Here is an 854,461-nt window from a genome sequence, read left to right on the forward strand (position 1 = left end):
TTTTCCCCTACGATAGCTTGTGTGTGCAAGCGCGAGCGTTCAGGCATGAAATTCCGAATGAGGATGCAGCTGTTCGCTGAGAATATCTTTGCAGTGATCTGGAGCCCAGCAGGGGACATATTAAGCGAAATAACACAGACGAGCATTATTTTACAAGGCACAACTGGAGGACACGGAAACAATAAGATTGGCTTGGATTTTCATTCCCACACCATTTAAAGCTCATTAGGTGAGAACAGATATAAGAGCCTGACCCCCCCCAAGATGCTGATTGAACAGAAGAACAGAAGACGAGAGACTCAATAAAGCAACCCCATATGGTGAAATCTGGTCATCCTTTGAAGGCCTGAAGATGAAACGGCCTGTGACATCACCTCAGAGACCAAAAGGAGAAAACCTCGGGTGTGCATGTGTGTGTTTGCATGAAAACAAGAGGCCTCTTGTCGACATGTTTTTGATGACACAGAGAAGAGATTTAAAAGGCACGCACGGAAAACAAGCTTTTGTTTATTTCCTCGGCTCTTCAGTGGATTCTGTTTTTCTGACACAAAGCTCCCCGCAGTTGCTATTAAATGTCTTTTTCCTCACGATAAAGCTTCACAGACTAACTCATAACCAGTATTGGCGATTGCCCCGCCTCCTTTAAACAATCCACTAAATAAAAACAATAACATTTTGTTTCCTTCCAAAAACATTCTGACTTTATTTCATATAGTTTCAAATGCAACACTGATACTAAATACAATTCAACATGGCTGTCAGATTTAGCTGTCAATCTTAGTGATGCTTTCCAGACAAATTCAAATGACACTAACATAAAATGGATGGAATTATATTTTTAATTTTTCAATGCACTGAGCATTCATGTTGTCCTCAGGCTGGTCATAATGTTGGTTAATACATCACAGCAAGTCATTGCAACCTCTGAAGTCATCATAACATCAGCAGTTCAATTTGATTTTAATATCAATTATGATCAACTAGGTTTTTACGTCACTACACTATCATAGAACTTTTGCAAATCCAACCAGGCCTATTCTGTCCCTGGAGGCATCAGATCAATTTGTTTGTCTGCTTCCAAATTGCTAAATGATCTTTGGGCAATGCCATGACATCATTGCTTTCCCAGCCGTAATCTCGTCCTTAATCTTAATAACTCGTTTGTGATGATGCTACCTCAGCGACCGTCGCCGTTGTGCCGTCGCCATGATAAAAGATAATAACATCTCAGGCACACTGCATGGGGAGGCAGGATAAGCACATATTCATCTTTACTGCTAATGACTTTTCAGTTTCCTGCGGGTTATAAAATCAAGATGGGGTCCTTTTCATCGGCGGCGGCGACTTATCTCACGAGCCGAGCGGAAACAGCGGAGATGCGTTTCCCCGGCCGGTCGTGATGGACTGTTGGGTGGCATGAATTACAAAGACATCGCAGACATTCCTGTGCCTTTGACGTTTTGGAACAGGGTGATTCTAAAACCACCTCAAAAAATTAATACATAGGTTTTCGTGATTAATCCGTTCTATAAAGCCTGACTGAAACTAAACAGTGAAAACCAAAGCAGAATTATTTTACAAAAAAATACCATGGATGACTGCATTTCAATGTAATAATATTCACACAAGCAGATGCTACCTATCAAGCAACAAAATGTTCATCTCATGAAACATTCATAGCTGTGACAGTCATCTGCAGCTGCAACAGCCTTGTGAACACTTGTGGGCCCCGCTGCTGTCATCATGGGCCCGATCAGTGCCAAAAAACTTGTGACGGAGTGCGATGTGATGGTTGGGAACTCCAAACACTGATTGTCTGGCTCGTCGGACGATGGTGAGGTCACTCCTTCTTGAAATTAGGCTCCACTCCTGTTCCTGCTGAACTGAGCCAGTTTTGAGGTGAAACACTGATACCAGTTCAGTAGGCACGGGAGGGCACAGCCCGCACAGCGCTTTGGTGCTGCCAATGTTACACTTGCTAGGATTGGATAAGATTTAAATGATGCAGTCAAATATTGAAAAATAAAAAGCAACCAACATGAGAAAAGTGGTTTTTATTGTCTGCTCTGTTACATGAATGCGGAAGCACTGACAAGATTTTGTTGCATTGGCTGGCAGGAGTGCCCGACCCAAATTAATTTAATTTCCAAAGGCAGAGTTTGAAATTTTCACAAAAAAACAACCAAAAACCACTTTTGGCACAAGTAAAAATGATGGTGTAGAACAAAAAATAAACAACTTCTTTTGCGATAAATGAATAACCCCAAACGTCAAATAAATTTGTATTTATTCAAAGGCAGAGTTTGATTTTTTTACACAAAATAAACTAAAAAATAAATAAAGTTGAAATTATGTTAAACAAAAAAGAAACAAATTTTGGGAAAAACAAATAGCCCCAAAAGTTGTGTCAAATAATATCAATAAATTATTTGACCCAACCTTTTGGGTTAAATGGATAACACATAACACAAAAAAGTCGGGTCAACTTGACCCAAGTGCAATCACTTTCTTTTTTAAAATTCCAATTTCCCTTTTTAATACCACAACTATCACATCACAATGATAGAAACTCATTCATTCATAAAACATAATGCAATATAGTGAACAATGATTCGCACATTCACCCCACAGAGGTTGCAATAAAACAAATATAATTTTAGCGGTACATATAATCTCTCATGGCAGGACAGTGGTTGAAATTCACCGAGATATCTTAACCACCGCCATGTCCTCGACTGATTCCCTTCTTTTGACATTTTGGTTGGATGACAACATCTCAGTATTCCTTTCAACGTGAACTGCCATGTCAGGTTACATGTAATACTGGAAATATCATCAAGTATTGATTTTCTAAAGCCGGGCAGAATGCAGGAACAATGGCTCCACGGATGAAGCAACTGTCTCAGGTTGACCTTTTTATTGTTTATCACTGTGAGCCAATGCTATCAGCGTTACCCAACATTCCACCAACATTACGACATATGTTCTTGTGGTAGAGCGGAGCGGATTTTTAAGCCTCGAGCAGCTGGCGGCAAAGATGCCTTACGGGGTGGAGGGGGGGGTCGAGTAACCGTATCGATTTTAGCACAAGAAAAGAAAACATCGAAATCAAAGGAGCCTTCGCTAAAGTTCTAGGCTCTCAAGTGCACGAAATAATTGATGAGCCCGTGGATACGATGCTAAAACTCGGACAGCCTCGATGCAAGTTATGTTCAGAAGAGGAGTGATTGAATTAAATAACTAATGCAATCTTTTTTTTCCCTAATCTTTCTTTATATTTGCTCGCCTGATTGAATTATCGCAGAATTGGAACATGCCGGTTTCCTGTTCATTAGAGACTTGCGTGTGGCAACTTAATACTGGCACAGCTGCCCAGAGACATCCGTCTCGCAGGAACATAAACATGCCCAGACAAGTCCAACGATCAGTCCCACATTCCTCCAACCGTGAAAGCATTTGTCTTTTTTTTTCTATCCATCATCCTGAAAACGTGTGATGATTTTTTGGTCAGATTTATGCAGAAACGCTGCGCAGTCACATTTAAATCAAGTCCAGTTCCGACTTTGGATCACTTCCTTCCTTTGGTTTCACTCCACCTCCTTCCTCCTCCTGACTTCATATCTGAGATCATCAAGTTCTTTCCATTCAGTGGAACAAATCCTCTCAGTCGAATCAACTATTTCACCTCAGGCACTGAACTTAGCCACTGTGAACAACACATAGCAGGGATCAATGCTCACCAATTAGCTAAGCTCTGTGCCTTTAGCAAGTAGCTGCTTGGGGCTCACACGCACGCATTGGACATTCTTCAAATTCTTTTCACAAGTCAAAATAGTCCCACTTTTTTTTGATTGAACATATATTAATGGGACGCAACATTAGGTACATCTGCACAAGCAAATGAGAGCAAGAGCTGTATCGAAAAGTCTGCCATAAATCAAATTCTTACAGTGCAATGGCATTACTCAACTCCAGTCCTGTAGGTGGCAGTACTGCATCATCACGAGAGCTCGTATATTTCGTTCCAACGGAAATGATTAATGCATGAATGTAATTTTTGGCATTTCTGAAGACTTTTTCATACAGCTCTTGTGCAGGTGTAGCTAACTTTTCCGTGCCACCTAACCAAATGGTCCTCGTCCACTGAGCCGTGAGGGAGTGGAAATCCCTGGCAATGTGATTTTTATTTGTCTTTGTGCATCAAATCACGATGCCAGGAACCCTCCCCACCACGGCCGTTCCGTCTGCTGTCGATCCTCCTGAGCTTCTCGTGCTCCATCCAACAGCTGTGACCTGGAAAACAGACACAGGAGACAGCTCGGACTTTGCTTGAAAGTGGATCTGGTGATTTCATGTGAGGGGAAAAGTAGTAGGAGCAGGAAGTTACATCATGTTGGATCGTGCACAGGAAGCCACCTGCTCAGATTGAAATCTAAACCAAAATAACTGAGAAAATTAAACAAGTCACGGATGGGCATATTTTCTTGTGCCCAATGGCCAAATTTTCAAATATTGGAATTCAACTATAGAAAAGTTTATGAAACCATAGTGTTCCACTTCAGAAGTTCCGCTTCATGGTTGACCCCATTTTAAGAGCGTTGACATTTTGGGAAGAGCCAGTAAGAGCAGGCATAGAAAATTCCATCTTTTAACATAACATCCTGTGAGTAAGATTAGAGAATGTGTTATGATAAGTTGTTTATTTAGTTTTGAGAGAAAATTCCCCCGGCCCACCCTGCTCAAGCGAGGTATTAACAGTCGGTGATAAGCAGACCCATATCCAGTTTTCAGGATTGCGGGCCGATGAGGGGGTAAAATTGGGACTTAGGAATTTGGCCAAAACAAAAATAAGATAATGTCAAGTTTTTGCAATGCATCATCTTTCCATTAGGCCAGGGGTCCCCAAACATTTTCAGCTCGCGAGCTACTTTAGAAATGACCAAGTCACAAAGATCTACCCACTAAAAAAATAATTTATTTTATATCTATATATCTCTATATATATATAATGGCTGACGGAATTTTCAGAAGTCCAAATGATCACACATGGATGATCCCATTATATATCTTATATATCATATATAAGTCTTTGGTATTGTTTTTAAAATTTAAAATGACACAACAAATTTTAGTTAAGGTTGGACCCGGAAACGTATCAAAATATTTTGAGCCTAATTATGTGCTCGTCGATTCTGTTGAATGACTCACTAGTAGTCGTGTGAAACGCAAGTTCAAAGTGTGAATAACAGATCTAATCTAAAAGTGCTGTCGTTAAAGCCTTGTGAAATAATAATAATTGAACTGAACGTTAATTTAGAAGCCATAACTCAACTGTTGACTGAGTACCTGCGGGTACATTAGAACACAAAAAAAGAAAGGTGAAGTGTGTATGTGTGCGTGTTGAAACTAATGAGAAAAAGATTGCGTTTGAACAAAGGGAGTTCTTCTGTCGTTTCACGTCTGTAATTTAAATGTTGGTTTGCTGATTGTGAATAAGCACGATGGAAGATGGACGACATTATAAATTATATTCACGACCACGTTCTTTAAGTAAGATATGATTGTTGGACTATTTCTGTCTATGGATTAAAGCGATATATTGGAGTAAACAGAAAAAAAAGCATTTCAAAAACTGTCAATTCTATCCACAATAATTGCTTCATAATTTCAAATCATGGGCCCTCCACAAATTCTGCCTGACAACAGCGGTTCTTGCAAACATGTCCATGAGCAGGAAGCTTTGGTTTCAAATAAATGGCAGAAAAATGACATTTAATTTGATTGTAATCAAACTAAAATATTTTTTCAAAGTATACATCCGCGGTCATATGAAATGTTCACAATGAGTCCCTATTTTGCCGTTCTATTTATAAACTTCAAGACAGGTTTCTATTTGGTCTCAGTAAAGTAATTTGCATTCTAATGGAACCTGAAGTTGGCATGAAGTGTGAATAAATGACGTGATTTGAGGAAGTGCAGCCAGTGCAAAATAGAGTCAATCTAACATGTGTGGTGACAAGCGGCTTTAAAACATGTCAAAAATGGACCCAATCCATCCAAGTGTGGAAGTGTGTGGCTTTCTTTGCACTCCAATGACTTCCCTTTATTTATTTCCGCCTCCTTAAATGACAACTAGCAACTTTCTCAAGTAATTTAACACCTCGGCCTCAATTTTGTTGAGCAGCAAGCGATTATTTCAAAGATACGTATTTAATAAAAGGGTGGCTTGCGTCAATGTGGGTGTGAACACATCTGACTCTCTTCTTAATCAAAACAACTCATTTCAATACATTTAAATGTGTCGCATGGAAATATTTTTGTGTAGTAAAGATGCACTGCCGCTGCGGATATGACAACTAAAAACGTAAGTGGGTACCCAGAGCCTCTTCGATTGACGTCACCGGGCATGTCACACTGTTCTAAGTACGCTATGTCAGCTTGGTCTCGCTAGCGTTGAGATGGAAGGAAAATAAAAAGGCCTTGTTCAAACCTGCCCGGATAATAAAAAGTGTGAACGTGTCAAAAGCTGTAAAAAAAGCCTGAAGTTTAACACCTGTGGTTTAATGTTTTTGTTTTTACACTTAAGAAATGAAAAAATAAAGACAAGAAAATCAAAATATCTAAAAAATAAAATTTTACTATTGAGACAAATCTGAGCGAGAACATAAAACGTAAAGTTCAACGTTGACAAGAAGTTTTAAGATATTACAAAAACGTAATCACATTAACATTAATCCTCCTTCCAGGGTCCATTAGTCAAATCTTATGTCCAGTGCAAATTACAATAATCATTAATAAATGTGCCCTTCTGTAGACAACATTATGAGATCTCGCCTGATTATTTAAGAAGACGTTGCCCAGTTTTACAAGACAATTGTGTTACATCGTCATTACAGTTGTTTTGGAGAGTCACGACTTCATTATTTAGCTCATTAGCTCTCCCGGCCTGCATTCACATGAGACTGATGAAGGGAGCAGCCATTTTCACATTAACAATAATCCACTTTGCCATGACTTAATGCAATTTGCCCTTCGTGTCATTTCATGCAAAAATCGAAGAATAAGCCATTGTGAGCCTAAGCGGATTTGAGTCGGCTTTGTGGATTTTGTCGGAAGAAGTAGCCCCCCCCATAGCTCAGTCATCTTTTCCGGTCTCACCTTTCGTTTTAAGAACAATGAAGATATGAAAAAAATGATCCGGCTTTAGTGCTCGGATAGAAATCGATGATGATGCACTCGAGGAAGAGGCAGCGGTGCACTGAAGCTCGCTATGAGCTTATCTCCTTGCAAATCTGATCGCGGTGGATGGATCGGCTATTAGCTAATGGCTCGAACCCGAGAAGGCCGAGAAGGCAGGCCACTGGGGAAGAAGGAGCGAGAAAGAAGGATGGAAGAGATTATGTTTGTTTGTTTGCAAGTCATTTTAGGTGACGTAAGAATGCAGGAAAGCAACAACAGCATCTATCACCGAGTTCATCCCAGGACAGCTGGACATCATTTTTTGGAAGGCGTCCGTGGAAATTTATGTCAAAAATGTGTTTGATGCGGCGCAGTTCTTTCACACCAAACTCTTCCAAGCATTCCTTTGTTTGAAGCAACCACATCATTTCACGAGCTTAATACACAATGGGAAAAGTCATAAAATAGCTATAGTGATAGCTAATGAATTGCAGCTATGTTACCGTATTAAACGATGACTACTTGCACGCCAATGGTGGCGCAACACATGTAGACAATTCAATAATATTCACATACATATATTCTTTATCCTCTGCAAAAAGGGACTAATATCTTATACTGCCCCTCCAATTGAATTGAAGCAAAAATTATGGCAAACGTGTTTTATTTTAGTTTTTTTACATTCTATTTAATTGTCATAAGTGTATGTTTTAATAAAGCACTGTACTTTATTACAGAGTGCTATTTTTTAGTTTTGGGGGCGATTGAAATCGATTAATCGATTATATTAAAGTAACAAAAATATCTGTTATAGTTTTACTACTACTTCTGCAATTTCTTGAAATAACTTGATATTTATGCATTCCTGCACACCATGTCCAATATGATGAAGATGATGAATTTTTGTTCGCTAAAATCCTGAGATTGAATATGTACCTACAAAAAAGTGAGACAGAAGCGACCGACCGAATGTTGAGATCATTTGTGTTCATAGCGTACTACGTAAGTGAGGAAGTCAAGGGCGCGTCACATTGTGACCTCGATGGCCGACACACAGGCTCCCTCCCTCCCACTCCAAGCATGCCATCTCTCCACAAACTGAGGCTTGTTCCCCCCCCCCAACACACACACATGGCTCCAATTGGCCACTACCACTGCTGTCTGCCGCTCCCACAAAAACAAAACAAAAACAGCACGGCTTAGCTCGACAAACCTGATTATGACATTAGCAAACGGATGTTTGATGCGGCCTTTGCAAGCAGGAAGACATTTTTTTTTTTTAATCATTCCTCTTCATATAAATGTGAGCCATATTGAAAAGGTGTCGCTCCCGCAGTGACGAGGCGAGCTGTTTACGATGTGGTTGCTTGTAAAAAGTAAATATGCACCAGTTGGGGTCTATCAAAGGCCCCTTCATTTGGATCTTGGCTCCTAAGGCTTTTGGATGAGTCCTGTAATTGCTTTTGCCGCTGATTAAAATTCTCCACAGAGGATGCTCAGGAGGACTGGAAAGTCCCGCAAACCCAAAACTTTATCACTGTTATGTCACCCTGGGATCGGCATTTTACTAGTGTCCTTGAAGACACAATTCACTTTTACAAGAATGAAGAAAAGCAAATACATGATTCAAAAAGAGCTTTTATCATACTTAAACATAACTACAAGTTCAAAATGCTTTTTGGAGCACCTTTTTGAAGAATTGAAAATAACCACCCAGACTAAACTTAGCTCCTCCCCTTACCTAAGAAAGCTTATCTTTCAATCAGCACGACAATAAACCAATTAAAAATTTTGACCAATTGCCCTGATGGTGTCTTATCGTCATCTACAGCCCGCTACCCACCCAGAATGATTCCACAATCCACTTTTGTATCCTGACTCACTGACTCCTGACCCCCAAGCCGATCGAACGACAGAAAGCGAGAACGTGGAAAAGGCCATAAACAACAAAGCAGTTGTGGAATCATGCAGGTGCGTTGGCCAAGGAACACATGAAGCTCAACTTGATTGATGACAAGCAAATTAGCGGCCCTAATAACAAGCATGTGTCTTCACTCTCCTCGAGACAACGCCCTCGTCCACATCTGCAACATTAACACGCTTTTAAGAATTTTTTTTTTTTTTAGGCCAAAAATCACACACTAGCAAAACAGTGCAACATGATCTTAATATGCCTTCCAGGATGAATTATTGCTCGAGTCAAAATGGCTTAGTGATTTGAAATAATAAAAACGTCAGACTGATTATCATTTGTTTTCCAGTTTAATGGGTCTTCCTTGTGCAATGGGACCCTTTCACATGGGAACAACACTGATTTCATAGCAGAGCCAGATACAGCCTTGGAGTGTGCTCAAATATTTCAAGTATTTGTTTAAGCGAAAAAAAAAAAGAAAAGGTTCTGTGCAATTGACTTTTTGAGTTTGTCAAAGTAAAACTCCTTTCACAAAACGAAAAATAAAGATGACACAAATGATGATGCAGGTGTAAGGTGCACGTCAGTGGAGTTAAAGTACAATTTTGATTGTTGACATGAATTAATTGGATTTTTCTAAATTACAAAATGTTGGCTATGATTATACTGTTGGGCACTGAAATATACAACATTTAATATTGTTACATTATAGTATTGATTTCTGGTTCCAAATGTGTGAATTACATTTATGTCAGTGAAATAAAATAGCATTGGCGAACAAAATAAACTTGGATGTAAACTTCTTTTATCTATGTGCTACATATTAACAATTTATCACTCATTGGGATATATTACAGGACCATTTAACTTTTGCATCCTTTTATCACACCTCTAATTAGACTATTTTTATTCATAATATTCCTTACAATTCCTTATCATTATATTTTGTTGTGAGCCGTTTTGATGATTGGTGCGGAGAAATGAAAGTGCCACATAGTGAGCCATGCTGAACTCCGACCAAAGCTCACCTTAAATGGCTGCAGGCAACTTTACATTACTAACATGCCTAGCGTTATGTGATTTTTTTTTTTTCCATTTCATTTTGGGGGTTCACAAAAGGACATTTTTTCCTTCTGCGTCATCACAAGTCAAGACGTGACTTTTACAACTCGAGATTCCAACAGTAAGCCTTGTGTTTGCATGAACCCGACGCCGGTGCTTTGACAAGACATTTTTGAAGTCAATTAAATAGACACACCCAAAGTAAGAAGCAAAAGGTCACTTACCGTGCGAGCAGGTCGCTCCACTTTGGATTTCAGCTACAGATGTGTACCAAGCGGACCCTTGAGCGTCTCACTAACCTTCCCGACTATCTCTGATGACAGACGAGTGCCACTTGACATCCAGGAGTTCAAGTCAAGCTCCACATGTTTCGTCCAGTTCCTCCAGAACGCTCCCCCAAAAAATAATAATAAAAATGTTCTCCTCCCCCGCCCCCCTTGTTGCCATATTCTGTAGGGAGGGGAGTTTGCTGTCATCTCATAGAGTTCAGAAGTGGCGTCAAAGCACACAGAAGCAGCCGGTTGGGAAGTGAACAGTGCCTGTCTGCCACGGGTGTCATCCGCCTCCCTGTGCCTCACTCTCTCCTCCCTTCAAGCCTGATGAATTTCACGCACACGCATGCGCACACGCACACACACACACACACAGCCAGAGTGAGACTTTCAAGCACTCGCCCCAAGAGAACCACTGGCCATATGAGAGTCTGGAGGCGTATTCCTCCCTCCTTGCCTGCCTATCCTCTTTCATTCCACTCCCTTGTTGTTGTTGTTTTTTTCTTCCCCACTGTCTCCACTGAGACACCTTTATTGTGGCAATTGCATTAGCCTCCACTGAGCCAGCAGCAGTGGCTAATGCAATGTTGACTCTCACGCTCTCTCTCTCTGGCTGTCTTTGTCTCTCTTCCACCTTATCTCTCTCTCTCAGTGTCTGTCACTTTGACATCCACATGCCCACCTTGCTTTTTTTTTTACCCTGCGACCAGTCGCGCCTTAAAGGGCTAGTTTTTTTGCAAACCTCCTTGAGGGAGCGCTTGATCATGTTTCAGCAGCGTGATTCGACTCGACTAATGGCTCCCGCTATTGATTCAAACAACATAAAACGGATACATGCAAAGCCATTTTCAACCTCTTAACCGATTTGTAAAAATGCGAGAAACACAAAGAAGCTCTACGGGCTTGCTTTTCAAGCATCTCTTTGTTTTTGCAGGTAGAAAGGGGCGTTTGCACCGTTGTGGGAGTAAATACAGCCAACTTATTTAGCAGCTCCACTCATTCCCTTTAAATTTGACTCAGCAGAGGCGCAAACAGCATTTAACATTTCACAAACTGAAATAGACTCCATGGAGACGATCGAAGAGCGCAAAGTACAGAGTAGGACTGCCAATTTCCCAAACACCATAAACTAGACATTCCCTGGCACAAAAGTGATGATGCAGCACTTTTTACGCCAAGTGCCTATTGAAATATAGCCCAGGCCTATACGTCATACTGTACGTGTTAAACAAACGGTTAAGTGACAACACATTGAAGAACATGATGCAAAACATCACAATACGTGAAGACCATGGAAGAAATATCCACCCACATGTGATGACACTTGATTCCAATGTGCATACAATCATTATTAATAATGCAATAAAATATGATTTGTGAGCATTAGTATGTGACAGTAAAATCGGGCTGTCAACAAACACAGCAGAGTGGTGTCAGTGTTTTATCAGTTTGGGACTTGGCCTTTAAATTTGAACATCTTGGAGAGTGACAGAGGGGCCCGATGGAGGGAATGTCTTATATGAGATATTAGTCACTCTAAAGATTCCTTAAAACTAGTCAGAATTTTCTACTGTACCGTTTGGATGGCAGTGAAAGCCTTAGGTATGTAAAATAATTAATACGGCTGAAAAAAAAAAAAAAAAATCTGACTAAATTTAAGAAGAAAAATATTCTGACTAAATTTAAGAATTTTTTTTTGTAATATTAAAGCTACCTAAATGGTGGTGTCCATGTTTTGCACCACTGGATTCAACAGCGGCAGAATATGACGGCGGCGTTGGGGCCGCGCTCGAAACACGGCAGCCGGTGGCTCCAACTGTTCCCTCCCGTAAATCCAAAATGATTAGAGGACAGGAGTGAAGATTAGAGCGTATTTCAACCACCATTACATGGCCAGACATAACATTCATTAATTAAACTCTTGTGCTCTCATTGAATCAAGATAATATCTTACAAAAGCAGTTTGGAACAGCAGAAGTGCAGCCCCTGCAATGTTCCCCGGGGGCTTTCATAACTCACCGCCGTCCGTTCTTTTTCCTGTCTCGTATTCTTTCGCTGGGTTTGTTTTGTGCGGCAATAGCAAAGAAGGCTGTATGAGTTTCTGCTTATAAAATGAAGGTGAGTGGGGTGAGAGAGGGGGGGGGGGGGAATTCTTACGGGAGGTCGTAGTGACTTCTAAGAGAATTTCCAGACATGGAGAGACTCTCTCTGTTGGCTGCTGATTAGCGGGAAGTTTGTAGTATTTACTTGGAATAAAATGATGCCTCCCTGCCATCATGTCATTTATTCCCTCTGCCAAGGAAGATTATGTTGATCTGGCGCCGCTTTGTTTGTCTGCTGGCAGGCTAGCGCAAAAGGCGACGCTTTACATGAAACTCAGCAGAGGGATGGTGTTGAATTACATGGCGTAAGCCAAAGAAGACTGACTCCATTAGCTCCTTATTGTTAGCCTAATTGTCATTCTTGAACATGTATTGAATGGAAACATGGCCAGTGGTTGGGAAAACCCATGACAGGTTGCTAAGTGACCCATGTTTTCAGAACAGATGTTAATATCATTGCTCTAGAGTGGATATCACAAATCTTTGCCGGGAGATGCACTAAAATCTGTCAGAAATATATTTAACTGCAGCTGCAGTATATTATTGCTGATGTAGTTTGCAGTGCTGGTTTTTAATATTTCGTCTGTCAAGTGTCAGTGAGTTTAAAATAACATTGGACACCTGAAGGAGGAACACCCAGGAAAACAAAAATGTGGAAAAAATTGTTCACTTTCTTAAAATACTATTTATTCCATTACTGTACTAAAGTACAGGTTTCTAGATTGCAGTTACTCTTATTAAAAAACCCCTGACAACAATTTTGCTGGTGTTATTTGGGAGGATAGAACGGATTAATGGCATTTCCATTCATTTCAATGGAGCTAGATGATTTGAGACATGTTCTGAGCAAACTGCATGTTCATGAAACAAATTCAACTTGAACTAAAGAAAACTTTCAACTAACTGCTAAATCTAGTGGGGCGCTTGACAGCATTGATGGCCACAATTTTGGACTAAAGTGGCCAAACTGCCTGTTTGAATGCAGGTTGCCTCTTCCAGGGTGGGCCTAAGAAGGAGCCTGCGGGCACGCCATGCAGAGTTCCGGGAAAGGAAGAAGCCTACGCACAGATGGGTGTGGGAACACACACACACATCGTTGTGCACAAATTGGCACGTGCTTTCCACACAAGCTTTTCATTGCTGGGGCATTCAATGCAAATCTACACAACAATGAAACTGGCACAGGTTTGATGTGATACTAGCTTGAAACCAACCACTTGTACTCACATGGCTTATACAAATGAGTTCCAGAGGTTTGATGGCATGTGGCAGATGCCCAGTTTTCCTACCCACATCCTGTTTCCATACTGAACCACAGCTCGCCTCCTCCCACTTGGCAGCAGTGTAACTGTTGAGGAGAAAACAGAGAGGTGAGACCTCCAGACATTTTTTTTTGTTTTGCTTATACAGAAAACATTAATTTATTGTTTTTCGGAACTATTGCGGTACATATTAATAACACATTACCAAGGGACATTGCCAATTAGAGGCCTAGTATGCATGTCACAGTGTGTTAAGCTTTTTGGAAAGCCATGAAAAACTTTGCTGTTTGTATTAGAAGGTTGTGGTGGAAACTAAACAAGTGTGGAATTTTATCATTGCCGCTGACCCCAATTTGGGGTCGGTAAGACATGATATTTTTTTAAGAGGATGTAGAAAAAATGATCCACTGAAGACTGAGACTTTTGAAGTAAGCCGTAAAATCCGTCTATTCTGTCTGTTCTGTTGTGTGTTGCCTTGATTAAAAACAAAAATACATGAGCAATTATTTTTCGAAACTTGGAAGAGTGTGATTCTGATCTAGGACAAAAACATTTTATTTTAATGCAGCTGGAACTACAAATCAATCCATAGTCAAACAACTATTATTTTTGGGCTGCAGTGCACACTTCTGCCACCTACAGGACTGGAGTGGGACACTACTGGCTAGCTTGAAATTTATCGAGCGCTGCGCTCTATTTTCATAGGAAATGCTGGCCTATCCTGATTTTTGTGCGGGCGCAAGACTCACTGTCAATGTTTGCTAATATGGCAGATGACCTTGAAAGCATTATTGCGTTATCATTATTATATTATATCATATCACATTAAAATTAAAACATGATATCGTGAGGGAACACTGCACATGCGTCGAGATCCATCATCAGGTTTAGTCCGTGGCAACACGACAAGCAGAGGCGAAACTAACGACATTTACAAAGGCCCAGTTCAATTTCATTGTGTCAGTGAGCCAAGGAGGCCCTCGAGGCCTTGCCAATGTTATTCATTACACCTGCGCTTTTCATTCTATTACATTATACAAGTCTTGTTGCGGGAGCCGGCATCCTTTTAAAAATAAATAAATACATGAATAAATAAATCTCTAAATGCTACCATACTTTAAGTTCCAGAGGCTGGGAAAAGACTGTGGTCAACATGAAGAAAATTAACGACAAACACAAAGGGAAAAAAAATGAATATATTAATGTGATGCAGCACAGATTTGTACGTGATAACGACATCTGGCAGCGGGCGAGCTCCGGGAAGGTGAATAAAAGATGAAGGATAAAAATAATGCAAGTTAACAGACGTATAGTGAACAAGGAAAAAGGGGCTATAGGGAAGGGATACCTCAGGGGAGTAAATGAACTCTTCCCCCCTCTTGTGCCACATCTGGATAACACACACACATCAACAGAGCATCAAACAGAAGCATGGAGAAGAAAGGCCAGTGGGCAGGTGGCATGGCGACTTTTAGATGTGCACTCACAAGATGCTTGATTTCGTACACTGGTGGAAGTCAACGTAAGTACAGATAAATTTTGGAGACGATTGATCTCCGTATTTGGATTAGGCCACGTTACGATTTACATTATGCGTTTGAGACCCTTGGCACAATTGCAACGCAACCATAACAACAATTTCCCCCATGATGAAAACATGTTTGGCATGTTGGCCTAAACATTTATGACTTCTTTTTCACATGCCTCCTTAACTTAGTAGCAGAGTGTGACCTCTCCAGCAAACAAAATGTATGACATAACTGTGAGCTGTCACTTCTGACAAAGGGTGTAACCACCTGAGGCTCTTCTGATTACAATGTCAATGCAGCAGACCAAATCCAATAAAAACAAATTCTGCTGTTGAGATGACATTAATCAACATTGTCTTACGCCTACTGATAAATGATGGAATATGTCACAAACATGTGGAACGGACATGGGTTGGGTCTTGTGTGCGTGCGAGTATGTGTGTGTGTGAATTGTAGTGGTAGGAAGTGACAAAGTACAAATACTTTGTAAGCGACCCCCTTGAACTGAGCCGTCCCATATTGAATCGACCTGAGTCAAACCGATTCGAATCGTTCAAATCGATTTTTCACCTCACATATGAAAACTACATCAAATCATCTTTTGAGGAGCGAAGCAGACCCCTAATATACACATAATAAATTAATCATTTCTAATTATAATTTTAATAATTATTACGTAATTTTTAGGACTACAAAAACGAATATGCCTTTAAATACAGTAGATACAGTTTGTGACTGTTTTGAACTTCCCTCTTGTCTTTCCTCATACTTTCTCCACTTCCTGTATGTCAGAGCAGATAACATTAGCAGTGTATTGTGGTTTGGAAGATGCAGACTATTTCCTGGTACAAGGGAACCTTTGAAAGTGAACACAATCTGTTCTGGAAAATTCCTCTAATTTGCTAAGGACAATTTCTTGTGGTGGTGGGGGGGGGGGGGGGGTGGACTACATTGTCGATTTAAATGAGAGATGAAATAGGGCGAGTCAATTTTACAGAAATGCATCGCCTCTCTTATCACAAATTCTTCTCTCTCCTCCTCATACATCTGGCCAATATTTATATTCATAACAAGAGGGAATGATATTAAATAAGTGAGGCAGTGCTATAAGGCGGCTGCCTCCTGTAATAAACTTCCAGCAGGCTGGATGGATTGCAGACACCTCCACCAGCCTGCAGCGCTCTGCTCAGCATCATCAGCATCATCATCTTTGGGCGGGATTCTTTTCTCACCAATTTATATGACTTCATTTTTCTTGTGGAACTGTTGTATATATGAATATGGAGAGAAGGAATGGCTGTCATACAAACACCATTGTATGATGGAGTTATTTTATATTATGGCTAGCCTAGCAGATTTGATTAGCATGCGCTGGTGGATAACATGCAATCTAATGAAAAGTTAGCTTAGCGTAGCATAATGACTGAAAACAGATGGAAGCGCTTGTCAAAAACCTCTCCAAATAGCACATGTGAAGCCCAAAAGAGTACATGCCAAAAGTAGTCATGGCGCACATCCTGACATTAAGCTCCCAAATACATTAAGCCCCCTTCATAATTTGCAGCCATGCGAACTAACCAAAGATTGGCAGGCAATCAGTGAGCAATCAAGCCAATCAAGGCTGCAAACAAGCAAAAACAAACAGCGGGAGGGTGAGCGATGGCGAGACGGCGCTCCCGTCGGCCCCGCCTGACCTCGGGTTGTGGCGGCCCCCCATGACAAATAAGCTCAATCACACTCAGCGCACTTCCTACATCCTACTCCTCAACAAACGCTTCTATTCTCTCAATCCAGCTCCCATTTTTCTCCTCCCTCCCCCTTCCCCCTTCCAGTCCATCTGCCCGGGCAGGCAGGAGGCATCGTGGGAGTTTTAATTGCCTTGCATTTCCATGAAGCCAACTTCATTACATTAGTCGCTGCGGCCCACGCTGCATACTTGTAACCTGCTGCAATGTGTTGTCTTTATTTACACGCTCAGTTGGGGAGGGGGGGGGGGGGGCGTCATCACTAGGGCCAGTGTGAGGGAAAAGGTCAATGGGAGCATAGATGTCCATTGTCAGTGGGCTGGGACGTGGGGGGGGCACACGCTAAAGATTCCAAAGGCTGGGATCAGAACTTATAATTTAGTTAAAGGCAAGGAAATATCTGAGTTTGCACAATCCGGTTACTTATTTCTGCTATTTTCGTCTATTTGATATTCTGTGATTTTAAATATGAATCAGAAGTTGCGATCGCTTTTCAATAAATACTTTTCTTTGCCCATTACTTTTGTTCCGTGCATTTCTAATTCTACGGGGCTAGCATGTTACTTCACGGCAAATCGACATGACAAGAATCTTCCTCACCACAACTTCATTTTTGTCTTCCTGTCATCCCATTGCTCCATATGTACTAAACACCCTCTTACGCATGTACCGCATGTGTCCATTCATGAATTTACTCCACTAAATGTACAGTTCACAACCCGGTCCTGACAGTCAGGCATTACGTGCGCTCCTCTTTCGCAAGTTCCCACTCGGCCGCTCTTGCACAAATCCTCTCGCCATTGTTATCAAAGATGATACAGTTTGTACTCCGACTTATGCAATGGAATAAAAGGGAGGAAAGAAAAGACTATTTCCAGAGGGGAGAGCTATTTTGAAATGTAATAGCGGTTAAGAGAGACAATAGCGGTAGATGTGGAAAAGAACCGGCCGCAATGAGTGAATGTCTGTGGAAGTAAATATGAAGGCAGAGGAGGCACGCCAATGTCCTCAGAGCATATTAACGAAACTTAATGGACAGACTGGCTCCAGGAGACCTCGCCATCCATTATCTGGCTGTTGCCCCGCGCAACCAGATAGCCTTTTTGGCTTGTCATACGCTATCTTCTATTTTTCTCCTTGTCTTATTTCCACCGGCCATACTGTAATGAATCGCTAAATCAATTGGCTGCTTTACGTAAAGTAGTGGACCCCAGGACACAGTGTAAAAAGACGGAGAGAGATTACTAGAAGTGAAAAGCTGAAAATGAAGTCTGGAAATCACATCATTTTCTTATTTACCAGGACACAGCATTGAATTTGAATATAATGTCTTATACTATGAGAAATAGTAACAGCTGCACATTGGCAAAAACTTGCATATCTTTCTGTTATGACAAATTTCTGACAAGAATTGGTGAAAGTGTTGATGCAATCGATTATGTAATTTCCTCACTATTTAGAGAAACCCGTAAGATGTCCTGAGGGATACGCTGTGGTTGGCAATAAAATCGGATTGGATGACTAACTATTGTCACTTATGTCACACATTTATCCATGAAGAAAGTTAGGACAGGTTCCAGCTATCTGCTCATCAACAAGGGAATTAAATGGACTAAGTATTGCATCTTGCATTAAATCTTCAGGATTGCGTGATATGATGTGTTTTGGCAACCTGCCACAAGTGGTGAGAAAATGACGAAATCCTTAGAGAATTTAAGGAAGATTTATAAAAAAAAAAAAACCCCACAAAACAGGAGTGTCACTGAAAAATTATTGCTTATTGTTCAGTGGCTAATCTCTCGTCAATCTGCAGCATTTACCCACGCGCACACAAACTGATCATCTTGTGCAAAATTATTACAAGTGACAGTTTCAACGTGCGCCCCAAATTGGTTTTGTGCTTTGTTGACCGCCTCCCCTCTCACCAACCTGCATGGATTACTCATACAACAGGAAACCGTGACGCCAAGCTCCATTAAGTGGGATGGAAGGACATCATATCAGCATTAATCTTCCACTTAGCAGAGCAGCCTGAGGACAGACAGAGAGATGGAGAAGGAGAAAATGTGATTCTCAGCTCTTCCCAACCGGACTCGGGCTTTTGACTTTTATGACTTTCTCGCTAGGCTATAAAACATGTGAAGGTCTCGTCGGGTCACGAACAAATTCACTTTGGTGTTCTCGTGAACTTTGATCAAGATCAGGCCAGATTGTGTGCACTCTGTGCACCAAGCGGCGCGTATCACCGTTCCTACTTTTCTCCCTGCAATTGCCATGAAGTGGTTTCATTTGATTGGATAAACTAACATCTCTGCCTTTGAGGCCAGGAGGCAATCGGAGAATTTGGTTTAGTTTGCAGGAAATACAAGGGGAATCTTTGTATACAGATAAATTATATCTGACATTTAATGCACCACCAGGCCAAACTGGCAACATCAGCAAGAATGTGACCGTACAGAAGTTTCCTTGTTGCTGTGTTCGCACAGTTCCACAAAAAAAAAACATTGCAACATTTATTGTACAAAACAGCCTGTCTCTGTAGTCTGGTTAAAACAAATGGGAAAAACTGGTTCGCCCCCCCAAAAAACAAAATGTGAACTGAAAATGAACTGATGACCTTCCCTACTGAATTTTCCACTGTACTGGATGGATTTGTCTTAATAAAAATGACGCTATAACAGTATTTATTTATTCTTGCTGTTACAAATTATGCTTGTTTCCGAAACGTGGAGAACGGAGAAATAACATTCACCGAAGGAAGAAATAACATTCACATCATTTTAACCACAGTTGTTTTCCAACTTCAGGGGTGAGTGAATGGACATTCTTGATTTTTTTTTTTTTTTAGCCAACTTGTATGTTACCTGTTTAACTTGCGCTCTCACTTTTTGATTCATTTTGATTTCAGCCTATTATTAAACTGGCTATATTGACACAAATACAAAATGAGATCACTCACAAGTGTTCAGGTGTTCACAGGTGTTCACACAAAACCTGCTCCAGCGCCGGATGTCACTGATTTGGTAGCAACCCGTGATGGTACACACCAACACAAAAATAACACAGAAAGTAAAGTAATTGAACTGTATAAAAACAGTTTTTTTTCCTTGCAGTTAAAAAAAACAAAGTATTATCGCAGTTTAAACTCGGCCACCCGACATAGTGCATTTGTTTGTCATTGTAGCAGTGCACTAGCGCCCCTTAGTGGCAAATGTATAGTAACAGAGCAGCGGGTTGGGGCTGTCTTAGATATGCCTGACGGGCTTTTGCTGCAATTCCTTTTTAATTTAAATAGGAAATAAATCCTCGTTTTCATTTTGTTTGTATGTATTTTCATCAATAATATTTAAATTATACAGAATTATTGGACAATCCTTAAATTAGGACATGTAATTTACCATGCCTGATTAAAATTGACCGACTGTCAGTGACTGGGTACGCTGCGAGCTGTCAGACAGCAAGCAGGGACGGCGGACGACAATATTTCATTCTCATCAGTGATCCGATTGCAATCGCCAACATGTTCGAAGAGGCGAGCGAAGTGTTCGATAACATGTTTAAATCTTCATTTCCCCTCACCTTCATTGTATTTATCCCAGCGGTGCTCATCCTGGTGTCACCGCTCCATGCCGAAGCCGCACATGAGTTCACGGTATATCGCATGCAGCAGTATGACCTGCAGGGACAGCCCTACGGTAAGTCCCGCAATGCCTTTGACAATCAGTTACCCCCTTAAAATATCCTATTTTTGGACACGAAAACTACAACGATCAGAAACTAATCGTAGCCTTCAGTTGATGTTCGATCTCGTATCAATGTTGCTTAGAAATCACGGCATGGAATGGGTTTGCATATGTTAGCTTATAGCTAATGTAGCCAACGATGCTACTAGGCTAGTTGGTAGCAACTTTTAAAAAATGAATGTCGTTGAATGACTTCATATAACAGAATTTTCTCATAAAGACAACAGACGAATGTTCTTCATTATGTAAACCGAAGGCACGTCATCTTCTCACTTGATTGAGGGTTTCAATCTTGGCTGGCTCTCCTATGTGGAGTTTGCATGATTTCACCTCTGGTTTCATGTTTATCAAGATCTAGACACGCCCTGGAAGGTGGATGGATGAGAATGTGAAACTTATCCTCATTTAGATCAGCTGAATTTGCACAGGAGGTGCAGTTGTAAATTCTGTCATGCCATTTTAGGAGCAAGCCAAATAACCTGGAATCAAACCACACAAGCATGAGAGAAAGTCTACACAGTGCTGAGATTTGAACCCTGACCTTCAGAACTGTGAAGCAGTCGTGTTAACCATTAGTGGTGGTGTGTTTTTAATAAGACTGAACAGTAACAACTAAACATGTCTGTGGCATTCCTCAGGTACCAGAAACGCCATCCTGAACACCGAAGCTCGTACTGTGGAGGCGGAGGTGTTAAGTCGTCGCTGTGTCATCATGCGGCTAGCAGATTTCTCCTATGACAAGTATCAGAAAGCCTTACGCCAGTCTGCAGGGGCCGTGGTCATCATCCTGCCCCAAAACATGTCCACTATGCCCCAGGACATAGTGCAGGTACTCAGAATTTTGATGCAGATTGCAAAATTGACTCACCATTGGTTTCACTTCTCAATTTTTAGGAACGTTGCATTAGTTGTGACTAATTAAGATTTGTCATTTGTCTCTTCGAAATGTAACATTTTTGGTAGCAATTCATGGAGCTGGAGCCGGAGATGTTGTCCACAGAGACCATCGTCCCCGTCTACTTTGCCATGGAGGATGACGAGCTGCTGTCCATTTACACTCAAACCCTGACCTCCTCCTCCTCCCAGGGAGCCTTGTCTGCAGCTGAAGGTAAAAAAACTCAGTTGAGGTTTTTCCATTTTGCATTGCCCTTGAACATAAAAACGACAACACAGTCAATTCAATACGTCAAGCAATCCTTGTTGTTGTCATTCTGTAGTATTGGTGCATACGGCCACTGCTAATGGCTTCCAAATGGTCACCAGTGGTGCTCAGAGCAAAGCCATGAGTGACTGGGCCATCACCAGTCTGGAGGTGAGTGACTGATTTCACACGAGTCCGCCTCGATTTTCATCAATCGGTTAATGATATAATTTTTCAGGGACGCCTGACTGGTGTCGGAGGAGAGGACCTACCCACAATCGTGTTGGTGGCTCATTACGACTCCTTTGGAGTTGCTCCGGTATGGCCGCCATTGTTTTTGAAAACCTGTATTATTGTAATAAGGATAATCACACCGATTCGTATTGCGCGTCCAGTGGCTGTCATATGGCGCCGACTCAAATGGAAGCGGGGTGTCCATGTTACTGGAGCTGGCCCGTCTCTTCTCCAAACTTTACACTTACAAGAGGACACATGCTGGGTGAGCACATGTTCAAGCAGATTAAATATACTCCAAGGTCATTTTATTAGGCACACCTGCACTGTCAAGCACTAGAAATGTTTCATATTTACCATTTGTTTAATTTTCAGATACAACTTGCTGTTCTTTGTTTCTGGTGGGGGCAAGTTCAACTACCAGGGCACCAAACGCTGGCTAGAAGACAATCTGGACCACACAGGTCCACTCCTCCGTCAACTTTTCTCATTTTCGAATCTTCCATCTGATCCCACCTCAAATTTCTATTTTTCTCTACAGACTCAAGTCTTCTCCAGGACAACGTTGCTTTTGTGTTGTGTCTCGATACTTTGGGTAACGGAGACGCTTTGCACCTGCACGTGTCCAAACCTCCCAAAGAGGGAACTCCTCAGTATGCTTTGCTCAAGGAGCTGGAGATGGTGAGACGTTTCTCACTTCGTCTTAATTAAAGCGCTAATGCACGTTGACGGTTAGCGAACAAGTGCACAGCAAGATATTCCTAAAATTTTGACCACCCGCTTCGACCCCCAGGTGGCGGCCAGCCAGTACCCAGGGATGAAGTTCTCCATGGTCCACAAGAAAATCAACCTGGCCGACGACATGCTGGCGTGGGAGCACGAGCGCTTCGGGATCCGCCGCTTGCCAGCCTTCACGCTCTCGCACCTGCCCTCGCACCGCCTGGCGCAGCGCTCCAGCATCATGGACGTGCGGTCAGTGTCCCCCTCCCCTCGCTACGGAGCGGGAGAGCCCCCTGCTGGGTGGGTTCACTACTGCACAAATTCTATGTGAACACAATGTGAAGTTGGCACATTTGCTCACTGCCTCCGTTTTACTTGCCCTTCACATTGTGGACATTGTCTTACTGTGTGTTCCAGGCCACACGTAGACATTGAGAAGCTCAGCAGGAACACAAAGGTGGTGGCTGAGGCTCTAGCTCGAGTCATTTACAACCTCACTGAAAAGGTGAGACTCCTCTAAATGAGTCATCATTTTATGAGTGAATGTTTTTGTAGTCTGTCAAGTCACTGGTGGCTTTTTATGTCCTCTCAGGGAGCCCCCAGCGACCTGCACATCTTCACCGAACAAATGGTGAGCTAATCGCTACTCCGCATGATAAAAATGATTTTTTTTTTTTTGGTTCTGGATGTATATGACGTGTTCATACATTCCGTCCAGCAGGTACAAGAGGAGCACCTGTCCGCCATGGTGGACTGGCTGACAGCACAGCCGCGGGCCGCCCAGCTAGTGGACAAGGACAGCAGCGTGGTGTCCACCTTGGAGTACCACCTGGGACGCTACCTCAAGGACGTCAAGAAACATTACGTCAAAGCAGACAAGCGGTAAACATGACCATGTGATTTCTGTCTTAAATAATATTCATTCTGATCTTTAGTTCTTTCACACACAAAGTGATTTAAAAATATATTTGTGTCTTCCAGGGATCCAGAGTTTGTCTTCTACGACCAGCTCAAGCAGACCATGAATGCTTACAGGTGATTGTTTGATCCCAAAGAAAATTGAATCAAGTGTAATAAAAATGATTTAGTTACTCACAAAACGAATGTTCTCCATAATTTTGTTTTGGACGGTCCTCCCGATTAGAGTCAAGCCGGCCATCTTTGACCTGTTGCTGGCCGTCTGCATCGCTGCCTACCTTGGCGCCATGTATCTTGCCATCCAAGTAAGCCCCATCCATATTGAAATCTGAAATCAATGAAAGCTAGAAATATGAATTGACATGTTTTTTTTCCCCCTCCAAACAGAATTTTGGAGTTTTATACAGCGTGGCGCGAAGAGTCACCCAACCCAAAGTGAAGGCCCACTAAAGCCAGCAGAGACAACCTTCCAACCCCCATAAACCCCTTTCTTGTTTTTGACACTCTCTCAGGGTGCTTTTCAAAGCCGCCCCAGTCATTCCCATTATCCTCTGCCATACGACTATGTGGTCACTTCCTGTGCTCGCTGCCTACTTGAAATTTGCATGCAGACAGAAGTAGTTTCACCCCCCCCCCCCCACACACACACACACCCTCACGCTCGTCTTCACCAATGCACTGATGTCACTGGCAGCTGGAGGGACTCAAATCTGTCTTACTGTAAAATATTTTTTTTTTCTATTGTTCAGAACCTCTTTGAAATAATAAGCAATCTTTTTAAGTGAAACAACTTTGAATAGGTTGGATGTTTTTAATTTATCCACCTCATAATATGTGGGCCACATGGTTGGCTTACGAGCCAGTAATGGGAAAAATGTTAATGATTGAAAAGTACCTGAAAGTCCCGACTAATTACTTGGCACTAACTAAATCAGTCACTTTTGAGTCCAAACAAGCCATGTATTAAAAACAGAAGCCCAACTGAAGTATTGTTAACCAATCAAGTTAATGTGTAGTAGTATGTAGGTAACCTTTAATGTTAACGCAAGATGTTCACTCTACTTTGTCCCACTTTAAGAGAAAAAGTAAGATATAGTAGAGCTTAGTCGAAATGGAACCCTGAAAAGTGATTCTAATCACGTGTGTGTGCATGTATGTGGCTTAATGTGTCTTATTCTGACCTTCCCAATGTGTTTGAACGCAGCAAAAGGCAAAAGCCTCAAGTCCATTTTCTTGTCTAATCACACCTTTGTGTGTAAAAGTACATCTGCAACTTGATAAATTACATTTTTTTTTGTTATCACTATGTTGCCATGACCTTTTGCTGATTGCGGCTAACTTCTAAGTTCACACGTGGAAAGTGGGCACAAGCATACAAAGTGGGAGGCTGGGGTTTTAGTCTTAAATGCACCGCTGACTGCTGAAAAGCTAAATCTGATGAGATTTTTTTTTTTTTTTTTAAACTGTGACCTACAAGTGTTTGTTTTTTTTGCGTGTTTGTTTCTGCATGACTTGTTCTTTCACAAATCAAAAGCCCCACTTTCATGACAATTAATTTATTGAACATTGGTGGAACTTGAATAATGATCTTTGCAAAAAAGAAAAAAAGTGATTAAAAAAATAAATGATGAAATAACGTGTTGTTTTTCTACTGACTAAGACAAAACAAATCGAGATGAAAAGGTACATATTGATATGAACTATTTCTTTTTACATATTAAGCATTTTAGAGTATGTTACCAAATTAGGCTTTAAAGCCTGAATTGGACATTTAAATGAAGGTAGTACTTCAACTTTAATTGCAATTTATTGGTCATTAGTGCACCCAAATAATGATCTAAATAAATGACTAAATAACTCAGGGTTTTTTTTTTTTCTTACTTGACACCTTTTTATTTTAGGGAATAAACCAAAAAACAAATTAGAATGCTCTATAAAAGAGAAAGTGGTTGCATTGCGGGCAATTAAGTTTTCCATGGTCTGTGTATCAGTCATCCAAAAATGAATGATTAAAATACAATATTTCATCCCAACATCATAAAAGGCTCTTAAAAATACCCTAATTCACCCTTCCCTTTTCTACTATCGATCTAACTAAAAAACATTAAAAATGCTAATAAATTACAGTGCAATTATTATTTTTTTTTAGTAAAACAACAAAGACCTTGCATGGCTTTCAGCCTGACATGCAACCTTCCCATTTCTGATTAGTCATTATTACAAGTGGACATTTTGGCACAATCAAAGCTTTGATTTCAATCAGTCGGAGTCAAACAAAAGAGAAAAATCACCGCTGCTACCGAATACATTATTCGCCTTTTCCTTCCCGTCAACCATTTTCTGTGCCGCATATCTCGACTTAGTGGACGAACATTAAGTGTTTTGGACTCTCACAACCACTTTCACTTGATTGAATGTATCTACTGTATAGGAACAAAAACAATAATTAAAAAGAATATCCTGTAATCAATCATTTCAAGTAGTTATGTCACTTCCTGCGCTAATTCCTTCAAGGAGTTGCTAACTGTTTTACTAGTTGAATTAATTACATGCACAAAACAAAACCCCAAAATATGTATAAGCTAATACTGCCACAAGATGCCTCACATATTTCTAACACAGCAGCCTGAGAAGCTGACATGTCAGTTACAGAATATGACACAGTAGTGTCAACTTCAGAAAAGGATGAGGTGACGTGGTGGTTGTATCTAGACAGTGGATTCGAGAGAACAAAAAAAATAAGTCAGCTTTCTCTGGTCCCTCTTGTATCTGATTACATCAGACTGTCCAACAAAAGACAGCAAAGAATAATACAATACTATAAAATAATAGAATAAGAACAGTGTGCTCAGAGGGAAAAAAAGAGAGAAATTAAACAGCAGCAGTTCAAATATCCCCCCCCAAAAAATACTAAAACACTGACTACCAAAATTTGGGAGATATTTGGCTTTCGGGTAAAATTTTGGGTTACACTTAAAATGCACGAGAACCTCTACAGGTTAATTTCATTTGCTTTTCTCTATCTGGATAGTTAAAGATTGAAATAAAATTCACATTTAAGATTTCACCTAGAAGCCGAATACTCCCCAAACGTTTTGAGTAGCGTACGAGGGAATGATGAAGACAAGGTAAGATGAGAACAAAGTGTGTGCCCTGTTCCAGCACTACAAACATGCTGAGTTTTCAAAACAAGAGCCCAAAGTTGATCGACAAGGTCGGAGGTACTGACGCACCTTTTTTTTTTTTTTTCCTTCCTACTCTGTATTGTGTGCAAATTGCATGCAGGAGCGTTCACTCCTTTCCAAAGAAAAAATCGGATTACATAGCGAGAAGATCCCGCGTTAGTTATAAAAACAAATCCATTGCATGTTCCCAAAATCATTCCAATGTCATGCGTTCCTGAATACGTGTGCATACGTTTTGTTTTCTTAAATAATATTGATTCTGAGTTTCAGTTCTTCTGTGGGTCCTTTCACACACACGAAAAAAATTCAACGATTTAAAAACCCCAAGTCAATCACTTCCAGCTAGTTGCCGTCATTAAAGCAGCAGTCAGCTTGTTGGCCTTCATATCAGTGCAACACACACACATGCACACACACATTAATGGAGAGAGGGGGGGGGGTTAACAAGTTGAATTGAGGTGAAGTGTTGTAAAAAGATCAAGCTGCATCCATTCGCTCGCCGTTCATTCACCACTCACACACTACTAATGATGCTAATGGAGGCAGGAGGCCACGGTGGACCTGTGTGATGAGTGAAATCAATAAGCGAGGAATTGGATGAGGGGAAGGGGATACATGTGACACCTCCTACAGTCTGTTTCTCACTGCTTCAACGAGATAACATTCACAGTGCTTGAATAAAAACAACATGGAAATACTTTAAAATGTTTTGTGTGTGCATGTGTATTGGGAGGCGGTGGTGTTCCTCCTTCCTGGTGGGGGCGCCGCAGCTCTGTTCATAAATGCTTCTCCTTGGCGATGCCGTTCTGAACGTGCTTCCTGTGGGTACAGAGTAGAGGAAGAGAGTTAGCAAAAGATGATATCGGAGATTCAAGGCCATCCAGATAAAAGGGGAAGTCGACTTAATAATTTTGATGATAAAATTATCGACGCTAATCCAAATAGGGTATTGTGAAACGTAGCCGAGATGCTAACAGCAGTGACAAATTTGTGCGGAATGAACCTAAACTAACACAGTTACAGTAAACATTTGTACTCATTTCAAGGCCATAAATATCAACTTAATGACAAACATTACGTACCGTGTCACAGTATAGATTTAACTTCTTTGAAAATAAAACACCACCATTGTACTGCAGTAACAGCTCACAATAATTTTTCTTTTGAGTGCAAAAGTCAAAGGTAGAAGATAATGGAGTCAAAGTATGATATATATTGTGATAACAGAATATACGCACACTTTTTTTTTTCCAGTTTAAAGCTCACCAAGTTATCATGTATAGATTGTATGACACTGCACACATGCATCTTTATGATGCCACAAGTTGTGAGACTTTTGTGGTCAAGGTCCACATTTGACTTTTAAAATGAGTAGATAAACCTGGACATATATGTCGAATACGTTTTGTCCTTCTTTTCTAATACTCATTTCCTACTCATCCATAATTAATCAAAAATACGATACATGCAATAGAAGCAGATGTGTTTTCTAAGAGGTCAAGTGCAAAGTATCGACTCACCCCTCGTCAGAGTTGTGATGTCCAGCATCATCATCGCGGTGATCACCGCCGTGATTCATGGCCGCCGCCTGAGGCTTTCGGAGCAGGCCCGCTGCTGCATTGGCGCCTTCCTCCTCCTCGTACTCCCGGACGTCATTCACCTCCTTCACCTTCAGTACTTTCACTACAAAGATGACGATGAACTGGTAGTGGGAAAATAAAGAGACTCAAATTATTTCCAGGCCCACCTGGCATTGGTGAACATTTTGCTGTACTAGTTGTATTGGAGTGTCTGTGTTGTGCCTGGTCGCGTGGCACGTGACGTTGACCAGTCCGGGTGTGAGTGTCTTGGTGTGAGCTATGGTCGACAACAGCTTTTCAGTGAATGTGTTCTGCTGTAAAGTGTCTTGGCAAGTGTGAATTATTTTAACACAGACAATGGTATGACGTGCCGTAAACTAAAAACTCGTGAAAAAAAATTCAATCATTATAAATCACAGATTTCCATTTAAGGACCATAGGTATTTGTGTGTGTTCTTACCAAGAACCAGTAGATGTTCATGAGCAACAAAGCAAGGAGCAGAGTGTTGAAGAAGAAGTAGAATGGAATGTTGGGGACTGACACGCAGGTGGCATACAGTACTTTCAGGGGAAACCAGTACAGGCGGAACCAGAACCTGAGGGACAAAGAGGTCTGGAATTAAACAAACGATATGATCCCCGACTAATTTAGACCAAATTATTCTGTGATGGTATTGCAGGGCAAAGTGTAAAATGATCATACCAACTGTTAGCATATTAGCAATAACTGCAATATCCACGATGACATTGTAGGTTGAACCCAAACTCGTTAGATACCTACCATGTGATGCTGAAGCTAACCGAGCCCATATTGGCGAGCACGTCGTTCAGCAGGTAGTAGCCGCCTCCTCGGGATTTCAGGTAGATGTTGAGCTTGGTGAACTCCAGCTGGATGTCGTTGATGTCATGCAGGAACAACACCAGGATGCCCACATTGTGGTACCTAGCAACATTCACGACATTTTGTAGACCACAGTTTTGACTGCACATGGCAACAAAACACTACCTGAAGGCATAGGAGAAGCAGATAAGTGCCAAGGTGATGATGTGATGCACCACCATGACAGCAGAGTCCTTCCTCCAGGCGTCCATGTAGACAGTGGCATAGATGGAGTGACCGTAGAAGCTGCCCTGGATCAGGTAGGCAATGGCAATGTCGATAGGCACTGGCATTCCACTCTTCCAGTCTGGAGAAATGGAAGAGGAGATCAAAATCTGAAGCTAGCTCCAGCTTACCCACGACCGGAAATGGATGTATGGATACACACTTGTGTGTTTTGGTCGATACTGCCAACAGATATTACTGTCACGTAATCTCTGTGCCCCGAGAGAGTGATTTCAATCACATCCGCGTAATAAAAAGGGATTTAGGTGGAATCCCGACAAGCAGCTCTGCCCACTGTGAACACTGCGGCGGCGGTTGTCACACTAGCTCAACATCTGCCAACTACAATGGACACGAGGAGAGGTAAGACGATCAGCGCAAGTGCATTGATGACAAATCTCACGCATACCAGGATTGGAAATGACGTACATGTGGTACGAATGTTTATTATGAAAAAAACAAACAAACAATAGTTTAATTCAGTCAACTTTAGCATAACATTCAAATTACTATTACTGTATTTTCCGGACTATAAGGAGTACCTTCAATGAATGGCCCATTTTAAAACTTTGTCCTTATTTAAGGGGCACCGGACTATAAGGCGCACCATTAATGCATCATGTCAGATTTTTAATCCAAATCAAATCATTCTCCATTTTATCTTTTTTATTTCAACTTCAGACGCAACAAATTACTTTATAATCACAAAATAATGATCCATAGTCTTTTTGATTCATAATTCATGGTCTTCAGTGGGCCACTTATGATTGATTTCATGACACAATGCTTCGGGCCAGTTTAAATTAAGGAATTTGGTCCCTATATCAGGCGCACCAGACTATAAGGCGCACTGTCAGCTTTTGAAATTTTTTTAGATTTTTAGGTGCGCCTTATAGTCCGGAAAATACGGTAATTAAAATCATATGCACTAAAATTGCGGGCTTGTAGCATTTACGATATACAATCCTGTAGTCAGTCTAGTTTGCACACTCAATAGTTAATAAATAAGATAATCAGGTTGTGACAAAATCATGATCACGATTAAAATTTGATTAACTGTGTTGCCATGGGAGAAACCCATTGAGGTGAGGTCTGGCCATTGTGCTTGAAATTTAACTGACCTTTGTCTCTCAATCCATCTATGGGCGCAGTACCCGTAAATTTCACGCCAAGCAGTCCTAATTTAATAATGTACAGGCAAAATGGTGTTATTTGTATAAGAAGGCAGCAAAGTGGCAACAGGCCAGGCTACTTGCTGCTGCTTCATCCACGCAAAACGTCTGCAGCTTCTTATCTCAGCAACCTGTCGGGGGCAGACGGACGGCTGGCCGCCCACAGGCCTCTCCTACCCTGTTTATGCGGCCCACCAATACTGCTCCCGGGCAAAAGATGGAAATAATGATGTTGCCGCTGAGATATGCAAGCTTTTTTTTTTCACGCTGGTCAAATACTGAAAAACTGTCTTGACTTTGCTACCTCGAGCACTTACGTAAGAGACAGGGCTCAGTAACATTGCGATTAAATATGCATTCTCTGTGCAACTCTAAACTGAATTTGACTCTTCACTAGAAACACCTTCGGAGTCTAAAGAGATCCGATACTAGAGCGCCGAGAACAATCCGTTTAGTCGCTTCAATTTAGGTTCCGATTTTACTGCAGCTATGTAAATACAGTTCTCAAAACACTTCTGGACTTACTGTAGAAGACAGACGGTGGGTTGTCGAAAAAGGGGTAGGAGGTGAAGAAGAGCAGGTAGGTGCTGTAGGACCACGACATGGTGTAGAAGACCAGCTTCCACGCGCTCTCCGGCATCTTGGCGGCATCTTTGGGCAGCAAGCTGCACCACTGTGCCAGAGGCTGCAGAGAACATCAGACATAGTTTTTAACATCAACACTGAAGTAATGATTCAATTCAATCTAACGCACATTTGTCCATTTTTAAAGCCACGTGTCTCACTGAGAAGCAGAAATAGAGGAAGTGGAGGCGAGGCCTGCTGATATCCTGATGTAGCGTGATAGAAAGGCACCACCTCCTCGCTGGCGGGGACAGTGACCTGCTTCCCACTTACCAACATTACAACCTCCCCTGTAGATGTTCTTTCCGGAGAACTCCATAACGATGCCCGCGGAGATGACGAAAGCTCACTCAGAGTGTGACAGCATAAGAGTCAGGATGTTTATTGAGTGTTTCAACTCAAAGGCCGTTTTGTGACAGCCTCTTAAATAATATTCCAGCTGGCTCATGCCTCAGTCAATCTGAGTTAGTAGTTAGCAAAAAAGTCAACAGGATATGATTCATTTGATAAGGCTCTGATTATACCCGGACAATGACTACATGTAAACCATGCATCTTCTGAAGGTCACAAAGGATTCCGTTATTCACGTCACATTCAATTACGAAAGCTGAAATGGAACGTCTGGGTGTGTTGTCAGTTTGACGATTTCATTTCAAAATTCAACAAATAAATAAAGATACTGTACACTTGGCGGTTGCGTGACCCCGCAAGTGTGAAGTAAGACGAGAAAGGAAGCTGACAGGCCTGTTTACGACATTCTTTGACTTGTGCGGTTGTGACAAACGTGAATCGAAAAAATGTAAGAAAAAAAAATAGCATGCAGAAAGCACGTGACTCATTGGCGTGCGTGCTTCCGAAGCAAGCGGACGGAAGACTCGAGCACATCTGTCAGCCCCCCCTCCTTCACTCTCAGCCCAACTCCAGGGTTCCTTCTTCCCTCTTAGTCTGCCCCCCCTGCCTGCGACATTTATTTATAGAAGCCAGCTGTCAGCATGCCCCCTCAGTCGTGCTCTACATCGCTCCAAACCCCCCCGACACAAAACCCAGCTTGCTCTCTGAAGCCGGTGCTGAAACACAAATAAATTGCGATTTTTATTTTCCTCCCCTCAATATTGCAATTTAATATAAGGTCAAGGGTTTCCTCCCATTTTTTTAACACAACCAATAAATGTATTACAATAAATACTATGAACTATATTATTATGTAAAACATTTTATCAACTTATTTAACACCTTGACCTGGAGTCTTTTACGCGCTCACTACGACAACGCCCCTAAACAAGTGCCATTTATGACAGTGGATGAAGGACACTGAGATAATCCCACTGGACCTGTGTCAGATAAGTGGCCATGATCGGACCTTTGACCGGTCAAGCCTCTCATCCCTGTCAGAAAAAACATCATTGGATTTCGTTAAACAGTCCTTCTTGAAATCTATCAAGCAGGTGAGGTGACTCAACTTGAGTCAGACTTAGGTCAGTAATTTTATGATTTTGGGACTTGCTTGGGTAAAACTTTTGAAAGACTTGACTAGATTTGGACTGGGTACTCAAGTGTCACAGAGGGAGCTCTAAAGATGATTACATTTTGATTCAACACTCAAAGATTATGTTTTAAAAATAAAAATAACATTATATACATTAAAAATGACAATCTTCATCTGACACTATTCAACCAATAGACAGGGAAGCGAGGCTAATTAGCCTCCGTAGCTTAGCTCACCGACAGCTGATCAAACATTCAGCAATAAATCTGATGCATTATTAATTATATATATATATTTTTTTTTGAAGAGGAGGAAACCGAAGAGGAAAAAATGTGAATTTTGTGTGAAGGAGACCTAATGACGAGTGGTTCCCTTGGCTCATGCTTCCACTTCTTCCTCATTCTTTGTCATTTCCTTTCGTTCTCTGCTGGCATGCGACTGCTCTAATTACTGAACCTTCTATGTTCTTACAGGAAGTGGAAGTGATGAGAGATGATAGAGTATGGACGGGCTTCATTGGCCTCTTGTATAAGCAGATAAAGTCAACCCATAAGTCAGTTTGACATATTTTATTCCGACATGATTGTCATAAATCTGCATTTTGGCTAGAAGGATGTTTCCTGCTCTATTTGTTTCCGTTTTGTTTTCTTTGTAGAGTGCTATCAAAGGGCTTGACCTGAATTTGCCCTTGACTGTCATCACACGTCCAAAATTCAAACAAAGATTAGCAAATAAAGTGATGAAAGAGAACTGCATGTATTGTGAGGTTGAAACTGCACACTGAGTTTGTGTTGGTTTACCTTGTGCATGTCACAAGGAGGAGTTATTCTAATTTATTAATAGTATTTTTGTTATTATTTTGCTTTCTCTTTTGGTATTCATTTCACATTGAATGCAGTGACAAATGGATGCTCTTTGCGGGGGGAAAAGCATTTAACAGAATGGATGGAAAGATAATGACTGGAGAAAGAAAAGTTGGCGCTGTTCCTGAGCTGGACCATAAGAATAATGATAGTTCAGCACCATTAACTCTTTACTCACCTTCCTCTTCAAGGTAAAGCCTAACAAGAAATAAAACAATAACAAATGTGCATGAATAAAATGTGATGATGGGAAAAATCGGTAATTGCGATCTTTTGCTTCTCAATCGCAGCCACTCAGACACACCCTACGCTCTCTGGGTCAGTTAAGTTAAATCATCCACATCTTCTATGCTCACTGGAGCCAGTAAGTTGCAGCGGTCCGTTGAGCATCTCAAGATGGGCCAGCTGCATTTTTTTTTTTTTTTTTATGAGACTAAACAATAAAGAATTGGACCTGCATGAATGACCTCACGATGATGATCATGTTGGTGAAAAATGTAGAGGTAAAAACAGACGAGGAAACATGAGGTAATCAAACATGTGGTTTCGTTTAAATGCACAGCTCGGGCGGTCGAAACGGAGAAATGAACGCTTGTTTCAAGGGATGGGAAAAAAGTGGGATGCTTTGGAAAAATAGGCTCAACAGCACGGACACGTTTCCATTCCATCAAACAGCAAAGAGCCTCTTCATGCACAAAGTAATGAGGACGACTAAATGAAGCTGGCCTAACCCGGGATCAAACGTGTTGCCTTTCTGCCAAGTCCCATCCTGCCAAGAAAACTCGCATTTCTCAGAGGGGGCCGCTACGACACTACCAAAATGCTGATTATCCAACACAAGTTTGATTTAAACACACTTTGTGTTGATTTAGTTAAGGATCTTCTGTCACGACAAAACCTCACCCATTAGATATATTTTTTTAAATCACTAAACCCTCATTTTTGGATTGTGAAATGAATCTAAAAAAAGAAAATCATTCAACAGTGTCCATCTTGTGGAATAGAATCAACACGCCTTATGGGATATCAGACACGGCTGACTCAGCTGCATTTTGGCTACACAAGTGTCAGAGGTCAGCGCCAAAATAGAGTGGAAGAGGAACCTAACTGCTTTTTCTGATCATGTAGTGTCAAGTTTTTTAAACTGTATGACTTACTTCCTGAATTTATTTCCTCTCAAGTTATTCAATCCTATGTAATGCCGCAACTTTATAAGTCAAGTCAAGTCAAGTCAAGTTCATTTCTATAGCCCAAAATCACAAGCAGTCTCAAAGGGCTTCACATCTACAAAACAAATGGACAATTATTGTCAAAGCATCCCCTGATCTGAAGCTCCCAATAATAGTATATAATAGTTTCAACTCTTGCACTGTAAAATGGAAGTACTAATTCAATATTGACAATTGAGTCGTGTGTGTCTGGGTGCTAATGTAGTACAATCATGTGCGCTTCATTAATTTTAGCACTTAAATATATAATCTCTTAATTGGTATGACAAATGTAGAAAGGAACAAACTGTGCATAATAATTGAATTGAACCCTTCGTTGAAAGCAACATTTGCGTCATTCCCGACTTTTTTTTAAACGACTCCGTCTCGCTAGCCTATTAGCGAGACATACGGCTGTCATTCATAATGCAGTGGTCGTGCCACAGATAGCTTGGGGAGAAAAGAGGCATTAGTGTGTGTCTTCAACAGACAATGGAGTCATTCAAGAACAACAAAGCTCTCTGAAGAACACACTTTAAATTGGGTCAAATGTACTGTACATTGTGGCTCATTTTTTTAATGGGGTTAATGAATGTCACAACGGCTAGTGGTTAGCGTGTCCAGCTGTCACAGTTCTGAATTTCATAAAGTTTGCCCATTCTATTATTATAGTACTAGTTTTGCTATCAAAATGAAAATGTTTTGTTCAGTATTGGCCATGAAACACTTGTCAAGCTGTTCCAATTAGAGAAAGGCCATTCATGTGAGAATCTAAATGGAAGTGTCCAAGCAGATTGGGTCCCTGGCCAGCGCTAATGCTATTAGCGCTGCTTAGGAGCGAGGTCACATGACCCTACAGCTGTGTGCAAATGTGTGTGTGTGTGTCACGTGTGTGTTTCCAATAACCCCGCTTCTCTATTAGCTGAACAAGATTTACACAGGCTGATGATTATATACAGTAGCTGTCACATTGCAACTAGTCCGACGCCTCTCTTGCAATTATAAAAAAAAAAAAAAAGCCCTGTCATGCTGCCTTACTTTCACATCAATGTGTGAATTAAAAGAAAGGCACTCCAGATATAAGTGTGAAAAATCCGAAGCTGCTGTTGAGTGTGCACGATATAATTTCAATGTGATTAAAAAAATAAGCACCGTAATGAACAGTAAACTAATACTTGACCTTCACTGCCTGTTGTTCTTGATTTTTCCGACATTAAATATAGTGTTCAATCAATGTAACTATTTTCTAATATCGTGCGGGATAACATATTGAATAATGCATGACATACAGATGGTTATGGAATCAATTAGTGGATTAAAAATTCTGTTGATTGTGTGGATTGTTGATGTATCGCATCCTGAAGTGATGGAGACAAAATAGAGTGCACTGCTTGGCTGCAACTAGCAGAAAAAGTTGTTGATTCAGGATAAGTAATTAGCTCGCTAAAAATCATGTTTATATTTAATCTAATTTTCTTGAAATAATTATATGTAGCGAAATCCAATACACCTTCATATTGGCTTTAGTATAAAATATATTTAACATTTATATTGGGGAAAAAATAACTCAATAGGTTGCTAATTTCCCTAAAAGTCACCAGAGGAAATCCTTGACCCTTGACCTTTTGGACAATTTCCTACTAACAATAAATGCTAAAAATGGAGCTATAACATGAATAGTTACCTCAAGTGAAGGGACAAATGACTAAAAATCAAAATATACATGTAAATCTGTAAAATAAATCATGATACACAGAATGAAGTTGAAATTTCACTGACTGCTGCAGTAATGGAGTGGCCCGATTGCAAACTTGTAGTGCGTAGGATTAAATAAGTGCAACAGAAAGGGAAAATCAGTTAGCGGCTAGCCACAGGAACTCTGGGATGGTCAAGGCCGCATGGCGCATTCCAGCTGCCCAAAAGAGTGCGGGACCATGACAGTCAGCAAACAATGGTGATTCATGAGACTGCATTGTGGGGGGGGGGAAAAATGGCTGCTTAGTGATTCACCACGTTGGCAAGCCTGCAGTCACTTTTCCTTGGTTTTTTCCTTTATTCAAACACCTGCTTGCTGAATTGGATTCGCAAAAATACCAAGGCAGATTTTAAAACGCCTGTTGTACAATAAACATGGTCATCGGTGTTTCTCGCCATCTGCTAAAAGATTGATTTTTTTTCCCTCCTCATCAACGAGGCAACACTCTGGCACTTGAGCCAGCAAGCTCGTCGCTTGCTCACTGTTTGCTGTTAAGTGCTGAGTAGGTGGTGCTCGCTCGGTAAGTGGGCCGTAAGAGCTGTTTGTTGTTTGTTGATGTGCATCGCAAGCGAGAGTGACAACGCAGGTACGGGAATTTTAAAACAGCTTTCGGGAAGAATCTACAGTTTGGAGTTGGCAGTTGTGTTTTCTTCGCTAAAGTGGAACAATTAATGTTATGACGAACCTATCTATGAAATCCAAATGTCTGTATTATAAATTTATTGTTTGTGTTTATTTAAAAAAAAACACACATTAAATCACAATATTAAAGAGGGGAGTAGAACACAATTAGATTATTTTTCTATTTTGTTCAGTCCAAGTCCAAAATCAGATGGGATAGACTCCAACTCACTTTCAACGCTAATAAGGACAAGCACTACAGAAAATTAAAGGATTGAAGATACGCTGAAGCACCCAAAAAATAAAAAAACCCTGCTGTTGCAACAAAAGATGCATTCACATGAAAACATTTTCATGATTGGACTTCCAAATCAAATTTAGCCATTTTATTTCTATCACTTGAATGACATCGCCATTGCCCTCAGTGGTTCCAATCAATTGATAGGAAGTCTATACACATCTATAGAAGATCCTATATGGATACAATTCAAAGAGAGGAGATGAAGTCGACACCCGACGGCGGATTAAATGACAGTATCATTGGCAATACATGCAACTAACAATAGCTGAACTTCATTCAAGGGTCGGAATTCCAAGACGTCCACCTGAGTGAGCACTTTTGGCCTAACGGACAAGCACTTTCCCTGACCGCAATTCAAGTGTCAGGTTTCTCCTTGCGGCTCTAATGCAATATCAATGAGTCGGACGAGAAAGGTGGATCGTGTATCTTGCGGTCGAGGAAACTTGCTCAACCTGAGGCCGCTTTCACTTTGAGGTCCAGGGAGGCATGTTCGTTGCTCTTGGGCTCTGCTCGGGGAGATAAGCGCTGCGGCGCTGGCGAAGCGCACTGCAGAGTTTGCAGTTCAGTGTACAACAACACGTGTGCGAGTCTTGGCTGATATTTACGAGAGCGGTTATTAACTGCCGTACTGCTGCTGATAGATTTCGACCCACGCGTGCTTTGGTTGCCACTACATGCGTTAATAATGTGCTAGCCTGCCCATGAGGACAGTTGCATGGTGCTTGAGTGATTCTTGGACCACCAACATGGGCTGGCCTGAGTATGCACGCTATTGTGTTAATGATTGGTCGTTGTCTGCTGACTCAGCGAGCGAGCCTTACTTCTGGCCTCTGTTCCTTCCGCTCTCTACTCTCTCTTCCTTCTTCTGGCCGTGCTTCCGTGTGAACAAACATCCCCTCTCAATGCTTTCATTCACAGGGGAATAGGAAATACAGTGGAAATCAGTGGTTGCAAAAGTCTACACACCCCTGTCCAATTCCCAGGATTTTATGGTATTAAAAAAAATAATAAGAGCAATCATTTTATAACTTTTTTTTCCAGCTATTAACAACATAAATCGCATACCGTAGTATATCAAACTATCAGTCTGCAATTCGAACCCGGTGACACCAGCTCAAAAGTGGCTTACCGGCTTACTGTTTGCTTAGTTTAGGCTTTAGAACAACAAACCATCTGTAAAAGTCAAACCCTAGGGGCTGTCCATATTTGGGTTTGAGGGAGTGTGCTTACAGTAATACTGAATCATTTATAGATTAACATCTATATTTGATTGGGTAGTGGAAGCCAATTTGCCTCGAGGGTGCAACTGGTACCCCACCGGGCTTGGGATGCAACTTACTAAGGCTAGCAGTCACAACCATGCCCACATTTTGACGTGTACACAGAAATTGGTAAATTAAGGGTCAATAGTTTAAATTAGTTTGTCTCGCTTCAGTTCCTTTTCACAAGAAAAAACGGAAGAAAACCCACACGCATGACCACATGAGATTACTTTATCTTATTGGTCAGCAGCAGGTGCAGTGTACAGAGATAAGTGAGTTAAACAACATGAAGAACATTATTGATCCAACTGATCCCAAATGAAGTGCACTACTTGGATGCAACATCGCAAGATTTCATGCAAAATAATAATGATGTCATCTTACAATGCATAGATCTATATTCACAAAGACCTTTTAACAATTTATCGATTGACTGTTAATTCCCCCCCCCCCCCGAGTCGTCAAGGAGATTCAGTCTCACAACCATTTCATAATAGAAACACGAGAGTGCCACAATTGTTCTGTCACTCTTTGAGATCCCATTACTGAAGTCTTTATAACGGCACATTTAATATTTCCCAGTTAATTGATTACCAATTTTGCGCACTGACAGAAACACTTAATTCTGGCCAAAAGCGGGCTCAACTATTTCCCTAGAATCACAGCTCATGGAGATTCTGTACTTATATAATTGAATCATTACTGACATGTTAATAAAAGGTGACTTAATATAGTTTCAATCGAACAATTTCTTCAGCCCAGCGTCAATTTAAGTGCGGTTGGATTCATCTAACAATCCACCGCAGACTTCCAGAACCTCACAGCAATACTTTGGCTGCATTAGCCTCGAGCGCACAAACTAACACAGAGCCAATCCTACATATTAGGCATGCCCGACATAATCAAAAGCACAACGATTCATTCCTACAAACATTGTTCTGCATCCTTTATGGAAGCACATAAAATGTAAAACAGTCACGGCTTACTCTGGTCACATCTGGAGTTTTGCATGAAGCCCCAAGCTAGGGGTTTTGCATCATTCATAGCATCTAACACAAATGCAATAGGCAACAATGAGAAGGGTAAAAGCAACAGGATGAAGCCACATAAAGGGGGGGGGGGGGGGTTGCAAGAGAAGCAGCCGTCGAGCCTTTTTACCCAAGTGCGCATATCCTTAAGCACCTGACCTCAACAAGGGCGCCAACTCAATGGCAAAAAAAAAAACACACCGCTTAAAAGCAGTCAGTAAGTGAAATTGCGAAATTGAGAATGTTCTTAAGTGTGATGCAACATTTCTGCTTAGTGGTAATCCATTTTCATAGTTTTACAGGTAATCCATTTGAAAACTTATTCGTGCATGCTGTGTGGCGGTTGTGTTAGCCGAAAATAGACGTTGACTGATAATGCTAACTTTATTTATCTATGGAGCACTTAAAGAAATAACCATGGCTGTAAAATAGTGTTGCGGGTGCTATAAATAAGATAAATTTTCTATGTGTGAAATCTAGGTATGGGCCTTTGAATAGACCGGTGCTGGGTCAGCTAGCCTAAACACTATTGCAAGCATTGACCTACATTTCACTGGCTTATCTGGAGACCCCAAGAATGGCAAGTTTCTTTTCAGCTATTAACATTGCTATTATTTTCAACACTTTAGGTCACTCATTTTTAAAAATAACACCCACATATGTGGACTGTCCAATAGACCAATTGAAAAATACTGTTAGCATTCGAATTCTTGTTTAAAAACATTCCATTTATTCTCTGATGACTTGAGTTCCAATTGCACAGACCATTTATAAAAATCAGAATAAAACATTATTTGCATAATAACTTGGAAGACAATAACAGAAACATGCTAACTGATGCAAAGATGGACAAAGTAATTGGTCAGCTATTGATTAACTTAATGTTAAGGGTGATAACATCTAAAAACTCATCATCATGACAGCAACGGACACAATCACACCGGGGTCAAAGGATCCATAATTTACAAGTGGGAGGATTAATTTGAACAGAAGCAGATCAACCAAACCTTTGCTTCTGACCATATGGCCAATACACTCAGTGGACACATAATTAGGTACACCAAAACAATCCGTTCATCCAGTTCCTATAGTGTTTTTTTTCATTAGGGTGATTGTGGGTGAGCTGAAGCCTATCCTAGCTGATTGGGCATTAGATGCAATGAATAAAACTTTGCACACCAAAAGAGTCTTCAATGTGATTGCATTTGCAAGGCCTGCTTTTGGTGTTTGATGTGCACACTTCCTATTGTCATTTTGTGACTGTGAGCACATCCATTTGTATTATTTCCAGCCAACACTTGCTCTCCTCTCTGCTCACACCTGTTGTGTCTTTCTTGCCTATGGGGAGCAATTAATATCTCAATTATGGATGCTGCGGAATGGGTTAGAGGTCGTGCATGTGTCTCACCTACCTTGAACAGACATTCTGTCAGCCCTCGCCTGATTTGCGTCCACAAAAAGGCGCAAAAGAAGAATAGGGCAATCTCGGTCCAGGTGATGTATGCGTGATCAAGGAGAGTCCGTGTTGTGAGCTCCAGCCCACACTGGCTACAGTCTCTCCACGATTTCAGCATGACGTGAGAGGCTCGACTGACGAGCTCCAAGTATCCCGGCATGGGCTCGACATCCCCGGTCTGAGCGCCCATCATAGCGCGCCGCTTCGGAGCGGGGGAAAAGAACAAAAATAGAAAAATAACAAAAAGCACTGGGAAAGGGGGGGTGGGTACTCCAAATGAGGGATGAAGAGATCCCTCTCGCGTCCGGGCCGTGTGGCTAATCCACTAACAAGCTTGCTAGCTGTCTTAAAATAAAAATAAAAAAAAAGCTTGATCTGACACCCCGCTGTCTCGCTCGGGTCGCCTTATTCTTTGTTGTCCATATTTGACAGCATGTGCGCGCTCATTCTTCGCCCGGGATAATTTCTTAAAGGGTCTCGGCAAAAACACGAGCGACAATCATTGTAAAAATGTTAACGGGAGCCATGGAGCACAGCGTGCATGTTTCCTCTCACCATCACCATCGTCATCATCATTCCGCTGCGCACGCGGCCAATTCACCGGCAAAAGCGCGGCGTGTAGCTGGCTAGCTGTCGAGCTAACTTCAAATGACTCCACAGCAGAGAGATCTGCATTGGCAGTGGATCCCGAGCCGGCTAAGTCACTCCGATCGCCAAATAAATTTCAAGTGAGCTTCATAAATCGTAGCGGTGTGGCCGAGACAACACGCGACTATTGTGCCGTTCAGGCAGCTACGTCACGTCTCAACCCTTGCCCGTTATTCCGCTAAAACGGATCTTTTAAATTTAAAGACAAAAAACGACGACAAATAAATAGAACCCCAACTTAACCGTCGATGGTCGACCTTAAAATGTGAAGCATCTCCACGGTTGATGTACGACGCTTGAAGGACGACAGCCACGTTTATGCAAAAAAGGAGGTAATAAAAAAAAAAAACTCAGGGTGGAGGCAGAGGCTCGTGACGTAGACCTTTTATCTACATGCTGTGAAAACACAGCAACACGTTTAAAAAAATAAATCCGGCAGCACGTCCTCCTATAAATGAAAGCTTTCATCCGCCCCTCTCCCCCCCCCAAAAAAAAAAAATCCGTTGAACACACGTGTTGACCTTTTATTAACATTACCATGGAATGTTACGACAAAGTGACTTTAATCACAAATGTTTTACGCAAGTGCATAAAATGCACGCATACTGAGATCTAAAGGCATCCAAGTGTTCTGTGGACTGAACAATGCTTATTGATGTGGTTGTGGTTTGCAGTGGTGTTCTTATTAAGAGCAGTTTTCCAACATTTTTGTAGTAGCTCAGTGACTAAATCAGATAACCCAACCAAATAAAGTACAGCTCTTACCCCACATCCCTAAATCCCTACCAACATCACTGCAAACTCCAATTCCAATATAAATAATACTTAATACCTCCCTTCAGTGACCAATTGCTATCTTTAGAAAACTTTCTAATATGTTGGATGACCAGTTCTTGTATGTAGAAATAATACAGGGATTTCCACTCGTCTGGGGGGGGGGTGTAGGTTTCATTTCAACACATTGTCTTCATATAAAACATCAAAATAAGATTTTCAGATTAATCACAGGGGGGAAAGTAGAAAGTTAACTTGAGGACCATCGAGAGCCATTATGCTGTGGCGGTGGGCGCATACTGCATTGCTAGCCTGTCAAACTCATTCTCCTGCAGGGGGGGAAAAAGAAGAGAAAAAAGAAAGTTAAGCAACAGCTGTGCATAGCATGTATTGTTGGGTAATGTGTGGATAATCCAATGTTTATGTACATCTGTGCTATTGTGCAACTATATGTGTGACAAAGGCCAAAGACTTGGAGTACCCTTTGGCAGGGCTCCCGGAACACCCGCCGCACTAAAAAAACAAAAAAAAGTCTCCCCGATCTGCTCAGAACATGGTGGAGAGCTCTTTTATATTTCGGCATGAAAATTTAAAAAATTTGTTTAGATGTAAAAAAAACAAAAATTGGCGTGTGTGTACTACAATCTGAATGCTGATAAGACAAAACAGTAGGTCACCTTGGACAAATAGTCTTTGAGGAACACATGGGCCCGGTGTGCATCTTTGAGTTGAGAGAGGTACCGATTGGTCACCTGGGGACAAATTTGATAAAGGTGAAGATGATATGGGGGAAAAAAAAAACAGGCTATTAATATAACACTGGTGTAAATTGCAGCAATGCAACAGAGTAAACCATTTCCAAAGATTTTGGTTACCTCATTAGGCTTTAGGAGTCCAAATAGTCACAATACACATGCCAATAGTACTAATCAAAGACAGACTTATCGATACAGCTCTCGTACTGGCTCTCCAACGATGGTGCTAGTGTACCTAATAAAGTGTCCGGTAAGTATTGCACAAAGCTTTAACCTTGTAAAAGATGTAATCAGTAATTATCTCGGTGTAGCAATGGTCATTACTATCTAGTCTTTATCTTGTGAACGTTTGTAAGAGTGCAAAGCACGGACGCAGCACTAAAAACAAAGATATGATTAGACAACGCCTTGTATGGTAGGAAGAAAATACCATCGGGGAAAACGCACGGCTAAATGTTCCTGGAGGAAAATGACACAATGATGTAACCAAAACGGAGGGAACCCATTCAGAGTTAAAGTGAGCTTGTGTTCATCAATAGGAAATGACAAAACATGTGCCTGGCTTAAAGCTTAAGGTCCAAAGTCTAACCTCTGGGGCTTTTCCGAGGTGCTGAGTCAGCACAACCAGGTTGATCAACGTCTCAGGGTGGCTGCTGTCCTGTTAATGAGGATTAACACAAAAAAAAAAGCCACATTGTGCGATTAGTATTCCACCAGGAAAGTAATTGCATTGCATTTTGGTTCGTTTAGTGCAACATAACACTGCAAAATATTAACCACTGAGGTAATAACCTCCATCAACATCTGCCAATCATGGCATCATAAACCCGGAGTCTTATTTTTTATTACTATACAGCACAATTATTGCATGAACCAATTAATAAAGGTCTTATCCGGGGTTTACAATCAAAGGTAACTTGACCTGAAATGTCAACCACAAACGTGCAATTGTGCATCCTAAATGGCCATTAGTCAACTTGCCACTGGAGTTAATGAAAAACGCTTTGCCGCCCTCTGCTGATCAGATGGATGCATAACCTTTTGAACACATGAATCTTTTTTTCAAGAAACTAAAATCTAACAAACGTAGCATTTCCATCTCACTTTGTCGAGAGCTTCCTGTAGAACTCCCTCGGCCTCCTCCCACTTGTTCTGCGCCATGTAGCAGGCTGCCTGCCCATTGAGAAGCAGCACCGTCGAGGAGTACTTGTCGGACATCTCCTGGAAAATGTAGTAGGCGTCTTGTAGCTTCTCTCCACCCTGGGAAAACACAAGAGGGGCATCAACAATGTGCAAGTAAAAGTGTGAACGCGCACGGTGGGATTTATCTGCTTACCACAGCCAAATTAACCCAAGCTGTGGCGAGCTGGGTTAGTGTTGCATCCTCATCTTGTTCCAGCATCTTCTTCAGCTCCTTCCTACCGTAGAATAAAGGCATGATTAGAGGAAGTAGTAATCTAACATTCAAGGATGCCTGCGATAGCTACAAGTCATTGCTGGCCATTGCTCTTTTTGACAAGTTCTATCACTTCTTACCTTGCTAAGTCAACACGATCCAGACTCAGCAGCACCTGAATTGTCATGGCCATGCTGAAAAGCAAACAAGTGTTATTAGTTTGGGTTAATATTCTGAGGTTAAACTAGCAACAGAAAAACAGAAATTAATCTGTACCACTCCAGGCTTTCTCCTTGATGCAGAGTCCTGAGAGCAGCATCAGTGTTCGCCGCATGGTGGTAGATAGAAGCAGCCATGAGGAGGAACGTGGTGTTGGCAGCATCCACGCTCTTTGCCATTTTCTTGTCCAGATCATCCACTATTGCATCCCTGCAGTGGAAACAACAGAAGAAAACAGCATTTAATTTTTCAACATCCTGCACTTCAATCACTAAATTACAGATCATAGCTCAGTTTTCTTTACATGTTACACTTTAGGCAAACAATAATTAACTTCAATTGAAAGTGGATAGACTCATAACGTATAATCCCTCTCGGTGAATAAACAGTTTTTAAATAATATTTACCGTTTGCTTTCACTTGAGAGATACTCAGCAAACATCCTGACAGCTTGGAGCTCAGGAGCAGAGTTAGCCTTGATGTCATCCATGACAACTGCATACTTTCTCTATCAAACACAATACGAATGGTTGACATCACTAAGCTTTTTATTCTGCTTATCGATATTGATTGTCTCACAACAAATACGCTACTCACCTGGGCAATGTATGCTCTGTACAAGAACGTGTCCCTTTCCGTCTCCTTTTCTGGTGTTGAATTCTACAGTAGAAAAAAAATTAAGGCAGTTTAATCTTTTCAGTTGAACACCCCGTTTTACAGTTTGCATTTTAGTTGCTAATGTTCGGTTCGATTAGGTTGGCCAGAGAGGATTCCTAAAGCACAATTGATCGTACGTTATGCTGTTAAACCATTCACAAAACATGACCTACCTTCAATTTTTGAGATTCGTTGATACATTGTTGATAACTGCCGATGTAAAAGGCATTTTTTACATCGAAAAGCTCGTCAACATCAGTCTGTTGCGCCGCCATGTTTAACACAACAGTGCTTCCTGACACGTCGCTTAATGACGTCATTTCCTTCCCGTGATGTGCGTGTGGGATGCCGTTTTAACAATTAAATATCTTGTATCATGATATTATTATTATAGTTTGCATATTCAATTTAAATTACAATAGCCAAATAAAAAAAACAACTATATCAATTTAAAAAAAAAAGATTCCTCGTGTCGCGCGTTGAACTTTTTCTTTCAGTAATATAACCAACCAGTAGAGGGCAGGCTAAATCAATTTTAACACCATCTCTTTAACACTACGTCAGTCACTGAATGGTGGTGAGTGACATTTGAATGTGGGCGATCTGTTTTTCTTGAAATTGTCCCTTTTCGTCGCAAACGTTTTTCTTCACTGCATGTTTTGAAAAAGACATGACTGGGAGATACGATATATCCTTCCACTTTAGAATTACGTTTCACTAAAAGCTGTCATAAGCCTCAGCTATAATAGCCCATCAGTGATTTAAAAGAAACTGGGATAAAAACACATACACACACAAAACGCCCAAGACTAAGACACCACCAAAAATATGGGTACTGCACTAACATTAAACTTTGCCATCAAGTACGGGCTGCAAAATATCATCCTGCAGGCCGCAAATGGCCCCTGGGCCATGAGTTTGAAACCACTGGTCAATAGACACTGAGGTCTAGAGTACAATTTTACTGAGGTACAGTTCAGAGTCTGTATTTTTATTTGTTTTACTTTTATATAATTAAAAGAGTTAGAGCTGAACTGTTAAATACTGTGAGTACTTTGCCACCTCTTATTATAGAAACTAACAATAGAAAGGACATAACATGTTACTGTACACTTGGGTGGTGATGACATTCTGATTGGTGGAATGTCGTTAAGTGAGACCATGTCACAGTTGGCAGCTATTCTTTGACCGCCAGGGATGGCGCTAAGGGGGGGCTAGAGCTCCGTCAACCTCCATATATATCAGTCCAGCCCCTCTTCAGCCCCGAGAGGGTAATATGAGGCTGCCCTGTTGGTTGCACAGAACATTTTCTACCAAAATAAATGCTTAAATATGATTCAATTAAAATGATTTGCACGTAAGAATTAAGCAAAAATGGTGCTTTTGGGGTTGTTAAAGATTAAATGCACAAATACTGTAAAAGTTAAATACAACTGAAAGTACTTTGGTAGTAATTCCTTCCAGTGACACAAAATATATATGATGAATAAGAAGGGTAGTTATGGTTATTCCCATGAAGGGAAAAGCCCCTTTGGGTTCCTGCTCATTGTTCCCTTCGCCCCGTTTCCTTTGGGAAATTTCCAGCCTTGGGACCGGGACCCGGATAATTGCTGGAAACCTCCAAGGGGGCAGGGAATCAGCTTGACCGTCAATGCTCCTTTCTTTTGGGCCTGATTGGGCCATGCAAGCGGCTTTGTTGAGCCTCTATTGGCCCAAAACCACATCAATCTGCCCATTTCCAGGTCTCCCCTCAAGTTTGAAACTTTTTTTTTTTTTTTACAAACAGGAATCGGGTTACAACTAAACGAGCTCTGGCAACCGAGCCCATTCGCGGCCGAGGGAAGAAAACACTCTTTGAATAATTCACACATCTGTGCTTGGCACACGATTATACAGAGAGCAAGACAAGGAGCACCCGAGACGACGTCAAAGCGAGAGGCAACAAGAAAAAGACGGGGAAACATGCTGTGAAACACCGTTCCCCGCCTCGCCGGGAGGGATGAAGACCAGATCTTGATAGAGACCTTAGATAAGTTTGTCTTGTGTCCCACTGACCGCTCCTGTGTGGAGAGAGCAAGGTGAGCCCTTCCCGTCTCGAGCATTTAATGGTCGAGCGCCTTTTAATGAAACCTGAAAAGGCTTGGCTTTGTTTTGTTGGGGTCGTCAAAAGTCAACCGCTGTCAAATAAAGCCCACCCTTGACACGGTCGAACAATTTAAACAGGGGGGTTGTTGTGTTTCGTTACTTTTTTTTTTTTTTAATGGTCGTTTCTAAGCATGTAAGCCAAGTGCGACTGAAAGTGTCACTCATGTTTTACTGCACTCCAGACGCGAAGGTCATGTTCGACTGCGGAGATGCAAACATTTACGCTCCATTGATTGCACGCCAAAAAACCTCCCGAGTAAAAAAAAAATATATGAATACTGAAAATGCTTCCGCATTAGAGTTTGTATTTTGATTGAGTCGATGTTCAGAGCCGAGCTCTGACGTCATAGTTGCGAGTCCAAAACTTTTAAGGATGACAGTCAAGCGTTAGTAGTTCACATCAAGCTTTATTCTTCTTCAAATTTTGTTTCATTGTGTCATTTACCACTTTCGCACTAGTCCTTTGGTTTTAACGTGTTTCAAATTAATCTGTATCGAACTATTAGGTGAAAGTTGCATTCGCAATTCGCATCACGTCCAGTCGTTGCTGTGTGGTGAGAGCCAAGCATTCATTAATTCTTGTCCTTTTTATTTTGTTTTTGCGCAAAAACATTTCTGGAGTAGATGAAAGCGTTTTTCCTTAGTTTGCATTGCATAAGCTTTCATAGACTTCAAAGAATTTGTTTGGCAAGATCTTGGTGAAGGACTCAAAGTGATCAGATGAGAAAATGTCGTCACAATGCTCAGAGGCAACTTTGCAGAACTACAACATATTGTTCCAAATTCAATATTTGATTTTTTCCTTTAGGCTGCTCATTTTTCAGCATTTGCATGTAATTTAGTAAGGAGTTGCACATCCAAGGGAGATTCTAAGATTTGTTTATGTTCACAGCTCAATTTTAATGTGAACGGCTAATAAGTGTGTGGTAGTCTTGATGTATAGGTTTTGATGGAAAGAGCTGTTTTTTGTATTATTGGAAAATAAACTGCCATTAACTATTTATTTTTGGTGACTTTGAGCTTGATGATCGGCCCACCTTATATTAGTTGTTTATCAAAAACGAACATCACGTCATTGTCAAATGGTTTGTCGTATTTCACGTTTAGCACAAGCTTGGAGCAGACAATAGATGAGTCAGACTGTCTAAATTGAATGGCACAGAGAAAAGATGCATATTTTGTATTGCACAAGGACATTATGTTTCACGTTGCGAGGCGCTTACAGGAAGTGGAGGAAATGCAGAAAAAGACCCATTTTGGAAAAACACAAACCCTCACTGCAGTCGCAAGCTGGTAAATTTACTGCGTGTCTACTAAGACTAAAAGGCTGAGACATGTGTTTTGGAAACACTGATATGTTTTGTAACACATTGCAGTGTTTACAATGTAAAGCTTTGCTCCAGAACAAGGCTCAAGTGTGGATGAATGACTGCACTGTGCAGCCTCAGGGGTGCAGCCCACGATATCTTGCGCAGCCTCCACAGACATATTTGATGAATGATGACTTCAAATTGAGGTTTAGGATTTTTGTTTTACAGGCATCAGAGGTTGAAAGAGCAAGGAGTTCTCTTGAAGTTTGGCAGGCTTTCTTTTTTCAGGCTTTATTTGCTATAATGGCCAAGAAGCCACAAGGTGGAACACAATGTTATGAAAGTTCGAGAAACGTGTTTCAGCATCTGAAAATAATGACTTAAATATGAGTCAACAATTTCAAAGCAGTCACAGGGGGGGAGAAATGCCAAAAATCGTGTGTTCCAGTTCTCTAGTTTTAGTTTTGTTTTGAGAGATCATTTAATTGCTAAGCTTTGGCAGCACATCTAATCAATAGATGTTTAGGAATTGATTGTTGATTCACCAAGTCTTGGAACAGCCATGATTTTTTTTCTCTTTCTCATGCTGCTTTTGTTAACTGAAGGAAAATGGAATGCACTTCTAGAGTGCAACCAGTAGAGGCGCTGTTGTTTCAGTGTCAACAACTATAAGTTATTGTGAAAAGAAAACCAAGACATAATTGAAGTTGCATTGAGGGATTCTCCCGTTCCATTAAGTTCCTAATCGTAAAACAGCCACAAGAAAGCGGACGATACTTGAATCGACCTCTATCGTGAGTACCGATACTTTGAAATAAAGCATCCGATACTTTTATTGGTACTCGCCTATCCCTAAATATAATTATGAGCATGATCTAATGAAAGGGCTTTGAGCTGTTAGCTTGTGTGTTTTTTTGTTTAGTTTTCCTAAGCCAATGTTGTTACTTAATTAAAGGGACCATGCTATAATAAAATACTGTCAAGTTTCCCATTACTCCATGACACGTTAAAATGATAAAAGCAGAGTAGAGTTCAGCAGAAGTGAATTTAATATGTTTATTTTAGATTTCATCCATGGTCGCTTTTAATGAGCTTTTTCTTTACCGATATTAATCTTAGATTTGTGCTCACGGTTGAGGCATAACATCACTCCGGAAAGACTATAAATAATGACGTGCAATAATGAGCCATTAAGTCTAAACAGAAGCCGCTTGGTGGCTCTTCTCTGAATCATAGTAGAGTCTCCCCCCCGAGCATCTTTAGGAACAAGACAATAAAGTCACACCACCATACTGTCCCCATGTGGTGTTGTTATTATCATTAAAAGCAAAAGCGTGAAAGTGCAGCGCAAGTAACACTTGAGAAATTGTCGTTTTAGCAAGTACAATCCAAGATAACTTATTGACCGGACAAGTTGAGGTGTCTGACCCAGTTTAACTAGCTTGCAAAGTTCAGCAGCTGGCTTCCAGTTTCCTTGGAAACTCATAATCACACCAACAGCCGTTGCATTGTTTGGAAAAGAACGAGCAAGAGATGGCGGGCAGTCGGTCCTCCATCACGCCGCCCTGCTCGGTTAGACAAAAGTATCAAAATGACACCCCGGCTCGTGTTCAAACATGACCTCTTGTAAGATAGTTTTCACAACAGTGGTGTTTTAATGAGATGGTTCAACTGGTTCGAGCTGTCCCCAGTGACGCAGCAAGAGTGTTAACAGAAGCCATCATTTCTATTTATTTGCTCGTCACAGCCATTTTAAACTAACAATTGATTATTTTTTTAAAGTGAGTCTTTTGTATCGGCTGGTTTGCATATCTTTTAATCAAGACATTGTTTAATTCCGATAAAACCGCTGCCATGGAAATATCCACTTTAATCCCTTTGAAGGGATTTGTTTGGCAGCCAATCACAGCAACCGCTATCGTTATCGGGGGTGTCGACTGATCTAGTCATCAGTTTGAAACTTTGAAAAGTGATATTTTTCTAATTTCATGGCTGTAGGACAGCAAATCCAGCTGTCTTGTTGGTTTTATGTCAAGGCACTTCAGGACAAGTTTCCTGAATGGATTATCCAAGGTGTAATTATCAGTAAATCTCTTTTTGTAATGATATTTTGTCATGGCTTTGAATACCAATGGCTTTTTACTCCATGAAATCTTTCTTCCAAGGAGAAATGATATTCCAACAGTCATTTGAACAAATAAACATTTATTGCCTGATTTAAACCGAAGAAAAATAGTGGCGCTCATAAAAGCAGTGCAGCCTGAGGCTCTGAGTTTAGCCCAGATATGTTCAAATTTAAACGAATGCTAGCATAATAATAATCTCATTTAAATTTACCAGTGCGCGCCATCATGCTTGATGTTAAATCTGAATTTGCACCTTTTGTCAGATCAAAAGTGAGTATATCACAATTGATTAATCATGCCAGTGGCTGATTTATACAGATTGAAGAGGCATAACAGCAGTGTGACCTTTCTGTGGCGCTCATGTAAAAGCACTCCTTGCTCTTCTATTAACCAACTTAACAAATTAGTCTGTGTGGGCTGGAGGTGAGGTAAAATTAGTCATTATGTGACTGGCTTCTACAGTGGCCTTAATTAAAATGTCAATGGCCCCGAACATCAATCATTACTCCAGCCCCGTTATGAATTCAATTAATTGTAGCGCTGCCATTTTTGGCCTATTGTAATGTAAATAACGTGTTATTCAAATTTGCTAGTCAAAGAAGAGGGAATGTGTTTAGAACAAATTAGCCCAGAGTGTGCATTTTAAAAGCAAGGACAAAAGTCAGCGCATGTTGTTTTGACCCTCGGCTATTGCTGTTTATTATACACCACGTGCATATTAGTAATTTTTATTGCGTGTTTGCATTTTTTTTAATCAACCTGTTGCAGTGGCCCTGACTCGCCCTTGGCTCTATTTTGGATCGCCTGTCTGAATTATTAACCAGGGGAGCCATTATATGGCTTTGTTTTAATTATTAATTGATCACAGAAATGTGTCAGATGGCGAAAAACGGGGGTCTGACGGTGATTAAGAGGTTGGCGGGTGGTATATAAGACTTGACAGACCGCGTGGGAAGATGAGAAAGAGGTGCTGGATTCAAAATGATGCATGTGCTTTTCATGAATGTTGCACGCATGTTTAGCATTTTACCTCCGCGGGGGAAACCTGTGACAAAAGTTGACGAGATGAAATTTCAAGCTGCTTTTTATTCTCACGTCCTGCTGCCGGCGACGCTCATTTGAGTGCTGAACACAAAGTACGGATGCACCTTTTATATAACTAGCACAATTGTTTATTGTTTCTCTCCGAGGCGAGGAGGGGGAGGGATTATGTCATGCAGCTGGGGCCGAATCTTCTGGATGGAAGTTTTTCTCATTCGGGATTTCTCAGTTGAACCTTAATCACGGTCAAACATTCAGGCTCGCTCTCAGCGCTTCTAATCATTATAGCTACTTATCCCTCTGAGTAATCCATCGATTTGAATTCAAAAGTTTAGCCGAGTTGGCTCTTCATTCAATAGAGCCGAAATGTCCATTTTTACGATTCATTCAACTCAAGCTGTAATCCATAACCATTCAACGTCATTGTCCTATTCCTTAATTATATTCTCGACTATCTTTAAGTAACACTTGCCTGACTCACTGGACGCTGGGTAAATTTACTTGGCAGACTATGAAGAAAATTAACAATCAATCTTCAAGCAATTAATTTAAATGGGGTGGGTGAATCGCTCTGATTACCTGTTTCGTTGCCAGTGTGTATCGAGCCCAATAATGTCGTGGATGGAGCTCAGGCATCTATAAAATTATTCTTAAGACAGCAAATTAGTTGATATTGAATTAAATGCGGCATTGCGGGTTAGTCGTACACTCGCATTGTTTTCCTGAAAAATCGACTTCACAATCAGCAAAATTCTTTTGTTCAAATAACACCATGCCCTTTTCTTCTTAGAGATCAATCGAGCTGCCAACAATTCATTTATTACCTCATGTTTTCCGAGCCAGCCCCCGTCGAAGCGTTTCCCCGAGGGTTTTGATATTTAAATTTAATAATCAACATGGAAATATTGCGCCTTCGCAAAAAGCCTGCCTCAGCTCTCCCCGTTGATTGCAATTGTGCGTCGGGTAAGTTTGTTGACATTCTGCTATTTTGTATTTACAATGCTGTCGGCGCCAATGTTTCGTAATGTTTTTCAAAAATTGCCCAACAAAGGAAGGAGTGATTTTATTTTGATACACCTGGGGATGAGAAAACAAGATTTCAGATGACCTTAATATGCCGAATTTATCCGTTAGCGGGGGAAAAAAACGGTTGCTGTCAGCAGCCGGTTATCAGCTTGTTTGTGTTTATGGAGTGCATAATTCTGAAATGATTTATGACTCTTGAGGATGTTGTAGCAGTAAATCCCGCTTAATACAATATTCCCTGTTTCAAGGACTGATGGCTCTCTCGTTCAGGGTCACGGCGCCCTGATCCACGTGACTAGACTTCTCCGAGTTCCCCTAAGAGCGTGCGAGTCGTGACATTTTCTGCTGCCATCAACCAAATCGCTCGTAGCACCAAAACGTCATGGAAAGTCCTTCGATCCCTTGTTTGTCGTGGCAAGAGGGAAAACCTTTATTTATTTTGTCCTCATGCTGGTTGGTTTTGAGCTGCCCTTTTGTCACCTCTGGAGATGTCTGAATGACAAGCAAGCGAGTCTGACGTAAATAGAAGATGTCTGTTTGAAAATCTGAGCAGGGTTTTTTTTTGTTGCTTTTTGGTTTTCCCCTTTCTTGTCTTGCCTCACTTAACCGGTAAGCCCGGCTTTTCTCCTGTACGGGGGCCATGACCCGTTTTTTCGGCACCATCACAAAACAACCTTCCTCACGTGGGAGGAGCTCAGGTATCACTTCCGTGACGTTGTCCACAAAAGCTAAGGAAAAATTTTGTTTGTATAGTGTGAAGAAATCATGGGGACTGTTTCCTTACAGTCTATCTACTGCATCTAGTTTCATCACAGTGTAGACAATGTGGATACAATGGAGACCAGGGACATAATGGTTGCTCTGTAGCAACATTATGGGAGATCTTGTGGCGACGCCGTCGAGATAAAGTGCAAACATTATTAAGACACTGTTGAGCCATTGTGATGGCATAATGGAGACTGGAGCTCTTGTTGGGACTTGTTGATACACTTTTGGGGGATATCGTGAATAGGATGTCTGAATTTGGTCTTAGGCATGCTGCAGTAAGTCACCAGAAAAGCCTTTTCATCATTCTGAGCGCTTGTCCCATGAGGGATTGTTGTTGTTTTTTTTTTCCTCCCCCATGACGTCTTCATATTATCTTGCCATAGGGTGATAGATGAAAGGACGTGAAAGCCATATTGGATGCAACCTGACATATAACACTCTTAAGTTGTAAGTGTTTGTATTTGTGGCTATGAAAGTGCCTCCCTTCCTCGTCCTTTTTCATTTTCCTCATCAACAACCTACACCGAGTTGACACTTTAGGGGATGGCGGTCCCCGACGAAGACGCTTTAAACGTGAATCTTGTGCAAACACGATCCATTATCGTGCTTTCGGACACGGTGAGTCATCTTCCCCGATAAGGTTCGTACTTAGTCTAAGTGTGCCGAATAAGCGAAGAAGAGTGACGGTGACTTTATCGCATATAATGAAAGCAATTTTTTTTTTTCTTTTTGTTAGTCACCGCATGAGCTTCCTCCTTGTGTGTTTCACACACATTGCATCAGTGCAGGATATCCGGTAACAAGTGCTGTCTGATGCAGAGGCGCTTGATGATCTTTGAGCACCACATACAAAGAGAAAGGAGAGATTTGAAAATTGATTCAGCTCAGCAGGAGACTGTATATGAATGACCCCCTCATTCAACACACCATGCTGGCTGAGAATTGATATGTCGCACCTGACCCCACCGGCAATACCATTCAAGCCTTCCTGTAGCTATCACCCCCCCCTCCCTCCCTCCTCCCTTCGTGCCTTCTTCCCTGGGAAGCATCCTCCGACACTCTCCAAGGAGTCTTATTGATATTCTTGGAGAGGCATTGCAGTGAGAGATAGGGAATGAAAGTCAAACTGAAGCGGTACCTTCTAGTACGAACCGTGTGAGTTAGAAACACACACGCTCATTTTGTAATATGAGTCATGGACGGAGGATTTGCCCGTCGTACAAACATGGAGGCTTTCGAATGACATTATTGTGTATGATTCCATTATTGCTGCTTCCATCCACAAAATATTATTTCGCATGTCACGGATGTATCAGGCATATTTAGATCTGAGCCTGTTCTACATTTTGGGCCCCAGGGAGGCCGAGGATGTTTCTTGCGCTTCTTTGCCTTTGCTGCTTGTCTTTGGCGTTGCACGCAAAGCTGCAACACTTTGCCTCGGTGCCTTGCTTCGAAGGATTTCCTGTCAACTTCAGGATTTTCTGATGTGAGCACAAAAAGTCATGGCAACATTAGTGCTGTTGACTAATTTGCTTTTGAATGTGATGCATGGCCAAGCTTGTAACTCATTTTAGCCATATCTGGAGTTGCGAAATCTGGGCAGATGTTGTAGTGCTCGCTGCTGCCATCTAGCGGCAGTGTATCTGAAATGCACGCACATTTCCGAATTTTGGACCACAACACAAAAACGAAATGTCAAGCATTTGTTGCGGTACCGCTACTTGCTGTCCGCTGAAGTTAACGTCAACGAGCTAACCTTGCGATCACTATTGTTTACCTCACTTTACCGGGTTTGGTCATGTGACGTAAAATTGTTAGCTTTGTAACGTCATGTGGTGGTAGCATTGATTTGATCATGACCTCTTGGTACTTGATTATTGTCCAGAGCCTGAAAATAAATTTATTTTGCGTCCAACTGAAGTCAGTATCACACTTCCACATACAGTAGAATTTCCACCGCACCTTTGTTTTTGTTCATTCTTTTTGTGCTAACATTGAAAAGCCCTTGAGGGAAAAAGGCTTTTTGGTTGCCTATTTATTTTCGTGTACTATCCGCAGAGATTTGTGAGGGTTATAGAAGGAGTTCACAGGGAAACACATTCATTTTATTTTTCACAAACAAAATGTACAAACCTTGAAGGGCTGACCGGCAGTACGCTTTTGAGTCACAGCTGCCTGGATGATGAGTGCTGCAGACTCATTTGATTTGGGAGATGGCGAGGAAAGGGAGGGGAGGGGCCGAGTTCTGTGGATGCTGGCAGACACACTGACCCTCACAATTTCCCGAGCCTGGCTATTTTTGAGCTGCCGCCGTGTGTACCATCGCTGAAGTCACATCATACATAAATCAGGCAATAGAGAAAGAGTGACGCCTATGTCTCCCGATAAGTCTCAGGCCTCGGAGTGCGGCGAGGAGATGAGATGTCCACATGCATTATGATTCCTTCTTCTCTAACTAGCTTGTAGGCCACGAGCCAGAAGGTGGCGGGGTCTCATTTGAAAGCTGTCACCGCTCATTATCTTATAAAGACGAAAGATTTTTGGCCGGGCACTTTATGCGGCGTGTTATTTGCCTCACTCACACACTGCAATTGTCAAGATCAATTTCTGGCACTGAACACAGTTCCGATTTTCTTCGCGATGATAGCGTTTCTGTTCAGGGATTTTTTTGGGAGGACTTTGAGGGAAATTATTGAAGTTGCTTTTCAAAATATTTTTTATTTTATTATTATTTAATAATTTATATTAGTTTTAGATGGCACCATTATTCTCTACTAATTGTGTGTTTTTAAATGTTTTAGTGAACTTAGAAAAATCTTTTGTTCGGCATATTTTTATAACAGCAAGGTTAAAACGACATGTTCTCGTTACTTCAAGCCAACCCGATTGTGCCTTTGCATCAGTCAGACTTTATTCAGCACAAACACACTTTTCATTGCCAAACCATTTGCTAAAAACACAACATTCATTATCCAAGGTTGTTGGCGCTTATTTAAAAACAAAAGATGAATTGTCGGAGGAAATCAACATGTTCTGCACTTCTGTGCACTAAAATAAACAACTTATAATTTGATTTTGGATGAAAGTTGAGTATTAAAACCATTTACAATACAATACAATATTACAACACCAATTTACTCATCTAAAAAAACTTAGAAATCACATTTTAGAAAATGTAGTCACCATTTTTCTTTCTCATCTCGTCTAGAGTCAACCATGGACTCTTTCAGCACAAAAAGCTTGGCCCTCCAGGCGCAAAAGAAACTAATGAGCAAGATGGCTACCAAGAGCATGGCTAACCTTTTCATCGACGACACCAGCAGCGAAGTGTTGGACGAGCTCTACCGGGTCACTAAGGAGTACACTCGCAACCGTAAAGAGTCCCAGAAGATCATCAAGAACCTGATCAAGATGGTTGTGAAGTTGGGCGTGCTTTATAGGAACAATCAGTTCAGTGGTGAGGAGTTGATCCTTGTGGAGAACTTCAGGTGAGCACTAAGCATTTTAGAAACGCATTTATGAGTGTAGGTCACCATTTTCGTTGTAAAACAAAATGTACGGCCAAGCAGAAGCAGCAAAAAAAATACACGAACATGGAAATGGTTTATTGTGCAATCAGTTACGACAGAAGAGCCAATTTTTCCAGACGTAATCTTGACCCGGTCTTGAACTGGTCTTTTGAGAGCTTATCAAAATCTGCAAGCCACTAGCGATACCCCAGTGGATTTATCTGTAAATAGAGCAGGAAAAGCACCGATAGCATGTTCTGGTTGCCGTTTTTGTAAATTGCACAAATTTAACAGAAAGCCAAAGATAACAGTTCCGTCAACTGCCACAGTGTAAATTTTCATCTTTATATTTATTTATTTTATTTTGTGTGAAAGGATGTTAAGCCTTACCACAGAATGGATTGCGCTGTTTTTGCCTGACTTTATTTAATCAAACAGGAACCCATACCCCCTACCCAAAATGTAATCAACTGTTTGTGCAGGACACCTAAAGATATCTAATTGTTCCTGTGCTATATCGCTATTTATTTTTATTTTTTTTTTAAGTACACTTGTTCCATGTGGGAAAGTAGAGCCACGGTTTCAGATGCACTTTTGCTGTGAAAAATTAACTTCTTCATGCAGAAGCTGCTGTTGGACTAACTAAATCTAGACACGGAGGCAGAATAAATCCTATTGGATTCCAAAGTTCGATCAAGAAAAGAACAAGGCAGCACTTTCTATTTATAACCAAGTGCCTGTGTCAGGACCGGAGACTGACAGCCAAGTCTTGTCTTGCCGTCTCACAGGAAGAAAGTCCACACTCTGGCCATGACGGCGGTCAGTTTCCACCAAATCGACTTCACCTTTGACCGCCGTGTCATGAGCGCCTTGTTGAACGACTGCCGCGAACTGCTGCACCAGGCCATCAAACGTCACCTGACGGCCAAAAGCCACTCGCGCGTCAACCACGTCTTCAATCATTTTGCCGACTGCGACTTCCTGGCCGCTCTCTACGGGCCCTCCGAGGTTTATCGAGCTCACCTGCAGAGGATCTGCAGCGGCGTCAACAAGATGCTCGACGAGGGAAACCTTTGACCTCTGCTTGAGTCCCCTCCCATCTTTAAAGGATATTTTGAGTTCAAGGTGACAATCGTGAACTTTTCTCCACGTATTTGGTGTTTTTATGTGTGCCTCAAAAATTATCATAACACTGAAGTGCTCTTTTTTAACCCTGTCTTTATATTTTTTTTCTCTTTTGCTTTTTTTTGTCTCAAAGCAAACAAATCCCATACAAGTGAATGTAAAACAAAACCGTATAGAAACCTTCCAACTCGTTCCAAGGGCACAATGCTTGAGAAGTGAATCTCTAAACAGGCAGTTTTATCTTAGTAAATAATGACTTGCAGTGGAAACAAATGTCTTTACCATTTCCAAATAGACAAGCTTTTTTATATATATATATTTTTAAACTACTATTGCACTCAAGCCTGAATAAGCGCTGTACTGTACTTTTTTTTCCTGCATCGATGCAACTATGTGAACCAGAGCAGATTAATCCTGCTTAGCTTGCATTTCAAATATCTAAACATCTTAACGTCATAGTGAGGCTGGGCTTTTTGTTCCAAAGTCATCAATAAAGCTGCTGCTTTTTTAATATATATTTTTTTATAAAACAGTCTGGTTCCTCGCCAGCACAACAACGAAGTATTTGGGTCATAAGGGACCTGGAATTTAGGTGTTTATGTTGTCTATGGGCTGACTCACATGTTTTTAAGTGAGTCAACACTAAGAGTCTCCATGACGACACTATCTTCACTTCTGCTACCTGCGTTGGCTAATGTAAAATCATAATAACAAAAGGCAAAAGTCTTGTTAATCAATTTGAATGAGTCTAAATAAAGGTGAATACTACTTACTTTATCCAAAACAATATTCTCTTAACGGTCGTAGCTAAACACAAATCCTCCTGTCAGACTAACCATGCTAAATTTACGGGTTTTTTTGAATGCTCTCAAGGCATACTGTTAAAAAAATCATAAATGAGTGACGAATTGCCCTCTGGCTGAAAACACATATTTCATCCAATGTATGATGAGACTTGCTAGTGGACTATTTTGCTAAGCAGGCTAAAAGTGCATTTCTTTTGGTTGGTTGCTATAGAAACATACTAGCAGTTTTATGTGGGGTGTTTAATCTGAAGTGCACAGATGTAATCATGAATTGTGGCGACAAGCACTTAGCTTAAAAGCAAACCTAGAAATTGTTTGCTAGCTTAGCAAAATAGCTCACGATAACGGCAACCTGATCTAATTATGACATATTTTTGGTCCCCAATCTACATTTAGCAATACAGGTGGAAAAAGTGAAGTAGTGATCTGACGCATGTCATCATGACATAATAGCGACAGCGCCGCATGATATCTGGTGCATGCAACCTAATGAAGATAATGGACCCGCCACGATTCCAAAGAAATGAGCCGAGAGAAAAGCTGCGTGATGAAAAGGCTGGTTGGAAAAAAATAAAAGAATTGAGGCTATAAGGCTGCATGTAAAGATTAGCCGCTCAACACTGCGCCTGATTGTACTGCTTCACTGTAATTATAGCTCAGCACTCTGGGCTTGTTGAAATGGCCTTAGCACCAGCCACTCCATTTCCACAAACGGCGGCCTCGCCTCCAACTCTTGTTTGCGCAGCCCGTCACTTAATGCAGTCAAAGGACATTTGTTGTTTGTCTTGCACAAAGGAGCTTCGGCTATTCCGTAACAACCCGCCTTTGTTTTTCCATCAACCCAGTGTGTCCATGAGATTGCTCTCCTCGCCTCGGCCTAATTTCGTATTCCACGTGTGAGCATGTGCGTGCGTACCTGTGACAGAATTGGAAATTGAGCCGTGTAATAAGCGCCCTACGTTTTCCCAGATAGGATTGCGGAAACTTTAACTTCCTTCTAACTCAGCCGCTCTGCCAAAAAGGAGGAGGAGAAGTCGAAGCGCTGCTGTTATTTGGCACGTCGTCTCTTCCCGGGAAAGCGTTCACAAAACAGTATGCACTTGATTATCATAACACTCAATGATGAAGACGTGCGGGACTTGAATTTTCAGCTCTTCTTTTTTTTATTGAGGCCATCTCAGGGTTCTCTGTTTATCAAACCAGGATGGAAATGACGTATTTTACTGAAGCTCTTCAAGATGCATTTTTACTCTTCTTGTGAACTGTTTTTAATTGTATATTTTTTGTGTGTTCTTGTATTGTATCCAAACACGGCAAATATATTACTTTTCTTAACTCTGACTTTTCTTTTTGAAATCAACATGCAAAGGCGGAAGCCTAGATTCAAACCCCAACCATAGAACAGTGAGGCAGATGTGCTATCCACTACCCCACCGTGTTGCTAATCAAGTTTCTGTCATTAATATGTTGGAACGTTTCCACCCAAATCAAGGCTCTAATCGGACAGTCTGACCTGGATTTAGTCACTAAAATCCCCCCCTCTCGTTTCCCCTTCCCCTCCCACTCCCAGCATTGTGAGGAAGCCATGAAAATAAACACAAACCCATCTGAGTCACAAGCAATTCAAGTTTAGGTCATTTCTTTCCACTTCCTTCAGGGCCCACGCAGCAGTAGATTGCAAGCACAGGAAATTAGTCAGTCCGAGACTTGCTTCTGTTTCTGGGATATTTAAATTAATCACTGCACCACGTTTATGAATGCAGTGTGAAGTTTAATCTGTCATTGACACGCTATGGACTAGGGAGAGATAATTTGGCCCGTAGCGTGTCTGAAGATGGTCCCAGCGGCTCGTTTTGAAAGACTTTCGGCTGGTCCCAGCGCCCAATTATCCTCTAATGGTCATTATCTCTGCTTGTGCGTTTTGCGACTCCACTCGGCTTCTGTTGGCTGTCAACTGACTTGAGGGAGCTTCTCTTCCGTCACGTCTCATTGTTTCGCCATGTACTTCTTCCTCTTGATTTTTTTTTTTTTAACCTTACAGTGAAGCCAAAAAAAGCTTAAGCGTCCTGACACGCCTTCTTTTATTTAGCTGCTAAGCCAAAAGGCAACATTTGCTTTGGGGACTTGTTTGCAAATGTGATTTCCGACTGTGTCTTTCCATATCCAATATTTTTTCCTGCACATTTTTCTTGAACCCTGTAGTCAAAAGAAAAAGAACTTTAGAGCAAAATTACAAAAAGTGTACTCACACAAGACCAGGATGTCACCAACTAATCTTTTTGGAATCGATTATCCTATCAATTATCGATTAATCCGCATTGCAAGACAAATACTCATAGTAAGCTTGAAAAGGATTTCAATATTTACATCTCGCCTTGTGCAATATTTATGCTAAGTTTGCTAATAATGATTGTAGCTTACTGTCCATGATATGGTTTAATGTTGTCTGCCTAACCATGTAAAGATGTTTCGCCATCATCCAACTTTTTATTCAACATTTATCATTTTCTTCCTTGCCCCTTGACAAAGTGACTTTTTGTAGAATTTTTTTCCCCTAAATCCAAATGTCAACCATACATAAACCCTTTCCTCACACAGCTAGTGGTTATTAAAAATGTAGAAAACTCTGCTCGGCATTTTAGACTCGATAAGCTGCGAGAGAGAAGGAATTACGCTTTGGAGGTAACAAACCTCCGCTGGGGCGTAATTATCATTCCCCATAATGAAGTGACTGCAGTGAAGCTGCCCCGCATCCTTCGAAAGAGAACGCTGATAAAGACGAGGCCTGCGGAGGATCCATTAGCATCCCTGCCTGTGTTAGTGGCGCATCTTCTTCATTTAGGAATTCCTCACCTGAACAAAACAGCATTTGTAATATCATGCCCCTCTGCGGGATCAAGGATGACATCCCCGGCTTGCTTATTTGGCTGTGCGCACACACAAAAACAGAGCCGCTAGTGTGGGACAAACCGAGCAGGATTTTCACGCCGCATCCCCGAGAGGATAGTTGATTTTGGCATACCGCCGCAAAGTCGGAGCAGCTGTCAATCTGGGTGCAAACAAAAAGCTGCATGTTTTGAGTTGTGGGTGGTGCAAAAACAAACCAGAGGCCATTGTGTTGGAAACCAGACCTTTTGGAAACAAGAGTTTTTTTATCCCAAGAAGAATCCTGCTGCTAGTTACATACATATACCCCAATGCTATAGGAAAACTTTTGTGAATTAAAATAAGAGCACAAAAAAGTCAAATTATATTAAGACAACATATATTGTCATACTAGTGGGTATTGCCTATTTACATATCTTTAAAAAAAATTGTACTTTATAAGGGTAAAATGTTAAAATTGTGTACTTGAGAAGCATAAAATGATAGTTATAAAGTTGAAAAATATTTAAAATAAATACTATTTAAAATAAATGAATATATAGTTTTTGAGTTATATTTAATTCACAGACCAGAAATAGCACTCATACCACACTTTGAGAATTATTACTCTAAAATACATAGTTTTTTCAATTCTTGAAAAAAAAGAAGCCTATTCCACCATTAATGCTTTTTGCTCCCCAAAAATGCAGACCTCAAACGAACAGGCATATGATAATCCATTCCAATCATATCAGCACTTTTAATTGGCCCTAAGCTAAGGTAGGGAGTAGTAAATGTTTTATGATAGCCTATTTGCTTTATTGCCGCTGCAGTCCCCAGTAGGTTTGCACATTCTCTCAATGATAGAACATATTATTCAAATTATTCTGCCGACCCCCAAGCTACGACTCGCGGACCCCCATGGGTGCAGGGACCTCAGTTTTAGGACCGCTGTTGTAAAAGCAGCACCCGTTTGCTTCCACAGTTCTAGATTGTCTTTTATCACCAATTACAATTCCCTTTAGGCCCAATGACTGTAAATGACGCAGCGGGGAAGGATTTTTTTTTCTTCAGGGCTCGTCCTACAATTGTGAAATGCAAATTAGTTCCAATCGAAATGGACAACAGTAAACTTTCTTTTTGTTTAGCAGCTGTGAACTTTAGTGCCATCGTGGGGTGTGTCTGGAATGGACTGTATCCATTTCCCCATGTAGGGAATTGAACCAGTGCTTTTAGGTTGCAGGCCACGTTCTTAACCACTTTTGCACAGCGGCCTCAGTTGATACAATGTGGGCCAGAAGATGAGTCGAATGCGCTGCATCAAATATGAAATGCGATAAAAATGAAGTTTAATTTAACGTGGAACTTTTTGTCACTATTTGATGTCGTCCGCTTATACCCTATTTTTTTTTGTCCTCGTTTGTACTTCATTTCTATGCAAATCCCGATGTCAAGGCTGACATCTCAGTCGGTGCAGCCAGGCTTTCTCCGAAATTCTTTTTTTCCAGGCTGTTGGGTGCTGACCTCCTGTGCACTTTCCGAATGTTCCTCAACAGCGACCCAAAGAAGGTGAGCTGCCCCTGCAGAGCCAACGTGAGCGCTGCTCATTTATGTATTACGTTGCTTTTGTAGTCGCTCCACATCATTTCTCATCCCGTATGCTTAAAGGTGCTCTCTCCCCTCTGGCAAGCACAGCGACGGCAATCTGCTTGCAACTTAAAAGTCTTTGAAAACTCCTTTTTTTTTTCTACCTCCACGCTCTCCCTGTCTTTCTTTTTTGGTGTCCCCCACGTCTTTGGCTTTACCTCTCTCCAGTGAGTCCTCAGAGAGAACCTGACTGACGTGTTCAAAAATGAAAAGCGCGGCAGGGATGAGGAGGGGAGTCGTGGGGGGGGGGGGGATCCCAAATGCAAACAACACTAAAATATTTGAGGGGACAGCAAAGACACTACGTGAGTGTGTGTGTCTTTGTGAGTGCAGTACGCTTACACACACCGAGCCGAGGAGGATTATCAACAGTGCCACACTGGACACTTTAGGGAAGACAGCATCTGTTCAATTCCATTTTTAATGCTGCAAAACAGAACTTTTGTGTTCCTTGTGTTGCCTGAGCCAAAGTCAGCGGTGTAAACCACTGAGGCCATCCAGCCGTCACGAACGGCTTCTTTAATAAATGTTAAATGGACTTCAAAATGGCTACCATCTTCAGCCTTTTAAATCCGTGAAGGTAAAATCATTTTTTTTGGGCCACACATTTAGTGAGTCTGCCCCATGAATTTGTCCAAATATGAAAAGGCTGCATTGATTTGTCATGAGGGAGAGAAAAAAAAATGTCTTTGAAGCTCTGCTTGTGAGCTCATTAAAAGTTTCACGGTGCATCAAGGGGAGACGATTTCATATCTGTGTGGTTTCCCCGCTGTCATATTTTTTGTGTTATGTCGCTTTATAAAATGTCAATGTCACATCATGGATCTCTTCGTGTCATCACAACATAGCAATATAAAAAAAAAAAAACTATTCCTTTCACTTTACTTCTTTCCAAGTTCACCGAGGTGCTCGCTCACACTGTGACTAAAGGCATTTTTCACACCAAATGTAGTCAGACATGCTACCTTTGCCCTTCAAAGCTTTGCTTGTGTAAAGTTTTTTTTTTTTCCCACAGTGTCCTTGTCTGCTTAGCCCTCTCTCGCCCTCCCTCCGTCTGCTCACAGGAAGTCAAAGAAGAATCTTTTTGCAGTTGCACCAACACACATGCGACGCTGCCTCGAGGAGAAAGTGGACAAGGTGACGACGACAAAGCTCCAGTGTTCCGAAGCTCCTGCTGGGAGCTGAAAGGTATATTATGGTCGGTCATAACAATTGGGGCTTGTGCATAAAAGCAGAATAGGACTTTTGCACACTTTTTGCAGATGTTTATTTGATCGTGGCCTAAAGACACATTCTTTAGTTTTTTTTTCTAATTAAAAGAAATCACTTAAAAGTGGCCTTGTTACCAAAAATTATCCCTGTTCACAAAGATAAAAAACAAATAAATAAATACAATTAAAATAAATAACTAAACAACTAATATTTATGCCTGTCCAGTAGTTGGCAACAGTGACAGGCTGATTCCTCTGGATTATAAAAAATATATATGAATTAAAAAAATGAATGATTAGCCTATATTTCAATTTGACCTTTAAAACGTCTCTAACTCCAAATTTATTGTTTGAAAAATTTGGTTTCAAAGCTTTTAATTATGCTTCCCCGAAAAATATTTAACAAAAGGTCAAGTTCATTGTAATAATTTCCCCTGCTCTTTTATTTAATGTTAAAATTAAAATGTATAAAATTACCAACAAGTGTGCTATTAAAACCACATAAAAATTCATTTTCTGAGCCACTAATCCAGATGAGTCGCGAGCCAAACTTTTTCCACGGTGTCATTAATGTGTGTAGAAATTTGTGAGGAAAAAAAACAATTATCCCATTTTGGGATAAGATGAACATAACTTGTAAAAGGTGAACCACTGTGAATACATTGCAGATGCACTGAGACACCTGATATCAAATATTTGCATTTTTACGCTGGAAAACACAATAACAAAACCGATAAAGTTTTCAAAATTTGTTTCAGTTTGAAAGCTTTATTGTGTCAACGGCTCGCTCAGTCACAGACATTTACATAATAGAAGGACGGGAGGCAATGTGAGTTACTAGTGGGGCTGCTCAGCCAACCTGAAATGAACTGCAAGTGAGACAGCTACCTATTATTTCCATGATTGTGTCTTTCGCCACTCTGTTATTTATGGACCTCATCCAAGAGGCTCGCTGATTGGAGGAAAATAGAGCCTTTTAAGAGACATAAATTCAAGGTCTTTAAAAAGGGCAATAAATATAAAGTGCTGTGCAAAAAAAGTCTTTGGCCATCACTAGCTTTCTTGTTTTACTGACGAGTCATTTTGACACATAGCATGACTTATACAATTACCAATAATATCCAAAACCCAGGGGGGGTATGACAAAAGCCTTTTAACAAAAGCCAACTCTAGCTCACCAGTGACCTTAATGAGGAAAAGCACTAAAGAAAATGGATGGAGGGAACTTTTTAACTGATGTTTATATTGAGTGCTGACTTCATTCAGGGCAGTTTTGTTCTCAAGTTTGGCTTCAATGGTTCCTTCCAGATACATACTCGACCTTGGCTTGCAGGTTTTTCAAGCTATATTGATATTTTATTGTACAAAAGTACTGTAAAAACTCATCAATCTAAACCATTGGTGTCAAACTTAAGGCATGAGGACCAGATACGGCCCGCCACATCATTTTATGTGGCCCGCGAAGACAAATTATGCATCAAATTCGTGTGTCATTACTACAATTGCAAATTGTCTTCACTTTTAATGTCTTTTTTTTTTTATATTTGACCAGTTTTTACTCGTCTGATTTGAAAACGAGTTATTTGTCAGTTTGTTTTGTAGCTTTTACTGTATATAATATGAGGTGCTCATACATTTATTTGGGTTGACAGTCATAATGGCCAAAAGAAGCTATGACTCCAATGCGGCCCGTGAAAAAAATGAGTTTGAGACCCCTGAATTCTAAGCCATTTGTGTCAAACTCAAGGCATGAGGACCAGATACAGGCCGCCACATCATTTTTTTGTGGCCCGCGAAAACAAATTGTGCATCAAAAAAAATAGCGATATTGCTAGCAATCATTTTAAAATATTTGAATAATTTTTACTAGTCTGATTTCAAAACTAGTTATTTATCAGTTTGTTCTATTAGTCTATAGTGTGTATAAAATAAGGCGTTTACATTGATATTGGCCCTCCGAAGAAAACTATGGCTACGATGCGGCTGTGTCAAAAATGAGTTTGACACCCCTGAATTAAAACGCAACCACAATTTTTACTATACTGCGGCATCGTTGTTATTATTAATGATCCGTCCTAATTTTAACTTGTTTATCGATGTGCTATGCATTGCATCAATAATAGAGTAGCTGTCTCATCTTGTCTCCTTCCACCCTCAACCACAATCATAAAACAATTTTGCTTCACTGTTGAGGAAAATTGACCATTATTATAGTTGACAAATTAAAGCAGAATTTATGCTACAACTTCTGTATTAAATCTTAGAATATTCATTTTATGCTTTTTCATTCACGATAGAGCATCCTCATAATTACACAGAGGCAGACTTTGTGCACAGTCTGCATGCCGTGCAGAGCAAGAAAGCTCCACAGGATTAAGAGAAGCCGCTCTATTACTCTTTATTGTTTTTTGATCCAGACTAGTGGTCCTTACTGGCCGACAGCAGTCTGTCGGCATGTAGGCGGGAATCTTCTTAGCTTGCAGATTATACGGTACCCCTCCTGAGCTGATATCCCCCTCCCCTTCATGTACCTGTGCATGTCAGAGGATGTCAGCATATCAACAGGGCATTGTCAGAAGAATACATTGGAGTGCTGAGTCGAGGAATGACGTGTGCTTTGAGATGCTCGTTGCTGAGTGACAGCAAAACTGCTGCTGTCTTTCCATCAGAGCGGGAGGGACCCCGAGCATCCGCATGAATCGCGAGGAGGGTACCTGGGAGGCATCCCCGGACTTGTCAAATACGAGAAATCTCATCCAAGCTGCCAAGATTTACTACACGAGCGACGAGGAAAGCTGAAAATAGCACTTGTCTGCATTATTGGAACAAATGAAAGTTGCTTTGCGGAAGAAAAAAAAAAAAGGGGTGTACGGGTTAACGTGACAGTTTTTCCCACTCTGCAGCTGGGCAGCTTATAGTTTCTGTCAAACTGCTGATGCCTGATGTTGTAGCTTACAATTATTTGCCCTTTTTCCACCTCTCGCATCCCTCCCCTAAAACCTCCTCTTAGCCAAAGCAGCATTTAATTGTGGAAGGGCTGAGCCGGGGGTAAGGAGTAATCAGATGAGGATGCAGGCAGGGGGAGTCACGTGGGCACATACCGGCTAACCAGGGATTAATAACACTGGCATCTTGATTGGAGTTCAGCTGCTCTCTCTCCTGGAAGCCGGAGGGTGGGTAGCGGCGGCCGGCTTACGAAAAGCTGAGGGAAAAGAGGAGACGAACGGGACAGTTGCGATGACAGGATAAAGGACTGACAGTGGAGAGATGAGGGCAGTGAGTTAGAATTGTGAGAGGGAGTGGGAGGAAGAAAGAGTGGGAATTGGAGGCAGTGCAGTGCGCTGCAGAGCAAAAAGGGGGGGGTGCTGGGAAGAGAGAGCGAGCGAGAGAGCTGTAGAGACGAGAAACCTCTGCTGTGTGAGCCAGTGAGTCGCTGGAGGGCTGGAAGAGGAGACGCAGGTTCAAAAGCCGGCTTGAGAGGCTCCAGAGACACGAATGAGGGAGAGAAGGTAGAAAGGAGGAGGCAGGGTGATGAGATCAAAACCACAAAACGAGGCTCGGATGATTTGAGAATGAGTTGCAAGTAGGAGAAAATTGGATAAAAGTTGAAGAGAAAAAAAAAAGGGCAGGAGCGGGAAGCGGTGACAGATTGAGGAGATACTGCCGAAGTTGATGGCAAAAGTGGGAGGAGATTTATGGCAAAAAAGAAGGAAGCTCTCGCCGTCTCAGGAGTCCGTCTTCCCTGTGTTTCTCGTGGACATCATCCATCAGCATGTTCTCTGACAGCAGGGCTCCGGTGGCCAAGGAGCACAGAGCCTTCAAGACTCATGCTCCTCACTTCATCCCGTGGCTGCGCAACAGTCTCAAGTCCCAGCAAAGCGCTGACCTGGGGCTCAACGGGCCCTACAAATCCAACCCCGAGCTCCATGAGAACCTGACCCCTCTGGAGAGAACCAAAGGGATCGGAATCTTCTCCATCCCGGGCAAGAACAAGGCGAAGAAGAGCGAGCTGCGTTGCAATGGCGTGGGAATGGCCAGGATGCTGCCGGTGGTGTTGAGGGGCCACCATATCTTGGGCAAACAGAAGGACGGCAGTCCTGCAAAGTCCAAACAGTCCTCAGACGTGGAACTAGATCCCATTAGCCACCCGAGCCTCGGCGACAGTCCCATGTCCGCCTCCCCGGTCGCTAAATACGGGCCTCACGAGGGAACCCCCCCGGTTCCTACTCCAGCTCTTCTAATAGAAGATTCAGACTCTAAGGTTGGCGTCTGCTTGGAAGAGAGCCGGGAGGATGTTTGGGACTACACCAGCCACGTTATTCATCAGAGAGACTTGCAGTCATCTGTCTGGCTCAGTTCAAACCCTCAGGGAACATCAAAAGATGGACAGCGTGGTTTCAGATCTAGTTTCAGCTACATCAGGAGGAACTGTCAGAGCCAAAGAGACCTCAGTATGCTTCGAGAAACACCTGTGGAAGGCTCCAATGGAGTCATCTTTTCCAGTGATGCTCCTTACAAAGGTTTGGGCTTTACCACCACTCTGCGAGGTCCAGGGAAACACGGCAAACGTATTCCGGGATTGGCCACCAGCCAGACCAGGTGGGTCCGGCACAAACCAAAGAGCGAGGAGGAACCACCCAGGAGGGGGATGGACTGTAATAGAAAAATGGTTCGGAACCAGCTCAAGCGGGTGGTGGATAACCTGGAGCATGTTCTGACTGCACTGAGGGATGTTCAGGAGGAAATGAAAGAGGTAAAGAGATTTTGTTTTCATTCTGTGCAAGTGCTTCGGGGTTTGCCTCTCAGGTATACCTGTATGGAGTTGGCAGGTTCTTCTCCTGTTTTTTTTCCTCCCACATGGCATGTACGTCAGATTCATTGCAGACTTGATATCGGAGGTGTCAAACTTCTTTATGTCGCAGGCCCACATTGTTGTTTTAGTTGCCCTCAGAGCTCCTTTGTGACCACTCACCTGAAACCTCAATAAGTGGTAGAGAAGATGAATGGATGAATGTTTTAGAGTTTCATCCATAGCCTGGAATCCACTTAAACTCCTGTCTGGGAGTTGATAAATCAGTTAATAAGGAGTTTATACCTTGATTTGCCATTTATTCACTGTTTATTTCTTTACATTCGATTTTATTGTTTTAAGATGTTTGTCAAATGTTTGTCTTGATTGTCATCTTAAATTTTAATAGCTTCTTATTCACACGAAAACCATAACTGTGAGGCTAAAATGCTGGATAGTTCCGATCCATCTAGAAAGAATTTCCTTTAAAGATAGAGATGAATAGGTGGAAGTGCTGCTAAGCCATCTAGTGGTGAATTGTGTTATTGCAACTTAAAGCTGCTCAGGTGTAGTGGAGAAAGGGTTTTTGTTAGGTTGCTCATTATGGAACTAGACGGTACCTCTTGTGGGCAAATACGTAGCCTTTGTGAAAAAAGTAAGGGTCCTAATGTGGATCCTTGCGGGACCTCTAGTATCAATTTCTCTGGCCGTCTCTCATGGGGCCCCCCGAGAACCCCAGTCTCCAACATTCCTGTCTTTAGAAATCTTTTTTATGACTTTGCATACTCAAACTGTACGCCTTCAGCAGAATTAAATATGCATGAGGGAGTCAGCATTTGGGTTGGGTGCATCCAACACATTCTGCAAATTATTCCCATTCTTGCTCACACTCCCATTTTTTGTGTCCTTGTGCAGTGTTTGCTCTCAAGTCATACGTAATTTTTTAATTTTTTTTGAACGAGATGAGAGTCACGCCTCATTTGCCACACATGTTCAGGGGCTTCCCGAAATGATGCGTTATGACAGTAAGCGAAACGTCCACCTGCTTCTCTGTCTTCCTCCTGTGCCCCATCATCATCATCTCTTATCCTCCAAACTCTTCTTCCTCCTGGACAGATGTTGTTCAAAGCTCAGTTGGACCGCTTTTCACTATCCATTTATTCTCGTGCCCACCTCACGTTTCACATTATCCGCATTTCATCCGCATCCACCCGGTCAGTGATAAAGCTCAGGCATTAACCTTGTCATCCGGGGTCGGAGGGAAACGCTTGTGTTGAAACATCACTGAGCAGGTTGGCGACATTTATGGAAGAAAAAAAAAATCCACAATTTTCGTAAATGAGACATACATCAAAGGCAGAAAAAGCACAGAAGAGTTTTTGTCACACTTTTGTATTCAAAGGCCTGTTATATCATTCTGTTGCGTTCTGTTTGATTTAGGAACCAATTACTGGTAGAATTCTAATGATCACACAGTTGCTTTTAAGTTAAACCCAGTTGACAGCTGTTACAAACAGTAGAGGAAAAGTAGAAAGACGATGTTTTGCTACGACGTTTACCGGATTACTGTCTGATCATTAGCACAACAGTCAAGTAGAATGACAGACTCCAGAGTTGTCGCAAATTAGCATTCTGTATCTTAAACCAAATTTGCTACTTAACTTTTAAGCTAGCTATTCCAGTACTTGTCTTTTCACTCATCGTGACAGCACTTCATTTATTCGGTACACTCTGTCGCTAAGGTTGAATAATTAATCGGATTCAAATCAAAAACAAATCGTAGAATTTTCAACAACAACAAAAAACTTAATTTCGGTGGGATGGTATGGGATGGTTTATTTTTTTCAGATAAGATTTTTTTCTGTTCAGTACATGTGTAGGAAGTACTGTCCCCATTTTTACATACTTTATTTTTCATGAAAAGTGGAAGTAAATTTTTTTGTTTAATTTCACACTTAATGGAGAGCAACACACAACGACAGCCAATTTTCCATAATGTGTCAAAAATTAATTCTCGTACATAACTTCAGTTTTCCATAATGTGTCAAAAATTTATTCGAGTACATAACTAACAAATTTCCTGCAATATTAATTGACCATATCGGGAATCATTCAAAGCGCATCATTAATCGCTGCTTTTGCAAGTGGAATCCAAAATGTTAGGACGTGCTATGCGGTTCCTCGCCACCACCACAATGATTGTTTATAATCAACACACTTGGGAGGAGCAGTAACAACAACAACAACAGCACTAAATCAGCGTCCTGCACTCTTTTATCTCTTGTGATTCCTGACATTATAACAAGCTGCTAGCCCTGCGTCACATCCACACAAACATGCACTCTGCACTTCAAAGAAAAAGAAAAACCAAACGCCTCCGCCACAAAGCTAGATGAGGGGGGGGGTGGAAAACAGGTCATCCTTTGACATCAACAAGGATAGGTTTTCGGAACATATAAAAAAAAAATTGTAATAATAAAAAAAAGAAATAATTCTGTTTCAGCTCAGGATTTATCCATGCACAGGTGGAGGGAGAGGTCAAATATTTTCTCTGGAGTAATTTTCTCCCATCATAACAACTGTCGTAATTTTACGCAAGTGTGTGTGTGTTGTGTGTGTGTTGGTGCCAAATAAAAACACTAGATCCATGACTGCTGCATATAATAGATATACATGGTCTGCTGTTTGCAATCGTTATCTTACTTCCTGTCAATTCTTGTATTTCACATCAGCGCCTCCCAACCTTTATTGCGGCAAAGCACATATTTTACATAAAAAAAAAAAATCTCATGCCACTCTTTGGACCTTATTAAATTGGACTATTTGCTGTGGTACAGTAATTTACTACATGTCTATGCAGGAGAAACTCACTCCAATTAGAATTAGATTAGAATGTAATCAAATTAACTTCACATGACAGTAAAATAAAAACTGCAGTGTAATTCTGTACTTGCAAGGGGAAAAAAACAGCACCATTGATTTTCATAATTGCATATTGACTTTCCCCTTTATAAATGTCAAACATCAAACGTCCTACAATTGAATGCTCTGCGGCTTTATCTGTTTATGAAATTAAATGTTGACCAACTTGAGAAAAAAGTTTGTTATTGAATATTTTTTTTCTTCACTCAACCCTGTGTGTTGTTGTTCAGGTGGTGCATCAGATCGACTATCTGACCTCCTGCATCGACTTGGATGAAGAAGAGCAGCACCAAGCAGCAGGAGGCGAGAGCTGTTCCTCTTCTGGCTCCAACGAAGTGACGGTGATAAGAGCCCATCCGAGGCCCTCGGTGTCAAGAGATCACCGAGGAACCACCTACACCCTGAAAAGAGACCATCCAAGTGGGAGGAGATCACCTCCAGTTGAGTTGCCATGCCAACTGAGCGCAGAGTTGACCAAAGCGCTTCGATTTGGAAGTTCTCCGCGACGCGGAGGGTTGCTAACGGTCAATAATTCGGATTCTTCCGTTCAGCCGCAACCCACGTTGTCACCTCAAAGAAGTCTCCCCGTCCGACCACCCACGCCCGGACTCTCTCCGTTGACAGTCAACCTCCCGAAATCTCCTCCATCCTCCCCGGGAGGCTCGTCATCTGTCATGATCAGCCCCATCTCCCCGGTGTCCCCAAAATGTCTTCCGACCGCCGTGCTCGGCCCATCTGTCATTATCGAGCCGCCGCGGAACGACCACCCGGCGACCGTGCGCTTCTGTCTGTCTGCGACTTCTCGACACCCGTCCGCCAGCTGCCCGCCCGCAGACTCTGAGACGCCGACCCACGCCGACAGAGAGAGGCGAGCGTCTTCGGCGGGGCCGCCTCTCGCGGGGGCCGCCAAACCGCCGCCATCTGGGCAAGGCCGCAGAGGTCGCAAACCTCCACCTTACCCTCACAACAGACTCTCAGACCCCGCCAAGACAACGCTGGATCCCCGCAAAGCTCCTCCGTACCCTGAAAAAAGAAGACTGCTTTCAACCACCGTGTGAGACTGCGGCCCCTCCAAGGCCAAGTATGTCATTCAATTTTATTTATGTAGCACTTTTCTCAGAAACTTCTTCACAAAAGTTGTATTTTCAAATCACACGTCTTAAACACTATCTTAATTTATGAGCTTGATTTATTGCACACTCATAACTCAAATATGTCGTATCTCAAATCAATTTTCCCATTGAAATGAAAGAAAGCCGGCGGCCATCTTACGTTGCCACTAGCTAACTTGAAAGCATTGATATCTCTGCGACGTTTTCATGTTATTTTCTGTCTCTACGGCAGAAATATCATCATGTATGACCTTGGGTGAGAAGCACCACATGCACCTTTCATCTGTAAGATTGTTATTTTAATTATTGGGAGAATCTAATCAGCCTTGCCTTTAACGTGTCCTACATGCTTGGTCACCCCAAAGTCAAATAAACGCTATGATGCATTTTGCTGACACAAATGATTTTTAGTTTCTGTTATGTTCACCCTAATCATTTTTTTTTAACCAAAAGTCCTCAAGCTTAAACTAATATATACATACATAGTAATTAGGAATCTCTGTAGTTTATTTGAATGAAAATTAGCAGACAGCAGATGTTATGACACCTTAACAAGCATTTGAGACAGTCTAGTGATTTATTTATTTTTTTGTGACGAAAAGTGAAAAGAAATTGCAATAGTCACGATGTGAGCAGGCCAAGGTAATAATTTCTCAATCATTTCTACTCAACAGGAGAGTTTGAAGGCCGGGCCGTAATGAGTTGAGTCGGAGCAGGTTTCCAAGGTGACAGAACGTCAATGTGGGGTGAGTAAGGAAAGAACAGCTTGTCTACAAATCTCCTTGGTCCTTAGACTCAACACACACAGGCCATCATAACATCTGTCTGCTTTAATGTTCTGGTAACAAGAGCCCCCGTGCAGATGCTCGCTGTGCACCCACAGATTGCACTTTTTGGGCTTGATGATCCCAAAGTGTAGCTTCTAAATTGCATCATCACTCTAACAGATTGCAGTCTCTTTTGCTTGTCATGTGACGCTTGAAATGTGCAAAAGTGGTGGAGACCGCTGTATTTAAAAGCTGATTGTGTGCTTTAGATCTCACTAGTGGTTTCAGAATGGAACATTTTGGAGAGCGGCACAAATGCAACAAATTGAAGCGATGGAATTGGAAGTGTCAGTGGAAAAGGCAAACAGAGTTACACAGAAAAAAAACCCTAATTCTGTAATTTGAATAATAAATAGATAGATAGATAAATAAATATGCCAAATTCCTCTATTTACATCTCCCAGTATTTCATGCATCCGAGCATAAACACTAATTTAGATCAGCTTCTGATTGTCCCCATTCTTTACATCAGCAACTCTTAAAGGAGACCAGAAAAGGGTCCAATTAGAGAATTTAAAGGAGTGCCGTAATTGCAAAAATGACAAGCAACAACTCCTGAGCGCATTACGACCTTGGGGGGGTTGCATAAATGCCACCCGGCCTTGAGATATAATGGGAACTAATTGCAGCTCAGACTACTTTGGCTCAGTGGAGCACAAAAGTACATGTAGCAAGGGGGGGCGGGTGATAAATCGTATCTGGGCCTGATAAGACTAGAGCGGAGTGTAACGGCTCTGAGCTGACAGGGTCAACGTACCCTCGACAGGGGGCAGCTGGCCATTGGTTGAGTCCTTCAAAGACCCCTGGTGTTAGAAAAATCCTATTGCCTTTGCTGCCTATGGTTTGACTGACCTGGGCCACAATCTCCATCTGTTCCCTTCTAAATATCGGGAGATGCAAAGTAGAAAAGGGGGGTGGGTGGAGTAGTGGGCAGGTGTGTGTTAGAGGAGACTGGAATGCAGTACTTGTTTATTACAGCACAGCGACGCCATGTTTTATTCATTGAGGTCGCTCAAACGCGAGGTGTTTGTGTGGTTTATTTTGAGCAGGTTCTTAAAAAAAAAAAAAAGATAAGATTGCTTGGTGACTTTAGCATCACTTAAGCCTGTTTGGTCATGCTGAAGAAGATAGTGGGTTTGCCAATGACAAAACACCATCTGGGATTTAGAGTTTGAAGTAAAAAGGAAAATAACAATAGTATAAATAAAACAACATTTGGTAAATTCATAGTTAAGTATATGGAAATGATCTATTATGAATGGTTATCATCTGCTGGGGGATTCATACAAACTAAAAATGATTTTTAAAATATTATTCGTAAAGAAACGAGGGAATATTCAGCACCAGGACTCAAAGTCAAAGTCTGCTTTATTGTCAATTTCTGCACATGCCAAGACACACAAAGAGATCGAAATTACGTTCCCACTATTCCACGGTGACAAGACATAGTTCACAATGTACATACAAGTAAACAACACAAGAAAATAAAACAAGAAGGCGCAAACAATGAATAAATAAGAGTGATGAATAAATAATAAATAAACAAATAATGCAATAAATAAGTACAGGACGCTACGCAGAAGGGGGAAGAGAGTTCAGGATCCTAACAGCCTGGAGAATGAAGCTGTTGGTGAGTCTGGCGGTGCGGGAGCGCAGGCTCCTGTACCTCTTCCCCCTTCTGCGTAGCGTCCCGTACTTATTTATTGTGTTATTTGTTTATTTATTATTTATTCATTGTTTGCGCCTTCTTGTTTTATTTTCTTGTGTTGTTTACTTGTATGTACATTGTGAACTATCTCGTCACCGTGGGATAGTGGGAACGTAATTTCGATCTCTTTGTGTGTCTTGAAGAAATTGACAATAAAGCAGACTTTGACTTTGACTAAACCTACGTGAACACCCGAAAATCTGCAACCATTTGTTCGATGCACAGGTTGAAAACAGCACAGTGACGCATTATCATTCCAAACTGTTAATAGTTGTTGTTTGGGTGGTCGGTATGTGGCATTAGCGTGAGTCGATATATTTAAACCGTAACTTGAATTGGTAGTCTCTTTGTTGAAGTGGTTGCCTCAGACCCATTTCCAGTCATCGCTTCTCGGCCTTTTGGCTAAGATCAAGTGTAGTATCTGTTCTTATCAGTTTAATATCTGATACGTCCCCTATCTGGGGACCACATATTAAATAGATTTTTGGCACAGGGAGTTAGAATAGGGGCTTGCTCCGTCCACTCCACGCATCGACCTGGTATTGCAGTAACTCCAGGAACGGTGCACCCCCCTCTATCGGTCAAATCAAAAGTAGTTAACCCCGAAAGCCTTTGCGATCCAATCCGTTAATTTCATTCTCACAGGTTAAAGCAGTAAGTCATGTCTTAGGGGTTTAAGTCCAAGACGACTCGACTTGAGAGGCAGCAAGAATGTACGTAGCCGTTCTAAAATATAATTAAAATGTGTTTCTTTGCTTGAGATTTTCCTATCATTGTTCCAGGAATTTTTAGTATAATTCTTATTCTCAATTTCTTTAGAAAATGTCATTTTCAAAACTTGTTCAGAAAAAGAATTTTTTTTTTTTTCTGCGGTAATGTTGGAGATTTTCAATAAATACAAATTCATACCGTTTTAGGGTTCTCAGGTGAAAAGAAGCAATGCATGATGGGCATGTTTTTACTTCATTTATTATGGTTTATTATGGTTGCTGCCATCACCACTAGATAGCGACTCTAAGAAAAAGGAGGTGAACAAAGGCGTGGAGGCAATAGAAACAGAAGCAAAGTATGATGGTAATGTTTTTTAATCTACTTTTTTACGTAATTAATAATGCTTTGGTTTTGTAATGACTAAAGGTACTATGTTAACAGTTCTATGAATGCTGTCTCATCCAGTGAATATGTGTGCTCACACATTTGTAGCAAATTAGCCTCTGACTGAAGATGGTGCGCGCGGTAAAGACCTAGGCCCGGCGACTTGTACAACTCATACTTACCTGGCAGGGGAGATACCATGATCAAGAAGGTGGTTCACCCAGGGTGAGGCTCAGCCATTGCACTCCGGTTGTGCTGACCCCTGCGAATTCCCCATATGTGGGAATCTTGACTGCATAATTTCTGGTAGTGGGGGACTGCGTTCGCGCTCTCCCCCGATTGTCCTGTTGAATTCAAAAGACAGAAGGGTGCTTTTACGGAGCTCAAATTTACATTGATGGGACACACCGGGCGCTTTGGAGCATTAACTGTATTCTGCAACTGTGCATTTACTTGCCGAACTTCATTAAACAAATTAGTAAGTGCAAAATAAAATGTAATAACTACGTTCCCGTCCCATCAGGAGCTCAGTTCATCGTTATTCTGTTGGGTCAACGTGAACCTCGTGACACCAAACCTACGCGAACACACGAAAATCTGCAACCATTTGTTCGATGCACAGGTTGAAAGCAGCACAGTGACGCATTATCATTCCAAACTGTTAATAGTTGTTGTTTGGGTGGTCGGTACCCATTAGCACGAGTCGATATATTTAAACCGTAACTTGAGTTGGTAGTCTCTTTATTGAAGTGGTTGCCTCAGACCCATGACAGGTTATCGCTTCTCGGTCTTTTGGCTAAGATCAAGTGTAGTATCTGTTCTTATCAGTTTAATATCTGATACGTCCCCTATCCGGGGACCATATATTAAATTGATTTTTGGAACAGGGAGATGGAATAGGGGCTTGCTCCGTCCACTCCACGCATCGACCTGGTATTGCAGTACCTCCAGGAACGGTGCACCCCACTCTACTGGTCAAATCAAGAGTAGTTAACCCTGAAAGCGTTTGCGATCCAATCCGTTAACTTCATTCTCACAGGTTAAAGCAGTAAGTCATGTCTTAGGGGTTTAAGTCCATGACGACTCGACTTGAGGCAGCAAGATTGTACGTAGCCGTTCTAAAATATAATTAAAATGTGTTTCTTTGCTTGAGATTTTCCTATCATTGTTCCAGAAATTTTTAGTACAATTCTTATGCTCAATTTCTTAAGAAAATGTCATTTTCAAAACTTGTTCAGAAAAAGAAATATATTTTTTTTTCCTGCGGTAATGTTGGAGATTTTCAATAAATACAAATTCATACCGTTTTAGGGTTCTCAGGTGAAAAGAAGCAATGCATGATGGGCATGTTTTTACTTCATTTATTATGGTTTATTATGGTTGCTGCCATCACCACTAGATGGCGACTCTAAGAAAAAGGAGGTGAACAAAGGCGTGGAGGCAATAGAAACAGAAGCAATGTATGATAATGTTTTTTAATCTATTTTTTTACGTAATTAATAATCCTTTGGTTTTGTAATGACTAAAGGTACTATGTTAACAGTTCTATGAATGCTGTCTCATCCAGTGAATATGTGTGCTCACACATTTGTAGCAAATTAGCCTCTGACTGAAGATGGTGTGCGCGGTAAAGACTTCGGCCCCGGCGACTCATACAACTCATACTTACCTGGCAGGGGAGATACCATGATCAAGAGGGTGGTTCACCCAGGGTGAGGCTCAGCCATTGCACTTCGGCTGTGCTGACCCCTGCGAATTCTCCAAATGTGGGAATCTCGACTGCATAATTTCTGGTAGTGGGGGACTGCGTTCGCGCTCTCCCCTGATTTACCTGTGCAATACAAAATCACGGTAGAAGTGTGCCTACACGATGCTTAAATTTACAGTGACGGGACACACTGAGTGTTTTGGAGCATTTACTTGCCAAACTTCATTAAACAAATTAGTAAGTGCAAAATAAAATGAAATAACTACGTTCCAGACTTGTTACATGATACAAACCTATATTTTTGTAAAAATAAAAATAATAGACCTTGATATAACTTTCACATAACCTGCTTTCTGGAATACCCCCACGGATCATTTCCCGTTCTTAATTTACCTACACTAAAGAAAAACTAATGGCCAAAAGGTACGTGGACCCAGACGTACAACTGATTTTACTTGCAGTACTCACACTAAAAAAAAAAAAAAAAAAATAGTCGCCCAATCGATAGGCGACGCTGTCATAAAAAAAAATTAAGTACTAACGTCATCGTGTACCCACAATCTTTTGTGCTGACATCGTTTACGACGACGAACTACATTTCTAAACACCAAATACTTGTTTGAACTATACGTCTTGGTTAGGCGTTAGGTCATCCTAAATATAGCAAATATATCAAGGTCTATTATTTTTATTAAAAAATAAATAAAAAATGTTGTTACAACATGAGTGTGACACCGCCTGCTAACTTGGTGAGACCAGCAATCGGGTGGCCCGTGTCGACGCTTTCAATCAGTTCACTCTTGTTTCTCTTCAGATCGTATAAATCTTTCGCCTTTTACTAAAGATTTCCGTGGGGAGGAACAACAAGAGTATCTCAATTTTTTGATGCTCTGCGAAAGCGGAGCTTCCTCTCTTTGTCTAAAAGCATTATACAATCATAATGACTGCCGGCCCAATTTGAACGCTATGTTGGAATGATATTGGTCATTTTCGAGTTCTGCAGAAACTAAAACTTTTTACGCAAGTGCGCTTAACGAGGGAATCACACGGACACTCCATTAGGTACACCGCCATTTTTCAAGTTCCCTCGTTAAGTGCACCCGCGTGAAAAGTTTTAGCTCCTGCAGACCGTGAAAAGACCAAAAACTTTTCACGCAGGTGCGCTTACGCAGTTTAGCGTCATGAATAAAGCGAACATATGTAAATTTATAATGTAAGTTAAAACCCACACAAGCGCAGGATTGCGAACCTTGTTGAATTGAAATCCACAAAGAAGTATTCGGGCTGCACTTTAACGGAAAAAAAAATACAATGAGAATATTAGATGAGGATAATCTTACATTATAAATGGAAGGAATACAAACACGTCATAAATTCCGAAGAAAATGTTCTAATTAATCTCTAATTAATGATTAGATGATAAGCATGCACAGATTAGCGAACAAGGAGGCGCAATACTGTCTCCTATCTGCAGTTTGTAGGTACTACATTGATCATTACGTTAATAATTCATATTTAACTTTCCGATTGCTTTAAGTATGTATACTATTTATATTCAAGTTTTTTGGTTGGGGAATTAAATATGAGGTTTTAAGCAGAGTATGTTTTTCCGCATATTCAGGAAAACATACCTATTCGCTGTTTGTGTTCGGCTACTATAAAGGAAAATCCTTTGTTGCATGTTAATGCCAAGCAATTTCATTAGAATGTCAACAGCACATTTATTTCAGTTGCCCTCCATTGTACCACTTTGGGGGGCATTTAATTTGGAACGCTGCACAGTTTGAAGCAAATGAGTAGAAGCGAGCTTTTTTTAGCGCAGCCAATCCGCCGCTTTGACCTTTGACTCTTAACTCCAAAGTCAAGTTGAGCTCATCAAAAGTGGAACATGAAAGCATTTACAACATCTCATGACAGCCTTTATCAGATGGCTGCCGAGATATTATGGAGGAAGCAAGAGCAGAGCGGTGAACCAGCTGGCGAACAAAGTCGTGCCTGCCCAGCAGCAACATCATGACTGGACTTTTATAGCACGCCATCACAATCTGCCTTGCTTCTTGCCAGCATGGATTGTATTTAGAACAAAAAAAAAAGGGATTTTTATATTCTGTTCATGGAGCAGGGGGGTGTTAGAAGTGCAAAAGAGTGGCGATGTCAACATAAAGGCCGCCTGGAGTATCATAAAAAGGACACGAGTGAAGTGATACCGAGCTACAGAGCGCTCGAAAAGCTTTGATGCTTTTATTACGCCGAGGATGCCTCGTGGGTGTCATGACTGTAGTCAACATCAACTGGTCAAGTACGGCGGGTCAATGTGACATTTATTAGATGTATTTAAACATCTTTCGGTTTCAATCGAGATGTGTTGCTTGCTGTAGGCTTAACATCAAATGAACTAATCCCTCCTGACGTTTCTATAGAATGCATGAGACTACAGAGTCGTATAAATTCCCACGTGTACTGCAGGATTTAGTCCATCCCCCTGCAAAGCCGTTCCCGCATGAAATGAAGAGGCAACAATGAAAAGCTCTTTATCTCATGTATCCCGGGACGATACATGCTAATGGAGCAAAATGCATTTTAGAAACATTTATTTTAATGGAGTCGTGTTTGCTGAGCAAGCGTTCCGCATTGTTGCATCAGAGTAGAGATTAAATTAAGATTATTTGTGTGTAAAATGAGGTTATTTTGGGCATGACAAAAAGATTTGACAGTGCTTCACTCGCAGGCATAATTTACATGAAAAATTGAATTCGCAATAATTCAGTGTGTTTATAGCGTTTAATGAGCCGAGGCACTTATTTTACATTGGGAAAATCTGATGGCATACCAAAAGATTTCACAAAATATACAACAGTGTAATGAACTCATCTGAATTCACTTGCATGTGTAGTTAATTTTGAAATACGGCCTTGTTTAGTTGAACATGCTCCATGGCTCAATAGAGGTTAAAAAAACGCTGCACTCCACTACTGTGCATTAAAACGATTGAGAATCACTGATCTAGTCATAAAAATTCTGAACATTTTTCATGCATTGAGTGAGAAATGGATCAAAAAGCTTACTTTTTCAAAGAAGGTGAACTCATCTTGAGTTGTAGCAGTACATCAAAAACAGTTGTCAAACGTCAAAAAAAAACCAAGATGATGTCCCCCCCATCTGTGGGCTCAAACGGCAAACAACAAAGGGTAAACGTAAGAATATTATTTTTTTGCACATGTGAGCGTGCAACAATAGCCATTTTCGCATTAATTTGTTCATTTATTTTGTGCATGCACAGTGAAGGAAAAACATTTGTCATAAGTCACTTCAACTAATGAATGTGTGAGGTTCACCAACTTAAAAAAAAGAGAATTTTCAGTGTCAGCTCAAATTTATTGGATCAGAAATTACAAGTGTAGAAAAAAAGCCCCTGTTAAAAAAAGAAGAAAAAAAACCTGAATCAACATCTTATTTGTGTTTCCCCAGCTATCACCTAGATGTGTTGGGCCCACCGAGGAACGCTTGACCGATGGCAAAAACAAAAGTCCCAACCAAAATCGTTTCCTCAACCTACATGGGCGGCCGCCACAGCGAGAGAGGACACAGAAAGTAAACAAGGTATACACCCATCACAACTATGTTTTTTTTTTCTCTTAATTTGTATTCACCAAACAAGCGAGGGATGAGGATTTATGGAAATGTTGCCTCTGGGGGTAAAAGACGCATCAGATTAGAGAACATGATGGCGTCTTGCTTCAGGACAAACAGCACCCAAAAATATTAAAAAAGAAGAGAGAAGAAAAATAGTCGTGTAAAAACTAAAAAGGATCTTGTTGGTTTTATTTATCATCAAATGTTATGTAGTTGTCGTCATCCTCGACGCAGAGTGTGACGTCCGAGCACCGAGTTCTCACAGCTCTGTGTGTCTCGTGTATCCGATCGCCATCACCTTGGCCAGTTGAGACTTGAACTTTCCTTCTGTGTGGATAACTGGGAAGTCACAAGGGACAGATTCGAAATAGAAAAGTGGGTCAGATGTTCTTAGCAAGTCAGTGTCCTTATATAGCAGTTCATCGATCACAGAATTTGAAACGATCCTTTTTTACGGGTTTTTCAAATCATATTTACTGTGATGACCTCACATGGGAGGGGGCGGGGCTCAATGATCAGACTTACACACAAGCTGCTGTTGGCCACAGCTCACACGCAGACACTCACGTATTTAAATATTTGCAGGAAGTGGCCATCCCGAAACAGATCAGACTTTTTTTAACTACCTGACATTATGGACAGCACATAATCCAAAAAGGGAATGAATATGAATGTCGTCTGGCCACATGAGAGGTAGAGGTGACCTAGACACAACAAGCACTGGGAGATGATAAAAGCTCACCTGCAGACTCTTGAACGGTGAATTCCTCTGGATTTAGATTCGTGTCACTCTGTCCTGCTGCGACTGCCACCTGCGACTGGAAATACAAAAACACACGAATATGATTGAAAGAATTGGAGGAAGGTTAAACAACAAGGTCAAGGGAATGCTGTGTACTCATTTGGTAAGATTATTTCTTTGTTTGTGTGTGAAGCAGGTGGAGGGAACGCCAAGAGAATGTCCTTATTGGTGCAAGGAGGCGTGGCCACAACAATCACTCAGGAAGCCGGTCCAAATCTTTCCCTCCATGAAACCCAAATGAAGTTTCAACCTTTTTTCCCCTCATTTCCTCTCAGCCAGATTTCAATTTTTTGTTTGGGCTGTACGGTAGCTCCAACCGAGGGAGATAAAACAGGTTTCCATGGAGACAAGTGGTGAAAGATAAGTCACAAAATGAAACAATAAATCAAAGGGAAAGCAAAAAGGTGGTGGTGATAATGTGCATCATTCAATTCGCCTCAGCAATGTAAGACCAAGTAATTGGTGGCTTCGTCTTATCGCGCCTCAGAAATTAATTACAAAAAACATGGTGGCTTACAAATAGTGAATCTCAGGTTACAAACGGAATCTTGTTTACCTGCATATCATTTAGCTTTCTTTTGTACAGTCCACATTAATGAAAATATCTTGCTGTGTTAAATTAAAAAAAATTGTAAGGCAGTGTCAATCAACTTAGCATTAAAGTGTACTTTCTTTCTAGAAATTGTGAGCTGTATGAAAAGCAAAAACATCCTGAGCCTTGTTGTACTGCCAAGCCGGAGGCATCCTTATTTACGAACTACACCAAGTAATATAAAAGAAAAAAGGATTGTCCTCTGTGACGCTTTGCTTTGATTATGTGACGTTTATGCCGACTCTGTACTTTCCAAACCTCCTCAGAGTGGAAGCACTTTGATCAGCACAATGCTGGGGGTGCATACGGAGAACATAATAGCGAGTCGAAACTGTCACCGGGGCTTGTGTCTTTTGCGATGGCGCTGAACTGGTGTCAGCTTTTTGCTGTCCAACACCAGTGCAGTGCCAACTGATCACTCGGTGTCAGGAGAAACGCTGAGGAAGCGAAAACTTCAGAATGTAACTATAACATTCGCCAGGTGGTGGTGCACTTTGGCATATCATTTCAGAGGATTTATGTTTGTGGACTTAAAGGTGAAGTCAACCTCACCAATTTTTCTTGCGCTGAGTCATGATTGGTTGTGACCTGACACCCAGCAATTGTGATGTCATTTTTAATCGACAGCAAGTGGCAAAATGGAAGCATCATGAGATGGATATCCGTCCAAAGGAAATTTTGGGGTTGACTTCACCTTTTAAGAGCCAATATTGATGACACAAAATGGTTTATTTATACTTACCAATGCATTTGCATATTCAAGTTTGGTTCCCTTCAACTCCATTTTGAATGTGGTGAAAAACAAGTATGATTTCCCTGTGGGCCTTTGTGGAGAAAACAAACTGATTAGTTGTCATGCATATTAATTAATTTGCATACATTCATTCCTTTAACTAGGGATGGACATTGTAATCGATTAATTGATCGTTATTTAGTCGCCCATGTGGAATTGTTTGGTGATTAATGGTATCTTGATGGCAAAATGAAGCGCAATACTTTGAAGACTAAAGTTGAATGACATGTCTCTAAGGCCTACATCAAACAGACTTACATTTTAATTTCTGAGGGTTTCCTGCCTCTATTAACCAGGACATAGCATGCGACCTACAACTTTGGTGCTCGCTATTGACCTTATTACCTGCATCATTGGAGGAGGTAACATTTTTACCGGTGACTTTGTATGGAAGTGAAAGTACATATGACATTACTGCCACCTAGAGGATAAGCACTGTATGCTACCGTTGCTTGTTTCTTAATTTTTCCAATTACAACTAAATTCCTAATACAATGCGTCGAGTGCATACGTGTGGTCTCACCTCCACACAGAGCAGGAAAAAAGCTTGTTGTCTTCACTAAGGCCCATAGTCATGAGCCAGTTCTAGAAACAAAGCATAACATAACAACATTATAGAAAATCAGTCTGTTGTCTGGAATTGACCACAATGAACACGCCCTCACTTGGACACGTGTGGTACTACATTTGCAATGTTGTGCATGTTGCAATGCAGGTGCCACCCCTGCTGTCACAGATAACATTCCACATTATGACAGCAAGTGACAAACCGCATGCATGTCTTGGTAATTTATTTTGCAGGAAAGGTGTTGTGACACGAACCTCATTGGTTCCTCCTTGTGCACTGGAAGAGAACGAGCATTCGTAATCCCCCTGGAAAAAAAAAAACCGAATGTTAACATGCATTCATTTTTAGGTGCACTTATGCTCAGTACTACAACGTGAGTAGGCCTCATATACTTTTGGGCAAATATCAAATGATACACATGACAAAAATAGCACCTCGATTTGATTTTGGTTAAAGAGTGGAGAAAATTAATACTTGCACTTAATTTTTGTTTCTTGTTCAACCGTTTTGTGCCATTATTTAATGGTAATTTTTATGCACCGAGGGAAAAAAATACACTGATTATTTTATTTTCTTCAAACAGTTTTGTATATATATATTTTTTATAAAGCGCATATTGATTCCTATTTCTCAGCCAATGAATGGCAGCCAGCAACTTGTCCGTCGTTCACAGGCTATGGCGTCATCAAAAAGCGACACAATCTCGTCTGATACCGCGTTCACGTAGAAAAAGAAAAATCGAAGCTTATAAACGCCGACTTTAAAACATTCCAGTTGAAAGAAAAAAACATGCCTGAAACGCTTGATGGGCGCGTTATTTAGCATCATAAAACACATTAAAGTATCATGCAGAAAACTAGCCAAGATGTATGCATATTGACACAAACGTCCGTGCTTTCTGGAATGCAACACTTTCATTATGTTAAGCAAACCAATCAAGAAACCTGCACGACGTCTAATAAATGCCTTGTGCACAGTAGATGTTGTCGTGTACACAAGGAAATTGGCATCGTTTCAAAGGACATTTTAATAAACATTACAGCAAGATAATTTTCAAGCAAATGGACGCTTTGCGATGAAGTCAGTCTTAAACATACATACAATGGACTCGGTGAAGGTGTACAACGTTCCTCCCGGTTTCACGTCAAACTCCACCGTTTTCGTTTGTTCGTCGGAAGCCTGAACCAGATGACGTGCCAGGAGCACCATGAACAGAAGAAAAGCAGTTAAGTGAGTAACCCGAAACTTCATTGTCGTTGCCATCCTTAAATGTATATTTAGACAATGACGGTGTTGATAGAGAAACTAGTTAGTCCATGTTATGAATGGCTTCTTCTGTTGTTTCTCGTAAGCGGCTGGCAAAGTCTTTTGCTGTGCATTGTCGCCACCTATTGATTAGAAATATGAAATGCATTTGTCTTTTTTCAGTTCCTTTGTTGGGGTGTCAAAACTTGTTTTTAATCGCGGGCCTGGGAACCCAAATGTTTGATGGCCTTGCATTTTTTTTACAAGTGAAGATAATTTGCAATTTTGGTATTTTAATGAGAAAACATGAAGTCTATACAGTTGCAAAATGACGTCTTTAAAATGTCGATAGAAGCTATAGTACCTGTAGGAAGCACAGGGAGAACATGCAAACTCAACACAGTCTGGAGCCAAATTGTGAACCGCAAACCTCAGAACTTTGAGCCAGACATGCTAACCCCGCGGTCACTGTCTGTGAATAACATTTGTCTCCAAACAAGACTAAGTTATGCCAACTTATATGTAACATTGTTTGCTGTACTAATACTGCACTCACATGTTTGCACAGTAAAGCAAAACAAGAGACAAAAATAAACGCTGTCCTGTCACCGTTAGGGCATCTCGGCAAGTGTGTGTATTTTTACACATATGTCTTTAGAGCCATAAAGCATCCTCCCAGCAAAGTGTGACAGATGAACATATGTTTGGCCCGAATCGACAAACCTCAACATGGTCTGCCAGCCATGTGTGAAAGATGTGAATACAGCAGAAAAAAAAAAACGTCTGTACAGAAAGTGGCCTCCTCAAATGCTCAGCTGGTGCCTCTCTGTCCATCACACCTCATGGACCAAAATATGACAATAAAAGAAGTCATTGGGCAGAGACCTCCACTTATAATTTTATGAAATAAAAAGTGAAAAGCAACAGTTTGCATATCTATCTATCTATCTATCTATCTATCTATCTATCTATCTATCTATCTATCTATCTATCTATCTATCTATCTATCTATCTATCTATCTATCTATCTATCTATCTATCTATCTATCTATCTATCTATCTATCTATCTATCTATCTATCTATCTATCTATCTATCCATCTATCCATCTATCCATCTATCCATCTATCCATCTATCCATCCATCCATCCATCCATCCATCCATCCATCCATCCATCCATCTATCTATCTATCTATCTATCTATCTATCTATCTATCTATCTATCTATCTATCTATCTATCGCTATCATAGACAAAATCAGATTTTTTTTAGGTTAGACGAGCTAAAAATGAAACTGCGCTCTGGTATGTTGCCTTAAATCATTTTTTGTGCTATGTTTTTAACACAGAGGCTTTTTGGAGAAAACGCCAAGGTCAGTGGGCACAGTTCTATTTTAAACAGGGAACAACAACATGTCAGGCCACTGACATGAATAAGTGGTCCATGCGAATGGTTTCCTCTCGCAGGATGTAGTAGGCAGGGAAATATATTTGTTCATTCGCTGAACACTAGCTTCTTCTCACAACTGCAAACAAACCATTTGGCTTGGGCAAATACATACAGTTCTTTCAGACAGAGCAAGAACCTTTCACTAATGACGCTCATTTCCCAGACTTTGAGCACACACTTGGGGATGTGAACCAAATGTCAGCATGTCTGTGTGGTTATGTGTCAGCACATTCAGCGACTTAAATAGTTGTAAACAGCATCAGAGAAAGGAAACTTTTAATTTACAGTCGTGACTGACCATCCATCTTCTAAAGACTATATAACTTATTCTCACTCTGGTCGTCTCCCTGGACTGGTTGCCAGCCAATCACGTATAGAAATTAAAATTCAGAAGAGGCACAAAACTGCTGAACCAACGTTACAAGAATTAATTTTCTACATTTTTTCCACACAAATCAACTCACTTGTAATTTTAATATTATTGAGGTTTGTTCTGCACATCCTTCCAAATGCCCCCCCGCCCCCCCCAACAAAAAAATTAGGCCTACTCACATTGTATAGGGCCGTATTCGTAATTTGGCATCGGTAATTTTGAATTTAAATATATTTGCATTTTTTTTTTCTTTTCCCGCGATTTTTATGTGCAATTTTTCCCTTTTTTTGGGCGGAAGATGAAGAATTATTCTCTCATAATGGGGAGTTGTTAAATAACAAATCATGAACGATAAGGAAACCATTGTTAACTGTTTTCATTGCATGTTAATTAAAATGAATGTTTATTGGCGGATGTACAAGTTGATATTAATATCCGCCTCCAAACACATTTATATTTCAATTTTCATAATCTGTGAAGAGTTCATTTAGGCTTTAGCGATGATTATCTGATTTCGGCTCCCATCAGCATTAACTTTAACAACATCTCATTCATATCAGATCTATTTGTCCATTTTATCTGCATCTACTTTTGCAAGCAAATTTCCTTCCTCAGGTACAGTGAGGATTTCCAAGATTGTTGCGTCATCGTTGGCTCGGACACTTGTTGACTGCGAGCCTCTCGCACACGTCAAGATAAGAACAGTGTGCTGACGTACATATTTCAATGCTGCCTTCCTTCTTGGCTTGCGGCTCTGTGAAATGTCTCTCCCTCTTGCCATATGGGGTGGAGAAGGAATGCTGACGGGCAGCTCTGTTCGTCTCGTACGCCCCGCAGGCCTAACACGACGACCTTCCCTCAGCAAATAGTCGCCTGAGGGGAAAAAGAGGAGGAGGAGAAGGCTGTGTCCCAGTCTTTTCCGATTCACCCTTACAGAAGGAGTTCAATCGTGGTCCATTCAGGCCCAGAAGTATTTGGGCAATGGCAGATTTTTTACTATTTTGCCTTAATCATTGTATGGTGGCACACAGCTTTTCTGCAAGCAGAATTCGGACCGAATAATCAGGACTGACAACATGAGCAAATCAAAGCAATATAGGAAAACCTGCTAAATTAGCGAATAAAAACAAAAGAAAAAAAATTACATTATGTGGGTGAATGAAAACAAAAGAAAAAAAATCACATTATGTGGTTTTTCAAATTATCAGATACTCAATTGGAGAAATTGGTACAAGTTATTAATCATGCGTGGAAAATTATTGCTGAAAGGTGAACAATGAAATGGCCATTTAATGAGGGATTGCGCAATCTGTGGTGAATTTTAAGTATGTCTGCTATTAAAATGAAGAGGACAGCAGAATGGCACACTGTTAAATTCTTTATTAAATACATAGGAACAGTTCATACATTAAAAAGCACTTTTATAAATACATACTTATCAGGGTAAAAAAAAGGCACATCTTAATACATACAAGATTTTTTTTTAACACAGCACTTGCATTTTCTTTGCTATTCCATTCTAATCCGTTTGAGTTTTATTTCTTACACCGTAGAAAACATCCTCAGGAAAAAAACCCAAATAATTTAAAATTTCACTGCAACATTTTTAAAGAACTACTTCAGCAGCAGGACGTGCCATTGTGCTGTCACTCAGGTCAGCTCCTGTTAAACAAGAAATTCGTCTTTTAATAGTTCATGTTGGAATCTCTCAAATATTTTCCTCAAGTAAACAAAAAGCAACTCACTTTGCAATCCTGCAGTTTGTCGCTTGCACGTAGCTTCCCGTGTAGCGGATGTCACACTTCGCCACGTTGTTGGAGAAATCCGACTCCTCGACGAGTTTATAGGGGTTCACGGTCACCTTGGGAAAAATGTAGAAACACTGAGCATAAGAAATTTCATGGGTCGTTTTCCATTTGCGTTACCTGGAGCGTGTAGTTTCCAGGTGGAACATCAGTGATATCAATCCATTGGCAGTCGATGTTGGCGTGATAGGTGTCAAAGCAACCAGGACTAAGCCCCTGATGTTGGTCAAAAGAAATACAGATTAGTTTCATCCATGATTGATTATGACATCCTTCTAATTCCTCTTCAAGCGGACCTGTGTGTGAGCCGTGCAGGCAAATCGTCTCCGCACACCACGTTCACATGACGTGTCCTCCAGACAGAAACTAGCTTTGTGGCCCTCGGCCACTTTGCGTCCATTGGAGGTATCCAGCAGGTCATAGTTACTAAAGGCCTCCATGCTATGGTAGTGCCTGCAGCAGGAAGACAGAATAAACATATAATGCACAATATGGGAATGAATTAAATGAGCAGTGAAGTTACCGATGGCAGCTATGCCATTCCCACTGGTGTCTGGGTTTCTTTGGGAGGAAGTCCGCTGTTCCTTGGTTCTTCACACGCTGGGGGAATCTGAGAAGAACCCTGTAATCCAGGTCTCTCACACTCGGATGGTAGGCAGACCTGCATGTCGTAAAATGTCAGTAGATGCGACTTAATTTCAAATATGATGCAATGCATAATATTTTATGCTTTGACGGTTTTGCGTGCTGCATTCATCTCCTTTGTTTTACTTGGCAAGGAAATGTTTGGCGTGTGCCAGCTGGTGTGCCACTCAGCCGCCAAGTGGGCAACAGGCCAGCACACATCCTAATGTTGCGCAACTCAAAGGGGAGACTATGTTTCCTCCCTTTCATACGCATCAGCAGCATTAAATTGGATGAAATGATCCAAGGTGGTAAAGTGCCAGAAGTGCTCACATCACTGACTGTGATGCGGTTCATCCTTGGTTTCATCAGAACATAACATATTTTTTTTACATGTGTTTGAGGATTTTGTTATGGCCCAATGAAACCAAAGTTGGACTTTTTAACCATAATTCCAAAAGTTGTGTTTTGGTGCAAACACAGAAATGGTCAACACCAATACTACGTAGATGTGTTGTGGAAGCAGCATCTACTGTGGCTGGTTTTTTTTTCTTCCCCCAGATCGACCTGAGATCTTGGTGGAGGGAATTATAAACCGTTCCGAATAGCAGTCAGGATTAGCACAAATCTTTTAGGCTGTCTTTTATTTGGAATGTGATTAGTGAATTTGGAAAACAGCCACATCCCAGTTAAGAGGGTGTGCACACTTATGCAACAACACGCTCTCAATTTTTTATTTTTAAAAGATTTTCAAAGATTCATTGCTGAGGTTATAGAGCATATTAATGCTTGGAATTTTTTTGAAATTATTTATTTTGGCCTCAGTTTTTTTTTAAATATAAAAAATATGGTATTTGAAAAGGGTGTGTAGACTTTATATAACTGCTATGTTCTTTGGATAATATAATGTGTGATTTGCATCGTGGTCCTCTCATCTGACAAATTATAATATATAATATAAATATAGTGTACCTGGATAGGCAGTTCTCCTCAGCGGCACAGTGGAGTGCAAACATCTGCACTCGCTGGATGTATGACGCAGCTTGGATGTAGTACGGGTCAGGAATCAAGTCTGGGAGACCTGTGGAAGAAAAATACAATACTCATGTGAAGTACAGTAGAATCTCTACTGAATTAATCAAGTCTCTTAATGTCCAAAGAGGACGTAGGAATTTATTTGTGGTGATTTGATATTGATCTTTATTAACTGCCTCACAGTTCTTTTCCTGCATGTTCTCCGGCTACTTCTGCTTCTTCTGACATTCAGAAACATGCATGTTCGTTCACTGAAGAATAAATTGTCCCATGATTTATTGTGCTCAATGCGTCGTACCGTTATGGAAGAAGTTGGTATTGTGGCCCAGTCCTGGTTGAACTGGTCGTGCGGGGACCCTGTTCCTTTGGTCCGGAGGGTAAACGTTGTAGAAAACGGAGTTCCTATGCTGGGTGCCGTTTGGATCCCGCCTTGGCTCGGTCGTGTTGGTGCGGATCGGATCGTTCCTCTGTTGAGTGTAATGTACCTCGACTACGTTTCTGGACAGGATCACCGGTGCTTCAGTGGCTTCTGGTTCTGCTCTCTGCTGTGTGTTTGGAGCTCTTTCATCATTATTGGCCATCGTGGGGCGAGGTGTCGGGTTTGAGGGTTGGGGTCTGTGCGTAAGATCCAAAGACGGCTGCGTGGTTGCACCGGTGTTGCCGGAAGAGGAGCTTGGTCCTCCACCGGAGAACTCCTGATTGGTAAAGGCCACTGTGCTGCTGGGTGACCACGCTTGGTCCCTTGGGATTAAATTCTGATCTGCATCGGCAGCGTTCACCTGACCCAGATCTCCGGGTGTTCTTCTCGACGGAGGCGGGAGTTGACCTCGGTTCATGGTGGTCAACAGGACCTGGGTTCGGCCCCTGGACTGCGCAGGGGCTCGGTACTGTGTCCCTGTGCTCAGCAAGCTGTAGACCCTGCCGTTGTTCTCCCACTCGAACCTGTGCTTCCACGGGTTGAGTCGTGCGCGTGAAGGATGGCGATGCTGCGCGTTACTCAGGCGCACCACAACATCCAGGAGGCAAAGGAGCAGAAAGGCAAATTTCTTCATCTCAAACTTCTTCTGTTGACTTCGATGAGGTCCAGTACAGTGCTGCACAAACCTGTAAATGGGAATGGGCTGCAATAGGCTCCTGTTATAAACACACAAGCCATTCTGTCACAGGTCCGTGACACATTTTGGGCAAATGTTTGTCTTGAGACTATTATGAGTCACTTGACAGCACACAGTCAACAAGCGCAGACCTCCGCTCAGTGATTTAGAACAGGGGGTAGGCAAACTTTTTTTGCTCAATGAAGGGCCCCATTTTTAAAAGTAACAAATGAGCCTGGTTAATGGAAAAGGTTTAAAACATATATAGTATATTTTTAAATAATTAAACGTAAAAGCCAAATAATTTAGCTTAACAATAATCCATTTACATATTATTTATAATTAATGTATTCATAGTTATGTAACCACTAACCTAATTTAAAATATTTTTGGTGTATTTTGCTAATATGTTTAATTGTATTATTTACAATAATTATGGATTCGATATGTAGCGTCGCCAAAACAAACAAATTAAGAGAAAAAGGATGCTGACACATCCTGCACATGTTTTGGATGTGATGAAGAGAAAGTGCGGGGCAATAAGAAACGGGCAACATCACAAGCAGTGTTGTTTTTTGGCAGGTGGCCGCAAAGGAGAACTTGCTAAGTGTGGTTTAATAGTTTGCTGTCGGTCAATGCGTCACTCATTAGCGTTTGTATGGTACGTTTGCGCCCCCTTGTGGAGTTACTATGTATAGAAGAGATGGAGGTTGGAGAGAATATAACTGTAAAGAGGTGGCTCTTTTTATCAGTTCCTGCATTCTTATTTGTTTATCATTCACTATAAAGTCCACACCAGTGTGTCTTTCGTGTGTGTGCATGTGTGAAAGTGTGTTTGTTTTGGTGGTGGGGAGGATGGCGTCAAAGGGGTTTCTCAAACAAGGCATTCATTCAAACTCGGAAAACCACTGATCAGAAGCAGGCAGGCAGGCACTGGAGCAGAATCAAGAGGGGAAGGGGAAGTAGGGAGGCCAAGACTGTCATGGAGAAGATCGGTCAGAGCAAAGCCAAGAAAAACAGACAAACATGGGCCCAGAGGAAGAAATATTAAAATCCGAATCTGTCGGACCAGCCTTAAGTAGTTGGTTCTAGTTGCCATATTTTATGAACCTGTGTGAATTTTCATAAATAATACAATAGTTGGACACAAGTGAAAACGTCTTGATGCATCTACAAATACTGTTATATAGCTTTTTTTTAGAAACGTCCAAAAAGCTTTACTGACTTTGATAGCAAATAGCTCGAGCGTGTCTTCAACAAGGTACAATGGAATGTTTCCACCACATGGTGGCAGTAGACGCCCACAAAAATCAATAACAGCGTTCAAATTGATAGACAATACAAGACTGTATCAATAATTGTTTTTACTACTCTCGCTGTTGCTTGGCGTTTTTGAAGAGATTACTAAATGTACCAATTTAACATTAATTAATTTAATTAATTTAGCGTTTATTTAATTTGTTATTCACTGCATTGTTCTGGCCACTTTGTCGTATATTCTGATATGATTAGTAGTTAGTAGTGGTCATCAATTCATCACTATCATTAAAATAATATAATTAAGGTGGAAGTTAAGTTGGAGCCTATTCCAGTTGAGTTAGGTAGAGCAGTTGTGGACACCCTGGACCAACTCGTCCACTAATCTATCTTTGTGACTTTGAGAGGCCAAAAAAGGCCTAGACCTCCAGGGTCCTTTTTTCCACCAGCACCACAAAAGCACGTCTAAATATAGCAACACATGGTATCAAGCACTCACAGCCTCTAAACAATTTGTAAATATAAATCCACTAAGTTTGAGCGATGCAGATACTCTAGCAGGGTTGAATCACAAGGTCCAGACCGACAGTGGTCTTGTGGCAGTCTGGAACCACATGAGCACAATTCCTCCGCTATGTCGGAATGCTTCTCATAGTCCCGTATTGTACTCACCCTTAGCTCTCATAACCTCTTGGCTGACGTGACGTTTCCCGGCACGTCTCACACAGGGCAATGTGATGCCGTCAATGAGTGAGCCTCAAACTCACTCTGGGGATTGAAAGGTCATACTTCTGAAAAGGCCAAATGGAAACAAAATTAATTCCTAATCATTCTGAAGGTCAGACTACAATCTTGTTCCGAACATGTTTTAACAGCTCTTTCGTTTCAAATACGGTGTCCGGACTTGTTGCGTTGATTTTTATTCCCAGTTTCACAATAAATAAAATAAATGCTTCCAATGCCCATTCTTTGAATAGTAAACACAGTTTAAAAGATTAATGCGGCTCTTTATAAATGTGCTTTCATCCACTCACAAGTGTAACAAGGAAAGTCTGTTCAGGAAAAAAAAACGTCTAGACAGAATTTGTTTTCACTGTAAAGCAGCTTGGGATAATGTAGCCATTGTGCTCACATTCTCCTCCCGTTAGTTTTAGTAGCTATTCTACTCACAGGAGCACACGTAGATGACTGACACCATAGACCGCGACCTTGATGACTCTTTAACATGGTTTGCGTGTACTTGATGAGGGGATTTTAAATGTGAGCGTGTGCTCGTCTGCAGGTTTGACTCACTCACACTGCTGTCACTTTTAGCACCGGGAAGCCAAGCCAGCGCCTTTTCCGACCACGTCCACCTGTTAGGTCGTCACAACAATCCCCTTGTCACTCCCGTTTCCACAAGACATTTATATGTCACATTGCGCAAAGCCGCAGCTGATGTCAAGAATACTGTTTCAATAATGAGTGACGACAATAAACAGATAAATGACACCTATTTGAGGTGAACTGCAGCAGTGATTCCGTACAAGGTGACGTTAGCGATGGGAAGTTGTGCCATAGTCACAACTTTAACACTGGCATGGAAATAGGAGTTTAGAACATAATAAATGTATAGATAGATGTCCACTAAATAAATTACCAATTGCAATGACTCATAATGAAAATACAGACCATGTATGAGGGGCTGTGTTGACCTTAGAATAGAAAAAAAAAAAAGATACATGAAGTGATTGTAGCCTATTTTTATAATATGAACAATGTCAACACGTGTCTTATAACCTCACGTGTTGGCAATCAGCTGCTAATATGCTAAATCTCGTTGTGACTCATGCCAGCATTCCACTCGAGGTTAAACACGGTGGTATTTAAAAGCGGGTGTTAAGAAGATTTATCCAAGGCATCCAAGTGAGTAGGTGAAGCTCTCAAAACATACTCGGAGTCAATGTGCTGGAAAGGAAAACAGTGACAACTTTATTTCAGCTAGCTGTGCTATGAAGGTCTAGCTATAATCAGGATATACAAATGGCACCGATTCTGCAAGGCATGAGAGAAGTAGGACAGAGTTAAAATCACCTTTTAATAATTCTCCTGAAGATGAAATGACTGTATGCTGACCTACTGCAGTATATTGTTTTGATGCCATCAGGTCAGAGGTCGGGAAGTACACAATCAATCTGGAATGACTTCTCTAACGGACATATTAGGAAAATTATTAGAAACTTTTGTAGAGGCAGTCTGAAAGTTATAGTGAAAACGAAACAAAAGACAATTTTAGGCATTATTTGTTGACGCAAAAAAAATTATTAGCTAAAAAGATGACTCAGATGCTTGATATTCATAGCCAACGTGAATACATTTTTATTGATGCAAGAAGAATGTGATTGGCTTGCAAAGGGTCCAGTGTAAATTACAGATCGGTTCAACACTGACTTTGACCAAACAAAAATTATGATAAGTTAAAACATTTATGTATAAAAAAATAATTAAAGAAATCCTTGGCGCTATTTACAAGTATTTGTGCAGCACTGAAGTGCGCTTTCTTGATGCTGCAAGAAAACAGAAAAACAAAATGTTAGACAGTTGGCCATGTAAAAACAGCTTTTAAATTGTTTCCTCAATCTTCTTCATCCACCGTAAAGGATAGTCCTAGAAGTCAGAGCTCTCACCTATAAACGATTAAGCAGGTTGTTCTGAATGTCCTCATACACTTGGTTGTAGAGGTCTTCTTTGCTTTTCAAGCCATCCAGATACTCTGTGAAACAAAGAAAACCTTCCGTTAAAAATATAACTTCGACGAGTTGTGAAATACTGGTGATTCTTTATCAATTTTTGCTAAGTTTACCAATATCTAAGCAGCTGTCTTCCATTTCCCTGCGGTGCTTGAGGTACATTGGCCAAACGTGGCCGTCAAACAGGCCAGGAGGATCTGGGATCGTGTATTGTCTTGTACTGAAAACAAGAAAGACATTTTGTTTGAAATGCAACATTTATCGGGACAGGACGGGGGCAGGAATTGCGTTGTAGTTGAAATTTCAGGGAAACAAATTACCTTCTCCTTTTCTTGCATTCTTCATAAGGAATGGTGATGCAATAACACTTGTCAAAAACATCCAGTAGCCTTCTGCAGGGGCACACGTGAGAAGGCGATTAGATGCGTGCACGTGAGCATGCGTTTGCACTGCTTATCGTTGCTTTCATAGTGAATACCATTTCTCTTTAACTGCTTATCTCTAGCTCCAGGAGCTCACATAGTACACTCGATGTGCATAGATAGGTCAGATGACTTCAGTCATGACCTCCACATCCCTAAATAACTCCAAGGTCAGCCATCCACTCGGGTAAATAAACATAGCACTTCTTTTTGAATGTTTTGTATCAGGATAAAAATATAAAAATAAGAAGCAAACCACAAATAGGTTATCTCATTTTGACCGAACTTACGGGTCATTGTAGAGCAGGAAGCCCTCCACAATCAGAATGTGGATCTGCTCATCCGGGTTGGCAACGTCGGAGGAAGACGAGAAGGGGACACCATGCGAGCGGGCAAACTTCACTGGATTCTCTATCCAGCCTTTGACGGTGTTGATCATGGCATCCATGTCCAAAGCTGTGATCACTGCGGAGCAACATTACAGAAACAGAACGGGCAGAACATTAGCAAAGACAAAACAAGAATTGTGGAGTAAACGTAGTTATTTTGGCAATGTCCAAATGGGGGGACTCTTTTTGAGGTTTAAAAGAGGGGCTGGCGGTCTTCAGTGAGGTCTTACCATCCCATTGTCTAAAGCCGTCCTCCCCGACTTCTATCTGATCAGGTTTCTGAAATAACAGTCACCAATAAAACATTGCTGCAACTTCACAGCCATCTAAACACGCGAAGAGGGTTGGGAACAGTAAGTATTGTCAAGAGAGATGAAGGAGATGTTTTGGGCCAAGTTAATTGCGCAGTGTTCCGAGAGTTAAAAAAAAAAAAAAAAAAAGTAAACTATCTGGAAGATGTGTTGGTTCTTCAATATATTCCCACAATAAATGGGGGATTCGGTGTACAACCAATAGAAGTATGGCTGAAGCATTTACAAAGATAAGCAGATGTTGGCATGGTTATGAGGTGGGTGGGGGGTGAACTGTTTTTGCATTAGATTGTACTATATATTGAGATAATGAAAAATGACTGGGAAACACCATACAACACTAAATAAACTTCTGCTTCCTAAAACTCACCTTGAAAAAGTCATCCTGATGCACTACACAGCAGTTGGGCAACGTCTTCATCAACTTATCAGTCAAGGTGGTTTTGCCACCATTAGTGACTCTGCATAACAGAAGAAAATGTACTACCATGTAAAACTTGGTAATAGTTGTTGGTAGTGCAGGACAAAAAGTGGGAAGATGTGACTAAACCTTGGGCGGGACATTTGAATTGTGAGTTATCTAAAATATGGAGGTAGATTCAAACAACCTTTGACCAAAATTGTAAAGTGCAGTAAACTTTAATTTTCCTTTCATGCATGTGTTTCATCATCTTTGAGAGGGAAACTACTTTTATGAAAAATAATTTTCGAAGTGGCCCAAAACTTTTGGGTAGTAGAGTTTCCATTTAGTCATTGGACTACATTTACTTATGATAAAATAATTTTTCAACAACAGTGAGTTGTAAATGTAAACATGGCGCCACGTGTTCTACGACTACGACCACAACTACTATTAGACAAGGCAGGACTGCTAAAATATATTCAAAGCACAAATGTTTTTGGTAAACGTAAATACAAATACATTTCCGCCATGTTAAATGATAAATGTCGATAAGTCTGAGCCGTTCAGTCAAAGTTAGTGTTTTGAATCTCCCTCCATTTTGGGGTGAAATCTCGCGGTAACATTTGAAACATCCCGCTCATTTCAACGTGATAAACCATAGATGCTGGACGTGAATTTAAACGGGGCAGAGTTTGAACCAAATATACGTCATATTGTGGTAATGTAAGCGAGACATACATATGATAATTTAATGATCGAATTAACAAATAAAGCTGGCATTACAATTCCAAAGACTTACCCGCCAATTCCTATGACGTATTTCATCTTTTCGTCTCTTCTCAGATGTCCTTCTCAAATGAAGAAAATCAAGTCTTGTTGTTTCTAAACAAACCCCAAAATACTATTATATATTTTTTCTTTCTCTGGGCTAGACGTTCTATCCCTAATCTTACTACTTCATTGAAGTTGAGCCTGAGCCGCTTCAATTTATATCGTCTTGAATATGCGTGACGTCACAGCTGACGTCGATGAGCTTGCGCCTGATTTTCCTAGTGGAGATACGTCAGTACACCTCGGCCAATCAGGTGATCCTGAGCCGTAACCTCCAGCCAATCAAAACCAGCGAATTGTCATGTATTTCCATATTTCTTTGCACCTGTTTATATCCATCATTCTTGGTCAGTCCTGTAATATTCCTATAGTGACGCTGATGTAACAGCAGTGTGGAAAACTCCCGTTAGATTAGTCAAAAAGTTGTATTTATATTTTTCATTATTTCTTTATTAATTATCAGTCAAGTATTACTCTTTATTTAGCTTTAAAAGATCACTTTTTGGACCCAGTCAAACACTTGAGTCACTTATTATTTTTTTGTGATTAAATCGAAATTAAATATAGTAAAATATTAGCACTTACAAATAATATTAAAATAATTTAATTATTTTATCATGACCAGTTATACATCAGCTTGAATATCTTATTACTAGAAGGTCTTTATATATTTACATACTTGTTACATGAATTGTAATTTTATGAAGTGTCCTATAAAGTCAGGTGATGATAAATGTGGTAAAAATTGTATTTGTTTTTCCTTGTCAATATTACTAAGCCAACTAAGTCCTTAAGCAAATAAAATGGCAGCTCACTCTAATGAGGATAGTATAATCATTTAATTTGTAAAAAAAAAAAAAAAAAATTCTTTAGAATTGCTATAGGTAATTCTGAAATATTTTATAAAATTGACAGAAAGAGGCAAAAATAAAAGGGAGTACAGGACAAAGAATAACATTTGACACATTTCTCTTCACTTTTAGCTTTTACCTCTCACCTATGAACACCATGTTTCTATTTGTGTCTGTGTCTGAGTGTGAATTCTGTCACACTCATGAGGGTCAAGGGTCAGCTGTTGGAGGGCGTCTGCCTCATAAGTATGCTGGAGAGAAGTGTGTGATATGTGTCTCATGTTACCATGTGATATCACAGGCCTCCGTCTTATCTAAGAAAAGACTCATTTCGAAGTCCCAAATCGAATTTTCCCTAGTAACACCTTATTTCATGGTATAGTCACTCAATAAAATTCACTTGTTATGTTGAAAAAATGAAGTAAAATACCAAATAGATTTTAGGGAGGAACTATTTATTCAGTTCTATTCACAAAGCAGATATACGTATTTATTCAACTATGAACAACAAAAAACAACACATATTGCAATCAAGATACAAAAAAAAAAAAAAAAATAGCCAGTGTCTGTCTGTATATTGTGCTTTTATGGTCAAAAGAAAAATCATTTTGGAAAGTTCGTGTTTGTCTACACACCACAGAGATAACAGAGTTTTGCTACATATGACAAGTCTATATGACTAATTGTCATATTTTGTTATATTTATCAATGAGTTCAAGATCAGGCACTCAACAAAATGAATAAAAAATCCAAATGTTTGAAAGTGATGGAGCAATAATGCGGCATTCATAGAAAAATAATGTTGTCCTACTAGCATAACTATTGCATCAATGGAAGACAAGAGAGAGGGAGAGCAAAAAGAAAACAACGCCTCGCCATAAAATGAGATGTTTGAAAAAGGGAAAAAATAGTCACTGTTGAACTGACAAAATAGAATTATGTTGAACAGGTTGAAATAAAATGATGAAGTCTACTTTTTGTGTATGTGCATTCCTCTTAGAATCTACTCTAGCAAGAGGATCCTTTAGTTTGTTTAGAAAAATAAAACCGTGCAAAACGTGTACGTAGCTTTGAAAAGTAGTGCAAAATGTACAGTATGCAAAATACAACAAAACTAAGTGATACCTAAACTAATCATATATTTTACATTTAATCTTATTGTATGATAAACATGCTATAAAGAAGAAAGGAATCACTAATTCATTAATGTCTTCAAATCCAGATTGTTCGCTTTTCAGTGATATCTGTTTATATCTTAGCAAGATAATTCAAAACAAAATTGGTTCGCCCGAGTGTCATTCTATGTCGTTATTTGAAGCCAAAAAGGAGGAAATAATTACAAAATAGGAATGCAGTAATTTGATATGAGCATGTGCAAATAGTTCTCATATTTCTGCATTTTAAACTCAAGAGACAGAGGCACATGGTTTAAGTATAGATGGAGATCAGAGAGAACAACCTTGTCGGTTTTAGCATAATGGACAATGACAATTTTCAAACTAAAAAGCTTGAAAAGGCTTTATGATATAACAGCATGGAGCAAAACCAAAAACATTCTAGTGCAGTATTTACATCGAAAATAGCTTCGGGATGAGAAACATTCCTTCTTTTGTTCCAACATTAAAGTGCAAGCGTAAAGTCCATGGAACAACAAACTCCTTTGCACAAATGTTCAATTTGTGAATGAACCCTCTCATCAAAAGAGAGAGAAAAAAAATGTGATGTTGCACTTGCTGCTGTATCATGATGAAAAAATGATGAGTCCACAAAGAAGCGCGTGTCGTCCTTGAAGCTTTCGTGAATAGATTGATGCTCCAAGTGGCACACTGCAGCAAAAGAAACTGCAGGTGAATTAAAAACAAACCAAGAAATATTTTACTGCACTCACATATTATGAATGAACAACCTTGCTCTATTATATTTTATTTTACTTTTTTATTATATCGCTCTGATGGCACTTAATGTCAGAATTACAAATTGTGAGATAATTAAATTTGTTGACTCAGCGCAAGTATAGACGTCTATACCTATACAATCACGTGATTGACATGCACAATTTAATCCAATGCAACATTTTTGAAAGTTTAAAAAAATTATTTCTTAATGAGAATAATAATGCTTTAACATGTATTATTGTTGTTTGTTTGGATTGCTGTAGAACCTCATTGCAGCATTCTTATTTAACCCCTTAAATGCAAAATATTAGAAACACTTCCTAGCACAGTTTCAGTTAAATTAGTAACACTGATTGTTTTGAGCAAAGTATATTTTCTTAGATAGATACAGCTGATACACGTATATTGAATATTATTATATTGCGTGTGATTGGCCATACCTATTTAATCGGCGAAGTCTTCCCTTTTTATAATCCTTGCTCTACAATCATTGACTTTGGCCTGGAAAGAGAGAAAAATGCAGTGAGGATATTTTAATATGGTTAATTGTTGGCCCTCAGTAACACTTTGGACCAGTACCTCTCTGACTTTTTGTTGACCGGTTCCTTTTGCTCCACCTGCTGCTTTTGCTCTTGTTCCATTCTACACACATTAAAACTGAGCTGAAGTAATAGGGGGACACAAAATTATGATTTAAAACTCACCTTTCTCTGCGGGCTTTAATCCTCTCTTCATCAAACCTGCAATGAATACAAATGTTTTATACTTTTAGTTAATTTTCAGCAATTACAAAAAAAAAGGTTTGCTTACAATATGGCAAACAGAACTTACTGTAAAACACATTCTGGGACATGTACGTGCTCCATAGGGACCATTAGGGCCAATTCATCCAGGCTGTGAACATACTGGATCTTATTCATGAACTTCACACTGTAAATGGCAGCAAGTGGATGATATAGTCAATACAATAAAGGAATATAAAGTATATGGTTTGGTATACATTTAACTTCTGGGTCTTACCTGATAAAGGGCCTGGATATTGCCAGGACAGTGCGAATGAACCAAGTAGGATGAGCAATAACCAGAGACTTCAAATTCTTCCTCAACCTGGCGTCAAAACAGAAAAAAAATCGGACATAAAAAAAATATAAACAATAATACGTAGTCATTTGCCCCTTTTGTGTAGCTCAACAAGGTACCAAAAATATTGCTTTGCAATTTGGTTTTACATTGTAGCCACAAAAAAAAAATGGATGCTGAAACTTTTTTTTTTTCCCCACCTTCTGTCAATCATCTGGTAGCATTTCTTGAGCCAGCTAATTCCAGGCATTTTACTCCTGGGTGTGGCTCCGTTCATGTAGATGATCAGGTAGTCTTCAGCTACCAGCATCTCCAGACTGCTCACCACATACCTGGAGGAATAAGAGAGGATACCTCGTTATATTGATTAGCGACGATTACTATGATAAATAAATACTGAATAACCCTGTAGACTCACAGGAAGAGGTTCTCCATGATGTAATGGTATTCTGGGATGCTGCTGTCAGGCAGGTAGCATGCAGAGAATACGATGATAGCATTCAGGCCCTCCCCAAAATAACCTGAGGAGAGAGTATGGATTTTGTGACGACAAAAATATTTTGAACGCAAAGTTGATGATTCACCTCCATGGGTGATGACTTTTTGGTACGGTCGGATGATCTGCATGTCGATTCTGTGCTCTTGTTCTCCGATGATCACCGTCCTCCACAGGCGTCCATTGTTGGGGTTTCCCTCCTCGTCTAAGTCTCCCGTACCACCAGTTGAACCTGCTTTGGCCGAGGCCACTGGAGTGTCATCTGGAATGACACAGTGATGTTTATTATTTATTGTTAACGGCTCCACCCAAAGAGGAAATCCTCTTACCTTCCCACTCCAGGTCATTGCCATTGGTGATGAACTCCAGCGAGTCCGTCTCATCTGGCGTATCCATGTCGTCCACGTTGATGTCCAGGTCGTCAGGCGTGTCCAGAAAGTCATCCGACAGCAGAGACCCCTCGCTTTTATCCAAGGACAGATTCATCTCCGGGGCAACCAAGGTACGCCGTGTACGGCGCGAGGATGCCACGCCAGCGCCACCTCCAGGTGGGCTCACATTCAGGGAGTTGGGAGGAGCTAAGAAGTGAAGAGGGGAGATGATGCAACTTCGTTCCAAAAAATCAAGAGGTCCTCAATGATATTTGTCTTACAGGTTCTGTTGTCTGTGAGGCCACAAGAGGAGTCCATGTCTCCGTACTCGGGTAAGAGTCTGAGTGACAAATGACAGATCATTCATGTTAATAATGAGTAATAAAATAAAATAAAATAAAATTAAATTAAATTAAATTAAAGTGTTGAATAAAACTGAGCATTAAAACCTTGGCAATGGCGGGGATTTTGATTGCATTAATTCTCAGTAAACTGTGGCGATGTACCTAATGTTGTGGCCAGTGAGGTCATACTGTATGCAAATCCTGTTCAACACTGTTGAGAAAACACTATAATAACCTCACACCAGAAGCATCACACAAAAGATGATTCCAATTAGTATAATGTCCAATGGGCCATTTAAAACAATAGCTTTGCCACTAATCTATTTTAACACTGAAAATGGCAGCACAAAGAACAGGACGGCAATTAACACCTCTCCGTAGACAGATGAAGATTACAAGGCTGCCAGGCAACATGAGGCAGAGCAGAGGAGGAAACAGGAGAACAGAAAATGCGGGTGAGGGCAAGAAATGCTTTGTTTGTGTGCCGTGAGTTTGCAGAACTAGGCGAAGCATTTCATCATTTGTACACACAAAGCTTATTATGAAGACAAACACAAAGTGCAAGTGATACAGGGAGCTACACTGCAGTGTGTTTTCCCAGCTGACGTGCTCCTAGCACGTCTCCACAAGTGCTGCTGCATTCCTGCGTATGCTTTATCATCCCTTCTGCAGGAAAATAACCAGCACCCCCCACCGAGTCACAGATAAACAACCTGAGTCTCTCCCTCAAGGACCCTCACTTACAAAAAAACATCTATCAGCCACCAATATGAATATGAAGCAAAGCTTACCTTACAAAAAATGAGGTCAAACCAATATTTGGGCTATACACGTGTCTTTATCTTGTTCAATATTCTTATTCATCCCCCTGTCTTCCCTTCATTGGTTTCACCCAGAGCATCTCTCAGAGGCCACGTTAGCAGAGCTTCTGCTGCAGCTTATATTCCTCCTCCTCTTTTTCTTCACCAGCAAAAACCTGACACCATTTCAGCAAACGGGGATATTGTGTTTTGGAATCGGTGACTGCCGCTGCATCACATGACCATTCCCCACGCCATTCACAAAGAGAGTGCCGCACCTGCTCTCTGGTTGAGGGAGGAGGGAGGAGGAGCACGCTGTGTCATCATCATTTCACAGTCAGACCGGGTTTACATTTTTTGTATGATCACAACATTAGGTGTTCCATCGCAATTAAGAGTTGTGATTTATTTACATTTGTCTCTTGCTTGTAATCTCATATAATCGAAGGTTTTGGTGTGAGAGTGAGAAAGCAGACCTTGTTCCTCTCTCGTTGATATGCTATCAGTTTTTTGCATGACAAAACAAGATGTCTGTGGTTGGGGGGAGGGAGCATTGGGGGTGCCGGCTGTATGGGGAAAGGAGGAAAAGGAGCCAAGCTCCACCAGCCATCAGGTTGGATTTGGACTTTCTCCTTGCGTACATATTCTCAAAGTGCTTGTTTTGTCTCTTGTCTACTAAAGGGTTAATATTTTTCCCTTGATATTGGAAATGAGTAAACTTGACTGCAACACAAGATCAGAAGATGTGATGTCAAGCCGTAAAGGTAAATCCCAGTTTTGATATTTTCAGATCTTTTTTTGCTGGTGATTGTTTCCTCACATTCATTCACATGCTTAAACCTTGAATGATGTCTCTTTTAAACTAAGATTGGGCTTGTTGTAGAATTGCTATTTAGCGATACATGACAAAGGAAATATGTTGAAAATGCTTCTCAGTTTAAGCCATTGCCTTTTATGTTGATAGATATAATTTAATAGCCATTAAGAACATGCTGGAATAACAACAAAGCTCATTGTATCATATTGTTTAGAACCACTTGGTGTAAAAGTAGCCTGCGAGTCAACAAACGTGGGTCCAAATGTCTACATACAGAATAAGTGAGAAGATTCTAACCAGTACAAAAGTAACTGCTTTATCTCACCTAGGGAAGTCTTCATCTTGCCACTCGTCTTTCACTTCCATGTTGTCCATTCTTAGGGTCGCTTCTGTGGTGCCCATCCCTCAGCGAGGAGAGCAGGGGCCTGACACATATTTGTCAAAACAAAAACTGTGATTCAATGTTAAAAATGGAAAAAGGAAAAAGTTTTCTTTTCGGGACTGGATTCAATCCAACCACGCACCACTTGAGGGTGATGTTTTGGGGTTGAAAGCACCATGGGTCACACTGTTCTTCCATACCCCTGCACACTGGATATCATGTGAGAGGCATGTGATGAAGCCTATTTTTGTGGATCAAGTCTGATATTATATAAAATTCCTCCTCCTGGGTGGAACTCAAGAGGCTATTTTTGAGAACGATGTGCACAAACAGTTTTATGCATTTTCGCAGTAAGAATTAATGCAGAATATTACACCCCCTAAAAAAAAAATGGTTGATGCTGGATTTGAGAGTGAAGATTAAGATTTATGTAGTATTTATTATCTGGAGACAAAATATTAGGTATACGTGCACAATGTAATAGAGTAATAAAGTATGCTTCGTTGCTAAGTAAGGTAACCAAAATAGCAATACCTCCCAAAGCTGCAAACTAAAATCACAACAATAAATGAAATGATTCGAGGTTAGAATCTCAGCAAAGAACACATTGTGTTTTTGATACAGTCAAGGTTAGCAAACAACATTTTAAGGATGTCTGCATGGAGCAAAGGGCATGCAATAGATAGAAATAGAAATTCAACTCAAATGTTGTGCTGAAAACTGCACATTATAATCATAAACAGCAAGATGGCCTTATTGCATTTCAAGGGTGACCCAGAATAGTTGGATTTCATTTGATGTCAGCTCAGCATCTGGAATGATGTCAATGACTGTACTCACATGAGATGATGGCGATCTCCCTCAAATTCTTCAGATGGTCTATCTGTGTGCTGTATTTCTCCTTCTTCTCCTCACTCACAGGAGCAAAGAAATTGTGTTGACCCTCCAAACTGACACAAATGCATATGTCTTCTCCTCCCCTACTTCACATGCATACATACACTCACGCACAGACACACAGATAGTGTCCTCAATGTCAGTCGCTAGCCAGCAGCAGGTGCTTGAGGACAGGGGGCACCTCTGTGCTGGAACCCCCACCCTCCTCGTTTCCTTTCCTTCGCCTCTGTCCACCTTTGTTGGGAAAAGACTGGCCGTGAAGAGCAAGCTGACAGGCTGTCTCCTAGCCCTGATGTCCGCACCGAATTTCTTCAGTCAGAGCGCATCGGCTGTAGCATCATCATCACTTCTCCCATACAGTCCCTTTTTCCTAATCCGGTTTTTATTGCCTATCTGGATTCCTCAATGGGAAAATCTTTTTTTAATCCTGCTGCAACTTGGGGAAACGAAGTACTGATGATTCCTGGAATAATCCTGCGGCTGATGTCAGTGGTTCTCGGTGTAGCCAGTGTTCCCTGGCAACAGCATCCCTTTTCTCCCCTCCCACCCATGTCTCTTTCACACCCACCGCCCCATCTCTCAAATCCCCTCTACATGCATCCATTATTCAAGATTTTTGCTTCAAAGGTACTCAGCCAATCAGGTCACTTCTGGACCGATTGCATCTGACTGTGAAGTCCGTCCATCCTCAACTTTAACCCCCTAACCTTGGGTGTAAGGAACATATAGAGACGGACAACTATTTACTCACACTATCAACTTCAGGTTACTGAACCCACGTTGCTTTCCGCCGCACCATTGATATGGATTTTTTTCTAAATATTATTAATTTTACAGTATATTGTCACAAGAATATGGTATCACGTTCGTATAGTATAATATGGAATATTTTTATTATTTGTATTATACTTAATATTTGCAGGCAGAAATAACGTTGTCGTTTCGGTGTTACGTTCAACTGCAGTCAGAGGGGGAACTATCTTGTGTTCTGTGTTTCAGTGACTCTTTGATGACTGGCACACTGTACTGTACCGGAGAAGCCAAGATGGCTGCTAGCAATTATTTTGGCTTTACGCATGCAACCGGTCCCCAGTACAGGTAATTCAAATGATGCAAGGTCGCGTGAAACTAATATTGGAGTTATTATAACAGGTCGTCGTCGTGATTCGAGTTGTTTGTTGAAGTTTCCACTTGCGCCGCTCTGCTGACACAAGCTATCTTCAGCTGCTAAGCTAAGCTGCGTAGGGCTAGCCGAGTTCATGTGGCTGCTTGCCTACCATCAAGCATGCTGACTTGATTAAATGTCACATTGAAAACAATCCAAAATGTCAATCCGATAAAGTCACTTGCTGACGGGAAAGAAGCTAATTAGTGGCTAAATTGGTGAGACTTGACTTCACCGGAGAGTTAAAACACTGTTGGAGTAATAATGAACACGATAACGACACGGCAGCTGTGGATTTCTGTTCTTTGTGTTTGACCACGTAAATGCTGATGAAAGTAATTAATTTGAGGTCAGTGCGGCTCAGTCAGCCATGTAATGTTCCAACAATAGATGAGGTTTGCAGGATCCATTATGAGCTCTTCCCTGATGACTGTGCCTGCTTTACATTTTTTATTAAAGCCATTAATTACAATGAAGACGATTTGTTGAAATGTGTTCTGATTATAGTTCAATTACCTTCCACTTTAAAGTGTCTACTTGATTTTCCCCACTTTTCTCAACGGGCCATTCAAACGTACTGAGGAACTAGAAAATGGATGGATGGAGGACTGAATAAATACTGCAAAGTCCTGACCCATGTGTTTCTCTTAGTACCCAGCCTCCCCCGGTATACTCGCATCCCTCGACGGTCACCTACAGCGTCCAGCAGGCTCCCGCTGTGCTTCATGCCGTCACCGCCTCTTACGCGCCGGCCACAGTGCAGGCAGCCCAGCCTGTCGTCAGCGCTCCCTACACAGGCTATCAGACCCAACAGCCCCTTCCGGATTACACCTACAGGCCACCGGCCCCCCCGGTAGCCCCTGCAGCCCCGATTCCCACCACCACGCCACAAACGTATCAGGTTTACGCCAACACGGTAAGTGCTGTTTCCTGCATTGCTTTGTGTCTGTCCTTTAAGGTTTAGGTAGTTATATTTTGACAGATGGTAAATCTTATGTCATTAACTTTCATATTGAAATCTTATTTCCAGCAAAACAACTACAACTATGCCCGCCCTGCTGTTGTGACCACCTATGACAATAAACAGTACTACCAGACAAGTATTGTTTCAGCCCAGAGCGGTGCAACTGACAATTACTACCAGACCGGTGAGACATTTATGCACTTGTAAGAAGCTCACTTAAATTTTTTGAAATGTTCATATTCACACTCTTGTTAATGCAATTTTAAGTCACATGATACGCGGTGGTCAAAATTTTGACAGGAAGTCCCGGAAGATCCACTGGGCGTATCCGATGTCCCACCGCCCTTCTCACTGCCCCCTTTGCTCTTTCAGTCGGAGTGAAGAGCGCTTATACTCCAGCCCCCACCACTGTGTACAGCCACCCGCCTCCTCCCCAGAGGCAGGTAACAACGCTGACGCCAAGCAGCTCAGTATCCACCAGCTACAACATCTACCCGGTGTCCAGCAGCGCACAGCAACCGCAAACACCGATTTCGTCCTACACCCTCGGCTCCACCTTTAGTTCGCCCACTTCAGTCGCCTCCTACTCAGGTAAGAAACGACCCTCATTGAAGGTTAAAATGAAAACATGACTGATTATTTCTTAATTTTTAATCTGCAAAAAAGAAGATTTTGGCAAATGTGATTGGCAACTCACTTTCTATGTCAGGCTTTCTCCAGGTTCAGTTTAAGCTTCTGGTGAAGTAAATGTTCATTTAGTGCCTTCTAAAATTCATTCTTGTGCTTCTTGCTTACCCTCAGGCCTCAGCTACCCTAGCTATGACTCAACTGGCTACACCTGCTCATCCGCCACCTCTTATTATCAGTCGGCCCAGCAGACTTTGTCCCAACCTCAGCAGCCGCAGCAGCAGCAGCAGCCGCCGCCGCCGCCTCCGCCCCCACCCCGCCAGCCTCCAAAACCGCAGCCATCCAAGCAACTGACAAGCGCTTCCTGGAGCAATCCTGGCAGCAACATGGCGACCAGCTCTGTGGGGAGCGCCTACAAAAAGCCCACATTTCAACAGAACAAGCTGCAGAGGCCCAGAGGCCCTCCCAAGCAGCCCCAGCTTCATTACTGTGACATTTGTAAAATAAGCTGTGCAGGTCCTCAGGTGAGATATTCAAATGCCACTTTTTTTTTAATGCATGTACGTTTAAATGCATGGGAGCGGTAAAACAATTTTATCTTATTTTATACAGTCTTTCTATATCGCAGATTTTTTGGGGGTAGGGATTCACTGCATTTTTTTATTTTCATTGGTCTTGTGCTTTTTTCTTTTTTTTTTCCACCCCAACCTCCTGATCTTATTGAATCAGACATACCGGGAGCACCTGGAGGGCCAGAAACATAAGAAAAAAGAAGCTGCTCTGAAAACTGGCGGTCAGACAGCAGCCTGCAATGGGCCCAGAGGAGTCCGGACTCATTTACGATGCGAGTTGTGTGACGTCTCCTGCAATGGGGTGGATGCCTACGCTGCACACATCCGTGGCTCCAAACACCAGAAGGTTGGTGCAGCTTTACAATTCTTTGAGTACTTGTTGTTTTGTTCTAATTCTGTCTTTGTAAAGGTGGTAAAACTGCACACTAAGCTCGGCAAGCCAATCCCCTCCACTGAGCCTGTGTTGGTGAACCCTGCAGCAGTCGTAACAACATCGACGGCTGCCTCCACCGCTGACGTGGCCTCTGTCACAAGCACTTCAACTACGAGCGCTGCACCCAAACAAGCTGTAAACACTGCCGCTAAAACAGCATCAGCAGTCAAGAAACCAGTTCTATCCAAAACAGTTTTCACTTGTAAGTTGTGACGCCATTTGGCATTTATTATAAGTCTGTGTTCTTTTCGGTTGCTCTTATGGTCAAATTCCATCATTCCATCTTTACAGCCAGTAAACCAGCCAGTGCTCCTGCAACTGCAGCGCCCCCTGTGGCGACAGCAGCAAAAGTAGAGCAGAGCATGAAACAAGTGCCAGAGGAGGATTGCATCAAGGCTGTGGGCCAGGGGGACATCCAGCCAATTGGCCATGACTATGTGGAGAAGGTAAGTGGGGGAAATCACTGTAATCTTTGCTTGTAAATGGTTGCTGGGGTTTTTTCTGCAGCAATTAACTATCAATATGTTTTTCAGGTGCTTAACGGTGATGGCAAAGTAATTCGCTTCCACTGTAAGTTATGCGAGTGCAGCTTCAATGACCCAAATGCTAAAGACATGCACTTGAAGGGAAGAAGGCACAGACTGCAGTACAAGGTAGCAAAGTTACGAGTTGCATTTTAAAAATAATTCCTTACATTCTTTAATGGTCTTTTTGCTCTCTTTCCACAGCGGAAAGTGAACCCGGAGCTCCCAGTGGAGATCAAACCTAGTAACCGAACCAGAAAGCTGCAGGAGAGCAAACTGAAGAAGGAGAAGACGCTGATGAGACATCAAGATGATGAGCAGCACTGGCACATGGAGAGGAGGTTAGGATGGTTCTTCAAATTAGTCTGTGAGTGGGAATATTGAGATCTGTGTCATGTTTTTCGCTCACAGTCCTCCCCGCTTGTGTAGGCGATATGAGGAGGACATGTACTGGAGAAGAATGGAGGATGAGCAAATGTACTGGGGGGAGCAGAGACGCAGGATGGCTCCCCCACCACTCATGAGCCACCCTGGTATGCCAGTGCCCCCACTGCTGGTGAGTTTTATTATTGCAACTCTTTCTTTCACTTCGCCAGATCGATAACCTTTATTTTCGCCCCGTCGTGTAAGTCGTGCGTGCGGCGGCCCGACTCACCTGACGACCGCCTTGTGATGGCCAAACATGCCACCATTTACCCGGGGGAGGAAGAGCTGCAGGCTGTTCAGAGGATCGTCTCCCACTCTGAGCGAGCCCTGAAGTTGGTATCAGACAATTTGCTTGAGAAGAACAGCACGACTGATGATACTGAGAGCGGGGACTTGAAAAGGTATGAATGTGGACACAATTTCAGGTTATGGGGTCCACGCTGATGGTATTGAAGTGAATATTATGTCAACAAAATAAGTCTACAAAATTGCAGAAATCCAAATGACTTTCAGTCTAATGAGGTTTTGCCTTTGTCCTTCTCTGGACAGCACTGCGAGCGCGGCCCGGCTCTTAAGAGGTGTGATGCGGGTGGGCATCCTCGCCAAAGGCTTACTACTTCGGGGCGACACGAACGTTCAACTCATCCTGCTCACTTCTAAAAAACCCACCGTCTCTTTACTCAAGAACATTGCCAAGCAGTTGCCCAAGGAACTAGCGGTAAGAAAATGGCACGCATGTATCACCGTACTTCATGTGTGACACCTCTGAACATGGATCCTGACATAAAGGAGAAAATGTTCACCCTAGCCTTCATTTTCGCAGGAGGACGTTTTTTTTCTGTTGTCAGGTGCCTTAGCATTTCAAAATAATTATAGCATTATATTTTTCAGGTTTTGTCATCAACATTGTGCCAAAGCAGCGAGATCGTCAAAAATAAGCTTTGTTTACTGTCCTGCTTCTTTCAGAATGGGTTCCTCTCTTATCCCAGAGTGGTATTTATCTCTCACATCAAGTAACGAAATGTATAGACTTTATACGAATCTCTAAATTGAGCCACCTCTTGGCTTAAGAGAGAAACCCAGATTCTGTCTGAATGTCCGTCAGGAGACAGAAAGTGGGGAAACGCCGACTTGAATATTAAAAAGATTCCCCGTCATACTGTATGTGTAATGTTTAATCCACTGATCTTTAGATGCACTGCCTGGTTATGACACCTGAATCCTACAGAGCAAGAGATGGGGTTGCATAAAGTGTTCACGTCCCTCCCCTAAATATTATTTTTCAACTATATTGTCAACAGAACTGTATTTGCAGTAGTCTTGAAAAAATAATAATATTAATTGCCCCCTACTTTTGCCTTATAAGGCGCATTGCCCCCCACATATTTACCCCACCTCCTCTGTAGTGAGTAATTCTAAGTGTCCTTTGAACCGGCAGACATTTTCTGAAGATCAGTATGAGGTGCAGGCTCACCCAGAGGAGGCCAGCGTCGTCATATTATCGAGCAAGGAGCCCATAATGCAGGTGACCGTTTCTCTCACCTCGCCGCTCATGAGGGACGACCCTGCTGCCGAGAAGGACATGCAGGCAGGAGGAAAAGCGGCTGAGAAAGGTTAGAGAAGCCAAAGCTTTCAGTAGCGGAGAAGCACATGTTGGCGCTGTGTCTAATACACTTACAGTATATGCCCCGCCCACTTTTGCACCCACTAGTCGGCCCCAAATTTGAGCTGGATTGGATGTGATTTACTTTTGTTTTAACTCGGAAACCCTAAAACAGAAAGAACCCCCATACTAATTTGTCCCAATATTTTATATTTCCTCCTTTTTTTCCCCCCCTTACAGCCACACTAAGCCCCTCCCAAATGTTTTGTTTAATTTCCACATCACGAGACTCAAAAGCCGGGCTCTCCGACCTTTCTGTGCCACGAGGGTGTATGTTTTGTGATCCGAGCACCCGGATACACAAGATCAAGAAACCGACTGGATTGAGGATCACTGTTCAGAAATAGTTGGGGAGGGGGAGAAGAGTATGAACTCTGAGATTGACAAAAGTATTGGGCCACGCTTTGAATTCAGGCCTTTCAGTCAATTACATTACAGACCAGAGATGTGAGTTCAAAAAGAGACAAAATACCCACTCGCACTTCAAAATGTGACGAAATGACAAAATCATATTAATTGGATGTCCGTGGCCAAATATTTCTGTCCATTGTGAGCAGTATTTCTAGTTCGGTGGCATTACTGCGTTTTAACCGTGAGACGAGCTTTATTGAGGTGACTTTTTCATTGTTTTCCTCCAGCTGTCATAATGTTGCGTTCTGAGCCAAAAGGAGCTTGAGTGTTTTCCTCACAATTATCTGAATTCTTTCAATCACCACATTTGGACATCAGTAAAGAAAGCCTCTACCTTTGCTGCCCCTCCCATCGGGCATTGTTATGAATCCCAAAATGACGGTGGTGCAAACATTCCTGCTCCAAATACTCAGCATTACTTTGCTTGTTTCTCATTGAGAAAGCATGGTGGTGATGTTTTCTATGGCTTGCCATCATCCATTTTCTGTTGCTGATCAGGTACAGGTAATTGTTTATCGGCTGACCTAGTCGTAGCATGGGGAAATGAAAGTGGCTCATATTTAATGAGCTTTGTGGAGCAGCAATACACATTGGTGGCGTAGATTACACTTTTTTTTGGAAAAAAGAAAAGGTGGCTTCTATTTGTCTTCAAGCTCTATTCATCATATCCTTCCTACTCACCAAACACTTAGCATGTTCTTCTTTTCTTACAACCGACTATTTTATTATTACTAATTGTGTCCATTGATTTCCCCAATATTTTTGTTTCGTCTCGCATAAAGGCATGAATGGATGAAAGCATCCTCGCTCATGTAACTTTCTTTATAAAAAGCAGGGAAGGCACAGGAAGATCAAACGCTGTACGAGGCGTGACACCAATTTTTCATGACATCTGTGCCTTTGTTTTAAAATTGTCTGGAGATGAATAATCGGGAGACACCGCTATCTACAAACGCACTTTTCAAGTTCTAAGGACGATTAAAGTGCACGTTTCAATTGTGTCATTTTTCAGAGGCAGAAAAAGTTTGTCTGCATCATATGAAATGACACAAAAAAATTGAAATGTCAAAAGTGCATCTAATTTTTGATAAACGCTTTCACGATGTGCTGTACTGGGCTGACGACAATATGAATCGTGCCTAAGTCCCATTTAAAGAACCAATGTGTCGGACATGAGGGGAAACAATTCTGGCAATATTCTTAATCGAATCAACTGACATCCAATCCATGAAATGTCATCAATTTTGTCACCTTCAGTCATTATCTTTATTAGAATCTATTGTGCATCATACTGAGATCTTTGCCAAATATTTCGCCCTCCCTCTCCTTTATCTAAAGAAGGCCAAGCAAATAATAGTAATTCCTTTCAATGTGATCTTCATTTTGACCACTAGATGTCACTAAATCCTTCACATTGGTCCTTCAAAGTTTCCCAGAATTTTCTCCAGAAATGTTGAAGTTTGTTTGTTTGTTTGTTTGTTTGTTTGTTTGTTTGTTTGTTTGTTTGTTTGTTTGTTTGTTTGTTTGTTTGTTTGCATGTACCTTTTTGTTGTTCTTTTCTTTCTCTCACCCAGAAAAAAAGCACAAGACAGTATAGCTTCTTCTTTGACTTTTATACTTTCTGACCCACCTTCTGTTTCTCTCTCACTAACTAAATGAAGTAAGCACATTTTAAAGGAGCGGAAAGACAATCGGGTCATGCGTGATAAATGCTTCCACTACACATTTGATTTATCAACAAAACACCTACTGCTTGCGGTATATTTATTGCAATCATCGAGTGTTTTTATTTTCTCTGTCAGATGATGCTGAGAATGACCCACCCGATCCTCTGAATAAGAAAACATGTTTAGAACACTTGGCCGCACTTCGTCATGCCAAATGGTTTCAGGTAAAAGTTTTGCATGCATCTTAAGTGGCATTTCTACTCTATCAGTTTTGTGGATGTAATTAGCTCATCTCTATGAATGCTTCCACTGAAGGCTCGTGCCAATGGACTGCAGTCCTGTGTCATCGTCATTCGAGTCTTAAGAGATTTATGTCAGCGGGTGCCCGTCTGGGGGAAGGTTCCAAGCTGGGTAAGTAGGTTTCTATGTAAAAAAAAAAGTAAAGTTAATAAAGATTAGCTTGCTTTTTGTGGATGAGTAATAATCTCCATTCCTGGTCCATATTTATTTATTTATTCATTCATTCATTTATTAATTAATTAATTATAATCCTGTTGTTTTAGGCAATTGAGCTGTTGGTGGAGAAAGTCATCAGCAGTGCAACAGGCCCGCTTAGCCCAGGAGAAGCCTTACGCAGGGTGTTGGAGTCCATGGCCACGGGAATTCTGCTACCAGGTACAGGGTTCCCCTACTATACTCCGGTTCTTTGTTCACGCCCCCATGTAAATATATTTTTTTAAACAGTTGGGTCTTTAATTTGGTTTCCTCCCCTTTTCTCAGATGGGTCAGGGTTGTTGGACCCTTGCGAGAAACATCCAACAGATGTCTTGGAGAGAATGGAGCTTCAAGACAGGGAGGACGTAACTGCCAGCGCACAGGTAAGCTATGAAAATGTCCTCCCAAGGATGCTTATGATTGACAAGCAATCCTGATGACCTTGTTTCCTTCACTCCAGCACGCGCTACGGCTGCTTGCCTTCCGTCAGATTCACCAGGTCCTTGGCATGGATTCCATGCTCGCGACCAAGGCCGCCGTTCGCAACCGTAAACGCCTACGGGACGTTAGCGACACGAGCGAAGGCGAGGGGGAAGGCGAAGTCAAAAAGGAAAAGAAGGAAGAGGCCGTGAGTGCTTGACATCCAGAAGGACAGCTCGCCAGTTTAGTATCAGCTCAAATGTCACCATTTTAAAAAAAAACAGAACTAAATCGAGTCGAAAAGGGTGACTTCTTGAAAAAAAACTGTCTAAAAATGGCGACTCCTTTTCCCCTCATGATTATTACGCACCCATGTATAGAGATGTTAGACGAGTGTGAACAGTAAAAAGCTATAGAGTGACTGATTGTATCATTCCATTTCATTTTAACTGCAGCAATGTTGAGTCACAGTTGACAAACCACAGCTGCCAACCCCTTTAAAAAACAAAACCAGACAATATTTGGAGGAAACATGAACATGGAAATTAAATATTTAAGGGAAACCGGTAAATAGAACCTAACGAATCAGTGGGACATCCAGATGAAGACTGTCTTTGAGAACTGCCATGTTGCACTCTCAGTTGTCCGCAAAGCGACAACGAAATGCCTAAGAAGTGAACTTTACTCAATTATCAGTAATAAGTTAGCAGAAGAGATGACTGAATTTTGTGGTTTGAGCTTTTGTGCCTGCATGACTGTGCAGGCTGCAGGACACTGAAGACTGGAGGAAGAAACTAAGGGGTGATTGCGCAACACTTTTCTTTAGAAGTTCTCACGGAGTGGTTTTGTCTAAAGTGCAACTGTTTTTAGTTTGAGAATACGTCACTTCTATTGGAACGGAATATGTTACTGTTTTTTTTTTTTTGGACCATAATTTTAGTCATGTTATCTAAATTGAGTTTGTGTTGTCTATGGTTTTATGCCATTGTAAATAAAAAAAAAAGATGTGGAGTAGAAGCTCCAAATCCCATGTGACTATTTGCGTCATATGTCAGGAGAAACACATTTAAGCAAAGATTGAGGAAGTGCTGTGACAGAAACACTGGAATGCGTCTTTGGCCACTTGTGATGGACATTATCGCTACACAATGAGATGAAATGCCGCAAAACATTTTATTCCTGAGGAAGCTGTCTGTCCACATCAGGTAATGTAACATTTAGAAACCTATATATATACTATATATAAAAAATCTGCCTCTTACTGGTAATTAATTTTCCCTTTTTGTCAGATATTGAACAGATCTTCCAAACTTTCTGACCTGCTCATGGCAAAGGTAGCTGCTTCTTTTTATATGCATGCTGTAAACAAAATATCCAATCCAAAGTAGCCCAATCGTCAATATATTTGAAAAAGTTGAATATTTCTAGCTCTTGACATCAGAGTTGTGGCAACACTTCCAGATGAGCTGGACCACCGGTACTCAATGTGTTGCCAAGGGAGACCACAGGAAACCCAAACCTGGGGAGCTGTTGTATCACAAAGGAGACATTCTCACTATTGTTGCCATGACTACGGTAAAAAAAAAAACAAGAGTCCTAATCAAGTTTTGTAGTCAAACTTAGAAACCCTCCGTTTATATTTTTTTGCAGAGTAAGAAATGCTACAAGGCCAAACACAATTCCACTGGAGACGAGGGGATCATAAATGTTGCCGACGTGCGGGAAAGAGAAGCTCTTCGAGTGGATCCAAGCCTCAGCCTCATGCCGTACGTAAGCCGCTGTGTGGGATGCAACAGAGTGACACATTTCTTTCTCACAGGGGAATTCTTGTAAGCCCTTGCGGGAATCATTCAAGAAGTTTATCATGTCATGTCATGATCCTTCCTCTATTGTTAAAACCTTAGATCTGATCTTTTGGAGTTGCAGCCAGTCCTAGTTTGAAAGGTCAAATTCAAATGTAGGGACTTTTTCCAGCAACTTGGAACCAGAGGAAGAAAGTCACATGACTTGAATCAGCCTTAAGTCTTAAATACCATCTATCTGTCCTCCATTAGATGGTTTCACGGGAAGATTTCGGGCGCAGAGGCAGTTCGCAAGCTGCAACCAGCTCAGGACGGCCTGTTCCTGGTGCGCGAGTCAATCCGACACCCTGGCGACTACGTTCTGTGCGTCAGCGCCTGCGGGGAAGTCATGCACTACCGAGTGATGTATCAAGACGGCAAAGTGACTATTGACAACAAGCAGCACTTTTACAACCTCATTGACATGATTGAGGTAAACACTTTTATTTCATTTCCTTATTTGCATTCATGTTATTTTTATTTTTTTTATTTTAATTTTTGTTTATTCTACAAATGGATGATAAAGAACCAGCACCTAAAAATGTTTCAATAATACAACAACATGGTGTGGTCACCCTTTATTTGACCATCTTATGTAATGAGGCTTATTTCTAACCTCAAAATGAGGAACACAAACCAGCGGAGCCTAAAGAGGAATATTACAATGTGTTTTTCATGCGCTGCACGTGAATCACCTCTTGACAGTGTTTTGTTTCCCTCTTTACAGTTCTACTCAAAAAACAAGGGTGCCCTTGCTCAAACACTACTGAAGCCGAAACCAAAACACGGAGCAAAGTCGGCTGAGATGGAGCTGACAAAAGGTAGTGAGAATTAATTGGAATTTATTTTCCAAGTCATCATGTGTCTGTCCACTTTGTAGCTGGATGGCTGCTGGACATCAGCGCACTGAAGCTGGGCCACACCATTGGGGAGGGGGAGTTTGGCGGTGAGTTTTTCTCAGATAAAGCCATTTGTAATCCCAATTCATTTCTCTAATTTTCCTAATTATTCAGCTATTAAGAGTTTGCTAATTAAATTCTTCATATGTCCTCCAGCTGTGTTCGAAGGTGAATATTTGCACCAGAAGGTGGCGGTAAAGACCATTAAGTGTGATGTCACAGCTCAGGCTTTCCTGCAGGAGACCACAGTGATGACGTGAGACATCCATTCTTATTCCAATCAAACACTTCCAACTTCATATTAAATTCACAGGAGTGTATCCATAACCACATGGAACATCTTGTTTTAATTTGGCTCCTAGGAAGCTCCAACATAAAAACTTGGTGCGCTTGCTGGGAGTCATCTTGCACAAAGGCCTTCTTATTGTCACAGAGCTCATGACTAAGGTATATGAATGATTACCAGCGTGTAGAATAACGACTCTTACCAGATAATTTGTGTCGTAGGGAAATCTGTCAAACTTTCTGAGGACAAGAGGACGTTCATGCATTAACTCCATGCAGCTACTTCGCTTTGCACTGTAAGTTGTGCCTGTGTGCAAAGATGCCTTTTAAAAGTTGTTTTATATACAGTGCGTGTGCAGCGACGTGTGTCAGGGAATGGAGTACCTGGAATCCAAGAAGCTGGTCCACAGAGACCTGGCGGCTCGCAACATCCTGATCTCTGACGACGACGTGGCTAAGGTCGGCGACTTCGGGCTGACTCGGGCGGCCTCGAGGGTGTCGGATAAGCAATGTGCCAAACTGCCCGTCCGCTGGAGTGCCCCTGAAGCTCTGACGAAACAGGTTACTGACTCCAGTATTTAGTCATACTAGTAAACAGATTCCTAACAAGCACTGTAGAAAAACTAAAGGATCTTAAATACATTTCCATTTTTCTAAATGTGTAGAAATACTCCACAAAATCAGATGTTTGGAGTTATGGCGTTCTTCTCTGGGAAATCTTCTCCTATGGCCGTCAACCATACCCAAAGATGGTATAATTTGTAATAAACACAATATCTCACTTTTCCTCTATACACAAACGTATTAACTGAACAGATTACTGTTTGTCAACATTATATTGTACTGTATTTTAGTCTTTAATTTCTTTGGGGCTCCAATCAGGCCAATACCCCCTTGACCCCTTATTGCCTTTGTTAATTTATTTAACTTATCAAAGTGCTTAAAGAATGATTCCTCTCCTCCATGTGTGTCTTTGATGCGGCAGGCTTTGAAGGAAGTCACTGAGCGAGTGGAGGGTGGCTATCGTATGGAGGCACCGCGGGACTGTCTCCCCGCTGTTTACGCCCTCATGACCCTTTGCTGGGCCAAGGAACCTCGCAGAAGGCCCACTTTCCATAAAATGAGGGAGAAATTAGAAGAAGAGATGGCCAAACGCAGCCCGGGTTACGAGTCGCTACATCAAAATGGAGTCGGGCGTGCAACTGGATGTGGAGGTGGATATGCCACTCACAGTGTTTAATTTGCATCTATTGGATAGTTCTCACCCACTTAAGACTTCTTTATGAATATTTTGGACGACAGAACATTCAAGCTTAAGGTACACCTACAAATGAGATATGACTGCATGTAATGAAATGTTATTTGGAGCAATTTCACTTGAGGAGTCAGCAGAAAATGAAGTCAAGTCTTTTGCTGGATTGTTGTCACATCGGATGAGCGCATTGAGGAGATTTAAGTCAGCGTAAGCTCGGTATTTGTCTTCGTCCCGCGAGACGAGAACCCAAATTGAAGCTTGAGCCTCATCGCCAAATGAACCAGCGTACAGCATTGCTTCAATCTGCTCCCTGGTTTTTTTTTTGGTTTTTTTTCTCAAGACCCATAATGGGGATGAGCTGCAATTTCCTCCACAAGGATTTACTGCAAAACCAAATGTAGAAAATGATGATAATAATAATAATAGAAGATTGGATGGGGTTGCGTGAAGGATTTACTTTTGCTTGCCGTGTACTGGGCTGTTTTTGTGTCACAGGACATACTGGTGCTTTTATCCCATTGGCCATATGTTAATGGTGCATCTAATACCTTCCAAGGTGGGCTTTCTGTTTGACTGACAGACAACAAGCTGTTTAATGACCATTAAGTCACGGAGAGCATCAAAACCTTTTCACTAGCACTTAATATCCTTCACAGTCCATCTTTATCGCTATTTATCTGTCATTAGAGCATTTTAAAATCCATCAATCACTTATTGGGCATTTTAAAAATTATTTTGTACTTTCCAAGTAATTATTTACTATGTGACATACTATTTATTAGATTTTAAAGTTTCAAATCCGCATGTGCACTCATTTGAATCATTTTGTCTCCACTGACCGGATATACAGTAGGTGGCTTTTAACTTGAGTCGTTTAGATCGTTTGAGTGGAGCAGTTGCATTGATTACCTGCCAACTAGCCACAATCCCGCTAAGAACTTGTGTGTTTAGCCTTTTAGTGCCAATAATTAGGTCGTGCTCAAACTTGAGATGCTGAATTTATTCGGCAATGATTCTATTTCTATTTGAAAGCACTTGGTAAATAAATAAGTTGCAATTAATTCCATATTTAGTATCAAAAACATGTTTTTACCAACTGTTATGAAGTGGTTTTGGTATTACAACAGTATTCATAACAAAGACCAAAATTCAGTATTATGAAAATGGTGAGGAATTTCCCAAAAGAAAAAAAAAAAGTATTCTCCTCATTATAAAAAAGTCTTGATATTACAAGAAAAGTTACATTAGGAAAGTTGTATAAGACTTCATTATATAAAAAAAGTCTTGATATTTCAAGAAAAGTTACATTAGCTAAGTTGTATAAGAATTGCATACACCAATTAATAAAACAATATGATTCTTTGGTTATATCAAAACAATTGATGTCGTAACAGTTAGACCCAAAAAAATAATATAATATATGAATAAAAATACAATGCAACTTATTAAATACAGTACTATGTAGATAATTGAATGGGCCATTTTGTACAGGAAAAGGTTAGCCCCTAGAGGTCAAGGAGTTTAAGAACATCTGATTCAAAGAAGCGTTCTTTGCTGTTCAGTACATTACGCGTGTCTTGTGTTAAAAGCAGTGCATCTTTGCTGTTTAGTACATTATGCATGTCTTAAAAGCATCACATGAACATCACCTTCGCTACCTCACTCTTCCCTCCTCTTCCTTGGTGCGCCATCTCCACACAACCTGTCTGTGCACCACTCGGGGTAAGCTGACACTGCGCATTTACACGTTAGCTGCTTTTACCTTTAATAGGATCAGGGCGTCTTAAGTTGTCATTTGATAAAACCAAGCAGCTTGAAAACTACACTGCTGCCCCCTTAACCAATTTATGCACGGGATAACAGGCAAATAGTTGAACAGTCGAAGGGCAGAGATTTGCAAGGGCAAAATTGGAGCAGGATAATCGCCGCAATCTTGTTGCGACTAAGAGAGTTGAAGTTTAACTTGTAAATATTGTGGTTCATTCTTTATTGGTGAATGGAAAACTGTCGAGAAAACGTCCCCTTTAAGAGGGAGATAGTGGTACAAAAACTTTCAAGTTACATTTTTATATGTTAACATATTACAACACAAGACAGTCAAACATCCTCTGAAAGAAATTGGTTGAATTTTTTTTTTTTTTATCAAAATTTCACTCTGCTCCAAAGGTAAGCAAACAGAAACCAAAAACAAAATGTAAAACTGTTTTGCCTGTAATCGGTTGATTAATCAATTTGCAATTTTATTCTACCAAATAATCAGTGGGGCTTATAATCTTCATAAACATTTGAAAATAAACAATGCAGCAACACTTGTAGACAGACAATGGCAAAATACCCACAGGCATGTTTTCTTTATTCACTTACTGAATTGGTTAGTTCTGAAACACTTTGTGAATCATGTCTATATTCTAAAAACCATGGTGGCATGGTGAAAACGCGAGAAGAACAATTAAAGCATAAACTTGTAATGGACCAGAACGATGCATTATAACTTTTAAGCAACTGATTAGACACAAATGGTGTGGCAACGTATGAAGACAGATAATTTAAAAAAAGAAAACTTTTTGATTTTGTTATTCAGCCTCAACTTGTTTTCTGTCTCAAGAAAAACCGACAACAGGCTACTTTTATTATGACCGTGCCAAGGTCACAAGAGTTCAGAACATTCAAAGCAAACTTCTCTGATCCCAATATGTGTTGTCGGGCGTAGAAAACAAATCCTTAATGAGGTTAATGGAAAGTACATCATACACAGGAGGATGCTTTTAACTCACTTGTTGATCTAACTTAATAAAGACAATCACAAACACTGTCTTTCTCACTTGGCACCATCCATAGTTTTTACTTTAACATTTGTCCGGCCGTCCGAGTAACCACGGAGACAGTCCCCCCTCGTAAATGTTCTCTCTTTAACTTTATCTTTAGATTTGTTTGAGGTCACAGGAAATCTCTTTAGTGTCTTTAGAGTCGTGGCTGATTTCTAGGACACTAAGCTGGCATCAGCTTCTTCAACTCTGTGTCCTCCCCTTGTTTAAAGCAGACACTTTTTACTAAGGCATCATATAGGCTAGGCTGCATGCAGTCTGGAACCAAACCGGGTGGCCCCTTGAACTGGGTGACCCCAAGAAAATGTGAGGGGAATTATAATTGTTTTCTCTACTACAGTGGGTAGATTTTTCTTGACTACAGATTCACCTTACTGTAGAGATTTTTTATTTTTTTTCCCCCATTTTTGTTTTTAAAGTTTGGGTTTAGAATTCTCTAATCAAATATTCATATCACAAGCCCACTGAGGTACTGTCTATGGAATTGACCACACGTACCTGACTGCCATCATTGAGGAGGATCTCGGCACGTCTTTCTGAATAGACGTCATGAAATACGTCACGTCTTTCTGAATAGACGTCATCGTTAAATACGTCACTGAAGAGCTTAGATAGAAAATACAGTCTTCCATGTTGAAACCTGAAAAGCTCTCAGGTCGGCTGCTTTAAGATTACCGGCTGTTCTCCGGGGTTTAAACTAAATATGGCGAAGCTGACGTGAGCCACTATCTGGCCCAAATTGGGAACAGAGGAAAGACAGGAAACACACTTGACAATTAAGGATTAAATCTTTTTAACAGAATTGATACAATCCAAAGGGGAATTTTAAAGTCATTGTAGTGATACAAAATATCATCAAAGAATTTAAAACATAATATAGAAATTTGTGTTACTTAGATTCTATTTTGTTGTATCAATACAAGTGTTCTAATGTCAAAGTTTCCTTTCCCTCGCCGTTTAACACAATGACGTCCGGTTGTGCCAAGTGAAAACTTTCATTGCATCTTTTGTCCCAAAGACAAAGAATTTCTCCAAAGAAAGTCTTCATTAGGCGAGGCCTCCTCCCGTGGCCGTGAATGAAATTGACATTTAATACAATTAGTTGAGCAGAAAACAGCTGCCAATCACTCTTAAAGGGGAAGGATTCCAATTAATAACCCCTCCTCGTTAATCCCCTTGTTTCACCTCCCACCAGCCTTGTCCACCTCTCGTCTCCTCCTCCCACCTCTCCTTTGCGTTTTCTCTGCAGTGCATGCTGGCTGAACTCCACTCCCAAAACTTTTTTTCGCACTCGACTACGAGCGTCTGTCTGATTTGCATGTTACATATATATATGTATTTTTTTTTTCAAAAGGAATGCAAAGTGGACTACAGAGTGAGAGTGCACGGTGGATCCCGGAGGAGAGGAGCATCAGTAACTGAGCAACACGTTTACTTGTAACAGCAGGTAAGCGCTCATGGGCTTCATTTGGACTGTTACTTTTTTTTTTCGCCTCTTAGCTTCTAGTGAGCATGCAAGGACATGTCGTTAGAGTATTTCGTGAGTGTACTTTCATTCTGATCACATATTTAATTGAGAAATGTATTTATATTTTATTATTTGCTCCTTAACTACTGTACTGTACTGTACTGTTCTGCCAGACCACTGGGAAGCATAATTGTTTTTAATGAAAAAATTGTAAAAAAACAAAAACAAATAATACATCATTTTGATATCAGGTATGCAAAGCAAAAGCGACCATTTTTTTCAAATTTTGAATAATATTTTGTTCAAATATATACACATTTCTAAGTATATTTTAATTAATCTAAAATATTTAATACATAAAATCAAGTCTGTAAAATAAAATGAACCATCAACACTTTATTGCAGATAGTTTGTATTCAATGCTGCACAAATTTGTGTGAAATGTTAGTAAAAACAATTTTAAAAAGTTCTTTTAAAGCAAACAAAATACTGCCAATTGATTCATGTATAAAAAAGGAAATTGGTAGTATTCAAGTACATACCAACTTGCAAAATAGTTTTAAGAAGTTATAGTTTATAGAATAAAGCCTGAAACTTTGATGGCGGGATGATGGATGATAGATTAGATTAAATTGCATTAGGAAATCTACAATTTTTGCCAGCGTTTGCTCTCACAACAAGAATGATTAATAGATACTCATAAAATATGCAAAAGTTATATTCATAATATTATATTACGCTAAGTAAAATATCGGTCAAAATAAAAGACGTATGGATGGACATTTGAGAATCACTCTCCTGCGTGTAACAACACCATTGCTTCTAATTCACTTTGGTGGGACATTCTCAATATCCGGTGTGATTAGATTCTGTAGGTAGACAGATTTCTGGCTGCAGTCGCTTCAATTTATAAGCTAAAAGTCACCGGTGAGGGGTTTGTGTCCTCTTAATGGGCCAAACTTTGAAAGTAGAGGGGATAGACTTTAGGACCCCCCGCCACAGCTAAGCGGGTTTAGACGCACGTCAGGCTTCCTTCGAGGTAACGAGGTGATCTCTGACCTTCCTATTTGCACGGCGTCGCTCAATTAGGCCTCCTCCCCTCTGGCCGCAGGAGCCGCTGAGGGGCCCACACGCTCGGATGCATTTATCACTGGATACCATGAGCATGGTGGACGACAGCTGCCTCTCGCCTAGCAACTTCCACGACCTGGCCAAAGGTGGAGGCGTCACGGTGGGGGGCCACGTCCACAGCATCGACGTCATTCTGGGATTCAGTAAAGACCAGGATTCCCTGCTCGGCCCCGCTGGGGTCCCGGGGCCTCAGAAGGTGGACGTCGAGGACTTGGTGAATTCCGGGAAGCAGCTCGAGTCCCACCCGTCCTTCAGTGGTAACCTTGGGCCACTTCAGGATGATAACTCAGAGCAACAGCACCAGTTTCAGGGTGAGTAGAGTTTCACGCAGTGTGGAGCGTATCGGACACTTACTGAGACAGGAAGTCAGTCTTTACTGCTTGTTGTAATTGAATATATTTTTTAAAACCAAAGGATGACTTCAAACTCCCTGATTAAATGTAAAAACATCACCAATGTTGACACTGGGGCAGATTTTAAATCAATGTGTTTCGTCGAGTTAGCATGTCCAGAGCATTGCAATAAATGAGCTGTGTGGGGTGAGATTGCGAGATAAATCACAGAACAAGATGGTATTGGGGGTTTATGACCCTGAAGTCCAATCCCATCTCCCTGTGGAATTCCCCCCTAATCTTGTGTTGAGCACAGATTAGAATGGACGGGCCGTCGTTCTGTTGTCATCGTGATGTTATGTTGACATCTAATCTGAAGCTGTCTTCACATTTGACAGGTGGTTGATGACTCTGTGGCGCAGACATGACAAATATTAATTTCCCAAGAATTTGAGAGGAATACATACATATGAACAATGATCAGAATTCTAATTCAAGCTTTATCCACCATTGTTTTTAAAAATATGTTTTTCCTCAGTGACGGGTTTGTTGTCCAGTTGAACAGGTGGCGGTTTCATCTGTCATGCAACGGCCGTTGTAACCAATCAGAAGACACTATAGCAACCAATGTTATTTGGTACTTTAGGCAAAATAAATGCCAAGGTCAAACAATTTAAGTGAATTGTTCCAATTCAGTCCTGTGGGTGGCAGTAAAGTGCATTATTTTCACTGACGCATAGCCGAAGCTTCATCTGCTGGTTCACTCCCCATTTGGCTGCAATGCAAGCAAATCGTAACGTAATTCACCCCTTGATTGTGTATCTATCCCGAGTGCCCCCAAAAATTAATTAGCAATTGCTTATGTAGTTTTCGCTCGCCAACCCACTTTGCTGAATAAACTAAGCCACCAAACAAACACGTCAGTATATATATTATTTAAATAAAACTGAAAATAAAACATATTGAGTACTAAAAGAAAACATAGGTGACCATTTGCAAAGAATGCCCACCCACGGAGGCGACATCTCTCGATTTTATGTAACTGTACTGTGATGTTGTTGCACTCCACACCTGTAGGTGGCAGTAAGTGTAAGCAAACTGCCACACTCAACAAGCTTACATTTAAGTATTTTCATACAAAACGTTACGAATAATTTTAAAAATTAATAACAAAATAATGTATATTTTATGCTACCCAAAGAATATTTAAACACCGAATGTAAAATTGCACATTATCAAAACTAGTCCATGAGGCCAGTTGCAATGACATCACTTCTTTATACAGTATGTAACTGTCCCATCAAGTCAGGCCACTTCCCCTTGGATGAGCAACTTTTCCCAAGTTGGGTGTCATTTGCCCCCGCCCCAGAACTCCCCACTTGCCCTCCCTTGTGTGCTGGCTGCTAAACAGTGGGCACCCTTCAGACTCGCGGCTGTGATGGGCTGACAGGCACAAGAGCTGGTCGCTGAACCACACCCGACCTCAGGCCTTTGTCCCAGCTCGGCCTTTGTCATGGCTGCTTAATGAGAGCTCGATAAAGCAAGCTCCGCATCCAGCATTGTCGCCGGGCGCGCTCCAGCTCGCCACTTGAAAGAGCACCACGACCCCTCCTTTATGTGCCACCGGCGCGTCTCATTCACCGAAAAACAAGCCGGCTGCTACATGGCCCACTCGTTTGCTCTTTCCAAACAATGATGTCATACAGGCTACCAAGTGGAACGTTGGAAATGAATGCAATCAACAGTTTTACATTCGATATACCAATGTGACAAGTGGCCACCATCTTTGCAGAAGTTTCATTGTGGCCGAAATTGAGCGGCCAATTCAACTGTAGATGGGGGAGGAGAGAAGAGAAACTGACGTTTAAAACAAGCAAAAAAATAAGCGTCTCTGTGCTCCTGTTTTGGTTAGCAACTGAATTCATATGACCTCTTTGATGCTCTGCTATGAACTGAGACTGTCTGTCTGTAACGACATGGACTTGTTTTCAAGTCTTGCTGCAGTGTGATAATAGTTTGCTTCCCGACTACTCCCGAGGTGCTCTTGAGCAAGGCCCGTGTTCTGCTTCTGTGTCTGACACTGCAATTTACACCTGTCAATGTTGGTGAATGTATTTCTAGTACAATGTGAGATAATTCTGTTTCATAATCTTGTATGTACAATGTTTACAATCCAGGCCGCAGCATTTCATTTCGTTACTTCAGGAGCAGATAAAGAGTGGAAACATGTTTAACAAATCCGATTAGCAGTGTTTACGAGCCTCATTGAGGTTGAGAGGATTGATGGCTTCACTCATGTTCAGTAGCTTAATGATGCATGTGTCCAACTAATGGCTGCTTGTCTGGAATGTGCACATTACTTTCTTTAGTTCTACTAGATGTGTATTTATGTAAATGTTAGTTACACTCGGCAAACAAAACTAGCAATTTAGCAAACTCGCAAAACACAAATGTATATGAAGACAATATAAAAATATGGTCATATACTGTATAAAAACATATTATATGTACTATATATTATAGTGCCCTCTGGTGGCCAGGCCTATGAAAAAATAAAGTAGTTATCCTCGTGTTTTTGTGCAGATGCCGACCTGTTTACCAACAAGTGCGATGAGGAACTGAGAAAGAGCGTCGAGAGCGATGAAGGCAAGTCACCCGAGCCGTGCAAGGACGATCAGCCCAAGAAGAAGCACCGACGCAACCGCACCACCTTCACCACCTACCAGCTGCACGAGCTGGAGCGTGCCTTCGAGAAGTCCCATTACCCTGACGTGTACAGCCGTGAGGAGCTGGCCATGAAGGTCAACCTACCTGAAGTTCGGGTTCAGGTAGGATCAGTGTCCTCAATTCAAACTTTGACGTCTGGTTAAGCGCAAATCCTTCCAGTGCATAACATAGTAATATATATGTAAATCAGTCCCAACTCATTACTGACCTGAAAAATCACTAGTTTTAATTTACAAATAGCAACTAGTAGGAATAGATGTACCTTTAGTTCTATAATAATAGTTTTCAAATATTTTCAGCCGGGGACCCATGTTCATGTATGTATTATTAAAACCTGACCTGGGATCCTAACCCTGAGCATCATGCCAACAAGTCTTTGGCCTTGCTTGCCAAGTCAAGTGATTACACCAGATAATTGCAAGTCGCAGCGTGTGTGTCCAAACATACTGGCCCTTAAGAGATTCCAGTGTCTCCAGTTGCTGTGATCCTATCACATCGAGACGTCATATCCGAGTCGGCATATTCTGACAACCGTAGACTGATAATTAAAATCCAACTGGAAAATAATTCTAGACTGTTGGGGAGAAATTAATACAATGTCTTCAATCTCCAGGTGTGGTTTCAGAACCGAAGAGCCAAATGGAGACGTCAAGAGAAAATGGACGCCAGCACCATGAAGCTCCACGACGCGCCGATGTTGTCTTTCAATCGATCGGCGCCGGTCCACACCGCCATGGGACCCATGAGTAACTCCCTCCCATTGGACCCTTGGCTGACCTCCCCCTTGTCCAGCGCCACGTCGGTCCACAGCATCCCGGGCTTCATAGGCCAGGCTCAGGGCCTTCAGCCCAACTACCCCGGCCACGGCTTCCTCAATTCCAGCCCTCATCCGTCCATGGGTCAGGGAATGCAGAGTATGGCGGCACCGCCTCCTTACCAGTGTCCGGCGCCGTACCCCGACAAGTTTCCGCTGGAGGACATGGACCAGCGCAGCTCAAGTATTGCTGCACTGAGGATGAAAGCCAAGGAACACATCCAGTCCATGGATAAAACCTGGCTACCCATGTGATTTACTCCGTGGCTCCTCACAATGCTGACATGATGGCAGGGACCTTACCCACAATGCAAAGGAAAATGATTCTAAACTGAGGATCGAGGGACTTTCTTTTTACACTTTTCTTATTTCTCTCTCTTTTTTTTTTTTTTTTTTTTACATCTCAAGGACATCAAGAAGATGAGTGATGTATTTCGAAACTGCCCTTTTTGAATGCGCGGCCATACTTTCCATAACCATTTATCCATCTTCAATATGTCATAAGTTATCTACTATGTCATATTTCTGCTGGTTGTTTCTTACTTTCACCACCTTGCTTTCCTTTGTTCCTAAAGTGTTTTTTTAAATCAAATTAAATCAAATTGCCAATTTGTTAATAGGCTAATTGGAGTGTAAAGTACAAAAGAGTATTAGGGCCGCACTGAGAAGACTACTTCTGCTGAAAATTTTGGACATTGACTAAATTATCAAAATCAAAATTAAAATACTTTTTTCCCCCACTTAATATTACAACATTTACTTCTCATACAGTTCAACGTTGTTTCTGTGAAACTACAAATATACATCTTCAAAAAATATACCTTTTTCCCCTCAGAAAATTATTCAAATAAAAATTCTCTTTATTGGAATTTTTGGAGAATTTTGGCTTTTTCATAACCCCTACCCCACATAAAAAAAATATCATGTAATTCAATTTTTCTTTCTCGAAAAAGCTCATTTTAATCTCAGTTTAACAATTTAATTGTCATAAAATAAATTACAAATGTATGCCTTTTTCAAATTCATTTTATTTTCCGTGTGCTCTGATACTCTTTTATAGGTTTATCTCGAGGACGGTTTAAAAGTTTTTGGGGTTTTTTAACCCTTAACTTTTACAGTTGAGGAAGATACCCATACTTTTACGGTCCTGGCAAAGGCCCACCAATTACTTGTAAGTCGAATCATTAGTGGTGGTACCAAGAGTGGCAGAAATAGATCACTAGTGTAACTAAGTACATTTAAACCAGCAGGTCAAGGCTGGCAAAAAAACCCTTCTTAAAAAAAAATTTGACTGTAAAGTCAATAATTCCTCAAAGGGCAGCAATCCGAGGTAAGACGGCACCTTCTAAGTGCGAATATACCAAAAAATAATCATGCACAGTTGCTTTGTTGGTGTGCTGTCATGCTTTAACGAGGGAGGGATGGAATGTAGCAAGTTATAAAGAAAAAAAAAACAATTGTTTTGCTTCATTTCTTGTGCTTGAGTGGCTTTTGGAGGAGAAAGCCTGTTGGCAGCTCAGTGTTGGGTGGCTGAGCGTACGTGCGGGGTAGCACCGTGTGATGCGTCACCCTGCATAGTTCAGCCTTTGTTGAGCACAATTGATCCAAGTGCGTTGTCTTTGTCTGCACTTGCTGGATGGGCGTCGGGGGGGGGCGGTCTCGGGCAGAACTAAATAGGCCCTTGTAACCATTTGTGTTTCTTTCTCAATCAAAGGAGGGGAGGCATCGATCGGAGCTGCTATGATCAGCGGTGACACTATATTGGTCTTGTCCATCTGTCCTTGAGTTTGTCACTGAAGTAAAGACGCTCGAATTTAATGGTCGGAATATATCGATCAATCAGCTGCTCATTTCTGCTTTGTAAAGTGTTGTTTTTTTTTTTGTATTGCGGGTTGTTATTTAGACATCTGATTGGACCTCAAACTGTGGACAAATGTGGACTACCTTGCACAAATAGAGCTTTCAACATGTGTGATTTGGGACTATGAATAAGCCAAAGGTTATGGACGAAACTGCACTAGATGTTTTTTTTTTTCAAATGGCACAGGGTTTCTTTATTTAACCCTGTGATGCTGTTTCTAGAAATACATGTCGTAGAATTAGTCATGTCTTTCCTTTTGTCTGGAACATGGAGGTGTGTATTCTGGAAAGATGTGAACCAAGATCTACTGGAAATAAATATAGTTTGATAGAGCATGTGTCACTGCTTTCTCACTTTCATGTTGACCCATGTGCCCATTCCCACCGTTTTTTTTTTCTTCTTCCCCCTTTCAGCCCAGTAAGTCTAAAGAGCAATCCAAGATTACAAGAGAATAATCGTTATCATCTGACATACATGCGCAGAGACGTTTTTCTTTCTTTTTCCTTGTGCTTGTCACTTGTGCTCCAACTCCCTCTGTGTGTCTCTCTTTTTTTTCTCCCCTCCACCCCTCCCAATCCTCCATAGATGGCAGGGTGCCAGCCCGTTAGGAAGATGAGACTCCAATCAATCAGGGCTTCCCAGGGGGGCCTCTGACCACAGGGCCCAGCTCCCTAATTGCCCCCAAGCAAGCCAGCGAGCAAGCCAACGGGCGAGCAGGCAAGGAGGACTGCAGGCTGAGCCGCTGCGACACATGTTGGCGTGTGAGGTGCATCACTTTCTTGGACAGATGGACGGACATATGCACGTACGTAGGCGCGTGGATAAACAGGAAGAGGGTAATGTTGACATGTTTCTGTTAACATCTCGCAGAAGTCACACTTCAAGGGCTAGTTGTTGTGTTGATTAGGCATTTTCCACAAGTGCTGCTTGTTTTGCCTAAACTACAAAATGGGTAAAAGTTGTGTTATAATTTGTTTAGCTGAGAGAGAGAGAGAGAGAGAGCGAGAGAGAGAGAGATATGTTGGAGGGGGGGGCTGCTCATCGGAATTAATGATGGAGAAAATCCCCCAATTAGAGCGTTTTCCTGTGTTGCAGGATGAGTTCAGCGCGGGGTCCTTTGACAGGCCCGGGGATTAGTACCCAGGCCGAACCGAGCCGGGCCAGGCCTGAACGGGCACCGACTAGCCGGACAACTTGGCACTGCTCAGTTGGGGCCCGCTCGGGGCCGTGGTCCCAGCCAGGGGCTGAGGTAGGCATGCGTTGAGCCGCAGTTAGTAGCACAAAGGAAAGCATGGGAAAAGAGCAACAACACTAAAAAGGAATTACATCCGATTTAACCCTTACATATAATGCTGTTCGGGTCAAATCGGACCTGATTTGACAGCAAGGAAAAAAAAACATGAGTGTGGTTCTGACCCTGAAATACACAAAAAGGCAATTATTTAAAACGACATTGTTTTGCATATGCGATTTTAAAGTTTGTGTAGCGCTGAAGAAGGTGCTGAGTCCTGAGAACTGTCTTTGTTTCCACCACATTTGCACAAGTTCCCTCGCAAGCATGCAACTGTTGCTCTGTTGACCTCTCCAAAAGAGGTCAGAGGGTGCATTAACATAGACACAAGTACTTGTAGCGTCTGAGACCTCATTTGAGGATTATCAAATGTCAGCCAGGCTATTAATATATTTTAAAAAAAGATCTGTAGTTCATAATTTGATGTAGACAGTTATGATCATATTCTTGGTCAAAACATTGTATAGAATATGAAAAAACAGCAGCTATGTAAGGGTTAAAAAAAAAAGTTTTTTTTTTCTTGCTTCCATTGCATTCATTATTCGCTGTTGCATCAATCACAGGCATCTTGCTCCTTCCTCCAAAACAATAACTAATCCGATCTGCACAATGGCGCTGATGAGAGAATCAATTTATTGGCTTCTTGAGTCTTCCCATGCGCAAACTGACTTTGACTGGCCATTAGCGAATGACTTTTTCAACACAAAGTAGCTTTTGCATGGGTACACAATGGCACAGATGATGTGTCCGGCCTTCTGTCACAACAACTAAGGCTCTGGTGAGGAGATTTCTTTTGACCTTGACGATGCACGTGCGTGGAACAACATAAGGCCTGCAAGGTTACATCGGCCACCATATGGCACACATAGACATACACTAGCTGGTCACTACATTAGGTACAATAATGTCAGCATTAAAAATAATGTTGAACTTACCTCTAAAATCTCAAAAAGTTTGAATTTTGTTGTATTGTTTTTGCTTTAAACAAAAAGCATCAGCCACTGCGACTCATTGCCAGTTTATTATAAGAATTCAATTTTCACACTTTCCAGTCTAAATGTGAAGTTGATGGCAATTAGAGTTAAATCCTGTTGACTAAAATGTAAATAGGACAGCCACAAACTAATCCCCACAATGCACAACAGTCCTTGTGTCCATCAAGAACAACAGTCCCTAATTACTAATTGATTAATTGTGCAGTCCATTATTTCACTCCGCTGCCCGAGCAGATCTGAAAAGGCCGCGGCTGGAGTTAACAGTCTTATTGGGAAGACGTGTTCCTCGCTGAGGATAATAAGGGAAAATAGCGGAATTAATTGGGTTTGATTAAGAGAGCTTTTCAATGGGACAGCTTTTTCGCATGACATAATTATAGGTCACTGGGGGGAGTTGAAGGTGTTGGGAGGGGGGTATTTGCTGGTTGGCGCCAGTGTTGCCTGGGTGTGTCTATGAGTGAGTGGGAGAGACAGAGAGGAGGAGGTGCATCATTCACACTTGTGGATCTGTGTGCATTTTCTATAGGCGCACTAACCATGAAACATATAGTGAAGTTCATTGGGTCAATTTTGGGGGGGGTCGTCGTGCAATTATTATCAGTGCCACCACTCAAGGTGCAGTCATATGTGTATGTATCAGAGTTGAGTATAGTAACAGATTGCATTTATTCTGCCGAGTGACGAATTTAGTAGTTGGCTGAGTACTTTTCACTCCATTATACCTTTATTTTCATTTTAATGGCTGATGCAACTCAAGTTATAATAGCAATTGTTTTATTCATTTTCACGTGATACAAAATAAAATTGACATTATACAGAGGCATCTTTTTATCATGAAACATCAACCAGAAGCTCCTCTAATAACTATAATAGTATGTGGATCTTGAGAACTAATCACTCTTGTGGAAACCACATAATGGAGACAGTTAGTTTAGCACGCCACCTATGTGTAGATAAGAGAAACGACATGCTCACCTTGGAAAGAAAACGCTCATGAGAAATTACTGGGAGAAAATGCGCATAAATGCATGTAATCTGATTACAGAACACTAAACGGAAAATATTTGCAAGAGTAAATTTTAAATGCAATGGTAGTGTTAATAGTATGAAACACACATACAGCTTTTACCTTCATACAAAGTTTTATATTATTACGCAACAGTGGCCAGTGCTGTGGCATGAAACTGTGTCAAACATACACAAACAACATATTATGGATTATAAACGACAGAATTGAAAAAAAATCGATAGGTTCTAGAAAATAACTTTATGGAACGTACATGGATGATGCCGGAAGTAACACACTTCCGTGTTTACGTCACGTGGGTAATATCCCATAATGCAACTGCGCGTATCTCGCCGCACTTGTTGACATACAGTTCTGTACTGTATATCTTCCGCATCTGGATTTTCCGAGGTAATATTTGTCTTTTGGTTGGTAGTATAGAAGAGTAACTAGGTCTAGAATGGTTACATGGTTAGCTAATTGCTCTATTTAAGCTAAGGTCAGCATGAATATTTTTGCTATTGTTACACTCGCCTCTACCATAACGATCTATTGTAGTGTATGCCTAACCATGGGCGTTTCTCACGTAAAGATCCAGGACATGTTTTCATCGCGCGTCACGTGACCCGATTTAATGATCGGCAAACAAATACATGTATAACACTGATGCGATCTAACAATTCCTAGGTTTTTCTTGAACTTCAAAATGGATCCACAATATGAATTCCGTCTACTGCGCCAAATCAACCATCAAAATGACAAGAGTCCTGCTGTGAGTTTCCTTGCATTCATTCCACTTGAGTGACAATTACTGCAATTTTCACACATCCCTTATATACTGTTTGCAGAAACCTGCTGCTTCTCCAATATTGTCACCCAGTAAGCTCGGAGACAGGTTCATTCCCACTCGAGCAGGGGCCAACTGGGACATCAACTTCCACAGGCTCGGTGTATGTACTCTGCTACAAAACTACAAATCAGAATCATGAGTGTAGCAGCATGTTTCGTTTATAGGGTATTGATTGGTTTTTATTAAAAAAACAAATTCACAAGTTGTAATCAATGATGAGTGTCTTTGGTTTTCAAATAGGAAAATGAAAAGTCAGCAAATCAAAATAAGAAAGCCAAGGAACCATCTTCCGATATTGTTAAAGGTGAATATGATTTTCTATTTGCTATGGCAAACAATTCCAAACCTCAATTTTCCTTAGATTACATTGAATATTAAGTATTGAAATAGCAAGATATCTGACCTTCTAATTTGTTTCCACTTGCAGTTAATTTTCCCATAAGAAATATTAGACATAGAAATACATTGTACTAGGTACTTATTATGTTTTTACAATGTGTTTAGCATAAATACAGTTGATGGCTGTGGATTGCTGTTTGTATCAAATTCTAATTGTGCGTGCTTTCAGCAGATGGTTTGACGTACACTACTCTGCTGAAAAATGAGCTCCTGGGAGCAGGAATCGAAAAGATCCAGGACCCTCAGACGGAAGACAGTCATTTGCAATTATTGACACCTGAAAAACAAAGACTCTTCACTGTATGATTATTTTAAATTTAAAAAAAAAAGGAAATATGAACATTTGTCATACACTAATGTGAAACCTTCCTCCTATGATTTTTTTTTTTTGCAGTACACACTTGAGCTCAAAAGAGGATCACCAGCCAGCGAAACTAACGTCTCTCCATACTCATTATCACCTGTCAGTAACAAAAGGTAAACGTCTTTATTTTGTTTCAAATGTAACATTTTAAGTTGTATCTTCCCTGGAGGCTTCAACATTTCCGACTTTCCTTCTTGCAGTCAGAAACTGCTGCGATCGCCTAGAAAGCCAACCAGAAAAATTCCTAAAATCCCTTTCAAAGTCTTGGACGCACCGGAGCTCCAGGATGACTTTTACCTTAATTTGGTGGACTGGTCATCTCTTAATGTGCTTAGTGTTGGCTTGGGAACATGCGTCTACTTGTGGAGTGCCTGTACCAGCCAGGTACACCTGCCATTCAATTATCGCTATCACCATGATGTGTAATTTTTGTTGTGGTTGAACTGGTTCTCTTCGTGACGTTGTCAATGTATTCATTATTTTTTGCATTGTTTTTTCCTTAGGTAACAAGGCTGTGTGATCTATCCGTGGAGGGGGACTCGGTCACATCAGTCGGATGGTCTGAAAGGGTAAGTGCTTACTTGGGTGGGTGGAGAAGAGTGGATGAGTTGGGAATGTTTTGCTAAAAGGATTCTTCGTATGCTCAGGGCAACCTGGTAGCGGTGGGGACTCAGAAGGGCTACGTTCAGATTTGGGATGCTGGCGGCGGGAAGAAACTCTCCACCCTGGAAGGACACTCAGCCAGAGTCGGTTAGAACGTTTGCAGTAAAATGAAATGATAAGGGGTGTACGAAGGCTGGACAATAACACTTTTGATTTAAATGAGGGTAACCTTTACGTTGTTCAACTGGCCACTGTTGGGAATTATTTTAATAACGGGTACACATTGTGTCAATGGATAGTTGTCACTGACTTGACGTCTGTGCTCAGGAGCGCTAGCATGGAATGCTGACCAACTTTCCTCGGGCAGCCGCGATCGCATGATTCTTCAGAGGGACATTCGAACTCCTCCACTTCAGTCAGAGAGACGGCTGCAGGGACACAGGCAGGAAGTGTGCGGCTTGAAGTGGAGCACCGACCATCAGCTGCTCGCTTCGGGCGGCAACGACAACAAGGTCTTTGTTTACTACGTCACTTTTGTCAAATGCTGGTTTATTTATATCATCTATTTTATATATACAGAATATCATTTTAATATACTGTAATTATCGAGAGTGAGAAGTCCATTCTGTATCTCTGCCACATATTTTCTCTCAGCCTGAGCATTCGCTCACTCAATGCTTCATTTTCAGTTGCTGGTTTGGAATCATTCCTCACTGAGCCTAGCACAAGCTTACACAAATCATCTGGCTGCAGTGAAGGCCATCGCCTGGTCACCGCACCAACATGGCCTACTGGCCTCTGGGGGCGGCACGGCTGACCGTTGTATTCGTTTCTGGAATACGCTGACGTCGCAGCCGCTGCAGTGTGTGGACACGGGCTCACAGGTCTGCAACCTGGCGTGGTCCAAGCATACAAATGAGCTGGTAAGTGACTCCGGATATTTGTTGTTTTTTTTTTGTTTGAAATTAGTTGAAGTTAAGGAATTATATTATCTATTTCAAACAAATAATTGCTATCTAGCATGCTTTATTCATTTTCGAGTAACTGTCCAACGTGAATTGTCAGGTCAGTCAAAAAGTATATTTATATTTAATTAATTATAATAGGAATTCAAATTATTTTCTTCTCCTAGGTAAGCACTCATGGCTACTCTCAAAACCAGATCTTGGTGTGGAAATATCCAGCGCTCACTCAAGTAGCCAAACTCACTGGGCACACCTACAGAGTTCTCTACCTCGTTAGTTCCTTTTATTCTGTTCTTAATATGACTTTTGATGTATATCATTTATGTCATCTTATCAAAGTTTGTTAATGTTTTTTTCTTGTGAAATGTCAGGCGATGTCCCCGGACGGTGAAGCGATTGTTACGGGAGCTGGAGATGAAACGTTACGCTTTTGGAACGTGTTCAGTAAAACAAGATCCACAAAGGTTGGTGAAGCTTGTGGAACAGATTATCTTCGTGTCCGACAGATTATTCACTTATTTATTGTTCATTTTCTTTCAGGAATCTGTGTCGGTACTTAATCTGTTTACCAGGATTCGGTGACATTGAACAACGAAGCGTGATTATCATTGCTACGTTTCTGCAACTTAATTATTATTATTCAGGCAAGCTAGGTTTTGTAGACGTAGTTCAAGAAAAGACCATGTATCATAATGAAAGGCTTTATATTTTATTTTCTAAGTGTATATTGTTGGTTTTGAGTTGTTTTCACAATTGTGAATCAAAGAGGGAACTTTTTGATTTTGTAAACACTAGGCTACTTTATTTAACGCACTTGAAATATGACATTGCTTGACGTTAACACTTATCATGGTTTCTGCAGTTTGAGCGTCAATGTTACCAAGTTGCTGGTCTGATTTCAGTTTGTCTAATGCTGTGCATTTAAAACATTACCACATAGTTGACTCTATGTAGTAAATTAATAAAATATATATGATTCACAGTATCTAGTGGGGCCTTTTCAAGCTGCAATTTAATGAAATGCAATGAAAATTTTAATTGCATAAGAATTATTTCAAAAATGCTACATTGCCATCTTATTGTGTGTTTGAAGCAAAATGGTATATGGTGGCCTAATCTTATTTTTTTTAATTTGGTTATTCATTTATGCAAATGAAACTGATCATATACTATGTAGACACAGTACTTACATACAATATTTTGTATTTAATTGTTCACACAAAAATCTATCATTTCATTAGGTAAATTTATTACAAGTAAATAAAAACCAATAAACGAATTAAAAAAAAGCTAAATTAAAGCAACAAATATGACATTATGAGTGTTACACGGTTGCCGTATGTGGCCCAAAGAAAGAGTGTTTTATTATTTTTAACACTATTGCTAATATTATTAATAAAAGTGAAATAAACTAATCGATTCATAGGTTGTAAACTAAAATGCTCTTCAATAAAGTTGTTAATAATAGTGAGGATAGGCGTGGCATTCTAATCACGTGACCACAACGTTTCCCCGTCTGTTAACGGGCGGGAAATTAGAAGTCCAGGGAGTGTTTTGTATATTGTCTACGAACGTGCAAACGCCACAGTCAACCAGTTTAGTACAACAAGTAACTACGAATAACTAGTCGATAGTTAGTTTATGTATCCAGCTAGCTAGCTAGCTAGCGAGAATTCCATTTCGACGTCAAGCAGGATGGCGGCCAAACAGCTTGTGCGGGATTTGAAACTTTGGACGACAGAGTTCAATCTTTCCCCGGAGAGTCTGCCGCCTGACAACTATCTTAAGACGTCAGTGTCATTACTGTGTTATTATCGCTTATTGTCACAGTTTAGTGGATGTAAACACAACACCGCTAAACCATTATGCCAATTGTTTCCCTTCCAGGCTGTGTGTTGGGAGAAGAGCGTCCATTTGGAAGTATATCATCAACCACGTTTTTCATCAAAGGTTTGTCTTAAACATTTAAACGTTTAAGTGGTCACCGATGTTGCTGTTATATGCAGGGTAGACCTAAATATGTGTAAATCTTTTTTCAATTTCATTTATTACAATTATACATAGGTATATGTATACACTAGGTAATGAACTTTTTCTTTTTGTATGGCAGCAATGCACTTTCATAGTTTACAACTGAACTCTCACGTTTTTGTCCTTTCTAGAACTGTGAAGCTCAGGCGAGGCAATCTTCAGTGGTATCCTTTTGTTTCTGAATAACTTCTTGACTGTGTCACTATATTGACCACAAGATATTATTTGTGTTATGTTTTTAACGTAATCTACTTATGAGAATGACTTTTTGTCAGCAACAGGACTGAAACCCTAAATCTCCTATAGCATATTTGTTGTTTGGTTATTTTTTCTTTGACAATATCAACAAGGTACAAAGTTCTTCAAGATAAAGAGGTACTAGGTTACAATATATTTAAAAACTCAATTTGTTGTTATTGCCGAAAGACCCATTAAAAAGTTCATTTTCATGTTTTGCATGCTCAGGCAAAGCAGCGCGAGTGTCTGAGCGTGGCCACTCAAAAGAGCGAGCTTCAGAAGAAGATTGAGCAGCTCAAAAGTGACATTGGTCATCTGGACTCTGACATCAGAGCAACTGAGGAACAACTAGCCACACAAGGTCACTACAATACAACAACGCCAAAGTGTATCTCGGTGTGAAGAACTTAAGTTTCTCATTCTTGCTTTTTTTCTTACCCCTTCTTTCACAGAGCGGGCCAGCAGTTCCATCAAGGCTCAGGTGGAGGACAGTCAACAAAGGAATTTGCTTCTCCAGGCCTTCAAGGAGAAGTGCACGTCACATCGCAAGATGCTGTCAAGTGACATTCAAGAGATCAATGGCTACTGTCAGGCTCTGGACCAGATGGCCAAGTAAGGCAGAAACAGCCTTCGGAATCATGGCACCTTTGAAAGATTGATTTTCATTATTCTACATTGCAGAAAAGCAGAAGTTGAGGTGCTGTTTGAGGATCAGCTTTCCAGCTACTGTGATGTTGATGCGCTCCTCTTCAAAGCTCCAGTGGAGGCACAAGTCTTGGTAAGAACTGCTGAACAAGTCATTATTTGTTCAAAATTGATTTAAGAATTTAAGATAGAAAAAAAAATCTAAATAACACATTGGACACGTTTCTGCTTGTTAATGAATAACATTTTCCTCTTACACTATTGCTGGTCCAATAAAGATTGACCCAAGTTTGGGAAAATCAGATTTACATAGAAACAACAACTAAAAGCAGTCTATTAATAGTTTTGGCTTATTGATGTTCTTTTTTAACTGTTTTTATATGGCCTGGCAACATATCAACTAATGGCATCATGTCTTTCACTAGAGTTACGTGAGAAAACTGCGTGACGACCGGGTCCATTTTTATCAGTCTTTACTGGAGGATGAATTGAAAACGTCAGACTGTGGACGGTAGGAGCCTCACGTTTTATTGCTCATAAAAAAATCTGTATTTCCAACTGCTTTTTACGACTTGGTTAATTTTCTTTTTCTCGTCCCAGTATGACTAGCGAGCAAAGGACGGCTGTGTTTCAGGACTGGTTAAGTGCTGTGGAGGTTGGTCTTTTAAAATGAGGCAATATGTTATTATGTAAAAATGTTAACATTAAACCAAATAAGTTTCTGTTTATATTATGTGTAGAACCTGGTGGATGTTTACCCCCCAAATCACATCCTCGCTTCATTGCAACATTTGGCCACCGAAAAGGCGAAGGCATTGGAGGCAAGCGTGTGCTCTCTGGATGTTACTCAGAACGCAAAAACTCTTGGGTAGGCAAAGCAAGAAGTTCATTTGAAAGTGTTTTCTGTTGTGGATTCATTGTTTTCTGTTTTTACTATAGGATGGATTATGAAAGGAATCAACTCCTGGACTTATTGGCAAAAGAGGATGACGACTTGCCGTCCGTTGAGGCACTCTTACAGGTTGTTCTTACAAACACATGATTAATCCAGTGTTTGTTTTTATTTTTTACATCTGCAACAAATTACATTCCGAGCACTGTAGCTATGGTGGTAGCAAACTAAAACAAGCAGCAGGTTTGGCAGATCTTGAACAATTCTTCAAACAATACAAAAAGATCTACCTGGTGTGTTAACATAGATATCTTCACGTATTGTCTATTTATATGATTGCAGGCTGCATGGCAAGAAGTAAAGGAGCGTTGTGATGAATTATCCCAGAGTCGCTCCAGAGTTAAGCAACTTCAGAACCAGCTGGTGGCTTGTAGGAAGCAAGCTGAACAGAATTTGTCTTGCTTTGACGACGACCACCACAATAACGCATTGGCACTGTAAGTCCCCTGTGCAGAATTCTTCTCAAACCACCACAGTAGCCAAGTTAAGTGAATCTTCATTTTCCTGGTTATTTTATGTAGGTCAGTTTTGGATTTGGAGCTCAAGTGTGTGATGAAGGCTGCAGCCAGGGATCATATTAAAAAATGGTGGATCGAACTTGACCAGCATGCCCGAAGTCAACAGGAGGTGCACAGCAATCTTTGCATTCAGTGGCAGAACATTGTGGACGTCAGCAAACTAGTGGTGAGCCTTGCTGGACAACATTGAGTTTTGCCCTGTTGGATATCACTTAACTTGTGTTGCTGCATCTGGTCAGGTCCTCAGACAGGAACAGATTAGAAGTCTGGTCAAGGGGATTTCATCAACTAAAACGGAATTGATCCAGATGCACAATGAGGTTTCTTCTCCATCTTTGATGCCTCGCTTTACATCATCCAAATTTTCAAAAATTCATCAGTGATCAATCTGACTGTCTTTGTTTTAGCTACAGGACTTTGTAAAGGGCAAGGTGGTGCCACAGTGCCATGATGTCGCCAGTGCTGCTGACAGTATGAGGAACTCCATCTCAAAGGAGGTTAAACAGATGGGCACTGTTTCGATTCAAGCTCTGGACCGGAGGACTGTTGATGGGTAAGAACATGTTGTTCAGTACTTGAATATGTACATAACATGCATCGTTTGGCAATTTGTGAAGACTCCACACAGAAAGGCCCTAGCGCAGAGATTCCGATTCCTCAGAATTGTGAGGCAAACGTGCTGAACACTAGACTGCTGCATTCAAATTCTCTGGATATTTCTCACTTCAGAATGCAGAGAATTCCGACATCATGGCTGTCCATCAATCGGTTGCAGTCGCCAACCTTCAGCAGCCTCTGTCAGAGCATGCCGTTCCCGCTCTACAGGGTGAGTGTATAAATCACTTTCAGCTGTTGTGACCAAAGTGCGGCCAACGTTTTGTTTCAAGCAGCACAGCGTTTTGTCGTTTGGAGTCACAAGTCAGCGGTTAACAATATGACGCAAAAAGAAAAACTTGTGGTGTCGTGGCCCCGCCACTAGTTTGTCTCGAGCGCTGAATGTCGAATTCATTTGGCTGCACAGATGAACATACACAGACCCCCCCATCCAGAAGACACTTTTTCTCTAATTCCATTTCATCATTTTTAATGAAGGCTCCTGAAGAGTTGTGCGCCCAGGTGTACCGCAACAAGCTCGAGTGGCGGTTTCTCTCTCTCTTACTACAACTTTACTCTACCACCCTGCGGAAATCCAAGGAGGAGGTGGCGCAGCTGCTTGTATCTGATCACAAAGGTAATCGAGCATTGACAGTTTTCTTGAGGCGTGTACAGTTCACGCGAAAATACTTCTTAACTGCATTCTAATGATTCTTTGCTGTCTTGTATTTTTAAGTCTTGCTGGCCAGAGTCAAAGAGGAAGATGAAAAACTGCTGGAGTCGTTGGTACCAAGGGCCAGGATTCTTGTGCAAAAATGCGCAAAAGGTTTTTCTAATGTAGAGAAAGTTCAAATGGCCATCAGTGACTGGTGAGACGCATTGCTAGACACTTACTGAATACTCCGGAAAAGAAACTTAGATTTGTTTTCTGCAATTATTTCACAGTTCAGTAAATGAATATAGACTGACAGAGAAAATGTTTAACGGGGAAACACGGTTAAAATCATTTAGAATGATTAACTGCTTTAGGCTGTAACTTGATTCATCGTAGAGTGAAGTGTTTGATTTAAAAATCAATGTATGAATCACAATAATATACATTTCTTGGCATTGTATTTAGTCATTGCGTGTGTTTGCTGCATTTGATAGTTAACTTATTTGTTTGTCTTTGTGTGGGTTCACACCCGTAGGTGGGATCAGCCGGCCCAGCATGTCCTACCTGATGTCCGCAAAGGAGGGTTGACTTTCCGGCAGTGGCTGGATAGGTGGAAACTAGCTGCCGAAGTCTAGATGAGACGAGTAAACCTGTACAAGTGGCAAAACTGACTTTTGTCACATTCGATTTGTTTAATCGTTGAAAGTTCTGCTATGTGGTAAAAATAACAACACATTGATCGTTTTATCTTGTCTTTCTTGGAATGAATAAAGTGGACTTGCTGTTTTGTGGGCGATTTCATACGTTTATTATTCAGGCATACGAAGTTTATTATTGCTGCTTATTGTAAACTACCGGTCGATGTGTGATCGGGTTATTGATAAACATGATAGTTGTGCTTTTAAATATAATGTATACGCTGTGATTTCTCATGAAGCAACACTGCTCCTTTGTAGCAGTGTAGGGGGAGTGGAGCTTTCTCATTCTTGTGAATTCAGCTCCGCCCATCGTTGCGCATGCGCAATAGAGTTCTTCACTCCCTTTTTTTTTTTCTCACTTGACTCTGGCTTCCGGACGCCGAAAAACAGCGCTGCCGCCGAATTTAAAGAGACAGGCAATAGTTATTTTAAACACGATAAACGGCAACCATTGTCCCTCAGCTTTCTTCCTCTCCTCAAATGCGTCTTGACTCCGCTCGTTCCATTCGACGATGTTTCGCCAAAGTCAGGTCGAGTAGCAGCCTGTCCGTCATCTTCCGCCACTCGATTGGATTTTCCGTTTGTTAGCGCCGTGCCGAGCGAGACTGTCCGAGCCAGGCAAAGTAGGACTGCTTGGCTCGCTGGTGGCAGGCTGGCTCCCCGACCGAGGGGGCGCTTTGTCGGCTAGCCAACCCGCCGAAGCGACACTGAAGCTTCCCTCGCAAGTTGGGCTCCAGCAGCCTCCCGTCGCCGGGCTCATGGCGAAGATCCAAGCGCACAGCACGGCGAAACAAATCAACCAAATTCAAGACAAGCCTTTCGTTATAACACAAAAGCAAGTGCAGCAGCAGCAACAACAGCAGCAGCAGCACTTCCAGAAGCTCAAGGTAAGAAGACAACAGAAAAGGGGGAGGAAAAGTCCCCTCAGAGTCACAACCATTTTGTTTTATTACACCGGGCTTGCCTTGTTTGAGACATCGAACGTCGAGACTAGTGAGAGCGTTGTTGGCTCAGCCCATGGAGCTCACTGGCCTATGAAAAGTAATTCGTTTCTCAACATTGAGATTTAAGCGTCGATGTGGGAAGTGTATTTATTTTATATCAAAGGGCGTCACAAGTGACAGCCGAGTGACACAGTTTGCGCTACTTTCTCATTTCACTGTCATTGGCGGCCACAGAGAGCAAATGTGAACTCGAGAGAGAAAAAAAAAAAAAGCTCGCTTGTGGGAAGTTCCTCCGTGTTCCCTTTTTCAACCACCCTGAACAAAGTGGAGGACGTCAGTCAGGCTAGCCGAGAGAGGCTACCCTACTTGATTAGCAGCTTCTTAACACGTTTATTCGTATCGCAGTGTTCGCATTTTCCCCCCTCACCGTGAGGTGGTTAAAATGGGCGACGAATAAATCTTGAGTGGCAAAATGTGCATGCGTGTGTAGGTGTTCGAGGAGTTATTATCGTCATTTGCCTGGCTAATGCTAACACGAGTAACCCTGCAAAGATCTCCGACAATGCTTTGTTTGAACATACACAATTTCATCGTAACCTAATCCCAAACTTGCTCTTGGCGAATACAAAAAGACACCAAGCAGTGAACAAAAGCCTTCTGGCGTGTTTTGGTAGCCACGCATTCATTCATTCATTTATTTATTTATTTACTTGCTGTACACCGCGTACATCTGTTTACTTCAGTATTTCTTCATAAAGATTTTGCATTGGAGAGTGAAAATAAATGTCGTGTTCGAAACATTTAACAAGTACCATTGCTGAAATTCCGCTGTGCATTTGTGTGCGTTAGCGTACAATTTGTCGCGGTCATTTGTTTATTGAGCTAAATACGAAGCGTACGCTGTTGAGCTGCAGCAGAGCTGATTCAGCATCCTGCTTCGTTTGTTATTTGACCATTCAAAAATGCCTCTGTGATCTGCTTAATACTTCAAATGTTCTCGACGTGTGTTGCAGGTTGAAGATGCCTTGTCATACCTGGACCAGGTTAAAATACGTTTTGCAAACGACCCTGGCATATACAACAAGTTTCTCGACATCATGAAAGAGTTCAAGTCACAGAGGTATCAACTTAAAATGCAAAGACAAGATTATGTTTGTCTGCAAGACTTTATTGAGATGCTTAAATTTGAGTTACCTCAACATGTAAGCATTTTTCTATCACTGATTTGCGTGATCTTTTTTTCTTACCTCTGTTCTCTTCTGCAGCATTGACACTCCAGGAGTAATAAACAGAGTGTCACAACTTTTCCATGGACACCCCGACCTAGTATTGGGCTTCAATGCCTTTCTCCCACCGGGGTATCGGATAGAGGTCCCAAAAAATGGAATTGCGTTCCTTCAGTCTCCTTTCTCCACACAGGTGAGAAACACGTACGACTCACTTTCACACGGCATTCCCGGTAAATTAGCCCTCCAAAGGCTATAATTAGATGTGTGGCCACGTCAGTGGGACAGTGAAAATTGGTTTCTACACAAGTGGTGTGTTTAGTGAGAGTTAGCCAAACTCAGTTTCTTTCTGCACAAAAAAAAAATTGGTCTGGACAGCCCGGGCCCTCTGCCGCAACTCGGCCTGGTTCAAAACCAACCGTGCACTCAAATTTGTTTATTTGCTGTGACGTATTCGTCGTGAGCAAGGTCACTTTGACACCCGGCAGGGACAATAGTTTGTTTGATTCAGCATTAAACTCAGTGTTAAACGTTTGACCAGAAGTACTTAGCCATTAAAACCCCAGCAGCTGACAACACTGGAAGTATTTATTTCAAAATGTTTTTATTTTTTTTTCCCTTGTCCACTCTTTGCTGATTGGTTCATTTCACTGTCCGTTTGCTCGGGTTTGCCCTTCCTCAGAAATGTGCTTGATTAGACTGTGACGAGACTCAATCGCCTTGAGTCTGGATTTGCAGGCTAAGTGAGTGCATCCATCCATCTATCCATTCATTTTTTTCTACGGCTTATCCTCTTCAAAGTTACGGGGTTCTAAACTGGTTGCCAGTCAGTCACTAGGTAGAGACAGACAGACATCACATGGTCACTAATTTGTAACTGAACCTGCAAGTAAATCAAGCAAATGTATTAATAAAACATGACTGCTATGGACAGTGAGTTCTTCATACGCATTGAAAAATAAAACATTTATGAAAAAAGTTGGAACATATTCAAACACGTACAGATTTTCTAACTGGTTATAACTGTTGAGTATGTCCGCAAGTTTTTTTTTTTTTTTTTTTTATTAATTTCCTCAAATTCATGCTGCACACGTTTGTCTGTTTATGAGCATATTCCAACATACAAAATGCCAAACAGCCTTACCTCAATAGACCCCTGGGACTTGCTGTAAATAAATAAATCTCTATATTCAGAAATGCTATCACCACTTTGATATTTTTCATCCATTGCTGAATTTGTTTGATTTCATATCAGATTTGCAGTGGGACTTCCACATGTAAACAATCCAAATGGGCTTTCTCTGATCCAATAGACTGAACATATGAAGTTTTTTTTTTCTTCTCCATTTATTCCAACAAACATTTGCTTTCATACTCTCCAGAAAGTTGCAGAGGCACACTCGTTGTATCTTTGGGATTCATTTTATTCTCTGTTTTGTACTGCCTGCTCGTCTTTGACTTGTGAAGGACATTTTAGGCTCTTGAGCTGCTCAGTGAACCAATTGGGTTGTTTGCCGTGGTGAGACCGCATTGGTGGCATTTTTTAGAGAATAGTTGAAACCACTGATGTTGAAAAGTACGCTCTAAGTCGTGAAAAAAAGCAGTAAGGCTAAATGTTAATTCTCAACCACATGATAAGGCTCTTTATCCGCAACCATAATAACATAACACATTGTTTGGTTCGTTGTAATGATGAGTTTGCTTTTTGGTGACAAAACAAGCATGATTGTTGTACCTAACTAAGTTGATTAAATGACATTGGCACTTTGACTTGAATTTGTCTTCTTTTCAGGTGTCGCCAGGCCAACAGGGGAAGATTGTCACTGCCTCCACTATGACGTCGACCTCCGGTGTCGCGTCCGCCACCACCTCTGAAGCCGGACCAGCTCACCCCAGTGACTCGAAGCCGTCCTCGGCAGAGTCCCTTTCCTCCTCAACGTCTTCAGCCGGGCCCCCGGAAAATCCCAGCAGACTGTCACTTCCGTTGGCAAGCAGAGAGAGTCAGAATCAGGCCGCCACCTCGTCAGGGTCCCCGCCTGCTTCAGAGACGAGCCCAGTGGAGTTTGACAGTGCCATCAGCTACGTAAATAAGATAAAAAACCGCTTTTTGGACCACCCAGAGATCTACAGAGCCTTCCTAGAGATTCTTCACACGTATCAGGTACCACTGTTTGAGAGCTGTTTAAGTTGCTGGTCATGGCTATGCCGTGGCCTTTTCCTCTATCGCTCTAATGCCTATTTTGATAATACTTTGACTGCCTTCCATCTCCCAGAAGGAGCAGCTGGAGGTAAAGGAAAGCCGGGGCAGTCGAGTTACCAGCGGGATGACTGAAGACGAAGTCTTTTCCAAAGTTGCCAGTCTTTTTAAGGGACAAGAAGACCTCCTGGCTGAGTTTGGTCAATTCTTGCCTGATGCCAAGAGATCGCTGGTCAGTAGAGGCCCTCCCTTACTTTGCAAAATGTCATGCTGATAACCTTATCGTAAAAATGAGTTTCGCCGGTAGCATTCATATAGTAGTGCATTGATATCCAGCCCAGTGAGAGATGATCCAATGTGTTATCAATAGTTCACTGGAAACTCGCTGACGGGAGCAAAAGAGCAGTTGAAAAGGCCAGAGGATGACGACCTGTTAACCAAACAGAACAAAAAGAGGCCCAGACCCATACTCCTGCCGCACATGTCTCCGCTACTCAAGGTAGTGCACTGGAGTAGTTTATTACTTTTTGAATGTCAATCAATGTATGTCTGTCCTTAAGAGTATTTCAACATGACTGGTTTTCCCCATTTAAGAAAAAAATGAAGTATTCCTGTACCAAAGACCAATCCATCGCTTCTGTTGGCAAACATGGAGTCCTGCGAGAGTTCTCCTTTTTTGATAAGGTGAGAAATCTTCCATGGCAGAAAAGCGCTGTGTTATGGCACAGGGCCTATAATGTTGCTGTCGATGTAATTTTCCCCTCAGGTTCGCCGCCTGTTTAAAAGCCAGGAAGTGTATGAGAACTTCCTGCGCTGCATTGCCTTGTTCAACCAGGAGGTGGTATCGGGAGCTGAACTACTCCAGCTCGTCACTCCTTTCCTGGGGTGAGTAGGGACCGGAAAATAACCCGTGTAGGGCAATCTACTTCAAAAATGTCATGTATCCCTCCATTAATCTATGTTGAAAGTGTCTAGGTATGTTGTAGAATCAAATACTACATGTTAAATGCTGAAACACAATTTACCACAGCTCATTATACATGTTGCACAAAATGAGATCATATTTTTTTCTCTATTTGCTGCGATCTCAAACCTGAAATTTTAAAGCTACGATTTCACTCATTGACTTCTAGTGTTCTGTGGAAAAAAAAAAAGTAGAAGTAAACCTTGTCCGATATTTGTCACTCACCATTGAATCCAAATGCTTTCCAGGAAGTTTCCTGAAGTGTACACACAGTTCAAATCCTTTTTGGGAGACAAAGAGCTCTCTCATGCCATGTCGGGGCTGTCAGATCGCTACATGGAGGGAGGAGGAGGCAGGGAAGTAGATTATGCCTCTTGCAAACGCCTGGGCTCCAGCTACAGAGCGCTGCCCAAGACCTACCAGCAGCCTAAATGCAGTGGGCGCACGGCCTTATGCAAAGAGGTGTGTCCGATGTTACAACATCATGTAATTGACAGATAAAGGCACGGCATCCACAAACCACTCTCTTCATAGCGAAAGCTGCCACTGATCCTTTGCACCGATGTGTTTAGGTGTTAAATGACACCTGGGTGTCATTCCCCTCCTGGTCAGAGGACTCCACCTTCGTCAGCTCCAAAAAGACTCCTTATGAGGAGCAGCTGCACCGTTGTGAGGATGAAAGATTTGAGGTACTACAGATTCTTCATTTTGAATCGTGGGAACCCTTACAGATGATTATGAAGTGTAAACTATTTACATGCACAGGCAACGCTGGTTCTCGGTGGTTAGGGCTCTAGCATCTATCACAAAAATTTGAGATGAATGCATTCTCTCCTCTAAAATTTTTGACAATTCAATGCGTTCATTTCTAAATTGCCCCATTAGTTGGATGTTGTTCTGGAAACCAACCTGGCCACCATCCGAGTGCTGGAGAGCGTACAGAAGAAGCTGTCGCGCCTCTCGCCCGAGGACCAGGATCGCTTCCGGCTAGACGACTGCCTGGGCGGCACCTCCGAGGTCATTCAGCGCCGCGCCGTGTATCGAATCTATGGCGACAAGGCTCCCGAGATCATCGAGGGGCTGAAGAGGAGTCCGGCTACGGCAGTACCCGTGGTGCTCAAGAGGTCAGAGATGCTTTTTTTTCCGCGTCTTCATTCCTACATATAATTGAAACAGCTGTGTGGAAAAATCATTTTGCAGTCAATGGTCACAGCATCTCAGTCATGTACCTTATACTGTAGCAGTACTGAAATTGATACTTAGTTTTGATTGGTCCTTTAGGAAAACTATTCCATGGCAGTCAACAACATACAATATATTGAACCTGCATTGTGGTTAATAGGTTGAAAGCCAAGGAAGAAGAGTGGAGAGAGGCCCAGCAGGGTTTCAACAAGATCTGGAGGGAGCAGTATGAGAAGGCCTACCTCAAGTCCCTGGACCACCAAGGAGTCAACTTCAAACAAAATGACATGAAGGCTCTGCGCTCAAAGAGTCTCCTCAATGAGATAGAAAGTGTCTACGATGAGGTAAATCATTTGTTTCTGCTACGGGTATAATAACATGAAACATGTTAATGTTTGTTTCATGTCTATTACTTCCATTCACAGTGCTTTCAGAGGTCATTAGCATAATTTTCCTCAAAGTGATTTTTAAATTGTGTATGGGTATTTTTGTGTGTGTGAACCGTTTGAAGCAGCTGCTATTTGTTTGACCAAACAGAGAATCCCATCCCTAGAGACCACTGGTTCCTTCATCTTTGCATAATCGACACAGAACAGAGAAGAATAGAATGAGTCTTTTCCGATTGTCATAATGGGCAAATTCCCGCTTTTTAACAGCAAATGGACTGTGGCAGCACACAGAAATAATGATAATAATGATAAACCGCAAATAAACGTCTCTTTTCTTACACTTCTGCCTTACGACATAGCTTCACAAAATGCTCATTGAAGGACAAACATTTCTGTGAGGCTGGTTGCGGCGTATTTAAAGCTCTTCTTGGCATTTGTGTTTTAGCGACAGGAACAGAGCACAGAAGAGGGCGGTGTTGGCCAGCAGGCTCGCAATGGCTCCGGCGCAGCATCGGCCAGCGAGCCTCACATGGTGTTTACATATGAGGACAAGCAAGTCTTGGAGGATGCCGCCGCGCTCATCATCTACCACGTCAAACGCCAGCCCACCATTCACAAAGACGACAAGGACCACATCAAGCGCATCATCCAGCACTTTGTGCCCGACCTGTTCTTCTCGCGCCGCGGTGAGCTCAGCGACACGGAGGATTGGACTGATGAGGAGGCGGAGCCAGAGGAGGGAGGAGAACGAGGAGTGAGCGCAGCAGCAGCAACAACGGCACCACCACCACCGACAACAACAACAACAGGAGTGAATGCCAATACTTCTGATGTAGCAGAAGCAACGGCAACAAATAGTCCGTCTCAACCTCAACCAGCCCAAGGTCAGGGGCCGGCCCAAAGCCAGCAGCAACTAAACAATGAATCCAGAAGGAGGCGCTGCAGCCCACCCCAACCACCAGAGAGCGAGGCTTGCAGTACTCCTGGTAGCACCAGCCAAACGGTGACCACGACCACCACATCTATCCCAGGAGGCACGCCTATGGAGACCAGTTCAGGCGCCACTGCTGAGAAGGTGGACCTGCGTGACCCTGAAGCAGAGCACCAGAAGGAGCTGGACGACGTCTACAACCTGTTCTACGTCAACAACAACTGGTACTTCTTCCTGCGGCTGCACCAGACTCTGTGCTCGCGATTGCTGCGAGTGTATCGACAGGCCGAGCGGCAGCTGCTGGAGCACCGCGCCGAGCAGAGCAGGGAGCGGCTGCTCGTGGCCGAAGGCAGGCGGGAAAAGGCATGCGACCTCGCCATGGAGCTGCGCCTCAAACAGCCAAGTAGGTTGCATGGATAAATCACTTGGATTTAAAAAATGCGCCAATGTCAAATGTGTTATGTTTGTGTGTGCGTGCAGGTGAGGTGGAGTTAGAAGAGTACTATCCAGCCTTCCTGGACATGGTGCGCAGCCTGCTGGACGGCAACCTTGACTCGACTCAATACGAGGACACACTGCGAGAGATGTTCACCATTCACGCTTACATCGGCTTCACCATCGACAAGGTCATCCACAACATCATCCGGCAGGTAGGCCCCCGTCACACTGCACTATTAACACCGATGGGATGCTCCTCAAGACCTAACTTAAACTTTTGACGTGACTCTAGCTCCAGCACCTGGTGAGCGACGAGGTGTGTCTGCAGGTGGTGGATCTGTATCTGGCCGAGAGGAAGAGGGGGGCTGCCGGGGGAAACCTCACTTCTCAGTGCGTGCGAGCCGCCTGGGAGACGAGCTACCAGTGGAAGGCTGAGAGAGCCATGGCTGAGGAGAACTGTTTCAAGGTCAGAGTTCATCTGAATGTAATAAATTGTTGAATATGTGCTCAATGTTTGTATTTTATAGAATAGTTTTAAATTGTTTTCTATCTGCCTTTTATTTCATCAGGTGATGTTTATTCAAAACAAAGGTCAAGTGACAATGACTATTGAGCTGCAGGACACTGAGGAGGCCCAGGCTGATGACCCCTTAGACATTCAGGTAAATTCAGTAGATAATAGTTTCAAACATCAAATTGTGTGATTGGTCCAATTAACATTTATGTCGTTTCAGTGCTTGTCCAGCTACATGGAGCAATTTGTTGGAACTGAGTCTAGTCTGTGTTCACAAGCAGACGGCTACTTTTTTAAACCGGTCTTTCTTCCACGGTGAGTGAGTTCAACTCACGCCTGTTTTGTACTCAGTGAAATGTATTCCACAATCTGTTCCTCTATGGGTGATTTTGCGTGCATGTGTTTTATCTTTGTTTGATATTGTCGCCTATGCTCGTTACTCCCCTTTAGTGCCATAATGCCTTAAAACTGTTCTGGTGTTGACTTGCCCATATGATAATGCGTGTTGCTCTTGTATAGGAACCTTCGTCGTTTCCGGCGTTGGCAAGTGCGTCAGGTGGAGGCGATGCGCTGCCGGCGAGAGTGGCACCGGCAACTGGGTGTGGAGAACGCCGGCAGCCTGGACTGCCGCTTCAAGCTTAACACTCACAAGATGGTGTTTGTGATGAACTCCGAGGACTACATGTACCGCAGAGGAGCGCTGGTCAAGGCCAGGAAGGTACGCTTTTGACGTGATCTTCTAACTGGGCGCACACGGCAATGCGTATATACATTTTATTGTCTGTGTGAACCAAGGCCAAAATAACACACAACTCCTATTTGAGATGGGACTGCTTTTAACTATGCTGCCCGTCTTTTCTTTTCCTAGTCTCAGCACCAAGTGGCGGCAAACCAGCACGAGCGCTTGGCCAAGTGGCACCGGGGCTGGCGGGCAGAGCACGTGACGCCCTCGGCCGAGCGCAGCGTGCACAAGTGGCTGATGGGAGAGGACGAGGAGGACATGATCCCCTGCAAGACCACCTGCCTGTCCACGGAGCTCAAGGGCCAGGCAGTTAACAGATACCGCGTTCATTACAGCGGTAGCAAAGCCCCCGCCTCGCCTTAAGAGGACATTCGCGCGCATCTCCCTGCGCACACACAGCTGGTTACATGCATGGACATCCCTACACTAAACAGTGCAGTACTTGTGTACCTTCACCTTTCATGTTCACTCCCTCGTGCAGAGTGAGCGTGTTGGAAGAGCAAGTCATACACGAGTGTGGACTTAGGGGAGGCCACAACTGCCCCCCCATCCTCTTAAAAACCTTTTCACTCAGCATCAGCAGTATCATCTGGCACTAAAAGTCAACAAGATTTGACCACATAATGGAAATAGTTTCAGAAATGTGAATGTCTGTTTTATTTTCTTTCTTTCTTTCTTTCTTTTTTTAAATGAAAGTCTTGTGTAGTTTTTAGCTTGTAAAGCCAAATAGCCTTCTGCTTGTTGGTGGATTTAATGCGCGTGTCTACAAAGGAGATCATGGTATAAACGCGTGTATGTATGTTTGTGTAACCTGTACTTCATTCTGACAAGTATGTGCATATGTATTTTTTCTATATACACCATTTGAAGATCATGTGGTTCTTTACAGTGTTTGCTGTTGGCCAACTCTTGATGTTTGCATCAATTACTTTACCCCACATTTTGTATCGTAGCTAAACACATTATAAGAGGGCCACTAAACACATTATAAGCGGGCCAACAAAGAGTCCTACAAGTTGATTGGTTTAATACTGAAGAAATTATGTATCATAATCTTGATTTCACTGAATGTTTTCTTTGTGGTCTGTTTTTTTCCCCCCCTTCCATTTTTCATTTTGCATACTGACATTGAAAATAAAAGCAAAAATATCAGTGTTAAAATAGAATGTATAACATTTATCCTGTATCAGTTATCATAAAATAAACAACCTAGTTGTGAACTTCTTAGATGTTGATGGTGGACACATCTCGTCTGAAGCACAATTTAATTAAGTCAATACAAATCTCTATGGTAGTGATTCGTTAACATTTGCTGCTGCCTGAGCTTCTTGGTTGAAACTCTGACCCTGTGGTGGAATTTATTCTCCCGATGCTTGTGTTGGCTTCCTCCCACTTTCGAAAAAACATACAAGCTTGGTTAATTGTCTCTAGATGTGGTGTGTACGAATGTTTTTTTTTTTGTCTACGTTTCCTGCTACCAGTTCAAGCTAAACTCTCGTCAACAGCTTATTGAGGTTAGTTGCTCACCCGAGAAACCTATGAGGATTGAGGACAAGTCGTATACAAAATAGATGGATAGAAAATGGATAGAAAATATCTTCTAATTTTCTAATGAGTCATTTGATTGAGGACTAGCCTTATAGAAAATAGATGGCTAGATAGATGTCCTAATTCTGGAGTCGTTCAAGAGAATTACGCCTTACTTACCTATATACCTATATATATATATATATATAATATATATATAATTGAATATAAAAATAAATACGTTTAATTGTTTTTCTGCCAGGTTAATTAGTCCGTTTATGAAATGATTAATTAAGTGACGTAACGGTCGCAATTTGTTTGGCGCATGCGCAAAGGACACTTATGTAACCGATTTTACTCAAGGATAGCGGACTCTACCAAGATTTTCTCAAGTAACTTTTTAATTTGGAGTCATGAGGAGTTAATGTGTTTCGTTGTTCCGTGCGCAGTAAACTGGTAAGTTATTATTCGCCGAATAACTTGCATACGACAAATAGTAGCTCATGAGCCAGCGAGGCTTGTCCTACGGGCGTTAATGTTAATGCTAGCGTTGCTAATGACACAATTACTTTGTGTGTGTACCGTTTCTATTGTACTTTCTTCCTGTTCATTCATCGTGTTGCGCTTGTTATTGCTTGTGCGTAAGAAAGCGTCACTGCAATAGCTTTGTCCATTTATACTAAAGCAGTATTAAACAATTAGAACGCTAATTAGGTAAAGACTGGTCAACTGGTGGTAAATTCAAAAGGCTGCCTCCAAGTGGCACAGAAGCTAACTGCAAGTCAAGCCCAGCGCTCGAATTGCCATGAGGAAAGTTAAATTTTGTCTCCAATTTTACATTGAAAATCATATTATGTTTCTTTTAAGCGTTGCTGAGTTGTGTAATTTTGTATATTTTGGTTTTGGGTGGTAAACGTCTTTGATTGGAATTACACTTGTAATACATGTACTTGACTGATGCGGAACCATTCTCCTTTCCGACGTTTTGCCGGAACTTTATAACAGACGTACGGCGGTGTTGCTTCTTTCACGTATAAACAAAATTCAACCACTGGTGAACACAAACGCGTGATAATCTTGACATTGTTTTTTTAATTTTTTTGTTTTTATGTTTTCCTTAAAAAATACGCAATTTTGTTTTAAAAACAAATAAAGGCAAAACAGATCTCGCAAAGCATGCTGGGACTAGAAAACTGGTAAACTTATCTACATCTAAACTATTTTAAGTCGTCTTAACCAGTCTTGAATTTTTCTATAATTTGTCTTTTTACTTGTCGTAGTGTAGTGCATTTGGACAAAAGTACACGCTAGGTTGCCCTCTGGGTACAAATGGTACCCTCGCAGATGACTTCCCGCCGCGGCCCATGGTTGAGTTAAGACTATACTTTCAGGGATCATTTCTATAGTTCTTAACTTGAGAAATGCTTTTCTAAAGTGACGGTCTCGCTAACTACGATGACGAGACTTGATGTTCCTTCCTGAGCGTGAAGCTGGCGTAGGATAATGATTTATCATATGTCCTTCACCTTTGATGAACGTTCTTTACTTCCTTGTGGAGTATTGAGGGAAGGAACATGATCAGAGTAGTGCTTTTAAAGATGTTAAAACAACTTGCGTTATACCATTTAAGTATTTAGAGCATTGTTTAAGTCGCGTCGTTAAGTCATTGTTAGACGGTAACAGCGTCAAGTGTCTTCTGTGACAAGAAAAGTTTAATATTTACAACCTACGTTAACATATACTGTGCAAACTACACGAATTAATAACCTTAAACGCGGCTCATAATACTTGCTGTTCGTTTCTGTGCCACTTGAAGACAACCTTCTGATGCTTAGTAAGTGATGCATTATCAAGTTTGATGGATCATTCAATGGCTAAAAGTTTCTTGTATCCTCTCAGTTAAAAGAAGGATCTTAGAACCAATGCCTTTTTCTCGGCTGTCTTTCTAAAGAATACATCCGATGGTTGTATCCCCAAAACATTTTTTTTCCTCTCCTCAAAGCATAATTGACATGTCTGTCATTCTAAAGAATTACTCCAATTGCTGTTTATTTCTATTAGGTTAATATTTCTCGAAAAGAAAAAATTAACATGTGTGTACTGGTCAACTTCATTTAAAATGTTACTACACAACGTAAGATCTATCTGCTCATTGTAGGTAGGGGAGCAATTGATGGTTGACTTTTCACAGTATTAGGAAGCTCCGCAGTCGCAGAGCATCAAAAAATTGAGATATACTCTTGTTGTTCCTCCCCACGGAAATCTTTAGTAAAAGGCGAAAGATTTATACGATCTGAAGAGAAACAAGAGTGAACTGCCAATTCAGGTCAAAACGGGCCACCCCATTGCTGGTCTCACCAAATTAACGCGCGGTCTCACGTTCAAATTACAGCAACCGTTCCTTCTAATACAAACAATAGACGTTCATAGATTTACTATACTTCGAAGGACTCAATCTAAATAGACAGTTTAAACGAGTATTTTGTGTTCATTAATGTGTTTTTTTCCCTATAAACATTGTTGGCGCACAGGATTATGGGTACCTGATTCACGACGTTGGCGCTCGTTATTTCAAACAGCGTCACCTATCGATTGGGCGACTATTTTGAGTGTGCGTATTGAACGTCAAAACAGTTGTATGTCTTGCTCCGTGTACTTTTGGTATGAGAGAACGGGAGATGGTCCGATTTCCGTGTTTTATTTTCAAATTTGTAATTTAATATTTTTATTCAACACAAATCGGGAAACAAAATACGATCGTAATTTCTCAAATGAGTGTTAATAAATGCTGGCATGGATTGGAGTGCAATTCACCTCCACTGCGATGGTGGGGTTCGAGGGTTAATGTAATTTGCCACAGCAAGAAATAGGAAGTAGTTTGGCGAAGTGGGCCGCGTGTTTTTTTGCGGCGTGTTTTTTTTTTTCGTCAAAATGTTCATCAAACAGCTATTGTGCTTTTGGTCCCGAAATATATCCAAACATCGGATTGTTTTTGGCGAATGACTAATTCGTTTTGTTGGTCATTAAAAGCTATTCCCATCAGAGCACAGTTCATCGTTATTCTATTGGGTCAACGTGAACCACGTGACACTAAACCTACGCGAACACACGAAACTCTGCAACCATTTGTTCGATGCACAGGTTGAAAACAGCACAGTGACGCATTATCATTCCAAACTGTTAATAGTTGTTGTTTGGGTGGTCGGTACGTGGCATTAGCACGAGTCGATATATTTAAACCGTAACTTGAGTTGGTAGTCTCTTTATTGAAGTGGTTGCCTCAGACCCATGACAGGTTATCGCTTCTCGGCCTTTTGGCTAAGATCAAGTGTAGTATCTGTTCTTATCAGTTTAATATCTGATACGTCCCCTATCCGGGGACCATATATTAAATTGATTTTTGGAACAGGGAGATGGAATAGGGGCTTGCTCCGTCCACTCCACGCATCGACCTGGTATTGCAGTACCTCCAGGAACGGTGCACCCCCCTCTGCCTGTCAAATCAAGAGCAAAAACTTCTCACATAGTCGTTGCTATCCGTGAGTTTCGTTTTAACGGGATCAAACAGTTCAGACATGTCTTGTTGGGGTTTGATTTAAGCTCATGACGGCTTGAGCGGCAGCATGAATTTACGTAGCGCTTGTAAAATATAATTAAAATGCGTTTCTTTGCTTGAGATTTTCCTATCATTGTTCCAGGAATTTTCAATACAAGTCTTATTCTCAATTTTTTAAGAAAATGTCATTTTCAAAACTTGTTCAGAAAAAGAAATATATATATTTTTCTGCGGTAATGTTGGAGATTTTCAATAAATACAAATTCATACCGTTTCAGGGTTCTCAGGTGGAAAGAGGCAATGCATGATGGGCATGTTTTTACTTCATTTATTATGGTTGCTGCCATCACCACTAGATGGCGACTCTAAGAAAAAGGAGGTGAACAAAGGCGTGGAGGCAGTAGAAAAAGAAGCAAAGCATGACGGTATTGTTTTTTAATCTATTTTTTTTACGTAATTAATAATGCTTTGGTTTCGTAATGACTAAAGGTACTATAGTTCTACGAATGCTGTCTCATCCACTGAATATGTGTGCTCACACATTTGTAGCAAATTAGCCTCTGACTGAAGATGGTGCGCGCGGTAAAGACCTAGGCCCGGCGACTTGTACAACTCATACTTACCTGGCAGGGGAGATACCATGATCAAGAAGGTGGTTCACCCAGGGTGAGGCTCAGCCATTGCACTCCGGTTGTGCTGACCCCTGCGAATTCCCCAAATGTGGGAATCTCGACTGCATAATTTCTGGTAGTGGGGGACTGCGTTCGCGCTCTCCCCTGATCTTCCTGTTGAAATGAAACGATTGAGCTGCAGAAGGATAGCTACACGGTGCTGAAATTTACGTTGACGGGACACTTTGGGCGCTTTGGAGAATTAACTGTTTGCTGCAACTATGCATTATTGCCGAACTTCATTAAACAAATTAGTAAGTGCAAAATAAAATGTAATAACTACGTTCCCGACCCGTTACATGATACGAACGTATTGATGCATTACTGGTAAGCTATTCCCATCAGGAGCTCAGTTCATCGTTATTCTATTGGGTCAACGTGAACCTCGTGACACTAAACCTACGCGAACACACGAAAATCTGCAACCATTTGTTCAATGCACAGGTTGAAAGCAGCACAGTGACGCATTATCATTCCAAACTGTTAATAGTTGTTGTTTGGGTGGTCGGTACCCATTAGCATGAGTCGAAATATCTAAACCGTAACTTGAATTGGTAGTCTTTTTATTGAAGTGGTTGCCTCAGACGCATCATTGGTTATCGCTTCTCGGCCTTTTGGCTAAGATCAAGTGTAGTATCTGTTCTTATCAGTTTAATATCTGATACGTCCCTTATCCGGGGACCATATATTAAATTGATTTTTGGAACAGGGAGATGGAATAGGGGCTTGCTCCGTCCACTCCACGCATCGACCTGGTATTGCAGTACCTCCAGGAACGGTGCACCCCACTCTACCGGTCAAATCAAGAGTAGTTAGACCCGAAAGCAGTTTTTGTCATGTCTTGCTGGTGTTTGATTTAAGTCCATGACGGCTCGACTTGAGCGGCAGCAAGAATTTACGTAACCGTTCTAAAATATAATTAAAATGCGTTTCTTTGCTTGAGATTTTCCTATCATTGTACCAGGAATTTTTAGTACAATTCTTATTCTCAAATTTTTAAGAAAATGTCATTTTCAAAACTTGTTCGGAAAAAGAAATATATATTTTTTCTGCGGTAATGTTGGAGATTTTCAATAAATACAAATTCATACCGTTTTAGGGTTCTCAGGTGAAAAGAGGCAATGCATGATGGGCATGTTTTTACTTCATTTATTATGGTTGCTGCCATCACCACTAGATGGCGTCTCTAAGAAAAAGGAGGTGAACAAAGGCGTGGAGGCAGTAGAAACAGAAGCAAAGTATGATGGTAATGTTTTTTAATCTACTTTTTTTACGTAATTAATAATGCTTTGGTTTCGTAATGACTAAAGGTACTATAGTTCTACGAATGCTGTCTCATCCACTGAATATGTGTGCTCACACATTTGTAGCAAATTAGCCTCTGACTGAAGATGGTGCGCGCTGTAAAGACCTCGGCCCCGGCGACTTGTACAACTCATACTTACCTGGCAGGGGCGATACCACGATCAAGAAGCTGGTTCGCCCAGGGTGAGGCTCAGCCATTGCACTCCGGATGTGCTGACCCCTGCGAATTCCCCAAATGTGGGAATCTCGACTGCATAATTTCTGGTAGTGGGGGACTGCGTTCGCGCTCTCCCCTGATCAATATGTGAATGGTAACGAAGTAATGATTATCAACTGCGTTTCAGCCAAATCTAGAATGCACCTTTAGATGGCGACTCTATGGAAATATTTACACTTAAAACGTGTCGTTCTGAGTCCACGCTTGCTCAGCTGCTCATAGAGTTCGGTTCCAACTCCCTTCCCGGACCTGTTCGTTTGCATTGTGCACGTTCTCCACTCTTGTTTCCTTCCATTTCCCCAAAACATATGCGATCGGCCCATTGGGCGCTCCAAATTGCCCGTAGGTGCGAGGGCGGACGGTTTTTCGTCTCCGTGTGCCCTGCGATTGGCTGGCAAACGTTTCAAGGTGTCCCCCACCTACTGCCCGATGACTGCTGGGATTGGCTCCAGCACGCCCACGACCCCCCGTGGGAACAAGCGGTACAGAAAATGGATCGATGGACAATACTAAGTATTCGTCATCAGTGCTCACGGCCGGTGGATGAACGGAAACGTGTCTACAATATAAAGTTGATTGTTTGGCTATTATAGGCATTTTTAAAAGCCTCATGATGTTATTTTTCAATGACGTCGTTGCTCAATCTTATCTAACAGTCCTTTACTAGTCGTGGTGTAGTGAATTTGGACAGAGGTTGCCCTCTGGGTAAAAATGGTACTCTCGCAGAAAGATGACTTCCCGCCGCCGCCCGTGACGGAGTCAAGACTATACTCTCAGGGATCATTTCTAAAGGTCTTAACTTGCGGAATGCTTTTCTAAATTTACGGTCTGGCTTACTACGATGACGAGAATTGATGTTCTTTTCTGAGCGTGACGCTTGCGGACAATGATGATATTATAGATTCTCCGCTATTGGTCAACGTTCTTTGCTTCCTCGTGGAGCATTGAGGGAGGGACCATGATCAGAGTAGTACTTTAAACTTGGTTAAAACAAAACGTAAGCCATGTGTAATGATGTGCTCCTAATGTTTCTCCTGACGTGATTTTAACCGTGTTGTTGAATTCAAATAACAATGGCAGCAACCTGTCATGTTTTTTGAAGTACTTATACCTCGTAACTATAATTTACATGGCTTAATTTTTTACAACTTCAACATCGACACATTATACTGTACTAAAAAGACGAATTAACCATCTTTTAAATGCTGGTTATACTTGCAGTTAGCTTCCGTGCCACACGAGGGCAACTTTTTGATTCTTAGTAATTAATTTCCCTCTGTTAGGGCCTAACAGGTCACTTAGAGGGGAAGAGGGTGGGGTGGGGAAGGAAGTAATATTTCAAAAAATGTATTTTATTAAATTTTTGCCTTTGCACTTTAGTGTATGATCCTGCATTGCAAATGTGGATTTTCCTGGATTGGCCTTTCTAAACCTATTTTGTTAAAGTGTATATGCCGTTGCACCGCTAGATGGCAGCAGCACTGATTTCCGCGACTGACCACAAAAAGAAACAAGAATCACGTGATGCGCAGGAAAAGAACCAATGCATGTTGGGAATTACAGATGTATGTTTTTTTTTGTTGTTGTTGTTGTTCTTATTTACATTGATTTGGTCAATGGCTAAAGGTACTAAGTTAACGGTTTGACGAATGCTGTCTCATCCACTGAGTATGTGTGCTCACACTTTTGTAGCAAATTAGCCTCTGACTGAAGATGGTGTGCGCCGTAAAGACTTCGGCCCCGGCGACGTGTACAACTCATACTTACCTGGCAGGGGAGATACTATGATCAAGAAGGTGGTTCACCCAGGGTGAGGCTCAGCCATTGCACTCCGGTTGTGCTGACCCCTGCGAATTCCCCAAATGTGGGAATCTCGACTGCATAATTTCTGGTAGTGGGGGACTGCGTTCGCGCTCTCCCCTGATCATCCTGTTGAAATGAAATGATTGAGCTGCAGAAGGAGACCTACACGGTGCTGAAATTTACATTGTCGGGACACTTTGGGCGCTTTGGAGAATTAACTGTTTGCTGCAACTATGCATTTATTTGCCGAACTTCATTAAACAAATTAGTAAGTGCAAAGCAAAATGTAATAACTACGTTTCCGACCCGTTACATGATACGAACGTGGTGATGCATTACTGGTAAGGTATTCCTATCAGGAGCACAGTTGATCGTTATTCTATTGTGTCAACGTGAACCACGTGACACTAAACCTACGCGAACACACGAAAATCTGCAACCATTAGTTCGATGCACAGGTTGAAAACAGCACAGTGACGTGGCACCGTTGAGAGCGTCCTCACCAGTTGCATCGCTGTCTGGGGTGGTAACTGCACTGAACAGAACTTGAAGGCCCTGCAGTGCACAGTGAATACGGCTGGTAAGATTATTGGTGCTTCGCTCCCCTCCCTGAAGGACATTTACACCTCCCATCTCGCCCGCAAGGCAACCTCGATTGCGAGAGATGTGAGTCACCCGGCTCACTCTTTGTTTGACCTTCTGCCCTCTGGGAAGAGGTACAGGAGCCTGCACTCCCGCACCACCAGACTCGCCAACAGCTTCTTTCTCCAGGCTGTTAGGACCCTGAACTCGCTACCCCCTTCTGCGTAGCGTGCGGCACTGTTGCGCTATTTTCTGGAATGTCTGCTGTACGTGCACTTGCTCCTTTTTTTGCTCCTCTTATTTATTTATTTATTTATTTATTTATTTATTTATTTATTTATTTATTTATTTATTTATATTTTTTTTTATTCATTATTTTTTCAGCACGCTGTTGTTATACTTGTTTACTTGTTTGTCTGTTGTGGGCCATGTCTTGTCACCGTGGGATAGGGGGGTACGAAATTTCGGTTTCTTTGTGTGTCTTTGGCATGTGGAGAAAATGACAATAAAGCTGACTTTGACTTTTTTATCATTCCAAACTGTTAATAGTTGTTGTTTGGGTGGTCGGTACGTGGCATTAGCATGAGTCGATATATTAAAACCGTAACTTGAATTGGTAGTCTCTTTATTGAAGTGGTTGCCTCTGACGCATCACTGGTTATCGCTTCTCGGCCTTTTGGCTAAGATCAAGTGTAGTATCTGTTCTTATCAGTTTAATATCTGATACGTCTCCTATCCGGGGACCATATATTAAATTGGTTTTTGGAACAGGGAGATGGATTAGGGGCTTGCTCCGTCCACTCCACGCATCGACCTGGTATTGCAGTAACTCCAGGAACGGTGCACCCCCTTCTACTGGTCAAATCAAGACTAAAAATCCCCACATAGTCCTTGCAGCCTGTTAGTTTCATTCTAACGGGATAAAACAGTTCAGACATGGCTTGTTGGGGTTTGATTTAAGTTCATGACGGCTCGACTTGAGCGGCAGCAAGAATTTACGTAGCCCTTGTAAAATGTAATTAAAATGCGTTTCTTTGCTTGAGATTTTCCTATCATTGTTCCAGGAATTTTTAGTACAATTCTTATTCTCAAATTTTTAAGAAAATGTCATTTTCAAAACTTGTTCAGAAAAAGAAATACATACGTTTTTCTGCGGTAATGTTGGAGATTTTCAATAAATACAAATTCATACCGTTTTAAGGTTATCAGGTGAAAAGAGGCAACGCATGATGGGCATGTTTTTACTTCATTTATTATGGTTGCTGCCATCACCACTAGTTGGCGACTCTAAGAAAAAGGAGGTGAACAAAGGCGTGGAGGCAGTAGAAACAGAAGCAAAGTATGATGGTAATGTTTTTTAATCTATTTTTTACGTAATTAATAATGCTTTGGTTTTGTAATGACTAAAGGTACTTTGTTAACAGTTCTATGAATGCTGTCTCATCCAGTGAATATGTGTGCTCACACATTTGTAGCAAATTAGCTTCTGACTGAAGATGGTATGCGCGGTAAAGACTTCGGCCCCGGCGACTTGTACAACTCATACTTACCTGGCAGGGGAGATACCATGATCAAGAAGGTGGTTCACCCAGGGTGAGGCTCAGCCAGTGCACTCCGGCTGTGCTGACCCCTGCGAATTCCCCAAATGTGGGAATCTCGACTGCACAATTTCTGATAGTGGGGGACTGCGTCCGCGCTCTCCCCTGGTTTTCCTGTGTAATACAACAGCATAACAGATGGGCGCTTTCACGAAGCATAAATATACAGCGACGGGACGCACTGAGCGCTTTGAAGCATTAAATGTTTTCTGTAAATGTGCATTTACTTGTCTAACTTCATTAAACAAATTAGTAAGTGCAAAATAAAATGTAATAACTACGTTACCGACTCGTTACATGATACGAACGTATTGATCCATTACTGGTAAACTATTCCCATCAGGAGCACAGTTGATCGTTATTTTATTGGGTCAACGTGAACCACGTGACACTAAACCTACGCTAACACACGAAACTCTGCAACCATTTGTTCGATGCACAGGTTGAAAACAGCAGAGTGACGCATTATCATTCCAAACTGTTAATAGTTGTTGTTTGGGTGGTCGGTACCCATTAGCATGAGTCGAAATATCTAAACCGTAACTTGAATTGGTAGTCTCTTTATTGAAGTGGTTGCCTCAGACCCATGACAGGTTATCGCTTCTCGGCCTTTTGGCTAAGATCAAGTGTAGTATCTGTTCTTATCAGTTTAATATCTGATACGTCCCCTATCCGGGGACCATATATTAAATTGATTTTTGGAACAGGGAGGTGGAATAGGGGCTTGCTCCGTCCACTCCACGCATCGACCTGGTATTGCAGTACCTCCAGGAACGGTGCATCCCCTTCTACTGGTCAAATCAAGAGCAAATCTCCTCAACTCGCCGTTGCAGTCCGTTAGTTTCGTTCTAACGGGATAGAACAGTTCAGACATGTCTTGTTGGGGTTTGAATTAAGTTCATGACGGCTCGACTTGAGCGGCAGCAAGACTTTACGTAATTGATCTAAAATATAATTAAAATGCGTTTCTTTGCTTGAGATTTTCCTATCATTGTTCCAGGGATTTTTAGTACAATTCTTATTCTCAAATTTTTAAGAAAATGTCATTTTCAAAACTTGTTCAGAAAAAGAAATATATGTTTTTTTCTGCGGTAATGTTGGAGATTTTCAAAAAAACAAATTCATACCGTTTTACGGTTCTCAGGTGAAAAGAGGCAATGCATGTTTTTACTTCATTTATTATGGTTGCTGCCATCACCACTAGATGACGACTCTAATAAAAAGGAGGTGAACAAAGGCAGTAGAAACAGAAGCAAAGTATGATGGTAATGTTTTTTAATCTATTTTTTACGTAATTCATAATGCTTTGGTTTCGTAATGACTAAAGGTACTATAGTTCTACGAATGCTGTCTCATCCACTGAATATGTGTGCTCACACAATTGTAGCAAATTAGCCTCTGACTGAAGATGGTGCGCGCGGTAAAGACCTAGGCCCGGCGACTTGTACAACTCATACTTACCTGGCAGGGGAGGTACCATGATCAAGAAGGTGGTTCACCCAGGGTGAGGCTCAGCCATTGCACTCCGGTTGTGCTGACCTCTGCGAATTCCCCAAATGTGGGAATCTCGACTGCACAATTTCTGGTAGTGGGGGACTGCGTCCGCGCTCTCCCCTGATTATCCTGTGTGATACGAAGTTGTGGCGGAAGTGTGCTTAGACGAAGCCAAAATTTGCAGCGACGGGACACACTGAGCGTTTTGGAGCATTGACTGTGCATGTACTTGCCGGACTTCATTAAACTAATTAGTAAGTGAAAAATAAAATAGCTACGTTCCCGACTTGTTGCATGATACGAACGTATCTTTTTGTAAAAATAAAAATAATAGACCTTGATATAACTTTCGCATAACCTGCTTTCTGGAATACCCCCACGCATCATTTCCCGTTCTCAATTTACCGACACTATAAAGAAAAACTAATGGCCAAAAGGTACGTGGACCCAGACACACAATTGATTTTACTTGCAGTACTCACACTAAAAAAATAGTCGCCCAATCGACAGGCGACGCTGTCATAAAAAAAAAAAAAAAAAAAAGTACCAACGTCATCGTGTACCCACAATCCTTTGCGCTGACATCGTTTACGACGACGAACTACATTTCTAAACACTAAATACTGATTTGAACTATCCGTCTTGGTTAGGCGTTAGGTCAACCTAAATATAGCCAATATGTCAAAGTGTATTATTTTTATTTAAAAAAAAAAATAATGTTGTTACAACATGAGTGTGACACCGCCTGCTAACTTGGTGAGGCCAGCAATAGGGTGGCCCGTGTCGAGGCTTTTAGTCAGTTCACTCTTGTTTCTCTTCAGATCGTATAAATCTTTCGCCTTTTACTAAAGATTTCCGTGGGGAGGAACAACAAGAGTCTATCTCAAATTTTTGATGCTCTGCGAAAGCGGAGCTTCCTCTCTTTGTCTAAAAGCAATATACAATGATAATGGCCGCCTGCCCAAATTGAACGCTGTGCCTTTCGTTTGTCTACGCAGTTCATATTCAGGTGGTACCAAATTGAACCAATCGAACGTTTGGTTAACTGCTTTATGTGACTATGTATGTTTAACGTTGTTATATGACTTGGTGTCCCCCAAAATAACACATATCGGCATAAGGGATTATTTTTTCAATCTTTTATTCAAACACATTCGGTATAGTAACACCATCAACTACAATCCAACAAATACAAAATTAAAACATCAATGAAAATATGTTGGAATGATTTTAGCTCCTGCAGAACTTGAAAATGACCAAAATCATTCCAACATATTTTCCAAGATTGAGAGCTTAACACCTTTGACTTTTGACCATGATATTTCCCTAAAAGTGATAGCAATTTACACTTGAAAATGGCGGTATACCTAATGGAGTGTCCGTGTGATTCCCTCGTTAAGCGCACCTGCGTTAAAAGATTTTGGCCATTTGAAGTTCTGCAGGAGCGAAAACTTTTCACGCAGGTGCGCTTAACGAGGGAATCACACGGACACTCCAGTAGGTACACCGCCATTTTCAAGTGTACCTAATAACAGGCCACTTTATTAGGGAAATATCATGACTCAAGAATTGTCTCTGTGCAACGGTGTGGTGTTTCTTAACAACTGAATTGAAAATGAGTCCACGGGAGTACTGCAACGGCCGCAGAATTTTTGCAAGAACAATTCATTTTAGGATGAACTATCGATACAAATATTTTCATTTGATTGATGGCAATGGCGTTAACCACTCGACCAGAGCCTGCTCGGAAACAAAAGGAGATTTGGTCATATTGATAGGGTATCCTCCATCCAAACATGTTGGGTGTTCAAAGTTTCAACGGATAGTCCGAAGCAACCCTTTCCACAGTAGTCACCATGACAGGCGACCACCTGGTGGCGTCAGTGTACCGAGCGCCGTTGGACGATCGGGAGAAGAAGATTTTAATCGACGGACGTGACGTCAGGGCTTTAGGTCAATTGAAGACAGGTGTGCTCGCTCAAGGGGAGTTATCATATGCAGGTGCCGCCGAGCGCGTGGCGGCGGCGGCGGACGGTTTCTCAGGTAAGCGAGCATGCTAGCAAATGTTTGTCGTCTCCTGCCGTTTTTCACGACAGACGCCGTGTTTGTTGCACGATTGGCACGCTCTGTTGCCTTTTCTCACAAGCCTTTTTTTTGTTTGTTTTGTTTTGTTTGTCGCAGGCTTGTCGTACTCTCGTGACTCGGCCACGTCACGTCCACCGCGACGGTGGGCCTGGAGGTAAATCGTAGGCCGCAGCCCATTTAGCCCGTGAGCAAATGTTTGCAGTTTCTTACGATGCCATTTATTATTTCTTGCAGGATTTTCGCTGTCTAGGGAGTGCTTGAGGTTTCGGCACGGCACGGCACGCCACAATCCACTTCATGTCGCGTCGTTGCGCGTTTTGGTGGTATTTTGAATGTCTTTAGCGGTGGGTTTTTTTAATGCTGGCCAGCATTTTTTCATTCGTCTGTCTGTAGAAGGTTCGTAAATGACGCCGCCGATAAGCGCGTGTTTGTCTGACTTTAGGAAATGTTAGTTTGACTCTAGTCAACTAAACCATTTTTTATTATTTTATATTATCCGTGTGCCACTTCCGTGTCATGCAAACCGGTGAATCCAACGTATATGTTACGTCATGTCCAAATCGGACCAAATCCATTCAAAGATGGCGCCCGCCCGCTCGTTCTGTTACGCAACAAACATTTGCGCGGGTTATTTGCTCCCGTTTTGGACGCCGCCAACCTGGATCATCTGTCCAATGTGAGGTGAGTTGTAGATGATGAAATTAAAAAACGAATTATAGTCTTTAATAATTCTTGTAATTTACCACAATGTAATGATTATATATTTTTTCAAATGTAAAACTCTACTTAGAATGTATAAAATTAAAATATTAAGTATAATTTTGATAAATGATCGCAACTTACTACAATATAATATTTTCTCTCAAATGTAAAACTCCTAGTATGTATAATTGTTGGTAAAAAAAATCATGCCATTGGCACTCTACTCAATGTCTATTTTTGTTGCAATAATTTGCTTGTCTTTTGTAGCACTAAAAGAGGCCGCCCAGCCAGCATCCTTTTATAAAAAGCAAGCAGGAGGCTCTTGAAGGAGCCCTTTCAGTGATGTTGAGGACACTGAGGAAGAGTAGTCCTCACACAATTGATGTCTGTCTGTGTTTTTGTAGGCTGCAAGAGGAGCCGAATGGGATAAGTAATTCCACATGAAAAGGCGCAATGGCCTATCCAGAGGCGCAATGGCCTATCCAGAGGCGCAATGGCCTATCCAGAGGCGCAATGGCCTATCCAGAGGCGCAATGGCCTATCCAGAGGCGCAATGGCCTATCCAGAGGCGCAATGGCCTATCCAGAGGAGCAATGGCCTATCCAGAGGCGCAATGGCCTATCCAGAGGAGCAATGGCCTATCCAGAGGAGCAATGGCCTATCCAGAGGAGCAATGGCCTATCCAGAGGAGCAATGGCCTATCCAGCGGAGCAATGGCCTATCCAGCGGAGCAATGGCCTATCCAGAGGAGCAATGGCCTATCCAGCGGAGCAATGGCCTATCCAGAGGAGCAATGGCCTATCCAGAGGAGCAATGGCCTATCCAGAGGAGCAATGGCCTATCCAGAGGAGCAATGGCCTATCCAGAGGAGCAATGGCCTATCCAGAGGAGCAATGGCCTATCCAGAGGAGCAATGGCCTATCCAGAGGAGCAATGGCCTATCCAGAGGAGCAATGGCCTATCCAGAGGAGCAATGGCCTATCCAGAGGAGCAATGGCCTATCCAGAGGAGCAATGGCCTATCCAGAGGAGCAATGGCCTATCCAGAGGAGCAATGGCCTATCCAAAGGATGAATGCTATATCAAGTCAAGAATCAAGCAGCACGCTGCAAAAGTCGACGTGTGCGGATCATGTGCCCAGGAGGGGGCAGTGTGGTTGCCTTTGGTTATGGGTGCACGACGGAAAGGTTGCAGGTGTGGACAGTGTTTGGGGGTCTGACGGTTGGTCTTGCTTAAGAGGTTGTGGCTTATCTGGATCCAGCGGTGTCTTGTGCTTGGTTGCAATTAACGGCTCACTTGGGGGAGGACGTGGTGACTTGGATGGAGACAAAACTGAACTTTGACGCGGAGCCCAATGTCCAAGCTTGCCATATGACTTGTACCATTTTGTGTCTTTTTCTAACCTGCCACTGTCGTGCTCGCTGCGTTCTTTGTTCTCCCCCATCGGTGTAGGGCGGCGCTGGAGCGAGCCGATCCCGAATGTCCAATTTTGCAATTTGACTTGTACCATTTTGTCTTTTTCTAACCTGCCACTGTTGCACTTGATCTAACCCTAACCTACCACCACTGTGGTACTTGCGGTCTTTGTTCTCCCCTAGGTGTAGGACAGCATTGGACGGTAACATTTTGTCTTCTTCTAACCTACCACTGTCGTGCTTGATCTAAGCTGTGTGTCCTTTGTTCTCTAGGTGTAGGGGGCGGTGTTTGGGCGAGCCGGTCCACGAGGAAGACGTAATGATGCGAGCAGCGCCCAACTCATTGCGTGTTCTGCCATTTGCAGGCCGGACGCAAAAGGGGGGGGGCGCACGGCCCGATCCGACCGGGCGACGCTCACCAATAGTAGCTAGCCGCTGTGCTCAAGTAAGCAAGTGACCGACAACTTGGGGTGCTCTTTGAGTTTCTAACATTTGTTTCTGTTTCTGCAGATGGCGACCGGGATGTGACACGATCTGATCAGAGGTGAACGGAGCGCTGTGGCATCGCTCTGAAGTCGCCGACTTCTGAGGGAGACCCGCTTCCCTGGAGGCGTCGACCTGCGCAGCTTCAACGTGTGAAATGGATTTTTAAATTTTTTTTTTTTTTTTTTTAAATAACACCAGCGGTGTCCCAATGTATGCTTGAGGGCTGCATACTGAAACAAATTCAGAATTCTTTGACACCAATTACTTCAATCAATCAACCACAAAATGTTGCCATTGACATTTTGTGCTACAAAGCAGTGTTGCGTTCATTCATGTGGTGTGTTGATCAAGTTGCCCCGAGGCTGCCATTTGGACACCAATGGTGACATGTGTGTAGGGCTGCACATGTATTGGAAAACTGCCATATGGTGGTCTAGGTTATTGACATGCACTTTAAGACAGCAAAGATTAGTTTTTTCATGTCTCAAATGAAACATGTTTTCTTGCCTAAGTATTTGTAATGAGTTAAGACGATAAGTCATTGATGTAAGTTAAAGTTAACTCATCTAACCGATCTCATTGCGATCAAATAGTTAACCTCCATCCAAGAATTTTGCACAACTTGCCTCAATGCAGTGGTCTGGCCCAATACTGCCATATCATTGGTTTTCCAAAATGTTGTGCAGCCCTCATTGAGTGCCAAACGCGCAGCGACGGCAAGCGCAAGCGACCGCGCAGCGACGGCAAGCGCAAGCGACTGCAAGCGCAAGCGACCGCGCAGCGACGGCAAGCGCAAGCGACTGCGCAAGCGACGGCAAGCGCAAGCGACCGCGCAAGCGACCGCGCAAGCGACGGCAAGCGCAAGCGACCGCGCAAGCGACGGCAAGCGCAAGCGACTGCGCAAGCGACGGCAAGCGCAAGCGACGGCAAGCGCAAGCGACGGCAAGCGCAAGCGACGGCAAGCGCAAGCGACGGCGCAGCGAGACTTTTGTGCTTGTCTTGCAAGGTGGAAGAGACGATGTATGAAACAAAGAGCCGGTGGACGGAGGCCACCAGACCCGCGATTGGTGAGCGGGTTGCAAAGGAAGGAATCACCCAAAGAAAGGAGTCGCTAAGTGTTGAAGAGGAGCCTGATGCATGACTGGCCAAGGCTGGCCAGAGGCGGTGACATGGCAATCCAATCTGCAAGCATAGTGTACACACTTGTTGGTTTTAATTTGATTTCCTTATTTTTCTGCCTTTCAGCTGGCAGCGGATGGGGCGAGCGCCAGCCTGCACCGAGAGGGACTGGGCTGCACCCACAAGACCAGGGAGGGGGCAGGTAATGAGTACGTTGACAGAAGTAAACCGCATGCAACTGAGTGCCGTTTGTCTTTTTGCGCTTGTGCGAGGCGAAAGACGAGTCCAACACCGGCCGGAGCAGACCCAGACCTTGGCCCGTGACGAGCGGCCCACACGAGACTGATGGGTGCAGATGCAGCCAGCGTTTCGGGGGAGTATGACTTTGTTTTTTCTTTTGTGCTTTCCCTACCCCTGTCTGTTTGAATAGGGTAACTAGTAGCACGCACGGGCATTTGGGTTGCTGTGACCCTCTAGATACGAATCGGCAAAGTAGACACCCCCTGCCCCCCTCCCTCCCTCTCTCGCTCTCTTTCTCCAACGCGCCCGGCAGTACCTGCATGGCCTGGTGCACTCAGGGTGGAACGTGGCTATACCTTGCCCTTTGTGGAATACCAGGGTATAATGTCTGCCAGACTGGGTCCCAGTGTCGTCGACGGTGTCGAGGACAAGGAGATTCTCCGTGACGCTCTCCGTGACGTCACGTTTTCCTCTTTTTTTTCCCTCTCGGGGCCAAGCCAGCTCTACTCAGGGGGAACTGGCCGGTTGCGCTTAAGTGCGCATCTCCTCTCGCTCTCTCCCTCCCTGCTTCCCTCCCTCCCTCCCTTTTTGTAAGGGGTTAAACATTTCATAACCCGCATCGCTCCAATGCGGGAGGGCCGTATGAGACATGTGCCAGCCCGTGCGTGCCTCTAGTTACCTGATTGAAACTTACATTAGTCAATGTTGAGGGGGGGTGCTAGTGAAATTTTTCCCTTTGCCAAAACCAACACAATATGTCTGCCTTTCAGGATTGCTGGGGCGGTGGATCGGACGAGTGCCTGCACAGAGAGGGACTGGACAGGACCGCGAGACCAGAGGGTAATAATAAAAAACTTTATTTGTAGAGCACCATTCATACAAGAAATGCAGCTCAAAGCACTTTACAACAAAGAAAGAAATTATAAGCATTGAATTCTTCATATAGGAACAGACATAAAAAGAAAACAAAAACATTCATGTGTACATACACGATTAATAAAGGGAGCTTAAAATAGGAGCAAGCTTTAATAGACAGGTAATGAGTACGTCCACAGAAGTGAACCGCATGCAACAGAGTGCCGTTTTTCTTTTAGCAGTGGCACGAGGCGGAGGATGAGTCCAAACGTCGAATACCGGCCGGGGGGGGGGGGAGCCAACCTTCGCCCGTGATGATCGGCCGACACGAGATGGACGGGTGCGGATGCGGCAAGGGCAAAGCGCCCAGCCAGCATTTAAGGAGAGTATGACTTTGTTTTTTTCTTTTGTCCTTTCTTTCCTTCCCTCCACTTTTTCACTGGGTGTGCACACTGGCTATCTGCATGATGCCTCTTTCTTTCTCTCAGCGCCGCGTCATTTTGCAATATTGTTGTTTTACTGTTGTTTTTTTAATCATGAAACGAACTGTTTGTACTGTAATTGTGTGTGTGTACCACTGAACTGCAATTAAACTGTGAACTGAATTCAAGTGGTCCATTTTAAGCATTGGCAGTCTATCGTGCATACAAACTGGAATCATTTGAGACATTCTCAATGACAAGACAATTGTAAAGTTAGGCTGAAACAAAATTGACTTGTTAAATATGCAGTGTCAGATTTTTTATTTTTAACTACACAAAGAAAAGCTGGATGCATTCTAAATTGTTGACAAAAGCCAAGTAGCCAGACACCCATAGATGCAAACGACAAGTGTACAAACGGTCTCTGTTGCGATCAGTAAGTCATCTTTGGCAACCCTGCTTTAAAATGGCCACCGAACTCAGAATCTTGCAGAATGTTGGTACATTTTTCTGTACGAGTAAAAGCTGTTTTAATGTGGTCAGAGCCATTTTTCGTTTTGTTTTAAATCGTCATGCATCATGTGGGCATTCTTGTGAATAAAATCAACAGTGGTGTGTTTGCTTCCTGTTGGTGGTCTTGTAAATAAAGTGAACTTTGGTGTCATCATTCGCGATGTGCCTCAACCGATGGTGCATCTCTTGAATGTGAAACTTCTTGCATGTTTTGTTGCAGGGCTTGGCGTCCCCATTGGCTGTCTGACTACAAAGAAGGCTGCTTGTCCTGTCCAGGTTGCTGCTATAGTCAATTGAATGTATAAACATAGCGTGTAACTTCCAGGACCTTAGCTTTCAATTCAAAGCAGTTGCGTAACTACACGGCCAGCCTCGGTACATGTACTGGGTGGTTACACAGTTCAGAGTGAAATAAAGGCCAGAGTGTTCTTATTCATACCGGCATCCTTATGAAATTGACCATATCAGAAAGGCTAGATGACTTCCGAGTGCTGCCACCGAGTAGCAGCGTATTTGCCTCAACCTGTCTGATGCTGGGTCAATGCGATGCACCTTTCGTTGTTTTGCCCAAAACAACCTAAGAAATAAAGAAGTACTGCTGTTATCTCGCCGGTGTGCATGTGTGTTAAAAGTACAAAACAAACTCATTTGCATGATAGACGTCTAAACCACATGCTAGATATTTGCCTCAACCTGTCTGATGCTCTATTTAACTGTATGTGATAATTTTTAACAATTTTAATCATTTCAATTTTTAAGTACATTACAAATGATAGTACAATTAGACAGCTGGGTCAATGTGACCCGTCTTTTGCGGTTTGTTCTGCCCAAAGCAACCTAACAAATACACATAAGTACTGCCGCTATCTCGTCAATGTGTGTGTCTCTAAAATGTACAAAGCAACTTCATTTGCATAATAAACTTGCAAACCACATGCCCAAAAAATATTAATAGTAAATTACAAAAGGTAAAAAAAAACTTTAAAAAAACTTGTAAAGTCCTAAAAAGTTGTTAATTTACTTACTAGTACAGGTCTGTCTATTTATAGACATCGCTATGTAGCGAATGTCGCAGCGCAGCGTATGCTAGGCGGAAGGGAGCGCGGGCGGCATGGGGGGCGCAGGCGGCGCAGGCAGTATTTGGCGCAAGCAGCAGCAAGGGTGGGGAATCGAACCCTGGGTCTCAGGTGTTCAAGCGCAGCGACGGAGCCACTCGCCAAGCGTGGCGAGCTCGGCAGTGACCCCGCTTTCACTTCGAGTCATTCTTATACGTTCAGTATTGCGCTACGCGCGCGCTGGGTAAGTACAAAAGAGAACTGGCGGCCGCCAGCTGTCATGTCACACTGGCCGACCGGTTCGTGACACGGCCTCATGCCCCGTACATCCCTGGTTCGATCCCAGTGGTGGGAACTTTCTCCGGCCCACTTTTGTGTCTGAATACATGCATATAGGTTGCATGTCGACGCATTTATTTATGTATAAACGCCCAGTGTGGCCCCGCCCGCAAGTGGGCGGGGCGATGCAGCTGGCCCCCCCCCCATCGAAATGGCGCCGCCCCCTGGCTCAGCCCCGGGCCCCGCCCGCAAGTGGGCGGGGCGATGCAGCTGGCCCCGCCCCCATCGAAATGGCCCCGCCCCCTGGCTCCGCCCCTTGCCCTACAAAAAGACAGTAGGGCAGGGGGCGGGGCCTGCCCTAAAAATAAGACAGTAGGGTAGGGGGCGGGGCGAAGCCCCGCCCCCTACCCTACTGTCTTTTTATACAGTATAAATACAGTATAAATATATATATATATATACTGCATATATATATACAGTATATATATATACAGTATATATATACAGTATATATACTGTTTATATACAGTATATATATATTTACTGTATATATATATACAGTATATATATATACAGTATATATATACTGTATATATATAGTATATATATATATACACTGTATATATATACAGTATATACTGTATATATATATACTGTATATATATATATACTGTATATATATATACTGTATATATATATATATATACTGTATATATATATATATATATAGTATATATATAGTATATATATAGTATATATACAGTATATATACTGTATATATATATAGTATATATAGTATATATACAGTATATATACTGTATATATATATATAGTATATACAGTATATACAGTATATATATATATACTATATATATACAGTATATATATACTGTATATATATATACTGTATATACAGTAAATATATATATACTGTATATATACAGTATATATATACTGTTTATATATATATGTATATATAGATATATATGTACTGTATATATATACAGTATATATATATATAAATATATACTGTATATAAAGACAGTAGGGTAGGGGGCGGGGCGACTGTATATATATACAGTATATATATACTGTATATATATATACTGTATATACAGTAAATATATATATACTGTATATATACAGTATATATATACTGTTTATATATATATGTATATATAGATATATATGTACTGTATATATATACAGTATATATATATATAAATATATACTGTATATAAAGACAGTAGGGTAGGGGGCGGGGCTTCGCCCCGCCCCCTACCCTACTGTCTTTCAATACACTTTTAATTGTCTTCAAGCCCCGCCCCCTGCCCTACTGTCTTTTTGTAGGGCAGGGGGCGTGGCTTCCCTGCCCCCTACCCTACTGTCTTTTTGTGGGGCAGGGGGCGGGGCCAGGGGCAGGGCCATTTCGATCGGGGCGGGGCCAGCTGCATCGCCCCGCCCACTTGCGGGCGGGGCCACACTGGGTGTTCATACATAAATAAATGCGTCGACATGCAACCTATATGCATGTATTCAGACGCTCACAAAAGTGGGCCGGAGAAAGTTCCCACCACTGGGATCGAACCAGGGATGTACGGTGCATGAGGCCGTGTCACTAACCGGTCGGCCAGTGCGACACGAAATTTGGCGGCCGCCAGTTCTCTTTTGTACTTACCCAGCGCGCGCGGAGCGCAATACTGAACGTATAAGAATGACTCGAAGTGAAAGCGGGGTCACTGCCGAGCTCGCCACGCTTGGCGAGTGGCTCCGTCGCTGCGCTCGAACACCTGAGATCCAGGGTTCGATTCCCCACCCCTGCTGCCTGCGCCGCCTGCGCCCCCTGCTGCCTGCTCCCCGTGCCGCCTGCGCCCCCCCCCCCCCCCCCCACTGTCTACACCGCGCTGCGAAGCACACAACAATGCGCAGACTATGAAGGAGGTGACGTTTGTCAATACTCCCTCCTTGGAGCAAATATATAATCAATAACTTTTTAAAACTTTAGCAAGTTTTTTTAACTTTTTGAAACTTAATATTCTAGGCTGTTCTAAAACACCATCTGGTATGCTTGATACACATTACAGGTGTAAAAAAAAAAACATATTCCGCCATTTACTTCATATGGTGTACCGGCACAAAAGTTTGCAGTGCTGAGGACATGAGGAGACCTAGAAAGAAGCATTGGGAGCTTAAGATCAGGGGATGCTTTGAGAATAATTGTCAATTTTTGTCTATGTGAAGCCCTTTGAGACTGTTTGTGATTTAGGGCTATACAAATAAACTTGACTTGACATTGCTGATGTATCAATCCCCGAGCGATTAGGCACATGGACGGGCAACCCCCAGCCTCGGGTTCGGATACGGCATTGCTCAAATTGGCAAATCTTAGCAAGCTACAGAAGAGTTTCTGCATCACATGAATATTTTTTAGCATGTGGTTTGGAAGTTTATTATGCAAATGAATTTGCTTGCTTTGTACATTTTAGAGACACGCACATTGGCGAGATAGCGGCAGTACTTATGTGTATTTGTTAGGTTGCTTTGGGCAGAACAAACCGCAAAAGACGGTTCACATTGACCCAGCTGTCTAATTGGGGCGCCTTTCATTTGTAATGTACTTAAAAATTTAAATGATTAAAATCGTTAAAAATTATCGCATACAGTTAAATAGAGCATCAGACAGGTTGAGGCAAATATCTAGCATGTGGTTTAGACGTCGAACATGCAAATGAGTTTGTTTTGTACTTTTAACACACATGCACACTGGCGAGATAACGGCAGTACTTTATTTCTTAGGTTGTTTTGGGCAAAACAACGAAAGGTGCATCGCATTGACCCAGCATCAGACAGGTTTAGGCAAATATGTTGCTACTCGGTGGCAGCACTTGGAATTCATCTAACCTTTCTGATATGGTCAATTTCATAAGGATGCCGGTATGAATAAGAACACTCTGGCCTTTACTTTACTCTGAACTGGGTGGTACCACCCAGTACATGTACCGAGGCTGGCCGTGTGGTTACGCAACTCTGCTTTGAATCGAAAGCTAAGGTCCTGGAAGTTACACGCTATGCTTATAAATTCAATTGACTTTAGCAGCAACCTGGACTGGACAGCAACAGCCTTTTTTCTTTCTTAGTCAGACAGCCAATGAAGATATCAAGCCCTGTAACAAAACATGCAATAAGTTTCACATTCAAGAGATGCACCATCGATTGAGGCCCATCGCCAATGAAGACTGACACCAAAGTTGACTTTATTTACAAGACCACCAACAGGAAGCAAACACACCACTGTTGATTTTATTCACAAGAACGCCCACATGATGCATGACGATTCAAAACAAACCAAAAAATGGCTGACTAGATTCAAATAACAGCTTTTACTCGTACAGAAAAATGTACCAACATTCTGCAAGATACTGAGTTCAGTGGCCATTTTAAAGCAGGGCTGCCAAAGATGACTTACTGATCGCAACAGAGACCGTTTGTACACTTGTCGTTTGCATCTATGGGTGTCTGGCTACTTGGCTTTTGTCAACAATTTAGAATGCATCCAGCTTTTCTTTGTGTAGTTAAAAAAATAAAAAGTTTGACACTGCATGTTTAACAAGTCAATTTTTGTTTCAGCCTAAGTTTACAATTGTCTTGTCAATGAGAATGTCTCAAATGATTCCAGTTTGTATGTACGATAGACTGCCAATGCCAATGTTTAAAATGGACCACTTGAATTCAGTTCAGTTTAATTGCAGTTCAGTGGTACACACACAATTACAGTACAAACAGTTCATTTCATGATTAAAAAAACAACAGTAAAACAATATTGCAAAATGACGCCGCGCTGAGAAAGAAAGGCATCATGCAGATAGCCAGTGTGCACACCCAGTGAAAAAGTGGAGAGAGGGAGGGAAAGAAAGAAAGGACAAAAGAAAAAAACAGTCATACTCTCCTTAAATGCTGGCTGGGCGCTTTGCCCTCGCCGCATCCGCACCTGTTCGTCTCGTGTCGGCCGCTCATCACGGGCGAAGGTCAGCCCCTCCCCGCCCGGCCGATATTCGACGTTTGGACTCATCCTCCGCCTCGTGCCACTGCAAAAAGAAAAACGCCACTCTGTTGCATGCGGTTCACTTCTGTGGACGTACTCATTACCTGTCTATTAAAGCTTGCTCCCATTTTAAGCTCCCTTTATTAATTGCGTATGCATACATGAATGTTTTTGTTTTCTTTTTATGTCGGTTCCTATATGAAGAATTCAATGCTTATAATTTCTTTCTTTGTTGTAAAGTGCTTTGAGCTGCATTTCTTGTATGAAAGGTGCTCTACAAATAAAGTTTTTTATTATTACCCTCTGGTCTCGCGGTCCTGTCCAGTCCCTCTCTGTGCAGGCACTCGTCCGATCCACTGCCCCAGCAATCCTGAAAGGCAGACAGACACATTGTGGTGGTTTTGGCAAGGGGAAAAATTCCACTAGCACCCCCACCCAACCTTGACTAAGGTAAGTTTGAATCAGGTAACTAGCGGCACGCACAGGCTGGCGCATGTCTCATACGGCCCTCCCGCATTGGAGCGATCCGGGTTATGAAATGTTTAACCCCTTACAAAGAGGGAGGGAGGGAAAGAGCGAGAGGAGATGAGAAGAGGCTTTGGTGCGCACTTAAGCGCAACCGGCCAGTTCCCCCTGAGTAGAGCTGGCTTGGCCCCGAGAGGAAAAAAAATAGGAAAACGTGACGTCACTGAGAGCGTCACGGAGAATCTCCTCGTCCTCGACACCGTCGACGACACTGGGACCCAGTCTGGCAGACATTATACCCTGGTATTCCACAAAGGGCAAGGTATAGCCACGTTCCACCCTGAGTGCACCAGGCCATGCAGGTACTGCCGGGCGCATTGGAGAAAGAGAGCGAGAGAGAGAGAGAGAGAGAGGGGGGGGGGAGGAAGGGGGTGTCTACTTTGCCGATTCGTATCTAGAGGGTCACAGCAACCCAAATGCCCGTGCGTGCTACTAGTTACCCTATTCAAACAGACAGGGGTAGGGAAAGCACAAAAGAAAAAACAAAGTCATACTCCCCCGAAACGCTGGCTGCATCTGCACCCATCAGTCTCGTGTGGGCCGCTCGTCACGGGCCAAGGTCTGGGTCTGCTCCGGCCGGTGTTGGACTCGTCTTTCGCCTCGCACAAGCGCAAAAAGACAAACGGCACTCAGTTGCATGCGGTTTACTTCTGTCAACGTACTCATTACCTGCCCCCTCCCTGGTCTTGTGGGTGCAGCCCAGTCCCTCTCGGTGCAGGCTGGCGCTCGCTCCATCCGCTGCCAGCTGAAAGGCAGAAAAATAAGGAAATCAAATTAAAACCAACAAGTGTGTACACTATGCTTGCAGATTGGATTGCCATGTCACCGCCTCTGGCCAGCCTTGGCCAGTCATGCATCAGGCTCCTCTTCAACACTTAGCGACTCCTTTCTTTGGGTGATTCCTTCCTTTGCAACCCGCTCACCAATCGCGGGTCTGGTGGCCTCCGTCCACCGGCTCTTTGTTTCATACATCGTCTCTTCCACCTTGCAAGACAAGCACAAAAGTCTCGCTGCGCCGTCGCTTGCGCTTGCCGTCGCTTGCGCTTGCCGTCGCTTGCGCTTGCCGTCGCTTGCGCTTGCCGTCGCTTGCGCTTGCCGTCGCTTGCGCTTGCCGTCGCTTGCGCTTGCCGTCGCTTGCGCTTGCCGTCGCTTGCGCTTGCCGTCGCTTGCGCAGTCGCTTGCGCTTGCCGTCGCTTGCGCGGTCGCTTGCGCTTGCCGTCGCTTGCGCGGTCGCTTGCGCGGTCGCTTGCGCTTGCCGTCGCTTGCGCAGTCGCTTGCGCTTGCCGTCGCTGCGCGGTCGCTTGCGCTTGCAGTCGCTTGCGCTTGCCGTCGCTGCGCGGTCGCTTGCGCTTGCCGTCGCTGCGCGTTTGGCACTCAATGAGGGCTGCACAACATTTTGGAAAACCAATGATATGGCAGTATTGGGCCAGACCACTGCATTGAGGCAAGTTGTGCAAAATTCTTGGATGGAGGTTAACTATTTGATCGCAATGAGATCGGTTAGATGAGTTAACTTTAACTTACATCAATGACTTATCGTCTTAACTCATTACAAATACTTAGGCAAGAAAACATGTTTCATTTGAGACATGAAAAAACTAATCTTTGCTGTCTTAAAGTGCATGTCAATAACCTAGACCACCATATGGCAGTTTTCCAATACATGTGCAGCCCTACACACATGTCACCATTGGTGTCCAAATGGCAGCCTCGGGGCAACTTGATCAACACACCACATGAATGAACGCAACACTGCTTTGTAGCACAAAATGTCAATGGCAACATTTTGTGGTTGATTGATTGAAGTAATTGGTGTCAAAGAATTCTGAATTTGTTTCAGTATGCAGCCCTCAAGCATACATTGGGACACCGCTGGTGTTATTTAAAAAAAAAAAAAAAAAAATTTAAAAATCCATTTCACACGTTGAAGCTGCGCAGGTCGACGCCTCCAGGGAAGCGGGTCTCCCTCAGAAGTCGGCGACTTCAGAGCGATGCCACAGCGCTCCGTTCACCTCTGATCAGATCGTGTCACATCCCGGTCGCCATCTGCAGAAACAGAAACAAATGTTAGAAACTCAAAGAGCACCCCAAGTTGTCGGTCACTTGCTTACTTGAGCACAGCGGCTAGCTACTATTGGTGAGCGTCGCCCGGTCGGATCGGGCCGTGCGCCCCCCCCCTTTTGCGTCCGGCCTGCAAATGGCAGAACACGCAATGAGTTGGGCGCTGCTCGCATCATTACGTCTTCCTCGTGGACCGGCTCGCCCAAACACCGCCCCCTACACCTAGAGAACAAAGGACACACAGCTTAGATCAAGCACGACAGTGGTAGGTTAGAAGAAGACAAAATGTTACCGTCCAATGCTGTCCTACACCTAGGGGAGAACAAAGACCGCAAGTACCACAGTGGTGGTAGGTTAGGGTTAGATCAAGTGCAACAGTGGCAGGTTAGAAAAAGACAAAATGGTACAAGTCAAATTGCAAAATTGGACATTCGGGATCGGCTCGCTCCAGCGCCGCCCTACACCGATGGGGGAGAACAAAGAACGCAGCGAGCACGACAGTGGCAGGTTAGAAAAAGACACAAAATGGTACAAGTCATATGGCAAGCTTGGACATTGGGCTCCGCGTCAAAGTTCAGTTTTGTCTCCATCCAAGTCACCACGTCCTCCCCCAAGTGAGCCGTTAATTGCAACCAAGCACAAGACACCGCTGGATCCAGATAAGCCACAACCTCTTAAGCAAGACCAACCGTCAGACCCCCAAACACTGTCCACACCTGCAACCTTTCCGTCGTGCACCCATAACCAAAGGCAACCACACTGCCCCCTCCTGGGCACATGATCCGCACACGTCGACTTTTGCAGCGTGCTGCTTGATTCTTGACTTGATATAGCATTCATCCTTTGGATAGGCCATTGCTCCTCTGGATAGGCCATTGCTCCTCTGGATAGGCCATTGCTCCTCTGGATAGGCCATTGCTCCTCTGGATAGGCCATTGCTCCTCTGGATAGGCCATTGCTCCTCTGGATAGGCCATTGCTCCTCTGGATAGGCCATTGCTCCTCTGGATAGGCCATTGCTCCTCTGGATAGGCCATTGCTCCTCTGGATAGGCCATTGCTCCTCTGGATAGGCCATTGCTCCTCTGGATAGGCCATTGCTCCTCTGGATAGGCCATTGCTCCTCTGGATAGGCCATTGCTCCTCTGGATAGGCCATTGCTCCGCTGGATAGGCCATTGCTCCGCTGGATAGGCCATTGCTCCTCTGGATAGGCCATTGCTCCTCTGGATAGGCCATTGCTCCTCTGGATAGGCCATTGCTCCTCTGGATAGGCCATTGCGCCTCTGGATAGGCCATTGCTCCTCTGGATAGGCCATTGCGCCTCTGGATAGGCCATTGCGCCTCTGGATAGGCCATTGCGCCTCTGGATAGGCCATTGCGCCTCTGGATAGGCCATTGCGCCTCTGGATAGGCCATTGCGCCTCTGGATAGGCCATTGCGCCTTTTCATGTGGAATTACTTATCCCATTCGGCTCCTCTTGCAGCCTACAAAAACACAGACAGACATCAATTGTGTGAGGACTACTCTTCCTCAGTGTCCTCAACATCACTGAAAGGGCTCCTTCAAGAGCCTCCTGCTTGCTTTTTATAAAAGGATGCTGGCTGGGCGGCCTCTTTTAGTGCTACAAAAGACAAGCAAATTATTGCAACAAAAATAGACATTGAGTAGAGTGCCAATGGCATGATTTTTTTTACCAACAATTATACATACTAGGAGTTTTACATTTGAGAGAAAATATTATATTGTAGTAAGTTGCGATCATTTATCAAAATTATACTTAATATTTTAATTTTATACATTCTAAGTAGAGTTTTACATTTGAAAAAATATATAATCATTACATTGTGGTAAATTACAAGAATTATTAAAGACTATAATTCGTTTTTTAATTTCATCATCTACAACTCACCTCACATTGGACAGATGATCCAGGTTGGCGGCGTCCAAAACGGGAGCAAATAACCCGCGCAAATGTTTGTTGCGTAACAGAACGAGCGGGCGGGCGCCATCTTTGAATGGATTTGGTCCGATTTGGACATGACGTAACATATACGTTGGATTCACCGGTTTGCATGACACGGAAGTGGCACACGGATAATATAAAATAATAAAAAATGGTTTAGTTGACTAGAGTCAAACTAACATTTCCTAAAGTCAGACAAACACGCGCTTATCGGCGGCGTCATTTACGAACCTTCTACAGACAGACGAATGAAAAAATGCTGGCCAGCATTAAAAAAACCCACCGCTAAAGACATTCAAAATACCACCAAAACGCGCAACGACGCGACATGAAGTGGATTGTGGCGTGCCGTGCCGTGCCGAAACCTCAAGCACTCCCTAGACAGCGAAAATCCTGCAAGAAATAATAAATGGCATCGTAAGAAACTGCAAACATTTGCTCACGGGCTAAATGGGCTGCGGCCTACGATTTACCTCCAGGCCCACCGTCGCGGTGGACGTGACGTGGCCGAGTCACGAGAGTACGACAAGCCTGCGACAAACAAAACAAAACAAACAAAAAAAAGGCTTGTGAGAAAAGGCAACAGAGCGTGCCAATCGTGCAACAAACACGGCGTCTGTCGTGAAAAACGGCAGGAGACGACAAACATTTGCTAGCATGCTCGCTTACCTGAGAAACCGTCCGCCGCCGCCGCCACGCGCTCGGCGGCACCTGCATATGATAACTCCCCTTGAGCGAGCACACCTGTCTTCAATTGACCTAAAGCCCTGACGTCACGTCCGTCGATTAAAATCTTCTTCTCCCGATCGTCCAACGGCGCTCGGTACACTGACGCCACCAGGTGGTCGCCTGTCATGGTGACTACTGTGGAAAGGGTTGCTTCGGACTATCCGTTGAAACTTTGAACACCCAACATGTTTGGATGGAGGATACCCTATCAATATGACCAAATCTCCTTTTGTTTCCGAGCAGGCTCTGGTCGAGTGGTTAACGCCATTGCCATCAATCAAATGAAAATATTTGTATCGATAGTTCATCCTAAAATGAATTGTTCTTGCAAAAATTCTGCGGCCGTTGCAGTACTCCCGTGGACTCATTTTCAATTCAGTTGTTAAGAAACACCACACCGTTGCACAGAGACAATTCTTGAGTCATGATATTTCCCTAATAAAGTGGCCTGTTATTAGGTACACTTGAAAATGGCGGTGTACCTACTGGAGTGTCCGTGTGATTCCCTCGTTAAGCGCACCTGCGTGAAAAGTTTTCGCTCCTGCAGAACTTCAAATGGCCAAAATCTTTTAACGCAGGTGCGCTTAACGAGGGAATCACACGGACACTCCATTAGGTATACCGCCATTTTCAAGTGTAAATTGCTATCACTTTTAGGGAAATATCATGGTCAAAAGTCAAAGGTGTTAAGCTCTCAATCTTGGAAAATATGTTGGAATGATTTTGGTCATTTTCAAGTTCTGCAGGAGCTAAAATCATTCCAACATATTTTCATTGATGTTTTAATTTTGTATTTGTTGGATTGTAGTTGATGGTGTTACTATACCGAATGTGTTTGAATAAAAGATTGAAAAAATAATCCCTTATGCCGATATGTGTTATTTTGGGGGACACCAAGTCATATAACAACGTTAAACATACATAGTCACATAAAGCAGTTAACCAAACGTTCGATTGGTTCAATTTGGTACCACCTGAATATGAACTGCGTAGACAAACGAAAGGCACAGCGTTCAATTTGGGCAGGCGGCCATTATCATTGTATATTGCTTTTAGACAAAGAGAGGAAGCTCCGCTTTCGCAGAGCATCAAAAAATTGAGATAGACTCTTGTTGTTCCTCCCCACGGAAATCTTTAGTAAAAGGCGAAAGATTTATACGATCTGAAGAGAAACAAGAGTGAACTGACTAAAAGCCTCGACACGGGCCACCCTATTGCTGGCCTCACCAAGTTAGCAGGCGGTGTCACACTCATGTTGTAACAACATTATTTTTTTTTTTAAATAAAAATAATACACTTTGACATATTGGCTATATTTAGGTTGACCTAACGCCTAACCAAGACGGATAGTTCAAATCAGTATTTAGTGTTTAGAAATGTAGTTCGTCGTCGTAAACGATGTCAGCGCAAAGGATTGTGGGTACACGATGACGTTGGTACTTTTTTTTTTTTTTTTTTTATGACAGCGTCGCCTGTCGATTGGGCGACTATTTTTTTAGTGTGAGTACTGCAAGTAAAATCAATTGTGTGTCTGGGTCCACGTACCTTTTGGCCATTAGTTTTTCTTTATAGTGTCGGTAAATTGAGAACGGGAAATGATGCGTGGGGGTATTCCAGAAAGCAGGTTATGCGAAAGTTATATCAAGGTCTATTATTTTTATTTTTACAAAAAGATACGTTCGTATCATGCAACAAGTCGGGAACGTAGCTATTTTATTTTTCACTTACTAATTAGTTTAATGAAGTCCGGCAAGTACATGCACAGTCAATGCTCCAAAACGCTCAGTGTGTCCCGTCGCTGCAAATTTTGGCTTCGTCTAAGCACACTTCCGCCACAACTTCGTATCACACAGGATAATCAGGGGAGAGCGCGGACGCAGTCCCCCACTACCAGAAATTGTGCAGTCGAGATTCCCACATTTGGGGAATTCGCAGAGGTCAGCACAACCGGAGTGCAATGGCTGAGCCTCACCCTGGGTGAACCACCTTCTTGATCATGGTACCTCCCCTGCCAGGTAAGTATGAGTTGTACAAGTCGCCGGGCCTAGGTCTTTACCGCGCGCACCATCTTCAGTCAGAGGCTAATTTGCTACAATTGTGTGAGCACACATATTCAGTGGATGAGACAGCATTCGTAGAACTATAGTACCTTTAGTCATTACGAAACCAAAGCATTATGAATTACGTAAAAAATAGATTAAAAAACATTACCATCATACTTTGCTTCTGTTTCTACTGCCTTTGTTCACCTCCTTTTTATTAGAGTCGTCATCTAGTGGTGATGGCAGCAACCATAATAAATGAAGTAAAAACATGCATTGCCTCTTTTCACCTGAGAACCGTAAAACGGTATGAATTTGTTTTTTTGAAAATCTCCAACATTACCGCAGAAAAAAACATATATTTCTTTTTCTGAACAAGTTTTGAAAATGACATTTTCTTAAAAATTTGAGAATAAGAATTGTACTAAAAATCCCTGGAACAATGATAGGAAAATCTCAAGCAAAGAAACGCATTTTAATTATATTTTAGATCAATTACGTAAAGTCTTGCTGCCGCTCAAGTCGAGCCGTCATGAACTTAATTCAAACCCCAACAAGACATGTCTGAACTGTTCTATCCCGTTAGAACGAAACTAACGGACTGCAACGGCGAGTTGAGGAGATTTGCTCTTGATTTGACCAGTAGAAGGGGATGCACCGTTCCTGGAGGTACTGCAATACCAGGTCGATGCGTGGAGTGGACGGAGCAAGCCCCTATTCCACCTCCCTGTTCCAAAAATCAATTTAATATATGGTCCCCGGATAGGGGACGTATCAGATATTAAACTGATAAGAACAGATACTACACTTGATCTTAGCCAAAAGGCCGAGAAGCGATAACCTGTCATGGGTCTGAGGCAACCACTTCAATAAAGAGACTACCAATTCAAGTTACGGTTTAGATATTTCGACTCATGCTAATGGGTACCGACCACCCAAACAACAACTATTAACAGTTTGGAATGATAATGCGTCACTCTGCTGTTTTCAACCTGTGCATCGAACAAATGGTTGCAGAGTTTCGTGTGTTAGCGTAGGTTTAGTGTCACGTGGTTCACGTTGACCCAATAAAATAACGATCAACTGTGCTCCTGATGGGAATAGTTTACCAGTAATGGATCAATACGTTCGTATCATGTAACGAGTCGGTAACGTAGTTATTACATTTTATTTTGCACTTACTAATTTGTTTAATGAAGTTAGACAAGTAAATGCACATTTACAGAAAACATTTAATGCTTCAAAGCGCTCAGTGCGTCCCGTCGCTGTATATTTATGCTTCGTGAAAGCGCCCATCTGTTATGCTGTTGTATTACACAGGAAAACCAGGGGAGAGCGCGGACGCAGTCCCCCACTATCAGAAATTGTGCAGTCGAGATTCCCACATTTGGGGAATTCGCAGGGGTCAGCACAGCCGGAGTGCAATGGCTGAGCCTCACCCTGGGTGAACCACCTTCTTGATCATGGTATCTCCCCTGCCAGGTAAGTATGAGTTGTACAAGTCGCCGGGGCCGAAGTCTTTACCGCGCATACCATCTTCAGTCAGAAGCTAATTTGCTACAAATGTGTGAGCACACATATTCACTGGATGAGACAGCATTCATAGAACTGTTAACAAAGTACCTTTAGTCATTACAAAACCAAAGCATTATTAATTACGTAAAAAATAGATTAAAAAACATTACCATCATACTTTGCTTCTGTTTCTACTGCCTCCACGCCTTTGTTCACCTCCTTTTTCTTAGAGTCGCCAACTAGTGGTGATGGCAGCAACCATAATAAATGAAGTAAAAACATGCCCATCATGCGTTGCCTCTTTTCACCTGATAACCTTAAAACGGTATGAATTTGTATTTATTGAAAATCTCCAACATTACCGCAGAAAAACGTATGTATTTCTTTTTCTGAACAAGTTTTGAAAATGACATTTTCTTAAAAATTTGAGAATAAGAATTGTACTAAAAATTCCTGGAACAATGATAGGAAAATCTCAAGCAAAGAAACGCATTTTAATTACATTTTACAAGGGCTACGTAAATTCTTGCTGCCGCTCAAGTCGAGCCGTCATGAACTTAAATCAAACCCCAACAAGCCATGTCTGAACTGTTTTATCCCGTTAGAATGAAACTAACAGGCTGCAAGGACTATGTGGGGATTTTTAGTCTTGATTTGACCAGTAGAAGGGGGTGCACCGTTCCTGGAGTTACTGCAATACCAGGTCGATGCGTGGAGTGGACGGAGCAAGCCCCTAATCCATCTCCCTGTTCCAAAAACCAATTTAATATATGGTCCCCGGATAGGAGACGTATCAGATATTAAACTGATAAGAACAGATACTACACTTGATCTTAGCCAAAAGGCCGAGAAGCGATAACCAGTGATGCGTCAGAGGCAACCACTTCAATAAAGAGACTACCAATTCAAGTTACGGTTTTAATATATCGACTCATGCTAATGCCACGTACCGACCACCCAAACAACAACTATTAACAGTTTGGAATGATAAAAAAGTCAAAGTCAGCTTTATTGTCATTTTCTCCACATGCCAAAGACACACAAAGAAACCGAAATTTCGTACCCCCCTATCCCACGGTGACAAGACATGGCCCACAACAGACAAACAAGTAAACAAGTATAACAACAGCGTGCTGAAAAAATAATGAATAAAAAAAAATATAAATAAATAAATAAATAAATAAATAAATAAATAAATAAATAAATAAATAAATAAATAAGAGGAGCAAAAAAAGGAGCAAGTGCACGTACAGCAGACATTCCAGAAAATAGCGCAACAGTGCCGCACGCTACGCAGAAGGGGGTAGCGAGTTCAGGGTCCTAACAGCCTGGAGAAAGAAGCTGTTGGCGAGTCTGGTGGTGCGGGAGTGCAGGCTCCTGTACCTCTTCCCAGAGGGCAGAAGGTCAAACAAAGAGTGAGCCGGGTGACTCACATCTCTCGCAATCGAGGTTGCCTTGCGGGCGAGATGGGAGGTGTAAATGTCCTTCAGGGAGGGGAGCGAAGCACCAATAATCTTACCAGCCGTATTCACTGTGCACTGCAGGGCCTTCAAGTTCTGTTCAGTGCAGTTACCACCCCAGACAGCGATGCAACTGGTGAGGACGCTCTCAACGGTGCCACGTCACTGTGCTGTTTTCAACCTGTGCATCGAACTAATGGTTGCAGATTTTCGTGTGTTCGCGTAGGTTTAGTGTCACGTGGTTCACGTTGACACAATAGAATAACGATCAACTGTGCTCCTGATAGGAATACCTTACCAGTAATGCATCACCACGTTCGTATCATGTAACGGGTCGGAAACGTAGTTATTACATTTTGCTTTGCACTTACTAATTTGTTTAATGAAGTTCGGCAAATAAATGCATAGTTGCAGCAAACAGTTAATTCTCCAAAGCGCCCAAAGTGTCCCGACAATGTAAATTTCAGCACCGTGTAGGTCTCCTTCTGCAGCTCAATCATTTCATTTCAACAGGATGATCAGGGGAGAGCGCGAACGCAGTCCCCCACTACCAGAAATTATGCAGTCGAGATTCCCACATTTGGGGAATTCGCAGGGGTCAGCACAACCGGAGTGCAATGGCTGAGCCTCACCCTGGGTGAACCACCTTCTTGATCATAGTATCTCCCCTGCCAGGTAAGTATGAGTTGTACACGTCGCCGGGGCCGAAGTCTTTACGGCGCACACCATCTTCAGTCAGAGGCTAATTTGCTACAAAAGTGTGAGCACACATACTCAGTGGATGAGACAGCATTCGTCAAACCGTTAACTTAGTACCTTTAGCCATTGACCAAATCAATGTAAATAAGAACAACAACAACAACAAAAAAAAACATACATCTGTAATTCCCAACATGCATTGGTTCTTTTCCTGCGCATCACGTGATTCTTGTTTCTTTTTGTGGTCAGTCGCGGAAATCAGTGCTGCTGCCATCTAGCGGTGCAACGGCATATACACTTTAACAAAATAGGTTTAGAAAGGCCAATCCAGGAAAATCCACATTTGCAATGCAGGATCATACACTAAAGTGCAAAGGCAAAAATTTAATAAAATACATTTTTTGAAATATTACTTCCTTCCCCACCCCACCCTCTTCCCCTCTAAGTGACCTGTTAGGCCCTAACAGAGGGAAATTAATTACTAAGAATCAAAAAGTTGCCCTCGTGTGGCACGGAAGCTAACTGCAAGTATAACCAGCATTTAAAAGATGGTTAATTCGTCTTTTTAGTACAGTATAATGTGTCGATGTTGAAGTTGTAAAAAATTAAGCCATGTAAATTATAGTTACGAGGTATAAGTACTTCAAAAAACATGACAGGTTGCTGCCATTGTTATTTGAATTCAACAACACGGTTAAAATCACGTCAGGAGAAACATTAGGAGCACATCATTACACATGGCTTACGTTTTGTTTTAACCAAGTTTAAAGTACTACTCTGATCATGGTCCCTCCCTCAATGCTCCACGAGGAAGCAAAGAACGTTGACCAATAGCGGAGAATCTATAATATCATCATTGTCCGCAAGCGTCACGCTCAGAAAAGAACATCAATTCTCGTCATCGTAGTAAGCCAGACCGTAAATTTAGAAAAGCATTCCGCAAGTTAAGACCTTTAGAAATGATCCCTGAGAGTATAGTCTTGACTCCGTCACGGGCGGCGGCGGGAAGTCATCTTTCTGCGAGAGTACCATTTTTACCCAGAGGGCAACCTCTGTCCAAATTCACTACACCACGACTAGTAAAGGACTGTTAGATAAGATTGAGCAACGACGTCATTGAAAAATAACATCATGAGGCTTTTAAAAATGCCTATAATAGCCAAACAATCAACTTTATATTGTAGACACGTTTCCGTTCATCCACCGGCCGTGAGCACTGATGACGAATACTTAGTATTGTCCATCGATCCATTTTCTGTACCGCTTGTTCCCACGGGGGGTCGTGGGCGTGCTGGAGCCAATCCCAGCAGTCATCGGGCAGTAGGTGGGGGACACCTTGAAACGTTTGCCAGCCAATCGCAGGGCACACGGAGACGAAAAACCGTCCGCCCTCGCACCTACGGGCAATTTGGAGCGCCCAATGGGCCGATCGCATATGTTTTGGGGAAATGGAAGGAAACAAGAGTGGAGAACGTGCACAATGCAAACGAACAGGTCCGGGAAGGGAGTTGGAACCGAACTCTATGAGCAGCTGAGCAAGCGTGGACTCAGAACGACACGTTTTAAGTGTAAATATTTCCATAGAGTCGCCATCTAAAGGTGCATTCTAGATTTGGCTGAAACGCAGTTGATAATCATTACTTCGTTACCATTCACATATTGATCAGGGGAGAGCGCGAACGCAGTCCCCCACTACCAGAAATTATGCAGTCGAGATTCCCACATTTGGGGAATTCGCAGGGGTCAGCACATCCGGAGTGCAATGGCTGAGCCTCACCCTGGGCGAACCAGCTTCTTGATCGTGGTATCGCCCCTGCCAGGTAAGTATGAGTTGTACAAGTCGCCGGGGCCGAGGTCTTTACAGCGCGCACCATCTTCAGTCAGAGGCTAATTTGCTACAAATGTGTGAGCACACATATTCAGTGGATGAGACAGCATTCGTAGAACTATAGTACCTTTAGTCATTACGAAACCAAAGCATTATTAATTACGTAAAAAAAGTAGATTAAAAAACATTACCATCATACTTTGCTTCTGTTTCTACTGCCTCCACGCCTTTGTTCACCTCCTTTTTCTTAGAGACGCCATCTAGTGGTGATGGCAGCAACCATAATAAATGAAGTAAAAACATGCCCATCATGCATTGCCTCTTTTCACCTGAGAACCCTAAAACGGTATGAATTTGTATTTATTGAAAATCTCCAACATTACCGCAGAAAAAATATATATTTCTTTTTCCGAACAAGTTTTGAAAATGACATTTTCTTAAAAATTTGAGAATAAGAATTGTACTAAAAATTCCTGGTACAATGATAGGAAAATCTCAAGCAAAGAAACGCATTTTAATTATATTTTAGAACGGTTACGTAAATTCTTGCTGCCGCTCAAGTCGAGCCGTCATGGACTTAAATCAAACACCAGCAAGACATGACAAAAACTGCTTTCGGGTCTAACTACTCTTGATTTGACCGGTAGAGTGGGGTGCACCGTTCCTGGAGGTACTGCAATACCAGGTCGATGCGTGGAGTGGACGGAGCAAGCCCCTATTCCATCTCCCTGTTCCAAAAATCAATTTAATATATGGTCCCCGGATAAGGGACGTATCAGATATTAAACTGATAAGAACAGATACTACACTTGATCTTAGCCAAAAGGCCGAGAAGCGATAACCAATGATGCGTCTGAGGCAACCACTTCAATAAAAAGACTACCAATTCAAGTTACGGTTTAGATATTTCGACTCATGCTAATGGGTACCGACCACCCAAACAACAACTATTAACAGTTTGGAATGATAATGCGTCACTGTGCTGCTTTCAACCTGTGCATTGAACAAATGGTTGCAGATTTTCGTGTGTTCGCGTAGGTTTAGTGTCACGAGGTTCACGTTGACCCAATAGAATAACGATGAACTGAGCTCCTGATGGGAATAGCTTACCAGTAATGCATCAATACGTTCGTATCATGTAACGGGTCGGGAACGTAGTTATTACATTTTATTTTGCACTTACTAATTTGTTTAATGAAGTTCGGCAATAATGCATAGTTGCAGCAAACAGTTAATTCTCCAAAGCGCCCAAAGTGTCCCGTCAACGTAAATTTCAGCACCGTGTAGCTATCCTTCTGCAGCTCAATCGTTTCATTTCAACAGGAAGATCAGGGGAGAGCGCGAACGCAGTCCCCCACTACCAGAAATTATGCAGTCGAGATTCCCACATTTGGGGAATTCGCAGGGGTCAGCACAACCGGAGTGCAATGGCTGAGCCTCACCCTGGGTGAACCACCTTCTTGATCATGGTATCTCCCCTGCCAGGTAAGTATGAGTTGTACAAGTCGCCGGGCCTAGGTCTTTACCGCGCGCACCATCTTCAGTCAGAGGCTAATTTGCTACAAATGTGTGAGCACACATATTCAGTGGATGAGACAGCATTCGTAGAACTATAGTACCTTTAGTCATTACGAAACCAAAGCATTATTAATTACGTAAAAAAAATAGATTAAAAAACAATACCGTCATGCTTTGCTTCTTTTTCTACTGCCTCCACGCCTTTGTTCACCTCCTTTTTCTTAGAGTCGCCATCTAGTGGTGATGGCAGCAACCATAATAAATGAAGTAAAAACATGCCCATCATGCATTGCCTCTTTCCACCTGAGAACCCTGAAACGGTATGAATTTGTATTTATTGAAAATCTCCAACATTACCGCAGAAAAATATATATATTTCTTTTTCTGAACAAGTTTTGAAAATGACATTTTCTTAAAAAATTGAGAATAAGACTTGTATTGAAAATTCCTGGAACAATGATAGGAAAATCTCAAGCAAAGAAACGCATTTTAATTATATTTTACAAGCGCTACGTAAATTCATGCTGCCGCTCAAGCCGTCATGAGCTTAAATCAAACCCCAACAAGACATGTCTGAACTGTTTGATCCCGTTAAAACGAAACTCACGGATAGCAACGACTATGTGAGAAGTTTTTGCTCTTGATTTGACAGGCAGAGGGGGGTGCACCGTTCCTGGAGGTACTGCAATACCAGGTCGATGCGTGGAGTGGACGGAGCAAGCCCCTATTCCATCTCCCTGTTCCAAAAATCAATTTAATATATGGTCCCCGGATAGGGGACGTATCAGATATTAAACTGATAAGAACAGATACTACACTTGATCTTAGCCAAAAGGCCGAGAAGCGATAACCTGTCATGGGTCTGAGGCAACCACTTCAATAAAGAGACTACCAACTCAAGTTACGGTTTAAATATATCGACTCGTGCTAATGCCACGTACCGACCACCCAAACAACAACTATTAACAGTTTGGAATGATAATGCGTCACTGTGCTGTTTTCAACCTGTGCATCGAACAAATGGTTGCAGAGTTTCGTGTGTTCGCGTAGGTTTAGTGTCACGTGGTTCACGTTGACCCAATAGAATAACGATGAACTGTGCTCTGATGGGAATAGCTTTTAATGACCAACAAAACGAATTAGTCATTCGCCAAAAACAATCCGATGTTTGGATATATTTCGGGACCAAAAGCACAATAGCTGTTTGATGAACATTTTGACGAAAAAAAAAAACACGCCGCAAAAAAACACGCGGCCCACTTCGCCAAACTACTTCCTATTTCTTGCTGTGGCAAATTACATTAACCCTCGAACCCCACCATCGCAGTGGAGGTGAATTGCACTCCAATCCATGCCAGCATTTATTAACACTCATTTGAGAAATTACGATCGTATTTTGTTTCCCGATTTGTGTTGAATAAAAATATTAAATTACAAATTTGAAAATAAAACACGGAAATCGGACCATCTCCCGTTCTCTCATACCAAAAGTACACGGAGCAAGACATACAACTGTTTTGACGTTCAATACGCACACTCAAAATAGTCGCCCAATCGATAGGTGACGCTGTTTGAAATAACGAGCGCCAACGTCGTGAATCAGGTACCCATAATCCTGTGCGCCAACAATGTTTATAGGGAAAAAAACACATCAATGAACACAAAATACTCGTTTAAACTGTCTATTTAGATTGAGTCCTTCGAAGTATAGTAAATCTATGAACGTCTATTGTTTGTATTAGAAGGAACGGTTGCTGTAATTTGAACGTGAGACCGCGCGTTAATTTGGTGAGACCAGCAATGGGGTGGCCCGTTTTGACCTGAATTGGCAGTTCACTCTTGTTTCTCTTCAGATCGTATAAATCTTTCGCCTTTTACTAAAGATTTCCGTGGGGAGGAACAACAAGAGTATATCTCAATTTTTTGATGCTCTGCGACTGCGGAGCTTCCTAATACTGTGAAAAGTCAACCATCAATTGCTCCCCTACCTACAATGAGCAGATAGATCTTACGTTGTGTAGTAACATTTTAAATGAAGTTGACCAGTACACACATGTTAATTTTTTCTTTTCGAGAAATATTAACCTAATAGAAATAAACAGCAATTGGAGTAATTCTTTAGAATGACAGACATGTCAATTATGCTTTGAGGAGAGGAAAAAAAATGTTTTGGGGATACAACCATCGGATGTATTCTTTAGAAAGACAGCCGAGAAAAAGGCATTGGTTCTAAGATCCTTCTTTTAACTGAGAGGATACAAGAAACTTTTAGCCATTGAATGATCCATCAAACTTGATAATGCATCACTTACTAAGCATCAGAAGGTTGTCTTCAAGTGGCACAGAAACGAACAGCAAGTATTATGAGCCGCGTTTAAGGTTATTAATTCGTGTAGTTTGCACAGTATATGTTAACGTAGGTTGTAAATATTAAACTTTTCTTGTCACAGAAGACACTTGACGCTGTTACCGTCTAACAATGACTTAACGACGCGACTTAAACAATGCTCTAAATACTTAAATGGTATAACGCAAGTTGTTTTAACATCTTTAAAAGCACTACTCTGATCATGTTCCTTCCCTCAATACTCCACAAGGAAGTAAAGAACGTTCATCAAAGGTGAAGGACATATGATAAATCATTATCCTACGCCAGCTTCACGCTCAGGAAGGAACATCAAGTCTCGTCATCGTAGTTAGCGAGACCGTCACTTTAGAAAAGCATTTCTCAAGTTAAGAACTATAGAAATGATCCCTGAAAGTATAGTCTTAACTCAACCATGGGCCGCGGCGGGAAGTCATCTGCGAGGGTACCATTTGTACCCAGAGGGCAACCTAGCGTGTACTTTTGTCCAAATGCACTACACTACGACAAGTAAAAAGACAAATTATAGAAAAATTCAAGACTGGTTAAGACGACTTAAAATAGTTTAGATGTAGATAAGTTTACCAGTTTTCTAGTCCCAGCATGCTTTGCGAGATCTGTTTTGCCTTTATTTGTGTTTAAAACAAAATTGCGTATTTTTTAAGGAAAACATAAAAACAAAAAAATTTAAAAAAACAATGTCAAGATTATCACGCGTTTGTGTTCACCAGTGGTTGAATTTTGTTTATACGTGAAAGAAGCAACACCGCCGTACGTCTGTTATAAAGTTCCGGCAAAACGTCGGAAAGGAGAATGGTTCCGCATCAGTCAAGTACATGTATTATAAGTGTAATTCCAATCAAAGACGTTTACCACCCAAAACCAAAATATACAAAATTACACAACTCAGCAACGCTTAAAAGAAACATAATATGACTTTCAATGTAAAATTGGAGACAAAATTTAACTTTCCTCATGGCAATTCGAGCGCTGGGCTTGACTTGCAGTTAGCTTCTGTGCCACTTGGAGGCAGCCTTTTGAATTTACCACCAGTTGACCAGTCTTTACCTAATTAGCGTTCTAATTGTTTATTACTGCTTTAGTATAAATGGACAAAGCTATTGCAGTGACGCTTTCTTACGCACAAGCAATAACAAGCGCAACACGATGAATGAACAGGAAGAAAGTACAATAGAAACGGTACACACACAAAGTAATTGTGTCATTAGCAACGCTAGCATTAACATTAACGCCCGTAGGACAAGCCTCGCTGGCTCATGAGCTACTATTTGTCGTATGCAAGTTATTCGGCGAATAATAACTTACCAGTTTACTGCACACGGAACAACGAAACACATTAACTCCTCATGACTCCAAATTAAAAAGTTACTTGAGAAAATCTTGGTAGAGTCCGCTATCCTTGAGTAAAATCGGTTACATAAGTGTCCTTTGCGCATGCGCCAAACAAATTGCGACCGTTACGTCACTTAATTAATCATTTAATAAACGGACTAATTAACCTGGCAGAAAAACAATTAAACGTATTTATTTTTATATTCAATTATATATTATATATATATATATATATATATATATATATATATATATATATATATATATAATATAAATATATATATATATATATATGATTACTGGTAGGGCGTAGCTGTTAATGGCTAGGGACTTGTTCTTGCCATATAGATTACCAGACTGGTGGGTCCAATTGCCAAATAAGTCATTTTTCTACTTTTAATAGCTGCTTCCAAATGAAAAATCCAATGAGCCCCAGTACATTGTTCAGTTAAGTATGTTTCAACAAGAAAAAAAGAGAGGCGAGGCAGAGCGAGCTTTAAAAATAACATTGGTTTATAAAACCCAGATATGACAGAATCACCAAAGTGTGTACAGAACTACAAATACATCAGCGAGAGAACAGTGTTATTTATACACTCAACATATACAAACTACTCAATTGAAGGAAGATGATCTACAAGGAGACATTCTTTATCTTTTCATCTTACTTTAAAATCACTTTTAGCCACAACTTAGGTTTCTTATCAATGTAGAACATCCATCTAACATCACATTCAGCTAGTCTACAAGGGAACATTACAACAGGGAAGATGATCAACTATGAAGCACTTGAACGTCACGAGTGAAGCAAAAACTGTGTGTCAGAGAAACACATCTTGGAGGCGTGCCACAGGCTTTTCAGCAGTTTCCTCTTCCCTCTGGTGGGTCCAATTGCATCCATCTACAAAAACTCATGCCACAGCCACGATAGCTTCATGCACAGTCACTAATGTACACTTAAAAACAAAATCATTCACATTTTTTTTAAATAGGTTCACATGAAAAAGAGCAGGATTAGAACAAACACGTACGCAAAGAGAACCAAACAAAGCTACAAAATACTGCTTGTCCAAAATGGCAACATCAATCATGGCTGCTACTATAAATAGACACACCAGGAACAATAAATTAACTTGTATGTATGTACATTGTTGAATGAAAAGCAGCATGCAAGCAAGGCAACTCTGTACAAAAACATTGTGTTGAGGGAAGCGATGTCTCCTGTATTCGGGGGGGGAAAAAAAAGAAGGGGGAACGTGACTTTCACTCGAAAGCACATTGCTTCTTGGCCTTTTGGAGTTGACTAGTAGTGCACACTTTTGCCTATTAACACTATTGTCCTACTACTATGTAGAAATGTCATACAATAGTAGAAAACCGTCACTAGTAACACCAGTTGGCCTTCGTCACTCCACTAGTGCACTGAATGGTTTTACTAGAGAAGACAAAGAGTCTACTAGTACACGGAGACCTTAAGATGACTATCAAGGATATGGAATACATTCCTTTTGCACAGATTGGTTTTGGGTCTGACAAGAAATTGAGTAGAAACGTTAGCCCAAAGATTAGAAAAAACATCATTGAGTGGATGCTCACTTAACGAGTAGAAACAAGACATTACCGCAACGACGACATTACAGTATTAATGCACATCAAAGTATTATATTACAAAGCAACATCCCTCGTTGTGTAAAAGTAGTTTGTATATTAAATGCACTTTTCCTGCAAGTGCCTCCAGTGTTGCGACAGCACTTGTTGAATTTCAACTAAGAACAAAATGACAAACAAACAAAAACAGAAAGAAAAGAAGTATAAAATAATCTTCATCGAGGTCAAAGTAGTTGACGTGACTTGATATGCTGCGTGTTAAGAGTTCTTCCTCTGGTTTGTTTATGGAGTCTTTTGATTTTTTTTTTTTTTTGTCGTTGTCCCTGTTGATCCTGCAAGTAGTCTAAAAAGGCATGTAAACAGTCGTCGGTGTAACTTGATTAGAAATCAAGCAAAACGTCGCCCGTGCAAGCAACAACAAAAAATATTCACCTCCAATTTGTTTTCATTTTCATACAAACAGAAAAAAATGCCGTTTTTTAGGCTTCAAATGAACACAATAGTTTGGAGATACTTGCTTTTTTTGTTGCACAGAAAAATGAAAGGATAGAGAAAAGGAAGATAAAGTATGGCAGCTTGGTAGGTTAGATTTTTTTATAAGATGAGTTTAAAACTATGTTTGTGCTTCAACAATTTGTATCGCCACATTATAGTGTGTTTGTGTGTGTGTGCGTGTTTACATGAGGATGCGGGAACTAGGTCCTCTTTCTGAGTCCCTCATTGATTTAGTCACTGAGCAACAAAGCAAATATCTCCAATTTTATAGCTGTTTAAATTGAACAGAAACACTGAAGACATAAAAAACACGTATCTCCAAATTTTGTGAAATAGAAATAAAAATAAATGCATTGTTTTGCGTTGAATTTACTTTTAAAACACAACTATTGGATATTTTTGTTACCTTTTAGAATTGGAAAAATGGGACTACATTCTGGTCAACGTCTTTGTTTAAAAAACATCCACTAATGTGAAAATACATTCTTGGTAATATTTGTTTATAAAAAAAAAACAACATTCAGGAATACATTCTCTTCAGTATTTTGGTTTTTAAGTTTAAAAAAAACCATGAAATGTTGACATGCTATACATTCTTCTAAATATTTGTTTAAAGCTGAAAACAAAATAAAATCCACAAATTTGGAAATATATTATTTTTATATGCCACAACAAAAAATCCACAAAAGTTGGAGATCCATGCATTTTTCATTTGTTTTTGCTCTTTTTAGATATAAAGATACTCCTATTGTTTCCATGTTTTAAAATTAAGTTTTGACGCTTTCGATAAAGATGGAGATACATGCTTTTCATTGCCAAGTGACATTTTTTGAAAAGGTTATTTTTAAAGTTTTAGACTAAAGGTTAAAATGGTGAAGAACGTCTATCCCTGTGCGTGTGTGTGTGTTTGTGTGTAGACAATGTTGCTGCTTGCTGGTGATTCAGCTGAAGGCTTCATCATCCGTATCTTCAATTAGAACCTTGGTGTCCTTTTTGGATCTACAAAAAAAAAACGAATATGAGTCTACTTTTGCAGTCTCATAACAGTCACTGAGTTTTCTCTTCTTACTGAGAAGACAGCAGGGGCCGCCGCAGCGTGAGGCTGTAGGACCTCTTCCAGGTCTTCTTGCCCGAGCGGTTCCGGACACCATCCTCTTGGTCCATCATCTGCTCCAGCAGCGTCTGGTCGTCCGCGTTGAGCGGCGCCACGGAAATATCTCGCACAGCTCGGAACTCGCCACAGTTGTTTAGGTGCTCGTTCTCCAGGCGAAAGAAGTTCCACACAAAACGCCTGCAGAGACGAAGGACAATAGCGTATGTCAGGACAGCTGTGAACGTAGGAGTCCCTCTGTGAGGAGAAAGCCTACCTGAAGACCTCAAGAGGAGCCAGCACGGTGGCCACGATGTCGCCCACCGAGTGAATCTTAGTCATAGTGGTCAAAGAGAGAGAAATTGTCCAGGCAAAACGCAGGATCACATCTTCTAAAATGGCACAGTAGTAGTAGGCCTACAAACAAAAAGGGGTTTGGATTAGACTCATTGTAACGAAACCAGCTCAATATTTATCAATAGTGTAGAAAAGTTATTTTTCATTTCAAAATGAGGTTGGAGAAGATGTGAATTTTTTTCCCCTCACGCATTGAATTCATCTGTATGAGTGGCAACTTTTGAATTGAATGACTGAACCAACTGTTTTCCAAAATAGTCACATAGAAGGCCTAAATGTTCATCAAACACAAAAAAATTCCCCAAAAACTAAATTTCCCATTAATATTTTGCCGTTTGTTATAATGTGTCCTCAGGGCAGCCATTCTTCTGCCACTAGAGGGCGCCCGCATACCGCCAGTAACTGACTTAGTCAATTATGCTATTAGGCTGACTAAGTCAATTATGCTGTTAAGAAAACGATGTGTCCATCTAAGTTTACCTTGTGCGGGTAAACAATCTCTTCTCTGAGGAAGGTGTTTTCTCCGGCCCCTCGGTCAAACAGTCCCCAGTCCATGCGCAGATCCCAGATCAGCGTGTAGAACGAGCTTATGGTGGAGAAGACGATCAGCAGGTAGAAGAACGTGTCGGCGTCAGTGTGGCCTTGCTCTGGAACACACACGAGAGGTACAGTGACCAATCTTTTGTGTCATATCTAATAAGAAGCTCCTTCCCTCACTTCAAAATAGTTTTTTGTAAATGAAAATACCACATGATGGAGCCAAAATTCTACTTTTCAATTGGACTTCACTGTTTTGTTGTTCCACTAACAAGCCGCCATAGAGACGGAGGCCCTCTGCTCCACCGCTGACACTTTCCAGCCCCTGGAGAAGATCGTCTGATGTGATTTGTTCCTTCCTGCCACATGCAAGGCATTTAACCCTTTGCTTTCGATCAAAAGGTTACATAAGCTGAAACGGACAATGATTGCAAGTGCAATAGTGACTAAGGGTGGTCAGAGTCAGGGGCAGGGAAATGAAAGGTTAATAAAAAGTGACAGTGAGAGAGCGTGTTGCAGTTCCTCCAGTAACTCAGCAACTTCATAGCATCAATCTGTCACTGCTAATGGAATCATCTGTTTCTATGGCAACCCACATCCACCACAAAGACAATAAAAAAAAGGTCATATATATCATCAACTATATTAATTCAGGCACTTTCCAGCAAAGTAGTATGTAGATTACTGACGGCAACATAAAACATCTTCATGGGCCGAGTGTGGCTCTGGATTATTAATTTTAGTCAGATGGTCTTCTCAGTGCTCCGTTAAAGCGTCTTTCATCTTTATTAGTTAACATGCGTTTTGAGTGTGCTGTTACACGTTCTCATCACTGACAAGGGCTCAGCGCATGAAATGAAGTTGTAAAAGCTGTCAACGCAGGCCTCGGTGCTACTCGTGTTCGACCTCGGGCGGGCCTCTTTTCTTCCTCTCCTGTTTAACAGCGTATTCAATAAAAATGGACTTCTTATAGCATAATATGGGAAGTGATGGCAAGTCTAAAAAGCGCTGTCTCTGTAACTGACTTGTTACAAATAATTTAATGGAAAATGTAGAAAATCACATCCTCTACTTAGCTGGTTGTGGGAAATTTGTGTTCCATTCGACGGATGAGTGTTAAAAATATTCAGGTCAAACTGAGAACAACTTCTGCATTATGTTTCTTACGCATAGGACATGAGCATGCTATCTGGAAATTCCCATTTCATGCAGCATCCTGGCTCAAACAAGAGAACCTTTAAATTAAGACTTGTAATTAGGACAGTTTTGAATTCTGTGTGAAATTTCTAAATGGTTTAAATACATCCTACATTTATTTGGTTAGATCTTGTGAGAGCAGCATTTAATAAAAAGAGGTCAATCTCATTTAACACAGAGACTATCATTTTTATTCGTCCCTTGATGCTTTCCCGGAGATAAAGGCGAGCCATTCCAGGAAGGAGCGAGGTGATGAAGTCACACACAAACACCGTCCGTGTGGGCTTTATCGATGATAGTGACACGTCCTACAGACGAGCTGGTGATAAATGAATAGTGAGACCGAGCCGACGTTACGAACTCAACTCTCTGACCATTATTTACACTGACGTCTTTTTTATATGTATCAATGTAGCAATATTGTTTAACTAGTCCAGAAACACAATATCAATATATTGTTAAATAACACCACTCGAAGACTGTGTGTTTTTTGTGTGAATTTCCCCACCATCGGCCATGAACGAAGCAGCCAGAGGTCCATGCCTCCATGATTGTGTGGGATGAAAGACAGCTTCATAGAGAATAAGACATGAAGGGAGGCCATTAGTCGACGGGCTTCAGACCAGAAGGGGGAGGATGTGACTTAATGGACACCTTTGGTTCCTGGTAGCCTGTCTCAGCGTCTTCCTCCTCATAGGAGGAATTAAAGGCAATAATTGAAAATAGCTCTGAGTATGATGCAGTGCAGTGCCGCAAAAATAACATCATGCGACTTTGATGAGGACAAACGTTACAGAAAGGATGAATAATGCTTGCCACAAGTTTTCCCATCATCACTTCAGTTCCATATAAATTGTGATGTAGCAACCCTGCCTTCAAGCCCACCATATATCAACTGTCACATAATTGCCGCAATAATATTCAATCACATCTTAGGCCGAGCGATGTGGCCGAAAGCGACCCAACTGTCGCGCAATGGCAACGCGAGCTTTAAACAAAGTTTTATTCCTGTGTACAAAGCGACATCAATCTGGTCGCCACCGAGCCAGTAAATACTAAACGTAAATATTAATTTTTAGAATACTGTTTATTTATATTTATAATTTTATATGTGCCGGTGGCTGAAAAGTGAAGTGTGAGGAGTCTTTGTATTATTGAAATATAACTACAGCGGGCAGGCCATTCGACTTCTATATGCGCCACCTCAGCTTTTAAAAAAACAAACAAAAGGGTCGCAATGTTTCTGCAGTCAGTTGCTATTGTACAAGCGTTCAACCCCTGGTGTGTTGCTGAGTGTATTTTTTTTCACAATTGTCCAGTCACTTGGTATGCGGCGAGCCTTCATTTCCGACGCCCGCCCTTAGTCTACACCACTACAATCTTCAACCACACCAATAAATGCATTGCTCAATCAATATTTCTCAGACAGTCTACCGGTAAACCTAAACTGAACATTTTTATCTTTGTAAAGGAAGAATTTGCGAGTGTACCTAATGCGCTAGCAAATGTGTGTTTAAGGGAAACTAAAGTGGGAAATCACATTTTCTCAAAAGGGGAAGAGCTGAGCTTAGCCTGGGAAAAAAAAATCTATAAACTGACATCTGAGCAGACGAAGGGGGGAAAAGGGGATGCTTTGAAATAAGCCAAGCGGAATCAGAATATGTGATGGACTATTTCAACACAAACGTGCTGAAAAGAAGCTTTTGAGCGTTAACTCCTTTGTGATTGGCCTCCTCGATGAGAATAATTGCAGGCTGATTGCGAGGCTGTCAGATTGAGAGTGAGCGGACTTTTAATGGAGCACAAACCCTCCCATTTCGATTCTATCAATATTGTTTTTCTTGCTTCTTCTCTTGCACTCTCTCTTTTCTTTCTTTCCAGTCTGTCTCTTTATCTCTTTCACCTTTGTGACCCCGCACACTGAACACAGATCAACATCTTGTTTACTCGTAGATGCTTTTGACAACCCTTTTCCATTTCTGCTGCCGGCAATGGGAGCCCAACGAAGGTCAACTTCTGGCATTCATATGCTCAAGGTCACCTTTGCTTCTAACACCTCAGTACAAAGCCTGTGTGCTTAAATTAAAGTGCAGAGGTGTGTGTGTTACCTCTGTGTGTTGCGTAGAGCGCGGCGAAGGTGACCACAAAGAAGGTGGTGGAATATTTGCCAGCATTCACCAGGTGGGGGAAGGCTCTCTTGGTGTCTCTGTAACGCCTCAGGCACTGGATGAAACGCAGCCAGGCGGGCAGACACTGGATGATGGCGCGCAGGCCGTACGAGTAGCTGTGGCACATGAAACTACTCGACTCTGCCAGGGAAAATCAGGATAAATAAAATGAATTCAATGTTATACTATTTTCATAGACCACATTAAAGATGTGTCAGATGTAATTAAGATAGAATGAGGCACCGTTTGTTCTGGGCAACAGCCCCTTGCTGTTGGTCCACTGCAGCTCAAAGATGTAGAAGCAGACGAGATACTCCAGATCCATCAAGACCACCACCAGCGAGTTGAGTTGGTCGGCCAGCCAGAAATCAGCAAACTCAACTCGATGAAACGGGGCCGTGAACACCCGGAACTGGAAATGAGAAGGGAAAGATGTCAGATATGTACTCACTGGACGCTTCATTAGGTACACCTTCACAGGATCCAAATAAAAGAGCTGAAAAGGAAAAAAACAAAAATGGCCATTTTTAAAGATGATGTATTTAACAACATATTTATTATTCTAGTTGTGATACAATGCTGTGATAGCGAGCCGGTTTTAATTGCTTTGTTTAACTACTTCTGGGATATACTGTATGATTGTCATCCTATTGCTGGGAGCTAAACGGCAATTTGGGACAGTCGACAATGAATCAGCGCATAATTGTTTGTTGTTAAGCGTGTGCTAAGCAGTTAACAACCGCACTTAATGGTTTTGTAGCACGCACATGGCAGAATGCCTCATTAGCACGCCACAGGACACGCAGAATGAGGATGAAATGGTGTCAGATAATCAGGTAGTTTTTGTACTGGGTCGAAATTATTATTGAATGTCAGGTCGAGGTGGTGAGTGTATTTGCGACATGGCTTTAGCCTGAGGAGAATTCGGAAACCTTTTGTAAAATGCTTCAACCCGCCATTCACTTCCACCCTTAGGCCACATATGACATTTAGTTGTGACGCTACATTTCCCATGCAGTGTACAACCTCAATTCTAAAACACACACAATCAATATGCGCGCACACACAGTGAAAATGTCAAAGAATACATAAGCAATATAACCTGTCAATCACAGTGTGTATTGATTGAGACAACACAAGGCTGATCGCTTCAGCAAACAATAATAATCTAGTTGAAGTTTGTCCTCTAATGAAATGTTTGTACTTTGTCTCGTCTTGGACGCATTCACACCTGGCTTAGACGGGAACGCACTCTAACGTTTGTTTGCGTGAATCGTATCTAATAATACTCCATGGCAAGCACATCTCAAAGGTCCTCAAATTATGTGTTAATTAGTATGATCGCGCGTAACCAATTGAGATTGTAGATAGTTCGTAAGACCGCAGAGAGACTTGATGTAAAGGACAAGGATATGACAAGGGGTGAGGGGAGGGAGAAGCAGAGAGGTGGGAGGGAGAGGAGGAGCTCAGCCATTCAGCATACTGATGGATCTATGCTGGTAATGATTGCACAGTCACAGCGTCCATCTCCCCTGGGATCAGAATGCATTCTATTATCTATCAGCACACACACACACGAAGATAAAACACACACAAGCACACTGCGGCCATATAGCCCAGCTCAGACAAAGAGCAAAGCAAGACAGAAGGGTTTTGTTAACATAAGAATCAAGATACGTGTCTGAGATGTACACAGTATTCATCTTTGTGACAGACACACACACACACACAAGAAAAAAACAAAGGAAAAAATGCCACAGAGGACTGAGTGTCATGTTTGCTGTAATTCGAACCATCCAATATAAAAAAATAAAACACGACATGGATAAAAATTCAATCTTTGTTAAAAAGACGGAGGTGAAGGTCTACTGACCAGCAGCTTGAGCAGCCAGAACCGTGACTTGTAGTAGCATGTCTTGAAGGGGTTGATGAGGAAGAGCAGCATGAAGCCGTAGAGGACGAGGGGGTAGATTTGCATGGGGAAGTAGAGGTATTCCGAGTAGAGACACGACAAGATGCTGAGACACCATAACACGCCCAGGAACCCGGCGATCTTCAAAACAAAAAAAGAACCAACATAAATATTGATTAATTACGAACCAGAACACTTCCATTAACTGGACGTGTCTCCATCTAACCTCAAAGAGGTGCTGGTGTGAGAGGTTGTTGCGAGGATTGATCTCAAAGATGAGCACGTGGTTGACTCCAGCCTGCCTCCAACCGTACGTGTTAATGCCCAGCAGGAACAGGAATTGGATCAAGAGAAACCCGCCCCGGTAGATTCGCACCAGAGGCCACACATTCACATAGCGGATGAACACTGCGCCTGGATCAATGTACAAAACAACAAGTTGAGGAAAGGCCTTGTCAAATTTTGGACATTAAAAAATCAAGGTCAGAAAATGTTACCTGTTAAGACAAAGGCGACGGCGAGGATAATGAAGATGCCACAGTAAAGACCCACACGGAAGGTCGTCCAGGCCAAAGCAGGCTGAAGCAACACAGATAAACATTATAAAAACATAATTAAAAAAAATAATTAAATAGAAAAAACAAATTTCAGAAAACTAATGAGTTTACCATTATTGTGTCTAGACACCATTATCTTTTTTTCTAGACTGAGACAGCCAGTGAATTAGTTATCAGGTTAGGGTAAATAAGAAAATCATCAAAATAAATTTATAGCATTTTACAAGAGCCTAGCAAAAGCAACAACTCAAATTAAATTCATGATTCCAGACGATGTCCAGTGGAATACAACGGTTCAATACTTTTTTCGGAATGCTTACTAGCATGATTAGGTTTTTACGATTCATTGTCACGAATGTCGAAAAGGCCATTCTGACCTGAGCGGCCCCCAGCGGAGGAACACGTAACCTCTTCATTGCCCGCTGACGATCTCCCCCCTCCAGCTCTGTGGTCACCAACGTCTGGATGCACAAACACGCATCAAAGATTGAAGCCATGTTTTTGCCATGTTTTCAGACAGTGTGTATGTGCGCACTTCAGTCTCGGTGATGAGCTGTGTGATCTTCTTGCAGGTGTAGAATGGTGCCACCTCAACGTGAGCCACACGCCAGTCGGCTCCGCGAGAAGTATCCAGAATCTTATCATGTTTCTTCAGGATCTTACGGAAACCGGTGAAGTTTAAATTCTGTGGACATAAAAAAAAAATACACTCCTCAATATTATTTCAAATCCATGGATTTGTTTTACAGCAAGCTGTCCAGGTTCTGAAGTGGCAAAGCAGCCCCAGACAACTTTCTTTGCAACATTTAGTAGCCTCCATCACTTTGACAGGTATTATTTAAATAATTCCTTCTACAATCCGGTGTGACCATTGAAAGTGAACTGCATTTTTCCCCAAGTGTGCTGACTTGATACCTGGTAGTTCTGCAGCAGGATGAGGCTCAGGTAGAACTCACTAAAGGCAAGCTTTAGATCCTTGATGTTGTGGTGTTTGCATCGCTCCTCCTGCGAGAGATGGAACACGGTCTTGCGTTTACGCAGACCGGGCGGAGCGTTGCTTTCGCGCTGGGCGTCCAGAGAAGACTGCAGCTCATTCTGCAAGGTGGCAAAGCGGCGCTGGGCTTCCGCAAGCTTTTCTGCAGAGAGGGAAGACAAATCAAGGTGTTAGGCTGACAGTATTTCAGCCAGGCTACAATACTGGATGGATTTATTACAAAGGATGGTATGAATACAATAGTAGGATAGAAAAAGTAAAATAATGCTTCAGGTTGACAGCAGTGATCTTGATGTACTACAAACTCCTGCTTTTATAATAAATTAAGCATGAAAAAAACTCCTTCTATATATCCTGTCCGCATTCAGTCTATCTGTTCCAGGAAGTTGGAGTGCGGGGAATATTAGTCTACCCTGAAACGATATGTGAGAGGAATCATTATGTGGGTCAGAGATAGGTTAGCGCATGCAGACGGAGATAAACGAGGTGAATCCTACGGGGTAGGGATAATAAATGGTATTGAATCAACTACCCAATGCATTTAGCCTAATGTAAATCCATCCATCCATTTTCTGTACCGCTTTTATTCTTCTTCTTCATACTAATACTACTATTAATAACACCAAAAGGAGCAGAACAATGTCCATTGACTTGAAGCAAAAAAATTATTTCTTAAGATTCTAGATGAGATTTGATTGTGTGCGGCACATGCTGGCATTGCGCATTATCTGATCCTTTTGCCGCACACTCTACATTTCACGTTACTGGCTTATCCTTGGAGAGTAATGATGGGATGTGTGGAGTCAGCACCAGCATGTGACGGTAGTAAGAGGCGTGAGAAAGTCAAAGTCGATGCTGTGATGTGCTGTGGGAAAGTAGAATTCACAACAGCTGACCATGCAGGGATGGGTTAAAAGAACCTAAACAAACAGGAGGAGATGAGTTCTCTTTCCACAATGGAAATTTATCAAGGAAGAAAAAAAAAAGTCTCAAAATAGACAGGATTTCCTTTGCAGTATTTTCAGCCAGTTGTTGCAGGCGTGGATTTGAGTGCAGTAAAGCGCAAAAGCTTAAAAGAGGTCACAACCCCTTTCACAGAAGCGAGAACGTTATGTGAAGTCAGCGCACAATTTATCTCCATGGCTCCACTGCTGAGACTCGCAGCCACCTAACTGGCATCAGATAAAGTAGCTCATCTGACTTTTCAATTGATCCCTTCTGTGCTGAGAGGAAACCGTCACAGCATTCAATCAAAACTCCGGCCAAATAGGAAAGCAAACTGCCGGCCGTCAAAACAAACATGCCCTTTGAAAAAAAAAAGATTTTCTTAATACGATCTAGGGTGACCTTGCATATCTATTCATTCATCTGTGAATAATCTCCTGATGTGGGAACTTCAGTTGAGTAAATCAACCTTATCCTCTTGATGACCTGTAGAGTCTACAAAAGTCTCTAGAGGGAACACCGTGTGTCCTCCTCCGCAGCTCAGGTTCATTTACAAAAGTCCAGCTACCAGAATATATTACAGCCGACGTCTCACATGACAGCGTGCCCCCTGAAATACTCACATAGTCTGGACGAGCTCATCAGAATATTCAGGACCTGGGTAAACGTGGTGCTTTACAAATGGATTCAGCAAGCTTGATGAAGTATTTTAATGTAGACTCACATTCTATCGTTTTGAATAGTAAAGTCAAATTTATAGGTTCATGACCAAATTTATTGAAGCAGAGGTCACTGTGTAAATTACCTGAATAAAAAGTGTTGATTTTCAACAGCTCCTTCTCGCAGGTCTGGAAAAACCTCTCTTCAAATTTAGCGTAGTACCTCTTCACGGTGTCCTCATCTGTGACTGGAAGGTAAAAAGAAAAAGTTAATTAGCTCTGTTCCCTTTTACACAATAATTATTTTTAAAGGCAATTGTTTTTTTATAAATGTCTTCTCTAATTCATTTTGACCAACTAATCAATTTTCTTTCAAGAGGCATGTTAAATGAAGGCTGGGTTGAAATGTACTCTCCAGGAGAAGCTTTCCACAGGATAAAATGGCGGCAGCATTCGATCTGATGATAATGCCACCTCATAAACACTTGCCTCATAAACATCGGCTATAATAGAATGACTGCTAGAAAGAGTGGCTTTCTATTTTACCGAGTAATAAGCAAGACATGCCCCGGGCAATAGACCGTCAATACCCCTGCATCCACCAAGACAACTCACGGAAAACCTGATGAAAACATCTAAAACTAAACAACGTCCAGACACAGTTTTAGATGAAAAAAAAAACAAAAAACAATTAGATTCCGCCTTCAATCCTGTAAAATAAGCTACACGCTGCAAGAACAAACACTTCATTACAGAAGGTCAAATCTAATAGGAAAGGGAAAAGGAAGTTCACGCAGCAGTTGTAATACAAATTAATCTTTCCCCTGTTATGAGCTGTATTCTTGGAGAGAGAAAGTGGCAATCATTAGTGGGATGAGAACAAATGTAAAATACAAAGTAGAAGGAAGGAGCAGCGGTTTTCACAGAGATGATTTCTGATAGTTTTAAAATTGCGCATTATTAATTTGAAAGCGTGCACGTGGCACTCGGTCATATCAGCGCCAGCATCAACAATTCCACTCGCTGACCTTTTTGCCCAGCTGATGGGCCTGATGAATTACTAAGTAGCTGGCGGAGTCAATATGCCACAACGGAATGACTAATGGGCCCAACATGCTATTTTGCATTAGGCTTCATCTGCGTTGCCATTCCAAAGTTTTGAATGAAGGTTTCTTCTGCTAATTGGCACTTAGGAGGAACGACCATTAAGCACTCAAATTCAGATGAATTAAAAAAAAAAAAGTAGTACAGCAGAAAAAATAATTGTTGTGTTTAAACTGATAAGCAGGGATGCCTTGCAATGAGATGATAAGATGATTTATTTTCTATATTGCTTATCTTGGTCATCAGTAACCTTAAAATAAATTTAAGTAGGGGATGGAAATTTACAGATTGTCACAAACTGCTCATTTATTAATTACAAATATTGTATATGTTCTACTGGATTGCAGAAGGTACATTACTTCCTGCGATGACATCATCTTTACGTTCATTAAACAGGCACAGATTTCACACTGAGTGTACGAGAGCATTAAATCAACATTAACACGTTTTATGGCTCCTATTTTTTTGTTTGGTGGTGCGCCGCGAGATTTTTGAATGTCATCGGGGTGCCTTGACTCAATAAATGTTGGGAAAGACCGCTTTAGTACAACCTTCAAAACTGCTGAATTGATTTCTAAGGAAAGGTCAAGTGACCTTTGCTCCTGCAGACCTGCAGAATAATAAGAACGCATGACCTGACATTTAATGGCAGAATGTTACAGGTAGCTACATATATATTCATATTTGTATTTTGGGAGGAATTTATGAATTTCCTACCACCATGCCACATAAAAGCTATCCAAGCGCGAGTGAAGAAATGGAGGATGAAAGCTTCATCCCTCTGTTCCCCTGCTGACCCAGGAAACACAGTGTTTGCCAGGTGTGTGTGTTATGTGTGTGTGCACGTGTACATTTGACTTCAGTCTCAAACGCACGTGACTTGAAAGAAGAAAAGACGCCCGTCGTCTTTGAATCCCGCACGCCGGTCCTCGGTTACGGTCTTGCTATCATCGCCTCAGTTGCTGCCTGAGCACGCATGAGCATCGCTTCATTACACCGTCTCCGCTCGGCTGCGGTAAATCCAATGAAAGCCAATCAGCTAAATTTTCAAAATTCGTGCGGTGATTATACTGCGCTTTAATTGAATCGACCGAGTGTTTCGTGTAAATGTCACAGCTTCTATTTCGGCTGCGCACCATGGCTCCTTATTAAAGCTCGTCGGGCTAGATGAGAGATTTATTTCAACATCCTACACCGGATGGAGGCAGACAATTTGGATGATACTGATTTTATTCTGAAACAAATACAATAAAATGTAATAAGAACCAACATATTACCAAATAATCTAATGGCCAGAGATATAAAGGTGCATCTCATTACATTGGAATATAGTTCATTTATATCTGTAGTTTGATTATAAAAGTGAAACTCAGTTTCCTCATCTATAATACAAAGTTATTTATATGGGAAAATGTCTATTTTGTTTGACTGACTACAACATTCAAGAGGACTTCTCTGTCCTCTCCACTAGCCATCGTTGAAATGCTCTATGCACTCCTGAATTCCGTGGCATTTGTTTCCCTGGTGTGTGTGTGTCACACAACGATGATAGAGCGCCTCAGAGGGGAACGATAATTGTTGTGTCCCTCAAAGGCTTTATTGTGACGTACGTCTTTGCCTGCTCGCCGTGTGTATTGAATTTAAGCGCACACACATACACTCTATATGACGGCCGCAATGCGTTCATGTATGTTTGTGTGACATAGCCCTAAATTTGGATCAACAATCCCCAGATTAATAACAGAAGGATTATTTTTCTATGACCCCCCCTCGACTACTTGATGAGTCATAAATCAACAATTATATAAGCAGAATTTACAATTGCTGCAGCCGCATGTTATGGTGATGATGTTTACCAAAACACACCAATAAAGTACATTATATATTAATATAAATTACATTTAGGAATGCATTATAAAAAACTATTTTTATTTTAGATTTTTGCTTTTGTTTTTAATCATAATAATAATAATAATAATAGTGATGCATCTTTATTTTTCAATACCAAAACATAAGACAGTACCTAAATTATGTCCATTTGTATTATTTATATAAAGATGAATTGCAGCATGCAGGCAGATGCACACACAAAGAATTGTGCTGGTAGCCAGAAAAAAACAACAACTCTTGACTTGACCTACAGTATTCCCAAAGCGATCCAGTAGTAGACGGCATCGGCCTACCCTTCCAGCCCCCTCGCTCGCTCACCCCGTCTTGTGTAGATCGTATAAATAAATGATGAGATAGCTTCCCCTGAACCAAACTGCCCCCCACACTACCCACAAAAAAAAACAACACTTTATCCCCAGGTTCTTATATTTCCATACAGGAATTCTGTCACATGACTCTAGCAAATAAATCCTTAATGGAGATACTAACCTCACATTAGTAATATGATTTACTCCAATATCTTTGGCACATTTTGAACGTTGTGGAAACTGAAAAAAAATACCATTTAAATTATATAAAAGATTTCTTCCACTTGCCATTATTTATTTGCCATTAGCGGCATTTTTTGCAAATTTTTCTTTCCACCCCACATAAATGAAAATATTTGGTGTTTAATATTTTAGATAGCTTTTGTCATTTTATGATGGGTGGGCAATCTCAGTCCTGCAAAAATAAACGGCCACGCAAGGCATGCACAATTGCACACACGTACAAATTGTATGTCTCACCCCCATTTACTGCATTTTATGACATCTCACTATTCCCTGATAGGAATCCCGCCCTGTCGCCAAGGAGCCCATTCCATTATCATTGCCACGGCTAATCTCTAGCCTCCCTGCACATGCACAAGCAAAAGATAAACAGTGCTATAACAAAGAGCAGGACACATTTATCTTTAGTCTAATATTAACCTACTAAGTGCATAATACATGAAAATATATTTAACTTTGCTTCCTCCATTGCCGGCATGGAGGAAGAAACCAACACAACACAGAATCCGCCAGAGCCTTATTCTTTCATCTCATCTTTTTATTTTTTTTTAAACCAGGAACTCCCGTTCGGCCCTGCAGCCACAATTAAATCTCCCAATCACGTCTGTGGTGCAGGCCGGGGAACATTAGGAATGCACACTCACAGCAGACGGGTAAGACCGCAGGCAGGCCGCGTCCCCCGGTTCTTCTTATTGTGTACTTTTTTTTTTTTTTTTATAGCAGACTGCAAGCTCAGCAGGTGCCAAATATCAAGCGGTAAAGAGGAGAGCATCCACTTATCGAACTGTTGTTGTGGTCGAACGGTTAAGGCGATGGAGTCAGGATCACCGGCCCGCTTCACAATCTTATTTTGTTTATTTTAACAAAAATAATTTAGATTCTCTAAAATGAGTTTGTCTTTGATTGCGCGGCTGTACCTAATGTTGGGTCCACTTGAGGTATTTGCGCAGTATATATGCGAGTGAGTCTGCTGCCACAATATGGCGGAACAGATCTCAGGAGGCCACATAGCAGGTTGTTCTCAGCTAATTATGCGTCGGTTCACCGAGCTGGAAAAATGACGCTTATAGGAAAGGAAATCAAATTACTCAATTAGAGGAAATGTACAGGAAGAAATAGAGCTGAGCTGGGATATGAGGAGGGAGGAGAGTCTCCAGGTCGAGAGAGCAAGGTGCAGGTCAGGGTGTGAAGTCACAGCCCACAGATTTTTTTTGCAAATTCTACAGAAATACAAATTAAATATTCAATCAAATACAATTTTACTATATCATCTTTTGGTGTCTTTAGCATCTATCTGCTTTTTGTCACACATGATCCACTTTGCCGCCTCCTCTTTTCACTCCCTCTCTCAACTCTCCTGGTGCTTCCGCTTCAACGAGATTGTTAAAATGAACCACAAGCGACCAAGTGGAAGAGATCAGGTCGCTGCGCTCAACCCACTGCAGTCACACGGAAAATAACAGGAGCCCGTCGATGCCGATAGGCCACAGATGAAGTCGTCAAGGTCACCTGACTCCGGTTCACTTGCATTGCTACAGCAACGTTTCAATATTTCTCTCCTGTACTGTAGCTGCAACTTCTATCAAATGCGCAACGCCTTGTGGCGTCCATTAAAAAAATGTGTGAACAAGTACACAAGAGACGAGACGAGGCCGTGCTGTTGATTTTGCACAGGCTTGCATCATCTCTATTTGCTCCGATCATCACTCTGAACGCTTTTGATATGCTAAGAGTCATTTTCAAACAAAGATAGTGGCTACGGTTTTTGATGAATGGAAAAAGGATATTAACTGTCTGGTTTAAAAAAAAAAAAAAAAAAAAAAAAGGGGCCTCATTGAACACTGGAGTAGACTTAATGAAAAGGGTACACTGGCCCCTCTACTAGCATGAACTTTATGAATGTGATAAAAGCAGAAGACAAATGCACAAATAGTGTCAGAAAAGTCTGTCCTTGCTAACCTTCGGAATGAAATGAATATTTAAGGGAAATGAATGTGTTGAAGAAAATTGGCTCTTCAAGCAAGGAGAAAATCACAAATGCACCTTGCTGCTTTTTGACGGACACAACAGACAACCCCCTGGTAGGAAGAAAATTGCAGCGCACCATTTTCGGCAAAAACGATTGTGTACGTGTGAGTGTCCTTTCCTCTTTTTAGCGGGCTGGTTGGCTGGGAGTGACATTGTCATTATCGACACCCACCGCCCTCCTCTCGCTCCCTTGGATCCCGTAGCCATTAGCAACCAACTACGGGAGTTGGCCCGGCCACTGCGGCAGCCGATCGCTGCCACATCGCTGAGTTGCTGTGCGCTTGCATGGCAATGAGCAGGTGTCCCCGCCCGCGTCTGTCTGGACACAACACTTTGATCAAAACATGATTGAATGTGTTTGTGCTGATTACGGCATCAGATGCGGGCTCACTGATAAAGGCTGTGAGATTCAATCAAATCGCGGCGGTGACAAAACAACAGCGTGAAACGTGACACTTGTGATAGCAGACATGCTGAGCACAAAAACTGCAGACCGGCCGGAAAAAAGCGGTCAGTGTAGAGTAATCAATAGCCGTTGATTAAGCGTGCTCAACGTATTGCATGGCAAGCAATGGCGCTTTTTTGTGTGCCTGCAAATCAATATTCAGCTTTCTGATTGGGCCTGTGTGTGTGTTCGACAGTCCCTGAATATCAAACGTCCCTTCAAAATCACTATAGCGACCGACTGAACTATTTTGATGAGGTAGCCGCACTCAACAATAATGTTGCAATGCAAGAGTATTTTCTTTTACCATAATTGTAAAATGAAAGAACAGCACATGAGCCTTCAGTGGGGACTTAGTAAACTAAATCCACCTCTTAATACTACCACCATCATAGGACGTTGCATTTATAGAAAAAACAGAAACAGCACTGAGTGTGACAACTCAATTATGCTAATGAGGCTTTGCCTTATTCCATGTGATGGTGCCCATATGCATTCAGGAACACCCACGGGAAAGTGCGTGAGTGTGTCCATCCAGCCAGCCCTGTATGTGGAATACATCACATCTAATAGCTACATTACAGGCGACTGGGTGAATTTAATCAGGTCCATAATAAAAGCATGGTGGACTGATGGAGAAGTGTCCCATGGGAGTCACACCCCTCAAAGCACCACAGACCGGTACAACCTGTCACCTAACACGCCTCCTTCCCCACCTCATCCCGAATCACATCTCATCCGTCATTAACGGGTGAAACCTTGTTCTAATCCCCGCTAATGTCCCAGAGACCAATCTACACATGGTCACACTTGGCGGACATGCGGACCCCCCCCACCCAAAACTGTCCACTCTCTGTCACCTGTCTCCCACTAGGGCTTGGGAGGGGCACTTTGGGACTGAGCAGCAGATGATGGATATGACAAAGAGGGCCCTTCTGGCGGCTTGTATATCCTCCGCAAAGCTGATGTGTTATTCATTACGCTAGGCTGGAAATGTCCTTTAAGGACCCTAAATTGTCACACTGCTGAGCTCCGTATAAATGACTTTATTGTGATGGATGAGGGCGGGCTCTGCTTGTCAACAGGTATCAGCCTCCAGGGGGGGTTGTACACCAGTATGCATGGTATTGTGACGGAATGCACCATAAAGAGAATTTATGAATCATCCACTGTTAGAAAACTTAGCAAGAACCAACAAATCTTACACAATATGTAGACCAAAATGGTCAAAATTCTAAGGTGTAATTGGAGTCGGGCAAACAGACAGCCCTGACCGCTGGGAACTTAGTGTTTTGCCCTTTAAAACAAGAATTACAACCTCCACCAAGGCTGACAGAGAAGGGTATGTTTGTGCTGGCCATATCAACACGTCAAATCTTCTGACTCATTGTTGTGATCACCATCTCCAAAATTGTACACCAAGGCAAGTTTGCTTGTCGTTAAATATACGGCTGTTGTTATTTTGGGGGGGTCTTGTAAGACACTTCCTTGTTTTGAGTTACTGCTGTGTATAAGAGCTAATGTACAAATACATTTAATTGGCTTAATTTTCAATTTTAATAACTATTTGGATTTTGATGATGTTTTTTTTTAATACAGCTTTCACTTGAGTGTTTTTTTTGACACAAATATTCAAAATAACCTGGTCTTCATCTTTATCTGCTGTTGAATGTTGTGACAAACTGTGTTAGTCTGGCCAATGGCGGCGCTAACAGTACCCTGAGGGCTCTGCTCTGTTAATGTTTCACATGGCAAAGACATTGCCGACTCACACGGGGTCATTGCTGGGGCACCCTTGTACGAGTAAACCTCAACTTAAGTGTGCCACCTTGACAGAGCGAATAAAACTGTTGGTGTGCAAGTTGCTTTCGGACAAAGGTTTGAGGGCAACGCCGCCAGAAAGCATGTTTCTTCATGCTTTCTGCCTGTGAACATTATGGAGCCAACTCGCTCCTAATGTCATCTGGCTGAGCAAACAGAGGGCAGTGACGGTGCAAAATTCCTGAGTTGGCAATCAGGCTTAGGGAAAAGTGATTACAGCTGAAAAGATTGTGGCCTGAAGGCCTGCTGAAGGTGGACTGAAGCCAGAAAAGAAAAAGAAGGTCTATACACCATTTGAAGGTTAGGTCCTGTAGAATTCTATTGTGTCCTGTCACAGAAGGATCCTTATATTATTTCTCAACTAATTACACCGAAAAAATCCACCTATTCCCTACAGCATTATTATGTTGCATTTTGTACATTTTTGAGACGTCGACACACACATACACACACACACAGCTCTTCCTTGCGCCTGTTTGTTCAAACTCCATAATTTAGATGGAAGTTGATGCAATATTCAGGTCGATTTTATGCATCCGTAAATGCACACTGCTCAAACATAGGACAAAACAATCTTGTGGAAAAAAAAACAAGGTTAGGGAGCAAAATGAAAATGACATACATGTTGTGGAAAAAAAACTGATAGTCCAGAAGCACTTTATCTGAAAGTTAATACTTTATCTGAAAGTTAATACTTTGTAACAATTGAGGACAATGTATTCTCTATAGAATATGAAAAGTGGAACCAGAGTGTTTAGTCTGCAGAAAAAAATAAAACCACTTTGCTTTGGCATGATTTACATAATTGCAGCACTTATCACGCCATTACTGGGAATCTGAGCGGTGCCACGCCTCGTGAGAGAAAAAAAGCCAGTTGTCAAGGTAACCGAGCGAGGGTTCAGCAGGTGCGTGTCACCGGCCTTGAGAGACAATTATGGCGGGAAGAATAGGTGGAAGCGGAGGAGTCGTCGTGAAACGGTTGATGGGAAATCATTCTGATTAGTTTGGTGTGGAGTGAAGGACAGGTGGAGTCACATGACTCAGAGAAAATTAAAAAAAAAAAAAAAAGTAAAAAGGATGTCGTAATTTAACCAGGGTCCGGTTGAGGTCGACTTCGTTTGTTTACGCTCTTCTGGCTACTCAACTGCCCACTGAGAGCATCAATTTTAACAACTTAATCAATTTGTGCTTCCACAGGACATTATAAATCTGTCTTTTCCCCGTTTTCCGTCCTCATTTCACATCGATGTTGTTTCTTCTATCATCTCGGCAACAGACAATGCTGGGAAAAGTGTCCCACCATAATGTGAAGTCCTAAACTTACCCCCCCCAAAAAACTAGCAGGCGGTGTTCTTGGCAAGAAGTCTGAAGTGCAGCCCGACCATGAGTCATGGAAGAAGGAAGCGTCAAGCCAAACAAAAGTTCCGCGTCTATTATTACTTGAGTTGAGAGGCCTGTACGGCGAGGTGACAAAGCCATAAAAAATGACATCATGTGCACCACAGTCAAGAGTTTCACAAAAAATCACGATAACTTGCTCGTGAATTCCCTGTAAAGACTGAAGGGACATCTTACAATGCAAATGCATTCACTGAGAGAGAGAAAAAAAAAAAAAAGAAAACACTTTGAACAAGCAGAGCACTTACGCCGTCCGTCACTTTGCCAAGGCCACTGAGCGATAGCCGTATCCACGGCAACCGGTAATCATCAGCATCTATTGCCATCCCTCATCAACCAATCACAAGCAATCGTCTCCTACCTTAGCCAGACACGATAAGATGTTTTTATCACAGTGACCATCTGAATGCGCATCTGCACACCTCCTTACTTTACTTTCCCGACTCCAATTTTGTCGATGTTATGAGATACTGAGAGCTTATTTCTGAACCATTAAACTTAATTTTATGAATTCTATGTCCCCCTTCAACAGTTGCCTCGAAGACTGAGGCAGATGCCATTTATATGACCTCTCCCTGTGGAAAAATAATCAAAATAACCTCATAGCAGTGAAGTGTGAAATGGCATGAAAATAAAAACAATACGCAAAGTAACATTTCCACGTTGCTCCAGTGGGAGTCAGCAGTCAGAACGGAATCATAACACAAGTTGATGGCTGGTTATGCAAAGTATCTCATACCAAATACCAATCTGTTAGCCTAACTATGTCTGGCGGCTCGCAATGTTCCGCTCCCCCAAAGCGTTTGATCCTGCAGGTACGCAGGAAGCAGATCCTCTTGGGATTTCTCACGTATTCATTCTCAGGTTGCCTCCCTGTGATCACATACAAAACTACTCGTTGTTTTACTGAGGTTGTGTGTGTGTGTGTGACCGATTACACATGTGTGCCTCAAAGGTTTACAGATAGAAGCCTGCAGACTCATAAAAGCGAGATAAGTGCTGTGTCAATAGTCCAAACTGGAGCCATTAATCTAAGAGGAATGAATGCCGGCGTGATGTTCGTGTAACTACACAAGACACGGTGGAAGAAATTCAGAGCATCCATTAACTCAAATGGTGGCCGGGCCATTAGCATAGAAGGCCAAAGAGGTAACGTTAGTTCAGGCTCCTAATTAGCATTCAAAAATGCTGCTAATTCCTTCACCATATGACATCGCTGCTTCTATTCAGCCATGATTTAGCTGTTGTGTTGCATGCGTTTGGCTCGGTGGAGGAGAATCAAGGTGTGTGAACTTATTTAGTGAGTGTGAAAGTGAAGAAGCCCCTCAAGGCCGCCACAGCAGCAGCTGCAGGCGCTCGATAAGAGTCACACTAAACAACTTCATTTTAAGGACAAAATTGAAATCTGAGAAGAAACGGATGTCTGGAAAATGTGGCATTTCTTTAGAAGATCACGGATTAGCAGACATGAAACGAGACGTTTTCCTCAAGAGAGGAGAAGAATTTGCCTATTGAGTATTTTTAGAATGGTGTCTTGCAGCTCTTTAGAATACTGGTGAATGCAGTTTCGCAACACAGCAGCTCTGAAAGGTCGCGCTAACATTGCATTTTACAACATGCTGGGGACAAATTGGACATGTGCTTTGTGTGAGGAAAGATAATTTGGGATTAAAGAGGATTTAATAAGAGGACATTTTTTTCAGTGTTTTAAAGCTTTGTAATAAAAAAAATAAACCGTAACAAATAATTGACAATTACACACTGTTTTTAATCAACCCATATAATTTAAAAGTCCAATATCTTAATGCTAACATACAATTCAAATGAAACTAGCATCAATGTTGAGGTAGTTATAAAAGTTTAGGGAACGATTATAAAAACACAAACGGTGCACAACGCATGTAGATAATCTAAAAATACTCAATAGGCGTATATTCTTTATCCTCTGTAAAAAAAAATATATATTGCAACGTACTGGGACACTTAATTGTAATTTTTTTGTGTATTATGTACAGTATGTGTGTATTTTACTGCAATTAGAATTACAATATTAATCGGCATTGAATTCATAATGCACAAACAATTTCATTCTTTACATTTAATTGCATTATTATTACTGTATGTTTTTAAGTATGTTTACAAGTATTTAAATATATAATAACTAAGCAAGTCCAAGTTTTCATTTGCATTGTATAACAGGATGAACCAAATACGCAGCATCATCATACTATGTCCATCTACCTTTATTGTTCAGGCAATGCACGAGGCAATCCAATACGTGACATTATTAGATCAGGAACAATTTCCTGACCCAATCCTATTAGGAGCATATTGACCATGTGCTGCTTTAGAATAATGTTATTACTGTGATTTACATGAGCAGGAAGTAGTATTTTTAACAATGCTCCCATATATTAGTAGAACTTTTCAAACAATTACAATTACATTGTGTGATTTCCTCATTCAGTTCCATGTATTGTGAAATCATTGGAATAATTATGAATTGAATAAATCGCGCTAAACGTGTCAACAAGTGTCTGAAAGCATAATTTGACAAGCAGCCTCGTTATCGTGCGTCCTGCTGTTTTGACGCCATCCTGTAATGAAACAAGCTAAAGGACATGCAGTGTGTGTGTGAGTGTGTGTCTCAGCGGTGTGAGGTAGACAACAGACAGAGCTTCAAGGGGAGCATGCAGCGAGAAGACACAAACACAGTCGATCAACCCACAGGCAGCAGCCTCGCTGCCAGCTCCCATTCATCCTTCCGACCCAGCCTTGGTACAAACACACCGACAAATCATGCAGATTTGTGTACGCCTGTGTGTGTGTGTGAGAACGAATTAACTAAACTAACTGAGCCTCCTTAAGTTTGCAGGACAGTGGATGGGACTCACAACCCATTCAATACTGAACTGTTCCAAAAATTTCAAAATACAGATTCCAATACCGATCATTTATGGACCGATTTATTGACCGATACCTATTCCGATTATGTGTACAATTATTATTTTTTTGTACAGCTGGAATCAAATACACGCTGTGGATGAAAATATGCATTTCGACCTAACCTCTTTTCAGTGGTATTGAACTCAATTGTATCATTGTGAGAGATTTCTAATATTTCACCCTTCTGAAATACTGTAACTGAATTGGCTATTGACCTGTTTGTTTAGATATATTACTTTTGGGGATGGTTATAAAAGAAAATATATGACTTGCGTCTTATGAACATGGAGTAGTCTAATATGTCCAGTATCCTCTGGTGGACTCTGACAAAATTGAACAGCAACGACAAACACTCAATATCTCCAAGTGATTGAAAATGCTAGCAGACACTTCAGGCAGAATGGAGGTAGAAATCATATACAGCGCACCGATCAATGTACTCCCCTTCAATGCGTATTTGAAAAAGCAATCAGTCATGATGATCACTTTCTATTTATACAGATTTACACTCACCTGCACAATCAAATGAGATTTAATACTGGAACAGAATATTTTTTTTTACAAATTTTATTATACGATTCTAATTTAACGATTAAAACATCATTATCGTATATAGAGATTTTCTACATGGCGAGTAATATATTGTTAAAATGAATACCAAATCAGCAATGTCAATAAGAAATTTGAATTTAGTCTATCGAGTTCACAAATTTTATTGTAATACTAAGCTATTGTATGTCCGGGCTATTCAAATTCCCCTGAGCAAACCAGCCTTGACTGCTCCAAGACCTACAAGCATCGCATTCGCCTCTCGAATACCAAAAGAACCAAACAAGGCTCACATGACTCCATTTCCTTTCTTTGGTGCCATGGTAACTGTGATGGATAAAGTTCACCTCCGGTTTTATGTGAAAGATATGATAAAAGAAACCAACAGTGAGCTCCTAATGGAAAGCTTCCTGCACTAACATGCACTACACAAAAAAATCTCCAACAAGATTTTAACAATAATCTTCTTACAAAAGGCTGCAGTTCTTTGCCGGGGGAACAATACGCAGTTCTCCGCTCAATTGAGCTGCATACTAATAGGGTGATTATGAGGTCTAATTATCGGATAGCACTTGTCAAGGGGAAGCTGTGCAGTTTGCCCCCAGGACAATATGCAAAACTGAGACAACTGTTGTTCCACTCAAAAGACACTTTAGGACAAGATTTGACCCTTAGAGTGAGTCTCATTGAAGTCATTGCCACATCGCAGTATTATAAATACATGTTGAGTGGTAGATGAAATATGTATATTCTCTGAGGCGGAACAGAGCAGCTGGATGAGAGAGGAATTTACCGGAAGGATATACACTTGCCAAAGTCATGTCGGGAAATATGAGTGCGATTCCGGGAGAGGTTGTGAGAGGTGCTCCGATTTCCACACAAAATTAATCAAATGCTTCTTTCAGCTGTAGCTTCGGGAGGGGGGCTGTGGGGGTGGGGGTGGGGGGGGATCCTCCATATTGTCAATCTTATACACTTAATAATTCAACATTTAATATAGAAACAGAGAGGCAGCAATAAATTATTGATTTGTCTCACTAATCTCGTCCTTGGATAAGAAGACAGTGACAAAGGAAAATAGGGATGCTTCGTATTTTTCTTGGCTCTTGAGAAGCTTCAATTAATTTCGGGAATTTATTGCTATCTTTGGAAATTGGTTAAATATGCACTCGGGCAAAATGGGAGCCGAAAGCCAGAGCTTCTTAAGATTTTTTTTTTCCTCTTTCTATTTTCACTTCTCACTCCTACGATGTATTGAAAGGTTGGGGGGAAGAGAGCCCCTTGAGGCTTTTGTCTCCTGCCCTCCAATTACCACCAATCTCACCTCGCTTCTTTTCCCCCGTGTCTGTCATCATTAGATATCTACTACCACTAACCAGAGCATATAATAATCCACGTCTAGTAAAATACATCCAATTAATTTGGTGCCAGGTGAAAAAAAGATATGTACAGTCATCTGTTCCTTATGACCGGTACATTTTCACACCATTTTCCTGACTGCCAGCCAATGTGAAGAAGGTTCTGGCAGCCTCCCAGGAATGCCGCAGTGAAGGACACCATCAATGACAAAGAGATGCTCTGATTCAAAGACATAAAAGAAATGATTGGTCAAACTCATTTCAAGAGCTAAAATCAGAGAGTGGCAGAATAGTGTGGTGACTATTTAAATATGTTTTCTCTTTTAATGGTTGACTCTAATTGCAGAGGCAAAAACAGCAAATATCTTAGCATATGGTACCGCTGTCATCGCCTATAGTTTACACACCACGCCTTTAGTAGCACACAGCGTGTCTGTGTGTGTGTGTGTGTAGCTACAGAATGAAAAGATTAAAAAAAAAAAAAAAGGTGGCAAGTTTTTCATTATTATTATTATTCTCTTGCATTCTCACATTGCTTAATTGCTCATTTGGGGTGAACATAGAAACTGCTACTATATTTGTAACTAAAATTTATAGAAACTGTTGCATTTGTGAGAAAATATAAATTTGCACTGGATTCTGAATGGGCATGTGTAAACGGTATCTAGTACACGTGGAGCCTGCTGATATCAACTACTGAAAACAAAACCAGCAGTCCAATTTTAAAAATAGAATGGTTAACGGATCCAGAGAAAAGCACAATCTGTGTCCACTCATTTTTTTTCCATCTCTGAAGTCCCTGACTTGACTGCTCCTAACCATTGCATGGTGTGAACTGAACTGCCAAGTACAAATGTGGCTGCAGGGTGTTGTCACACAAGGCAATCTGTGCCATGCTTGAGCCCACTTGACACCTTGAGTCCGGGACAATTGGCTCGTCGCGTATGATGAACTGATGGAAAACCTAAAAGGAGGAACCGAATGCAGTGTGAGTATGCCCTTGGTGATTATGGACCAAAGAATCGTTTATGACCTTTCTAAACACTTAAAGCGAAGCTAAATTCAACTGACACACATATGGGAACCGAGCCTTCAAGTGGGCTATGCTAATTCTGGGCGGTCTCTGATTGATGGGTCAGACGCAACAGAATCTGGTTCAACTACTAGCGGGCAGCCAAAAATCTTTCATCTCAATTATACTGAAAAAAAAAACTGCTTCATTAAAGAGGTTGATCTCATACTCTGAGAAATTTGCAATGCTGAACAAACAGACCTCCGAGAGTTCCAACTCCATCAGATCATTCAGATTGTCTCCTGTTGTTGTGTAACTGGCAAACAGCCAGTTTGGAGGATTTATATTCTATTTATTCAACCTTTCCAGGATTGTTTTTCTTCATTGGCGCCACAGCGTGGGGCTTTGATTTGTCTAGAGCATTAAGGTTCATCTTTGAAGAGATCAGCAGTCTGCCATAAGATGAAATGTTCATAAAGGTGGCAAGAAGGTTAAGTAGGTCATAACCAAGGCTGCGAAGTAAATACACAAGGCTCCAATAGTCATACACTTGCCTTCAGTCTTAATAACCTTTCAGGGGCCCACATAAAAAGACGAGGTATGATCTTGACCTTCTGAGGTAGACCTCTCTTTAACCCCCTTTCCTATATAATCTCCAAACTCATCGACACCATCACTGCGTGATAGCACACCTGTCCTTCACTGAATATTTTTACTCCAGTGCAAATCTTTCCCCCATTCCTGACAAATGCCTTCATTCCAGAGCAACATCGCCGTGCAAAGTCTCTGTCCTTAAGGATCGAAGCCAACCGTGGCTCTCCAACTACGCCCCCGCCCTTCGCCCAATCTTCTCCTCCACTTCATTCGGGCGAGATCTAATTCACTGATGAATAATGGATTGCTGGAAGGATAGATATAAGACTGTGAAGGTTCTCTTTGCTTCTCAAGCAGGATGGCTGTAGTGCTAATGCAGGGCAACATGCATTGGAGATGAGCCCAGGGACCTCCCACTCACTCTGTCTGTCTGTCTGACGCCCAGAGCATCTCTCTCCACTATTCTTTCTTGGTTGAATGGTCATTGACAAGCTACGATATTCATCTCTGTTTCATTTCTTGCTCCATTTTGTCCAGAACTGTCACATCCGATAGGGATAAGTTGAGTGCCGGACAGCTTTTTGACCAATTACCTCACACCCTTTCATCGTTCATTACCTCCATTCGATTCGTTCCTGACCTTGGGAGAGCAATCCCAGGCTTGCATTGACCCTGACCCTCTCGTGCTCGCCTCCTCTCTTAATACCCGTAGAAGCCTCATCAAAGAGACAGCTGCATCAAACAAGCCCCCTCGTCCTTGTTGGATCTACCATGGCACCTAAAACCCGCTCTGGTACAGCTGAAGCCATCCTTCAAAAGAAAAGTTTTTGCAAGAGAAAACTCTTGAGGCTAATTACAGTCCATTATTCCATTCATCTTATTATGTAATGATACCAGGATGTTGAGGAAATGTACCAAAGGCAACAATTAGCATTGGGAAGTAAGAATGGCATCAATAATGCAGCCTGATCCTGGCTGCTCTGAAACTGTCTTGCTAAGCACTCCAATCTGTCTATTTGATTGGCAGCCTTTATGTCCGGCTATCTCACTACATTCCACCAACTGTCTTCATGACACACAGTTGGTCATCAAAAAGACAAAAACACTCTACCCTGATCAGATGTGCCAAACGCAGGAAAATGGATTTTATTTTCCACGGGAGGCACAATAAGCTTCAGAGTGTCGCTGCGATGCTAACAACAGAAATTCCACCATATATGCCTGCAGAATACCAATCAGCCTTAAACTAGCTTCTTGTCGTTTTGATCAACAGCGGGAGACAAAATGGCAGGCGTGCAACAATAGAGTAGCAGAAATTCAAATATTGATTCTGGCAGGATAATTCGACTTTAAAATTCATTGTTTTTCAAATGATCAGTCACGCATTCTGTTCAATTTAATAGCAACAAAACTTCAGATAGAGATGATAGAGTCATATAAAGCAACATAAATTTACAGTAAACATCTTTTACTCTAAATAATAAAGCCAAATAATAGTCACAGCCACATTGCAACATGAGCATTCTATTTTTAACCCCTGGCTCCACTCTTTTATAGCATTATTGATTTGGGCTGCTTAAACCATGAAAAGCCCTGCAGGAATATCGCAGACAGAAGAGCCACAGGAGGGCAGTCAAAAGACAGCAAGGTTTACGACTCTTATTTTTAACTTACCACACTCACTACAATCTGGTTTTTGCTCGGCCTGGTTCATTCAATCTCATCGCTTTTCATTCATCCCTTTTATAGACAACGTGTATGTGTGCAATCATCATCATCATATGTCACGACATGGGAGAGCGACTCCACAATGAATAACGAGAGCAATGAGTCAGAGGGTGACTTAAAAGATTAGAAAACGCTTCATAAATACAAGAAGAGGCAGGTTCCAGTTAAAGACTGGTTTTAATTATGCAGCGCTATTGGTCTCGGCTTGGAAATAGTCAGCGGGGCTAATTGAATTAGACCGAGGCATAACTCATGCTAACGGTTTCCAAAAGGAGGAACCGGCGATCCAAGCAGCTGTTGGTGTCTTCATTTGACTTGCCTGCCACACAATATGTGGGACAGAGTTCTATTAATTTCAGCCGCACAAAAAAGCAATAAAGGAACACGGCCAAAATGATCTTCATGAGGGGCGAGAGGATCAAACAGCAGATTAGAGATGGCGTAAATGACATGTGCTTGTCTGTGTCAGTTTGCAACAAGCTTAATGACTTATTAATTACTGCACATTCTCTGAGTTATTAATGTGCTTCAAGAGGATAACAAATTTTCTTGCAGTGTAAAAATTTTGACCCCATGTCCCAAAAATTTATTAAGTCTACTGTATAACAAAACTTACATATATTGTATTTGTCTATTTCATCTCATTACTGCTTGCTACAGGCCAATATGCCCTCATTCAACTTAAATCATGTTTGACAAAATCTATCTGGTGTATGAAAGTAGAAAATGTTTCTGCAATATTTAATTAAGTTTGTCTTCAGGAGCAATATGTTAGAGAAAAATTTGCTCGGTACAAGTCAATAACAGTGGTGGACGCCACTGCTGATTAGATTACACGGCTTCTCTATTTACGGTAAGAATAACAACAGATACATCATAAAAATATCTTCGAAAATAAATAACACTGTTGATACTCCAGCGTGTGTATTCTTGTGCAAACATTCTGACTTGAAAGGAAGCTTAAAACATGATCATAATAAAAGTGATTGACTGTCAATTATTCATCTCGTGACAGATTTAAAGTGATACATTTATCGACCCATAATTGGAGCGGCAACTTGAGATTGGAAGTCATCTATCATAGTTCGCAGAATGAAAATATAGAAATGTGCGCTGGAGACTATCCCAGCTGACCTTTGGACGAGAGACAGGGTACAGACGGAGAGACCTAAAATTAAAACAAATGCTTTACATTCTGGCAGTCTAGTGGCAAATATTAATTACATCCATTTCATCGCTCACAAGCAGTGTCAGTTTTTGCACTTTATTGTGACATGCCGACTTACCAGGACTTGACATTTAAGTTTGCTGGTCGTCATTTTGAGCCACTTTTTCGTGTAGTGTTAACAGTGGAATTTACTTTTCAATTCAAATAAAGACACAGTGATGATCTGCGAAGCCTCAGGTTGCTTGAGTGTTGATTGGCACTATTTTTAGCGAGCAGGTTATTTTGGGGATCCTCAAAACTGTCCCATAATGGGGCACTGGGCACATGTTTGTTTACAAAAAGGAAATCCTCTTACCTTCTGTAGATGGGGCCTGGTCCTGGGCTGCATACAGCATATCCTTGAATGCCTAATGATGGGAAAAAAAAGAAAAACAGATCTTTAACTGTCTGCAAACATTGATTTCCTCTTGACGCCAGAATTATATTAAGTAAAAAGCTTATTCATACCACAGATTTGGCACACACTAAACATTAAAGGGAGAGGCTGAGCGTCAAAGATAATGGATGAATGAAAATGGATATAATTGATGGTGACTCCTGTCAACAGATCAGTGAAAATTGGAGGACTACAACTGCATCACGATTCTTATCAATAATGTCAAGCTCTTCAACTTTCACGTTCCTGGCGCAGGCAAATGTAGAGCAAATCAAAAAGATTGAAAACCTGTCTCGTCAGATGTAATCGCAGCACTCGAAATCCACAGCGCGCCGTGATTCTCGCGTAGAAGTCGAATTTTGTGTGTTAATGGCAACTTGGATGGTCGCCCCAAAAATTCTGCTGTGAACCACACGAGAAATTCATCAATGGATCTTGACCCATTCCCGATACTAATTGGAGGAAAATAGATACTCAAATCCATTCAGGGTTGGTGGAGGTGCTCATTAAGGAGGCATTGCCATGGTGATGGTAGTGATAGGAAATTTCAATGGCTGGAGCCCTTTGGGAAATTGGGATAAACCTGCAGGCTTGCCAGTAATCGCTATTGAAACCTTTACGCAATAATTAATCCAAGCGTGATGGGGCGGTTACCTCTAAATGTACTCTAATGCGTACATACTTGATGGTAGTGGACACTAGATACTTGAGCAAGTGCCTATGCAACACTATGCTCTCCTCCGGTGGATGGAATCTCATAGACTCCTTTTAATCCTCTGTGATATGTTAAGTGGCCAACAAATTTTAGTGGCAAACAATAAAACCACTTGGATGTCCTGCTTGAGGAAATGAGACCGTTCGGCAGCTCGGAACTACTCAGTCTAGTGATTCCCGAGAAGTCAGGGAAAGAGGAGGAGATGGAGGAGAAGGAGGGGGGAGAAAGGGCAGGTCTGGGACCAGATGTCCTCCCAGTGGGGGAGGACTAGGTGAGGATGGAAAGAGGGAGGCTGCTTGGAAAGAGGGGGGAGGTTCTCAGTGGTTGCCTTGCCAATGCCTGTTGTCCACATCATGTTCAGATTGTTCCAACACGCTGATAAATCACACTTGCATGAAGAGTGATGTACGTTTTGACTGCAATTTCCATCCGGGGTGGGAGAAGCAGCTATAGAACACAAACTGGAATCACACAAGCACCTGTTTTAAATCCAAATATCATCACTCTGCTAGTTTGAATTGTAAATGGGAGCCTTCATATCCACTCTAGTCCTCCTCATCATCATCGCCATTATGGAAGGGCACGGAGTAATTACACCGCAGAGGTAAATGCCTTACTCGCCCACACATATATAATGTCTGTTTGAAACAATATGGAGTTATACAACCTGCACGTCAGATGAGGATTTTAATCAAATTCTTTAAGTGAGTCAACAGACAATCAACAGATGTTTTTATGAATATATTCTACGTATGACTTTTGATGGTAGAAGAACTATAAAGGTGACGTGGCCTGTTGTTGGTAGACGTGTACAGTGATGCCTTCACTTACATCTGTAATTTATTCCATGACCAAATTCACCAGGAAGCCACCAGGAGGGCTATAGTAGTATTTTTTTACCCCCGAGAATAAAGAACATATGGTTCTGAGTATTGTTAAAGTTTCTGTCCATGTGTGTTGCTGCACCGTTTGTATTCAAATATCAAAGGATTATACACGGCAACACTGATGCTATTCATAAGCTTATTTTGCATTGTATGCTAGGATTAATTTTGAGAACTTTCCTAAGGCAAAATGATGTGCTTATTTTTAAATACACAACCTGGAAAAACGGCAATAAACAGCCTGAAGCGTGCACTTGGCCTCTTTTTGGAAGACTTGTTCATGATATACCAAACTTCTTCTTCTTGTGAAGTTTTCTAACTTAATTTTTTGCTCCCAATTTAAATCCCCAAAAAAATGGGCCAAACGACTTATTTTGTAAAACTTGCAAGTACCGAATGTCCTTTTTTGTACCTAATGAGGTGTCCAATCTATGGATATTGTAATTCCAGTCACCATTTTGGATTATAGCCAGGAACTGAAGGCTATTGACTTCACATCTGCATTTCTGTTACGCCAGAGTGGCCTTTGTGTGCACACCCTCCATACCAAACAAGATTTTCGCATCTACCTAAAATCCCTCAGGATAGAGCTCACACCTAATTAGGCCATCACTCAATAGACTTGTCAATGCATTTGTGCACAGACGCAGTGCCGTGCTAACTTAAAACTGTGAAATTTCCTGGAACAGTCACTTTACTGCAGCCTCTTTATCTTCACCACAGACTGTCTGAATAGACACAATAGTGAGGAGGAAATTGAAAACTGGGTCACAGGTTAATTAATCCAACTGACACTAAAGGAAGACATTAAAACTGACTTTCAATCACTCCGTGTCGATGCAGAAAGATGCTTTCACACAAAGTGCTGACTCTGGCATTGCTGATTTAAAAGTGGGAACTATAGTTACGGGTAAAATGACTCGTTCAGCTGGAATAATGAGTCACTGCATAGGCATAAGCATGTGGACTGCAGAGCATAAGCACAATGACACATTTTGGAGTGAGGCATACACACTGTTTAGACTTGTTGCATTGCTTATATCCTGCATGGAAGCTGACGGATTGCTTATTTATATTGTATTGTCATATAATGTTAAATAAGTTTTGAGGTGGTGCAGGCTAATCCATGGACGATTGCAAAAGCCAGACACTTTTTTACATAAGACAACAGCTCGTCATACTGAACATGATATCTGGATGGATCTAATTGGATGGATCGTTGATTTTATGCTTATATTATAAATGTCATTCATCATAAGTAATATGAAGTGTGTAATGTACAAGATTAATGACAAATGAAAAATGACAACAAAAAAAATAAAAAATATATATAAATTTGTCCATCGCTATCAATCTCATGAGAGTGACAAGATGGAGAGCGTAGGTGTAAAATGGCTGCATGAACATACGTTTGTCCCTTGGCTCAGGTATAGACTACAAGATATTACACAGATCACAAATACAAATTTTACATACTACAGCCACACTAATATAGGTGTTGTTTTTTTTTTTAATCCCAGTGCTTTCAACACATATAAAGCATCTTCACACCTGTCGCCAAAACATGCTTTTTCTCACTGTGACTATACAACATCCACATGAAGACACGGATTCATCTATCAACCGTTAACAACTATGCAACTCAATGATAGGGTGGTGTTTCCAAAATAAAACAAGTGCAAAAAGGGTTTTCCTCTTGGCCACTGAGGCGGACAGAGGTGAGCAGGGTCTTTGTCTATAATTCATACGGTTAAATGGAATGGTGCTGTCACTGCACATTTGCACCAAAGCTCCAGATAAACAACTGGCAAGAAGCAGCATGCACATGATAAAATATGTCTTAATAAAAATATAACATATAACAAAGACCGTGTGTGAAAACATCACATGTCAGCACCAGACAGAAGCTTTATAGTCACTGCAACACCCTTTGAATAAATCTGGATCTCTCAATATTGCTCAGTACAAACAAAGGGAAGCGGGTGTGTGGATTTAAAAAACAAAATCCACAATTCTTGACAAATATTTTGTGTTCAGGGAGGGAAAAAGTATAAATGACTATAGGGCTAAAACAAAGGAAAATAAGAGGGGAATAAAAGTAAATTTTAATCATATTTCAAACAATAGTTCATATTTTAGAAAACACAAAAAGATTATAAGATTAATTATTCATAGTGCACAGTGCAAACCTATAAATCATTTAAGTAAAGACCATTAGTTGTTGGTGGTTAATTCAGCTGTTAAAGTTATTAAATTAACGAATGCTGTAAACCAACAGCAATAAAGCCAAATGATAAGTCAAATACCCTTTCATTAAGGAGTTATCTTTATGACTTATAGAGAGAGAATTACTTATTGCTGTTGACAACTGCCTATTTAATCAAAATAGTTATAAATATCGTGTTTGGAGAGCCCCAAATTTATATGTCAACAAAATATACGTCTTAAAAAAATAAATCAACGTTACCTCATATTGAAGGTACTGTTTTCTCCACTCTGGAGTGATGTGGGACGAAAGGTGCTCGGCGAATTTCATAGTTGCAGGAATGAAGATTCCGCGAAGTGATATTAAATCCGAGCCCGGCTCTTCTTCTTCTCCTCCGCCTCGACGCCACTTTTATGTCCGTCAACTTGCTGGCTCAACATGCGGCGAGCACGTCAGCCCGAGGCGGCCCGCTTCACTCCACTTCTGCTCGCCGGTCCGGTCCCGTCCCGTCCCACATGCTACTAAACTACTGTACGACTGCTACCGGTCTCACCCGGTTAGATTCGCGTTCAGTCCCGCAGGAGTTGGGTCAATACGCTTGCGAGAACGGCTCTCGGTGACTTTGCTCCGTCCCTCAGCGAGTGTTGTGTGTTTATGGGCTAGTGCGCTGTCCGCCATCAGTGACGTATTTGCGTCACAGAGCGAGAGCTGTCAGCTGCCACTGTTTGGGACCTCTCGCTGCTACTTCCGTCTGTTGCACCGTATCCGCTAACACAAGTTGTTGTCCTTTGAGAACGTTTACTTGTATTACATCAACTTGTCTGACAACGTTTAATATATTTATTTTAATTACATTATTTTTTAGATTACTGTACTCCAATTTCTAGGAGTATGACTTCCGGTTTTCAGCGCCGTTATCCAGTTTGGTGGGCGTGGTTAACAATATTTTTTTTTGATTGGCCAATTGGGCGGTTTGGATTGAAAATCATTTATTCTGCCAAGCAACTCTGGCTAATAAGACATTAAACAAACATTTGGATTTGACATTCGTAAGGGAAGGGGTCACCAAACATTTGGAATTGAAAGCGATTCCATTGGTACAGATTTTTACTACATTTTTTTTATAACAGAGATGCAAGTGAACTTTCCCAACACTTAGGAAATCAAGACACCTATTTTGCATGAGAAAAATCTCACAATACCCAATAAAGCAAAAATACTGTAACAATGATTATCCCGTCACAATTCTTTGTGTTTATACAACACAAGCTATGGTGATCCCAGTGAATAATCGCATTCTCCACTACAATTTGTCTCAGGTATATTAAAACAATAACTATCAACTGGCTTTCTTACATGTCCAATAGTTTTTGAATGGTCACGAGTTCAAAACAAGTCATGGGGTTGAAGGGGCAGACCATTGTTGAATCAATAGCAGCATCTAGCGGACATCTTGGGTATGGCACTTCCCTACTGGAGGCTTGTCGTAGTTGGCACGACTGACACGATATCATAATTAATAGTTTTGCAAGCTAATATTAAGAACACATGCATGCGCATATAGTTATTTTATTTTTCGTGTTGAAACGACAACACAAAATTGTACATTAACAACAGAGCAAAAGTGAGGTCGGAACCTTTTTAACCACTCTCTGTTCTAGTCAGTGCCGTTAGTTAGACGTACCTATAACGGACCGAACGCGGAAATCAGTCCGACTGTCAACATTCCTAATTCTAACAGTTATTAAACAAGAGAGCTGATCGTACATTCCACAAACATCCTCCGGATCGCTACTTTGCGTCATCATTTTACAATTCTCCCACATTTCTAAGCCGCACGTCGTCGGTAACGGTTCGCTAACACCAAGAAAAACAATGGCTTCCAGGTCACCGTCATCCTCTCCGGACACTGCGACGGGTTCAGGTACCGACCCGGCCCGGCCTGACACTGGAGAGCCTCTCGGTGGAGCGGGTTCCGATTCGGACTCGGACTTGGGTTTGGGTAAATTTGACTACGGTGCTGTGGAGGCTGGAGACCGCCTGGAGGGTGCTGAACTAGTACAGGAGTTCGAGTCTGCCGCTGATCGTGTTGGTGGTCTGGTCCAAACGGCCAACAGAGACCAGCTACTGTATCTCTATGCGCGGTACAAACAGGTGAGTACAGGCTTCTGTGAACCGTAGCCATCTTTCATTAGCAGCATGCATGAACCAAACACTGAATTATCACTCATTATTAAGTTGGCAGGTGATCAATATAAATGTTGTTTTAGGTCAAAGTGGGAAAATGCAATACACAAAAACCAGGTTTCTTCGACTTCGAAGGACAGAGGAAATGGTATGTTGCTTCTTTCAACACAATCCGTCAGTCCAAAACACACACTTGGTTTTGGTTCTGTTTCTTCATCCTCCAACCATTGTCACCTAATTCCTTGCCCATGTAGCATTTTGTTAGTATTTAATTTGCTACTTCATGAGCATAAATGATAAACCATAATGATCAATGATGACTATGTGAATGTTTTCATTTTCAGGCAAGCCTGGAAACAACTTGGGGATATGGAGCCGGAGCAGGCAATGCAAGAATACATTTCCTGTGTCAACGCTTTAGACCCTGAAGGCAGTCGGAGGGTAATAATATTAACCACTAATCAAATTACACACACTCTAAAGATCCTTGCTTTTTGTTCCAATTTAGAATTCAGGGTTATTTCAATTCATTTTATCCAAACTGCAGATATAATCCAATCAGTCTTGGAAATTATTTCCAATAGAAAAAGTAATATAAATAAACATAGCTTAGATTCCTGACCGCATCAACATAAAATGCTGTCAAATCTTATCAACTGGGACACAATTTTGACTTAAAGGGAAATTGTTTAAATCAAATATGGGTGAGTCAAGTGGACTTCACAAATTGAAAGGGGTGACATCTAATAAATCAAACAGTCACTGATGATATAGGTAGTCAGTGCAGTCAACGAGGGTTCAATTCCCACTTAGAGCTTGCGCAAGTTTGAACAAGTTATATGTCACGCTATGCATCCTTTGATTGACTGAACAGTCTGGAGTGTAGTTCAGTATTCTTGCCGTTAGAGGTCAGTCTCGCTGCATTGAGGCTCCTTCAGACCACCTTCTCTTTAGTTTTTTAATCTGTTATAAATTGTCATAGACCGTGTCTGATTTTATTGTGACACATCCGAGACAGTCGATGCACTTGTGTTTCCACCGAGAGACATTTGGGGGGGGGGGCAACTGCAGACATCTTAAGTCACAGCAACAACATGGCATCATGAGCATCCCTTTGGAACACTGCTCATGTAGAAATAAATGAGTGAGGAAGAAAATAACAAAAGGCTCCAGGCCTATTGTCAATTGTACTGTAAAGTTGCCAACGGCAGTCAAGTGGGACCTCAATGTTGTTGTATATTTTGGGGAGTATTAGCAAAGGAATCCTCACAAGGATACCTTTGGGAAAATCATTGTTTATTCCTTCAAAGCCCTTCCTGACCTTGTGCACAGTGTCTATCACTGGTTCTCCTTTTTTGTTCCCTCCATGTACAAAACCTCTTCCCGTTAATGTAGCCCTGCCCTCTTTAACCCTCCACTCATTGTTTGCTCTTCTTCCTTATTTATGTCACTTTAATGACGTCACACGACCGCGCTTGACACGTTCTTTTCTCCTCGGCGGGAATAGCGAGAGGGAATAATTGCCGACTGTGGCCCATCGCCACACAATGCCAGCGAGGCGGTCGAGAGCGCCGCCTGCAAACGCACCAACTTGAAAAGAAGCTGATTGTATTACGGCGGCATGGCCATTATTTCGGAAGCGCCGTTAAATAAGGAGTGTATAGACAGAGATACAAGGCCGAGAATAATAGCCAGAAGTCGACCTTTGTTCCCGCTTCAATTGTTGAGGAGCTACCGGTTTGATATTAGATTATACTGCAGGAAAGCAGCGAATATTCTGTTTCACAAGTGGATTAGTTTGTCCCAAAAGTGCATACGCCATGCTTTCCCTTGTCATGTTTCTCCCCCCATTTTTTTTTTTCATTTTTATAAAATCAGATTTGTGTAGGCTTCTTTGTAAGCCAAGTTTATCCAGTGAAGAATAGGCCGGGGTCAGAAGAAAAAAACTAATGAGGAATTCCATTTAAATCTAATGTGGTGGGCATAGAGCTCCTCAAGGCCAAATTGTTGGATTACAACCTTTGTACACTCCTCATACATGACCCAGATTTTTTTTTATGGATGCATGCATTATTTACTGAGACAATAGAAACATAGCAGCACAATAACTGCACCTTTACCAAACCAAATTTTGCCTGATCTGTGCCTGACAGGAGAGCCGAGGAGCAGAGAAGAGAATGGGCTTCGGAGGAGCAGCGGTCAGCTCGTTGTACCAAGAGGAAACGATCAGGTAGTAGAATTACAAATCCACAAAACGCTTTCTGAAAGCTTCTGTTCTCTGACAAAAGAAAGTAAAAAGTCAGGAGGATTGTGACGTTGCTCACGTCGCCCTGCTCCTTAGCTTGGCTCTGTTTAATTACATTCAACAGAGCGGAACATACACTCCTGATTTATGTTAATGGAATATTTTCTCCCATTTCCTCATGCCTGGCAGACTTACTGAAGCTTAAAGACCTCATCTTCTTTCCAAATGAAAAAAAAAAAGAGCTCTTTTACCAATTGAAATGAGATGTTAGAATCCTGCAGGTTTTCACGCTTTATAATTAGTATGCACAGTCTTTGGAGACATCGGCCGGTGTCTTACCTTTTTAATTATGTTAGCATTGAAGGAAGGGGCCGGGTGAAGATGTGGTGGGCACAGCAGAGGCACAACCCCCTCCATGCCCCCTCGTGCCCAAACGTACACGCATTTGCACTCGAATCCATGCAGAACTTGCCGGAACTGTCACATTGACTGCTCTGCTGCATTCCAATTTCATCTTTGAACACAAACACAAAAAAAACACACCCTTCAATATTCAACAGCTACACACCTGTCAGAGTTAATTGCATTGATCCCCCCCACTCTCAAGATGTACGTTTGTGGGTATTGATAAAAGCGCCATTGATTTGCAATACCACCCACGTTACTGAGCTGATCAGTGTGTGATTGAGGAGCGCCATGTTTTGTAATCCCCTCGACAAAACATGCTGATCAACACAAGGAGCTTTGTTGCCCGGACCCTCTGACGGAAGCAGGCGCTGAGTTATTTCTCTTCTCATTGCTTCTTTATTGCCTGTGTGTGCTCCACCACTGTGGCCAGTTTGGTCTGATGGATGAAGGACATATCTTCTAGTACATCGGACTGGTCACACACACACACACACACGGCGCACATGAGAAGCTTTTTTTGATGACAGGGTAGCTGGCGACCTTCCCAGCATGCATTGCTGCGGCGACGATGTCACACCGCTTGCAGGAGCCGCATTAATCATTTGTTTGTTCTGTGTGCCGTCCAACAACACAGCGTAGATTACAGGAACACACCATACAGATGTTTTGCAATATATAAAAACCTTATTTTATCTTTGGCACTAAAGTGCACAATATAAGCGTCCCTGTTTGATCATCGACAAAAGACAGATGAGCTGGCCTATTGATTAGTTGCCGTGGGAGACGGATGGCGGCCACACATCAGAAGCAACCGGGGTCACCGTGAACGTCGGGTAAAGGAAAGCAGTGGGCGTGTCTGAGCGGGAAAATCATGAATATACATTGCGGCGGTAATCAGGAATATGCAAATGCATGAGCTCATACAAAACATTGCGGTGATAAAAGTGTAATGAGTTATTCATGATTCATCATAGGCTGATGGGCAGGGAGCCGAGGAAGGGGGGGGTGTAAGAGGAGAGAACATGTTGATAAAATAAAATAGCTTCACACAAAACGACTAAATTGTGGGCAGTCAAATGTCAATCCAAATTTTATTTTAAATAAGTGATCAGTAACTAAAGCAAACTTTGCTCCCGGGTGCAAATAAGTTTTTAGGACGTTTTGTAGCGGCTGTGTTGCATCGCTCGAGGTGGGTCAAGCACAGAAAAGGGTGTTGGGGATGGTAGTGGGGGGGGGGCTGGCAAGGTTTTGGCCTTGGGGATCCAGCAGCCGTACAGCGGCGGGTGCGTGGGCTGTCTGTCACACAATAGAGCACTAAATTCAATTAATTTGAATGGCCAGCATGAGTAAGAGGGAGGGGAAGGCGTAAAGCTCCAAATGAGATTTCGCCCACCACTACCACAACAGCAGCCCCCCCCCACACACACACACCAGCACTCACACTTGTCCCCATTGCCAGCAGGTGATTAGAGATGCCGAGATATAATCAGAGGCGGGATGGTGCCACGACGTGTGTTTGTGTACCCGATGTGCGTCGGCCTTCCCAGGGGAGGTGGCATGTGGTTGTTGCCTGTGCGTGAGGCAGACAGAGGTTGTGTTATCTGTCTGGGTGCGTTTGATATGATCTTTAAAGTGGGGGGAACAACCAATATGTTTATTTACCACAGTTTTGCTAACATTTGTCAGTTAATCGATAAAGTAGTCAACAAATTCGGCCCAAAATATTCCACCAATGAGCAAGTTTAACTTTTGGCATGCGGGCAATTCTTTGGAAAGCTATTTGACTCGGGGCCTCTTGTTCTATTTTTCTCAGAGAAGAGGATAAAAACATCTTTGATTACTGTCGAGAAAACAACATCGAGCAAATCAGCAAGGCCATCAGCTCCCAGAAAGTGGACATCAACTCCAAAGACGAAGAGGTAATAAAAAGATGCACATCATGGAGGACATCTCCTTGCTCCTCACAGCCGTTCCTCATGAGGAGTTTGAACTCAAACCTAACCGCAGTACTGCTTGTTCAACAGCAGAGGACAGTAGTGAAGTTTCACATAAGGCAACAAACTGATGAGAGGTAGAGGACCTGTGACCATTCCCCTTTTGTGGGGCTCAACATGGGAGAAATATTTCTAGGAGACATCCAACTTGTCAGTTTAATGATCTCGCAAATTAATCTTTAATCATTTTTTAAAGGTTATTTTGTGATCGTTACAAACAGCCCTTTTAATACACAGGACACCATAGCACTAATCCAGCTTTAATTTTATACATGAATGTGATTGAGGAGGAAAAAAATGCAAGACACTTTTTCAAAGTCATGCAATTTTCTGTGGAATACTTTCTAAATGATTCTCAAAACGCCTTTTGAAAAGGTTCCTTTTCAAGTGGCTTAATCTGGAATGAGTTATTCATTCATTTAAGGTACTGGATGTGGGAAACGACTTAATTCTGTCTTAAGTGATGGTGCAAGCATCACCTGAGGGGTGCAGAGGAATGACGATTGAGGGGCCAGCCAATTGGTATTCTGGCCTGTTTCATAAGTATTCATTCTAACATGCAGCATGCGGTGATCAATATGATTTAAGCGGCAGAATTGGACTTGGAGAGTTTGTTTTACCTAATTGCCCCCACTGAAAAATGAACTTGATCTGGGACCAAAGGAGATGCCCATTTGTGTGTATGTGTGTGTGTGTTTCAATAGAGTTAGGGCTGCTGATCTATGTAGTATGGACACCCACACACACCCACACACACACTCATCCTAATCAATCAGGCCGACAGACTTACTGCTTTTCGTTGTGGTTGCCTCATTCTCCACTTTTAAAGAATACAAATGTATTTTTCTTCTGTGAGTGAAAAGACATTTTCAATTGATCTTGGTCATCATCATGGTGTTCATAGCCTGCCCAAACAAGCTCAACAAACACCCTTAACTCGTTCACTGCCAGCCCAGTTAAAATGCATCTTTGACGTCTATAGCCGTCATTGGCAATGAACCCAACTGGTACTTTGCACATAGTTTGAACAAATTCCCGTACTGACTGGTCTGTGTGGTTGCAGGGTCGAGCTCTCCTACATTGGGCTTGTGACAGAGGCCACAAAGAGCTGGTTTCATTTCTCCTTCAGCAAAAAGCCGATATCAACAGCCAGGTAGGCACTTTTATTTTTTTTTTCCTTCAAATGACAGCGTCGCTTTCTATGTTGGTTTTCCCAAAAGAAATTCCCTGAGTGTAAATCAAGATATTTCATAGAATGTACGTACCTCTACAAAAATTATATTCCGTATGTTCAGAACAATATTTATCTTTTTTTTACCCTTGTCTGACAGTCACCTTTAATTCACATTGAGCCATAGACAAATACTCCAGAGCTTTATCAAAAAGAGGTGGCTAGTCTCTAGCGTAGCCTTTAGCCTCCCTAAGGTTTAGCAACATCCAGGAGGGGGGCTTTAGCTCGGACCGTAAGCTGGCTCAGCTGCACATCGGAGAAATCAGTCCTCTGTCTGCCCAGAAGGCACGACACAGCTACCAGGTTGCACACCGAGGCTTTAACCGTAAGGCCGAATCAATTGGAAGTAATCAGGCAAATTGTTTTACGTCGCACAAGCCACATAATCAGGACATTTCACAAATGACTTTGTGTGGTCATATGTGGCCTTTTTGTTTTCACTGATGCGGGGAGGAGGAGGGGGGGGATTTGCTGGGAAGGGTTCATAAAGGACTTAACTGAAGGATAGCTATAAAAAAAAAAAAATGATATAAAGCATTATGAAGATGCAACAGTAGATAAAGGCTTCGGTCCCTTTCGGAAAAGCAAGCATACATATTTTTTGTTTTTGGCACAGGAATCTAATTGTGGATCACTCAGTCAAAGTCAGAAATATTCATCTTTGTCGTGCATGAGTTTGAGCAGAATAATTTGCATTCTTCTTGCACTTGGCAGACAGCAGTTGATGCTGATGTCGAAGCTTTCAGATAAGTGGCGATGAATTGAAAATTAAGCAATCCATCACAAAATACTGTACATACATCCTCGGCATAAATTGACTTGTCTTAGATTTTGAAGTTCACTATGCTGTTTGCAATCATCCAGTTTTGGGTCTTATAAGTTTGGCATCAAGTTTCTGTAATTGTTTTATTTATTTTTAGTTTGTGTAAATAAGTCACTATCTCCTCAATGCTCACCAGTTGCTAAAAAGCTGTCAGAAACCTCATTAACTTCAAATAATCTGGATTTGAGCAAAAAACGGTTTGTTTGTTTTTTGGCGCTATGAGAGTCAACGATTCAGCCGCTGAAAATTAGCTGATCAGAGCGGCAGTCAAACTCGCAAGCGTTTTGGAGCGCGATGTCTCATTAGAGAAAGATTCCGGAAATTAGACAAGCAGTGTTATTGGAAGCAGATTTATGAGGTGGCTGAGAGAGAAAAATATTGTTGTTTAAATCATACCACTCCCTCACAATGCCAAATTATCTCATTATTTAAAGCTTGTGGAACGATGCCCTTCTTATTAGAACTTGCTTCAACCCCTTTTTTGTCGCTTTCCTTTTAATCAGAGAAGAGCTAATGAGAATCTGTCCTTTGTGGCCAAAAGACTGTGACGGAAGGAAAAAAAAGATATAAGCAAAATGGAGGAATGTTTGTTTGGCGCTACGGGTAATCTCTCTTGACCTCCACCAACTGCTGAGCAACCAGTAAATAAAGATCAAACATGATTTATGCTTAATTTGTTGATTAAAAACGGTGGGCGGGGGGGGCTTTCGAGTTAAACAAAAAGTATTATTTGCCTGGCTGAGGAAGGAAATCGTTTGAAATTAATCAACTGATTGTTTTAGAGAATTGTTCCCAAAGCCCGGTAACCTGCATTAAGGGCTCGTTTGATAGTTAATCCTGGATCAAGCTTGGGGGCGGTGTGGTGCGTTACAATAGATCGGGGTGCGTGCTCGTGTGTGTGTGTGTGAGTGCGTTTCAATACACAGATCACGACTCTGCCACCTGCCAACCGTAGATCAGAGCTCATCATCACAATGCTGCCACTAGCCCAGTAAAAGTGGGACAGGCACACAGTGTGGGGAAGTCCACTTTAAATTTGATGTAATCATGGAAATTAAAGCTTAACAACTGTACTCGAATGTATTTAAGAGCCTGAATTGAGACTGAAGCTTAAATTCAGTTGAGGTATTCCATCATAATATCACAAGTGGAGTGATAACAGATCAGACTGTCAATTTCATTAGTAATTAGCAGCACTTCCCCCTCGGATTTGCTACACACTGTAATTTGATTTGTTTGATTTTATTTCTGTATTTGGGTCGTTACATTGTCAATATATTGCTCATTTGAAATAATAGTAGAAAGTCGATAGCATTGGTTATTTTTTTTTCTTTTTCCTCCATGGTGTTTGTGTTCAACTGTGGTAAAATGCACCGTCAGAAAAGAGAAGTTATTAAAAAAAAAAAAAAAATTCTTAAAAACCTTGAGACAGACAAAACAAGAGTTTGAGTGAATGAAAACATGAGCAGTTGTCTCTTTTTTTTTTTTTTGGCTCAGAGGCAATGGTCTCCCACACATTTGAGACAGTGACTGTTTATGTTTTCAATGCTTTGCTGACTCTCAACGATATTCAACACCTGCGCCTGTGTGGTCATTTTCAGTCCGTCATCCCACACATAGCCAACTTTTGTTTTCAGGTTCAAATTCCAGCCCCCCCCTCCACTAAAACATCCCAATAAGCCAGACTGTAACCATGGAAACGTGCAGTTATTCATGGGAACTCGAGTCAGATGTTTCGGAGGCGCTGCAGACAGACGGTCACAAAGGTCGTGAACAGCCCGGAGTGTATTTACACAATGTGGTACTTGGAGTGTGATTAGTGGGAGTAAGTGTCCGAGGCGTGGAAGGAAAGTTGGGATTAACCCGACAAAGTGCAGGTTAACACCACGCAAAGACAACGCCAGGAAGGAGACATTGTTCACGGCACGCTGAGAGGAAGCGAGCGGAAGACGAGGCGGAGCAGGTGTCACATTCTCATGTGCGACTGTCTCACTCACTCACATTGTATTTTAAAACAAGATGATCCATGAGGCGGAAAGGGCGACTCGCAGCACCGCTAATTCTAATTAATCCAGCGTGCTAGGACGGCCGCGGCGGGACCCAAGTGCTCCCAGTCTATCAGATAGAAATTCATAACTTAATTGAGGTCAGGTTCCAGAGCCGACAGAACAAAAGTCTCCAGCCGGGACCAACTAGATCAATAGTAATAAATATCCGACTGCAGGGATGGCCTGCAATTGGCGGCCGGGGAACGCAAAATAACAAAGTTGACGTGGCTACTGCTTACACAATTGGGCAGTCTTGGTTTATGGATTCAATGGAGGAAGGGCTTTACCCTTAAGATTTATGATCAAATGACGTCAAACAAGAACAAACCACCAACAATGTCATCTCTCTCTTTTTTTTTTTAACTTTTTTTTTTTTAACCTATACTGCTATCAGTAGTACTCCCTAGTTTTTTTTTTTTGTATGTGAAACTACAGTTGTCTATCAAATCTATTTTATATTTTTGGGTATCTGAATCAAATGAATTACATTATTTCTATCAGAAATGAGTCTTCAATTTATGATTCAGTTTTAGTGAGACTTTTTGGAACAGATTAATCACACAAAAAAAAACAAGGTTACACTGTATTTGGAGGGGGGGGGTCTTTCCTGTGTTCAGCATCTGTTGCAGCTCACGCAATTCCACACAAACACACAGACACACACTCGGCTGATCGAAAGTCAATGTTGGAGGTATTGTTAGAGGTTGCCTTCGCGCCCCTTTCCCAGCAATATTGTCGAGAACTAATGGTGCAGTCATAACAAATACCCAATAAGATCCATCATAATTGTGTGTGTTGTGTATACGTGTGCAGGTGTAAATGTGTAACCTTTCCCGCATACGATCAGTAACTACAAAAAGGAATAAAATTGGAAATGCACTCATGAGAAACTGAATTAATATAAATTCACTTTTTTCATTCTGAAAGTCAAATGAGCAAATTTCTGCTCCCTCTGTGGCTCGACGGATTACCGCTGAGCTCGGCTGTAGTTTGCTTCATATACTGTACGCATATTTAAGAGCACTCCCTCCGACTGCCTTTTTATAATACACCCAATGACAGCATTACTGTAAAATATTACTCTCGTCTTTACAAGTTTGTCCGCCTGCTCACTTTTCCCCTCTTATAACTTTATAGCGTTATTGCCTCCGATAAGGTCTGCAGAGGATTTTTTTTTTTTTTTTACGTCGGTTCAAAATTTTCGTCTAGGAGATGCATTTCTAGGATCCATGTTAAGTAGTCGCCACAGCGCTTGACTTAATGAAATGAGAGCTGTTGCCGCTCCGACATTCACACACTTCTGAATGTATAATGTGAGCACTCAGAGGAGGCCAGCTTGTCACTTGACAGTAATGCTATCGTCGATGGGAGCCCTTGCAGCAGGTAACGCTCGTCTTTGCCTTCATCAGCTCTTGTTTCTTTCTTATTGGCCACTCACTGGGCCTCGCCTACATCCTACTATTTGATTTCCATCGTTCTTAACCATCCACATAAATTGTCAGGAGCATTAAAGCTGTCCTCGACCGCTTCAGACAGAAAAGGAGAGGGAGGGGGGGGTGTAAGAGCTGGAAACATAGTGGGTGGAGGGAAAAAGGGGTGAGGGGGGGTGAGGAGAGAGAATAAACAAAGTGTTTTGCCTTCCATCAGTCTCCCGCAGTACTCAGCTTTATGAGCCCCCCCACCATCCCGACTCCCGCCGCAGCCCCCGCTCGCCTGGCCATTGATTTTCATATTACACTCTTTTTTGCATTTATTTATTATATATATTTCTTTTTAAACATCATCGATGAGCTGCAGGAGGACAGACGGACCCCCACCCCCTCCCCAGCCATGTTAACTCCGAGCTTCAACCCTATCCTTCTCTCTGATGACCGTAATGGAGGCTAAGGCGTCCCATGGGAACAAGCATGCTTGGTGACGCCAAGAGGGGAGGGGGGGGGGCTGCGCCTGGGTAGGAGACGATGGATTTACAAACAACCAAAGCGAAAACCAAGCAAACTGAACCTTTTGCACGTGAGCTTTTTGTATTCGTTGAATTGACTGTAGTGTAAAAATAGTAAAAAAAAAAAATTCCTGCAATATTTACCGGTACTATGATGTCAGATGTAGGCGTGAGGATGGGTGAGGGGGAGCACCTGAAGGACACTCCCCGGCGATGCGAAGGGCGGCGAGTTAGGCATCGGGCTAATTTGACCGCGGGTGGCAGTCCTCACACGCTGAGTGGCAAGGTTGCGGCTCAGAAAGGAGGCTCAGATTCAATTAAGGATGCCCCCTCCTGAGTAGATCCTTTTAACACCGGGGCCTTCCCAGTACACACATGCACCTCACACACACACACATCTGATTTGTCATTTGGAATTCCAAGACACACAAACAACCGTTTGCCCAAAGAAATCAAGGTAACTATTGAGGAAATTGAATTTACACTGGATTCGGTCCTGCAAGAAAATGCAATGAGAAAAAATAGAAGTTTAAAAAGATTCTAATGTTGGTTTTGTCATTAATCATATAAAAGTGAAAGTGATCTGTCATTGCTTATTCCTCGTACCTACTCGTGCGTCTCACGGCGTCTTTGCAATCCATCCAAGACCTCACTTGGTATGTCCTGCACTTTGTAGTCATTCATCATAAAATCTTTCAAAAGTCTATGAAGCTTGAGGTTTTGGGGGGCCCACAGTTACTCTAGATGGGCCCCCGACAAAGTGACCGGCATCTTCATCTCTTCCATCTTGCTACTTTTTGATTAATGGCACCTGCTCTTCATAATGCGATCTGCCGGAATCTGCATGCCAATGATTCCAGTCGATCGATTTCCCCAACACACGCTCGGGTTCCCTCCCGGTGGCTGTCATTATAAAAGTCAGAAGCTGCTGCATGCATTGATCATAAATTATAATTGCTTGTCCATTTTTTTTTCCTCCTCACTTGTTTAATGTTTCTGTCAGGGGGCGGACGGGAAATGGGAGAGTCTGAAAAAGACTCACCTGGTTCTGCTTCTGTATATATATATATATATATTTTTTTTTTTAATTTTATTTTTGTTTTAAGTTCTAACTATTCACCTAGGTTTTATGTTAACAGTAGCGACCAAAACACATCTCATTCAAAGTTCAGACACACAATCGGAATGAAATGCTGCTGGAGTGCGCCGTACACTCCAGGGACGTCTCCGCTCTATTTGTATCCCCAAACCAAGTTATGTTTTATGCCCTTGAAGCCGCCACTTAATGCCGCTGTAAACAGTTTAGGCTCAACATTTGGACTATTCTTGTCCCAACCCGGCGGCAAGAGATTTGTAGAAGCCTATCCATGCGTAAAACCAGTTCAGTCACTTTCCATGAATGACATTTGTGACAGTCGCTCTGTTTGTGTTGCGGTACAACGGAGGGTTTTACTACTTCCTGTTTGACGGATTCATCTGACATTCCTTCACTCTCAGATGACAGTTTACAAGTTTACCCAAAAATGTAAATACGCCATCTAATCATTTCTTTGGACCTAAAGCTTCAAAAAAATCAAAAGTGCCTGACATTTTCTTTTCTCAATCTTCATTCTCTTACCTCACCTCGCTTAGAAATGATAGATGGGTGTGACTTAGATCCAGCAGCACTGCAATTGTACTAATAGGTCAATCCCTATTCATGCTGCACCTAAGCATATTGGTCCGGCCCATTAGGGTGATCCACTGCTCGGTGCCGGGGGGCTCGCGCTATTGTGCAAGCAGCTGCTTTATTGAACACTCTTGCTGACGTTTCTGCACCGCAAGGGGAAACTTTGGATGACATGCAAAAGCACAGGTTTGGTGCAACATGTCTCTGTAATGGGATGGGAACAGGGGTGCACCCGAGCGGGGCGGGGCGGAGGGGGGTTAAAGGGAGCTGGTGTCTCTTCTGAGCTACTTCCAAAGCAAATGGAAGACAATCCAATTTCCTGTGATTCCATCAAGCCTGGGTTCTGGATCCAGGGGCATTAGGGAACGCTGAGAGGACAGGCCACTGACCCCCTTCACATCTAGCCGACACACACACACACACACACTACACAGTCCATCTAAAAACACTGTCTACCTTCACTGCACCATCAAATTTTAAATACTGCATTTTTTTACTGTACCAAGTTGAGTATACTTAGTGAGCGTTGTATCCAGTAAAGCTTGACTCCGATATGTTTTTCACTCATTAGTGGAGATTTGCATCTGTGTTTGAGATCCACCCAGAGGGAATAGAAAGCTCTAATCCAATCAGAGGGTCCTCAAAGTGCCACCCCCCTGGGACCGAGACAGAAAGTGAGTGAAGGAAAGAGAGAGAGAGAGAAAGGATAACAATAGGATCACCATGCACTAAGGAGAGAAGGAGAGAGGGAAATTAAGATGAAAAAAATAGAGGGAATGAAAGAAAAGGAATTATGATGGAGAATGGGAGAGAGGGAAAAGTGGTAATGACAGCAGAGAGTGGCAGGAAAGAAAAGGAAGATATGTTCCCGTTCAAACACCCAAGGTGGAAAAGCTAACACACACTTTCATCATCACTGCAGAGCATGAAATGTCACCAAGCCTGCCGCCTTTTAATCCGCTTCCAATCACGTGAACCCGTTGGACTTTTGTTCTGAAGGCGCCGGCGGCACTTTGGCCATTCATCATCATTACGAGGCGCAAAGGCAGGCTGGAGCAGTGATTAAGAACTGAATCTTCTGTCGATGATGCCTGTCATAGATTGGCTCTTATACCGACACACACAACTCCAGCCCTGTCCTCAAGCCAAAATATACCTCTCCCATTGACCCCTTTAACCTGAGCTACCATTTGTACCGTTCACACACACACATTTACAGACTGCCCCTGATTCTTCACGGTCATCTCTTTGTTGTCCCTGAACTGCTGTGTGTCAGGGTTACAAAGCTACCGAGTTAAATTCAATAAACATATATTTGAATAAAATAAATAAATGACGGATGACACTCTGATTGCTCATCTAATAGATCCGCTACTTAAAAAAAACTGTCTAGTTGATCAAGAGAATGTCTCCCCCTAGTTGAAATACATATTTTTGACTGCATCACACAAAAAAGTCAGATCATGATCACATTTGAGTCACGTGTTTCCCCAAATCAATACCTCATCTCCTCGACCCCCCCCCCCCGAATCCCGCTAAGCCCACCCACAACAAACCAACAAGTAGCCACTGATTGGTATGCTAACAGGTGAATTTTGCAGCATTTGACGGCTGCAAATTTATCTCCATTATCACAACTCGCCGCTGATTTATTTTTCGCCCGTCACAAGTCTCTTGAACATTGTCTTTGCCTTTCACAGGATAATGAAGGACAGACGGCGCTACATTATGGTAAGAAGGCAGCTGTTGATGTGGGTGTCTTAACTTTTTAATGCATCTTCACTCTGATGGAAATGTGTTGTTCCTGTTCCTGTCCTCCTTTTCCATCTTAATGAGGCTTTCCTGTTCCTGTTGTGTGCATGTGCTTTGGCATCTTTGTATCTATGCTTGTGTAGAGATTCTGGTTTGGGTCAATGTATGTGTGTGTGTGGGTTTGCTTAATAATCGCCAGGCCTCCCCGAGGAAATCAGCGGCGGTCCTCAGACTCCCCCTGACCCTCTCATGGCCCAACACACATGTCCCTGAGGGGCGGTTCCCTTGTCCTTCTGAGCCTGCCTGTGTGTGGTTGCACCATCTGTCCTCTGCGGTAGTTTGGTGGCGGCCATATTGCGTCACCCCGCTGGCGCGTGCATCCACCAACCCCGAAAGGTGGCATGTAAAAAGATGACGAATAAACATAAGCGATGAACTCCGAGAGACAAATAGCAGAGAATGAAAATTCATTTCCACCTCTCTTTGCACAGGGCCATGGCGGCTGGCAAGTGATTAATGGAGGGTTTACTGCTCACCATAAATTGTTCTCCTCCTCCATGGCTCCCTAGAGGGCCAGCTACTTTTTTTTTTTTCCCCCCAACTCAAGGCCCAGGCGAGACATTGACCGCGTGCCGCACGCGCCGCCGCGGCTAAATAAAACGCTCATCACGTGCATGGCTCACTCCGAAAAAAAACCCGCTAATCTCGAGCGGCTTTCACACATGAGCGTGGATGCGCTGGCGTTTCCGATGTATCATCACATCTCGCGTACACTCTTGGAGGTTAAGAGGCCCTGGCTGTCAATCACTGCTGCTGCTGACATCAGCGATCAAGGCCGAGCACGTAGCCCAGTGTTTAAAAGCAGCAATTGATAGACACTGACAGAGAAGAGCACTCACATAGCGAGAGGGAGGGGAGGGGGGGAGGAACTCAGGTACCAGCAAAGATGTTCTAACTAAAGATGTACACACTTCCTCTTTCTGATCTAATCGTTTTCTTCTTCATGCAGCATCGGCATGTGAGTTTGGCGACATCGTGGAGCTCCTGCTGAGCACCGGTGCTGATCCGTCCATCAAAGACATGGAAGGCTCGCTTCCCGAGGAGGTCACAGAGTCCGGCGCCATCTCTTCACTCTTGCGCCAGTACACTGCTCCCAAAGGCTAGAGCAACCATGTTGGCTCTCAACTCCAGATCCCCCCCTCCCCAGGTCGTTGTCTCATCCTCCCAGACTTCCCAGCATCCCTCACTTCCCTGATGAGAGACTGTCTAACCACAGCAGTTTGCGTTTGATTTGTTGTTGCCATTGTTATGTTTTGGCTCCTAAATACTTGAGATTAGTTGGCTCAACCATGTTTCTTTTTCATATGAAACCATTTATTTTGACCTTTACTCACTAAGTTTGGCTGGCATGGTACTGGATCGAAGAGATTAATTGATCAGCACTGTCAGGTATTTAAATCATTTGATGAGGCAAAAGACTTATTCTGATTTATTTTCAACGACCACTGAAAACGTTTCTGACCACTGTTGCGCGTTGATTCACTTCTGTTGTTTATCAGCATTAAAATCTTAAAAAATATATATGATTGTTTTTTATGAACAGCAATTTAAAAATATACTGACTCCAATTTAATTCGTTTGAATGTGAACATTAAGTCTCAACACATGCACAACCTCTTGTCTAAGAGGGTGTGTACACTTTTGCAACCAGCTTATCTCAATTGTTTATTTTTACTTCTAATTCAGGTTGTGGGTCAAAAATTGCTATTGGTCACAAAAACCTGGGTGTGTTAAAGAAACAAACAAAACTTTAATATCATATAGGAGCCATCCAGATGTTCTTCAGAAATAACCAACACATGGTGCACATCCAAATCTGCTTTACTTGTCAAGCTGCTCTGATCAGTCCAACACACACACACACGCAAACACACACACACACTGACAGATGAGAATAGGCTAAATCTGGATTGCGGTTCTTAACTACAGCTTCCTGATGAAGACACAGATACACAATATGTACAGTAGCGAGGGAGGGCACAGCTTAATCCTCCTCTCTCTAGCACGCCGTCATGCGTCTCACCCTTGCCCCTCGTCTGTGGTGTTTAACTCAACTGTCAATCTGGCCTGATTGGAGGTGTTAGATAACAGTCCCAACATGGACTCACCGCCTGCGTTTGTGTTCGTATCACGTTCGATATTCGTCTTGCCAAACCCTGGAGAATTTAGATGTCATTATCTGGCGTGCGTGCGCCATGACCTCCGCTTCTCAGAATCTTACAGAAGTAGCCTGGAGAGTCTCGCCCCGCTCTAGAAATACTCCGAATGTGATGTCGCTTTTGTGAAATCTGATGGAGAAACGATGATAGGGGACTCACGTGAGTTGAAAGCTTCTCAGTATTCTGAGGCATGATTGGTTACACTCCCACAGAGTCTCAGTCATTATTTAGGTGGGGGCCGGGAGGGGGCTTCTTGTGCCTTCCTCAAGCATATAATACCATCTTGAATTAAGAGAGGGTGACGGCAGCCACGCAGCTCCCCTCGGCCCGTCTGCAAGACTCTGACACTAAGCCCATTATGTTTCCATTATGGGCCTTCAATTTTCCTCTCAGCTTCTTTTTTTTTGGCAGTGCAGCTCCCTCCCTCTCCACACTACCTGTATTTTGTTAAAACACATTTAACTTTTTGTCTATATAACCGCATTTTTGCTTCCGAAAACACTCAGTGATGCTTTTGAATGCCAATGCTCGTTTACCTAACTACATTTAGAAAACAGCAAAATAGTCAATGGGATGCTTGAAAGTCATTTGCGTGAAACTTTTGGCGTCATACTTTTTTTCCCTTTTGATAATGATTCATGTCTAGGGACAACTCTGTTATCATTTGAAAATATAGTTCCTTTACGATTGGTTTTATTAATCAAATATTAATTTCTGAATTTAAGGGATGCAGTCATTTGTACCTCAATCCCAATTTATTTTTGAATTGGCAAATGCCAGTTGCTTAATATTTTCACTGCCTCATTAAACAGGCAAAGAAGTCTCACCAATAAACACAAACACACACACACACTGTATACTGTATTATCATTCCTTTAGTATTTATCATGTTTTCCTCACTCTCGTAGCCCCGCCTCCTCTGCCGACTTGTCACGCTGCTAATATTATTGAGTAGAAAAGAGCCAGTTTCACATTAAAACAGCTCGAAGCTCGGCTCACAACCTTGAGGGTGTCATTGAGAGGCCCCAGTTTAACTGCGGCTCTTCTCTTTAAGACTCACTCCATCACTCTGAACATCATTGTTCACTCGAGGGAGGAGAAAAAAACAGAAAGGTCCAGTCTCGGAGCTGCTAGACTGACTCTCAGGCCAAAACAAATCATGTCCGTTTTGCATGTTAATTTATTCATTAGTTAAAAATAAATAAATAAAAAAGTCTTTCCTTTAGAAAGTTAGTAATAAAAGCCTGGCGATCGATGATAATGGCATTTGTGCTTGTGTTTGTCATCTCAAAAGCAACGGTGGTGGATTTGCCGCAGATTTATTTGTATACGAGTGCTGTAAGTGGCGTGTAAATTATCCTAACTGTCCGTGTGCCTTTTTGTCTTTGTAAGGCGCTCCTATTAGAGCCCATCCATTAATGCCGGCCAATCATTGCTTGAATAAAAATCAGCTCCATTTGAAACATTTTATGCAAACTTCAACTCGGCTGACTTTACGTTTTTTTGTTGTTATTGTTGTTTGTATCATGCAACAGGGATCGGTAAAACACAGCAAATCAATATCACTTAGCTTTGCGTTTGCTTTGGCCCACCCTCAGGCTAATGCTGCACATTGCAGCATACAGATGAGCTTACAATGCATGCTCGGGTGTAATTTCATTGTGTTTCCATACGTAGATAGAATCCGTTTTAAAAAGAAAACAGATTTTTTATTTTGGCGCTTACATGAAGCTAAACTTTTGTGCTCAACTTTTATTCTATGAAGCTTAACTCAATTTCTTGTTTCATCAAACCAATATATTTCACTTCCAATTCACTTTAAATACTCTATGATGCTGACCTTTCGTAACAACTGGACTTTAGAATGATCACAATTATAACACAATATCCCAATAAAAACACATGTTTAGTGATATCAAAGTAAACACAAATTGTCCACACAATACACACAATCCTAATATAAGGGCCCGATCAATGTTAACTACAGCCAGCAATCACTCAATAGCAATATACCCCAATGACGGTCAACTTTGCTGGTCAGATGGATGCTTGTGTAAATAGTAAACTAAAACAAAGGTACCTTAATTTCAGTGATGCGAGTTCACCGGTTGTCCTGACAGCAAGGATGGAGAAAGCAAGATGGGCGGGTCCAAAGTCCACCAGGCGATGTCAGCAAAGCACTCCTAGGTGACACATGACAGGCCTCCAAATCGGTCCACTCCATTGGGCTCCTTCTCTTCCTTAGCACTTCGTTTCTCCACAAATGTCTTACTTGTTGTGTTAGCTTTTCGCTAGCCGCTTAGTAAAGTCCATAGGTTAGCATTAGCTTCTGTATTAGCGGCTAATTCTACTCACTGATGTCTTCTGCTGAGTAGTCTTTGGGCCCTTGAAAAGCGCTATATAAATTGAATGAATTATTATTATTATTAGTAGTAGTAGTAGTTCACTCAACCCACCAACTCTATCCCAGTTAAGGTCAAAAGCGTCCTTACGGAACACTTTAGCCAAAGTTCCAATTTCTGTACCCACTTGAATGTCTCTCTGTTGTCTACCTGGACGTCGGCGTCGTCCATCTTTCTTACCTCACTTCTGACCTCTCACCCCGGAAGTGATTAAGGCAATTAAAAAATTACGCAACATAAAGGTATTATCTTGTCCCTCTTTTTTATGTAAATTTTCATGTATACAAACACATTCAAACGAAAATTGCGCCAAAAAAGTATTTGCAATTCAATGACATCACTCAATATTCAACCTTCTTGCACTGAAATACATTTTAACTTAATTGCTGATAACTATATTTTATCTTTTAACACTTTTGTATGCACTTCTTGAACTTATACACTTAAAAATATTGTAAGATTTTTAACTTAGTTACATGTTTACAAATCATCCTGCCTAGCGAAATTATTACCACATATTTCACAAAGCGCTACACAATTAGTTAACAGCATGGGGATTAAAGTGAGCTGGAACAATCCGCTGCAGTCTAACACTGACAGGATCAGGCAGCTGTTTCTCCACTTGTTTTTTTTTTTTTTTTTTTTTTTCTCGTCACGTCATGCGTCTTTGTGGTCGCCCCCACCCTGCGAGCGCATCAATCACTGTTAACTGACCCACCACTGTCTGCTGCTTCTGCTAAATGGATCTCCACAATTGAATCGAGGTCTAAGTGTGTGGTAAATGCTCTCAATGGCTAAATGAATTTGCGGGTTAACTCTCTCTAAAGAGCGTTTCTGCAGAGTAAAAAAAAATAAAAAATACAAACACCTACAGCGCGCATATTTTGATTTATAGTGCTTTGATGAGAAAGCAGCCGATTTTAACCCAAAGACAATCCATCTTTATTTTCCTCATATAGATTTGACTGTACACAGTTCATACCATTACACAGAAGGCATAAATGAATTAATTCAGTGCTCTCCTTTACATCTTTTTCAAAGACACATGGCAATAATAAATAGCACTCATGAAACAAGACGATAAACATGTTGTTAAACTGTACACAATTTACAACAATTAAGATGCAAACATTTGAGGCAACGCAGACAGAAAAGCGGTTGTGATGTTTTCCAAGTGTTTGTTACGAAGAAGGGAAAGAACAATAGGGATCATTTGATTAATCTCTTCAGTCGACAAAAAGCAAAACGCGTAAAAGATCAAATGCAGAAAATGTGTTCGACGGGCCAAACTAAAGATAACATTTCAGTTTCCCCATTGGAAAATAAACTTTCAAATTCCAAAGGCTATGGGCAGCACAGGATTGACAACGTTTGACTTTTCAGCCTGATATTTTCAAATTTTACAAATCAAGTGTACCAATAATAACAATAATATTCATTATAATCCGACATATTGTGTGCTCACTTCACGGCATGGACACACTAGCAATTTTTGATGCACATTGGGGTTAATCCCCATCTCTCAGCATTCACCCATCTATTGCTCCTCTTCCACTTGAATGATTACACTCAAAAAAACAACAACAAAAAAAACGACTTTCGAAGCTCCAAACTGGACTGTAAGATATCTCAGCCTTGCCACCGTTTTACTAATCCCTGTGACACGGAAGCCAGACCATTGGAGAACAGGCGGCCTAACATCTGGCCTCAGTAAGTAGGATGATAGCGGGCAAGGCCCGATGGAGCAGATCGAGCCCCAACGGACTGAGTAGATTACCAAGAGAAGCCCGGATCAGACGGAGGGAAGTAAGCCAAAGTTTTGTCACATCCCCATCATCATCCGAATGAAACCTAATTATGAATTTATCTGTTATCATGACATTATGATGTAATTCTTCTCATATTTTAGTATTATGACTTTATTCTCATATTGGTTTTTTTCCCGCTTTTTTTTGCAAGTTAAAAAAATCCCCCAATGTCAAGGTTGTAAATTCTGGGCGATTGTGCCACTGACCTCAGATTAATTAGCCGGAGTTAATTTTATGGATTGGAGGCATTGATTGTTGATGAATTGGGTCTTTAATCAATGAAAGTAAAGCAGAGGGCACTTCTTTGGAGTGCTGCTGATTTAGTCATTCGTTTGCTGTGTAAAAAAAAGTTAAATGAAGTTAAGTGGATATAAAAAGTCGACACACCCTTTTTTAATTACCTGTGTTTTGTGATATAAAATATCAGAGTGATATTAATAAAACTTTTTCCACCATCTGCTTGACTGGCCAACTCAAAATACTTAATATTTTCTTCAAGGGAAATTCTGACTCCTCAATTCTGAGAATAAATTCAGAGAGACAAAAGTAAGAGTTAAAAAAAAAATAGATTATTAATCGTTAATTTCACAGAATCAATCGAGGCAATGTGGTCAAATGGTAATCCTTCAAATTGCGTGACAATAACACTGGTTATCAGAGCATATGAATATTTTGCATGTGTAAAATATCAAAAGATGGGCATGTCTGGGGAAAAAAAAAAAAAATCCATTGCATCCGTGCATTTTGAAATGTTTTGTGGTCATTTCAAAGTTTTCTGGACTCTCTTGAACATTAAACACTCAAGAGCACACTGCGTTACACAGACGAGAACAAGTCAAGCAGCTACAGATTCACAAGTTTGAAAACATCAGTGTCCCGCGTCCCCCCCTCCCCGTACAAAAAAAAAACGTCCACGTGGGTTTTCGAAATAAACACTTGTGCCACAGTGCTTGTAAAATTCTCTCGATGCGACACTCTTGTGCATACACCTCTCCTCCCATTCTTCTTTTCCTCCTCAAAGCGGCGAGGAGATTAAAGTGCATATAAAAGGCTCGGGACGTTCCGTTAGAAACATGCGGGCGCCTCCGGACTGACGCTCTCCATCAGAGCCTGGTTGTGTTTTTGTCGTCAGTCACGTTTTGGAGAAGTTCAGGATGAGCAAGATGCACTGTTGGGCTTCAGTGCTGACCTGTTTGCCACACGCCGCCACTTATGGAAACCCCTAAATTCCACATCCTTGATATCCTTGATAAATTCTATACACAAAATGGGTGTATGTACTCAAAATTTCAAGTTTCGATAAAATTTTAACACAATTTACGCTAACGTGATAATTGGCTTTCCTGCATTTTTAACGAAGATTTTACAGAACTAATCGTCCCTGGAATCGTCCCCCAATTTTGGAATCGAGGAGATCGAACAAAGGCTTTCCATAACTGCCAGCGTGATGGAAACAAAAAGTCTTGCCTGTGTTTTGTCCTCAGAACTGAGACTGGTCCATCTCATCCAGCCAGGAGGCGGGACTAGTGGGGAAGTCGGGGTAGCCCGTACTGCTGCCCGTGGACAGGTCTGAGGTAGGGCCGCCCGCCATGGCCCTCAGAGCTTGACCCACGCCGCCGGGCCCGCCCTGCGCCCCCAGAGCGTCCATGGTGAAGGCCAGGTTGTTGAGCAAAGGGGTATGGCCGGGCAAGGAAGCGATAGAGGAGGGCGACTGCGGGAGACCGTAGGGGCTTCCCACGCGGATGTCGTGGTACGGTTGGCCCGCCGCGTCCACCGAGAAGCCGCCGTTCAGCACCGCGCCGCTCGTCATGTCGCCGACGCTCCCGTACAGCCCGTTGCCGTGGCCCAGATCTGACACCACCTGGTCGTCTGCCAACCAGAGACGCTAGTGTCACTTATTTTTTCACTTATCAAATACTTGGGCACAGTTCAGTTATATTTAACTTAAGTATGTACAATACTGACGATTAATTGAATTTAAATTGACAGAGCAGAATGTAATTTTTAAATCACCTAAGGAGCCAAAAGTCTTTGAGAATTTACCTCTGAAGCTCAGCTCGCTGTCACTGAGTCCCGCATCGTCCGCCGAGCTTTCCTTCTCAACCTTTGACCCTCCTCGGCTACGTTTCACACTTTTGTAAAACTGAGTCCAGCGATGGCGCCCTGCATCTTTTTTTAGACGTTTTTCCTTTGCTCTGCGGTTCTGGAACCAAACCTGACAAGATGGTTGAAAATCAAGAGAAAGATGATTTTATTATTAAAACAACCATCCGCAAATAAAATACAGGTAGTCTATCACAGTCTAAAACGTTGAAGTACAATAAAGTGCAATGCACAATAGCGCTTCTGAAGTTAGATGTATCGCAACTCTAAGGTCCTAAATAAAACGTGGACAGTCTTGCTTGTTTGCCAAGTTGCCAACTTCTAAAGTGGATTTGTGGCTTGAATTCCTGTTGAGACGTATTCCACACATAGCCACTTGCTTTTATCTGTGATAGATGGAGAGATAGCGAGATAACTAGCATTGTGCCAATTCAAATCGAAATGACCTCGGATATCATTTGGCATGATCACAATCGGCCATCTTTGTTCTTGTGACATTTGAATCAAAATAAGTTTTACTTTCCACAGTGATGTCTACCTGCACGACTCGCATGTCGAGGCCCGTCTCGGAGGAAAGCTGCTCTCTGACGTGTCGTGCCGGTTTGGGGGAGTTCTTGTAGGCACTTTTGAGGGTCTCTAGCTGCTTGGCCGTGATGGTGGTCCTCGGTCGCTTGGTCCCCGCCTCGGAATCATCTAACATACATCAGCAGAACAAAAAGTATGTTTAGATACAAATGATATCGCTTTTGATATCTGTTTTTATGCTGACCGTTTTGTTTGGCCGTCTCGTAGTCCACCTTGCACACCAGCCTGCCATCTTCCATGAGGTAGAACTCATCCCCGGTGGCCAGCTGCCTGCTGCACATAATGCAGGCAAAGCAGTGCAGGTGATACACAAAGTCCTGCGCCTTCCGCACCACCTGCGTGGGGGGGATCCCCTGTTGGCACGATGCACATTTTGTCCCGAAGCGCCTGCAGGGGAGCAAAGAAGAAAGATTTCAGCCAAGCGCCACAACGATGGAGACTAGCTGAGATTAAAGCAGTTTCCCATACTAAGATGGCTACGATATGTATTTTCCTCTCAACTGCAGTCAAGAGTGATGGTGCACCGCCTGTGTTAATAGAAGCTCCAGCTGTTGAAGCGAGAGAAAAAAAATCAGCACTGGAATGCATTTCTGTTAACGATAGACCTGTCTGCAACTTGATGGATGGAGAAGATCAATGCACTGCGGCCACTGTGTGTGTCTGTGCGTGTGTGTGTGTTTATGTGTTTGTAGAAGAAGTACAGGGGATGAAGAAGAAGAGGAGGAGGAGGAGGAGGAGGAGAAAAAGAGAGAAGGGTGCTCCAAGTAAACACACCCTCAGGAGGACCAATAAAACACTGACTCAGGAGAGGCTCTAAATCACGCCAGCGAGCCTGAGACAGTAAAAGAGCAAGGTGAAGCCGACACACACGCACACACAAAGGCCACAATATTAGGTACACTTGTACGGAGAGAGCTGGAACAAAAATGTGGCCAGCACAAAGATAATAATGCTCATAGACAGATAAGTGTTCATTTGTTTAGTATAATAAACATATGGTTAAATTAACTATAATTATATATATATAAAAAAATGTAGTTTGCAGTGTTCTCACATCAGATTGCTAGCTAGCTGTATGTAGCGACATGAGAGAGTTTAAGAAACAGCTTTGCTATGCAATTGTACATTAAGCAAATTGAACTGAGCATTTTTATATTTTTAAAGGTGCAGTTTTTTTTTTCCGCCAGGGCCATTCAACTGAATCGGTGCCCTTTGCATCCCTATAAATGCGCCATAAATTAACTATAAAAAATCTTTTATCAAGCGGTGTCCTGCACAGTGCTCAACAATCTCATTACAAAATACAATTTAAAAGATTCATCAACTGCTTTAGAAATATTATTTTTATTGTAAGATCTTTTTTTCATATTTCTCAACTAAACTTTAAGTTAATTCTCTTTTTAAAAAAAAAGACTCTTACCCTACCACAATATCACGTCTGAAATATTTGGAATATTCCAAAAACCCACCGGATATTGCATTAATTAGAGATTCTGCAAACCCACAAACATAAGTTCATCCATTTCCTTTCATATTTCAATTATGAAATGCTGACTGAACTCTGTCACCTAAACTATTTTGGATGTTAAATGTTTCTTTTTAAAATACACATCAACATACTATTAACGTGAATGCCATGTGACTATACTACATCTATTGGCATATTTTTATGATCAAAAACTCACTCATTAGTTCCAGCAACATGTTGCCTGAGATGGGCCAATACACTTTTTGAGTAGTTCAGATGCAGGTGTACCTAATGTTGTGTCTGGTTACCTGTAATATGTGCAACTGCTTTTCCACAATGCAAAACAAAATAAATCAAAGTACGGGAAATAATTATTTTTGATCATTGCATTGTATTTTTCCTGCATTTAGTGCATTTCTAGGATGGTTTTCGCATACTAAAATTGCCCCTGATCAGAAAAAAAGGTTCCACGCATATTAACCCAAAGCGCAATAATTAGTATTACATAAGAAAGCTAAACTGAACTCCCTCATCTTATTTGAGGAAGCTTCTCTGAAAACATGTGGGTTAGCAGGTCATGAGAAAGGTGAAAGGGCAAAGGAGAGACTGACTTAAAGAAATCCTCCTTGCAGTAGACGCTGCCGGCCCTGGAGAAGCACTTGTCGGCCAGCGGCGTGTGGCAGTCGGCGCACTTGAGGCACTTGGAGTGCCAATGTCTGTCCAGGACCTTCAGGATGAACTTGTCCACGATGTGCTGACTGCAGCCCGCACACTGAGGGATCTCTGTCAGGTGGGGAACACACACATTGTCATCTATTTCAATGTCTACAATGTAAATATTGACAAGGCAGACAACCATTAGTAACGAAAATGGTTGTTGTAAATTGTGAGGGGGGGGCTGTGATCATATATGCAATACTAAAAATGTTAAAACAAAAATATCTAAACCACTAAGCTTTATAATATACAAAAAACAAATATTTATTTAATTGTTAAATACCTCTTGCAGATGTAAGCTGCAAGGTCAAAGTCACGTGTGTTAAACTCAAGGCTGGAGGGCCAAAATCTGGTCCACTGTATTATTTCATGTATGGATCAAATTCTTGTTCTTGTCATTTTGGCAATAAATAAATAAAGTTGGACTGAAAATTGCATTTTACTTCACTTGAACCACATCACCACAGTTGGAAAGAAAGAAAGAAAGAAAGAAAGAAAGAAAGAAAGAAAGAAAGAAAGAAAGAAAGAAAGAAAGAAAGAAAGAAAGAAAGAAAGAAAGAAATACAAGTACAGCTAAATGCATTGACGTCATCGTCTTAACGAAATAAAAAAATGCAAAATGTCATGCCAGCAAACGTCAGGATTGAAATGCATAAATTTTATGAGTCTCATATAAATCACGTGTCCAATTTGAGTATATTATTACTGTATTTTCAAAACGCTTTATTAACACGTTGATGGTCCTTATTTAATTAGCCTTTAATTGTGATTAAAACCACATTCTCCGGGATGAATTGGCACTTGCATGTCTCTGTCCATGGTGCTGACGGTTTTGATCATTTTACACAGCTCAATACGGTGGTCGTAGTTTTAAAGGAGATACACTTTGTAATTATGACGACATTTTGTAAACGAAAAAAAAAGCATTTTATATATAGCGACCGTGCTATTATAGCCGCGTGCAATCGGCTGCTACGACAAATATTTAAATGAAACAATAAATAAATAAAAAGAGCAAATACTATGTTAGTCAACACGATGTTTGACATCAATTGCTTTTTTTAACTCACAGATGCACGTCCATTTTTGTCGTCAATTTCAGCATGCACAATAATGACTGGCTCGCATAACCTCAACAACGTTTCTTCCTCATCCAAACAGCAGAAAAAAATCTTACCTTCTATTTTGCTGCCGATATGTTTTTTTTAACGCCACCGTATCATCTACCCAAGCGACCAAAAACAGTCAAAATGCGCAAAACATTTCAAAATGGCTCAGCCTTAAAATATTCGTTTAAATGCGTTCAATTTGGTTTAATATTATTATGAGTTGAGTGCATCATTCAAATTTTCTTGATTTATTTGTTTGTGTAACAACAACCAAATGTAAATGATTTACTACAACAAACTGTATTTAAAATAAGCATTTTAAAAAAGAAAGAAAAATGATGGCGCGATATTGTATCTCATGGTATCGGTTGCCATGACTCCCCTCCCCATCATCACATTAAACCTCATCATCTTCATCACCTCAACTGTGCAAGAGGTCACGCACATGCAATGAATCCATTTTCTGCCGTTTCCATTTTCCTATTTAGTTCGTTGGTCGAATTTTCTACGCACGATACGGAAAGAAATCTCTATTATTCCTAGAAACAAAAAAATGCAGATTTTAAATCCACGCAGGATGTTGCCACTCCAGGGGGGCTGAGTGGCAGGATCTTTGTCCAATCTTTTAATCTGCCTCGAATTATAACATTAAATAGCATCTTACCACATTTATAGTCTGTTTGAAAAATCTAGCACAATTAAAAAGATTTATTGACATTTTTATTTTCTATTAGATTCTGGTGGATTAATTTCTTTAGACTGTATGCCAGAAATGATCGATTTTACCAGAATTAGGTCACAACCGAATTATTTACCGTTGCAATCACATTATGTGCTATTATAATAAATGAAAAAGAGATTTGCATGCCTACACAACTACACATTAAGGTTTTCTCTATATTTCGCTCTCAACGGGACAAAATCTTGTGCAACATGAAACGGGGGGCGCACGCTAAGGCCTTTTAAAAAACACAATGCACGAGCCGGGCTTGCATTATAGGGACGGGCAGTCTTCGTTTTGGCATTTAAATACTTTTTTTTGTTTGTTTTTAGAATTAGGCCAATTGAAAACTAAGGTGCTTGCAGATTTAGGTGTGTTTTTTTTTACACAAATAAAACCAAACAAGACGAACGAATATGCAAATGCATTTCCCTGTAGTTGCGTAAAGGAAAAAAAAAGACACAGCACAGCTAAAACAGCGTCCTCGTGCAGCACTCGTAACACGCAATCTAATAAATTCGTAAATCAAAACATATATTAATATGAACAGGAGTAATCGGTGCATGTCCTTACGTTGCAATGGCACTCCTAGGATGTCCGGTAAACTCTTAACGGGACTCTCTGTGGGAAGGACCGTCGCACTTTGCATCATCGTGATCCGACACGCGCACGCACATACACCCGCAACACACGGTGGGCGCGCTCCCCCCCTCTCGTGCCGTCTGAATGTTAAAAAGAAAAAAAAGGAGAGGGGAAAAAAAGGGAGCAAAATAGGCTTCTGGTGTTGCTACCCTCTCGTTATGTCCAACAAGCGATGGCGTCCGCGCTTGTGCCGGGCCGTGTCGAGCTCTTTTTTGGACAGGATCAAGACAGGCTCCTGAGTCCTGCAGGGGTGGCGGGCCGTGACGTCAACGCGGCGCAGACTCACCGAGGGCCAATGAGAGCGCTCCTCCACCATCACCCCCCCTTCTCCTCCTCCATCCTCTCCTCCTCCTCCTGAGCATCCAAGGGAGGTGGAGAAAAGAAGCAGAGGCGGGCCATGAGCCGCTGGAGCCCATAAATAGCTCACTGCAGCGTGAGTGTCCCCCCTGAGGAACCCCGGGGCCACCAAATAGGACGACCCCGCAAATAAGAATTTTAGCCCTGGTGTCATTTTAAACAATAATCCGGATGATGTGGCGTTCTAATCATTTTCCGTTCGCATAAAAGCAGGAATAGTGGTTGACGCTATACGATAGATGAGTAGAAATTGTTCAAAACTATTTTTTTATATTTAAGTAAAAACATAAGGTTGGATTTTTCCCCACCATCAAGCCAATGTGCATGAAAGTGGCATGTTTCATGCTGCTATAAAAACAATTTTATTGTTGAATTTTATACTGAAGCAAAAACAAGTAGCTTTAGGAGGGATGCACACAACTAATCACGTTATATTCAATCATTTACTATCATTTATGTTTTCTTATAAATTATAATAAGCACGGATGCATGGTGTTGGATTACACAATCAACCTTCGAGCAAAAAGTAGGTCTTGGTCATTTTGACACTATTCGATACACACTCATTTTCTCATGTCAAATGCCGACAGCCAGTTAACATTTATTTGAACTAAACAATCAAGTATAACGATGGAATGACAATTTTCCCATTGTGTACGTGATGGCAACGAGATAAGACTGCAGAAGAAGTATACAGACTCGAAATTCATAAATTTAGATATAAATGTAATGCAGACATTTTACTATGCGTTCTTATTTTCCTGAGATCAAAATTACAATAAGTACAATGCAGATGGGATGCTCCACAGTCTATTTTCTTAAGCAATATTCGCAGGATAGTACACTATAGCCATACGTCTTGTTTTTTTAATAACTCACCACCTGCACACTATATCATTCAGGTTTTAGCAAAAATAAATATTCACAATGCACTACAACAATAATAATAATAATAATAATAATAATAATAATAATTCGGTTTCATTTTTGTGTTCAGGGTTGAGGAAAGAAAAGAAAGCAGCAATGCGTTTCTTGGAATATGGCGCAATGACGTGTCACTCCGACATGCACGTGAGTGGTCCGAGAAGACATTGCAATCGCTCTGACACAACTCATTGGAGCTTTCAAGTGTTCTCTATACAGGCTTGGGACTGCGAGTTCAAACTAGATGAACTCCGTTGTCGCTTCCAATTGACTTCAAGACACACAAACAACACGAGCCACTGACAACCACCTGAACGGCTCACATATGGGCGCCAACGAACATACGTGAAATACTGATGAGTACAGCATGTACAAATAAATAAATACATACCAAAAATCATATAAAAAAATAATTTTCCTTTCAACAATTTCCTCCAAAATATGATAACTACATGAATATGAAGGATTTTTAAAAATGTCAACATGATACAAGAAACATGATGTTTTGAGAATATTTAAAGAACAGTTTTAAAAGTAGTAATAATGGAAACAATAACATGCAATGCAGCAAATCATCTTATAGACGAAAATATCCACCAAAATTACTAAATTCCATTATTAAATCTATACACTGATAAAAGATGTTGAATTAATTCACATCTATCTATCTATCTATCTATCTATCTATCTATCTATCTATCTATCTATCTATCTATCTATCTATCTATCTATCTATCTATCTATCTATCTATCTATCTATCTCGAATTGTATTTAATGCAAACGTGAAGCAAGCAGTTTCTGTCATCCAATAATGTCCACAAGCAATTCCAATTTTCAAAAATCCCCATGCACTAACTCCTACCCCCAAAATGTCGTTTTTTGTCAACAAGCAATGCACAGAAATACACCCGTTTAAAATATCCATATATGTTCAAAGTTGTGATTTTTCGAAAGAATCGAATGCAGCCAAAGGAGGAGGCAGTAATTCACTGCGAGGGCGACTCCTTTGCCATGGCCATTGACCCGCCACCTCTTAATTAGAGCTCATCTTTCACTTTATTGACATCTGCACGCGCACACACTCACAGGCACAAGACGTCATCTTTTGCTGTGATTCTCCCCAAAACGCGTCAAATCCACCACTTTCATGCATTCACGAAATCCAACTTTATGTTGCATTTTGTTTGCATTTACAACAATGAAGAAATATTCCTTGATCGTGCAGACCTACCTCACCTCCGCTCCTCCTCCTCCTCTTCTTCTTCACCTTCCTCCGCCTCACCTTTCCGCACGGAGTGCTGCATCCTGCAGGTTAAACCCGGAAAAAGAGTCCCCATGTACCTCAGCCAGTCTTGGTGACGATGCACCGTGGAAGTCAAGAGAGGAGCTGAAGAAGCACCCGCGTACAGGGGAGGAGAAGAACCGAAGAGAGGGAGAGCAGGGCAGAGAGGCAGGCGGCAAGCCTCCTGCGGAAGAGAAAATTAAATTGCACTTGGGGGGCAAATTGTATTAGGGAATAGTTATTGTCTCCTGACAGCTCCTGTCCATTTGGGTAATTAGTCGCCCAGATTGGTCCAACTGTCAGAAATGATATTTTCCCCATTCCCCGATTGAACCTGACCCTCTACTGTACACCATTATACCGCACGCGCGCACGCGCGCGGACGAGGCGTTAATAGGCTCATTGCACGCGCTAATAACTGCAAAGTTCAGCCAACTTGTCGACCACTCACTGCTTACTAATCATCCATCCTGACCACTGCTTTTGATTTTTATTACAGACACGTCTCATTATTATTCTTATTGTAGTCATTAATTTGAACAATTACAAGTGTAATATATATATATATATATATATATATATATATATATATATATATATATATATATATACATATATTTTTTTTCTCCCAGGTTCAAATCAGGCCCATATGTTGCAAATCTGCAAGGGTTCAAAAGCAACCCTTTTGCCGGGTACCACACACTCGTGTGCCACTAAAATGAGCACTGGCCAACATGTTGATGGAGAGGAAGGAAGTGAAAAGCAAGTTTTGGGGGGGGGGGGGGGGGGGGGGACGAGAGCAGTAAAAGCCGACGGATGTGACCCTAGTTGACTCCTGCCTTTAAAAGGCGGAATATTGAAACCGAGGGGGGCCTAGGCTTATATTTGAATGTGATATATACCAATACAATATATTAACCTCCTTTTCTTCATAATGTATTCACCCAGCAGCCTCTCTTCCTCAGCCTCCTCCTCCACACTGGCCACAGCGGGAAGCTTTATAGTCGTATTAAAGTCAGAAAGAGAGATGACAGAAAAATGCATCAAGGTTCCCTCCTGCATGCTAATATCAATAGCAGCGGGGTAATAAACACGGTGCTGAGGAGCTACTATAAAAGCTTACATCTTCTAATTTATGGAAGACAACAACAGGCCGGCAAGGTGACGTTTTTACCCTTCACTGCGTTTGGGAGATATTTGCTTGAAATGTAAAGAAAACTTTAGGCAACTTTTTCGTGGGTTTTCCTGCCTCATTCAAAAAAACATTCACGTTAGGTTGAGACAAAGTAGTGTAGCAAAGTAAGACAACCTAAACTTCCTTGTGACTCCACAAAGCTGAATAAAGAAATCCAAAATCCAAAACAAAAACCTCGTTTTGAACGGCGTGTCCTCAGAGTGAACCGAGCCGCCCTCAGACTTGGCAGCGGCGTCGAGCCATTACAGTGCACGACTGCCAGCGTCGTCATTAGGAATCATTAGTTTGCAGCTCAATGAGGCTCAAGTGTGCAGTGGGGCGAAAAACCCAGGTAACGTTTAAACAGATTAACAGATCACTCGCCTGGAACAAAAGTGCTCAAGGACGAATCTTGTTGAATTTGTGACGTAACGTGAGCAACCCATCCATCCATCCATCCATGCATCATCCATGTATCCATGCATCCGTCCATCCATGCATCCGTCCATCCATGCATCCATCCATCCATGCCTCCATCCATCCATCCATCCATCCATCCATCCATCCATCCATCCATCCATCCATCCATCCATCCATCCATCCATCCATGCCTCCATCCATCCATGCCTCCATCCATCCATCCATGCATCTATCCATCCATCTATGCATCCATCCATCCATCTATGCTTCCATCCATCCATCTATGCTTCCATCCATCCATCCATTGCACATTTGCTTCAGTGAGAGCAGCACAAGTGCAGTGATGCTTCAAAGCGCCATTATTAATCAGCCCGCCACTCATGTGGACTATTTCAGCAGCCGGAGCCGTCACGCTGCTCACACCCAAGAAGTGGATGAGGAGATGAGAGTGTTTGTTTTCACTGAGAGCATGAAGAGAATTCAATCCAATGTTCCAGGAAACACAAAGCTCAAGATCACAAGCGTCCCCCTCAGATGAGTCCGTCGTAATCCCGACGACATCGGACCTCCATCCATATATCCCTCGGGTGCGCTTTCATCCAGTTCGACCCCTTCTCCACCCACCAAGAGGGAGTCCACCTTCAAGTGTATGTGAGGGGAAGAAGGGCCGTGAAAGCCGATTGCGTTTTAATAAAGTTTATTATCTGCGGGGAGCTAATCCTCACGGGTAATCTCTCCCCCTAAAGGAAAGCTGGATTACTCACTTGCTTTAATCCCAATGAAATTGTTAGGATTCAGCCTGTGCTGTGCAGCAGATGGCAACAGGCTTTTTCCTTCAACCTTGTGATGATTTAACCCCCCTCACCTCCCACCACTCCGCATTTCAAAATGCAACACCCTGCTGCTTTTTGCACTGCGTCTGCAAAACAATAACAACAAACATGAAAAGTTACAGAAACACTTTTTAATGTCACAGATAATGAAGACGTTTCACCTCTGGACATTGAAAATAAGACGGAAAAACACAAAACCTTTTTTTCATGAACACAATGACATTCGTCTGTGCACTCTTCATGAACCCAAGCATCCGTCTTGACGACTCAGCACAGTGATGTAATCATTCGATGTGCTGCAAAACAACTCAACTAATTCTGATTGTATTGTAACCATCAAACAGTATGCGATACCATTAAGTTACGGAATTAAAATAAACATTTTCCCATTGACTGGATATCAATATGAAATTAAAGGACAGTGGAAAGGAATTGGGATTCAAGAAAATATCGAACATTTCATTAGCTACACAGACACAATCATTGACTTCCTTCCATGAAAACAGTTTAGAAAAAAAAAAAGGACTAGTCTGCCATGAAAGCTAATCAGGTATAATTAGTCAATTTCAATTGTCTGATTTTTAATTAATTACTACAAATAATGTACATATATGGCAAATGGTGGTCCACTTTCTGAATTGCTTATCCTGAAAAAAGTCCATCGACCTGATCAGATTTTTGGCTATTTGCAGCATGGCTTGATCCCTACACCTTTTGGAACGTTTTCGATTTTTTTTTTTGTTTGGTGGTGTGTTGTGAAGTTTTTGTAAAACGTGCTTTGGCGCAATAAAGTTTGGGGATCACTGCAGTAGATTGCATTGGTACACCTAATGTGGTACAAAGTGGAACTCACAGTAGAAGTCCAAAAATCACAACTAAAACATGCACAAACCAAAAAGCATTAAAAAAAATTCTTTGAAATCACAGTAGAGGAAAATTGAGTCGTTGCATTGACTGCTGATGCGTTAAAATGTCCTTCATAGCATAATCCCCCCCCAAAAAAAAAAGGTCCTTCATTCACCCTGATTCCATTAATGAAAATAAACATCCATATGCACAAAGTTGCCATCATAAGGCGTGTTTGCTGAAATGCTTTCAACCAGTGGAAGGACCCAGAAGCACCTTGAAGCACAGAACCAGACCATCAGGGAAAGGGTGACGCAGTTAAGTGGGCTGGTCTAATCTGGACACATCCACTTAGGCCAATTTTTGGATTTGGTCGGACCACACTTTGGCTCAGGGCAGTGACACTTTTGCCCGCCGTGAACGGAGGCGGGTTTTGAAGAAGAGGTACATAGCCAGGAGACACATAGAGGACAGGAAGTAGAGGATGACGCACAGGCTGACGTCAACTTTGGAGAAGCCGATACTCAGCATGGACATCCAGCGGCCCCTCCGGCTCAACCCGCCGTCGTCGTCAATCAAGCGCCGGGCCGAAAGTTCTCGTTTCTTCATGCGCGTCCCGTCGTCGGAAGCCAAGTCTGACTCCGGGCCCGTCATGCTGACTTTGCCGCCCAGCCCGAAAACAGGCCCGGAGTCACGCTCCTCGCGGTTCCTTTGCAGGGTGCGTTGTTTGACTCGGCTGGAGGTGGCCACCTGCACGGCTTTGGCTTTGTAGTGCTGGTTGACCAACGAGTCCAGGTCCACGATGTCCTCTTGCGCGTCTCGCACCTTCATCCCAACGATGCTCGGCCTCCGGACGTCCATTCGACGATCCGAGCCCAGTCTGGTTTCCCCTCCTGCCCACGGTGTCGGTTCAAGGTTCTTACTTTCCACTTGGGCGGCTGCTCCTCCGTTGTCCTCTTCATCTGCCACCTCTTCTTCTTCCTCCTCCTCTTCCACATGAGCTTGCGTTGGAGGATGATGTTTGGAAGGGTCCACGGCCTCTTTGGCTTCTCTTTCAGTACGCTTCTGAGCCTCCGACATTTGCAGTAGGTTGGCTCGTTTTACCTTCTGCTTGGCCAGAACCTCACTTTCATCTTCCAAGTAGTCTGTTGGGGAAAACAAGAAACATTTTGTTTTTAAGTCATTCATAAAAGAGTACAAACGTGATGTTAAAAAAAGATATATCGTGTCAAGACGAGCACCTGTGAGGATGTGTTCGGAAGCGTAGTGCTCCTGAAGGAAGGACAGAACCTGCTGGGGGTCCCACTTGTGGTCCTTGTTGGGTTTTACTGTGTGACAATCTGGACACACTTCAGGTGGAGGCCACTGGATCTTTGGGAAGTTGGGGTCCTCGCTCAAAGCACCTGAAAGGCAAGAACGAGAATATTATGAAAAGAAAACTTGATTTGGGTCCATTGGCAGCATAGCAAAGTTGTCATTTTATTTTCAAGAAAGCATCCGACAAGGTCGCGCCAAGTTGTTGCACGCTATCACGTTGGCATGTTTGATTTGAGGACACGAGTGCTTCGAGGATTGGATGCAATCTGTGTTGAGGCCATTTCATCTTGTCACGGACCGTCATAAATCTTTTGGCTCCATATGCATATGTGCATGGGGGTCTTTTAAGAGTGTCTATGTAAATCAGCTGTCTGCGTTTGTGTGCATGTAATCTACGGATTGATATTGTTGGGTGCATGTGTGTGTGCGCGTCTAACATTGATCAATGGGCTTCGGGGATGTCCCACTGGGAGGGGTGGTGAGATAATAGATGTGACCAAAGTGGACAGCTTCCCCACTCCTACACACACACACACACACACACACACACATGCGCGCTCTGTAGGCAAGAGCAGCTCTGACTAGGGCAGACCACCTGTCTGGTTCCTTTGAAAGCGAAGGCCAATCTTCAAATTGAACATGAGAGGAACGGAAGCCTCGGAGGGGACAGATGCATCTAATGAATTAAAAAGTCGTCTTTTAACATCTTTTCTTTTTATCTGACTGTGAGCTTCACGCTAATCACAATTTGACATAAACTGCTATTTGTATTGACAAAAATTTAGATTATTTTCCATACTTTTACATATCATAAAAAAAAATGTTATTCCTTTTCCACAAATGTTACATTTTTTTTATTTTGACCACAAAAAACATGAGTCACATTCAAAACAAGTTGTGCTACTTTAAAATTTTTTAAATCATTTTTTAAAAGATTTTTCCCAAGGCAAATTTTGCATGGAAGCACAAACGCCGATTACAACGTATTTCTATAAATCACTGAGAAATAAATACTGGATGCGTCAAAAAGTTGTTAAATAACACACTAACACAATCTGCAGCCATGTTGTTAGTGAAAACAGATCACATCAGAAATGACACACTTTCAACTAACCTGATTCTCCTGACCAATACAAAATAAAAATGATAATTTGCTAATTTGAATAATAAAAACACACACACCAAATCTGCAGAAATTTGAATAAACACATCACCACAAATGCCTGCAAGGACACACACACGCACACACGCGTGCAAATACACACACACTTCAGAATTTAATAATAAATTGCTTGCTGTCACCAACAAAGTATTGTGTGTGTATGTGTGTGTGCGTGCCCACAGCAGCTCTGTCACTTTACGACGCTGTCAATTTAGCCCCCTCCCTATGCTGCTCAACGTGAATCTCAATGCTGTGTGTGTGTGTGTAGTGTACTTCAGACTCTGCATATGGCACTTTACATAAAAGATACATTCATTTTACTCTGTCTGTCCGTGAGCGGCCCATGGGAGGGGGGCTTTTATACATTTCAGCAGGTGGATGGGACACACATGCACGCTCCCCTAATTCTAATCATACTGGCCAGGTTTGTGGCCAGGGTGACTTTAGCCATAGCAGCCATATCGAGATTGCCACCATAGCCCAGCGCTGGGATGTCATCACGACGAGCACATACATATTCATTAGGTAGAAATATGGATTGTTCAGCAAGTCCAACCAGCTTCCTCAGCACTGACTCCGTTTAGAGGGAAGGGGGGGATCACCTACTATCCGCCCGTCGGGTGAATACAGCTGATGTTAGTAATTTAGTTGAAAAAAAAAATGCAACATGGTGGAAAAGTGCATGGTAAATTTTATAATGCGAGTAAATAAAAATAAAAAAAAAATCATAATTTTTTAGGTTTTAAAAAATGTATTTCCTAAATGTACAAATGCTTCAGTCAGTGCCAAATAAAAAGTATGATGTCACTTTTCCTCGGATGATGCAATGCATTTGTACAAACACAAATGCTGGTGCTGTGCGGTCTGTAAAAATGTGTCTCCGCCTGTTGACAAGCAGCAACAGGACCGAGCTGCCGCCGCTCTTAATGCGGCTCGTGCAAAGCAGGCGTCACAGGGCCCTGGGGCCTCTTTGTTGCCAGCTAAATTAATTGTTCAGCCGCTTTACAAATAGCTCCTCTTTCATGCATGGCCGCTCCTGAAAGGCGGCGGACGGCTGAACAGCTCCACTTTGGCGTATAAAAAAAAAAAAGGAGGAAAAGCAGATGAGGGGTTGTGTGGGTGAGAAAGCGGAACAGAGCGCATCTTTGCTTTTGATTCACTACACTGATCCCCAGTGGAAACAAGTTATACGGCAACGCCCCCCCAGCACACGCCACAACCTATGTGTGTGTGTGGGCTGGACTGGAGGATGGGGCGGATTGTGTGGCTTGGTGCTTGTGTCCTGATGTTTGCCACCTGCCGCCGCACAGCACCTTGGGATTTGTGTGTGTGTAGCACTGATTCCTGGGGGAGCCATCCTACCAGGGTGCTTTGCTATCACTTGTCAAGCGGAGGTTACGAGTCCCAGGGGATCGCCATGAGGGGGGTCTACTCGCAACAGAGAGAGGGACAAGACACAGGATGAGAGGGAAGACGGATTGAGGCGCTGTGTAGTGCTCTGGGGGGGTCTGAATAGTGTTTAAGTGTCTGGGGAGTAGACACACGCAGAGGCGGGTGTCCCGCTCGCCCCTGCTGTTCAGGGGACAAGCTGTCCCAGTGATAGAAGAGGGGGGCGGTCTGCACAAACAAAAGATAGTGATTTAACAAAGTGGGCTGTTAATGACAGCGCTGGGCCTAATAACATCATTGGAACAAAGACGAGGGAGGAGGGTTTTGCGCTTTTTAAGAGTAATATACTTTACTTATACAGTTAAACAAGAGGGGAAAGTGTTTTTTTTCTGGGGGCGGCATCACAGGGCTCACTAGAGTTGCGACTATCCTCACAAATATTTTTTTTACCCACTCCAAGTTAATTAAATCACAGTCCAAACCAACAGAAATAAGCAACAGGTGATGCAAAAAAATAAAAACCTTTTCACCAATCAGAAGCCTGAAAAAATGTTATATATATAAAAAACAAAATCCAGATAAAATTAATTAAAATAGAATTATATAAAAAATACCAGTGTTTGTGTATAAGACCCAAATAAAAAGTATCAACTGGGTGATTTTGATTCTTCACAATTCCCTATTACGGAGAGAAAATTCTCAAAATCCCACAAAAGCAGAAGCGTATATGGGAGGGGCAAAATAAATGAGGAAGAGAGACAAATGAAAAAATGGGCAAGCGATTGTGACGATGTATGAGTGGGACAGAAAGGTTGGATGGGAGAAAATGTGACACAGAGACCGATGATACTCGAAGAGGTGATGGGGGCAGGGGGTGCTCTAAGACGCAATGACAGCTGGTGTCTGATCTGAGGATCCGTCCTTGCACCACCCAGCACCGTCTCTAGTCGTATTAACACGGCCCACTGACCATGTGAGGAGGCTGGAGCCTAAATCTCAGTGAAGTAACTGCAAAGGTCAGCCGAGGGAGGGCCAAGTACAACTCATGCTAGGTGGACCATGATCTATTCAATCAATTAAAAACATTAGAAGTGAAGAATTTTTTCTTTTACCTGCTATTCTGTTGTTGACCCGGTTGTGTCGAGACCAAAGCCAGAGGATGGCGTCAGTAAAGATTTTCACCTCCGAGAGGCCCTCTTTGGCCATGTTCTCAAAATGTTCGGCACAATGTCTGCAGCCAAAGAAATTGCTGATGTAGCCTGCCATGGCGCTCAGCACCTCCTTGGGATCTGGAAGGGATTGCAGAAAAATTAAATATTGGTTGGATTCTTATTTTCTCTCTCGAAAATGAATTGCTCCCTGGATTCCCACGCTTTGTGGGCCAGGAGTCACAGGGAGCTGGGTCAACCCCATATTGATGTGAATAATCTACACCCAATCTGGAGATTAAAGGAAGTTAACCCTCTGTGTGAATGGTGGCCAGGTTGTCATCTCAGGAGCTCGACAGTCCACAAACATATTTTCCCGGCAGTAGTTTGCTTTTGTTCTTGGCTTAGCGGCCCCGCCGGGTTATAAACCGCGCAGCCGCTCGGAGAGTGCGGAAGGACAATGGGAAGCGTCCCACACCTGTGATACGGCTTTCAGCGTGTGAGTTCATGCATGAAGTTTATATCGTATTCAGGGGTAGTATTGCGAGTATCTGTCCTGTGAGAAACACGGTGGCCCGTGGGGTACCAGATGGATGCCCCTTTTCGCCATTCCATCTGCAGGTCACATGACGGTCCATAAACCTCGGGATTAACCCCCGTGTATGTGCGTGTGTGTTGGAAGAGGGAGATTAACATGCCTGCTCCAAGTGGAGCTTCCAGTCATCTGCCTTGTTTTATTAACCGCTCACATTCCGCTAATCTAACATAATCTCTTTTCACACAGTCACAATTAGGCTCAATGCAGCTGTGAACAAAAAGTTGGGGAGCGTCGTTAAATTGGGACCGAAGTCGAGTTATACGTTTGGATCTGTTTTGTGTGAATTTGAATTAGGTCACTGTGAAAAGAGGCTAATTTGTGGACGCCCGTGAACTCTAAATGGGCCTAAGTAACAAAGTATGTGTGAGTTGTGTGTACCTGAGCCGCCAGCCTTCTTGGCTTGGACCGTCAGGAGATGGAAGAGCGTCCACACGCCACAAGGATAACGTCGGAAGTGGGGTTGCGAGCCTTGGCAACCTACCCATCTCACGCCCTCGGGCAAGGCAGCATCTGGAACCTGTGTGAGAGAAAGAGATACAACTGAACATTTCCCGCATCTCCAAACCTGTTAATGAAAGCTGCTGCGTGTAGTTTGCTTGATCAATGAGAAGTCAATCTCAGGTTAATGGCTCAACCCTGCGCTAATGAACAGAGGCAGTCCGGATATCTAAGCATCAGCCGCGGCTGAATCCGACAACATATTCCCTCTGACACAAAGTCGTTTCTCTCGCCGCCCTCGATTGCCGCGGCCGCTGTGATTGACAGGGTTACTCACATGTCAATAGTAAAGATTTTGGGACAGCGCGAAGTCCATTTCCTCGGGAGTGAAGTCAATTCATACCTTCTCATCGATTCATTGATCCATTGATCGGGCGGCTAAAAGCTAATGATCCGAGTAAGTGACTCTTTCAATTTGCAAAGGGGCTTTATTCCAGACAATAGGACCTTTATACATTTTGAAAAGTCTTAATTGAATAGGTGCATCACTTGATACACCTAAATAATGAAATTTATTAAGGTCTTCAGCATTTAAATTGCCAATGCCTGAATTAAATGATTGTGTAGGTGTGCCAAATGTCGGATTAAATTACCTTACATCAAATTACCTTACAGATGTTTGTGTGTCAAACTCACCTGTGTGGAATTCTCCAGGATCTGACTGAAAGCTTGATATGAAATTTGGTCCCCGGTCTGGTTTTGGAGCCATGAACTGAGTGTCTTCAACAGGTTCGTCACCATGGGGCGGCCTGGGAAGTACTGCAGCGAAAACAGACAATACGCAATTGTAAGAGAACTTTTAGGCCATGGATTTGTATTATCTGCTTCATCCCACTAGATAGAAGCAGTATTGCAAAATTTCACGACACTTTAATGTTTATTTACTCAAACTCAAAAAGGCCCTCTAGTAAATAGCAAGGTTACATTGCCAAGACACCTCCAATATTGGCGTGTCAGCAACAAGATTTATACAGCAAAGAGCAATGGACAAAAGTACTACACACTAAAAACATGACCTTGTTTTTATGTTTACCTGATTATCTAATTTTGCAAATCTACAAAATTTCCCCTGCAATGAACTGTGCTGACAGAAAATATCATCAAAATGTCAAGAACGTTCAAATTATTGACCAGGAAAGAAGATGTTCAAGGTTCACCGCAGCAATGAAAAATGTTACTTTTCTTATTAAAATATTCGTTTAAAAACGTGCAATTGATGTTGAGGCTATTATTTTGGAAGAAAATGTCAACCTTTAAGCCTTTAAAGGCTAGAAAATGTAATTAATGTAATGTAGTCATGCCGCTGTTTTATAATGTGGATCTATAAATATAAAAAAATTTAAGTTCAGCAGGTCCATTTGAATTCAAGTTATAGTTGCTAAATAGAGTTAAGAATTACGTGAAAATCTAACACATAAATAGAAATAAAAGGGTAAGAAGAAGCATCTTCCTCATCCATCCTTTTCTGAAGTGATGCATACAAATTGTACTCAATCAGCACTGTAATGCTGTAGCTTGATTAATAGTTGGCCCCCCACCCAAAAAAAAAAATCCCTGACCATGTTGTTCCCAACATTTATGAGCTGCACTTGAGTTATGGCCTGAGTGTTTTTCCATCTCAGCAACTTCCAAAAGAATTCCACCTATAAGCTACTTCCATTTCCTAAGTCGCTAACAACCACCGAACGGCTTTTACCCTAGGTGTGTTTTCAAATCGTTGCTACCATGGTGATACGCCGTGAACGAAAGACGATATAGTAGCTAGCGAAACGTCGCGGAGGAGGAAATCCATCTGATGGGCCTTTGAGAGTAGTGATGACAGACTAAATGCAAACACACACACAAGCTTGTCATTCCATTTAAGACACTAACAAAAGGACTCACTTTAGGTTTTAATAAATGTCTGCTTCCTGTTCTCACATTCAACCTTGGAATGGTATGTTGCTCACAAATAATCACAAGCTTTTTTTAATAAACTGCTGCCATGGTAACCTCAGCTGTAATTGCTCCAACTCTTAGGCAGGAATTATTTCATCTCAGGTATTTTTAAATCAAAGTTACTAGCGCGAGCGCTTGCCAAGAGCAAACCGACCGCCACTACGAGTCTCAGAGGAGATTTAGAAAACGTCATCCAAAAATGTACTCCTTTTTATTTGTCGCCGCCATCTGTTCACCTAAGTGCACCTGCATATGGGGGACAATCCCCGCGCTTCGATTCATCACGCTTTAACGGGATCTGGAAGTCACACCACTTAGCTTAACCCTCTCAGGCTGTTTGGTGCGCCGCATTTTGTTGACAATTTTATACATACGAGAGAAATTCGGGATATTGTAACGTTTGGAAGACTGCAAAAAAAAATTCAGTTGGCCAATATAAATTTTCCAAATGATGCCACAATCATACAAACAGCACACGCTAAAGACTCCTGGCGTGTCAAGGACACGCCTAGCGTCCCCAATACTTGCTTCTAGGAAAGTGACCTAATGGGTTTAGGTGTGGATCGGAGGTCTGAATAACAACCAGTCACAAAAGCTCATTAAACAGTCATATGAATTTAAGCAGAAGAGACGAGGCAGGTGTTTGCCAGTAATGGGCTTAGGGCTGCATCACCAAAGCAACACTATTCATGTCTCCATGCTCCTGGTGATCCAATCACAATCTCGCCATGTTCCACTGCTGGGTCATGTTGCTGAACCCCTTACGTCATGTGACCGTATAAATATTATTAGTGATTTGGGGGGAATCTGAATAAAAAAGATGTACACTGAAGAATATCGATTAGAGACTATAACAGAATTCCAGTTTTGGATCAGACGAGGAGAAGCTTGAATCCTTTTAGCTGGCCGCTCTCTCTTCATTTGTTGCCCTGTTGGCTTCTTTCAAGAAAAACAAGTTGGTGGTGTAATCCCTAAAACCCTCCCTTTAATGCTCTCATGCATCCCAAGATCCACTTTTTTTTTTAATCCCCATATACATGTAGAGAGGATTCATAAATCCGGCTTCGGTCCGACAAGACAGTAAATCTAGTAAAATATTATGAGCGTGCGCAAATAGGAAGAGCAAGCCAATGCGGACGTGCTTGGATGGAAATGCAATAAAGGTTTGACGGTGAATAACAAAGAAGCATTTTACAGAATTCTTGGACAAAGGGGGATTAGCATAAAACGGTGACAAATCATCTAAACACAATTTTGACGATAGCAAAATATGTCACAGTAAGCCGCGCTTACACAAAAACATCTTCAGACACCCAAAAACACTTCTGCAATTTGTTTTTGGGGCAAATGTTTTCTTCTTTTTTCTATACATAACCGGCATTTAGTGTTTTTTTATTTTTTTTATTTCAACAGTATTTTCTATTTTTGTTATTTTGGGTATTGTTTGTTTTGTGTAAGAAGGTTCTTTTTTTTATTTAAAAAAAAGTGTAATAATAATTGTGATTAGTAAAAGCAATAATAATATATTGTTGTGTTTTATATATATTAAGTACTTTAAATACTGCTGTAAATTTCGCTTAGGTCCACATTTATTTTGGTATAAAAAAAGATTTTAAACATAATTTATATTTTGCAAAAATACTAAAAATAAAATGTGTTACGTGAGAGGTCAATTTCATCTGAAGTCCTATGCGACAAAAGTTTATATTAGAATCCAACATTCAGTGATTTTGGAGGTGTGATCCAGTACACTGTATAAATTTAATTTAGCTTTTCCTAAAAAATAAATTAATACTTTCAGAATGAATAAAGTTGCTTGAATCAGAATTTGTGTTAGCATTGCGCCATCAGCTTGGAACGATGACTGCGCCCCCCTCGCCTCTCCCCACATCGGAATAAAACACCATGAGTCACTTTTAATCTAATCACATGACTCACATAGTGAGCTAAGGTGTCCCAATTTTACATATTGTGTCATTTATCCAATCTTTGTCACCTCCATGCAAATTTCAATTACCCTAATCAATTCAGTTAAAATTTTACACCACGTAAGGAGCGGGCAGTGTTTGTTGAGCCTGATCACAACCAACACCCCCGCTTGTCTTACATTAACTACGCCTAACAAGCTAACTGGATGAATGGATTGTCTTTGTTGTAAGAGTGCTCAGTCAAACGTCAACAAGGGTCCTCACAAGTGGCGACCATGACAGCCGGCTTAGCCGCACAAAGCCCTGACCGGCGGCCGGGGCCACTCTGTTTGGGGAGGGGGTGGCAGGCTAAAAATACCACTGGGACCCGCTGCTATTGACTAAACAAACGGGAGCTAATGGGAGGCCACGGCGCGTGGCCCGCCTGCAGCAGCCACACACACACACACATCAGCTTGCTACAAGGCCTCCCTAGAGAATGAGATATAATCAGGGAGATTGGTGGCAGTGAGACAGCCAATGGCCAATAGGGACGAGGCTAGCGGGTCAGACCTCATCATCGCAACATGTTTGGCTGGCTGGCACACTTTTAGGACGGAAGGAGAGAGTCAGAGCGGCAAAGAGAAATTGTATTCATAAAATCCCCCAAGAGGATTCCAGGAAAAAAAAAGGAGTCAGAGGATGATAACTCTAACGGGAAGACTCGTGGGCAGGTAGAGCGGTCAAAAGTATCAAATGAGCGAGTGCATTGGGAGGACGGGAAGGGCGCCGGGGGAATCGTAGAGAGGTTCTGCTTCTAATGAGGCAGCATCAATGCAAAGCTTGTGGACAGTGGCCACGCTTTAATACCCCAGGGAGCCAAAATCAAGAGGGTCAACAATCCCCATGAGAGTCTTTACGCTCCCCTCACAGTATCAATATACCACCAAATTTCAACTTTGCAATCAATGAATGAATGAATAAATAAATGAATGAATAAGGCCTGTGCATTGCTTCAATAAAATATGATTTCTTATGTATCTCAATTCAAGGGGAGTTTTGATTCTTTCGGAATACAATGTGGAGCATATTTATTTCAAGTAGTTCAATTGAAAAGTGAAACTCTGTTTATAAATTAATTATATACATTGATCTCCTTCATAGAACGCTCATAAGAAAAACATGTTTTTATGTAATATTCTAAAAAAATTTTTATTACCTCAAAGATATAATGAGCAAAATTAGAAAATACATCGTGAAATAGTTCATTGTGTGTTTTGAACGTATTTGAATTTCACTCTGAATTGAACAGCAGTATGGTGCTGCAAAGAATTTTGCACTATATTCCTATACATATATATGTTTAGTATTTATTATTTATTTATTTAGTATTTATTATTATACATTTACAGTGTTGGACTATTTGTAATATTAATTTGAGCTGAATTTTTGATACAGTAGTTCACGTCCACCAAATCCCTCAGACTTGAGTCCAGGACATTTTGCTGTCTCACTCTCCATCTAGTGGTGACCTGCTTTAACTACACTATGATCTTGCATGATGTTTTGAACGATACAAATTCCCACAGAAAAAAAATGCAGGTTGGGGGGGGATTATAATCAAGGAATAAATGCATCTCAAACTGTAGACATTTTGGAGAGTTAAGGGAAATCAAAGTTTGTCAACCTGTTTTCACTTCAGGTGATCTTCCTGGAATTAGGTTTGACTAATATTTCTAAATTAGATTTCAACTTGCATTAAATATTTAAAAGTGAAATAAAGATTCTGAATAAATTTGTGCGTGTGGCTCTGTGTTCACTCTCTCTCTCCCACCTTTGCCAAGACTGAGATGTACTTTTGGAGAGAAGTCAGCGCCTCTCCTGTGATGACAGGATGAGCAGCCAGCTCCACCCGCAGCGAGTAGTGCAGCGTCGACTCCAGGTCGGCCATGTACACCCTGGATCTGTGCAAATATCAAACGCAGTTGAAGGCACGGCGACAAGATGGAGAATCCATTTGTTTCATGCCTGTTGAATGGTCTCCAGATCTCCTCTGGGTGCGTGCTGATGTGCTCTGTGGCGGCCGGTTGAGACTTCCCTGAACGCACCACGCCTGGAAGCCCCTGAAGAGCGTAGGCGTAGAAAGTACGGGCCTCGATATTCCTGCGGGAGGAGGGAGGAACAGGTTGGACAACTTTGAGTCAAATGAGGAAAATTAAAAGCAAGGACCTCATCACGCCACTCTAGCGCCCGACCCTTGCCAAGGATCGGACGGAAAGAGAGTGACTCCCAGATGGGTCGAGACGTTTACAAGCAACACATTTGGCAACGTGCTGCTTATTAGCCAAGCAGGGATTGTGCAACAAAATGCACTGGACTCTTTTTGTTTTCAAGTCTAGTGTTATAAAAATGCTTTATAGCCCCCTTACGCTTTTTGTGGCCGTATATTTTGCACTTACTGGAAAACATTTGCGACGATGGGGCAGATGGTGCCAGGCTAGCGCGCGGACGGGAGAGATCATTATGAAGCCCGGCGCTAAAACGCCGCAGCCTCGGCCATTACCGGGCTTTGCTCGTTCGCTTTCAGTCCTGCGCACCCTCATTGACTTTCTCCCCTTGTGCGTGACGAGGAAAAGACAGAGCGTCGTAAAACTGGAAGGGGATGGTAATAAGGTGGATGGATGCTAAAAGGAGGCCCGTGCTCACTCACACCAACTTGGGACTCAATTACACCTGTGGGCCTGGTGGGAGTGTTGCACATTTATCCAGTCATCCCCTTGGACATCCACCTGGGATCGGCACGTATTACACGCATGACGGATGTGCGCATTCTTACACAGACACACACAACTGCGTCTCTCCCAGGATCAATCAGACATTCAAGGCGTGATGGGATGCCATCTGCCGCTGTGCAGGTGAAGCCAGAAAAGCAATGGCATTGTTTTCATGCAAGAAATTAACACCCCCCCTACCCTTGTACAGTGATGGAGATGAGGGGCGGGGGAGAGCATAAAGGAGGGTGAATAAATAAATCGGCAATAAATCATTTCCTCTTTGCATTTGTCAACTAAAAAGAGTCCCCCTTTGCATGCCAAGTTATTGAAAGCGCCAAACAAAGAGGCACAAGCGGCAGATGGATTTGCTAGGTGAGGAACGATGGGCGCCGCTTTATGATGGTGAATAATGGGAGCAATTTTGATGCTCTGATCCCATTAAAAGGGGCCAGATGTTTAAAAGTAGTCTCATGAATAGGGTTCAGATAATGAGGATGCAAACTTGCTGTGTGCTAAACAATTTCAAACGCAACCAGTAACCATTGTTCATCCTCTCGTGATGAACGTAAAGTTGCAAACAGGAGGAAGTTGCAGCTGGAACTTGGCCAGATAATGCATTCCTGCGATGTTGATTTATGAGCCCAAACGTTTACTACATGACAATCCTTCATAACAATTTTTTTTTTGCAGCCGCTGTCCGATCGATTAGTGCTGAAAGAGACATCACACCATGAATCAAGTTTGGGGAACGACCTGAAACTGTTGTGTGCCCTTGACATTTGAATAAATGATGAGGTTGCAAACAGAGGTGCTCTTCCTCAAGACATTGTCATCAAAAATCCCAAGGTCATAAAGTTGGAGTGAAGATACACCAGAGTAGATGAGGTAAGTTATGATGCTGATACTGTTGTGACAATTTTCAGACCTGTTGTACATATATAATTTATTTATTATTTTTATTTTCTTATTTTTTTAACTTTTGTTTTATTTCTGTTTTTTTTTCCAATTATAGCAAGCCAATGCAAAACAAATGTGAGCAATTTCACTATACTGGTTAAAAAAATGTTATTAAATACTCACACGAAGTGCAAAATGGTCTTGTACTCAAATGCTTCATATGAAATAAATCTAGTGCTGTGTCTGAATAACTCACACTTTGAGTCTGGTGAAGTTGCCTCCTGGATGATAAAGGTAGCAGGAGGGGAACTCAGTCACCCCCAATTTGGTTACAAGGCCTTCCTCAGTATTCAGGACCCTCCGCACTGCAATGTTCTCAAACTGCAACAAGTCCAAGGTCACCTATTGCACACAGGGAATTTGGGCTTAGGGTGGGGGATGCCAAATCTTGATTTATTTTATTTTTTTTATGTATACCTCTCTGCCGATGTAGGAGTTCGCATCCTCAAAGATCAGGGCAAAGTGTCGAACGTTGTTGGTCTCCAAGAAGATATCGATTTCAGCTTGGCTAGGGATAAAAATTTTAGTTGCATTTTGCTCGTGAGGAAACATTCTACATCTTTGTGAATATTACAGCATGAAATTCATCTTTTCATCACATAACTAAGGGGAAGAAAAATGGTTCCTGAATCTCACTTCCTTTTTTCCATTTGCTTAGTGTGTCAACATTCAAATCCCGATGTCACAGTAATCTGTGTAAATATGTACAAGGCAGCCTTAAGGCACTCTTAAGATTTTTTAATGAGCTTGTGTCAATATTCAAATCGGTATGTCACATTTATCTGTGTAAATATGTACAAGGCAGCCTTAAGGCACCCTTAAGATCTTTTTCATGAGCTTGATAACAGTTTAGAATTTTCTGGCAGTGGAAAGCGGACATGGAGGATTATTATAATTTTATTTTAATTTCTTGGAGGGATATTTTTTTCACACAGCATTTTACCGATAAATGCTTTTTTTTTCTACCTGGTGGGTTCTAGTGGTGGGCAGGCTGGTGGCCATGGGTCCTGGTGCTTTTCCATTAGCTCCACAATGCGGTGGCGGAAGGCTTGGGGGTCATGCCCCAAACCTGGACATCAGTGAAAATCAAATATTGGACATTACTGTTTGTTTTGAGACAGTGCCGCTGGTTATAAAGTCTCAAATAACACAACATTAATATTTAATTGGTAAGTAAGGCCATCAAAATTTGGGTCGTCTATTTTGCCACATGCATTATAATGGAGTTTCTTAAAATTATCTTCAGAAAATAATTAACATAAATAAGTAATAAAAAAATAAATGAAATTAAAATAAATAATAAATAAATAAATAATGAGGAAAATAATGAAATCAGCCAATTTACTTGCAGAGTCTCAAACATTATGGGTGAAATGTGACAACCTGGAGTCTGCAATCTGGACCCTGAACCCCAACCACAATAATAAATGTGGTTTTGGATGTCTTTATATTTTGCAGGTGTATCTAATGACACAGCCAGTTCAACGGAACCTTGAATGGGCTCTGTGTGCACTCGAATACCTGTTAAAGTCTCTCCAGCAGAATCCTCCCGGCTGTAGGCATGGAAGAACTGTGAGGTGAAACAAGAGAGTTTTGGGTTACACTGAGAGCCGAGGAGGCAGAGAGATCAAATCGGCCGGTCCTCACACAGCCATGAGAGAAGCAAAGTGACGTTGTGTAAAGTTTGGCTGGCACACAGCCACCCCCCCCCCCCCTTTTCACTCTACCTGGCTTGACCTCTAAATCCCAAATGTCTAAAAAGACTAGCAGATGAAATGGGAAAGAAGGAGCCCTTTGTCCATTCAAGTTCACCGACACACAGTAGCGAGGAGGTGCACGGCTAAGGTTTTGATGTTTCAATTTTTTTCTGAGGTGCTAGCAAATCGAAATAATCAACCGTTGGATCTGAAAAATGTCAAAATGTATGTCTCCTGAGTGCCCTCTAAAGTTATGATGTGTAATAGATTTTTCAGACAATGTACCATCAAAATTGTGGTCAAAAAAAGTTTGTACTAAGAAACTTTCAAATTAGACTATAATTTATTAAATTAAAATAGGAATAAAAAGAAAAAAAAGAAAGAAAATGGATTAAAAATAAAGCTTCACTCTCCGATACGATGAAGTCATGGTTTCTATCAATGAGCTCACATGCATTATAATAAATATTTTCCTAGACCATGTCTTGGTCCATATTTGTAGCATGACTTAAAATGTTTGATAGTAGTGTGAAGTGGAAACTTGATGCTTCACTTTCTGATATTGTGAGAAAAGGGTTGCCACCCATGACATATATATATATTTTCTAAAACACATCCGCTTAATTGTAACGTAACAACGAGAGCCGTGCATCGAGGCGGAAGTCATGACTTCAAACTTTAAGATTGGAACTTTACTAGCAACTTTGCAGGGGGACACTAAGTTATTACCTTTACAGTTGGATATCCCCTGATGTTGTAGCTTATGCACACTTTCCTGTTATTCTCATCAGCACAGTCGATGGCTGCCAGGTCAACAGCGGGCTTCCATTCTGAAAGACAAAACATCAAATGACATTACACTATTAGCATTCACAAGTCAAAAAGGATTGCATTATATTTCCCCAGGCACTCCCCAAATGTTGATGATACTGTAAATAAAGGGTGAGGAACCTTTTTCAACCAGGAGCCATTGAACAAAACAAAAAAAGTAGAATGGATTACCAGCAGTCTTTTACTCATTAGCTACCTCAAGGAAGTTATGAAACATAACTAACCACTTCATGTTTTTAAAAAGTTTTGTTTGCGCTAACTTAAAATTTCTTTCTGTAGTCCTTAATGAATCAATCTATTAATCAAAATAAAATTTACAAACATGGTTTTACTATAGAATACAACTAGCAACATTTTCTGAATCATAATCAGTTATGGAAAGAATATATGAAAAGAATCCTTATTTACAGCTGTATTATGAATAACCTGCAATTTAGAAGCTTTAGCGATTAGAAAATTGAACATTATTGTCAATTTAAATTTGACTGATATGTTCAGCCATACAATGAAGGTGTACGATATAATACGAGGGTGTTACGATATAGTAAGATACAACAACATAAATCATAACAAACGATGAGATAAGATTCATAAACATAACATATGGCAAGCTGTGACAACATAAACAATCAGCTGAGATAACATAACACAACAAACGATCAGATGAAGTAAAATAGATAACAACCTATAAAAATAGATACGATAAATCAACGATAACATACGATAAACTGATGCGATACATTGGTTGTCGTTCAGAGCTAGTATGGTACCAACCTTTCATATCTCTCGCCAGGCGTTTATAGACGGGCGAGAATGAGATGCAGTGTCCACACCACGATGCGTAGAACTCCACCACTATCGCCGAACTAGAATTGACCAAAACAGATTTAACATTGTCCGGAGTGAGGGCGACGATTTGATCAGACGCCGTGTATAGTCCGGCCTCGGCCGCCGAGAACAGCAGGAGCAGACAAGTCAGGTAGAGAATGGCGACGTGTCGAGGGTATTTGTTGATTTCTCCGCTGAAACGGGACGTGGCACGGTTGTAGTGCCACGCCATCTTCCCTGATTGTGTCACTCGAACGCAAAGTTGACCACCGAAGCCAGAAACTTTAACGCAAAAGCAAATTGCTACACCCTTTCATTATTAATGGCTTCATGTTTTACGGAAATACACAGGCAGCCATATTTTGGTTTCAAAATAAGAACGCGGAAACTACACGGAACATTTCAAAATAAAAGCTACTGTTCGGATTTTTAATTTGAATTTTATTCTTTTAAATACTATATTATCATGGTATTTTATTTATTTATCACAATAAAATGCAACATTATGGACCATTTGAATGTTAACACTGCAAAAAAAAGGAACACGCTCTTTGATAATGATGAAAAGGGTTCATTCAAATATATTCCACGTTCAAGTTGAATATAAATTGTAACTAAAAGTCTTCAAAAATAAACAGCTCTTAAAACCTTAACTGCAAATGTGGTGTATTAAAAAGTTGAATGCAATTGAACAGCCACTGTCACATAATTGTGTCAACTGTGTTATACAGGTTAGTGAATCCCAAAGATTATTAGGGAGAATATTGACAGTATTCTGAGTGGCTTTCTATACCTATATTTTATTTAGTGATTTATTCGAGGCAAGTTTATTTGCATTCGCACAGTTGATTAAAAACAAGATTAAAAATCTAAAAAAAAAAAAAATACAGCACACACATGATAACAACCCCCTGGGAATGGTCAAAGGTGTTTTGTGAGGTGAAAATGCAACCTATTTTTTTTTATTTGTACGCGATCAAGGTCATCAAGTACAGACCGTGATAAGACAGCTTCACAAACAAGTGGTTTGTTATTTGTTGACATGTGCTCTATTGCTGCAACACTATGTACCAGCAGCTCTGGACATTTTCCACCAGTCTTTTAATAACATCAATTTGGTTTTATAAAATTGGAAAGCTGAAGACGACCAGCAATGACAAATTGTGTCCCCCAACCAGTCATCTTCACTTCAAGGTTGTCGTGTGTGTAGGCTATATTATGTCAACGGTAGAAAGTCTACACACCCTAGATTCAATTGCCTGTTTTGTGATAAATGTCAGAGTTTTCCCTCCCATCAATGTGATGTACAACCTGTACAATTCAGTTGATAAAAATAAATGCTGACTCCCATGTAACAAAAGTTTGAGTGTGACTGGTACATACTGAACACAGCCACATCCCAAATTGCAAATGGGTGTGCACACTTGTGAAACCACATTATTCCTGTAGATTAGTTTTACGTTCCCTCTTAGAACAAAACAAAACAAAACAAAGAAAACGAAACTAAACAGAGCAACTGTCCGTATATTTTTTCCTCAAATATATTGTACAGGTTATTGGTGAAAAAAGTTTTGAAATGATTGATCATATACTGTATCACAAAAACTTGGAATTAGTACAAGGAAGGGTGTGTGGACTTTCTATATCCATTGAATTTAATACTTTCAAAAATAACATAGTACTCACTTTGTCGCTAGAATCCTGGATTGTTTTGTGAAAAGAATTTATCTAAAAAAAAAAGGCAGAGTATTTTTAAATCATGGCATTCAGAGCCCTCTAGTGGTAAAACATATTTTCGTTCCAATATAAATGGGCAGTGTAGTAGTCATAAAATAGCACCTCCCCTTAAAAAGATCTAATTTACATTTACTAATAATTAAGTACATTTTCTAATCTCTAAATGTCATTTTGCTTAGAGAAACTATTCAGTGAATTTGAGCTAATCTAGCAACTTCTAAGGCCATTGTTAGGTTAATATTTAGAAACATAACATTTAATTGTCAACACTGCCATGTCACAGATGGGCGTCAGTGTATGTGTTTGGACCACAAATAACTATATGAGCTGTGGGAATTTTACAGCCTGTACACTAAATACCACAATAATGAGGTAACCCCTGCACACACATTTTCATGTCTAACAATATCCAATCCACGTTTTGTTTTTTAATGAAATCATATCCAATCCAGTTTTTTTTAATCAAACAGTGCAACAGAGCGTTGCTTTACAAACAAAGCTTTATTTACAATTCCAAAGTCTACAAATATTATGTACATGCTTGCAAAGTAAACCGTTCATTCGCCAACAATCACTGAGAAGTCAGTAAAAGTGGGTCTGATGGACTTACTGGATATTTACACCCAATAAAAGTATTATACAAGCCAAGTGCACTTGGTGCACACTCACAGAACAATAATATAAATATTTATTGACATTTCCAAAAAATAAAAAGGGGGGGAAATTAGCAGGATAGGGTTAACTTAACTCTTACCAGGACCAGATATTACATGATCTTCTGCTTGAGAGAAGAAAAGTTTCCCCTCTACACCAAGATGATAGTAGATCTAAAAAAAGTTGTTCAGTCTACGACAAGAAGCACTGCATAGTTACAACAGAGAAGGTTATTTTCTCCAATATACAATCGATTTAAGAAGACAATCTGGGAGGGTTGTGGTTTGCATCACATTTTTGGTACATTATCTAAACAGCGACTATATAAAAAGAAAACATTGAAGGTATAAACAGGTTTAAGTTAAGGTCACTTCAGCTTAAAATGTCAGAAAGTAAAGAGCTCTCTTACCCATAATGAGCTAGAAAAAGACTACTGGATCACGAGTGGCTGGAGACGGTCATAGTCACCGCTCAACTGTGTTTACATACATCGGGCTGAGGCACAGAAACACAAGAAGGTTAAAAAAAACAAACTGACATATCGGGAGCGATAAGGCCAAAACTGAAGTCAACGAGGCTGTACTTGGTAAACCGGTTAAGAGTAGGAGAATTTCAAAAGGACCGTTTACAGCAGTTGGAAAATAGGACATTCGTGGAAAACACGCTGAGCCATCAAACAGTGTTGTTAAAACGTAAAGGAGGCACTTGAACTGAATGTTGACCGTCGTCACCTGTTCTCGGCAGCTCTTGGTTAAATGTTTCGCAGCACTGAGGATGAGGAGACGCTGCGCTAACCGATCGTTTGCTTTGCGAAAAGCAGGTGTCGTAGAAAGGAGGGGGGGGGGGGGAACCGCAAGGCTCAAATCCAGCATTTCAGTACCGTAGTACAGTACGTAATCTTTTTTTTGGTGTCCCACTTTCACACTGTATGTTAATATGTAGTGCACTTGAGAGCATCATACACCTGCTGTGGAGAAGTAAACAAAAGCAACTAAGAATCAATCGCCTAAAAAGGATATCAGTAGTATTTTACTTGCAGGCTGTATGGATAGTTACAATCAACACAAAGCATAAAAGTGGGACACTTTTATCATTACCGTGAGTCTTAAATACTAAAAATGTTCTTTTCTTTCTCTTAAATCTCTGACAGTCTATTGCCACACTCATAATTGTGCTTTTATAATTTTCTTTGAAAAAAAATTAAAATTCTCCTTTTTATATATCTTGACAGGATAATATACAATTGCAGACTATAATTTCTATTCAATTATTATTATTTTTTTAAGAATATAAATAAAATACTTTAGATCATTTCTGTGCTGTCCCGATTGAGAGCAGTCGACATCTTTCAGTTCAGTGACATTTCAGTTACTGAAATTAAAAGTATGTTAAAATGTTTTGAGTCCAACGTTTGGTTGCTATATATACACTTTTTTTTTTTGGTCTATCAGCAACCCTACGCTTTTCACCCATGTACATATTTAAAGAGGATTACATTCAACTGATGGCGGCCCTCTTGGTGATGAGACGGAGCGAGTTTGCCGTGTCCTTCAGCAACAAGTCGAAGATGCTGTCCGCCAGTTGCATCTTGACTGACAGCTCGTCTTCTTCGTAGCAGACCCACTGAGCCTCCTCCTCGTGGAGATCCTTTACCTGCACGCGGAATACACAGAGCAGAAGTTGGCCGGTGTTCAAGGAGGTGTTGGTGTGGACACGTATGACATATGAATGTTTGTAAGATATTCTCACTTGAGCGCAAAACTTTAAGAGCTGTACGCATGTGACGTAAAACTTCCGTGGTGCTGTAATGTAATTGTGTGTCCTTACCAGTAGTTGATCAACTCGGTCTCGTTTCTTTCGGCCAAATTTTAACATCTTCTGCCAGTCGGACTTTTTACTCTTGTTTTTGGCCAAACCGTAAAGTTTGAGAACTTCTTCTGTGACAAATTCCTAAACAACAGACATGATTAGATATTTGATTTTTGGGAGTTTTGAGTGTGTGATGGTGATTAGAAGACATTTAAATCGTACCTGCACTTTATTGATGTCTCCTGGTGTCTTGACTCTGTGGGAAAAGGCGGGCCTGATTCGTTGCGGCTTAACCCACTCAGGCTGGTTGGCGTTGGGGTCTTCAGCATAGATGTCCTGGAGGATCTCCCATGTCAGGTCATACACAGCCTTTTGGAATGCAGGTGTTTTGGTTATCTATTTGTTGTTTGATTGAACCTATTCTAAAGTGTTAGCTGCATCTGCCCATAAACCATTTAAAACTTTTACGCGTGTTCTCACCATTTTGTAGCTGCGGATGGCGATGGCCTCCGTGTCGTCGGTGATGTCCTTGACATTGAAAAACTCTTGGGAAGGTTTGGGGCGGGTTGTGTGTGATAGTGTAACGTTTCCTTCCTTTGTAAGGCCACAGCTCTCCCAGATCTCCTGAATGGCAGCATGGACCATCTTTTCGACCTCGCCGACTGAGTGGGGCACCACCATGACAGGTTGTTCTGGCACTTTAGGGGGTAGTGGAAGAGGGAGTGCGGGTCTTGGTGGTGTCTTTGCTGATTGGTCTCCATCTGGGTGCGATGCCAATCCTCTTAGGGTATCTTCAGCCGAAGAGGCAGACCTTCCCGCGCCGAGGTTTGTCTCTTTGTCCCTGTGCTTCTGTTGGAGTCTCTGCTGTTCCCTCCGTGAGCTGAGGCCAAAGTCCTCATCAAACCAATCCTGATCGTCGCCTAGCTCGTCCAGCAGATCACGGTTCAGTTCCAGCTCAGCAAGTCGCTTAACAAGCTCTTCTTGCCCACTAGCCCCCAAAATTGGGCTTTCCTGTTGGAAAAGAAAATTACTTTTAAACATTCATCTATTTTTTTTTCAGATGAATTAGATACAGGATTATCGGGATAACACTGGATTTTGGTTGGAAGGAAAAATTAATTGAAGAATTTGACTCACCGGTCGATTACAAAACTCTGGCGAGGACGGCTCGGAAGATAGTCCATCATGAGCTTCCAAGAATGAAATACGCCCTTGTTCCTCTGATTCCAAGACGATGTCTTCACTGATCTGATTGGAAGCTTCAATTTTTTGCTCTTTGGCCTTTTTAATCTGAACCAAATGCTGAACGGTGTCAATCACAAAGTTATTCAGTAGTTTGTCGGCTAAAGTGACTGAAGAAATTCTCTCCTTCTGCACATCCTTGTGATCACCAGCTTCCTGGGAAAGCTCAGAAACTATCAACTGGTTATCTGGGCTCACCTCTTCTTTCTCTGCTACTGCAGAAATCTCCTGACTGTTTGTTGATGTGGACTGGTCAAGAGACTCGTCCTTCTCGACTATATCAAATTCTGGACTACTTGGTGGCAAGTACTGGTCAAGCACATTTTCTTTCTGGAGTGTGTCCCTTATCTCCAGTTCATTCTGTGGCATGGACTGGTTGTGATTTTCGAGGTGAGTTTCGGCTTTTGGTTCTTCCTGGTCATTGAGGTTTAGTTCCGGGTTAACTATCAAGTTTACAATGACATCGTTTTGAGAGGTTTCTTCACTGTTTTCCAGAATTTCTATCTTTTCTGAAACATCCTCGTCGCTTTTATGTTCATCCTCACGCGGCTCTGACGCATCATTTGAGTGCAAGTTGTCGTGTCCTGCGGCGTCTGAGATGATCTCAACCTCAGCAGACAGATGGCTGATCTTTTCAGGAGGAGCAAAGATCCCATGACGTTCTTGGCACTCAAAGTATACGACTCCATTGTAGGTGCCACAATTGCTCCCCTCAGACTTGTCTAACTCCACACCGGCCCAAAAACCTCCAGCAAAGCTGGTTGAACCTTTGAATCGTAGTGTCCCAGGTTGGACGTTACCGACGAGAACACGGTCTCCGACGTTGAAACTTGGCATTTCATCGATAATCGGAGGGATCGGGATGTGAGATTGAGGGATGGGTGCTGGGGAGATGGAATGAATGCTCTGATTATCATTGTTAGAGTCTTCAGTTTTCTGAAGATCAAGTAGTCGTCCAGATTCGTGGCTTTCACCACTAGCAACTGAAGAGTGACTCAAGTCTTCAGCAATCTCCTCTTCAATCTCTTCATCTTGACTGCTATCCCTGATTTCAGAATGGCAAACAGAGTCCGGCTTGGAAATGTGCTGCTCTTTTCTAGGTGATGAAAGTGCTGATTCAAAGTCATCTTGGTAATCTGTCAGAGGAGAAGAAGCCTGGACATCCCTTATCGTTGCCTCCTTCGCCGAGGAAATGACATCCAAGTCTAGCCTACAGGATTGATCTGATGGGGACTTATCATTGGTGTGAGCGATGAGGTCCGCTGCAGCAGAATGCGATTCCAAAACAGTGTCATCCTTCTCAGACTCTATTATTTGGGACTTGGTAGAAGGTCTTAAAGTAGAGTCTGGTGAGTGAAACCTGTCGTGACTCGAGATCAGGAAATCAGGGCCGTCACGTACAGGGGAAGGAGACACCACTTCAACATTGAGCTCTTCAGGTGCCGAGGTAGATCTGCTAAGATCTAAATGAAGGAGAGACGCTTGGAGTCAAAATACTTCGTATGGCATCAAAAGACAATTACGAGCGGAGAAAAACGTACTTTGGTGGAGTGATGAATCGCTGGTTGGCCCCACAGTAGGTACTTCACTCGTTTCAGACCTGAAAATATTATGATTTTAGTTTCTCACAGGTGTCTAATAATCGATTATAATTCCGTAGTACCTTCTGATAGGAGACAAGGGGCCGGATTGATCTGCAGCTAAGGTGGGATCTTTCTTCTGAGACTTGCTATGAGGTGATGGCAGAGGTTCTTTGCTGAGCTCTGCCTTAGTTTTTCCAATGTAGTTGTCATAGGTCTGAAAATAAAAAAAGAGAAGACACAATAAGAAAAACACAAATGGCAAACCGGAAGAAAATGTCCAATGTTTACCTCCAGTTGTTTCAGCAGGCTGGCCTCTTGTGCCTTCAGGCGTTCCTTCTGCCTCATCTTCTGCTCCCTTTTGAGCTGACTCGCCATTGACTTGCGCTTCCTCAGCTCCTCTTTCAGGGCCTTGATACGGCTCTCTATGTCACTCTGCTCTGAAATGGGCTCTGAAAAAGCAAACGGAAGGGAAAAGAAATACATCACAGAATGTGTGAGCAAAATCAGACCTCTGTGATTAGCAACGTGTAATCCAACTTGGGCACACTCAAACTTAAACCCAATTATTTGGGGATTTAGTTTATGTTTTCTTTATGTCTAAAGTTCACTTTTAAGCGGCTTGTCAAATAACATGTGCAATAGAAACTCATTGAGGGTTTCTTTATAAATTGAGTTTGTTGATTTAACCACATCATTGTTTTTTTTCATTGTACCAAGTGAAGCACTTTGTGATCTCTTTTCCTGCTGCACAGTGGAAATTGCTTGCAGCATCACATTGCACTTGACAACACAGTGCAAGCTAGGCAGCTTCTTTATGTTCACCTTTTTTCCGTTTACCCTCTTCCTACTTCACAACAGTAAAGCTCTCATATTGGGCTCAGCTTGCAATTCTAACACAACTGAGTTGTGCTGTTATCAAACTCACCGGTCTGTGAAGCCATAGGTGTTTCCGTGCCCTTATTTGCGGCCTGCTTGGATATTTGGTGTGAAGAGTGAGGCTGCATCTTACTCGCACTCTTGATATCAGAAGGAGAGGCATGATTGTGGCTGCCTTTGATTGGAGAAGACTAAAAAGAGTATATGACAATTTATTATTTTAAGACGACAATATCAGTGAGCAGCAACTGTGAGTAACATTTTTATGGACCACCTTAGAGTAGCGACATTTGTGCAAACCTGTTTGCTGAGTGTGAGTGAAGCAGCAAAGTCCTCAATGTAATTTGTAGGGCTGCCCGGGTCCGAGGCAAGCGTCATTTCAGCCACTGATGCAGGTGGTGCTGAGGATGGACTTCTTGATTCCTGCAAGTGGCCTTCTGTGTGGATGCTGCACTCGGATGCTGCTGACGAATAATCATCCTCAGTCCCATACCCTGAAAATAAAGCCACATCAATGATATGAGTAAAAAGTTATTTATTTCATAATTAAAGACTTTGATCACCTTTCTCACCGATCGCTTTTGGTTCCGAGTTTCGATGGTGACTGGACTTGGGGATAATTTCAGAGATTGTCTTGCTCCGACTTTCCGATGTGACACCGCCAGCGCCCCAACTAGCCAGGGCCTCTTTTTCTATCCTCCGGACCTCTGCCTCCTCTTGATCGAGCCGCTTTTTCCACTGCAGCAGCTCTTCAGCGTGATGACGCCGCTGCATCAACTGCTGCTCCCGCTTAGTCAGGAATCTAATAGGTGGATGGTGGGAATAACGCAAAAGAACAATGCAGAGAAGAAGCGTGTGTGGAGGGGGAGGGAAAGAAAGGAGAAAAATTCAGATGTGATTAAAGACAGAAGAAAAATGCAAGGTAGTGTTGCCAAACCAGGAAAAACAGTAATGGTTCAAGTAGGAGAAAGATGTTTAGCATAGCAAAAAAATTCCAAGCAGGCAGATTCAAATCACCGTTTTCACCGCAAATTCACTTCAGACATGCGTTACGTTATCTACTTGTATTTCTCGGACTAATAAGTCATACAAGCGAGGAAGACCCGTTTACCAAAGGGGATTAGAGTCCAGCAAGAAAAAAAACCCAGATCAGACACTGAAAAATCATCAATGTACTGTTTTACAGAAAATGGCGTTGTGCTCATTAATTATATTAGCCCTATGCCAATTTTTGTTACCCAATAAAAAGGGACAATTAAGATGTATTGGGTTCATTAACGAAACATGTGACTTAATTATATTAAGTCCACGCATTCAAAATTGTGGCTTGGTTTTAAATTTTTGTATTAATAACCGCCATACTTAGTACGCGAAGAAACTGAATCTGCAGCTCTTGTAAACCTGTAAGCCGAGAAGGAACAGAGATGTTCGACACCCGTGAAAATATGCATAACCTTTGAACTTCTCAAATCAGCCACTGCCCAAAATTAAAATGACTATTTTGTGTCCTGGTAAACATTTTAAATCTTGTGTGAAGCTGTCAACACATTATTTCAACACATCTTTCCATGGATATCTAAAACGTCCCTCACTGCAAATGCCATCCTGCAAAGGGGGGAAAAAAACTTGAAACCTCAGAAATCCATCACACTCCCAGAGTCAAAGTGTTGATCACAAGCATTTCCATTGGGAGGGGGAGTGGAGAGAATGTGAGTTGAGGGAGGGGGGCCAAGGCAAGGTGCAAGTGCGGCGGAAGATGTAGGGAGAACTGCACAGTACCTGTCCAACTGGTTGTAGATAAAGAGCTGGAATTTAGGGTGAAGGTTGGGAAGACAAACAATAAGGGAGGCCCAGTGCTGGGCCGTGAACACAGAGAAGAAGCAGTGGACGGGAGAACAGTGTCTACAACACACAAACGTGCAACAAAACAAATCAAAACACACAGACGTGAAATGTCGAAGAGACAGAATGTGACGGGAAATGACAACAAAGAAAAACAGATAAACAAAGGGACGGAAACAAGTAAAGAGAGAGAGGGAGAGAAAAGAACGACATGAGCGTATGTTTTGGGTGTCTCTTTGGAACAGTCAGCTGGCTGCTGGAATTTAGTTAATATTCAAACATGGAGGCATGCAATAATCAGAAATGTGTATTGTTCACAAAAGGGGGCCGCCATGCCAGTTTCAGGAGGGTGTGTATTTGAAACCGGGATACGTGACTGTTAGTGTGTTATTGTTTGCACAATTGCGAGAAAGACAATGAGCAAACGCGGGGCTAGCAGTCATAAATAGATAATAAATAATTCTGAAAAAATTGTTGGCAACAAAAAAGCTCCCTGATAAAAGCCTGATCAATATCACTAATGTTTATCTGTTAATTTCCAAACATATAGTAAATATTAATGACCATTCAGGTAAGTAAATGTTGTAATTGCAAAGCTAATATCACTTTGCCAAAAGAGCCATCATGATACAAGTGTGATGTGAAGAGAAATATTAACCAAACTGTTTTTAACAACTCTGTTGTGAAAGGCTCTGCAATCACATGACCTAAGCTGGTAGGCAAAGACAAAAAGCCTTATTAATTCCAATCACATGCAGCTACTGGTCAACAAAAACAAGTAGGAACAGAAAGAGACGAAGAGATCCAGCGATATTGCTTTTCAGACCACGTACAAATATTTATGTTTGAGTACTCGATACCAACTACAGATATTTAATAATGCCATTAAGTATTGTATTTGTGATGGAAATTGGCGCCTACTTTTTTCTTTTTAAAAAAGCAAATATTTTTCAAAATCACAAACCTTTCTTAAAAATGCCATTTTTACCCATACTGACATTTGTATTAGTGTATCCCAAAATAAAATAATTTAAAATCAGAAAATCTATTCTATAATACAGTATTATGTGATTAAATTGGGAGGTGCATTACTATGAAAGCCAGCCAAGTCTAAAAGGGGAGCATGGAGCATGCACAGCAAGAAAATTACTATGCAATTGAATAATTGTTAGTCTGACTTTGTTTTGTTAGTAAGCAGATTTGAGCTCTCCAAACTCAGCACTGATAATTAACAACAAGGGCAAGGGAGGTTCCCAAAAGCTAATTCAGTAAAACTGTATCGATGAAGAAGAGCATTTACTTTTCATCCATGCGAGAACGCATCTTCTTGAGCTTCTGCATGATGCTGCTGGTCTCACTTGCAGACATTGACGGAGATGGCGATGGTGTACGACTGTCATCGGTAGGTCTCATGCTAGAAGGTGCTGCTTCTGAAACCGGGGTTTCTGACATTGGAGACTCCTGCGGAAGAGACAGATTTTTTTTTTTTTCAATTTCTTATCCAAGGTTAAAAATTCGGTTAACTTTTTTCTTGATCCGTGTGTGGGTGATTTACTGTTGTACTACTTACAGGCAACGCTTCTGCCCCAGCAGATTTAAGACGCTCTTTTAGTCTCAGTGTTGAGGTCCTCATTCGCTCAATCTCCTCTTGCTGCTTCAGCAACAGCTGTTTTTCTTTTCTTGCTACTTTATTTGCTTCTTGAAGACGCTTGATCTCAGCCTGAGGTTACAAGATATTCAAAACAACATAAGCTTTAAAGTGTGTGTGCTGCCAGATTAGGATACATGTGTAGTATTAACTATCAAGTACCTGCTCCTCCTGAAGTCTTAACAAAAGGCCCTTCTGCTTCTTCCTGAGAGGCGGCAATTTGTCATCTTCACCTTTGTTCCTAAAGTGCTTTTTCTGGTGCTCCAGCCACGCCAGCTCAGTTCTGATTTTTTCCTTGACGGCTTTCTGACGTAGCCGCAGCAGAGCATTCTGATGCTGCAATCGCAGGTCCTCGTCTTTCATGTGCTGACGCACCATGTCCATGGTGAACCGGGAGAAGCTGTCTTTTCCTCCAGAAAAGGATATATTCGGATTCTCGTGCTAAGGGAGAAAAAGCCAGATAATTTATGTGGCCACACAAAACTGTGTGCCAGAACAAGCCTCTTACCTTTGAAACATGATGTGAGCCTGAGACTAAGGTTCTGCTTTCATCTATAGCTTCATCCTCTGAATCCTCGTGGTGGTGGTGGTGTGGCCTGTTCTCCAAAGAGCTACGACGGTGCACCTTGGACGGCAGCAGAGAGCTGAAGGAGCGCTCTTCCACCTCATCCTCCGTTCTCGATGAGTCAAACTTGAAAGAGTACTCTGCAAGAATGGGGATCCCGTTATAATTGGTGGTGGACTACAAGACAGTGTTGTGAGTTTTAAATGTGCTTTTTTTTTTGTGGTACCCTTGTCATCAGCTACAGAGGGGATGCTTTGACTGCAAAGGGAATCGTCCGCAGTGGGACATTCCTCCTCGATTGAATTGCTGCCCGCTTCCCTGTCTGCCCGCTTGTCATCATCTTTCTTCCATTCCAATTCGGTTTCTTCTTTGTTCATCTCCTGTATATGTTCTGAAGGTGTGTGTGAGGGGCTGTTGGGACCGCTTTTGTCTGCAGCACTGGAAAAAAAAAAGAGGGGGGGGGCATGTTATACATAGTTCCTCAAGTCCACTGATTCAATGAGACTGGTGTCATGTAAAAAAGTAGAACCAGTACATGGGGTTGGGTCTTTGTACAGGTCGTGAGTCAGTATGACTGAGGCTTCGACTTGATTCTTCTCTCTGGAAGCTGGAAGTAGAATTAAATCCAACATAATGTTAGGGTTTGCTTCTGTAAAGTAACAATGTAGTTAATATATTAGTGAGCTAGGACTTTTTTAAGAAAGGTCTTACCTGTCGGAATCTGATTTGCTCTGTTTTTTCTGATGGTGCTTGGTCAGAACTGAAGGCTCAGGAGCAAAAGCAGACACAGCCAGAGCTCCTTCGATTTGAGTCCGTGCCAGATCTGTCAGCTGGAAGACAAAATTTCACTTAGCGCTGACATTTTGGGCGTTTTTGTCTACATTGGGAAACACGCTTTTCTCGTGATAACCGAACAAGCAATCGACCGTTTCGCACCTCTTTGATGTGACGTGCTGCTTCAGCTGTCTCTTTTTGAGTTAACACCAGTTTTTCCAGCAATTCCTCATGAGCCTGGCCAAAAACATACAGGCACTTGAAACATGAATCTCTTCATAACTGGAAAAAAAATTTGCTGGGGAGAAAATAACACATCAGCTGTGGAGTGTTTTTGTGAATTTGTACCCGGGCCGTCCTCTCCCGGTCTTCTTCCCGCTGCAGCTGGGCCTCCAAAGCCTTTCTTTCAGCCTGGATCTTCTGCTCATAAAGGTCATTCTCATATTTCTGCTGCTTGGCCTGTGACGATCAAATGTACAACAAAAATAAAAGTACAAAAGAAAATGTTAACATCATTGCTGTGTGCTTATTTTATAAAATAAAAAGCCAAGGCCTTGCTCCACCTTGAGGATTTGAGCCATTGAAGCACTTTCCTGCTGGGCTATGGACACACCCATCATCCTCTCCAGATCCCCGAGATGTCTCAAGGACTCATCTATGGACTCCTGGTACTGAAGCTCTGCCGTCACATGTTGATGCAGGGCGGCAGGAGAATAGTGAAGATTACCTGGGAGAAGGATTAGAAAAAAAAAAACTAATAAATGACTAATTTACTATTAATAAAAAGTCCTGCCAAAAGGTTTTCCTATATTTCATCTTTTGTAAATGTTTGCAAGATGTGATTATTTACCCGTGGGCCTGCTGTTACTGGGCCCGACACCATTTCTAGGGGGTTGAGAGAGAAAATCTGCGGCTGGAGAAGCGTCCAGAAAGCCAGAAGGAGAGGTCATTCGTTGTCTTGACGGTGGAGACGTTTGCTGCTCGGCCTGCAATGATTAGGGAACCCAAAGGTAATCAATGTGCACATCCAAAATGATCTGAAGTAAAGAATATGGCACACAATGCAAATAGTAATAAATTCATAATTAAAGCAAACTCTGTACTAACCTGCGGATCAATAGGCAGACCCATCAGTCTTTCTACATCCCCGAGCTGTCTTAGTGATTGTTCTATGGACTCCTGGTACTTGAGCTCTGCTGCCATATACTGCTGCAGGGCACTAGGTGAATAATGGAGTTTACCTGAAAAGAAAGGTAGAGGACGAGACAGTTCATGTAAATAAACAATGTCAAATAAAAACACGATTATAAAAAACTTTAGCCTGTGGCTGAGATCTGTACCATTTTTCCGAATATCATTCTTGAGAGAGGCTGTGGCTTGAGTCAAACCCAAATCGGGAAAGGCCAAAGGAGAAGCCAGTCTTCCTCGGGATGGTGGAGACTTTTTACCGTCCATTGCCATACTAAAAAATACAACGCACAAATCAGTGACTTCTCTGCTGCACTCACTTAACCAATAAAAGGCCAAAAAGAAATCCGAAATCTCATGAAACTGAACAATATTCAGTATCGTCAAGAGTTTCTAATTGCAGCATAAATGCCACTCGCTGGTCAAATTTAAAAGATTTATTCAATCACCTGTGTGGACTGGAACTGTTCTTTGACTGTTGGCTACTATGAAACGACACAAAGTCATCTTCATAGGCCGCTGCGTCTCTGTGGGAATCTCCGGATTGAAAAGAGTCAACAACTGGAGAATTCCTGTCACTCACTGTGAGAGAAAGACGAGAGAAATGTTTGTCTACATTCAAAGTATTATTCTCATTCTGAGTCAACTCACCTTTTACATTGAGGTTCTTTAAGTAAATGTTGATTACACTGTAAGGGTCTCCCTTGTTCAACTCCTCCCAGGGCATTTTGGGACTTTTCTGAGGCATTAATGGTGACGTGAGGGCCAAGCATTTGGCAGCCTCCTTCTGAAAGTCAGTGAGGCGCTGTACTTCTATTCTTTGAACAGTTGTTTCATTGTAGCCACCTGTCAATTTGGGAACATGATTGTTGGGAGGTTGTGGAGGGCTCATTTCATCCTTACTGAAGCTCCCCTCACTCAGTATGGTACCCTCACTGATCGAACCGCCACTTGAGTCATGTAGCTTCTCCTTGTTGTCCTCAGCTGCTCGAGAGGGTCTAAAAGGAGGCGCGTCATCTGTTCTCTCTAAGCCATTGACTGGGTTCCTTTCTAGTCCATCAGCAGGAATTTCTTGTGGTTGTCCTTTGAAGGCGTGCAAATTCCCAGCTCCCGGAAGAGAGGCACTATGGCATGGACTAAGACCTGCGCTTGTTATAAGTCTTTGAATTCTCAATGTCAAATCATCACTTTTGAATGTGCCAGGTCCGGGCGCCATGGCTCTTTCATCGAGATCAGCCCGAGTGGACATTGGAGCCAAAATATCAGCGTCTAATGAAGTTGCTTCCCCAAAGTTGATTCCAACCCGGGCAATCTGCCGGGCTTCGCTCTCTATGCGATTAGAGAGCGAGATGGCTGTGGCCTTGAGGGCGTCGAAGCGGGACTTTCTTGACTGAGACCAGGTGGCGGGTTCTGCGATGGTGGGCTTGACGTCACCAGCTACCATTGAGTTCTCTGGCCTCACAGGTTGAGAAAGGTGAGGGTCGTAATTTGCATACCCAAGAGCACCTGTGCTGGAGACGGATATGGACTGAACAGATGGATTAAGTCGAGATGGAACTCCACCATCCAAATCACCCCTAAAAAAAGAAAAATAGATGTAAGCTGTCGAATTTATTGTGTGCCAAGTGCACTAAAATACAACAAGTAAAAAAATAAAATTTTAAAGTGAATGTCTATATTAGACGTGTTGAATTAATCCTTTTTTAAAAGGCTAAAATCTGCTATTTAATTTGCTATTTGAAAAATCATTAATGTAATGAGAGCGAGTCATCTTGCATACGTCTTACCTTGTTAATTGAGGAGATAGCTGATCGTTGGTCAAAGACCTGTCACTGCTCGAGGGGCTCTGCGGTACTTCCAACCTCTTATTTTCTTTATCAGACTCGCCAGAGGGTTGGTAAAGTGGTCTCTGTGGTGCAAAGTTGAAACAGGAGTAAGGAAATTGCGTCATGATATTTTCTGCAATGCAACAAAAGAGTTGTAATAAATACCAGTTGATGTGACACAGCAGAAGACTGCATCTGCATGACCTCGCCAAGCTGACTCTCATCCATCCAGTTGTAGGTCTCGTCCCTAAATCGTTTCTGCCAAGGCGTTGTTGAAGTTGCCTCGGTGGGAATGACTGCAGTTTTCGCCATTTCCTTTTGCCTCCTGTAGAGCTCCTGAAGCCGCTGGTTTCTCCTCTCCGACTCTTCTTGTAAAGATTTCTTTTCTTCTGCCTGTCGTCTTTTTCGGTCCTCTTTTTGCTTAACGATGTACTGACGGATTTTGTCTGAATCGTAGTGGCGCTTCTTCAACTGAGTTTCAGCCTCATTTGCGGACCCTTGCCGATGTGGGGAAGGGTTGGCACTACGGCTGCCTTTTGAGGGGACATGTGTTGGCACAGTGCTTCCCCAGAAGGAGAGCGGAGTCCTTGTTTGAGACAATGACCTTGCTTTCCCACGCTGACCACCTTTACCTCGTCCGGACAATGGCCGAGATCGAGCCTCCTCTTCCTCGGCTGTTTTGCACTCAAGTCGTGGGTCATCAAATATAGCGCGGATATCAGCTGACAAGAGGTCTTTGCCTAAAGGCACCGGACAAGCGGCTGAGGGGCTCGACGTGGATCTGGAGTAGCTTTTGGACTGAGCGTGCAATTCACTGTGACTTCTGTCTGTGCTTCTTGAGTGACGGAGGTGGTTTGCTTCAGAGCTTTTGTCAACGTAGGACCGCCGGTGGGAAGCTGTAAACATTTAAATGATGAATACATGAAACGCATGTATAAAAAAAAAATCCTTTTCATGATTTACGTGTCATATTTCTTTCCAAGGAGAAAACACTTTACTATCTTCCTGTTCTTGGCCTGGCATGTAAATACATCACATGGAAGTAACGGGGGCTTGCCAAGACAACGTTAATCGCTTAAATGGAAAACCACAGAGTAGATTTTAAAGAATCTAATCCAGACAGTTGCGAACCGCGCTGTGTTGAGCCGAACTTAACCGAAAGCCAATCCTACTCCGCTCTCAGGGTCCTTAGCTCATCATCAAATCGAGGCACGAATCATTGTTCACTCAGCCAAAACAGCCAGTCGACCTCAATTCCTTCCGGTCAATGGCAGTCGGTAGAGTGAAAGTTAATAAGGCAACGGTGGGGGAGCTGACAATATAAAGTCAGTTATCGACTAAAAAAACTTTTATGTATTAAACCTGCGCTCCCTCGGTGTGTAAGTATGTCATGCATGTAGACCTTCTACCATCATAAAAGACTAGAAGTATTCAATGATTTAAATATTTAACAACTTTACTTCCATGGATTGATTTTTTTTTGGACAGATAACCTCCAACCTCTTACGAGGAAGCCTATCCCGAGTATAAGTGTTGTACCATTGGAACGTAGAATGGAGTGTAGTGAGGACAAAAAAAACAATAAAATAAGAACTCTCTTCTCGGCAGTGAAGCTTCGTCGGACACTTTGCGGACGTAAATAACAAAGGCATATTTATGACATCAGAGTGGCACATTCCGAGTGGCCGCTCAAAGCACTCCACCATTTATCACCTTTTTTATCTCAGCATTCTTTTTAGCGCTTGACACTGCATAATAATAGTCTGCCAAGAGGTGCAAGGAGATCCTTTGAGAAACAGCAAAGATGGCAAGATTACAGTTGGGCTGAGTCAGCTGTCTATACTGCCTGATGGCTTGATGTGTGTTGAGAAAAAATAAAAACAGATGCCTTGTGGCATAATGAATGGACCGAAGCGCTCGTTGACCTGTTTGTTGCCGTTTGTCATCGAGATGGTGCCTCTTCTCCCTGCTTTGCTTAGGAGCTGCACCGAGTACCTGGTTTACCAGCTTCAAGCCCTCCCGCCAGGAAGCAGGGGTAATCACTGCGAGAAACAGACCAGGTTAATATTCTATTCGCTAGTGGAGTACAGATAGGCGCTGAAAAAGCTCATTTAAAAGCACACAGACATTTTCAAGCACTTCCTGGTAATCCAAATACACATGGACAAACAAGTTTCTGTTTGATCGGATGGGAAGAATCACATGAATTAGCTGCAGCTATTTATGCCTCATGGAAAACAAGCCAAGTTTGGGTTGAGTACAAAAACAACCGGGTCTGATAAGTTTTGATCAGAGTGCAAAAGCTATCCTCATTCCTACCAGTTTTTGCATTTTGGCCAGAGGCAGCTTTGTGGATTTTCCTGGTTGGTTTAGCTTCTTGCTGTACGTGACGATACCTATCTCGTTGCGGCCTGGGTGCTGTTCTTTCTGCAACGATAATACAACAAACATGTAAGCCTCCACTTCATGAGTATCTCACTCCTCATGTCAAGCGTTTGTTGTCTTACCGGCAGACTGCTTTATGGGGTCTTTTAGTGCGCCCTTGTTTAAACGAAGAAGATCCTCCTCTTTTAACGAATTCCCATGAGTAGTACGTGTCCTTGCCTCCGTTTTGCTGAAGCCTGAAAAGGAAGGAAACAACTTATGGATCTGCATTTGCAGAAAATTGTCCTCCTATAATAATAAGAACGGCAATAAAGTCCCAGAGGTCAATGATACCTTTGTAAGTAGGCGCTTGAGGTGCAGCTGCTACCTTCCTTATTTTTGCTGCAGTGCCTTTGTTATTGTTGGCCATTATGGGCTGCTCAAGACGGTTCAACACTTTTTCCTTCTCCGCAGCCTCCTCCTGATGTTTGACCTGCCTTCGGATGCGCTCTTTGAGCTTTTCAAGCTTATCGTCCGGTTGGTGTCGCCTTAGGTTTTCCAAACGCTGGCTATCCGAGGCAGGACTGGTGGAGGGAGAGTTTTCCCATCTACATAGCAAGTCAGAGGCAGGAGGTAGAAACGGACTGGACTGAAGATCCATGTTCTGGGTGATTTGTGCCTCGGGACTGCTCGTCTCCCTGGCCAGGACTGAACTTATTGCATGTGACGGGTCGGCAGAGGTCTGCGGGGTGTCTGCGGTGGGCGGGTCGTCCAAGTAACAGACCTCTATACTGTTTTCCGAATGTGCAATGTCCTCGTCCCCATCTATCCGCTTGTCCCAAAAGTCTTTCTGGTAGACGGGCTTACTAAATTGAGCGTCTGATGATGGGGAGAGAGGTCCTGACATTGACTGCAGCCTGTAAGCCTCCAGCTGAGATGAGGGTTGTGATGGAGGGGTGGTCTCCCTGGAGACAAACCAGATTACATTGGATCAGCAGAGGATCAAGATTTAGTCTTAATTCACACATATGGAGGTTGAGCTCCCGTTATGCAAATGTGTCCTCATTAATTTACATTACAGTAGATGTCCCCCCCCCCCCAAAAAAATACACTGAGCACATTTCATGTGTTATTGCTATGAGAGATCAAATTTGGTTGTGATATACTTAATCAGAACCATTTAAATATATTAGCAATATGGACATTTGAGAGGACAAACAGAGGCAGCAAATATTTGTAAAAATTGTCAATCCCAACCTGTAGGAAGCCAGCTGTTCCCTGAGCGCCATACTGTTGTCCTGGCCGACATTGCTGTCTTGGGTGGCGTTTCTTAGCGGGCTGCGTGAGCGTCTCTTTTTGGAACTTGAGCGCCGATGCTCTTTGGACTTTAAGGACCCCCTTGTCTCATCTGTGGTGAAGAGAACATCATCAAATAAAAGAGATCATTATTCTTGATTTGTCCTAACACGATTCAGCAACATGTTGGAATAACCAACCTCTGCTGCGGACTGATACAGATAGTTTCTTTTTGGGTGGGTCCATGACAGAGAGGAGGAGCGCTGTCGTTCCAGGAACGGCCTCCACATGGTTTTCTATTCGTCGCAGCTACACAATAAAATAAAAAATAAATCAAGTAAGTGATCATCATGTGACCAAATAAGAGGCTGTTTAGTTCAGTTTTATACTTACAGCAGCTTTGGACTGAGGCAAACTGCTCCATGCAGTTGTTAGATCTGTTCAAGGGAGAAGATAATTAGAACAATGTGATGTGGCACATCAACTGCTTAAAAATGAAAGTGTGTTTCATTACAGACCTGTATCAATGTTGTTATCTGTGTGCTGAGGATCCGTGACACCAATGGGCAGAGCCCTCTTACTACTCCTCATCTCACCCATTCACCTGCAGACAAGTAATGAGATTACCCGAGGATGAGATGTACAACAGAAAAAGAAGAGAAAAAATGGTTTGGTCAGGCGTGACTAGACTACATAATGAGGGTCCACTTTAAACTGATCATAATCACACTCTTGTGATTTCTATAAACAATGAGCTTCCTCAGACCAATAGGCCAAGTAGAAATCAAAATACCACAGAGGAGGAGAACAGTCAGCACTTTCCAACAAGGAAATGAGTCAGCTGGAGCCAAAGAGAGATAAAATATAAAGAATACAATCAAGTACTTCAAATGAGCTGGTTCCTTGTGACGATTATACCCTCGGTTAGTTTCTACAGCGCAATGTTATGTCAACTTGTCATTTAAAACTGGTTTTACAACAATATGTTTTCCCTCTGCTTGTTTCCATGAGGGCGGGTGAAACTGCAGATTATCAAATGTCATGTGTGTGACGTTTGCCTGCACTTGTAATACAAGAGTGCAGCAGCCACATCGAGTCCAAGCTGGGCATTCACTTTAAAAACACAAATACCTTTTGAGGGCCCTCACACCAGCTCATTTTGTAGAAGAAAGCTTGCCTAGTTAGTTCCTTTTTTTTTTACGGGACTTTCAAGGAGAAAAGTCATGCAGTTTGGTCATATGAATCACACGATATTGCCCTGAGCTGAACACTCTTCTGACAGAGCGTACAAGGAGCAACCAGGGGTAATTAAATTTTCAGCTTAGTCATGTATGTAGCATGAGCACAAAGTTTCATAAATGACTAAGAAAGAAAATGTGCTTATTAAAGTTTGCAGATCAAATTAAAAATGAACAAAATTAGGGCCCGACGGATGCTGATTTTGCAGAGAAAAAAATACAGATTACAAATTAATTCGTCGATTAATTAAAAATGTAATGAGCAATAATAAACCCTGCCAACAAATTTTAATTGCTAAATAGCAGCCTTTGTGATTTTCAAATTGTATTCTTCTACTGTGCGATGTGGATTTGAATCCGATTTAAACATCATCCTTAGTTGTGGTGACACCCAATGCAAAATATACAAAAAGTGTTCACATTTCAGCATTTCTTGGATTTTTGAGTGGCAGTGCCTTGCTTGTATGACTCAACAGATCACTGCTCATATAAACAAGACAGTCGAAACTCAAACTGTGTCCGCATAAGCATTACATGGTGGGGGCAAACTAATATTTAGAATTGGTAGATGAAGGCACAAGCACACTTCTTTATACCGACTGAGGTGGTCACAGTGGTCGTGAACAAAAGTTGCTTAGCTACAAACATAGGGCAACGGAATGGAATGATCCCCTGTGAGGCTTATGTTTCGCTTTTAAGGAGACGCTTCACGTTGATGGAGTCTTTTTAAAGCCTTTAAATTGTACACGATACTTTTCACAAAGGGGTTCGAACATGTCGATAACCTGATTAGGGCGTGAACGAAAAGTCGAATGTAATCAATGTCATGGTTTAAGGTTAATCGATGAGCATTTAATTCCCAAAGCATTTTTTTTACGGGAATATTACGAAATAGTTTTTACCCTTAACTGTTATGACTCATATGAACGTCGGCCCAGGAAATTACCCGAGAAGCAAAGTCGAGAGTTCACATTCGAGTTAGCCGTCAAGAAGTCGTGAATGAACTCTCACAACAATGTTAAAAGACACAATGCTTACCGTTTAATATAATGGTCCAAATCATTTAGACGTCCATTGTTACGCTGGTGACTCCGAGAAGGGAAAAAGTCCTTACATCATCAAAAATGTTTAGATCGCTTCATTAGTCTATTTGCTAATGTTAGCTCCAAGCAGCTAGGGACTACCACTGTGTTAAGCTAGCAACTTTTTCAGCGACGCGAAGCCATTGTTGCCGTCCAAGACTCTTCCCGGGGAAGGAAAATGAATTTTGTGTTGATAGTTAGTGTTCCGGAAATAGAAAGTAAGTACCCGCTTCTTAGTTTAGCTTTGCCGGGTTGTAGACATGGACCAGACGGAACCACAGAAAACGAAATATCCAAGATGGGGAGCTTTGTGACGGACAAATCACCCGAAATATCGCGAGACTTTGGACACGTAAGAAATATGGGAGAAAAAAAATCCGATTTATATTTTGTGCATAATTACAATAATTCGCAACAAATTACAAGTGAATTTCGCTTAACTATGTGTGCCGGTATTTTTTTAAATTGAACTTTACTTTGTATAGCACAATCCATCTATTAGTATTTGTTGTATTCAGGACTTAACCAAATATAAAAACGTTTTGGACATAGACTTAACTGAGTTGTTTTATAATAATAATAATAATAATAATAATAATAATAATAATAATAATAATAATAATAATAATAATAATAATAATAATAATAACAATCATCATCGTAATAATCATAATACTATTATTATTATTGATTGTTTATATAATATCAAGAATAATACAGAGCTTGAGTTGAGGTCAATTAAAACAAAAACAAAAATATTCAACGACTTTAGTTAAGTTAAGCAATTTACGTGCGTTTACTGCCACCGTGCGTACAAGATTCCCACTTACACCCCCATAAATATACCCAAGGTAAAACCTAAATTTAGGCAGGAAGTGCTTACAGGTGGCTCATCCGCAAAATACATCAGAATATCGCTGATCAAGAGACCTTGAAGAAGAATAACGAATGTGTGAAATTTTTACATATTTTTTTGCAGGGATTCTTCTTTTAAATGAATAAAAGGGGCTTCATTAATGAACTCCGCCACCTCCTCCCACGCCCCCGCATCAAACCCCTTCGCATTCTGGTTTACAGGCGGACGGACGCAGCTCATACCGCTGCCACACTTTCCATTCATTTACGGAGAAACCCAAGATTAGGTAAGAAATCTTATGCATGTTGCATTTTTAAGTGACGTTATAGTTAAAAGTTTCATGCACGTCGACGTCAATATTGGGCTGGTTGAGTTGCATTCAAGAACTTCAAGGTGCAGAAATGCGTCCTCAGGCTTTAACTCATATGGATACACTTTATTGGCATGTAAATTAGGGAAATATGTGGAGGAATGTGGAGTTTCGGATTTGATTTGAATTAAAACATGATATGGTGGATTAAGTCACTTTTATTTATTTTAACACTGAATTATTAAACAGTAAATTAATAAATACAAACAGGCTTCTTAATGTTGCCTTTATCTGGTTTGGGTAAAATGTTGACATTGATTTTTTCCAAATGATAGAAACATACTTGAATTAAATCCTACTGTGACTTTGGCAAGTGTAGAAGAAAACACACCCAGTTAGAGCACAGAAATTAAGAAATGCAGACATCATTTGGCACAGAGCTAAAAAATACAAACAAAAACAATCTAAATGTGTTTCTCAGCATACATAATTCTAGTATTTCTTTATGTAAATGTACTCCCACACACTCATTAACTTCCTTCCGATTATAGTTTTTTAGTAGCTCCAGTATTCAATTAGAGGGAGCACAGCCTATATTCTCATGCCATGGGAGCTGCGCAATAAAGGGAGAGGCAGTCTGAATAATCAGTGCAGAAGTTGGCAGACTGCTTGAGGCAACAGTACAAGACACCTCCATCACTGCACAACCTTTTCAATCTTTTGGTGAATTCCTGGCTGATTCTATTAGATTCTCCACATATACTGTGCAGTACCACGAGTACCAGAATTGATCTATTGGTGTTATGCACTTGAAGGTGAACTGACCACTGCTTGGGTCAATACTGCTTAATGATGACATGATACATCACATTAGCACTTAGTACTTTCCAGTCCAATCTAGTTGGGTGATTCGTCTCTTTTTGTCTTCACTTTCATTGCGCTTTGGGTGTTAACACTTTCATTGGAAAAAAAAAATGGAGCTATGTAAAAGTGTTTATTCAGCAAAAAAAAAAGAACCTGTGAGAGAGATTATGGAAAATGGAGTTGATGGGTACACCCAGCATTGATCACCAGTGAGACTTTGTTTACAATTATCAAGTCAAACTTTTTCATGTTTTCAATCAAATTTTATTTATATAGCCCTTTACAATAGCCAACTGGTACCCAAAGTGCTTTACAATAGATAAAATAAAATGTGATTCAAAAGTACTAATAAGAAAAGTGAAAAATGCTTTTAAATAGCAACCTTTATTTTATAGTCTTGCTTGTTAATACTGCCTATTAATTGACATGCAAAGTTGAATTCAGTGCAATGATGTTAAAATGAAAAACACATTTTCTGTGTTAATTGATGGTTCACACATCTGTCAGTTGTGAAAATAGAAAATGGATTGTGCAAACTCCTCCAAAAAGGTTTTATTTTTACTGCTGAGTCAGACAGAACATTATCTGAAAGAATATGGACTACTTAACATTAAAATGCTACACTTTTGTTTATGCTCTCATTTTTATTATCTGAAAGCTAAGACTTTTCTCTCTGATTTTGTCCACAAATCGAAATCTCTTAGTGTGCACATTTCCTTTTTCAAGATAATCGATCCATCCACCTCGCATGTGGGGCATATGAAGATGCTTATTGCAGGAGTGTTCTTAGACTGCCCACAAAAATGCCGTATGCCTTTGCTATATTCGTGCTTGCTATGGGCGGGCAAATTAATCAATGACTGACTCAATAAATCCGGCAGGCTGCACTGGACCGTCAGGTGGCAATTTTGCAACGCTGCTCCAATTTCAGCTGGCGAGCCCAATATTGATGAACTTGTGCCTTTCCAAATAATACCTGATAAAAGGAAGTGTGTCGATTTTTCGGAGACACTGTATTTTGCACATCATGTCTAATTTTAGTCAATTTAATACATATATTAAAATCTCAAAATTATTTTTCATTTCACTGGAACATAATTTTCCACAGCGCTACTAAATATAGCATTTGCATATTCCACCCATAATTTTGTGTGAACCATTTGTTTCTATTTTAACAAGTAAAACCTAAATCATGTTCCAATATTCAGGAGAACAGCTCAGTTTAACAAATAATTTCATTCCTTCTCAGCATGGCTTCCAGTGATTGAGCTTTACGGGTGTGATGCTTTTATTAGTAGTGTTGATCATTAGCAAAACGACATGTCCTTAGTGTTACATAACGGCTTCTTTTCCAGAAAGGTCAACGCCACAGTAGGGTTTCTTTGAGAAATGTCTTTTCATCATAAGATGGGTGTAGCCCATAGAAAATCATCACCATTGGCTATGACATGTGAATTCACTTAGCATCGTAGTTAGCACATTTCATGACAATTTATATTCAACTGGAGCAGCAAAGGCTCATGACTAAATTTTGATTCAATGACCATTCAAGAGCGAGAGCAATTTTCATCATCTGTTGACAAAACAAATGAATTGACTGACAGGTACATTTTTAAATAAATACTGACAGATCTTTTAAATTGTCAGTGAATTATTAACTTTGAGTCTGCCATCACTTTCACTGAATGCACACCATCAAAGGTTTGTTATTCAGGCTTCAAACCAATTGATCCATCAAATCTGAAGCCGTTCAGTGTTTATAATGCAATAGGCAACAGCCACATGAAACTTTAATAAGCCTCAGCAGCAGTTGGTTGTTGTTGATGGAACGTGAAGAAAATGGACGCTACCACAAAGAATTGTATGGAATAAAAAAAAAAAATCAATGTGCAAAACTAATGAGACATACCATAATTCTTCATCTTAAAAAACACTCTTTGTCAACAAATGAGGTCACTTTTGTTTTATTCTGTCATATTTGCTAACCTGTCGCTTAGCAGTCTTATTGAATAATATAAAACCATAACGTTTTTCAGGTTGAACAGGTTTGCTTTTGAATTTGATGAGATGTGATGCGTAACCAGGCTTCGGTGTTGACGACTGTGGACAGCAGGTGCACAAAGGTCCCTCTTCTGTCACAGAATCTTCCTCACTCCATATTAGAGACCATGCAAGACACCACCTGGCCATAAAAAAAAAATTGGTTGTGGTCATGTTGTCAACTTGACAACACATTGAGCCTTTTTGAATGGATTTTTTCGATGTAATGGCTGGCAGAAAGCTCAGTGAATAATGAGCAGCCAGCCTCATAAAAAGCTAATTAGGGGAAATTATTTCAAACCACTGTCAACTTCAGACTGAGTTCTGGTTAGAAGAAGAGTAACCACAATGCAGTCAGAGGCAACCAGATGATGTTTATCCTGCACATCATAGTAACGGCACGGTTCTGCTAATGGCCTGCTGAAAAAAGGATAACGAGAGTGAATATGAATGTTGATGTTATCTAATGTTTGTCCTCGCTCAACAACCATCATACTTAGTTATATACTAATTGACGTAAGTTTTCAATAGAAAGTACTATATCCACTTACTGGACACTTTTTTTCGGTGCATGTGTACATCTATTGAGATTCAGTACAAGGTTGTCGTGGTAATAATAAAAATAATAATAATAATACATTAAAATAAGAAAATATTAATAATAATTAAGTCTCACTAGTTTTAAACAGAAGGCTGGCTGAGAAAATACTATTAATAACAGTAATAATAATAATGATAATATTAATTAATTCAGCCAAGTCTCACTAGTTTTATACAGAAGGTTGCCTGTTTGAGTCCCAGTATTTTTGAGCAGTCATGAAACTTCCCTATTATTGATCAAGGGCATGTTGTCAACTGCCCATCTTCACTAATATGGAAGAAAATACATTATTTGAAAAGCCTGCTAGTACAGTTCTAACCCTAACCCTACCGTACCAAACAGTAACCTATCCATCGATGCATCCTTCCATCAATGTTCTGTAGCGCTAGTCCTCATTAGAGTTGCACGTGAGCTGGAGTCCGTCCCTGCTGACTGAGCAATAGGCGGGGTACACTCTGGAGTCCGGACTGGATGCCAATCAATCACAGGGCACATATAGATCAACATTCACACTCGAATGTGACAGACGCACAAATTTTTCTTATATTCATTAAATTTCAAAATCTTGGCTCACAGTATTGCTTTCATTGTTTATGCGAAGAGAGGGAAACAAAAGCTGAATATATGTGTTGTCAGCAAAGTGATGCATTACTGGAAGTAATTCAGATCTTAGTGTGATCAAACGCTTTGAAATGCAGCATCCTGACATGTTAGCTGATTATGTTGGCACAACTGTCCAGCAAGTTTGAAAACACAATTTAGAAAATGGCTTCACAAGATCAATGTCTGAAACTTTTTGCTCCAAGAGAGACCCACTGGGTTAAAAAAAAAAAAATTCCCATTCATTCTTGTGCATGTTATGATTGTATCCAGTCCTTAGCTGCAATCAGAGAGCAAGAAATTGAACGCGTAAGAAGTAACGAACTTCATCAGTCAGAAACTACAACAGCAGATTGTATGGCTGAAATAGCCAAACGCAAGTTTTACAGATTGATTTATGATACTATTGATATAAATGCTGGGTGAGACATTCCCAACAGAACTGGCTGCGAGGGCAGCTTCAAATGTGTTGCAATCACTCCAGATACTAAGTTTGTGTTACCATGGCAACAGGAAATTGCAGTTGAACCCGCTTGATTCAGATCAGCAGATGAGATTCCAGTGTTTATGGTTGGGTGCTGAACCTCTAACACGGGGTCGGGCAACTGGCAGCGAGTGGGCTGTGTGCGCCTTACAGCCACACTCTGAGTGACCCCTTGGTTAATTAAAAAATAGAAATGAAAATTTTCCCAAAATTGGGTCAAATGGGTGAATGAAATAAATCAGCAAATGTGAATCTGAGGATGTCAAACTGCGAATATACAATATTTGTGTTGTAGTATCACCAATCACCACTAGATGTCTTAGTTGCACATACATGTTGTATACTTCATCATGGGTAATATTTTTTTTAATTTATATTTTTTTCTGAATTTTTAATGATATGCAGGACAACATAGTACCTCAATATTGAAATTTTGTGGGTTTATTTAAGTTTTATTATTTTTGTGAACCTAAATGTACAATTTTTATGCAAGAGAGCCCTTTCCACTGGAGGAAAAAAGTGTAATGTAGCATAAAAGCCACAAAATAATAATAATAATAAAATAAAGAACACACAAAATGCATCAATGTGAGTTAATTTCATTGCTTACTGCTTCCATACGCTACGGTATTTGTGCCACACCAAGGGATTGCTATAATGTACAATCTATTAGCAAGCTTTGTGTTGTTCTGTTTTCCTGGCATACAGCTCGGTGTTGATCCTAAATAATTCACACTTTATATATATGAGACTCTATTACACACAATAAAACGACAATTTGCATTTGAACGCCAATTGTTGTATTTCTACAAAATTGCTCATTTACTGTCCTCTTTTTCTCCTCGTTCCTGCAGCAATATGACAGGGGACCATAATACATTGGGCCTACCCAGACCCACAAGAGGATGGCATTGTCCAGAGGATACTTTGGGTCTTGCTCTGGAGCCCATGTATGGCAATAGCACGCCTAGACACCATAGACACCACGCGGACTATGAGAGCTGGCAGAAGCATCGAACCGGAGGTTCCAGCCTACGTTCTGGCTCCCCTTCTCTCCTTGAGCCCCACAGTCTCTCGAGCAGCCGTGACACCCTCTACCTCACCCACATGCCGGGCCACAGCCCGCCTCAGCACCGAAACCGAACTGGCCTCACCCTGGATGTGACCTCATCTTTTGACGTTGGAGGTAGCATGCTGGCGATTGATGGAGATCTCCCCATTAGCCCCAATGTGATCAAGAGACGCCGGGGGGGCATTATTGAGCAGAAGGACATAGTGAAGGCCCACCAGGCTCATAAAATCCACAGCACTCCACAGGCACGTCGCAAGGAATGGGAGTAAGTATGAAATCTTCTTGCTACGTTCTTTACCATGTGTCATTTTTATCTATATCTATATAATATAGACAATTTTGAGGTTAGCATGTCACTAGGGTTTCAGTTTCTCATGCAGATGTTCTATTTTCAATCAATACTGTCTTTGTGTACGCTTAATTGGATCTATTTTACATCCACACGTATAGTATGTATGTATTCCTGCCCTGTGGAGCTGTGAAAGCGCAACGTGAATAGTAGATTGACCCCCCCCTCCAGTCCGTTTCCCTACTGAAGCTGAGGCTTTAGCTCTGGTGGGCCCGACCCCCACGATGCCCGTCCCACCTTCCTCGCCACAGGCTCAGGATGCCACAGTCCACAGAAGCATAGGGAAGCTTTAATGGGAGGTCTTTATGCAAAATGAATGAAGATGGTGATACATGAGATTACCAAGTATTGACTTGACTTGAAAGAACCCTTCTATTGATTTAACAGCTTTTATTAGGTGGGATCAGTAATTTGGCAAGGATAAAAAAGCCACGATAAAAATTGCTCTGTATTAATCATTATCCAGTCATCCAGACTTTCCACCAGTTTTTAATTCATAAGTCCATGTGACAAATGGTTTATTGAGGCGATGGCATGATTACGAGGCCTGTAGAGATGTTCGGTCACGGAGCAGGTAACGGTCCCCTGGTCTGCCTACTATAATTAAAATGATACGTTCATGTCAGATGTTCGCCGCAGCTGAAGACCCGAGTGAGTCACAACTTGTTATGACCGTGAACATCCAACTCTCAGGTCTACATTCTCATAGCGGCTTAGATTATAATTGTTGCACCTGAGCCAACATGTGCATCTGTTTTCTTTTCAGAATGATTTCAAACTAACAAATAGTTTATAATAACGTGACGTGATGTGTATCCTTGCCCGACCGAGGATTTAATTTGATTTATTTAGGGCTCCCTGCCAGCACTTAAAAAGAATCAATTGGATTTACCCACTTTGCTTTCCAAACTTTCTAGAATAAATGTGGAAACAATGTGGGGATATTTACAGTATATCTCACGAACATGCCCACTAGACTTTAGGGCTGAGGAATATTATTAAATGACATCAGTCACCAGTGGAGAAACACTAGAGACTAGTGAAATAATAAAAATCATGAATAAAATATCAAAAATCCATAAAAAAAAAACCTAAAATACTGCGAGAGTGTGGTCTATTTAAATCCTCATATATAGTATTTTTTTTTTTGTGTAGTTGGAGTTTATTACCCTGCATGTGTAGCATTGCAGATGTTAATGACATCTTTTCATTGCTCTGGATAATAACAGTACTTATTGCTGCCCTCGGGTAATGTCAGTGATTAGACTGGACCAACAGCTGGGAGAAATAACTATCTTGGACTCTGTTTGACCTTTGACCTTCGTGTTTACGATGGCTCTGTATGTCTCTCGGAGCTTCAATTGGCTACGAAGCAATTTGGCTGTGTTCACACCCACAACGGCACCAAAAAAAAAAAAAAGCCCACACATGTTCAGATTTAGACTCAGGCCTGAACTGGGTAGGAAAACAGTGAGCTTAAGTTGTGGCATCAGTGAGGTGAATAAAACAAACAAAGAGGATTAAAAGGGAAAGCAGTAAAGCGCAACGTGTTGCATGGGAGTGCTGCTAAATTAAAAGACTGCAAGACCGAGACAGTTGGATTTGTTAAACCCAGCAGCTTGAGCACAACTCGAGTCATTATGCCAAATTTGAAAATGCGCAGAGCAGACGTCTGAGCAGAATCCATGTCAGAGGTTCTACTACCCCCGGGTGATTTACTAAGTCGTCCGTCTAGCAACAGTTTGTTACTTTAGTTGATTCACATATGATAAAAAATATTCACGTTTTATTATTGTTGGTTTTTTTTGCTCACATCTCTATTAATAATGTTTGACTCTTATTTATTTTTTCATATAAAGATGAAGCATTTTTCCCACATCCAATGGAACAAAATGTCATACTGTATACAACGTTCTACTTCATTTTTGAGCGATATTAATCTGATTTCCTTTCCCAAAATTAAATTCCTGACAAATACACATCATTTCCATTTAAAACTTTCACTTTGAGGTCTTTTGTACAATTTTGAATTGAACCTACATAAAATTGGGTACATTAAATCTTGTGTACTGTTTGTATACACATTCAGATTGTAAACACACTGGTCAAATCATGATATATAGTGGAAAAGCCTAAATGGTTATAGTTGAAAGGTGAAGGTGGCAGCACATTCCAACTGTTGCTGCCAATATACGATACCGTATTCGTGTCTGTTGGCTGTTCATTAGTATTCTTTTCCGACTCGGCAGCTTTTCTCGGTAGGGGTGTTCACAGACTTGGACTGGCTTTGTGTGTGACTATGATCTTCATGTCTTGTGATCACAATGCGATTGGAACACTCTGGCTGTGCCTGTTGGTCATCCGTAAAAGCACTGCAAGCAGCTAACGGTTGGAAAATTGCCACAAGCCTCATTATCTGGCCACTTACCTAGAGGGTGTGGCAATTTGAGGGATAGCTTAAAGTTTGTGTGGTGCTTCTATTAATATCTCATTTCTGCTTGGCATTACCGTCTTTTCGACGCCAGCATATGCCTCGTTAGTCTGTTCTCAAAATGATTAGAAGGGTAGTGCTGGATTTATGATACAAAGTGACTTTGAAAAAGCTTAACTTTATGTTCTGTATTTTGGGAAAACAGAGTTCAGTAGGTTCAGTCTGTGTTTGTTATTAGCATCTGCACTGAGGTGCACTGCCTGTTGATCCCTAAAGTTTTCAGCGGGGACAACGCAGGGCTTTGAACAAAGTTCTTCAATTGCCTATTTACATTTGAAAAGCAAGGACATGTGTTATGAAATTGCTTCCCAGGTCTTAATTGCACCGAAGGCATACCAGCTACCATAGCAACGGTCACCCATTCGTACCAATTATTTTTTTTTTATACCTCCAATGCCAAATTCCTTTTTGATTATATTACTTTCATTCAACTTTGCTGACAAACTCGGAGAGTAAATGATCCTCCAATATCGTCTTCCTCTAAGTGTCATACAGACACACCGTGCGGTGTAAATGTCAGACCTGTTTGACACGGGTGAATTATTAATGATGACACGCTGAAAAGCCATTTTCCATGCCACAAAATGATATAATAGTTAAATAATTTACGGGATAGAGGTGCTTTAGTTTGGTTTTACCCTGCTCGTTTGATCAGATACTCATTTGTTTGCAAGATCGAATGTTTTTGTGATTTTAATAGAAGCAGAAAGAAATCAAAAGACTACGTCTGAATGTTCAGTTCAATGTTGCCTCAGGTTGCAAAATGAACTGTGGCTTTTCCACTCAGTTTGTGACAAGACAATTTATTTGAAGTTGCTAGCTGTTATAATGTGGCTGGTATGACTAACAGAAGACCTTGGTGGGAAAAAAAAATATTGAGGCTGTATAAGTTGATTTGCAACATTCCCTGGCCTTGTCGACAAATATGATTTTTTCACAAGATTTTTTTTCTGATGCAATATTAAAACTTTAATCTTGTAATGTGTAATATCTTTTTTCGAAGTGGCCAGCTGTGTGAAAATGAATAACATTTGTGTTGCTGTGCTGCACATATGTCACATATCAGGAAAGTAATTTTCATTCAACATGTTTTTACTTGTACTGTATTTTTGTTAGAAAAAAACAAAACATGCACACAATCATTTTCTTGGGCAATATTTAAATGAGCACGTTCCTATTTTTTGTAATGTCATTCATGAGCTATTTAAGTAAGAAAATCGGCATAAATGAAGGAGATTCAAACCCTGTACAACCAAAAAAAAAGAAGCCAATATTGTCAATGGCTTCTCCATGTTTATGCATTTGTAGATCAGAGCGCCAACACTACTCGCTGGCCTAGATTTCGCCTCACCAGGGTGTCCTCGTTCCCTTTAATCCCCATCCATTTTAGAATTACATCCCTCGGTATGTCGGAGCCATGCATCTTGGGTCGGTGCCCCGCTTTCCAGACAACACCTAGCGCTTTTGTGAAAAATGTTTGCTGCTTCTCGCAGCACACACCCTCATCTGCATTGCACATTCAGATAAGCTAAACAGGCATGATAGTTTCAATACTTGCATAGATCAGTGTTGATCAGATGTTTAATTATTCAACTCAATGGATCGGCTGCTAATTGACTTGCCAAACACAAATACACAGGAAAGTGATTAACGCATAATATTAGCTGCACTGCTTCCAGTACGTGTGTGTGTGCTCGGATGTTTTACATTTCATCCAATCATATTTCTGTCCCTCTGTGCTGCTGCCATGTCAATTTAATCTGCCCAGGGCCTTGGTAGTGTTGTAACTTTAATGATATTACCAATGGAACTGCTTCTATAGCCAAGCAATTCCAAATTTCTGTCCTCTCATTGGTTAGCCAGAGCAAAACATGTTACAAGCAGCTTTGACTAGAAAAACACAAAAACACCCTTCAACTCACCTCACAACACTCTATTTGCTTAGATATGAAACATTTATTCCTCGAGCAATCCGGAAGTCTTTGCTGATATCCTATTTAAACCAGAACATATCTCACATCATATTTCACTTTGTTTGTATGTGTGGTCAGCATCAAGATCCACATCAGTATGAAACGTTCCTCCAGGCTAATACACAGAAAGCCAAAGTGTGTGTGTGTTCAGTGCTATTCATCACTTGCCGTCTCCTCGACTTCCAAATCAGGAGCCCAAATATTGCAGCAAGCCTTGACTTATGTTCCTTTTAGAAGGGGGCAGTTTTGACAAACGACAAGGAGGTGCGTGGTAAGCAAAATCCCTGCTCATAAATATCCAGCATAGCAGCAAAAAGTGGACTTTAGTGACCGAGCTCTGACCCCTACTGGAGTCAAATGGAACTGTTGATAAACTGCGCAGGCCCATTCATGATCAGTCATCCCTGATTATGGAATTTGAACGTTAATGTTTAATGTGAACTCACAGCTAGGCACTAATAACAGTGGGATCAATTAAAAAATGATGCGTTTGCAGATTTATGACGTCACTGTCATCATATCACACCCATTATTGACACCCAATGCAACACTACTCTAATAACTGTTTGTTTAAAGGTGAAGTCAGTAAATATAATTAGCGTTTTAAAATGGAGAGTCTGGTCATTTTTAATAAAGTTGTCCAGCTGCCACCTGCTCAGAATTATCTTCGCCAACTTTGCCCGCTGAATTTATATGAGAACATCAATCTCCGCCATCTCTGTGACCATCAACACATTTTTCCTTTACTAAAGGTTTTAAGTTGCACTGTAGATGTACTCGGTGATGTACGCTTCATTAAAGCTAAACACAAAAGTGTATTGATTTGGTTTATTGGGGCTGTTGGACAAGATTAGAATTGTTTCACTTTATTTTTTACTGTGTTTGCTGTTGCAATGTTTGGGAGAAACCTTTGGTGCATTTGTCTTAATGCAACTCAAAGCAGGAAGACAACAATATTTCCCAAATGTGTTTGTTATAAAAGATGTGCTTTAGTAACATTTTCACTGCTGTTTTCAATTTTGGGTCTCCATTAAAGAAAAAGATAAATTGGTTATTATTATTATTATTATTATTATTATTATTATTATTACTATTACTATTACTATTATTATTATTATTATTATTATTATTATTATTATTATTATTATTATTATTATTATTATTATTATTATTATTGACCCTCCTGGAAAAATTACATTTATGTCAATGTAATATTAATTTTTGCCGCTAGAGGGAGTCATTTCATTACCTTTGCCTGTTGCTTCAGCTGACATTTTTCAATATCCAAATTAATCAATGGATTTGGTTGGAAAAAAAAACTATTGTTAATTTTTTCTCTTTTTTGTTAATCAATTCAAAATGTCAAACTTATAATCACATGGACGTTCTGTTTCCACTCATCATACTTAAGATGTTTCTACAGACTAATTGTCCTCCGGTGGTAAAGTCTGTTGATTGGGCACACACACTTGCCTACTTTATTTAAGTACAGAAGTTCCTTCAATAAATTGAACATCAGACACAATTTGATTGCCTTCACCAACAATCTGTTGCATCTCCTCTGAGCATGCAATATGGGGGAAACAGGGTTGAACATCATACTTGAACAAAAGCTGTTCCTCTGCTTCCCATGGGCATCGTATATATAGGTTGTTTCATTATGATGTAGGTTTACCGCAGCAGATTCACGGGGCTGGGAATAGAGGGCATGTCAGTTGTGTTGCTAGGTAACGCGGAGGAGGAAGACAACAGAAGGAAGCGGGATTCTTGGGTGGATAGAAAAAAAAGGGTAACTGTCAAAGAGGTTAAGAAACAAGGAAATAATAGTTGTTGTGGAAATATGAAGCCAAACATTTAATTGCTATAACTGTGCCGTAGCTTCTTTTTTTTTTTTAATGCAAAGCTGCACATGCAAGGTCCTCTCTTATGTTCCAACCATTACCATCTCAATGAAGCTAAATTTAGTCCAGCCCCCATTCCCCTCCTCAGCCCCTTCATGTGGCCACATCAATAGGTCCGCCTTTGTGGTCCGGCTGTGCTCATGCGTTTGGCCAAGCTTTGCCACGTCTCTGTCCAATTTTCACCAAGTTTTGAGCAAACTTATCAAGGCTGCCCAACAATTCAGCTAAATGACAGATGCTGATATTTTCAAGATATTATGTGATGAGTTTTTGGAGGGATACATTTTGAAATATAATATGCTGGCAACTAATTTTGGGAGATGACCTTTTTTTTTTTTTTTTAGTAGTCATTAAATTCTGGTCAACTGTAAACAAAACCAAACAAGTTATATTTAAGACAAAGCTGCATTTTTTATATTGTGCTTTAAATCATTATATAATAAAATGTTAAAAAATGCAAACAATTATTTCCTCATTACTTTAGTGACAATAAATCAATGAAAAGAATTAGAAAAAAATCAGAAAACGAATACACTGCTTATCTCCTGCATCCGTGCTTTCCACTGTGTCTGACACGCAGATGAAAATGTGTTGACAAGTGATGACACCACATGAATGCACGCAGATACATCCCTTGTTTGACGTCACAGCTTAGTGCGAAATCGCCATCATAGCTGTTGAACTATACAAGCAAAAAGACCTCCACTTCCTTTAATAGCACTTTTTGTCCCTTAGTCTGTTTTTCCATCCATCTGTTTTTCCACCTTTCTGGGTTGTGGCAACTTGAGCTGACTGATTGCAAATAAAACATTACAAACTTATTTTGTTGTGAATTATGTAAATTAATACCTGCTAAAAACAGGTAGGTGAAAAGTAATGTGTCTTGACTTTCATTGAAACTTTGACTATTCCTCCTTTTCCTTGTCACTTGTCTCCTGACTGTTGCCCTCATGAGACAAAGGCTGTTTTCATTCGGGAAGCCTTCTCGGTGGAAACAACGATAACGACCAGATTTCAGACAAGAGCCTGCCAGGTATATGTGTCTGTGTTGCCGTGTTCTATTTTTGGATCCCAATCTTTGCATCTCAGTGTTATGTGCCACTAAGTCACGTTACAAGAACAGACCCCATACATACACCACCCTGATCACCCTGATCAAGTTTTATTTATTTATTTATTTATTTATTTATTTAACATACAATACTCTATCATATATATTCTTTATTCCTTAAAAAAATACTAAAATTATCCGCTGAAATTAGCCTAATTTGATCGCCTCCAAAAGTCTGTATTATATGGCATAATGGATTCAACACACCAAAGTCACTCTAGAAAAAAAAAAAAAAACAGTCTTGGTGCAAGAGGAAAAAATTAGACTCCATGGAAGAGGCTGCAAATGCTTGGCTCATTGCCTTTTTCCCCAGGACGTCGACATCATCCTTACTCCCTAATCATTCCCGCCGGCATCACTTAATTACCATAATAACCTCTTCACCTTTCAACCAAAAAAGCTGTGCGTGATGCGCTCTCTCAGCCTGACTTGAGGAGAATGAACTGCAATTATTTACTCATTTCAATTACACTTGTAATCTGGGGGACCTGTTGGGGATGGTGAGCCACTCGTTTGACTGCAGAGAAAAAAAATCATGTTTTGAATGTTGATGTGCCATGCAGAAATTATTGATCGGTGTCTTTGTCATGAAAACTTTGTCATTATGCAGTACCAACACAATGGTGCAATTATTCACAAGTGTCTTCTTGGTAATTACTGACATCATTCATCTTTAGAGATAAGAGTCAGATTTTAATAAGGCGCCACATGAGAATTCTACTTTTGTATTATTTTTAGCTGGAGGCTTAATTAAGCATTCCACAACCATCTGAGACAAGTGACACATTTTTTTCTCTTTTTTTGGAAGGGCCTGGAACGGATTAATTGCATTCCCATTATTTTCAATGGGGAAGTGAGATTTGAGTTTTTTTTTTTAACATATCAACGTGGTCACTCAACAAATATGTCTCCAGGCACCACCACATAATCATTTTATAGTAAAAACAACCCTCAGCTTATCATTGCCAATATAATTAGACACATTTGAATATGTTCTTCACATTGTTGTGGAAATAATAATAGGGCATTCATTCTCTGCTGTGTGAGTTGCATTCATTTGCAAAATATAATATTTGCTACTATCATGGTTTTAGTGAATAATTTTTCAAATATATTTGGATTTTGACATTTGCATTATTGTGGTCTCGTGTTTTGATGCGCAATAAAAAAATTAAACAACCTCCTCACGTCTTTATGCAACATCCAGTTGTTTATTTTCTCTTGATGTAGTTTGCGTTTTCATTACGAAACCAAAGTGGATTTGGACGAAGGAAAAGGGGGCGTGATGTATTTTCATGAAGACACGTCGAGCACGTCCGGTCTTCTGAATTTTGAGTGCGTGGAAAGAGTGAAGGAGCGGTGGCTTCCCTCCCTCCCGCTCTATTTCAGTTTTCCTTTTTTTGGGGGGGGAAATGGCAAAGTTTCTCCCAGCGCGTTTTGTGCACGAGGAATGAAGCGCTCTTAAGTATAATTGATGGATTATTTCAAAACTCGTCCACTCGATGTGACCTGTTGCAGTTTCTTTCGGATTTTTGAGGTGTTCGTGGATTGTGAACCCGTGTGCTTAGGATACATTTTACGCACAGCAGTGGTGGTCAACTCGCTGTTTGTTTTTGGTTTTTTTGTGGGTAGAGCACACGAAAAGACAGCTGAAGATGCTTTTGGGTGTTTTTCCAAACGAAAACTAATGATGGACTAATTGGTCACGGGCAGCAATCGAGCGCAGCACCGCGCCCCTTTTAATAACCTTAATTCGTCTCATCCCGCCCTATTGCTTCTTTCCTTTTTGTTTTTTGGTTTGCCTGGACAGAATGGCCCGCTTCGGAGACGACGTTCCGGTCTTGTTGAGCAGCGGCGACGGCGGCTCAGAGCGCAACAGGAGCCGCGATGGAGCTGCCGCGTCCACAGGCGGCGCGTCCCCCGCAGCCTTCAAGATGACCAAAGCGCAGCGTGCCCGCGCCATGGCCTTGTATAACCGAATCCCGGTCCGGGAGAACTGCTTCACCGTCAACAGGTCTCTCTTCATCTTTGGGGAGGACAACGAGGTCCGCAAGTACGCCAAGAAAATTACAGAATGGCCATATCCTTTTTCTTGAACATGTCCAAGTTGCTTTTAAAGAGTGAACATGTCCAAATATCATCTCACAAACTGATCGAAGAAACAATATGCGTAAAATTCAGCACCGGGATTACACCGACCAATTTATTAGGTACCCCTGCACAGCCACTTGAACCAAATCAAAGCTGCCCAAGTTTAGCGAGATATTAATATAACAATATGTCCTAATGCAAAGTGTTACCAAGAGATGACGCTAAGCAAACGCGTAAAATTCAGCACCGTGGACAGCGCATGCACATTGGACACTCTATTACGTACACTTACATACTCTAGTGGGATCCACTTGGTGGAACCAAACATAATTATTAGACAATAATGCCATTTTAAAGATTGGATAGGATGTAGTAATACAAATGTATGTGTATCGTTGTAGTGGTGTCAGTCTACGACCATGATTCTCAAACTTTTTTTTTTGTAGCCCCCCCCCCCCCCTTTTATTTTGGGAGATAAAATGATTTATTTTCCGCATAGTGTACAATTCCTCACACAGCCATTCCTTTTGAAAATATGATATTATCTAGCCCTGTTGAGAGATAGTTTTTACAATTCATAAAGCAACTACGATTCCATCTGTGATCACAAGCAAGTAGGCATGTTTGGGTGCAACCAGGTGGCCAGGCCAGGTGTGGCCTGCTATTGTTGTGCATAATACAGCAGCTTTGTGAATAACTGGATGGGCTGCTACTGGTTTAAAAAAAAAAGAAATATTGTGAGCTGTCATCCATTGTTCCCTCTGCATTTGCCCTTTCAAAGGCATGATTAAAAATAGAGCTAGAATAAAATCACCAAGCAGTTTTTGGGTTCTAGCTGTTGTTTTATGACCCAATGACAGTATTTGAAACATCATCACTGTGCAATCGGCTTTAAATCAAAGTGTTATGTGGCAGGAAGGGGAGCAAGCAGACTGACTAACGTGCAGGTTAATGTGCTGTCTGGGAGGGAGTGTCTTATTACATTTAATGAGCTCTCTCGTGCATGGTGAACATATATTCCGAAGAATTATATGGGAGCATATCTGATCGCTGTGTCATATACCATCGCAACAAGTCGTCACTCACTGTATTATTGGTTAACTAATATACTTTATGGAGGAGACATGCTTGAATGGGGCTGTGCTCTGGTCTGTGAATCAACAAGAAGAGAAATTGTCAAGGTGAAGCGGCCATCATTTATTTTGGTTGACACAAGTATTAAAAACACAGTTGTGTTTTGATCTGGAATTTTTTTAAATGAACTTAAAACCCCCTGGCGAGAGCTTAGCTATATTACAAATGAAAAAAAATGAATGTGGGGAAAAGGAGAGTGTGGATTTTGCATTCATAGATTTACACAACAGAGACTCTGCACACTTCGCTTTTTAGCCAATCATTGTAGACATTAGACTTTCTTTTGCAGTACAGTCTTACTAAAATTCTATTTGCACACATTTTTCTAAGGCCCCATCTTGTCCACACCTGAAGCTCAGATCTGTCCACTATAATAATGATGAAAAGCCAATATTAGCTTTGCGAAGTGTTAGCCCCTATGGGATCAGCGCATGTTAGCTTGCTTTCAATGTTAATATTGTTCCTTTAAATTGATGAGTAATATTCAAATATCTTCCTCTTTCATATACAATATATCAGAAGGAGATTTATTCCATATTATAATTTGTTGGATTGGAAATTGAAATTACCTGTCAGAATGTAGTTAAAACTGGAGACGCACGCGTGCACTTACCGCAGGAAATCTCCAAAAGGTCAAATGTGTGTGAGCATCACTCACCTCTTCGTGAGTGGATTTTTTTATGAGCACTCAATGAAAATAATTCCATCACTTCAACATAAAAAGTCTTAAGAGAACATTTCTATCAACTGTCTGAGGTTGGCGGTAATGCCGAGAGGAAGTAGCTCTAACCAAACACCCGGGACGAATTTAGAGTCGACCGCCGAGGGAAGACTGACAGCTGTTCCCCCTTTTTGATCTCCCTGAAGCGGGTAATGCCCCATGGAGAAAGTACCTTTAAATAATTGATTTATGGAATGATTTATTTCATTATTTTCCACAATTGGCTCTCTTTTATAATGTTCCAATTGTTACATTTTGTTTATTTAACAGCCTTTAATAACTCTAAGTAAAAATAATGAAGTCTCCACCAAACAATCTATTTCCATTTTTCCTACCTCAAAATATCCAAATTTGACTTTGACTTAAAGAGCCGTCCGACTGATGGGTGACTGCATTCATCTTCAAAATTGATTCTCAGAAGCAACCTGCCGATGTGTGAAGGTGACGTGTCGCAAGGGGGATGACTGTGTCAAATATAGTCAACGTTACGTCGTTTAAGTTGCAACCTTAATGTCACACTCTTTTTCAATAGCTCAGTCTCTGAAAGGTGTCGTGCGCCCCTTTTGGGTTTCAATGTTTCTGTTAGGTGAGTCTCAGGAGACTGCAATTCACCTTAAGAATCAAAACGTGTGGATGCTAAGTGGAGTCGGAGCATATTGGGGGTTGTGCACGGCATCACGACCGGTCCCCATGGCCGGGCACTGTGTCTATTTTTACATGCGTGTTTTGAAGGATTGTGCGAACGTCAATGTGACTCACAGGGTCGTTTACACAGTGCGTGACTGATGAATCATGAGGCTACAGCACTTAGGGAGCAGTGGAGTGCTTACGTTATAGACACTTGTTGAGTCGCTTTAATTTTTAACTTAAATGTTTTTATCCTCTGTTATCAATCTAAAAATGTAAAAAAAAAAAGATTTTTTTCCCACATAATTTAAAGGATTTTGTTTTTCTCAAGGATCAAGAAATATAGCACACTATACAGCCTGTATTTTTTGTCTGGCTGAAACGCATGTGCACTTTTTGTTGCAAATATAATACTGAGAACGGATTTTTCAACTCTAGAAAAAAAAATTGCTGCAAACGGCAAGCACACTTTAGCTCCCACAAAATCAGCATGGATTCTATTTTCCCTCATGAAGGCAGCACTTCATTGTCATGCCGCTGAATTATACATTTCACGTGAGGGTGAGTGTATGTGGCGCATCCAACAAAACTCAATGCAGCTCTGCTTACCATTTGACGCTGACAGTGTTTCATACATTATAGTCCTGTCATCACTCAAAAGGGACTTAGGATGTTCACCAATTTGAGTTATCAAGTCGTGAGTGGAGAAATTAGCTGCCCTGTCCATTCATGGAAATAAATAACATATTTACTGGATGCTTTAATTCCTCATTTGGTGGATTATTGATTTAAATCCCAGTTTCTTGCGAAAGCTAAAATTAATAAAAGAATAATCAAGAAAATAGCCACTCCTCTGCTCCAGTAACCACTCCGCAGTATTGACTTTAGGCTTCAAGTGAAACCTGTTGCCGTGGATACCTCCCTCCTCTCCCCATTACATCCCCTTCCATCGCTCCCTCCTGTTGACTGCTGTTTAAGGACATGAACGTAGCATTTATCTTATCAGTGTGAGATGGAAAAACACAATAAGAACAAAGACGGCACCTCATGCTGATGCAGCTATTATCTCATTAAGACATTTTTTTTTTCGTGTCTGCTACTTGCTGATGGCTGTGTTGTAGTTCCCCTGAAGGTAATGTGTTCAAGTTTGAGTTGGTGGGTGTTAACATTTATATTTGCTCTTTTTATTCAAGCTTTCATAACTCACATGCCCCCGAGTAACCCCGCTGGGTATCACCAGCCGCGGGATATATCGATCTGTCCGGTGTCAGCCTAATTTGGTCTCATTGCCTCCCACCTCTCCTCCTCCTCCTCCTCAGCCACTTGTTTCGCAAGCATCAGCCCATCTCCTTCCCTATTATCTGGGACGCCGCCTTTCTTCATCCCTGCCTTCTGCCTCTTGTACACAGTTTGAGGGACACGGTGCAGCCGAGACAAGGCGACAATGTGACTGGTTTTATAACAAGGCTGCTGCATTTTCTTTTCTTATGTTATACAGCGGAACAGTAATGGCGGGACTGTCTCTAGCTTACAAGAATGACTTTGTAATAGCAGTGTCAATTTGATTGACTACATTAGAAGTCGGGTTCTGGAGGGAGCAAAGAATAATTGGGGTGTGAAATATGAGCTGAGTGCGTGTGGTACCAGTTACACAGCTGAGTGGACTTGTATTATATATTTTATTTTATATTTTATTATATTTTAATATATTATATTTTACTATATTTTATTATATTATATTTTAATATATTTTATTATATTATATTGTATTATATTTGACTTATTTATATTGTTTAGGTATTTAATGCATTACACAATTTTACATTTATTTTAGTTGTTGTTTTTATGCACCTTGCAAAGCGCCTCTAGGAGTTGCAACCAAATTTCGTTATAATAAAATTTATAATGACAATAAAGGCAATTCTGATTGTGATGGATTAACCAGATCGCATACACTCAATGGCCACAATATTAGGTATATCTTGTCATTTGATTATTGATTGTTTTGTTGCTGATTTTCCACAACATGGTTCCATAACTTCCTCCCGTCACTCCGTTTGAGTACATGATCCTCGCCACCATCATCGCCAACTGTATCGTCCTGGCTCTAGAGCAGCACCTACCAGCAGAAGACAAAACGCCAATGTCAAAGAGACTGGTGAGGCAGAACACAAACATTCAACCACACTTTTTAAAATTCAATTCCCTCACTCGCTTTGCATCAATAGGAGAAGACTGAGCCCTACTTCATCGGGATGTTCTGTTTGGAGGCGGGAATAAAGATCATCGCTTTGGGCTTCGTATTCCATAAAGGCTCCTACCTCAGGAACGGTTGGAACGTCATGGATTTCATCGTGGTGCTCAGTGGGTGAGTAAAAGTTTGATCAGGCAGCACTGTGGCCTAGTGGTTCTTCATATTTTTAAGCTTTGGGGTTTGAATCTTGGCTAAGCATATTGCATAAAGCTGTGAGGTGGTTAAAAGTCTTCACACATCTTAAGAGCAAGCTAGATATCAAAGAAGGTGCTTCGAGAGGAAGCATATAATCCTCATGCGTGCTCACACACACGCAAATGAAATATTAAACAATTGGAATAAAGTGTGATGAGAATCTGATGGCGTTCTTAGAGAATTCTATATGATTCCGCCGTCTTCCATTATTGATGAGTCCAATTGAGGCTCCGGCTCACGGATGCTCTTCTCGCCGTGGGAGAGAGGAAGGATGCGAGGTCGGAGGGGAGATGACAATGAGGACGTGTCGAGGCTCGCTGATCAATTGACATGGCTTGAATAGAAGTTACTGTTGATCCCGAAATAGAAGCTTAATTAAAACACGGTGAGACAAGCAGTTGTTAATGGATTATTCTAATGGGCTCCGCCTGCATGGGCACAAATGGGGAAAAGAGGAAGACCACAGAGGCTCTCCCAAGTGTGTTGTCATCAGACTTGCTCTACATGCATATGAATCAGTCGAATCTTTTTGGGCACGAGGAAATGCCTTGATCAAAATATTTACTAGGGATAAATATATAATATATTTAATTATAATTATACTTATTAAAATAACTGCACAACTGGGGAAGAAGAGCCACTTTTGATGATTTTCATCCTTTCATTGAAAACACAACAACGCAGAACCTGCTGTTAGCCACAGCTCACAACCAGATGCTCACATGCTGTGTTCAGTTGCAGACTAAAATGATGTTTAAGTTAATGAACTATTCATGACTTTGGCACGATAGAAAAAAAAAATCACTTCCTCGAAGAGACATGCTAGATCTTTGTGCACATCTTCATTGTGGCCACAAAATATAGCAATGTCTTGTCTTCCATTCCAGCACACGTATGCATGTCACAAGAAGTGCCCAGACTCATTACAGAGCCAATGAAGCTTTTGAGATACGCTGATGATATTAGGTGAGCAGACAGCGCTGCTAGTGAGCTAGTAATTAGGCGCTGAGTCTCTCAAACAAGTGGGCGGGCACACACATTTAATTGACTGCTATTTTTCGAGAGCCTGTTCATATAAGAATTTAATAGGATTCGTGCAGAAAAGTTGTAATCGGCGGAAATGTGATTTATTTGGAAAATGGTGGATTTTTCACGAGTGCTATGAAATGGATATTCCCTATTTTTTAGCTTTTTTACTGTACTGCAGCTTATTATTTTGTCTTGAGAGATCATTGGATATGTTGTGGTAAATTATTTAACATATTTGACATTACCTTAGCCACCACTGCTATGCTAAGCATGACTTATTCAGGATGAGGTGTTACTAGAATTCAATGTTTTTGGTTTGAGGTTTTATTTTTTTGGCCAATATACAATGAATTAAAAATCAAAAAGAGGTGATAAACGCATGTGGTATTTTGCCCCACCCCCATCTTGTAATGCCATACAGTGTAAAGTAAGTTATATTAAAAAAAAAATTAAAATTGTGAAAGGCTAAAAAAAATTGTCAGCTTTTACAGAAAATGCAAAATGGCTAGCGTTGACTCATCAGAACTAAATCTCCTCTTGAAGGTTTTATATAAATATATCCCACGCAGTCAGACTCCCTGCCTGATTAAACAGTGTAGTATATTTTTATATTCCTGTGTGAGTAAGAAATTAAAAAAAACCTCTCAGCGGAAACCCCTGACTCACACTACAATATTTTGTGTTGACGGAAAAAAATGAGAAGATATCCAGAGAGAGAATGACAGTGGGAAACTAAGACAGACTAATAAAGAGATATATGTAACATGGAAAAAAAAAAGGTTAAGCCAGAGGAAATGCTGAAAAATGTGTCCATGCGTGAACTTACATGCTAATTGCCACTTTACATTCTAAGTGCCTCCATTAAGACGATAACAGTTGGCACTCGGAGATGCCTGATGCCTGCAAGAAAAATTCGCTGCATATTATTGTCGAATTTTTAAGCCATGACTATACAGCATGACCGTTAAAAATACAACGTGTGTGCCAAATGGAGCACGACTTTGAGCCAGCATCGCCTTCTGTCGGCTTGGCAGTCGTACACCTGTAACCCTCGCGTGCACACACATTGAAAAGAGAGAGCTGTCTCCACCAATCGTATTCCCCCTTTGTCATCCAATCAATTGATGACATAAGCGGCCTGCAGCAGGGATCCATATGTCCCGAGAGCTGTTGCCGTGGTGACACAGGACCCCGCCCTAGGTCAGGCTGTCACTGCCTTCCCTCCTCGATACCACGCACCATCAGTGCCGACCTGATTGCATCATGTTTAAGAGAATCATGTCGATGGCGCTGGTGTTGAGGATATTGATAGGGTAACAAGCTCGCTGTCCCTGTTTGCCACTTCTTTTTCATGCCCGCATAAAGAGGCTGAGTGGGCCTTAAAACAAAGCCCATCGAGGCCATTCACGGTCTCGTCTGGATGTGATCGGCGAGGATGAAGTGCTGCAGTGAGATGAAAGCGGCCATCGTCCAACTCAATTTGAATGAAATTGCTGTTTGGATTTGCATCCATTTTTTGCGCTATTAAAATAACAGTATGTAACTGTTATACTTTTAGTTGATATGTACAGCAGAGATGTTGTAAAATTGTAAGCCATGTTTGATGAAATACTAACCTGTGGAGAAAATGTCAGTTTAGGTTGTTATAAATCCCAATAATTGCAATATCGTGTCAAGTCATAATAAATTGGAGGCAAATAGACAAATATACAGTATAGATGGGTCTTTTTAGCTAAAGGCTCTCTTAACAGAAAAGTCAAGAGTTTTAGTTGACTGTGTTCACACCCACAACAGCGCAAACAGCCTTTTCTAACATCACGCAGCTCCAAAACTGTGGTCTTGTGACACGTTGTACATAATGGCAGTTTAAATTTTTTTGTGAGTTTAGAAGCACATTTTAAGCTGCTTAACTCATCAGGGTTATGTTAGGTGCCCAGAATAATTGCCCACAGGAAATTGTTTTATGACACACCAGAGTAAGCAGTATGCAATGGGTATTTAAATTGTACAGAGCAGTTGTTATGAGCACCATTTGGCACATAAAAGTGTTTAATTTGTTTAATTTATATTCAGTTACTCAGTGGTGGACTGTGTATTTGTTTAGGGACATACTTCCACCCCTATCATGTCATAATAATCACAAAAAATAAAATAAAAATGACAGAATTGAATAGTGTTTCAATAGAAAACTAAATATCACAATCACTAGAGTTGGTGATTATTGATTATATGAATGGTGCACATCTCTAAATGCATGTCTGCATGATACATTACAATTCTGCAAGATTGCAAATATTTCTAACAGTGTCACCAAAAGACTGAATATTTGGAACAGCTGTTATGCAGGATCTTGCGATACGGGGTTATGTCTTGACAGTGACATGGCGCCCAAGTCACAATGTTGTCACTACCACGGCCTGGCAGATGTCCCAATAGATTTCTCACGCCACGTGGAGGCGTCATGACTCTTTGTGTCACGGCTGACAGGTGTGACCGTCTTACCATTTTGTGTGTGCATCTCTCTTTACAACTGCCTCGGACCAGTATTTCTCATCCTTTATTGAGCCAGCTCAGATATTTTTTATTAGAAAAAGCCTACAGCATCAGCAAACAGAATAAACACAAAAAAATGTTACAAAACAGTATGATGAAATAATAATTTATTTTCATGAATAACAGTCGAAATAGATATTGTATTTGTGGAATATATAGCCATGTGTGTGCAGGCAAATTATAAACCGAAAGGGTTCAATGATTGAGCCCTGGGGAACACCACAACTGTAAATTTACTTTCCAACACTGCTGAAGTGAAACATCGATTTGTAGCATTTCTTTATAGCTTAATAAGTACAATAGACTATATAACAAACCTGTACCATTCTCAAACTTTTATGATGTGACAGGTTGACCTGGAACAAATTAATCGGCTTCATTATATTACTTTTTTGATTATGTGCTTGGGAGGAGGAGGCTGAGAGGAAATTAATTTGTGTTTGACCTACATATCCACTCTGACCCTAGAATGACCTAATTAGTGGACAGCTTCGTGTACCTCACAAAGCACATGGCCGCCGCTTGATTAGTACAACTTTTCACATATATCTGTGAGGGTCCGCTAATCAAGGAATGACCTTACCGTTTTAAAGGTCAATGCAACTACCATTTATGTCTGCGCTTAGTTGCTTTCATTAAGTGTTCATTAAACTTAACACGTACATTTTAACATGAGAAAAATGAACTAATGAGCTCGCCAAACATTTCTCAGCATGATGCTGTGCTTCAAACTAAAATTTTACTCGATTGGCTGCCGCAAACGCAAAATAGTTCAATTGAGAAAGTGGTTGTAGATGTTGTTTAGGCTGTCTGAAGTGTGCGTGGGATTTTAATGAGATGGCCTGTGAGGGAAAATACAAACTGATAGTTGGTTGGCTAGTCGGGACCACAACAAGACAGCAAATTGATTTTATTATAATCACCTCATTGGAGATAAAACATCGTTGGATCTTTCTATTTAACCAAACACAAACAAGCACAAATAAATGAACAGCCTGCGAGTGAGCAAAGGAGCGAGGACACAAAATGTGAGCCAAATTGTTTTGTGCCAATCCAAGCGTGTGGTTTTACTCCCTTGGCTTATTTACATGTCGCACTGTCTGCTGCCAGACTTGCAGATCCAGACAGCAAAGCTGTCGACGTTAATGACTGCACAAAAGTGATAGTAAGGTTATTCATATTTTTTTTTTTGTAATTACCAGCTAGCCAACACTTGCACACAAACATTTGCTTAATAAAATAATTTATTAGCAGGTAGATGTAGCGAGTGAAATCCATCCATCTGACTGACTGAACTAAACGAGGGTGACATTTTTAGAACTCCGCTCCGTTTGTCGCCATAACAACTAACCAGCAGACACGACGGACTAATGATGTGAAGAAAGGCGTGAGAAGAGCGATGTGGAGGAAGTACCACATGACATGAGAACAGAGCGGAGCTGTGGAAAAGTGAGACCAAGAAGAAGAAAGGAGATAAAGAGCTTGGTAACAAATGACGCTGGGGGGGGGGGGGGGGGTTAGGGTTAGGGTTAGGGGGGAACTCCACGGGGGTATAGTTGGAGGTGTGAAGCTCATGAGGATAATTCCCCTTCTATATTTATGGTGATAATGATGATGTTAAGCTATTTTAGTCCTTCACACCCCATCTGACTTATGTGCTCAACCTCCCGTGACTCAAATTCCCATCTGACTTTGGGCGTTCGGCGGGGTACACCCTAAACTGCTCACCGATTTGATGAAATGACCCCAACTGTTTTTAGAGAGTTCAGGGGATGCCATTGTGAGGTGTAAATGTCAGTTTGGAGGTCTTGTGTTGGGAAAAAGCCTTAAAAGCCAAACTCCTATGTGTGTGACTTTCTGACCAAGAGGTTCATGCGGCTTCAGGCTGCAGGCATCCATCCCATACCGAGGCGGAGCTGCTTTCTTTGTTCTGCCTTAAACTGTCTTTTGCCACTGTGTATCCTCCTACACATGTGGAAAGAGCCCAAAACAACCCCCAAAGAGCCTCACATCCTCACGGTCCATATCACAACACAGCAGCCCTACTCTTTTGCATTAAATCCCAAAATTCATGCCCTTTTGTTCTTGTTCTTATATTCCTTTCTCAGGATTCTGGCTGCAGCAGGCTCTCATATGAACATCTCTGTGGATCTGAGAACTCTACGGGCAGTGCGAGTGTTGAGACCACTTAAACTGGTTTCGGGCATTCCCAGTGAGTATCAAGTACTGAGGTTTTTTTTTTTTTGTCTGGAAAGTTTTATTTGTCACACTGTGATGCAAGCATAATAATGATAATAATGATAATGATGATAATTAAATTAAATAACAAATTAAATAATGAAATTAATTAGTAAACACTGTTGAGAGCGATTTGGACAATTGTGAGGTAAAAAAAAAAGCTCTTGATGATGATTCGATTATCTAAATAGTTATCAATTAATTTGATAATCAATTACTTGTCGATTAATCGATTTACTTTGCTCTAGTTTGAATTTATTACTTCAAATTATCAAGAATATTCATTTAAATTGCCATATAGGCCACACTGTGAAACTAGGATTTCAAAAACTGAACTTTTCTGAAAATTAGCTAAAAATTAGCCCTCATTTTCTTGCTGCATTGCCATTATGCCAGACAAAGCTTGATTCCTCCTCTTCTAATAGAAGACAACCAATCCATTTATAAACCACTCATGTTCCGCTCTCTGACTTTGTTAATCAAAACAGAGCATTCTTTAAAAGAATGCACAATAGATTCAAATTGAAATGACTGAATTGCACTTTCTTCTCAGGTCTACAGATAGTCTTGAAGTCCATCATGAAGGCCATGGTTCCCCTGCTCCAAATTGGCCTGCTGCTCTTTTTCGCAATCCTCATGTTCGCCATCATCGGCTTGGAGTTTTACAGCGGCAAACTGCACCACACTTGTACGCCGCAGCCTGGGATACTCGGTTAGCTTTTCACACAAACACACAAGCTAATATGTTTTATATGCTAATTGGTTTCTTCAAAGTGGCCAATGAATCTACAGGTAGAGACACAACTTCATGTCAGCTGCACAAACAATTCCAAGAGGCATTTCCAAACGAGTAGTAACGATACGCACTCGAGTCATAACGTCTTAATTTTAGATGCGAACAATGATACGATAAATCACTCGCTGCAATTTTATGAGAGAACCCAGCAGTGGCATCCGGATATTACTGTTATTTAAGATTCTTCCTCTGCCAAGCACTAAATTGAGCTGCTCTGGGAAAAAAAAAAAAAAAAAAATCATCCTCTGCCTTGCTCTCCCTGATGGAATGAATGAAACAAAGGAGAGCAATTTGTAGTTGGAAAAGTCATGAATAATGCATCAGTGTGGAGATAAAACAAAAAAAAGTCATTTTAGAATTTTCAGCTGTAAACAACATTGCGCAATCCAAATCCAAAGAGATACGACTGAGCTCTGTTTGGCTGCCATAATGGTTTGTGTTGTGCATGAGAAGCCATATCCTTCTTATTTGCATAACCCTTTAGGTTGAAGCACTATTATTCAAATTTTGCACGCATGTTTGTACACACACAGCATCACAATGCACTGCAGTTAAACCTAACAATACAATTCGCTACATTTGATCCCTTATGCCACAGGTGTCAAACTCAAGGCCCGGGGGACAGATACGGCCCGCCACATCATTTTAGGTGGCCCGCAAAGACAAATCGTGTATTAAATTTGTGTCTTTGCTAGAATTGCAAATTGTCTTCACTTTTAATATCTGTTTTTTTAAATATTTGACCAGTTTTTACTCGTCTGATTTGAAAATGAGTTATTTGTCAGTTTGTTTTGTAGCTTTATATAATATGAGATGCTCATACATTTATTTGGGTTGACAGTCATAATGGCCCTCCGAAAGAAGTTATGACTATAATGCGGCCCGCGAAAAAAATGAATTTGACATCTTATGCGATCGAAATTTACCTCAACCTACCTGTGGAGGGAATTACAAATAGTTCCAAAGAAAAAAAAACAAAAAAGGTTACCTCTGTCTCATTTTGTTGACATGGCATTTCAACAGGGGTGTGTAGACTTTTTAAATCCACTACAGTATATCAAGATAAATGAACAGTCTGCATTTATTTATTTATTTATTTATGGTCTCTGCGCCTTGAACCCTTGCAGAAAACGAGACGGTGGACTCCTCTGAGTTCGACTTCCCGTGCGGCGTGCGGCACTGTCCGGCCAAATACACCTGCAGCGATACGTGGATTGGCCCCAACGACGGCATCACGCAGTTTGACAACATCCTGTTTGCTGTTCTCACCGTCTTCCAGTGCATCACCATGGAGGGATGGACCACTGTGCTCTACAATGTAAGATTATTCTTTGACTCCACGGGATTGAAGCGTGTGCCAGAAGTTATTTCCCCACTTAAAAAGTTTGACGGGAAGCGAAGCTGCGTGCAAGCGCTCTCATCACATCTCTATGCCTCTATCCGGGCAGTTAAATCTGCAAAGTGTCATGTCAACTCCAGTTTGACATTTTTATTGATTCCCTGACCTGAGCGAAACCTCCTGCAGGATGCTGTAATTAATCACAGAACAACTGGGTATGACACTGTTCAGTATCCCAGAATCAATTTTTTTAGGGCGATTAAATAAGAAAATGATTTCCTATTTTTTCAATTAGACATGCACAATACTCAAAATAAATATTTATATATTATATTACAATATTATATTATAATATATAAATATAATTACAAATTATAATTTAATCCTATTTTTCATCTGGGATCCCTCAATAAAACCTGCTGATGTTTTGCTAATGTAGTGGATCTGATTATACATCAATAAAAGAGAGAAAGCAGCCGAATGTAAACGATGTTTGCGGTCTGATGTGTGTTTACGCCTCAGGCCGACGATGCCTTGGGTCCCAATTGGAACTGGCTGTACTTCATCCCGCTCATAATCATCGGCTCCTTCTTTGTCTTGAACTTGGTGCTTGGAGTCCTCTCTGGGTATGTTTACATTTCATTATAGGTGGTATATTCCTTCATGCATATATTTACAATCCCAGGCAATGGAACTGATCTCAAAGGGAATCGTATATGAATAATAAATACTTTATACGTAGATGTTAATGGTAAACTGTACATGGAATAGATGAAGTAAATGTGATCAGCAGCAAGAATAGTCAGCAGAATTGTCAAAAAATGATCTGTTAAGTTCTCCCCGAGCCAAATTGTGTGCTTCGACCCCTGCAGCGAGTTTGCCAAAGAGAGAGAGCGGGTGGAGAACCGCAGGGCCTTCATGAAATTGAGACGCCAACAGCAAATCGAACGGGAGCTCAACGGTTACCGGGCCTGGATCGACAGAGCAGGTGGCGTTGCTCTCGGCTTCATATCGCAAAGATAAAGAAGTTTGACGGGGGTTTATTGCTGCAGTAGAGCCAAATGAACCCATTCGAACAAGATTAGAAAGCAGCAGGTACGATGTTATCTGATGTTCATTTGTGCTTCTTGTTTTCCAGAGGAGGTCATGCTTGCCGAGGAAAATAAAAATCCAGGACCCTCCGCCCTTGATGGTGAGTCAGCATTGTTGCCCTTTTTTCTTTATGATCTGTCTTTGCTGACACTGCGGGCTTTTTAATCGAAAGGTGTCAAATTATTCCGTCGCGCTATTATTTTTCCGGTAGAAGTAAAAAAACGGAAAACTACTCCGCACAGAATAACATTTATTATTTACTATTTAATTTATTGAACCAAAACCCCAAGACCACCAAATTAACTCTCATCATGACACATTAGCCAATGGGAAGCCGAGTTCCCGCTCTCGTGACTGTGACCTTTCCTCTTGACTGAAGCAGCAGGACTTTTATTAAATGTTGATTGATTGGCAGCTCTCAGGAGGCTCCCTGAGTGGAGCACAGGCGGCGCCTATGGTGAGCACCCCTCCTCTCATCTGCTCGCTGCCTCTTCAACTTCACCACGCCATTTGCCACATGCGCGCACACACACTCATGGGATGAACTTTTGTAGCGTTGTTAGATGCTGGGACCAGCTGCTATCATGACAATGAATGCAATTGCTCTGATTGTAAAGCTTAGGCGGTGCTCTGCTGTTGCCTTGACAACCAACAGTCTGGAACACATAAGCGGAATGCAGAAGCTGCTGCATGGCGATTGTGTGTGTGTGTGTGTGTGTTTCACACCTTTAGCAAACAGTGTGTTCCTGCGTTTGATTAGCGGCTTATTAAAAAAAGTCCCTAAGCAAATATTGAGCTTAAAGGAAGGAATTTTGGGCGGGGCATCAGGACAGATTGAAATAAGGATGAACACTGAAAGGTCATATCACACTCACTCGGGAAAACCCGTCGACTTTCGGTGAAACTGAATGAGAATGTGTCTTCAAACAAGTGCATGAGTTTGGGTATCATTCGTTCTTTATATTTTTGGTTGACAATGGGAAAATGAAAGACTGACTTGTTTTGTATGTTCAAATCTAGCAACATTAACATGGAGAATTTGGTATTGTTTAGAACATGGCTTTCAAGTGCATTTTATAATTTTAATTTTTTTTTCTTAGAAGGCCTTTAACGTCGAAACCGTATACAGAAAATGTGAAAACTCAAGCAATTTTCCTTTTTTTTTTACGTTAGATTCGAAAATAAATAACAAAATAATCAGTCCCCTTTTCATTCTAATTTTTTTTTGCATGCCCCGCCAAACTGCCTCTGAGCATGGTTTGCTATGAGAGAGATCAAATGGCATTTGGCTGTTTGGTTCATTAAGTGAACATTAAAGGATGTTTTGCTCTCCTTCGAGTGCAATGCAAATGAGCTTCAGTAAACTTTTGTCGTTCTGCTAAAACGACGTGACATTAGCGTGTCGCGTGTTAAAGCGTTCCTTAATGTCGCATTGTTTGTGGTTGGGTTGGATATACTTGCTTTGTTTTGCATGAAGGTGTTAGAAGATGTTTTTTTGCCTATTGATAATTATGTGACCAATATGATTATCATTATAATTATTTGGTAGTTACATCTATTCAAGTAAAGAGGGCCTACTGGTTTTAAATTATTAATTAGAATGGAAAATTAGTTTTTTTCTATATTGGGATACAAGGTCTTTTTAAAAATATTTTTGGGGGAAATTTCATGTATCAAAAGTCCGAGTGGTATCGGTGGTTAGTATCGGTGACTACTAGTAGTATCGAATACCTGCACATACTGATCTGTTTGTTGTGTTGATACTGCTCTTTGTGAAGTGCTAAAGAGAGCCACCACGATTAAAAAGAGAGGCATGGAGTCTCCCCATCGGGGTCCAGGAGAGGAACAATATGGCGACGTTCCCTCAGCGGGTGAGTGGACGTCTCACCGCTTTTGTCACGTGACCATCTTGAGCCAAGCAGCAGGACACCTCCGCTTCTTTCTCCTTACCACTAAAGGCATCCCCATGAGCAGAGAGAGTTTCCGGAGAGGCAGGCGAGGTCCCGCTGTTTATTTCCGCCGCAAGGAACGCCTCCTACGCATCTCCATCCGCCATGTGGTGAAGACGCAGACCTTCTACTGGACGGTGCTGGGCCTGGTGGCACTCAACACGTTATGTGTGGCTATCGTTCACCACAATCAACCACTCTGGCTGTCCAATTTTCTTTGTGAGTCAGGCTTTCTGTGGGGTGGGCCGCACATTATTATTTTATTATTTTGAATCTTTTTATTATTTTACTATTTTTATTATTTCTGTTTTATTATTTTCATTATTTTATTGGTATTATTTTATTTTTATTATTTTTATTCATTCTGCTAATTCGGGTCTGTCTGTCGCTGGTCTAGACTATGCCGAGTTCTTGTTCCTTGCTCTGTTCCTGACTGAGATGTTCCTGAAGATGTACAGCCTGGGCCCCCGGCTCTACTTCCACTCTTCTTTCAACTGCTTCGACTGCAGCGTGAGCACGCCGTCTCCTTCTTCTCAATTCCAACTGTTCTTCCACAAAAATCTTCATTTCCTGCCCTTCTACATCCACAGGTGATTGTTGGCAGCATTTTTGAAGTGCTTTGGGGTGTCTTCAGACCGGGCACTTCTTTTGGGATCAGCGTCCTGCGTGCTCTTCGTCTACTAAGGATTTTCAAAATCACAAAGTTTGTCCCTTTTTTTTTTAAATTGGCTGTTGCCCAAAAAAAAAAAAATTCATTCTCATTTCATTTTATGAAGGTACTGGGCGTCTCTGAGGAACCTGGTGGTGTCACTAATGAATTCCATGAAGTCCATCATCTCCCTCATTTTCCTTCTTTTCCTCTTCATTGTCGTCTTTGCTCTTCTGGGAATGCAACTCTTCGGCGGCAGGTAATTTTTTTTTCCTGGGTCAAAGTCTGTGATTTGAGTGTTAATGTCAGTGTTGTTTTAAAAGGTAAACAACAGCCTAATGGTGCTTTAATAGTTTTGTGTAAAATTCTTTATTTAGAACAGGCTCAATATCTCTCTTTGGACTAGCGTAGTTATATTTTATAGCCTACAAAGTTGTTCTCAATATGTCAATAAATTCTCCAATCTGCTCTTTAAAGACTAACTTTGTCGAAATGTTCTGGGTCCCCACAGGTTCATCTTTGAAGACTACACCCCCACAAACTTTGATACCTTTCCCGCCGCCATCATGACCGTCTTTCAGGTCTGCTCGTCAACGCCAATTTATAAAGACCTGTTACCATCAGTAAATGTTTGTGTTAGATCCTGACTGGCGAGGACTGGAATGAGGTGATGTACAACGGTATTCGATCTCAGGGGGGAGTCAAGTCCGGCATGTGGTCTTCAATATACTTTATCGTCCTCACCTTGTTTGGGAATTGTATCCTCCTCCTTTGTTATTCTTCCTCCATCGAGCTTAGGTTTCCAGCAGTGTTTGATTATTGAAGCAATTTGTGGTTCCATGTTTTTGTTATCTCAGTGCCAATTCACTCACTTCTCCGCTACTATGGGACTGGAATGAAAATCCAACAAAACAGTGTTTGTATTGTTGTTGTCCTTCATTTAAGTTTGACCAGACACTCTGCTAAATGTCTTCTTGGCCATTGCTGTGGACAACTTGGCTAACGCGCAAGAGCTCACGAAGGTACAGCCAGATAAAAAAAAAAAAAAATGAGCGTCCTCAAGATAATTTGCATATCAAATGTCATCACTTGGATTTGCTGCTAGAAACTAAAAAATAATTGTATTCGCTTTAAGGATGAGGAAGAAGCCGAAGCTGCTTTCAACCAGAAGCATGCCCTCCAGAAGGCAAAGGAGGTCGGCCCACTCTCCTCCTTCATGTCTTCAGAGTAAGTCCTCCTTCTGCCTGACCTCCACATCGCTTCCTTCTGTCTCTCTCTTCATCTTCTTCTCCACCGCCTCCCCCGCTGCAGTAAGCGTCCGTATTGAACTTAACCCACACAAGTGACTAGTTTGATGAGTGGATGGAGGGTTGAGCCTCGAAGGTCTCGTACAGACTCGTTGGCATTGAATCTCACTTGGATATTCATAATAGTGATGTCATAAAAAAGTGCACTTGTTGTGTTCAGCGGAAAGTGTTTAGTCAGCGAGGTAAATAAATTGCGCGCAGGATTAATTTTGCGTGAAAATGATCCACCATTAAACTGGACCCAGTTTCATTTGTAGGATAAATTAAAGTTGAAAATTTACAATTTAATCACACTTGAGTTGATTTGTTTTTAATTCATTATGGTGGTATAAATGGGAGAATGTGTCACGGCCGATAAAACTTAAGGTTGAACCTTTTGGCCACTGTCCATCACCTAAAGAACACCATGAAATTTAATTGGGGTTCATCATAGGGCACTTTAAATGCTTATTTCTGAACATCCCAGCTATTAGAGGGTGTGTACAATTTTGCAACCACAGCTTATAAGCCATATTGATAGTGGAAATAGGTTTTTAATGATTTATCCTGGTTTTATTTGTGGATATCCCCCAAATTCTCATGTTTGAACAAGGGTGTGTAGACTTTTTATAAAGGCCTAACCCTGTTCCGCAGATTTTCAGATTGTGCAGTGGTGAATGTGCATGTGCATGGAAGAATTGAGCCTGATTTTTTTTTTTACACCATATGCACGAGAAACACATTTGTGGAACGGGCATGTGAAAGACTTGTTTTCCATTTTGCTTTTATTTTCACTCAAAGAAAAATAGCACAGGCTGTAAAAATGCGTGTTAGTTTGAGCTGAGCTAGCGTGACAGATGCTCGTCACAACCCGGAGAGAGAGAACACGGCAATACGCCGATATCTGTATGCATGCAGGAGGCTCTGAACTTTATCTCATTTCAGTAGCCGCTGCACTGCTGACCTTGAAGCAACTTGTATGGCGGGCAAGCGATAAAAAAATTGCGGCATGTCGGATGGAGGCTGAAGATAAATTCTCTGCATGTGTTTGGTTGGCATGATAATTGGAAGAAAATCGTAAATTGCGACACTCTTGCTGAGATGTTTGAATTGCTCCCCCGGTGTGCACCTTCTGGGGAATTTCGTGTTTCTGCCTTAATTTACGCAATAGGTTGGCCAAGCATGACCTCGTCTATGCTTGGAGGTGGTGGTCACGACGACAACTGCATCCAGATGCTTTGTGGCAAAACCTTTCAAACACAATACACGTTTGCTGTGTTTGCTGCACAAACCCATCTCTGTGTTCTTCTTGTCGTTTTTGTGTAAAAATGCCCTCTGATCATTGTTTTGCTCTCAATGTTTATGAATGTTTTCTAATTGACCAGATACGACGGCCATCTTGTTTGTCTCCTGGCTCCAGTGGAGACACACATCAAAAATATTTTATTTTGAGGCTGTATGAACTGACATTATTTACCAATCAGCCCTGAAAATTGTGAAATATATTCTTCCTTTACAAATGCTCAATCAGAAATATCAACCAAGTATTTTATTAACAGCTATTATGGCAATATTTTTAATCTTACTCTAATTAGGACTCATTCAATACTGGTAGAAATAGGAGCAATTATTTTGATTAACACAGCAGCTACTGTCATAATTACACTGAACAATGTCGCCTCATGATCACAATTTTTTTTTTTTTTTAAACCACATGCTTTTTCGCCAACACACAAAAACATTAATTTATTTTATTAACACACGTAGCAGCCATTTTATGCGGTTTCCGGAAGTTTTATTGACTCCAAATTCTTCATTTTCTGAGGATGAGCTTTTTTTTTTTTTTTTTGCTGTGTGTCTCCCACGAGCCTGTTTTGTCTCTGCTCACCAAAGCACTAATGTCTTGTTTTCAACCATTGATAACACGGACCGCACAAGAGTCCACGCTCCAGTAAGTAACACGAACTGCTCTCTGAATGTCTCACTCACACTTGCTCGAATTTCACACCGGCCTCATTGTCTTCATGCTCCGGATGACATATTTTGTTCTTTTCGTGCCTCTGACTCACTTCTACATTTCACTCTTTCTGTTGAAAGCACACACAGCAATTCTCACTTAAAAAATGGATTTTGTTTTGGAATTAAATGGCTTGCTGTTACTACTTTAGGCTTTCGATTACAGCATCTGCTATGCACGTCAGTTTTCATCATTTGTCATATTGATAAAATTCTGAGGAAAATCTTGAAGTCGAACACGACCCATTCTGGAATGCTGCTCAAAATGTGTGAATGCAGTAAAAACAATAAAATATCGGATGATTTTTTTTTTGTGGGTGATTATGAATTATATCTGACGAAAATATCAAAATTTTAATACAGTGGACAACTGCTTATTTGCAATTCAGCACCGGCGGACTCACTAATGTGCAATTCTTGATTTTATTATTTCCAAAGAACTTTTTTTACTGTTGCAAAAAAATTTTGGTGCACTTATAATGTCAATGTTTTGTGGAATTTATCTATTCGTAGCCCAGATCGAAAAAAAAAACCACACTCATCTATTTCTTATGACATCATTCCGATTTGGGATTTGTACGACTCCAAAACTGTTCGACTTTAGACAAACAAAATTACTGGATCAGTAACAAAAACAGTGAAAACTTAAATTAGCCATTTTGAATTTTGCTTTTTTTCTAAAACATGCTATTCAGTGTGATAAATTCATGTGTTCTCCTTCTGTCCACAGAGGAAGCCGTAGGAGGCGGCCGTACCTGTACAGAAAAAGAGCCATCCACCGCAGCCGGGCCATCTACTCCCGCTCCCTGGAGGAGGCTCAGGGCAGCCTCAGGGACAGCCGGCCTCTCCCGCCACTCAACTCGTCTAACTCTTTCATGTCCAGGCGAGAGAGGAGAAAGAGGATGACCATGTCGGTGTGGGAGCAGAGGACCAGCCAACTGCGGAGACATCGCCAGATGTCCAGCCGGGAGATTTTGTTCAGCGGCCCCAGTGAGGAGAAAGACGGACCGGCCGCCTCCCCGGGCCAGTCCCAACACGGGCGGCCGCAGTCCCTGCACCGCAAGGCGATACAGAGTACTCCTCCAGGGGGAGTGGGGTGCCTGGAGGACCCCCTTGCAAATCCCCAGAACCAGACTTCCACAGAGATGCCTTCCGAAGCTGTTCCCTCGGAACCTCCTATCTCGGCGCCGCCTCCCGAGATATCGGACCCCTTGAGTATCACCCCGGAGAATCCTCCTGATTCCATACCAGCGCTCAGCCTTGACGTCGACGAGACTCACAAGCGAAGGAGCCCCAGGTTGAACGGCGATCGTCAGCACAGAGCCGTGAAGAAGTTCAGACCGCCGGACAACGGCGACGGCGGCGGGATCAGGAGCGGCAAGGCCTTGCGTAGTCGGCAGAACGGCGCCAGGAGTCAGGGATCTTCTCCCCGGAAAGGAAGTCGTTCGGTCAGCAGAGAGAGGAACAGGCTTCCAACCAAAGTTGAGGAGAAGGAAGTGGAGAGTGAGAAGAGAGAGGAATCCACTCCTGAGGAGAGAAGGTGAGAACATATAGTCTTGTGAATATTCTGTCTATTTAGTTCTCACCAAATTAAGCCAATAGAGATTTTATTTGTGGGGGTGTTTCTGTGGGTGTTTTCAGGCGTGGTGATGAAAGTGAGCAAGTGGACATCGACCAGCAGGACAACAAACCAGGTGTCCAAAAGCAAGCTGATCTCCCTCAGGGAGAAGTGTGTCCACTTGCTTTAGAAGAAAGCAACCAAGAAGACTTGGATAAATCCCAACTCAGCTCCAGCGTGATCGTGGAAATGCCTGACATGGAGGCATCTATGGAGCTCTCCACGATCACTGGTAACTGGTAGATGATCTAAACGGTTTTAGGTTTGATTCACTTGACTGTCATTTCCCCTCTTTTGTAGTTAACAGCAAAGAGCCCGAAGCCTCCAAGTCTGAGAAGGAGGCAGCTGAAGACGTCAAACCAGTCAACAATGTGACGCCTGACAGCATGTTCATCTTCAAACCAGACAACCCGTAAGCTCTCGTGCTCAACTGTTTTTTTTTTTCATTGCACACGATTATCAGAAGATAAGAAAGTGAAACTTCTTCATTCTTCGTCCAGGGTACGTCGAGCGTGTCACTACGTGGTGAACCTCAGGTACTTTGAAATGTCCATCTTGCTGGTCATCGCCGCAAGTAGCATCGCGCTCGCCGCCGAGGACCCCGTGTCCACCACGTCGGACTGGAACAAGGTTGGTGAAGTCATACATGGCAATTCAATTTTACGATCCAATTCATGCCTTGTCATCTAAGTCATTATCTTGAGGTACAATTTAATAATCCCAAGGGTACTTGTGATCTGCACAGCAGTTCAAATAGCCGAAAAAACGAGGAAAAAGTACATTTTCTCAAGTTGTTTCACAAAATGGAGCTACTGAGAACTAATGGAAAGACGATTAAATGATGATTAGGTTGGCAAGAGATTGTTTCATATCAAAGCAGAAGATGAGAGTCTGAGTTTTGAAATGAGCTTCACCTTAATAATGAAGTGACACAAGTTTTTATTTTTTAATGGCAATTTATTTGATCGGTGTGTTTTAGGTTCTGCGCTATTTTGATTATGTGTTCACTGGCGTCTTCACCTTCGAGATGATTATTAAGGTAAGTCACCACGCAAATGAAAAAAGATGCTTTTGGTATGAGGGGCACTGTTTAAAATGTAAATATTAGGTTACAGACTGATTTTTAGATAAGGCAAATTCCGATATTTCCGATAATAATCAATTATATTATATTATTATAATAATAATCAACCGATTATTCTAAAAAAATATGGAGTGAATAAAATGTCAATCAGTCCCTTTAGGCTTACAACAAATATATATATAAAAAAATCATTATTTATTTTATTTATCTGAAAAGGGACAGTACATATTAATGAACATACCCGGTTTATTTTCCTAAAATGTGTTCCTAAAATTACGTTTGAGCAATGTCACATCCTTGTTGGTCCCCCAGATGATCGACCAGGGTCTGCTCCTCCACGACGGCTCCTACTTCCGAGACCTGTGGAACATCCTGGACTTCATAGTGGTGGTGGGAGCTCTGGTGGCCTTCGCCCTCACGTCAGTCGCATGATTAATTCCGGCCGGAGCGTCGAAACGTATTCATGTCAAAAGTGCTCGTCTGCTGCGTTGTGCTGTGCTCGGATGCGGCATGAGCATATCTTAACGGTTTATATGCGTGACCTTCTCCTTGTCTCTTCTGTCTCTGGATGGTGACCTTGTGGGACGGCCTGCAGCAATGTGATGGGGTAAGAAATTGTCAGGTTGAGAACGTAGCCAATATGGAGGAATGAGTTCTATCAAATGTGATGCTGTGTTTTTTGAAACAGAAATAACAAAGGAAGGGACATCAAAACAATCAAATCGCTCCGAGTATTACGTGTGCTCAGACCCTTGAAGACCATTAAGAGACTTCCAAAACTGAAGGTCTGAAGGATGTTCTTCTACAGAAATGTTTGAGCGAATCAAAAAACGGTTCGAATTCTTTCCGCAGGCCGTTTTCGACTGCGTGGTGACGTCCCTGAAAAACGTCTTCAACATCCTGATTGTGTACAAGCTGTTCATGTTCATCTTCGCCGTCATTGCTGTGCAGCTCTTCAAGGGGAAGTTTTTCTACTGCAACGACAGCTCCAAGGACACGGAGAAGGACTGCCAGTAATATCTCTCGCTCACTTCACTCTGTTGCTCTTTTGCATATTTCCAACGACTCCGTGTTCTCGATAAGGCTTCGGTAAAGCAAGTAATATCTCTTAAGAAAATGTCACTCTACACTGATAAACTGTTCTAATATTTTAAAAAGACAAATAGTAATAAAAATAGCAAGCAATTTGTAATTTTAGTAATGATACAAAGTCGATGCAAAATCTGTATCGCGGGCCACATTAAAAAAAAAAAAAAAATTGACAACTATTTGTGATCCATCTTAGCATCCCCATGCAAACATAAACATTGCCTATTCCTGATTTTCATTTGTCAATACAAACGCCGAATACTTTTCTCACTCTTCTATCCTCTCATTCAGAGGTTACTATATCGACTACGGGAAGGACAAGAAAGAGGTGAAGAAACGAGACTGGAAACGACACGAGTTCCACTATGACAACATCATCTGGGCTCTGTTGACTCTCTTCACCGTGTCCACCGGAGAAGGTTGGCCGCAGTAAGTATCTGCCTGTCCCAGACATTTTGGTGAACAAAAGTCATTTAAGAAAGATTTTATCTGGCTGTAAGGTTCGACTATATTTTACTGACAGGGATTATAAATTAACCATAGTCATTTAATGGTTTATTTCATAATTTAAAATCATATTCTTCAAATGCCAGGGGGACATTTAAATGGTGAATGACTTTGACGAGAAGATTAGTACCTCGTGGCGTTTTGGCAAATTATGCAACATTTAATACAGTGGGATGTTGAGATATGAATAACTAGAATTCTTGAGTCTTTTTAGATACAACTTGTGCCAATTATGATATTTGATTTGATTTTTTTGAGCTCTGATATGGTGGCAGTGAAGTCAACACCGACAGCTAGTGAATTTGAAGACAAACGGTGGAGCAACACATCTAGACAGACAAAACTGCAATACTCAAAGGCATATATTCTTTATCCACTGTGAAGAATGACTAATCTTACTCACAAATGGAAAGATTTACTAATCAGGTCTATATTTGATGTTGATGATAACAAGGGCCGTATTGTGGTCCTGCAGGGTCCTCCAGCACTCGGTGGACGTGACAGAGGAGGCTAGAGGCCCGAGCCACGGCAACAGGATGGAGATGTCCATCTTCTATGTCATCTACTTTGTGGTCTTTCCTTTCTTCTTTGTCAACATCTTTGTGGCCCTCATCATTATCACCTTCCAGGAGCAGGGAGATAAGATGATGGAGGAGTGTAGCCTGGAAAAGAATGAGGTGAGGGAAAGCTGACATATATTATTTATCCATCACGGGGTGTGAGAAAAAAGGTAATTTGGCACAGCAGCAGACAAAAACAAGGTGGGTGTGGGCAATTTTGACAGCAGCGAATGCCGGACTTTTGAAAAATGTAGCAAAAATGAAATAGCAATAGTGGTCCTTTACTAGTGCACCCATAATTGGTAGAATTTTTTTTAAATAAATAAAAACATAAATAATAATAATAAATATTAATTTAGAAAGTTCAATTTAAATAATTAATAATGTATTTAATTAAAAAAATGTTTTTAACATGAGTTGAAATGTGGTTAATTCTGAACACAGCTACATCTGAGTTTTGAGGGTGTGTACATTTGTGCAACCACATTATTTCAAATGTTAATTTTTACTTCTCTTCATTTTCTTTCAATTGAGTCATCCAGGTTGCAGTTTAGAAATTACTTAACTCTGCGTCATTTTTTTTTTGCTATATCACAAAAACCTGTTAATACAGCAGGGGTGTGTAGACTTTTTCTGCTCACCATACATGCTTTTGGAAATCAACATCAATTTTTCCCACCTGTCCTTTCCACTTCAGAGGGCATGCATCGACTTTACCATCAGCGCCAAGCCGCTAACCCGTTACATGCCTCAAAACCGACACACCTTCCAGTACCGCCTGTGGCATTTTGTGGTCTCGCCCTCTTTCGAGTACACCGTCCTGGCCATGATCGCTCTCAACACCATCGTCCTCATGATGAAGGTACTCATCCTGACAGTGATGCTTTCATTGTTTTGTCCTCTTCTTCCTCCCGAGCTCTCTTACTGCTATTTATTTCCTCAAATTGTCTTCTTTTTTTTCCCCTGGACTGCTCAGACAGAGCGACGCGGGGTGACTCAGCCTGTATTACATATTGATCGCTAACGTCCAGGGGCTGCTATTTAGCATGACCTCATTAACGGTGGCTGCCGCCGGCGGAGGAATGACTGCTTTTTATAGTGCGACAGATGAGGGGTGAAGAAGACTCGGAGGCTATTTCGGGCTCTGGAGGAATCTTCCATCAACCTGTAGCTGTCGAAAGATTCTTGTGCTTAAAAACTTGTTGTGTGTGTTTAGTATTATTCAGCCCCGCCCGCCTATGAAGCTGTCCTCAAACATCTGAACACAGCCTTCACCGTTCTCTTCTCCATTGAATGCGTCTTGAAGATAATGGCATTTGGCTTTCTGGTGAGGAGGAACAAACTTGTGTGGTGATCTGGAAAGGAGTCCAACCGTTTTTTTGTGTCATCACAGAATTACTTTCGAGACACGTGGAACATTTTTGACTTCATCACCGTATTGGGCAGCATCACCGAGATAATAGTGGACTTGCAGGTAAGTGCCAAAGTGGAATTGGGAGGATGGTGGAGTCTTCTGCTTCTGACTACACGCTTCCCTCTACCAGTTTGTGGATACATTCAACATGAGTTTCCTGAAGTTGTTCAGAGCAGCACGTCTGATCAAGCTGCTCAGACAAGGCTACACGATCCGCATCCTTCTGTGGACCTTTGTGCAGTCCTTCAAAGCTCTGCCTTATGTTTGCCTGCTCATTGCTATGCTCTTCTTCATCTACGCCATCATTGGCATGCAGGTCAGACATGCACACGTCGTCACATCATGTATTAGATTACACCTTAAATGGAACCCAAATTGGATGATATAACTAACCCAGGATTGGGTCCAAAGTGGACTGAGCCAGTGCTGAGCTATAATATTTATACCAATAAATAAAATAAAATAAATACATTAAATAAATAAAGAAATTAAATTAATTAAATAAATCTAAAAAATAAATAAATACATTAAATGAATACATTAAATAAATAAATAAATGAATAAATAGCATTCAAGAAGAATTTTGCAAACACAGAATGACTAATTGTCCTTTGTTAACGCCTGTCACCATTTGAATCAGGTTTTTGGCAACATTAAGCTGAACGAGGAGACGCACATCAACCAGCACAACAACTTCAAGAGCTTCTCCGGCGCTCTGATGCTGCTCTTCAGGTAAATGGCACAAAGTTATCTTCAAAATGTAAACATTGGTTTTATTTTCGCCAGACTACTTCTCAAATCATGCTTTTAAATACGGGGCAGAAAAGTGAAATATAGAACACATTTGATGTATGTAATTTTTTTAATATATTTTTTTTAAACATTCTTGATATTACACACCATTTAGATTGTGACTGCCACACAATCTGGGAACGGGTCCAAGATCCGAAATGACATTCAACGCTGTGCTTCACCCTCTGGTTTGCATTTACTGCTCCACTGTGATGTTGTTGGGATGATGTTGCTAGGTTACAATGGTAATGCTAAGCTTCTTAAAGTACCCCAAGGGCCACTTGTTGTCAGAAGCTGATGGGAGCTGCTGTGAAACACTTAACTCCTTAAGTGTTGTGTGTGAGACTGAGGGAAAAAAGTGGTGCAACAAATGTATTTTTAAAAAAATAGATGTATATACATTTGTTTTTCCAGGAGTGCCACAGGAGAGTCGTGGCAGGAGATCATGTTGTCCTGTCTTGGCGGGCAGCAGTGTGAAGCGGACCCCTCCAATCTCTTACCTGTACTAAACACGAAGCAGGAGGGAGGTTGCGGCTCCGATTTTGCTTACTTCTATTTTGTGTCCTTCATCTTCTTCAGTTCCTTCCTGGTGAGAATAGAAAACAATTTCTTCAGTACCCACATGCAACAGCATTAATAAAAATATCATCAATCTTTCTGTCCAGATGCTGAACTTGTTTGTGGCTGTGATCATGGATAACTTTGAATACCTGACTCGAGACTCGTCCATCCTGGGTCCTCACCACTTGGACGAGTTTGTCCGAATCTGGGGGGAGTACGATCGGGCCGCCTGGTCAGTGTCGCTCCATCTTTGTTCAACCGTGTCATTTTATTGTTCTAACGTCTACTTTATCAAATTTGAAGTACTGTATAAAATATCATGAAGGGACATTTCGCCAATGGAAGACCCTGCCGGGTCACTTCATTAGGTACAGTTAACCTATTCATAGTTTTTGGGAGGAAACCTATTTTCCTTAATTCCCTGAAAACTCACCTATTGTATTCTGGTTGGCTGCTGTGTACCTAATGAAGTGTCCATTGAGCGTTTGAAATCTGTTTCAATGCTTTAAAGCAACCACCACTAAAGGTCCGTCACCCTTCCTGTGGCCTGTGACCCCAAACTAAAAACTCCTATGTTCTTTCCAGTGGTAGGATCCACTATAAGGAGATGTACAAAGTTGTGCACTCTATCTCACCTCCCCTGGGATTTGGGAAGAACTGCCCCCACAGGGTGGCATGCAAGGTTTGCTCTCCCCCCAAACAAAGCAAAAACCCACTCAGCCTCCGCCGCGTGGGACCCTTGCTGACTTCTTCCTGTCCCTCTTCTTCTTTTGTCTTTATTGGATGTCACCACCTTGCTTGACTCTTTTAGAGTGCGTTTTTCTGATGGGCAAAGGATGACAGTCCAGTGTCAGGGCACTAAGGGGCGGGACTTCCCATCCTTATATGGACATAGTATGTGTGAATGCGGAGAGATGACATGCATTTCATGCAGGGGCATCACCATAAATTTGAATATTTGGGAAAGCTTACTGTATTTTCCGCACTATAAGGCGCACCGGATTATAAGGCGCACCTTCAATGAATGGCCCATTTTAAAACTTTGTCCATATATAAGGCGCACTGGATTATAAGGCACACCTTCAATGAATGGCCCATTTTAAAACTTTGTCCATATATAAGATATATACATTTGGCCAGCGGGCTGGACTTTGGACACGCCTGCTGTAGTGGTTCAATATTGGTCCATATAAGGCGCACTGTTGGCTTTTGAGAAAATTGGAGGTTTTTAGGTGCGCCTTATAGTGCGGAAAATACGGTAATTTCTAAATGTGATCTGTAAAAACAGTTAAAAGAAAACGGTAAATGCAATAAAACACAAAAAAAATGCAGAGTCTCGTTCTGAGTCAAAAGCTAAAGAATGAAAATGTGTTTTAAGACAAGTTGTAAAAATTGACAAAGAAACACACAGGCAAGCCAAAAACTTGCAAAACATCCAATGGAATGGATTAATATCGTTTCAATTCATTTCAATGAGGAAAGTTGATTTGAAATACATACGACATAACTATGGATAAAACTCGTGAAGTCTTCCTGTAACTAGAGATCATCTCTCAGCATTTACATGAAATTTCTAATACTGGAAAGTTAACTCAAATGTGATGCCAATTATGGGAGGCCCGTCTCTTTCTGCCTTGTGGGTCTGATAGAAAGCTCTCGCATACTCGCATGCACCGTATGTCGTTTGCGCCAGACCCAGGCTGTCATTTCTTTGCTCATTCTAAGATATTCCCCACTTCCTTCTGAAATTTCTATGCCCTCATCATGTCAGCATAGAAATAATGCAACCTATTTTTCCTCTTATGTGATGCACTGGAATAATCTTCTCTCCTCTTTCTCCACCATTCTGTTATTTCCCCTTATTTTTATTTAACCCCCACCCCCATTTCCTCTCCCTCCATCACATCCTTCCCATCGTCTCGACTATCCGGCGCCCACAGTGGTCGCATCCATTACACTGACATGTATGAGATGTTGACCAACATGTCGCCACCTCTTGGCCTTGGCAAGAAATGTCCATCCAAGGTGGCTTATAAGGTAGACCCAAAAGAGGCTGTTCATGTATCTGAAGGGTTCAGATGTACAACATCAAATTATTTTTTTTATTTGCTTCCAAAGCATTTATGACGCAGTCATGTTTGTTCATTGACGGATGAAATGCTTTTTTTTTGTTGCTTTTTGGCTGACACATACAGCAAAATACACACATTCCGATTTTTTACATTTTTTGTGAGATATGACTTTAAAGTCAGAATTCTGACTTTAAAGTAGGAATTCTAATTTTAAAGTCAGAATGCTGTCACCCCCCCTTTTTTTTTTTTTTTTTTTCTTCACTGGTCCTAATCCTCTTCCTTCCTATCGGGATGTGTGTATCATATTTTTTTATTTGCTGTCAGTGGCTGTTTTAAGAAGATTTTTTTTTCCAAGGGAGTTGACAAACATCCACATGCTAGATCTTCTCATCATCCGTCTTTTTTCTTCCATATCCTATGTGATGTGCCTCCTGTCACAGTGTGCATTGCATCAGTGTGCATGTGTACGTGATGTTGCCACAACACTAGTTGCACCTTGATAATCAAATTTGATCATTTATTACATTATGTAATAATATTCCATTTTGATTGACACAGTCAAAGATATTAATTCAACAATGTTGATTGTTACATTCAACTGAAAGTTGTTTTGAATTTTGCAATTCCCAATCCAACAAGTGAGTGCACAATGATAATAATAATAATAATGATAATAATAATAAATTACACACCAATCACAAAAATAAATTGTCAGTCAGAACTTGCTGTTGATCAATTTAATCTGAAAAGTGGAGCTAGTATTGTGGCTGGTTAGCAGACTCGTATTTGATGCTTTTTGAAATCCTGGAATGGCTGTGGTGACTTTTTTCAGATAATAATAGTAATAAAAAAAATCTCATTATAAGTTTCATTTTGTAAATGTAAATCGCACCTCCTATGAATTTATTTCACTTGATCCTTTGCCACCACAGCAGTTCTGGACACTTATAAATTCATTCATTCCAGGCTGTACGGGCTTTTTCAAATAAATACATTGAGTGTTGTTTCTGTGACTGAGCTTTGCTGATTATGATGCAGCATGTTTCTCTAACCCCCAGAGACTCGTCTTGATGAACATGCCTGTGGATGAGGACATGTCTGTCCACTTCACCTCCACTCTCATGGCTCTCATCCGCACTGCTCTGGAAGTCAAGCTAGCTGGAGGTCAGGAGAAGTGTTGCATTATTTTTTTTTGCATTTGAATTGTTGCTCTGTATTAAATATGCAGTCTCATCGCTGCTTGTATGCACAGGAGGAGAAGATCGAAATCAGATGGATTTGGACCTTCAGAAGGAAATCAGTGTCATCTGGCCTCACCTCTCTCAGAAAATGCTGGACCTTCTGGTTCCTATTAACAAAGGTAACATTTTAATGCAATTAGGTGTGTTATGAAATTAAGTGTGCTAAGCGTTAGCCATCCTATTTTCTCAGCTAGTGACATGACCATAGGAAAGATCTACGCGGCCATGATGATCATGGACTACTACAAGCAGAGCAAGGCCAAGAAGCTCCGACAGCAATTGGAGGAACAAGTACATTTTGCTTTAGTGTTGTTTTATTCCTCCCGTTTATTTTCTTACAGACAGTCAATCTTTCACATTCCTGTTCTCCACATAGAAACATGCTCCAATGTTCCAGCGTATGGACGCTTCCTCCTTGCCCCAGGAGATCATATGCAACGCCAAATCACTGTCCTTCCTCGGCCACAGTGCAGGATCAGCTCTGTAAATATGTTCCATTCAATCCAGCTGCAATCTCTTCTTTTGCCTGGCGCCAGCAGTCATATAATTTCTCTGTGTCCCTCCAGAACGAAAGGAGGCTTTGTGGCCCTCAGCCCTATCTCCCCGCAAGATATGTTCCTTCAGCCCCGGCCTCGCTCCAGAGAGGAAGAGGAGAATGATTACTACCCACCCTATCCTCCTTATCATTTGCCTCACCACCACCATCACCATTTAGACACTCTGGTGACGACTAAATATATTTATATACAGTTAGAAATTCTGTGATGACAAAATATTTAAAAATAAAATTGTCCTTTCTGTGACATTGGTGTAGGTGCCCGATGTGGTCGAGTATAATCAAGTGGCACAACAGTCAAGGCAAGGGCTGACAGTTGTCAGGTCGCCTCAGCGAACATCATCCATCAGGGCGTCCTCCATGCCCAGACTGGCTGCAGAGCCGCAGGTAGGAAAGATGAGATTCAGAATAATGTATTTTCACATCTCTGTTGTATTGCAGCATTTTCGACAAACAAGAAGCGACTTTCCCATCAGGGGTCATTCAGAAATTGGGAATCCAGTTGGCAGATTTATTAGAAAAGTTGATATGTGCACACGGATGATGATGCTATTTTTTTTTCCTACACGATTTCAGCCTGGAATGTCAGCAGATAGAAAGCTAATGAAGCGCTCCTTTTCCACCATCGGAGACCAATGTGTGAATCGCCTGTGGCAAGAACAACATTCCCTAGAGAGGGTCAGCCCCGACAACACGTTCCGACTTCGACAAAAGAGTTATCGAGGTCCTATTTTCAAAATGTATAAAGCTATTGTATCATTATGTAATCAATAACTTGTATCAACATCCCAATTTGACTCCACTGGCAGGCCCTAGAATCAATCAAAGTAGTCATGAGCGGGGGAGGTCTAAAGAACGACGCCACCTACTGTCTCCAGACGTGTCTCGCTGTAACTCGGAAGAGCGAAGCCGAGACCCGTCGTATGAGAGGCGACGATCCCTCTCGCCTAAAGAAGGACGCCCGCACTCCTTGCAGAGACAGGTAAAGTACCGTATTTTTAGGACTATAAGGCGCACCTAAAAACCTAAAATTTTCTCAAAAGCCGACAGTGCGCCTTATAGTCCGGTGTGCCTTATTTATGGACCAAATTCCTAAATTTAAACTGGCCCGAAGCATTGTGCCATGAAATCAATCATAAGTGGCCCGCTGAAGACTATGAATCATGAATCGAAAAGACTATGGATCATTATTTTGTGATTATAAAGTAATTAGTTACGTCTGAAGTTGAATTAAAAAAGAAAATAAATATATAAAATGGAGCATGATTTGATTTGGATTAAAAATCTGACATGATGCATTAATGGTGCGCCTTATATAAGGACAAAGTTTTAAAATGGGCCATTCATTGAAGGTGCGCCTTATAGTCCGGTGCGCCTTATAGTCGGGAAAATACCGTATTTATTTGAGTCTTAAAGGGTTTTAAATCAACTTGAGTTTCTGTGTATAGGTCAACACAACAAGTAGTCCCGCCCATTTGGCCCCCGAGTCTGGCACCCCTCGAAATCGGCGCCAGCTCCCACAGACACCTTCCCGCCCTCGTCCTCACATTTCGTACTCCCCCCTGGTGTGCCGAGAGCAACCCCCCAACTCTCTGGCGGCCTCCTCCACGGGACGCGCCCAGCATTCAGACAACCCGGCCTCTTCCAAGAAGGCTCCGTCTTCCTCGTGTCAGGCGTCCGGCCTGAGCCATCCGTCTCCCCACCGTTACATCTCAGAGCCTTACCTCCCGTTTCACGAGGACCCCAGGGCAAGTCAGACGGGCGAAAGGCAAGAACATCTGACTTTTGAGAGTGCCGTTGCAACCAGCTTGGGACGTGCCAATGCCATTAACTCCGCCCCGCAGCTCAGACACTCCTGGCAGGTCCCGAACGGACATTTCAGGAAGAACTTGACGCAGGCCAGCCCGGAAAGCGAGCTGTTGAGTGACACGGACGATGACGACCGCTGCTAAAAAACAGGAAGTCCATGTACAGGTGGAGCAAACCACGTAGCGCCACCACCATTCGCCTTGAACTGCTTCGTGACAACTTTTGTCACTACCTGTAGCATTACAGGCGGAACAAAACACCACTGCCATTTATCAGCATCGTTTGCCGTCTGTCTCTTCTTCTTGTGCCTGGAGCAGGCAAGTTAAACTAGTTTAAATCACAGAGCTGGATTTAATAGTGAAAACCATTGGCGACCTGTACATTTGTTACTGTATTATGGAATGGACAACGTGTCCTGCAGCAGTCATGTTGGCAGAGGCGACTTTTTTATCAAAACAATAAATGGCGGCCATGTTAGTCTCAAAAAAATAATGGGGCATACAAGTTAGCTTAGCATCCGCTAGCTAGCTCAAAAGGAGCATGTTGTATTGACCAGTTGTTTATACTGGAACAAGTAAAGTGAGAAGGAACCTTTCCCACAATTAATCTGTTGAACCGAGGTTTTAATATTTGTTCATCAAAGTGTCCACTGCAGCATTTAGCCCATTACTTTAGTGAACGCCTGAGGAGCAGAACATGGGTGTCTCGCTCAAGGACACCACGGCCAGCTGGTACAGAGATTGTTCGATCGTCAACTCTGTGTTCTACTGCTGAATATTCATGTACTGTTAAGGTTAATGAGGCAAGTCACTTTTAGCGTTTCGAGCAGCAGTCCACCTTTTTAGCGCCATAGACGAGTTTCACGTGAAGCAATATTTGGGCGCAGAAAGAAAAATAATTAGAAATACAATTCAACATGACACTCTTGTAGATGGAAAAGCTCCTTTTCTTCTGTCTCATCATTTGGCTCAGCTGCAACATGAATAAGGACATCAAAAATATGTGGATGGATTATGACAAATGTGGTATTCACACAAACAAGGTTCATTTTGTGCATTTTCGAGCCAGGAATGAATGAGGCGTGAAGTAATAGAATGTGCAGAATGTTTTTTTTCTTCATTTTTCTGGAATCTGGTGTATTCAACCATATCAATCCGTAAAGCCATCTTGATCTTGTACATAGAGCCCAGGGTGTTTTCTTTCTTATTTCAAGGATGCACTCGCTGCCTTCTTCCATCATGATGACAACATCTTATATTTGTCGCAAAACCATTTGAGAGGAATCCCAGCTGGTCATGCAAATGTGTTTTGTCGTTTATTTGTACGTCCATGGTGAAGATAATATCACTTATGTATTCATGCTGGCAAAAACATTTGGGTTGTTTGGGAGGGGGCTGTGTATTTATTATCACGTTCTCTAGTGGTCACTATAACTTGAATTTGTATCTGAAATGTGAATATGGGACTTTGCCAGAAGGAGAGTCCTCAAGCTTAATGTCTTGAATTGAAAAGTAATCGTAAATTTTGTGCCGCACACATGCTAGGGTACATTTTAAGCTAGCACAGCAAACAGCTGACCACTTAACCTTAGGCCATGTCCACACAGACTGCGGGTATTTTTTTTAATGCATTATTTGTCAATTTTCTGCTTTTTACAATACAATCGGCGAAAATTGCCTTATGGATTATTGGCGCCATCTGTTGCTTTAGCACGCCGGTTGCATGATTTGCTGTTGTTACGGTGCCTTCTTCGGGAATGACTCATCTTCAGCCTTCTAATTGGCACAAGTGGCCTCCTAGTTTATGGTTAATGTGCCACCCGCTGCTTTTGGCACGCTCATGACAGCCCAAGAAAGCTTTTTTTTTGTGTGTGAAAAGATTTTATGTGAGGTTTTAATTGCCCAAAATGGTCTTCGGGGTTACACAGGTTGAAAGCTTGAGAATGTGTTTATATGGGCAGTTGCATTATAATTATTATTAGTTGTTTTTTTTAATCTTCTGTGTGGAAAAAAACGATAAAGAAATACCTGCGTATGTGTGCACATGTATACATAACAGCCTCATCTGTGCCTGAGAACATTCACCCTAAAACAGTTGCCTCTCAAGCCAGAATTTCCTTGATGAGAGAGGTTTTCTCTTGAATTTGTTGTATAGAGTGTACAAAATAAAATTCTTGTTCATATTTGAGTTCAGCCACGACACTCGTCTTACTTTGACTAAAGTGTGTTTAAATGATCATTATTTTCCTTTATTTATTTTCTAAGCATTTTGTTTTTTATCATAATTATAAATAATACGATTAAATCACCAGAATGAATTATTTTATTATTAAAATGAACTATTTTAAGAAAATACCTCATGGATGAATGATCTGACTAGAGTAAAAGTAGTTGTGTACAGTCGTATTTTTATTTTATTTTTTTAGCCACTGTCTACTTCTGCTTGTCATGTCATCACTAACAGTAGGAACGTGTGTTCAAACAGGCCGCCATTTCTTTCCACGATGTGCAAGTCGAAAGGCCTTACCTCGAGATTCTCCTGTGATCTTTGACCTTGAATGTTTCCAAGCGCTTTGCTAATGCTGTTAGAATGTGTTAGCTTAGTGATGAAGCTTGCATTGATGTGCGAAACAGTTCTGCATGGGGAAAGTCAAATCGGCACTCGCTATACTGTCGATGAGGTGAATGATTAAAGTCACTATATTTCATAATTGTTACCTCAGATTAACAGTTTAGCGAAGAGGACGGGCATCTGTTGTCGTCATGGCAACCCTTGCTCACCTAAGTATTAGTAATACATTATTCTTAGTTGAAAACAGTTCAGAGGTGTCTTAATACAATGTTTGATGAAAATCAATGAAACCACTTGAAGTTTCAATGACTATAAAAAAAATATCCAGGGACGTGAAGTAAAAATTATTTAACTGGCCAAATCAATCACCAGACTTAAACCCTAGTGAAAAGCAAACATCTAAAGGCTTACATAAAAAAAATTCTGTCACTTATTGAGAGATCTGTCAGGCCCCAGGCAAAACTGTAATAAGCAAAATATCTTTTCTAAAAAAATAAAAAAGCATGAACTGAAATAAAATCCAAATAAAAAAAAAATCCATACAGTAATAAGAACATTGATTTATGTGCTGGTTGGAGGAAGTTAGTTCTTTCTGATTTTCACTGTCCACTTTTCTTCAGCAGTTTTGCGCAGTCTCGGTTCTTAAAAGCGATATATTGTCAACAATATGCTAACTGCTCTAAAAACAAGTTCTAAATTGCCCTACCAGGAGTGAGCTCTGACCTACTGACCCAGTAACAGTCTCTCTATGGATCTTTAAATAGAATTGTTTTGCTCACTGCTATTGGACAGGAGTGTCTCAAGTATGAAAAATAAACACTACTAGGTAATAAAAAATAGAGCTTTTCTTTCTATATTTATTCAACATCTATACTTTAATTAGAACATCTAAATGTGTAGAATGATATGAGGCCCCCTGGTGTCAAAGCTCATGGAAGGGTGAGACCTCAAATTGACCCCCCTCACCCATTCATCTTTTACCGTAAATTGAATCCATCTAAAGCCGACAGTGAGGCAACAGTCGCGCACTCTTTAGATTCCCATGCAACATTCCTCACCTGGGTCACAGTCCTCGCCCTTCGACCTTCCTGTCAAGCCAAAAGATGAATGCGGGAAGGCTCAAGGTTAAGTTTAATGCCAAGCAAAGCCAAAAACATGGATGTGGTAAAGAAGAGAGGCGTCATGTCGGGCACATTGGTGAATAAAAGTTCACTATGCTAGAAAGGGAGACTTTCTGATGGGCATATAATGAAACCTGGCATTGGAAGAGATTGAGTTGAACATCTACTTTCTTCTATTTTGTGTTACTTCTGCCTAGGAGAGACATACAGAGCCAAGAAAAAAAAGATGTGACTGGACCATCTCATTACAGATTGTGACTTAAGTCTGACTACTCCTCTCATCAAAAGTTGGCACACACCTCAAGGATCTTTTGCACTACTAAAACTATAAAGCTCGGACTAACGATAAATAAGCCACTCAAGTCCAGTTGCTGTTTTCCCACTTGAGTGAACCTGATTGTGACGTGAATAATTATGAGATTTTAAGTATAAACAGCAGTGTGTACTTCTGTGGTGTTCCAAATTTGGATTGTTTGGTAACTTGTGCATCTGTGTTTGTGTCATACCGAGGGCATCCACAGGGGCGCTAGTGAGCCAAGGTATAAGTCAGACCAGCTCCTGAAGGAGCCTCCATCAGAAGCCATGCAGGCGTTGATGCTACTGTTGCTGACCTTTGTAAGTCTATCCTCTTTCTATTACAGCATTTTCTGCATTTATTAGAACTGTATTTGTTTTGATGATCTGCAGAGAATATGCTATGATTAACTTTTTTTTTCCTCATATGGAAACTAATTCATTGACTTTTGTCTGCCACTCATCTTTGTATGCAGTTCCTGTATACAAATAACAAAATGAGATAGGGAGAAATAATTAATAAAAATGTAAATAATGAATAATTCCATTGACAATTATGCATGTAGCTAATATATCATTGTTTACAAATACTTGCACTGAAATTACTTAGTGACTAATATACAGAGAATAATATTGTGAAAAAACCTTATATATGATAGGTGTGACTTGAAACTAACTCAAGAAGGGGATTTTAGTTCACTTGAGTCCTGCTGTATTTTATAGTGCGTTCAGGGGAGCATTCAGCAGATAATTCACACACTGGAAGTTCCTACAGTGGTCAAAGGGGACTGTCTCCATGACGACCACAGTTGCTCCGCTTTGACAGGCACACAGGTGAGCCGTAAAATTTAATCCGCCATTTATTGGGCAATACAACGTCTATTAGAAGGCACAGTGTAAAAACCATGTGTGCCTGTGCCTGTGAGTGTACTTTGTGCTGTTTACTCATGACATGTTAGTGCAGAGCCACATTACTTCATAATCATCATCTCTGTGTGTCTGGAAATGTTTGAGATGGCAGAGCGCCTGTCTGTCTGTCTGTCTGTCTGTCTGTCTGTCTGTCTGTCTGTCTGTAAAGTTGTTTATCTCTGGCAAATTTGACATTCTGGAAGAGAAAAAAAATTTTTTGGACTGTATGTGCTTGCAAGCCCATCACAGCATTTTTTATTCTTTTTTTCCTCACGGCACATGAAAAGATGTTTGGTAATATTAAAAAATATATATATATTTTTGTGTTGTACTAATTGCAACATTAAAAACCTAATTTCAAATTAGTGGGATGATTTTGGAGGGGGGGTTCAAGCCTATTTAAATTGTCCTCACTGTTTTGTTTCTTTTTGTATCAATTTTTCCTCAGGGGGTGACTACTCTATCATCTCACATCAACCAGCTAGCATCACAAAATTCTGAAGGCGTGTATAAACATGTTAAATCCACTGAGATGACTCCAGCAAATCCAGGAACCAGCAAACTGAAACTTCTGCAAAAGCAAAATGGCGATAATGAACCGGATGCTTCATTCGTGCAACCCCTATGGACACCAACACTTTCACCCAATCAGGATTTAACTCAAGCTCATTTTCCTTCAGCTGTACTTGAGAAGGACACATTACTTTTGGGAAATGTTGAAACTACTATTTCAAGTCCTCATGCTCAACCTGAGCAGCCTACAACTTCAGGTGCTGCTTCAGAATGGACAAGTTCAGAGAGCTATACACAAGTTAGAGACACCACCGAGAACTTTTGGAATGTGGCTACCAGCAGCCTTTTACCAACCAAATCTGAAGAATCAGCACCTTCAACAGAGGAACCACCAGTCTCCACTGTTTTGGTCTTCAGAGCAAAAGGAGAAGAAATATCTTCTGAAAAAAAAATGGAGGAGCATTTTCATGTACAAGTGCCAAATCCAAATGAGTCTACTCAGACTCCCAGCAAAGAAGCAGGAAGTAGAAGCAAGCTGGAAACAGAAGAAAGATCCAAAGAGCTTCCTGGAACTGACAGCGATGAAAATGACGAAGACTTGGGAGTGGAGAAGCAGGAGGAAGAGGGCCCAAATAACCTTCAACTCCCTGAGGAACATGAGCCACTATCAACTGGCAATTTCACCACATTTAGCCCTGCAGAATCCTTCCAATTAGAGCGTGAATTACCACGGAATGCTCCTACAACAATTAGCAATCGTCCTCAACACGTAAGACCAGGGACTCAAGGTCAAATGGTAATTAAATATATTTTATCCTTTGATTTGAATTCTGAATGCTTGTGAGAGAGAGAGACAGACAGGGAGAGGTGGTAGATAGCTTCCTCTTGTGGCTAAATATGGTATTTTACCTTAGTATAAAAACTGAATATAAAATCAGTCCAAATAATACAGTATAATACAATATATGTACACTTTTTAACGTGCATAAAAACTATTTATAAACCTGGAATAGTAATGATTGTATATTTTATATGTATATTATGTTTATGTATTTTATATATAATAATAATAATAATAATAATGATAATAAGAATAATAATAACATGTTTTATTGCAATTGCAAATAATAATTATCGCTCATATATTAACTGTAATGTTTTCCCCCTCAGGGTCTGCCTGGTCCACCAGGTCTGACCGGACTTCCAGGCCCAAAAGGAGACAAAGTATGTGATAGGTTAGATTATCAGTCAATATTTGACTGGAGACCATGAAGTACTTTTGCCCCCACTAAGATGATGAATGGCTCCAGCTCATTGCAACACTTAACACAGTATAAATGTTATGGAAATTAAAAAAGTAGATTTTCAAGATCAATAATGGTTTTTTTTGTTTGTTTTAGGGTAATCTAGGCATGGTGGGAAGAACTGGAGAGACTGGAGTTATGGGGCCCATTGGTCCACCTGGCATGTCCACTATTGTTCTAGTTGAGACATCTGAGGAGGAGTGGGAGGTATTAAAACTGTCTTTGTTGAGCTTGCTCTGGATGACCTACTTATTTAAATCCCGGCTGGAAGAATAACAGTTTTCTTGTCTCATTTCCTCATAGTTTAAAAAAAATCTACATTAAGATGATTTCTTCATGCCCAGTGTGTGTTTGATTTGGGAAACTAAAACAAAATGTCAATAATAATATGTTTATTTTAATTATATATGTTTTTTTGTTTTTAAACGTCAGAAACTGAAGGGGCCTCCAGGACCTCCTGGACCTCGTGGAAATGTGGGACCAATTGTAAGTGGCCATATAAGAAGTAGGTTTTCTTATATAGTCATATTATTATTAATATTATTATTATTATTATTATTTAGTTAGTTGGTTTGTCAGTCAGTTGGGATTTTTGGTTAAATAGTTGTATCTATCTACTCATCCACAAAAACATGTATTAGCATTAAGCTAACAGACATTCCTAAGAGAAAGTTGTGTTGTTTTAAACATGGTCTAATTCAATTCTGTTTTTTTCAATGCCAGTAAACTAAATAATCATAGAACAGAGCTACCAAAATTCAAAATGTGCGTAATTTTGTCTCCAAGGGGTTGCCTGGAAATCCTGGGAAGCAAGGCCGGAAAGGAATTCGCGGGAAAATTGTAGGTACTCTTTTACTTAGATAAAAAATAATCATTCAACTAAAATTCTTCTCAATTGACAACATCTGTCGTATTTTTTGCATCGTACCACAGGGTGTACCTGGTCCACAAGGTATGCCAGGGCCACAAGGCCGACCAGGCAATGATGGGACTCCTGGGGAGAATGCAGAGCCAGGACCCCCAGGCTTGCCTGGAGAACAGGTACATCTCCTGAACTATTAAAAGAGATTATTGTTGTGAAAATAATCAAGTCAGTGTTATTTTACCGGTTATTTGCTTCTTGAAGTTGAATTTGATATTTTTGTTTTAAATGTTTTTCATGGTTGCTAATTTAGGGACCGCAAGGCTACAATGGAGATAAAGGCAACAAAGGGGAGCCGGGTGAGTGGGTAAGAATGTCTAGAACTTCCAGTGTTCAACGAGTCCTTGCAATAAGGGGGAAACCTGAGATCTGCATATGATGATGACACATCCGTGTTTTGCTGACTAATGATGTGCTTTCATGGCCTCCAGGGTTATGAGGGGGAGCCTGGACCACCAGGCAATAGAGGTAGAAAAGGAGACAAGGTTGAAGAATTATATCCACTACACACTTTTGTTCTACAGTGATTTGATTCATTTTTATAATCTTTAAATTTTTGTAAACAGGGGAATAAAGGTGTCAGAGGCATCATCGGGATTCCTGGCTACTTGGTAAGACAACATTACTACTAAAATTAAAATAATTGTCTTTTTTTTTCATTTAAAAGACCTCCTAGCTGTCTCAATAAAATGTCTGAGGCATACATTTTGTTTAAAGGGAATAGCAGGAGCCAGGGGTCCAACAGGTTTCCCCGGAAGAACAGGAACACGGGTTAGTGCTGCTCGATGAACATATAATAAATTAACTTTTTAATTTTTTTTACTTAATGTAGCAGATAAATGACCAATTATTGAGTTGAGTGTTTTTATTTACTCTTTTGTTGCTTTCACTCAATGTTTTGTTTTGTGTGTTTTTTTATTTTCTCAAAAGTATAATAACAGTTATATGTATTTACTCGAAATAAACTTTTTATTTGATATACTGTTGAATGCTTTCAGGGGCCAACTGGTGCGACAGGCTTTAGCGGACCACCAGGCCCACATGTATGTATGTAATTGGTCATGATTTATTTTGATTGGAGTTACAAGGATCCACTTTATGTGCTAACTATTAGCTTATGTGACTTCTTAGGGCAAAATGGGCCCAAAAGGAGGAAAAGGCGTCCCAGGAGTAAAGGGACCTCCTGTAAGTTAACTACCAGAACTTTTAATACTAGTCATAATCATAAATGATCAATATGATAATCATAAATTGACTGTCGTCAGGGTCAACAAGGTGACATCGGTCTTAGAGGAGCGGTTGGTCTTCAGGTGATGAACCACAATTGTCTGAATAAATTATTCATAAATGATGACAAGAAATGATAGCAACCTAGAAATCAATATTTTGTTTTTAGGGAGAGCCTGGTCCTGCTGGAATCGTTGGTTTTCCGGGAATACGCGGTCCTCAGGTAAAATCTAGCTGTAGAAACTTAGTCAGTATACTGATTTGGATTTACGGCAGAAGTCCAATTTGGGACGATTTGGAAACAATCTTTGTAAAATAGTTTTTTTTTTTAAATATAGACAATTTATGTGATGCATCATGATTTTGAGTGCAGTATTTGTTTAGCAATTGTATCCTTTTTTTTTTTTTTTTTTTTCAAGGGGAACCCAGGACCTGTTGGACCCCCAGGTCCAAAGGGAGATATGGTGAGTATAGCAATCCAAAAAGTGACAATTAATTTCCAGCCACCATCTACAATACGATGCCTTCATTAGGGTGGTCCAGGAGATGAAGGAGACATAGGGGAACCTGGACCCGAGGGTCTTTACGTAAGATAACAAAACGGATGCATAAACATTCAACTGTTAATTTTCCGATCCTTCAGTGTGTTTTTTATTTATTTCAGGGAGCCAATGGGAATCCAGGATTGCCTGGACCCTCAGGTGATCCCGTAAGATTATTTAAAGCAGTTTTACTATTGGCTAGAATGTTTACAATCATGTTCATGTTCAATTATAATGTTTGTGTTTTGCTTTTTTTTTTTTTTGGTCTCATGTGTTGGTAAATATCGCAGGGGGTGAAAGCTTTGCGCGGTCAAAGAGGCGCTCCAGGATTTAAGGGAGACATAGTAGGTTTTTATTTTTATTTTTTTTTAATCTTGATAAAGGTTGAACCTTGTTTATCTTTTGCGTAGGGGCTCCCAGGGCCTCCAGGTAAGCCAGGATATAAGGGCCGTCGGGGCCCAATGGGACTCGAGGGACTTGCAGGGCCAACGGGACCCGTAGGACTTCCTGGACCCGACGTGAGTATAAATTGACATATTAAAGCTGGCATGCTTGAGTTGATAACTCTAAAAACAACCAGGTTTTACCTCCAGGGAATGGACGGCATCATGGGAGAGCAAGGCAAGCAAGGCAAAGATGGATTAAAGGTCTGCTGAAGGAAATTCAACAGCTCATGACTTCATGGGCATGATTTGGATGGCTCTTATCATTCGCTGCCGGCTCACTTAAAATGGCGCTTTGACGTCAATATGCGTCAATGGTGGTGAATGACTTAAGATAATGTGTGTGTTTTTAGGGAGATAGGGGGCCTACAGGCATTCAAGGAAGTCCTGGAACCCGAGGAGACAAGGTTGGACAATGAACTGAAATCTTAATCAAGTTTTTATGAAAAAAAAAAAAAAATAATCGATATCTCATTTTTGTTGCCCTCATCGTTTCTTATACTTTGCATTTTGATCATTTCTGCTCACAAAAACATATATGGACCTTGTAAAATCATGTCAATGTCTCACAAAGGGTCGAGAGGGTCGCGCTGGATTTTCCGGAATGCCAGGTCCTTTTGTGAGTACAATAGTGACACTGCAGGAAATTATTTTTCTTAACCAATTTCTTTATTGTCAAATATAAATTGTTATCAGTTCTGTTTGCTTCCTGCAGGGACAGATGGGGAAAAGTGGAGAGCGAGGGCACGACGGAGAACCTGGTATAAAGGTTCTTATGTGTATAAACTTCTTATTTTGATCCCTTTTGACACACCTAAAACATATTTTGTAATAATTTAATGAATCAAACAAAAGGAAAATATGTATGCTAAGTTCAAGACCTTAAATTGTACATTGGTGTGAATCTGAATTGTTCTTTGTCTATTTGTGCTAACTAACATCTCTGGACTAATAATGTTTACATTATTATATGACACACACTCAAATCACCAATATGATATGGCATAAATGCTGAACATGTTTTTGTTGTTGTTGTTATTTATGCACGTATGTAACATTTTTGTAAAGGGAAGGCCAGGTGTCCCAGCCACAAGTGGACCAAAAGGCTTTAAGGTAATTTTGGTGACTATTAAAAAAAAGATTAGATTGAAGTCTTCTAATCAAGTTCTTCCACTTAAGTAAATGACCTGTTTCCTATTTTAGGGTTTACGGGGTTATTCGGGAACTGGAGGACAAGATGGAATCGATGGAGCCATGGTAAAACCAGTTGCAGATTTCTTTTATTTTATTTTATTTATAGTAAACGAAAGAATAGCAACAATATTTCCATTAGGGACCTGTTGGTGCAAATGGAATAACTGGAGACACTGGACCTCCAGGTCCAAAAGTGAGTTTAGTTTTCTGAAATTAACACATATAATGAATGTTGTAGTGAAAATAGTGTTAATCTATGTTAACAGGGATTTTCAGGGAAGACGGGAGCAAGCGGCCAGCAAGGACCTGTCGGGGCGAGTGTGAGTCTTACGCAATAAAATCCAATTTGCACTTATAAATCTCGACTATTTAAGAATGTGATGCTTGTTTATTTCCAGGGAGAAGCTGGAAGTATAGGAATGAGTGGAATACCTGGAAAAATGGGAAAGAGTGTGAGAAAATTGGTTGCAAATTGGTTTGGAGAGGAGGCAATGTAATGTTAAATCAAAAATATTGTTATAGGGGGCAAAAGGAAAACAAGGATCGAAGGGACGAGTAGGGATGGAAGGAGACAAGGTAAATGCTTCAGTTCCTTAGATTATGAGTATGTTTTGATATGTTTAATGTTAATGCCCTTTTTTTTTTTTTGCAAAGGGCAAAAGAGGTGAAAAGGGGCCAAGAGGCAAACCAGGTCCCTCAGTAAGCATTTACATATTATTTTTAAATGTATTACCAATGCGGTTTGTAAATGCTCCATTTTAAATCTCCCAACTTTATTTTTGAAAAATATTTTCCAAATACACAACGTAAGTCCTTATTTTTGCTGCATCTTCACCAACATCACATCCAACTTTCCTTCAGGGCAAGATGGGCATGGCTGGACCACGAGGACACACAGGACCTCCAGTATGAGGATTTCAATGAATTATTCATCTGATATTACTGCCTTGTGCGTTTTATTAACGACACGGAATTAGAGAAATAATTATGAATGTGATGAAAAATCCGTTTGACCTACTGAGAATTACGTAGAGTGGACTATCTCCATTTTGCAGTAGAGTGATTCAAAATGTTATGGTTGACCCTCAATGACTGACTATGATTGGGATTTAAAGAATAAAATGCAATTTCCACTTCTATATAGAAAATCATCTTCTGTGTAACACTAATAATAATCATCTTGTATTTTACCCTCATTGTAGGGCACCCAGGGCAACATTGGATCATGGGGAGAGGTCGGACCACGAGGTCATCCAGGTGAACAGGGGTCGCGCGGAGCTGTTGGCCCTACTGGGGTCATAGGTTATCCTGTAAGTTTGTTTTTATACCCATTTCATTAAAATTTCACTAAACATTCTAAAATAAAATCAGTAATGCTCTATTCTTTTATGTTTAGGGTAAAGACGGACCTCAAGGATCAATTGGCCCACCTGGAGTCAAAGGTGCAAAGGTAAAAAATGTCTGCTTATATATTTATGATTACAGTAAATATTTATTGGGGTTAACTGTGCTATTATTTATTTTCTTTAGGGACCTAAAGGAGTTGTCGGGGAGGAGGGACCTGCAGGTCTCGATGGTGAGGAGGTAGATAGATTAAGACTGTGTTGTTTTTAATTGTGACAATATGCCCACTTAAATTATTAAATTTGTGGATTTCCAATCCATAAGATTTACATGACCACCTTTGTTAAACAGTCGTCTTCACTCCGAACCTTCCTCTTAGGGTCCACCTGGGCGTAGAGGGACTGAGGGATCCCCTGGACAAAACGGAACATCTGTGAGTTGATTTAAACAGATGTGTGAAGATAAATATTTATAAATATGCTAATGACATTTATTTTAGGGTGATAAAGGAAGCCAAGGCCCCCCTGGTCAGCGAGGTCCAAAGGGAACTGCTGGTGACCAAGGTGTGAGAGGTCCCCAAGGAGTAAAGGGTCGTCCAGGAAAGCAGGTTATTAAAATGTCAACTGCTGTCCCAAGGGGCAGTGCCTCATCTGCCCCTAATGCAGCATCGTAACTGGTTCTCGCGTTTGTCCGCCATCTCACAGGGACATACTGGAGCACAGGGGGACCGAGGCAACCCGGGACCTCTTGGACTTAAGGTTTGCACAGTCTGGATTTTTGGTTGAGACTATGATGTTTATATTAGTGTTTTTTTTTTCAGGGTTCGCCAGGCCAAAGAGGTCCCCAAGGCATGCCGGGACCATTTGGAAAAGGGGGAGACACTGGAAAAGCCGGAAGCAAAGGGCAGAAGGGTTTTCAAGGACACACAGTTAGTATGGTGGCCGTTTTACAATACTTTGTATTTATTAAAACAGGGAGCGAAATTGGTAAAATTGTTCGTTTTTAGGCAGGTGGGGTAAATTAGGAATGCACAAATATTTTTTGTCAACTAGATTCAAGCATCAAAACTCACATAAGAAATGACGTAACCTTACGTGACCTTTAGGTTTTCAACTGTGCATAATTTTCTCATTTCAGGGCTCCCCTGGCCGCATCGGACCCCCGGGCCGTATCGGTCCATCAACAACAGTAAGTTATGACATTTCAGTCGGTTTAAATTGCCAGAGTTGCTGATTAATTGATTATTCATATTTTACACCATTTTTTTCTTTTTAATTATTGTTTGTTAGGGTTTTGCAGGCAAGAGGGGCCCTGATGGTAAACCTGGGAATGCTGGACCAAAGGTAAAATACAAAAATTTGTTCGAAAATACAAAATACTGTGAGTATGATCAACAAGTGTATCTGTTTCCATCTGTTTTATGCTAATCAGGGCGTTAGTGGAAAGAAGGGTGAGCTTGGTCCTTCGGGCGTTAAAGGAAAAATGGTGAGGTCTCATTATATGACACACAACACTGTGGACAAGAATACTTCATTTATTTTGTAAATAACCTTACACAGGGAATGAAGGGTGAAAAGGGAGCAAAAGGAGAGGCAGGAAATCAAGGCACAATGGTGAGATATTTGACAAATCAAAAGATTCATGTTTGACTTGTTCCTATAAAGAGAACAACTATTATTTTTTTCAGGGTAAACTGGGAAGGATTGGCTTTATTGGCCTTTCTGGTTCGAAAGGTCGGCCTGGACCTGCTGGTCCTCCTGGTCTTCCTGGACGTAAAGGAATTCATGGGGCAACTGTAAGAAAAATGACAAATGCTATTGTTACTATTTAAATGTGCCTTAATGTAGATGTTGTCTTTATAAATCCCTTTATGTCTTTATAAAGGGATTGGAAGGTCAACCTGGTAGAAAGGGGAACAAAGGAGTGTCGGGAAAAACTGTGAGTCAGACAGCACACTAATCAAGAAATAAATTAATAATAATAATAATAATGATAAAAATAATAATAGAAATTGTACAAAAAAAATCCTGTAATATATTTTCTCTGTACAATTGTATTTTATCGTAAGCTAACAATCCTAACTACTATTCGAAAATGTCATCTAATGAAGTGTTTTTATTAGGGAGCTGAAGGCCCACCAGGCAAGCGAGGACCTAAGGGGGAACGTGGGATAGCTGCAAGTATCCTCATTGATACATTACAATGCACACAAACATTACATACAAATCAGCAAATGTGCACTCTTGCTGAGTGGTGACTGTCTTATCTTTAGGGTTTGGATGGTTTGGATGGATTACATGGGCTTCAGGGTACGGAAGGCTATCCGGTAAGAAAAATATCTAAAATGTAATGTTCAGTCATTTTTACTAAAATTAAATCTGTCTCCAAAGGGAAATGTTGGCCGCACAGGAGAACCTGGATCCCCGGGCAGGCCTGGTAAACAGGTAAGGTATAGTCTTGACCTTTTTTGAGTGGCAGGGCCAACAGTGTGTTTGTGAAAAATATAAATTGCATTTTTAATTATCTTAGGGGTCACGCGGACCACCTGGTCTTAGAGGAAACACTGGAAAACAGGGCGTTAAGGTAATGACAGCCAACAGTGGAGTTTTGAGTCAATTAGTCTCGTTCACTGTTAGGAATCAAGCAAATTACTTAAAACATAATAAAATTATATTTGGCAGACACAGGAACTTTGATCAACAGAATAGCTATCCCCCTATTATGTATTGTATAATGTGTTTAATTGACTCTTTTAGGGCCAAACTGGACCTGGAGGAGAGACAGGACCTCCTGGACCAATTGGGCCGAAGGTAACAGGAGTTATTTGAAATTGTAATTTTGATGTCAATACTGCAAAAACTTTTTTTGATACAGGGTATCCCCGGACTGACAGGAGAGAAGGGTGATAAAGGAATAAGAGGTCCCAAGGTAGATTTAGTTAAGCAAAAATGTGTCATCAAAAAGAGCTGGTTTTATCCATTTTATGCTCACTTGCAGGGTCACCAGGGTGAAAGGGGGTTGCAAGGTCCAGTTGGTCCAGCAGGGATAAAGGTGGTCCAAATAGATACATTTACATTAAATAACATATTGATGTTGACCTGATGTGTCATGATTTTAGGGGAGGTCTGGTCTGCAAGGTGGAGAAGGTGTAACAGGGCATAAAGGAAAGCAGGTACGTTTTTATTCAATTTCATGTTAATTTTCTTTGAAATGGCTCATGAGCCGGTTGATTTTCGTAGGGGGATACCGGACCTCGTGGTTCACCTGGACAAAAAGGCCCGCCTGGATACGCTGTAGGTTTTTTAATAATTCGTTTCATCATCATTATAAAATATTTTGTTCTCTTGGAAATAGCAACTCGAAATATAGAATAGGTGTTTATCCGTGTTCTGTCTTTCTACAGGGCCAGACTGGAACAAAGGTGAGGGATTTTTATGTTTTACAATTTCATTATGTTTTTAGTTGAAGGTCAAGGGCAACACTATATTTTTGTTTTGGACTTTGTTTGGCTAATGGACTCCAACATTGGCATTTATGCTAATATAAATGAGCAGTTGGTTCAAAAAGTTTGATCTCGTCTTATTAAATTTATTTAATTTTCTCAATAGCTTTACCCATGCATAATGATAATAACTGTCTTGGCCCTTCCAGGGAATGAAAGGTATCCAAGGTAGCAGCGGAACTAAGGGAGTTAAGGGAAAGCAAGGACCCCCAGTAAGATACAACGATTAATGAACGACGAGTCGTAAATGATACATTTCAATTTTAGGGCTTTTATTGACATTCCTTCTTCAGGGAAAAGCGGGTTTACCAGGAAAAAGCAGATCTCATTCAAAATCTGAGGGAAGACCAGTTGGAAGAGAAGAACCCTCCAGCAAAGATTCGGAGTCTTCAACACTCCTGAAGATACAGAAAGGACAACCAAAAGTAGGTATAATTATTTTTCCCCTTATATTTTATTCAAATTTTTACCCATCATCTGTCTTGACTAAATAACGGATTCCGATGTAGGAGTCAAGTCTATCGAAACCTGACGCAAAGCTGTATCTCGATGAGGCAGATGATGAATCTTCAAGCTGGCCCCAAAGCACAAAATATAACCCTGCCAGCTCTTGCTATGAACTTAGTCTCATACGGCCACATTTCAATGATGGTGAGAGCTCAAGAATACTTTTAATAATTCTGCATCCATGCTTGTTGGACTGCTGGTAAACAGGCGGCCATTTTCTTTCAGGTTACTTTTACATGGACCCCAACCAAGGTTGTCCCTCTGATGCTTTGAGAGTGTTTTGTAACTTCACAGCGGGGGGGAGCACCTGCATCGACCCGTTGCAGTCGCGGGTAAGATCATTAACTCCTGGAGATGATGATTATCTCTCGGGATGCTTCTTACATCTGAATGACTTCAATGTTTTGCTATGTAGATAACATTCAGGTGGAATTTGGAAAAGCACCAATCAAGAACAATTCAGTGGTTTAGCCAGCAACTCGATGGCGACAAGGTATGGCTGACTTTTGTGGATTGTTTAATTGATTTGTATATTTATCACACTGCTAATATGAATTTTTCGAATCCTCCATAGTTTGGCTACGTCGGCATGAATGTCGTTCAGCTGCGGTTTCTACGATTACACAGCCACACATCTTTCCAGCGTTTGACACTTAGATGGACATCCAACAACTCTGCTATGGATGGCACAAGCGACTTTGTCCACTTACTGGGAGACTCCAGCCAAGACATACATTCAAACCACACCACAGTGTCCTCAAAAGGACGTGAGGTATGGATTACTTTCCTGACTGTTGATTTATTGATTAATTTCGACACCTTTACTCTCACGATAACAAATTGTGCTCTCTCGTGTCATCTTGCAGGTGGAGGTGGTTGTGAAGGTTTGGGGCAGCACGGAGCTACATCGAGGTGATATGGAGTTGCTCCCTATCAGAGATCTTGGGATCGAGATGGCATCACATTGGGCACACGAGTCGGAGATCAATGCTGACTTGGGGCCCATCTGCTTCTTGTGATGAATGATTGTGACTGTACATGTGTGTGTTGAATAAAACGCATGTAAATAGCGATAGTAGGGACGTATGGAGTCTTGACAATGTACATTTGCGCTGCTTTTTGTTTATATTTATTGAAATAATTTTAATTGATAGAAGTGGATACATTGGCGGTCTTACAAAATGTTCACATATTGCATGTTCGGTAAGTTCATTTGCGTGTATGTATTTTTTCTACAGAATATCGTAAAGAAATGATTACTTGAAACCCAAGAATAAAATCAAGTCACAATTTTTTTTATTATTATTATTGAAGCATGATGAGTTTTCAACATAAATAAAACACAAGTCACAAATTGACAAACTCTTTTGTGAAAGGGCAGAAAACTAATAAATAATATTTTTAACTTATGTATGGTAGTATATTACAAGTAGCCAGAAGTACATGATGTTCAGATGATAGTATGTAGCTACTGTACCTGTATAAAATATAATTTAGAAAAATATACACATGGTTGTGGAATAAAATGGTTACAATCGGGCAGATGTCAAGCCTTCATTCACATGGGGTCCCAAGCATTTACAATTAAGTTGATAGTTGATCACTATGAGGTAAAAATGCATGACAGGATATGCTCATTGTATAATTTGGCATCACTGACCACAAAAACACCATTGGGGGAATAAAAAGGTCACAAAATATCTGAAACAGATACACATAGTTTTCATAAACGCACCCGTGTTATTTGTAGCGGAAATGCACCGGTTCCTGATGACGTAAAAAGGAGGAGAGGCGTTCAGCCAATGAGCGTCGAGCAGGCCGGTCATCATCTCCTCACTGTTGACGCAATGGAGCATGTGTGCAGTGTCGCTCAGTGCTCACTTTGATGTCATTCTCAAAGGCTGCTGCAAAGTGGATGCTCCGTGGACTCGTTGGAGTGTAATTATCTCGAGAGGTTCTCACGTAAGTATTTTTATTCTTTTTGTTGTTGTATTTTTTATTTTACCAATATCGAGTTCGAACCTGTTGGGCTACCATAGTTTGGCTAAGTTGACTAGCTCTCACCTGTGGTGCTACACACAACATAACATTGGAAATATGTGTTTAAATGTTTGTGAAATAAATGGCTTTTATATGTGCTAACTGTGAACTGCTAGCTGGTGGTACAGAGTCATGTGAAACTAATTCACTTGTCTTACTGAGGTCGTTTTGTGTGCCACTGAAAATCCTTCAAATTCTAGTCCATGGTGAGATGTGAGTCAAAAACTTTGTGTTGTTTTGCTTTCCAGGATGGAGGACGGGGATGACAATGGCGTCCGGTTCCGCCACCGAAACGTTGCCCAAATGCCCACCTTCTCGGACCAGGATAGCCCAGGGAATGGCGAGTGTAGCCCAGGAGGGGAACACAATCAGTCCATTGGAGACAGTCATGTTAACAGCATTGGTACGAATTGTTTACATCATTATTTGAATTTTGGTCAATTTGTAAAATTTAGCAGGGGATCAAATAGACAGGGAATTTTAATTGTGTTGAATCTGTAAATGAACAAATTTCCAGTGTGTATTTCACCCGCGCTGCATATTCACACAATGTTTGTGTGTGTGTCTATTAAAATTTCAGGGAAATTTGAGGTGGAGCACATGATCAGCAAGAAGCTACAACTGAAAAAGAAAGCAGAGGTCAGCAGTTCAATCATTTGTTTGGGGGGGAAGGTTCGTCATGCTCATTCAAATGACTTCCTCAGGAAACCACAGTGTGACGTCAAGTTTCCTTCAACGTGAATCATGCTGGTGTCTTTGTTGTGCAACTTCATGTCTTTCAACACATTTTATTTTTACAGTTGATGAATACTCAATTTTAATTTATCTACATTTGTTATGTTTCTACATGTTTTTTCGTAACATCATTTAATTTGGGGGGAATTGAAGTGGGATTTTTTTGGTACCAATTCTACTTATTATGAGCTTTTAACTCTTCTCAGTACCTGAAGAAGGACTTGATGCGTGAGTTTGACAACCGTGTCAACGACTTCATGGACAGCCTTATCGAGGAGTCGGCTGGACTGGAGCCTGCACCCCTGCCTGCTGGCTTCTCACCCCCGGACAAGGACAGAAGTATACTCGGGTATTTGCAAAAACCACAGCACATAAACACTCACTGGCCACTTCATTAGGTACACTAACTCCTAATCTGATGGAAGATTTGGACCTTTACATAAATCCGCATGATGCGTTTTGATTGATTGATTAAGAAGGTATTAATATTATGATATATGAACTCTCTTCTGCCTCTTGAAACATATTTTGGCCATTGCAGGAATTTCCGACCTCCCCATGGTCAGGGCAAACAGTTTGTCAGCCGCAGGTCCCTCCTTGAGTAAGCGGAGAAATGTTCACCGCCTGACACTTGTGCTTCGCTATCAAGTGATTCCAGCTCGTTAGTCATCCCCCCTCCTTTTTTTACAGCGAGCTCTTTGAGGTGAACCACATCCGGACTATCTACCACATGTTTATTGCCTTGCTCATTCTCTTCATCCTCAGTACATTGGTGGTTGATTTCCTAGATGAAGGCAGGTAATATGCAAGAGTGGTTTGATCATTCACATAACAGTTGATGCATTTATTTTTTATTTTTGGGATATTAACCTGTCTGATTCGTCTTTTCAGACTGGTGCTAGATTTTGACCTGATGGTCTACGCATTTGGACAGTTCCCACTGGTGGTGTATACGTGGATCTTTATGTTCCTTTCAGTTTTAGCCGTGCCCTATCCCCTGTTCAAGCTTTGGACACAGACCCAGTCAGGCTCTTCCGGTCACCATCGGCTTTACAGCTTTCTGTTTGGCTCCGTGTTCCTTCTCTACCAGTTTTTTGGCCTTGGTTTTTTACCCACTTATGTGGTTGTGGTCAGCAGTTTGCCCCCGGCCTCGTGCTTCATCGTCATCCTGGAGCAGGTATTTTTTTTGGTGTTCTAATGGTAGTTGGAACAGAATTACAGAAATTGCTGTATCCATTCCAAATCCCAGGTGAGACTCATGATGAAAGCTCACTCCTTTATACGAGAGAATGTACCAAGAGTTCTGGCCTGGGCTGCAGACAAGTCAAGTAAGTCCTCCCCACGGGAATGACCAACTTCTTTTGCCACTTGCTGTCCACTGAAAATGACATCACAGTTGCCAGGTCACAACCAATCACAGCTCACCTTTTTTTTGAGTTTGGTCACAAGCTGAGCGATGATTGGTCGTTCCTTGAGAGTAAGTGATGTCATTTTTAGTCGACAGCAAGTGGCAACATGGCCGCCCCTGAGATGTATAAAAGTCTCTTGTTAGTGTATCTATTTTTTTTTTCATTTGTTGTTAATGTCAAGTATTTAATTATGAGTCAATAGTCATTTAGTATACCACATAAATGTTTTTAATTTTTTAAAATTTTTAATTAGTCTCTTCTGTCATGTATAGGCCCAGGCCCAGTGGTCCCTCGTGTTTCTCAGTATGTCTACTTTTTGTTTGCACCTACCCTTATCTACAGAGATAAATATCCAAGGTATCAATTATTGACAATTATCAGCACAACTAAAGATGGAGCACCTGAATTAACTGTCATATTTTTAACGCAGGAGCCCAACAATTAGATGGGGCTATGTGGCAACAAAGTTACTGCAGGTACCAGTCCCTCTTAGAACTCTCAAATAATACATGAGCATTTAGCTTACCAGTTCAAATTTGTTTTTTCCTCACAGGTACTTGGCTGTCTGTTTTATACGTACTATGTATTTGTCCGGCTCTGCATCCCTCAGTTCCGCTATATCAGTCTTCAGTTTTTTGACCTGAGGGCCATGGTCCTAGGAGTCTTTACCTCCATCCTGCCTGGTATGATCACCCGCTCGTTATTCAGCATATGTTTTCTGAGCCACATTCAAGTTGTTGATTTGTTTTTCAGGAGTGTTGGTTCTTTTCCTGGGTTTTTTTGCCTTCCTCCACTGTTGGCTGAATGCATTTGCAGAGATGCTTCGTTTTGGTGATCGGATGTTCTATAAGGTGCCTACACCTTCTGCTCACTCTTGAAATGAACTTCCTGTATGTGGTCAAAGTAATTCTTTTTAATTTCACCCCATAGGATTGGTGGAACTCAACGTCTTTTGCCAACTATTACCGTACTTGGAATGTAGTCGTTCATGACTGGCTGTTTTACTACGTGTATCAGGACTTCCTTTGGGTGAGTGTGTCTGAACTTTTTTTTTTTTTTAAACCATCCTTATATTATCAATCTAGTCAATCTACAATTTTCCTCAATTTAATTTATGTATACAAATAATTCTCGAACATCTTAAATGTATTTGAGATTAAACCAGCTTGTCACTTATGTTGACTCGGCCCTTGCGATTCCAGATCTCCCAGAAGCGCTTCCGAACAGCGGCCATGCTGTTTGTGTTTACAGTATCTGCTGTCGTCCACGAGTACATCCTTGCGATCTGCTTCGGCTTCTTCTATCCAGTCCTCTTCTGTCTGTTTATGTGCTTTGGAAGTAAGACATCAACAAACATTGAAGCTTCCTGTTTTCTTCTGGAAGAGTTGAAAAAAAAGCTGAATTCTCTTTACTTTTTGACAGTGATGTTTAACTTCATCCTCCATGACCAAAGGAAAGGGCCCATCTGGAATATAATCATGTGGACTTCTCTCTTCTTGGGCCACGGTGTGATCATCTGTTTGTACTCTCAGGAGTGGTATGCCCAGCGCTACTGCCCCCTGAATGAGGTATTACCTGAGTAGTAATGTGTTTTTCTTTCTCCATTGATTATGTAAGTTTTAATGTTATATTTTCACTTCAGCCCTCCTTCCTAGAGTTACTGCAGCCTCGGTCGTGGACTTGTAAGAGAAGTGTGATGAGCAATTAACAGGCTGTGACCCGGACTGCGGCTCTGACGCACATTGGCCAGCCTTTCTGTTAATATCCCGACACTTGCCATCTGCTGCTTTTCTTAGTTTATTGCACTACAATCAATTAATAATAATTTGTCAGAAGAATGTATGGAAGAGATTTAATAAGCCAAAGCGTCTTTATTACCAACTCAAACTGCTGATGCCTTAATTATATTTTCTGTGTCCAAAAAGAATGGATGTATGCATAGTATTTTACACATGAATTTCCAAATCCCCTTGACTTGATCCACTCCTTGTGCCAATAAGAGGATCATTCATTGCTGTGGCAACTGTCATTAAGCATAAATAATCCACACATGCAGTTATAGTTAATATTTAACAAAGCCAGCCATTTGTATCCTGATCATAAAAGCCATTTCGTTTGGCAATCCACATTCCGAGACACTCTTGCATCACATATATAAAAAAAAGAAAATATCAATTTAATGTAATTTGTATCAACTATGTTTTCTATGTAATTTGTACTGGTTTGGCCAGACATTCTGTATCATTGAGATTTTTTGGGGACCAAAATGAGACTTTTTCCTTAATGTGATCATTGTCTAATATGCATTTGTTTCAGCTTTGTGGCTGCAGTCTGTCAGGATGTTTAAGCACTTGAATAATATTACTCCTTTCTCAGTATTAAGGGCTAGAATTTACCATCAGAGTTGACATTTCTGTTGATACAATCATTCCTTGCACGTTTGATGTCGCTGATTGTATTTTTTTGTATTGTAATATTTCAACGCAGGACGTGTGACTGTAATGAGATGATCGACGAAGTGTAATGCGAGCCTTGCAGAGCACTATTTGTCCACAAGATGGCACTGTATTAAAGGTTTACCTTCGTATGAGCTGGGGCGTTTGTTCATGGAAAGTATTGAATGTACTGTATATGTAACAAAATATTTATTATTTCACTAACTATTTTAAAACAGACAATACGCAGTCATTTTTATAGAAGCAACATTATTACATTTATACATATATTATTACAGAAATAACTTGCAAAGTGCCTCACATTGTTTCAGAATACACTAAATTACAAAGTATTCGCTCACTTGCCTTGACTCGCATGACATCTCATTCTTGATCTATAATGTTCGTCCTTGGTAGCTGTAACGATGCCAAGTTTTCTGGGAAGGCTTCCTTCAAGGTTTGGGCGTGTGTTTATTGGATTTTTTGGGCATGCTTGTAAATGCAATTTTGTGAAGTCACACGCTGATACTGGATGAGAAAGCCTGGCATTTTTTCTAAAATGGGAGCTTCACTCACAGAAAATCATACTTATGTTTTTTAAACTGTAAAACTTTCAACAAAAATATAGTTTGCTTTTTAACCACATTTACCCAGGTATGTCTTGTGGAGCCTATTTATTTGATTTATGCATAGATATTGATCTCTTATTAGCCGCAAAAATGGCATGGAAAAAAATAAGTCGTGCATAATATTTCTTATGCATTTTTGGACTTCATACTTCCACAAAACACATTTGAATATTTAGAGTGAAAAGTTGGAGAAATGGAATTGAACACTGTCACTATTTTTTTTTTAATGGATTTTGGGGTCTGGGGTTGACAATCAGACTGTCACCGACTGTCAGAACCCCCGGGGGGGTGTTTGGGCCTGTCAGTCCACACGAGAAGATGCGTTGGACGCCGAGCGCCGGGGGAAGAGCCAACCCAGCCAACCCCCCGCCGCCTTGTGCAACACATCTTCTGTTCTGCGGTAAAGATGGCGGCGTCAGAGGGGGCGCGCAGTAGCCGGACCACGGCAACAGCTTTTTGAAAAAAGCTCCACATTTCAGCAACACCTTCTCGTTCATCTTCTTCCTGGACGACGTGTGTTCCCCTGGAGTAAAGACGGTCGCTGTCACGCAGCGGGGGTGTTTTTTTTAAGGTTTAAAACCCGGGGGAGTTCTGGATTTCTGTGATTGCCGCTAAGAGCAGCTAGCTGTTTAGCCAAGCCAGCTAATACGCGATAGTTAGCGGTGAGAAGGAGGAGGGGGATTGAGGAACACTATTCTGCACGCACGCTCCTCCAGCGCAGGGGAATGTGAGCCGGAGGCGCACTGGGGGTTTGCTCGCTTTGTCCCGAACGTCCTTACGACAAACTACCGGGATGGGACAGCAGGTAGGCCGCGTCGGTGAGGGCACATCGACCGGACTGCAGCCGCCACAGCCCCACGCGTCCCAAGTGAAGGGGAACCGGGGGAGCGTCGCCGGGAGGAGACCCCGAGAACCCGGCTGTAACAGCGGCACACCACCGGGCAGGTCCGCTGCGATCAACGTGCCTGACCCGTCGATCAATATATTCACCAAGCATTCAGGTAAATACCTTAACAAGTGTTTGTTGGAAGTTGGCTTAATATTTGCTGCAACTTATTAGCATTGGCTAAGCAGGGTCGTGCTAGTTTGACGTTAGCGGAAATAATCTTAAGGAAATCTTCACTCTCTTTTCATCTTCCTTCCGATTGTTTGCTCAAATTTTACATTAAGATGACCTTGACGGGGATGTGATTTTAACAACACCGTAAATTCGATCATGTGACCTGGCGCTAATTTTCGTTGCCTCCGGCGTCGATTGTTATGATTTCCCTCTTGGATGCCATCATCTGATAGTCGCTTCGGTAAACAGTGATCCCTCGCCTCCGGAGGTTTCGTAGCGATTCCACCCCATTAACTTCATATAAGGAGGGTGGCGCTACAATAAACGGGTGTTTTTGTCATGCTCACTTGCATCCTGTCTCTTTTCGTCTACTGTTACAGCACACTCAGCAAGATGAATGCATCGTTTGATTCACTGCTGAATAATTTAGGTCACCTTCTGTCGTGACAAGATTACGCTCATTCACTCGAGATTATTCCCGAGTAATTGTTTTTTTTGCAATATCCTAACGTCTGTCCTATTGAGGGAGATTAGTGGGATCACCGCTTTCTTAGATGTCATGAATTAGATGAGTTTTTTAAGAATAAACTGAGTATTTGTAAGCAATAAGGTTGGATTTACTGCGATTAACTTGGTGATCGGCCTTGAGTGTTCTGTACTACTTTCAAATTAGCAATTTAATTCCTCCCAAGATCAATATATGTTTGCCGTAATTGAATGAATAATTGTACAGGACATTTTTTGTTGAATAGCAATTTCTGTTATCTTGAACGAGGACAGTTTTTTTCAATGAACTTGGAATGTGTTGAGTAATGACAATGGTACCTTGGGCAGCGATTACGATTATCATTATTCATCTGAATAAAAACTCAAATAATGGAGATGACAGGATGCCTGCTAGCTAGTTTGGATGTTGTCATCTTAGTATTTTGACGCTTTTACTTTTGGTGTGACAATACAGGGAAGGCATCCTGCATTTCTAAACTCAACTTGCTATCAGTAGTGTTGTGGACAAGGACACACAGACAATGGGGACTTTTGGGAATGGATAGGATTTCCCGTCCTAGGCCGTATCAAAACTAAGCCCAAGAAGCACAGACTTACTGAGTGCAGGAGGAATATTCTGCTTTCTCATGCCGGGAAACAAGAGTGTCGTTTTTATAGAAGTCATACTGCCTGCCACTCTGCAAGGGAAGATTTTTGTCTTCAAAGTCTATAATAATAGAACAAGGAGAGAATGAGGACCAAAGTCTTTCACTGCTTATTAAAGTGCTTTCTCATTGAAATGCGCTGACAGTGATGAAGAATTGTTATTCTTCGTGAAAGGAGCTATTTGTTTTAATTCACTGCCTGAAGTGTCAAGTCTGTGTTGATGTCGATTAAACTAAATTATGTAGGTCTTATTTGATCCCTTTGGTGATTTGTCAAATTTGCTCCGGAATTTCTTCCTTCTTCTTTTTGTTGTTTAGAGTTGTTATAGTGACTGCATGGCCTGATAGTCTTACAGTATTATGATGATGACCCTTCATTGTTAGTATAAGCAATAGAGTTGTTATAGTAAACATGAATAATTTTTTTTTTTTTTTCGTGATTGAATGGCGCCAGTCTTTGAGGAACACGTGATTGTCTGTTGAGGTCACGCCCGTATATTGCTGCCCTGTCCCTTTTGTGAATGTCAAGGGTCCATCTTGCATGCCGACGCTTCAAAACAGTCCAATGGACAGATAAGAAACAGGAAAGCTTTGCTATGAATCCCCTCATGCTGGACTGCGGTCGTGTTTTTCCCCCCCTCGGAATTCATTCATGACAAGGTGAGTCACTTCCTGTCTCGAACTCAGGTGTGCCGCAAGCAGACTCTCTCTCGAGACATTATTTATTCAACAGCTCTGACTTCCTCTACCTCACCAGACAGAAAGAGTCACGTGACCTGTGACGTCATAGTCAAGCCAAATTCTGAATATTTATTTTTGGATTTTATTTAATTTACTTGTAAATAATTTCTTGTCTTTTATTTACTCTGACCTGATCTTAGACTCATAATACATGTATATGTTGAAGCACTTTTATGTCATGGCTAGACGACAATGCCTGGATCCAGGATTCATGGATTTAAGCTGATTTGCATCAAGGGTGAAATAGGATTAGAGACAAATCCACTTTTGCTTTGACTGTGTGCTAGTAAAGCCTTAATAACCCGAGCAAGCCGCACAGCAGCCATAACATAATGTGTGAGAAATCCTATATTTAGCTACTGCAACTTGATTAGGCCTCAATAAACCAAATTTGTCCAAAACGTGTTGGTCAGTAAGGCCTTGTGACTGCCAATATCCACCAGGAGGAGCCATGGCCGCACCTTCTCTTGGTGGATTAAAAAAAGGTTTTCTCACTAAGTAAGAATGTAGGTGTGATTGGTAGAGTTAAAAAGGTTTTGATGGGTTCATGCTTGAAAATTAGCAGGCTTTACACCGATTTGATTGGCTGTATCAGATTGGATAACTCAGTATGTCCTTAAAGGGGTGTTAACAATTCATGGAAAATTTATTTAATCGATTTTAACAGTTTAAATATGCATTGTTAAAAAAAAAAAAAAATCGATTCACTGATCGAAAATGTACTCAAAATAATTAGTTCATTTTGGTTTTGGTAAAGTTAAAGAAGGAGAAAATACAGATATTAAAATAAAAACAAATTTTGGGTTTTAATATGAGGCAAAGATTTTAAGGAATTGAATCAAAATTGGTTACTGAAAATCAAAAATCGAATCAGGCATTAAATTAAATCCCAAATGATGAATGTGTTAAAATACCTCAGTATAGGGCATCATTGTAGATCCTCACAGAAATTAGCTCTGTTTTGCATATAAATTATTAAATATTAAAAAGCCATCAAGTTTTTTTTTTTTTTTTTTAATGGAACGTTCTTGTCACAGCATGCTGCTTTACTGCATCGCTGCCTTGAGCTTTAGCGTCGGCTACCAGCCAAGCTTCTTTAGTTCCCCAAAAACCGCAGTCTTTTAGTCCTTGGCTTGGACTCTCTTGCAGCTTATATCATTAAAGAGGCGGGATTAATTAGAACAGCGCGTGGTTGGCTGTACAGATGGTGAAACCATTCCATGCATCTGTCATCCTAAGAACACAAAATGTTTTCAACTTTAGAGAGAGCTCCACAGCCAAATCGCTGTAGTGGATCGTGTTTAAGTAGCGGCTTCGCTACAAGGCTTAGCCGTGATGGTGCTGCGGAGGGGGGAAAAAAAAATAGATAGTGTCGGAGAGGGCAAGTCCCGCTGCCAAGCCTGTTAAACATTGATTGGCTTCCAGGATCAGTCCTCTGTTGCTGGCATTATCCTTGCCGTTTATCTTCTGGGTTGCAGGCTGGAGAGTTGGCTTGGAATTTCCATGGATAGCACACACATAGCAGATATTCAAGTTGTGTGTGTCCATATGTGTGTGTTTTTCTGGCAGATTTCCAGCAACCCCCTTGGCATGTAATGTGTTCTTTTGAGTTCAGTTGCATCGGAGTGGAAAATGGAGTATTGTAATATAAAAGTATTTCTACCAGTGTTAGTGTGGAAGTCACACAATTCTGAATGTTGATGTCAAGCCATTTTTTTCACCGCTGCCCTGTGGCACACTTTGGATATCTGGTCACATGGTTATAGACAAGCGGCATGACTTTTACTTAAGGTCTCTGCGCTAGCTCTGGATTAGCGAGACATTAGCAAGGACATTAGCTTTGCTGGACTGATTTTAGGCTCATATGAATTTAACATTCAAACTGTACATAATTTTAAAGTGGCTTATGATAATGTTACTCTTTTTAGGAGGAGAACCTTTGCCTTGTTTCTAATGAATACTCGAATACTGCATTTTTATGTTGGTCATTATGGTGGTATTTGGAGAGCCAAATATTTTTGGGGGCGTGGTACAGGTGTAAAATAAATAAATAGAAAATGAACTTCTGCCATAAAAAATATTCTGAAATGAAACGCAAGGTTTTCAAACACATCTGTTGAGGTGTACAACGATAATTGTCATTTGAACACGCTCATTACTCATGTTAGCAATTAGCATAGCATCTTTAATCACGCTCTGAGGCTATGGTGGGATATAAATGTTGCAGGGTCATCTTTGTCAGAACCTCCACAGTCCAGCATAATGTGTTCCATGACGCTGGCTGACTCCCACGTTTTTCTTTTTCCTCCACTTTCTCAGAGTGGTTCTTTAAATGTTTCAAAGCGTTCAAATGTTGAGGTTTTTGAAGCATCTGTGACCTCCATGCCTAAAAGTCCAAGGGTTTTATTTTAATCTTACTTCAGCTTTATCCTCTCTTGCTTGTAACAATCAAACTCCTTTCTGTCTTTGTCTGCCGCAGGAGCGCCTCGAGCCAAATCTCGCTTATGTAATGTTTTGTGCATGTGGCGATCATTGTATCAGGTTTGACGATCGGCTTCCTGCAGGCAGGCAGCCATCTTTTGTCTACACCAATATGCACTGTAGAGTTATTCCTGGTGTCACGCTGCTTTGTTTTGTTGACTAGCAGCTAAAAATAATCACTTACCTTCATACTCATGAGCTGTAGATACATTACTTTTGTTGTTTGAAGGTTTCCAAACTGCTTTCTAATTTTTGACCTGGATTTGACACCTCTACTAATCGGTCATACGAGCAGCCAAGGTCCAAGTGAACGGTGTCACAAAATATCAGGGTCACCTCTGTTGGCTGCTTGGCGTGCCCCTTAAGTCGCCTTCTGGTAAACTCCACACAAAGCAGTTTCTTCAAGAGGGCGCATATGCTACGCTAACAACACACACACGCAACGTGACGACCAACTGCTCAATCAAGTAGATGTTCCAGTGTTAGTGGCTTGAGTTTGGGCCAAATGGGAAAAAAGCAACCTGCTCTATCGTATATCTGTCACATGAAGCATTGAAGCGATTTTGACGATTTCAAATAATTGAGTCGTGTATAATGTATGCAGTATTAATCTCATTAAAAAAACATTCCTCGAAGTTTGATATTCAGCTATGTAAGAAGAGCAGCTATGACAGTTGGCTTAACGTCACATGCAGTTGTGTGCGCACACATACACACACTCATTCATTCCCAGTGGGACAAGACCAGCCATCTGCTGTTGACTGCAGCTGTAGTCCGAGCCTCCAACTCCACACGCACATACTAGCCCAGCTCCCATCTTTCCAACGTAACGTGACGATCCACTCCGCCTTAGTCCCCAGACTTCCACCGAAACATATGTCTCGGATCCTCCCACCCTCCCATGTGTCATCCCTCACATCACACGGGGCATCAGTCATGGCTCTCTCTGCTCTCCACGTGAATTGGATTCTTGCGCAATGTTTTGGTGGATAAACTTCACGGGTAAGGGTGAACTCGCTTTTTCAAACCCTTCGCATTTCTTCAATCAATACTTGGATTACCTACTTGGAGCCAGATCATAAAGCTCGAGGATGTACTGGGAACTCTGGCTGAGCCAGATCGCGGCTAGTGCGGAACTGCAGTGCATGCTGGTCCAGAACAAAGGTGGGCATCTTGTGCGTGTTTTGAATTCATTGCGACGTTTAGGCGAGAAAAATATTTTTGGGTCAACTATTATTATTTCCCTTCCAAGAATTCTGGATGAACAATGAAATCTGGCCTTTGTTTGGATGTTGATGGCTGACAATAGCAAAATAATGTAGAAATACAGTAGAAAGGTGTTCTGTCATGCGTCAGTTAATTTCATCACCCTCCTCTCCCACTCCCGCTGCAGCTGTCCTGACACGCAGCGGCTTTAGCAGCAGTTGTTCATCTCCGCTACTCATGTTCCGCTTCATCAATCGCAAGCCAGTCTTTGTGGGTGTGAGTTTTTCTTACCTACGCACATTATCACCGCGCTCCGGTCAGGTAGCGTCACTCTCATCCCAGCCCCTCCCTTTTTGCTCTCTTTAAATACCCACACGGCGCTAGCTCAGATCATACCTGACCTTAGGGGCGATTGCTTCAAGAGTCGTTTTGTCACGAGTAATGGTTTTGAGGTGCCTGCAGGCAAACAGTTTTGAGGAAGACTGGGCGGCCCTTAGTGGCCAGAAACTTCACACTGGCTTTAGAGAGAGTCCTAGGCCTGGAGAAGCAGGTACACCAGCTTGATTAGGAAGATTTAGAGTCAGCATATATTTGCAACTTCAGCCGTCAGCTGTCACATTTGATGTTTATTTCTTTTGACTAATTATTTCCCTTCTTTTTTGTCTTTTTTTTTTGGGTTATGCTTTTTCTCCAGAAGCTCTCCACAGGCCATTTGGGCTGGATTCTGCAGCCTTGACAGAAGCGGTACGCTGGAGCTCCAAAGAGAACCTCCTGGGGGCGGCCGAGAGCGACCCCAACCTGTTTGTTGCACTTTATGACTTTGTGGCCAGTGGGGACAACACACTCAGCATCACTAAAGGTAAACACACAAATGTATTTCAATGAAATGTTCAGGAAATTTGAATATTGTGATAAAGTTCTTTATTTTCTGTAATGCAATTAAAAAAACAAAAATTAAATGAATAAAGGCTTGCAATGTTTCAGTTGATTTGTAATGAATCCAGAATGTATGATATTTTTGTTTTTGCATTACAGAAAATTAAAAAACTTTATCACAATATTCTAATTTTCTGAGTATATTGGATAAATCTAGGAAAATTAAATTTGCAGATTTTATTAGGTGCAGTTGCACGGTCACGTAGGATAAAAAAAAAACAGATTAGAGTGCTCAGTTTACATTTTCAAAGAAGTTCACTTTAATCCCAAAAGATTGGCATAATTTAAAATAGTTAAAATGACAATAGACTTTGTGAAATAACAGCTTCACAGTTTTTGAGGTGAGGTGTTCCAAATTTAACGAATTACGGTGATGACATTTAGCCATGACGTGCTTAAAATCCTGTTCTATAGAATATATCTGCATCATCAAAAAGGATTGTTGCTACATGACGTGATGTTATACCAACCCACGCCTCCCACACCTTTCCACGCAAGCACGTGTTGCAACACAATTGCATAGTGATTTCCTTACCTGGTAACTTCACAAGTAAACACTTGAGGCCATGCCGATGATTGACAGGTCATCCAAACCCTGAGAAACAGTTTCATGAGAAGCTTTACAGTTATACCATTGGAATGTTGTGTGGCAATAAAGCTATAGGTTGAGAAGCAATGTTGGGACACCTGGCCGTGACATGGAAAAGAAAATATGGAGATGATTTGGAATTTGACATCAACAGGTGGGTCACTTTGAGCAGGGAGTATTTGACCACAAGCACGAATTAGCTGCTCGAAGTCATCAGCTCGAAAGTCCAGGGCGGCACTCAGTATTTCCAGTCCTGCAAAGGAAATTAAAGAATGGCAAAGTGGATATTCAAAGTAGTTCAGTCGGTAACAGCGGGCTTAGTCGTATTTATTTCCAACGATCATCATAATCTTAATTGTTTATTGGCTGCAACGACCGTTTCCCGGACAGCTGGTTTTGGTGTGTGTGTAAATGATGCGTCATGTTCAGTGTGACTCACCGGACAGTGTGGACGGTCCGGACGTTGAGCTTCTGTTTAATAATTGGAGGAACTCTCATAGGGCATGGAGCTCTTGGAATAATAATGGCGATGAACTCAAGAACTTCCTGCTGCACTGCATCATCGTGTGGCTTTACTTTAGTCAAAAAGAAAAAATATTGATTTTTTTAAAAAACCCTGGCTCTTAGTAATATATATATATTTTTCTTTTTGCATATGTAAGTTGAGTTTATTTTCTGTCCAGTGAATAGCCATGTTTGATGATTGAATCACGCCCTTCCTTGGTTTCGAGGAGCGCGTGCCTTTCCACTCCCTCAGCTCTGACGTCAAGAGACAGACGGAGACGAGACGCCAAGTCAATACATGTCTGCTTCTGCCCGGCGCTCGCATGGCATCTTGGCGCTTATTATTGTTGCACAGCTTTTGATGTAGTTCAGTCACACTCGCAATCTGTTCAAACCGCTCCCGGTTTGTTTGTGTTGTAGTCGTGTCCATCAAAGCATCCTCATCCAGCATTCTTGCCTGATGACAAGACTCCATGTTGAGTCCCTCCTTTTGATTTGATTTTTTTATGTAATTAGAGTCAGTCTTATGGCTTTCTAATCCTGATTCCACATCTTGACTATCTTCAGGGCGCATATAGGATTAAGCTGGTGGACTCAGTCATTTTGACCCATTTTTTCCCCCCACCAATATTACTTTAATCAGAAGCTGATGTTTTCATTTAGTCTGCATTTATTTATTTTGTGTTCTCCTCCCATCCCAAGCTTCTTCTAGAGCAAAACCCAAAAGAATTCCTTTTGAGGGTTTTTTTTTCCTCTTAAGAGGTCATGATGTGAAAATATTCACAATTTGTAGAATTATTTGTCACACAGGAAGAACATTTCTTCTTCTGTATGCCCAGGAGAGAAGCTGCGTGTGTTGGGCTACAACCAAAATGGAGAGTGGAGTGAAGTCCGTTCCAAGAACGGCCAGGGTTGGGTCCCTTCCAACTACATCACACCTGTCAACAGCCTGGAGAAGCACAGCTGGTACCACGGGCCCGTGTCACGCAGCGCCGCCGAGTACCTGCTCTCATCCCTCATCAACGGCAGCTTCCTTGTCCGAGAAAGCGAGAGCAGTCCCGGGCAGTTGTCCATTTCCCTCCGCTACGAGGGGAGAGTCTACCACTACCGGATCAACACTTCCTCGGATGGAAAGGTAGCATTAACTAGCTGGTGGTTAGTATTTTAGATGATTCTGATTTCCCTTCCTCCGCCATTCAAGGTGTATGTGACATCCGAGAGCCGCTTCGCCACCCTGGCTGAGCTGGTCCACCACCACTCCACTGTAGCCGACGGCCTGGTCACCACACTGCATTACCCGGCACCCAAGTGCAACAAGCCCACCGTGTACGGCGTGTCACCCATCCACGACAAGTGGGAGATGGAGCGCACTGATATCACCATGAAGCACAAGTTAGGTGGTGGCCAGTACGGCGAGGTGTACGTGGGCGTGTGGAAGAAGTACAACCTCACTGTCGCTGTCAAAACACTCAAGGTGAGAAGATCTTATACCTTGATTTCAATTTTATTAGCTGCCAATGAGCAGAATTATGGTTGCAAGTCGCCACCTGCTGGTAGACTATGGTAATGCTGTCTCACTTTGCTCAATCCGGTCTAACTAAAATATTCACTCCTTAAAATTATTCTAACATTTCTCTCCTGCTTCTTTAATGACAGGAGGACACCATGGAAGTTGAGGAATTTTTGAAAGAGGCTGCTGTCATGAAGGAGGTTAAACATCCAAACCTAGTTCAGCTTCTTGGTCAGTATCTTGTCTGATTTTGACCAATTTCCATTCCCTGAAAAATATTAAAGTTACCTCCTCCACAGGTGTGTGTACGTTGGAGCCCCCATTTTACATAGTGACGGAGTACATGCCGCACGGGAACCTTCTGGACTACTTGAGAGACTGCGATAAGGAAGAAGTAAATGCTGTGGTTCTTCTCTACATGGCCACACAGATCTCCTCCGCAATGGAATATTTGGAGAAAAAGAACTTCATCCACAGGTGAGAAGAAAGCACCAGATGCTATTCTGTGTGGATTCAAATGAAGTATTACATTGGTTTCTGCTATCAGGGATCTCGCGGCGAGGAACTGCTTGGTCGGTGAGAATCACGTGGTGAAGGTAGCAGACTTCGGTCTGAGCAGGTTGATGACTGGTGACACCTACACTGCACACGCTGGGGCCAAGTTCCCCATCAAGTGGACTGCGCCAGAAAGCCTCGCTTACAACACCTTCTCCATCAAGTCCGATGTGTGGGGTGGGTAACATGCACTCGTTCACGTCAATAATTCATCTCACCGTACTCCTGCTCACATGGCTGATGATCCACTTTGTGTTACAGCGTTCGGAGTCCTGCTATGGGAAATAGCCACCTATGGCATGTCTCCATACCCAGGCATCGATCTGTCTCAGGTTTATGATCTTCTCGAGAAGGGCTACCGAATGGAACAGCCTGAGGGATGCCCGCCAAAGGTTTATGAACTCATGAGAGCATGTAAGTAGATTTTATTTTTCCCAAGTCATTATGATTACAACTTAAACTCACTTTCAAGATTTTTGTTTCTGCTAGGTTGGCAGTGGAGTCCATTCGACCGGCCATCGTTTGCAGAAATCCATCAAGCCTTTGAAACAATGTTCCATGACTCCAGCATCTCAGAAGGTAGCGTCTCGTCTTTTAAAACAAAGTTGTTTTTTAAACTGAAAATTCTGACTTCAGATTGGTTGCTATACTTGACCTTCTTTTTTTTTTTTTCCTTCAGAGGTAGCGGAGGAGCTCTGTAAGACAGCATCCTCCGGTCACGGCAGTCCTCTGCACTCTTTCGACACTCCCTTATTGCCCTCCAAATCCCGCACTATCTTCAAGCACACGGAAAACAAGGAAAACATCGAGGGCGGGCTCGACGGGAGGCCAGACCACGGCACGCACGGTCCCTCAGGTACAGCTAGACACGCTTACCTCGCCGCCAAGCAATCAGGTTCACCGCATTACAGGCCAGCAACGGTTCCGGGTCACCTTGACGTCAAAAGCCATCTGCAGCGTCGCCAAGCCCGCCGCCTGAAGAGAAGGGCGGTCATTTTTCTCACCGATTGATCACCTGTGCAACTTTCTGTCCATTCCCAAGTGTGCATTTTAGGAAATTAGTAATTTAGTTAAGGCATGTTGCTGAGCACAAATTTAAAATTTTAAAAATGTTCCATCTCTATGTTCATAATAAAATGTTGGTCCTGTGTGCTTGTCTGTGATGCATGATTGTCTTTCTGTCATTGTCCCTAAAAACTTTATTGACCCACCCTCAAGTTCATCAAAGCACTCAGCATTAATCATATTAAAAGAATAAACAAAACTGCTCTTTCTGTGAGCATGCGGAACAGTTTACAAAACCACAAAACTATCTTGGCGTAACATTAAATGCTGCATAAAATATTTGACACTGACTGCATTTATAATATGTGAGTAGGTTTTCTTGCACATACGTAATTTTACCCAATTTGGAATTTATTGCTGAGTACTTAGCATGTTTGCTCCGACCTTCCTATAGTATGTGGAGTTAACATGTTCTCCCTAAAACTGAATTGTCCCTAAATGTAACTGAGGCTTCACCTCTGACCCCAATGAGGACAAGTGCTATAGAAAAGAAATAATTCCCAGGAAGAATCTAAAAAACTTTTTTTTTCTCCTCGTCTTTAGGTTGGACTTCTTTATTAGGAAGCGAAGGACGCTCAGGCAGTTCCCCGGCGCTGCCCAGAAAACAGCAACCCCGTGATAAATCTCCCGGGAGTCTTTTAGAAGACGCTCTGGACACAGGCACGTTCACCCGAGATCGCAAGACTAGCTTCTTCAGCTCCTTCATCAAGAAGAAGTCGTCGTCATCGTCTTCCTCCTCCTCCTCGCCGTCTTCCCAACACCAACAGAACCTCCCGACGCCTCCCAAAAGGAGCAGTTCCTTTCGGGAGATGGAAACGCAACCGCACAAGAAATATGAGCCCACTGCTGATTTCAGCCCCCCGCCTCCGCTACCGCAGTCAGACAGTTTAGGTGGCTTCTCCGCTTCCCCTTCTCATTCCCACGGCGAACCCGCCCAGACTCAATCGCGCTGCTGCGGGGCCGCATTTGGACAGAAGCCCTCCAGCGGGGGAATTGTCTCGCAGGTAACAAGCGGTAGCAGCTGGGGAGGACTCGCCGGATTTTTTACCCCCAGGCTTATCAAAAAGACCCTCGGGCTGCGGACAGGAAAGGCAGTCTGCTCAGGGGATGGTGGAAACATGGTTGGAGGGCCTAAACCCTTACCCAGGTCCAATTCTACCTCCTCAATGTCAGCCGGGTTGCCAGATCTGGAACGTATTGCTTTGACTTTACCCAGGAACCGCAGTGCTAAGACTCCTCTGGAGAGGACTGCTTCAACCACCTCCCAGCCAGAGAACGGGGCCACTACACGTGCCCCTGAAACTCTGCTCAGGAGGATGGATGAGGGGACCGCACAGATCAGGGAAAGACCCAAAGCCAAGCTGCTACCCCGGAGCGCTGCCGGAGGAGGGAGGGCGCCCGGAGTCGGGGGGGAAGTCGGTGAATCGGACAGTACGTCTCGGGTGAGGGAGGGTAGAGATGACGGCGGGGCAGGACTGGAAAGGCAGCAAAGCTGGTCGTCCCCCTCAAAGAGTTCAGCGGCGTCAACGTGCGCAGCAGGCGCACAAACACACAACCACAAAGTTCCAGTTCTCATCTCCCCCACGTTGAAGAACAGCCCAGGCGACGTGCACCTCGTGGGATTGGACTCTCAGGGGAACCGCTTCAAACTGCTGTCAGAGCACCAAGCCGACCGGGACAGGCCGCGACTGGTCAAACCCAAATGCGCCCCGCCTCCTCCGCCGACGTTCCGCGGCATACAACACTCCTACAGCAGCGAGGGAGAGGAGCAAGTAGCAGCAGGAGCGGTGGAAGTCAACGGAGATACTTTAAAAAGTCACAGGTCGGGCCGCTTGCCGGGTGGAACGACCACGAGCAGACCGTCAGTGCCACCGCCACAAGTGCCTCCTGCTACGTCCACTAAAATGGCCAACGGGGCGTCACACTCCAAAGTAGCCCTGCGGCGAACCAGACAACCGTCGGAGAGGGTCCCGCTGGAGCGGATCAGCCGCGAGGCCCTCCTGGAGTGCGCCGAGTGCCTGAGCAGCGTCCTCCATACCAGCTCCGAAAGCCCCTCCAGCAGCCAAGTCCTGGACGCCGGCCACCAGCTGCTGGACTACTGCTCAGGTTACGTGGACTGCATCCCCCAGACGAGGAACAAGTTTGCCTTCCGAGAGGCGGTGGGAAAACTGGAGCTCAGCCTGCAGGAGCTGAGAGCTTCGTCCTCAGGTGGCGGAGGACTGAACTGCTTGGGCTCCAATAGCGTACTGGACAACCTGCACAGCTGCATTAAAGAGATTAGCGATGTAGTCCAGAGGTAGCCGACGCTAACCGCCATCTTGAACCGTTTTGGGACATGACAACAATGTGTAAAGTACCTCAGAGAAATCACTACAAACTTGTCAGCTTTTTATTGTTTACAAGCAGTTGTTTCATAAAACGCCAGTGTGGACACTTCTTTTTTGGCTCCGTCTGACCTGTACATATTCTGACAAACGTGGTTCAAGTCCAAAAGGTGAAATGTTTGCCTCGCGCCGGCCATAATCGAGAAATGAATGTCGCCAGCACAGATTGTCGCTCTGCTTGTGTGTCAGTCTGTCGATTGTGTTCAGCCTTACTGACTAGCAGACGGTGGTTTGCTCCTGTCCAGCTTAATGTTTCATGAATGTGTGACTCATCGCTCGGGTGCATCGTGTCTAGCAACTGAGGGACCATTACGAATTATTGGAAGCCATTTTAACTTGCAGACAGGAAACAGCGTCAGCATTTTGTTGGTTTGATTTACAACATGGGATCTATGTTTTATAATAGGGATATGTGTTTGACCTAATTTCCTTGATTGACTATGGTATCAATTAACTAATTGACTGCTGGGTGTTTTTAAAGGAGATTACTGGTTGATTGGTTTTCTCGATTTTGAAACTTCATTTATTTACATGGCAATTTTTTTTTTTAATCATTCACATTTGGCAGGATTGTTAACAACACCGTTGTCTGGTGTGTCAAATTTTAAAGAAATTTTCAATTTACATTCACTTTTAATGATTGTCTATCCCTATTTTAAAACAGTACAGTACTTGGGATTTAAGTACGGGTCATGAATATTATCTTAATACTCACAAATCAAGTAAATTTATCAACTTAACCACAAGAAATGGAAAAAAAAATTTGGGTAAACTGTACATTATGGTGGTGTACACCATGGCCTTTTTCAGTGCTGAATTATAAAAAAAATGTAATTTCTCCTCAGTATTCAGAGAAAATGAATGTTTTTCGGCCTACAGTATGAATGAATTTCACCTCTGCCACATCCTCAAAAGCATTTCAATGTTGATCTCTAGATGTCCTTCCGCACCGCATTTCATTCTTAAGAGGAGCACAGGGTAGCACACCACTAGGCCAATTGGGACAGCTTTTTTTTTTTTTTCTCTTCAAGTGTACTTGCATCTTATGGACAGTGCAGGACTCCGTGTAGCCTTTGTGGTCTCAGTGCCTCACGTCTGCAATTTATGAAACACAGATCAAACACACTGAGTGCTCATCACACTAATCACACAGTTGTAACTCTTTCTAGGCTAATCCACAGTCTGTCTCGAGCACATGAGCAATTTGTACATTATTTGGGTTAAAGAATGATTTCTAGAATGTCTATGTATGAACTTGAATTTTAATTTATTTTTGTTTTTATTATTATTAAAAGCACAGTGCTATTTTGGGAGGGAGTGGGCGGGGAGTTAATATTTGGGTTTTTTTTCAAATCCAGAAAACAATTGATGTTGTCGTCACAGCAAGGCTGGCAAATTTGATCTGGCCCATTTCTAAAAACAGAATTTCTGAGTACTTTACTTTGAATTTAAAACACACACACGCGCACCCTGATATGGCCCCTGATAGGACAAAGGGTCCCCAACCCTGTTTTAGACTGAGGCCTATCCATCTGCTTTCTGAATGTATTCTGAAGTCATCAAATGTTCATCAGCATGAATATCTCATCTCTTAAGGTGCCGTTACATTTATTTATTTTTTTCACAATTTGTAGTCCAAGCTGCTTGGCTACTTATTGAGCACAAGCTGCAAGAATTGTACATGTATGCACAAGTACGCAGAGAGCACGTTGTCTATTTGGGCTCACAGCTTAATGTACACTGGATAAGGCCTCGTACATTTCTAACATTTGCATGTGAAACACTGCAGGTCCATAACACATACATTTACATATACTGTGAGTCTCAAATTACAAGCGAAATGTCGTTTTTCTGTGATTCTTGGTGCCTTTTATGTGAGCAAATTTCTTTCAAGAATCGACAGCCTCATAAAAACATGCATGTGTCATATTTCTGTTGCTTTACACATTTGTTACTTATCCTGAGCTACTTCTGTCATTTTCCTCTATTGATCTATTTTCTCATGTTTAGTGATGGAGTGTCATCAAAGATGGAAATAAAATTGTCACCCCCCCTTGAAATACATTGAAGTAACAGGGTCTATGAATAAATTGAGCTTTGTCTTCATATCTCATACCTGAAACAATGCTGACATAATGTTCACTTTTCATTATTTTTTGTTGTTGCACTTGCCTTCATTGTTCTCATGTTTGTTTTCTTCCACACCTTTACTCCCTATCTTGGAAAGTGCTCTGCAGCTCATCTTTATACCAAAGTGTTTCAAGTGCAATGAAAGCCAATGCTCACAGTCAGAAACGCCATCATGGAGTATGTGAAACTACACATGCATTAAAAAAAAAAAATGTTAACACATTTGTTTAAATGTACAAATTATATATTTGTTTTTTATTATTTAAAGCTCACATATATTACTGTGAAGTTTGCTTATCAGTGTTAAGTCTATTGTAAATAATAAAGATATTGATTAACATTGTATCACTGTTTTATTGGTCTTTTCATGCCAGTTGCTCAATATCAAATATCAATATTTATTATGGGCAGATTTTTTATATTATTTTAATCAAACACTTATTTTACAAATATACTTTAGGAACTCGTGTTTCAATAAAAGTACCATCGCACAAAATTAAAATTAGATTAACTTTATTGCTCCGAACGGCGGTTTATCGTGACGTCACTGCACAGCATATCCGACTCCTCCCAGTCGACGGTATTGTAAAGATGGCGTCTATCATGGAGGGGCCACTGAGCAAGTGGACTAACGTTATGAAAGGTTGGCAGTACCGCTGGTTTGTGTTGGACTACAACGCTGGCCTACTGTCTTACTACACGGTACGTCTGTTCTCTCCGGTTTGTAACCCTGAAGCGTTCAGCTGGGGTGGTAGAAGTTGTCGCTGGCTGTGATGACGGCCTTTGGTGTTTGTCAGGAGTTGGGGAGTCTCGGGGACCAACAGGCGAGTCTGCTCGGTGACGAATTGTCACATGGACCAATCACGAGGCTCTATGAAATCCGACCGACCAATCCGATGGCAGTATTTCATCCATATTTCCGGTTAGCTACATTGTTAGCAAAAGCATAAATCGAAAACATCTTCAACACCTACGCGACCTAGTAGCGGATAATCGGGTGTTTTGGTCTTCAGCGAGGCAGAATTGTGTTAATTGTCATGCACCTTTTGTTGATGTGTGACAGTACTAAGATAACTAGTTGACTGTAGATGAGAGACAGTAGGAGTCGGTAGCTAACGTTACTTTAGTTAGTTTAGTAGAAATAGCGTGACAATGGTAAACATTACCAGCTGCCACTTCATAACAAGCTCCAATTATCCCTATGTGTGGTATGTAAATGTTATTTTAAAGTAGTAATCATTTAGGAGCATGCTTGTTGGAAGAGCTGGTATTCAGTGGAATTCTTACGTTGTGAAATTAAACAATATAAATTAACCATGTTATTTGTGTATGCTGTGGTGCATGATGCAGCTAATCCCATCAATAAATACTTAACTTTTCCCTCCTACAAGTTCTGTCATGCCAACAATCATGCAGAATTCATGAAGAGCTCAAATTGTTCACAGAGCAAAATTGTTTGCGGTTGCAGTTCTGCACGCACCACCCCTATTTAAAATCCAGTTTAGCTTGGAATTCAGCCTCGAGGAATTGTTATGCATGGATTATGGTTGCCCTGTCTTGTAAATAAAGGCTTGTTCTGTTTGTTTTCAGTCAAAGGACAAGATGATGCGAGGATCCAGAAGAGGCTGTGTGCGACTTCGGGTAGGTTTTGCTAAGTGAATGGCATCATTGAATGAAGACATCACAGTTTCAGCCAAACAAGTGCTCTTAAAATTTTGGGGCAAAACATTTCAGACATATTTCATAAGCTAAAGTGTTAGATTAATGTTGTATTTATAGACATGACATCAGTCAAGCAAGGGTAAGGTTACCATGAGGCAGTCACAGGCATAATACATATTTAATAATTTTTCTAATTAAAGCAATTTTTTCTTTATTTCATGTGCCCGCCCCCTATTTGTCTCCTTCGAGTCTCTGTAGCAAAAAAATAGCATCGAGCCATATCGCCCTTGTGTACCCATGTAATATAATTAAAGATTAGTAGACCTATGATTATACCAAAAACTTACGTTGATAAGATAGAAAAATATTTTAGCCTATTATTGAAATTAATGGTGGGTTTTTAAAGTGAATATTGAAAAATCTAAGCATTCTAAACTGTCATTAAGATTATATTATGCTTTTTGATAATTCACCACGAGATGGCAGCAGAGTTTGCCAACTCCCAAAACTGTTACATTGAGGGAGTGATTCAACATGCATTCCAGCATGTTGAGATATGCACTATGACAGTCAAATAGGATACACAAATTCCCAACAGTTCTATCATTGCAAAACACAGATGTCAACTTGCTTGACAGGAGTGAGCCTGTCACATATCAGACCAAAATAGAACATATAATAATAATAATCTACGCTTCTCTGCACATTTCGTGCCAATTTAGAGAAGACAGTCTCGTCTTTATACAGTTATTGCTTTTATTCGCTAAGACTGAAGGCTTCGATGAGCTATTTTTGTCTGCCGCGCTGTCTCACAAGTCACAGGCACATCCAACAACATAAGCAAATCCTCGACGTGAAAGAGGTCACGGTTCAAAGTACTACATTATTACCCTTCAATAAATAATTAACCAAGACAAACACTCGAGTCATTTATTGATTAGAATTTATGATTTGGTCCTTCATAGTTCGGAACATTGCGTATTTTAGTAAGTCAATATTATTCCATTCCTATACGTGAGGCAACAATTTTTACATTTATGAAGTAATTCATGTTTTGCTTTATTTCTGACGGTGTTCAGTCTTTTGTTACCATATTGTTATTTGTTTACCTCCTCTGTAAATGCTACTACCTTTTATATTTAAATTATAACTAGGTTAATGTGCGTTTAAAGCTATGTTTTGGTGTATTTCTATAACTAGACAAGGGCTAGATGATCATGGTAAAAATAAAAATCACAATTTTGACTCCTCAGAACAACAAAGGTGATTCGGCACCCCAAAAAAATAATATAATTTTATTGACTCCAAAAAACACCCATGAGGTCATATTATCGCCAATTTGACAATATTGAGCTTAACTTGACTCACCTGTTTTCTCATATTTATATTTTAATAATGTGTATTTTTTTTAATCTCGCAAATGCTGATTCTGACTTGAAAGCGAACAACTTGACAGTGATCCAATTAAAATTCCTGAAAGTTGTACGAGAGTCTAACGGTTTCTTAAGGCCACGCCTGCTACCAAGTTTTATGGTGGACATCTGCAGTAGTTATTTGCTTGGTAGCAAACATACTAAAACGTCATATCCGCCCCTCCAAAGTTATCCATGTGTGGCCCCTTCCTCGGTTTGTGCACGAAGCAGCTGTGAGTCACACACTCAGTTAGCTTGCCAGCAGTCTTGTTCCTCTGCAGTCCTTTTAATCTGTTGGCCGCCTGTCCCTTGTGTGTCGGTTCCTCTCCTCCCCTTCCCCGCCTCTCTTCCTCCTCCTCTTCTTTCCAAAACCCCACCTCCTCCTCTTCATACCTTTTTCCCCTCTCTCCTTTCCTCCAAAGTGCTATGCTCATGTGTTTGTGAGGGAGAAAGATACGGCAGAAGGAGATGAGCCATTTGAAGGTGTTGAGATTGGAGAAAAGGTAATTTCGAAAGGAAAGGGAAGGGAAGCGTCTGTGTCTGTGTGTGTCTTTCTCTCTCTCTCTCCCACCTCTCGCTCGCTCACACTGACGCTCGCTTTCCTCTCGCCAGGGCGCTGTGATCGGCATTGATGACGAGGACGACAGCACTTTCACCATCACAGTGGACCAGAAGACTTTCCATTTCCAAGGTGAGCTGACTATATTAATTTGCCTGTCTTTCTTTTCGTGTTTTTCCATCCACGGCTGGCTTTCTCTGTGGTCTCTCTTCCTCCCGGAGCTGCTGTTCATTTGCTCGCTTGCCCCATCAGTCTCTCTCTCACCCCCCCAACTCTTTCCGTCCCCCCCCCCGTCTTATTAAAGACTTGGGTCAGTCTCGTCTAATGCCAGGAAACGTACGCAGCCAAAGTGTGCTGTGAGCGATTTTGAAGCTTTTCTCCCGCCCGAAGGAGCATCACCTCACCAAGTTGGACGAGCGAGATTTGTTTCGCTGCCCCGCCGCATAGATTCCGGGAAGAGCAAACAAGGAATCTGTTTTCCTCAGCACTCCTGACTGCCACGAAGATTGCTGCCTGCGTGCGTTGCAGCTGCGCCTCTGGGAATAATAATGGAATACTGCTGAGCTGGAAGCTGAGCTCAGGTCTCTGTTGGCTGCCGCCACGCACCGTCCTTCACTCGAAGCCTGCCGCAGCTGGCATCGTAACGACCGCTCCGTCCGACCATAGCGACGGGATTGGCTCCCAGCAACGGCATCATCACGCCGCCGCCGCCAGCATTTCTCGAGCCAGCACACCGCAGGGACTTTTGTCTTACATCACCCCGCCAGGTTTTGAGCTAGCAGCAGTCCCCGTTTCCTTTGCATCTGTTCTGCTGTCCATTTTTCATCTCACCGCCTAAATTAGCCTCACCCCACCCTCCCATTTCATCACCGGCAGTCACGTCCATGGGCCCCCCGCCCCTCTCACCTCCTCCATGCCCTCTCCCATGTCTGTGTTCCGAAGCTGTATGCTGTGGTTCTACAAACGGAAGGGTAAGGAGAAAACCCACACCTGGCTCGGTCCACATGCATGTCAACAAGTCCAGGCGAAAAGACGGAGAGGAGAGGGTGGTGATGAATTCTCGCCAAGGATTTACAGTTCAGGTGGAGCAGTGTGCCCTGTGTCGCTTGGGCGTATTGGTTTTGTGACTGCGGTTCAAGCTAGATTGTTTAGTCAGGTGTTAGAAAAAGGGCTATGTGCAGTCTAACACGTTCACCTATTGTTGACTCATTGTGAAAGTATGACTATGCTATCACTTTTGCTTTATTAGGTTGAGACATTTTTTAAGGCTGACATAATCGTGCACAACTATGTTTAAAGTCATTGAAGGATAACTCCTGACAGAATCTTAAAGGGGAAGTCAAGTCAAATTTTTTTTTTTTTTGACATCTTCCATGTTGTCCCACAAGTCGAAACATGGTATTCTGTTTAATGTTACATTAGTGGAATATAAATTAAGTAGAAAAATCCATCTTTTTTTATCCACTTCAGGGAGAGGCCATTTTGCCACTTGCTGTCGGATGAAAATGACATCACAGTGGCTCAGATAACATGTAATGTTAGCAAGTTGAGCAAATCGGAATAAAAACAAGTGGATTTTGCTGTGAAATAAATATCCCACCAATGCAATCTTAATCAGAATGCCATGCATTGAACATATTTTTATTTTACTTGCCCTCTTCTACCTAGTCCAACATCCGGTTACGATGATGGCTGATGAGTTGTCCGACCTGAGACTAAGCCATCCCTTGTCCTGCTGGAGGAATAAGTGGAAAATGAGCACAAGATATGTGCTGAACATTAGACAGGCTTTTAGCTTGGTGATGCAATGATGCACAGGATGTTGTGCCGAGGAGATTCCTCTGTCGCGGTAAAATGATCTGGGTCTGAGGAGGATGGATTGTCAGACTTTTTGGATCTCTGCTAGTATAACTTATATGGCTGCAAGGGCTTTTCCTTACATTTATGAATCTCTGTGTTGCTCTTACTATTTTTGTTTGGGATTAAAACACGATTCCTCCAACGGGACGGTCTAGGTTATAAGCAGAAGTGTAGTTGTTATTCAGCCGCTGTGCCAGCTTCGATTGTGTCTCCGTCTCTACTGTGCTTTTATTTAGAGGAGCATCCATTATTAATCAGACGCTCTCTACTGGCGGTGTCTGAGTTACCTGAGAGCCTTTTAGCATCCCCTTTTTCCTCCACTCTCATTCACCTCCTCTTATCTCCCGTCACTATCCTTCCTGTCTTTCACTTTTGTCAGCAGCAAGAAAACCCCTTATGGCTGTTCCATTCCTTGCCTTGACGTGACCCACATAGGCTCCATTTTCAATCATCTCCCCTCCCCAAAGCATTTTGTCTGGTAGTTGGCCGATTACCCATGAGCAATTCAACCCAAAGGGGACACATTTGTATTCCCCCCAAAATGCTGCAATGTCATTGCACCACATTTGGTTTGCCGTCCCCCCCTGGAGTATGCACGCAAACATCAGCTGGTGGAAAGATGGAGGTGTGAGGAAAGAAAAGGGCGGCATGAATAATTCAGATGCATTTTGGACAGACAGAGGACAGCAGATGCTAAGCATATGAAACGAAAATGATTCTCCTCAATACTTTGACCTCTTCAAAATCCCTCCCTTGCTATTAAGACAGGATTTATTTTGCTTGTAAAACTTAAAGTAGCAGAATTTATACACTGGTTTGATTCTCGTCTCTTTTCGTTGCATCAAAAATTGCTGTGGCGCTAGCTCCATCGCAAGAGGAGCTAAATAACATTGGCCTCGGTCACCTCTTCGTCTGGAGAGTCTATTAGGCTTGAGGGCAAAGTCAGCCAGGGCTGTTCTGAGCCTGGGCTGTCTCAGAGCTGCTCAGTTTGGCTTAACTCATCCATCTATTTGTTGCTGCTCAGCTGTCTTCATGTTATTGCTGTTTATGTCAAATTTATTAATTACTACAACCCTAGGTCAGCTACAGGACACATCTCTAAATTCATAGCTTTCGTAATGACCGATATATTTTTTTAGGTTATGGATACGATTAATGTTAAAATGAGTATTATTGATTTTTTTTTTCAAAATTAGTATTAAAACTAATACTCAGTTATTCAAAACAATCATCTTAGTCTATTGCATAGCATTGCTCATTGATTACTTTATTCATAATCAACTTTTGCTGCCGGGCAAGCTGAGCTACGCTTGTTAATTTCCTGAGCCCGAAGCAACTGTGATGTCATTTTCAGTTTACAACAAGTGGCAAAACAAAAGCGTGGTTATCTGATGAATTTAAAATTATGTGTGAAGCACTGCACGTGTCTCTGACGCCACAAGTCATGCATGTTATGGTCTGTTTTGGGTCACTGTTCAATGTCGGTCTGTTTGAGGGCGGTGTGTGTGTGTGTGTGTGTGTGTGTGTGTGCCTGTGTAGGTTTGTGTCTTGCTCTATTTCACCCAACATTTCAAACAGGTGACATCACAGAAATGAAACGCCGTCCTATAAAACATTTAATTATCTTCTCTTCTCAAGTGTGTATGCTGCTGATGTGTCTATGTAAGAAATATGGCTCACTGGGTGTGTCTGTATGCTTGCGCCCTCAGCCCGAGATGCCGACGAGCGAGAGAAGTGGATCCACGCCTTAGAGGGAACGATCTTGCGGCACACCCAACTCCGGGTAGGAAACCGTTTGAGCGTGTGTTTGCATTTGTCTGTGACTGCATGTTTTTAATCTTTTCAGCTCTGTGTAAATAAAACACATTTAGCTGTGGGGCATCTTTCTGTTTTAGTTTATGTGAATTCAAATATCTTATTTCACCCTGTTTGCTTTTGGGAATGAATTGATGTGCAGCTTTGTTTGCACAACATTGGGGTTTATCGCTCGTGACACTTTGGTATTTTAAGCAATCGTATATATTTTTTTTTAACTAACATTTTTTTTTGTTCCATCATAATTGTTTAAACGCTTCAATATTAATGTCTCCCTTTTATTTATTTAACTTGATTTGCTCACCGCCACCACCACTCTGAGGCAAATCCTGCTGATGAGCTAAGTGCATTGCTCAGTACACACACACACACACACACACACGCACAGACTTAACACGCTGCTGTGGTCGTATCACGTGACCCTCTCTTTCCAATCTGAGATTTGCTTGCCGGCTCAACCAAACATCTTCCCCAGCTGCCTCGGCCAATGAGAGCAGCCATTTGCCGATACTTGACCCTGTCAGCTTTTGCTGCTGCTTTCGTGTGTTTTCTCCACTGCCCACGAGAAAGGAAGTTTGCCTTTCCTGCCAGGGGAGGGGTCCTGGATTAACTTGGCTGTCTGCCTCATACGAAACGCCCTGTCCATAGGAGATAAGACGGGATCAACTCCGGCTGTCCGGCTAACTTGCTCCAAAGGTTGCTGAGCGGGATGTTGTCATACTGCGGTGGAGCCCAAGAATAGTGTTTGTTGTTCCTTTAAGAAAAAAAAAGAGGAGGAGGAGGCAAGAGTGAGACAGAAGGCTAACTTGGACCAGAGCTCCGTTGGCTGTCGGAAGAAGGAAATGACGAAGATGCAGAGGAAAGAGTCTGTATCGGGTTTTAATGGCCTGATGGACAAGATGTGCGTCGTTTAATTCAGCATGTCTATTGGAGGGCGGAATACTGTAAGTAAAACGCAACGACGGCGCTGCATCACACAAAAATTTCAACAGCTGCAGTCCGCTGTTGAGACAAACAACGTGGAAAGACAAATACAAAAGGGGGAGGGTCTAAAAGTAGTGTTGTTTGTCTAGTCTGGTGTTGTGAGACTTTGACTGCGTAGTGACACTTTTTAAACTCCTTTTAAATATTTCCAATCTGAAAAAAGTGGGAGTGTAGGGGGTTATTTTAAGAAAGAGAAGATGGGGAGCATGTGACGTGTCTGCAAAATGTTGTTCACAATGTAAAAACAGCAGCTTTGTAACTGTCGACTTACTAGTGACCTAACTTTTGTAGATACTCTGGAAAATAAAGATCTTAAATAGTCAAAAAATCAATCGCACACGTTTGTATTGCTCAACAAAATTATTGCGCAATGTGGATTAAGTACAACACTTTATATTATAACTGTGACTGATGCATTTAATCACCTAAAATGACCCCCGTAGTGATTATTTACCTTTATTTTTGTTCAGGCTCCCGGGCAGCCACCTACATTGTCCCGTCATGAGGACAGTGAAAGCACCTTTGACCCCTTTGAGGAAGTTTGGTCAGTTAGCAGCAGGCTTGATGGAAGCTGAGCTAGCACAAACATTGTTCTCTATACAGAGAGTGCACTTTTTATTTTTAAATAGATTACAAGGGCGGCGTTTGGCTGCTCATGGCTTTTCTACACGTCCCCTTAAGATGCACTTTAGCAGGAGGAAAAAGCCGTGCAACTCCACGACACACCAGCGTTGAACCTCACAACAAAATCAGAGCACGGGTATCGTCCGCAAAGGTTTGATTACATGATTGGATTGTATGCGAGTGCCGCTCTGCATTGTGGCTGCTCAGCAGACTCAACAGCTGCTGTGTTATTCTTCCTGCCAAACGGTCTGCCCGTCTGTTAATATGTTTTCTCTGTTGAGTTTTTTTTTTTTTTAAGGAAGTCTGTGCATATTCAACTGCACTTTTTGGGTCAGCCGTGTTTTCTGGTTATAGTATAACTTCCAAAGACCAGCACAATCTGTTTAGTGAAGCTGGTTAATTTATAAATTGTTTTCAAGGGTGAAAAATAATGTAAAACTGTATTTATTTACTAACATTTAAATATGCTTAACTAGATAACAGCAAAAAAGGGAACAACATAGTGAAACCGAAATAAAGTAACACATTAGCTACATGTTCAGTAAAATTAATTTGTGCATATAATTGCTGTTGAATTAATTCATTCGGACGACTGAGCAGCCAGGCAGTAAGTTTCCTGCTCTGGTTCTGTGGTTATCATCACATTTCCTTTCTGGTGGTTGTGGCTAAGCTTGACGTCCCTCGTGATATGCTAACATCTTGCGTGATGTCACGCGTGATGATGGATTAATCTCCTTTTGTTTTTTCGGCATATTTTCCTAGACCACTTTGCTTGCACTCCAAATGTCTGCCACGTTGGCATTGGAAGTTCTGCTGTGATTGGAGGAAGGCCAGACAGATGACCCAGTACATCCCCCTCTACCATTAGTCTAGTAATGACCTTATAATGCGCATCATGTAATTAAATTGTCCCTAACTGGATTGCTCTGTGCCTGGATTAAGTCCATTTTTAATCAAGCTACAATTATGTGCAGCACGGGTGATTTACGCACACACTATCAGCTTTCCTGTCTTGGTTGCGTTGATTTGTTTTATGAATGCACTGATCCCAGACACTGTTGGCCTTTTGTAGAAGCAAGGCTGAAAACAATAGTGGAAGATTTTCCTCCAACTGTTGATGTTTTCGTCTGCCATGATGTGAATTTACAAAAGCCTTCATGGTCAGGACGTATAACACACTGTTTGTTTTACTGTGCAAACACAACATCATGGTAGACTTTAGGTTGGGTTGTACTAATGATCTTTATTTCAATTCTTTTTATCCCCAATCACAGGAGGCACAGACAGAATTTGTACCGAGTGTCCAAGATTTTGACAGAAAACTTGCTGAAGCTGATGCCTATCTACAGATTCTGATCGACCAGTTAAAGGTAGAAAGCCGTGTTGACTCGCTACCAAACGTTTTGTCTTGAGTCAAATCGTTCAAAAACCAAAGCGATATTCCCCATAAGAAATCATTTGAATTCAATTAATCCATCCACACAAAGAAAAAACGTAACAAAATGGACATTTTTGTAGTGCCCAACTATAGTTTAATTTACAGAAAACACTGTTTGAAAATACAAATGACTAATGAAGGTGACAAAGAAAGTGTTTTTAACGTCTAAACTACAAAATGAGGGAGCGATGAGCCATTTATGAACTTTAAAAATAAAGATAAATGACACAGTGTCCTGATTTTAATTATGACCGCGGCTCATAATCTCGATCAAGATAAAGTTGTTTGCATTTTACAGGCTTCAAAGTCTGGAATAGTATAGGCATTTAAATTGAAAACCTATTGCTGTCGCAAACCGCACGGTTTGTTGCAGTACCACAAAAAGCAGCCTTTTCTCATTGTGATTTCTCCTTTTTCCGCAGCTTTTTGATGAGAAGATTAAGGACTGCAAAGAGGATGAATCTCGCAGGGTGAGTACGAGCAACTTTTTTTTTGTCTGGCCATCAGAGACCTGGCGAAAATTACACAGGAAACAATTTCACCGATAATATACAGAAAAGAAAATGTTCATTCGAGAAAGCCTAATGTAATATTTGTTTCCTGTAGTTTCCTAATGTCGAATTTTACAGCATTACACCTTTTTTTGTTTTTCAGAAAATTGAAAATTTGAAGGAGACTACTTGTGTAAGTCCAACCTTAACACACTTTCCTTCCTGCATTTCAGTTCCTGCTTACTGATTTCCTTGCTATGCTGGCTTTTTTGTTTTTTTCTTTCAGAGTATGGTAGAGTCCATCAAGCACTGTATTGTTCTGCTGCAAATTGCCAAGGTAAGCGTGATATTTTTGCCCGCGTCCTTTTCGTGTTGCTGCTTGGGTGTGACATTTGCTCGGAATCATCATGTGACCACGTCTGTTTATATTTCTGGGGTAGTTCCCAGTTTAGGTTGCTGCTTGGGTCAGCGGTCAACGAGGAGTAATCATTTCATCACGTCTGCCTTTTAAACACGAGGGGAAAAAAAAACAATGATCAAAATTCCATCTACTTATTATGAACGCTAATGTGATGTGATGAAAGGATTCCTACATGTGGCAAGTTGCTATATGACATGACATCTACATCAGTAGTCTAACATTGTCTTCTTAAAATTTTAAGGACCAAAGTAACGAACAGCAACACGCAAACGGACTAATAGTAAGTTTTGACATTCTCTGTCCATGACAAGGGTTGAAATCAAATCAACTGCTAACTTTCTTTTTCCCCTACTTCATTCACCACATTGTAGGAGAGGAGAGTTATACAACGAAATCTCTTAATGCATGTCGTCGTCATTATGGAGATTTATTTCTATCTCAATTTCTTTCCTCACATCTGCCACTATTTCCTCTTGATCTTTTGGAACAATATCCTGATTTTTATCTTTGATTCAGTCTTTATAATTACTGGTTGGGAACTATTTCCTAGTGTGTTTTGTTTGTCAGAAAAAAGTGCGTCGTATGCTCAGAACATGTTTTCATGCATTGTGTGCGAGAATGCTGCATTGCACTTGGGTCAACAAATGCACCATCGACCCATATTGACCCACCCGGGCACTAATAGTTAGGCGGCCAACCTCGGAGTTAGTGCAAATGCAGGTGTCGTCCGCACTTACTGTATTATATAATTAGCATCTATAACTTGCATACTAGCAGGGAGGTGAAACTTTAATATCTGATTTTATTCACTCTTGATATATTACATAATTAGCATTTTCTATAACTGAAACATTAGCAGCAAGGTAAACTTTTATTTTTAGTTTAACTTTATCCACCCACCCCCGATTCATATCAAATAAAGCTTATGGATGTGCAATCCGCCCGTAACACAAGCCCGAAACATTTTTACGAAGCATTCGCTGCTCCCAATAACGATTGCGTACTGCCTAATAAATTCTGCCTGTATCTTGGGCCGACAGTGCACAGGCCCCCGCATTGCTCTTATAGCTGCACTTAATCTCCAAGACATTACGCACAGTACAGTATTAGAGATAAATCTAGATGAGTATGGTTTTTTCTGCATAAGCTAGTGCTGAATATACTTCTACGGCTTTAAAACCATTTCGCCGTCTGTGACATCTGCAGCGCATGTGCACATATGGTCGATCACATTTCTTTGCACCCTATCTTTAAAATACTTGAAACGCCCTCAGGGGGGTTCATTGATCTTCTCCCAGTGTTTATCTTTCATATCCATGTATGTGTGTGACTGTTTGTCAAGCTAACTACCTTATTTTGCCTTTCGATACAAACCAGTCTTTGCTCTCTACGGCCGGCCACTTTGCTCATGGCTCCTCAGTCCTGCTTTGTGGTGCCAGACTTTTTTTCTGTAATTGGCTGTTATTAGTTGTCATGGCTTCACTTTTATAGAGGCGTTGCACAACAGGAAGGTTAGGGGAGTAGACAAAATCGTTTCAACCTCGCCGTCACGGCTTTTATTGGCTCTTAATAGTCTGAGCGTATTATGGAACGTCATATTGTTTTATTGCCGTTTTTAGCAAGTACTTATATATCATGATGTCACTGCTAAATTACAGTATAGCAGACAACTGTGAAACAAATGGTGAAAAATGTTGATAATAGACACCCATAACTATATTAACTTATCATATTATTAGCAGAATGGCTCGAAATGATATCATTTCCTGTACTTTTGTTGTTTCAAGTTCAAAAGGCACTGTCAATTATTCTTCTAAAGCTACTGCTGTTTGCATATTGATCAGACTCATGAAATCTGTTCATGTCTGTCATTCTGAGAAGTAGAGCGTGAGGAAATTGATATCCACACTTGCGGGTGGGCTGAGGGGGGGTACTTGTGTCTACCGATCATCAAGGGTGAAAGATATTGTTTCAGCGAAATTAGCATGCAGGCATGTGCGGTCATAGATATTATCGACCCGTTAGGAGTACACCAGAATATGCGGTGTATCGATCATCTATATGTTCATGAACATTTTGAGTGAGGAACAGCGGTACCATTAGTGATTGTTGCTGACGTGGTGCACGTCTGTACTTGATGGCATTGATGACCAGTCTATTTCCCCTTAGAGCACCATCAACCCCGTGGATGGGATCTACCAGCCGCCTCTGGACACTCCTGTAGCCAACACCACGATGCCAACACAGACCACTCTCCCCACAGGTAGCTGCAGGTCATGTTTGCTTACCCAACTTCTCCCGATGCTCACAATCCTCTGATTTATTCTTGAAAGATTAAAGATGACGTAAAAACGTCTATGTATGCCAAACCAAATAAATATGCTAAATGTTTTCAGAAAAAAAACTAACATTCCCTCCAATCACTTTGCAGTTGTATAAAATTAATCAGCAAAAGAGCTTTTAAGGTTACTCAAGGAGCCATCACAATAATGCTGATTCTGGACAAAAAATACAATAGAAATAAGAGGATGACATAAAAAAAATATATGATGAAATGCGTTTTAAGTGCTTTGGTCTCCCACCATTGCTTTAAATGCCAATGAGCTTAATATTGTGAAGAATCATTAACAGGTTTTCTCTGATCCTTATTAATAAAGCAACTAAACAATATCGTGTTAAATTGCAAGCTACAGCGCTTCGTTGGATGTGTCACTTCGTCAGTTTTGAATTACGTCCGGTGACGTTTGCTGGTTTCAATCAACCCGCAACATGTCACACAGTGGCCGTTCAACCGCTTTTTATTCCACGCGTCATTTCTGGGGGAGTTTTGAAGTGAAACTCCCGTTGACTCTACGCTGTTTGTCTGGCGTCATTCCGCGATACTTTTAACACCCTCGTCCTTAAAATGTATCCAAATAGAAAACACGTCAATTTAAATGAGCTTTTACCAAACTTTTTTTGCGGTTATCTGAAACGGGCGTGTAAACAAACTCCGGGGCTAATGGAGGTTGTGTATTCGGAGATGAGACAACAGCGCCCCCTTGTGTTCGATCAGCTCTCTCTTTCCCACTACACTTTTTATATGGACACCTGAAACAAGGTCCAACATGGGAAGCGGCGTCTGCGTCTCCATAGGTGTTTTACATTTTGAAATTTGAAATTTTTAGTCCGATAAGTGTGAACAGAATGCCGTTAATCTATCAACTTTAAATTGGACCATTGTTAATTCAATCCTCATAGACTGCAAAGCCTTTATATGTGACCAATTCATCATAAAAGCTTCTTGGAAGCTATAATGTGTACTTTCCTCTTCCCCTCTTTTTTTGTTTTGGTTCCAAAGATGCTTCTCAGGTGTGTAAATCAGACCAGCGACCTTCAACGTTACCTGTTGGTCCTGTAGTCACTGTGATGGGCAGTTTGCAGACCCCTACACCCAATAGCACAGGTGAAACTCTTCGTTTCCGTTTTGTTGTCTGTAACCTGCATGCTAATAGTTGACCTCCTTTACATCAGGGAGCGGCCCCTCAGGCCCCAACAGCGGCGTCACCTCTCCATCTCTCATCCCCATCCCCTCACACTCGGTGCCGGACTTCTCGTATTCCTCCAGCGAGGATGAGTTTTACGACGCGGACGAGTTCTACCAGAGCACCACTTCCCCCAAACACTGTTTGAAGTGAGTCGCTGCTACTAATTCGTGTCACGCTAATGTGAGATATTCTACTTATCTTCCGCCTCGATTCTCCCAACGTTGGCGTCCCGATGCCCTCAGTCCCTCAGGACCCCCGGCTGCCTCGTCCCTTAATAATGAAGAAACAGCATTGAAGAGACCAGACACAACAGAATCCCTCAACTCCACTATGTCAAACGGGACCACAGAACCAGGTGAAATAGCAAAAATTCGGTTTGAATTTTATTATTTTTAGGCAGCCGCTTGATAAAGAGACTGTTGCGCTCAGATCCGTTCGACAGCCACGACGACCGCGACGATGATGGGGAGGGCGAGTCGGTAGAGGAGCACAAAAGTGTCATCATGCACCTGCTCTCGCAAGTCCGTCTAGGGATGGATCTCACCAAGGTAACGTTGCCGCTTCCTCTTCTTTGCCCATCCCTGCTGTGAGCTTTTTAACTCACCACTAACATCAGCGGGCTGTTTGGGTTTGGTTCTGAGTCGTGGTTTGTTTCCATCCTAATCCCCCAGGTGGTCCTGCCTACCTTCATCCTAGAAAGGAGATCTTTGTTAGAAATGTATGCTGACTTCTTTGCACATCCAGACTTATTTGTCAGGTAACAGTCCTTTAACTCTCCCATAGCTGTTGTGATTGCTCTAAACAGGACGGAATGGTGCCGTTTAAATTGTCTTCCATCGTGAATGCAGTTGTGGTTTTTTTGGGGGGGTTTTCTGCATGCAATTTAACGTAATCCTCTGATTTCCCGCAGTATCGCCGAGCAGGCGGATCCCCGTGAGCGCATGGTTCACGTGGTCAAATGGTACCTGTCCGCTTTCCACGCGGGCAGGAAAGGCTCAGTGGCCAAGAAGCCTTACAACCCCATCCTGGGAGAGGTCTTCTTCTGTCACTGGGATCTGCCTTGCAAAACTGAGGAGCCCTCTGCCCCTGTGGTTAGCTCCGCCCCCTCGCTCTCTGCTTGAGGCTCGTATACGGTCTGTGTCATGTGGCTTCTTCTGTTTTCAGACATCTTCTCCTGCTCCTGTGCAGGACACACTATCAGATGGTCCAGTTCCATGGTCTTCACCCAACAATGTGTCTTTTGTGGCGGAGCAGGTCTCTCATCACCCACCCAGTGAGTGATTGTCTTCAGTGGGACATCATCTAATGATCTTCAACATAGGAAATATTAGAATTATTTGCATCATCATTTTCAACACTTGTTAGAGAAAACAATTATTTATCTTTTTTTTTATCCTGAGTTCCCAAATTTTTAAAGCGCTTTGTCTTTTTTTTCGTCAGTTTCTGCATTCTACGCAGAATGTTTAAGTAAGAAGATCCAGTTCAATGCTCACATCTGGACCAAGTCTAAGTTCCTCGGCATGTCCATCGGGGTTTATAATATTGGACAAGGTACTTTTCATACACTTGATTGATCGTTGATGATGTCACGTCAAGTGTTGAGTTGATGACGTTCTCCTTTCAGGCTGCGTTTCCTGTTTAGAACACGATGAACATTACATCCTCAACTTCCCCAACGGATACGGCAGGTGCGCGCTTTGCCGGATCTCCGCGTCGGCCCGTGTCGTCGGCCAACGTTTGACCGACCGCCGCTGTTTTGTGCAGGTCCATTTTGACTGTACCCTGGGTGGAGCTGGGTGGGGAATGCAACATCTCATGCTCCAAATCAGGCTACAGCGCCAACATCGTGTTCCACACCAAACCCTTCTACGGCGGCAAGAAGCATAGAATCACGGCAGAGATTTTGTAAGAAAAAAAAATCCTCAAGATTTTACCTCCTGGCTCTTTCATAACCTCATAACTTTGTCGATGGTTGTTTGCAGTGCACCGAATGATAAGAAGTCTTTCTGCTCCATTGAAGGCGAATGGAATGGAGTGATGTTTGCCAAGTGGCCCACAGGAGTGAGTTCTCCCTCAGGCTTTTTCTTCTTCCAAGTTTTCACACTTTTGTTTGTACATCTTTCAACTCAAAGCTACAAAAAAAAAATTGCAAGAGGGTTTTGTACATGTATTTATTATCCGGATGACAAGCAAGATTACATGAAATGTGTTGCAGGAGAACACACCATTCATTGACACTAAGAGAATGGGCATCATGAAGAAGAAAGTCAGGAAGCTGGAAGACCAGCTACCGTATGAATCCCGAAGGTGAGACGTTTCACCCTTTTTGGCGGTCCTCTACGTTGCAGAACTTGGGAAGGAAAAAAAACAAATAATGACTCACTTCTTCCTCCCACCCGACAGACTTTGGAGAGACGTGACCCTCAACCTGAAGCTCAAAGACATCGACGCCGCCACGGAAGCCAAACATCGGCTGGAGGAGAAGCAGAGGGTGGAAGCCAGGGAGAGGAAAGAGAACGAGCAACAGTGGGAGACCAGGGTGAGCCCGGCGGACATTTTAACCTTTTAACCATTTAGCGATGAGCTTTTGATGACAATGACTTTCCTTGTGTGTGTGTCTGCAGCTATTCCACGAGGACGGCGAGTGCTGGGTGTACGACGAGCCGCTATTAAAGAGACTAGCTTCTCCTCGACCCTGAGAGGAGCGACGCGCGTACACCCCCTCCGACCCCCTCGCACTACTTGCTCTAAGATTGAACGCACACTGCAGAGTCTTTATAAGAACTCTTTAGCAAAGACCACTTGTTCGCCGAGCCAAGGGCTGACTGACCGCCGATGGCATTGTGTACGCAGCTTTGTAAAACCATGGAAATGTATGAAATTAAAACGGAAAGCACCTCAGATGTATCGAGACAATTTGTAACGCTTGACTCCTTAATAGAGCGGCCCCGGTTCACAGCCAGGCCACTCGCTCCCTTCATCGAGGGCGTTGAAATCGAATAACAAGCTTTTCATGTAAAACCGAGCTTGACATCTCAGGGAATCCGGTGACCGAAGAAAGAAAGTCCCCTCCAGGAGTCTGGCAGCCTTATGATGATGATGATAATGAGGATGATGATGACGATGATGATGATGATGATGATGATGATGATGATGATGGATGGTGGTGGTGGATTGGTTGAACCTTAACTACGCGGAGAAGATATTTCTCTGCTTGCCTGCAACTCATTATAACTGTTTATATATAGATATACATATGATGCATATATTCTTTTTTATTTTTCTTTCTGGCAATAGTGTACAATATTTGATCATAATGAAACTTTTAAGGAAGTATCCAATGGTCATGTTTGATGTTCTGCTCTCATTTCAAATTAGTTTGGTCCTTTTTTTTTCATTGTAGGACACAGTTAAGATCCACACAAGCCATAGCATCTGAACACGCTGGTATAAATATATTTATGCAATCTAAAGTATCAGCGATGTTTGCTGAAGATGAAAGTGCATAGAGCAATCCTATGAATATGTTTCTATGTAACCTGGAGGCATTTATGAACAAATGATTGTGGCTTTTTTTTAATAGTGCTGCTACAGTTCATTTAGCTTTTTTTTTTTTTGCCACCCAAGTTGTGATCAACACAGGGATCATATTCCACTCTACATGTCAATTTTTCTTTTCCTGAGATAGTATTTTAGTTACAGTGAAGTAGACGATGGATCAAAATGCAATGGATGAGATATAATAATAAATTCCACCTGAAAATACTAAAGAACATCAAATGTAGTAATCTTGTGTCCAAGACTATTTGCGATAAGGGTTAATTCACCACAATTTAGCAAATGCGGATATGTGCAACTCATAAAAGTTAAGGGTTATTGACATTTTGGTGCACTATAGCATGAACTTAATTTGAGCTCTAAATTTTTGAAAATTCAATTCAATCATGCCGTTCAAATTTTTCCATTAGTCTTTGCGGCATCAAATTAGATTATGTGGGGAAATAAAAGTTGCAAGTCACGCCGCCGTTATTTTCCCATCAGCCCCCGCGGTCTGCCGCAAGGGCTCATGGGAAATGTGAGTATAAATTGATCCTCCGCCCTCTGCACGGTCTCATTCCTCCGCTTCACTTGGTTGAGGCACATCTGCCTGGTGAGTAGATTCACTGACCCTTCGAAAATACTTTGGTGTCTTCAGTTTAGTATCTTTCTCATGATTCTTAATCGTTCTTTTCTTCATCATCAGGACTATTAAATTTGGAATAATTATCTAATGTTGGTTTTAAGTGGTACACTTAGCAAGGCCTGCACCATGTGCCTTAAGAAAATGTAACCTTGCCGGCGCCATTTTTTTTTTTTTATCGTAGATCAAGCCATCAACTCTTAAATATTAGTTGGTTTTCCCTCGTCCTAATGCTGTATGATGATAACTTGTTGGTAGGGACATCAGAATGAATGTGAAGAAACGCCAACTATCCTGACAGCGTGGGCGACACGTGCGATACGACGCTAGCTCGTTTTAGCCATTTTGCTAAAGCTAGCCTGTATTCAAAGTCTATTTCCTATCTAATTTCCTTTTAACTTTTCTCCCCCTATTTCCTTTTTTTCAGTTTGACGGCTCTCAAAATGCCGGAAGCTACTAATATAAAGCGTAAGTTGACTTTTTCCTCCTTTAACTCCCATTTGACCGCCCTAAACCCATGATGATCCAAGAGTAGTGGACAGAAGTGATTTCTGACTATCTTTGGTCTGAGATTTAAATGTCTCATTACAAAATTAAAAGTATGAATTGCCTTACCATAGTTTGGTTTGCTTTATTTTTAGGTGTATGGAGGCCACGTCAAAGACTTGAGTCTTTTAAGATGGTCAGTACATATATTTCTTTTAGTTTTATGCTTCTCTAAGGTGGGCTATGTGAATCAAATTACAATAGATTGCTGCGCACGAAAAGATTTTTTTCTATTTTTAATCCTTTAAAAAGGATATTACATAGCTGCATAAATGCAGCAAATATTGATTCATTACAATGGGTGATGTCTTGTGATCTTCAATCAGATGCACATAAGCAACACCGCAGAGAAGCATTACATTTTTTGTTGCCATGATGACATGTATTTGCTACTCTTGACAAGATGAATGACGACAAAAACCAACCCACCAAATTGATAATCTGAGGCACTGCCAATTGAGTCCTTTAAAGTTGGTGTGAGAGAATTATGTCCGCTAATCATTTTTTTTTTTTTTTTTTACCTGCAGATTCATTTTGTGCTAGAATCAGCTACCTGACTGAGAGGTAAAACTCAATTAGTTTTTTCTGTGTGTTAAAATAACTGTCAATGATGATTTGGAAAAAAAAACAATGGGAATCTCTCTGAAAAATAGTGAAAGAGTTCAATTTTATCTGATGCAGTGTTTTAGTCAACTACTTTTCCTGCCATCTTCTTCCCAGTTCTGAAAGTCTTTTCGTTTAATTGCAGGCATTTTCCTGGCTTGTATGCAGGTAATATTTTGACATTTTTATTTGACCTTTCAAGTGGGAGACTACAGTGATGATTGCATAGTTCAGCAGATACTCTGTGAAGAATAAATCTGTCTTTCGCTCCTATCTGATGTTGTCTCACGGCCTCGAGCTTAAACTCCCTAGAATAAATTAGCTTAGTCTTTTGCACGTATCTGATATGTGGAACAAATGTATATTCGTTTCTTGAATTATAGATGTCTGCCGATCCACTGTATGCTGGAATCAGCTACTTGATAGAGGTAAAACTGATTTATATTATCTTTTTGTGTAAAGAAAACTGTCACTGATGAGTTAAAGGCTTTTAAATGTGGGGGACATGAACCAAAATGAAATAATTCTATTAGCGCTGATGCAGTGTTTTAGTCAGCTGTCAATCTGTTTCCGAGTAAAAATAACTACTGTTAGCGCTCCTCCCTCTGTCAAAGGAAACAGTGAAAGTAAATTTTGGTCACCCAAGGACAATCCTTGTTGTGAATGCAGCCAGTCGGGTGTGATGAGTATGAATCAGGTCTCTGATCTAGTTGATGAGTTCAACATATCTCTGACCCAGATGGGGAAAAAGATTCATGTGATGTCATGATTTAAAGAAATGGAACGTTCTAATTCATTCTTGTGATGCAGATTGCTGAGAGAAGTCAGCTTGTCGACATCAGGCAACGGAAAACATGAGGCAAGTTAAAAGGTGGACTAGTATTTCTTCTCAGCTGACCTGTGATGATAAAAACATTGCTGACAATTAAGTCATGGAGTAGTTTAGCTCTAGCTGAAAGGTCATTCTTATTCATGGCATTTTGGAATATTTGTTTACTTTGGCTGACTGTTTTTCTCTCTTAGGAGGTGAACTTACCCCTCAAGTAGATGCCCTCATGCAGCAATTGAGTCAAAGGTAAGGAAGTAACTTCTCCTTTATAGAATTGTATGGCTGTCAAGGGTTCAGTGATGTCTCAAATGTCTGACCTGAATTAAAATGTGGATTAACATGTTTTGCTGAGTGGCCCCTCTTTTATGCTCTAAGAAAAACCAACACTAACATGTATTTAAAATGGTTTTCTTTTCCCTACTTGTCTGCAGGTTACCTGTGGGCACTTGCTGAATGGGCTAAAGAAACTGTTTACCTTCAGCCGCCCCTCCTGTCTGCAGCATATCTGAAAGGGTTGCTTTTTGAAGTTGGTACGTTTCTTTTCAAAATTGGTCACTAAATTGAAAAAATAAGATGCGGGCCACATGGATGATGTAAAATTCTGCCAAATGATTTAGGATTATAAACTAAATGTTCCTTTTCTGACTCCGTGGCCAGCCAAAGCTGATATTTTTGTGAGTGTTCTTGCATGGTGATAATTAATGTTTTTATGTATTCCCATAGGTACAAAGAGGAAGTGTACACTTGCTGAATGAGCAAAGCTTGGTTCTCCTTCAGCCACCACCCCTTTGTCTGCAGCATTGCTGAAAGGGTTGAATTTTGAAGCTGGTACGTTTCTTTACAAAATTGGTCACTAAATTGAAAAAATAAGATGCGGGCCACATGGATGATGTAAAATTCTGCCAAATGATTTAGGATTATAAACTAAATGTTCCTTTTCTGACTCCGTGGCCAGCAAAAGCTGATATTTTTGTGAGTGTTCTTGCATGGTGATAATTAATGTTTTTATGTATTCCCATAGGTACAAAGAGGAAGTGTACACTTGCTGAATGAGCAAAGCTTGGTTCTCCTTCAGCCACCACCCCTTTGTCTGCAGCATTGCTGAAAGGGTTGAATTTTGAAGCTGGTACGTTTCTTTACAAAATTGGTCACTAAATTGAAAAAATAAGATACGGGCCACATGGATGATGAAAACATTCTGCCAAATGAAGTATGATTATAAAAAATGTTCCTATTTGCTGACTCAGTGGCCAGCAAAAGCTGTTATTTTTGTGAAGGTTCTTGCATGGCTCTACCTTTTTTTTTTTTGTATTTCCATAGGTACAAAGGAAGTGAACACTTGCTGAATGGGCAAAAGAAGCTTGATTTGGCTTTTCTTGAGGCGGCTTGTCTGCAGCATAGCTGAGAAAGTTGCTTTTGGAGTTGGTACGTTTCTTTACAAAATTGGTCACTAAATTGAAAAAATAAGATACGGGCCACATGGATGATGAAAACATTCTGCCAAATGAAGTATGATTATAAAAAAAATGTTCCTATTTGCTGACTCAGTGGCCAGCAAAAGCTGTTATTTTTGTGAAGGTTCTTGCATGGCTCTACCTTCTTTTTTTTTTTTGTATTTCCATAGGTACAAAGGAAGTGAACACTTGCTGAATGGGCAAAAGAAGCTTGATTTGGCTTTTCTTGAGGCGGCTTGTCTGCAGCATAGCTGAGAAAGTTGCTTTTGGACTTGGTACGTTTCTTTACAAAATTGGTCACTAAATTGAAAAAATAAGATACAGGCCACATGGATGATGAAAACATTCTGCCAAATGAAGTATGATTATAAAAAAATGTTCCTATTTGCTGACTCAGTGGCCAGCAAAAGCTGTTATTTTTGTGAAGGTTCTTGCATGGCTCTACCTTTTTTTTTTTGTATTTCCATAGGTACAAAGAGGAAGTGTACACTTGCTGAATGGGCAAAAGAAGCTTGATTTGGCTTTTCTTGAGGCGGCTTCTTGTCTGCAGCATCGCTGAAAGGGTTGCTTTTTGAACTTGGTACGTTTCTTTACAAAATTGGTCACTAAATTGAAAAAATAAGATAACGGGCCACATGGATGATGAAAAAAATTCTGCCAAATGAATTATGATTATAAAAAATGTTCCTAGTTTCTGACTCTGGCCAGCAAAAGCTGTTATTTTTGTGAAGGTTCTTGCATGGCACTACCTTTCTTTTTTTTTTTTTTTTTTTGTATTTCCATAGGTGCAAAGAGGAAGTGTACACTTGCTGAATGAGCAAAGCTTGGTTTCCCTTCAGCCACCACCCCTTGTCTGCAGCATAGCTGAAAGGGTTGCTTTTTGAAGCTGGTATGTTTCTTTTCGAAATTGGTCACTAAATTGAAAAAATAAGATGCGGGCCACATGGATGATGCAAAATTCTGCCAGATGATTTAGGATTATAATAAACAAAGTCCCGATTTTCTGACTCCGTGGCCAGAAAAAGCGGTTATTTTTGTGAAAGTTCTTGCATGGCACTACCTTTTTTTCTTGTATTTCCATAGGTACAAAGAGGAAGTGTACACTTGCTGAATGGGCAAAACAAGCTTGATTTGGCTTCTTTTGAGGCGGCTTCTTGTCTGCAACATAGCTGAAAGGGTTGCTTTTTGAACTCGGTACGTTTCTTTACAAAATTGGTCACTAAATTGAAAAAAATAAGATATGAGCCACATTGATGATGAAAAAATTCTGCCAAATGATTTATGATTATAAAAAATGTTCCTAGTTTCTGACTCCGTGGCCAGCAAAAGCTGTTATTTTTGTGAAGGTTCTTGCATGGCACTACCTTTTTTTTTTTTTTGTATTTCCATAGGTGCAAAGAGGAAGTGTACACTTGCTGAATGAGCAAAGCTTGGTTTCCCTTCAGCCACCACCCCTTGTCTGCAGCATAGCTGAAAGGGTTGCTTTTTGAAGCTGGTATGTTTCTTTTCGAAATTGGTCACTAAATTGAAAAAAATAAGATGCGGGCCACATGGATGATGTAAAATTCTGCCAGATGATTTAGGATTATAATAAACAAAGTCCTGATTTTCTGACTCCGTGGCCAGAAAAAGCTGTGATTTTTGTGAAGGTTCTTGCATGGCTCTACCTTTTTTTCTTGTATTTCCATAGGTACAAAGAGGAAGTGTACACTTGCTGAATGGGCAAAAGAAGCTTGATTTGGCTTTTCTTGAGGCGGCTTCTTGTCTGCAGCATCGCTGAAAGGGTTGCTTTTTGAACTTGGTACGTTTCTTTACAAAATTGGTCACTAAATTGAAAAAATACGATAGGGGCCACATGGATGATGTAAAATTCTGCCAGATGATTTAGGATTATAATAAACAAAGTCCCGATTTTCTGACTCCGTGGCCAGCAAAAGCTGTGATTTTTGTGAAGGTTCTTGCATGGCTCTACCTTTTTTTCTTGTATTTCCATAGGTACAAAGAGGAAGTGTACACTTGCTGAATGGGCAAAAGAAGCTTGATTTGGCTTTTCTTGAGGCGGCTTCTTGTCTGCAGCATAGCTGAAAGGGTTGCTTTTTGAACTTGGTACGTTTCTTTACAAAATTGGTCACCAAATTGAAAAAATAAGATACGGGCCACATGGATGATGAAAAAATTCTGCCAAATGATTTATGATTATTAAAAAATGTTCCTATTTCCTGACTCCGTGGCCAGCAAAAGCTGTTATTTTTGTGATTTTTGTGAAGGTTCTTGCATGGCTCTACCTTTTTTTTTTTTTTGTATTTCCATAGGTACAAAGAGGAGGAAGTGAACACTTGCTGAATGGGCAAAAGAAGCTTAATTTGGCTTTTCTTGAGGTGGCTTCTTGTCTGCAGCATAGCTGAAAGGGTTGCTTTTTGAACTTGGTACGTTTCTTTACAAAATTGGTCACTAAATTGAAAAAATACGATAGGGGCCACATGGATGATGAAAAAATTCTGCCAAATGATTTATGATTATAAAAAAATGTTCCTATTTCCTGACTCTGTGGCCAGCAAAAGCTGTTATTTTTGTGAAGGTTCTTGCATGGCTCTACTTTTTTTTTTTGTATTTCCATAGGTACAAAGAGGAAGTGAACACTTGCTGAATGGGCAAAAGAAGCTTAATTTGGCTTTTCTTGAGGTGGCTTCTTGTCTGCAGCATAGCTGAAAGGGTTGCTTTTTGAACTTGGTACGTTTCTTTACAAAATTGGTAACTAAATTGAAAAAATACGATAGGGGCCACATGGATGATGAAAAAATTCTGCCAAATGATTTATGATTATAAAAAATGTTCCTATTTCCTGACTCCGTGGCCAGCAAAAGCTGTTATTTTTGTGAAGGTTCTTGCATGGCTCTACCTTTTTTTTCTTGTATTTCCATAGGTACAAAGAGGAAGTGTACACTTGCTTTCAGCATCGCTGAAAGGGTTGCTTTTTGAAGTTGGTACGTTTCTTTACAAAATTGGTCACTAAATTGAAAAAATAAGATACGGGCCACATGGATGATGAAAAAATTCTGCCAAATGATTTATGATTATAAAAAATGTTCCTAGTTTCTGACTCCGTGGCCAGCAAAAGCTGTTATTTTTGTGATTTTTTTTTTTTTTTTTTTTTTTTTTTTTTTTTTTTTTTTGAAGGTTCTTGCATGGCTCTACCTTTTTTTCTTGTATTTCCACAGGTACAAAGAGGAAGTGTACACTTGCTGAATGGGCGAAAGAAGCTTGATTTGGCTATTGAGGCGGCTTGTCTGCAGCATCGCTGAAAGGGTTGCTTTTTGAACTTGGTACGTTTCTTTACAAAATTGGTCACTAAATTGAAAAAATACGATAGGGGCCACATGGATGATGTAAAATTCTGCCAGATGATTTAGGATTATAATAAACAAAGTCCCGATTTTCTGACTCCGTGGCCAGCAAAAGCTGTTATTTTTGTGATTTTTATTTGTGAAGGTTCTTGCATGGCTCTACCTTTTTTCTTGTATTTCCATAGGTACAAAGAGGAAGTGTACACTTGCTGAATGGGCAAAAGAAGCTTGATTTGGCTTTTCTTGAGGCGGCTTCTTGTCTGCAGCATAGCTGAAAGGGTTGCCTTTTGAACTTGGTACGTTTCTTTACAAAATTGGTCACTAAATTTAAAAAAGATACGGGCAACATGGATGATGAAAGATGATTCTGCCGAATGATTCATGATTATAATAAACAAAGTTCCTATTTTCTGACTCCGTGGCCAGCAAAAGCTGTTATTTTTGTGAAGGTTCTTGCATGGCACTACCTTTTTTTTGTATTTCCATAGGTACAAAGAGGAAGTGAACACTTGCTGAATGGAATGAAGAAAACTTGATTTGTTTGTTCAATGAATAAAGTTGTGCTATAACGCTAATTTGTGTAACGGTTTTTTTCTACCAACTGTGGCACAATAAGTCACCTAGCTATTTTGACCTTGTACGGTTGCTGTCCATTCGCGACTAACTGAGCATGCGTCGTTCCCGTCGGGGGCTGTACATAGGAGGTAGGCGGGGATTCGTCGGAACTGCTACTTCCGGTTTGTAAAACGAGCACACCCCTTTCTCCAGTAGTATTAGCCTAGCTGCGAGCTAACTCATTCTCATTGACGTCTACCTCTTGTATCAGCTTCACGGACATATTCCCTCATGTTTACCCGCTTTGTCTCGTCGCTCCTGCCGCTTCTTGCGCTGGCCGTACCTGCACACACCAACTTCTTTCAGCTTGGCACGCTCTCCAACGCATCTTCGTACTATTTCAACTACATTTACTGCAACATTTGGGAGGGCGACTGTCAGCCCCACCAGGACGATGCGACGCAGCAAGGTAAGTGAAGCGAGAAGAAACAAGGTTTTTATTCCATAATGATTCGACCCGTTGCGTGGACAGTTCCTATCAGGGATCTCTGGGCCAGTTTTCCTCAGGACTACGTGAGCCTGCTGTACCGCTGGTACTGCAGCCTGGGTCAGTGCTGCGAGTCCGGAGACTGCAGGGTGACCAACAACATCACTGGTAAATACAACGCTACAATTACCAAACCATGCTAAAGATGCTAAGTTGTTTACTCGCCATATGCAATGCTAATTTTTGTTTACTTAATGTTTACAAAATGATTTGGCGCAGAAGGAACTAGTTTGCGTCCAGAGGCATAATACAGCCCACATAGTCATGAAAACTAACCAAAAAGACTGTCACAACTACTTTAAATGACTCGGTAAACTGCTAAAATATTCATCTTTTGCAAAGGAAAACGTAATATTCATGTCCCTTTTTGTAGGTTTGGCTAATGATCTTCAGAGCAAGCTACACGGGCAGCACCTGGCCCAGTCCGTGGTTCTGAAAGCAATCCAGGGTTTCATCAACAATCCCGAGTCCAACAAACCCTTGACGCTCTCCTTCCACGGCTGGTCAGGCACTGGGAAGAACTTTGTGGCCCGAATGGTGGCGGATAATCTTTATCGCGATGGGGTGAAAAGCGAGTGCGTCCGACTGTTCATCGCCCCGTTCCACTTTCACCATGCCAGCATGGTAGACACGTACAAGGTGAGACGAAAGAGGTGAGGGCTCACCGCCAAGAACATGCCGGTCAAGTCCTTGTCCAGTTCGATTTTTTTAATCTCCATTGAATGATAAGATATGGACAGGAATCATCAACATCAAACAAGGGAGGTTCTTTTGGAAGCTGGCATTAGCTCAACTGGACCACAACAGCCGTCATCAGCGTCCAGTGTGCACAAATGTTACACAATTGTGTTACATTTCAGAATACTGTGTAGTATTACTACACAAGTGAAGTGGAAAGTCCAAATTCAGATGAGCATTTCAATGACATTGCACTCATGGAGGTTATGATTCTGTAGCTTTTATTCCGAATGAAGGTTTGAATAACTTCAATATAGTGGAGTTGATTAAAAAAAAATGAGTGAGATCATCGATTAATCAGAAGTAGACTTAAAACTCTGAAGTTGTACAACTCCTTCTTTACAGGGTCAGCTGAGAGAAGCAATCCGGGACACGGTCCTGCGATGTTCCCAGACGCTGTTCATCTTTGACGAAGCCGAGAAACTGCACCCGGGCCTGATTGACGCCATAAAGCCATACATGGCCCACTACGACAACGTGGACGGGGTCAACTACCGAAAGGCCATCTTCCTCTTCCTCAGGTAGAGTTGCCTTCCAGCTTCAGCGTTTTTATTGTATTTATATTTTCTTGTAATCTTTGTTATTAATAATTCAAGTTTTTGCCCATTTTGTGTAGTAATATTGGAGGAGCAACGATCAATGATGTCGCCCTGGACTTTTGGCACTCGGGTCAGAACCGAGAAGATATTGGGATGGAGGATCTTGAACATCGATTACGATCTGAAACAATGGAAGCCCAAGGTATAATTAAGTCTACAGTAGATACAAAAAATATATCTGCACACCTCTGTTGAAATGGCTTTTTTTAATATAAAAAAAATAGAACAAGATAATTAATTTGAAAACATTTTCCCCACCACTAAAGCAACCTAAAAGTTTGCAGCTTTAATTCATGTCGTCTTTGAAAGAATATTCCAAACATTTCCATGTGCGTCCAGGCGGTTTTTCCAGAAGCGAGCTGATGTCCGGCCACCTAATCGACTTCTTCGTGCCATTCCTACCTCTGGAGTATCGTCACATCAAGCTGTGTGCGAAGGACGCCTTCGCCGCACGGGGCCTGGAGACGGACGAGGCCACACTGGACGAGGTGGCCAAGGCCATGCTGTACATCCCTAAGGAGGAGAGACTGTTCTCAGCTCAAGGATGCAAGTCCATTCCCCAGCGGATCAACTTCTTTCTTCCTTAGAAGAAAACAGGAGCCTGGGAGAGGTGCCAAATATATTTGTCCAGGTCACCCACGCAAGATCAGAGCACTTCTCGTGTGAGCGGGATGGACAAAGTGCCGTTGCGCTTAAGTCATGCGGCAGCGAAGGAGGACATACCTCCTTGCTCGAGATGAAGAACACCACATGGCTGACTACAGTGAGGGAAATCAATATTTTTAGAAGTGTGTTCACTTCAGAAAAAAAAAAAAAATCACATATAGGTGGCAAAAGGATACTATTTAAATTAATTAAAGATGGACGTGATCTTTTTTTTCATAGCAGTAATTGCACTTTAAAATACGGTTCTCAACATGTGACCTCGCGGGTGCTGCAAAAATTTAATTTTCTGCATTTGATTATGTGCCATATCCTATCCTACAAAAATAGTCCATTAGTTTCTTTCTAAGAGAGCAAACTTGAAATATAGCAGGGATCAAAAAAGGGATTTCCCCCACTGTATAGACTGCAGAAGTATTGGGACACCATTTGTTTTGCTCCTTTTCACTGGTCATTGTGACATTGTTGAAGTAAATAGAAGTGACAATCTATACCAAACCAATTTTCCAGTTTGGTGGGAGTTATTAATGTTCATTCGAGTTAAGACTTTTTGCACCGTATTGTCGAACAACCCTCCACTGATCTTTATGTTGCACTATTTATTACGCTGTAAAGGGGTCAGGATTTAAGTGTTATTATGTACATGTGAAGTGAAGAAAAAGGCGAGCAATGTTAAATGACCTTTGGTGTTTAAAGTAAATGTACAAGGAACTGAATTGCTATTGAGCAATATAAAGGAAGCGATTCATGTACTGTAATATAATTGTATCTAAATTATTTTAATAATTATTTCAAAGTACTTTTAAGCACTTGCCACCATATCTTTTTTTTAAGTGTGAAAAATGTTAAGGTCATAGGTTATATTGTCTTGAGATTTTACGCTTGGAAATTTTGATTATCACATCACACAAAGACAAATACTTGCTCAGTGCATCATCATAAATAAAGTGATAATTGTGATCACTAACTCGAGTGAGATTATTTTACTGTGTATTAATCTGGGTTCGTTGTATTCTACTGCACATTAGTGACGATTAATGCTCTATAGTCGCCTTCCAATCAACTGTGCAGACTATAAATACGAACATACTGTACAGTACATTAAAGACGATTTTGTCGTCATTTTAAGTTGTACATTCTGCATATTCTTTGTGCGACTTCATGCGCATCGCTTCCATTAATGTACCTCAAACGCATCACTCGTCCTTTGGGTGTGTATTAAGCGAACGCGTGGTCTTCGTTCATTGGCTAAACGCCAGCACGTCAGTGAATCCGTTCCTTTGATTGGCCGAGAGGGCTTTGACTTCCTGGCCGAGCTCCGGTGTCGACAGCCAATCAGCTTGAGACATCTGTTCCCAGCCGAGAGGCAAGAGGCTGCATGATTCTAATAAAACGGCACTAACGGATTCTTGATCGCCGCTCAACACCGTCGAGCGACAGCAGAAATTTAATATTATTGTGTTAATTTTAGAGATAGTTTGACAGAGTGTTTTTTATTTCCCCACAATGACCGCCTTGTCGCTGTTATTTTTGGCCGTAACGACCGCCTGTGTCCTGGCGGAGTCCACTGTCTATTTCCGAGAGCAATTTGAAGATGGGGGTGAGATTGTTTTCCCGATTATTCTAACTATTATCAAATAACTATTATATTAATTATATGTTGTTCGTATACAATATATGCAAGTTGATTGGGTTGTATCGGGGCATGACTATATGGGAACTCCAGTAGCCTGTAATGCAATTTAATACAACGATTCTAGTTTTCAGATGATGAATTTTGCCTAAAATTGTACGTTTTGCTGAGTTGTACTTTTAACATTTAGTGTGTAACAGCACCAAATCCATTTGACACCCCCCTCCCCCACGTAGGGTCAAGCCTCCTCCCCCTCCCCCTCATGTACGTCCCTCCCTTGGTAATTACTGTACCCCCCCAAATCTAAAACAAAATTACATAATTCTCTCAAGTACCACCATCATGACCAACATTTAAATACATTACTGTTAAGTATATTTGGAATGTTGGAAATCAGAATCATTGGTAGGAAATCTGAATGACTTTTTTTGTGTGTTTAGACGCTTGGAAGAGTCGCTGGGAGGAATCCAAGCATAAGACCGACTATGGCAAGTTTGTTCTGACTGCAGGCAAGTTCTACGGTGATGCAGAGAAGGATAAAGGTGAGTGGATTAGTCATGTCAATTTAGGGCTGGGTGACGAATGGATAAAGAAAAAAACTAAAATAAAGGCGCATTTTTACAAGAGGAACCCACTTATTTCCCCATCTATATTTTTCTTGTTTTACGTATTGTAATTTTGAATCTTTTTTTTCGTATAAGTGAAACAACTAAAAATCAGATTTTTAAATCTTGCTTGAGAAAAATGTTGAGGCAAATTCTTTTTCTTGATGTAGATTCTCTCTTAATCCACTCTTTTTGTTTAAAATGACTTTATGATTATGATATAAAGCCAAGGATCTCAACTTTGACCCATTTGACACAATACGATTGAAACAGGTTTGCAAACGAGCCAGGACGCCCGCTTCTACGCAATGTCGTCCCGCTTCGACGACTTCAGCAACAAAGGCCAACCCCTCGTCGTCCAGTTCACCGTCAAGCACGAACAGAGCATTGACTGCGGCGGCGGCTACGTCAAAGTGTTCCCCTCTGACCTTAAGCAAGAGGACATGCACGGGGACTCGGTCTACAACATCATGTTTGGTGCGGCGGGCTCATCCAGGTCTCCATCGGGTTGGGTGCATAGCAGAGTTGTGTGTTGAATTGCAGACGTCTTCTGTGCGCAGGTCCTGATATTTGCGGACCAGGCACAAAGAAAGTGCACGTAATCTTTAACTACAAGGGCAAGAATCATTTGGTTAACAAAGACATCAGATGCAAAGTGAGTCATCGAGTGGTTGTGTTTTGTAACTCTAACCAAATTCGCAACCCTCAACCTTCACTGTGGGAGGTTTCCAGCATACATTTAAAGGTGAGTCGTGTCTAACATTTTTTTTTTTTCTCCCCCGCCTGTCAGGATGATGAATTTACTCACTTGTACACGCTGATCGTCAACCCCGACAACACGTACGAGGTGAAAATTGACAATAAGAAGGTTGAGTCTGGCAACCTGGAGGACGACTGGGACTTCCTGCCACCAAAGAAGATCAAGGACCCCGAAGCCAAGAAACCAGAGGACTGGGACGACCGGGAGAAGATTCCTGATCCCGACGATACCAAACCAGAGGCAAGTGCGGGCCCGCCACTTGGAAGAGCACCAGGATGAATTTAACTAATGTCGTGTTTCGTTTGATAGGACTGGGACAAGGCTGAGAACATTCCTGACCCAGATGCCAAGAAGCCAGACGACTGGGACGATGAGATGGATGGAGAATGGGAGCCTCCTATGATCGCTAACCCTGAATACAAGGTACCTGACAGACTGAAACGATAAATCAAGTAACTAACATTCTCATTGGCTGACTCCCATGTCAGTCATCACCGCAGGCCCCGCCTTTTAAAGCTACATGCACGCTGAAAATTTGACACTAAAATAAGTGTCAGTGGACCAAGTAATGAGTTTTGATGTGGTTTAATGAACTGTGTGCTGTGTTAAACAGGGCGAGTGGAAGCCCAAAGAGATCAGCAACGCCGCCTACAAAGGAAAGTGGATCCATCCCGAGATCGACAACCCGGAGTACACCGCCGATTCCGAGATCTACAAATATGACAGCATTGGCGTGATTGGACTGGACCTGTGGCAGGTAACGTAAGATGCAGAAACTGACATTCATATTTCAAGATTTGATTTGAAATTTTGATTTTTCAAAAATATCATTAACATTCCTTTTGTTTGTTGTAGGTCAAATCTGGCACCATCTTTGACAACTTCCTGATCACCAATGACCCAAAACTGGCTGAGGAGGTCGGTGATGACACGTGGGGGAAAACCAAGGTATGCAAACTTTATTCTCCTTGCCCCCACATTTTCCACCCTAAATATACTTTTTTTTTTTTAATTCTCAATCAGGACGCCGAGAAGGAAATGAAGGACACCCAAGATGCGGAGGAGAGAAAGCTACGTGAGGAAGAGGACAAGCAGAGGAAAGACGAGTCGAAGGACGATGATGAGGAGGAAGAAAAGGATGAGGAGGAAGACGAAGATGGCGAGGAGGAGAACGAGGAGGACGAAGAGGAAGAGGATGAAGACACGGAGTCCCCCATGAAGGATGAATTATAAACAGTTGAAAGGCAAGGAGCGGACTGTCCAACCACAGAAGACGACTCGCCCAGTGGGTGGAGTCTTGTTTGTTTACAAAAACCGAGAGTTAAAGATATCATTATTACATACTCTACTATACCATAATAACAATATGACAAATTGACAATTATAACTGATATTATATAGGAATCACAGTTAGAAATTAAGATGTCGGAGTGAATGTCCAGACTAGAAAACCACATTTTAATTTTATTTGTAATTTTTTAATTTGGTAGATTATATGATATGGAAATGAAAAGAGGTATTTGATATGCCAAAATCACTAAGAAATGTTGACACGACAAATCTACTTGTTTAGTTTTTGTAAAAAGGTTTGTTACCTCATGTGTTTGTCTCGTAATGCTGTTTTATTTTTGTTTTTTGTCAATCCCAAATGTCAAGCGCCTGCTCAAAGGTTCATTTAATCAAAGAAGGGAAGATACGGTCTCCAAAGTCTGAATTGTAGGTCCAGTTGGAATGTTAAACTTGTGAGGAAATCCTTTAAGTATGTTTGCACTGTACACTTATTTCCACTTTTGTGCACATGAGATGAGTTTCTGAATAATTGTCTTGAAGCACTCCAGCAGCAGGAAAGCTTCTGTTCATTTTAAGTTCGTTCATCGTTTGGTGTGTATGCAGTCAATTGTTCTCATCCCGGATAGCCACTGAAGCTGAGCGCTGATCCTTTTTGTAAAAGACAACATTTTGTACTAATACTGCTGGTAATTTAAGTGAAGGGGTTTGTTTGAATGCAGAAGAAAAAAATGTTGTGTCCAATAAAAACAACCACAGGAAAATGACTCCAATTATTTTAATATTTCTATATCAAAATTCATTCGATTAAAAAAAACATTTCATAACTTTTCACAATGTAATTTATACTAGTGGAAACTTTTATAATATTTTGAAAGGGAATGTTAATATGAACAATATGAATGTGACTTGGTTACTGTCATTGTCACCAAGTTGCAATAATTTAAGAAGAAATGTAGCACTCTAATATATGAATAAAAGCTACACGACTGATATATTAACCTGTTTCCACAGAATAAGAGGCATAAAGGTCACGATTCTAAATTGCAACAAGCACAAAGCCTGCTCGATGCTGTGCGGCAATTGTAAAGGTTACGGCAATCAAGGAAGTCGTGCACAGCAGTAGTTTTCAAAATAAGAGCGCTAACAGGAAAAGTAGTGTTTAAATGTCGACCACAATTAATTGCTGGGCTCATTTTTCTATATTTCCTTGCTAAAAAACTATTTTTTTCAGACAACACATTGGTATTTTTCAATTGGGATTTTTTTTTCATTTCGTTTACTGGCTCGTCCATCCGGGTGAAGTTTTTGCCACATCAATATTTTGTGTATTAAACGTATGTTTATTTATTTATTTATTTATTTATTTATTTATTTATTTATTTATTTATTTATTTATTTATTTATTTATTTATTTATTTATTATCTAGTTATCTATTTGTATCTTTCCGGACATTCGGTTTGCCAGTCGTAGTGAAAATCCACTTCCAGGTTTTCAGACGGCCCACTCGTGTGTGCGTAAGGGCAACAGCGCGGCGTGAAGGCAGCAGTGGGAAACAGAAAGACTATGGCCGCCACTCTGAGTCTGACTCAGGTAACACTCTCGTCTAAACTCTTCTGTGACGATAGCCAGCGCTTCGTGTCCGCCGTCTTCTCCGCCCGGAAAGACTCCACTAGATATGCAATAGTCCCGCGGACTAAATCACAATCTCGTTCCCATTCTATTGCTCTTTTTTTCCGGGGGGAAGTTTACGGTGCTTTGCTCGTGAGTGGGAAAAGTTTGTGCCTAATCTCTTTGGGGACTGCGTAAGGGCGAGGCTAGCTAGCTAGTCTGCTAGCTAACAGCTAGTTTGCATGCAGTGTTTTGGATCCGCTTTAAGACAAAAAAGGCGTAATCTATTGCTGCTTCCTCATTAGTTTTGTTTTAAAATACCCGTTGTGACAGAGCACTTGTTTTCCCTGCATACTAATTTTCCTCCAAGTGGCGAGAACGTGACATGTGTGGCTGTGCTGGGGCTGCTATGGACTGTCATTTTCTGGACGATCTTCTGTTATTGAAGACAATATCAGTCAATAACTAACTAAACGATCTACTTTTGAATTTCTCTGAACACAACATCGTTTATTATTACGATTTGGAGTGAACATCATCCAGAGTTGGCACCTTCTGACTTTTCATAGGTTCTGACTGCAAAGCTGTCAAAAAGTCTTGTTGCAGGTGTCACGGCGAGGTGTTACCCGAGCCGCTGTTGCCTCTAACAACACACAAGCCGAGTGCGTGACCACTTGAGTGGGTTCTCCATCATAGCAATGTTGTCGTCTGGGTAGCCAGAAAACAATCTGACAATATGCAGCCACTTATATTTCCCTTAGATCGGATTGTGGTTTGTAATGACTAAATGTCCATTTTCTGAAAATCATTAGACGTGTAGTGAAGTATACTGGAGGTGTGGACATCATTGACAGCTCAGTCAAGATCAAGTGGACACACTGGTACAATGACTACACTGTTTGCAGCCACAATTAGTTCCAGGCACACAATTGTGTGAAAAAAAAATAGGCTTGGCATAAAGAGATAAGTGTGTGGCAAGTTATCTAACTGTCGATTGACAGTTGCTAACGTTAAAAGTGGTCAAGCAAACACCAGTTTGAGATCCAGCAGATTTTTGCCGTACTCGAGCGATTTTGGTCCAATTGTGTAAGGCGCTCATTACGCAAGCTGTTATGTTGTTCCTCGCTGCACCTGCTCCTTTTTTAGAGAACATCAACACATGGGCCATATGAAGAAGGAAGTGCTGACTGTCTTCCTCTTTGGCCCAGTTGCGGACGGTCAGCTATACTAAAAATGCAAATTGGCTGGTTTAGGCAGGATATGACATCAATTTGTACTTTTCTAAATGCTTTTGAAATGGATATGAATTGATGTGGCCCTGAATGAAGGTTGTCTTCTCTTTCCTCAACAGCTCTCCAGTGGAAATCCCATTTACGACAAATACTATCGACAGGTATGTGGCAGTCCTGTTTTATAATGACCACAAAATTAATTAAAATAAAAAAAATCAATCTATCAAGGTCTGTTATGAAGTTGTACAAAATTCTGTCGTTACAAAGAATTATTTTTGCACAGCTCCGCTTATTATTATTATTACATTGTGCACGGGTACCCATTGTTGTGACTGGTGGGTGCACGTTCTAGAGGTACACTAGCTTCATTTATACTCTGATCATGTTGCAATGACCTCCAGTAATCGCTTTTCCCGCACAGGAAGTCAGACTATGAATTAATAATTCATCGCTCTGCCTGACGTGTCATGATGGGCCAGTCGTGGTCATCATGAACTGATGCTACTAAGAATGCTGATTTGGTTTTATTGTTATGATTGATTGACATGCTTCAGGTTCAGTATTTTTTTTCACAACTGCATTTAATTTTAAATGTTGCTTTTTTTACGACTGTGGTGGACCAGGATGATTTATGCATAATGGATGATAACATTGGCTGTAGGTGGATCCCCGAGGCAGTGGGAGAGTGGCGGCAGCGGACGCAGCTCTGTTCCTGAAGCGGTCGGGCCTGGCTGACCTGGTTTTGGGCAAGGTAAGGCAAGCCTGGAAGAGACGATGCTATCTGGCTTCACTGCGTGATGTCGGTGGATGATAATTGTCCTTCACAGATTTGGGATCTGTCGGACTCTGAACGGAAGGGCTCTCTCAACAAACAGGTAACCCAGTGGAGGGTTATTAAAATATGTGTTCATTACGAAATAATTGACTTTATGTTGCCGTTAAAACCTCCACAGCAATTTTACATCGCTCTACGCTTGGTGGCTTGTGCTCAGAATGGCCTGGAGGTGGCACTCAAGAGCCTTAATGTGGCTGTTCCGCCCCCCAAATTTGTAAGTCAGTTGCTTTGCTTCCCCCACAGATGAATGTCCATATGATGGCGCTATGTTCAAATTGAAGTCGGTATTATTTGATAAAAGGAAGTTGTGTTTTGTTTCCAGCAGGATACAAGCAGCCCACTGTCAGTCGGGGGCTTAACTACTGATCTTCCCTGGGTTGTCAAGGTGATGCCTTTAGACATTGTTGTTTTATGAACAATAAAGATTTGGGCCTACAACAAATACGCAACATACAATTTGTATGTCATCTTTTTTTTTCAATTTTCGTTTTGTTCTTTCAGCCTGAAGAGAAGTTGAAGTTTGACTCCATCTTTGAGAGCCTCGGTCCAGGCGGGGGGCTGCTAACAGGAGACAAAGTCAAGCCCGTCCTGCTCAACTCCAAACTGCCAGTCGACATTTTGGGCCGGGTATGAGCTGCCTGCCATGTATTGCAAAATCAACTCACGCCCCTTAGGAAATATGCTTTTTGAAATAGAGCAATCTTCCCAATTTAGTCATTTGACGAGTCGAAACATCAGCAAGCGCTGCAGCGAGTAAAAAAAAAAAAAAAAAAGGATGTTAATGTTTGGTGACACATGAGGTTTTTGAGGAAGTGGATGTAAGTCAGACGTTGCATCCTCCACACATTTGTAATCATACGTATCATTTTAAAGAAATCATTCCTTTGTGTTAAAGGTGTGGGAACTCAGTGACATCGACAGAGACGGCATGTTGGACAAAGATGAATTCTCTGTGGTAAGAAATGAGCCCTAGTCCGATGTTTTTTTTTTTTTTTTCTCTTTTCTCTTCCCCCGATCTTTAATGTATTTTATTGCCAGGCCATGTATCTGGTGTACCGAGCCCTGGAAGGAGAAACTGTTCCCATGTCTCTCCCGCCTCCCCTGGTTCCACCCTCCAAGAGAAAAAAGCCCTCGGTGCCTCCCGCGATGCCCTTGTTACCCTCGCCCCCCTCCGCCAAAGACAGTCGCGCCTCCCACGCTGGCACCAAGACCATGCCCCTCCCCTCTAAACCCGCCCCAGCTCTCGCCCCGACGCCAGCAGCCGCCCCCGTGAGTACGCTCCCGATCCATCCCGGCCGTTACAGCTTCGTTTTCAATCAAGCGCTTTAAAAATGATTTCAAACTGGATAGTGCAGTGCGTTTTTCAAAAGAACAAGACCAAAGGGAATGTGAAGGTAAATTAATGATAGCGTTGGAGTCTGCAATTCGGTCGTTTGACTCTGACTTTTGTCAGTTGTTGTTTTCACCTCACTTTTTTGGCCTCTGCGCAGTGGGTGGTGTCGCCGGCGGATAAAGCCAAATATGACGAACTCTTCAGCAAGACAGACGGAGACATGGACGGATTGGTGTCCGGACCTGAAGTCAGAGATATCTTTCTCAAAACGGGGCTGCCTTCTGCCACGCTCGCACGCATCTGGTAAGAGACAAAATGGTTTTGAATTTGGAGAGTTGAATTAACTCCCTTGTGAAAATGAATGTAAAAGCTCGGTGGGCTACATTAAAAGACCTGAGCGGGCCAGACTGTTGTGTGTCGAGATCCGGAAACATTCGGGGCTTATCGATTTTCCCTAATTAGCGTCTGTCTGCTCTGTTGGCTCCCGTCATAATCGGCGAACACCATCGCAATTGGCCGTGGCCCGAGGCGGCGATCGTTAAGTCTGTTGCGTAACCTGCCCTTCCCTCAGGGAGCTTTGTGACATTGGCGACATTGGAAAACTGACCCGAGAGCAGTTCGCCCTGGCCCTTCATCTGATCAATCAGAAGTTGACAAGAGGTCTGGACCCTCCGCAAAGCCTTTCCCCAGAGATGATTCCTCCTTCTGACAGACTAAACATCAAACAGGTGAGAATTGCACACTGCACCCACGGATTGTTGGATTTGCCAAATTTTTTCAAAAAAAGCCAATAAATAGTATTCGCTTTCCACATTTATTTTGCTTCTACTTATTTTTCCCCTTTGCTGTCATTGCAAGCGTTTTCTTTCTCCTTCTCTTTCTGCACGTTTTCCCTTCTCATGCGGACGGAAACGCCCCCTTGAGTGAGTTTGCGCTGTCCATTTCATTCCTCTGTGCCAACTCACTTCCATTTTCCCATCCTCTACATAATAGTTTCCGGAAAATCGATATCAATTTAGTGCAAATGTGGAGATTGATGTTTTTTTTTTTTTAATCTGTTGAGATGCCGGTTATAAAACTCCATTTGTTTTTGTCTGGTGCAACTTTTCATCAGTGAGCTCATCAGCGTTCCTTCTACTTGTTCGTACAGTTATGCGACTTGTCTAATCTCAGTATCCGTGTTGTCATCTGTTGACTCCTTGCCTCCATTTCACTCATCTCTGTGCTTCATTTGCTTCAGAACAATATGGCCAACCTGGCAGCTGACTTCTCTGCCATCAAGGAGCTGGACTCTCTTAGTAACGAAATTGTCGAACTACAAAGGTAAAGTAAAAGTCATGCAGGTTATGTTTTGGAGAGTGCTAAGTTGTTCAGTAATCATCATGTCAAACTGTTTGATTTTTAAAGATGCAAATTCGGCACCTCCTCCCTCATGAGTTACAGTACGTAGCGTTTCACTGACTGCATGATCTCCTCTGACCACTAGAGTGCAGTGTTTGAAATGACCCGCACAACTTCACTGACAATAATGACTTAGTAATAAGTAGTCGCAGGGATTCTCGTCGTGGGAAAAATAATTTAATTTTGGACCTTGCTACTTTAAAGCTAAAAAGTCAGTCACTTACACTCTCGCCACATCCCGCCGTGTATAAACTAGTTGTCATACATACAAGGCCAACTATATTGTAATCATGAATAGCAAGAAGAAGCAGGAAAAAAAAAACAAGTAGCATAAATGAAGCACTGTTGGAGGCGCTGAAGGATGTAGGCTGTTGCTTTCCCGCTTCCTCCCTCACGGCAGCCATCTGCTTCTCACCTCTCATCTCCCACATACTTGACAGATCAAGCGCAAGATCGCTTTATCGCAGCGGCGTCTGAGTGTCAGCCTTATTTCATCCGCATTTTCCTTTTAAATTGAAGATCATGGTTATTCAGGGAGAGCAAGGGGTTGCGGCGGAGGACCGAGCTGAAGCGGGCTCAGCCGAGGGCTGGCTGTGGCCTTGCGGCCTTGGAATGATATCTTCTTTGTCCTCGGCGGCTAAATGTTCGTATGTGTTGTGCCGGAATCCCAGGGAGAAAACTACGGTGGAAGAGGAGATTAAGGAGAAGGAGGCGGCCATCAGCGAGCGCAGCAACGAGGTCCAGGTAAGACCAATTTATTGACCTGTTTAGTTGAAAGTTTGTTTTGACATCTTAATTGTTGGAACACTCAGTACTGCTGCATGCTAGTTTAGCATAGCATTCGAGGCAAGGCAGTGCAGATTTAAATTGGCTTCTTTTTTTTTTTTAGCTAAAACTGTCTATTTCAGACTTGTATATTTTTCTGTTTAGAAAAACACACGACAGTTAAGCTACAGTCTTTGTGTAAGACGTCACATTTATATTTCTCGGCGATTGGTATCATGAAAGTTTGTGTGAAAGTCCCTTTTGCCATTTCCGTTCTACAGATGAGTCACATCAAGTGTCAACTGAATTCTTACTGAAAATATATTTGGTTTTGCGTTTTGTTATTGTGCTGGTAATATGGCAGAGGTTAGCTGACTCTACGGCAGCAGAGGTTTGCAGAATCTGTGGCATTGAGGTCACAAAAAGTAAAAAAATTTTTTTCTCCTAAAGCAATTTCTATCTGGTCAAATGTAACAATATTTTACATGGTCACGTTTATATTTTTTTTTAACTTTTTGAGTAATTATATTCGAGTTGCCTATTTAGTTATATCATGACATGTTTTCTACAGGACTTGCAGGGTGAGGTGGCAAGAGAAAGCGAGGCACTGCAGCAGCTTCAAACTCAGCGTCAGAAGATCCAGGAGGTTTTGGACGAGCTGGACCAACAGAAGGCCTCACTGGAGGAGCAGCTGACCCACATTCGCCAGCAGACCAGCCAAGAGAGCCAGCTGGTGGGTTTGGCAGAAGTCACCTCCCTGAAAACAACAATGTTACAAAATATTATTACTGATTAGTGTTTTCCTGTCCGTCAGATTACATCGCTGCAGTCGGAGCACGAAGATCAGGAGCAAAAGATATCTCAGTACGAGGAGGACCTGGTCCAGGCTCGAGAGGAGCTTCTGGCTCTGCAGGAGGAGAGCAGGAAACTGCAGGAGAAGGTCCAAGCTGCACAGGAACAGCTCACACCTCTGCAGGAATCTGTCCGGGACTCCTTCACACAAGTTGCACAGGTGAGATTGAAACAACACAATCAATATTGGGCTTCCCTCTTAATGTTCTATCGCTGTTCAGGTCCAACACAGACTAAACGACCTTCAGGTGGAGGAGAGGTCAATGGCAGCCCAGCTCACCTGGAAGAGAGCTTTGGAAGACGATTCTCCCGTCATGGTCAACGGATCGGCGGGGCCCACGCCAGAGCTCCCTCGCAGGGACCTCTTCCAGCAGGACCTCTACCAGGAGGACCAACCTAAAGAGCAAACGGAAGAAGAACCATCCGCTGCCTCATACCCGCCAAAAGAACTCTCAGAACAAACAGAGAAAGGAGTGAAGGAAGAAAAAGAGGATGAGAAGGAGCAAGAGAGCCCCGAGACTCCCGAAGAGGAAAAAGCGAAGCCTGATCCTTTGGATCATCTCTATACTAGCTTAGCCGCTTCTGAGAAGTACACAATTCTGCCCACACTTGCCAAGCCGCAGGAGAAAACTGTAAATGTACGTATGAAATAAGAGACAGTCAATCATTCTGAATGTTTACGTAACATACCTTCTTTTGTGACATCTCCAGGAACACAATAACCCTTCACCTGATGTCTCCTCAGAGGTCCGAGATGATGCAGCGGAGTCGCCTAAAACAAGCTCACCCAAGGTAAAGACTTTGAATCATTTATTGAGTCTTAAAGGCTTCGTTTTCAATATTATTAAAATACTACAAGGTGTCTGTCTTTGCATTAACCAACAGAGGGCGCTCTTGATTCATTCAAGTTCTATAGAACAAGAGCGAGAACGTTACAGGAAGAGAGCAGAGTTTGATGCTGAATTTTTCTGTTAATCGGAGTGAACCAAAGCTAGCACTTTTCAACAGGTGTCATCACCAGAGCCGGAAGTCAAACAGGAAGCTGCCGCCTCATCAGAAGTCATCCCGTCTCTGCTACCAGCACAAGCGCTTCCTCCTCGGGCTGCTCCCGGCCAGCCACCGTTGCCCGAGATGGACTTCTTCCACACGGACCCGTTTACAGAACGTGAGTCCAATCAGATCTACGGCAAGGTGTCATTTGTTGTCTCGTGATGCCACAGATTTGAAAATGTGACTTTTGTGTTGTAGATGATCCTTTTAAAGATGACCCGTTTGGAAAAGTGGTTGCTGCTGGTAGGTTTGATAAAGCAAACACCACACATGGTAATTAGCATTTATAAGGACTGGGTGATTGTCTTAAAATAAAAAGAAAATCACAAAAAAAAAATATATTCGTCTTTTAAACCTTTTATTCCCCTCAGTTATAATTTGCATCACACTCCACAGAAATAATATATTTTATTTTTTTTCTCAGATCCATTCGGAGGCGATCCTTTCAAAGGCTCAGACCCTTTCGCTGCAGATAATTTCTTCACACAAACGGCCAGCAGCCATTTTTCTCCAGACGACCCTTTCTCAAGCTCTTCCGACCCATTCGGTCACACTACAGTTGCTCCAGAGCCCGACTTGTTTGCCGCCAAGCACAACGATCCCGCCCCGACGGCAGCAGCGGCGGAAGCGGACCCTTTCACCTCACAGCCAACGAATCCAACCGCACCGGCCGCGGATCCCTTCAGCTCCACTGGCAAAGACACAGCTGAATCCAACGCGTTCCCTCAGGCCATCAACGCCACCGGCGAAGCTGATCCGTTTGGTTCTCAGTACACAGGGACAGATCCGTTTAGTACCTCTCCACCCAACGCCGGTCTGGCATTGGTGAGTCCACTATGAGACACCCAAAGATGCTAGCTCACGTTAGCTTGATTTAACATTTACTGTTTTTAGAAGGACACTGCCGCAGCCAACGATCCTTTCGCTCCAGGTGGTACCACAGTGAGCGCCACCTCAGACCCAGGTAGGACATTTCATATGCTGCATGGGCGGGTACGGTACACCGAAAATGTTGCTAATTTAAGTGTGCTCTTTGTAACTATAGATCCATTTGCTGCTGTATTTGGGAATGAATCGTTCGGAGGAGGCTTTGCTGACTTCAGTGCCCTAACAAAGGTAAGGGGATGAAGTTTGAAATGTCATGTACTGTTGCGAAACGAAATAGCTGGAATATTTTAACGGTATTGTTGGTGTGTAGTTTTTTGCGTCTGCAGACAACTGAATATATTACACACAATATGAAAGTACCTTGCGCTTTAGGTTTTGGGAAATGAGCCGGCGGAAGTCTGAACAGAGCGAAACTGAGAATGTGTGTGACTATTTCGGAAAATGAATCATTTAAAAACTCCTAAGCTTGCTGTGTGTGTTTTTGTTTTGAATGTTCCAGTCAAACGGCGTCGATCAATTTGGCATCAACAACAAGAACTTGTTCCAGGACGACAGCCAGCCTGCCAACGCGGACGTTCCCCCGGCGCTGCCTCCCAAAACGGGTACGCCGACGAGACCGCCACCTCCACCTCCAGGTCGGTACAGTCACCTTCATGAGGCAATTTGTCGTGGAAAATTTAAAGCAACTATAATGTGATTGCACCACTGAAATACATACTTTCATTGTCATGGCAGGTAAGAGAGCCTCCCTCTCCAGAACCGAGTCGTCGGACTCCTTCCACCGGCGCGGCCACTTCCCTACGCAGACCTCGGGCGAATTCTCCTCCTCTTCCTCCTCCTCTTCCCTGCCTGCCAAGGATCCCATAGCCGATCCCTTCGCCCCTTCTTCCCCTCCTCGGCAACACTTACCGGAAGCTGATCGATTTGCCAGCTTTGACAAAGTGAGCACAACTCCGCCACCCTCTTCCTCACCCCCACCTGACTCTCACTAGAGATACACGCATGTTCTTATTTTACTTGCTTTTCACTCAGGCAAGCAGCGCCACTCTCAATCCCTCCATCCACATTTATTTAGCTTGACAAAAGCATAAAACTCTTAAATGAATGCCTCATACTTATTAAATGTATAAATAGGTGCTAATTGCTGTTTCGCTCATCAAAGTTAGTTCGAACAACTTTTTCTCCGACCAACCTACGATTGGACACAATAATAATGACATTACGGCCCAACACTGCATGTCTTGCACGCTTTGTTACACATGACAGTTATAATCAAATTTCATTAACCGCTTTCCTCCAACGGAGTCATTTCATGCAAATTTCAATTCCTCCATTGTGAAAGATACTGTACATATATTTCTAATCGCCCAGTCAGTTGTAGATTATTTTACACTTTTGGTGACACTGATTTAAAAACTTTTTTTTTTTTAATTTAAAAGGTCCTATTGGAACAGTGCAATGTGGGATGCATGACTTTTTCATAACGTTTCTGCCACCCCTTCTCAGATCACTTAATCATACCCGCATGACCCCTGCACGCCCTTTATTGTGTAGCTAGTGCTTTCCCCGCGTGTGTGTGTGTGTGTGTGTTGTCTCTGTCCTTAAATCTATGTTGTTGAAGACGTTGAATAAAGAGTTAAATCAAGGGCACCCTTTTGGATTTCTGTGCTTCCATCTGCATGCAACTGCATGAGCTTTTATCAGTTGATTGTGGGCCAAATTATTTGATATTATTTTTTTAATACCGCTAAATGAAACGGACATTGTAATAAACACCGTGCCTCAGTTAATGTTTGTTAAAATAAACGCCTCACCCCAAATACACTGTGACACCTCTAGGTATCTGTACTTCCCTAGTCAGACAACCATGAATACAAATAATATAATATAGCAACAGGACTGTCTTTAGAAATGATTTTTAAAGAAACACAAATCATTTGTTTATTTTTTTTTAACTATAATCTTATAAAAATCTATTTTGCGCTCGTGTCACAAAAGGTTAAGCTCCTCTTCATCATCTTAGATTCACTTAAGTTGATTTGCATGACTGTTTTTATTCTCCATCTGCATCACATGTGCCAACCGTGACAATGCATGTTTCCATTTTTGAACTTTTTAATGCATTATCCGTCGAAAGGGTTCTCGCATGCTAAGTATACACCCACTGGACACTTAATTAGTTACAACTATATAATCCAATTTGATCGCAAAAAATAACACACCTGCAAATATTACAAGAAATTGAAATTTTCTCAGAATGTGTGCGCTAATAACAAGCAATACAAACAGTGTCCTTTAATGTAACAGTTTAAAATTCATCTGAAGCAGTCGTGATGTCTTGACACGAAAAAAACTGTTGGAATCATTTCAGTCACGTCACAATCCTACTAACTGCACTATTCGTCTTTTTGTGACAGTACCCAACGGAAGAGGACATGATCGAGTGGGCAAAGCGCGAGAGCGAGCGCGAGGAGAAAGAGCGTCTGGCCAGGCTCACCCAGCAGGAACAAGAAGACCTGGAGTTGGCCATCGCTCTCAGCAAGTCTGAACTCTCCTGAGGGACTTCTTCTCCCTCGTCCATCGCACTCCACTCTAAAACCCCGCCTCTATTTTTTTCTTAGCCCGGCACAGCCACACGTGGCCTGTTTGAAGCACCAAAGCATCGTGGGGACCCTGTAGGACTAATTCAGCGTGTTCTTGGACGAAAGCAAATGTTGTCCTCTAGACTCTTTTCCATCCTGTTGTGAGGATGAACAGGGAAAACAGTGATTTTGAGAGTCATGTCCTTTTATGACCTACTCCAGAATGTAACTTATTCTAAACCTGCACTTACACTTATAGAGCTTTATCCACTAATCGAACCCACTACAATCCATTTCTGACCAGCTCGTTATGTGAAGAATATTAGCAGTCCAAATGTCATCCAATTGGAATGTAGCCGCCATCATGACTGAATGTGATTTTATTTTTTCCCCCGCACCTACACTAGACGACGACAAGCAGATGTGAAGTGCATGCCAGGCTCTTGTTAAAAAAGAGAATTATCAAGCCACGTTCGGCCTGTTAGCCTAGCATGGTCTGTCAGAGAAAAGCATGAAACAAACTGCATCCAGATAATGATTGTGTACTTAATAAGCATTCAGATTCAACATGAATCTCTTTATATTTCCAGATGTAAACTAAATGTAACATTTGACAAACTATATCATTTTTTTGGGCTTTTTGAATACTGTAATAACTTGAATTTTGATTTAGTTTTCAAAGATGTCAGTTAAAAGGGAAGTCATTTCCCCAAAAATTCTTTTGTAATATGTTCTGTCCAGCTCAAATAGTTAAATCACAGTGCTGTGATTAATGTTTTGTTTGTGGAATACGAAGTAAACAGGCAAAATTACGGGGCGGCCATTTTGCCACTTGCTGGGGTTTGAAAATGACATCACAGTTTTCAGGTGTTCGGTCACAACCAATCATGGCTCACCATTTTTCTGAAGCTGAGCCATAATTGGTTGTGGCTTGAGACCTGACTATGATGTCATAATCAGTCGACAGTAAATGGCAAAATGGCCGCCTAACTCATATTCCACAAACGCAATATTGATCAGATGTTCAATTTAGATGAATGAAGGCAAATACAACATATTATTGAAAAGAAAATGTTGGGGATGACTTCCCCTTTAAGGGCCCAAGATTGGTGTTGCCACAGTTGGGTCGTGCTCTCTAAGCCCCTCTACATGCCTGCATTTGCTTAAAAGCGTTTGCAGACTCCACTTGAACACTGCTTTCCTAACTTTGTACAGCAAAACGGAACAAATAAATGCATAGATCATTAAATGTACACAATCTGTTCTCTTGTTTATGACTGAAAAATGTGATATGAACAGCCCTCTAGTCATATGCTTTCCACTTATAGATATTATTTGAATAATGTATGATGAGAGGTTGATTTTCAGTATAGGAGCAAAACGAAGCTTCTTATACAGTGACTTCCTCTTCTGACTTTCTCCTCTCGCTGTTCGTAGCCTGAAATGACGCCTATAATTTCCTCTTTACATGCGGTGATTCCACGCCGCGGCTCACTTGTAATTTTTGTAAATAGAGCAGCGCATAGGCCGGGCCATAACGCCCGCATTTGCTCAGACGCACCTTTTTCCCACGTCACGCGGGAGGAGGCGTGGGCAGGGAACAAGCCAGGCTCCCCTCCTTCCCGGCACCCTCTCGTCCTTTTCTGCCGCACGTCCGTGGGAGCTTCCCGAGTGTCGCCTCCCGTCAAGAAGCTGCCCTTGCCCGCCGTGGAATGAGTTTTCTCAAGTGGAGACGGAGTGTAAAGGGAAACGACAGCAGCAAGTGAGTCGACGGGGCGTGGGTGGCGGTGTGGTGGTCTCACTTTATAATGCGTTCCATATTTTTTTCGTGTATTTCTTGCACTTAAAATTGATTTATTACGATAGATTATGGTATGACGTTGTGTTTATGGACTCGTAAACTCGTCGTGTGTGTTGCGGGTGTCGCCTGCCAGCCTGTTGGACGACATTGCATCGCCTGACGTGGTCAACCAGGCTTGTCGGTTATCTACACAAGATTAATAAACACAACAGTATCACAATGTCTTTTTTTGTGATTTATGATTTTTAGTGGTTATTTATACAAGCCTGCGTTCAGGAAGTAAACGTGTCACTCAAGAAGAAATTCATCTCACTACTCAGCAGTCAAAATATTAGGCACACCAGTCTAAAGAGATCCTCCTAAAAGTGGCAAAAGTTCTCACACGACAGACACCAGTATTGATAAAAAGGAGAAGTACTGATTGTACTTAAAGTGAAAAGTAAATACATCAGCACCTCCTCCATACACTTCTGGTTTGACGATAAGGTTTCTCTTTTGCCACCCTACACCATAGTCCAGACATATGAAGACGATGGGAGATTGTTTGTTGTTTTAAACAGCCATTATTTGCCAGAAAGTTTCTGCAGCTCCTTGGTAATGTCACTGCCATTTTATCTCCATTTGATGATGGCTTTGAGTTCTGTCCATTACCTTGGAGATCCTTTTGTGACCTCACTACGAACCATGGCTTGGACTGTATGATGTTACAAAGATCAATAAGTAGACCCCCATTTAACATGAATGAGGTTGAGTGTGTCATTTATAAGGTGTTCACGCAATTAAATGATCTCAGGGTTTTTTTACTTCCTCTCCTAAAAAGATCAATAACACTCAGATTTGACGTGAGATAAAGTGGGGAAAGTCAACACCATTTATTTGAATAACACCTGAATGTGGTAAGTGTTCAAATTCCTTCTTAAAATAGACAGCCGGTAAAAACCACAACAACACAATGGCTTTTTGTTAACTCATCTTGACATTAATATGACAAAAGCATTGATTTATTCCCATGCTTGAAATGGCTTTTAATGTGTCAGCCTGGCCCATCGTCACATTCATCCCCTCGCAGTCACGAGATCTATCAGATAAAAGTTTTTAACTCTTCACAGGAATGTCACAAAGGCACAAAACGTCCCTGATGGCCCGGACTCCCCTAACAGGTACCTTCAATGTCTTTTGGGCTTGACATTTTACCTAGAGGACAAACCCATTGGGACTTAAGAATGTGTTCTCAAATAACAAAGTTATTCTTCTCTATTTTGCAATAGGCTGTCAGTCATAAACTCTCCAGCTTTGGATCCGATCATCAGGGACTTCAGGTTGGTGGGCGTTTATCGCTAACATTACAATCTCGAGCAGATTTTATTCATCAACAGTTTCCCAAAACACACAGGCATTTATTTCAGCAGAAACGTAAGGTTCCACCTTGGAAAGGTGTCCCACGATCATATTCCCCGAACAATTGTTGACTGCTCAGATGGATTTCATCCCTTGAGATGATCTTCTTCCTCTGCTGTTGTTCATTTTTTAGGTTGCAGTTACACAACAACAAAGATGTCCCAGGACAAGCAAGTCCTTCCAACGGGTAAGACCAGACAGTAGACTTAACTGCGTCGCTATGGCGACACATTCACAACAAAGTGACTGTGAATTATGGTGACTTGTGACACGTCGATGTCAGCAGAAGGTCGTCAGTCAGAATTGCTGTAGCTCCTCCCTGCTGTGTCAATAATGAAAGGCATGACGCAGTAATGGTTTTGTTTGGTTGGGTTTTTTGCTAAGCTGTATAGCTTGACCTTTAGAAAGACTAATTTTGCTTTCTTACGGTTATACTATATACAGCGTATTCTCCGAATTCAAATAAGAGTGTTTAATAAGGAAATCGTTACCAAAATCAATGTGGAAAATACAGTAAATGAAAGATATCGGGTATCGGTATCAGTATCACACGATATCGCGACCTCGGTATTGGCTGCCTTCTTGTGGCCATGATACTTGAAATAAGAATAAAGGAAAATAGCCATTAATTTAGTATTTTTTGAGTAAATCTGTTATATTGAGATAGACATGTTTTTAAAATTATCTTCCAATGTTTTTTCGGGGACATTTCATGTATCAAATGTACTGGTAGTGTCACTTCCTGTGACTACACGTATTGGTATCGGTCTGAAAAAAAAAGATGTTGAACATCCCTAAGTAAAAAGTACATTATCATGGTTTCAAAGTTAAAGACATAACCTTGACTCATTCTACCATGTTAAGAAAATAGACTGGCCTTCAAGCAAGCAAATTCTTTATATGCATGTAGGTTGCAAAATTTTGAACGAATCGCTGGTTGACCGGCGAACCGGAACAGATTGTGTTTGACCTTCTATGTCTCCACTGTATTGTAACTAAGCAGCAGTGGGAACTTGCTTTTGTTAGCACGTCTGCCTCAGCGTTGTGCCGTTTCAACTCTCTCAGTGTGAATGGGAGTGTAAATAGTTTTTATTGCAATTGGCTGGCAACCAGTCTGCTAAGTTTCAAGTCACATGCAACCCTAATGAGAACTTGCGCCATTGATAATGACTGGATGTGTTAATTTGACTTTTTTTTTTCCAAACAGGAAGTTGAAGAGTGTGTGGGTGTGTTTGACTGAAGCTAGCACAGATAGCATTTGTGTCCCCTTGTGTGATGTGTGATAGTCATCCCAATCTTATTATAAGCTTGCTGAGTGCTTCCTCCTCCCATCGCTCCCCCCCCTCCTCCTCATCCACCTCCAGCTCACTCGCCAGCTGTCTTGCTAGTCTTAGCGAAAGACACACCATCCGTTTGGAGCTCATCCGCCTTAGTTTCCTCACACACATGAAAATGTCAGGAGAACAGCCACTGTCGAACGGGTAAGAGGCGTAAGATGGCCTGTTAGTTTGCTTTGTTCCTTTCCTACTATGCGAGTGCCGGAGCTCAGGCATGTGGACAAACTTGCTGGGATTGTTTTTTTCTAAGCTGCCTTGTCGCAGCGCGGAACACTTAATAGAGTCGTAGCGACAGCGGCAAGGCAGGGTCGATAACGGGATGCTATTAAGTGTGGAGACGTTGCGCAGAGGTGTGAGTGGTGTTGAAGCGCACTTGCTTCATTGATAATTAGGAAATGAATATTAATATTAACCGTGATGGATTGAAATGATCAAATCGGCTTTAGGTCAGCATTGTCCTTTCTTGCAATGCAGTAAGAGGATGACGTGTTCTTCCAGATGTTGGCCGTCTTAATTATTATTATTATTACTATATTATTATTATGTCTTTTTGTTAGTGCCACTTGGGTGGCTTTTTTATATTTGTAATTATTAAAGCCTTATTTGTAGTGTTTTTCTGACAGCTTATCAAACATCAACTTATTATTATTACTATATTATTATTATGTCTTTTTGTTAGTGCCACTTGGGTGGCTTTTTTATATTTGTAATTATTAAAGCCTTATTTGTAGTGTTTTTCTGACAGCTTATCAAACATCAACTTCAGAAATCACATCTTTGTTATCATCTTGTGCACCCGCTTAACATCTCGGAAACTCCTTGTTTAAATTGCTCCATGGAGTGTTTGCCTCTTAGGCTCGGAGCAAATATTTATTATGGATGATGCGTCAGCACAGCCTGTGTGACAAATCAGAGGACAAAAAGATGGCTGGTCCCAACTCATATTTCCTCAAACAGTGACAAGTACAAAGGATTTGTTGGGGTAAGACCCTAAAAAGAATATAAAAACTAGAAGAATGAAGTCATAGATAAAAAAAAATAATCTACAAATAGCACTACTTAAAATATTCGAACGCTTCGCAATCGAAAGCCCGGTTAATTTCATAAACCTTGTATTCATTGAATTCATATTAAGATGTTGAACATTTAGTTGTTTTATCATTTTGACATGTACTCAATTTTTTACCTTTTTTTTTTTTTTTCCGTAACAATGCCTTCCTTCATCTACAGTTATTGTCCAACCTTTTTGTCCAAAATACATTTAGCCAGCACATGACTCCTGTAATTACCATACTTATCAAATCATTAAGCGGTCCCTCTTACTTGTGTGTGTGTGTGTGTATGTGTGTGTGTATGTGTGTGAATTACCCTGTGTCTCTTAATAGACAGGAACGTAAAGTGAATGCTGTTTATTAGTCATCGCAATTACACAGATTAGTTGTTTGTGCCGGCTGTGCTTTTTCTATTCTTCTCCTCGTGGTCCGATATGACAATTCTTGAGTGAGATAGTTAACCCTGACTGGAGTGTTTTCTACTTTCCTTAAATTCTGGACAATTTTCCAAGCTCATGTGATCAGTACGGTTGTCTGGAGGAGGAAAAAAAAAACACACACAAAGCTGTGGTTTGTGGCTCCAGAGCAAAAAGTCCTAACATGCAAACACATATATCGGAAGAACATTTGGGATTTTTTTTTGCTTTCAAAAAGTAATTATTTATATTAGCCGCATATTTGCTTGAGTAATGCGAGGCGACAGCTTGGTGAATCACCACTTCTCCATGTTTTCTTTTGTTTGTCCAGGTGTTCAACGTCGGACCTGTCGCTGCTTCTGGCGGACTGCATGGCCGCCCTGGATTTGTTCCTCCAAAATGACTTTGAGGAGGCACAGGCTCGCTTGAGACCCAGGTATGAGCTCACACTGCAGCACAGTTGAACTGCAACAGCAGCTTTTTTCAGCACACGTGACAAGCCACATGCTCCACAGCACGTGTTCTTCGCCGAGGAAGAACACATCCTTTATTTGTCCCCATGGGGAAATTCAATTAATCGTCCATGCCGCGCACACACTAATGCACAAACAAATGCAGATGTCACAATTCCGACACATTAACTGTGGAGGTCGGGGTTCTATTCTTTCCTCAGGGGCACCATTCCAGACATTTTAGACAATCCGTCTTGCAATTCTAATTCTTGTCATTATTTGTTTGACCTTCAGGAGACATAAGTTGATTTAGATCGGACTTTGTTTTTTGGAGCTGTCCTCACTAACACCTGTTGCATCCAGATCTGGTAACCAACACCGTGTTATTAAGTTACTTCTTTGTTGACTACTTCTCTCCTCAGTCATCAGAGCCTTTGTGACAGTCTTACCTTTAGCCAACCCTGATACTCTAATCTGCTCATTTTCTTCTACTTAGTGCTGGTTTGACTGAGTTTACTGTGGTGAAATGTTTTGAGTGATGTAATGAACTTAAATCCTCAAACCAGATTTAATTACACGGTCTCATCTTTGATCTCTTTCAAGGCTAGGTCAGGAAGGAATGAGTTATTCTGATACGTTGTGAAAAATACCGTGAAAGGAATCGAAGCCGTATTATGTACATTATATAAGCTGATGACATCATCACTGGTTTAGCGCTTTTATTTAACATTTAAGTGAAGTTCAGCCGCAAGTGGCCGCACGCTTATATTTTTAGCTTTAAGACATGCTGAGAACTTGTTTGATGTAGCTACGTCTCGTGTAAAGCGTCAGTCAGCCTTGAAGAACTTGGAAGCGCTGCTGTGAAATGTTTGGAATTCCCTTTTCTTACCAGCAGAGCAACTCGTCTCACAGCTCCTTCTTAAAAACTTCCTTGGTAGCCCTATTAGTAATTCCTTTCTGTCTTCTATGGGTGTCACAATAAGAAGGTGCCAGCTCACTAATCTTCTTCTCAGAGTTCTTCCAAATTTGAATTGAAGCAATTCAAGTCATGTTAGTCCTGGCATGTTGTTATGTTTCCCTTTGTCCTGAGATGATTCTTGTTTCCTTTGTTACGTTTGACCTTTTTATTGAGAGATATGACAGGTTAAACCAGTATTTGTATATTTTGACAGGAGACAACAAATATATGGGACGGAATTATAGTCAAGAGGCATGACAACAATTTCTTCAGCACAGTCTTTGGAGCTTATCCAAAACATGTCTATGCAAGTCGAGTTGTTTTTAGGGCGGTGAGAAACAACTGCACAGATTTCTGTAGTTGTCTTTAAATCATTTTGTGTTTACATGACATTGTCCTTAGGTTGCTTTTATGCTAAGTTATTTTCACCGTAATCATCATTTGTTAATGGTTTACAACTGGAACAACAAGTAGAACTACGATGACGTCGAGCACTCCTCGGTTTTTGTTTCCGAGGTGTGACGTGACAGGCTAGCAGCCACATGTATAAATAGATGTCCAAGTTTTTGTGTGTTTGTGTTGGGGGTGTGGCGCTAAACATTCTCACACATGCCCACACATCAAACTAAAGGCTTGAAAATTCCCTTCATCTTTTGATTCCATGTCAGCAAACACGACACTGGTCATTCCCTTTCATTTTACTTCCACAGAATCAAAGACAGCATGTATCATGCCCTGACCTACGCCACCTTCTTAGAAATGCAAGCCATGATGACCTTTGAACCCCAACACATCATGGAGGCAGGAAATACCATGAAAGAGGCCCAGGCTGTTTGCCAGCGGTGAGACGTGGCCCGTATTTGAGTATTTACATAGAGTTCATTTTCAAAAAAATCGAGTTGATTTTTATGACCTCTGTGACCTCTATGGTCATTAATCATAGGACGATTTATGAGCCTTTGATTCATGCTGCAGAGAATAATTTTTTTGACCAGATAAGGACAAAGGTGCATGGCAGAAAACTGATGACTGTATATTTGCTTTCCTCTTCAGACATCGCAAGAAGTCAAGCTTCTCCAAGGGCTATACTGAAGGTGTGTCCGTATGTGTGCGCCCGTGTGTGAGAGAGAGAGCAAGAACGAGAGCGTGCACGCGAGTTAAAACACGTTGTCACCACAGACGAGATTCACGCTGAAGTCTGCTATGCTGAATGCCTCCTGCAGAGGGCAGCACTCACCTTCCTTCAGGTCAGTAAAGAGACTTCCTTCAGCTGTACCATCACTGATGGCCATAATGTTGCGTCATCCTCAGGATGAAAATATGATCAGTTTCATCAAAGGAGGAATCAAAGTGAGGAATAGCTACCAGACATACAAGTGAGCGCCTAGATCTTTTTTGTCACTCTGTGAAAAAGTCATTTTCTTCACAAATTTCCTTCCCTGCCTCATCTTAACCTCAGAGAGCTCCACAAAGTGCTCGAGTCCGCCGCCTACTGTCACGGCAACAATCACGCTCATTTTGAGGGCGGAGTCAAATTGGGAGTTGGAGCCTTTAATATGGTAAGAGGTTTAAAAATGTTTCCAATGTAGCCAAACTGGATAAACACTGGCGATTTCAAACACCAAAACAATATGAGCTCTTCATTTTCTTTGCTTCTCTTCTTCGTGCAGATGATCTCCATGTTGCCCACACGGATGCTCAAGCTGCTGGAGTTTGTAGGCTTCTCGGGTAATAAGGTGAGTTCCTGTGACGTGTCAAAATATTTCAAGATGCACAAGGTGTACTTTGGCACTTTGAAATAAAATGTCTAATAATCATTAATAACTCTAAATCAATTAATTTAAAAGTAATTGTGCTTCTCAATTGCATGCAGGAGTTTGGTCTTCAGCAGCTTCAGGAGGGCTGTACGGGAAGCACATTCAGGTCATTCTTATGTAACATGCTGCTGCTCTGCTATCACACCTTCATGAGCTTTATACTAGGCAAGTAAAAGCACACAAATATGTGGAACCAAATCTTTTTTTTTTTTATTCACTTTTGGGCTTTGCACCATTATGTGACCTGCAGGCACTGGAGAAGGAGATGTGGAAGACGCTGAAAAACTGCTGCAGCCGTATCTCAAGAAATACCCTAAGGTGTGCGAGCTGTGTGCTTTTTCAGTCTTGCCTTCTCTCGTGTGTCATATTGAGTTGTTTATGTCGCAGGGATCCATCTTCTTGTTCTTCGCTGGTCGAATCGAGGAGATCAAAGGCAATCTGGATGCTGTAAGTGAAATAGTTAGCAATTGATGAATAACTAGTTTTCAAATCAGAGACGAGTAAAATCTGGAACTTTAAACACAAAGCACATTGACGTACGTGTCTCTCTCAGGCTATCAAGCGGTTTGAGGAGTGCTGCGAGGCTCAGCAGCAGTGGAAGCAGTTCCATCACATGTGCTACTGGGAGCTGATGTGGTGCTTCACATATCAGCGGCATTGGAAGATGGCCTACTTCTACGCCGACCTGCTCAGTAAGGAGAATTCCTGGTCCAAGGTAGGCTGTCTGCATGAAAGATAAAAAGTAGAAATGCCAGCATTGCTGAGGAAGCACCTGGACTTTCTCTTTTGCTTCCTTTTTTATTGTCTAAAAGGGAGGTTGCAGTAGTAACCATTCTTTTCATTCCTCAGGCAACCTATGTGTATATGAAAGCGGCCTACCTCAGCATGCTGACGGAGGAAGATTGTCTAACCTTCGGGGAGACTGCCGTCACTCTATTCAGGTCGTCAAAGCGTTGTTTTATTACATTCCTCTCAAACAAAGTAAAAACTGCACTCAAGTGTGATCGCTATAAAATGCTGCCATCATAATGTCTTTATCAAGGTGCTTTGCCGAGGGGCACCGCTACTAAAATTTATGATCTCAACTTGATAGTATATGAAAATTCGATTGTTTTAAATGTTGAAATGTTTGAAGACGACCTCGAAAAATATTTGCATATTAAATCATAAGGGAAAAATCATAATTATAACGTTCAGTTCTACTATGTTTGATATTTAATTAATCATATTGAATTAAATATGATGTATATTGCAGGCAGGTTCAAGGGCTAAGACAGAAAATTGCTGGCAAGTCTTTACCTACGGAGAAGTTTGCCATCAGGAAAGCTCGTCGCTACCTCACAGAAAACCCCGTTCCTCTTCCTGTCCCCCCTCTGGTCAGTGCTGCTTCCATGCATACTTCAAATAAAATAGTAGCACATTCACTGCATGCTTATGAGAACATCTGAACTTGATTTGGGGTTAATCAAATGCACTTTAAATTATGGCAGTTGTGTACTGACTCCCACTGGAACATAAGTTTGAATGTGATTTATTAATTTTGAACACAGACATTGGGGTGTGTAAACTTTTTATGTTCCCTCTAAATATAATGAAGTGATTTTTTTTTTCTCCTGATCACACAAGTATGCATGTCAGGTGGAACTGCCTATTTGTGACTTGTTTCATTTCTCATCCAGGAGATGATGTACATTTGGAACGGCTATACAATCATCGGCAAGCACAAAGAGCTGACTGAAAACATGCTGAAGACGCTGGACGAGGCGCAGGCACAACTCGAAAGCATGCAAAGTACGAAGGATCGTCAACCAGATAATAAAAGGATGAATCCGCAGTTTTATGTGTTTGGGATTCCATTAGAAAAAAATTGGACGTTCCTTCTCAGTGTTGTCATCATTTTGGTCCATCAGGGTCCGAGTTCTCATTTGACGACCAGTGTCTGCTGAGCTTGCTGAAGGGCCTGTGTCTCAAGCACCTGGGGCATCACGATGAAGCCGAACACTACTTTACTCTCGTCCTCTGCAAGTAAGCATCATACATATGTCTCGTTGATGATGCTCTATGATTCACACCCATCTCTTCTGCAGTGAGACCCAGATCAAGTACGACCACTACCTAGTTCCCAATGCCTTGCTAGAGCACAGCTTGTTATGTCTGGAACAAGGCCGGAATGATGAAGCTGTAAAACTCCTAGAAGCAGCAAAGTAAGTGACAGTAAACCTTTATATGTCTCAGTAAGTCACTGCTTAAATATTTATTATTTAGTCATAGTTATCATACATTTGCATTTTTATATATATTTAGTCCGCCCATAGGGTTGAAGAAAATTTAAAAAAGTGCTTTGCTGCATTCTTGTGGCATCTAAAGGTAATTTAGAAAAAAGCCTTTTGAGCTTACTTGCAATTTTTCCATAGTGTGATCTGCTAACTAAACATTGTTTTTGTCCAGGCAAAATTACAAAAACTACTCCATGGAATCTCGGACTCAATTCCGGATTCAAGCCGCCCTGCACAAAGCCAAGGGTGCGAGACAAAATGGAGTCTACGTGCCCTCAAGCCCATAAGAGTGAGAATGAGCTGAGATTCTGCATCTGTATTCTCCCTTAATTCTCCCACTCGGCATTCGCTGGCCCCGGCACGGGGTTGGAACTGTCTTCTTCTTCAGGAGGGTTTGGGGGAAAAGCAATGGGTGATTTTTTTTTGTCTTCTTACTGATGACGTGCCCATGTGGCACTGATGGCCATCATCAAGTGTGTGACACATGCACTGCCTGACCTTCACTTCCTCAATGGAAGCCAAGGCAAGTCTCGGCATGTGCCTCAAATAACAATGAACCAAATTAGAAAAGCTTTTATTTATTTATTTTTGATTGTGTTAAAATGGCCGCTGCTACTACTACTACAAAAAAAACATGTTGGTCTATGCAGGGTTGAGGTGGTGGTCTTAATAAAACATGAGGTGCATCTTAAAAAAAAAATCTGTAATTTTGGTAAAAAATACTAAAAAATACTGCAACGTGTTTATTAAATAGATTCATTACAATAATATATTTCATGATTTTTAAATTATTAGGGGCGGTCACTGCAGCGAATTAAGAAAAGTATATGTTTTATGAATCTATATAATTGGTTTCATTTTTTAATTGAGCTGCTGAATTGAACTTGACAATGTTTAAATTTATGTAGATGCACCTGTAGTTTAGGACTAAAGCTACCATTTAGACATTAGTTTAATAAAGTTTATGGGTCATCCATAAAACACTCGGCCTTATTAAAATAATTCATGCCTTATGTGCTAACAGTTGAGTTAGCATTTAGCCAACCTTTCCTTAAAATATGTGTTAAATAATCAGTTCTGTCTCCACAATCCACAGTAAACTTTTTTTATACTGTCAATGGCATCTCTTTACTGAACTTGTCCTGTTGTAAAAGGACAGTTGACCATGTGTCTTTTAGAAAAGGCACACTCCTCTTCTTCTGTCCCCCACATCAGTGGGATAGACTCCAGCAGCACTCGAGCTTGAACAAACAGGCCATTCACTCGGAGCAGTGAGGGGACCACGTGTTTGTCCGCCTCTTGCATCTTTAGCGAAGAAAGGACAAGTGCGACAGTGTGAACCTCAACCTGCTGCTGCCCTTCAGCCATGCTTGATGACAACCTCCTCTTGAGGGGGTTGAATTGTATTTAGCACTGGTGTCCAACTGTGCTTATGGATCTGAACAAATACAGTATATCATAGTGAAAGGGGAGAAATCGTGTAAATATTGAATGACCTAATGGGCAGGGCCCCGGTACCTGTTGAACACTGTGAAGCTCAAGATGGAGTTTCATGTGAGAACCTCTCTTTTTATTCATTTTTAGAGGGAGATTTGGTGATGGTGATGAGTAACTTCTTTCTCACATGTCAAAGTCTGCTTTATTGTCTTAATATTCCAATCACCATTTTGGTTTCATTTTCAAATTTTCGTATTGTATTACATTGCATTTCCCTTTCAATTTCCACCTGGACATTTTTAACATGAAACTTTGTGGCATTGTGATGTTTGCATTTAGCAAATGAGAATGGCAAGGCTACCACTGAGCATTCCTAGCTGTATATAGTGATTTTTTTGTTATTGTAATTTAAAATGGAATCAAGAGAACAATCTTGTTTTCAGTCTTCCCCCCCAAAAAAATAAGCCATAGTTAGGCTGATAACATACTTTTGCATATATTTTCGAATATTAAATAACATTCGGCCTCTGGCACCCCCTAGCCTCGGCGTAGCGCCATCCCTTGATAATTGCTTTATTTTGTTGGCGCCAGTCTGTACATATGTACTGTTTTTAAAAGGATGTGACATAAATTATTGACCCAAAGGTTTGCGGACTCCTAAATATCTGTTTCATGCTGTCGGTTGTGTGGTATTTGTGCAAGCTGTTTTTTTTTAAGTGCTGAATACTCATTAAAAAAAAATCTTACTTAAGACTAAAACACTCCGGAAAGCACCAAATTCTCCCACATTGCATCTCATACAACGATTTCTAGCTATTGTTTATGTTTACAGGGAATTACAATGTGATCGATTCGATTGGCTGCCAACAAAAGCTGCGTGGTCATACTCGAATACCGATTGGCAGATAGTCTTGAGGGCGGGGCTTGGTGTTGCTACAGCACCCATCTTTCGTCGACGTCGATAGCGACTGAAAACTGGAAAGTCCCTGACAGTCAAGCGAAGGTTTCCGGGAGGAACTAATATGAATTAAAAGAGGACTGTCGGGCCTTCCTTCGCCTGACTCCCCTTTATGGATTGTAAGAGCCAATTTGGCGTGTATTTTTAAATTAAAAACGAGTGTTCCAGCTAGCTAATCTGTGCGAGCTAGAGTAGCTCTTTGTGTGGCTAGCGGCTAGCTTGAGGGATGTTGTCTTGTTGAGCCCAAGGTAGCCCTCCCGTCGTCTGGGAGAGGTGGGCAGACAGACGTCATCGGTTCGTGTTGGAACCACGTCGTCGTCACTCATAACAAAACAATAATTAGAAAAGGTGGCCTGCGAAATATTCGCTTTGTTACATAAGGAAAGCGACGTCGAGAGAAACAGAGGGGAGAGGAAGGAGTTCGGCCGAAGATGGGCAACTGCCTCAAGTCCCCAACTTCGGACGACATGTCGTTGCTCCACGAATCCCAGTCGGACCGGGCCAGCTATGGAGATGGCGTCGACCCTGACCTGGAGCCGCCGCCCCCTTACCAGGTAACTTTCTGTGCGAGGTAAACGACACTAGTAAAAAAACAGAAAGGGAGGAAGGGACGGGGGGGGGTCGAGATCAGCTGTTGACAGGTTCGACACTGTCCCTTTGCTATTTTATGTATGAATGCAGATTTGCAAAAATCTAATGACGATTGTGATAATATACATATTTGCTATTTTTATTAGGTCATTCTCCCATGATGTATTAACGTACACAGGCTATAAATATACATGACGAATATAGTCTACTTGGTTAGGCTCAGACTAAAATAATAGCCAATGAACCAGGAATGAATATGAAAATCTGTAAATTTCTCACACAAAACGGTTAATTTATACATTTTTAAAAAATATTTTCATTTTTTAGTGCTGAACATAGATACATTGATGTGCTACAATTTGTATTGTCACCAAAGAAAGTGCCTGATAAGTTAAACCAAACTTGGAGTTTCAACTTTCATCCTGCGTGACATCAGCAAAGCTGGTGGACTTAGAACAGTCCATTCAGCTTCTCTTCATTCGGGTCACAGGTGAGTTTGTGCTAGGCGCCATCACGATACAAAATAATGCAAAACACTGTCAATCATCATTCTAATATTTTATAAAGACATAATGAAATGGCTCATTAATGCATTTAAATATGGCCAGATTTTCAAGCCAGTGGTGCACTTATTGTTTACACTGACAGAATTTCACAAGAGGCTTAACAAACTAGTTAAAAGCTACCTTTATAAAGGGCTCTTTCATAGCAGCCTGATCCAACTCCCCCATAGTGCCCCTCAGTAGACCACAGTAAGCACAACTTTCTCCAAGCTGGGAACACGGCACGCATTTTTGGCGTGTTCGCACAGTTCAGGATGACGCACTTTTTCACCGAGTCAATTTTTGTAATTCCATCTATAACCAGGCCAAAACCACAACTGTATGCACAGATTCCTCATATGAAGGGGACCCGAGAGATGTGAGTCAGATGATTCTTCCCCACGTTATCTGAAATTGACTCATCTTCAAGCTGAAACTGTTGAATTCTTGCTAGCTTATTCCCTCAATCGACATGAGTCAGCTGAATGTCAGACAGTCAAAGCATTGTGATCTCGGGAAATGAAAAGAGTGTGTTAGAGTACATTGAAAAAAATATATATAACCTGAAAATTGATGAAAACAGGAAGCTGAACTTTGTGGTTAGGATGTCTGCCTTCCTGTGTCAAATTAAGGGCTTGGGGTTCAGAGTTTATGGTGGATTTAAGATTTAAACGGTTAATATTGGCAATTCTAAAAATAAAGGGAATGTCCGTGGGAGGCTCTTACTTTGTATATGTACACTTTTTAACATCTGTTGTGGTTCTCTATGATGATGACACTTGTTTCACAAGAATGCACTCAGTCAGCAATGAATCAGAAGGCAGGCGTTTGAGCTAAAGGCACATGGTGCTGGTTTCCTGAATGAACAAAGGGAGGCTCTTTGGAATTTGCCAATGCTTCAGTATAAGGAGCAGTTTCCTCTCTTGTGGGAACCAGCCGGGCTAAGTGGATTGAATGGGTCTTCTGAGCTCACCAGACCACTTAGGCAACTAAGCAAAAATATGTTGTGCCCGCTCTATAATGTCAAGTGTGCAGTGCCGTTCATGTTAGAGAATATCTACCCAAGTGTTCATTGACTGACTGACTGACTCACAGTTCTGGTGGTGTGGAAGATAGCCGGTGAGAAGAACGCTGACGCATTTGTGTGAGAGCAGTCGGCGGGAGATAAAGCTGTTTGCATTAGTGTGACCTGCAATGCCCCTTGTATGAAGCCAGAGTGGATGGATGAACGTAAGGCCTGCTAGACTGCTACATTAGCTTCTCATGCTAGCTCCTCACAAGTTAACACCGACCGAACAGCCAGATATGTAACTAAACCAAGCAATTCCCTTGTTTCTGGGCCACAGACAATTTTTCAAAACAACAACAACGCCCCTTCCCTATAGCTACTTGAAAATATTTTTTTTCACTATCCCTCACAGTATTTTGTCCTTAAACCCAATTTGTTAACGCAGCAAAACCGCAAAGGGCATTTCCAAGTTGGCAGCCAAAGATTACGTACGAGAATTTATTCAGCCTGAAAATACAATGACTCAGCTCAATAGCTTCAGAATTAAAGGCATACTTGAAGTGCCTTTCACGGATAAGTTTTAGCTCATGCTTTCGATAGATGTTGAAATGGTCTGCGGTAAATAAGGAAGGGCAATGAATCAATATACTCGAGTCAGGATGGTTTATAGCTACAAATTGATAAATAGAAGCAGTTTGTACTTGTCTTTTTTTTTTATGCCTTCCATGATTCAATGTGTGTACTGTTTGCACAAGCGAACGTCTGTGTACAAAGAGGCGCTATCGATGTTGCCACTGCACTGACATTTATTTACAGATTTTCCCCCTACCCGAGTATTTTTGAGCTTCTTCCTCCAAAGTTGCATCATATTAATGAAGCAACAATCGAGGGTCAGTCGCCATTTGTAATTTGTTTTACAATTTTTGCTGCCGTGTTGCTCAGTGTGCAGCTGGGTTTATTTAGTCATTAGGTCATCCTTTTTCCTGCTTCACCAGGTCAATCGCGTCATTCGTATACACTCAAAGCATGAGTCATCAGCCTCTGCTGTTATCCCCACACAACATCCCGGATTGGAAGGGCCCTTATCTCCTTCCCCATTGTTGTTCGGCAACGTGATGCTGTGAGACGTCTTTCGTATGTTCAGGTGCCGTCCAGAGATTTGGTTACTCGGCAGCCCAGAAACAGCAGACCAAGATTGAAGAACCTCTCAACGGTTCAGGTTTCTGGCTTTAAGATGACGTCATGCTCACTGCATCCGAACAAGTAGACTCGCTTAATGTTGTCTACTTTCTTTTCAAAGCCGAGGCTTGGCAGGCTGACACTTATCAGAAGAGCCAAGCTCTCCCTCCGTGTTGGCTCAACTCGCCTTCTATGCCCCTTTTGCTAAACCCGCTCACCCGTCCCACGCGCTGACCGTGTCCTCCCGGTCGAGCCGAGGTTATGTAACGGACAGTTGTTGCAAGTCAGCTGACGCACCAGATTTGAGAGAAAGGAGAGGCCTCGGATCACAATTAGACTGCTGACCATTGGCACAGCTAACGCATGCACGCACGGTAATGGTAGCTACTCCCTCCCAGGATTCGTGCATGTCGCTTTTATCCTCGTTTGGCACGGGTGAAAGGAGGAGCCGTTTAGCCCAGTTCTGCTGACTCATGGTGCTCGCTCGTGTTACTGCCCCACACAAATGTATTATTCAGATTGCAAAGAAAAGGAATCTCCAAGTGACTTTTTTTACAGAGGCCACATTCATCTAGTCAATGATTGATCTTTTCGTTTTTGCCATTTTGCTGCTTGCAAATGTTTTCAGAAACCCGTGCCACCACAAAGGGAGTAATTTCCTGCCATGATTTCCTGTGTCATTTTTAAATGTTATCCTTTAGAAAATGCCACTTATTTCGAAAGCCACTCAATTGCCACTATCATATTTCTTTTTCTGTTTAATTTATTATGACTTTGGTCAGATTGAAGTTAATTCTGTGACCAATGTGGGTTTCCATTCATAAAGGGAGGCCAACCAATTTTGTTTGCCTGTGTGTGGGGTCCTGCTGCCTTTGGCTCTTGTTGGGAAACATCCCCATCTACTTGCCAGGGAACATGCTGCATCCCCAAGTCCAGTCACTGCTCACAAATGTTCCTTTGTTAGATTTGAACATGACCAACAATGACGTTGCTTCTATTGTGTTCACGTACCAAAAGTCGACTTATTTGTGTTGCAATAAACATTAGATCTGGCATTTGTGTATATAAAAAAAAAAGAATGTCTCTTTCTCTGTTTGCAGGAACAGATTCACGTTCCAACCTACCACCCGACACCTAGCCAGCCCCGACTCGCCACCCAACTGACAGAAGAGGAGCAAGTGCGCATCGCTCAGCGCATCGGACTGATCCAGCACCTTCCAAGGGGTGTTTTTGACCCCGGGCGGGATGAATCCGAGAAAAAGATCAGAGAGTAAGTTGTGAAACTCACCAAATGTTATGTTTTTGCTTCACTCCTGATGGCGCTTCGCTGGAAAACAGGTGAGCCGCGACATCTAGTCAAACGTCTGCGTTTGGTTCCGCAGGTGCGTCATCTGCATGATGGACTTTGTGTACGGGGACCCCATCAGATTCCTGCCCTGCATGCACATCTACCACATGGACTGTATCGACGACTGGCTCATGAGGTCCTTCACCTGCCCGTCCTGCATGGAGCCGGTGGACGCCGCCTTGCTTTCCTCCTACGAGACCAACTGACACACATCCGCATGTGCACGCACCCATATGCAAACACACACACACGCACACACTCCTATGGACCACGCTTGACACAAACTGGCACATGGACTGCACACTCGTAGACTTATCCAGCATTAGTAAAGATGGGAGCAAGTGTTCACGAGTGGGCCTGCTGGTCAGGATTGTGTCTGTGAAAGAGAAGGAATTGGAGCTGCCTACCAGGAAGCAGCGGACATTTTAAAAAAGAAGAAAAGGTCACTGAGACAGTGTCACATACTTGTACTACTCACAAAGGTCAAAGGTTCACCTGCAAAGATTGTAGTGCATTTTAGGTTCATCATGGAATTTCAAAGCCCAGTATCCCAAACCTTTTTTGGGAGTTGTGTATCTTTGATGTAGACTGTGACGCCACTCAAGATGGCCCATCTGCCCGCCGTGCTGTTTTTCCCTCAGATTGCCTTGGATCCTTGTCAAGAGGAGATAGAAGAAGTAGCAGTCTTGGAGATTTGCAGCTTGCAAAATGGCCGCCGGCTCCAAGCTGCCAGCCGCACCGATACGTGATTAGATTACAACGCTCTCAGTCTTGATCCCCGGTGAGAAATGTCAATTTGATTGTGTTTTTTTTTTTTTTTTGTAAAGGGCTTTGTTTAATTTCCCCCACATGGCACAAGGAAATGTGAGCTGACAAGTCAAGCCATGGCCTACATAACATTCATGTCGCCTTCATGGCGGCTCGCCGCATCGAAGGGGAAAAGGTAATAGAGCTGTCTAAAGCGGGATTTTGCGCTGTCTGTAAAAAGTCCTTACAGCTTCACGTATTTGGATAATTAGATGTTCATGACAGGGCTTTCAACACAAAGTGCAGCGGGAAACGTGTTGAACTTCACACCGGCTGTGCCTCTGCCGACACATTCACAGGGTGAAAGCTTTTCCCATCAACACAAAAATGGAGACAAAATTAACCACTTTTAGAAATTTATCAGACAGGATGTGCATGACACATGTCCGAAGCAGGTTCCGTAAACGCGTGCATATTCGCAGTTTGGGAACAGCAGTTGTGCCGTTATCGGCTTTTGCCAATGGAAATAGCGAGCCGAGTCGTACGTAGATGCCGCGCAGTAGAAAAAGGAGACTAGCAATGCAAATGAGTTAAACTGTAAAAACAGTGAAAACCACACACCGCCTTTTGCACAGTGCTTTATGAATCAGCTATGTAACTCAAACGACAACCCATAGCCAATAATTTGCAAACAATTTGAATACTTGGAGCTCATTTAAAAAGGAATTTAGTTCAAATGAGCTGCTCTTATTTATTTCCACCAAGATGACTCACGGGCGGGCGCTCACTGCTGGCCGGATGTTCGTTGACAATGAAACAGCTGTACATAAAGTTGCCTCACTTGGGAGCGGCCAGGCGTTTTATTTATTTCTAAAAGCCGAGCTCACTGGCACGTGTTGATTGTGGGTGGATTTTTGTAAGAACCAAACGGTCCAGCTCTGTTTGCTCATTTGAATGGGTTGTGTGTGTGTTTTATGTTTGTGGAAGAATCCCTGTTAGACATTTCCTTGTTGTGTGAGTATACTATACACGAATATGCAGAGTGCTACAGGTGACAAATAAATAGACACTGCAACTGAACACAAGCTACTTGTTTTCACTTTATCACTGCCTGAAGCTAAACAGTTTTCCGTCAGTCTGTGCTGTAGAAGAGATGAATAATATTTTCACATAATGAGATCAATAGTGTTGATCATTTTGAATCTGGATTGTGAGGCATTGTGACTCAATATTGTTTCTTATTGCAGGGCTTTATAAACTGCTGGGGAAACCGAGGGTGTCGTATTACCATCACCACTTGTTTCCAGGGGCGGGCACATTTTGTAAGAAGTAGTATTCACATGTGGCTGCGCTAACATAGAAGACCAAATTTATTGTAAACTCCGTATTGTTTGTTGTAATGTAAATTTATTTGTTGTGAAATACATGGGAAGATGACCTTGGAAAAATGATTACATATTAAATCACAATTTCAATATTGAGAAGGGGTGGGGGACAATTATTTTTGAAAATCAGCTCTAGTTTTATTTATCACTAACGATGCACAGTGTTGTATTGCTTTACCCCTGATTTTTTTTACAGTAACTTCAAGGTAAGCTTAATATTCTGATCATGCACGTTTCTATCAAGGTGTATAACTTTCCTATATTCCTATACTCATTCAATATCTCCGTCACGTGGGCTTTGTCTTTCCGCTGTCAGCAATTGTAGCCCAGATCTTTACAGATCTTGACATAATATCTATAATCTGATTTGGAATTCGAACAACTTGGAAGTCTATTTGTAGCGGCACAATCCAAATAAATCAATTAGAACAATGACAATGTTTACATTGTGTTTTTTCTTAACTTTATCAGCTTGATGGACTTTTTAACATGTTTTCATCAGTTGAGCAAAAACAAGCAGACGAAGAGAGGTGCGCATCCAAATCTTCGTCAATTCTTCTGAGCTGTGAGAAAGAAGAAAAACAGGGTGAGTTCTTTGCAATAAAACCTACTTCTGTAAATTATAGTGCTTTAAAAGTGCCCATCATTGCCGTCCGCGTTTGAAAACCGGGCTAAAGCATGCGGGCCTCGTGATCTGACCCACGTCACGCTGGCTTAGTTTCAGCGTGATACTCTCAACCAATCCAAACGCGATAAGCATACGTCACAACCACGCCCCTTTTAGGCCTAAATTTGACATCTAAAGTCAACGTTATGTTGCTATACTGACGTTAAACGAAAAGATACGATGCGGTGGCAATAACATTGAGACAAGGACGAATGTTTCCACGAAAATGCTGTAACGTACACGATATAATTCCATAATAGCAACAAAACTGAATTTCAGGATTGGTTGTGAACATAGAACGAGTGCGTGTTGTGGAATCATTTTTAAGGATTCAAATATCCCGCGGCACTTTATGCAAATACACCTTTTGGATGTAATTTAAATTAAAAAAAATACACCAACTGTATTTTATTCTGTTCTATTCTCTATCCACGGTGCAGTTGCATAAAGAATACATTTATACATTAGTTTCTTTCTTTACAAACGACGTTTTCAAATATGAGCTCACCATAAAATGTTTTTGTAATGTGCGTATATGTAGAATTCGGCAGAGGTGCACTGAGCGGCCTGCACATGCGCGTCCTCATCGTAACATCTGAGCGGTTAGCGCTTACCAACTCTTTTAGAAATTATTTTTGGAGAATCACGTTAACGTGACAGAGTGATAAAGAGTGAGTTCACGGCCTTTTTTTTTTTAACTCAGCCAAATTGTACACACTCCGCTATCAACGAAGGCTGACGACGCGCTTATGTGGGGCGCCACCAGGTGGACGAGGACTCGCTTCGGTGGTCGAGCGCTTATTGTAGTATTTCTCTAAAAAAATACGCTCAATTTCTGTTTTATCAACACTGCTGCGTGTTTCCCAAAATGTGTCCGTCCATGCTATAAGAATGCCTAAGAAACAGACTTTTGTTTTATAACAATGCCAAATTTTGCCTTTAAGTGAATTTTATATTTTATGTTGAATAAGACTATGATGACTGTAAGATACTGTTTTAAAATGTATTTAGGGGGAAAAAAAGCAAATAAGCAAAAGATAAACAGTAAACCCACGTGGACAAAATTGGCAGTACCTCTCCTAATGAATGAAAATGAATCATTGAATACCAGACATTGCTTCTGGATTGTGGTTCAACAAAACTTTACAAAAAAATTCTTGAAACAAGATGGTACACTCAATTTCACCTCTCAGCAGGATTTTGGATCTGCTCATCAAGTGCAAAGTGCTCCAGTCTTCTCAGGTTTGTATGGTGCTTTGTCCAGCTTATATGTTTCAACTCTGTCCACAGATGTCCAATAGGTAGGATTTAAATAAGGCCTATATTATGAGGCCCAATCCTGTTAGCTCACAAGCTAGCTGCTAACTAGCACCTCTCCTCACCATATTCCAGCCACAGGAGGCCTTCAGGGTAATACAAAAGACACTACACCAAATGGCATCCACTGCCAGGTGGTATTTGATTGACAGTTCAGCAGGACGTGGTTTCAGGTATTTGAGAGCGAAAACAATGGCTTGATTGTTCACGATTTTGAAGCCTCGTTTGAATATTGGGTAATTTTTCTGGCAGCATTGACTGGTACACATCATCACGTTTCACTTCACAGGGACTTTCGGGTAGAGTGTAACGTACATCAACTGCTTTTTTTGTGGTCGTATTTGGTGAGTCCTCTTGTGTTATGATCCGTCCTCCCACGATGCCCACGTCTTCATAACTTTCTCTGAATACTCTGCTTATTGACTTCACCGGGTTTTCCCCCTCTTTTCTGACTAAACCTTTTTTGCTCTTCCTGCCTGAGCTTGCAAAACTTCATTATGTGCTGGAATCCCACGCTATGCCCATGTCCCAGGTGAGCCTCTCTCCCATGGCACAATGCCCAGATAATCTTCTTGTGTCTGACCTCCTGGATGTCTCGGAGGAATCTAGGCGTGTCCCTGTGTCTGCTGTCCCAGACATTCCACCAGTGTGATTTCACCAGTCGACTTGGCACTTTGGTTTTCTTTTGAAGCTCGCATCCTTTTATGTCCTTCGCCTGTAAGTATGGCTTGGGTTTATAGATTTTATACTCATTGAAAATGAAACCTTTCTTAGTTTCCTGTCCCTTTCTGTCGTTGGTTTTAGCTCAGGTCTTCATCTCAACTGAATCAGAGCTGTAATGGCTCTGATCTGTGTCCAAATATGAGAGTATCAAAAAACATGAATGAACTTTGATGATGTTTTGACACAAAAAGAAAATTTAATGGAACAAAAACAGCAACACAACACCTTACCAAAATAAAGCAATAATAGCGCTCGCTAAATAGCGCTAAAAAGAAGAACTAATTCTGCTCAACTGATAGAATTAACTAGAAGGACTTTTGTTCTAGTCACATTTTAATTGTGGCTATTTTGGAACATGCGTCATGATGAAACTAAAAAGCAATATACTCACCTGATTTCAGGTAGCTGGAAATGCAGGCGGCCGTGTCATTCCACCCGTGGAGAAGCGCTAACTGCTCCGCGGTGTGCCCGTCACTGTTCACCTTCATGGGCGCCGCAGTGGCTTCCAGGAGGACCCGGACCGCCTCGACGCTGCCTCGCTTAGCGGCCAAATGCAGCGGGAAGTTCCCACGTTCGTCCGCGAGGTTTGCGTCTGCATTGTGAGCCAGCAGCGTCCGCACGGTGTCCGCGAAGCCTTCGCGGGCGGCGTCGTGCGTAACCGTGAGGCCGAGCACCGGGTCGCGGAGATTGGGGTCAGCCCCAGCCTCCAGGAGGGCCTCGACGACTGCGGTGCTGCCCAATTTGACGACCTGTGGCGAGGTAAGAACAAAAGCATTTTAATAGTCATTTATCATTAAATAAACATATGAGGAAAATTAAATATTTATATAAATTATATATATATATATAATTTAAAAAAAAATTAAAATGTAAAACCAAATGATTTTTTTCAGTGTAGAAAATAATGTCTTAATATTGTAAATATAAAATATTATATATATATATATATATGTGTGTGTGTTCTTCTATATGTATATAAAAACATCTATATACATATATATAATATCTTATATTTACAATATTAAGACATTTTCTACACTGAAAGTCATATATATATATATTATATATTTATATAAAAAATATTTTATATATTTACAATATTAAGACATATATATATTATAATATATATTTATATAAAAATATTTTATATATTTACAATATTATGACATTATTTTCTACACTGCAAAAAAAATCATTTGGTTTTACATTTTAATTGGCCACATTTCAGCTAATGGAGTGCAACCAAAAGTTAAGTAGCCTACTTTTCATGTACACAAGCAGTCAGTAAATTCCATAAATCTTTTTAGTGTCCTAAATTAACTTTATAATATATATATATATACATTTATAAATAATGTGACTTTATAAATAAAGTCTTAAAATAATAATGATTTAAAAAAAAGGGAAAAAAAGCCCAGGCTGGTTAAGAGGAAGACTGTGACAATTCTATTAGCAAGCCCTTCATTTTGGTCCCTTGTCTTTTTTCTATATAGACATTTTTCACCAACAATCTTTTGTTATATTACAACATTTATGCAAAACAATGCTCAAATGATTGTAGTTGTTGAACCAGCTTTGTAGGTCAAGTTAAACAGTGAATATTCAATAGGGAGTGGCCTACAAAAACACACTTTTTTAATGTTAAATTGCTTAAATGAAGTTACTATGGAACAATACACTTGTGATCCATATTAATCTAATTCTGCAATATTAGCGTGGTCCATTGTGTAGTTTTTGACCTCCACTGTGCTGTTTTTTTTCACCAAGTACTTCTCCTTTTTGGAATTTTCTTTCCATAATGAAAAATTATCAAAATATGTATAAACCTTCACAGGAATGTCTAAAATCACAGGTTTATGAGTAAAATATCCAAATTAATTTTGAGGTGATGGAGGAGAAGGATGAACCAACCTGTAATGCAGTCCTTTGAAAAGTATTCTTTCCATTGACAGCAGCCCCATTTTGCAGCAACAATAAAACCTTTGGTAAATTTCCATTAGCAGAGGCACTACACAGCCGATCAGCTAGTGGCAAAATGTCTGCCATTCTTGGGGGAGCAGATTACAGGAGGCCAAAATGGAAAATGGACTGATCTGAGGCATGTGCAGAAGCAAACAAGAGGGAGGGAGAAAGCGGAAGAGAGAGCGAGAGACTCCTCCCCATAAGTCCTATCACATTAAACAAGAAACACTTCTATCGGCCTCCATGTCAGGATTGAGATTTTACAGATTCCTAGAAAATCATTGTCTAACCTGACGTGAATCCTTATATGGTAACTCTGCAACTGGCTGGTGAACAGCTCTACCCTGCCTGTCATTCAAAAACAGCTGGGTATAGGCTACAGCACAGACAAAACTAGTGAGAATCAACAATTTGGACAATAAATTAATACATTTAAACAGCAATTAGCAAGAATATTATATCATATTAAATAACAATATTTTAATATTCGCGTATTTTGGTTGAATTGATTACGTTAGTCGCTGTAATGTGTTAAACATTTTACATAGGGATAAGTCTATATGTATATTCTACTGTATATTCAGTGGAACAACACCACATCATTGTGTTGTTTTAATTATTGTGACAATAGTATGCATTAAACTGTGATGATGATGAAACTACTATTTCTAATAATAAAATAACTAGAATGAACGTGATAAGTGGTTCACCTAGTGAATGGATAGAAAATAATGAATAAGGATATATTAATAATTCCATTTGGTGACAAAGATGCGTCTATTGCCATATATAAATAAACAATTGAAATGTACTTTGTTGTTTTAATTTTAATAATAATATACCTAATTTATAATAATAATAATAATATTAATAATAATAATGACTGCTGTGATAGGCTCCAGCACGCCCGTGATCCCCGTGGGTCAAGTGGTATAGAAATGAATGGATGGATAATAATAATATCAATAATAATAGTAAAAAAAAAAAAACTAATAGTAACCTAAGCCCAAACCTCTGCGAGGCATGCGACAGTATAACAACGGCAGAGAAAAGAGAAAAATCAAAGACTATACAAGCAAACAAAAATGAAAAAGAAGGCCCAATAACGGACGAGAATAGCGAACAGTTTGAAGCAAGACAAAAAGTGACGCCACTCACGGTCATTTCCCGCTCGTTTTCAAATTTGCTGCGTTGGACGAGTCAGACCACATCAAGCCCGTTTGATTCGATGGCGAACGCCCGAATAAAGACTCGCACAAACACTTGTATGGATAAGAAAAAGAATCATTTTACGATAGGATGACACATACACGCACACGCAGACACGGACACACGCGCGCGAGCACACGCACGCACTTTTACCTCTCAAAAATATACAACTCAAGATTGGATGAGATTTGACAAAGCAGGCGGGTAGCTTCCTGTAAAAGAAACAAAGCGCGATACTAGCGCGCAGTCAAAAAGAGAGGACACTTCCCGGTTCAGTTATTGAAAAGCCAAACAAACATCACCGAGGACAAACTCCTTTTTTCCTCCGTGTTTGAGCGTCACTTCCCCCTGCAAGTCACAAGTGTGGTGCCGTTGCTTGGTTTTCCTTGCAGTTTGTCTCCCTCTTCTGGTTTTGACCTGTACTGACTTTCAGTCGTTCTAAAACAACTCTCAACTGCCAATTTGAATATGAAAAATAGCAAAATTACACATTCGAGTCATGGGAAAAAATCACAAACATACTCAATTAAATTATTTCAAATAATACATGCTAGTGATTCTCAAAATAATGTGAGGTGCATATGCTCATCATCATACAGCCCTCAGACAAATGTACGCGGGCTCCCTCTAGTGATACGTGCATAAATTTACAGTGGCTTGGTTATTATCGCTTAAATATTATTGTGAATTAAACCACACATTTTTCGCCTAATCAAATGAAAAAAATGAACAACAATTTCAGAACACTGATCACAAAAACAACAGCTTACATCAATATATTTCTTAACTCTTACCACGTCCTCGACTACGTTGCAGCATTTGTCAGTCCTTTACGTCAGCTGCCGTAAAGTGTCGAACTCTAACGCTACTTTGTAGAATGACTGCCTGAAGCAGTTCCATCCCAGTTAAGCTCAACATTTCTTTTCGCACGCCTCCAAAAGGGTCATCACGTCTAAGTCGAATATTTTATTCACAATCAGTATCCTCCTGCCCTGCGGGAAAGTGACGAGAGCCCGTGGAAGAAGCCTTGCTTTTAGCCAGTCATCGCCATGGCCTCCGACAGCGGCGATAGCAACCTGGACAGGGAGATGATTCTGGCTGACTTTCAGGTTTGTTGACCCGGACGACGCATGTCGGAGTGTGTTTATGTCAGTGCGCGGTGCCGTCTACCCGTGCGACCTCTTAGACGGCTCTCCCGGGCCGGCGATCGTTGTTTTCTGCGGCTAATACATCGAGCTAACCAACTGACAGCTTGCTAACTCAAGGCTGTTATTAGCATTGGTTGTCCCTCGTCAACACTCGAGCGAATTATGCTCGCCTAAGCACTCGGACCAAATTAATGTTTCTTTTTGCTTGCTAACCTGGACCAGAAAAATATTTGGGCTGAAAGTGGAGATACGTTGCCTCTCGTAGCTGTTAACTGTTTACCCCCCCGTCACTCATCGTACATCACGATGAAGATGTTCTTACAAAATATAGCTCGTAGGGCGCTTTGAAGCGAGACTGCACTTTGATAGAAGTCCAAAGCGTCATATTTATTCAAATCATCTGCCTGTTGTTGAATGCTCATTGGATAGCCTTTGCCTTTTCACTGTAAGGTGACACTATTTTAATTCTTTGAATAATAGAACTATTAAATGTAGTCTTTTAACTCATGCACAATGACCCTCATTCCTTTGTTTTTTTTTTTCTCCTCACTCACAGGCATGCACTGGAATCGACAACATTGCAGAGGCAATCACCTTGTTAGAGCTTAATAACTGGGACTTAGTGGTAAGTTCATTATCCGTATGCTTGACTGTTTGACCCGCATGACTCAATCGCTACTTCACTCACAGCCTTTTTGTTCATTATGTACAATGATAATTTTAGTCGGGAAAATGTATAGCCATTTGAGGTGTTTTGTAATCATCTGCATGTTTAGTTTTCCAGACAATGGTACTTGATGTGAGAAGATATGCTACCCGCCAAATTAGTATTGGCAAATCCTGGTTGTAAACAAAAGAAAGGAAAAACAAACATACTAGCATTAATCTTTTAGACTTCTAATTATGCTGATGTCACACAAGATGATTATTATGATTTTGGATGCACCGTTTTGTTCGGTCATGACTAGTTTGTGGCCTAGAGGGGAATAACAATGCCATTTCTTCGAAGAGTATGTAGAGACCCCATGAATACTCACGACCTATAGCATGACCTCATCGGTGGCGGTAATAAAAAGCATCTGTAATGGGGAAAACATTTTGGAAGCTCTCCGCCAATGCTGGCAGGAATTGAAAATGGGCAACATTGTGACAGCACAGAGTCCAACTTGCATGCGCGCTGCACCTGTGAATGTGATGACTTGCACTTTTTTGTAAACACTTGAAAAACATGTTTTGGTGTGCGTGGGGCTTAATGTATTTTTGCTATTTTACTCACAAGAAAGTTTCATAGCAGACGTTGCTCGATATCAGCACTGACTGGCTTTTAGTTTGTCTGTTGTTGCAGTGGACTACAGCGTGCGTTCGGGACGCGTCGATTCAATTGTTCCTCAAACAAAGGCTCATCGAAGCAGGCTAAATCTGTCATGTTTACTCAGATGATCCCTATTACATTACATTGCACAAAATGTCACACTATCCTTTGCCATGATCGAATTAACCCAAACTAATTTTCATCTATCATGACAGGCTGCCATCAATGGGGTGATACCACAAGAGAATGGCATCTTGCAAGGGTAAGCGACCCCATTCCACACGAACACAACAACATCTGGCGTGCACGACACACTTGAGCACGGACGGTTGTTGTCGTCTCAAAGGCTGTTAAGTTGAGCATGAAACCAGTGACGTCATGGAGAGATCCGCCGGACATATTTGCACAGTCGCTCACTGCGTGGGCGCGTGAGGACCGAAGAATAATCAGTGGCATGAAGTGAATACGCGTCATGGTGCTATCACACAATGGTAACAAAAGCATCTTTCAGAAAAAGGGTTAAGCAGGTTTGTTGTTGTGCTTCTCCCCTTTTCACGGCCTTTAACTGTAACTGTGAACATAACATAAAAAATCTGGATGGAATTGTAACTTTGCCGATACACTTTGGTGACATGTTTTAACGATCAAATCATGGATTTGTATCATTCTTTTGTGTCCACGACAACAACTTAACCTCTTTATTCAAATTTCAAAATCTATCAGAAATTTATCAACACAAATGAATGCAATACATGACACAAAACACTAATTACAAAATACACTTTTCAAGGGGACATTCATCTGAGCTTGGCATTACACATAGTTTGTGAACAGAAAAGATTCCTTTGTACCCTTCACACCACACCATCTACGGTTAGCTGCCACTCACCAACGCACAAAGCCTCTCTGAACCCGCTCTTGTCGTACCGCATTGTGTCGTATTCACTGCCCGAGTGTGTATGCATGTGCCACAGCGTGGTTCGGGCCCTCGGGCCATGAGATTATTGCTGCACTTTCAAAAGGGACTCAACTGGCGTGAAAGGATGCTGACTGGCAGTGTGACCAGCAAGCAACACATTTACTTAAGTGGCTGGCAACCGTCAGCCGGTTCACAAATTCTCAAGTAACTTGAAGTGGAGCCAGTTCACTTGGTGGCTACACAAGCACTCCTGTTTCACAATACACTTCCTTTCCCATGTATCCTCTTCTCTTGGATAGTTGGTGGAGAAGCTGACAGTTTGCATCAGAAAATATAGCTCAAGCATTTTGAAAGGTGACCTGACTTGAGGCAATCATTTTTTTGACTAGACCACAGCTCTAAATTCAAAACACCGATTTTGGGACAAGTATCATAAAAAACATATTTTATCAGGCGATATTTTAGTAACATTTTAATCATACTGTCATTCACTTATAAAGAGAAATTAACCCGATGGAGTCACGTATTATGTATCTCATCTTGTTGCAAATTAGCAACTTTTCCAGTGATGCCAGCCAGGCCAGCATGTACGGACCTCACACCCAATCCGAAGCAGCCGACGTCGTCAGCGAAAGCGCCGTTCCTTCGCAGTCCTCTTTGTCTTCATCCCCTTTGCCGTTGTCTTCCTTGGCTTCCACGTTTTGCCCCAACGCACCTGCCTCCCGACACATCATCGAGCGTCTGCCTCGGATGCTCAACTTTCGGGTGGAGTACCGGCTACGCACCGTCGAGCTGGTACTGGAGGAAGGCAGCACAGTCGGTGAGCGGCAGCACTTGGACAGCACGTTGATGTCTGTCAATCACTTTGGTGCAATCTTTTTGTTTTGTTTTGACCCTTAGGTGAAATCAAACGAATTCTTGAGGCAGAGCTCGGAATTCCTGTATCCAAAATGCAGCTGAAAGGATGGAAGAGTGGCGACGTGTCTGATAGTGTAAGTTTAGACTCTTAATGAAGAATTATTTCTAGGGCTTGGCAATGATTTGTAGAATAATTACATTTAAGTTACATTGTTATATTCTATTTTTATTTTATTATTTTTTTATTAGTTTTTATGTGGGCAAAATCGTACAAAAACATTTTGCAAAAACTCAATCAATTTGTTCAGTGTTCAAAATTCTTGCGATGTTGTACTCAGGATGACTCAGTATTTTGACAGACTATCATTTTCGGTGAATTCTTACTACAATTAAAGGGTGAAAAATAAATTAAATATCTCTTAAAAAAAGACAAATATTGCTAATCAGTTAATTGTTTTTTAATGATTAATTTAATAAATAAATAAATTACCATTTCTGAGTATACTGTACTCCCTGCCTCCCAGTGTTCATCTAACAAGCTCGCTCAAATTCCATTATAACAAATCAGACCATTTATTATTGTAGCAAGCTCAAACCTGTTCTTCACAAAAGATTGTCTCTTTGCTTCAGACGGTGCTGCGAAGTTTACACCTGCCAAGGAACGTCAGCCTCTATGTCCTGACCCCCGACATTACCCCTACCGCCAGCACCAGCAAAAACAGGTTTGTGGCTTCAATTCCTAAAATCCTCCTTCCTTGCAACACACATGAGGCTGTGTAATAGCGAAGACAGTCCACTAGGTGGCAGTATATAACTACCAAGTCTGCAAGTCGAAACATCACTTGTCTATTTCCATTTCCTCTCATTCCTTGTGACATTTTGAGAGAAATGCCTTCTGCTGCAATATCTTGTGTAAATAATAATTTTCGTATATTCCCAGCTGACATTGTTGCTTGCTCTCTTTTCAGACTATGTATATAAATGTATATGTATTTGCTGTTGACACTATATTGTCATCTCACCATTTTTTTTTTGTAAACTAGTTCGGCCCATTTTTTTTAGCAGCGCTTTTGGTACTTGAGATTTTGTGGGATTGTTCCATTAATCCAGCACCCGTCCCATTCATCTCACTGAATGCCCCGGCAGCATTAACAACCTTTCCCTGGAAAATGTCACGCACCTTGCTGTAAATCCACAGCAAGTAATACAATCACTGTTGGCAGCTGAACGCACAATCGTCCTTTCATCAGTGTCACGTAAACATCACCCGATCCAAAATATCTACCCGGAACCTCACACTAATTAAATGGTAAAAAGCTTTATTATGGTCAAAATATTTTGGTTTGTATATTTATCTTCAAAAAACATTTTCTTTTTTGTATAAAGAAGATAACATCTAACTGACCACTAATTCTGACTATAGAAGCAAAAGAAAGTTCTCTTAAAGCTCAACATTGCGTTGACAGCTACCACCGCGTCATTTCACAGTTTCCGCTTTGACTGCTCGTTAAAGCTAAGTGTAAAGTGGCAGCCGACGGCCGGCATCGCCACAGTGGTCCCGCACCCCTCCCGGGTTGTCTCTCTCGTCATCGTCTAACCGCTGTCTTTTTAGCGCCACCCTTTGCCTTTTCCTCCAAGTGTCATCAATATCATTTTAGGTGTCGCGAGCTCATTATCCCGTCAAGCTATTTTGGTGCAGGACAGTTGGGGTCGAATCGGAGAGGGTGCCGACCCCTCCCTCTGATCACCCACATGTGTGTTTGTGTATAAATTTGTGCTCCTATAATGACCCTTCTGTCACACAGCGCGAGGGATAAGTGATCACAAGCGAAGGGGCGCGGTGGTATCCTGCAGCGGGACTAGACAAGCTGTTGGCTCGCCGTAAAAATAAACTACTCACACATTTGATATATCCAGTACACACAATCTGTGTTTGGTACTGGAGAGCCCCTCACCCTAAAATTTACGAGGGTATCTCATCACTTGAACAACTTGGCGCAGTGTAATATACTTCAATTGCAGACTTTGCACAAATACATAAGCCACATTATGCAATTAAACTTTTTCACTATCCAACGTAAATAAGCACATTGTGGACACAATAGGATTCAGCACCCGAGTATGTATTTAAGGCACACTCGCTGAAAGATTGCTGTTTTCTAAAATCGTAACCAATTTTATCTGCTCAAATATTTGTTCTGTACTCAGTGACTGTACTGAATCAGGTCCACAATGTACCCACCAAATTGTAGCGTGATTCATTTATTTTTTTCTCTTCTGTTGACTAAAATTCAACCGTCTCCCAACGCAATGACTTTGGCTCATGCGCTTGCACACGTCCAAAAACCAAACGAGCTGATTAAACAGCGCCGCGGTGTCATTACGACTCTGCTGTGTAAACTCTTCTTAGTTTTCTTTTGTTTGATTAGAAATATATCTGCAGGCTTTTTGGGAGATTCTGTGGGCACATATTCATCTCCGCTAGTTATTTAGTTAGCGGTATGCTAAGCTGTTGGCATGGCACAGTTGAGGCGCGCCCGCTTCGGCGGCGATGTCGGTGAATAAGAGCGGGTGTCGAGGAGGAGCTCATCTCTTGCATAAATGATGAAGGCCTGATGAATATTTCAAATGCGCCTCTTTGCTTTCCTCTCTGTTTATTCTCAGCTCATACTCACCTGGAGGCTGTTTGCCCAAAAATGGTTTATTTTCATTTGACCCGGCAAAGAAATTTGAAATTGCAAAATTGCTTCATTAGGAGTCGGTGGGCTTTTATTGCACCTCATCCCCGGTTTTGATGCTTTCGAGGGACAGCTCGTTTGTCGGAACGCGAGTGAGCATGCTGTTTCGGGACACGATGGTCGAGCAAAACGCAACAGAACCCGAATGGGTTCGCAAACTCCTGCTTTGTTGCGGATGCAAAAATTGGAGGCGGTAAGATGACCTTGCGTAGTCTACCTGACCTCCAACCAATCGTTTTTGAGTTTGGTGAGCTTTTAACTGAAAACTCCCAAAGTTTTGTTTGCACGTGGAAAGGATGCATTTGCCACATTGTGTGCTTGCATGTGTTTGGCAGTGCAAGTTTATTAAGGTCTCGAGTCTGCTCTGTGCCACGGGGACTGGCAGCTTACCTCAGAATGAAAGCAATCTGTTTAGCCCGCTCTTCTCCCTTCTCTGTCTATAAATTTAAATGACATTTTCCTCCCCGGTACCCTTATGCCCATGTCAGGTACCTCCAGACGCCGCCAGTCAACCTAGAATGTCACGGAGTGTTATGTGTTCAGTAAAAAAGGAGACCTCTTAAAAAAAACAGAAGCAAACACTTAGGTGTCCGTATTACAACCCTTGTGATGAAGGCAGCAGGGATTCGGAATGGGCGTTTGAAAAAAATGGCTTATTGTGTAAATTTGATGTCAAAGTTTATATATTTGCAGGGTTTTCCACTCCAATTAAATGATTTATCCATAAGAATGTATATTCCAACAAGTGCCTGAGGCTCGGAGATAAACTTCCTGGCACTGAAATCTCCAAGCTAGCTTTAACAAAGCTAAGTAACTTAACGTTTAGAATTTTTTGAGAACTTCAAATTGTTTAAAAGTCATGAAAACAAAAGCGGTCTCAATCAAATTCAACATAATCATCAATATATATATAAAATATTAATAAAATTAAAAGATAAAATAAGTTGAAATAAAATAAAAAGAAAAATAAATATAATAAATAAAATATAATAAATAAAATATAAATATATATAAATATAAATAAATAAAAATATAAATAATTTCACACCTGATGTGAGAAACAGTCGAGAGACGACACGACACGCAAAATGACTCACCGCGAACATTTACATTTATACATTTGATATTTTAAGCCACTATATTTGTACCGTCGACACAACGAGCGAGCTAAATCTTGAACGGCAAACACCAAATGGCTCGTCAGTCTGCCACGGCGGCTCCATAAGATGTTCCGTTTTTTGCTGGAAGGACAGAGTAACACTTGCAGTCAGTTTACCCTCGCTCTCTTGTCTGTTTAGAAGTCGACTTGCCTGCCAGCCGTATCTCAGGATTGTGTCCAAACATAATCACGATATTAGCGAGATGCTTATTTATGTGTCCCTACCCCTACCGCCGCTCTCTCTCTCTCTCTCTCGCTCGTCCTTCTGCGCAAGCCAATTACATATGCATCCATCCTTCCCACTCCGCACATTTCCAATCTTCCCCGGTTAGCTACAACAAACATTACATTTACATATTGATTCCGTAGTTTTAGTCAGTGTAAATATGCTGTCATTACTGTAAATTTGAGCTTCTGTTAGCATAAGCTCGTCCAGATCTGCTCAGATTAAGAGTGTGATTGCATAATTAATGTGTATGCTACATATGAATTCCCCCAGCCTTCTCTTTCTCCCAAGTCTTCCTCTCTCCTTGGTTTTTGAGCCCCGATTAAGTGTCTGCTTCGGCCCTTAAGCCTCCCATTGATATTCCGCCGCGTAGACCCCAGCGTTTGCTCAAAACGCTACTTAACCTCGCAGCTTATTGTAAATGAAGCTTCCAAAAGTTGATTCCTTATTGCCTCCTCCTTCACGCCAGGCATACAAAGTGTCTCCTTTAGCATTTTGGCTGCTAATTCATTGACAACTTTTCTTACATAAACCTGAACATGGTCCTAAAATACATCCAAAAACATTTCCTGAGAAAATTGAACCAAATGTCTCCATGCAGTCATCTGTTTTTTTTGGGTAAATGATTTCAAGTCATCTTTTGAGGATCCTGCTGACCTTGATTCATCCATTTCATTATCGCTGGGTTGTTATCAAATGAGCTGATTGAAGGACCTCAAGCTGTTTTTGCGTCAGTGCGGTTTGAGTGAAGCTCTGGCCAGGCTTGTTTAGACATAACCTGTGAAGTAGGTGACGAGCCCCCGGAGAAGGTGTCCTGCTCCCCGTAGAGCAGCGCTATATCACTTAGGAACGTGTTTTAGCTTGCCTTTTACTCGTTGCTTTTAATGTTTGTTAATCTTTGACCACCTCGTTTTACCTACGTCACACAATCGACAAAAACTCAGCGAGTTGACTGTATTAGAGATGCTCGATACCAATTTTTTCAAAACCGATACCAGTACTTTTTCTCTTTATGTGCATTTAATTTCCTACACCATGTTCCTGTTACCATTTCTGTCTCTCTCTTTTGTCAAGTTCTCTCCCAGACTCGCTTAACCAGAACTTCCTGCTGGTCATCAGTCACCGTGAGGCCCAGAGGGACTACAGCCTCAACTTTCCGGGCTCTCGAACCATACAAGAGGCAAGTGCAAACGAAGGCTCCACGCAGATCCTTTTAAATATGCACGCTTGCATACGTAATATTCCCGTGCTCTGGTTTCCCATCACGCAGCTTTCGTTCCATTTGCTGAACATTGCTAGTCTATCTCAACCGTCCATTCATTATTCATCCGAAATGATCACGTTTCCAAGTAGGTAATTACTCTCGCAGCTGTGGCCCGTTCCCCCCCGCCGCCCCCCCATCGCAGTCAAGTGACTTTTAGTCTTAGCACTTGAGAAGAATTGTTTGATTTGGATAGAACGTTAAGTGTTTTTTGTTTTTTTTTAGCCTGCAAGTAAATGTTATTGGACTTGGTACGAGGATGGATATTTCTTTTCCGATTTTTTTAAACTAATTATTCATTCCCCTGTCGCAATGGGACGTTACCGCTTGCTCACTGCTGCCTCCATGAGTGTGAAGATCATACTGATAATAATCAAGCTCCGAGCAGGGTTTTTCTAATGGTGGTAATTGATCAGATTAGGAAAACCAGCATCCGAACTTCTCCTGATTTCCTGCCTCTCTCTATTTGCGCTGTCCCATTCCTCTTTCTCATCTTCTTCTCTTCTTCTCAGCCAGATGGTTTTTGATGAGCACCCACTGTGAACCTTAAGTGTTTCTACTGGGATTACAAACACTGGGGAGGGTTCCCCGTGGTGTGGGAGGAGGAAAAGCACGGTTCCAGAAAGTAGGCTAAGGACTGTCGGCATAGCGGGGGTGCCGTAAGAGGCCGTAGGGAGCCGCCAAGGGACAATGTGGGCTTTAACGGGCCTCCATGTTGTGGTCTTTTCCTTACGCATGCTTGTCTTTAGGCATCTCGGGGGACCCCTGGAGAGAAAATGAGGCCCAGAACTTTAACCTGAATAGATTTGGATTCTGCTCACCCCATGTTGACCATGCCCTTCTATATATTTACTCTTTAGCATGAGGTCTTTTTTTTTTTTTAACTGTGATGATTAATAATGTTGTCACACTACGTAGGCAGTTATTGACAAGGTCCTTCTGCAAGTTATCAATACACAAATGAAATTGCGTCGTGGTGTGAATTAAATTGGAAATTCCTATAGAAGACGGGTGGTTAATGAAATTGAAACGCTTAGGTAAGCTTGGTTTAAAAAAAAAAAAAAAGCAAATAGTCATTTTTGATGAGATTGTTGATTCATTGCTTCATAACTCAAATAGGGCAAAATAAATTTCGTTTGCTCTGAATGTAGCTCTGAGGTCGTGCATAATCTATCCTCAAAAAGAAATTCTCACCAAATTAAAAAAAAAAACAGATTCTCTTTATTTATTGCCATTTTTGATTGGTTAATTCACGGAATGTGATCAAATGCAGCATCCATCAATCCATTTCCTATATCCGGGTTGCAAGGCACCGGAGTTTATCCCTGCTGACTTTGAGCATAAGTCAGTTTACATTTCAACCACTACTGTTCACCAGTCAATCACCGTGCGCCGATGGAGATGAACACAAAAACAGTCACTGCTCTGCCTGCAGCCGAGTAAACCTGCTGCACCATCCATCAGTGACTCCGCCATGCAGGATAGCCAAGTGTATTTGTGCTACTACTAGAACTTGAGAGTGCAACAAAGAAGTAACACCATATTCAAGCCGCCTGGCTCCCCTTTTCTGTTCATACTGTGTCTAGTCACAGACATATGGACTCCACTACAGAGCACCCTTCTCTGGCTGCACACTCTTTTGTCCTGCTGAAAACTAGCTGATGGTCTTGCTTGTGCATATCAATAGGCGCAGTCCTGTCTTCTTATTTGTCTTTGCAAAAGGCTCTGGCTTTGCCTTGTGGCTCTTTGGGATCTACCCTTGCCCCTCCTTTTCTGCGCCTTCATTCTCCATGTGTATCCCAGTGTCCCGTCTCTAACTTCTTTCTTCTCCGGGTCCAGAGCACAGGACTGGGTACACTCTGATTGGCATTACTAGACAAGAGTGTGGGGGTAAGTAGCTGGCTAGCATGTGAGCTAAGCTGTAGAGCAAATGTTTGCCAGGGAAGTTGCGGGGAGAATAGAGATGGCTGCCGAGCTCCGAGTTGTCCGTGACCAGACCCGTTGTCCTGGGGATTTCCCGCCGACGCTGCCCCCCCCCGGGGTTGGGCCCGGGGCCCATCCGTGTTTCGCAGCTGGGCGTCATATAGGGACCAAAAGATGACAAGGCCGCTGTGTTGAGAAAAGGAAGGGTGGCTAAAATAAAGGAATGAAAGACATCTGGTGCCTTGGGGAGATGAAGAAAGGGAGGCACGAGGGAGAAAGCTTGTGACTGTTTAATGGAAACTCTTTGATTGGCTTCCAGGCGGGGATTACAGGCAATTGGCATTTACAATCATCGGATCATTAATTTTGCTGTGAGAAGCGTTGCCTTGTCGCTCAGCACTCGGGCAGACCAGTGTTCTCGGTGGCTTTTTCCAAACACCCTACCTTAAGCACTTTTTTTAGAGTCATGATCTATCCTTCAATAAATGCATATTATCTAGCGCCCAAAAATAATGAGGATTTTTTTTTCTAGGTAACTTTTATCACAATATTCTATTTTCCATATTCGTCACCAAGAAAAAAAATCATTCAGTTTAGATTATTTTTATGGAAGACAGGGGGCAGCATTAGACAGTATTGCTGCTACATTGTATTGGACAGGCTCAATGCTGTCCGTAAAACTCAATAAAGTACCGCAACATACATTTAAATACTTTGAGATGTTACAAGTACAACGTATTTATGCTTTATAAGGTTGCGACGTGTAATTCTGCTCTTAGGTGCGAATCATGTGACGCCGTGTTTTCCTTCCTCAAAGGGAGCAGCTTGTCCTCCACGTTCAATTTCTGTCTCCACTCTTCCTCAGTCCCCCACCTCTCACCTTCACTCTCTCCGCGGTGGGCATTAGTTTGTTGTTTCTCTCAGGCTGCTTTAACCTCTGACAGCAGTCTCTTCATTACTAGTGTTTATGCCTCTCCTTTCCTCCCTTTAGCCCTCTTCTCATCGAGTGGCTAGGCGGTCAGGCAAATCCCTGTAGTGCGGCTGGTCAAACATAGATATTACACTCTGTAATAACACTGGCCACCCGCTCTGACCCCGAGCCCTCCATCCTGGCTATGACTTCTCATCATGAAGGGTCGGCTCGCTCGGTATGGTGAAGGCTTCACAATTGATGGACAAAGGGTTGCCTTGTGCCACTCATTTATTATTATTTTTTTTTCGGGGCCCGCTGTAATTCACTGTTGTTCCTAGCCTGATGCAAACTCAATTAGCCGCAATATTAGCATGAACGCCTGTCTTCGGACAAATATATCTTTTGTAGTCTTCAGTCCAGTTCAGTATTTGTAGCGTTCTTAAAGTTTCCACCTGCCTGAGCCAGCAGCCCCTTTCGTACGCTCGGGGGATCCATCACTCCTCAGTACTTTTTACAAAGACGGGATTTGACCCGTGGGCTTTGCCTTACAATGGGCCGTTTTCTCAGCATCGGTGTCCAGCCCCGCGGGCCCCGAAAACTGTGGATCTCGCTAAACAAATGCAGTCGAAGCCACGTCCGCCAGCGCTCAGACACCGGTGGGCTTTGATCACCTTTCGGCCGGCGCACATCAGGCTGGCGTTAGGCCTTTAAAGCAACAGTGCCGCTGGACGGTACAGCGGCGGCACCCTTTGGGCCAGGCGCTGCCGGCTACAAACTGTTTAAAAGCAAGGAATGTTATTAATCGACGCAGATACAGCATCAGCCGCGCGTGAATGGAGGAAGAGAAATACTGTTCATTTCAGAACGTGGGGCTGTTGATCCTGGGCATTAGCTATGGCATCTGAGGAATGTTAAAAACACTGCCCCCATGTTTTTTTGTCTTGGTGTGGCTCTTCTTCAGCCTCTGTCTTCTTTTGTAATCGTAGTCACTTTATTTAATAATAAAAAAAAAAAGATTGCAGATTTAGCCATTGGTAAAACTACGTCGATTTCTAATGTTCCTTATGATTACAGGTGAAGAGGAACGTGTCAGACCTGACCAACATCCCAGTACGGCATCAACAGTGGGAAGGATGGCCAGCATCCGCATCTGACGACTCTGTAAGAACCCCCTGAAATTGACTTTTTCGACATCACATTGATTTGTGTAATAGTTCGACCTTGCGCTATTTATAGCGTTGGGTTGAGCCACTTGTTGCCTTATCTTGTGTTTACCTGCCAATGGCTTCATGCGGGCAGAGATTGACGATCTCTCGGGCTTGATTCCAACACTTAAGTACCATTAAGATTGCATTTGAAAATGCATCGGAACCGTGCCGTGCCAAAGCCATCTGTCAGAAGCAAATTAAGATGTCAAAGTCCACTCCCATCCCGCGCCCTCTTTCTGTGGACATTATAGCTCACATCATTGAGTCCCACTGACCTCACTCATCCCGAGGTCGCTCGTCCCGGCCATTCATCCTCGGCACAGTCAAGCCGATCACAAGTAGAACCTGGAGGAACCTCTGACCCCTTTTGTCTCAGCTTGGCTTTGACAGCGTATGTGTTCCCATGCTAATTGTAAGGGACGCTTTATCGTGCTACACTGTGGAGCCGCTGCGCACATATTCTTAGGTTCACCCCTAAGCTAACGTTTTCCTTTTAGATCTATGCGATTGTGGTTTTGTCTGAAGAAATTGTATTGGCTTCTTCTATTTTTTTTTTTTTCACCCCTACCCGAAGCTGCGTTCACAAAGGCAACTTAATTACAGTTTCAGTTTAGATGTGTTTCTTAAAAAAATATTACTATTTTGATGAGCGCCGTATTTTTGCAAAAAATAAAATTAACCAACAAAAGTCAGACATTCCTCTTGAATTGTGGCTTATCAGAATTATATTTTAAAAAAAGAAAAAAAAAGAAAAATATGATAGCCTTAACTTAAGATGTTGTTGCATAACCTTTTGAGACAATCACAGTTTTGTTTAAATTTTATATAGTGCTCAACAGTAGTTCCCCATTGGTAGTTATTTTGATATGACCTATCGAGACGTTTCGGGCCTGTTCACCACCTGGATGAGGCGATATTAAAAAGCCAGAGAGACAGAAGTGTAATAATGGCCTCTGCCTCAGCCTCAGCCCCCTTATTGAAACGTCTGACGGTATTAACAGAGAAAGCCTGGGACTTGGCTGGCCAAGCAGGTGGGTAGGCAAGCCAGTGTTAGTGTCTAGCTCATTAGCCCAGTCTCATCTCCCGGGGTTTGGACCAATAAACATGGCAGCCCAAAGGCCCGAGATTACGTTTCGCTCCTCACACCACTTGGGCGTCGTTGGAATCGATTACCACTTAAGTCGATTTCCTTCTCTTTAATTGTGTTATATTACTGTGTTTGTCTGCTTGAATCGACATTGGTCTGTATTTGTTTTTGCAATTATTCGTATTACTCACTGTGTCTAGGCTTGAAAATCAAACTCCGATCCATCTGTACAGCAGTCTGTAACATCAACGGACAAGAACAGGGGAAAGTCAAAAGTTTTATATATTAGACTTTTGAGATTCGGGTTGACTTGTTCTAAATTTAGAATATATGCTTAGGAAATAAAGTAAAGTGACTTCACACTCAAATTTGTACGCACTTATAAAACCTGTAATTGTACAAACAGTGTTTTAACAATCCCAACTATCATACATTAATTTACAAATCCTCCAGTTTTGACTAACAACTGAAGCGTGATTTGTTTTAATTAATTAATTAGGTAATTATTTATTGATCGATTAAAAGCCAAACATCGTGTGGGAAAGTTCCACAGGTCTTGCTGACGGTTTATGTGAGGGTTCTTTCTTTCTTTTTTCATTTTTTGTTTTTATTCTTTCATTTTTATTCTATTTTCTTCCTTTTTTTCCCCATTTTCTTTTTTCTTTCTTTTTTCCTGCATTTATTTATTTCTTTTCCCCCCCTTTCTTTCATTTTTTTAAGCACATCAAGCAGCAGTCAAATCAGTCATTTAATTACTGCTTGGTTCATTGGAATATGAACTCAGTTTTTTTTTGCTTCTTGCGAACGAAAGAGGCCTTGGAATCATGCCATTGTGCCCGTAATTGTGTCATGTATTGTTAAGTGTCGAAACTTGTTTGTCAGAAAGAAATTCTCACATTTCTGAGAAACTCACTTTGATAAGTGTTGCGTCACCTTGGTACTGCCTTAGTCCTCAGTGTGTTTCATTGTTTATTGTTCTCCAAGTTATTCAAGGTCCTTGAAATTAGATCAGGATGGATCATACTCATGTATCACAAGAGTTTATTCAGTGTTATTGTATGCGCTTTTCTGCTTCACTTACCTTTTTATGCGGGCCTCACGAGTCAATATGATTGGCAGTGCTTTCTCTCTACCTGTAGGAGTGATTGGCAGGATTCTTTTATTACATCCCCTCATCCTCTCAAGCCCTCAACCCCCTCTCCATCCTGCAGGCCTGTAATTGCTGACATTTATGTAGTGTTTCATGGTGTTTGCTAATGTATTAATGCTGCAGAGCCCGAGAGATGCCTCGCCTTGTAGGCCAGCCGCCTCTCTCCATTTCCCAGCCGGCATTAATGGAATCCTTCTCTACCTGACAGTGGCCTGTGAAATCATAGTTTTATTGTTTGGAGGTAGTGAAGGGGGGGCTTTGGTTTCCATAACGACACAGCTGCGCCGTAAGCTCAGGAGACCCCGCTCTCGTTCGATTGTCTGCTTTCAGGTGACATTCAGCTTCGTGTTCCGTCTGTTGCAGTTTCCGTTTTCCTTCATCGTAACGGGCCTGCTCGTGTATATTTTCACGTAGTCGGAAATAATGTTAGGAGTGGATGTAAGGTCACGGTTGAGAATGGATCTTGGGAAGCGAATCTCATCAGTTTCATCCACTTGAGACATTTTGTCACGCTTGCCCTTGTCTTTTATTCATCCCATGAAAGAAATAGCAGAATAAGGTTTGCCATCAGCACAGTTGTCAGCCTTCATTATCTCACAACTTCCATGCGCTCTAATCCAAACATTGTGTACACAAGAAAAAAAAATTAAACACAGAAAGAATGAAGGTAGAGAAGGGGAAAAGAGTGCGAGGTAACAGAGTAGTGGCGGGAGGGGAGGGAGTTGGGGGCCACATTCTTTTCCTGTATCGGCCACTGAATGCTCGGACCCTCAATGCAAGTGTTAATTAAAAGAATCCAAAAAAGAGGAGCCAGGTCCTTTTGTGAGAAGATGTGGGAGAGGCCAATTTGCGGGGTGGCTATGGGGAGGAGTTAACCTCGTCACCCCATCCTCTCATGCCCTGCGGCGCTTCAGCCTTGTTTCCACATTTCACCACTGAGCCTTCAAGCTGCACTTGTGTACCTCAACATCAGGGAGAAGCCATGGGGTCAAAGCCAGGAAGAGGATTGAGAGGCTCTCCAGTCTCAACTCCCAATTTTTTTTTCTCCTCCTCCGCATCCTTGTCAGTCCCAAAAGCCCGCAAGCTGTTTTTGACAGGGGAAGTGATCAACTTTATTTATACACTTATGAGGCCCTCAGACCAAAGCCCCTCATTGTGAGCAGTGTGGGCAAAGGGTTTATGGAGATCCCCTCTCGACGGCCGCTGTTAAGATTCTCACGTTTGATTGCCACTCGATGGGGGGAAACTTGGCAGAATAGTCGCCATAGTCCTTAAGACTCACACCCTTGATGTGTTTGTCTATCTCAACACCTAGGACCTCTCTTTCCGCCCACTTGTAGTTCACCTCTCAAATCCGACTCGTGGCCCCGTTCGTTTTGTCCCCTTTTCCATCACGCTTTGAGAAATATGAATTGTAAGTTTATTCAATGTTGAGGCCCAGAGTGCTAACTAAAGTGGAGTTGAGTTACAAGAGTAAATATGAGCCAATCCAGTTAAGTGTTCTTCGTTGGTGTTCCTGGGGTGTGACACTTACACTCAAGTACACTCGATACAAATTGGTAATACGCAAGAAACACAATCTACTACGCAACAGTCAAGTCAATGGGAGTTATTTTTTTGATTATCGTTGAATCGTCAACATACCTTTTTTAATTGAAATTTCTCCATATGTTTGGAATTTCAGATTCTCTATAGTGAATACGATCCAATTAATGTAGTGCTCCATGAAACGGGACCGATTATTTTTGTATCATTAATTTTGCCAATTTTCTGTAACCGAATCATTATTAATTTTCGTTTGTGCATTTTTTGGAACAATTGAAATCATGTTATGTTTTTGAAAATTCAAACTTTTTTGTATCCAATTCATCGATTGACCAAAAAATCATCAATCGGTTATTTAAATAATCGTTGGTTGCAGCCCTATTTTAATAGAATACTTTTTTTGACATGGAAGCGGAAATTCCCAATTTATTTCTAACATGCCTCATTTTGTTTTTAAACAGCCCTCAGCTCTCTTTTGACTAATTTTGGGGGACTACAAACTTTTTGTGTGAGAATTGTCTGCAGATGGTGTCGTGGACATTCGAATTGTATCAACATATGTTTCTTACCCACCAAACGTTTTAATGTAGCTGACACGGTCGAGTGGTCACTGTGTTCTTTTCCGCCATAGAAGTGTAGACCTGCATGAAGAATCACTCTCTTTTTAAGGACACACAACTCCCTGCGGTCTGCGCAGGCCTTTTCAGACTCAATTGGCGTTGCATGTAATCGTGTCCTGATTCAACCTCGTCCAGCTGCTCTTTGTGTGTCCGAACAGATCAGAGCACCTCTGCAGGGGACGAGCAACCCCGCCCCTCCCATCCCAGCCTGCGTGCCCTGACTCAGTCCTGTTTTTTTAGAAGTTCACTCTCCCAGAAAAGGAGTCTGCTGCATCTGGGCTTTCTGTATTCACTTTCTCTTTCACAATTACCACGTCAGTGAATATAGTGTTGTATCGTTCGGACAATGCTATCATTCACGTCGCTGGAGATGGCAAGATACTACTGCCAGTCATGCCTTTGATGGCTTTTGTGGACGGCAATTAAGATGTTATCTTGTTGAGGAAATATTGACTCAGATTTTTTTTTTTTTCTGTTGTGTCCTCACATTGTTATATGATGGCAATTAATCTCCGATCGTATCGCTTTTTTAAAGGCAGGTGTCTTTGGTTTCACTCTGCTTTGTTCAGCTTATATTGTCAATGTCCCCGCGGGCCTAAGCCTGCAGATAGCGTTTGTAATGAGTCCCTACTGCATTCTGACATTTTCAGTACTGACTTTGGATTTGACAGCTCATTAGTCTGTCGTTTTCAGTGTAAAAGTCATTTAAGGTTTTTTTTTTTTTCTTATTACTTAGCATATCAATAAATAAATATGGTCGAAGAAAGAAGCAGGCAGTTGATTTTCCAAAGGGCCCATTTGAGGAATTAGAATAGTTTTTAAAGGCCACACCAACATACAATCTTCAACTTGTGTTCTGTATAAATTTTAATGTGTTCATATAAAACTATTAAATTGGCCAATTTCAAAAGCTGCTATTTGGTTTATAAAATTGGGCCAAACAAAATAACCACCATTCATTATTACTATTTAATCAACATCACAAAAAATATAGCTGAAGTTTGCATGACATTACGAGCACGAACCGTAAGTTTGGGAAATAATTGTCTGTCTGAATCCACCTCTTCCCTCCACTTGCAGTAAAATAGTGTTTTATTTTGACTTAAGCTAGATGTGGCCTATGCCAGGTCTAGTCTGAATTTTCTGACTGGCTTTTTTATTCCCTGTCTTAGATAACGCTAGCTGCCTCTGGGATCAACTATCCCTGCCATCATCTCACTGTTTGCCGAAGGTCCTCACCAGCCAATGCCCAGGAACCAACAGAAGAGGTATTTAGATTTACACACACAAATGCTTTGCATGACTCTCCTCCTTTGTATTGTGTGTTTATATACAAACTAAAAAAAAAAAAAAACATGGGAAAGAGATACGTCTGTTACTGACATTTGTAAAAAAATGAGTCATTTCCATTTCACAGTGCGCAGATGTCCACATGATCAGCGACAGCGAGGGGGATGATTTTGAGTACACGACAGAGTTAGGTGTGGATGATTCCGAGATGTTTGGAGCGGGCACCTCCACCTGTCGGAAAATGCCTATGAGTATGTACAGTGGGCCGTCGTCACACATTCTCTCATGCCGAAGCCTCGCTAGCACATCTAAACGCTGACCATGCATAATTTCCCTGTGCAGTGCCCGAGAATAGTGAGAATGAAGCTGATGCCTTACTGCACTTTACTGCTGAATTTTCTTCAAGGTGAGCTCAGGAATTTGCTTTACGAACCCAAAAGCTGCAGTCTGTTAGCATGAAACAATATGGACTCTTTTGTTTCCTGCAGGTATGGAGAAAACCACCCAGTGTTCTTCATTGGGTCTTTGGAGGCAGCGTCTCAAGAGTCCTTCTATGGAAAAGCCAGAGAAGTAAGTCAGCCAATATTTTGACCTTTGCAATACAGCACAGTAATTATATTATGATAGTAGAGCAAAGTCACACAATCTGGCCAATTTGCAAAATTGATAGGAATAGTTTCGTTGATTACAATTATTCCCCAAAGCCATCAAATGTTCACCCTGGCTGCAGAGGTTTATTTATAGATGCACCCCCCCCCCCCCCACCTCCACCCTGGTGTTTTTCGCCTTTTGTCCTTTTAAGGAAGCACGTATCAACTGACAGCTTGTGTGGATTACACTCTCATTAGACGGTGAGGACACAGCAAGATGTTAGGGGAGTTCAGATCACCCGGCACACAGCGAGCGAACACAACTCTGAGATGGAGAAAATTAGACATGCAGGAATCAGTCAGAGAGGACACAAGTAAATATGGTGACAGTGGAGGATTGAGATGGTGGGGGGAAAAAAAGAATCTTAGCATTTCATCTGCTTCTCAGCTGATCCCACCTCCTAAGCCGGTGCAATATGGCCGCCTTCTCCCTGGTGTTCACCCTTTCTGTACTGCACTCAGCACCAGGCCATTTTCACTGTTGTTGTTTTTTTTGTTTTAGTCCGGGGAAATCTTGATTTAGCCTGCCAACTGTGCTGCGGGCTTTAGCGAAAATGGATATGCACAAAGAATTGTGGAAGAAAACAGAAGCTTTTTGAGCTGCTCTTTGTTTGTCCTGTTTTGTCGCAACCATCCGAGACGCCAGGCCACAAAACTCTTGTTTGCCACTTTGCTTCCATATGCGGATGATTGCATCGAAACTTTAGTCATCCATCTGACCAACCCAAAGTCTTTGCCTCCACCTCCTCCATTAACGCCATATTGAACTGAACTGGAACAGCATAATGAATCTATAAACAGATGAATCAGTGGCACTCTTTCAAAGCCTGGGAGAAGCTAATCACTAAGCAAAACACTACATTTGATGAAGTGTTTCTGAAGACGGAGGCGCATGGCTGTTGAGATGCACTCAATCCGTCCTTAATGAAAATGCTTTGGGCCGCCGAGGCGAGCTGAGCCGAGCCCTCTTGGGGATCAGCGGTTAGTCAGAACGAACAGAGAGATAGGCCACCCATCGCTAACCACGATCCCGGCTAAATCCACATCAACGCAGCGGTTAATCACTCTAACCCCTCTCTCCTCTGCCGGCCACTCCTCTGCTGTCTGCCACACACAAAGACACATCAAAATTCATAGCTCGCTAGAGTGGGGAGTTCGGGGATTTATCCCTGCCAAGTATCCGCTTTAGAATCCACCAATAGCCCCTTCAGAGTCAAGAGGAAAGAGCACAACCAAGATGGCATCTGGCATTTTGAAGCACGGATAAAATGAAGAGCTCGGAATTACAAGCTACTCTGTCTTGACGCGATAGGTGAACTCGAAGGAGTTACGGGACAGCGAATAATAAATAGCGATCGCATTAGCGGAGTTTTTATTAGCCGCAGAGGTTTTAAAGAAGCCACATCAATTATACAAGCATGAAATCCAAAACCAGTAAGATGAGTAAAGTCGCAGAGATTTGGAGATTAAAAGTGGACCATGTTTCCGTTTGTACGACGTTAAGCTATTATGAGCAAACCGCCTGTGTGGCTGCTCATTGATCTCAAAAGTGTTTTCCCACAGTGTCCGCAAGGTCATTAGATCAGTCATTTGAGCTCTTCATTTTCAAGTGTTTGCTTTTCCACACTGAGCTGCCTGCCATCTGTATTGCAATCACTACCTGCTCTTTCCTCTGCTTCTCCATTTTACTCCCCTCATCAAATACCCCTAAAAATATTCCCAACACCTGATTCTTATCTGTTGCCATTTATACACCATCCACTTTTAAAATAAAAAAAAAAAGCTGCTGATCTTGCCACATGGTAGATTCTGATTTATTTCTACATATATGTATTTTAGTGTCTGGCAAGTGTCAGTGGTATTAGCAAGATAATCCAAGGCAGCCTGTGCTGTTAGATATGGAACGGCCACCTGTTATCACCGTCCGTCCCCACATTATTTGTCAGTAATTGGTGGCCATGTCATAGCTTGTCCAACAGTTGTAATATTGATTTAATTTCCCCTTTCCAGGTCAGAAGGTCACAGGGCTTCACATTTATTTGATGATATTTAGAGTTTAATTTCGAAGATTGCTATTCAAGTGTGGGGAAAAGTCTCAATTGTTCACCTTTTTCTATTATATAACAGATTAGGTTTTTATTTGTCAATTAATTATTTAATTTATTTATTTATTTGTTCATTTGGTTTTGTCGTTTCCCCATTAATAATTGGAATAAGTCACCTTGGATGGATGGATGGATGGATGGATGGATGGATGGATGGATGGATGGATGGATGGATGGATGGATGGATGGATGGATGGATGGACGGACGGACGGACGGACGGACGGACGGACGGACGGACGGACGGACGGACGGACGGACGGACGGACGGACGGACGGACGGACGGACGGACGGACGGACGGACGGACGGACGGACGGACACGCACACTGCTGACAACATGCGCACACACTCACGCACACACAAAGCGGGCTCAGATTTAGGTGAGCAGGTGTGAAGAAAGGCGATGGGGTCACTGTCTAACTCAGGTTGGACCTAGTAATTTAGCTGAACGGGGATTTGCTCCTCCCCGCTAAGACAGGCAATACAAAAGAGCCAACTTGAAAGCGGCAGGAGAACAGAGGGGCTACGGACAGTTTAACCAAGATGAAGGAGTTCAGTTGGCCCAAATAACCACTTTGATTAGTCTTTGCACTTGTGCTAATTGAGCACGCATGTACGAGTACCTCGCCGATGGGCGCAACCAACACGCTTTGGTTTCGAGCATGTGTTGGGATGACAGCGTTTGAGCATGTATCGGGTTGTTTTTTTTTTTTTGTTTGGTTTTGTTTTTTCTTATCCCCCCTTCAAGTTGTAAAAGTCCACCCTCCTCTCTCACTCATTCCTCACTCAAGACTGAGTTTGCTTGTCTTCTCAGCATGAGTGTTTAATCTTTTCAGGCCGTTGAATCGGCCCGATGAATGAGTCCCCGGCCCCTTCTCTCTAGGAGCCCTGGAGATTATTCTAAAGCTCTAATCGTTGAGCAAACACAGCAGTGCTCGCCCATTCCTATTCGACAGAGGCCACAATATAGCACAACTTGGGCTTTCACTCTCCCTCACATTTAACACCCTGTGTAGATTTTTTTTTTTTTTTTTTGCGCAGCCGAGATGACTACTCCTGAGAAAAGGACCTTCTGACTCTCCCTGTCACCAAAACTGAACCGAAACTTTTTATTTGTTCTTTTCATTGCAAGAGAACTGACATGTAATTTTGAGCGCATTATTTCCAACATTGTCCTTTAGAACCTTATTGTACTTGTGGCTGTGTTTGTTTTTTAATTATAGTCAGCGGGGAGAATGGTGGGCTTATAGCGTGGTGTCAATATCTTTGGATTTGGAGCTTCGTCAATATTGTCTGCCCCTGCCGCGACTAACCTGAGCGCAGTCTGTTGGCATTTGGTGTAAAATAGAGCGATCTGTCTGTTTTGTTTTCTCCATATCTTTGATGCCTCTGAGAGAGCTTTTATTTACACCACTCTCCACTTGATTGCGTGTACTATTTGCCAGTGGTGGCCTTGCTTATGCCTATCCAAGTCATGCAGTCTCTTCACCCGCTGACCAATCTTTGGTTAGATTTTTACCACTGATCAATTGATAATAATCAATCAAACGGGAAAAGAATCTTTAACAAATGGTCTCCTTTGCAGAGAAAGATGCTGGCCATCTACCTCCACAACGACGACAGTGTCCTCAGCAATGTCTTCTGTTCCCAAATGATGTGTGCCGACTCCATCGTCTCCTACCTGAGCCAGAACTTCATCACATGGGCCTGGGACGTCACTAAAGAAGCCAACAAAGCCAGGTAGCAGCGTCACCTCGGTGGCGGGGGGATTTTTTTCGGATCTTGGTCAGGCACTGCCGCTGGGTGATGATCAGGAGTGGCTAGATAATAAATATGGAATTGTCTTCTTTTTATCATGACGATCATAGTTCTTGTATTTTAATATTTTTATATATATATATATATCTTTATTTTATATATGTATATATATATTATATATTTTTTATTTATATTTTGGGTCATGTGACATTCACAAGCTGAACCGTGATTGGTTGTTAGCAGATCCTCAGCACAAATGCGATGTCATTTTCAGAAGACAGCAAGTTTTAAGTGTATTAAATGTACATAAAAAAACAAAAAAATATTTATCAAATTTATTATCGAAAAAAAAAATAGAGTTTCTACTGCTAAAAATGGCTTAATAAGTCCACCACGTGTCTTCTGCACACTTGTGCGACAGTTAGGAATATTCAGATGCCACTTAAAAATAGCTAAACAAATATTTTATTACGCTGACAGTTTAAACCTGGAATAAGTAATTCCCATTATTTCCAATTAAGAAGGCGACGGCAGGTGGACCTGCATTATTCCCCCCCCTCCATTCCTCATGTTTCCCTCTTTCCTAATTTTCATTTTGAATCTCCCACTAGCCAAGTGTTTTCCCCACTCCTGAGAACCCCCTCGAGTTAAGCCTGCCCTCTGGTAGGAACCGTTTAAGAAAGACTCGCACCCTGACCTCATCCCTCCATTATTTCTTTTAAGGAAATGCCCTCCTTCCTTCATTCCACTCTCCTTTCTCTCCCATTGGCCTCTTTTGCTTTTTGCCCCAGCTGAGTCTTTTTATTACACATTAAAGGCAGGCAACATCTGGAGCTTTTCATGGCACACAGCTAGTCACAGCTTCGCCGCTAACGCATGCTTGCACAAATGCACGCTCACAAACACGCCTTCTCGGCATTCTCACGCTCCCGGCTTGATCCGGAGTGACTGGCGTTTGGCGTCGATCACACGGTTTTTACGCGTGGGACAAACCTGCCGATACCGGAATGCCATTTTCTGAAGAATCGTACGAGTGTAGTTTCGCCCATCGGATGCCAGGATAATTGTTGCGAGAGCTTCATAAAGACAATTCATCTTCCTCTTGCTCCACTTCCCCTCTTGACATCCCTCTACCCGAAAGCATAACTTGTCTAGACAAGGAATAAACTCTCTGACAGAGCATCCAGTTCTCGTACCAATTCCATGTCAGAAATATTCCCTGCTTGGTATGAGCCATCAACTGCTCAGCGAAGCACATGACTTGTCTCCTCAAATTATCCGTCATCAAGTTGATGGCAAGAAATGCAAGGTGACATTACAGGGAAACATTAACTATTTTACTTGTGGGGATCATCTGCGAGAGGCTGCCAATCATATCTCTCAACAGAGTAATTAGTTTAGTGATGTTAATTCCATCATGAATTTTTTCCCTATCTTGACTTGGCTGACTTAAAGCAGCCTTGGTTGTGTTTGGGAGATTTTAGCTCGAGTTACCCTTCAAGTTAGTGGCCATTGTTCACTGGTCTTTCATTACAGGTTAGAGTTTCTTCACACGCTATTGTTTTGATCTACCCGGGCCGTGGTCTATACGGGGGATAAGTGTCAGGGCAAAATGATCAGTGGGATTTAGAGGACCCAACTTCATCGCTAAATGTAGGTCACTTAGAGTTCAGCAATTATACCCCAGCCCTTATTTCTCTTTAAAACAAAAAAAAAGCTTCCTTGAATCAATCTTTTCTACTCTTTACTGTTTTTTTCTCTTCACCAATCCATATTTACTAGTAAGATTGCATTGTGGCACTATTTGATAATCCTGCAAGTAAGAGCTGCAGCCCCTCCCACATGGCATCCCTCAACTTCATCACCCTCATCTGACCCATTGTCTCTCCTCCCATTCCATTCCATTACTTCCCTCTATTTTACCAGCCGGTTATTAAAGTAGATCTTATTAAAAGGCAGGAGGAAAAAAAGTAATCTATATTTGCATTCACTCTATAGCAATTCATTAATATTATGACATTTAGAGGGAGCTCGGCCGGCTTCGGGCAGCCCGCTACCCTTTTCCCTGCTTGAAATGTTAATTTAAAAACTTCCCTCTTTGTAATGGAATAAGAAATCCTCTCTTACCCTATCAATTCCGGGCGTCTGGTGAGGCATACTAATTCACCCAATTGAGGTAGCGTGTCACTCTGATGGAATAAGAAAAAGCAGAATTGGTTTTAAAGTCCTTAATGCCACCACTTGTGTGCATTTCTCTTATTATCTGAGGGTCAGAATGTTGAACTGAGCTTTTTTATTTTTTGGGACTGTGCTTGTTTATACAATTCCCTTTTATTTATGTATTTACCTGACATATTGATTATCAAAACAAATGATTTTTTTTCTCTTTCAGGCTACTCACCATGTGCACGAGACATTTTGGTAGTGTGGTGACACAGACTATACGCACATACAAGACAGACCAGTTCCCTTTACTCCTTATAGTCATGGGAAAACGCACCTCCAATGAAGTTTTAAATGTTATTCACGGTAAATATTTGAGCTATTTATCAACTATGTATTTTTCTGATTCCTCACACGTCCAAATTGTGGCTTCATATTATCTCGCAGGTAATACGACAGTGGATGAGCTAATGATGAGGTTAATGGAAGCAATGGAAATCTTCACAGCACAGCAACAAGAGGACATAAAAGACGAGGTAAAGACTTTGCACGCATTCATCGAACGACAAGCGTACCTGTGTCACGCCTGCTATTTAAATCGCAACACGCTTGAGCAGAGCGTAATGCATTCCTACCTAAAATGACACAACGACATTGTTTCAGCTCATTCCTGTTTAAGGTCACATTTAGGGACAGGTTTCCCACACTTGCCAGTTTGCCTCTATTTTGACTACTGTATCTTTAAATGACAGATGTCACTCTATATTAGGAGTTTTAACAATTAGTCAGTGAGCAGCAATGCTCATTTGTTATGCAAATCACACAGGAGTGACTTTCTTAGTGATTGACAGCTACTTTTCGTGCAGTCCTAATTGCAACATTGTCGTCATTTTTTGGGGTTCCCACACCTCATTTGATCAATACAAAGTGACAAGTAATTAATGTAAATGTTTTTGGATAGACTTGTATTTATGTATTCTTTTTTAAGCCTTCTATTTGGTATTTGAAAAGTCAAAACTATCAATAATGTAACTTAAGACCGACAACTGAATTTTTGTGAGACTGTATGTGTGTGAAGAATATTTTATTCATACTAGTGTCAACAGCCGATTTCCACATACAAGAAAAAAAAACATAATTCCCACTTTAATTCCCAGATATGATCAAATAGCTCAATTAATATTTTCTTAACCCCTTTATTGGGACTAGTAATATATTAATATTCCAATATTATCCAACATTTCTTCAATACTTAAATACAGCCACATTATTTTTATTAATAATGACATGTCTCTAACTTTTTTACTAAGGAGTTCTGTTTTCGAAAGAATGCTGGCATTAGCGCCTTCGGACAATTAGGAAACAGGCATATATGTACAGTTAAGTTGTGCTGAGGAGGTATTTAGGCCGATAAGAAGGCCAGGTGCAGGTTGCCTGAAGGAAATAGCTTGTAAAATGTCACATGAAGACAGCGTGGATTTTGAATGGTTTTGAAAGCCTAATACGGCTTTGTGGCTATCAATTAGGCCCAATAACCACAGGAATTGAGTCAATCCTCCTCCTGACAGGACCGATTCCCATCTCCAGGGTTGAATGGGTGAAGTCAGCCTTGACATTGTTCTAATTCTAATCCTCATTTTATCTTGTTCCAAGTATTGGTCAGTGTCAGCTTTTTTTTTTTTCTTCTCCACTACGCTTTAGAGCCCCGACACACCACAAACACAGACGTCCACTCTGGTCAGACATTCCACGTTGACGGTGTCTAGCGATCCAGCAGCTGGAATAGCCACTTTGTGTCTTAAGTAGGTCTGACTGTCTCCAAAGTCATTCCAGTGGTTGTCTGCGTTTTTATCTACGTATCTATCTACTCATCGACCGCCGACTCACTGTAGGTTTTGCGGTCTCCATTTTTCTGCGTCACGGGTCTTTCATTGTCCACCTCTTCCACTCTTGTGGGAAAACCATCTATAAGATATGTGTTGAATTTTTGTCCATTCATCCAGAAGAGCAATTTTTGAGCTAAGAGGTCACCATTGTTGAACCTGAGAGGGCTCTCGGATCCTCAGTCTCTGTTCTAGTTCAATGCCAAAAAGGGGTTTTGATGGTGCTGGGGTCAGGTCAGGATGGATTAGTTATGCTGACATACTGCGAAAGAGCAAAAAACATAAGCAACAGTATGTTGCGATTTTATTTTGAAGGTGACTTATGTAAAGCATAACTGTCATAATGTCTTTAAAATAATCATATTAGATAATATTTTCATCAATTATTTCACTTTCGAAATGTTCCGACAGTCGGAGCTGATTGAGCAGATACATTTTCGAATGTGCAAGCTAGCCGCTAGCTTGTATGAGTCATATCCAGTGTTATCGTCTTTTTGTTGCTGACTTTTTTACAGTTTCCTTTCACTGTTTGTCCATTCTGTGAGCCCAGAGCACAAATGTATCTTTTGCAAAGCAACAATACACACAGTCCTTTTGCTTGCCCGCTGCTTAGCTTCACAGCGGCCCCCTTCCATCATCACAATAAGCTTCCTTTGCCATATCCGGGCGGGTACACAGCGGGGGCCCCTCCGAAAAGAGAAAAGTAATGGCTGTGTGCCGTTAACACAATAGCCTCTCATATTTAAAGCGCTCTGCAGGTACACAGAGAAAAGGCCGCCTGTCCCCTTCCCTCTGTACAAACAGGAAGAGGGAGAAGCCGAAGAGAAAGGGCAATGAGGAAGCATAAAAGCGCTTCAGAGTCTGATAAATGACAGTCTGGTCACAATGAATTGCCCTCTGTTGCTACTCTTTCATACCTTGTGTTTGTAGCCAACCACACTTGACATGCTGCGCTTTCTTTTGCCTTGCTTCTTTCGGGCGCCACACCCACAAAATGTTTTTATGTGTGTCATTCACGTAGGACGAGCGCGAAGCAAGAGAGATGGTGAAGAGGGAACAGGACGAGGCCTACCGTTTGTCTCTGGAGGCTGACCGAAAGAAGGTATTCAAATTATGACAATAGATCCGACAACACTGGGCCTGCTTAGGAAAGTTGATATCTCTAAAATCACTTTGAGAAAAAATATTTTTTTTAACATTGCATTATTAAATGAACTTAACACAGGGAGGAATACAACTTTCCAAATTTGAATTTGGTGGAAAAATAACGTTATTCACAAATTTCATTTGTTATCGAATAACTCATGTACTCATTATGTTGGTGTGGCAAATCTGATTTTAAATCAAAACCAAAATGTATATTTAAAAAAGTCCCTTCAGCAACCCCAATGCTCCGAAAACTGGGATTTTAACGATTAAATTGCTGTAAATGATTTGGTTACAATTATAAAGTCACCATTTTCTGCCATTGCTACCTTTTGGCTCCCTTTTTTATTTCCATGCAATGATTTGTTTCTTTTCAGAGGGAAGCTCAAGAGCGAGAAGAAGCTGAGCAAGTTCGCTTAGAACAGATGAGGAAGGAGCAGGAGGAAGAGAAGGAGGTTATTTTCATCACACTCTAAACACAATTATCAGTTTTGGTCACATGTTCTCCTCACAGATGCAGGATGTTTTGCCGTGCTGCTTTTTTTTTTTTTCTCAGCTCTCAACAATAACTCAATTAAATTGCGGTTTTGTTGCCTCGTCGTGAGTAAAGGTGGTCAGGCATGCAACCTTTTGAGAAGAACATTGTGGTTTAATTACCATGAGGCCTCTCCCCTGCAGATATCACCCAACTTTACACACAGTTGTTGTTCTGTTTAGCCGCTTTGCGTTGGTACAGCACACAAACCCGTATTGAAGCCAAAGTGAACAAAAGACTCGCAGGCGTGTGCGCAAACACATATATTCACTTGAAAACAATTATTGTATGCCAAGTGGGGGCTTAGACACACATACACAGGCAGACACTGTCACGCATATGGGGGGAAAAAAACTGTTCTGCCAGGACGCCACCAATGCCGTTATGCACGGCGTCGTAATATAGTGGCGTGGCGGCTGATTGCTGTTTGCTCAGCGACATGGCGCCTCAGGGCATCGAGCTGTATTGGGTGACCCGACTCACTCAGGTGATTTGTCACTTAAGTTAAACAGAAAAGAACAAAAGAGTCTCCGGCTGGCCACCTTGATTATATCACCGTAGACCTGTGTGTGTGCGAATTGGTGTTTTTTTTTACGACACGGCCTAACTTACGGGAGGAGATCACATTTCTGTTTCTCGGCTTCACCATTATGTCTGTGGTGTTGCCATCAGTGTTTTACTTGATTATTTTTTTTTAAATTAAGTGAATTCTGATTTAGTTGATTTTTTTTTTTTTAATTAAGTGAATTTTGATTAAATTGGACCCTGGAATTAATTCTTTTGATACTGTACTCTCTATCATCCTAACAAGAAATTATTTTATAAATTTCGAAGCGGTCTTAATATGTGTAGCTGTCAGTTGCACCGCCGCCACTTGTCACGTGTTTGCTTTTTGTGGTTCGCCTGATGAATAAATAGATAGACGCCTCGGGTTATTTGTACATAGCAGCCCGAGTTCGGCACCAGACCAGACGCGTGTTCTGTGGTTTCTTCAGGGACGCTACCGCTCGCATGTGTGGGTGTTTATGCTTGATGGTCGGTCTCCTTTTGTACCTCCACCTTCATACACACCCCCAGTCTGTTATTTGTGTGTGTGTTAGCTTGTCCCCGGGGCCCCTTTAACTCAGTCAGCATCATCTCGTGTACCTGAGGGAGCTGCTGACGGCGCGAGCGCTACCCTGCCCACCCAACACCAGAAGCTGCTAATGAGCTACTGTTGTACACTCTTATGAAATATAATTGCATTATGGTGTGTAAATAAAGCCGGGGCGTGTTGTCACAGCATATGCTCCCCGGCTGGCCAAACAGGAACAACAAGCGAGGGGGGGCGGGGGGCACAACGAAGTGAGGAGGCTCTTGGGAGCAGCTGAAACGCTTTCTCCCAAACACACCAGAGTTGAACAGCGCTGCTGCAAAATCTGACATGATGTTCCCTTTTGTTCCAATAAAGTCACATTTTATTGAATGTACATAGTAAAAGTAGAATCTGTAGTCTCCATCTAATCTGGCTGTGACACCTTTCACTGATGAGAAACAACTTTAGGTTCATCAACGAAGCAATTATTATAATTATAATTATTCTACCTGTTGAAATTTTTGGTTTAGTTGAGTGGAAGTACTCATCGGTATTATGTAATGGAGCATAATGTCACAAATCTGATTTCAAGTACATGTTTAAAATGACGTATGTTGACACGGCCTTGATATCGTGAATTTCTTTTGATTCAGAAGACTATTTGCTTTACTGCAAACAAACATCAAACAAACCACATGCTCAGCAGCCTCATTTCATCATCACCTGTATGTAAAGACCCCCCTGTCTTAAGTCAACATGCACCTGTACGCTACCATATACTCTGGGAAAATGTGCCCAGAATTTTCAAAATGACATTTTAGGTTTACATGCAGCTGTTACAGTTGACAGAGTTAACATCTGCTGTGTGTTGAGGCACAAAAGCATATTTGTACTGTTTTAGTCCAATGTTTTATTAAAACAAAGGAACTCAAATGTACCGCCATGCTGACCATTCATTTTGTTTTCTGCCAGGCCATACGTTTGTCACTGGAGCAGACTTTACCCCCGGAGCCTGGCGAGGAGTCGTCGGAGCAGGTCAGCAAGCTGCGAATCCGCACGCCCAGTGGCGAGTTTTTGGAAAGGCGCTTCCTGGGCAGCTGTAAGCTCCAGGTCCTCTTCGACTTTGTGGCCTCCAAGGGATACCCCTTCGACGAGTTCAAGCTCCTCACCACCTTCCCGCGGAGAAATGTGAGTTGCGTAGTTTGCATATTTACTTAGTTTTGCGTTTGGAAAATTCTGAAAAAATTCCAAATTTGGTCTCATCTGTTAATACTCTTGTTACTGTCTTTCTTGAATTCTAATTGTGTTGCATCCCTGCCTTTTGTTCATTCCTTTCAGTGAGCGTAAAAGCTAGCTGCTAATTTGTCCATCCCGCCACTTTCGTGCATATCAATTAGTGTGCCGATTGTGACTACAGTTCACGATGACTGTGAAGATACAGTTGTCAGCACCAATAGTTGTAGTAGTTCTGTAGTTCTTGTGCTGACGGCAGGCATCAACCGAATCATTAACAGAGCTTGGTCGCCACGCTCTATGGTAACGAGCTAATGAGCACAGTTTTAACTGCTGCTTTAATTAGCCATGCTGCTGGAAACAAAGCAGAGATTTCCATTAATCAAGAGTGGATGGGGTGGCGGCATTGAGGTTTGTGTGTCTGTCTGTGTGTAGGCTTGCCCAGGCAGCGTGCACCAACAGTCTTTAGAGACCAGTACGGCACAAACACCACAAGTCAGCGGCCACATTAACAACGCACAACTTACACTTGTTTTTTGCCACAATCACACACTTCACATGCATGGGCGTTTTAAACGCAAACTTTGCCACTTATAATTTTCTCTTCGTCGAAGTAAAACTCGTTATATAGACCGAGATCGCCGATTCCAGCAAAACAGTTTTTTTTTTAGAAGAGAAAATCATTCAGCTGCCTGATGGGGAACTGGTTGAAGAAGACACATGGAGTAGATATTGAAAAGATGATGATTCTGAATAGTGATAGGCAGATGAATGGAAGTGCCAGTATGAGGCTGTGAACACAGGCCCTGTTCTAATCCCGCAGCTCTGAGTTGTAATTAAATGAGCGAGCGCGTCGCGAGCCTCCATCCCGTCCAGACGCTCTCACTGTTGCTCTGCCAGGATCAGAGGATAGAGCACTATTGCTTTTGTAATGCCACACAAATGTTGACATCTTCTCCCTCCTCTTCGTGGAGTGGCATGATTTTGTTTGGGTCTGCTCCTCTTGCCCCCCTGCCTACCCTTTCTTTACAGATGAAACACACTCAAAATAAACAACAGTAGACAGAAGTATGTTCTCAATCTGTGTATTTTGGTAATATATAAAAATAAATGAAAATTAATTAGTCAGATACGATTTCTTTTTTTTTTTTTTTTACATAAGAGGTCTTTAAAATGCATTATAGTCCATCAGGCAAATTAAATGTGTAGAATTTCTTGCTTAAGCTGCCTCTCCAAAGCCGCGCCAATCAGTGCCCATCCGTCTCCACTTTTTGGACTCCTCGTTAGGATCGGGTCCCAGTGGCTTATCTCCTCAGCACTACAGCAGGCCTTACACTGGCATCATTTGTACGCGGCTTAGCCGTGCTCAGGAAACTAACCCTTTCTACGACTGTCTGAAGTTTGAAGAAGGCGGGGGGGTGGTGGTTAGCGGGGGTGGACTTAATGTTTCACTTCTCGCCATTCAACAATTTTGCCGCTTTTTTTCATACGCCCAACGAGCCTCCGCTAAGAGGCCTGAGGTCGTCTTCCCTCATTACAAATTGAACATGTTTAGACGGTTACTCTAGCCATCAGACAGCTAAACACGTATTATTTTCCTCACTCTTGATACTGTACTCTCTTCCCCAGAATTCCAGAATGATTCCTAGACAAAACCTGAGAGTCTGAAACAATAAACAGCCGGCACAAAAGAAGCCGTGTACTATGCTGGAATAGATTTTACATCTGTTGTACGGATGTTTTTTTTTTTCTATCAGTTAAACATTGACAGCAATTTATTTTCACAGTAGTTGAATTCACTCAAAGTGGCTTCCTCTGCTGTGTTTTATCTAAATAATAAAATAGGAGTTTTATGACAGCTGAAAACTAGAAATGTCTGCGCTGATCATTTCTTGCTCAAAGCTGCAGTCTTTGCGTTTTACCCTCGACCGCTTCCTCACCTCTCAATCCCCGCAGCGTTCCCTCCCTTTGTCTCAGCTTTCCTTCTCTCATCTTCCCCCTCCGTGCCACACGGTCCCACGTTTCCCTTTTTATTATATTTTACTTACTGGATATTTAATAACCGAAACATTGAATTTTTTTTGCAGTTCAGTCTGTGTGATGCTCGCCTCTTCCTTTTGAAGTTCTCTATACTCGCCTGTTGTTTTGTGTTCCCGCCCCGGCGCGGCGTGCCGTCAATGCTCCTGGCAGCCGATAATGATCTCCCACTGCTTTTGTAATTGGCCAAATAAACACTACACAACACTGGTTTCAAAAACGGACAAGCTATTTGGTTTTAATTAACGTCTGTGGGCCTGTAATGGCCTCTTAGAAATGCGTTATTTCAGCTGCACGTTTAATTATGGTGGGATCGGACATTTTGTGGGCCCATGTTTATTTTGCCTTTTTTTTCCCCCCCCCGTCATGCTGAGCATTGCTGAATGCCACTTCAATGTTTTTACATTACAATCAAAGCAATTATTAAGTATTTAGGATTCACATTAAATTTGACTTTTAACAGTGATAGAAATCTGCGTAAGGACAAATGGGGGGGGGGGCAATTTTATAATTATAGTGTTTTCATTGATTGCAAAAAATGACATTCAATACAAGACTTGTATAAAAAATAGTAATGCTGTTGTAAATGTAAAAAAATTGTCAATGTCAGAGGTTGCAAAATGTTAGCTACCGTCGTAATTATTTGCTGTGCTGTTTTGAAATATTTTCAGATATTTCAGCCATTGCAAAAATAGCTTGTCTGATTAGAAGTGCCTCTTTAAATCCCATTTTTCACTTGATTCAGACAGTCTCGGATTCAGTCGGAGATATTGAAAACTTTATTGACGCGAGGTTGAGAAACAAACGGCAAGTCCGAGCTTGTCTGTCGTATTCATGCGAGGCTGCGACGGCACAGGAGGAGAGAATACGGCTTAGGCGGAGCGGCGGCAAAACAACAGCTTTGTTTGTTGACAGATGCCTCCATGCTTATGGTCTGTTAATTGGATAACAATGTAAACAATCACCGATGGCGCCCGTCTCCTGTGTCAGTGTGGCATCTTGTTTCCCTACTTTTCCTTTTCAGAGTCAGATGCTGCGCTTCTCCTCGTCATCGCTCCCTGGCGCAAAACTCTCATCCAGATTTTCCTGCGAACACACACACATAGTTATCTGAAGTTCAAGGACAGATGTACGCGCACACGCACTTTGCCCCACCCCAAAGCCTCATTTACTCCTACCTGATGCTGTGTTGTCACAACAGCCTGCCGCTCTTATTAGCATGCCAGCCATTTGTGACGCCCCGCTCCCGAGGCGAGAGGGAAAAAGGAACGGAACAGCCCAGTTGGTGCTTCAGCCTGCCGTCGGGGAGGCTGTAAGATCCCCCCCCAAACCCCCCCCCCCCACACACGTTATGCTATTCGCTCCCCGCAGTGCTCTGAGGTAGTTGACGAGGTGAGGGGCTGGAGGTGATATGGCAACCCATCTCTGCTCGCACCAGCATTCCTGTCACCCCCGCTGAGAAGTCAAGTGTCTAAATGGCACGTTGAAATGAAGGCAGAGAGATCAAAAGATGATGTGTTAAAGGGCCCGCTGTGCACGTTGGTGTGACATTTCCAAACACCCTTGGGAACGCAAAGGTTTGCCTGATGTCGATATGGCCTCATCACTTTCACCTCATTTACTTGACTTCATTTTTCTTACCCTCTGCCACTTGCTCGTGTGTGTGTGTGTATATAAAGCTAAGACGGACATGTTCCTCTTAACACTCAGCTGGAACAACTAATTGAATCGAAAAATTATCCAAATGCTCTGAATTTCAGCTCCTCAAAAGTAAATATTAAGCGGTACGAATGTATTTAAATATTCAATGTGTGTAATTTGCTTTTCTTGGATTGGAATGTTTTTGTAATCATGGGAAGCCAAAATCGAAATGATTACATTTCGAGTGATAGCTTTTCAAAGTGAATTTTTTGTGCAAGGCATTATGTTCCGACGGATTTAAATCACCTAACCTCAAGGTTACTACTACACCGATCGTCTTATATTCTATACGGAGGGCGATGACGGACAAAGGTGTGACCCGTTCATGGTCAAATTTCACGTTTCATTGCCTACAATAGTCTGTGTCTGACCTGTCACTCTTTTTGTTGTAAGTTCAGCCTTTTCTGCGCTAGGCTTACCCTCCGACCCACCAGAGCAGGTACATGGAATCGCCTAATTATCCCACTATGCGGTTAGAATAAGGTTCCTAATCGGAGGGGCCGGCGCAGCAGTCATCAGATAAGCCCTGGACACATCTCATTGTCACAGCACCTCCCTGCCATTCAGCCCAGGTGTTAGATTGGCCCGATGTAACACAAGCCCTCCAGTGATTAGCTCACATAAGCGAAGAGGCCCACGGGGCGTCAGGGAGAGTCGGACTGTTTTAGGTCAGACCCCCTTCATGTCGGCTAACTCAATCAGCTCCGTGGTGGGTGGCGCTGTATTATTCCTCAGCCCAGAACCACAGAACAGAAAACATGTTTCTCTCTAGCAAGCATCCTGATGGCTTCACTACGAATTATCCACTGGTGGAGCCGAGCCAATTGCGTGAAAAAGCGCTTTTGGACTTTTTACATATGGTAACGGTGTCGATCTTTTTGTCTCGCCACAGATCACCCAATTGGATCCGAGATCAACTCTACTGGAGGCCAATTTGTTTCCACAGGAGACTCTCTTCCTGGAGGCCAAAGAGTAGAAAGTGACTGACTGAACTGGCCAAGAGCATGGACCCAAAACCATCTGGGTCTCCACAGTACTCACTCACACACACACACACACTGGCATGCACATGCAGTGACACTCAAGTGCAAGTAAACTTCTCTGCCCTCAGCCTGGTCATAGTACATCAATGCCTGGTGTACAAGTGTTGCACAGAGGAGCAAAGACAATATCACAAGCACACAACGTCTCCCAAAACTACCCCCCCCCCCTTAAAAAGAAAAAACAAAATCTGTCTTTTGCTCTTCCTCCACAAGTCGCACACACACACACATCATGTGTGTGTGTGTGTGTGTGTGTCATCACTTGTCTCAAACACACACACAACACAGTGACGGCATGGCGATCCCGACTAGACAGACCTTTGTCACAGGAAACACACTGTTTACCCCCCCCCCCCCCCCCCCGAGCGCCTCATTCCCCACATTCAATACAACCAAGGCTGCTTTTCATTTGTTACCACGTGGTTTTGCGTTTGAAAGATTCAATAAAAGCCAGCGAGAAGAGATGTTCGCCTATATTTCCCATAATCCACTCATCATACCCTTTTGCCATTATCCCCCCCCCCATTTGCTTTTAACACCCACTCCTCCATAAACCAACACAATTGTTTCCCTCTTGCATATTTGCTGTATTAGTTTTAATTTGCTATACATGATATAAAATATGAATTTGAGCATTTTGTCTCCTGCAGGAATCTGGAAACAAATTTGTCACAATCAGGATTAATCTTATTTTATATTTTGACCTACTTTGAAATAAGGCAGGTATCGGATCAACACACATGCTAGTTTATACATTTTATAAAATATCATATTGGCAAGAAAATGCTGATATTACTTCATAGACAAGTTTCTGAATCATTTCTTTTACTTCTAACGACCTTTCAATGTAATCCAAAGTAGCCATAATCTCTCAAAAACAGGGAGATATTATTATAATAAAATACAAAAATACTGTAGATTAATCCCGATGATTTTAGCAACCAGTTATTATTCTGGAAGCTGTTTAGAATTAGTTGCGTCTCAAACATGATTTCTAGCGGCTTCCACTTAATCCTAGCGGGTGAAATAGACAATTATCGGATAAATCTCACTGAGCGCTGTCATCCATATCCTGTTGTGTCTTCGAATGTTTAGAAGGTCAATCCTTCCAGTCACGGCTGTTTTTTTCCTCTCGCTGCCACGTGCGCATTTTGTCAGCTTCGTATCTGCGCTTGTCTGCTTTCTCACGCGAGGAATGAGTGGCGTTAACGTGCTCACATCCTTTGCTCGGGCCAAACAAGATGTTCGGCTGAAGGCAGGGCGAGGCTGGAGGAAGAGCCGCGGGGCAAATCCTGACTTTCTGCCTGCTTATCAGCACGCGTGTGACGCTTGATTGATTCATAACCTCTGAGTAAGCATGCGTGACGAAGGGGCGATATGAGACTGGCGAATGATGCATTCGATAGATATGAATAACAATTTGCAGCATGTTCGCGTGAGAAGATAATTGCATTTTGTGTTGCATATTTTTTTACTTATTTTCTTTGTAGTGCTGGGTGTGCTTTTTGAATTGTTCCCCAAAGGTACTAGTTGTAGCGGACTCATACTAGTACAAGTTCTTAAATCTCGAGTAGTCAACAATACCAATTTACTGGTACCACTAGTACGTTTTGATACATAAAATTTCCCCCATGACCAATAATTTTAAAGAAAGACCCATCCCATATTTTGGTAATTGGTCTCAGCTTTTTTTTTTTCTTTTTTCCCCCCCTCCAAAATTGCCTTTCAATTTTGACATTGAAAGTCCAGTGGGAGTTGTTTTTTATTTCCCCAGTTCCGGAGCAATTCCATTTTTGGGGCGAATGGATATTTCATTACTGAAAACGTTTGTCGAATGTGTGCGTGTGTGTTGGACATGCCGTGCTCAGGGCGAAGGTGTAGTTTGTTTACGCAACCATCAGACAGGTGCATGTGCTGTCTGTCTGTCAGTCTTCCTTGGGGGGACGGCGCGTGCATAGTGCATCTCCTGTCAAGTGTAAGATTACAGTTGCTAACACGCAGCGTGATGCGTTCAATGTGCTCGGGCATGTTCCTCTGTTGACAGACTCGGAAATGCCTCGGAAACATAATGATATTTCCCGTCAATCGTTGCCGTTAGCCCTTTGTGGTTCATGAGGTCATCGAGGTTTTTTGGAGAAATCTGTATTTTGTATTGTAATCTTTGCAGGGGATCCCTAAATAAGAAATACAGTGGTTATAAAAAGTCTACACACCCTGTTCAATTGTCACTTCAGGTGCCAACTGACAAAATAGTTTTTTTTTTCTTCAATCTCGAGTCTAATGTTTTTCAGACGGAGTTTTGCTGCTAATCAAATTGCGCGTTGGAAGTTACAGGTCCGTGCCAGTGGTCGAGCCGCTCTTTGACACAAGCGTCAAATCTGAGTTTGATGTCTTCATCAGCGGGTTGGTTCCTCTTTGCACATTTACAGCGAGAGGATCCGCGGCCTCTAATGAGCTTAAGGCCACATCGGGATGCTGCGCGGGCTCCACAAAGGAGGAAAAGCGGCGCTCATGTTTAAGCAGCCCCCGCCGGGGTCAAGAATGTAGCTGGCTGGCGAGGGAACAACATTCCTGACACAGGCGACGTCCCCTCCCTCCTTTTGAAGTGGGAAGCGTGGGGATGTCAGAATCACAGCATTGCCGCTTTGGGTCCCAGACTGGCCTAAACCTGGAGGGTCAGCCCCTCAGTTTACTTTCTCAGAGATGGCGGGCCCAGGCCAAAGCAACTGAATCTGTGAGGCTTAAACTGTTGGGGAGGGGGCACAAAAGGAGGGTCAGCCCTCTCTTGTCTGTGTCTGTTTGTTAATGACACAATGCACACACACACAAACACACACACACACACACACACTACTATAGTTGACCTGTAACCAATCTGATTACAATAATTCAACTTTTCCAAATTTAGAATTTAACTTGGGCTTTACCATTCATTTTTTAAATTGTAGAATCAAAAAACAATATTTTTGGTTTTACAGTCAAGCCCACTAAGTCTATATTTGCATAATTGATAAAAGTAGTTGTTGATTTTTTTTTAGAGTGAAATTAAATTCATTTGTTTGTTCAGACCTTAAAATAAGTTTACCCGTGATATTTCATTTTTGATTATGCTTATGTAAAGACACTGATTTAGTTAGTTCTCACAGTCATCAGTGTCATTATTTAACAAAGTTAAAATCATACAAATATCTGTTTTAACCTTGTTAAGTCATTGCCATGGTCAGTTATTTCAAAGCATTACAATAAATCTTACAAGTATTTACTTTTTAGATGATCATTTCCATACAACATTCATAGTAATGTCCCATTTTGATAAGGCATTGTTAGAACAACTCATAATCTTTGGATTCCTGCTTTACCATGTCATTGATCCCCACTCCAAATTGCAAATATTTTCTGTTATAATTTATTTGAAATAAATAAATGTGTTTTTAACAATAAATAAATAAATAAATAACAATAAATTACAAGAGACTATATAAAACAATAATGTTCATTTTATAGAACCTGTAATAGAGGTATTTGACTTTTAATCTTTTTGTTTATTCTTGTGGCTTTCCACAATGTATGATTCCTAAATATATACAGAGGAGAAGACCCATTTAATTCTTACAAACGCCCGCCTTGTTTGTATAGTTTGGAAGTATCTAAAAGAACAAAAAAAAAAGAACAACCAAAACAAGAATTAAACATATTTTTGCCATTTTTAAGAACACGTCCTCATTTAGACCGTGCCAGTTAACTGTATAATATAATTACCATTGAGTGCTAATTTTATTACATCTTTAAACAAAAAACACCATTTGTGTAATAAATTCCTCTCTTAATGAAAATACACCCATCAATTTGCACTGTTCCTCTTACGGAGAAGTCTGATAAAGCAATAAACAGGCCGCTTGGGGTTGTCAATGTGTGCAGTGGCGTGGAGGGGAGTAATTTATAGCTTCATATTAATTTCGCACACGCACACACACACACCGTGCATGCAGTGGGAGGCAGCAGTGGACATTTAGGAGGGCCAAATCTTTGTGCAGAACACTTGAAGTTTCAAAAACAAGGCCAATTGAAGCGGGCCCACTCAAAGGCGGCGCCATTGTGCCACAACACATAGAGTTTGGATTGGGGACAATAGTGTTTCTCAAATTTCCCGCAAAAAGAAAGCCATCCTCCATCTGTGATCTCAATGAGCGTCTATTCACAGCTCTGCCGCAGAAAGGGAAGCAGATGTGGAGGGACACAGAAGCTGCAGAGAGAGCGTGCGCGCGCGTGTCTTCGTGCGCGCGCCTTTTAATTGGTTACACACACACACTGCAGTTATGCGCTCTCACTGAAGGCAGAGCTGCAGAGTCCAATAATCTGGCCGTGTTGATGAATACTTGTAGCCCATTCATTAAACAAAGATAATCCCTGCCAACCTAGCTCCAAGCCACAAAAACGCCATTGTGTGCTTGTGTGCGTGCGTGCGCGACCAGCAATTCGTGGAGCTTTTAAAATATTTTAAATATTCATATGCCGTGCATGGGCACGAATTAACTCTACCATAAAATCTTCCAATTATACATTTTCTTGTATTTGTTGCCCTTTTTCCCCCCCCCGCGCGAAACGATTTCCTTCTAATTGGCTAAAATTACCTTGCTATCAATTTATCAGCACACTGTAGCTGTTTTCTATTGTTATTGTGCCTTAAATTACTTTCTTCAATATTTTGATTATATGTTTAAATATCCCAACATTTAGAAGATTGAATTGAATTTCAGAGTTTGAAAATTAACCACTGTTTTCTCATTAAGTGACTTTTTTTTTTAATGGCTAACAAAGTACGGCTACTTTGTCATTGTTTTTTTTTTCTTTTCTGAAACCTTTTCTTTTTTTATTCCTCGTCGAATATAATAGGCTCGTTACTTTGCTCAACCTTTGCGGGTGATTTAAACAAAGACGTTAAGTACAAAGCGCACCTAATACTTTAACCACCTCAAGTAACAACACAAAAGTAAGCTTCTTTTCTCTGGAAGCGCTACTTTAACGTGCGGCTGCCGGTCGGCCGGCCGGCAGCCACGGCGTGGCAGGGGGAAGCCAGCCCGGTCGGGGTTGCAGGCAAGCTGGGCTGGCGTCAGCGGGACAGACCGCGGCCGCTCATCGGGGGTGCGGGGCAGCGGAAACATGCTGCTACATATGTCGGGTCAAGCATGGGCCTTTTGTTGTCCCCTTAAAAAGGTGTTAAAAACTACTCATCTGGAGCCTCACTCAATGAAATGAAAGCCCGGGCGCGCTTTTGGTGGCTGCATGGGCCTAATGAAGCGCTTCAAAGACCATTGGTGGTGCTCGGTCACTTTTAATGCGCGGGGGGCATTTTTAATTGGCCTGCTGGAAGAATGGACGGCGTAATCCCTATCATAATGCTTTTTTTTTTTTTAAAGATACTCATCAAAAGCTTGTACGTCTTGAACCGCTGCCTGATGAGTTCCGCTGAACGTGTGCTACACCTGCACCATCTATTGCGGTGTTTACCAACACTTTTTCCTTTTACGTATTTATTTATTTATTTAACATTAAGGAAAAAAAATTCCACCAAAAGTGTTTTCGCATATTTTCAATTTGCAGAAATTATGATCGCACGTTCTTTTTTTTTTTTTTTTTTTTTTTGTAGTCCGCGAATGCGTATCCGTGAATGTACGGGGGTCCGCTGCATGCGCATGCCTTTACAGTGTCAGAATTACATTCCTTACCGATCTAAGTATCGTTCTGATATCACCAAATTTTGGAAGCTGCACAAGTTGATCGTAGTAGTTAATTTCCTTTTCTGGAGGCGCATTTAAACACATGCTAATTAATGAACAATTTTTCCTCTTCTAGATGCATATGTTTGAACTTTAAAGTTTATTTTTTCTATGAAGGTGTAAGTGAAAAAATGAATCAAAACGATAGATAAATTATGGGTTGCATAATTGGAAAGTGGTTGAAGTCTTAAAGTGTCAGAGCAGGACAACGCGACCATGTTCACTTGTTCTAAACTGTAGATCGGACTTTCAAAATGTTACTGTTTGCGGTGAGAAAAACTCAAAAGTAGCTAATTTTAACAAAAAAAACATTGATTGGACAGTGATTGTGACTTATGAAAACGACAAACCCGCATTAGCATTTATATTTCTTGCAGGGTTAGTTTCTGTTCCTGCGTTCTGCTGCTGTACCTAATGATATGACCAGTGTGTGTAGAGTGAATGCGAGCACAAGTTATTTGACATTTTTTTTAGACATTTTATAACAGGAACAAAGTATTTGCCTATACCGCTAAAATGCTGTAAAATATTGGCCCCTATTAATGAAATGCGCAGGTGTTCCTAATAATGTGACCTGCTTTCCGCTCGTAAAATTGCAACAGCTCCATGAAATCTATACGGGGAAAATAGTACATGCAGGTTGTTTTTATTTTCAAAGGCATCAAGTCGTCTCCTTCCCGTCATGCAGCAGCGGTCCGGGCACATAATTACTTTGAATGTCAAAAAGATGTCGTTTTAATATCGTCTCCATTAGCCTGTTGGCTGGGTAATTAAGGTGCAGATGAGGAAACAGATGGCATTTGCTTACAGTGATTCACCGAGTAAACAAAGAGGAGGATGGATGGATGGCTGGATGGATGGATGGATGGAAGGAGGGAGGGAGGATCGAGGGAGGGAGGCCGTTTTCTTCTTCATCTGCACCTCCTCGGTGTTGTTCACTTGTAGTCATCAACACACGCTTCTTCATATAGCTGCGTCAATGCGTGCGGGAGTGAGCAGGTGTTTGTGTTAATATATTTTTTTTTAATTCTATTTTACTCTATACCTGTCTGACTCCAAGAAACACTTAAAATGTATGGTTTTTCTTTAGGGTATTTATACAACAGTAATACCAATAATAATACTGAGAAAAATCATAATCATTATTATAACAATCAGTCATGCCATTTTCCCCCTGAAAAAATAAGAATGTTAACTGCATAAATAAAACACACACACATATATATATAGATTATTGTAAAAATTATTATGAGTATTAACTTATTTATAGTCTCATCTATAGACGCATTTTTATTCATCTACTTACATTACGATAACAGTATAAAATTGAGTGACATTTCGCCGGAGCAAAAGCAGAATATAGTCAGTACTGCTTAAATTACTATAAATAAGAATGCATCAACGAATAATAACACAAATAGTATAGGATCATGTAAAAACACCCAATACAAAAAAGACATGCAGAATTGATTCGAAAAAAACAACCTTAACAAATTGCAGTAACTTTCCGAATATTTTGCCTTTATTCGAAAGTAATTATGTAACGCCCGTACGCCCCCAAAAATACATACGAATTTTCAATCGTCTATTGCACAAAATAATTTTGAATTGATGACAATTTAATAACGTATTAGTTGATTAACTAACAAAAGAAAAAAAGGTGCTACTTACCACCAGGCGGAAGACGGAAGCGTCATCATTAATTAGGAGAACTATAAATAGCAACCCACACTTGTAATAAGTACTATTACTAAAAGTGACTCGAGTGATATAAGATTTGATGTCTTTTTTGGAAACAGGCTGCATCCAACTTGAGCTTTGTGGGAACTCCCTTCACATTCTTAACACTTGATATCTTGGAGTTTGGGAGGGGGGGCGGATAAAAAAAATAAAAAGAGGAAGAAGAAGAACTCAGGTGGACACAGTTGAAAAAGGAAGGCAGCCAATCAGAACGCCGCCTCCCCTTTTGGCCAATGACAGGCGCCACATTGTTGTCAAATTGCTCTAATGAAAACGTGAGCGCAACAATAGTGAAGGGAGAGAACGCTCTGTAGCCACTGACGCTCTCTGGAGGAAGTTAGTGTCTCACACGCACGTACACGCACGCGCTCGTCCCGGAGCTCCTCTTTTTCGGGGGGCGATTTCAACGATTATCACTCGGTCGATGCGGTAGAAGCGCTCCGCGGAATCGCTCACGTTCATTCAGCCAGCAATGGATCTCAGAGCGGAGATGCAGCCCGCCGTCTCCTCGTCGGCCTCGGTCTCCGCCGCTCAAGTGGCCGCGGTGGCTTCCATCCCGGTGTCCATGGCGGGCAGCCTCCTGCGCGGGCCGCCGCTCCTGTTGCGCGCTGCCGACAAGTACCCGCGCACGCCCAAGTGCGCGCGGTGCCGCAACCACGGCGTGGTGTCGGCCCTGAAGGGTCACAAGCGCTACTGCCGCTGGAAGGACTGCATGTGCGCCAAGTGCACGTTGATCGCCGAGAGGCAGCGAGTCATGGCGGCCCAGGTGGCGCTGCGCAGGCAGCAAGCGCAGGAGGAGAACGAAGCCCGGGAGCTGCAGCTGCTCTACGGCACCGCCGAGGGACTCGCCCTCGCCGCTGCCAACGGCATCATCCCGCCCAGGCCGGGCTACGAGGTCTTTGCCTCGGTGGGCAGCGACAACAGCAACTCCGGTGAGGCTTCCTGCCATAATGGCTCATTGCTTCGTGCACTTTTGCATTGTGTGTGAGTGTGCGCCCCCCACCCCCCGTTATCGATATTATGAATATCCTCTCGTGGAAAATACATGTGCTTCCAGTCCAAAAAGGAGGATGACGAAACTTTCGTTATAGGATAGCATCCAAGAGTGCAATCCGTAATGTATCAATATATTCTCTTAAAAAGTTAAAAAGAACCCAACATAATTCGTTTTAAGGGTTAACTGTAATATAATATACAAGTTAATTACATTATGTATGTTTATCATGAGCCTCTGACAGATTTTTTTGTATTTCAACCAAATTACTGCGTGGATGTGCATTCTCGTTTTCCTTTCCAGAAGCGAAGCAAAGGAAATTTTATAGCGTTATTTTTTTGTGCAACGAAAATGAAAAATGTGATAAGATGGATTCTTTCAAATTCGTTAAACAAAATTTGCTGTAAATAAAAAATCGAAGTCGGTGAGAAAGTATATTTTTGCAATGTAAAATACGTCAATATTTTGTTGCTTCCCAAAATAATTATTTTTAAGATAAATTTTTAATCTTAAATTGAGTCTCTCATTAACAAAAAAAAAATCTGCCTTTACAGAGATTACAATTGTCACATATCTGAATTATCAATATTGAAAAGTGTTAATTTAACAGTATGTTGTGGTCACACTGAGAGCTGTTTCTAATATTTTGGTGACCTTATGAGGAAATATTCTGTCGTTGTGATGCAAGCAAGCCATAAGCACAGTAAATAATCGTTTTAATATTTTGTCCTCGTAAGCACATCTGTCTCGCATGCAGTACACCTCCAATAAAGCACAATAACTCTTGAGTAAATAACCTCCCTCTCAGACAGAGTGAACAAATACGATACAATTATTATCACTGGAAACACTTTATCGAGCTCGTTAAAATTTAATTTCATTAGAAATTTGAAAATGGCCAGCACCGACATTTTCCCCAATTTGTTTCCAGCTGACTCGAGCGTGCAGAAGTTCGACTTGTTCCCAAAGGGCCAAGCATCTGGCCCTTCCACGCCACAGCAGGCTGGCGGCACGCAGACGCCCGCAGAGAGCGACGCCCCGGGCCTTTCATCTCCAGACGCTCGCCACGGAGGAGGCGGAGCTTACGGTTCCGAGAACGGAGACAGCGAGTCGTTCATCCACTCGCCGGTGACCAAGCCTTCGAAAGACGGCGGCGAGACTCCCTGCAGGTCCGTCAGCTCCCTGTGCTCGGACTCCGGTTCCGAGACTGACAAGGACGAGCGGGAGCCTTCGCCGTCCCCGTCGCCGTCCTCCGCGGGCCCCAGGCAAATGCACGCCCTCGACATCCTCACCCGGGTGTTCCCCAACCACAAGCGCAGCGTGCTAGAGCTTGTCCTGCAAGGCTGTGGCAAGGATGTGGTGCAGGCCATCGAGCAGATCCTCAATAACCCGACCCAGGGCGCCCAGCACAAGTCCAGCTCCGAGGAGACTTGGAGCGCGGAGAGGCTGCTGCAAAGCTCGCAGCCACCTCCTTCCACCTCCTCGTCTTCCTCGGCTCCAGCCCCAACTCGCCCCATGCTGCCCGGTGCCATGACGCTCAGCAACCGCTCGGCCTTCTCGCCCCTTCAGCCCAATGCCCCCCACTTCGGAGCTGAGCCGAGCGCCTACCCGCTAGGAACCCACCTGGGACTCAACCCGTTGCGGCTGGCCTACTCAGCGCATAGCCGCGGCCTGGCCTTCATGACGCCCTACTCTACCACGGGCCTCATGCCCACCCTGGGCTTCAGACCCCCGATGGACTATGCCTTCAGCGACCTCATCCGGGACAGGACGATGTTGCACAAGGAGCAGGGCTACGCCGGAGGCCTGTACGGGCCTCTGGTCAACAACACGCCGGACAAACAGTGACCGCACACACACACACACACACGCACAGTAAACACACAGATTCCATTGTATTTGTGGCCACAAGTGTTTGAATGTTGGCAAAAAAAAAAAAATTGTTGTGTTTTTGGCTGTGGGCAACTGTAAATAAATCTGGCTTGTAGTCAAGAGACTCATTTGACTTTATCTTAAATATTTTAAATTCCATGAAAATTCTGCAGGATATTAAAAAAGAGAAATTGCAAATCATGTTTAAATCATTTTTTAAACAGTGGTTGAGAAATCAATGAAACGTTTTCCAAATTAAACTGCAATTTTCACAGACTCATTAAGTTATTCTAACTGGCGCATATTAACCCTTTTTAAGATGTTCCTGTTGTAAAAGTTAAACTAATTGATGTAATGTAAAGAAAAACTACATGAAAGGACATTTTGTCTTCTATGTAATTATTGTTTCACTTTTATTTTTGTATCTACTTTCTTTTCAACTGCCTGTATTGCATCTAGTGTGAGGGCACGCGGCGCTACTTTGACTTCTTTCATTTAATCTTTTAGTGACATTAAAGTGCAAAATCAAGTCTGTTGCTCTTGAAACGTGCTGTCACGTTGTATGAATATGCTGGGAAGAATAAATGTTATTTTAAAAAAAAATCCTACCATCACCGTTGTGATGCCCGTGTCTCTTTTGAATACTTTGTTAGGAAACAGATAATTGATTTTTGCACGAAAATTGAAATAAACCTGGGTTAGCACGTCCGCCTCACAGTTCAAGGTATGTGAGTTTGATTCCACCTCCAGCCCTCCCCGTATGGAGTTTGCATGTTCTCCCTGTGTCTAAGTGGGGGTTCCCTGAGGACTCTGATATCCTTCCACATCCCCAAACATGCTTAGTCAGATTGAGCACTCCTGATTGCCTGTAGGTGTGTTTTTTTTTGGTAAAAAACAAACATGTATTATAAGGCTTTTTTTTGGGGTAAAAAATGACTACGTAAAGTAAGGCTTTGTCTATACTAAAAAATGACCATGTATAGTAACGATTTTTTTTAGTTAAAAAGAAATTACCGCGTAAAGTAAGGTTTTTTCTTTACTAAAAAGATGACCATGAATAATAAAACTTCTAATTGCAGTAAAAAAGAAACACTTAAAGACTTTTTTTTGTATTAAAAAAACAGACCATGTATATACTAGTAAGGCCTTTTTTTTTCAAAGACCATGTATAACAAAGCTTTCTTAGAAAATGAAGTCAAAATTTTGCAAAGAACCTTGGCACCTCCTGCTGGCTACTTGGTGCCAGCACATGGATATATTGCAAGTTTGCGTGATGTTTTATGTGCTTTTTTGTGCTGGGGTGCAGGTGGCCACTGTGGAGGACAGCGTCATCGACTTCTATCACTCCCGCATTCCCAAGAAGCAACGGAAGAGGACAATGGTGGAGGAGTTGCTGGCTGATGCCGAGTTCCGGAGGTTAGTAACATGACCAGACTTGCAGTTCATTGGCTAATGTTTTGTCCAATTGACTTTAGTAAGTCAATGGGAAAATTCAAACCAGTAATTAAAAACCGAAACGAGGCTTGGAATTATTTTACCATTTTATTTGTTTTGATTTGCTCTGTGAAATCCATAAAAATATTCCTTGCATGATTGCAATCAACTAAAATTGCATTAAAGCAAAGGAACTTCACAACCATCTTCCTGGTGCAACAACAGGTCAGTTCTCTAACATTGAGATCAGAAAGTTACTCGATGTCCAAGGGTACTCTGTGCATCAGAAGAATCTTCTGGACTCTGCTGTGGATCTGCTCCCAGTAGGATGGACTGGGTTCTCTGGTGTACAACCTGGGAAGGCCAGACAAAGAAACATATTCTGTTGTAAAAAAATATATTTTGTTGTGTGTTTCCAACTCCAACATGTTGATGATATTCTCTTTGTCCACTAGAGGGCGCCACAGCACCACGTGAAACAACTATGACTTGAAAACTGACACTTCCTCCTAAATTCTTCATTCCACCTTGAACACAAATCGTGGGTGTACTATGTCGTAACGCAACAACTTCACTACCCGATTAGTTACACAACGATCCTTTTTGATGAGCTCTTGAGCCTACTATGCACAACTCACTGTGCAGCCATATATTTGACGTGGTCCAAATCAAGTCCCAAAGTCAGAAAGGAGAATCACGTCCATCGCCCCACAGACTTCACCGCAAGTGACATCACAGTGGAGGCCTCCAGTCAGGTAGTCTTGAATCATTCTGCCTGGACGTCTACTCGCATGCCATCACTGTTTGCGTAAAACGGCGAGCTCTGGCAGTTGCAGTTTTTGTACTTTTTGGATATGTATACTCATCGTGAATGTCTTTTGTTCAACAAAGCTACATATATTTTTTTCAAATCATTTCCTTTTCCGATGTGTCCAGGGTATTAAAAAAATTGACGCATTTTTTTCCAAAATGTTACGCCCAAAAAAACTTTAATATCGTTTCAAATTTGTTGGCTGAAAATCAAGTCAAATAAAAAAGCAAATAAAACAAAAGCCATGCAAATTGTCTGACGTCACTTGGCCACACCTCCGGTGGGCGTAACCCAGCCGGCTTTTACCTCCGCCCCCATAGCTGTGTAAACAAGGAACCGAAGCAGCAAGTCATCGTGACTCCGTTTTATTTCCATTGCACTCTTGCGTTACTATTCTATTGGTCACTTCTCAGAAGGTGCAGTCATATAAATAGTATAAGGCAAGCCCCCCCCCCACCCCCCTGCTCTTGGTTGCCACGTTTCGTCGCGTCGGACGCTTTTTCCTCCCGACAAAAGACGGCACACATGGATCCTCACAACACTAACGCGGAGGCGAAGGGGAGCCTGCTGAGCCACGCGAAGACGCTCAGGCTCCACACGGGAAATTTAGTCAACAGAGCCCGCTTGACGAAGAAATGTCCATGTTCCCCCAGCGAGGAGGTAAACTTCTCTTTAATACCTTCGACCGAGCGAGCGTCCGGGTAGCTAGCGGAGCAGGTGTGCTAATAGCCTTAGAGGGGAAACATGCCTGACGTTGAGACTTATGTCAACATTTCCCTAAAGAGAAAGAAAATTGTCGCTCTCAATATGACGCCCCCAACATTCACTGGTTGTAAGTCGAACGCGAACGACTCTCAGTTTGACTTAACTATACAAAACAAATTTACTCTGTAAATACCTGCAAGTATTTTCAAATGCTCCCTTCCACATCAAAAGGCCTAATCATTTCCCTATTTTTGACCTTTACTACTCACGTGGGCACCAGGTTTCTAACCACTGATATATTATGAATGGTTAGGTTACGTAACTTAATTAACATCCCGTCCTGGATGTCATTTTATCATTTGCATCAACGCTAGCTGCAACTTAGTTTGGTTTACTGGAAAAACTTCACAGCACAAGCCAGCTCCCTGTCTGCCATTATATCATTTTAAAATACATCATAATCTATATCATTACACCTTCAGTTGTAAACTTAAGCCTATCTTTAAACACTAACTAGAAACCCTGCCCCAGGCTCAAAACACTCACCTCACCGCCTAACTCGGTAAACTGTACGAAACCCAAGCACGAACCATAACTCTTCTCGCTCAAACGTATAGTCTGATTCTGCAACAGCATTGACCCTGAGCATTGATTTATAACCAAGTGTTGCATTCTTTATGCAGCTGGCCTCCACGCCCTTTGAGCCTCAGCGAAATGGTAAATTGGATGGCGTAACATTGATGGAAGTCATCCACTTGCTATGCTTTATAATACATGCCCGCACAAGTCAAGTGGAGAAACATGGTCTTGATCTTGCAGTCTACTGTAAATGTCTCCTCATCACTTGTCGGGAAATATTATTGGAATCATCAGGTTTGTCGAAATTTGGCTACGTATGAAATGAGCAAGCTCTGTTTGTCTTTCTCAGCTTCAAGAATGCATTCAGGCTACGCTGAGCAGCTGGTTCTCCGCAATAGAAGGACCAACTGAGGTGAGGTGACCATTATTACTCACATCGGTGTTTGGGGTTGCATTTTTAGTCCTCGAGAACCATGGAAACATAAGTATCTTGTGAGGAAGGAAGCATAATGTTTGAATTGAAGAACAAACTGATTAGTTGTATTTGCCTTATGGGGCGAGGCTCCACACGGTCGGACAGCAGGATTTCGACATAACAACTGGTGTGACGGACTTCAAAGGATGCCTGAAAAGAAGCTGTCACGGCCAATGTTCATGCAATACTAGACAGTCGTCTGAGGCGCCATTCCAAAAAGTCTCATCTGTCTGTTACAATGAATGGGGGGAGGTGAAACAGTTCATTGCCGTCTTATTAAAATGGAACCCAAGATAAGCAACAAAGAAGCGAGTGATACTTCATTTAGTGTGTCTGTGTGTGTGTTTGGTCAAGTGGACACATACCTCAGCTATGCTAATCATCCACTGGAGTCAAATGGCAATGGGTAGTTAAGTTATAAGAGTCGGATGTACATAGTCACAGTAGACAGTCAGCTGTCCCTCGAGTGGGGTTCGGAAAATAGAGTAGATACAAAAAGCCTACATACCCCATGTTTTTGTTATAGGATGAAAAAAAATCAGTTCAAAATTCACACTCGTGACTTATGACTTGCACCACTTGACTGGAAAAAAAGAATCCTCATAACTGGGCCATGTGGCTGCGGTCAGATTCTACCATCCACATTTTTCAGACATGTATTACAGTAAATGGGAGTCAGCACCCCTCCCACCATTTAAATTGCTTGACTAAAACTCAAATGTCCTCGTCTGCTTTTTCCGAGATCTTTTTATAAGAGCACAAGCCGTGATCAGAAGTGAGTTTCCACAGCGTCAGAGCGGGTTTTGTTGTCGAGAAAGGGGTACAAAATAATTTTCCAAACCATCAAATATTCTGTACCATTGAATGCATTCAGTTTGATGCATTTCAACAGGGGTGTTTAGACTTTTGATATCCACAAAAAGAAGGGCTCTCGTTCAGGGTCGGACTTCTTTACAACACGCTGTGCCAGAGTAACTCTGCACAGCTTCTAAAACAACAAAGCAATGCAACCTAATAATCTGCTTCCCATTGGTCAGAAAGCTTGCGAGGGCCAAGCGCTGCTCAGCGAGTTAAACCAACTTTTTTTGGTTTTTGTAGGATTTACCCGACACATTGGACTGTAACATCCCCCAGGCCACAGATGCGATCATACCTGAGGAGAGGGAGGAGCTTAAGGTGTCAGGTTTGTACCTTAAACAATCTTAGCATGGCATATGTTCAACTTAACGTCTCATTGTCTTAAAATACCTTCAATTGGATTTTCTATAATTTAAGCATTTTTATTTTTATTTTTTTTTTTTAAATATGAGCTTCAGCGGCCGCTCACTTAATTGCTTCCACATGTGGCTTTGTTTCGGCAGCCAAGCTGTTCCTCTTCGAGTCGGATCAGTCGTCCATCAGAGATGCAGTGGAGATGGGTAAGAAAGAGTAATATTTAGAAATGAAATGACACCGTCATCGACTGTATCTTTTCTTTCCAGCCTGTCAGACGTTGGCTGTGTCCCAGCTGGACTCTGTTATCATCGCGCCGCGAAGGCTCCTTAGCGACGACGTCCAAACGCTGGCTCCCCTTCAGCCGGCGTGGGAGGAGCTGGAGGCGCTCGTCCGCAGCCAGAGGATCGCCGCTATCGGAACTTCCGACCTGGACAAGGACCTGCTGGAGCAGCTTTACATCTGGGCTCAGGTCTGTTTCAAATGTCATGTGCAAAAAAAAAAAAATGTGAAGGCAATTTATTGTTGATCGGTGTGTGTGCCTCGTTGTCCAGGTCAAGCCCAGCAGCAACCAAGTGAACCTGGCCTCCTGCTGCGTGATGCCCCCCGAGTTGACCGCCTTCGCCAAAGAGTTTGACATCCAGCTTCTCACACACAACGATCCTGCGGGTGAGCATCTCTTTTTCAGTTTTGTTTCTTATAGTATATATATATATATTTTTCCATTGCTCAATGGTCACCTACCTTAGGGCAAAACGGCTCACTTGAGGAATCGTGACCAGAGAGTTAAATTAGGGAACTCCGAACTCGATTGGAGAAGTTACCGCTGTCATTTCCACGCAGAGTTGATATCAGCGGCCACCTTCCGGGAGGCGATGCAGGAGGGAACGCAGCACGCGAGCGCAGCCGACTGGAGGCTAGAGTGGCTCCTTCGCTACTCCGTCATCGTCAAGAGTCGCGGCATCATCAAGGCCATGGGCTACCTGTTCAGCGCCAGGAAGGCGGAACTCTAGCGGAGGCAAGCGAGGGATGAAGCCATTTGTCGTCTTTTCCATTCACGACCACATGCAAAGTAACAGCTCTGCAAACATGGAACGCTGCCTATCATACATTTACTGTCACATACTCTCTTGAGATTTGTATGAGTTCGACATTTTTTAGCTGAATCATTTGGGTAAAAAAAAAAAAAAGAAGCACTCGTAACAAAGATTTAGTGATTTTGGGCTTTGTGAGTTTTACTGTTCAGCTACTTGCCAGAGAAGATCAGTTTTGCACAATAAGTTTACCAAAACACAAGTTCACCAAAAAGACCCTATATCGCTAAATTGTTGTGAGGAGTGGCCAAAAGTGGGCCTTTTTTCAGCAACATGCATTGTGCACATAACAATGTGGCTGGACACAAAGCGTACCTCTAAGACTTTTAACGCATCATCGGATTTTATAGTTGATGAGGTGTGCAGATATCAAAATTCATCCGGTACAATGAATATTTCTGTGACGTAAAAGGTAGTTTGAGTGACTGATTGTCACCTTGTGACTTGTGGCTTTACTGTTGGGTTATGTAGTGATTTCCTCAACCGTCTTCAAATGTGAAGTGCCTCATTGCATCTGATCTCATGTTCATGTTTTTATCAACGTTTCGTAATGTCACCAAATGTCTGTCCAAAAAAACTGTTGATTTTTTTTCTTCTTCTGATGATTTGTATTGTTAGAGGAATGGATTATGAAGGTCAGATTTAATTGCAAGATTTTCTTTTTCAGACTAATTTGCATTCCTCATTTAAGAAAAATGCACTAACTCAGATACAATTTTACTATTGGAAGCTCAGCTAGATATTTTTTACTCCAACATTTATTGATTTGTTGCCAGGGATAACATTCACGTCATTTGTCAAGAGATTAAATTCGTATTTTGAGATTAGGTTGCAATTGATATCATCTGTTTTTCCCCTTTAATATCTTTAAAGGTAGGGAAATATATTTTCTAAGGCATTTTTATTTATGAGTTAAAAGTTGCTTGATCCAGTAAATCACTTGAAAATATCACTGCTGTACTGGAAACATCCATATACTATCATTTGTTTGTCAAAAATGGTCTTTATTAAACTGTATGTTAAATAAAAACATTGTTGGTGTTGATCTCAATTGTTTTAGACATTGGATGCTTCTCTACAATTTTTTATTTAGATAATTTATTTGAAAAACTATAGATGTTACTATTGTGAGGATAATTGGAAGTTGAATTTATATATTCTATCAGGTTTTAATAATTTAAACTTCTAAGCATCTAAATACTTCTTCGTCGTATATACCCATTTATTCAATAAGTTTCTTGGTCAAGGCTGGAAAATAAACCAAATAAATAAATCGAGGTCCTCTGCGCTCCACGTCGCGTCTCTGTCTATCGATTGCTTTGGTCTGATTTCCAAAGCGGAAGTGACAAGCCGGTCCAAGATGGTGGTTACCAGAAGAGGAGTACGCGTGGGTTCTCCAAATCAAACAAATCTTGAGCAAGCCTCCAACATCCAGGTAAATACACTTGCAACTTTCTCCCAGAAGCGCAACCCATTTTATTCATAAGCGAGAAATTTTAACTTTCCGTTGTGGTCATCTACCATCTGCGCGTCCTCCTCCAACTCACGTGGCCCACGCTGGCATTCGTCAATGATTTCAAATCGTCTAATGGGTACAAACATTTCCAGATGTTTAGTCCAAACGTAAAAATTAATAATGTGTGTGTTTTAAGTGGTAAATAAACCAAATGTTCTACCTAACTGACGCACTATCTATCGATCTATCTGTCGATCTATCGAGACTGAAATAATGGTAAATATACATAACAGAGGAAACAACCAAAAGTATCATTTAAAATGAAAAACAAAATTCACAAACTGGTTGAAATTTGCTGATGTTTGCATTTGCAATGTTGTCCAATGCCTAGCGAGAACTACATCAAAACACACTGACACAAACACATTGGTTTGAGCCGTCTGATGTTTTCTCTCGCTCCTCACAGGCAACTCCATCAACGGGGCGAAGAACTAGGAGTGGGGCCTCACAAGCGGCAAACTCAGTGAAAACCAGCAGCCGCCTTAGAGAAGACAGCAGCGACTCTCCGACGCCCTCATTGAAAAGATGCTCCCGAGCCTTCAGACTCCACAGCCCCGAGCAGCCTTGCACCCCCGTGAGCTCAGTCCACGAAGCAGATGTGTCCGACCTGGACTCGTGCTCCTCTGTCACATTCAACGCGGACCAGCCCATGACGCGCAGCAGGGCGGCCTGCAAAACTGATCAAGAAGAATCCGAGCTGGGGTCCTGCGCACCAAAGAATGTCCGAAGTACGAGAAGGAGCGCTCCAAACAAGAGGGTGGAATCCCTTAGCTCTGTTGTGTCCCACAGTGAAACTCCAGCTATGGGCAGCAGAAGAAGGAGCAAAAGGCTTTCCATCACCTTGAATTCCGCAGAAGATGAATTGTCCGATGCGGACTCTTGCTGTTCTTTAGCGACTGTGGAGAAAACGGTCAGAAGCAAGAGAAGTAGGGCGGCACACAACGTCGATCCAGTCAAGACCGGAAATAATGAGGCGGAATCCTCCTCTTCACTGCCGACGGAATCGCAAAGAGTCACCCGAAGTCAAAAGAGAAGCACCAGATCTTCTGCCAAAGCGAAAGAGTTCGACCTCTCTGATGCCAGCAGCTTCACTTCCGAAGCCTCTCCAGCTTCTCAATCCACGATTCGCAGGAGTGCAAGAACAAGAAAGGTGGGTCCCATTCCCCTGAACTTGGACGAAACCTCCACAAGCTCGTCGACTCCAAGCCGAAGAACAACTAGACGGACCGCCGCCGAGAAGTCTTGCGACTCAGAGGGCTTTGAATCTGGCTCTGATTACACCGTCAGCGCTAAGCGGCTGATGAAGACCCCCTCCTCTAGTTCCAAGAACGCCGAGTCGGATTCTGAGCAGACAGAAGGTCATTCTACTCTGGTTAGGGCCGGCTCGGGGAGCTCTCAGCAGCATGTGCCACTGAAAGGTCTGTGGGTTGTCTTGGAGACCTCCCCAGAGGGACACGTACTGCACGACTCTATGCTGGAGACCACAGTAGTCGCCGAAGACGCGGACTGTACGTTGCTGGAAGAAGAGAAGGAAGTCAGCGTGCCGTCGACTGAAGCAGCAGTGAACCAAGTCAAACTGGCAGATCCGAATGAACAGGAGGTTCTTGTGGAGGCCGCAATGGCGGCTCCAGATCAGCAGCACGAGCGCTCCGCTGAAAAGCAGGATGAAGACGACTCGGCGGTGGAAAAGATGGAAGAGGAAACGGGGTCTTCACTCTCGGAAGCAAGATGCGAGGATGTCGGAGGAGACGATGAAAAGGACGACGACGTGCGCACAGAGGTGTCTGGTGATGACCAGGTTTTGTGCGGGAGTGGGTCGACAACTCAGGGAAAAGAGGACGACATGGAGGTAGAGCAGGTGACGTGTCAGGAGGTAGTCATGGAGATCAGCACGGAAGATGGTTGTGAGGAGAAGCCGGAAGAGGCTGTGGTGTCGGTCGATGAGCGAGTGACACCTGACGAATCTCAACTTGAGGATGCAAAAGCCACTGAGAAAACCTCAACAAGCCATCCTGTTGCGAGCAGAGATGATGAAGAGATGGAATTAGAAGAAGAGGACATGGGGGAGACACAAGGCCACTCCGGGAAGCCAGAGGAGGTTGCGGCGACCGTCGTTGAGGAGACGACGTTTAAGAAGTCACCGCTCAAGGACATGAAAGATTCCAAGAAAACCAAGACAATCAGTCTCTTGGAGAGCAGTGAGGACAAGGAGGACGAGGACATCTCCGACCACCAAGTAGAGGACACAGAAGAGCAACAAGGCCCTTCCAGGAAGCCCGAAAAGGAGACAACAGCGACCGTCGTTGATGAGACGACGTTTAAGAAATCACCGCTCAAGGACATGAAAGCTTCCAAAAAAAACAAGACAATCAGTCTCTTGGAGAGCAGTGAGGACAAGGAGGATGAGGACATCTCTGACCAACAAGTAGAGGACACAGAAGAGCAACAAAGCCCTTCCAGGAAGCCTGAAAAGGAGACGACGTTTAAGAAATCACCGCTTAGGGACATGAAAGCTTCCAAGAAAACCAAGACAATCAGTCTCTTGGAGAGCAGTGAGGACAAAGAGGACGAGGACATCTCTGACCACCAAGTAGAGGACACAGAAGAGCAACAAGGTCCTTCCAGGAAGCCCAACAAGGAGACGACGTTAACGAAATCACCGCTCAAGGACATGAAAGCTTCCCAGAAAACGAAGAAAATCAGTCTCTTGGAGAGCAGTGAGGACGAGGAGGACGAGGACATCTCCGACCACCAAGTCGAGGACACAGAAGAGCAACAAGGCCCTTCCAGGAGGCCCAAAAAGGAGACGACGTTTAAGAAATCACCGCTCAAGGACATGAGAGCTTCCCAGAAAACGAAGAAAATCAGTCTCTTGGAGTCCGAGGAGGACGAGGACATCTTCGACCACAAAGTCGAGGACACAAAAAAGCAACAAGGCCCCTCCAGGAGGCCCAAAGAGGAGACGAAGTTTAAGAAATCACCGCTCAAGGACATGAAAGCTTCCCAGAAAACAAAGAAAATCAGTCTCTTGGAGACCGAGGAGAACGAGGACATCTTCGACCACCAAGTCGAAGACACAGAAGAGCAACAAGACCCTTCCAGGAGGCCAGAAAAGAAGACAACGTTTAAGAAATCACCGCTCAAGGACATGAAAGCTTCCCAGAAAACGAAAAAAATCAGTCTCTTGGAGACCGAGGAGAACGAGGACATCTTCGACCACCAAGTCGAGGACACAGAAGAGCAACAAGACCCTTCCAGGAGGCCCAAAAAGAAGACGACGTTTAAGAAATCACCGCTCAAGGACATGAAAGCTTCCCAGAAAACGAAGAAAATCAGTCTCTTGGAGACCAAGGAGGACGAGGACATCTTGGACCACCAAGTCGAGGACACAGAAAAGCAACAAGACCCTTCCAGGAGGCCCAAAAAAGAGACGACATTTAAGAAATCACCGCGCAAGGACATGAAAGCTTCCCAGAAAACGAAGAAAATCAGTCTCTTGGAGACCGAGGAGGACGAGGACATCTTCGACCACCAAGTCGAGGACACAGAAGAGCAACAAGGCCCTTCCAGGACGCCCAAAAAGGAGACGACGTTTAAGAAATCACCGCTCAAGGACATGAAAGCTTCCCAGAAAACGAAGAAAATCAGTCTCTTGGAGAGCAGTGAGGACGAGGAGGACGAGGACATCTTCGACCACCAAGTCAAGGACACAGAAGATCAACAAGGCCCTTCCAGGAGGCCCAAAAAGAAGACAACGTTTAAGAAATCACCGCTCAAGGACATGAAAGCTTCCCAGAAAACGAAGAAAATCAGTCTCTTGGAGACCGAGGAGGACGAGGACATCTCTGACCACCAAGTCGAGGACACAGAAAAGCAACAAGGCTCTTCCAGGAGGTCCAAAAAGGAGACGACGTTTAAGAAATCACCGCTCAAGGACATGAAAGCTTCCCAGAAAACAAAGAAAATCAGTCTCTTGGAGAGCAGTGAGGACGAGGAGGACGAGGACATCTTCGACTACCAAGTTGAGGACACAGAAGAGCAACAAGGCCCTTCCAGGAGGCCCAAAAAGGAGACGACGTGTAAGAAAACGAAGAAAATCAGTCTCTTGGAGAGCAGTGAGGACGAGGAGGACGATGACATCTTCGACTCCCTAGTTGAGGACACAGAAGAGCAACAAGGCCCTTCCAGGAGGCCCGAAAAGAAGACGACGGCAGGCATGTCGGTCGACGGTCTGTTTATGGTGGACGCGCGACCTGGGCAGGAAGTGGATGAAGATTACTACACGGAGCGCCTCACGAGAGAGGAGGTGGTGGGCACCAAGGAAGAGGAGGAAGAGGACGACGAGGAATTTGTAGATGAGGAGGCAGATGACGACGACTATGGGGAAGAGGCGCTTCTCTTGTCCAGCAGGAATCCTTCACTGTGAGTACAACACGAGCAGACACTTAACTAAGTTCACCAAATGTCACCAGGTTTTTATTTTTTCTGTTAGTGCATGCCTTGTAATTCATATAGCTACGTCTTGCCGTAAGGCAGAAGCGGTACAGACAACCACAAAATGAACACTGGCATTGAGCTGCTTTAGACCACAGCTCACACTCCGACACTCACACGCAAGTCCAGTTCCAATGCCACGCCTCGTAGTCCACACCATAGTTGTAGCACACTCGCTCTTTCTTGAGCAACTTTTAGAGGCAAATTCAACAAGAGGACTCCAAAGTGTCCATCCAGTATAAATTTGTCACATCATTATTTTTCGTTGAGTTTGATTAGGAGCGCGTGAAGGAAATGAGCCGTGACGTCGCCTCGCCTTTTTGTTGCAGGAAGAAGATGTCCAGTCGCATCGACCCGGGCGTCAACATGAAACAGCTGGGGGGTTTGTACATCACTTTCGACGGCAGCAGATCGAAACATAGCTCCACTTTGCTGAGCCGACCCAAGAAGAAGGACCAGGATGAGGTAAACGCAGATGTGTTTTCCAGGCTGTGATTGATAATAAGCATTATCAAGGTTCTGCACTGCTGAGGAAATCCATGACAGCCTGATAGTTTTTGTCACGTTGCTTCTTCTGGCTTTGTGAAAGTTGGTTTTATTGCTGTGATTGATTATTGTGATGATTATTACACTTCACAATTACAAAATTGGCGTAATCGTCAAAAATAATGATTATCAATCTGGATTGGTAGCCGGTCTTCATGCAGGAAAAACATACTTTAATTCATAAAGTTGTACCTTTTATTTAATTTTAAATTTTGTTTGGTCCAAAAGGAACTTAATTAGCGCTTCAAAGATTTATTTTGTTTGATACCAAAACGAATCATTTGTGATGTGTGATTTCTATCATTTCATAATCAATCAGCCCTACAGTCACTTATCCCAGATTTAAAAAAAATAATAATAATAATTAGTTTTACTGAGCTTTTACTTACTGGTCCCAAAATGCCACAAGATGGCGCCAAAGCCCCGTCTGATTGAAAAGTTGTGCACGATTGTGGTGACAAGGAGTTATATACAAATGAGGAAACGAGATACTAAATTGAAGGGAGTAGTAGTGTTCTGGTGCCACCCTGTGGTATTCATTCTAATTTCATCTTTTTCCCGTGTAAAGTGATGGGACTTTGCATTATAAATGAATGGACCAAATAGATAGACAAATAAACAATGATGGCTCTGTCCACAGCTGATGAAGAAGAGCGTGATAGGATCAGACTTTGAGAAGAAAGAGGCGGTGCCACCGTACACAGAGTCCAAAAAAGCCTTAAAACTAAAGCGCAGGGTAAGTTGAACTCTCTTTTGGAGATATTTTACTCGAGTATTTGCACAATGCTGAGACATTTCAATAAATTTGTCATTTTATTGTTATTTATCTGTTCTGTATAGGAAAGGTTATTTAGTTTGGTTGTAATGGTACACTGATTCATTTAAATCAGTTGTCAACTTCAAGTTGTATGACTCGTGCAGGTGGAGCGTGAGAAGACCACAGGCGATGCTTGGTTCAACATGAAAGCTCCTGAGCTGACCCAAGAGCTGAAGGGAGACTTGAAACTGCTGAAGATGAGAGGCTCCATGGATCCCAAGAGGTTCTACAAGAAGAACGACAGAGACGGCTTCCCCAAGTACTTCCAGGTCAGGGCAAAAAAACAAAACAAATGGGGGGGGGGGTATATTGCAAGTTTGCGTGATGTTTTATGTGCTTTTTTGTGCTGGGGTGCAGGTGGCCACTGTGGAGGACAGCGCCATCGACTTCTATCACTCCCGCATTCCCAAGAAGCAACGGAAGAGGACAATGGTGGAGGAGTTGCTGGCTGATGCCGAGTTCAGGAGGTTAGTAACATGACCAGACTTGCAGTTCAATGGCTAACGTTTTGTTCAATTGATTTTAGTAAAAATTCAAATCAGGAATTAAAAACCGAAACTAGGCTTTTGTTTGAGAAAATATTTTTATTTTAACCATGAAAATAGTAAACAGTGTAATTAACCCCGGAATGAACATCTAATACAATTGATACTCCATTGAGTGGTATATGCAAGAATGTTGGTGGATGTAAAAAAACAAGATACATGCAATACACTTTGACAGTAGTCGTTAAAATTGAAAACATGACTTAATTTATGTACTGTTTTTTTTTTTTTCCCCCCCAGCAACAACAAGAAAAGGTACCAGAGTATTGTGGCTGAGAAAGCAGCTCAGGCGTCAGGCAAAAACAAGAAATTCAGGAAGAATACATTCCACAAGAAATCACAGAAAGTCACAAAGTAAGCGTGTGTGTGAGACAAGAGTCTTAAGGGTTTATACACAAAATAACTTATAAATCAAGATAAACTTGTAAACTGTATTTTTCCCGTGTAGAAATGCGATGTGATGTTTAAAGTCAACCCCCAAATTTCCTGTGCAGCCTAACAACGAGTTGAAACACGGTGTTCTGATTATTGTATAATTTGTAGAATATGTATTAAACAGGCAAAATTCAACTGTTTTTAATCAACCAAGGGGTAGCCATTTTGCCACTTGTGGTTGCCAAGTGTAGGTCACAACCAATCACGGCTCACCAGTTTTCTTCAGCTGGCCTGTGATTGGTTATGACCTGAGATGTCATTTTCTCGTATTGCACAAACGCAACATTAACCAAGATGTCATGTTTTGACTAGTGGGGGCACATGCAACAAATTATTGGAAAGAAAATTTGGGGGTTGACTTTCTCTTTAAACTGAACCCATGCAAAAGTTTAACAATTTTGTAGTTTTTCAAATTATTTTGAAACTGAAATATTTAAGACTGATCAAGATCATTGTACATGCTGTGGCATTTTTCACTTAAAAACGTAGAAGAAGTGTGATTACTTATTTCTATAATCAATACGATCTAATTTTAAACTATTGCTTCCATTTATATCTTGGAATTATTTTACCATTTCATTTGTTTGATTTGCTCTGTGAAATCCATAAAAAATATTCTTTGCATGATTGCTATCAACTAATATTGCATTAAAGCAAAAGAATATCACAACCATCTTCCTGGTGCATTTTTGTGCGGCTTCATCTTTGTCTGTTTGTTTCAGCCGGTATTTGAAATGTGCATAGCTTGTGCGAGACTCACCGCAACAACAGGTCAGTTCTCTAACATTGAGATCAGAAAGTTACTCGATGTCCAAGGGTACTCTGTGCGTCAGAAGAATCTTCTGGACTCTGCTGTGGATCTGCTCCCAGTAGGATGGACTGGGTTCTCTGGTGTGCAACCTGGTAAGGCCAGAGAAAGAAACATATTCTGTTGTAAAAAAATATATATTTTTGTGTATGTCCAAGTCCAACATGTTGACGATATTCTCTTTGTCCACTAGAGGGCGCCACAGCACCACGTGAAACAACTTTGACAAACTTGGAAACTGAGTGACATTTACTCCTAAATTCTTCATTCCACCTTGAACACAAACCATGCGTGTACTATGTCGCAACGCAACAACTTCACTACCCGATTAGCTACACAACAATCCTTTTTTTGATGAGCTCTTGAGCCTACTATGCACAACTCACTGTGCAGCCAAATATTTGACATGTTCAAAATCAAGTCCCAAAGTCAGAAAGGAGAATCATGAACAGACTGCAAAGTTGCAGCTTAGTTTCTGTGCAAAGATGAAACCCGAGTCAAGTAGCGAGGCGTGCCCTTCTCCATCGCCGCTCTAATCTGACGCACCGCAACTCTTGTGGCGTTTTCAATTGCGGCAAAACTATCGTTCATTTCCCACAATTGACTGTGCTGAGATTGTCTATTGATTTTAATGTTTGCTTATGAGCTGAGTTTGCAGGGCTGTTCCGGAGGCGGAGGAGAAGACGACCGCGGGCCGACGTTGGCGTCGGCCATGGGATCGACTGGCAAGCCGGCGTGATGGATGACAAGCTCTCTTGTGAATGTATTAGAGTGAGTGTCAGGTCAAAGTTATCAAGAGTGAGGCAGCGAAACAAATCAATACACTTTCCTTTTTGTTTTCCCTCCTCTACTCCTGATAATGAACAAACATGACGGGACATCAGCGCCTCTAATTTAGCGCGCGCACACACGCACATGCGACCGCCAGCTCGTGGAATTGCCATGTCGCTGTTCTATATCCCATCATTGGGACAACAGGCAGGTGCCTTCTTGTCTGTGGAGATCTTATGAGCAAACAGAAAGTGTGGATTTATTTACACAGACGCATTGGGAGGAATTCATCATGGCAAACATGACAAGGATTGTAAAATTAGACGGGATTTTTTTTATCAGCCTTCCAGACAAAACAAAGCCCAATTGTCTTGACGTGACATTGTAGTTTTGTGAGTGTGCCAAGTGTTCTTTGACCTTTCTCCTAGGGAGCGTTTGGTAGTCCCGTGGTCTCTCCTTTTTGGACCAGGAGAGGCGGAGGAGGTTGGAAGAGAACTTTGGCTCAGCTCAGAGTCTGCAACAACAAGAACACTGGACCTTCTTCAACATGTATGTAAATGTACGTATTGAAATAAAAGATGACTTTTTCCAGTGTAAATGTATTTTCTTTGAAATCAGGTTTGCTCAGTGTGGCCTACCGGAGTCATCATTGGAGAAGCTGACTGTGTGGCAGCAGTGCACGTGACTCGAAGGAGAGTAGGTTTTTGGCAGACTACTGCACGTCGGAACCTGTCGAGACACAGCGCAGGAGAACGGATCACAGATCATCACGTTGACATTTCTCCTGGATGTGTGGGACTAAAGCAACAAAACACGGTACTGCTTTTGAAACGAATGTGCTTCCTGTTGAAGGCTATCATTAGGTATCCATTTACTAATTGCAGTTTGACTCTTAACTACCTGGGTTAATTGTTCACTGGGGACTGTCGTAGTCAATATCAGTGTTCAACCATGGCTAGATTTTTTTTTTTTTTTTAAAGAAATTAAGACCATGGCTATTTATTTTTGAAAAAAAAAAAGACCATGTATGTAAGGCTTTTTTTTTTTTTTTTTTTTTTTTTTTTTAAAGAAAAAAATGACCATGTAAGGCTTTCATAAGAAAAAAAAAGATTTTTTTTTTTTAATGACCATGTATATCAAGGTGTTTTTTTTAGAAAAAAAATTACCGTGTTAAAAAAAAAAAATTAAATGTAAAGCTGTTTTTTTAAGAAAGAAAAAATGACCAGAAAAATTTATTTTATTTATTTACTTGATTTAAAAAGTCTTACGACACTTGCTCATTTTTTTATTATTATTATTATTTTTTTTACAATGCCGGACTACATGGTCATTCAAAAAATAACCTACTTTGTATATTATTGTATAAATGGACTTGTGCTATTACCGACCAGGAATAGAGGGAGGCTCTCTGTCTCCTTCTTGAAGTAGAACGGTCCGAGCTGGAAGTGTCTCAGCCTTTGCTCAGCATCCAGGGAGAGCTGGCACATTTTTCGGTGGGTGTAAGGTGACAGCGCCCGAGTCGTGGAGGCAACAGTGGGCCTCTGGTAGCCTGGCACTTGACAACCTCTGTGTTTTCGTGGTTTTGCTTCACAGGAAATATGGCGGCACGGGGGTGGGGAGGGGGAGCGTCTGCATGTGGACCATCCTACATAATTTGGAGACCTCCTTGCCAAAGATGAAAATGGCCTCAATTGAGCGAAGCTGGCCATCTGTGAGGACAAAAATACAATTCATTCAGCTTTCTAACAACCGCTGAATTATCCCAACTCTAATGGCCTCTAACTTCAACTTCCTGTCTGTAATGGCATCTGGGATAAATAAGATTAGATCAAATATTCATTCTAGTCTAATACAATAAAACAAAAGCATTTAGGGAGCCAAATTGCTATTCAGGGAAATCGTATCACACTAAAGCTATTTCTAAGAGAACGATGAACGATCGGACACTGATGCTGCCAATTCATTAAAGCTTGATTGAACTGAATCAAAGCAAATAGGCTTATCCTATTTCATCTACAAACACGGACTCACCTCTTTCTGCTGCGGGGCAGTCGAGTCTTCAACCTATTGTGTAGGATCAACATATATTAATAACTTCATCGGGATGAAAATAACTCAAATGATATTTCATCAAAACTTGCATTGCATTTGTGTCTCGCGAGGAGACTTACTGGCCAATCGTTCTCCTGGATGAACGACGTCTTTGAAAACTCTACAGTGGGAAAGGCACCCTGGAGACACAAGACGAGTGACATCTTGAGAGAGGGAGACAATAGGAAGACTACAAAATAGACGCGCGCAAAGCCCGGGAGGCCAATTTACGACCGTAGTTGTTCCGTCTGGACTCGGTCTTGAGTGAAACAAATTGCAGAATAGACCGTGGTGATGTTTCAAAGAAAAAAATAAAAATATGGCTTTATGGAGGGAGACGGTCTAACGCTCAGGGAAGTCGCAGCAGACAAATGTGCATGAAATGAAAGTAGGTTGGAAGACTTTTTGTCACAGTTAAGCAGTTTTCTATGAAAAGAGTGGAACATTTCTTGTCATCTTAGACAATGATCTGTTCAGATATAATGGGTCAAAAGTATTGGGACGCCAACAGGGAAGAAAATTACATGCTTCCTCTTTGTACTCTTCTGGGAAGGCGAGTTGTTGGTATGTGATTGTGGGAACTTAGAACTACGTATAAATACAGCAAAAATGTCCTTTATTTTTATCACCTCAAACAGCATTTCAGGCTTCATTTTAAATTTACTTTGGTCTGGCGCTACATCTGTACCTACAGAAAATGGAAAGTCCTTTGAATAGTAGTTTAGTTTAATGCTTCGTGAACAAATATTCCATATATTAAAAAAAAAGAAGCTAAAACTAGCAATTACACATCTAAAAACTAAACTCAAAATATTTTTAATAATAAAGGAATTGAGCCTACATGGAAGCTGGCCGACGTCTCCATCATCAGTGTGTCTCTCTGCATGGGGTCTTTAACACCGCTCAGATTGGGCCCATGTTTCAGGAAGTCTTTGCTGTTTTGCGTCATCGTGGCAAGGGTCTTCCTCTCTGACACCAGCAAAAAAAGTAAGCCAACATATAAACACAAGGCTTTTTTTTTTTTTTTTTTGCACAGGGGAATGTTATCCTCTCAAAAAGCTTACCCTGAATCAGCTGAAAAGATGTTGTGTCAGCTAAGAAGAAGAAAAGCGCAGTCAGTGGAGATAGAAGCTAATAGCTCGCATGCTTGCACAGCACAGGATGTAGAACTCAAGAGATGAGCGGAGAAACCTCAAGAGGGCTTTTTACCTTTTAGGAGGTCAGCGACTGCAGAGGGGTCAACGGCATCGGTGTACGTCTGGTGTCGCGCGTGACGTGGAGACAAAGCCAATCAATATGGTTAACGAGGTTAATGTGACAGCCTCTCATCGGATACACTACATTATTAGATCAGCAATTTTATTTATTCACCGTCATCATTCTTACCTTTTCAAAAACCAGCAGCTGGTTAAAGTGTAATGGGAAGCGTGGCGGCAAGCAGCTAGTTTTCCTGCATTGGCCCATGATGCAAACACTTAAGTGGATGTCTCCGGTCTTGGGCAGGCGCATGCCGTGACATGTGACCTATTGGTACAAATGTGGTTTTAACATGTAATGTTGTCACCAATGAAGAAAATGGTGCAGGTATGCATACAAGTTGTTTCCTATTTACATTTATTAGACAGTGAAATTATTTTTAAATATTTTCTTTTTATTATGACTAACAGAAACACCACTTTCAAATGATTAGAACATTACATAAGAATATGTAATTTTTAAAAAATATATATGATGTGATATTTAACACATCTAGATAGTAGAGTAATTTAATTTTTTGAATGGAACTAGTGCAAAAAAATGAAACAGATAACTCAATGAATTATCAAATTTAAAACAAATATCGATTTTGTTTGTTCATCGTGGAAACACAAAGCCTGTAGATCATGCAGCATTTCTGAAAATAGTCACGTTCTGGACATAGGTCATCGGCGTAAAGGAAAAAGAGGCCACATTTATATGAGAGTAAAGCTTACTAATAGCAAATAAATTTATTTTTGTTGAGATTTGGGAACGGCACACGTACCTTGTGAATGTCCAACGACACTGTACATTTCCAAGATTTTTTGTGCAGTTTGGAGGAGGAGAGCGTCATGGCCATTTAAACTCACTCGCAAGAGTGTTGTCATGGCAACCAAACAGACCACGTATGGATTGTTTATCCCACTGAGCATTTTAGGCATTCCTTTTTTTCTTTTTTTACACACAACTACGTTTTTTTTTTTAAAAAAAAAAAAAAAAAAAGGAAGGCAGTTCACTAGTGTTGGCTCGTGAGTGAACGATGGGTTCAAAAGAACAAACCCTTTCAGTGAACGAGAGTGAACGAATCACTTCCTAAAGTGCTTCGTTCTTTTTTCAGTTCATATGACTTCAACCAGTAGGTGTCAGTAATGCCCATTGAAGCTGGTGCCACCTCGCCGTAAAACAAAACGAGGAAGAAAATGACGTAACTTCCTGTACACGCACGAGTCGTGAATTGCATTTCCTGTTCCTCAACAGAACGGATCTGTGAGTGACCGAATTAGTGAGTGAGTGAGTGATTTGCATTTCCAGTTAATCGCGAGAACGGACCAGTTAGAAAACCTATCCTGACTTTCCCGTTCGCGAGCGAGTTAATAGGTCAACTGCCTTTCTTCCCGTGCATCAACAGATCAGTCAGTGAACGTGTTGCGTCTCCCTCCTGGCGTGAACTATGTAAGCCAGAATGTCGATTTACGATTTGCCAAGGAAAGAAAGAACCACTCACTGAAACACCACTTCTTTTATGCATGTTCTCTCTAAACTAACGGCTAATTTTATTGCATGAAGGGATGCGCCGTTATGCAACAACGGGGAGATTATGCTTCTCTTTGGGTAATCTTGATTTTATATCACTTATAGTAGTTTTTAAATAACGTGTATGCATATATACGACTAAATATTGTTATCCAATATATCTACTGCAATTTCAGATTTAGATTGCTGGTTTGAAATATACTTTATTATTTTAATAAACATTAAAACCTGTTAAAACTTGTCTGGTGTTTTTATTCCTTGTTTTTATTTTTTTGGGCATGAAATTTTTTTTTTGACATTTGGTTAACTGCTTTATATGACTATGTATATGTGTTTTACGGTGTGTAATATGTGTTGGTGTCTCCCAAAATAAAGAGCAAGTAGTCAAATACACATTCTTGGCACGTACAAAAAATGCATAAAGTTATTAGGTACACCTGAAAATGGTGGTGTACCTAATGGAGTGTCCGTGTGACGTCACAGATCAACCAGCCAATCAGGAGGTGGGGGTGAGGGTGGGTGTGGCACTTTTCACTTTGAGTTCAGCTTTAGCCATGATTTATCCCTAATAAAGGGGCCTGTTATTAGGTACACCTGAAAATGGTGGCATACCTAAAGGAGTGTCCGTGTGACGTCATAGATCAAACAGCCAATCAGAAAGTGGGGGTGAAGGCGGGTGTGGCACTTTTCACTTAAACCAGGGGTGTCGACCTCCAGTCCTCGAGGGGCCGCGTTCCAATATGTTTTCCAAGTGACCCTCGTTAAGCGCACCTGCGTGAAAAGTTTTAGCCACTTTCACGTTCAAAAGTAGCTAAAACTTTTCACGCAGGTGCACTTAACGAGGGAACCACACGGACACTCTATTAGGTACACCGCCATTTTCAAGTGTACCTAATAACAGGCCACTTTATTAGGGAAATATCATGGTCAAAGGTCACAGGTGTCAAGCTCGAGTCCTCTCGGCCGCGTTCCAATATGTTTTCCAAGTGACCCTCGTTAAGCGCACCTGCGTGAAAAGTTTTAGCCACTTTCACGTTCAAAAGTAGCTAAAACTTTTCACGCAGGTGCACTTAACGAGGGAACCACACGGACACTCCATTAGGTACACCGCCATTTTCAAGTGTACCTAATAACAGGCCACTTTATTAGGGATAAATCATGGTCAAAGGTCACAGGTGTCAAGCTCTAGTCCTCTCGGCCGCGTTCCAACATGTTTTCCAAGTGACCCTTGTTAAGCGCACCTGCGTGAAAAGTTTTAGCCACTTTCACGTTCAAAAGTAGCTAAAACTTTTCACGCAGGTGCACTTAACGAGGGAACCACACGGACACTCTATTAGGTACACCGCCATTTTCAAGTGTACCTAATAACAGGCCACTTTATTAGGGAAACATCATGGTCAAAGGTCACAGGTGTCACGCTCTAGTCCTCTCGGCCGCGTTCCAATATGTTTTCCAAGTGACCCTCGTTAAGCGCACCTGCGTGAAAAGTTTTAGCCACTTTCACGTTCAAAAGTAGCTAAAACTTTTCACGCAGGTGCACTTAACGAGGGAACCACACGGACACTCCATTAGGTACACCGCCATTTTCAAGTGTACCTAATAACAGGCCACTTTATTAGGGAAATATCATGGTCAAAGGTCACAGGTGTCAAGCTCTAGTCCTCTCGGCCGCGTTCCAATATGTTTTCCAAGTGACCCTCGTTAAGCGCACCTGCGTGAAAAGTTTTAGCCACTTTCACGTTCAAAAGTAGCTAAAACTTTTCACGCAGGTGCACTTAACGAGGGAACCACACGGACACTCCATTAGGTACACCGCCATTTTCAAGTGTACCTAATAACAGGCCACTTTATTAGGGAAATATCATGGTCAAAGGTCACAGGTGTCAAGCTCTAGTCCTCTCGGCCGCGTTCCAATATGTTTTCCAAGTGACACTCGTTAAGCGCACCTGCGTGAAAAGTTTTAGCCACTTTCACGTTCAAAAGTAGCTAAAACTTTTCACGCAGGTGCACTTAACGAGGGAACCACACGGACACTCCATTAGGTACACCGCCATTTTCAAGTGTACCTAATAACAGGCCACTTTATTAGGGAAATATCATGGTCAAAGGTCACAGGTGTCAAGCTCTAGTCCTCTCGGCCGCGTTCCAATATGTTTTCCAAGTGACCCTCGTTAAGCGCACCTGCGTGAAAAGTTTTAGCCACTTTCACGTTCAAAAGTAGCTAAAACTTTTCACGCAGGTGCACTTAACGAGGGAACCACACGGACACTCCATTAGGTACACCGCCATTTTCAAGTGTACCTAATAACAGGCCACTTTATTAGGGAAATATCATGGTCAAAGGTCATAGCTGTCAAGCTCTAGTCCTCTCGGCCGCGTTCCAATATGTTTTCCAAGTGACCCTCGTTAAGCGCACCTGCGTGAAAAGTTTTAGCCACTTTCACGTTCAAAAGTAGCTAAAACTTTTCACGCAGGTGCACTTAACGAGGGAATTCCCTAATAAAGGGGCCTGTTATTAGGTACACTTGAAAATGGCGGTGTACCTAATGGAGTGTCCAAGTGACGTCACAGATCAAACAGCAAGTGGGGGTGAGGGCGGGCGAGGCACTTTTCACTTAAACCAGGGGTGTTGACCTCCAGTCCTCGAGGGGCCGAGTAAACGGATTCTAAAGATTCAATTCACTTAACTGGAATGCACATCACAAGTACAAAACAGTCCAGACAGCCATAGGTTGAAATAGCTGACTGGTTAATGACATGGGCTCTTACTTGGTAATAATTTGGTTCAATCCCAGGTGTTAGAATACAACTAAATGTGCTTTTATTGTACAATTAACCCTTTATTTATTTGTTCATTCATTTTATTTTTTTTACCTCATGTAGTGTACCTATTGAAGTGTGCATGAGGTGTACTTAATCACAGGACACTTCATTAGGGAAAAAGCTTAAGTGAAAATGAAAAGTGCCACACCCACCCTCTCCCCCACTTTCTGATTGGCTGTTTGATCTGTGACGTCATTCGGACACTCCATTAGGTACACCGACATTTTCAGGTGTACCTAATAACTTTATGCATTTTTAGTACATGTAAAGAATGTGTATTTGACTACTTGCTCTTTATTTTGGGGGACACCAATAGATATTACACACCGTAAAACACATATACATATTGTCATATAAAGCAGTTAACCAAATGTCAAATTTTTGTTTACATGCCCCAAAAAATAAAAACAAGGAATAAAACACCAGACAAGTTTTAACAGGTTTTAATGTTTATTAAAATAATAATAATAAAAGTACATTTCAAACCAGCAATCTAATGTAAAATTGCAGTAGATATATTGGATAACAATATTTAGGTGTATATGCATACACGTTATTTTAAGTGTTATAAAATCAAGATTACCCAAAGAGAAGCATAATCTCCCCGTTGTTACATAACGGCGCATCTCTTCATGCAATAAACTTAGCCGTTATCTTGGAGAAAACGTGCATAAAAAAAGGGGTTTTTCAGTGAGTGGTTCTTTCTTTCCTTGGCAAATCGTAAATCGACATTCTGGCTTACATAGTTCACGCCAGGAGGAGACGCAACACGTCCACTGACTGATCCGTTGATGCAGGGGAAGGAAGGCAGTTGACCCATTGACTCGTTCGCAAACGGGAAAATCAAGATAGGTTTTCTCACTGGTCCGTTCTCGCGATGAACTGGAAATGCAAACCACTCACCCACTAACTCGGTCACTCATAGATCCGTTCAGTTGGGGAACAGGAAATGCAATTCACGACTCGTTCGTGAACAGGAAGTTATGTCATCTTCTTCCTCGTTTTGTTTTACGGCGAGGTGGCACCAGCTTCAATGGGCATTACTGACACCTACTGGTTGAAGTCATATGAACTGAAACATCCCCCGCCCCCCGAGTGATTCGTTCACTCTCGTTCCCTGAAAAGATTCGTTCATTTGAACGGATTGTTCACTTACAAGCTAACACTATTACAGACTGTTTGGAAACGGTCACTCATTTGTCAGTGTTGACATTATTTTAATAGTCAAATGAAAATTATCTACAGAACTTATATGTACTGTACTTTTATTTATACTTAAAATGATTCAGTTATATTAATAATTTATGTAGTCTTTAAAACAAAACATTTTACTATGTTGCATAGTTGCTTTGTCCTGGGGCAGCTAGTCGACTTTCCATCGTAGATGTTCAACAAAATAAATACATTATGCATTAGTTTGTTTAATGATCGTTTCAGGTTTCTGCAGAGCTTACTGATGAGCTTGCTGATCATTTGAATCAAGTGTGTTGGAGAAAGGCAGAACACAAAACATGGATCAGGGTTTCCTTCCCCTAAAATAGGGGATGCCTTATCCTCAAGTTTGAATATGACTAAAAATATGGCAAACTCATCTTTGAGCAATATATAAGGAGTTATTGTACACAGCCTTTTACTATGTACACAATACATTGTTTTGCATTGTTTTACAAACGCTGCATCATTAATGTGTCTTTTATACAAATACTGGAATTATTGCAATGAGAAAATGTTTATAATATTACAACAAAAAACATTACATATTTAAATAGCTGTAGTAGTCTTGCTTGCATTCACATGTAATCATACATTAACATTTTGTAGTAATAAATAATTTTGAGGGAATTGTGACATTTTTAGTCCATTTATGCCCTGAGGCATAAAGATGTCGATCCTCAAAGTGATGAAGAGTGAAGGCTCCTCCTGTCTGTGTCCATTTAGTGTCTGACATGCTGGCTTCTCTCCTTCTCTCTGTCCACCACGTCACCGTCTGACTTAGACGCCACTTCAGAACTGTAGGCAAAAACCTTATGAGCGACTACATCTGCTAAAAACCCAATATTGTAGTACATGCAAGATGGAAAAAAAAAATTCCATCGGAATATACTAACTTTACCTTTGAAGGTGACTAGGCACGTTGTCAGTGATGAGGTTATTGAGTTTGTAGTAATCCAGGAAGGTCCGAGCCACATTCATACCCAGCCTCATGTCTGACGACACCACAGTTAAGGCCTTTTTTGGGTCTTCACATGAAAAATTTAAAAAGTTTATATCTGTTTATAAAAACTCTACAATAGATCACAATCATCATTGACTTCTTTGTATCAATACGGTTCATGCTTTGATGATACCGTATGACACTAATCTTTAAAAAGATATTAGTAGACTGCGGCGCAACAATTATCAGGTCATTAAAGATGTTTATCAGTATTAGAAATTCAAAGCAGAGCATCTCTGCATAGATTTTAGACACCCCGCCTGAAACCTTTGCTGTTCCCAATACATTGTGATTTCCAATCAATAACGAGGGAGCAGCATAAATCCTCAAGGAACAACGTAGCTCATCCAGGATTAAGCGACGCAAAAGCTAACTATATGATGGCGCCATGAATCAAACATAAGCAATTACTTATATGGCAAGACCTACTTTGAATTCATGGTTGAGCGCTCACATCACCGTCCCTCAATACATTAGGAAGAAAAAAAAAACATCAATAACTGCTTTGCTTTTTTTAAAAAAGGCTGAGGGCCAAGGAGTGTTGTTGCTCAGTCTGGGATCATTAGGCTTGTGGGCCGAGTAATGATGGCAATCAGGTTGAGATAATGAAGAAGTAGCGAAGCACACAAAGACAATCGTGTCTCCAATCACGCAGACCGAAACGATGCGGAGAACGCAGATAGACAATATCCGCAACACGCTGCACATTTCACCTGAGGCCAGGCCGCCTTCTTTATCTAACCTCCCCATCATCCTTACACATTGCACGTGGACCTCAGACAAATATAAAACACAGGCTAGTTTATCTTGCGGGTCACTGATGTTTGGCTATGTCCATCCTTCATCGCACCGCTACATGACGAAGCTATGCGACGAGATCGTTTGTCTCCTTTTCCCCGCCATTACCTTGTTGGTGACATCTGTCGGATCATCTGTCTGTCTGCGATGTATTTGATGGAAACATCTGGCATACCGATATGGATTTTCAGATGGTCACTTTTACATTTGTTTGAACACAATGACTTGCACGGTCAAAGATGTTTACGCCGCCGACGTGAACTAGTGGTGTGACATGATGCACGTTAGACAAGGTTGACTTTCTAATGTCTAATATCCATCAATCCGTCCATCCATCTAAAAAAGAATTAATTTATATAAACTCATATAAACTGCTGCTGCTCTACTTTGTCGACTATCTTGTACAGAAGAGAATAGAAACATTATTCATCTCCTATCCTCGGTGTTCATCCTGACCTCCCAAAAGTTTTTACTGCACCCTCCCCCGCTAACACCTTTCCACACATATTTTTCCTATCAGCAGAACTGGGCGTCAGTCCCAACTTTTTTTCGCCAGGCTAGCTCAGCGACAAAAATATCTCTCGGACCCCACCGTGAGCAGATGGCCACTCAGCTTGGCTTGTCACGGCTCGCCGTCCATTACAGAAGGTGTCGTGATGGACGGTCAGCCTATGAAGGAGAACTTCCTCCTTTATATGTGTGAGTGTGAGATGGAAATTATAGGAGAGGATGAATAATTGGAGATTAGGAAGATGCCTTTACTGTGTGCAAGAGTGCGGGACACCTCAGGTTCTGAATTACGAAGCAATGGTGTGCACCACAACGTAAGTGGGTGAAAAAATTAAAAATGGTAAATTTTTGTTATTCCTGAACAACAGTAACATTTGGAATTAATCAATTAAACAACATCACTGATTAGTTATCTCTTTATGAGCCAAGACCCCAGGTGGTCCTGAATTTACTGCCCCCTGGTGGACAAAGCCCACACACCAGAAGGAGCAGCACAATGTCCAGTCAATTGAAGCAAAAAAAAAAAAAAAAAAAAATTGAATTTTTTTTTAGCATAATAACACTTATAAAAGTGGAACTTTGGATGCTGCCCTTGTATCAGATCTCATTAAAATGTGCAGGTGTACCTAATGTTATGACCGGTGAGGGGGCCGCCTGCCGCAGAGGTGTATTCTTGGGCGTCGTGTTTAATCGATGGCGGGTCATTGTCACGGCTCAAGGACATGTGCCAGCCTGTGTGCTGATGAGCCAGACGAGAGCGGCGGGGACGTCACGACTTGTTTACCGCGGCTATTTACTGTCAGCACGGCATTTAGCGGCTTTCGCCATCACGTCTCCGGCGCCCGGTCCTGGCAGAAAGACAGACAAGGTGACGGGTGGACGACAAGGCCCCCCGTGGTTCGATGGATAAGGAACAAGGAGAACGCTGTCCTGGTCGGACGGGATTTAAACGGAGACAAGGGAGGGGACATCGGAGGCATCAATGAAGCCCACTGACAGTTGCTGTCACTGCAGTGACACAGAAGACAACTAATTATCAATGACTAATTAAGAGGCTAGTCAGCAACAGCGATACAGAAAAGGCCACTTTTATCCTCAATTAGCGATTTACCAGACTCAAAGACATCGAGGAGGTGAAAAGAGCAAACTTGAGACCAAAACTTTGAATGGCGAACAAAGTTCCAAGTGTAAACAGTCAATGCCTGCTATTCACAGGGACAGAGTACTGATGTGAAAATTCGCATCAATTTGAAAGGATCTCCTCTCAAACAGGTTTATACCGTACTATAATTACCTTTCAATGCCACTAGATGGCGCCAAAGCTATACTGGCTTTGGCCTAACCACAAAACCAGCAACTAGGTGAGTTTTTTCTGTTATTTATTCTTAAATCAAATCATCTGTAGCATGTGTGAAGTAGGGTTAAACCATCTTATAAAATAATGAGTGCCCTCGGTTCAGGTTATTAAGTGTTCTTTCAAGGAAAGGTGATTCAACATAGTGGTAAACATGCACCTGTCCCAGATTTTTTGGAACATCTGCTGGATATTAAATTAAATATGACAGAATATTTTTCACAAAATGTCAACATTAAATGAAAATGGGGTACCAACATCTCACAACAAAAGAGACACAACAAAACAGACACAACGAACCATCCGTATAAGGCCGCTAGGGGGCACCCAAGTAATGGCAGCTCAGGGGACGCTCAAGCTAAGAACACAGGCGTGTGTGCGTGTGCGTGCGTGTGTGTGTCTGAGTTTTGCATTCAGAGTTCCTTCTGAATATCACACTTGAATGGAAAGTTAAAACTATGGGGGGAAAAGACAATCAGTGCAGCGAAGACCTCTTGCAAGGCCTAACACCTGTTTCCCACAGGCGGAAGTAATGCCTATGAATGAGACAATGATAAATGATAAACTATTTATAGCTAACAAAAGAGACAACTTAATTTGTCCTCACAGGATTACTGAAAGTCAACTTTTGAATTTTAACACAGAAAAGACTTCAATTCAAGTATTAGTATCCACATAACACTTGTATTTTTTTTTCCTGATGTGAAAACAGGTAACGCTATTTTCTTATCATACTTTGGTTATTTGATCTAACGTCCATAAATTGCATGATGTATAAAAAGAAATAACTAGAGATATGAGTACGGTATGTTTTCTTCAGTCATTATCTTTAGCTAATTCAACAATTTTTGTTATGCAGTTTTGTTTTGCTCATTCAGTCCTGATTATAAGAATTTTTTTGGCAGCAAAACTGTGGCCAGGCATTTTCTTCTGCTAATCAGCACGAGCACTATCCAAGTTAATTTGGGGAAATTATTTTGTATGTGATTTTTTTTTTTTTTTTTGACAGGAGCCTTTTGCTCGGATTTGATTATTTTTTTTGCTTTGACTTATGAGCTGAAATTTGAGAGACGAACATTGCATGGTGGCTGTGAATTCAACTCTTCACTACAGTTACTGTCAAACTGAACATAAAATGAAATGAGTTATATTTTATACATATTAAACAACCACCGAGCTTTCCTATAAGGTTGCTTATCTCAATGCTAATAAAAAAATGCAAAATGCCATAGCTAACAAACTATGCCGGGTATGAACAAGAACATTCTCCACATTTTAAGCGGAGGCCGGCATCTAATGCCATTCAAATTCATTTCAATGGGTAAAGGTCACTTGCAATACGAGTGTTTTGAATTATGAGCACAATCACAGAAAAAATTCAATTCATATTCCAAGACACAGTGCTTTCTTTTGTAGTAAAGGATTTAGCTCAGTACTATGACAATTTTTTTTTTTTTTTTGCTTCCAGCACTCATAGGTGACACCGGTCTCATCTTGGCACTTTGTCACCGATCACACATCAACTGCCACTTTCGACTCACCGACTCCTCTTTTAGTTAGCGAGCGGGTCCCCGCGACCTTTCCTCTCCACGTCGTCATGTCCGACCACGACGAGCGAGCGGACGTTAGTAACGATTTTGTGCATGGTTGCCAACGCTCACATCGAAACAAACCAGTGCTTTCTTTTGACAATACCTGTGCAATCAGCTGTGCGCCTCTGCTGGAGCACGTGTGAGGCCGCGCACCCGCTGGCGCGAGATGATGTGTGTGATGTGAGGAAGCGAAGCATATTTGCCTCCAAGCTATATCATTTGCATACCTGTCACAGCCCCTCCGCTGGGTGTCAGGTGCACTGATGCGTAGTGCGTTCCAGTGGCAGCTCTGCTATTTCATGGCTTCCCACTGTTGTGTGGTGCACGGCTGACTGTCAGCTGACAATGAGTGTGTGTTTCTGCGGATCCAGAGGCAAACACACAGTCCCTGGCGAGGACAACACGATTAAAATCTTTTCACGGAGGAGTACCGGCGTAAATGTACTTTCAAGTTTAGCCAAGTCTTCAAAGTCAAAGATCTCCGCATGATGCATGAACGAGCCAACAACAAGGTCTCGCGCGCTTACAACTGCAATCATTCACAGCATTAATTTCCTAAAGCGGTGTTTCTCAAACTTTTCACACCAAGTAGCGCCTCACTTTTCTCCTTAGGTGCATCCATCGCGACCGACGATAAAATGCAGTAGTGTAGTGGGCCTAAGTGTTCATCAGAAATGACACAAAGGATATTTATTATCGCAAACCACTGTAACATTAATATTGCACAAAAATAGGTCGGCCATTTTGCCAAATCACTATCTTTTTTGGGGGTTTGGTCATGTGACGTTGGTAAGCTGAGCCCTTTGGCACTGGGATGTCGTTTTCAGTCGACAAAAAAACGGATCAAATGCTCTTTTAGTTAGCGGTGGGAGGGGTTTGCTTTACTTAATGGTGTGACAAGTAAGTAAATGTAAAAGGAAACACATGAAGGAAGGAAGGCAGCGCGCACAGACACATGCACGGAGACACACGTGGAGGGAGCGGATGATTAGAGGACAAAGAGAAGGCAGACAGGATAGAGGTTGTCCCTGCTGTTTTGGAGAAGAGGATTCTCAGCTTGACTAGATGATATAACGAGCTGTTATGTTCTGGGTGATGAGACGAGAGGAAAGGACAGAATGGAGGAGAAAGGAGGACATGAGTGGAACATGCAGACACACTTGGATCGCTTGCAAACTGTGACATAAAGGAGAAATGTTAAGAGGCCAGTTTTGGAGAAGGACAGTCAAGTGGTTGAATAAGTGGTGATTATTTATTTGTTATGTGTTGGTTTTGATTGCGTGCCAGGATGTGTGTGTATAAGCGTGTGTGTCGGGGGGGTGAAGAAAGGTGGGGTGGAGGTGCTAAAGGTCTCTGTTGATGATTTGTACGCTCCATCGAGCAGAGCGCTGGGGCGGAAAAAGCGACATGGTCGGCTCCTTCAACCTGCCTGACCCCAATCTCCAGTCTGCACCGGGTTCCCCTTGTGAAGCTTGCCCACCACACGGGACCCTGCCTCATTGTGACCCTCCCCTTTTCATAAATGAACACAAACACACACTTGACTGGAAAACAAAAAAAGATCAGGGAAGTCCACCCACCAGGGGCAGACTTCTCTTCCAATTTGACCTGGAGTGGAAATGGAACAGAACCTAAATCACGAGCCAAAAATCTCAGGACAACACAAGTGCTACACACCAAGATCCAGATAGACCATTATTTTTACTATTATTATCATGATTATCATTGTCATCATCATTATTATTATTTATTATTATTTTCCCATATATTTTACATGCACACTTCCAACCTCATTTAGGAATGACCTGGTCCATCTGTTTGAAAAATCCATTATGGCCCTGCCGTAGTGTTTTTCCTCATTCCTCATTATCAAATAGTAATTTTTTTTTTGTCAATATGATCTCTTCGCGTGCCTTCTTACAGCTGTTTGCCACATTATTGCGAATACAGTGAAAACACAAACATGCAGCAATTAAGAAGAGACTTTAACTCCAATATTAGCTAGAATGTGTCTCATAACTAAACACGATTTGGAAGATATGACACCCGGCTCTCAATATGATAAAGCCACTGCAAAGCACAACAACGCACATCTTGCTGCAGTGTTAATTAAGCCGCCAATGTTCCTTTCTGCACTCGAGCTTTCCTGTGGTGGCACGAGCCGTGGCACTAGAGGGCACTAGGGCTACATCCACCTCCAACCTCCCTTCCATCTGCAGGAACACTTAAGCACATCACACATAAGACTCCTTATCACCTCTCTAAAACCCTCGCCGAGATCTCGGCGCCGTCGGCCCGCTCTCGGGAGCCCTCCAGTCTGGAGAAGGTCGGCCGAAGGGAAAACTTCCTCCTCTTATCAGCGCCCATTAAGACACAAGCGACCTTGAGCGGCGGCGATGTGCGTTTGTGCGTCCCAACGATCGCGTTCGACAGGAACCTTGTTTGCCTCGTTGTTCTTTTGTTTAGCGCAATCAAAGCGTCACCCGAGCCTGACTACACACGGGCCTGCCGGAATCAATAGACGAGGCTATCGCGTCCTCGTTTTAACTCGGCGTACCTGTCACGACGAGAGGCGACAAAAGAGCAACGTGGCTTTTGTAGAGGAGTGCGCACGACCTGATGCAAACTCGCACACAAAGCCTGTGCGTTGTCATTTTGACGACACACCGGCCGCCTAATTACCAGACACAAAAGGGAACGTTACGGTTGCTGTCGACCCGAACATAAAGAGAAAAGACACAGCCAAGGATACATGTCTCCTCAGTGTAGGCCACGGGGACCGTGCTGCCAGAGGTCATGTAGCTGTAGAAAGACACCTCGAGAGTGTAGCAGTAGGACGTGTCGTCAAGGAGACCGCCGAGGAAACGTCTGCCAGTGCCGGCCTTCACCACGTCACGGTTAAAAGACGTGTTGGACTGCCAGAAAGAAAAACACAAAGGAGACGAGATGAGGCAACTTCTGGAAAGCACTTTCTTTGAACCCTTGTGTTAAACTCAAACCACTCTGACATTTGTTGCCCTAAATAGACACAAAAGAAAACGTAAATATATATACTGCATTTGATAAAATACCTCTTACAACATGGAAATGACAATAAAAAAATGTGTTTGATTTGCAGATGTCAGCAATGCTACACAATGTGTCGCGGGAAAAAACTGTTAGCAATAACTGACACTCTGCTGCTGAAATGCAAACTTGCAGCCACCGTTGGGATTTTGCCATGATTGTGTTGTGCTGCTGCAGCAATGCATTGTGGGTCATGCTGAATGGGCAGAGTGGGGGTGGGGGGGGGATGACCCCTGGGCCACATGTCCCGCTAGCAATATTCAGCCTGACTTCCCATTTTATGAAGATACAATTCACAAATGCACAACTTGCGTGTTTGTGTGCGTGTGCTAAGACTGACAAAGGAAAAGTCGTGCGCGTTGTGGCACAGCAGTCTGGGGAAGACGGCCTGTCTCTGGACGCGCTCCTCGTCCTCAAACACGTTGCCGTACATGAAGCCGTTCAGCATGGTGGAGTGAGCGTGGACGTCGATGTAGAACTCCAAGCTAACGCTCTGTCGTCGGGACACAGACAAACATGGTCATGACCCACATATCAAAATCATACAATCTAATATCTAAATCTCAATATGTATTTGTTGAAAAGTCTTTGTAAACAATCTCAGGCGTGTAAAAGTGCAAAACTGGAGCATAGCCACCCGTACACTTCAGCACCGCTACCTCCTCTACCTCTCATTGCACTTTCAGCAGCTCCCTTTATTCCCCATGTTTGTCGAGAAAGAGGGGGCAGGAGGAAGGAGGGAGAAAGCAGAGAGGTGGAACAACTAAAACACAGAAAACAAGAAGCGAAAACAGTGCTGGGAGAAAGAAAGACGGCGGCGGGGAGCCAAGCAGAGACGGGAGAGAGCGCGTGCCCAAAAAGAAAAAAAAAAGACAAACATGGGAGGAAAAAGCATAGAGATGTGTGTGGAGGCGTGCACGGAGATTGACAGGGTGGAGAGACAGAAAGAGAGCGAGGGATGCGGTTCTTGGGCGGCCCGCTTGATGCGGAGCGGCCCCGCGTTTGAAATTCCGCTCACAGCCAAAGCAATTTCCTGGCGGTGGCTGCGCTGTCAGCTGCTTGGCTGGCTGGCGGTGAAATATGGTGGCTGGGAGTCGGCCACTAGCGGCCCCCGACAACCTGATGGATGGAGCCCCAGAGGAGAGAAGGAACGGCGGCAGGGGGAAGGCGCTCGGAAAGGGAGGAGGAGGGAAGACAGCGGAAGGAAAAGAAAACGGAGGGAGGAATGGACGGAAATGCAAGGCGAAGGTAATATATAGAGACAAAGAGATAAAAGCGAAGGAGATGGGCCCGTATAAAAAGAGACAGCGGCCTATCCGGCTCACTTAAGGTTGAGAGCGACGTGGGGGAGTTTCATCCAAACGGGGGAAACCACCCCTGAGTGGAGGAGGGGGAATAAAAAGAGGAAAAAGGTGACACGGAGGTATTGCGGTTCATATCACAATTTTTTTTTTTTTTTTTTTTGCTGGGTTCCCTGCTGACAGTTTAAAAATATAAATAAATAAATAAATAAATTTTATATATATAAAAAAAAAAATTCTAACCATGTCTCATACAGTCAGGTTTAAAAAAAAAAATGAGACCGACACATTGTCACAAAATCCAACATGCTTTTCCAGCATTTGGCAAAGAAAGCCACTTGATTAGGGACAGAAAGTGTTTTATACAAATAAATAAATAAATAAATAAATAAACAAACAAATAAATAAATAAATAAATAAATAGTTGGATCCAAGTTTTAACCCAGCATTTGATACACCCAAACATCCAAGCCTGCCAGTGCTGAGGTTCTGGGTTCGAATCCCAAGCATAGATTCACGCTTGGCCGATGCTGTCATGTTAACATGGTGGACTTTTGTTTTTCCTACTTTTGCTTAAAAGTTCAACCCTCCGCTTGACAGCCTTGGGCTTTTGACGTCATGTCTCGCCGATATCTAACGTTCTTTGACCCTAAACCATCACTGTGCTGTAGCGACCACAAAACAGATTTCTTCAAGCATGACTATCAAGCGTATATTTAGATGGTTGTCTACGTTATGGCGTCAAGTGACACAATGATGGTTCCAGCTCACTGAAGAGCAAATATACACACTAGTGGAAGCAGAACAAGCATCTTGTGTGTGAAACAGTTTTTTTTCTCCAAAATTCCAATTAATTCTGAGCACTTTTGTCCCCAGATTGAGTTCTCCTTCACAACATCCCATGAAGGACAGTTATGACGGCGTGGTCACATAAATAACAGCCCGCCACAATGTCACATCCAAGCCGACTACAATGCTCGCTTAATGCACTGTCAATCAAAGCCAGACAGTTCTGCAGGCCGCCTACTGTGATTGATGCTTCAATTAGCAACCCGCTCTGACCTACAGAATTGTTCATTTGAAATTGTAATTAAGCAATTAGGGGCAATTAAGAAACAGACCCTGCTGAATGAAAGTCAAAAGACAATTTAAGTGGCGGAGCGAGACGACCGGTCCAAACAAACGCTTCTCCGAAAAGACAAACTAAAAAGCTCGGTGATGAAAACTCCGGGGAAAAGTGCCCCGTGTGTGCTGAACTCACGGTGGCCATAAACAGTTTATTGTAAATCCAAGAAGGTCAAACGAATGAATTTTGTCTTACAAGTGCTTATCTGCTGCATGTTAATTAGAGCGGGGTGCGGGGGGTGCGGCGAGAGCCATAAATGCCCAGCTTATCCTTACACGGGGAAGGAAAAAAAAAAAAAGAGCTGATTGAAGCAGGATTACAAGCTTGGGAATAAAGCCCTTTGCATCAGCAGCATACCTTTTGGAGGAGAAGGAAAAGTTCCGCTTGTTCGCAAAGAAAAGTTAATCTCATTCGCCATGTGAGCTTCTATGCTAACATTTCATTTCCATGGGGGGGGAGGGACAAGTGTGATGGAGTGAGAGGTGAAATCTATCCCTTTATTCTCTATAACAGGGGTTGTCAACCGGTGGTCCGCGCCCCTCTAGTGGTCCCTTGGAGTATTGCAGGTGGTCGGCGAAATTGAAAATAATTGTAACGTTTTTAAAAATTTAGACTTGATTTATTTTCCAGCTAAAAATTAAGTCAAATGTGGCAGAGATTCCCAAAATAGACATACAGATGCAAACAGCATGAAGAGGTCAATCTTCTTTCGGTACGAAATAAAATAATCTTCCGGTTATAATGATGGTCACTTGGACAAAACCAATTGAAACCCCCTGCTCTATAGCCGTTGTCATCATTAAGCTGGTGAGTGGGGCCTATCACAGGTGACTTTGGGCAAAAGGATGCAGTTATAAAAAAAATACATTTTGACCAACAAGAAAAAGAAAAGATGGAAGAATCCATCGCCTGAACGTTTGTGTAATATTCCACGCAGCATGTCGTAGGTTCAAGGAGCCAATCGCGAGAAGCGGGGGCACATGGTCAGTGACCCTCTAACGATGTCATAGTGACGGAACACGGCAGATGGCACGACCCGCTTCAGGGGCGAGAGGAAATGAGACAAAACCTTTCTCCGACCGCCTGGTTCCATCACTCTGTTTTTCCCTCCCTCCTTTCATGTCAGCACGGATGGTGCTCTCATATATTGATGACGGTATTTATCCGTTTATGAAAGTAATCAGGCTGAACGGGTGCAGACACCTCGTTGTGCCTCGACTTTTGCGTACGGAATAGAGAGGGAAGCTCACCGTGGCGGAGGTGACAAGACAGGGGTGTCAAAATCTCGAAAAAAAACTCGAACAGCAAACTTCCTTTCGAAGTTCAATTAGAATTGAATGTATAATTTAAACATAGTCAGACTTCACTTTATTTATCCCTTAATATATGTACGAAGTCTCCCTCAAAATTGTGTTTTCGCATCAAAACGACGAGTAGTATCGGTACTTGGTATCAGTATCGGCGACGACTCATCAGCACTTGTATTGGTTGGACGAAAGTGGAAATCCATCATAAGAATTCAAAATTTTGACGGAATTTGTAGTTTGTATTTTTTCTCCGGTTAGAATTTAAATTGGGAAATGGATCCTGCTTAGGATAAAATGAGACACCAGTAGAAGTGGTCTTATCTCTGAAGAAGAGACAATTCGGCTTCCAGCGGGGCTAAACCTAAAGCGGTATGATGAAGGGATTGAAGCGAGAAGGAGAGGGGAAAAAAATTGGCTCTCCAAAAAGGCTTGGAAATGTTTGGCTGACACCAGAGGACACTTCAACGCACACGTGAGTGGCTTTAAACAAACACAAACATCACAGCTTGGCGCATAATGCAAAGAGAAGTGTTGAACAAAGAAAAGTAGAGAAAGAAGAAGAGAAAATGTGCAGGAGGACGGAAGGTCGGTCGGCATTTGGAGAGATTTCAAGGTGCAAAATTCATCACCGTGTCTTGACAGCAACCTAATGTATTTGTTTTGGGCAGAAAATTAATTTTCTAATATTAAAAAGGTCAGAAAGAAGCCAGGGCAACAACGACCTCTGTGTCATCTTTAACAAATTATCCAAAATGGCACTGTCAAATTGGTGGGGAAGCGTCAGGCAGTGATGAATGCTTTTGGTAATCAGCCAATCAAACAGAATTCTTCTTCTGCATTTGATAAATGAGCTGGAAAAGCAATGCTTTACCAACGAGATGGGTCCATTTGTTTCTCCGGACGTCTTTCTGTTTTTTTTTTCTCTCCCCCACCACCCTCCATTTTCTCTTTTATCCCTCTCCATTTCTCTCTTTCAAAACAAACAAGGCGCTACTTTGGAAACAGATTATAGCTCCTTGCATCACTGACTCCATTGGCCACTTTTTTTTTTTCCCACTGCTGACCAACACTTAGCTGCAGATGGTAAATGATGGAATTTCATCAAACAGCTTGCCTTCAGATGGAAGCTGATGAGAGCTATGACTGGGATGTTTACAAGTATTATAAATAAATACCGGTGGTTTTATCAGGGTTTCAACAGGATGATAGCCTGCAAAGTAGTTTCATCAAAATCATGCGTGCTACCTTTTGAAACTGCACTGATGCCTTAATTCCTAATTGCCATATTTGGTAAAAAGTATTTATGTTTTTAAGCCAATCCTATCTCTTGCCATTAAGGTTCAAGCAAATCGCATAAACACATGGGAGAATGTGTCATGGCAAAAAAAAACAAAAAACCAGAATGTGATTTTCTGAGGGTGTCTTTTTTTTTTTTAGTTTAGTCTCATGGCTGACTCAAGAATTGAGTTTGTCAAACACCACCTGTTGCCTTCTGGCAGGAATTGCGAGACCATCCGTTATTTTCCCGCAGTAAGTGATTTATTTATTTATTAGCCTCATCATTTGTGGATGCGTACACGTGGAAGGGGTGCGGTAATATGCTGCTGTAATATCTGAGTCAAGAGACAAACATCGGACGGAGATCAATCTCTCCACTGCCAGCTGGTTTTGTTTTGGCCATTTTGTTTGCGTTGTGAGAAACTACCTGAAAATTGGACTTTTTTCGCACCCATCATCCTCACTTGACCAATAAACTGATTTGTCGGCGAGTGAGGGCGGGCTTTTGTTATCTCTGGCCAATTGCGCTGCCATAACTGCTGCTGATCTCCTGTTAATGGAGCTCCCGGCCCGGGTGGACCTTGTGCCCGCCGTGTGAAATGAGCATGAATGGAGGGCAGCAGCATCGAGGCCACCTGGCAGCGTACTTGTCATTGACATTGGCATTAGGGAGCCCCACACGTGGGTAGAGCTTCTAATGGGATTAACCGGCTGCTGCCAGACGGACAGACCGACAGACATGAAGAGGCAATTATGAGGGAGTCATGGAGGAGGCTGTAGAGGTGATTAGCCACAGAAAGAAAGAGAAGATGGCAATAAGGTGTCTACACTGGTAACCGCGGGTCAGTTTAAAATGGTAAACTGACACACATAATGACAAACACAAAAAGAGTTAAAATGACCCCCTGGCAAAGATGGTTTTAGGCCTGCCATGCATGGAAAAATCCAGTTGCAGTGGGCTATGGCAAAAATTTCATATTTTTTTTTGAAAGCATTTTTATTTTTTTAATGTTGTTGCGTTTGTAAAAAATGTTTTTTCAATTTAATATTTTCTATTGTGGGCTATGGCATAAAAAATTGTGAATTTTTTTAAAGCATTTTTATTTTTTTAATGTTACTTTTGTAAAAAAAAAAAAATCAATTGAATATTTATCCATTGTGGGCTATGGCAAAAATTGTTGTATTTTTTTTCCAAAGGATTTTTATTTTTTCAATGTTGTTATCCTTGTAAAAAAAAATTCAATTAAATTTTTTTTCCATTGTGAGCTATGGCAATTTTTTTTCAATGCATTTTTATTTTTTTAATGTTACTTTTGCAAAAAAAAAAATTCAATTGAATTTTTTCCATTGATTTTTGTTAATTATAAGTTTTTAAATATAAATGATAACTATAAGGTTGTGTTTGTGCCAGCGGGTGTGAATGACAGCAACGAGTGGATCCCGCGGCCGTGACAGAGTTTATCGATCAGTGTCAGCGCTGGAGGGGAAAAAGGTTAATCTGCGCCATGCCAGCCCCGCACCTCACCCCATTTCTGGCCTGCCCCTCGTCCCGCCCCTTATCAGCCTTAGACGAGTGCACAAAAGGGTAGAATATTCCCAGGACACGAACTGACCTTCAGTAATCCCACCAACCTGCTGCTCTGCTTATAATTACCAAAGAAACAAAGAAGAAAATAAAAAAACCTGGCCCACGTCGACGCCCTTTGACAGCGTCCCTTTAATCGGAAAGAGGAGGGGGCGAGTAGCAAGTGAAAGCAAAGAAACTTGCTTGAGTAAAACATTAGGAATGGTCAAGAGAGCCACGCTGACATTCTGGAGGTGCTGACTAGCCTATCTTGCACCCCACAAGCACACGAGCGCAAACGAGATTGGCGGAAACATGCTGAACCAAGCAGGGAGACGGCACACTGTACTTGGCTAAGCTCGAGGAATGGGATGCGTCGGCTCCAAGGTCACATTTAAGCACTTTTTTTTTCTTCACAAACACTCACATACATACTCACCGGGTCTTGGCTCATTTCCAAAATTAGTTGTTTGACAGCATGAAGTGTGGGATGTGCCCATGGGGAGGGGTCTTGCCAGTGACGATTGAGATCAAAACCCATCAGTGAACACCTGAGGGAATAAAATAAAAAATTTGTGAAAAAAAAAAAACACAAAAAAAAAAAAAACACATACAGGTGAACTTTTCGGTTATCACATTTACTTTTAATTCCAATCAAGAAGTGCACTGTTGTGATTTAGAATAAGTCAAGGCCATCACAGAATAATTATGTGAATTTCTTGGAAAATAAAGATGAGCTCATCATTATTGCACGAGATTTCTGTCACATAAAATACACTCATCGCAAATCTTTAGGGACGTTTGGTTAAAATCTTTAAATCTATAACCTTTACAAGTAATTGAACCAGGAAGTGCATTGCTCCAGTTATGACTCAAACAAGTATTGTGTTGTTCGAGCATTTCTTGACCAATGTTATTTTTCGTGCCTTGGCTGAATCAAGGATCGAAAACGCCGTCCTTAGCATTACCGACAGCTTACAATGATGAGCTATATTTATAGGTGCTCTCTGAGCTGCCCTTGTTTGTTGTCATCTTGTATCTCCTCTGTATCTCTGACATTTACGGAAGCTGTTAGCCACACGGGAGTTACTGAAAGCGCACAGCCAAATGAGCCGAGCAGCCGGCCGTGAACAAAATACTCATTCCAGGTTAACTGCCATTGATTCTTTGGCTCCGCATGCATCCATCGCCGTCCACTCTGCACCACCATCTGATCCGCCGGAGTCGACGGTGTGTTTGTGAGGAATCCGCCGTGTGTGATTGGTGAGGTGCGGCCTATCACACGTCACCTTCTGTCAATATGCTTATCACTGCTCTCTTTTGGAAGTGAGCTCACAAAAAAACCCACTCAGGTTCTTACCAATCACGGCTAATGACTGATTACCACTGCAGACTCCCAATATTTTTGCATGCAGTGTGAGCGTCCGGCCACCAGATGTCACTCACAAACGCACACGGAGAACATTTCGATGGCTATCTCGGCACGCATTAGTATTCCTGCGGCTGAGCACATTAAGTAAAAGGCAATTATGAAGAAGGGAAAGAGGAGCGAATGGACGGCAGAAGAATGCCTACAGAGCTGCAGCGATGGTGTTAAAAAGACAGAGGGGAGGAGACTGCGGACGGGCAAAGAGAATAGCCCAACGGCCACATACCATTTGAACAAATGCACTGCTGTGAGTTCTATGAATTCATTAGGCTCCCTGAAGGTGGAGTTAAGAGGATATTAGCTCAAGTAGCGGGAAATAAAACCGTGGAATATGTGAGCTGTATTTAATTTACAGTCGCATTGAAATTGGGAATTAATGGCTTTGTGTTTTTGCTTTAGTACAGCCTAGACTCTGCGTTTGTGTGTCTGTGTGTGTGGGTACCTGTAGTTGCCAAGATACACTCCATCGGGATTCAGCATGGGGACGATTTTGAAGATCACATAATCTCTCAGGAGCTGAGCTACAGGATGCTGGCTCACCAGGAAGTCAATCAAACCTATCACACATATTTGCACACACATACATGCACATTGTGAAAAAGACTTCAGTTGATAGACAATCCCGGCGTGCAATTAATTGAGTTTTTAAGAAACAAAAGACGAGTGAAGGACACAGAGGGCCCACTGTTAAAATTAAGCAGCACCGGTATGGATTAGATGGCGCCGGAAACACAACTGTGCAGTATGGAAGGCAAACAAGTCCAAAGTGAAGCCTGCCACCTCACCTGAGTCGGATCAGAGCGGCTGGGAGCAAAAAGTCGTAAACAAAAACAAAAAAAATCCAGCAGAAATTGTCTTTCAAGGAGAGAATTTCCCATAGGTGTAAAAATGTTTCAAGCTCTTTTATTAGTTGCGAGCACAGCAAGCTCAAGAGGCAAAACAATGCATCATTTGGCCGTGAGGCGCTCAGATTATATGTACCAATAATATACACAAACAGACATTCCTACAGTTTTTTGGTCCATATGTGTCACATATGAAGGAATATTGAGTGAAACATGGCAATAAAGTCATTTCATTCATTACAAAATATTGGAGGATATAGTCAGTTCTGACGGAGTAATAAAATTAGGATATGTGAATATTCTGCAAGAATAAAGACAACATCATAACAACTGAATAAAATAATCAATTTTGCCCCATTATATAAGAAAAAATTAATAATAAAATTGAAATATTACCAAAACAATCACAAAAAAGGGTTTCCTAACTTTCCCAACTGTGGAAAAAAGGGGGGCTGCTGTTTTGGTTAGCAACCAAGTTTAAATGGGATGTTCTTTTTAAGTGGTCGACCTACATAATGACTAATTCAGACCGACACAAGCAAGGGCCACTATGTTGATATATTCCCATTTTTCCCTTTCCAGTGCTGCCTTAATACTTCTTTGTAGTGATCCACTGCAGTTTGATGCCAAACAAGCATTATTTACAATGCTATTTACTGCCTTGCGTTTCTTACTTGCACATTTGGCTGATGAAATTCTTGGCTTCATCAAACTCCTTAGAGACCAGCGTTACAGCATTTCAATCACTCCCCAAACGAGAACAGGAGCTTACCTTGACAGACAAACGAGGCAGGAGACTCTCCGGGGTGAACGCGAGCCGTGAGGAACACCAACTTCTTCGCTCTTCCTCTACTCCGCTGCTCTACGGTGCAGAAAAACAGAAAAGCACAGGCATGCTAGTCAACTACCAGCTCGGAAACATTGAGATTATTTTTATATGATGGAATTCAACTTGGACACACGTCGCCTAGTGGAGTTTGAAAAGCAACACACGCTCAATTTATCTCTCTTTGACTGCTAATGATAAGAAGGAAAAGTCTGAAAAAGTCCTCCACAGGCTACAAAAACTTTACATGATGAAAAAAATTGACTGGAATGGGATTATATAAATTTTGTCGAATAAATGTAAATGTATTCCTTCGTGATCTAAATTTTAATTATGTTGAATAAGGAAACATGCACCTTTGGAAGAGCAGGAATTATCTGGCATCTTTTTTTCTTTTTACTTGATAAACGACATTAATGACAACTTAATAGTAGTTGCAGAATAATTTCCGGCTGATTAATGGACTGGTTAAATAGTTTTTTTTTTTTCAACTTTTGAATAATAAGGCAATGGAACTGCATGTGCAATTTCTTGCACATTAAAGAAATGTAAAGATGATACTGACCAAAAAAGTTTGAATTCAATATAGTCAAATAAAAATATATTATTTTGATAGTGGGGGGGAAGTAGTTTCATCCAACATTGTGTGCATTAAACATTTGAATTTTCCAAGTATTTTTTTCTCTCAAAATATTGTATTTAGTGCTAGTGCAAGTATTTGTTTTCGAAAAAAAAGGGTGAAAATAAATTCGATTAGAAACATGGCTAAAAGTCGAAAGCTCCTAGGTGTTAGCTGCTATTTTCTTGCCAGTCTTTCTGCTCTAATCTGTTGCTAATTGATGCCAGTGGATGTGTGCCTCATTGCTATACACAAACTTAATATCATATTGATTCTCCCGCCTCTTTCTGCTGAGCGGAGAAAATGCTAATTAGCTAAACGCTAAGCACTTGTCCTTCTCCTTAATTGCAATTTAACATCAGAGTGTGTGTCTGTGTGTAGGCCCGGGAGAGGTAGTAAACAAACAAACAAAAAAACCCGTTTCTCCATTTAAGTAGTTTCTCTTAGATTTTATTGCACTTTTTTCACCCCCTGTTTGCCCTTCACAGAGACAAATGGCTTTGCCATTCAGGAGCCGCGGCAGAGCAGGGCCAAGCTTTTTTGCCGTAAATGTGAGCGCTCGCAGCTCCGAGCTCGGCGTCTGTGAAATTCCATCGCATCGAAATTTTATACGAGGGCCTCGACCCGAGCTTACCAAACAAGCCTCTGATACGGGAACACAAAGAAGAATACGCCACCGCACAAAGCTTTGCTCATCACCGTAAAACGGAGAACACAAAGTTGTGAAGCGACACACATTACAGCTACTTTAGTTGTGTTGTCGTTACCAGTTATACAATCTGTGCCTTCGCTCCATACGCTAACCATAAGAGAATTGATATTTGAGTTTTTTGGAGATACTATCAATAGCTTGGTCGCTTTGAGCAAAAATTTAAGCGATTGTTTGTCATCACGAGGTGACTCAAACTTTAGTAGTGGGACTGAATTTGCAGTGTGTGTGTGTGTGTATCACAATGTCTACTCTGGGTTTTCTCGAATGCACCATTTGTGGTTTTTTATGTTTATATACTTGTCTGTGTGTATTGCTCTGTTTCCGGCTGTGCCCAACCAAGCATTGTAGCTCTAAATGAAGACACATTCCTCCATAGGCAACTCAACACCCAAAGGTGACTGGCAGATGGAATACAATATGGAATGTTTTTTGGCTTGGGAAAAAATAAAGTGAAGGTCAATTTAAACCGTAGAACTGCTGAAATATTTGCTGACCTGTAGGTGGCACACAAGATCAGTTAACAGGGGGTTCCCATTTGGGAAGGGTGTGGTTAATAATTTAATATTATTATTATTATTATTTTTTTTTATATACGTCAACTTTTGAGTTACGCTTTTTAAATTGTCTCTAAAATAAAAATAATACGGAAAACTTAAAGCACAATTTTAATTATTTGACACATTTTTTATAGTTGATTAAAAGCTTCAAAAACAACTTTTTACCTAAACTTGTTAGGCTGCATACTAACTTCAGCACCCAGAGAATTAGCACAGTTATAAAACAAAAACAAGCACAAAAATAGAAATAATATATTTTTCATTACTATTGCCAGACAATTTCTTTCAGTTAATTAAAAAAAATCACTTTAGGTGATCAGAGTGTGAATATTTTCAGGCCCAAGCATGAACTGTATTTTAATAAATGGAGCTTATTGTAAATTAACCTATTTTTGTTTAATGATGAGGTTTTTTAAAAAATAAGTCTATTCATCTTTGGCATATATAAATCTGTATCATGTTGAAGAAGCAGGAACTGTGCAAGTTTGAACAGCAGGAATTAGCATCTGGCATACATTTTCCCTTGATAAACGACATTAATGATAACTTGATGGTAGTTGCAGAATAATTTCCTGTTGATGAATGGATTAGTTAAACAAGTTTGTCAGCGTTGGTGTAAATTAATTCTTTCCCCCGCTGCGCTTGCCTCGGAAGTGATGAAATTGCACAAGTGCTTTGTTATTATGAAAGGAGACCATTTGTTTGAGTCCACACAAGTCATGTTCAAATGGCGATTTAACAGAAAAATGGCAAAAGTGCACATTTAACATGTTTTTGAACCATTTTGACTGTGAGCTGTGTGAAGAAAAAAAGAGAGGAGGAGTTCAAAATTGAAAAAGGGAAGTGAAAGTTTATGCAGAGGGAGGGGTGGGGGGGCTGCGACAATGACTGAGTGAGTGAAAGCAGCAGAAACTCAAATTATGCCCACTCAGCATAATTCTCACCTGCTATTGTCCCGTGTGGCACTCTACGGAACATTACTGCTCCATCTCGAGCGGCAAGAAAAAAAATGAAAGCATGTCAAAGTACGATCAGCTCTGATAAATATGCAAATTGGCATAGAGCAGGAAAGTGGCCGTGGAAGGAAAAAAAATATATAAATGTGACACATACTGAAGGTCACTTCTCAATGTGCTGGTCAGCTTTTTGTGTGCCGCAGCTAGGCATGGAACCTTCGGGTTTCGCGTTCATGAATTGTGTGTGACGTGATGTAGTTAACTGAGTTTTGTGTCCTCATTTTTGTCAAGTGGTTGACCGGCCTAGACCTTAATACAGAACAGCAACATTGCACTTCATTACTACTCTGGTATTTTTTGTCATGTTTAACATTTTTAAAGATATAAAACACCCTTTTGTCAGAGTACAAGGGGGAAAAAAAAATGGAGGTTTGAAGGACACAAGCCCAGAACTCGTAAACTGCATAATAAGACTTGATGGAAGAGAAAAACTTGAAAGTCTTTGGAATGGTTTGAGGAGAATAAATGTTCCTTGGAGAATATGTATACAACAAAAACATGTTGCCATAGTGGCCACAGCTTTATGCCAAATTATACTGCAAGTCACAAAGCAAGGCCTTGGCGTCTTTTACGTTGCAATAAATTAGCCTCACTTTGGAGTGATGGCAACAAGACGCGCTTGGCCACCCCCCCTCCTGCTCAGTGCATGGCATCGAGGATGGGCCTGAGCTGTAAATTTTCCCCGTCGCTGAATTTCTACAGAGCCTTGGAATCACACGAGACTCAGATTACTGCCCAGCTGAGCGAACCGGGACAAGCCTCGTGAGATCCGTGAACCTCCTCCAAGGCTCCCTTCGTCCGATGGATGACATCACCTCAAGGACACCCACTGAGAAATGTAAAATAAGAAGTGCTATAAAGGATCAGAATACAGAGGAAGGGTTAGAATTAAAGGAACCAGACAGGGAGGGGGAGGGTGTTCGCATCTGAGAAGGAAACCCTCGAACAGACGGCATGTAAACACAAGTGATGGCGGACTTCTTAAGTAGAGATGAAGAGGCGGTGAGATGAAAAGCTCAGAGTGATATTCTGGATCAATTTGCTGCAATCAAGCCCCCTTATGGTTGCTCACTATGAAACGGAGAGATTTGTGCGCTTCAAGGACGCCTGTGATGACAGCGGAGGTCACAGACGAGGGGCGGGTGTGAAGGGAAATGCGGTGGTGGCGGCAGAGGCGCATCCGAGCGGCAGGAGGAAGCTGTGCTGAAAGGTTTTATAATTATGCTAATAATAAAAGGTGGAGGCATGGTTATGTCTCAAATGTCACCTAATATAAGAATTAAAGTTGTGACTGACATTGTCTGACATTGACACAGAGTTTCAAAGCAACTGTGGATGGATTGTAAAAGTCTACACACCCCTGTTATGTTAGCAAGAGAGCAAGAAAACAAGACACAATTAATATGACCTATCACCTCTATTGTACAACAGGATTGGGAAAAGGGCAACAACCAAAATAACGAGTTTGCAAAAGTGCGCACACCCACTTATAACTGGGGATGGGGCTACATTAAGAATGAACTGATGTTAAATAATAATGCATAATAATAATTCAACCACTCAAAGGGTCTATAAATAAGTCCAAATAAAATTCAGTCGTTCTAGTAGGCTTTGACACTATTGCAGCCAGGACTTACATGGCCCAGAGAGTTTTCACAGCATCAGAGGATCTCATTGTTCAACAGTATCCGTTAGGAGAAGGATACAACAGAAAAAAAGACATTTCAAATCTATTTGGAAAGAACACTACCAACAGTGTGCTTGTGGCAATTGGCAACCTCAAGGGAATTCATAGACGAGACTCAGGGCAATGGAGAAAAATGAAGACTATACTACGAAGAGCAAAGCAATACAAGCACAATAATGAACATATAAGCACATTATGTATTATCTTGGTAAAGCCAGAATTTCCGATTGCGCATGTATTGGATCTCATTAAACTCTCATTAGACGGCGCCTTAATGCGTCAGCCCGTTGCTTAACGACACAAATCAGATCCATTTATCAAACAACACACCGTGAGGACCGAAAGATATCAGGAAAGATGGAGCTATCGTATTCGCTCGACAGTTGTTGTTAGTGTCATCTTCAAAGGGCTCTTGCGGTGCATTGGAGAGGTCTAATGCCGAGAGGCAGTCTTGGCAGGGCCACACAGAAATACAGCGAAAGAGAGTCAAAGTCGGCGCTCTGTCAAGTATCAAAAACAATGGATCCTTTTTAGCCAGACGTCTTGCACAAAGGCGGCGGAGGCTGCGGGCGGTTTCAAGGCGGCGGTCGCAGGCCTTTCTCCAAGCACGTTTCGTCTCATGGCTTCAGAAAGAGATGACGGGAGGAGGGAAACATAAAAAGGAGGGATGGCTGGTCTGTGCGCCACATGATAGAGAATCACAAGCAGGCAGTAATAGGCTTTTTTGAAGAATGGGCCACTGAACTTTAAGGGCCGTCTTGCTTGAAAGGACAAGTTACAAATAGGAAGAAAGCTGAGGGAGAAATGATTTCCCAGAAATGTACCCCGACTGTGTCGCCCTATCACTGAACCACAGCAAGACTGTTTGTGAGCATTCATGGCACAGCTGCTCGCAAACTAGCTAGCTAGGCTAACCGTTAAAGGATATTAAATGGAGATTCACGATGGAAAGTTGTTGCAGCTAAATGATGAGCTCCAACCTTTATTATTATTATTATATTTATTCCAGTAAATATATATTTTGTACACAATTAAAATATCCAAGCAAACCAGGCTAACCATTAGCGCTCGAAGCAAGCTAAGCTAATCATCAATCATAAAGTTTGAGCTCAGAGTAGGTTTAAATTGGGTAATACAGGGAAAATGATACATTAATTCCCATAATCAAGTCTTTAAAATACCTGAGTAGAAATTAGCTCTACCTCTTGAAGCTTTTATCGGATTTTTCTTCCTCACTAATGACATGTTCAATGGCGACAGTGTTTTTGCAGCTTGGACAAAGTTAATCGAGACCACTTTCAAGGTAGAGAATCCGGAACTAAACTCATCAGCCGAAGCGAGCGGTCTACCAGACAAACAGACAGGAGTGATGCGTAGTCCTATATTTCTCTTCAAAATAATTTTGAAGGCACAATGCATCCAAGTGGAGGTAAACAAGCGTAGCCGACTTTAATAACTGCCGTCACGCCTTCCAGCTATGTCTATTAGGATGCTGGCTCCTGTTTCCATTCTACTTGTTTTTTTTACTCCTCACAATTCACACAAGAACTCACCGCCAGCCAGCAGTCTTTGCTTGTCATTGTGTGTTTGTTTGTGTATGCGTGGCGCGAGGTCACGTGCACGGTTACGGGTGTCAGCGTGGCGGTGGCAGCGACAATGTCATTCCACAGTTTAGTAACAGGCCATTAACTCGTTAATATCGGCCTAATGGGCGTTCTGCTACCTTAAGCCCACAGCCGCGTTTGTGCCATTAGCAGCCACTTAGCGCCGCGTTCGAGTCCACCGGCCACTGCGACACAACAAACAAAATAACAGGCAATATGAGAGAGTACCTATATTTTAGCCTCAATGTAAAAAATAATTCAAGAAGCAATGAAACAATGAAAATTCAATAAATTGATTCTATTTGCACATGAGTAATAGCTGACTTGCTGTGATACTGAGATAATTGACTCTTGCGAGGTATAAGACGCACTGAAAAAAGTATTTTCAGTGAAAAACAAACAAGTTGTCAGTAACAGTGGCAACGCAAGATGGCTGCCCCTCTGACATCAACTGTGAGAGGCCACTGCGGTAATTTTCAACAACAAAGTCAGTTGTTTCTTTCAAATCACTTTTCTAAGGACATTACTGTTGTTCTTGTCATTGGATCACATCACATATTTGAGAGAAAATATATTTTGCAGAGATGAGCTAAAACTCAAATGAAGTCCCCAAAAAATGTGAAAGTTGATCAGCAGTGTGACAACTTACCTGACCCTGCTGATTCCAACTACTTAAGTTGAACTAACACATCACTAAACCAATTTAATTAAACTCACCGAATAAAGGTGATTCTCCCATCCGGCGTTTTTCATTCCTGCCGTCTCACTTCATGCCAACTTGAAAGGATTTAAATGCGGCGTAACACCAGTAGTTAATGCAACTCCCAGATAAAGCTGACATCAAACATCCGCGATAACATCTCGGCTTACCGCCACAAATGAAACGACTTTTGGAATAGCTGAACAAAAAGTGGATGTTGGGGCGAATCTTTTATGCTCGCTTATAAAAAAAAAAAAAAAAAAAAAAAAAAAAAGAAAACCTGGGATGCTGGAAGGGAGAGAACGAAGGATTTACTGGGAGACGACCATAATCTATTGAGACAGAATATTTAAATGTTGCTGAATCAGTACAGATTGCAATATCACAACACTCCCATGAAATCAAACTTCTACATAATTCAACGTACTGTAAATGAGCACTAAAATGATAATTGAACCAATGACTTCTGCTGCACGCACGAAAGCCGGACTGCGATAGGATGGTCGCCATGACAACGAGTGGGCAGAAGAATTCGGATGGAAGGAGCGCGTATGCTTTATCTGTGTGAGGCGATACGTAGTTTGAAGTGGCAGGCCTTTTCCAACTGCTTTGATCGCCGACATGTTTGTAGTGAGGGCAAACCTGCAGAACAAGCAGGACTTCACAGAAACTACTGATCCGTAGAACACACACGCACACACACACACACACAAAAGAAATGTCTATATTTTCTCTGTCGGTTGCTGAAAAGCATTGACACTAAAAAAAAAAACAAAAAAAAAGTCTTTGCGTCCACTATACCAGTGGGTAAGCTAAAGCCTAGCTTAGCTAATTTTGGGTGAGAGGTGGGTCCACTTTGGACTTCACCAATCAGTCCAAGGGCAAATATAAAAATATAAATATAAATATATATATAAAAAAAAAAATCATGCACATTCAAACTGATGGACAATTTTGAGTGCCCAAAATAAATAAATAAATAAATAAATAAATAGAATATATCTATATCTATCTATATATACAAACACAAGATTCAAAGAAGCCTTAAAAACAAGATGGCTGTGCAATATGGGAATGAAGCAGCAGATGCTAGCCCCAAATGAGGCGAAATGATGATAAGATTAACCAATTTTTGGAGGGGAAATTAGTTTAAAACCACAAAGCAATAAACTGCAGTCTGTTTGTATAACAGCGGGAGATAAAGTTCATTCTGTTTGCATACAAAGTTGCAGTGAAACTCTTAAACAAGACGTGGTCTATTTAAACTCCTGCAGAGATAAGGAAGACGCATCGATGACTAAAAACAAAGAAACATTGAGACATGCATTTTTTAGCGGTTCCTCAGGCCGTTATTGGAGGAGAAGGGCGAGGTCGGGCGGCGGGGAAGTGAGCCCGCCCGACGAGACCCCCTCAGCCGGGAGGGCTCAGAGGGAGCAGATTAGAAAAGGGTGATGCAATATTAATTGGCGGCGCTGCATGCGTGCCAGGGAGCAGGGGGGGGCTGTCGGTGGTTTCACTCCCTGAGGGAAGGCTGTCAGGAGATCGGAGAGACGGGCCGTGATGAGTCGCTGACCTTGTCTGTCAGCTCGGCGGAGGAGGAGAGGAGGGCTCGCCGAGGAGACACCCAGTCCCGCTGACACTCGGATCAACACTCTGCCAGTCTACTGTGAGCCAGCTGGGACACATCATCCCCCCCACACAACCAGACAGACAGACTGACCCGAGCACTCCAACGTCCATTGCTGGACAATGCACACCGGAAACTACGGTAGGTACAATAGCAAAACTGCTGGGACAAAAATAACCCAAATTGGGTAAAATAGTTAACCCAGGATTCAAAAGTCAGTGTTGGGTTATTTGAATTTTTGCCTAAACCCAAACTTCAACCCAATAAGGTCAAACTTGCTCCCAAAGTGCAAGCGGGTGAATCAACAGGAGCATATGGGCAACAAGCGTGTGTCAATTTAGGACACACAAACCTTTGACACAAGTCAGCTTTAATTAACCCTCTCCCATCTGTTTCTCTCCCTCAACCTCCCGTGATTCTTTGCCCCACCAGCACACAACTAGGTCACGGCAAATCCATACTATCTCCCTTTTAGTGAATGCTTTGATTTTTAATTCCCACAAAGCGTCCCCCTTGTCAGAAAAGATCGAGGGCCTTAAATTATCAATGCTCTACACGTCAATAATTCAGATTAAGGCGAGGCGGTTGCACACAGTCAAATTTTCCCTGACATCTCCTGAAACAAGATTGTCAAAGAGATGGACACAACACAGCCAAGTCAAGCGGCGAGATCTTTACGCAGCATCCAGCCAGCCTGCGATACATCGCTTTGGTGTGAAGTCAACGACAGGTTACGGAAAAGTGGGGGGGGGGCTGTCATGAGCCGAGTGTGACAGCTGAGCTCTTATTTTGCCCGTCACTACATAGCCATGTGTCGGCCCGCCAGTCCCTGCTGTCCTAACCGTTTTTCAGTGTGAACATACACAGACAGCATACATACGAATATTTTTTTTTTTTTGGCATATCACACATCTTTTCTCATCCACTCCTAACACTTTCCGTGGGGTCCCTCCTTTTGTTTGAGGCCAACATCTAGACTAGCTGTGTGCAGGTGCAAGCTGCTGGCAGCTTGTCAGCTTCAGTCAACATGACTTAACACACACGTATGCGTACACTACACACACATGCACACACTTAGAGGGGTTAACACTCTTGGCTTCCACAACGGAAAGTACTCCTGCTGTGTACTTAAGTTAAATTTCAGAAATTTGTATGAAACAGAAAGTAGTTGATTCAACTTTTTAGTAACTTAAAATGGCACATTTTGGAAAAATAAAATGGAACAAATAGTTTTGGTATCTCAGCTAAAGAAAATTTATCTAAATTTAATCATTACATTTAAAAAAATGCCTTAAATAATCATTCATTCATCCTCACGACGACGAGCGCTAATACACACAAGCAATAAGAATATCTGTGATGAGGAGAATAATTAGATCAAACTTACATTAAGATGACTATCACCTTTACCGACTGAAAAATAGAACAACCGAGATAAGCTAATACATTTTTAATATAGCGTTTGGGAGAGCGATGGTTTAAAATAAACCATTTGGAGTCACAGAGTGCACGGTGACCTCCCCGAGCGAGCGCAGACTATGGAACTGATGTCGGTGCGTATGGCCCGGGGTCAAGTGACACCTCCCAACAAGACGCTCATTAACAGCACGCCATTAAAAATGATGGATGCCATGCATGGCCACTGTGAGTGCGCGTGTGTTGCCGCCGCTTTATGTTGACATTGACAAGGGCGGACAAGTGTTACTTTTTGTTTGTCTTAAAGATGAATTGCAAGCTCGTATGTTCTGAGTGGTCAGGTGTTAAAATTTGATCAAACGCTCCGTTCAGAGTAATTAAAAAAGAGAATGCAATTAAATCATGTGGTAAAAAAATGGCAGGCGATATTAATCTCGAATATAAAATGGCGTGTTTTAACTGTGTTTGTGTATATGACCCGTTCTAGGTTAAATCAACAAAATATGTTTTTTTTCCCCATTGCAAATCAAACATGATGCATAGTAACCATCTATTTTTCATTTTAATTTAATCACAAACATGAACATACCTGACGTCCTTTCAAGTCCGCTTAGCTACGAGAGTCTTGTTATCCAATTAAAAGATTAGATTTTGCTTGTAATTAAAGATGAATCGTTTCACGGTTTGGATTTGTCTACCGCTTTTTATTACCAAGGCCCCCAGATGAAACGCTTTGAAAATGATGAGGATCTTGAAGAGAAAAGAATACCGCTGTGTGACATTTATTTTTGTTGCTTGAGTCATTGAAACGGCCTCTTTAGTTGTGGTGAGAATGCAAAGCGGGCTAAACGCGCATGACGAATGAGTGCTTGAGAAGAGACAAACAAAGCAATGAAGTGCGGCACACTTTCATGTGGCGGAACGCACACTGACGCCTCTACGCTTGATTATGTACATGTAAGACTGTTTTCGGCTTAAGGTACAACATGCTTTTTTTTGTTGCACAAACGACACATCTTTCATGATATTTTACTTGATACAGCACAAGGAAAAACACAAGTATACTGTAGAGCTCGGGTGACAAACGTGACATTTGCTTTAAGCTAGCTGTACAAATGCTAAAACTCAAAATTCTGAATTCACCCATTTTGCACAATTGTGGATATCACAAATTTCACACTTTTATGCTCAGGCTAAAGCCATGTCTAATAGACCTTTTTAAAAATTGTGCAATACAGAACCGTTACTCAATTGTATGTCACCGTTACAGTACACGTTGTTAGCTAACTGGATTTAGGCTAACACCTCAAGTTACAATGGCATAATCTATAAAAGGGGCTATAGATAGAGGCCACTGCTGCTCTTTTAATCACTTTAGTAAACAAACTGTAACAATATAAAGTAATCAAAAACATTCTCAGCACACGTCAACTAGCCTCAGCTGACACCGCCATTATAACCCACATCGGCTAATGCTAGCCAGCCTCCGTTATGTTGTCATACAGTCACGTCAACAGAGCAGACAAGCCTTTTAAAGGAATCTAAATCAGACTCTAAATGAAAATTAAGTTTATTACGGAGGTGTCGAACATAACCCCGATGATCAACAATTGATTACTGTACGTTATTAGCTTAATAGGTCGACGTACATCTTACATTAAATGAACATTAACATACTACGAGTGCAATTGGCTGATTTTGAAACAAGACATCAATGTGAGAGCGAGGGGTGTGTCGAGTGCGAAGGGGTGAAAGAGGAAGGGGAAAGGTGAGACGCTGGTGATGAATATTTAAGCACGTGTATAGCGATTAGCAAGCGGGTGCTGCGAGGGGCCGCGCTAGTGACATTGGCTGCTGCCATGACGACTCGCAGCAAAGGCGCTTCAAGCTTTTTATTTTTTTTTTTAGGTGGTAGTTGGGGGTCGCTTGCATTAGTAAAGGCCATGTGGGGGCTTGAGGTTGAAGCATGCGTGAGTGCATATTCACATGTATAGGCTCACTTTTGCATCCATTTGCTGGAGGGCCTGATGGAGTCCAACATTGCTAGTTTCTAATCACTGCAAAGAGCCAAACAAGCTTGTTGAGAACGATAAGGACCTTTTTGAAAAGAGCTGGCAGCCTCCATATCGCTTATATACTATGTGGGGACATGCAGCCCATCGTGGTGAGTGGGGACGAATGGAGGGAAAGTGGGAGGGTCACTTTACTGTCGACTGGTTGCAGAAGCCACAAGCGTAATTAAAATGTATGAAGTTAATAACCTTGAGGACTAAATAATCATTTTACACCACTGCGGGAAATAAAGATTATTATGTGACTCATGTTTCACATGTTAAGTTCAGGAGAACACTGACAATAATGGAGAGTAACAACTCAGGGAATAGTGGGCAAACTTTTGTGCCCAAGAGACACATTTCATATTTTTAATTATATATGTCATTGTGACATCATTTTCAAAAGATGCCACATTTGTGCATTCCAAACTGTTTCAATGTCACAGCGACTGTGACAAGATGGGTAAGACGAATCGGAGAAGCTCCATAAAAGCAGCAAAATGTCCATATTCATTAGGTTGTCCGTGTGACAAAAATACAATGTTCCCCTATCTGACTGCGGCGCAGGACCGCCGCCGCGCTTATGCGACAGACAGCGAAGCTGCAGAGCCCAGCCCAGTATCTCCGCCACAGCACTAATCCATCATCACCTCCACTGAATCACCGTGCTGCCAATAATGCCGGGCGGCAATACATTAAGAGGCATGCGGCAGGCTTTAGCCATAGTGACATTGACAAGTCCCCTCGGGGTGTGCGAGAAGGCTGGCCGCGTGCTACACTTGCTTACACGCGCAATAATATATGGAAATGCAGCCGTATGCAAGAGCAGCACACTTTGATCTATTCATGGAGGAAGTCTACTTGGGGCCAAAAAGTGCAATGGGAAGGATCACAGATTTATTTTTGGGGAGTACCAACAAAATCATTGATTTAATATATGTACATTAAAATTATCGTCTGTAAATATTACACTGGTCAACAATTGTTTTAACAGCAACAGGTGGAGTTTGTTTCTGAAACGTCATCTCTAAATTATAACACATGGTAAAATCGATATTGCACAAGCTTTGATATGTCAAACTGAAAAATATCAAAAACCTGATGTGCTGGAAAAAGTCAGAAAACATTATTGTAAATATGTGTTGTAAAGTGATAGCAGAATCAAGTGTCATTAATTGCATGCATCATATTTGCTACTTTGAAAACTGACCTAAATGCAAATAGCAAAAATAATTTTTGGTGTGCTCTAGTTTTCAACAATATTTCACCCTAATTTAAGAAAATCAGTTTGGTCTTTGTAGAATTAATGACTGACTTATGCATTTATCAAATATGGCTGTTGGTCATAGGGATCAAGAGTTGATTTGGCTAAAATGCTGATATTGTGTTCAATAAAAGGTAAAAGTGATGTTTCATGCTCATTCATCCATTTTATTAGTCATTTATATTTATTTCACTGGGTATAAATATCTCACTTCAGTCACTTTGGGATCTAGCGCTGAGTGAGCTACTTCACCTAATTTGCGATACTTTTTTTTTAATCACAAAGACTCAAGGTTCACCTGCACTTTCAAAATTGCTTTGCCAAGTAAAAAGCAAGTTTTTAATTAAAAAGATGTAAATCTGTCAACCCCCCATCTAAAGAACTAAAATAAATGCAGTAGATCAGTTTCCAACACGAGTCAAAACAATCAGCAAATGAAAAGACAAAAAAAATCTAACACAAGATTAGTGCTGATAGAATAAAAGTCTGCTTTTATTTTGTTTTATTCTTTCTACATGAAACACATGTTCCTGAATGCAGCAAGAGACACAATAAGAGGATGCTAAGCATCGTGCCAGCGTAGCAGAGGTGTGGCCGGTTGAGCGAGGACATATATACACACTATTGCCTAGTCGAGATCGTCGTCGCCTCTGGGAGACAAAAGCGGGTTGTGGGAGTGTTGACTGAAATCACGAGACGGTCTTTCACATTATCGTACCAACAGACTAGAAACAGCGTACATTAATAATCCCGTCTTTCCCTAATGAGCATGACAATGCACTTCAACCCAGCATAGTTCAATTCAGTCACGACAACGATGTTGGTTAAAGAAGTTGCCATGACGATAAATGTCCCTTTAGGACACAGTGTTGAAGAGATTATCAAAAATAATCAACAAAACAGTCCAGTGGATGGCTTAAGAGGTGTAGAAAATGAATGAACATACTGATCAATTCTTGTTGGAACTATAGAAGTGGAGAATAATCAATTACAATCATAAGAATTTTGTTTCATTGAGAAAGATTTCTCCAACCTATTAAAAATAAGAATCCATTCATTTCTGGTTAATTTCCCCCATGGTTGATCAAGGAAATGCAGTCAAATGCCTATCCCGAGTTGAAACAAAAACGATTACAAACTATATTAGAAAATCTCCCAAAACAAAACCCGAATGCATATTTATGTATGGTGTGGGTCACAGTCTGAAAACATTGTCTGCTACATTGATACTGAAAAAAGATTTGAAAGCAGGTACCAGGAACACGCACACAAAAAAAAGCCACAAAGAGCCACTTGGATCGTAAATATTCAGCTTTTTAAGTCGTGAACGCAAACCAGTCAGTGGAATCCATTTTCTGTCAAGTTCTGCAATTAATACAATGAACACAGAGCCAGATTTCCTCCTTAAACAAGACATAAACACACATTGGCAGCAAACAGGCATTGAAAGCGTCCTTTTTAAAAGTCAACAGGTTCTGAGGTACTCGTAACTAAGTAGAGAACAATATTTGGGCGGATAGCACGTACGCGAGCGACACATTAACAGCAAAGGTTTTAGCATTTTTGCGATTGCTTTCACCAAAACGTTGAGGGACTAGCGGTGTGGTCGGCGCGCCTGAATATACCCCCCTCGCCCCCTCCCCCCTGTGAGGGTTGCAAACATAGAAAAAAAACAGCACCATTTGAGGTCCGTATAGAACGGTTTGCTGGTAGCACCGTCAACCAGTAAAAATCTCCAAACGCAACACAGACACAAAACACGAGCACGGGAGCGACTGCACGACGTTAGCCAAGAGCAGATTACAACACGGGCGAGGCCCCTCGACGACGGCCTCCTCCGCCAAGCAGCTCAACAAACATCCCTTTTCCGAGAATGATATCGTGAATCGAGGTGTTTAAGAAGAGATAGATACTGTATATATATATATATATTTAGATATTCTGTACATGTTCCGTAACCAGGTATAACTTGTTTACTATAGATTTTCTTTTGACTATACACAGAGATCTTACTGACAAACAAACACCAGAGTAACAATGAGGTAGGGCGGTGAAAGTTGGATGAAGTAGAACCGGTTTGTGGATTGTATACAAAGTTACTGATACTGTAATCAAAAAATAGAGAACAAACAACGTGTTCCTCCCAGTATTGTCTCTGAGACTCAAACATGAACGTCCTATGTACAGCGAGTGCTCCCGATAAAGACCTTGGCAAGCGTCATCTTGATCTCTGTGCATTTTGAAACAACAGTTGGCTTTCATACCAGCAACTGGAGGTGGCACAGAAAGAAAATCACAGCTGGTGAGGTTCAACTTCCTCTTTTGTCCGGCTTGGATATACACTATCGTTCAGTTGTTACAAAGACGCTGATTAAGCTAAATCAGCATTAAGTACCTCAGTGTACAAGTCCTAAGACTAAAAAGGGAACCAGCCTATCGAAAGTTGACAGACTTTTTTTTTTTTTTTAAAGCATTGTCTTTACCCCGACCCCTTTTGGCATAAAACCACAAAGAAATGAACGATACATGAGGTCATTACTGGAATATCTGAATCGCATTTGTTCGAATAGTAGCCTCTATAGGGGGCGGGTCTTTTTTTTCCAATATTAGCATAATTACGTTGAACATATTTACAACACAGTGGGACCGAGCTCAGTGCTTGTTTTGGTTGGGAAAGAAGTAAGAAAAGTTTCAATTGGGGCCCTGCAGTCGAACTGCGGAATTCAAATTAGTAGGGGTGCGATAAAAGGCAATCCGATGCGGATCTCGATGCATGGGGTGCGATACGATTCAAGGAATGTACATTCTTTCGCGGAACGATTAGCGGGATTACGATTCGATATGATGTCGTTTCTTGATGAAAGTCTATATATTGTATTTTTGTACTGGGGAAACCCAATGCAAATGGAAGATCCACTAGAAACTCAACCTTGGTTCTACTAAATTGGGACGGGCCTCTTGTTATTGTCTTTTTGAATGTGCAAACCACACTGATCGTTCAGTCAGCATCCCGTTTGTTTCGCATTCAAAACTTTGGCTCACGTAGACCATTTCCGTAAAAACAAAGACATAATACCTAAACATGACCGACATTAAACTCCAGTTATAATAATGTAACAAAGCTTTTGAGTCATAAATCTCTCAAGTTTACTGCTCAGCATCGGCATGTCAATAACACACCCTGCCGCTCACAAAACAAAACATTTTAAGGTGCATCATGTTAATAGAATGATTGTTTGGCCTTAATTTAGTATTTTGATAAGAAATAAAGACTAACATCCCAAAGAGGCTTTTTGTAAGATTGACAAGTTGACGTTTAAAGTGCATTTGATGTCAATGATTTGTCAAACTAAGAAGTTTGACGAACAAGTTTATATTCAGAGCGAGGCGCAACACTTCTCTAATAATACCTCCAGCTTTGCATCACTAATCACTTTGGCTCGGAAGATTTTTTTTTTCTTTCAGGGCTCTTCATCACACTTTAAAGCCAACAAGTTGTATGAAAAACAACAAACGTTCATAACGAATATAAAAAAACAAACATATATGATTATGACATCAATTTGATAATTGTCTAGAACATGTAGAACCAAACTGGAAAAAAAAAAGACGACAATCGCTCAACAACATAAGGTAGCTCAACAAAAAGGCTGAGCTAAACTTTGGGGAGGAAAAAAAAAAGGAGGGTGATAAAAAGCAACTGGCAACAAATGTAGAAGTGTGAAGAGAAGCGAAGGCTTGACAGGCAGCTCTGCAGAAGATTCACAGTTTTGCCTCTGTTGGCTCACACTTGAGATTTCAATCTCTAAGACTTTGTTTCATCGCCATGGAAAACCTTGTGGGATTAAACAAGACAAAAACGAACAAAGGACAAAATGTCCCTCGGGTGGCCATATTTAGTTCCACCAATGGCATTTCTAATCGAGTACTTCAAACAAAAAAAAAAAATCACCAAGAGTCACGTCTCAGACAGCTTTACCCACACTTTCTTGCTCAAGACCTGAACTATGACCCCTACTGAAGAGCACCGAGGTGCTCCGGCTAGACTCCACTGACGCTCGCAACGGTACCGATGGCCGACTCTTACATTCTCACAGCAAAGTGCACGTCAAGTCTCGAGACTTCAGCTTGGCCTACAATCGCAGAAGACAAGGGGCACCACGTGCCCCTGGTGATTGGCAAAATCCATTTAAGGCCTTTCCTGCTCCACTGTTCAACAGTTCCAGTGTGTACCAATGACAAAATCTCATTCATTGTGATTGGTCACTGTACAATCATAATAAACCAGTCCGTCTCAGAACGGAAACACCTTATAATTTTTCCACGATTACATGAATTTTGAGATTGTCTGGGGCCATAATCGTAATCACGATTAAAATTCGATTAATTGAGCAGTCCTACTCTGTATGTTTTCATTTTGTTCCATACAAATGTCAAAATTGTGTCAGGGGAGGCTTTAATTAGGTCAAAATTAAGATGATCCATTATTTTTAGATTGTCTATTTGAGTCAGCAAATTTTTTGTTTCATTTCTTTTCATAAAACCCCTCAGTACATTTTTTTCAGAAAAAAACAACACCAAGGACCATTTGAACAAGTCCGACTCAATTCTGGCGATTGACTTAAAACGCCACGACCGCAATAATCTCCCACAGTCACCGACTGTTGCAATCTAGAATATGTCTTTTACAAAATTAAGACTCATTCATTAGACACTACTTCCTCACTGCACGGCGACTGAAGACTTTAATCCGGGGAAGTCCTCTTTTACTTTTTAAAAGCTTAAAGGACTCAGAGTGATGTTCTGACACAGAACAATAAATCATTTTCACAATCTGTTAACGCGCACACATACACACCAAGGCCAACAGTTTCTCGTACTGACCCCAAAAGTAAAGCTTCGTTAAAAAACACTTATTCTTGTTCCTGTCTGGCTGGTGAGTAAAGCTGTCTGGAACTCAATGGACTAACTGTCAGAGAGGATGCTGGTTTTGAAAAGGGGCCACAACCAATCAGATGAGTCGTAGGAATAGCGGTTCCGCTAAATCAAGCTGGTTTGACCTCTACATGCCATCATAGGTAAAATTCTCCATCTTGACTGTCTGTCTGATGAGCAGCTTGGATTCCCGCCGCTCCTCGTTCTTGATGGACTTGTTGATGTCCATGATCTTCTCACAAATGTACTTGTTCACTTTGGACAATCTTTGCGTGATCTCGGCACTGTTTGCCGTCTCTTGAGACACTCGGTCGTACAGACACTCTACGGCCAAGACAAAAGCGAAAATGGGTTAGAAGAACCGGTCGATGCGATCGAGCGGTTGAAGCTTCTTACCTCGGACGATTTTTAACTTGCTTGGCGAGAGTGGAGGTTTGGGAAGGGCGTCTTTTTTCTTTTTGGTAGCCACCCCAGTGACACTTCGGTTTTTGAGGGTTTCTGTGCCCCAGATCATTACGGCCAAATTCTTTGTGAACTTGGAGTCTCCTTGGGTACGCTGTAACTGGTGCCACTTCTCCTCCTCCACCCAGATCCCGCCACCAAGGTGAACCTACGTGTCATATGACAAATTAAAATGAAATATAGAAACATATATGCAAGTAAAGTAAACAGCTGGTACATCCTGCTGTGGTTAAATAAATGTCACTTTAAAATTGTGCCATGACTGAAAAGGGTATTTTGGTGGAAAATAGAATTTTTCAAATCATCAGGAAAATTACTGTGTTGTTTTCAACTCGTTTGAATTGTTTGTCTTTTGTTATCTCCAAGCCCATTTCAAATTGTTTTGATTACTGTTGTTTATAATAATAAGAGATGCTACCTTACCATCAGTCAAAACAGTCATTTTCTTAATATTCCATTTCGTAACTTTTTTCCAGCAAAATAGGATTGACTGAAAATGGCTTCATGATTAGAGGTTACAACAAAAACACAAGGGAGCCAAATGAAGGAAGACATTTTGAAACTTGCTGCCAACAATGTGTAGTTAAAGTTATTGAACCCGCTTTTAGCAACATCTACTTGCTATCATAGTCAATTGTGACCTCAAGGTTAGGTGGCTCCAAATTAATCCAGCCAAAGGACAGGGTAGGCAACAGCGCTAGCAGACATCTTAACCGGCTCTTACTTAAACAACACAGCTAATCCCGAGAAGCACCACTTTTGCCGACTAAGATTCTCAAGTAAGCTCAAGCCACTGGCTGCTCGTTGGTTGGATTACTCCCAGCGTGAACTTAGCATGTATCTCTCTCCACAGGCTGTTGCATAAGCACGACGAGTCGATTGGCAGCCAGGCGGTCGGCCCTCGTCTTTTCGGTGGGCAGAAGAATCAGCAGGAGTCGCATCTGACTTGCTTTCTCTCGGCTCTCGTATCACTCTAAAGTCTTTAGGCCGGAGTCCAAAAGGATTTTCCCCCGTGCGGCTAATGTGCGTTAGGCCGCGGGCCATATTCGTTTCTTCTGCCCTTCAGTCGGGCGAGATTTGTTTTCAATCTCACTTCAAGTTCCTTAGATTTATTTTCTCGACGTCCTTCCTTCTCGCCGGTCCGACACTTTCGCTGCGGCTAAGCTGTCAGTCACTCTGAATTTCTCTGGTGCGAATAATTAAGACGGGGTCCCTGATGTAAGGAGGCTTCTCATTTGCAAGAGTTCTTCACGCCTCAGGTGCCCACAAGTCCCAAAGCTTGTAGTACCAATCGCACCCCTGTCAACGGAGACTTGCTGGTTGCATTACGTTCGAGCAAGTCTAACTGGCTAATAACCACTGATGATGCTGGCCGGGCCTGCAGGAACAATAACACTCTTCTCAACCTTGTTTACTTGACAGAGCTGGACAGGCGAAGGGACTGAGCTGAGGTTTTCTGTTACCGGGGCGCTCCACTGAATTGCAGAGCCATAGATTTTCTTGGTCTGTCCTCATGTCATCTGTTATTTTGATGCATTATTAACCATATTAAAGTGTTGAACCGAGCTCAAGAACAAATCTCTTGAACACTCGAACGACTCTTGAACGACTCTTCCACTGTCTGAGAAGAGTCGTAAAATTCCGCCGCTTTCCTCAATCTGGAGAGAGCTGTTAAATATGATTGTCGCCTCCAGGTTGAGTTGAGATGATTTTTAGTTACGTTTGAGTGAGTCCGTTTTGGCGGAGTATAAAAATATCCTGTTCGGTTTTGTCAGTCCATTCCTGGATGTTAAATAAGTAGATAAAAACAGAGGCAGTGATCCAGAGCAAGTTGAAAGATGCCCACCTTGCCATCGTTGCACGTGTAGACCGTTCGGGGAGATGGTGAGTAGCTGGAACTGGTGTTGGCTTCTTCTTTGAATGTTTCCTGGGTCTCAACAATGGGTTCAACCACCTCAGCCTTGATTGTCTGAGTGCCATTGTCATGCATAGGCTCTAGAGAGGAAATATTTGAAAAAGACACCAGCTTTGAGATTTGAAGTACTGAACGAGTGCCCACATGCTTGTCTGAACCCGGGGACAGGAGGTTATTTTAGCCCAGCGGTTAAGCTGGCTTGCTGGCCGGCCGCCTACGTTAAGCTCCGACGTAGCCGATGTGTTTTAATATCAGCAGTGCACTCCCATCCTGTGTACAAAGACACCCGATGGTGTTCTAATCTCTCTCTTGCCTGTCCATTAGATAGTCCAACCAGTGAGCGGGCTTCCCTGTCTAAACCGACAGATGAAGTTACACTGATGGGCGTCTGGCTAAAGTGCTTTCTGCACATTGCTGAACTTGCAAACACTCGCCCACTCAAATTCCAGGACTGAATTTATGGCTGTGCAGGATCTATTCATAATCATTTGCAGAATTATAATCCCATTGTTGGAATAACTGCATGAGATTTAACTATGTCTTTACTGTGGGAAATCGAGCGACTAAATTCAGCAGTATTTTATTATTGCAATTTGTCATTGTCGAATCTATCACAAGCACATTAAATAACTCTTTACGGGAGGGAACTGAACTCTGGTTATACAGCGATTCTTTTGCAGTAATTTTTCACAGCGTGTAAGACGATGCATAAAAATTGTTTAAAAATTTAACCGCTGCAAATTGCATTGGTTTTAATTTCATTAAGTGCTGCAGACCCTCAACTTTTGATGTAAAAAAAAAAAGGTCAGTTCATAGGGTTGAGAACTTATTTTGATGAATTTTATTATATGATTATTTTTGAAGTGCTGACTTAGAATTGTTAATTCTGCCTGTGCTTGCTGTAAACTTGAGTTGTGCTCCACCAGGGAGTGTAAACATCTGCTAGCTGACCGTTGTGAAGATAAAGAGATAAGACCACCTTTGCAACTCGCGGAAAACAGTTTGCAGTGGTGACCCCAGCTGAAACTTTCACGAGATAAAGACATGTTCTGCACACCCAAACTTCTTTTTTGAGAATAAATACAATTGCTGCAGGAGCAGAGTTCGGAGTTGCTTTCAAGCACTTTCACAAAAGTGATGCTGGCTCTCCAAGCGTAAAAATGGGCATAATGTCTCTAAAGGGGGGGATTTGAAATATGAAATATACCATAAACAAATTGACGAAAGTCCTCACCAAGTGGAGAAAATATGGCACAACAGTGACATTACCAAGAAATGGGTCGTCCTTCTCAAAATGGCTGAAAGGACTGTTCAGGAAGGCTGGCAACGTTAAAGGAGCTACAGGAACATGTGGCAGGCAACAAGTACTTGAGAAGAATCTCTCATTCAGCTCTATATGTCTGGGCTAGGAGCTCACATGGGACGACTGAAGCCTTATCTTACACATACATGAAATTTCATACATGCATGTGGAAAAATCTGTTATGGTCTGATGAAACAGAAGTTTTGTTAAAGGGTGGCAGATGTGTGCTGCAGTTATTTTTATTTCCCCTCTCAATTTTTTTTCTCTCCAATTGAGTTGTCCAGGTTTTAACAGTGGAAAAGTTTTGAAATAATTTATCTCGGTGTAATTTTTTTAATACACCAAACACCTTGTTTTGAACAGGGGTGTGTAGACTTTTTACACATTAGTCCTGGTCAAAACAAAATAGTAGCAAAAGTAGTTTGTTGTTTGTGCATCGGTGTTGCCTTACCACTGCCCAGCCTCATGAGGAGCACGTCCTGCAGCCGGCGATTGAAGTCCCTGAGTTCTTTGACTTCAGTCAGCAGGCTGCCGTATTCCTTGAGTTTCTTCGTCTGTTGCACCAACTGCCGGCGTGTTCTTTCCAGCTCCTGCTGCAGCCTCCTCATCTCGTCCTCCTGTTGCCTGTAGCTGTCGACCAGCTCGTCGTAAAGGACGCGAGGAACCACCGCCGCGGCCGCATCCGTGTCCACCTGGAGATGTTGCTGCTGCTGTTGATGCTCCTTCTGGAGTTGTTCTGCTTCCATGTCTTCGTCTTCGTCATCGGCATCCTCTCCCTCCTCAGCCAGTCGATCCTCATCTAGATCCTCTTCGCCTTCCATGCAGGAGCTGGCTGCGTTTCTCTCGAGGCGAGCCACTACTGCTGCCAAACTTTTGGAGGAGTTTGAAATGGGGCGTCCATGGTCTTGCGATAAAGCCTTTGGAGGGAAAACATTTGACAATATAAAAGGTCAGATTCTCATAAAACACAAATCATTTGTCAATTCCAGCCCTCAAAGGTCTATAACCTGAAACGACCTAACATGGGGAAAAGCCCACCATGTGCTTTCTTTTTTTTGATGACTGAGGGAATCTCACGAAGAACTAAAGTGGAGTTACACAGTTCCCGATGAGCCGCTCAGAGGATTTGTCTGCGAAAGGGCATCTGTCCAGAGTGCTGGAATTTGTGTTAATCCACCATATGGTAAAAATAGAGTGAGGGATTTTGGGTGGAAGCCCAATACATACAAATATGTCACGTCCGTCGGCGTTTACACAGTTTTTGGATAATTCTTTGCATTCTACAAATAGTAAATTGATTTATGGACCAGCAGCAAATGTTGACTTGTGTATCATTGTTGTTTATAAAGTGGTCGACTTTTTTTTACTATTCATTAAAATAGCCTGTGTGATCAAAACATCATGAACTGTAAATCTTACCTTTTTATGCCTGAGAGGCAGCCTATCCCTTCCAAACCTGTTCTCAATTATATTTCCTGAATTCTCGAGGGACATTTTAGGAATTTTCATCTTCTTTTGCATTATAAAGTCTTCAAACTCCTCTACAGCATCTGCAAAGTTCAAGACACATTCATCAAGTTTCTTCAGGTCATCAGATTGCATTTACTTAAAAAAACAACTTCATTGAGACACAATCAAAGAGCAGCTTTTAACTGCAGTGGAAAGCGTTCGCCGGATGGATGTCACAGTCCAGACAGCTCACAAACAGGGATTAGCTATGTTAGACAAAACGACCAGTCAGTAAGTTAGCGAGTCAGACTAATCATATATTTATCCAAAAAATGAATAAAAATGCGCTGTCACGTTGCTGACATGTCTGCGGACTGTCTGGAAAGACACCGCAGCGGCGCATCTTCTTTGCGACACACAAAAGTCAAACCGATAGCTTTTAACGCACCAAAGTCGTCGGGTAGAGCATATCAATTAAAAAAACAAACAAAAGCATGAAATAAACATCAAGCGTCTTTTTCTATGTTGTTACGATCTTCTGACAGCTCTACGTGTGCAGACAGCTAACTGTAGCATGCTAACCGGGGCACACAGACGAGCTAACAAGCGTTAGCTTCATGTTGTAAACAAGCGACGTTGCAAGCTAACGTTACACGCCGATCGTCTAAACAACGGCAACCTTTCCGTAAGTGTAAACACGTAAGGACACTCGTAGCAAAGTTGTTAGCTAGTATGTCCTAGCTAGCCGGGACCTTACTGCAGCGATTGGAGCTCAGCTGATGATGTCAGATCGGACTAAATAACTTGACACATGACATATTAGTGTTTGACACACGTCAAAGTCTGTGAGGAAAACTTGGATTTCGGTAAATGACATGAAGAAATGAGCAACTTACCTGCAAGGGCAATGATGTGAGCTTCGCACGGTTGGCCTGCGCTCCCATTCTCTTGAGTCCTGCGCACCACATACACCTTCTGATGATCGAAATCGGCTCCGTGCTCCGGGCTGAAATCTTGGATGCTTGAAACGGGCATCGCGCAACATATATCGTCTTCGAAGAATCGAACAAAAGCATACATTATTTTCCTTTCCCCGATTGTGTACTTTTACATCCGGTTGACTTGCTTTCCCTTTCGCATCACAAAGTATAAAAAATATACACATAGGGAAGGTTGTGGATCATATCGGCGCTTGATTGCTTTTGTCTGGTCCACATCATCAAGGCATAACTAAACGACAAAACATTTTCCTCAAATATAATTGAATTGGAGTGCCAAAAAAGAAAAGAAAAAAGTAAGCACAAACAGTTTGTGATTTTCTTATTTTGTATGTACAAAAAAAACAAAAAAAGTTTCTTTTTTGGAAGAACTAATAAATAAATAAATAAATAAATAAATAAATAAATAAATAAATACTATATTGAAAAACGAGTCACTCTTAGGTCAAGGTATCACAGTAGTTTACACAGTTTTTATACCCTAATTTTATTTCTTGTTTTGCTGAAATTAGCCTATTTTGATGCAAGTGAGGTGACTTTAAACATATACATATACTATTAGCCCAAAAGACAGTATGACTTCTGTTTCCATGACAACCAGGAGCAGAGCAAGGGAATTGAATGAGGCAAACAGCTTCTACTTGGAAATGTTAACTCCAGTGAAGTCAATAAAACATTTTCACTCATGCATGCAGTACTTCATACACTACACTTCTTATACTTGTCAAATAGTGTGTGCACGTGGTACACAATAGCAAATAAAGCCCGCCATATATCACTTATCAAATGTTTGCTCAACTATGGACCAAACTTTTTTAATCAAAGTTTTAAGACTGACAGTTTGATATCCTTTTCCAATATTTTCTATGCCAAAAACCTTTTGAAATGCAACTTTGTGACCTTTAAAGTTCCACCGTATCTTACAAACAATCATTACTTCTCTTCTGTCTTTTGACAATTTTTCAAGAAGTTTCAAAGACGACATTATAACACGTCTGATCAAATTTCATTGACCTACATCATGTGTTGATGACTTATTTGTTCCAAAGCAGAAAGGCCAGCAGGCACGCTAGTCTCATCCGAGAGGACATGAACGTCCGTCTCACAATGAAGCACAATAGTTAACCGAAACAAACCGTTTTGTTCCGCTTCGGCAGCTTTAATTGAAAATAAATTGATGCAGAAATTTTATGGAGCCTTTGTGTCTTCTTCTGGTATGTTATTTGGAAATTCCCGGGCATTTAGTTAAGTCTCGTTTTTAAACGTGCCCGTAGTGTTTGCTCATTGTGCCGTCTGATTATCATGTGATGGATGAGGACGTTTTAAAAAGAGAAAAGGATCCAACAGTGGCTCAGACAACTTTTTTTTTTTGCTATCAGGGTTTCTGCTGAGTTGAAGTTTGGCTCTAAACTGAACACTCAACAGTGTTTCAATGTGTGACATTTTCATTTATCTGTGACCGCTTGCATAGCCAATAGATCAGCCGCTCGGACCGCGACTCCAGCAAAGGCTATTATAGCAAAACGGATAAACAAAGGGATTCGGGCAACCTCTTACCAAATAAAACAGAAAATTACTGTTAATCTAAACTTGTGTTCCGTACTGTCCTTCGGGCTGCTGGACTTGTCAACACAAAGCTACCGAGGCAAGACAAGAGAGGAAGGGCATTTCTTTTAAATGGTTCACATTATATTATTTCTGCTGCCTTCGGAGGTTTAATACAATTCCAAAGCACTTTCTCCAATATAAATACATTTCAGGGTCCATTTGGGTGCGGTAAAGATAATGGACAACTTCCTGGAGACAATAAAAAGATGTCTCTGTTTGAAGGATGGCTGAATTCTATGTCAGCCTTTTCTAGCTTGGTGTCACATAGAAAGCAAATATCACATCACTTATGGTTTTATTTCTATGAAAGAAAATCGATTTAGTAAACGCAATAGACGCGTGTTCATTACGTACTTTAAAGAGTACATACCGTATTTGCCGGTGTACAGGTCGACTCGGTGTATAAGTCGACCCCCTAAAATTCGACGGAAATTTACGATTTTATGATATATCCTTTGTATAAGTCGAGCTCAATTGTTGCATTATATTAAACTTCAAAATTCAATATGCGAAATTTATTGACGAAATGTGTTCAAATTCCGGGAGGCCGTGCGCATGCGGCTGTTTATAAGCACCGCGGAGGAGATCGCAACAGGTGTTGTGCTCGATTTGGTTCCCCCGTGAGATTTTGTTCCCCCTGCCGCGGGAGCGCGCACAGCTTGTTTGGAAAGCGAAAAACCGATGCCGTACGGCGTCGTACGGCGTCAGCACTATGTTGTTTTCAATAAAAACATGAAGAATTCACGTTTGCGTCAGTCAATTTTAATTTTTATAAAGGATTATTCTCATTTGATGTCTTTAAATTCATCCGCGTTCTGCCATTGAAGCGGGGTGCATTCAAAGACCAGTCGTACAGACGGAACACTCACTCACTTCACCAAAAAGCAACGATATAATTACGTGAGCTCTTTGCATAAACCTCGATGCAAAGAAACTCCTCCTTTTGGGTACCGTTACATGCTACAAGGAGTATATATTACAAAGGAGACTTTATTCTTAATTGTAATCATCATTCATCCATCCATTTTATTACTCAGGTATTTTCAAAGCAAATTAATATTGTTGCATTTATTAATTTGCTTTAAAATGACAGCGCAATATAATTAAAAGCTGACACTCTAGCAATGTCAAACGTGTTCATTTAAGAAAAAGCCACACACGTTTTGTGATCAAATCTTTCATAACGACAATGATTTGAGTGAATTGATTTGAATGAATAATTGAGAAGACATTTCAGTTCTGAAGGCTCCTTTTGTCCCAAGCAAAGTGAAAGGTGGTGGGATAAAAATTGTAACAGGAACGCTATATTAAATGTCAAGCCGTGAATATTTGTGCCCCCCTCCCATTTTGAGAACGGTGAGTCCTAGACTTTTTTTTTTCTGTCTTCCTGGGGGTCTGCTCAGGTAGTGTGGCAAATTTGAACAGGTTCCCTCATTCCTGGCCTAAGTTACAGGGGGGGAACATATCCTCACGGGTGGCCCTCAATTATTCATTCAAATCAATTCACTCAAATCATTGTCGTTATGAAAGATTTGATCACAAAACGTGTGTGGCTTTTTCTTAAATGAACACGTTTGACATTGCTAGAGTGTCAGCTTTTAATTATATTGCGCTGTCATTTTAAAGCAAATTAATAAATGCAACAATATTAATTTGCTTTGAAAATACCTGAGTAATAAAATGGATGGATGAATGATGATTACAATTAAGAATAAAGTCTCCTTTGTAATATATACTCCTTGTAGCATGTAACGATACCCAAAAGGAGGAGTTTCTTTGCATCGAGGTTTATGCAAAGAGCTCACGTAATTATATCGTTGCTTTTTGGTGAAGTGAGTGAGTGTTCCGTCTGTACGACTGGTCTTTGAATGCACCCCGCTTCAATGGCAGAACGCGGATGAATTTAAAGACATCAAATGAGAATAATCCTTTATAGAAATTAAAATTGACTGACGCAAACGTGAATTCTTCATGTTTTTATTGAAAACAACATAGTGCTGACGCCGTACGACGCCGTACGGCATCGGTTTTTCGCTTTCCAAACAAGCTGTGCGCGCTCCCGCGGCAGGGGGAACAAAATCTCACGGGGGAACCAAATCGAGCACAACAGCGGCGCCTCATTCGACTTCCAGTGGCCGGCGAGCTCGCGCGCCCGCCCGGCACATCCGGGAGGCCGTGCGCACGAGCCAAGTGGCCGAAAATAGCCCCCGCCGAGCGGATCGGCTGTTTATAAGCACCGCGGAGGTGGTCGCGGCGTCTCATTCGACTTCCAGCGGCCGGCGAGCTCGTGCACCCGCCCGGCACATCCGGGAGGCCGTGCGCACGAGCCAAGTGGCCGAAAATAGCCCCCGCCGAGCGGATCGGCTGTTTATAAGCACCGCGGAGGTGGTGGCGGCGCCTCATTCGACTTCCAGCGGGCCGCGCACTCGCGCACGCCGCCCGGTTCAAATTTTCTAAGTGCAACGCACAATGAGATGCATGAGAAACGGCCTTGGTTACCATCACATTTGAAGCGATGAATACGAAGTTAAATTTTATGACTCGGTGTATAAGTCGAGGTCGATTTTTTTCGGTCGATTTTGGATCGAAAAAGGTCGACCAATACACCGGCAAATACGGTATCTATAAACAAGTCAAAAGATTTGATGGTTTTCGCATCATTACGAGTCGTTCAAGCACTTGATGTAAATTAAACTCAAAACGATGCTTTTTCAAGTGGTACACACATTAGAAAAAGGAAAAGAATGGCAAGTGAAGTGCAGACCTTGGCCAAGGCCAAACAATTCTAATTCAGAGTAGTCGCAAATATAATTCACCACCTGCAGTTGTTTGGATATTATCTTTGAGATTTGGGCACTGTTATTTAAAAAATTGAAAACAGCAAAGAATTCCAATGAATTTAATCATAAAGCTATTTTTCAGTTTTACCAAAATAAGAGTAATCAAACTGTGGATCGACCCTAAAATGTAAAAATGCTTTCTTTGGATTTGGAGACATAACAGTAACACAACCTAACTAATACATTACCTTTTTTCACAGTTTAATTGCACTTTCTTTTTTACTGTGAACAAAGAGCAAACCTGTCCAAAATAAGTATTTGGACTATAAAGTCGTTTTTCTCCTTCAATGTTGTGGTGCAATCAAAACGGATTACTATAATCAAGCATGGCAATTAAAAGCGAAGGCATCTGCCGTTCTAAATATTTAGAGTTCATTTAGTTTCTTAAAAAGTCTTTTAAATTTACTTTAAAAGTAGGAGACCAACTTGTGCTTGGGTACCACACAGCTTTCATACTAAGGAAGTGATCGATTGCTATGGGTTGGTACAAAAGACGATTTGAAAGGGTATTTACAGCAACAATCACAATATTAGCACGGGACAACAACAAGAATGCTAACATTTTTTGGGGCTATAATCAATAGGGCCAGTTCAGCCATAAAAAGAGACTGTGGGAGTCAGGATAGAAGCCAGACATCATGTCCTGGCTATTAACTCCACACTGCCAGGCTCATCTATCTTAATTGGTCATCCATTAGCCTGCATTAAAGGGAGACACGGGATAATAGCAGTAATGACGCCGATGATGGAATTAGACTGCGGCAACACACGTCATCGTTGCCGCGTCGTTTTTGGAATCACAAAGAGTTCCACCGGACGCCCATACGGACAGATGGACGTCGGGATTAAATAAATGACTCCGAGCCTCGTTGTGTGCGGAGGAAGTCGATGAAAACAAATAGAGGTCATGCAAATTTGGGTGGGGGGAAAAAGTGGGCTAGTGCTCGGGGGGGGGGGTCCGTAAATGAATTGAACAGCGTGCAGACGACCAATTGAGACGCGGCACCTGTGCCAATCTGCAGCTCGGCAGGATGGACAGATGCGGGTCCAGGTGCACGCGTGATGACGATTGGCGGCGTCGCATCGAGACCTGAGCAGCTGAATACAAACACAAGTGACACGATGGGTGGGGGTGGGTTGACGCAATCAACCCGATCATCAGCATCCATTTTCAAAGCACAGAGACAGTACCCCATATTATTTTACAGAATTTTGATTTTTCTTAGGCATCACCATTCCTCGATCAATAACCATTGTTTACACAGTGGGAGAACGCCATTTTCCTATTTTTGCTGGAGGCATTCCTCTTCTTATTATGCCTCATAATTAGATCCGCAGGAATTTCTAATCAAGCGTGACGGCAGCATTCGCCAATTTAAAAGGTGATAGCCCATGAAATGAACAGCCTAGTGTCATAGAATCAGCAAGGTATGCCGGAGGGGCCCGAAAAAGAGACGACGACCGAGCCGGAGAGAACGAGGGGGGCATACAATGATACGCGCGTGCCTCGCTGTAAATAAATGCCCCATTAACTATTTAGAAGGGTATCAACACCGGCCGTGCCATGCAGCGATCTGTCCGGGAGACATTGATCTTCATAAGGAACATGAAAACCGACCAAAGAAATACTCATCATATTTCAGAGCCAGTCAATTTGGTTCATTAAGGCCGCTCAAGCTCCTGCTGCGGCCTCGTATCGATCTCCTCGCTGTCAGTGCGGTGTTATTTTCTGCTAAGTAGATTTTGGACTTGCAAAATTGCAATTTATAAAGTGCGCAGTCAAAGGCGGTCAAGCAATATATGAGCAAACATACAATGGAACCTTCCAAGTTGAACACATCCAAAGTCATTCATAATTTTTCAGAAAAAAAATAATAAAGTGACTTTGCATTCTGAGCCAACTAGTCAAAACACTGTGTTGTGATTAATGTTTGTTTAGTGGAATATGAATTAAGCAGGCAAAATTCACCCGTTTCTAATCATCTCAGGGGGCGGCCATTTTGCCACTTGCTGTTGACTGAAAATGACAAAACAGTTTCTAGGTGTCAGAGCTGACTTGTTTTCTGACAATATATTTCAGGGGTGTCAAACTCATTTTTTTCATGGGCCGCATTGCAGTCATAGCTTCTTTCGGAGGGCCATTATGACTGTCAACCCAAATAAATGTATGAGCACCTCATATTATAAACAGTAAAAGCTCCAAAACAAACTGACAAATAACTCGTTTTCAAATCAGACGAGGAAAAACTGGTCAAATATTAAAAAAAATATACATATTAAAAGTGAAGGCAATTTGCAATTCTAGTAATGACACGAATTTGATGCACAATTTGTCTTTGCGGGCCACATAAAATGATGTGGCGGGCCGTATCTGGCCCCCGGGCCTTGAGTTTGACACCTGTGATATATATGTATATATGATTTTTGTAAATGTTTCTCATGCCTCTATCTGCTCTGATCTCCATTTATCTGGCAGGCAAGTGAGCCTCAGCGCATGATGGCTAGTGGGTAAGGTTTAGTCTGGAAGAATACAGCTCACCATAATGGCATCCCACATCTTTGTCTTTTTGCCTCTCTTAGCCTTTCCTCCAGGCTGCTGTCAGACAGAGAACTTTTATTGCCGCTCTAACTGACAGCAGGGAGCCGCTGGGATTGGCTGAGCAACCAGCGGCCGCCCGTCATGCGGCCCCGGCTCACAGGTGCGCGGCATCTGACAGATAATGGCAGCTAAAACCCGGGCCGACCCAATGTTCGCTCCTTGTTTTGGCTGATGGGGACTGCATGGCACGGCGGCGAATGCCAAGTATAAAGAGGACATGTTGAGGGAGAATGCTGTGAAAAAGAGTGCGATTTACTTAACATGCGACCACACAGACACTCAAATTGCTCCATCTGTCTCGTGAAGGGTGGTCAAGGTCACTCAGATCAGTAATCCTGCTTGCTATTGAGCTCACAAATATTTCTCTACAGCAGGGGTGTCGTCAAACTCTTTTTTTTCCACGGGCCGCATTGTAGTCATAGCTTCTTTCGGAGGGCCATTACGACGGTCAACCCAAATAAATGTATGAGCACCTCATATTATATAAAGCTACAAAACAAACTGACAAATAACTCGTTTTCAAATCAGACGAGTAAAAACTGGTCAAATATGAAAAAACAAAGATATTATTAAAAGTGAACAATTTGCAATTCTAGTAATGACACACGAATTTGATGCACAGTTTGTCTTCGCGGGCCACGTAAAATGATGTGGTGGGCCGTATCTGGCCCCCGGGCCTTGAGTTTGACACCTGTGCCCTGCAGCAATGACTGAAAGTCCGATATGAAGCTAATGTTTACCGTGTCAAAAAAAACAACATTATTTTGGAATGGTAACATTTTCTTATGCAGAAGCTGAGCTGCAATATAAACACTTAAATTGTAATCCATCTTCCAGTCAAGTTGCAAAATATCTCAAGCATTACTTAGCGAGTAGTAAAAGAGAAAAGGTTAATGGAAGCGGAGTGTAGCTTAATGCATTACTTAGAAAAAAAATCACGCGGTTGGAAATCATACCTAAAATGCGCAATGAAGGTAAAGCATTTTTAAAAGGTGAAGACGAGACTCGATATTATTGAAATGAAATTTAACACTTAAAAGAAAACCCGAACTGAGGGTGACTCGCGTGTGACCATTTCTTTCCCGACCTACTAGAAAGCGTCGGTTAAGCGTCATTAGCAGTCACTGTCCTGTAATAACCTTTCTGGATGCTTCCACCGTCTCCATTAGAGGTCAGTACAAAGTCACACACAGGACAGCTGAGTGGCGTTTTCCCCCGGATTTAACGGAATGCTCCTGCACCTGACCCCTCGGAGAAAACAGGGCAATTAAATGTGGAATTTCCCTATGGAAATTAATAATTCATCATTTTTTTATTTATATATACAGTCGAGTACTTTACCATACACAGCCACCGGCACACATAAGTGAGCGTCAAACTATGACAACGACCTTGACCGGTGGTGGTGCGTATCTGCTGGCAAGGTGAGGTGGTCTGCGCTGCATTTGTGACATTGAACATTCCTCCGAGACTTGAGCTGAATGGCAGGTATGTTGGATTAACATTTTATTTAGCCTTGACATTAGTAAGAATGGAAATTTCAGGCCCGGATAGTCGAGAAGCCAGGTTAGGTGTGAATAGTGACGATATCATGGCTGTTTGGAAAAGGGATGGAGTCACACAGACAGACACACACACACACACAGAGTCCGAGAACTCAATCCAGCAGCCATAACAGGGAGACAGAGTGGCATCAACCCCTATTATCTAGTCCCTATACGCTACGAACACAAAAGGCTCGGCGGAACAAAAATCCAATCAGTGCTCTGTGGGAGGATTTGCTCCACAGCAGTGCTCGGCAACACTGGTGGCTCCACTGGTGACAAAGAAATCATCTCGAAGCCTCCAGCCTGTTCACAGCCTATTTAGCGACTTGGTCACATACCTTCTTGGCCACTAACTCTCTTGCTTTCCTTTTCCCCTGCACGAAGCAACAAGAAGCACGCGTGTGTACGCGGCGTGAAATTAGCATGCTCAAGACATTTGGGCGTGGAATTGTTTGATGACAAATATTTTCAAAATGGAGGCCACGGGCCCGGATTGGAAAAATGGGCCCTCGCGCGGGTCGCCGTCGCGTCGCTACATTAGCATCCCTGGTTGCCCCGTTCATTAGCATGCCGCTGCTTATTTAGCCACGCTGCGGAGAAGCATTCAATAAAACAAACTGCTCAATATGAAGAAGCAAGTGCTCCCTCCCTCCCGTCGGCAGCCATTCTCTCCTTTATGTGCTTTTTACACTGCAACAAAATGGAAGTAAGGCATCACATAGAGCGGGGAGAGAAAATATGCAAATTCACACCGACAGGAAACATAATTAGGCCAATAATAGCAAGCTTTTTCGCGACTGATCATTTAGACAAAAGCATGTTTTCTAAAATACACTATCTTTGTTTTTTTTCTTTAGTGTTACTCGTGCCCTCCCTCTTTTCAGGTGCCTCCGTGGAAACAAATCTCTGCAGCTTGAAAGCAAAGTCGTTCAAGCGGAAATTCAGACCCCCTCCCCTCTCGCCCCTCCCTCCAAGATTTCTATCAGCTCAGGTCTACATGTACACCAGGCAGGAGATTGGGCGAAGTGTGTCCGAGCTGTTTTTACACTTTCACTGCAGACTTTTTGCTGTGTTGCTGCCACTTTTATTGTTTCTAATTAAAGGAGGACAACACTAGAGAAACAAACAAACTCAAGAAGACTCCACTTCAAACTCTTGTTTGAATTCTAAAAAGGGGACCAGGATGCTCATTATGGTCACTTCACAGAAACACTTGCTAAGCGATAAGTCTTTGACGCCACGCATCTTACGGTAAGAATAAATGAAGAGGGTTAAAGTCAGACAACAGAAAAGTGTTTTCTTCAAAGTTGGACAGTAATGGCGCCGGCACAAAAAAAAGCAATAAATAATAATCTGTCTGTACTTGAAGGTTTGAGAGGGATGGAGGGAGGCGTCGACCAAAGTATGACAGAATTCAATGAGCACAATTTGCTAAATGCGCCACATGGCGTGACAACAGAGACATCAAAACATTACTTGGACGTTTTGATGGCACCTTCACTACTTTTGTTTTTCTTTGTAGATGGTTAAAATACAACCACCCGAAGCAATTTGAGGTTTTGTGTCTCGCTATCATTTTTTTTTTTTTTACATTCAAATAATGATTTGTGAGTAAATGAAACTTTTGAGTCGTTTTGGTTTTATAATTAATATAAGTTACAATCCGACTTGTTTTGTAGCATCTCGTGAACGCCGTCGGAGCTGTCGTGACCCACTTTGAAGTTACAATTCGTCACCCGATGCTGTTTCCATGGTAACCATACGGCTAAAGTGATTGTGTTTCCGATCGTGTGGCAAATGTGAGATCCGCGTCCCACTGTATTGTTCTCATTCCCGCTGTTACACAAAAGTAATGTGAAAAATCCAGACGGCGCCGTTGAATTTCAGCAGTCGGCTGGTTGCGAGCGTGACCTCAGCGTAATAAGGTCTGCCTGGAGAAACAAAGCGAGGAACAAAAAGCATATCTGCGGGCAGAAAGCTCTAATGAACAAGGTTCAAATGAGCGCCGCTCTCAATAGCCTGTGAAAATTGTTTCGATATTATTTTTTTTTATGTACAGTTATTATTCCACTGTTGATAGTTAACACATTAATCACTAAATGTATCCAGCATATAGGATTGTTACTGCCAATTGTATATTTTTGGCCTCTTATCAAATATTTAGTTTTTGCAGTTTCATCACTGTTTAAGATTATCAAAAAATTTAGATGTTAGAAAAAAATAACCCAATGTTTCTAACAACACAATAAAAAAACAGGAAAAATAGCACAAAAACTTTGGGAGAATATTCAATGGACTGATAAGGCAAAACTTTTTGGAAGGTGTGTGCCTTGGTAGATCTGGCGTGAATATAATACAGTAAATTTCAAAACAATAACTTTATACCAACCGTTAAAAACGGTGGTAGTCGTCTGATGCTCCGGGGCTGCTTCGCTTCTTCAGGGCCTGGACGACATGCAGGCTACTAATTCACACAGGCTTATAATCACTTTTTTATGTTTAATTGGGTGATCTTTTTCTGATGATTATATCTGTTTGATGAGCTTCAACATGGGGAAACGATGCAACAATAAGGAGAGGGCAAACGCTTTAACGTGGCAATGTTCCTAATGCTTTTTTTTCCCATACAGCACTGGCAGCCGTTCACGTTCGCTCAGTGTAGATACTGTATCAATTTATGCATGAATTTTTCCATTTACATCTGCATATATAGCATGTAATATTCATATCCATTTTCCACATAAAATCCGTCTCTGCAAATATTTATACTTTGCTTTGTGTTTTAATATTCTTCTGGTGTACTGCTACTGTGTACTTTACGGTTGTGAAAAAAAAACAAACAAACATGATAGTCCCCTATTGCTGGCCCGAAAAATGCTTCCATTCCTTTGAGAGCAAAATAGAAAAGCAAAACATTTAAGTAATCCCCGTCATTGCATTGGATGCTCACATGCTGCATTCACGTGCCAGCGTCCTCTCAAACCTGCCCGGATTTCATGAATATGATTGACCTTTTTTTTCCTCTGCCGTAATGCTGAGAGCGCATAAAAGGCGAAAGGAGAGACTAAAGAGCGGCGAGCCGAGTTGATTTACAACAACACATTATTGCGCGCCAACTGCACATATGGAAAAGGACAATCTAATCGATGGGCCAAAAGAATGACAATGGCCTCTCAAATCAATGTCCGCACCCCATTTTCTCACTGCGAGAAGACAAAGCGTTCAGGTGTTTTTGTTGCCGTGTGTGTGTCCAGCGGCAGTTAATTTGTGTTGCTGTTGCTGTGGTGAAAAGCATTGCCGGGACTAATCATTATTTAGTTGTGGCGGGGCTGGAAAGGTCAGTGGTCTGAAATGTCAGGCTGTGTTCAACAGAAGCCAGATGCAGCCGCGTGCCGCTCAAGTGTCCAATTAAGGAGGGTCGAGAGAGGTTTGAGTGGGTCTCTGTGTGGGTGGCGCCCGGATGAGTGTGGGAAATAACACTGAGAAGGTAGACGGTGGAGATATGGCGTGCTATGTTCACAAAGGCCTGTATGTTTGGAGATTGTCAATTAGGTGCCAGACTGTTTACCGGCTAGTCAAATGAACACAATGGAGAACACATGTTAGCCACGGCGGTAATAAAGTTTGTTAGCCCCCGGTGATCCCTCCTGCTGTCGACTCGACGCTACAGTGGGAAGATGAGAAAGAGTGGGCTGATGATGGGTAAGACCACATGAGGGGAAGACATAAATATACCACCATGAAATCACGTGGCCTTGTGAATGGCTGGGAAATGGATGGATGGGTGAATGGATGGATTTGGGTGAAGGGATAGATGGATGGACGGAAAGATGGATGGGTGGATGGATTTGGGTGGGGGATGGATTGGTGGATGGATTTGGGTGAAGGGATGGATGGATGAGAGATGGATGGTGCGTGGATGATGGAATGGATGGATGAATGGATGGATGGAATGGATGGATGATGAATGGATGGATGGATGGATGGATGGATGGATGAATGGATGGATGGATGATGATGGATGGGTAGATGGACTGGATGGATGGATGGATGGATGGATGGATGGATGGATGGATGGATGAATGGATGGATGATGATGGATGGGTAGATGGAATGGATGGATGGATGGATGGATGGATGGATGGATGGATGGATGGATGGATGGACGGACAGGTGCGGACAGGATACATGATGCTGAAAATGCTCAAATTTGCTATGAAACTTCAAAATCATGCCATATCACAAAGGAATAAGGGAATCGGGCTAAGGGAGATGATGTTTCTAACAGCCACAACACAACCCACCCAGAAAAGCAAATGTTTCAATTATTAATTCATGAAATGGATTTACAATATGGATAAAAACCTTCCAAACCGGGCTGCGAAAAAAAGTAAACAATTGGCGCTCAAGTATTGACTGTGTCATTGTTAGTGTTGTTTGAAAACACACATTGTTGCTTTCAAACTTCTTATCAGGTAATGGTAACTACCGTATTTGCCGGTGTACAGGTCGACTCGGTGTATAAGTCGACCCCCTAAAATTCGACGGAAATTTACGATTTTATGATATATCCTTTGTATAAGTCGAGCTCAATTGTTGCATTATATTAAACTTCAAAATTCAATATGCGAAATTTATTGACGAAATGTGTTCAAATTCCGGGAGGCCGTGCGCATGCGGCTGTTTATAAGCACCGCGGAGGAGATCGCAACAGGTGTTGTGCTCGATTTGGTTCCCCCGTGAGATTTTGTTCCCCCTGCCGCGGGAGCGCGCACAGCTTGTTTGGAAAGCGAAAAACCGATGCCGTACGGCGTCGTACGGCGTCAGCACTATGTTGTTTTCAATAAAAACATGAAGAATTCACGTTTGCGTCAGTCAATTTTAATTTTTATAAAGGATTATTCTCATTTGATGTCTTTAAATTCATCCGCGTTCTGCCATTGAAGCGGGGTGCATTCAAAGACCAGTCGTACAGACGGAACACTCACTCACTTCACCAAAAAGCAACGATATAATTACGTGAGCTCTTTGCATAAACCTCGATGCAAAGAAACTCCTCCTTTTGGGTACCGTTACATGCTACAAGGAGTATATATTACAAAGGAGACTTTATTCTTAATTGTAATCATCATTCATCCATCCATTTTATTACTCAGGTATTTTCAAAGCAAATTAATATTGTTGCATTTATTAATTTGCTTTAAAATGACAGCGCAATATAATTAAAAGCTGACACTCTAGCAATGTCAAACGTGTTCATTTAAGAAAAAGCCACACACGTTTTGTGATCAAATCTTTCATAACGACAATGATTTGAGTGAATTGATTTGAATGAATAATTGAGAAGACATTTCAGTTCTGAAGGCTCCTTTTGTCCCAAGCAAAGTGAAAGGTGGTGGGATAAAAATTGTAACAGGAACGCTATATTAAATGTCAAGCCGTGAATATTTGTGCCCCCCTCCCATTTTGAGAACGGTGAGTCCTAGACTTTTTTTTTTCTGTCTTCCTGGGGGTCTGCTCAGGTAGTGTGGCAAATTTGAACAGGTTCCCTCATTCCTGGCCTAAGTTACAGGGGGGGAACATATCCTCACGGGTGGCCCTCAATTATTCATTCAAATCAATTCACTCAAATCATTGTCGTTATGAAAGATTTGATCACAAAACGTGTGTGGCTTTTTCTTAAATGAACACGTTTGACATTGCTAGAGTGTCAGCTTTTAATTATATTGCGCTGTCATTTTAAAGCAAATTAATAAATGCAACAATATTAATTTGCTTTGAAAATACCTGAGTAATAAAATGGATGGATGAATGATGATTACAATTAAGAATAAAGTCTCCTTTGTAATATATACTCCTTGTAGCATGTAACGATACCCAAAAGGAGGAGTTTCTTTGCATCGAGGTTTATGCAAAGAGCTCACGTAATTATATCGTTGCTTTTTGGTGAAGTGAGTGAGTGTTCCGTCTGTACGACTGGTCTTTGAATGCACCCCGCTTCAATGGCAGAACGCGGATGAATTTAAAGACATCAAATGAGAATAATCCTTTATAGAAATTAAAATTGACTGACGCAAACGTGAATTCTTCATGTTTTTATTGAAAACAACATAGTGCTGACGCCGTACGACGCCGTACGGCATCGGTTTTTCGCTTTCCAAACAAGCTGTGCGCGCTCCCGCGGCAGGGGGAACAAAATCTCACGGGGGAACCAAATCGAGCACAACAGCGGCGCCTCATTCGACTTCCAGTGGCCGGCGAGCTCGCGCGCCCGCCCGGCACATCCGGGAGGCCGTGCGCACGAGCCAAGTGGCCGAAAATAGCCCCCGCCGAGCGGATCGGCTGTTTATAAGCACCGCGGAGGTGGTCGCGGCGTCTCATTCGACTTCCAGCGGCCGGCGAGCTCGTGCACCCGCCCGGCACATCCGGGAGGCCGTGCGCACGAGCCAAGTGGCCGAAAATAGCCCCCGCCGAGCGGATCGGCTGTTTATAAGCACCGCGGAGGTGGTGGCGGCGCCTCATTCGACTTCCAGCGGGCCGCGCACTCGCGCACGCCGCCCGGTTCAAATTTTCTAAGTGCAACGCACAATGAGATGCATGAGAAACGGCCTTGGTTACCATCACATTTGAAGCGATGAATACGAAGTTAAATTTTATGACTCGGTGTATAAGTCGAGGTCGATTTTTTTCGGTCGATTTTGGATCGAAAAAGGTCGACCAATACACCGGCAAATACGGTATTTCGCCTCACTCAATTCTAATCTGCAGTAGCAATAGATTAGCCAGTAGAAAAGAAAAGGCTCGGCCATCGATGCCAAGTAAGTAAGCAAATTGTGTAGCGGAGGTCAAATCGGACTTTGGAATTCAAATGACTGGAGCTTCTTCCATCATCTTCCAACTTAGTTCAACTACAAGTGACTAATTTCTGCTTAATCTTTCTGAGAAAAGAGAAACTAAATCCTTCAATTTAAATTCAGCAGCTTGGCACCTTTGTTCAACAGATATTCATTCTTTCACCCTACCACAAAGCCACCCATAAATTTCCATGTTAAGACACAAACTGACAACTCAGATGTTAAAAAAAAGTGTAATCCAACACAAAGTCTTTTTTTTTCTTCTCACTTAGCCATAAAAGGTGTTTGAGTACTTTTAAGCCTTCCCTCATGTTGTTCTTTCATTCCTTCCCACCTCATGTCTCACTGTGGCCGCCCTCTGTCGAGCCGTGAAGACCAGCCAACGCTGGCATCGGTGCCGTCTGTAAGAACAGCTGCAACGTAAACCCCCGAAATTAACCTGCGCCGCAAGAGCTTCACGTGTGCGTGATTCTAATCAAAGCACATTAGATCTCACAGATACTTTGGACATATGGGTCTCTCTATATCCCTTTGCCATCCCCATCTGGTTCTCCGCTCTGAGTTTGCAAACTTCTACTCACGCTACTCTCCACATCGGTGCTTCTCTCACAACTGGAGAGCAATGGAGGGGGTTTGTGTTGTGTTTTTACGTTGAATCAACAGAAAAACATGTGCTAGTTATGCCAAGGTATCAAATGTATAAAATCACCACACTGAATTTAAAAAAATAATAATTGTGGGAGGGGGCAAGTAGTTTCACATTATAGATATATTTTTTTAAATAAATGTATGTTTACTTAAAACATATATCTGGATCCAGATGATTTTGTTTTATCCAACTTTGTGACCGAAAAAATATTTTTTGGGAGTGTGTATGAGGCAAGAACTCGTTAAAATATGAAAATGGCAAAGACTTACCACAGTTGGTGATGGTTAACAGGTCCAGCTGTCGTTGTTGCTGAAAGGAAGCAAAAACATCCGTTAACTTATCACTTGATCAAATATCACAAATCATCAAAATCAAGAAACAAAATTTCTACGAGATGGTCTGGGAAAAATATTTTGCTTTTATATTTGGAGTATATGAGGAAGCATGCTAAAGTTGAAAGTAGTCTAGCTAACTTTATTTAGTGTGTGTCAGATAAGTGGTTTAAAAGAGAAGATGGAAGGTGGCACATGAAGATACACACACACTGGCACACGCGCACACACACACACACACACTTGACGAGCGAGCACTGCAGTAATCAACACCTCAACCCTCTTGAACCAACAGTCCCTCAGGAAAGAAGATATCCAAGAAACTGTGTGTGTGTGTGTCACACTAGCTAGGTCACGGTCAAAGCTACACATCATTTACATCCAAGCACATTAACCAGTTGCTCGGAGGGAAAAGCAAAGAGACACTTATGGAATACTCGGAGTCCTTCTCGCCTCACATGCACGCCTCAAGTGGAACATGCTGATGGCTGACTAAACATTCATTTAGTATCTAGTGGAGGCTCTTACAAAGAGAGACTTATGGCGTGTAATATGGGAAAGAAGTGGCACACGATTCCAGAAGTCGGTTCATTGACTTTGCCGAATGCTGCTATCTCATTCTTGCATGCAGTGGCATTAAAAATGAGCTTCTTCTACTAAATACATTTCAAATCCAACTGGAAATAAAGTCATGTTTTATTTATTTATAACACATGGGGGTAAAAAAATGACTCTTGGCATGTGATGTGCGGAGCCACATGGAAGCTGGCTGGGTGACCAAGCAAGCAGCAGAGGTCACTGTGACAACATGAGACACACAAGCTGGCGTGAGAGAAGATCACGCTCTGTCCGCACTCCTTTCAGTCTCGCACACACACACGCACGAGTGCTACCTTGAACAATTGAAATTATTGCCTTTAAAAAAATGAAATTGCAAATAGCCAAATATTTAATGACATGTATGAATCTGTTGGAATCCAAATTGTAAAGGAATTCTCAGACAATAAAAAGCAGTTGCGTGCATAACTGCAATGAGAAAGAAGACATGAGCTTCACTTCATTGGTCATTTTGAAAATAAACAATGAACCTAACAAGATTTTTAAAAGGACTGGGAGATATTGATACACATACGTATGAGACAAATGTAAAAAGAAACACACTTTTCCATTTACTGACTCTCATTCTTTTCCTGCAACACAATTTTAAGTGGTCAGGCGGCTAATTTGCCCAGGCAGGGCACGCAGGTCATCACCAAGTCCCAAAGGTCACGACAGGAAGAAGTTGAATACTCATTTTCGTTCTTTAGCACTCTCTGGTGGATGTAAATAAAATTGTATGCAAGCTGATAAAATTAACTAGACTGTATTTTTGAATTTAACATACTCTACAAAACTAAATGAAGATATATTAAGCACAATTAACTCACTTCAGTATTTTAAGGCGTCCGTGTTCTAAAGCTGTAATAAAAACATGGATTTATTTTCCCAATCAAGCCTAGGGCAGCGCTTCTATTCTTGGATGTTTATTAATGCGGCGCCTGATAAAGTTCGATCCGTGGCTCCATAAGTGGAAAGACGCAATTTTGCAAGAGAGTTAAAACCAATGAAAATTGATGTTCTGACTAAAAGACAAACTGCTTGGTTTCTCTACGAATGCTGCCATCACATTCTCCACTTGCATCTATAATCGCTGTTCCATATAAATTGGAATTTTTGTTTTGTTAAATAAATAGTTTTCTGATATGACTCGGACAACCCAATGGTTTTCTAGAAAAGGAACAATTAATCAGTTAATTTGTCTCTGACGCCTTTCAAATGCAATGGAATATAATTTGTAAATAAAAAAAAAAAACATGATTGTACTTTAAATATTCAAACTCAATCAACCCATAAAGCAATCCGTCAACTTTTCCTCCAAAAACAACTTTTCATATTTGCTGATGGTCATCGCAGAGATGAGAGACATCATTTTGTAGCTCATTTCAAATTAATTTAAAGTCAATATGGCTAAATTATACTCAGCTTCAACCCAACATGCGTTGTTTAAACGGGGATATTACAATGTGACCTTAACACCTACCAAAAGATTGTGTCGAAAGAAAGTAAGGATTATTAAAGTTAAGTTTATTTTTGCTATTACTTATTTCTTTATTTTAAAACAAACACACACAATGCAATGCAGTTGTGAAAAATAAAAATATCTTAGTCATCATCCATCTTTGAAATCAATGCCTCCATTTGAACGCTGAGCAATAGTGTGTATGGTGACAACATCCCACTATATTACATGAACACACACACACGCACACACACACACACACGAGCAGCACTTTACAGCTCCCATTTTGGCCCGTCTTAGTCATTCTCTGTCGTGTCTGTAACAAAGGGGGGTAGGAAAATGAGGTAAGGATGAGCTCATGGGCTCAACAAGCTCTCATGGTTCAACTGCCTAGCCCACTAAAGTCATCTATGAGATGATGTCAGAGGCATGAGGGCACATAGCAAAATGCTACACTTAAGTGCACAAGCATTTGTAGATTTTAGGATCCACTACAAGACTGAGATTGAAGTAAAGCAATCATAGAAAATTTGAATTATAGCCATTTATGCAAATTACCTACTTAGGAAATATAAAGTTTGGTGCATTCTGAAGAGAAAATACAGCCTGGACAAATTCAACAATATCAAAAAAATGTTGGAAGAACAAGCAAAAAAAAAACCTTTTTCCTGTTGATTCTCTTTTAAATACTATTTAAATTTTTCAACTCAATTTTACATTGTGCTCATTGTGGTGGTATAAAAAGTATTTTCCTATATGTCCAAAACATCTCATCTCTATAACACAATCTGTCAATTCAGTTGTAAAATGTCACTTCAAGTCGAGGGGGAAAAAAAAAAGACTTTTTTGGCTCATTTGTTCAAGAAAGTAGCTAGCCGAAATGTTATCTAAATCGGTGTCGATGCTGAGAGGATAGAGTGGACGGGAGCAGAGGGGAGGCGGAGCTTGGGCTCGCTGTTGCGTGACCAAGAAGCCCTCGGTTAAAAATACAACAAACCAAATGAAAGATTTATTTCTTGTGAGAGCCGAGAGCCGCGTTTTCTCCCACGGAGGCAGAGGCTACCTATGGCCACCTGCACGAGGGCCTGGCCGACCTCTCTTCAGCTCCTTTTAAAAGCTACATAGATAATACATGTCGCTTATGCTAGCTTAGTGCACGAATATCGATGAAGGCGATATTCACAGTGACTCACACTAAAGCGTGATTCATTCCACATTTATGAAGACCAATTAGAAAAAGCAGGTGAGATGGCCGTGAGAAGGCCTTCCTCCAGCTGTCCGTCACCCCGTGGGGTCGAGGCTTTACGACCGCGTCGCCCCCACTTGTCTCTTTTCTAATACTCAGACTTTGAAGGCAATAACTGGTGCACCTGGCTGATTATGGCCTATAGCGGAGCGTTGTCAAGCAGATTATAACAAAATGTCCCCCAGGTGCCAGGCTTTACAGCTCGGGCGGCCTCGGAGTTGGCCTCGCTAATACGCTTGGTGTTATCAATATCCCACCGACAAACTGGAGTTGACAGTTGACTTGAGAACATTCCACTGAGATTGCAAAATCCAGAATTCTTCCTACTGTATGTTGATCAAATTATTTTGTTAGCGGGTCTAAAAGTGCTAATAAATGTTTCGAATGGATGCTTGCTTCTTTATCAGGAGACGAAGCAGCCATGGGGAAAGATAAAGGCTTAATATTAGGAGAGCAATGGCGACGATAGAAGGACAACTAAGATCAGCCTGGAGAAAATAAGATATTCTTTGGTATCGTAAAATATCACCTGGATACAAGGTGTGCAATAATAAGAGGGCTGAGGGGAACATAAATTGAGCCATTGTGCCGCATTTGTTCCTTATGAGATGAAATGAGCTTGAGCCCTGCTGTTCCACTTCCGGCCTCGTAACGGGACTTGGCAATCGGCGACCCCGGCAGCATTGACAGCATTGTAAAAGGCGCTCGAGCTGGGTCGGAGTGAATCTCCGAGACAAGTCTGCTGCTGTGCTATGATTTAGTTCAAATATACCAAAGAAGGGTAAACCCCAACAACTGCAGACAAAAAGCTTCCAACAGGGCTGCCACAGGGATCAACCCCTTGCCCACTTTCATTTTGTCAATCCATGTTTTATTACCATTTACCTACCTACCTGCTAAGGTGTTCCGATGTCAAGAACTCTAAAGAACTACCAATAAAAGTCCAAAAAGAATCAAGGAAACCACGGTAAGGCCAGTCAAAGATATCAGGGATCTGTCCGTCTGTGTACTCAGCGAGCTGGTCAACACTGTAGGGTAGCGCTAAGCCATGCGTAGATTTAGAGACAAGTGGAAGCATTTTCAAATCAATTCTTTTGTTTTACTGGGAGTTAGTGGGGGCATATAGATCAGAGTCTGCTGCTAGATAGCGCCAGCCAGGAGCCCTGCTATGTTGGCTAACACACCGTAGATCATCTAGAGACAGACAGAAAAAGAACTCCGGGGAAAGAAACCATTGGTCAAATAGAGGGCATGCTTACGTGATGATCCATAAATTTCAAAATGTAAAATAGAAAGTGCTGTAGGAACTCAAGGTGCTCTGTTACACAGCATGGCAAGATATTCATATATATATATAACTATATATAAATATAGTGCTCAAACTGACCAAGAATTTACATCAATGGGCAAATTGCATATTTTGGGAATGTGTGAGGAAACCACGGAGAAAAAAAAAACAGAACCAGGAAAATATTTACTCCAAGCCGAGAGTCAATATTGTACAGTACATAAAAGCACAAACAATACAGCTAACGTACGATCCTGCGAGGTTCCTCTTTGACCTGGCAAAGAATCAATGATGCCGTATTGATACCAAGGGAGCTATTATTGACTTAAGGACAAAGATCCAGCATTCTTGAACCCCTTAACACACCATTGGACTCACACACACTCGGAGCAAGGAGGGCTCTGTCCCATCATCATTTCCCCACTGCCTTATGACCTTTGCCTTATAGTGCAGGCGTACTGACCTGCTGTATATTTGGAAATGCTCAATCGATGACCTCTTGGTCGAAGAGACACAAGATAGCAAAAGTGCAAAGGATCACTTAAATAGGTTATCATACAAATAGCGCATTCATTTTACCCGATTCATGTCTTTTTTTTTTTTTAAATATGGAGCATCAACAAAACAATACCGGGAAGATTCTTGTGAAATGAGGCCTCATTGATTATTGCATTCCATTTGCAATGAAAAGACGAATTAAACTACATTTGTATCGATTCAGTCCAAACTTGAATTATCCTGAAAAAGACTCTAGCCTCGCTATAACTGTGAGGTTTCTCTATTGAAATACTCTTTTAAGGTTAGAAAATCCTCAGTAGTACAGTTTAAAAAACACCCTTGGCTTGCTACTGTTATATTTCCATCACTTTTTTTTTTTTTTTATTACAGAGTCTTCAATCATGTGTGAGAGATGGAAAATGAAAGTGGGATTGGTCCATATGGGATTTGCAAAGTTTCAAAAATGTTGTACCTGTCCACAACAGTCAACTCTATTGATCGTTCTGTTATTCAGACAACGCCGTCCGAGTATCAATAGACAAGACATAAGGTTGAAAAGTTCACCCATCTCTCCTCTGGACCTAATTAGAGCTGAAGGTCAAGCGACGTGTACGTTCCTATCGGTTTATTGCCTTTATGGATTAAAGTGTGTACTTGCAAGCTGCGGACACAGTTTGCTTCTCGTAGCGCCCCCTCCCATTTCAAAACACTTTTATTTTCATATTTACAATATACCCCCAAACAAATTCAAATGGGCGTTATCTTCAAGTAACCAGACGGCGAGAGACATATTAGAAAAGAAATGAAACAAAATGTTGTGTGACTAAAGCATTTTCTTTGGCATAACTTTTCCATTTAACGGAGTTTAATCAGGTATCGAAATGGAGTGCTGAATGGTTCTTTAAAGCTGAAGCGGGCTGGACTGCTGGGCGACTGGTAATTAAATGGAATAATAATTAGCTGCGTGCGGCGGGAGAGAGAGAGAGAGCGGGAGAGCGAGGGCAACGAGTTTGAAGGCGCGCTGCAGAAACGCAAATGCAAACAAAAGCGCCTCGTTGAGATGAGAGCTTGTGTTAAAACAAGCGACGACGCCCTCTCCAGATGTCCACGCGTTGACCAGATGTCTGCTCACTTCTGATCACGTATTAAAATGAGCGGGGGGGAATTGAGGGGTCGATATGAACGGGAGCAAACGAGGATGTGAAAATAATGACAACAAGGAAGCGAAATGTTCAAAGAGGAAATGTGTACACACATGCAAAAAAAAAAAGGAAATATAACATTTGCTTCCTCTTGCAATTTAAAATGATGCTTCTTTGTTAGCAGTGGCAAATGCTAGCAATGCTAAGCGAAATTGATGACAAGTGATTATTCATCCTTTCATTCCAATTTCTTAGAAGAAAACTTCATTTTGGAGTATGTAGCAAATAATGATGAATTGTCTTTCAGTTTTTTTGAAACAATACCGACTTCATGCCATTGGTATTCTCGTTATGATTGGGCCACTATGGACCGAGCCTCACAGATGAAAGAACAGTACTTCTGGTTTATTTACTATCCAAGGCTGAAAAATATTTGACCTCCGTTACATCTGTCTATGACTGACTCGTGAAGCATGTCAAGCAGCTAACTGTCTTGATGGCGTTACGCTAATAATAAAACCACAAGCTAGCAAAATTAATGGAAAAAAATCGTATTTGAAAAAATTCTTTGCAACAGGGAAAAAAAGGCCCAGTGAGGATTCAACAGAAGAGCCTGTGACCAAGAAGAAAAATAAATGTGCTTTTCACAGACAGTACTTGAAAAATAAGCCAAGCTAACGCTGCACAATACATAGCGAGCGGCTCTCCATCGAGTCAATGAAGCTTTCAAAACTAATTCTTCACTGATTCATACACTAGAATTGGATATTGGAAAACGACAAATACGGTGGGCTTAAAAGGTCAAAAAGACTCAAAGTTGACATCAAGAAAATTTGATTGGCATGGACCAAAATGAACTTTAACGCCTTGTTTTTTCTGTAGTGTGAATTCTTTTTGAGCATATTTGCAAATTTGTATACGCCCTTAGCTCCAGTTATACAATTAAAGGCATTATTTAATACACCAATGTCCTGAATGTTCACTGACACCACAGGGCATCACCTCGGTTCCCCGTCAACCGTGGCAAGGTCTCCTCTCCTGCCATGGAGTCTGCTGTACAGTCTCCTGAGGTCAAACAAACAAGAAAACAGTAAAGTGGCGCATCTGTAATCACCTTAGCTACATCCCGACTCCGACTCAAGCTCAGGGCTTTTCATTTCCTCCGCTTTCAATTTGTTTTCACAGCAGTTTTGAGTAAATTGAATTTGTTAATTAAAGCTGCAAAATGAAATGCTGAGCATTATTGACGAGATGCTAATTGGGTTAGTGTGGAAATTAGACATGGGGGGGGGCCGGGGACGTGTGGTGGGAAGGGGCTAATGAGAGGGTTGAGGTGGCGAGGGCGTTTTGGGGTTCGCCAGGACAAATCACATTACAGAAAAGCAAAAGCGACACTTTGTGCTTCCACTGTGGCGACGTAACTGATGCAGTTCTTCGCGTACATTATTCAAATATTTCAAGTTGCCGACCTCAACCCCGAGCAACGTAACGCTAATGTCGGTGAAGCAGAGGCTCCAGATGTGTACTTTGCTAGCTTAATCTATTCTGCAGCTCCTCCCTTGCTAATACATCCATCGGCGCATCGCACACAATCGAGTATTAAACCTCATTGCTTAACTATCTCATTGAGTCCAAAGAGCTTTGCTGAGCTCAGAATTGAGCTGCGTGCCTCCCTCCAGGCACGTTGGACCGATGCACTGCTAATGAGAAGGATTCGCTCATTTGGCCCTTTGAGAAGCCACATGGGTGAAGGACAGAGGTGTTTGGGCTGGCGGGATGATGAGGATTGAGGAGCGACGCGGGATAAAAGGGGGGCAAAAGAAGCCCATGGACTTAGAAAAAGGCAAAGAGAATGAGAAGGCAGGGTTTTTTTTTTGGGGAGAGCAAAGTGGACGAGGAGACAGGGTGGGGTAATAGGCTGTGGAGCAGTTGAATTAGGAGGGTGATTAAGGCACTAATTATAGAGTGGAACTTCATTGATAAGGTGTCAGACTTACTGGAATGGGCTTTAGAATGTTGTAAATTCACGTAATTTGTGATCGGGGAGTGTTTATGGTAATAAATGTCGTCGGGCAAATCCCGCTTGGCTTTACTTGCGGCAGTTTGGGTGGTCGATTTTTTCACTTCCTGTATTTACTTCTTGGATATATATATTTTTTTATTCCTGGGAGATGAGGGAGGCATAGGTGAAACATGCTAAGCTAAAATTAGCATACACACGTGTACGATTATGCTAAAATAACATCTGCCCAAGTATTATAATCTCCTTTTTGGTCAAAAGGAAGTATAAACTCGCCTAGCGGTAACAACAATCCTTTTTCAAGCAACACTAAGCTCCAAAAGTGTTTCTACAACATTTCCTTCCCTTATTATGCATGCTCATTAATTTGTTATTGGATAAGGTGTCAGCTGAACAAAGCATTTTCATGTTGAAGGCTAAGACGTGCATTGCTGTTAATAAAGTACAAATTAAATTTGGATGGAGAGAAAATGCAAGTCGGACAATTTAGTTGTTCAACTTGTGATACTGTCATCTTTCCACTTGTATCCTTTTGGACTGCTTGTTAACACTTGTTGACCGTTTTTATGTGAACGTCTCTACACGCTGTTTGTCTCTTGGATTCGCAATTGATTTTGTGAGTCGCCGCACAATCTCTCCCGAGGTTACATCTTCGTCGTCCTTGAAGCACGTTGTCAAACGGACGAAACCCGCTGTAAAGCATTTCGACCAAAATTTCAATTCGGAACAGTTGTCTCCCGTAATAACCTATTCGGAGAGGGTGAACTGGAATCCTATTCATAGCCCCCCATTAGCAAACGTCCTCATCCGGGAAAGTGCATTCGGGCAACGTGAATCAACCTGAAAGGAATTGAATTGTTTGGTGCCGCTGTCTTTCATACGGCCGGTAAATACATCTCTCTCGTTCATAACAATTTGCGGCTCTGTATTTGGCAATCAAAAAAAAAAAAAAAGGCTACATTTGCGGGAGATATGAGAGCTGTTCTTTTGAGAGAGCTGATTACAGCGGACGGCATCTGCGTGGAGCACACAGCTGCCCGTCTCATCAGAATACCTAATATTCCAATGGAGGGGCCCTAAGTACCTGGCAAACCCAAGCAGATAGATAACAAAGAGCCTATTAAATAACAGACAGAGTGGCGGTGGTGGGTGGGTAGGGGGGGGGGGGGGGTAGATGGGAATTAGTCTTTTAGCTCATCACACACTCGGAGATGAGATAGCCCAGAGTTCTAATTAAAATTCTCATCGCCATGGAAGGTGGTAATTTTGATCTGAGGAAGAGTGGTAAGTTTAATGTGGAAAGGTCGTGCAAGACAAACTGACCCTTTCGCTCACTCTCGGAGCTCGCTCGATTCAAATCAATGCTATCTGTCCAACCTGGGAGCTGCTCCTTGCCCTTGGTTTGCCCTCAAATTCATGAGGGAGATACCTTCTTTTTACAAAACAGCCTGTGGAGATAAAATAAAGCAACACAAAGAATTGTGAACACAAGCAGATGTGCTCACATCACATTCAATGCAATCTTTTCCTCCTTATGGCCTCCTTTTCTCCTTAACTAAAATGAGTCTTTGACGTCTATAGCGGTCAATGGTAGTGAATGACCTAAAAAAAAAAAAAATCTCAAAAACCCAGTCATGTTTTCATAACCATAGATTTGTACATTGTATAAATGTGATTTTTTTTGTTTTGGTGTGAATCCACATATTGACAATGTCATGGCAACAAATAATTCAAAAGTCCCAAACCCACCTGTCGAATCGAATCAAGTTTTGATGAATCGAGAGCAAAAAAAGTATGTTCAGACATTTGTATCGCTGCTGAATCCCACCAGAACCGTTAAATCTGTGACTTTATGCATAATCCTAATCAATTTTCTTCTCCTGGGTTCAGAAGAAACTTCAAAAGTGAATGAAATTAACCCTAAACTAAGCAATAGTCCGCCTAATTTTTCTCAGTCGCAAAGTTAAATGAAGTCTTCTTTTTTGATTGCACGCTGCGCACGTAAACAAGCTTCATTATGTAGAACAGTTTTTTTTTTTTTTTACAGATTACAATGAAAGGGGTTGTCGGAAGGAGGAAGGGAGGTCAAACTGTAATTACACGTGCTCTCTCAAATTGCTCCTTTTGTTTTGCGACTCATGTTTACCGTGGTGCTTTTATTTATCTTGCCATCTATAATAGTCATTGCTCCTGTGCTCGCACTCTCTTGCATTACCCCCTTTTTTCTCTGTCCTTTTTTTTTCCCAGCTCATTACCCCGAAACAATTATACGCTAGTCAAAAAGCCTCTCAGTGGCAGCCTGCTGCTTCTCGCCGCCGCTGCTGCTGGCTAAAATAAAAAAGCACTCGGTGCCGAGGCAAGACGATGGATCGCCGTGTCAAGACCAAAGTTATCATCACCTTGCTTGATTTATATTTCTGCAGTGTGCGTGTGTGTGTTTTTTTTTTCAAATACACTTTGCAAACACACACAGAAAGTTTTCTCACATGAGGATGTTAGCGGCTCAACTGTATAACCGTCAAGTTTTTCAAAACGGTGTGTTATCGCAGAGCTCATCGAGTGTGTAAAACATGTGTCGTGGATATAAAGCAGAATGGTAAAAGACACACAACGCTAACAATTCAAGCTGTTCGACTTGAGCATGGACAGTTTAGTCAGCCAGCCAGCCAGCCAGCCGAGAGCAGTCGGTGTCAGGATGAGACAAGGCCATAATCCAATTCTGGATTTTACACGGCGTCATGCCTTTGCATTTGACAGCGTGATGGATGTGTATGTAAATGTGCTTTGAGGAAGGCTGTGAGCGGCAAGTTAAAGCAGACATTTAGGGCTGCCCTGTCAAAGATGAATATAAGAGAGGAAGGAGAGGAGTGGAGAGGGATGAATTCAAAACAAAGACAACTATTGATCCATGAAAGAAAGAAGATGGACACCAGAAGAGGTTCGGACAAGACGTCAGCTACCTCTTGAGCATCGTTCTGAATTCATCGGGAGGCACTTTGACAGCTTGACAAAAGGCCGACCATAAGGGGGATCGCTATCCGACATGTTTCAAAACGCAAAAGGTTACTTGGCTTTTTAAGTAGCCTTCCTATTGTCCTTCTTCACCCTTGATCTCACTTTTCCCTACGCCGCTATATAATTTAATAGAGACGAAAATTCCCCTGAAGACAATACGCTGTGTGTAAAAGTGCATAACCACCGTAGCTCTGCAAGACGCCAACCGTGAAATTTAGCAACTGACTGAAGTGGGGAATCTGCTCACCTGTTTCCACAGCAACCGAGAAAGAAAAATGGCGTTGGAAAAGAACCGTCTCATTGGGTCGAGATCTTTCTTTTACAACTTGGTATGCAGGTCTACATAAGTGGCACAAGTTATCCATTATCCAAAGCAGCAGACTGGATGCATTTATTTTCTGTCTTTTATGATGGACAGTTGTGTTGACGGTGACTCGGAAAGATGGCTCAAAGTCTATCGATTACTTTGAGCCATTTGACAAGTGACACTGAAAACTTTGGAAGTGAATAAATGAGCGCTGTCCAATTTGTGACACTTTGTGAGTAGTATTTAGCAGAATTTTGATCTTCAAAAAACACCCAAAAAACTCACCCAAAAATACATATTTTGTATTTTTTTTTACATGCCACGCCCGTGTTTGCAACAGTTTCGACAACAAGGCCCGCAATTTCCCGCAAGACTCGCTTACTCATTACAGTAACCTGATGCAGGTTTTACATCAGGGCTCTTTCATTGAAATTCTGTCCATCACATTTTAATGATATCTCAAAAGCATGAGGCAAACAAATGCAAACTGAAAAAAGAAATAAAAATTCTTGGAAATTGTTGAACCAGAAAAAAGGGAAAATGGATTCTTAATCATCCGTTAAATGTTTTTTTAGGAGATTGCGAGACAGAAACAGACAATGTGATAACTCCCCCCGTGGATTTTGCTCTTCAATGGACAATGTGCTGTTCTGCTGAGGCTATGATGAAAAGCAGGCCACATTTCTTTCAGTGAGCCTGAGACCTGGTCAAGACAATCAAGCAACTGAACAGAGGCACTAAATCATAATATAAAGGTGCACAGGTGTCCAGATGAAGAGGCATGGGGGCTTATAAGAGACAAGAAGATACCGGCATCCATCTCGCTCACACAACCCAAGTAAAAAAAAAAAAAAAAAAATACAAAGAAAGATGAAATATATTTTGTCCATATGGGAGTGGAAGAATGAAGAAAAAAAGATGAGTTTGGAATGAGAGAGCAAGGTGGGTCCATGTTTGGGAAGGCGTGAGAAGATCAGCCGCTTGGCTGGACCAGTTTGTTATCGGCGCTCTCCAGGACCCCGCCGGTTGTGCCGAGCTGCTGGTCCGAGTCAGAGGGGCTGAGCCGGAGGGAGGTTTGAAGAGTCGGAACTTGAACTTAATCATTCAGGGGAAAGGCCAATGAACGTGTAGAGTAGAGAAAGAAATTCCACATGCGGAAACAGGGAAAAGTGGCAAGAAAAATGAACAATAAAGCGTTCATAGCCGAGAAGAGTCCACTTGAAGGGCGACAAAGAAGAAGTGGATGCTGAGAGCTCGTAGCATGGAGTGAGGTCAAGGATTCATTGTCATGTGGCCCGCTTCATTGACAATACCCATGAGCGAGTCGCGCGCTGAGGTCAGCGACTCAAAGCGAGGAGACGGCCGCGGCACGTCGGCAATCATTTCCTTTAACCGTCACCTGTCTGTCAACCTTGGCTCCGGGCTTCATGCAGCTTATCACTCGGCATATTGACTCCAGTCAATCTTCTCCGTCTAAGATTGACAAATAAGACTTGTACTGATCATGCAACACTTTGGGTCTTGTTGACTACAGAGATCAGAGTTTTGCACAATTTTCAGCGATAAAACATTGAACTAGTTTTATATTTTGGCAATTTTAGAGCGGAGACTATCTATGTGCAGCACGAGTACCAAGTGATGATTGACGTCTATTTTTGCAGTGAAGGAGTTAAATGCTGTTTAAAAAAAAAATAATCATAAATCAATCCCGTTCTCAGCTATTTGGCTTGGATTAGAGAAAGTGAGAAGGTCTTGTTGTTTTGCAAGTAACTTTGGACAACTTTGGCACATAGCAGATACGTATTCTGACTTTCTAGGAGGGAGAAATGGCGTGCAGTCATGTAGAAAGAGAATGCTGTTAGTGGTGTTATTAACAGGCTCCTGTGTTTTCCTCTTCTCAGCTGAGATATTCAGAGCATGGCGTTCTCAAGATAGAAAAAGACAGACGGACGCTCCACGCTAGCCTTCTTGCTTAGAAATATGTTTTTTGCCCATTTAAAACAAATTAGGTTTCCCTCAAAGAGAATTTCAAGCATGGCTGCCTTTTGGGGAGGGGGTGGGGGGGGGCAGCAACTCTCTTTTCATTAATTTTCATTCTTTCCCCCTGAACAAATGATCTACTGTATAGCTCGCTCTGCATTCCTCTCCTTGTCATTTTCCCCCCTCTCTTGTTTTCTCCCTCCCTCCCTTGCCACCTTCCTCTCGCTCGCTGGTAAATTTGGGCCAGGCAATGGAAAGCAATTACACTGTCAGATAGGTGTATTCTGATTTATTAAAAGCCTTGAATGCTATCTGTTTGCTTCTCCTCTTTGTTTCCCCCGAGGGACACGAGAAGCTCGGCGACGCCCAAATGAGATGGAGTGAGCGCTCCCTCCTCGGCGCTCCCTCCTCGGCATCATCTAGCGAACGGGCGGAGTAAATATCCAGTGGCAGAAGAGGACGGATCGACGACGGGAACAGCTGCGAGGTTGGCAATAGAAAAACCTCTGGAGGCCTAAAGGTGCGGGACACGCAGAAAGAGTCTGCTGACTGCAGCACAAAGCTCACTCAGAGACGTAATCTTTCTTCTGTCCAATTTTTGTCTTTGCCAACTATCCATCACTCACCAAATTGCTCTGAGATTGATAGTCTGGAGAGTTTCGCAGGTGATCCTACAAAAAGTATGAAACCTCACAAGAAAAATTGGAAAAAAAGATATTCAAACATGTACTAAATAAATAGTTTTGATTTTAATATCATACTAAAGCTTTTGATAAAGCAAGGCGAGGAATGTTGTCTTGATTATGTTGTTTATTGTGTTAATTATTTATTTTATTTTATTATTTCATTTATTTTATGATATTTTAAGATGATAGTTTATTGTGTTAATTACTTATTTTATTTTATTTATTTTATTATCTTTTAAGATTGACTCAAAAAGTACACACCCGAGTTCATTCGATTTCAATAAACTGAAAACGGTCCGATTTATTTATGTCAACTAATTTTATGTTGTTGTCGCAGGAACCGAACCCCCATAAAATCGAGAACACCCTGTATGACACGCCATAACCACGAAAAAAATACAACTTGGTTCAACCTTGACAGAGGTCCGCTCTCGTCGCGCTATTAGCTTCTCGTCCTTCTCGTGTCAAGACAAACAGAGGGAGAAATTGCGCAAAGCCATTAAGGTGCGAATAGATTGCAATTCCCTGAATAAATATTATCTCGGAGCGAATCATCCAAAATCTGTATGCTTTGGCGCCAACATTCTAATAAGGGTCAACAAGGGGTCAGCACGCCATCATATCTAGAGAACTTCACCTGTGACACTTTAATCTATTCATTCCAGCAAATTCCTCCGCATGCCATTGACCTGCTCCTTGGACACCTGCAAAGTTTAACACACCGCAAGCATCCGCGTTCCCGCCCTGTGGCGTCAAAGCACGCATTTTACAAGCGTGATTAATGCACTCCCCAGCTACTCCTGATCCTCACCTCCTCTCCCTCATTACGCCGCTCTTCATCGTCAGAGGAACGGGTAGGGAGAGAGATGCCACTGCGGTGAAGCGTAATAAAGCCTCGGGAATCCAGAAGGGGATCCAGCGGTCGCAGATAAGAGGCCCGGCTACGTAGCGGCGATAGTAAACCTGCTTATCTGCCGCTACGATGAATCATCCTTCTTAGTTGTCCGTCTGGGCCGAAAACAACTCGAAAGTTTTGATGTTTTTTTTTTTTCTCCCAATAGATCAACAGCAATAAACACAACGAGAGGTCGGCATCTAAGAAGCGTGTGATAGAATAAGGGCCACTCACTAATGAAGCAAAATAGCATAAAACAAATGGCTGCCAAGAAACCGGTAATGATGCTACATTCTGTCGCCGAGGCGCTGGAGGCAGTGATAAACATATTATGAGATGATAAAGAGGGCTGTTTTTTTTTTTTTTTTATTAAATCCAAATACCTGCTATATGCTGCAGAACAACCCCGGGCAAAGAGACAGCACTGCGCTTAAAAAACTGAAAGGAAAAATATTAATGTTAGGAAACAGAAGCTTAGTCACAACGCGGGGTGAAATTAAATTCGGAGCCGCTGATTAAATGAAGACGCCTTGGCTGTTTGATTTTTAGGCCACGGCATTTGTGAACTGTCAGACGTTTGAAAGGGCAAAAAAAAGAAACCTCTCGATGAGTTTTTTTGAGTAGCACCAGCTTGCTTATGTTTATTTGAATGCTAGCTAACAAAACGAAGAAACCGCCCCGTATTTGGCCGATTCAACATCTCACATCTGTACCTCTCGGCAAAGACATCTGTCTGTATATGAATGAATAGAAAATATCTATTTGCTTCTTTTAACTTATTTTTTTTCCCCCTCCCCATTTCCAATTCCCTTTGCATCCAAGCCACCATGCACTTTCTGCTCACTGGCACAATACAAAGAGGATGTTCACATCAATCAAGTGGTCTAACGAGGCAGTCATCACCTCATCCACATGATAAATAGCTGATTGGCTATTCAGGCGCTGGCCTTTGTAGGAGGCCGCCAGCTGGAGGGCTCTCGTCATTGCAAACCAATCACCGAGCCATTCACTGAAGAGAGCGCGCCGTGTCAAGATCTCGGCTTTTGGAGAACGCCGCCATTAATTATTTACGGTTATTAAAACGGGCAATTTGTCACAGTCAACGCTGCCATGTTACATCTTGGGTCCTTGGAGATGTGACTTCATTGGTTTTTCCGAGTGAAGTCGGCTCTGACGCGTGTGACTTGAGGATGGTTGCTCCATCGTAGAATCCAGGGGGTGGGCAAATATTTCTGATCAAGGGACAGTTTTCAAATGAGCGCGGATCATGTGTAAATTAGAAAAAAAAAACGGGTTTATTTTAATAATAAAATAATAGTTTATTCTTAATTTGAAACGTTTTGACTGATCGTTAATATTTTATGTGATGAAATAAAAATGAACGTAGAAAGTCTAGATTTGACAGTTTTGGGGGTAATATGAGTTGGTTTCACCAAAAATACCAGTTTCTGACTTCAAAGTAGAGAAAACAAGTTTTTTGTAACTGCCAATTTTGACACTTTTTGTTCCATATAATATAACCTCAAACAAGAAAACAACAATAACAAAGAGCTTTTGATGCCAAAATAATTTCTTCACATATATAAAACTACAAAATGCGCAACACTGACTAAAGCTAAACCTCAGGGCCATCTTTTTTTTTCTCTTCAACACTGCGTTCCTCATTCACTAAATGAACTGAGCCGATAAAAACCAAAACAAAACTGAGCTTTTCTCAACCACCCTCCCCACTCAATCTTTCAATTCACCGAGAAAGCAGAACTGAAAGGATGTGTCACCAAGCCAAGCCATGCTTGTAAGGTCTCATCTCATCTCTGAGCGTCTGGAAGAAACCGTCTCAAACGCTTGTAGCACTTTTTTGGTGCGTGCGAGTGTCTTCATTCTTTGTCCGCTTACCTCCAATGTGGCCGCTGACCTTCTCTTCTCTCCATGGGTGGAGTGGCTATTGATTGGATCTTGGCACATGGTGTACAAACACAGTGATAAGGGGGCGAGAGAGGCAACCAGGCAGACATGGCCGCAGTGCCCACTCCACTCCTCGCCCTCCATGTAAACACACACACAAAAAAGCCTCTTCTTGAGAATCCACTCCCAGTGAGCACACACCCAGACATGCTAGCTACCCAAACGTCAATAGTAGACAGGATTAGGAATTAAATTCAATCATGAGTGTCTAAGTGATGTTAAGTTACTGTGGCTGACACTGACCCTTAGCAGCCATTTTACGTGAGACTGTTTCAGCGGATAAAAATACACCGGCGTTGAAATGAGTCATAGATCATTATAAAGCTCCAAAATTACATTACTAATATGGCGCAATACCTTTTTGTTCATAGCATTTCAAAATTTTTATTTTTTTTCTTCCCCTGGCATAATCAGCCATTGTAATTTGTCTCAGCCACTGCAAAAATCACATTGTGCATGCTAAATTAATCTATTTGTATATACAGTACTACTGGACCGTTGAAAATGAACTGCTCGCTTGGTAGAGCAATCAGCTTTCACATCTGCTTCTGAGAGCAATCACATTTTTTTTTTTTACCCATTTTTGCACAAGCAAACCATAGTAAATCAAGCCCATAGTGTCAGAATAGTATTCACACTTATATTCACACTGCGACTGAGTGGGAACTAAAAGTCAGTCCGGAAAGTGGACCACTCGACCATCAGTGACCTCGAGTAAAACTCCGAAGGGAAAATATGACATCCATGCATGTTTTTACTTGGCTTGCATGTGGATTTCAGATCACACAACCTTAAGAGTGTGGCTCGACCTCCCCCACCCGGAGGTCTCTCATCTACACTCCCTTTCCATCAGGTCTATAGGTAAAGTCTTCACCGTGTCAGAGGTGACTAATAGCATCACAGCCCTGCCCTTCCCTTCCCATCAGGCAGCAGAGGCTGCTTGGAGCGCCCAGGCGGCCACTTTTTACAGGAGCTAATAAAAAAAAAAAAAGTCTACTGGCAAGGGGGCCAAACAAAGTGCCTTCAGTTTCTGTCTAGAGATAAGAAAATACTTTGAATAAAACGGCAGCATCCTTTTAGTGTTTTTTGTCCGTATTTGAACAGGTCCGATGTGTGCTTCTGTAGACGTCAGCGCCTCAGGGGAGGAAAGAGGGTGGCTCAGATATTGTCAGGGCGATCTACAAAAGGGAATGCTGAGAGAGATGGGGACCAGAGGTGCAGAGGAAGAGAGAAAAAAAATCCCCTGAGAGTATATGAACCTGCTTCAATGTTTTATCTTTATGTCTGGTGTGTGCAAGTTGGTGTAAGTGTTTCAACATGCAGTGATAGTTACAACAGTGGATTGGTTGACACCATGTTGTGCTCACAAAATATTTGAATTGTACAGAGAGGCCATTTGACAATTTTTTAAAATTAATTAAATTTTTAAAGGGATGAGAAAATATTCAGAATTTTCCAAACTCAGAATACTGCTGCCCTAAGGGGTTGTCATAGCTTCCACTAGCTAATGACACGTTATCTTTAGACCGTAATCATCAATTATATTTTTTTCAAGAGATGGGAAAAAAATTCAGATTTTTCCAAACTCAGAATACTGCTGCCCTAAGGGGTTGTACTAGCATTAGCATATAGCTTTCCCTAGCTATTGACACGTTGCTATCTTTAGACAGCAAATTACCTGACTCAATAGCGCCTCTGCTGGTTGCAGTCAAGTAGTGTCCGCAATTTGATATTAATGGCGATATTTCTTAAAAAAAAATATCAATGCCAACTCTTTCAACGTAGACTCATTATCCCTGAAAGATTTGATGGACTATTGTGACAGGAAGATGATTCAAGCGGCAAGTGGAGTTCAAAGCCGTCCCTTATAGTCATGCGGCAATTAAACATTTCCACCCACAATAGAAGTCTCATCGGAATGTTCATGGCCGACTGTCGCAGTCTGAATTTTACTGCGGGGTTGGCGGAGATGTCGCGTTATATCTGTATATGAACGTTCAGGCTTTACTGGGTCATAAAGCTTCGACGCTACAATCAATCAGCGTTTTTGTTGCTGGGTTCATGTGAAGAAAATTCATCAAAGATTGGGCAAGTTCATCCCGACTTGCCAAATTCTTGTGTGTCTCGTTATAGGAATGGCCTTTGTTGTCTCAATTGGAAAGATAAAAATGGGGAGAAAGTGAAAGCCAATCAATAATTGCCAGACTGACTTGAAAATTGTATTCAAATGCTGCTGCTGCTTTGCCCTTTGGATTCATCCCAAGCTTTTCTCAATCTCTCAATTAACAACCTCACTGAAGTCTTTTCGGGGGATATGTTCCAAAACACATTATTCAGCTTGACAATATAAAAGTACCTGCCTTATGAGACGGATCGAGAGCAGCAGGTATATAAACAACACTATTCGAGCAGATTTGCTTCATAGGAATACATTACAAGGAAACAAATGAGTCAGTAGCCAAGAAGAATGTCGCCACAAATGGCCCTGGCTCTTATTTGCATCCTCGCAAGATAAGTGCAGCCATTAGAAGGTGAACGCGTCCCTGCAAACGAAATAAAAACGTGTCTTTTTACAGTTTGATGTCACTAGAAAGCTTCCCTCATCCCGACCTGTTGTGAGTGTTGCATTCGATAGGGAGAGCAATCGGGGGGGTCCGGGAAAAGACGGGAGGACTGCTGCTGCTGCTGGTGGAGGGGTAAAAAGCGACAGAGTAGACAGAAAGAGATATGAGGGGGCCGGGCTGGGCTGTCTGCCACCCAGGCCCGGAGAACATAAAGAGAAAAATACGGCCATAAAAGCTCTCTATGACTATGAATACTAATACTGAGCCAAACCAAGCGTGTCTGTCCTTCTTCTCTCACCCTCTGTCTCACTCAGACAAACGACATGGCTTTCAAACAGGAAGTGGAGGGAGCCTTTGTGTTATAAAAAAAAAAAAAGATTTAAAATGTTTTAATTAGTGGCAAACCCATTGATTTTCCTCTGATAATTCAGACAAATTCTGTGTTTATTCTTTTCAATTGTCTAACCCAAATGACGGGAAAAACTTCTCCACATCTATTTTTAGTCTGTGGTATTAACCTACCCACATTTTTCCAGGTCTCTAAGTTCTCCACATCTATTTTTAGTCTGTGGTATTAACCTACCCACATTTTTCCAGGTCTCTCTATCAAATAAGCGTGAACTATACCATCATCATTAACCATCTCCATGTTATGATTTCAAAATTTCCACAGCCTTATCTCAATTTTATGGTCAGGTGCACCTTACAATGGACGTACTTTCATAACCCTCCCCGTGAAGCTTTCCTTGACAAATGTTAGCAGGACACAAGCAAAAGTCGTAATCTCTCAAGCATTTCTAATGAGTTTTTCTCCTACAATTATTTGATAAGAGCAGACGAGACTGGAGGCGACACACATGATACACTCGCTTCTGCAGAGGTGAGAGCTCTATGCATGACACATCCAGTCGCACACACACACTCGTGCACAAACACACGACTGGGGGCTTATAACCTAGCGAGCAACATTGGTAATGATAACATGAGAGGCTGACGTTATGACCGCCGAGCGCACCCAAACTACCAATCTGGCTCTTTTAACTCCCAGCGCACACACATGCACACACACACAGACACACTCCACCCAAACGTTGACCTCCCTGCTGCAGCGCTAGCATGCGATAAACACCACAAACACTTAATTCCTTCACTTGTCGACTCACCACGCTGAGTCCCAGCTGCTCCCTCCGCAGGTAGGGAAGGTTCCTGCGCTCCAGGTTGGCGAGGTAGTGCTGCAATCTGGAGTAGGTGTAAGGGTAGCAGTAGGCAAATTGGTAAACGTCGTCCTCTCGATCGAAGCAGAAGGCAAACGACATGACATAATTGCGCCGGTGGTCCGGGCAGCGGTAGTAGTAGACATTTTTGGCTGGAAGCCTCTGCCTGAAAAAGTCAAGAAAAAAAAATTGAAATTTTAATAAAGGAGCTGTTCTTAACTGTATTTTAAAAAAATACATGAAAAGCAACATCAACAAAGGGATGATTATAAAAAAAGGTTATATCATAAATGCCATCAGCAGTCGGCCTTCGGATTATCCGCATGTGTGATGACATTCAAAGGCACAGTTTGATTTTTATCACTCGATCACATTTTCATCTGCGTGACAGAATTTGTTCAATTACAGATGTGGCAGAAGATTAACTTGACTTTTATGAATTGCTCGATAATGATGGAAGAAACAATGGAAATTGGCCAGTCTGGCTTGGATAAATTCGGATGCTGGTCCACCTCCCGGTCATTGGATTTCTGTAAAAATTGATTTAAAATCATTTGGGGATTTGTCATAAAACTATTACAGCATTTACAAAACAAATTGAAGTAACTTTTTAAGTTTTTTTTTTTTTCTCCTTAAAACCTTCCCTGATAAGAGCACCAGTTTTTCATTTTAGCCAGTTGGTAGGGGCGTGGTGGCCATCAGGAATTTTAGAACATTCCCGAACAGCCGGTCCATTCCAAAACTGGTCAAACCTCACAACCTGCTGCCATGTTCCAGCAAGAGACCGCACCTCATTTTCCGAGAATCGTATTCTCCTTCGTGACGACCTTCCGGAACTGCGAGATGCACGACGTGTCACCTATAGGCCAAATAAAGTGGACGGCTGCAGAATCAATGTGGGGCGGGTTGGTATCACTGCAGTGCGCACAACTTCTCTGCTTACGCGACATGTTTTGTGTTCACACCCTTCATCCATCGAACATCTTCCTCTCTCTCCATTTCCCACTCGCAAAGGGTGTAGCAGGCGATGCACGTGACTGCGTCCCTTCCCACCTTGTCATTTTTACCGCTTTCCTCCAAATATCTGCAGCGCTGTCACTTTCTGAGGGTTCTGACGGTAAAAAGTCCACGCATGGGGTGGGGGTGGGGGTGGGGGACGGTTCCGCCGCAAAAAGTCTCGCTAGGAGAGAAGAGGATAAAGGAGGACCAAGATGACTGATTGATGGGTTTGGGGTGTTTGGATCAGGAAGAAAGGTGGTATGAGGAGATAAGGAGAAGATAAAAGAGTGGGGAGATGGCAGATCCACCGTTGATATGCGGGAAGCGGGTTTAGCTGCGTGTATAGCGGCTGTGGGACGGAGGGCCGCCTGTAGTGAGCGAGCATTTCTGGCACAAGATGAGATGAAGATGCTATCGGGTTTGTGATAGGAACGGGGGGCCTGACAATCAACACGCAGGACAGACTGCTCAGCGCTAAATCTCTGAACCTCTCCTGTCTGACTCACAGCCCAGAGGAAGGAGGCAGGGGAGGAAAGACAGTTTGATGTGTTTGTTCAAGCACATAATGTATCAGAATAGGCGACAGATAAAAGCCACCTTTAGAGTTGGGCTCAGGTTGCCCCTGCTTAGTCTTCTAATCCCGCTCCGACTGTCAGAGGCAGTGACCATTTTCTGTTGAACAATCAACGGACTGCCGTGTGTCTAGGCTTTTGGTATCATACTCAGTTCCTGCACCCGATACCCCGACGGCACATCAGTTATTTTGGTAGCCTTTGTTACATTTGACAGAACTGCACATAAACAAACTAATAACGGGTATATTCGAAAAAAGGGATGGTGGCAAAATAGAGAGGAGAACGGATTTGCGTAGCACTGAGTGACTATTTTTTGCAGACAATAAATAGTAGCAAATTTCAATCAAATACCCCAAAAATATAGTTATGTCATAAGTGCTACTTTCTTTTATTTTAAAATCAGTTTGGAGGAAAATGAATCTGATTTTGTACCTGTTTTCTTAAGAATCCTACAAAGTCAACGCATTTTGAAAAACTTCCAAAAGCGGACGGAGATCTCAGCCTCCCCCACGGGCCATGTTCGGTTAAATGTGATCAAAAGCCATTTCTTTACACATCTCTTAGCTTATACAAGGAATTACTCTCATATTCGACTTCTTCCGCTCAATGCGATGCCGTGTGACCTTGCCGAAGACTGAAAAAGTCCTGACTATTGATTTTAATTACTGCGGCTTGTCATGGCATTATAGTTATAGGCCGGGGAAAAATGCTCTTTGACTTCATTTGGAGAGTGGTTGCCCGTAAGGCCTGCTTGAACAACATGAGGAGCTGCACCAGCTTTAAATAACCACGGGCACAAACACAAATGGGAAGAAAAAAAAAAAAGCTTGAGGAAAACACACACAGTCCCTCAGGTTTAATCTAAGCAGTGGCTGTTCCTTCCTGGCAGCTGGCAATTTGTTTTATCTAAATGGTACCTTCTCCCCTGCCCATCTCTAGACGTGGTACAGTGCCGTGGCTCCCAAACAGAATTATCACAATGTGGGATGAAGGCAAAGAAAAAAAACATAGAGACACTTTCCCTCCAGATGATAAGACGCTCACACGTGATTTTACAATTCAGTGATTACACAAACAACAAAACACAAAGTAACACACTAATGTGAGCTAGTCAAGGTCATGAGATGAGTTAACTTCCAGTGGAAACAAAACAAGGAAAATAGTAAATAGTAGACCAAAGCAGACATAAATGTAAAAGGCAGAAGGTAGAGATCAGCTAAGCTAAGAAGATAGGAGAAAAGAGCCCTGATAAAAAAAAAGTCATAAATGGGGTCCTCTTGGTAAAAGTAAGCTGAAATAGAAAACAAGTGCTGTAGAAAATGATGGATATAGAGATGCTCTGTCAAGTCTCAGGGGAGGTTATGAAAAAAAAAAGTACCACAAAGGGATGGATGAGATGTGAGGTGCTGTCAACTCAACAAAGTAACATGAAATTGCAGTCAACCTTACTGTGGCTACATGGGAGTCTCCCGACTTGGTGAGAAGGAAACATCCATTTTGTGGAATATTTAAAAAAAAAAAAACACATAACACCTCAAAATATGATAATAATGAATTATTCTTTGCCACCAGCAGTTCCATAAAGTGACATGAAGTCCTGCTGTGCTAGCAAAACCATTTGCATTCTGTGGCAGTGGTGGTTGACAGTTCCATTAATAATAATAATTCCTCTGAGCGCATCCTTATTCGGATGTGCAACAAAAAACGACAGTGAGATTGATTTTGAAATATATAAATAAGTAAAGAAATAAAAATACATAAATAAATCATTTGCTGTGTACTTTCTGGCACACCTCACGCTGACCTTGAGGCTACGGGAGCTTTGCTAAAACTATGGCGGAATATCTAACTCTTGAAAATAAAAGAACGTTGCTCTTTTTTTTTTTTTTTACCAATAAATGAAACTAAAAAAAACCAGAGCGAAAATTCAGTTTTGAAAAAAGTCATGCTACCAAATTAGTAACTGAGGCTAACGTTGGTTTGTTTGCTAACTTTGCTAAGGCTAGCTTGCTATTGCTAGCGCAGCTATTTTGTTGAAGCTGAATATGCGTTCTCTATGATTATTGACTTTGATAATTTCATGATTATTTTCAAACATACTTAAACAGTTTCTTGCCATGACTCCAAGTTTCAGAAAAATTGGCGGTGTAGTTTTGGCATGATCCTGCTATCACACAAACTAACCACCCATCATGGGTGAAAATAATCCCTCATGCTTTTCTGCTTGGTGAATGTAATAAGACAACGTAAACTGCAGAGGATTTGACACAGTTGGCCTTTAGCGAGGCGTCACCATCCTTAGCTCGGAACTTCAGCTCCCGTATTGACGGTGTGGGCAGACGTCTTGAAGTTTGAAGATGAAGGCTTATAAATTGGTAGCTTTCACACATGCGGCACCTTGTCTATATTTCAGAATCAATCAAGCGTAGAGGACACATCAGTCAGAGCTTCTCCGAGCACTCTAACAGACAAAGGCAACCGGGACTAAAATAGGACACACACACACACACACGTGCATACACTTCTTTTATATTGTCCGCCTCGCTGTTGTCTCATCGAGCTTGTCAAACGTTTATCCCGTCAACAGTTAGGAAGGTTACCCGTTTTCAAATAAGCTTGTGCAGCTGTCCTGCAGATCCCCAGCAGCTCATTTGAGGCAAATAGTCAGTTTGGCAAACATTTCACACCCAATGACACATTTCTTTATTCCCCCGACGCAACTCCATCTATAACCGACGGGCCAATGTTTCTTGGCAAACGGAAACGAGGACAGATGTTAGCTTGGCTTATTGTTGTCAAACGTGGGCCCACGTCCTTGTTTTGTGTGTCACCTACGAAACAACTTCCCGGTAATCTCGCACATGTGTATATTTATTCATGTGTGTGTAGTGTAGCCATGACGGCGTATCAATTCTCGAGGCGTCAGTCTTCTTTTTATATGCAAATTAGCATTTAGCTGTTAGCAAGCAACGAGATTTGGCTAGTGTACGTTACGTGGCAGGACGGTATATTTGTCTACTATGTGACAGAAATAAATATCAGACATGTTTCAGAATGGAGAGCCACAGAAAGTTTGCTTGATGCCAAACGTGCAGTGTTTGCGCTAATATTGATCATGGCCGACTCAATTAGTTAATGAATTTGTTCGACAAATCCCGAAGGCGGCAACGTCAACAGTGAAAATTTGAAGTCTTGTTGGCTGCCGTCGTATCACACCCACTAAGTTGCATCTGAGTCGGGAATATATGCAGCAGACATTAAATGAGCAGGGATTTCCATAAAACAGTGAGAGGTGTCATAAATCTCCGATTTTCATCTAAATAAAACACTCAGGGGAGGATGCTAGTTTGTTGGGATGCCGCTGTATGTTAAATACCGAGTACATAAGCGTGGCTGTTTATCCTCGTATGATCTGTTTTGTTTGCCCTTGTGCTTGGAAATTCATCTTCTCTGGTGACTCATTTCGTCATGTTGTTTTTCCCCCTCGAGTATTTTCTAGTTTTATGTCAGATTGAAGGAAAGAAAAAAAGTTATTCCATGGAATAAATCATCTGAAAAAGACTTTGGTGGGGGCGTTATGGAGTTAGATGTTGCAGTCATAACTGTCAAACTGTTGCGCACATTTTCTATCCTTTAATTTATTGAACGTATGCTTCTATTTGGAGACAGTTTTAAACTTACATGTTACAGTTTTGAAGTTATTACATTACGTAAATTCATTTTTGTCATTCAGTCAACATTGCAAAACACTATATGATAAAATCATTTTGAAGTGAGCGTGAGCTAACAGGCTGAATCGGACTAATTTCTCAAATGGGAAAGTGTGACAGTACCTATATGTACCAGAAGGGGGCCTGCATTCATGTTGCATCTTATATATCACTTTGCATTACATTTCTAATGCTGACACATGACGACAGTTCCGAAAAGGTTTTGCAAAAACAAAACAAAATTCTCAGGTCATTTCGGAAACTGGCGAATTTCGCTTTATCGTCATTTTTACATTCGCGTCACACCCCTGGTCAGTGTCCAGCTCGTAACACACATATCCAATTACATTGTCAGACTGTATTCTTGGCTGATGGATTGAAGCTAGTCATTTGGGCCTGACATAAACTACGAGCTCCTCTGTGTGTTGTGGGCCTCTGTGGCAATTAGCAGTAAGCAGATGATCACTGTGCCCTCGCCACTGTGGCGCCACCGGTCCCCCGTGGGCAACGAGGCAGGTGCACATTCATTTGAAATAATGGGGGGGGGTGGACGGAGGTGTGCGGGTACACATTAAACACACACATGTAGTCACGGAAAGAATATCGAATAGACGCTCCTATGTAATAAAGCGATGAGCGTTAAGCCCCTGCGGTAAACAACAGAAAGCGTCCGTCCATTAATTGTATGATGCAGCATTTCCCTGGGTGCAACATTATACTCCCACCGCATTATCGCTGCGTGTGCGCAGGGGCGTGCGTGCGTGCGTGTGTAACGGCGGGTCCAACAGACAGCCTGGCGCCAATGAAGACAGCGTTATAAAAAAAGGATGTCTCAAGACAGTAGGGACTAAAAACAGGATGCAACATACACAACGCCAGGTTCTTTCTACCTGAGGAGTGTGTTCGCATTGACAGTTGAGGTACAAGCAACTCTTTCAAGTCTATCGAGTAATATCGTCCCCGCTAAACATGAGTGGAGGAGAGATGCGTTCATGACCTCACCGTGAGTGACTCCCAAAGTGAGTCAGACGGCTGATGTCAGATTCTGAATCCAAATGGTTTATCCTCCTGAGCGCAGAAGTACTTCTGTTTGTGTGTGTGTGTGTGTGTGAGATGAGGTCATTCTCTCAGGCAGGCTTTGCGACATGCGACACGCTCTGATGGCACCGAAATTCCTAACAGAGATGAGCTCACCTGCTTCTGTTGTTGATGTTTATAAGAAATTCAAAAGCCAACGGGGAGTTGTAATCCTTCGTCGAGTTGTTTACTTTTAAATTTATTTTTTTAATTTATTCAACTCTTTAAATTTATATATTTGCTCACTTGAATGGAAGATAAGATTTTTTTGAACGATTCATATTAAGTGAGTCTGACTTGTTCATTCTATTGAAATGGATGGCGTGTCATGTGCTCATTAGGGTTGCAGGTGTGCTGGCGACTCGAGGGGAGGCGGGACGCAACCTGAACCGGTCGTCGGTCAATGGCAGGGTCCATTCGGACAAACAACCAATCATACTCACATTTAATTCAATGAACAAGTCTTAAATTACCTTAACATGCATGTTTTGGCAATGTGGGAGGAAGTCAGAGTTCTCTGAGAAAATTATGAGGCAGGTGTGTTTAGTCTAGGTCTAGATAATTATTTTGATTAATAACGTGTCAAGTTTTACCTTAGTTAATTCTGTAAAATACTTTAGCGTACCATATTGTAGATTGTCACAAGACAATTTTGTTTTAAAAAAACAAAAGGCACACTATCTTAAAAATCACATTTTCAAATGTAAATGGAATGAAGTCAAGTCAAGGCCAGTATTTAATAAGATAAGATAAAGATACGTCACAAGCCTCGAAATTGCTGATTCGAATCTGACTCAAGTCAAGTCATGTGACTCAAGTCCCCCACCGTTGCTGTAAAATTGTTGACGTTTTTATGATGGCAACAGTTTGACCCTGGATTGCCATTATTTCCTATGGAATGAATATTCTATCAAATATTTTTCCAAATCACTCCTCAGGATTTTAGTATGAGATCAGTCGGGTCATACCAACATGCTACCGAGATGGTCACTTGTAGCGTCATGATCACACCCAGACTATTAGCCACAATATCACTGACTGGCACGTTCTCTATTTCTCTGCTGCCAAGTTCACCTCCCTCATCACTCTCTACCCCGACCCCCCCCTCCCGAGGCTCCTGCTTGTCTTGGCACAAATATGCTAGCCTGTCGCTGCACATTTCCCTTGGTACAATAGCAGCAGCTGGGGTCCTTGCTGCCCTGTCGACTTCTATACCCCCGGTAGATCAGTCATACACACGTACAGTATACACAAACCGGTGTCACCGTGAGTGCCAGGGGTGGTGTCACACAAGGGTGGGGACGGAAGGAGAAGGATGGAATGGACGAGTACTTGGCCTCTCAGACGGCCACATGCTGCCAATTAACTTCTTCGGCCACCGAGGGGTTAGTCGGGCATCGGCACGTGGGCTCCTCACACACAATCAGACAAACACACACATGCACTTGGTGGTAGCACGAGCACTATCTTTCAGTGTGCAACAGGACAATCAGGGACAAGAACAAAGAGAGGATGGGATGTTCTGTGGCAATCCAAAAGGCCACTGGAACTGATCAATACTCCCTCTGTTTGACTTGTAAACAAAATAGAAAAGAAACTCACAAAGAAAGAAAAGGTCACTGTGAAGTACTTTCCAAGTATCCAGCGCCAAATTCTGGGAGGTCGCTCACCCCATTATCCATTTTTTTTTTTTTTTTTTAATGCCTTTTCTTATTCTGTTCAGGGTCACATGGATCTATACAAAGGCAAAGACAGACTAGAACCTGGCTTGGTGTCTATTCCATTCCATATTTTGATTTTTGCTTACTGAAGGTTTAAAAACTTTCTCCTCTTTATCACAAATGATTACTGGAAATAATCATATATTTACACTGTTTATTTTTGTGATGTTCTTTCCACCAAAATATAATTTTTTATCCCCCCCAAAAACATGATTAATTTTGATTTAAATTTTATTATTTATATTATTTTAGCTTTTTCCCAAAATGGAGAATTTAATGTGGCAGTTTTCAATAAAGAAATGTATTAATTTTCTGACTTTTCCACATTTTTATTATATGCAAAACATTTCAAAAAATGCCTATATTTTTTTCTTAAAAATCCAGTTTTCTGTCTCCCCTTAAATTACTTCATTGTAACTTGTCTTGGGAAAGTTTTTGAAAGTCTCCTAGAGGGAATGAACATCTTTCTTCCAAAACATTTTCGTCCTCATTCTGTGTAATAACCACATGGAGGTGAAGAGTGCTGTCTGACTTAGCTGTCCAAAATGTTCCATTGGTTTTCACTTGGTTTGCGATTTACTTTCTCTGTGCGTGTGTGTGTGCGCATATGTCGCATGTGTGTGTGGATGTGTGTGTACGTGCGTCAAGCCATGTTGGTGATTACACTAGACAGAAGGAATTACAGGCTATTACAGAAAAGAGCCTGTGGCAGCAACAGCCAGAGCCGCAGTGCCCTTAAAGGCTTATGGCACTCTTAAAAAAAAAAAAAAAAATCTGGGGAAAAAAAACCAGAAGAAAAGAGAGCCAATCATTTCAACTGAAAAACACAGCTGCCTGTTGTGTCAAACATAAATACAGAAAAGAATTATAAAAAGCAGACCATGTCATATGGTACTTATATTTTATCGTTCCATGCGATAAAGTGTCGTGTGTTTGGAAGGAAATTATAGTGTGGCCTAAAGGATTGTGTACACCATTTCAGGCTGGCAGCAACTATATGATATTTTATGCATCCCATAAAAAAAAAAAAAAGAACCTTAAATGGTTGTTCATACAAAGAATTTTTCCCACAGGACATCAACTAAGACAAGAATGGAAATTGATTTGCGTCCACCCCAGAAAATAAGTAAGTAAGTGAGTAAGTGACTGAGTGAGTAGGTAGGTAAGTAAATAAATATAAATAAATAAATGTTACTGTGTCAATGTAGGTAGGTAAGTAAATAAATAAAATAAAAAAATAAATAAATGTGAATTTAATATATGTGAATTAACAATATACTACAGTGTGATTTTGTTGACTATTTTAGGTGTTTCAACATATAAGTTGAATTCACTTTTGCTTTATGTGCAAATTTTACAGTAAACTAGAAGTGACAACTTAACATCTTGATGCAAGCACACTCTTCCTTGTTTGGAGAACACAAACAATTTCAGATTCCATGCCTATGATCATACATCTATAATTCTTTTCTTTAGTAGAGGTAACACAAAGACACCAAAGGAAAATCAGAGTACGCTGAGATGAAGATTTGTGCAACTTGGATACTATTTCAATACGCGTGGCGACTATAGACCTCCATGTTGGAAAGTTTCATCAAAGCTTCATTTCATGTTTGTCTTGTCTTTCACTTGGGAGTGTCTGCTGACAGAGGTGAATATCTTTTCAATCTTAAAGCTTTAAGTTCTCTGCAAGGTTAAATGGATCCGCCCTGGAATTAAATGGCTTTTTCCTTGGCTACACTCCTTAAAGGTCAGTGGAAATTGTCCCTGCGGTTGCATAATCTTGCTTGGACTTTACAGAGAACATCAGGGGCCACAATATTAGGTACACCTGCAAAAACTAATGAGGCGGCGCCCTTATTTTTGCTTTTTCGACACTATTTCTGCTTTGGGAAAAAATGTGACAAATGCATGAATCAGTTGGTATATTGGTTAAACCATCTCACAAATTAATCAATCATTTTTGTTTCTTTTGATCAATTTTAATCACTAGCCAGGACAGAGAAAATGATGCACTTGCCTACATGACAGTAAAATATGTGGTACCCTTCATCACTGAGAGAATTCTCATGGTAAGTTCAGACACATGCTCCTCAAAAAGTCTATGAAGTAACGTGGTGTGCCCCAAGGTTCAATTTTAGGCCCTTTTGTGTTTATATCTGCACCCTGTCATTAGGAGGCACACAATGAATCAACTGAAGTTTAATCATCGGTCCTGAGGACCAGAAATTGATTTGAAAAAAAGTTTCGGGAGCAAAATAAGACCTGGACTAAAATCAAAACCAATCATGTTACTCTATTTTTACATCCAGCATGGAAAGCAGACCCATGTGCCATCTTGAAACATTCTAACAGAATGCGAGATATCCTTGCAAGGCAATAGCCGATAATACATCATGTCAGCCCAAGTCATGCGTCTGCACACAGAATAATAATTGTCTTTTTGCGAATAAACAACTGACAACGGCGAAAGAACAAGCGAGCCACAAATAAGACTAGTTGCTTCTCATTGTTATTGTTTATTGCTACAAAACTGACAAGATGAATATTTTATTTCCTTCTCCAGGGAGCCATTCATTTCCTCCACCCCCAAATAACACACATACAGTGATACACACACACATAATTGATTTGTTTGTGATGTTACCAATCACTACTTTTAGAAAAAAATAACCACAGCCTCAAAAATTAAAGTGCCTTGGCATTCTGTCTCATTCACACGCACACGCACGTGGGCGCACAGGTACACGCTCATCCATCAGTCGAGCCTCCTCCCTCGCTCTTGTGAGTGACAGATGACTTGTCACAGAGCTAAACGGGAGAATATTTTACTGCAGATTGAAAGAGGAGGAAAAAGGAGAGACGGGGAAAGGGAAAAAAGAGAGAGAAATTGCTCCATTACGCTACAAAGGTAAATCATTCCGTGTGCTGGAGATCACAGGATGGCGGTGAAATTGACACACAGGCGCACACACCTAAGTGTCCACACGGGGACACATGATGAATCTTCTGCATCGCACTTTAGCTGCGGCGTGGACAAAAGTATTGGGACTCACCTACTTGTCCAATTTAACCCATTCACTGCCATTGAGGGCTATCGACGTCAAAGATCCATTAAGACAGGAGTGTCGCAGGCTGCATCATCGCTTCAAAGAGCCATTAAAATTGTCAACCCAAATAAATGTATTTAGTCTCATATTGTATATATAGTATAGGCTACACAACAAACTGATGAATAACTAGTTTTCAAAAATAAAAACTGTTCAAATATTTAAAAAAAAAAATCTAACCAAATATTTAAAAATAAAATGAATGGTAATGACAATTGCTAACAATATCTCTATTTTTCAAAAGTGAAAACAATTTGAAATTCTGGAATTGATATGAATTTGATGCACAATTTGTCTTTGCGGGCCACTTAAAACGATGTGACGGGCCGTATCTGGCCCCCGGGCCTTGACTTTGACACCTGTGCTTTAAGAAAATATTCATTCTTTGGTCATAAAACTGCAATTTGATTCTAACACAGCTTTCAACTTGCACAAACTTACTAACAGATAAACCACCCATAAAAAAATAAATAAAAATACAGCTTCTACGCTACTTTCCCGTGAATCCCAACATGCAATCAAATAATCCATGACATGTATGTGCCAGTATTTTCGCTTCCGTAGTGTGTACACACGCTAACGCCCGTCGTCCCTGAGTTCAACCATGAGAAGAAATTGAGTTGCTGGATCAATGTTGGCCGGTGGTGATTAGCCTTAATTGAAGAAAAAGAGCTCTGGGAACAAAGAGGCACGATGACCTTTTCTCTGTCTGTGCTAATAAGACACATTCACATAATTCACATCTTGCCAAGCACCATTGTCAAAGCACATCAAAGCTATGCAAATGGTTGTCACGGGGAGAAAAACAAGCCCTGCGGACGATTGACTATCCGTTGCCATGTTTATGCGAGCGAATGGCAATTTTCACTCTCTTGCCGCGCGCGTGTTGATTATTCTATCAGACAAAAGGAGGTCAGTGGCAGATGAAAAGATTGGCAGCATTGTGCTGCTGTGGAATGGAATGGTCTTATTCGCTTCTCTCTCTGCACATCCTGACTGAGTCAAATAGCACTTGTCAGCAGAGGGCTGTTTGGCCTGACATGAGATAAGAACGGACCAACTGGACAGTTATGTGCGAGTCCTCACTTCAGCCGGACCGAATGAAGAAGACAGAAATGTACAGGTAGTGCACGGCCCCTCGGGCGACGCTTTATCCTGGTAGAACACAACGGGAGTCGACAGTAAACAGGAAGATGATTACCAACGTCGAAGATCTGCTTGTCTTGACGCATTCGTGCGTAGTACACTCAAAATGAACCCGGGCTGTTGAAACGCGCTTACTCGGCAGGTTTTGTCATGTGGAAGCTCACAAAGACACAATGCCTTGCTGAAATTTTGCAATTCACACATTCAGTTGTTTCTGTCATCCATTCATTCGGTTTTCTATTGAGCTTGCGTGTATTAGTGTCACGGGTGAGCTGAGGTTTATCATCGTCTCTTCAGGGACCAAATTGTCATTATTAACTGTATTGTGAAAGGGGATGGAAGACGAGAAGTAGTTTGAATTGAAGAGCGTCGAACACACCATTTTTCATTTTTGTGATTTAAATGTGAAGTAATTGGGCAAGCGGTATAAATAGCCCCGCCCCCAGTTGAATATAAAAACGAGTGCCTCCATTTGTAATCCCGGCATCTATTAGTAGGAAAATTTGGGGAAACCTAAAATGGAAAAAAAACCCGCTGTGAAACTTAACTGTTGTTTTAAGTTGTAATATCAACAACCACCAGTAGATGGCTAACACATTTTAGTTACACTTACACTGCCCTACATTTTGCTACCAGGAGGCTCAAAATGATTCAAATACAATGCTACAAAATGTTTGCTAACTAAAAATAGCTAATATAAAATTCAATGCAGTGTTTAGCGGTCAATTCGTCCTCTTAAAGTGCAATCAGCAAAACTCAGTCAAAATAACCTTCTGAAAAATGAAGGTGGCCAGTTCCAGATGTGACAATAGAAGGATGATTGTCAGCAGTTCCATGCTCCTCTGGGATTTCAGAGGAAGTTGCATGCGTGAAAAGGGCAGTGTGAAAAGTAGTAATATGATTAGGAGAAGCAAAGCCGCAGGGGTGAACGTCTGCGTTGCGGGCTGTCGTTCCCTGCTGGGCCGAGAGCTCCAAGCAATCATGCTGATGTCAGGAATCACGGCAGATGAAATATGGCCATTGATTATGAAAGGTGATGTGTGTCCTTGACTTAATTAAAACATTATGTCCATATTGGGCCTATTCTTACATACATTTTCGCTGAAAATATGCAGGTTTGTTAAACATTGGTCATTTTATTTGAAAATAATGCTAACCTGAAAAAGTGGTTTTGTGCTATTTTGCATTCTGTTGTTCAACGTTATTATCCCGTCCAATGGTCCAATAATACTCCATCATAAAGAATTATGCAAGACACCTTGGATGATTATTTTTTTCCCTTTCCAAAGTGCACTTTTCTGGCAAGTTGCCTTGATTTGATAGATTCACCTAATTCATTTTAGAGGTTGATGAATTTTTTTTCTGTCTTGCCAAATGAACAAAGTAAGGAGATTTGCAGAGCGCCATGTTCAAAACTGACATCTCTGATTAGATTTACTGACACACAGGCGTTTGATTTAATGCACTAATGTGCCATGCTCTGCGTGGATCTCTGACCGCACCCATCACAAGATGCACAAGGAGAGCTCGACTCGATTCTTTTATTCAGATTCTCTTGAAAAATAGTCTGACATGATGCCCACGTGATGCATTTCACTTTAGGTTGAGTCTCCGCATCTGTCACGTGAATGAACGCATTCCAAGAGCAGTCCTCTTGCATACAACTAGAAGCTTCTTTGCAACAATTCTGCGATATATTCGATTGAGTCCAGACGCTGACTGAGCGGCGATGTTCAATACTTGGCCGGTTTGGACAAAGAAGGAGTGCTGAGTGCTGTACTAGCCCTCTGTGAGGCTAAAGAGAGCGACGTTGCTAAGAGAATGTTAAAAGACAAGACAGAAGCGGTTGTTGGCCTTTTACCTTTAATTTCCTTTAGGGGGACAAAAGAACAAGGCTGTAAAGTACAGCGGCTCTTACATCTAATAATGTCGCAAATGGTGCCCGAGAGAGACTTCAACAGCCAAAGGATGAAAAAAAAAAAAAAGTTTGTTCCCCTAACAAGGCTGGTTTTACATTATGGCCTTCCCGCTACTTTGCTGGAATCATCCATCCATCCATCCATCCATCCATCCATCCATCCATCCATCCATCCATCCATCCATCCATCCATCCATCCATCCATCCATCCATCCATCCATCCATCCATCCATCCATCCATCCATCCATCCATCCATCCATCCATCCATCCATCCATCCATCCATCCATCCATCCATCCATCCAAATTTTTGGGGGCGTGGCTAAAACCTGTCTAAGTGACGCATTTGCAAAATTCACCCACTACTCTCCCAAAATGTCAATAAATATCTATCAGATGCAGCGTAAAGCCAACAATCAAATACAAGCATCAATAAAAGAAAAGTGCGCTTTAAATAAAACGTATTTACTTACAAGCCAAGAAGAAAACATGCAAAAAAGCATCAATGCATGACCACCCACAGGGTGCACCCATAAATTTAAATAACAAACAAATCACATAAATAAAACGTATTGATTAATGATATGTTGTGCAAGCACGCTTATTTATCAGGAGACTGTCTCGGCTTCACTCCAACATACACGCAGGCATCTCCCCCACTGCATCTCTTTAACCTCACAATGGTCCAAGGCTCCTTCAAAACAAAACCCGTTGAAGGTAGCGACTCATTAGAAATGCACGAAGCAGAGGCTGAACTGATGAGATTCTCCAGAAATTGGTTCCTGATTTAATCAGATGGGCACCTTGTAGAAATAGAAAGCACTCATGCAAATTTAAACTGCCTTCCACCAGGTTAAAATCGACGCTGCATTTGCTCCCCCTGTTGTCTATTTGCCCCCCCCTCGCAGACTTTGAATTGAACACACACACACACACAGACGCACACACAGCGATTATCACCTAAGGTACGTACGCCTGCTTGCGGCTGTTCCCACAGGGAAGCAGGCTGTACAGCTTTCCCACTCTCATTTTTCATTGTCTGCTTATGATGCCCCATGTGTGCACTGACTTTCATTTAACCCCTCGCAACACATGCACACTCGTGAAGCCTTTCCCGTCACGCCGTCGACTAACAAAGCATACCCGGCGGAAACACTTTTTTCACAATCCTTACTGTCAGATTCTTATTTATTTTTTTACAATTATGATTCATGTTTACACTTCACTTTCAATTTTGTTGTAATCATTAGAAAGACAAAACAAATATTCTTCACGTGTTGAAGCCTGTTATGATGCTATGCTAAGATAATCGGATCTAATATTCGTTTTAGACGAGGACAACAAATAGGAGAGGGCCGGCCGGCAGGGGTGCATCCTTTGCTCAAGGATACTACGAGGGGGGACTCGGGTTCCTTTTCCTTGAAGGTCATCTCGCGCGTGTACACAGTCAGGTACCGAAAGCAAACAAACAAAATGCCAGGCGCGGGAAGCTGCACTTTGTCAGGTGTCTGAAGAAAATATTTAGATAGTGCAGACCCAGTGCTTCAATTTACTGAGGCGCTTTCTATCTTACACTGCTTGCTCAACTTGAAGAAAAAAAACCGTAAACATAATCTTGAATGAGAAATTTTCAAATGTCATTCTCAAAATCATGCTAATATAGAATCGAGGAGACATTTTAGACTTTTGTCTTCTGGCCACACTGACCTTCAAAGTCATCAAGTCTAGTTGGTGGACACTTTCCGGAGCGGCATTTACGTGAACAATCTTGTCGGGATAGATTAAGTGCGTCTTCTTCCTCTGTGGGCTTTCTTATCTGGAGCTGGACTTAATTACCTTACTTTAATTTTACATCTTCTAAAATGACCCCACACGCCGGTGACGCAAGGTTGTTTTAATTAAATGAAGGTGTCACTTATCGCGAGGGATCGGCAACGGTTATGCGGCGATGGATGCGGCCGATGACTACGTTCAACCACCAACGGAGGAACGATGTTATCTTCATGTCATATGTGGTGGGGGCAGCAGCGATGAAGAAGATTATGAACACTCCCATTAGATAAAGCAGACGTGTCCACTTAGTCACATGTAATCGGATGAGCTTCGTAATGCCGCTATGCGTTCCTTATTGTGTGAGTAAAACAAAATGGAAGGCCTAAGGGTGGGCAGGGATTGGAAGTCAAAAGAACACGAGAAAGACAAAACAGGTAAAGTAAAAATAGTCTGGGACTATTCCCAAAGTTAGCGACAATGGCAGGCTTGTTTATGTTAGTTATATAACAATATTTTTAGAGTGTCCAGAGGCTTCCTGTGCAGTGCCGCCTGACCACATTTAATGGGAGAAGTGTCAGCGAAGCCATTATAGCAGCGGGAGAACGCACAGTCCCATTACATATGGCTGCTGGCTGCTAATGTGTATTAGCAGGACACAGAGGGAGCAAGGTGAAAAAAAGTGATTTTGCAGTAGATGGCTAAGTAGGACAATGGTGGGAGGGAGTGTGGCACGTGGAGACACGGTTGGGGACGGACGCTGATTTTGACGTTAGCTTGTTTTTCTACGCATTGGGTAGAAGTGGTTACGCCCACTGAATGGTACAAATGAAAACAACACAGGAGAAGAATGTTGAAGAGAGTACGAGATGCTCTTGAGAAAATAATGCCTTTCGACTAAATGCTACTTGTCTATCTGTTTGAAATATCTCAGTAGCTTCACAGTTTTTTTTTTTTTTATTGTACCAGAATTAAGCCTATGAGGATTTAAAAATAAAATTGCAGTTCAGGACATATATTTATACATATTGAAGGAATTCTGAAATTATAGGACGTTAGGGTGAAGTATTATCCTCACGTATCAGTCAAAGAATTTTTTTTTTTTAAAGAAGGCAATAAAAATCAAAACCATGCATAGAAGCAAAAAAAAAAAAAAAAAAGGTTGAGGATGGAAAAAGTTGAATACTTTAAACTGGCAGTCCTGATCCAAAGGCCATATAAAATACTTGGAAAAAGATGAAATCTCTGATGGATGAAAGAAATCATGCAAGCATTTGAGAACTTTAACAGACTGCACAAAGAATGGGAAAAAAAATGGAAAGATGACAGTAAGAAATGTTTGGAGGTTTTATAGTCATGTGACTTCATTCACCTCTGTTATTCCTTCAAATAAAAATTTGGGATTTGAAGAGAAACAATCACGAAAAGCAAAGCTTAAAGAAATACTCCGAATCAATAGCAGGACTTATGACATGCTGTCAGGTATTGCAAATAAGAAATTAGCTGAAGGAAAAAGGCAATGTCACTCATCAATAATGTGCGTGCCTAAATTGTATGTTGACTGAGGGCTCCTCTTGAGCAACCAAAGCAATCCAAATGATCAAAAACAAGACAGCCGGCTTGTCTCAAAGCAACCGGTTGCATCAGGGTGACAGACAGTATTTTCCACTACTTAATAATTTAGGGAGGATTGAGAGCTGCTCTTTGCAAGCAAGCCAGTCAGCTTGTTGTGTTTGTGCTTGTCAGCTGCAATTTCCAAACAGTGTTTTTCGAGCACAGGGGGCACCTTGCCCAGCCAAGGAATCCCAAATGCTCTTTCAAAAAAAAAAAAAAAAAATACAGAAGAGCGCATCTTACTGCCAAACACATTAGCTCTCGTTCTTTATTTAAGCCTTTGTAGCACAGATCTGTGGGCCTCGACTCAAACGAGCACGGCTCATTCGCCAAGTTTTGCCTCTTGAGGAGACTCCTCCACTTGGTCTTTGACAGCCCCCCCTTGAACCCTGGAGAAACCTGGTGATAAAATGGATTGATGAGTGGGCAATCTCAGTCTGGCAGATGCTGCTCTGGCCAGGAAATCTGGGATGTTGCCAACGGGAGTGAAGACTTCATACAAACAAATAAAAGATGGTATTCACCACACTGACATCGGTTTTTAACGGTCAAAACAATCCCAGTAAAAATTTTCAGAGGTCATTAGAATGATTTGTAAAAGCTATGTGAGTATTTTGACATGCGATGAACTTTTGAGTCATTTAATCTGCTATTCCAAATGACTTGATGGTTTCCTGTTCTTTCCTGTTTCCTGCTCTTTAAATTTTGTTCCCCCACTTAGCCGCGTTGTAATGGTCTCCACTATCGCTGCAGTGTGAGACCTCAGGGGATGTGACACCATCTCAGAGAAGATGGAGAGCAGAAGTGCCTCTGGAGCAGTCAATGGCTTCATACATGTGATTTTGAAATCTTTGTTCTGCTATCTTAGTAAAGTACAAAACGGAACTCCGTGTCATCGTATCTCATTACCAGCGCAAACAAAGATAGTGCTACGGCGCCCATTGATTAAGGTGAGATTAAACACCGGTTTGAATCCTGCTTGGTGCACATTCACGCCATCAGCTACTCCATCACTCAGGTTTGTATTTTTTTTTTCTCGCCGCGTTGACATTCATGGCCCTCAAAAGCAAGCGAGGAAGCTTTGTGGCTGATTACGCCGATATGACAGCTGATAATTGAGGAAGTGGAACACACATGAGTAGATTGGACGGCATTGTTCGCTAAATGACAAGATCTGTCTTCCTCTTCGCCTCCTTAATTATCCTCCCCGTTTATAATTACACGTGTGAAGGTCCCGAGGACAATCGCTGTTGTGTTGCGCTGTCTCCTCGCCGGAGTCAGACGAGATAGGCAGCGAGATGCTGCAGAGGCCGAGACCGCTTGTTAATGAAGGTTAGCGCTTGTTGTTCCAGATCAAGGCGTTCATTATGTGCACGACTTAAACAATGCACTTGAGTAACAGAGCTCACCGTTGGGAAAGACTTGGATTGAAAATCAAAAAATTAAAATAATAATGCTTTATGTTGAAAATTGTATCGCCTCCAAAAAAAAAAACACGGCTAGCTTGATTTCATAAATACCGAACAGAACACATGGACAGCAAGGCAATGATGTCAGCGCATGTTGAAAAATGGTAGCACTTACTAACAATCCAATCAGTTATTTACTTGCAAATCGTCCAGCAGCAAACTGCCAAATCCACGCCATCAGTCACAACGACACACCCGAGCAAACAACAGTAATGGCCAGTGAGGGCCTCGGGTATTTATTCGCTGGCATGTGTCTGTTGGCCGTGCTAACAAGACAAATTTGAATTGAAAAGACAGCGAGGGCAGCAAGAAAATGGCCACTGCAGCAAATTGGCGCAAAACTAAAGACGTACAGTGGAATAAAAAAGTCTATGCAAAAAGACTCCAAGTTCCAGTGAGTCAGTTGAATTGCTAGCATGCAACAAGTCGAAGACAACAAGATACATTTTCCTGGATTTGTTTGTTGTGCTAGAATCAATTCATGAATTAGAAAAGAAATAGAAACAATAAGGCTAATGAGCAATATATAGTTTCATTTCTTTATAATAGTGTATTTTTACATTTATTTCTAAGCACACACTAATTTAAAAAAAAATTGTATAAGTTAATCTTCTGGCTGGAACAAATTCCTTGCATTTGCATTCATTTCAATGGGAAACATTAGCTTGGTTTACTAAGCAGAAGTCACAGAAGTCTGCTGTAAACTAAAATGTTTTTAAAAAAAATCAATAATCAATAATGTTCAGGTTGCAGACCAAGAAAAGAAATTTTTTTCTCTATCTCACAAACTCCCGGAATTTGAACAGGGGTGTGTAGACTTTTTATATGCACTGTATGAATTACCGTCAATACTACAAGGCAATATGATCCAAACACTTATCGGAGACTGTTATTAGGAACGGTCAGCGACCTGTGGGCCCTCGGGTCGCCTTGTAATTCCATCTTAATGAAGGCGATGAATAAATGATTGGAAACATTCTGCATTTAGGAGTCTTATCCGCCATCAGCAACCTTCTGCGGGGCTGCGGGGAACCACAGGGGAGGCCCCTTCCCGCTTCTTCTCTATCCTTTAACCTCCAATTTTGCAATTTTTCTTTCTCACATTCCACCCCTCCCTCCTACACCGTTTCGTTATTGGCAGATAGCAAAAACCGCCATCAGTCAGACTGACTCATCCCACCGTGGGTGTTTACATGATGTTATTTTAATGCATGCTCATTTTGACAACTTTTTATTTTTCTACGATGCTGATTGTTATTTCACCGTTATTGCCCTCTCCCCACCCCTCATCCTTCTTCTTCTTCTTCAGTCAAGGTGGGGGTAAAAATGTAACTCAGAGATCCTGCAATCTCACTCTATGGACCAGCAAACAAAGATGACAGTAATAAAAAGAAGAGCCAATTGCTTTTTCATTTCATTTCCACGGGGAAATCAGGTGGAGGGTGGAATAAAGGCGCTATAATAATAAAGTTTAAGAAAAAAGGGCCTATGGCTTTCCATTCCCTCAGTAAAGCAAAAGCAACAGCCACCGCGGACAACCAACGCATCGCTCAGGGTCGTCGTCCGCATTATGGCAGCCAAGCCAAGAGGCTATGAAGCAAGCGGCGGGAACTTTACGAGTTAAAACATAAAGTCCCGAGCTCCGGGTGGACCGAGTGCCATTAAACACAGCATGGATAAAAGTGACAATATGGTCGAAGGAAATCAAACATTTTCCTTCACTCAACCCTCTTGGAACATGAACGTCACAACATTTTTATTGTGTACATGCACTGAGAGCATTTTTGGTGGAAATTTGCAGATTTTAGAGAAATATTGATTTTGTTTGACGGAGCTCGACCGGGAGGCGACAATTAAAGTGTATCAAGCGTGGGAAGAATGTGAGTTTCCTGATAATTGCAAAGCAATGGCTTCCATGAAGCTGACATATGGTGGAAAGCAAAAAGTTGGTCCAATTACTAAACTTTATTGAACAGAAAGAGAAAGAGAGAGAGAGAGAAAAAAAACCAAGAATAGCAATCATGCTGATAACCACGGTCAATGTTTTAGTAATTATAAAGTTGTGTATGTTTTCTAGCACAAGTAATTCCTTGAACCTATTTTTCCCCTGTAGATCAGTTTGGATCATTTTAGAGTGGTTTGCGATGCGGCTGTTGGTTTTTGTTTTTTTTAACAGCCTTGTATAAGGTAGCCTAAATAAATAATGGAGTAAAAGTACTTTATCTTCTGTAGTAACAAATCAAAAGTAAGGTACTGATGCTGAAGATAATTTATGTATATGTATATAATTAATGTTATTTACATATACATAGTACAAACGTGAGTATTTTTAAAAATATCAAAAATAAATTTAAAATCAATTTAAATAGTTTAAAATATCCTTTAGTGTATAAAAAAAGAGTCAATTTGTTGTTAAGACAAAAATGTGGTTAAACAGTCAAAAATATTAATTTAAGTTGTTTATCCTGCAATAAATGTCAAATAAATAGCACGGTACTCAATACTCCTATCACATTTTGTATATTTTTCACAATGTACCAATTAAGTCCAACTTGGGATAGATTGGCTAAACTCCATGGAAAATAAACCGCTTTCCTACCCAAATACTAACCTACCAAAAAATGTACTAACACACCAAAGTCAAGGGTGATAATCAAAGCCAACTATTCGGATGCAGTCTCAAAGTGAACTTTACATTAAAGACGCGGAGAAAAATAACAATCCACATTTGTCTAAAAGTGCCCTAAAATGACAGATGCTTTATGACCCTACCAAAGCGGGATGTTTATGCTTTTCTTTTTGTTTTTTCACGGCATTATTCTATGCAGCGAGCGCCATCATTATGATGCTCATTAGCATGGCATATAGTCCAGCCATCTATGCATGAGCATCACGCTTAATGGGCCACAATAAAGACACCACTTTCTTTGTTTTATGGCTCCGTTTTCTAATGGCCTACTTGGCTTTCTTGCCTGCGCTCTCCAAGGAGCCATCCAGATCTCTTTAAAACCTGTGATATTTTCAACACGCGCTTTCCTCGAGGCCCACGTTTGCCTCCATTCATTCTAGCCCTCGTTCCAAGCCCCCCCCACCTCTCCCAGGCAGCCGGGTTCCGCCCGCCCGCCGTAGCCCGGGGCCCTTCCCATGCCTTTAGTTTCATTAGCGGGCCCCAGATGCTTGGCGGCTTTGGAAATTACGAAGGGCCGAAGCCAAGCGCCTCCAGATGGGACCCATCTATATTCAGATGAGCTGTTTCCTCATATTCCGAGCAATCCCACCTCGATGTCCTACAGTGTCGTCAACAAACATGCTGACAAACACAAACACAAGTGAGAACAAACAGATGCACACGTTCGCACTGGAAGTCGTGTGCACGTGTCATGCACGCACAATGCGGGCTTCCCGGGCACACACACACACACACACACACACACATGTAGTATACACACACAGCTGGGAGGGAAAGTGTTTTAGCCGGCGCACTGCAGTCTGAGCTGTCGGCTTAAGCTTTTATAGCTTTTATCTCGTTTTGTTTTGTGGACATCGAAGCAGGAGATTTAGAAAATGGCCATTTTACACTCGCATGTGGAGAATTCAACAGCGGGCACTTAGATGATTTGAATCAGTAGAGGCATGTGAAGCAATTTGTCGGAGCGTGCGCGTCAACTAAGAAAAGGTTACGGTCGGCCATTTTGACACGATTGCAGCGTAATGGTGATGAGTATACAACCATTTTACCGGTGATCATTTTTAACCTATCAAATCAAAATATTGTTTTGGAGATGACACCTGTTCCCTTACGCTCGCATCATTTTTTTTCCCCTTTTGATTATTATTTTTCTTTCATTAACCGAGGCCGACCGACATTTTTGCATCTGATTGGTTGATTGCTTTTAAGAATTCCATTGATAGCCTTGAATCTATTTACAAGCCCGGCTGGTCTAATGAACGTGGGAGAATTTTTAATAAACCATATTATGGATTCTATTAACCACTGCTAATAAAGGGCCTTGAGGATATATTTACACGACTTGGACCTGCTGTTGGATTATTGTGTTGGCACAACGAAACATCCCACTTCAGCAGGTGGAACGGCTATATACTGAAGATATCAGTCCCACGTAGCGTCCTAATATGTCCCATAAACGCTTGACAGCATGGCTTTGCGGAATCTCCACCCATAAGACGTAAATTGGAGTCGTGGGGGGGTCAGCTAACCGTTGTGCAATAAGCTTCGGCAGCGTACAAGCTAGCATCGCTTTATGGCGATTCTGGACAGCAGGAGAGGACGCTAAGCATATGTAAATCCTCCGCAGAGTAAAGGAAGTAATGTAGAGAGAGGAAAACGTGTTTTCCAGCCTCCTGGGACTCAACTGGCTTTATAGCCACAAAGCATTTTATTAAGCACGCGGGATCAGGTTGTGGAATCAAAGCGGTGATCATGAGGTCTTTGGACTACAATACTCAAAGCAGCCGCTGACTAACAGTACAGTAATCAGGGGACTGTTGGCTGCAGAAGAAAACGGCAACGCCTCACCTAGTTCATTATAAGATGACACAAGCAATTTGTAGCTCTGCCTGCCGCAATCTAGCAAATCTGCCCCGACAAAAGCATTTAGATTAGAGCGCTTTCAGGGAGGACTGTGCTGACACACGTAGCCGGGGCCTGTAAAGGGGGAAATGAAGTGCCTTTTTAATTCTCCTCCAGGCAAACATAAAACTGTCCAGGTAAGTCATTTGGGGGCTGAATGGAGAGCTGGAAGTTGTCGCCGCACCCCATCGCCGCCTTTTATTTCCTGCCGCGCAATGTTGTTCAGCTCACACACGTACACTCGCGCGCAAGCTAACGCTAAACCATCCCCGGTGCTCATGGAGGAGATTATTAATCTATTTGTTACATTTTGTCCCATTATTTCTCCCACATAATCCTCTGTCACTTCCTCTGGCAGCCTGCTAATGAGTTTTTGTGAACAAGGGAGCTGTTGATTAAGATTAACACATCTCCATTTTCTTCATTCTCCTCAGTTTTGCTTCGACCCCCGCCCCCTTCCCTTCCGTTCATTTAATAGTAAAGAATATTGGCTCAGGTAAAATAAAGACTAAAAAGATTAAATAGAGAGGGAGTCATCTTAAAACACTTTTGTGACCACTTTTCTTACAAGTCTTTCAAAATAATAGTTGATATTTTTAGAAAACAGTCCAGATAGAATGAAAAGGCACGTTAGCATTCTGCCGCTAGCGGGATATTTTCCCGAATCGTCCCTTTTTAGGTCAAGTATGTAGAAACACACGAGGAATTTGTTTGCGCTTCACTCGTATTACTGTAACAAGTAACTATAACTAAAATAACATTTGATATGTAACTCATAAGTGGTACAGTCCATGATGGAGCTTGAGTATTTGCACCGAATAGCAGGTTAGAACGAGGGCATGATTTCAACATCCTTCATTTGTTTTGGAATTCTCACATACTTATTTAGCTAACACCTGGGAAAGACTAATGAGGAAGGAGGGAAATATGTGATAATGAACAATTTCTATATCAAGATTAATTGGAGCCAATTCAATTCAAAGACAACAGAGGAGATTTATCAATTACTGAAAATAAACAGAAATAAATTAGTTTGTAGTAAAGAGACAAACATTGCCAGAAATGTTCATTATTCCAGAACAGCCAAGTTTTTTTTTTAATGTCTTGTGTCAGTGGGCGGTTATATAACCGTGTTTGCTGCACGGAGCCCGAGCTTGAGGTCAAAGGTCGGGATGGCAGAAGCAAAGGCTACCGGAGACGACCGCAAACGATCCCGGGCAGCTAAATGGGTCACTTGATGTGTTTATGAAGCGGATCTGTTTGGAAATGAATCGTTAGTCTCGGTTTTCATGCTCAAATTAGCCGAGTCGGTCCCTGTCCTGTTTGCCCTTAATTAACAAGCGCTCAATTCCCCTATTAATTAGCACAAGCTATTAGCTATTTTACATCACTCTTCATTTGCTCACAATTAAAATGTCTATTATTAAAAGGCATGCCACGTGGTTAATTGTGTGAGTGGCTCTGTGGCAGGATAGGGGAGGAGGAGAAGAGAGAGAGAGAGTAGGAAGCAGCGCTCCATCTCAAGAACAGAACTCGGCGCCCCGACGCTGTCACGTACTAAATACGTTCGCACCCAGATGAGCGAGCACGGCGCTTCCGTAGGAGAACGGAGGTGGAGATATCATCAGCCCAATAAATGGCTATTAGTACTTGTGACAAGGAGCATAGATTTCAAGTTGTAGGACACAAGTTGATGCTATGGTCCAAGTAATATATGTACCCTTGGGGCTAATTAATCCATACAGTACCTGCAAGTTAATTAAAACAGTTATTGTAATAAATCATGTTACGTTCCAGCGGCAGAATGATTTACCTTCACCACCCCTTTTGTCAATAATCTGATTGAACCAGACGGACATTGAAATTCTTTCAGCAGAAACAACACGGGTAAGTCCAAAAAAAAGTGCCTCGGGGGTTCTTTGAAAAACGTTGCAGAAATCCAACATTGGTAAGATTGGTCTCAGCTGTCTCCGGGAAGGACAATTCAAAGAGGAGAGTGGGAGTATTCTTTTTGGTTCCTTCACCCTGCATCACCTTGCTAACCCCTCAAGCTTCTGCCAAGGCTTAACAAGTGGCAAGGAAAGCAGCAGGGCAGAGCTGCGCTGATTGACAGAACAATTACTGCAAACACGTACCCCGATGGAGAGGTAGACAGCTCCAAATAGAATTTTGCCCGGCTGTTGCATCACACGCTTACAGGAATACGTTTGGTAGGAAAGCAAAATTGGCCCGACGGACGGACCGAATGACGGACTGACTGACTGACTGTCTCGTTGAGTGACTACGAGTGAAGCTCTTAGAAGCATTTCGGTTGACGACTTGTAAACCAACAAAAAAAGGAGGGACGAGGCTTTTTACCCTTGATGCAGTTTGGCTGCTTCAAACTACTTGGCAACCTCAAACACAGTTCGTCGGCTAGCTCAGTTAGCGCTGAAGCTATTTTTAACCTCACACCTACCGAGAGTGAGGGCAAAATGTTAACTCAATCACTGCCAGCTCTTTTAAAATGAATCTTTGACGTCTATAGTCGTCTATGGCAGTGAATGTAATTCATAGATACGATGATATGATATTAAAGTTTCAGATAATGAGTCACTGGTTAGTGTTCATTTTAGTCAGCTCAACGTGAAGGAATAATAAAAGAAAAATTTGTTTTTCTCAGCTCGGCAAATATCACGACTTAAAAATAAAAATGATTGTGTCACATTCCAAAGCAACCCATCTTACGAACCAACACAAGACTAAATTGAATCGCAGCCCCCACCGTCAGAGTTGCCGTGATGTCTTCAGTCCCACCAGAGGCGAACGGAGTCACGGAGTGAGGCATCGGTCAAGGAAGGCGTGGATGAAAGGATCCGGGATAAATTCATCCACGTGTAGCTGTAATGCCCTGCGGGACTTTAATCTGTCATTTGTGCTTCCCTGAGATGCCCCATTTTAGCCAAAGCCAGCCATGCTCTGTAGCCTCAGGGAGCCAATGTTGCAGGGGCCCCGGGACATAAGGCACCTGTGCCAGGAGATAAAGGCTTCACCTCTCGGGCTTGCACTGATATGTTTTTTTTGATAGATAAAGATTGGAAGGATGGAAGGTGGGGATGGCGGAATGATCTTTTTTGGTTGGCCTGTCTACCTGCCTGAGTAATATTACTTTCTTGTAGTTTCTGTTCACCTTCTCTGTCAAGTTCCCTGTCAGTCTTGCTCCATTTTTCTCCCCGTTATCGGTGCTTCCTTCTGTAAGCGTCTTTATCCTGTCCGGTGTGAATTTGGATCAGGCGCTCTCTGCACTGATTTTTTTTTTAATTGAATATCAGCAACTGTCAAAGCAAGATTACTACTTTATGCTTTCTGAGTTTTGTCCAATTTTTTTTCTTTTCGTATTTCTACTTATAATGTACAGTACTTTACGCGTATATTAATCACTTAGCGATATCAAGTTGATTAATTTGGACCATATGAAACACTAAAATAGCATCTTGTAGTTTTGTGACCACATCTCTAGTTTGACAGCAGAGAAACGAGCAACGCAGGAGAGCCGAGGTGCATCATGTGGCTCGTGCCGTATCACAGACAGCAGTTCATCTGTCCTGCCAACGCTATCGAGCCCATCGTTTCCGTCCATTAGCCCGCAAGCGGCGTGCGGCGGGACGGCCGGCTCGGGGGGGTGCTAAGGCTAGGCAGACGCGTACGGCTCAGGGTGGCAGATGCCTGGTGTTTCTGCGGATGCCCTCCATCAAGCGGTGACAGATGTCAGGGCTCCTCTTGGACGGCAACACTTCATCACACTACTGTGTTCTCCCTTCTCGCCTGGCTGAATACGGCAGGCTGCTTGGCAGACGCCGTATCGGCGAGCACCCCCGCGCACGCTTTTCTGCTTCCATCAGTCATCCGTATTATATCAGACAGCCGTCATAGCGGCAACCGATGGATCACATGCTAATTTGTGTGAGCGCTTTGCAAATTGAACTTTGGTTGGACTGGTGTGTTAAGGAATGTGCGATTTGTTGGGAGCGCTTTAAGTATGGATGTGTTTTTCTCAAGGTAGGTGGGGGTCAAAGAAGTCACTTACCATCTTGGCCTGCTGGTGGACTTTACGACAGGAGACATGCCGTCTCGGTAGAGGCTTTTGGTTTTGGAGAAGTTGACTACATTGAAAATCACCCTCTGTAAGACAAAACAAGGAAAACAAGTCAGGGTAGTTTGGAAAGAGCATCAATTACACCAAGAATAATCAGAAGCTTATTTGTTATTATTATTATTTTTTTTTTTTGGTATTGGCCATTTGCAACATATTTATATTTTAGTCATTTTTATTTTTATAAACCTTAACCTGAACTGTATGGAAAAAATATGTTGTTTCTATATGAGCAAAGAAGAAATTTGGGAAACAATGTTAGTATGAAGGCTTAAAAATTTTAGATGCAAATTTTTAATAACATAAAACATGACATTTTTTGTGGGTACTCGCTTCCCCGGAATTATCAGAACGATATATTTATTTTATGTAACTCATTAATACTTATCTACCACTAATATTTCCAAGTCCATCACTTTAAATCATTTGAAACACTGCCTGTGAAGTTTGTATTATGAATAGATTTTTTTAAAATTAATTAATTAATTTCTTTTTTACAGAATCCTACAAAATCTCAGACAATGCCCACAAGCAATCCGCATTACAGTGCCGCTACAAGGCTGCTTTAATATTCGTCTGCTCATCCCATGTTGCATTAAAGAAGAAAAAAAAAATCCCAAACAAAGCAGTGGCTAATCTGAAAGAACAACACAGCTCTCCACAGTGCCTCTGACTACCGAATCTCTGAGCTCATCTCTCTTGGACGAACATTTCCCATCTCACAACGTTGCAAATGTGGAGCGAGAAATATGCAAATCTGTTTTTATGAAAGTCAAATGAATGACGCCGGTAATACCGCACGGAGGTAAATGAATGTTATTGATGGGGCATATCAAATTACCAAGCAAGTCTAGGTGGTGAAAGTTAACTGGGTGCTACTGAAATCCTATTACAGGCTCGCCACCCTCCTCGCCCTCCCTCCCTTCCTCCCGCCCCGCCTAGCATCAGAGGAACGGGGATTGCGGATTGTGGCAGGCTGATTCAGACCTAGCTAAAATGACATCTAACTGATGTTGAGACTGGCAGCAGGCTCCTGTTGCAGAGAGATAAGACCATCGCTGCTGGCATTTCAATTACACTTTACTGCCCCGCACATCTGTTGCGAGAGCTACTTTTCAGCCTTTTTCCCCCTCAGGCAAATGCAGCATTACTTTGACTCCGCCGGCTTTCTTTGACTGCCTTTGCCATTCTTTATCCGCAACAAATTCAGATTGTCTTCTTCCTTTGCTTCACTCTTACCTACCGCTTGTAATCTATTTATTCGGCCTATTTAACTCGGAGGAAGCCGCGTGACGGACTCGCGGGCCTACGACGGGAAGGCTGAAACGCAGCCAGAGTAATATGGGAAGAAATGGTGGGAGACAAAGAGACAGTGAGATAATGGCTCAGAAGAGATGCAGAAGGGGCGGAAGACTGGAAAAGAAAGCACTTTTAATGGAAAAAGAAAATGAAGCGGGTGGGCGGATGTGGAAGACAGAGACAAGTGAGTTTAATGGCAGGCGCGTGACATGCCCATGGCCACATTTTCATCTGGTCTGTGAAAACGGGAAAGCTTACAATCAGTTTTAACTTTCCAACCCCGCCCCCCCGAGTGATTTTAAAAAACAATTGTTTGCCAAGATACGTTTTAAATGCGCAGCTAATTTCACATTAAATGATCTCTTGCGTTTATGGAAAATAGAACATTGGCTTTCTGGATGAAGATGCTTTCTTGATGGCGGGTTATAAATATTTAAAAGCATCCTTATCAATAACAGCGTAATCCCACTTTTAATAAATGACACAAAAAATTAAAAATTACAAAAATATCTAGTATATATTCATATATATATATATATTCATATATATATTCATATGTATATATATATATATATATATTCATATATATATTCATATATATATATATATATATATATTCATATATATTCATATATATATATTTCTTTTTTTTCATCATGATGATTGAATGATTCAGATCATTAAAACCGTATGGGCATCTTCGAGTAATTTCGACGGCGGTGTGCAAGTGTGTATTGCGTCTATATGTGCGAGCACATGTGCGACCCTGGAAGATTTAATTAGGCTGGAAGCAGTTAGAAGAGATTAACATCCATGCTGTCTGAGCTGTCATGTCGTTGAGGCGTGTCCAAGCCTTCCGCGGGCCTCATCGCTGCATCGATGGCCGATTGGAACAGGTGTCTGACTTTTAAGAGCGTGCCGGACAATACCGGCAGCAGTACGAATGAAAAGGTTACGGAGAATCATAAGCCATACATTATGGAAAACATAAATGAATTAATGTGAATCATGAAATCTTAAATTTCTTTTTAACCAAACCTAGGGAAACATGATAAAAATAACTATTTATGCTAAGCATGTTGAAATATTATTTGAAAAAGTACCTGCATAGCTAATAGAGTTGTTAAGCTGGCCGCCCCCAGAGCACGGTTCTCTTTTTCAGGATAGAATTGCATTTGGAATCAAACATTGACCTTTTGATAGACATTGATCGGCACGACAAGCACATGCTAAGATATCTTGGGAGAGCGAGAGGGTTAATGTTTCAGGCTAAAATGAGTTCACAGATTTGATCTCTATTACTCGCATCACATTACATAGGCAGCCATCTGAGGGGAAAAACAGCAAACAGAAATTCTACTCATGATCTCACAAAGAAAGATAAAGTTTGATTTGGCCCAATTTTAAGCAGTATGCTTTGACATTGATTTATTTTTTCCTCGCCGTCTTTGTTGTCAACCTCTCATAAGTCATTAATTCTTCTTGTTTACTTCTGAAATGCAAATCTTTACTAAGCCGTGCAGCACAATTAAGTCAGTTTGCACAGACATATTTTGAATAGTAACCGGGCTGTCTGGAAGAATATTCCGGTAGGTGAAACTGATTATTTGTTTGAAGGAAACATACAAAAAAAAGTATTTTGGTAGGTTTGAGGTGGTTCCCCAGGGTGGCATTTTCCATTCAAGCTCAGCAGCTCAGCTGTGGCTAAGCTTCTGTAACGTCTGGTGACAGTAGGCAAGGTCACAAGGTGGTGATAACAGCATGACAGGAAACACTGAGGGATGACCCAAAGCCCTGAAGGAGAGGGAGGAGGTCACAATCTTGCATGTGTAGCCTTGGACATGTCTGTGTGGGGTGAGCAGGAGAGGGGACGGGGTCAGGGGCATGTCAGGTAGCAAGGTGGACAGACACCATCCCACTGAGAGCACACTGGTGACCTTGAGTGGATCTGCTCTACAGAACCTGACAGACAGGTCACTGAGTAAAAGTCAGTGACACAGGAAGGCGCTGGTGGAATTCTTGGCTGCCATAGAAGTGTAAAAAAACTCACACTGAGTTGCATAATCTAACTAAAACAAGCCTTCATTTTACGTTCCATCCCAAAACCTTTATTAACCGGGAACTGTCAGATGCTCACTCTTCTCGTGCACTGACCAAAACAAAAGCCGAAGGATTTCTTAGTGACTTTGTTGATTGATTGTCTGACCCAAACTAGAAAAACTTCTAGTTTGGGTTTGACATGGAATCCTGAAACTTTTTTGGACACAACTTGCAAGTTTTACCATCCTGTATATAAATTTTTCTTTAGTGTGATTCTGTCAATCCTCATCCCCAATGACTCGGTGTGCTTTGAAGACACAAACAGCACAGCGATTCGAGGTTATCGATTGTCAGGGCCAGCAGCCTTTAAAATGTCAGCTTTTAATTTTCTTTGCTCTACCTCACAAGAAAAAAAAAAAACTGTATTTAAAACAGAGCTGTTGCGGATGATATCAGATAGCACAACTGACAGTCTTACAAAAACCTTTTGTTTGGTTTAATTTTTATTTCGTGGCCGTGGAGCCCACGGAACAACGCAAACTTTATGCTAACTTTATGCTAACTTTATGCTACGTTATGGCAACCATGGGGGAAGATTTGCCGGGTGCCTCTTAAAAGATTGAAAGCAGCATCACAAAAATATCAGGTACGACATTAAGATATGGAAGGAAGTCTCACACACGCATACACACACACACACCATGACATGTTGATGAATGCACACAAAACAACGAGCGGTTGCACAAACACTGCCGCTGCAAACCTTTGTTTATGGACGCATATTTCTCAACTCACACAATCAGCAAGCTGTGAAAGCCGAGTGATAAACATGACTTCACCTCGACAAAAGTGTTTTTCTTTTTTCTTGTGTGTGTGTGCGTGTTTTTGCTTTACGCCTTCATTTAATCACAAAGCCAAATACTGCACAGCCAACAGAAACACGGTAGCACGTTAACAAGATCACAAATTAATGCAGCGATTTCATAATGACTGTGCATGCCTGCACAAAACATTGTGGTCAGCAAGACTGCATATTGACGGATATTTGGAGACTCGTCGCTTTTATGCAACATGCGCTTGGACGCCTCCCAGGCAATAAGAAGTCTTGCTGGTCCAAAACAGTGGCTTTTATTTGCACCCGCTGCTAACATTCACAGCCAATAACAATAAATATTAGCGTAATTGCACACTGTGGAAAAAAAAAAACATATGCAAAAGAATTATTCAGGTCCAAGTTTTGAAATTTGTCCGAAAGCTTTTCTGAACAAAACGCATTGTAATTTAATTGCCGACGTGCTTTTTGCAGAGCACATCAAATAAATGCTGATTGGATTTTGTGTTGCCTGGCTGCAATTTTTAAGAGCCTCTATCAAAACCAAATGTATCAGTTGTATATGATACAGTAGAATCGCCAATAAAGAAAGTTTGTATCTTATTAAGCCTGCTATAATATACATCCCTGAATTTGGGATGTTTTATTTTGAAAAAAAAGAAGTGTTATTTATTCACGTGATTTTACAGTAGTTATAAAATGAATTGTTTTTTGACAGCTATTGTACATAATGGAACTTTTTAATTTTAATTATGGTAAGGTTGATATTTAGACCAAATTTCTTAATTACGCAACTTTATTTCAGATAAGATTTACGTTATTTAATATTGACAGTGGTGAGATTATTTTTACACGCATGAGAGTTACTAATGTGAAATGTTCTCCTCCATTTTAAACATTGAACATGTTCATTCTGCGTTGAACATCTCTTTCTGGTTATCTATTTCTCGCCTTTTTCTGTTTGGGGCTATTTCAGCGCCGACGTGGCTGGAGTTGGGCTGTGGCGCACGGTGCGGTCAGGCTTTTCCAGAGCACCGAGGTTGTCAGGAGTGATGGATGACTATCAACCTTCTGCTGTCTTCTACTATGCTCCTGGGAGATTTACAGGCTCGCCAACTACCAGGCATGAAAACCAATCTCTCTTCTTTCATTCGTCCCCACCTCCTCCCGTTCTTTGGCTGTCTACGCCTGGCTCCTTCCTGTTTCCAATTTCAACATCTCAAATAATGCTTCCATAATGGAATGATGTGTGCAAAACAAAAGTGATATTTGTTTGTGGATAGAGGGAGAAGATTGGTTCCTCTTAAAAGGTTATTGTGCTTGTGTTGGAGGGAAACGGCATTGTCAGAGTGATGGGCGCCATCTTTGACAGCCTATCTAGCGTGTACGTATCTTCATTTTCACCTGCTCCGTTCAGGCAGCAACTACCCGATACCCTAATGGTAATTTTAGCACTTGGGAAATATGTTGTTGAGAGTCTAAATATTTTTTTTTCCCCACCTCAGTCATTTCAAGAAATAATCTGAATGCAGTTTCATCAAGACATCTGTCCATCCATACATCCATAAAAAAATATATAAATATATATATATATTTTATATATATAATATATATTTTTATATATATTTATTTATAATATAAATATATATTATTATAATATATTTATTTATAATATAAATATATATTTAAAAATATATATATATATGTTAATATATTTTCACATGTAACACCAGAGCAAGGCCACCCAAGTCAACTTCTTTTTTTCCACCTATGAAAGACTCAGATAGAATAAGTCATTACAGCAAGTCATTACCGAACATCACGTCTCCAAAATTCATAACCATTGCCCATAATTGCAACCTTTCAAAAGCTGTCTTGTGAGGAAGCCTGTATTTGCATTCATTTGCAACTCCAGCAAAGGAACCATGCTGACTGCTGAAATAAATATCAACTTTAATAGGCCTGACAGTACATCCCGTCTAAAAAAAAAAAGTTGGACGTAAATGACATGTAAATGCTATTTAGATTGCTATATAATAGTTAGCAAAGTGTCTAACCTTCTCAAATATTTGAATTGAGATAAAATGACAGTGAGCTAACTCCCCACACAGGCTCTATGGACTACTTATGTTTGTATTTCTCATATGAAACTTGGACACTGTGACATTTTAGAAAATAGCACCAAAGTTGTGTCACTTTTTATTGTTGTTGTTATTTTCTTGAGCAATCTGCATTAATTAGAAAAATAACCTCATTGGTCGGGTGTCATAGCACTGCTGGGAGCCACATGGAAAGAAAAATGAGTCATTTTGAAATGTATAATAGATTTGCATCTGCGGGGAGAGTGGAGGGATTTAAGTGTGTGTCTGTGCCAAATAAAAGGGCACACAGACAAATAGCCCCTCGCTGGTCATTCCTCTCATCCAGTCAAGAACACACCTCCAAATGAGGCCCGTCTCGTCGTCAGTCATTTCGCAGGCAGCTGTGAATATGCCGATGCGAAAAAGCGACGACGGTGCCGGGGGGGAGGAGAGCAATCAAATCATAAATAAACAGAAGCTTTGGGGCTTTTCCCGCCACGACGATGGCTGCCATTTGACCTCGGGTGGTGTGCTGAGGCCACGGATGATAGATCTGCCCTTCTCCATCCTACAGCTGTTCACACATCAGCGGCAGAAGTTCCAATTAAAGAGCCGGAGCGGCGGCATCTTTATCGTTACAGACACACTGGAGGCCCGAGTGTCACTTCGGGCCAAGATGAGCTGATGAAGGAGACTTGGGTGGTTAGCGAGGGGCCAGTACCGCGGGCGGTCTAGCGCCACCCACCATCTTCACCTTTTATCTGCACGCTTGTCACAAGCCGTCACACATTGATACGGAACACTCAGAATAATTCTGAGATCCAAATCAAGGTCAAAAAAAGGATAAACACACCGTACGTGTGTTTTTATCTTTTACAGCCTTTATAACTTCGAAAGGATGAAAGGTTGAAGGACACGAGGGCTCGGCTCTGACAGATGTGTTGAATCAGCAGAAAGTGTTGTCATGGGTCAATGTTGAGAATATAGAAGCAGGTCTATAGGGGTGCTTGACCTCCGAGCCTTGCTGGATGAGCAAAGGGCACTGTGGAATTAAATCTAGTATGAATGTTGTGAATGGCAGATGGCCCTGAAAAAGAGCAATGACTTTTTTTTTTTCTTCTTCCAGCTTCCGCAATACAGCAGCCTTCTCGTATTTCAACATCACAATTAGCTGATAAAGTTTACAAGCCTCTAAAAGCATCAGTAGAACCATTTTTGTTTTATATTCATCTTTTGATCAGAATTAATGTTGTGTGTCTTTTTTCACTCTGGGAAATTCACAGAATAGTAACAAGCTACATTGATTCCTTAAAGGGGAAATTAAGTCAAAAACTTTCTTTACAATAATATGTTCTATGAGCCCCCCCACTAAACACGATATTCTTATTAATATAGCGCTTGAGGAATATGAATTTTTATCCATCTCAGGAGGCGGCCATTTTGCTATTTGCTGTCAAATGAAAATGACATCACAGTGCCTAAGGCCGAACGTTACATGACTAAACCCGTAAAACAAATGAGCCGTGATTGGTATCATCAATCCAACGTAACCATGACTCCATTTTATCGCTCAACATGACTGCATACAAAAAATTCTTTATGGCCCCGCCCACACAGAAGCAAAGTTTTAAAAGTGACTTATTACGTAAAAATTCAAATGAGACTGCAAATTCAATTTGTTCACCTTTAAACAAAGAAAGTTCTTGCATAAATTCACTAAAAATATATCGTTTATTTTAAGACTCCATTTTAAATCTACCCTTTAAACCAGCTGAGTGACTTAACCTTGAATTTGAACAGAAAACAAATGTGTTATGAAACAGGATGTAAAAAAGTAATTCTTTAACAATTTTATTTCAAGAGACTTTCGTTGGGCTCACCGAGAAACAATTTGGGTTGCTTTGTTTGCGAAACGCAGACAACAGTCTCATCTACCGCTTCACTACACCAAACAACCCAAGCACAAGAAGATAAGAAGGAAAGAAACAACGGGATAATGGCTTGGAGTCACAGGAGAAACAATGGCTTTAGCTTTCTAATGGCTCACAACAACACAACTGTTTTTACGAGAAATTGCGTCCTCACTGTTATACGGTAGAAATGGAAAATAGAAGAAAACAAAAGGCTAAACATGTCTATGCAATATGCAGAAAAAAATATAATGCATTTTTAAAAAGGGACTAACGTTGGAGCATCAAGCGGAACAAAAAGTGATAGTTTTCCTTCAGTTGACTGATTACAGTCTGATAAGCATGGAAAACACCTCAACACATCATCGATTGGCAGCAAAACAGATCAATACACAACCGGCAGCACATGTCCCAGATGGATTACCAAAAGATCCAAACAAAAAAAATAAAAAATTGGTAAAAGCAACAAAATTGAAGGCGCTTAGTTAACAGTTGACTAATGATCTCATTAACATAAATCAGGCGCATGTTTAGTCTTACATTTGTCAGTCAATATTGTCGATTGACACGATCCGCGGAGTTTGGAGGTGTGCAACAACACGGTTTGAATTAGTTCATTGAAAATGTGTTCCAAATAAATAAGCATGCTGGCATATTATGACCATTTTTGGTTTTCAGCACAGCACAAAAATTGAAATCAATTAGTTAAGAGTAGACTCAGTCATAACCAGTCAGAGCATGAAAAAAATATTTGCCATGAGCCTCAAACCACGTTTTAGTTTGACTACATTTAATCTGAAATTTGCAATTGAAATAAAACAATAATTAAATAATATATTAATATATTATATTACAGCATATATTAATATAACATAATAATTACATAAAAAAGAATCAAAAGCAATATTTCATTGTATTTATTTATTATGTATTTATTCATTATTTCATTTCATCTGCGTTTCATTGGGCTGGAAGTAAATGAGATAATTTCTTCCTTCTGAAAGCGAAAAATAACTTCCACAGCTTCATGCAATTGTTGCCAACTAAAACATATTAAAAATCATGCTAATTATAATCCACAACTCTGAATTTCCACATTTAACTCCAAGTGGTGTATTTTTTCTTATTCCAGCCAAGTAGTGGCAGTGACATTGAACCGTGGGCTTGCATAAGCATCCAAATTTCCTTTTCTAATCAAGACCCGTTATAAGGAGTCAAGCGGTTTGTGCTCTGAGTGTTCTGGCCTCTGGCATTGCTAAGGCTGCATGCTGTTGACTCAATGCCACGGAGAGTTGGCTACGGGTCCGGCTTTGCAATACCCTGAAAATTGATGGAGCTCAGGATCACCATGCCTGTGCACCACACTAATGTCTGCTCGAGGGAATGCCGAAGGAGACTCTACCACGGTGGTCTGTGGCGAAGAAATCTTCAGATTACATGTCTCTGTTTCGTTAAACCTGCGACTCAATTTTAGACACACTCAAACTCCTGTTGATGTGGAACCGGAAAAGATTTGGGAAAACGTTTGAGGCTATCAGGGTGATTACTTTAAAAAAAAAAAAAAAAATGGATGACAGAAAAATAAGTGGACCAAGTTTAGCTCTAAAAACAACCGTCGATATACTTCAGCCTTGGTTGAGCTACTTTTATTTTTTCTTATAGCAAGTCTAGAGCACAGAATTTCTACGCTGTTGTTTGCACACCATACATTTCTGATGCCACCTCCTCATTCTGCCAAGGTTTGGATCAGTATGAGCGATATCAAAGCGGCTCGTTGCAGAGACGAAAAAACAAACTTGCATGATCCGCGTGAGAGACAGCAACGAAAGCTGCAAGAAGATTTTCCAGGATAGAAGCTGGCAAGTGTTTCATGAAAGGCAAAGCGAGCTTTACATGACATTGAGTCAAGCTCTAAATCTCTTGGAATTATTGTCAAATTACACAGTGTAACTCCAACGTTTGTGTGGGGGGATGGAATTGGACCGTTGTCCAAAAGAAATAAAAGGTAGCCTGAAAAGAGCAGCAAGAAAATGGACCTTGGCTTGATTAAATGGTCAGTGAGTCGGAAAGCACCGGTGATGTGATCTGTGACCTTGCGCTGCAGTCAAGAAAGGAAAAAAAAACTTTTTAAAGAAATGATTAAATGAAAGCACCTTCAAAAGCAGCCTGAAGGGAACGTCAATGAGGCGGCTGGACTAGCGGGGAGGGGTGTCGTGTCCCCACTTAGCAGAACCGCCGCAGAAGGATTTAGGATTAGATGATTGCGGACTCTGAATGCACTCTCGGACCACTTGCTTGTCGAGTGAGATATCCCGATCCAGTACCAACAGCGATCAGAAAGGCCCGAGAACTGGGTCACTTAGCTCATAGCCCAAGGCGGGATGCAAAAACCTGAGAAGCAGCAGAATGTTGGCCATCACAGATAACTTCAAACCTGGTTGTTCTTTCTCTCAAGAGTTTTAAGTGAATTCATATCTGACTTGGATGAAGGCCGCCGTTCTTACGCAAGCGATCCGAAAATGTCATGTTCGTATGGTGTTGTCCAGGTGATTAAGAATGTGGAGAAAATATGGAAGGAAAAAATGCCTCAGGTATCCCTAAAGTACTCGCTATCACTATTCAGCCATCTGTTTTCGACAGCTAATCCTGTTCAGGGTCATGGGCGAGCTGGAGGCGGTCCCAAGTGATTTTGGTCGAGGTCTATCATGAGACACACTTAGACCAACGGACATGAACTCATTAAGAAGAGTCCTCAACTATGACGAGGACATGCTAACAACGTAGCGCCCTTTGCTAAAAGGTTCTTGCTGGGTGTCTGGTGGAGATGACGGCCATTTTAAAGACAAGTAAATTGTGGACACTTGTGCAAAGTGTGATCATTAAAGATATTCACAGTTTTGAAGACAGGAGGTTCTGACAAAAGACAGATAAAAACACGATGAAATATACCGTGTCTATAAAATTGTGCTTAAGCGTTTGACAGACAAACATCTCAAGACTAATAACACCATAACACTTATACACAACAAGAAAAAAAAACAAAAGCAATATGTCAGTGTTTTCTCCCAAGGCATGCTGGACACAATCATCTATCGGCATCGGAGTGGACTTTGAATTAGGGACAGTTTTTCAAAATTCCAAGCACAGAAGTGATAAGTAGACAAAATGAAACAAAGTGTCTCTCTCTCTCTCCGGAGCTAAGTGAGTTCTCTTTGGGTACCTCAAGAGAATATTTGTGCTGCTTTATTGCAAATTAGGCTTCCTCTTTTGAACTTGTATTCACAGCAAAGTATTGAAGTATTCACAAGAGGGATGCTGATTACATGGAAAATGAGACAAATAGCAAGACTCTTCACTGTTTATTGTATTTGTCTATCTGAGGTCTGGTATACACGAGAGGATTGTGCATTTTCAAACTTAGTTGGAGGAGTTTGCAGTATCCTCTCGTGGCGACCAGATAGGTAATTTGGTTTTGGAGCTGCTGATCTTGAGTTTTGTTTATGGAACAGTTTGATAATAAGGGACAATTGCGACCCGGATCCTCTTGCCAGTTTAGAATAGAACTTAGGGAATGTGATCTCGGCTGTGGATATTGTAAGAGAAGAGGTGACTTTCACAGAAGAGGGTTTGGCTGACGCAAGCAATCCTCCATTTAGGAAGCCACAGAAATCCGAGGGCAGCGGTATCGAGAACTTCGGCTCGTTTCTCGTCGAGCCTCTTGGGTATTCTCGGGCCTGTTCTGGGGCAGCGAAGGGCTCAGATATCAATATCTCCTTGATTCACGACGGGGTAAGCTGACTGCCTGCATCTGCTTGGCTGAATAGCAAACACAGAATGAGAGCTAACAGCCTTCATGGTGTCAAACCTAAGGCCTGAGGGCCAGACCCGGCCCGCTACAAAGTTATGCACCCTGTGAAACAAATTACTTCCATGACCCCTTGCTAAAATCTGTATCAACGCTAAATTGACATGAGATGAGACGATTAAACGATTATATGGATTCGGCCTCTGAGTGAAGCCAGAACTAAAAAGTGGCACGCAACAAAAATGATTTTAGCACCACAGGTCCATTTGCTAAATATGCTAATGCTATCGAAAATCTGACCATGGCGTTCTGTGTTGACCTTTGAACCCAGGATTTAAGAATTAAGTGTAATTTTTTAGGACAATTACGGATTTCAAGCTCAATTTTGCACCTTTTTAAGGCTACACGGACTACCTTTTAATTTAACCTCGATTAAACTTGCCTTTCAAAACAACGAGAAGGACTGCGATAGCGACGATATTATCGTAGCGTATTTAAAGCCGGCTTCTTTTTGCAGAAAGCACTACTGGGGGAATAAACAGAGGGCAAGAGGTGAACAGCACCTCTATCCTCTCTTGGCTCAGACTCTCCGAGGGCTTGACAGGTAAAGAAATAGATCATTGGTCCGTGACAACTCAATATGACCCCCACGCGACCGTGCCGCATGCCGTCTGTGGAATGAAGTCCCTGATGCAAGTCAGGCTCGGCGTGGCTACTTAAGTGCACAGCCTCTGTTCCCGCCATACATTTTACCCCTGACACCCATGCACCGTCCTTGACTGCTGTTAATGTTAATGAGGGGATATTACACAGCGAGTTATTTCTGCAACTTAATCACAGGACTGGCGGCGCATTTGAGTAAAAGATGCCCGTTTGGCCTGGTGAAGGACTGAACTGCCTCCTGTTCAATTTATGGGGGGCCTCTGTCCCTGAACTGGGATAAGCATGTCGGGACAATGAAGAAAGGGAATGCATAATTCTTGGAGGTGAAAATCGAGGGTAGACTGGCAGGTCGGCCGGTTTCAGATCTGGATCTGAATCTGGATCCCATTTTGTGTCATTTGACTTTATTGTGCTTGCTAAAATCATGTTTTGACTTTTTCTGACGCTCAGTCTACCAATTATTTCATTGTATTCAATCCGCATATTTTCATTCAGTTCCTTTTACATTTCCGAACAACTTCTACAAGTACAAACGCTAATTGACAAAAATCATCCATTCTTCTGAATATGCACTTTTTTGAGTTTCACCTAGCTGTCAGAGGTGGAAGTCAAATAAAACTGCGGAAGAGTATGCTTGAAAAAAAAAAAAAAAAAAAGACAGCTGCGCCTTTTTAAGTGTCCGCGCTGTCAATGCAGTGCATTACTTGGATACAAAGAAAGCCATTACTGCTTAGCATTGTTGAATTTTCAAGTGGCCAAATAGTGACAGGTCTATTTCTTTGCCGGTAGTGAGAGAGGCAGACAGAGCAGAGGACATCTAATTACCCAGCATTCCGAGGGACAATAAAACTCTTGATAAGCAAGGCAACAGAACAAGCTGTGTGTGTATAAATATACATATGCATTTGTGTGTGTGCGTGTATGGAGTAGCGTAAAATAGAGCGAAGCTGATTGCACACTCAGCTTGTTTTCGAAGACTTGGAGAGAATTGGACATGTGGGAAAATGTAGTGCCCAGACAGATACAAAAATGTGAATAAACAAGAGAATTCTACCTGTTTCAAGTTAGAATGAGGTTATGGGAGTTTCTGATTTAACTGTCAAATATTTTTCTATTTTCTCCGAAAAGCAAGACAGGAAAATCTGAGGCACATTTTTCTATACTGTCAAACACTATGAAGAGAAACGTTTGAATTACTTTTGTTTACTCAAATTAAATGATACTATGCATCTGCACTGGAAAAATGACTCACAGAAGGTGATTTGGTGTGATCATCTATCATTTCAAAATAATATCAAATAAAGTTGAGGTTAGATTGTCGGCTTGGCCCCCGGCAAGCATTTCTCATGTGGCCCCTTTGCTAAATTAATTGCCCGTCGTTGATTTAATAAATTATTTCACACCATGTCTCCATTTATTTCACAACTGTGTCCTCAGCAGCCGTGCCACAATTTCAGCTCATTTCAGTTTTCCACAACGTACAGACAGAGTCACAATCCCAGTAGACGGCGGTAAGTCGACTTGATGATTAATCTTTTTGTTAAAAAGAATGTAGACTTTTTTTTGGCCATCGGGGTTAATTGACATGCGAACACACGGAAATGAATTTTGCTTAACCGGAATTGACCGCAATCTATGTGTGCTCATCTCTGCTGGGCCATGGCGGAATCTAATACGGCACGCAAAACTTTCTTCACTCACCTCCTGGTTGTTGAAAATAGGTTGCTGCGGGAATATTATTCATGTATGCATTCAATTTGACCTAATCCATTGATATATTTCCTCTTGGTTTAAATCCACTGGCATGTATGCTCATATTTAGCAATTTGGGGGAAACTATATATAAAAAAGAACTTTGGAAATATTTAAGTAAGTTTGACACATACAGGATAACAAAAATGTTGTGTTTGTTTGGTTCCCAGCCAGCAGTGTCAGCCAAAGGTCATTTGGCAAACACAAAAAGAAGCTTTTTGCTTTTTGTGCCCCCCCTCCACACAAATACTAATAAAAAAATCTTTACGTGTAACAAAGCCAAAATCCTTTGAGGAGCACGTCGACATTCTAAATTTTAAAGTTAAGTGTCCGATTGGACTCTTTTTTTTTTTTTTTTTTTTTTATTAAAAAAAAAAAAAAACATTACAAATAAAAATATTATAAAAAAAATGAAATAAATAAAAATAACATCCGAACAGGCATGTGCAGACTTTTTATACCCATAGTACATTCTGGAAATATGATTCAACAACTTCTATTGGTTTTGTTTCGAGTTTTAAACAGTTTTCAAGGTGGTTAGTAGTAAGCAATTGTCACGACTGTGAAACCTTGAATGCATCATCAAAATTTTTTCCCACCCATGCACGTTTAATGACAAAACAGCTTTAAGAGCCAATCTACTATTCCCTCCATGCAGTACTTTATAGCAAATAAAGATGAACATCTGCTCTTGACACCTTTTTTCTTCCTCCCTGAAAGACCCATCTTGTCCTCTGTCTATGACTCCATCAACATTTTCCACTTTTCACACCCCTACACTGACTTATTGTCTGCTGTAATAAGGGTGCTAGCTACTGATATTGACTGACAGACGAGTGACACAACCACCTCAGTCAATCTCTGCATGTGTGTGTATATGTGTGTGTGTCTACCTGAGGGCAGAAACAACAACCCAAGGTGCAGGTTGTGCGACCAAGACATCTGTTGTTAGTTGTGAACGGTAAGTGAGTTTGACAGAGCTGAGATTGAACAGGAGGCATTCTGCCAGCCCGGTGAAGAGCGTAGCTTTGCCCCCAACGAAGATACACACTTACAGAGCTGTGCATGGTCAGTGAACCCCCCCACCTCCCTTCCCTGCTCCTGTAGCAATAGCCCAGGAGCAGGTACAGGGAGGCACAATCTGTCATTTAAATTCCTCAGGTGCAAGTACGTGCCGCATGATGGAGAAGGGGGGAAATGAGACGGAATGTGTCACCGCAGATTTGTCACTCGCTTTTTCAAAGTGCCGCAGCGCATTTTCCTGGTGCCGACTCGCCGCTTTAACCAAGCGTTAGGCGGATCCAGGATATTAGGTGACGGGAAGCAAAATAAAAAAAAACTGTCACCCTTTCGATCACTGCTTTTAATTTCAGCCCGACTTCAACGGGAACGTTTATTACGGTACTGAATCGCAGAACAAAACTAATTACAGGTATTGCTGCGGAGAAGTGTAATAAAAGCAGATCAAATCGAGGCTCTTGCTAAGATGTGTCACAGTCCTAAAAAAAATACCCTAAAAAACAAACCCTCTCCCAAAAATGAAAAAACCCAACTCTTTATTCGCCCTTCATTCCATCAACAAGGCATCAAGGGCATCTGAGAAATCCGAAACCCTTTCTTGTCCTTTCCACACAGTTGTCCATTAACATAACATCAAACCTCCATTAATAGAGTCAAGGTTTGCAAACTACTCTGTATGCATGCCTTCTGGCTTAGGCTTCATTCAAGTCACTCGGCCTTTTGCATCAGTCACAGCGGTCGGTAGATGCCATAAATCTGCTTCAGCCAGGAGGAGGTGTGCATATGCAAAATAATTCATCAAATATATCAAGTGGCTGCAAAAAGGAAACTGATTCAATGTTGCCTGGGCTGCTAGCTTAGCTGCAGCATGCGTACGTCCCACTGGATAACACCAGATTATCATCTTGGAAGTGAATCAAATGTATTTGGTACAGTTTGGAGGAGTACAATGAGAGAGTGATGGTTGTCAGCTAGTGCGAAGGAGTCGCTTGCTAATGGTATAGCGGGCCACCGCTGCTATCAGTGGCGTGCCCAAAGCTAGAGAGTGTAGCCGCTTTTATCGCTCCCATCTAAATGAAGCCCACTCACAGCTGGAGAAAGGTGACCTGACTGCTAATCAACCAGAAGAGCCCTCAAAATGTGTGTGTGTGTGTTTTTCTTTTCTGCGTGTGTGTTGAGCTCCACTCAGCAAGATTCTTGTGTCCCAAAAATCACTCTCTTAAATGATCTAAAAAATCCACTCAAGGAGAGACAATTACATCCCTCTTTTTTTTCTTCCCGATAGTCCACCATTGCTTTTTTTTTTTTTTTCCCCCTCGCTGCCTCTTTTCCAGCTGAGTATTAAATTCAGCAAGTGAGAAGGTGACCTGCGTGCTCTGCTGCCATAAAGAGCAGGAGGGGGAGGGAGGGAGGAGGAGGTTGCTGGATCAGCAGAATCGGAGCGTTTAGAGACACACACTGGCTTCCTCGCTTCTCCAAACACACCCATGCGGCCAACACCACAGCGAGGCGTCTGGGGAGCCCCAAGGGCGAGCGTCACCCACCGCCACCTCACCCTCTCCTACTCACCCACCCACCCTCAGAGCCACCAGGCTGGCACCACCACACTGAAACAGACACATGCACTTAAAAACAATCTGACTGCATTTTTTTTTTTTACACCGAGCACTTTGATTCTAACACATAAATGTGCAAGAACCTCTCCCTGCTTCTTTTCCTCCTTCTCTTTGCTTGCCTCCACCCTGTCAAATCTCTGCCTTCAACACTAAACAGCTCCGTGGGGATTGGCAGGCAGGCAAGCAGAAAGGAAATAAATGTTTTCTGACGACGGCACACATTTTTCCAGCAGCGGCCGAGCTGGGCTGCTGTGTTCAGACAGAGGTGGAGGAGACTGAGAGGACGTTTGGCGAGATACAATGCACTGTATATATAATCTGTGAATCTCCAAAGGTTCTTTTATCTCTAACTGGGTGTCCTCTGGCTAGAGCGCTGCTGATGAGTCAAATCATTACCATTATAAACATCTTTAGGGTGACACAGGAAGAGGTTTGGAAAAAAATATTGTATATATTAAAAGCTGTAGCTTCACTTGGTTTCCACAAGGTTCAGACGCACATGGAGACAGATTATATATAACAATTGTCACAGGAATATTATTCTTTATGCTCAGTGAGAATTGACAATACTGCAGGTTGTGTCACTTTATTTATTTATTTAATTTTTTAAGTGTTTAATTTATTTTTTGTATTTTTTTAAAACTTTTTCTTTATGCATTCATTCATTTATTCATTATTGCAACTATGTATTTATTTATTATTTTATTTATTGGGGTAATGTCTGAAGGTCAAGGCTGCCTGGTCTTGAACTTCACACATGATAAAAAGCAAACTTGAGCAATAAATGAATAAGCCAGAAAAAAAAATCCTGACCAATCAGAAGGAGACTTGATCAGGAAGTGGCTGCTATTGTGCAAAACAAGGCTCTTGGTGATGATGTAAGATGTTGGAAATGAATTTGGTCTTTTTGTTGATATTCACACACTTTGAGAAAAAATGTAAATGCTCCAGTTAAGTGACAGAAAGTGTCGCAATGACAGATGTGCCACGAAACATACAGGCCAAAGTGGTTGCGTGAAGGTTGCTTTGTGTGCGTGTGTGTGTGTATCATGCAGGAAGAAAGCCCAAACAGACAGCACAGTCTAATCAGATCACAGCAAAAGAGAGGGAGGGACACGGAAAAGCGAGCTCTCGAAGGAACAGATGTAATTTCAGAGCTAAAAAAAAAAAGGTTAAAATGCTCATGATCATATTAGCTTACCATCCCAAATACGATTTCTGCACTGCCACAGTGAATGCCCATTATAAATTACTTAGACACTGCAGATCTGTAACTCAATAGGCAGGGATGGGCGGCGAGGGCGAGGAGGGCAAACAGGGGAGTAGCGATGGCGGTGCGAGGGGGGGGGGGGGTCGATACGCATAAGTAATAATTATACCCTTCCTCCGATGTTTCCAACCCTATCTATATCCTTGGGCAAAACGTGCACCTTATATTAATCAGAAGGAGATTTATCAGTACGATAAGACAATTCACATTACGTGAGGTGAAAGTAGCCCTAATAGTGAGAGCAAATGGCAGCGTGAAGGCAGCAATAAGCCTCGCTAGCTGTGTCAAAGTGCTGAAAGCAGCACAAGCAGCTATAAAGGGAGCGGAGAGATACACAACAAATCTTTCCAGGAGGCCTGCAGGAGAAGCTACGACTTTCAATAAATCATTTTCCCGCTCCTTCTGCCGCACCGGCGAAGAGACAAACACAAACGCTTGATTGCTCGAATACCTTATGAGTGTGTGTCCTACTTGCATGTGCAGTGTTAATTCGCTGTGACATTCTTAAAGGGGACGTCAACCCCCAAATTTTCCTTACAAATTGTCATTGCATGTGCCCCTATTGGTCTAAAGACATCATCTTGATTAATATTATGTTTGTGGAATATGAATTGACCAGCAAAAAAGTAAATAAATCACGTTGTACATCTCAGGGGCGGCCATTTTGAGTGAGAATGACATCACAGTCGCCAGGTCTCAGGTCACAACCAATCACGGCTCAGCTTCAGAAAACTGGTGAGCCGTGATTGGTTGTGTGTCATTTTCAGTCGACAGCAAGTGGCAAAATGGCCGCCCCCTGAGGTGGATAATAACAAATGGATTTTGACTGTTTAATTCATATTCCTCAAACAAAACAATAATCAGAACACTGTGTTTTGACTAGTTAGGCTGCACAGAACATATTACAAAGAAAATATAGGGGGTTGACTTCCCCTTTAAGACAAAAGCCAGTGCTGCCAAAAAAAATTGGAAATATTCACTTGAAGTCAAACAAACAAGACGAGAGCCCGCCATTTGTCACAGACAGAGATTAATGACGCGAAGGCGGACTGGCACGGGAGAAATCATGGTTATGATGCGAATGACAGCGAAGAAAAGGACAAACAGAGAAGGATGAAGAGCGAGACAAGGAGAGAGCATGTATCTCAACTCTCAAATGCATTTAAGCCTGACAGCAGCTTTTAACTTTACCCTCTACTTCCCACACACACAACCAAACTTTGTCACAATAAGCGAGCCTCTCCGCAACATTAACAGCGGCCTTATTTGAGGTTAATTAGAAGAAGCGGTTTAGCAAAACTTGCCCGTATTAGGAGCTTTAAGTAGCCACTAAACGCCCTTAAGGTGGAATTTAAATCCTGCTGAAGTTAAAAGTGGCCCTCAGAGCTTTTCCCAAGTCCTTTTAGTGACGAATATGCAGACAGCTTGGGACTATAATACCGGAAGGTCACTTTTTAGAATAAAGTGAAACTATTTCCGTCAAGGTGCCCTTGAGCCATCGGAATGCTCGAAGGGATAATCCCTAAATAAGGACAAAACGAATAGGACAACATATGGAAAAACAGTTTTAATGAAGGTTACTAAATACAAAGTTGAGACCACCTAAAGAGAAGAGGCTCGAATTAATTAATAATTCTGTCTTGGGGAGGATGAGGTTTTGAGGGTCTGTTATTAACAACCCCCTAATGGCCAAACGAGTCAGCCGTCGGTCCACGGGTCACGCGGGGGGCCGGGAAAGGCCGCCGATTTGACTGACAGCGCACATACTGCGTCCGCCATTGATCTCGAGTCAGATGTGGAACTCTTGCTCTCAAGGCTAAATGGGAGTGACAGTGAAGCCATCCATTATATATGATCGTTCCCCGCGGAGGGCTGGCCTTCACATAGCTCTGGAGATAAAAGGCAACATTGCCTAGCGGCACTTCTAATTGTTCCGTGTGATGTAGACAAAAGAGGAGACAAAAGGAAGAGAGGACACTGCCAATAATACCGCACTTAGGACATTGAGAGGTTATGATCTGTGTTGCTACAAACAATAAATAATGACAAGCCGATGATAAACGACCTATTCAAGCCGCCCTGCACCGCTCCGGGATATTTACGCACACTTGCCTCCTCGCACGTATACCCAGAAAAAAAAAAAAAGGTTCGTCCATTGGGTTCATTAGTCACCGTGTTGTGAGGTAAAAGCGTGGGACAGGTGATGAAGTAAGGTGTGAGGATGCATCAACAGCATCAGCCCTGGGTGGTGCTACCTGCAGAGGTAGCAGATGGCACACATGACTGGAGAGCAAACACACACACACACAAACATCGCCTTGCAAATATGAGAGCCCAAACAAAAGCGTGTTATTTTAGCCGCACATATGCAGACATGCAGCGTGCAAAGTAAACACTCTGGAATAATGGCTAAATGACTGATCCTTACAATCTGTAATGGAATGTTTTTGTTTGCTTGAGCAAATGCATTGAAACATATTTTTTTTGGAATGATTCCCAGATATAATGTAATTGGAAATTCGCTCCAAGGTCAAATATAATAAAACGGTGACTTACTGGGAATATGTTTAAGAAACTTTTAAAGTGCCATGTGTTGAATGTGAGTTTTCCAAGAGTCTGGTGTAAAAATATTTTAACCACTAATTAAACAAATTTAAGACGAAATCTCCCAAACATAAAAATAAATGCCTCTCATCTCTCTCAATTTTTATTTACATAAAAGTCATAAAAACGCAGTATCCCTTAAATATCAAAATGCACGGCTAGACCTCGTCAGATACATGAATTTAAAATCCATCTACATTTTTCTCAAAGAATGAAGTGTAATTGCTGAAAATCGCAATCAATTCTGCTAGCCTGATTTTTTTTTTCCCCCAGTCCTGCGGGCTAAATGCTATCTCCAACCGTGCCTTTTCAGAATCAGCACATAATAACACGACTGATTCAAAGAAACCATGCTAGCTTTTAGACAAACATCTCACAGCGCATCAACATGACCTGAGCGTGCGAGAAAGAGAGGCGTGCACGGAGGCCGGACGTGACATTTGGTTAGCTGAGATTAGCGTAATCACGCTGATGGGGAGCTGGTCAACGTGCCGTCTGCAACAATGCGACTGATTCCGTGAGAAAAGTCATCATTGCAATCAAGTTTGTGAGAGCTAGCGCCTTCCGTGTTTAATGCAATCACACGCAAGCACACGTGGATTATGAAGTGCAACAGCAATGCCGTCACCTTTTCAAAGACTTGTTCCTATTGTGGCAACGTAAACTTGTTCATAAGAGCACTACTCGCGTAAACATTTGGATGATAAGCACTTTTAGGTCAAAAGTTTTAGGGGTGAGCGAGTACTCATACCAAGTATCAGTATCGGGTTGATACTAGTCTTGTTTCAAGGTATCGGGTACTGGACGACTACAGCCGATACCAGGTACTACCGAATTTCAACCACTGGACAGATTGTAAAAAATTCAAAGTTTGACAGCAAGGTTTGATGTACAATGGACTAATTTTAATGTGGTCCCACCCTTGGCAGACTGATTGGTCATTATTTTGATTTTACTATTATTACTACAGCTGTTATTAAATCCACTTATAGTATTCAAATTTTTTCCTGACTGTGTCAACAACATTTTTAATGTGTGATGGCCTGTTGCTGGCTGCTCGTAGTTTTGGCCAGATTTGTAGTTCTACAAAAAAAAAAGAGGAGAAGAAAGACAAATGATGTGTTGTCTTCTTTGATAGTAAGAAATTGTACAGCAAATAGCTGAAAATGCTATTTTCCAATGGAAACAGCTTATTTTGCCAATATAAGGGTTAGCAAAGAAAAACGCCTCCCTCGGTTTCATCCTATTTAGTTCATTGTAGAAATTCAACTAAATTCTCACGAGAACAAGCTCTCATGTAAGCACCAAAGCGAAGCAAACCCTTGCGATTCTGCCAAACGCGTGATGGATGATGACCTTCACATTTGCGAGTGCCTGTTATAAACCGCCGCTTGCTCATCAGATATGTATACTGCAGCGACTAGAACTTAACCAAGCGCGGCGGAGGCGAGCGAGAGAGCGAGCGAGCGAGAGGCAGGCGGTGGCATTCGTGCAGAGCGGCCCGTTTCATTTCTCCAGTACCTTTCCTTTGTTGTAAATAAAACATTATTTCAGATGTTCAATTAAGATAAGTACCCTTAATTTAAGACCTCAGTCAATGCGCTGCCATCGTTATTCAGCCCACAGAGCAGCCAGGCTTCAGCTTCTGCATTTTTGGCCTTAAGCACGCAATCACTGAAGGGGCTTTGGTAACTTGTGAAAATTGCCACTAATTTCTCGACTTATTTGCTTTGTAGTGCTCTAAACATATTTGAGGGCAAATATGGCAAGTCCTTGAGTGTGTGGAAAAAAAGGTTTCCCTCTCATCTGATTGTGAAAGGACTTTGTTTGTACTTGCTTACCGCGCCGATACAAGATTAGATAAACAATGTGCTATCTGCCCTGCATCTGTTTGACTCTGCAAAGTGCACTTTTCAATTCTACTGATGACCTTCACGAGGGGAGGGGGGAGAAGACGCTGAGGAGCGAGTCACATGAAGGACATAACTATAAAAGTATACACGCATAAAGGCAAACAGAGCCCCCTGCAAAAGCATTGCCACCTTGTATTAAAAAATCTAAAAATAATAATAATAAATAAATAAATAACAGTAATTTATGACGGATGACTACAGAATGTTTTTCTCATTGAAATGTGACATCATTTAAAAAAAAGGTACTAGCCAGCCTATCTCTGTAGGATGGACAAAAAGGAGATCTAAGTGGCACAGTTGCTGTCACCAAAGTGTCCTAAATATAGCTTCACTCTGCTCCATCACATTAGTGTACCATCAGAGATAGAAAACCTGGCGGGATTGTAATCTCCCGACACCACACCGACACACAGAAAATGCATTAGAACAACAAGTCTTGGTATCGAAATGTGTATACATTAGGTTGAACGTAATGATTCAGAACATCTGAAGCACACATATCTGAAAAGTTTTGGGAGCTGATGAAATAGTGAATGTTGCAAGACCTGCCACTTCTATTCCTGTCTTGAAATTCTCACCTGTTCTACTCCAGACGGTGTTAATTACAAACCTCATTTGAGGAAGAAAAAAAAAATGGGCAGATGCCATTCGAGCATTTATCTTCCAAGTTTAGTTTACAGACAAAAAAGAAATCAACTTGGCTTCTCCTCCCAAAATCCACGTCCAGCAGTGAAGTTGCTATTTTCCACAGAACGCCAACAAGGTATCACAGAGCTGTCTCTGTTTACAACATTTAAAGAGGGCCTGCTTTGAATTCCGAGACGGAACAACAAGAGAGGATGTAAGTGTCAGAGAAGGCGGCGAGAGGAAAAAGGAGACATGCCGGTGAAGCGGGAGGAAGGCCGAGACGGAGGCAAACCGGAGGGCATTGACAGTGATCGAAAGTGCCCTGGCCTCTCCCCTGGTCTCCTGAGTGGCAGGGTCTGCACCAGACTGTCAGCCCGTCTGTCATGGCCATTGCTTAGTATTCTCCTCAAGACCATCTGCATGCTCATTATAAACAGCCTCTTGTTCAGAATTGACATTTTTTTTCCACATCCCTACATTTATTGAATCTCGTCCGCCGTCCTGTTTTTCTGCATAAGAGGGAGGCTGGCGGGAATGTGAAATATTTTCAGAAATTTTCTCACTAAAATTTAATCTTTTTTTTTTTCTCTACTGGAACTTGGTTGGAAATATGAGCAGTGATAACATAACATAACATAACATAACATAACATAACATAACATAACATAACATAACATAACATAACATAACATAACATAACATAACATAACATAACATAACAAATCTTAAGGTGTGCTACTAGAAACCAAAATAAATGTCGAGAAAAGCCTTTTAAAACATCCTAACTATATTCCTGGTTCGTCAGATACACTTTAAATGGCGCCAGGTGCGTGCTAAGTTTGAATTAATTAAATTCACAAAGTCGACACACAAAAAAATGTTTACACTGCAGACATAGCAGAATCTTATGGAAAAAAAAAAAAAAAAGACCCATCGCGGCTGACGCTACTTGTCATACACACTCTCGCTAAAAAGACTTAAGAATGAATCCAGTTCCTTAATCATTATACAGCAACGGCGGCAGACTCATTCTTTACACATTCTAAATAAAGTAGCCGGAAAAGAAAGTCTTCACATATAATTGGGTGGCGTTCTGTAAAAACACTCTCTTGCGTTGAAGAATATTCTCACAAACAGCCTTTCATGTATCCCCATTGCATGTTATCTGTCAACTTTTCAAAAGGAGGCGGGCTGACAGTGGTGTGAAAGACTCTGCCGCTCGCGGTGTCACTCTCATTATAAGGCTAAAAAACAAGACGGATATTCAATTTAGATAAAGTCCCCAGACCACGCTTGCCTCGCCTACATAAGACAATGCTCCAGTTCTCTCCAGCATGCTCCACAGAACATGGATGCCACATTGTCCTTCACTCTGACAGGCTAAAGCGAAGGAAATTTCCAATTATATGGACTGAAAGGACAGCAAAGAAAAAAGCAACAGAGGGACTACGATTGACCAAAAAAAAAAAGACTATGGAGGCACCCTTCAAAGGGGTCTCTCTTTTTATTGGCTTGCTGTCTATACTCATATGGTGGAAAGGGGATTACGATGGGAGCGAGAATGGAAAGACGTAACGAGACAGTAGTGGAAGAAAATCACAAGTCAGAAATGCAGTGCCTTGCATCAAAATAAATAGACTTGTGGAGATGGTGATAACTTCTGGTATATAATTTGCCATAAATGCTAATCACCACAGAAGACTTGAGTGACAAACTATCAAAATGCATTTCAATCCTTCAAACAGTTTAATGCCACTCCCAGTTTATGTTTACTGTCAAACGAAAATGAGGATTATACATTGTGTAAAGAAGAGATGTATATTTTAAACAACCACGGTGCAGCAACACATGTAGACAGACAATATAACAATTCTTACATATACACTATTATTTATCCTCTCCAAAAATGACAATTACTGGCACTGACCAAGTTGGTTATAAGAGTAATAAAATGCTTCTTTATTTGTTTCTGCATGACTGTATTATACTGCCCCCGGTGGCCAAGTTAAGCAACTCTTTTTATATCCTATGTAATTGCGCTATTGTGTTTTTATGAAGTACAATATTGTTCCCATTTTTTTGTGGCGTCTGAAATCGATTAATGAGGAATTACGAGTCTTCTAATCAAAGATACACCGGCCAAGAGAAGAGCGTAAAAATGCTGTCATCTAATTTGGACCTCAAATTGTGAGTAGTTATACCACCTGCTGCCACGAAACTCAGAAACCAACCCGAGGTCCACTAAAACCACAAGGGTGTTTGTGTAAGAGGGCACCGAAGGAAGGCGGGGATTTCAGAGGCTCTGGAGGGAGGCCATCATGAATATTCATGAGGAAACTCCGGGGCTTCCCTCGTACTGTATGACAAACCCTGCTTTAATATTCATAAGGCTTGTCTTTGCCATCTCCTGTTGGTGTCAAAATCAACACAAGAGCATGGGGACCTGCTTATTAGCAATGATAGCGATATTGAATATAGCATGATAATCATAACGCTCATAATTGGCAATATATACAGATTTTTTTTTATGTATGAGGATGAATTACATTAAAATGACGCAATGGGGTCAATGGGGAAAAAAAGCTAAAGAAATTATTTTTCATCTACAGCCATCTCTGGAGGTGCCACACATTAAAAAAAAAAAAAAATGCAGAGACAAGCTGCTTCCCCACGTGAGAGAGAGTTCAGCAACTTTACAAGCTATAAAATAGGAGGCGGTAAAAAAAAAAAGAAAACAGGATGAGCAGAGGGTCGATGTGTGAGCGCATTGCGGAGCACGGATCATGCCAACGTTTACAGAGCAGCGTGCAGAATGGTCGGCTAACAACCAGGCCAAGAGCCAATCAAACATCACGCGCAGGTATAAAGTTATAGTTCAAATCTTTCACAAAATATATTCCATGCACAGCAACAAGCGCACTGTCTCAGCTCGTCACGTCGCCGTGTTCACATGTAAACGCTCGGAGACGGGCCGCTTGGCTCTGAGTGAGTGCAGCCGAGCACAAGCTGCTTAATAACTGGCAATGATGGGCTGCTCGGTCCCAGTCGAAGACCAACCTGAAGCGCTCCGTTCGGGACGTCAACTCTACTCACGTCAATTACGGCTGACTGCTAGCCTGCCTTGCACCTCCTTGCTCTGACTGACAACTTAGATAGCGGCTCGTTCTCGTGTGGGTGATGGTGACTTGGTATTTTAAGGTTGGTGGGCTGACAAAGTCAAACGCCAAAAGTGTCACGTCAACACTCAACTTGGGTGGCGGGAGTCCAAAGAGGGTTTACGATAAAAAAAAGATTTGATTACAAAGAAAATTTTGCTTGAGATCAAAACACAGTATAAAATGTTTTGATCAATTAATTGTAATGCTAGCCGCTAAGCTAGCTGTCTTATCATCACCTATTTAAACTCGCTCAACATGCGATTGAGTTACGGATAAAGTTTGTCGCACAATTGCGTGCTTATGTAAAAAATTCCATGTGGAAATGACAAAAAGAACACAAAAATATGGCCTCGCTGTGGATGCTGTGCTGCTTTTGTTCTCTCAGCCTCCAATAAGACAAGGATTTCCACAAGGTCCATGTTGATCACATCTGGCCCTGCTCTGGCTCAAGCCTTTTATGACAAATCACAGGAGCGCCCCCTCACCCCTCCCCTCCCCAATATTCAAGACCTGCTCCTTTCGAAATTGACTGTGACCTTTGCCATACTGGCAATGGACTAGTGCTCTCTTCTCTGTATGGGATTTGTGATCTCTCCTAACTATTCTCTCCTCTTTCTCTTATCAGTCACATTCTATATATTTTTTTGGGGGGGGTGAGGATATTAAAGTGTGCGGGGGCACACCTGCGGACATTGGTGTTTTATAGTGCCGTGAAGAAATGATGTGCATCATTTGGTAAAATTAATTTGTGTATGATCGCTGTCAGCTTTACATTGGCTCAATTTCATATCAGATCAGCGGGACACACAAAGCGATAAGGGTGGAGGGAAGGAACCCTCCTTTGGCTTTCATCAGATGGAAATGAAGTCCTGCTTTACATTACGGAGGCCACATATGGCTTCTGTGTGCGTGGAAAGAAAATTCATTTAATTCTCACTTTGAATACACTAAAGCTCTCTCTCAGACATGAACGCGTTTGGCATGAATGTGATTAATTATAGCTGGTACACATTGTGTGTGACAGCTCATATTCGGGTATGTGGATTTTGCACTCTTTGTTGTACTATACTTTTTTTTTTTTTTTTTGGGGTGTGTTTCCTTAAATGCCAAACGCACGTGTGTGTGTTTTACTTTGTGTCGCTTAAGGTGTAGCTTGGGTGAGTTGTACGGGGTAATAAATCACCATCTGAATGCGGACATGGCTTGGTATGAAAGCTCTCAACACAGCACCTGCCACCCCAGGCAACGGCTGCCCTATACCAAGAAAGCTCCGTCACATTTCACATGCACTCTAATCAACGGGGGAAAGTGCAAATGGATTAATATAGCGTGCCGCTTAATGTCACAGATTACGTTGCACGCCACAGCCCCGTATGAAATGTATGTTCTGTTACGGGAAACATGATTGGAAAAGCCGGTGATCGGTAGAATGTTTCATTATAAAAACATTGGGCTGTTCGATCGATCCAAGCATGGAAGACTTTGCTTAAGTAGTTGTGCTGTATGAGAAAACTCTGAACAGCATATAAAATATGAAAGGAGGTGTCGCGAGTTCTTTTTTGTGTACCTTGGTCTGTTTTTTTTAGAAGACACGCAGAGCCGATTAGCTCCATCATTATCGTGCCAGATTATTCCAACACATAGACTCGGGGAACGGAAAGGCATATGAATTATACCCAAGCCATGTTTCCTATTTACAAAGGATTATTATCAGAGGTTTCGGTAAGTAGGCGATTCAAAAAGCGAGGAAAATATTCAGACAAAGATGGAAGTGCAAAGAAAAGAGTCCAATGAACTTGAAGATGAAGGCCCAACTATTCAGACTTATTCAAGATGAGAAAACCTGCGAGAACACATTGTGAGAAGAGAAGAAAGTAACATGAGTTAATATTGAAACATTTATTTTTTATTTTACATTGGAGAAAATTTTGATGGAAAATATTTTCTTGCTCGGAAATATATCACGGTTCTCATTGGAAAGGAATATATTTTCTTCCCCGTCTCCGCTTTGCAGAAATATTACGGTTGCTAATACTCGGTTGGTTGACGAGACAAATACATTAGGCGTAAACACGCCTGTGTGCTCACGCCGCCAAGAAGTGACATTGTCGTACTCTTGAGCAGAAGGAGGAAATGAGAATACAGATGAGGTTGAAAGGCAGCCACAGGAAATGAGTTCTGCTTGTCCTCTGTGGCACCATGTACTTCATCAAACCTGTGTCTTTCGCAAAGATTCGGCGTACAGTATGAGGCGCCACTCCATAAGAGAAAGTAGGGAGCCACAAAATGACAGCTAAAGGCTTGTAATTATCTTTCCTCGGCTCATTCGTGTAAAAAAGCTTCCACGTGACAGTGTTTGAAGAATGCAAACTTCCATGCGGTGTTACTTGTGAGCCCATGTGTCCAAGTGTTACACATTCTCGGTGTCTTTGGAGAAAAGAGAGAGAAAGAGAGACGGAATCGTTTAAAAAGGGGCAGCCCTTCTCCCGCGAGTTTTTTCTATCCTGCAGGAATCTCATTACCAACAAACGCCGGCACATCAGAGACAAGTGTGTCATGTGTGCATTTGTGCATATTACAGCAGAAGTGTGTGTGTGTGTGTGTGAGAGAATATTACATAAAGTGGCAAAAAGAAGTCATTGAGAATGACACTGGAAAGCGCGCACACAAGAGGCCATCATTTTGTAGAATCTTTAATGGTGACATGTCTGCGAGGAGCAATTGTACTCAACGAGTGCCTGCCGCTTTCTTTCGACTTGTAGAATGGAGAATCGACTTTCTACATAGCTGGCGAGAGGAATGTCACGCACTTTTTGAAATGTGTCAAAGTCTCAGCGATAAAACTAATAATGCTGATTATTTTTAATCGGGAGAAAGTTTTGGTGTGATGTTTTTTGGCAAAATGTTGATTATATTTGTGCCATATGGCAGAGGGAGTGTGTATTTAGTGAGATTAAAAGAGGCGGTCTATTTGTGTGGTGTCGTCTAAAAACACATTGCTCAGTCTAATCTTCTTACTATTGACTCAAAATCCAATAATCTCTTTATAGTTGAGTATTTTTTATTTTTTTATTGTTGTGTAGATGTGGGTGAATTAACCAGCCGGTCGAGTTCTAGCTAGGATTCTATGATATGCATTCATTCTCATCTTGAATAACATTTTTATCATTTCAAATAGCGCTGCATGATTTTAGAAAAATGCGACACGGTTGGTTGCTGATATCGATATTATAGCGACATTTAACACATGCCTAGATAAGGAACATTTCTATTAACAAATAAAATCATTAAAATTTGGAGTAAAAGAAGCAATTTCAATGTATTCTTAGGTAATTAACATTAATCATTCTAGATTTTGCATGTCTTTGCAATTTGCATGTTGCATGGGCCAGTATCACGATATCAATATTGCTTCGAGATATTATCCCGCCATAATTTTAAATTGATCAAACATGTTAGCCGCAAAAATTATATGTTGGCAAGCAATGATTGGCTGGAAGTTTAAAGCCAATAAGTCACTTGAAGTCATTTTGTCATGGACTCCATTGCATTGTTAAATTCTCCAATCCAGGTATTTTCTCAGTAAAATATCCCAGATTTTTTTTTTTTTTTTTACAGTTGTTAAAGCACAGGACAGAAAAATCCCAAGCAAAACAATGTTTTGAAAATGCAATCAACAATAACATTCCAGCCAAGTATCAACACCGGCTCCTGCCCACTGGGCTGTGCGCAGTAAAAGCATTTCACAGAAGGCCGCACTTTGTGTAATGTTGCATGTGAAAACTTTGAAGAGGTATTTTTTACAACCCGGTCACATCAATCTAACCGATACAAGCCGTTAATGTGTTTAATGTGTCCATTAATGTCCGGCATTGGTCTAAACGCAGGTGTTGACATTGAAATGACCTTTACGGGAACAGAATGAATGCATAAAAATGCGCAGGAAAGGCTGATGAAAACTCGTTTATGCCCGCTTGTCGATGTCTACTACCTTTGCCACTGTACATAACGTTCGTCAAATGGGCAGAAGATGGACGGCGAGCGTATCGCAAACCCATTTAGTTGCTATCCTGCCTGAAGCCGGCGTGTGAGCATATGATATACAAATACAATTTTCCTCTAAGGTACTGCTCTGCAAAAGATGAAGGAGGGCTGTGATGGAAGTCATCTTATCACGCTTGCCTTATCTCGCTCAGGCGTCTCGCATAGCGGCGAGAAGCAAAAAAGCGGGAGCGGGTGAAAGAGACAGACGGGAGGGGGGGGAAAGAGAATGTGGAGGGAAAGACAACGTGAGAGTGGGAGGAAGGAGCCAGAGGTCAAAGAGCCACGGGGATCGGCTGCCTTAAAATGGCCGTCCGGTTGCAAAGAACACACAGAAAGGTTGTTCAGCAAAATTGACATTGATGTTCTTGTCCACATTCACCTGAAGTCTACAGTTTGTAGGTTTTTATATCACTCTGGCATAATTCATAAACATAGTGGAGCTCATCTTTAGGCTAGCAGCCATTTTTTGGCTGAGATATGGTTTAAGTAAACAAAAAAAAAATTCCTATCCATTTGAAGTGGCATCTATCAAATACGAGCGCAAGACAAAAATAAAGAAGCAAGAAAAGCTTTTAAAAAGCTTCTTACGGGAACTTGAGATGGATTCCATGAAACGACAAAAGCAATTACTGGTGTATTTGCAGCACAATAATTCAGACTGTTCAAACTGTTCAAGTCACACTTGACTACATCTTTAATTTCCTAGAAACCAGACAAACCCTCCTCTTGTTTTGTTTTTTTTTTATTGTTGTTTTTTTTAAGATTTATACAACATGGCCTTGAGCCAGGAACTGTGTTCACTGGGGCAGAATCATGCTGGAACACAAAAAAGTCCTTCCCCAAAAGGTTTTGTATCATGTGATATTGCAAAACTGAACAAATGCCCTGCCTGGTTTTAGCACGGCTGCCGTTATTAAGAACTGTCTGTATCCCACATTTATGACACCCTAACCCCGACCTCTGGATTATGAGCTTCACACACTAACAAGCTTTTCTTTTTTTTTACCAAGTTTCTGGCCTTCTCCAATATCTGTTTGAAATGCACTCCAGGGTCCGAGCACCTTGTATTACAATAAAAAACCTGATGGTTGAATGAGATCTATATGGCTGCCATGTTACAGTTCAGCAGGCTTCAATCCCATTAAATAAATTAAATATATCTCCGTTGTGCAGAGTGTATTATAGGTGGCATGCAGATTGCTAATAAATCACAGCAACATGGTACAATGCATCTCGCCAATCAATCAATCAATCAAATCAATAAATGGGTACGAGCAGCAAAAACATGTCATCATAAACAATGTTGTTGTTTTTTTTGGTGCCATCACTTTTCCTCCCATGCCACTCTCACCGTCCATAAATACGTCTCAGTGACAATTCAACTTAACTCCGCCCCCAAAAAGCAAAACAGGTGTCATTCATGACCTCCAACTTTTTCTTTTTTTTTTAAAGGCCTGGATATAACATATCATCATACACCGCCTCCACAGAGGTATGATTATCTTTATGGAGGGCTACATAAGGTCAAAAATGAATCATTACGGCCGAGGTGGAAGGTGGAAGTGTCGGCTGAAGGTGTTTGTTGCCTCTCAACCACCTAAACAAATCATTATCACCTGCGACACAGCAGGTAACCAGTCGTCACCAACGTCCCGATTTATTTTCTCGAGGGCTGATTCATTTTGTGCTTATATCGGTAAAGCACCTTCCATCTGGCATTGCGCAAAAGCATCAACACAGTAATTAAAACGCAATTACCACCTCACTCCTCTTGCAGTTACACCGTAATCCCTGAGAAGTCGTTCCATCTGTGGCGCGCATGCACGCACTAATGCACACTGGCGTCGTACACGTTCTTTTTCTCGTTCAACTTGCAGCCCCTCTTTCATCTTTTCGGGACGAGACAACGCCGCCTTACAACTTTTAAATCAGCTCTTCAACTCAGCTTATGGTGCAAAGCCTATCCGTTTCGCCACAAATCACTTTCCCATCCTTTCGCTCGCTCGACTCAACACACCTCACCGGGGTTCCTTTATTGCTCTATATACGACTCAAACCTCCTGTTGTACCCAAGAAAATGGAGGATGAAACTGTAAAATGTCACCCTGGACTTGAAAATTGTGTTAAACTATTGCTACAAATGACAAGACAAAATGAGAAGTCCAAATCTAATCCAACAAAAAAAGTCACATTTTGTCTACAATTTTTTTTCTTATATAGATTTTCCCGACATGATGTAGAAAAAAAACAGACAAAGCACAGGTAGACTAAACAATCGTCTCTCGCCTGAATCCGAGCGACGCTATGACTCAGGCAGTGTAGCCACCATGCAATCACGAAGCATACTTTCCTCGCGATTGCCTGAGTACATGAAGGCACGGAGGAGGCGAGGGAGGAAGAGGTGGGATGACAAATAGTGGGCAGCCGAAGCCAGTGGGGTTAAACACGATTGTTGTTGCAGAAAGAAGACATTATTGGAAATGGCTTTGCCACCGTGGGCGCCCCTGTTGAATATCCTCTTCCCCAGCAATGACCCCCCCCCCCCCCCTTCATTTCCAACATGTAGGTGGAAGGGGTGGATTTGCAATAACTTGGACGAATTAAATAAACACACAGTCAGGTCGACGAGCAAAAAAAAAAGGGCAAGATGCAGGTAACAATTGCAAAAGAGTATATTATTCATAACTCTAATGGATGATGGTCAAAAGGAAGTGTGTTAAAAGGCACTCTAATAATCAGCCTTCAGCATGTTGTGACCCACCTTATCAGTACGTTCCCATAACAAGACAGGGAGAAGCATTTGTTTCCCCCAGTGCACATCTGCAGGGACATTCCCCCTCTGTGGCTGGCGAATGAGATTGCCTTTCACAGGGCTGTATAACCTTTACAAGCGGCCCCTCACATACGAACGGCACGCAACACAATCAAATTGCACTCAAATAAAAGACATTTCAGAATTGCAAGAATAGGCTCTTATTTTACCAGGCAGTTCAAAATACATGCATGAATATTTTGTTCTTGTTTATGAGGGTGACCTGTGAAAAGTGGATAGGAAGAAAAGGTGTTTTTTTTTTTTTTTTAAGATGGGGTAGGACATATTGGGGATCACATATAAAATGGATTATGAGGTGTATGAGGCGGCCTATAAGCGTACAGCAAAAGAAAATGGATTTTTGGAGGCATTCAAAGTTCAGTAAGTAAAGGTGGCCGCCGTGACGACCTGGTAAAGCAGGACCTTGAAAGTCACTGACGTCCAGGGGCTCCTGAGAAGTCAATCATTTCAAATAACTTTCATTATCTAATTTAAATACTTCCCTCCGAAAAAATAACGCTACATTTTCTGTCTACAAACCGTTTGTGTTTAATTAATTTTCGGTTATTTAAAGTGTTATCAGATAGATGTTAATGGAATGACCCGCGTTATGTGTTAGCATTAAGCTAACGGTGTTTAAGGCATAGTTAAGTGGTTGTTTTAAACACATAACTTAGTTTTATGTCTAATTTGACCATAAATTCTAACTATGAACTCCACAAAGAAAACCTTTTGAATATGTTGTGTTAGCATTAAGCTAACGGTGTTTAAGGCATAGTTAAGTGGTTGTTTTAAACACATAACTTAGTTTTATTAGTTTGACCATAAAATCTAACTAGGAACTACACATGTCACATAAATTTGAATAAAACTGAATATGTACACGATAAGAACATGAATACGGACAAAACCCTCAAATGTTTGTTCCTGTCCAAATAGTTTTGAATTTAACGGTATTGGAGAATTGAAAATAAAACCACTACTTATATTGTATCGCTCTATGGTTACATCAATCACATGAAATTATTGTTCTGCAGTCTCGAATTTTTTTTCATTATTCTATAAGCAACAGTCTCTTCACTTCTACCGACAGTAAGTGACATGTTGCTGTAGTCTGCGGGGCTCCTCGGAGTTGATTCGGCGAAATGAAATAAAATCAAGCATCGTATACCTTCCTCGCAGGCATGACTCCCAGCACAGCGCCCCTGCACAGAGAGTCTAAATCAAGACAGAGATGTTGTCTTCCACGCAAAGGGGACAGGGAGTGCGTTAGCTCTCCCGGATTGAATTAAGCCCAATCCCCCAAAGAAGCACATTCAGCCAAGATTCGGGCCAGCGTGGAGATGACAAGCAGAGCCGTATTGATTCCTTGCAGTTCTCAATCATATTATTCTTTTTCTCTCGCCTGATTCAATTCCCTGGCATTCAGTTCACAATTCAGTTCATAATTACGGTGATAACAAATTACAATGAAGCTAGCCAGAGAAATTGGATTATGGATTCAAACGGTGCTGTTTGATTATATCAACTACCTATTGTTAGGTGGGCTGTGACAAATTTGCGTGTCTGCTCACAGAGGCGGAAATGTGTCGTACCTGCCCGTTTGGGACATGAATGAAACAACCGTTGGAACAAATTAGACGGATGCCGTGAATCCATTAAGAGTTATGCTTGCGGAACAGATTGTGGGAATCAAGATTTTCTTGAAATTCTTCCATGGTCCATTCCTGAAAGTCATGTTAAAGGGCAGATGGCTCAGTACCGGGGGAGGAGCTCAGCCCGCAGCATTGATTTGTTTACTAATAGCCGATGGAAACCCGAGAGCGCCTCTCCTCTTTACCGCGAGCCATGAGGAGATGAATAATTAATGCCTTTTAGCTCTTTTTCCTTGCTATAAAGGGATTACTCAAAGTCCATTCAGTAATGTAATCCAAATGCTTAAAAATGGGCCTTTTCATGCCTGCTGTAGAACTAGTGGTGGAACTAAGCATCGACTTCCTTTCAATGAGGCCTTGTGGAACGTTGACCTTGTGTTGTTTGATGACATTGAGCAATGTCTTCCCGCGAGAATTACGTCAGAAAAAAGAATTAAGCGCGGCAGTGTTTTGAAAAGGAGCGTTCAAATTTTAGAATTACATGAGCAGACTTTTCATTATTAGTCTTATTTTTTTGTTATCTAAAAGCTTAATGACAGAATTGAAAATCGACTAGGAATCGGGAGCTATAGTACGCTACGATTTTTGTCTGCAGAGGCCAAACTGTTTCTTTCTAAAAATTGCACCCGAGTACAGAAAGAGCAATATATATCAATATTTTTAACCCAGAAAAAAAAAAAACAATTACCGATTAATCGGCTTTTTAGTTTTAAAAAATATATATAATGTATAAGACAACATTCCCCCTAATTCATTTCAATGGTCTTGAATTATAAGCAGACCTATACCATTTGTGGGCTGGCCTGGTCCCTATTCTAAAAAATGGAGAGCATAAAAAAAAAGTCAACCAGAACAATCCATTTGGGATCGATTCCACACCCCGAGAATACACATATACGTCTAACATATAAAGAAGCATCACTTTGGCTGCACACACACTCAAAAGACCAACAAGAGCGATAATATGACAATATAATTTTATCATTGGATAAACCCAAAAGGGAGAGACAAAGATCTTCCACAGAAAACAGAGCACTTTAATCTGTCTTTCCCCAAAGCGGGATGGAAAGAAGGCCCGACAGGGAGATTGAGAGATGGCAAAAGAGAGAGAATGAAAACAGCCAGGCTGATAGAGACGTTGATATAATTGAATGTGACTTCTTCCCAACTCCGTGTCCATCTACAGACAACCCAGGACCTTCCGCCAGCTCTTGGAAAAAGAGTCAAACTTTCACCTGCTCGCAGTGGGAACATCTGGGGTGTGTACCCGTGGACCTCGCCGAGTGCCAACCTGCCTAATAGCCTATGGAGTCAATTATAAGCGAGAAGAACTTCTCTGGCTTAATCGCTAATGGTGCCATCTGGATAATGGCAGATTTCAGGGAGCAACTTTCGCTTCTTCCTTTTACCTGGTCATCTGGGGATGTCTCGTCTGATTAGTGGCCTGTTTTCCAAGCGGCCAAGTAGAACCACAGCAAATTTTTTTTGCATATTTTAATGACGTCCCCCTTTTTACATTGCAATCCTTTGGAGGATATTTAAAAGCCTCATTTGATGTCTTTTTAGTACAAAAACAACCCCTGCAAGGCAACAGAGGAGCTTTGAGTGTCTCATTTTAGCTGGAGGAGCTTGCAAGTTTTAATGTCTGTTGTGTAATTAACGGTATGGCCTAAAAATGTTGCAGCAGCAACTCTAGCATTTTCTCACAATCTGAATTGTGCCATTTTTGGGTCACTGCTAAATATGCTATGTATAATATAATATAATTATAATGTAATATAATATAATATAATATAATATAATATAATATAATATAATATAATATAATATAATATAATATGACAAACATTAGATAACCCTGTTAAATAACACAGTGGTTAAATAATTTTTTAAAATGTGTTTTTGAGCAACATATGAAATCACTTTACATTATTTCTTTTGGGAAAATGTTTGGAAGTCAACCGGCTTCATGGAAACGGAGGTAAAGGTTCCACCGTATTTTGGCATTTTAACATTTCAAACTATGGCCCGCGGCGCACGGCAGCAGTATCAATTTCCCCTTTTACAGCAAGTGATATTGTGACAAATTCAGCCCCGGCAACAGCCAGTCGAGCAGAGGGCCGGAGGGGTACGGGGGTTATTTATCGGGAGCTGGAAAAAGTGACAGCGAGGGCAATGGGTGGCCTGGTAGGAACGGCAAGCAGTCAAGAGATGAGGCGACACTGAGATTGTCCTAAAACCACAGGGGACTCCAGGAAGTCCATAGGCAGACGAGCAAGGGATGGTCGGGGAGATTGAAAAACACATTTATTTAGCGTCTGGCGTAGCAGCGCTAACAAATTCAGCTTGGCATGAAGGACAATTTGGAACCCAAACAGACGGTCCCCTAAATGAAGGACACTGAATGGAGTGAAATGGAGAGTGAAGCATAATTATGGGCTGTTGTTCATATTTATTTATATAACCACCTTGCGTTGGCATGTGATTTTTGCCTTTTCAGGTCCGTGGATAAAACTAGCAAGCTGAATTGAATTTACCGAGAGCAACCTCCGTTTTATGGCAGGCTGACATGACATTTTGAAGTTAGCAACAGCACACATTTTTTTTTTCCATTTGATCATATTATTTGTATGACCTAGAAGTGTTTTTCAGAGAAAAAATACATTTTTTTTTTAATAATTGTGGTTTGAATATAGCAAACACTGCCGTGTAGTCTGGAGAATATCTCATCTTTGAAAAGTTAAAATATTTTGATCCTATTTCAACCTTAAAAAAAGTAACTACAATTGTCGAATACAACAGTTACACGATGCCAGACATCTTTTTTTTTAGTCAGATGGAATTCAAAAAGCTTGTAACATTAACAGCAAAAACTCTTATGCCATCAGTTTAGTCTAAATCAATTCCACATGATTTGCTTCTTGTAACTTTGCAAGATACGCTGCAGCAGTGATGAAGGAACATCTGCCTTCCTGCAATCTCTCCCTACAAGTCTCCCCAGCGATAGTGGTTCAATGTAGCGCAAAGCAGCTTCAGCAATATGACTGCACCTCCACCCATGGAGTCATCTCTCTTTCTTCCCGAAGGTCTTTATGTGGTGACGGCAGTGAAAACGATGATGCACACCTTCCAAACTCTACAACTTCATGCCGTTAAGACAGACCAGCACAACGGCGACTCATCCCAGATGGACGATATCAACGACAGACAAGACAATAATCTCTCTGCAATTTCAAGATGGTCTCTTGAGAATTTAAAAGGAAAAAAAGAGAGGATACGTTTATGACCGATCAGTCAGCCGCTAAGTGTCACAGTCTTGCGCGAGGTCAGTGTGCAATTACAATCCACCACAGTGGTGGGCCACTCCACGACAAAGGGAATCGTAGCGAAACACACTCCACACTATAATTTTCCATCATTTCAAAGCAGTTAGGACATTCAGTCCTACAAAATAAAGCCTTTTCATTTATTCATTTGCCACCGCTTTATCTTGTTCGGGGTCAAAGGTGAGCTGGAGACGATCATAGCTGCACCATGGACTGCTCGCAAAATATCACAAGGCAAATACGGAAAAACAACCATTTAAGAGGAATCTGTCTTTAGAAAATGTATTTATTTATTAATTTAATTTTTAAATATTTGACCCGCATTCTGTCACGGACGGTATTCAACTATTTGCATATTTACACAAAGATTTGCATAAGGCACACAATGCTGAAACATGTTGGGCATCCAATAGTTCACACCAAACAAGCAACAAAGTGTTATGTGGTTAAACGCAATAAAACACAGCAGCACACACCGAAAAGGGCAAAGCAACAAAACAATATCTAAAAAAAAAAAAAAAAAAGTCCCCAAAACATTTTCTGCAACATGTAACAAATGCCGGCTCTTTAATTGAAAGCCTGGCAGTGGCAGGAGCTGTGACGGTGGAGTAAAACAAATGTGCCTTTGATTTGTTATTATTTGTAAGGGAAGGGGTTAAAGAAATAAGTGTGGGGGGCTAACAGCACTCTGACAAATGGAGAACGGGGTATATGAACCATGAAATGAACACTCTGGCAATTGGAAGGCAGGAGGCTTTCAGCACCATGGTCAGCAACAAAGTGCCTGCAACAGCTCACTGCTTGAGCGATGGTATTCACAGAGCTAAAGAGAGCCAGGGAAAACAACACACCGTAAGAGAAAAGGCAGAGGAGCGAGTGAATCAAGGGAGGGGTTGGCAAATGTGCATGAAAACCAATATGATAATCATTTGGAAATTTGAGAAAAAAAAAAGTGTTTATCATTAGTGACAAAGGGGAGGACTATATGGCAGGCCGAAAAAAGAAAGAAAAAAAAATCAATAACTTCATTGAAATGGGGACACAGTAAGGATGATTTATTTCAGGCCAGAATGGAATAAAGAGGAATGGAATAAAAGTTGGGAAATAAGGTCAGTGTGTATTTTTACAGCGACACTTTGTAAAAGTAGCTGTCCTTGCCGCTGTCAGCCTGTCTGTCTCCAGGTATGCGGGAGTTTATCTGGCTAGAGCAGAAGGCAGCGCCCAGATAAAGTTAGAGAAAGAAAATAACCTCGGCCACCTGACTCCCCCATGGCTTGTGAATTTGGCATTTTCTCATTAATTGTTGCGCCGCTACCGTATACAGCCATTAAACAGTAAATAAGTCATTAACTATGCTGCCTGCCAGTTTGCCCCGAGCCGGGACCTGTATTTGTTGCCGAGAAATGGAAGTTGTGGGCCTTGCAGGCATGGAGGCCAAGGTTAATGCAGTTGGAATGATGACGGGTAGCCTTGACTAAACTCGCTAACAAACACAGCGGCAATGACCTTCCATATATGTACGCATATAGATATGTGTGCATCAGATATGAGATCATCGGGCATCATTTGAAGAGACATATATGGTAATGGTATTATAAAATTCTGTAGAAGCGGTAGATAATGGATCATTTAAAGACCACACAGCAATATGCATTTGCTTACACAAGGACATAGTTTCATGCTATTTGCATTAGTTACTAGCAAAAGGATGGACAAGAAAACAGTGCCATGAAAAGTTATGTTAGATAGTTTAAGGGTTGGACAACATGGACATTGACTGTCCTGGCTCAACTGTATTGATAGTGAACTGTGTCACAGTACAACACCATGAATAGTGAAAATCTGCATAATTGACAGCCATTGAAATGCATTGGGGGGGATTTTTTTTTTTTTTTTTAAATGCTGATGGCAGCAATGCACGGAGTTTGAAAAAAGTGGACAAAATAGTGTGGTATCTGTTTGACCGGCAAATAGAATGTTGCATTGTGGTTTAAGGAGAATAACATAAGGTTAAACCACAGGTGTCAAACTCAAAGCCGAGGGGCCAGACCTGGCCCACCACATCTTTTTATGTGGCCCACAAAGCCATATGTGTCAACTCAATGTTTCTTTAAACATCAAAACTGTACATGGTTTTCCTTTTCATAATATGGGTGATATTATAACAGATTTTATTACAACGCCACTTTCAAAATGAATTGTTGAGCCTTTTTTGTTTTACTGGATTCATTTGTGTGTATGTGGTAATATGTAGGGGCCATTCAATTCTATTTAAGTCATGAATAGCCCCATGAGGGTTCCCCCCTTTGCATTCCAGAGCGGCCCGGTCAATTGTGACTTAAATGTCAAAAAGAAAAAAAAATAATCCCCCTGTCTGCATAGTCATCCACAAAAAAAAAATTATGAATTTTTCATCAGCACGACTTTGCGTTCCACGGAAACCAACCAAGGGACAATCTGCCTTTCGCCTTCACGCTTGCCTGACAAAGAAGTAATCCAGTCCACCTTTTTTACATGCAGTCACTCAAAATCTAAGAAGTAAAAACTACTGATACTGCAAATAATGTGTGGGAGGAGGAAAAAATATATATCCTTCAAATTATACCGACATTTGATGGGAAAGAAAAACTCGGTGTCACATATATAAGACAAAATAAAGTGCCAAAATTAAAACATCTCATCCTATCATTCAAAATCAGTCAGCAATGGCGGTTTGCTATTATTCTAATTAAAGGCTCCGTCTCATGTTCACACTTTTTCCAGAAACGCATGTTCCACGCAGAGAAGGACAGAAGCGCTTTGTTCTTCCCGCCCACCTCCAGTCCGTCAATATGTTCTTGCGTGCGTGTGTGACTTCAAGTGTGTGTGTGTAGGGGGGTTTAAAAAAAAAAAAAAAAAATCATTCTTAATTACACATTTGTCACATGAAAAGTATTCCGGCTTTATCGCAGGAGCACTCACAGTCTGATTAATTCAGCAATCTTCACATCTCGAATGCTCATTATACTTCAACTATACTTTTTTTCATCTTCACCCATTTTCCTCCCTCAGTCGTTTGCTCTTCAGCTTTTTCAGGCTTTTCATTTGAGTGTCTAGATTTGCAATGGCCGGATCCGGCAAGTGCCGGAACAAGCTTCTCCTGGGGGATTCTCTGCACATGTAGCTTGTCACTTTTCAATGTTGGCAAAAGATGATTGGACAACACCAGAGCACAAGGAAACAATCTTGATTCTTGTTCTCTCTTTTTTTCTCATCACATTAAAACCACTCATCAGTAAATGACAAAATGTTGTCTTCAATTGAAATTAATTATTATTTTGACATGAGTCCGGAGCAATAAAAATAATCATCATTAAACTATAAAAGTTAAAAAAAAAACATATTTAGTAAATAGTCTCTATGTATATTTTGATCTTTTATTTAAAATTTCCTTTGCCGCTTTATTATGAGAAAACGCAGGTCCGTAACGTCTCTGGAGATGCTAAATCTCAACATCAGAAAGACAAACAGCATTTGTGTACTCGCAAACACCGCAAAGGGGAAGCTGCCACGGTGGAGATATCACATATTCGGGCTAAACAAAGCACCAAGGTGATCTACAATCTGGATTCAATCACACCTTTCCTGTATTGAATCTTTGGCACATGTTCAATAAGCATCTCTGATCTTCATCAGAAACATTCAGCATATTTATTTTATCTTGTATTTGTTGTATTTTTAGGCTAACCTTGGATATCGGGTATTGTATTTCCTACCATATAATTTGTGTTGGTACGACGAGAAAAAAAATCCCTTAAAAAATATGTTTGCCCTTTAATGTGTTCGCATACATAAGCAAACATCATAATGATGATTTCAAATCTAGAGTCTTGCAAACTTTCAGTGCAAATGACAAAAAAAAGCATTTGTAAAGTCTGTCGCTCGGTTAGGTGTTTTCAAGGGTGTTGTAAATAAATTCACCAGCAAGATTGAAGGATTGCCATAATAAATAAAATACACTATATACACACACAGTCAAGATAAATGAGTCAATGGCGCCAGAATCCCTGAAAATGTTATCAGGAAGCTTTTTTTTATGACTGGCCACCAAAGACCGAGAGCCTCGAGAGATATACAGCTTGTAGCTTGTGTCAAACGGTGACTCAAATCACTGTGGCGCCAACTTATTTCTGCTCTGCAAGCCGAGACAGCTTAGTCTAATACGCTTGTATTTTAACTTGCGGCGCTTATCTGCTCTGATGGCGAACGTGGCTCCAAAAAAAAAAACAAAAAGAAAAAAAAAAAATCAGAGCAGGGCTGCAACTATTTAAAATTTTTCGATCAATTTGTTGATAATTTTTCCGATTAATCGATGATTTAATAAATATATTTAAATCGAGTTCTAATTTGATTATTTCACCTACATTAATTTAAATTCGCCACACGTCCCACAAATACCTTCGTCCAATTTAGTCCAATCTGCTCTGTAAATTCCCCAATCACAAATTCAAGTATGGCAAGTTGAGCTCATCTCATTTGTGTATTATTAAACACCACAGGCAACAATGCAGAGTGTATCCCCGGTGTATTGCATTATACAGTTAATCAGTGCATGCTAATCTAGTGTCGAGGATGATTTGGTTGTGTAAAAGCTAATTGGAACCAGCAGCATTGAATCTAATCAGTTAGGCAATCCGGTCAGTCTCTGGACGCAAAATGAAGTCTTCGAATGTTTGACAGCACTGATGGCTAATGCTGTTAGTTGTTCCAAATATCACGGGAAAATCCATTCAATTGATCTGACCATAAAAAAAACCAAATAGAAACAATGTGTATTGTATATTGATTGTAGTAATGGAACGAAATCAAGCGCATCAATAAAGGAACCAGTATGGTAATACTACAGTATAGTTGATTTCCCGGCACATTCACGACTCAGCGTTTTCTGCTAATTTCTATCGATGTAGTGTACAAGTCATTGTTGGTCACTCTTGATCAATTGCTCGAAAAATTAGACTGAAAAAACTTTTTCCACTACTAGCGTGACCTGTACAACTCAATCAAAATTAATAATAAATTATCGGTCAATAGACAGGTATCAGATTTGAAAATTAATATTTAATATATAAATTATTTTAAGAAAATTTAGCCTCCAGCACGCCCTCAACCTGAGAGAATATATATTTTTTTAAAAATTAAATTAATTTAAAAATCCATTTTGTCTGTGAAAGTCAAAGTGACCCTTGCAGCATTCTTCCACTTACTGCATGCGGTCCTCAGAGAAAATAGTTTGGGCTCGCCTGGACTAAACAACTTAGCTCCGTGCAAATTGTTGAAAAATGCAGTGATAAAAAACGGTAAAACACTCAGGTCCAGTTAAACTAGATTATTAGCGCAAAGCAACTCTGAATAACCAATCTACCAATACGCCACTGAACGTCAATTCACCTATTCCTTTTCGTCAAATTATCCTCAAATAAATAATTAACACAGCCTTGGTTTACTGGCCGGACTTTTCAAATAGTAGCTTGTCAGCAGCCTTCGGAAACAATAAAACAGCGGTCGACAGACAGCTTAGCCCACCAGCCCACTGTTAAATTACAGCCATCACCACACAGCGACGCCACCCCTCCGCCCCTCCCGGATCTAAACTCTCATCGAGAGCACCGGGAGAACAATCTGCGGCGTAATTAGCCTTCGCCAACAGACAGTTACACAGAGAAGGAGGACGTTTGGCTTGATTAAATTATTAAACCACACAAACAAGAAAACAAAAGCAGCATCAAAGAGGCACCGTGGCTTTCCTCGCTGTTCCCTAAATACAGAATAGAGGGAGCCCCTTCCTCCCAAGCCGCTAGTTGGCATAATTAGTCGAGTGTGTGAGGTTACACGCAAGCGGAGCGCCATTGCTGCGATTGGACCCCGTCGTGGAAAATAACCAGGTGGTTAACGACAATATCACGACAGGCGGGGCCCTCCCGCTACACGGCTACCTTCACGCATCAACATACACACATACTCTGAGACAATACTCTAATTACAGCATTTATAACCCCGCCTCTCTGCCATGCCGCATTTCTCAATCCCCCCCCAACATGCAAATCTGCGGGTCTGGAATTGAATTTAGGCGGCGTCGAGGGCTGCGCTGGCATGAAACGACTATTTCATTAGAATGGCAGTTGTTTCATTTGCCGAGCAGCAGATTGCTGAGGCCTTCTATCCAGTGTGCAATCTGTATTCATTACTCGGTGAAAAAGGATGATCCATGCTCCGACAACAGGCTCATCATTTCGTGCAGCTGCACAGAAGCTCTGGAAGGCCCAACCCAAAGAGCTTTCTTTGGGAAGCTCAAAAATACTGTCAATAAGATTTTGTAAAAATGGTGACAATTCGAACTGATGTGATACGCAAGACAATTTAAGAAATGAGCAAATTCCTTAGAGCGGTGATTTTCAAATGTTTTTGGTGTCTATTTTTAAACAATATTTTCTTTATTGGTCTTGAATTTTATGGGTCATGACTTTTGCAGCAATAGGAAAATGCAATGGGAGTTTTAGACTTACTGTTCCAAATTGATACATGAAGAAAATTGCATCAAGTGTAATACTTCTTTACAGAAAGTGAAGAAACATAAATTTGATTTGAAATTAAAAAGGGCCGCATTCCCAATGCATTATTCATGTTGGAAATTAATACTATTTTTCTTTTTTTTTTTTGTCAAACGTGTGGCTATTATTTTGAACTCAAAATGATTTGACTTGATTTGATTTGTAATTTATTTTTCCTCACTGCTGCTACTTTCAAATACTGCACATGCTAGCATCCTCCCAACACATTCATAATTATTAATCAATTATTCATGTCTCCTTTCATTTTATTATTGTCTTAGTTTTCACATTGCGATGTTTGTGCGACTTGCTTGTACAGTTGGTCAAATTTATGTGGAACTTTGAAGTGAATGTTTGCATTTATCTTATTTAAGTAGATTCGAAGAAACAGCCTGGGGGGTGCAAGCTTCCAGTTCTAATTTCACCGAGATTGTCGACCATTTTATAAGACTGAAGTGGTCTTGTATGTGTTTTTTTTCTTGCCGTAAAGTGGAATTCTGTAATACTCACATCGTCATTATGTGTAATTTTTGTTCTGTTGGCATATTCAGCTGCATCCACCCAAAAAAAAAAAAACACAACTTTGCCAGTGCTGTGCTTTGATTTGGAAAATTGGTGCACATTGGCAGCATGACACACTGGCACACAGCTGGACTTTCAATGAACACTTCACTAATGACTGCACTGATGGCAAACGCACCAGCCCATCTCCAGAAGTTGTGAGTGAGGATAAGCAGGCTGGATAGAAAATTAAATGTGTTTTTTCATAGTCCCCCTCAACCTGATTTTAAAAAATAGCAAGAATAAATGCATGATAAATGACGAGTCGGCTAGATTTAAAAACATACCATTAGCTCTCCTTTTAAAGTGGATCAAGTTAAAAATAGGGAAATGAACTTTGATAAGGAATATTGTGTCAGCAGCGATAACCCGGGGAAAACTCATTCCGCTATCAGGGCGACAGTTTAAAAATCCATTCTGTGCTGTCGTCATATCCTTTTGTCCATGTCATTATGGCGTGATCTGGGGGAGCATCAGCCTCGACAATAAGGAAGGATGCCCGAGTTCCTTTTTTTTACAGAACAAGGTCATTCAAGATACCCTACAACCCGCTGACAAACTGCCTGCCTGATGCCCTGTGCCTTTCAAGAAGTTCCCATTATGTTTTAAACTAGTCCATCCAAACTTTTTTTGTAGTGTCTTTATTACGTGATAAGCCATTTGGCAAATACTGTACAAAAAGATGTGACCTCAAAAAAAAAAAGGAAGTCACCGTTAATCACAGATTTGAAGGTTCGTGACCTTCTAGGACCCCCGTCATGAGTTATTGACCCCGACAAGCTGTCTTGAGCGCATGATCATCACCGGTGTGACGACAGCGATGATGGGGCAACATTCACTCACTGCTGTTAAACAATTACTTGTCTGTCTCTTGCTGAAGGGCAATGGTGGAAGGACGTTGGCAAAAAACAACGCAATTTAAACAGGATGTGCAATTTTTTTTAATTAATTGATTTTTTCTCGATTAATTTTAAAGAGGTGGGAGAATCTCTGGATGTTATAAAGTTGTGTCTCATAGGGTGAATTATTTACATTTCCTGATTTTAGTCTGATCTACTCAGTGTCAAACTAAATAGTGTGCTGTCATCTAGTGGTCGGGAGTGTAATTGCATTCAAAACGGCAGCGAGAATGCTTTTTTTGGGGAGGGGGTGCAGTACTTGCTGATATTAATTATTCACTTGCAAAAAAAGAGGTTGTTAAACAACCATCGCTTCGCCACGTTTTATTGTCCGAGCAGATGGTAAGGTACTGTTCTTTGTAACAGAAGGACGTTTGGTGAATTTAATTTGGGCTGTTTATCTTGAAGAGTTAGACGGTGCTTCTTCGGACTGGCGTGAATAGCACTTAGATGAAAATTACCTTGGTAAAATCAACGTGTTGAGTGATCGACGGAGAACACAAAGACTGAATTTTCAAAATGTAGTATTACCATGTTTTCAGCTAAAATTACTGAAGACTATTAACAAAATAATCACAAATAATGAAAAATATTCATTATGGCCAATTCTTGTTTTTAATGTAGCTTCCATCACAGTTACAATTTTCTGACTCTGTTGCTTTAAACTTGCCTGAAAGCTGATTTAGTAGTAGAGGAACTTGCGAGCCTTGACCTCATCACATCAAATACCTTGAGGATGAATTGTGAACCAGGCCCTCTTGTCTATTATCAGTGACCTCTGAACCACACAGACGAGCCTCTGTGCAAACCAGGAAAAAAAAAAACAACTCTATTTTCTCTTCCTGTAGGTTAAATGGCCAGAAGTCCTTTTGGTCACATCTGACTAGATCTAACATGATGTTATTCACAGCAGCAGCTACTATAAACAACAAATGTCGGTGGACATTATGCAAACAATGTAAAAACGCCTCACATGTTTGATGTTCTAATCAATATCCAACTTATCGAGTGTGTCCGACTGCGTAATGTCCCTGATGAATTATTGTCAGTGGGCTACGTCCCAAATATTACGACAAGACTGGACCTGTGGGAATTGAAGGTACAAAATGGAAGACTGTGCCAGGAGTTCATCCTCTTCCCTGGTTATGGTGAGTAACCGTTCTGTACTGTGCTTTCGCTGGGCAAGTGAGGCTTACAAATCATCGGAGTTGAAGGTGCTCGGTGCAAGGTTTTACTGCCTGTCTTCTATGAATGGCTCCCTGAAGGCCCCAATGATAATAGCTCACAGCCGTACCCTTCACGGAGCCTGACATTTAGCACACCCCTACAGCAGAATGGAATGGCATATCAACTTGCCCAATGGGCTGTCATATCAACTCATCCACCGCTTTCTGGCCATAACATAGGAAGAGAGGATGAAATGCAATGGTGCTAGCAGAAACTTGCTTGTTGAGCTTCACTCACTTTGGAATTAGAACATAAACTTTTGTAAGGTATAAGTCAGCAGACGCTGAGGTGGTCGGAAAGTTTCTTCAACTCTAAATGTATACAAAGTTGTTTGTTTTTATGAGACATGAAAATTCATGACGGACCCGAAGCCGAGAGATTCTATCATTTTATATATTTATTTTATATTTATATATTTTATAGATTTATTAATTAGAAATAAGGTAACCCTGGGGTTTTATTCGGAATTTTAAAAATACGCTAAAGGACATATTTGGGTTTCTGCGCACGTTTACATGGACTTTGAAAACCCGAATATTGCCGATAATCGGGTTTTAAATGGGTTATTGACAACTAGCGATGCTTCCCGTACACTACTGCTTAAAATAGTAGTACCTCCTGCTACAACATAATTTCCAGTTTCCAGAATCATTGGCAAGAAGCTACCGTGAAGTAAAAAAAAAAAAAAAAAAAAAAAAAAAAAAAGAGGGTGCCTTAAAAACCAGCCCATTCAACTATTTATCATCATACTGTTACAGGCCACTGAGTATTATTCCCAGAACTGCAAGTAAACCAAAACAATTTTCCAAGTATGCAAGATGTTTTTGAAATGCTAAAAAAAAGAGACATAACAAAGAAGACATTCATCCAGCCAAGCAACCATCCATCCATCCATCATAACCAGCGCTACGGTGAAGCCAATTTCAACAAAGCCTCTAAGCTGATTGAGGCAGACCAAATCTGTTTCACCAGCTTACATTCCTTCAAAATAGCCATCTCACTTCCAATATCACGGGCTTTTACTGTACCCCGTTCCCCTGGCTCCGGCTGAGAGTTAGCAAGGCTTAGCTGGATGAAACACTCCACCAGTCCAGTTCTCCCGTGGAACCGAGCTGATATCTCCATAGAACAGCATCTCCTCACATAACTGCACTCATCGGTTTAACATATTCTAATTTCTTACTTTGTATGATTCGGCTCATATCGCACGACTGTTATGATTATTTTTTTAATGGACGTGAATTTCAGATACATATCAATATGCTGTGTACGTAGATAAATACAACACTCGATTCATGACACGTGCTGCTTTTTTTTTTTTAAAGGACATTGGACAGATAAGAGGCAATTCCACGTTCCCAGAAACACATGACAGTGGCTGCCATTTTCTCTCACTGAGCGTAAGCAGGCAGTCAACTATACGATGGTGTATCATGTACACGTTAAAATGAGTAATATTATTACACCTGTGGGGTGTATGTATAAAGCGCCTTCCTGCCAGTCTCTCCCACACACTTTCTGTCATTTTGCCACAGCAGCAAATATCCTGTTGGCCCGAGCTGCAGGCTGCCGGTGCCGGACTATCTAGCCGTGGGATCGATTCAGCTCCAAGTCGAGGCCTCCCATTCATCTCAGAGCCATAAAATGTGATTAGTGCTGACTACAGCACTGCGGGGAGATGGCCTGATTGGCCTGATAGGCTCAGATTGGGCGTGTTGGACACTCCACAGGAAGACAGGCGCAACAGTATGATGAGGATTCATCCTTATTTTGGCCTTTTTTTGCTCTATTCCAATTTATTTCATTTTCCGTCCTCACTCACTGTTCTCTTTGTGCTTGCGCTGCTCCTTTGCATTGTCTCTGTTGTTCTTATCGAAGTCTGACAAGATTATCCATGAAAAATGATACTACAAATCGAAGGATTTATTGCCACTGCGTCCACTTTTACCTTCTTCTAATCCAACAAAGTCATATTTAAATAGCACACGCCGCCATGGCCCCTCCCCTCAAGCTATGTTAACTGTCATCACATACAGTGAGTATCTCTGTGCCATGTGACCACCTCCGTCGACCAATCGCAAAGCTCGCAGGCTGCCAGTGGCAGAATCACCCAGGGAGACTGACAAGAACTGATGCGAGGGAAAAAGACGATTGCCTCAATTCAGTAGGGGAAAACTTTTTTTTTTGTACACGACTAACTGATAGATGCTGGGATGGGAGTCTAATTTGACGCTTTGTTCAATTAATCTTAAACTAGGCTTTATTAAATTGCTATGCTTTGTTATTGATTGATGACTCACCGACCATATTGCATCGGGAAAAAAACGGAATGAGGTTCAATTAATATTTTTCAGGCTTTTTAATTTGATTTAGATCATTGAAAATAATTAAATGTGTTTACCCACCTGTAATGCTTCCGGATGACAAAATACTAACAGCAAAACTGTTAAGCTTGTTTAGTTATAAATATTACGTTTGAATAAAAAATGGCCACCAAATGTAGAACGTTAATGAGACTTCCTAAAAGTGTTTTCTGCCTTTCAAGATATAAAACACTGACCTGAGTCTCTCGGACATTCTCCACGGTGAAGTTGAACCACACTCGGAATCGGGGATTGCAGGTGTCAGGCCGAATGAAGAGGTCAAACTCAAATTCGCTGATGTAGTCAACACGGCCAAGATTCCCTGCACAAGCAGAAGACTTTACATGAGTGTGGATCATTTTCATCTGCAACCCAAGTTTACCATGAGCGATGACCTCATTCGATTTAATAATCAATACAATATAAATTTCTTCCACTCCGTTTTGATACATTGACAAGTCTATCACACCAAAACAACCTCCATCGAGGCCATGAAGAAAGACCAAGTGACACCAAAAGCTTCAACCATCCATATCGGACATATTACATGGTAACCGCGGAAAAATGATGAGTGGGAGTATAATTAATCCAATGGGAATCATTTCCCGGCTTCCAAGTCTCATAGCTGTCTAGAAGATGACCGGCTGCTAGATGACGCCATGGCAGATGCTCTAAATACAAGATTCATATCACGGCTGGAACATGAAACACGTATGTTGAAAATGCTCATGTGGTATAGTCGGAATTGATGAGTTGTCTCAAAGTGAATATACATGAAGCACAATTTGTCACTCTTCTAAAATCAAGGCTTAAATGATTGTCAGATTTTAAAATCCATAACGTTTTAGTATGTGCATTGATTGGCACAACTTCATAACTGTATGATGAAATTTAATTAACATGCAATGAAATAGCCACAACGTGAAATAAAAAAACCAAGACTGTACAATTACAGTAACTAATGGCTGGATGTTTTTCCACATTTGAAGCTCATCCGCTTACAGCTTCCACAGGAAGCACTAATGGGAAGTGATTGGCGTCTTATCCCAGCGCGCAGGCCGGGAAAACGAGCTTCGCCGCAGCATCTTTGACTAATCAGGGAGTAGTTGCATGGCTTGGATGCTGGCATATAAATCTAGTGTGCTAACGTTTTGTTTTTTTCCCCCATTCTACTTGTTCTATTTCTTACTTAATTCATAAGATGACTTTGACCATCTTTCATAGCAATTCATAGAGTAAACACGGATGAGAGCATGTCAATAATGGCCGCCAAATGGCAGCATCGGTGTCAAAGTCAAGGCCCGGGGGCCCAGATACGACCCGTCAAATCATTTTACGTGGCCCCTGAAGACAAATTATGCATCAACTTCATCTGTCAATACTAAAGTTACAAATTGTCTTCACTTTTTAAAAATACAGATATTGCTAGCAATTTTTTGTTACCGTTAATCTTTTAAAAATATTTGAACGGTTTTTACTAGTCTCCGGTTTCAAACTTAGTTATTAATCAGTTTGTTGACGGTCGTAATGGTCCTCCGAAGAAAACTATAACCATGATGACATATTGTGTAACGCCGCAGATGTCAAATTTAAGACAAATTAAATCAACTGTCCAATAGATGAGGTTTAAAAATATATATTTAGCAGCTTGGTTGCACTCAATGCGCTGGTCGCGGTTTCAATACAGCCCATCTGGCTTGTGTTAGAAATTCATACACGCTCCAACTTGCCTCAATGCTCTGCTAATAAGAACTCATCAAAAGTACAACATCACTCAATTCCCCGTGCGATTGAATCTGCAGGGGTGGTCGTACACACAATACACACACTAACCCGTCTCTTTGTGTTTCTGCTCGTGAACACTTTACTATAGGAGAGCAAAAGACAGCAGCCATGGGCTACTGGGTTATTGAGTCCAGAGCTGGAGGGCCTGACATGAGAGATGGCTGCAGCCTCAAAGTCCAAATTACACGTTGAGGCCGTGAAGCAGCAAGGATATGACACATCATTGATCCCTGTTTTAATTTTATGGTGGCTACCTCCGCATTCAAACACTTTGGTGGGCTGGTGGCCTGACCGTTTAAATCAATGCCATGTCATTTAGTATCAAACCAACGCCGACTGCTTTTATTGTGTGGCTGCCCTTTTCGGAAAATAGACATTAAACGGGATGAAAAGGAAACCCGTGCGTACAAAAAAGGCAGTTTTTTAGAGGGGTGACAAAATTAGCATACTGCAAAACCAAGGTGCATAAGAAGAAACACAATTTCTGGTCCTTGAGAACAAGACTATCATATCATTCCTCTAGTGTATCATTTTTCTTCATTATCTTCTTCATTGGTGTCTTGACAGGCTGCGTTAAACACAAGTCTTTATCCTTGAGAGGACACTAGGAAATGTACTAATTTTAATTTGGTTTAAATGAGCAGCTTGGCCCTGGCGGTGCCCTAAATTACACAATAACTAGCTCTGAAAAACAATGAAAACCTTTCTTTGTCTTTTTTTTTTTTTGCAACCTCACTATCTAGTTAGACACGCAATTTCTTAAACAAGACCGGAATATTAAACTAGAGATGAAAATGTGGTTTAAAAAAAAAAATACACAAAGTGATCAGTGATGGGCTGTTATAAAATTGCAGTCAAATTTTCATCTCTGGTATGCAAGTCGTTATCACGAGGCGCAACAAGCGTGTGAATATGCTGCTTGCATATGCTGTGTGTGTGTGTGTGTGTGTGTGTGCCAAATTCATCTGAAGAGGAGCACAAGAACCTGGCTAATGTAATCCCATTACGGAGGTACAAGAGGGAGCAGTCACAGTGCTCAGCCCACACAATGGGCCGGCCTGCAGCCTGTAGCCATCCGCTGGATGGATGTTTTCTGCCATGCAGATGGATCATCACACAGCGGCGGCGGCGACGGCGGCAGTCCCGCCGTCCGAGGCCCGAGGTGGAACTGACTGGCCATTACAGTTGTTTGGTCACAGCGTTACCTCCTGTCATGTCCCTGAATCTCTTCCTTGAACACACAATTTATCAAGCGTGCTGCTAACTGCCCGACGTACTCGACTTAAATTGACCTGGCATAAACAAGAGCAAACCAGAGTAGATGTGAGATTAAAAGAGTGCTGTACTGCTAAGAGACTGTAGTCAGGCGCCCTTTTTAAACCCATTTTTGCTGTGTTCAATTTCATTATCGGAAAACATATCCGTTCCCGCCTTCAGCTCCTTTGCTGTGTGGGCAGGACTCCTGGACACAGACGAAGGGGGCTGATAAAGACAGAATTGATTCCAGCCAGCAGCCTTAGCGTCGGGGTTTAGTTTAGTCCTGCAGCTAAACGGCTGTTTTCCGACCCCCCCTCCCTCCCCACGTCTGTCTCTTTCTCTCTCTCTCTCGCCTGCTCGTCTGAAGGCAAGTTGTCACTGAGGCAACATCAATCTCCCGCCTCATGATTTCTTAAAGCCTGCCTTCTCCCTTGATGCCTTATCACTTCATCTGCAGGCGGGATTAAAGAGGTCACCTTCCAAGTTTCTACAAACTAACTAGCTAACAGGTATACTCGATTACATTTTGGAAAAATCATAATACGGTAGGCAGCAAAAAGTATGTTTCAAGTGTATGATAAGAAGAGACAAGAGGAATTAAAGTCATTTTGCTATGAATCCAGTCCAGCCATGCTTCGGTGAGCTTCTCGTTTCAAAATAGATGAAGAAATCTGGGCCCGAGGACAGCAGTGAGATATGCGGGCAAGCCGCACATATCTGATGATGTACAGGCCTGCCTTCACATTCTGAAGAGAGCACAATTTTCAAGCTAGCCTTTTATAATTGTATTTTTTTTCTTCTTCCAAAAGGGCCCCCCAAGCTAGACTGGTGCGATCCATCTGAAGTGGTCGGTGTAGTAATGGGTCATATAGTGATGCGCTCATATTGGTAATGGCTTGATTGTGTTATCAATCTCATCCAGATGGTGCTGTAGCCCCCAAAGCTCTGGCTCTGCCAACTGCCCTCTTTATACTTTCAGGTCTCACAAGCTTTAAATGTTGTGTTAGCTAGATGTTGCTGCTAACTAATTCGTTCCACCCCGGCATTTGACAAGTTAATTAAGTGGAACCATTTTTCCTTCCCCTTCATAAGATCTTGTTGCAAGCGCATCCTCGCTCTCCTATTCTTTTTAGAAGAAGATCCAAAGATAAGAGTGTGTGGGAGAACCTGTGGAGTCTTTAGCTAGCCCAAGGTCAACAGGCCTGCTTAGAAGACCTGTTATCATCTGGCTAACATGTTATCAGAGAGCCTGCAGTGGTGTTTATTTACAGTTATTGCTCCCTCTGGGTGCACACTTCAATGCCTGGGGCTGATTGCTCTGTAATGAGTTCAGGAACACTGGGAACCCGTGCGGCAAGAGAAACAAGAGAAGCCAGAAATCACTGGCCACTGACCAATAGGTCAGATTGGGGAAAAGAAAAAAAAAAAAAAAAAAAACACCACAAAACTATTTTGAACTGAAGTATGGTTTTATAAAGTAAGTGTGGCCAGATCTGGACTTAATATTATTATTTTATTATAGTTATTTTAAACATAGTACAAATTTTGGAGCATTTAATCATATTTAACTAAAACATATTTTAAAAATGCCAATCAATAATTAAAAACTTTAGAAGGGTAAATACAGTTTGACAAAGTCAGTCAAAACTTTACTTTCTTTTTATTATTCATTTATTGTTGGGTAAAATATATAATACAAGCAAATCCATGCAATGACAGACTAATCCCTTTTTATACCAACGGATATAGGAGATTATGAAGCATAATTAAGTAATTCAATTTAGATGTTCTTGTTCACTGAGAGCGATGAGAAGTTTTACCGTCATGCTTGTAAGTCCCGAAGACTGTAAAATATCACTTCATCGTTTGCAAAAGCCAGAATTACTGTATTAGTCTGCCTTTTTTTTTTTTTTGCTGCATAAGCTACACCCGGCGAAACTGTTATGATAAGAAATAAAAACGGTCAGGAACAATAAGTAAAATAAATCCACAGTTTATGCCTGAAGGTATATACTAAAAAATATAACAATAATAAAAATCTGAGATGGCAAAAAAATCTCAACATTGTACAAACGGCCAATAAACAGCATCAATCAAAAGCAACCGTCTCGCCCACAAGGCTAATTTATCTCAAACGTGTCTTTATACAATTCCCCCGTTTTAAAAGAAAGCTCATAGAGGAAGAAAAAAGTAAAAGGCAAAGAGCGGAGAGGAAATGTAGCCATTTGAGCAGTGAAGCTTCTCGGCTGCTGCCAAGGAGATGTAAGAGAGACGGAGCGACTGAGAGTGCCACTCAATACATCACATGTCAGGAGTACGCCCTCACATTCAGATAAATGGCGCTTGCTTTGCCAAACCCTCAAGAGTCGGCGCAGTCTAAGGTCATGGAGCTACAGGTGTGTGTGTCATATACACACACACACACGTGTGTGTGTTGTGAATATTTGTCTACAGTCTGCTCTGAAGACTATTTTCCTCCTGTGATAAGAGAAATTAAATCATTTTAATCCAAAAGACAGTCTGGCTAAGTGAGCTATTTTAAAACCAACAGTAACAAACAAGAGAGCACCCAAAAGGTGGAATAAAGGAGTTTATTTTTATTGGAGTGTTTTAGATTCAGACATAAAGAGGATTACGGGTGGTTGTCTTTTTAACGCCTCGTCGCAGGAGTGGATTCTGAGATTTCCGTACGGGTGACAAATGATTGGCGTGTATATTATAAATATTAATGTACGCCATGCTGCGTGCATGGCAGTAACAACCAGCGCTACTCCAAAGACCAAGCTAGCTTTTTTTTGTTTGTTTTTAAAGTTACTCCGTCAACTATTTGCAGAATTATAACCAGCTAGGTTAAGTTTTACAATGTAAAGAAGCTTTCAGGTTTTTTTGACTGACTCAAAGTGTGCACAAGTTTGCAACAAGTAAATCTATTTCCAGAGTCTCAATAGACCTGGAATCGTTATTGAAGCGCAGCATGAAGAAAGTGCATATCTGCTCCCCGTTCGGCTGTATAAGTTAGATTCTATTGAGCGAATCGATTGTAAAAACAGATGAGTCTATGCCATGTGGCAATCAATGGGCCCCATTAAACATTTGTCACCCCTGGGGAATTTCTTTGACCAAACAAGTTACTGACAGCGTGAGGCAGTTCGACTAATCAGCAAGTGTTTAATTACATCTGCGAGGGCCAGAGGTGCAGGAAAACAATAACCTCGCTCTGTCAGTGTCATCCTCGGTTAAAACAGTCAGCAATATCGAGAGGCGGCGTTCACAAAAGGAGTCCGGGTAAAAAATGGGAACGGTTTGAGTGCACGGTCCAGATAAGAATTCACGAGAAAAATAATTAAGATTTTCTATTATATCACTTAAAGGAAACGGGACACAATAGCCAACAATAGACGCAGAGTTTATATTTGCAGATTAACAAAGTTCATCGGCTGCTTTGCATTTTCTTAAGTGGCATATAAATATTGATCTGCGTCAGCAAATTTGCATTTGTATGTCGGGTGATTGAAAATATGCACATAATGTTGAAAATTGCAGTTACGATTATCATATATTTGCTGTCTAAAGCGTCGCGTGATATCAAATGACCTGTTGGTTGAGACACCCACAATATGGAAATGAGCAGGTCCATCAGTGACTTGAGCAGCATATGGCCGACAACAATGTGAGTTTAGCCTCGTCTAAATGGAAATTGCCTTTCGTACCTTTGGCAAACAGCTTACATGACGAGTGTCTAAACATTGGATGTTATTTTGCGCAACCAACTCTACATTAAATCTGCACATTAAGGAATGAATATGATACACTTGGTGTGTGGACTGCATCAAGAGAATGCATATGTGCTTAGTCCAGAAAAAACAGTGAATAATGTGAACAAATAAAATAATAAAGTGAAAAATAATATTAATAGTAATAATAATAATAAATATATAAATACATACATACATACATAATAAATAATAAAATAAATAATATATAATAAATAATAATACAAATAAAGTGAATAAATGTTGTGAATAAATAATAAATAAAGTGAATAAATATAGTGAATAAATAATAATAAAAAATAACGTGAATAAATAAAGTGAATAATTAATCTTCTTGACTCTGTTTCAAGACTTCAAAGTTTTAACTTGCATTCACAAATACATGTCGCACGCATGGACGCGATTCACTCCACGCATAAAGGGTTTGTTATTAAAATAATAAATTTACTGAAACACACAACAGCGGCAGTTACAGTCATGACCCGGCGAAACTCCCGCTTTCTGTCAACTACTTCCGGGTACTGAGAATACGTTACAAACATTACACACTGTCCATGTTGTGCGCAAAATTATACATTGTACAACCGTAACCATCATATTCTCAAGCAATAATTAGCTCAGACTACCAGCAGTATTGCAAGTTCTGATAATCATCTTTTCAACAACTTTACTCACCTGAAACACACAACAGCGGCGGTTACAGTCAAGACCCGGCGAAACTCCCGCTCTCTGTCAATTACTTCCGGGTACTGAGAATACGTTACAAACATTACACACTGTCCATGTTATACGCAAAATTATGCATTGTACAACCGTAACCGTATGTATCATATTCTCAAGCAATAATTAGCTCAGACTACCAGCAGTATTGCAAGTTCTGATAATCATCTTTTCAACAACTTTACTCACCTGAAACACACTACAGCGGCAGTTACAGTCAAGACCCGGCGAAACTCCCGCTCTCTGTCAACTACTTCCGGGTACTGAGGACCCCCGTAGTTGACCCAGGTGCCTTATTAAAATCCCCAAATATTCGCCACTGATACCATACAGTACTATTTGCATATAACGGCATATAACGTGTTCAGAAACATATTCACAAAGTAACAAAAAAAAAAATACTAATAACATGGTGGGTGAATATGAATGTCCATTCAAATGTCCCAAAAACCACCATGGGCTCCACATACAACACTACGGTCATTTAATTATGATGGTATTAGTGGAAAGCAGTATTTTTAGTTTGTTCATAAAGTAGCACAAATGACTTTTTTTTTTTTTTTTACACTGGTCACCTTGACATTTACAAAACAACTGAATGAAGATTCACTTGTAAAAAAAAAAAAAACCTGACAAAAACAGTTTAATAAAACATGAGCTACCCCTTTCATTTGATATGAGCTAACCCCCCTGTTCTAACTTCAGCGATGCATTTACCGGAGCGATATTAATATCAATTCCATAAATCATTCAGGAGATGCATCCGGAGCCGGAGACGTTATGTATGTTAGCTGATCTCAATGTTGGAGCTCAATTCCCATTAATCAATGTCTAAGCTCCTGTAACATGTCATTAGCGGAAATGGGTAAAAGTTGGAAAGAGGGAGAAAAGGGAAAAAAAATCCTAATCCTGGGGAAAAAAAAAAAAAAACTATGCACACATACCCTAATTGTATCCGCTGTTATTGGCGACAATCATTTTACAAATATCAGGATTGTTTTGTCTCCGGGCTTATGAGCGTGGGAGAGCATGCTAAACGCTAAAGTTGTGTATCTGAGAAGTTAACAGCAAATGTCAGAGCATATAAATACAACGCATTTAATGAAAAGAGTACGTAGGATGGGACATGAGGTTGAGTAAATAAGATTGTGCTAATACATGCGAATAATTTAAAAAAAAATGAAATAAAGACCTTACTGTCAACTCTTGTTTGAATAGGCAGCCAATTCGGTGAGGCAAACATTTGACAACTGCAGTCAAATATATTAGATAAGCATGCAATGATTGTTCCGCTGGCATTATATGAAACAGCCTCGCAGCGTGTGGGATGCTTTTAGAGCTATGTGATAAAATTTGACCAATATGTAATATTGATTTGGAAGCGTCCAACACAATCTGTTAGCATGAAGACTAAATTGTAAAGCTTTCAAAATATTTTTCAAAACAAGTGGAATTAATTGTGTAACTGTTGTCACTCCAAAATTGTTAAGTGTGTCGATAATTTAACTCACCACTCTCAAAGCAAGCATCAAAAACCAGATGTCCTTTTCTTGGAGTTCCTGAGTAACCTGGTGGGCTCACCGTCAGCTTGCTGACATTCCCCACCAAGGCTTCCTCACCTCCAGCTTCATTGCCTACATGTTCATCCAAAAGAAAACATATTACCGTATTAATTTTCTTAATCACAAGCTGTATTGCCTGATATTAAAATGGATTTAAATGGTGGTGCACATGTTGGTTGTCTGCAAAAAAAAATATCATTTTTTAGGCACATGCAAACATTTGATGATAGCCATGCCAAAAAAAAATATCCACTCTACCTGAAAGCTGCCCGATGACTTGCAATATGTCATTCTGCATCAGTCACTTTATTGATTAATCATTCATCATGACAACCTAACTTATTTTGTACCATTGCAACCTATTATTCCATCCAACTTACTGATAGGTCAGCATGTATTCTACTCAACGACTTATTAATGGATCAGGGTTTGTCTTGAAAACGCTTCCGTTTCCCCCCTGGGGTCATAAATCTGGCAACACAGCACTTGACACGCGCAGCTAATTAAAGGTATCAGGCTAACCTAGCTCGGACTGTCCCACCCACGACTAACCCTATTAACCATCCCTACTAAAAGGAAAACCTATTCAAATGTATTGTGTGATTCTGGACGACGATACCACAACTCGAAAGGCTTGCAACAAAGCTAGCATGCGCCATGCAGGTGACATCACTCTTGTTTACATCCGTGCACCTGCTAGCTTAAAAGGGTTAGCACGCTAATGTGAAGGCACGTCATGATGAGGAAACGCGTCGTGGATCGTGGTCGCCTACCGGACCTTCTGTTTGGCAAATAACAAAGACGACGGAGCGAAGGAGGTAAGGAGGCTATTCTTTACACACCAGTCTCGGCATCTTTCACGGGGTTCTCCTCCATCTTCCTTTCCATTCTTGCACGGAGAAGCCGACGCGCTCCTTTTGTTGCCACGGCAACGGAGGCAAAGGGAGGGAGGGGGGGAGGTTCCCAGTAAATAGCACTCAATGGTTACGCACTTCAAAAACAGCGAGAACTATTTGGGAAATCAAATTCCTGCTTCATAAACTGAGATTTGTACCCTGACTTTAGCCACACGACTCTTTTCATAGCAATACCGAAATTAATTTAACATTTATTCAAGGTGGACCGTCTATTAACATAATTTCCGAAAGGACTTGTTTTACATTCACACCTTTCATTTTATTGAATTTTTAATGGTATTTTCAAAGAAAGTCAATCACTGCAGTGATTCGGAGTCATCCTGCAGATTGATTAAAGGTGCTGCTTTTCCAGGCAATTGGCGCATAGATGTCATCAAGGCCAATCAGGCCCGGTCCGATTTCTTTCCCATTATAAAGACTGCACCTGATTAAGTAGATCAAATGAGCAAGCATACAACTCCCGGAGAAAAGTGGCACACAGGTTTTTGCTAATTCTCAGCTTGTGTACCAAATGAGTAGCACCATGGACAGCGCAATGATATTTCTGTGTTTTCTGTATTTGATGACCTGCATCAACAAGCCACCCAGCAGATCGGTCAGACCGATTACTTCTCAAATGACAGCATGAGAATACCGAGCCGCAGCCGTGGAAAATTGTATTTAAAAGAAAAAAAAAACTGGAGAATTGAATGACCGTCCTCTATGCTATGTCATTGTTTTTAACTCCATGTCAATTAAAGGGCTCGACGGTGGCACAGTCACTCATTTCACAAGAGGCGAGATTGAAATTGAATTATGGAGCATGAGGAGAATACATTAGATATGCTGCATGTTTCTCTTGTTTCTCCGCTCTTATCGAATGGCGGGACGACATTAGCGTGCTTGAGTTTATAATATCCTGGCGTGTCTGCAACAGATAAGGTGACTCTTGAGATCCCGACTGTAGCTTGATATTATGGCCGGAACTCATATTGGAGAACTTCATGTACAATATATGTGTATTCATTTATTCTTTTTTTTTATTCATTGTTGACGACATTTGATCGAATGCCAACCCATCTTCATTCCACACAAACAAATTAACAGACAATCGGACGCTGATAGAAAAAAAAAACTTCTCATCAGAGATAAGAATAGAAACACTTTCAACAATAACCTCTCAGCTATCTGCCCAAGGTACACTAAGTTTGAATGCAGCATTTTCCTGTCAAGATGTGTCGAAAAAAATAAATAAAATAAAGTGAGGCGCAATCTGCTTCACAGTCTCTCGCATTTTAATGATCTCTCAGGAGAATGTATTTTTACATGTTAATCAAATGTGTGACTGCTCATATGTGTGCTTCGTATGTTAGCAGACATCCCTGTCTGGATGAAATAGTCGAAGCTACCGTGGCTATTTTAAGTCTCTTCTGGAAATGGAGGACACGCCACACCTTCACAAACCTGATCAGAGCAAATTAGAAAGCCCTCTGGGATGCTAACGCTTCTTGCATCCCCGTTTCAAAACTTTCCTTTAGAGCTGTTGTTACTTTATAGCTGTTTTATTTCAGGAAAATTCTGGATGATATAACTGCGGCAGTGTGTACCAGCAAGTACCGTGAAAGCCTTTGCTAATGTGTCGGAATAAAGTCTATCATTTGTGTGGGAGGTAGTCATGCAAAAATCAATACGAGGCGCAAGTGGCAGCAAGTTGGGTGGCTACGAGGGCACGGGGAGCGAAGGGGGGGGCGGCAGCTCCGAAGGAACCAGCCATCAGTACACAGAGAATCACTATGGTGACAGCAATCAGAGAGCTTAGGGGAGCAAGGCGGGGTCAGAGAGGAAGGCTTGAGAGGCAGCTGACTGAGGAATCAGGCCTCACTCTGGATGATTCATCTGACAGCTCAACCCCACCACACCACCACCCTCCTTCCCAGGGCACCTCTGCCCCCCACCCCCAGAGACTACCAGCTTTGCGAAACAGGGATGTGGCCAGCAGCCCTTTTCTTAGATAAATGAAATATGAGCTAAAACCAAGACAGAATGAATAACTAGTTTTGAAATCAAAGACTAGTACAAATATTTTAAAAAGATGAATGATCATAACAATTTCTAGCAATACCTCTGTTTTCACAGTGAACATAATTTATAGGTTTAGTATTGATAAATAAAGTTGATGCACAATTTGTCTTCGCGGGTCACAAAATAATGGGGCGGGCCGTATATGCCCCCCGGGCCTTATGTTTGACACCAATGCTCTAAGCATTGTTTTGAACATGACAAATGGGAATGAACGTCGCAATATTTTGCCAACAATCACAATGTAGCAATTACTGTATGTCCTATTTTGGAAGAAAAAGTTATTTTTGTAAATTATTTTAAACATAATTAAAACCAATGTTGATGATTCAGTTTAATGCTGGTGTATAAAAGTGTTCACCATCCCATTAGACCCTGTCAATCTCAACTGATGGTCCAGCGTCAATAAAAGACTATTCACCGGCCCGTTCCTGCCAATCCGATTGCTTGATGGCTAAAGCAGAATTCAAAGCACGAGAAAAGAATCATTGTCGGTAATTACAAAGCTAGTTGTACCACACCACTGACATTAGCGTCTCGGAAGATGATAGCGCCAATTACTCCAGCAGCATGACCCCCATTAAGCAGATCTATTGTAAAACACAGCCTTTTTATTTCAGCAACGTTTTGCCTATTAGATGCAAATACACTCTACCTTGACTCCAAGTTGAAATATTCTGAGTCACACTCTTGGCTCACAAGTGTGTTTTGACTTTTTTTTGCGTAGTTGGCCGCGCCTCTGACCGGCTGCTTTGTCATGGCCATGCCACACCCTGCTGAGGAAGAGGACGGCCGCCTGACCTTGATGCTCACATCAGCCCATCCCTCACTGCTTTTCATCTCTTACTCCCCCGAAGGTAGCTTTCCTTTCACTTTGCTCTTCCTTTCCTATCACAAACATATGCCAAACGCTTCCCGCCGCCAAACGTCTTGCATAATCCCTTTCCACATTTGAATCCGGTTTTAGTTAATTAGATAACAAGAGTGGAAAACATGAGTCCTCACACCACAAACCAATCCTTTTATCCTCGCCCTGCGTTTTGCACGGTCCACGAGGGAGTGCTTGCATAAGTGCAAATATTCCCTTGCCGTGTATCAGACACACAAGAAAAAAAAAAAGAATCAAACGTAAAGGAGTGGCACGCAGAGGAAGGCGGTGGCGCTGTCCGTGGTGCTGGAACAGACTTTCCACCTTGTGGTGGCAGCGGTGAACTGAAGCTGCATTATTTTGTATGCTACGAGGTGGGGAGAGGGGGGAGTGATGCAGGGAGGGAGAGAGGGCGGGAGAGAGAAAGAGAGAGAGAGAGCAATAGGGAGGGGAGTTTAAACTAAGTGCTATGTTTTGGGACAGCTAATCTGCTAGCAAGCAGTTTGAGGATCGGAGCGTATTGTGTGAGCCAGTGTGCGGGGGAAAGATAAGGCAGCACGCCAGCCCGCCGAGCCGACCTACCGACTTCCCGTTTTAATGTGCTGACTCCTGGGAGATTTAAAAAAAAAAAAGAAGAAGAAGAAGAAGGAGGAGAGAGAAAAATATTGACTCAAGACGTGTGCGGGGATCCTGGACAGAAACATTATTGCAACGGCAGCCAGCAGGGCGCATCTGAAAGACAGGAGAGAGCGAAAAAGAAAGAGAAAATAAAGGACTTCATAGTGACTCTACCAGATTTTTTTTTGTTCCTGCTTGTTTTTTTTATTGCTTGATTTTTCTTTCTTTTTTTTTCTGCTTCGGGGACTGACTCCCAAATCCTTAGCAAAGAAAAGAAGAGGAAAGAACTGAGGACAAGCCGACACTAAGAGGACAGAGAAAAAAAAGTACCGACATGTTCGAAATAAGCCGAACACTCAACGCTGCTTTGCTGAGCAATGAGGTAAAGACATCTTTTCTTCTTCTTCTTCTTCTTCCCATGCCTCACCTGTCTGCCGCCAGCCATTCTGTCATGCGTGTGTCCGTTTGTGTGCATGTCCGTGCACTTGCGATTGACGATAGCGGCACGTTTTCATGTACGGTCATATGGAGAACACGCAGTTGCTCTGCTGTCATAGTAAACGGAGAGAGCTAGTGGCCATACTTGACATCACCCCATCGCAAGGAAGCCATCAAATCCGATCAAAACCCAATTGGTGCCTTCTCATGCTTGTAAGTTTGAGCGCTTGTGTGTTCACGTGCTTTTGTGTGTGAGAGCCAAGAAAGAAAAAAAATGTTCCCTAATCCCCTCCTTCTCTCTATCGCTTCCTTCTTCATACACACTCCCTCTGTCCTTTTAATATTCATCATCGTCCTTCCTACCTGCTGTTATCTGCCCCCCCCCTCTCCCCCCCTCCTTTCACCTTCTTCTCCTCCCTTCTCCTCCCACGTCAATGCGTGAGCGTGTGTGTGTGTGTGTTCTGTGAGCAGCATCTCAAGATGATGGCGAGGTACGGGCAGCTCTCGGGACTAGCAGCCAGTGGCGTGGGCTCCGTCCCCGAGTCGCACTCGCCGCTATTTCCCAGGGATCTCCCGTCATCGCCCGCCCAGACGGGCTACAGGTCATCCCTGGTAAGAGGATATAGACAGAGCACTGTATCTCCATATCCAAGTCTCCATTTTTTTTTAATGAACACAGGCGTGCGTTGTAATATCATGAAAAGAAGCAAAGGTGGAGAGGGGAGGGGGGGGGGGTAGTTGTTTGTGTGTGTGGGTGAGGACGGGAGTAAAAGAGCAGAGAGAGAACAAATCAATTGTGCAATCCAGTTTGTATTCTCAATGGATGGTATTAGTAAATATTTACATTGTTGTGTTTGTTCAATTACCCTACGCCTACTCCGACTTTAGTCTCCGCCAGACTGACTGCTATCGAGGGAATTTGAGGTGTTTGTGTGTGTTTGCAAAAACGTGCATGTGTGTCTGCATGGCTTGAATAAATCAGTGTTGTGATTTTTTTTTGGGGGGGGGGTGCTTTGCGGGGGAAAAATCCAATTGGTTTGTGAAGTGATGAATGGGAACTGGCAGATCGTCATTACGGGAAGACTCGGAGACGCGTGGAATTATTTCCATTGATGTCAACATTCCGCTGACAGTCCCGATAGAGAGATAACTTCAAGGGGTGGGAATGATGAAGTAGGAAAGAAGAAAACAGAGCATTTAAGCAAAAAAAAAAAAAAGAAATTCCCTGACTCGCCGCGTTAAGGCGACATGGGTGCCTCCCCTTCAAACTGGCTCAGATCCACACCCCAAAGCTTCCCGGAAGCTTTCATAACCCGCTGTCATCCTACTGACGATACCCAAGGGGGTTTTGGAAAACTCGATGCAAATGCGCTCCGAGGATAAGCGCTGGAATACGTCTATGTGGAGTTGAGCTTCAAAAGTGTTTTTTTTCTCTCTCTCTTGCTGCATTCTTATAGTTCAAAACAATCTATCTCTGGATTTTGTTGTCTAAAATTCCTATTAAGACTCGTCGTGTTATCGTAAGCTTCCGTCCCCATGATTGTTGAAAAGTAGTGATAAGTTGATTTTTATACACAAGAATGATTGGCATGTTTACACATTTGTTGCTTTGTATGGGCGTGGGGGAAATATGGAAATGCAAAAATTGAGGCGGGCCGGTTCCAAGTTTAAAAATCACTTTGAATTTAACGCCAGTGATTATAAATGAAATCTGTGAGGGGGGGGGGGGGGGGGGGGGTAACAGCCTTGTAATGGATAACTCCTCATCTTACATCTCATGCCAAGCTGTGTGCTTTCTTTTTTGTGATTTTGCGTGTGTGCGTGCGCGTGTGATTACCCTGTTTAGAGAAGACCATCGTGATTAATGGTGCCGTAATTAAGCTCGGAGAGATCATTTGCATACATTAGACAAATGCACTGGAAAATTCTGGTCCATTTCTCATTAGAATGCAGCATCACATTCTTTCACATGGTGATGGGCTACAGGCAATATGATGCCTAAATCTAAATTGTGACTTTATTATTTTGATTCACAATACATACATCCTACTCGTAATTTCAAATAAAATCAAGTGTTGCGCTAGATTTAAAATTCAAAACTACGTGTACAGATTCAAAATGACCACGCAAGCCCAGCCGTGTAACCTTAGACAAAGACGATGAAATGAAAGGAGCACGGGAGTCGAATCTGAATTGCAAATGGTTCCATATTTCAGTCAGCCGAGATTTAATTTTCAAGAAGGCCACATTTAAAAAGCTGCAGTGCGCCGCCGTGCTTCCCAGCTGAATGTTGTTAATTTCTAGAAAGCGTCGCTGATTGCCCACTGCAGGCAGCTAACGTTCTCGATGTGACACGAGGCTTTGTTTGGCAACTCTAATTTTTCCCTCTGCTTCAACATTTCCGCCCAAAAAAAACAGAAAGAGGGAGAGAAGTGGCTAGGCGTGCTTCACTTTTTCCACTCGGCTGAACCCAACAAGGAACAAGAGCGTTCGCCTCTAAATAGATGGAGGTCATCTCTTATAGCACAATAACGATTAGCTCCTTCCATCTGCTACACGTCGATTTTCCTCTTATCCTTGATTGCTGTGTTCTCTCCATCTTGGAAAATTAGCTCATTTAGACGCCGCGCAGGTGCAGCTAGCCCGAACGATAAAAAGATGCTCGGGATGCATAGATATGCAAATGTGGGAGTGTTTGGGTTGCTATCCAAAAAAAAATGCGGTTTATTAACATTGTCGGAAATTGTGCGATAATCTATAGGGGCGGCGCCCTACGGCGTGTTTCAGAACGTGTTATGACTGCATGACTGTATCATGTGATGTGTGTTTGTGTGTATAAATCTTGTCATGTTTGCTCTTGATATGAACACATGTGGGGCGTCAGTTGTAGGGAACACAGAGAGACACCATGGGGGGGGTTATAGACTTCACGTATGTGTCTGCGTGCGTAAATGTGCCGGCCACCAGTGCTGCAGGCAGGGCCTGGCGATTAGCAGCTGAGCCTATGTCCCTTCGGGAGCCATCACGACAGAAAGGAGCAGGTGTCCGCACCGTCGCAAACACGCACGCACGCACATGCATGCAAACACGCCACCCCGAGCAATTCATTCACACCCAATTTGGCACATACACTGGGCGCGGCGGCTTCATGGGTGTCTAAGCCCACGCCCACCCAAAGGTCGTCGCTCTAATGTACTCCGACCTCCGTCTTTCTATTTAGAACACCATTTGAGCGTAATCATGGCTGACAAGTTTGTTAATAAATCGAAGTCTTTAAGACTTTCTAATTTTGACATTTCGAGACCGATATGAGGAAATAGCGGAAAACCTCGGCCATAAATGAAGCTTTCAGACGCGCGTAATTACTTCAGTCTAGTGAGAATTTATCTCCAGTCACTGTTTACATGTGCAATTGAATAGTTTGAATAAGCAAAACAATTGGACTTACTGCTATTCATTCTTTCTGCTTAATTCCGCAAAATCCAGCTTAGTCGAGCGGGTCGGAGAAAGCATTTCATTTCAGAAACTATTTTTCTGTTTTCTTGGATAATGATTTTAAAACCAGTAGAAATTATATTATTAGGCTTGGTGAGAAAAAGCCTATAACATCATTTTTTATTTTCTATCCTATTTAGTTGATTTATTGTGACATTAAGTGACAGTGGCATAAATTTATGTTTAGGCTGCATGTCAGCTTTACAAAGATTGACAAAAGCGCTATTAGCCATCACTGGCCTGCCTGTGTCCTGGATAATCTACCATGATAACTTCAACTCTGTCATGGCTGACAAATCAGAGTCCAATTTGTAATGAAAACCAAATGTGCCTGCCTGAAGCAACATTCAATTTCCTTCTCAAAGACGATGCCCTTTGGAACACCAATTTGCGATATTGTACTTTGGAGATTTTGCGGGTGAAGACCCCTTATTAGGCAAGATGCAACAACCCTGTGTTGGAAAATGAGCGTGTTGATGCTGAGCTGACAAATGCCAACCGATACGTGAGAAATGGCCTTTGTCGACCATTCTGGCATGTTGATAAACAACGTCGTTTAAGTCTCCTTGAAAGAGATAGTTAGATGACCAATTGTGTTTTTGTTATCGATTCGCTAATTGCCCAGGATGAGGCGACGCATCTGCTGTCAGCATGAGTAAGTGATGAATGTGTGACTTTTGCGAACAACATGAAACAACTTAATGGCCCAACTTTTTCGAGTTTATATTATTTGTTATGGATGCCGTGGAATCTTCTAGAATTAACTCAGTCTGTTTTAGGGTTCATACTTTTCCAAGCAAGTTCAAAAAGAGACAAAGCAAGAGAAAAAAAATTCCTGTTTATATATTTTGGTTTTGACGTGTGAGAAAAACATGCAAAACCTAAATTTGCGCGTTATTTGCCGACAGATTATCGAAATATTATACAAATATCGGAATAATTAAATATATTTCATGCTGTTACAAAGTGCTGTATGGTATTAAGTTAAATAAAATATTCTCAAGAAAATATATCAAAATTATGTTTTCGATAAATTAAAGTATTTACAAATAAACCAAAAATTAGTTGATTTATACAAATAAATTCCGGACAGCTTGGTAACAGTTTTTAGCAAAACTTTACATTCTTGGATAATTAGTTGTTAAAACTTTGGCTCAATATGAATTCCTAGGAAAAGTGTGTTTGAATGTCAGTTGTGTTCGGTCTAAGGCAGGTTTGTTTCATTTAGCGGTGAAATTAGCACAGGGGTGGTGCCATTTTAGCCGCGTTAGCATGTTTGTCGTATTGCTAGCTGTAGCTAGCATATAGTGTCAACGACCTCATTGTTCTTAAAAAGGAATTTTTGTATTGCTTCATTATTTTCTTCAAGTGTTCCAGCAGCATTGAATAGCCCAAGCGTGTCTCCAAGCATGAAGGCATTTACGTAAAACCCGCTGGATTTTTATTTTCCCCTTTTCTACATTGCCCACTGAATTTTCTCCGAGCATGAGAAAGGGCGGTTAAGCATGAAGTGACATTTCAAGAGCCGGGTTTTGCCGAGCCTCTCCATGTTTTTTATCCTAGCGGTGCTACGGGCCATGCCTGCAAATGATACTTGGATATGTGTCGTTTATAAAAGGTTATGCCTTATCAAAAGCCGTATATATCCGAGCCTTTAATGGAGAGCCGCTAGTGTGGGTCGTTTGAGAGGAAATGATCACGATTCGTTGTCACGTGATGTTTGAATTGCAATTTTCTCACCTAATCTTTGCGGTGGAGGTTAGCGAAGGCTAGAACTGACTGCACGAAATAATACAATGAATATGGCGAGGAAAAAAAATCTATACGTGGGCATATGCGTGTGTGGGTTGATTAAAGCCGTCGCCAGATGGACCCCAGCAGTCACCCTGCGAGCATGGATGTACCCCGACCGGGATCAAATGCAAAACGTGCTGCTCTCCTTTCGCACTTTGCTATACTCAAACGACCAATCTTACTCCAGCGCTACTTTAACCTCAAGCTATTGTGCTCGGCTCCATATTTTATCCTCGCAAAATAACCGCACAAAGCATACATTGTTTAAAGCCGACAGCCGGGATGTAAGCTGCCGGGCGGCTGAAGTTGAATGAAGTTGAATGTCACCTCAAGCTGCGGACACTCTGCTGTCCAAATGGACAATAATCCACCAGAAGCCTGTCGAGAATACCTGCAGAGTGCCAGCACACATGCTAGAATCTAACAGCCAATGGCAAGCTAAGCCTCTCTGGGCACCTTTCATTTAGGTTTGGTTACAGCCTCTAAGACCTGTCATTATCTAGTCCAAAAAATATAATAACATAGTCGAGTGGAAGCTTGAAGGTCGAAAGACACATCTTGAAAAATTTGGGTTTACTCATCAACTCGGCTATAGACGTCAAAGATCCATCTGAACCAAACTGGCACTGAATGAGTTAAAAAAAATCAACATTTCTTCTACGATGATCACGCTCTTACTGTGACAGCAACACGTGGAGCTCGCAAAGCCGTAGCCTTTCTCACCAAGAAGCTTTGCGTTAATGTGAAGGCTTGAAGCGGCTGTGACAAATGTAGCGTATAGCCTCCATCCAGGATCAGCATGAAGAATTCACTTCTGATCCAAGGAGGTTTTTTTTCCCACGAACTGTGACATGGATGCGGGTTAAGTTGATGCCTTGCTACTTGATTCACTCATCCTCGATCGGGTGAATTTAAGGGAACTTTCATGAAGGCATAGGAGGGTTTGCTAGTTTTAGTAAAATGTTGGTGACTTAGGGAAAATCCCGTGATTGTTGTGTTTTGCCAAATATAATAATTCAATCCAAAAGGAAAATAGCGTGATTTTGAAGTGAATGTTATTGTCGTACGAAAAAAATTCCTTCCTGTAGTTTGACAGGCATTTTATTACCTCAACGAAGCCCATTTAGTTTTTTGATGACTCACTGTGAAGTTGACCGTGATCCCGAGATAATTTAACATAATTTGCACCGCTGCCGTTTTAAATACAGTGCCAGTGCGGCAGAGTAGAACCACGTGGCCTTTTCTTCTTTTTTTGAACAGACAAAAGCGAGGCGATTTGATTTTTACATACAACAGCAGTGCAGGTGCGCTGTGCCTTGGACCATGAAATTACCTCGAATCAGTATCCGCACATTGATTCATGGAAATAAAAGCTGGTCTTAACACTGACGCAAGCATCAGCGGTCAACAAAGTCCAAACCGCTCATTGTTTAGCATCTCCTCTGTCATCATGCTAATAACCGCTTGATGTCTGAGATTGTCTCCGGACAGACGGACAAGTTGAAGCCTGCAATTCTCATTTGTTGATTGTTACCGGTAGAGGGTGGACACCTGGCAGCAAAGAGACCATCATCAGTCTGAGTAGCCCAGAAATATGCTTGGTGTTGCCAGAGCTTGTAAAGAGCAACTAAATCTGTCCTTCAAGGGCAAATGGAGAAGAGCCTAGCTAAGCAGCACACGGCGTTGTTATCAAATATATTGGACTCGGGGGACTGCTGTGAAGGTTTCATTTTGAATCAGCCAAACTAAAGTTTTCTTGGAAAGTGATGTTGTAATTCTGCCCCGCCCCCTTTACAGTGTAGCCCAAGTAAACACATTTGGTGATAATCACTAAATGAGGTGAGAAAAATTTTTTATTGTATGGCACCTATTTACTAACAGCAAACTTCCATGCTTGTATATCGATTTCCGAGCTCATTAGTGTTGTGACCTGAAGGTTTTTCGATGATTTACAGGAGCACATTGAACAATACAGGCACTCTTATGTTGCTGAGACGAAAGCCTTTGAGTCATTAGATTCAGTAGAATCCCAACAACCCACCCTAGAGACAAATAATATAGATAAGGGGGGGGGATGGGAAGAGAGAACAATGCGAGTATTGGACTTGTAGACTGTAAAACAAATAGTGACCTCTACTCTAATAAAGGCCATATCTCAATAAATGCCAGTTGCGTCGCCCACGTCTAAACAAATGGAAGCCTTCACCCAAATAGACGGCTCCATTCTTCAATATTTTATCTTTATTGTTTTACTTCTATTGAAATTCACATGAAGTCAACAGAAGAAAAATCGGGGCGCGGCAATTTATATATCCAATCTCAGCTTCCTCTCTGGAGTTGACAAAATAAAAGATATTACCACAATAATGATAATTGTTACATTGGACTCAAGGAGATAAAATGCAATAAATGTCAATGTCATTTAAATGAATAAAGTTGACACTCGTAAAGAACAACGAAATATATCATATCTTTGAAGGGTGAAATCTAGAGAGGCCATCCGTGTTGTGAGGCTGTAAAATATAGTTTGCTCATTAGCTCACCTTTAGTTTTCCATTGAGCTTTGTCGGCAGTGCAAATTTGAATTACATTTAGTCTTGTGGATTTGTTTAGTGGGGGGGGATTTGTTACCAAGCCGACAAGTTTCTCATTCTCTTGTAAAACAAGTGGTATTGTCTTTCTTTTGCAACATCTCAGCTTGCATCTTCACTTTTTAAATAGAAAGTCTTATTATGCGGAGAGAAAGACAACACAGGTGTCGGATAGCGTCGTGTGACAGCTAACAAGGAGCCAAAGCAAAAACTATTATCGCTACGTACACTACTGCATATTCAAATCTGATAAACGACGGATGCTATTATTTGTCTTCTCTTTCCCTCGTGTTATCGTCAAACGACACATTGGCCGGCTGAATATTGTGCCTCGGTACACAATGTCATGCTCGTGTTTAATCTTTGCTCAGACCGGGATATTCAACATTTCTAGGCCAAAGCAAATAGGAATCCTTGTGAGCCGGTCGAGGATAAAAAAAAAAAAAAGAGTGGGAGACACAACAGCGTGTGGTTAATCCATTAAGGTGTGTGACGAGGAGGGGTTCATGGTGAAGAGGCAGGGCGGAGTGAAGGGCGCGGACGGTCCATAACAATTAGCCAGTTCTCTTTTTGCAAATTAGCATGCGAGAAGCGGCGGCTGAAGCACACTTGTGAGGTCGAGCACTTACGTAAAGCCGGAGCTCTCCGCCACTCACAGTTGGAGACTGACAAGCACTTTGTGCTCCACAGTGTTGTGCGATGTGGTTTTTTTGTCTTTGTCGCGGCTTTGCATGTAGATTTGTCCGGATGGAGTCCGCTGCATGTGCATGGCCGTCGTAGCCAATCAGTGAGATGGAGTTTCACGACTTTGAGGGTTCAAGCCACAAAAGTGGTTTGACTTTGAAAAATCTGTGGAATATTGTCAACATAATATTTTATGCGTGTGTAGTTGTAGTAGTTTAGATACACGTTTGTACGCTCGGAACTTGAAACATTCCTATCAAGTCATTTTTCCCCATTGAAATGAATGGAAATACAATTAATTGGAATTTTGACAATTTTTTTCACGAGAAAAATAGTTTGTAAAATTTTTGTACATTCTAAAAATGCAGATGAAACAAAAATAGTAAAATGTCCCTTTTTTTATACATCTATATATTATTGCAGTTGTATGGCTTTGTCTGGTGTTTGCCACTTGGTTGCGCAATATTACAGACCCACATGGAAATAGTTATAACTTGTCAACAAGCTGGAGTAATAATCATTTTTTTTGGAGAGGATAAAGAATATATGCTTGTGAGCACTCTTGCATTGTCTGTCTACATGTGTTGCTCCACTCTTTGTTTTCAAACATATTTTTCCAGATGGTTTAAGCAAAGCTTTGTGGTTGTTACTGCGATTTTACGCTCATTGCCCATGTCACGCTTAAACCTGCATTGAAGAATTCCACTTGTCTTGACATAGAGATAATGGGAGCAGAAGAAACGCCCTTGATAGGATCACTCAACCACTCCCTCCATCTGTCCATATACAATATCGTAATGCGCAGCGTGTAGCCTTAACTAGGACATGGCAGCAACATGGTTTCATCTTTCCATCTCTGCTAGTGACACGCACGCAAGCTAACCCAAGACTGGAAAGTGAAACAGATTGTGTTTATAGCCAAGAAGCTGCAGTCACTTACGCAGCCTATAAAAACCTCCTGGTCCTGCAGTGTCATCGAATTCCGTAGATGAAGTGGCAGAGCAAAACAATTGCTCTCCCGTTCTTATTCTCACTTAAAGAAAAAGCCTATTTGGATCTTGTTAGTTATTGCAAAAACAACTACGCCACTGATTGATTGCATGTGTTATGTAATCTGTTATCTCTAGACAGTAGAGAATTGGAGACTGTCAGTATATTCTTGTGTCTTTGTGTCTCATTGAAGACATAGCAGGCAGTTGGTTGGCTGAAGGTTGCTTACAAAAGAAGTTGGGGAGGTCAAAGTGGATAAAATATTTTCTCTTGTAATGTGATATTTTCATTTTCTGGTTTTAATGAGACGATAGCACGACACATGCTCAATTCACGATTGCTTGCTCTTATATTATTTTTTACTTGATTATGCATAATTTATGTACTGACAGACTAACCACATATTAGCCGGTTGCTAGCAGGTAGTTAAATTAATTAGATTTTCTTTTCCAAAGAATATTTCTGATGTGCACACAGCCTGATATAGAATGTTTCATCATTTACTTTTTACATGGCATAACCAAAATGAATTGCACTATACTGCCATTTAGGGAATGCAATAACTGTGAGCATGGGAGTAACTAGTGTTGCTTGCCAGGTAAAGCCTGTTTGAGGAAGCAAGAGCTCCCCCTTCTTGTCTGTCTGTCACATAAACCCCCAACCTGTTCTTTATCATTATTATTATGATTTGACTACAGGAAACATATTTTACATGCTTTGCTAGACTGTAATTTATTTAAATATACCCCACTAATTAGTCGTGCAATGTTCAAAGCAATGTGGGTTTCCTTAACGACACAGTCAACAAGTGAGGAAGAAAAGGAGCAAAATACACTACAATGAGGCTTGTTTTGTTTTTAAACAAAAAGGTTACGCAGAGGCTAAAGACTGCAATAACAAAGTGGCTAATTAGTCGATGGGTAAAACTGAGTGCATTGGATTGCGAGCCGTGTAGTAATGAAATTGGCTGATTTCACAATCGTGAAATCGTGTTTGAATGTATAGATTCTCCCACGGTGCCCTCAATGATCACACTACCAATGTGTGTGTGTGCACATCTTCTTGTATACCAACCTAGAATATTTGTGATGACTCCATATTGATATCTTTTGCCACTTTATTGTTTTCCTTGTCCGCTTGATTATCTTGCTTCCTTTGTAATCGATCCAAATTTTATGAAACGGCTGTAAATCGAAATGGTGGCAATTAGTGGGGACATTTCAAATTTGAAAAGTTAATAATCAATACAATCAAAGCCCAATTTGTTGTGAGACGTGGAGGAGGCAGCAGGCAGGGCCAAGCTTCGCTATACACACACCAATGCAAATGTACAGAGGACACTCAGTAATAGCTAATTTATATACACAGTGCTGTGCAGGCATCCTATTACCATAGCGCCTGAGGCTGCAATCACTCTCCTCGAGCCCGGTTCCACGTCGCTCTGCCCCGGCTCACTCAGGCACGGAGCTGAGCGGCGATTGATTACTTTGCTGGGATTCAAAAAGCCTTTTCTCTGCCAAAAGCAGGCTGAGGCTGGCGTGTGCCGACGAGGGCTCGGAGCCAGCCAGAGAGCGAGGGTGGGGTGGGCTTGACGGGCAAACCCACACGCCAATGACAGATTCTGCAGGGTTGCAGGGGGGGAGTGGGCGGGCGCTGATCTCCAGTTGAGTAGTAGGGGGACTGGGCGGGTGGCTGGGAGACAGGGGAGGGGGGTGGGAGGCTGGCTGCGCTCGCATCCGAGCTCATCATTCTGCTCTCAGCATCTGTGGAAGAAGGCGATGCCTGCCGCCGCCGCCGCCGCTGCACACCTCCGCTAAGCCGCTCGCCACTGAGGAGAGGAAGAGGAAGCTGAGGACAGAATCGTAAGCGGAAAGTCTCTCGCCGCAAACTAAAAGCTCCGATTGTGTCGCTTCTCTCGGCGGAAGCGTTTGTCGTGTGTGGGGAATAAGAAGAGAATACAGCAGAGAGAAAGAGAGAGTGAGCGAAAAGAGAGAAAGATCTTGAGACAACCACCGGCGTCTCCCAAATGGAGTGGAATGGGTTTAAGATGGTAAGGAAAGAAAGCTTCAGGCTTGCCATTACATTTTGCCTTGCTCGCCGCATTTTCTACTACAATGCATTTTATTTATTGTCTAACTTAGTCAAGAAGGAGAAGTTCGTTCAGCACGTGATTTTGGATTGTGGCCAGAAGGTGTAAGGGAAGAAAAGGAAGCAGTGAGAAGGAAGAATTGTTTTTGCTTCCAGCTTCATTGACCTGCAAGCATGGTGTTCATTTTTTATACCCGGTTGTTATTTCTACCACATTCATGTATGCAAAGTAGCCTATGCTAATGAGGTGAGTAGACATGTTATCCGTCATGCTGGGAGTAGGTGCGTTTGAGTTCCGCGCATGCCCCCCGGATTATCATTTGTAACGCTGTGAGATGATGATGAGTGTGTGAATGAACCTGCTTTGGGGCCCGGCATCTTGTACTTTTTTTGCTCAGCTTCCAACTTTGCATCCACTCTAGCCGTCATCCATCACCATCAAGAAAAGGGGGCGGTACCTTGATAACAAAAAAACAAGCGGCCATGTTTGGTTGGCTTGTCTCCTCAACTGTCAGGTGTCAGCCAGTTTTATTTCCTTGCAGAAAGTGAAATTCTATACCATTCCATCCATCTGTTCGCCGAATTACTTTTCAGAACAGACTGACTCGGCGTTTGCCAGCGAGAACATTTGCAGCGCTACAATTAATCCATCCGAGAGTAAATGTTTGATTGTGTATGTTCCTTGCCTCTTCGCATTTGATGCAATCAAAATGCTAATAAGACCCCCCCTCCTCTCACCACTCTGCTTGTTGACCAGGACCCTTTGCAGTTAAGTGAGGCGTGGATGCTTAGCAGCAACACGTGATTGATGGAGGCAGAAAATGATCCAGGCAGATGGACATGAACAGAGAGCTTCGACATCACATACAGCTAGAGAGACGAAGGAAGAAAAGGGTGCAAATAGAAAAGAAGGAGTTAAAAGTCATCACTGGAGAGGGTGTGATTTGAGCCTTCTGATGTGAGCCAGTGGGGCGCCTGAGCTATCACCTCATGCACGCCCGCACACACACACGCACGCATACACACGCAAGGATAGCAACATCCAGTGACTCTATTACCCTCAGGCGGAACACGGTGAGCTCCAAGGTTACACATCAATGCTAATAGGATGGGGGTGTGTAAGGAATTTATTATAGCGGCTGTGCAGCTAGCAAATATATGTGGAGTGAGTTAAATGTAAGTGAAGATCAGAGAAACGTAAGATCGTCACGTGTTGATGTTGGAAGATGACGAGCCACTATTTAAATGTCAAAGTGAGGAATATCAATGGAGAAAATGCAGGAAGACGCATGCCAACCATCTTAAACAAAGGAGATAATAATAATAATGGAAAATTTGTACGGAAAATGTATTTATAGTGGACTGGTAATAGTGAATTGACAATGATAATGGCATTAATAGTGTATTTTTCTGGTGTAAGAAATATTGGAATATATTCTATATGCATTTATAGTATTAACACAGTCAACTAAAAAGATTTACATGTACTCATATTTTCCTAATTTGCATTTATCCATTTGCACTCGCAGATTACGGTGCAAGGAAGATAGCAGTAAGTGTATTTTTATTGAATCTGGAGGTGAGTTGGAATGGAGATGAGTAATGTGTAGATTTTTTTCACATTTGTAAGGGATCTCAGAGTAAATCAATTTGAAGTGTGTTTGTAAATACTCTGGGCAGATGGTCAAAGATAATGTATTGTAATTGCATGTTGATTGCGAAACTTTGTCTCAGGCAAAGGCAGGAGTGGAACATTTGTTTGAAATTGTCACTTCCTCGTTGAAAAAGGTGCTAGAGATGTCAAAGATCGATTTGAACTGGGCTGGGATTGAATGAGTTCATTATGGAGTGCAGTACTTGGCTGCTACCAGCAGAGGCGCTGTTGATTCAATCTCAACTGTGTGTGGCCTAAAGCGGATCAACTGTTACTTGTTGAGTTGAAACTGAAATTAATTTCTCTGCCACTCAACAATAATATCAATTGACTAATTAATCTGTTACTATCTTAAAACATTGTATTTTTTTATACTGAGAATATTTGGTTTGCCTTTTATTCTTGTTCATTTCACCTTTTTTTTTTTTTTTAATATAGCCAGAATGGAATGTTTTTATTGACTATAAATGTCTGCCAAATGTTTTTGAACCAAAGGCTGGATGGAAGCATTTAATGAGCTAAAAGCCTGTTTGAATAAGAAGCCGCTCGCTGTAACAATCTCTGTCCCAATTAACACGCTTTGGTTTTTAAATATTCCTTTTGTGCGAAGCCTAAACACACATGAAGACTCACAAAACGCTCACAATGAAAATTTAATGGGCTTGCACAGCGACATCCTTCATTTATTTAAAATGCTTTTGTTTTTCTTTTTTTTTTCTTTTGCATTTTCAAAAAACGGCAGAAATCCGAGAGGCATGGCAAGTCATTCCGCTGTGAGCGGAGCGGCATTCACAAATACTAGACCTAATTCCTTTGGCAGCAGCTCAAACTGCTACAGACAGACACATAATCAGCTGGGGAGCGTTAGCGCCTCAGCCCACTAGCAAACACAAGACCGAGCCCTTGTTGTGCATCGCTGCTTTTCAGAATAAATATCCCGATGGAAAATACAGTGGGAGGAAAGAGGTATTCATGTGTATATAGCTCTTTGTTCCGCAAAAGATACAGAAAGAAGAGACGGCAGCTTTCTTAGCCACTTTGCCGCTCATTCTCTATCTACCGCTCCTTCTGTCTCTCATCCTCCACTGTACGCTGTGTGTTTTCCTATTCATACAGATGTTTGGATTTGAGTGGCAGTTTCTCCCGAGACTGTGCGCACGCGGCTGACTCGTCTCATCTGCATTTTGCATCCCAGGAAACAAAGCAGAGCAGAAAGCCACGTAAAGTGTGTGTGCGTGTGTGTTGTTTAGCTCTGGCAGCTTAACTGGCCCCTGAGCTGTTGCTGAATGATGTTTAAAGGACATTTCAAGGTCGAGCTTTCGACAGTCCTCGCCGCCGCTGACATATTAAACATTTATGCATTTCTGTAACCAGATGAATTATAGATTAAACATGAAACGGAACATGCTGCAAAATGCCACTATTGTGGTTGATAATAGACACATTGCGGTCTACAAACATGCAGTCACATGACATATCCTAAGCCTGCCTTATCTTCTCTATAGCAACACAATAGCTCAGCTTGTCATGTGTCGTGGTCGAATAAAAGATAACTACAGTAGAGGGAGACATATGCCAAAGCCATATGATCTTAATTTGGACCTAATTGTAGACCTTTGTAAATATAACAATGGTGACTTGAGATAGTGGTTGCATTCATTCTGTTACCACGCTTGTAATAATTTCAAATTAAAAGAAAATTGCGTCTTTGGAGCAGCCAATCATAGTGAAGTTGTGTATGTCCTTCCTAGAACTCCGCGACTCGTCTCTGACCTCCTCAGTACGGCACTGATATTGTCATTCTACGCAGAGGTTGTTGAGCATACGACTGAGTGCTGTTGAAATAAAACAATTGTTTTCACTAATTCATTAAAAAAAAGTTCTAAAATGTATTTATTTTTTACTATAAAGCTAACTTTGATGCATGTAGAGTTGTCCAGAAAACAAAAACAAATTTTGAGTCAAAAAAAGAGAAGGTTTTGGAGCACGTGTGAAACTAAAAATAGCAAACAAGCTGAAATTGTGATTATCAAGTTAAGTGGCTGTTAGCTAAGCATTTTAATGCTTACAATACTGTATTCCGGGAATATAATTCTCACTGGGTGAAAATGAGATTCCTATCAAGCCTAACAAAAACAGCGTTAGCACCTGTCAAGGAGATATGCCGTGTTTGGTGGGTGGAGGAATGGTTGAGGTCAGTGGAAAGATAAATGTGCACTCGCTCATTGATGTGCGGCTTTCCGCCATGACGCTGTCACACGGTGGCAATCAGCTGCCTCCTCTCGTACGTTTGCCTCTGTGGAGTCGAGCGCGCTATATGAACGGAGATAGTATCCTGTGGGCATTTTCAATTACCCCGCTCTGTACAGCAGTAGGGGGGATTAATCTGCTCGTTTGAATGCGCGCCACACTTAATGGTTTAGCCGGTGTGCCGCCGGCCTCGTCTGTTAGCTCTGATGCTATACATTTAGGCTTTTGAGAATTCTCTCTCTCTTCTGCAGTCGGAGCCATTTGTGATTTTGATTGCACCATTCTACCATCAAATTATATTGTGAGATTAAATACTCACACAAGGAGTGCCTGGACATGTCTAGTTTACCGTGTTTGGGTTTTTGGAAGACCACGTCGTGCTAATTTGGGGAATCTCTGAATCACCTTAAAATTTTTGAATATTTTTCTTCTATTTTGGTCTTGGTGTATTTAATTGAGGCACAGGCAGACGTGGATGTGTGTGATGTAACATCAAATTTCATTCAGAAATATGACACCCCTTTAAATCATTCAAAGAAATTCATTGGACAAATTGTTATCATTATAGTTTAAATAATGTTTAATAAAAAATTGGGATGACTTTCCGCCATGTCTTGATTGGTGACGTCCACATGACGCAGAAAGCCTCTACCTGCGTCAAATTGCGTCCGTCGAAGAAATAACTGTCTGGCTCTACCTTTGTATAATGACTTGCGCATACATAACATTTGAAAAAGTAAGCTCCAGTAGTGACTGCAAATTCAGGATCTAACATACCCGACTGATGTATTACTGAGGGTGTTTAAAATTCATGAAATGGTTTCATTTTAATGTAACATTGTCAAGGCTTGAAGTTGTGACTGCCGTATTTTCTCAAATAGTGCCCGGAGGTGTTCATTTACTCTATTGCCAGACGTTTTAGATGACTTATTTGTAAAATTACTTATGAATGTTTGAAACAAGACACCGCGGGAAAACAGTTTCTACGTATATTAGGAGAATACTGTATTTCTATCCATCTCTACTTATATGGTATATAATATATACATGGATGTATAGATATATAAGGATATATACTATATATCCTTATATATCTATACATCTGTCCATCGCTAATTAGCTAGTTAGCGGTCTGAAAGTAAACTGTTAAATCATTCAGTAAGCAATCAGAGTGTTTCTCTATCATGTTTGTAGTCCCATCTCGCCCACTTCCATTTCTTCATTGACCCCATCACGCCGTCTACCCATTAAGACACATGACGGACCGCTGTCCTTTTCCCTGAATCCATTTGATTATATGAGCTCAAGCTCCGTTTTAGAGCGGAATCAATAACGAGATGATCTGGGCCCTCACACTAAAAACAACAGCGGCGCACAGTCCGACACGGCGAATGAATTCTCTTGTGCGGCGGTCGGTTGATGCCTGCGTGATTTAGCTCCATGCCTTTGCTGCAAGGCGCACATTTCGAGTCGTGTTGTGTGTGAGATGCAGCTGATGGGGGGAAGGAGTGATCAGATTAGAAGGAGCACTGGCTCTACTTAGCAGCCGGGCCCAGTGTTTCTCTCTCTCTCTCACTCTCGTTGTGTTGGTAAGTGCTGTGCTGTAGGTTTTCTTATCGTGCAGCTCCAGGCTGTTTATAGCTTTGTTATAAATACCTGCTCAACAAAGCCAACATTAACACTTGCAGCCTCAAACCAGTTTTAATTGGAACACCTGCTATGAATTTAACGGAAAATGTTCGAGACGAGTTTGTTTCTCTTTCGCTCTCTCGGGAACGTTAGATGATAGGCGGCAGTTGTTTTGTTCGTCAAGGACTTTCCTTGCTCTAATGTACAGTTTTGTATTTCTAAAATTGTGAGGAAATGCAAGAGCACTAGAGGAACTTCCGTAAACTGGAGTATTATAAACTACCTTCATGGTTACAAGTTACAACTGCAACCTTCACAGAGTAGAATAGATCCAAGGTTAGATGATCCAACCTTGGATAAGAACACATTTTTACAACTCCATTGATACTGCACTTCTCTGAATTTTGTCATTGGAATTTCACTCAGAGGAGACCAAAAACAAATTTTGCAGATGACAATCAAGTGGATCGGTAACATGAATGTGAACAACATATTTTATTTTGTTTTTTTGTAAATGAGTAAATCTGTTTTGGCTACAACTACTCAAAGAGCAATGAAAACATGCCCTTGTGGGAAGAAATAATAATTCAATGTGTTATTCAGTCATCAAAACAGAAGCTTCTTCAGATGTTTTCGTACATCTGTTTTATTTCATCTAATAAGTTCATAGTTGTCTATTTGATTGCAATATACCGATTTAAGGTTGTTTTTTGTGGTCTGTGGGGTCTAACCTGGTGAGTGACGTGGGTGTCATAAAAAAGGAATGTGGAGTTGCTTAGTAAGTCATCGGCTCGTGTATGAATTTTTTTATTACACGTTTTGTTTTCTTGGAATTTAAAATGATTGAAAGTGCTCTGGCTTTTTGTAATCAAATTAATTGAGGTATTTATTGCATTGTTTTTGCCCCAAGTCATGACAACTGACCTTAATTGAGCTTTTTATAGCAAACTTTCACTTTATATTGCTCATAATCAACATCAAAAAGTTGAGCCTCTCATGTGATGCGATGTCATCAGTTGTATTCATGACAAATTATTACTTGCATGCACCAAAACTCCAAATATGGAGTCCATGTTTTGCAGGATGAGGAAATTTTAAAAAGAAGTGCATCAAGTGCTTTTATGCGAAATAAATGTGTGCGCGATGAAGGCCCGATCGAGGCTGACGGTACTCATTCATCATAAACACGTTTAATTACTGAAGAGCCCCTCGATGTACGACACGTGACAGGCAGCCCCACTAAAACGTTAATGACACCGAATTCAAGATGAAATCCCGTAGGGGACGTGATTTAGTCTCTTCAATTCGCCGCTACGTGCTAACATAGGGCCGTGATAGCAATCACTCCCATTTGTCATACACGGGAATTAAACAGCAACGTGCCGAAGAGACATTTCATTGGTGGAGATGTAAAAATGACTTTAGGAGATTACTCTGTGGATGTTGTCGCGCAGCCTGAGATAGGATGGAGGAATCGGGGCAAGGGCCACCAGGCTGGAGAGTGTTTTGAGCACAAGAGTGAAAACAGGGGACCTTTTGATGAGAACCAGAGAGGCCAGGTCAGGGGTAGGGCGAGGGGACTGGGACTTTGGCTGCCAGGCAAATCCTGGCTTTCCTTCAATTCCTCTTCCAGCACCCTTCTGCCCCTCGCTCCCCGATGCCTCAGGCTGTGGCCAAACAGCGAGGCAGGTGTCCAGCTGATCTAACACCCCCGCAAGGGAGGAACTTTAGTGCAGCCGTCACTGTAGCTGCACAAATTGAAGTGTCATCTCTAGAGTGGAGATGCTCACCAGTTTTCTGCATGCGTTGGTGCAGATCTGGGATTCAGCCAGTGGACAAATGTCCACAGCTAAGGAGAATGTAAATCTTGGGAGTGGATGTGTGCAATGTGCGTGTCTGGAAGTGAAAGATACAGTGGATATGAATAGATCACTGCAGGTCTTCATTGTCCTTCTTGGTCATCGTTTATGAGATTGGTGGGGATGTTTATCCACTCCTCAAATAGCTAAAGCGAATAAATACGTGGGGCTGCAAAAATAAAGAAAATTATGGACACAGAAAATGTTAAAAATAAACAACAAGAATCAATAAGTGAATAAATGAAATCAATATTGCATCCAAATAATGCAAAATCCTTATTATTCATAAACAAACATATATAATCAATTTAAATGAATCCAGTTAGTTACATTTAGTAAGGACGTGTGATGACAAATAGTCTGAATTTTAGATCAATAAAGTTTTTATGAGATTAGATTTTTTTACTAAAATACTAAAATTTTACTAAAAAAATATCTATATTAGAAAAAAAATACAAAATGTAATTTTCCAAGAATATATTCAATTTTAGAATTAAAAAAAAAGCTGTCATTATTCAACAATTTAGCTTCTAAGTGCGGCATAAATTTTCCATTGTAATACCTCAAATACAAATCTTGAGCAAACCCAAATGAGCTATTGATAGAGACCTATTAGACCCCCTGGGCAATCTGCCATATCCTGTCATGGCGTGACCTTTGACCCTATGCAAGTATGTGCTGATTACCCAGGAGCCGTGAGAGGGTGTTGAAAAACGGCATCGATTTCGCTCAAAGCCTGAATTGTCACAAGGAAGAAGAAAAACGCCAGTGGGAGACAAGCCAAAGTTAAAGGAAAAATTGCTTAGATGCACATTTCGCGTTTTCTGGAACATTTATTATTCCAAGTCGCACAGATTGAAGAGAGGCAGAGGAAAAGAATCCATTTGGTAAAGTAGATGCTGATCGATGGGATGGAGGCAGGCCGGTGAGAGTGCAACAAAGGAGTGTGTGTGTGTAAGTGTGTGTTTGCATATCCCAGATTACTTTCACCAATTGATCCAGCGCAGCATCTGTCTGACCTGCATGACATTTTGTGACTTCATAAGACACTGGTAAAGTTAAAAGGACAAGAAGAAAAGCATGAGAGAAATGTAAATATCATCAAATGCGTATAAAAAGCACAAGCAAGAACTAAATTTGGTTCTTTGTTTTCATTATAATAGAAACTTGATCACAATAATTGTTTGGATCATTTATAATAAATTCCACATTCCTGTTCTTGAAAAAAAAAAAAAAATCCAGCATAAGGAAATAACAATATCAGACACAAGATGGTGAGACAAAAAGTCTATGGAGTCAGATGGTCGCTTGCACCCTGGCTCCATTTTGTAACTGCCAAGCAGCGTGTCTGTCAGCGGAACGCTTCTGCAGCATCCTGTCTACTCTGCATTCTCCTCAGCCTCCGTTCTTTCCCCGGCCAAGTCAGGCTCCATCGATTGTCTGAGCTTTGCGAAAGCTAAAACAGAGGCGATGAGGGGAGCTCGCACTGCCTCAGCACTCTCCGTAGCGCAGCGACTCTCCATGCCGTAAAAGCCGCAGTGGCGTGACAAAGGTCAAAATGAGATGAGACGACTCGGGAAATTGTTCACATAACCGTCCTGAGTGAAATATAGTTAGCAAAGTGTATTGCATTACAAGAGCGCTTTGGAAAAATGGATTCATAAACAGTAAAGCAAAGATAAGTTTGTTCCATTAGTATTTTGGACTGCTAGACAAATACAAATGTACAGCCGCTTCCTTAGCTGGAGGCAGACTGCAGCACCCAGACACCACCAGCCAAGCAGTCCAAGGAGACAGGAAGCACTTTTGTGGCATCAAATATTAATGGCCCTATAGAGCGTATTGATTATATAATAGGTTTTCCCGGCATCTGAGCACAAGCTGAAATGTACTCCCTGAATAATTGAAAATGTATCCATGAGCGGATTTCCATCTAAATGGTTGCTGAATGTAAATTGCACCTTTATTTGTGATTTCATCCAAAGATGCATGCGAGGAGGGTGTGAATATGATGGATGAACTTTGTTTGTTTTAGTGAATGCTTGAGCATTGACTATTGCGGCTCACATACATCTGCTTGCTGCTTGTTACACGCGTGGAGACGATGTGATGACGCCGCACTGTCTGCTTGTCGCGGCACGCCTCGCCTCACCGCGCTGACGTGCTATGTGAAGCGACAGCTTTGCAGAATGGGTGGAAAAAAATGCTTTTGATGTTCACCTTTGTCTAACGTTTCCTTCTTTCAGCCTCGCTTTTAGGCGTCATTTTTAATAGATGGTGGTTTTAAAATGGAGGGTGCGTGGTATAGTTTGTAATTGTTTATCTATTTTCCCCAAGATTTTATAATTATTGAGCCAAGCTATTGTTTCATCGAGAACAGTTGTATTTTTTTAATACACCCGAATAAAAATCTACAAAATATTACAGTGGAACCTCCAATTGAGATAAAAAAAAAAAAATCAGGACAATTTTACGTCTACATGAAGTCAACATATTGGGGGAGACTTGACTGTGTGCCTCAAGCTTTTCTCAAAATATTAATTTGACGTTTTGCTTCTAATGTAACATCATTAGAGAGAAGAAGAATATTTACTTATATACGTTGAAATCATTAAAAATGGATTTAGTTTAGCGTCTCTTGCTAGGTGCTTGCTAGTTGTTGTCGTTTGTTATCGAAGGCAGTTTGATGTTAATTAACTTCTTTTTACACTTGTGTAATAGTTAAAAAGAAATAATCCCAAAATGTCAAACTTCAAATCAGATTATGCAAAGTTTTTGGTTTAAAAAGAAATCTGTTGAGCTTCCACCGTACAAACGTCACGCTCATTTGTTTCTTTGTAAAAATGCTTTTCATGTCTTGCGAAACCACTGAAATGAATCCATTGACATATTTTGGTCTTCACTTGACTGAAACAAAAGTGGCTCAATCCCTCTAGTTTCTGACCTATTTGTCCATGTGGCTCCTCCTTCATTTTTTGACACTTCTTCCTCACTTGGACCTCCATTAAGCATTCTCCACCAAGTTTACAAGACACATTGACAAGAGAACATGTACGGTCGAGTCTGGCTCTCTCTCTGACCTCCTCTCTCTTCCTTCTTTGAAGCATGGGGAGTACCATCCACATTGCTCATCTTTTTCTTTTTGCTTCTTGCCTCCAACTGCTCCCTCCCCTCATCCCTCTGAAGGAGTGAATGAAAGCAGAGGTCATCCCGCCTCCCTTTGCCTCTCCTGCTAAATTGGCTGCTAGTGGCATCCATTGCTGTAGGCGTTAATGCCCCCACCAGCCCGCCTCGCTCTCGAGAGCCGCTGAACAGACTTCCTGCTCATTTGTGACATTTCTGTGTCTTCAACCGTGGGCTTGTTTACCCGTGGATAGCGAGAGGGAAACCCTCATTATATACTCATAAACCCAAGGTCATCGTGGGGACCACACCAATCTGCTGGTTTTTTTTTTGTGGAGCAACCAATGCTACTGAGGCAATCCTATCACACACCCCAACATAGTTTGATATATTATTGACAAGTGACGACTGAGCCATTTTTGTTTTAGTGGTACTTTGTGAGCTTCCATACCTCCCCCACCTGTCTCTTCCTCTCACTTCCTCCCATCAAAAAAAAAAACAACACATCCCAAATGCTACCCTAAACAAAGTGCAAAGTGAGTGTATGATGCTGACGGTGGGCTGTGCATCCCTCCCTCCCCTCCCTCCCCCCCTCCCTCCATGTGCTCCGCTCCATAGGGGTCGACAGAGACACAGTGGCGTCAGGCAGAGCTCCCGCAGCTCCAGGGCTGGGCAGAGAAGGGATTGCTGACACAGCCAAAGATGGTAAGGAGACTACTGCTGCTGCCAAATGGATGGCCCGGGCCAATTTACACAACCATCAAGTAATATGATCTGAGATGGATGGATGGATGGATGGATGGATGGATGGATGGATGGATGGATGGATGGATGGATGGATGGATGGATGGATGGATGGATGGATGGATGGATGGATGGATGGATGGATGGATGGATGGATGGATGGATGGATGGATGGATGGATGGATGGATGGATGGATGGATGGATGGATGGATGGATGGATGGATGGATGGATGGATGGATGGATTTGGGTCTCAGGAGGGCTTAGCCAAAGTGTGAAATCACGCAACCAAGTCAATTTTTTATGTGCCTGTTTTTAAAACATGTTTTGTGAGTAAGCCTGAATTTTGCAAAAATGCGTCATCTCAATTGAGCCGCTTCTACACGGAGGTTTTTCTGAACATGGCATAAAGATCTGACATTTTTAAGCCCCTGTTGAACTCAACTGTCACAAACACGACGTCAACATCAAAGTGTAAGCAAAGCCGCATTTCGTCTTGTTGGCTCCACAGAACAGCAGTAGTTAACATTGTTGGCTTCCAATAATAAGCACAGAATTGATCGCTCGGTGAAGTTGTCAACACTGCGGCTGATGTTTAGCACTGCGTGCTTACACTAATTGACAAGTGTAATATTGCAGCTCGGCGATCAAGTGCTGACTCGGTGACAAACTGATGACTTCTCGTGGGAAAATCCAATCCTTGCTGATGGTTTTGTTTAGACAGCTCAACACTGAAAACAGGCTAATTTCAACAAGCCCAAAATAGGGTGTGTGAAGTGTACTTTTATTTTTTTTTTCTGCTTCAGTAGAAGAAACTACTTGAAAAAATGGAAGCAGAGAAGATTGTAATAGTCTGCAGGATAGGCACTGACTTCTATCCACAGCTCTGAGCTCCAATGTGGATGATGAGGAGCAGCCAGCATGTTCCCTACTCCAATAAAGCGACATGCTAAGGAGCACACATGCTGGTGGGCATAAACTTGCAGGGACGAACAAGTCCGCTCAGGCTCTGCTGGTCCCCGCTAATTAGAGGCAACCATTTTGGTGGCCAAACTTCTCAAAAAGTGTCCCATCGAGTTGAAAGGCTGAGATAGACTGGAGCAACTCAGCGGGGAATGCAAACACATTTATATCATAATAAGGCCCTCTTCACTCAAGTGTGTTATGGTTACATACTGTTCTGTCTTTTTCCAATTCTTAGACACACACACACACACCGTCACTCACATGGCGGCTGTCTTTGTTTGTGGTCGAGGCGAGGAGAGAAGGATACTGTCAAAAGAACAATTTGCATGCAGCTCTCATCTTGAGAGCTTTTAGTCATCCCCCCCGTCTGCCCCCCCTCCCTTCTTTATTTTCTGCTGTGGGTTCAGGCCCATTGTTCTCTCCTGTTTTGTGGGCTTCCATGTGTGTGTTTGTGTGTGTGCGTGTATGTGTTCTAAATGAAGATGCCTCACTGTGGGAATGAGTTCAAGCCCATGGTGTGTTAGTATGGATGTGTGTTTGTGTATAATATTGTAGTTGTAGCAAGGCCAATATTATCAATGAACATAAATAGAATTCTCTATATATTTGTGAATTGGTGGTTTGTTGACGCAATGTAAATAATCGTATTTATCCCAGTCGTGATTATGCTGATTTAAAAGAAAAACACAAATATTCTGTTTAAGTATATGTAAATAATGTAAAATGTAAATAATAAAATTGAATACAAGGTCTGTGTCACATTTGTGGACAACAGATTTAAATTTGAATATATACTTAAATAATAGTAAGTTTAAATAGTAAAATAGATTTTTTTTACATTTTCAAGTATTTGTAACATAAAAAATAGGTATACGGGGTTAAATCTTCAGCACAACTTTATAAATGAATTGATGACACCGTTTTTTAAGTATATAATTAGCACACTTTTTTTATTTTTTTATTTTTTTTTCAGGGGAGGCGGGCATTTATTCCAGAAATAGAAATAAAGTGGGTGTGCTTCTTTTACTCTCTACTTCCAAATTCAGACTACCTGTGTGTATTTTAGAATCGTTAAAAATAGATGCACGCCTGAATGAGTAAACAGGAGCCTCATCGCACTAATGATGATAACAATGGTTTGGAAGCCGCTAAAATTCTCATTACATTTTAGTTTTAGCATGGTGCCAAAGATTGTTATGAATTAAAAAAAAAAATTTAACTATACAGACTGTCACTAACAATTATGCCATTAAATGGACGAATTTTGTAAGCTTCTTAATTTGGGAACCCCTGCCTCCTTATTTGTCTCGTGAAATGTATTCTGAATTGTCTCCCTCAAACACATTTCCACTTTATTTACAAATCGTATGCAAATATATAACTCCACCCCTTACTCCGGGAATATAATATCCAACGACAGGTGACAAATCTATTTCAAAAGACTTCAGAAGGCACACTGGTGCTCAAGCAACCTACATCTTCCTGCAATTTCTGATTCTCACTCCTCCCTTTTTTTTTTTTTTATCTTATTTTCACCCACTTATGCAAGCACACAGTTCCTCGGAGAACACTTTGATCCTGAGATGCTCTTCAAAACCTGAGAAGAACTTTTCTGTGCCAGAGGAGTAGCATCAGTGGTAGTTTAATGCAGGATTTGGCTAAAGGGGTGCCCCAGTTACTAAAATCTAGAATACTTTTAACTTCATACACCTTTGAATGACAATCCTCAGGTTTGGTCTAGATTACGTAATATAAGTTCTCATGGAAAAGTTGGATACTTTTTTTGAGCAAAATGCATTGAAGATATATTTTCTCTATCATGTCAGATTTTTGAGCTGTGGATCTTTGTTATTTTTAGAAATCTGAAATTAAATCTGTTTGTATGTAAATAAAACACTAAGTAATAATATGGCTACAAGCTAATTTTACTTATGTGGTAAACTGTGGAGAAAAACATTAATGTGCTAAATAACAACTGACTGCAATTTTTGAATCAGCATGACAATTTCGGTTTTAATTAGCATCGAGATTTAATTCAGCTTTTTTTAAAATCTTTTTTAATATTCCCCTATGTAATAGGCATGATAATACCGAGAAGACACCATAGGGTGGCAAATGGATTTCAAATTGTTTTTTTTTAGGGGGGGGTAAATAACTTTTGATTATTTAACGCCATAATTAAGACTGAGTCCATCTCATTCTCTCTCTTCTTCAGATCATCAGTAACATGGAGGCTCCGGTGACAAACGGACCAAGCGGAGGAGGCACCACAGCCAACGGGCCGACCACCAACAGCCGCGGCTGCCCCTCGCCCATGCAAACCGGGCCAACAAACGACGACAGCAAGACCAACCTCATTGTCAACTACCTGCCACAAAACATGACCCAGGAGGAGTTCCGCAGTCTCTTCGGTAGCATCGGAGAAATCGAATCCTGCAAATTGGTTCGCGACAAGATCACAGGTATGCCATGGAGTCGATTCCATCTCATTTCGTCACAAGCTTGTGTTTTTTAAAAGTAGCCTTGCATTTGCTCGATAAACAGTAAAGACACTGTTGACACAGCCGACAGCTGCGTGGTGCCTCTTATAACATTTCTACACTCGGCGTGGTTTCCAGCTCTGCGACTTAGCAATGCAGCAAAGTGGCACATGTTCTCAGAAGATGTTAGAATTAAACAGAGCCTCCTGCCGCTATTCACGGCTGTAATCTCGTGCTGGTGGCGGTGTGGGTGGTCGTACAGCAGATGGACCACGGAGGGTGGGGCGGGTGCGTCTCTCGGATAATGCTCGATAATGGCTTTCATTTTAGATCCTACTTACTGACACTCCTCTTTTGATAATCTCATTAAAAAGCAAACAGGCAGCAGGAAGCTGCGAAGAGAGCAGACGGACAAACAAGACATCAACACTGGAATAAATATGTGTAGTGTCGACAATGGCTCTGGATTTGATTTCCCGTAAAGATGAGTTTTGGGAGTGAGGAGAAATGTGACCGGTGAAGTCAAAGCCAACTTTAGACGATACCCTTTTATTCCTCTTCAGAGTCATTTCCCTCTTTTGTCATAATAGGCCACAAAATGGAGTCACTCGGATAACGGAGGCTGTTGTATACCAAAATAACACTGGGATCATCATCATGGTGTCCTTTCCACCCGATTTTCCTCTTAGGTGTGATTTTCCAAGCAGTGAAGAAGTGTCCCAACGGACATTAACTCAATCGTCATCGACCTGTTCCAGTACAAGCCTACTTTGTGCTAGCTTGCTAGCATAGCGGAGGTGTTCGCTCACGTCTACCAATCCCAATCTTCTGATGTGCCATTTTAATTTTACTCGATCTATCTCGGAGAGGTTCAGGACATTAGATGTGGCCCCGCCTTCGTCTTTACGGGCTCCTGTCAGCTTTGACGATGGCAGCGTGGCGTGAGGTCTGGCTAGCTGGGCGGAGACTTGAGCACCTGTCACACCGCCTGACTTGAACCCGTTTGAAAAGCTACCTCTGGGTGTCTGGCTTGTTCCCCGCACTTGTTCTTCGTGCTTACCTGCTGCTTGTGTCTGCATAGTGGTGCTCTCATAACACGCCAGGGACACGGAGGTTAATCTTTTATTTAATGCTACCTTACACGCAGCCCACACAATTTAAGCTGCAGGCGTTCACCTATGAATGGGCTATCTTTCCGCTTACTTTTAATGCAAATATGTAACAAAAAGCGTGTTATTGTTTGAATGAAGCGTGCGGACTATGGTGGCTTTTCATGTTGAAGAGAAAAGGACGTGATGATTTGACACACTGTGAACCTGTAGTGATACTTTTTAAGCTAGCTGTTTAGTGACAACCTTTTTTTTCCATTTTAAAATTGAAAAGAAAATCATTTTTTAGCTGGAACAGATTTTTTTTTTTATATAGGAAGCAATTTATGCCACATATTGTTTTTATGCCAACATGAAGGATAGCATCCTTAAACCTATTTAATGAAGCCGACTTGTTTTGCCTACTACTGTAGTCACCTTCACCGTATCACATTTATACCAGGAATCTGTTGAGCTGATGCAAATCGTAATGACACTGTAGCAAGCCAAGCAGATGTTGGCTATGAAAAATAAATAGACTGTGATGTCAGCTGGAATCGTTCAAGACGGAGCTCCTCCGCTGACAGGCGGCCTGTGAAAACCTGCCGCCAACACAATTCTGACGCACAAAAACATTTCAGGTATACTGGATTTAACACAACACATCAGTTCGTTTAAACCCTGTGAGTTGTTGACAGGGAAACGCAATTGTTGCCTTTTGTTTACTGAGGACATAATTGTTCTTGTAACCAGCGATCCAACAATTTAGATGCTTCAGAGACTTTACACAATAAGCCATATGAGTAGGAAAATTATTCAGATCATGGTTTACGATTGTGTGTCCCATACTGAAATTTCAAGTTGAGGGGAAGCGTTATATTGTTGTCATGTGACTTAGGGGGTTCCTAAAAATTTTGCATGTATGCACAAATCTTGTACATATATTTTCTCTCTGGTTCGGAAGTGTGCACAGAGACGAAAGATTGTGCATCTAAGTTCCCCATCTCTGCTCTATGCTGACAAAACATTTCAAGATTACGACCCCCACCCCCCTCAGCATTTAAGTTGCCCATCTCCGCTCTATGCTGACAAAACATTTCAAGTTTGAAATCCCTCCCAAAACTAAGATCTGGTACAGGTCTCCTATCTCCCATTCATCTGATCCTGAAATGGACTGAAGGGTAAAGAAAGCGTGAACGAGGCTGACAGGGAAGCGGATGAAAAAGGATCTTGACGTCTCCGAAAGCCAGGTATTAAAAGACCTGCCAGGCTCAGAAGTGCAGACACAAGCAGGCAGACACGCATTAAAGTTTCACAGTCCCGCGTCCCAGGAACGTCCTGTCTCGCTCCTTTTAGCGAGCACCCCTCCCAAATCTCCCCCCCCCCCCCTTAGGTCCTCGAATTGGACATGCTGAAAGCTCGCTCAGCTGCACTGCCCCTCCCGTGACCCTCATTTCAGGCCATCTCTGTCCCTTCTTGTTCCTCTCTGAGTGCCCTTTACATGGAACACAGAGGATGTGACTGTCCCCTGTGTCGGCGTCCTGTCTGAAGAATGAATGTGCCTCGGGGTTGGTTTCCTCACCCGTCGTCCCTCTGGGTACGTCGCACCTGAGGAGGAAAGAGCTAGCCGGTCACTCGGACGATCAACCAAGCTGAGGGCTTGCTCTCCTCTCTCAGTTCTCCTCAGATGGAGTCCAAGTAGGTGAAAGGGTCCAGGTTGTGCAAGGTTGACGTAACGAGGTCATCCAAGACTCAAAGGGGCTCCTCCGTCTGCCGTCAGCTTGCCTTCTAGCCCACACACTGCAGGCTGCGGTCCAGTGGCTGCCAGCTCAGGGAGCCACCGTGCGGGGGCGGTTTACCTTTCTGCTTGTTTGTCCCTCAGCTCTTTGCATGTCGGTAGAAGCTAGGCCTTGGGAACGGCGAGTGGGAGCCTCCTGACTGCAACATTGGCTGCTACCTTGGCAACCCAGGAGGGAAAGACGTGTTGAATGAGTGAGTGGGAGATGGATCCACTGTAGATATGCGTGCGCGGGGGATGCGTGGCGCTCTGTTTATGAATTTCGCTATTTAACTGTACAACTATTATTTAACGCCTGATTGTTTTCATGGAGTCTTTATGCAACTTTACTCAATTGTCTCTTCCCATTGTCTGTCGCTAACCCTCTTTAACCCTTCAGAGACACGGCGACCTACATAATCGAATTGCGTAACAGTGTAAACGCAACTTTTATGAATTATTTTAAATTCGAGATTTAAAGTGGAGAGACTTGAATGGAATAATTTAACAGAATTTAGAGGTAAGACAATGATGAAAGAATAGGAAGGTACCTCGAAGGTCATTCCTGGATTTTTCTGTTTTGTCATGAATTTGGATTTTATTGGAAATATTTTTTTATAACGGAAATATAAAAGCCATTGTCTTTTAACTAAGTCACACAACGTTGCCTTTGTGGCAAGATAGTGGCTTTTTTTTTTTTTTTTCAAAGACAAGTGCGAGTGCTTCCAGTTGATTTTTGATGGCTAACCACCTATTTCCAAAGAAGCAGTAATAACACTACAATGGAACAACGTCAAATAAAATGTTCTTCATGCTAGCAAAGCACTCCAGATCAAAGAGTGCACTGTGAGCCTCTCGCCTGATGATGGAAGTCGATGAGAATGCTTTCATGTTAGCGCCATACGGCTCTCATCGTCACAAAGTACAACAACAACAAAAAAAAGGACAAAATAATGGCTGTCAACCTTGTCCACATGAACATTACAGAACATGACCCTCACCGTATTCTTGTCCGCCACACATCTATAATGACTTTGTTTATCTATACATTCATTTAATTTCGCATCATGTTTGTGACTTTTCATCTCCAGCCATGCTGTTTTGCAGATAGCCAGAGAGATAATGGCTTTGTCGCATGAGCCATTCTCAAAATAGCAGCACTTTTTGCCTTTGCGTGCCAAACTGCAAACATGTTTGTGCTTCTGCCTAAAGAGCGCTGAATTAACACCCTCGTCTTCTTCACGATAGTGCATCGACTGGAAGTGATAAAGCAGTGAGCTGTTATTCTGGCAAACACCCATTCTACTATATATTATAGTAAATCATTTTGGGCAGAAACTTGCAGAAATACATTTCTGGATGATTATATTATTGCCAAGTGGATTGTTAGGCTTCACAAAATTCCAATTAAGTTGCATTACAAGATTGACATAATTTTCATTAAGGAGGCACCTTTTATTACTGTTGCGCATTTCAATGAGTCGCTGGAAGAAACAGTGCAACGGGCACAGCAAGCAAGCCGTCGTGAAATCGAGGGAAAATGAATATCTAACCTCATTAAAAGGACATTAGGAAGAGCAATGCATCATTTGGTTTTCTTGGTTTTAATTGACAATTAAAATATATAAGTTAGTGTTTCCATTAAGATCATTTATCAGGGAAAAGACAATTCTTTTGTGAGCTAGAACCACATTAGAGCTTATTCATCTTGCATCTTAATGGCTTCTCCATTCGACGTCACATGCTGTACTTAATGAAATTATTTTTTTTTTCCGTAATTAGCATTAACCAATATGCTCATGCTGAGTATGTGAGTTCTATAATTGGTTCTCTGGATAAGTGTTTTTTTTTTTTGCCTGCCTAACAATATGACAGAAGATATAACCTTCTGTTTTCTGTCCATTAAATCGACCTGTACACAATTACAAGCATGTCAATACATCTCACCTGTTGCTTGATGGTTTTGGATTGGTCCCTATGGGAACTGAATGTAATTTCAATCCATCGCTCCGTTTTACAGTTTGCACATTGCAGGCTGGACTCTGAATTTCAATCAAGGTGCATAGAGTGATAATTGAAGTTAGGGCTAAACTACCAATAACCCCTAATTAATAGTAATTTCACAACTCATTGACTGAATCGCCATTCATTTGCACATCCGTCACTCCTGCTCAGTTGCTTTGTCGCTATTTTACTGTTACTGCTGAAATTCTTACGACATCATAATTAATTAACAATAGATTATGACTCACGCAGATTAGCTACACGTGAGCCATCTTTAAAAGATTTTAAAGAGCCGTCGTCTATTACAGTGGTTATGAAACTCTTCTTTTGTGGCAACATGACCATATTATACTGCCCCCTGCAGGAGGTGGAGGTTAGTTAATCATTATAGACAAATTGTGTCATTCTTTATATTTTGTTACGTTACTGTTGATTTTGAAAAGTTCAATATTGCAGAGTGTTATTTTCGCAATTTAAAAAAACACGAACAAAAATACGGATAGGGGACACGTTTCTAATGTTTCAAAGAATAAATTAAAGTTGGAATTTAAGGCACTAGATAAGATTTATCCTTTATTTGGAAAAATGAAATAATGTTACGCAATATTTAGGTTATCATGTCAGATTGCATGAACCATTTAAAATTCAAATCATCATCTGATTAACCTCTGTTTTCCGACTTAAGAATGGAGTGAAGCATAAAGCATGAAGGGCTGATCCTGCAGTGTCGTTATGGTCCTATGCACAGGCATTTATTTATTTGTTTATTTAGGGGGCGGTGGCATGTATTTGTATGCATATAGACGAAGGAAAACAACTGGACGTGTCCCTTCTTCTCTCTTTGTTGTTATCCACTTAATAGTTTAGTAACAGCCTCCCCTCCAGGCACACCATGACTCATTGACTACCATGCATTCTGGCCCTCACCATCCTGCTGTGAGGACACACTTTCTTGCTTGTGTTTGTTTATGTGTGCTTCTGTCATTGGTTGATTAAGTATGTGCCTATGTGTGTATATCTGCCAGTCTATTGCGTTGGCGCTCCCAACCACCCACCCACCCACCAACCCATCGTCAATGCAGGCAGTCTGCTGGTTGTTCCCTGCTGTTAGGTCCTCTATAGCAGCAGGGAAGTGGTGGGTGGAATCCCCTCCTGGGTCTTTCCTGGTGTGGAAAACAGATGTATGCCTCTATCTTGGCTCATCTACATGCTTACCTGGGAAGTGATGGACGCCAGAAGGTCTCTGTACCACGCTGCAGCCCTGAAGGCCTCCCCCCTAAAGAGGATGGGTAGTTAGCAATAATGATGCAGACAAACTTACAAAGTATATCCAGTTAACTTTTATACCTTCACCAAGCCCAGACCAAACTATTTTTGTGTTGAGGGTAAAATGCTCGGAATCGGATTTCCTCACATCGATATGAATCTGCTTATGTGAACGCAGAAAGAAGACCGATACTTGTTTTTTTATATCTCGAGAAGACGGTATCGGAATAGGCACGTGTCGACAGTCTGTATAAGGACACTAAATGTACACTGGTAGCTAGTTGGCCTAGTTTGGCCGCTTGAATGGTTTCGTGAGTGCTAAGAGTCTCGGTACCATTAAGTACCTGGCTGTCAGCTCCCCCTCTAGACTGCCCTACACGAGTGCTCTTCAGCAGAACACTTAATTTCTAGCTAACCTTCTGGTAACAGCGCTTGTCAAACCTCACATTTCTTGCTGAAGATGATGGGAAGAGGGTGAGAAAGTGGCAGGCAAGGGCAAAAGAGATGGTGAAAGCTTGACTGGAGTGGAGCAAGCAATTGATGCATCGCTAGTCATATGTACTCATGGGACCAGCACTTTCTGCTATTTCTCTCGTGGTCTTGCTTGAGGTCAAAGAGGTGATACTGAAGAAACGCAGTCACCCAAAAAATAGTTTCCACAATACAAACGGTTTGATATACAGGATTGTAGAAGAGTTGAAACTTGATTTTTTGATTTACCTCCGTATGCCTTTTCAAAATGGACGCCAGTGCAGCGGAACTTTGTATTGTTACATTGAGCTACTGCTATAGATATAAATCTGGCGATACGACATGCTCACTAAGCTAACCATCGGATTAGAAGAAACTCTCTCCCTTGCTAACCTGGCCTAAACGTCTCCTCGTGAATTGTTATGATGGGAAAGTCGGGTTAGGCTTAGGGTTAGGGTTAGCCTTGTCACGCTCTCTCGTCTCTTGTAAAGTCTGTTTATCTATCTAGCTGCTTTTATCTGACATTCCAGAAAAATCGCATGAAGGTGGAAAAAGGAGCTCAGTCACTCGGATATTTCTCTACTTCCCTTAAGTCAAGAATTCATTTGTAGAATATATTTGCTATCTCGCGGGCAATCTCAACTACCTGAGTATTTTATTCTGACTCACTGACTAAAATCCATCCCGCAAAACTCCTTCACCTGAATAGACGTGATTGAAAAGCACCTTTTTATTAAACGAGTGAAGCCATGCGGGGAAATTGTTTGTTTAGTTATATTTAAAGTGCCAAAGTTAACACCTGATGTCAGCTGCGAGGAGGAGGAGGAGGAGGAGATGGAAGAGCGGCCGGCTAGTTATAAATAGCAGTAGTCTCTCCAGGATGTCTGCCTTTTAATTAACAATAGAGAGCCTCGATAATCCGCAGTTAATCCAGAAGAAAAGAGGGAGGAGAGCAGAGAAGAGAAAAATCATCATCTTTTTGATGTTAGAACTACCAGTCCCTCCTGGCCCCTTCAATGCACACTGCTGATACCCACAGCCCAAATGTATTTATTCTACGAAACCGCCGCACTCTATATTTTGCCATTCACTTTGTCTGCGACTAACTGCTGTCTGTTCCCATTAACATGAATATCCGCACGCTGCCCTTCTCCGCACCGACGGGGATGCGTTGCGCTCGTGTCGGTGGATCGGGGCTGTTTGAGGAAAACAAGCCGAGTGAAGATCCCTGATGGCTGCGGGCGTCTGCTTTAAGTCCGGCGCCTGTTGAAAGGCTTGATCTGTACGGGGAGACGTCAGGCTTGCTTCACACTCAAATGCAATCTGCTGCTGAGGACACTTTACAGCTGCTCTAAAGAGAGCCAAATATGCCCTCAAATACATTTAGTGTCACGCTTTAATTGCTGTGTGGCTTTGCTTGAGTCTCACTGTCATGTGACTTGTTCCTGATGCTTCACTAGTCAGCCATCGTGATGTTCTGGATCGCTACCAAGTCTTGACGGAGGATTTTGACACGAATAAAAACAAACGCTCAACTTTCAAGTTTCCTTGTGTGTTGTAATTAGTTTGTTATTTTTGGGCTATTTGATATCTCTGTTTTTTAAAAGTGAAGACCATTTGCAATTTTAGTATTGATTCAAGTCGATTTACATTGGGGGCCAAATTCGGCTGTATAGGAGTAAAGAATGGTGATCTGAACTGAGAATCAATGTAGCATTGTATTTTTGCTTTATAAAAACAAATTATGATGTCTTGCTGAGATCTCATAGCTAATTTTCCTGGAATACACTTCATGCATATCAATTTAGTCTTTCTCTACTAGGTGATGACTATAAATGGAGATGTCTAACGGCTTATTTTTCCTTCTTCGCTCAGGTCAGAGTCTGGGCTACGGCTTTGTCAACTACATCGATCCAAAAGACGCGGAGAAAGCCATCAACACGTTAAATGGACTCCGACTTCAGACCAAAACGATCAAGGTAACAGCCAAAGCCGGTGTTCCAATTAAAAGGAATTTCGATATCGCTCTATTTCACACATTGAAATTTTTCACAGTTGAGTATCAATAGTACAATACTACAGTATATTAATTATCATTGGCAAAACATCCCAATGTTATTCTAATCCAACCTACTTTTCAAGTCCCACGTGTTTCTGTATTGTATATTTTTAAGAAAAACAATGTCTGTTTAAAAATCAGTATTTACAAATGTCGGGGGGGGAAATACATTACTTTTCCCGAAGCCAATTTGGGTTGTCGTTGGTAACTGAATGCGAGGGAGGGATGCTATTAACATGCATGAGGCTTGGAAATAATTGACAAAAACAACAACAAAGTGAAAAAGCTGACATGAGTTTTACTTTCCAGATGTCAGTTTGTCATGTTGAAATTACTGAGACGTTCCTGGGAGATAATAAAATGTCATCATCGGCTTTTTCAAATATATAAAGCCTCGTTCTTATTATATTTTAATGCAACGCTTGATGTAAAGTGTCAAAGTGCTAACCGAGGCACATCTCATCAAATGCACTCGATAGTTTGTTTGTATTTTTGTATTTTCATTTCCTCCACTGTATTTCCCACAGCGGCTCCGTGCCTGAGCTGCTCGCTTTCAAGACGACCAGTAATCTGTGGCTCCGGGGTAATCCCTGGATCCACATCCCTGTCAAACTCTTCTAATCTGATCCAATCTAATCAAATTCATCACATCTAATCTGATGTAATCTAATGTAATAGGATGGGATTAGCCCACAGTTGTGAAAACCCTCGGAGAATCCCTCGCTCTCTCCTGCCGATGCGCTCTGTCTGGCCCGGGTTCAGTACTGTGGCCTGCCTCTGGCTGAACCGTTGCCAAAGAGACACAATTATATGTGATGTGTCCGTGTGTGTGTGTTGAGCTATTGGAATGTGTGTGCGTGCTTCTGTTTGGTCGGATCCATGTCGACGTGTTTGTCTGTCATCCACATGTACGATTTGCTTGCATATACAGGACTGTCTCCGAAAATTAGAATATTGCGATAAAGTTCTTTATTTTCTGTAATGCAATTAAAAAATAAATGAATAAAAGGCTTGCAATATTTTAGTTGATTTGTAATGAATCCAGAATGTATGACATTTTTGTTTTTTTATTTGCATTACAGAAAATAAAAAAAATTATCACAATATTCTAATTTTCGGAGACAGTCCTTTACTTGCATATCAGATCCACCAGAACTGCTCCACCTTTATTATTGCTTTTAGAGAAAAATGATAAAATAGCAACGATTCTTGTGTAAAACTAAAATCTTTCCCTTTCCACCCGGAGCTTCATTTGCTCACCACCATCTCTTGTGTTTTTTTCCTTTTCTTACTAATATGGTCAAATGATTAGATGACGAATATCTTTCAACCGCCGCATTCATTCTTCATCATTGTTAAATATACCGGCCAGTCATAACATTAGGATCGTTTACGCAATATTCTTCCATTAGATGGCGAATAATGGTCTGCTTTGACTGACAGTGGCAGAGAGGTATAAATGGAACAATGTGTTTCATTTGGCTGTAATACTTTGTGTTACACAAGCAAACCTCATCAAAGCTGTTTCTTAAATTCTGATATTCCTGTAATTGAGGTAACAAAAATCATTCAAAATAAATCACTGCTTTTGTAACTTATAAATAAGCAATAAGCAAAAATGTCAAACTCTTTCTGTCTATATTTTTGCTCTTCATCGTGATATTGAGCAACATGTGCTTTTGTAATCTTGTTTGGCGGCCATGTTGTTTGTGGAACAAATGGACATCAGTGGCGACACGCTTTGAACTTGGAAAGCCACTAAAAGAAAATTGCCATTTGATTGTCAATTGATTAAATCAATTCATCACGAAGCCCGAAATGGGAGTAACACGACTTTTACTTCTTTTCTCTGACAACTTAAGCATCTCCAAAGCAAATTGGGTCGATTCTTCCTTTCTACAATGAAGGTTGCCACACTTTTTTTTCAGGGACACTTAAGACAAAATTTACGCATCCTCAGGCAATGGTTAGTGCCTTGGATTTTTTTTTTTTTTTTGGCTTCCTCCATCTTGACACCTCCAATGTTGTCAGTCTGCGATCCCGCTCCCCGACTGAGGTGTGAGGGGAAGCGGCATGCCAAAGGTGGCGGATTCTCCCTGTGACACACATCGTTTCAAACACATCCAAACGCCGTGTGCCTGTGCGTACGTTAATCTTAACGCTTTGACTTTTTCCAACTTTTCCACACACACATATACGGTGCAGTTTTACACAATAGCGCTCACAGCTTGAGGAGGTGTTGATGGATTAGACATCTGCAGTTGGCTGACAAGGAGAGAAAATGAGGGAGCGCTGAAAAGAGAGGGAAAGCGCTTCAAAATGTGAGGACGAAGGAGAAGTTTAATGAGGCGGCAAGAGAGAGCGAGGAAAGGGGTGAGGGGAGGGGAAGGGGGGATACAAAATACTTTTGCTGTAAAGAACTAGACCAGTGGCGAATTGGTGCAAAAGTAGACACGCTAAAAGTGACGAATGCGGAGAAAGCCGGCTGTTAGTCAAGAGTTGACTAGCTCAAGGATGTGACTTACATATCTGGCATATTTGCCTGACTTAAAACTGACTTGATGGCTTATGTCCTCCACCTGTCAGCGCTAATGAAAGCATTGCGAGGCAAAGCCGCTCCAGTCGACTGCAGCGGCGCCACCGCTAGTGCTAATGGGATTTTCTTGAAACTTTGCCGAAGCAAAGTCAGGTCTACATGAAGATGTTTGGGACCTGGTGTGACAGCTAAAAAGTTTACAGGCAAAAAAAAAAAGCAACGCCGGCTGCCATTTGGAAACGTCTGAGGTGACATCCGAATGGAAATGGCTGCCAAGCAACACGGGAAGATCTCTGTGTCCGGACATTCTGCTTAAGGGGATGTGCCGTGATCAATGTGTGACAATGAAGAGGTGACAGAACTGCTGTGGGTAATTGGTGGAAGGAGGAAAACGTTTTATTCCCGTAGTGGCTTGATTTGGTCTTTTGTCACCTAAAAGGAACAGTATTTTACTCTAGTCATAGAATCTATCCAGTGGAGCATGTCAGTTGTGTCGTATCTTTTTTTATTTTGTTCCATTCAAACCCTGTTTGTATTTACAAATGAAGTCTTAAAAATCAAAATTTAGGTTTGGGCACAAAGTTGAAACCAACTACATTGTTTAATAAAACTTAACTTGGCAAGCTCATCTTCACAATTTGCATGCTAAAGCTACTCCTGTTAAAAGCTTAAAGGATTCAGGTATCTTAGCAATGGCATTATTACTTAAATCTCAGTTAAATTGCAGATTGAGAAAGACATCTAAGATCACCGTTTTCATATTTCAACTCATAATAATGCCTTGAATGGATTGAGTAAATTACATTTAAGGTCCAAGTCTTAAGAGTATTAACCGTGTTCCCCAGACAACTGGAGCTCTCCTTTTCAAACACGAGGTCCAACTACCTTCGGGAACAAAGATTTCGATTTACCCAGAAGACAACTGCTATCTCACCATTGTTACAAATTCTATTCCTCCCTGAGATAATCCCAAATGCGACGTTTCTCGTAGTTACGCTTTAATGTCGCAAAGTTCGCTCAATCACTGCTTTTCTTGCATTGCAGGTCTCGTACGCGCGACCCAGCTCGGCTTCGATCCGTGACGCCAACTTGTACGTGAGCGGCCTGCCCAAGACCATGACCCAGAAAGAACTGGAGCAGCTCTTCTCGCAGTACGGACGGATCATCACCAGTCGCATCCTTGTCGACCAGGTCACAGGTATCCATGGGGCAGCACCTCCTTATTTTTTAGGCAAACTAAAATATGCAACAAATATTTGTCATCCATCCATTTTTTTGTACAGCTTCTGGTATCGGAGCATATTCAGTACATCCCACATAAACGATTAATTTCCGACCGCAAATATACGTCAGTTTTTGTGCAAGCTAGCTAGTGAGCAGCTAACGCAGCATCAAGTCGTAACATTTGATTGATAGGTTGACAGGTGAAGGTCAAGCTCCAAATCTTTTAGCACATTCGGGGGACAAAATGGGAGAAGAGCTTTATTCTTAATGATTCTGGAGCCTGATTGTATATATGAGACAGTTTTTTATTCATTAAAATTTGCCAGGCTTGCTAAAGGCACTCTTCTCTGCGGTGTGTCAAATTTGTAAGACATTTGATTTTCCATTTCCAGGGCCTTTTTTATACAGGCCTAGCTTTTACCCTGGCAAAGTATATTTGTTAGTAAATTGAGACAAGATTATTATTATTTCAGTTTATAAACTGTTTTTGGGACATTTTTGTATGGTGGCGTGTGGTAAGATTTTCCTAATGTAAAATGCAAGCACATTTTTAATAATTAGACGAACTAGAATTTCAAAATTAATGACCAAGAGATATTTTTTTTCTTGTTCAAGTAAAACTGTGTTGCACAGCGAAAATAATTCTGGTTGCAAGTGTAATCATATGAGAGGCACAAGCTGTGGAACATACATGCTCAATTACACAATTACACTCCATCCTAAACATTGAATTACATCAGCCCATTGTGCTTCAGACGGCGCCCTCCAGCATCTCTTGGATCCATTTCACGCCACTTGTGCGTTTATATATTTGTGTGTTTGCATTTGTGTGTGGACGGGATGCTGGGGTGCATGTGTGTGCCTACAGGCTGCAACCTGCTCCAGTCTTATGTGCACTGTGTACTGATGAAGCAGAATAAATCAGCGCTGGCAGTGAAGTGCTGGACTGCCTGTAGATGGCGGGGTGACGAGGCGAAAGGGTTATAAGAGAGGGGAAAAAAAAAAGGCGGTGCCGACGAGGAGAAAATAAAAGCACGTCGGGTAAAAATGGACAACTGTGTGAAAGAGAGGAAATGAGACGAGGGAGGGAGCAAAGGGCAGTTGCGAAAAGACAGTTTCTATAATAATCGCCACACACTTAGTGCATCGCATCCTTAACAAATGTATCACCGAGAGAGACCTCCTGGGATTCCTTGCGAAGCAACACGGCAAGGCCACAGAAAACACATCTGTTCACACCCACATGCATGTTCATCAACCATTTTTAGCAGCACAGCTCGGGCCACATACTATGAATAAAACAAACCTGAGGCTGGTCACGCCAAGGCAACGCTTCTTTAGGCATTCACCGCAGCCTGGCTCACTTTGGACTCAATAATTCATCGTGTTGCCATTCTAGACTAGCAAGCGGTCATTTCTGTGGAGGAACCCAAAAACAATGAACCGAAGCTGTAAAAGAGATGTAGTTTTGCTCTTACCAAGGTTGTTGTGGTTAGCAAAAGTAATCAAATAACATAAAACGGTCAAACTATCCATAAAACAATTACATAACCTCACCATTAAATCACTATCTTAATACAAATAATGTCAAACGGCATAGACAAGCTAGCAAACAGCATCTACGTAGCGAGTTAGCGAGTTGCAGTAACACGTCAACAGACAGTAAAAGAATTCTCGCTGGATATATTCTTTATCTTCTGCCAAAAACGGCTAATATTACAAACGTCATAGACAGGCTAGCATACAGTATCTACGTAGCGAGTTGCAGTAACACGTCAACAGACAGTAGAAGAATTCTCGTAGGGTATATTCTTTATCTTCTGCCAAAAACGGCTAATATTACAAACACAATAGACAGGCTAGCAAACAGTATCTACGTAGCGAGTTAGCGTGTTGCAGTAACACGTCAACAGACAGTAGAAGAATTCTCGCAGGGTATATTCTTTATCTTCTGCCACAAACGGCTAATATTACAAAAGTCATAGACAGGCTAGCAAACAGTATCTACGTAGCGAGTTAGCATGTTGTAATAACACGTCAACAGACAGAAGAATAATTCTCGTAGGGTATATTCTTTGCCAAAATCGGCTAATATTACTGCAGTTGCTGAGGAATGTAGAGAAGTGGTGAAAGCCTTCATCGCCTGCCTGACTGTTTGATATTACTCCCAATGGTCAAATCGCACACTCCAGAAGGAGCTGTAATGAATTAATCATGATGCAAAAACTGTTTAATTTACATTCTGTTTAATTACATTCATTAGTATACATTTTTTATAACTTTCAATATTATATTTTTTGGAGGGGTTGAGACTGGAACTGTTTAATAGCATAATGTAATAATTTTTATTTACAATCCTGGTCATTAAATGCATATCTCAATGCACCTATATATTTTTTATGAAAACTGGCAGATATTTTAAACAATTAATGGTTCTATCTTGCAGTGGTGTTGAACTGCATAATACTGATGGTCATTGTGCAGGTGATAACCAATGCACGAATCAAATTTTTATTCCCCCTAAAATACACCCAGTCAACAAATACAAATTCACTTTACTTCCAAATGTGTACAGGTAATGAATAATTTGGGGCTTAACTGTTGTTGTTTTGCTTCCAGTGGCAATCCTTTTTGTGTCAGGCGAGGTTTGGCTAACATCCACGAGCAAGCTAAAGTGAAATACAGGACACGTTCAGAATAACCCTGAGGCAGTGCACATAGAACTGAGATATATTAGTAAACAGACTGCAGACAGAGCTGGTGCAAAATTGCTATTGAATTATTAGCAAATTTGCATCCCCACCAGTTATATTTGGGGATAATTATGTTTTTGTTTTCCTTATTTGTTCTGCTCCTTGAACATATTTTGTTTCTTTGCCTACTTGGTGCAGATCAATTAAATAACGCATGCCAAGTTTACCAACTAATTGCTGATGCTACTTTGGATAACAGTGCCATTACTACTAATTCATTTTTATGTCTAGGGCAGGAAAACGGTAAAAATTCGTCCAAAGTCCAAAACTAGGTCGCAGTCGTCAGTCAAGTAAATTGTAGGTTGGTGCTGCTCGGAGTAGGACTAGAAAAATACTGTGTGCGGGAGCCATTAATGCTGCCGCAACTACCATTGAGACACACACACACACACTAGCACACACCAGGGATGTACCTGAAGGTGTCCCCAGAAGGTTAAGGATCAGCAGGAGAAATGTTAATGATTAATTAGACGGAAAGAGATGGTGGTGATTAAAAACATGGAGGATTTAAGAGTGTCCCCAAGAGTAATGCTGCAGTACTATTTCCTCACTGCCAAGCACAGACACAAAGCATCAGGCAAGAAGTGTTCTGCAAATTAAAACGCTCTTGTAAGCAACCACAATATTAATATTAAATAAGAATAAGACAAACGTTAGAACTTCCCATGCATTGCAATTTTCGCATATGTGGTGATGTATAAATTTCGAAATAAAATATAAATTGCTCACAAAGCTGAAAATGTGCAAGAACTTTAGTCTTGTCACTCTTCAGTTTGAGGAAAGGAGAAGTGTAGTTAAAGTTCAGACAAGCAGTCCTTAAGGAAGGAAGGAGAACGGAAGAGTTGTTTTAAATTTGGAGTTGGAATTGGCTGTCATCCACATAGCAGAGAAAATGGATGGTGACCTTATGGAAAATGTTGCACAGTGGTGGAATCTCGTAAAAAGAAGTAGCTCTGAGACACAGCCCTGTGGGACACCAGTGGAAAATGAGAGAACGCTCAGGTAATATTTTATTATAAATTGGATGAAAACTAAAATGGGATTTCTGGCCATACACAGACAGAAATAACACTTGCATCAATGCATGGGCCGCTCGCTGAGCGCCAGTGATTCTCTAGCAACAGAACCATTAGCATAATACATAATCTGGTATAGCTGGAAGCAAACCCCCCAAAATTGCCAAATGCCCCGCAGAGACTGTCAAGGATTGTCACTTTTCCATCCTCTATTTTCCCTTCCAATGTCTTACTCCATGTATTTTCCTTCTCCTGCATTTGCTTTGAGCCCCGAGGGAAGGTGTCCAAGCCTTGTGACAGCTTTTGATCAATATTTTGATAAGGCCTGCATGTGAACAGAGGTCAATGCTTACTTATCAGTGATTGCAAAAACATTAGATCCGTCGTCTCGGTCCACTCAAATCAATGTGAAACTAAAGTGCCGATCACTGTGGGAAGCTTGGTCGTGCTGCTAAAGATCTCCATGGTAACAACTTGCAAACACAACACAACTCGAGATGATGGTGATTGCCTGTGTGCCCAACCGACGAGTGCATTTTGCTCGCTGAATGAATAATTAGCTGGTATTCAGCTTAACTTGGATGGATGGGAGCATTGTTCCTGATCAAAATAGCAATACATTATGATTTAGATAATGCCGCTGCTGTTCAAGTGTTTTAAAGCTCCCGAAAACAAGCAAAATAACTGCAGCAAAACGTGCAAGGACTACAAAAATATGTATTCAGCCCTTTCGGTGCAATTATTCAGATGAAAGTATATCTCTGGTATATATTTAAAAAAAAAAAAAAAAGTACTTATTGAAACAAATGTTTCTTGGTAATTATTCGGTAAAGTAATTACAACTGAAAAGCCTCCTGGTGCAATGTCTTCAGCCTTGACTTGCTGCATTTTTGCCTTTCGTAGCTTTTCTATTATCTTAAGAAAGCACACAAGTCGTGTGGTGGCCAAGGCATACCGCAAATTCGCACCCACATGCCCACACGCAGATCTCGCATGTACGAAGACATGCAAGCAGACAGATGGTTGAAGCGTCGCTCTGACAGAGGCTAAAGCACGGGGCACCTCAACTCTTCAAAGTCTGCGCTTCTCTTCCCTGGTTACTTTTTCAAATGCCATCTGTAGCTCGGTACTCTAATGTTACTTAAAACAAGGACATTGCTCACCACCTCCCCGACCCCTGCAGCACTGATTAAAGAACCCCAAGAATTATCTCTGCATCTGCCATAACGCATTTGATGTAGTTGGCACATTACGCAACAATTTTTAATGTGCTTGCGATGCACGTGGACAAAGAATTGGCAATGAGCTCGATCAATTCTGCTTATTGGCAACATTTATTAAATGTAGAAGATATATTACAAAATAAAATAAAAATATAGGAAAAACCTGGTGTGCTTGGAAAAAAAAAATTAAATCTGCATCAAAAAACTGTTGACACATGACGCCATCTATGAATCAAATTTGCTCTTAACCTGTGCTGGATTTTCGAGTAGATTTGTTTGGGTCACAGTGAGCAGGAATAGTATCGTGTCCTTTTATCATCATCCTTTTAATGTCACCTCCCAACATCCTCCATCACCTTCTCTCCTTTTGCCATTTTCCTCCATGCTCCTCGTTTCGCTCCCAGTCCTCCCTCCCTCCCTCCCCCGCCTCGCCCATCTCCACCTCAAACACTGGCTTCTGTCCTCCAACCTTCCTCCTTCTGTTACTCCCTCCCCCTCGATTGAGCTAGCGTGTTATTAGTAAAGCAGGCAATGCGCCTGTCAGTGTGTGTTAGAGAGAGATAAGCACAGGTAGCGAGTTACATAAGCCTCTGTTGATTACCGTGGAGGAGAGGTAGAGTTAAAAAAAAAAAAAAAATGGCGAGTGAAAAGAAGCAAGAGCGCAGTGAGAAAGAGACAGATTGCAGTAGCTAAAGTAAGTACATTGTGCTCTAATGTTGGCTCTGTGGCTGTCAGGTGGGTGATAAGTAGCCAAGGCTTCCGGGGCTAGTTGAAAGGACAGTCATTAGGCTGGACACACCAGACCGGCTGCTCATTTTAGTCATACTCTATCCAATCTGTGTGGTCGTGTTTAAATGCAAGGTCTAACAAATTAATATTGATTTTTTTAAAAATGTCCCAATGAAAACAACATCATTAATTTAGGGCGGTGTCCAATGCTGCAAAAAAAAAAAAGATGCTTCTTGCCTCTCCACGTTGGAGCTTACTGTTAAAGATAGAGGATTGGATATGGTGTGTTTACAAACACTATGACGATAAGAAAAAGCCAAGAAAAAAAACGGCTTAGTCAAACAAGTAGCATCAGTTTTGCATGTTTTATTAATTTAAGCAAGGGATATTTGAACATAACTGGTGGAGCAACACATATAGACAGAAATTTCAGCTTAATTAATTAAAATTAATATTAACATGCCTGATTGAGTCAGTTTACTTTTTAATTAATCTTGTATCGCAAGGTACCAATCTATTTTCATTTCAACTGAACTTTGTTCCTGCAAAATGAATCATTTAAATTTTCTAAATTTAAATATAATTTAAATGTAAAATTAAATTTAAAATCAAATTAAATTTCCTAAATTTAAATATAAAATCATACTAAAATCTCACGAGAAAAGGCTCATAATTTTGTTAAGACAGTACTTCACATTTCTAAAATAAATACAATTTCACTTCCATTATTAAGAAATAACAAAATGTCATGCTTCACTCAACAGGCAGAGAAAATCCAAAGGCAAAAAGCGTGCACATTTGCATGTACTAAATAGCACTCTGAATATTTTAGTCGATGTAATGTATCATGACCAACTCTTAACATGCATTATGCACCATATACATATTTCCCCTTTTTTTGTGTGTGGCTAAAAAAGATGTTCTTGTTCAGGTATGGACATCTTTGGGAGCTTCGATTAGAGAACATGTTTCTTCCACAAAGTCACTTTGACCTGCTGGACAGCGACATTTAATGAAGTACAACAGGAAGGTCTCACGTTGCACAGAATTGTTTGACCTCAGTCCTCTCTCTGTCTTATAAAGATGTTCAATGGATTTAAGATAATTTATTTAAAATATCTACAATCATGGACATTCAGGAGTTTTAGTTCCCGTTGACAAATAGATTTAAGAACATCACTGGCAGAGGCAGTGAAGGGAAAAATTTGTTTTGCACTCTTTGGATCCTGATTGAATTTTTATTTTTCTACTTCAGACAAGCTAATTAAAATGTACCGCTTGTGTGCTGGAACAAGAGTAAGTGAAAAAAAAAGGAAATTGTGAAAAATCATCAGGGGACACATAAGAGGGGTGGGGGGTGGGGGGGTAATCACTAAAAGGAGGTCAATACGATTATGCGGTGGCGAAGGAAAATGTAAATACTCTGACTTTTGTCAAAGAGACAAATGCTAATTTTAAGAGCTAGTTGGTGAAGGTTTTTACAGAATCAATAGAGTATTAAAACTAAAATATGTTTTCATAGCGGTGTGAGGTCTCTAATATGCACTGTTTACTCTTAATTGGGTCATATTTTATCTCAGGCGATGCTGCTAGGTTCTGAAATGAAAAAAAGCATACACGGACTACTAAATTATTTGTTAAAAAAAAAAAAATCAGGTCATGTCAACACAAACACTTTTTAAAATATATTTGAATATATTTTTCAGTGTGCGTTCAGTTCCAATACTGAAGCAAACTGTCTTAAAACTCTAGTCCTGAAAACTTTTTTTTTTAAGAAAAAATATGTAATTTACTTCTTTTATCTGCCTTCTCCAAAACAAAAACAATATTTGACCTAAAGTACACTCCTAAATTTTTGCCAGGAAAGTAAATAACTTTGTAGTGTCAGCGTCCTGGAGAGAAGCAAACAAGAAAAGGCCAAGCAAGGTGTTTGGGGTTGCTTCTGAATTCTGGAGCGCAAGTAGCGTGAGAGGAAGCCAACATGAACTCAAATATTAACCAAAGAAAAGGAGGGATGGCATGTACAAAAATGTGGAATAACAATAAGGTGGGCCTTTTGTGTGTGAGAAAGACAGACTGCACACAATGATGCTCAAACGCAAAATCCCCCCCTCCCCCCTCCCATCTCACAACCTTGCCTTTATTCGCTCGCCGTCACACAGACATGCCCGCGTGCACACACACTATTATGTAAATAGTCTCCTTGGCACCATGTTGCTGTCACTGAGCCAGCACCCTCTGGGCCATCGAGACAGCCTCATTAAAACAAGGCGCAGCATCCATTAATAGATTGCAATGCATGCACACACACACACACACGTATACTGTATGCACTCACTGGACAATTTAGGTACACAATCTAATGAGATCCAACATCTTTACAAAGATTATAATACTCAGTTTTGATTATTGGAGGAGTGTTCAAAAACTTTATTAGCTACGTGTGCTGTACGTGGGAGTTTGAGAAAATTACAACAGCAAAAACAAACATTGGAATAAATACCTCGGATTGTGTCAATTAAAATAGAGCATTAGTAGTTTTGTTGATGTTGTTGTCTCGTTAGATCTAATTAGTACTAAATGAATTGGTCATTTCGTGTACACTTCGGCACACACAAAAGATATTTTAGATGATGTAAGAAATCGCCAAGGAAGGAAGTCAAATGTCACGACAAATTATGTTTGAATGTTGTGTGTGTCTGTGTGCGGTGACTCAAGTGACTCTTGCAAACCTGGAGAAGTAAAAGAGGCCTTTGTTTGTTTGTGATCTGCTGGCCCCACAGGCGGCTCCCGAGGCGTGGGCTTCATCCGCTTTGATAAGAGGATAGAGGCTGAAGAGGCCATCAAAGGTCTCAACGGACAGAAGCCATCGGGCGCGGCTGAGCCCATCACGGTCAAGTTCGCCAACAATCCCAGCCAGAAGACCAGCCAGGCCCTCCTGTCGCAACTCTACCAGTCCCCCAACCGCCGATACCCCGGGCCCCTCCACCACCAGGCTCAGAGGTTCAGGTGAGTACTTGGGCCGAGCTAAGAATGAGTCCGTTAGTAGGGGCTAGTCTCATTTTGGGTTTTAGCTGTTTGGAAGTCACAATATGACTCATTAATGGCACGTTTGATTTTTTATTTCTTTTTATTTGTGTGTAGTAAATGTAAGGGTCACATTTCTACTTCTGTTTTGCTGGACCCAAGCAGTTGGTTTGTAACAATGGCGGAGCTAGGATTCTTTTCCTTGAGGGAGGGGGGGGGGGTCTCAGGGTGTCCACGAAACAAACAGAAATATTTTTACAAATACCAAAGATTTCCTATGCTACCCATGAATGAAAAAAAAAAAAAACTACAGTCCAAATGGTTGAATGTTTTAGAAGGAAAGCGCTCTACTGCTCAGGCAACATGTTTCCTTCTTAACATCTAAACCACCAAGAAAATTATTTTAAGCATTGAGCACAAGCCATAGCACGACCTTTGACTCAGACATCATCTATCATTTTTCTTGTCAAAATTTATCCTAGCAACTGTATGGCCTTTAGAAGACAAACAGAAGTGAACTTTGCACTCGCTACAGTTGCCAGTAAATCAAGCCCTGCGAGAACTTGCAACATCAGAGAGGAACTTTTCATGCGAGACTGTGGGGTTCTGTCATTCACATTTGTGTTTCCCTTGATTTCATCACACTTCCATTTTGCCAGCACTTTCCTGCATCCCTGGGCAAGAATGCATTTGTTTATAAATGCAGTTAGTGGTAAAAGAAAAAAAATGAATCACATTTGTTCTCCATGGCCATAAAAACACTTTATCCGTACAGATCGTTGCTGTGCAATAAAAAGGTAAAGCAATTTTTGGAGAGAGGGGGGAAAAAAAGCGTTTTTTTTCCTAAAACACTTGGTTGAGTGAAAATATATTTTTATTGTCAGTCATCCGCTCAAAATATTACCTTCATAATCCAAGGTTTTTGAGACTTGGCTCATAAAAACAAAGTGACTTTCTACTTTGTTGCATGCACTTGTCTCCAATACAAATTGAATAAAGGAGGTGTGGCCTAAAGCAGCAACACTGTAAACGTTTGCAAGGGATTAGGAGAAGAGAAAAAAAAAAACGGCAACATATGGTCCCAAAACACTTGAATCAGATTCCAAATAATTTTTGATACACAATTCTTCAAATAGTTTCCAGATTTGATTTAGAAAAATTATATATACATCGTTACTGCTACTTTCGACCCAGGCTAAATTTAGCTCCTCCCACCATATAAAGATGCTAGTGTCAGTCGAGTTGTATCACTTCAACATTCCTCTGTCACTAATTACTCCTATAAGCATGGCTTTGGCACCATCTTGTGGCATTACAGACATTTAAAAAATTATTTTTCAGTGAATAGTTGACAATAGGTTAGGTAAAAACGACAAGATGTGAATTTGGGAAAACTGCAACTAGATGATGGCTCACTTATGAGCAATGGCAGAGCGAGGATTTTTTTTTTCTGAGGGGGGGGGGCAAGCATATATCTGGTGGAGGGGGCAGTGCCCTATGTCCCCCCTTCTAGCACCGCCAGTGGTTATGAGCCACGTTACATTGGTTTTGGCTGCATAAGTGGCCCACAACATTGCCATTGCATATTTTTTGAAAAATCATTTTGAAATTAGTGGGAGGGAGGTAAAAGAAAAAAAATCCCCAAAATACTTACAGCTCTTAAATCCAGGTACACACCAACATAGAATGCTTCTCTCACCATAAAGTTTAGTTGAAATCCCTTTAATAAATTTTGCATAATCCTGCTAACAACCAAACAAAACACAACAAAAGGATCAACTTCTTGGCAAGGGTAGAAACGTGCAGGTTTTGTGGATTTGATTTCGAAAATCTTTTGAAAACAAATAAAAAAGGTGACAGTGCATTGTTGCCCAGCTCCGTCATCCCTACACTTCATTTGATATCATACAGTAAATACACTGTATGTGTTCTACCAGGTCATTTTTATTTTCCTGGAAGTATTAGTAAGCTCATTGGCAACACTTTCTATTTCATCTCACCACACACACGCAAAACAAGAGATGTTTTCCATCATCCAATACAACTCGGAATGTTTTGGGGATTTTCACAAAACGCACACTCATACAAATTCCTCTCTCTTTCAATAACACTAAGCCGGTATTGCTGTTTATTCTCCGTCAAAGTCGGGAAGGTATTTTTCTTGCAGTGGCGCTTTCCTGGTGTGACACCTGAGCGATGTAGCGTGGCTGTGTGTCTGTGATACGCCAAGCCAATTTACAGACTCGGCAGGAGAGCTGTCGCTTCTCATCACAACTCACAACCACAGGACACTTCCTCGCCGTGTCCCTGTGCTCCCCACTTCACCACGCGACACTCTGAAAGTTGGAAACTGACTTAAAGTGTATATTTGCTCCTTCTTCTTATGCAGTGCTTGTGAGGACAACATTGCAAAAAAAGGCACGTTTATATTTCTTAGGAGATGGCAAAGTGGAAAAAAAATTTTCCAGGGTCAACGTGGAAATTAATTGTTGCATGATGTCATTTGTGGACAATGCTGGACTTTTTGGATATTTTAGTCCCTGGCTCGTGTACGTAATGCTATGGCTCAACTACAATTGTGTCGGCATGGTCCCACTCCAAGCAGCAGCCGTAATCGACTTGAGCATAATACACCGAGCCCTACAGCCCAGCTCGTTTCCCATTTTTGGCCCTTAACAAATGGCGCTAATTAGCAAATTACCCTTATTATATCCAGGGCAGGAACCAATTATAGTAGAACAGATTTTTGTTTCAATAAGAAAAAAACAAAACATGCTTATTCTTCCTTTAACGCCGCATTGAGAGGGAAAACAAAGGTCCTATTGTTTGGGTTAGAGAGGCAGCGTTAAAAAAGAAAACTGAGCATTTGCATGGTGGGTATGTGTGACTATTGTGTGTTTGTGTGAGAGCAGCAGGTTGTTGCGTTGTGGCCCTGTGGCCCAGCGGCCGGCAGATGTCTTCTCGCTCTTGGCCCTCAAGCTCTCGCTCTGAGCGTTCTTGCCAATTTCCTCATTTACACACACTCATTCTCTCACTTCGTCATTTGCTAATTACTGCTAATTCAATTCTAATGGATGCATTCATATTTTTTAACTGGCCTACAATGTGAATTACGAAGTGGGTCATCATAATAATACTTTTCAGCTTAGTTGACCAGTCAACAAGTCGAATTTAATAAGCTAATTGCTAATCACGTGTTTTTGGCACCTCATCTTCCTATCGGGATTATTTCGAGACAATTTTAACCTCTGCTGCAAAATGTCTTGCTAACAAGGCTGCAAAATCTTTTATACATCTGTTTTGGTTCAGATAAATTCATAAAAATGGTTGTGGATGAGAGTAGCGGTTAGCCTTGCTAGCTTACACTATTCCAAGTGGTTTTCCATTTGAAGGCTTTTTTTTATAATCCAAACGGGAATGACAATTTAACGTCCTTGGAAGGAATAATTAAGAGTGTGCCACCACTACCCTAAAGTAGACGGACCCTTTTCGCCAGGTTAAGTTTAGTGTTTTCGAGAGGAACGAGGCGTCTCTAGCCAGCTGTTGCTCAATAAGCCATGGCCCCTGTCCATTAGGCTCTCGGAGTTAATAAGACATGAGACAGGCTGGGAGCAAGTGAGGAATGAAGGTCATTGAGTCACCAAGCAGACTGCATCCATCCAAGAGGGCCACCATTTTACACAGCCCACAGGTTTTTTAATCCCCCTCACTCACACACATACACACTGATGGTCTCTAGAGGGAGACATGAATAGACACACAAACTGCAAAGCTTTTAGCCCACCATTTTAAAAATACACCCTTGTATAATCGCGTTTTGGAATTTGTCTATTCTGAGATTTAGGGAAAGGACCTATGCGTTGTTATTAGCTGCAAGCTCACTTATTGGCTGTTTTTGTGCTCAAGCCCAAGCCATGTCTAATATTTTAAAAAATGCTTGAGACCTCACAAGTTTGTATCTTGCTGGTACCCCTACACATTAATCAGTCGTCAAACAAGTAGGTCTCTGTTAGTGCTTCCTAAACTTGATATTCATGACATTATCTCGTGTTTTTGTTGCTTAAAATCATCATGGCTCGCTCACCATCATTCAAATACCAGACCAGACCATTCTATTTTTACTGACATCCCATTTTGAAGAGTCCTCTTGATAGACGACAACAATTAACACGGTGGCACAAAAAGCAATAGACACAAACGATTAGTGTTTGAGCTAAAGGGCTAGCTTAGCCGCTTCTATTAGCTAAGTGCTAAGCTATGCTCCACGTCTGTCGGCATTCGTGTTTGTTTCTACAAACGTGACTTAGCATCTTTAAGCCATGCTAGCTTCTTCTGGTGGGGTTCGTCAGTGTAATGGGCTAACTCGTGATGGCTTTGTGTGTTGTCGAGTGAGAAGGCTCATGCAGTTCCAACAGGACTCAACATTAGTTCCATTGAGTAAGTCAACCATCTGCCCACCATTAACCCCAGAACCCTCCTTCTCTTTACAGGCTGGACAATTTGCTTAATATGGCCTATGGCGTAAAGAGGTAATTAAAAATTTCACCCAATGCCAGATGTCCATGTTGACTTAATTATTTTCTAGTATCCTTTTCATTTTTGTGTAGTTTTTGTTGTCAATTTACGTTTAACAAATTTTCAAGGTGAATTGCATTTTGGTTTTTGATTTTGGTTTGATTGTTTTGTTGTTGTTGTTTTGTTTTTGTTTTTTTACTCGTGAGCTTGAGTGTTTTCAAATGCCTAACAAGCACTTTAAAAAGCAGAAAACAATTTGTCTTTGTTTTCAGTGGTGATGGATTTGCTTTGTTTTTATTATGACAAGTGGCAGTGTTGTTTGGATTGTTTTTGGGTTCTTTCTGTGCACAGAATGGATTTGTTCTCGACTTCTTCATTTTTAGGTGTTGTTTTTTTCTTCGGGATTCAGGTTCTCTGGCCTTGTCGCTTCATCTTTGCCTGGGAAAAAACAAATGATTCGATTTGAAACTGAAGAAAAAAAAATTCACACCTTTTTATCGTTGAAACAGTGCGTACATTTGAAGCCAAATGTACTCATTGGCTGAATGTCTTTTGGGAGCCCTTGCCGTGATCCGAGCAGGCTTAATGAGAACAAGCGATGAGGCTGGTTGAACCTGGATCCTTGCTAGAAACAGGAAATGTTTCACTGCAGATGGCTCCGGCTTTGCTCTGCGCTGCTCGAATTCCCTCCTTTTTGCCTTCGTGCCTCATTTTTCTTTGCTTTGTTGCTAGCATACAGTAGGTGTTACGTAATCAGGCGCATAGCAGCCATTGTTGTGATGTGCTGACAGCGGCATCTTGCATGTTGCAGGCTCTTGGGACATCATTTGGAGACAACTTAGCTTCTTAAACAATGAAATAGAAAAAAAAATAGTAAATAGTATTGATAACACATGTCCATGATGTCATGTTCTACTTCCTTAGACTGCAAACTAGTTGAGGTTGAATCAACAGTGACTTGGCTGTTTACAATTTTGCCTCAATGGTTTCAAGACATGATTAATCAATAATCAATCCCACATGATCGGTTCATCAAATGATCATCTGTTATGCCTGTCCCGAATCTAAAACAAGCATGCCGATTGCAGAGCATGTCACCTGCAAGTAGTTGGCCTTTCTAAAGACGAAACAATGTGGTCAGCTGACACTGTTGCTATGCAACCCTTGTTCTCGTCTGTAAATTCGGTTCAGGTTCATTCCCAGATCCATATATATGCCCTAATGCACTTTTATGCTCAAACACTCAGATGCGAAGGAAAATCACAAATTCCAACAAGATTACTAAAAAAAAAAATGAATGGAGAAAAGTTGATCAAAAAAATAAATCGTGTGCTCATGGCGGAAACCTACTTGGCTCCTCCAATCTGTTTCCCCCACAGATTGATGTATATTGTCAAGCATAATCTCTTTTCCCCCTACCCTGTGGTACTTAATCGATGAAGGCAAATGATTGCAGTAAGACCTTGGAGTCAATGATTCAATCATCCCGAGCTCTCGCATTGGCCAGGATCAGACCGTGCGCCATCAAAGTCATGTAGGAAGGTCGTCGTCTTTGCGGGGCCGCCATATATAGTCAGTGGCGAGATAAGAAAAAGGGCGGGGCAGCAAGCGGCGCAATCGATCATTGCCACAAGCACCGCAAGAGTAGAGAACAGACTCTGCAGACTCGGGGACGAGTGGGAGGAATATGCTTTGTACCTTAATGCCACTGGGCTGTAAAGTGCTTCTACTTTCCATTTTGCTCCCTCCCTCCCTCCCTTTTCTCCAAGACAGCTGCAGCAAGGCGGAAATCTCAATTAAACCATGCCCAATAATGCCTATAGTTGTTTCTTGAAGAGAGGTGGCATAAAAAATGAACCTCTTTATCTCATTTATTTTATTTTTTTTAAAAATGGGCGCTTTATTTTTCCCCCCTTTTTTTTTTCTTTTCTTTGAGCGGAAAGGCAATTAAGTGAAGTCAACTGAGGATTCAAATCGTCTTGCATCGAAAGAAAAAGGAGAAGATTATCAGGCGAATGAGAAGAGATTTAGTAGCCTGGCACGTGATCTTTGATGAATTTCTAGCAATGCTTTAATTCAACAACTTTACGCAATTTGGCTTTTGGAGGAGCCACTCAAGGGCACCAAGAGAAGAACTTCATCTGCATCTTCTTTGGCATATATGTCGTCATTTCTGACGGGAGGCCTTTAGCAATGAAGCTAGTCCAAGCTTGGCTAGAGTAAAATTAAATGATAATCAATAGTCTTCTATATAAAATAGAAGTTAAATCACAATGTTGTCAAAATTGGCTTTTAATGACTTACTATATGCCATATTAATTTAAAATAACCCGAAATAAGAGTTACTAACTTTAATGTGGAACCAAAAATTAAAAAATATAATATTTTACTCAATTCACAAAAAAATTGAGCATCTGAACTCTTTATATATACATATATCATTTAAATAATGATGAATAAGTAAATAAAAAATAAATAAAATAATAAAAAATAAATATAAATAATCATTTAAATTGAAAAAACGTATTATTAACGTAAGATAACGCAAGAGCAATAAATAGAAACACAACTAAGCAAGCACTTGAGGACTGGATTAAAAATCACGCTGTAAGTCATGCGTCTGCTCTCCTCATGCCCTACGTTGTCTGGGCATGCTTATGATACGACGACGAATGTCCTGACGGATCTTCTTCTCTAAATCAGCGATCCTGCAGTGAATACAAATACATCTAATGGGGTGGAAGAATCTCATTGTGAATCCGTAATCTGTATGCACTACCGACAACGATGAGACCGCGGCTGGTCTCTCAGGGATCTCACAAATGTTCTTGTGGATGACTGGATAGAAAAAAATAAAACATCCCGCAGGCACATTGGAACATCCTATAACTTTCCGTTTGTGTTTGTAGTTTCCCGATCCTTATCCACAAAGTGTAGGTGTATTCGTATTCCCTTTCACTCGTCTTCAAATCTCCATCTTTCTGTCTTTGCCGCTCGTCAGGTTTTCACCCATCACGATCGACAGCATGACCAGCCTGGTGGGCATGAACATCCCCGGGCACACCGGCACGGGTTGGTGCATCTTCGTCTACAACCTATCCCCAGATTCGGACGAGAGCGTGCTGTGGCAGCTCTTCGGGCCCTTCGGCGCCGTCAACAACGTCAAGGTGATCCGTGACTTCAACACCAACAAGTGCAAAGGGTTCGGCTTCGTCACCATGACAAATTACGACGAAGCGGCCATGGCCATCGCCAGTCTCAACGGTTACAGGTTGGGCGACCGCGTCTTGCAAGTCTCCTTCAAGACTAACAAGACCCACAAGTCCTGAACTCGAACAAGGTAGAAGCAGGTGCCCCGCGGGCTCCAAAATGGCCGCCCCCACCACCACCACCCCCTCACCTCCACCACTCCCTTTAGCCCCTCCAGTCACGACCACCACCCCTCCTCCAGGCATCCAGCACAGCAAAACTGGAACATAAAGCAACCATCCAACCCAATTGAACTCAAAATGGCTTATATCATAACTTTGGACCTATAAGCCAACGTTGCCTAAGTATTACAAAAATGAAGAAAATGTTCATGCATTTTGGGAAGTTCCTGAGATAACGCAGGCTTCTCTTTGTTGTATACTCTTTCTGTTTGTTCTGATTGCTAAAATGAGTTTTCTCTCCTATGTAAACAGTAGCACCCCCCAACCCCCCACCCCACCCCCTCCAATTTTAGAGAAGAGAATATCCTTTTTAGACTAATGTCTCGATTCAGGATTAGCGTTTCTTTTGTATATCCGGACCCACTGTTGTTAGTATCCTGAACCTCCCAGTCACTGCAGGGAGGGGGCTCTTTTTTAACAATTGGTGACCCATTCATTCATTTATAGTCATATTTAAAAGTCCCCTTTATGATTCGAGACGGGATTTCATACTCCCGCCGAGTCTGATATAGTAGTACTAAAAAAAAAAAAAAAAAAACAAGACTTTCTAACATTGTTTTTGTTTTGTATCGCAAACAAAACATAATGTCTTTCCTCACAGGGAGATGGGGTGCGGGTGTGGGGGTGGGGGGGGGATGGGTTAGCTTTCCTGATGACACATTAAGTAATTTAAGAAAAAAAAAATGAAATAACACTGTTGCCAAAGAGATGATCTCTTTGCTTGGAAAAAAAAATGTGTTTAGAAAAAAAAAGATTAAAAATAAATAGAAAGAAGAATCTATTTTTATAAATGATAATTAAAATAATAATTATTGAGAAATTTTTACAAGAATCTGGATTTGAAAAAAGAGAAAAATATTTTGACTGGCTAACTGGGAGGGGAGGGGGGGGGCACCACCTTGTCTTGTCGTTCCGCCGCGGTACTTTCTAGGCCCAGCGCTCGTTGTTTTCCGAGGAAGCCACGTTGGCGACGGCCATTTTCTAGAAGGAAAAAGGAAACCAAGGCGGGTGATTTTGGTAATTTTTCACACATGTACTAGTGCGTAATTATTCAATACCCACAAGGGGAAGGGAGAGGGTAACCATCCTTATCGTCCAGAGCCCAAAGCAAGAAGACGCTTTGTCCGCTTCTTTTCCTGTTCTCGATCCATCCGGGGTAATCGGTAATTGCATATATGCACCTCGATCCATTTCCAACGCATACACGATATTGTTTCTCTTTGCTCTGCATTTGTGTGCAAACTTCTGTTTAGCGATCAACAGTAGGTGCTATACCACATTATTCACATATCTTAAATATCCCAGTTGGTTGTTCTATGTGTTGTTTCAAAAAAGAAAAATACTTTGTTGATGTTGGCATTGAATTGAGCTTATTTGTTTATCGTTGGCCCAAATAGTCTGGTGAGACTATTTTGTTGCAGAAAAACCAGATCAACACATTTGGGTTGTGTAAAAAAAAAGTCTATATATATCTATATATATATATATATATAAAATTAAGAAAAAAAAATCACTGAACAAATTTTATTTATTTATTTATTTATTTTGCTTTGTTTGTTTGGCTTGCTGGCTTTTGCATTACTTGCTGAGCGTGGAGCTTTTTTTTGTCCAAACTTAACGATGATTATTAGCTAGTTCCTTTAGTCTAGATATTTGTTTCCTGAAAAGGCGATCTATGACTACTGTGTCTTTCTTTGCTCTGTACAAATAGATGATCTATCTATATATATATATCTATATATACATAGTCTACTTTTGTTTTACAATATCTACTGTACTATCTGAGTTGTCACTGTTCTTTAGTTGGAGCTTGTCTTTTTCATATGGCAACTTATCATGAAGTGGTGGTTCAGTTACTTAGAAAAACTTGTGAGGAAACTGTTCAATTGTCGTCATGTTGCTTGTGGAGATAAAAAAAAAAAAAAAAAAGAGGTTTGGATTAACTTTACGTTCCTACCGCGGCAAAATGAAACCGAACAAAAAGCTTTGAATATAAGTGTATTTGGATTTACTTCTCTATTTTTGTTCAACTATTTATTTTTCTATTTATTTCTATTTATTGTGTATTTATGAACCGTTTAATTTATCTGTGTATTTATGTATTTATTTGTTTCATTGTCTGTGTATTTGCGTGATTCTGGTACAGGGAGGGGGGGCGTTTCTGAGCAAAAGGGAACAAAGCGACTAGTGGAGAAGCTCTTCCAGTAGTCCACTGCACTGAGAGAACTTTTAGTACGTTTGTGCTTTGTACCAATATATCAAAATGACCATATTAAAAAAAAAAAAAATCTAAAAGTCAGGAAAACTAAAAAAAAAAAAGTGTCTGGAGGGCCAGGGAACGCTCTTCCCTTATTACTAGAAACAGTTACTCGCTATGCATAACCTAGTTATTAATAGTTCAATTTGCTCTTGCTTTTTTCTTGTCTTGTTCAAAATGAAATCTTTAGATCTTTTCCAATGAAGTTTAGTCTTATTAGAATGTTATAAACAGTCGTTCTGGTTCAATATAACCTGTGATAAGTTTGTGTCGTTCTCTAAAGCCACTCCGTCCACACCCTCCCTCCACTTACTACCGCTTTGTGATGAAACCTTTATGCAAAACTGTACGTCTGAAAGCATACGTCTACGTAGTTACTGTAACGGAGGCTCGGGCGTGTCGACGTTTCAACGCCCGCTCTTGTTTGAGGGTCGACTCAATTGGTTTTCAAGACTTCTTTTAAAAATTGCATCCTGACAAATGTTTGGAAAAAAAAAAAAAAACGACCGAAGAAGTACTCTGGAGGGATGAAAAGGGATTGTACCGATTCTATATTTTATATACTCTAATATGATATATATTATATATTTTGAAAGGTAAAATGTAAGGGTTCCAGACGTCTGAATATACGGAATTGGATTCTTTTGTTCAAAAACGTGAAGGAGTCATGTGTGTGTGTTTGGAGAGTAACGTGCACACACGCTTTTCAGTCATGTGACATCATTACCATATGAGCCCGTCATACACACGAGCAGACCCCTTCATGCCCCTCGACGCCTTAAAGGGCTCGTGGGGGGCTTGGATTTATGCAACGACCCCGGTAGAATGTTGTTCTGATGTGTCAGTTTCCTACACTGTGTGACCTCCTATGACGCGTGCCTGTGTTCTGCCTGTTTGTGCGTGTGTGTGTGTGTTTGGGTTTGTTTGTATACACCAACCAGCCACATTATGACTCGACCTAATTTGACGAGAGCCGATACGAGAGCTGTATCACATATTTTGCAAAGACGACATTGCTTACTATTCACAAATTCACCCGGTCCTGATTTTTGTCCTCAGTACGGTCACGTTTAAAATAAAAGTAGTACTTTGGCACCACCCTGTGGCAAATCACCATTTTAAAGTTCATTTTAAACTTCATTTTGTCAGGCCATAACGCCGTCTAATAGATACCTAGTGCTTTGGCGCCATCCTGTTTTATCTTGGTAGCAAGGAACTATAATGGGATGAGCTTTTTGTCAGGCCATAGCCCTGTCGAACTAAAAGTAGAGCTTTGCCGCGATCTTGTCGCAGCTACAGACTATTCTGTTTTGAAATTCAACGTTATTAATGTTATTATGATGAATATGTGATACAGCTCTTGTATTTGATATCACTCTATCGTGCTAGTGTTCCTAATCATGTGGCTGTAAAATATGTGAGTGTGTTGTTGTGCGCAAGTCATGGGGCTGCGTCCCCCCTCGCGCCATGTCTCACCCCAGTGGCTCCCACCACCATCCTCGTAGCGCCTTATAGTCGGTGAGTGGCAGGCTGCCGGTAGGAGCAAGGCAGCCAGTAGTGGAGGAGGGAAGGTGAACAGAGGAACTCGGCTCTTCTTCTTCTACTTCTTGTCAGTTTTCTTTTTTTCCCCCCTCCTGAGACGTGTTTGTTTACTATCTGATTAAAGAAAAAAAATCTATAAAACAAAATCCTTAAAGACAAAAAAAGACGAAAAAAAATGTCGGCGGGGCCCTGTGGATTGCGGCTCGCTCTCTCTTCTCTCTCTCTCTCTCTCTCTCTCTTCTCTCCTGCTTATGTTATTACTTAAAAATTATTAACAATGATGATTATTATTATTATGGTTATTATTGCTATTATTCTTAGTATTCTTCTTATTCTTATTATTAATCTAATTACTGCGATGAATGACTTCATGTTATCCTTGCTAGTTTAGGTCATTTCTGAAACTGGAAACAAAATAGAAAATCTTGCTGTAAATGTTTGTTTTTTCTTTTTCATAAAACTGTTGTGTTTGAATTATTTGTACTTTTGAATGTTGGGACAATAAAATGAGGTGTCAAGAACTCGGAGGTCTTGTAAAGTGATGTACACACGCACACACAATTGCATTTAAAGGGAATGAAACGAGACGCTGTGGTCATGATTGAAGTCATGTGATTACTCCCACAACGGCGCAGCCCACCTTGCTTATGAAATTAGCAACTTATTATCAACGGCGCAGAATTTACATTGGCAAGGAAGTAGCATAATTCTCTTTTATGAGTTGTTCCATGTTTTTGTACAGTATAGTGAAAACACCTAACCACAAATTATGCTGCTTTTCAGATTCGAGATTCGTCGATTCGTTTCAATGGAGAAAGTGAAAAGTCAAGGTACAAGTTATACATCATCACACAAACGTTATCTCCGCACCTGAGTCCAAATGCTGGAAATTTTTTTCTGTAAAAAGCTAAAAAGCATTAAGCATCATGCGGTGATCTCGTAACTAAGCAACGTAATATTCCATTAGTTCCCTATTTGTAGCTTGGCGAGAAAGCATCTGCTACATGTACAAAATAAAACATAATATATTTTTTATACTAGTTTACATGGATGAACTGGATTGTCCGAACCGGGATAAAGATCAGTGAAGGCATCACACGAGATGCCATGTCTTCATTTCTCCCTCTAAGCATAACACATATTTTTAAATCACGATTAGTTTTTTTTTTTTTTTTTCTCCACATTTTCTTCCTCCATAAAGAAAGACAGGAAGCGGAATATCACGCCGGGAGGTTTTAAATCAGTATTCAAAGAAGCAGGCAAGGCAGTTATGTCCCGTAATGACACCTATAAAGCCTAAATCACACCGGCGAATATTACTGAGCTTGTGGAGGAAATGATGGCTGTTGGAAAATGATATGTCCAGACACACTCATCTTCCCTCTCACTTTGTTAGAAACCTAATGACCTGATTTTCTCATCAAGGTCGACACCAAAAGCGGAGTCAACGGGAGTCCACTTCCTCCAGGCTTAGAAGGCTTCATTAGCTTAACACTCGGTTGACTTCTTTGGACTAATCTGTTACAAAGTTACCAACTGTAAGTGGTCAAATTTAGATGACCACAATTTTTGACATTTCAATCCTCACGTCGCACAAGCAATAATCCCTCCTAAATGTCGACAACAAATTTCATCTTGTTCTGAAACGAGCAATTCACAAGACACAGCATGTAAATGAGGAGGCCAAAATAAAACATGTTCCAACAGGGGGGGCGTGGGGGGGGGGGGATGCTCGCCTTGTTCCGTCACCTGCTGCAACCATATGATCCTGACTCTCAGCTTCTATATAAACCACTTTTCATCTGCTTTGGTGAGAGCAAATCACACCCGCTCCGTGGTGTGAATGTCAGCATCCTGCCGTGCCGAGATGCAGAAGGCAGCTCAGCCAAATGACAAGCGAGAGGCGGCACAGTCGGAAGCGTATTATATCATAAGGAGCTACTTGTCTTTGGCAAATCTTCCCTAGTCAAATCTGCAGCGGGGGAGCCATTGTTGCCCCGCAGCTCCCCTTGGTACGCTCTGACGTTAACGGTGTGCCTCCTTTCACCCCTTTTGTCTGCTTTACGGAATCTAAAAACTCGTAACTTCAATGCGTGCTATTTATTAAAAGGCGCGTGCGAGAAACCAGGCCCTCGTTTGCTTCTGTTCAGGAAAGCGCACACACGCGGCGATCACACGGATTGTTTTATCAACCTTGCTGGTGTTTCCTTTGATTCGTGACATGCTGCTCTTTCTTTGAATAATGTGCACCTTACATCAGAAGAGAAATATGCTTATATTATATTGTCTGTCTGCATGTATTGCTCCACCGGTTGTGTGCTAATGCTATTCGATAGCCAGTCTATGACAATTCCTATTATGTATTAGAATTGATCTTGCGTTTTTTTGGTCATTTTAAATCCCCAATTTGTAATTTGTTTTATGTTTAGTCAGTAAACTTTAACTAGAACTGGCTTTAAACAAGTCAAAATTGTTTTTAGGAGATTTGTTCACTATGCTACCATTACAGTGCTTTGATTTATTTTTTTTCTACTGGGTGAAAGCAAAAAAATCATCCTGATGATTTCTTGTATCTCATTCACCTAAAGTATAGGATGGTGGGTGTTTTTTTTTTTATGCTTATGAAAACATGCTGTGACAAGAGAACACCCTGGAGATGACAAGAACATGGCCAGATGAAGTGCCCTTGTGGAAGGATATTGAATCCCAAGCAGCTCTAGGCAGCAGGAGTGCTGTTCTGCAACAACGATTTGCTCAATTCCACGGTAGGCGTTCCCTCCGGAATAGACAGATATTCATCAGCAGGTGTTGTCATGTAAATACAACAATGGCAAAGAACAAATCACTGTTATTGCCTGTGTGCAAAACGCCAACTTTGGCAACGTAAGAATAACTTTAATATATAGTTGACCTTGGATCATCTTGTTCTCGGTTCAGGTGAACACGACGCTTTGGTCTTTTACAATTACAGGGTCAGCACGTGTGGGAGTCCGGGTCGGTGTATCAAACCCAAACCAGACAGACTCGGATTCTCCCGTGAGAGCGTATACATTATTTACACGCCATCTGCCACTTCGACTCGCTTGCATCTTTTTTTGCTGCGTTCATGTCAACTTTTTCTGCTGTGTACACTGCCAAGTAGCACAATTGGACCCTAAACAGTTTTCACTTTCAGTGATTTTTTTTTTTTTCCTGTTTCAACAAGCCATGGGCTGTGTTGTTTAAAAAATGAGTCGATTTGTAGTTTTCACATTTGATCCAGGCGAGCGTTATTGCTCATTCCCACTAATGATGGTATGAAATGCGTCCCGGCATGGGCAACAGACAACAGCTTGTCGCCCCGAAGCAAGAACAGTGTGATTTGAGAACGCTGGAAATGTCGCAGTGGAACGCCAAAGCTTCCCAGGGGAGCACGATGACAACTTCCTGAATGTGATCCACAGCTTATTAAGCCCATTTGTGTCACCTGCTCAGTGCTCACCAACACTGGTGCAAAGGGCCTCCTGAGTGGAACGTAATTCTGTTGGAATAATCTGGATAACTGGAAGGAATGACTATGACATGTTCAAGGTAAATCACCTCTGGAATATATTCTTATCAATTCTTAGTTTTTGAAAATATTGCTTTATGTGGTCCACATTGTATAAAATTATTGAGGATTGCTGGTATTTAAAAAATCCTGTTTGATGAAGTGATTCCTAATTTGGAAGCAACTTCTTTGCAATAGAAGCCTTTAGGAAAAAAACATGCACAAGAAAGAGATAAAGTATATTTACTGCAAAACTCATTTGGCAAAGCACTTAAGTAGAGCATAAATCTTCTTTATAGGGGAGTTGCGTTTGTGCAAAGTCACCGCTTGGACCTTAAGTAGCCAAAGTGAGATGTAATCCAGCCTTGTTTGTGTTGTTCCCCAACAGAAATGTCTTCTCTCAGCTTGTCATGACATTTTCTACTTGCATGTTTGCTTTTGGCGTGCTCCTCCATGTCAAGCGCACTGGTGCTATTTGTCGCTTGGACGCTGATGGCTGTGATAATGGTGACAGTGAGAGGTGCTGTTGTTGGCTGGTGGAGGCAGCAGAGTCCCCTCCAGCCCCCCTGCTGTTTGCTCAGGGAGATGTACCCCCCCCCCCCCCCCCCCACCCCACCCCGTATCCCCCCAGTCACTGCCAAACACTGTCATTGCTTAGAGTGTGGAGTGGATGTGAGCTAGTTCGCAAATATGGACCTGTTGTTATTTGAATGTGCATCTGTCATGACTATGAAGGCACACTAACACATTTTTTTCACCATTATTTATTGTTTTACGAATGCATCGTGTTTTATTTCATTTTATTAAAGATTTCCACAGTCAATTAAATGGATATATATGACTATATATTATCTTTGGCATGTTCTGCGCTCACTGACTGTTCACAAAGCAGGACATCACCAAACTACATAGAAAAATTACATTTAATACACCAAACAGCAATGACTTCCATGGAAACATGTTTAAAAATTATTTGATGTGCCAAAATCAGAACATGTCAACTCAAGTTGCAAGGATAGCTGCTCTAAGAAATTTTGTATGTCTGTTTGGTCTGCAGAGGAATGGGAGTATGTGATTGGCTACTCACATTATGATGTCACACTGTGAGGCCCCAGTTGTTTTTTTGGATAGGCAGGGCCTGTGCTGAGAGAGCAGGAATGCTCCAACTCTATCGAATTGCTGCCCTATTTCTTATCTTACTAAATCAGTTTGCTTTAAGGGAGCCAGTAAAGAAAGTTAAAGTGAATTGGACCTCGCCAGTGAGTGTACTTGCTGCCATTTGCAGAAAAAGAGCCCAAGTGTGTTTGGAATAAAAAAAAAAAAGGTACGTGCTTGTAAAGATAATAAGAACATTTGAACTCATGGAGGCTGCTGTTCATACACTCCGCTGTGACAGCAAACTCATTGAGACGTAATCAACAGCTCCTCACTCTATTTAGGCTCCATTTCTTTAAAGACAGATTTTATTAGCAATCAATTCTACTTAACAATCTTAGCATTCTCTGGCCTGTTTGCTAGTCCACAACAATCAGTTGCTTTTGTTTCGCAAACTGTGTGTGCGCTGCTATTTACTGTTTAAATGACTGCCGTGGAAGAGGTCATTAAAACAACAAAGCTTGGCCAAAGACATTTGCCTGAAATTGTATGTCAGTGCGCGTATGGAGAATTTTTGTGTGCCTGTGTGCACACGAGGATGGGTAAAGCCAAATATTGTGCGTGTGCGAGTGGGTGATTTCAGCTCGGCGAGTCCGCCACCCAACCATCTGTCACCACGGGGCCGCCGTGTTCTGAAGCCAATCATCTCCTTCCAACAGCTTCTAGCGTCCTCGCTCCATTTTCCAGCAATGCTGCGCCACGCCAAACACACACGCTGAATCGCAACGTCTGCCACATGCCGTTATCAGCAGACTCGCAAACTTAACTATCGCACAAAGGCCGCCACTTGGACGTGACCCAATTGTATGGTTAAAATACTTCAAACTGAATAACTTTTAATATTTTGGTGGCATAACACTTACAACATGCCTTGGCCTTGCTTTAAGCATTTGGGAACTGAGAAGGTCCTTTTGCCCAAACTTTTCCCATTAAATTGGAAGCCTAGCATCCATCCATTCTCTTTAGTGCTTGTCCTCATTAGGGTCACGGGTGAGCTGGAGCCGATCCCAGCTGACTTTTGGGAGAAAACAAACAACCATTCATTGTCACATTCACAACGAGGTTCATTTGCTGCCGTCTACAACGCGCATGTTTTTTTTTAACAGGAAGCTAACAAGGCTTGCTAACAGTACGTCGGCCATTTTGGAAGCCTACTGTTGTCCCAAATGCCTTGATGATGAACAATCGCGTTTTTTACACTGATAAATCTCGAGCCGATGTAAGTTTTGTCATCAAATGTGAAGAAAAAAATGCACTCGTGCATGTGCAACTTTTGCTTTTTAATTTTGCATTGCTTCCTGAAGTCATATTCTCTCCATTTTGAGAAACCCACTGGTTTTAAATAATGCAGACTTTTCACATCATCGTATGAGATCATATATAGAAGATCTTGATGTGAAGAATTCCACACACACAAATGTGAACAGTCTCGAGTGAGCGGCCTGTCATCTCATAAATAGTTCAATCTTCTCCTGAAAAATAGATCTGGCCCTGCCTGTCACGGCATCTATTCACGCAGCAGATATAGGTAGTGAATCAGCATTAGGCTGTCCATGCGCTGTCGCGTGATCTCTACCTGAGAGCTTCATTGCTATATTCTGAATGTTGTGTGAATATATAGGATGGAGATTTGAAAATGCCTCACACTGTACCTTTAAAAAAAACACATGGCTGGTGTCCAAAAATATTTATTTTAATTAATTAATTAATTAATTAATTAATTAATTAATTAATTAATTAATTAATTAATTAATTAATTAATTAATTTATTTATTTATTTATTTATTTATTTATTTTATTTATTTATTTGGCCGAAAATCAGACAGATGGCACAGTCACTTGAAAATATGTTTATTCTCAAAGATGATAACAGAAACAGCGTGACAGAGAAAAACTTCATTTTTTGGGGAAAAAGAGGAATGTGGAATAACTTGTGCTGTGGGATAAAAGATGAGATCAGCCGGCTTGTTCAAGAGAAAAACATGTGCCGGGACTCCCACAATTTACAACTTTATTCAGCGTGTTGTATTTTTAATCATTTGTGTGAGGAGCTGCTGTACTGTGTTGAAAAATATATCAATGATGTCATCAATTGATTGACTCAACACATTATAGCTGGCGACAAAAAAATCTATCAGTGCGTGGTACTTCAATATATTTCTATATAATATATTTCAACCAGTCAATCAATATTTATTAAAAATTTCTGCAAGTATGAATGACCCCATGCGGTATGATTCCGACTGATGACAAATGTAACCATTAGTGCTTATTACGTTTCATTGGAAGAGGCCCAACTCGTCCACTTCTTTCACGGCAGGTTAATTAGAATTCAACCGAGTAGTGCACTTCACCGATAGAGCACACTAAAATCTTTGACCCACCTGATTTGCACTGTGTGTCCACTAACAGTGTAATGGGCTAAGAGTGCCAAACTACTCATCTGCTGTGAGTGCTGCCCATTAAAAGTAGAGAGAGCATATCTAAGTCAATGTGATCTGAAAAAGACATAACAGACACTCAGCATTTTGCTTCATTCACGACGTGGCACTTTAGCAGTTGTAGTGGTAATTGATTTTTACAAAGCGCATCGAACCTTCAGTATGTGAAGGTTTTTTTTTCTTTCATACTAAAATAGGATGCGCTTTATACTATTGTGGTTAAATAAGCTGTTTTTCCGTTGAGCACCAAACACTTGGCTACGTACAAAGAAAATACCTATGGAATGAAATACTTTGAGACAAATTATTTTTATAGGTGCGCAATGAGGAAAATTGGAAATAAATTTGTCGCAAAAAAACCCTAATGATCACTATGTTAAGTGAGAAAAGCAAATTGAGTCAAATAGGACGACAAAATAATTTAAATTAATATCCTGGAATCAAAAATGTCAAAATTGACTGAAACACATCAGCTGACAGAAATAGAAAAATAGGAAGTTAGAAACTACCAAAAATAATTGGAATTTCAAGATGACAAAGCTTTTCCCCCACAGTGCCATCTAGTGCCTTGGAGGGAACACACTCATGCTCCTAATGCAAATTCCCCTCTATACTTTTGTCTCATTGTGGTGCGAGTGCCTTCATGTAGTAACTTCCCAGCTCAGCAAAACTTAGAGCTCGGCATGTGCATCACCACAGCATGCTGAGGTGTGAAAACACGTTGGAGGAAGCGAGCATGCAGCTTCCTCTGTCAGCACCACGAGAGCTCTTCAGCAGTCAAGTCGGACGCCTCAGCTAGTGTCATCTGACTTGTATTGAACGCTTATGTGATTCACTGACCTTCTGGCTGCCTCATGCCTTGCTAATGTAATCTAGTGCTTCTTCTGCTGGCTCATGGCTCTCGCTCTTGACTGTTTTTGTTCCCCCTTTTGCTTTACCAAAGTGTAAGCACAATTGCTGTTGGCGTGCGCTCGGCTGCTCTTTTCATAACAATTCGTCGCCATTTGGTTTAGCTCGTCAGATACAATACTACAGAAAAAAAATACTCCCTATAGTGGGACTTTGTATCTAAAGATGAGTAAACTTGTTTCATTCATCTCTGATTCGGCCACAAAAGTATGGAATAACCAAGACTGTTAATGTCGCTGGTTTGAGAAGAAAAGCCATCGGCGGCCATTTTACATTGCCAATATCTAAGCTCTCCATATTTTAATGTATTTATCTCTGCAGCATTTTTACATCATTTTACATGCATATAGTGAAAATGCCAGTGTTGGCCTACAGTCGAACCAATAAGTCAAGAAATTCAAAATTTTCTGCAATATCTGAGCTGAGGGTGCTACTCAAAGATTAATTCCCATTACGTTGTCAGAACCATCAACAACGTAATAAAAGTCCATCAAAAAAAGAAACCTAACCAATTCACAATACTGAGATAATATACTCTAAATGAATTTTGCTATCTACGAGCCTGCAATTACTCAATACATGGCTACTGGCATGAAAAAAAGCACTGATAATAAAAAAATAACTAACATAAAAGAGTCAACATCGGTATGTACAGAATTTTAATCTTTACCCGAAAAACCAAGTAACCAAATATCCTAAAAGTTGAACATTGAGTCACTTCACTTTAAATAAAAAAACGAATCAGGATGTAATATAGCGCTAATAAAAAAAAGTGACCTAAAGGACAGCTTAAACATTTTAGTTCATAAAAAATTAAGTGAAGCTGGAGACAAAAGCTGGAGAGGGATACGTTGCTTCTTAGTATGCAAGATGGTGTCGTAAAAGAAGAACTTAAGGCAAAATGAAAATGACAGTCTCTCTTTCTTTCTTTCTCGCTCACTGTTGGATTTACATTCCGAATAAAAATGCACATAAACACACCTAAGCAGTGTGGATTTTGTATGCATGGTTGCGCTTCCCTTAACTGTGGCCACGGTTGCTAGGCTACCAGTCATTCCAGTTGTTGGAGGGGACCTGACATTAGGGAGAGCAAATTGACCACAGGAGGCTTTAATCTGCCATGAAACAGCAGCTGGCACACACACACATGAGCACACACACACACACACACATGCCATTTGAACTTTATTTCAACATTTATTCTTCACATAATATTTCACACAATTGGCCCGACTGACCGTCACTGTCTTCATTGGCCAATTTTGGACACTTTCCTGGCCTGATTACATTCATTTTGTATGTGTGGACATGCTTGCTTACACACATTTAATCATCTTTTTCTATTGGCATTGAAAATCCACCCTTGGATTGAACAGAGATCAATAAATGATCAAAATATCACCGGGTAAATCGTAAATAACTTCATTTATCTCACAACTATAAATATAAAATGTAATGGTGTGTTCAATAGTGAAATAATAATTATGAATGGCAATTACTTAAAATTAATAAGCTTGTAAAGACTGCAAAATGTTTTTTAGTCATTAAAATATCAAAACACTTCTTCACACTATTCACTTGATAAACTACCACTGGCAAAACACGCTAACGGTGTAGCACCACACAAAACTAATAAAATGGTAGAAAGTACAAAGCCAACAGAGCTGCCAGATTTTCACGTAACTGTATTCACTTTTCTTGATTGCTTTAGACATAAATTGAGACTAAGCATATTCAAACATCATAAAAATGTATCTATACATTATTGTAGTTTCTGAGCTTTTTTTTTTTTATTTGCTCGAGACACATATTGTATGTTACTTAAATAATATTTTATACATTCTTGCCCAGATCTCTATCTTTGCTACAATTACTAAACATTTGACTATTTACTTGATATCAATATCTGTCTTCAATGAACGTGGAACAAAATGTGAAATGTGGTGTTTAGTTTTTTTTTTAGGGTGGAACAGCAGAAAATCTGAATATGAAATGAGAAAGATTGACATGATAATCTTGCAGCGTTGTTTGTTAATCACAGCTAATCTTCATAAGTGTGATATTAATCAGAGTTATATGTCCTTTTTAAGGAGACGTCCTCACCTTGTTTTTTGAACAGCAGATGGTAATTGTCGACAGCATTAAATGGTGATTCCTGAGAGGCTGTCCATTTTGTTGCCATCATGCAAAAAGAAAAAAAACATTTATATTCATTAGTGTTGGGGAGGTATTTATTAGATGAATAGGGAAAATTGGCATGCTGAGACCAAAAAGCCGTTGCTGCAAACTCCACTGAGATTGCCTTAGAAATAACATTTAACTTTTTATTACAATGTTTTCACCTTTTTAAATGTTCCCATTTTTTTGTAGGACTCACTTCCAAAATATCATCCCTGATTGGCCTTTCACCTGGAGGATGATAGCTGGACTAACAACCCCACCCAGTGGTCAGGTGAGTCACTTCCATATTTGGAAAACTTCCTTTGCCTTTTTTAGTCCTGAAATACAGCAGCAACAATCCAATGTCATTAATGTGCCTTTATCAGGAAACTGGAACTTAACAGCATTTTTCTTCCATTTTTTTTACATGAGCACATTATTTCACAATATACTTTAATGTAAACATTGTGTAACATGCATAATACAGTATTTACGTGAATTATTCATTGAGGTTGGTCATGGTTGAATAGTTGTTTAGTGATTTACAGTGTTAAGGAAATGGTCATGCCTCACAGAAATGAAAAATTGTGACAGTCCGTTGTCCCTTTTTTTTTTTTTTCGCAAAAATACATTGGGTCACCCTAAATTGAAATTGCAGAAGAAGAAATTCACTAATTGGGGTCCCCATGCCTGAAATTGGTGAGAACAAAATGCCCTTGCAGATATGTGTGTGACCACCACCGCAAACCATCAACGTGCATTGTGTAAACGGAATAATTGATCGTAGCCTGTCAAGTGACCGCACCGAACATGACTGTATATATATCACCGACAGCTAATAAATCTGTAATATAATTCGTCCTCATCTCTGATCACTACTTCCCTTTTCCTAATAACCACAAGCCATCAATGCCTCGGTACTGTCATACATCACAACGCCACATGTCGACGTGCACAACAGGCTGCCAAAATGCAATCATACCGACCACCGAGCAGCAGAATTTGAACGGGATCGTGTTGCTCTATCGAGTGCTGTTCATGAAAAGACTGTCAATGAGAGGAGATGAGATAAAGAATGTACAAGAATCAGGAATGTTCACTGAGTAGACACACATCAGGGGCGTGTAGACATCTTTGGAGGGCCAGGTGCTCAAAGGAGGAATATGGAACGTTACATAGGAAATAATTGAAAATTAAAGAAATTAGTCATTTCTTGATCTACTTAAGAAATATTTGGAGTATTCAAATATGGACACTTTCTATGGAAATTAATGATTTATATATTTTATTAATTTATTATTTATAAATATATTTATAAATATTATTATTATATATTTTTTTCATTATTATATTATGTTACTTTATTTAATTTGTTTAATCATGTATAGAACGAAACACAATCAGTGCTGAACAGAATAAGTGTCCCCTATAATGTCCCTGGGGAGTTTGTAAATTTCAGCTTTGACTTTTTATTTCAAATGAAGTCCATTACGTGCTGCTTTACATCTTTTTAAAATCTGTTCCTTCTTGTGCCTCTGTCACAGCAGGAAACTTGGGCTTTAAACCAAAGTCGTTTAAAATGAAAGTTAGTCCTAACGCAATCTCTTTGTCACGATATCGTTATTCCATTTGAAACAATGTGACTATGAAATTGGTCTGAAATGAAACCAGATGACTCACCCAGCAGCTTTTGTGTACAAGCTCGCAGCACCTTAATAAACCCAATTTGCCTGCTAATTAATCCGTTTACACACTCCCACTTACGGAGCGCTGCCATGTTGATGACATGTTCTTGGCCTGGCTCCCATCCCAGGTTCACATTCACAAATAACGTGGACAGTTAACGTCTAGATTACATTACTAGCGAGACATTGGCGTATCTGCATCTATGTTTACTGTCTCCGTCAATTAAAAAAGAAAGGTAAGATCGAGTTGTTAACGTTCACCAATTAAAGAGACTTGTCGTTTGCAAAAACATCAATTAAACACAAAGTACTATAAAATTTAAATGAGTCCCACTGAGGTACAGTGTTGTACACGCTCATTTATGCCACTGGGGGCAGTGTTGAGTCTACCGGGGAGGGTCTCTGCAATCGTCACATGAGCTCAAATTTGTGAATGTCTTGAACGTATGCTGTTGTGACTGCGGGGTTGTTGGTGTGCTGATGGGGCCATGTGGTCACAAGACAAACAAACCCTCCCCCCGTCTCGCTCGTAATGAGGTCATCAAGCTGGTGGTCTCATTCAGAATGAGCAAGGGTCTGCAGGGAACGTGCCCGAGGTTGTGGGCTAGCTCGCCATGACACAAGGTCAATAACGTGCAGCCTCTTGTCTCGACCGCCTAACGATGCGCCTCCTCGAATATTACCATGCTGTTTCCGTGCAGAGAATCTTCACTGCAAACTGAATATGATATGATTAGAATGAGTTTAACGAATTCATAGCTCCCCCAAACAAGATGGATTATTGATTAATTTTATTGCTTTTCTTTTGCTTGCCCGTATTTATTTTTATGGTCATTTTAGATGGCAGAACACACTAACAATATAATATAGTCCCACAATTGTATAAACAACCGTACATGAGCAATAAACAGCAATGCCCGAGGCTCTGAGCTAAACCTCTTTGTATGCAAAGGCGCACGAACACCCCAGACAAAAGTCGGATGCAGAAATGGACGTACTGAAATCATGAAATCGTTAATGCTGGTTTTATGTAAAGCCATGTGCAAGTTAAGGAAATATATTATTTGGGTGCCATTCTTGTAGGCAATGAATTTTGCTGAAGGGGCGGAGCTTAATGTAGTCAGGCCATAGCCTTGTCTAACAGCAAAAAATGCTTTCTTGTGCTATCGAGAAGCAATTACAAAACATTTTGAGTGTCTGTCAATTGCTTGATAATGCTTAAATAGTCCAATTGTCCAAAATGTACAATTTGTGTTGATGTGTTATACAACACAACATCAGTTGATTGGGTTTACAATTCAGCCTAAAGGATGATTAGCAAGTTCTATTTGTGGATTCAACATGACACACTCTCACCTAGTTCCATCGGGAGAGCCGTGATGGTACCCAGTGGAAAATCTGTGATATCACTCGGAGGCAAAACAGCAGTTTTAGCATATTGAACACGACCCGCTCACATCGAGCAATGCATAACTTGATCGGATGCGTCTCGTTTTTATTGAAGGAAAGTGACCTCGTGCTTCACCTCGATGCTTTGGAAGTTGACCAGCTGGTCTTGCCTTTTTGATGTTGCTCTTCTCTTTCATACTTCTCATTTTTCTTCTTCTCCATCAAACCCTTCTGGGTACCAATTAGGGCTCAAAGCTGTTGTGTGTTGTGTGTTGAGTGTGTGATTAGAGAGAGTGAGATGTTGCTATGTGTGTCTGTGTGTGTGTGTGTGCCTGACTTCATGTGTGATACCGCCAACTCAGACAAAAAGCTATAGGCTACCTGTCAACAAGCACTTGAGTGCTCACCATCTGCTCATGCTGCAAAATGGTTCTGAAAAATCTGCGTTATATAGATTAGAGAAAGAGAGTGAGATGTTGCTATGTAAAGTGCAATTATGTAAGTGGCTAAACTAAATGTGTCAGTAATGAGTCATGTTCATTCTGTCTGAGGTTTTCCTAAGTGTTGGTTTTGGTTGTTGTTCCATCTATCTATACATTTTCTGGTCCGGGTCACCGGGTATGCTGAAGCCAACCCTGAACTAGTTGCCAACCAATTTTTATTGTCGTTGCCCGCAATTGCCAGCTAACAGCACTTTCATACAGTTCAAGCACTCAAGGGACTCGATGTCCCCAAGGGAGAAGTAAAACGTTTTGAAAACGATGCTTTTATTCCTCCGATCATTTCCTCTTTTTTTTCTAGTTCTCTTGGCTCCTTTCCTTCCATTAACATGATGCACTTTTTGATGGAGAGAAAGAAAGTGTCGTTTTCCCCCACTTTGAAGTAGACACCTTCTACAAAGAACAGTGAGACTATACGTTTTTTTTTTTTTTGTTTTGCAATGAACTTTTTTCTTAGACTGATGGGACACATAATTAGGTACACCAGCACATTAAAGGGAACAGAAAACTGACTTAAATTAAATAATTAAGCAATTATATTTGATTTATTTACAGGATAGACTGGAAGGGAGTCTCCAGTAGTTTTTTTTGCAGGCGTGCCTCATGCCCTTGTTATTGGAAACCTTCTCAGGATGACTAATGAGAGGCATCAGGGTGCCAAATGTCCCATGCAGGAGACATTTCTCTGCTTAAAGGGGGGGGAACAACATCTGTTTGGCAGATAAACACAGTGCTGATTCATCAATCTCGATAAAACACCTTGTCTTAAAGTTGCATTTAGTTATTTTTGAAAATACAGTGGAAGCTCGCTTAATGGAACCCAATCAACTGAAGTTGATTAAATGAAGAGAATATTTAGCTGACCTGAGCAAGCTAACTGCCATACCCACTCGGCGGCCATATTGGTAGGGGCGACTTGCCAATCAAAGGCAATGAACGGACATTGGTAGCATCCATGTTAGCAGGGGTCCCTTCAAAGGTGTAGAAAAGTCAATTTAAATATTTAATTGCAATAATTTTGTACTGTTCTGTCCAATTTTTTGGGCATTCTTGAAGTCACAAAAAATATTTCACAACTGATTCAGGATAATTGACGCCGCTGTAATATTAAGAATGTTTCACAAAGGATTTCTGGGTATGTTGTCGGCCACTCAAAAGCGAACATTAGTTTGCAAATGGCCCCCCAGGTCAAAACTTACTCTGGAAGAAAAAATGTGGTGCTTTCATTTGAGAGCCTCAACACAAAGTTCAACAAAGTTTGCAGCGGCGCTGAAAGTCAATGAATAGAAGACTTGCATATGACCCAGAGTGAAAAACCCGTGACACGTAAAAGAAACTGTCGCCGTCTTAATGGCTTCACTGCCAGCCTCGTTTAGTCATTCTGTGGATTAATATGAGCCTCTTTGCTCCGTCACTCTGTTTATCCGCATGTCTGACGGGTCAGGTCCAGTTGAATGTGCAAAAGGCGGATAAAGTGTTTTTGCGCGCGGACAGACGTCTTTTCCTGACACTTCACACAGATGAAGTCACTCAAGAGCCATACTTTCCCACCAAGGCGTTTAATGCAAATCAAAAGTGCAAGAGGATCATTATGTGCTCTTGGCTGAGTCTCCAGGGGTGGGGGAGAAAGTGACTTGAATGGAGAGGAGAAATATGTACAGTATGTCTCGAGGTAAGGATGTGAAGCGAAGACGGGAGCTTAGTGAAGGGCTAAAATGCAAATATCATCTGGAGTCATTTTTTTTTCAAAAGAGCAATCTGTTCCATATTGCTAGCAATGATGCGTTTGAGTGCCTTTTCGTCAGACTTGTACGCGCACTCCAGTCGAGCTTTAGCATGAGCGCACTACCTGTTAATAATGTCGAAATGAGTGTAAATGCACGTCTGATTATAACTCGGCACACTAGGAAGGAAGAGGTGACACAGACAGATATTTCTACGCCTTGCTTTGCTCATATTATCTGCTGTCGGAATATATCGGGATTGCTTTGGATGGTAAATGAGCACAAATGTAACGAACAATTGGAGGACAAGATGTGAACAGGAAGGCTTTGATAGGATAGTCATTGTTTTTAATATTGCACTTTTTTAAGCAGAATATAACTAATTCATAGCTAACTGTAGATTTTTTTTTATGAGTTGATCTTGATTGATCATCTTCATTTCGAACACATCCAAAACAAAAAAGGAGATAAAAACAAAACACTTTAAAGTGCCATATATAAATCCATACAACAAACAAACAAACAATAAACCAACAAACTGAAAAAAAATCTGTAGTTGGATTGAGTCCATCTGCACATGTTGAATTTCAACTCTATGGAATGAAAACAACAACAACCGTCAGTTAACTTGACTCAAATAAACTTGAAAGCAAATTTTGAGTTTCATCGATAATACGAGCCCTGAAAACCCCATTTACGTACTCCCCGACTTTATCTTCCAACCCTACTTTGAAACGCTATCCGTGGCTTGAAAGTTTCTTTGGTGCAACGGATGGATGGATGGATGGATGGATGGATGGATGGATGGATGGATGGATGGATGGATGGATGGATGGATGGATGGATGGATGGATGGATGGATGGATGGATGGATGGATGGATGGATGGATGGATGGATGGATGGATGGATGGATGGATGGATGGATGGATGGATGGATGGATGGAGTGACAACGATACCGTATCATTTAGAAAATATATCATTGCGCGTAGACGGGGGACATCTGCTGGTCACTCAGTGCACTGCTTTCTAACGTTTTTCATCAATAGCCAGGCAGGCACTCACTACTCACTCGAGTGGCAAGCAGTAAGAAGCAGAACATCTGATTGGCTCCCCCGTCCTGTGATTGTTTCAGTCCAATCTTTGTTGTTGTTTTTTACAATACAATTGTTTTGGCAGCACTTGCTTCCTTTCACATGGTGGCCTGCTCTGCATTGCTGACCCAATCATGTCAAAGTGATTCTGAGATTAAGACGTCCAGAACGCGTGGAAACGGAAACAAGCACTGCCACCAATTGCGCGCCACTAAAATGATTGAGAGGGAAATAAAAAATCCAATCCACGATGCAAAAACAGTCAAAAAGAAAAAAAGCTTGCGCCTGGTTGGTTGGTTGGTGTGTGAGCACGATGGTATTGTTTAGCTTTCCAATATTTGTTGCTATCGATTCGAATTTCCATTTTGCTATTTTTCACCACTTTTGTGTGTGTGTGTGTGTGTCGTTTTTGTTGGACCAGCAGGCATTTATTTCCGTAACCGGATGAATGTACTTTGATGGTCTTGTTTTTCCATTGCTACTTGGACTCAGAAAGACGAGCACGCGCGCACGTACAAGCGTACGCACGCGCGCACGCATGCACGCAGCTTTATGGCGTCAGCTCATGAGAAGTTTGAAGGCCGCTTTCGAAGCTTCTTACGCGATCGAAACAAAGCCTGCGAATCCAGCCAATGAACAAGCAACGAATATGTGCAGACTTTCAAAGCCTGACTTTGATGGCTGTGACGAGGCCGATGACGGTCCTTTGTTTGCTTTGCTCAAGACGTTTGAGCTTTTCTCGGGCCGACTGGCGGAGTGTCTTCATTTGCGTTGGTTGGCTCGCTCGCTCGCACGCACCTCTTCACACTTCCAGCTCCGGCTCGGCTCGGCTCGGCTCGCATCTCTTCACACTTCCAGCTCCGACAGACAGCAGTCAGGCAGACTTCCGACTCGTCTTCGAGAGCCACAATGAAGCTGGACCTCAAGCTACTGTGCATGGCCTTGGGCCTCGTCCTCTGCCTTGGGCAAAACGCGCAAGGTACGGCCGCTTTCTCGATTCTTCTTCTTCCGTTTTATTGTTGCGGTGTGTACATTTGATTGAACAATCGCACAGCACACAAATATTCAAGTTTCCCATTTTCACAACGAACCGATCTATACTACAAAGCACGACTTTGGAAAAGTAACACAGAACTTCATCCATTTGATCGAGCGTCACGTCAGAGATCTTTGCTAAGCATGGCAATGTACGTGCACTTTTCTGGTTCGAAACAAGCGACAAGACATGGATGGATGTTCTCAGCTCAAACAAACAAAACGAGAAAAAATCAAATCGGAACAAGTGGAGATGAATGATTGTCTTTCTGTGAGTGAGTGAGTGAGTGAGTGAGTGAGTGAGTGAGTGAGTGAGTGAGTGAGTGAGTGAGTGAGTGAGTGATACTTTGGCCACTATTGCTTTTTTTTTTTGTGCTGCCAGTGACGCCATGCGACCACGATGGAAGTACTGACAACAAGTGCCAAGGCAAGCGGGGAGGAGCGGTCGCCTTGAAAGCCCATGGCGCTGCGGGTAACTCAAATGTCAAATGGCAGAAGGAAGACAGCCCTCAACCTAGTGATATTACGACCACTAAGGACAAGTACGAGACAAGTGAAACATATGAAGCCGTCCTGAAGATCCTAAACCTGAAAGGCACCTCCGAGGGAAAGTACATGGCCAGCGATAGCGGCATCTCACCAGCGCAAAACTTCATCGTCGAAGGTTTGATGTTGCGCGAAAAGCCGCCGGCCACATGAAGCCTTTTCTGCACCATTTCTTTCCCACAGGGCACATGCAGACAAAGGCACAATCATGCACGTCAAGAAATGCATTCCATTTTCCGGTGAAAAGTTGGCAAAATATGCCCCAAAAGCGCTCCCAAACTCCAATTCACTTGGCTTCCAAAACAATTGAGCAAACATTAACTCGGTTTGGTCCAAAATAGTAACATCTCAGCATCTTTGACTTGCAACTTTGACCAGAGTCTTGTGTCCTTGTACTTTGCACGGAGAGTGTGTGTGTGTGTGATACTTTGGCCAATTCTCCTTTTCTTGTGCTGGCAGTGGCAGACTGCTTTGGCGCGACGACAGATGTGACGTGCGACGGCAAGCCGAATGGTGAGCTCTGGTTGAAAGCCATTGGCGCTAACACCGGGACGGTAACCTGGAAGAAGGAAGGAAGCCCACCTACAGTTATTGAAAACAAAGATGGCGAGTACCAGAAAACCGGAGCACACGACTCCACCCTGAAGATCCTAAACCTGAAAGACAACTTCGAGGGAAAGTACATGGCCAGTGGGGGCAGCATCACTCCAGCAGAGCAAAACTTCAAGGTCCAAGGTTTGATGTTGCGCGAAAAGCCGCCGGCCACATGAAGCCTTTTCTGCACCATTTCTTTCCCACAGGGCACATGCAGACAAAGGCACAATCATGCACGTCAAGAAATGCATTCCATTTTCCGGTGAAAAGTTGGCAAAATATGCCCCAAAAGCGCTCCCAAACTCCAATTCACTTGGCTTCCAAAACAATTGAGCAAACATTAACTCGGTTTGGTCCAAAATAGTAACATCTCAGCATCTTTGACTTGCAACTTTGACCAGAGTCTTGTGTCCTTGTACTTTGCACGGAGAGTGTGTGTGTGTGATACTTTGGCCAATTCTCCTTTTCTTGTGCTGGCAGTGGCAGACTGCTTTGGCGCGACGACAGATGTGACGTGCGACGGCAAGCCGAATGGTGAGCTCTGGTTGAAAGCCATTGGCGCTAACAACGGAACGGTCACCTGGAAGAAGGAAGGAACCCCACCTACAGAAATTCAAAACAAAGATGGCGAGTACGAGAAAACCGGAGCACACGAGTCCACCCTGAAGATCCTAAACCTGAAAGACGCCTTGGAGGGAACGTACGAGGCCACGAAGGGCGGCATCACTCCAACATCACAAAAGTTCAAGGTCCAAGGTTTGATGTTGCGCGAAAAGCCGCCGGCCACATGAAACCTTTTCTGCACCATTTCTTTCCCACAGGGCACACATGCAGACAGAAGGTGGCACGCCAAACAAATGTCAACAAATGCATGCAATTTTCAAGAGAAAAGTTGGTTGCAAGATAAGAGCTCCAAAATTCCAGTTGGCTTCCAAAACATTTGAAACCTCTCCACTCATGTGACACATTTGACACACAAAAGTTAGTCATCGAGCGACACATGCGACCAAATTTGGTCTTTTCATTGTGGGAATTAACCCATTTAGCACAGCTTTTATTTTTTACAAACTGCACTCACGCTCACGGCTCCTTAAGCGCTTTAAGTGTGTTAGGAACTTCTTTGACCGTCTCTGATTCTCCAGAAATTTGGCGAAAATCAGAGCACTTCGCCAGGCGCAAAAGTGTGCGGCAAGTTCAAATTTTGACAGCTGACGTTTTCCAATTTTGTTTCATCTGTCAAGTGCCGGCCAAAAGTGCCAATGCCGGCAAAGGCAAAAGCGACGTGTCGGCCACCAATGACAGTAACGTTGTCGGCGGCAGCGGCGGCGGCAGCGGCGGCAGCGGCAGCAGCGGCGGCAGCGGCGGCAGCGGCGGCAGCGGCGGCAGCGACAGCAGCGGCAACGGCCTGTCCTACTCCCCTGCTCTGCTGGTGATTGTCACTTTGGTCCAACTGCTGCTTCAGCTGGCCAATTAGAAGACAGCGAGTAGGCGCGGCGAGCGGATGAGCCCGCAAAAAGCATCGCCGACCTCGTGCCACATGCAAGTACACATGTACTACCACTAAGTTAATAAGTTAAAGTGAAGTTAAAGTCCGCAGTAAGCATATGGATTTTCAAGTACACATGTACTACCACTAAGTTAATAAGTTAAAGTGAAGTTAAAGTCCGCAGTAAGCATATGGATTTTTTTTTGATTGAATTTGATTGGCTGGCTGTCATTGTGTGTGCTTCTTTTTGCTCTTAAGTCTAATAAAATAATCAAACCCACCACGCACGCGCATGGCATGGTCTTTGTCCTTTTTCTTCCCTTCCGGAGCGCTTTTCCCTCACGCGCGGCACCGCAGGCGAGCTGGAGTTGAGCCCGCCCAGATGGATGGATGTCGAGCAATTTTGCAAATCACGTTGCCAATCCAAGCCCGGCGCGAAGCTGACGCGCTAGAACCCGTGCAAACTGCAGTGTTAAAAGACAAAAAGCCGTACTAGATATATATTAAGATTATATTCATAACTAACTTGCATTTTTGTGACTCAATATTCCCACTGGCAGCACTTCCAATCTCATTGATCGGCAAATCAATAATATTCTGTTAGCTTCATGTTGTGTCCACAATAGTGAGGGAATTAAAAAAAAACATTAAATAAGTGATACTGTAAATACATTTAAAAAATCCATATATGTTCTTGTTCATGTGTTTTGTTTTGATATTTAGACATATATAATTTCTCAGCTACATGGTGTAACACTGATAGATTCCCTCGTATCCTGGAGGGAAAACCGGTATTGTTTACATCATTTAATAATCCATCAGTGCCTGTTTGATAAACAAGATGGCTTTTTCTTTTGATTTGCTCAAATGGAGCTTTCATGAGCAATCTTGTTTGCGGCGGCCTTGCTCTTTTCATCACTGTAAACACTGACGCTGGACACATGATCTGCACCAAATTGAAACTCTTGTTTTCCTCCAATTCTGTTTGCCTTGATCATTCTCCATGACTGTTGACGTCTGCACCCATCCACACAGCCATTCATCCCGCTCACCCCCTCCCCTCCCCCTTAGGCCAAGATGTCTAGGGAGCTGACTGTTTATGAACATCCCCACTGGAAAGCCGCTGATAAATGTCACTGTCTGCTACGGAATTAAACATTTAGTGCAAGTCCTTGGAAAAGGGCTTGGAGACACCAGCACATCATCCACCTTGCTTTTATTATTCTTAATTGCAAATTAAAAGCGACAATAAGCGCCCATCTTACGCTGTCCAAGTAGAAAAACTACGTTGATGATCGCTAGGTCTTGGATTGTGAAGAACGCGAAGCGTACTGTCATGGCTGTGTTTCTTGGCTCCGGGCTGCAGATGCATCCCAGCACCCCAGAGGAATCGTTTAATGGTTCAGTCAGCGCCAAGCTTTTATGGGCTCACATCTTTAAAAGAGGCCTTTTTTTTTTTCTCGCAGAATTACAGCACATTGAGGTGTGGCGGGGAAGAAGGTTGAGAGCTCTCTGGCGTTTTGGAGGGGGACAGGTGTTTTATGGGCTGATCTACTGAGGCGTGTGTGTGTCTGTGTGTGTGTGTCCTGTGAAGGCCTGACAGTGAAGGGACAAAGCAGCTTTAAACGCCAACTCTGCGTTCGACTTGACTGCATATCCAAATAACACTTCTTGTGTGTGGAGGCGAAGCTAATAAGCCATATTCCTTTTGTGAGCACCTCAAGAGGGAAAATTAGCCTTGAACTTTTACTATATACAGATTTTATTAGCCCCCCACACCCACTCACCCATCTCCAAGCTGACAAATAGTTTTCTTCTTTTTTTCGAGAATACAAATGGCACATTTCACTGCGCTCACAATGTCTTCATAGATGGCTATTTGTCAGCCTCACTGACTTAATACTCTCACGGAACTGATGTAATGCCTACTTTATCCCAGGTCTCCTCCCTTTCTAGCTTTAAATCCACAGATTATTACACAAAATACATTATCTCCTATACTTGTTCTGACAAATGAGCTCACTTAGTATCATGGCCTTTTGGAGGAATTACAGACTTTTTTTTTTTATTCTGGTTAAGCGCTTGTTGGAGACTTAGTTTTAAAAGAGACAATTTCTTCCTCTTAATTTCTGCTCCACTTTTTTAAAATAATTAAGTACTTCAAAATCCTACCATATTCCAAAAAAAAAATATATGTTCATTGTTAACCACCATGACATAAAAATTGTTGATGCATGTTTCATTGTTTGCATTATTATTAATTGGAAGATGTTTTCCACTTTATAGTTGTATTATGTTCATTTTGTTTTCACTTGTTAATTATTTAACTGGTTCTTTTATCACAAACAAGATATTTAGGTTGAATTGCCTGACATGTTTCGGCTTGCCTTCATCAAAGTGTCACTCTGAAAGTGGTTAACAATGAACATAAAATGGTTTTTTTTTTGGAATATGGTAGGATTCTGAAGTACTTAATTATTTTTTAAAAAATGGAGCAGAAAATAAGAGGAGGTAATTGTCTCAGTGTCACTCTGATGAAGGCGGAAGTACAAGCTGAAACATGTCAGGTCATTCAACCTAAATATCTTGTTTGTGATAAAAGAACCAGTTAAATAATTTTCCACTTTATGTTTTTTCTAACTAAAAATTCATGTCATTGTTCTGATGATCCATCACTCAGCTAGTCTGCTTTCAACATAAACATGTTTGTTGAAGCATTTCTGCCCTATCAGTCAGCGCATGCATTTATCTGCCTTTTTGATGACTTGCGTGCGGCAGCAAAATGCGGCCCCTCGTTCCAGGAGGCGAGGTAGATGCATGATGGAGTGCTGTGTTCAGCAACCTGGCACCGATGTGAACACATTGATTTTTGTGACAGATTAAAAAACATCAAATCGACCATAAAAACAAGAGGGAAAGTGCTAAATGGACCATATGTGCTCAAGGAGCTTTTATATGTATTCTTCTCCCCATCTGTCTTAGTCATACCTATAGATCCAAGGCTGCATCCTTTGTTTGGTTTTGTAAAAGATTACTAGCAACTCAACTCAAGAGCATTTTGCGTGTGGCCTTCACATGTCTGCTTCTTGAGCTGAATTGGGAACAATGTTTATTTTTATAGTTTGACGAATACAGAATAGAGGGCGTGGTTATTTTGTCTTATGAATGTATTTGTCAGTGATGGAGTAAAGCACTGGATTCAAGCTGTGGCCAAATTTGGCCTGCAGTGTAATTATATTTGGTCCGCAAAGACAAATTGTGCATTGACTTTGAGTCAATTTGCAAATTGTCTTCACTTTTAAAAAATATAGATGTTTCTAGCTATTTCTTATTTTATTTTTATTACCATTCATCTTTTGGAAAATTTGAACAGTTCTTACTAGTCTCTGATTTCAAAACTTGTTATTCATCAGTTTCTTGTGTAGTTCGTACATTTATTTGGGTTGATAGTCTTAATGGCCCTCGAAAGGAAACTTTGACTACGATGCGGCCCACGACAAAAATTAGTTTGACACCCCTGAGTTCAAGGCTAATGATTAGCTTAGGCATTTCAAAGTTCCAAGAATATTTTAGACATGTAATAAGCCGATATCATTTCTCTTTTTGACACTCCATACAATGTCTGGGGTAAAGTCAAGCAAAGTGGCTAAAGTCTTAAGGCTAGTATTTGCTGTCCGTATGCTAAGTCTCTGACCTTTGTCTAAAGATGTAATTAACCAATAATTGTCCCAGGCTCGGCTTTAAAGATAACACGGAGCGGGTTTAGTTTGACGAAGGGTCCTGGAGTTCACTAGATTCCAAATGAAAGAATCAGTGTATTTTCCAAACCCATTACTTGTAAGTCCTTACTTGATCCATTGGTCGGACACCAAAACAGTACATGAAAGCACCTTTGGGTCTCTCAGTTGGAGATTTACGCCTCTCATTGTCTGATCTTTGTAACCTCTTGTCTGTTGTTGGCTTAAGAAAGACGAAATGCAAATGATCGCAATTTCTTCACAATCGTGTGGCAGTATTTTATCTGAGGATTTAGTGAAGGAACACACTGGACAAACAGCCATCTTGGCTTGTTGCTGTAATTGGACCATCAAACATCAGTACTGCAGCCACATAACACACACACACACACACACACACACACACACACAACAGACTCGAGCTTTTGTGGCAAAGTGAGAGCACAAAATGTGTGCCTTGAAGCTTTAGAGCAGGGGTGTCCAAGTCCAGTCCTCGAGGGCCGCATTCCTCCATGTTTTCCAAGTTTCCCACGTTAAACACACTTGATTCAATGATCAGGCTCCTGCAGAACGTGAGGATGAACTGAGTGCCAAAAGTCCCAATGATCGTGAGCAGCAGGGGGGGGCCCCATTTCAACCCCTTACACTGAGTGCCAAGCAGGGAAGAAATGGGTACCATTGTTATAGTCGCTGGTATGACTCGGCAGGGGTTTGAACCCACAACCTCCCAATCTCAGGGCGGACACTCTCCTCTTAGGCCACTGAGCTGGTAAACACTTGTATCGTCGTATAACACTTATAGTCGTTTTTAAATAACGTGTGTACCTATATACGCCTAAATATTGTTATCCAATATATCTACTGCAATTTCACATTAGATTGCTGGTTTGAAATTTGCTTTTAATATTATTATTTTTAATAAACATTTATGTTAAAACTTGTCTGGCGTCTTATTCCTTGTTATTATATTCGCCAATTAAAACATAAAAATCAGACATTTGGTTAACTGCTTTATATGACAATATGTGTAGGTACACTACACGAGGTTAAAAAAAAAAAAGAGAATAAATAAATAAAGGGTTAATTGCACAACAAAAACATTTCCTCGCACCTGGGATCGAACCAAGCTCTTGCCGAGCAAGAGCCCGAGTCACTAACCAGTCGGCTATTTCGACCAGCAGTCTTCAATAGCTTGCACTGTTTTGTACGAGCGGTGTGTATTCCAGTTCTTGAGTGAACCGATTAAGTGAACTGAATCTTTAGAATCGGTTCACTCAAAATATTTATTCAAAAGAATGTGTACCAAAATATCCCGTAATTATCTGCCTAAATAATTGTGACTAATTTAAAACTATTCTACTTGTTAATACCTATAAAATAACATATTCTAACCGGAGATTGCATTGACCTAATTTTTCATGGTCCTTGTTTACATTTTGCATTTGACACTGACAGCTGTCAAGTGCCACGTTAGGGCTCTTGCTTGTGTAACCATGTAACGATACACTTCCTTAGAGCTAGGGTTAGGTTTAAAGTTAGGGTTAGAGCTAGAATTAGGTTCAGGGTTAGAGGTAGGGTTCGGGTTAGAGGTAGGGTTAGGGTTAGAGCTAGGGTTAGGATAAGGTTAGGGTTAGAGCTAGGGTTAGGGTTAGAGCTAGGGTTAGGGTAGCGTTAGGGTTAGAGCTAGGGTTAGGGTTAGGGTAAAACCTAGGGTTGGGGTTAGGGTTAGAGCTAGGGTTAGAGCTAAGGTTAGGGTTAGGGTTAGAGCTAGGGTTAGAGCTATGGTTAGGGCTAGGGTTGGGGTTAGAGCTAGGGTTAGGGTTAGCGCTAGGGTTGGAGTTAGGGTTAGAGCTTGGGCTAGGGTTAGAGTTAGTACTAGGGTTAGGGTTTCAGCTAGGGTTAGAGTTAGTGCGAGGGTTAGGGTTTCAGCTAGGGTTAGAGCTAGGGTTAGAGCTAGGGTTAGAGTTATTTTTAGGGTTAGAGCTAGGGTTAGAGATAGGGTTAGAGCCTGGGTTAGGGTTAGAGATAGGGTTAGGGTTTGAGTTAGGGTTAGAGTTAGAGCTCGGGTTAGTGCTAGGGTTAGGGTTAGCGCTAGGGTTGGAGTTAGGGTTAGAGCTAGGGCTAGGGTTAGAGTTAGTACTAGGGTTAGGGTTTCAGCTAGGGTTAGAGTTAGTGCTAGGGTTAGGGTTTCAGCTAGGGTTAGAGCTAGGGTTAGAGTTAGTTTTAGGGTTAGAGCTAGGGTTAGATATAGGGTTAGGGTTAGACCCTGGGTTAGGGTTAGAGCGAGGGTTAGGGTTTGAGTTAGGGTTAGGGATAGAGTTACAGCTAGGGTTAGTGCTAGGGTTAGGGTTAGAGTTAGTGCTAGGGTTAGGGTTTCAGCTAGGGTTAGGGTTAGAGCGAGGGTTAGAGCTAAGGCTAGGGTTAGGGTTAGTTTTAGGGTTAGACCTAGGGTTAGGGTTAGAGCTAGGGTTAGAGATAGGGTTAGGGTTAGAGCCCTGGTTAGGGTTAGAGCTAGGGTTAGGGTTTGAGTTAGGGTTAGAGTTAGAGCTAGGGTTAGGGTTAGAGCTTGGGTTATGGTTAAGGTTAGAGCTGGGGTTAGAGTTAGGGTTAGAGCTAGGGTTAAAGCTAGGGTTAGGGTTAGATCCAGGGCTAGGGTTAGAGCTAGGGTTAGGGTTAGCGATAGGGTTAGGGTTAGAGCCAGGGTTTGGGTTAGAGCTAGGGTAAGGGTTTGAGTTAGGGTTAGAGCTAGGGTTAGGGTTAGAGCTTGGGTTATGGTTAGGGTTAGAGCTAGGGTTAGAGTTAGGGTTAGAGCTAGGGTTAGTGTTAGGGTTAAAGCTAGGGTTAGGGTTAGAGCTAGGGTTAGGGTTAGAGCTAGGGCTAGGGTTAGAGCGTGGGTAAGGGTTAGAGCTAAAGCTAGGGTTGGGGTTAGGGTTAGAGCTACTGTTAGGGTTAGGTTTAGAGCTAGGGTTAGGGTTAGAGCTAGGGTTAAGGTTAGGGTTAGAGCTAGGGTCAGGGTTAGAGCTAGGGTTGGAGCTCGGGTTAAGGTTAGGGTTAGAGCTAGGGTTAGGGTTTGAGCTAGGGTTAGGGTTAGAGCTAGGGTTAGACTTGGGTTGGGGTTAGGGTTAGAGCTAGGGTTGGGGTTAGGGTTAGAGCTAGGGTTAGCGCTAGGGTTGGAGTTAGGGTTAGAGCTAGGGCTAGGGTTAGAGTTAGTGCTAGGGTTAGGTTTCAGCTAGGGTTAGAGGTAGTGCTATGGTTAGGGTTTCAGCTAGGGTTAGGGTTAGAGCTAGGGTTAGAGCTAAGGCTAGGGTTAGTTTTAGGGTTAGAGCTAGGGTTAGAGATAGGGTTAGAGATTGGGTTAGGGTCAGAGCCTGGGTTAGGGTTAGAGCTAGGGTTAGGGTTTGAGCTAGAGTTAGAGCTAGGGTTAGGGTTAGAGCTAAGGTTAGGGTTAGAGATAGGGTTAGGGTTAGAGCCAGGGTTAAGGTTAGAGCTAGGGTAAGGGTTTGAGTTAGGGTTAGAGCTAGGATTAGGGTTAGAGCTTGGGTTATGGTTAGGGTTAGAGCTAGGGTTAGAGTTAGGGTTAGAGCTAGGGCTAGAGCTAGGGTTAGAGCTAGGGTTAGGAATAGAGCTAGGGCCAAGGTTAGAGCTAGGGTTAGGGTGAGAGCTAGGGTTAGGGTTAGAGCTAGAGTTAGGGTTAGAGCTAGGGTTAGAGCTTGGGTTATGGTTAGGGTTAGACCTAGGGTTAGAGTTAGGGTTACAGCTAGGGTTAGAGTTAGGGTTAGAGCTAGGGTTAGGGTTAGGGTTAGAGCTAGGGTTAGAGCTAGGGCTAGGGTTAGAGCTAGGGTTAGGGTTAGCGCTATGGTTGGGGTTAGGGTTAGGGTTAAGGTTAGAGCTACAATTAGGGTTAGGTTTAGAGCTAGGGTTAGGGTTAGAGCTAGGGTTAAGGTTAGGGTTAGAGCTAGAGTTAGGGTTAGAACTAGGGCTAGGGTTAGAGCTAGGGTTAGAGCTAGTGTTAGGGTTAGAGCTAGGGTTAGAGCTCGTGTTAAGGTTAGGGTTAGAGCTAGGGTTTGAGCTAGGGTTAGGGTTAGAGCTAGGGTTAGTTCTAGGGTTAAGGTTAGAACTAGGGTTGGGGTTAGGGTTAGAGCTAGGGTTAGGGTTAGAACTAGGGTTAACCCCTAGCCCTCGCTCTAACCCTAGCTCTAAACCTAGCTCTAACCCTAACTCTAACCCTAGCTCCAACCATAACCATAACCCAAGCTCTAACCCTAACCCTAGCACTAACTCTAACCCTAGCCCTAGCTCTAACCCTAACTCCAACCCTAGCGCTAACCATAGCTCTAACTCTAACCCTAACCCTAAAACTAACCCTAGCCTTAGCCCTAACCCTAGCTCTAACCCTAGCTGAAACCCTAACCCTAGTACTAACTCTAACCCTAGCTCTAACCCTAACCCTAGCTGAAACCCTAACTCTAGCACTAACTCTAACCCTAGCCCTAGCTCTAACCCTACCTCCAACCCTAGCGCTAACCCTAACCCTAGCTCTAACCCTAACCCCAACCTTAGCTCTAACCCTAGCTCTAACCCTAATCCTAACCTTAGCTCTAACCCTAACCCTAGCTCTAACTCTAACCCTAACCCTAGCTCTAACCCTAACCCGAACTCAAAGCCTAACACTAGCTCTAACTCAAACCCTAACCCTAGCTCTAACCCTAAACCTAGCTCTAACCCTAACCCCAGCTCTAACCCTAGCCCTAACCCTAACCCTAACCCTAACCCTAGCCTTAGCTCTAACCCTAGCTCTAACCCTAACCCTAGCTGAAACCCTAATCCTAGTACTAACTCTAACCCTAGCTTTAACCCTAACCCTATTTGAAACCCTAATCCTAACCCTAGCACTAACTCTAGCCCTAGCTCTAACCCTACCTCCAACCCTAGCGCTAACCCTAACCCTAGCTCTAACCCTAACCCCAACCTTAGCCCTAGTTCTAACCCTAACCCTAGCTCCAACCCTAACCCTAGCTCAAACCCTAGCCGTAACCCTAACCTTAACCCGAGCTCCAAGCCTAGCTCTAACCCTAACCCTAGCCTTAGCTCTAACCCTAGCTCTAACCCTAGCCAAAGCTCTAACCCTAACCCTAGCTCTAATTCTAACCCGAACACAAACCCTAACCCTAGCTCTAACTCAAACCCTAACCCTAGCTCTAACCCTAGCCCTAGCCCTAGCTCTAACCCTAACCCTAGCTCTAACCCTAACCATAACCCAAGCTCTAACCCAAACCCTAGCTCTAACCCTAACCCAGGCTCTAACCCTAACCCTAACAGTAGCTCTAACCCTAACCCTAGCTCTAACCCTAGCCCTAGCTCTAACCCTAACCCTAGCTCTAACCCTAACTCTAGCTCTAACCCTAACCTTAACCCTAGCTCTAACCATAACCTTAACCCTAGCTCTAACCCTAGCTCTAAACCTAACCCTAACAGTAGCTCTAACCCTAACCCCAACCCTAGCTTTAACCCTAACTCTAGCTCTAACCCTAACCCTAGCTCTAACCCTAACCCTAGCTCTAACCCTAAAACTAACTCTAATCCTAGCCCTAACCCTAACCCTAGCTCAAACCCTAACCCTCGCACTAACTCTAACCCTAGACCTAGCTCTAATCCTAACTCTAACCCTAGTGCTAACCCTAACCCTAACCCTAGCTCTAACCCTAAAACTAACCCTAACCCTAGCCTTGGCTCTAACCCTAGCACTAACCCTAGCTCAAACCCTAACCCTCGCACTAACTCTAACCCTAGCCCTAATCCTAACTCTAACCCTAGCGCTAACCCTAACCCTAGCTCTAACCCTAACCCCAACCCTAGTTCTAACCCTAGCTCTAACCCTAACCTTAACCCTAACTCTAACCCTAACCCTAGCTCTAACCCTAGCCCTAGCTCTAACCCTAGCTCTAACCCTAACCCTAACCCTAGCTCTAACCCTAACTCTAACCCTAGCTGTAACCCTAACTCTAACCCTAGGTCTAACCCTAACCATAACCCAAGCTCTAACCCTAGCTCTAACCCTAACTCTAGCTCTAACCCTAACCCTAGCTCTCACCCTAACCCTAGCTCTAACCTTGGCCCTAGCTCTAATCCTAACCCTAGCTCTAACCCTAACCCTAACCCTAACTCAAACCCTAACCCTAGCTCTAACACTACCTCAAACCCTAACCCTAGCTCTAACCCTAGCCCTAGCTCTAACCCTAACCCTAGCTCTAACCCTAACCCTAGCTCTAACCCTAGCTCTAACCCTAGCCCTAGCTCTAACCCTAGCCCAGGCGCTAACCCTAACCCTATCTCTAACCCTCGCTCTAACCCTAACCTTAGCTCTAACTCTAAAACTAACCCTAGCCTTAGCCCTAACCCTAGCTCTAACCCTAACCCTAGCTGAAACCCTAACCCTAGTACTAACTCTAACCCTAGCTCTAACCCTAGCTGAAACCCTAACTCTAGCACTAACTCTAACCCTAGCCCTAGCTCTAACCCTATCTCCAACCCTAACCCTAACCCTAACCCTCTAACCCTAACCCCAACCTTAGCTCTAATCCTAGCTCTAACCCTAATCCTAACCTTAGCTCTAACCCTAACCCTAGCTCTAACTCTAACCCTAACCCTACCCTAACCCTAGCTCTAACCCTAACCTGAACTCAAACCCTAACACTAGCTCTAACTCAAACCCTAACCCTAGCTCGAACCCTAACCCTGACTCAAACCCTAACCCTAGCTCTAACCCTAGCCCTAGCTCTAACCCTAACCCTAGCTCTAACCCTAACCATAATCCTAGCTTTAACCCTAACCATAACCCAAGCTCTAACCCTAACCCTAACTCTAACCCTAACCCAGGCCCTAACCCTATCACTAACCCTAGCCCTAACCCTAGCTCTAACCCTAAAACTAACCCTAACCCTAGCCTTAGCTCTAACCCTAGCTCTAACCCTAACCCTAGCTGAAACCCTAATCCTAGTAGTAATTCTAACCCTAGTTCTAACCCTAACCCTAGCTGTAACCCTAATCCTAACCCTAGCACTAACTCTAGCCCTAGCTCTAACCCTACCTCCAACCCTAGCGCTAACCCTAACCCTAACCCTAACCCTAACCTTAGCTCTAGTCCTAACCCTAACCCTAGCTCTAACCCTAGCTCAAACCCTAACCCTAGCTGTAACCCTAACCTTAACCCGAGCTCCAAGCCTAGCTCTAACCCTAACCCTAGCCTTAGCTCTAACCATAGCTCTAACCCTAGCCAAAGCTCTAACCCTAACCCTAGCTCTAATTCTAACCCGAACACAAACCCTAACCCTAGCTCTAACTCAAACCCTAACCCTAGCTCTAACCCTAGCCCTAGCCCTAGCTCTAACCCTAACCCTAGCTCTAACCCTAGCTTTAACCCTAGCTCTAACCCTAACCCTAGCTCTAACCCTAACCATAACCCAAGCTCTAACCCTAGCCCTAGCTCTAACCCTAGCCCAGGCTCTAACCCTATCTCTAACCCTCGCTCTAACCCTAACCTTAGCTCTAACCCTAAAACTAACCCTAGCCTTAGCCCTAACCCTAGCTCTAACCCTAACCCTAGCTGAAACCCTAACCCTATACTAACTCTAACCCTAGCTCTAACCCTAACCCTAGCTGAAACCCTAACCCTAGCACTAACTCTAACCCTAGCCCTAGCTCTAACCCTACCTCCAACCCTAGCGCTAACCCTAGCTCTAACCCTAACCCCAACCTTAGCTCTAACCCTAGCTCTAACCCTAATCCTAACCTTAGCTCTAACCCCAACCCTAGCTCTAACTCTAACCCTAACCCTACCCTAACCCTAGCTCTAACCCTAACCCTAGCCCTAACCCTAACCTTACCCTAACCCTAGCTCTAACCCTACCTCTAACCCGAACCCTACCTCTAACCCTGAACCTAATTCTAGCTCTAACCCTAACTTTAAACCTAACCCTAGCTCTAAGGAAGTGTATCGTTATATGGTTACACAAGCAAGAGCCCTAACGTGGCACTTGACAGCTGTCAGTGTCAAATGCAAAATGTAAACAAGGACCATGTGAAAATTAGGTCAATGCAATCTCCGGTTAGAATATGTTATTTTGTAGGTATTAACAAGTAGAATAGTTTTAAATTAGTCACAATTATTTAGGCAGATAATTATGGGATATTTTGGTACACATTCTTTTGAACAAATATTTTGAGTGAACCGATTCTAAAGATTCAGTTCACTTAATCGGTTCACTCGTGAACTGGAATACACATCGCTCGTACAAAACAGTGCAAGCTATTATAGACTGCCGGTCGAAACAGCTGACTGGTTCGTGACTTGGGCTCTTGCTTGGCAAGAGCTAGGTTCGATCCCAGGTGCGAGGAAATGCTTTTGTTGTGCAATTAACCCTTTATTTATTTATTCTCTTTTTTTTTTAACCTCGTGTAGTGTACCTACACATATTGTCATATAAAGCAGTTAACCAAATGTCTGATTTTTATGTTTTAATTGGCGAATATAAAAACAAGGAATAAGACGCCAGACAAGTTTTAACATAAATGTATATTAAAAATAATAATATTAAAAGCAAATTTCAAACCAGCAATCTAATGTGAAATTGCAGTAGATATATTGGATAACAATATTTAGGCGTATATAGGTACACACGTTATTTAAAAACGACTATAAGAGTTATACTACGATACAAGTGTTTACCAGCTCAGTGGCCTAAGAGGAGAGTGTCCGCCCTGAGATTGGGAGGTTGTGGGTTCAAACCCCTGCCGAGTCATACCAGTGACTATAACAATGATACCCATTTCTTCCCTGCTTGGCACTCAGTGTAAGGGGTTGAAATGGGGCCCCCCCTGCTGCTCACGATCATTGGGACTTTTGGCACTCAGTTCATCCTCACGTTCTGCAGGAGCCTGATCATTGAATCAAGTGTGTTTAACGAGGGAAAGTTGGAAAACATGGAGGAATGCGGCCCTCGAGTACTGGACTTGGACACCCCTGCTTTAGAGGCAATTTGCGAGAAAACGTCTGTTCCCAATGTCGTTGAGTAGTTACCAGCAGCACTTGAAAACAAAGTCTGACGAATCTATACTGAGAAAATCCAAGACAGGATTGAAGCAGGGTATGAATTTGGTGAACAGATGTTAGTGATGGTGCTTGAGGATTTTTTGGGGGAGTTCTGAATAGCTGGTGGCAAAGAAGATTAGAAAGCTCGGGTCCAATCAACAGTTTGGCCAAAGACTGGGCCGGCAGCCACTGGGATCATCTTATCGTTATGCGCGTTTCAAACGCATCTTTTCAGCGTTCTCTCGAGTCGGTGCAGTCGCTCGATTCGCTTTGCCGTACAACCGTGTCTCGACAGATGTCCTGGAAAGTAGCACACAGCGAAAGCCGGGTAACTTTTGGACAAAAACTGCCAAACCAGAAACAAAGCGGGACACAATGTGTATTTCAGGAACTGACAGCAGCAGAATGTCACCATTTAATCCCTCCCCAGCTTCCATTTCCCCCTTTTCTTTCTTTCTCTCCCACTTTTCAGTTTGATCAATCCTCCAATACAAGCTTTCCGTTCCCTTTCAAGAGATGAATCCGTCTGGCTTCCCAACAGACATTAAATCTGTGTTTGTTGCTTCAGCTTCTGTTTCTCCGCATCTCCCTCCAATTTGCCATCAAGAACTGGGCAAACACAACAAAGTGTAGCGGGGACCAAAAATATTAGTGACGAGGAAAGCATGAGTGGTGGCGGAAGAGGCCGTTTGTGGAAAAACGCATAACAAATTACCTCGACTGCTAAGTGGTTGTTTTGTACGCGGACACAAAGAGTCCCGCTGTGTCGCTGATCCCGCCGCATCTCGAGTCGTGCCAGAGTGTCACCGTAGTGTGCGAGCGCCACACTCTGTCACCCTGGCTCCTTGGAAAGTCGCCTATCGAAAAGCAGCAGCCCACGCATCTTGGTGTGATGGAATCCTGCCTATTTTCCCTTTTTTTTTTTTGCGCTTTATTTTCATATTACGTAGTCAAGATAATTTTCTGAAAGGACATGCTAACACTCCAGAACATATATTGGCTCCATTGGATTAAGAGTCATTAGAACATGTGGGATATTGTGCGTTGAGCTCATTTCTGGCTCGCAAAACCTAATCGGATTTACAGACAAATTATCTATCTATTTTTACCTGTGAAATATTGATTAGCACAAGACAAGTAAATCAAATTTACTATCATGGAATCTAGAATAGTCTTACATATGAGGACAAAGTCCTTAAATTGTGTTGATGAACTTTATCTGAACCAATAATCTAATGCACCATTTGTAGTGTTAAAGCTTAAAAGTAAATTGACTTGAAGTCAGCCATTGCCCAAAGTCTCCTTGAACATGGCCTTTATTCGGCCACTCCAGATAATAGCATCAGCTGCGATGCCTAAAATATAAAAGACAATTTGTCTCTGATGATTCCATTAATTTCTAAGTGCATGGGATTAAATTGAATCACGTTCCTGGACTTCAAGACAGGTGCTGGTTTTACTGTAAATGGACCCTGAAGGCAATAATGCCATTACTGGCTGATTCTGCTGGGACAAAATAGTGTTTGGCTCTCTCTGGCTCAGCCCACAGGACCTCAAAAAAAGGACGCGCTCACGTTGCTGTCCTTGACCCATCATATGTTTTATTCCTGGGTGCTCCATCAAAGACAATAAACAGGCACATTGAGGACACCCAGGGATCCATTTCCTGTCAGTGCACCAGTGACGCTTACTGGAAGACAATCTCTCTTTATAGTCAATCTATAACTTTATTTTTATCTCAGTGGTATTTTCACTTTGTATGGATCTGTACACTGCTGAATGAAAATTTAAAATATGACTATACATGTAATAAAAGTTATGGGCTGTCCAACGAAGATTTAAAAAAGAAAATAACAATGATTAATCAGCACGTGATTGCCTTAGATCACAGGTGTCAAACTCAAGGCCCGGGGGCCAGATACGGCCTGCCACATCGTTTTATGTGGCCCGCGAAGACAAATTGTGCATCAAATTTGTGTGTCATTACTAGAATTGCAAATTGTCTTCACTTTTATTATTATTATTTTTTTAAATATTTGACCAGTTTACTCATCTGATTTGAAAACGAGTTATTTGTCAGTTTGTTTTGTAGCTTTTACTGTATTTAATATGAGGTGCTCATACATTTATTTGGGTTGACAGTCATAATGGCCCTCCGAAAGAAGCTCTGACTACAATGCGGCCCGCGAAAAAAATGAATTTAACACCCCCGCCTTAGATGGTCATTATGTTTTGCATTTTCGCAAGCTTTTGTTTATGCTGAAGTGTATTCCAGGAAAACTCCACCATCCTCTTCCATAGCAACGCTCACCTGAAGGGAGCCCCAGGCAATGCTTGCATAATTAGCTGTTGCCTCAAGGACAGAACCATCTTACAACTGGTAACATTTGGCTTGCTTCTGAAGTATTCTGTGCTACATGCTGTTTTCAGTTTATATTTGGGAGATAAATTCAAATAGTATACAAAACCAGGGGAGTCTTACTTTTTCTCTGTTTACACATGATGTTGATAGGTCGAATTTGATTATTTGCCCACCACTAAAATAAAAAAAACACGATTTTCAAGTGTGTCTAAAATACTGACCAATTATGATGTGGTTCTTGATGTGATGATGATTTTTTCCAACCCAATCTGCACAGAAAAAACTCAGGGCTGACAATTGTATATGTTAAACCTGTTCAGTAGTTACGATCCAAAATCCTTAAAGGGGAAGTCAACCCCATTTTTTTCATCTTAGTCTTAATAATAATAATGTTGCATGTGCCCCTACTAGTCTAAAAAACGTCATTCTGATTCATTTCGATGATGTGGAATATGAGTTAAGCAGCAAAATTCCCTTATCTTTATCCATCTCAGGGGGCGGCCATTTTGCCCTTTGCTGTCGACCGAAAATGACATCACAGTTGCCAGGGCGGGTCACAACCAATCACGGCTCAGCTTTAGAAAACTTGTGAGTTGTGATTGGTTGTTCCACATGCATGCTGCGAGTGTTCACACTGAAGCCACTTTTGATTGAAGATCTTGAACCGATTTCTTCGTGAACACTCATGAGATCCTATTTGACTTGTAAGGCCTGTTTTTGCCCTCAGTTAGTCTTTGTCCCATCCCGCCGGTGGCTTTGACACTTACTAATCTTCTGTCCTGATGCCCGCTATGTATGTATTGATTGCTGTTGATGAATGGTGTCTTCCTAGTTTGTCTTCCTCGACTATTCTCTGGAGGTATGCAGCTTTAACATATCTCCTTATGGCTGCCTGAGGAATTGTTAAGCAGTTAAATGACCCGCCTGTTATCCTACCATCTGGCAAACCGACTATATCGTACATTCTGTAGGTACGAATTTATTTACACACTCACACAACTAGTAGACATTCCAACACAAACTGAGCCACCAAAATGCCCATAGAGCATCACACACACATCCACATGCTCTCACATCTCACAGTCACGCATTTCTGTAGGAATCTCCTCCGGGTTCTGCGTCCAAGGTGAGCACGCTGGCTGGCAGCTCCTGAGTTGCTAGGAACAGATAGCTGAGCGAAGCTATTAAAATACGGGCAGGAATTTCCCTTATCTCGCCCACGGAGGCAGCTTGCGCCGCTTTGTGCTATTATGGAGATAAAATGCGCAGGGCTCGGAATAAGGGGGAGGCAGTGGGGCGGGAGAGGTTGGGTAGGCAAGGCGTTCCAACGTCAGATTTATGGAGCTAGAGAAGCTTAAGGTTATTAAAATTGGAAGATTACTGGACTGCGAAATTGTTGAAGTTTTTACGAGAAGTTGGAGGATTTAACCCGTATTAAACAGCATAGCATTAGGAAATCCCTTATATACATTATTCCTAATTCAGTTTTACCCCTTCGAGTCTCTTGGAAAGCTCTTGATTGCTTTTCTCTTTGACAAAATCAAGCATCTCATTTAGCGCCGTCACCTTCCATTCAACCCCTCTTAGCCGCGTCCCAAGCTAACAGGCATGTTAGCATTTTTTGTCGCACCTACTACTTATTTAATCCACCTCACTCAGGATTTATTTAGGCATGCTCTGAATCTAAACTGAAAATCTGAATTCAAAAGAAATAGTAATAAAAATAATCATATTTAATAATAATAATACCTACTTTTTCTGAGGTCTAACAGAATTATGAACAATACAAATTTACATAGTTCATAAGAAAATAAAGTTGCGACATAATCCTGTTTTGCTCCGACAAATGGATGCACACATAAGATGAAAATGATCTGAATTTGTATTCCTGAGAGTTTCCGACCATCGTGCACGTCAAAAAGTGAAAACTTGTGCCTGTACACACAAACACATTCCAACACAGCAGCCCTACAGCGTAGTTTTTTCAAACGCCTGCAAAGGACTTAAAGGAGACGTATCAACAACAGCCGTTGTATGTAAAATTTGATCTCCTGGAATACTTTCTAGAGATATTTACCCCCCTCCACCCTATTTTCTGCAGCACCAGACAGCACTTGACACATGGTATCTCCCTTTTTTTTTTTTAAATGTGTTGCATAAGTCAAGGTTCTTTATAAGATGCTTGTAATATTCCCTGACACTGGAGGCTACAACAACCCTCCACTGCACTCCATTTTCCACATTACAAACTAACAGCACGTATACACAGCATGGTGCCTGTGGATTCTTCCAAAGTTTTCCATTGGGATTTCTTAATCCACCAATTTGAAAGTACGGTAGATCTTAAAAATAAAGATCTTTTTGTCATCTTAGTGACATAAATTGTTTGGTAATTAGAGTTTTGTGTTTTACCCTCAGGGAAAGTGAAATGAGCGGAAAGAAATTTTTTGTGTTCAACTGAATAACTTAATATATTTATGCTATGCTACCAAGTCAAAACTAGTTGGAAAAATAACCAAAAAATATATATATTTTTTTAAAGATAACGTTGATTTTGGTCAATAGAATAGAATAGAATAGAATAGAATAGAATAGAATAGAATAGAATAGAATAGAATAGAATAGAATAGAATAGAAGTTTGACTGAGTGTCCAGTCCAAAGCATCGTCTGCCTTTTTCCAAAAGTCGACCAGAAACAGGAATCAGCAGTAAAGAAAATGGATAGCAGGCTTGAGCCCACATCACCCACTCGTAACGGATGATAAATTTGATGGATGTGGCTTTAAAAAGATCTTTTAAAAAGTCTTCAATCTGGCTTCCTTGAAGGTGCAGATACCTCGCAGAATGTTGTGGGAATTTATGAATGCTAACTTCCTTTGCTAACGGAAGACACTGTTCATGTGTCCTTTCACGGTGACCTATGATTAAAAACATCCGCCAACTGGTTTGTGCTCGGACTCGAAAATTCGAAAAAATGCTGACTGTGGCTCACACAGGCCTTTTCGAGCAAATAACCAAACAAAGTCAGAATGACTTGTCTCTGTGATAAAATGTCTTCACTGCAATTGTTTAGGGCTTGGCGTCCCATGATAATAGGATTTCCAGTTGACCCCCTCCCCCCTTGGAAAGTGTAACACCAAACGTTACACCAAAATACTTATTAAATCTGCTAAATAATGGAAGCACAAAACATTGAACCTGCAATGGAGATGACTTTACTGTATTCCTGCATTACTTTGATTCAAATGAGCCCGCCATTTATTTAAAAAGAAAAAGTCTGCAGCAATTTTCAAAGTGTGCACGTGTGTGTGTAAGCTAAGTCAACGCCCAGCTGGCCGCCCTCTTTGAAAGATCAGGAGACCTTGAGCATGTTTCACGCTTACTTTGTACTTCTATTCTGCTCATCCTCTTCTTCTCTTGAGCTAATTTGCACAATTTCCCTCCATCCATCATGGAGTGCGGTGAGAAGCAACACACACCCCCAGCTGTGATCAGAGGCTTGTGGAACTTTTTCTCTGTCGGCCAGCAAACTTATTTGTCTGCATATATTTGTATGTTTATGCATCTTCATTGATGTGCCTGCTCTGGTGAAAATACTTCACAAATGTTAATGTGTGGTTGCATTTTTCTAGGTGGCAATGATAAATTGGTCATGTGTAGGATGTCATGCTGCTCATGGAAGCATGTCTTGTTAATTGTTTTAAGGGCTGGAATTGCAAGGAGTCAAAAGCTAGTTGAGCTGGTTGCATGGGGCATGTGCATTGAATAATTACAGTGGTGACCAGCAAATTTTAATCACACATGGTTTCGTGTCCCTAAAAATATTTTTGACACGCATTTAAAAGAGGTCCTTATTTTTTTCCTAGCACATCATTTTTTATATATTTTTTTTAATAATTTTTTGAAAGTTTGACCAATAAAAGAAAACGCAATATGAATTTTACCATGCTAACATTCCTTGCAAAAAAAAAAGCAACAAAATAAATGGCGACCCTAGAAAATCATTTAAACATAAAATACCTCTGAAGGACCTGATTTGCTTTTTCCACTTAAAAAAAAATATCGTTCAGTATTTTTATCCGGCTTTAGGTTGGTACTAACTTGTGCAACAGCAAACTTTACAGATTTTCCGTCCTCCCACTCTTTGAGATCCCCCCCCCCTCCCCTTTGGGACGCTACCCCCCACTCTGCCTAGGGGGGTTGAGGTGTGTCAATTATACAGTATATCTGGCAACATACGGAAGCATCCCGAGAGGGGAGTTGAAATGAACTCACGGCGTCTTCATAACAAATTGTTGATGATAATTAACTGAAAAGCAGAATACAATCATTATGGCTAACTAATGACTTTGGTAGGACACACAGGCAGGGATGGCGCCCAGCGTACGCTCTGTGCTGGGAAGCCGCCTGCATGTCATTTATTTCCTGCAGTATCTGCTTCCAGCACACTCATGCATAGCAGCCAACGGGCTCCTTCTGTTCCTTTATCATGCGCGCTGATATTCACGCATTGGAGTGCAAAGGGAGTAAACACACACACAAAGAAGATGAGCAGTAAAAGCAACAAACAAACTAGAGTGGGCTCCAAAGTAAAATTTAAAAAAAAAAAGGGTGGAGATTGCAGTTTAACCTCTTGGCTGCAGAAAAGCAGTGATTCTCCAGGGCCTAGCTGATATTGCTGAACGGTAGATAGCCATCTTCCCTGGCATCTTTATTCAACACAAAACACAGCAAACGTCTACCTCACAAATACCTCACCGTTGATAAGCAGACAACGATAAAAGGACTTTTTAGACAGTGACACCTACTTCAACTGTTTACAGTCCGAATGAAATATTCATTGATCATATTTATTATATCAAATATTTGCGTAAAATGTGTTTTTACCTCAAGTCTGAAATGCCAAACGACTTAGCTCTAATTGTAGCGCTTAGGTCAATAGCTCCCTCTTGAGGTGACAGTTAAGCGGCGCCCACCTCCTGTCGCCACAGTGTCATCATTCAAGCCCACTTTTACAACATCAATTCCTTGAAATCCTCTCACTTCTGCTCCTCTGCCTCCACCCACAGCCCTCTTCAGCCCTCAATCCATCACTGTCCCGCTGATCAATAATCAATCTGCAGGGGCCGAGGCCAGTGGCCCCGTGCCATCCGTCTCCATCGGCGAACACGGGGGCGAGAGACGGCCGGTGCGGGAGAAAGAGATGGGAGAGGAGGAGACAGAGTTCAATCCATCCCCAATCCCCGGTCAAGCCTACTCTGCTGGTATGGATCATCATTTGGAGAGGTGTAATTGCTGGTCAAAAGGGTGAGGAGGGGGGGGATTCTTCGGGGGTTGCATCAATAATATTTCTACAGACCGTGGCATCCCTTCATCCTAACCCCCACTGAAGCTCCTGCCTGACCCACTTTACCTCCTTTTCTTCCTCACCAGCATATTGGCAAAATTGATCACTCCTACTGTTTAGATGGATTTGTGCTTCAATTATGCACCGGAAAAAATGATCATCACCAAGGTACAATGCCCCTGAAGTCCATCCAATCATCAATTTTCCATTACTACTTGCAAGACTCAAATTTTGTTTTCAGTAACCTTTAGCATAATGAGACTCTATTTTTTGGGAATTGCAGCAAATCCAATTTTGCTACAATACACGCTTATCGAAGCTAAATGCTAATTGTCATCTGCCAAGACGGTCTCCAATTGGCTACCTTTAAACATTTAGTTCTGGAAACTTACTCCTTGCATTGCTACTACGCGTCACTACAGAAACTAATTACTAGCTAGTTTCAGCTAGCGCCTTCTGTCCGCTCAACCAGCTGCTAGCATCTCCTGATACATAGCATAGCACAACACCAACCGGCCAATCGATTCAAAACTTTTTTTCAGTCTTCTGGACTTCTTTGCACTGACGATGCTTAGTATGCCAGAAAATGATTTAAACAATAAACATCTTGTGTGTTTTTTTTCTTCAGTTTAATGGCAAAGCAACAAAGATGGTGAAACAAACATTCGAATCAAACCATGACGTTTGACTGCAACGATATTTGTAATTTTTATTAGATTTTTTTTTTACTTCAAATTGAGAACACACACCGACCGGGTGGGTGTTGCAGTAATGCCGACTCTTAAGTGTCGGTCTCCTCGGAGCTGAGCAACGTTCATCGTTTGACCTGCTGCCGAATGAATGTTCTCTCCCTCTTTGTGCTCCATCAAGCTGTGCTAACTATGCTGTTAACCTATCCCATGCAACATCTTCAATTAAATCAGTCCTTGGAAAGGAGATGCTAATTTTAGACTCTGACTCATTCTGCGTCATGTAAGAGTGTGTGTGGATGCAACAAACACACACTTCCTGTTTCTTTCCAGCACATTAATAGTAAGCCCGACAATAAATACAAACCAAAAGATAAGGAATCGTAATTTTTTTCGTCGTCCCTCACTTGCACGACATTCAACGTTGTGCAAGTATTTGAAGGAAACCAAGTGTCAGGAGTGGAGTTATTACATACATACATTTCTGGGCATAGTGGGAGCATCTATGAATCTCCTCGGGGCGAGACTTTCATCACACGCGAGACGTTTGCCGAGCCGCTTATTGGAGTTTTCGTGTTTTATGGCGAGTCATCAAACGTCGCCGCCATGATGAAAGCTCACATTTTTCGTATTTCATGTTGCCCATCAGGCTTGTATAAATGGTTGCTAACAATCAGACAAAATCTCTAGCAGGATGGCTGGAAATAGCCAAACAGAACCAGTCGTTTATCATGGAGGATACGTTCCAGATCCCCACACAATCGGTGATATAGAGACCAGATTTAAAAAAAAAAAAAAAAAAAAAAGGTTTTATGTAGTTTAACCCCTCCCACTCATAATATTTAACATACTAGTTTATAGACTTTGGCTCACTACCAGGAGCCAAAATAAAAGTTGTGGGCCATATTTTAGGGCTTAAAATAAAAATTGTCAAATACTGCTAAATGACTACTTGAAACCAAATTAGCAACATTCTTTCCTGTTTTGGGGGGATTTTTTTTCTCCAGTTTTTTTGTGGGTCTGTTTAGGATAGACATGCCAAAAAAAAAAAAAACATGTTGATGAGAGAACTAATATTGAGGGTGGAATTATTAATACAAATGTCCCAGGATTTCTTTTTCATCACGCATAAATCCAACAAAATTTGCAGAGTTAAGGGGGAAAAAATAAAAATGGCAATAAGAATAATCAAATAGTGTATTTCAGAGATTCACTCAAAACGTAGATGCTAGTGTGCCGAGCATGACCTAAAATTGTATTTTTATTCATAGTGTCAAATGTACTGTATATTCCGTCGGGGCTTGTAATAAGCGCATAAATGCCAGGTGAAAACAACACATCTCGCTTTTGCATTTAACGCAAGTAAATAGTGTCGATTGTTAAAATGATAGATGAGGGTGTCAATCAAAAGTTAACTCTATTATGTTAGTACAACTATGCTGGATGTATATTCAGTGTGTAATGCCAAATTACCCAAGCTTGACATTGTATGATTTGACTAGCAAACTAGTGTTGCCGCTAACTGCATAAATTATGCGTGCGTGTGTCTATCATTATTTTTTTTTTTACCGCAATGCCGAGAGCAAATAAAATAGTTAGGGAATATTCGACCTGTCGGTCACTGTGTGGTTCATATGCACCTCAACCCCACCACCCCCATCCCCACTCCAATTGCCAGTACACTGAAAATACATTCAATGTATATGTGAAATGCAAATGAAGTGGTAGCACGCCTGAGAATCATTCTGGCCTCCCCAGAAGCTCGCCGCTGCCAGTGTTCCTCATCAATGCTTTCTGCTGAAACATACAATTTGCAATATGCGCTTAATGAGTTGTTGAAGGCTGAGAATGAATCCCATTCTAGACATAATTGTGTGGAGCTTTCCTGAGGGAGCGTGTGTGTGTGTGTGCGTCTCAGTGTGTGTATATGTGGCTGAGAGAGTGAGTGAAGGCTCTTTAATCTTCATTTGATGGTTCTGGAAGAGGAGGAAGGAGACTCGAAGCGCTGAGAGATGAGGAAAAATGGCAGCTGGAAAAGATGAAGGAAGAGATGGTGCTGGTGTGAAGAGTGAGAAAACAGCGTGGGTGGACATACCAAGGATAGAGAAGAGAGTGCGAGAAGGAATCGTGAGCAAGAATAGTCGTGTTGACATCGTGTCACCGTTTAAGAGCACTTTTTGTTTGCAGTAAAGAGTTTCTCTACAAATGAACCAAAACAAAAATTATTATGGGCAACACACTGCAAGAGTGGTTAGCATGTCCTCAGGGCTCCAATAGTTTTAAGTCGACATGTAGAACTGCGACAGCAAGGAATAAACCAGAACGCTCTTGGTATTCCCCATACGAAAATTAATTTGGAAAGCATTGTAACGTAGTGTTGGATCGTGAGTAAACGATTCATTCAAAAGAACGACTCTTTTCAGTGAACGAGAGTGAACGAATCACTTCCTAAAGTGATTCGGGTTTTTTTTTCCGTTCATTGTGCATACAGCAGAGAGTCAGAATATAGCGCAAAAAGTACAGGACGCTACGCAGAAGGGGGAAGAGAGTTCAGGATCCTAACAGCCTGGAGAACGAAGCTGTTGGTGAGTCTGGTGGTGCGGGAGCGCAGGCTCCTGTACCTCTTCCCGGAGGGCAGAAGATCAAACAAAGAGTGAGCGGGGTGACTCACATCACAAGGCAGTTGAGCCATTGACTCGTTCGCGAACTGGAAAGTCAGGATTCGTTCCCTCACTGGTCCGTTGTCGCGATGAACTGGAAATGCAAATCACTCACTCACTCACTCGGTCACTCGTAGATCCGTTCAGTTTGCGAACAGGAAATGCAATTCACGACTCGTTTGTGAACGGGAAGTTATGTCATTTTCTTCTTCGTTTTGTTTTACGGCGAGGTGGCACCAGCTTCAATGGGCATTACCGGCACCTACTGGTTGAAGTCATATGAACTGCCTTATATGACAATATGTGTATGTATACTTACTGCAATTTCACATTAGACCGCTGGTTTGAAATTTACTCTTATTATTATTATTATTATTATTTTAATAAACATTAAAAACCTGTTAAAACTTGTCTGGTGTTTTATTCCTTGTTTTTATTTTTTTGGGCATGAAAACAAAAAATTGACATTTGGTCAACTGCTTTATATGACAATGTGTTTTACGTTGTGTAATATGTGTTGGTGTCCCCCAAAATAAAGAGCAAGTAGTCAAATACATATTCTTGACACGTACAAAAAATGCATAAAGTCATTAGGTACCCCAGAAAATGTCAGAGAGAAGGGAAAAAAAATGTTGTTTAATATAGATGCGTGTTCAATGCAAATGCCTTTTTGTTGACCTTGGCCAATTTTGCCGGAACCAAACCGAACTTGACAATCACTGTGGCGATGATTCACACGGATCGCATATGATGGTGGAGGGGCTGACAGCGAGGTGGGGGTGATAGGTGGCGCTTAAAGAGGGAGCCATTGGGGGGCAGCGGGAGGAAGCGCTTGGGTGAAGGGCGCTCCTGGACCAGAATGATGAAGGGAGCCTTCGAAGGACAGATGGGAATGAGATTGGCCAATCAATACCTTCCAAGGGTGTTTTGTTATTAACGCATACAGCGAGGAGGCCCCATTTAACACACCTCATCTGACACACACATACACACACGCACGCACACACGGAGTATTAATCAAAGGCACACTAAAGTAACTCGCCCCCCCCAGCCAGATGTCTGTTGTAGTACCAAGAGTGACCTATAAGAGGCAGTATTGTACCAATAAGGATTCACAGCCCTACATTTTGTTAAAACGACTCCGAACAATGGTTTGAAATTGTACGAATGCAACTGAGTGAGTAAATAAACACCCTCCATAACTCTATGAGTTTACCATTTATTTCTCAATGATTGATGAAATTTAAGCGGTGGAGAGTGGAATTTATGGAAGTAAATGAATTTATCTCCAGTCAATTAGTCGGTGCGATCTGTCACGTGACAACGGCGCCCTGTTCATTCCGATTCATGGCCTGCGTGGCCTGCCTGCCTGCTGCTTCACTGTGGTTTTAAGTTAGACGCCCGAGCCAAGACTCTCAATTCAGTCATTGTTTTCTTTTGACCTGCTATCTATTTGTTATTCCAACTGCGGCTGTGAAAAATGAAAATGGGTTTTATGTATGGAGTCATAATCCAAATGGATTTTTTTGTCGCTCTGCCGGCGCTGCTCTGACAGCCTGTGGCTATTTATCTGTCCCCGCTCTAATTCTTCATCAGTGGACGTGTGCTTGTGCATTCACTGCCGCTAAGTGTACCAGCTTTCTGTCTTTTCACGCTCTTACTTTCTACTAAAATTGCACAGCAGAGGTCAGGGAGTCTCATGATGGTTGATTCCGAATACTTTACCTATGGAGCTAAATTGGCCAGCAGTGGGCGCTTGTGAGCATGTTATTTTTCATTTAAACGAACCAAATTAAACCGGCAGGTAAACAAGCTTGATTACTTTGGTTGAGGAGAACCACTTCTGCCTAAAGCCAAACTGTGGCAGGGATTTTTATAAATTTGTGGGTCTGAGTTTATATGCTGCCTACACAATCTATAATGTAGATAAACCTCATCATCTGATGTCATTTGCCATTTAAACCACCCAGATATAAATCCCCCTAGAGTTAATTGCAGCCATATTTTTTGCAGGCAAATATTGAGGAAAATAATGTAATAAAAACACGAGTTGATATTTCCCGCAGCTATTTACACAAGCCGTTTATTTGTTAGACAAGACTTCCCTCTACTGGCTCTCACAAGTAACTTCCTCAATATGTTTCATGTACTTGTAGAATGCCATTCAAGATGCAAAAACTGACTTGAGTGGAGAAAAAAAATGATTTGGTAGGCTTTATTAGCTCCAGCTCGCCTGCAGTGCCGCGCGTGAGGGAAAAGCGCTCCGGAAGGGAAGAAAAAGGACAAAGACCATGCCATGCGCGTGCGTGGTGGGTTTGATTATTTTATTAGACTTAAGAGCAAAAAGAAGCACACACAATGACAGCCAGCCAATCAAATTCAATCAAAAAAAAATCCATATGCTTACTGCGGACTTTAACTTCACTTTAACTTATTAACTTAGTGGTAGTACATGTGTACTTGAAAATCCATATGCTTACTGCGGACTTTAACTTCACTTTAACTTATTAACTTAGTGGTAGTACATGTGTACTTGAAAATCCATATGCTTACTGCGGACTTTAACTTCACTTTAACTTATTAACTTAGTGGTAGTACATGTGTACTTGCATGTGGCACGAGGTCGGCGATGCTTTTTGCGGGCTCATCCGCTCGCCGCGCCTACTCGCTGTCTTCTAATTGGCCAGCTGAAGCAGCAGTTGGACCAAAGTGACAATCACCAGCAGAGCAGGGGAGTAGGACAGGCCGTTGCCGCCGTTGCCGCCGCTGCTGTCGCTGCCGCCGCTGCCGCCGCTGCCGCCGCTGCCGCCGCTGCCGCCGCCGCTGCCGCCGCCGCTGCCGCCGCCGCCGACAACGTTACTGTCATTGGTGGCCGACACGTCGCTTTTGCCTTTGCCGGCATTGGCACTAATGGCCGGCACTTGACAGATGAAACAAAATTGGAAAACGTCAGCTGTCAAAATTTGAACTTGCCGCACACTTTTGCGCCTGGCGAAGTGCTCTGATTTTCGCCAAATTTGTGGAGAATCAGAGACGGTCAAAGAAGTTCCTAACACACTTAAAGCGCTTAAGGAGCCGTGAGCGTGAGTGCAGTTTGTAAAAAATAAAAGCTGTGCTAAATGGGTTAATTCCCACAATGAAAAGACCAAATTTGGTCGCATGTGTCGCTCGATGACTAACTTTTGTGTGTCAAATGTGTCACATGAGTGGAGAGGTTTCAAATGTTTTGGAAGCCAACTGGAATTTTGGAGCTCTTATCTTGCAACCAACTTTTCTCTTGAAAATTGCATGCATTTGTTGACATTTGTTTGGCGTGCCACCTTCTGTCTGCATGTGTGCCCTGTGGGAAAGTAATGGTGCAGAAAAGGTTTCATGTGGCCGGCGGCTTTTCGCGCAACATCAAACCTTGGACCTTGAACTTTTGCGCTGTTGGAGTGATGCCGCCATTCGTGGCCTCGTACGTTCCTTTGGTGTCCTCGTTCAGGTTTAGGATCTTCAGGGTGGAGTCGTGTGCTCCGGTTTTCTGGTACTTGCCAGGGACGTTGTCAATAACTGTAGGTGGGCTTCCTTCCTTCTTCCAGGTTACCGTTCCGGTGTTAGCGCCAATGGCTTTCAACCAGAGCTCACCATTCGGCTTGCCGTTGCACGTCACATCTGTCGTCGCGCCAAAGCAGTCTGCCACTGCCAGCACAAGAAAAGGAGAATTGGCCAAAGTATCACACACACACACACTCTCCGTGCAAAGTACAAGGACACAAGACTCTGGTCAAAGTTGCAAGTCAAAGATGCTGAGATGTTACTATTTTGGACCAAACCGAGTTAATGTTTGCTCAATTGTTTTGGAAGCCAAGTGAATTGGAGTTTGGGAGCGCTTTTGGGGCATATTTTGCCAACTTTTCACCGGAAAATGGAATGCATTTCTTGACGTGCATGATTGTGCCTTTGTCTGCATGTGCCCTGTGGGAAAGAAATGGTGCAGAAAAGGCTTCATGTGGCCGGCGGCTTTTCGCGCAACATCAAACCTTGGACCTTGAAGTTTTGCTCTGCTGGAGTGATGCTGCCCCCACTGGCCATGTACTTTCCCTCGAAGTCGTCTTTCAGGTTTAGGATCTTCAGGGTGGAGTCGTGTGCTCCGGTTTTCTGGTACTCGCCATCTTTGTTTTCAATAACTGTAGGTGGGCTTCCTTCCTTCTTCCAGGTTACCGTCCCGGTGTTAGCGCCAATGGCTTTCAACCAGAGCTCACCATTCGGCTTGCCGTCGCACGTCACATCTGTCGTCGCGCCAAAGCAGTCTGCCACTGCCAGCACAAGAAAAGGAGAATTGGCCAAAGTATCACACACACACTCTCCGTGCAAAGTACAAGGACACAAGACTCTGGTCAAAGTTGCAAGTCAAAGATGCTGAGATGTTACTATTTTGGACCAAACCGAGTTAATGTTTGCTCAATTGTTTTGGAAGCCAAGTGAATTGGAGTTTGGGAGCGCTTTTGGGGCATATTTTGCCAACTTTTCACCGGAAAATGGAATGCATTTCTTGACGTGCATGATTGTGCCTTTGTCTGCATGTGCCCTGTGGGAAAGAAATGGTGCAGAAAAGGCTTCATGTGGCCGGCGGCTTTTCGCGCAACATCAAACCTTCGACGATGAAGTTTTGCGCTGTTGTGATGCCGCCCTCGCTGGCCATGTACTTTCCCTCTGAGGTGCCTTTCAGGTTTAGGATCTTCAGGACGACGTCATTTGGTTCACTTTTCTCGTACTTGTCCTTAGTGGTCGTAATATCACTAGGTTGAGGGCTGTCTTCCTTCTGCCATTTGACATTTGAGTTACCCGCAGCGCCATGGGCTTTCAAGGCGACCGCTCCTCCCCGCTTGCCTTGGCACTTGTTGTCAGTACTTCCATCGTGGTCGCATGGCGTCACTGGCAGCACAAAAAAAAAAAGCAATAGTGGCCAAAGTATCACTCACTCACTCACTCACTCACTCACTCACTCACTCACTCACTCACTCACTCACAGAAAGACAATCATTCATCTCCACTTGTTCCGATTTGATTTTTTCTCGTTTTGTTTGTTTGAGCTGAGAACATCCATCCATGTCTTGTCGCTTGTTTCGAACCAGAAAAGTGCACGTACATTGCCATGCTTAGCAAAGATCTCTGACGTGACGCTCGATCAAATGGATGAAGTTCTGTGTTACTTTTCCAAAGTCGTGCTTTGTAGTATAGATCGGTTCGTTGTGAAAATGGGAAACTTGAATATTTGTGTGCTGTGCGATTGTTCAATCAAATGTACACACCGCAACAATAAAACGGAAGAAGAAGAATCGAGAAAGCGGCCGTACCTTGCGCGTTTTGCCCAAGGCAGAGGACGAGGCCCAAGGCCATGCACAGTAGCTTGAGGTCCAGCTTCATTGTGGCTCTCGAAGACGAGTCGGAAGTCTGCCTGACTGCTGTCTGTCGGAGCTGGAAGTGTGAAGAGATGCGAGCCGAGCCGAGCCGAGCCGGAGCTGGAAGTGTGAAGAGGTGCGTGCGAGCGAGCGAGCCAACCAACGCAAATGAAGACACTCCGCCAGTCGGCCCGAGAAAAGCTCAAACGTCTTGAGCAAAGCAAACAAAGGACCGTCATCGGCCTCGTCACAGCCATCAAAGTCAGGCTTTGAAAGTCTGCACATATTCGTTGCTTGTTCATTGGCTGGATTCGCAGGCTTTGTTTCGATCGCGTAAGAAGCTTCGAAAGCGGCCTTCAAACTTCTCATGAGCTGACGCCATAAAGCTGCGTGCATGCGTGCGCGCGTGCGTACGCTTGTACGTGCGCGCGTGCTCGTCTTTCTGAGTCCAAGTAGCAATGGAAAAACAAGACCATCAAAGTACATTCATCCGGTTACGGAAATAAATGCCTGCTGGTCCAACAAAAACGACACACACACACACAAAAGTGGTGAAAAATAGCAAAATGGAAATTCGAATCGATAGCAACAAATATTGGAAAGCTAAACAATACCATCGTGCTCACACACTAACCAACCAACCAACCAACCAACCACCCGGCGCAAGCTTTTTTTCTTTTTGACTGTTTTTTGCATCGTGGATTGGATTTTTTATTTCCCTCTCAATCATTTTAGTGGCGCGCAATTGGTGGCAGTGCTTGTTTCCGTTTCCACGCGTTCTGGACGTCTTAATCTCAGAATCACTTTGACATGATTGGGTCAGCAATGCAGAGCAGGCCACCATGTGAAAGGAAGCAAGTGCTGCCAAAACAATTGTATTGTAAAAAACAACAACAAAGATTGGACTGAAACAATCACAGGACGGGGGAGCCAATCAGATGTTCTGCTTCTTACTGCTTGCCACTCGAGTGAGTAGTGAGTGCCTGCCTGGCTATTGATGAAAAACGTTAGAAAGCAGTGCACCGAGTGACCAGCAGATGTCCCCCGTCTACGCGCAATGATGCATTTTCTAAATGATACGGTATCATTGTCACTCTCTTTTATCCATCCATCCATCCATCCATCCATCCATCCATCCATCCATCCATCCATCCATCCATCCGTTGCACCAAAGAAACTTTCAAGCCACGGATAGCGTTTCAAAGTAGGGTTGGAAGATAAAGTCGGGGAGTACGTAAATGGGGTTTTCAGGGCTCGTATTATCGATGAAACTCAAAACTTGCTTTCGGGTTTATTTGAGTCAAGTTAACTGACGGTTGTTGTTGTTTTCATTCCATAGAGTTGAAATTCAACATGTGCAGATGGACTCAATCCAACCAAAGAACTTCTTTGCACACAATGAGTTAGTTAAGCCTCCTGACATCCAAGAAGACAACCAGTCAGGAAACCCGGGGCTCACTCGAGGGCCTGCTAAGGACGGGCGCTATTTTTTGGGAGACACCAAAAAATTGGGATGGATGTTGAGCAATCAAAGCCAGGAGGGCTTTTTTTTTTTTTTTCTTTTTTTTTTTTGCTAAACACTATCTTAAAACCAATTTAAATTCTTAGACTTGTATTAGTTTATTCTCAACAGTCTCTTTGTCATGGCTGCACAGTGTTTACGGGTGTCTATGATGTTTGGAAACGATCCAATTTGAGCTTCTCTGTGCGAGCACCGTGTGACTGACCGTATCTACCTCCAGGCATTCAGGATCACAAGTGTTTGCTCATGAGTTCATCTACATTCGCAATGAGAACGTTTCATTCACCAATCAGGTTGCAAATTGGCGCTCGCAGCCTCAGGTAACTAACTAGCCCACAATGAATTTGGCATTTTTTCCCTTCCTTTGATTGGTTGCATAACAACAATGGCGAGATATCAACCAAATTGTCATTGTTTCGAACAAACTTTCCCAACGGACTATTGAATACATAAGTCCAACCACGTCAGCAGTTCTTGTGAACATCTGGATTCCATCAGTTCTTTCCAGGGAATGAAGTGACCACCAAGTCAGGATTCTTTACCTTTTCCACACAATGCATGTCAAAACGCATTACATACTAATATACAACAACTAAAGCTCTACTGGAAGCCAATGAGAGTAGTTATACTTTGACACTGTTGGCTGACCTTGTATTACAAACCAATTACTATTGCACAACATGTTCAACTACGCATTTGCAAAAGTGGGTGCGTGCTGCGTCGAGGAGGAGTGGCAAAGGCATGTTTGTGTGTCCACGGGGGGGGCGGTTACAATACATGTGCACAATAAGAGTGCAAAGCCCCACCTCGGCACTGCAGAGAGTTGTGAGGCAGGCCACCTTGAGTGAAGCGGCGAAAAAAAAATTCACCAGGTACGTTCCTCCGTTTGGGACTCAGTGCGCTGCATCCATCCAAAATTCAAAAACAAATGCATTGCATGCAGCAGCAGCTGGAAAAAAAAAATAAAATCATAAGGACTTTCATGATTCTGGTTTGTAGTGGAGATACAGCATTTTGTCTATTCTCCTTAATCCAACGTTGTCTTTTATTCCTGCACAGCCAAGCAGAACAGCAAGAGTCGACATGAAATTCCAAGCACTTTTGTTCCTGGTGCTGCTCTTCTGCACCACAGTGTGTCTGGCACAAGGTTAGTAAGAGCGACGCTGAAACACATGCTTGGCCTTCAAAGACCAAAGGCTTTATCGGCTGGGAGATGATGATTAGGACAGTGAAATGCTTTGTTTTGGACCACTTGTTGATTGCAGAATTTACTAACTCGTAGTTTTGGTGCAATTGAGGCTCTCTTGACACGCGCATCTGTTTTTGATTATTCACATTCTTCTGTTAAACTTGGTTGGGAAATGGCTCTGGTGTGGAATTACTGTGCTCGTTAGGCGTTAAATGTGTTGAAATATTGAAGTCGAGGAGACGGAAAAAATAGATGGATAAAGAAAGATGGAAATTGATAGATAGATTGGGGCTTGACATTTACGGTGGGTCACAGCCGTTCGTTTCTAACTTTGTCATTTGGTCGCACGAGGAGGCGTGTCCAAATGTTTGATTGGCACCGTGTGCGTGTAATTTTACAGCAAATTAAGGTCATGTCAGTTTAAATATGAGCACTTGATATTTCTTTCTTTTAAATTTTATTAAAAAAATTATTTGTAATTTATTGTTTTTTTCTGACATGATTCATACCATTTTTTTAATTTTATTAGATTTTTTTATTTGTAATTTAGTGTATTTCCTTTTACATGATTCACACCACTTGAACAAAGCATGCATATATTTTTGGGAGTCATATTACGTGGTATATCATTTTCTTTGTTGTATTTTAAGGCTACTTTTCAGTCAATCAGGCTCGTGTTTAGCATGTTTGCGTCTTAACTAAGAAGTTCTGTTTCTCACCTGAGGCCTTCCTGTGTGAAGTTTTCATGTCTTCCTCGCACGCATGTTAGGTTCATCGAAGGTTCTCAATTGTCCCGGGGGGGCGGGCAATTGCCACATTGTCTGATATAAATCATTCTCACAACATCAACAAATATGCTTAATAGGTTTTCTTTTGTTGCTGATTATCTTACCGTGTGACCTTGACCTTCCTTGTGCAGGTTCTTACGGTGACTGCTGCTTGGGCCATGTGCGTCGGATGAGGACGAAGACAAAGGAAAAGGTTCAGAGCTACAGGATTCAGGAAACAGATGGCGATTGCAACATCAGAGCTGTTGTGTGAGTTCGTAAGCTCATTGTTTTCATTTCAGCCGCACAATTGCGACCCATAATCATCTGGCATCAAGAAATGGAAAACTAAATGACCTTCTGGATTTGGAATGAGTCAAATGTTGGATGATGTCGGTGTGTGCGTGTGTGCAGGTTTACCATGAAGAAGAGGTCCGGACGTAAGCACACTGTCTGTGCCAATCCTGAGGATATTTGGGTCCAGGAGTTGATGGAGGTTGTGAGATTGAGAATGATGCTCCAGAATTAGGTACAAGGAATTAAGCAGCGATGCACATGATGTCTCATGCAAAGGCAACTCATTGCGCAACTTTTTGTCTAGAAGCAAAAGGAGACTCAAGAGGCTTTGGAAGATCTTCATCATGAAGCACACGGAGCACATTAGGCGCATGTAAATTTGCCAGTTTCTGTCACTGACAAAGAATGTATTTCATGCTTATAACATTTCAGACACCTATAGCACAATTTTAAATGTTTTCTTTTTATGTTAGTGATGTTTGAATGCCTGCAAGCAATGAGCCACTATCGGGCAGCTTTGGATTGTGGATGCACACTTGGAGCCAAAATGATTCATAGACTGGACACACTTGGAGCGCAAGTGAATTTCTATCTGCTGAATGAGAGTTTTGCTGGAACTGACGAAAGAAATTGGCAAAAGACGAACAGACATTGTGGGAAGAAATGCAATTTTTATTATTTGTGGCCAAATTGATTTGTAGTTTCCTTTTCAAATATACTTATGTACATCCAGTGGTTTGAATGTAGATTTTTTTAAATTAAAATAAAAAAGACTATTTTCAGCGTGGCGCTAATTATCATTGGCAGAAATGAACCGGTCATTAAAATAAATATATATATATATTTTTTTTAATCACTAACTCACAATTTCGTCAGGTTATGAATCATTTTGAGCTTAACTTTGTGAACAAGATGCATTTCGTATTGTATGTGAGACAGATGGGAAGGGACCACTTTGTAAATAGGTGCACATTTGTTTTTGAAAATCCATCAAATTTTTGTATTTTTGTAATCATGCTCCAATTATACTTGGTAATAAAATGAGAATAGATTCTTGTTTTTCATTTAAGCACACAAGCATCTGTTCTCCATTATCTTTGAGTTAATTTGGGTGAAACTCGGCACCATCTCCTTTTATGGTCATTTCCCTCCGCTCCACCAAAAAGAAACCAAATTTGTCAACAATACTTAAATTCGCTATCAAGTAGACGCGACTCGGCCCCCACTGAGACGCCCGCCGAGTCACGCTGAGCTTAGCTTTCTCCAGATTATTGGCAGGACTTGCGTAAACAGCACAAATTCCCAAAAAGACACAACCTAGAACATTCATCCAAACGACCTCCGGTGTGGTCTCGCCAAGCTGTTTTTTATTACAAGCGAAGACGGCACCGGATTGACCTGAAGGTTAAAGACGCCACCGTGGAGGTGTAATATTTCATAACCACGTCGCAAATGGGATGTGACAGCATGTCCTTACAAGAAACCCACTTTGCCGTCAGCTCTTTTCTCATTATTTGGCCGTGGATGAATTGCGAAACAACAAAACAAAGTAGCATGCCAGTGATGTCAAGACCTATGAGGGCTAAGTAAAGCACAGGGACTATTAACCCCTTCTCGCTCCTCTGCGTGCCAAAAAAGACAAAACATGTTTTTAAAAAGTGTCACGTGACGGGACTGGAGCAGAAACGGGCTTTCCGAGCAGGATGCAAAGAAGTCCACTACAATGGATAAACAAGACTAGACATTTACTGGCCACCCCATTAGGCACACCTAAACGGTCTAATCCGGATCTCGATCAGTAACACAAGAGCAGATAATGTTGCTCAACTTACTGGAATGCCAAGTTAAAAAGTCGTTCTAAAAAAAAAACATCTTTGCTAAAACCATGGCGGAATATCCCATCGGTGGAAAAGAAAAACAGCGCTCTTCCGTTTGCAAACAAATGGACATTAAAATGATCAAATTGAATGAGAGCAAAGAGAAATTTCTTCTCGACACCTACGTTAAAAAAAAAAAAAAAGTTTCTAATATTTTGGTTCCCAAATGATGCACTACCAAACCACATTTATCAACAATAAACACAAATGAACACATCTCTGCTTCATTTCACTCGACAAAGCAGTAGTAAAGATATAATCAAAAAGACAGCCTCTTATGATTCACATCAGCGATTATGTGAGAATGAGAAACCGAAAGTGGCCTCAGATGCCCTCCAGCTGCGGTTTGACAAGTGAAAGTTTCCACAACAAGACTCCTTTGAAATGTGTGCACTCGGATTGGCACAAGTGGAGCTCTGACAATTGTGCAGTATTCATAGATGATTATCACAGTCGGTCAAACCTGTTAAATCTTGCCGTAATCGTGTTTTATTCATTGACACTCATCTCCCCAGAAAGATACTTGGCTCATGTCGCACACACAAAAGTAGCTTCGAGCATCTTGAGGACATGCCAAACCAAACACGCAACATCTAATATGCACACATGGGATGGAGGAAGAATTGGTTGTGTTCTCGCTTAGCTTGAGAGAGGATGGCAGCGGTACTAACTGATGCTAATAGATCGTTTTTGGGGAAGTGAAAGGATTTCTTGGTCGGCCACAGATGACAAATACAAACACATGAAGACTTAGTTCCAGCGAAAATGTTGGACTCATTTTCTCATTCAACAGCTGGGAAAGTGATGGCATGTGAGAAAATTGGCCATTTTGGATTTCCAGGAAATAATAATAATTCACCAAAGTCCTCATTGAACCTTTGAACATCTCGGTGTAAATAATTAACCATAGAAATGCGCAGGGGAAAGCGGATCATTGCTTATATTTGTGTCTCGTGAACATGACTTTGTCGCCGACAAATTGTAATAGCGCAAGAGGAAACGATAACAAGGACTTTCACTAATTGAATATTGAGCAAGATTCATATGTAAACAACAAGCCGGGACAGGCTCACACATTCCTCTGGGAGCAGGGCAGACTCGGGGGATTTACCCAAAAAAAAAAAAAAAAGAAGAAAGAGTGCAAAAAGCTTATCGTGATTATTGCTGATCAGATATTGCGAGGTAACGGGAAAAGGCTGCCAAGGAGAGCAGGCGTTGAAAGATTAACATGAAATAAATTGGACACACTAAGAGGCTGAAGAATTTAAATCTGCAGGTTTTGTAATTTGAATTTGAGAGTTTGAACTTCCCACAGGAAAGGGTGCTTGAAGTGGGGTCTTAAAAGCTTCATTGTACGCTGCAATGAAGAGAATAATAGTTGCCTTAAAAAAAGATGAGCATGCTGCATTAAGAAACAATGGACACTTAAGAGTAAAACACCAAATTGTCATTTCGCAGTTCGTATCGTCAAGGACACACACAGCGAAAAGCAGGATACGTTGACATTTCCGCATCTACAAAAACAGAGCCCTAAGGGTTAATTATGCTCAAGCATGTTTCAAATGGCCTATATGCGAGTACAGCCTAAAACAATATATGCACATCAAAATGTTTTGCAGTCAGGTGAAGGCATGCCAGGGTTCATATTTGACCAATCACGAAACACTGTATACAAAATTAGGTAGTAAAAAAAATAAATATTAATAATAGAAATAGTAATAAGAAAAAGAAGAGGGAAAAAAATACAATATATTTTATTTCCTTAAATAGTGGCTCCTCTTTCATAAATTTCTGAACGCCATTAATTGCAAGGTATGCCCTTTGTTTTCCTCAAGAAAAAAGAGGCATACATATTTCGAGTAATCAATATATAATATCAACAATAGCTATCAGTACGATACACTACAAATGCTGCAATAAATATAAAAAATATATAATACACTGGGTGTATAAATAGAATTTAAAAACCTTTCTCAAAACTGATTATCATTATTTTTAAGTACCAAGTGGTCTTTTTTACTCTGTCAGTTTTTATTATTGTTGGAGCGAGCATGTTCCCAGTAGCCTAAACCCAGACCCCCTAGCTGGGATTAAGTATGGCCTTGGATTAACCACGGATTCATCACGAGCCTAAGAAGGATTGCGAGATACGGATAGCAGCGCTGTGATTGATGAATGCTTCGCATCAGAACGCTAAATACCGAGTAATGCTGGCGCAGCGAGTCACAGCTCATTACTTAGGAGAAATGTCTGAGATAAAGAATTCCCTGAACCTCCTACTCATCTGCCGCCACCAGTTCAGTGTTGCACAACTTGAAATTAAACGTCAAGTTGTGAACAAGTAGACGGTACCTTGACTCAAATCTAAATTCTACATTGAAATGAATAGAAAAGCCATCAATCCGTTTCAGCTTCCTAAAAAAAACAACCTCCAATATTACATTTTTTTGTTTTTATTCCAAAACTAATGTACCAAAGATCAAGATAAACCATGACTACAATGTGACAACTAACAAAAATGAGTTTGACATCACTGGTATAGTACACACTACATTTTGTGCTTTGCCAAGTCAGCTAAAAACCTTGCTTGTATTTTTCAAAAATTTTAAGATTTTATTTAACGGACATCATCCGTTTAGCTCTTAACTTGTCATGGTTAGAAAAAAGAAATTTGGCAAATGATGGCCGCACTACGAGAACTGATGATGGCCTGAGGTTGTGATGCTCACTGTTTGTTATCTAGCGGTGGTGTGTCTAACTGGTAATTCGGATTTTGGCTCCAAGGTGAAAAAATTATCAAAGTTTCTTTGTTCCTTAAAAAAATGTGGCTCCTGTATCGTCAAGGTACCACTTTATTAGAGTATAATACAGACTTCTGATGGGTTACGTTTGTCCATTGACGCGACGCACCACCCTGCCTGACTATTATACTCGTCGGGGCGAAGTGCTTCATAGCCGACGGCCTCCACGGACCTTCTCTTCTGGACCCGGTGTAGGAGGATGCGGTAGGTTCCGGTAAGCGGGCTCTTTGAGTCCAAGCAGGGATTGTTTTGCAAGTGAACAGCTACGATGCCCAAGTCTGACAACAGAGTCTTCACTTCCTTTTCTTCCACGCGCAGAGCATCGGTGGGCTGAGCCAAGTGCGCCGGGACTAAGGGCAGGGGTACATACGGGTCTGGGTAATGGATTCCCTTCAACCAAGCGCCGTCCGAAACTTGGGCGAGTGATGAGCGGTCCACAGGTACGGGCCGTAACAAGCCCTTGATGACGAGCTGGCAATCGTCGGGCACATACGTGGGGATGCTGTAGGCCCCTTGGAGAATGCAACGCTTCAGCCTGCTCAAATTGTCCCCGTAGAAAGGCAACGTGGCGGTCACCATGAAGTACAGAACGACACCTAAAGCCCAGATGTCCGAATAGCAGCCCATGTATCCTTTTTCGCGAAAGAGTTCAGGTGCGGCGTACGGCGGCGAGCCGCAGAAATTGGTGAGCAGCTCGTTGGGCGCGCTCTCTTTGCTGAAACCAAAGTCACCCACCTTGATGCAGTAGCTGGTGGTGTAGAAGATGTTCTCAGCTTTCAGGTCCCTGTGGATGATGTTCTTCTCATGCTGGAACGTCACACAGGAACACGTCAGTGTTTTCGCTCGATCGCACTCACTTTCACTTTCGCACTTTCCTTGGCTGTGTTTTGTACATTGACACTCAGGTTTTGTTCTATTTTGCTATCCTTGCAAAGTATCTTCTACTCAATCATGTACAGTGAAGCTTCTAAATGAGCTGCTTTTGTCTCTTATGAACACATTTTTGACTAGTGATTGAGTATATGTGTATGACAAATAAATATCCCACAGATCCTTATTGTCTGGTTTTAGACTTTAGTTTTAAGACTTGACTTTTAAGACAGTTGTTATTGACCACTTCACAGAGCACACAAATGGTTTGTGGTTTGCTTTGCGGATTGCGTGTGAGTGTACGGTGCCTCAAGTGTGAGATTGTGACTAATGCTCACCATGTGTTTCACAGCAGAAACCACTTGGGCAAAAATCAGCTTAGCCTCCAGGTCGCTAAGCTTCCCCCTGGTGGTGACGCGAGAGAACAGGTCGCCGCCATTGCCGTACTCCATCACCAGATACATTTTTCTGCTCGTTTCCATCACCTCGTAAAGACGCACCACGTTGGGGTGGCACAGCTTTTCCATGCAGTGGATCTCCGAGGAGATGAAAGGATGGGGACCTTTCTCCACCTTGTTTTGCTTTTCCATGATCTTGACGGCCACCCTCTCTGGAAAAAGCACAGGAGAGTATAAATGTAGGTCTTTTCCGTCACAATTTAAAATACTTTCCTCTGTACAAGCAATTCAAAAATACATTTTCAATCTGACAGTTGAACGCAACATAGAGGCACAAAACTATTTGGGAAAATAAACAAAGCAGATAAAAGTAACAGACCTTTGGTCAAAGCATGGATGCCAAGTCTGACTGATGAAAAGTTGCCCTGGCCAATCTCCCCCCGCAGCTCGTAGAATCCAACCCTGCGGCCGAGGATGAGGTCGTTGACCATCCTTTCATTGTGGGCCATGTCGTAGACCACCCTCTCGAAGGGCGTCAGGCGTATCCTCTCGGCCTCGCTCAGCTGCGGGGGGGAACATTTTGCGGCGGCGGTAGAAGCAACAGCGGAGGCTGTCGAGGTTGATGCCGTGCACGTCTTCTCCATCTTCGAGGGGGACTCATCTTTGGGTTTTTTAGTTGCTTTCGGCTTGGGCCACAGTTTAGTTTTGATGGCTTTTGGAAGAGAGGACACAGCAGGAAACGTGTGTTTGAAAACATATACTGCAATTTTTGTACAAAATTCAACTATAGGTTTGTTAGAACAGGCTCTATAATGACATCAAGCTAATGCAGCAATCAGTGTGTCCAGTATGACTGTGGGTTAAAATTAGACTGTAGTACAGTCAGTCCTCAAAATGGCAAGGATTTACTATTTTAGATGCAGCATTAGTGTGTCTCTTCTAATTACGGAAGCCTGTAGGGACTGGAAATCAGGTCACAATAGAAGAGAGTTAGTCTTTTTTTTTTCCATTTGTTGCATTTTGTAAAGTATGTCATTGTATGTTACTCAAGGTTGTGTTGTTTAAAAAGAGAAATGACCTCTGGTCGACCAATACAAGCCAATGTGGGAAAATCCAAAGTGAACGCTAATATTTACATTTCCTACAGACAGTAGTCCTGACATTGTTGATGCAATTTCATTTTTGTACATCTTTTTCGACAATATAGAACTAAAATGTGTTACAACTGCCAACAAATTGTCTTTTCTTACGATATTGTCATATTTTGCCAAAGATAATGACGATAGCAGATTTGTGGCAACTGATACATTGCAAGAAATCTATTTACAATACATAAATAACAAAAATAGATGATTGCAACGAATTTAAGTCAAGTATTTGTTTCATATTTCTATATTTTCTAACAGAACGTCAGTAAGGACATACTAAATGTGCATTTATTTTTAACAGTTTTTTTCCCCCTGCACAATTTTATATCAAAGGCGCCCCTTTGTGGATCTTTTAGGTATTGAACCAAAAGCAAAATCAACCAAACAATAGAAATAATTCAAGAGTAAATATTGGCGTGAAACTACAAACTATAAACTAGCCAGAAATGAATGTACCTGCATGCTGCGAATTCTTCATGCTGTCCCTCAGGCTGCTAACACCTGACTGTGACTGGACATAGTGAATGCAGCTTCATTAGATGAGCCTCAATCCTATTAACGCAGTGTATTAAGGAACTGCTCATTGGCTCTGGCAGCAGCTGCAAGTATGAAAATGCTGCATAGTCAATTTTGGAGCATTATTTATTTAATTTGAACTAGAAAGCAGATGGTTCATAACAGAAAGTTTCATGATTCAACAGTTATAAATCAAAGAAAGGTATTATATCATTAAGTTCTGTGACAATATTAAACAAATGCCTGAAAATATGTACACTTTGCGACATTATGTAAATTAAATACATTACTATTCAGCATGTATGAACTTACCTTTCAAACTTTCTTGTAGTACGCCAAACAAACAAAACCTTATTTGATGTCCGATTCTAACCAATCGTAAAATTCTGGTTTCCAATTTAGCCAATCGTTGAAAACTATTGTGTTGGCGGGAGAGGAAAAGGCGGGACATGCATGAAGCATCCAGACCAATCAGCGCGCTTGGAGCTTGACGAAAGCGGAAGCACATGCTGGTGCGCTTCTTCTGTTGTCATCAGTGACATGTTGCGGCAAAAGCACAGTTTTGCCTTTGTTTACAGTCAAATTTAACAACAATCGAAGAAAAAGAGAAAATGGCAGCCACGGTGGCAGTACCCGTCACGCATGCAGACCACGAGGCCGACCACTGCACGAGCGAGGAAGAGAGCCGCGCGGCCGAGGCGCCAGACGAGGGCGTTCAGCAGCAGGCGACGGGCCCCGCGGCCACCGTGGGCCACAACCGGCTGTCTAAGCTACCCCTGACCCGCATCAAGGCCTTGATGAAGACCGACCCAGACGTGTCCCTCGCCAGCCAGGAGTCTGTCTTTATCATCGCTAAAGCCACGGTATTAAACCCCAAACAAACAAAAAAAGATCAATCAAGCATTGCTATTCCTTGTGGTCGTCGTGGAGATTCAGTCTCGCGATATTAAGATGTTGCGGCGTGAATTAACGTGATTTCCCACGACGATCTCGTTTTACACAATTCGTCCATTAGTTTGTACAAGGGAGCAAATGCATGTTATATATGTGCTAACCGAAAGAGGAGCACTTAATTCCAATGGAGCAAACAACGGAAAAATAAATGCAAATTCGTAGACATCATTTCTGTTGTCCATGTTGAATAATATTTCATTAAGCGAAAGCGCCCTCTGCTGGCAGATGAATGTCTGTACTATTAGCGATACAACAACATAGGCGCTGAAAGAATTTATAAAGACAAAGTAATTTAAGTTATTTTACAACTTGTGAAGTGTGCAAACAAACTTGAGTTTGATTAGTTATGAAAACTGAAATGAATGGACAATGATAACTTTTGATGTTTCATTTCACTACACTAATCTTGTTATGTATTTACTCATTTACCAAAAGAATTTCACATTTTCCTATCACACATGAATATGTATGATCTCTCACAGCAAACCATCTAACTGAGTAGTTCTAATTAACTACAAATTTTATATACAGCCACTGTACTGAAAATGCAAGTGTTTTTTTCACTAGCTTTTGACCCAATTGTTTGTCCCACAGGAATTGTTTGTTGAAATGATCGCAAAGGACGCAATGGTATATGCACAGCAGGGCAAGAGAAAGACATTGCAAAGAAAAGACCTGGGTAAGTGCACAAAAAGAATAACCGATCAGTCAAAAATATTAGGTACATTTGCAAGATCAAACAAGATCCAATTTAAGAATTCTCCCTGTTCAATGAAAACTGAGTTTTATTAGTTCTTAAAAGCCCAAACATTTGATAAAACTTGCATATATTGTGTTAAATTGTGAATGTGTCTCTTCTGCAGACAACGCAATTGAGGCCATTGACGAATTTGCATTTCTGGAAGGTGAACTTTTTACCCCCATAACAATTCAAGACAATGTTATTTAATTCTGCTCTATAATTAATGACTTTTCTGTTTTTTTACAGGCGCACTAGATTGAATGGTACTTCAGGAGATGAAAACACCAAATCAAAACCATCCAATAAACTTTTTTCATTTTTATGGACGTGATAAAATGTAAAAATCTCTGCTATGTTTTTTCACAATTTCGATATTTATGTCTGGTTTTCTACAAAGTGTTTGTGATGCAGAGATGTCATTCTTTACATTTGTGTGGCCATTACAGGTGTACATTAGTTTGTATATATTGATGAAATGTCGCTATGCTGTGAAATAAATGAAAGTTCCTGACTACTTTTTTTTCTATTAGAGTGAGTTAATGCATTCTTAGTATGATAATTGCGCCGCAAGTTTTCCTTCTGATGTAAGTTTGGATAGCTCGTAATTTTTTAACAATACTAATTAGAACATACTATCACCGATATTCGTAACGTACTTAAAAAATGTGAATTGATGATTATTTGAAATGGATTTACCTAAGGTAAACACCACTGGTGCTCACATTTTGAATTCAATAGTTGAGATGTTTACCATCAACCCAGGTGAACATTTTTTCTTCACTAAACCATTCGCTGTCCAAGGTGCTGATCGTACGTTTTTGCATCACTTTGAGATTCATGCTTGTATTTAAAATGTAAACACAAAAGAGCATAATTTGTTTGTTTCAGTTTTCAATCATATTTAGATTTTAGGATCGGGTCAAAAATACAAAGAGTGACACCACTGGACTGTATCTACAAGTGCCCCTTTTTATGAACAATTTGGGTCACTGTCATTTCTGGATTTTTTGGTTGCCAATGGAAAAACAAATGATACAGATTGAAAATTGGTATAATTTGGCTTTAGAACCTCACAGCAACTGTTTTGTGTGACACTGAGGAAAAACCTCACAAGTTTCAAGTTTGTGTTTGGAATGTTCTAGGATCTCCCTGTGTGTTGTTCTTGCTGACCGCATTTGTTAAACACATCCAAAGTGCTCTCGTTCACACTCGAGGCACAGTCAAGTTGTTACACTCCGAATTTTCCAAATAAATGTCTGAGTGTATTTAAGCTGATTTTCTGGGTTTAGTGTTTCGGCCGTCGATGAAACAGAACCGTGAGGATCACAGATGTTTGGTTCCAAGGGTGCACCAGTCAACTCCCTACAGAGGAATGTCTTACTGACACACAAAAAAACAATCTCATGTTGAACGACTGGACATTGTTTTAGTTCCACAATCAATATAGAAATTCCATTAAGGGTGAAATGAAAAGCCTCTCACTAAATGAAGATTTGAGGACTAATTGGGTTATCACTTTTGTTTTCATGAACCAGAACTTCCCAAAGTATTCCAGTCCATGATAGAAAATCATCAAATGCCTTTTTGGAACCATTTTAAACGCTTTGCAACACTGACAACAACCTTCTTCTGGGCGCCCTACCAAACACTTTTTTTTAACAAAATTTCCCCTTGTTGTGGCTCCACCAGAAAGGTCTCCTGTTAGCCTAGCATAGAATGAATGGAGTTTGGTGAACACGGCCAAAACTGGCCTGTTCGACTGTTTCTCACGAAGACTGCCGGCAGCAGCAAACAGCACACAACTAGCATTGTGGTTACATCAACCGGGATGTTAGCTGCAAAGCTAAAGACTCCAATAAGGCTGCAATATATCACACACTGAAGGAAATAACTCTAAAAATAGACTTACTAGAGAGAGTTGGTATCAGTCTCAGAGAAAGTGAAAGACGGCCTGCTCATCCACAATTGTCTTGTCCTAAGTTCTGGGAGTCGTTTGGGCAAACTATTATATACATGAATGAAGTCAAACCTCAAGCCCTTCTGTGACTCAGATCTTGGGAGGAGAAAGATCTCCTGCCACACCTGCGGGATGTTTTAAGAATAATGAGGGCGGAGTTGGGCGGCGTCACAAACCGAAAAAGGCGGGGTTAGTGACATCACAAATCAATCTGCTAAAAAAACGCCAAGACCAATGAGCCACATAAGATGTCAACAAAAGGAAACTCAATTACCTTAAAGTGCATTTACTTACTATTCAAACTAGGTTAACTATTTCAACTGTGCAGATCAATTGATTGATCCATTGATGCCTCATCCAGAATTTGAAAGACAACAGGGGATTCTAACAAACCACAATAAACATTATGGTAACTTCATACCTGCTGACCACAGGTTCAAATTGCAAGTATGGATGAGTTGAGTTAAGCAAGGGCTTGTCCGGGATTTGAACCCGGGACCTCTCACACCCGAAGCGAGAATCATACCACTAGACCAACAAGCCACTTGCAATGAAAAGATGCTAATACCAGTACTAGAATGAACCTACTAGCAATTAAACGTACATTTAGGCTCATTTGGAGGCTCATTTTAAATCCTGACACTTTTACCATCGGTCTCAAACCATCACGTTGCATTGTTTCAACAGCACAAGTCTTTTGAGGTTAAACACTAATGTGCAACTATGGCACCTCTCGCTGAACATGAACCGCAGAGACCAATCCGAGGCAAGAAAACACACCCATTAGGAACAAGAATGCTGCTTCTTGTCTGATCCAAATAATTCCCAGAATGTGGAATTTATTTGTGTTCAATTTCACATAACTTGTTCTCTGAATCACGCACCTCTTTGTTTGCTTCATAGCAAAGATTAGATCAGCTATTTGCCCTTGTGCATTTTATCCCTCGGAAATCCCTTCCAGGTACAGCGAGATCTCTTTAGGCACCACGAGAGCTGTGATTTGAGCCCTACAACCACTCCAGGAGGCAGCCCCCCCCCTTCTCCCTCACCGCAACCCCCCTCTAAGAGGAACACATTAGCGTCTCGCTGTAACTTTTATTTTTGATTGCCCGCATTTTTGCGAGTCTGCACACCTTGACAGGAGATATTTTAATCGCCGCAGAGCTATGTAGAAAATGTCTCTGGCTCACAAGCAGACCTGTGTTCATGTGGAAGGTATGTTTTCGCAGCTGAGATTCCAACCTGATTTCTTGGGTCAAATTCTTGAACCCCCGTCCCCAACGCGTGCCCACATACACACGCATGCATGGACACACATGCACGGACATACTTGTACTCCATCCTCGCCTCTTCGGTGCTCCGACTGCATAGTTTCACTTCCACGGCTCAAATAAGAATGCCCCCCCCCCCCCCTGAGGGGGACGTACGTTGCCTTGTTCTCTGAATAGGTCCTCGGTTTGCCCGGGGAGCAAACATATTTAATTTGTGAATGGTGATTCCTTGTGTCCGCCAATAACCATCTGCACTTCCACAATGCTCTCATTAAACATGCCATATGGGTGCTTACAAATAATGCAATGGAATATTCGAAGTTGAAGCCCACTCTTAACGGTCTTACCAGTGCAAAAGAGAAAACTATGAAACACTTTACCTTAACTCCGATGGCACTTGACATACCTTGATATATTTCATTTTCTTTGTTGATTCTACTTCATTTGGAATAAGTGCCTGCAAAAAAACAAAGAAAAAAATGAAATTATATCATGTCTCACATGACCGACCACTGCCACTATAGAAACATATTTCCTCCCAAAAAAATCTGAATTTTACGGCCTGGCGGGGTGACTTTAAGTTTCATTGCATTTATTGTGCCAATTTGGATCAACAAACAGCATTAACACAAAAGAAATTAGTTTGGTTTGTTTCCAAATACGCTGATATTGTTTTGAAGCACAGACCGGTTGTTGATTCCAGCGTATTCTTGCGGTGCGTCGCTAGACCGAGGGTGAGGTCGAAAAGACATTTTCCAAACATGTGAATCATTCAACTGGCTAAATGTAAGATAATTACACGGTGACACTAGCGTATGAGTCAAAGCTTTCAAAAGAGACATAAAACAAAAGCTGGGAATACCCGCACGCTTGCTGCCAAGACTCTTTTGTTTGTTTTCATTTCCTCTTGCCAGAAAAATCTCAGTGCAGAATTGAATCCTGGATGCTCTTAAATAACATCCACAGTGGGTGATAAAATGCATGTTTTGCTTACATTGATAAAGGTTCACAATGAGACAAACTTAAAGAAAAATAAAGACGAGGATATCCAAAAGATGACCTTTTACGTCAAAAACACACATATTTTGAATTTTAACACAAATTCATGAATAAATAAAGGAATTATTTGTCGATCGGCTCATGACAAAACGAACAAGATTGAGAAACAACTGGCCGAAACAAGTTTCTTCTACAGGGAGTACCGATTCTGTCCAGCTTTAGTTGTGCCCATAAAAGGAAAAAGCATTTTTCTAAACACTGCAAAAAAAGCTTAAAGGGCAGAAGCTGCAAGTGTCCCTGAAATTCAAGCCAAACTTGCACTCAGCTGTGATACGGTTCCACATTTCTGGTTTGAATGGCATGTTGTGCACATTTCTCATCCAACACATCAGAAATTCTTGGAGCGAGCGAGGTTCTAAGTATAGTTTGAGCGATGCCACAGTAAACACAGCTTTCCAGAAATCCTGCTCCTGACAGAGTTGAGTTGGATACACCTGCTGTAGTGATATTTTACAGCCAAGATAAATAGTCTTATCTTCTAAATGTTTTTAAAATCCAAAGAACTGTCACATAAAAAAAAAAAAAAAAAAGCCCATGAGGCACTTTAGGCAAGAGACAGTGAAAGAATGTGGAGTGATTTTTAATCTTCTGATAAGACACACACATGAGGAGGCGGGTGAGTAGTGTTGAGTGGAGTGTGACAATATGGCAAGATGAAACTGGACAATCAGATGGAGGGAGGGAAAGATAGTGAGATAAAAAAAAAAAAAAAAGAGGTGGTGGAAGTGAGTGAGTGAGAGATGGGCAGGGAGGTATAAAAAGAGGGAGGGAGTCATACAAGAGAGGCAGCAGCCATAGAGGGAGAGAGGTGAGCGACGAGATCATCCTCCTTTCTGCCGGCCTCATCATGTTCATGCTGCAGATGTTGACTGTTATCTCCCTGACTGTTCTCCTCCTGGCATCTGTGCAAGGTAAGACACGGCGAGTGTGAGGATACCGCATGAATCGCACGCACCCCTCAGGTGGACAATGTGGACGAAAGAGCGATGGCGAATCTGGAAAAAGGGAGGAGGGGGGGGAGTGAGAGCAGCGATGGATGTAAACAAGAGGGGCTCGCGCGAAGGGCTCGCAGGAGGGAAAAACAGCCCGACGATCAGCACGAGCGATGGTGTCGTCTCGTAACCCCGTGGCTTCAGAGCTGGAAGCGGAGTGACGAGCGGTTGAGCTCTGGATTCCAAGTGTGGCGTAACCAGGCGGCGCTGTCCTATTTTGCGCCCAAAGCTTCCATCATAACACATGCACGCAGAAACAGTCACACAGAGGACAGCACAGCGGGATACCATTGTGCTTCAAGCGTGTGCATATGTGTAGGCGACAACGTGCGGTTCACACTCTGCTTGCACAAAATACATCATTCGTCACCTAGCAGAAGTAGCCGCAAATACTTCACAGTTCTTCCACCTGGATTAGAGTCAATCCCACAATCAGGTACGTTTGAGACTTGACAATTTCACAAGCAAAAAGTTCATGGAACTTCATATGATTTGTATTAAGTGGATGTTGGAATGTTAGAAAAGTATATCGGTCAAGCTCCCATGCTATCTGCACGCAGGAAAATGTACAGGCAAAAAAAAAAATTAAAAATTAAAAAAAGCATGCTGACAGGATGAACGCTTCTAGCTAAAGTCAGTATTTAATAAGCAGATAGCGGACTTTCACTTAGCAACACAATTTCGAGCACCAAATTGACATGATATCCATTGAAATGTCACTATGACAAACTAAATATGACCATTTTTTTTTTTTTTTTTGCCAGGTAAAGGTGTGCAAATGCAACGGGATGTCCAATGCTGCATGTTGTATTCTCACGGCAAGGTGCGCACCAAGGACGTGTTGCGGTTTGAGGTGCAGACCGAGGGACCGGACTGCAGTATACAAGCCATCATGCAAGTATTCCAACTATCCACTCCTGGAGCTATTGAGCACAGGCGTGGAAAATATGCTACCGAGAGTCCGGGCTGAGAGCCGCGGTCATCGTTCCAGGTCGTGATGTTGTGGCGAGCCCCGTAATTGCCAGAATAGTCAGAGAGGAAATATGTGGCAATGACAAGACGTCTGTAAATAGAACAGAGTCTGGCCACAGTCAAACTTTTGGTCAGGGTCAGCAACGCTGAGAAAAATATTGTGTGAAATGAGGGAGGGGGATGTAACCTTACATGGAATTCTTCAAGTTCTACAAATTCCTTTTGGTTTCATTAACTGTATCGGATTCAGGCTTTCATGAAATGAACCTTGAAACAGAGCTTGTATGTATTTTCTACATTTCTGTCGACAAACAGTTATAATAAGTATGATTTTAATTTTTTTTTGGGCAGCCTTTACACCAAAAAAGCGGTGAAATGTGCAGATCCCAGGGATCGTAAAGTGAAAAGGTTGCTGCGGAAGCTCCTGCAGAGACAGCGGACCAAAGCCCATCGAACAATGTGGCTTCTTCCTCACGACAACCTGCCTGTCATGACAGAGGTCAGACATGACACAGACGTGCCACTGTCCCCCTTTTTCACTCGGCTGGAGCAGCAACATGTCTATAAAGCTTGCTCAAAGTAAATTCTCAATTACAATTTTTTTTTTTTAACCATCAGGAGAAGAAAGAAAACTGGGCCATCTTCAATACGGAGTGAGAAGCATCAAATATGACGGGAAATGAATAGTCGTAGGTATGTTTCTTTTAAATTTTTAGATGGTGAAAGTGTTTGTGTCTTACCTTCAAGATTTTTCTTTTCTCCTCCCTGCAGGCCAAGTAAACTGTCAGCAACTCGTCATCCTACAGTAAAACAGCAGTTAGCTGACTCTCCAGTCGTCTTGTGTCTCTTGCTCTATATCACAACTATCTGTCTGCAGTGGACCAGACCTGGGCAGCAATATCTATTTAAATGGCTTTACATATTTAAAATATGAACTGTGTTTGACAGATTGCAAAAGTGAAGAGAAGGAGGAGGTGGAGGAGGATTGACTTGTAAGATATGCGTGATGGATTTAACTAAAATGGCTCTTACTGTTATTTGCCAGAGTCTGCCTCAAAAGAGTCTCCCCCTCTCCATCCATAACGTCTTTTGTGGCTGATCTGTAGAAAAAAAACAAAAACATTGTGATTTGAAAAAAATGTATATGAGCAGTGGTTTTAATATCGTCCTGAAGCGAGATACTTATATGCTTGTTTGTGCTTTGTAAATGTTCACATTCACGTGTAACTGCTCTAAGTAGTTCAGGTTTGATGGGTGCAGAACTTATCGGGGAGTATTTTTTTTTTCTTTTCCTAAATTGACTTGCACCTTGTTTTTGTACAATCCAGGTTTCACGGTCCCTTTCAGACTTTGACCTCCCGTTTGTGACTGTTATACAACTGAAGTCGAGATGTGAAACTTACATACAGTGAAAAGCAATCTGCTCTTTATACTGATTGTTAATACTAGCGTAATATTACGTACGGTCTGTGTTTCAATCTTGTATTCGCGTCACACACACACAACTACATAGTCCGTCATTAAACTATGCCAAAGTACTTTCTTCATGATTCCATTCACTACATGACAAGGCTGTTCCAACTTTGAGGGCTCGATAGTGTGTGAAGCACACAATCATCGTATTGTAGAAGAATACACTGTATGTTGAAACACTATGTAAAGTGAATTATTTTATAAAAGAATCTGAAACAATCTGTCTTTTAGTGTTGTCTTATTGCAAACAAATTAAGGAAATAATTGTTATTTTAACACACTTAAATTATGTTTCAGTATTTGCCTAAACCACAAAGTAGTCTGTTTATTTATTGTATATTTTTGTAAGAGTGTTCTTTTTAGAGTTAGCATAGCATTGTTAGCAAGCAATGAGCGTTAGAAACATTTAGCACTGAGGCAGTATCATAAATATCTTCATAAAATATTGTTTGTATTAAGCAATGTTCAAATGAATCTTTAAGGGAAATCTTTTATACATAGTTTAATGTAGCATAGCATTTTAGCACGCGATTAGCCTTAGCACATAGCAATTAGTGGAACTGTTTAAATAAAGTGCACAAATACCTGTTAGGTGTGTCATCTTCAAAATGATGATTTTCAGAAAACTGTATAGTCTGCCTTCTATTTAAAAGGTGTGCAACTAGTTTGAAATTAAATGGTATGTTTAATAATGATGTTCTGTTCGACATAGCAAAGTTAGCAATTAAGATACTAGCACTTAACCATAAGACGAAAGAAGAAATGTCCCTAATCCTCTTCCGTACCTCCAAGAGTTCGAATAATTTATTGATATTTATGAATCCATTTTATATATTTTTTAAAAATGACCCAAGATAGGAGAATTTCCTCCACCAGGGGTAGCCACAAACACAATTATGAGCGTCAAGTTTGAATTCCTGAGCCATTTATTTAACCACATTGTGCCATCAATTTGGGGGGGAACCCCTTTTCACTAAAACTACATGAATCATTTTAAAACTAAAGCCCACATTGACACTTTTCTGAATTATTACATTGACGTGAAGCGTTCAGCACAAAAAGGATTAAACTACTGCACATACAGTTCTCTACACTCTTCACAATAACAAAATATTTTCCCATCAAACTAATCCATGAACAGAATATGATAAACATTAAAATAGTGTGCTTCTTCAAAAACTTTACAGACAATCTTACCTGTGTATTTAAATTAGTTCACAGCAGTACAGTCTTAAAAAGTAAAAGTAGAGCAAAAAATATTAAGACTCACAAGAAGCCACATCCTGGCAAGTCACTAGAATTTAAAACAATGAGTAGCAAAGTCCAGTGTTTAACAGTCAAGTGCTTTCACATTTCACGGCATGTAAGCAAACTTAACAGAATAAAATAATATTTATTCAATACGCACGATTACTGTTACATTCCGCATCCAGTTTCTATTAGAGGTAGTCTTGATGATTAACGACAAACAATTGACCCTCCAACGTGGAAGGTACAATTTGGAGCCAAACCTCCATTTTGTGGAAAATTTTACATATTTTATCGCAACATTACAATTGTATGCCTCGTAGTGACCCAATTTTACTATCTCTCTTTTCAGTGCGTGTGACTTTGACCCTGCCGCCTTTCCCCGTCCTGCTTTGTTGGGCAGCGCGGCATTCTGCCCCCAAGATGCCAAAACAAAAAAGCGTATTTTTGTCTAGCAAAGAGCGGATTCACAAATATGAAGAATCCTTGGGTTCGAGTTCAGCGTCACATACTGTAGTTTTTGTTTCGCGCTGCTAATTGGAAAGCTATGCAGCCTAAAAAATATTTCATGGAAAATGACATCTGCCCGGTATGACGGGACGAACCGCAACGTTCACATTGTGGTCTCGCTGTTGTGATTACGCACAATGTCGTTGTCCTGGCAAATAAGCTGGTAAGTCTTCTCGTTTTCTTCGATGACGGAGTTGCGCACCTCTTCGTCCTGATTCTGCAATTCGCCACGAGAGAGGTGCTCTAAGATGCCCGCCCCGAGAGAGTCGCCCAGCACGTTGGTGGTGGTACGCAAACGGTCTCTGAGGGGTGACCACACACAGCACACAAATGTGTTACTTCAAATAAATATTTGATGGGGGCACCTCGTGGGTTGCCCTCGACATTTCAAGCAGAAAAACCCGACCAATCACCCATCACGCTGACATTTAGCGGGCAACTCACAGGAACCAATCCACGGCGATGATGAGGGTTATATCCTCTGTGGGCAGTCCCACCGATGTCAATACAATCACCATGGTAACCAGGCCAGCCTGAGGGATGCCTGCTGCTCCGATGCTGGCAGCGGTTGCCGTGATACTGAGTAGGCGACGGGAGGGGATGCGGGAGGAGAGACATATTTGCTAAACGGTTAGTGCCATCTTGTTGGGGTTAGTAAGAGAAAATGACCTTTGAGCTTTGGCACCTGCAAATTCACTGATTAAAAAAAAAAATCTTTTGTGTTACCTGATTGTTAGAATCTGTCCAAAGTTCAGATCCATGTCATTGACTTGAGCGATAAAAATGGCCGCCACGGCTTCGTACAGAGCGGTGCCGTCCATGTTGATGGTGGCGCCCACGGGGAGAACAAAGCGGGTCACTCGTTTATCCACATGGTTATTCTCCTCCAGGCAGCGAAAAGTGATGGGCAGAGTTGCAGAACTGTCAAATGGAAGGGATAAAGATGGCACCAAATTTTTAACTTTATTTTATTTAACATATGATTTATTATGAAATCTGGAGAAATCACCTGGAGGAGGTTCCCAGAGCTGTGATGAGGGCCTGCAGCAGGCCGCCGATGAAGCTGTAGGGGTTCTTCCTGGTCACCAGGAAGTAGAGCAGCGGCAGTACGAAGAGACCGTGGATGAGGAGGCCCACGATGACCGAAACGGTGTACATCGCTAGCTGACCGCCCATCTCAGCCAGATCCTTCATCTCCACAATCTTGCCCGCTATCAGGAAGAGGATTCCCACCGGGGCGTACCTGCTCAATACACACACAGTTCAATCTTTGAGGAAAACGGAACCACAACTTGCTTATCAACGCTGCTTTAATTCTATTTCTTCTCCATTGAGTTGCCTAAAGAGGTAAATAAAGTTCACTTTTGTGAATACCAATCAGTTAGACATCTTTAGCACATTCGTTTTAAGAATCAAAATCATGTTGTTGTGCCGCTGGAACGAATTAATTACATTTCCATTCATTTCATTGGGAAACATTACTTTGGATTGTTTCTGTCTGATGACAGGATATCATTATGTGCACATTTCTTTCAATTTATTCCTATTAGTCCAAATATGTAGTAATTTTATGAGGTTGCCTCACTTCAAATAATGTGTGTGTATGTGTGCCTGCTGACCAGATGATGATGGCCACCAGTTTCATAATGGCTTCATTGAGGCAGTCAAAGAAGTCCCTAAGAGCTTGACCCTTCAGCTTCATGTTGCCGATGACCAGACCGAAGCACATAGAGAAGAAGACCAGACCAAGAGCGTTGACGCCATCAGAGGAGTCCGGCATGGGCACCGTCTCCTCCAACGTCTCCTGAGAAGGGAGTCACTGCTATGATTACCCACTAGGCAAGTGAGACGAGAGGGTAGGGTCACAAGGACTCACCTTTATGGTGTGAAGCACACTGGTGAGGTTCACGTTGGCGTCCGTCACGTTGACTGCAGTGTCAGTGAGGTTCAGTCTCACCGTCATGTTCCTTGTGTGTACAATCCTCTTGTATGTGGTTTTGTACTGCAACATGACAACCGAGCAATTTATTATTTTAATTTTCTTTTATTAAGTAGTTTTATTTTTTTATATTCAGTAGTTGTTGGTTTTTTTTACATATATTTAGTAGTTTTTTTTTTTTTTTAAAGTTCAAAAAGAGAACTCATCATTTCAAATGAATTTAAAAGTACTTTTTTACCTGCTTGAAACAAGCTTCCACGAGATTAGGTGGAAACATGTTCCTGTGAGGAAATGATAAGAAAACAATGTTGGGTGGGGTGATGCGTTTTGTCTGTAATGTAACACCACAAACAAATTCTTCAGAAAAACACAAAAGGTCTTAAAATATATTTTCATTGACCATCTTGCTTCATCAAAGATACTGGATTACCTGATGAGGTCCAGGAAAGCATCAGTAGCCTGGACCAGTTCCACATTGCCGCTCTTGGCTACGAGGCTGTCCCTGCTGCCTTTCCCGGGTTTGATGATGATCACGATGACGATGCCGATGAAGACGGCGATCAGGGTGGTCACCATGTAGTAGACCACGGCGCGGGCGCCCATTTTACCAGATGCTTTGCTGTCCAAGGAGGACATTCCTACAACAGACTATGTTATTGCTGCTCAACAAAACAAACTTGAACGTGTTCAAAATGCACCTGTGACCAGGCTGGAGACGATGAGAGGCAGCACCAGCATCTTCAGCATCCTCATAAGCAGCTCCCCAGGAAAGGAGAAGTACTTGATCTCTCTCAGGGACAAGTCATGGGAGCGCAGAGAGAAGCCCAGGACGATGCCTGAAGAGAGCGGCGCGGCATATAAAAGAATACATGAGTCATCTTGAAGGTTGTAAAAAGTTTTCAAACGTAGGAAATAAAAATTCGCCAGGGAGAAGAAAACTAAATAAGACACTCACCCACAGCCACGGCAGCAATGGTGAATAAAACGAAAAGGTTCCTTTTGAGGAAAGCTTTGACGCCCTCCTTGCTGATGGAGCTTATTTTCTCCTTCATGATACTCGCTTTCCTCTCCATGGCCGCGCAAACTCGTCTCTTCAAGTCCGTCGGCTCGGGCACGGTGGCTTTTTCCGCGTCCTCGTTTAGGAAAAGACTAGCGCTGGTGGCTGGCGGCTTCTCGCTCATAATCAGTTCCAGAACTTGGTCCAGGAGGGAGGTCTCGTGTGAAACTGGACAAAGACGACATGATCAAGAAAATGTAAACTAAATGACATGCAGTGGATTTCAAAAGTCGACACACCCTTCTGCTAGGTTTTCGTAATATACAAAAAAAAATACTTATGTTTACTCTGAACTGTGATAACGTCATTGCACAACTGTGCACACCCTTTTATTACTGGGATGTGGCTGTGTTTAAAATTAACCAGTCACCTTCAAACTATCAAAAAAAATGTCAGGAAAAGCCTTCAAGAACAATTGAAAATTACTAAGAGTTAATCCAAAGCACTTCAAATGGCGGCGGGTGTGAGCTAACTGTCATTTAACATTCTGAACATATTGGCATCCCGGTGAGCAGAGGGTGTGCACACTTATGCAACTACATTTTTTCAATTGGTTATACTTACTTCCACTCCCATAAAGATTTTTTTAATTAAATTGAGTTAAGGGATTTTTAGATTTTTTTTTTAAGACACAACTTTGAATTATTAAATGCCAGCCGTCCCCAAATATGCATTTTGACCAGTACGTGAAAATACTTTGAAACAAAAAGTTATCATAGGTATAAAATGCAAACCTTAATAAAAATTTGTACTGTAACTAATACTGCATCATCCTGAGAAAATATGATGCAATTAAAGCTTATTTCTCTGACTTCATCACAGCAAACAATGAAAAGTACTTTCAATAACATAAAAAAGGCCGTCAAATATAATATGAAAGATTTCCAAAGCCTTACCGTTTTGAGGTGCGTGGAGTAACACAACAGTGTGGTAAAGAGGCGCACATGGCGGTTGCTCTTATCTAAGTAGGTTACAACGTTTCCTGTCAATCGGCCTCCACAAACAAACATACGCGCACAAGAAAAGGCGGAGTCCTTATCGTTTTTCCATGTACTTTTTGTTCCAGCCTCCTTTTATTTATTATCTTTATTACCCACAAAAATAATTGATGAGATATTATTATCTCAATATTAGGTTTGGACCCTTCCGTATTTCCTGTTCCATATTAATAGCTTCTAATTTGTTTTTATAATGAGAGGGTAAATCTTTCTAGCTAAATGACAGCACAATCACCAAAACATGATACAAATCTTTAAAATTCTGTACGGCTGGAGGAAGCGCGTGCAGCATTACACACCTCGAGAGTAAATAATGTTGGACCGCCTTGTGAAAACGTACTCGGACGACAAGCTCCCGTCGAACAATTTGGCCTACAACAAATCGCCCATCCTCCAATTAGCTGACTTACAATCAAGGCATTTTACAAATAAAATAAAATAAAAAAACTCACTGCTCATGATTCAGCGTGTTGAAGCAGTCCAATCAAGACACCGATTAAGTGTGTGTGCGTGTGTGAGTACCATCCAGAGGTGAAGCATCCAATGACGGTGTGTGCTCTGCTGTTCTGCCCTCACGAGCAGACAGACATAAAACATGCCTCTCACCTGTTCTGACCTTTTTATACCTCCATACACACAGACACACACACACACGCACACTGACCACACACACACCAATTAGAGTCCAAGTTCAAGTCTACAAAAGGCCAATCACCCCTTGTACCTCTTATGTTCTGCTCTCTATTGGTCCTTGACATGGCCGCAAGTTCAATTAAGAGTAGAATTACAGAATTAATCTCCAACTTTGACATCCAAAATTGAAAAGATGTGTCAGAAGGGTAAAAATGGATGGATGGATGGATGGATGGATGGATGGATGGATGGATGGATGGATGGATGGATGGATGGATGGATGGATGGATGGATGGATGGATGATGGATGGATGGATGGATGGATGGATGGATGGATGGATGGATGGATGGATGGATGGATGGATGGATGGATGGATGGATGGATGGATGGATGGATGGATGGATGGATGGATGGATGGATGGATGGATGGACGCTGGATACCAATTGGACAGATAAGATAAAGATACACTTGACTATACTCAAGCAGTCATGAAGGACAAATGGACAAAAAAGATACATCTGACGAAAAACATACGACAGAATGGACATGTGAGGTACAGATGGAAGAACAGACAGAGACAGATGGATGGATGATGGAAAGATTTAGACAGTATAGATAGATGGGTCGATAGATACCCTCTTGGTTGAAATCAAGCACTCTTGCGTCCTTCCTTGAACAAGCTGCAAAGCAAAATTGCAAAACTTTCATTCCCCAAAGAAGCCATCGTGTCACTTCTTGAGAAAAGTTGCACACACCTGCAAAGAAAGAAGCTCCTCTTTCTCGTCGGCGTGGGGATGCCTTCTCTCTTCATGGAGGAGCTGATAATGAACTGCCGTCGCCCACGCATTCTACGTTAGCCCATCGCGTTCTGCGCCGGTCGGTGAAGCCTCCGGCAGGGAGCGGCGCCCGGGAGCTCTGCGTGGGAGGTGGAGAGGTTAAGGATCCTTCAGCGGGGAAGAAGAAAAATAAATAATGAAGACAAACCACCTGCTGCCCACCCACGACACTCACATGGGGTGAAAGGCACGACACCTAGATGTGATCGTGATTTAAAACGTGGATGATGGCCACTTTTTGTCACGTATGAGATGGAATTCCCCCCCGAGTAGAAATGCCAGCAGCTTTTTTTGTTTGTTAATTGGAAACACTCACATAGTTATGGTGGTGCAGGAAAAGACTGCCTGTAGTCATCGCTATGACAACATGCATCTGCTCATGCATTTGTAACCCTTTGGCACCCGGCCCGACGCCCTCGCGCCCACTCGGCAATCCATGTGCAACGTCGGTTTCTAAATCAACTGGAGGAAACGGCTTGGTTTTACTAGAATTGTCCCGATCTGATCATGTGAATGGAAATCGGGGGGCCGATCACATTTTCAGATGATCGTATTGGATGAAATGATGCAGTTTTTGAATTTTCATAATTAAATTGATTTGAACCAATGCTGAGTCACAAAAAGTGATACCGGCATACCTGCTTAATTATTATTTTTTAATTTAGATTTAATTTAATTTTTTTTTTATGTAATTTAATTTCAATTCAATTTAATTTAATTAATTTTTTATTTAATTTTATTTAATTATATTTCAATTTAGATCTTTCTGAACAAGACACTCTATTTTGGCAGATAATTACAATTAAAGTATTTGAACTCATACAGTTGCACAAAAATACGATCGAGACATCACCAGTACATTGCAAACTAAGCCTAAAAAAAAATTAAAAATCTAAGAGAAGCTATTATGTGCCACATACTGTATATACACACAAAAATGTAGGTTCACCAAAATAACCTTAAAACATTCTCAATAATAAATAATAATAAATGCACTAAAAATGAACCCACATTATAAAAAGGCATGAATGTGCTATTTTGCTGCACATTTATTGAGGCGATTTTTGAGGCACTCTCTAGTGTGAAACCAAAGTGATAAGAACAGATTGCATCGCCATGGTAACACAATTATCTCACCACATAACGTGGGAGGAACGCATCATGTATGATCCCCATTTAGATAAATGTAATTATTCACACGCCTGCAGGAGGCGACACTTCTCTTTTTGTGCTTTGCCCAAACACCTTTGGGTGCAACAATCCCATCAAGCTGTTTCCAAAAGCTTTCCACAAATAACAGAATCATCCAATGTCACCTTTGAGGCCATGGTAACAAAATAACGCCAAATTCCAATTGACTTTGAGCACACATCATGTCATGAAGTCACTGTGGCCACTTAAGGCGAGTCCATTAGTTACCTAGCAACAGCAAGAGTGCTCATTTTGTGTTATTAGTGACAACAAAGTCGGACATCGGGAGTCCGAGCCATGTTTGTGCAGCCTCTTTATTGCTTCATCACATTGTGTAAGAGTATTAGGATGCCCGGGCGAGTGGAATGGAGCGTGATTCCTTTCGACCCAAGACACACACATGCACACACATTTTGCTCATTAATTATTTCTCAAAAGGAATGATTAATGCCCTAGCTCGACCCAGTGCCATGAAATGACAGCGAGTGAATGGTAAATACAGAACATGAGACAGCATATTCGGGCTCAAGAAAAAGAAAAAAGTTATGAATTTATTCTTGTAAATTTTGATCTATTCTAGGCATTTTTAAGTTACACAGCCTCACATCATTATGTAGAAAAAAACACACAAAGCTAGTTTAATTCACTCGAGAAAAAAGCCGACCAACTAAAATAAAGCATTGAGCCATGTTTCATTCCTTGTGTCTTTTTTTTTTTTTTTTAAATCCAAAACATCTGGATTAGTACAATGAATTGCCAAACATTTGTGCTGTGAGATTTATATAAAACTGAAAGCAGACAATGAAAATGGACATTCCAAAGCAATCCGTCCCAAGTGGAGAGAAGTCAGTCGTCATTCCAGACCAAAAAAGGGATTTCATGATTCTGGGTATCAACAGGATTGACACCAAATGTATGGCAAGCACGTCAATTATGTGAAAAAGTACACAGACTAGAGCTCAAAACATGTGGAAAAAATGAGACAAATGGTTTTAAAACAAAATATTGTGGAATATTGAATAGTGAGAGGTTTACAAAATATTCCAGAATAATCCATCCATCCATCCATATTTGTGCTTGAGTATTTTGGTCATATATACATAAATCCCTGCCAGTTTTTACCTTTTCAAATGATCACTCATACAACATTCCTAGAAAATCACAATGCCCCATCACTGTTGAGCTATTTTTAGAAAACTCCCTGGTGCATGCAAGCACAACATCGGTGACTCCTGGTCTTCAAAAAAAGCGAACGTACAAGTTTTCAAAAAAGGGTTTGAACCCAGAACCTCAGAAGTGTGAGCCAAAAATGCTCTCCGCTACTCCAAGGTTACTCAAAGTTGTGAAATATTTTTGGGAATGCAGGGTAATCGTCAGGAAACAAATTACAATTTAATAACTCCAAAGGGTCAAATATGTATTACTAACAGTCCAAACTCTAATAGTTCTAAATTCCTTGCCTCA

General features: G+C 41.6%; 45 protein-coding genes, 15 long non-coding RNA genes and 35 other non-coding genes across 177 annotated transcripts; 57 read left to right on the forward strand and 38 right to left on the reverse strand.

The window, feature by feature from the left end:
• Positions 1-2,039: 2,039 nt before the first annotated feature.
• Positions 2,040-20,258, reverse strand: LOC148388433 (uncharacterized). 3 transcript variants are annotated; one of them, XR_015862260.1, is made up of 5 exons: positions 20,023-20,258; positions 18,993-19,094; positions 13,755-13,875; positions 10,378-10,749; positions 2,040-4,293 (listed from the first exon to the last, which is right to left on the reverse strand). It is a non-coding gene; the product is annotated as an uncharacterized LOC148388433 (long non-coding RNA). The 3 variants fall into 3 exon arrangements; XR_015862261.1 differs by lacking the exon at positions 2,040-4,293 and adding an exon at positions 5,169-7,360; XR_015862262.1 differs by lacking the exon at positions 2,040-4,293 and adding an exon at positions 9,202-9,263.
• A 212-nt stretch (positions 20,259-20,470) lies between these two features.
• On the forward strand, positions 20,471-25,455 carry ncln (nicalin). Of its 4 annotated transcripts, none has more exons than XM_088393865.1 (15): positions 20,471-20,758; positions 21,445-21,635; positions 21,770-21,914; positions 22,024-22,118; positions 22,186-22,266; positions 22,343-22,446; positions 22,557-22,645; positions 22,723-22,862; positions 22,975-23,201; positions 23,319-23,406; positions 23,494-23,532; positions 23,623-23,783; positions 23,883-23,936; positions 24,046-24,124; positions 24,207-25,455. In XM_088393865.1, the coding sequence occupies exons 1-15, from the start codon at positions 20,584-20,586 to the stop codon at positions 24,267-24,269; spliced, it is 1,731 nt and encodes a 576-aa protein (XP_088249991.1). In that variant the 5' UTR covers positions 20,471-20,583; the 3' UTR covers positions 24,270-25,455. The 4 variants fall into 4 exon arrangements, with proteins under 4 accessions (XP_088249991.1, XP_088249993.1, XP_088249992.1 ...); XM_088393867.1 differs by having other exon boundaries at positions 20,472-20,758; positions 22,975-23,153; XM_088393866.1 differs by having other exon boundaries at positions 20,473-20,758; positions 22,975-23,153; positions 23,620-23,783.
• On the reverse strand, positions 25,360-42,550 carry cers1 (ceramide synthase 1). The gene is made up of 7 exons (XM_088393870.1): positions 41,423-42,550; positions 31,387-31,546; positions 29,591-29,771; positions 29,366-29,527; positions 29,045-29,180; positions 28,525-28,706; positions 25,360-27,823 (listed from the first exon to the last, which is right to left on the reverse strand). The coding sequence occupies exons 1-7, from the start codon at positions 41,657-41,659 to the stop codon at positions 27,781-27,783; spliced, it is 1,101 nt and encodes a 366-aa protein (XP_088249996.1). The 5' UTR covers positions 41,660-42,550; the 3' UTR covers positions 25,360-27,780.
• Positions 42,551-42,617: 67 nt separating this feature from the next.
• On the reverse strand, positions 42,618-46,245 carry cope (COPI coat complex subunit epsilon). The gene is made up of 10 exons (XM_088393871.1): positions 46,089-46,245; positions 45,856-45,918; positions 45,666-45,766; positions 45,316-45,468; positions 45,180-45,233; positions 44,980-45,061; positions 44,748-44,903; positions 44,233-44,301; positions 43,566-43,640; positions 42,618-43,217 (listed from the first exon to the last, which is right to left on the reverse strand). Exons 1-10 carry the CDS (start codon positions 46,233-46,235, stop codon positions 43,164-43,166), a joined length of 954 nt encoding a protein of 317 aa, XP_088249997.1. The 5' UTR covers positions 46,236-46,245; the 3' UTR covers positions 42,618-43,163.
• Positions 46,246-47,603: 1,358 nt separating this feature from the next.
• Positions 47,604-61,106, forward strand: tnfaip8l1 (tumor necrosis factor, alpha-induced protein 8-like 1). Of its 3 annotated transcripts, none has more exons than XM_088394427.1 (3): positions 47,604-47,993; positions 57,540-57,819; positions 58,629-61,106. In XM_088394427.1, exons 2-3 carry the CDS (start codon positions 57,548-57,550, stop codon positions 58,915-58,917), a joined length of 561 nt encoding a protein of 186 aa, XP_088250553.1. In that variant the 5' UTR covers positions 47,604-47,993; positions 57,540-57,547; the 3' UTR covers positions 58,918-61,106. The 3 variants fall into 3 exon arrangements, with proteins under 3 accessions (XP_088250553.1, XP_088250554.1, XP_088250555.1); XM_088394428.1 differs by lacking the exon at positions 47,604-47,993 and adding an exon at positions 48,442-48,614; XM_088394429.1 differs by lacking the exon at positions 47,604-47,993 and adding an exon at positions 50,051-50,164.
• A 7,588-nt stretch (positions 61,107-68,694) lies between these two features.
• Positions 68,695-83,251, forward strand: LOC148388438 (uncharacterized). Its single transcript, XM_088394759.1, has 4 exons — positions 68,695-70,247; positions 73,436-74,286; positions 74,992-75,063; positions 83,124-83,251. Exons 1-2 carry the CDS (start codon positions 69,267-69,269, stop codon positions 74,261-74,263), a joined length of 1,809 nt encoding a protein of 602 aa, XP_088250885.1. The 5' UTR covers positions 68,695-69,266; the 3' UTR covers positions 74,264-74,286; positions 74,992-75,063; positions 83,124-83,251.
• Positions 77,235-77,425, forward strand: LOC148388439 (U2 spliceosomal RNA). Its single transcript, XR_015862384.1, has one exon. It is a non-coding gene; the product is annotated as a U2 spliceosomal RNA (small nuclear RNA).
• LOC148388440 (U1 spliceosomal RNA) lies at positions 78,122-78,285 on the forward strand. Its single transcript, XR_015862361.1, has one exon. It is a non-coding gene; the product is annotated as a U1 spliceosomal RNA (small nuclear RNA).
• LOC148388441 (U2 spliceosomal RNA) lies at positions 78,724-78,914 on the forward strand. The gene has a single exon (XR_015862385.1). It is a non-coding gene; the product is annotated as a U2 spliceosomal RNA (small nuclear RNA).
• LOC148388442 (U1 spliceosomal RNA) lies at positions 79,609-79,772 on the forward strand. Its single transcript, XR_015862359.1, has one exon. It is a non-coding gene; the product is annotated as a U1 spliceosomal RNA (small nuclear RNA).
• On the forward strand, positions 80,452-80,561 carry LOC148388443 (U5 spliceosomal RNA). Its single transcript, XR_015862372.1, has one exon. It is a non-coding gene; the product is annotated as a U5 spliceosomal RNA (small nuclear RNA).
• On the reverse strand, positions 83,010-87,395 carry mydgf (myeloid-derived growth factor). Its single transcript, XM_088394760.1, has 6 exons — positions 87,145-87,395; positions 86,298-86,348; positions 85,999-86,060; positions 85,425-85,506; positions 84,031-84,106; positions 83,010-83,627 (listed from the first exon to the last, which is right to left on the reverse strand). The coding sequence occupies exons 1-6, from the start codon at positions 87,304-87,306 to the stop codon at positions 83,548-83,550; spliced, it is 513 nt and encodes a 170-aa protein (XP_088250886.1). The 5' UTR covers positions 87,307-87,395; the 3' UTR covers positions 83,010-83,547.
• A 3,136-nt stretch (positions 87,396-90,531) lies between these two features.
• loxl5a (lysyl oxidase-like 5a) lies at positions 90,532-93,700 on the reverse strand. 2 transcript variants are annotated; one of them, XM_088393984.1, is made up of 7 exons: positions 92,873-93,689; positions 92,512-92,620; positions 91,439-91,576; positions 91,212-91,368; positions 91,036-91,131; positions 90,856-90,971; positions 90,532-90,772 (listed from the first exon to the last, which is right to left on the reverse strand). In XM_088393984.1, the coding sequence occupies exons 1-7, from the start codon at positions 93,624-93,626 to the stop codon at positions 90,766-90,768; spliced, it is 1,377 nt and encodes a 458-aa protein (XP_088250110.1). In that variant the 5' UTR covers positions 93,627-93,689; the 3' UTR covers positions 90,532-90,765. The 2 variants fall into 2 exon arrangements, with proteins under 2 accessions (XP_088250110.1, XP_088250109.1); XM_088393983.1 differs by lacking the exon at positions 90,532-90,772 and having other exon boundaries at positions 90,852-90,971; positions 92,873-93,700.
• Positions 93,701-97,259: 3,559 nt separating this feature from the next.
• On the reverse strand, positions 97,260-100,181 carry mibp (muscle-specific beta 1 integrin binding protein). Its single transcript, XM_088394973.1, has 8 exons — positions 99,979-100,181; positions 99,147-99,237; positions 98,696-98,744; positions 98,367-98,541; positions 97,975-98,046; positions 97,768-97,874; positions 97,592-97,677; positions 97,260-97,471 (listed from the first exon to the last, which is right to left on the reverse strand). Exons 1-7 carry the CDS (start codon positions 100,002-100,004, stop codon positions 97,592-97,594), a joined length of 606 nt encoding a protein of 201 aa, XP_088251099.1. The 5' UTR covers positions 100,005-100,181; the 3' UTR covers positions 97,260-97,471.
• A 1,114-nt stretch (positions 100,182-101,295) lies between these two features.
• Positions 101,296-108,468, reverse strand: atcaya (ATCAY kinesin light chain interacting caytaxin a). Of its 3 annotated transcripts, none has more exons than XM_088393627.1 (13): positions 107,887-108,468; positions 106,990-107,089; positions 104,985-105,043; positions 104,662-104,910; positions 104,421-104,594; positions 104,255-104,357; positions 104,037-104,168; positions 103,777-103,863; positions 103,588-103,686; positions 103,461-103,496; positions 103,336-103,398; positions 103,197-103,257; positions 101,296-102,687 (listed from the first exon to the last, which is right to left on the reverse strand). In XM_088393627.1, the coding sequence occupies exons 2-12, from the start codon at positions 107,064-107,066 to the stop codon at positions 103,224-103,226; spliced, it is 1,113 nt and encodes a 370-aa protein (XP_088249753.1). In that variant the 5' UTR covers positions 107,067-107,089; positions 107,887-108,468; the 3' UTR covers positions 101,296-102,687; positions 103,197-103,223. The 3 variants fall into 3 exon arrangements, with proteins under 3 accessions (XP_088249753.1, XP_088249754.1, XP_088249755.1); XM_088393628.1 differs by having other exon boundaries at positions 101,296-102,702; XM_088393629.1 differs by lacking the exons at positions 106,990-107,089; positions 107,887-108,468 and adding an exon at positions 105,839-106,240.
• On the forward strand, positions 105,017-118,345 carry zfr2 (zinc finger RNA binding protein 2). Of its 3 annotated transcripts, none has more exons than XM_088393621.1 (20): positions 105,017-105,035; positions 108,943-109,041; positions 109,760-110,024; positions 110,139-110,256; positions 110,445-110,663; positions 110,874-111,223; positions 111,429-111,617; positions 111,681-111,906; positions 111,996-112,150; positions 112,238-112,357; positions 112,433-112,569; positions 112,640-112,784; positions 112,859-113,055; positions 113,204-113,372; positions 114,093-114,267; positions 116,531-116,619; positions 116,711-116,806; positions 116,959-117,070; positions 117,176-117,273; positions 117,351-118,345. In XM_088393621.1, exons 2-20 carry the CDS (start codon positions 108,953-108,955, stop codon positions 117,528-117,530), a joined length of 3,129 nt encoding a protein of 1,042 aa, XP_088249747.1. In that variant the 5' UTR covers positions 105,017-105,035; positions 108,943-108,952; the 3' UTR covers positions 117,531-118,345. The 3 variants fall into 3 exon arrangements, with proteins under 3 accessions (XP_088249747.1, XP_088249749.1, XP_088249750.1); XM_088393623.1 differs by having other exon boundaries at positions 112,658-112,784; XM_088393624.1 differs by lacking the exon at positions 105,017-105,035 and adding an exon at positions 106,523-106,611.
• A 46-nt stretch (positions 118,346-118,391) lies between these two features.
• Positions 118,392-127,037, forward strand: matk (megakaryocyte-associated tyrosine kinase). Of its 2 annotated transcripts, XM_088393625.1 has the most exons (15): positions 118,392-118,515; positions 118,600-118,644; positions 118,772-118,885; positions 118,961-119,076; positions 119,365-119,584; positions 119,879-119,972; positions 120,032-120,097; positions 120,207-120,306; positions 120,413-120,497; positions 120,558-120,631; positions 120,695-120,896; positions 121,001-121,087; positions 121,321-121,549; positions 125,770-125,862; positions 126,995-127,037. In XM_088393625.1, exons 2-14 carry the CDS (start codon positions 118,636-118,638, stop codon positions 125,835-125,837), a joined length of 1,464 nt encoding a protein of 487 aa, XP_088249751.1. In that variant the 5' UTR covers positions 118,392-118,515; positions 118,600-118,635; the 3' UTR covers positions 125,838-125,862; positions 126,995-127,037. The 2 variants fall into 2 exon arrangements, with proteins under 2 accessions (XP_088249751.1, XP_088249752.1); XM_088393626.1 differs by lacking the exons at positions 125,770-125,862; positions 126,995-127,037 and having other exon boundaries at positions 121,321-121,595.
• Positions 119,634-124,942, reverse strand: LOC148388450 (uncharacterized). Of its 3 annotated transcripts, none has more exons than XR_015862019.1 (4): positions 124,914-124,942; positions 120,720-120,884; positions 120,539-120,642; positions 119,634-120,283 (listed from the first exon to the last, which is right to left on the reverse strand). It is a non-coding gene; the product is annotated as an uncharacterized LOC148388450 (long non-coding RNA). The 3 variants fall into 3 exon arrangements; XR_015862018.1 differs by lacking the exon at positions 124,914-124,942 and adding an exon at positions 123,240-123,317; XR_015862017.1 differs by lacking the exon at positions 124,914-124,942 and having other exon boundaries at positions 120,720-123,006.
• rx1 (retinal homeobox gene 1) lies at positions 127,022-133,080 on the forward strand. The gene is made up of 3 exons (XM_088393630.1): positions 127,022-127,325; positions 129,930-130,174; positions 130,687-133,080. Exons 1-3 carry the CDS (start codon positions 127,022-127,024, stop codon positions 131,140-131,142), a joined length of 1,005 nt encoding a protein of 334 aa, XP_088249756.1. The 3' UTR covers positions 131,143-133,080.
• A 3,245-nt stretch (positions 133,081-136,325) lies between these two features.
• LOC148388452 (fizzy-related protein homolog) lies at positions 136,326-140,206 on the forward strand. 2 transcript variants are annotated; one of them, XM_088394005.1, is made up of 14 exons: positions 136,326-136,451; positions 136,728-136,812; positions 136,889-136,990; positions 137,131-137,194; positions 137,459-137,589; positions 137,684-137,766; positions 137,854-138,037; positions 138,157-138,222; positions 138,301-138,403; positions 138,584-138,768; positions 138,946-139,179; positions 139,389-139,493; positions 139,593-139,685; positions 139,762-140,206. In XM_088394005.1, exons 2-14 carry the CDS (start codon positions 136,747-136,749, stop codon positions 139,801-139,803), a joined length of 1,458 nt encoding a protein of 485 aa, XP_088250131.1. In that variant the 5' UTR covers positions 136,326-136,451; positions 136,728-136,746; the 3' UTR covers positions 139,804-140,206. The 2 variants fall into 2 exon arrangements, with proteins under 2 accessions (XP_088250131.1, XP_088250132.1); XM_088394006.1 differs by having other exon boundaries at positions 137,462-137,589.
• A 495-nt stretch (positions 140,207-140,701) lies between these two features.
• Positions 140,702-145,654, forward strand: haus5 (HAUS augmin-like complex, subunit 5). Its single transcript, XM_088394004.1, has 19 exons — positions 140,702-141,011; positions 141,109-141,171; positions 141,384-141,416; positions 141,603-141,627; positions 141,718-141,850; positions 141,942-142,101; positions 142,171-142,267; positions 142,560-142,645; positions 142,735-142,789; positions 142,875-143,002; positions 143,074-143,155; positions 143,369-143,523; positions 143,608-143,770; positions 143,844-143,924; positions 144,012-144,157; positions 144,334-144,430; positions 144,697-144,835; positions 144,935-145,067; positions 145,389-145,654. Exons 1-19 carry the CDS (start codon positions 140,917-140,919, stop codon positions 145,486-145,488), a joined length of 1,971 nt encoding a protein of 656 aa, XP_088250130.1. The 5' UTR covers positions 140,702-140,916; the 3' UTR covers positions 145,489-145,654.
• A 244-nt stretch (positions 145,655-145,898) lies between these two features.
• Positions 145,899-156,298, forward strand: sin3b (SIN3 transcription regulator family member B). The gene is made up of 19 exons (XM_088394003.1): positions 145,899-146,438; positions 147,509-147,615; positions 147,761-147,914; positions 149,514-149,882; positions 149,995-150,150; positions 150,289-150,417; positions 150,513-150,602; positions 150,685-150,803; positions 151,131-151,344; positions 151,455-151,571; positions 151,768-152,006; positions 152,225-152,408; positions 152,899-153,787; positions 153,865-154,034; positions 154,115-154,288; positions 154,392-154,484; positions 154,557-154,651; positions 154,856-155,054; positions 155,205-156,298. The coding sequence occupies exons 1-19, from the start codon at positions 146,310-146,312 to the stop codon at positions 155,439-155,441; spliced, it is 3,864 nt and encodes a 1,287-aa protein (XP_088250129.1). The 5' UTR covers positions 145,899-146,309; the 3' UTR covers positions 155,442-156,298.
• Positions 156,299-157,631: 1,333 nt separating this feature from the next.
• On the forward strand, positions 157,632-164,931 carry LOC148388455 (uncharacterized). Its single transcript, XR_015862122.1, has 2 exons — positions 157,632-164,737; positions 164,803-164,931. It is a non-coding gene; the product is annotated as an uncharacterized LOC148388455 (long non-coding RNA).
• Positions 157,981-158,193, forward strand: LOC148388456 (small nucleolar RNA U3). Its single transcript, XR_015862389.1, has one exon. It is a non-coding gene; the product is annotated as a small nucleolar RNA U3 (small nucleolar RNA).
• Positions 158,805-158,918, reverse strand: LOC148388457 (U5 spliceosomal RNA). The gene has a single exon (XR_015862366.1). It is a non-coding gene; the product is annotated as a U5 spliceosomal RNA (small nuclear RNA).
• On the forward strand, positions 159,904-160,094 carry LOC148388458 (U2 spliceosomal RNA). The gene has a single exon (XR_015862378.1). It is a non-coding gene; the product is annotated as a U2 spliceosomal RNA (small nuclear RNA).
• LOC148388459 (U1 spliceosomal RNA) lies at positions 160,777-160,940 on the forward strand. Its single transcript, XR_015862376.1, has one exon. It is a non-coding gene; the product is annotated as a U1 spliceosomal RNA (small nuclear RNA).
• LOC148388460 (U2 spliceosomal RNA) lies at positions 161,431-161,621 on the forward strand. The gene has a single exon (XR_015862382.1). It is a non-coding gene; the product is annotated as a U2 spliceosomal RNA (small nuclear RNA).
• Positions 162,270-162,433, forward strand: LOC148388461 (U1 spliceosomal RNA). Its single transcript, XR_015862357.1, has one exon. It is a non-coding gene; the product is annotated as a U1 spliceosomal RNA (small nuclear RNA).
• On the forward strand, positions 163,116-163,326 carry LOC148388462 (small nucleolar RNA U3). The gene has a single exon (XR_015862392.1). It is a non-coding gene; the product is annotated as a small nucleolar RNA U3 (small nucleolar RNA).
• LOC148388463 (U1 spliceosomal RNA) lies at positions 164,114-164,277 on the forward strand. The gene has a single exon (XR_015862395.1). It is a non-coding gene; the product is annotated as a U1 spliceosomal RNA (small nuclear RNA).
• Positions 164,932-165,399: 468 nt separating the features above from the next.
• Positions 165,400-165,590, forward strand: LOC148388464 (U2 spliceosomal RNA). Its single transcript, XR_015862386.1, has one exon. It is a non-coding gene; the product is annotated as a U2 spliceosomal RNA (small nuclear RNA).
• Positions 165,591-166,281: 691 nt separating this feature from the next.
• Positions 166,282-166,445, forward strand: LOC148388465 (U1 spliceosomal RNA). The gene has a single exon (XR_015862362.1). It is a non-coding gene; the product is annotated as a U1 spliceosomal RNA (small nuclear RNA).
• A 488-nt stretch (positions 166,446-166,933) lies between these two features.
• Positions 166,934-167,124, forward strand: LOC148388466 (U2 spliceosomal RNA). Its single transcript, XR_015862380.1, has one exon. It is a non-coding gene; the product is annotated as a U2 spliceosomal RNA (small nuclear RNA).
• A 666-nt stretch (positions 167,125-167,790) lies between these two features.
• LOC148388467 (U1 spliceosomal RNA) lies at positions 167,791-167,954 on the forward strand. Its single transcript, XR_015862363.1, has one exon. It is a non-coding gene; the product is annotated as a U1 spliceosomal RNA (small nuclear RNA).
• A 678-nt stretch (positions 167,955-168,632) lies between these two features.
• LOC148388468 (U5 spliceosomal RNA) lies at positions 168,633-168,746 on the forward strand. The gene has a single exon (XR_015862368.1). It is a non-coding gene; the product is annotated as a U5 spliceosomal RNA (small nuclear RNA).
• A 593-nt stretch (positions 168,747-169,339) lies between these two features.
• On the forward strand, positions 169,340-176,271 carry LOC148388469 (uncharacterized). 4 transcript variants are annotated; one of them, XR_015862119.1, is made up of 7 exons: positions 169,343-169,874; positions 170,013-170,070; positions 170,151-172,477; positions 172,543-173,682; positions 173,764-173,839; positions 173,910-174,717; positions 174,972-176,271. It is a non-coding gene; the product is annotated as an uncharacterized LOC148388469 (long non-coding RNA). The 4 variants fall into 4 exon arrangements; XR_015862120.1 differs by having other exon boundaries at positions 169,344-169,874; positions 170,151-170,597; positions 171,023-172,477; positions 172,543-173,839; XR_015862118.1 differs by having other exon boundaries at positions 169,340-169,874; positions 172,543-173,839.
• Positions 176,272-179,706: 3,435 nt separating this feature from the next.
• On the reverse strand, positions 179,707-186,797 carry LOC148388470 (uncharacterized). Of its 5 annotated transcripts, none has more exons than XR_015862128.1 (7): positions 186,263-186,795; positions 186,067-186,124; positions 183,680-185,986; positions 182,238-183,614; positions 181,344-182,167; positions 180,990-181,086; positions 179,707-180,165 (listed from the first exon to the last, which is right to left on the reverse strand). It is a non-coding gene; the product is annotated as an uncharacterized LOC148388470 (long non-coding RNA). The 5 variants fall into 5 exon arrangements; XR_015862126.1 differs by lacking the exon at positions 179,707-180,165 and having other exon boundaries at positions 180,232-181,086; positions 183,680-185,114; positions 185,540-185,986; XR_015862125.1 differs by lacking the exon at positions 179,707-180,165 and having other exon boundaries at positions 180,232-181,086; positions 182,238-182,313; positions 182,395-183,614.
• A 593-nt stretch (positions 186,798-187,390) lies between these two features.
• Positions 187,391-187,504, reverse strand: LOC148388471 (U5 spliceosomal RNA). The gene has a single exon (XR_015862365.1). It is a non-coding gene; the product is annotated as a U5 spliceosomal RNA (small nuclear RNA).
• LOC148388472 (uncharacterized) lies at positions 187,394-199,213 on the reverse strand. 2 transcript variants are annotated; one of them, XR_015862130.1, is made up of 3 exons: positions 199,076-199,213; positions 191,399-195,696; positions 187,394-191,333 (listed from the first exon to the last, which is right to left on the reverse strand). It is a non-coding gene; the product is annotated as an uncharacterized LOC148388472 (long non-coding RNA). The 2 variants fall into 2 exon arrangements; XR_015862129.1 differs by having other exon boundaries at positions 187,394-189,921; positions 190,050-195,696.
• Positions 188,182-188,345, reverse strand: LOC148388473 (U1 spliceosomal RNA). Its single transcript, XR_015862364.1, has one exon. It is a non-coding gene; the product is annotated as a U1 spliceosomal RNA (small nuclear RNA).
• Positions 189,012-189,202, reverse strand: LOC148388474 (U2 spliceosomal RNA). Its single transcript, XR_015862381.1, has one exon. It is a non-coding gene; the product is annotated as a U2 spliceosomal RNA (small nuclear RNA).
• LOC148388475 (U1 spliceosomal RNA) lies at positions 189,691-189,854 on the reverse strand. Its single transcript, XR_015862360.1, has one exon. It is a non-coding gene; the product is annotated as a U1 spliceosomal RNA (small nuclear RNA).
• Positions 190,546-190,736, reverse strand: LOC148388476 (U2 spliceosomal RNA). The gene has a single exon (XR_015862388.1). It is a non-coding gene; the product is annotated as a U2 spliceosomal RNA (small nuclear RNA).
• LOC148388477 (U1 spliceosomal RNA) lies at positions 191,859-192,022 on the reverse strand. The gene has a single exon (XR_015862356.1). It is a non-coding gene; the product is annotated as a U1 spliceosomal RNA (small nuclear RNA).
• On the reverse strand, positions 192,810-193,020 carry LOC148388478 (small nucleolar RNA U3). Its single transcript, XR_015862393.1, has one exon. It is a non-coding gene; the product is annotated as a small nucleolar RNA U3 (small nucleolar RNA).
• Positions 193,703-193,866, reverse strand: LOC148388479 (U1 spliceosomal RNA). Its single transcript, XR_015862358.1, has one exon. It is a non-coding gene; the product is annotated as a U1 spliceosomal RNA (small nuclear RNA).
• LOC148388480 (U2 spliceosomal RNA) lies at positions 194,515-194,705 on the reverse strand. The gene has a single exon (XR_015862383.1). It is a non-coding gene; the product is annotated as a U2 spliceosomal RNA (small nuclear RNA).
• Positions 195,196-195,359, reverse strand: LOC148388481 (U1 spliceosomal RNA). The gene has a single exon (XR_015862387.1). It is a non-coding gene; the product is annotated as a U1 spliceosomal RNA (small nuclear RNA).
• LOC148388482 (U2 spliceosomal RNA) lies at positions 196,042-196,232 on the reverse strand. Its single transcript, XR_015862379.1, has one exon. It is a non-coding gene; the product is annotated as a U2 spliceosomal RNA (small nuclear RNA).
• LOC148388483 (U5 spliceosomal RNA) lies at positions 197,218-197,331 on the forward strand. Its single transcript, XR_015862367.1, has one exon. It is a non-coding gene; the product is annotated as a U5 spliceosomal RNA (small nuclear RNA).
• Positions 197,943-198,155, reverse strand: LOC148388484 (small nucleolar RNA U3). The gene has a single exon (XR_015862390.1). It is a non-coding gene; the product is annotated as a small nucleolar RNA U3 (small nucleolar RNA).
• A 380-nt stretch (positions 199,214-199,593) lies between the features above and the next one.
• xpr1a (xenotropic and polytropic retrovirus receptor 1a) lies at positions 199,594-255,546 on the reverse strand. Of its 4 annotated transcripts, none has more exons than XM_088393900.1 (17): positions 255,328-255,546; positions 255,053-255,155; positions 239,226-239,400; positions 230,569-230,620; positions 211,768-211,869; positions 209,939-210,159; positions 209,559-209,708; positions 209,401-209,484; positions 208,964-209,045; positions 208,693-208,880; positions 208,428-208,607; positions 206,798-206,966; positions 206,495-206,695; positions 203,133-203,299; positions 202,573-202,712; positions 202,275-202,496; positions 199,594-202,204 (listed from the first exon to the last, which is right to left on the reverse strand). In XM_088393900.1, exons 3-17 carry the CDS (start codon positions 239,301-239,303, stop codon positions 202,147-202,149), a joined length of 2,094 nt encoding a protein of 697 aa, XP_088250026.1. In that variant the 5' UTR covers positions 239,304-239,400; positions 255,053-255,155; positions 255,328-255,546; the 3' UTR covers positions 199,594-202,146. The 4 variants fall into 4 exon arrangements, with proteins under 4 accessions (XP_088250026.1, XP_088250025.1, XP_088250024.1 ...); XM_088393899.1 differs by having other exon boundaries at positions 255,245-255,546; XM_088393898.1 differs by having other exon boundaries at positions 255,053-255,546.
• On the forward strand, positions 236,115-252,332 carry acbd6 (acyl-CoA binding domain containing 6). Its single transcript, XM_088393902.1, has 8 exons — positions 236,115-236,608; positions 236,725-236,789; positions 236,986-237,082; positions 238,795-238,871; positions 241,108-241,213; positions 242,352-242,441; positions 250,702-250,732; positions 251,763-252,332. The coding sequence occupies exons 1-8, from the start codon at positions 236,330-236,332 to the stop codon at positions 251,915-251,917; spliced, it is 900 nt and encodes a 299-aa protein (XP_088250028.1). The 5' UTR covers positions 236,115-236,329; the 3' UTR covers positions 251,918-252,332.
• A 2,526-nt stretch (positions 255,547-258,072) lies between the features above and the next one.
• Positions 258,073-267,420, reverse strand: lhx4 (LIM homeobox 4). Its single transcript, XM_088394958.1, has 8 exons — positions 267,041-267,420; positions 264,677-264,881; positions 264,459-264,607; positions 261,950-262,121; positions 260,055-260,257; positions 259,824-259,978; positions 259,226-259,397; positions 258,073-259,051 (listed from the first exon to the last, which is right to left on the reverse strand). The coding sequence occupies exons 2-8, from the start codon at positions 264,841-264,843 to the stop codon at positions 258,663-258,665; spliced, it is 1,407 nt and encodes a 468-aa protein (XP_088251084.1). The 5' UTR covers positions 264,844-264,881; positions 267,041-267,420; the 3' UTR covers positions 258,073-258,662.
• A 2,209-nt stretch (positions 267,421-269,629) lies between these two features.
• On the reverse strand, positions 269,630-287,769 carry qsox1 (quiescin Q6 sulfhydryl oxidase 1). Its single transcript, XM_088395045.1, has 13 exons — positions 287,355-287,769; positions 286,479-286,579; positions 285,574-285,622; positions 285,019-285,121; positions 284,470-284,560; positions 284,249-284,394; positions 282,350-282,484; positions 282,156-282,285; positions 277,113-277,235; positions 276,357-276,495; positions 275,345-275,521; positions 271,606-271,767; positions 269,630-271,509 (listed from the first exon to the last, which is right to left on the reverse strand). The coding sequence occupies exons 1-13, from the start codon at positions 287,638-287,640 to the stop codon at positions 270,755-270,757; spliced, it is 2,397 nt and encodes a 798-aa protein (XP_088251171.1). The 5' UTR covers positions 287,641-287,769; the 3' UTR covers positions 269,630-270,754.
• A 1,858-nt stretch (positions 287,770-289,627) lies between these two features.
• cep350 (centrosomal protein 350) lies at positions 289,628-309,445 on the reverse strand. 4 transcript variants are annotated; one of them, XM_088395041.1, is made up of 39 exons: positions 309,089-309,445; positions 307,331-307,416; positions 307,206-307,249; positions 307,013-307,121; positions 306,774-306,924; positions 305,871-306,481; positions 305,660-305,773; positions 305,472-305,579; positions 305,078-305,194; positions 303,318-304,048; positions 303,114-303,235; positions 301,978-302,903; positions 301,776-301,908; positions 301,479-301,600; positions 301,246-301,379; positions 300,989-301,124; positions 300,702-300,865; positions 300,487-300,597; positions 300,301-300,375; positions 300,076-300,194; positions 299,900-299,971; positions 299,591-299,802; positions 299,308-299,504; positions 298,962-299,240; positions 298,722-298,871; positions 298,452-298,612; positions 297,089-297,211; positions 295,873-296,111; positions 295,610-295,803; positions 295,359-295,500; positions 294,722-294,882; positions 294,514-294,647; positions 294,392-294,450; positions 292,746-294,313; positions 292,089-292,619; positions 291,831-291,977; positions 291,627-291,749; positions 291,295-291,452; positions 289,628-290,294 (listed from the first exon to the last, which is right to left on the reverse strand). In XM_088395041.1, the coding sequence occupies exons 2-38, from the start codon at positions 307,410-307,412 to the stop codon at positions 291,297-291,299; spliced, it is 8,757 nt and encodes a 2,918-aa protein (XP_088251167.1). In that variant the 5' UTR covers positions 307,413-307,416; positions 309,089-309,445; the 3' UTR covers positions 289,628-290,294; positions 291,295-291,296. The 4 variants fall into 4 exon arrangements, with proteins under 4 accessions (XP_088251167.1, XP_088251169.1, XP_088251168.1 ...); XM_088395043.1 differs by having other exon boundaries at positions 289,628-291,452; positions 300,487-300,596; positions 300,731-300,865; XM_088395042.1 differs by having other exon boundaries at positions 289,628-291,452; positions 295,882-296,111.
• A 555-nt stretch (positions 309,446-310,000) lies between these two features.
• cacna1ea (calcium voltage-gated channel subunit alpha1 Ea) lies at positions 310,001-361,243 on the forward strand. The gene is made up of 48 exons (XM_088395046.1): positions 310,001-310,274; positions 315,742-316,224; positions 325,595-325,863; positions 330,409-330,515; positions 330,586-330,725; positions 336,497-336,600; positions 337,180-337,338; positions 338,550-338,740; positions 339,284-339,387; positions 339,634-339,749; positions 339,900-339,953; positions 341,632-341,724; positions 341,812-342,021; positions 342,200-342,312; positions 342,393-342,505; positions 342,579-342,710; positions 342,963-343,032; positions 343,092-343,209; positions 343,406-343,473; positions 343,587-343,678; positions 346,484-347,293; positions 347,395-347,603; positions 347,672-347,783; positions 347,872-348,001; positions 348,351-348,410; positions 348,768-348,874; positions 349,051-349,062; positions 349,144-349,240; positions 349,308-349,468; positions 349,836-349,973; positions 350,527-350,728; positions 351,309-351,473; positions 351,828-351,938; positions 352,005-352,085; positions 352,156-352,341; positions 352,666-352,757; positions 353,232-353,406; positions 353,483-353,610; positions 355,319-355,415; positions 356,509-356,614; positions 356,703-356,810; positions 356,882-356,982; positions 357,068-357,174; positions 357,258-357,414; positions 357,506-357,634; positions 357,824-357,971; positions 358,057-358,229; positions 358,696-361,243. The coding sequence occupies exons 2-48, from the start codon at positions 315,746-315,748 to the stop codon at positions 359,197-359,199; spliced, it is 7,338 nt and encodes a 2,445-aa protein (XP_088251172.1). The 5' UTR covers positions 310,001-310,274; positions 315,742-315,745; the 3' UTR covers positions 359,200-361,243.
• A 1,978-nt stretch (positions 361,244-363,221) lies between these two features.
• LOC148388491 (uncharacterized) lies at positions 363,222-376,745 on the forward strand. 4 transcript variants are annotated; one of them, XM_088394761.1, is made up of 63 exons: positions 363,222-363,363; positions 363,766-363,876; positions 364,400-365,260; positions 365,635-365,688; positions 365,865-365,975; positions 366,201-366,254; positions 366,555-366,608; positions 366,702-366,809; positions 366,944-366,997; positions 367,122-367,175; positions 367,257-367,301; positions 367,408-367,461; positions 367,689-367,733; positions 367,822-367,875; positions 367,956-368,000; positions 368,087-368,140; positions 368,337-368,381; positions 368,451-368,504; positions 368,582-368,626; positions 368,750-368,803; positions 368,870-368,977; positions 369,053-369,106; positions 369,256-369,309; positions 369,477-369,521; positions 369,618-369,671; positions 369,971-370,015; positions 370,106-370,159; positions 370,236-370,289; positions 370,363-370,416; positions 370,495-370,548; positions 370,619-370,672; positions 370,751-370,795; positions 370,958-371,002; positions 371,299-371,406; positions 371,493-371,546; positions 371,627-371,680; positions 371,820-371,873; positions 371,940-372,047; positions 372,145-372,198; positions 372,261-372,368; positions 372,578-372,628; positions 372,730-372,783; positions 372,872-372,925; positions 373,000-373,053; positions 373,128-373,235; positions 373,325-373,378; positions 373,563-373,616; positions 373,713-373,766; positions 373,831-373,884; positions 373,970-374,023; positions 374,197-374,250; positions 374,315-374,368; positions 374,438-374,491; positions 374,559-374,612; positions 374,680-374,733; positions 374,844-374,861; positions 375,092-375,154; positions 375,236-375,367; positions 375,452-375,593; positions 375,675-375,781; positions 375,865-375,942; positions 376,024-376,221; positions 376,316-376,745. In XM_088394761.1, the coding sequence occupies exons 1-63, from the start codon at positions 363,331-363,333 to the stop codon at positions 376,466-376,468; spliced, it is 5,001 nt and encodes a 1,666-aa protein (XP_088250887.1). In that variant the 5' UTR covers positions 363,222-363,330; the 3' UTR covers positions 376,469-376,745. The 4 variants fall into 4 exon arrangements, 3 of the variants coding, with proteins under 3 accessions (XP_088250887.1, XP_088250888.1, XP_088250889.1); XR_015862212.1 differs by lacking the exons at positions 375,865-375,942; positions 376,024-376,221; positions 376,316-376,745 and having other exon boundaries at positions 375,236-375,371; XM_088394762.1 differs by lacking the exons at positions 363,222-363,363; positions 363,766-363,876; positions 364,400-365,260; positions 365,635-365,688 and having other exon boundaries at positions 366,944-366,989.
• Positions 376,746-377,248: 503 nt separating this feature from the next.
• On the forward strand, positions 377,249-382,223 carry soat1 (sterol O-acyltransferase 1). Its single transcript, XM_088394976.1, has 16 exons — positions 377,249-377,411; positions 377,738-377,892; positions 378,070-378,128; positions 378,431-378,573; positions 378,766-378,825; positions 378,915-379,022; positions 379,116-379,401; positions 379,474-379,552; positions 379,906-379,990; positions 380,064-380,109; positions 380,187-380,316; positions 380,387-380,484; positions 380,564-380,662; positions 380,836-380,971; positions 381,056-381,201; positions 381,276-382,223. The coding sequence occupies exons 2-16, from the start codon at positions 377,739-377,741 to the stop codon at positions 381,339-381,341; spliced, it is 1,695 nt and encodes a 564-aa protein (XP_088251102.1). The 5' UTR covers positions 377,249-377,411; position 377,738; the 3' UTR covers positions 381,342-382,223.
• An 807-nt stretch (positions 382,224-383,030) lies between these two features.
• Positions 383,031-399,354, forward strand: abl2 (ABL proto-oncogene 2, non-receptor tyrosine kinase). Of its 4 annotated transcripts, none has more exons than XM_088394309.1 (11): positions 383,031-383,698; positions 390,031-390,195; positions 392,205-392,500; positions 392,567-392,839; positions 393,022-393,106; positions 393,175-393,352; positions 393,423-393,607; positions 393,692-393,844; positions 393,920-394,009; positions 394,110-394,286; positions 395,039-399,354. In XM_088394309.1, exons 1-11 carry the CDS (start codon positions 383,491-383,493, stop codon positions 396,793-396,795), a joined length of 3,567 nt encoding a protein of 1,188 aa, XP_088250435.1. In that variant the 5' UTR covers positions 383,031-383,490; the 3' UTR covers positions 396,796-399,354. The 4 variants fall into 4 exon arrangements, with proteins under 4 accessions (XP_088250435.1, XP_088250436.1, XP_088250437.1 ...); XM_088394310.1 differs by having other exon boundaries at positions 390,034-390,195; XM_088394311.1 differs by lacking the exon at positions 383,031-383,698 and adding an exon at positions 389,720-389,886.
• On the reverse strand, positions 390,464-391,754 carry LOC148388494 (uncharacterized). Its single transcript, XR_015862146.1, has 3 exons — positions 391,301-391,754; positions 390,960-391,114; positions 390,464-390,867 (listed from the first exon to the last, which is right to left on the reverse strand). It is a non-coding gene; the product is annotated as an uncharacterized LOC148388494 (long non-coding RNA).
• A 199-nt stretch (positions 399,355-399,553) lies between the features above and the next one.
• Positions 399,554-416,703, forward strand: osbpl9 (oxysterol binding protein-like 9). 8 transcript variants are annotated; one of them, XM_088393797.1, is made up of 25 exons: positions 399,554-399,711; positions 400,600-400,650; positions 402,506-402,586; positions 402,696-402,774; positions 406,212-406,285; positions 409,200-409,295; positions 409,786-409,833; positions 410,018-410,047; positions 410,141-410,191; positions 410,517-410,555; positions 412,445-412,538; positions 413,616-413,720; positions 413,789-413,948; positions 414,027-414,157; positions 414,232-414,350; positions 414,474-414,559; positions 414,713-414,893; positions 414,967-415,075; positions 415,243-415,353; positions 415,427-415,490; positions 415,567-415,707; positions 415,785-415,863; positions 416,018-416,109; positions 416,206-416,341; positions 416,427-416,703. In XM_088393797.1, the coding sequence occupies exons 1-25, from the start codon at positions 399,601-399,603 to the stop codon at positions 416,499-416,501; spliced, it is 2,343 nt and encodes a 780-aa protein (XP_088249923.1). In that variant the 5' UTR covers positions 399,554-399,600; the 3' UTR covers positions 416,502-416,703. The 8 variants fall into 8 exon arrangements, with proteins under 8 accessions (XP_088249923.1, XP_088249924.1, XP_088249925.1 ...); XM_088393798.1 differs by having other exon boundaries at positions 414,045-414,157; XM_088393801.1 differs by lacking the exon at positions 399,554-399,711 and adding an exon at positions 400,013-400,217.
• A 1,175-nt stretch (positions 416,704-417,878) lies between these two features.
• On the forward strand, positions 417,879-425,333 carry LOC148388496 (uncharacterized). 14 transcript variants are annotated; one of them, XR_015862049.1, is made up of 25 exons: positions 417,883-417,952; positions 418,410-418,450; positions 418,624-418,664; positions 419,056-419,092; positions 419,277-419,299; positions 419,515-419,559; positions 419,942-419,990; positions 420,155-420,206; positions 420,392-420,490; positions 420,684-420,788; positions 420,982-421,086; positions 421,281-421,385; positions 421,585-421,689; positions 421,884-421,994; positions 422,200-422,303; positions 422,498-422,608; positions 422,806-422,909; positions 423,105-423,215; positions 423,410-423,520; positions 423,727-423,840; positions 424,034-424,144; positions 424,338-424,398; positions 424,633-424,737; positions 424,944-425,054; positions 425,247-425,333. It is a non-coding gene; the product is annotated as an uncharacterized LOC148388496 (long non-coding RNA). The 14 variants fall into 14 exon arrangements; XR_015862048.1 differs by having other exon boundaries at positions 417,884-417,952; positions 424,944-425,333; XR_015862053.1 differs by lacking the exon at positions 424,633-424,737 and having other exon boundaries at positions 417,884-417,952.
• LOC148388497 (small nucleolar RNA SNORD75) lies at positions 418,495-418,556 on the forward strand. Its single transcript, XR_015862397.1, has one exon. It is a non-coding gene; the product is annotated as a small nucleolar RNA SNORD75 (small nucleolar RNA).
• LOC148388498 (small nucleolar RNA SNORD79) lies at positions 419,128-419,211 on the forward strand. The gene has a single exon (XR_015862355.1). It is a non-coding gene; the product is annotated as a small nucleolar RNA SNORD79 (small nucleolar RNA).
• Positions 419,338-419,417, forward strand: LOC148388499 (small nucleolar RNA snR60/Z15/Z230/Z193/J17). Its single transcript, XR_015862396.1, has one exon. It is a non-coding gene; the product is annotated as a small nucleolar RNA snR60/Z15/Z230/Z193/J17 (small nucleolar RNA).
• Positions 425,334-425,497: 164 nt separating the features above from the next.
• tor3a (torsin family 3, member A) lies at positions 425,498-428,827 on the forward strand. Its single transcript, XM_088394256.1, has 6 exons — positions 425,498-425,782; positions 425,846-425,968; positions 426,234-426,499; positions 426,944-427,119; positions 427,215-427,339; positions 427,537-428,827. Exons 1-6 carry the CDS (start codon positions 425,605-425,607, stop codon positions 427,782-427,784), a joined length of 1,116 nt encoding a protein of 371 aa, XP_088250382.1. The 5' UTR covers positions 425,498-425,604; the 3' UTR covers positions 427,785-428,827.
• Positions 428,828-429,186: 359 nt separating this feature from the next.
• Positions 429,187-432,909, forward strand: LOC148388501 (calreticulin-like). The gene is made up of 9 exons (XM_088394255.1): positions 429,187-429,460; positions 429,934-430,035; positions 430,372-430,575; positions 430,659-430,753; positions 430,889-431,098; positions 431,168-431,281; positions 431,472-431,615; positions 431,714-431,806; positions 431,882-432,909. Exons 1-9 carry the CDS (start codon positions 429,367-429,369, stop codon positions 432,089-432,091), a joined length of 1,266 nt encoding a protein of 421 aa, XP_088250381.1. The 5' UTR covers positions 429,187-429,366; the 3' UTR covers positions 432,092-432,909.
• A 705-nt stretch (positions 432,910-433,614) lies between these two features.
• On the forward strand, positions 433,615-445,944 carry eps15 (epidermal growth factor receptor pathway substrate 15). 2 transcript variants are annotated; one of them, XM_088394128.1, is made up of 25 exons: positions 433,615-433,739; positions 435,109-435,150; positions 435,651-435,740; positions 435,817-435,864; positions 435,943-436,038; positions 436,150-436,209; positions 436,326-436,451; positions 436,720-436,779; positions 436,863-437,093; positions 437,315-437,460; positions 437,729-437,885; positions 438,398-438,480; positions 439,230-439,302; positions 439,895-440,056; positions 440,138-440,335; positions 440,397-440,813; positions 440,887-440,967; positions 441,184-441,340; positions 441,424-441,468; positions 441,650-442,050; positions 442,120-442,189; positions 442,271-442,341; positions 442,613-442,748; positions 442,849-443,054; positions 444,531-445,944. In XM_088394128.1, the coding sequence occupies exons 1-25, from the start codon at positions 433,713-433,715 to the stop codon at positions 444,669-444,671; spliced, it is 3,324 nt and encodes a 1,107-aa protein (XP_088250254.1). In that variant the 5' UTR covers positions 433,615-433,712; the 3' UTR covers positions 444,672-445,944. The 2 variants fall into 2 exon arrangements, with proteins under 2 accessions (XP_088250254.1, XP_088250250.1); XM_088394124.1 differs by having other exon boundaries at positions 433,616-433,739; positions 436,147-436,209.
• A 284-nt stretch (positions 445,945-446,228) lies between these two features.
• On the forward strand, positions 446,229-458,287 carry ttc39a (tetratricopeptide repeat domain 39A). Of its 2 annotated transcripts, XM_088394130.1 has the most exons (21): positions 446,229-446,457; positions 447,606-447,656; positions 447,765-447,815; positions 448,028-448,081; positions 451,031-451,135; positions 452,820-452,951; positions 453,163-453,203; positions 453,289-453,356; positions 453,421-453,485; positions 453,569-453,668; positions 453,780-453,845; positions 453,983-454,091; positions 454,177-454,244; positions 454,314-454,373; positions 454,480-454,641; positions 454,776-454,867; positions 455,182-455,302; positions 455,606-455,717; positions 455,837-455,951; positions 456,014-456,130; positions 456,375-458,287. In XM_088394130.1, exons 1-21 carry the CDS (start codon positions 446,408-446,410, stop codon positions 456,487-456,489), a joined length of 1,854 nt encoding a protein of 617 aa, XP_088250256.1. In that variant the 5' UTR covers positions 446,229-446,407; the 3' UTR covers positions 456,490-458,287. The 2 variants fall into 2 exon arrangements, with proteins under 2 accessions (XP_088250256.1, XP_088250257.1); XM_088394131.1 differs by lacking the exons at positions 446,229-446,457; positions 447,606-447,656; positions 447,765-447,815; positions 448,028-448,081 and adding an exon at positions 449,216-449,375.
• A 284-nt stretch (positions 458,288-458,571) lies between these two features.
• rnf11b (ring finger protein 11b) lies at positions 458,572-465,836 on the forward strand. 4 transcript variants are annotated; one of them, XR_015862096.1, is made up of 5 exons: positions 458,572-459,151; positions 463,019-463,188; positions 463,301-464,047; positions 464,126-464,209; positions 465,261-465,836. XR_015862096.1 is itself a non-coding variant. In XM_088394139.1 (3 exons), the coding sequence occupies exons 1-3, from the start codon at positions 459,029-459,031 to the stop codon at positions 463,470-463,472; spliced, it is 465 nt and encodes a 154-aa protein (XP_088250265.1). In that variant the 5' UTR covers positions 458,572-459,028; the 3' UTR covers positions 463,473-465,836. The 4 variants fall into 4 exon arrangements, 1 of the variants encoding a protein (XP_088250265.1); XR_015862095.1 differs by having other exon boundaries at positions 463,301-464,209; XR_015862094.1 differs by having other exon boundaries at positions 464,126-465,836.
• Positions 465,401-472,718, reverse strand: cdkn2c (cyclin-dependent kinase inhibitor 2C (p18, inhibits CDK4)). Of its 3 annotated transcripts, none has more exons than XM_088394137.1 (5): positions 471,430-472,718; positions 471,226-471,329; positions 470,017-470,085; positions 468,497-468,854; positions 465,401-465,961 (listed from the first exon to the last, which is right to left on the reverse strand). In XM_088394137.1, exons 2-5 carry the CDS (start codon positions 471,229-471,231, stop codon positions 465,948-465,950), a joined length of 447 nt encoding a protein of 148 aa, XP_088250263.1. In that variant the 5' UTR covers positions 471,232-471,329; positions 471,430-472,718; the 3' UTR covers positions 465,401-465,947. The 3 variants fall into 3 exon arrangements, with proteins under 3 accessions (XP_088250263.1, XP_088250262.1, XP_088250264.1); XM_088394136.1 differs by having other exon boundaries at positions 470,017-470,460; XM_088394138.1 differs by lacking the exon at positions 470,017-470,085 and having other exon boundaries at positions 471,430-472,715.
• On the forward strand, positions 467,137-470,772 carry LOC148388506 (uncharacterized). The gene is made up of 6 exons (XR_015862098.1): positions 467,137-467,307; positions 467,458-467,555; positions 467,672-467,914; positions 467,992-468,099; positions 468,507-468,864; positions 470,106-470,772. It is a non-coding gene; the product is annotated as an uncharacterized LOC148388506 (long non-coding RNA).
• On the forward strand, positions 472,098-508,426 carry faf1 (Fas (TNFRSF6) associated factor 1). Its single transcript, XM_088394129.1, has 19 exons — positions 472,098-472,385; positions 472,981-473,049; positions 473,952-473,998; positions 475,210-475,475; positions 475,556-475,647; positions 476,144-476,235; positions 480,711-480,816; positions 484,808-484,894; positions 490,516-490,611; positions 490,761-490,884; positions 490,976-491,039; positions 491,122-491,203; positions 494,974-495,128; positions 497,539-497,675; positions 497,757-497,845; positions 500,214-500,294; positions 500,716-500,793; positions 502,921-503,136; positions 507,812-508,426. Exons 1-19 carry the CDS (start codon positions 472,326-472,328, stop codon positions 507,893-507,895), a joined length of 2,025 nt encoding a protein of 674 aa, XP_088250255.1. The 5' UTR covers positions 472,098-472,325; the 3' UTR covers positions 507,896-508,426.
• On the reverse strand, positions 505,979-508,161 carry LOC148388508 (uncharacterized). The gene is made up of 2 exons (XR_015862100.1): positions 506,397-508,161; positions 505,979-506,304 (listed from the first exon to the last, which is right to left on the reverse strand). It is a non-coding gene; the product is annotated as an uncharacterized LOC148388508 (long non-coding RNA).
• A 6,197-nt stretch (positions 508,427-514,623) lies between the features above and the next one.
• On the forward strand, positions 514,624-518,993 carry dmrta2 (DMRT-like family A2). The gene is made up of 2 exons (XM_088394132.1): positions 514,624-516,411; positions 517,405-518,993. The coding sequence occupies exons 1-2, from the start codon at positions 515,952-515,954 to the stop codon at positions 518,319-518,321; spliced, it is 1,377 nt and encodes a 458-aa protein (XP_088250258.1). The 5' UTR covers positions 514,624-515,951; the 3' UTR covers positions 518,322-518,993.
• A 353-nt stretch (positions 518,994-519,346) lies between these two features.
• LOC148388510 (uncharacterized) lies at positions 519,347-520,852 on the forward strand. The gene is made up of 3 exons (XR_015862099.1): positions 519,347-519,761; positions 520,005-520,141; positions 520,235-520,852. It is a non-coding gene; the product is annotated as an uncharacterized LOC148388510 (long non-coding RNA).
• LOC148388511 (uncharacterized) lies at positions 519,875-520,939 on the reverse strand. Its single transcript, XR_015862101.1, has 2 exons — positions 520,418-520,939; positions 519,875-520,133 (listed from the first exon to the last, which is right to left on the reverse strand). It is a non-coding gene; the product is annotated as an uncharacterized LOC148388511 (long non-coding RNA).
• On the forward strand, positions 520,888-525,706 carry gclm (glutamate-cysteine ligase, modifier subunit). The gene is made up of 7 exons (XM_088394134.1): positions 520,888-521,250; positions 522,224-522,286; positions 523,448-523,532; positions 523,711-523,767; positions 523,831-524,033; positions 524,116-524,230; positions 524,405-525,706. The coding sequence occupies exons 1-7, from the start codon at positions 521,116-521,118 to the stop codon at positions 524,572-524,574; spliced, it is 828 nt and encodes a 275-aa protein (XP_088250260.1). The 5' UTR covers positions 520,888-521,115; the 3' UTR covers positions 524,575-525,706.
• A 258-nt stretch (positions 525,707-525,964) lies between these two features.
• Positions 525,965-533,683, forward strand: dnttip2 (deoxynucleotidyltransferase, terminal, interacting protein 2). Of its 2 annotated transcripts, XM_088394123.1 has the most exons (8): positions 525,965-526,090; positions 526,578-530,205; positions 530,347-530,593; positions 530,995-531,130; positions 531,852-531,947; positions 532,133-532,297; positions 532,386-532,495; positions 532,814-533,683. In XM_088394123.1, exons 1-8 carry the CDS (start codon positions 526,016-526,018, stop codon positions 532,929-532,931), a joined length of 4,575 nt encoding a protein of 1,524 aa, XP_088250249.1. In that variant the 5' UTR covers positions 525,965-526,015; the 3' UTR covers positions 532,932-533,683. The 2 variants fall into 2 exon arrangements, with proteins under 2 accessions (XP_088250249.1, XP_088250248.1); XM_088394122.1 differs by having other exon boundaries at positions 526,578-530,593.
• Positions 532,809-538,935, reverse strand: spata6 (spermatogenesis associated 6). Its single transcript, XM_088394133.1, has 11 exons — positions 538,702-538,935; positions 538,065-538,202; positions 537,888-537,936; positions 537,743-537,772; positions 537,520-537,647; positions 536,759-536,818; positions 536,619-536,651; positions 535,976-536,296; positions 535,226-535,316; positions 535,005-535,101; positions 532,809-533,908 (listed from the first exon to the last, which is right to left on the reverse strand). Exons 1-11 carry the CDS (start codon positions 538,774-538,776, stop codon positions 533,809-533,811), a joined length of 1,122 nt encoding a protein of 373 aa, XP_088250259.1. The 5' UTR covers positions 538,777-538,935; the 3' UTR covers positions 532,809-533,808.
• Positions 534,997-539,589, forward strand: LOC148388515 (uncharacterized). Its single transcript, XR_015862097.1, has 4 exons — positions 534,997-535,136; positions 535,206-535,403; positions 535,979-536,080; positions 536,181-539,589. It is a non-coding gene; the product is annotated as an uncharacterized LOC148388515 (long non-coding RNA).
• A 4,089-nt stretch (positions 539,590-543,678) lies between these two features.
• On the reverse strand, positions 543,679-711,048 carry LOC148388516 (cytosolic carboxypeptidase 6-like). 5 transcript variants are annotated; one of them, XM_088393479.1, is made up of 13 exons: positions 710,945-711,048; positions 710,052-710,174; positions 701,203-701,327; positions 650,876-650,970; positions 623,060-623,276; positions 602,169-602,208; positions 561,431-561,520; positions 560,256-560,370; positions 558,824-558,935; positions 552,149-552,301; positions 551,495-551,657; positions 544,387-544,480; positions 543,679-544,283 (listed from the first exon to the last, which is right to left on the reverse strand). In XM_088393479.1, the coding sequence occupies exons 1-13, from the start codon at positions 710,988-710,990 to the stop codon at positions 544,208-544,210; spliced, it is 1,449 nt and encodes a 482-aa protein (XP_088249605.1). In that variant the 5' UTR covers positions 710,991-711,048; the 3' UTR covers positions 543,679-544,207. The 5 variants fall into 5 exon arrangements, with proteins under 5 accessions (XP_088249605.1, XP_088249601.1, XP_088249602.1 ...); XM_088393475.1 differs by lacking the exons at positions 543,679-544,283; positions 544,387-544,480; positions 551,495-551,657; ... (2 more) ...; positions 560,256-560,370; positions 561,431-561,520 and adding exons at positions 575,205-579,999; positions 580,072-580,285; positions 581,984-582,132; ... (1 more) ...; positions 584,775-584,905; positions 585,701-585,856; XM_088393476.1 differs by lacking the exons at positions 543,679-544,283; positions 544,387-544,480; positions 551,495-551,657; ... (3 more) ...; positions 561,431-561,520; positions 710,945-711,048 and adding exons at positions 575,205-579,999; positions 580,072-580,285; positions 581,984-582,132; ... (2 more) ...; positions 585,701-585,856; positions 710,361-710,700.
• On the forward strand, positions 710,633-774,786 carry elavl4 (ELAV like neuron-specific RNA binding protein 4). Of its 8 annotated transcripts, none has more exons than XM_088393481.1 (12): positions 710,636-710,920; positions 713,805-713,934; positions 714,829-714,945; positions 715,121-715,214; positions 715,473-715,613; positions 737,777-737,863; positions 741,083-741,329; positions 749,829-749,932; positions 753,593-753,745; positions 762,267-762,502; positions 767,011-767,049; positions 770,037-774,786. In XM_088393481.1, exons 3-12 carry the CDS (start codon positions 714,941-714,943, stop codon positions 770,362-770,364), a joined length of 1,434 nt encoding a protein of 477 aa, XP_088249607.1. In that variant the 5' UTR covers positions 710,636-710,920; positions 713,805-713,934; positions 714,829-714,940; the 3' UTR covers positions 770,365-774,786. The 8 variants fall into 8 exon arrangements, with proteins under 8 accessions (XP_088249612.1, XP_088249607.1, XP_088249613.1 ...); XM_088393483.1 differs by having other exon boundaries at positions 710,642-710,920; positions 753,593-753,746; positions 762,277-762,502; XM_088393482.1 differs by lacking the exon at positions 710,636-710,920 and adding an exon at positions 713,448-713,571.
• Positions 774,787-777,749: 2,963 nt separating this feature from the next.
• LOC148388518 (uncharacterized) lies at positions 777,750-788,488 on the forward strand. 2 transcript variants are annotated; one of them, XR_015862192.1, is made up of 3 exons: positions 777,750-777,835; positions 784,670-784,751; positions 788,335-788,488. It is a non-coding gene; the product is annotated as an uncharacterized LOC148388518 (long non-coding RNA). The 2 variants fall into 2 exon arrangements; XR_015862191.1 differs by lacking the exon at positions 788,335-788,488 and adding an exon at positions 784,846-785,095.
• Positions 788,489-791,365: 2,877 nt separating this feature from the next.
• On the forward strand, positions 791,366-794,791 carry LOC148388519 (uncharacterized). The gene is made up of 5 exons (XM_088394556.1): positions 791,366-791,829; positions 792,268-792,549; positions 792,891-793,166; positions 793,506-793,781; positions 794,267-794,791. The coding sequence occupies exons 1-5, from the start codon at positions 791,760-791,762 to the stop codon at positions 794,497-794,499; spliced, it is 1,137 nt and encodes a 378-aa protein (XP_088250682.1). The 5' UTR covers positions 791,366-791,759; the 3' UTR covers positions 794,500-794,791.
• Positions 794,792-807,537: 12,746 nt separating this feature from the next.
• Positions 807,538-818,566, reverse strand: LOC148388520 (uncharacterized). Its single transcript, XR_015862190.1, has 3 exons — positions 818,406-818,566; positions 808,052-808,193; positions 807,538-807,945 (listed from the first exon to the last, which is right to left on the reverse strand). It is a non-coding gene; the product is annotated as an uncharacterized LOC148388520 (long non-coding RNA).
• Positions 818,567-820,704: 2,138 nt separating this feature from the next.
• On the reverse strand, positions 820,705-824,179 carry LOC148388521 (uncharacterized). Its single transcript, XM_088393189.1, has 5 exons — positions 823,734-824,179; positions 823,030-823,311; positions 822,417-822,692; positions 821,800-822,075; positions 820,705-821,314 (listed from the first exon to the last, which is right to left on the reverse strand). Exons 1-5 carry the CDS (start codon positions 823,801-823,803, stop codon positions 821,070-821,072), a joined length of 1,149 nt encoding a protein of 382 aa, XP_088249315.1. The 5' UTR covers positions 823,804-824,179; the 3' UTR covers positions 820,705-821,069.
• A 1,908-nt stretch (positions 824,180-826,087) lies between these two features.
• Positions 826,088-828,604, forward strand: ccl25b (chemokine (C-C motif) ligand 25b). Of its 2 annotated transcripts, none has more exons than XM_088393194.1 (5): positions 826,088-826,172; positions 826,360-826,447; positions 827,409-827,526; positions 827,671-827,785; positions 827,861-828,604. In XM_088393194.1, the coding sequence occupies exons 2-4, from the start codon at positions 826,384-826,386 to the stop codon at positions 827,783-827,785; spliced, it is 297 nt and encodes a 98-aa protein (XP_088249320.1). In that variant the 5' UTR covers positions 826,088-826,172; positions 826,360-826,383; the 3' UTR covers positions 827,861-828,604. The 2 variants fall into 2 exon arrangements, with proteins under 2 accessions (XP_088249320.1, XP_088249319.1); XM_088393193.1 differs by having other exon boundaries at positions 826,093-826,172; positions 827,858-828,604.
• A 3,660-nt stretch (positions 828,605-832,264) lies between these two features.
• LOC148388523 (serine/threonine-protein kinase NIM1) lies at positions 832,265-845,320 on the reverse strand. 3 transcript variants are annotated; one of them, XM_088393187.1, is made up of 8 exons: positions 845,169-845,320; positions 844,143-844,210; positions 843,851-843,910; positions 840,494-840,544; positions 835,104-835,246; positions 833,879-834,211; positions 833,440-833,711; positions 832,265-833,038 (listed from the first exon to the last, which is right to left on the reverse strand). In XM_088393187.1, exons 5-8 carry the CDS (start codon positions 835,123-835,125, stop codon positions 832,286-832,288), a joined length of 1,380 nt encoding a protein of 459 aa, XP_088249313.1. In that variant the 5' UTR covers positions 835,126-835,246; positions 840,494-840,544; positions 843,851-843,910; positions 844,143-844,210; positions 845,169-845,320; the 3' UTR covers positions 832,265-832,285. The 3 variants fall into 3 exon arrangements, with proteins under 3 accessions (XP_088249313.1, XP_088249312.1, XP_088249314.1); XM_088393186.1 differs by lacking the exons at positions 840,494-840,544; positions 843,851-843,910; positions 844,143-844,210; positions 845,169-845,320 and adding an exon at positions 838,769-839,128; XM_088393188.1 differs by lacking the exons at positions 835,104-835,246; positions 840,494-840,544; positions 843,851-843,910; positions 844,143-844,210; positions 845,169-845,320 and adding an exon at positions 838,769-839,132.
• pole4 (polymerase (DNA-directed), epsilon 4, accessory subunit) lies at positions 835,633-837,373 on the forward strand. The gene is made up of 4 exons (XM_088393191.1): positions 835,633-836,026; positions 836,712-836,796; positions 836,981-837,022; positions 837,106-837,373. The coding sequence occupies exons 1-4, from the start codon at positions 835,775-835,777 to the stop codon at positions 837,117-837,119; spliced, it is 393 nt and encodes a 130-aa protein (XP_088249317.1). The 5' UTR covers positions 835,633-835,774; the 3' UTR covers positions 837,120-837,373.
• trnap-cgg (transfer RNA proline (anticodon CGG)) lies at positions 839,288-839,359 on the reverse strand. Its single transcript has one exon. It is a non-coding gene; the product is annotated as a tRNA-Pro (tRNA).
• ccl44 (chemokine (C-C motif) ligand 44) lies at positions 841,899-844,802 on the forward strand. The gene is made up of 5 exons (XM_088393192.1): positions 841,899-842,057; positions 842,903-843,032; positions 843,462-843,609; positions 843,729-843,803; positions 843,882-844,802. The coding sequence occupies exons 1-4, from the start codon at positions 841,994-841,996 to the stop codon at positions 843,765-843,767; spliced, it is 381 nt and encodes a 126-aa protein (XP_088249318.1). The 5' UTR covers positions 841,899-841,993; the 3' UTR covers positions 843,768-843,803; positions 843,882-844,802.
• A 171-nt stretch (positions 845,321-845,491) lies between the features above and the next one.
• slc1a6 (solute carrier family 1 member 6) lies at positions 845,492-852,083 on the reverse strand. 4 transcript variants are annotated; one of them, XM_088393184.1, is made up of 13 exons: positions 851,982-852,083; positions 851,726-851,885; positions 851,606-851,650; positions 849,236-849,505; positions 848,979-849,116; positions 848,711-848,918; positions 848,519-848,561; positions 848,218-848,343; positions 847,961-848,145; positions 847,351-847,584; positions 847,068-847,262; positions 846,786-846,920; positions 845,492-846,643 (listed from the first exon to the last, which is right to left on the reverse strand). In XM_088393184.1, the coding sequence occupies exons 4-13, from the start codon at positions 849,459-849,461 to the stop codon at positions 846,445-846,447; spliced, it is 1,689 nt and encodes a 562-aa protein (XP_088249310.1). In that variant the 5' UTR covers positions 849,462-849,505; positions 851,606-851,650; positions 851,726-851,885; positions 851,982-852,083; the 3' UTR covers positions 845,492-846,444. The 4 variants fall into 4 exon arrangements, with proteins under 4 accessions (XP_088249310.1, XP_088249309.1, XP_088249308.1 ...); XM_088393183.1 differs by lacking the exons at positions 851,606-851,650; positions 851,726-851,885; positions 851,982-852,083 and adding an exon at positions 850,788-851,568 and having other exon boundaries at positions 847,961-848,142; XM_088393182.1 differs by lacking the exons at positions 851,606-851,650; positions 851,726-851,885; positions 851,982-852,083 and adding an exon at positions 850,788-851,567.
• Between the last annotated feature and the right edge of the window lie 2,378 nt (positions 852,084-854,461).

The sequence above is a fragment of the Syngnathus floridae genome, chromosome 13 (genome assembly GCF_059516105.1).
Source record: "Syngnathus floridae isolate MCC-2025c chromosome 13, RoL_Sflo_1.0, whole genome shotgun sequence".
Taxonomy (NCBI): Eukaryota; Metazoa; Chordata; class Actinopteri; order Syngnathiformes; family Syngnathidae; genus Syngnathus; species Syngnathus floridae.

Coding starts and splice junctions, on each gene's coding strand:
- ccl25b (XM_088393194.1), top strand. CDS start 826,384: ATGAAATTCCAAGCACTTTTGTTCCTGGTGCTGCTCTTCTGCACCACA. Junction 826,448..827,408: donor CACAGTGTGTCTGGCACAAG/GTTAGTAAGAGC, acceptor TTCCTTGTGCAG/GTTCTTACGGTGACTGCTGC. Junction 827,527..827,670: donor TGCAACATCAGAGCTGTTGT/GTGAGTTCGTAA, acceptor GCGTGTGTGCAG/GTTTACCATGAAGAAGAGGT.
- cep350 (XM_088395041.1), bottom strand. CDS start 307,412: ATGGGTGAGATGAGGAGTAGTAAGAGGGCTCTGCCCATTGGTGTCACG. Junction 299,241..299,307: donor GCTCACATCATGTTTCAAAG/GTAAGAGGCTTG, acceptor TTTCTCCCTTAG/CACGAGAATCCGAATATATC. Junction 291,453..291,626: donor ACCGAGTTGATCAACTACTG/GTAAGGACACAC, acceptor TTCCGCGTGCAG/GTAAAGGATCTCCACGAGGA.
- cers1 (XM_088393870.1), bottom strand. CDS start 41,659: ATGATGGGCGCTCAGACCGGGGATGTCGAGCCCATGCCGGGATACTTG. Junction 31,547..41,422: donor TGACAGAATGTCTGTTCAAG/GTAGGTGAGACA, acceptor TGTTCTCTGCAG/CCTCTGGCACAGTGGTGCAG. Junction 27,824..28,524: donor CATCACAACTCTGACGAGGG/GTGAGTCGATAC, acceptor CTGTACCCACAG/GAAGCACGTTCAGAACGGCA.
- atcaya (XM_088393627.1), bottom strand. CDS start 107,066: ATGGGCACCACAGAAGCGACCCTAAGAATGGACAACATGGAAGTGAAA. Junction 104,169..104,254: donor ATCATGGAGAACCTCTTCCT/GTGAGTCTACAG, acceptor TTATTCCTCCAG/GTATGTGGTGAGCAGTCTGG. Junction 103,258..103,335: donor GTCAACAAAAAGTCAGAGAG/GTACTGGTCCAA, acceptor CTCTCTTTCCAG/GCCAAAGTCAATGATTGTAG.
- rnf11b (XM_088394139.1), top strand. CDS start 459,029: ATGGGCAACTGCCTCAAGTCCCCAACTTCGGACGACATGTCGTTGCTC. Junction 459,152..463,018: donor AGCCGCCGCCCCCTTACCAG/GTAACTTTCTGT, acceptor CTCTGTTTGCAG/GAACAGATTCACGTTCCAAC. Junction 463,189..463,300: donor TCCGAGAAAAAGATCAGAGA/GTAAGTTGTGAA, acceptor TTGGTTCCGCAG/GTGCGTCATCTGCATGATGG.
- zfr2 (XM_088393621.1), top strand. CDS start 108,953: ATGACTGGCACACTGTACTGTACCGGAGAAGCCAAGATGGCTGCTAGC. Junction 111,224..111,428: donor TAAGCTGTGCAGGTCCTCAG/GTGAGATATTCA, acceptor TTATTGAATCAG/ACATACCGGGAGCACCTGGA. Junction 113,056..113,203: donor GAGAGCGGGGACTTGAAAAG/GTATGAATGTGG, acceptor TTCTCTGGACAG/CACTGCGAGCGCGGCCCGGC.
- LOC148388519 (XM_088394556.1), top strand. CDS start 791,760: ATGAAGCTGGACCTCAAGCTACTGTGCATGGCCTTGGGCCTCGTCCTC. Junction 792,550..792,890: donor GCAAAACTTCATCGTCGAAG/GTTTGATGTTGC, acceptor TTGTGCTGGCAG/TGGCAGACTGCTTTGGCGCG. Junction 793,167..793,505: donor GCAAAACTTCAAGGTCCAAG/GTTTGATGTTGC, acceptor TTGTGCTGGCAG/TGGCAGACTGCTTTGGCGCG.
- qsox1 (XM_088395045.1), bottom strand. CDS start 287,640: ATGGCGTGGCACTACAACCGTGCCACGTCCCGTTTCAGCGGAGAAATC. Junction 276,496..277,112: donor TCCTGGAGAATTCCACACAG/GTGAGTTTGACA, acceptor TCTCTCACACAG/GTTCCAGATGCTGCCTTGCC. Junction 271,510..271,605: donor TTCCGAACACATCCTCACAG/GTGCTCGTCTTG, acceptor TTTCCCCAACAG/ACTACTTGGAAGATGAAAGT.
- spata6 (XM_088394133.1), bottom strand. CDS start 538,776: ATGGCCATGACGCTCTCCTCCTCCAAACTGCACAAAAAATCTTGGAAA. Junction 537,648..537,742: donor ATCTTTTCAGCTGATTCAGG/GTAAGCTTTTTG, acceptor TGCTGGTGTCAG/AGAGGAAGACCCTTGCCACG. Junction 535,102..535,225: donor CTTCTCCAATGATGACTCCG/GTAGGCCACACT, acceptor TTGTTGTTGCAG/ACTCTGAGCTGAGCCAAAGT.
- matk (XM_088393625.1), top strand. Junction 120,098..120,206: donor TGGGGAGGGGGAGTTTGGCG/GTGAGTTTTTCT, acceptor TATGTCCTCCAG/CTGTGTTCGAAGGTGAATAT. Junction 121,550..125,769: donor GCGTGCAACTGGATGTGGAG/GTGGATATGCCA, acceptor TTTTTTCAAAAG/GAATGCAAAGTGGACTACAG.
- faf1 (XM_088394129.1), top strand. CDS start 472,326: ATGGCCTCCGACAGCGGCGATAGCAACCTGGACAGGGAGATGATTCTG. Junction 473,999..475,209: donor GAGAATGGCATCTTGCAAGG/GTAAGCGACCCC, acceptor GTTGCAAATTAG/CAACTTTTCCAGTGATGCCA. Junction 476,236..480,710: donor GCCAGCACCAGCAAAAACAG/GTTTGTGGCTTC, acceptor TCTTTTGTCAAG/TTCTCTCCCAGACTCGCTTA.
- abl2 (XM_088394309.1), top strand. CDS start 383,491: ATGGGACAGCAGGTAGGCCGCGTCGGTGAGGGCACATCGACCGGACTG. Junction 392,840..393,021: donor TCGCTGTCAAAACACTCAAG/GTGAGAAGATCT, acceptor CTTTAATGACAG/GAGGACACCATGGAAGTTGA. Junction 394,287..395,038: donor CGGCACGCACGGTCCCTCAG/GTACAGCTAGAC, acceptor CCTCGTCTTTAG/GTTGGACTTCTTTATTAGGA.
- elavl4 (XM_088393481.1), top strand. Junction 715,614..737,776: donor CGGGCTACAGGTCATCCCTG/GTAAGAGGATAT, acceptor TCCGCTCCATAG/GGGTCGACAGAGACACAGTG. Junction 737,864..741,082: donor TGCTGACACAGCCAAAGATG/GTAAGGAGACTA, acceptor TCTCTTCTTCAG/ATCATCAGTAACATGGAGGC.
- rx1 (XM_088393630.1), top strand. CDS start 127,022: ATGCATTTATCACTGGATACCATGAGCATGGTGGACGACAGCTGCCTC. Junction 127,326..129,929: donor GCAACAGCACCAGTTTCAGG/GTGAGTAGAGTT, acceptor GTTTTTGTGCAG/ATGCCGACCTGTTTACCAAC. Junction 130,175..130,686: donor TACCTGAAGTTCGGGTTCAG/GTAGGATCAGTG, acceptor TTCAATCTCCAG/GTGTGGTTTCAGAACCGAAG.
- LOC148388491 (XM_088394761.1), top strand. CDS start 363,331: ATGCAGGCGTTGATGCTACTGTTGCTGACCTTT. Junction 367,176..367,256: donor GAGGTAGAAAAGGAGACAAG/GTTGAAGAATTA, acceptor TTTTGTAAACAG/GGGAATAAAGGTGTCAGAGG. Junction 369,310..369,476: donor CTGGAACCCGAGGAGACAAG/GTTGGACAATGA, acceptor TGTCTCACAAAG/GGTCGAGAGGGTCGCGCTGG.
- eps15 (XM_088394124.1), top strand. CDS start 433,713: ATGGCCGCCACTCTGAGTCTGACTCAG. Junction 435,865..435,942: donor AGGGCTCTCTCAACAAACAG/GTAACCCAGTGG, acceptor AAACCTCCACAG/CAATTTTACATCGCTCTACG. Junction 443,055..444,530: donor GATTTGCCAGCTTTGACAAA/GTGAGCACAACT, acceptor TTTTTGTGACAG/TACCCAACGGAAGAGGACAT.
- ttc39a (XM_088394130.1), top strand. CDS start 446,408: ATGAGTTTTCTCAAGTGGAGACGGAGTGTAAAGGGAAACGACAGCAGC. Junction 453,846..453,982: donor TAGGCTTCTCGGGTAATAAG/GTGAGTTCCTGT, acceptor AATTGCATGCAG/GAGTTTGGTCTTCAGCAGCT. Junction 454,642..454,775: donor AGGAGAATTCCTGGTCCAAG/GTAGGCTGTCTG, acceptor TTCATTCCTCAG/GCAACCTATGTGTATATGAA.
- LOC148388438 (XM_088394759.1), top strand. CDS start 69,267: ATGTTCTCTGACAGCAGGGCTCCGGTGGCCAAGGAGCACAGAGCCTTC. Junction 70,248..73,435: donor TTCAGGAGGAAATGAAAGAG/GTAAAGAGATTT, acceptor GTTGTTGTTCAG/GTGGTGCATCAGATCGACTA.
- loxl5a (XM_088393984.1), bottom strand. CDS start 93,626: ATGAAGAAATTTGCCTTTCTGCTCCTTTGCCTCCTGGATGTTGTGGTG. Junction 91,132..91,211: donor CCTGCACGGCTCACACACAG/GTCCGCTTGAAG, acceptor GACCAACATCAG/GGGCTTAGTCCTGGTTGCTT. Junction 90,972..91,035: donor CTGGAAACTACACGCTCCAG/GTAACGCAAATG, acceptor ATTTTTCCCAAG/GTGACCGTGAACCCCTATAA.
- gclm (XM_088394134.1), top strand. CDS start 521,116: ATGGATCCTCACAACACTAACGCGGAGGCGAAGGGGAGCCTGCTGAGC. Junction 523,533..523,710: donor GGAGGAGCTTAAGGTGTCAG/GTTTGTACCTTA, acceptor TTGTTTCGGCAG/CCAAGCTGTTCCTCTTCGAG. Junction 524,231..524,404: donor CACACACAACGATCCTGCGG/GTGAGCATCTCT, acceptor ATTTCCACGCAG/AGTTGATATCAGCGGCCACC.
- dmrta2 (XM_088394132.1), top strand. CDS start 515,952: ATGGATCTCAGAGCGGAGATGCAGCCCGCCGTCTCCTCGTCGGCCTCG. Junction 516,412..517,404: donor CAGCGACAACAGCAACTCCG/GTGAGGCTTCCT, acceptor ATTTGTTTCCAG/CTGACTCGAGCGTGCAGAAG.
- xpr1a (XM_088393900.1), bottom strand. CDS start 239,303: ATGGAGGGGGTTGTGCCTCTGCTGTGCCCACCACATCTTCACCCGGCC. Junction 230,621..239,225: donor ATGCTAACATAATTAAAAAG/GTAAGACACCGG, acceptor TCCCATCATTAG/GCATTCAAGGATATGCTGTA. Junction 209,046..209,400: donor CTCCGCTGGGGGCCGCTCAG/GTCAGAATGGCC, acceptor GTGTTGCTTCAG/CCTGCTTTGGCCTGGACGAC.
- tnfaip8l1 (XM_088394427.1), top strand. CDS start 57,548: ATGGACTCTTTCAGCACAAAAAGCTTGGCCCTCCAGGCGCAAAAGAAA. Junction 57,820..58,628: donor ATCCTTGTGGAGAACTTCAG/GTGAGCACTAAG, acceptor GCCGTCTCACAG/GAAGAAAGTCCACACTCTGG.
- haus5 (XM_088394004.1), top strand. CDS start 140,917: ATGGCGGCCAAACAGCTTGTGCGGGATTTGAAACTTTGGACGACAGAG. Junction 143,156..143,368: donor CCGTTGAGGCACTCTTACAG/GTTGTTCTTACA, acceptor ATATGATTGCAG/GCTGCATGGCAAGAAGTAAA. Junction 144,431..144,696: donor TGCCGTTCCCGCTCTACAGG/GTGAGTGTATAA, acceptor TTTTTAATGAAG/GCTCCTGAAGAGTTGTGCGC.
- osbpl9 (XM_088393797.1), top strand. CDS start 399,601: ATGGCGTCTATCATGGAGGGGCCACTGAGCAAGTGGACTAACGTTATG. Junction 410,048..410,140: donor ATTTGAAGGAGACTACTTGT/GTAAGTCCAACC, acceptor TTTTTCTTTCAG/AGTATGGTAGAGTCCATCAA. Junction 415,864..416,017: donor TTGCCAAGTGGCCCACAGGA/GTGAGTTCTCCC, acceptor AATGTGTTGCAG/GAGAACACACCATTCATTGA.
- tor3a (XM_088394256.1), top strand. CDS start 425,605: ATGTTTACCCGCTTTGTCTCGTCGCTCCTGCCGCTTCTTGCGCTGGCC. Junction 426,500..426,943: donor GCATGGTAGACACGTACAAG/GTGAGACGAAAG, acceptor CCTTCTTTACAG/GGTCAGCTGAGAGAAGCAAT. Junction 427,120..427,214: donor GCCATCTTCCTCTTCCTCAG/GTAGAGTTGCCT, acceptor CATTTTGTGTAG/TAATATTGGAGGAGCAACGA.
- mydgf (XM_088394760.1), bottom strand. CDS start 87,306: ATGGCAACGACAATGAAGTTTCGGGTTACTCACTTAACTGCTTTTCTT. Junction 86,349..87,144: donor ACACCTTCACCGAGTCCATT/GTATGTATGTTT, acceptor TTTTTTTTCCAG/GGGGATTACGAATGCTCGTT. Junction 83,628..84,030: donor CACCGTTCAAGAGTCTGCAG/GTGAGCTTTTAT, acceptor GTGACTTCCCAG/TTATCCACACAGAAGGAAAG.
- dnttip2 (XM_088394122.1), top strand. CDS start 526,016: ATGGTGGTTACCAGAAGAGGAGTACGCGTGGGTTCTCCAAATCAAACA. Junction 530,594..530,994: donor TCCAGCAGGAATCCTTCACT/GTGAGTACAACA, acceptor TTTTTGTTGCAG/GAAGAAGATGTCCAGTCGCA. Junction 531,131..531,851: donor AGAAGAAGGACCAGGATGAG/GTAAACGCAGAT, acceptor CTCTGTCCACAG/CTGATGAAGAAGAGCGTGAT.
- LOC148388516 (XM_088393475.1), bottom strand. CDS start 710,990: ATGGAAAGGAAGATGGAGGAGAACCCCGTGAAAGATGCCGAGACTG. Junction 602,209..623,059: donor AGCAGCTGGGACTCAGCGTG/GTGAGTCGACAA, acceptor GCTTCCTTTCAG/CAACAACGACAGCTGGACCT. Junction 580,000..580,071: donor CAAGTTAAAAATCGTCCGAG/GTAAGAAGCTTC, acceptor TCTTGGCCGTAG/AGTGTCTGTACGACCGAGTG.
- LOC148388452 (XM_088394005.1), top strand. CDS start 136,747: ATGGATCCACAATATGAATTCCGTCTACTGCGCCAAATCAACCATCAA. Junction 138,769..138,945: donor CGGGCGGCAACGACAACAAG/GTCTTTGTTTAC, acceptor CTTCATTTTCAG/TTGCTGGTTTGGAATCATTC. Junction 139,686..139,761: donor GTAAAACAAGATCCACAAAG/GTTGGTGAAGCT, acceptor ATTTTCTTTCAG/GAATCTGTGTCGGTACTTAA.
- pole4 (XM_088393191.1), top strand. CDS start 835,775: ATGGCAGCCACGGTGGCAGTACCCGTCACGCATGCAGACCACGAGGCC. Junction 836,027..836,711: donor TTATCATCGCTAAAGCCACG/GTATTAAACCCC, acceptor TTTGTCCCACAG/GAATTGTTTGTTGAAATGAT. Junction 836,797..836,980: donor ATTGCAAAGAAAAGACCTGG/GTAAGTGCACAA, acceptor TCTCTTCTGCAG/ACAACGCAATTGAGGCCATT.
- cope (XM_088393871.1), bottom strand. CDS start 46,235: ATGACGTCATTAAGCGACGTGTCAGGAAGCACTGTTGTGTTAAACATG. Junction 45,469..45,665: donor CTCTCAAGTGAAAGCAAACG/GTAAATATTATT, acceptor TTTCCACTGCAG/GGATGCAATAGTGGATGATC. Junction 43,641..44,232: donor ACCTCGGAAAAGCCCCAGAG/GTTAGACTTTGG, acceptor ATTTGTCCCCAG/GTGACCAATCGGTACCTCTC.
- ccl44 (XM_088393192.1), top strand. CDS start 841,994: ATGTTCATGCTGCAGATGTTGACTGTTATCTCCCTGACTGTTCTCCTC. Junction 843,033..843,461: donor TGCAGTATACAAGCCATCAT/GCAAGTATTCCA, acceptor TTTTTTGGGCAG/CCTTTACACCAAAAAAGCGG. Junction 843,610..843,728: donor ACCTGCCTGTCATGACAGAG/GTCAGACATGAC, acceptor TTTAACCATCAG/GAGAAGAAAGAAAACTGGGC.
- LOC148388501 (XM_088394255.1), top strand. CDS start 429,367: ATGACCGCCTTGTCGCTGTTATTTTTGGCCGTAACGACCGCCTGTGTC. Junction 431,099..431,167: donor CCGACGATACCAAACCAGAG/GCAAGTGCGGGC, acceptor TTCGTTTGATAG/GACTGGGACAAGGCTGAGAA. Junction 431,807..431,881: donor ACACGTGGGGGAAAACCAAG/GTATGCAAACTT, acceptor ATTCTCAATCAG/GACGCCGAGAAGGAAATGAA.
- cdkn2c (XM_088394136.1), bottom strand. CDS start 470,151: ATGGCAGACATTTTGCCACTAGCTGATCGGCTGTGTAGTGCCTCTGCT. Junction 468,855..470,016: donor TTCAAAGGACTGCATTACAG/GTTGGTTCATCC, acceptor ACCTCGCCACAG/GTCGTCAAATTGGGCAGCAC.
- slc1a6 (XM_088393182.1), bottom strand. Junction 848,344..848,518: donor TGGAAGCTTGTTTCAAGCAG/GTAAAAAAGTAC, acceptor GTCATGTTGCAG/TACAAAACCACATACAAGAG. Junction 846,921..847,067: donor GGACAGATTCTAACAATCAG/GTAACACAAAAG, acceptor TCGCCTACTCAG/TATCACGGCAACCGCTGCCA.
- soat1 (XM_088394976.1), top strand. CDS start 377,739: ATGGAGGACGGGGATGACAATGGCGTCCGGTTCCGCCACCGAAACGTT. Junction 377,893..378,069: donor CAGTCATGTTAACAGCATTG/GTACGAATTGTT, acceptor TTAAAATTTCAG/GGAAATTTGAGGTGGAGCAC. Junction 379,402..379,473: donor TCATCGTCATCCTGGAGCAG/GTATTTTTTTTG, acceptor TCCAAATCCCAG/GTGAGACTCATGATGAAAGC.
- lhx4 (XM_088394958.1), bottom strand. CDS start 264,843: ATGGTGGAGGAGCGCTCTCATTGGCCCTCGGTGAGTCTGCGCCGCGTT. Junction 262,122..264,458: donor CCTAGGAGTGCCATTGCAAC/GTAAGGACATGC, acceptor CCCACCTGACAG/AGATCCCTCAGTGTGCGGGC. Junction 259,052..259,225: donor CAGCGAGCTGAGCTTCAGAG/GTAAATTCTCAA, acceptor TCTGGTTGGCAG/ACGACCAGGTGGTGTCAGAT.
- LOC148388521 (XM_088393189.1), bottom strand. CDS start 823,803: ATGAAGCTGGACCTCAAGCTACTGTGCATGGCCTTGGGCCTCGTCCTC. Junction 823,312..823,733: donor CCTTGGGCAAAACGCGCAAG/GTACGGCCGCTT, acceptor TTGTGCTGCCAG/TGACGCCATGCGACCACGAT. Junction 822,693..823,029: donor GCAAAACTTCATCGTCGAAG/GTTTGATGTTGC, acceptor TTGTGCTGGCAG/TGGCAGACTGCTTTGGCGCG.
- ncln (XM_088393868.1), top strand. CDS start 20,584: ATGTTCGAAGAGGCGAGCGAAGTGTTCGATAACATGTTTAAATCTTCA. Junction 22,119..22,185: donor GGGCCATCACCAGTCTGGAG/GTGAGTGACTGA, acceptor ATAATTTTTCAG/GGACGCCTGACTGGTGTCGG. Junction 24,125..24,206: donor CCATGTATCTTGCCATCCAA/GTAAGCCCCATC, acceptor CCCTCCAAACAG/AATTTTGGAGTTTTATACAG.
- cacna1ea (XM_088395046.1), top strand. CDS start 315,746: ATGACAGGGGACCATAATACATTGGGCCTACCCAGACCCACAAGAGGA. Junction 343,210..343,405: donor CCTCACCTTGTTTGGGAATT/GTATCCTCCTCC, acceptor AAGTTTGACCAG/ACACTCTGCTAAATGTCTTC. Junction 343,679..346,483: donor TCCTCCTTCATGTCTTCAGA/GTAAGTCCTCCT, acceptor TTCTGTCCACAG/AGGAAGCCGTAGGAGGCGGC.
- LOC148388523 (XM_088393187.1), bottom strand. CDS start 835,125: ATGAAGAATTCGCAGCATGCAG. Junction 833,712..833,878: donor CATCCATGCTTTGACCAAAG/GTCTGTTACTTT, acceptor TGCTTTTTCCAG/AGAGGGTGGCCGTCAAGATC. Junction 833,039..833,439: donor TTTCTGCTGTGAAACACATG/GTGAGCATTAGT, acceptor GTGACGTTCCAG/CATGAGAAGAACATCATCCA.
- sin3b (XM_088394003.1), top strand. CDS start 146,310: ATGGCGAAGATCCAAGCGCACAGCACGGCGAAACAAATCAACCAAATT. Junction 154,289..154,391: donor CTGAGGAGAACTGTTTCAAG/GTCAGAGTTCAT, acceptor TTATTTCATCAG/GTGATGTTTATTCAAAACAA. Junction 154,485..154,556: donor ATGACCCCTTAGACATTCAG/GTAAATTCAGTA, acceptor ATGTCGTTTCAG/TGCTTGTCCAGCTACATGGA.
- acbd6 (XM_088393902.1), top strand. CDS start 236,330: ATGGCTTCCAGGTCACCGTCATCCTCTCCGGACACTGCGACGGGTTCA. Junction 238,872..241,107: donor TACCAAGAGGAAACGATCAG/GTAGTAGAATTA, acceptor TATTTTTCTCAG/AGAAGAGGATAAAAACATCT. Junction 242,442..250,701: donor AAGCCGATATCAACAGCCAG/GTAGGCACTTTT, acceptor TGCCTTTCACAG/GATAATGAAGGACAGACGGC.
- mibp (XM_088394973.1), bottom strand. CDS start 100,004: ATGAAATACGTCATAGGAATTGGCGG. Junction 99,238..99,978: donor TACGTCATAGGAATTGGCGG/GTAAGTCTTTGG, acceptor TCTGTTATGCAG/AGTCACTAATGGTGGCAAAA. Junction 97,678..97,767: donor AGACAGCTGCTTAGATATTG/GTAAACTTAGCA, acceptor TTTGTTTCACAG/AGTATCTGGATGGCTTGAAA.